The following is a 1,153,433-nucleotide window of genomic DNA, read 5'->3' on the forward strand; positions in this document are numbered from 1 at the left end:
ATGTGGGCCCCAAAGGGAGGGGTGGATTAAGCCTGGCTTCTTCCTAAGCCCAGGTATCCTGCTTTCTAGGTGAGGATAATGGGGTAATGGGTAAACTTTCATCTTTGAATGTTTTGAGTTAGTTGCTCTAACGCATCCTAGATACTCAGGTGGAGACACATTTCATCCACTAACCTCCCCCATTTCTGGGGGATACTACATACTCCAACCAAGACCCCGGGGGCACAGGCACGCAGGCAGAAGGGCAAGCACAGAGGGAGCCAGGGGCCTATCTAGTTTACTGCCTTTCTTTAAAAACTAGGAAACTAACTGCCCAGAGAGGGTTTAGCAAGTAAAAAAAATGACTTGCTAAAGTCACCTAGCAGGTCAGTAGCAGAGGGATTAGTCCCTCATGATGCTAGACACACAGGAACATGCTCAACAGACTGACACTCAAGTGACATCTAAACCCACTTGATCACACAGGGTCACAGGTTCTGCATCTTCCTGTCTCTGTGTCACCCTTTGCTCCTCCAAAAACAGTGGGACTGAGTGCTGAGGGGTAGAGGCAGAGGGACCACTGGGAAGAGTCAGGGAGAGAAGCCAAAAGCAAAGCAAGACCAGGGAGTTGGAGAGAGGGAGGGGGGGGGGAAGGGAGAGAGAGAGAGAGAGAGAGAGAGAGAGAGAGAGAGAGAGAGAGAGAGAGACTGCACCCTAAACCTGCAGTGAGACCTCCAGGGACTCACATGCTTCCTTGAGGAAGCAGGAAGACCCAGTGGGAAGGAAAATGGGCAAAAAAGAGCAGCAGACATAGGAGGGGAAGAAGGGTGGACACAGAGATACACTAGGGTGTCTGTACCTTCCTGAGAGAGAAGCACCCTGTTTCTTTCCCAGCCGGTGTTCCCCTCTTTCTACATAACCATAGCCAAAATGACTGTGTGCTAGGCTTATTACAAACACTATTTCCTTTAACAGTTATAATGACTCTTTGATTTATTTTGTGGTGCTGGGAAAGGGTCATGTTCTTGCTAGACAAGTGCTCTACCACTGAGCTATATCCTCAACTCTATAATGTCCCTTTGTAGTGAGTCCCAGATCACCCCTGTTTATAGGAGAATCTAAGACATAGATAGGATGCCCGAGGATCCACAGCTCAGCAGTGGTAGATGCCTGCACAGCAGACTCAGCCCCAAAGCTGAACTTCTGGAATTCAGGGATATGTACTTTGTGCCTGAACATGACAAGTGCCTTCCCTGGTGTACCTCTTCTTCTTTTGCCCCTTCTCTGCCAAGGTGACAGGAAACTTTGCAGGCTGCAGCTGTCTAGGCGAGAGATTGAAATAGACTCAAAATCTCTCATACGGAGAATTAAAGCTCCAAATTGTTTTAATTTTTAAACTTCTTTACACTGAGAATATAAATTACCGTGCGCCCCACCGACTTACTCTTAGGTCACACTGTCTAGCTAATCTACATATGTCTATTTCCTGCTGTTTGTTCTATTTTGCTGCCTCTGCTTATAAAAGCTTTCCTGGCTCTTAAATTTTCTGAAGATGGTTATTTGAAACATAAAAGTTTCCTCTATCTTCCTTCAAAGCTGGCTTTGAATAAAACTATTTTCTTGCCAGTTTGACTCCAAGTATTTGTGGAGCATGATGAGTGGTAAAACCTACCTGGTCCCACCCCCACCCAGTGCAGTAACAAGATAGCTCAGGTATCCAGTCTCCCACTCCACCCTGGGGTCTCCTGAAGGTCAGGTGCATGGTCCCCAGGCCTGACCATCTCTCCTTGCAGCATCAACTCCCAAATCCTGCTTTCCTGAGGGACCCCGATGTTCTGACCCTCAGTAGTTGCACTTTTAGGAGTGAGAAGAGAACCTTAGGATAGTATAATTGGGACTGCCTGTTTTGAGGAGGGCTGAGCTGAGGACCAACTCTGGCCGGGCGGGGGGTAGGTTGCTAGTACATGAAGAGCTCATCCATTTAGAGAACTTAGGCTCAACTGCTGGCTCAGAGTGGGGATTCTTGTGCTGTAGGTGGAGCCCAGCAGTTTTCCAGGGCTTCTTGTGGCGCTATAAAACCCCCTCTTCCTCAGCAACTTTGTGAAACTCTGTCTAAAAATAAAAAATAAAAGGACTAGGGGGGCTGGGGTTGCACATGTGAAGCACTGGGTTTGATTCTCATTACCACATAAAAATAAATAAGCGTATTGTATCCATCTACAACTTAAAAATATTAAAAAATAATAAAAGGACTAGGGATGAAACTCAGTGGTAAAGAACCCCTGGGTTCAATCCCTAGTACAAAAAAAAAAAAAAAAAAAAAGCAAGCAAACAAAAAGCCCCCTAAATTCAAACAAAAAAGACTACAAAAAAAAAAACCCAACATAGACCCATCTTTCTGTTTTTCCATTCATCAATTTTCTGTTTTTCCATTCATCAACTTTTTGTTATGTTGGTGAATGTTGTACTTGCCTAAGTTGCCTGCCCCCCACCATCCCCTGTCATGAAAACATTGACCTATGCATTTTTCCAGAAACTTTGCAATTTTTTTAAAAGATAATTTTTTGATTGTCAAAGGACCTTTATTTTATTTATTGATATGTGATGCTGAGAATTGAACTCAGTGCCTCACACATGCCAGGCAAGTGCTCTGCCACTAAGCCTCAGTCCGAAACTTTATCATTTTAATTTCAAATTTAAGCCTACCATCCATTTCAATTAGTTGCTGTGTATGGAGTGAAGTAGAGAACAAGCAAGATTCATGAATTTTCCCTTCTGGTTATCCAGGCACCCAGAACCATTTATTGCAGACTCTCCCCTCTCCTCTCCTCGGTTGTGAGAGTACTTCAATTAAGTCAAGTGACCAGATCTGTATGCATCTATTTCTGGGCTCTGTGCTGGCCTCTATCTGGCCATTCTTACCGTGCTACGGTGCTTAGTGACTGCTTGTGGCAAATCCTGAGATCTGAGAATGTAGGCCCTCCACTTCTGTTTTTCTTTAAAATCATCTTGGCTATTTTCAGTCCTTTGATTTTTATAGAATCAGTTCAATTTCTTTTCTTTTTTCCCTTTTTGGTACTAGGGATGGAACCCAGGGGCACTTAACCAGTTCTTTTTATTTTTTATTTTGAGACGGCATCTTGCTAAATTCTTGGGCCTCCGGAGTTTCTGGGATTACAGGCATGCGCTATCATGCCCGGCTAAAATAAGTTCAATTACTACCCAAAGCTCACTAGGATCTTGAGAGAGAATGCACTAGAAATGATTTCTGCTTTGCTCTAGTTTGGATCTCTTCTAATCATTTCTTTCCCTCTGCCCACCTAGGATCTGTCTCCTCCCTACAGACCGTGGAATTGCCCCAATCATGCCAGGGACTTCTGCGTCAAGTGTGGTCATCTCAGAAGCTTACACTTCCACAGTGGCTGGAGAGGCCACCCCGTCTGCAGCTCTCAGCGTCTGGACCAGTGAGGCACTCTCACATCTGCTTGTTGCTTAATAACAGGGATAAGTCTGAGAAATGGATCCTCAGGCAATCTTATCATTGTGTAAGCTTTATAGAGTGTACTTATGCAAGCCTAGATAGTATGGGTCAATCACTTGAGGTGGCCTCTTGGTGCAATCAAGAAATGTGTTAGGATTGGGGATGTAGCTCAGTGGTTCAAAAAAAAAAAGCAGTAAACTGGAAATGTACATGTCTGTTGCCAGCAAAACAAAGCAGACCATTTTACAATAAAGTAGAAGTACATGCTAAAAATGATGATAAAAATATAGTAAATGCATAAACCAGTAGTACAGTTGTTGCTAATCATTATCAAGTCTTATGCACTAACCATAATTGTATGTGCTGTATTTTTTTTTTTTTTTGAGACAGGGTCTTGCTGTGTTTCTCAGGCTGGCTTTGAACTCCTAGACTCAAGTGGTCCTTGCCTCAGCCTCTCTAACAGCTGGAATTATAGGTGTGTGCCACAGTGCCTGACTCCTGCTATGCTTTTATAAGTGGTGGTATGACAGTAGTTTATACCATCATCACTACACACACACGTCAAATACATTGTGCTACCTTACAATGCTTACAACACTAGGTGGTAGGAATTTTTCATCTCCATCATAATCTTATGAGATCACCTTCATATAGTGGTTTGTCATTAACCAAAATGTCATAATGTGCTGGTATTAGGTGATTGTTTCTTCAGGTAAAATGTTAGTCAGGTCCATTCTCTCCCACACTCTCCCCATTTTTTTTTAAAATTGGTTCATTATAGTTGTACATAATCATCAGGCCCATTCTCTCTTATTCCCCTGCAGCCACCCTCTGGATTCTGGAGAGGATTATGGTATGAGAAATAGAAAGTCCGAGATCCATTTTCAGAATACAGTATCTTAATTGGATCCAGTTGTAGCCATTTCAATTACAGCCTTTCCCTTTGCCCAATCCAATTTTAAAATCAACCAATTGCTAATTGAAACCCTGAATGCCTCCAATCAGAGTGAAGGGCAGCACTGTATTAGGTTAGGGATATAAACTGGTGGACTTCCCATCCAGATGCACTTGCTAGCCAGGTTCTGTAGTCCCTCCTTCTATCAGAAGTAAACACCTTGCCCGCCCACCTTCCAGCACATGTTTGATTTCTTGCAGCACCTTGGTATTTCTAACAATGAGAACAGCCATTAGCACCTCCCTTCCACTGTATTTTGAGTTTGTCTCCTCAGACAAATAATGCCTGTTATCTTATAGGGATCACAGTTTTCCTCCAACATGGGTCAGATTAAGAGCAGATGTCCGGTACCTGAAAGGTTTTGATCTTTCTTTTTTGTTGGTACTGGGGATTGAATTCGGGGGTGCTTAACCATTGAGCCACATCCCTGGCCCTTTTAATATTTTATTTTGGGATAGGATCTCACTAAGTTGCTCAGGCCCTTGCTCAGTTGCTGAGGCTGGTTTTGAACTTGCAATCCTCCTGTCTCAGCCTCCCAAGCTGCTAGGATTTCAGGCATGCACCACTGCATCCGGCTGGTCTTTCTTCTTCATGGCCCAATCTGTCTGCCCAGGGCAGGAGGCACCCCTCCAGAGATCTTGCTCTCCTTCTGCCCCCTGTCTTCCTCTTTTCCTTCTGTTCATTCCTGATGAGCTTGAGGAGTCTATCACCCATGTAATCTGAGGACAGGAAATAAATGGAGGGAAGATGGGACAACAGGCTGTGGTATCCCTGAGGGACCAGAATCGAGAGAGGAAAAAGGAAGGCTGGGGCTCAGAGAAGGAGACTGCCCACCTGGGGACCCTCAGTGCAGAGAAGGCACAAGCTTGAGAGAGACAGAAGCAGAGCCTGAGATAAGGAGGAGGGTTCAGAAAGAGGAGAGAGGCAGATATCAGCAAGAAGTCTGGGGATTGTCTAGCCAGGCAAGGTGGCACATGCCTGTAATCCCAGCAGCTCAAGAGGCTGAGACAGGGAGGATTGCAAGTTCAAAGTAAGCCTGAGCAGTGAGACCCTAAGCAACTCATGGAGACCCTATCTCCAAATAAAATAGAATCAGTGGTTAAGCGTCCCTGGGTTTAATCTGTAGTACCCCCCCAAAAAAGTCTGGGGACCAGTAGACATGTTTCCAGATGTTGAGGAAGAGGTGACGGGGGCTTGTACTTAAGTCCTTTAACCCCCACTGCATTGCAGTTCTCATGCCAAAATGATAGGAGAGAATGGCAGAGGGAATGATGTCTTTTCGGACATCAGAGTCATGGAAAGAAAGGGGTAAAGTTAGGGGGGCAGTAGAGATGTGGGAACTAGAGGACCCTCTTGCCTTGATCACTGTCCCTATCTTTGTTCCTCAGGCATGAAGGCTCAGGAGAAGGGCTCTGTCATCGACTGAGGACATCATGCTGATAACTCTTTCTGGTGACAGCAGTTGCCAATCTAATGTATGGAATCAAGGATGAGTGTGGCCCGACTTTGCCCCCAAGTCCAGTGGGACTGGAACCTGGTGGTTAGGACTCTGAGAAGAACAGGGGTTCAGGGAGGAGGATGATAGCTTAGAAGTGCGGAGGGGACAAGGAACCTGACCCGAGGGGCTGGGAGGAAGCACTGGCCTGGCAGGGGTAGGGATTCGGGGCCACTGAAAGAGGCTGGGCAGTGCCAATGGCTGATCAGTCCCTGGAGGCACTAAACAATTCTAGGTAATGCAGACCCAAGATTTTTAAGTCATCCTATTCATCTCTCATCTCACAGGCTTTCCAGTTCCACAGGGAGCTGAATTTGGGGAGTGGTGATGGCTCTGTGACCTTCTATAGATATGACCATGAGCCATCTCTAGTTCATCAAATGAAGGGATGCGCCAGGATAGCTGAAAACCCCTACCCCATTGGCTGATTTGCAATCTTAATCCTCTCCCAGGAGCCCCTGTCCCATCTACCCTCTCTGGGGCCATTTATTGCAGGTGGGTTCCTAGGTCACTGGGTCCCAGGTCTCTTCCACCAACAGTGCCAAGGAGGTCCGGGGAGATCTGCTGTCACTCACCACTGGGAGCTGGGATTCCAGTTCTGATTCCCCCTGCTCCCTGCTGCCATCCCCGTAGACTGGGGAAAGGCACCCACAGTGGCAGTTTTCTCATCTGTAGACAGGAAGGGCCAGGGCTGGAAGGGCCAGAAAGCTTCCATCCCTCATGGAGTCTGGGTCAGGGCAGCTGGAGCCTTCACCCTTCACCCTTTCTTCCCATCCCCACCCCTCTCACCAGGTATCAGACAAGGTCCTTATCTGAGGACAATTTGATCCAGTCATTGGGGACACAGGAGCAGGTGGGGGGAGGTTCCCTTTCACCCTTCCTTTCTTAGGGAGCTCCCTCAGGTTGGATCCTGATCCCCTTCCACCCCCTGTTTCTCTCCCCTCAGGACCCATGAGGAACCTTGCCTTGTGGTGCTCCCTTGGGCCACAATCCTTACTAAATAAAATGGCACTCCCTCTACGGGTCTCCCAGAATGGGCTTTGGGGTCCCTAGGAACAGGCCAAGTTTGGTCTCTGCCACTCACTATATATGTGATCTTGGGCAAGTCACTCCTTGATCCAAGATTTGTTTGTCCTGGGAAAATGAGGATGACATTGCCAACCTCATGGCTGTAATTCACAGGTGAGGTGTTTAGCACATGTTTCTATCAACAGAACTGCCGCGCCATTGGCAGTCTGTTTAGTGACTGGTCCCTCAGCCTCCAGCTTAGACACTGACTTTAAGAGATCATCCAGGGTCTCCATCTGCTTCTAGGTTCCTCCTCTCCAGGTGCCTAGGTCCTCTGGGTGGAGTCGCCGCTAAGAAAGAAGGGAGGGAGTGTTTACTTATAAATGCTGATTAAAATTTATTCTGAAGGAGGAATCCTCAACCTCTGCATTATTGATGTGTTGAGATGGATCTTTATTTGTTGAGGGGCTGTTGTGAGCATTATAGGATGTTTAGCAGCCTCTCTGACCTCTACCCACTAGATGCCAGTAGGGCCCCTCTCCAAATTGTGACATGAATATCTCCAGAAACTGCCAGATGTCCTTTGGAAGGCAAATTGTTCCTTATAGAGAACCACTGTATTAGAGGTTGGGGGACCCTGGAGAAATGGTGGGGTGAGAGGCCTAGCAGACAGAGGGTCGCCAATCACCCCCAAGTCCAGATGGAGTTGCCAGGGGAGTCCTGCCTCTGCCTCAGTCTCTCAGCCTGTGAGATGCATTTCCTGAGAGGCAGGCTACCCAGTTCTGAGCAGTCATTCTTTGGCCTGACTCCACAGAGCCTCATTAATCTCCCATTAATTGATTGTGAGCAGCTGACCTTTCCTCTGCCCACCCATTCCAGTCCTGCCTGGGGCTGAGGGACCAGTCATGCCAGGGAATGTGAGGAGTCCACGTGATTAGCCCTCAGTCCTCTCAGGAGCCCTGCTGCCTGAGGTCTGGCCTCCTGCCCTCCAGGTCCTAGCCCTTTTCACTCCCTCTGCCTGCTCCACTTCCCTCAGAAAAGCAGCCAGCCGGGCTCCCACTCCACCCAGGAGTCGCAGGTATTGACTGACGGCCTCCTGTGTGCCAGGCGCTGTCCCAGGTGCTGGGGATACGGCACTGATGGAGGCATGGATGCTGCCCACAGGGTACTTATCTCCCCTCAGCAGAGACCCACAACAAGCAATAGAGAGAGGTGGTGGCTCCTGTCCATCCCCGGGCACTATCACTGGGGAGACAAGTGACTATCTGTGAGCTAATGCTTATTTTAGGCAGAGAATAAAGAGGGAAGAGGAACTCCTGGGAACTCCTGGGAACTCCTAGAAATGAGAGTTCTTCATTTCTGTGTGTGTGTGTGTTTAATCAGAAATTGAACCCAGGAGACCTTAATCACTGAGCCACACCCCACTCTTTTATATTTCATTGGGAGACAGGGTCTCACTAAGTTGCTTAGGGCCTCACTAAGTTACTGAGGCTAGTTTTGAACTTGCAATCCTCCTGCCTTAGCCTCCAGACCTGCTGAGATTACAGGCATGCACCACGGTGCCTGGCTAGGTCTGCATTTCTGATCAGGATAGATGGAGGCTTTGAAGCAAAGAGGAGGCTGTTGGGCTGGGGTGGTAGAGAGGGGAAGGGGTGGAGCAAAGGCAGAAGCCCCCATAGGCTGAACATTTCTGTCAAAGAGTTCAGCTTCTGTCACTCTGGGTGGCCTGAGCTGTATGCATCCTTGGAGAGCTGTGTGATGTGGGTCCCTGGACTCCATGTCTATCTTGTCCTTGTCACTGTCTCCACTGACCCCACAGCTTGTTGTATTGCCTTGGACATCTCGAATCACCATGTGGACCATGTGAGTGCTCTCTCCCTTTTGCTCTTTCACCTGGTCCTTGGAGACAGCTCCACCCAGAACAGAGTGACCATGTGTGAGCAAGGGGTGTGGAGCTTACTGACGTGAGAGATGTAGGAGGGTGAGTGTAAAGCTGGGGACAGATTGGAACATGAACCTCCTCCCAGAGCCCCAACCATCCTGTCCCCAGCTAGAACTCAGCTCTTCTAGAACTCAGCCATCTGCTCCCTGCCTCTTCAGGTGGGGTTCACCTTCACGCATAGCCCCTCCCCTCTGTTGGGGTTGGGTCAGGAGTCTGCCCCTCTTGGGTCCTTTTGCCTGCCCTGGGATCCCACCCATTCCACAGTACCCTGGTACCTGGCTCTATGACGCAACTGCTGCGGTCTCCTGTTATCAGGCCACCCCTGTGGGGTGCGGTAGCTCCATTTGTTTAAGGCTTAGTCCTGAGGGGCCCCAGCCCCCATGACGTCAGACTTGGCTTCATATAACAGGTTTGGAGCCATGGTCCCCAAACTGCTGCCCAGCTCTAACATGGCCCAGCCAGCCGGTGGCCTCCATTTCACTTTTGGCTTCCAGTGCTGCCTCCTCTTTCTTCTAACTCCTTGGGAGGCAGGTAAGATACCTGCAGGGTTAAAAGGAGTCACAGTTACACAGTGGGATGGAACTCAGAGAGGGATTGTCTCTTGATTCATAAGGTTGGATGAATAAGCATATAAATGAATGAGGGATGTGTGTGGGGGGGACGGGTTGCTGTGTACAGTTGTCTGGGGCATTCACTGCTCAAGTTTGCCAGTTAAGGGGTGTAGGAAATGAAATCCAGCCTGCTCTTTAAGACCTGGCCTGCAGAGCTGCACCCACCCAAAGGGGGCAGGAGTGTGGACCCACTTTTCTTTGTACTGGGAATTGAACCCAGGGGTACTTTACCACTGAGCTACATTCCCAGACCTTTTTAATTTTGGGACAGGGTCTCACCAAGTTGCAGAAGCTAGCCTGAAACTTGTGATCCTCTTGCTTAGGTCTCCTGAGTAGCTGGAATTATAGGCATGCGTCACAGTACCCAGAGGGACCTGATGTTCATTGAGTACCTGTTTCACACAAGCAACTCACAGGTGCTTATGATACTTCATCTCACTTCACCTTCTCAACATGAGGAGATGATTTACTAACATTCTATCTTCTAATTGAGGAGAATGAGATCTAAAGGGCTTGCCCAAGGTCACAGGACTAGAGAGGGGCAAGCAGGAACTCTACCACTCCACACTGCCAGCTGCATGGGGTGGGAGGTGGGGTGAATTTCTCTCCTGAGAATGCTGTTATGTGCAGACTTAGGTTCTTGTCCTGACTCTGGGTCACTTAGCTCATCTGGACCTCTACTTGATCTGTAAAATGGGAAGGACACTGCTGGTCAATACCCTGAGCTGGTGCGTATTCAGCATTTGCTCCGCACCAGGTATTGTTCTAGGCACTTCATCTGTATTTACTTATTTAATTCTCACTGCAACTCAACAAGGTTCTGTCCCCATCTTACAGCTGGGAAGCATCCCAAGGCTTTGATGAGAAAATGAGCATGGAAAAATATTTAATGAGCAAAACAGATCCTATGGAATAAGATGAAATTGCTAAATTGTTTCACTTGCCTTAATTAAGAAACAGTTCTGGATCTGGACCAGGGAGCAGAGATGCCAAACCCAGGTGTGATTTGGAGGGCCTTGGGTGATCAGGAGGAGGGACTTTATGAGGTAGACATGTGACAATATGTTAATTCAGAGAGAGCATCTACATCTGGGATAGAGTCAGCAAAGGTGGAGGCAGTGATGACCCCAAACCAGGGCTGAGGATGTGGAGTCTGAGATGCTTCGGGCAGGTTCTGGGGCACAGCAGGCAGTGTCTTCCTCTAATACTGTTTGACTGGGGATGATATTAGAGAATGCTCCTTCCCTGAGCTCAGTGTCCTGTTAGGGCCAGAGAGGGCAGAGGTTGCCTCTGACAGGTTCCACAGTGCACTCTATCCATGCCTTGACTTCATGCCTGGCCCCTTTACTTGAAGGGTCTAGGAAGCACCAGAGCTGCCCTCAGCCTCCGTGTCCCCATCCTGCTTACCTGTCTTCCCATTCTGAGAAAGTTGCTCTCTATACCTTTTGTCTTGCTGCAGCTCAGAGAAGAGGAACCTGTATAGGGCACAGGAGATTGAGTCATGAATCAATGACACACAGCCCTGGCAAGGAAATTTGCTCTAGGGCAGGAGGCAGGGCGCAGGTCAGAGGAGCAGCAACTGAGCCTCTGGGTTCTGTGGGTGCAGCCTGGGAGGTGCCTGCTACAGCTTGTCTGGGAGGGATGGAGAGTGAAGATGGAAGGAAGCGGGAGATGGGGTCTTAGAATGTAGAGCAATGGGTGATATGGGGAGGGTTTGAGACTGGTATCAGGGTGGCATAGGGATCAAGTAGGTCTCAAGGCCATGGCTGTGTCTGGCAGCCATACTGGATGTGGCGTGAGGGGGAGACTCCTGGGATGAGTGAAGCCCTTGCCACAAAGTTCTGGGGTCCCCCCTAGCATTTATCTTCAGGACTAGTCAATACCCACTCAGCTATAGTGATAAACAAAACAAATCAAAATCCCTGCTACAGTGGGAATTAAAGTGCATTTATTGTGTACTGGAGAGGGACAAGTGCCAGGTTGCTAAAATGCAGCAGGAGAAGTGGCTCAGGAATGCAGGCCACTGCCATTGTGGAGAGGGTGGTCCAGGTTGGCCTTCGAGGTGTTTGGAACAGGTGGGTCAGAGGAGAAACTTGGGCTGCTGCAGGCAGGTGTGCAGGGCCACAGGCTCAGACTTACAGACAACAACTCAAATTCAATACATAATTAAAGAGACTGCTATGCTCCATGCTTCCTTTGGCTCTCATGTTAAGCTGTTGCAGTCAGCATCATTGTTATTTATAGTTGAGGACATGAGACTTCAGAGCATGTAAGTGACTTGATCAAGGATGCAAAACTGATAAGGACACAGCCTGGACTCCAACCCTGTCCTCCAATTCTTTAAGGCCAGTGAAATTTGTCACTCTGCATTGCTACCTGCTCTTTCTTGTATGCATTCAACAGATATTCATTCCTTATAATGTTAAAAAGCATCTGGGGTATAGTAGAAAATCAGTCTTTACCAATTTCCTCACCTGTAAAATTGTAAGATTATAACTCTTACTTTATGGGTTTGTGGGAAAGATTAAATAAACAAATATGTGGATTCTATACTTCAGGGGTTCTAAAAATGTTAGAGACAGCTTGTACTGATGTCTAAGTTGTGCACTGTGGTTGTAACCAGTAAGAGACTATGCTGGGGAGCCCAGAATGTGTGTTCAAATTCTGGCTGCACTTTTTATTTCCTGGGTGTTCTTAAAGAGATTATTTAACCACTCTGAACCTTGTTTCTTCATGTATAAATTTGGGAGAATACTAAATAGTTCTCAACATGAAAGGATTCTTGTGAAAAGTAAGTAACTTAGTGTTTGTTTGTTCTTGCTAGTAGGCCATGTATGTCTCATAGTAAATGCTCAAGAAACCTTGGCTATTGCTATTGCTGGGAGGGCTGTGTATAAGTCACTTGTCCTCCATGAAACTCTTGGTTCTCAGATGTAAAACAGGAGAGGTTGTCAGCATGTAAGAAACCCTGTAAGGGTTGGAAGGTATATCATCATATAAGAGAATGCCGAAAGAGAAGATCTGTGGTGTAACCAGTCAAGCACCAGGCCTAGTGAGTTAGCTTTCTGTTACTGTAAAAAAAAAATTGAGATAATAAACTTATGAAGAAGAAAGGTTTATTTTGGCTCACAGTTTTGAAGGGTTGAGTAAAGACCAACTAGATTCATCGCTCTGGGACTGTGGCGGCCTATTGTGGTGGGAGCATGTGGTAGAGAAAAACCATTACCTCATGACCAGGAATGACAAAGAAGAGGCTGTGGTCCCACGATCCCCTTCAAGGGTACACCATCAATGAATGGAAGACTTTCCACCAGGCCCCACCCCTAAAGGTTTTACCACGTCCTATTGGGGCACCAAGCTGGGGACCATGTCTTCGAAACACAAACCCTTGGGGGACTCCAGATCCAAGCTATGGCACCTAGAGAAGGTACCCAATACATGATAACTATTATTAAATTTTTTGCCAAGGGAATGAGAATGCAATTGGCGAAGGGGAGTGACAGCCTGATAATTCAGCCCTTCTCCTTTCCCCTAACCTTAATTCCCTTTAGGGGCCTGGGTTTCTCTCTGATCTCTTGCCCCTTTCTTGTCCCACCTGTTATTCTTTCAAAGACTGAGTTCCCCAACCCCTGATTCTCCTCATCGCAGAGAGCTGGGTGGAAATGGTCTCCTATGGCTGGGAACAGCTCCAGGTTCTGGTCACCGCCTTGAGCTAACAGACACTGGAAATCTCAGTTATGTAATAGCATGATCTCCCTTGTTCTTTGGTGATCTCTGGTTCTCGCTTTTCTGGCCAGATATCAGGGACGTGTCCTCTGTCCCCATCTGGTTGTTTTCCCATAGAATTAAAGTCCATATCTGCCGATTGATAGGGATGTTTTCCTTCACACCCTGTCCTTAAACATAGTTAGTTCCTCTCAGAATACAGGTACCTCATTCACTCCCGTCAGGACCCCCAAGGAGCTACTTTCCCCTTCCTTGGAAAGAGGATTTCATTTCATAAGTCTGTAAAGGAGCACCTGCGAGGCCAAGTGACAGTCAATCCCTGCTCTCAAAGCCTTGTAAGTTGATAGGCATGGTTGGAAGTAGATGTTAACAGGTTCAAAAACAAATGTAGATTTGGGCCTGAGTTGTGACCCTTGGGCGGTGGTCCTCTCCACCTGCTAGTTGGCAGAGGTATCCTCTCCTGCGTGCTTCAGGCCCCACGGGTCGCCACCTCTGAGATTGTCACGGGGCTCTTGGAAGCCCAAGACTGTCCTGGGGGCACATCTAGCGCTGTCCTCCAACTTCTCTAGCAGCAGATGGATTTCCATGGTAACAGCTAGAAGGGAAAAATGGTCGTGCTTTCGGTGCCTGCTAAAGTCATTGTGATCTTGTTAGATATCGAAGAACATTTTATTTCCTTACATTAAAGAAAATGTTAAAGAGTATATGCAGACACATTGGGAAGAGGAGGAGTGCCAATCTTTTGAGAAAACAGGTTGAAGAAAATGCCCATGTGGATGGGGCTGTTCCAATATCTGCAGCTTCTGGGAATGGGGTAGATAACTTGTGCTGACAGATGTCTTTGGACCCAAAGACCACAGCCCTCAAACAACTGCAGGGCCATCTGTGGAGGGCAGCATTCATAGCTGGGTGCATGAAAGCAGAGTTTTTTGAAGTTGTAGTTCCAGCAGTCAGGAAGTGGAGGGAAGCTGGAATGAAGGTGTTCATCTATTCTTCTGAAATTGTAGAGGCTCCAAAACTATCATGTGGGCATTCTACAGGGGGAAATATTATTGAGCTTTTGGATGGTCACTTTGACACCAAGATTGGACAGAGTGGAGAGTCAAAGTTATAGAAAGATTGCAAACAGCATTGGAGGTCCAACCAACCACATCTTGTTTCTAAGACATGTGACTTTTAGAAGCCAGTGTTGCTGGAGAAGCAGGTGTGCATGTAGCTGGAGCGGTGACAGCTGGCAATGCAGGATTGACAGATGATGATAAAACTTCCTACAGCCTCTCACATCCCTTAGTGAACTATACCTGCCTCCCTCAGCACAGAGGACCATTTCTACAGAAGACCAACTGTTCCTCAGAGTTGTCCCCCCAGTGTCTGGTTTTATTCTAATGGTAAAGTAATTTACTTACATAGACATATATATGTGTGCCAGTATATGCATGTGTATGCTCATTAACTTTCATGAGCACATAGTGAGAAAAAAGTCTTCAGTTCAGTGAAAATGAAACTTATGTAAAGATGCTCTAGATGTAGAAATAGTTCGAAACTATAACACCAACCTTTATTGAGGGCAAAGTGTAGGTGATAGAAGAAAATACAAATCAAATGTGTTATGAGTATCAAATCCTATACTAAAATGAGAAATTAGTTTTGAAAATTATTCCGAGGCCTACTATTTTAAATACTGGAAATACTTCAGAGACATTCTTAATAATTTATCGCCCTTGTTTAATGGTGAGTGGGAAAATTTACAAGCTGTATTTCCTATTTGCCTCCCCTGGGACAAAAGATAAAGGTATTTGTTTCTATTGCCAAACAGCAAAATTAGGAAAGAAAATTCACTAAAGGTATTTGTTTCTATTGCCAAACAGCAAAATTAGGAAAGAAAATTCACTTGAATCTTGATCAGTCAAGTATTTGTTACTTAAGAAGAAAATTACTAATCATGTGGCATCCATAGCCAGCACTTGCCTTATCAATGAAAAAGGTATGATGATATAACAGCTAAAAAAGAATATGGTTCTTAATGTTCAACAAAATGATTCTAATTCTACTGGTTGTTACCAGTTGCCTTTCTAACTTTATCTTACACAGTTTAAGAATATATATTAATTGCTACTTACTATTTTTTAAAATAAAGTTTTGCTGAAATTAGTTATTAGCACCAAGAAGAGCCCTAATATATAATATTTCCCCATTGAATGTGAGAAATGTAAATTTTATAACAGCATTATTTGCCCAGGTTCAATTCTAATAGAATTACATGTCACTTTTCTGTTGTAATTAATAAAAGCATTCTCTTCTTTCAGTTTTATAGAGGTTCTTCAACTATATCACATACTACCATAATCAAGACAAATTCAGATTGAAGAAAATTTTTTAAAATAAGAATTTTATTTTATTTTTGTCTTAATTATGTGTGTGATGTATGTGTTTTAATGAAGTGCCAATGGAAAAAATTGTTAACTGGCATTTGAATTATGTATACATATATGGTTGCTATTTCATCTGGGCTGTAAGCATTCAATATATTAGTGGGATTTCTTATGCTTTTGAGAGTCTTATGTTTGAAGTATTTCAGATAATGCTTGAAGGAGGCAATTATTTTTTAATGAATCCTGGAGGGATAATTTTAGGAAGCTTCAAATAAGGAAAAGGAAAAGTTATAGAAAGATTGATCTTCTAGTAGCTAATTTAAAGAATCTAAAGACTACAAAATATAGAAGAGTAGAAAAATAGAAATGAATATAAGAAATCTTAAAAATGGGAGTAATTTGTAAATAATGGCAAAATCACAAATGATCATAAAAGGATCATAAAATTTATTTTTTGACTGGTAAAAATGGATTCTTTATTTAAAAAAATGGTACATGTGAGAAACATGCTCACCGCTCCAAACTCAAAGAATGGATCAAGAGCCAAGAGACACAGCAAACAATGATGTTTCACTTTGATGATGATCTTGCAAGATTGGGTGTCTTGCAAGACCAGGTGTCTCAGAGAGAGCAGGCACACACAGTTTGGATACATCCAGCATCTTACCTGTAGAGTTCAAGGTCCCTTGCCCAATTCCTCATTGTCTGAGTATTATGGGGTGTATACAATCTTCCCCAACATCACCTAAGTTTTATTTGCAGTGTCCTATTGGGTTATATAAAGATGCATAATTTTAGTTGTTCCCATATCCCTTTGTTGTCTCATGGCAGGAAAGCCTTCTTGGGTGAATGCATTCTAACCCTTAGGCAGCTCTTAACTTCTTTACCTAAGTTACTATATTTTTTTTTATTAGTTGCGCATGACAATACAATGATCTTGACATATCATACATTTGAATCAGATAGGGTATAATTTCTCATTTTTCCAAGTGTACAGGTTGCAGAATCACATTGGTTATACAGACACATATATTCACACAGCAATACTAGTGTCTATTTTATTCTGCTGCCCTTCCTATCCCCCCCTTCCCCTCCCCTAAGGATGAATTTTTTAAAATACAGCAAATGTAATAACAACTTGAAGGTAACAGGAAAGAGTAATGGACTATTTTGAGAAGCTAAATGAAGCTAGATCTTATCCACTTAGAGGAACCAGAAAAGATGCCAAAAGGATGTGTGATTGAGGGCCTAGAAACAAACGTGGGAAAGGAGTAAGGTGGCATTTTTGCTGGAGGCACAGCCTGAGTAAGAGTCTGAAGCTAGAGGTAAGAATGGGGATTAGATAGCACAGTGTTCTTTTTTTTTTTTTTTTTTTTTTTGTGGTACTGGGAGTTGAACCCAGGAGTATTTAACTACTGAGCCACATCTCCAGCACCCCTCACCCCATTTTTTGGGGGGTATTTTATTTAGAGACAGGGTCTCACTGAATTGCTTAGGACCTTGCTATGTTGCTGAAGCCAGCTTTGAACTCATGATCCTACTGCCTCAGCCTCCTGAGCCACTGGGATTACAAGCATGTGCCACTGTAACTGGCTGATAGCATGGTATTCTGAGGAGACTAGATGGGAGACACATCTCGAGGAACCAAAATCCTTAGAAATGAAGGGAGACAGGGAAGAACTCATGGGAAATTTCTTATTTGCCTCTTTTCCTCCACAGGTGCTTCATTTCAAGAACTTCAGAAAACTGGTGAATCGCCAACATCTGACCATTTATTCCCCCTCAATCCAGGCCTTATTTATAATACTCCCTCTAACCATAATCCTTCGCATACAGGACAAAGGCCTCCAGACTTCCCTAAATCTATAGAAACCCATAAGCCAAGACACAAGTGCAACACCACACACCCTTCCAAAGCAATTCACAAGCCTACAAACAACTCCAAAACTCTAGACAATGAAAGCTCTGGAGTTCATCACAAAGGTCCCTCCACTTCTGAACAAAACACCACTAATCAGGGAAAAGACTCAATTATTCGAAATGGACGGGATGTCAATCCTGACTCCGCCAACCCACCAAAAGGATTGTCTGATGGAAGATACCCAACCTCAGCACCCAAGAGAACAACAACTTGTAGGACCACAAAAAGCACTCCAAGAAACACAGCTACAACTGTAAGACCTGTGGAGACAACCGTCAGTACTTTAGATAAGAAAAGTACCACTCCACGTGAAGCCACAATTCCTTCCCATAGCTCAGTCACTTCAGGGATGAACAAAAAAACTATGGTCTCATCAGAAAAAGCCACAAAAGCCATGATGCCAGCATACAACACTACAAGAAATGAAGGAAAGACCACAACAGCTCATGAGAAGGCCACAAGGGCCCAAGTCACACCTACAGAACATGGAGGACAGACCACATCAGCCCATGAGAAGGCCACAGTGACCCATGTCACACCTACAGAACATGGAGGACAGACCACATCCGCCCATGAGAAGGTCACAGGGGCCCACGTCACACCTACAGAACATGGAGGACAGACCATATCCGCCCATGAGAAGGTCACAGGGGCCCACGTCACACCTACAGAACATGGAGGACAGACCACATCCGCCCATGAGAAGGTCACAGGGGCCCACGTCACACCTACAGAACATGGAGGACAGACCGCATACGCCCATGAGAGGTCTACAAGGGCCCATGTCACACCTACAGAACATGGAGGACAGACTGCATCCACCCATGAGAAGGCCACAGGGGCCCATATAATACCTACAGAACATGGAGGAGAGACCACATCCGCCCATGAGAAGGTCACAGGGATCTATGTCACACCTACAGAACATGGAGGACAGACTGCATCCTCCCATGAGAAGGTCACAGGGGCCCATGTCACACCTACAGAACATGGAGGACAGACCACATCCACCCATGAGAAGGCCACAGGGGCCCAAGTAATACCTACAGAACATGGAGGACAGACCACATCAGCCCATGAGAAGGCCACAGGGGCCCATGTCACACCTACAGAACATGGAGGACAGACCACATCCTCCCATGAGAAGGTCACAGGGGCCCATGTCACACCTACAGAACATGGAGGACAGACCACATCCTCCCATGAGAAGGCCACAGGGGCCCAAGTAATACCTACAGAACATGGAGGACAGACTGCATCTGCCCATGAGAAGGCCACAGGGGCCCAAGTAATACCTACAGAACATGGAGGACAGACCACATCAGCCCATGAGAAGGTCACAGGGATCTATGTCACACCTACAGAACATGGAGGACAGACCGCATCCTCCCATGAGAAGGTCACAGGGGCCCATGTCACACCTACAGAATATGGAGGAGAGACCACATCAGCCCATGAGAAGGCTACAGGGGCCCAAGTAATACCTACAGAACATGGAGGACAGACTGCATCTGCCCATGAGAAGGCCACAGGGGCCCACGTCACACCTACAGAACATGGAGGACAGACCACATCAGCCCATGAGAAGGCCACAAGGGCCCATGTCACACCTACAGAACATGGAGGACAGACCACATCAGCCCATGAGAAGGCCACAGTGACCCATGTCACACCTACAGAACATGGAGGACAGACCACATCCGCCCATGAGAAGGTCACAGGGGCCCACGTCACACCTACAGAACATGGAGGACAGACCATATCCGCCCATGAGAGGTCTACAAGGGCCCATGTCACACCTACAGAACATGGAGGACAGACTGCATCCACCCATGAGAAGGCCACAGGGGCCCATATAATACCTACAGAACATGGAGGAGAGACCACATCCGCCCATGAGAAGGTCACAGGGATCTATGTCACACCTACAGAACATGGAGGACAGACCGCATCCTCCCATGAGAAGGTCACAGGGGCCCATGTCACACCTATAGAACATGGAGGACAGACCACATCCACCCATGAGAAGGCCACAGGGGCCCAAGTAATACCTACAGAACATGGAGGACAGACCACATCAGCCCATGAGAAGGCCACAGTGACCCATGTCACACCTACAGAACATGGAGGACAGACCACATCCTCCCATGAGAAGGCCACAGGGGCCCATGTCACACCTACAGAACATGGAGGACAGACTGCATCTGCCCATGAGAAGGCCACAGGGGCCCAAGTAATACCTACAGAACATGGAGGACAGACCACATCAGCCCATGAGACGGTCACAGGGATCTATGTCACACCTACAGAACATGGAGGACAGACCGCATCCTCCCATGAGAAGGTCACAGGGGCCCATGTCACACCTACAGAACATGGAGGACAGACCACATCCTCCCATGAGAAGGCCACAGGGGCCCAAGTAATACCTACAGAACATGGAGGACAGACTGCATCTGCCCATGAGAAGGTCACAGGGATCTATGTCACACCTACAGAACATGGAGGACAGACCGCATCCTCCCATGAGAAGGTCACAGGGGCCCATGTCACACCTACAGAATATGGAGGAGAGACCACATCAGCCCATGAGAAGGCTACAGGGGCCCAAGTAATACCTACAGAACATGGAGGACAGACTGCATCTGCCCATGAGAAGGTCACAGGGATCTATGTCACACCTACAGAACATGGAGGACAGACCGCATCCTCCCATGAGAAGGTCACAGGGGCCCATGTCACACCTACAGAATATGGAGGAGAGACCACATCAGCCCATGAGAAGGCTACAGGGGCCCAAGTAATACCTACAGAACATGGAGGACAGACTGCATCTGCCCATGAGAAGGTCACAGGGATCTATGTCACACCTACAGAACATGGAGGACAGACCGCATCCTCCCATGAGAAGGTCACAGGGGCCCATGTCACACCTACAGAATATGGAGGAGAGACCACATCAGCCCATGAGAAGGCTACAGGGGCCCAAGTAATACCTACAGAACATGGAGGACAGACTGCATCTGCCCATGAGAAGGCCACAGGGGCCCAAGTAATACCTACAGAACATGGAGGACAGACCACATCTGCCCATGAGAAGGTCACAGGGCCCCATGTCCCACCTACAGAACATGGAGAACAGACCACATCAGCCCATGAGAAGGCCACAGGGGCCCAAGTAATACCTACAGAACATGGAGGACAGACTGCATCAGTCCATGAGAAGGCCACAGGGGCCCACGTCACACCTACAGAACATGGAGGAGAGACCACATCAGCCCATGAGAAGGCCACAGGGGCCCAAGTAATACCTACAGAACATGGAGGACAGACCACATCAGCCCATGAGAAGGTCACAGGGGCCCACGTCACACCTACAGAACATGGAGGACAGACCACATCAGCCCATGAGAAGGCCACAGGGGCCCATGTCACACCTACAGAACATGGAGGACAGACCACATCAGCCCATGAGAAGGCCACAGGGGCCCATGTCACACCTACAGAACGTGGAGGACAGACCACATGCGCCCATGAGAAGGTCACAGGGGCCCATGTCACACTTACAGAACATGGAGGACAGACCACATCCTCCCATGAGAAGGCCACAGGGGCCCAAGTAATACCTACAGAACATGGAGGACAGACCACATCAGCCCATGAGAAGGCCACAGTGGCCCATGTCACACCTATGGCTTTGATATCCCCTACATCTGGGGTGCGCCTGAGTTCCATCCTGTCAGAAGCCCCAGGCAATAAGAGCCATTCAACCCAGAATAATGGTGGCTCACAGGCAGGTCTCCATGCTGGAGAGACAGGAGAGAATGGTTCATTCCCTCCATGGGCCATAGTTATTGTGGTCCTGGTGGCTGTGATTCTTCTGCTGCTGTTCCTTGGCCTCATCTTCTTGGTAAGGGGCAGTGGTGCCCTTGGAAAGTGAATGCATATGATAGGGAATTGAGGAGAACTTAGGAGCTAGAGTTAAAGGGAATAATGAAACTAGGAAAAGAGAAGTGGTGGGGATGAGAAGGCAATAAATGCACAAAATGTGAAGAGTTTGAATTAGGAAATAGGCTATGGCTGAGACAAAAAGGTCACAAAAAATTGGGGGGTTGGAGATAGAGTCTTGGGTATTAAGAATAGGGCACCAAAGGACAAGGAGAATAGGACAAAGGGGACATATGGAGATGGGACCTGGGACTTAGTATATTGGATCTGGGGCTGGAATAAGGACTGAGGCTTGGATGGAATCGTGGGGAAGAAGGAAACCAAAGGTCCAGGTTGAGGGAGAATAGAATGGAGAACCTGTGATGTGGGTGTTGAGGAAAGCAGAAGGAATGGCAGATCATTCTCATTCCTCCTTTCTTGTTCCAATCTCAGATCTTCTCTGTGATTCGAACACGCCGTGCACTGAACCAGAACATGGAGAACGATGACCCAGAAGAAAATGAGGGCCCGAATTCCTACCCAGTCTACCTGATGGAGCAGCAGAACCTTGGCATTAGCCAAATACCTTCCCTACCATGATTTTTTTTTAGAAGGCATCCATTCCTATCTCTTTCCTGGATGAGGAATTAGACTCACAATTCCTATTTCCTGGACTCCAAGAAGGGAAGAGATACAGTTGACAGCAATAACACTCCATCCACAGTGTTCTTAATTGAAACTGGTTTGGGAATGAGATGATAAGCAAGAAAGATGCATTTTGTGGAAAGAGCAAAAAGAATGAATAATACAAGTGGACAGATGACACTTTCCTTCTCTCAGTCTTTTTATAATAAAGTGCAACATATTTATAAAGTAAAGACTTATTGGACTATCAGTTGGGAGAACTGGCTGGTATTTGTGTCTCTGGCAGTGACCTTACAGATGATCCTGGGTAGAGGGGATAGAGGCAGAACAGGAGTTTTTTGAAGCTGGAGAGAGAGGGGAGGAGGAGAGGCCAAATATCTATTGTTTCTAAAATGGTTGTTTCTGGGTTTGGATAAGAGAGCCTCAGTTCACACTGGGTTTATTTGTATGGTGACAAAATGAGGAGAAAAAAATGTGATGTTTAACAAGCAAGCATTTTAAAGCTCTCATTATATATCCTGCTGAGGATATATAATATATAAGGAAGTATAAGACATAGTTCCCACTTGAGACACAAATACAGAAAAATTTAAATAATTCTGGGCTGGGGTTGTGGCTCAGTGGTAGAGCATTTGCCTCATATGTGTGAGGCACTGGGTTCAATTCTCAGCACCACATATAAATAAATGAATAAAATAAAGATCCACCAACAACTAAAAAATATTTTTTAAAAATTTAAATAATTCCACAAGAGTTGTCATGACAATTACTATAACACAACTATAAAAACTAAATTACTATAAAAGAACACCCAAATGAATTAAACCCAATATTTATAAGCATTTACCATACCCATGCTTATGTTAGGACCTGCTCCAAAACTATTCTGTGCCCATGTGTCAGTCCCAGTGGAGCCTTGGCCATCATCTGTGTAGCCTTGCTCTTACTCTCACTGGAGGAGGATGGCATCCTTGCTGACAAGAGAGGTACACCTGTTTGCTGGTGGCTTTCTAATCTTAACTCCTTTCAGAATCAAACAATAGGGCCATTTGCTATTTTTAATATCCCCATTTGTGAAAAACTGGAATTCTGTCATGGACAATAATTCTAAACCTGACATTGATGCCAATGAATTATCTGGCCTTGTTGCTAGCCAGAACCCAGCTCTGGGCTGGGAGTTCCCTCAGCCCAGAGGGTCTCTCAATCTTTCACTGGCTCTGCTAAGGGCAAAACTGGACCTTCTGGGACTCAGAAAAGAGGCATGCCAGTCCCTGGTGAAGGCCTGAGGCAGAAAGGGACACCTGGATTCTGGGACAGGGCTGAGGAGCCTGCTAGAAAAGGAGGGAGATATGTGGTTTTAGTTGTTTGGGCAGATAGCTACTCAGCATGTGGTGGCTGTCAGGACAGGAGTGTCACCAACCTGGGAGGGATGCAGAGACTCCCTGACCCTAGCCTCTAATCGTTGAACTCCTCTGGTCTGCACCCTAATTTAAAAAATCAAATTAAATTAAATCCCTTCTGGCCCAAGAGTCTTAAACATTCAACCTGATCCTACCCCATCTCCGGCCCAGGTGCCAGTGAAGCCTTGGGGATCAGAGGGAGGGTGGGGAGCAGAAGTTTTGCACCCACCACTATGAACCATGTTTTCCTTTCCAAGGCTCTTGCCTCTCTCTTTCCAGCTAATTATCACTGTGAAATAAATCCAGAGGAAAATCCTTTAATAAGCTCTGGGCTGGGTCCCAATTAGGGATAATTACTTCATGAGTAGTTCAAGAGGGAATCCATTGGCTGTTCATAAGCCTATGCTCCCTGCTACGCGGGGAGGTCACCACCCAGTTGTGAGTGCCCAAGACCGGGAGCATTGGGAGGTCAGGATCTGGGAAGGAGACACCTGAAGCCCGGTCCTTGGGAAGAGGGGACCAGAGCAGCAGGGGCTCTGAGTTCTCTCCTTCCCTCTAGGCTGCGTCTGGCCAGCGCACCTCAGATTTCTCTCCCTAGCAGAGCAGATTGGAGACTCCTAACCTCCGTTGTGGGCACTGGCATATTAGCTGGGATCCGGTTCTGAGTTGCAGCAGATCCTGCAACCCCATGCGCTCCCGCGGCTCCCACAGCTCCCGCAAGTCTCCTCCTCCTTCAGGCCCGTGCTCTGCTGGGTCAAAATTTCTGGCTCAGCCAGACGGATAGGTCTGGGCTTCGCTCCCAATGCCACACCAAATTCATAAGAAAACTACTAAGCATATGTGCTGTGCTTTCGTGGACACTGCATCTGTCAATCCTTCCCTGTTCATAGGCTCTTTTTATGAATGAGAAAGCCAAAGCCCAGACAGGCGCCTTGTTCAGATCCATTCGGTACCACATGGTCTCTGTGGGCCAAAGTTGTTCATCACCATGCCCTCCTTTTGCTCTGCTCCTTGGAATAGGCTTCATATAAGACTGTAGCATGACCTGGGTGGATGGGTGGTGATAGGGACTACCCAAGAAACAGTGAAATTGGGGTTCCTGTCAGTGTCTGCCCCCTGCTTCCAGAGTCCAGGTTTCCCCTTTCAAGTCCATAAGCATCCAGAGTCCTGTTCTGACCCAGCAGTACCCCAGGCCAGGTTCTTTCCTGTTAGCTTTCATTGCCCTCTGAGACCAAATAAGAGGCTTCATAATGGCAGGCTCTCCATCCTAACCTCCCAGTGCCTAGCTCTCCCTACAGCTGCCCCTGGAGAGTGAATGCTGACACATTAGGACCAAGACCCAGTGCTTTAGGATCCAGGAAACTTCATTTCTCTCCCCCTGCTTGGTACAGAGGCCTCTGCCCCAGAAATGAGACACTGTCAGACAAAACAGGTTTCTGCTGACGTCTGGCCCTGAGGGTGTCTCCTGTCCAATAAAAGATTTGATCCCCCTGTTCTCCCCAGCCCGTCTCCTCCCCACATATTATCAGGAAGCATGGCCTGAGAAATGCCCCTCCCTAGAGAGGGAGGAGGACCCAGAAGTTGTGGCCTTCCCTGCTCAGTAGCAACTATAAATGCTACTGCTATAGTCAAGTGAGAAAAGAAAGTAAGCCAGACACATGTGGGAGCAACCTTGGGACCCAGGAGTCCAGCTGTCCCAGTGCCCTGCTACCACAGAACCTACCCCTCTCAGAGCCCTGGTCCTGGCAAGATTTCAATTCTTCCTGCAACTTCATGTCCCATTGAGAGGCCAGGCATCAACTTACTCTCTTCAGCTCATCTTGGCTCTAGAACCCAGGCATTCCAGACAACAACTTCTCATGTGGATTATTTCAAGATGAAGCGAAGGAAATTATCTCCTACCTCCTCCTTCTGGGTACTGCTTCTCTTTGGAATCCTGGGACTTGGTAAGTGAATGATCTACCAATCATTCAGAGAGGACAGGGAAGTCACAAAAGGTCTGAAGAATCCTGTCTCAGGTACTCTGCTTGTATATTCTCATTTTTTTTCCTAAAAGCAAAGATGAACTCTCCCTACCCCTACTTCTATGAAAGTCACTACTGCTATAGTCCCTACTGACCATAAGTCTGACCTCAACTTTCACCTTGAAGCTAGTCTATCTTTATCTTCTTCCTTCAACCCTCAGCTATAAGCATGGACACAAAATAGCAGGTGTACTTTCTTTCCCTTAGAATCCAGGGCTGTAGTGGCTGCTTTATCAATGTTTTGTATCAAACTTGAAAATCCTACTTTCAATATCATCCTTATTTCTGTATCAGAGCTAGGTTCCAAGTCTAAGGTCAAGTCAATGAAAATATGCCTTCCAGAAATGCTGCCTAGATTTAAATATCAGTCAGTTTTCATAATCTTTGATAGAAACACATATGGAGGGACCACCCAGACCCGAGGGCTACAGGGACTATGAGTGAAATTAGCCTGCAGAGATATAAAAACTAAGTTATAATCTGACTTCTTTCTTCCAGAATTATAAGTTTACCTTCCTCCTCCTCCTCCTCCTCCTCTTCATCATCATCATCATCATCATTATTTTGGTACGAGGGACTGAACTCAGGGGCGCTTAACTTCTGAGCCATATCCACAGCCTTTATTTATATTTTATTTAGAGATAGGGTCTCACTGAGTTGCTTAGGGCCTCGCTGAGTTACAGAGGCTGGCTTTAAACTCTCGATTCTTTTGCCTTAGCCTCCCAAATCCTGGCACAAGTTTCCCTTTTTAATTACTTAAATCCAATATCAAACAATTTACGGCTGGGTATGGTGGCCAATGCCTGTTATCTGAGCAAATGGGGAGACTGAGGCAGGAGGACTGAAAGATGAAGGCCAGCCTCAGCAACTTGGAGAGCTCCATTTTAAAATAAAAAAATAAAAAGGGCTGAGGATATAGCTCATGGAGAGAGCACCCCTGGGTTCAATCCTCAGTACTGCAAAAAAGCAAACAAAAAACCCCAAACAATTTAGAAGGCTCCTTCACTCCACTATAGCATGGACTGCCATAAAAAGGGAGTGGGGAGGGAGATATGGAATGGATAGAAACAGGTCTGGGCTGAATGAATGGGAGGATGATTCTTTATGCTTTTTCTTTCCCCTTTGGTGTCTGTTTCTTGGGTCCTCCCTCTGCTGTATCCTAGGGACTCCAGGAGACGTACCTGTTCTCCTCTTCCTTGCCTTTCTGGGAGCCTGTTGGTTATTGCTGCAGTAGATGTCTTACTTCTACTCTCATTTCTAGCCTGTCGTTGCTCTGAAGTCCAGGTTTCTATTTCCAGTTGTTTTTCAATAACACCTTTACTAGGATGTCATGCCATCTCCTGTTATGTCATGTCATGTGCTAGGTCGGAAGATACTTTAGTGAACAAGTGACAGGCAGCTCACAGTCTACTGGGAAAGGCATCCACAAAGAAGACACATAATGAAAAAAGAGCCTCAGCTGTGCAAAAGTGCCAGCCGGCCTTCTCTTATCTTACTACCAGGTCTAGAAAGCCTCTCTTGTCACCTTTCATTCTCCCTTGCTTACATTGGAGGAGTGTCCCACAACTGAGTGCTGGCTTCCATCTTGCTCCTCCTGTCTTCTCAATGGGGTTCTCCCAACCTCCCACAATTTCTACTTCTCTGTCTCCAGGGTCTTTCCCCTCAACAGCCAAAGAAATGTGAACAGGAAGAATCTGGAGGGAATTATCTAGAAAGTGGGTGCCTGGGCCCTACCTGTAGGGTCCCTGAGTCAGGTCAGTAAGTTTGGGTGGAGGTTGGGGTCTGGATTTTGACAAGCTCCCCAGGATCCCCTGATCCCACGGTTCAGAGGCCCCACTTTGGAACACAACTGCTCTTACAGCTTCCATCTCCCCGTCTTTCCCAGCTCTGCCCTCTTTCAACTCCCTTCATCACCAAGCCTCTTGGAAGAATCCCCTATAAACCCTGTCTCCATTTCCTCATTGCTGCTCACTGCCTGTGTACATATTCTCCCCCAAGTTTTTCCAGAGCGATCCATAGAAGTAGTTTAAAAAGTCCAATAGCCTCATAAAAATTGGCGAGCTCTGATGCATCCACTCCTTGTAACATCTGATTTCTGCTTTCCAGAGGGAACAACTTCCAACTTTTAGCTTTTTCTCTTGGTGTTTGCATCTACAGATTTAAATGTAATGCTCATATTATATTATGATTCATAGGATTAAAAAAAGACTTTAAATACATCTTTTTTTTGGGGGGGTGGTATATTGTAAAGCTCAAAGTAGTCTCCTGTTTCACTCATGTCTCTTTTATTTAATAATTTAAATGTATCTTCTTTTTTTATTGATTATTTAAAGCATTACATAGCTCATGATATATCATCTTTCATACATTTGACTCAAATTGTGTTTTGAACTCCCATTTTCACCTCAAATACAGATTGCAGAATCACATCTGTTACATATTCACATTTTTACATAATGCCATATTAGTGACTGTTGTATTCTTCTACCTTTCCTATCCCCTACTTTCCCCCCGCCCTCCCCTCCCCTCCCATCTTCCCTCACAGTGTCTCCTCTGAAATTCATATGATAAGGTCTTACACTATTGTGATTGGATCTGGAGACAGGATCTTTAGAAGGCAATTAAAGTTAAATAAAGGCATAAGTAGTGCCCTAATCTGTGGCATTATGGAGACAGAGATAGAGATAGAGAGAGAGAGAGAGAAAAGGAGGAGGAGGAGGAGGATGAGAGGAGGAGGAGGAGGAGGAGGAGGAGGAGGAGGAGGAGGAGGAGGAGGAGGAGAAGGAGGAGGAGGAGGAGGAGGGAGAGGGAGAGAGGGAGATAAAGATTCCTGCTATGTGAGGACACATCAAGAAGGTAGCCATCTGCAAACCAGGAAGAGTCCTGAGCAGGAACCAAATGTGCTAACACCTTGATCTTGGATTTCTAGTCTCCAGAACAGTGAGGAAATAAGTTTCTGTTGTATAAGCCACCCAGTTTGTGGAATTTGCCATGGTAGTGCAAGCTAACTAAGGCAGTATTCAATATCATGGGGGATAAATTTCTTTTCCAAAACAAAAATCTTTAAAATTTTCTTTTTTCTTTCTTTCTTTCTTTCTTTCTTTCTTTCTTTCTTTCTTTCTTTCTTTCTTTCTTTCTTTTTTTTTACTAATAAGCTTTAATTTTTTTTACCCTTCTTGGTGCTTGGGATTGAACTTAGGGTCTTGAGCATGTTAAGCAAGTGGTCTACCACTGAGTTACATCCATAGCCCTCAGTAAACTTCACTTTTAGCAGTAATTGCAAAATCAAATGTAAAGGACATTCTCTACACTAAATTACATAAAACCAAAAGAAAAAAAAAATCCACACTTATTGTTCCAGTTTTGTAGAACATAATTTGTCTAGACTTTGTCTTGCAAATTTAAAAATCAACCATTAAAACATGACAGTACATTTGCTGTTAACTCCTGCTTATGTCTTATGGAGAAACTCTTATGGAAATAAAAATATAAAACTTTCAAAGATGAAGATGGGTGATTAGGGTAAGTGGTAACTAAATATTAGAGTCTTTATTGGTATCCAAAGCTATGACCGCAATGAAGTGTGGAATTCTCTTAAACAGGTTCCAAGTCCATGAAATGGCATGCCAGATTTTTCCTTTTCTTTTTTGCATCATAATATACCTGCACAGTCCTCCTGAATAGTCACCTTCCTTAACAGCAGCCATGGTATTGATGCCACCATGCTTGATCTGGGGGTAGCTATTGATTTCCCCTTTTTCTTCCTTCTTTTTTTTTTCTTCTTTTTTTTTTGGTAATTATGGCCATATTTTACTTCATTTATAATTTATATGGTTTTCTATTTTTTGCACATATAAAATTAAAAAAAAAGAAATAGAAAAAGGAAGGACAGACACTAAATTATCAGGAACAGAGCTGACTTTTTCTTTTTCTTTTCTTTTCTTTTTTTTTTTTTTTTTTTGTGGTGCTGGGGATTGAGCCCAGGGCCATGAGCATTTGAGGCAAGCACTCTACCAACTGAGCTATATCCCCAGCCCAAGCGCTGACTTCTTTATGAACTTGTTTACTATTTGCATTACTTGATGATTATTAAGTAAGATTGCCAGTTAAATGTGATACATGGATATAATAAAAATTAGACAATTTGAAGGACAAAAAATGGTGTCCAGATCTTAATTTTTGGTTATCTGGTTACTTGAAAAATTGTAATCTTTTTTCATATATTTATCAATCATGTGTGTTCCTTTCTTTTAAAAATTTGTTCTAATTAGTTATACATGACAGTAGAATGCATTTTGATACATCATACATAAATGGAGTATAACTTCCCATTCTTCTGGTTGTACATGACGTAAAGTCACACCAGTTGTGTGATCCTCTATGTACATAGGGTAATATCTTTATCTTCCAATTCTTCTTCTTTCTCTTCCTCTTATTCTCTCCACTGCCTCCTCCTCTTCCTTTTCCTCTTCTAAATTGTTTTTATTGTGGTATGTGTTAGTTAGCCCTCTGTCATTTTCACAAAATACCTGAGATACTAAACTTGTAAAGGGAAAGGGTTTATTTTGTCTTATAGTTTTGAAGATTTTATCCATGATTAATTGGTCTCATTGCTTGGGTCTGTGGTAAAGTAGTGCTTTGTGGTAGGAGCATGTGGTAGAGCAAAACCACTCACTTCATGTATAAGAACAAAAAGACAAAGAGGAAGAGATGGGGTCCTATGATCCTCTTCAAGAATATACCTCCAGTGCATAAGTACTTACTGAGGCCCCGCCTCCTAAAGGTTTCACCAGCTCCCAAAGCACCATCCTGGTTACCAAGGCTTTAAGGCATGGACCTTTGGGGAACTTATCCAAACGATAACATGATAAAATATATTTAAATGTATTTTACCATTTTAACCATTTTTAAGCATTCAATTTAGTGTCCTTAAGTGCATTCATATAGCTGTGCAACCATTCTTGGTGATTTCTTGGTTTCCTCTGCTGGAACCACCAAACTCAGGCATGTATGCTTGACCAGTGGATGGTGCAGATTTCTGGTGCAGCAGTTTGGCCTTGCTGGTGATAAGGTTCTAGAGGTTATTCCAAGGAAGCATGGCTGTCACTTCCAGGTACTTCTGCCATATTAGTATCTTCCTCAGACAGCTCTCTCCAGCCATGTAGTCACTCCTGTGTAGGGGAACTAAGACCTGAACAACTGTGTAGGACGAGTTGGATAATTCTCAATTTTCTCCTAAGTATTTTTTTCTTTCTGAATAGAGTGCTGCCTCCTCTGTCCTATCTGTTCTAGTTGTGTTGTGACTTTTCCTAAGCATTTAACGGCTTGGTAAAATGTTCCTTGTTTTCAAACCAATTGCTATTTATCAATATCATTGTCCATAGTTTTCCATTGTTCAGATTTACATTTTCTATGAACTTTCCAGCTCTTTCCAATACCTCTGTGACTGCTGTGTTAGGTATATTGTTTTCTTAATACATCAGGCTGGCTTTCTCAATCTGTGTTCCTTCTTCATCATCCTGAGAGTTTTCTCAGAAGCCTTGCTTTTCCATATTCAGAAGGGCACAGTTACAATAAAAGCTTCCATTTTTTTTTTAAAGAAAGAGTGAGAGAGAGGGAGAGAGAGAGTGAGAATTTTTTTTAATATTTATTTTTTAGTATTTGGCGGACACAACATCTTTGTTTTTATGTGGTGCTGAGGATCGAACCCGGGCCGCACGCATGCCAGGCGAGCACGCTACTGCTTGAGCCACATCCCCAGCCCCAAAGCTTCCATTTTTTTAAAAGCAGATTTTATGTATTTCTCTGGTTTGGTAAGATGCTCCGGTCATTCATTTCTTCTTTAAGCCAACATGCCCAGAGGGCAAGGCCAGAGCACATGGTGGAACAAAACTGATCACTTGGTGGCAGCAAAAGAGAGAAAGGGGAAGGGATTGGGGTGCCTCTTCCTTTTGGTTTCTGAAAGAGTCCTGTTCAGGTATTCATAGATTTTTTTGTTTATTTGTTTAAGATGTTTGTTTACTGATTCATAACCATTTCTCCATCATTTGAACATCAGCTTCTTATTTAAAAAAAAATCCCTGTGTCCCATGCTGGCACATTTCATGACTCAGAGAAGGTTCTTAAGGAATATTTTAAAATAAATGAGAAGCACCAGATGCAGAGAGTGCATATCAGAAAGAAATTTAATCTAGGATTATTCTAATTCTTAAATTTATCCTTAGCATTCGATATCCTCAGACTAATTCTTTAATCTATTCCCACTGCTGCTTTTAGTATTTCATACTAAAAGTGTAACTAAATATAAGAAAGAAAGAAATCATTCTGACAACTTCCCCTCACAGCATTTCCTTGTCTGTCCCTTGTGAACTGCCTTCAGCTCTGAGCTTGACCTTCTGAAGAAGCCCAACAAAATCTAGCCTCATGTGAACTTCCCACCCTCTGCCCTCAGTTCATGCATTGGGACCTGCAGAGTTTCCACAGAAAGGCACAATGTGCTAAAAGTCCCAGAGAGTGAGCAGGGGAGGGTTTGCAATGGAGTATCCCTGCCCAAGGTACCCTCACATTTTGATGTGACCTTCTGTTTACTTCCACTCAGTCAAGGGAAATCTTTGGAGGAATTGGCCCAGATGATATCAATGAGGTTTTCAAACAACACATTTTCCCCTCATCTGAGCTCCAAATATTCTCACTGTCAAAACACGAACAAAGATGATGTGGAGTCTTTGTTTGTTCTGGGTTAGATTTGAAGATCATGGGCAGGTAAAATGCCAAATGAAGAGCTAAGCACACTGATTAGCAAATATGCAGAAGAAAAAAGAAAATGCAAAGCAGATGGATGAGACAATTTGTTTATTCCTTACAGAAACTCAGTTAAACTAGTAACCAGACCCATAAAAGCCATATTTGAAAAAACCAATAGGGGCTGGGGTTGTAGCCCAGTTTGATTCCCAGCACTGAAAATAAATAAATGAGGAGGAAAAATAAGTCTACAAAGCTGGAACCTCTGAAATATGTTTCCATATAAAAGGTTAACTGCAATCTAGACTCCAGGAGTCCTATTGATGTAAAGGAAACAAGACAGATACGTACAATGGTCCTAATTAAATATCATGATAGAGAAGCCAGTGCCATACTTGAGTCAAAATTGATGTATTTCAGGGATGAGTGTATCTTCTGAGTCCACCTCAGCCTCTGAGCCCTCCACATCCTTGACCATAGCTTCTACAAGTGCTACTGGGACATACACACGCAACACCATGGCTCCGATCCAAACCTCTCACTCCATCGTGCCTGCCACCACAGGCGCTGACACCTCGAGTGCCCCTTCCAAGACTTCAAAGACCAACATGGCCACAACCCAGGCCTCCGAGATCAAAACAACCACTGCCATGACTTCTGAGATGAGCACAGACTTTGTAATTACCGCAGAGTCTGTGTCCACAGGGGGCTCCAACACAGGCTCTGAGAGCACCCCAACCTCAAAGGCCATCACGGCCTCTACCAGGGGCTCTGAGACTGCCAGAGCCTCAGAAACCACCACAGCCAAGGCCAAAGACTCTGAGCTGCCAACGTCCTCCACCACAGCGCCTGTGACCACTGTGACATCCGCCACAATCTCTGAGAGAAACATGGTCTCCGAGACTACCACAGCTTCCAGCAAAGCCCCAAAGATCATCACGTCCTCTAACACAATGTTGGTGACAACTGTAGCCCCCAGCACAGCCTCTGATACCACCGCAGTCTCTCACACCACCACAGCCTCTCACACCACCACAGCCTCTCACACCACCACAGCCTCTCACACCACCACAGCCTCTCACACCACCACAGCCTCTCACATCACTACAGCCTCTGATACCACCGTAGCCTCTCACATCACTACAGCCTCTGATACCACCGCAGCCTCTCACATCACTGCAGCCTCTGATAACACCACAGCCTCTCACACCACCACAGCCTCTCACACCACTGCAGCCTCTGATACCACCACAGCCTCTCACACCACCACAGCGCCTCACACCACGAGAGCCTTTCACTCCCCCACAGCCTCGCACACCACCACAGCCTCTCACACCACCACAGTCTCTCTTACCCCTGCAGCCTCTCACACCACCACAGTCTCTCTTACCCCTGCAGCCTCTCACACCACCACAGTCTCTCTTACCCCTGCAGCCTCTGATACCACTATAGCCTCTCACACCACCACAGCCTCTCACACCACCACAGCCTCTCACACCACGAGAGCCTTTCACTCCCCCACAGCCTCTGATACTACGACAGTCTCTCACACCCCCACAGCCTCTGATACCACCGCAGCCTCTCAAACCCCCACAGCCTCTCACACCACTGCAGCCTCTCACAGCCCCACAGCCTCTCACACCACCACAGCCTCTCACATCGCTGCAGCCTCTGATAACACCACAGCCTCTCACACTCCCGCAGCCTCTGATACCACCGCAGCCTCTCAAACCCCCGCAGCCTTTCACACCACTACAGCCTCTCACACCACCACAGCCTCTGATACCACCGCAGCCTCTCACACCACCACAGCCTCTGATACCACCGCAGCCTCTCAAACCCCCGCAGCCTTTCACACCACTACAGCCTCTGATACCACCGCAGCCTCTCACACCCACACAGCCTCTCACACCACTACAGCCTCTCATACCACCACAGCCTCTGATACCACCGCAGCCTCTCATACCCCCGCAGCCTCTGATACCACCACAGCCTCTCACATCACTACAGCCTCTGATACCACCGCAGCCTCTCACATCACTGCAGCCTCTGATAACACCACAGCCTCTCACACCACCACAGCCTCTCACACCACTGCAGCCTCTGATACCACCGCAGCCTCTCACACCACTGCAGCCTCTGATAACACCACAGCCTCTCACACCACCACAGCCTCTCACACCACCGCAGCCTCTCACACCACTGCAGCCTCTGATACCACCGCAGCCTCTCAAACCCCCGCAGCCTCTCACACCACTACAGCCTCTCACAGCCCCACAGCCTCTCACACCACCGCAGCCTCTGAGACCATGGCAGCTTCTGTTACAGACTCTGGGACCGCTGCAGAGTCTGTGATCACAGTGGGCTCCACCATAGCCTCTGGAAGCACCTTGGTTTCCACCACAGCATCTGTGCCCACAATAGCCTCCAGTATAATCTCTAAGGTCACCACACCCTCCATAACAATGTCTGTCCCCATCCTGACCTCCACCACATTTTCTGAAACCTCCCCAGGCTCTGAATCCTCTACAGCTTCCACTAAAACATCTGCAGACACCTCACTCTCTACCACAGCATCAGTACTTACAGCCTCCACGATGGTGACATCGACACCTATCACAGTTTCCACCACACTCTCTGATACCTTCACAACTTCTGTCATAGCCTCTGAGGTTGTCTCGGCTTCCACCACAAGGTCTCTGACAACCGCTGCCTCTATCTCAGGCTCCAAGACTACAGTGGCCTCTGAGAACACCATGACTGCCACTGAAGCCTCTGAGGTCCCTGCAGTTTCCTCTCAAAACTCTGTGACAACCACAAGACCCACCTCAGGTTCTAAGAATACAGCAGCCTCTGAGACCACCAAGCCTTCCACTACCATTGCTAACACCACCAAAATCTCCATCCAGACCTCTGGGACCATCCTGACATCTACACCAGCCTCAGAGACCGCTACAGTCTCCACTAATGCCTCTGGGACACCTGAAGAATCTATGCCTTCCACAGTCACCACAACACCTGCTGAGACCACCACAGCATCTGTGCCTGTCACTATCTTCACCAAGACCTCTGAAAACACTGTAGGCTCTAAGACCACAAAAAACTCAGGGACCATTGCAGAGCCTGTGACCACGGTAGCCTCCACTAAAGATTCTGAGATCACCACATCTTTAATGGTAACTTCCACACCCACCAAGGCCTCCACCTCAGCCTCTGAAACTACCACAGCTTTCTCAACAGCTTATGAAACCATTACATCCTCTTCGAAAATGCCCGTGTCCGCCATATCTTCTGATGTTACTACAGCTTCCAGTAGGGCCTCTGAGACCACCAGTTCCTTTGAGGATTCTATGGCGTCCACCACAGCATCTGACAGCACTGCAAAGTCTTTGTCCACCACAGGCTCTGAGACCACCGTAGCCTACACTTCAAGATCTCAGACGAGCTTGGTCTATAACACAGCATTTGTGGTCACATCAGCGTCTGGTAGTAGCACGCCTTCCACTACAGACCCTGTGACTCCTGTGTTGTCCATAGCAGCATCTGCAACCACCATGGTCTCTCCCCAAGGCCTGGAGAACATTATATCCTCTATAGCTCCTTCCTCAGTCTCTCAACCCACCCCAGACTTGTCTGCTTCTACTCTGTCCACTACAATCAGCACGCCTGGTTCTGAAACCCCGACTGTCTCAAACACAACCTTTGAGAACTCCACAGGCTCCTTTCCAGCCTCTGGGTCCACCACATTCTCCTCTACAGCAGGGGACACCCACCCTTCCACCTCACTTTCTGGACCCACCACAGTCTCTGAAGTCACCAAAGCCTTTGCTGTGTCCTCATCACCCAACTTAGGCTCTACCACTACTTCGGAGGCCACTACCGTCTTCACCAGGGTCTCTGGACCTTTTACCACCTTGGTGCCCATCAGGAGCACGGGTATTTCTACTCCTTCTGCCATTAGGACAACTGAATCAGGTACTAACACCATGCCTTCTGTGAACACCAACATTTCAATTCCAGTGGCAACCACCACCTTCTTACCTGTCTCTGCCTCAGCTTGTAGCCAAGCCAGCACGACAGGTCAATGTCATTTCCCCTTCTTGGATCCCCCTTTCTTCCATGCTGTCCTCACTTGCTTTGTTTAGCGTCCACCCCTTTCAGTCCAACAGAAACACTCTTTTTTTTAAAATTTATTTTTTATTGGTTGTTCACAACATTACAAAGCTCTTGACATATCATATTTCATACATTAGATTGAAGTGGGTTATGAACCCCCAATTTTACCCCAAATGCACATTGCAGAATCACGTCGGTTACACATCCACAATTTTACATAATGCCCTATTAGTAATTGTTGTATTCTCCAATCAGAAACACTCTTGGCAAATATCCCCACCCCAATTCCACCCCAGCACAAGTTATATTCTTACATTTCTGCCTCTATAAATCTCATCTCAACTCTGTGGACAACCATCACAATTTTGTCATTTCTATCCAAAGTATAACCTATTCTATCCAGCCTAACACCTGTGACACCACACCTCATGTTCCACATATTGTTCCCTTGTCCAGAGTTTGGCAAACCACACTTCATGGACCAAGTCTCACCAGCTAATGTTTCAGTAAATCAAGTTTTGTTGGAACATGCTCATGTTCATCTGCATATTGTCTCCAACGGTTTTCCAGTATAATATGTGTACATCCTCGTCTCTAAAATGTTGACTTCTATTCTGGGGACCACAGCTACAGAGAACTACTTCCTACCATTTCTCCTTCCCCACAACCCTCTCTCAAATCACCCCATCACCAGAGCCATGTTAGATTAGACTCCCCTGCACTAAGGACCCCCACCTCCCCCTTTAAGTGTCTCCATTATAAATGCATCATCTTGCTTGACCTGTCTCCCAGGCACCAGGACCAGACCAACCATCCCCATCTCTGTCACCATGGCTCCTGGAAGGAACCCCACAACTTTTGCCACCAGCAATGGAACATACCCAAAATCCTCTGGCGTGGGTGCATCCACTCTTGGAGCATCATCTTCCTCCTCTGTCCCAGTGTTCACGGGCACACACACAGTTAGTGTGAGCATGTGGTCAAACCAAGTGGCAATTTGCAGCCCTGGGCCATCATCCTTATTTCTCTGGCTGCAGTTGTGATGGGAATTGTCCTGCTAGTAGGACTCTGCTTTTGCTTGGTGAGTGACTGCTTGAAAATGGGTGAACCTTCCTGAGAACCCAGATTATGAGCAGGAATATGACTGGTGAAAGTAGGGGGAAGTAGGGTCATTAATATATATATATATATATATATATATATATATATATATATATATATATATATAGAGAGAGAGAGAGAGAGAGAGAGAGAGAGAGAGAGAGGTGGAGAGTTGCTTGCATCCTAGCCTAATCACTTTAAGAGTAAGGAGCAAACCTATGGTTCCCAAGGACAGGTTTTATGAGTTTTGCAACAAGGGAGACCATACACCAAAGAAGGGAATGTGCCTTTATAGTTTCAGGGGAAGTGTGGATTTTGGTGAAGTTTAAAATATGAGTTTTGATAGGCTTAAAAGAGAGCAGGGTTGTGTGTTCAGGGGTCAATAGCAGCTCTAGATTGTGAAGTAGACCCAGTTTCCTTGGAAATAACAAGATTACATTAAAATGGGGCATTGTATTCAGAAACTCTTTTTCTACCCTGAGTTAGAAATCAAGGCTGCTTCTCTGTGTCAAACTAACACAGATTTTTTTTTAGACAAGAATGAGATATTTCCCTCTTATTGATACAATTCAGAACAGCAAATTGGTGATAGTCTATAATTTTAGAGAAGTGAACTTTTCACTAAGTCACAGAAAGTCAGTTACATGAAGAAGGTCAATCATGCTTTACAGTTGCAGCACATCCTTGGGAAAATATCCTTTGCATTGACCTTCATAGTTAGTCTTTCTTTTCTTTCTTTTTCTTTCTTTCTTTCTTTCTTTTTTTTTTTTTTTTTGTTGGACGGAGTACTAGGGATTGAACCAGGGGTACTTTCCCACTGAACTACATCCCCAGTCCTTTTTATTATTTTTTAAATTTTTTAAAATTGTAGATGGACACAATATCTTTATTTTATTTATTTATTATTTGTCTGTGGTGCTAAGGATTGAACCCAGGGCCTCACACATGCCAGGCAAGTGTTCTACTACTGAGCCACAGCCCTAGTTCAGTCATTTTTATTTTGAGTCAGGTTCTCACTCAGTTTCTGGTGAAAAACTTGTGATCCTGTTCTCACAAAGGGGTTTTGTATGTTATCCTCCCTTAGTATTTAGTAAAGTGTTTTGAAATTTCCAGGCTGTCTGAGCTATGGTAAGTGGTGCCTACTTGGAGAAAATCATACAAAGGGGTGGGGAATACTTCACTTGCACCCTGGAAGTAGCACATGTAGAGAATATACAAGTACCACAATTAGGAGGTATGTTTTCATGGAGAAATAAATGAGAAGAAGAGAGTTGTAAATCTCTCTCCTTTCTCTCTCTCTCTCTCTCTCTCTCTCTCAAACACACACACACACACACACACACACACACACACTGATTTCAAGAGAGAAAATACTATTAAAAAGTGAAGTTCTAGAGGGCTGGGGTTGTGGCTCATGTAGAGTGCTTGCCTAGCACATGTGAGGCACTGGGTTCAATCCTCAGCACCACATAAAATAAATAAATAAATAGCTAGATAAAGTTATTGTGTTCATCTACAACTAAAAATTTTTTAAAAAGTGAAGTTTTAGATGTTTTACAAAACAAGAAATTTTAAATCATATAGGAAAGGATGTAACTCTATTTTTTTCTTTTTTCTCTTTTAGAAGGATTATTATTTCCCTCTGATGAATAGATGCATTTATTACCCCCATGATCACTGCTTTGGGTTTGGTCTGAACCTGGACTCAGGCCTGGGTACTGGAATGTCCCACAGCTTGGGAAATGTGCCAGTTCACGGAGGGGGACTTGAGACTGGACCTGCAGGAGTACATGGTTTGGACATGGAGTGGGCCATGAATTGAGCTGCGGAGAATGTTATGGGATGAACCACAGCAGGATTCACGGGCATGGAAAAGCCCTTAGCAATAGCTATGAACTGTATCAAAGAAGAGGTGACCAAGGAAAAGAATATGGACATAAACTGGATGATGGAAGGAGCCATGGGAAAGTAAACCCTGGGGAGAAAGGGCATCATGGAGAGGAAGGTAGTGACCATACAATGGATCAGGATGGGATTCCCCAAGGTCTCCAGGGAATTGACCCCAGAGATAATCATGATCAAGGTCAAGAGAAATACCAGAGAAAAAATTACGGAGGGTTTGGCCAACATAGTAGCGAGGAAAACATAGAGTTGGGGAGAAACTGGAGGAGACCTATGGCCTCACCAGGTTTGGACGTGAGCACAAGTAAAAATATTCCCTGAGATTGACGATGGTTTAGAACCTCTTGGGGGGGTGGTCACATGATCAGCCTCAGAATGATTTTCCTTTCATCTCTCATATACAAGTCATAACCTATGGGCTATTCTTTTTGTTTGTTTTTGTTTTGTTGCAGTGCTGGGCATCACCCCTCCACCCCCAATAAATATACTATCACTTAATGATCAAAATGATCCTTTGAGAACTCCTGCCTTCGTGGTAATATAATGGACAAGGTTTTCAAACATTTCTTGCATGAAAGCAATGACTATTGTGCGGAAAGAAACCTTGTAACCATGTCAATTATTTGGATAGATACTAGATAATATTTAGATCAACAACTGATAAAAGGCAGAGATTCAAAAGGGCTTATGGATTCCAGCAACTCGGAGGATTGAAGAAGGAGTATTGTGAGTTCAATGCCAGCCTTAAGGCCCTAAGCAACATAGTCTTAAAGACCATGTCTTAAAATAAAAGATCAAAAGGGTTTGGGATGTAGCTCAGTGATAAAGCACCCCTTGGTTCAATCCCCAGTGCCAAACAAACAAGCAAACAAACAAACAGAAAAAACTTAAGGAGAGCTCTTTGCATTGAGGAATCAGCCAAACTGGTGATTTTGAGCTTATCTTCTCAGTTTCTTAGTGCTTAGAGTGCAGGAGACAAAGTCCAGGGCCTGCAGACAGGTGGAATCTATTAGGAGCTCCTAACCAATCTGAGATCTGAAAGGAAAAACCTTTAGCATATGGTTACACTACAAAGCCACATTGCCCACCTGAACATTAGGGACTGTAAGGAAAATATCTGTTCCTAAACTTGACAATCAGTAGAGGCAGTGGGTAAAAATCTTCCCTAAGAATTTGTAATTGCACAATATTCTTTGTTTGGGTTTATAGCTTATAATTATACAAAAAGTTGCTATGGTTTGAATGTTTTTGTCCCTTCCCAAACTTATGTTGAAACTGAATTCCCAATGCAAGTGTTGAGAGGGGGCCCTGATGGAAGGTGTTTTGGTGGTGAGGGCTTAGGTATCACAAATGGATGAATGTTGCTATAAAAAGAGCTTGTGGGAATGGGTTAGCTCTTCTGGTATATGAAGAACAGTATTCCTTCCCTCTGGAAGATGCAGTGTTCAAGTTGGTGCCATCATGGAAACAGAGACTGAGTGCTCACCAGACACCAACCCTGCTGGTGCCTTGATCTTGGACTTCCCAGCCTCCAGAACTGTGAGAGATGCATTTCTTTCCCATACAAATTACTCAGTTTGTGGTATTCTGTTATAGCAGCACAAAACAGACTAAGACATAAATGGATCCAAAACCATCTTAGATCTTCTCAGTGCCTCCTGTGTCTTCATCTTTGGGATGATTATTCCTCCCTACTTCTTTGTCTCTTCCAAATGCTATGTGACAATTAAGGAGAAATTCACTGGGACAGCTTTATAATTAAAATCCCCAAATATACTTGTCATCTATGTACTTTATGTTTTTGTGTTTATCTTTTTATTTTTTCTTTTGTCCTTTATTATTACTTACTTTTTCTGTAACAAATACCATGCTAATGCCCTTAAATCATTTTTTCCCCTCAAAACAATCCAATGAGATCTTAAATTTCTGGCTATATGATACAGTAGGTGTCCTAATTGAAAATGTCCACATAAACTAAAAATGATGAACTAAAATACCTTCTTAAAGGAATTAGTGAGTCGACAGCAAAACAAAGAATGTTAAAATTTAAATCTAAGTTAAAGGAGGAAGTCAAGGAAGAAAGGTGAGTACTGAAGTCAGTTTTGCCAAATCCAGGAAACTGAAGCTTTGGTAATCAGAGCTTCAATAGGACCAGTCCAGGTGGAGGATCTAGTAGTAGATCTTATTTAAATTTGGAAGCTTCACTAAGAATATTAACTAAAAATAAACTCACCCCTCCTCTATGGAAACATAAGCAAAATCACTTGTCTCTCAGCTTGATGCAGGGTAGGATGGGAGAAATATCTCTGGAGTAACCATGACAATATTTCCATAGTTTGTAGATTGAATCATGCAATACAGGTAATACAAAAGATTTCCTTCCTACAATCCAACTTAAAGAATCCTTTAAACATGATAATACTTCTATATGTTGGGAAAACCTTACAAATTCTCTTTGGAGAATCATGGCTTCATCACAGCCTTTAAAAAACTTTTGCAGATAATATCCCAAGAAGATTTATACTCATAAATCTCAAATCACAAATTAAAAACAGATACTAGGAGTGAAAACCAACAAGGAAACAAAAAAAGCAACAAAAACAAAGCAAAGTCAGATCCACAAGGACTTTGGGTCAATTGAATACAGAATATAAAGTAAGTAGTTTTAAATGCCTATCATAGCTTTATTGTTGCTCACGCACATCCACTCTCCATCTTTAGCAATAGAATGCTTAAGTTTCTTTTTTTTAATTTTTTTATTGGTTGTTCACAACATTACAAAGCTCTTGACATATCATATTTCATACATTAGATTGAAGTGGGTTATGAACCCCCAATTTTACCCCAAATGCAGATTGCAGAATCACATGGGTTACACATCCACAATTTTACATAATGCCCTATTAGTAATTGTTGTATTCTGCTACCTTTCCTATCCCCTACTATCCCCCCTCCCCTCCCCTCCCATCTTCTCTCTCTACCCCATCTACTGTAATTCATTTCTCTCCTTGTTTATTTTCCCATTCCCCTCACAACCTCTTATATGTAATTTTGTATAGCAATGAGGGTCTCCCTTCATTTCCATGCAATTTCCCTTTTCTCTCCCTTTCCCTCCCATCTCATGTCTCTGTTTAATGTTAATCTTTTCTTCCTACTCTTCCTCCCTGCTCTATTCATAGTTGCTCTCATTATATCAAAGAAGACATTTGGTATTTGTTTTTTAGGGATTGGCTAGCTTCACTAAGCATAATCTGCTCTAGTGCCATCCATTTCCCTGCAAATTCTATGATTTTGTCATTTTTTATTGCTGCATAGTACTCCATTGTGTATAGATGCCACATTTTTTTTGTCCATTCATCTATTGAAGGGCATCTGGGTTGGTTCCACAGTCTAGCTATTGTGAATTGTGCTGCTATGAACATCGATGTGGCAGTATCCCTGTAGCATGCTCTTTTAAGGTCTTCAGGGAATAGAATGCTTAAGTTTCAATTGAAAACATGACTGTCCCAACAAAGATTTTATTTCCCAGGCTCCCTTGCAGCTTCATACAGCTATGTAACTTTGTTTGTCTGTAAACTAACAATAATCTCTCATGACGTTAAAAAACATGGTAGAATGAAAATACTTGATGGCAATAGGATATTTTGGGGAGATGAATATAAGAATTGAAGTGTTCTAAGATCTTGTATTGTTTTTAAGAACAATAAAGATATCAATTACATTTAGACTCTTATCTGCATGCATATTACAATTTTTAGGGTAGTTTTTAAAAGGTAGAATTTGGACTTAAATCCAGGAGCTCTTCCTCCAAATAATTCTAGAGGGAGTGGGAGGGAGATGTCTCTTTCATGTAGTGCTGTTGACTTTTTTGTGGGGGGGGTACCAGGGATTGAACTCAGGGGCATTCAACATGAGCCACATCCCTGCCCTATTTTATTTAGAGACAGGGTCTCACTGAGTTGCTTAGTACCTCACTAAGTTGCTGAGGTTGGCTTTGAACTCGTGATTCTCCTGTCTTACCTCTTGAGCTGCTGGGATTACAGGCATGCACCACCATTCCCAGCTCTGCTCTGGCTCTTCTTTTTAAAAAATTTTTAGTGGTTGATAGACCTTTATTTAATTTATTTGTTTATATGTGGTGCTGAGAATTGAACCCAGTGCCTCACATGCCAGGCAAGTGCGCTACCGGTGAACCACAGCCCCATCCCTCTGTTATGATTTTTTTTTGTTGTTGTTTAAATATTTATTTTTTTGTTGTACACAATACCTTTATTTTGTTTATTTTTTTTTATGTGGTGCTGAGAATCGAACCCAGGGTCTTGCACATGCTAGGTGAGCGCTCTACTGCTGAGCCACAACCCCAGCCCACTGCAATGGTTCTTACGTGGTTTGTTCCAAAGTTTCACATGCTGAGGCTTGGACCCAATGTGGTAATGCTGAGAGGTTGTAGAACCTTTAAGAAGTGGGGCCTAGTGGGAGGTGATTAGGTCTTTAAGAGAGATTAATGCTTTGCTCTCGGGAATGCATTCTCTCTCTGGGTAAAGCATGTTGTTATAGGAGAACCTGGCATCTCTCCTGAATCTCTTCATATTTTAACATGTGATCTTTCCCTCTCATGTACGCTTCTACCATGATGTCATCTACCGCGTTGGGAGGTAGCCAGAAGGCCCTCACCAGAACTGAGCAAATAGGATTGTCCAATCTTGCACTTTGAAGTCTCCAAAATTGTGAGCTAAATCAACCTCTTTTCAGTTAAAGTATCCAGCCTCAGGTATTATAGCAACACAAAATGGACAAAAACCCCCAAGGATGACTTCATTAACCCTGGATCTCTCTTCCCCTGTTGATTCGGTGTGCATTGTTGAGTGCCTATTTTGAATCCAGCAACATTTCATCTGTCTCCAACTGTAACTCAGGAGCCCAGATTTTTAGTTGCTACTCTCTTTTGAGTTTCATATGCTTTACAGATGTGGATTCCTGCCCCTCATCTGGGTTCATCTGGCTTTTTCCATGCTAAAGTCAGCCCACAGGACTTTTTGACTAGGAAACAAAGTCCTGAGCTAAAACAAACTTCTAACTCCATCCCTGGCACAGAGGGTGGATCCTTTTCACTCTAACAACCTTGAACTTCTTACTTCTTTCTGCTTTCTGCTGCCACCCAGCTTAGTGACCTGCCTAGTGTGATCATGTCATTCTCTTACCTTTTTTTTTTTTTTTTTTTTTGTGGTCTATTCCTTCCCAGGCTCAGCATTGCTTTTCACATGCTCACAATTGGCAGACTGTCAGGACAACTGCCCAGCCCTTACCCTGCCCAAATAAAGCCAAATAAAGCTATAAAGGCCCCTACAGCACTTCCACAATAGAGAAGCAGGCAACAACATCACATAGAAGAAGCTTAAGGAACCCAGGCATCCATCCATCCATCCCCAAGCTGAAGGTTCTTTCCAAGAATACATACCTAGGAGATCCAAGCTCTTGGAAACTCCAGGCTTTATCTCTTTACCTTGAACTCTTCTTTCCCCAGAATCTTCTGTTCTTTGCCCACTAAGCCCTGGTTACTTCTGGGTTCCAGGATTCTTGCTTTCCAGCCAGAGGAGCAGATGAAGATGCAGAAAAGAAACATTCTCCTCTGTTGGTTGCTACTGCATCTCCTACTTTTGGAAGATGGTGAGTGATTTTATTTAAAAGTGGATTGGATGAGAACCTTTGAGGAGTTGTGAGAGTAATTACTACTGAAACTAGCTCTAGTTATTCATAGAAGAATCATCATTGTTTTACTCTCACACATCAGCAGAGTAGAGTATCATACCGGAGACAGTAGTGAAAACTTTGGGCTTTGTTCTCACCTTGCCTACACCTAAATCCTGGCTCCCTATATTAATTGTGTACTTTGGGTGAGTTGTTTCTCTGTGCCTCTGTTTATGCATCTGTGAAATTAATAACCTGTGTGATATGGTTGGAGATTTAAGTAACAACAGAAAGAGTTGGGTATTTTTAAACATTGTTGTTCAGTATTCTTCAAACTCAATTTCTCTCCTGTCGCTAACCTTGATTTCACATCAGCCAAAATTAGATTCAGACCAAGGAGAATAGGATGTAAGAACCACATTTCTGCAGCTCTGCTACTCTATCAAACACTTCATGGGCTACCTCCTATTGCACAGATGGGAAACATAACTTAGAATATTCATCATAGTGAACCAAATTTAGGCTCCCAATAATTTTGATTCATTTATTTTGCTTTCCAAAACTTTTAGATTAAATCCTCTCCCTGTTTCATGTGTCACCTATACTCTTGGTCATTCCATTTTCTTAGTTTACTTATGATTTGGACCTTAACACTAATTTGTACTACAATGAATTTTTTTAGGACCTACCCAAGTAGAGCTAAAAACTCTAATCCTTTGTTTGTTTAAATAAGATTTTTTTTAAAAAAAATTGACAGGCAAGGTGAGGTGCTGGGAACTCATGATCAAGTTAGTAGTAAAATAAGCCACAAATGAGATGGGAAAATAAATTTTGGAAGCTATGTATCCTTATCTTCAGGGTAGTGAGGAGCAAAAGGTAGGCACAGCCTAAACTCTAGGTGATCCTGCAAGAAGTTGGAGACCTTCCCTATACCTGTAGGCTCTGGTTGACAGCCCTTCTTTTTGGGAGATCTTATGCATTTATGTTGCACATAACTTATTCTCTGGCCTTTGCATAGTGATCAGGAGTCTCTGGAACATTGATGTATATAGAATCATCTGGCTCTTCTGAAGATGCAGAAACCTGGGCCCCATGTCAAACTGATTCATTTAGTCTGGAGGCTGGGAGTCTTTATTTTTGGCAAGCTCTCCCAGGTGATCTGATGTGGGTGTTTTCTGAGAAATATTCAGAGAAATATTTTCTAAGAAGGAAGTAATACTACTTTTAGAGTGAATCAAACTGGGTGTGGTGGTGCACTCCTGTAACTAGAGACTCGGAAGTTGAAGGCAAGAGGATCACAAATTAGGGGCCAACCTGTGCAATTTAGTGAGAGCTCATCTCAAAATAAAATTTTAAAAGGGGTTAAGTGTATAGTTATGTGGTAGAGGGCTTTTCTAGCATGCATGAGGCCCTTGGCTCAATCCCCTGTACTGGAAAAAAAAGAATGAATAAATCTATATATATTAGTGTCACCTAATCCTGGGTTACCTATTTTTCTTTTTGCAGAGCTGGAGACCAAATCTATGGCCTCACAACTGCTGGGCAAAAGCTTTGTCACTGAGCTTTACATGCCCTAGCTGTATACTTCCTTTATGATACTTCTTATCTGTAGTGAATCTTCTATAGCAGAATATGGAATAAGTTTATCTATGAGTAAGCCTATGTTATGTAACTCTTACCTTGGGGATGAGAAGGAGAGAGAATGACTTAACTAAGTACAAATTCAATAGCCTGGATTCAACTTCCTGTTTCATGAATCCTAGCTATATAAACTTGGACAACCACCACCATTTCTAATCCTGAGTTTCTTTACCTTAGCTGATGATAATAGTAATATCTACATTGAAGGGCTGTGGTGAGCATTAAATACAATTATCCATGTAATGAACTTAACTAACCATTGAGCAGGAAGTGTATATGCTTTACATATATTTGTTATTACTTATCTTTAGTAATAACCACAAGTGTTACAGGCACATCTGCCCACACAGGTTCCAGTGAAACCTCAACTGCCTCTGACATATCTACCCGCATGGCAACCAGCTCAACATTCAACCAAACCACCCCTGTAACATCCAATGCTAGATCCGGTACAACTTCTGGAGGAACCAGTATAATCTCCTATAGTGTATCCAGAGTGAGCTCCCGTGAAAACAGCACAGTTGCCAACACTGGATCCAGTGTGATCTCCAATGGGGCCAACACAACTTCCAACACTACTTACACTGCAAACTCTGGTAGGGCCAATACAATCTCTAGCCCTAGAACCACATTGAACTCTGACAGGACCAGCACAACCTTCAACTCTGCAATCAATTTTACCTCCAGTGGGGCCAGCACAACCTCTAACAGCATATCCATTACAACCTCTGTTGAGACCAATGCAACCCCCAACACTGCTTCCACATCATCTTCTAGTGAGGGCAGCAGAACTTCCAACACTGTTTCTAGTGCAACCTCTGATGAGGTCAGCACAGCTATCAACACTGGATTTAGAGTGACCTCCAGTGGGTCCAGCACAACCTCTAACACTGCATCCATTACAACCTCTGTTAAGACCAATGCAATCCCCAACACCACATCCACATTGACTTCCAGTGAGGGCAGTATAACCCCCAATGCTGTGTCCAGTGCAACATCTCATAAGGTCAGCACAGCTATCAACACTGGATTCAGTGTGACCTCCAGTAGGATGAGCACAACCTCCAACCCTGGATCAAATGCAACCTCCAAAGTCTCTACCACACCTGCTTCAACTGGAATACACACAACTTTCTACAGAATTAGTACAAGTATTACTACTCCAGTGAATGAGGTGAAGCCCAGTGGGTCCCTGGAGCCTTGGGAAATCTTCCTCATCACCCTCGTCTCAATTGTAGTGGCTGTGGGGCTCTTTGCTGGGATCTTCTTTTGTATGGTGAGTGCCTAATACCTGGGGGGAGGAGCAGCAGGAATATAAAGAAATAGAATAAACAGCAGAAACTTCTAGTCAGGGGCCAGTAAGGAGGAAATGGAGATCAAGAGAGTTACAAATAAAAATAACAAGTTGGAACCAGAAGAGCCAATTAATGTGCATAGAAAACCATTGACCTATGAGAAAAGGGTGCTGGAAAAGGACTACATACTGGAGGGAGGAGTGTTAGCTGAGAGAGATGGGTGAAAGAGGGAGATGATTCTAAAGGAGTCCATGGTAAAGACTTGGGTATGATTCTGAAACAACTGTCTCTTCTTTTTCTAGAGAAACTACCTGTCCCTGAGAAACATCTTAGACACAGCTGTCTACTACCCCCATGGTACCTACCGTGGCCCAAGCCCTCCAGAGAATCATGCAGTCTCCCACAGGCCTAGCTGGAGCCCTAACTGGTTCCGGAGGAGACCAGTATCCCCAGTGGCCATGGAGATGAGTGGAAGATAGAATTTCCCAAGTGGCCCCTGAGCTGGAGTGCCACATCCTTCAGGGAGGAAGCAGACCTGAGGACCCGAGACCTGAGTTTCCTCTTATTCCTCCCTACAAGTCCCTTCCCAGCTTCATTTGATTCCCTGACATCCTTAAGAAAGACGCTAACTGCCCTCTTTTATCTTTACCAGAAATGGGGAAAAGGATAATATATTGCTAATTTAACTAAGAAATAAATACATCCAATGTCTGACAGAATCTGAATGTGCGCAAATGGGCGTGTTGCATTTCTCAATTACCTGAGAGAACTTCCATGCTAGAATCCATTTAGCATTCAAAATCTCCACAGTACAATCCAGAGACCTCATTCATACCAAAGTATCCTCATTTTCTAATCCTTCCCATGCCAAGCAGGACCCCCATGTCTATGAGTCTCACCCAATTTGGCAGGAGAATTGAATTGGGAATGATGAGAAGGGAGGGCAGGTGCCAGAGTTGGTACTTAAGAGTTTGGGTTGTGGTTCACAGAGAACCCAGTGATATGGAGGAGGGGCAATTATATGCATGGAGGTGGAGGCAAGGATTGTGCACCCCAAATTATAGTTCCTAAGCCCAGGTGCACCCCAAGTTATAGTTCCAGGTGCTCCAGACCTGGATCTCTTGTCAGAGTGAAGGTCCTCATTGATACCTCTCCCAGACTGCTACCTTGAGAAGCAGAGAGAATGAGCTTCTTGTTTTCCCAAGAGAAACACTTTGTAGCCTATTAAGGTCTAACTTTTCAAGAGGCGCTTGGCAGAGACACCTGAGGGGAAACTTAAATTCTCAAGAATTCCCTTTCAGAAGGTTGGTGAATATCACTTTTATGGGTCTAGGAGAGAAACTGCCTGATGATCCAGGTCTTGCAGGACAGAGGGGAGCAACTTTGGAGGCAAAGTTTGCTCTGAATTCCCAAGGTGGTGAGAGGCTTCCACTTGGGGTGGAGAATCATAGCAGTGTGTTGGTGGGCTCACCCCAACTTGCAGCAGTAGAAACTGCTGTCTTCCACTACTCACTGGATTCTCAAGGGTTAGCAAACCGAACAATTGAATGTTAAGGATGAGGTCATGCTGAGCCATGCTCAGGAGATCATCCTTTTAAAATTTTTTTTTTATTGTTGGTTGTTCAAAACATTACATAGTTCTTGATATATCATATTTCACACTTTGATTCAAGTGGGTTATGAACTCCCATTTTTACCCCGTATACAGATTGCAGAATCACATCAGTTACACTTCCATTGATTTACATACTGCCATACTAGTGTCTGTTGTATTCTGCTGCCTTTCCTATCCTCTACTATCCCCCCTCCCCTCCCCCTCCCCTCTTCTCTCTCTACCCCCTCTACTGTAATTCATTTCTCCCCCTTGTATTATTTTTCCCTTCCCCCTCACTTCCTCTTGTATGTAATTTTGTATAACCCTGAGGGTCTCCTTCCATTTCCATGCAATTTCCTTTCTCTCTCCCTTTCCCTCCCACCTCTCATCCATGTTTAATGTTAATCTTCTTCTCATGCTCTTCCTCCCTGCTCTGTTTTTAGTTGCTCTCCTTATATCAAAGAAGACATTTGGCATTTGTTTTTTAGGGATTGGCTGGCTTCATTTAGCATAATCTGCTCTAATGCCATCCATTTCCCTGCAAATTCCATGATTTTTGTCATTTTTTAATGCAGAGTAATACTCCATTGTGTATAAATGCCACATTTTTTTAATCCATTCATCTATTGAAGGGCATCTGGGTTGGTTCCACAGTCTTGCTATTGTGAATTGTGCTGCTATGAACATCGATGTAGCAGTGTCCCTGTAGCATGCTCTTTTTAGGTCTTTAGGGAATAGACCGAGAAGGGGAATAGCTGGGTCAAATGATGGTTCCATTCCCAGCTTTCCAAGAAATCTTGATACTGCTTTCCAAATTGGCTGCACCAATTTGCAGTCCCACCAACAATGAACAAGTGTACCCTTTTCCCCACATCCTCGCCAGCACTTGTTGTTGTTTGACTTCATAATGGCTGCCAATTTTACTGGAGTGAGATGGTGTCTTAGGGTGGTTTTGATTTGCGTTTCTCTGACTGCTAGTGATGGTGAGCATTTTTTCATGTACTTGTTGATTGATTGTATGTCCTCCTCTGAGAAGTGTCTGTTCAGGTCCTTGGCCCATTTGTTGATTGGGTTATTTGTTATCTTATTGTCTATTTTTTTGAGTTCTTTGTATACTCTGGATATTAGGGCTCTATCTGAAGTGTGAGGAGTAAAGATTTGTTCCCAGGATGTAGGCTCCCTATTTACCTCTCTTATTGTTTCTTTTGCTGAGAAAAAACTTTTTAGTTTGAGTAAGTCCCATTTGTTGATTCTAGTTATTAACTCTTGTGCTGTGGGTGTCCTATTGAGGAATTTGGAGCCCGACCCCACAGTATGTAGATCATAGCCAACTTTTTCTTCTATCAGACGCCGTGTCTCTGATTTGATATCAAGTTCCTTGAGGAGATCATCCTTATCATCACCTCACTTTGAGGAATCCAGAGACCAGAATGGAAGCCAAAGAAAGCAACTTGCAGGGAATTTTGGAGAGCATTATATGAAAAATATAAAAATAATATTATGCAAGGGAATCTCTTTATATCATTTAAAAATGTAAATCATAAATTTTTAAGTTTACAATTTAATAGATAAGTTGAAAGAGGCTGGTCACTGTTGAGAATATTAATACATAATCTGGAAGAGCAGGTGGGGAAAAGAGTCCAATTAGAACAAGTACAAGGAGAAAATTATCCAGAAAATATAAGATAGATGGAACATAATTCCAGGAGTACTAACATGCAAGTAATAAGGTTCAAAATTGAGAAAAAAAGAAGAGATGAAATAAAAGAGGAAGAAAGATTTAAGTCTGTAGATAAAAGGACTTACCAAATACAACTGGAGATATACTAAAAACCATTGGTTTATATACATTAAACATGGGAACTATGTGGTATGTAAATTATATCTCAATAAAACAGTTAAAATATCATTAGGCACATCATGTAAACAAAAATTCTGATTTGCAAAGATAAATAAAAAATGACTGGAAGGAAGGGCACTTCCTTCCAGAGAGGAAGGTGAAAAGAGAGGGATCCATGGCAAGTAATTTAGCACATGATTATGCTGTGAATATCTCATTAATTTCAATAATTAGAGCATGTATGTAGAGTTTGGAAGCATCATTATTCAGATTTCAGCATGGAATACAACCACTCCTTTAACCTAACAGTGCCTCAGCCCTTCAGCACATTTGACCCAAGAAAAAGTCCAGGAAGTGGACAGGGTGGAAGTACCTACCATCTAGACCTTCGCATGGTTGTTTCACTCAATGATCTGCACATGACATCTATGATCCATATTCTTTTTTTTTTTGTTTTTTTAAATATTTATTTTAGTTTTCGGCAGACACAACATTTTTGTTGGTATGTGGTGCTGAGGCTCGAACCTGGGCCGCACGCATGCCAGGCGAGTGTGCTACCGCTTGAGCCACATCCCCAGCCCTATGATCCATATTCTTGGAGAGGCATGAAGACTTTCTAAATTGTGTTAGGAAGGCATGGGTTGTTTTATGAAGATTATGTTTCCAGATTTTCAACTTACATGCGTACTTTTTGCATACAATATAATTGAGAGGAACTCTGAGGTCAGCCCATCAAGTTAGACCCCCTTTTCTGAGTCCCCTTTTTTTTATTCAAACTTTTTTTTTTTCAGTACTGGGGACTTAACCTAAGCCCTTGAGCATGAATGACAAGGACTTACTCATATGCTTTGAAAAAGTTTGATAGTAGTCAAAGCCTCTATTTTTGAGCCCTAGTTCCAGCCCACCAACTTTTTGTTTCTAATTCCTATCTTATTATTATATTTTTTCTCCAATGGCACAAAAATTCCAGGGTATCAAATAAAGAGATGCTTAAAAAATCTCTTTTAATTTAGGCCTTGTTCATCCAGAGTAGAACAATTCTCCCTCCTCCTTCTTCTCCTTTTTCTTTTTTCTTCTCTCTCTCTCCTGCCTCATATAAATTCCTGGTAGGGGCTGAGTGTTAGAAACTGATAATTTTGGTCTGTGTTAGATGCTATTTATTTGTATACATTGTAGAAGGAGTTAGCAGGAATAATAAAAATTTGTTTAATGGTCTCTTATCATATATTTACTGTCAAAGGTGGTATCCTCCTCGGGGGATATCCCCTGAGAGAAGAGCTGAGGCAGAATCAGTAGGTGTGATAAAGGTGGGAGGATTTTACTGAACCTAGAAACCATATGCAAGTCAATTTACCTTATCTGTCCATCTGCTCATTTTAGATTCTTCAAGATTTGTGAAATCTTGCTGGCACATAGCCACATGCTCTAAACACACTGCCCTGAATTGTGCATCACTCTCTGAAAACAGGAGCTTTGCATGTACTGGTTTCTTGATCTAAGTCACCAGATCACTTTGTATATTTTGCATGATTTCAAGGAGATAGATGTTGTAAATTCCATATTTACCTCCAAATAATTAATCTCACACTTTAAGATGAAAGGAGCATGGAGAGGCCATTTGGCATGACAGCTAAGAGCACAGATATTGGAGCTTGGATTCATGGTTTCCAATCCAAGCTCAATGTGACTGTGCACACATTCCTAAACTTCTGTTCTCTGTTTCCCTATTTGTAAAAACAAGGATGATAACAATGTCCACTCATGGGGTTGTTGGGAAGCCCATAGAGCAAGTAAGTACTCTACTAATTTTGTCATTTCAAAAATTGAGTAAGTTATTGTAAGTTATTGGTTTGCATTTTCTTGACAATATGGGGAAACATTTTCATTGACTTTTCATCAAATTTTATAAGGGCCGGGCATTATGGAGCATGCCTGTAATCTCAGCGGCTCAGAGGCTGAGGCAGGAAGGTCACAAATTCAAATCCCCACTCAGCAACTTAGTGAGGTCCTAAACAACTCAGCAAGACCCTGTCTCTAAATAAAATACAAAACAAGGACTGGGGATGTGGCTCAGTGGTTAAATAACCCGGGGTTCAATCCCCAGTACCAAGGGGAAAAAAAAAGTTTATAAGGCAGCTATAAATTTAACACTTAAAGTCTTATAAGACATAGAAATTTTTAAAAAAAGTTTATAAACACTTTTTGTGCAGAGTAGCATGATAGGGTGAACAATAAAAACACTTCAAGCAAAAAATAGACTACATGACATACTGGAAAAGGCAATACTATGGAGACAGTAAAAAGATCAGTGGTTGCTAGGGGTTAAGAGTAGAGAGCACAGAAAATTCTCAGGGCAGTGGAAATATTCTGTTGATGTTACGATGGTCCATATATGTCATATACAGTGGTAAAAATGCATAAAACTCCCAAAGTATACACTAAGGTAAATAAGGGAGTTTGGGCGATAATGTGTCAATGTGGCTTCATTGATTGTAACAAATGCTTCACCATGGAGCACATGTTAATAGTGAGGGAGATGGTGCTTGTGTGGGGACAGGGGTTATATGAGAACTCTCTGTATTTTCCATTCAAGTTTTCTTTAATTCTAAAACTGTTCTAGAAGATAAAGTTTATTTGTTTCAAACATATATACTGACATATATGCATACACTCACACATCAGCAGGATATTTATGTAACATATATTCCTCATCTATATATAATAGTCAAATGATGTGAAAAAAATGAAATGGAATCATAATTTCACAAAGCACAAAGAACCTGGAATAGGGGCTGGGGATGTGGCTCAAGTGGTAGCGTGCTTGCCTGTCATGTGTGTGGCCTGGGTTCGATCCTCAGCACCACATAAAATAAAATAAAGATGTTGTGTCCATCGAAAACTGAAAAATAAATATTAAAAAAAAGACCTGGAATGTCAAGGGCTTGTGCCACAGCACTAAGCCCTGATGAATCCAAATTTAAAAAGTTTAGAGTAAAAAGGGTTATTTTAAGTTTATCTTTGGGGAATATATACCCCTTCCCAATTCCTTCTTTTTGCTTTAATAAGTACATTTTAATAGTTTGATGAGCTCTTTCAACTATGTCTTGTCCCTGTGGATTGTATGGGATTCCTGTTATATGAGTAATGCCAAATGATGAGCAAAATTGTTTAAAAGAGGTAGAAGTATAATCAGGGGCATTATCTGTTTTTAACTGTTTTGGAACGCCCATAGTGGCAAAATTTTGTAAGCAATGAGCTATAACATCTTTAGTTTTTTCTCCGGCATGAAGGGAGCCCATCAGGCTTGCTCATATGCTTTGAAAAAGTTTGATGGTAGATATGGAGATGAAGTAGTGTTTGAAATGGATTGAAGACGTTTTAGTTTATTTATTTATTTTGGTACTAGGAATCAAACCCAGTTGTGCTTTAACCCTGAGCTACATCCCCGATTAAATTTTTTTCTTTTTTTAAAATTTTGAGACAAGGTCTTGCTAAATTGTAGAGGTTCTCACTAAGTTGCCTAGGCTGGACTCCAATTTGAGATCCTCCTAACTAAGCCTCCTAAATTATAGGGGATTATGGGTGTGTACAATTGTTCCTGGCTACTGGAAATATTTTAAAGAATAGCAAATCTGTTTCATTATTTAAACATCTATATTATACTAATGTCTATATTATATTAAGTTTATGATAAAATTCAGGTTAAGCAACATGGGGAAATACAAATTTTTCAAAATTCTTTAAAATTCTTTTTTGAGAATACATGCACAGAAAAATTTAAGACTGCTATTAAAGTGTTTACAAACTTTTAAAAATTCCTATGTCTTATAAGACTTTAAGGGTTAATTATGGTTAATTAAATTATGGTTCCAGATATTTGCTGTAGTCTATGCAGCCTCACAAGAGATCTCCAAGTCCAAGGATGGCTGCCACCAAGCAGGGGTGGTGCCTTGTAGCAAGATGGTCCACAAAGAACAGCCAGGCTGTATTTCACAGAAAATCTTCTTTCTTTTGGTTTTCTTCTTCTTTTTTTTAATGCTTCAGATTGAACCCAGGGTCTTGCACTTATTAAGTGTGTACTACTGAGCTGCACCCCAGTCCTTTTTATTTGTTTTATGATAAACCATATATTATATGGGAAGACACTTTTGAGACTACTTATAATGAAGAGAGTTATGCTTGAGTTAGGACTAAATTAAAATTAGAAACACAAAACAGACTTTTTGTTGAGCCAAGGTGAATATTGGCATTGCAGGGAGAATCTGGAACTCAGGCATTTCCTAAATAAAACTTGTGCACGGACCATTTTCAATCTATGCCGTGTGTTTATATATTACTGACTTGGAGTGCTTGGTTCCTGAATTTCTTACACTATGATAAACTATTCTCTTACTCTCCAAAACAAACATAAGTTCAGAGTCCTTGACTCTGTGTGCTCCTTCCTTAGCTGTCCCTGGAACTAACTCTCCAAACAAGCACTCAAAAAATGGCCTCTGACCTGTCAGCTTCGTTAGGTCAACCTGCTCCCAAGTCATCAGCTCTCCTGGTCTGCCTTTTCTGATGACTCTTCCATTGGTATTTCAAACCCATATAACTGGGCTCCTCAGTTTCTGTGGTTTTATGTTCTAGGTACTTTGTAACAGTGATAGTTCAAGGATTTCTATCCAGAGCAAGGGTGGAAACAGGCAATCTGGTTGGAAGAATAATGTGAGTCAGCTTTCTGTTACTGTCATAAAATATCTAAGACAATCAATTTATAAAGAGGAAATGTTTATTTTGGGTCACAGTTTTAGAAGTTTCAGTCCCTTATTAGTTGGCCCCATTGTTCTTGGGCTTATGGTGAGACTGCACATCATGGTGGGAAGAATGTGGTAGAACAAAGATGCTACCTCACAGTAGCCCAACCTCTTAAAATTTCCTCCACCCATAATAGTGCCATGCTGAGGACTAAACCTTTTTTTAAAAATTTTTTTTAATTGTTCTAATTAGTTATATATATGACTGTAAAATACATTTTGACATATTGTACACAAATGGAGCACAACTTCTCATTCCTCTGGCTGTACATGGTACAGAGTCACTCCAATAGTGCAATCATACATTTATATAAAGATAAAAATGTCTATCTCATTCTATTATCCTTTCCATTTCCATAGCCCCATCCCTCTACTCACTCCCCTCTATATAAATCAAATTTCCTTCATTCTCCCCTATCCCCCCACCCCACTATGGATCAGCATCTACTTATCAGAGAAAACATTCAGCTTTTGGTTTTTTGGGATTGAGTTCCACCCATTTACTTATAAATGCCTTAATTTCATTATTCTGAGTAATATTCCATTAAGTATATATCACACACATATTCTTTATCCATTTTTCTGTTGAAGGACATCTAGGTTGATCCCATAGTTTATCTATTGTGAATTGAGCTGTTATAAACACTGATGTAGTTGAATCACTGTAGTATGCTGATTTTAAGTCCTTTGGGTATAAACCAAGGAGTGGGATAGCTTGGGTCAAATGGTGGTTCCATTCTAAGTTTTCTGAGGTATCTCCATACTGCTTTCCATAGTGGTTACACCAATTTGCAGTCCCAACAGTAATGTATGAGTGTACCTTTCCCCCCATATCCTTTCCAACAGTTATTATTGTTTGTATTCTTGATAATTGTCAATCTGACTGGAGTGAGATGAAATCTTACAGTAGTTTTGATTTGCATTTCTCTAATTGCTAGAGATGATGAACATTTTTTCATATGTTTGTTGATCGATTGTATTTCTTCTTCTGTTAAGTGTGTGTTCAGTTCCTTAGCCCATTTATTGATTGGGTTATTTGTTTTTTTGGTGTTAAGTTTTCTGAGTTCTTTATATATCCTGGAGGTGTGTGTGGTAAGTATTTTTTTTTCCCATTCTGTAGGCTCTCTCATCATGTTATTGATTATTTCCTTTGCTGAGAAGAAACTTCCTAGTTATTGATTCTTGATTTTTACTTCTTGTGCTTTAAGAGTCTTGTTAAGGACTTATTAAATCAGGTCTCAAGCTGACATGAGGAAGATTTGAGCCTACTTTTTCTTCTATTAGGTGCAGGGTCTCTATTCTAGTATCTAAATCTTTGATCCATTTTGAGTTGATTTTGTTCAGGGTGAGAGAGAGAGAGGTTTAATTTCATTTTGTTACATATGGATTTCTAGTTTTCCCAGCACCATTTGTTGAAGAGGCTATCTTTTCTCCAATGTATGTTTCTGGCACCTTTGTCTAGTGTGAGATAACTATATTTATGTGGGTTTGTCTCTGTGTCTTCTACTTTGTACCATTGGTCTACATGTCTATTTTAATACCAATACCATGCCATTTTTGTTATTATTGCTCTGTCATATAGCTTAAGGTCTGGTATTGTGATGCATCCTGCTTCACTCCTCTTTTTTTTATTGGTTATTCAAAACATTACAAAGATTGCAGAATCACATCGGTTACACATCCACATTTTTACATAATGCCATAATAGTAACTGTTGTATTCTGCTACCTTTCCTATCCTCTACTATCCCCCCTCCCCTCCCCTCCCATCTTCTCTTTCTACCCCATCTACTGTAATTCATTTCTCTCCTTATTTTTTCCCATTCCCCTCACAACCTCTTATATGTAATTTTGTATAAAAATGAGGGTCTCCTTCCATTTCCATGCAATTTCCCTTTTCTCTCCCTTTCCCTCCCACCTCATGACTCTGTTTAATGTTAATCTTTACCTCCTGCTCTTCCTCCCTGCTCTGTTCTTAGTTTCTCTCATTATATCAAAGAAGATATTTGGCATTTGTTTTTTTAGGGATTGGCTAGCTTCACTTAGCATAATCTGCTCTAATGCCATCCATTTCCCTGCAAATTCCATGATTTTGTCATTTCTTAGTGCTGCGTAGTACTCCATGGTGTATAAATGCCACATTTTTTTTATCCATTCATCTATTGAGGGGCATCGGGGTTGGTTCCACAGTCTAGCTATTGTGAATTGATGCTTCACTCTTCTTAAATGAAGGGTTGCTTTAGCTATTCTGGGTGGGGACTAAACAGTTTTAACACATGAACTTTGGGGGACATTTATCCAGACCATAGCAAGGGGACAGGTAGATGTTACACTTGAAACCCTATTTACACATGACACACTCTTTTTATAATGACCAAGAACATAGGCTCTGACAAATAAAAAAAATAGAAGGGAGATCAATAGAATAGAAGAAGGGGATCAGGAGGAGGAAGGGGAGGGAAAGGGGAGGTTCTTGGGAATGAAATTAATCAAATTATACTGTTTTATTATGTGCATGTATGAATATATCATAACAAATCTCACTGTTATGTATAATTATAATGCATTAGTGAAAAGGGGGGGGTGACCCAGGCTCTGAAAATTGAGTTTAATTCCTGATTCTACCCCTTATTAGCATTGTGAAATTTAGCCAAGTTCCTTGACTTCTCTGTGACTTCGTTTCCATATTTGTAAAATGCAGACAACAATAGCACTGCATCCTAGGGTTGTTGGATGCTGACACAGGGTCCTGGTTACCAGATGGGATGAGAGGAAACTCAGGAGAGACCGGCTTGTGGAAAGTGAGTCCTTTTCCCATACCACCATGGGAGGCATAAATTCCCCTCAGAGGATGTATGGGAAAGTTAGAGGAGAGACTCCTTGAAAGAGGGAAGACAGTTCTGAGAGGGCCACTGAACTTCATAGCCTGAATATTTACCTAAAAGTGATTCTTAAGTTTTTCCTTTTTTTGTTGTTTTTAAAATCGAAGCTTAAAATAAATACAAATGTACGTAAATATGAGATGTAAAATGTGCAAAATGGACATATAATGTGTTCCAGTCATTGAACACATTATAACACACACACTCTTGCATGCACTTTCCAGATCCAGATGTCCCCTTTATACCACCCCCACAGGTAGCCACTAACTTGACTTCAATCATCATCAGTTGACTGCGCTTGACTTTCATATAAATAAAACCATCTAATATGCACTTTTAAGAGATCCTTTTGAAAGGGATGAAATTGGAGCACCACTATTTGGCAAGCTAAATATCCCCATCCCTTACCACAACCCTCCCTGTCATCAGTGGGAAGGAGAGCCCAAAATCTAAGTCAGCCCAGTTACAAAAAATAGAGTTACTTTTTCCCCCTTGTAGCTCTGAGTTTTATGGTGTAAATTGTTCCCACTGATAGTTGTGAAGCCTAAAAATAGGGATCCAGGTAAATTAGGACCTCTGGTCCATACTGAAGAGCATTATCAAAGGTATATCCAAGGAAACTAGTAGTTCTATGCCCCCTTCCCCTCCCCTCTCCACTTGACATTAGAAGTGACTTAGTGTCCCTTCCCCAACCTTGGAGAGTCCAGGATGAGTGGAACATGTCACTACCCAGCCACTTCCTCCAAATAGACACCTTCTGACCTTTAATATCTATTTGCTTTCTTTTCTTCTCTTCCTCCTTTTTACTTCTATAAAAGTCTCCTGCTCTGGAAATGAGGCATACCAAGGGACAGATCATCTCTGGTTAGGAGGGCGGGTCCTTCTCATCATGACAGGATTGATCCTCTCATTCTGCTTCTCTCTCTGCTTGTCGTCCTGTTTCATGTCTGCACCCTGTGATCATGCCAACACCCCTCTCTTCCGCCTTGACCTTGACCGCTACAGGGCAACCTCTCTTTAAATGACCCTGAAGCATACTCAGAGTTGCCCCTCCCTGAGGAGGGAGGGCTTCAGCTCTGGCCATTCCTGCCTAATAGCAGTTATAAATGCCGTAGATATGCCCATGAGAAAAAAAGAAGAAAAATAAGAAGTCAAGGTGCACAGCAATTTGTGGAGCTCCCTCCAAACCCCAAGACCTTGGCAAAGCTTAACCTGCCTCCACTGGCCGTCAGTTCTTTTCATGCAGCTGGATTTTCTGGCAAGAACCTGGAAGTGTGCCTCTTGACTCTCTGCTTCTGTGGCTCATCTTTCCTCTGGAGCCCAGGCACTCTTGATGACAACTTTTCATGTGTATCATTTCAAGATGAGAAGAGGAATAATCTCTCCTGCTCCTTGGATCAGGTGGCTTCTTCTCTCTGGACTTCTGGAACTCAGTAAGTGACTTTCCAGTGAATGTACAAGATGGGTATGGAGGCCATAGAAAGTCTGAAGGAGACCAGGCTCTTCTTCCAGAAACAAAGACAAGTCAGTCCTTTGCATACGGACCTCACTTCCATTGCCCATGGCTCTGATGCCTAGAAGCAAATCCATATTCATCTCCCCCAGCTGTGGGTATGGGGTTGTCTCATTTTCCTTTGTATCTTAGATGTTTTCTGCTTTTTTTAGTTTTTAGGTGGACATAATATCTTTATTTTATTTTTGTGTGGTGCTGAGGATCAAACCCAGTGCCTCATGCATGCTAGGCAAGTGCTCTACCACTGAGCCACAATCCCAGCCTCAATGTTTTAACTGGATACTTCTAGTTCTTAGTGCATTCTTAGCTTTAAATTAGAACTGGGTTCTGAGTCTAAAATCAAGAAAAAATATTCCTTTCTCTAATACTACTTGATCTCAAATTCACATTTCATCCCCTCAAATTTCCCATTAGAAATAAATTAGAGGGCTGGGGATGTGGCTCTGTAAGGGTCCGGCGAAGCGTCGGAGAAAGAGACCACCAAGAGACCACTCATGCAATTGGCAGAAGGGGATTTATTGATCCAGCCTGCTGGGGCTCCATGCCCACTCAAGAAAGGAGAGCAGCCCAGAGCTCCGGGCAAGGGTTGAGCAGTGCTTAAGTACACTTTTTGGGGAGGGCGGGGGCTTTGCATACATCAGAACAAATCAGCATGAGGTGCGGGAAAATTGAACAGCAACTCTTAGACAAGATTAGTACATTCATTGGCGGGAACAGGTTGGGCGGGAGTGATTGGTCACTCCTAAGTGGGGTACACACTTAAACTGATTGGTTTTGGGCCCTGGATGCCTACATGCTGGGCTACACAGGGTCCTAAGTTATTAAACAACCAGAGGATCAGGAGGAATATTTACTGGGCAGTTCGGGTATTGTCCTAATAGCTACAGGAATTTCAGGTTCTGTGTGCAGTTCAGAAACTCTACAATACCTAGTCCTTTACTTTTTAACCCAGGCTTTGCAGTTTAGAAGCAGCTTTACAATGCCTGGTCTTTTACACTTTAACTTCAATTTCTTTTACTCTTACAGCTCAAGCGGTAGCGCGCTCACCTGGCATGCGTGCGGCCTGGGTTCGATCCTCAGCACCACATACAAACAAAGGTGTTGTGTCCACCGAAAACTAAAAAAATAAATATTAAAAATTCTCTCTCTCTCTCTCTCTCTCTCTCTCTCTCTCTCTCTCTCTCTCTCCTCTCTCTTAAAAAAAAAAAGAAATAAATTGGAGTTTGACTTGGGGAGACCAGGACTCTGGCACTCAAGATTCCTTGGAGGTTGTAAAAGGAAAAATTCAGAGGGAGAATGAATCAGGGCTCTGACTAGCTCCTATTTTTGGAGTGGGTTCCTGGACTCCTGCCTTGGATTTCTTCCCAGGCCAATCGGCCTATCCATTCCCTTTGGCTTGAATGTCATAAAGGCAGAGGGAGATGCAGAGCAGAAGATAAAAGTCTAGACTAAATTTTGTAAAAGGTTTGGACAATTTTCTGCTTTCTTCCCCCACATATATGTTTCTGCCTCCCTTTCTGGATTCACTGTCTCACTCCGCTCCAGCACTCTCTCCTTCCATGTTTTCTTTTGTCCCTTATCCCATGGCCTTCATCTTGAGTGTTTCAACCGTTCTCTACCTATGAACGACTTCCTCACCCACATCTCATGTATCCCAATCCCTAACTCCAGTCTGATCTATTTGATTTTAGACAATAATCTCTTTGCCTCAGATAGATCTGTCATTCATAAAATCATTCAAACAAACATTTATAGAGCTCCTACTCTGGGCCAGGCAATGTTACATGGTGAGCCAGGGCCAAGAACAGTGCACCCAAAAGCCACAGTCCCTGTCATCATGACACTCACAGTCTACTATGAAGAAAAAGCAATAAATAAATAGAAGGAAGACCAGAGAAGCAGAGAAAAGGGATTGGGAAATGAAAGGGGAAGTACTAGGGATTGAAACAGAGAAAATTATATTCTATGCATTTATGAATATGCCACAATGAACCCCACTATTATGCATGATTATAATGCTCTAATAAACAATGAAAAAAGATATAAAATTTTATTTATTATTTAAGGGAACAGATTTGCAAAATGCTGACAGGCACCTCCTTATGTCTCCTCCACCAGATTTGTAAAGCATCCCACCCTCTTTCCTGTATCCTTGGTACAATGGACTAGCAAGGATTACACCCCCACCATCTGAGTGCTGGGTCCCCATCACTCTCTTGCTGTCTCAGGGGTCTTGCATGATGTGTTTGCCCTTCTTACATTTTCTCTCTCTACCTCTCTTAGATCCTTTCCATCACCATCCAAACAAGCTGTAGTCCACTGTGCACAAGTAATGCCCAGGGAGATTATTAAAAACTCAGGTTTCCGGGCCCTGCATCCCAGCAAGCTGAATTCAGTTAGCTTGGGGGGATGAGATGGACTGAGACCTTTTTGTTGTTGTTGTTGTTCTTTTTACATGACAGTAGAGTGTATTTTGACATATTATACATACATGGAAGAGACCTTTGTCTCTGGCAGTGTGACCACAATGGTCCCTGCCATAAATACTGTTGGAAAGATGTCCATCCCAATGCCTCCCCTACCCAGGTTCTCTGGAGTCACTGCCTCTCCCTCCTCTCTCCTTCATCACTCACCTTTTTGAAAGCATTCCCCACATCACTATTCCCACTTCTTACCTCCCAATTATTAATTTTTATTAGGTAATGCATGTAAAAATTTAAAGAAAGAAACAGTCCTCCAAGGCTTCCAACAGATCTTCAGCCCCAGCCTTCTTTCTCCCATTGCTTCTCACTCCCAAGTCTGGCTCTCCAGAGTCTCTTTTGACATTTACCCTCCTAATTCTTAATTACATTCTATACTACTATTACTTTTATTGAATGGGATTTTTTTCCTGCTTCAGGCATGATTTATTGGCTCTTTTCTAATGAATAGGATCTAACTTAGGCCTTCTTCCCCTGCACATATAAATCTCATATTCCAGTTCACAGTTCTCCCAAAATAATTGTATCACATTTTTGGTGTTAAGTTAATATTTAGTGTTTACACTATAACTCTACAAGTAACATTTATAGCTGGGTTATATAATGTACTATGATGCATCTCCTTTTTTGTATATTTTTGTTCTTCTATGTATTAATAATAGCTTCACTTTTTAATTTCTTTAACTTTCTACATGTATATAATTAATTCATCTCAAAACCTCCACTGAAAGTATTAGTTGCTTTTCAGTGCACACAAGGCATCTATCAGTCTTACTTTTCCCTTGAGATTTTCCATGTGGAAGTTCCTGTCAGATTTAAGTAGTTATTCTCTAGGTCTGTGGTATATCTCTTGTCCTATAATTAATCTTCACCAACATTCTGGGAATTACTGTTTCTGCTTGAAGATCCATATCTTCTCGTTTCCTTTACATTTTCATTCTGGAGGAGCACTTTCTCTAAGAGCTTCTTGAGAGAGGGTTCATGGAAAAATATTTTGAAATAATTATTCACTGTAGGCTAAGCTGCTGTAACAAAGAGATCTCAAAAGTGACTTTGAAAAATAAGCAAGTTTAAAAAATGAAATACACAAGTTTGTCTCTCTCTTTGTAATAGTATCAAGGTGAGTATTATAGGAGGGTGGGAGATCTGCTCCAGGCAGTCATTCAGGACCCAGGGTGAAGATGACTCTGTGGTCTTCAGCACAGGTTTCCTAATGCCATAATTATTCCAACCCAAAGAAAGGATAGAAGAACAATGTTCTGTATTTTATGATTTGGTCAGCCAAGGTAGCCACAAGAGGAGGGGCTCGGGAAAAAACAAAATCTGTTATGCTTGAAGGTTCTAGAGGCAGGAAACAGAGTACCACCATGAAAGGCCACAGAGGAAATACATCAGGGTCAGGAGGGAGAAGACAGGAATGAAAAGAAGTTTTAGATCATCCTTTTATTAGAGTTCCCAAGGAAAAAGGCAAGGCAGAGCAGGTGAACAGTTTAGCACTGGCCAGGTTGAATAATTCCTTTGGACTCTTTTAGACTATAGAGGTGATCCCTAATTGCTTGGAACCTGGTCATGGGTGATTAAAGCAGAGAACTATTGTTTCCTGAGGTGTATGAAATAGATAGACCCTGGGTTGGTTATACTGCATATCAAAAGCATGTTTTGGTTGGACACCACTGCCAAGAATTGGCTAGCCTCAGGAGGTTTGATCTTTCTCCCTAGCCAAATAAGTTTATTAAGATATCAAAACATTTTAATATCCAGAAAAGTTTTAAAATACATACAACATAAGTAGAAATAAAAAAATAAGGATTTACACTTAAGCAAATGAAGTGGAAGCTATATCTGTTCTTCCCCTTTCATGGTCCTCTAACAAGGGCTTAGATTGGTGCCTATACCTAGCTACAAGAGTGATTGAGAAATGTAACATAATTGTGTGCCTAGGAAGTAAAAGAAAATGGATCTAGCAATCTGCAGACCTGCTAGGAGTATGTAAATGTCTTTATTCAATCCCTACATTTGATTTATAGTATAGATTTGTATACAAATTTCCCTCAGAATTTTGAAGGCATTGACCTATTGTTTCTAGATTCTGGATTGTGAAGACTGATATAATCTTTATCACTAATCCCTTGTAAGAGACCCATTTTCTTTCTGGAATATTTAATATTTTAAAAAGCTAGTATTCTGAAATCTCATGATATAGTATTATAATATGAATTCATCTTTCATTTGTTAGGAATTTATAGAATAGTTTAATAGTCCATTTTTTGTTGCTATAACAAAACACTCATAGTTGGATATTGTATAAAGTTTATTTGGCTCACAGCTTTGAAAGCACAGGATTGAGTGGCCTCATTTTTTTTTTTTTTTTTTTTGCCTCTGATGAGAGCCTCATGGTGGATTGCATCACAGCAGAAGCTCAAGCAAGGGTAATCACTTGGTGAGACAGAAAGCCAAAGAAAGTAGGGAGGAGATTTCTCTTTCATAACAACTCAACTCTTTTTATCTATTTATCTATCTATCTATCTATCTATCTATCTATCTATCTATCTATCACAGTACTAGGAATTGAACCTAGGGATAGTCTACCACTGAATTACATGCCCAGTCCTTATTTAAGAAAATTTGAGACAGGGTCTCACTAACTTGCTAAGGCTGGCCTTGAACTTGCAATCCTCCTGCCTCGGCCTCCTGAGTTGCTGGGATTATAGGAGGGTACCACTGCAGCTAGCTTGTAACAGTTGACTCTTGGAGGAATTGGAATTCCACAAGAACTACCTTAATGTCTTCCAAGGGCAGCATCCTCAATGACCTGACCGCTTCCCACCAGGCCCCACCTCTTCACCGTTTCACACCACCTCTCAATATCACCATACTGGTTATGTCAGTCAGTTCTGGGAAATATGCTTGCATATTTTTATTTGACATTTGCCTTCCATATATTTTCTCAGTTCTGCCTTCTTAAAAAGCTTATCATTTGAATGTTTGGCCTCCTGGATTGATGCTCTAATTTTCTTATATTTCTTCTTCTGCTTTCCAACTCTGTCATTTTATTTTTGTTTTGGAAAGATTTCCTCAGTTTATGAGTTTTAATTCTTCTAATGAATTTTACATTTTCATTTTTTAACTTCAGAGAGATCTTTTTTTGTCTTCTATATGTTTCTTTTAAAAATGATATGCTTTTTAATTTTTTAAATGTGTGCCACATTCCTTGGTCTTTTGAGAAACTTTGGAGTTGGTTTTGCTTTCTGCATTTTTTTCAGTTATCTCTGAGTTTTCTTCATAAATGTGTTTGTGTTGGTCCTCATATTTCAGGTTAGAGGTTTTCCTCAAATATCTGGTAATCCCAGAATATCCTTCATCTTTGCGAGTGAGGTACTGAAATGGTGGCTAAAAGCTCTGTGTGTGTGGTGGTGGTGGGGCTTTTGCACAGGTGGACTTAGCTCTAGGATAACTTGGCAGAGACCTGGCCATTTTGATTGAGAAGTCCTTCACAATATCCATATCTGTAGGTCCTTTTTAGTTAGATAATTTTTTTTTCCATTAGAGGACTTCTCTAGATTCTTGCCTAGAGGGTATAAACACAGCTGTCAAAATGTGCTGGAAGCCGAGTAGGGAAATACACCACAAGGGCTTCACAGTTCAGGATATAAGCATTCACTTAATCACATAGTTTCTCTACACTTTTTTAATCTTGCTCTCAGCAAGATTGAGATCTCTGGTCTAGACTATCATTGTTTTTAACATCTCCAGAGATAAACCCCTCACTCATGTGAGGAAGATAGGTGTACTCATTTAACTACTTGAGTAGAAGAGGGATCTGGGACTGAGAGACAGTATCTTAGCTGCATCATTATTTCAAACATGACTCCTGTTAGTCACATACCACACCCATTATTACAAGAGGTTGTGATTGCTGAACCTTTCCAAGATTTTACAGGATGATTAACTTAACAGTAATTGACTCTCCACCCCAATGCAAGCCTGTATGTTGAAACTTTCTCTGTTCTGTTTGAGAGTTATTACTCATCTACTCACTGTCTTAAACAATTATATCTCCTCTGCTACTATTGCTTTTCCAGTTCTTTGTCCTTGTGGAGTTGTGACTTTTGCTATTTCTCTACTGGTGATTTTCTGTGACATTTTTAAGCCTCCACGTAGAATTATTATTCTTTTGTCCATTCCAATTGAGGCCTACCTCATTATGCAATTTTTTTTTGTAATAAAGTAGACTCCTCCATATTGTCCTCCAGTCCAATGAACATTCTATATACCTGCTTGATCTCTTTGCAAAAATGAACTCAGCTAACCATCATTTTTAAATAAATTATTTGCAAAATTATTAGTGCTTTTCATTTTTATTATTCACAAAGCTGTCCATGTTTGTTCCAGTTTTTTATTAAAGTATTATGGTTATACTTAGTATATCTAAGTATTTTGCTGAGTTTATCTCAACAAAATCATACATGCATGGAATTTGATTTCAGTTCATGATCACTCTTTTCCTTCCTGTCCTCTCTCTCCTTCCCTGTTCTCCGTTCTCTACTCTGCTAGACTTCCTTTCACTCATTTACTTACTTATTTTTGATTGGTTCTTTTACTTAAACATAAAGGTGAAATTCCCTGGATATATTATGTGTACACATAACACGATTTTTAAAAAAAATTAATTTTGCATTGCTTCGCCTTTCCCATTCCTCCATTCTGTCTAATATCCTCCTTCTTTTCTATATTGTTATGATATACTATGCTTCTCTCCTCTTTTCCTTTATTTTACTCCATCTTCCATATGTGAGAGAAAATATTTGACCTTTAAATTTCTGAGATTGGCTTATTTCACTTAGAATGATGTTCTCCATTTCTATCCATTTACCATTAAATATTATAATTTCATTCTTCTTTATGGCTGAGTAAAACTCCATTGTGCATAAATATCACAATTTCTTATTTATTTATTCTGATTAGTTATACATGATGACAGAATGCAATTCATTTCATATTACATATACAGAGTATAATTTTTTAAGACATTGGTTGTACACAAAGTATTTTCACACCATTCATGTCTTATATATGTACTTAGGGTAATGATGTCTAACTCACTCCACCAGCATTCCTATCCCCTTTCCCTGTCCTTTCCCCTCCCTCCCCTTTGGCCTATTTAAAGTTCCTCCATTTCTCCCATGCTCCCCACCCTGCAAATCTCCATTATGTGTCTGCATCCTCATATCATAGAAAATATTCGGCCTTTGCTTTTTGGGGATTGGCTTGCTTCACTTAGCATTATATTCTCCAACTTCATCCATTTACCTGCAAATGCCATGATTTTATTCTCTTTTAATGATGAGTAATGTTCCATTGTGTATATATACCAAAGTTTCCCTATCCATTCATTTACTGAAAGGCATCTAGGTTGGTTCCATAGTTTAGCTATTGTGAATTCTGCTGCTACAAACATTGATAATGGCTGTGTCCCTGTAGTATGTTGTTTTTAAGTCCTTTGGGCATAAACTGAGGAGTGGGATAACTGGGTCAAATGGTGGTTCCATTCCCAGTTTTCCAAGGAATTTCCATACTGCTTTCCATATTGGCTGCACCAATTAGCAGTCCCACCAACAGTGTATGAGTGTATCTTTTTCCCCACATCTTGCCAACACTTATTATTGCTTGTAATCTTAATAGCTGCCATTGACTGGAGTGAGATGAAATATTAGAGTAGTTTTGATATGCATTTCTCTTATTGCTAGAGGTATTGAATGTTTTTTCATATGTTTGTTGATTGATTGTATATCCTCTTCTGAGAAGTGTCTTTTCAGCTCCTTGGCCCATTTATTGATTGGATTATTTGTTGTTTTGGTGTTAAGGTTTTTGAGTGCTTTATAACCAATCAAATACAAATTAATAGATGAGCAAGAAAAATCTAGTAGAGTACAAGAGGGAGAAGTGGGGAGGAGGGAAGGGTAAAGGAAGATCATGAACTGAAATTGATTCCTATGCATATCTGAGTTTGTCAGGATGAATCCAACTACTGTGTATAACCATAAATATCTAATTTTTAAAAACCATAACAAGACACAATGTTATTAAATTGCTAAAAATGAGTAATAAACAGGAAATCCTAAAAGGAAACAGAGAAGAAAAAACACACTACGTAGAGTGGAACAAAGACAAGAATTATAGCAGATTTCTCTTGAAAAACCATGCAAACCAGGAGATGATGAAAAAAATTATTAAGACACTGAAGTGGGGGAAAAACCCCTGTCAATCTAGAATTATACTGAGTAAAAATATCTTTCTAGATGGGTATGGTGGTGCAAGTCTGTAATCCTAGTGACTCAAGAGGCTGAAGCAGGAGGATCACAAGTTCAAAGCCAGCCTCAGCAACTTAGTGATGCTGTAAGCAACTTAGAGAGACCATATCTCAAAATAAAAAATGTGTGGCCATGTAGCTGGGTGCAGTGGCGCACTCCTGTAATCCCAGCAGCTCAGGAGGTTGAGGCAAGAGGATCATGAGTTCAAAACCAGCTCAGCAATGGTGAGGTACTAAGCAACTTATTGAGACCCTGTCTCTAAATAAAATATAAAATAGGGCTGGAGATGTGGTTCTCTGTTTGAGTACCCCTGAGTTCAATCTCTGGTTCAAAAAAAAAAAAAAAAAAAAAGGCTGGACATGTTACTCACTGGTTAAGCATCCCTGGGTTCAATTCCTGGCATAAAACAAAAATACTTTCTAAAATGAAGGCTTTTCTCAGACCAACAAAAGCTAAAAGACTTTATAACTTGGAGACCTCTATTGCAAAAAATATAAAAGAAAGTTTTTCATCAGAAAGAACTTTGGATATATGCAAAGGAATGAAATGTGTGAGAAATGGAAGCCTCATGGGTAGAAATAAAAGATGTTTTTCTCACTTTAATTCTCTTTAAAAAGTAATATGATGTAATAACAATGAATTGTGGGAATTACAAAATTGAAGATATAGGACATATGATAATGGTGGCACAAGAGGCAGAAGAGGAAATAGACATTTATGCCCTATGTAAAGATGTATAATATTAGTAGGAGGTAAGCTGTGATAAAGATGTATATTGTAAATCTTAGAACAATAGCACAAAAAATTAAGAAGGATATCTAATAAACCAATAGTTGAAGAAATGAGATCATCCAGAAGAAAAGAGGAAAAGGAGGAAATTTATTAAAGGATAGATGTGATAAATAGAAAACAAGTATCAAGATGATAGAATTAAACTCAACATCTGATAATGACACTAAATATAAATGGTCCAAAATGCCAATGAAAAGAGATTGGCACTTTGTTTTTTTTTTTTTTAAGCAAGCCTTACTTAAATGCTGTTTAATCACAAAAAGAATTTGTTGATTTCTTCAAAATAAAACAATGTAAGAAGAATTAATCAGATTATGTTACTCCAAAATTTCCTCATTGCATTTGAAATGAAATTTAGCTTCTTTATCATGAGCTACATATCCCTTATTAACCTTGTTTCTTGATAATATTCTCCTCTAACCTAATACATTCCAGTCATCTGGGTTTCCTATCTATTCTTGGATCACTTAGGGAATTTGCACTTGTTGTGCCATTGTTCTGTAACATCCTTTCTCTGGCCTGCCTCCTTACCCTTCAGATCACTGATAATATGTCAGCTCCTCCAAAGAGAACTTTCCTGATTCTATCATCTAAAGAAGGACCCCCTACTCTCCTTAATAGCAATCCAATGAATATTTCTATTCTTTACACATTTTTCTTTCTTCTTCATTAGAATGTAAACCCTATCTTATGATATTATAAGCCCATATCTCTTATTGACAGGGGTATATTCAGAGTTTGGCAAAATTCCAGGTGATATTAAGCATTCAATATTTCTGCATAAAAGAATAAACAGTACTGGTATGTAGTAAAGCAACACTATTCTAAACCTGAAAATCCATCTCCACGACTTACTCTGGTCTATTAGATCATTTTTGGAAAACTGAAACACAGAAAAGCCTTCAAATCATCAGATGCAAGGATCTATCCTACACATATTTTATTTTGTATAACTAAAGAATAGTTTTTCTTATGTGTAACTTTCTCTCAAGGTGCCCCCCCCAAAAAAAAAGAAAAGAAAAAAGAAAAAGGCAATAAATTCCATTACTTAAAAAGTTCTAGAAAATTTGGCCATGTATAAAACATGAGCCTAAGGGTAGGACTTATCCATGTAAGACCGTCTACCAAGCATCTCTCAAAAGTGACTTACTCCCAAACATGAGTCATAGCTAACTAAAGTTATTGGCACATCTTATCTTAATTCCAACTAATCAAAAACAACCACTTATGGTAATCTTGTGTAGAAGCCATTATCGTTATAACATCTCCAGTAATCAAGATTTCTTTTTCTTAAGAACAACTATCTATAACAAAGAAAAAAAACCCAATGTGCAATATTTAATTATCTTTTTCAGTTACCTACTGAACATTAATAGTTTTTACATTAAGATATCACTTACATATAATAATATTCACACTTTTTGCTATGTAGTCCTTGAATCTTGACAAATTATCCAGTCGTAGCCACCATTACACTCAAAATGCAGAACACTTCCATCATCCCCCAAAGCTCCTTCATGATCTTATGCACTCAGTCTTTCCCCTACTGAGTTCCTGGAAACCAAGGACGTATTCTGTGTCCCAAACACACAGAAGGCTTTGGCATTTCTAGAATGTCATGTAAATGGGATCCTATAATACATAGACTCCTGAGTCTGGCCTCTCTCATACAGAAAAAAAAGTGTTTAAGAGTCATCCAAGTTCTCAATGCATCAGTAGTTCTAGAAGAGTTTATCATGGTCTGTATATACCATAGTGTGCTTACCCACTCACCAGTGCAAGAACAGTGTTTCCTGTTATTGTATAACACCTCTAAGAACACTAACATTCCAATTTAAAAAATTTTTTAGATGGACACAATATATTTATTTTTATTTATTAATGTGGTACTGAGGATCAAACCCAGGGCTTCACGCATGCTAGGCAAGTGCTTTACCACTGAGCTACAACCCCAGTCCAACATACCAATTTTTGTGTTGAGCTACATTTTAAAATTTGATGAGAATGGGATTATGCCAAAATAAAGATTTTTAGGAAAGCGAAAATAGGGAATCAAAGACACTGTGATTACCTGAGCAAACTATTAAAAAAAAATAACTCTAACAGAGGAAAAGAAATCACAGATGAAGGGGAGAAAGCATACTTCAATATAAAAGAGGGACATACATATTTTAATAATAAGCTATCAGACTGCAAGGACATATAGATGATGTATAGTATAAAAAAGGAATAATGTTGATTTCTAAATCTGCAGCAATCCTAAAACCTGTGGAGACCATCACACTATCTGTACCCTACAAAGTTTCTACCATAACCTCCGAAACTATCACAGGATCTGAATCCATTGCTAGAATTTCCACTACAACATCTGAGGTCACCTCACTGCCTACAGCAGACCTGCCTTCTACAGCCTCCACAGCTTCTCTGTCTGCCACAAACTTAATCAACACTTCAGAAACCAACACAGGCTCTGAGATCACAATAGCACCTATCACAGCCTCACAGACCATCACAGAGTCTGGATCTCCAAGGGGCTCCACCACAGCCTCTGAGACCACTTTACTCTCCAATGCAACAACTATTACCCCCACAGCATTCACCCCAGCTTTGGGGGTCACCACTGCCACAATGACAACTTCTGTTCCCTTCAGGGCTTCCACCTCAACCTCTGAAACTGGCAAAGTCTCCATCAAAGACTCAGACACCACTGCAAACTCTGAGGCCATAAAAACTTCTACCACTGCCTCTGATTTGCTCACACCCCTTACCACAATGTCTGTGCAGACCACAATCTCCAGCACAGCCTCTGAGACCACCTCAGCTTCTGAGTCTACTGTGGCCCCCGATCTAGTTTCTGAAACCACAATAGCATCTGTCCCCACCACAGCCTCTACCTCAGGCTCTAAGAACATAGTCTCTGAGATCCTTGTGGTTTCTACCACACACTCTGAGACTGCTGCGGCATCTGTGACATTCTCTAAGACAATGACAGCCTCCACTAAAGGCTCTGGGACATCCAGAGAGCCTGTGTCCTCCATAGCCACTGAAACACCTTTTGAGAACACGGAAATATCGGTGCCCATCACAGTCATCACCACTGTAGGCCCTGAGACCTCTAGAGCCTCCAACAGAGTCTCACAGACACCTACAGAGTCTGTGACCCCAAGGAGATCCACCATAGCATCTGTACTAACTGAAGCATCCACTAGAATTTCTGAAGTCACCACACCCTCCACAACAATATCTGTGCCCACGCCGACCTCCACCACAGCCTCTAAGACCACCCCAGGCTCTGAATCCACCAAAGTCTCCACTAAAACTTCTGATATTACCTTGTTCTCTACCACAGCATCTGTGCCCACTAAAGCCTCCACTACAGTGTCCGAGGTCACAACGTCCTCCGTGATAATGTCTGTGCCCACCCTGACCTCCACCACAGCCTCTGAGACTACAACATCCTCTACTAAAACATCTGAGACCGTCTTTGCCACAACCTCTGGGACCACTACAGGCTCTGAGACCACCACACTTCCCACGGCATCTGTGGCAAACTCTTCCTCCATGATAACATCTTTACCTACCACAGTCTTCACCACAGTCTCTGAGACCACAGCTTCCAGCAGAGATTCTGAGGTGATCACAGCTTCCACCATAATGTCTGTGTCACCAACATCCTGCAGCATAGCCTCTGAGACAATTATTAATTCTGAAACAACCACAGAATCTCCCACAATTTCTGAGACCATTGGGGACTCCACTATGACATTGGTGTCCACCATAACTTCCACCACAGACTCTGAGACCATGTCATTCTCTACTGAAGCCTCTGAGATAACTTCAGGGTCAGTACCCTCCACAAATATCACAAAACTTGATAAGCCCACTACAACATCTGTACCCACTACAACCTCTGCAATAGTCTCTGAGATCGCCACACCTTCCATCACAATGTCTAAAACCATCTCATCCTCCAAAACAGATTCTGAGTTCTCCAGGACAGCATCTCTGACCACGAAAATCTCTACTCCAATCTCTGAGTCTGTCTTAGCCTCCACCATAGTCTCTGAGACTGCCATGTCCTCTACTGCCACATCTATGCCCACCACAGCTTTCATCACAGGCTCTAAGGACACAACAGCCTCTGAGACCACAAATGCTTCCACAATTACCCCCACTGAGACCATTATAATGTCCACCCTAACATCTGAGATACACCAGGCCTTTATCACAACCCCAGAGACCACCACAGTCTCCATGAAAGTCTCTGGGACAAGTGGAAAGTCTGTGTCTTTCACAGACACTACAACACCTCCGGAGAGTACAGTCACATCTGTGTCCTCCACAGCCTCTGAAACCACCCCAGGCTCTGAGACAACCACAGGCTCTAAATCGACCTCTGCTTCCACTACAACACCTGAGATCACCTCACTGTCTACCACAGCGTACAAGTCTGCCACAACTTCCACAGCACTTGTTCCCACCACAGACTTCATGACTTCTGAAGCTGCCACAGGTCCTGAGATCATCACAATTTCCACCATGGATTCACAGACCACTGTAGACTTTGTGTCCCCGAGTGCCACCATCATCTCTAAGACCACCTCACTCTCTACCACAAAGGATGTGGTGACTTCAGAGGCCACGATGATAATTTCTGTCCCCGACAGTGCCTCTACCCCAGTCTCTGAAACTGCCAAAGCCTCTACCAAAGACTCAGAGACCACTATAAACTCTGAGACCACAAAAGCTTCTGCCATTGCCTCTGAAATGCACACATCTTCCACCACAACATCTGTGCCAAACACAATTTCCAGCACAGCCTCAGAGATGACCTCAGCTTCTGAGCCTACTGTTGTCTCCACCATAGTCTCTGAGACGACCATGTCTTCCACAGTAATGTCTGTTTCCTCTATAGCCTCTACCTCAAGTTCTAAGAACACAGCCTTTGAGACCCTTCAACGTTCCACCACCAACTCTCAATTCACCATGCCATCTGTGACATCCTCTGAGCTCCTAACAGTCTCCACAAAAGCCTCTGGGACAACTCTTGAGACTGTGTCCTTCACAAAACCCACACATCCTAATGAATCCACCACAGACTCTGAGGCTTCTACAGACATGGAAATGACCACAAACGCTAACACGGCATCTGAAACCTCTGTGCCCTCCACCATAACATCTGTGTCCACAGTAACTTCCTCCACAATCTCTGAGAACACTAGCGCTTCCACAGTACTTTCTGAACCCAACACAGTCTTCACGGTGACTGCTAAGACCCACACAGGCTCTGACACTAACACACCTTCCTCCACAGCTCCTGAGGTCCCCACATTCTCCACTAAAATGCCTGTTCTGACCACAGCTTCCACCATAGACTCAAGGAACCCAGCACCTTCTGAACGCCCCATGACCTCCACTATTGACTCTGAGACTCCAACAGCTGTCACCACAGTCTCTGAGGCAGCTGCAGTTTCCACTCAAACATCACTAACAACTGCAGAGGATGTGCCCTCCACAGCCACCAAAAACCCTGATGAGAGCACAATGGCATCTGTGTCCAACACAACGCCCATCACAGTTCCTGAGAGTACCACAGCTTCCACAACATCTGGGCCTACGATAGTCATTACTGGGGCTTCTGAGACCACCTCCATTTCCACCTCAATCTCTAAAACCAGTAGAGTCTCCACAAAAGCCTCCGAGACAACTGCTGGGGAGAAAACTGATGGGTCTGAGGCCCCCACAGCTACTTTAATGCCTACTGAGACCACCCCAACATATGGACCCACCTCAACCTCCATCACAACTTCTGAGAGAACTATGTCTTCCACATTCACAATTGAGCCAAGCAAAGCCTTCTCTACACAGCAGTTGAAAAATACAGCACAGTCAGAGATCTCCACAACTTCTACCACAGCTTCCGCCAAAGCATCCAAAACACCTACAGAGTCTGTGATTGCCACGGGCTCCACCACGGCATCTGAAAGCACCTTGGTCTTCACTACAGCATCTGTGCCAACCACAGGAGCATTGAGAACATCTTTGCCTACCAAAGTTTTCATCACAGGCTCAGAGAACAACACAGGTTCCACTGTAGACTCAGAGACCAAAACAGCTTCAAGCACAGACTCTTACATTGCCATGTCCTCCACCCCAATGTCTGTGCCAACCACAGCCTCCAACACAGTCCCTGAGAACACCATTCACTCTGAAACAGCCACAGGGTTCCCCACAATTTCAGAGACTATCAGGTCCTCCACTGCAGCATATGAGCCCACCCTGACCTCCAGCTCAGTCTCTGACATTACCACAGCCTCCACTAAAGTCTATGGAACAACATCAGGACTACCACACTCCATAGATACAGATACACCTGATAAGACCACCACAGCCTCCACGATGATCCCTGAAACTACTACACCATCCATTGCAACGTCTGTGTCCACCACACGCTTGGCTACAACCTCTGGGACCAACACCGCCTCCACCTCACACCATAGTGTGTCCACAAAAGTCTCTTTGACAAGTGCGGACTCTGAGCACTCCATGGTCACCATGATGCTGGCTGAGAATAACACAACATTTGTTCCTACCTCATTCCCCATCTCAGCATCTGAGGTGACTGCATCCTCCACAACAACATCTGTGCCCACTACTGTCCTTTCTACAGTCTCCAAAAGCACTGGAGTCTCAGAGACCACTACAGCTTCCACTATTGGAACCCCTGCAGAGTCTGTGACCACAAAGCGCTCCACCACAGGATCTGAAATCTCTCCCACTGTGACGGTGTTTAGCACATTGTCCACCACTGTCTTTGAGAGCAACTCAGACTCTAAAAGCACCATGTTCTCTACAAGGGACTCTGTGTCCACTACTTCCTCCACCACAGGAATATCAGTGTCCATGCCAAAATCTACCTTGAGCCCAGAAATCACCAGAGCCTCTACTGCAGTCTCTGAGACCACTTCTATCTCCTCCAAAGGTATGTAACCACTGTCAACCACCACCTTCTCGCCTGTTTCTCTTTTCTTGGCACTAGCCTGTAGTCAAGCCAGAATAACAGATATATATTATTTCCTCTCCTTGAATCTCCCTTACGTCCATGCTGGCTTTACCTGCTTCATTTAGTTTCAACTCCTTTCATTCTAATCAGAAATATTTATTTGCATATATCCCCATCTGCTACTCCACCCTAGGACAAGTAATATTCTTTAACTTCTGCCTCTAGAAAACCCACCTCAACTCTGTGGATAACCCTCACAGTTTTGACAGAGACTCTCATTTCTATTCCAAGTGTAACCTATTCTGTCCAGCCTAATCTGTGACACCACACATCATGTTCCACACATTGTTCCCTTGTCCAGAGTTTGGCAAACCATACTTCATGGGTCAAGTCTCACCAGCTATTATGTTTTGGTAAATCAAGTTTTATTGCAACATGCTTGTGTTCATTTGCCTATTGTTTCCAACTGTTTTCCAGTTCTTTAGTGTAGTTTCAACAGTCATATCCCCCAAACAAACTGGAATATTTACTAGCTGGCCCTTTGCAGAGAAACTTTGCCAAATCTTACTCTATGATAAAACCAAAGTTAATATTTCATCCTCTGGCTCTTGATCTGAATAAGACCACATCTGCCCTTGCCACCAACACTGGTGTTGGGTTTCAGTCTGTCCCCCTGTTCTGAGCACACTCACTTCGATTCCAGTGATTTGTGTATCATTTTAACCATTTTTGATCTAGTTATATCGGTTGCTAGCTAAGCCACTTCCACCACTGCCTCTGCCAAATTGGAGTCTGTCCTCTTGTCTGAGTTCACCTTCTCCTGTCCCTGTGGTCTACCTCCTCCTCATGAGTCAGGTTCTTCCACATCTGTTCCAAGCACACTTACCTCTACTTTGTTGACCAGAGTTGTGTTAGATGATGTCACTTCTGCTCCCAGCTGTGGTCACAACATGGCTATGAACAAATCTGACCACTTCATCTCCTCCTCCCACATCCTCTTTATACCCAGTAACCACCTACCACTTTTTTCCCAGTCTACCTACTGTCTTTGGGTGACTACTTTTTAAGTCGACTAGACTTTCTTCTGCAACAATCACAGTCCATCCATCATCAGCACATCCTCCATCATCAGCACCATCTATGAATGTAACCTATTCTGTCCAGCCTAACCTGTGAATATATTCATATATTCTATGAATATACTGTATATCCTCTTCTCTAAAATGCTGACCTCTATTCTGGGGACCATAGCCACAGAGAACTACTTCCTATCATCTCTCCTTCCCCATAACCCTTTCTTCAAACCACCACCACCACCAGAGCCATGTTAGATTAGACCCCCTTGGCTCGAAGGACACCCACCTCCCCTTTAAATGTCTCCATTATAAATGCATCATCTTGATTAACCCATTTCCTAGGCACCAGGACCAGACCAACCACCCACATTTTTGTCACCACAGCTCCTGTAAGGAACCCCACGACCTTTGCTACCAGCAATGCATTTCCTGGAATATCCCTGAATACCTCTGGCCTGGCTGCATCCACTCTTGGAGTATCATCTACCTCCTCAGTCCCAGGTGTCATGACCACCGCAGTGTCTATCCATGATTCAACTGTCATTCCTGGAGCCAGCGCCACCTCCCGTACAACAAGCTCAGTGTCCATGGGCACAAATAAAATTAGCGTGAGCCACATTCCAACAAATGTGGTCAAACCAAGTGGATATTTACAGCCCTGGGCCATCATCCTCATTGCTCTGATTACTGTTGTGATTGGTATTATCCTGCTAGTAGGACTCTGCTTTTGTCTGGTGAGTATCTAGGATGGGCTAATTGGGGAGTCTGATGAGGAAGTAGATCATAAATAAGAATGGAATTCATGTAAATAATCCTTGGAGTATCCAGAAGAATAAGATGGTGTGTAGAAAGAAAAACCATGTAGCATGATATAAAGACGAGAGAGTCAGTGAGAGTGAGAGTTAAAGTTGTAAAAAGAATAAAAAGATGAATTGGGGTCAAAATGAAAGGAAACTGTTTGAATGAAACAACATCTGGGAGTCAGAATATTTTAGCCCTAGAAGAAGAATCTCCAGGAATTGAGGAATCTTTAGGTTGTTGCTTTATTTACTGACTTCTATTATAAATCTTAGCACTTATTATCCATGGGACACTGCTCTTTGGATGCTCTTGCAAGAGTAGAGACAAATACTCTTCTCTTGATTCTCCTTAGGTCAGCTGTAGATTAGAAAAGTCAAAACATTTCACTAAGTACTGAGGAAGAAAAAAGGGAAATAAACATTAAAAAATCAGCATATGCAGTGACATATTAATGTATATAGCAGCATAATTCACAACATCTAAGCTATGGAACAAACCTAGGTGTCCTTCAACAAATGAATGGATAAAGAAATTGTGATGTATATACACAATGGAATATTAGCCATAAGGAAGAATGACTTTATGACATTTGTCAGTAAATGGATGGATCTGGAGACTATCACACTAAGTGAAATAAGCCAATTTTAAAACACCAAAGGTCAAATATTTTCACTGTTACATGGAAGCTAAACCACAGTAAAGCAGAGGATAGAACTTTTCTGTAGATAACACAATGGGGAACAAAGAGAAGAGAAGATGGGTAGGAATAAGAAATACAGTAGAATAAATCTAACATATTTTTTCTATGTGCACATATGAAAATACCTAAGTGAATCCCCACCATTGTGTCCACCCACAAGAATGGGGTTCTAATTAGGATAAGATATATTTCATGCTTGTATAATTGTATCAAAGTGGATTCTACTGTCATGTATAACTAAGAGGAACTAATTAAAAAATAAAAATAGTAACCACTATTTTTTTTGGATGATATAGTCATCTAAAAAAAAAAAAAGTACAGGTTCCAACTGCATGACATCTAACAAGTTTTTGTTTTGTTTTGCTACTTAGGATTAAACTCTGGGATTAAACTACTGAGCCACATCCCCATCCCTATTTTGTATTTTATTTAGAGATAGGGTCTCACTATCTCACTGAGTTGCTTAGTGCCTCACCTTTGCTGAGGCTGGCTTTGAACTTGTAATCCTTCTGTCTCGGCCTCCCAAGATGCTGGGATTACAAGCATGCACCACTGTGTCTGGCTTTTTAATAAATTTCTGGTACTCATGAGTACTCTGCTATTTCTTGTTCGATTTGTGGTAGTTACTCTCTTATCTCCCACTGTATCTCTGCTTTCAGAACTTGATCTTTCTTTGAACACATATTTTTCTCAAACTTGTCTTACATTTATGATTTTTTTCTCTTTTCTTATAGTTTGTTAGTAAGCTCACATGTGAAGAATAAAGCAGAGAATAAATAACTGGCAAGCTGAGGCCAAGTCATATAGGTCCACAAGAGACCCCTATGGACCACCGCATCTCTTTCCAACTCTGAGTTTAATGACTTCACATTGGTAGCTTCATATATTCTCTGATGGAAGTATTTATATCATGGAAATTAACAAACACTACAAAACAGAATTTTCCCAGTTGTTAAATGATGACCAAGACACCACTGGTCCAAATGACAAATTAAGAACATATTATACAGCCAGATGTGGTGGTGTACACCTGTAATCCCTGCAGCTCAGGAGGCCAAAACAGTAGGACCACAAGTTCAAATCAGCCTCAGCAATGGTGAGGAGCTAAGCAACTCAGTGAGATCCTGCCCCTAAATAAAATACAAAATAGGAGTGGGGATGTGGCTTAATGGTTGAGTGCTTGTGAGTTTAATCCCTGATACTCCCCCAAAACAAAAAACATATTATGCCAACAAAAGGTTGGCATATGGTAGTCAATTTATGGGAATTCCCAGCCACCCTCCCTATTTAAGTTCCAAAATTAATTCACACTATCTAGAAATGACTTCCTATATGACTTTATAATTTTACATTCCATGTCAAATGGTAATGAGAACTGACATTAATTAGTTGTTTGTGTGAGGCTTGGGGCCATTTTTGAAATGCATTGTCATTTAATCAGCTCTACAATTCGGATCTGGAGCTCCATTAGCTGCCTCAGCACAGGTGCTGAGTGACAGATCTGGGAACCTAGTCCAGGCTGATTTGGTTCTGGATTTCATGCCTGTGATCTCAAGATGGTATAGGGACAGTTTTCTGAAGGCCTGTCTCAGCTTCTTAGCTGACAAAGTGAAAGACTGTCTTTCAGGTGGGGCTCTGTGCCTTTCACACAGGGATGTGGTTTACCTTTGTCTTGAAAGTCCAACAACACGTAACCTGACCATGCTGCTGAGCCAGGGCCTGAGTGTTCACATAAAGAGGGTATATTAATATAGTGTGAGGGAGTTTGATTTCTAGAGAGAATAAGAGTGAAATAACAAAAAGAGGCAAAGAGCACAGTAAGGATAATGGTAAGAAAAGACATAGTTTTGAAAAATAAAAATCTCACATTGGTGAAACAGGCTTGTACATTATAAGAGATGGTACTTAATTTTTATATATATTTTTTCCTTTCAGAGGGACTTTTACTTCCCTCTGAGAAACAGAGGTACTTATTACCCCCATGACCACAACCTTGGCCTTAGTCTGGACCTGGACTTAGGCCTGGGCTCTGGAATAGTCCACAGCCTGGAAAATGAACTGAACCCTGGAAGAAGACTTGGGATTGGACCTGCAGGAGCACATGGCGTTGGACACAGGATGGGTGATGGAGATGGCATGGAATGAACCACAGTGGGAGTCATGGCTATGGAGGAGGCCACAGCAATAGACCTGAACACAGAGGAAGCCACGGTAGAAACCAAGGAGTGGATCATAGAGGGAGTCACCCAGGAGGCCATGACAGTACAAGATGGCTGTGGCCATAGATTGGATAATGGAAAATATTGGGGGGGGGCGGGCGGAGAAAGCTTGGGGTAGGAGGGAGTCATGGAGAAAAAACTCTAGATTGAATTCTAACTTTGCTGTATTCCCTTGAGTACGATACTTAACCTCTTTGTGCCTCTAGTGTCCTGGTATGTGAAATGGAGATAGTGACACTTTCCCCACAGGGTTGTTGTTGAGATACAATGGACTAGCATGTGTGAAATGCACACATAGGGCCTGGCACAAAGTAAGTGCTTAATTAATATTAACTATCATCCTTATAAATTTTAGCCACCACACCATCTCCAAGAGACAAAAGCACACCATGAATGTATCATTGAGACCATGTGCATGTTCATTCCTATTTGTTCTTTCAGTTTTTCCGTTCCCCCCGTCCCCCCGCTTCAGGGCTTATTATTTACCAATTGCTATTCCAGGAGCTTTTGAATATAATATAATTTATCTCCAAATAATTTAGTGAGGAAAATATCTTTATGACCTTGAGGTAGACTAATATATTTAAGCATAAAACAAAAAGCATTAATTATAAAATAAAAGTTTGATGATTGAACTTTATTAGAGTCCGATATCAGAATATACTGTTATGGGCTGATTTGAAAGTTAAATTGGGTTGATGCCATCTTGCTCAGATATCTCACCCTATGCAGAATTGGGCCCCCTTTCTGCATGAGCCTACTACATTGAGGCTGACATCTTTACTTCATCCACTTGCATCTGGACCACAATGTCTTTAAACTATGGAGCTGTTGCTTACTTCCTGAGTAGGTATGGGATGTGCCAATGCTGAGAACTTGGTAACACTATATGAAATGTGTCTTATGATTGTACTTGCCTCTCCCACCCCCCTTATTTTTTTTTCTGTTTTTAAGTGGCCCCCTCACCCATGTTCAATATCTTGGTTGCAGAACTGTCTGCTTTGTGCTCCCTTGGCCCTGGCTAGAATAAATCCTTTGTCTTTGTTTCAAAAAGACCCAGAATATTATTTGGGATTTTGGATTAGTGCCTTAAAAATATCCCTTTTTTTCTTCTTATACCTTTTATTTCTTCTATTTTACAATAAAGCATGTATTTGTGTATCTATACAATGTGAACCCACATTTCCAAGGGAGGGATAAAAGAATATGGATTGTTAAAATAGAAACTTTGCACTGAAGATTCTAATCCAAGATTAAAATACTAATACAGATTGACTGACAGCCTGAAAGATGGTCTGATGCCTACTTAACTGTAGGCTACTCTGCTTTAAATGTAGGAAAACCCCTAACCTCACTCACAGAGGAAATGGACAATAGCAGCTACTGTTCACAGCTGAGCCTTGTGCTTAACTGTGTATCTGCTGTTTCCAACAATAATCCTGCCCAGTACATGTTATCGCTATTTTCTAGATGAAGACAGTTTACATAATTGAATCCAAGTCTGCCCACAAGTCCTTCTCTGGTAACAGCGACCTGAAAGTCAAGTTCTACAGAAAGGTGAGCAAGATGCCATCTTGGTATAAAAAACAAATTGCAGTAAACTGACCCAGAAACAAAGAGAAAGGTATCTAAGAATTTTACTGGTAAAGGGCAAGTGTTTAAAGATGAGCCAAGTTCCATTGCTGCCTTTAGCAAGTAAATGCTGGACAGTTATAAAAATCTAGAGAGAAACCTATTCTACACAGATATAGGTATATTTATCAAACACAAATCTAACTAGGTTTAAATTCTGAAAGTAGACCCTTCAGATAAGTAAGCCTCCTGATACTTTTTCAATTTAAAAAACTTCAACAGCTGGGTGCAGTGGCACATACCTGTAATCCCAGCAACTTGGGAGACTGAGGCAGGAGGATCTCAAGTTCAAAGCCATCCTCAGCAACTTAGTGAGGCCCTATGCAATTTAGCAAGATCCTGTCTAAAAAAATAAAAAGGGATGGGGATGTGGCTCAATGGTTAAGCACCCCTGGGTTCAATCCCCAGTACCAGAAAAACAAACAAAACACCAAAACAACAACAACAAAAAATTCTTACAGAGATGAAGTCATGCATCTACTCAGCTCTGGGTGAAGCCTGAGTTCAAAATGGAAAGTGGACATTTGCTCACCCCTCTACCTGCTCCCCTTCTCTAACATAGCTTCTGAGTCTCTCGGCCTTTCCTTGGTGATGAATAGCAAGTAGCCCATTTCCCCAGATGCTCTTTAATAACAATAACACTGGTGTTTGAACTTGTAACTTTAAACACCTATAATTAGGATTTGGGAGCTTCTGGAACCATGACCTTGACCAAGCCTTCCGTAACAGTCTTTTTACTTTCTATTACACAACATGACACAGCAATAAAAGCAACAAACCACTTCAGCTTTTTCACTTTTGCAGAAACTAAAACCACTTCTCCAATATATAAAGGAGGAGGAAAGTTAATTTCCTGGGAGAGAAATACACAGCTTGGTCCTGGCATTTTAGTACCCAAGAGAGCTGAGATAGGTTCATTGATCAAAACACCATGTACAATTGTCCTTCCAAACTTGGTGTGTTTAGCAAAATCTTTATTTAAATGCAAAGGACTGACATCTCCCATTAATTCTGAGAAGGCAGCCGCGTCCCTCTGTGTGAAGGCCCTGCTGAGTTCAGCCTGGTCCCAACCCTCATGTGCACATGCTGCACGAGCTGTCTGCTCCACACTGGTTGACTCAGACAGAATTGACTTTGAAGTCCACCGCACCGAAGGCAAAAGCTGGATATTACTGGGAACATCTTCAGCATCCTCATCCATGGGAGCTTCTAGCCTGCTTCTGTTTTCAAACTATGCAGCCACCAAAAAGTACTTTTGAGAACAGAGGGAAGTTTTTGAAATTGAAGTCTATTCAATGCAATACTAGTTCCCTACTATTACCAGATAATTCGAGGAGAAATGGAGAAACCTGAATCACTCTGAAAGCACAGGTTTTGCCTTTGTAAGATCCTAACAGGGTCAAAAACTCCACAATTTGACTAGACCACTGCTACATATTTTCAGGATGGCTCACAAGGTCTTCTCTTCACAGGTCAGGACATCCAGAGGTAAGGCAGCACCAACCTCCCCAAACAGGTCCTTTCAGGCAGAAATAAGCAGCTTGAACTGTGCACATTCAGACCAACTCCATGATCTTGAAATTCCAGGCAGACTTTTATGTAGTGGTACTTAGAGGGATTTTTGTAAACTATTCTTTCATACGTGGTAGCCAGTGTTGGCATCTTTTTCAGTGCTGATCACATCCACTGTCCATTGGACTAGCTTGCCGCCTCCTCTGACTCCGGTTGGCTGCAAGGATTCGCCAAGGTTTGGTGATCCCATGCAGGAGCCAGGACCTAGGTCTGGGAAACTCCTGGTGTGTTTACATTTGGTTGCTCCCTGACCCCAGATGAGAGGTGGGTCCTTAATAATATCTTTGAGAAAACAAAACAAAAATAAAAGTCAAAGGCAGGAGAAGATACTGCAATACATCCATATGACAAAGAAATTATATTCTGAATATAGGAGGACTATAGATAATAAGAAAAGACAATGCAATTTAAAAATGGGCACAAGATTTGACAGAAGGATATCAAAATGGTCAGTGAACATCTGAAAAGGGACTCAATATCATTGCTTATCAGAGAAATGGAAATTCAAACCCTAAGGAAATATCACTACACACCCAGGACAATGACTAGAATTTAAATGACTGACAATAGCAAGTACTGACAAGGATGTTGAACAACTACAACTCTTATACATTGTTATTGGGAGAGTAAATTGATACGCTCAATGTTTGGCAACACTAAAATTAAACACACATATACTCTATGACTCTGCAATTCCATTCTGAGTGCATATATACCCTATATAGCAGAAATAGTAGAAATCCACCAAAAGACATGTATGATAGCAGCTTTATTTATAAGAGCATCATGTTGGAAATTTCCAAAAGTCTTAAACTTAGAATAAGTAAGTAAATTATGACACAGCCCTAAAATGGCATACTACCTAATAGTGAAAAAATAATGAACTATTGAATCATGCAAAAAACATTAACAAATTTCACAGGTATAGTGTTGAGTAAAAGAAGTCAAAGCAGCAGAGCACATATTGTACAATTCCATTCACATTCACGTGTGAAGTTAATCTACTGTGATAAAGGACAGAAGAGTAGCTGTCTTTGGGAGAAAGCACAGGTTAGGATAAGAGTGTTCTGTATTTTATCTGGGCAATGATTACATGGATATACACATGTGTAAAACTTCACTGAAATGTGCACATGAGATTTGTGGATTATGTTGTGTGGAAGTTCTACTTGTTTTAAAAATGAAAAGGGAAATCTCTGTGACCTTTTTTCCCCCGTCATTATAATTTCCTTGGTCAGAAGATGTGGTCAGGGATACGTGATGATAAATGAAGCATTAAATACTTCCAACGACAGCGGTGCCAGTGGAAGCTTTGTGGGCAGGGAAGGCAAATACCTATTTTAATGAGGACAAATCACTACTCCCTTCAAATTGCAAGAGATTCAATGTCGTCAACCTGACACCTCTCTGGAATGGTGCCATACAGCAGGGTCAACACGGATTTCTGCTGTTAGCTGGCTAGGCAGTTGGCAGTGGAAGTTTGTTTTTGGACTACTTTATTGAGTCCTATATAACCTCCATCCCTTCCATGGAGCCGGCTTTATTTATTTTTTCTAGATGAACACATTTTACTTATTATTATATATTTTGCTTCTACTGTGTGCCAGGGAAGGCAAAGAAAAAGTAAAAGCTGAAAATAAACACTAGGAATTCTGTAAGGGTCAAACCTTTGTAGGTCAAATTCTACAAAGGTCACAACCTAGAAGATCATTTGCCTGGCACAGTGTATTTTTTTTCTTTTTCATTGTTTTATTTATTTTTATGTAAATTTTTTATTTATATATGACGGCAGAATGCATTACAATTCTTATTACATATATAGAGCACAGTTTTCATATCTCTGGTTGTATACACAGTATACTCACACCAATTTGTGTCTTCCTACCTATACTTTGGATAGTAATGGTCATTACATTTCACCATCATTAATTACCCCATGCCCCCTCCCTTCCCCTCCAACCCCTCTTCCCTATCTAGAGTTCATCTATTCCTCCCATGATCTTGCTCCCTATCCCACTGTGAATCAGCCCCAGGGGCCTGCTTTATCTATGAGCCCACTGAGAAAGCACTGGAGTAGCTTGAGAAAAAGGTTGGTTGACATCCACAGAATGGGTCACATTGTCAAACCAACCATTAAAACCACTTCTGCTTCTCCCCATCTGTGCCCTTCCCACATTCCACTATCTCAGACTTTCTTATCATCAATTCACTAATCATAGTCTTTCCAATCCTAGATTATACCGCCAAACTGTTAGCCACTACTCACTGATCAGGGTAAACTGTAATTCTGATTTTTTTTTTTTTTTTTTGCCCAAGCAAAGTAAGTAAGCAGATGCACTGTTCAATGCTGTGCTCACTGGGAGGATTTCCCTCGCTGCTGTCCTTCAAGGCCACCCTGAGAGAGCACAGCATGCTAGTGTATCCTGCAGAACCATCTACAAACCAGATGAAACCCAATATTTCCTTTCCTAGTCATCTGGACAAAGGAAACTCTCCATGTGACTGTGCTTATGGAGGGAGAGGTTGGAAATGTAGCTGAGATAGATGTCATCAGAATTTGGGTGGCCTAGATGGGCAGGTGGTGCACACCTGTTATCTCAGTGGCTCAGGAAGCTGAGGCAGGAGGATGGAGTGTTAAGCCAGCCTCAGCAACTTAGCAAGGTCCTAGGCAACTCAGGGAGACCCTATCTCTAAGTGAAATATAAAAGGCCTGTGGTTATGGCCTAGTGGTTAAGTGGCCCTGAGTCGAATCCCCAGTAACAAGAAAGAGAGGGAGGGAAGGAGAGAGGGAGAGAGAGAGAGAAATTCTGAGAGAGAGAGAGAGAGAGAGAGAGAGAGAGAGAGAGAGAGAGAGAGAAGGTTTGGTTGGCCTCCTCAGGTCTATTATTTATGTCTTGAGGACATACTTGAACACAAATTTATATATTCCACTTCCATTCAATGAGGTAGATACTGTTAAATATACCCAATTTTATACTTTGGTGTTACAGAAAACATCAAGTTCATAAAGGGCAATTTATGTTTCCTGAACTATTAATTGCTGAGAATGGAGTATCAAGTCAGATGCTTATCAAAGGATAAGTCTCAATTGAACTTTCTGGAAGACAAAATAAAGAATATGGAAGAAGAATGCCTTAGCTCTAAAGCTCTAGGGGTTTGTTGTTTCTATATGGCTACATAGATTCCATGCAGACTCCTGATTTGTCACATTTTAAACTACTTTGTATCTTTTCAAAAGTAAATTGCAAATGGGCTTACTTTTCTTGGGCTCCCACTTAAAGTATGGAATACTCAAAGTTGGGGCCTGGAGATGAACTTGGGCTAAGACTCCATTTGTTTTCTAAATTTCATAAGCCCCACTCTGACCTGTAGATCATGGTGGTGGTTTAGGTCCTCTGATGTTAACATGAATCCTGCCAGTGTCTGATAATGCCTGAAAGGATTGGGCATTTCTCTTTCCCATTGCATTGTCACCTTCATAAATGGCCAAGATCCCTTTTGAAAAGTAGGAGGAAGATTCATGGCACATACAACGTTGTAACATTGGATCTTTCTGCCTTCCCTGTATTTCTAGGCTTATGAATAAGTGCAGGCCTGGGAGTTAGGTGAGACACTGAGACTTTCCACTGGGGTAACTCATATTAGCTCTCTGTTTATACAGTCAGATGGTTTCACTTATCCAAAATAAGTGAGGTTTTAGTATTGTAATTAGGCATGTCATTTTTAGTAACACCAATCAGGGTCAAAGATCTCTGATTACAGTTCTGGTCATACTGCCTATGACTCACCAGGCCCACCAACATCAGGAAGCCTATTTCAAAGGTCAGATCTCCTACTACTGTATCTGGTAAAGAGCTGCTGCAGAACTTTATAAACATATTAACGTTCTCTTTTCTAATGCCTTGATGAAGAAAATATCAATTGAGTCTTCTGGAAGAAAAAAATCAAGGAGAAAGTTGTGCATGTTAAATCAATCTCAACATAAATCTCTCCCTGAATCTTAGAATTTTTCCTTCTAATTATACCAATGAAATACTGAGATCATAACTTCATTTAATGTAGGCCACCTGTGAGTCCATATTTCCATCATCCAAGAAAACTGTTAGGGTGACTCCCAACTACTTGACCTAATGTATTGAATCTATAATGTGTAATAAATTCACCCAAGCAATCACTTTTATTTTGTTGTATAACAACTTAGTACAAATGGCAACTGAGAACAACACCCATTTACTAGCTCACCATTCTGTGAGTCAGAAGTCTGGTCAATGCATGACTGGGTCTTTTCTTAAGGTCTCACAATGCTGTGATAAGTTGTTGGCTGCCTGCATCCTCATTTGGAGCTTTTTTAAGGTCATGTGGTTGTAGCAAACTTCAGTTTTTGAGGTTGCAGAATTGAGGTCCCTGCTTCTTTGCTAAATATAAGCAATCACTTTAATACAGGCACAGTGTTAGGGATAACTTGAGTCACTTGTGTCACCTTTTGGTATGGAATGCAGTGTTCCATTTTATATTAGTGTGAAGTCACACTTGCCCTCAAACCTGAATTGGTCAGATGGCCAATCCCAGATTTCTATTTTTGAAGGTCACTTTTCTGAAATTTCATACAAATACTGTTAATAGTCTGCTTCCCTTATGAAAACAGAAACTACTTGAGATGCTTCAAAGATAAACAGATTTAGTCTAAGAAATAGGTACTTATAAAACTCCTTTAAAATCTGAAAGGTTGAAAATCAGGGTGACAGCAAATAGCTTTCAGGCTTATTGCCACAGAGAACAGAAAGCTGGTGTCACTGAGGCAGGGACATATAGGCAAATGCTGCCATCTCCACAGGTCTTCCACAGTCCCCTCCCCCCACCCTGGTGTGTAAGGGTCAAGAAAATGCAGAGACCACTGAAAACTCCTCACCTGAGTATCCCAGGCATGCATCCAGCCATTGCTACTGCAGAACAGAGTCTCATGAGCGTTCTTCTCAGGATAATGTAAAATGTGCCTGTAACCTGTTGACAAGAAAGTCTAGAAATTGTGGTTCTGGGTCTAGAGGTCGCTGCCACACAGGGCAGAGCACTGAAGAATGTCCAAAAGTACCAAGTGCCAATAACAGCTGAAGCCACACACCCCACTGTATGGGAAGGGCTGCAAAGGAACTGGAGGTGACAGAGTAAAACTAGAAAGAGAAAACAGGTTTCTTGCTGAGACATCTAACAGGGACCTGAATAATGATGTGCTAAAATTAAATGACAGGGTAGAGGGAATGTGAAATTCCTGCAATTCCTAAAAGAACTTCTTTCTCCCTTACGTTGAAAAAAGAAAAATTCCAAAGTTAATCACAAACTTATATTGTGTCTCTGTATTTTTTCTACTTATATCCAAGTGTTTGGATCCTAAAATTTCCAATACTGGGGTACATTAATCTCTCATTTGTAAACAATACAAAAGTCTAAGGCCTCAGCCCCTGCATCCTTGTCTCCTCATGGTTATCAGAACTGACTCTCAGAATAGGCATCCAGTTGAGATCTCATCCATGTCACCTGTGCTTGGGAACCTGCTCCTCACTTGTTGGTTCTAATGGTATGTCCCTTCTGGTAAATATGAAGCCTTGCTTTGTTTCAGATTTAATCTTGCTGAGCCTTTGTAGATTCTGCAGAAACTCTAGAATGTCTGAGAAGAAGAGCTTAGATGTGTCTTAGTCAGCTTTTTCAATGCAGTGACTGAAGGATCTCACTAGAGCAAGTTTAGGGGAGGAAAAGTTTATTTGAAGGCTCACAGTTTGAGAGGTCTTAGTCCATAGAAAGCCAGCTCCATTCCTTGGGGCTTGAGGTGAGGCAGAACTTCATGGCTGAAGAGTGGGGCAGGTGGAGGCAGCTCACATGAGATCAGAATGCAGAGAGAGGTCTCCACTTGCCAGATACAAATATATACCCCAAAGCCACGCCCCCAATGAACTTTGTCCAGCCTCACCCCACCTGCCTCCAGTTACCACTCAGTTAATCTCATGAGGAATTAATTCACTAATAGGTTAAGGCTGCAACCAATCATTTCTCCTCCAAAACTTGCATTGTCTTATGTGTGAGCATTTGGGGGATACCTCACATCCAAACCATAACAGTATGTGCAACTTGGTTAAAGGGGCTTGCTGGAACCATTCTGGAAGCAATGTTTTCAACTGATATCTTTTTACAGTGGTATAAATATAGGGTGGCCTAGGAGCCAGATTGCCAGGGTTGAGTCCTGAATCTGCCACTTATCATCTTCAGGAATCTCTGTGCTCCTGTTTCCTCACTTAGAAAATGAGAATAATTTTGCTAAATCATGAAGTAGGTCTGAACATTAAATGACATTATCTGTAAAGCACTTTGAATAACATTTGTACCCAGAACACTCAATGAAAACTATTAGCTATCATTAGATTCTTTATTCATGGATGCCTTATGAAGGAGGTAAGAAAATAGGAAGGTTTTGTAGAAGCTGATTTTGTATCTTACTATTTTAAATTAGACTTCATGTTATTCAGTGGATGGAGATTGTGGGGGAGGATAAGGCAAACACCTTATAGCCTAAAGAACTATTGTTAGAAGCACCAGATAGGTTTAGAAAGAACCTGAGCAGAGAATTAACTCAGGCTGATCTCAAGCTCCTTAGAGAAACACTCCATCCAGCACGGTGCTCCAGCTAAGAAAAATGACACTGCCCAAGCTGTAGATTAGAAATGGGAAAGTTAGTGGCTGGGAGGGACAGAAGACAGACTTGAAGGACTCCAACCTCCCATTGTGGGTGAAGAAAGCTCCCAAGAAGTCCCAACAAGTCAAGGAGGTGCTGAGAGAACCAGTGGGCCTGCTCTGAGTGAATAAAGAGGCAGCAGAGTTTAGGATCCAGTGCTGGAGGCCACAGTGGGTATCCTGATCATCAGCACCTCCCAAAGACCAGCTGAATCCTTTAGCTGAACCAACACAGGGTGCCCACGAGGGACAGTCAGGACAGGATGTTAAGGCATGAGAGACTGTCCCATCAGGGCATGAAAGTCAGTCCAGGAGAAACCATCAAGGGCCAAAGGCAGCCTGTGGGACCAGGGTTCCTTCTCTACCATCCACACAGAAAAATGAACTGCATCGTCAGTAGGAGGCCATTTTTGGAATGAGAGAGAGAAGGGAGAGAGCCCTTGTAACTTCAAACAGGTAGAATATTTACCTAAAGAGGGGTGTTTTAACACAGGAATAAAATAACTTTAATTGTCAAGCTGAGGTCCTTCTCCCACGTCTTTCTTGCCATACCCTTCTATGCCTAAGAATGGGGCTCCAAAGTAAAGTGACATAAAATATATCAAATAATGCTACATGTTTTCTCACACATGTAGATTGAAATATGTGAAATGCATGCAAGGTTTGAACCTTGGATTAGGACTTTTGCTTACTGCTCAAAAAATCTTTCCCAAGAGTATGTCTAGGGAGACTGTAGTAACCCTCAGCTATAGGATGGAAAAATTCACCCAGTACCCTCCTTGTAGTGGTGTGTTGATAAATTTTAACCAAATTCTTTTTGGGGAAGAGACCCAATATGTAGCATTTTCTGATTTCTGTGACAAACTATTCTTAGCATGGCCCTTTTGAAGCTACTAACTTGATGTGATTGAAAAGAGATTTTTGAAGCAATGCACACTAGCAAACTAATATATAGTAACATATACCAAAGAGAAGAAAAGTAGTAAGTTTCGATTGTTTATTACTTAGTTTTTAATATAATTTAATTACAAGTTTATGTCATTTGATTTTATTTTTTAGAGCCTTTTAAGGTTCACAATAACATTGTGTGAACAATGTTGGCAGTGTATCAAAAAGAAATCAAGAGGAAATTAGAGTATGTTGTGAGACAAAATGAAAACAAAACCACAGCCTACTAAAACTTGTAGGGTGCAGTATTAAGAGGAAAGTTTATAGCACTCTGCTTTTAGATTTCACCCATAGTTCTTATCTTTTCCCAATGTATTTGTTGTTGTTGTTGTTCTTATTTTTTTTGTACCAAGGATTGAATCCAGGGGCACTGAACCCCTGACCCACATAACCAGCCCTTTTCAAATTTTGTTTTAAAATTTACTTTGAGACAGGGTCTCACTAAATTGAACTCATGATCCTCTTGCCTCAGCGAGTCACTGGGTTTACATGCGTGTGCCACTGTGTTGGGCTTGTTCTGATTTTTTTAACTTTATATTTTCCTTTATAGAGAGGTACCTTAAACAATATGTGGAAGATAGCAGGGTGTAAATGATGAAAGTCACATTCCAACCATAAAACTTTCTTTACTTTTAATCTCTAAATTTCCTCCATTTGGAGGACATCACACAGATCACAGGCACTAGTTTCCCCCTAACCATGCTGTCATCTCTTAAGACCACGAGGTGATAGCAATGTGATGATAGTTAATATTGATTAAGCATTTATTTTGTGCCAGGCCCGGCGTGTACATTTTATACATGCTGTTTCATTGTATCTCCTCAACAATACCCTGTGGGAAAAAGGATACTATCTCCATTTCACATGCAGGGAACCTGGGTGCACAAAGAAGTTAAATACCTTACTCAAGGGAACACAGCAAAGTTAGAGTTCTGTCTCTTACCTGAAAGACTAAACAATAGATATTAAATGCATGGGTCATCTAGAGTTATTACTTCTGGCCCCACAAACATCTGGGATATTTACTTTAGTCTTGCTTTGCATATTACCTGAAATGTATTGGCATAGGGTAGTAAAGGGGGATACAAAGGCATATTAAGTTCATTTTTCAATTTTGCTTCTTTTGTTGTTTCGTTTCTCAGAGTGAGAAATAAAGAATAACACAGTAAGAACATGAAGACAGACACAGAGAAACATAGAGAAAGAAAGGAGATTGTTTTGAACGACCAACAATAAAAAAAAGAAAAAAAAAGAAAGGAGATTACAAAAAAAATATTTTGAAAAACAAATTTAAAAGTGAAAATCTATGACTTTAATCAACCAGGAAGTTGTGAAATAGGAGAAAAGAACTAATCTCTCAAAACATCAGCATTTTTGTTATTTAGGGGGATATTCTTTTGCACCTGAGAAACATTGGGTCTTAATATACCCAGGACCCAGTCCTGGGTCCATTGTCCTGTAGCATCAATAGTGATCAGAACCATGAAGGGGCCCTTTGCCTTGGCTGTGAAGGAAGCTATAATACATGTGCATCATCCTTGAAGAAAAGGAGGAGGGTAAGACATCATGTCTCAGCACCATTTCAAGTTTCCAGGAAGCTGGTCAAGTCAAAGGAAGGAGCAGACCTGTGCCAGGATGTATATACAGTGGTATCCTGAAGCACACCGACTTTTTCTCCTATGGGCCAGAAACTAGGGCAAGTCCGTGTGTTCTGCAGAAAGCTGCCTTCTTGTATGCATGCCAGGAGAGCTGCTCCTTGGGATTCTGGTCATAGGAGGAACAAAGCAAGCTAATGCTGTGTTGTCACTACTTCTGTAGCCTAACTTATACGATCCCTCTCTGTACAGTGACTGTGTGGAGCTGAGGGCACCACAGAAAGGATTTGTGTCCTTGGTCAAGCTGGCCACCACCGGACAAAGTGCTGTGAAGGAGAGGAGGTGTTCTTTTATGATAGTCAAGGGGCAAAGGAGGTTTTACTTGGTGAAGTACCAACAGGGACAGAGGTGTTCCTGTCTGTCCTTTGCCACTGGACTCTCTGGTGAAATGTCCTACCTAGTCCTTTGGGACTAGGCTTTTCCCATAAGGTTTTACCAATACACCTTCTGTCTCATCCCCATCTTTGGGTGTCTTCCTTTGTTTCACAGCAACCTATTCCACTGCCTTAGTCAAATGGGCATGGACAATACAGTGGGCCATGGATTAAGCCACTGAGATGAATGAGAAAATGGAATGAGTCTTCAATGTGTCCATTGAGAAGGCCATGATGAAAGAATGAATGGACATGGGTACCATTGAGGAAGCCATGGGAGAGGCCATTTCAGTGATGACTATAAGCAGGCCTCAGAGATCACTGAAGAAGCCAAGCCATAGCCATGAGATAATGAAAGTCATTCTGTACAGGGAATCATGGGAGAGGAGAATATCATGGAGAAGACAAAGAGCAATGAGGGGAGTGAGTCAAGAAGGGACACCAAAATATTCCCAGGAAATGACCACAGGTCATGGCTAAGGTTAAGGACAGAACCAAGGAAAGCCTCTCAAGAATTTGACCATTAAAACTGGGTCAAGCAGAGAGTTTTGAAAGACCAAATCCTCACTGGGCCTGGAAATGACCTCAAATACATAATTCCCAGGGCTGTCTCCCTAGATCAGGATCAAGGAGGTGGCGAGCCCTTCATGGGGGCTGGGGTGGACCAGTGACTGCACTCAGGGCAGTGTCATTCCCTTCTCCCTGACCCCGAGTCATTCAGGTGCCTTTCGGGGTTTAACTCTTTGGAAAGCCTTCTTCCTTCCTCCACGTCTCCTGATGTGTGTGACTACCTTGGTACATTTTGTGCTCTTACAACAGAATACCACAGATGAGGTAATTGATGAGAACAGAAATTTATTTTTTACATTCTGGAGGCACTAGCACCAGGTTTCTGGTGATGGCCTTCTTACTGCTTCCTCCAAAGAAAAGAACAAACGTTATGTCCTTACCTTCCAGGAGAAAACCCCACTCCTACAAGCCCTTTTTGTAATAGCACGCATCAATTCATGATGGCAGAGCCCTCAGGACCTAAGTACCTCCCTTTAGGCCCTGTCTCCCAACACTGTTCCATTGGGGATTAAGTTTCCAGTACATGAATTCTGGAGGATACTCTCAGATGTGGCAGTGACTGAGGAGAAACTTACTAAACACTAATAAAAGTATATTAAGATATATATGGTATCCAGCTGGGCGTGGTGGAGCATCCCTGTAATCCCAGCGGCTCAGGAGGCTGAGGCAGAAGGATCACAAGTTCAAAACCAGCCTCAGCAATTAACAAGACCCTGTCCCAAACTGAAATATAAAAAAGGACTGGGGATATGGCTCAATGGTTAAGTGTCCCTAGGTTTAATCCCCAGCACAAGAAAAAAAAAAAAGATATATATGGTATTCGGATAAAATCCTTTTATTTTTTAAAACTCTCGAGGCTGTATTGTTATTGTTCATCATTTCAAATGATTTCTATCTGCCAACCATTGTGCTGGACGGTTTGTTTTGTATCTTTTTTGGGGGTTTGTTTGTTTTGATACTGAGGATTGAACCCAGGGGCACTTAACCAATGAGCCACATCTCCAGCCCCTTTTTGTATTTTATTTAGAGAAAGGGTCTCACTGAGTTACTTAGGTCCTCTACTAAATTATTGAGGCTGGCTTTGAACTTACAATTCTCCTGCCTCAGCTCTTGAGCTGCTGGGATGACCCGGTGTGTCACCATGCCTGCCTTGGAAGCTTTTATATAAACCATTACTCAGGCTCCACAACAATCCTATTAAGTTCAGACTATAATCCCCACTAAGTAAATATCTAAGACATGAGCAAGCAGAAACAGGTTCTTTAATTCCTGGTGATTCTAGAGAGAAAAAATGCATGTAATTTTACTTAGAAATGTTATTTGGATTTATACTCTTAGAGTAGGGGCTGAGATCCCTGCATCAACTGATAATTGGCCACAACCCTCACCCATTCCCCACATAGAACTTCCCATCAGAGACCCTTAGCTGATTGACTCCCAAGCTCTTTCCCAGGGTATTGCAGAATCTGGACTCCTGCTCCCTCTCCACCCATACCTTATATTCTACCTTGGCCCATTTTCTTCCCACTTCTAGAACTTGTTTGTTCATGTTTTTTTCATATCTTAAAATGCCAGCTCCAAAAGAACACAAATTTCTGTGTCTCATTCACTGGACCAGTGCATAGTAAGCACTCAAAATGTTTGTGTGATGAATAACTTCAGGCCTCATATGCCCTGAGTATTCATTCATCAAACATCTGAATGATCTGAAATGGTTCCTTTGCCAAAAGACCTAGCTATTCTGGAGAAGATGGAAACAGCTTGTTTTAATCTTACATAATATAGAATTCAAACTCCCATGAGTCTTTTTTTTTCAGCACTGAGGACTGAATCTAAGGGTACTCTATCACTGAGCTACATACCTAGCCCTTTTTATTTTTTTATAATATGGTCTTGCTTAGTTGCTTCAGGCCTCACTAAGTTACTGAGACTGGCCTCAAACTTACAACCCTTCTGCCTCAGTCTCCCAATTCACTGGGATTACAGGCATGTACCACCTTGCCCAGCATCATCTTTGTTCAGCCATGCTATTTCTGTTGCCCTCATCCAGAGTCAACCAAGAAGTACTCAGTTCAGGTGAGAGATTATCAGTGCCCCAAGGGCTACCTCAAGATCAAGATCCCTCCTTGATGGTTTAGCTCATCTGGCATCCCTAACACTGATGAGAGGAACAAACTGAAGCTTCTCCCATGGAAAAGGTCCTATAAATTCTTTCAAAAATGAAAGAAAGTCTGGGAATGTAGCTCAGTGGCAGAGCCCATGGCTAGCTAGCATGTGTGAGACCCTGGGTTCAATCCTCAGTATCTCAATAGAAAATCGATTAATTAATTAATTAAAAATAAAAATGAAAGAAGAGCACCTTTACCAAGGAGGGGTGACAGAAAGGACATTCTTCTGGAGTCATCATTATGCTTGTTAGGTCCTGTCCTGGGTGTCTTGGGGAAGGTTTAATGTCTGCTCTGTTGTGCAAAAGCTCCTGTCATGGTTAACTTCATGCTGCTAGTGTGGACCATGAAATGAGGAGTTGGGAAGAGATGGCAACACAGCTTAATATACATCCCCACCAGACAGCTGCAATTGATGTGCATGCCTTCGTGGGTGTACAGAATGTGGTAAAACTAAAAAGAGGTGATAAGTTGGAGGCATTTTTACATTGCTTTTTAAAATATCATTTAGTTTTTTAAAGTAATCTCATTTTAATTTTTAGTGATGGCTGTTTTATGAAAATTCCTGAAAATGTAAAAGTAGGCTCTTTCAAATGGGTATGTACCAATACCACTTCACTACTGGTCCTGTCCCATCAATAGCCACAGTTACCAGTTCCCATGCCTAATAGAACCCAGAGTCTATTTCCTGACCCCTGGGTCTCTAGTCCCCCCTCATGTAAGAAGCACTTTTGGTGCCTACTGCATCTTCAGCACTATCCAGAGGCACTGTTCCTAGTTCCCTCTCACATGGAACCTCACTCTAGGTGTCCTGCTTCCTAAGTCCCATTCATTGAGACCTCCTTCTCACAACCCTGCTTCCCCAGCTATCCCAAACACTTGGAATTCTTGTGTAGGGAACAAGAATTTTAACCTCCCTCTCTGTCTCAGAGGGTGGGTCCCCATCATTTCACAGCCTTGATCCCCTTGAACTGTCCAACTTCCTGCTCCTCCCAAGGACTCATCTACTGGGATAAGCCTTTCTCCAACTTGATGTACTTCCTGTCCCCTGTCCCTTCCTCTCTGAACTCAGGTGTCCTATCACTGCTCACAGCTACAAGAATAACAGGCTCCATGGCCAGCCCTTGCCCAGCCCAGATGATGCTATAAAGGAAGAGAGAGGCGACACTCTGTGGAGGGAGCCTAAGGAAGCAAACATCCAGCCTTCCCCCGACCTGGTGGTTCTCTTGAAGTTGAAGACCCATTCTGTGGAGATCCGAAGGGCACCCCCAGCCCTTAGATCTCCACCTTGAGACTCTGCTCTCAAGACCCTCATTTGTCTTCTTTCCCTTCTAGGCCTTGATCACTTCTGGACTCAGCACCCTCCCTTCCAGCCCTACATAGTTATACTGCCTCAAGATGAAGAGAAAAGCATTTTTCCTTCCCTGCTGGTTGTTTCACCTTCTTCTACTTTTAGTCAATGGTGAGTGATTTTGTTACCAACTTTTGGGATGCAATCTATCCTTTTAGCTCTCCTTTAAGAAGAAGTCAGAATTGTTATTTTTGCTTTGCTTTGTCCCATTCAACACAGCATCTGTCCTCTGTTTTGTTCCCAGCAGCAACTCTTATGCCCAGAAATCTGACCAATTCTCTCTATAATAAAACAATCCCAAATATAAATGCATTAGAGTTGGGAGGGATCTTACAGTTAGTGCCTGACAACCCATAGTAGACAGGAACCCTGTTCCAGCGTCCTTGGCCTCCAGTTACACATTTTATAAGCCATGTTGTTCCATACCCACATGGCTTTAATTCCTTCTAGAATTTGTACAATTAGGGTTTTAACTTATTTTTTTTATGCTTCTGAACTACAGAACCAATAAATTTCTTCTGCATTCACCAGCTTTTCATCTCAACTTCTCACTTTGTTTCTCTCTTGACCCTCACCTTTACCCTAAACCTAATTGGAAGCAATTAACACAAGGTTTTGGGGAACCTAAATTTGCATTCCTTATGTTATCCCAGACAACAGCAAAAAAGGAACACATACAGAGGGTGAGGGGCTGAATACCAATATTCTAGAAGATAGGGTCATTGGTGATGTGAGGGGATATGGATATCTGGGAAGCCAAGCTCTCTGTTGTTACTGGGATGGAAAAATCAGAAGAGGGTACAAAATAGTGTACATGAGATAGAGAGGGAGTCCAGGTCTCACCTTGACTCCAACTAACCAATCAAGGAAGCTGAACCCCTTCCATGAATCCCAGATCTTATTACTTCAAGTTATACCTGGTTGGTTTTTGCTAGACCATATGCTAAGTCCATATGGGATTCATTAAACTGGTGGCTCCCAAACTTTATTGTGTATGAGAATTACTGGATAGTTTTTTCTTTAAAGTGCATTACTATTTCCCCCACAAATTGATTTTCCTCCCTAGAAGAAAACAATGCCATTTGGAGAGTAGCTTAATTGGCACATGTGGCCCCTTCAACTTTCTCTCTTATGTTCTGTATCTGGACGGTATCATGGATAGGTGGAGAAGGAATAACACAATTTCCCTGTGACCCAGGTCACTGCCTCCCCACACCTGGGATATGGAATAACATATGGATTAAGGGATGGCTCAGGGGTCAGATTCCTTGGTATAAATCCATGTATCACTACCTACTAAAGGCTTCCTGGAACCAGTTGTTTCCTTTCTCTAAATCTCAATTTCCCCATCTGTAAAATGTGGGTAATAATAATTCCTATCTTGTGGAGGTATTGTGAAGATTTGAGGCACTAATTCATAAGGGGGGTGGCATTTAACCAACACTTAATCAATGGCAGCTATTACTACTATTGTTATGAGGAATAATACTAGTAGTTGTAGGACCAAACTAAATTTCCAATGGAACTAACCAGCATTCCTTCTTAATCAGCTGTAGCCACCAATGGTGACATAACAACAACCACAAAAAGCACCACAGCCATCTCCTCTGCACCAACCACAACCACCTCCTCTGTGTCACCTACAACCACCTCCTCTGGACCAACCACAGCCACCTCCTCTGGATCAACTATACCTGGGATGAATACATCATCCTCCTCCTCATCATCATCCAGCTCCAGTGGGACTAACACAATGACAACAACCTCCAATGTCACCAGTGTGAGCACTGCCTCTCCAGGGACCACGGGAAGCCTGAACAGACACTTGAGTCCCTGGGCAGTTGCCCTAATTGCACTGGCTTCTGTTGTATTGGCTGTGATTCTCTTCGTTGGGCTCACCATCTCTCTTGTGAGTGTCTGAAGTGAGGGAACCCCTTTTCCTGAGGAGGAAGTGCAGGACAAAGAGGAGGGAAGTGGGGCAGAGAGAGCAGAGTCACTGTAGGGCTGATGGGGAATGAGAAATCAGGAGAGAGTTGTATATAAACCTCAGCTTAGAACTAGAAGATGGGGGATAAGAAATTCCAGGAGATACTGAGAGAACACTGAAGGGGGGAAGAAGGGGCCAAAAGAGGGACATGGAGGGGGCTAGGCAGGGTGTGGGGGATGGTGGGATTGGAGAGACAGGAAGAGAAGTCTCATGACTTTGAAGCACTTCCTTTTGTTTTCCAGAAAAACTCACCATGCATAAGAAATCTCTTCAGCACAGACCTCTACTACCCCCATGGCCCCCACCTTGGTTCACGCCCTTAAGGCTATCACGGGGCCCAAAACATGCCAAGTGTGACTGGAGCTGGTTGCAGAAACCAGTCTCCCTGAAACATGGAGCTTACTGGGAGACACAGTGTCCCTGAATGTCCCTAATGACAGAAGCATCACCATCCTGAGTGGGAGGGAGGCAGCTGACCAGGAAGACGAAGGCCTAAGCTCTCCTCCTGGCTGTTTCAGCCCCCAACAGCCTCCTTTCTCTGGTTTCCCCAGACTGCAAAAGGGAGGCTAGAGCTGTGAACAGATTATTAAATAAATTCATCTAGTATTTGTGGGAGCCAGACTCTGTGGGTGTTTATACATCATGACGGACAGGTTCCCACACCTGAGAGACCCCCTTTCCCTGTGTACTCCCAGTTCTCAGATCCCTTGAGTGAAGTCCAAAGACCTCACTAGGTCCTGTTTTCTTCCCCACTCCTTCCCATTCCCCAGGAAGGACAGGGACAAGCAGGTGCTGGGCTTCATGAATGTGGAATTTGTGTCTCACAGTGGGAAACAGTATCTGTGTGCTCTCAGAATGTGCAGAGGGGGAAAGTGACCCTGCACTCTGCAAGGGAGAGAAGGGATTGTCATGGGGCTGCCCAGGTAGGGCCGCATTTCCTCTCATCACTCTGCAGAGGTTTTCATAGGAGGCCAGGTGTGTGTGCCACCTTCCCCTCCCAGAGCAGATGTCCTGGGTCAGGAGAACCACTCCCAATTTCTGCAAGGGCAGGCCTGACTGGCCCTGCCAGGCTCCAGGTTCTCAGAAGCCCCTGCCAACCAGGCCTCAGGCAGGGGCACAGTGCTTCTCCCTCCATGTGCCAGCACTATGCTTTTGCTGAAGGCTCAGCCGGGTTGGCTTCTTGGGCAATTGGCTGGTCATACACATGCCTCTGCGCCCTTCTGGCTGCAAATCAACCATTTGCTTCTTTTATCAATTTAATCCTGCCAGTGTCTTCCATCTGGGAGGTTCTCAGGCTGGGTCTTTACCAGAATAAAACTGATTCTTCAGGTACATTTTAACCACAGTGTTAACATGACAGTTATCAACAGCTTCATAGTAAGAGTATCACTGGGGTGAAATTCCATTGGTAGGAAATTCAGGAATAGGCAAAACTAACCTATGGCTATGAGACCAGATCTGGTCTCCTAAGAGGATGAGAATTTCTAGGAAGGAGGAACTTCCTGGATGATAGAAGTGTTTTATGGCTGGCTAGATAGTTCACAGGAAAGAAATCAGTCAAAATTCATTTAAGTGAATGCTTAAGATCTGTGCATTTCACTATTTATTTTATGTCAATAAAAATTAAAATCATGTAATAGGTTGTTACTGTTTTTGTTTTTTTATAGTACTAGGGATTCAACCCAGGGATGCTCTGCCACTGAGCTATACCCCCAGCCCTTTTAAATTTTTATTTTGAGATAGGATCTCACTGAGTGCCCAGGCTGGCCTTAAACTTGAGATCCTCCTGCCTTAGCCTCCCAAGTAGCTGGGATTACAGGCATGCTCCTCCAACCCTGGCTATACTATATATATATATATGCATTACAATTCATATTACACATATAGAGCACATTTTTTCACATCTCAGGTGGTATATAAAGTATATTCATATCAATTTGTGTCTTCATATATGTACTTTGGATAATGATATTCATCACATTCCACCATCATTTCTAACACTCTGCCCCCTCCTTTACCCTTCCAACCTGGTGCCCTATCTAGAGTTCATCTATTCTTCCCATGCTCCCTCTCCCTACCCCACTATGAATCACTTTCCTTATATCAGAGAAAATATTCAGCATTTGGTTTTTTGGTATCGGCTAATTTCACTTAGCACTATCTTCTCCAGTGCCACCCACTTACCTGCAAATGCCATGATTTTATTCTCTTTTAGTGCTGAGTAATATTCCATTGTGTATATATGCCATATTTTTTAATCCATTCATCTACTAAAGGGCATCTAGGTTGGTTCTACAGTTTAGCTATTGTGAATTGTGCTGCTATAAACACTGATGTGGCCGTGTCCCTGTAGTATGCTGTTTTTAAGTCCTTTGGGTATAGACTGAGGAGAGGGAGAGCTGGGTCAAATGGTGGTTCCATTCCTAATTTTCCAAGGAATCTCCATACAGCTTAAGCTCTTATTTTTTAAAAATATTTTTAGTTGTAGCCAGGCACAATGGTGCATGCATGCAATCCCAGCAATGTGAAAAGAAAGAAGAAGAAAGGAGGATAGGAGGGGACAGAGAATTTGGGGTAAGAGAAATAGAGGAAATAAAAACATTTTTGATGGTCCACTCATGTCAGAAATTATATTTTTTGTGTGTGTGTTAATCACTGCCCACTCTGAAATCCTACAGAAGATTTTTTTTTCAAACCAGAATTGGATGAGTTTTATGTGCATGACTACTCTGCACTGGAGAGGTGGCTTGTAGAAGTTCTCAAAAAGTAACTCTCAGGCTGGGGTTAACAGGGAAGGGCTGCTCCTCGTTAGCCATCTTGACCTAAGGAGCAAGTGTGTGCTGGAATTTTAACAAGTGGTTAGTTGTGAGATTATTAACTCATGCAGGTCATTAGAGCCTGGTTAATTCCTGTGGATCATTTATGCCATTGTATGTTGACCTCTGCCCCAAAGGCCACAGCTGTGGATCCACTTGTGAGTAAAGTGGACAGTGATGCATTATACAAATTCACATTTAATCCTACCAAAATGATACCTTAAAATTAGAGCATTTTGAAGGAGGGTTAATAAGAGGAAAATGGGAGTGAAAGCTGCCACAGTACTTGATTCACACATGAGTCACACTTAATACTTGTCATAGGGGCTGGAGGTGTGGCTCGATGATGCATACCTGCTTAGGATGTGCAAGGTCCAGGGTGCAAGTCCTAGCACCCAAATAAAACCAAACAACAAAATAAAACAAAAACCTTTTCAGCAGAGGGGGATCCTTATGTGGATTTCTGATCACGTGGAGCATGAAGAGACATTACCCAGCCTTGAAGGATGAAGACTTCCCACCACTGGCACAGAGCAGACCTGAGCATCTGCAACTTATTTATCTCTTGTAGAGACTAAAAACAAGAGATAGCTCAAAAAGCCCAGGGAATAGGAAGTAACAGGAACACCTGTGTTCTCGAACTTCTAAATTTTTAAGTTTTAGACTTTTAATCCAGATAGTTTTTTGAAAGATGAGAACTATCACTAGTTCCATCCCTTCTCCTAATTCCATCAATCAAAATAATTTTTCCCCAAATGGCTTCAATGTTTGTGGATATCATAAATCAATGTTTGTGGTTAAGTGTCATGGTCTGAAGAAGATACTGAGGCAGGCAGGAGTTAAAGAGCTGAAGGCATGGGGTGGACAAATCTCCATAAATCACAAACCATTAGGCAAAGAGAGGAATGATCTTAAAGCTAAACTACTTTCTTTCTTCCCAGAATGAGTGTTTGTTATGTCCGTTAAAACCATCTACCAAGGTTATGCATGGTCCCCATGCCACTGACTGAGGTTCACAATCAGGAGGACCCATACCAGGCTGGGTGTGGTGGCATACACCTGTAATTCTAGCTGCTTGGGAGGCTGAGGCAGGAAGATTGTGAGTTCAAAGACAGCCTCAGCAAAAAGTAAGGCCCTAAGCAACTCAGTGAGACCCTGTCTCTAAATAAAATACAAATGAGGGATGGGGATGTGACTCAGTGGTCAAGTGCCCCTGAATTAAATCCCAGTACCCCCCTCCAAAAAAAGAGGATCCATACCTGTAATCCCAGTGACTATGAAGGCTGAGGCAGGAGGATCGCAATTTCAAAGCCAGCCTCAGCAACTTAGTGAGATCCTCAGCAACTTAGAGAGACCTTGTATCAAAATAAAAAATAAGAAGTTCTATAGATATGGCTCAATGGTTAAGCACCCCCTGTTCAAACCCGAGTAGCAAAAGAAAAACAAAAACAGACCTTTCTTAGATTCTGCAGGATCAAGAAGCATACTATATGTCCTCAGGTTCCAGGGTTGGTGGTCTCAGCCCTGTGACCACCAGATGAGGAAGAAATCTGGCCTTGGGAATAAGCATGTCAGGGACACTTGGAAGGACACTTGACCTTTCTGAGAATCTCCCAGTTCTGTCTGGCCATCAATTGTTACTTCCTTGGGAAATTCTCCTATATCCATCTACCAAGTTCGGTCATGAAAACCATCTAGGGTGGAAACATACAATTCAGATATAAGAAACATTCACTGTCTGATAATATACATAAAGTAACTGTTCCTATCTGAGTCACATGTCTGTATTAATTCATTTAACAGAATAGATAAGTGCCTAGCACAAGCCAGACACTCTATGCTTTTCAGTCTGTCTCTCTCAGTCTCTCCTTAAGCTAAAGATGCACCTCTTTGGTCTCTAAGTCCAAGCCCTCCCAACACTCAGACCAAAGAATCACATCTACAGGATATGGCCAGCAGGTCACTCCACGAGTATGCATTGAGCATGTACAGTGGACAGACTGCCATAGCAAGTAGCTGAGTCTCATCTCAGTCACAATGTGAAATGAGAAACACAAAATCCAGGACTGATCTCTGACTGTGAGAATGCGTCTGCCTCTGTGAGGCACCAAGAAGCTATTTCCTTCAATGGGGAGTCCTATAAATGATGCTTAAGATGGTAACAGCTTAGAAAAGGTCAGGGATCTTGAATATAACCACACCATGGGAAGTATAGGACAAAAAGCAAATAAGCAAAGATATTTTTATGTAAATTTACTAATGCCTTCCAAGTAATAATTAAGGTAAATTATTGACTTTCCTTCTGAACTCACTTTAATACTTTCCCACTCATTTGAATCTATAATCAATAGGAAAATATGAAGCCATTTGAAGCAGTTGAATCACACTCAAAACTCAGGTTCAATCATTCTAATACTCATCTTCAGAATAATAAAATAAATGAGGGACTTTGAATAACTATAATCATTAATATGAATTACTAGCATAATTGTAAATATCTTGATACTTTTATCTTGATACTTTTACATTCAAAACATAAATCTTTATTTCTGCTCTTTCACCACTACTTTTAGACAGTTCCTTTCCCACTCCAACCCCTGTAAAATACCCAAAGCAAAGGAATTAGGAAAGTCTTAGTGAGATGTAATAGAATACAGTTCAATAAATGTTTAAGTGCTTAAGTGGGCTTGAGGCCTTTGCATGTTTCTCAGTTTTCATGTTGCTAATTTTCTGTTCACAAATTTGATTCTCAAATTTGAAGTTAAAATGAAACAAGTTAGCTTAAATTTTCTATATTTTGGGAAATATAAATTCCATTTAAATTTGGTTGTAACATTACCACTATTAGCCACACTGTGAGGAATGTGATAGATGCCACACACTTAAAAGTGGTGGCAGTGAGCAGCTGGGTTCAATGCCATGCAGAGGACATATTACAATGCAGTGCAATTCCTCATCTCCATGTGGTGTTATAAGGTTTAAATGCAGAATTATCCTTTGAGTAAGCAAAGATATTTGATGTAGCCAGGTGTGGTGGTGTGCATCTATAGTCCAGCTACACAGAAATCTGAGGCACAAAGATCACTTGAGCCACAAGTTGATAAGAGTGGATCATTGTTTGCTTATGAAGTGGCACCCCTCTCTCCACAGAAAAGACTACCTGGGCTTTTCCAGAAATCTTCACCCAGACTGATTTTAGGACTGTCAGCTAAAAAGTCTCTGCAAAAGAGTTCAATGTAGATAAACTTCCTATTTTTGTTTCGCCTTGTTTACTTGGCCACTTGCCGAGAAGATACCAACACTCCAGGTGCTGGACACCCCCTTACTAGTTTTTCACAAACATATCCAGTATAGTACTTTGAAGAAATGTGCAAACAAGGCCTCTGGCCTTGAGCTGGGGCTTCACAGAGATTTCTATATTTTTAAGATAAGTTACAATTGGGCTCCATGTTAACAGCTGGCAGGGGGAGGAAAGAAAGGGGAGAAGAAGCTCTCCCCTTCTCATGTGTTGTCCTTGAAGGGTTAACTTGCCCAGAAGAGTGAAAGAAAACACTGCTTTTACGTGAATTTCTGCAGACTGTGAAATTCTGAGCCCCACCCCTTACAAGCTGGTTATAAAATTCTGAAACTACCTGAACTCGGGGTTCAGGGGATTACTTGATTACAGCAAAAGCTGTGCCCTCTGAACCTGGCTGCAGCCAAATAAAACTGTTTTCTGCTATCTTCAGTGCCTTGCCTCCTTTGTCCCTACAACTCTTACTCTGTTAATGTTAACAGGATTACCTGTGGGAGGCTGTTGCGTTATGTGACCAGCATTTTCCTTCCCTGCTGGTTGAGGCTCTGTCAGTCACTTCCCATGATCTGGCCACATCAAAGTGGCCCTAGATGGCTGCCCCAATCCTGGAAGTCATAACATGTCGCAAAATGTGTCTTCATGCATAGGCATGCCTTCCTGCAGCCCCATGGATTGAGCTACACTCACCTGTTCCTTTGTGATATTACCCCTTTGCCCTGTTTAGGATAGAATGTTCCATGGAAACGCCCTTTGTGTTGATAGACCCAACCTGATTTTCTCTTAAAATTGGGAGCCATCTCGCCACAAAACCATGAAAAGATAATTTTGGCTTTACTATAAATTACTGCAAATTCTGAACCTGCTTGGAATGTTTGCCAGTGCCTTGAACTCACCCAGGCCTGGCTCTCTGACCAGATAACAGCCCTCTCTAAGGCTCTAATGACCTTCATAAATTCTGATGTCAGGGCCAGCAAAAACGTAAACTACCATTAGTATTATGCTCATCAGAGTTTTGTTACTGTAACCCCCCTTTGTGTAACTTTCTGGGCTATAAAGCTGGGCTGTAGGAAAGCTACAGCTGCTGTCTTGTTCCCTCAGTTTTGGGTGGGAGAGGCAGCCTGGCCGGTTGAAATAATAAGCTTGCTTTAATTTGATTTTAATTGGAGTCAGTGGTCTTTTCTTGCATCCTGGTCAAACAGTGTGTCCCCTTCTCTTATTGTGCCCTTGGGTGTGGCCTACCTAGATGTCAGTCAACCTGCTGACAGCAGACATCATGAAGCTAGACTCGGCCCCTTAAAAACTGACCCTTTGCCTCATTTGAATGGCTTCTTCTCAATAAAAGGGGTCAGCACGCACTTGTTCTCTCTCTCTCTCTCTCTCTCTCTCTCTCTCTCTCTCTCTCTCTTTCTATGGACTCTTAAGTTCTCAGGAACCATTGCATGACCCCCAAAGAAAAAGGTATCTCTGTCTCTTGTGTGGTTCTTTTGCATGGCTCAGTTTCTCTGGAGTGACACTGAGTGTTTTTGTCGCCGGGAATGCAACAATTACCACACTGTTAAGCAATGCGACTGTGGAATTATGGTATGGAGCTCTTTGCCCCCAAGGACAATATGATACTTTCTACTCTGCTGTTGGCAGTCTGGATCAGGACAGTATGTAGGCAATGGACCTCCTTGTTTTACAGATAGCACAGGGTTTCAAGGAGAATCTAGGAAAAATCACAAACTATACCTTTAGGAAGGATGGGACCTTGTTTCCCTGGGTCAAATAAGGAAAAGTAAATAGTCTCAATGTCACTAAAAATGAACTACTGTACTCCTTCAGCCTTCCAAAGGTAGTTTTCTTTTAATTCTCACCCAAAACTGCTGTCCTGGAAGCACAGCAGCCTTATATTACCTTCTAAAGATGGTGCAGCTGGAATTACCAAACTAAACTTCATGGTGTGAAAACTAGGATTTATTTCAAATAATTTATTGGAAGAAAAAAAACAGTGAAGTTTACTTCTTCAAAAGCAACAATTTAAACACAAGTGCAAATAAATTACATTATCAAAAAATTAATAATTTTGTTTCATCACATGGACCCCAACCACATAAGTCACCTATGTTCCAGGAAGCAAAGTTACATCTTTGTTTGTTAGATTACACCAACACTCCAACTCTGCCGGATTCCACATAGCTCTAAAGCTGTGTTCCTTTGAAAGTTTAAAGTCCTTTTAAAAGTTTCCTTAAAGCTGAACATTTTACCATGCTACAGAATGAAAAAGCTACTTTTGTGTTGGTAATAGTTGTATAGATGTTGACAATAGAAGGCACTTCTACCATGGAGAACCAATCCAATGCTACACAGCAACCAAGGAAGAAAGTGAGGTAGTACAATGACTAAAAACTAATCCCATACAGGATGTAGGTTGGAATTTTAGTTCTACTGAGATTTTTGCTGTTCATGATTTTAGGCCTGCCAAAGCAACACTTTTCAACTTGAAATGTGACCCTGGGTTGGAGTTTGGCCCTTACAATGAAGCTTACTGCAGCCCTCATGGACATGTATTAATACTAGTTGTATTTGGAAACCTGAGGGAACAAATGGAAATGTGGAATATTAAAAACTACACATTTATTTCTAAACTAGTGGTTTCTGATTCTATATGTTTTGTTTGGTGCCCAGATGGGGAGTGTATTTTAACAGCTGTATTTGCTCCCACTTACATGTTAATGATTGGTACAAGATATGGCATTACACCGGCTCTATCTTGTACAATATACCATCAAATGCAATATCATGGCAGGCTTCTTGGAAGCCAGTATGGAATGGAATATTTCCAGCAAAAAACAGGAGAATAAATCTAACATAATTTTCCTATGTACACATAGGAAAATACCATTGTGTGCACCCACAAGAATGGCGTTCTAATTAGAATACTGTATATTCCATGCTTATATAATTGTATCAAAATGGATTCTATTGTATAACTAAGAGGAACCAATTAAAAAAATGAAAATAGGAACCACAAAGATGTAGTCATCGAAAAAAAAAAGATACAGGATCCAACTGCATGACATCTACTAAGTTTCTATTTGTTTTGGTACTGGGTATTGAACTCAAGGGCACTCTACCACTGAGCCACATCCCCAGCCCTATTTTGTATTTTATTTAGAGACAGGGTCTCACTGTCTCACTGAGTTGCTTAGTGCCTCACCTTTGCTGAGGCTGGCTTTGAACTCATAATCCTTCTGTCTCAGCCTCCCAAACTGCTGGGATTACAAGCATGCACCACTGCGCCTGGCTTATTAATAAATTTCTGGTATCCATGAGTACTCTGCTATTTCTTGTTGGATTTGTGGTAGTTACTCTCTGATCTCCCACTGTATTTCTGCTTTCAGAACTTGATCTTTCTTTGAACACATTTTTCTCAAACTGCTCTTACATTTATAATTTTTTTCTCTTATACTTTGTAAGTAAGCTCACATGTAAAGAATAAAGCAGAAAATAAATAACTGGCAAGCTGAAGCCAAGTCATATTGGTCCATTAGAGACCCCTATGGTCCACCGCATCTCTTTCCAACTTGAGTTTAATGACTTCACATTGGTAGCTTGACATATTCTCTGGTAGAAGTATTTATATCATTGAAATTAACAAACATTACAAAACAGAATTTTCCCCTTTGAATAGCCAGTTGTTAAATGATGACCAAGACACCACTGGTCAAAATGACAAATTAAAAACATATTATACAGCCTGGTGTGGTGGTGTATGCCTAAAATCCCAGCAGCTCAGGAGACCAAAGCAGGAGGACCATGAATTCAAGTCAGCCTCAGCAATGGTGAGGCGCTAAGCAACTCAGTGAGATCCTGCCCCTAAATAAAATACAAAATAGGAGTGGGGATGTGGCTTAATGGTTGAGTGCCCATGAGTTCAATTCCTGGTACCCCAAAAAAACAAAAAACATATTATACCAACAAAGGGTTGGCATATGGTAGTCAATTTATGGGAATTCCCAGCCACCCTCCCTATTTAAGTACCAAAATAAATCCCCACCATCTAGAAGTGACTATAATTTTACATAACTTTATAATTTTATATGCAAGGTCAAATGGTAGTTAGAACTAACATCAATTAGTCATTTGTGTGAGCCTTGGGGCCGTGTTTGAAATGAATTTTTGTATAATCAGTTCTCCAATTCTGATCTAGAGCTCCATAAGCTGCGAAATGCACAGGCGCTGAGTGACAGATCTGGGACCCTAGTCCAGGTTGATTTGGTTCTGGATTTCAGGCCTGTGATCTCAAGATGGTATAGGGACAGTTTTCTGAAGGCCTGTCTCAGCTTCTTAGCTGACAAAGTGAAAGACTGTCTTTCAGGTGGGGCTCTGTGCCTTTCACACAGGGATGTGGTTTACCTTTGTCTTGAAAGTCCAACAACACATAACCTGACCATGCTGCTGCTGAGCCAGGGCCTGAGTGTTCACATAAAGAGGGTATATTAATATAGTGTGAGGGAGATTGATTTCTCAGAGAGAATAAGAGTGAAATAACAAAAAGAGACAGAGAGCACAATAAGGATGATGGTAAGAAAAGACACAGTATTGAAAAATAAAAATCTCACATCAACAAAACAGTCTTGTATATTATAAGAGATAGTACTTAAGTTTTTAATATATTTCTTTCTTTCAGAGGGACTTTTACTTCCCCCTGAGAAGCAGAGGTACTTATTACCCCCATGATCACAACTTTGGCCTTAGTATGGACCTGGATTTAGGCATGGGCTCTGGAATATTCCACAGCCTGGAAAATGAACTGAACCCTGGAAGACGACTTGGGATTGGACCTGCAGGAGCACATGGCGTTGGACACAGGATGGGTGATGGAGATGGTCATGGAATGAACCACAGTGGGAGTCATGGCTATGGAGGAGGCCACAGCAATAGCCATGAACACAGAGGAAGCCACGGTAGAAACCAAGGAGTGGGTCATAGAGGGAGTCACCCAGGAGGCCATGACAGTACAAGATGGCTGTGTTTATAGATTAGATAATGGAAAATATTGGGGGTGGGTGGGGGAAGAAAGCTTGGGGTAGGAGGGAGTCATGGAGAAAAAATTCTGGATTGAATTCTAACTTTGCTGTGTTTCCTTGAGTACGTTACTTAACCTCTTTGTGCCCCTAGGTCCTAGTATGTGAAATGGAGATAGTGACACTTTCCCCACAGGGTTGTTGTTGAGGAGATACAATGGACTAGCATGTGTGAAATGCACACATAGGGCCTGGCACAAAGTAAGTGCTTAATTAATATTAACTATCATCCTTATAAATTTTAGCTACCACCCCATCTCCAAGAAACAAAAGCACACCATGAATATATTAAACTATGGAGTTGGTCCTAGTTTATTTCCAGAGTAGGTACAGGAGGTGCCAACTATAAGAACTTGGTAACACTTTATGAAATGTGTCTTATGATTTTGCTTGCCTCTCCCACCCCCATTACTTGTGTTTTTCTATTTTTAAGTGGTCCCATCACTGTATTCAATGTCTTGGTTGCAGAACTGTCTGCTTTGTGCTCCCTTGGTCCTGGCCAGAATAAATCCTTTGTATTTACTTCAAAAAGACCCAGAGTTTTATTTGGGATTTTGGAATACTGCCTTAACAATACCTTTAAGAAAACAAAAAGAAAAGTCAAAAAGAGGAAAAGATACTGCAATAAGTTCATATAACAAAGAACTGGTATGCCAAATATAGGATGACTACAGATAATAATAAAATACAATGCAATTTTAAAATGGGCACAGGATTTGACAGAAGGATATCAAAATGGTCAGTGAACATCTGAAAAGGGACTCAATATAATTGCTTATCAGAGAAATGGAAATTCAAACCCTAAGAATATATCTCTACACACACAGGACAATGACTGGAATTTCAATGACTGACAATAGCAAGTACTGAAAAGGATGGTGAACAACTGCAACTCTCATGCATTGTTATTGGGAGTGCAAGTTGATTTTCTCAATGTTTGGCAACACTAAAATTCAACACACACATACTCTATGACTCTGCAATTCCATTCTGAGTATATACATCCAAGAGAAATGAATACTTATATCCACCAAAAGATACGCACGACAGAGGCTTTATTTATAAGAACATCATACTGGAAATTGCCTAACATCTTAATATTACAATGAGTAAGTGAGTTATGACACAGCCCTACAACAGCATCCTACCTAATAGTGAAAAAATAATAAACTATTGAATCATGCAACAATATTAACAAGTATCACAGATATAACGTTGACTAAAAGAAGTCAAAGCAGCAGAGCACATATTGTACAATTCCATTCACATGCAATTTAAGAACATGTAAGTTAATCTACTGTGATAAAGGACAGAATAGTGGCTGTCTTTGGGGAAAACACTGGGAGAAAGCACAAGGGAAGATAAGAGTGTTCTATACTTTATCTGGGCAATGATTACATGGATATATACATGTGTAAAACTTCACTGAAATGTACACATGATATTTGTGGAATTTATTGTGTGGATGTTCTACCTCTTATGAAAATGAAAAGGGAATTCTCTGTGACTTCCCCTCCCCCCTCCCCCCCCAGTCATTATAATTTCCTTGGTCAGAAGATGAGGTCAGGGATATATGATAATAAATGAAGCATTAAATACTTCCAATGTCAGTGGTGCCAGTGGAAGGTTTGTGGGCAGGGAAGGCAAATATCTATTCTATTTTTAATTTTTTTAGATGTTGATGGATTTTTATTTTATTCATATATTTATATGTGGTTCTAAGAATCAAACTCAGTGCCTCACAAGTACTAAGCAAGTGCTCTACCACTGAGCCACAACCCCAGTCCCGGGAAATATCTATTTTTTTTTTTTTTTTAGAGAGAAAGAGAGAGAAAGAGGGAGAGGGGGAGAGAGGGAGGGAGGGAGGAAGGGAGAGAGAGAGAGAGAGAGAGAGAGAGAGAGAGAGAGAGAGAATTTTTTAATATTTATTTTTCAGTTTTTGGTGGACACAACATCTTTATTTTATTTTTATGTGGTGCTGAAGATTGAGCCCAGCGCCCTGCGCATGCCAGGCGAGAGTGTTACGGCTTGAGCCGCATCCCCAGCCCGGCAAATATCTATTTTAATGAGGATAAATCACTACTACCTTCAGATTGAAACAGATTCAATGTTGTCAAGCTGACACCAGGTCTCTCTGGAGAATGGTGACATACAGCAGGGTCAACTCTGATTTCTGCTGTTAGCAGCCTAAACACTTGGCAGTGGCATAATTGTTTCTGGACCACCTTATTGAGTCATATGTGACCTCCATCCATGCCATGGAGCCTGTATATCTATGAGCCCACTGAGAAAGCACTGGAGTAGCTTGAGAAAGAGGTTGGTTGACATCCACAGAATGGGTCAACTTGTCAAACCAACCATTAAACCCCCTCTGCTTCTCCCCATCTGTGCCCTTCCCACATTCCTTTCAAGACTTTCTTATCATCAATTCATTAATTATAATCTTTCCAATCCTAGATTATACAGACAAACTGCTAGCCACTGCCCACTGATCAGGGTAAACTGTAATTCTGATCTTTTTTTTTTCCCCAAGTAAAATCAGTAAGCAGATGCACTGTTCAATGCTGTGCTCACTGGGAGGATTTTCCTCCCAGTGAGCACAGCTGTCCTTCAAGGCCACCCTGAGAGGGCATGCTAGTGTATCCTGCAGAACCATCCACAAACCAGAAGAAACCCAATCTTTCCTTTCCTAGTCATCTTGACATAGAAAATTCTCCATGTGACTGTGCTTATGGAGGGATAGGTTGCAAATGTAGCTGAGATAGATGTCATCAGAGTTTGGGGGGCCTAGATGGGCAGGTGGTGCACACCTGTTATCTCAGTGGCTCAGGAAGCTGAGGCAGAAGGATGGAGTGTTCAAAGTCAGCCTCAACAACTTAGCAAGGTCCTAGGCAACTCAGGGAGACCCTGTCTCTAAGTGAAATATAAAAAGGCCTGTGGTTATGGCCTAGTGGTTAAGTGGCCCTGAGTCGAATCCCCAGTAACAAGAAAGAGAGGGAGGGAAGGAGGAAGGGAAAGAGAGAGAGAAATTCTGAGAGAGAGAGAGAGAGAGAGAGAGAGAGAGAGAGAGAGAGAGAGAAGGTTTGGTTGGCCTCCTCAGGTCTATTATTTATGTCTTGAGGACATACTTGAACACAAATTTATATATGCTACTTTCATTCGATGAGGTAGGTACTGTTAAATATGCCCAATTTTATACTTTGGTGTTACAGAAAACATCAAGTCCATAAAGGGTAATTTATGTTTCCTGAACTCTTAAATGCAGAGAATGGAATATCAAGTCAGATGTTTATCAAAGGATAAGTGTCAATTGAACCTTCTGGAAGACAAAGGATATGCAAGAAGTTTGCTTTGGTCTAAAGTTCTAAGGTTTGTGTTTCTATTAGGGCTACATAGATTCCATACAGCCTCCTGATTTGTTACATTTTAAACTACATTGTATCTTTTCAAAAGTAAATTGCAAATGGGCTTACTTTTCTTGGGTTCCCACAGAAAAGCATGGAATACTCCAAGTTGGGGTCTTCTGATGTTAACATCTTCTGATGTTAGGTCTTCTGATGTTAACATCAATCCTGCCAGTGTCTGATAATGCCTGAAAGGATTGGGCATTTCTCTTTCCCATTGCATTGTCACCTTCATAAATGGCCAAGATCCCTTTTGAAAGGTAGGAGGAAGATTCATGGCACATATAACGTTGTAACATTGGATCTTTCTGCCTTCCCTCTATTTCTAGGCTTATGAATAAGTACAGGCCTGGGAGTTAGGTGAGACACTGAGACTTTCCACTGAGGTAAGTCATATTAGCTGTCTGTTTAATCAGCCAGATATTTTCACTTATCCAAAATAAGTGAGATTTTAGTAGGCTGATTATGTATGTCATTTTTAGTAACACCAATTAGGGTCAAAGATCCCTGATTACAGTTCTGACCATACTGCCTATGACTCACTATGCCCACTAACATCAGGAAGCCTGCTTCAAAGATCAAATCTCCCACCACTGTATCTGGCAAAGAGCTGCTGCAGAACTTTATAAACATGTTAACACTCTCTTTTCTAATGCCTTGATGAAGAAAGTATCAGTTGAATCTTCTGGAAGACAAAATGAAGGAGTAAAAACCTATCCCAACATAAATTTCTCCCTAAATCTTGGAACTTTTCCTTCTAATTATACCAATGCAATACTGAGATCATAACTTCATTTAATGTAGGCCACCTGGGAGTCCATATTTCCATCAACCAAGAAAATTGTTAGGGTGACTCCTAGCTACTTGACCTAATATATTGAATCTATAATGTGTGATAAATTCACTCAAGTAATCACTTTTATTTTGTTGCATAACAGCTTAGTACAAATGGCAGCTTAGAACAACACCCATTTACTAGCTTACCTGTGGGTGGCCCATCCTCACACATGATTTGAGTTACCTCCCTGGCTGGGTGAGAGGCGCTTAGGCACAGCTGTGTCAGAGCTTTCCCCACCCTTCTCCAGGTCTGAGGGCTTTTCCATGCAGAGGCGTGTCTGGCCACTGCCCCAAAGAGCCAATTGTCGCCCCTGACCTTAAGATGCTGTCCCCTTAAACTTCATTGGATGGGATTTTTCCCGGAATTTTTTGTTCCTCAATAAAAGTCCACTCCCTGGCATGTTCTCCTCTCTCTCTCTCTCTCTCTCTCTCTCTCTCTCTCTCTCTCCCTCCCTCCCTCCCTCCCTCTCCCTCCCTCTCCCTCTCTCTCCCTCTCTCCCTCTCTCCCTCTCGCCTCTTCAGTAAACCTCACTACTGCATTAGGTAGCTGGAGGCTGGAGCTAGGAGAAGCCGTCCTGGTTTAAAAGGTAATTAGAGTGTTGTCTCTTTAATTTAATACTCCGTAGAGTTTTGCTCACAGTTCGAACCTTCTTTCATGAACCCAGTGCAGGTCGCAGGCTAGACTCACCATTCTGTGAGTCAGAAGTCTGGACAATGCATGACTGGGCCTTTTGCTCAAGGTCTCACAATGCTGTGATAAGTTGTTGACTGACTGCATCCTCATATGGAGCTTTTTTCTAAGGTCATATAATTTAGCAAACTTCAGTTTTTGAGGTTGTAGAATTGAGGTCCCTGCTTCTTTGCTAAATATAAGCAATCACTTTATGACAGGCATATCCATAGGTGATAACTTGAGTCACTTGTGCCACCTTTTGGTATGGAAAGCAGTATCCCATTTTATACTAGTGTAAAGTCACACTTGCCCTCAAACCTGAATTGGTCATATGGCCATTCCCAGATTTCTATTTTTGAAGGTCACTTTTCTGAAATCTCATTACACAAATACTGTAAAAATCTGACTTCTCTTATGAAAACAAAACTACTTGGGATGTTTCAAATATAAACAGATTTAGTCTAAGAAATAAGTGCTTATAAAAATACTTTAAAATATGAAGAATTGAAAATCAGGGTGACAGCAAATAGCTTTCAGGTTTATTGCCACAGAGAACAGAAAGCTGCTGTCACTGAGGCAGGGACATATAGGCAAATGCTGCCATCTCCAAGGTCTTCCACATCCCTCTCCTCCCACCCTGGTGTCTAAGGGTCAAGGAAATGCAGAGACCACTGAAAACTCCTCACCTGAATATCCCAGGCATGTATCCAGCCATTGCTATTGCAGAATGGAGTCTCATGAGTGTTCCTCTGGTGAGATTGTAAAATGTGCCTGGAACCTGATGACAAGAAAGTCGAGAAACTGTGGTTCCTGGTACGGAGGTCCCTGCCACACAGGAGAGAGTATTGAAGAATGTCAAAAGGTACCAGTGCCAATAACTGCTACAGCCACACACCCCACTGTATGTGAAGGGCTGCAAAGGAACTGGTGGTGACAGAGTAAAACTAGAAAGAGAAAATAGATTTCTTGCTGAGACATCTAACAGTGACCTAAATAATGATGTGCTAAAATTAAATGACAGGGTAGAGGGAATGTGAAATTCCTGCAATTCCTAAAAGAACTTTTCCCTCTATACATTGAAAAAAGAAAAATTCTAAAATTAATTACACATTTACATTGTATCTCTATAATTTTTCTACTTATATGCAAGTGTTTGGATCCTTTATAATTTCTAATACTGGGGTACATTAATCTCTCATTCTGTAAACAATACAAAAGTCTAAGCTCTCAGCCCCTGCATCCTTGTCCCTTTGTGGTTGTCAGAATAGGCATCCAGTTGAGATCTCTTCCATGGCAGCTGTGCTCAGGGGACCTGATCCTAACTTATTGGTTCTAATGGTATGTCCCTTTCGGTAAATAAGAAGGCTTGTTTTGTTTCAGATTTAATCTTGCTGAGCCTTTGTAGCTTCTGCAGAAACTCTAGAATTTCTGAGAAGAAGAGCTTAGATGTGTTTTAGTCAGCTTTATCAATGCAGTGACTAAAGGATCTGACCAGAACAAGTTTAGGGGACGAAAAGTTTATTTGAAGGCTCACAGTTTCAGAGGTCTTAGTCCATAGAAGGCCAGCTCCACTCCTTGGGGCTGGAGGTGAGGAAGAACTTCATGGCTGAAGAGGTGACAGGTGGAGGCAGCTCACATGTGATCAGCAAGCAGAGAGAGAGAGAAGTCTCCACTTGCCAGATACAAATATATAACCAAAGCCACGCCCCCAAGGAACTACTTTGTCTAGCCACACCCCACCTGCCTCCAGTTACCACTCAATTAATCCCATGAGGGATTAAATCACTAATTAGGTTAAGGCTGTAACTGGATCATTTTTCCTCCAAACCTTGCTATGGGAGACCAACCTTGCACGTGACTGAGTCATACTCCCCGGATAGGTACTGAGGCGCAGAAATGTGGGAGGGCTTTCCCCACACTTCTTGGGTTCAAGGGATGGTGTGCATGGGTGTCTCTTACTACAGCCTCATGGGTGGAGATATGCTCACCTCTTCCTTTGTTATATTACCCTTGCCCTGTTTGGGATAGAATGTTCCATGGAAACACCTTTTGTGTGTCCCCTTCTCTTACTGCGCCTACCTAGATGTCAGTCAATCTGCTGACAGCAGACATTATGAAGCTAGACTCAGCCCCCTGAAACCTGACCCCTTGCCTCATTTGAATGGCTTCAAATAAAAGGGGTTAGCACGTGTGGGCCCTCTCTCTCTCTCTCTTTCTGCAGACCCTTGTGGTCAGAGGAGACATCACAGCAACCCAAAGAAAAAGGTATTTATTTCTGTCTCTTGTGTGGTTATTTCACGCAGCCCAATGAGCCAAGTTTCCCTGGAGTGACCTCTGAGCGTTTTATTAATGAACAAAACCCCTGTGGGGAAAGCCGTGCCAACTTCTATGACTGGGTACCTCAGCATCCAGCCAGGGAGTGTGACTCAGTCACATGCAAGGTTTGTCTCCCATACCTTGCATTCTCTTACATGTGAGATTTTGGGGGACACCTCAAAACCAAACCATAATAGTATGTACAACTTGGTTAAAGGGGCTTGCTGGAACCATTCTGGAAGCAATGTTTTCAACTGATAACTTTTTTTTTTTTTTTTTTAGTTTTTAGTTGTAGGTTGAAACAATACCTTCATTATTTTTTTTAGAGAGAGAGAGAGAATTTTTTTAATATTTATTTTTTAGTTTTTGGTGGACACAACATCTTCATCTTATTTGTATGTGGTGCTGAGGATCGAACTCAGCACCCTGCATATGCCAGGCGAGCGCACTACTGCTTCAGCCACATCACCAGCCCCATTATTATTATTTTTTAATGTGGTACTGAGGATCAAACCCAGTGCCTCACACATGCTAGGCAAGTGCTCTACCTCTGAGCCAAAACCCCAGCCCTCAACTGATATTTTTTATAGTGATTAAGAATGTGGCCTAGGAGCCAGACTGCCTGGGTGAGTCCTGAATCTGCCACTTATCATCTTTAGGAATCTCTGTGCTTCCATTACCTCACTTACAAAATTAGGATGATTTTGACGCCTAAATCACAGAGTAGCTCTGAACGTTAAACGACATTATCTGTAAAGCACTTTGAATAATGTCTGCACACAGACAATGAAAACTATTAGAAATCATTAGATTGTTTATTCATGGATGCCTTATAAAGGAGGTAAGAAAATAGGGAGGTTTTGTAGAAACTGATTTTTATAGCAATCATACTATTTTAAATTAGGATTCAAGTTATTCAGTGTAGATTCCAGGGATCAAATGGAGATTGTGGGTGGGGATAAGGCAAACACCTTATAGCCTAAAGAACTATTGTTAGAAGCACCAGAAAAGTTGAGAAAGAACCTGGCAGAGAATTAACTCAGGGTGATATCAAGCTCCTTGGAGAAACACTCCATCCAGCATGGTGCTCCAGCTAAGAAAAAAGGCACTGCCCAAGTGTAGAGTAGAAATAGGAAAGATAGCTGCTGGGAGGGACAGAAGACAGACTTGAAGGACTCCAACCTCCCATTGTGGGTGAAGAAAGCTCCCAAGAAGTCCCAACAAGTCAAGGAGGTGCTGAGAGAACCAGTGGGCCTGCTCTGAGTGAGGATAAAGAGGCCACAGTGGGTATCCTGATCATCAGCACCTCCCAAAGACCAGCTGAATCCTTTAGCTGAACCAACACAGGGTGCCCATGAGGGACAGTCAGGACAGGATGTTAAGGCATGAGAGACTGTCTCATCAGGGCATGAAAGTCAGTCCAGGAGAAACCATCAAGGGCCAAAGGCAGCCTGTGGGACCAGGGTTCCTTCTCTACCATCCACACAGAAAAATGAACTGCATCGTCAGTAGGAGGCCATCTTTGGAATGAGAGAGAGAAGGGAGAGAGCCCTTGTAACTTCAAACAGGTAGAGTATTTACCTAAAGAGGGGTGTTTTAACACAGGAATAAAATAACTTTAATTGTCAAGCTGAGGTCCTTCTCGCATGTCTTTCTTGCCATACCCTTCTATGCCTAAGAATGGGGCTCCAAAGTAAAGTGACATAAAATATATCAAATAATGTTACATGTTTTCTCACACATGTAGATTGAAATATGTGAAATGCTTGCAGGGTTTGAACACAGAGAAACACAGAGAAAGAACGAAGATAACAAAAAAGCTTTTGAAAAAAACAAATTTAAACGTGAAAAATCCATGACTTTAATCAAACAGGAAGTTGTAAAATGGGAGAAAAGAACTAATCTCTAAAAACTTCAGCATTTTTGTTATTTAGGGGGATAGTGTTTTGCCCCTAAGAAACAGTGGGCCTTAGTATACCCAGGACCCAGTCCTGGGTCCATTGTCCTGTACCATCAATGGTGAACAGGACCATGAAGGGGCCCTTTGCCTTGGCTGTGAAAGAAGCTATAATACAGGTGCATCATCCTGGAAGAAAAGGAGGAGGGTAAGACACCATGTCTCAGAATACCCCTTCAAGTTTCCAGGAAGCTGGTCAAGTCCAAGGAACAGAGAGCAGGCCTGTACCGGGGTGTATAGACAGTGGCATCCTGAAGGACACCGACTTTTTCTCCTGTGGGCCAGAAACTAGGGCAAGTCCGTGTGTTCAGCAGAAAGCTGCCTTCTTGTATGCATGCCAGGAGAGCTGCTCCTTGGGATTCTGGTCATAGGAGGAACAAAGCAAGCTAATGCTGTGTTGTCACTGCTTCTGTAGCCTAACTTATACGATCCCTCTCTGTACAGTGACTGTGTGGAGCTGAGGGCACCACAGAAAGGATTTGTGTCCTTGGCCAAGCTGGCCACCACCGGACAAAGTGCTGTGAAGGAGAGGAGGTGTTCTTTTATGGTGTAGTCATGAGGCAAAGGAGGTTTTACTTGGTGAAGTACCAAGAGGGACAGAGGTGTCCCTGTCTGGCCTTTGCCACTGGACTCTCTGGTGAAATGTCCTGTCTAGTCCTTTGCCACTAGGCTTTTCCCATTAGGTTTTACCAATACACCTTCTGTCTCATCCCCATCTTTGGGTGTCTTCCTTGGTTTCACAGCACCTATTCCACTGCCTTAGTCAAATGGGCATGGACAATACAGTGGGCCATGGATTAAGCCACTGTGATGAATGGAAAAATGGAATGAGTCATTAATGTGTCCATTGAGAAGGTCATGATGAAAGAATGAATGGACATGGGTACCATTGAAGAAGCCATGGTAGAGGCCATTTCAATGATGACCATAAGGAAGGCCACAGAGATCAGAGAAGAAGCCACACATAGCCATGAGATAATGGAAGACATTCTGTACAGGGAATCATGGGGGAGGAGAATATCATGGAGAAGACAAAGAGCAATGAGGAGAGTGAGTCAAGATGGGACACCAAAATATTCCCAGGAAATGACCACAGGTCATGGCTAAGGTTAAGGACAGAACCAAGGAAAGCCTCTCAAGAGTTTGACCATTAAAACTGGGTCAAGCAGAGAGTTTTGAAAGACCAAATCCTCACTGGGCCTGGAAATGACCTCAAATACATAATTCCCAGGGCTGTCTCCATAGATCAGGATCAAGGAGGTGGCGAGCCCTTCATGGGGGCTGGGGTGGACCAGTGACTGCACTCAGGGCAGTGTCATTCCCTTCTCCCTGACCCCGAGTCATTCAGGTGCCTTTCGGGGTTTAACTCTTTGGAAAGCCTTCTTCCTTCCTCCATGTCTCCTGATGTGTGTGACTACCTTGGTACATTTTGTGCTCTTACAACAGAATACCACAGATGAGGTAATTGATGAGAACAGAAATTTATTTTTTACATTCTGGAGGCACTAGCACCAGGTTTCTGGTGATGGCCTTCTTACTGCTTCCTCCAAAGAAAGGAACAAACGTTATGTCCTTACCTTCCAGAAGAAAACCCCACTCCTACAAGCACTTTTTATTATACCATGCATCCATTCATGGTGGCAGAGCCCTCAGGACCTAAGTACCTCCCTTTAGGCCCTGTCTCCCAACACTGTTCCATTGGGGATTAAGTTTCCAGTACATGAATTCTGGAGGATACTCTCAGACATCGCAGTGACTAAGGAGAAACTTACTAAACACTAAGAAATAAAAGTTTATTAAGATATATATGGTATCTAGCTGGGCATGGCGTCACATCCCTGTAATCCCAGCAGCTCAGGAGGCTGAGGCAGAATGATCACAAGTTCAAAACAAGCCTGAGCAACTTAAAAAGACCTTGTCACAAACTCAAATATAAAAAAAGGGGTAGGGATGTGACTCAGTGGTTAAGTGCACCTAGGTTTAATCCCAAGCACAAGAAAAAAATATATATATAATATAAATATACATAAATATATTATATATAAATATATAAATATAAATATATTTCTATATAAATATATATTTATCCAGATAAAGTCCTTTTTTTAAAAAAAACTCTTGAGTCTGTATTGTTATTGTTCATCATTCCAAATGATTTCTGTCTGCCAACCATTTTGCTGAAAGGTTTCTTTTGTGTCTTTTTGTGTGTTTGTTTTGATACTGAGGATTGAACCTAGGGGCACTTAACCACTGAGCCACATTCACAGCCCTTTTTTGTATTTTATTTAGACACAGGGTCTCACTGAGTTACTTAGAACCTCAGTAAGTTGCTGAGGCTGGACTTCAACTCATGATCCTCCTGCCTCAGCCTCCTGAGCTGCTGGGATGACCAGATGTGTGTCACCATGCCTGGCTTGGAAGCTTTTATATACACCATCACTCAGTATCCTCAATAATCCTACAAACTGCAGACTATAATCCCCACTAAGTAAATAGCTAACATATGAGCAAGCAGGAACAAGTTCTTTAACTCCTGGTGATTCTAGAGAGAAAAATACATGTTGTTTTACTTAGAAATGTTATTTGGATTTATACTCTTAGAGCAGGGGCTGAGGTCCCTGCATCAACTGATAATTGGCCACAACCCTCACCCATTCCCCACATAGAACTTCCCATCAGAGACCCTTAGCTGATTGACTCCCAAGCTCTTTCCCAGGGTATTGCAGAATCTGGACTCCTGCTACCTCTGCACCCAATACCTTATTTTCTACCTTGGCCCATTTTCTTCCCACTTCTAGAACTTGTTTGTTCATGTTTTTTTCATATCTTAAAATGCCAGCTCCAAAAGAACACAAATTTCTGTGTCTTGTTCACTAGAGTACAATGTCCAGTGCATAGTAAGCACTCAAAATGTTTGTGTGATGAATAACTTCAGGCCTCATATGCCCTGAGTATTCATTCATCAAACATCTGAATGATCTGAAATGGTTCCTTTGCCAAGAGACCTAGCTATTCTGGAGAAGATGGAAACAGCTTGTTTTGATCTTACATATTATAGAATTAAAACTCCCATAAGTCTTTTTTTTTTTTCAGTACTGAGGATTGAACCTAAGGGTGCTCTATCACTGAGCTACAACATACCTAGTCATTTCCACTTTTTGAGACATAGTCTTGCTAAGTTGCTTCAGGCCTCACTAAGTTACTGAGACTGGCCTCAATCTTACAACCCTTCTGCCTCAGTCTTCCGATTCACTGGGATTACAGGCATGTACCACCTTGCCCAGCACCATCTTTGTTCAGCCATGCTATTTCTGTTGGCCTCATTTAGAGTCAACCAAGAGATATGGGAAGTACTCAGTTCAGGTGGCAGATTGTCAGTCCCCAAGGGCTGCCTCAAGATCAAGATCCCTCCTTGATGGTTCAGCGTGTCTGGCATCTCTAACACTGATGAGAAGAACCAACTGAAGCTTCTCCCATGGAAAAGTTCCTATGAATTCTTTTAAAAAATGAAACAAAGTCTGTGGATGTAGCTCAGTGGCAGAGCCCATGGCTAGCTAGCATGTGTGAGACCCTGGGTTCAATCCTCAGTATCTCAAAAGAAAAATTAATTAATTAATTAAATTAAAAATAAAAATGAAAGAAGAGCACCTTTACCAAGGAGGGGTGACAGAAAGGACATTCTTCTGGAGTCATCATTATGCTTGTTAAGTCCTGTCCTGGGTGTCTTGGGGAAGGTTTAATGTCTGCTCTGTTGTGAAAAAGCTCCTGTCATGGCTAACTTCATGCTGCTAGTGTGGATCATGAAATGAGGAGTTGGGAAGAGATGGCAACACAGCTTAATATACCATTCCCACAAGACAGCTGCAATTGATGTGCAAGCCTTCGTGGGTGTACAGAATGTGGTAAAACTAAAAAGAGGTGATAAGTCGGGGGCATTTTTACATTGCTTTTTAAAATATCATTTAGTTTTATAAGTAATCTCATTTTAATTTTTAGTGATGGATGTGTTATGAAAAATCCTGAAAATGTAAAAGTAGGTTCTTGCAAATGGGTATGTACCAATACCATTTCACTATTGGCCCCGTCACCTCAAGAGCCACAAACCCTGGTTACCATGCCTCAGAGACCCCAGAGTCTATTTCCTGACCCCTGAGTCTCTAGTCCCCCCTCATGTAAGAAGCACTTTTGGTGCCTACTGCATACTCAGCACTATCCAGAGGCACTGTTCCTAGTTCCCACTCACATGGAACCTCACTCTAAGTGTCCTGCTTCCTAAGTCCCATTCATTGAGACCTCCTTCTCACAACCCTGCTTTCCCAGCTATCCCAAACACTTGGAATTCTTGTTCAGGAAACAAGGTGTTTTTACCTCCCTCTCTGCCTCAGAGGGTGGGTCCCCATCATTTGACAGCCTTGATCCCCTTGAACTGTCCAATTTCCTGCTCCTCCCAAGGACTCATCTACTGGGACTGAGCCTTTCTCCATCTTCATGTACTTCCTGTCCTGTGTCCCTTCTTCTCTGAACTCAGGTGTCCTATCACTGCTCACAGCTACAGGAATAACAGGCTCCATGGCCAGCCCTTGCCCAGCCAGATGATGCTATAAAGGAAGAGAGAGGTGACACTCTGTGGATGGAGCCTAAGGAAGCAAACATCCAGCCTTCCCATCCTGTGGCCCCAGGTCCCCCGACCTGGTGCTTCTCTTCAGGTTGAGGACCCATTCTGTGGAGATCCGAAGGGAACCCCAGCCCTTAGATATCCACCCTGAGACTCTGCTCTCAAGACCCTCATTTGTCTTCTTTCCCTTCTAGGCCTTGATCACATCTGGACTCAGCACCCTCCCTTCCAGCCCTAGGTAGTTATACTGCCTCAAGATGAAGAGAAAAGCATTTTTCCTTCCCTGCTGGTTGTTTCACCTTCTTCTACTTTTAGTCAATGGTGAGTGATTTTGTTGAAAAGAAGGTAATGTTGCGGTATAAGTAGTGTTTGGGGGAAACGTTACCAACTTTTGGGATGCACATCTATTCTATCAGCTCTCCTTTGAGAAGAAGTCAGAATTGTTATTTTTGCTTTGCTTTCTCACATTCAACACAGCATCTGTCTTCTGTTCTGTTCCCAGTAACAATTCTGCCCAGAAATCTAACCAATTCTCTTTATAATAAATCAATCCCAAATATAAATGCATTAAAGTTGGAAGGGATCTTAAAGTTAGTGCCTGACCACCCATAGTAGACAGGAACCCTGTTCCAGCATCTCTGGCCTCAGTTACACATTGTATAAGCCATGTTGTTCCTTCTTAATTCCTTCTAGAATCTGTACAATTAGGACTTTAACTTATTTGTTTTATGCTTCTGAAGAACAGAACAAAAAATTTTCTTCTCAATGGGGCAGCTTTTCATCTCAAATTCTCACTTTGTTTTTCTCTTGACCCTTACCTTTCCCCTAAACCTAATCAGAAACAATAAACACAAGGTTTTGGAATCCTAAATTAGCATTCCTTATGTTATCCCAGACAATACCAAAGAAGGAACACATGCAGAGGGTGTGAGACTGAACACCAATATTTTAGAAGACAGGGTCATAGGTGATGTGAGGGGTTATAGATATCTGGGAAGACAAGCTCTCGGTTATTACTCAGATGGAGAAATCAGAAGAGGGTATAAAATATTGTACATCAGGTAGAGAGGGAGTCCAGGTCTCATCTTAACCCTGACTGACCAATCAAGCATTCTGAACCCCTTCCTTGAATTCCAGATCTTATTACTTAAAGTTATACCTGGTTGGATTTTGCTAGACCATATGCTAAGATAATCTGGGATCCATTAAACTGGTGGCTCCCAAACTTTATTGTGTATGAGAATTATTGAATAATAAAAAAATGTGCATTACTATTTCCCACAAAAATTGATTTTCCTCCCTAGAAGAAAACAATGCCATTTGGAGAGTAGCTTAATTGGCACACGTGGCCCCTTCAACTTTTTCTCTTATGTTCTGTATCTGGACGGTATCATGGATAGGTGGAGAAGGAATAACACAGTCTCCTGACCCTAGGCCACTGCCTCCCCACACCTGGGATATGAAATCACATATAGATTAAGGGATGGCTCAGGGGTCAGATTGCCTTGATATAAATCCATGTATCACTACCTACTAAAGTCTTCCTGAAACCAGTTGCTTCCTTTCTATAAGCCTCAATTTCCCCATCTGTAAAGTATGGATAAAAATAATTCCTATCTCCTGGAGGTATTGTGAAGATTTGAGGCACTAATTCATATGGGGGTGGCATTAAATAAAAGGCAACTATTACTACTATTGTTATGAGGAGTAATACTAGTAGTTGTAGGACCAAAGTAAATTTCCAATGGAACTAACCAGCATTCTTTCTTAATCAGCTGTAGCCACCAATGGTAACACGACAATAACCACAGAAAGCATGACAGCCACCTCCTCTGCACCAACCACAACCACCTCCTCTGTGTCACCTACAACCACCTCCTCTGGACCAACCACAACCATCTCCTCTGGGTTACCCACAGCTACCTCCTCTGGAACAACCACAACCATCTCCTCTGGGTCACCCACAGCCACCTCCTCTGGACCAACCACAACCATCTCCTCTGGGTCACCCACAGCCACCTCCTCTGGAACAACCACAACCATCTCCTCTGGGTCACCCACAGCCACCTCCTCTGGAACAACCACAACCATCTCCTCTGGGTCACCCACAGACACCTCCTCTGGATCAAACACAACTATCTCCTCTGGATCAACTATACCTGGGATGAATACATCATCCTCATCATCATCCAGCTCCAGTGGGACTAACACAGTGATGACAACCTCCAATGTCACCACTGTGAGCACTGCCTCTCCAGAGACCGCCGGAAGCATGGTCAGACACTTGAGTCCCTGGGAAGTTGCCCTAATCGCACTGGCTTCCGTTGCAATGGCTGTGATTCTCTCCATTGGAGTCGCCATCTCTCTTGTGAGTGTCTGAAGTGTGGGAACCCCTTTTTCTGAGGAGGAAGTGCAAGACAGTGAGGGAAGGAAGTGGGCAGAGAAAGCAGGGTCATTGTAGGGCTGATGGGGAATGAGAAATCAAGAGGCAGTTGTATATAAACTGCAGCTTAGAACTAGAAGATGGGGGATAAGAAATTCCAGGAGATACTGAGAGAACACTGAAGGGGGGAAGAAGGGGCCAAAAGAGGGACATGGAGGGGGCTGGGCAGGGTGTGGGGGATGGTGGGATTGGAGAGGCAGAGAAGTCTCATGACTTTGAAGCACTTCCTTTTGTTTTCCAGAAAAGCTCACCATGCATAAGAAATCTCTTCAGCACAGACCTCTACTACCCCCATGGCCCCCACCTTGGTTCACGCCCTCAAAGCTATCACGGGGCCCAAATCATGCCAAGTGCAACTGGAGCTGGTTGCAGAGACCAGTGTCCCCCTGAAACCATGGAGCTTACTGAGAGACCCAGTGTCCCTGAATGTCCTTAATGACAGAAGCATCACCATCCAGAGGGGGAGGGAGGCAGCTGACCAGGAAGACCAAGGCCCAAGCTCTTCTCCTGGCTCTCTTTCAGGCCCCAACAGCCTCCTTTCTCTGCTTTTCCCAGACTGCAAAAGGGAGGCTAGAGCTGTGAACAGATTATTAAATAAATTCATCTGATATTTGTGGGAGCCAGACTCTGTGGGTGTTTATACATCACGACGGACAGGTTCCCTCACATGAGAGACCCCCTTTCCCTGTGTACTCCCAGTTATCAGATCCCTTGAGTGAACTCCAGAGACCTCACGTAGGTCGTCTTTTCTTCCCCACTCCTTCCCATTTCCCAGAGGCCTCTGGGCTGATAGAGGAGCAAAACCAGGAAGGACAGGGGAAGGCAGGTGCTGGGCTTTATGAATGTGGAATTTGTGTCTCACAGTGGGATAGTCTCTGTGTGCTCTTAAAATGTGCAGAGGGGGAAAGTAACCCTGTGCTCTGCAAGGCAGAGAAGGGATTGTCATGGGGCTACTACAGCAGGACCATATTTCTTCTCAGCACTCTGCAGAGGCTTTCAGGGGACTGTGTGGATCCTTTCCTCCCTGAGCAGATGTCCTGGGTCAGGAGAACTACTCCCAATTTCAGCAAGGGCAGGCCCCACTGGCCCTGCCAGGCTCCAGGTTCTCAGAAGCCCCTGCCAACCAGGCCTCAGGCAGGGGCACAGCACTTATCCCTCCATGTGCCAGCACTATGCTTTTGCTGAAGGCTCAGCCTTGTTGTCTTCTTGGGCAATTGGCTGGTCATACACATGCCTCTGCGCCCTTCTGGCTGCAAATCAACCATTTGCTTGTTTTATCAATTTAATCCTGCCAGTGTCTTCTATCTGGGAGGTTCTCAGGCTGGGTCCTTGCCAGAATAAAGCTGTTTCTTCAGGTACATTTGACCACAGTGTTAACAAGACAGTTTTTAAGAGCTACATAGTGAGAGTATCACTGGGGTGAAATTCCATTGGTAAGAAATTCAAGAGGGCTGGGGATGTGGCTCAAGCGGTAGCGCGCTCGCCTGACATGCCTGCGGCCCAGGTTCTATCCTCAGCACCACATACAAACAAAGATGTTGTGTCCGCCGAGAACTAAAAATAAATAAATAAACATTTAAAAAAAAAAAAGAAAAGAAATTCAAGAATAGGCAAAACTAACCCATGCCTATAAGATCAGACCTGGTCTCCTAAAAGGATAAGAATTTCAAGGAAGAGGGGACTTCCTATATGCTAGAAGTGTTTTATGGTTGGCTAGATAGTTACACAGGAAAGAAATCAGTCAAAATTCTAAATGAATTCACTTAAATAGTGAATGCTTAAGATCTGTACATTTCACTATATATTTTATATCAATAAAAATTAAAATCATGAAACAGGTTGTTATTGTTTTTGTTTTTTTATAGTACCAGGGATTGAACCCAGGGGTGCTCTGCCACTGAGCTATACCACCAGCACTTTTACATTTTTATTTTGAGACAGGGTCTCACTGAGTTGCCCAGGCTGGCCTCAAACTTGAGATCCTCCTGCCTTAGCCTCCCAATTAGCTAGAAATACAGGCATGCTCCTCCAACCCTTGCTATACAATAGGCTTTTATTTATTTTATATATATATATATATATGTGTGTGTGTGTGTGTGTGTGTGTGTGTGTGTTATAGTTTTTTATATGACAGTGGAATGTATCACAATTCATATTACACATATACAGCACATTTTTTCACATCTCTGGTTGCATATAAATATATTCACACCAATTTGTACCTTCAAACATGTACTTTGGATAATGATATTCATCACATTCCACCATCATTTCTAACACCCTGCCTCCTCCTTTACCCTCTCACCCCTGTGCACTGTCTAGAGTTTATCTGTTCCTCCCATGCTCCCTCTCCCTACCCTACTTTGAATCACACTCCTTATATCAGAGAAAACATTTGGCATTTGTTTTTGGGGGATTGGCTTATTTCACTTAGCACTATCTTCTCCAAAGCCATCCATTCACCTGCAAATGCCATGATTTTGTTCTCTTTTATTGCTGAGTAATATTCCATTGTATATACATGCTACATTTTTTTATCCATTCATCTACTGAAGGGCATCTAGGTTGGTTCCACAGTTTAGCTATTGTGAATTGTGCTGCTATAAACATTGATGTGGCTGTATCCCCGTAGTATGCTGTTTTTAAGTCCTTTGGGTATAGACCGAGGAGAGGGATAGCTGGGTTAAATGGTGGTTCCCTTCCCAGTTTTCCAAGGAATCTCCTTACTTATTTGAGTTGTAGCCGGGCACAATGGTGAATGCCTGTAATCCCAGCAGTGTGAAAAGAAAGAAGGAGGAGGATAGGAGGGGACAGAGAATTGGGGGAAATAAAAAGAGAGGAAATAAAAACATTTTTGATGGTCCACTCATGTCAGAAATCATATTTTTTTGTGTGTTAATCACTGCCTACTCTTAAATCCTGCAAAAGATTGTTTTTCAAACCAGAACTGTATAAGTTTTATGTGCATGAATGTTCTGCACCAGATAGGTGGTTTGTAGCAGTTCTAAAAAAGTGAACTCTTGGGCTGGGGTTAACAGGAAAGGGCTGCTCTTCTTTAGCCATCTTGACCTAAGGACCAAGTGCATGCTGGAATTTTAACAAGTGGTTACTTGTGAGATTAGTTAATTCATGCAGGTCATTAAAGCCTGGTTAATTCCTGTGGATCATTTATGCCATTGTATGCTGACCTCTGCCCAAAGGTCACAGCTGTGATCCACTTGTGAATAAAGTGGACAGTGATGCATTATGCTGTTGGGTGTTCACATTTAATCCTAACCAAAATGACACCTTGAAACTAGACATTTTGAATGAGGGCTAATAAGAGGAAAATGGGAATGAAAGCTGATACAGTACTTGATTCATACATGAGTCACACTTAATACTTGTCAAAGGGGCTGGAGGTGTGGCTCAGTGATACAGCACCTTGCTTAGGATGTGCAAGGTCCAGGGTGCAAGTCCTAGCACCCAAATAAAACCAAACAAAAACCTTTTTAGCAGAGGAGGAGCCTTCAGTGGATTTCTGATCATGTGGAGCATGAAGAGAAATCACCCAGCCTTGAAGGATGAAGGATGAAGGTTAAAGGATGTCTTCCTCCCCAAAACCAGAATTCCCACCATTGGCACAGAGAAGACTTGAGCATCTGCAACTTCTTTATCTCTTGTAGAGACTAAAAACAGGAGATAGCTCAAAAAGTCCGGGAATAGGAAGTAAGAGGAACACCTGTGTTCTGAAACATTCGAAAATTTTAAGTTTTAGACTTTTTATCCAGAGAGTTTTTTGAAAGATGAGAATTATCACTAGTTCCAACCCTTCCACTAATCCCATCAATCAAAATAATCTTTCCCTAAATGACTTCAATGTTTGTGGATATCATAAATCTCCAGTGGTAAGTGTCACAGTCTCATAAAGATACTGAGGCAGGCAGGAGTCGTAGAGCTGAAGACATGGGCTGGACAAATCTCCATAAATCACAAACCATTAGGCAAAGAGAGGAACAATTTTAAAACTAAACTACTTTCTTTCTTCCCAGAATGAATTTTTGCTACATCGATTAAAACCATCTACCAAGGTTATGCATGGTTCCCATGCCACAGACTAAGGATCACAATCAGGAGGACCCATACCTGGCTGGGTGTGGTGGCATACACCTGTAATTCCAGCTGCTTGGATGGTGAGTTCAAAGACAGCCTCAGCAAAAAGCAAGGCACTCAGCAACTCACTGAGACCCTGTCTCTAAATATAATACAAAAGAGGGATGGGGATGTGACTCAGTGGTCAAGTGCCCCTGAATTCAATCCCAGTACCCCCCCCTCCCAAAGAAAGAGGAACCACATCTGTAATCCCAGTGCCTATGGAGGCTGAGGCAGGAGGATAACATGTTCAAAGCCAACCTCTGCAACTTAGTAAGGTCCTCAGCAACTTAGAGAGACCCTGTATCAAAATAAAAAATAAGAAGTTCTATAGATATGGCTTAATGATTAAGTACCCCCTATTCAAATCCCAGAAGCAAAACAAAAACAAAAACAGACTTCTCTTAGCTTCTGCAGTACAAAGAAGCATGGTATATGTCCGCAGGTTCCAGGATTGGTAGTCTCAGCCCTGTGACCACCAGATGAGGAAGAAATCTGGCCTTGGGAATAAGCATGTCAGGGACACTTGGAAGGACACTTGACCTTTCTGAGAATCTCCCAGTTCTGTCTGGCCATCAATTGTTACTTCCTTGGGAAATTCTCCTATATCTATCTACCAAGTTTGGTCATGAAAACCATGTAGGTAGAAACATACAACTCAGATATAAGAGACATTTAGTCTGATAATATACATAAAGTAACTGTCCCTGTCTGAGTCACATTTCTATATTAATTCATTTAACAGAAGTGTTAAGTGCCTAGTAGAAGCCAGACACTCTATGCTTTTTAGTCTGTCTCTCTCAGTCTCTCCTTAAGCTGAAGATGCACCTCTTTGGTCTCAAAGCCCAAGCCCTCCCAACACTCAGACCAAAGAATCACATATACAGGATATAGCTAGCAGGTCACTGAACAAGTATGCATTGAGCATGTACAGTGGACAGACTGCTATAGCAAGTAGCTGAGTCTCATCTCAGTCACAATGTGAAATGAGGAACACAAAATCTACGACTGGCCTCTGTGAGAACACCTTTGCCACTGTGAGGCACCAAGAAAAAATTTCCTTCACTGAGGAGTCCTATAAATGATACTTAAGATGGTAAGAGCTCAGACAAGGTCAGGACCTTGAATATAACAGCTCCATGGGAAGTATAGGACAAAAAGCAAATAAGCAAAGATATTTTTAGTATAAGTTTACTAATGTCTTCCAAGTAATAATTAAGGTAAATTCTCGACTTTCCTTCTGAACTCACTTTAATACTTTCCCACTCATTTGTATCTATAACATTAGAAAAAATGAAGCCATATGAAGCAGTTAAATCACACTCAAACTCAGATCCAATCATCTTAATAGTCATCTTTAGGGTAAGGAAATAAATGAGGGACTTTGAATAACTATAATCATTAATGTGAAGTACTAGCATAATTGTAAATATCTTGATACTTTTATCTTGATACTTTTACATTCAAAACATAAATCTTTATTTCTGCTCTTTTACCACTACTTTTAGACATTTCCTTCCTCATTCCAATCCCTGTAAAATACCCAAAGCAAAGGAATTAGAAAAGTCTTAGTGAGATGTAATAGAATACAGTTCAATAAAAGTTAAAGTCCTTGAGTGGGCTTGAGTCCTTTACATGCTTCTCAGTTTTCATGTTGCTTATTCCAACAATTTTCTGTTCACAAATTTGTTTCTCAGTTTTGAAGTTAAAAATGAAACCAATTAGCTTAAATTTTCTATATTTTGGGAAATACGAATTCCATTTATTTTATTTTAAGATTACCACTATCAGCCACACTGTGAAGAATGTGATAGATGTCACAAGCTTAAGAGTGGTGGCAGTAAGCAGCTGGGTTCAATGCCATGCAAAGGGCATATTATAATGCAGTGTAATTCCTCATCTTCATGTGGTGTTATAAAGTTTAGATGCAGAATTATCCCTTGAATAAACAAAGACGTTTGATGTGGCCAGGTGTGGTGGTGTACATCTATTGTCCAGCTACTCAGAAAGCTGAGGCACAAAGATCACTTGAGTCCACAAGTTGATGAGAGTGGATCATTGTTTGCTTACTCTGCCACTGTTAACAGTATTACCTGTGAGAGGCCATCGCACTATGTGACCAGCATTTTTCTTCCCTGATTGAATGAGGCTCTGTCAGTCACTTCCTGTGATCTGGCCATATCAAAGTGGCCCTAGACGGCTGCCCCGATCCCAGAAGACGTAAAATGTCGCAAAATGTGTCTTCATACCTACACGTGCCTTCCTGCAGCCCCAAGGATTGAGCTATGCTCACCTGTTCCTTTGTGATATTACCCCTTTGCCCTGTTTGGGACAGAATGTTCCATGGAAACACCCTTTGTGTGTTCCCTACTCTTACTGTGCCCTCGGGTGTGGCCTTCCTAGATGTCAGTCAACCTGCTGACAGCAGACATCATGAAGCTAGACTCAATCCCTTGAAACCTGACCCCTTGCCTCATTTGAATGGCTTCTCCTCAATAAAAGGGTCAGCACATGCTTGTTCTCTCTCTTTCTGTGGACCCTTAAGGTCAGAGAAGCTGTCACAGGACTCCCAAAGAAAAAGGTATCTGAAATGAATTACAGTAGAGGGGGTAGAGAGAGAAGATGGGAGGGGAGGGGAGGGGGGATAGTAGAGGATAGGAAAGGTAGCAGAATACAACAGTCACTAGTATGGCAATATGTAAAAACGTGGATGTGTAACCAATATGATTCTGCAATCTGTATACGGGGTAAAAATGGGAGTTCATAAACCACTTGAATCAAATGTATGAAATATGATATGTCAAGAGTTATGTAATGTGGGCTGGGGATGTGGCTCAAGCGGTAGCGCGCTCACCTGGCATGCGTGCGGCCCGGGTTCGATCCTCAGCACCACATACCAACAAAGATGTTGTGTCGCCGAGAACTAAAATAAATAAATAAATAAATTCTCTCTCTCTCTCTCTCTCTCTCTCCCCCCTTTAAAAAAAAAATTCTCTCTCTCTCACTCTCTCTCCTCTCTCACTCTCTCTTTAAAAAAAAAAGAGTTATGTAATGTTTTGAACAACCAATAAAAAAAAAAGAAAAAAAAAGGTATCTGTCGCCATGGGGCAGAATTGTGACGTATGCAGTTGAGGGGAGAAATAAAGAATGTTCACGTGCTTCTGCCCCTTTCAATGCTTTATTCACTCTACTTACTCAATACAATTTCACACTATAGGTTCTTTTTTTTTTTTTAGTTGTAGTTGGACACAATACGTTTATTCCATTCATTTATTTTATTTTTTATGTGGTGCTGAGGATCGAACCTAGAGCCCCATGCATGATAGGCGAGTGCTCTACCACTGAGCCACAATCCCAGCCCTCTATAGGTCCTTAATTAAGAAAATGACAATCTTTAATGCTAGGCACTGCAATAGACATAATCAATTCACAGCAAACAATTCTAGGTTAATTAATTCTAAGCACTGCAAAACACACTTAATCATGATAGGCAAATGACAGACATTCCCTCTGCATGCTAAGTTCAAAAGTCTTAAGCCTCAGGCTTTATGTCCAGCAGATGCACACTCACTTAGACTGAGGTGACCAGATCCGGAACCAAGGCAGGCTTTTCCTGTCATGGAGTGGATGATTGTTGAGGAGAGGGTTGTAGGGAGAAGTTGAGGCTCTCACCAAGGTTAAGATGAGGTGGTAGAGTTTGAGAGCGGTGAGGATCACCCAGAAGCTAAGGAAATGATGACAAGTGATGGGATGTCCTCATGAGGCTCTCCAGCTGGAGTGCATCCTTGTTTCAGCTGGCTGAATCCCTGTTCATCAACTCTATCATTTATACTAAATTTTGGGGGTTTTGACACCCCTTTCAATCCTTATCTGCTACCACTGGATTTCTCAGTGACATCATTTACCCTGGGGTCAGAAACATCTGGTCTGGTGGTCTCCACCCTGATCTTCTTGCGGTTCCCTCTTATCGGGCAAGGACAGCCTGCCAGGGGCTTCACTTTGTTTATCAGGGTGAGGGGAAGTGACTTGTTTGAGGCCATACTGGAGGGATCTGTGGGTGTGCCTAGTGAGACTGCAGGTTTCAAACTGGAGTTTTTTAAATGGAGTTTCTTAGGCTCAGGCCCAAGGCCATCCTAACAGTATCTCTGTCTCTTGTGTGTTTATTTTGCATGGCCAAGTTCCTCTGGAGTGACCCTGAGTGTTTTTGTCACTGGAAACGACAATTACCACACTGTTAACCAAAGCGACTGTGGAATTATGGTATGGAGCTCTTTTCCCCACAAGGACAATATGGCACCTGCTACTCTGCTATTGGCAGTCTGGATCAGGACAGTATGTAGGCAATGGACCTCCTTGTTTTACAGATAGCACAGGGTTTCAAGGGGAATCTAGGAAAAATCACAAACTCTATACCTTTAGGAAGGATGGGACCTTGTTTCCCTGGGTCAAATAAGGAAAAGTAAATAGTCTCAATGTCACTAAAAATGAACTACTGTACTCCTTCAGCCTTCCAAAGGTAGTTTGCTTTTAATTCTCACCCAAAACTGCTGTCCTGGAAGCACAGCAGCCTTATATTACCTTCTAAAGATGGTGCAGCTGGAATTACCAAACTAAACTTCATGGTGTGAAAACTGGGTTACAATTGAAATAATTTATTTGAGGAAAAAACAGTGAAGTTTACGTCTTCAAAATCAACAATTTAAATACAAATGCAAATAAATTACATTATCAAAAAATTAATAATTTTGTTTCATCCCTTGGACCCCAACCACATGAGATACCTATGTTCCAGGAAGTAAAGTTACACCTTTGTTTTTTAGATTACACCAACACTCCAACTTTGCTGGATTCCACTCATCTCTAAAGCTGTGTTCCTTTGAAAGTTTAAAGTTTTTTTAAAAGTTTCCTTAAAGCTGATCATTTTACCATGCTACAGAATAGAAAAGCTACTTTTGTGTTGGTAATAGCTAGTATAGATGTTGACAAGAGAAGGCGCTTCCTACCATGGAGAACCAATCCAATGCTATACAGCAACCAAGGAAGAAAGTGAGGTAGTACAATGACTAAAAACTAACCCCTACAGGTTGTAGGTTGGAATTCTAGTTCTACTGAGATTTTTGCTGTTCTTGGTTTTAGGCCTGCCAAAGCAACACTTTTCAACTTGAAATGTGACCCTGGGTTTGAGTTTGGAATCCATCCTTACAATGAAGCCTACTGCAGCCCTCATGGACATGTATTAGTACTAGTTGTATTTGGAAACCTGAGGGAACAAATGGAAACGTGGAATATTAAAAACTATAAATATATTTCTTAACTAGTGGTTTCTGATTCTATATGTTCTGTTTGGTGCCCAGATGGGGAGAATATTGTAACAGCTGCATTTGGTCCCAGGTACATGTTAATGATTAGTACAAGATATGGCATTACACTGGCTCTATCTTGCACAAGTGTGATGTAACTTCAAATGCAAAATCATGACAGGCTTCTTGGCAGCCAGTAGTGAATGGAATATTTCTGGCAAAAACAGTAGAATAAATCTAACATAATTTTCCTATGTACATATAGGAAAATACCATTGTGTCCACCCAGAAGAATGGGGTTCTAATTAGAATAAGATATATTCCATGCTTATAAAATTGTATCAAAAAGGATTCTGCTGTCATGTATAAATAAGAGAAACAAATTAAAAAATGAAAATAGGAACCACAAAGATATAGTCATCCAAAAAAAAAAGTGCAGGATCCAACTGCTTGACATCTATCAAGTTTCTGTTTGTTTTGGTACTGGGGATTGAACTCAGGGGCACTCGACCACTGAGCCACATCTCCAGCCCTAATTTGTATTTTATTTAGAGATAGTGTCTCACTGAGTTGCTTAGTGCCTCACCTTTGCTGAGGCTGGCTTTGAATTTGCAATTCCTCCCAAGCTGCTGGAATTAGAGGCATGTACCACTGTGCCCCACTCTTTTAACAAGTTTCTGGTACCCATAAGTACTCTGATATTCCAGTTTGATTTGTGGTAGTTACTCTCTGATCTCCTACTACATCTTTGCTTTTAGAACTTGATCTTTCTTTGAATACATATTTTTCTCAAACTGGTCTTAATTTATAATTTTTTTTTCTGTTTTCTCAGTTTGTTAGTAACCTCATGTATAAAAATTTAGCAGAGTATAAATAACTGTCAAGCTGAAGCCAAGTTATATAGGTTTACAAGAGATTCCTATGGTCTACTGCATCTCTTTCCATCTTTGAATTTAATGACTGCATATTGGTAGCTTGAAATATTCTCTGGTAGAAGTATTATATCATGGAAATTAACAAATACTACAAAACAGAATTTTCCCCCTTTGAATAGCCAGTTGTTAAATGATGACCAAGACACCACTGGTCAAAATGATAAATTAAAAACATATTATACAGCCGGGTGTGATGGTGCATTCCTATAATCTGGCAGCTCAGGAGGCCAAAGCAGGAGGACCATGAGTTCAAGCCAGCCTCAGCAATGGTGAGGTGCTAAGCAACTTAGTGAGATCCTGCCTCTAAATAAAATACAAAAATAGGAGTGGGGATGTGGCTTCATGGCTGAGTGCCCCTGAGTTAAATCCCTGGTACCCTAAAAAACAAAAAAACATAGTATACCAACAAAGGGTTGGCTTTTGGTAGTCAATTTATGGGAATTCCCAGCTGCCCTCCCTATTTAAGTTCCAAAATAAATCCCCACCATCAAGAAATGACTTCCTACACAATTTTATAATTGTACATGCCAGGTCAAATGGTAATAAAACTAACATTAATTAGTTGTTTGTGTGAGGCTTGAGCCATGTTTGAAATGCATTGTCATTTAAACCACTCTACAATTCAGATCTGGAGCTTCATTAGCTCCCTCAACACAGGTGCTGAGTGACAGATTTGGGACCCTAGTCCAGATTGATTTGGTTCTGAATTTCATGCCTGAGATCTCAAGATGGTATAGGGACAGTTTTCTGAAGGTCTGACAAAGTGGAAGACTGTCTTTCAGGTGGGTCTCTGTGCCTTTCACACAGGGATGTGGTTTACCTTTGTCTTGAAAGTCCAACAATGAGTAACCTGACCATAAAGCCGAGCCAGGGCCTGAGTGTTCACATAAAGAGGGTATATTAATATAGTGTGAGGGAGATTGATTTTTCAGAGAGAATAAGAGTGAAATAACAAAAAGAGACAGAGAGGGGGATCCAAGATGGTGCAATAGAGGAGGTACCGTTTCTGGCTGCTCTGTGGAATTAAACCAAGAAATTAGTCAGGCAACGTCTCCACAAGGCCTCACCTAGATGGAATACAACATCTCAGAGCATGCGACAGGACCCCTACACGGCGGATTTTCACAGAAACCATCAGAGCTGCAACCACCTATGCAGAAATCAGAGCCTCTGTGTTTGTAATGCCAGATTTGTGGGACCCCAATAGACCTCCAGGAGCCAAATCCGATGCAATCACACAAGAGTCTTTATCGCAAGGCCAAGCCTGGACTCACAACCATTTCTGATGCAGCCGTCCCAGGGAGTGAGTCCCAGTCTTTTGTTCAGAGAGATTTTATAGGTTTTGGGGGGATACTCTATGCATCACAACATCACTCAGCAAATCATTCCATACAGTGGGAAAATCAAACAACAACTCCTAACATTGATTAGCACATTCACTGGCAGGAACAAGTTGGGTAGGGGTGATTGGCTAGTACAATAGGGGATTCCTTTGAACTGATTGGTTTTAGGCAGGAGGGGTGTATGTGCTAAACTACATGGTTTCCCAACATGTTATCAACCACCATAAACTACTGGGGGGTCATCTGGCATCCCAGGTATTTTCCCTGTCTCATGCTGATTGGTGGTTGCTAGGGTGTTGCTATGGGTCCTCACCTAGCCTAACTGAGTCAGGGACACCTGGCGCCACCGAAGATCTCTCCTGTTATTTGCAGACAAACAACTCAGCAGCGTGGATATGTGCCTAGAAAGGCTCTGTAGGTTTTTCCAAGAACAAGGGTCACACCCCCTTCCTTAGGACAGGCCTTGAAGTAGAAGCTGCTGTTATTTATTTATTTTCAAAAATGGAGTCACATCAGTTTCTCATGTTCCAGTGAGACTCCAGACTCTGGACCCAAAGCCCACAGTTCTAGTACACAGGGTGCTCAAGCAGTATAACAGACACACCTAATCAGCTGCGCTCTGCTCCCACACAGGCCACAGAGCTGCAATCTAGCCACAGCACAAAGCCATCCCAGCTCCCCACATCTCACCAGACACCCCGGCACTGGAAACAGACCAACTCCATCTTGGAAAACCCCTCTCACCATTTTTTTAGTGGGCGTTGTTGTTAAAGATGGTGCCCAGAGCATTTCTCTTCCAGGAGCTCAGGTCCATGATGCACTGAATGGCGCATGAACCATCACCTCCAATCCCTGTGAATGGCTCGAACTTTGAATGGTGCACCTCCAATCCCTTCACGAAATCTCGGCCAATGAAGAAGTAACAGCCCACTCGCCCTGCTCCTCCTCATCCTGTTCGCACCCTCTCTCTCTCTCTCTCTCTCCCTCTCTTCTCTCTCTCTCTCTCCTCTCTCTCTCCCTCCCCTCCCTCCCTCCCTCCCTCCCTCCCTCTCTCTCTCTCTCTCTCTCTCTCTCTCTCTCTCTCTCTCTCTCTCTCTCTCCTCCCTTCTCTTCTGTGACTGGCCACTAGAGTCCTGCTAATAAAATTTCAGACAGGTAAACGGTTGTTTTGGCTTGTTGAGTTTACAGAGCTTTTCCACCATTCCTACATTGGTGCCGAAACCTGGGAGGGGATTCCTGTCACTCAAGGCAGAACCCCGTTCCCAAACTCCGAGCCCAACCGTTCCTGTCATAGTCCACTCCTCTGATCGCCTGCCTGACATCCACCACCAGCCTGCAGATTGGTGAGTTCCCCCATCCCATGAGCACCTGAACTCTAACTCACCAGAACAGGGGAATTGGCCGTTGAGTGTCCAGCAATCCCTCTGGGTGTTTTGGGGGGTACACACCCCACCCAGTCCCATCAGAGTTGCAGTGGACCCCGGCTGCTCTGCTAGGACACCCCTGGGAATTGAACACCTGGGACATAGGATTAATTCTCCCTTTCTAACTCCTCCATCTCCCCTCACTCTTGGCTCCCGTGGACGGGTTAGCGCAGTTGCTATGGCCCGTCTCACCCGAGTTCTGACTCTGTTCCTCCCATCTCCTTCTGACTCTTTAATAATAATTAAAAATAATAATAATAATTAAAAATAATTTTAAAAAAACCAATTTCCCCTACAAATTGATTTTCCTCCCTAGAAGAAAACAATGCCTTTTGGAGAGTAGCTTAATTGGCACATGTGGCCCCTTCAACTTTTTCACTTATGTTCTTTGGACGGTATCATGGATAGGTGGAGAAGGAATAACACAGTCTCCCTGTGATCCCAGGTCACTGACTCCCCACACCTGGGATATGGAATAACATATGGATTAAAGGATGGCTCAGGAGTTAGATTACCTTGGTATAAATCCATGTATCACTACCTACTAAAGACTTCCTGGAACCAGTTGCTTTCTTTCTCTAACCCTCAATTTCCCCATCTGTAAAATGTAGGTAATAACAATTCCTATCTCATGGAGGTATTGTGAAGATTTGAGGCACTAATTCATATGTGGGAGGCATTTAGCACAAAGCCTGGAACAAAACCAGCACTTTAAAAATGGCAGCTATTACTACTATTGTTATGAGCAATAATACTAGAAGTAAGTGGCAGAACTGAACTAAATTTTCTTTTTTATTATTATTATTGGTTGTTCAAAACATTACCAGGCTCATGATATATCATCTTTCATACATTTGACTCAATTGGGTTATGAACTCCTATTTTTACCCCAAATACAAATTGCAGAATCACATCGGTTACACACTCACCTTTTTACATAATGGCATATTAGTGACTGTTGTATTCTGCTACTCCTATCCCCTACTATCCCCCCACCTCTCCCATCCCATCTTCCCTCTCTACCTCATCTGCTGTTGTTCAATTCTCTCCCTTGTTCCCCCCTCCCTTTCCCCTCACAACCTCTGAACTAAATTTTCAATGGAACTAACCAGCATTCTTTCTTAATCAGCTATAGCAACCACACCTTACACAGACAGCACAACAAACATGCTCCCGAGATCTAACACAACCATCTCCTCTGGGTCATCCACAACCACCTCCTCTGGGTTACCCACAGTCACTTTCTCTGGACCAACCACAACCACCTCCTCTGGGTCACCCACCACCACCTCCTCTGTGTCATCCATAGACACCTCCTCTGCACCAATCACAACTATTTCCCTTGGTTCATCCACAGCCACCTCCTCTGGACCAACTATAATCATCTCCTCTGGGTCATCCACAGCTATCTCCTATGGACCAACTACAACCACCTCCTCTGGGTCACCCATAGCCACCTCCTCTGGATCAACCACAACCCTCTCCTCTGGTTTATCCACAGGCATCTCCTCTGGACCAAGCACAACTACCTCCTCTAGATCATCCACAGCCACCTCCTTTGGACAAACCACAACCTCCTCTTCTGGGTCACCCATAGCCACCTCCTCTGGACCAACCACAACCATCTCCTCTGGGTCACCCATAATCTCCTCCTCTGGGTCATCCACAGCCACCTCCTATGGACCAATCACAACTACCTCCCTTGGTTCATCCACAGCCACCTCCTCAGGACCAACCACAACCATCTCCTCTGTGTCATCCACAGCCACCTCCTCTGGGTCATCCACAGCTACCTCCTCTGGAACAAGCACAACCATTTCCACTGAGTCACCCACAACTACCTCCTCTGGACCAACCACAACCACCTCCTCTGGGTCATCCATAACCACCTCCTCTGGATCACCCACAGCTACCTCATTTGGACTAACAACAACCATCTCCTCCAGGTCACCCACAGCCACCTCCTCTGGACCAACCACAACCATCTCCTCTGGGTTATCTACCGCTACCTCCCCTGGACCATCCACAACCATCTCCTCTGAGTCAACAACAGCCACCTTCTCTGGACCAACCACAACCACCTCTTCTAGTTCACCCACAGCCACCTCCTCTGAACCAACCACAACCATCTCCTCTGGGTCACCCACAGCTACCTCCTCTGGAACAACCACAACCATCTCCTCTGGGTCACCCACAGACACCTCCTCTGGGTCACCCACAGCCACCTCCTCTGGATCAAACACAACTATCTCCTCTGGATCAACTATACCTGGGATGAATACATCATCCTCATCATCATCCAGCTCCAGTGGGACTAACACAGTGGTGACAACCTCCAATGTCACCACTGTGAGCAGTGCCTCTCCAGGGACCGCCGGAAGCATGGTCAGACACTTGAGTCCCTGGGAAGTTGCCCTAATCGCACTGGCTTCCGTTGCAGTGGCTGTGATTCTCTCCATTGGAGTCGCCATCTCTCTTGTGAGTGTCTGAAGTGTGGGAACCCCTTTTTCTGAGGAGGAAGTGCAAGAGAGTGAGGGAAGGAAGTGGGCAGAGAAAGCAGGGTCATTGTAGGGCTGATGGGGAATGAGAAATCAAGAGGCAGTTGTATATAAACTGCAGCTTAGAACTAGAAGATGGGGGATAAGAAATTCCAGGAGATACTGAGAGAACACTGAAGGGGGGAAGAAGGGGCCAAAAGAGGGACATGGAGGGGGCTGGGCAGGGTGTGGGGGATGGTGGGATTGGAGAGGCAGAGAAGTCTCATGACTTTGAAGCACTTCCTTTTGTTTTCCAGAAAAGCTCACCATGCATAAGAAATCTCTTCAGCACAGACCTCTACCACCCCCATGGCCCCAACCTTGGTTCACGCCCTCAAGGTTGTCATGGGGCCCAAAATATGCCAACTGCGACTGGAGCTGGTTGCAGAGACCAGTGTCCCCCTGAAACCATGGAGTTTACTGGGAGACACAGTGTCCCCGAATGTCCCTAAAGACATTGAACAACAGCATCACCATCCTGAGGGGGAAGGAGGTAGCTGACCAGGAAGACCAAGGCCCAAGCTCTCCTCCTGGCTGCTTCAGCTCCCAACAGCCTCCTTTCTCTGCTTTTTCCCAGACTGCAAAAGGGAGGCTATAGTTTTGAACAGATTATTAAATAAATTCATCTAATATTTGTGGGAGCCAGACTCTGTGGGTGTTTATACATCATGACGGACAGGTTCCCACACCTGAGAGACCCCCTTTCCCTGTGTACTCCCAGTTCTCAGATCCCTTGAGTGAAGTCCAAAGACCTCACTAGGTCCTGTTTTCTTCCCCACTCCTTCCCATTCCCCAGGAAGGACAGGGACAAGCAGGTGCTGGGCTTCATGAATTTGGAATTTGTGTCTCAAAATGGGAAACAGTATCTGTGTGCTCTTAGAATGTGCAGAGGGGGAAAGTGACCCTGCACTCTGCAAGGCAGAGAAGGGATTGTCATGGGGCTGCCCAGGTAGGGCCACATTTCCTCTCATCACTCTGCAGAGGTTTTCATAGGAGGCCAGGTGTGTGTGCCACCTTCCCCTCCCAGAGCAGATGTCCTGGGCCAGGAAACCGTTCCCAGTTTTTGTAAGGGCAGGCCCGACTGGCCCTGCCAGGCTCCAGGCTCTCAGAAGCCCCTGCCAACCAGGCCTCAGGCAGGGGCACAGTGCTTCTCCCTCCATGTGCCAGCACTATGCTTTTGCTGAAGGCTCAGCCAGGTTGGCTTCTTGGGCAATTGGCTGGTCATACACATGCCTCTGCGCCCTTCTTGCTGCAAATCAACCATTTGCTTGTTTTATCAATTTAATCTTCCATCTGGGAGGTTCTCAGTCTTAGATGGAAGTTTAAGTCTTCCATCTGGGAGGTTCTCAGGGTGGGTTTTTACCAGAATAAAGCTGTTTCTCCAGGTACATTTTACCACAGAGTTAACAGGACAGTTTTTAACAGATGCATAGTGAGAGTATCACTGGGGTGAAATTCCATTGGTAGGAAATTTAAGAATAGGCAAAACTAACCTATGCCTCTGAGATCAGATCTGGTCTCCTAAGAGGATGAGACTTTCTAGGAAGGGTGGTCTTCCTGGATGGTGGAAGTGTTTTGTAGTTGGCTAGATAGTTCACAGGAAAGAAATCGGTCAAAATTCATTTAAGTGATGCTTAAGGTCTTTGCATTTCACTATTTATTTTATGTTAAAATTAAAATCATGTAACAGGTTGTTATTGTTTTTTGTTTTTTTATAGTACCAGGGATTGAACCCAGGGGTGCTCTGCCACTGAGCCTAACCCCTATTTTGAGATAGGGTCTCACTGAGTTGCTCAGGCTGGCCTCAAACTTGAGATACTCCTGCCTTAGCCTCCCAAGTAGCTGGGATTACAGACATGCTCCTCCAACCCTGGCTATACAATAGACTTTTTTAAATTTTTATTTTATTATATATATTATTATTTTATTATATATATATATTATTTATATATATATATTATGTGTGTGTGTGTATATATATATATACACACACACATAATATTAATTATATTTATATGACAGCAGAACGCATTACAATTCATATCACACATATAGAGCACATTTTTTTACATCTCTGGTTGTATATAAAGTATATTCACACCAATTCATGTCTTCATACATGTACTTTGGATAATGATGTTCATCACATTCCATCAATATTTCTAACCCCCTGCCCCATCCCTTCCCCTCCACCCCTCTGCCCTATCTAGAGTTTATCTATTCTTCCCATGCTCCCCCTCCCTACCCCACTATAAATCACATTTCTTATATCAGAGAAAACATTTGGCATTTGTCTTTTGGGGGATTGGCTAAATTCACCTAGCATTATATTCTCCAATGCCATCCATTTATCTGCAAATGCCATGATTTTATTCTCTTTTATTTCTAAGTCATATTCCATTGTGTATATATGCCACATTTTTTTTATCCATTCATTTACTGAAAGGCATCTAGGTTGGTTCTACAGTTTAGCTATTGTGAATTGTGCTGCTATAAACATTAATGTGGTCTTGTCCCTGTAGTATGCTGTTTTTAAGTCCTTTGGGTATAGACCAAGGAAAGGGATAGCTGGATCAAATGATGGTTCCCAGTTTTCCAAGGAATCCCCATACTGCTTTTTATTTTTTAAAAATATTTTTAGTTGTAGCCAGGTGCAATAGTGCATGCCTGTAATCCCAGCAGCTCCAGAGTATAAGGCAAGAGGATTGCAAGTTCAAAGCCAGCCTCAGCAACTTAGTGAGGTCAATGAGACCCTGTCTCTAATAAAATACAAAAAAGGGCTGTGGATGTGGCTCAATGGTTGAGTATCTCTGACTTCAATCTCTGGTACCTCCCGCCCGCCCCCGCAAAATATTTTTAGATGTAGATGGACACAATACCTTTAATTTATTTAGTTATTTTTAATGTGGTCCTGAGAATTGAATCCAGCGCCTCACACATGCTAGGCAAGCACTCTATCACTGAGCTACCGCCCCAGCCCACAAAAGGTTTTTCAAAAAAATATCCTTGAAGGCAGTAACTAGTCTATCAGTTATCTCCTCTTCATCTTTAACAGACCCCAATCCTTTACCTAAAATAATGATCCTCTTCCTCGCTCATTTCTTCATTTGTTCATGCACCATATTTATAGAGCATATGAGAAGATCCCCAGGAGTTGGGGAGACAAGGATGAACCTGCTGGTCATGGCTGGGTGAAAGAGACCTATTTGTAGATAGATAAGCTGTGGGTCAATGATGAAGTCCAATCAACTAAATTGTCCCAGGAAGAAATGTATAACTTGGCCCAGGGAGTCAGGGCTGGCTCACATAGATATTAACATGTGGATTATGAAGACTTAGTAGCATTTACAAGGAGGCAAAGCCAACAGTTTGTGTAAGCCTGGGCCTGGCATGGTCAGTGAATGGTCAGAAAACTTGTGGGACTACATAGCACCACAGAGAGGCTAGGGTTAACTACAAGGCTTGTGACACCACACCAAGGAGGCTACAGTCCATCCTATCATACCAGGAAGCCAACACAGCCTTGTAAGTTGTAATGGGACAAGATCCAAACAAGAACACTCCAATTACCAGAGTTGAAAAGGGTAAAGTGGAGCTTGCTGTAGCATGCCTGTAACTCCAACTACATGAGAGGCTAATGCAGGAGGTTCCCAAGTTCTTAGTCTCAGCAATTAGCAAGATTCTGTCAAAAAATAAAAATTAAAAAAGATTGGGGACAGGGGTTGTGGCTCTGCTGTAGAGCAATTGCCTAGCACATTGCAAGGCCCTAGGTTCGATTCTGAGCAACACATAAAAGTAAGTAAGTAAGTAAATAAATAAATAAATAAAAGTATTCTGTCCAACTACAACTAAAAAGTAAAAAATAAAATAAAATAAAATAAAAAATAAATAAAGTCTGGGGATGTAGCTCAATGGTAGAGTGCCCCTAGGCTCAATCCTCAGAACCAGTTCTAAAGGTGAGGTTGGGTGTTTAGGGTCCCCTCATAGACATTCCTCCTTTTGTGTTAAGAATCAAGGTGCTTATACCCTGGGACATCTAACTCCCCTCCTTGCCAGGCACTGGTCCCCCAAGCAGCCTGGCTGCCCCCTTGGTCACCCTGACCTTACCAACCCTCTCTGACCAAGAGGAACCAAGGCCCTCTCTGACCACTGACACATCCAGCCTGTGGAGAACAGTTTTGATCTAGAGGTGTTAGCAAGTAATATCACTCACAGTGACAAACTTGATCCCATTGCTGCTCAATTCTAGACTCAGGCAAAGGTCCTACCTGCCCTGAGGCATCTCTCTCCTCCTAGCCCTGCCTCTCTCCTGGATTGGACCCTTCCTCCCTTGGGAGATGCAGAGTCATAGAGTAGGTTGCTCCTCCCTGCAGAAAGGAAAACCCAGGAGCCCTGGATGCCATCAGCAGCCACACCTAGAAATCCCACAGCCATTGTGGGCTGAGGAGGGAAAGACGGAAAATCCAGTTGAGAGAAGGAGGCAGGACAAGGTGCCCTGGCTTCCAGCCTGTGCAGATTTCCTGAGATGAAGAGAAGAAAATGCTCCATCCCGCTGCTGCTGCTGCTGCTGCAAGGTGAGGGACTAATTTGGGGAAGAATGACACAAATGTTCCCCAGGGCTGGAGAGATGGAGTCAGGATGCCTCAGGATCCCTAGTAAAAGAACCTCTGGGGTCTCAGGCAGGGCGGGTCCTGAGCACAGGTAGCAAGGAGGCAAGGGAAGCTCAGAAGGTGCCAGACTCTGCTCTTGTTGTGGGCTGATCACTCAGAAAACACTCTCAGTCTGAATATTGTCCAAATTAGAGAGGTTTTGTTTTTTTGTTTTGTTTTGTTTTGTTTTTGTTTTTAAGCCAGCTGGTGACTGCTCCCTTACAGGACACAAATTGTCTCTGCCAGGAACACACTGGATCCAAGTTATGTGCAATTTATAAGGGGAAAAACCACATCCTCGAAAATGTAGGTACAGACAAGCAGCAGGATACAAAGGCTGAGAAAGCAGTCAGCAGAGCAAAAACAGACAACCACATCCTGGGACATTTGTAGGCATATGAAGTACAGAAAAACAATTTTTATATCTTAGAAACAGCTTAACATTATTTATTTTATGACACTTCTCATAATCTTATTATCCTACTTATTATTATTTTATAACCTGTAATTTATAATCTATATTGATTAAGCTCAGACCATACCACTATCTGCTCCAAATCTCCATCCCAGAGAAACAGGAGACAGAGTCTCACTCTCTGCCTCACGTCGGTTTTTTTGATTATTTACACTTCAGGGTAGTATACTTCAACTATCCTTGAAAAACGAAAGCTCTGAGTCCCATTAGAAGACTCTTGAGAATCCACAGCAAGTCAGTTGGAAGGGTTTGGGACAAAGGGACCCAAAACTTCAAAATTTATGCCAGCATAAGCTGCACTCATTCCTGAGATTAAATTCTCCCAGGCCTGAAGCCTGCTGGTGGGGGGGGGGGGGTGTTGTGATGCAGGGGATGCATCTTTTCTTATACCCGTCTTATACTCAACTCAGTGGTGCCCTCAGCCCCAACCAGCCCATACCCATAACTTCCTCTGACTCCTCTCCTGACCCTGCCCCAAAACACCTGGAATCTCACCCATTTCCATCTTGCCACTTTAGTGCCAGATCTGACCCACGAACCATCTTATTCTAAATTATATGCCAAACCATGGCCTTAATTTAATCTCTAATATGAATCACAGTTCCTACCTTGCTTGTTAACCAGAACACCAGGGGCAACTGGACCGGAGGAGACACACACATGCAGTCAGAATTTCTTAATTGCTAAAACACTGACTGGGCGATAGTGAGGTTAGAGTCAGGGTTACTCTAGAAAGAGACCAGACGCAGCAAGGACAGAATCAAAGACTGGGTTTTTGATGCTCCAAGGATATGACTTAGCTCTGGATAATCCACATCATAGTGCAAGAAGATTCCTTGTGAAATACGTTTTATGAGAATTAAATCCAAAGTATCAGATGTTTCTTAACTCACATAAATGCAATCACATTAACTGAGCATATATGTCATTTGGGTGGGTAGAAAGTTATGACAAAGAGTAAGAACAGATAAGACAGGCCATTGAGGGTACAAATTAGATGAGATTATTTTTTAGTAGGAACAAGCCGGAGGATTTTCACCAGGGACCCTGAGATCAGTCATAAAGACTCAACGATAAGAGAAAATTATACCACAGATGATCCAAGGACAACTGAAGGCTATGTCACTGCAGATCTGTGTCCACAGTCACCAAGGAACTCTGTGTTGTACCTGGCTTCATGGTGGATCCAGGAAAGGGAGGACATCCTGGGAAGGAGGGTATGTGAAGAGAAGGTGGGCACAGGGATGGAGGTAAAAGGTGAAAGAAATGGTCAGGTATGAGGAGGCCAGCAGAGAGAGAGTTTCCCAGAGTCAGAGAGAGAGAGAGAGAGAGAGAGAGAGATGGAGAGAAAGGAAAGAAACAACTAGCAGAAAAGATGAGGAAGGAAGAGAGGAAGTTGTGAGAGGTTGGCAGAAGGAGAGAAGGTGGATGAAGGAGAAGAGAGTGCAGTCAGTGATGAAGCAAACAGAAAGAGAAACATAGTACAGTGAGAGCTAGAGCAAGGACACACCACTACATGAAGGTAGATGTAAAAAGCTGTAAGTTATCAGAAGACAGAGGCTGGGTATGGTGGCACACGCCTGCAATGCCATCGAGTCACAAGGCTGCAGTAGGAGGGATTGCAAGGTCAAGACCACTCTGATCAACTTAGTGAGACCCTGTCTCCAAATATGTGGGGTATAGGGCAAACTGGGTGTGTCACTCAAGAGTAAAGCACCCCTGGCTTTATTCCTTAGTGTGAAAAGAAAGAACAAGAAAGAAGGAGAATATGAGGGGACAGAGAATTGGAGGTAAGAGAAATAGAGGAAATAAAAACATTTTGATGGTCCACTCATGTCAGAAATTATATTTTTTGTGTTATCACTGCCTACTCTGAAATCCTGCAAAAGATTGTTTTTCAAATCAGAACTGGATAAGTTTTATGTGCATGAATGCTCTGCACCAGAGAGGTGGCTTGTAGAAGTTCTCAAAAAGTAAAATCTCGGGCTGGGGTTAACAGGGAAGGGCTACTCCTCGTTAGCCATCTTGACCTAAGGAGCAAGTGTGTGCTGGAATTTTAACAAGTGGTTAGTTGTGAGATTAGTTAATTCATGCAGGTCATTAAAGCCTAGTTAATTCCTGTGGATCATTTATGCCATTGTATGCTGACCTCTGCCCCAAAGGCCACAGCTGTGGATCCACTTGTGAGTAAAGAGGACAGTGATGCATTATACACTTGCGTGTTCACGTTTAATCCTACCAAAATGACACCTTGAAACTAGAGCCTTCTGAAAAGAGGGCTAACAAGAGGAAAATGGGAGTGAAAGCTGCCACAGTACTTGATTCACACATGAGTCACACTTAATACTTGTCAAAGGGGCTGGAGGTATGGCTCAGTGATACAGCATCTGCTTAGGATGTGCAAGGTCCAGGGTGCAAGCCCTAGCACTCAAATAAAATCAAACAACAAAAATAAAAACAAAAATCTTTTCAGCAGAGGGAAAGCCTTCAGTGGATTTCTGATCATGTGGAGCATGAAGAGACATCACCCAGCCTTGAAGGATGGAGACTTCCCACCACTGGCACAGAGCAGACCTGAGCATCTGCATCTTCTTTATCTCTTGTAGAGATTAAAAACAAGAGATAGCTCAAAAAGCCCAAGGAATAGGAAGTAAGAGGAACACCTATGTTCTCAAACTTTCGAAAATTTTAAGTTTTAGACTTTTTATCTAGGGAGTTTTTTGAAAGATGAGAATTATCACTAGTTCCATCCCTTCCCCTAATCCCATCAATCAAAATAATTTTCCCCCCAAATAACTTCAATGTTTGTGTATATCACACATCTCCAGTGGTAAGTGTTACAGTCTGATGAAGAAACTGAGGCAGGTAGAAGTCATAGAGTTGAACGCATGGGCTGGACAAATCTCCATAAACCACAAACCATTAGGCAAAGAGAGGAATGATCTTAACGCTAACTACTTTCTTTCTTCCTAGAATAAGTGTTTGCTACATCCATTAAAACTATCTAACAAGGTTATGCATGGTCCCATGCCACAGACTGAGGTACACTGGATGGTACGTGGCTGGATGTGGTGGCATACACCTGTAATTCCAGTAGCTTGGGAGGCTAAGGCAGGAGGATCGTGAGTTCAAAAACAGCCTCAGGAAAAAGTGAGGCAATAAACAATTCAGTGAGACCCTGTCTCTAAATAAAATACAAAATAGGGCTGGGAATGTGGCTCAGTGGTCAAGTGCCCCTGAGTTCAATTCCAATAACCCCCCTCAAAAAAAAAAAAGAGGAACCACACCTGTAATTCCAGAGACTTTGGAGGCTGAGGAAGGAGGATTGCAAGATAGTAAGATCCTCAGCAATTTAGAGAGACCCGTATCAAAATTAAAAATAAGAAGTTCTGGGGCTGGGGATGTGGCTCAAGTGGTAACGCACTTGCCTGGAGTGCGTGCGGCCCGGGTTCGATCCTCAGCACCACATACAAAGATGTTGAGTCCGCCGAAAACTAAAAAATGAATATTAAAAAATTCTCTCTCTCTCTCTCTCTTAAAAAAAAAATAAGAAGTTCTGTGGATATGCCTCAATGGTTAAGCACACCCTGTTCAAATCCAAGTAGCAAAACAAAACAAATACAGACCTCTCTTAGCTCCTGAAGAAGGACCAAGAAGCATGGTATGTCCTCAGGTTCCAGGGTGGTGGTCTCAGCCCTGTGACCACCAGATGAGGAAGAAATCTGGCCTTGGGAATAAGCATGTCAGGGACACTTGGAAGGACACTTGACCTTTCTGAGAATCTCCCAGTTCTGTCTGGCCATCAATTGTTACTTCCTTGGGAAATTCTCCTATATCTATCTACCAAGTTTGGTCATGAAAACCATGTAGGGTGGAAACATACAATTCAGATATAAGAGACATTCACTGTCTGATAATATACATAAAGTAACTGTTCCTATCTGAGTCACATGTCTGTATTAATTCATTTAACAGAATACATAAGTGCCTAGTACAAGCCAGACACTCTACGCTTTTCAGTCTGTCTCTCTCAGTCTCTCCTTAAGCTAAAGATGCACCTCTTTGGTCTCTAAGTCCAAGCCCTCCCAACACTCAGACCAAAGAATCACATCTACAGGATATGGCCAGCAGGTCACTCCACGAGTATGCACTGAGCATGTACAGTGGACAGACTGCCATAGCAAGTAGCTGAGTCTCATCTCAGTCATAATGTGAAATGAGGAACACAAAATCCAGGACTGACCTCTGACTGCGAGAAAATCTCTGCCTCTGTGAGGCACCAAGAAGTGACTTCCTTCACTGGGGAGTCCTATAAATGATGCTTAAGATGGTAAGAGCTTAGACAAGGTCAGGACCTTGAATATAACAGCTCCATGGGAAGTATAGGACAAAAAGCAAATAAGCAAAGATTTTTGATGTAGCCAGGTGTGGTGGTGTGCATCTATAGTCCAGCTACTCAGAAAGCTGAGGCACAAAGATCACTTGAGCCCACAAGTTGATGAGAGTTGATCATTGTTTGCTTACTCTGCCACTCCTAACAGAATTACCACACTGCTAAGCAATGCGACTGTGGAATTATGGTATGGAGCTCTTTTTCCCCCAAGGACAATATGGCACCTGCTACTCTGCTGTTGGCAGTGGAGATCAGGACAGTATGTAGGCAATGGACCACCCTATTTTACAGATAGCACAGTGTTTCAAGGGGAATCTAGGAAAAATTGTAAACTCTATACATTTAGTAAGGATGGGATCTTGTTTCCCTGGGTCAAAAAAGGAAAAGTCAATAGTCTCAATGTCACTAAAAATGAACTACTATACTCCTTCAACCTTCCAAAGGCAGTTTGCTTTTAATTCTCACCCAAAACCACTGTCCTGGAAGTATAGCAGCCTTATACTATTTTCTAAAGATGGTGCAGCTGGAATTACCAAACTAAACTTATTGGTGTGAAAACTGGGATACATTTGAAATAATTTATTTGAGGAAAAAAACAGTGAAGTTTACGTCTTTAAAAGCAACAATTTAAACACAGGTGCAAATAAATTATATTTGCAAAAATTAATAATTTTGTTTCATCCCTTGTATGCCAACCACATAAGTCACCTATGTTCCAGGAAGTAAAGCTACACCTTTGTTTGTTGAATTACACCAAAACTCCAACTCTGCCGGATTCCACACAGCTCTAAAGCTGTGTTCCTTTGAAAGTTTAAAGTTCTTTTAAAAGTTTCCTCAAAGCTTATCATTTTACCATGCTATGGAATAAAAAAGCTACTTTTGTGTTGGTAATAGCTAGTACAGATGTTGACAAGAGAAGGCACTTCCTACCATGGAGAACCAATCCAATGCTACACAGCAACCAAGGAAGAAAGTGAGGTAGTACAATGACTAAAAACTAACCCCATACAGGATGTAGGTTGGAATTCTGGTTCTACTGAGATTTTTGCTATTCTGGTTTTAGGCCTGCCAAAACAACACTTTTCAACTTGAAATGTGACCCTGGGTTTGAGTTTGGAATCCATCCTTACAATGAAGCCTACTGCAGCACTCGTATTAGTACTAGTTGGATTTGGAAACCTGAGGGAACAAATGGAAACGTGGAATATTAAAAACTATAATTTTTTTCTAAACTAGTGGTTTCTGATTCTATATGTTTTGTTTGGTGCCCAGATGGGGAGTGTATTTTAACAGCTGCATTTGCTCCCAGGTACAAGTTAATGATTGGTACAAGATAAAGCACTGCTCCAGCTCTAAATGTGATGTACCATCAAATGCAAAATCATGGCAGGTCTCTTGGTGGCCAGTTTTGGATGGAATATTTTCAGCAAAACCAATAATTTACCAAGAGGTTCCAAGTGAAGTACCCAGTGAGGACCTTTAGGAACCAAAAGTTGCAACAGCTTATAGACCCCCAGCTTTAGGAAATAAACCAATTACTGATTCCAAATTGCATGAAGAGAACCAGTTCAAAATATGAAACCAGAAGCAGAAAATAAAAGCCATTACCCCAAACAGCCATTAAAAATCAAAGGAAGCATGATCTAGGAAAGCTGCCAAGCGAAAAGCAAGAAGTGACAAGAGGTCAGATTTGACAGTTACTCTTGCCCTCAGAGCATAACATGAAACACCACTCCTCTGTCAACTTCTGGTGACCCTAAAGTAGACACACAAAAAGAAAGAATTTAAAGAAGAAAGTGAAAGCAGTCAAAGAACTGAAGGAAAAAGCAGTAGCTGGAAACTAGAAAAAAAAGTCTAATTGGAGAAATTTCAAAAAGAAGGTAAGGCACAGGGGAATGAGATGATCCAATTATGTGGATGTATGAATATGGCATAATGAATCTCACTATAGTGTATAATTATAATGCACCAACAAAAAAGAAAAAGAATCATAACATACCAATAAAAGAAACAAATAAAAGAAAATTTAAAAAGAGACAACCCTTCTCCAGGAGCTGGAAGATTTGGAATTAGGGATTTAAAGATTTACAGAGGGGTTGGGGATGTGGCTCAAGCGGTAGCGAGCTCACCTGGCATGCGTGCGGCCTGGGTTCAATCCTCAGCACCACATACAAACAAAGATGTTGTGTCCCCCGAGAACTAAAAAATAAAAAAATTCTCTCTCTCTCTCTCTCTCTCTCTCTCTCTCTCTCTCTCTCTCTCTTTCTCTCTCATTCTCTCTCATTCTCTCTTTAAAAAAAAATAATAAAGATTTACAGAAAGCAAATTGATTACCAGAATTTAGTACAAACACATCTGCTAAACACATTGGTGCTCATGTACCACATTTAATGTTGGTCTATAATTTTAACCATTTACCTGAGTCTGTATATGTGTGAAGTCATGCAATAATGTCTATTAAATTAACTTTTACAACCTGCATCCTATATCATGTCAGCATAAAGAAAAGAGATACATGAATTTTTCAGCTAAGTTTGACAGGCTGAGAGGCAGTGTTTTATAGTAGAGGATTCTATTTGATTTGTAAATGAATAAAGTCATTTTAAATTTTAAAAAAATCTGGCATTGAATCAGAAACACAGAATAAATCAAAATATTAGAATCCGGTTTGATTTCCAAAATATATACATTACTTATTATCATCCAGACATCAATACTGCAAGTTGGGTAAGAGTCAAACTGTCTCACAGGTAGGATTCAAAGCATACAAGTACACTCATAATTTTTATATAATATTACAAGTGATATGATTGACATGCAGATACATTGAAGTATCAAGAAACTGAAAAACTCAGTTTCACCACCAGCCAGCTGGGCATCCTGGGAGCAAGTCCCTTAACTTCCCAGAGTCTCTTTTCCAATCTTTAAAATGAAATAACCGAATTCATTAAATAAATATTAAAGTGACATTTCTCAAAATTGTTAATAAGTCCTTTTAAAGGGAAAGATACATTTTGAGAACTCCAGTGTTGGCTTAAATTATTTTCTTATATTACCAGACTATATTAAAACCAAGAAATGAAATATAAACTGCTGTGCTTATAGTGCTACTATTCTGATAAAGTCAGAAATAACAACAGCAATTTAATGTGATAAATGACAGTCCTTGTTCCCAACATTAATGTGTATGGATTACTACAGCATATTCACCCGAGTCTCCTCAGCGGCATGATGTCTTCCTTCTTTCTTGGATTTGCTCTTTATGAATTCTCTCAGGACCTTCAGCTGAGAGACTATCTGGTCTTCACCTAATACAGTGTACCATATAACTTTTTAAAAATACATGTATATAGTACATTAACATTACTATTATCTGAAGTCACCACCACTGGGTAATAGCACACCAGAACTTCTTTCTCCTAATATTTAGTACCTGTTAATCAACCTTTTTCCATCTCTTCTTCCTGCCATCACCATTTAAATTTTAAGACAGTCCTTGTTCTACTTTTGTTAGCCTGTGACAGTTGTAAAGACTAATCATCCCTCTTTGCTTTATGTGGATTAGATGTTAGTCATCGGGAAGAACCAGGAAAGGCTTACATTATGGAAATTTCAGATTATCATCTAAAGGAAAACATGTGACAGAAATGCTAGTTGCTATTAAACATCCCCTTTCCTTTTCCTTTCATGCTTGAAAAGCTGAGTTTTATGTGGGACAGCCATGTATGCACCTAAAAATTTCCCAGTCTCCCTTGCACCCAGTGTGCTGAGGAGGTGCTATTCTGGACAGTCATCTCTGGACATAAAAGTGCCCAGGAGAGTACTCACTAGGAGAGAGTGGAGCAAAGGAAAGACATCAGCTGGATCCCCAATGGTGTTACTGAGCCCTCAACTGCTCCTTCTGGATTGTGTTTTGTGTTTTTTTTTTTTTGTGTGTGTGTGTGTGTGTTTAATTTGGTTTTGGGTTTTTTTTCCTCAGGGAGTTTTGCTATGAAGCTTAGGCTGGCCTCTAGCTCCTGGGCTCAAGTGATTCTCCTACCTCCTAGGAGATACCTCCTAGCTGGTCCAGGACTGCAAGCCCACACCACTACACATGAGATGAGTATTGAGTCACAATCATGTTCAACCCCCTGCACTGGGGGTTGAATACCGCTCTGTGGTGTTTTTTTGTTGTTGTTGTTTTGTTTTTTTAGTTATAGGTGGGCACAGTGTTTAATTTATTTAATTTTTATGTGGTGCTGAGGATTGAACCCAGTGCTTCCCACATGCTAAGCAAGCACTCCACCACTGAGCCACAACCCCAGCCCCACTCTGCGATATTTTTATTGTAGTGAAAATAAAAATACCACGGAGAACATGTAGGCTTCAGAGAATACATCCATAGTCCCTTTTGGAAAAAGACTATTACTATAGTCCCCTCTAGTGCTAAGAGTTTAAGAATGTGTGACTTAACACACGGTGGGAATAGAAAAAGAACAACATAAGTTTCTCCCTTGCCCCCATAGGTGGAAAGGCAGAGTTGGGGGTCTCAAGATACAACAAGAATGTCTGTTTATCACAGGGGAAAAAAGAGTTTCTTTATTAATATACAGTCAGAAAAAGTCAGGTGTGTCTCTATAAAATCCTCCCCCTGCAGTTTGGACTGGGGCTCAAGACTGCTTTGGCAAGAAGAAAGAATTCCAGAGCCTGCTTTGGCTCTCAAGGAGGCAGAACTTCTGCTGTCTCAGCACATACTTGGTTTGTGCAGTAGACAAAGAAATTGCCAGAGCTGTGAATTCTTACTGAGGAAGTCTGTGTAGTTGATTCTCTGAGGGTTGAGGGCAGCTTTGAGTGCTTGTAGATAAACCATGAGATCTTTGTAATCAGCATAGCATGTAAATCTTTTAGTCCTGAAATTCTAGCTTGCAAAGAATATCAAAAATTGTTATTCTCTTTAATAGAGTTGAATTTGGTCCCGTCAGTTTTGAGGAAAAATCAATCGGAATCCTTTTTGTTGCTCTGAAGAGTCATACATGGGACAGAGGTACACAGGACACCTTTAACGTCAATAGCAACTAGCCTGTCCTAATTACCCCTCCAAGACCCCATGTCCCTTTGCGTCAGCTCCACCACAGGCATGGTGTGTTTGGTGAGTCAGTGTCCCTTAACTTACCACGTCACCTTCTTCTCTAAAACATGGCTACCTCTGCAGAGTGCTGCTGGGAAGGAGGGTATAGCTTCTGCAATTCAGGTCCCAGAGAGATACTGGGCCTCGCTGGACAGTATTGAAAGTAGAAAAAGACAGGAGGATACTGCAGAAACATCCAGAAAGAAAAGAAAAAGAAAGAGAGCTCAAAAATAAGGAGCAAAACTCCCTAACCCCTTTTGGGACCTTGTACTATAAGATTTGGTAACTGGCTCCCAAACCATAGCACACTCATACCCATGGACACTTGCGATTTACTACATGTTTCTGTGCATACCATCTCTTTAGTGATTGTGTCCATCATATGAGTTCAGTAGCATTTGGCTAATCCGCCTTTTCTCTTTACAAAGTCCAGTGTTTAAAGGACTACTTTAAACTATTATACTATTATAAGGTATAATTAAAGAGCAGTACCAAATCCAGGTGGACCCAATTGGCAAATACCATCACCACACTGTCCAGACTGAGTAGACCAGGCAAGTACGCCCTGAATAGAATTGTGCCTGAACTGGATTTGTGCCTGTTTGGGTGTGTCACCTCGCACAAAAATGTCTGAAAATGCACACTCTGGTCCAGTCCCCTATCTTTACCAACAAGACAATGTTTTGTGATGCTTTCCAGCAATAGTGATTCAACACCCTCCCTTACTTTTTACCATTGAGTAGGTACTTTTCCTGCAATTTTTCTAAAAGCCGATTCCTCCCTCCAGTCTCTAGCACCATATTTATTTCCTTTATAGACCTGATCACAAACTTTGTAAAGGTTTATTCATATGTCAATTTATCTGCTGTCTATCCTTCAACTGGAACATCAGTTTCTTGAGAACAGAGATTTTGAGAGCAATATATGAAACCAGGTGGGTATTCAATAATCACGTGCTTTCAATATCCTAACAGGCAACTTTCCTCCACAGTAATCTAATTTAAAATGGAGCTGTGACTTACCATCCAGGGCATGTCATGGTGTAGTTGGCAGCACTTTTTCTTCCTTAGTGAGACATAAGTAGTGGTTCACTTTATACCCAATGTCATCCTAGATTTGATGAAATACATGTTCTGAAATAAATGAATGCATGCTTTCTTTTGATGCTAACTCTTATGTTTTGATCTTGCTTGGAATCATAATGAAATTAAGATTCCTTTAGAGCTGGGGATGTAGTTCCGTGGTAGGGCCCTTGGGTTTGATTTCCAGTACCATGCACAAACACAAATGCCGGGTTTCTGTTCTCATGACTAAAAGGCTCAGGGGTCACTCCAGTTGAACTGGGCTAACTGGGCTGTGCAAAATAACCACACAAGAGACACAAATACCTTTTTCTTTGGGGTCACTGTGACGGCTCCTCTGACCTTAAGGGTCCGCAGAAAGAGAGAGCGAGAGCATGCACTGACCCCTTTTATTGAGGAGAAGCTATTCAAATGAGGCAAGGGGTCAGGTTTCAGGGGGCTGAGTCTATCTTCATGATGTCCACTGTCAGTAGGTTGATGACACCTGGGTAGGCCACACCCAAGGGCACAGTAAGAGAAGGGGACACACACAAGGCACTTCCATGGAAGATTCTATCTTAAACAGGGCAAGGAGTTATATTATAAAGGAACAGGTGAGCATAGCTTCACCCATGGGGCTGTAGCAAGACACACCCATGCACGAGACACTGACCCTCGAACCCAAGAAGGGTGGGGAAAGCTCTGCCACATTTCTGTGACTGAGCGCCTCAGCACCCAGCCGGGGAGTGTGACTCAGTCATGTGTAAGATTGATCTCCCACACACAAACAGCTTTAAGTGAGTGTTTAACCTGTGCTGGGAATTCATTTAGGAACATAGTCTTTTCCCTGGAGGACAAGAAAACGAACAATTACAATGCAATGTGCTAAGTGCTATAATAGAGGAATGTGTTGGGATGGAGTCCAGAGAGATAGCTTTCTGGCCTATGCAGATGCAGAAAAGCTCCCCAAGGAATGGGGTAATTAACCCAAGGCTTATGGCAAATGTATGGGGTACTTTGAGCTACTTTTACATTCCTGGTCTCTTCACATTAACTCTGTGAGATAGGAAAATCTTAGAAATGCAAAGACTGAGGGGTTGGGGTTGTATATTTAAAAAAGAAATGCAAAGACTGAGGCTCAGAGAAGTTGAATTGTCCCCAAGTCACATGGCGAAGTGGGCTGGGATGAGAGAGAGAGTTTAAATCGTGGCTTCAGTCTCCAGGGTCATTCACTTTTTGCCTCATTTGAGTTGAATCCCAAGTGATGAATAATTGCTCAGCACCCTCTTCACAAAATTGTTCACAGGTGTGAAAAGCTTTTTTCATCTATATCTTCTAAGGCTTGTAAAGACAGGCATTGTGATTTTTCCTTTCAACTGTGTTGGATTTTGAGCCAAGCAAGAAAAACCAGACACAGTCCTTGTTCTTGGGGAGCTCCTGGTCTAGAAATAAGTTTCAGACACAGAAAAAAAAAAATCCTGGCATCTAAGATGGACAGTGGGAAGTAGCTGGACAATTTTGACACTCCGTGGCATTTATTTGCTTTTGCTAGTGAGTTCTGCTTTGAAAGTATTTCCAACATCTTAGGCCCAACTCTCAAAGAATTTGAAGACTAGACACAATCAGAAATTCTATTCTTAGCTAAGGACCACAATCAGGGTTCTGAGGCAGGGTGATGTTGAGGTTAAGTAATTTTTTCCACCTTGGGGAGTTATTCAGCCTCTCTATTCTCTACTTGAAGAGAGGTGGCACGTGATGATTCATTAAATTACCTGTCAGTTCTTTCCTGAGGACACAAACATGGCTCTGATGACACAGTGGAGACATATGAACGGCTGCCTGACAGAAGCTAATGCAAGCTTGTGAAATGCCTCAATATTCCACACCTTCTTTGGAAATCATTAAGGAATCCATCGAGCTTTCAGCAGTGATATTTACAACCAGCAATGTAACCAAATGGGAAAACAAGTAACTGAGCTACAAATGCACTGTGGAGCAGAGACGTTTTCTCTTACTATTTGGTGCAGGACAGGCTGAACTATGTTGTCTGCAGGGCAGGCTGAAGGAATGTTAGCTGCAGGATGACCCACACACTCAAACCTCCCACTGTCTGGTCCTTTATCACCTGTTTGCCTCAAGTCTGAATCCTCAACCCCACTCAAGGCTGAACACTCGACCCTCACTGGTCTGGTGCAACAGAAACCCACATCTGACCCCTGCCCCATCTGCCTGAAGGCAGAAGATGACACCGTTAGCAACTGTTGTATGATCCGATCACTGTACGCCAACAAGGCAGCTTGAAGACCCAGAGACCCCATTAGATTTAGGCTATAAAAACTCCCTCCTGCCAGGCCCCTCTTTCTTGTTCTTGTTCTCTCTTTCTTCTCTTTCACTCTCCCTCTCACTCTCTTCTCTCCTCTCTCTCTCTCTCTCTCTCTCTCTCTCTCTCTCTCTGCTCTCCCCCTTCTATTCCCTTCCCCCCTCTCTTTCTCTCTCTTTTTCTCCTCTTTTGCACTGCTGCAATAAAGATCCCTTGGTTGCTCCGACTGTTGTGGACAGTTTCTTTTCACTTACTCTGAGACTATAACAGACCCATTCTTTTTGGTTGTGATTAGTATTCACCTCTTGTATTCAGCTGCTCAAAGCTGATATCCTACTTGTGAGTGGAGTTGAAGTCTAATGCAGGATGGATGAATCACAGACGCTGCAAACATTTTAAAAAGCAGAACTCACTAGCAAAGTCAAAAACCATGAATGTCACGACTGATGAACACTGATTAGAAAAGTCTGGATACAGTAAAATTGTTAAATTGGCATGAAGATTTGATGAGAATGTATGTTCAGGATTCAGAAATAGATAATGGAGAAAAAAAATGCAATGATAGTCAAAGCAACTATGGAAACCGTATCCATGGCAACAAATGGCCTGGTCAGAAGGGAGGCTCAGGGACTATCTGTATCCTCCTGATGAAATGTGCTCATGCGCCCCCTGGTGGCCATGACTGGGTATCGGCCGCGGGACGAGTGACTCTTTGAGTGACTCTTGGAAATTGATCTTGGGAGTGTCTCAGGGAAAGTTGGCTTGCCCAGCAGTTCATTGTCACACCCCAGCTCGCTCCTTGCTTTGAGCTTGCTGGCTTGAGGCCCAACATAGATCCACAAACACCTGCCATTTCTCACTGGCTCTAAAGACTATTCTCTGGAAAACATACCATCATTTTATGCACCACTAAGAAACAAAAATACAGTCAATTAAATTAGGACATTCAATTGATTTTAAGATCTATCCCTTTTTGAGAGATGTTAAATGTAAAAATAATTATGTTTTAAAATCTACAACATATGACAAGTGATTTTTGGTGAGTTGCTTATTTCTGGAACTCTGTTTCCTTACCCATAAAGTAAATGGCTACACCGTCCATCCATTCATTTTGTGCACATTTGTTTAGTGCTAATTCCTAAATAAGCGCTGACTTCAGCTCTGAGGGTATTCTAAGGAGTTGGTCTAAATTTATGGGGCTTTTATTCTAGTGAATTCTAGTGACTACGGAATTCCTGATGATCTTTGCCATACTAAAATCCTGAGTCAATAATTCTATGACCCTTAGTGAGTTGTAGAAGAAAAACAGGCACCAGATAAAATATCAGAAAACCCGGGTTCTTATCTAATTCTGCTCTTTAATAGAGTGTTTAATCTCTTTCAGTCTTAGTTTGTTTAGTTTATCTGTTTAAGTAGATATTATTCATTTATTGCCTGTCTTGACTGGTTAAATCAAGAAATGGCATATTTTTCTCCTAGCTCAGTCCTTCTAAGAATATGCAACGATGGTCAAGAGAGCAAAGTAGGGGGTGACACAGTGTCCATGGCAACCCATGGTCTTTCTTTCCTGCCCTCAAATCAACAAAGTTCCAGAATTTTTCTTGTTACCGTCAGATGTTAAGAGCTCTCCCCCCCCCCCCCCTCTTTCTCATACCAGAGATTGAACCCAAGGACATTTTACACTGCCCTAGATCCCCAGCTCCTTTTATTTTTATTTTCAGACAGGTTCTCTCTAAATTGCTGAGGGTCTCACTAACATTAAGACTGGCCTGGAACTTGTATTCTTCCTGCCTCAGTCTTCCCAGTCTCTGGAATTACAGGCGTGCACCAAGGCAGTATCATTTTATGTATATAAACATCTAATTCAGAATAATACCATTTTTTCTATTTTCCAGTATAGGGCTTCTTGTTCCCTAATGGACAGCAGTGCTGTAAGGAGGGAGGATAGGGTCTAACAATGTCCTGCAAACCTAATTGTAGAAGACAGGCTGCATATCTGCCCTGGGGTGGGAGGTAGAGGAGAGGAAGCTGAGCTTTTGTCCCTGAGCTTTTCAGGACAAAGGCTGTGTGTGTTTCTGGTTAACTAGCTGTGAGCTGGGCTAGAAAACAAGTCTTGTGGGACTCAGTTAATCCTGTCTGCTATGGCCACCTACAGGTGTGAATAGGTCTAGGCAACTAGAGGCTGAAGTAACAGGCATTCCTAAGGGAGGAAGGAGGGAGGAAGGAGGAAGAAAGGAGATCCTCCTTTGCACCAGGGGACTGCAGTTGTGTGGTCTTCGACAATGGTCTTGGGGAGTGAGGGTCTCAGAAGAATTCATGGTAGCACACAAGCCAGAAGAACCAGCTTTAAGACCTGCCAGTTCCAGAGAATGCAAAGCCCTTTGCATCCCCTGCCATCACAAAACAAAAACAAACAAACAAATTAAAAGCCTCCTTGCTGGGCACAGTGAAGGACTTCTGTAATCCCAGCTACTCGGGAGTGTGAGGCGAAAGGACCACAAGTTCATGACCAAACAAACAAAAAAAAAAGCAGAGAGGTTGGTACTCTTGCCCCCAAACCCAAATTGGGCTGGAGTGTGGCTTTGTAGTAGAACATATTCACAGCATGCACAAGGTCCTGGGTTCAATCCGCAGCACTGCAAAAGAAAGGGGTGGGGGGAAGCACACAAGTTCGCAGCCTAGGCAACTTGGCAAGATCCTATCTCAAGATAAAATAAAAAGGGCTGGGGATGCAGGTCAGTGGTTGAGTGCTTGCCTAGCATATACCAGGCCCTATCCCCAGTAATATAAAAATAAAAACCCTCTTGCAACTAGGCCAGGCAAGAAAAATTCTCCTGCCACTCCCCACCCCTAGCCCTGGCACTCTCCAGTTCTTCCCTTTCTGCTCCCTTGGAGGGCTAGAAACCACCATCGGCTAGATGGGAAAAGGGGAATAGAAGCACAAGGTAAAGAGGAGGAACTGTGCCATTTGTCACACATTTTTTAATATTCTGTCACTTTTTACTTAATGTAAGTTGGTATAGCTGCTTTATTTATGTTAGGTTCCCAGGAATAGATGAAATTCCCATAAACTCAACCTATCTGACTTTCATTTCCCACATAGGTTTGGAAATAGTTCCTAAGTCCTGCTCTCAAGATGCAATTAAATTTTTGCTTTAAAGTGATCTCAACCACTTAATATACAAATATTTAAACAAACATATAAAATGACATTAACTGTAACACTATACTGTGGTAAAGAACTTATGACAAATATACAAGAAACTGATTTTTGGAATTGAAGTAGTGTAAGGATCCGGCGAATCGTTGGAGAAAGAGACCACAAGAGACCAGCTTCATGCAGGGCAGGAGGGAGTTTATTGAAGAGGATCCTAATTCAGCGCGCTGAGGCTCAAGGCTCACTCAGGAAGGGAGAGTGGCCCAGAGCCCAGAGCAGAGCTTAAGTACACTTTTTGGGGAGGGCGGGGGGGGGGGGGGTTGCATACATCAGAACAAATCATCATGAGGCGTGGGAAAATTGAACAACAACTCTGAGACATGATTAGCACATTCATTGGCGGGAACAGAGCGGGCCTGGGTGATTGGTCACTCCTAAGCGGGTACACATTCAAACTGATTGGTTCGGGGCCCTGTGACAAACTGCACAGGGCCCTAGGCTAAATGGCCAGTAGGGCATTGTTTTAACTATCTCAGGAATTTCAGGTTCTGGGTGTAGCAGAGGAACTTAACAATACCTAGTCTTTTACATTTTAATTCAAGCTTTGCAATTTAGAAGCTTTACAATGCCCAGTCTTTTACATTTTAATTCAGGCTTTTGCAGCTTAGAATCAGCTTAGAAGTTTTACCTTTACAGTAGAATAGAAGAAATAAAAATTCTTTTAAAAGTAGACAAGAAACACAAAGGAAGGATAAAGAAATAAAATTTTATTTCATTGTTTAAATTGCTTTATTAATTTTAGTACTGGGGCTTGAACCCAAAGACACTTTAACACTGAGCCAGGTTTTTTTTTTTTTCCCTAAACTGCTGAGACTGGCCTTGGACTTACAATCCTCCTGCCACAGCCTCCCAACTCACTAAGATTATAGGCATGTCCACAGCATACTGAGGAAATAAAATTTAAATTAAAAGATTCCGCATACCTTGCCGAGCCCATTAGGTCCTTGTAGATTATATTTTCTGTTGCTGATTGAGATTTGTTATCTTTTCTTAGGAACTCAGTTGGGCAGGCAACAGGTCTGCACTGCCCCATGAAAACAAAGACTCTCAGGCTGTGGGGCATGTGAACAGGAGATCGCCCACTCTCTGCACAGGGATGCTCTGCAGGAGCTCTATAGAAACATGTAAGCCAGGCATAACACCATTTTGGGATCTATGCAACTCATGAACCAGCAATTAACTGAGTCACTAGCTGTATCACAAAACGTTTCTACAAGAAGACAGACCCATTCCTAAACTCATGTTCAAATAAATAGGCTCATTTGCATTCCTTGCTATTGATGATCTTAAAGGCCTGTTTTTATAGTACCACCAAAAACTATATTTGTTTTTTATATTGCTGCCAAAAACAAGAACTAAACAACAAACATTGGGGTGGATCTGTTAGCCATCTTAAGATCTATAGCATGCCTATAATCCTAGAGGCTTCGAGGCTGAGATAGGAGGATCAGAGTTCAAAACAAGCCTCAGCAAAGGTGAGGTGCTAAGCAACTCAGTGATACCCTATCTCTAAATAAAATATAAAATAGGGCTGGGGATATGGCTCAGTGATTGAATGCCCCAAAGTTCAATCCCTGGTACCCCACCCCCACCCCCACAAAAAAAAAGAGAACTATAAAAAACTAGTTTTTTTTTTCTCAATATGTTTCTCCTGTTTTTTAAAAAAATAGTATCCATTATTCTTATTTGATTTCAATGCAATGACAACTAGTCACCAGACCTCAGAAGTCTTCTGAGGATTGCAACCAATTTCTCAGGAAACCCTGAAAAATGTATATATTCAATTTTCTATCAACTGAGTTGAAATATACCAAATTAATTGTAGAGTCTGCCTAAAACAATTGCTTTAATTTCCATAATAATTAATGTAGTTTACCCTATTTAGTTATCCAAATCATGCATCTCTTAAAATCCTTTCTGGTTAAAGTTGCTACATTTGATCTTAGCCAAAAGGCTGAGAAGCAATCTGGTTAAAGAAAGAAAATGAAAGAGAAGACAAAAAGAAAAAGGAAAGGAGACAGACCTCAATGGATCAGCAATGCTTTATAGAGCAGCAGAGGGGCACATTTTCAAGAGGGTTACATGGCGAAAGGCTACAACAAGGGTCTGAATTTTATAGTGTTTAGAGGGCCAGGTCTTGGGAGGAGTTGGTCAGTTACTTTTGGTGGGCTTCCTTTCCATGGGCAGGGGGATTTTGGCAGATAATGGAGTTTGAGACAGGTCAGGTTCCTGAGCTCGCCTTTTTCCTGAGGGTTTTGTAAGTCTCCATTTCCTTCCGTTAAAGTTAACAAAAGTGTATCACCAGTCTACTCTGTTCTGCAGTATTGTCATACATCTAGTTCATATAAAAGCATGTTTGAATTGTTCAGAGTGTAAGGGCCCAGCGAAGCGTCAGAGAAGGAGAGACCACACGAGACTAACTCCATGCAATGGCAAGGTGGATTTATTAGGGATCCGTTCCAGCGCGCTGGGGCTCCGTGCTCACTCAAGAAGGGAGAGCAGCCCAGAGCCCAGAGCAGAGGTCAAGCAGAGCTTAAGTACACTTTTTGGAGAGGGCGGTGGGCTTTGCATACATCAGAACAAATCATCATGAGGCACGGGAAAATTGAACAACAACTTTGAGACGTGATTGTCACATTCATTGGCGGGAACAGGTCGGGCGGGGGTGATTGGTCACTCCAAAGCGGGATACACATTCAAACTGATTGGTTCGGGCCCTGTGACAAACTGCACAGGGCCCTAGGCTGAATGGCCAGTAGGGCGTTGTCTTAACTATCTCAGGAATCTGGGTGTAACAGAGGAATTTAATAATACCTAATCTTTTACATTTTAATTCAAGCTTTCCAGCTTAGAAACTTTACCCTTTCAAGAGAATAGTTATTGGGATATATATACATTTTTTTGGTTGGTTTGTTTTTGTGTGTGTGGTACTGGGGATGGAACCCATGAATGATATACTACTGAGACATATCCTCAGCCCTTTTTATTTTTATTTTGAAACAGAGTCTCACTAAGTTGCTTAGAGCCTCACTAATTTGCTGAGGCTGGCTTTGAATTTGCAATCTTCCCGCCTTGACCTTCCCCGAGTAGAAGGGATTACAAGCATGTACCATTGCACTCAGCCAGAGAGTAGTTTTAAAAGGAAATTAGATACTTTTAAAAAGTAATATCTCAATTTTTATGAAGCTGTGGTGAAACAAGCACTCACATACAGTACAGTGGGTGCCATCTTTTTGGAAATATCCTGATAATAAGTAACAAGAGCTTTTATGTACAGGAATGTTCATGGTAGTGTCTCTTATAAACATGAAATGGTTCACAAGTCCAACAAAAGGTTATATCCTATGGTGCTATATTGATAGAAACTTTAAATTATTTTATGAAGAATTTTTAAGGATAAACTATTATTTATGACATGAAATTAAATAAAGGTATATGCCCAATTTTTAAAAATCAAGACTTACCAATATTTATTTATTTTTCTCCCCCCACTTTTTTATTAATGTACTATAATTATACACAACAGTGGGATGTGTTATGCTGTATCTGTACATGCACAGAACATAATTTCATCAATCTCATTTCCCAGTACCTTCCCTTTCCTTCCCCTCCTCCCTCCCCCATCTATACTATAGACAGTATAATTTGGTAGATTTCATTCCCCCACCCTTGTACTACCACATGCCCTTCCCTCCTCCCTTCCTCTTTCCTATACTCTATTGGTCTTCCTGTTATCTTCCTGATACCCCCCCTACCCCTGCGCACCCCAACCCTAGCTTCTGCATATGAGAGAAAATACTCAACCCTTGACATTTTTGAGTCTGGCTTATTTTACTTAACATGATGTTCTTCAATTCCTTCCATTTTCCCACAGATTTTTTCTTCCTTTATGACTGAGTAAAACTCCATGGTGTGTGGTGTGTGTGTGTGTGTGTGTGTGTGTGTGAGAGAGAGTGAGAGAGATCATCTTTATCCATAGTAATGTTTATTTTATATTATTGGGGCTAGTAATGATTTTTAATTTTTAATATTACATGTGTTATCCTTTAAATTTCCAAATCCAAGGTGTGTGTGTGTGTGTGTGTGTGTGTGTGTGTGTAATCTTTTTTTAACAGAAGGAGAAACATATTGAGCAAAAAAGTATTTTATAGTTATTAAGATTGCTATCAGGTCCACCCCAGTATTTGTTCTGCACTTGTATTTGGCAGCAATATAAAAACAGACAACTTTTTCTGGTAATCTAAAGAAATACAGGTTTTTTTTTTGAACATCAATAACAAGGAATGCAAATTAGCCTCTTTATTTGAACTTGGATTTGCTTCAGATGATTAGTCAGAGGCCAACAAAAATAAAATACAACTGTAAAGTCCCTCTTGTTCCCAAAAGGTCTATCATAGGACGACAGGCAGGTAAGAGTGCGTGGCCACTGGAAAGGAACTTGTTGGCAATGCACTGAGGCAGACTCTGAAGCAGAGGCCTGGGTGCCGCCTGGGGAGAGGGCAAGCCAGAGAAAACGGAGGGGAAGAACAAGGAAGCCTTCATAGCATCCGCTGCACATGATGCCATCAGCCCAGGCTGGGTCTCCAGAATGCACCGTGTGCACGGTGCACAGGAAGAACTCCAGTGGGTCTTCTAGCCTTGGTGTGGCTGGTGAACGCAGCCCTCTCTGCCCCCACCAGAAGTCCCACACAAACACATAAAGGGCTTGAAAAAGTGAAGAACCTACAAAGGACAAAAATAAATGAATACAGAATGAATAAATGAATGAATGGATGGATGAATAAAAGGAGACTCTACAACCTAAATAAGTAGATAGATAAGTGAATGGAGCAAAATCTGGACAGCAAATGGACAACTGGTTAGCAGATAAAAGCAACTTGAAGTGAAGATTCCTGTGGGAGAATTCTAACAGCAGGTTGATTTTACACAGCTGGACCCCAGTAAGGAATGGAGACACTATATTGTGCCCAATAAAGCCAGTGACTCAAAGCCAGCGTCTTGGGTGAGAGAATAAAGAGCTTTGTCAATAATAAGTGGGCTTGGATGATGGTGGGTCCGACACCTTTAGCAACCATCTTAGGGGACTCTTGCTCCCCGTGGCCTGAACTGGATGCTGTCCCAGCCACTCCATCTTGGTGTCTTTAGCCTTGAAGGTCAAGTCGACCCTGCAATCCTGCAACCCTGCATGGAACCTTTACACGTGGTTCCAGTCACCCATTGAACATCTGCAGGCCCATGGATGAGCCCCTGGATGGCAGATAATTTCACTGGGCCAAAACCTGTCCACAGTAGGCAAGCAGCAAACACTCCTTCAGAGCCAGGAGCGGTGGTGCCCGCCTGTAACCGAAGCAGCTCGGGAGGCTGAGACAGGAAGATCACGAATTCAAAGGTAGCCTCAGCAACTTAGTTGGTCCCTAAGCAACTTAGCGAGATTCTGTCTTACAATAAAAAAAATTAATACGGCCGGGGGTGTGGCTCAATGGTTGAGCTCCTGGGTTCAAACCCTGATATAAACAAACAAACAAAACCCTCCTCTGGGGTGAAGGGGAGGCACGGGAGGGGGTCGGGAAGCCAGAGCTCAGGCACTGCATGCAAGGCCTAGGACACACAGTGTCGGTGTCAGGTCCAGCTCGCTAACAGGACGCAAGCGGAGCCCGCTGCTGTCCCCATCCGTGACCAGAAACAACAACAGCAGTGGCAGCAAGAATCGCAAACGGCCGCCCTTGGTACCAGCTAGAGAAATTCTTTTCTCCACCAACGTCCCTCTAGTGCCCTCTACTGACAAAACTTTATACTGAGCTCACTAGAAGGGGTAACGCTTCCCATCCAATGACACAGAGCAATTAACAGGGTGAATTTATGGTGGAGAGGCAACAAATTAATAACCAACAGTCATCATGTGATGAAAGACAATGACAAGAAAGATTGGAATGGCAAACACAGGAATTAAGAAACTGATGAAATGGAGACAATGCATATAATAAACCCACTGCAATTAATGTTTCATAAAAATAAGAGAAAGGATTTTCTGCCTGGAAAAACTACAAGAGGACTTAAAAATGAATACTTAAGAAAATTTTTTTAAAAAGTGTAATGAAAAATATAATTTCAAGGGCAAAAAGCTCCATGGAAGGGTTAGAAATTAAAGTTGAAGAAGCAAGAGATAAATGTTGGTGGATAGAAAATATATAAAAATAAGGTTGTTAATCTGGATGAATAATAGTATTTCTAGGAAGAAATTATTGAGGAAAATTATGCAAGAAAATCTCCCAAATGTGCAAGACATAAAATTCCACATTGAGATGAACCTCAAGTATCTAGAAAAATGTCTGGTAAAAGGAATGAAGCCCAAGGCAGATTATTATGAATTTTAAAAATACTAGGTCAGCTGGGTATCATATTGCACACCTGCAATCACAGGGACTCTGGAGGTAAGGGCAGAAGGATTGCAAGTTTGAGGCCAGGCTTGGCAATTTAGCAAGACCCTGTTTCAAAATTAAAAATAAAAAGGGCTGGAGATGTAGCTCAATGGTAGAATGCACCTGGGTTCAATCCCCAGTACCACAAAATAAATAAATGATAAAAAATAAAAATACTGCCACACACAAAGAGAAAAATCCAAAAATTGAGCCCCCCCCCCAAAAAAAATGAGGGGGAAGTCACATAAAAAGGATAAGGACTCAAAAGTTTGTATTTTGGGTGTGTTGGGTTTTTTTTTGGTACTAGGGATTGAACCTAGGGGTGCCTTACCCCTGAGCTACATCCCAATACTTTTTACTTTTTATTTTGAAACAGGGTCTTACCAAGTACTTAGGGCCTCACTAAGTTGCTAAGGCTATCCTCAAACTTCCAATTTGAAGGCTCAGTCCCCAGCTTGTGGCAGTGGAACCTTCAAAGCTGGGGCTTAATGGAAGGAAGTTGGGTCATTGGAGGCATGCCCCTGAAGGAGATATTGAGATCCTGGCTCCTCTTCTTCCTCTCTTTGTCTACTGGCCATCACAAAATGAACAGACCTCTTCCACCCAACATGTATTCCTGCCATGATTTACTACTGTATTGCCACAGGCCAAAAAAAAAAAAAAAAAAAAAAAAAAACAGGGCCAAGTAACCACAGACTAAAACTTCTGAAACTGTGAGCCAAAATAAATCTTTCCTCCTTTTAAGTTGATTATCTCCTGTATTTTGTCAACCTAACAGAAAACTGATTAATGCAGATGGTGTAGAGCTTTTTGACATCATCACTGGAAGCTAGAAGATAGTGAAGGAATGCTTTCAAAAGTTAGAAGCGCTAGAAATGAAATTCAATGGTAGAGTGCTTGCTGAGCATGTGTGAGGCCCTGGGTTCAATTCCCAGTACCACCGAAAAGAAAAAAAAAAAAAAGGTCAAAATTTGATTTTGATGTAAAATCTGCAACTTGGAATTCTATCCTTAGTTAAAAACATTTTATGTAATGGTTTTACTAAGGATAAGTGTAATGATAATATAGACATTTCAGAAAAGTCTCAGACATTTCTCTTTCTTTCTCCTTTCTTGAGGAGGTTAGTAGAGCGTGTGTTCCATCAAAATGAAGAGTTAGGTCAAGAGAAATAGATATGGGATCCTCCCAAGTGGGAGGCGAATGGAAGCCCCACTATGACACTGAAGGGAACCCCAAGGAGGCAGCTCTGCAGAGCAAGGGATCAACAGGTTCAGACTGAAACAGGAGTTTGGAGCCCAAACCTCAGGGACTAAGAGAATTCCTCATCTGGCTTCAGAAAGATGTCTCCAAGAAAAAAGATGAAATTAATTAATTATCATGCATTTTAATGGAGAGAAAAACTATGCCTCTGAGGATAATTTGGTGGCAAATTACTGATAAATTCATAGACAAGTAATCAAAGGAAAACCTAGCAGATGTGTGTTGTTCTGGACATTATTCTATAAGGCTTACCATCAGCCCTTCTAAAAATTTCAGGAGCCCCTAATAACCTTTATAAAATTCCTACCTGTTTAATAAACCTAGAATAATCTCTATTTCAGGTACTTAACACTAACTTAGAGATACAAATTGTTAAGAAATAGGAAAATAAAGAGCAAACGATGGTTGGGGCTCCAGCTCAGTAGTAGAGTGCTAACTTTATGCATGCATGCATGAGGCCTTAGCTTTTTGCTGAAAGTCTTGTAGAATTTGTGGACTCTTAATATTACATACATGTATATATTTGGTTAAAAATTTAAAATAGTCAAAACTTCATTTAAGAGGTAATATACATTTAAGCACTAAGACACATATTGAATTTTAAAAACAAAAACAGCTGTTTATAGTGGTACACGCCTATGATCCCAGCAATTCAGAGGCTCGGGCAGGAGGATTGCAAGTTTGAGGCCAGCCTCAGTCAGCAACTTAGGGAGACTCTGTCTCAAATTAAAAAGGGTCAAGAATGTAGCTCAGCGGCTGAGCACCCCTGCATTCAATTCCAGCACCAGGAAAACAAAACAAAAAACTCCATATCCATGCTGACTGGCTCTTTAACAGTGGCATCAGGATTTTCCTACATCCTGGAAGATTTATAAACACATGATAGGGACACCACTTAGAAATTTAAAAACCTGTGTTTTCTACCAATGCATTGCAGATTTTCTTTACTTACCTCTTTATTCTTGTGTCCCGGGACTGAGCACAGTGCAGCACACAAAGCACCTCACATTTCAGACAATCACAGCAGATTGGGGCCCTACATTCTCCATCATCCCATCTCTCCTCCTGCCTGATTTTTCCTACTCTTACAGAAACTCAAGGCTTCATGGGCCTTCTGTCAATGAAGCTGCTATGATCACAAATGAGCCTGTTCCCTTGAGCCAGCAAGATCCAGTATATGGTCAGTACACCAGCCTCAGTGCTGGCCAGAGCCCAACAGGAAGGCATCTGCTCTTGAGAGTAAAGACTCTAATGACTTGATTCTAATTCCCAGAAGTCTGTGCATATGTCCTCCTCAATTTCATTTTTTAGACTCTGCTAGATATTGGTCGAGTATTCAGAGATAACGAGGATTCTAAATCCCAAAGCCTTCATCAGCCAGCTACAGTGGCCCTGCTGGGGTCCTGAGGGAGACATGTGTGGCAGACACTCCAGGCGAAGTCATTCCTAATGACTGGTGCCCTGGGAGTTACTTGAAGCCTTGTAATGGTCCAGATAGTGGCAGTTCAAAACTGGCAGGACAGCTCCATAGTAAAAATTCTGTAATCCAGGCTGCTTCCAGCTTTTCACTCTGGTTATCCATAGGACACAACACTTATTCTCATGATCTAGGGGGCAGGAGGTGTGACTCCTTGGAAGAGCACTTACCTAGCTAGTATCAGGAAGCCCTGGGTTCAGTCCCCAGCCCCAGCACAGGATGCTACAGCGCCATCTGGGGGTAAGACATATGCCAGCCTGGACTGCCAAACAGGTGCTCTGATTTGTCCTGAGATTTCTCTTCGCAGAAATGCAGTAGACTTCATTCTAAAACCTGCCTTGGGCACACTCCCAGGCCTTGCTAACATCTCCTGGTCTCACTCTAAAGAAGGAAGTGAGTCCTACTGCACCCTGAGATCCTCCCTGTAATATCCTCCTATGAAAGGTAACGGGTGGAATTAGAGTGGAAATAGACAACACAAGCCAAGCACAGTGGTGAACACTTGTAATCCCAGCTACATGGGAGGCTGAGGCAAGAGGATCTCAAGTTCAGGGCCAGAATCACCAATTTAGTGAGATCTCATCTCAAAATAAAAAATAAAAAGGACTAATGTTGTAACTCAGTAGTAGAGTGCACCTAAGTTCAGTCCTCAGTATAACAAAAAAAAGAAAGAAAGAAAAAATAGACAAGACAAAGACAGACATAAGTGTATTCAAAAGTCAAGTTATGTTCTAGTTTTGTCTTCCATAAGGAATGTGTGAGTGAGTGTGTGTGTGTGTGTGTGCACGTGTGTGCATGCAGTACATTTGACATGCCCAGAAACGTCAGGAGACAGGACTTAAGGATATTTTCTTGAAATAATCCAAAAACCTCCCTCCTCTTCCTACCAAAATACATTCTGTTTCCACAACTTTCCTAACGTATTATTAGGCTATTATTGAGCCTGGATTTTCCATCTATAACTCTTTAAGAGGGATGAGATAGAACATAAAGTGAGAAAATAACATTGTTCTAAAATTGGCAAATGTTAATTGTTGAAGTTGCATGGTAGGTATAAGTTCATCAGACTACTTTCTTTATTTTCATATGTTTGAAATTTTCCATAATAAAATTTATAGTGTACCAGAAGGTCACAGGTGCTAATAATAAAGATAAAATCTCTGTTGCCCTTAGTGGGAGAGAATATGGAGTGGAAAAGGCGTAAAACTTTAGACTTCCTAAATGATTCAGTTCTGGTGCTTTGATTCAGGGAGTTAAAGGTGGAGGGAATGAGGGCTGGCTCTTTAAAGGATGCTACAGCGCCATCTGGGGGTAAGAACACCCAAAAATCCGTTAGTAGGAAGATGCTATATAAAGCTACTGTGACCAGCTGATATCATTATGCCAGGTCTTTCAGTGATCTAATAAGTCAATAAAATAGAAAATGATTCAAAAAATAAAATTTGGAAGTTAAATTAATTAAAAGTACACTAAACAAAAATGTTTATGGTTAGTACAACAAGCTATCATTCTGCCATTAAATGAAATAATGTTCTAATATGTTATGACACAGATGAACCTTGTTAAAGTTATGCTAAATGAAATAAGCCAGACACCAAAAGAAAGCTTTTGCAGGATTTCACTTAAAATAAAGAAAATTGTATGATGAATCTCTATGTAAATATTTATTTTATTTTTTTTAATATTTATTTATTTATTTTTTTATTTTATCGGCGGACTGAGGATTGAACCCGGGCCGCACGCACACCAGGCGAGCGCGCTACCGCTTGAGCCACATCCCCAGCCCCTCTATGTAAATATTTAAAGTAGGGAATCCAGAGGCAGAAAGTAGATTAATGGTATGAGGGACTGGGGGGTAGGGGAAGTGGAGTGTCATCATTTAATAGGTACAGAGTTTCTGTTTGGAGTAGTGGACAATTTTGGAAATAGTGATGATGGTTCCACAACTTGTAAAATGTTATTAATGCCACATAATTATACATGCAAGATGGTTAAAATGGCAAATTTTGTCAGGTGTAGTGATGCATGCCTGTAAAAACCAGTACTTGGGAGGCTAAGGCAGGAGAATTGCAAGTTCAAGGCCAGCCTGGACAATTTAGTGAGATCTTATCCCAAAATAAAATGTAGAAAGGGTTGAGGATGTAGCTCCATGGGAGAGCACTTATCTAGGATGTGTGATGCCATCAAACCCCAGTACTGGGAGGACAAAAAAAGAAGAGGAAAAGAAAGGTAAATTTTATATTATACTATATATATATATATATTACCACAACATGTCTTTTTTCTTTTTAATTTTTATTACCACAACATATTTTAATGAACTTGGCTACTAAACAGTTAAAAAGAAAGTTAAAATAAGGGAAAAGCATATCAAATACAATATAAAACTTACTGCCCTTAAAAGTACAAGAACAAAATGGACGCAGTGAAATATTGAAACTAGTAGGTGGAAATAATAAAGTAATCTAAGAAATCCAAAATAATACAAATGAATAAGGACTAGGAGGAGGGGAGAAAGTATTTTATATTTGAAGTTAAAATTGGCCCCAATTTAAAAACTGTGGACCCCTATGGAGAAATAAACATGAGATCCTTCAGCAGGGGTTCCCTGAAAAGTCACCTCAACAGCCACTTCTTACCCTGCCTAAGAGCATCTCACCTACAGGGTCACAGCCCTCTAAGAAGGTGTCAGAGAAAAAATAAAGTTCTCGGGGCTGGACTTCTTGGCGATTGCTTAGAATCCCAGCAACTTGGGAGGTCAAAGCAGGAAGATGCAAATTGGAGACCAGCCTAGGCAGTTGAGAGAGACCATATCTCAAAATAAGAGATGGAAATGTAGATCTGTGATAGAAGCCCCCTGGGTTCAATCTCTAGTACCAATAAATAAATACATAATAAAGGCCCCAGGACCCAGGGCCTCAACTACAACACCTCAAGTAGACAGGAAGGAAAGGAGAATAATAATGATGAGAGGAGGAAGAAGCCGAGGAAAGAGAAGTAGCAAAGGAGTGGTAAAGAGAATGAGGAAAAGCAGGAGAAATGCTGACAAGACAAGAAGGAGCCACTCATACAGTGAATCCCGGTTGTGCAGCTCCTTGGATGGTTCCCAGGCTCTCAGAAGCCTTATCTAGAGATGAAAAAGAAAAAAGCTCAGAACCAGCAGCGGTTGCTGTAGCTGCGTCTTGTGTTTGGGAGGAGAAAGCTCATTTGGAGAGGAAGTTTGGAGGCAGTGAGACCTCAGGAGGTCTGAATGTGGGAGAAAAGGAAGCCAATAGATGCTGTTTTGTGCTTATCCTACTGATAATCTTGACAGTGCTCTGTGTTGTTGCTGTGGTGGGCCTGTTCCAGCCCTCCAGATCTCCAGTCTCCTACAGGGCTCTGCTGGAGCCTCCCCATCCCCTACTGAGTGAGCAAAGGAGCCCAGATGCCTGTGCCTGCAGGAGGGGCCAGCCAGCTGGGTGCATCTCTTCAGGCAGGTGTTATTATCTTAACAGAGAAATCAGATGAGGTCCTGACTCTGCACAGGTGGAAGATAAGTTATTTGTTTCTCTTCTGCCTGAAGGAGAAAGCTGAATGGCCCTTTCACTGGGAGGGAGGTCCTGAGGAAGCCTTTAAGGGGAGGTGGACCTCATCTCAAACTGTTGTTGACATCTCCTGCAGAAAGGAATTTAAGGACAGATCATAGTGATACACAGGTCAACTTTATTAAAAGAAAGGAAGAAGCACACACTAACAGAATAGAATGTGAGTGGGCATTAGAGAGAAACTCGATGGCTTGATCTTGGCATAGATGTGTAAAATCTATATTTTTTGTTTTGTAGTACTGGAGACTGAACCCAGGGGCATTCTACCACTGAGCTACATCCCCAACCCATTTTATTTTTTGAGACAGGTTCTTGCTAAGTTGCACAGATTGACCTCAAACTTGGGATCCTCAGCCTCTTGAGTCACAGGCCTGATGCCACTGCATCCTAGCTAAAATCTATAGTTTTATAGACATGATCTAAGTTGGTATTTTTGATCCTCCTTTCTGTTAGTCACTTGACATGATAATCATTACCTATTAGAGTTTTTGTTTGTTTTGTGGTTGTTGAAAATCTGTTAACTTCTCTATCTGGATTTCATCCCCTGCTTTTTAAACAGAACTATATTTGTTTAACATTGAGAGTTATTGTGGTTTTTTTTTTTTTTTTGAAGTCTGCATAGAGTAATCAGATCCTAAAAATAGAGATTACAGATAAATCCTGTTGACCAAAGCATTTTCTGGCTTGTTTTTCTTTAAGTCAGGTCAGGAAAGAGTTATTTATGAGCCCGCTAGATAAGATCTGATGATTGATTTAATAGAGCTGTTTGTGAGTATAGGAGGTGGAACTGACATTTAAATCCGGAGTTAAAATCATGGCCTCTCTTGATTTGTCCCATATGTCTCCTTTCTACCTATCCTCTGTCTTCTCTCCTACCTCACCTTCCAGGGGTTTTCCGTTTGCAGTCTCTCTTTTGTTTGTTCAGGTGGAAGATGTCACTGCTGGAAGAGATCTGGCACTCAAATCTCAGAACACCGGAAGAAATTGGGGTTTTCATTAGAAAGACAGTAGGGGGTGGATTTAGGCATCATTGTGAGCCAGAGTCATAGAAAGCCATGACCACAGGAGACCTGAAGCTGAACTGGACATGGAAAGGAGGGACCAGTGAAGAAGGTGGCCCCTGGCTGCTGTTTAGAACTCTGGGGCTCGCATCCCTCCAGCCGCAGCGCCAATGTCTGTGGTGATGCCCACGCGCCGCGCTACGGTCTCCCGCGTGCCAAGGTCGCCCAGTCTGCCCCTAGTGGAGGACCTCGGGGCGGCGGGAGCGTGGCAAGGATAATTAATGACTTTGGCCTTGACCATGCCGGGAATGGCAATAATTGTAGTAGCTGTGCTAAATGATTTGCTTGAGTCATCTTACTTAATCCCCACAAAGAGGGAGGTGTTATTATTTTATTTTACAAATGAAGAAACTGAGTCTCTGGGTTTCTTTGACCTGCTGCGGGTCAACAGCTTTAAGTGGATCCACCCAATAAACTGCCCATATTCTGAGTCCTGCTGAGTTGTTGTTTAGTTCCTTTCCTTTTCTCTCCCCTGGAAAGCATTTGCTTCATATAAAAGGGGACAAGGGAATTAGCTGTAGGGTATATTACTCAGACAGCTCCCTTTGAGGGGCAGGGGGTGCTGGAGCTGGAATCCAGGGCCTCAGGTATGCTAGGCAAGCACTGGAATACTGAGCTACACCCCCAGCCCAAGACAGCTCCCTTCTGAACAATCCAGAAAAGAAACAGACTCAAGATTATTGCTGGATCCCCAGTTTTAGAACCAGTTGGTTCCTAAGGTAGAATACTCTGGTTGGCTCACCAGGTTGTCTACCTCCTGGTGACCAGATACCTGGAAGGAAAGGCTGACTGCTGATCCAGATGTTGTCTGGTGACCAAGAAGTTAAAGTCAGAAGAAGTAGACATTTTGGGAACATTTCATTTAAGGCTAGTAAAACTCACTTGCAATAGAACATTGTATTTATTTTTACCAGCCTTGTTTTAAACAATATAAAAATAGCCAAAACACAATGTTGGGGGGGGGTGACACCTAAGGCAAATGAAAAGTTATAAGAATCAGATAAAATCAGTGAAAATATGAACATCATGCTGGGAGCAGATCACAAATTTGTCTCCAGCAGTCAATTCAAAGTGGGAAATGCAACCATCACATGGCTCCCAACATACACAAGGCAAAAAGAGACCAGTCACAGGGGAAGCACAGCTATTCCTTCTTCTGAGATTAGAAGGCAGTTTTCATCTAATACCTTTGGATTAGAAGTGGTGTAGTAACACGACAACATCTCAACCATATTCTAACATAAATACAAGTTTCATCGAATTCATTTGTTGCTTCTATGTCTCTGTGACGGTTGTTGGCACTGGGGTCAGGCAAAGAGAACAATGTGATCTGACACTGTGTGCCCTGCTGTTGGTCAGGCTTCATCCAGGCAGGGATTCTAGCATAATCATGAAATAGGGGACACATATAGTGTTCCCTCAAAGTAACGCAAGAAGTCCCTCCCTGTACCTATCTTTTGATATGTAGAGCATTACTGTGAGTTCAGCACTTGACTTTGTAGCCAATGTGGGCTGCTGATTAAAAGTAGGTTACAATAGAATACTATACTCAAATGTGCCTATCTCTCCTTCAGGAGCAATGACTAAGCGGCTCACAGTTCTTGTCCTGTGGGCTCCCCTTTCTTAGATTCCATAAAAACCAGCCTCTTCTGCACCAACATTCTTTCTTCAGAACAGGCCCAGTGCCCTAGATTAGATTTTTATTTTCTTATAATCTGTTCATGCATGCTTCCTGGGATTATCCTTTGATTGGATTTATTTGCTTCCCAATTTCCTTGGCACCCTTAGCAATTCCTTCCCCAGATGGCACCTCTCATTCACAGTGTACAGATTCCCTGCAATTTTCATTTATGGTGATTAGCTTCCATCTAATCTCCCAGGAAACACTTGCTAGCTGTGTGACTAGGCAACTTATTCAACATTTCTGAGCCCTGTTTTCCATCATTTATAAAGTTGAGCATTCCTGCCTGGGAAGGTTGCTTGGCATTAAATAGTAACAGCAGCAAAAGTTTATTGAGTCCTTATGATGACAGACAATAAACTAAGCGTTTAACATGCAAATATTTGATGGAGTCATCTCCATAACTCTATCACATGGGAACTCTGACTAGGCCCATTTTACAGATAAGAAAACTAAGGCTTAGAGTGCTTAGTGCCTGGCCCATTAGGCACAGTAGTAGTTATAATAATAATAATAATAATAATAATAATAATAATAATAACAACAACTATTATTATTATTAATACTATTTTGGTACCAGGGATTGAACCCAGGCATACTTAGCCACCGAGCCACATCCCCAGTCCTAACTATAATTATTTAATGTCATGAGAAAGGCACCAGGAGCATGCAGTGGTTGTTAGGGCTGGGGAAACACTTGAACAATGAATTATCTGCAGATGGATGGACTTGTTTGGTTGTTTTGTTTCCATTGAAACCTAGCACTGGATATGGTCCTTGAAAAAGTACAAAGTGAAAAAGATGAAAAGTTTTACCACCAAAGAGTAACCACTGAATAGCATCTTGACCTTCCTGCCTCTCCCTCCTGTACTAGGGACCCAGAAGAGCTTTACCACTGAGCTACATCCCTAACCCTTTCTAAAACCTTTTTACTTTTAAGACAGAGTCTTGCTAAGTTGCCCAGACTGACCTGGAATTTGTGATCCTCCTAAATACCTAGGATTACAGGCTTGCCCTGTAGCACCTGGCAAGAATATACTTTTAAAAAGAGATCAACTTAGAGTATATACTATTTTATTTTTCTGGGTAACATTTTCCCCACTGATTCATACTGGAAGGATTACTTTGTATATGATTGTTTCAGCCTTTCTGGTAGTTTAAAACATGAACCTTTAGTTCTCATCTAATTAGTGATTAATTTTTTAAACAAAGCTATTTAGTTACATTTTTATTGAACATCAAAAATGGGTTCGTATCTTTAGTCTTTCCCCTGAACCAAACACACTTTCACTTTTTTCCTTCTTCTATTTTGTTTTAGAGCATACCCTCCTAGGTTTCCCCAGGTTTGGGAAAATCCAGAACTGGAATCTGGTGAGGGAATGGACCATTTATAGTAGAGAAAGAGAAGGTGGGTGATAATAGGCGCAAGGTACAGAGTGGCCCAGGGTTCAAGGCCCGAATTCAAGTGCAGGCAGGGATCCTGGAACATTGATGCATTCATCCATTGGTTCTGCAAACATTCCCTGAGTCCCAGCAGTAATGTCTGCCTAGACTGAGGATGAGAAGTAAAAGGAGCCAGCTGCTTAGAATGACAAGCTCCAGACTCTGCCAACAGTCAATACCTGAGCAGGGGAGTGGTGTGACAGCTGACCTAAAGGATGGGTTTGAGGTCACAGAGCCTGTGGGTATGAGGTCAATTAGGAGATTGCACTAACCACGCAGGCAGGAGGGCCAGGAGGATCCCCACGTGAGAACAAAGGGCATAAACAGGAAACAAATTTAACAATCAAACAAAAGCACCTCCTTAACAATTAAACAAAAGCATCTCCCTCTTGCATGTATCTCTGCCAGGCCCTGCAGAAACATCTGAGGAGTCATTTCCTCTCCTGGTGAATTGCCTGACTGGAGACAGTCCTGAGGAGCTGAAGGCCTCCACTCACTATCAGTGCACTAAACCACCCATTACCCATCTACTGAAGCTCTGAGATCACCCGAATCTATTTCTTAGCTCATCCACACTTACTCTGCTCCCTCCAATCCCTTCACCACCAGGAGAATCTTCTCCCCTCCCTTCTCTTCCCTCTTTTCTTTCTTTCTGTTTTTCTTTTCTAAAATATTAGGGATTGAACCCAGGGATGCTTTGCCACTGAGCTACATCCCCAGCCCTTTTTATTTTTTAATTTTGAACCATAGTCTGGCTAAATTGTCCTGCTGGCCTCGAACTTGCAATCCTTCTGCCTCAGACCTTGAGAGCCACTGGGATTACAGGTGCGCACCACCACATCTGGCTCAGAAAACCATTTTACAAGGCAAACATGATCCTATTACTTTCCTGCTTGAAACTTGGAATTCTCGTGGTTCTTCAGATAAGGCTCAATGCCCAAATCCCTGAGAGGGCCTATGGGCCCTGCAAAATCTGGCCAGTCCCTCCCCTTGGGCTGCTATTAAGCTCTCTTCAGTTATTTAAATGTTCCAGATTCTGTCCCTCGAGGTCTCACATGTTTCTTACCACTGTCCCCCACCACCTCATATACCCAAAGCTTTCTCCCTCAATATTCTTTATATGAACATGGGGCCTCAGTAGTCTAAAGCATCTCATTCCCTCTGGTCACAGTGCCTGTAGTCTGAGGCAGGAGGATTGCAAATTCCAGGCCAGTTTGGGCAATTTAGCAAGACCCTGTCTCCAAAAAAAAAAAGAACTGGTGGTAGAGCTCTGTGGTAGAACACCCCTGGATTCAATCCCCAGTACCACAAAAACAAAGAAAGAAAATTCTTAAAGCCATTTGCTCTTAGTTGCAGATGACTAGAAACAACTTAGGTGATCCCTAGAGATATGTCAGTCAAAGAGGATGTTCACTGAAGAATGTGTATCAGTTTGCTAAGGATGCTGTAACAAAGTACCATCATCTAAGTGGTTTAAGCAACAGAAATGTATTGTCTCATAGTTCTGGAGTCTGCAATTTGAATTCAAGGGATCAGTAGGGTTGGTTCCTTCTGAGGACCATGAGAGAATATGTGCCAGACTTCTGTCTTGGCGTCTGGTGGCTTCAGGCCTTCTGACTCGTAGATGGTGTCACCCTGTGTCTTTACATCAGCTTCCCTGTCTGTGTATATCTGGTGTCTGGATTACATCAGTCATATTGGGTTAGGACTCACCCTAATGACTATATTTTAATTTAAGTACTTTTTTGAATATCCTATTTCCAAATAAAAGTTACATTCTGAGGTATTGGGGATAAAGATGTCAATATATCATTTTTGGGGGGATGCAGCAGGACACATCTTAAATGACTATAACTTACATGGGCCCTAGCTAGGTAAGAATAACAGATGGGAAATCACTAAGCACTTCATGGTGACACCTATGCTCTAATAAAAGTAGGATGTGATAATATCTTTTAAATTAGCCAACAATGTCAATTGTCTAATTTAGGTCTAGGTTTCATGCCCAGGGTCTCACACATGCTACTTGCATGCTCTACCACTGAGCTATGTCCCCAGCCCCAAAGAGAAAGTGTTTTTACCACCAACTCTCATGTGGACCCCCAGCACCCAGCCTTTGTTTTCAGATACTATTCTCCACCTAAAGAAATGAGAGCCCCTTAGAATGCAGGGCCTAGACAGTAGCTGAGACAGTGTATCAGGGAAGGGAAGAACTAGGATCTGACATTTCCAGAGAGCAGTGACATCTTCAAGAATGCCAAGGATAGTGCCACATGCCTTTAGTCCCAGATGCACATACGGAAAGTTCAAGGCCAACCTTGGCAATTTAGCAAGACTGTCTCAAAATAAAGAGATTCTGGGTGTGTAGCTCAATGGTAGAGCATCCCTGAGTTCCATCCTAACACTGAAAAAGGAAGGAAGGATTAAGAAAGAAAGAAAGAAAGAAAGAAAGAAAGAAAGAAAGAAAGAAAGAAAGAAAGAAAGAAAGAAAGGGTGAGTTAAGGAAAGTGTTAAAAAGGAGCCAACTTAAAGGAGCTCCCATTGTTTAGGAGATGACTGAGCATAAGAAGGTGCTGAGGGAGAGAAATTACAATTATGGTTGGTTGAAGTAAATTGAGACTATGGAAGGCCCTGAGATCATTATGATACTCAAAAAATTCAAGTTTATATAAAGGGCACAAAAGATGGCTGTAACAGGAAACAATAGTTTTTTTTTTTTTTTATTGATTTGAACAAAAAGGGAACTGTTCATTTTGATTGTTCTATTAATTATGTGTCCATTCAGAAGGCAGAGGTAGGTGCTTATTTTCATCTATGTAAGCTGAAAGGAAACTCACAGGGAATGGTGAGAAAGCCAAGCAGCCCCACTATATGCATAAACTTTAGCATCAATAAGCCCATCTGGCGCTGGGTGTAGTGGCGAAAGCCTGTAATCCCAGCAGCTGGAGAGGCTGAGGCAGCCTCAGCAATTTAGTGAGACCCTGAGCAGTTTAATGAGGCCCTGCCTCAAAATAAAATATAAAAAATAGTGGGGATGTGGCTCAATGGTTTAGTGCCCCTGGGTTCAATCCCTGGTGCAGAAATAAAAATAAAAAATCTGGCAAGAGGCAATGTGGGAAGCAAGAATGCAAGAGAGGGGCTGGAAATGTGGCTCAGGCGGTAGCGCGCTCATCTGGCATGCGCGCTGCCCGGGTTCGATCCTCAGCACCACATACAAACAAAGATGTTGTGTCTGCCAATAACTAAAAAATAAATATTAAAATTCTGTCTCTTTAAAAAAAAATGAATCATTTTAAAAATAAATAAAGAAAGAATGCAAGAGAAGGCAGTATCAGTAGTAAGTACCAAAAAATCCCTAAAGAGGAGAGCTAACCACATCAACTCAATTCCTCATTCCCCTCAAAATTAAATATCTAGACTGCTTTTATGGTTTGGATATGATGTGTCTCCCCAAAACTCCTGTCTTAATATTCAGAGGAGAAATTATTAGATCATGACAGCTGTAACCTAATTATTCTATCCTAGTTTGAATGGACTGAGTAGTAACTATAGCAGGTAGAGCTTGGTGGGAGGAGGTGGGTCCCTCTCGGTGCACCCTTGGGGATTAAATCTTGTCCCCAGGCTCCTCCTTCTTTCCTATTCCTGGTTGCCATGAGCAGGGAGCAGCATTCCTCCATCAAGTGTTTCTGCATGATCTGGCCTCACCTCGGGCTCAGAGCAATGGAGCCATCCAAACTTTTCCTCCCCTAAATTGTTCCTGTCAGGTATTTTGGTCAAAGTGATGTAAACGTGACTAATACAACTAACTTAATAATCATAAAAGGAATTATATGCTGAATGTTCACACCTGTAATACCAGCAATTTGGGAGACTGAGGTAGAAGGATTGAAAGTTCAAAGCCAGCCTTAGCAACTTAGCAAGGGCTTATACAGCTTAGTGAGACCCTCTCTCAAAATAAAAATAAAAAGGGTGAAAAATGGCTCAGTGGTTAAGTGATTTTGGGTTCAATCTCTGGTACTACAATAATAATAATAATTACAAAAAGGAATGCACAAAACTTAATAATGCTATAGATCACACCAACATATCATAATGCAAGGAAAATGGATTATGTAATGTAAACCAACACATATTTTGTTTTATTTATTTTTTTATTAGTTGTTCAAGACAATACAATGATCTTGACATATCATACATTTGATTCAAATAGGGTATGAATTCTCATTTTTCCACGTGTACAGATTGCAGGATCACATTGGTTATACCTCCATGCCAACACATATTTTAAAGCTATTTTATATTAGCAGGAGAAAATAGATTACAAATTAGGCACAGTGGTGCATGCCTATAATCCCAGCAGCTCAGGAGGCTGAGGCAGGAGGATTATACATTCAAGGCCAGCCTCAGCAATTTAGTGAGGCCCTGAGCAACATAGTGAGACCCTGTCTCAAAAAAAAAGGGGGGGGCTGGGGATGTGGCTCAAGTGGTAGCGCGCTCGCCTGGCATGCGTGCGGCCCGGGTTCGATCCTCAGCACCACATACCAACAAAGATGTTGTGTCCGCCGAGAACTAAAAAATAAATATTAAAAAAAAAAATTCTCTCTCTCTCTCTCTCTCCTCTCACTCTATCTTTTAAAAAAAAAAGGGGGGGAGGTGAATGGGGATGGGGATCAGTGGTTAAACACCCCTGGGTTCAATCCCTAGTACCAAAAAAAAAAAAAAAAAAAAAAAGCAAATAGGTTGCAAAATTCTAATATTATGAAAGATGAGCACCTTTAAAGAGTTTCATTCCCCGAGGGGATACAATTTTGCAAACACTATGCTATTATAAAAAGATAATAACAAGTGTTAACAAGAGAGTAGAAAAATTGCAACCCACGTACACAGCTGCTGAGTGGTAATTCACTCCTGGGTTCAATCCCCAGGATTGAAAAAGGGTTGGGGGGGTGGGCATGAGGGTAGTGAACATGGAGTTGCCATATGACTCAGCAATTCCACCCCTATGTAAATATCTCAGAAAAACAACAATACACGTCTACCCAAGAACTTGTACACAGATATTCATAACAACATTATTCACAATAGCCCACAAATAGAAACAGCCTAAAATAGCCATCAATTGATGATTGGAAAATAAGATGTGATCTATCTATATAATGGAATAAAAAGGAAAAATGTTTTAATTAATTAATTATTGTGGTGCTGGGGGTTTAACCTAGGGCCTCATGCTAGGCAAGCACTCTATTACTAAGTTACACCCAGCCCCCTTAAAAAGGCATTTGACAATAAAAAAAGAGATGAAGTATTGCTATATGCTGCAACATAGGTGAACCTGGAAAACTGTGCTAAGTGAAAGAAGCAATCATGAAAGACCACACATGCATTAGTCCATTTACATGAAAAGTCCCAAATAGACAAGTTCATAGAGACAGAAAGCAGATTAGTAGTTACCTAGGGTTTGGGGTAGGTGGAGCTGAAGAGGAAGGGGGAGGAAGAAGAGGGGGAAATGAGGAGTGAGTGCTGTTACATGAGGCTTCCTTTGGATTGATGAAAATGTTCTAAAATTGATTATGATGATGGTTGCACAAGTCTGTGAATATGTTAAAAAAAAAAACACTGATTTATGCTCTTTAAATGGGACCTGATGGTCCTATTATCCTCCCAACATCCTGGACTGCATGTCTAGGGCAACACCCTGTTACACAATAGATACTCCTGAGGACTTGTAGGAATGTGGGTTAGCAAAGCTGTCTCAGGGGTCTTTGCACAAGTCCCTTGAGAGCAAAGGGAGAATGTTGACCTACAAAGGAGAGGGAAGCACACTGAGAACACCCTCTAGGTCGACTAGTAAGAGGAACAGAGGTAAGTGCCCGGTCTAGGGAGAGAGACAAAGGCAGGTGGCCTTTGAGTGACATGTGAGATGAGTGAAGGCTGAGCACAGTGGCACATGCCTGTAATCCCAGTGGCCTGGGAGGCTGAGGCAGGAGGCTCATGAATTCAAAGCCAGCCTCAGCAACTTAGTGAGGCCTTAAGCAACTTAGTGAAACCCTGTCTCTAAATAAAAATAAAAAGGGCTAGAGATGTGACTCAGTGATTAAGTGGCCCCGAGTTCAATCCCTAGTACCAGAATAAAAAAGGGGGATGAAATGTGAGCCAGCATGGTGGTGCATGTCTATAATCCCAGCAACTCAGGAGGCTGAGGCAGGAAGATCATAAGTCCAAGGCCAACCTCAGCAACTTCGCAAGACCTTGTCTCAAAAAAAAACAAAAAAAATTAAAGGATCAGGGATGTAGCTCCTCTGGGTTCAATCCTCAGTAACCAAAACAGGAAATGGATTTGTTGAAGGAAGGACTCCAAGTGGCAATTAAGCTGTGGGAGCTATAGAATCTTACTTTCACCTGCTCTGTGCAGTTTTCCCACCCATTCCTGCAGTATTCAAATAGTACCTTAGCTTACCTCAACCCCTTACTGACTGTGTGACCTTGGGTAAGTTACCTAAGCCTCAGTTATCCTACCTGTAAAATGGAAATGAGAGTAAGTACATCCTAAAGTTTAGAAAAAAAAAGAATTATTTTTTTATTTTTTTGCACTGGGAATTAAATCCAGGGCACTTTGCCACTGAATTACATCCCCAACCCTTTCTATTTTATTTTATTTATTTTTTATTTTAAGACAGGGTCTTGCTAAGTTGTTTAGGGCCTTGCTAAATTGCTAAGGCTGATCTTGAATTTGTAATCCTTCTACTGTCTTCCAAATTGCTGAGATTGTAGGCTAATGTTGTTAATATTGAAATAATCTTGCAACACATCTAGTTCATGGTAAATGTAGGATGATGGGAGCTATTATTATTACCACCCAGAGTGTCACATCTGACAGGCAAGCCATGCCACAAGGGGTTGCGCCAGACTGTGACAGATGATAGGAGGGTGAGTGCTTCCTTTGGGCTCTTTCTTTTGGGCATCAGAATGACACAATATTATGCCCAGATCAGTGGGGTGAAATGCAGATTTATGACCCTATGGATCATAAATCCATACTTACCCTGTCACCTACAAGGAAGGTAATAAGGAGGGGAGCTGGGCGTGGCCCTGAATTTGCAGTGTGCTGTCTGGAAGCTCCTAGTGTTAACCCAGGTGAGGTGGAGCTGCCATGGTCCTGAGTTCCTGGATCCCATAATTGACAAAAAAACAACTATAACCCTGCGGCTGAGCTCACTGAGAAGTATGACCAGGAGCTCACGAAGACTCAACTCACCAAAGCTGTCCCAGTGAGGAAACAAGCTCCGAATTTGCAGGCTCAGTGATCAGTACTGGTTGCAGACCCAGTAACTAGTAATGTGATGATGAAAACAGAAAATGAAGTACATGACACAGACTCTAGAAGCTATAAGAAGGAACCTTCTAGAGAAGTACCATGCTGCTGTGCAGAGGAACAGGCAACCATCAAATTCAACCCCTCCATAATCTTCCTCTGAAAAGCTCTGAGCCTTGATGGGGTTGGTACCCATCCTCAAAGGCCACATTTCCACCAGGTCCCTGTGTCCCTAGATGACTTATATGATAACTGGGACTGAGAAAATAATCACCTGAAGATGCGGAGGCCAGAGGAAATTGTCACACAAACTCCTAGAGGCTTTCAGCAACCTGGGACCTGGAATCAAGAGGAAATGTGGCATGCACAAGATGGCGGAGGCCAACTGCTCCCTGGCCCACTACCATGGGTGGCAGGAGAGTAGAAGTTCCAGGAGGAGCTCAGGGGCCTCTGCCATAGGAAGCCACATGAACCACTGTCACATTGAAAAATCCCTTAGGGTTAAGGGCATAGTTCCTTTTTAAGGGCAGGCAGACCTCACAAAAGTGATGAGCAGCATGTTTATTGCCCATGAATCTTTCTTTCTGTGGGGCTAGAACTGGCTGTTCCTGCCACATCTCCTTATAAAGAGATGACATAGCAACAGGAATTTATTCCAAGAAACTTAGTACCCAGTCTTTTCTTCCCTCAGATTGGTGTGGGCCTTTAGGTAATATGAAAATAAACAGTTTTAGTATCAGAAAAAAAAATTATTAGAAAAATCTCACCATAACTGGGCACAGTGTTGCACTCTTATAATCCCCAGCTACTGAGGAGGCTGAGGCAGAAGGATCCCAAATTCAAGGCCAGACTCAGAAACTTAATGAGGCCCTCAGCAATTTAAGAAGACTCTGTCTCAAAATAAAAAATTAAAAGGATTGAGGGGGGGTAACTCAGTGGTAAAGGATCTCTGGGTTCAATCCCCAGTACTCAAGAAAAAAAAAAAGAAACGAAAAAAGGAAGGAAAATTCTCACCCTGAACTGTTGTAGCATGTGATACAGAACTACATTCATTACATCTGTCTGGAGGGAAAAAAAAAGACATCTGAATGGCCCAAGGTGGTTTGTTTAAGGAATAAAATATTTAAATGAGAAGGAAGCTTCTTGATCTTGGACTCCTTCTCCTGAGTGTGATTCCCCATGGGGATCATCACACTGACCCCTCCCAAACTCAATCACAGAATTAATTGCAGCCATGTCACTATCCCACTGTGGCCTAAGAACTACCCTACGTGGTACTGCCAGGGCAGCCTCACTGGGACAGTGTGCAGCATTATCCTCAATCCCCCTTGCTTGCTCAGAGATTTTCAGTCTCTAATGCACTTTTGCACCATCTTTTTTTTTTTTTAGTTGTAGGCAGACACAATACCTTTTATTTTATTTATGTAGTGCTGAGGATCGAACCCAGGACGTCACACATGTGAGACAAGTGCTCTACCACTGAGCTTCAGCCCCAGCCCAACTCTGTCACCATCTTAATTAAACTTCATAACAACCCTGTGAAGTAGGCTGTACATCTCTCTTCATCCCATTTCACAGATGAGAAAACTAAGGTCTACAGAGGTAAAAGATTCTCCTAAACTGGCATGGCAAGAAAGGTTGTAAGGCAGGAGGGGAAATGTGATCTTCCAGCTTCTGGACAAGGGCTCTTTCTCCTATAGATTCCTTCCTCTTGGATAGGAGAAATGATTCTTGCTGTTTTAGCCACCATTTCCACCAATAACCACAATAAAAATGTAATAATCAGCTGAACATGACGGCACATGCCTGTAATAGTGGCTTGGGAAGCTGAGGCAAGTTGGAAGCCAGCCTGGGCAATTTAGTCTCTGTCTCAAAAGACTGGGAATGTAGCCCAGTGGTAAAGTGCCCCTAGGTTCAATGCCCAATACCAAAATAAAAAAATTAAAATTAAGATCAGTACACCAGCAGCAGTCTCCATTGCAACATTGGCATCTTTATTACATGGCAAATTACCAACCCCCTCCCTTTAAGCAACAACTAACCTTAAGCCAAAGACCACTCTGATGGAACTGGCCAGAGCTGCCCAAGACCCTCCTCTGTTGCAGACCCAGCTTTCCTAAGCCATCAGTGCTGAACTTCACCCCCTCAGCTCAGTGTTGCCTGCATACAAGCCCTGCCCTCCTTTCTGGGCCTCAGTATCTCCCCTGCACGTAGGGCCCTACAGGACCTGGAGGAGTTCTTAGGAGGACTAGCTGGAAGGGTGTGTGTAAAAACACTTTGTCCAGAATCTAGCACAGATAATAAAAGTTAGTTGGTATTTCTGTTAATTGCATATTGTACTTGAACATTCCCTGGACAGATAATAAGAAAAATTAACTTGAAGTCACTGCCTGTGTCACTTGTAAAATTTTGTGTTGCTTGTAAAATTTCTCTCTTAGTTTCTCCATCACTAAAAATAATCCTATAATACCTTCATCATGAATAGAAGGTTAAACGGTGAAATGTGCAGAGTATGGTATGAGCTGAGAAAGGCTTAATGAGATACAAGAGGAAATATCAGTGAGGCTGTGGGAAGGCCACAGCAGGAGTGCAGATCGGGCTCTGTGTGCAGTCATGTGGCTCAGGAAAGTAGAAGAAGAAAGAAAATGACAGAGGCTTAGTGCATTAGCTTTCTGTTACTATAACAAATACTTGAAATAACTTATAAAGAGAAAAGGTTTCTTTTGGCTGTCAATTTAGCTTCCAGTCCATGATCAGCTGATCCTGGTTTTTTGTTTTGTTTTGTTTTGTTTTGTTTTGTTTTTGTGTGTGTGTGGCCTGTGGCAAGGCATCACATCATGGTGGGAGCACTTGGCAGAACAAAACCACCCACTTCATGGTAAGCCAGGAGCAAAGAAAATGAGGAAGGGACCAGGATCCCACAATCCCCTTCAAGGGCACACCTCCAATGACCTAAATACTTCCCACAAGGCACCAACCCCTAAAGTTTCCACCACTTCCAAATAGTGCCACCCTGGGGACCAAGTTTTTAACGTATGAGCTTTTAAAGGACATTCCAGGCCCAAACTAGAGCACTTGTAGAGAGATGGGGAGGAGGTTCACCCTCTCCTTCAGTGTTGCTGAGCACCTGCCCTGGTCCAGACACTGTTCCTGGTGCCAGGCATGCAGCAGTGAAAAATAGACAAAGTCCCTGTCCACTGGTGCTTACACTAATGAGTCTGGGGAACAGAGTAGGGGATTTCTGATACAGAATTTAAAAGTGCAAATAGGAGTGATTATAGTAAGGGGGCAACCAGAAAGAGGGACAGGAAAAAAAAAAATGTGCCTGAGAGAATGATCTTGGGCCTGATAACAGCTCTTCATCCTTGCCCTAGGATGAGGAGAAAAGAGATAGTCCAAGTAGGGGAAGTAATTGGGCAAGGAGGTGGAGGCGATGGAGAAGGGGTTGATGAAGGAAAAGGTGGGCTGAGGGGGGAGGGTCCCTAAAAGGAATTCCCAGTGCACCTTCTGACTCAGGCAGGTGGCTCTCTAGGGCTCTGACATAGGTCCTCCTGTTGCCTGCTTTCTCTCCCACATGCTGTCTAGTCTCCTGGACCTGGGGTGCTCCCGGGCTATATGGAGCACACATACCTGCACACTGAGAGCGGGGTAGACAGCGTGGGGAAAAGAGAATCTAGAGACCCAGTCAGCACCGTGCCCCTCCTGCTAAATTCTTTCTGCACTTTTGTAGATTAACTCTCCACTGTCCTCACACCAACTCCTGTTCAAGGATGCTGAGCTCCTGGGAAAACCAGAGGGAGGCTAGAGAAATATCAGTGTGACCACAGAAACTATGTCATCCCGTGGGAACAAAAGTATCAGATGTTCCTGTAGGCAGGATTGTTGGCTCCAAGTTTCTCTCCCTTTGCGCTCCCTTTTCTCTTTTTCTTTATCAAGGGCTACTATGCACTCAACAAATGTTCAAAGTCTGTGGTGTGGTTCTCTGGGGCACAATGCACTAAGTGATGCATGTAAGGGAGGAGATCCATGTATCTCCACTTCCAAGAAGTGTGACTTTCTGGGGAATAAAAGATAAGCATAGACAGGTGACCTCTGGTTCTCTGTGTCCCTGTGAATAGAAGGGTATTATCCTACCTGGCCCTGGTGCTTGCTTCCTGGTCCTTCTCCCTCCCTCCTAGAGCAGGTATCCTCTCATTTAGTCCTGCTACCTCTCCTCCCCTTTTCAGACTTCAGCTGCGGTGTTCCAAGAGAAGCCAGGAGAATGAAGAACTCCTGGAGGACACTGAGTATTGACACCTGGGTGCAAATAAATATTCCCCTAGCTGGTGCCTGGATACTGATTAATAGCTCCCCATGGCTCCCAGGACACCAATTAATATTCCCCCAACTGCTACCTGGGAATTGATTATGGATACCCCAGATTATAGGAGGGTGTGCTATGGTCCTTGTTCCCCATCCAGTCCCAGGACCTCCCCCTCTCCAGGAAATACCAGGATTCAGGGTCCCCCAGGGGAGGCCAGGCAGAAGCCTATGGATGAGAGGCCAGAGAGACCATTCTGAAACCAGCCCTCCCACCCAGACAAGGTGAGACCATGAGGCTCCACCCACATACACCTGGGCTTTGATATTTCACAAAGATGGGGATGACAAGAGAGTGTCAGTTCACAGGGAAACTTAGAGAAACATGGGGATGGCTAGAAAACTGGGATGGACCAAATGCACTTCAGTTTATACCCAGAAACAAAGACACTGACAAGTAGCAAATTCAAGAGTTGCTTATATTTTATTGGAGATTAGCGTGGAGCAGTAAGGGAGGAGGTAAAAATGGGGATAATATTGGAAAGTGCTGATGGAACCTGATTCAACTTGTATCATGAGGGGCTGGAACTCCACTCCCTCCTCTGACTCGGGGTTCCTCTCACCATCTCTACTCCCACTGCTCAACAGGGTTCTGAGGATTAGGGAAACCAGCTGGGGTGTTCCAAGAGAGGCCAGGAGGATGAAGAACTCCTGGAGGAAACCGATTATTGATACCTGGGCGCAAATGAATATTCCCCCAGCTGGTACCTGGATACCGATTAATATTCCCCCAGCTGGTACCTGGATACCGATTAATATTCCCCCAGATGCTTCCAGGATACCGATTAATATTCCCCCAGATGCTACCTGGGAATTGATTATGGATACCCCAGGTTCCAGGAGGGCGTGCTATGGGCCTTGTTCCCCATCCAGTCCCAGGACCTCCACCTCCCCAGGACACACCAGGATTCAGGGTCCCCCAGGGGAGGCCAGGCAGAAGCCTATGGATGAGAGACCAGAAAGGGTGCTGGGAAAGAGCTTGTCTCTGGGCTCTCAGCAGATTAGAACGTGGCAGCTGTCTTGACTCTGAGTCCTGCTGGAGAAGTGAAATCTCAGATGAGGGCTCTTCCGGGTGAGCAGAGGATGCCACAGACAAAGGACGGCCACCCAGTGGGACAGCACCAGCACTGGAAAGGTAAGGCAGTCCTTCAGGTGGCATCTCTTCCAGCTGGTCCTCGTTTGCAGCATCCATCACCTGCCAAGGATCCTCAGAGGGCCAGAACCCCAGAGGAGGCCCCCAGGATGGAGGCCACCTCCGCACCCCAGATCCCCCTGCAGGTTGGGAGCCATCTGGTGGAGAAACATTGGGCTTGAGAGGAACTCCCTCTAAGTCATTAGACCCAGAGTTTGGTTTCAGCTGAGGATGTGCATAGTTGGTGGGACCAGTGAAGGAAGGTTGTCCCAGCAGAGGCAAGTTTGTCCCCAAGTGGGGAGAAACTTTCTCCTCCATGGCACCGATGCTCCGGGCAAAGAAGCCTGAGGGAAGGGAAGACGAAGCAGGCAATGGACTCATTTTGGTACCAAACGTCCTCCTTTTCCTGATTCTCTTCACTAAAAGTCCCTTCACTTCCCCAACAACAATTCTTATCTCTTCAGGGACCCAAATCTGTACCCTCTGTGTATATCCTGCTGCCTTTACCCTCCCTGTCATTCCAGCTCTGGAGGGGCCCATGTCCCCTCCTGCCCAAGGACCAGGCATGGACTTCATACCTGGGAGATGCAGACAGACCAGGAGCAGGCCCAGAGGAGCCCGACTCCCTGCCACACGGGCCAGCATCCTGCTCATCTCCAGCATCTCCTTCAGTCCAAGACAGCACCTTTATCCTGTTAGTGGGGTGGGGGACAGAAGAAACAGGCTGGGCCAGTGGTTTTAGAGACAATAGATCTCACGGTCCACCCTCATTCTTGATTCAGTCTGTGGCAACAGGTGTCACTTGAATGTCCCAGAGAAAGCTGGGTGTTTCTATGCCTGGCTCCTTTCCTAAAACTCCCTGCCTCTTCTTGATCCAGGTGTTCTGGCCCACAGCTCATTCTTGGTTGCCAGATCTGCCTTTCCCTAGTCCCTACATCAGGCCCACTAGGACCTTCACCCTTGGGGGTCCCAACATCCTCATTGCCTCCATCAGTAATAGAAACACTTGGTTCTTCTCTCTCTTTGTGATCCAGATCATTCTCACCCAGCACTCTCCTTCATGCATGCCCATATCTCCATCTTGAACCCCACCTACAGGGGATTCTGGGGCATGGAGTGGCCCCCCATCTGAGGAACTGCTTCTACACATATCTCCTTCCCTGTATCTAGGGAAATAAAACTAGTTCCCATCCATGAGATGACAGTGTATTAATTTCCTGTTGCTGCTGTAACAAAGTACCACAAACTTAATGTTACAGTATTGGAAGTCAAATGTATTATGTTACAGTTTTGGAAGTCAAAAGTCCAAAATGAGTCTCAACCAAAGTGTGGTAGTATGCATCTGTAATCCTAGCAAATGGGAAGTCTGAGACAGGAAATTAGAGGCCAGCCTGGGCAAATTAGTGAGGCCCTATGCAACTTAGTTTCAAAATGAAAGGGCTGGAGATATAGCTCAATGATAAAGCCCCTCTGGTTTCAATCCCCATTAAAAAAAAAAGTCTCCAGGTTAAAAATCAAGGTGTCATCAGGATTTTAGGGAACAATCTAATCTGTTAGCTCTCCTTTTCCAGTTTCTAGGACTACCTGCATTCCTTGGCTGGTGATTCCAAACATGGTCTATCTTTCCCAAACACCAGGTTCTTCTCACACTGTATCAAGTGTCTTCCTTTTGCCTCCCATATGCACTTTTTAAAACCTGTGATTATATTGGATCCACCCAAATAATCCAGGATAATCCCCTTAAATCAAGATAGAATGACTAACAACCTTAACTCCATACACAACCTTATTTTTCTTTGCCATGTAATATGACATATTCACGGGTTCCAATGATGAGAACATGGACATCTTTGGTGGTGTTGGGGGTGTTGGGCATATGGTCAGATATGTTCATAAAATGTATGAAATACTGAGAGCGAGCAGCTGTTTCCAAGGAACAATAGAGCTGGACATTTATTTTTTTAAATTTTTTTAAGGGATAATGAAACTAGAAAGCTTTATTTATTCTACTTATTAAGTTTCCTTTTTACATTGGTTGTTCAAAACATTACAAAGCTCTTGACATATCATATTTCATACATTAGAAAAATGCTATTGTCAAATGGCCATGACTTGCAGCAGAGCGGTGGGAGAATAGGGTCTGTTAACTCTTTGTCTATTTTTAAATATTGGTATGTTTTACATGGTTTGAATGTGTCCCCCACAGATTCGTATACTGAAGCATGGTCCCTAGTGTGGCAGTATTGAGAAGTGGTAAACTTTTTAGAGGCGAGTACTAATGGAAAGCAATTAGGTCATTGGGATGATCAATGTTGGACTCTTGGAGTGGATTAGTTCCCACTAATTCACTAATGGGTGTTTTAAAAAAAAGAGTGAGCCAGACCATGGAATTTTCTGGCATCCTGTCTTGCCATGTGATCTCTCCCTCTCAAATGCAATTCTGACATGTTGGGACACAGTGAAGGGGTGGGGGGGGGATCCTCACCAGAGCCTAGCAGTTACTAGTTCCATGCTCTTGAATCTAGTTAAATGAACCTCTATTCACTGTACATTACTTAGAATCAAGTATTTTGTTATGGCACAGAAAGTTGGCTGTGAAATACAAATATTTTAAAAATGTTTAAATAAAAAGTTAAGGGCTGGTCTATAGCTCAGTGGCAGAAATACACTGAGCCCTGGATTCAATCATCAAGAACACACACACACACACACACACAAATGCCTTTGTTCTCTTCATTTCTTCTAGGAATCCAACCCCACCCCCCCACACACACACACACATTAGATAGGTTCACTGGTTGCCTGAGGAAAAATGTGAGCTGTTACACAATTTTATTGATCTGGTCTCATCCTCTGACCCTGTGGGCTAGGTACTGGAAGAGTGACAGAACTCTATAGTACAGGGAGCACAGTACCCCTTTTGGGAAACATCCAGCAATTTTGCATAACTTTTAACCTGGTCCACTTCAGAAACTAGAGTCGCCATATCACAGGGCCTATCTCCCCTACTTTTCCCATCTAGAGAACTTCTGAGGGCCTTTAATCCTGCCATTGACTGAAGTTTGGGGACCAGGTGCTGAACCAAGGGTGACTCTACAGTAATGACAGAAATAGGACTATTTTGGAGCCTTACTTTGTCTCCAATCAACCCTGAAGTTTGGTTCAGCTGCCCTAAGTCATTTCTAGTCAATGTAACATATTGCTGCTGGTTCTGAACTTGGAACTTCAGCAGTTCTAAATTCAGTACAAGCCTACTCCACTTTGAAAGGAGGGGAAAGGTTAGATCCTAGGATAGGGGTGGATTTCTTTGCAGCAAAGCAGGGGCTCTGAGAAGTGGCCAATGAGGCCTTTCTACGGGGACATATAGTGCCCCCTGCCCTCCTTGGAATGTAAGAGCATCCTCAACCTCAGCTTCTCCTCTGCCATCTCAGGAAGTAGATTACATGACCCTGTCCATACTCTCTACTTTCTCTCTCTTTTCCATGAAGGCTACCTTCCCTTCTGCACTTGAGCACTCTAACCTCTTAACCCACCACAGCTCTGACTCTGGATCCACAGCAGAGGCAGCAAATGTATGGAAGCAGAGAGGACACTGTTGGCTCTGGTCTGCATGGGCTGGGATCTCGTTAAGTGAGTCAACGTGCTTGGCTGCACTTCCTGCCAGCCTCCCATCTTGTCTCACTCTCTCCGCCCCCAGCTCCCAGAACAACCAGGCTCTTATTCATTCACAAGGAATCTGGTCTGAGTTGTTGTATCTAAGCCTTCCCAGAGTTCCAGGTGTTCCAGAAACCCAGGAAGTCATCAACGCTGGGGACTCCCAGAGAGGATGGCGTCTAGAAGGTGAGGCACACTAATGGTAGAGGAGACAGAACTTGGGTGGAGAGGGGAAGGAAATAATGAGGATTTTATATAAGGGAGAAAAGGACTCCAGTGTGAATGGGGAGTAGAGAGACTGGATCTCCTGGAGCCAAGAGAGAGGGGGAAGGTGGATGGAAGGGTCTGGGAAACCAGGCAACTTCTGCTTTCAGTTCAACAAATATTTATTGTTTTCCTTCTTTGTGGGAGTAGCTGTAAGGCATGAGAGAAATACTGGGCCAACTTATGAATGGAAACAGGGACATGGAGACCTCTAGAGGCACAGGAGGTTCACCACCCATGTCCTAGGAGGAGACCCAGGACTCTAAGAAGGCAAAAATTCTGCATCGAGTTCACACAGTTTATTGAGCCATGTCCAGGATCCAGAGAAAGCAGGGAGATGGCTCCATTCTCAGCAGGTGCCCTGGTGTCTCACACAGGGCAGCATCTCAGCATTGAGAGAAGCGACAGCCAGGGAGAGGGCTGGCTTTTTGATGCAAGAGTGTGTTGGAAACAGCATCCCGTGGTATAGAGGTTTGGTTGAGCAGATGGTGAAGATAGGTCAGTGAAACATGGTCATTATCTTCGGGTAACAATTTGGACTTTGCTTTATCTGGCAAAGGAAGGAATGACTTGTCCAGGCATCAGAGATCAGGGGTTTCCTAGTCAAGAACTTGAGTAGGTGGGTTTTGTTAATGGACTATCTCAAAGAAATACCCAAGGAAATTTTAAGGGGTGGTGTTCTGGTAGAAATGGCACTGCAGTAGAATGGGATCTAAGATATAGGAGAGAATGGGGAAAGGGATTTGGAATCTATCATTTGGGCCAGTGAGTGATAGGAGATGAAGAAAGAAGAGGTAATAAGGGAGAGTTTGCAACACTGGAATACTGGAGGAGGCAGAGCAGCTCTTTTAGGAGAGGATATGAGCTAACCCCATGTCTGAGCCCCTGGATGTCTCCCAACTGGGAGATGGCATGTGTATATGTGTGTGCCCATGCATGTGTACAAAAAGCTGACTTATGGACTGTCAAGTGACTCTCCCTGGGGTAGGAAAACTTCAGGGTCAGCTAGCTGGGGCCCTAGAGGCTTCACTTGGGTTAGGATGTCCCGGATAGAGCGGCAAGGGATCCTTCCAGGGCTGCTGAGGCCACAGGGCTTGGCACCAGCAGAGGGATCAGGCTGAGGAGAACCATCAGGACCCCCACTCAATGTTGAGGAGGAAACAGAAATGCAAGGTTGACCAGAAGAGCTGGACTTGATGCTGCAGGGCTGAAGGATGATTTTGCCACTGGATAGGGAGCTGGAGCTGGAGCTGGAGCTGGAGCTGGAGCTGGAGCTGGAGCTGCCTCCTAAGGAGCCAGTGCCTGGTGGGGAGCAGGGACCCTGGGAAACACCACTGCAGGGGTGGTAGGATGAACCGGAATTGATGGATATGCTAGAACTGATGTGCACTCTAGAGCCAGAAGGGGAGCAGGGTCCCTTAGGTCCTGTGAAGCCGACTCCACAGGGCTGGACCCCACCCGAGCCCACAGGCTGGAATGCAATGGCTGAGGAGGCTCCTGACTGGTATATGTTGGAACTAGATGAGCTGTGGCTGGGGATGATGGGATTGCTGGAAAAGTATTTTCCCTCTGAGATGGGGGGCCCAGCTGCAAAGGACGGGGACCCTGGAGACCCCTTTACAGGGTTATCTTTGGTGAAGTAGCCCACAGGGTAGATTTTACCCTTGCTATAGGTCATGCCTGGGACCAGATAGCTGTCAGAGGAGCCACCTACCACCTCATAGCCACCATAGGATTGCTGTACAGATGTGATGGGGGGGCAGGGCTTGCCTGGGAGGCCACCATTGCTACAGGGGCTACCTTGAATCACTCCAGGGCCACCAGAGCCATGCTGCTCCACCACCACTACTACGGGCCTCTGCCCCCCTGACACAGAGTGGGAACTGGAGATGTAGGGGCCAGAATGTGAGACAATGGGTCCCCCACTGCAGGGAGAGTCAGGGACATCTGAGCTACAGGGACGCAGGTTGGAGCTGCTGCTTTGACTACTGCTGCTGGACATCTGAGAGGTTTGGGAAAAGGAAGAGCTTCCTCCAGACATGTGAGACTTATCATTGACCGGTAGAGCAGAGCCATCCCCTGTTCCTTTGGGATATCCTGATCCTGGTTTAAATAATGCAGATCCTGCAGAACCACCCTGGTAGAAACTGGATCCACTGGAGCCACCACTGGAGATACTATAACCACTGGAGCCACCGCTGGAGCCACCACTGGAGATACTATAACCGCTGGAGCCACCACTGGAGCCACCACTGGAGCCACCACTGGAACCACCACTGGAGATACTAGAACTGCTGGATCCACCACTGGAGCCACCACTGGAGCCACCAGAACTGGAAATGGAGTTGCTGGAGCCACTTTGGCTACTGAAGCTGCTGGAACCACCCTTTCCAGTGAGACATGGGTTGTTCGGAGAAGTGATTCGTGTGGGGTCCTTACAGGGATCTGAGAGGGTCCCGATGCTCTTAGCCAAAGTTCCTGGGGAGGAAAGTAGCCGTCAGTAAGGGCCAGAGAGGAGCCTGGCTTTCTCTCTTACCTTTCAGACCAATCCCAAGTCCTCCTGCATGCTGATTTCTCCAGAGTGGAGCCTATGAGATTTTTTTTTTTTTTTGAGGGCGGGGATAATGGGGATTGAACTCAGGGGCACTCGACCACTGAGCCACATCCCCAGCCCTATTTTGTATTTTATTTAGAGACAGGGTCTCACTGAATTGCTTAGTGCCTTGCTAAATTGCTGAGGCTGGCTTTGAACTCGCAATCCTCCTGCCTCAGCCTCCCACGATGCTGGGATGACAGGTGAGCCCTATGAGATTTTGACAGCAGAAGAAAAGGGAGGGAGAAGTGGTTGTTGTCTCTAAAGGATATCAGGATGGCAGAATAAGGGAAGTTTCATTGTTCTGGGAGTGTGGTGTTGGGTGGGGAAGAGGTTCAACATTTACTAGAGAAGTAGCCAGCCTCCAAAGGGGGAGGCATTGGAGGAGTAAGCGGCAGAGAGTGAAGAATGTGAACAGACAGGTCCAGGAACAACTAGGTCGAAAAGAAGACAGTGGCAAGGCTGAAACCTTGAGAGGTAGGGAAATCTGGAAGAGAAAAAACCTGGGCCAGACCCTGGGACCAAACAGAAAGAAAAGATAGAAGGCAAAACAATAGAAGGCCAAAAAGGGAAGAGAAATACAAAAAATAGTAATAATAATAATAATAATAATAATGGGAAAAGAGATACCCAGTGGCAGAGGGACCAACACAAAGAAGAGGGTAACACTTGGTCACCAGCTCCCTCCTAGAGAACAGGCTGACCATGCCAGTGAAGCTGGGTGGGGGCCCGGATGTGGGGGCACTCACCTGTTGCTTCAGAACCTGCTGGTACCCGTGTGACAGGACACCGCGCCCTAAGCCACCCCTGCTCTCACTGGCCCAGCCTAGGGACATCAGCATGAAATCCTCCTTGGAGGCACGTGACCATTATCAGCTTTCCCTGCTCCCCACTCAGCCTTCGCACATGTGCACCTGCCGTCCCCACCCAGCCCTGTATCTGACTCCTGCTGCCTTTATTTCCCTCAACTGTGGAATCACTTCTTCTTTAACCAATCCTCTGCTCCTAACCCCCAGGCTCAGCTTACCCCAGTTTGTCTTCACCGCTCTCTATTACCTAAATGTCTTCTGCCCACCTTTGTCCTTTTGGGTCCTAGATGGCATGGACAGAGCCCACACTAGCAGATCACTAAACTTCTCTGAGCAATCTGTCCTGCCTTCCTTACAGCATTACTATGAGACTGAGTGAGATCACCTACTTTCAAAAACAGAAAGCGTTAGACATTCTGATTCATTATTTATTGCTACTCATCCTTGAGCTCTCCACCAGCAACCAGACCTCTAGTCTGCAGCATCCCTGGTCTCTCCTCAAAAAGAAATCCTCTGATGAACCTCTATGCACCAGCTCTGCCACTGCCCCTCACTCCACGTGAAATCATGTAGCACTCCCCACCTCCTCCATTGCTCCCCCAGACACTGTGCACCCTGCTCTCCACCTGCCCACCCGACCAAGGGGGGAAGGTCACAGAAAAGCTTCAAGGGCCATAAACACCTAGTGGTCAACAGTACAGGCCCCAAAACTACCCAGCCTGGGGTTTGAATCCTGGCTGAACTGCTTCTAATCATGATCCTGAGCCAGTTTCCTAACCTCTGGGAGCCTTGGGGTCACCTGTAAAAAGGGAACCATAAATCTTTTTTTTTTTTTATTATTGATTGTTCAAAACATTACAGAGCTCATGATATATCATCTTTCATACATTAGACTCAATTGGGTTTTGAACTCCCATTTTTACCCCAAATACAGATTGCCATAAATCTTCTCTTATTGTTTTTGTTATAATCAAAAGTGCTACTACATTTGAAGTGCTAGAACAGTGTCTGACACATTAAAAATAATTCCAAAACAGAACTTGGGGGCACATATCTGTGATCCCAGCAGCTTGGGGATCCCAAGTTCAAAGCCAGCTCAGCAGTGTAGTGAGGCCCTGAGCAATTTAGCAAGACCCTGTCTCAAAATAAAAAATAAAAAGGGCTGGGGATGTGGCTCAGTCGTTAAGCACCCCTGGGTTTAATCTGCAGTACAGAAAAACAGAAACGAAAACCTCCAAAAATGGTAGCAATTCTTTTTACTACAAAATATCCAATCTTCACCTACTAGTGTTCCATAATGACAACCACAACATTGATACAGCCCTCTAGAGCTTCCAAAACACTTGTCACACACATTAGCTAATTTGAGACACAAGGGAAAATTAGTACTAGGTGTTATTTTAAACCCTACCTTAGAGTGTCAGAAACCAAGGCAAGTTTAAGAAACTTGCCTGAGGTAACAAAGTAATGAGGAGCAGCCCCTAGACTCAAAGGTCAGATTCCAAAGCCCCTGCCTTTCTTCCTCGATAGATTCTCTCCTAGACCCTCCTCAGGCACTGGATTCCCCCAGCCTTCCCTGCCCCTGGGTCTGTGTTCCTCCTCTCCCACCCTACCCTCCCCCCCCCAGGGCCCCCAGCCTCCTACCTGGCAGGAGGAGACCAGCCAGCAACAATGCCATCATCCCTTGCCCTCCCACACGCCCCATCTTGGGTGCCCGAGAGGAGCCCATCTCGGACAGCGTGGCCTTCTGACTGACAGCAACTCGTGGACACCCAGGGCCTTTATGTTAGGGTTGGACATTCTCTGGGCAGGAGTCACTATGGGGAGGGGAGGAGGGGCGGAAGGGGTGGGTGCCTGGGGGCAGTTGGTGTGGCCCGAGGAGCTGAAGTAATCAGCCAGGGCATCTGCCTACTCAGCAACAGCGATGGCTACAGTGTGGGGGACCCATGGCCACTGGGCCCCAGATCCTGCAGCCCGACCGGCCTGCCCTGGCTCCTCATTGCTTAACCTGGAACCAGGTGCTCTGCCCTATGGCCACCCACTCTGGTGCCACCACTCTCACCCTGGGACCCAGTCTCCGGTTCCTTCACTCGCTGCCTCCCAGGGTTGGCCTGTCCGACTGCCATCCTCCCATCCTCCCTCCCCTCGAAGATGTGGGCATTTCAGCTTTCCCTTTGGTGCCTGGGAAGTACCCCACCCCTGCTCCAGCCCCCACCTCACCCTGCTGCATGGTTCTGGCCCCACTGGGTTCCCATCCACAGCCCTAGGTCTGCCCATTTCCTTGGGCTCCTGTTACTCGGCTTCTACTTCCCTTCTTCAGATATGAAGATCTGCCCCCACACCTCTGTCTCTTGCTGCTGCTGCTGCTCAAGTGCCTGCTTGCCACTTACCCATTATGTGTCCTATCAGTGAGTGAACCTTTTCCCTCTCACATCCAGATTCTGAAAGCCAGCTCATTGGCATCTCCCTTCTGGGGGGGTTCCAAGGACAGTATAAGGGGCACTGGGTGACAGGACTCAGCCTGGGAAGAGGCCTTGGCTGGGGACCCCTGTCATAGCTGGGCCTCAGTTACTCACAAGCCACTCACAGCCTCTCCCCCAAGGTGGTGACCTAGACTTCTCAGGGTGAGCAAGAGGCTAATAAGGCTAATTGGAAAGGTGGTGGCCTGGCAGCCCATTAGCTGGCTCTCTGGCCTGAATGAGTGAACAGGAAGCAGTAGCTAGCCATGTCTTAGTGGGATAAAGGAGGCCCAGATAGTCTCCTGAGTTCCTGAAAGACAGAAGGCAAAGAGCCCTGGGATCTGCTGGGAGGTGGTGGTTTCTCCTCCACTGCATCTCCCTCCCTCCTGCTTTGGTCCTGGCCCCACCCTGACCAATTTCTCACCGGTGTTGCCGAGAGTAGAGAGTAGGGGAGTATCAGTATCAAAGGGAGGGGCCCAGGAGGCTGTCCTCCTACCCAGTCTCCTCAAACAGCCACCGTGAAGTCCTCCTCCCCTCACCTGAACCCATTTCTAGAACTTCTTGTCTCCTCACAAAGGTAGCTCTGTCCTTGGAGCCCTTTGGTTGGTCTATCCTGTTCTCTCTGCCTCCTGACCTGCCTTGGATTTGTGGCCAGCATGGCGATGGAGATGTCCTGTATCTGTGCTGTCTGATGCTATAGCCACTAGGCACGTGGGACTACTGAACTCTTGGAATTCACTGAGGAATTTCACTTAACTCTAATTAATGCCTGCCTTGGAAGGTTTTTGTAAAGATCATATAGGGAATTATCAGAAAGAATGATACAAGGGCACAGTCCCCCTGGCATGGGTACTCAGGAAATGGAGCCCCACTGCTGCTCCTGCCTGCATCCTCCCTTTGGGGGAAAACAAATAGTAGAAGGGTTTACCCACAGCCCAGGCTCTCTCCAGCCCATCCCCCCCTGGGAGATTCTCCTCTACTCCCTTCCCACCTTGGGTAGAAAACCTGAGGCCGGGCTGCTTAAAATGATGTTACTCTCTCTGGACATCAGCGCCCCTCCCTAGACTCTCAGGCCCCATCTAGGATCTAGGGAAGGGGAAAGGGTGTGGAGCAGGGACAGGAGTGGCAGGGAGAAGAGGGGAAAGGAGCCTTATGGAGGAGAGCAGCTGGGCTGTCCCCAAGTGGGTGGGGAGAAGGCAGGAGAATGCAGGGACTCTGGGTCGTTCTTTTCCAGCACAAGCTTCCCCTGAGCAGCCAGAGTCTTGTTTTCTTCTTTACATTCCTCCTGGCTGCTGTCAGCCTTTGGCCAGGACAGTCGCTGGAGGAGGCTGTCTCTCTCGGCCTCCAGGCAAGTCTCCAACCACCCACTCGGGCATTCCTTGGCGGGCTGCTCCCCTCCTGTTCTATTTCCACTCTTCCTCTCATCCTACCACCCTGGGCTGCCCAGGTCCCCAACTGTCCTGCCTACATCTGGGCTCTGGAGCTCCAGTCAGCCCTCCCTGAAGTCCCATCAGCTCCCTTGTGCAGTGGTCCCTGTCCCCCATCCATAGTTTCACTTTTCAGTTGCTTTTGGTGGGTAAATATAAAATTCCAGAAATAAACAAGTCATAAGTTTTAAATAACTTTTATCATAAAATATAGTTATAATCATTCTATTTTATAGCTGTTAATCTTCCTGTGCCTAATGTATAAATTAATCTTTATCATAGATATGTATAGACAGGAAAAATCATAGTATAGTACACATAGGGTCAGGTACTAGACACTGTTTCAGTCGTCACTGGGGGTCTTGGACTGTGTCCCTTGCAATTAGGTGGCGTAGCTCTATTTTACTCTGCTGTGTTCTTTGTCTCACCATTAGCCTTTCTCTCAGCTCAGGCAGTGAAACCCTGAAGTTAACGGGCTAAGGAAGGGAAGGGACATTGGTTGAGTGCCCACATAGGGCAGGGTCATCCTGTGGGGAGCTGGTCAGTCTGGGGATGTCCGCAGTAGTACAGGTAGTTCAGCTGGATTCCACAGTGAGACTGTACTAACTCCAGCAGAAGGACCCAGAGCAGAGGGAGGACTGGGTGAGAAAGTGTTGGTGGAATGAGCATCCCCCTCCCCCAGAAGGAAAATCAAGTTCAAAGTGGTGCCTTCTGCAGACAAGAGATGGGGGTCCCTGCCTTGCATCTGTGAGGAAGTGTGGGAGACCAACCTTACACGTGACTAGGTCACACTCCCCGGCTGGGTGCTGAGGCGCTCAGTCACAGAAATGTGGTCAGTGCCTCGTGAATGGGTGTGTCTTGCTACAGCCCCATGGGTGAAGCTATGCTCACCTGTTCCATTGTAATATAACCCCTTGCCCTGTTTAGGATAGAATCTTCCATGGAAGTGCCTTTTGTGTGTCCCCTTCTCTTACTGTGCCCTTGGGTGTGGCCTACTCAGGTGTCAGTCAACCTGCTGACAGTGGACATCATGAAGATAGACTCTGGGCTGGGGATGTGGCTCAAGCGGTAGCCCACTCGCCTGGCATGCGTGCGGCCCAGGTTCGATCCTCAGCACCACATACAAACAAGGATGTTGTGCCCGCCAAAAACTAAAAAAAAAAAAAAAAAAAAAAAAAAAAAGACTCAGCCCCCTGAAACCTGACCCCTGGTCTCATTTAAATAACTTCTGTTGGGAAAAGGTATAACAGCAGCTGCACCCCAGGAAAAACCCCAACATGGCTTCCTGCTTTCCCCTTTTTCCACTGGTGCGAAAAGTTCCCGCGGGCGTGAACTCTCCTGCCGGTGCCAATATTTCAAATCTCGGTGGCGGGGAACCTTAGTCCCAATAAGAACTAATTCCGTGTGCTCCAGAACTGATATCTGGAAGAACTTGCCAATAAACGGGTGGCCCGCCATTTATCTAAGCCCTGCTATCTCTCCTTAGATCTATATAAGCACACAGCCTTTTGCAATAAAGTGGAACTTTCTCCGGTGGATTGTCTCACGTGGCTGCTTCTTTCAACTTCTCCTCGATAAAAGGGGTCACGCGTGCTCTCGCTCTCTCTCTTTCTGCGGACCTTTAAGGTCAGAGGAGCCGTCACAGCGACCCCAAAGAAAAAGATATTTGTGTCTCTTGTGTGGTTATTTCATGCAGCCCAGTTAGCCCAGTTGAACTGGAGTGACCCCTGAGCCTTTTAGTCGTGAGAACAGAAACCTGGCAAGGAAGAAGGTGGCTGTCCACTCCAGTCTCCTCTCTACCAGGAACTGGCTCACCATACCTGTGCTTTGGAAGTTCAATGAAGAGGAAGATGGATTATTCCTTGCCCTGAAGGAGCTACAGACCAGTCGGCGACATGCAGCACAGAGAGAAGCCTTGAGTGGAAAAGACAGGTCCTTGGCTTTGAGTAGTGACAGAATTTCCCTGCGCCTTGAGGAGTGATGAGAAGAGCAGGAAGCTCAGACCCAGGGCCTGGTGGTGGATCTGTGGGGTGTACTGAGAATGAGTGGATGACGGGGCACAAGCACAGGAACAGTAGGATGGATGGACAGCCAGCCTGTTAGCACCAGGATTCCTAGAGACCTCTAACACCAGGCAAAATAAATTTGGATTTTATAGAAAATAGAGTAAATATAGAGAACACAGGGAACCAAAGGCTTTTGAATAGACTTGTATGGTCAAAGAGGAAGCCAGGGGAGGAGAGCCCCATTGATTGACTGCCCAACTTGGTACTGGATCTTTATTGTCACGTTGAATCTTCACTATGGTCCCTTGGGGTAAACGCTTCTCTCCCTTTTTCCCAAAGGAGGAAACTGAGTTTAAACAATATGTCTGAGCCAGCTGCTAAAAAGCAAAAAAGAAGTCTGGAAAAGACTCCAACCCAAGCCTGCGGGGCCTCCAAGCCCACCTAGGTCCCTCCACTCTGCACCCCAGCGCTGTGCCCCATGCTATGGCAATGCTTCACAGACAGGCTTCAGAGCTTCCTCACACCCTGTAAGCATATGTGCAAAATTCCTCATGCATGTCTCTAGAGAGACGGTTCCTGCTTCTCTCCAAGTCTCAGAAGTTAAGGACCTTTAAGCCAGGGAGTAAGGGGCACACGAGGTCCCTCCCACGCAGCTTCCCACCCTTCCATTTCACCAGTGGGTCTAAATGTCAGGGCAGAAGTTCTAGAACAAGGATTCCATGGAGGGAAACATTGTAGACTTGGGACAGGCTGGGGAAAAGGAAATGGAGTAGACAAAGATGAGGGAAAGCTTGAAAACAGATATAATTTGTGACAGGAGAGGTGGACAGAGGACACCCAGAGTCCCTCGGAAGCCCAGGACCCAGGCTCCTCCCTGCCTCTGCTCCTCTCAGCTCAGGCAGAAGGCCTTTCCCCCTCCTCCCCTCTCTTTCTCCATCACCTGTGTCACCTGTGTGGACTCATCTCCAGTCACAACACCCATCTCTCCCTCGAGTGGGAGCTGACACTCTTGGCCCACTCCCACTGGGAATGTCCTCTGAGTTGTTTTTCCTGTAGTGAGGACGGGTGGCCCTGAGTCATCTACGTGCTTCACTTGGCTACTCTCGTGACCAAAAGGGCAGAGAAGGAGAGGACTCATCTGCATGTGGAGTTCCTGCTGGTCTGTGCAGGATGGGGCAGACCCCACCTGTGCTGCCCCATGTGACCAGGGGAACAGCTCCCCTCAGTCCTGTCTCTTAATTCTCTGCCTCCCTCTGGGGAGCACCCCTCTGCCCTCTGTAGGAGTGGACCATGGTAGACGGGCAAGGGTGAACCAGTTCGTGCTCTCCCTGGCCCTGACTCCTACATCCTCTTTTCAAATAGATTCTAGGGCATGCAATTTAGACTTCAAAATGTGGCAGAAACCATTTCTCTTCACCTGGAGGGTTTCAGGACAGTGAGCACAGCACCCTTGTGTTCCTTGAGCTCTCTGATCTCAGCTGTGATAGGTACTTGGTGATTTTTTGGAATGAAAGAATAAACAAATGTGTCCAGGCTAACTTTCCTCTTTCCACCTTACTCAGGAAAAAGTTTCCCTCCTTTCTGGCTTCTTTGTCCTCTCCCCTAAACACATTCACCATGTGCAAAGACCCCAAAGGTACTGGGGTGGGGGTGGGATACACTATGGCAGTATGGAGGCCCTACCTCCAGGAGAGCCCTGTGTGGAAAGCAAGGAGACTGATTTGTGCACCTGGCTCTAAAACAGAGCCATTCACCAACTCCCTGTGTTCTCTCTGTCTGTCCCGCCCTCATTCCTCATGAGTGACTAACTCCCCTGAACCACTCTTCTCTCTACTGGATTTTTTTTTTTTTTAAGACACAACAAACTTCCATTAACAAATAGCAGCGTTCACATGGCTGTGATGAGGAAGTGCAAGGATTTCCCCTTGGACAAGGCATTCATCTTGTGCTGGGGGTGGGGTAGGACAGTGCTGGGTATTTTAACAATTCCCTAGGGGGTTCTGCTAGGGGTCCCCACCCAGGTAACATGTTGCCCCTGGCTAAGAATCACTGCTCAGGGGAGCAGCCTAACCTCTCAATCCTTCTCCTTCAGAATATCCAGTGGTATGGCTCTTCTCTGCTCAATCCTTCCTTCCTTTTTCCCTGCCTGTCTCCCTCTCTGTCCCTCTTACCTCCAGAACTGCTCTCCTGAGTTTGGCCTAGTCAGCCTCCCTTTTCCCTACCCCATCCCCTGTTCTCATCCTCTTGGCAGGACCCAGGGCCCATGGGAGTGAGGACTGGGATCAGAGTCAGGTGCATCTTCAGGCTTAACTCCTGAAAGAGGAGGAATTGACAAATGAGGATCCTGCCCATCAGGCTATCTGCACCCCCATCTTTTTTTTAAATACTTTTTGAAACGATTTTTAGTAGAGGGGGTGGAGAGAGAGAAGGGGAGGGGAGGGGAGGGGAGGGGAGGGGGGATAGTGGAGAATGGGATAGACAGCAGAATACATCAGTCACTAGAAAGGCAATTTATAAATCAATGGAAATGTAACTGATGTGACACAGCAATCTGTATACGGGGTAAAAAATGGGAGTTCATAACCCACTTGAATCAATCTGTGAAATATGGTATATTAAGAACTATGTAATGTTTTGAACAACCAACAATAAAATAGTATAAAAAAAAAAAAAGAAAATGTGGTATTTATACACAATGGAATATTACTCAGCAATAAAAGAGAATAAAATCATGACATTTGCAGGTAAATGGATGGAGTTGGAGAATATAATGCTAAGTGAAGTTAGCCAATCCCAAAAAAACAAATGCCGAATGTTTTCTCTAATATAAGGAGGCTGATTCACAGTGGGGTTGGGAGGGGACGCATGTGAAGATTAGATGAACTCTAGCTACAGCAAAGGGGAGGGAGGGGAAGGGAGGGGGCAAGAGTTGTAAAAAGATGGTGGAATGAGATGGACATTGTTTCCCTAAGTACATGTATGATGACACGAATGGTGTGAATACACTTTATTTACAACCAGAGATATTAAAAATGTGTTCTATATGTGAAAAAAAAAATACTTTTTAGTTGTAAATAGATCTTTTATTTTATTTTATTTATTTATATGTGGTGCTGAGGATCGAATCCAGGGCCTCACACATGCCAGGCAAGTGATCTACCACTGAGCCAAAACCCTAGCCCCTGCGTGCTCCATCTTATCCCTTCACCCCTCCTTCCCCAAAGCAGCAGGGAGTCAGCTAAGGGTCAGTCATGCTCCCGGAGCTCAAGACTTCATGGCCCTGTTTAAGTGACATCTAATTTGGCCACCACCCCTCTCATCCTGTGAGGAGATGCAGATAGAGGCTGTGATTAGCTCTCAGACTAACAAAATATTTTTCCCTTCTCTGTTCTGTGGAGCCAGCATCAGGGAAACCAGTGCTCCTTGTCTGCTCATCGTGTGCATCTATTAAATAGTCCTTCTTTCCACATACTAATGCTTTTTATTGTTATTGGTCACCCAGAATTACAGATCCAGTTCCCTTCCCCATGGAGGAGAAACTTGCAGGAGAGGAAGAGAGAGGCCCTGGGCACAGCCTGACTGTGGTCTCATGGTCTAGGGAAAGGTTGGGGGACTTATACCAGGAGAGGGACTTTTAGGCCAGGGACAGGACTTCTGTGCTGTCTTCTAACCTGTCTGAGCACCTCTGGCCAAGGGTTCCTCATGAACAGCTTCTCCAATTGGCTTCTCCAATTCCCCAGTTCCCCTAGTACCTGATATACCACTCAGCACACAGAAGTGACCAGTAAGCATGGACTCCTATTGGAGAGGCTGATCCCAGGACTACACCATCTGCACCAGAGAACAGCTCTGATTCCTGGACAGTGCAAGACACTTAGTTCATTACCAACATTTTCGTGTGCAGGATTTATCTAGAGTCTCTCAAGATGCGAGTTATTATCTGTCCTTTGGACAAATAAGTTCAAGGAATTAAGCATGATGCCTACTACCAGTAGCTGGGGTTTTGCATCCTGATGCCGCATTCTACAAGCTGTTTTTTTGTTTGTTTGGTTGGTTGGTTTGTTTTTTGTTTGTTTGTTTGTTTTTTTTTTTTTTTTTTGCCTCTTCTCCCCAGATATTCCCATAAGCCTGGTTTGCTTGCTTATTTCACTCAGTTCTTGTTGTCTGTCATCTCCTTAGGTACATCCTCCGTGATTTTTCATTTTTTTTTTTTTAAAGAGAGAGAGAGGAGAGAAAGGAAAGAGAGAATTTTTAATATTTATTTTTTAGTTCTCGGCGGACACAACATCTTTGTTGGTATGTGGTGCTGAAGATCGAACCCGGGCCACACGCATGCCAGGCGAGCGCGCTACCGCTTGAGCCACATCCCCAGCCCGATTTTTCATTTTTTTAAAACGTTTTTTTATACTGACAATTGAATTCAGGAGTGTTTTACCACTAAGCTATACCACTGGTCCTTTTATTTTGTTTTATTTTATTTTGAGAAAGGTCTCCCTAATTTGTTGAGAGCCTCCCTAAAGTGCTGAGGTTGGCCTTGAACTTGCCATCCCCCAGTCTCAATCTCTCAGCTCACTGGGATTACAGGTATGCACCACTGCTCCCTGTCCTCCATGAATTTTCCACTTTAAAGTATGACCCAGCCCCACACACAAACCATCATTCTCCTTCCTCTGCCTTACTGTGTTTTATAGTATTTATCACTACACAACCTCGTATTACAGATACCCTGTATGCCTATTGAGCCTTCACTTCCCCCACTGGGAGGTAAGTCCTGTGAGCATAGTAACCCCATTCCTTTGCCTCATAGCAGTTTCCACACCCCTAGAGCACCTGCTTTTGAAGGAACTCAATAAATAATATATGAAGGCTGAGGATATAGCTCAGTTGGTAGAGTGCTTGCCTTGCATGCACAAGGCCCTGAGTTTGATCCCCAATACCACAAATAAATAATATATGAGAGAAAGTATCAGTAGTGATTTTTGGACCACTGGCCAAGCAATCTGAGGGCTGCATTTTACTGGGGGCTCCTGAGCCTGCCTCACCTCACTTTAGGTGTCTGGCTGATCTTGAGGGGTCACTTGGTGACTAAGAAGATTCTTGTGTGTGCTGACAATGGCCAGGAGCGCATGATATTAATAAGACCAACAACAGGCAAGGAGTGAGAGCCAAGAGAAACACCTGAGAGGAGCCTCTAGGCTGCCCTCTGATGGCAGACTGAGAAACACCCACGCAAAGAAACCAAGGCTCTCAGCAGTGCGTGCAAGTTTAGAGATAATTAAAGGAATTCCCTAGAATTACATCCCAAGACCACACTGATAATATATGACAGAGTGAGGAAAAGAGCCTGCATCACAGTCTGATGCTCTCACCGCATAGAGATTAGGCTACAAAAAGGAAAACTGGGGCAATTGTTGACTACCTTTGAGGATTTCAGGCTGAATTTGTTTTAATTCAACAAGTTTTTAGAACTAATGCCAGGCACCTAGAAGGCACTTAATTAAAAATTAGAAGCCATGGGGCAGGGAATGTAGCTCAGTGGTAGAGTAGTTGCTTAGTATGCACAAGGCCCTGGGTTCCATCCCCAATGCAACACACACACACACACACACACACACACACACACACACACACACACGAGAGAGAGAGAGAGAGAGAGAGAGAGAGAGAGAGAGAGAGAGAGAGAGAGAGAGAGAGAGAGAGAGAGAGGGAGGGAGGGAGGGAGGGAGGGGGGGGGGGGGAGGGGGGGAGGGGAATCAGGAGCCAGCTATGGTAATGCCCACCTGCCATCTGAGTCTTAGCTACTTGGGAAGCTAAGGAGAGAGGATCACTTGATCCTGTGAGTTCAGGAGCATTCTGGGTAACATAGCAAGACCCCATCTCAAAATAATAAAATAAAATAAGGGGAGGTGATACTAGGAATGTGACTCAGTGCATAAGGCCCTGGGTTCCATCCCTAGCATCATGGAGAAAAAAAAGAGAGAGAAAGAAAATAATGTACATCAAGAGAGCTTAAATTTATACCAAAACAAATCTTTTTTGGTCAAATGAATTCCAAACATAAAACTGGCAGAGGACTTGGGACTTCTCTCCTGGGCTCTTGCCTCAGATGTGCCCTCTTTTATCCCATCTTATTGCCATGATAGACATGCTTGTTTCCTCCCTAGACCCAGAGCTCCTTGAGGGCAGGGAGGACTGAAACTGCTTCCTGGGATTGTCACCGTGACCCAGCATCCCACACAGCAGAAGCTCAATAAATGCTGGATGTATGGACAAATGAGGAAACAAATGGATGGTTTGGAGTTTCCCTGTCTGGAGATCTTCAAAGCAGGGCAGACAACCATCTCCTCTGGTCTAGTCCAAAGACATGATTCTTCTGCCCAAAGGCTGAGGGCTGTGCCCGATGCTTTCTCAGGGTAACTTGGCTTCTGTAATTAGACTATAGCAGGACACTAGTTCTAGATTCTTCTCTTTCATTGGCAAGCATTTATTGACTATCTGCCGTGTTCAAAGTACTATGCTATTGTTCTGTAGATCTGTGATCCTATTCTATTATTTAATTCCATGACTCCTTGTTGACATAAGATGTGACGCTGTCCCCACTGCATTCACTCCCAGGTGAGGTCAGCCAAGGCAGACAAAGAGCAATTGGCATTGTCTAACCTGATGGATAAGGTGACACAATGGGTTTCCCTGTGTTAATACTCCATACCATCCAGTCTCAGTCTCCCCAGCTAATAAACATGGCATGTTTGAGTGCCAATACCCACTGCTATTAATAGGTATTAAAATCCCCAATGACCTCATGCTTCCTCCTTCTCTCTCCCTTTCAACCCACCTGTTGTATGGAACTGAGAATTGATTTGAAGCCAGGCAGTCTGACTTTGGCACATGTAATATGTCTTGCACAGGTGAGTTGCCTCTGTTAGTACTTAGTGAAGTTTCTTATTTTTTTCTATTATCTTTATTTTAATTAATTAATTTATTTATTTATTTATTTATTTATTTTGATGGTAGGAGATGATGATTTAACAGAAGGGCACTTTAGCCAGGCACTGTGGTGCATGTCTGTAATCCCATCGGTTCGGGAGCCTGAGGCAGGAGGGTAGCAAGTTCAAAGCCAGCCTCAGCAAATTAGCAAGGCCCTAAGCAACTCAGGGAGACTGTCTCTAAATAAAATACAAAAAGTGTTGGGATTGTGGCTCAGTAATTGGGTGTCCCTGGGTTCAATCCCTGGTACCAAAAGGAGAACACTTTACTACAGAGCTACATTCCTAATCCTGTTTTGTTGTTGTTGTTGTTTGTTTGTTTTGTTTTATTTTATTTATTTGTGTGTTTTTTGGTTTTTTTGAGACAGGGTCTCAATTACTGAGACTGACCTCAAACATGCCATCATCCTGCCTCAGCCTCCTGAGTTCCTGGAGTTACAGGGTTGTATCATTGTGCCTGTCTAGCATAGTTTCCTAATCTGTGAAATAAGGCTAAGAATTTGTTTTATTGAACATCTTCTGGACCAGAAACTAGGAGAAAAGTAAGGGATACAAAAACAGCTCCCAGTCTCTGCTCTCTTTCTCTCTTTACAAGGAGAGAAAGACATGGAAACCAACACAATGTTGAAGAATTAAATAAAGTAGCAGGATGTTGCTAGGGATGGTGGCCCACACCTATAATCCTAGTGATTTGGAAGGCTGGGGAAGGAGGCCATCCTGGGAAATTAAGTGAGACCCTGTCTCAAAATTTTAAAAAAGACTGGGTACAGTAGTGTATGCCTGTAATCCCAGTAACTCAGGAGTCTGAGGTAGAAGGATCACAAGTTCAAGGCCAGCCTCAGCAATTTAGTGAGACCCTTCTCAAAATAAAATAAAAATAAATAAATAAAATAAAAGGAGCTAGGAATGTATCTCAGTGGCAAAATGTCCCTGGGTTCAATCCCCAGTTATGAAGGAAAAAAAAAAAAGTAGTAGCAGAATGTTAAGAACTGCAGATGTAGCTGGGTACAGTGGCATATGCCTGTAATCCCAGAAGCTTGGGAGGCTGAGGCAGGAGGTTCATAAGTTCAAAGCCAGGCTCAGCAAAAGTGAAGTGCTAAGCAACTCAGTGAGACCCTGTCTGTAAATAAAATACAACATAGATCTGGGGATGTGGCTCAGTAATCAAGTGCCCCTTATTTTAATCCCTCGTAACCTTCCACCCCCCCCCAACAAAAAGGTACATTAAAAAGTGATGAGAGCCCGGCTAGATATGATGGCACATGCAGCTCAGGAGGCTGAGGCAGGATGATCCCAAGTTCAAAGACAGTCTTAGCAACTGAGCAAGACCCTGTTTCAAAATGGAAAATAAAGTGGTCTGGGGATGTGGTTCAGTGGTTGAGTGCTATTGGGTTCAATTCCTGGTACAAAAAAAAAAAAAAAAAAAAAAAAAAGAAAAAAAGAAAAGAAAAAGAAACAAAGAAAGTAAAGAAAGTGATGGAGCTAGGGCAAGCCTGTTGCCTGTAATCCCAGCAAATCAGGAGGCCGAGGCAAGAGGATGGCAAGAGGAGGCCAGCCTGGCCAATTTAACAAAGACCCTATCTCAAAACAAAAATTAAAAAGGGCTGGGGATGTAGCCCGACAGTAAGAGCTCTTCTGGGTTCAATCCACAGTACGGTGTGTATGGGGACTGGAGGGGTGGGTGAGGTTTGAAAGTGGGACCTGGAAGGGAAGGAGGCCAAGCAAATGAGTAAAACCATTGGAAGTCTCAGGGAGGGCAACTTTGGTACAGGGGACTGAAGTACTGATGCCTTTATATTGTCAGTTATTCATATTGTCCCCTGGAGTGGGAGTGGGAGTGGGTGTGGTTGTGTGGGAGGATGTGGAGGGAAACTTCCAGCAGGAGGCACCAGGCAAAGTTCCCTGCAACCCAGCCAGAGGCATGGGTAGGGCTACTGGGAATGATACAGCACACTGGGAATCAGTCACTGGCCACTAAAATGGTGGAGTCTATAGAGAAGAAATGTACCAACACAACTGTCTCTGCTCCCAAGAGGCTCATGGCCTGAGAGGGGAAGACATGGTGAATAAAATCATTGCGTGTGTGTGTGTGTGTGTGTGTGTGTGTGTGTGTGTGGAACCTGGTGCAATAAAGCCTCCCCAGAGGGGGAACAACTGGTTAACTGGTTGGGGAAAGGGCTAGGGGAGGAAGTCCTGATCTTCCAAACAGAGGGAAGGCACTTGCACAGGCAGAGGCCTGCAATTGCCTGGCCACCCAGGCTCCTGGGTCCTTCTGCCACTTGCTTAGCCTGCTAGCCCAGAGCTGCCCTGTGAGCACCAGCTGGCAGCTTCTTCCTGCCACAGCCTGCCTTTCCTCCAGGTCCTGCAGGGGAAGTACTTACATATAGGAGCCTCCTCTGACTATTCCTACCACGGTGGTGACTCTAAACTCAGTGTTTACTGCCAAAGCCACTACTTTGGTTCTTATTCACATACTTAGTTATAACTCAGCAGTAGAGTGTTCACCTAGCACACGGGAGGCGATGGGTTAGCTCCTCAGCATCACACACACACACAAATAAACAAATAAATTTAATTTATTTTATTTAATAATTTAAATTTATTTAATTTAATAAAGGTGTTGTTATGGGCTGGGGATGTGGCTCAAGCGGTAGCGCGCCCGCCTGGCATGCGTGCGGCCCGGGTTCGATCCTCAGCACCACATACCAACAAAGATGTTGTGTCCGCCGAGAACTAAAAAATAAATATTAAAAATTCTCTCTCTCTCTCTCTCTCTCTCTCTCTCTCTCTCTCTCTCTCTCTCTCCTCTCTCACTCTCTCTTTAAAAAAAAAAAAGGTGTTGTGTCCAACTACAACTAAAAAAAATTAAAATAAATAAATGAATCCTGTCTCTCTTGGCTTCATTTTAAATTTCCTTGAGAAGAAAGTACAAATTTTTATTGTTTATATTCTTATAATCTCCCATGGCTCCAGGAATTGGAGGACATATTAAGGGTATAAGATAATAAGTGAATGGGTAAATTTGATCTATTTGGGGGACTACTGAATCCTACTAGGGTCCGGGGCAGGTGGCACACTCCTGTACTCCTAGAGACTGGGAAGGCTGAGGCAAGAGAATCTCAAGTTAGAGGCCAGCCTGTTAGCGAGATTTGTCTCAAAGTAAAAAACAGAAAGGACTAGGGATGTAGTTGGGTGGTAGAAAATCTCTGGGTCCAGTCCAGAGTAATCATCCTCCACCCGATGTCAAAAAAAAAAAAAAAAAAAAATCCTCCCAGGCTTACCCTTATAATTCTTTTATGTTATAAAATTATTACTAAACCCTAAGCTTATTTTTTATTTTTTTATTTGGGTCATCTGTAGGTTTCAATGGGAGTTACCACATAAGCAAACGGGATACTAAGGGGTAAGTTTAAGGTCATGTACCTCAATTTCTTTTAGCCCCTCCTCAACCCTCAACCTGGTCAGCCATTTGATTAACACTAGAGTTAAGAATTTGGGATCTCTGAACCCCTGCCTTTTAAAGTAACTGTTTCATAAAAGAATTTTGAAAAACGATGTACTCCTTACACATTTTTAAGACAACATCTAACAGTTTAAATATGAAGCTAAATTTGAAAGGATATACTTTCCAGGGATTTGAAACTACTTACCTATGAAAAATCACTTCATTCTTTTAAATGTAGCAGGTGGAATACAATACCATAGACTTTCATATCTATTTAAGAAATACATGAACAAGCCCTTGTAGTGGCACTCCCTTTCTCTACAAAAAATCTTAACTGGGCTTCTCCACAAATCTTTACCATGGTTGATTTTAGGATTGTCAGCAAAAGAGTCTCTACAAAAATGTTCAATGTAGTTAAACTTCCTATTTTCCTGTTGTTGTATTTTACTTGGCCATTGGCCAGGAAGAAATCAGCACTTCAGGTGCTGAATGCCCCTTTACTTGTTTTTCACAAACTTGTATCCAGTATAGTAGTTTGTAGAAGTGTGTTTGCAAATGAAAGATGTGATTAAAAAAAAAAGACAAATCCTATAACAAGGCCTCTGGCCTTGAGCTGGAGCTTCACAGAGATGTCTACATTTCTATGATAAGACAAATTACCAATTGGGCTCCGTGGTAACAGCTAACAGGGGAAGGAAAGAAAGGGGAGAAGAAACTCTCCCCTTCTTAGGTGTTGTCCTTGAAGGGTTAACTTGCCAAGAACAGTGAAAGAAAGAGCTGCTTTTATGTGAACTTCCACAGACTGTGAACTTCTGAACTCCTCCCTTTACATGCTGGGTATAAAATTCTGAAACTACCTGAATTCGGGGTTCAGGGAATTGATTAATTATAGTAAAAGCTGTGCCCTCTGAACCTGGCTGCAGCCAAATAAAACTGTTTCCTGCTGTCTTTGGTGCCTTGCCTCGTCTGTCCCTACAATACTCTTTAACCAAATAGAAATTTGCCTTGTTCCTTTTTCTCTTTAGTTCCTTTTCCAGTCTCCTTTTCCTATAGAATCTCCCCTAATAAAATTTATTTTTTATTGTAGATATCTTTTATATTTTGTTGTATACCTTTTTTTACTAAGTCTTTTATTATATATCTCTGACAAAATGTGCATATAAATTGAAATTTATTTCTTACAATCAATCATAAGACTCTGTTAAATGGTTCTTCTTCACTGGGTTATTGTAAGACAATTGGTCAAAATAACAAACATGGCAATATTTAGACATTAAAAAGTAAACTTTTATTGAAAATGCTTCTCTTAATGAGATGAAAAGGGCTGATTTACATTTCCCATTGGCTTCTTTTTTCTTTTTTGGTGATGCTGGGGATTGAACCCAGGACCTTATACATGTGAGGCAAGCACTCTACCAACTGAGCTATATCCCCAGCCCCCCATAGATCTTAATTTGGCAGCTCCAGGAAGAGTACCCTGTTAGGCTCAAGGTGAGCAAGCGACTTACTTATATACATCTGGAAACTGATTGCCTTAAAACTGCCCATATGCACTGGATGTGGTGGTGCACACCTGTAATCCCAGTGGCTCGGGAGGTTGAGGCAGGAGGATGGCAAGTTCAAAGCCAGCCTCAACAAAAGCGAGGTGCTAAGCAACTCAGTGAGACCCCGTCTCTAAATAAGATACAAAATAGGGCTGGGGATGAGGCTCAGTGGTTGAGTGCCCCTGAGTTCAATCCCTGTACCCAAAACAACAACAAAAAACTGCCCACACACCCCTGGGAAAGTTTGCATGTACTGCCAGAGGCATGCAAACTATGAGTCATTAAAGAAAGACCTAATTTCCTTTCTCACTCTTCAATACAGGGGTCCCATAAATAAAGGAACTTGGGTCTGAACACCATTGATTCTGCTAGATGCATTTTCAAGGCAGAGTCCTACACCTTTTTGCATGACATGTAGGAAAGATAGAAACTCAGATTACTTCCAGACCTCTGCAAATTGAGGGCTGTGAGAAGGGTATCTGAATATTCAAAAACATAATCAATGGTAAAGAAGTGGCCTAGATTCAGAAATAAGAAAACATGGTTTTTATTTTTCTATTTCAGGGAAGCGCCATCCTTGTCTACTGATGGGTCCCAGTCATATACCACCAGGTGGCAGCAGAGAGCACAGTCTGCTCACCTGGCCCCAGAAATCCCAGGTCCCAGGGATGAAGAAGAGAAGGTGGAAGGTAGGGGCAACGAGAGAACTGGGTGAGGTAGGAGTGTGTGCTTATGCTGTCAAAGAAAAAGAGGGAAAATATGGGGACTAAATAGGGATACCAAGAGGTGACAAAACATTGATGATTCCTTCTGAAATCAGAATAAGTTGAGAGAATGAGGAGTTAGGCAAAATTGGGGAAATTTTAAGGGGAAACAAAAGGGTAGAGATGAGCTTGGGAGTACTCTGCCTAGAGGCCCAAGTCACCTGGGGATCCCTGTTATCTGTACTCTTCCCGGGGAGGGTCAAGGTCTGGCTCATCCCGAGGGCCATGGTCTACCTCAGGGGCAGGTGGCCATGGGTTTTCTGGGGGCTGGGGTCCTGCTGGCCAGGGGTCATCAGGCCGGGTAGGTTGAGGAGGATCAGTGCTGGGTGGCTCAGGGGGCCAGACACTAGTTTCAGGCAGGTCTCTCCAGGGACGGGTAGGGCTTGGAGGTGTAGGGTCCTCAAAGAGAGGGGGTGCCCCTGGCCAGGGGTCACCAGGTATCGGAGGGCCCTGAGGCAATGCTGGGGAGCTCTCCTCCTCTCTGCCCTCTGTGGGTGGGGTAGAAGGTTGGTCCTTGCTGCCTGAGATTCCTGTAGAAGAGGAAGGAGAAAGGTAAGGGGTGAAGAGTAGTAGTTACCCCCCCACCCCACCTACAGAACAGGAGACAGAACCTCTTTGGGATGGACAGTCTGAGCTGTCCAGCTAAACCTCAAAGTAATTTTCAAAGCACTCTCCATACATTTATCACAGTCTTAAAATAACATGAAAATTGATTTTGAGCCATTCGTTTGCCCAATGTTACGGGCCTGACACCTCCCCCAAATAATCTTTATTCTATGCCACACCTGGCTAGCATGGGCCCCACTGTACCCCAAAGTGATCTACACTTTGGCCACATGTGGCATCCACATCCCACCTCCACAATGATCCCACCATTCCTAACACATTCCTTCCTCAGCCAACATATCTGAACTCTGAAACAGCCACATGGTCCCACCCAAAAGAGCAAAACATTGATTCTGAACCAAAATGCTCTGAACTATACCCTTCATATAAATTTTCAGAATCCCTTCCACGTTTGTGTGCCTGATTCACCCCTTTCCTTTTTAGTGATCATCTTCACTAAGGGTTGGTCATCTTGGCCATCCCCCTTACCCCTGATATTCCTGGCCTGCTCCCAGCTCACCTCCAGTAAACAGGCAAAGGACCAGGATCCCCAGTAGCTTCCAGTTGATCATCATGGCTGTCTACTGGCCCCCAAAAGTGGGGTGCTCTGAGTCTGGGTGTCTGGGAATCCCAAGAGGCTTTATAGGGAAAGATGGAGAGGAGGAGGCCAGTCTATAGGGAGGGGCCGGCCCAGTGACACAAGGAATCCCATCAGAATCAAACTGGTCAAACCCGTTGGGAAGGCCCTGGCTAACATGAAGCCTGACTATGGCGTCTCTCATTTTAGTCCCCTAGCCCAAGACCTAATCACTGGCTCTCACTATCATTGACCCAGATGATCACCCCACCCTTGTTTTCACACCAGCTCCATCCACACTCTGCAGAAATCTATACCCACCTGTCATCTTCATAATCACAGGGACCTCCACCCTTTCATTCCTGGTAGCTATCAGAAGCCAAAGAATGGGAGCAAGCCCTGCTTGGGGAAGCACCATAATTATAAGGCTGTGAAGCAGGACGCTTGAGCTGACATGGGAGGAGCCTTTGAAACCTGGGATGCAGCTGATGCAGTGTCCACTAACATGCCTGCCTCAGCCCCCTTACCCTTCATTTTAAGGGCTTCCTTCCTCAGGACCAGGCATGCTGCTTTCTGGCATGTGCCTGCTTAAATGGGACCTCCCAGTGACAGCCAAAGAATTCCATGTGGGAGGCATCTGGGGTGACAATGAAGAGGAAAGACACATGAGGATATCCTGCTTCCCTTTCCCCACCCAGAACTGGTGGCATTAGTCTCCAGCCAGAGGTTCAGGAAGAAGCTGCCCCTCCTGTAATCCTGGCCTCTTCCTCCTTCCTCAGGAACTCTTTGCTCCAGCTTTTTCTGTCCCCATTTTCAGGTTTCAGTTCAAAAATGCATCTTCTTACAACATGCTAATTGAGCTGGGCATGGGGGCACATGCCTGTACTTCCAACTACTCTAAAGGCTGAGGTAGGAGAATTGCAAGTTTGAGGGTAACTTCAACAACTTAGAGAAACCCTGTCTCAAAAATATAAAAAGGGCTGGGGGAGCTGAGGGGAGCTCAGTGGCAGAGCACTTGCCTAGCATGTAGGAGGCACTAGGTTCGATCCTTAGCACCACATTAAAATAAACAAAGGCATTCTGTCCAACTACAATTTTTTTTTTTTAAATAACTAAAATAAAAAGGACTGGGGATGTGGCTCAGTATTAGAGTTCTCTCTGGGGATTCAATCCCCAGTACTACAAAAAAAAAAAAAAAAGTAAATTGAAACTGAAGCCCCTAGAGCTTTCTATTGACTTTGAATAAATTTTAAATTACTAGCCAATATTGGCCTCTTCCCCAACATCCTCTGTCTGGGTCCCCTTAATCTCTCCTGGCCTCAGCACAAAGTTCCTTGCCTTTCCTGGCCCCTCACCTAAAGCTGCCCCTCCCAGAGTTCCCTTCTATCACATATCTGTATCTTACTTTCTCTTCCTAGCTCTCCTTTGAAGTACTCATTTATTCTGAGGTCCTTGTCTATTTGTCTCTCCCATTAGAACATAGGCACCTGGGTGCAAAGGCCTTGCCTGGATCTAAGATTCTTGTTGAATGAATGAATGTTTATCTTTCTCTCTCCTGGCATTTATCACTTTCCAGAGGAAAAGAGTTTTAAAACAAAAAGTGAGAATAAAAGAAAACAGGAGCTTCTCAAAAGCTTCTAAAACAGGATAGAAAAGATGTTTGGAAAGAGGTACCACTTTTCACAGCCTCAGGAAGAATTCCCCAAGATAACACTTCCAGACAGTGGTTCAAGTGGAGTCATCTTTATTTAGTGCAGGAGAATTTAGACTTAGAGGAAGTTGGTGTCTGTGAGGCTGGAAGGGGAAGTAGACTGGGCTGGCCCCCACCCATTCTCCAGGATCTTTCTGGGGATTCAGCCCTTGGGCAGGCTTCACCTCCAGCTCTCAGCTATAGCTGCTCAGGTGTAGACTGGAGCAGAATTCTGGTTGTCTCCTTGACAAATAACTTCCTCCTTGGAAATGGCCTCACTCAGGCCCTGTAGACTATCAAGCAGGACAGAGAGGGACTCTAGGAAAAAAAGACACCCAAGTACAGACGCTGGTACTGGATATGATGGTATGAGGGACAAGTTTCTTGGGTCAAAGGTGGGTGTGGATGGAAGAGGCCAAGGCATACACACACAAAAGGGTCTGGAGTAGATGCCAGGAGTGCCCCCATCTGTCGTTTTATGATTAGTCCATTACCTTTTGTGGGCCCCCTGGAGGACAGAGCTGCTGCCGGTGGTACTGAGGATCCGGGAGGCCTGGGGCTGGACTCCACAGATTTCTCCTTATCCAGTATGGAGGGAAGAACTGCCAACAGTCGCTGCTGCTTGTAATGGGAGAGGAGACCCGCCTGCTGCAAGGTGGCCTGGGAAGGAGAGGGTTAAACGCCACCTAGCCCGGGGAAAGCCTTCCCTCCTTTTTACCTATCAACCAGTAAACCATGGGCCCTGGTCTCTTCAGTCTCCTACCAGCATGATGTTCTTGTCCCTCTCCAGGTCTTGCACTCTCCGGGTCAGCCGCTGCCCCTCCTCCTTCCGGGCCTCATCCTGCAGACGCCTGAGCTCCTGGTTCCGCTCCTTTTCTCTAGTGGCTTTACGTTGGATCTGGCGCAGAGACACCTCTGTGGAGAAGCCAGGGTGGAGAGGGAGGGTGTGGGTCATCCTAGAGGTGGCCAGGCACCATGAAAACAAAACTGAAATGCCAGGGCAAGTGCCCATATGGGAAGTTACTCTACTCTGTGGATCCCAGTGTCTCTTCCATTCAGCTGGAGAGGTGGGATGATGCTCCAGGTTCCTGTGTATCTGTGAACCCAAGTACCTCTCCCATCCCCCAATCCACCCAGGAGTTCCTTAGGGGAGAACTGAACATGGGCTAGATATTAGATTTTGTGCAATTAGTACTCATATTCTTTTTTTTTTTTTTTTTTTAATATTTTAATATTTATTTATTTTTTTTTTAGTTTTCGGCCGACACAACATCTTTGTCTGTATGTGGTGCTGAGGATCGAACCCGGGCCGCACGCATGCCAGGCGAGCGCGCTACCGCTTGAGCCACATCCCCAGCCCAGTACTCATATTCTTATAGTATGATCATAGTATTGCAGTTACACAGAATTTCCTATTTGTGGGTGATTTGGCTGAACAATCATGTTTGCAATCTACTTTAAATAATTAAAAAATGTATATATAAATATGTGCATGTATACACAAGAGCAAATGTGGCAAATGTTAACTGCCATCTCTAGTTAGAGAAGATACATTCAATAAAGGACTTTTTTTTTGGGGAGGTGGGTACTAAGGATTGAACTTACACTCTACCACTGAACTACATCTCTGGTTTTGGGCGTGAATGTGTGGTGTTTGGTACAGGAGGCTGAACCCAAAGGCCCTCTACCACTGAGCCACCACCCTAGCCCTTATTTTATTTTGAGAAAAGATTTTAGTAAACTGCTGAGGCTGGCCTGGAATTTGCAATCCTCCTGCCTTAGCCTCTCAAGTCACTGGAATTACAGATGTGTACCCCCATGCCAGGTACCCAAGTACTTTTTTGAGACAGGGTCTCCTGAGTTGCTGGGATTAGAGGATACACCACTACACTCATTGTGCTGTTTCTTGACACTAAACTTCATAGTATGTCCACAGGTAATGTGCCATTCCTATCCCTTCATTTGTGGCATGCCTCAACAACAAGTTTTAGTGGGGAATAATAACTTTCTGTCTCAACAATTCCTTCTTCCTAGAAGGCCTACATCTACCCTGGCACATCTCACCAGCCTTGGCCTGCTCCTTCCGAGCCTCGTTCAGTCTCCTCTCTGTGTCTGAGAGCTGTTCCCGAAGTCGAGTCTCCACCTCAGCCACCTTCTCTTGCAAAGCTGGGATGAAGGTGCAATGAGTGTCAGAAGGAACCACCCCAGACCACAAAGGGGTGCACACTTCCCCTCCCCCACACCTTGCCCATAGATCTTCTGCTGCTGAGTCAGCTCCTTTCGGAGACTGGCAGCCTCTTCAGTGCTCTCCTGCTGGCCCTGGCGAGCTGCTTCCAACTGTAGTCCTAGGCTGGCCAGAGACTCCTGGGTTTGCTGTAATTCCTGCTCCAGCTGCTGGGCCACCTTGCTCAGCTGCTGCCGCTCTGCTTCCCCTTAGAAGAATATGCTCACTCAGACCTCTTCTTGTGCATGTGCTCTAGATGTCAAGTCTTCCCTCTTCTTCATCAACGTCCCCCATCTATTTATCCATCCATCTACATGTACCTTGCTCCCGGGCCCGGCCCACTTCCTGCTGTATGACATGGGCACTCAGCTGCAGTTCTGAATCCAGGCGATTCCGTTCTTCCCGCAGCTGCTCCAACTCAAGGTTTAAATCTATGTCAGGTGGGGGTGGAGGTGGGGGAGGGGGTGGAGGTGGAGGGCAGCTAAGACAGAAGAGAAACAGAGTCAGCTGTTGGCTAAGGAATTTAGAGCCCCTATCCCTCCTCAGCCCTCATTGTTTGGGATTCCAGCAGCCAACACCCTAAAGCTTCACCCCCGCATAACACCCCCTCCAACTTAAAGTGCCCAGACTTTACCTCTCCAGGCGCAGCTGAGCCAGAATCAGTTTCCGAGCCATCAGGCCTGGGAAGAGGCAAAAAGAGATGAGTACACAGAGGAAAAAAGGACAGACGGGAGTAAGGGAGAAAGAAATGCTGGGGCTGGCAAGAAGGAACCAGGAGGATGGATGTGGGATCAGAAAGAGCTGGACCAGGAAGATGATGGACAAAGCAAGCAGGACACACTCACAGTTTCTCTACCCACCCTGAATGGTGTGGACCTTGCGGACAGCATAGCTAAGTCGGTTGCTGAGGCTGGGAAGCCGGGCTATAGCCTGTTCCACCTTAGTCAGAGTGTTCTGGAAGCAGATCTGAGAGCTGGAGAAGGTACAGGTCACTAACCCTCCACCCTCACCTCAACACCCAAAGACCTGCAGGGTCTTGTACAGACAACACTGTTATACAAGTGAGAAAAGCAGAGAAGGGGAATATGAGAGAGGAAAAGAGAAGCTGAAGCCACTGGGAAGGGTAAGACCTTAGTGCCCAGCCACTGTGCCCCATAATGGAACCACCACGTAAATCATATCTAAATTCCTTAGCCAACAGAAGCAGAGAAACTGAATGCTTAAGGCCTTTAGCAACTGTCAGATAAAATAATCCAACTGCTAATAAAACACAAATATTCACCAAGTTATTCCTGGTAGCAAATGCTACCAATAAGCTACTTCTACAGCACTTTTTTTTTTTTTGGGGGGGGGTACTGGAGACGGGACCCAGGAATGCTTTACCACTGAGCTACCTCCCAGACCTTTTTCTTTTTTAATTTTCAGACAAAGTCTTGCTAAATTGCTTAGGGCCTCATAAATTGCTGAGGCTAGAGTTGAACCTGTGATTCTTCTGCCTCAGCCTCCTGAGTTGCTGGGATTTCAGGAGGGTGCCACTGCATTCAACTCCTCAGTACTTTTAAATTTTTATTTATTTATTTATTTATTATTATTTTAAGTTATAGATGGACACAATATTTTTATTTATTTTAATGTGATGCCAGGGATTGAACCCAGTGCCTCATGCAGGCTAAGGCAAATGTTCTACCGCTGAGCCTGGCCCAACTTTTTTAAAATTTTATTTTGAGACAGAGCTAAGTTACCTAGACTGCCCTCAAACTTGTGATCTTCCTGCCTCAACCTCCCAATTGTTGGGATTATAGGCATGTGCTGCTGTGCCCAGCCTGATCAGTGTTTTTAATTATAGCCCTGTAAAAAAACAAAAATAAAAATGACAACATTTACGAGGTCCTATCTCATCTTGAACTATAGCCCATAATTCAGGAAAGTGTTCAGTAACCATTCTGTAGGGGAAAGCACAGCTGGTACCATGAGGCTGGATAATCTCCAGTTGAACTAGATTTTATTACCCACAGCCATTGCTCCAGAAATTTGGTTGTTTGGTACTGTATGCATCACACTCACAGTATATGAACTTGAGTGCATTTTTCTAAGGACAAGGCCCATAGTTTCCATCAGTTTTCTAATGGGCCAGTTCTCTTGGCCATAGTCCCAAGAAGACATCAAATGACCATATAGATTTTCAAGTAACTACAAAGTTTATTTCTCAGAACCTATTTTTTGATTACTATTATGCAACAGAGACCAGTTATCCTCAGGCACAAGCCCAAGAATGGAGATTCCCTGATACCAATGAAAGGCAAGTCCATATGCTTTATCAGGGGGCTAAACCAGAGCCACGACCAACATGCCTCAGGAAAACTGAGAAGTGAAAAGAGCCCCCAAAGAGGGACCAACACTGGAACCTTCTTAGGAGAGTATGAGTTCCCCCTAGCAGAAAAACAAATGATGACTTGACAAAGCTGGCAGCAGAGCAAAGACCACTCTCATCTGAAAACTATTTGAGAAGGTGGTTCCAAGACCTACAGTGATTCTTATTAAAACCATTTTCTGGTAGTTTCCGGTCATCTAAAGAGTTGCTAACAAATCTGGCAACAACCCACCTGGACTGCTTTAAGCCTGGAGACTCTTCAGTAATAAATCATTAACAAAAATCATTTTTGTGATCTTATGAGACCAAAGTAAAAATCTGTCCTTGACATATCTCTCTTCTCCTATAAGTAGAAGATTGATGCAATGGACTGCATCTGGACAGTGGCTCCTCAGAACTAGTCTATTTCTGTGCAAGTTTAAAACTCTGCATCTTTTTTTAGTGGGAGATGGGGATTGAACCCAGGGTCTCACACATGGTAGGCAAGCATTCTACCACTGAGCCACACTTTGTATAGACTACCTACTTCAGTTATTGCACAGATGAGGACTAAGGAGAGGCTGTTACCATTGCAAAGCAATTCCTTAGAGGTCTCATTAAAGATTATGTAACAATTATCAGGGATTAAAAAACCAAGAATTTGGTAAGAAACATAAGCCTGCAATTTATTTAGGACTCTGATATACATTTTAGATGGACATCCAGTAAGCAAGTAGGAGATAGATTTAAACAAAATATTTTCTAACCAGCTAATAAGCACAATGGCACATGCCTGTAATCCCAGGGACTTGGGAGGATTATAAAAAACGAGGCCAGCCTGGGCAACTTAGTGAAACCTTATCTCAAAATTAAAAAAAAAAAAAAAAAGTGCTGGGGATATAGCTCAGTGATAGAATGCCTCTGAGTTCAATTTCTAATACTGCAAGTTAACATACTAATAAAAATTATTTCAACCAAACAGGGCTTGCCAGGCATATGTGAGGCCCTGGGTTTGATCCCCAGTACTGCAAAAGAAAAAAAAAGGAAGAAGTAGATCATATATTTCCATACCCATCCCTGAACAATTATAAAGGTGGAGATCCTCCCAGCTGCTCGAGCAGGTACTACACTAAACTATAGAAGACAACAGTGCCTCACCTCCCACCCAACATAAAGTGGAAGTTCACAACAGAGCCTGTAGTACCTGCCAAATGCTGAGATGTGGCAACACCCCAAGAGAAATCAACACAGAAGATTTCAGAGGGCTAAAGGCTTTCAGCCCTGTATCTTCCAGCTGCCAGATTTTTAGATTCTCTCACCTGATGCTTTTCAATTTCAAAGGTGCCCCCAAAGCTGGGGAAGTAGCTGGAGAAGCAGAAATGCTCCTCCACCTGCCCTCCATCCCAGATACCTGCCCACAGCACCAGCCACAAGCTTCAGCTGCTCCTCAGCCGAGGCTGCCTGCTGCTGACACCGCCGCCTGGCCTCCTGAGCACGGCTCAGCTCCAGCTGCAGGGCCTAGAGAGGATGAAGTAAAGGAAAGGGTCCCTTCCTGGGGCCCAGCCCACAGACTGAAGCCCCCCCTTTGTCTCTGCCTGTCTCACACACTAACCTTGGCACCTGTCCGCTCCACCTCCACCTCTGCAGTTTTGTCCTGCAGGGCGCGCTGCAGGATGGCCTGCTCCTGGCTCTGGGCTGTCACTTTTTCCTGGAGCTCAGCCATCTGGGGGAGAAGAGGGCAGGGAAGTCTAGAGCCAAATCTGTGGGGGCCACTGGGGACAAAGGGATAGGGGACAGAAGTCTTTGAAGGAATGCCATATAGAGAAACAAGTGGCTAGGGTTTTCCTGAGAATAAAGTCTGAGTCCAGTTGACCTTCCAGAAGCATGTTTCATGTACTCTCGTACTCTGAAGAATACCCACTGATCCATATACAAACACCCACCATCTCTGACCAAGAGACCAACTCAAAGATGCTGTCATCTTGTCAGAGAAGCCATCCCTGACCAAACTACCTAAAGCAGACCCACTATGGTCTCTTTATTACATCATCTTTAAAATGTTTCTTTTCAGCACATATGCTTGCTTGACATTACCTGGCTGTTTACTTGTTGAATCTCAATTCTAGAACATAAACTCTTTGAGATCAGAGTTGTCTTATCTGCTTTGTTCAGGTTGCATGTGGTAACCACTCAATAAATATCTGTTGAATAATTGCCATCCCTGTGCAAGGAGCTGGGAGGAATGCAGGGAGAAACAGCCACTGACCTGTCCCTTCAGCTGCTTCACACAGTCTCTATGCTCCAGCTCCTGGGCTTTAAGCTGCACCATAAGTGAAAACACCTTCTCCCGCCAACGGTTTAGTAGAGACTGGCACTTCTTAGTGAACTCAGGTTCCAGTAAATCTGAAGGTTGAACCTGAAGATGGAGAACAAGTGTGGGCTCCTGGGGCAACAGAGTAAGGAGGTACCATCTTTGGCTTTTCTCTGTTCTGCCTAAGCAACAGAGGCCATGGGCTGCCCCAGGAGGGCCCTACCTTCCTGAGCAGCTCCTCCTCCTGCAGGGTGAGCATGTGCATGAGGCTCTGCACACGCACCTGCATCAGCTCCACGGTTGCATGCAGGCCATCTCGGTCCTCCTCCAAGTTCTGTGAGGGAGGAAGAGTAGAGTGTCTTAGGGCTCCATGCCTGCTCCAGGGCACCAGCCAGTTTGGGCCCTGCAACATCACTGCCTGCCCTTTTAGGTACTATACTCTCCTCCAAGGGTGACCACATCCCCTACCCTGATTCCTGGTGTCTCCCTCCAGACCCACACCCTGTATTCTCCCACCTGCACAGTGTCCAGAAGCTCCTGTCGCTCTGTTTCCCATGCCTGGCTAGGGGTCTCGAGAGGGCCTTGTTCCCCTACATATTTCCTCAGATTCTCAACCAAGGTCACTTGAGCTGTCAAATCTTCTTGTGTCTTGCTAGGATTAGCAAGGGTGGAAACAAGGCAGTCATTAAGGGAGCACTGTGAAGAATCCCACATCATCAACCTCTGGGCCCCCTCAACTGTCCCTGTCAATTTACCTGAGCTCCTTCCGCAGCAGCTCAGCCTCCTTCTGGGCCACAGTCAGCTCCTTAACTTCCATTGCCCTCCTGGTTTCCAGACTATTCAGAGACTTCTCCAAGCCCTCAGCCTTGTTGGTCAAACTAAAAAGAGCCTCCTGGTGAGCCTGTGTCAAGGAGGATAGCTGTGGAGAAAAGAGTGGGCTCAGCTCAACCTTATATCAGGGTATTCCAAACTATTCCTGTGTTGGCCTTGTCTCTCCACTCCCACTGTCTGTGACCTCAAAGAAAGACAGATCACTTAAGTTATCAGTTTCATCCATGAGGACAGAAACTCATAGGCAATTTGGTTATCAAGTCCCCAGCTCCTATCTCAGGGATGGCAAAGAGAAGTATTGGGTTTCCCGACAGAATTACCTCCCCTTTTCCATTCCTCTATAGGGGCCACACCCACCTTCCTCACAGTCTCCCACCACATTGGAATCAAGGTACCTACTTCCTTCTGGTGAGAGGCCACCTGAGTCCTGAGAAACAATCTTAATAAGATCAAAACACCTAGATTCTCTGTCTTTCTAAGCTGCCTGCTTCACTCCTTTGCCAAAGATCTCATGGCTTAACTGCTCCTGGGAATCTCTTCTGATAATGACTCTTTGCTAGGAAGTTCCTGCCCAGCTACCATGTTATGAGTCTGAACCCACCTGCTCTTGGTGCAGCCTCTGAACTTCCTCCAGTTCCCGCTGGCTCTCCTCTTCTAGTTTCTTACGTACAATCTCAGCCCCAGTCAAGGCAGCACGCAGGCCCTCAGCCTCAGCTCGGCCAGCCTTCTCTGCCCGTGCCAAAGCCTCCAGTTCCATGGCCTGGGCCTCCAGCCTCATCTTTTGTTGCAGTGAGGTCTCCCGCAGGACCTGGACTTCATCCTCTAGCTGCCGTAACTCTTGTAGCTGCTGAAAGATCAGCTCACCCTGCTGGCTCAGGGCATGAGACCCCTGCTGCTCTAGGGACCTTCAAAGACAGGATGGCACAGACAAAAAGGTGTCTCTTGTACTAAGAGGGAGGCCAAGGGCATAAATGGAGACAAGAAGAGGACCCCCCTGTCCTTACATGGGGAGGTGGGAGATGAAGTTGGGGCATGGGAATCTCTATATTCACATCATCATTGTCATTCATTGAGGCGCTACTAAGCATAATAGGTCCACTATCTGGATTCACAGGACTTAATGGCTAGTGAGATCATGGAACATGATTTTTCTGGAGACCTACATACAGGCAGATGTATCAAACATCAAATGCACACATCATGAGGCCACAAGTTCTGAGTGAAGAGGTTAGAAAGACATGTAAGACTTCCGAATTTTGATTTAAGACTAGGAAAAATGAGGGAAGCATAGGCGTAGGGGTAAATTTTCCTGGGCTTACAGTATCAATATGGCAAGTCCAGATGCTAGGTATAGGCTTTTACAGAGTGTTTGGCCTACTGTATGAGGAATCTGAGAGGACAGAATAATAAATGAGACACTCCCAACCTTTGGAGAACAGTTTACTGGTGTCATTTAAATTTAAACCAGCTCATAACATGGCTGAGACAACTCCCTCGCTAAGAACCATACTTTACTTTTTTTTTTAGGCTAGATCCTTAGGCTAGGGAAAATAAGTGAGTTGCCAAAAATCCCCTACCTGGCAGCCATACTAGAAATAGAATCTGTCTCCTGATACCAGGCTAGTACTCCACCTTCATCATGCATCTTTTTCCTTGATGTAATCCTCACTCTGGATTGATAGTACATTTGGGAAACGAGATATAAAACTGAAAGAGTAAGAATTCTTTCTGGGCACATTAGCACATACCTATATCCCCAGCAACTCAGGAGGGTGAGGCAGGAGGATCACAAGTTTGGGGCCAGCCTGGGCAACTAAGAGAGACTCTGTCTCAAAATAAAAACTAAAAAAGAACACACAGTGGCGCGTGCTTATAATCCCAGAAACAAGGATTGCAAGTTGGAGTCCAGCCTTGGCAACTTAGCAAGACCCTCACAACCTAGTGAGACTATCTCAATAAAAAATAAAATGGACTGGGCATATAGTTCAGTGGTAAAGCGCACCACATTCAATTCCTAATACCACAAAAAGAAAAAAGAATTTTCACAGCACATTCACAGAGAGTGCATGCCAGATCAAATGGAGTGTTCTCCAAAAAGGCTTTCTTCAACTACTTCATCAGAATGAACCCATGCACCACAGCACTGAGTCTACATATCTAGTCTGCACTTCATCTTGTTTTATCTGGTAGTTTCCAAATATTTGTAATCAACCTATCTCCTCCCTTAGAAATTTATATTCTTTATAAGTTGAAGATTTAAGGCAGGCTCTCATTTATTTTTTATCTCTATTCTTGGAGTCTAACACTCCTTATTATATATGCATTGTAGATACCAATAATTGCCTATGTAAAAATGTATGTTATTGAACCAAGGGCCAAACAGGGCAAGGAATCTACTTCAGAGAGGAAGGGTCACGAGCAAGCATCAATGAGAAAACAGAAACAATGGATCCCTACCTGCCTCTCCGCCCTGGCCCTTGCCCATTTCCAGAAACACCCTGTTCCCACGTGGTCACTGGAGACCTCTGGATGTCTAGTCGCCTCTCTGAGACATCCTGATGGACTGGTGGTTGCACCTGGGGAATGTCTGAGACCCACGTGGGAGCCATTCTTGAAAGAGTTGGAAGGGGCTTGGCTTGGAAGTGGGAGGGGGGAATCAGCCCAGTGAAACCTGATGAATCACAAGAGCAAAGATGGTCATTAGTTTCCCAGGAAAAGGCAACCAATGGACCCCTTGCCTGGCCCCACTGACCTGAAGGTGGCAACATCTCCTCGTTGGCTGATGGCTCTACATTCTTTCTCTGGCCATCTTTCTTCCCCTGGACAACAGGAGAAACAAGGACACTCCAATTTAATATTCAAGCCACCTTCAAAAGCCAAGCCCCTACAGTAACAAAGTCATAGTCCTTAAATTACAGCCAGTTTTAGCAACTCTCAGTTCCTTTTTCCTGGGTCCCAAAAAAGATAGTGGATACCCCAGGTCCATTTGCTTGTCCCAACCTGCCTCTCTATAGAACTGGGCAATAACCAAGATGTGGAAAGAATTTACTGAAATAGGCCAAGTTGAGGTTCTCAGGGCTTTATTCCTACTTTTAAGATTCTGGGCAAGGCCTTTACCTTCTTCCTCTGGGCTGGAGGTGAGAAAGGAGGTACACAATGTAGGGGCCCTGAGCTCAATTTCCAGAGTTCTTTCAATGATTCAGCAAGGCCTTGGGGAAGACCATCAAGGCACCACAAAGCCATGACTTCTGATTCCTTCACTATTAAAGTGCTGACCCAAGGTCTGGCCCCACAAGAATGTGGCACATACAGGGTTAGTCGCCTCTCCAGGACCCCTGGGAATGCAGGCAGCCTAGAGCAGGTGGCAGAAAAGCCAGCTTCCTGATATCTCATCCAAACCTCTCTTACTCTCAGTTTCTCTCTACTATCCCCTCAGTTTCAAGGAGGCCCACAGCCCACAGAGTGAACTCTTCTAAGACTTTCCCTGACCCTCCCACCCGATTTCATCCACTGTTTATCTAACCTGGGATGCCTACCCACGACCCCTCTTACATCCTATCTGCTTTTTTCCTGAAGGGATTATTGTGGTCCCTCACTTTCACCCTCATCTCCCAGATTATTATGCTTTGTTCTCTTCACTCTCTCCCAAATACCCTGGTCTCTTCATCCTGCGAGCCTCTAAAGCTGTTTTTACCACCTCATCTTTTCCTTTACCCCGGCCCCTGTGACCTTCTTCCCCTGTGAACCCCGTGAACCCATCCCGGAACCCCTTTAGCCCTTCCCACCCGCAACCGACTCTTCTCGAACGCCCCTTACCGAGCTCGAGAGCCCCCTCAGCCCTTTGGCCACACCCCCTACACCTCGCTTGGGGCCTGGCCTCCTCCCTTCAGTGTGCATGCGCAAGGCGGGTGTTTTAGCGGGTCTCCCCAGTCCAGTTTCGCTCTGGAAGGAGGCGGGGGGAAGGTGCACGCATGCGCAGTGGCATCTAAGGCTACGCCCAATCAACTCATCGGGGCAACTCCGCGCCCTGTCGGCTCCTCCTCACTCCGGGAACCCGGGAAAACTCCTAAACTAATCAAAAAAGGCGGAAGGCGGGAGATCGGGGACCCACCCCGAAGGCCGCCCAATAGAGAGGATGAGGGCAAATAAGAGGGCCAATCAGGAAGGGCACGGGGGGCGGGCACGCTCGGCGCGAAGTCAACCCGGGAATTCCGAAGGAGGGGTCGTCTCTGCCCGCGCGCAGAGGCTGCGCCCCTCCCTGCCTCAGCTTCCTAGCTGTCAAACTGCTGCGAGAGCGGGAGCGGGAGCACTGGCCTTTTTGAGAAGAAGGATATTGCCTGGAGCACAGACCATTCCGAGACTGCACTACGCGGGTAGATCTGAAACTGGGCTGGTGCCGGGACGTAAAAGGCCGTTTTGCCTTGCGGAATTTCAAGGAACTTCTTCCCGTTTGATCCCATCCAGAGAAGCCGGGAAGTAAGGAGTTCGATCCATTTTGTTGAACCATTTAGGGGCCTGTTTGCACTGTCCTTTAGAGTGACAGTGAATTCACTTGGGTTGGAGCTGAGCGAGGAATTGGCCAGAAGAGCGGGGTGCGGTCGAATGGGAGGGGTGCTCTTATCTGGAGAAGCAAGTCTGACAGCAAGCTTCTCTTCTCCCGATTATACTGATACGTTCGTATCGCATTTTCATGTTTGTATAACAGGATCGCTTCCCCCGTCCCCCTCACACACACACCGTACACCTCAGTTTGCATTTCCCCAGAAGCTGCCTAACATACGATTCGTTGCCTTGCACAGATTGGAGGCTCCTCGGATGTTTGATGGCCTAAGGATCCAGCTTAACTGAGGTGTCATAGGACGTGTTCCTGTTTTTGCGTTGGGCCAGCACCCTCCCGGAATTCTTTAGTTGCAAATTTGCTTGATAATCAACTTTATATTGCATTCAGTCTACTTGAGCTCTGAATTTTCACTACTCGAGCTTTGTACTCAAGGTTGAAATTACACACAACCCAACTCACTTTTCAAACTGAAAAGTTAACTAAAGCTAGAGGTGCATGTCTGAGGAGTGGAAAAGGTGATGGATTCCTGAGAAATAAGGTGGTGTGGAGGGGGCACCGCCCATGCTACCCTGCTTCCAACTACTACGCATAGGGGGTGGCAGGGGTGGTGATCTCTACACCTTCCATCCCCCCACTGGGGCTGGCTGCACCTATCGCTTGGGCTGCAGGGCCGACCTATGTGATGTGGCCCTGCGGCCCCAGCAGGAACCTGGCCTCATCTCTGGAATCCACGCAGAGCTGCATGCTGAGCGCCGGGGTGATGACTGGAGGGTCAGTGTGGAAGACCACAGCAGCCAAGGTAAGCCTTGAGAGGGGTAGCTTTTCCCCAAGGCAGTTCCAGGTTGGAATAAGGGAACCTGTCATCTGCCTCCCCAAATCCCTATCAAGTTGGACAGTCAGTCTAGTTCTTGAATTTCCATCAGAAGCATGCACTGTCAACTCTGTAGAACTTAAATGCTCTGTTTAGGGCTTGCTGGATCAAGGGCACAATCATCAGGGTAGTGTCACAGGGGGCAAGTTTTGGGGCCAAGCTCAGGCTTGACTGTTTTCATCTTTGCTGAGGTATCTTGTTCCTGTTAGATGACTCATAATGATGATCTGCACATGTGTCTTTCCTTTCTACTAAAGGCAGCCACGGAAGGCTAGGGCTCAGTTGTGTTCTGCCACTGGCTCCTGGTAAAACCCTGATCAGGCCTGTCACTCCACTTCCCACATAAAGTTTGGTAATGTTTTGGTAAAGTCAGTGCTGGGGGTGCTGTAAACATTAGACTATAGTAGCCAACATTCATTTAGTCACTAGCTAGATATTTCTAAAGCACATTCAATATGGATGACACTAACACCCTCAATTAACAGCTGAGGAAAATTAGGCACAAAGGTTAATAAACAGCTGATAAATGGCAGAGCCAGAATCTGAACCAGTCTGAGGCTATACTAAGTAAGCATGAGAGTTGGACCTAAGCGCTTTGGGAGGAGCTTCCAGCTAAGGAGATTACAGGTGGTGTTATTTGCCAAGAGGGAAAATTTGATTCTCTTTCCTGTGTCCCCTGAAAAAAATCAAACAGGTCCTTTTTTCTCTACCCTGATTGGTCATTTCTGTTCTTGTCATTGTTTCATGCCCCACCATCAACAGGAACTTTGGTCAATAATGTCCGACTCCCAAGGGGCCACAGATTGGAGTTGAGTGATGGTGACCTCCTGACCTTTGGCCCTGAAAGGCCTCCTGGAACCAGCCCCTCGGAGTTCTACTTCATGTTCCAACAAGTCCGGGTCAAACCTCAGGACTTTGCTGCCATTACAATCCCACGGTCCAGGGGAGAAGCCAGGGCTGGTTTCCTGCCCATGCTGCCCTCCCAGGGGGCCCCACAGCGGCCCCTCAGCACCCTCTCCCCTGCTCCTAAGGCTACACTGATCCTCAACTCCATCGGAAGCCTCAGCAAGATCCAGCCCCAGCCTCTCACCTTCTCCCGGAGTGGGGGTGGGCCACAGAGACTGCCTGTTCCCACTCCAGCTGGGGAAGTGGGTACCACGCCTGCCCCACCCCCAAGAAATCGGAGAAAATCAGCTCACAGAGTGTTGGCAGAATTGGACGATGAGAGTGAGGCTCCTGAGAGCCCCCAACCAGTCCTCACAGAGCCCAGGAAGAAACTCCGTGTAGAGAAAACCCCACTGACACCCAGTGGGTAAGTGGCACACTCAGTGTCGGCCTACTCTCAGTATTTCACTGCCTTTGATTCCTTTTTAAGAGTCTCAGGCTGTGGAACCCCACTGCTTAGGAGGTGAACAGATAGAATTGATCTTAGAATGGCAGGAGTTGGGTTAACTCTGACATACATTTTATATATATATACACACACACACACACACACACACACACACACAGGAGGAAGCAAGTTGGTATTGCGGCATTGGTTAAAATAGGAGTGTAGGAAAAAATAAATAAAACTTGGCAAAGGATGGTAGTGCACACCTGTAATCCCAGTTACTTGGGAGGCTGAGACATGAGGATCAAATTTCAGAACAGCCTGGGCAATTTGATAAGAGCCACTCTCAAAGAAGAATCCTGGTCAGCTTAGTGTTAGTGTTTTCCTAGTGTGTAGGAGGTCCTGGGCACTACCCCCAGCACAGTAAATAAAGTTATGAACCCCTTGTCTACTGACATCCTGTTGTTTCGGGTTAAATTTAGGGCCTCAGGCATGCTAGCTAGGCACGCACTCTACTACTAATCTATACCCCAATCCTAAATCTTTTTTATTCATTTATTTTTGGTGCTAGGGACTGAACCAAGGGGTACTCTTACCATCAAGCCACATCCCCAGCCCTCTATTTTGATACAGGGTTTCATTAAGTTGCCCAGGCTGACCTGGATCCTCCTGCCTCCGCCTCCTGAGTAACTGGGACTACAGGTGTGCACCACCATAGCAGAAAGTCCCTTTTTACATTGAGGACTTGCACCTTTCTTCTAGTGCTTAAAGACAGGGAATTAAATTTCCAAGGCTCACATTATCTAGTGAGTCTTTCTAGATCCACCCTATGTTATCCGGGGCCAAGGTCTAGGTTTTTCCTACAGGTTTTCAATGACCCTGGTATTTGTTGCTTCCTTTAGAAATCGACGTGGCCGTCCTCGGAAGCACCCAGTGAGCACCCCCATGACTCACCCTGTAATTGGGGATGGGGAACCTTGTGCAGCCCCTTGTTGCAGCCTGCCCCAAGAAGAGACAGTGGCCTGGGTTCAGTGTGATGGTTGTGACATCTGGTACCATGTGGCTTGTGTTGGCTGCAGCATCCAGGCTGCCAGGGAGGCAGATTTCCGATGCCCAGGGTGTTGTGTTGGGATCCAAACCTAACATCCACCACCAAGGCACTAGAGGACAGAACTGGCACCTCCTATCCAGGATTGAACACAGTAGTGTGCAAATGGATCCTAAGAAATGCTTCCCTTCTTTCCTTCCCTCCACAGGAGGGAATGACCACAAGGAGAGGTCCATTGCTATGGACACTGATTCAGGGCCTGAAGCAGGCCCTCATGGCCAAGGTGGTTTCCTGCCAAAGAAAGTGCTGCCTCTACCAGAAGTTGCCAGTGAGCTGGAAATTCCCACTGTTACAAGCTGTAAGGCCTTGTTGTCATGGACACCAAAATATATCATCCAGCACATATCATCTGCAGAAGCTATGCCTGGGAAGAAACAAGAGGGAGTTGCTAATGTCCTTGAATGGCATCTACCTAATACACTCTAGGAAAACCAAGGGCACAGTCCTGCCCACCCCCAACTTCCTTATACTGCTTAGTCCTCTCTCTGACCGTATCTCTGATCTGGCTTTTCAGAGCTTTGCTTTTATTTCCAAATAAAAACCAAGCAGCTTCATTCACTCTTTGTCGTTTGCTCTTCTTATGGCTCTGATATTGTTTTCCAACTTTGGGAAGAATAGACTTGGTAAGGTCTTGGAGAACTAATCCAGTTTCTTAAGGGAAGGAGGGAAGAGAAATACAAACCTGTTCATTGGAAAGGCTTGAATATGTGGGATAAGCTAGAGATAGGAAACAGGGGAAAAAGAGGAATGGAAATTACAGGGAAAATATCTACTTCCATTAAAATAAGATAGTTGAGATTTAATTCACAAGGATGAATTTTATAGGCTTCACCAGAAAAAAAGAAAAGCTGGTGAGCCAGCTATAGCAGAAGCTGATCTGGTCCAGTGTGGATTAACCTCTTAACCCATGTACATATCATACATGTGATGTGTAAAATGGGCCTTGCACCAAGCCAAGATACTGCTGGAGTCTATGGCCACCCTGAACACGACCGATCTGGTCTGATATTGCTGAGTGTTGCATCCTTTCTATAATTTGTATGAGAAAAGCTGTATTTTGACCTATTCTCTTGCAACCTGTATGTCCATCCTTTTTCTTCTGAGACTCACCAAACCCACATTTTGCCCACATTAAGGAAACCATTCCAAAGTCCCCTAATTAACTACTGGCAGAACCAGGAATAAGAAGGTATATAGCAAGTTACTTAGGAATAGTATGTAAGTGGAACCCAAATGGACTCTGGTAACAAGAAAATACAGTGGGCTGGGGTTGTGGCTCAGTGGTAGTGTGCTTGCCTAGCATGTGTGAGGCACTGGGTTCGATTCTCAGCACCACATACAAGCAAATAAATAAATAAAGGTCCATCAATAACTAATAAAAATATTTTAGAAAAAGAAAATACAAGGGGGCTGGGCACAATAGCTCATGCCTATAATCCCAGCAGCTCAGGAGAATGAGACAGGAGGATTGGCTAGTTCAAAGCTAGCCTCAGCAAAAAAGCAAGTTGCTAAGCAACTCAGGGGGAGTTTTTAATTGGGGTGACATGCAGTGGAAGTTGTACTGGGAGACTTGATTTCTTAGTATACAGCCACTGAGGATTTCCAGAGTAGCACAGGTAAAATCAGCTCCTAATAGGGAACATGGTAACTACATCTGTGGGCATTCAATTTAAATTCTCGAGGACCCCAAGGACTAGCTTAAGCTTTTAAGATCCTCTACAAAAAAATAGGGGTTCCAATTTCAACTCTCTTAGGCAGTGAGAAGTTAGTTTATTCTAGAGATTGAATCCAGGGGTATTTCACCATTAAGCCAGTCCATTTTTATTTTGAGACAGGGTCTTGCTAAATTGCTGAGACTAGCCTCAAACTTGTGATCCCCCTGCCTCCGCCTCCCAAGTTGTTGGAAAGACCTTGAACAGTTGAAATGGTATGTCAGTTTCAGGGTCACAGGTATGACAGCAGTTAGTATCTAACACAAGATTTCTCTAGTGCCCTTCAATAATTAAAAGAGGATAAACCAAAGACAAATTTATCTATCTACGGTGTCCCAGGCTTCTTTATTATTTAAGAACAAAGTATGAGTGATGTGGGGATTAAAATCAAGAGCATGATTGAACTTCACCTTCCCTCCAACCAGTTCCCCAACTCCTCACCCCACCCTTTGTGCTTCCAATTCCTTCCTTAGTGAATGAAGAACTTAATCCCAAAAGCCCTGGTCCAGACTCCAGGTTCTCTCCCTAGCTCCTCTTTCCTCTGCCCCCGTACCTGGGAAAGGCAGGTACCTCAGTTTGAATGCATGGGAGAGCCCAGAGTGGTGACAGAGACAGAGGGAAAGGCTTCCCCCTCAGGAAAAGGAAGCGGGGAATAGAGTGTGGTGAAGTGAGGGCTTCCATAACCTGAGGTACCAAAATGGGGCCCTGGGGCCAGAGGAAAGGATACAGGTCCCCCTGAGAAAGGAGAAGCTGCAGCTTCAAAATCCTCTCGTTGGGAATAATCAATGCTTGATCGTTTGCCCTTCTGGCGCCGGTTACAGAACCACACTCGGACCACCTGGGAGTGGATGACACAGGAGAGTGACATTAGACCATAAGCTCCTGGAGTTGGGTCTGGCTTTGCTTGATCATTTCACCCAAAGCCCAAGTGGCAGGAGGAGGAGCTAGAGCTAGAGAAAAGGGAGTGGCAACTGGGGAGGCAGAGAGATGGCGTGGACAGGGATAGGTGCACTCACGTCCTTCTCAAGCCCCAGCTGTTCAGCAATGTGGCTGATCTGCTGCAGGGTGGGTTTTGGGCACTGCAGGAACATGTTCTCCAGGTTGCCTCTCACTCGGTTCTCGATACTTGTTCGCTTTCTCTTCCGGGCTTGCAGTAGGGCCTCCGCTTTGCATATCTAGGCAGGTAGGGAAGGGGTGACAAGGTCAGGCTTTGAACCTTCTGAACAACAGCACCACATTGAGGGGTCAGTGACATGAAAGCACATTGCTAAGGAGACAGTGACTGGATTGGTCTCCAGAGCTAGAGGGTATGAAAAAATGAGGAAATTGGAAGGGAGGGTTTAGATCACCTAACAGAATGAAAGGATTATACTCCATCCCATTGAGAAGTGCTGCCCTGGGCTGGGGAAGGAATTGTAGCTCAATGGTAGAATTCGAGGGCCAGGCTCTGGATTCAATCCCTAGCAGACAAAGAAAGGAAGAGAGAGAAACTGCTGCCCCCACGTGGTAGAGCAAGAGCTGCAGGCCAGGGAGGGAAGCAATGGGAGACTGGGCTTACTCAACAAGTCCCAGTGCATCCTTCCCACTCTCACCTCCTGAAGGTTCTCATTGTTGTCTGCTTCCTCCACCCACTTCTGCAGCAGGGGCCGCAGCTTGCACATGTTCTTGAAACTGAGCTGCAGAGCCTCAAAGCGGCAGATGGTCGTTTGGCTAAACACCTTCCCTGGGAGAGGCCAATTGAAAAAGAAGCACATTAGGCAGGGTCCCTGGTAACCAACCTCAAGACCCAGGTAGTCCTCACAAGCTCCCAAACCAGAGTCCAGCTTCTTCCCAGAGGCAGCTCAAGACCAAGTGTCTTCTCCCTCCCTCCCCCATACCCCCAGAGAGGAGTGAGGATAGGAACTGCCCTGACACACTGCCCACACTTTCTTGGTGGAGAAGACCTAAAATTCAGGGGAGATGCGGTCCCTGTGGATCAGAACATGCTGAGGGGGACCCACCAAAGAGAACCCCCAGGGTAAGCCCCACATCGGCCTGAGTGTATCCCAGATTGATCCTCTTCTGCTTCAGCAGCTTGGCAAATTCCTCAAGTTCTTTCTGCAAAGCTTGGATATCTTGGGACTGCATAAAAAATGGCAGAGGACTTATAAGAACATAGACACACTCTAAACAAACAAACAAACAAAAACCAAAAACCACACAGGGTTTTTGAATCTGACTGAGAGCCCCAAGGAATGGTCTGTGAAGTATCTCAGCCTCCCAAGACACCCACATAACCTCTAGAAATAGCTCATTTATAAATGTCTAGTTCACCCATTTACTGCTTTTCCCCCAGAAACTGGCACATCTAATAGATATTACACACCATGCAAGGGACGAAAAGACGGGCCTAGGCTCCATGAGAACACCTGACAGATTATGTAATGACTCCTGCCTGCTAACTCTGGCCTTAGGATGGACTCTGACTCACAAATCACTCCCCCCCCCACCCCCATTTGAGAATAGAGAAATAGAGGATGATATCTGTCTGAATCTAAGTTCAATACAGCCCCTCTGTTTTGTTTCCAGGGCCCCAAACTAGGACATGACATGCAGACACAAACATACTACAGTAATTAGCCAGGTACAGTGGCACATGCCTGTAATGCCAGCAACTCAGTATGCTGGGGGCAGGAGGATCCCAAGTTCAAGGCTAAGCCTGAGCAACTTGGCAAGCTCCTGTCTCAAAATAAAAAAGGGCTAGGGATATAGCTTAGTAGAGTGCCCTTGGTTCAATATCCAGTACTATAAAAATAAAAAGTCTTGGGGAATCATTATGTACAACTATAATGCACCAATAAAAAGTGTGTAAAGATTTTTTAAAAAACACACACAAAAAGACCTGAGGATGTAGCTCAGCTGTAAACCAACCCCATCCCCACACCGTATTTAAACACCAGTTCCCCAGCACTGCAAATAAACAACAACAAAAAAACATGAATAGTATTTCTATATACTTGATTATCAATATTAAAGTCTCATTTATGCTTAATTTTTAACTTTATATTTTTTGTAATATATAAGCACTCTCACTGGTAAATCAACAGATTTATTGAGTACCTTCTATAAACCAGTAGTTACACAAAGTAGACAAAAAGTCTTGACTTTATAAAGTTTACATTCTAATGTGGCAAAATAAATTACTATCCTACATAGAAGTGCCAAGGAAATAAATCAAGTAGGGGTAGGGTACAGGAATGGAGTACTGCAGGATAGGAAATTATCTTTTTTTTTTTTTTTTTGGTGATGCTGGAGATTGAATCCAGAACATTCTGAATACTGGGCAAGTGTTCTACCACTGAGCCTTATTTTAAATTGTCATCCCCCAGCCCTGGAGGATGACAATTTAAAATAAGAATTCAAAGAAAGTGATATTTGATGAGTTCAGAGGAAGAAGAGCTGGACAGATCTTGCAGATGCAATAGCAACTTCGATTTACCAAGTGAAATGATCTAACTCTTCTTGGGTATTTTAAAACACTGACTCAAACTGATGGGTTGTCCAGAGACTATGAGGAAGCAAAGGTTTAACTAGGAAGGCTTTTGCTGTGGTCCCAGACATTAGTGGCTGGAACCAGAGAAGTAGGACATGTTAGATGCAGGATGAACTTCGAAGGTAAAGATAACATTGTTTCCTAAGTTGTAGGATGGGAAAGGAGCAAAAACAGCCGGTTCTGGCCATAAGCAACTGATGAGGTGGGGCGGTGGGGGCCAACAAAGACGACAAAAAAAATGCAGTTGTCACTTGATGTCTAAATGGCACGTGAGCCTTGAGGGTGGGTGAGAGGAAGGAAGGGTAGATAGAACAGAAGTTGAGGTTTAAGGACTGAGCCCTGGGGCACTACAGTGTAGGAGCAGAGCAGAAGCAGCTAGTAAAAACCTACGTAGCCTTTGCAGTCTGGGAATGCTTAAGGAAAGTATTTCAATGGTGACTGTATCAGATTCAAACAGACAAATTTTCAATCCCAGTTTCTGCTCAGCCAGTGTCTTCTTAGCTTTTCCAAATCCTATTTTTGCCTCATGTAACAGTTGGGACACGTGAAATAAGCTAATAATGCCTCCCTAGGAATTTCTGTGATAGCTAATGAGATAATGATGTATAAACTGAGCACACAGCCAGGTATTTAGGAAGTGGACCCCAATTGCCAGCCATTATTATTCAACAATCACCTCCTGTAAAGAGACTGGGGCTACTCTCTCACACCTGAATCCACTTACACCTACTCTGAGGGTGAAGGCTTTGTACTTGATCTCTCTAATAGCTTACACTTGTTGCTTTGGAGGACTGGAAGATGCTTAGTCCCCAGGGGGGCTGGAGGCCTTCTTCTCCCTCAGCAAACCCTGCACTTTACAAAAAGGCCTGTAGGGAACTTCTCCCACGATTTTCTTCTTTATAATTTACGGAAGTGAGGCTGAAATTGATCAAATTAGTACTTCCAGCTCCCTACAAGGGGACACCAAGGTGTGTGTTTAATATCATGGTGACTCACAGGCAGGAGGGAGAGGTCAAAGACCTACAGGCCCTAAATTTGACTGGAGGTAAACCATACACAAGTCTACACAAGGCCCAAACAGGACCTCCTATCAGAAACTAGGCACACCCTACCCTTTCAAGAACAATAACTCTGGGATAAGCACTGTTTTTACCTTCAGGCCACACTCAACCTTAAGGCCAAGATCCTAGATTTGATAAGGATCAAGTTTTCCAAAAGGGCTAAGGGCGGGAGAGTCCAAACCTACCCCAGGCCCAAGCCGGTGCTAGCCTGGTATTGAGCGAGTGAACTGACCCTGGGCAGATAAGGGCCAGAGTTGAAGAAAGGACCAGTCTTGTTCAGCTGCAGATTCTTCCTGGTAATTTCAACTTCTAGTTTTCATCTTGCCTCTCAGGAGTGCCAGCAATCACCACATCCCCCCCCTCCATGCCTAGGGTAGACAATCCTGCCTGCACCCCTCAGGTTCCAGGCCTGGGCAGCTGCAGGTGACCACTTCCCCCTCATCTCTGCCCTTGCCAGCCCAGCCAGTTCCCCATGGCATCTCACTCACCTCCTCAGGGTTTTGATCCACCTTCTCCTTCTCCACTTTCACAACAGCAGGGTGAGCAATGCAGGGCTCAGGGGAGGCCCCCTCAGAGTTGCTCTCCATCCCAGCTCCCACCTCAACCTCAGGCTGAGAGGTCTCCAGGCCACCGTGGGGAATCAGGCCCTTTCCAACCTGAGGTCCACAGTATGCCATCCCTCCATAAAACTCATGGGGCGGAGGATATGAGGGAATCCCCCACACCTCCGAACCTGGCCCAACTCCTGGCCCGATTCCTGGACCACCGGGAGGGCCTGGGAAGCTTAGCCAGGTCCGATGGTCAATCCAGCCCGGCTCTGGCCCTCCTGGCCCATCACCCCCACCGCCCGGAGGGGGCGAGAAGGCAAAGTCCGAAGCCAGATGTCCGGCCATGGGTTAAAAGGGCACCCCAAACCGGGGCCCTGAAAAAATAAGGGCTCACCAAGGAACAGCTCAACACCTCTCTCCCTCCCCAATCCCACCCACTAGCCTTGACCTCTGGCCCCGCCCCCTGGATGGGTGGAGGAGAGAGTGGTGGGGGTGGGAGAAACTGAGGCGAAGAATGTTTGCCTTTTGGTAGAGGTGCTGTCAGTGGTAGGAAAAATCGGGGGATATCCAACTGGGCACCCCTCTAAGACCCCCTGGGGCCTTCCCCTTCAACTCCCAAGTAGCTGCCCGGCCCTCTCAGGCCCTGTACATCTCAGAGATGTCTGGGATCCCCTCTTCTGTATTCTTCATGAGCCAGGTGCTTGACCTCCTCTCCAAAGACCCTCCACATTGCCCTCTCATTGGGGTTCACCCAGCCACACTCTCAGCTCTTTAAGCACTTATTGAACACGAATGTGCCAAGCACTTTTAGGGGCCACCCTTGATTCATTAACAACCACAAACACAAACACACTGGCCAGCTGCCCTCTAGCTCCCCTACCCCCATCCAGAAACCTAGTCCTGCCTCTGCAGATACTGGCCAAATCCAGTTATCCTGCAGCCTCAGATGCCTGCCACCAATCTACCTAGCCTGCCACATATTCCACAAAGCCTCTATTCCACACCCTGGTCCTGTGGCTCCAGAGTCTCCTCACCTAACAGGTTCACTGATTATTTTCGCCCCAAACACACACTTCCCCTTATAGGGACCAGGCTCTGGATTGACTGAGCCTGTTTTCCAACCCAGGTCCAGACAGAGGGAACTGACAACTAAAAGACCTGAACATCAGGCCCCCATTCCTCCAGGCCAGAGACTCAGACATTTAATACAGCAGCAGGCCCAATTCCCCCTCCCCCACTTCCCCATCCAGGCCTCCAATCCTAGTTCCTGGGTGGAGAAAACCAAAGGGGTGGGGGGTATGTGGAGAAAAAAAATATCTGACTTCAGGTTCAAAGAGGCCTGGGAGGCACTGGGGGAAGGGGCAGGACAATGGCCTTGGCTGTACAATCCCAGTCCCCAGAGGGGGCAGCTCTAACCCTAAACAAGTGCTCAACCATTGAATGGACCAGGATGGCTCCCCTGGGGACAACTTCCTGCTCCCCAACCCCCGCCCAGCTCCAATCCCTCACACACAATCCCCCTCTGAGCGCCCCAGCAAACCGCCCCCCACTATCCCCTCAAAGACTGAGCCTCAGACAGGCAACAGGAGCCTCCTGCCAGGACCCAGGATTCAGTACCCTCTTCCTCTGGAGACTAGGTATCCAGCCTCGGCACCCACCCATCCCCCAGCCCCCCAGGTCACGGGATGTGCTTTGTTTAGGGGGACTGGCAGGCAGCGGAAAGACACTGAGAAGATAGTGATTTGGAGGAGGGGTGCAGGAAACCTTTCCTAAGCTGTCCTCAGTCTATTTTTCTGGGCCTATCTGAGCATCTTGAGGGCTCATGCTGCTGGCCTAGTGCTCCATTCGGTTTGCAAGAGAATAGCCATTGGAGTGCCTGTCTGCACGGGATAATATTTGTCTGTCTACTCCTAAAACTTGCCCTAAATGAAGAAAGGCCCCAGAATAAATCAGTGGGATCCAGAAAGGCTCTGGACCAGAGTTCCCCAAAGCTTGAAAGGCCAGAATTTTGAGTGTGGGACCTCTACCGACTCCAGGCCTAGCCCAATTTGGTTTTATTTGCTAGGGTCAGTGGCTCTGTCTGCCTTCTGGGAGACTGTCCCTTGGGAGCCCCTTGACTGTGGCCAGCTATCTTTATCTTGGAGGTATCTATGAGTCTTTTTTTTTTTTAAAGAGAGAGTGAGAATTTTAATATTTATTTTTTAGTTATCGGCGGACACAACATCTTTGTATGTGGTGCTGAGAATCGAACCCAGGCCGCACGCATGCCAGGCGAGCGCGCTACCGCTTGAGCCATATCCCCAGCCCGGTATCCATGAGTCTTTTGAATTTGTCTTGTATTTTTCCCTCTGAGTCTGTTACATTGCCCCTGCTTATGTGCCCATTCTCCCTTCCATGTATACTTTTTGGGTGTCTAACCATTGGCATGCATATCAGTGCTTCCCATAGGGCAGTTTGAAGATCTACAGGGCTGTGGAACTGGAGCCATGTTCACATCTCAGCCATTAACTTCCCCAAAGGCAGTTGATTGAGGGGCCTGGCGGGGGTGAAAAGATGAGTTTTGAAACTGGAGGAGCCCCTCCCCTGCCATCTCCTCAGCCCCCAGGACCGAGCCATCAGGGCACCTTTGTCATGCATTTTTCTGCTGTCTGCCTAGAAGACGGCCTCCTGGAGGAGGGGGAGGGGCAGGCTGAAATCCCTATACCAGAGCTTGCCCTTCTCTTAACTCCTAGAAACCCCCACTTGCTGCCTCGGCTTTCCAGGTGCCCTGTGCCCCAACTTCCTCATTTAATACCACCCTTGTTTTTTGGATTATAATTTGTGGTTGTTCTAGGCAGTGTTTCTGGCTAGGGCAAGAGGCCCCGGCTGCCTTGTGACTGGATATGTGAAGCAGGTCAGCCCATGCTTGCTGAAGTCTGACCTGGAATTTGGGAACTGGGCTGACAAAACTCTTCACATAAATCATTTAGCACACTGTCAAGGACCTTTGGCTGGAGACCCAGAGACAGTAGGTGAGTTCCACCACACCTCATGTGGCACACTGGCATGGCTGTAAAATTATGAGGGTATGATGGGTGGCTTTGCTACCAAGAAACCAGCCACCCCTCCCTGCGATTAAGGGCTGTGGTTTGACTGGAAAACCAGTTGAAATGACTCAGAGGGGGCTAATCGAACCAGAGCTAGGAAACTGCTAATTTTGACTTCTGGGTTCTGTCAATCTGAAGGCAAAAAAGGGGAAGACATAGGAGTTGAGAAGTTTCAGGCATGGCCTACCTTGGAGATGATCTCCCTTAATCTCAATTTACATAGCTTCCGCTGTTCACTGCAGACCGAGGCACGACTTCTCAGCAACAGGCTCCCCCTGGGACCTGAAAACTAAGCTCTTTTCCCAAATCCAGATACTGTGACCTAAATGGAGGAGTCAGCCCTCTGGTTTTAGTCTGCAGGGAGTGAGGAGGTGGGGAAGCTGAGAGGAACAGTTAGGGGTACACTAACAGGCCATAGACCAGGGTTCTAGGCTTCCCAGTCTGGCTCTGGCTTCCCAATTAATGACACCTCCTTTTCTGTGCCTCAGTTTCCTCGCTGAATTTAGAGGACTTGGAATAAAATGAACTCTAAACTTCCTTCTACTCAGAAAATGCTGCTCCAGGGGCTGGGGATGTGGCTCAAGCGGTAGCGCGCTTGCCTGACATGTGTGCGGCCCGGGTTCGATCCTCAGTACCACATACCAACAAAGATGTTGTGTCCGCCGAGAACTAAAAAAAAAATAAATATTAAAAATTTTCTCTCTCTCTCTCTCTCTCTCTCTCTCTCTCTCTCTCTCCTCTATCTTAAAAAAATAATTAAAAAGTTAAAAAAAAAAAAGAAAAAGCTGCTCCACTCCTATACACCCTCCTATCTTCCCTTTTCACTTAGATGACTCATAATATAGATTTCTCTCTGTGTACCTGTAAAAAGAAATGGTCTTGGAGAGGTGAGAGAGGGGGAACCAGCTGGTACAGGCCTTCCCCACCCCTCACCTACCACTTCCAGATTGAAAAATCTGGCAGGTTTTCCCCTCAAGGTTGATTAAACTTCATAAGGAGTTTGTGAATCCAATTTGGATTTGGTTCTCAGTGCTCAGGTGTCAATAAGAAACACGTTCCATCCGGGCTTGGTGATGCAGGAGAGGCTGAGGCAGGAAGATCACAGATTGGAAGCCAGCCTCAGCAAATTAGCAAGGCTGTAAGCAACCTAGTGAGGCTGTAAGCAACCTAGTGAGATCCTCTCTCAAAATAAAAAAAATAAAAAGGGCTGTGGCTGTGGCTCAGTGGTTAAGTGCTCCTGAATTCAATCCCTTGTACTAAAAAAAGAAAGAAACAAACAAAGAAAGAAAAATACATTCCAGGAGGTAAAACTCCTCATGGATAAATGAAGGGTAAGAGTGAAGGAAGAATAGAGGGAAGGAGAAGAGGACATGGATGGAAAGAAAAAATAGAGACAGGGATGTCCAATAATCCCTAAAGTGGCTTCCATCTTTAGTACTGAGCATCCCTGCTGACCTGCCCTTTCTCAGAGGAAGGTAGCTGCGGCTCCAAGTGACCTCTACAGAAGCCAGAAACACACAGACATCCAGGCGAGGGGTTGCTTAGCTTGGGGAACCTGTTTGAGGCAAGAAAGCACATGGTAGGCGGGCACTGTGGAGCACACCTGTAATCCCAGCATCTCCGGAGGCTCAGACAAGAGGATTGCAAGTTCAAAGCCAGCCTTAGCAAGGGCAAGGTGCTAAGCAACTCAGTGAGACTGTCTCTAAATAAAATACAAAATAGGGCTGTGGTAGCTGAAGTTGCAGCTCAGTAATAAAGTGCTTGTCTAGCATGTGCGAGGCACTGGGTTCAATTCTCAACACTGCATATAAATACATAAAAGAAAGGCCCATCAATAACTAAAAAAAAAAAAAAAAAGGGTTAGGGATGTGGCTCAGTGGTCAAGTGCCTCTGAGTTCAATCCCTGGTATCCCTCCCCCCACCCCCCCCCAAAAAAAAAAAAGAAGAACAAGAACGTAGTGATCAACAGACCAGCAGGACTCCCCAACCTTTTCCTAGCCACACTGGTCATTCTCCACTAGACAGGAGAGTCTCTGCTCATGTCCAGGGGTATCTTAGGACCTGAAGGTGCTACTCAGTGGTAGAGCACTTATGTAGCATGCACAAGGCCCTGAGTTTTATGCCTAGCATCACACACACACACACACACACACAAAAGGGGGGGTATTGTTGGGGGATCACAGTGAACAGCTATCTCTGAGCAGAGTCATTCCCCATGGATACTGAAGGCTTAAGAACCCAGGGACTCTGGAGTCAAGGCAGCCCATGACTTAATTAAGTTGGATGGACTATTGGATGAAAGCCAGTGGCCCACAGGTTAGGATGGGAACACTTCCATGGACTTTATAGGAAGCCACATGCATGTCCCAGGTGCAGATGGGGCTAAAAGGCTAGTGGGAGAGAAGGAGTGATGGCAAAGGAGACCTTAAGACCTTCTAGACAGGGCTGGGGATGTAGCTCACAGGGTAGCGCGCTCGCCTGGCATGCGTGCGGCCAGGGTTCGATCCTCAGCACCACATACCAACAAAGATGTTGTGTCCCCCGAGAACTAACTAAATAAATAAATATTTAAAAAAATTCTCTCTCTAAAAAAAAAAAAAAAAGACCTTCTAGACAAAGAGAAACTGGCCCCATTTCTACTGCATTCCAAGGTCACTGTAGGTAGATACCGTGCCCTGAGTCAGACCTTGAATATCCAGAGGAGAAAAAGCTGACCAGGTGTGTGAGAGAAGCAGAGCACATGGCCAGGTGGCTCATTGAGGGAACTGTGCTCACATTAAGACACAGCCAATCAAATGGACTTTCTGAGATTCCCTAGACCTCCTCATAATGCCATCAGCTTCTCCACCTTCCCTTCTACTGGTCAATCAGTCCCCACCTGTCACATGTATTATAGATCACGGCCCCAGCCCAGCTGCCAAGTGTTTCCACAGAGAATGGATACAGCTTTGGCTTGCTCCCTCCACCCTTCCACTGTAGTTCAACCTTTTTTTGATTTGTTTTGCTCTAGCTGAAAGCCTAAAATGTGCTGAGAAGGAGGTCCTGGCCATCATAGTTGTATTGCCAGTGTACCCTCAGGTTCTGGTTTCCCAGCCACTCACAGACTACTATGGGCTGGAAGTTTAGATGACTCTAAAATGCCAAAGTCCCAGAACTCCAAAGTTTAAAAAACAGCACAACTGTGGCCCTCTCCATCTCCACTCCCACCACTTTCCAAAATGCCTGGAATTCTCTTCTCCTGATAAACCCACACTCATTCTTTAAGATATAGCTTCTCTGTCATGCAAATCCCCAACAAAATCATACTGCACCCTACTCTGTAGCCCCTGCAACAAGTGTTGCACTCCTATGTTCCCAGCAGGCATCACTCATGCCATGTTACTGCTCTTGCCCATACTGTCTCCTCATTAGCTATACACCCCACCACATAAGACCTGTTGAAGGCAGGGACTATGCCCTGTGCCTGACACAGGATCACATTTAACCCTCAGCTCTAGGCCAGGCATGGTAGAATGTGACTATAATCCTAGTAGCTCGGGAGGCGGAGGCAGGAGGATTACAAGGTCAAAGCCAGCATCTGCAACTAAGTGAGGCAATTATCTTAAAATAATAAGAACAAAAAGGGCTGGGGATATGGCTTAGTTGTTTAGTGCCTCTGGGTTCAATATCTGGGTTAAAAAAAAATCACAGCTCTAAGTACTACATACTGACTATAAACCCATGGTGAATGTAACTGAACCTCACTTTTCTCATCTGGGAATTGAAAAAGATAATAATTCTTACCTCCCAAGTAAAGATTAAGCCAGGCATAGTGGTATGTACCTTTAAACCCAGCTACTCAGGAGACTGAGGCAGGAGGATCAAAACTTCAAGGCCAGTCTAGGCAACTTAGTGGAGACTCTGTCTCCAAACAACCTGGTAATATTGTTATTTCCATGCCTGTAATCCCAGCTACTCTACTCAAGAGACTGATGTAAGTTCCAGACCAGCCTGATCAATTTAGGGAGACATTATTTCAAAATAAAAAGGAATGGTGATGTAGCATAGTGGTAGAACACCCCTGAGTTCAAGTACCATACCAACCAATAAACAAAGAACCAAACAAATAAAGATTAAATGGAATAACATATATGCAAGTGTAAATGTAAAACTTACCAATAAGAATTTGAGATGGGGGCTGGGGAATGTAGCTAAGTGGTAGAGCACTTGCCTACCATGCAGGAGGCCCTGGTTCAATCCCGAATATGGCAAAAAAAAAGGAATACAAGATGAACCTAGTTCAGTCAAAGAGCACTTGCCTAGTATTGCAGAGGCCTTGGGTTCCATCTCCAGTACTGCTAAATAAATAAATTTAAGAATTACCAGGGGTTGGGAGTGTGCTCAGTGGAATATCAGTTTCCTATATGTGTGAGGCCCAGGGTTTGATCCCCAGTCTGCAAAAACAAACAAAAAGGAACTAATAGCTGCTATCGGAAGGTATATGGGGGCGGGGGGGGGGGGGACAAAAAGCACACACACAAAAAAACAATGTATATTGGAATATCCTTTGCTTAAAACCTTAACCAGATTTCTAGTGGGGGTGGAGGAGGGAAGGTGAATATGTCAGAAAAAGTCCAGTTGTTTCCCAGTTTCTAAATGTGAAAAATTTGAATAATTTTTTTTTTCTTTCATCAGAAGGGAAGGCTTGGGAGTTTTGAAGACAATTGATAATAGCTTAGAAACTTATTCCTTGAGTGGGGAAAGGAGGAGTCTTATACTTATGTCCCATTATTTCCAGCATCAATATCCAGAGCTTTGGCACCATTGGTTAGATAACAGGGTGAAATGCCTCAGAGAGATGGAGAAAATAATATTAGAGTCTTAGTGACAAGTTCTCGCACAGAACCTGACACAGCTTTTTTTTTTTTTTCTTTTTTCTTTTTTCGTGGTACATGCTAGGAAAGTGCTCTACATCTGAGCCATATCCCCAACCCACAGAGCAAGTAAATCTTATTTGAACAATAATGAATGCATCTCCACATCTTTAACCCTCTATTGCGTTCCCCCTCCTTCTGCCTTCCTTGCCTTCTCCTAAGCTCCCATCCCCATCACCTTGGCTTTGATTGTTCAGCACCATGATGCTCCTTAGGATGATGACAAGGTGCTAGCCTCTGCAAACCTGCCACTCTCAAGCTCTTGGGTCCCTGACCTGGAACCGGGACATCCAGGGTTCTCCCACTGGTTCTCTTTGCCGCACCATAAGAAAGGGTGGGGGTTGGGTTGTGGCTCAGTGGCAGTGTGCTTGCCTCGCCTGTGTGAGGCACTGGGTTTGATCCTCAGCACCACATAAAAATAACTAAACAAAATAAAGATATTGTGTTCATCTATAACTACAAATAAAATAAAAACAGGGGCTGGGGATGTTGCTCAAGCGGTAGCGCGCTTGCCTGGCATGCGTGAGGCCCGGGTTCGATCCTCAGCACCACATACCAACAAAGATGTTGTGTCCGCCGAGAACTAAGAAATAAATATTAAAAAAAAATTCTCTCTCTCTCTCCTCTCTCACTCTCTCTTTAAAAACAAACAAATAAACAAACAAACAAACAAAAACAAAAAACAAAACTGACTGCACTCCTGGTCTCCTTGACTGGTACCAGTGTGTGAACAGTGACTATATGGGATTTAAGGAGTCCTTCCTCAGCCCTTCTTTCTGCTTACTCTGCAAGTATTGCCTGGACCAGGCATGGGACTTGGGAGGCTGAGCAGGATTACAAGCTCAAAGCTAGCCTCAGCAATTTAGTGAGGCCCTGTCTCAAAATAAAAAATAAAAGAACTGGGGATATTGCTCAGTGCTGAAGTGCCCCTGGGTTTAATCCCTGGTACCAAAAAAAAAAAAAAAAAAAAAAGTATCACCTGGAGAAGCCTATGTACCTCTGGACTCCTTCAATACTCTCTTCTTTCCCTTGTAGCCTCCCTCCACACAGGTGTTCAAGTGGTCTTTCTCAAAGACAAGTCCAATCACTTTACTGCCCAGCCAGGGATTCTTCAATGAGACCCTCCCCTATGCCTCCCCAAACTATAAATCCCTTTGCCTGTCTTATGTGGGAAATGTCACTGGCCTAGGGTTTGTTATCAGAAAGAACTAGATTGACATCCCTCACTCTGTAACATATCACTAGTGGGAATTTAGGGCAATTACAAACATTTAAGCTTCTTTTTCTCATCTGTAATCCAGGAAAATTAAAACTCCTTGGGTGGATACTGCTGATTCAATAGGTTGGTAGTAAATAACTAGAAAACAACAATATACACGAGTGCTCTACCAATCAATTTGTGCTCCCTTCAACCCTCAGTTTTATAGATCTCTCTGTGGTTCCCAGAATTTACTGGCTGTTCCAGTTGCCTGGATAGACCTCTCAACTCTGGTTTGCTCATCTTTCAACACTGAATGTCAGCCATCTGTCTTAGTTTTTCCTGCATCTCCCAAGGTGGAATTCATCCCTTCCTTTGGGATGCAATAGCCAGCTATAACTTTATGTATATGTGTGGTCGTAGGGACGGAATTCAGGGTCTTGCACATCCTAGGCCAGTGCTCTACCACTGAGCTATCTCCCCAGCCCCTTTGCATTTTTATTTTGAGACAGGGTCTAAATTTCCAGGCTGACCTCAAACTTGGGATCCTCCTGCCTCAGCTTCTGAAGCAGTTAGGATTCATAGGCATGCACCACTGCACCCATTTTATAGATATGATTAATATTTCTCTTTTACCAGAATGGATGTCTTTTAAGATCAGACCTTAACCATCTTTGCATCCCTGGTGCCAAGGAGAAAGTAGTTGATCACTAAGTAGATGTCAAAACAATCAATTGAATATAAAATTCACTTTTTCTCTGTTCATCTCCTGCCATACTGAACTAATTGAAGGTAGAGTTGAATTTAAGTTTCAAGTATGGATGGGGAAGAGGATTCAGGGCAATCTACTTATAAGAGGCAACCAGTCTCAGAGAAACCCTACCTTATCATCTCTCAGACTCAACCTCCATTTCCCCTGTCTTCCCTGTCTGGGCTCCAGGTAATGCTCACAAAACACCCCATAAATATTAGAGTTTGGGGAAAGGTACTGTTCCAGGGAAGGAAAGGATTCTACACAATTGAGAACTCCCCAGCCCTACCCCTACATCCTAGGTTGAGGGTGTCACCTGGCCTCAGTCTCCCTAGAAGCAAGGCCTCTCTTGTGAAGATGGAGGTTGGGCGTTGGCAGGGCTGGGGCATTCAGCAGATTTGGAAGGTTTAAGCCCCCCCCCCCTCCCATACTTGACATCTTGCACTCACTGGCCTGACTTCCTGAAAAAGCCACCCCTAGCAAGCACTAGGGCAAATGCAAGGGAGGGCAGGCACCTGTGTGCACACCTGGCCAGGGCCTAGCCCCCTGCCTTGCTGCCCACCGCCACTAAATGTGCAGTTTTCCACCCGTGCAACTGGACTCTGCCCCAGAACAGCGCTTCTGGGAAGGCTCCCACCAGGCAGGCCACAGCTGCTTGAGATGAGGGACTTTCCCTTTTCCTCCAATGACATCTGGTTAAATTTGGTCAGAGACAATATTCTCTCTTCTGCAGACAGATAAATGATTTGGTTCTGGTATACTCCGCAGCTTCGGGTTTAGTTTTTTCCTCTATCACTGTGGAATGATGAGTGTTTGTTTTATGTGCAGACTCCTCCGCACCGATGAAACAATTAAATATTATGTTTTTTTCCCCTTCTGTGCTGAGAGTGGAGACATTCCCAACAATTAATAATTAAATCATCCCCACATCCCCAACTGTTTTTTTTTTTTTTAAAGAGAGAGAAAGAGAGAGAGAATTTTTTAATATTTATTTTTTAGTTCTCGGCGGACACAACATCTTTGTATGTGGTGCTGAGGATCGAACCCTGGCAGCACGCATGCCAAGGCAAGCGCACTATGCTTGAGCCACATCCCCAGCCCCAACTGTTTTTTGTATTTTATTTAGAGGCAGAGTCTGAGTTGCCTAGCGCCTTGCTAAATTGCTGAGGCTGGCTTTGAAGCTGAGATTCTCCTGCCTCAGCCTCCAGAGCTGCTGGGATGACAGGTGTGTGCCACTGAGCCTAGTCTTACTTTTGTTTTCTTAAACCTGCTTTTGCTTGACACAGAGGCCCTGGAGGCTGAGGCATGAGGATCACAAGTTCAAGGCCAGCTTGGACAACCTGGGAAGACCCTGTCTCAAAAATATAAAATAGAAAAAAGAGTTGGTGGTGTAGTTCAGTGGTAAAGCTCTCTACCCCCGCCCCGTTTGATCCCTAGTACCACAAAAATAAAATTAAAAATCTGCTTTCATGCCTGATTTCTATTTTCTTTGATTTATTTATTTATTTTAATTAGGTATATATAACAGCAAAATGCATTTTGAGTCAATGTACACAATTGCACCACGACTTTTTATTTCTCTGGCTGTACATGATATAGTGTCACACCCTATGTACAGTCTTACATGTATCTAGTGTAATGATGTCCATCTCATTCCACCGTCTTTCCTGCCCCGTGCACCCTCCCCTGATTTCCTATTTTTTTTTAGAGAGAAATAATTTTTTAATATTTATTTTTCAGTTTTCGGTGGACACAACATCTTTATTTTATTTTTATGTGGTGCTGAGGATTGAACCCAGCGCCTCGAGCATGCCAGGCGAGCATGTTACTGCTTGAACCACATTCCCAGCCCTGATTTCCTATTTTCTAAGTAGCCCCAATTTCCATTCCACTCACATAATTGTTTAAAGATGCATCAGCTGCCTGTTTATTTGATTTTTAAAGTTTAACTGAATTTGTTTTTTTGTTCGTTTGTGAGACAGGATCTTGCTATGTTGCTCAGGCTGGCCAGAAGCTCTTGGGCTCAAGGGGTACTGCCTCGGCCTCTCAAGTAGCTGGGGCTACAGGTGAGTATCCCTTCTCTCTTCTCTCTCCCTGTTTTATTTCTCAATTCTGTGGACCAGTCCCAAAGCCTTGCACATAGGCAGGTAGTCTACCGTGAGCTATCCCCAGCCCTCTACTTTTTTTTTTTTTTTTTTTTTGTAGGAGGGAATTGAACCCAGGGGCCTTAACCACTGAACCATACCCCAATTCCTTTTTTTTTTTTAAGAGAGAGTGAGAGAGGGGAGAGAGAGAGAGAGAGAGATAGAGAGAGAGAGATAGAGAATTTTTAATATTTAATTTTTAGTTCTCAGCGGACACAACATCTTTGTTGGTATGTGGTGCTGAGGATCGAACCCGGGCCGCACGCATGCCAGGCGAGCGCGCTACCGCTTGAGCCACATCCCCAGCCCCGAGACCTTGTTTAAATAAAATATTAAAAAGGAATTGGGGGGCTGGGGATGTGGCTCAAGCGGTAGCGCGCTCGACTGGCATGCGTGCGGCTCAGGTTCGATCCTTAGCACCACGTACCAACAAAGGTGTTGTGTCTGCCGAAAACTAATAAATAAATAAATAAATAAATAAATAAATAAATAAATAAACAAACAAACAAGGTCTCCTTGAGTTGCTTAGGGCCTTGCTAAATTGCTGAGGCGGGCTTCAGATTAGCAATCCTCCTGTGTCAGCCTCCTGAGCCACTGTGATTACAGGCATGTGCCACTATTCCTGGCTCTACTTTTTAATAACTATATAATATTCCACAGAGCAGGTGTATCATAATTTATTCAGTCTTTGTACTCTTGATGTACATTTTATTTTGCAATTAAAACAATAGGGTTGGGGTGTAACTCATTGGTAGAGTACTTACCTAGTATGCACAAACCCCCTGGGTTTGATCTCCAGTACCAGAAAAGTACAAATAAAACTATAATAATCAGTCTTACATGATTTTAGCCTCAGCTGTTTTTATTTCTGGAGCCACATCCTATTTCGGATTGCCATGGGGTGTGAAGTATTCTCATTTACATTATCAGATTACCTTTACAAACAATGGAAGCAGTTTGCGGTCTCCACAGTTTCCTTTCTCACCTCCTCACCAGCAGAATACCCCTTTCTCTGTATTCTTACCAATCCTAGGTGTTAAGACTAATTGAATGACCTCATAAGGTTTGTAGTCCATTGGGATTTATAATTCTGAGGCTGAAGTGCCAAGTTTATTTGGACCTCTGGGAGGTAATTCATCACTTCACTTGTCAACAGTCAGGCTCTGAGGCTGCCTGCAGTTCTGCCATCCACAGCCAGGAAACCAGGCAAGGACTGTGAGAGGCTGCGAGAAGCTTTGGCCTGGGGGAAGTCTGGGTACACAATGGTAACTCATTGAACTTGTCCTGGGCCAGTCTACTCCTGGGGACTATTCTTATTCACCCTAGGTGTTTTTTCCTAGCCCTCAGGAAGACTGAAAAGAATTTTGTTAAAAGGACATTGCTTACTTGTGTTTAGACTTGAATTCAAATAAAGGGAATTCTGGGACTGACATACCCTTATGTACCAGCTCTATCTGGTCCCCTTCCCTGAATTACCCCTGCTTTCCCTGCAGTGACCAGAATGAACCTTTTTTTTTTTTTTGGTAGTGGTGGGGTGCCAGGGATTGAACTCAGGGGCACTCAGCCACTGAGCCACACCCCCAGCCCTATTTTGTATTTTATTTAGAGACAAGATCTCACTGAGTTGCTTAGCAACTTGCTTTTTTTTTTTGCTGAAGCTAGCTTTAAACTAGCTGATCCTCCTGTCTCAGCCTCCCTAGCCTCAGGGATTGTAGGTGTGCTCCTTCAAGATGGGCTTAGAGTGTTTTCTAGAAAGTTCCTTTTGCACACTGCCATTCAGCCCCCCTGCAGCAGCCACTGATTTGATGACTATTGCTATAAAGTAGTAGTTCATATAAATGCACTTTCAGAGTACATATGACTTCCTTTGTGTCTGGCTAGTGTATGTGTTTGTGTGTGTTTGGGGTCGGGGAGGTACTGGGGATTGAACCCAGAGCTTTTTTTGCATGCTGGCCAAGGGGTCTACCACTGAGCTACATTCCCAGCCTTTATTACCAATGTTTTTTACATTATTATTATTATTTTGTGTGTGTGTGTGTGGGGCTGGGGATTAAACCCAGGTCCTTGCATGGGAGGCAGGCACTCTACCAACTGAGCTGTCTCCAGCCTTAAAAGAACTCTTTGTTAAAAAAAAAAAATCCCCTTTTGGAGCTGGAGATGTGGCTCAGTGATAGAGCCCTTTCATACATGAGGTCCTGTGTTTGATCTCCATAACCCAAGAAGAAAAGGAAAAAAAAAAAAAAGCTTTACAAGGTCAAATCTACTTATTTTCTTTCACACATTATCCAAAATGTTGTCTAGGGCTGGGGTCGTCTCATGGCTCAGTGGCAGAACACTTGCCTAGCATGTATGAGGCACTGGGTTTGATTTTCAGCACCACATAAAATAAATAAAATAAAGGGCCATCGACAACTAAAAAAAAAATTAGAAAACAAAACAAAATGGCGATCTAAATTGTGAGGGCTAATCCCTAGGAATTTCATAGGATTGTCTTTTTGTGAGAAACTAGGCCAAAGTGATTTCTCTGAAGCACCAAGAACTCTTGGGACAAAATTCATTTTTTGGTTTGTAACACCTATTCAGATGGTTTCTCTGAGGATTGTGGAAAGAATGAAATAAACAGGAATTCAGGAATTCTCTAAGTACTGGAGCTAAAGAAGAATGCTCAGAATCCAGTCCTACCTCTCCTACCCCACCCCCACCCTTGAAGTTTGTCACCTTAGGCCTCTTTGCCCCCTGAAGCCCACACTTGTATATCCTCTCTCATGGTTCTGTATCTACTTTGTTTTGGTTCTGGCTCCAGCTCACATTCCTCCCAGAAATCTAATGGAGGTCACCCACATGCTCAGAATTGTCAACTCTTCATTTTTTTTAAACCTCTCAGCAGCTTTCCCCACAATCTATATAATTTGCTGTATTTCTAGAATTTGTTAAACAAATTTTATTAGGAAGTAGTTCTCTCAGGAAGAAAAGAATAGAGAATTATAAGAAAGCTTATGAAGCCACCACCCGCATTTATCAATTCATAGCATTTTTTATTATTAATGACCATATGCATTATATATAGCAAATAATAGAAACATATGCAGACAGCCCTCATTTTGCACAGTTCTAATATATGAGAATTTCAAGTAATACTGTACTGAGCCAGGAATGTATTGCCTGTGGAGCTCCGTGCAGTGGCACACACCTGGAAGACTTGGGATGCTGACAGAGGATTGCAAGTTGCAGGCTAGCCTCAGCAGCTTAGCAAGACCCTGTCTCAAGATTTTAAAAAATAGAAAGGGATGGGGGTATGGCTTGGTAGTAAAGTGCTCCTAGGTTAAAACCCCAGTACCCATCCCGCACCCCCCCCAAAAAAAAAAAAAAACTACAAAAAAATGTATGTGGAAGATGTGTCCTTTTTCTAAAATCTGATTATGTATTCATTTTAGTTGTTGATGGGCCTTTATTTTTTATTTATATGTGGTACTAAGAATCGAACCCAGTGCCTCACACATTGGAGTCAAGTGCTCTACCACTGAGCCACAAACCCAGCCCCAAGATGTTTTTTTATTGGGTTGAACCTATTGCCTCACACATGCATGCTAAGCAAGTGCTCTACTACTAAGTTATATCCCCAGCCCTGAGGGTATGTATTGAACCTCATATGCCTTTATATATATTTTTACAGGTGTGTGTGTGTGTGTGTGTGTGTGTGTGTGTATGTCATTTATTTGTTGGCTTTCTTTTGGTTCTGGGAATTAAACCTAGGGCCTCAAATGTGCTAAAAATGTCCTCTACCACTGAGCTACCCCACCACCAGTTCCCCTAAATTTCTTTCTTTTTTTTTTTTTTTTTTTTTTTTTTTTTTTAGAGAGAGAGAGAGAGAGAGAGAGAGAGAGATAATTTTTTTTTTAATATTTATTTTTTAGTTCTCGGCGGACACAACATCTCTGTTTGTATGTGGTGCTGAGGATCGAACCCGGGCCACACGCATGCCAGGCGAGCGCGCCACCGCTTGAGCCACATCCCCAGCCCATCCCCTAAATTTCTTTTTAAAAAATTTCCTTAGTAATAGGGATTGAACCCAGGGGTGCTCTAAGACTAAACACATCTTCAGCCTATTTTGAGACAAAGTTTCCCTGAATTGCCCAGGCTGTCTTGAATTTGACATTCTCCTGCTTCAGCCTCTAGAGTCGTTGGGATTACAGGTGTGCACCTTCATGCTTGGCTTCACTTCCAGGATTTTAAATATCTACATACAAATGAATCAAAAAAGTGTATCTCTACATAATTTTATACTTTAAAAAATTGTACCCATATAGGCCCTTTCTTTTTATCTTTTTTTTTTTTTTAACCAGAGATTGAATCCAAGAGCACTCAACAACCACTGAGCCACGTCCCCAGCCCTTTTTGTATTTTATTTAGAAATAGGGTCTCACTGAGTTGATTAGGTCCTTGCTAGGTTGCTGAGGTTGACTTTGAACTCAGGATCCTCCACCCTCAGCCTCCTGAGCCACTGGGATTATAGGCATTTGCCACCACTCCCAGCTGGTACTTTCATATATTATAGGTGAGAGAGCCATCCCACTTCAGGAATGTGTTAAAAAGTATACTTGCACACCTTCAAAATGACTCTATGTAAAATTATATGTTGTAGTATTATTTATAAAAGAAAAAAAAGTTGGGGCTGGGGGTATATCTTTGTGGTAGAGTGTTTGTCTAGCATGTGTGAGGCTTTGGATTCATCCCCAGCATTGAAAAAGCAGGATGTGGGAGAAATAGAGAAAGAAAAAGAAGTAATTCAAAGGGGTTAAAAAACATTGTGTAGGGGCTGGAGATATAGCTCAGTTTGTAGAGTGCTTGCCTCTCATGCACAAGTCCCTGGGTTCAGTCCCCAACATCAACAAACAAAAAAATGGGCACAGGCAGTTTTTTTTTTTTTTAAAGAGAGAGAGAGAAGTTTTTAATGTTTATTTTTTAGTTTTTGGCGGACACAACAACTTGTTTGTATATGGTGCTAAGGATCAAACCCGGGCGCGCGCGCGCTACCGCTTGAGCCACATCCCCAGCCCCATAGGCAGTTTTTAATATTCCCTCCTGGGATGGTTTCCATGTTACCCTGTAAGGGGAAAAAAAGCAAGGTACAAGAAAGCATATGCAGTTTGCTATAGTTTGTGTGAAAAGGCAAAAACATTTATATTTGTTTACATATACATAAAGTGCCTTTGGAAGACTCAAGAATAAATTGGTATCAGTGGCTGCTTGTCAGGGATAGAACAAGGGTGAGAGAGACTTTCTTTTTGAATCTGTTGAATTTTGAATAAAGAGAAAGTAAAACAAAAGATAATTCCAAGGAAGACAAAACCAAAAAAAATCCCAAATTAAAATCTTTAAAACTGGGGGTGTAGTCAGTTGTTGAATACTGGGATCAATTCCCAGCATCAAAAACAAAACAAAACTTGGATAGAAAGAATTCTTTTAACTTCATTATGATAAAATAAATTTGTTTAAGAATAAGCATTCCTTAAACAAGGATGTTTAGTAACATTTTTACTCAACTTTTCTTTTTAATTTAATTTGCTTTCTTTACATATCTTTTACTCACTATAAGATAGAATAATTTTTAAAAATTTATTAAATGAATGCAGTTTGTTCAGAGAAGGAAATTTTGAGCAAACTCACAGAGCTTGTGACTTCAATAAGCTCAGGGCGCCCTCTAGTGCCTGTGAAATGCAGAAAAGAGCCCTAGCTGTGCTCCTTTAGGATACCTGGTTGTTACCTCCCAGGTTGTTACCTCCCTGGTTCTGGGGATTGAACTCAGAGGTGCTTCACCACGAGCTACATCCTCAGCACTTTTTATTTTGAGACAGGATCTCACTAAGTTGCTTAGGGCCTTGATAGGTTTCTGAGATTGGCCTTGAACTTGCTATCGTCCTGCCTCAGCCTCCTGAGTAGCTGGGCTTACAGGTGTGCACTACCACATGCAGCTAGAACAAGTGATTGAAGCCAGCTGCATGAGCCCATGATGTTATTCCTATAAGTTTGCTCATACTCATCAGACTGGCACTCCATCTTTGTGTCAAAAGGACTCTCAAACTGGGTGTGGTGGCACATACTTATATCTCCAATGATTCAGGAGGCTGAAGCAGAAGAATGAGAAGATCAAGGACAACCTGAGCAACTTAGTAAGACCTTGTCTCAAAGTAAAAAATAAAAAGTGCTGGGGATGTAGCTCAGTGGTAGAGCATACCACAAAACAAACAAACAAATAAACAGAAACTCTCAAAGCTCCTCTGGTAATACCGTAGCACCCCCAAACAGTAGAGAGGCAGTATAGCAAGACCTGAAAAGTCAATGTCACAAAAGGTGGGAGGACCTGAGGATAAAGCATCCAGACTATGGAGCTGCAGGAGCTCAAGTGGCTGTGTGAAAAGCTCTGTTTCTGGATCACCTTCCGAGGGTGTTCCCTTTTGGGTATTCTGCCATTCCTGGACCCTCAGGAAGTCTACACTTTATCCTTGCAGCATTATTTAGGATACACCAGGTGCAATATACCTTGTCCTATTTCTTTGCCTCATAGCCTTCTTTTAGCTCTTTTTGTGGTTCTGGAAACTGATAGTTTGGTCTCCCTACACTGGTCAACCACTCTACTACAAGGTACAGCTTCAGCCCTTTCATTTTTAAAAATTTGAGATAGGGTCCCACTAAGTTGCCCAGTTTGGCCTCAACTGGAGGTCTTCCTGCTTCAGATTCCCTAGTGGTCAGGATTACAGGTATGCACCACCACACAGGCTTCCAGTCCTCTTCTGACATCCAAAACCAAGTCTGATGGGTTTGGGCCAGTGGCTCTCAATGTGTGGTCCCAGGAGTTATTAGAAATGCATCGCCCAGGGCTGGGGATGAGCTCAGTGGCTAAGGTTTATCTAACTTTTGTGCTAGCTGGGTTCCATCTGCTAGCATCACAGGTACACACACAACCATCAGAACTTAGAAATGTAATTTTCAGGTCCTATTCACACCTGCCGAAACAGAAACTGCAGTGTGTGTGTGTGTGTGTGTGTGTGTGTGTTGGGGGTACTGGGGATTGAGCCCCAGGGATATCCTGTTTTTCTTTTAGGTTTAAAAGGCCATTTATTAATCTTAAATATTTGCAACTCATGTATGAAAATACTTACCAGCTTAGGGGCTGGGGTTGTGGCTCAGTGGTACAGCTCTTGCCTTTCATATGTGAGGCACTGGGTTTGATCCTCAGCACCACATAAAAAATAAATAAATAAATAACTAAAACAGGGGCTGGGGATGTGGCTCAAGCAGTAGCGCGCTCGCCTGGCATGCGTGCAGCCCGGGTTCGATCCTCAGCACCACATACAAGCAAAGATGTTGTGTCCGCCAAAAACTAAAAAAAAATAAATATTAAAATTCATTCTCTCTCTCTCTCTCTCTCTCTCTCTCTCTCTCTCTCTCTCTCTCACTCTATCTTAAAAAAAGAGTATAGAAAACCTATTCATTGGGCTGGGGTTGTGGCTCAAGCGGTAGCGCACTCGCCTGGCATGCGTGCGGCCCGGGTTCGATCCTCAGCACCACATACCAACAAAGATGTTGTGTCCGCCGAGAACTAAAAATAAAATATTAAAAATTCTCTCTTTCTCTCTTTCTCTCTCTTTCCTCTCTCACTCTCTCTTTAAAAAAATATTTAAAAAAAGAAAACCTATTCATTGAAAGAATAGCAGAAAATTTCCCTAATTTAAAAAAAAAATAACTAAAACAAAGATATTTTTTAAAAAAAGGAAGAAAGAAAGAAAATACTTATCAGTTTATTACCAATGGACTATTTTATTTGAAGGAGACTTCCCCTGTCATATATATATATATATATATATATATATATATATATATCCACAAACATATCTCTTCCTCTGTGGACCACTTCTTGGCTCTGCACTGAAGTCCCCAGAGAAATCTTCTGCAGGTTCTGGAGAAGGTCACAGCCCTGAGGCAAATGAAACAGCTCCCAGCCAGTGCATGTTTTAAAGTGGGTAATAGTGATGCTGAACTGTCTGATGCCTTGTGCTCTAGGATCTCTGCAATGGCCACCTGATTGATTTTCCATGTCATGATTGTCAGCCTAATGTTGGCATTGTTGATGAGCTTGAATTGGGTTTGGAGGAAAAATCAGGAACAACCATCTGGTCCATTGTCATGTTCAATTTCTGGAGAAGGTGACCAGGAGTTCAGCAACTGGGGAGCACAGAGCACTGATAAAGCAGGTGCTATCATGAGGGAACTGGAGGGGGGACCTGGGGACCCTTCAGTGGTACAGCTGGGCTGAGACTCAAAACCCAATGCGTTCTACCACTGAGCTACATCCCCAGTTCTTTTTAGTTTTTTTTTTTTTTTTAATATTTATTTATTTAGTTTTCGGCAGACACAACATCTTTTTTGGTATGTGGTGCTGAGGATCGAACCCGGGCCGCACGCATGCCAGTCGAGCGCGCTACCGCTTGAGCCATATCCCCAGCCCTTTAGTTTTTATTTTGACACAAGGTCTAGCTGAGCTGCCTAGCTGGCCTCAGACTTGCTATCCTCCTGCCTCAGCCTCTGGAGTAGTTGAAATTACTGGCATGCACCACTTCAGCTAAATATATTTTTAAAATTATTTTTAAATTTTTGGTATCAGGGATTGAACCTAGGGGTGCTTAACCATTAAGCCACACCCCAGCCCCTTTTTATGATTTATTTTGAGACAGGGTTTCCCTAAGTTACTGAGGCTGACTTTGAACTCACAACTCTCCTGCCTCCACCTCCTAGGATTACATGCATATGCCTGGCATATATATATATATATATATATATATATATATATATATATATATATATATTAAACCTTAGGAAACTAGGCCTGGTGGCAGATACCTGTAATTTCAGCAATTTTGGAGTATGCAGGAGGATCACAAGTTCAAGGCCAGCCTGGGCAACTTAGTAAAATTGTCTCAAAATTAAAATTCAGTGGTAGAGCCTGCCTAGGTTCCATCCCCAGTAAGAAGAATAAAAGAGAAACAACAAAAACAAAACTGTCTGGAGTTGTCATCATGGGAAATATAGAACTTTGCTTCACTTCCTTACATTTGTTTTAAGCTTAATAGAGTCCCAGTTCTTGGGCAGTGGCCCACATCAGGGGCCCCAAACCTGCAGGGCCTCCTCTGAAGCTTTTTCTCTCTGGCAGTCACCTCAATGCCCTGGAAGCAACCTGGTTTTTTTTTTTTTTAGTTGTTATTGAGCCTTTTTCTTATTCATTTATTTATATTGGTGCTGAGAATTGAACATGAATGCAAGGCAAGTGCTCTACCACAGAGCCACAACCCAGCCCTTGTATGTAATTATTAAAGCAGTAAAAGTCTTTTTTTTTTGGGGGGGGAGGGGTGTGGGGGATAAGCAGAATGAGAGTGTGCTGCAGCTGGCTCACCTGGGAAGCCCTGGAAGGAGGGTAGATATCACAGAGGAAAGGGTTTGGGACCAGGTGTCAGGGGAGTTGGGTTTTCTCTCCCACTCTGCAGCAAAGGTCATTCTTCTGACCTCCATTAATGAAAATAAACTCTCCAAGAATGGGCCTGGACTCCAGTGCCTCCTGTGCAAAATAAATTATCTTGATTAAAATAATTAATAATAGCCAGGCATGGTGGCCCACCCCTGTAGTCCTAACTACTTGGGAGGCAGAGACATGGTAAATTCAAGGGCAGTCTGGACAACTTGGTGAGACAGTGCCTCAAAATTAAGTTGCTTAGCACCTTGCTTTCTGCAGAGGCTGGCTTTGAACTTATGATCCTCCTGCTTCAGCCTCTCAAGCTGCCAGGAGTACAGTTGTGCACTACTGCACTCAGCTTGTTTGTGTAATCTTGACTTGTTCTGTGAGCTTCAGAATTTTCTGCTACAGATCAGCAATGGCAACCTTCTTGTGCTGGTCTGGTTTCATTCACAGAGTCTGTGTGGAGGCCGCCATCTGTGGTAGAGGCCACCAGACTAAAAGTCTGGCGAGGTTGCTTACTTCGAATCTCTTGATTCTTTAGGCAGTTGCCTCCTGTCCTGGTAGACATGCAGCAGCCTCACAAGCTATTTCCATCACAGTGGAGTTGGTAGGAGCATCAGTTATGGATGAAGACCTGGGTGGGCTTGAATGTATAGCTGCTGCCATCTCCTGCCCAGATTTCCTGTTAATTTGATAATTTAAGGAGATTAGTTTTTGAGGCTTCTGGCTTGCCCCCCATTACTCTGCAAACTCCTTGCCCTCTTCATCTTTGGTGGCACTTAGATCTGCTGCACAACAGATTCAGAGCTGTAGGATGGGCAGGAACACCATCAATCTCAGCACATGTGGTCTGACTTTCCAGATCCGTTTCAGGTTCTCCATCTGCCCAGATTTTCTCAGCTTCATGTGCGGACACTGATGACCTTGTGCAGTGGTGCTGAAAGAGATGCTTCAAGCCTTGGCCAATTGCATTCATGTTCTCCAAAGCATATGGGCCATTTTAGATAACTTGCTCTGATTCTGTCTACTTTCAGAACTTTGTATCTCAGAATTTGCCTCCAGGATCAGGGTCCTCCAGGATCAAGGTCCAGATATTGCCTAAAGGCTCCATCAGTAGACTTAAGATACTTATTTGTGAAAAAAAAAAAAAAAAGGAAAAAAGGATTAGGTAGGTTTTTAAACAACAACTATGCATGAAGCTGTGAGATTGCCTACCCTCATCACTCTTGTTTAGCACTTTGTTTTTTTCTCTTGTGGTGTCATGGGGATTGAACTCAGGACCTTGTGCATACGAGGTAATTAATCATTCTACTCACTGAGCTACACCTCCATTGTTCCTCAAGTATGTCTAAGGATGTACAGGAATCCTGTCAAGAAAAGACACGGGGCTGGGGATGTGGCTTAAGCTGTAGTGCGCTCGTCTGGCATGCGCGGGGCGCTGGGTTTCATCCTTAGCACCACATAAAAATAAAACAAAGTTGTTGTGTCCACCGAAAAATTAAAAAAAAATATTAAAAAATTCTCTCTCTCTTTAAGAAAAAAAAAAAAAAGCTTTAAAAAGTACGTGAGAGGGCAAGCCCAACGCGTCAGACAGTCCTCTCTGCGCAGCTGCTACTTAAGCAACAGAGTGACAGAGTGAGGTCAGTGTTCCTCCGCTCAACCACAGGCTCTGCTCATGCGGTTTTTCCGAGAACTTTTGAGTTTTTCGCCACCAGTCCGGTTTGCTGAAGGGGTGGCAGACTCGCGCAGTATGGGGCTCAGCGGTGTCCGGCTGCTCCCGGCCTTGGTTGTCCTCTGTGCTCCCGTGAGTGCCGCAGTTGGTGAGTAGGCTCCTTGCGGACCTTCAGAGCTGTGAGACTCCAGGGCTGCGGGCTGGTTCCTGCGAGAGCTGAGCGTCTCCGGGACTGACGCGCTCAGGTGCACGATCCCTGGGTGGCAGAGGGGTGTGGTGCTGGACTGGACGCAGCCACTTTGCCACCGAATCTCAACTCCGCTTTTCTTTTCTTTTTTTTTTTTTTTAATTTTTAGTTACAGATGAACACCATACCTTATTTATTTTCATGTGGTGCTGTTTTTTTTTTTTTTTGAGAGAGAGAATTTTAATATTTATTTTTTAGTTCTTGGCGGACACAACATCTTTGTTGGTATGTGGTGCTGAGGATCGAACCTGGGCCACACGCATGCCAGGCGAGCGCGCTACCGCTTGAGCCACATCCCGAGCCCAGCCACATCCCTAGCCCTCAACTCCGCTTTTCAAGGATTTCCCCAGTCTCCTTGTCCGGCGACCTAGATCGGTGCTGCATCTTGCCGCTTCTTTGCCCTGTGGTTGGTTTTCGCACTTTTATTTTTTTATTTTTTACTTCTGACGCTGCGAGCTCCCGGGGCTGTCCCCCAGGTTGCTCCTTTGAGCAATATTCATGGGGATCGCTTCCCACCCGTGTTGGGGAGAAGTTTACAGTCATCAGTACCTCAGTACCTGGAGTTGGGGGGTCTTCCTTTCCTCCTGCCAGGAGCTGGTAGGGACATGGCCACAGCCGCTGTGGGGACTGTGGCTTCACCCAGTGCTCGGGAGTTTAGAGGCTGAAGACTTTCTGGGCCAAGAGATTCTTCCTGTGATTTCTCTCAGTTCCACCTCATTGTCCCCTGGACTCCTGCTGCCTGGGGGGAGTGGGGTCTTCTCCCCTCTTGCACCCCCTTTACCCTAATACGAGCTTGTTCGCTACCAGAAATTCCTTGGTTCCAGCTCTCCCTCCTTAGCCTATGGTAAGGAAGCAATGAAGAGAGAGAGAAGTCCCCACAGCATTTATGCATATAGATGGTGCTAGGAATTGGACCTAGGTCCTTGTATACCCTAGGCAAGCACATGGTCAGCCTTTAAACGGGAATTGTAAAGGACATTTTTCTCTTGCTTCTGTGAGCTTCCCAGTTAAAAACCTTTCTCCCACCAGGGCACTGTGCCTCAGGCCCCTAATCCCAGCTACTTAGGAGGCAGAGGAAGGAGGTTGGCAAGTTCGAGGTCAGCCTAGGCAACTAAGTATTGCCCTGTCTTAAAAATAAAATAATAAAAATAGCTAGGGTTATAGCTCAGTAGAACACATTTTTAAATGGAGTCACCTTGTTGTGCTATAGAAAGAACATCAGAACTTACTTTTCCTATCCTTTGATCAATGTCTCTCCTTTTCTATTTACTCTCACACTCCAAATCCAGCCTCTGTTAACCACTATGTACTTTCTTCTTCTGAGTTTCAACTTTTTAATATTTTACATTTAGGTTAAAGCATTTTTCTTTCCTTGCCTGGTTTATTTTACTTAATTCCTCTAGGTTTGTCCATGTTATCCCAAGGGAAAATTACCCGTTTTTATAGGCTGAATAGTATTCTATTGTATGTCACAGTTTTGCTTTTTTTTGTTTGTTTGTTTGTTTGCTTTTGAGACTAGGTTCTACTATTCTACTATTTTGCCTGGACTGGTCTTGAAATTCTGGGCTCTTGTGATCTTCCCATCTCAACCTCCTACATAGCTGGGGTTACAGGTGCCTGCCACCATGCTTGGTTAATGCCAAAGTTTTAAAATCTATTCACCTGTTGATGGACACTTAGATTGTTTCCATGTCTTGATTATTGTGAATAATGCTGCAATGAATGCTGATCTTAATTCCTTTGGGTATACATGCAGTAGTAGAAGTAGTGGGATTGCTGGATCATAGAGTAATTCTGTTTTTAGATTTGTGTGTGTATGTGTGTGTAGAGTGTGGGTACTGAGGATTGAAGCCAGGAGTACTCTACTACTGAATGACATTACTACCCTCCTCTCCTTTTTTTTTAAAATTTATTTTTATTTTTTATTTTGAGACAAGGTCTCCCTAAATTGCCCAGACAGGCCTTGAAATTGCAATTCTCCTGCCTTAGCCTCTCAAATCTATGAGATTACAGGTGTGTGCCACTCTGCCTAGCTGTTTTTAGCTTTTTGAGGAACCTCCTGTACTATTTTCCAAAATGACTTACTAAATTACACCACCAATAGTGATCTCTTTTCTCCCCATTCTTGCTGACACTTATCGTTTTTCATGTTTTGACAATAACCAATCTAATAGGTGTGCAGTGTTATCTTGTTTTAGTTTGTATTTGCATTTATTCATATATCTGTTGGTCACTTGTATGTTATTTATTTTTTTTTTTGGTACTGAGGTTTGAACCCAGAGGTGCTTAGTTACTGAGCAACATCCCTAACCCTTCTAATTTTATTTTTATTTTGAGATAAGGCCTCACTAAGGGCCCACTTAGGGCCTGGAGAAGTTGATGAGACTGGCTTTGAACTTGTGATTCTCCTGCTTCAGGTTCCTGAGCCACTGTGATTATGAGCATGCACCACCATGCCTGGCTGATTTGTAACCGTTTTGAAATCTGGTATTGTGACACCTCCAGTTTTGTTGTTTTACTTTTTTGGTATTGGGGATTGAACCCAGGAGCACTCAACCACTGAGCCACATTCTCAGTCCTTTTTGAGACAGGGTCTCGCTAAGTTGCTTAGGGCCTTGCTAAATTGCTGAGGCTGGCTTTGAACTCAGGATCCTCCTGCCACAGCTTCCTCAGCCACTGGGATTACAGGCATGTGCCACCGCACCCAGCTAGCTTTGTTCTTTTTGGTGAAGATTACTTTGGTTATTTGGGGTCTTTTGTGGTTTCATATGAATTTTAGGACTTTTATAAATTTTTCTGTGTGGAATAACATTGAAATTGTGATAATTCTTTCCTTCCCTCCCCCCCCCCCCATTCTTTTCCTTTTGTGGTGCTGGCTGGAACCCAGGGCCTCACACATGCTAGGAAAGTGCTCTACCATTGAGCAGCACTCCCAGCCAGATGGCCCTAAGTTTCTGATGGAGCTTGAGCTCCAGTCAGTCTTCTCTTCGTCCCCATTGCAGGGGCCCTAATGCTGACAGCCACTGGCACAGTGCAGGGCATCTCGACCTCCCTGCCATTGTCAGCATGGCATCCTCCTTCCCCCTCCAGTGCTGGCACCTGCTCTTGGCCCTCTATCTCAGTGGCCTAAACCTCACCCTTGAGAGCCCTCCACACTGCACCCTGCAGGTGCTGGACGGTATCTGTCCCTTTGCATCTCTCCACTGTGGGACCTTTCTCTGTTCCCAACCCCTGCCTACCTGTTATGGACCCTCACCAACTTGTATCTGTCACAAGCCCCCTCTTGTGGGACCCTTACAATCACAACAGCCACCCTCATCTGCCTTCATCCAGGACACCGCCTTGTTGTCACCACCACCCAACTTCTCTGAGAGTCACCTGTACCCCATGCCTATCCTTGCTCTGTCCACTTATCTCTCTTGTCCTCCCATCTCCCCTCCCCACCCAGCCCAGAAAAAGTTTCCTGATCCATTGCTCCTTGACCTTTTTCCTCCTCTTTTCGTTGCTTGACCTCAAGGGCTCTTGTTCTCGACACCACACATCCCAATCCTTGTTTTCGCCACTTAGTTAGTCCTGGTATTCTTCTAGTAACGCCTCTCTCAGCAGCAGCTTCCTCCTGGGATTTTGTTGTTGTTGTTGTTTGTTTGTTTGTGTTGGGAATTGAACCTGGGGTCTTGTGCTTGATAAGCACACACTCTACCACCAAGCTACACCCCCAGATCTTTGTATATTCTGGACATTAGTTTCTCATTAGATATGTGATTTGCCAATAGTTGTTCCCATTTTAGGGGTTATCATTTCCATGGGGGATGCTTTTTGTGTGTGTATGGTGTTGGAGGTTGAACCCAGGGACACTACAACTGAGTTAAATCCTCAATGCTTTTTTAAATTTTATTTTGACACAGGGTCTCACTAAGTTGCTGAGGCTTATGTCCAACCTGCAATCCTCCTGCGTCAGCCTCCCAAGTAGCTGGGATTACAGCCATGCCCAATATAACATTTTTTTGTGGGTCTTGTTTTATTTGGGGGTACCGGGGATTGATCTCAGGACTGGTCAATCACTGAGCCACATCCCCAGCCCTATTTTGTATTTTATTTATTTATTATTATTTTTTATTTATTTATTTTTTATTTTTTTCCTTACAGGACTGACCCTCTTCCCCAATACTCCGCTCCTCCAGTTTTCTTCCTTCATCCTCCACAGTGGTCCATTCCTTTTTTTTTTTTTTTAAATATTTATTTTGTTTTTAGTTTTCGGCGGTCACAATATCTTTGTCTGTATGTGGTGCCAAGGATCGAACCCGGGCCGCACGCATGCCAGGCGAGCGCGCTACCGCTTGAGCCACATCCCCAGCCCCTTGTATTTTATTTAGACACAGGGTCACACTGAGTTGCTTAGGCCTCACTTTTGCTAAGGCTGGCTTTGAAGTTGCTATCCTCCTGTCTCAGTCTGGAGAGCCACTGGGATTACAGGTGTGTGCCACTGCACCTGGGCATGAGTCTTCTTTGTGTACAGACATATTTAATTTTGCTGAGCCCAATTTATCAAAATTTTTTTCTTTGTAGTCTGTGCATTTTTCTATCTATGAAAGCATGGTCAAACTCTAAGTCATGGAGATTATTCCCAATGTTTTCTTCTAAGAATTTTTAGTTTTAGTTTTTAAGTTTAGGTTTTAGAGTCACATTGCACTAAATTTTTTCTTTCTTTATGTGTGTGTGTGTGTGTGTGTGTGTGTGTGTGTGTGTGTGTGTGTGCTGATGGTGGTGGTGGTGGTACTGGGGATAGAAACCAGGTCTCTTTACCATTGAGCTATATCCCCAGCCCTTTTTTATTTTATATTTTGAGACAAGGTCTAGCTAAATTAATTGCTGAGACTGGCCTCAAACGTGTGATCCTCTTACCTCAGCCTCCCAAATAACTCGAATTACAGATGTGTGCCACCATGCTTGGCTTTTGGCCTTTCTTTTTTCCTTTTTCAGTGCTGGAGATGGAACCCAGGACTTTGTCTTTGTGCATGCTAGGCAAGCACTCTACCGCTGAGTTACATCCCAGCCCTGATAATATTTTTGTATGGTTTTAGTAGAAGGTCCAACTTCCTTTGTTTGCCTGTGACAATTTAGTTTTCATAGCCCCCTTTTGTTGAAAAAAATATCAAGGTTCTTTGGGAACACTGCTGCCTGCCTTCCTCAGGGGACGATAACAGGACCATTTACCTCCCTACCTGCGGCCTCATTATGCCACTTTTGCTTTTAGACTCAGTCTACCTTTCACTTCTCTCTAGGTAACAATCCTACTCTAGACTCCTTTCTGGTTACTAACTCCAGCCCCTCTGGCCCCTCCAGCTCTACCTTGTCCATGAGGGGCCTGCACAGAGGCAGAATCTCCTCTCATCTCCCCTGCAACTGCCTGAGCTCCGCAGCCCCTCTGGCCATGAGTCCTTCCATGCTGGGTTCTTCCTGGGCCCTGGCTTGCCTCTGGCAAGCTCTGCTCTGCACCTCTGGCTCTCCTACTCCTGCCTTTCCAACCCTGCAGGCCAGCCTCTGCCCTGGATTCCCTCAGGTACTCTTAGGGAGCCTGTGTCCCCTGCCTTGAGCCCTGGCCTACATGCCTGCCCATCTCCATTTCCCCTCCCTTCACCCCTCACTTTTCTCTCCTTTCTCTCTAGTGTCCTAGTTTTGTTGTATTAGAAATTCTTGGGGCTGGGAATATGGCTCAAGCGGTAGCGCGCTCGCCTGGCATGCTTGCAGCCTGGGTTCGATCCTCAGCACCACATACAAAGATGTTGTGTCCACAGGAAAAAAAAAAAAAGAAATTATTCTTCTTGGTTTTTGTCCATGTGCATTTTCATTCTTTCTTTTTCTTTTCTTTTTTGGTACTGGGGATTAAACCCAGGAGTGCTTTACCACTGAGCCACATCCTCAGCCCTTTTTATTTTTTATGTTGAGACCAAGACTCACTATATTGCTTAGGGCCTCACTAAATTGCTGAGGCTGACTTTGAATTTGTGATCCTCCTGCCTCAGCCTCCTGAGCTGCTGGGATTACAGGTGGGCACCACCAGGTCCAGCTGTCTATGTGCATTTTTGAATCTGCAGGGTGGTCAGGAGAGCAGAAGCTTTGGGTTGAACATGGATGGTGCAGTCATTTCCAGGAAGAAGTGTCATTCATTGTTGTTTCTTCCCCAGGAGCCCACAGTCTTCATTACAACCTCACAGTGAGATGTCAAAGTGGATCTGTGCTCTCAAGATTCTTTGCTCAGGGTCGCTTGGATGATCAGCCCTTCCTGAGCTATGACAGTAAGAGAGGCAGCGTAGTGCCCTGTGCACTATGGGCAGAAACAGTCCTGGGACCAGAGACTTGGGACACAGAGACCCAGGACTTGGCAGAGAGTGGGAAGAATCTTAGAGTGACCCTAGCATATATCAATTTCCTGAAAGAGGAGAAAGGAGGTGAGTGTGGGCAGGGGCAAGGGTGATATGAGGATTTCTCCATGAAGGATGAGAACAGAGAGCAGAGATCTGTCCCTTTTTGTAGCATAGAGCATGGGATTGGGTTCTTTGTTTTGCAAATTTGAAGAATGAAATCCTCAGACACAAGATTGAGAGCAAAGTAACAGAATTTATTAGTGTCATAGAAAGAAAGTGGAGCTCCCAAAGAGGAGGAATCCCAAGAGTGGGATACCCAAGAATGATTATTATCTAGGGGTTTATATGCCTTTGCGGGGTTAAGAGAGCTAGCCCCCTACCCAGTCCTGGATAAGGAACGCAGTGTCCACAAGCTTTTCATGAACTCTTTGGTCCAATCAGATTGCTGTGCCTTTCTTGGTGGGGGGCTAGGTACCAGGAAATAGATGTCTCACTATCAGCTAGTTCTTTCTTTCTTTTATTTTACTTTTCCTCTCTCTGCTTGCACAGGAGTTGGCCTGACCTTGGTGAGGCCTGGCTGGTGTCTTATAATTTCTCAGCCCTCCTATACAGGGACTTGAGCCTGAAGGAGCCCAACTTTCCTGTCTGTCCATTTTAATCTATTCGAACTGCATTTGGTTGGGGAGGCAAGCAGTGTTCTCCATGAAGCTCAGCACAGGAACACATCGAGGGGAGCCAGGAAGGGGTCCCCTGAGGGCTGAAGTTTCATACTTGGGCAGGGAAGGCAGAGTAACCAGGGGATAGAGAAGTGACTGCTGGGCCGGGACAGGGTCTCATTCCCTCCAGGAGAGTTGGGGCTGTGAAATCCGAGAGGACAACCACACCAGGGGCTTCTGGAATTTCTACTACGATGGGGAGCCCTTCCTCTCCTATCACCCAGAGACGCGCAGCTGGACGGTGCAGCCATCCTCAGCTCAGATCTTGGCTATGAAAGTCAAGAATTCCTGGGATGCAGACAGCATTCAAAGCAAGGCTCAATGGGCCCATGTGCAGGGAACAGTTTGTGGAAGACTCTGGAGATATCTGAACTCCTGGATAGCCTTCAATGAAACTACAGGTACCCCCCATTCCCGAAGCTCCAGGGGACCCTTTGTACTATGGGACACGTGTGTTCCCTATGAGTGTGTTGTAGTCTGATTGCCCTGTCCTGATAAGCTTCTGGATAAAGACAGGAGGGTTTGGCAGCAAATGAACTATCTGGGCCATGAGCAGGAAGCAACCTGAACCTTAGGAAGCAGGGGTTTAGGCAGGAATAGAATCCTCAATACCTGTCTGCCTACCAGCCTGTTTATCATGTAGAGCTCCCTCGTGGACCCATGATCCAGGAGAACCCCCAGCACTCCTTCTTCAGCATCAACATTTGGGAGAGAGAATGTGAGGCCACAAGCCAAGGCCTATCTTCCTGCCAGTCAAAGGATTGAGGCCCCAGACTGAGAATAGACTTGCAGAAGGTCAGGGGTCAATGAGGACTTTGGCCATAGACAGAAGAAGAGTTGAGAGAACTAGCCCTGTTCCCTCTCCCTTTATTAGAGGGGAGAGAGGTTTGAAAACATCCCTGACTTGTTCTGCTTTTTCTGCCTTTTCTTCTCCAGTGTCCCCAACAGTGAATGTAACCTGTGATGAGGTCTTGGAAGACACCATCTTCGTGACATGTTGGGCTTGGGGCTTCTATCCCCAGAATATCTCTCTGACCTGGCTTCAGGATGGGGAACCCCTGAGCCAGGACACACAGAAGTCTGGGAGTATCCTGTCCTGTGGGAATGGGACCTGCCAGACCTGGGTGTCCACCAGGATTCCCCAAGGACAGGAAAAGAGGTTCAGCTGTCACGTGGGACACAGCGGGAATCACATTAATGGCACTGTGTCTTGTGGTGAGCCTGGGAGTCCCAGAAGAGTTGAGTCAGTGACCAGGGTGGTAAGAGGGAGGAAGCCTTGAGCTCCAGTACCCAGAATGTAACAAGCCTTCTTTCAGGGACTGCACTGCTGCTTCGGAGCCGATGGCCCACCATTCTGGCTGCTGTTGTTGGTGCTGTGTTCTTCTTGTTTTGGCTCCTTTGGTGCAAGGAGAGGGGGACAACACCAGCTGCAGAGGGTCCAGGTGAGAAAAGTGGTCACTGGCTGGAGATTGCAGGGCCTGTCTTGGCTGTAGCGTCCCTCATGCCTCCCACTGCACAGAGAGCATTGGAGGTGACCAGACTTCTGGAATGGAGGGGAATGGAGGTTTGTGTATTTGTGAAGTGATGGGAGCTATGTCTCCAGCTATTCCCCTTAGCCCTGCCAAAAGCCAGGGTAGGGAATTCCCTTGAAGGTCTAGTTGCAGATCTTCTGGCTGCAGGGGCTGTGGCTTCTGCTCCTCTCTTAGGCTCCACAGGCTTGACCAGGGGTCTGTGTTGGGAATGGTGGGCTGATTAGTGTGGGCTAGATTATCATGGCCTCAGAGGGACACACATTAAAAACATCTACAATCTGGGGGATCATAGCCTTGGGGGAACTCACAGTAAAAGCATCTGTTTTAGTCAGTTTTTCCACAGCTGTGACCCAAAGACCTGACAAGAATAATTTTAGAGGAGGAAAAGTTTATCTGGAGCTCATGGTTTCAGAGGTTTCAGCCCATAGATGGCTGACTCTGTTGCTCTGGGCCTGAGATGAGGCAGAACATAATGGAAGAAGGGTGTGGAGAAGAAAAGCAGCTTAGGACACAGCCAACAGGAAGCAGAGAGAGCTTTCCCTTCACCAGGGACAAAAATATTCACCCCTAGGGACCTTCCTCCTCCACCCACACTCCACCTGCCCACAGATACCACCCAGTTAATTCCTATCAGTGGATTAATACACTGATTATTTTAAGGCTCTTATGAGCCAGTCATTTCACCTCTGAATGTTCTAGTATTGTTTAACACATGATCTTTTTGGGGATCCCTCATATTTAAATCATAACAACATCTATGATCTGGGGCTGGGAGGCTTAGAAACTGGAGTGGAACCCCATGGGAGGTGATGCCTCTGGACCCTTCCTGACTATGTCCCCTCCCCAAGACACTCCAGCCATCATGAAGAAACCAGGAAAAAGACCCATGAGGCCTGGAGTGCCAGAGCCCAGCCTGCACAGCCTTGGGGAGGCCTGTGTAGAGCAGGTGTTGCGGTCTTCAGTGCAGCTGGTCATCTTCTGTCCTCTGTCCAGCTCCTCTAGTCCCTCCTCAGGAGCTTTCCCCTGATTGTGTCCTCTGGGTCACCTAGGATGTGCTCCCTTCTATTCCCATCACATGGCTCCTCCTCTTGGAGTGGCTTTGCAGGTGATAGGGAGAGTAGAAAACCAGCTGTCCTTGACCATCTAGGGAGAGACACTAGCCCTTTGTGAGGCAGCTGCAGTTACTGTTTTTTTCCTGCTTCTGAGATTTTCCTGTCCAGTCCTTGGAGTCACAGTCCCTAGAGTTCAGTGTTTTGGGTCACTTGTTCTGTGCTCTGTGGGTTTCCCTTGTCCACACTGAGCTATTTTCATTTTTAGTATTTTTTTTAAATTGTAGATGGACCCAATATCTTTATTTATTTTTATGTGGTGCTGAGGATCAAACCCAGTGCGTGATGCATGCGAGGCAAGTGCTCTACCACTGAGCTACAACGTCAGCCCCATCCTGAGCAATTTTGTTTTCTCAAGATGCTCACTGCTCTGTGAATTTGGTGTGAGGGATGGTCAGAATGATTCCTTCATAATTAAGTTGCTTGAGAGGACAGGAAAAGAAAACAGGAAGTTCAGGTTTTAGCAGGGAGCCAAGGTGATGGGTGAACAGTGACAGGGTGGAGGGTGGACAGAAGCTCAAATCTTGTTTCTGCCCCTTCTGTATGGCTCTGGCATGGGGGCAGTAGGTGGTTTCTTGTCCTTAACCTGATTTCACTGTCTCTTGGCTTCTCAAGCCTGAGGAGACTGCCCCAGAGCATGGACCCAATGAGGTGACTCCCCCAGTAGGGAAATAAGCTTTCTGCTTGCTCTTTCTCTCTACCTTGGCTTCTCCAGTAGGGCAAATAGAGGGAGTATTTGTGTGTGTGTGTGTGTGTGTGTGTGTGTGTTTGTGGTGCTGGTGATTGAACCCAGGGCCTTGTGCATGCAAGGCAAGCACTCTACCAACTGAGCTATAACCCCAGCCCAGGGGGAGTATTAATGTTGATTTCCTGTAGGCAAAAATGTTTGCCTGGAATGTCACGAGGGCATTGCCAAGGAAAAGAGTTCAGAAGGTCAGTTTCTCATTTCTGCATATTTCTGCTTTAAATGTTGGGTCTCTATAAGGATGTTTCCAGTTTCAGCTGCGTGGATATGAATAATAGTTCTCTAGTGCTCATGTTATAGAAATCACATGAGTGCCCCATGTAGGATACCTGGATTGTGGCTGTGGCAGTCCCAGAGTGCAGAGTGGGCAGACAGCCTCAGGCTAAGGGTCTCAGGAAAGCCCCTAGTCTGCACTGGAAAGAAGACCCCTGTGGGCTGTGAGGACTGTGGCCTGGGTAAGTTCCTGCTAAGACTGGGGCAGGAAGACCAGGGTCACCTCAAAAGCACTGGCTCTTGGGGAGGAGCTGAATTCCCAGAGATAGGTATAATAGGGGGCAGAAGGTGGGAAAAGTGCAGATTGAGATCCTGAGCAGGTGCAGAGGGTCAAAGATTCTTAGTCTCCTATGCACTGGCTGCTCCAGGGTCAGTTGAGCAACAGATCATGTGCCACATGTTTTTCCATGGTAGGTATGTCTGCTGGTGCCCCTGGCTTCCTGGTGGGCTCTCATTTAGAGCTACTAGCTTAGGGCTGGGAGGGAGGGATGCTGAGCTGTAGTGGGGCAGGCCCTGTTGGGTGAGCACCTGCCTCTGCATGGGGAGGGGGTCTGTGAACTAAAATGAGTTGAAGTGCTGTGTGTGAGTGAGCCCCATGTCCAGACCTGGCAGGATTAGGTGCTGCCCTATCCGTGAGGCCCCTACTCTATCATGATTGATTGGGCTTGAAAGGAGGGGGCACTGAGCTTCCCTCCCAGATTTTGTCCTCAAATACTGCAGCTCTTTCACCCTTTCCATGGTGGAAACAGAGACAGGTGGTGCTGCTGATGGAGACCCAGAGGAGCCTATGAGGGCAGCAAAATGGGATGAGAGGGAGAAAAAACTCAGGGAATTTACTTTTCTCAGGGAAAGGCCCAATCAGAGTTTTGAGGAACTGAGGAGAGAGAGGTCCTGAGGGAATAAAGAACAATATTGTGCAACCAATTGAACACTGTCTGGTTCCTTCTTCCCCATAGGTCGAGAGTCTGCACGTTCCTGGATCAGCAGCAGAGGGCACCAACTGACCACAGTGGACCAGGCGCAGGCCTATAATCCCAGAGACTGGGCAGACTGAGGCAGGAGGATTGCAATTTAGTGAGGTCCTAAGCAACTTGATGAGACTACATCTCAAAACAAAAATTAAAGGACTGGGGATGTAGCTCTGTAGTAAAGTGCTCTTGGTTCACACCCTAATTAAAAGAAAAAGTTACCACACTGGAACCTTCAAGCTGGAATTTCTGCTTCTGCTGTCAGTTCCTGGCTCTCCTGATGCATCAGGGGGCTTAGACTCTGCTGCCCTTGGCCAGGTCTGGACTCGGCTTCCTACCCTCCTCTGACTAGCACTTTCTCTCTTGGAGCCTTAGGTTCCTCTTCTCTACCATTTGGAAGGACATATTCATCAACTGTTGGGGTTGAAGGATTTAATACAGGTGAGCTGCTTGCAGCTCTGCCATACTACATATTGTATATATAAATTATTGTGAAATTGAATTTTATTTGTAAGTGTCCTTGTTTGCCTCCTCCCAAGAAGACTAAAATACTGGCTTTCCTTGACTGTGTAGGACCCCTCAATCCCCATCTGACTATGCATTACTTCATGTCTTCATAATTTTATACCATGAAATTTTATATATATATATATATATATATATATATATATATCTTATATGTATTTGTGTGTGTGTGTGTCTCATCTTTTTTATTTCATGTCTCTGGGAAGAGACAGTAAAAGAGTTAGGGAAAAGGACATGTTTGTCTCCTTGTCTGACAGAGCATAAAAAAAAAAAAATCCACCCAATTCTCAAAGTTTTCTGTGACCAAAAGATTCACAACAAGAGAGGGCTGGAACTGAGGGGCAGGGCCGCCTGGGGCCAATATTCAGAGCTGACTATGTGGTTTCTTCTGCCTTGAAGAGCTGGAGCCCTCATGTGATGACTCAGAGTTGTAGGGTGTTTGGTCCTCAAAAATTCATGGTTGGTGGTCAAAGACCTGGCTACATGGCACAGAAAAATTACAGTGGAAACGAGCTTATTAAAGCAATGCCCCCAGGGACCTAGTTCCATTGAAAGCATTATTGTGCCCTGATGTGTGCAATAGAACAGGACAATGATCACAAGAACTCCCTTCCAGGTTTGTATGGTGTTGTGGTTTAGATATGAGGTGTCCTCCAAAGAGGTGAAATAGTGCAAGAAAGTTTAGAGATTTAACAATTTGGTTATGAGAACCTCAACCTTAACCTAATCAGTATGTTAATTTACAGATAGGGATTAAATGAGTGGCAACTGTAGGCAAGTAGAGTGTGGGTAGAGGACATAGGTCACTGGGAGCATGCCTTTGGGGTTTATATTTTGTCTCTCCTGAGTGAAACATTCTCTGTTTCCTGTTGCCAAGTCCTGAAGTCCTTTCCTCTGCCAGGATATTCTACCTCACCCTAGAGCCAGAGCTGCAGCATTAGCCGAACAAGGATTTAGTCTCTGAAACTCTGAGCCAAAAATAAACTTTTCCTCTTCTAAGTTGTTCTCATCAGGTCTGTTGGTCACAGCAGCGAAAAATCTGACTAAAACATAAGGTAAGCTGGGTGTGGTGCTGCTCACCTGTGATCCCAGTGGCTTGGGACGCTGAGGTAGGAGGGTCACAAGTTCATGAGGGCCTCAGCAACTTCATGAGGCCCTAAGCAACTCAATGAGACCCTGTCTCTAAACAAAGTATAAAAAAGTTCTGGGATGTGGCTTGGTGGTTAAGTACCCCTGGGTTCAATCCCTGATACAAAAAAAAGTGATTGGAATCAATGAGTGGATACCCTGGTGTTCTTACTTGAGACAGCCAACTGAGTCCCTGATATAAGTAAACATTAGTAGGTACTGAAATGAAGAGATGGACTGCATCTAGGAATTTTTGCACGCAACCTCTTGGCACAAAATAATAACTCTTCTATTGGCTAAGAAAATAGAGACAGATGATAGATGTCTATGTAACAGATTTTCTGGGATAAAAACTTAATCATACCTGAAAAATTCAAAAGGATGTTGGCAGCCCTAGTGTAGGGGGCTTTGCTTATCCAGCAGGAGATGCAAATGCTCAGAGTGCTTCAGAAGAACCAGAGCAAAAGACGCTGCATCAAGTTGGACACGCAGTCGTGTTTCTTCAACCAAGAGACACATTATCCAGTTCATATTGACCAAGGATGAGCAGAAAGCTATGCCCACCACAGGAATAGTTGGATAGGGGATTTCCACAGACAATAACACATTCCTTGTGTAAAAGGGGGTGGGGGTGATACATAGGCATGGAGGGTATCTCACATGCCATATGAATGGGATGAAAGGAGTGTCCCCACTAGAGAATGTGCTCTCTGTTCCTGGTGGCTCTGAAGAAGAGGAGTGGGGGAGGATGCTGGTGTTACTATGCAATTGTTCCAGAGACGGGAGACACTGGTGTGATGACCACTTCACATCAGCTTTCTTTTTTCCTATCTGATCCTACACAAGAGAGTGTAGATATTAATATATTTCTCAGTGTTGGAGATTGAACTCAGTTTGTGTATGCTAGGCAAGCACTCTGTCTCTGAGCTACTACACACCAGTCCCTGTAAACCTATTTTAAAACATTTGTGTGAGAATTTCTAAGAGCTTGAGGGAGTGTGCTGTGCCTTTACCCTGTCTGGCTAATTTTTTTTTTTTAATAGAGAATGAGAGAGAGGGGGACAGAGAGAGAGAGAGAGAGAGAATTTTAACATTTATTTATTTTTTCTTAGTTCTTGGCGGGACACAACATCTTCATTTGTATGTGGTGCTGAGGATCGAACCCGGGCTGCACACACGCTAGGCGAGCTCGCTACCGCTTGAGCCACATCCCCAGCCCCTGTCTGGCTAATTTGAATGAACAGTGATTGCAACTCTATCACCTGGTAGTGAAAAGGACCCATGTGTTCTGCACCTGTGAAAGCTCAACCTCTGTGAATGAAAACAGTCTGATGAAGACACTTGCAATGCTAGAAGAGCAGCCTATCATCTAGAGCAGCACAATGGCCTTTCACCTTTCTGCAGGTGAAAGCAGTCATATAAATGAAGACAAGGGAGAATAGCAGTTTTCAGTAAAGAAATGAATAAATGGTTACATAATGAGGTTAGAAATGTAAGATTAAAAAAAATCATTGGCCACGTAAAAGCTAATAAAAAGATGTTTTGAGTAATCAATTCACCATCACATAATGCCAGTTCAGTTATCTATGGGATCAACTGGTATAAAAGCTCCATCAAACATATTCTCAAGGGAATGAGTGGAAAGATGTCATTTATCAGTCTCTTGTTCTTGAGCCAAAACCATGTGCCTACAAATTGCTGAAGTTTTATATCAGATGATTGCTCAATCATGGAACTTTGTCATTCTTTCTCCATCTCTCAGTCCCCAGCACCTGAGCCCTATTATTATATCACCGAATTCCTTGGTGGGAAGCAGAAACTGCCTCTACTCCCTGGAAGAGGAAAATTCCCAGTCTTTCATGCAGTTGATACTGGATGAGGTTTCAGTTTCCCCAGACACTCTGACTAGGATGTGGTGGTGACACAGACAAACTGGTGCTTGTGCAAAGGCTGCACCAGTGGCAATAACAATGCACAGTTGTCAGGAGAGATAGTGGCAGGCCCGGTGTCCAGCAGCAGAAGCAGTGGTTGCTAAGTTTGTGCTGACCCATGCACTCGTGTAACCTTAAGTGTAATCCTGTGGCCCTCCCCATATGAAATTGTCCTTCTACTAGATGGATGGCGTTGGAGAAGATTATGATAAGTGAAATAAGCCAATCCAAAAAAAAACAAGTGGTGAATGTTTTCTCTGATATAAAGAGGCTGACTCATAATGGAGTAGGGAGGGGGAACATGGGAGGAATAGATGAATTCTAGATAGAGAAGAACAGATGGAGGGAAAGGGAGGAGGCAGGGGATTAGCAAGGATGGTGGAATGTGAGGGACATCATTATCCAAAGCATATATATGAAGAAACAAATTGGTGTCAACCTACTTTATATACAAACAGAGATATGAAAATTTGTGGTATATATGTGTAACAAGAATTGCAATATGAAAAAAGTACATGTATAAAGATATAAATTGGTGTGAACATACTTTATACAAAGTTATGAAAACTGTGCTCTATATGTATAATACATTCCATTGTTGTGTATTTACAAAAATAAAATCAATTACAAAAAGATATGATCCTACCATTAGAAGATCCAAAAAGCTCTACCATATGACTTCTCGAGTAGTTAACAAATTAAGTAGCAGGATACAAATTCAATATACAAATATTGATAGCTTTCTTATACATCAATAATGAATTCACTGAAAAAGAAATCAGGAGCCTCAGGAAAAAAAATATTAAATACCTTAGAATAAATCTAACCAAGGAGATGAAGGACCTCTACATTGAAAAATTATAAAGCAATGAAGACAAAAATTGATAAGACAGTAAGAAGATGGAAAGCCTTCCCATGTTCATAGATACACAGAATCAATATTGTTGAAATGGCTATATTACCAAAAGCAACCTACTGAGTCAACACAGTCCCCATCAAAATTCAATGACATTATTCACAGAACTAGAAAAAACAGTCCCAAAGCTCATCTAAGAAAAAAATGCTGGAAGTATCATAATACCTGATACTACAGAGCTATAGTAACAAAAACTCCATGGTATTGGCATTAAAACAGAAACATAGCCAGAGAGACAAACCCACAGATATAGTCATATGATCCTTGGCAAAACATCATTTCAACAAGATAAGCATCAGTATATGTAAAGACTTCAAAAAACTTAACCACAAAGCAAATAACTTCATCAATAAATGGGTAAATGAACTAAGTAGATACTTCTCAAAAGAAGAAAACCAAATGGCCAACAAATATATGGGGAAAAAAGGTCCAACATCATTTGCTACAGGGATTTTGCTAAGTGCAAAATGCAAATTGAAATGATACTGAGGTTTCATCTTACTCAAGTAAGAATAGTAGTCATCAAGAATACAAGTAATAAATACTGGCGTGGATGTGAGGGGGAAGGACCCTTATACTGTGTGGCTGGGACTGTAAATCACTATGGAAATCAGCATGGAAATTCCTCAAAAGGCTAGGAATGAACCACCATATACCTGGCTATGCCACTCCTCACTGTTTATCAAAAGATAAATAAAATAAAGGCAGCAGACTATAGTGACACATGCATATCACTGTTTATTACAGCCCAATTCACAATAGCTAAATTATGGAAACAACCTAGGGGCCCATTATCAGTTGAATGGATGAACAAAGTGTGGTCTATACAGAGTGAAGTTTTACTTAGTCACCAAGAAGAATAAAATAATGCCACTTGCAAGGAAATGAATGGAACTTAAGAATGTTAAGTAAAAATGCCACACTCAGAAAGTCAAGGGTCGAATATTTTCTCCCATATGTGGAAATTAGGGAGAAAAAATGGGATGGGGAACATCATTAAATTAGAAAAAAGGCAAGTTGAGGAAAGGGACGAATGTGAGGGAAAGAGGAGGTATTGGAGAATGAAATTGACCAAATGATATTGTGCACATGTATGAATATGCAATAAAGAATCCCACTAATTGTATAATTATATGCTCCAATAAATTTTTTTCTTTTTTTTATTGGTTGTTCACAACATTACAAAGCTCTTGACATATCATACTTCATACATTAGATTGAAGTGGGTTATGAACCCCCAATTTTACCTCAAATGCAGATTGCAGAATCACGTCGGTTGCACATCCACAATTTTACATAATGCCCTATTAGTAATTGTTGTATTCTGCTACCTTTCCTATCCCCTACTATCCCCCCTCCCCTCCTCTCCCTTCTTCTCTCTCTACCCCATCTACTGTAATTCATTTCTCTCCTTGTTAATTTTCCCCTTCCCCTCACAACCTCTTATATGTAATTTTGTATAGCCATGAGGGTCTCCCTTCATTTCCATGGAATTTTCCTCTTCTCTCCCTTTCCCTCCCATCTCATGTCACTGATTAATGTTACTCTTTTCTTCCTACTCTTCCTCCCTGCTCTGTTCATATTTGCTCTCATTAAATCAAAGAAGACATTTGGTATTTGTTTTTTAGGGATTGGCTAGCTTCACTAAGCATAATCTGCTCTAGTGCCGTCCATTTCCCTCCAAATTCTATGATTTTGTCATTTTTTAATGCAGAGTAATACTCCATTGTGTATAAAATGTCATTGGTATTTTGATGGGGATTGCATCAAATCTGTATATTGGTTTTATGTTCATTTAGCAATATTCATTCTACCTATCTTTGAACATGGGACATCTCTCCATATTATTGTGTCTTCTTCAATTTCTTTCTTCACTGTTCTATAGTTAACATAGTAGAGGTCTTTTACCTCCTTGGTTTGATTTATTCCTAGGTACTTTCTTTATTGAGGCTATTATGAATGGGATTGTTTTTCTAATTTCTTTCTCAGGAGATTCATTATTGGTTTATAGGAAAGTACTGATTTTTATATGTTGATTTTGTCATCTGCTACTTTGCTGAAGTTGTTTATTGGTTCTAGTAATCTCCTGGGGAGATTTTTGGATCTTCTAAGTATAGAATTGTTTCATTTGCAATCATTGAAAATTTGACTTCTTCTTTTCCTATTTTTATCCCTTTGATTTTCTGTCTTGCCTGTTTGAACTGTGTAGAATTTCTAGTAATATATTGAATAGGAGTGAGGAGGGTAGACATCCTTTTCTTTTTCCAGATCTTCAAGGAAATGCCTTCAGTTTTTTGCCATTCACTGATGTTGGCTTTGTGTTTGTTGATCACATCCTTTATGATGAGGTAAGTTCTTTCTATGCCTAGTGTCCTTGGCGCCTCTATCATAAATGGGTGCCACATTTCTTTGAAGGCTTTCTCTGCATCTTTTGAGATGAGTATGTGATTTTTCTCCTTAATTCTATTTATGTGGTGTATTGCATGTCTTGATTTGTGAATGTTAAACCATCTTTGCATCACTTGGATAAATCCTTCTTAGTTATAATGTACAATCATCTTAATATGTTGTTGAATACAATTTGCTAATATTTTACTTTTTGTTATTGATTTTTTGTCTTTTTAAAAAATTAATTATACATGTCAGTAGAATGCACTTATGTACTTTGATGTATCATGCATAGATAGGATATAATTTCTTATTTTTCTGAATATACATATTGTAGAATCACATACATACATACATACATACAGTAATAATGTCTGTTACATTCTACTATCTTTCTTATCCCCACATACCCTGCCTTCCCCTCCTTTCACTTCCCTCTACCTAATCTAATGTAAGGCTATTGTTTTTTTTTTGTTGTTGTTGTTTCGCATTACAAGTCTTAATACATATATATACCACAATTTTTGCATCTCTGTATATAAAGTATGTTGACTCCCAATTCAAGTCTTCATACATGTACTTTGTATAATGATGTCCATCACATTCCACCATCCATGCTAATCCCCTGCCCCCTCCCTTTTGCTAATATTTTATTAAGAATTTTTCATCTAAGTTCATCAGAGATATTGATCTGTAGTGATACTGGCTTTGGTCGATGATGACACTGGCTTCATACTATGGATTTGAAGTGTTTATTCCCATTCCATTTTTGGAATTATTTGAGGAGAGTTGGCATGAGTAAACCTTTAAAATTCTGGTAGAATTCAGCTTAGAATCGTTGTGTTCCTGTTTTTTTTTTTTTTTTTCTGTTGGATAATGTTTTAGTTGGCCTTTTTGTTACTGTGGCAAAAAGTTCTAACAAGAACAATTTTGAGGAGGAAAAGTTTATTTGTTACTCATGATTTTAGAGATTTCAGTCCATAGATGGCCCACTCCATTGTTATGGGACCTAGATGTGGCAGAACATCATGGTGGAAGGGCATGGAGGAGCCTGTCCAAGACCTGCGTGGGGTTGGGGGTGGGGTGGAAATGAGGTTCCTCTAGGTGGAATGGCCTAGATGTAGAATAAAGGCTAAGAAAAATAGAGCAAGGGAAAACACCACAGAACACTATATATATCTATATATCTATATAGATATATAGATATATAGATATATATAGATATAGATATATAGATATATAATTTTTTTTAAGCGGGAGGAGGGGGGTCAGGATGGGCTAGCTGATTCCATACTAAAAAAAAAAAAAAAAAAAGTAAAATGGAGCCCATGCTTTCTTTATTTATATATCAGGGAATATCAAAGGTTTTCCATGGAATGTTTCTTGCTGAAAAAGGTACAAGGTCTATTCAGTTCCCAACAGGTAATGCCCATCTCCAGAGCTACTGTGAGGGATCTCTCTAGTAGAGCAGAGATAAGATTCTGTGCCTTGGGCAATCTGTTGAGTGGGAGGAGCCACAGATAGTTCCCAAAGTTAAACCTAAATTTCCTTGGCTTCCATTCCTAGTGAAGACCCTCAAGTAATTCACAGGTGGCTTCCTGCAGAAGAGGAAAACAGGGTAGGACATAGCGACCAGGAAGTGGAATGAGGGTGAGAGTGAGAGTGAGAGCCAGAGAATGAGAGCAAGAGAGCTAGAGTGAGAGTGAGAGCAAGAGAGCTAGGTAGTGAGAGTGCGCCAGAGAGGGAGGGAGGGAGTGAGGGAGTGAGGGGGGGAGAGAGAGAGAGAGAGAGAGAGAGAGAGAGAGAGAGAGAGAGAGAGAGAAAGATTCATTTATACAATGTAGGTACCTAAGGTTCATCCCCCGTGCCCTAAATCAGGAAGTCACTGCCTACAGTTACCTCTGGATTAATCCACTACTTAGCTCATACCCCTCTAATCACTTCACCTCTGAAAATCATTGCATTGTCTCACATATGAGCTTTTGGGGATACCTCATATCTAAACCATAACAAGTGGGGTTTTTAAAAAATATTTTTTTAGTTATAGATGGACACAATAAATTTATTTACTAAAAAAATAAATTTACTTACTAATTTATTCTTATATATTTATTTATTTATTTTTATGTGGTGCTGAGGATGGAACCCAGTGCCTCACACTTGAGACAAGTGTTCTACCACTGAGCTACAACCCCAGCCCCAAGGTGTTTTGTTTTGTTTGTTTTTAATTACTGCTTCTATCTCCTTGCTAGTTATTGATCCATGTAAGTTTTCTGTCTTCTTGATTTGATTTTGGCAGGTTATATGTGTCTAGAAATGTATCCATTTCTTCTAGGTTTTCCAATGTATTGGAATATAAGTTTTCAAAACTGCTCCCTAATAATCCTCTGGATTTCTGTGATATTTGTAGTCATTTCTCCTTTTTCATTTCAAGTTTGATTAATTTAGGTCTTCTATCTTTTCTTTTGTTTTTTTTTTGGCTAAGGGCTTATCAATCTTGTTTTTCTTTTCAAAGAACAACTTTTCATGTCATTGATCCTTTTTATTGTTTTTGTATTCTCTATTTCATCAATTTCACCTCTGTTCTTAATTATTTATTCCCTTCTACTGGTTATGGAATTGATTTGTTTTTGTTTTTCAAGGGTCTTGAGATGCATCCTTTGATTGTTTATCTGGTATCTTTCTGATTTTCTAATATAGGCACTTATAGTTATAAACTTGTCTCGTAGAATGAGTTCACAGTGTTGCGAAAGTTCTGGTATATTGTATCACTATTCTTGTTTGACTCTAAGAATTTTAAAATTTCTTTCTTCTATTACTCATCATCATTCAAAAGTGTAATGTTCAATCTCCACATGTTTTTATAGGTTCTGAAGGTCTTTTTTTGGTGTTGATTGCTAATTTCATTCCATTATGATAAAATAAGATGCAAGAAATTATATCAAGTTTTTTTTTTATTTGGTATGGGTTGCTTTGTGGCCTCATATATGGTCTGTTTGTGGGAAAGGTCAATAAGCATCTATACCACCAGCTGAATACTCATGAATTCTTTTTGTCTCTACTTATCTTGGAAAGAATTTATTTCCACTTAAATTCTGAAGGAGAGCTTTACCATTTTGACTGACAGGTATTTTCTTTCAGGATTTGGAGCACATCATTCAAAGCCTCCTGGGCTTTAGAGTTTGTGCTGGGAAATCAGGTATAATTCTGATAGACCTGCCCTTAAATGTTACATTGAATGTGGCATTTTTCCCAGAGGCTTTTACCATTTTATCCTTGCTCTGTATGTTAGGCATTTTATTTATAATGTGTTCTGTAGAGTTTCCTTTCTGATGGTCCTTTTTGAGTTTTCATCACCTCCTGTATTGGATGTCCTTCTCATTCTCATGTTTTAAAATTTTTTCTGTTATTTCCTGAAGAGGTTATCCACACCATTAGCCTGCCTCTCACAACCCTCTTCAATTCCAAAGATTCTTAAATTTTGTCTCTCAATGTTGTCCCAGATTGTGTGTTCTGTGTCTCTCTCTGTCTCTGTCTCTGTCTCTCTCTATCTCTTGCTCACTCTCTCTCTCTATGATATATATATATATATATATATATATATATATATATATATATATATATATATATATCTCCACCGACAACTAAATCGACCACTATGGAACCCAGGGCCTCAAACTTGCTAGGCAAACTCTCTACCGCTGAGCTACAACTCAGGCCCCTGGACCTTTATTTATTTATATGTGGTGCTGAGAATCGAACCCAGTGCCTCATCCATGCTAGGCCAGCACTGATCCACTGAGCTACAACTCCAGCCCTGTCCAAGAGTTCTTGTATATTCTGGTCACCTTTCTATTGTGTAATATTGTCTCAATGTTTGAGGCCTGCCACCTTGTCTTCGAGCTCTGAGATCCTGTCTTCAGAGGGGTCTACTGTCTTAGACTTTTAACAGAAGATTTTATTGACTTAATTTGTCTCATTTCCAAGATTTCTGTTTGGTTCTTTTTAAATATCTCTATCTCCTGATTGAACTTCTCTTTCATACCCTTCACTGACTTCTTTAATTCATTCAGTGGTTTTCCTTTGTTGTCTTGAAATTCATTCATCATTTTTATAATCATTCATTTGAATTCTTTGTCTGATATTTCATCCACCTGAATATCTTTAGTGCTATTTTCTGGTGAATTATGAACTTTAGCAGGTGTTGTGTTAGCTTGGTTTTCTTGTTTATTTAATTCCTTAATTGGGTTTTATGCATGTGTTGGGATGGATTTCTCTTTCACTTTTATGTGTGGGCCTTTTTGGGCCACAACCTCTCTTGCCACAGTGTCCTAGAGTGCTCTAGCTTGAGAACCCCAGCAATGTGGCACCTACAGCCTTTGTGTTCATTCTCTCTCTTTTTGCTATGGGAGTGGATGCCCCATAACATCCCCCTAGTTATTCCCTCATGGCAATTGGTGTTTAATTGGATTTTTTCCTCTTCTATTCTTTGTTCTAAATATTGCTAAAGTTAGTGTGATTCATTTGTGTGTGTACCAAGGTGTGCTATCTCTTTGCTGTGTTTATTTCAGCAGCAGAGCGTCTACCCTGTGAACTGTAGTGTCCCTGTAGATTCCAATTCCCTCACAGAAAAAGGGAAAACAAGTATCTCATCAACTTAAACAAACATTAAAATCAATACCTGGTGCCTCCGATGACATATACAACTCTAATTACCAAAAAAAAAAAAAAAAAAAAAAAAAAAAAAAACCGAGAACACTGCAATTGACAACAGCAGAAATATAAATAGGTCTGGCATTAAATCAACAACAAGAGTCTACCATGCTATCCACAGTACTAATTAAAGCAACAAGGTGAATGGTGTGAGCAGGAGTTGTATAAATAAGGTATTATAAGAGATGGTGAAAATGCTGTTCAGTATGAGAGAAGAACATATAACAGGATAGTAAAGAAAAGTTTAGAATGCTCAAAATGTGAACAGAGAGAATATAGAAGAGATGTAGCAAGTGATGGTTATAAAGAAGGATGAGAAAAATAAATTAGAAAATAGTAAAAGGACAGAGAAAGAGAACAAGAGAATTTGGCTGTTAGAGAAGAGGGGAGAAAAAGAGAAACAAGAGACATAAACAAATGAAAATAAATCAAAACTAAAATAAAAAACCCCTAACCCTCAAAAGTCAAGGGAAAATAAATAGTGTTAAAAATGCTAAAACTAAAAATAAAGGAAACAAGTATGTATGGGGAAATATATTCACAAAATAATCAGAACAGCAAGATCACCCCCAAAAAGATAGATCTTAATGAAAACTGAAAGAATTTTCTCCACTGAGGTGGTCAAAACAGTTGATGAGTATGGAAGGTCACTGCCTTTGTGACCAATGACCAAGTGTCATTCTTTTCATTTCTTCTGATGCTATATGAAGAGACAGAGACTAAGCTCTGGGTGTTGTTAACCCCTTCCTCTTTTTCAATTGCTCTCAAAGTTGCCAACAGGAGTGGTCTAAAACTGAAGCTGGTTGAAATAGCTCTCAGCTTCTTACCAGTGTAGGGGGTTTTGGAATGGGAAGGACTGTTGCTTGGAATTTTCTCTCACAGACCAGATTGATACACTCCCAGAGTTTAGCCTGCTACAGAGTTCCATTTGGGGAGATCTGGTGTCTGTGGCTTGGGTCTGTTCAGGAACTTGGTTGGATGGTATCTGCTCTGGAGAGATTAGATCAACACACTCTATGGCCAGGAAGATGTGGATTTCTCCTGGGAGTCTGGATCTCTGGAGCCTCCCAAGACCTCTACTTGTGGGGCAGGAGAGCCAACCCTACACACACTCAGCTGCCCACAAACATGGCCTTTCCAGGGTTAGTCCCTGAGTGTGCTCATGCCCACCTGTTCAGGTTCCCAACCCTCTTCAGCTGGTCACATGATCCACCAGACTCAATGGGACAGTGAGTTGCACATCTCTCTGTATTTATGACTTGAATTCCACTGGGTACAGTATTCTCTATGCCTATTTCACTCATTGTTCTAGGTACAACCCAGGCCACACTGTGGGTACCCATCTGGACAGTATAGAGATATTTGTTAAGATCTCCTGGGCTCTGGCAGCAGCAAGCTGTAGCATGGCCTCCTCAAAGTGCTTCCCACGTCAACAGTCTGCTTGCCAGTTGAGAAACAGAGATCTCTTTTCAAACACTTGTTCACTGGGCAACTTCTGGGTCAACTAAATACATACTGCTTTTCTGATCTCCAGTGTTTCTGTGCCAAATGTTTTTCTCTGTGTTTTTCCTCCCTGCTGTGGTGAACCAGTGCCACCGACACAAGCAGTTTGGTTCTAATGTATTTGTACATTGTGTTGCACAAAATTTTCTGAGTCTCTAAGAGCCTGACTGATATTGAATTTGAGTGAATTTCCTCTTTCACCCACTTCACTGAGACGCAGTACTCTTACTTCTTGAATCCTGATCCACAGAGCAGCTGGAAATGCAGATATCCTCTAATGCACCATCTTGAATCTCTCCTCCTTGGTAACTTTTAAATACGGTTACTTGTTTTGTGAATGGAAAGTTAGAATTCTTGTATATATTGGATAGTAACCTTTGTCTGAAGTATGATTTGTAAATACTTTCTCCCATTGCGTGCGTTGTTTTTTTCACTCTCATTGTTTTTTTTTTTTTTTTTTTTTTTTTTTTTTTTGTGTGTGTGTGTGTGTGTGGTTGTCATTTATTTCTTTGCTTTGTTTTGTTTTCATTCTGGGGATTAAACCTAGGCCCTCAAATATGCTAAAAATGTCCTCTACCACTGAGCTACACCACTACCAGTCCCCCTACATTTCTTTTTTCCCCCCAGTAGTAGGGATTGAGCCCAGGGGTATGCTAAGAATAAACACATCTTCAGCATATTTTGAGACAGGGTCTCTCTGAATTGCCTAGGCTGTTCTTAAACTTGACATCCTCTTGCCACACCCTGTAGAGTAGTTAGGATTACAGGTGTGAATTTTCATGCTTGGCTTCACTTTCAGGATTTTAAATATCTACATACAGATGACTCCCAAAGGGTATCTCTACATAATTTTATACTTTAAAAACTTAAACCAATACAGGCACTTTCTTTCTTTTTTTTTTTTTTAATTTTTTATTGATTATTTAAAGCATTACATAGCTCCAGGCACTTTCTTTTTATCTTTTTTTGTATTGGGGATTGAATCCAGGGGCGCTCGACCACTGAGCCACATCCCCAGCCCTTTTATGTATTTTATTTAGAAACAGGGTCTCACTGAGTTGACTAGATCCTTGCTAAGTTGCTGAGGCTGACTTTGAACTCATGATCCTCCTTGCTCAGCCTCCTGAGCCACTGGAATTATAGGCACTTGCCACCACTCCCAGCTGGTACTTTCATATATTATAGTTGAGACAGCCATCCCACTTCTAGGAATGTGTTAAACATATACTTGCACACCTTCAAAATGATTGTATGTAAAATTATATGTTGTAGCATTATTTATAAAAGAAAAAAGAAGTTGGGGTTGGGAGTCTATCTTTGTGGTAGAGTGTTTGTCTAGCAAGTGTGAGGCTTTGGGTTCATCCCCAGCATTGAAAAAGCAGGATGGGGGAGAAATAGAGAAAGAAAAAGAAGTAATTCAAATGGGGTTTAAAAACATTGTGTAGGGGCTGGAGATATAGCTCAGTTGGTAGAGTGCTTGCCTCTCACGTACAAGTCCCTGGGTTCAATCCCCAGTATATATATAAAAAATAAAATAAAATAAAAATAAACAAACAAACAAAAAACAGGCAGTTCTTAATATTCCCTCCTGGGATGGTTTCCATGTTACCCTATTATTTATATTTGTTTACATATACATAAAGTGCCTTTGGAAGAGACAAGAATAAATTGGTATCAGTGGCTGCTTGTCAGGGATGGGACAAGGGTGAGCGAGAATTTCTTTTTGAATCTGTTGAATTTTGAACAAAGTGAAAACAAAATAAAAGATAATTCCAAGGAAGACAAAACCAAAAAAACCCAAATTAAAATATTTAAAACTGGGGTGTAGTCAGTTGTTGAGCACTGGGATCAATTCCCAGCACCAAAAACAAAACAAAACTTGGATATAAAGAATTCTTTTAACTTCATTATGATAAAAGAAATTTGTTTAAGAATGAGCATTCCTTAAACAAGGATGTTTACTCATATTTTTACTCAGCTTTTCTTTTTTTTATTGGTTGTTCACAACATTACAAAGCTCTTGACATATCATATTTCGTACATTAGATTGAAGTGGGTTATGAACCCCCAATTTTACCCCAAATGCAGATTGCAGAATCACGTCGGTTACACATCCACAATTTCTCAGCTTTTCTTTTTAATTGAATTTGCTTTCTTTACAAATCTTTTACTCACTATAAGATAGAATAATTTTTAAAAATTTATTAAATGAATGCAGTTTGTTTACAGAAGGAAATTTTGAGCAAACCTTCAAAGTGTGGTCTGGAAGGCACTCTGGGTGCTTTCCCACAGAGCTTGTGACTTCAATAAGCTCAGGGCGCCCTCTAGTGCCTGTGAAATGCAGAAAAGAGCCCTAGGTGTGCACCTTTAGGATACCTGGTTGTTACCTGCCTGGTTCTGGGGATTGACTCAGAGGTGCTTTACCACTGAGCCACATCCTCAGCCCTTTTTATTTTGAGACAGGATCTCACTAAGTTGCTTAGGGCCTTGCTAAGTTTCTGAGACTGGCCTTGAACTTGCTATCCTCCTGCCTCAGCCTCCTGAGTAGCTGGGCTTACAGGTGTGCACTACCACATGCAGCTAGAACAAGTGATTGAAGCCAGCTGCCATGAGCCCATGATATTATTCCTATAAGTTTCTCATACTTATCAGACTGGCACTCCATCTTTGTGTCAAAAGGACTCTCAAACTGGTTGTGGTGGCACATACTTATATCTCCAATGATTCAGGAGGCTGAAGCAGAAGAATGACAAGATCAAGGACAACCTGAGCAACTTAGTAAGACCTTGTCTCAAAGTAAAGAATAAAAAGTGCTGGAGATGTAGCTCATTTGTAGAGCACACCACAAAACAAACAAAGAAATAAACAGAAACTCTCAAAGCTCCTCTGGTAATACCACAGCTCCCCCAAACAGTAGAGAGGCAGTATAGCAAGACCTGAAAGTCAATGTCACAAAAGTTGGAGGACCTGAGGATAAAGCATTCAGGCTATGGAGCTGCAGGAGCTCAAGTGGCTGTGTGAAAAGCTCTGTTTCTGGGTCACCTTCCGAGGGTGTTCCCTTTTGGGTATTCTGCCATTCCTGGACCCCCAGGAAGTCAACACTTTATCCTTGCAGCATTATTTAGGATGCGCCAGGTCCAATATAGCTTGTCCTATTTATTTGCCTCATAGCCTTCTTCTAGCTCTTGTTGTGGCTCTGGAAACTGATAGTTTGGTCTCCCTACACTGGTCTACCACTCTACTATGAGGTACAGCTTCATCCCTTTTATTTTTTTTTTTAAGTTTTGAGATAGGGTCTCGCTAAGTTGCCCAGGTTGGCCTCAACTGGAGGTCTTCCTGCTTCAGATTCCCTAGTGGTCAGGATTACAGGTATGCACCAACACAGGCTTCCAGTCCTCTTCTGACATCCAAAACCAAGTCTGATGGGTTTAGGGCAGTGGCTCTCAATGTGTCGTCCCAGGAGTTATTAGAAATGCATCTACCAAGGCTGGGGATGTAGCTCAGTGGCTAAGTGTTTACCTAGCTTGCATGGAGTGCTGGGTTCCATCTGCTAGCAGCAAACGTAATACACAACCATTAGAACTTCTTTTTTTTTTTTTTTTTTTTTTAGAGAGAGTGAGAGAGGGGAGAGAGAGAGAGAGAGAGAGAGAGAGAGAGAGAGAGAGAGAGAGAGAGAATTTTTAATATATATTTTTTTTTAGTTCTCGGCGGACACAACATCTTTGTTGGTATGTGGTGCTGAGGATCGAACCCGGGCTGCACGCATGCCAGGCGAGCATGCTACCGCTTGAGCCACATCCCCAGCCCCCCATTAGAACTTCTTAAAAATATAATTTTCAGGTCCTATTCACACCTGCTGAAACAGAAGCTGCAGTGTGTGTGTGTGTGTGTGTGTGTTGGGGAGTACTGGGGATTGATCCTCAGGGATATCCTCTTTTTTCATTTAGGCTTTAAATGCCATTTATTAATCTTAAATATTTGCAACTCATGTATAAAAATACTTACCAGTTTAGGGGCTGGGATTGTGGCTCAGTGGAAGAGCTCTTGCCTCTCATGTGTGAGGTACTGGGTTTGTTCCTCAGTACCACATAATAAATAAATAAATAAATAGAAGATTTTTTTTTATTGTTGGTTGTTCAAAACATTACATAGTTCTTGATATATCATATTTCACACTTTTTCAAGTGGGTTATGAACTCCCATTTTTACCCCTTATACAGATTGCAGAATCACTTCAGTTACACTTCCATTGATTTACATATTGACATACTCATGTCTGTTGTATTCTGCTGCCTTTCCTATCCTATATGCCGGGCATATGCATGTAATATACCACAAATATATATATTTTAAAGCTTAGGAAACTAGGCCTGGTGGCAGACACCTGTAATTTCACCAATTTTGGAATACGCAGGAGGATCACAAGTTCAAGGCCAGTAAAATTGTCTCAAAATTAAAAGGGCTAGGGATGTAACTCAGTGGTAGAGCCCCCCTAGGTTCCATCCCCAGTAAGAAGAAGAAAAGAGAAAAAACAAAAACAAAACCGTCTGGAGTTGTCATCATGGGAAATATAGAACTTTGCTTCACTTCCTTTCATTTGTTTTAAGCTTAATAGAGTCCCAATTCTTGGACAGTGACCCACATCAGGAGCCCCAAACCTCCAGGGCCTCCTCTGAAGCTTTTTCTCTCTGGCAGTCACCTCAATGCCCTGGAACCAACCTGTTTTTTTTTTTTTTTTAGTTGTTATTGGGCCTTTATCTTATTCATTTATTTATATTGGTGCTGAGAATTGAACATGAATGCAAGGCAAGTGCTCTACCACAGAGCCACAACCCAGCCCTTGTATGTAATTATCAAAGCAGTAAAAGTCTTTTTTTTGGGGGGGGAGGGGTGTGGGGGATAAGCAGAATGAGAGTGTGCTGCAGCTGGCTCACTTGGGAAGCCCTGGAAGGAGGGTAGATATCACAGAGGAAAGGGTTTGGGACCAGGTGTCAGGGGAGTTGGGTTTTCTCTCCCACTCTGCAGCAAAGGTCATTCTTCTGACCTCCATTAATGAAAATAAACTCTCCAAGAATGGGCCTGGACTCCAGTGCCTCCTGTGCAAAATAAATTATCTTGATCAAAATAATTAATAATAGCCAGGCATGGTGGCCCACCCTGTAGTCCTAACTACTTGGGAGGCAGAGACATGGTAAATTCAAGGGCAGTCTGGACAACTTGGTGAGACAGTGACTCAAAAAAAAAAAAATTAAAAGTCTAGGGACGGGCTGGGGTTGTGGCTCAATGGTACAGTGCTCACCTAGCATGCATGAGGCACTGGCTTCAATCTTCAGCACCACATAAAAATGAAATAAAGATACTGTGTATCTACCTACAACTAAAAAATAAATATTTACAAAAAAATGTCTGGGGACAAAGCTCAGTAGTGAAGTGCCTCTGGGTTCAATTCTTAGTATAATAAATAAATAAATAAATAAATAAATAAATGGTAAGCATGGTGTGGTGGTACATGCCTGTAATTCCAACTTGGGAAGCTAAGGCATGAGGATGGCAAGTTGGAGGCCAACCTGGGATATTTAGTGAGATTCTCAAAAAATAAAAGGGTTTATTGTGACACTGTGGTAGAGTACCCCTGGGTTCAATCCCTAATCCCCAGTCCCCAGTACTGCAAAAATCAAAACAAACAAACAAAAACTAGGAATATAGCCAGGTGGTAGAACACCACCCCGAGGCTCAATTTCAAGACATACATGTATACCTATAGGCGTGTGTGCGCGCGCGCACACACACACACACACACACACAAAGACACAGACTGTGAGCCAAAGATATTGTCAAAACTTTGTGATTTTTTTTAATATTTATTTTTTAGTTGTAGGTGGACAGAATATGTTTATTTTATTTATTTATATGTGGAGCTGAGAATCGAATCCAGGTCCTCACATGTTCTAGGTGAGTGCTCTATCACTTAGCCACAACCCCAGTCCAGAACTTTGTGATTTATAACATTTCCACCCAGAGAAAAAAATATAGGCTAGAAGTCTTACAGAATGGTTATAATTATGAGTATAGCTCTTCCTTCCTTCCTTCCTTTGTTTCCTGGGAATTGAACCTACTGTACATACTGTACCTACTACCACTAAGTGTACTACCACTAGGATACATCCTGAGCCCTTTTTATTTTTTATTTTTTTGTTTTTTGTGGTGCTGGGGATTGAATCCAGGGCCTTGTGCATGCAAAGCAAGCACTCTACCAACTGAGCAATTATCCCCAGTCCTTGTTTGGTTTTTGGTACTGAGGATTGAACCCGGGGGTCCTTAGCCACTGAGCTACATCCCCAGTCCTTTTTACTTTTTATTTTAAGATAAGGTCTTGTAAGTTGCTTAGGTCCTTGCTAAGTTGCTGAGACTGGCTTTGAACTTGTGATCCTTCTGTCTCAGCCTTCAGAGTTGCTGGGATTACAGGTGTGTGCCACTGCACTGAGCCCCCCCCCCCTTTTTTTTGAGAAAGGGTATTGCTAATTTGCCCAGGCTGGCCTCAATTTAGTAGTGATCCTCCTACCTCTCTTTTGAGGAGCTAGGATTCCAGGCATCCACCTCTGCACCCAGCTAGTTTAACTTTAAAAAGGCATTTGTAGGGGAGACAAAGATGAAATGAACACAGGTTTTGATCTTGGAGTGGCTTGTGCTTCACTGGGGGATGGTAGTCTAGCCTGGGCTTCCTGAATCTCTTTCATCTCATGTGGTAGTGCATCAAATCCTGAGCAGTGCACCAAATCCTGCATATTAAGGAGGTTAGTTTTGGAGCTGGATGCTCCTACAACTACAGCACCAGTTGACTCATACTGAGCCTGAAGTGGCATTAGAATAATCTTCCTCACTACCATATTTTGGGCTCTACTGAAAATTCAAAATAATTCAAAATTCAAATTCTTCTTCATTATCCACTTGTTCTTACTCTAAATCATTCCCAAAGACAACCCCTTCCATCATTCCCTTAAAAAGGTCCTTCAGGTTAGGGGAATTGACTGCACTGCCAATTTTGTTCTGAAACAGGAATGTGGATCTCTGGGTTTTGAGATCACAGCTTCTACTGATGAATGATTAACCTGGGAGGAGCTGGAAAGGCATGCGCGGGGTGCTGGGTTCCATCCTCAGCACTACATAAAAATAAAACAAAGATGTAGTGTCGACCGAAAAATTAAAAAATAAATATTAAAAAAATTTCTCTCTCTCTCTCTCAAAAAAAAAAAAAAAAAAAAAAAAGCTTTAAAAAGAAAATGCGAACATGGGAGGGAAAGTCTCACACTTCCTGAACACTCCTCCAGACATACTCCTTCCTGCGACTCCTCCCTGCGCAGCTGCTACTTAAGCAACAGAGTGACAGAGTGAGGTCCGTGTTCCTCCGCTCAACCACAGGCTCTGCTCATGCGGTTTTTCCGAGCAATTTGAGTTTTTCGCCACCAGTCCGGTTTGCTGAAGGGTGGCAGACTCGCGCAGTATGGGGCTCAGCGGTGTCCGGCTGCTCCTGGCCTTCATGGTCCTGTGTGCTCCCCTGAGTGCCACAGTTGGTAAGTAGGCTCCTTGCGGACCTTCAGAGCTGTGAGACTCCAGGGCTGCGGGCTGGTTCCAGCGAGAGCTGAGCGTCTCCGGGGCTGACGCGCTCAGGTGCACGATCCCTGGGTGGAGGAGGGGTGTGGTGCGGGACTGGACGCAGCCACTTTGCCACAGAATCTCAACTCCGCTTTTCAAGGTTTCCCCCAGCCACCTTGTCCCGCGACCTACATGGGTGCTGCACCTTGCCACTTCTTTGCCCAGTGGTTGATTTTCGGACTTTTTTTTTTTTTTTTTTTTTTTTAAACTTCTGCCGCTGCCAAGCTCCCGGGGCTGTCTCCCGGGTTGCTCCCTTGAGCAATATTCAAGGGGATCGCTTCCCACCCGTGTTCGGGAACAGTTTACAGGCTTCCGAAGTCCTGTGTTCTCCCCAAGTCACTGGGGTCCTCAGTACCTGGAGTTGGAGATCTTCCTTTCTTCCTGCCAGGAGTTGGTAGGGACATGCCCACAGCCGCTGTGGGGACTGTGGCTTCACCCAATGCTCAGGGGATTACAGGCTGAAGACTTTCTGGACCAAGAGATTCTTCCTGTGATTTCTCTCAGTTCCACCTTCATTGTCCCCTGGGCTCCTGCTGCCTGGGGGAAAGGGGGTCTTCTCCCCTCTTGCACCCCCTTTACCCTAATATGAGCTTGTTCTCTAACCAGACATTCCTCGGTTCCAGCTCTCCCTCCTTAGCCTATGGTAAGGAAGCAATGAGGAGAGGGAGAAGTCCCCATAGCATTTGTGCATATGGATGGTGCTAGGAATTGGACCTAGGTCCTTGTACACCCTAGGCAGCACATGGTCAGCCTTTAAACCAGAATTGTAAAGGACATTTTCCTCTTGCTTCTGTGAGCTTCCCAGTTTTAAACCTTTCTCCCAGCAGTAAACTGTGCCTCAGGCCTCTAATCCCAGCTACTTGGGAGGCAGAGGAAGGAGGATGGCAAGTTGGTGGTCAGCCTAGGCAACTAAGTAATACCCTGTCTTAAAAATAAAATAATAAAAATAGCTAGGGATGTAGCTCAGTAGAACACACTTCTTTTTTCTTTATTTTTATTTTTAGTCATACATGACAGCAGAATGTATATAATACATACATGGAATGTACATACATCAATCATAATGTCTATTCTATTCTGTTGCCCTTCCTATAAATGGAGTCACCTTGCTGTGTAATAGAAACAACTTCAGAACTTACTCCTCCTATCTAACAAACTTTGTGCCCATTGATCAATGTCTCTCCTTTTCTATTTACTCTCACACTCCAAATCCAGCCTCTGTTAACCACTATTGTACTTTCTTCTTCTGAGTTTCAACTTTTTTATCTTTTACATTTAGGTTAAAGCATTTTTCTTTCCTTGCCTGTTTTATTTTACTTAATTCCTCTAGGTTCGTCCATGTTGTCCTATGGGACAATTACCTGTTTTTATAGGCTGAATAGTATTCCATTGTATGTGTATGTCACAGTTTTTTTTTTTTTGTTTTTTTGGTTTGCTTTTGAGTCTAGATTCTACCATATTGCCTGGACTGGTCTTGAAATTCTGGGCTCTTGTGATCTTCCCATCTCAGCCTCCTACATAGCTGGGGTTACAGGTGCCTGCCACCATTCTTGGTTAATGCCAAAGTTTTAAAATCTATTCATCTGTTTATGGACACTTAGACTGTGTCCATGTTTTGAATATTGTGAATAATGCTGCAATGAATGCTGATCTTAATTCCTTTGGGTATACATGCAGTAGTAGGAGTAGTGGGATTGCTGGATCATAGAGTAATTATGTTTTTAGATTTGTGTGTGTAGAGTACGGGTACTGAGGATTGAAACCAGGAGTACTCTACTACTGAATGAAATTCCTACCCTCCCCTCCTTTTTAAATTTATTATTTATTATTTATTTTTTTATTTTATGACAAGGTCTCCCTAAGTTGCCCAGGTTGGCCTTCAAATTGCAATTCTCCTGCCTTAGCCTCTCAAATCTATGAGATTACAGGTGTGTGCCACTCTGCCTAGCTGTTTTTAGCTTTTTGAGGAACCTCCTGTACTGTTTTCCAAAATGACTTACTAAATTACACCACCAATAGTGATCTCTTTTCTCCCCATTCTTGCTGACACTTATTATTTTTCATGTTTTGACAATAACCAATCTAATAGGTGTGCAGTGGTATCTTGTTTTAATTTGCATTTGCATTTATTCATATATCTGTTGGTCACTTGTATGTCTTTTTTTTTTTTTTTTTTTTTTTTTTTTTTTGGTACTGAGGATTGAACCCAGAGGTGCTTAGCCACTGAGCAATATCCCTAACCCTTCTAATTTTATTTTTATTTTGAGATAGGGCCTCACTAAGTTGTTTAGGGCCTGGAGAGGTTGATGAGACTGGCTTTGAACTTGTGATTCTCCTGCCTTAGGCTCCTGAGCCACTGTGATTATGGGCATGCACCACCATGCCTGGATGATTTGTAATCTATTTTGAAATCTGGTATTGTGACACCTCCAGTTTTGTTCTTTTTCTTTTTTGGTATTGGGGATTGAACCCAGGGGCACTCAACCACTGAGCCACATTCTCAGTCCTTTTTGAGACAGGGTCTCGCTAAGTTGCTTAGGGCCTTGCTAAATTGCTGAGGCTGGCTTTGAACTCAGGATCCTCCTGCCACAGCTTCCTCAGCCACTGGGATTACAGGCATGTGCCACCGCACCCAGCTAGCTTTGTTCTTTTTGGTGAAGATTACTTTGGTTATTTGGGGTCTTTTGTGGTTTCATATGAATTTTAGGACTTTTATAAATTTTTCTGGGTGGAATAACATTGAAATTGTGATAATTCTTTTCTTCCCTCCCCCCCCCCTTCTTTTCCTTTTGTGGTGCTGGATGGAACCCAGGGCCTCACACATGCTAGGAAAGTGCTCTACCATTGAGCTGCACTTCCAGCCAGATGGCCCTAAGTTTCTGATGGAGCTTGAGCTCCAGTCAGTCTTCTCTTCGTCCCCATTGCAGGGGCCCTAATGCTGACACCCACTGGCACAGTGCAGGGCATCGCGACCTCCCTGCTGTTGTCAGCATGGCACCCTCCTTCCCCCTCCAGTGCTGGCATCTGCTCTTGGCCCTCGCTCTCAATGGCCTAAACCTCACCCTTGAGAGCCCTCCACACTGCAGCCCTGCAGGTGCTGGACGGTATCTGTCCCTTTGCATCTCTCCACTGTGGGAACTTTCTCTGTTCCCAACCCCTGCCTACCTGTTATGGACCCTCACCAACTTGTATCTATCACAAGCCCCCTCTTGTGGGACCCTTACAATCACAACATCCACCCTCATCTGCCTTCATCCAGGGCACCCTCTTGTTGTCACCACCACCCAACTTCTCTGAGAGTCACCTGTACCCCATGCCTATCCTTGCTCTGTCCACTTATCTCTCTTGTCCTCCCATCTCTCCTCCCCACCCAGCCCAGAAAAAGTTTCCTGATCCATTGCTCCTTGACCTTTTTTCTCCTCTTTTCGTTGCTTGACCTCAAGGGCTCTTGTTCTCCACACCACGACACCACGTATCCCAATCCTTGTTTCCGCCACTTAGTTAGTCCTGGTATTCTTCTAGTAACGCCTCTCTCAGCAGCAGCTTCCTCCTGCGGTTTTGTTGTTGTTGTTGTTTGTTTGTTTGTGTTGGGAATTGAACCTGGGGTCTTGTGCTTGATAAGCACACACTCTACCACCAAGCTACACCCCCAGATCTTTGTATATTCTGGACATTAGTTTCTCATTAGACACATGATTTGCCAACAGTTTTTCCCATTTTAGGGGTTACCATTTCCATGGGGGGTACTTTTTGTGTGTGTATGGTGCTGGAGGTTGAACCCAGGGACACTACAACTGAGTTATATCCTTAATGCTTTTTTAAATTTTATTTTGAGACAGGGTCTCACTAAGTTGCTGAGGCTTATGTCCAACCTGCAATCCTCCTGCCTCAGCCTCCCAAGTAGCTGGGATTACAGCCATGCCCAATAGAACAATAGGTCTTGTTTTTTTTGGAGGATACCAGGGATTGGACTCAGGACTGGTCAATCACTGAGCCACATCCCCAGCCCTATTTTGTATTTTATTTAGAGAAAGGATCTCACTGAGTTGCTTAGGCCTCACTTTTGTTAAGGCTGGCTTTGAAGTTGCTATCCTCCTGTCTCAGTCTGAAGAGCCACTGGGATTACAGGTGTGTGCCACTGCACCTGGGCATGAGTCTTCTTTGTGTACAGACATATTTAATTTTGGTGAGTCCAATTTATCAAATTTTTTTTGTTTGTAGTCTGTGCATTTTTCTGTCTATGAAAACATGGTCAAACTCTAAGTCATGGAGATTATTCCCAATGTTTTCTTCTAAGAATTTTTAGTTTTAGTTTTTAAGTTTAGGTTTTAGAGTCACATTGCATTAAATTTTTTCTTTCTTTATTTGTGTGTGTGTGTGTGTGTGTGTGTGTGTGTGTGTGTGTGTGTGCTGATGGTGGTTGTGGTGGTACTGGGGATAGAAACCAGGTCTCTTTACCATTGAGCTATATCCCCAGCCCTTTTTTTATTTTATATTTTGAGACAAGGTCTAACTAAATTAATTGCTGAGGCTGCCCTCAAACTTGTGATCCTCTTACCTCAGCCTCCCAAATAACTCGAATTACAGATGTGTGCCACCATGCTTGGCTTTTGGCCTTTCTTTTTTCCTTTTTCAGTGCTGGAGATGGAACCCAGGACTTTGTCTTTGTGCATGCTAGGCAAGCACTCTACCGCTGAGTTACATCCCAGCCCTGATAATATTTTTGTATGGTTTTAGTAGAAGGTCCAACTTCCTTTGTTTGCCTGTGACAATTTAGTTTTCATAGCCCCCTTTTGTTGAAAAAAATATCAGGGTTCTTTGGGAACACTGCTGCCTGCCTTCCTCAGGGGACGATAACAGGACCATTTACCTCCCTACCTGCTTCCCCATTATGCCACTCTTGCTTTTAGACTCAGTCTACCTTTCACTTCTCTCTAGGTAACAATCCTACTCTAGACTCCTTTCTGGTTACTAACTCCAGCCCCTCTGGCCCCTCCAGCTCTACCTTGTCCATGAGGGGCCTGCACAGAGGCAGAATCTCCTCTCATCTCCCGTGCAACTTCCTGTGCTCCGCAGCCCCTCTGGCCATGAGTCCTTCCATGCTGGGTTCCTCCTGGGCCCTGGCTTGCCTCTGGCAAGCTCTGCTGTGCACCTCTGGCTCTCCTACTCCTGCCTTTCCAACCCTGCAGGCCAGCCTCTGCCCTGGATTCCCACATGTACTCTTAGGGAGCCTGTGTCCCTGCCTTGAGCCCTGGCCTACATGCCTGCCCATCTCCATTTCCCCTCCCTTCACCCCTCACTTTTCTCTCCTTCCTCTCTAGTGTCCTATTTTTGTTGTATTAGAAATTCTTGGGGCTGGGGATGTGGCTCAAGCGGTAGCGTGCTCGCCTGGCATGCGTGCGGCCCGAGTTCGATCCTCAGCACCACATACAAAGATGTTGTGTCCACAGGAAAAAAAAAAAAAAGAAATTATTCTTCTTGGTTTTTGTCCATGTGCATTTTCTTTCTTTCTTTCTTTCTTTCTTTCTTTCTTTCTTTCTTTCTTTCTTTCTTTCTTTCTTTCTTTCTTTCTTTCTTCCTTTCCTTTCCTTTCCTTTCCTTTCCTTTCCTTTCCTTTCCTTTCTTTTCTTTTCCTTTCCTTTCCTTTCCTTTCCTTTTCGGTACTGGGGATTAAACCCAGGAGTGCTTTACCACTGAGCCACATCCCCAGCCCATTTTATTTTTTTATGTTGAGACCAAGACTCACTAAATTGCTGAGACTGACTTTGAATTTGTGATCCTCCTGCCTCAGCCTCCTGAGCTGCTGGGATTACAGGTGGGCACCACCAGGTCCAGCTGTCTATGTGCATTTTCTGAATCCGCAGGGTGGTCAGGAGAGCAGAAGATTTGGGTTGAACATGGATGGTGCAGTCATTTCCAGGAAGAAGTGTCATTCATTGTTGTTTCTTCCCCAGGAGCCCACAGTCTTCATTACAACCTCACAGTGAGATGTCAAAGTGGATCTGTGCTCTCAAGGTTCTTTGCTCAGGGTCGCTTGGATGATCAGCCCTTCCTGTGCTATGACAGTGAGAGAGGCAGCGTAGTGCCCTGTGCACTATGGGCAGAAACAGTCCTGGGACCAGAGACTTGGGACACAGAGACCCAGGACTTGGCAGAGAGTGGCAAGAATCTTAGAGTGACCCTAGCCGATATCAACTTCCTGAAAGAGGAGAAAGGAGGTGAGTGTGGGCAGGGGCAAGGGTGATATGAGGATTTCTCCATGAAGGATGAGAACAGAGAGCAGGGATCTGTCCCTTTTTGTAGCATAGAGCATGGGATTGGGTTCTTTGTTTTGCAAATTTGAAGAATGAAATCCTCAGACACAAGAGTGAGAGCAAAGTAACAGAATTTATTAGTGTCATAGAAAGAAAGTGGAGCTCCCAAAGAGGAGGAATCCCAAGAGTGGGATACCCAAGAATGATTATTATCTAGGGGTTTATATGCCTCTGCGGGGTTAAGAGAGCTAGCCCCCTACCCAGTCCTGGATAAGGAACTCAGTGTCCACAAGCTTTTCAGGAAAGGAACTCTTTGGCCCAATCAGATTACTGTGCCTTTCTTGGTGGGGGTCTGGGTACCAGGAAATATATGTCTCACTATCAGCTAGTTCTTTCTTTCTTTTATTTTATTTTTCCTCTGTGCTTACACAGGAGTTGGCCTGACCTTGGTGAGGCCTGGCTTGTGTCTTATAATTTCTCAGCCCTCCTGCACAGAGAATTGCTCCTGAAGAACCCAACTTTCTTGTCTGTTCGTTTTAATCTATTTGAACTGCATTTGGTTGGGGAGGCATGCAGTGTTCTCCATGAAGCTCAGCACAGGAAGACATCAAGGGGAGCCAGGAAGGGGTCCCCTGAGGGCTGAAGTTTCATACTTGGGCAGGGAAGGCAGAGTAACCAGGGGATAGAGAAGTGACTGCTGGGCCGGGACAGGGTCTCATTCCCTCCAGGAGAGTTGGGGCTGTGAAATCCGAGAGGACAACCACACCAGGGGCTTCTGGAATTTCTACTACGATGGGGAGCCCTTCCTCTCCTATCACCCAGAGACGCGCAGCTGGACGGTGCAGCCATCCTCAGCTCAGATCTTGGCTATGAAAGTCAAGAATTCCTGGGATGCAGACGGCATTCAAAGCAAGGCTCGATGGGCCCATGTGCAGGGAACAGTTTGTGGAAGACTCTGGAGATATCTGAACTCCTGGATAGCCTTCAATGAAACTACAGGTACCCCCCATTCCCGAAGCTCCAGGGGACTCTTTGTACTATGGGACACGTGTGTTCCCTATGAGTGTGTTGTAGTCTGATTGCCCTGTCCTGATAAGCTTCTGGATAAAGACAGGAGGGTTTGGCAGCAAATGAACTATCTGGGCCATGAGCAGGAAGCAACCTGAACCTTAGGAAGCAGGGGTTTAGGCAGGAGTGGAATCCTCAATACCTGTCTGCCTACCAGCCTGTTTATCATGTAGAGCTCCCTCGTGGACCCATGACCCAGGAGAACCCCCAGCACCCCTTCTTCAGCATCAACATTTGGGAGAGAGAATGTGAGGCCACAAGCCAAGGCCTATCTTCCTGCCAGTCAAAGGATTGAGGCCCCAGACTGAGAATAGACTTGCAGAAGGTCAGGGGTCAATGAGGACTTTGGCCATAGACAGAAGAAGAGTTGAGAGAACTAGCCCTGTTCCCTCTCCCTTTATTAGAGGGGAGAGAGGTTTGAAAACATCCCTGACTTGTTCTGCTTTTTCTGCTTTTTCTTCTCCAGTGTCCCCAACAGTGAATGTAACCTGTGATGAGGTCTTGGAAGACACCATCTTTGTGACATGTTGGGCTTGGGGCTTCTATCCCCAGAATATCTCTCTGACCTGGCTTCAGGATGGGGAACCCCTGAGCCAGGACACACAGAAGTCTGGGAGTATCCTGTCCTATGGGAATGGGACCTACCAGACCTGGGTGTCCACCAGGATTCTCCAAGGACAGGAGCAGAGGTGCAGCTGTCACGTGGGACACAGCGGGAATCACATTAATGGCACTGTGTCTTGTGGTGAGCCTGGGAGTCCCAGAAGAGGTTCCCAACAAGGTGAGTCAGTGACCAGGGTGGTAAGAGGGGGGAAGCCTTGAGCTCCAGTGCCCAGAGTGTAACAAGCCTTCTTTCAGGGACTGCACTGCTGCTTCGGAGCCGATGGCCCACCATTCTGGCTGCTGTTGTTGGTGCTGTGTTCTTCTTTTGGCTCCTTTGGTGCAAGGAGAGGGGGACAACATCAGCTGCAGAGGGTCCAGGTGAGAAAAGTGGTCACTGGCTGGAGATTGCAGGGCCTGTCTTGGCTGTAGCGTCCCTCATGCCTCCCACTGCACAGAGCACAGTGGAGGTGACCAGACTTCTGGAATGGAGGGGAATGGAGGTCTGTGTATTTGTGAAGTGATGGGAGCCATGTCTCCAGCTACTCCCCTTAGCCCTGCCAAAAGCCAGGGTAGGGAATTCCCTTGAAGGTCTAGCTGCAGATCCTCTGGTTGCAGGGGCTGTGGCTTCTGCTCCTCTCTCAGGCTCCACAGGCTTGACCAGGTTATCTGTTTTGGGAATGGTGGGCTGATTAGTGTGGGCTAGATTATCATGGCCTCAGAGGGACACACATTAAGAACATCTACAATCTGGGGGATCATAGCCTTGGGGAAACTCACAGTAAAAGCATCTGTTTTAGTCAGTTTTCCCATAGCTGTTACCGAAAGACCTGACAAGAATAATTTTAGAGGAGGAAAAGTTTATCTGGAGCTCATGGTTTCAGAGGTTTCAGCCCATAGATGGCTGACTCTGTTGCTCTGGGCCTGAGATGAGGCAGAACATAATGGAAGAAGGGTGTGGAGAAGAAAAGCAGCTTAGGACACAGCCAACAGGAAGCAGAGAGAGCTTTCCCTTCACCAGGGACAAAAATATTCACCCCTAGGGACCTTCCTCCTCCACCCACACTCCACCTGCCCACAGTTACCACCCAGTTAATTCCTATCAGTGGATTAATACACTGATTATTTTAAGGCTCTTATGAGCGAGTCATTTCACCTCTGAATGTTCTAGTATTGTTTAACACATGATCTTTTTGGGGATCCCTCATATTTAAATCATAACAACATCTATGATCTGGGGCTGGGAGGCTTAGAAACTGGAGTGGAACCCCATGGGAGGTGATGCCTCTGGACCCTTCCTGACTATGTCCTCTCCCCAAGACACTCCAGCCATCATGAAGAAACCAGGAAAAAGACCCATGAGGCCTGGAGTGCCAGAGCCCAGCCTGCACAGCCTTGGGGAGGCCTGTGTAGAGCAGGTGTGGCGGTCTTCAGTGCAGCTGGTCATCTTCTGTCCTCTGTCCAGCTCCTCTAGTCCCTCCTCAGGAGCTTTCCCCTGATTGTGTCCTCTGGGTCACCTAGGATGTGCTCCCTTCTATTCCCATCACCTGGCTCCTCCTCTTGGAGTGGCTTTGCAGGTGATAGGGAGAGTAGAAAACCAGCTGTCCTTGACCATCTAGGGAGAGACACTAGCCCTTTGTGAGGCAGCTGCAGTTACTGTTTTTTTCCTGCTTCTGAGATTTTCCTGTCCAGTCCTTGGAGTCACAGTCCCTAGAGTTCAGTGTTTTGGGTCACTTGTTCTGTGCTCTGTGGGTTTCCCTTGTCCACACTGAGCTATTTTCATTTTTAGTATTTTTTTTAAATTGTAGATGGACCCAATATCTTTATTTATTTTTATGTGGTGCTGAGGATCAAACCCAGTGCGTGATGCATGCGAGGCAAGTGCTCTACCACTGAGCTACAACGTCAGCCCCATCCTGAGCAATTTTGTTTTCTCAAGATGCTCACTGCTCTGTGAATTTGGTGTGAGGGATGGTCAGAATGATTCCTCCATAATTAAGTTGCTTGAGAGGACAGGAAAAGAAAACAGGAAGTTCAGGTTTTAGCAGGGAGCCAAGGTGATGGGTGAACAGTGACAGGGTGGAGGGTGGACAGAAGCTCAAATCTTGTTTCTGCCCCTTCTGTATGGCTGGCATGGGGGCAGTAGGTGGTTTCTTATCTTTAACCTGATTTCACTGTCTCTTGGCTTCTCAAGCCTGAGGAGACTGCCCCAGAGCATGGACCCAATGAGGTGACTCCCCCAGTAGGGAAATAAGCTTTCTGCTTGCTCTTTCTCTCTACCTCGGCTTCTCCAGTAGGGCAAATAGAGGGAGTATTTGTGTGTGTGTGTGTGTGTGTGTTTGTGTGTGTGTTTGTGGTGCTGGTGATTGAACCCAGGGCCTTGTGCATGCAAGGCAAGCACTCTACCAACTGAGCTATAACCCCAGCCCAGGGGGAGTATTAATGTTGATTTCCTGTAGGCAAAAATGATTGCCTGGAATGTCACTAGGGCATTGCCAAGGAAAAGCGTTCAGAAGGTCGGTTTCTCATTTCTGCATATTTCTGCTTTAAATGTTGGGTCTCTATAAGGATGTTTCCAGTTTCAGCTGCGTGGATATGAATAATAGTTCTCTAGTGCTCATGTTATAGAAATCACATGAGTGCCCCATGTAGGATACCTGGATTGTGGCTGTGGCAGTCCCAGAGTGCAGAGTGGGCAGACAGCCTCAGGCTAAGGGTCTCAGGAAAGCCCCTAGTCTGCATTGGAAAGAAGACCCCTGTGGGCTGTGAGGACTGTGGCCTGGGTAAGTTCCTGCTAAGACTGGGGCAGGAAGACCAGGGCCACCTCAAAAGCACTGGCTCTTGGGGAGGAGCTGAATTCCCAGAGATAGGTATAATAGGGGGCAGAAGGTGGGAAAAGTGCAGATTGAGATCCTGGGCAGGTGCAGAGGGTCAAAGATTCTTAGTCTCCTATGCACTGGCTGCTCCAGGGTCAGTTGAGCAACAGATCATGTGCCACATATGTTTTTCCATGGTAGGTATGTCTGCTGGTGCCCCTGGCTTCCTGGTGGGCTCTCATTTAGAGCTATTAGCTCAGGGCTGGGAGGGAGGGATGCTGAGCTGTAGTGAGCACCTGTTGGGTGAGCACCTGCCTGTGCATGGGGAGGGGGTCTGTGAACTAAAATGAGTTGAAGTGCTGTGTGTGAGTGAGCCCCATGTCTAGACCTGGCAGGATTAGGTGCTGCCCTATCCGTGAGGCCCCTACTCTATCATGATTGATTGGGCTTGAAAGGAGGGGGCACTGAGCTTCCCTCCCAGATTTTGTCCTCAAATACTGCAGCTCTTTCACCCTTTCCATGGTGGAAACAGAGACAGGTGGTGCTGCTGATGGAGACCCAGAGAAGTCTAAGAGGGAAGGGAAATGGGATGAGAGGGAGAAAAAACTCAGGGAATTTACTTTTCTCAGAGAAAGGCCCAATCAGAGTTTTGAGGAACTGAGGAGAGAGAGGTCCTGAGGGAATAAAGAACAATATATATATATATATATATATTTTTTTTTTTTTTATATAGGCTGAACCATATATCACCATTTTTTTTTCTTTTAGAGAGAGGGAGAGAGAATTTTAATATTTTATTTTTTAGTTATCGGCGGACACAACATCTTTGTTTTTTTTTTGTATGTGGTGCTGGGGATCGAACCTGGGCCGCACGCATGCCAGGCGAGCGCGCTACCGCTGAGCCACATCCCCAGCCCCATAAAGAACAATATATATTTTAAATCTTATTGTCAGATTTTTTTTTTTAAAGAGAGAGAGAGAGAATTTTTAATATTTATTTTTTAGTTTTCGGCGGACATAACATCTTTGTTTGTATGTGGTGCTGCGTTCCCGGGCTGCACGCATGCCAGGCCAGTGCACTACCACTTGAGCCACCTCCCCAGCCCAATAAAGAACAATATTGTGCAACCAATTGAACACTGTCTGGTTCCTTCTTCCCCATAGGTCGAGAGTCTGCACGTTCCTGGATCAGCAGCAGAGGGCACCAACTGACCACAGTGGACCAGGTGCAGGCCTGTAATCCCAGAGACTGGGCAGACTGAGGCAGTAGGATTGCAATCTAGTGAGGTCCTAAGCAACTTGGTGAGACTACATCTCAAAACAAAAATTAAAGGACTGGGGATGTAGCGCAGTAGTAAAGTGCTCTTGGTTCACACCCTAATTAAAAAAAAAAAAAGTTACCACACTGGAACCTTGAAGCTGGGATTTCTGCTTCTGCTGTCAGTTCCTGGCTCTCCTGATGCATCAGGGAGCTTAGACTCTGCTGCCCTTGGCGGGGCCTGGACTCGGCTTCCTACCCTCCTCTGACTAGCACTTTCTCTCTTGGTGCCTAAGGTTCCTCTTCTCTACCATTTGGAAAGACATATTCATCAACTGTTGGGGTTGTGGGATTTAATACAGGTGAGCTGCTTGCAGCTCTGCCATACTACATATTTTATATATAAATTATTGTGAATGAATTTTATTTGTAAGTGTCCTTGTTTGCCTCCTCCCAAGAAGACTAAAATACTGGCTTTCCTTGACTGTGTAGGACCCCTCAATCCACGTCTGACTATGCATTACTTCATGTCTTCATAATTTTATACCATAAATTTTTTAGTATATATATATAAAATCATGTGTATTTGTGTGTGTGTGTGTGTGTATGTGTGTCTCATCTTTTTTATTTCATGTCTCTGGGAAGAGACAGTAAAAAAGTTAGGGAAAAGTACATGTTTGTCTCCATGTCTGACAGAGCATAAAAAAAAAATCCACCCCCATTCTCAAAGTTTGCTGTGACCAAAAGATTCACAACAAGAGAGGGCTGGACCTGAGGGCAGGGCCACCTGGGGCCAATATTCAGAGCTGACTCTGTGGTTTCTTCTGCCTTGAAGAGCTGGAGCCCTCATGTGATGACTCAGAATTGAAGGGTGTTTGGTTCTTAAAAATTCATCATTGGTGTCCAAAGACCTGGCTACATGGCACAGAAAAATTACAGTGGAAATGAGCTTATTAAAGCAATGCCCCTAGGGACCTAGTTCCATTGAAAGCACTATTGTGCCCTGATGTATGCAATAGAGCAGGACAGTGATCACAAGAACCCCCTCCCAGGTTTGTATGGTGTTGTGGTTTAGATATGAGGTGTCCTCCAAAGAGGTGAGATAGTGCAAGAAAGTTTAGAGGTTCAACAATTTGGTTATGAGAACCTCAACCTTAACCTATTTGATTTTTCGGTTAGTTAGTTTTTTGAGTTCTTTATATACCCTAGAGATTAGTGCTCTATCTGATGTGTGTGGGGTAAAGATTTGCTCCCAGAATGTAGGCTTTCTGTTCATCCTACAAATTGTTTCTTTTGCTGAGAAGAAACTTTTTAGTTTGATTCCATCCCATTTATTAATTCTTGGTTTTAATTCTTGTGCTATAGGAGTCTTATTAAGGAAGTTGGGGCCTAATCCCTCATGATGAAGATTAGAGCCTGCTTTTTCTTCTATTAGATGCAGAGTCTCTGGTTTAATTTCTAGGACCTTGATACATTTTGAGTTAAGTTTTGTGCATGGTGAGAGATATGGGTTTAATTTCATTTTGTTGCAAATGGATTTCCAGTTTTCCCAGCACCATTTGTTGAAGATGCTATCTTTTCTCTAGTGCATGTTTTTGGCAACTTTGTCTAATATAAGATAATCATAATTTTGTGGGTTAGTCTCTGTGACCTCTATTATGTACCATTGGTCTACCAGTCTGTTTTGGTGCCAATGCCATGCTGTTTTTGTTACTATTGTTGTGTAGTATAGTTTAAGGTCTAGTATAGTGATGCCACTTGCTTTGCTCTTCCTGCTAAGGATTACTTCAGCTATTTTGGGTCTCTTATTTTTTCAGATGAATTTCATGATTGCTTTTTCTATTTCTATGAGGAATGCCATTGGGATTTTGATCAGAATTGTATTAAATCTGTATAGTGCTTTTGGTAGTATGGTCATTTTGATAATATTAATTCTGCCTATCTAAGAGCAAGGTTGATCTTTCCATATTCTAAGGTCTTCTTCTATTTCTCTCTTTAGGGTTTTGTAGTTTTCATTGTATTGATCTTTCACCTCTTTCAATAAGTTGATTCCCAAGTATCTTATTTTTTAGAGGTTATTATGAATGGGGTAGTTTTTCTCATTTCCTTCTCAGAGGCTTTGTCACTGAAATACAGAAATGCCTTTGATTTATGGGTGTTTATTTTATATCCTGCTCCATTGCTGAATTCATTTACTAATTCTAGAAGTTTTCTGGTAGAGTTTTTTGAGTCTTCTAGGTATAGAGTCATATCGTCAGCAAATAGTGCTAATTTAAGTTCTTATTTTCATATGCATATCCCTTTGATTTCTTTCATCTGTCTAATTGCTCTGGCCAGTGTTTCAAGAACTATGTTGAATAGAAATGGTGAAAGAAGGCATCTCTGTCTTCTTCCACTTTTTAGAGGGAATGCCTTCAATTTTTCTCTGTTTAGAATGATGTTGGCTTGAGGCTTAGCGTAGATAGCCTTTACGAAGTTGAGATATGCTCCTGTTATCCTTAGTTTTTCTAGTGTTTTGGACATAAAGGGGTGCTGTATTTTGCCAAATGCTTTTTCTTCATCTATTGAGATGATCATATGATTCTTATCTTTAAGTCTATTGATGTGATGAGTTACATTTATTGATATCTGAATGTTGAACCAACCTTGCATCCCTGGGATGAATCCCAATGATCATGGTGCACAATCTTTTTGATATGTTTTTGTATTCAATTTGCCAGAATTTTATTCAGAATTTTTGCATCTATGTTTATTAGATTGGTCTGAAGTTTTCTTTCTTTGATGTGTCTTTGCCTGGTTTTGGGATTAGGGTGATATTGGCCTCATAGAATGCGGTTGGAATTACTGTCTCTTTTTCTATCTCCTGAAATAAATTGAAGAGTATTGGTGTTAATTCTTCTTTAAAGGTCTTGTAAATTTGACTGTGTATCCATCCAGTCCTGGGCTTTTCTTGGTTGGTAATATTTTGATGGCTACTTCTATTTCCTCACTTGATATTGTTCCGTTTAAATTGTGTATATCTTCCTGACTCAATCTAGGCAAATTGTACGACTTAAGAAATATGTCAATGGCTTCAATGTCTTCTATTTTATTGGAGTATAAGATTTCAAAATAATTTCTAATTATCCTCTGTATTTCTGTAGTGTCTGTTGTGATATTACATTTTTCATTACATATGCTGGTAATTTGAGTTCTTTCTCTCTCTTCGTTAGCATGGCTAAGGGTCTGTCAATTTTATTTATTTCTCAAAGAACCAACTTTTTGTTTTGTCAATTTTTTTTTCAATTGTTTCGATTTCATCTCTAATTTTAATTATTTCTTGTCTTTTTACTGTTTTGCTGCTGATTTTTTTTTTTTTGTCTAGGGCTTTGAGATGAAGTGTGAGGTCATTTATCTGTTGACTTTTTCTTCTTTTAAAGAATGATCTCCATGCAATGAATTTTCCTCTTACTACTGGTTTCATAGTGTTCCAGAGGTTTCACTATGTTGTGTCTATGTTCTCATTTACCTCTAAGAATTTTTTAATCTCCTCCTTGATGTCTTCTGTGACCCATTGTTGATTCAGTAGCATATTGTTTAGTCTCTAGGTGATGGCAAAATTTTTATTTTTTAAATTTTTTCATTGATTTTTAATTTCTTTCCATTATGATCTGATAAAATGCATGGTAATATCTCTACTCCTTTGTATTTGATAATTGTTGCTTTGTGGCATAGTATATGGTCTATTTTAGAGAAGGATCCATGTGCTGCTGAGAAGAAAGTTTATCTGCTTGATGCAGGTTGAAATATATATATCTTTTGAAACCACAGAATGTCCTCTGTGCAGGGACCACTCTGACCTTGTAAGAACAATAATGGAGAAAATCTCCTCTGTTGCTGACACAGTGTGGGGACTCACACAGGAGAACAAGACCAGAATTCACTTACAAGAACAAGAACAGGCATAATCCTCCCTAGGAACTAGGAGACAGGAAACACAAAGGATGAGGGAGGCCTGACCTGGCCACAGGAAGCCCTTGATACCCAGGGTCTGGCTTACAGGAGAAGGCTCTGGTGATGTCTGAGTCTCAGTGACCAGAGGTCTGGTGGGACAAGGTTCTCTGAGAGGGCCAAGGACAAGGGAGTACAGAAGATGACCAAGCTAAGGACAAACCACATCAAAGTCCTGCATGGCCTGAGCACTAACTGGGCACAGCTCTGTCCACACTGGGCTCCTCACAGCCTTCTCCTATTTGCAGATACAGCTGATTACGAACAGCAAAAACAGATTCTAGAAGTTTCTTGGTGTTTCCATTTATTTCCTCTCTCTAATTTGGAATTTTCTCTTTATTAACCAATCAACCCATTGGGTCAAGATTTTGAAAAACCATTTATATTCTGATTCTTATATTCAGGTTGGAAGTAAGAAGTTGTGACTCAGGGCACAGTGATGTTGAGAGAGGGATGGAGTCAACCCAGCCTCACCTCTGCTGAAACAGGAAAGGTGAGTGGGCAAGGGACAGTGTGGGGACAGGGGTTCTGTGCACTGGTTTCAGCTCTGCACATTATGCCAATAGGATTGTGGATGGCCTAATAATCCATTACAGAATGGGACTCCCAGGTTCTTCTAGTCACAAAGGCTTGAACAAATCTTGTGTTGCTCAGTCCCACACAAGGCAGCTGTCTCTGCTATAGAACAAAAGTGTCATGAACAAAATCAGGGCAGTTGCTCAAAGGGACAACATTCTGAAGAACCCAGCATTCACCCAGAAATCCAAAATAATTCCCACAACCTTCTCCATTTCCTGGACCCCACCCTTTCTACCATATTGGGCCCTCCAGAGTCTCACCTTTATTTTTTTTTATTTTATTTTTTTTAAAGAGAGAGTGAGAGAGGGGAGAGAGAGAAGAGAGAGAGAGAGAGAGAGAGAGAGAGAGAGAGAGAGAGAGAGAGAATTTTTAATATTTATTTTTTAGTTCTCGGCGGACACAACATCTTTTGTTGGTATGTGGTGCTGAGGATCGAACCTGGGCCGCACGCATGCCAGGCGAGCGCGCTACCGCTTGAGCCACATCCCCAGCCCGAGTCTCACCTTTATAGGGCTAGAGAAGCATCAGAGTGCTGGGCACTGTCATTACCTGGGCAGAAAAATGACATGATAGGGTAAAAATCTAGAAGATATGTGAATAATGGGGAAATTATGGGTTAGGTGAGCTCTTCCATGTGCTCCCATCTTCACTACCACATGGGTCTCAGGGACAACACCCTCTGATCAGTTACTTACACCCTTAAGCATAGCTTCCTTCTTTTCTCCCTATGAGAAGAAAACAACCTGTGTGTACCAGGGAGGAGGCAGAGCTAGGAGGGCTTGAGGAATCCCCTAGGCCTGGATCCCAGGAAAGGTTCCTGAACTGTGACTGCAAACCCTAGGAAGGACCAAGAGGTATGAGGACAGGAGATGTGTAGATGGTGCAATCAGTGCTGCCAGGAACCCAGGAAGAGTGGGAGTGAAGTGGGTGGGGGGCTGAGTGTTGGGGACATCTTGGGAAGAAGGGTCCACATTGATGGCACTCAGAGGGAAAAAGAGGTATCAGGGGCTCATTGAGACAGAAAAGGGGTAAAGGGACTAGAAGGATGAGACAGAGGGGAGAGGAAGGAGCCAAAGGCAGAGGTAAGCACAGGGAGAGGATGATTTGAGGCAGCACCTGGGCTGGTTGCCATTGAGGTACGCCTTGCCCAGCCACATCCTGCCTCCCTTATGGGTAGTTCTCTTCCTGTTCCCTTTCCCTCCCAACCACTCACTCACCTGCCTATGGCTTTATCAGGGCCAGAATCCCTGAGAATAGCAGAAGCAGGTTCAGTACAATATGAACCCTTGGTATTTGGGGAGACTCTGTGTTCTAGCTCATCCATAGAGACTTTATAATACAGAAGTGCAGTGATACTTATTGTCCTCTTTAGGAAACTGACATTCAGTGGGAACAAGAACAGCAACTGTGTCTTGAGTGTCCAGCAGAAGGACAGCTGTAGAATAATAGAAAGTTATGAGAGTTGGCAAAACCAGAAACTTCCATAAACTCACAGGAATAACACATAGATCATCAGTATGGAGCCGAGGTGGTGGGAGAAGCTGGACTAAGCTGGAATAAGTATATCATAATAATATATAATACTGTAGATCATAGATCATAATAATGTATATCATAATAATAATAGCACATAAATGGAAGTGATTTGTTTGTAAAGTCCTTCAAGACAGAGTTGCCAAGATGGGTTTGAACTCACTAGCATTGTATTAGGGAAAAGCACTGTTCCAAGAAAAAGAGAAAGGAGCCAGAAATTCCTGGGAAATCTTCAGACAGAGGTATAATCAGACCCTGAGGGATGGGTAGAGGGAGATGAGCTTCTAGGATGGGTCCTAGACCACAGGCAACCTAAAGAAACCGCAACCAGGACATAGAATTGTCCTGTCTATGATGGCCATCAGAGGAGTCCTGTGCCTTCCAGGAACAGCCTGCCTCTGTGTCCCTGCAGTTACCAGTTGTGTTCATCACTTTTCTGTAACAGTACCAAAGTACCTGTGGCAATACACTTTAAAAGTAAAAAGGGTTATTTTGGTTCCATTTTGGGACTTTGACTATTGGCCTTGTTGTTTTGGGCCTGTGGCAGCACAGTTCATCATGGCAGGTGTGCATGACTGAGGAAGCCTTTAACCTCAGGGGGGCAGAGAGAGTAGGGCATGGTTCTTGAATTCCTTCTAGTGACATGTCTCTAGGAGCCAGAAGACCACCTTCTAGGCCCCACCTCTTCAGGTTTCCACCACCTTCCCATTGTGCCAAGCTGGAGAGTTCGCCTTGAACACATGGCCTCCTGTGGGACATCCCAGGTCCAAGCTCTACCACCAGTCGTTGGCCTCAGCAGCCCTGGTAAGCAGGGCCTCTGCACCAGTGCTGCCCTGGGTCTCAACATGGAGCAGGGCTCTTGGCAGACTTCCTGGGGGTGTGACCCAGACCTTCCTGAGATATCTGGGATTTTGGAAATCAAACCCTGGAAGGCAAGGTAGTACAGGGGTTAGTCCCAGTTAAAATGGGACAAGGAGCACCAGGGGGCACCCATGTGGATCACTGGGATTCATATACATCCCTCCTGTCCTCACTGAGTGACAGCAGCCCTCCCTCCTGGGGAGATCAGGGTCCATCACTACTGGCAGGAGAGGGAGTTGAGGGTGCCCTCTACTCCTTGCTGCTCTCTGCGGTCATACTATTCAAACCTCCCCTGTGGCCATAGCAAGGTATATTTCAATGGCACCATGTGACCCTTGTTGGGAATGTTCCCCTTCAGGAAATCAGGACCTCATATCCTGCAGGGGCCAGAGCAGAATAGATGAAAAATACAAGATGCCCAGTGGGTGAATCTAAGTGATGGTAAATTGAGCCACTCCTTGTTTTGACCCTATGGTTGGACCCTTATGTTCTTTCCATTGAGAACATGGTCCCATAGAGGGTGTTTCATTTTATTATTCAATAAACATGTGGCATCTTGAAAGAAGGCAGTTTGTCCCTTCAGAGGGTTTCCTCAAAGCTGGTGCTCAGGTGATCCTCAGGTGCTCAGGCCCATCTGGCATTGTGTGTGACTGGCAGCCCCTGCATGATGCAGATTGTGACATGATCTTTGGGTCCCAGCATCATGGCCTGGGATGTATCTGCTTTACTGTGAGTAGTGTCTTGGTCAGATACTGGACTGAGAGTGGTTTGGATTCTGTAGATCTGTCAAGTAGATGTCCCTTGATAGTGGTGCATGCTGGCTGAGGTCTGAGTCCAGGAGGAATAAACTGACACATGAAATCGGTGTTTATCCCTAGAAGGATGCACCTTGTGGCCTTCCAGGATGCAACTGGCTCAGTGTAATCAATTTGTCACTTAGGTCTACTTGGTCACCTAAAGAAATTGAGGCATTTGGGGGTCAGTATTTGTTTTAGTCAGATTTTTTCACTGCAGCAACAAAAAGACCTGCCAAGAATTTGAGAGAAGGGAAGTTTGTTTTGAGGTTCATGGTTTTAAAGGTTTCAGTCCACAGACAGCTGGCTCCATTGCTCTGTCCTAGATTTTTTTTCTTTGTACCAGGGATCAAACCCTGGGGTGCTTAACAACTGAGCCACATACCGAGCCCATTTTGTATTTTAGAGACAGGACCTCCCTGAGTTACTTTGAGTCTTGTTATTTGCTGAGGCTGGCTTTGAACTCATGATCCTCCTGCCTCATCCTTCCAAACTGCTGAGTACAGGTGTGAACCACTGTGCCTGGCTGCTGTATGCCCTAGTTGAGGCAGGACATCATGATGGATGGGTGTGATGGAGGGAAACAGTTCAAGACATGAAACCAGGAAGCAGAGAGAAACAGTTCCCCTCACCACAGATAAAATATACACTCCAGAGGCACATCCCCAATGACTCACCTCCTCCGTCCACATCCTACCTCCTATAATTACCATGCAGTTAATCACTATTAGTGGATTAATACTCTGGTTAGGTTAAGGCTCTCATAACCCAATCATTTCACCTCTAAACTTTGGCTCATATAATTTTGAGAATCATCTCATATCTGAATCACAATAGTATGAATCCCTAATGCTGAGAGTTTTGATGTTGAGAGGTGGCAGCAGCTGGATCATGCTTGTTATGTGGAATTGGTGCTTCTGGGTCCAAATGTAGGATCCATCTCTGCCACTATGGTTGCACCACTCATGTGCCTATCATTCCAGTCCTGGGTGGTACTAATTCAACCTGGGATGAATACTAATGTGATAGTCAGCTTTCTGATACTGTAACAAAGTACCTGAGATAATCAACTTTCTTGAAAAGAGGAAAAGTTAAATTTGGTTCACTGTTTCAAAACTTTCAGTCTCTAGTCAGAAGTCTCTGTTGCTTTTGGGCCTGTTGTGAGGCAGAAAATGATGGTGGGGAGCACCTAGCTGAGGAAGCTGCTCACCTCATGGCAGCCAGGAAGCAAAGAGAGAGACAGGATAGTACCCAGATCCCAATATCCACTTCAAGGACACACACCCAAGTCTTAGTTTCCTTCTAGTAGGTCCCACCTCCTCAAGGTTCCACCAACTTCATGTAGTGCCAAGGGCTGGGGAACAGGTCATTAACACATGGGCCTTTGGGACATTCCAAATTGTAACAGTTGGATCATGGCAGTTTGTCTACTTGGTTATCCAGAGCCACTTCAGGGTAGATGTTCTCTGCTGGGTGTCACCATGAGATTCAGACTCAAGCCCAGATGTACCTTTTCCATGTTCTGATGGACTGCCCCAGACCTGTACAGTGTGACCTAGTGAGCTGCACAGAACACAGTCCATGTTGGCCATTGTCACCCTTTGGTTCTTTTTAAAATTAATTAATCTGCTATAATTTTTATACATAACAGCAGAATGCTGGTTCGTTGTACACAAATGGAGCACAACTTTTCATTTCTCTGGTTGTACATAAAGTAGAGTCACACCATTCGTGTCTTCATACATGTACCTAGGGTAATGATGTCCCTGTCATTCCACCATCTTTCCTACTCCCATTCCCCTTCCCTTCCCTTCCCTCCCCTTTTTCCTATCCAAAGACTCTATGGTTCTTTAGTGTCCAATGGTCAAGCATTCTGTCTCACCAGGGCTCAGTAACACACCATAGATTGCCTTGAGAGGGGCACATTTCTGTGTGTGGAAAGCATGCCCCACCCCCCGCCGACTCCAGGGCCCTTGATAGTGCTTCTACTCCTGTGCTTGGTCAGCTCCATCCTGCGTCTCTCCAACCACTGACACCCCAGCACCATGAGGTCTGAGAGCTGGTGACTAACCCACCATGTCCTACAACTGCTGCAGTGTCCATTCCTGTCCAGATTCCTTATGAAGCTGGCCTCCTATATCACCCAGAGTGTGGCCCAGACATTGCACTTTGGTGTGGAATGTGATGTTGTCAGAACCTAAAGAGACCATGCGGCATCCTGCTTCCTTCCCTGCAGTGAGAGGTGTCAGGTGCAGCAGCTGGTCCTGTACTGTGGAGGGGACATCTCTGCTTTCTTTAACAACTGGACCCCTAAATGACACTGAAGGGGCCACTCCTGAATGTCTGACAGGTTTATCTTCCACCTTCTGGGGTATGTGGGCTCCAGGGCACTTTCCCCCTCTTGCTCATCCATCCCAGGCAGCATGATGTTGGATGAAATGAACTGACTTCATATTCTATGGGATGTGCATCCAGTCCAGACTCTTAACATCATCCTAGAGGGCAGGGATGGTAAGGCTGTGGGTATGTGGGTGTTAGTGTCAACTCAATCCCAGTGCATTGACACTCCCCAGCATCCTGCCTATTTCTCTCTCCCCATGTAGTCTCCTGAGTTAATAGTGTTCCTTGGTAGAAGGACTGAGGGAATCAAGGCCACATGTCCTTGTCTTGGTGTTCTAGGCTCTTGCTTCCTTTGTATGTGGACACCTCTTCAGTCATTGGGTTCTGAATCTGAATTTGGAATTGAGATGGAATCATGACTATATTGGTTCAAGCACTTTCAAGCCTCCTGCTTTTTGGTTTCATTTTTACTGCAGATGTTGAAGAGTCCCCTTGAAGGTCACCTGTCTGTTTGAACCCAGGTCCACCACCCTCCATGAACCTCCATAGTCCCTTGCAGATCCAGATCATCCTTGGTTGCTGCTGTCAGGTTGCTGTGGTGCGCATGCCCTCTGAATTGTTCTGGTTAACTGTCACCACCAGGTCTCCAGTCCTTTACCGCCAGACCCTCCCTTGGATATTAATGTGTCCATCCCTGGGACCACCTTTTCTACCTTCATCTCAGCCTGCAGAGGAAAGCACCCCACCTTTTTACTGAAGCAGGCCCTTGTCACCAGCACATTCCTTCAGGCTTTGGTGACAGATGTCCTCTGGGAAAACACTCTAGTGTGCCTCATGGTATCACAGAATCTCACCATTCCACACACCCTCTTCCTCAGCCTCTGTATTCCATCCTCCATAGTCCCAGTGTGCATGTCCACACTATAGGATGTCAGTTGAACAATGAATGTTGTTCCCAAGTAAGAGATAAATTTGAGTATCTAAGCCAGGTCCACCTGCTGAGGGGTGGACATCAGGTTTCCTAGTCTTTACAGAGCTCAGAGAGCCACAGAAATTACCACAACCCAAGTGGCTTTAGGTAGCTCCATTTATGACCTCACAGTTATGTAGGTTCCAAGTTCCCCAGGAGTCTCAAAGGGTCAAGGTGTCAGCAGGTCTGCGTCTCTGACTGAAGGCTCTGATGTGGAATGTGCTTCCAGGCTCCTTTAGGGTTTTGTAAGAATTCAGTTCCCTGCAGATGTTGTCTGTGGTCCCTGTCTCATTGCTGACTGTCATGCGGGAAACAATTTTAACTTCTCTAACTTCCTCACAGGTGTCCCCTACAGCACATCTCATCCTTCTTACACTGGAACCTCTGATGTCCCTTCTGCTGCATCCCCTCCACCTGCCTCTCCTGTAGCATCTCTCTGACTCCAGCCAGAGATGGGTCTCTACTTGGAAGTTTATTGTTATTTGATTGGGCCACACAGAGAGTCCAGGACAATCTCCCCATTTTCAGATTAATTACATCAGTAATGTCCCTTCTTCCATTGGAGAAAAACTATTCAGTGTCCTAAGGATAAGGGCCTGGGCATCTTTGGGAACTATTCTGCAGTCCCCACAGCTTCTGGTATTGAAATCAATGATGAGGAAGGAAACAGCACTTCTGAGAGGGAAGAGCAGAGTCCAGAAATGGGGAAATTGCCTGGGGTCCCTGGGAGTGCTTACAATTAGGGGGTTCCCATCTTATGACAGGCTAGGGGATAGTGGGAAAGGGGGAGCAGAAAGGTTTGAGAACCTCAGTGTAGAGCAAGGAGACCACCCCAGCTGCTGGCCCAGGGGTACATGATCCTTAGGGAAACCCCCATGGTAGGGGACTTCAGAGGGCCCATGTCCTCCAGGAGACCATATTTCTGTTAGAGCTGGGGAGAAAGGACATCCTGAGAGCACTTTGGAGCTTTTTCATAAGCTGAGAATTCCAGGGGGTACCAGGGAAAGACTCCAGGAGTTGGGGAGAGGGTGTGAGAGGAGAGAGAACAGGGGTGTGCATAGCCTTATGAGGATGACAGTGCAGATGTTGAAGTGGACCTGGCATGGCTAACCAAACAGGGAAGGGACACAGGAGGTTAGTCCTGGAGGATTCAGGGCAGACAGGTGGGCAGGGAGAGGGGCAGGTGCGGGAGCAGGTGGGACTGGGCCTTGGCTCTCTAGATGGAGACGAGGTCTGGGTTGTTGGGTCATAGTGCCATTGTGGAACATTTTTAGCCCCCTACCCTTGGTGTGGAGTGTCTGAGGGTGGAGGGTGTGGGAGGCTGTGCATGATTCACTCCTCACCCCACAGCTCAGGTCTGCTGGCACCTGCTAGAGGTGCCTATTCTGGGCATCAAGGATGACTCTGGCACAGATCCCTCTTCTGCCTGCTGACAGGGACAAAGGCCCAGGGGAGACAGAGGCTGTGATCTTGCCCTGATAGTCCCAGTGTGCATGTCCACACTATAGGATGTCAGTTGAACAATGAATGTTGTTCCCAAGTAAGAGATAAATTTGTTTAAAAATCTTAGTGAACAGGGTATTCCCAAGAATGTAGTCTCAAAAAACTGAGAAATAAGAAGTAGAGAAGATGTTTCACTTTTCTCTTGTGCTGGGTGTGGTTCTGAAGGGACAGGGACTGCTCCTGATCATGCTTACAAATGCAAAACATGTGGGGAACAATTGTGAAATTTTTATACTTTGTCATTGAATAATATTAGGAAATTATAGTAATTTTCTTTGGTGTCATGACCGTATTACTATTGAAAGAAAAATGTCATTTCAAAAGAGATGAGCCCTGACTTATTTAGGAATGAGTGTCACAATATTGGCATTGATTATCTAGTGTTTCAACAAGAACTGTACAATCATAATTTTTTATATTCATAAAGCAAGTGTGACAAAATTTTGAACTAATTAGGTCTACAGTCAACATTGTACTATTTATTTAAAGTCTGGAATCTTTGATCATTTTCATGTAATTTGGAGATAATTTTATACTTCCTAATCATGTGGTAAATGTTCACAATGTAATACTAAAAAAAGAAAAATTAAATTTCAAGAGTACATGTGTGTGAGCCAGGATGGTGGTGCACACCTATAAACCCAGCTACTCTGCAGGCTGAGGCAGGAGGATGGCAAGTTCAAAGCCAGCCTGGGCAGCTTAGTGAAACACTGTCTCAAAATTAAAATTTAAAAGAAGGAGTATAGCTCAGTGGTACAGCACCCATGGGTTTAAGTACAAACAAAACAAAAAGAAAAGAAAAACAAAACGGAAAAAAAAAGTCTGTTTTGAGAATGCCTCAATTGAGAGTGTGTTAGTGTTTATCAGCGTCATATTACTACAGTTCAATATCTGAGGCAACTAATTTACACATGAAAATATTTACTCAGGTCACAATTTGGAATGGTCCAAATCCTGCACCTGTACCAGCTCAGTTCTGGGGAGAACAGTGTATGGTGGCCTGCCATGGTGTGAGCATGTGACAGAGCTAATCTATTACATCAGCAGCTGGGCAGCAGAGAGAGCCTGGGGTCATGCCCCCAAATCCCTCTGTGATCTAAGAACTTCCCACTGGTCCCAGCTCTTAAAGGCTCTCAGCATCTGCAATAACAAGACTTTATGTAAGGACCTGTGGATGACACACAGACACATATCAAAATCATGGCAGACCACATGTGTGTGCCAGTTTGTCAGTCTGTGGATATTTGTTCATCCATTCAATCTGCATTTTTTTTTTTTTTTTTTGCAAATGACAGAGATGTTCAGGTATCAAGTTTTTAAAGATCCTTCATGACTTTTCAGAGGGCATACAGGGGAAATTTTACTCAGTCTCCAGGGCCTCAGGGACCCTATCACAGATGAATCTCTCCTGAAAAAAAAATGCAAGAAAAGTTATGCAAATGCTTTTTCCTTGCTGCATTAAGGAGCATCACAAAGCATTCAGACCAGAGGAAATAATTTCTGTTTTTAAGCTTTCTGGGCTGTTGCCATCAGGGGCTGGTGGAAGGGGTGGCAGATAGAAGACAGAACTTTCAGGCAGGGCACAAGGGCTCCTGAGCTCTCTCCTGTCCTTCAGTCTCTGCCACTTCCAGGACCTGGATGCCCGTGCAGTCCAGTGTTAAAGAACTTCATCCACAGCTCACTCCCAGCTCCAGGGTGACCTCCCTGACTAACTCACAGCCCAGTCCTCGCCTTGGCTGACCAGGAAGGAGGGAAGGAGGGTTGGGGGGGTCGGGGGTTGGGGGTATATGGAATATGAAGACCCAAGAGCAGCGCATTGGCACCCCCGTGTAGCCACAGGGCCGAGCAAAGGAGACCCAGCACCCAGACTAGACAGTTAGGGAAGATTTGGACTTTTTTTCATTAAAAATTTATTTCACTTCACAGTGGGTATTTTATCTTATAGGAGAGGATCATAGTCATGGAAAATGTTTTAAGGCAAAGCAGAAAGATGTAAAACCACCGTTCATCTACATTCATAAGATCCTTGTTAACCTTTTGACTGGCAAATGCTCATGGACTTGGGTATGAAAGAGTTGTGCTGTGTAGCAAGGCTGAGTTCTCCCCCCAGTTATTTTTGAAAGTGTGTGTATGCAGGTCTACATAGCTGCACTCATACATGATGAATTGTCTTGAATCTCACATTTGAAAAGTTATGATTAATAAGCAACTTTATATTATATTCAAAACTCATTTAGACATTGTTTTTACCAACCAAATATTTATTATGAGAAAAAATAAATAACCACTCTTCATTGGTACCTCTCTTTCTCTTTCTTTTTCCTGCTGGAATTGAACCCAGGGCCTGGTGCATGCTTGTTTATGCTCAACCAGACCCCTTTTGTATATTTTTCTATCCTTGTAAATAATGTCTGATTAATATCATTACACCTAAAGAACCCTCTATATTTTGTATTTTATTTTTTTTAATCATAGGCATCTTGAATAGGAATGATGAAGTGAGAGGGCATGGAATTTTCTGAAAGCTCCTCAGACATGTGATCAAATTGTTTCTCAAGTCATATACACTGACACATGCTCATCGAACCATCTATCTAGATATTCATTCAACCCAGATTTATGGAGTCTCTATTCTGTATTAGGATTAGTCTAGATGCTGGAGATACACGTGGCAACAATTAGACAAGGTACCTGCCTCAGGAACTTATATTTCAGTGGACACCTGTGCAGTCCAGAGTGTTTGACAATAACAACAACAACAAAAATATTCAATGCCATCAATTATTCATCAATAATTGAAGTTAAGAAAAATGTGCCTAGGCCACAAGATTGCTGGTGGCAAAAATGGCATGGACCCAATTTCACAAGGTTGATATTAGAAACCATTTCTGAGAACTGGCCAGCTGCACAGATAGCAGGCCCTGGATGGTGTCTGCAGGGAGCCCTCTGGATCCCTGGGAGGAGGCTCAGTGTGCCTCACAGCAGGGCAGGTGCCTGATGCAGGACTAAGCCAGGGTTAGAGGAAACCCATGGTCTCTCCTAAGAGTGGTAGGATGAGGCCAGAGTGGTCAGGGGCAAGGAGGTTGTAGGGGATGGGAAGGGCCTGGAATGTCATTAGCCTAAGAAGGGAAGGCACTGGAGTGTTCTGTGGGTGGTGGTGGTGGGTGTGTTGTGATCCCCATCTGTGAAGATCCCTTGTCTTCTGTGTGGGTGGGGATAGCAGGGTCTGAGTTTCTGCCAGAGGCCAGCAGGTAGCCCTTCCAGCTTCCTGCTGCAGAGGGGATGGTTTGGGGAAGGTGTAGGGGTGTGAAAGGTGGTTAAATTTCCTGTTAATACATTTTTTTAAAATGTGATGTTAGGAGTCATACATTGGAGAACTACTACCTTTCTTTATCTTAATTTAGTATTAAGGTTCTCTACTTTTGGTTTGAATAAAGTGATGATAAAATTCAAAGATGAAGCCAACATCTACTAAATGATAGAGTAATGTTAAAACCTCTGGATCTATACAGGGGCAGGGGTGCATGATTGTAATCCCAGCTGCTCAGGAGGCTGAGTCAGGAGGATCTCTAGTTCAAAGACAGGCTGCCCTCAAGAGTGGGAACCTCAGGTGTCCTTTTCTAGTGGCACCCCCTTCTCCACAGAAAATCTTAACAGGGCTTCTCCAGAAATCTTCACCATGGCTGATTTTAGGACTGACAACAAAAGAGTCTCTACAGAAGAGTTCAATGTAGTTAAAGTTCCTATTTTCCTGTTGCTCTATTTTACTTGGCCACTGGCCTGGAAGACATCAGCCCTCCAGGTGCTGGACACGCCCTTACTAGTTTTTCACAAATATTTATCTAGTATAATGGTTTGTAAAATGTGTTTGCAAATGCAAAGTGTAATAATAATAATAAAAAGATAGATCCTTTAACAAGGCCTCTGGCCTTGAGCTGGGCTTCACAGGGATGTCTACATTTCTCAGATAAGTTACCAACTGGGCTCCATAGGCAGCTGGCAGGGGGAGGAAAGAATGAGGGGAAGAAGCTCTCCCCTTCTCAGGTGTTGTCCTTGAAGGGTTAACTTGCCCAGAACAGTGAAAGAAAAAGCTGCTTTTATGTGAACTTCCAAAGACTGTGCACTTCTGAGCCCCTCCCCTTATATGCTAGGTATAAAATTCTGAAACTACCTGAACTCGGGGTTCAGGGGATTAATTGATTATAGCAAAAGCTGTGCCCTCTGAACTTGGCTACAGCCAAATAAAACTGTTTCCTGCTATCTTCGGTGCCTTGCCTCGACTGTCCCCTACAACACTTCAGGGCTTCTCTCAGGGGTGTCTGTTTCTCTTTTCTCCTGGACTTTGGTGAGTTTTGAGCCCCAGGAAGAGAATGTCTTTGAAGAAGTGGAGAGATCCTCAGGAGCTGAGTGTGCAGAGGGAAAAGGAGGAGGCAGTAGGGGAGTGGGGCTGATCAAGGCCAGGGGAGCCCAGGCAGGAGGGGCCTGCTGGCTGCAGGACTGGAGCCCAGAGCCTCAAGGCTGGAGTCTTGGTACCTGTCACCTGAGGGAGGAAGAGGGCCACTGGCCCTTCTACCTGGTAGAAACAAAGAGGGGTAGCATTTGGCTTTTAGTTTTGGTTTTTATAAATGCACCAGAGTGTAGGATAAGAAGCCTACTTTTCAAATGACTTCTTTATTGTCTACACCCAGTGTGAACTAATCAGCAATCTCTAGGAAAGGGCGTGATGTTCTTTGGGGATACCAAGAGGCATCTTGAGGCAACTCCTACCTGCACCCACCACCCCTCCCAGGACCCTCCAAGGTCAACCGCGGGTAAAAGAAGGAGGGGTCTGCAGGCTGTAGCCCTAGCCCCTCATCCTTCCTCTGAGGGTCATTGCCTAAGCTTCCTCCCCTCCGCTGCAACCGCAATCTCTTCATAGCGAAGTGCAGGAGGCTCTAGGGCTGGAATCCTCTTTTCACTTCAGGCCTGAGCAAGCAATTTCGAGACCTCTGTCCTTCTGCAACTGCCACTGGGTGGAGCCCAAGAGCGTCCCCAGCGAGGCTTGGTTCCCTTACAGAATCATCATCATGTTGCAGAGAGAGGTTCTTGAAACTCCTTATATCAATAATTCAATCTCATTCTTTAGACTTCTCCTTTGAGAGTTCGCAAAGGCAAATTGAGGCCCTAAGATGGAGGTATGCCTCGACCTTGTCCATGCAAGTGGACAATATGACAATGCAGGCCTTCAAACGTGTTTACAGTAGAAATACGAAAGTGTCCTCCACTAGATTTTTCTTTTTTCCCCTCTGTTCGGGGAGATGCGGACCACCTGCTGCTCCCCTTCCCATCCTATTTTGCATTTGAGGCCGTATTTGTTACATGTCTGTCCACTTAAAAAAGTATTGAGTTCAATTCCCAGTACCAAAAAAAAGAAAAAAAGTATCCCTTTAGGGGCTGGGGTGCAGCTCACGGGTAGAGAACTTGTCTGGCAGCCTGAGGCACAGGGTTTCATCCCCAGCACCACAGAAATGATATTTTAAAAACTAAAAGTATTATTTTTAATAGCAGTTGAGGGAAGGTCCAATACTCTGAAAATATGAAGGCTCATCCTAAGACAGAGCTTCTGGTGTTCAGTCTTCCCTGGAGATCACACTGGGTGTCTGAATTAGGATCCTCACTGAAGGGTCGGAACACTGAGAGAATTTTTCTTGGCATTAGTCTTCGTTTTTCTTCAGATCTGGCGGGTTTCAATCCCTATCGCCCTGAGACAGGAATTTCATTCATGGCAAGAAACTGAGCCCTAGGAAATGTTTTCTGATCCTACAATAGGAAAGCGGGGCTGAGGGGTTGGGGGTGGCTTTTCCACAAGCTGGTTGAAGTTTTGGACTCCACATCCTGCTCAGAACCGCAGGTGTCCATCAGCTGCAGGGTCTGCATTCGCACAGCCACAGAAGTAGCTGCCCAGCAGCCAGAGATCCAAAACCCAGCTGCAGCTTGTCCGCCTCCAGGCACCCATAAACACCTTTAATCTGCTTTTAAGTCAACCAACAGATTTTATTTTCTTTGGGCCAAAGTGGGGGTGACATGTGATTTTCAGCAATCCCAGGAAACTGGTGCCACAAACTCCAAACCACACCCAATTGTGGGCAAGAGAGTGTGCCCTGGGTTTTGTAAGTCAGAGCTGGTGGTTTCAGTTTGTATTCAGGAACTCAGCAGTGGTGCCCAAGGTCATCATGGAGAAAGCCGCAGGTATCTTGTGAGTCCAGGGGTCCAGAGGAGAGACTGGAGAGAGAAGGGGTGTTTAATGACCCAGAGAAGAAGGGGTCTTGGAGGAAGGGGAGGTGCAGAAGCGCTTTGCACAGAAGACTACCCTTTGCACAGAAGACTACCCTTGGTGAGGAAAGGGCAGCCAGGCCTCTAGGTCCTGTCAGAGCCCCAAATCCTGAGCCCAAGACCTGCAGGGCCTTCTCTCCTTGCAGTCATATGTAAATGCTCTGGAGCACACCTAGCAGCATGTGCTATTAAGTAGTACATTTTGGGGAGGAATGAGCAGAATAAGACAGATTGTTGGAACTGTCCCAAGCTAAGAAGTCCTGGAAGGAGGGTAGACAAATGGAAGAAAGGGCTTGGACCAGCTGTCAGGAGAGATGCATTCCCTCTCCCACTCTGCATCACCACCATCTTTGTGACCTTCAGTAATGAAAACGGCCTCTCAGAAAGGAGACTGGACCCCAATCCCTCAATTCCTTCTGTGCTAAAAGAAATTATCATAGTTAATAAAAAGGAAAGTATGTCTAACAGCTTGCCAAAACATCTTAATGAATGAACTTTCCACCCAAAGAGAAAGTATACATGATAGCTTTAGGGAATAGTTAGGAAGGATAGGTAGAGTTCATTTTTATGAAGGCATTTTTAGGGCCAACAAAGAAAACATGAACAATTTCTGATCTTGGAGTGGTCTGCAGCTCATGGGAGATGTCATCGATGGTAAGAAGGGTTCAAGGCAAAGCATGGGGCTAGACTCAGCCGATTTGCCACAAAACCTCAACAACGCTTTTCAGGGCACACGGCTTTTCAGGGCGCACCCCTTATCACCTCCTGCATGTGGATCTGTACTGTTGCTTGCTTTCCTCCCTCCTCTCTGAGATTTGCTCTTCCTTTAAGGAACATCATGATTCTTAGGATGCCCTGGAGTCCTGGATCTGCCTTCAGCTTTGCTCCTTTGAGAGATATTCAAGGACCCTTGGAGTCTGCCTTTCATGGGACCACTTCCCACCAGCGAGGGGGAGAGTTTCTAGCCCCAGAAGCCCTGTCCTCTTAGGGGAGTCAGCAGCGTGTTCTCACTGGAGTCCTTAGAACCTGGAGTTGGGGGGTCTTCCTTTCTTCCTGATAGGAGCTTGTAGGGACATGCCAGGCTCCCACTGCCCTTCCTGTCGCTGAGGGCACTGTGGTTGCTCCAAACAGTCAGACTGAGGGAGGTTAGAAGCTGAGGACTTCTGGGCCAAGAGATTGTTCCTGTGAGTTCTCTCATTTCCAGCCTCTAGGTCCCCTGGTCTCCTGCTGCCTGGGGGCAGGGTCTTCTTCCCTCTTGGAAACCCTCTTACCCTCTGGAAGTCCAGGGTTCTCACCAGATCTCTCTGTGCCTCCTCAGCTGCCTGTCTCACACACCCCACCCTGTCTGTCCTGTTGCCCTCCAGCTCCCTGCTTTCCCTGCTCCCGGCAATTCTCCCATCTATTTCTAGGGTGTCTGCCCCTCATCTCTCTTCCTTCCTCACTGGAGATCCTTCCTCCTTTTCTGTGAGTCATTGCCTACAAGGAGCTGTATCCAATGCTGCTGTGAACGACATCCCAGGCCCAAACTTTGCTGTATATATGTATGTATGTATGTATGTATATATATATTTGGACTATGTTTATTTATTTATTTATTTATTTATTTATTTATTTATTTATTTATTTATTTAAAAGAGAGAGTGAGAGAGGAGAGAGAGAGAATTTTTAATACTTATTTTTTAGTTCTTGGCGGACACAACATCTTTGTTGGTTTGCGGTGCTGAGAATCGAACCCGGGTCGCACGCATGCCAGGCGAGGGCGCTACCGCTTGAGCCACATCCCCAGCCTGACTATGTTTATTTTTAAGTTTTATTTTCGGGCTGGGGATGTCGCTCAAGCGGTAGCGCGCTCGCCTGGCATGCGTGCGACCCGGGTTCAATCCTCAGCACCACATACAAAAAAAGATGTTGTATCCACCGAGAACTAAAAAATAAATATTAAAAAATCCGCGCCCCCCCCCCCCTCGGCTCAGATTTAATGCCATAATATTAAAAAAAGTTTTATTTTCTTTTGGTTAACACATAGTTGTATATATTTATGCGCTGCAATGTGATATTTTGATACTCATACACATTTTATAATGATCAAATCAGTAATTGGCATATCTATCACATCAAAAATTTATCATTTCTTTTGATCAGATAATGTAAAATCCTCTCTTAGCTCATTTTCAACATACACTACATTATTGTTTACTGTAGTCATCTTGATGTGCTATAGGATGGCACAGAAATTATTCCTCCTATTTAATTGGCTCTTTGTATCTCCCTTGATCATTGTCTCCCCTCTTCTCTGTAGTCTGGACCTGTGCTAAGCAGCACCCCTCCTGCCTGCTCCAGTCTCCACATATAAGTGAGATCATTTGTGTGTCTGTTTTATTCTCTCTTAATGTCCCCTAGTTTTATCTATATTGCTACAAATGGATCCTTTGTAAAAATTATAAATATACTGGGGATTGATCTCAGGGTCTTTTGTCTGCCAGGCAATCCCTATATCCCTGAGTTTCATTCTCAGCCCTAATAACATTTTTGTTGTTGGTGGTGGTGTTAAAACTGATCAATATTCTTCATGTGTATTTGCCACAGTGTATTGTTCTTTTGTTTTTGTTTTGTTTTGGAGGTGGGTCTGCTATGTTGATCAGGCTGTCCTTAAACTACTTGGCTCAAGGAATTCTCCTGCCTCAGCCTCCCAAGTAGCTGGGATTACAGACATGCATCATAGTGCCTGGCTCTTTGTCCATTTTTTGTTGTCCATATTTTTTTATTGGTGCATGGTAGTTGTACATAATGCTGGGATTTGTTGTTACAAATTTTAAATGTACACAATGTAATAATGTAATTATCTAATATCATTCTTCAGTATTTCCCCCTCCATCTCCTACTCCTTCCCCTGATTCCTTTCCTCTACTCTACTGATTTCCCTTCGATTTTCATGAGTCCCGTCACCCCTTTTGTTTTTGTTTTTCTCTGCAGCTTCCAGATAAGAGAGAAAACATATAACCTTGACTTTCTGGGTTGGGCTTATTTTGCTTAACATAATGTTGTCAAGTTCCATCCATTTCCCTGAAAATGGAAAATTTCATTCTTATTTATGGCTAAGTAGAAACTCCATGTTTATATATACACCATATTTTCTTTATACATTCATCCATTGATGGAAAACTAGGTTGGTACCCTACTGTGGCTATTGTGAATCGTGCTGCTCTAAACATGAGTTTGCATGTATCATTATAGTATGATGACTTTGATTCTGTAGAATATATACTGGCATGATGGTTCCATTCCTAGTCTACTGAGGAACTTCCATACTGATTTCCATAGTGGTTGTACTAATTTACAACCTTACCAACAGTTAAACTTTCTCCACATCTTCTCCAGTATTTAGTATTGTTTGTATTCATGATGGCTGCCAAACTGAAGTGGGATGAAATCTCAGTGTAGTTATGATTTACATTTCTCTAATTGCTAATGATGCTTTCATGTACTTGTTAGCTATTTGTATTTCTTTCGAGAAGTGTCTTACATAGTTATTTTGCCCTTTTATTAATTGGAATAATTTTTAATTTTATTTTTTAATTAGTTCTAATTAATTATGCATGACAGTAGAATGTATTTTGACACATTGTATACAAATGGAGTACAACTTCTCATTCCTCTGACTGTACATGGAACAGAGTAACACTAGTAGTGTATTCTTACATGTATATGGGGTAATAATGTCTCTCTCATTATACCATCCTTCTCACCCCCATACCCCCTGCCCTCCCTTCACTCTCCTCCACTCAATCCAAAATTCCATCATTCTTCCCCAACCCCCCCCCCCCCCAAATTATGGATCAACATTTGCTCATCAGAGAAAACATTTGGCTTTGGGTTTTGGAGATTTGGCTTATTTTGCTTAGCATGATATTCTCCAGTTCAATTCATTTACCTGCAAATGCCGTAATTTCATTTTTCTTTAAGACTAAGCAATATTCCATTGTATATATATGTACCACATTTTCTTTACCTATTCCATCTGTTGAAGGGCATCTAGGTTGGTTCCATAGTTAGGTATTGTGAATGGAGCTGCTATAAACATTGATAAGGCTTTGTCGCAGGAGTATGCTGATTTTAAGTCCTTTTGGGTCAAATTGAGGAGTGGGATATCTGGGTCAAATGGTGGTTCCATTCCAAGTTTACTGAGGAATCTCCATACTGCTTTCCAGAGTGGTTGCATCAATTTGCAGTCTCACCAGTAATGTATGAGAGTACCTTTTCCTCGAAATCCTCACCAACACTTACTGTTGTTTGTATTCTTAATAATTGCCATCTGACAAGAGTGAGATGACATCTTAGAATAATTTTGATTTGCATTTCTCTAATTGCTAGACATGATGATCGTTTTTTCATATGTTTGTTGATTGATTGTATTTCTTTTTCTGTGAAGTGTCTGTTCAGTTCCTTGGCCCATTTATTGATTTTTTTTTTGGTGTTAAGTTTTTTATAGTTTTTTTATATGTCCTGGAGATTAGTGCTCTATCTGAGGTGCATGTGGTAAAGATATTTTTCCGATTCTGTAGGTTCTCTCTTCACATTATTGATTGTTTCCTTTACTGAGAAGAAGATTTTTAGTTTGATCTATCCCATTTATTGAGTCTTGATTTTATTTCTTGTGCTTTAGACGTCTTGTTAAGGAAGTCAGGTCCTAAACCAACATGATGAAGATTTGGGCCTATGTTTTCTTCTAGAAACTCAATTTAAAAATTAATAAATGTGTCCATTTCAAAAGCTTTTTGGGGAAGATTCATCAAGGCTCATCTTAGCATGATGGATTGTAATTATTTTTTTTTAATATTTTGGTTTTAAAAATCAGTTTTTGAATCTGGGGTTTAACATCGAATTTCCAATCTGTAATATTCTCTGTCTGACACCTCTTGCTAATCCAAGTTTATACCAGAGCATACAGTTCCAACATTTTAGAGAAAGTGAAAGGCACTAAGTTTTCCCAGTCCCTAGAGATACCACTATCAAAAATTTGGGGGCAGGGAGGAAGCTTCCAGGTTTTTCCACTATTAAAGATATACATTATAAAAATATATGTATATACCTTGGCATTAAAATCTGGCATTTTCCTAACTTTTTTTTTAAAGGATTTAATATCTTAATTTGGGGAGTTAATGCATTTTGTTGTTGTTGTTCTTGTTCCAGGAGAGATTATACACATACATAGTGATTGTTATAGCCAAGCAAATTAACATATTCATTATCTCATATACTTCATTGTGTGTGTGTGTGTAAGAACACCTAAAATTTACTCTGTTGGAAAATTACCAGTATATAATATTATTAACTATAGTTGTCAGATTGTACTTTAGATCTCTAGCCTTATTCATCCTATATAACTGCAACTTTGTACTCTTTGATTGACAACTTCCAGTCTCCATCCTTCCTACTGGTAATCATCATTCAACTTTCCAGTTTGTAAGTATCCATTTGGAAAAAATTCCACATGTGAGATCTTGTGGTATTTTTCTTTCTGTGTCTGCCTTATTTTTTTTTTTTAAAGAGAGAGTGAGAGAGGAGAGAGAGGGGAGAGAGAGAGAATTTTTAATATTTATTTTTTAGTTCTCGGCAGACACAACATCTTTGTTGGTATGTGGTGCTGAGGATCGAACCCGGGCCGCACGCATGCCAGGCAGCGCGCTACCGCTTGAGCCACATCCCCAGCCCTGTGTCTGCCTTATTTCACTTGGTATAATGTCCTCTAGGTTCATCGAAGTTGTTGCTAATAGCAATATTTCCTTCATAAAGACTGAATAATATTTCAGTGTGTGTCTTTGTGTGTGTTTGTTCATGTGTGTGTGCATGTACTAGTGTTTGGGTGTATTCCTTTTTTATTTATTTTTTACATGAGTATTATTATTATTTCTTGCATTACAACTTTTAATACACCTTTATACCACAATTTATCATATCTCTGTATATAAGATATGATGACACCAAATTCATATCTTCATACATGTATTTTGTATAATGATGAGGGTCATAATCCTAATTTTTTAAAAATGCCAAATACTATGTTGGGCACCTCTTTTCACAGCAACGCATTAACATTGGTTTTGCTCCTTTTGATGGCTATGTAGAGTTTTATTTCACAGCTTTTCTTTGGGGGATGATTAGTATGTTCTACATCTTCCTTATGTTGGTGCTGACAGTGTGTGTGAGGCTACTCTAGGGACAGATGAGGCAAGGCACCCAAGAGAGAAGGAAACAGTTTTATTTGGCTGCAGCCTGGTGCAGAGGGCACAGCTTTCACTGTAATCAATCAACCCCCAACCCAGAGTTCAGGTGGTTTCAGAACTTTATACCCAGCATGTAAGGGGAGGGGTTCAGAAGTTCACAGTCTGCAGAAGTTCACATAAAAGCAGCTCTTTCTTTCATTGTTCTGGCAAGTTAACTTTTAAGGACAACACCTGAGAAGGGGAGAGCTTCTTCTCCCCTTTCTTTCCTCCTCCTGCCAGCTATTACCATGGAGCCCAATTGGTAACTTCTCTTATCATAGAAATGTAGATATCTCTGTGAAGCTCCAGCTCAAGGCCAGAGGCCTTGTTAAAGGATTTTTTTTTAAAATCACATTTTGCATTTGCAAACCTACTTCTACAAACTACTTTATTGGATAAATGTTTGTGAAACACTAGTAAATGTACATTTAGCACCTGGAGGGCTGATTTTTTTCCAGACCAGTGGCCAAGTAATAGAGCAACAGGAAAATAGGAAGTTTTACCTTCATTGAACTCTTTTGTAGAGACTCTTTTGCTGACAGTCCTAAAATCAATTATGATGGAAAAGCTTAGTTAAGATTTTCTGTGGAGGAGGGGGTGCCACTACAAGCCCAAACTTAAGGAGCTGTGCATTTCAAATAGATGCATTTTATGTATATAAATCAAGGCTCAATGAAGCTGGTTTAAGAAAGACAATCCCTCTTTGAACTTTGTATATATTGGCTATGTACAAATAATATAACCAATACAGCAAACCCTTGCTCTTATGAAACAGATCCTGTCACACATGAAGATAAAGGGTCAGGCTGTCTGCAGCTTACACTCACAAGGTGCTGTCATCACAAAAATAGCCCTATATTTAGATATGGGGGTGGGGGAGAAAAACCAGTTCTGGCAAAATGTCAACAAAAGATGGACAACATAGGCAGAGTGTAAAAGTGAAAGTTACAAATAATAAAATACATGTTTGCCTTGTCTGTGAAAATTAGCCTTTTCTTCATGTAGGAACAGAAGGAGAAAACCAATGTAGTAGCATCCATATCTCCTACTTGACCATAAGTTCACAGGTGTTTGCACAGCTCATTGCAGTACTGCAGAGAGCTCAAGGTTCTTGTTGTACTCATTCCTGCTGTGATATCTGGTACTAATTAGACCTGCTCTCAGGTCTGGCTATTTCAAGAAAGAAACAGATATATTATTATAGTTCAGTATTTTCAATCATTTATTTGATTCACTCATTGTATTTTGATGGCATCAGATACTTAATTTGAAGTAAAGAGTTCTGTAAATACTTGGTCTGAACAATAGGGACAGTCTGCATGTTTGAAACATAACCTTTGTGGGTATTTCATTTTTGTCAGATGTTTGTTTCCATAGCCTGGCACATGCTAAGCAGGTACTCTACCACTGAGATACACTCTGGGCTACCAAATGCACTTTAAAGATGATATTTAAAAATACTTTGGACTTTTAATCATGGAAAAAATTAGACTATTGTTGTACTTCCTTCCTTCCATTTGTTTTATATTGGATCCAGTTTAGTTTTAAATATGATCAATGGAGGAAACCTGTAGACCTCTCTGCAGTGGGGGTTGTGGGGTCTGTATCCTGCTCTGGGATCTTAAGGGGACAGCACAGGGCAATCCTAGGGGAAGGCAGGAGAGGGCAGAGCCTGCAGACCTCTTAGTTCTGAGTCTCTTGCTCTTGCCTGCACTGTCCTTGCTTCTTCTTCCTTTATTCATGTTCTTTCCTATTTTTTCCCTTTTCTTTCTTTCTTCCTTTCTTCAAAGCATCATCTACATTTCCCCACCACCCACTTTTTCCTACTCTCCATTACATCCTCTGTGTTTTGAAGCATGGTGACAAAGGCACTTGACTGTGTTCACTTGGTACAGACAATATAAAGGGGGACCCCAAAAGGGCTCCTCACCAGCTTGTGTAAGTGGTAAGGCACTGGGTGGCTTCGCTGCAATGTAGTGTAATTGTTGCTTTTTATTCCAGACCTGGCAGGTTTCAATTAGGACTATCCTGAGGCTGGAGGACCATCCTGAGGCGGGCACTTCCATTCCTGGTGGGACACAAAGCAGAGGAAGTATTTCTGATCCTTGAACCCAAGGCTGGCTCCTGGGTGGAAGTGGAGGATATGATGGAAAAAGCGTTTCCACACCCCATCACCTCAAAATCCAGGCTGTGCTGGTTGAAGTGGATTGGATTCTAGATCCTGCTTCACATGGCTGAAAGTCAGCTGTTGTGGGGTCTGCCTTCTGACAGCCCACAGGTGTAACTGCCCAGGAGTCTGAGAACCACAAATCCCCACCAGGCACCCATAAGCATCTGCTTTACATCAATCAACAGTCTTTATTTTAGTCAAGATAGAGTGGGTACTTTTTGTAAACTCCACTGCAAAGACTTGAAATTCCTTGTGCATCCTGCCCTGGTTTTAGACCACAGCACTGGACGATTTCTGTTTCTTTTCTGGACTCAGCAGTAAATCCCAATGTCAGGAGAAAATCACCACCATTCTTGTGAGTTCAGGGATGCAAAGAGGAGAGGGGAGAGAAATGCAGTAGTTCATTGGGCAGAGAGCAAGGGACTGGAGGGGGCAGAGTGGGGTAGAAGTGCCTTGCCCAGCTCAGAATCTGGGAGGCATGGTGGGTGAGGGCCAGCCAGGTCTAGATCCTATGTCCAACATCTGGAGCCCAAGACCTACAGAGCCTCCTCTGGAGCTTCTTCTCTCCTTGAATCATATGTAAACGCTCCAGGAACAACCCTAGCATGTAATTATGAAGGTAGTAAGTGCTTTTTGGTGTGGAGGTCAAATAAGACGGTTTGCTGGAGCTGGCCCACCTGGTGAGTCCTGGAAGGTGCATAGACAACCCGAAGGTTGAAAGGGCTTGGGACCAGCTGTCAGGAGAGCTGTGTTCAATCTCCCACTCAGCATCATCACCACGCTTGTAACATTCACTAATGAAAATGAACTCTGAGAATGGGACTGGACTTCAATCCCTTCTGTAGTTAAAAAAAATTATCATAGTCAAAATACTTAATACACATGAAAACAAATCTAAGAACTTGTCAAAACTTTGTTGATGCATGACATTTTCATTCACAGACAACGCATAAGCTCGGGCCTTACAGATTAGTCGTTAAGGATTGCTACCATTCACTTTTTTTTAAAAGCATTTTTAGGGGAGACAAGGTGAAATGAACACAGTTCCTGATCCTGGAGTGGATGGAACTAGTGAGCTAAGGACCGCCCATTAGGATGTCAGGCCAGTGACACTTGGGGAGACGTGAAAAACTCCCTAAGTGTAGTTCCTCCCTCTCAACTGAAGAACTGTTAAGTTCAAGAAGTCTGTTTTTCTTGGGTGATTGGTTGAGAGAGGGAGGGAGGAAATTAAGTTCCAGCACCATTTTAACCCACTTGCAGTTCAGTCCTTTTGCAGCTAAGAGGATGTTCAATTGGGTCTCTATTTGGCTGTGTAGCGCGTCCTGCTGCTCCTGGCCGCAGCTTCCCTTTGTGCACTGCTGGGTGCTGCAGGGGGTGCATGGGCCTGTTGCCATGTCTGGTGGTGTGGAAACTGCCCTGCTATGGTGGGGAGGCAGCCCAGTTTCAGTGAGAGTCTGCAGGAACCCTCAGGGTTAAGGTGCATGGCCTGGTTTCGTGGGGAGGGGTGCTGGACCTGAATCTAACCATTGCCACCACATGCAGTTTCACTGTCAGAGTACCTGGCCACTCTGAGGTGCTGTGTCCCAGGTTTGTGTTTCCTTGCCTCAGCCTTGCACCTTGCTTTTCCTTTTTGCCACCCTTTTGTCTCTTCTGGGTTCCGGAGGTATCTCCTGGGTTGCTCGTTTGAAAGATATTCAATGACCCTCCATGGTCCACCAGTCATGGATCCACTTCCCATGAGTATTGGCGACAACTAGGGCTCCTGAAGCTCCGTCCTTTCCTAGGAGTCATGGGCATATTTTCACGCCCACTGGAGTCCTCATTCCCTGGAGTTAGAGGTTTTTCTTCCTGCTCTGAGCTGGTAGAGACACCCCAGTTCCCATGGCCCTTCCTGTCTCTGTGGGGACCATGGCTGCACCAAACACTCAGTCTGAGGGAGGTGAGCAGCTGAAGACATCTGGGCCAAGAGCTTCTTCCTGTGACTTTTCTCATTCCCACCCATATTGTCCCCTAGGCTCCTGCTCCCTGTGGGTCCTCTCCCCTCTTGTACTCCTCTCATCCTAATATGATCTCTAATTTTCTAATATGCCTGTGTTTTCCACAGATCTCTCCATGCCTCTTCCCCTGCCATCTCAGAGTACCTCAGAGTACTCCCCTCAGCCCTGTTGGTCTTCCCACCCCCTCCCCTGCTGCGTGTACTTCTCTGATCCATTTTTAGGATGTCTGCACACTTGATCCCCTGCCTCCCCCACTGCTGGTCTTTCCTCCTCTTCTTAGGGGCCATTGCCTACAAGCAGCTTTATCCCCTGCTGCCACTGTCTCCCACCTCAAATTTAGAGAGCCCCAACTTTTTAAAAATGATATTTAGTTTGATTTTTTCCTCCAAAAATTTGTTCTGTTGACAAATTGTTGTATCTATTTATGGGATGAAATTTGATGGATGCAATTCAGGGTGATTAGCATATCCATCACCTCAAATATGTATCATTTCCTTTTGGTCAGAACATTTAAAATCTTTTCTTCTAGTTATTTTGTAATACACACTACAGCATTAAGTGGAATCATCTTGCTATGCTATAGAACACCAGACTCTTCCTCTTATCTAAATGAAACTTTGGATCCTTTACCAATGTCTCAACACTTTGTGATGGTGTCCATTGTTTAATTGGAGATGTGACCACTTACATTCAGTGTTCCTATAAAGAGAAGAGATATGTGCATGAATTCTAGCCATGTTGATTGATTTCTCATGTTTAATGTGATTCTGTTTCTTATTTGCTTAGCTACACATGTAATGTATTCTCCAGTTGTAGAGTCTTGCTTGTTTTCCCCTCTTCCTTGGGTTGAACCAAAGGCTTGGCACATGCTAGGCAAGTCTTTGACACTGAGCCACACATGCAGCTGCTGGGGTTTCTCTTAATTTCTCATGTGGAGTTTTTCCTTAAGTATGTTCTGAAATATTGGCTTCCTAGTTGTGAATTTTGTTTCTTTTTTTTGGGGGGGAGGCTATTACTGGGGGGATTGAACTCAGGGACATTCAACCACAGAGCCACATCCCCAGCCGTATTTTGTATTTTATTTAGAGACAGGGTTTCACTGAGTAGTTTAGTGACTTGCCATTTCTGACCCTGGCTTTGAACTTGCAGTCCTCTGTCTCAGCCTCCCAAGCCACAGGGATTACATGTGTGAGCCACTGCATCTGGCTTGGGAATTCCATTTATATCAGCTCATCTGGCAAGGGTTTTTTTTTAATGTCTCTTTGATTTTAAAAGATAATTTTGCTAGGTATAGTAGTCTTGGTTGACAATTATTTTCTTCCAAGTTAGATCCAAATACCCCTAGGGCTGGGCAGATGCTGATCTCTGCTGGGTATCTGGGTCACAGGGGCTTCCAGAGAATTCAACTCCTAAGGCAGATAATCAACCAACTTTGGTTGTGAGGGCACAGCATACTTATACCAATGAATAAAACCTTTCAAAGTTCAGTCCCTAAATGCATTTCCACCCACTTTTTCAGTTTTCTGACCCTCCTAGCTTATCATGTGAGCCACCAGACTCAAAGGGAAAGCCAGCTGTACTCACCACCTTGTCTCTGACCTGAATCCTCCTAATTATAATCATCTTGCTTCCTTCCTTTCTTCCATTCTTTCTTTGGAATGAACCCAGGCATGCTCTTCCAATGAACTAAAACCACAATTCATTCTATTTTTTTTTTTTTTATTTTAAGACAGGGCCTCACTAGGTTCTTCAGAAGGGCCTCAAAGTTGTGATCAGCCTGCCTCAGCCTCCCAAGTCCAGAGTTCTTGTGTCAAATTTTTCAGTTGAGTTCCTCTCGGTCTTTTTATTCCTCCTCCTCTCTGTGGTGAGCTGACCCCACAGCTGTCTCTACCTTGGCTCCAAAATCCCTTTTCTTGAGCTCTATACAAAATAGCAGAATTTCTGAGGCTCTTCCTGTCCAATATTGATCTTTAGTGTATTCCCTCAGGCACCACCTCAGTGAGACGCAGCAGTCCTGCTGCTTCAATTCTGAGCTGTGGAGCCTGTGGAAATGCAGCCTTCCTCTACTCTGCCATCTCTGTTTCCTCCTTCTATATAAGATTATGTGTAAGTCATAAAAACGTGGATTGCACTGTTTGCTCCAAGAAGTGAGGAGTGGGTCTGGGCACAGTTTCAGAGTGCAGCAGAGAGTTGTTCTTTCTGTTGAGCTGTGACTCACTACCTGCATCTTCCACCTGGCTGTACCCATGGGAGAGAGAACAACATGATCTTTCAACATCATGTCTCATCATTGACAATACACATCCCTTTTCTCCTCAAGTGATAAAATATAGTTAAATATGGATTTAAGACCCCTCCCACTCTGGACACTGATCACTGACCTCAGGGGTCCCTATCTGGCTGAGCACCAGGATGGCTGGTGGGCTTGTTACAAAACACTTGCTCCTAGCCACAGACCACATCTCCCAGATTAGTCAGCACAAGACAGAGGAGTCACTTACTGTAAGCTTGAGGAGATCTGATGCACAGTCTGGGAATCCTGGTCATTCTCTGAGCTTCTGAAAGTATGAACTACACTCTGGTAGCATCAGCACCACCTTGACATTGAAATGGCGTCTACTACTAACTCCACACTCTCCATGTTGGGGTGATGTCTGGGGGACTCATGTGCACAGGAAATCTGGGACTCTCTGATCCATGTGTGTCCTGGGTGTGGCCACAGAACTGTGCACTCTGCTGTGGACGTGTGGTCTGATCAGATGACAAACACGGGGAGCTCACTGAGCTCCAGGGCTCAGTGCCTGTCCCTTTCTTTACTTGGCCACCACTCCCTTGGTGTGCTCACCTGTGCTCAAGGCTTTAATCCATTTCTCCATTCTGGACACACTCATCTGTCCCATGGCTAGTGTGATAACCTCACCTGCTTTTCCAGGATATATCTCAGTTCAGTGTCTTCACTGAGTGCCTGCCATGTCCCTTTCCAGAGTCCTCTGCTGTCCACTGAGGGCTACTCCATCCTTCTCCTTATGCAGTCTGATATAAGTGGTGCACCATTGACTTCCTTCTTATACCCCAGCTTCAGTCCATTAGGAAGTTCTGGGAAGACCATCCTAAGAATCTGGCTCCCCACTTTGCCATTCTCTTCTGAGCACAGAAGCCATAGTGTCTTTTACAACACAAGTCTTTTTATAGGGGAAGTTCTGCTGTGATCCTTCTGTGGTCAAACTGCCGTCTAACTCTCTGGCTCACTCAGAGTAAAGGTTCAAAGACTTCCAGAAACTTCCAGCCCTGCAGGGTCTGATCATATCATTGGCCTCTACTCAGTGACTCTGCTCAGGGCATACCACAGTTCTCATTTACCATGAACACAAGGACATGCTCCTGCCCCAGTGCCTTTGCACTGCTGTATATCCTTCCTGGAAAGAATTTGATACTGACAACATCAAGATTATTATTCATATTCTTCAAATCTTACCTCAAAGGTCATCTTTTCATCAAGGCACTGAGTACTTTGGCAAATACTTGTCTTCCCTGTTGCCCCCCCACCACATACCCTCTGAATAAACTTTTAAGTCTTATGCCTCCTACATGAACATTGTGCTTATTTAATATGTTTATAGTGCATCCTCTTCTAGCCACTAGAACATATATTCCACTAGGCTGGATTTTTTTTTTTACTTTTCCTCTGAATTTCCCAGATATAAAAAAAAGTATAACACATATTTTGAGACAGGGTCTCACTTGCTCAGGCTGGCTTCCAACTTTCAATCCTCTTGAGCCACTGGGATTACAGGTGTGTACCATCAGTTGTCCTTCCTTTATTTTTACTGCTGAAATTTTACATTTTATGGTTATACACAGTGTGCCACCTGCCTGATGATGTACATGTGTTTGATTCTACTCTGCCATAAACATCAGTGCACACACAGGCAAGATCACCCCAGGCATATGATCATGAGAAGGAACTTTCTTTCTTTCTTTTTTTTTAGAGTAATGTATTTTATTTATTTTTAATTAGTTATTTTATTTTTCCATGTTTTTATTAGTGCATTAACTAGGTAATGAGAATTCTAATTATCTTGATTTAGTGATTTTGAAAAAAATATATGTATGGTATTTCAAAAGTTAGAAAATAAACAAGTCTATCAATAATACAAAATGCTATCTATGGCACACATGGAACTCTGATTGGCCATGGTGTATATTAGGGGCTGGTGTAGAGAATGGACACGGGCAGTAAATTCCTAAAGGACTCCACTCAATTTTCCATGACTCTGCAAACCCTGCAGGCCTAGGCACTGTTTTCAGCCCTCAGTTTGACAACTGTAGTTGAAATCCTTCCAGCAACATGCTTGCCAGGCCTCCCCTTCCTGTACAGATAGTGGACTCTCTAGAAAAAGGGCCAACTAACCCTTCTGGCCCATAGGTGCAGCATGTAGGGTCATAGTCACTAAAAGGACCAGTGAAAATATCTTAAGTTTTTTTTTTATCGTGTTCAAATATATTGCCTTTTTTTGTTCTAATTAATTACATATGAGAGTATAGTGGATTTTGGCACTTCATATATCATGGAGTATAACTTCTCATTCTTCTGACTGTATATGACATAAAATTACAGTAGTTGTGTTTTCATATTTACACATGAGGTAAGAATGTGTGATTTATTCTCCTAACCCACCTACTTCTATACCCCCTCCTCCTTTCATTCCCCTGTATTTAATTTAAAGAGTCTCTATGCTTCCCTAGACACCTTCCCTTACTGTGAATTTGAATCTACATATCAGAGAAAACGTTTGGCCTTTGGTTCTTTGGGATTGGCTTATTTCACTTAGCACAGTATTTTATAGCTGTATCCATTTACCAGCAAATTTCATCATTTCATTCTTTATGGCCCAGTAATATTCCATCACATATATATACACCACATTTTCTTTATCCATTCATCTATTCAAAGGCACCTGGTTTGGTTCCATAGTTTAGATATTTCGAATTGAACGGCTGTAAACTTTGATGTTGCTGTGTTACTTTGGATATAAACTGAGAAGTGACATAACTGGGTCAAAAGGTGGTTCCATTCCATTTTTTTCTGAAGAATATTTATACTGCTTTCCATATCGTTGCACCAATTTCCAGCCCCACATGCCCTGTATGAGTGTACCTATTTTCCCACATCCTCAACAAAATTTATTGTTGCTGATATTCTTGATAGTTGCCAGTCTGACTGAAGTGAGATAAAATCTTAGAGGAATTTTGATTTGCATTTTTCTAATCTCTAGAGATGTTGAACATTTTTTCATATATTTGTTGATTATATTTATTCTTCTCTGACATGTCTGTTCATTTCCTTTGCCCATATATTGACTGTATTATTTGGATTTTAGGTGTAAAGATTTTTGAGTTCTTTATATATCCTGAAGATTATGCATATGATAACTATTTTCTCACATTCTGTAGACTCTCTCTTCATCTTAATGATTGTTTCCTTTGCTATTAAGAAACCTTTTAGTTTAATTCCATCCCATTTATTTATTATTGATTTTACTTCTCATGCTTTAGGAATCTTGTTAAGGAAGTCAGCTCCTAAGCCAAAGTGGTGAAGAATTGAGCCTACTTTTTCTTCTATTAGGCACAGGTTCTCTTTTCTAGTGTGTAACTTCTTGGTTCACTTTGAGTTGAGTTTCTCACAGGGTGAGAAACATGTTTAATTTCATTTTGCTACATATAGATTTCCATTTTCTCAGCACCATTTGTTGAAGACGCTATCTTTTCTCCAACATATGTTTTTGGCAACTTAGTCTAGTATGAGATAACTGAATTTATGAGGGTTTGTCTTTGTGCCATCTAGTTTGTACCATTAATCTATATGTCTGTATTGGTGCCAATACCATGTTGCTTTTGTTACTATCACTTGTAGTATAATTTAAGGTTTATTGATTTCCTATAAACATCGTTTTTTTTTTTTTTTTTAAACCAGGGATTAAATTCAGGGGCACTCAACCACTGAGCCACATCTTCTGCCATATTTTGTATTTTTATTTAGAGACAGGATCTCACTGAGTTGTTTAGTGTCTTATCATGTCTGAGGCTGGGTTTAAACTCACCATCCTCCTGCCTCAGCTTCTATAGCCACTGGGATTATAGATGTTTGCCATTGTGCCCAGCTAAATATCACTTCTTTAGGGATCCCTTTTCTGCTGTGCTCAGTGATGGCTCTCACAGGCCCCCCAGACTGCTCTGCAGCATTCATCACATGAACCTGTCTTCTCATACCTGTCCTCTCCAAAAGGACAAGTATTCTGACCTTGTATACCTAATAAGGGGCCTGACATGGAGATGGAGTTCCCATCATTATATAACTGATATATTCATACATAGTCAGCTTTAAGTGAGTGAGTAAATTCACACTAAAATACCACTCCAGAGATTCCATTAATCATGGATGCTGGGGTGCTTGCTTCACCAGAGCCAATCCTTTATAAGAAACAGAACTTGGTCAGAAAATGCCACTCCAGGCAGGCCTGACAGAGTCAGGAAGCCAGGTTCCCAGGTCAACACAACAGAACACAGGGGGTATGGAGCAAATGTATGGCAGTGCAGATGGCAGGAGGAAACCCCAGGGGAAGGAATGAAAGTGGTATTAGAAGGTTCCTTGGCTCAGGGCCACCTGAGTTGTTTGTCCTCTGGCCCTGGCAGCTCCCTACCCTGTCTTTCCCACTAAGACCATCTGAGCAAGACATGAGGGGGCCAGTGCCCTGAGAAGACCAACACAGGCCTAAAGGTGGGATGGCTTATTTTTGTGTGATCTTTGTGAAATAAAATACATATGCAAAGTACATGAAATGTATCTGTGGAGATTGATGAATTATAACAGGAGTGGGCTGACACCCACCTCCCCAGTCAGGACCTACAGCATCCCCAGCACCATAGAATCACACACATATTATTCCTGACTTACTTGCTACATCCATAAGGTGGCCTTGGCCCTGGATTTTGTCATTACCATGTCCTCACACCCCAAAGAGTAATTGTATGTCTCCTGGTTTGAAGGTCTTAAGGATGGGAACATAGAGCACATTTTGTTCTTTCCAATCGGTATTTTGTGAGTCATTTTCTGGTTTTATGTAGCCTGTTTACTCACTGTTCCTGCATTAAATTTTGTGCCTGAGAGTCTCATAAGCTATGCATCCTGATTCTGTTGATGGACAGTTGTGCTATGTCTGGCTTGTGTGCACTCTGTGTCTTAATGTGAGGCTATTCTTCTGGATGACTTGTAACATTGGGGTGAGTTTGGAGAGGAAGAGAAGGGAGGAGACACAGGAAGCATCTATTTTCATGGGGACAGGGCAGGTGTGAGAGGCCTGGCTACAGAAATGAGAGTGGGCCTATGGGCACCATGAAGAAAAGGCACTGCAAATCTTCTTTGATGTTTACTCCAGTCTGAGACTGGACTGGGATCATTCTCCTAAAAAGATTTGGTTGTTATGGGCACCCCACGATCCTCTAGACTGGGCTATCTGACCCCTGCAACCCTCTGGGGTATAAACTAGTCCTATATGCATAGAGAAGCCAGGCAAGACAATCAATTGCAAAACACTGCCCATGAGGGACAGAGGAAACACCACCAACTGGCCAACAACTGTGTCTCTTTTCCCAAGATGGGCATATCTCAAGAGGTTTCTGTTTGGGAGATTCAGGGATTTACTGTCACACATCCAGGTGCTGACCTGCTTAGAGATAAGGTAGCCAGAACCCTGGAGTGAAAATGCTTACACAGCTGGCCCCTCCCCACACCTCAGCTGTGCTGGGAACCAGGCTGCTCAGTGGAACCCAACTCTTGGAGACTTCTGAGAGCTCAGAGCAGAGCTCCCCACCTTTTCAAGAAAACCTATCTAGACATCACCTCAAATCTCCTATTTCCTACTGGGGACTGTTGTGGCCAAAGATGGCCAGGAGTCTCTCCTGTCATAGGAGACTGGGGGGACTAAAGCTCCAAACCCCAGTTCTTCTGTTCTGAAGAAATAAGACTTTGAGTCAGTCACTGAAAACCAGAAAAGAGAATTTTATTAGTAGTAAAACTAAATTAAGACTCAAACAAAGAGCACTCCCAAGAGGGTAGGTCATCTCCCAGCAAAGAACAATAGGAAACAGTGCCATCTCTGAATTTTTTGGTGTTTTGTGGTTGCCTTGAGAACTGGGTCTACCTTCAGCACTCTTTGCCAATATGGTGTTCACCTCCTTCGTGTTGGGTGGTGGAGTTTTGACCTTAGTTGGTCCTCTCCAGAACTGTCATGGTGGCCTTCTTGTTCAGAGGACTTCATCTACAAGTCAGTTTTCTGTTAATATGAATATTCAGGTTAATGACAAGGCAGAATTCACCTTACAGCCCCTGCACTACTGAGAAAATTTTTTTTCTGAAATATATTGGGACACCTATGGCCATAATTTCTAGCTTTACAATGACCCCAATTGACCCTGTCAAGAGTTAGAATAGCCCCTGTTAATCTTTCTTTCTGGATATATATCTTGATTGGCCCTCTTTTCCCTGTTTATTCTTTAAGGTTTCCACACCTGTTGTTTTTCTGTAAGTTATCTGTTTACCCATTTGCCTTAAAAGTAACGTAAAGAAAACCATAAAAGTAACTATAAAGGAAACCCATGACCTTGCCATTTTATTGGTTTGTATTTCACTGGTCACTACTAACTGCTACCTAATACCCCCTGCCAAGGTTCAAGACCCTAAATCATATCTGGGACAAGAGTGACTAATACCTACTTTCTGCTGATAAGGGTAGGTATCTCCCATACTTGCTGTCAGTGAAATGCTCTTGATTATGAGTTAAGCTCTATCCAGGGGGCCTCAATATCTGAAATAGAGGAAATCATTTAGAGGCAAATGCCCTATGAGAAACACAACAAGATACAACTATCACCATAAAATTGCTATACCAAGAGACAGAGAAATATTAGATACATGGAGCTGTTCCAAAAACCAGAAATTTCCTCCACCAGAAAGTGCTAGAAAACCCCTAACTAAAAACTTCTCTCCATGGCAAGGGTGGTGAGGACAGAGCATCTTTTGGGGAATGCAAATCTGGTTTTTATGGTAGGGGTTACCAGAGACTGAAGTCAGGGGAAACTCACCACTAAGCAACATCCCCAACCATTTTTATATTTTATTCAAAGACAGGGACTTCCTGAATTGCTTGGGGCCTTGCTACTTTGCTGAGGCTGGCTTTGTACTTACAATCTTCCTGCCTGAGCCTCCCCAGCCACTGGGGTTCAGGCATGTGCTTCACTTTCCAGTGGCTTCTCCTGCCACATACAGGGCAAGAAGTCTTTGGAAGCCTGCCCTTAATTGGGCAGATTTTCTTCTAGTGCCCTCACTTTCTGTAATGATGACAGACACCTACAGAGGCTCAAGGGTTCTGTGGGGAAGAAAAGAGGGTGGCCATGAAGAGCTGCAGTCAATAATTGTATTGGTCTCTTGGCCCTCTTTTCTCCTTTCTTAGGTCCCTTCATGTTTCCTCCTGGTTTGATCATAAAAGACCTGCATGGCTAAGTTTAAGGGAAGTCCCAGAACCTGCTACCAATTTTGTAATTTCTAAAATCTGGGGCAAATTGAAGAATAAATTTATCTTTTAAAATAAGTTGCGTTTCAAGAGATGCAGGATCTAAGAATGTATATTTTACTAAGCCTTCCTTCAATATTTCTACAAAATTCCTGGGATTTCACCCCAACCCCTGATCAATTGATGGCAATGTCATAGAATAGGCTTCATCCTATTATTTTTAAGTGCTGCCTTGAGACAAATGATCAGGCGATCTCTGTATCACCTTCAAAGTGATTCATCATACGTCCAATGAGGATGCTCAGTTTGAACAGCAGAAGGGCCCACAAGGTATAAAGTGTTAGGAAAATATAAATCATCCTCCAAACCTTAGCAAACTGAGGTCTCTGTTAGAGTTTGACTCAAAATTATTCTTATATCTCTCTAGATTACCTCAAGGCCTGAGTTTGAATCCCTCTATATATTTATCAGGGTCATCAGCAAATCTTCCCAAATCCTGTTGGGCCTGTTTTAGATCTTGCATAGAAAAAGGTACCTGCGTTCTTACCAGTCAATATTCTCCATTTTCCTCTTGTAATGTGTATAAACTGGTAGTAGGCTAAATAGGGACAGACTCATGATGAGGGAAACCAGTGTTGTGGGAATGGGAGCAGGTAATGGTGGGTACAGAGGAGAGTGGGAGAATTTGATATTGACAGATGAGTGTTAGGTACATTGTTGAGAGGAAGGAAGGTGTGGTTTGGAGGTTCCTAGGCCAGTAATGTTTTGACTCATTTGACTAGAAAGGCCTCATCAGAGTAGGATGGGCATGATATTGAAAAGTGGGGGAGAGGAGCAAGAGTTTTTGTGTCACTCTATTGGAAACATAGATAGTCCAAAAATAACAACAGGATTACTGACATAGAAAAGAGCAAGAATCATTGTATTCCTTGGCTTTCCTTTGGAATAATAAATGTGAGGGGACATGGGGTCCATGCAAAGGCACTATAGAGTAAGGACCATAACTACCATTTTGGTGAAGAAAAGATACCAACTGACAATATATTTCTTAGCTATGAAGGATCTTCAACTAGTGCCCCATGAGAAGATTTGTAAGTAGATAAAGGTGGTTAACTCATTGCCCTACAGATTCTGGAAGTAACCTATAAAAATGGTGGTGTGATGCCCATTACTGAAGAGAGACAGGGGGACACCATAAGGCAACAGCCATAACAGTGGAGCCTCATTGCCTCTCTGATGGTTTTGCACAAAAGAATGCCACAAAAAGCAAGAGAAAGTGTACATCTACATGTCAGTAGGAGAAAAAATGTCACTGTTATTAAGAGGAAAAAAAGATGAACAGTGACAACATAAATGACATTAGACAAAGCATGAGTGTGACATATGGAAGAGGTCTCAGCAGAGGAAAGTGTAGACAGAGAAACTCAAAGCAAACTGTAAGATATCAGAGGCTAAGTTAGACATCATCTCAACCAAAGCTGGGAGAGGAATAAGGTGAAGTTTAAATTACTTCCTGTAGATGGCTGTCAATCTGAGTTAAGGCACTTGACTGGAGAGTGGGTAGTTGAAACTCCAAACCTCAGGTTTTGTGTTCCAAAGAAAGAAAATTTGAAGTCAGAAACCAAAGATAATGCAAGATAACTTTTTCTTAAAGTAAAAATAAAGTAAGGCTCAAACAAAGAGCATTCTCCAAACAGTGGTCCACTCCCAGCAGAGAACAATGAAGGAAAGAGTGCTGTCTCCAAATTCATGGGTATTTTATGGTTGCCCTGGGAACTGGGTCCACATTCACCACTTTTTGACAATCAGGTGTTCAATTCCTTCATGTCAAGGAGAAGAGTTTTTACTTAGTTGTTCTTCTCCAGAACTGTCATATTGGCCATCATATTAAGTGGGGGGGGGCTTCATTTACAAGTAAATACTATGTTACTGTGAGTATTGGGGTCAATGACCAGAAAGAACTTAACTTTTTTCTCCTGTAATGCTAAGAAAATGTCTCTTCTGAAATTTATTGAGACACTTATGACCATAAATTCTAGCTTCACAATGACCCCAATTGACCCTGACAAGAGTTAGTAATAGCCCCATTAATCTTTCTTGGTGTATTTCTTAATTGATTCTCTTTGTTCTGATTATTTGTGTACCTGTTGTTTTTCTGCATTATCTGTCTACCCACTTGCCTTAAAAGTAATTTAAAGAAAGCCTTAAGAGCAACATAAAGAAAACCCATGACATTGGCTGTTATTTGTTTGCATTTCAGTGCTCACTACTAACTGCGAGCTAACATCTCTCACCCACTGAGAGAACTGACAATGGCCTTCTTTGGTTTGGCAGGTAGAGGTCAGAGGAGGGTCCCTTTTCCTTGGAGCTGGCAGGCCGCATGGCAGATGAACAAAATGCCCCTGCCTTCCACAAAGACCATGAAGGAAAGCAGGTAGAGGGTGGGGGTCAGTCACAGAGATACCTTTGTCAGGATGTCCCTCCTCACACTGTACAGCAACCAGGCTTCCTAAAACTTGGTGAAGTTCTTCACTGATCTTGCACAGGCCCGTGGGCAGATTGTACACAAGTCCTCACAGAGAAGAAATTAAAGCAGAGCACAGCTGTCCATGTGGCCCAAACATAAGCACTAAGGGGGTTGGAATTCAGGTCCCACCACCCTTGTTCAGGGCTCATATCTATTGGGTGGCAAAGAGCCAGGCACACATGGGCACTGGCCTGGGCAGGCACCAAGATGTGGTTTCACCAGACTGAGGTTCTGATGGAGTTGGTGTCTGGTGCAAAACTTTAATTCAACATTTAGAACATATGAGCTAATCAATAAAATTTTCCCTTTTTGACAATATTATAGTACAAAATTCGGATGTCCTTTTCACATTTAAAAATGTAATAATAAAATATAATATTATTACAGCATAATATTTAAAACAACACAAAATGCAAGCATGGCTTTAGATTTCTCACAAAACATATTTTCTTCCAGATTAAATTTTTTTCACATATATCATTTATATATCTTTATGGGGTATATTATGGCAACTCAATAGACGTATACAAGTTTTATCATGAAACTTTGATATTACATCCAGGAAGTGCCTATAATGAAACCTGAAATTAGTTTCATTGTGATGAATTACTTTTCCTAGAATTCATACTGTGACAGAGTCTGAGAGACTGTCTCTTCAGGCCCTTCAAGAATTAGGACATTCTAGCATTTCAAGCAGGTGTTGATGCAGGAAAGATGAGTCTGGAAACCTGAGGAATTTGGAGGAAGCAGATTTATTTAAGCTGCAGCAATCCAGAGGGGCTAACACCAAACAAGCTCTGGACCCCAGGTCTGGAAATTCTCTAAGATTTCAGTGGGTGGTTACACAGCACAATGTTTAATATAACTTAACTTTGTTACACATTCATAGGTTGGACAGAGGTTTCTCAATTTTTACACAGAAAACAGAAATTTTTGCACATCAAAAAACTTGATTGGAGACTATTTTTTTTTTTAGGATGTAGATGAGCACAATACCTTTATTTTTATGTGGTGCTGAGAATTGAACAAGGGGCCTCACATGTGCGAGGCAAGTGCTCTATCACTGAGCCACAACCCCAGCCCTGCAGGCCTAACTCTTACAAGAAAAAGAAACCTGGCCTTTACAACAAAAAGGAGCTCAAAGCACAATGAGTGCTCTGGAAATTTTGTTGAATTCTTAAAATAATCTCTTCTTGATTAGGAGAGAGACTTGTGTGTTACAATTAAGGTGGGAGTCTTTTGGAAACTACAGCATTACCAATCCCTTTGATGCTCATTATTTAATCCTCTAAGTCAAAGGGCATTATTATCTTCTTGGATTAAAGCTTTATATAATGTAATATCATAGTTGTTGTTTCTCTTTTTTTTTTAAAAAGGAAACCTGCTTCTATTGTAGAACCACTAGTTTTAATGAAAAGAGGAAACAAACATGGAAGCAATACACAAGTTCATAGCACAATCCATGCTATGTCAATTAAGCTTCTGAATCCACCAAGAAAAGGAAACCATCCTCCAAATAGTGAGCTTGGATCTCAACTGCAATGCCCTTTCAGGATTGAACTGGTACATGTGTTTGTTTTCTGATATTATTAACTATGTGTTTGATTGTTATCAGTCCTAGAGTCAAGACAAAACAAAGGACTCTGTATATGACAGAAGTAAGGGGTGGCAATGACAGTATAAGAGCTGTCTTAAAGAGTGAAACAGTCCATTTTCCTTTTGGTTAGTATATCTTTCACCTTGTACATCCAACCCAGAGTGGCTGAAGCAGGGCTGATGCTTCCTCAAGCTTTGGGCACATTCAGGCTAGTCAGCTTCCAGAGTGACTTGAGCAGGGTTGGTGTCCTTCGGATCTTTGAGTTTCTCTGGTGTTTCCTTCTTCCTGATGCTCAGCTTAAGGGGTACAAATTAAGGAGGGAAAGCTGCAAAAGAATGTATGTAAGAATAAGAGATTTTATTTTCAGGAGATTCCAAAGCAGGCTAAAAGGAACAAAGTATTACATAATGTATATCTCTGCATATGTACATACATGCATTGACATATTTGGTGACACTCTAAAAATTAGAGAAAGGGATTGTAGATAGTGCTCTATGTGGGGGTGTGACAAGAGGTGGGGGATATCCCAGGAGGCTTGAACTATGTAGATTTAACTCAATGTAACTTTAAACAAATTTGAAAACAGCCTATAATTTCACAAGCCTGACCCAACATTGGCTTATGATCTTCCATATATTATTATTTCATCTAAAAAATGAAGTAAATTCAACCGCCTGCTCACAGGTCAGTTGCCTTCCAAAGGTGCACCTCTAAGTGGGTTGACTTTAATCTCAGAATATATTTCTGCATGGAAATCATGTCAAATGCCTTCCTGGCTCCCAAAGTTTAGGTACTGCTCAACAGCTTAATTTTACCCCTGGCTTATCCTCCTCACCAACTTTACTTTACCAGATGCAAACCCAAGATTGTACCTAGTTCTGCACCCTGGTCAAGGTCACCCAGTTAAGAGGGATTTAAATCCAGCTCTACCCAATCTGAAGTCCTTACTTCTCCGCACACTACCACTTAGCCAGACAAACTTGCTGACTTATATTTTTCCTTTCTTGATAATCTCTTGGAAGAAGCCAGTGTTAGGCTAAATTTGGTAGATCTAGGAGGGTATTTTCCCAATAGGCTATTTTTCCTACAAGTCCAGGTATGGCCAGTCTGGCTGTCCCCAGCTTGCTGCAATGTACTGGGGCCTCACACCACTGCCCAGAGACCCTGTGCCCAGATGACCCTATGTCCAGGACACAGAGTCTCCTCAGGGAAGAGTGGAGGAGTAGGGGAAGGAGACACCATGGAAAGTTCAGGAGAAAGGACCAGAAGGTTCTTCCAGGGCTAGACTCCCAGAGCAGCCAGAGATCCCTCTCTATCTTGCCCTACAGGATCAGGTCTAGACCTGGCCAGCAGCTCCCAGGCTCTAACCCCACCCTCTCACCAGTGAGCTGGACCCACCTAGCCCCACCCACTGCCTGCTGTGAGGACTGCAGCCTTTATTTAAAGTGCTCACTTGTTTATTTGGATGAGTTCCCTGAGTTAGAGCCACAACTCCTCAGGGGTCCTGAGGACTGGTGTCTGGTCCTGGTGTGACAAAAGGCAGGCAGCATGCAGTGGAACTTGGTGAGGTGACTGTAATGGAGAATGATCAGTTTCCCGGGTCTTATACATCCTTGGGAGCATCCTTGGGGTCAATTCACTGCAATGGCACCATCATGAAATGGTGGCATATGGTGGCAAGAGCAGCATCCAGCTGTTTTGGGCACAGGGCATCAGGCGTTAAAAGTCAGGAGTTGAGTATTGGCGTGGGGTGGGGGCAACTGTGGCAGTGTCAGCATGCAGCTGTGATTTGGGAGTTCCTTTCTTCCTACTCATGGTGGCGGTGACAGTGGAAGAATCCAGAAACAGTGGTTGTAACAACAGATGCATCCAGCCATGAGTGTTTTCATCTGCCCTAGTGACAAGGGTCTGGCTGCAGTTGCAATGAAGTTGGCCCCAGTACTGAGTGTCACTGTCTAGCATCCATGTTAAAGTCTGGTGGCAGCAGGGTGGAGCTCCAGAGTCTGGCAGGGGCGGGAGCAACATACAGCTGCATCAGGGGTCCAGCCTCAGTATAGAGGTCGGGCACCAGGTGTGGGGTAAAGTACAATGACATTGGGGCCTTGGTGGGCATTGTTGGAGTCCATCTGGAGTTTGGAAGTTTGAGTGCTGCACAATGGTGGTGGCACCATAAGAGTTCAGAAGCAGGGGCAGCAACAACAGGCAGTGACCAGCAGTGAGCATCTTGATCCTGCAGAAGTAACTGGGGTCCAGCTGCAGGACAGTGAAGGTGGCATCCAGTGGCCATGTGGGGAGTCTGGTTGGCTGCAGCGAAGAGCTCCTGGCTGGCATGGCAGCAAGGGCATGGGATAGTGGGTGTCAGAGTGATAAGGTAAAGAGTAGATGGGATGTCCTCTGTGGTGGAGGCTCCAGGCTCTGGTCTTGCGCCTGGTCGACTGGCCTGCTCAGGAAGAAGAATGCGGGAGGCGGTGGTACCCAGGCAGCTGCCCAGGACCTTATGCTTCCCACAGCTGCCATGTCTCGCTCTGGCCATGAGCCCACTGTGTGTCTGCTCACCCCATCACCTGATATAGCCTCTCTACTGAGGAACTAGGCTGTCTGCTAGGTTGGGGTGGTCTTGGGAGAGAACCTCATCATCCCCAGCCACATCCTGCGTGGACTGTGGGTGCAGAAAGCAGAGGTCCTAGGACATCTTCACCCCCAAAGTGCATTTCTTTGGCTGGGGGTGGCAGAAGACCAAGGCAGAGAACTCGTTGCCCTTAGACTCCCACTGCCACCTGTGCCCTCCACCCTTGTCCCGCCCCAGGGATGCACTTGGAGGGTGAGGATTTTCTAGGCCCCCCCACCTCCCACCTCTGCACTCTGCTACCACAGCCCAGGGGAGATGTAGCTGGGGAGGGTGGGTGCCATCTCCCAAGGCTGCCCCAGCTGGCAGCAGGCCTACTCATCCCTCAGAGGCTGCAACTCAGGGAGGGGCAGGGTGAACTCAAGGATTAGGTGAGCAGCCTGGTGGACTCAAGACCAATGCCAGGCATTGCTGGAATGGGCAGCATAAGGTCCTCACCAGGTGTCTGGGTACCACCAGCTTCTGTGCCCTGCTTTATGGGCAGGCAGGCCCTACCAGGAGCAATACCAGTTGCCTGGAGGAGCCACTGCAGAGGCCATCACAGCCTCCAGTCACCCTGTGACTCTGAGGCCTGCTGTCCCAAGCTGTCACCATCACCGCTAACAGAGCTCCACACTGAAGCCACTGGAGTCCCCACAGGGCCACCAGTGAAGCCGCAGCCACCATCAATGCACTGGGACCAGAATCCTGCCACTGCCAGAGGATGAGAATGCAACTCTCTGGATGCCTGGCGTGACGTTGCCACCTACAGACTCCTCAGTTGCCTTTGCCACCACTGCCATAACTGAACTTCAGACACCAATACCTCCACAGATTCCAAACGCCAAGGCTTTACTGCCCAGGCTCCTGCCCATGGCTGTCCTCCAAGCCTGAGGCCAATTCTCCATCCTGTTACTGATACATCTAGGCTCCTCAAACTCCCTTAAGACACCTAGGCTTGCTATTTGACATTCTCCCCACAGATGGATGCCCCTGCTACAGGATTCTGACACTGCTCCTGCTCACTGGGAACGTCCAATGGAAACCCTGCTGTGGAACACTGAGTTTGGCTTCTATACGCTTCAGTCCTAGAAACCAGACTTCTTTCACAGCCTCTAGATGCCTTTGTAGGTGCCACCTCTACCTCCAGGCTTGGGAAGGATCCAGCACATGGCCTTTCATGCCTGCTGCCTGTTCATATCTGTCAGGGGAATTAACCATAGATTGGGTTAAAGCTCTCAGACTGACTCATTTCACTGGTAATTCTTGTATTGGCTCACCCATGAGCTTCTGGGGACACCTACTACCTAAAGCACAACACATCTTCATTGAATAGCTTAGCAAGACCTTCTAGATAACTTGCAAGAGCTTCTACATCAGCACTTGTTTTTTTGCCTTGCACTTTTATTTCATGGAGAGGGGCTTCTTGGCAAAAACATAATGGACCAAACTCTGGCAGTTGCAATGAAGTTGGCCCCAGTACTGAGTGTCACTGCCTAGTATCCATGTTAAAGTCTGGTGGCAGCAGTGTGGAGCTCCAGAGTCTGGCAGGCGCAGGAGCAACATGCAGCTGCATCAGGGGTCCAGCCTCAGTATAGGGGTCGGGCACCAGGTGTGGGGTAAAGTACAATGACACTGGGGCCTTGGTGGGCAGTGTTGGAGTCCATCTGGAGTTTGGAAGTTTGAGTGCTGCACAATGGTGGTGGCACCATAAGAGTTCAGAAGCAGGGGCAGCAACAACAGGCAGTGTCCAGCAGTGAGCATCTTGATCCTGCAGAAGTAACTGGGGTCCAGCTGCAGGACAGTGAAGGTGGCATCCAGTGGCCATGTGGGGAGTCTGGTTGGCTGCAGTGAAGAGCTCCAGGCTGGCATGGCAGCAAGGGCATGGGATAGTGGGTGTCAGAGTGATAAGGTAAAGAGTAGATGGGATGTCCTCTGTGGTGGAGGCTCCAGGCCCTGGTCTTGCGCCTGGTCGACTGGCCTGCTCAGGAAGAAGAATGCGGGAGGCAGTGGTACCCAGGCAGCTGCCCAGGACCTTATGCTTCCCACAGCTGCCATGTCTCGCTCTGGCCATGAGCCCACTGTGTGTCTGCTCACCCCATCACCTGATATAGCCTCTCTACTGAGGAACTAGGCTGTCTGCTAGGTAGGGGTGGTCTTGGGAGAGAACCTCACCATCCCCAGCCACATCTTGCATGGACTGTGGGTGCAGAAAGCAGAGGTCCTAGGACATCTTCACCCCCAAAGTGCATTTCTTTGGCTGGGGGTGGCAGAAGACCAAGGCAGAGAACTCGTTGCCCTTAGACTCCCACTGCCACCTGTGCCCTCCACCCTTGTCCCGCCCCAGGGATGCACTTGGAGGGTGAGGATTTTCTAGGCCCCCCCACCTCCCACCTCTGCACTCTGCTACCACAGCCCAGGGGAGATGTAGCTGGGGAGGGTGGGGGCCTTCTCCCAAGGCTGCCCCAGCTGGCAGCAGGCCTACTCATCCCTCAGAGGCTGCAACTCAGGGAGGGGCAGGGTGAACTCAAGGATTAGGTGAGCAGCCTGGTGGACTCAAGGCCAATGCCAGGCATTGCTGGAATGGGCATCATAAGGTCCTCACCAGGTGTCTGGGTACCACCAGCTCCTGCGCCCTGCTTCGTGGGCAGGCAGGCCCTACCAGGAGCAATACCAGTTGCCTGGAGGAGCCACTGCAGAGGCCATCACAGCCCCCAGTCACCCTCTGACTCTGAGGCCTGCTGTCCCAAGATTGACCTTCTAGATGACTTGCAAGAGCTTCTACATCGGCACTTGTTTCTTTGCCTTGCACTTTTATTTTATGGAGAGGGGCCTCTTGCCAAAAACATAATGGACCAAACTTTGGCACCTTCAAACTTCTTCTGCAGCTTTCTCACTTCTCTTGTTAGTTTAACAATCTAAAGTGATGGCCTTATCTGGATTTGGCTTCATCTTCATAGACGTGGAGTGTTCTTCTTTTCTTCAGAATATAAAAAGTTTTTCCAGATCAGGAATAAGGCATTTTTTTGCCTTCTAGTCATTTACATATGCCTTGGAGCAGCACTTTAATTTCCTTCTTGAACATTTCCTTTGCATTCTCAGTGTGACAAAGTAGTGTAAGATGCACAGCTTTTTATTTGAAGTGCAAAACGTAAGAGTCTTCCTTTTATTTAAACAGTACAGACCATTACTGAGTCATTAACGGTTCTAACTTCAATATTGTGTCTTGAAGAATAAGAGGATGGTGAGCCATGATCTGTGGAGCAATAAGAATGTACATATTAAGGTTTTTATCTTATATGAGTGGGATTTGTAGTGCCACATGACAGTTAAAATAGATCATAATATGAGTTATAATGGCCTAAAATCTTCAACACTCATTAGTCAGTCCCTTCTGCTCCATAACTGGGGCATCTATCTCACCTCCTCCTGAATGGCCTGTTTGTATCCTCTCTCACAGCACCTATGAGCTCTACATGGGCTCCATCAGCAGCTACGCAGTACTGGTGGTGGCACAGCCTGGTGAATGGATTAAGCACTTTTAGGTCAACATAAAAGAATGCCACTAAAAATACTTACAATGCCATAAGAATTAGCATCACAAAAAATAAAATAGAAAAGGCGAAAGATTTATACAATCTGAAGAGAAATAAAATAGATGGTGGGGCCAATTTGGAAAGCAGTATGGAGATTCCTTGGAAAGCTGGGAATGGAACCACCATTTGACCCAGCTATTCCCCTTCTCAGTCTATTCCATAAAGATCTAAAAAGAGCATACTACAGGGACACTGCTACATCGATGTTCATAGCAGCACAATTCACAATAGCAAGACTGTGGAACCAACCCAGATGCCCTTCAATAAACGAATGGATAAAAAAAATGTGGCATTTATACACAATGGAGTATTACTCTGCATTAAAAAATGACAAAATCATAGAATTTGCAGGGAAATGGATGGCATTAGAGCAGATTATGCTAAGTGAAGCTAGCCAATCCCTAAAAACAAATGCCAAATGTCTTCTTTGATATAAGGAGAGTAACTAAGAACAGAGTAGGGACGAAGAGCATGAGAAGAAGATTAACATTGAACAGGGATGAGAGGTTGGAGGGAAAGGAAGAGAGAAGGGAAATTGCATGGAAATGGAAGGAGACCCTCAGGGTTATACAAAATTACATACAAGAGGAAGTGAGGGGAAAGGGAAAAAATACAAGGGGGAGAAATGAATTACAGTAGAGGGGGTAGAGAGAGAAGAGGGGAGGGGAGGGGAGGGGAAGGGGGATAGTAGAGGATAGGAAAGGCAGCAGAATACAACAGACACTAGTATGGCAATATGTAAATCAATGGATGTGTAACCAATGTGATTCTGCAATCTGTATATGGGGTAAAAATGGGAGTTCATAACCCACTTGAATCAAAGTGTGAAGTATGATATATCAAGAACTATGTAATGTTTTGAACAACCAACAATAAAAATTTAAAAAATAAAATAAAATAGATAATCTCAGAGGGGAGGGGAAGGATAGCTGTGCTGGGGGTTCTGGCACTGGGTAATGCTCAGGAGCTCACATGTGGGAGATGCCTTTGAAAAGTTTAGAACTAGGGAAGTGAGGATACATTCTAGGAGATGTGGAGGGTTATGGCCTAATAGTTTCTTGACCTCCTGCCTCTATTGTTTTGGACCCTGAATTTATATTGCTGCCAGGAAAGGTGGTTCTCTTTCAGAGGATGGGATGGCAGCTTGGAGCACCATATGTACCATACATATATACCAAGTGGAAGAAAATGTTCAATATCCACTGACCTGCTTATTGGCAGCTAAGCTTCCTCCTCTTCTTGAAGGTTCAGTGGCCACTGGTGGCTCCATATCCTCCTGTGTGGTCAATGCTGGTGGAGGACCAACCTCTGATTTTGAGGGCTATTTCTTCTCCTTCACAGGGAATGTGATGATATGCTCCCCCAAATGTAAGCAAGTAAATTGAGCCATGGCTGCTGGAGGCAATTATATCACTTGATATGGTGCTAGAGCTGCAGGAGAAAACACCCAACATGACTGACTTTCCTTGGGCCTTTCCCAATTCACACTAGAACCCTGCCTCTGAGAATAGTCCTGGCCCTCCTCCACAATTGGCCATCTTCCCAGACTAGGTTCCACCAGCTGAAGGATGTCAGAGTTGTGTGTCTTGGGAACATATGGCAGATCCCAGGGGCACCAGCTGAGATTCCTCTGCACACAACTTCAGTCATCCGCCCCAGACCCCATCATCAGAGAGCTCAGACTTACAGGATCTGTGTTCTTCAGCTGGGGAAGCACATGGAAGTTCCCCTCTGACTCAGGCATAATGATCAACAGGAACGTCCTGAGAAGCTTCAGATTGTCCAAGTCTTGGGACCTCAAAAATCTTCTGGATAGAGGTACAGCTGCATTTTGATGATGGAGCAGAGGGTGCTGTGGAATGTGGAGTGAAACAGGGAGTCATGATGGACAGGGTCTCTCTTTTAACTGGAACCTCCCAAGGTCCCTGCATCATGGGTTCCCAAAGAGTAGCCAGGAAGGTCCATGCACCAGATCAAAAGGGCAACCTGTGAGGCACATGTGTGGGTAAGGGGCTCCCCACACTTGCTCTCTGGTCTCTGTACAGAAAAGTAGTGGCAACCTGGGTTTGGATTGGCTGTGTTGGAAAGGGATCCACACAGGGCTTGGCTCTGAGGCCCCAACCACTACTCTGTTCCTTTGGTGCCCAGAATCAAATGCAGAACAATATGTTCTTTCTACAGGGTAAACCCCAGAGTTGAGTCCTCTGCGGGAAATCACACAGGGTGGAAATTGGGATTTGCCCAGCCATCATTTATAACAGTTCCCCATGAAACAGGAGCCCTCCTGACTGGCCCAAAGAACACCCCCTTCTTTCCTTGGAGCTACGCCTCACAAACATCTGGCTGCAGGTTTCTATACCTAGAGATGGTGAGGAGGCTGACACCTCTAACATCCTGTGCCCCTCATCTGCCAAGATGGCTGGTGGGCTTGACTAACTTCCTGACAATACTGGAACTCCAGGAGGACTAGAAGGTTTGTCTGCATTGATTCCTAAATAATAGGCCAAATGATGGCCCATGGTGGTGCTACACATACATTTGTGTGATGACTGAGCCAAACCACCTACTGCCTAGCTATTTAGGGCCAGGACCCTATTTGTTTCTCCCCAGGTGTCCCTATTCTGGCTACATGCAGGTTGGAATGCTCCCAGATGCAATCCACAGACTCCTTCCTAAATGTGGAAATTGTTTTTCCTGAAGCCTCAGAGTAGTGAGGCCTGAGGCAGAGAACTTTCTCACAGGGAGGGGATATGCCCACAGGGTAAGGCCAGAGCTATAGGCTGCCTATAGTTACACAGAACCAGACCTGAGGCAGACACTCTTGGGGCTCATCCTACTCAGTTTTCTAAATATCCAGGCAGGATGCTCCTCTGAAAACACTACTTTCCCCAGAGCTGACTGAGTTCCCAGAATTCCCAGGACCAAGCAGGAGATGGCCATGTGCCAGGGCTTGGAAGCAATACACATCTTTTACACAGCAGCTCCAGCACCTTCTGAGGAATGTCCAAATTTTGGGAGGAATACAGTACCTTTCAAGAATTGAAGACAGTAGCTGCTGCATAGTAAGTGTGCATACATTTGTTTTAGTAGCACCACCTACCACTGTGTTTCTGGCCCATGCTCATGGATATGGTTTCTTCAACTCTTCATGGTAACTCAATGTGATGGGTATATCCCCCTCTAGAGATGAGGAAAATGAGTCATGGTCAGATGAAATGACTTGCCACAGAATACTCAGCTACAAGTGCCAGGGTGGGAATTCAAATCCAGGCTGTCCCACACCAAGTCTGGAAGAGAGTACCATTATTAACTCATTCAACAAACCCCTATGGGTGCCTCCTGGAAGTGAGTGCTTCCTGTGTAAGCCCAAAGATTCATAGCACCCATGCAATGTAGGTGTCGCTTTTACCATTCCCAAGTTTCCAATGATGCTGCTGACCTAGGAAGGCAAGGCCCATCAGGCCTGTGAGGAGACTGCACTTTGCATCAGTGAAGCTCCACATGGATTCAGGTTGCTCTGTCCTGATGGCCAACGCACCTGCTTCCTCAGATCACAGCCAGGAAACATCATGGTCATGGCCAAAGGTGGGTTCATGTCATTCTACAACTGTCCATTCCCACAGAATGTGCATCAGCAAGAGGAAAGATTAAGGTTAGCTCCAGACTCTAGGTGACAATGATGTGGGTTTCTGAACTGGAACAAATGTGCCTCTCTGGTGGGTAGTGATGGTGACAGAGGCAGAGGCTGGGCAGGGATGGGAGCATTTGGGAAATCTCTGTTCTTCCCCTCAATTTTGAGCTTAAAAATTCTCTAAAAAGTTATCAAGTAAAAAACAAGAGGAGGAAGAAGTGTGCTTTGTCACTCTGCACTGGGAGAGGCTGAGGGCAGGCAACCAGAGCTTGGGGCAAACAGACCCAGCACCTCCTTCCCAACCTGCCTCTCTCCAAGCTCAGCACAGCATGGTCTCAAGGGGCTTTGGGGTCTTTATAGAGAAGCTGTCTGATGGTGACAGCTCAGAAGCCCTGCCTGACACCTCCTCAGAAGGCCTTGAGGGGAGACTCAGATTTAGGGTGGCCCACCTCTCCCTCTCTGTCCCTGGGCTGTCCCTACTTATCTCCATTCCACCCCTGCTCCCTCAGAGGCTGCCAGCTGCTTGCTGCCTGAGCACCTTTGAGCTGCCCTTCCCACCTCTTGGCCCAGCAGCTCCTGTCCATCAATAAGCTCTCAGTGCTCATGACACTTCCTCTGAGAAGCCCATTCTGACTGCCACCTAGGAACACCCTGACCCTCTGTCTCCTCTGTTTCCTCAACCATTTCTGAATTCATCCTATTTCTTCATCAGTTTACTTGTCCTCGCTCGGTCTCTCCTTCTAGACTGTGGGCTCCAAGAGGGTAGGGGCCTTCCTTGTGCTCACTGTTGTCTCCACAGCTCCCCCAGGATTGGAAAGGAGGGCTTGGAAGCTGTGGAAAAGTCATAGGGTGAGGATATAATGAGAAGTGGGTCAGCCGCAACCTGAGGGAGGGCCCTCACCATACCCTGCCATCCTGGCCCGCTGATCTTGGCCTGCCAGCCTTCAGATCTGTGAGAAATCAGTTTCTGATGTTTCAAAGCCACACAGTTGATGGTCGTAGTTACAACTGCCTCCACTGATTCAGACCTGGGCAATCTGAGCCAGGCTCGGGTACTGCACTCTGGACACTTGGAGGTACCCAGGAAAGCTGAGGATGCTCTTTCCATGCAGCCAGTTGGTGTCTGTTTGTATAATATCAGGGATTGCACACATGATCCAGTGGACACCTGGCAAATAGTCAGCCTGCAGGCAGCACTTAAGACCAAAGACAGGCGCAGGGGCAAAATCAGCCACCTCTACTGCAAGGGGCTGTGTTCTAAATGCGGCTGCTCTCACCCCTTCAGTGGGGACATCTGTGGCTTGCCTGCTTGGCTTTCATCTCCCTGTCTCGTCATTTACCCTTGAATACTTTTGGTGACTCTTTCTTTGTCTCACACAATGATTCAGCCCCTCCAGGCTTGACCACTGAGATCAACCCATCCCTCCATGATGGGCAGAAAGAAGCAGTGACCCAGGCTGGCCCATGACTTTCACTCTCATCATTAGGACACTGTCTTTTCCTCCAATGCCAAACTAGAAGATTGTGTCTCTAAAGCTGCTTGGCAACATGCCACCACCCCCAGAGACAGGGTGGGCAAAGAAGGCAGTGTCGGGAGATGGAGCGAGGCAGTGTCCTGATGATGACACTGCAACCTCTGGATAAAGCTGTGCCTGAATGTGTTGTGTTCAGCCCACAATTCCCAAACATGTGAACCAAAGCAATCCACTTGTCAGCCTTTCTTTCTCCTGTAAACTTATGCTTGTTTACTTATTGATCTAGCTAACAGTGTTAGGGTTTATCCAATTTGAAAGGTGGACCGCTTTGCTGCTTCATAGCTGTCTGGCCTTGGCTCAAGTCCTTAAACCCTCAGAGCTTCAACTTCCTTGCTAATGAAGAGGACTTGCTACTTTCACCTACACAAGAGGAAGTCAGCCTTGTAGATTATATGAGACAAGGCAAAGCACTTAGGATTGATGTTTGATGAACTGAAGATTCTATAATTCTAGTCTACTAATTAAGCATAATTGACTGAAGAATAACTACAGGGAATGCTTTCAAAGACCCAAGTATCACTGAGTGTCTGACTCCTAGGGCCTCAGCTATCTGATTTTTCAATGTGGCCTCGGTATGGCAGCAACTGTCGCATTCCTAAGAACACCCTCAATCTGAGCTCCTAAAACACCAGGCACAGAAAAAGCATAAAAATATGGATCTTCCATCTTCTCATATCACCAAAAGAAAAACACAGTGACCCATCTGAATTTAGAACTCTGAAACCCCTCACCCAAGGGCTCAGGACAACTCCATGGCAGGATCAGGAGGCTCCCCACAAAGAGCCTGTCCCTTTGGACATCAAGAAATACCCCTTGCATTCAACATATAGTACAGCTCTGGGGCCTGCAGCACCCCTACCAAGGGCTTATCCAGGTGATCAAGCTCATGTGCTGAAAGCATCTGCAAAGTCATCTCTGAGCACAGGGCAGAAACTGACCCCCTGCAGCTGAGTCCATCTTGCTCCCACTGGAGTGAGTGAAGCAGTCCTTCCTGCATACAGATGGCACCACTAGAATAGGTCAGCAACCCTGCTGCACAAGGGAAAAGAGACTGTCATTTCAGAGGTTCAGGTGCTACTAAATAGGCAGGACCACAATTTGAACCCAGGACTATCTGATTCCAAACTCTGGCCCTTTGCCAACTCCAACTCACACTCCCAGCATAGGTCACAACCACCTGTGGGCTGTTGGTTGCAGCTGCAGAGCAATGTAAAGCACAGTTTGCAGCCAGATCCCTGGGTGAACCACTCACTATCTCTGTGACCTTAGGCAAGATACCTGCCATGTCCTTGTCCCAGTTTTCTAATGCACCAGTGAAGGTGTGTTGTTCACTCCACAGAGCATGGGGGTGGTTAAATGAGATTGTGTATTGAACACCTAGGTATCTTATGGTAATTTTTGGTTTTGTTTGTTTGTTTTTATGCCTTTATTTACTCAGGATGTCTTTAACTGAATCCTGGGCTTCCTGGAGGGGAGCAAGCCTTATCAGCTTCTGTTTTATTATATCTTAAGTACAGCCTTGGCAAATTCCAGGGAGGGCCCAGTCACAGAGCGTGGTGCCAGCTGGTGGCTAGAACCTAGGGCTCACCAGAGGTGGTGGTCAGTTCTAGAACCTCCTGTGCTTAGAAAGCAGGAACAGGGGATGTGAGCAGGGACTTTTTAGGAATCACATGGTTATTAGGGACAGAGGCCTGGGAACAAGGACTCAGGCCATGTCCTGTTGCATCAGGTGCCTGAAGCCTTAAATTTTGCAGGCCCATGGAGGTGACAAAAGTGCCCTTTCCTACTTGTTAACCCATGACAAAATGCTCCCAAAAGCTACTACAGCACCTCATGAGGCTTCTGCAGGGAGACCCAACAGCATGGCACAGGAGACACAACCAAAGAAGAAAGCCAGGCCCTTCTTGCCACTCTCACTACTGATAACTAGGGAGATCAAGGCTATCAGACACCCGACACTATACAAAGCTCCCAGGAGCTGTGCTGCCAGAGTCCTGAAACAGCCTCAAAACACATCATGTGGGTGGGACTGCATTATTCATGAGAAGTTCTGCCCCCATGAGCCTACACACAGGCTCAACTGAGTCAATCCTACAGGACTCAAGGGACCCAGAAATGTCCTTCTTGGAAGTTCTGTGCCCATTCAATGAACAAGGATTCTGCCAGCCCTACTCTGAATGCTGAAAAGTGGAGGCTGAGTCTGGGGTTCCCAGCCCAGAGACAAAATTCTGCAAAGAATAGGCCGAAGTTTCCTCTTTGGCCTGAAACCCTAGTGACCGTGCTTCCTTCCTAGTGGTCCCTGATACGTCCATGTTCCTCCTCTGGTCCAAACTCCCCCAGGGCTCCCATCTTACACAAAGTAAGGGCCAAAGACCTCAGCAGCCACGAGACTCTGCAAGGTGGACCCTGTTCTTTCTCTGTCCGCATCATCACTCTCCTTCACTCTGCTCTGGTTTCATTGGCCACCTTGCTACTCTGTCTTCCCAGCTCAAGATCTTGCAGGTGTTGATAATTCTGCCAGGAACACCCTTCCTGAAGAAGTGTATGTCCTCCCTTCCTTCAATTTTCTGCTCAAATATTATCCCCTCAGCAAGGCCAAGCTGACCACCACCTCTGGTGAGCCCTTTCCCTGTCTTTCTGTCCTTTATTTCTGCCATGGAACTTATTATTTATCTACCTGTCCTCAGACTGGATTGTACTCTCAATGAAAGCATGTGAGTAAGTGCTCAATTTGCATCTGCACGGGGAGGGGAGCGTCAGTGGTGCTCAGTTCGTCCACCACATGATGCCACCCCTAACATACACACACACACACACACACACACACACACACACACAGACCAGGCTGGCCCAAAATGTCTACACCATGCAAGATCTCGAGCTGACAGCTCACAAGATGCAAACATGGCTGCAAAGGGGTGCCAGGCTGAGCAATGGTGGGGGGTGACAAGATTAGGGCAAATCTCACACATACATACACACATACACAAACACACACACAAATCATAGCCTTATTTATTCATATATACTCATGCATTGCACAAAACAGACTCACAAAAACAGTTCACATCGATTAACATTCAATGTCTGGAAATGCACTTGGACATCTGCAGACAGATGCACATACATTCTCATACTCACACACTGCAGCCCAAAATCCACACATATGCACACCACACACACACACACACACACACACACACACACAGCCATGTGTGTACCCATGCACACTTAGTCCAGACCTGCAGATGCCATCCTCAGCTCTGCCACTATAAATGTTCCCTACATCTACAGGGACCTCAGAGGTGACTAGCTAAAAATCCAGAGGCTGGACTAATCTCCACCATGGCCCAAGGGACAGTAAATGGGCAGCAGGGCAGCAGAAGTCTGTTTGTCATTCTCCTGTGTAAGGTGGTTAAGATGATCGGACGCTGCCTGCCAATGGAGCAGTCCACAGACCTGAGACCCCCAAGAAGTGGCCTCTGTCTCCTGGTGCTGGTGGCTATGGGTACTGCGAATGTGTGGGTGCAGGAGGGAGTCTTTTTGTCCCCAAACTGAACCTCTCCTTTGCTGAACTCTGGGCCATCTTTGGCAGGCTCACTAAACATGGACCTCCCCAAACAGGCCTACCTGTACCCAGGAGCTTGTCTCTCCTTTAGGCCCCCTCACTGAGACCCACACAACTGTTCCTGCACAACAGGGGGTCCCAACCAGACACCTCAAGGTATGCCCCCAACCTGGAGGATCTTCACACTGCATCCACCCCTGCACACAGCTTAAAGACACCACAGGTACCCCATACCTCCAGCCCCAGAACCCTAAACACATGGGTCACCCCTCCAGCCCTCCAGAGGTAGATGCTCATCCTGGGTGAGCCTACCTACAATGTGGCAGCTCCTGTCACAAGGGAGCACCCCTCCAGGAACCATTGCCCCCCACCCAAGTTGGCTGCGCCTTCCCAGATGTGCGGCCTGCACCTACCTTCTTCCTCAAGGTCAGCAGCAGCTTCAATACTCTGCAGCAGCTTCTGCCTTATGCCAGGTCTTCATCTCTAGGGGACAAGTCGGTGGGCATGGGTGACCACATGGTAGGAGCATCCAGGGCTGTCCACTTCCCAGCCCACCTGGACCTTCCTTACCTGAGGGAGCAGCAGCCATGGCTCTCACAGCGTCCTCTGAACAGAAAGGGATGGGGGACCCTTGGGAATATGTGCCTGGTAAGGGCAGTGTGTTTGGTGTGCTACACCTCAGGTGGGCATAGGTAGAGCCAGGGACTGCCAAGTTCTGAACTCAGAGCCAGGTGCCTCCCACTACAGTTGGACCATTCACTAGGAGGGCACCATCACCTAAGTTCAGCTTGGAAAGTGTTGGGAAATTTTCCTGGAGACCAAAGCCTTCCTCAGGATCTGAGGATCTCCTCACCTGATCCACGCTGCCCTCACATGGACTCATCCCAGCATCACAGAGCAATGGTGCAGTAGCTTAACCACAAGAGGCCTCTGCTTCCTGCGGTGTCACTTCAGCGCCCTCTACTGAGGAAGCCGACAGCGTGCACTGTGTAAATGGGAAATGGTGTAAAAGCCAGGCTATGGTGCAGGAGCAAACACTGAAGGAAGGAAGGAAATAAAATCGGAGCCAACATTAATAAACTTGACAACAAACATAACAACACTAAGGACCAATGAAACAGTTGTTTCTTTAAAAAGGTAAACAAGATTGAAAAGCCCCCATGCTAAAATAACCAAGAGAAAAGCAGAGAAAAGCCAAGCTTATAAAATTAGAGATTAAAAAGGTGAAATCACCATAGATATCACAGAAATCCAGCGGATCATTAGAGACTATTTTGAAAACTTGTACTCCAATACATTGGAAAACCTAGAAGAAATGAATACATTTCTAGATAAATAGGATCTCCCAAAACTGAATCCAGAGCAAAGGAAAACCCAAACAGACCAGTGACTTGTAATGAGATGGAAGGCTTTTCATTACTGTCTCTAACAAAGAAAAACTGAGGGCTGGATGGACTCCCAGCTGAGGTCTACCAAAAATCTTTGAAGAAGAAGTGATGCCAAAACTCCTCAAATTACTCCATGAAATACAAAGGGATGGAACACATTCCACATTTATCAAGCCAACATTGCACACATACCCAAACCAGATAAGGACACATCAAGGAAAAAAACCTACACATCCCCATCCCCAAAGAACTTAGATGCACAAATATTGGATGTACGTTTTCTCTGATATGCAAAAAATAAAGAACAAAAAGGAAAAGGAATGTGGGAAAGATGAGTAGAGAAAAGGGACCAAGCGGTAGGGGTAGGGGAACTGAGGCATATTGCATCCGTAAAAATATGGTGAAAATGATAAAGATTTCCAGGAAGTCTTGATACTAACCCCAACAACTGAGACAACCAGTCATTAAGGGAATGGAACAGCTCTCAAAAACTGAGAGGTATCTCATTTCACATAAAACCACTGTTTGCTTGTTTTTGGGGGTGGGGAGAGAGGGGACTTGTCAATTAGCCTACCCTTTAATATAGAAAAAATGCCACAAGATATTTGTTTGATGACATCGGAGGAAGCCCTAAAAGAAACTCCAACACAAGTCTTCACAGGTGTCAGCTTTCTGAGGCAGGCAACGTGGCTCTCAGTAAATTCAGTGTCCTGGTAGAAATGTGAAGTGATCCAAATCAAGCTAAAGGAGAGCTGGAATCCTAGAGGTGATGACCCAACCAAGAGCTGCTCCTGGATACTACATTCCCCCACCCCCACTTTGGGTAGTAGTTATGACCGTTTAATTTTTTCTCATGAAATTTATAAAATAGGTGCAGAATAACCATCTTAGTGTATTCTACTGTGATTAAGTTTTTTGTTCACACAGAAAACACTCTACTACCATCCCAATTCCAGAAAGTGGGAAGATGTACTCAGGGGGCACTCTTCCTCTGTCAAAGCAGAATGACACCAATGCCTCAAGAATATGTTACACCCTTGAAGTGATATTTCCCTAGGTTCAAAAAAAAGTGAGTTTTCTTTTCTTGTTCTTCCTGGCCCAGGTGTTCTGATGCCAGGCCTGCACTCTCTTTTAAGATGTTTGTGATGGTGATTGGCCCAAGACTCACAAACTGCACAAATGATCAAAAAGAGGAGGCCACCTCAGAAAGGGCAAAGTGTGGGCAGTGGGGCCCCTAGTGGATGTGAAAGATGATTCAGACCCTTCAAGACCAAGGAAGTGGGTGACAGGTGGCAGCTCATACAGCAAGTGTGAGTCTTCCCTTTACACTTACAGTGGGGGCAAGAGATCAGGGGCCAGCATCCCTTCAACTCAAGAAATATTTTGAATAGGCCAGAAAAGGGGATGCTTTATTTTGCAAGAATGCATCTATAGGCCAAGGCACACGGTCTCCTTTGGGGTGATGGTTGCATTCCACATCTTTAGGGAGCCCAATCTACTCAGTGGAGAGTCCCACAAAAGTCATGTAGGGCACCAATACATGAGGTGGATCTCTCACCCATTCAGCTTCTCCTGCCAGTAGCCATCTGGCTCCATTACCTACTCCATTGTCTTTGTCTGGAGTGGTGTCGAATCCTTCTCTTTCTAGAAGAGACATATTTTCTCTTCTCAGCCTTGATTTTTAACATCTCAGGACTCTCCTGGTTAGAAGGGGGAAGGAGGCTTTTTCGGTTGAGCATGGCAGCACTCCCCCCTGATCTGAGCCAGTTAGGAGACTGCTGCCAGGTACTTTGAATGGCTGCCTGAATTTTCCAAGTTAGTGTCCAGCAGAGGGAGCTCTCTGAAGTCCCAGCCATCTACCTGATGATGGAGATCAGAAACTGAAAGCCCAATCTGTAACCAGGTGGAAAGGAATCTGACCTGGATTGAGGGAGGGATAGAGAAGGTCAAGAGGAACAGTAATTGAACACATGAAAGCTTGGTATGTTCCATCTGGGGCTTGTCTCCTGAACAGACATGTGAGATTTGTAGAGAGGTTGTCAGCTAACCAGGGACTGTGGATTCCCAGGATGAGCAGGACAATCATCTTCTGGTGGTGTCCTTCCTCTTCAGATGTGGTGAATGAGGCTTAGAAATGTGTGAGTGCGTGGTTAGGAGAAATTCATGAGGGCCTGTCCACTTATCCATGAGTTGCACTTCTGATCTCTGGCTTTTCTATGTCTATAGTAGGATTGAGTCTCCTGCTTAGAATGTATGAGAAGGGTCCTGAGGAGAGGGTGTTGTCCTAGAAAAAGGAAATTCCTGCATGGAGGTCAGAATTAGTTTTGGCAGCTGTAAAGAATATTGAGTGCTGTCTTCATATTTTCAAAATGGAGAATGCATTCTTCTTAGTGAGGTCTGAATGATCTCATAAGGGTTCAACTGCAGCCCCATTCTGGGGACAGACAGGATGTGGAGCTGGGCAGTAGGTAATATCATTTCCCCTATCAATCTAGTTTCCTGACATAATCAGTCTTCAGTGATTTTGTGACACACACCATGGAATTGACTGCATTCTTTGCCTTGTTCATCCATTGAAGGAATTTCCCAGACACAAATAGTGAAAGTGTGAGGGCAAAGTGTCAGATTATACAAAAACAATATAAAGAAAGCAGAACTCCTGCATGGGTGGGGTCCCAAGGGAGGGTTGCCAATGAGTGGCAATTGTCTCAGGTTTTATAAGGATCTAAGGGTTAAGAAAATAAGCCTCCAGCCCACTCTTGTTAAGGCATTCAGGGACAATGTGCACTTCATGTGCCATTTCTTCCCCTCATTTTAAAAAGGGATCACTTTGTTGAAGTTTATCCCTTTTTAACAGATGTCTCACCCTTTGTTTGAAGCTCAGCCTTGCATCTGTGGTCTTTGTATTCTGTTCCACTGTCGTCTTTCTGTTAGGAGAAACTTGACCTTGGTGAGTGCAAGTCTCCTATCTGCCTACCCAGCTCTTTCCCTACCTACATTTTAGGGTGTGAGTCATGTTTTGTGTGTTCCATGTTGATTGAGACTTCAGGCATCACACAGTCTCCAAAGAACTCCTCAAGATTTGCTCAACTGGTGAATTACTTTGGAGACAAAGGTGAGAACATAATTACATTGAACGAGTCACCTATACTCTCCCTGGGGAAGCTGTCTCTCAATAGTCACCCTCAAGGTACTTCTGAGCCCCTTTCCATTCAATTTTCTACCAGTCTTGGACATTTAGGTGAAGTTCATTGCCACTATTCAAAACAATATGGCCCTCAAATTGGGCCCACTATTTTTGGCAGCTCTTTCATTTTCAGTCTCTTTTGGACACAGAATTGGCATCTGAGTCACATCTTTTTTCTGTCATAAGCATTCCAATTCCTCAGAAGAGCTGTCTGGATAATTGCATACACATATCTGTTCCAAAATGAGATTTTAAGGGACAAAACCAATGTCCTTCAGTGCTCAAGAAAACCTCTTCTAGTGGTAGGCACTTCCCTACCAACTGCAGGAGGAAGTAGAGAGGCATGACCCACAGACCCTTCTGTCTACATCACACCACAGGAACACCAGAGGCTCCCCACTCTCTTGACAAACAGAGAACTCCACTCCTTCACACTGTGGAACTCAATGCCCAGGGTCAGTCCTCACTAGTCACAGCTAGAGATGCAACAAGGAATAGAGGCAATGGAGTGCATCTGGAGTGAAACTCAACACCACACACCAAACCATCCTTAGCCGACTGCACCAGGAGAAGGCAGATGATAAGAATGGATCCAAAACAAATGTGAGACACAACTGGGCATGGCAGTGCCTGCCTTTAATCCCAGAAGATGGGAGGCTGAGGTAGGAGGATTGAAATTTCAAATCCAGCCTCTGTAACATAGTGATGCCCTGTTCAAATTAGTGATAGCTTCTCTCAAAATGAAAATGAAAAAAAGTGGCTAACTCAGTGCTTAAGCTCCTCTGTGTTCCATCCTAGATTAAAAATATATAAATAAATAAATCAATAGCAGAGACACATCCATCTCATCGGCAGGGAAAATTTAGCACAAATACAAGAAATTTCACAATACCAGGAAACCTGACACCTCCTACATTCTATAACTTTCTTGGCACTGATGCCAAATATTTGAACTTGCCAGACAAACTATGCAAAACATTAATATTTTAAAAATATCAATGGAATCTGAGAGAATTCAGCTGAAAGATTGAAGGGGTTTAAGGCAGAACATGAACCCAGAGAGAGAATGTTTGAAAAAGAACCAGACTTAAACAATGAGTCACAATGGCCACCAGAAGGAACTTTGATTTGAAACCCTCACTGAATTGGACAATTTTTGTTGGTGGACAGGAAAATGGGCAAAAACATTCAGGCTTTTTGAGATATAATCCTGTCCTTCCCTCTACTCTCTGCTCTGTCCTCCTCTCTGTTCTATCTGTTCTCCTGATCCAGTCTTCCTTGCTAGGAAAATCCCAAACTCCTTCCCATTGTTCTTCAACCTCTCTTTCCACATCCTCAGAACCACCCGAGCTGCTCTCAGCCCTACCTTACCTGTCTTCCCCCTCCCAATACACACCAATCTGCTCCTGCCACCCCTCTTACCCCTCCACCCCTCCCCCTGCCACCACAGCTCCTCCTCCCTCGCTCCATACAAGTCCCTCTTCTCCTGCAGCCAAGGCTCCTCTGCCCACCTCTTCTACTGACACAACCTTTCCCCTCCCCCTCCATCCCTCTCACCCCCCTCCTTCCTCCTCTCATGAAGCCATGATTACCTCCACCCACTCACCACTCTTTTCTCCTGTCAGTGCCCACACCCACTCCCACCAGACCCTCTTACCAGATAACCCAAAGTTCCTTTGTCCCTTCAGGGAAGTGGCTCATGCTGAAGGGATTGTCCAAGTACATGTCCCATTCTCACTTCAAGATCTTTCCCAGATTGAAGAGCACCTTGGGTCCTTCTCTGCTGACATTTCTACTTATATTTCAAAATGCCAATACCTCTCCCAGACTTATGATCTTATCTGGCATGACATCTCTGTTGTTCTGTTCTCCATCCTTACCCCCATGAGTGAGCCCACATCTAGCAGACTCAGTCAACCTATGATATCAGAAAAAAAGCTCAAACAAGCTGAGGAGGGCCCTCAGAACCCTATCCAATATCTGGTGAAAATGGCCTTTAAAGTCTATAATGTCCAGGAGGAGTCAGCTCAACTAGCTAGGTAGGCTCAATTACAGAAAAAGGTAACACTTCAAACCCAGGTCTTACCAGAGCCCTGAGGCCTACAGCTCAAGCAAGAGCTCCATGGAGGTTCCTTCATTCCTCTACACCAGGTACTTGCTTCAAATGTGGATGCAAAGGTCACTGAAATCACCAATTCCCAAAGCCACACCCTCCTTCCAGGCCATGCCCTATCTGTAAGCACACAGAACATTCGAAGAGTGACTGCCCCATGGTTGGCCCTTCCTTGTTGCCTCTACATCAGAGTATGACCAGCTAGGTGGTATCTTCTCTTAAACTATTGGGGTTCACAGAAGACTGAAGAAGCCCAGACTTGAGGACCTCCATTACACTCACGGAGCCCAGGATAACAGTTCAGGTAGTGGTTAAGTCCACAACCATCCTTGTGGACACAGGGACTACCTCTTTGGTCTTGCCTGCCCACTCTGGGCCTGTGTTTTCTTCCAAGGACTCAGTTATGGAGATTGAAGGCAAACCCTCCTCCCCAAACTGAACTGCTCAGCTGACCTGTGCCCTGAAGGGACACCCATTCACAAACTCTTTTCTAGTCATTCCATCCTGTCCGATTCCTCTCCTAGGCAGAGATGTTCTCAAATTACTAAGAGCCACGGTCCAAAATACATCCAGAGAATACTACCACCCATGTCCTTCTGCCTCTAATCTTTACCTCTCTAATAACCAGACAGTTTCTACTGTGCCATTGTCCCCTGATCTAGTCGATCTCCAGGACTGGGACATCTTCAAGCTGGTCATAGCCTCCCACCACAAGCCAGTACATATTTAGCTGAAACTGCAAACTAAACTTCCTTTATGTCCCCATTTTCCCATCTCCAAAGCCTATAGGGAGCAATTTAAACCCATTATAGACTGCTTACTTGCCCAGGGACCCTGCTTTCCTACTGACTCCCCCTGCAACACTCCCAAATTGCCAGGATGCAAACCCTCAGGAGCCTATCACTCAGTCCAGAATCTTCGCCTAATGAATGAGACAGTTATTCCCATCCACCTGGTGGTTCCCAACCCTGACACTCTTCTTTCTCATGTCCCCCCTTTGAGCACTCACTGGATCTTAAAGATGCCTTCTTTATAGTGTCCCTCCATCCTGACTCTTATTAGCTCTTTGCCTTCACATGGGAAGGTATCGTCAGCTGACATGGACAGTCCTACCCCAAGGCTTCAGGGACAGTCCCTATCTCTTTGGGCAAGGCTTGGCATGGGATCTAACTGCTTGTGACTTAGGGGGCAGCACACTCTTACAATATGTGAATGACCTTCTATGCGGTTCATCATTCAAGGCTTGTGAACTCACACTGTTCAGCTCCTCAATTTCCTGGGGTCCCTGGACTAGTGGGCCTCTCCAGCCAAAGCCCAGCTTACTACCTCTTCAGTTAATTATTTCGGTACACTTCTCACTTCAACCTCTAAAAGCCTCACATCAGACAGAATTCAAGCTCTCCATGACCTACAACCACTCAAAACAGTGGAATACATCCTCTCCTTCCTGGGTCTGGCAGACTTTTTCAGGCATTGAGTTCCCCACTTTGCACTTCTTACCAACCCCTTATACAAGGCCACTGAGGAGACCCCTCATTGGACCCTCACCTCCCCTAAGCTAGTAGCCAATTCCTTTTACAAGCTCAGGAATGCTCTTACATATTCTTACACTCTCTCTCTCTTCCTAAACCTAAACACCCTTTCCACCTCGTTATGGATGAAAGACAGGGTATCACCACTGGCCTCCTCGCTCAGCCAACTGCACCCTCCTATAAGCCGATGGGATACCTCTTCAAGCAGCTTCACTCTATGGTTCATGATGACTACCGAGAAATGTTATAAAATTTTATGTTCTCCTGAGAAGTCAACTTAAATATATCTCTAGAAGACAACAAAGAGAGCCTAACTTATTTAAAGTTTAAAAATGTTTTGCCTCTTTCCCTTAAGAGGGAACTAAAGGCTCTCTTACCTTGTCTGTTTCATGTTTCATATATAATGATAAATTACGTTCACTAATTAATATTAATTTAAAAATTATGTATAAATTTTTATAAATATTCAAGTAAAAAATTAAGATTAGTTTCAAAATCAAAACATCTTGCCTAAGATTGAACAAGTGGCCACCATACCTAAGTTAAAATTCTTTCATATCATTCCAAGTTAAGACAATTATTCAAGTGTATTTAAAATTAAATTCAGAAGATAGGCTTTTGTTATAAAGATTACTATATTCCTAAAGTAAACAAAAACACTATATATAAATAAGTAAATGTTTCAAATTATAAAAGTTATATTCCTTAATTTATAACTAGCATGAAATTAAATCTTTTACTCTTATTAGTTTTATATTGTATTATCCTTACAAGTTTTAAAACTATTATCTCGTAAAGCCTTATGCATGTATAAATTTTAATGTAACAACTGAAGGTAATTTATAATAATAAGGTGACTACTTATAAGACAAACAAGTTGTAATTCTGTATTTTAGTATCTATACTGGCCCCAGTTTATACTTTTATTGCTTAGCCCATTAGTAGAGACAAAGGAGAATCATAAGACTCATAAAAACAAACAAAACAACAAAAATCTAGGCCTCCTTTTGCTGTGGTGCCCTCTTTAGTTCGACAGCATGGACTTTAACAATCCTCCCTTGCATCACAGGTCACTCTTGCTAATTTTCCTGGCCAAATAAAAATATGTATTGTCACTTCTTGCTGTTTAAATACTTGTGCAGTGCTGGGCCATTCTCTAAAGCTAATGGTGGTCCAGTTTATATCAACTTTTTTCTACAATTTTAAAAATAAAAAGGGGGAAACAAAATCCCATATAACCCCACTAAATCTCACAATTATTTTGAAAAGTTTCAAAATTGTGATATTAAAAGTCTCACTCCTGCTGAGTGACACGTGGAGCTTCACTGGGGTGGATGCCCTGGCCAAATTGAGTGCCCTCACAAGTCTTCAAGGGTTACAGCATGCCAGACTCACCATCCTATGGTGGAGGTGATACGATGCCCAGTGGCCCCATGGAGTGGAGGCAGGGCCAGCTGAGGCCCAGCTGAGGGCAGTGGAGGACTGTTGGGATCTAGGCAGTGTCAGTCCTTAAAGAAGTTAGCATCATCCTATCTGGGTAGGGGGGCTGAAGGTGTTAAAGCCCAAGTGTGCTCTTAGCGCTTTGTCGCGCTTCTTGTTTCTCCACGTGGGCTGATGACCATGGCTCCAAAAGCAGAGATCAGATCTGGGAGCCATTCTGGGCTCCCAGGGCTCATTGATGGATTATGGGTGGACGTCAAAGTAGAGGCTGATTTTGAGGATGTGGTGCTGGTTCCCCCAGGAGAGCTTAAGCCTTTCTGTGTGGGCAGGTTTTGGGGGATGGCAGTAACTGTGGCCACACCAGAGGTTGCTTTCCCTGGTGTGTGCCTTGCTTTCTGTCCCTTGGTCCCCATGGTGGTGCTCTGGCTAGGGGCACTGGAGGTGTTGTGTTCTAACTGTGCCCCATGTTGCTGCCTGTTGCTTGGGGTACCTCCTCTTTTGGAGGAGATACACAAGGCCTCAAAAGCTATAATGAGGTCTGGGAGCATGTCATGGCTTCCAGATCCTCTCGATGTCATTGGGACCAAAGGGTAACTAGAGGTACCCTTACTGGCTGTGCTGCTTGTTCCGCAAGGTGAGCTTAGGTGTTTCTGGTTGGGAAGGCTTTGAGGGATGGCAGTCAGGATAGGAACACGAGTGTTTCCTTGCCCCTTTGTTCCCTTTTCTGTGTGTTTCCCCAGTGCCACGGTGGTACTCTGGCTAGGGGCACTGGAGGTGTTCTGTGCCCCATGTTGCTGCCTGTTGCTTGGGGTACTTCCTCTTTGGGAGGAGATACACAAGGCCCCCAAAGCTGTAATGAGTTCAGGGAGCAAGTCTTGGCTCCCTGATCCTCTTGATGTCATTGGGACCAAAGAGAAACTAGAGATACCCTTTGTGGTGCTTGTCTCCTGAGGTGAGTTTTGGTGTTTCTGGGTGAGCAGGCTTTGAGGGATGGCACTCAGGGTAGAAATTCTACTGTTTTCTTGCCCCTTTTTAACCTCTTTTGTGTTTTTCCTGGGTGCCATGGTGGTACTCTGGCTAGGGGCACTGGAGGTTTTCCGTTCCAAACTTGCCTCATGTTGCTGCCTGTTGCTTGGGGATTCTCCTCTTTGGGAGGAGCTACACCAGGCCCCAAAGGCTGACATCATTTCAGGGAGCAAGTCTGGGCTCTCGGATCTCCTTGATGTCACAGGGGCTATAGGGAGACTAGAGATACCCTTTTCAGTGGTAGTACTTGTCCCCTGAGGTGAGCTTAGGTGTTTCTGGGTGGGCAGGCTTTGAGGGATGGCACTCGGGGTAGGAACTCCACTCTTTCCTTGCTCTTTTTGACCCTCTTTGGTGTGCTTTCTGGGGGCCATGGTGGTGCTCTGGCTAGGGGCACTGGAGAGGTTCTGTTCCAAACTTGCCCCATGTTGCTGCCTGGTGCTTGGGGTTTCTCCTCTTTGGGAGGAGCTACACCAGGCCCCAAAGGCTGACATGAGGTCAGGAAGCAAGTCTGGGCTCTCTGATCTCCTTGATGTCCCAGGGACTGAAGGCAAACTATAGATATCCTTTTCAGTGGGAGTGCTTGTCCCCTGAGGTAAGCTTTGATGTTTCTGGGTGGGCAGGCTTTGAGGAATGGCACTCGGGGTAGGAACTCCACTCTTTCCTTGCCCTTTTTTACCCTTTTCTGAGTGTTTTCTGGGTGCCATGGTGGTGCTCTGGCTAGGGGCACTGGAGGTGTTCTTTTCCAACATTGCTCCTTGTTGCTGCCTGTTGCTTGGGGTTTCTCCTCTTTGGGAGGAGCTACACCAGGCCCCAAAGGCTGACATGAGCTCAGGAAGCAAGTCTGGGCTCTCTGATCTCCTTGATGTCCCAGGGACTGAAGGGCAACTAGAAATACCCTTTGTAGTACTTGTCCTTTGAGGTGAGCTTTGGTGTTTCTGGGTGGGCAGGCTTTGAGGAATGGCACTCGGGGTAGGAACTCCACTCTTTCCCTGCCCTTTTTTACCCTCTTTTGTGGGTTTTCTGGGTGCCATGGTGGTGCTCTGGCTAGGGGCAGTGTAGGTGTCATTTCCCAAACTTGCCCCACGGTGCTCTCTAGTTTTGGGGGTTTCTCTACTTTCTGAGCTTGATATTTTCTTGCATGATGTCTGACCCAAGGACAAGTCTCTCCTCCCAGCTGCCTTTGAGGTCACTGAATGTGTCTGGGTGCTGCCATGAGGACCCACAGTGGAGTTTCTCTGTTTGTCAGACCCAAGGGTTGAGTAGTTTAGGCTACCCAAAGTTGTTGGGCCCACAGTCAAGGGTGGCATCGGAGCTGCCCCTGGACCTGGAGTTCCTACGTGTCCATGCTGATGACAGCTGACAAAGCTAGGGGCTCCAGGCTTCATCCCACCAGGAACCCCAGAACTTGGTGGGACGGTGGCTCCAGGGGTGAGAGGCTGCTTACCCTGTGGAATGTGTCCTCGCACCCTTGGAGCTGGAGAGCTGGAGCTTGCTACAGGTGAGGGCCTGTGAGGACAGTAGGGCTTTGGGCCCTGGTGAGAGTGCCGGAAGCTCCTACCCAAGGTGGAGGGAGGCCCCAGATGTGGGGGCTGTGAAGGCAGAGTGGTGTTCACGGGTGTGACCCCAAAGGGGGCCACTGGCTGTGCGGCCAAGCCTGCCAATGTGCTGAGAGAGGGCCTGGGCGGAAGGGCCAAAGCAGCAATTGGCAGGCTGGGGGAGAGCGGACCTGTAGGATTGGTGATTGGAGGATGGCTCTGGGAAGAGACAGCAGAGCTGACCCACACTGGGGTGTGGGCCACCATGGTTTTGCTGCTGGGGGGATGGGGAAAGGTCTGGCTGAGGCCCACTGATGGCAGAGGCCTGGCCCCTCCCAGTGGAGAGGGGACCCCCCCATGGGCTTGTGGGGCCATGGCACAGCTGTTCCCAATGGCCTGGGTCTCACCCATCAGATGATGGTTGATGCGCTGCAGAGCTTTCCTCTTCTCCCTGTCTAGGTCCTCAGCAGTCACTGGACAGGCCAGTAACAGAGGTGGTGGCAGCTTCAGAGGTTCCCCTCGGCGGCATTGCAGGAGAGGAAACTTGCGTTTCCGTGGCCTACTGGTGTCTCCCGTGGGTGAGGACTTCTTCTTGGGCAATGGGTGTCTTGCCCTGCCTTCTGCCACCTTCTCACCCTGGGCCTTCTTTGGGGGAATCCCTGGGGATGAAGAACATCCCAGGGGCGGCTCCCCGTTGGATGGGTCTGGAGCCCTCCTCTTCAGGGCTCCGAGACCTCGCGTGGAGCTGTAGGAGCTGCTGATGGGGTTTCTTTTGGGGCAGGAGCTCATGCAGATGGCCCGGGAGCTCTCAGCTCTGTCTTGGGAGCTCTGGGTGCAGAGGTTTCTCCACAGAGGCCCAGGCCTGGGCACAAAGGCAGGCACAGAGCTATGGGCCCCCAGGGGCCTAAAAGCAGATGCTCTTCCACTGACCTGAGGGCACCCCCTCTGATGTTCTCTCTCTACAGGGTGCTCTGCTTGCTCAGCCACCACTGGACCACTGTCTCCAGGGGCTGTGATCACAGTCCTCCCTGGGCAGGGTTCTTGGGGTGCTGGAAGCTGGCAAGGAGCCACTTCCTGCCCCTGCACCCTACAAGGCGGCTGTCTGAGTCTGCGGCCTGGGATGCAGGAATTCATGAAAGCTGCAGTTGACAGCAGCATCCTCCTCAGGAGACCTGGCATGCGGAGGGAGGAGGCAATATCCAAGTCTCCGAGCAAAGATCCAAGGGTCCGCAGGACCCTGGAAAAGCACCGAGCAGGCACTTTTCGCAACCGCTGAGGAGCAGTTGCAGGATGGCGGCAAGATGACCTGCCAGTGGTGCCACCAGCCCAGGAAGCCCTTAGTGGCCAACCATTATAGGGAAGTGGGCGGGGCCCATGACCGGGCTTCTTGTGGGACCCTTCTGGCAGGTCTCTGCCCCTCAGCGCCGGGGGCAGGGGTGAGGGACAACACTTGCTGTGGGAAGTCTCCATGGCAAAGGCGCTAGTGGGTAAGTCTAGCGTCCGTCGTCCGTCGCAGTAGCAGAAGGCCTTCTTCGGCTGCTCAGCAGCTTCAGGCAAAACGGCTGTCAGACCTGTTAGACCTGTTGCCAGCGAGCAGCTGAGGAAGGTATGAGTGGAGAACAGGCGAGCACGTGAGGAAAACCGTCAATACTGGGCAAGAGGCAGGCTTGCGCCAGCAACGGACACGCGCGTGCAAATTCCGCGTGCATGCAAATTCCGCGTGCATGCAAATTCCGCGTGCATGCAAATTCCGCACATGCAAATTACGCGCGCGTGCAAATTCCGCGTGCACGTGCAAAGTCTGCATGCACGTGCAAAGTCTGCGTGCACGTGCAAAGTCTGCGTGCACGTGCAAAGTCTGAATGCACGTGCAAAGTCTGCGTGCACGTGCAAAGTCTGCGTGCACGTGCAAAGTCGGCATGCACGTGCAAAGTCGGCATGCACGTGCAAAGTCGGCATGCACGTGCAAAAGTCTTGCAGCAGATGCGGAAGAAATAGGCAAGGGAACTGCGTGCCTGGTGCGAGCGTGGGTCCTGAGGGACTGTTGAGTGCTGACACTGGGATGTGATTCAGATCCCGCTGGTCCGCCTCCTGACCCAGTGAGGTTTCTGGATCATCTCGGAAGGGTTGTAGATGCTGGGTTTGAGGGGTGGCAGCTATGACAAGGCCAGGGATCTCTCCCCTCAGATTGGTGCAACGACCCCCAGAGGCAGCCAGGATGGCAGCACAGATAGGCTGAACTCCAATGGACGTGGGGGCAGTCAGAGGGCTGAGAAGGCTCTTGCAGCGGGTTGAGGGTAGCTCTTGGGGCATGGAGCTCGTGCGCACTAGGGTGATGAGCGGGTGTTTGATTGGCAGTACCGGCACCTCCGGTACAGAGACAGGTCGGTGCCTCTTCAGGAGTGCTCTTCTCTGAAAAGGCGGGCAGTGGCATGGCCCCAATATAAGCGCCCCCCATACTTCCAAGCTTGGAGCAGGGGATAGCCTCCCTGGGCCTCTGAAGGGGAAAGCAATGTCATTAGATAGGCGGTGCACCAGCAGGTGAGCAAGTGGTGGTGGCATCTCCAGGATCTCGCTTGCTGGGGCTGGGCAAGGACACCTTGTCCTCCCTTGAAGGTGTGAGCTAGTATTTGTATCTAGCCTTGCTCTGGTGAGGGTGGGCGGGACTTAGTTTGACAGCCAGGAGCTCTTGCAATGGCAAGAATCCCTCAGCTCATGCCCCGCCCCTGAGCTGTCAGAGTTCTGTCTGCTGTCCTGCCTGGGCCTGGCCAGTCAGAAGGGGAACTGCTGGGGGGGGGGGGCAAGTTTCTTGGCTGAGCAGCATTTTCAGGTGGTGGCAGCTTTGGGATCATGGCCTGTGTGTCTTCCTGCACTTCCTCTGGGAACAGTGGAGGGAACAACTGCTGAGAATGCATTTAAGGCATCCCCCAGAGTCTGGCTGAGGGGTTCAGCAGGGCAGGCTGGGAGGGAATGCTACCCTCTGTGCACAGTCCTTTCTCTTTTGTGGAAACCAGAAAAACCCAGCTGTGTGCTCACAAAATCGAGTTTTATTCATATTTGGGTTGCTTTCTTTGAATTTTGGTTATCAAGATTCTCCAATTTTTAAATTTATTTTTTTAGTTGTCAACAGGCCTTTATTCATTTCTGTGCAGTGCTGAGAATTGAACCCAGTGCCTCCCACGTGCTAGGCAAGCACTCTGCAACTGAGCCACAACCCCAGCTCTCCAATTTTTTGACTGTCTTCATTGCTTAGCTGTTCTGGGGACAATACTAGGCCTCATACTGTTCCTACAGTGTAAGATATGTTATCTTTCACCAGTCCAATCCAACACAGACACCCTACAGACCCAGAGATCCACTCAGCATTCACACTTTGGAGGTTACAGTTGTCATGGGTCTTGGCTTTTCCTGGATGGAAGGGCACCCTGCCAGAGTTAGCTGTGAGGTTTGAAGCTCAAGCTTCCCATAACCCACTAAGCAGCCCTGCATGCTCCTCCATGCTCAGCAATTAAGAACTGTCCCTCCTCCTCACTGGTGGAGTTCTGGGCTTGCTTCTGAACTGGGCAAAATATCAGTGATTGGGGATCTGGAGGAGTGAGGTTGGAGGGAGCCTCACCTGGGACTGTTGTCCAAAGTGGGTGCTCCTTGGGCCCCTTCCATTGCCCACGGCCTTTTCTGGGTCCACTGGACCTGCAGTAATCAGTGAAGGCCGCTGGGTGAGGTTGTGGCAGTGCTCATCTCTCCTGGTGGGATAATTCCTGGCATTGCATCCTTCTGAACCCAGTTCGAGGTGCTGCCCAGTAGGCTGCATTGGGAATCAGGGCCTTGGAAGTCATGGAATCACCTGATGGGCCAGTGCAGCACAGACTTGCAGTGGGTGACAAAGTTGGAGTTGGGTTGCCAAGAACATGGTCCTGGGGCTCAGTGTGTAGGTCCTTCCTCATGCCACACAGCTGAATTGGCACTTATCTTGAACTTTCCTCTGGAGTGGCCAGAACCAGAAGCTCCTTCACTTCCCGAGTGTCATGAAATCATAGTGCTTTTGAGAAAATGGCTTTAAGATGGGTTTATGTCCCCCACCATAGGCCTCCCCACATGCTTACAGGCTGGGAAATTCTCAGTTTCCTCTTTCAGTCACCATTTCCTGCTGCATAGGGAGGAAAAATGGACACCCTCCTAGATCATGCCTGCCTCTGGAGTCAGGGTACTGACTGCATTGATGGACAGGGTGACCAAATGTGGGCCACACCTGAGTGGTCCTGGGGTCTGAGGTTGGCCAAACTCTTTATTTTCTACTAAGAAAGTTAAACACAGTCTTTATTTCTTGTTTTACTTCTTATTAAATCAGCAATTCATGCTTGGGGTAGATCAGATAGAAAGTACAGATTGCTAAGATTCCTTGGAATGTGGCCTTGGGTTTGAGTCTATGGATAGTGTTGTGTACAAGTGTTGTTCAGTCATTTAAAAGGAATACACATTGTGGTGGTTGCAAACATACACCTGTAGGATGAACTTGCAAATATCCTAAGCCACATGAAGGCCTCACTGTGGTTTGTCAAGATCATCCTGATTCACAAGGACACGTCATTCCCTCACCTTAGAGGGAACAGAACCCAAGTCCTGGAAACTGCCTTTAAGACTCCAAATTTGTTTGGGAGAGGGTAAAAAAACACCAATGTTGGAGAGGACTATGATGAGTTTTAGTTAAAAATTGATTTCTAAATGTGGAATCAGAATAAAGTAATACATGTATAATATAAGCATATATCATTGTTTCTAAATTATCATGTTAAATTTCATAAATATCTATTACATCTCCTAAAAAGTTGATATCATCAGGAAAAAACTCCATTTTTATCCTCTTCCTGGGAAATATTTTCTATTCCCACACTGAAATTTTTTCTTAAACTTGGTTTCAGCTTTTGACACCTGTGTTTGTATATTCATTTTTTTAAATGAGCGTTACTTGCATATATCATCTAAACACCTGTTTTCAATTCAATGTAATCATACACACACGCACACATACACACACGCACATTGATCAGGAGGTATTATCATCCTTTTTCTTTATGAGGCAGCAGAAGCAGAGAGAAGATACAGAATATGCCCAAGACTCCACAGTGCATTCCCTACTGAATGTTTGTGTCTCCTCCAAATTTATGTTGAAGCCCTAATGCCAATGTGATGGCATGAGAAGTGGAGCCATTGGGAGGTAATCAGATTTCGATAGGCCAGGGGGGCATGTCTCCCAAGATGAGATTAGTGTTCTTAGAATTTGACCAGGGCTTACTTGCTCTCCACCAAGTGAGAATACAGTGAGAAGCAGCTAGCTATGAGCAAAAAGAGGGCTCTTTCCAAGAATTCAATCTATCAGTACCTTGACCATGAACTTCCCACCCTCCCAAATGGGGAGAAATAAATGTTCCTGAAGCTTAGAGTATTTTGTTGTAGCAGCTAGAATTGACTAGGACAGTCAGTTAAAGGACTTTGTGAATATTCACTGAAATAATGTATGCAAAGTGGTCTATGAATATAAGCTATTGCATTATCACCTTCATCATCATTACCATTTTTCCTAACCAAATGGCATAGGAACTATTTTTCACACCTAATTAAATTCCAAAAGAAGCCACTGATATTTCTCCAGCAGAAAGAGGTTATGACTGCTCCAGATGAGTTACTACCTAGATTTTCAAGTTGTTTGTGGCCATTTTATAGATCTACATAAACCTTTGGCTGCTCTGTAAATGAGTTTTCTGGCCCATCATGAGATTTATACCCCTGTGCCATCAATACCATCCCCTTTTAGGGTGTCCAATTATGACCAGTCATTTACATCTTGATCCATTCTGAAATCCATGTGGATTTTCTCTTCCTCAGAGGTCTATAAAAACATGAATGACAGGTGATGTCACTGAACAACAAAGATGGGAGAGGACAGCTTGAAGAGCCTGGAGAGGAGCCAGGCAATCAGAGAAAAAATAACACTAAGAGTGGAGGAGGCCAACCTCTGTCCAGAGGGCTCTGGGAAGAGCCAGCCTTATTTCCTTCTGGGACCTGCTCAGGATGGATTGTGGGTAAGTATTGGGTAAGATAAGGTCAGCCATGAACTGAGTAGAAGTAGGATGCATTGGGGGTGCTGATGGAACTAGATTTGTATTTCTGCTTTACAAAATATCTCTGAATAATTAGGTGGAATTCCCTGAGATTCCGTTTTCTCATCCAGCAAATGGGCCTAGTAAATGAACCTTCTCAACAATGATAAGGTGAAGATGTCATGAGGTTATATTTGCAAAGCAGTTACAAACTATGGAACAAAACTAGGTGCTGTTCAAGAGATGAATTAATAAAGATAATGTAATACATATACATAATGGAATATTACTCATCCTTGCAGAATGAAATTATGGCATTTATCAGTAAATGGATGAAGCTAGACAATATTATGCTAAGCGAAATAAGCCAATCCCAAAGAACAAAATGCCTAATGTTTTTCTCTGCTATGTTGAGGCTAATGCACAATAAGGAAGTGGAGCTAGGAAAAAATAGAGATACTTTGGATTAGACAAAGGGGAGTGAAAGGTGAAAGGGGTATGAAGGGAGGAAGAAGAGCAGAATGAATTGCAAATTATTACTCTATGTGCATATATTGTAAAGGTGACATTGCAATAAATTACTGAGTTGATTTTTTTTAATCTGTTGCAAAAAAATGTATTTGATTACTTGAGTAAAATTACAGTATCTCTGTTGTTAGTAAGTATTAAATGTTAAAGAAAATTGGACCCCCCCTTTCCTTTCAACTTTCCAAGAAAGTGCATGTAACAGTCCAATTTCTTTTCTTCCATACCTAATACAAAATAAACAAACACTATACCTGCTCTCTTGATCAAGAAGAAGCATTTGCTCTTGTAAGGAACATATGTACATTTTAATGAAAGTGATATTTCTTATTGTATATACAAGAGCATCTACATTTTCTCCACTGAAGGTTGTTCAAGATGCTATACTTAGCAGCATTGTGAAATTCCAGCACACATTTTTCTATTGTGAATATACCTACAAGGCAAAATGTTACGTCTCAGTTTCAACTACCAAAACAACACTTGATTTTTTTTCTCTATAAAGAATTCTGCATGCTTATTACTGTACAGAAACTTATTAACATTGAAGAGACCTCAAGTAAAAAGCACAATACAAAGAGCAGTTCAAAACGGAAATGGTTAAATCTACAAAAACAAAACAAAAACAAAACAAAAGCAGGTTGAATTTTAGAATAGAAATGGAACAAAACAAAACAAAAAAAACCCCCAAACCTTTCGAAGATCCACACTGTTCAGTGTGTACTCTCAGTCCTTTCCTTAAATCTGTTTTGAAAGATTAGACAATGTGTTTGCTGATAAAATTTTCCAGCAGGATCAAAGTGTACATTTATATACAGACTTTATTAGAGACCTAATGCATCACTGAGGCATTGCATCAACACCAGGTTCATATTAAACTGGATATAGAAAATAAGTTAATGCCAGATTAAGACCGCCTAGCAGGGCAACTTGCAATTGCCATAAATGTTACAGCAAGTTTATAGCACTCTAGTCAATTAGTATTTAGTCCAAAATACAGAAGACCAAAGTTAATGCTTGCATTCTGTTCGCAAAGCAAGGTTATATCACTAATAAATAAGCTTTCTTAGAACTCTAGAAGTTGAACAAGGTACAAAAGAATGTCTTCATAATGTTGTAGTTCATAGACCCGGGGGACCAAAAGGAAGGGGGATGGGACGAGGGGGGTAGGAGGCCACCATAGGTCGCATTCTGAAAGGGAATGCTATGTCTGTGGAACTGCTGCTGCTTCAACTTGTGACGATCTCTTTGCTGTCTTCCACAAAGCGGGTGAAGCGGAAGTTGGTTCCGTTCTCGCTGCTTGCCATCTTCTCCAGGCCGGCCAGAGGAGCACTAGGCTCCGAGTTCTGGAGCTTCTCCAGATTTCCCGTCAGCCCGCTAATAGGTGAGCTGCTCCCACTGCCGAGGCTTCCAGGAATTGGAGGGATGCCACCGTTCTGAATGACAGAGATCTCCTTGGCCTTCATCGCCAGCCCGTTGGAGAGCGCGGCTGCATACTGATTCCAGAAACTGGAAGGATCTCCGCTTCCTGACCTCGCCGCCAAATCCTTCTGGAACATTTCTGGGAACTTGACAGGATTGCCTCCTAGAAATGTCATGGGGCCATCCACAGAGAGCCGCCGCCCCCCCCCCCCCCCCCCCCCGCGCAGGGGTGCTGTTCCACATGTGCGTGCCCATGTGTACCTTAAGATTGCCTTTTGTAGTGAATGCTCTTCCACAAATAGTGCAAGCGAAGGGCTTCTCTCCAGTGTGAGTTCTCTCGTGAATCTGCAGGGCGCTGGACGAGGAGAAGGTTTTGCCACACGTGTTGCAATAGTGCTGTTTGGGAGTTCTCCGGGGCAGAGTGGGGAGCAGGACCGGGGACGAGGCAGAGGATGACAGAGGCCCAGAAGGGACGACGTGACTGGTGGGGGTGTCCTTACTGTCCTGAGGAGAAACATGCACAAAGCCGTTGACCTCTGTTTTGATGAGAGATGACAAAGAGTTGGCGGGGATCACCGCCGAGTTCTGATTGGGGCCAAGGTTGGAACTGGGCTCAAAGAGCTGCGATGGGAGATCTCGCATCTGATGTGTCAACATGTGCTGCTTCAGATTACCCTTTGTGGAAAAGCCACGATTGCAAACTGTGCAAATAAATAGTCTCTCTTTGGTATGACTTCTATAGTGAATGTCCAAGGCACTCTGACAAGCAAAGGTTTTGCCACAAATGTCGCAAGCAGTATTTTAAAATTTACCCCTGTCTCGGAAAGGGAAGAGGATTCCCAGAGAATCTTCTTTGATGATTTTCTCTGCATGACTGATATAAAGAGGCTGATTCATAGCAGGGTTGGAAGGGGTAGCATGGGAGGATTAGAAGAACTCTAGATAGGCAAAGAGATGGGAGGGAAAGGAAAGGGACATGGGGGTAAAAAAGATGGTGGAATGAGATGGACATCACTACTCTTAAATGCATGTATAAAGACACAAGTGGTGTAATTATACTTTATATACAAGCAGAGATATGAAAAACTGTGATCTATATGTGTAATATGAATTGTAATGCATTCTGCATAACAAATTAAGATAAGAAATAAAATTTAAAAAGAAATTATTGCTCTAGCTGGGAACACACACAATACAATGTCAACTTAAACAACTACAACAAACTAATTTTTAACATGACCAGATATAATCCTATGTATTTGGGGATTAACTGTATCTGTAGAAACTAATTTTCCAAGGTTTAATGGATGGTTATTCATAAATGGAACTTGAAATCTGATACTGTAAAATTACAATTCCATCATAATTTTAAAAGGATTGCTACAGATAGACAAGAGTTCGGTTATGGTACATTATGTTTCATCCATCATCTTCAGCACAGTCTGTATGAATATAACTCAGTAAAACTAACGTGGAGGGAACTCTCAGATGCCAATACTCTTGGTAAGATGTTTTAGTCTATTGTATTATGCAGCTTCTGACCATGCTTCACTCTGAATTTTTCTCACCTACATCACTACTCCATCATTTTCTTCTATCCACTAACACAGAAACTTACACCTCAGCTAAACAGACATTTTTATACTGTAAAACTGTTGTACGATGTGGCATGTGACCTACAGTATAACTCTGACTTTAAATTGATACATACTCATTTTATAAACTTTAAAAAATCAGAACTTAGAAGAATATAAGATAATAAGTCCAAGAAATCCATATTTTCATTACTTCCCAGTTTTAACTATCAAATATTTACCCTTAAACCTTCTTTGTAATAAACATTTATTAGGTGCTAGGTATGTACAAGGTATATTGTAAAATTGCAAGTGGCAACCTGATTTCTAGAACCATAGCAAAATACAAGATAAAATTTGATTGTGCAAAACTGTATTGCACAAGTAACATACAAAAGAAAAAATGGATATTGCTATGTTAAGTGATAATAAAGATGTAAAACACTATGAGAAAATAAAAGGATTCCACTATTTTTAGCTAAAAATATTACAAAGTTCATTTTCTGACTTTAATGGAGTGGAATATTGTACAACTAGAATTTGAAACTGGAAGAGAATTTATGAAATTTGGGCAAGCAAGGACCCAGATCTGGTGGGACATCCATAACTTGTTCCATCTTAATAGAGGCTGCATAAAGCAATGAGGTAATAGTGAGGGAAGACAACAGGAGACTATGGAGGGTCTTGGATCAGTGAAACATTAAGGTATGCCCAAAGAAAGATGTAATATGTTAAATTAAAATAAGAATAGTTTGATTATTATTATTATACATATTTTCACATATAATATAATGGATGTAATTACTAATAATTATTATTAATCTTCTTGATTAAGGCATGAATAGTAGATGGAAGACCATTGTGACTATCCAGACAAGAATTACTAAATTCTCATTTGAAAAAGTGATAGAATTAACACAGAGAATGAATGCATGACAAAAAGAGACAGAGGAGTTTTAGACAATCTAATAAGGAAGAAGTGAGATTTTCAACTAAATTTAAATTTTTCCATCCTTTCTGGGTTGCAATTTATCTATTAACAGATAAAGAACAGAAAGGATGAATCTATAATTTTTGACAATGAGTTTTGTGATAATTTAGATTTATATGAAAATTTTAAGATATCAACATAGTACAGAGATCCTGTATAATCCCACACCCAATATCCCTTGTGTTAACATCTTACATTAGTAGGTACAATGGTCACAACTAAATAAACCAATGCTTTGCTATTAAATAAAATCTCTTTGATTCAGATTTCCCAGTGTATGCCTAATTTGCTTTTTGGTTCATAATTTCATTCATGATATCATACTGTATCAAACCACCATTTCTCCTTAAGCTCCTTCATATCACCAGTATCTCAGATTTTCCTTGTGTTTAATGACCTTGACAATTTTGAGGATCATAGGTCAGATCTTATAAAATGACTCTCAACTGGAGTTTATTTGATTTGTTTTTTCTCATGAATCCACTTGGGAAAAAATTTGAGGCAGGAAGACCATACAGGTGGAGAGTCATTGATTATATACAGGGGATATGCAATCAACATGAATTACCATATTAACCTTGACTATATGGCCAGGTACTATTTGTCACTGTCTTAAAAATCTCTCTCTCTCTCTCTCTCTCTCTCTCTCTCTCTCTCTCTCTCTCTCTCTCTCTCTCTCTCCCCTCTCCTTTTTTCCATGGTGCACCTATTGGAAGAAAGTCACTGTGCAGTCTACACTTACATGGTGTGGAGTTATGATCTGCCTTGTCAAGATGATAAATTCGAGTCAGGTTTGGTGGTACACACCTGTAATCCCAGAAGCTTGGGAGACTGAGGCGGGAGGATTGAAAGTTCAAAGCCAGCCTCAGCAACTTAGTGAGGTCCTAAGCAACTTAGCAAAACCCTATCTCAAAATAAAAAAATAAAAAATAAAAAGGACTGGGGATGTTGCTCAGTGGTAAAGCATCCCTGTGTTCAATCCCTGGTATAAAAAAATGAGAGTCTTTGGAGTTTTAGAGTTGGTATTTCAAAATGAAATTTTGCTAAGTAGATCAGTGGTCAGTCTAAATTAAGTATAACTTTTCCATCCATATAAATCATGAAATTATCCACAGAGGACTACAAGCAGAGGTGGACATTAAGGCTATTTAGGATCCTGGTTAAATGAACACTCTCATAACTGTGTGACACATCATTTGATTCTCTAGAATGAAATCAGAGATAAATAGCCTATGAAAGAGCAAATTGTGTGTGTGTGTATGTATGTATACATAACACACACACACACACACACACATATATATATACACACACACATATATATATCTGTGTATATATATATCCCTACAAATGTCATATCCCTACAAATTATACATATATACACATATAATATAATGTAATTACTAATTATGATTCAAAAGAAAATCACATAAAGGCAATTTACAATAAAATGATATATAATTTAATATGTGAGGGCTAAAGCACAGACAACCTAGAAGATAGCAAACTAGGTTATAATTTCATCATTAATCAAGTTAAGTACCACCAGCTGCTGAACCAAGAACCCTTAATTCACAACAGCTTCTCAGGACTGGTTTCTCTCATAGTCTGTTCAAGCTCTATACAGTACCTCATTACCTATATTTTAGTACCTATATTTAGTACTAGTACCAGGCCTATACCCTGCAGAGAGTCCCCTATTCCAGGGCTCAGCTTTCTTCACAGCAGCCAGTCTTTCCAAGAGCCAACATGCTGGGAAGGCACCTGCTTTGAACTTCTGGCTGCAGAGGGTGCATAGGATGAGAAATGCTCCCATGGCCAGACCTGACTTAAGGGAGGCTGGAAAAACAGTTCAGCTGCTTAACAAGGAATAAGAAAAGAGGTGGGATTTGATCAACATGGAGCCTGTTATGGTGTGAATCTGGAATGTTCCCCAAAAGCTCTTGTGTTGAAAGCATAGTCTCCAAGGCAGCAAGATTCAGAGATGGAGGTTTTAGGCAGCAATTGGATCTTACAGGTGAGAGTATGCATACACTTGACAGATGAATCCATTGATGGCTGGAAAAAATATTGGGAGCTGAGACCTAGCTAGAAGAAGTAGGTCACTTGAGTTGTGCTTTGGAAAGGTTCACCTTCTTTACCTTCTCCCCAGCCCTGTCCCACCCCCCTCTTCTCCCCCTTCCTAACTGCCATAAGCTGAGCAGCTTTCCTCCACCACACCTCACCACCAGTGATGTTTTGTCTCATGTCATATAATGTCCAACATAATGGAACCAGCAGACCATGCGTCTTTTGAAACCACAAGTATGAAATCTTTCCTACTGTTAGTTGTTCTTGTCAGATATTATAGTCACAGCCATGAAAAGCTGATAACACAACCTATGTCTGCCACTCACGTAAAACCTGGTGAGTAGAGTGGCTACCAATATAGATCAATATAGATGTACTTAATGGGCAACTCAACATCTACAAGGCATTTCTGTTAGTGTGTTTTTTTTTTCTGAAGTGGAGATGAATAGTTGTTAAAACTTGCAATAAAATGATGGTGGAATGTGAAGGACATTATTATCCAAAGTACAGGTATAAAGACATGGATGGTGTGACTTTAGTTTGTGCATAACCAGAGATATGAAAAATTATGCTCTATATATGTAATAAAAATCGTAATGCATTCTGCTGTCATATATAAATAAAAAAATAATTTTAAAAAAGAAGTACAAGCTTCCATTGACTTTTGTGGTATTTGTTTTAATGGAAGATTCAGTTAATTAAAACTATACAAGATATTTCATACTTACATGGAAAATAATCTGATCCTACACATGGGTAATTATAATCATACTTTCACCTACATTATTGTCCTTGTCTCTGCTTACAAAATGCCAGTGGGATTACTTCATCTCAGTTACTGAGATAAAGTAAATTACACTCTTCAGTTTTCAAAGCCTGGTGCAGGTGTTAGTATCTTGACTGTGAACTAAAGAATTGGTAAGAAGAAAGAGGGGGCAGACAGAGGTCAAGAGAAAAACAGGGTAGACAAAATGAAACAATGTTTTAATTTGGCAAAAGTCAAAAAGACAGATTTGAGAAAGGAAACAATGAGAAAGTCCAGTAGACATTAAAAGATAGAAAATGAGATATAGTTTTTTTTCCAGAATTTAAACTTGAACCTAGGTCATTAATGCCAAATAACATGTTTAATATCTATGTGCTATTTTTAAGTCAATAAAAATATTCAAGTGATGCATTTCACAGGAAAGAAAAACACTGATTCCACATGCAACTGTACAGTCTAATATTAGTGAGGTCCTTCTAAATGCTATTCATATTATGGAAACATTATCGTAGATGGCATATATGCCTAGGTTTGACCAGAGACATACTTGGCAATACCATAATGCTGCAACTTTGAGTTAGCATAGACCTGATTGCCCTAACCACTGCCCTCTGTTATCATTTTGTTTGGATTTGCACCCCTTTATTGGGTCTCACTTCTGGTTTAGGCTTCCTAGAAGAGTCAAAGTCATGAAAAACAATAACTTTTATCCACCCACTACACTCTTCCCTGATCTTTTACTGAAGCAAGTCACTTTCAAAGGCAGAAAGAATAGAAAATATGATTTTGAAAATATAATTCATGTCAAGGACAGAGGATTTGTTGTGTCACTATTTGTACAATAATTAAGAATCTAGGGGACAGAGGTGTAGCTCAGCGGTAGACAAGTGCTTTGCATCTGTGAAGCTCTCAGTTCTATCCTCAGCCCTAAAAATTTAAAAAAATAATTTAAAAAAAGAAATGAAGGAAGGGACAAAAAAGGAGGTAAAAATAATTTGATATTCAAGTCTTAAAGTGTGCTTGTTTAATTTATCTATTAAAATTGCCTCAGATTGATATAATACAAGAGCCCCTTATCCAGTTCTTTACCTTTAGAGTTCTGTGAAGTTGCCTTCTGCCCTTCCCTTCTCCCGTCATCTATTGCACACATCTATCTTTCCTCAGAACCTAATATGACAACTGGGAATTAGTGTGCAGCATTCCAGGCAGGAAGCAGCTTGTCTGTGCTGTGTTGAGAAGGGATGGCAAGCACTATGAAGGACTCAGGGGCCATTGATGGGGCCTCAACAGGAGAAGACAGGACAAGAGGGTGAGGCAGGTGTGCTGAGCAGAGTCCATGGGAATTCCACACAGGACAAGTACCCATGGACAGATTTCAGGAAAAATGTTGATACTAAAATGGAGGCACTCCAAAAGTGTCTCTCACTTTGAGGATTCTCATTCAGTGGAACTTTGACCCTCTTCTCTATTCTTTTTTATATTTGATTAACTGGTTTACAAGAAAGTCAATGGTATAGCTTTCTCCTAAAATGCTTGGAGTAAAGAAGCAGATGGTCAAGAGGGATCCTAACCAATTAGCAGAGTTATTTGGTATAAAGACGAGAAGTCTAGTGCCTGAGTCAGAATTCAATATTGGCATTAGAGTATTCAGTAAATAAATAAAAGTTCAGTTTGCAGAAGGTGTTTCATTAAGCAGAGCAAAACCTCATTATTTCAGACCCTACTCATTCAGAATAAATGACCTTCATTCAGGGATGATAGATATTATACTCATTTGTCCCACTTTTTATAAAATCTTCACTATATGTTTTTCCATGAGCATACATAGAAACCCAAGTAGCTATTTACTTACAAATAACTTTCTGAATGCAACAGATGATGATTATCCAGAGAGTAGAGAAAAAGTGAGAGAAGAAAAGAACTATTTTATAAAAGGAGGCTTTTAAATTTAATTTTAGAATTTAAACTACAGTAAATTTGAATATGTTTGTGTGTGCAATTCTAAGAATTGTAAAACATGTGCAGACTACTCATGCAACTATCACCAAAGCAGTTCCATCACCATGACTACCAGCTTCTTTTTCTTCCCTATGCAATCCCTTTTTAGGACACTCCGACTTTAAGGTTGTCCATCACTGTTCTGTCCATGCAAGGATATAAACCACTGAATACTAGCTTCTGTCACTTAGAATAATACCTTTGAGATCCATTTAGATTTCTTAGCATATTAACAGATTTCTCCTTTCATTGCTGTGTAGCGTTTCATTCTATATATTTATCATGCTGTGTTCTCCCTTCGCATATTGAGGACATTACATTCCAGATTGAAGCAATGACGAAGGGAGTTGCAAAGATATTCACATGCAGAGTTTGATGGGACTATAAATTTTAATTTTTCTAGGATCAATACCCAGAATTCTATGACCACTATGTATTCAACTGTATTAGGAACTGCCAAATGGTTTCCCAGAGTGGCTCTACTAGTCCATATTCCCACTAAAAATGTGTGAGGACTTCCACAGCCATTTTCAACACTTTATATACTTGTGATTCTAGTGGATGTGATTATTGGTATCTAACTGTCATCTTGAGTTGCATTGCTAGTGAGATTAAACATGTCTTCAAGTGGTTGTTTATCTGTCATACATCTTCTCTGGTGAAGGATCTAGTCAAGGTTTTTACTCATTCTAAATTTGAATTGTTTATTTACTGATGAGTTTTGAGAGTTTTTATTTCTCTATTTTATTTTTCTTCTTAATTCCGGGTATAGGACATTGGTCAAATATATAGTTTGCAACTGGCTGCTTCTTATCTATAGATGATATTTTCATTATTTCCACAAGAATTTCACAGAATAAACAGCTTTTATTAAATAAAGCCTGATTTATGGTTGTTTATAAGGGGCTGTGCTTTTGGTGTTATGCCTCATAATCTTTATTTGAGGCAGGATGGTATTCCTCAGTTTTCTTCTTAAAGTCTGATTGTTCTCATTTTATTTTTAAATTCACAATCCATTTTAAAATTGTCTTGTCTACATCTATAAAACTTCATTTTATGATTTTATTTATAATTGTGTTTAATCTGCAGTTTAGTTTGGAGTTGACACCGTTATTATGGTAAGTGTTCTAATCGATAAGAATACATTCAATTTATCCAAGGTATTCTTATATCTTTTATTAGTATTTGTGGTTTTCACCATATGGATCACATCTATATTTTAATAAAATTTACTTAAATATTCCATTTTTTTGAAACTTTTGGAAATCTTAGTCATAATAATTTAATATATTTTCCAATGTTCATCTCTAATATGAAAAAATGATTTAAGTTTTATGCATTGATCTTGAACTCTGCAATTATCATAAGCTTATTTATTAGTTTTAGGATATAGACTTGCATATTTCTTTGGATTGTTCATGTACATCATTCTCATTGTCTTGAAGAACAGTCATTTTATGTCGCGTCTACCCGCCAGCAGGAATGACGACAACAACAGGATTCTTCTTTAACACGCTTTATTGGGAGCATCCATTAGGTATAGATGAGAGGAAAGACCCCGAGCCCGAGAAAACCACCCCTTATATACTTCAACTGCAGCCCTGCTCGTACACCATTGGACAAAGAGCGCATAGCAACACAGCAGCAGCCAATAGAATGATAGACCCAGCACTTGCACACAAGGCAAGAGACACCCAGTTCCAGCTTGTGCTCAAAACAACAAGCACTTCTTGAAAACAGTTTGTTCCAGGAGCTGGACAATTGATACATTCCATTCTAGGGAGTGGCTGAAAACAAAGAACTGGGTCTCAGCCCAAGAATTAGGCTCACGCCCACACAAGGCAGCACAGCAAAATAGCTCACCACAATTTTATTTATTCATTTCTAATCTGTAGGCCTCTATTTTTCTTACTGTATATTGTCTAGAACTTTTTTTAACTTTTTAAAATTGATTTAAATAAATAAATGACAGCAGAATGCATTACAATTCTTATTACACATATATACCACAATTTTTATATCTGTATATAAAGTATTTTGACACTAGTTTGTCTCTTCATACATGTACTTTGATAATGATGTCTATCACATTCCACCATCCTTCCTAATCTCCTGCCCCCTCCTTTTCCCTCCCACCCCTCTGCCCTATCTACAATTCATCTATTCCTCCCATGCTCCCCCTCCCTACCCCACTATGAGTCAGCCTCCTTATATCAGAGAAAACATTTGGCATTTTTTGGGGGGGGATTGACTAACTTCACTTGCAGTATCTTCTCCAATGCCATCCATTTACCTGCAAATGCCATGATTTTATTCTGTTTTATTGCTGAGTAAAATTCCATTGTGTATATATACCACATTTTTGTAATCCATTCACCTACTGAAGGGCATCTAGGTTGGCTCCACAGTTTAGCTATTGTGGATTGTGCTGCTATAAACATTGGTGTGGCTGTGTTCCTGTAGTATGCTGTTTTTAAGTTCTTTGGGTATAGTCCCAGGAGAGGGATAGCTGGATCAAATGGTGGTTCCATACCCAGATTTCTAAGGAATCTCAATACTGGTTTCCTTATTGGCTGCACCAATTTGCAGTCCCACCAGCAATGTTGCATAGAAGTGCTAAGCATATACTTCCTCATCTTGTTGCTGTTTTAAAGGGGAAAACATTGAGTATTTTGGCATTGAGAATGACAAAGGCTGGTAATCCTGGGCACCATCTGTGAATGATGAGCAACAGAGAAAAGTAGCTCATGGCATGGGTGGGAAGTTCCTTTTCTATTCTCTGGACCCAATTGTGTAGAATTGGTATTCTTTCTTCTTTCCTCTATTCAAAAATCAATCAATGTGGATCCATAGGTATATATATATATATATATATATATATATATATATATATATATATATATATGAAGGTTTTTAACTATAAATTTAATATGAAGGTTTTTGACTACAAATTCAACTTCTTTAATAGTAATGGTACAATTTGGTTATCTGTTTCATCTTGGATACATTATAGTCGTTAGTGATTTTTTTTTTTTAATTTGCTTTTTGTTTTTGCTCTGGGTATCAAACCCAGAGTCTTGCACTTGCTGGGCAAGCATTCTGCCACTGAGCCACACCCCCAACTATTTTGTGAAGTTGTTTCATTTCATCTATCTTCTTAAACTTATATGTTGAACCTTTCTATTATGTTGAACCTTTATATGAATTAACCAGCGTTATGTGATTTCTGTCTTTTAAAATGGATTAAATTTGCTTTTTGCCCAGGATGATCTAACTTGGTTAATTTTCTATGTGTACTTGTAAAGAATTTGTATTTTACTGTTTGTGGTTGTATTGTCAGAAAAATGTGAATTAAATCCTGTTGTTTGATAAGGGTGCACATTTCTTTGTTGTACTTGCTGATTTTCTGTCTATTCATTCTATCAATAGTGAGAAAGGAAACATCCAAATAGATGGTTGATTTGTTTGATTTGTTTCTCTTTTTAGTTGTAGGTTTTTTGTTTCAGGTTTTTGATTATGACTTTGTTAACATGAAATGTCCTTCTTTGTCCTTGATAACTTTCATTCCTCTGAAGTCTAGTTTGTCTAATACTAATAGAGGTGATTCCAGCTTACTTTTGATTTGGGGCTTCTTTATCTAATTGAATTTTCATGTTAAATATATTACATATATTATAAAAGAGCTTTTTACAGGTTTAGGTTTGCAGATAAACTTAGGGTAGAAATGTAAGAGACTTCCTTATGTGTTCCACTTACACACATGCACAACTTCTCTTGCTAGCCACATCCCATGCCACATCAGTACATCCTGACTATGGATGAACAGACACTGACCTATGACTATCACTCAAAGCCCAAGTTTTCCATTAGGGTTCTTTCTTGGTGGTGTACATTACATGAACTTCAAGAAATGTATGCTGACATAATATATCTGCCATTGTAGTATAATAAAAAATAGTGTCAATGACCTAAAAATCCTTTGAGCTTCTGCCTATTCATTATTATAATTACTGACAAGCACTGATTTTTACTTCTCCACTGTTTCTCCTTTTCCAGAATGTTAAGAAGTTATAATAATATAGTATGAAGAACTTTATAATCATATAGTATGAAGCACTTTAAGATTTTTTTTTCATGTAGTAATATGTATTTAAGATTCCAGAGGCCCCGCTCCTCCGCCGGCGGCCTGCGGCTTTCGCGGTCCGGGTACCTGCTCGGGCGCCGGCGCTCGGCGGCGCCGCTGTCCGCGCTCCTCCGCTGAGGAGCCATCGGGCCAGGCTGCCGCGGAGTCCGGACCGACGAGGAGTCGCCAGCCCGGGGCGAGCGCCTGCGCCGGGAGCGGAGCGGCGCAGAGAGGCGGGAGCGACGCGCTCGGCGGTCCTCCGGCTGCGGCCAGGCGCGAGCAATCGGCGGCCGAGCGGCGGGGCGGGGCGGGGCCGGCTGGTCCGCGGCGCCGCGCACCTGGGGCCGCGGGAGTCCGCCAGCCGGACGCTAAGTCGGGGCTGCGGGACCGCGGCGCGGTTCTCCAGATGCAGTGACTGCCCGCCCCCCAGGGTGGCCGCAGTGACCTGCCCTCCCCAGGGTCGCCAGGATGGCCTGCCCTGCCCAGGTGGCTGCAGTGACCTGCCCTCCCCTGGTCAGTACCCTCAGGGTGGCCAAGGAAGGCATCCAGACACAAGGTCCTATTGTAGGAGCGCACACACGTTCTGAGATGTCAGATCCCACACCCTTTAAGATGAGATTAGTGCATCTGGACCTCAAAGGAGCTCCGCCCAGGGTCTCCTACTTCTTAGAGATCTTTCCTCTGTTCCACGCGCTTGGGGCAAATGGCCTCCTCATTGAGTATGAAGACATGTTTCCGTAGGAGGGCCGCCTGAGGCTGCTGAGGGCCACGCATGCATACAGTCCCTCTGAAGTCACAGAGATCTTGCGTCTGGCCAGGCTCAGCGAGCTGGAGGTGGTCCCCTTGGTGCAGATGTTCGGACACATGGAGTTTGTGCTGAAGCACGCGGCCTTTGCCCACCTCCGGGAAGTGGCGCCTTTCCCCAACACCCTGAACCCCCACGAGGCGGAGTCCCTGGCGCTCGTGGGAGCCATGGTCGACCAGGTCCTGGAGCTGCACAGAGGTGCCCGATGGCTCCATGTTGGGTGTGATGAGGTCTACTACTTTGGTTAAGGGGAGGCCTCAAGACGGTGGCTGCAGCAGGAGCAGAACAGCCAGGCAAAACTCTGTCCCACATGCGGGCGGTGGCCAGCCACGTGCTGGCCCGACACCCCGGCATCACTCCCCTGGTGTGGGATGACACGCTACGTGACATACCCCAGGACCAGCTCACAGCATCCGGGGTGCCGCAGCTGGTGGAGCCTGTACTCTGGGACTACGGGGCTGACCTGGACATCCACAGTAAGGTCCTCCTCATGGAAAAGTACCGGGAGTGCGGCTTCCCACGGCTGTGGGCTGCCAGTGCCTTCAAGGGGGCCACAGGGGCCAGCCAGGCCCTGCCCCACATCGAGCACCACCTCAGGAACCATGTGCAGTGGCTGCAGGTGGCGGGCAATGGGCCAGCGGACATGCTGCAGGGCATCATCCTGACTGGATGGCAGAGGTACGACCACTTCTCCGTGCTGTGTGAGCTGCTGCCTGTGGGGATCCCCTCCCTGGCTGCCTGTCTGCAATTGCTGCTCCATGGAGGATTCACTGAGCACGTGAGACTGAGGGTGGAGAACCTCCTCGGGCTTCCCAGCCTGGAAGCGGCAGCAATCCCGAGTGAGGGGACCGGCTTCTTCCCTGGCAGTGACATTCATGCCCTCGTCACTCAAGTCAGCTTCTACCTGCGCAGTTCTGTGGACGCACTGCTAGAGAGGAACAGGTACGTCACTGGCTGGTTCAGCCCCTACCATCGCAGGCGGAAGCTCATCCACCCAGTCATGGTCCAGCACATCCAGCCTGAGGTGCTCAGGTAACCACTGTGTAGCTAGCCAAGTGCCTGGCCCCAGAGCAGCTGTACCCTATATGTGGCAGGGCCCACAGTAACCAGCGTTGAGCTGAGACAAGCTTTCCAGAAGCTGTAGCCCTGGATCTTGGATGACTCACGTGTGCCGTCCTTCCCTAACATCCGGGCAAGGTGGTGCACACCTGTAATCCCAGTGGCTTGGGAAGCTGAGGCAGGATGGTCTTCAGTTCAGAGCCAGCCTCAGCAATTTAGCAAAGCCCTGAACAACTCAGTGAGACCCTGTCTCTAAATAAAATATAAAAAGGGTAGGGATGTGGCGCAGTGGTTAAGCATTAAGCATCCCTGGTACAAAATAAAGCTAGGTTATCCCTAGCCTAAAAGCCTGGGCAGGACCATAGGTCATCTTTGGAAGTCAGGCTACCTTACTCCATCCTGGCCCTGGAGAGGGCCCTTGTGTCCAGAGTCCCCTCTGCCCTCCTGTCCTTCCCTGGCTCAAGGATGTGAGCAGAGCCTAACAGACCCTCCTACACTGCACAAGATGCTACCAGCTACACCACCTGCTCCCATGCCATGGGAAAAACCATCAGCCAGCTGAACAGCAGGCTCCAGTTTCAGACGTTAAAATGTGGCCAATCTCTACTTGTCTCTATGAATAAACAGACTCGGGGCAGTGCACCCCTGGAGCTGTTGCAGGGGTCCTTGGCAGGCAAGCTCAGGTCAGTCTTCCTCAGCCTCCTGGGCAGGTGGAGTGCCCTGGTGCAGCAGCTGGAGACAGCCCTGCAGCTCGCCTTCTACCCAGACGCTGTGGAGGAGTGGTTGGAGGAGAACGTGCGCCCAAGCATGCAGCAACTGCAGGACCTACTACAGGACCTCAGTGAGGCGGCCACCACCGGCCCCTGCCCACCAGCCCTGGCTGGGACGCTGGTTGGGACTGCCGAGGGGCAGGGTCCACAGGAGGGCTGAGGGCCCCTGCCACAGGCTAAGGCACTATGCTGTCACTGTGGCCTCCTGTTTCCATACCCTGCTGAGCCCTGGGCAGCTGTGCAGACCAAGCACCCTCATAGCACAGCTGTCTTTGGGAAAATCATGGACACCAAGGAAAAGCAGGGGGCTGTTCACCACATGCACGTGGAACTTCACCATTCTGAAATAAAAGGGCAGCAGGAGCCAGAGTCCCTTGACACATCTGAATCCAACTTTTTATCACCACTCTGGTTTACAGCTGGCCTTGTTCCTCCAACACTAAAGACGAGCCCCAGTTCTGGGTGCTTCTCATTTACAAGCTTCACAAGCTGCCAGAAACATATTGCCGCACTTTGCATTTTTCATTTTAGGGAAAATTTAAAACATCTCAGACTCAACCGCTGAAAACACGGACTAAAGGACCACGACCCCAGCTGGGGGCTGGTGGGCAGGAGCACCTGCCCTGCTTCCACTGGAGGTACCGGCGTGACTGCCCTGTCTGGCCTAGGAGCCTCCGGCCCCAGCACCTGAGTGGTGCTGTGGCTTCCCCAACCTGATCACACCTAGGGGCACAGCCCCGTGGGGCTGACCAGAGCCCTGGAGGCCAAGCTGGGCGCTTGGAAGGACCTATATGCACTCACAAGGTGGACAAAGCAGGGGCAGGTCAGTGGCAGCTGGCACTTGGCTTCTGTGGGGAACAGCTGATGCCCTCCTGCAGGTCTTCCAGGATTTGAGTGACTGGGATTTGGTCCCTGTGGAACAGCTGTCAGTTTCCAAGTGCTGCAGGATGCTGTAAGAGGTGACCTCTGTTCTAGGCACATGGCTTCTGCCTGGGAGGTGAGGGCCCAGAGGGAGGGCTGCTGTAATGGCTGACGACACTCTTGAGTCCTGCGAGGCTAAGGCAAGCACCCCGCTGGAGCCCATGCCTGTCCTGCCTCAGCTCTGGCCGCCAGGGCTGTCAGCCTCACTGTCGCTGCTCTGAGACCGTTCTGAAGGGCTCTCCAGGCGGTGCAGCTCCAGGAAGTTGGTGACGAGCCTGGCTACAGCTTCCACGTCACTGAGAGGCAGGTACCAAGAGGAAAGGCAGGTCACCATGGCATATGCATCCTCAAGACCCTGCGCTGGCCTCATCCCCTGCTATCCAAATACAGCAGCTCCCAAACTGGACCCCTCACCCTCCCCTGCCACATTCTGTGCTTTCCCGCAGATGCCAGGCAGGGCTCCCTTCAAACATGCACAGCCCCCCACAATTGTGCTTCCTCTGAAAACCTGTGTCCCACCCCCTGTGCCCCAAGACACTGGGTGGTAAATGAGAGATCACAGTCGTGCCCAAAGCGGGCCCCACCCCGCATACCTGCGACAGCCCATGACTGCACTCTGGGTGAGGGGATGGGAGAAGCCTGTGGCAAACCGGAGCACCACCATGTAGCCCTTCCCAAAATACCGGACCTTCTCCTCCTCCACATTCACATCCTGGATGTCATTTAGCAGGACCACCACTGGAGAGGTGCAAAGATCAGTGGTCATGTACCCCTCCCTACCCAACTGCACCTGCCTGTGCTGTGGGCAAGGTCGCTTTGGAGCCATTAGCTCTGCTGAGAACAGTCACAGTGGCACTGGTGGCAGAAGTACCCTAGGCCTGATTCCAAAGCATCAGCTGGGTAAGAAAGACAAGCTCAAGCCAGGCATGGTGGTACTCGCCTGTAATACCAGCAACTCAAGAGTATGAGGCAAGAGGGTCTCAAGTTTGAGATCAGCCTCAGCAACTTAGTGAGACCCTGTCTCAAAATAAAAAATAAAAAGGAAAAAAAAAATAAGATTCCATGCCTATTCCTGGCTTGATAGGTCATTTATTTTAGCACTAAATAATAGCCTTAAATAATATTCCATGGATATAGCAGTTTATCTACTTAACTACTGAAGGATATCTTGGTTGCTTTCAAATTTTGACAATATGAATAGAACTGCTATAAACATTGATATGCAAGAATTTGTATGAACATAAAGTTTTCAATGCTTATGAGTAAATAGCAAGGAATGCTGGATCATAGAGTGAGTGTTCAGTTGGATATGAAAATTCCCAGCTGTCATCCAAAGTTGCTGTATCATTTTGCATGACTGCCAGCAATGAATGGGAGTTCCTATTCCTCCACATCTGTGTAAGCATTTGGAGATGTCAGTGTTTTGAATTTTCACCATAATAGCAATGTATCAATATCTTATTGTTGTTTAAATTTGCAGTCTCCTGATAACATATGATGATGATAATTTTTCCTGTACTTGTCTAATCTCTGGATATTTTCTTTGGAGCAGAATATGTTAGGCCTTTTGCTCATTTTTCTGTTGGTTATGGTTTTATTGTGGAAATTTTAGGAGTTCAGCATATATCTAAAATAACTGTCAATTATCAGATATGATCTTTGCAAATAGTTTCTAGTGGTGTGCAATCAATCTTTTTATGACATTGTTTTTCACAAAGCAGAATTTATTTTTAATAAAGTCCATCATATCAATTGCTTTTCTCATGATCATGACTTTTGTATTATATCTGAAAATTTATTATTATATCCAAGGTCTTCTGTAGTTTACAACAACTTTATATCTGCGTTTTACATATAGTTCTTTGATACATTTTTAGTTGTTACTAGCTTTTTCTTATTTCCTTTCTTTTCTTTTTTTTCTTTCTTTCTTTCTTTTTTTTTTTTTGCATGTTTATCTTCAGTTGTTATGGCATGTTAGTTGTAGAGGTAAAAACACTGTACTTACTTTTGTTTCTTTGAAACAGCAGTTGACTAGATTTATGTGGTTCTCTTTCTGAACTCTCTGTACCCTTGGTTGATTTCTGTTTTTCATTAGTAACACACTGTATTTATAACTGTAGCCTTATTGTAAATCTTGAGTTGGGAACTATCAGTCCTTCAATTTTGTTATGCTAATTAATTCAATATTAATGTTTTCTATTCTTTGCCTTGTAGCTTCATAAGCATTTTATAATCAGTTTGTCAAAATCCACAATATAATTTGCTGGAATTCTGATTGAGAATGCATGGAATCTATTGATCAACTTAGGAAGAACTGACATCCTGGCAATACTGAATTTTCATATCTATGGATATACAGTATATCTCCACTTGTTTAATTTTGCCTTGACTTCTTTTATCAAATTTTGTAATGTTATCATAGAGATATAGCACGTTTCTGCTAGACTTACATGTATATAATTGATTTTTGAGAAGGTGCTAATGGAAATGAAAGCATATGTTTAATTCTATATTGCATTTTCTTGGTACTGGCATATAGAAAATGATCAAATTTGTATATTAATCATATATTTTACAATCCTGCCCTGATTACTATTATATTCCATTTAAATATGTTTACTTTTTCACTATGAATAACCATATATATGAAATGATTTTCCTAAAGAGAATTTACATTTTTATATTATTTGGTGTTAATTTAAAACTTATTTTTATACTTTCTGACTTTCAATTGGTGTGCTAAGATCATTTTAATTTAATGTAACTTTTGATGTGATTAGGTTCAATTCTTCTCTTTAAAATGTGTATTTTAGTATTCTCTCTCACATTCTTTTTTTCTTCTATTTTGGTTCGGGTTATTTGAACAACTCTTAGCACTATATTTTAATTTAAAATATTTTATATGTTTTTTAAAAATATTATTTATTGAACAAAAACAGCATGATAGTGGCATAAAAACAGACACATAAACTAATGGGACAAAATAGAGGTCCTGGAAATAAACCCACACATGTAAGGTAAACTGAGTTTTGAGAAAGTTTACATCGGCAAAAGGACAGACTTTTTAAATAAATGGTGGTGGGAAAACTGGATATTCAAATGCAAAAGACTAGAACTTGTCCCCTATTTCTCTCTCCTAGTCAGAAGTTAACCAAAGTCAGTCAATAAATGTCAGACCTGATACTCAGAAAGTACTACACGAAAATATTATAATAGAAACACTTTAAGACATAGTTAAAGATAACGATTTTCTGGATTAGACCCCCAAACCACGATGGGATATCAATCTAAAAAGCTCTACAAAGCAAATAATCAACAGAGAAGTCCACATATAGAATTGGAGGAAATATTTGCCAGCACTTCATGTGACATAGGATTAATATACAGAATATAAAGAAAAAATTCAAAAACTTAACAAAAACAAGTCATTCAATTTAAAAAAAAAATAGACAAATTATCAGAATAAGACTCTAATCAAAATAAGAAATATAAAATTTCAATCATTACATGAAAAACATTCAATATCATTAGTCAACAGATAGATGCCAATCAAAATTACAAAGAAATGCCCCCTCACCACAGTCGGAATGGTTATGTTATATTTTTAAATTTATGTTTTTAAATAACAAATTTATTTTCTGACAGTGGTAGATGATAAAATTCCAAGATAGTTATTGATAGTTATTTCTTCTGAGACTTCTCTCCTTAGCTTGAAGATGTTCACATTTTTTTTCTTGGTGTTCATTTAACATTTCTTCTATGTGCATATATCCCTAATGTCTTCTTGCATTTGCATTTTCAAATTTCCTCTTCTTTTTTTTTTTTTTTGTATTTCACTTTTCCTTTAAAAATTGTTCTTTATGAGAGGAATGGGATAATAAACATGGAGGGAAATGAATTACAGTAGATGGGGTAGAGAGAGAAGATGGGAGGGGAGGGGAGGGGGGACAGTAGAGGATAGGAAAGGTAGCAGAATACAACAGTCACTAATATGGCAGTATGTAAAAATGTGATGTGTAACCGATGTGATTCTGCAATCTGTATTTGGGGTAAAAATGGGAGTTCATAACCCACTTGATTCTAATGTATGAAATATGATATGTCAAGAGATTTGTAATGTTGTGAACAACCAATAAAAAAAATTAAAAAAAAACAAATAAAACTTAGTAAAAAAAATTGTTCTTTTTAGACATACATGAAAATAGATGTGTTTTGATATATTACATGTATGTAAATTATAACTTGTTCTAATTAGGATCCATTCTTTTGTTGGACACAATCTGGAGTTTGGGTCATGTATTCATAAATGAACATAGGATAGTAATGTCTGATTCATTATACTGTCTTTCTACTCTAATCCCCTTCCCTTCTCTTCATTCCCTTTTGTCTAATCCAATGAAATTTTATTCTTCCTCCCTTCCCCCACCATATTGTATGTTAGCATCCACATAACAGAGATACAATTTGGCCTTTTGTTTTGGGGATTGCCTTATTTAATTTAGCATGATAGTCTCCAGTTCCATCCATTTACCAGCAAATGCCATAATTTCATTCTTCTTTATGGCTGGGATATATATAATAACATTTTCTTTATTCTTTAATCTGTTGAAGGGAATCTAGTTTCATTCCATAGCTTAGCTATTGTGAATTGAGTTGCTATAATCATTGATGTAGTTTCATCACTGTAGAATGCTGATTTTATGTCCTATGGGTATATACTGAGAAGTGGGTTAACTGGGTCAAATGGTGGTTTCATTCCAAGTTTCTGAGAAATCTCCATAATGTTTTCAAAGTAAAATTACACCAATATTCACTCCCACCAGCAATGTATGAGTGCATCTTTTCCTCCAAGTCCTTGCCAACAATTATTGTTACTTGTATTCTTGATGATTGCCATTCTGAATGGAGTGAAAAGAAATCTCAGTTTAGTTTTAATTTGCATTTATCAATTGCTACAACTGTTGAACATTTGTTCATATATTTGTTGAAAATTCATAGATAACTATATTTATGTGGTTTGGTCTCTGTTTCTTTTATTCTATTCCATTGGTGGTTACACCTGTTTTGGTGTCAATACCACGCAATTTTTTTAACTATAACTCTTTAGTATAAATTAAGTCTGGTATTGTGATCCCTCCTGCTTCCTGTTCTTGCTAAGGATTGCTTTGGCTATTTTTTTTTTTGTTTGTTTAAGAAAAGTTTTACTAATGTGTTAATATTTCAGCAAAGTTATTGCAATGGGTTTAAAAGGCAGACACACTATAAGAGGCTATAAAGTAACAAAGTTTTATACAATTAAAATATTACACAGACCTATGGGATTTATTGAATAACTACCACATCCAGAAAAGAAATTACATCTGAAAGGTTAAATCCAGTATTAGCACCTACAATATCTCTGAAAGTAAAACTTTTAACTGCTTCGTTCTCTCCTAATATATTTCTTAACTTTCTCCCAAATACAGTGCTCTCAAACCCAGAAAAGAATGAGGGGCATAAGAAACCCAAACACTAGGAACATACAGACAAAAGAAGAGCTAGAAGTACTGATTCAGACTTAAGAGTTTAACTTGGAAGTCACTTAACTTATTTGAAACCAATTATAAGATTTCTGTGCACTGAATACTGTACGAGGCTGTATGAGGAATCTATAAATCATAAAGTTGCCAGTAGGGTTAAAAATTAGCAATATACAGTATTATGCCTATCAAATTTTTTTCTCATAAGTTATATTTATAACAAAACTATAATTAAAATATTTACTATACTTGCTTATTACACATTCAGGGACACAGCAGGGACATATGTGTTTGATGGTTTAGCATCCACTTTATTGTGCTTACTTATTTGTGTAATGAACAAGCAACACATACCACATCTTTCCAACATTCAAGGTAATGCAATAATAACATAAACGGCTCCAAATAAAATAACTGGAAATTGCATTCAATACTGCTTTAATTAGATATAACTGCTATAGTAAAACAAATAACATTATACAGTATTTTTTCAATGAGTTTTGGTTTGAAAACTGAACAGCAGAAATCAATCTCAAGATTTGAATCATGGCAAAACTGGTATTCTTGAAATCTGGGAAATGCATCAGCATAACCACAGACACAGTCTATCCCTCACCTGGAAAAAAGCCATTTATTAATTTGGGGGAATAAGACTGAACATTCACTAATATAAACTCGTTTAAATCTAAAGCCACCTGGAAAATTGGCCCAAGGAATGAATAGATTTCATGATACTGGTGGCAAGTAAGAAATAAATAAAACTTTGCATTGGGCTGACCAATTGCATATTTTATAATCACTTTGAATAAAAAAATGTGAAATGCTTCATTGTGTTTTCTCAGAAACGAATCAAAAGATTACAGAATCCTACACAATTTAAAGACACAAAGTGGATGCTGAGCGACTAGAGGTCACTCCAGGTGTGGAATTTTAGAAAGTTAGTCCTTGGAGTAAATGGCACCGTGGCTCTGGCAGCAGATACAAAGGAATGATGCTCTGGAGAGGAGGTAGGGACACTCTGTGATCAGCCAGTGGGTAGATGAGGGTCCCAGCTGGATGTGGGATCTTTAATTTTATGGTTTTATCTTCCACTGCTCATGCCTCTGTCTTCATAAATGGTAATTTCAATAACTCGAAGTCCTCTCTCAATAGGGTCTGTCAGGAGGAGACCTTGGGGAGCATATATCTTCTCATTCTGTTCTTGAATATACTTGGAGACTTTCTTCAGAACCTTCTCATAATGAGTTTCCATACATAAGAAGATGGTATATGCTGTTAAACAAGCCAAACAGCCTTCAAGATACGATTGGCCCCCAAGCTTCTCTGCTTCTGCATAAAGGTTATTTAGAGCTCAAACTGTCTCTTCAAACTGCTGCCTATCAATCCGGTTCTCCAGCTCCGCGGGGAACTTGGTCTGGAACTGGCAGCGTGTACCACTGCTGTAGTCTCGTTGAATGAATACCTTCCCGGACACCGGTGCCTGCTGCGGCCTCATGGCGAGGACAGGACCAGCCGCGCCGCCTCTCCTGCCCTCCAGCTGCTGTCTGCTTTGGCTATTCTGTGCCTCATTCTCCCAAATTAATTTTATGACTGCTTTTTCTATTTCTATGAAGAACACCATTGGAATTTCAATAGGAATTTCATTAAATTGGTATAGTGCTTTGATAATTGACCATTTTGACAATATTAATTCTGCATATCTAAATATATGGAAGATATTTGCATTTTCTAAAGTCTTCTTCAATTTTTTTCTTTAGTGTTCTGTAGGTTTCATTATAAAGGTCTTTTATGTCTTTTTTTTTTTTTGATTCCCATTTTTTTTTTTGTTGTTGTTGTTGTTGTTTAGGCTATTGTGAATGGGATAGTTTTTCTAATTTCTCTTTCAGCTCCTTCATCATTGCTGTGAAGGAACACAATTGGTTTATGGGTGTTAATGGAATATCCTGCTATTTTGATGAATTAGTTTTGAGTTCTAGAAATTTTCTGGTGGAATCTTTTGGGTCTTCTAAGTATAGGGTCACATTGTCAGCAAACAGAGATACATTAAACTCTTATTTTCCTATTTGTATCCCTTTAATTTATTTCTTTTTTCTAATTACTTGGGCTAGGGTTTCAAGGACTATGTTGAATAGGAGTGATGAAAGAAGGCTTCCCTCCATTTTCCCAGTTTTTGGAGACAATGCTTTCAATTTTTATCCATTTACAATGATGTTGGCCTTGGGTTAGTATATATGGCATTTATAATATTGAGGTATGTTCCTATGAACCCTGATTTTTCTAGTGTTTTGAATATGAATAGATGCTATATTTTGTCAAATACTTTTTCTGCATCTATTGATATAATCAAGTGGTTCTTGTCTTTAAGTCTACTTATGTGATGAATTAATTTCCAAATGATGCTGATGGTGCACTATCTTTTTAGTGTTTTTTGTGATTTGCAAGTATATTGTTAATAATTTCTGCATCTATGTTTATCAAGGATATTGGTGTGATATTTTCTTTCCTTGATGTGTCTTTTTCTAGTTTCAGTAGCAGGGTGATTCTAACTTGGTAGAATGAATTTGGAAGGTTCCCTCATTTTATATTTCATGGAATAATTTGGGTAGTATTGGTGTACATTCCTCTTTGTAGGTCTGGTAGAACTCAGCTGACAATTCGTGTGGTCCTAGGATTTTTTGTTGGTAGACTTTTGATGGCATCTTCAATTTCATTGCTTGAAATTGATCTGTTTAAATTTTCTATGTCCTCTGATTCTATTTGGGTAGGAAATATGTCTCTAGAAATTTGTCAAGGTCTTCATAATTTTCTATTGTATTTAATATAGATTTTCAAAATAGTTTCTGATTTATCATCTGTATTTCAGCAGTGTCCATGGTGATATTTTCTTTTTCATACAAATTTTAGTAATTTGAGGTTTTTCTCTTTTTCTTCATTAGAATGGCTAAAGGTTTATCAAGTTTATTTATTTTTTCAAAGAAACAACTTTTTGCTTTGTTAATTTTTTGATTTTTTTTCATTTTCATTAACTTCAACTGATTTTAATTATATCCTGTGTCCTACTGCTTCTGGAGTTGATTTATTCCTCTTTTTCTAGGTTTTGAGAGGTAAAATCAAGCCATTTCTTTGGTGGCTTTCTATTCTTTTAATGAATGAACACAATGTAACAAACTTTCCTCTTAGAATGCCTTCATAGCTTCTTTCTATTTATTTAGGTTTTATAATTAGTGCTTTATAGATATTTATAAAGCTGGAATTCACTGTGGTATATTCCCATATACGTATACGGCACAATTTGGTCAATTTCAGACTATCAGGGAGGGAAGATTGTCTTTGGTCGCTCCTTTCAGAGATGACTCACTCTCTCCTTCTCCATCTTGAGAGTGCTTTTGTTCCTATAAACTTTGCCATTCTTTAACCATGAAAAAGATATTTGTGTAATTCAGCACCAGTTTTAGGGAAAAAAAATCGATATGAAATATATGAAGGAGAGGAAGCAGAGGTCCTATCTAATTGCCTACTTTGCAGTTATTCCTAAAATAGGAACAGCATATTCATAATTATGACTGAGGACACTGAACTACTTTCTAATAATTTCATAATTCACATAAATCATGCTCAGTAAAAATATACTTGTTATATTTATTTTATTATATTCTTACTCTTGGAAAACTATAAATCATTTATGGTATCTGTAACATTTTAATTTCCCTATTATTGAGTGATTAGAACTTCTCCATCCCTTTATCATGTTAGATAATAAAAGTTGACTAAAATAAAGTTTCAAGAAATATTAGGATGAAAAATATAGCCAAATGAAAGCTGATTAATGCTAATTAATAGCATATGGAATTATGGTTACCAGATCTGACAAGGAATAAAGCCAGAACTAATAATAAAGCATATATATGCTAAAAATTAGAAATCTCAAAAGAATTAAATCTACTATATTTCAAATAGAAGAACCTACCAAACAATGAGAGCATAAAAATGGCTTGAAGCACAGGGCCTCTTTGGGGAGACAGCTTGCTGTACACAGGTGTAGGGATAGGAGTTAGAGCTTTTCCATGTGTTGGGGAAGGGAAAGTCATGCAGAAAATGGAATCTTGGCTGTTTCTAGTCTTTATTCTAGTCAAGTTGAGGACTGTCTGGCAAAAGCTCTAGTCTCTAACCCTTAATGTTTATATCCTATTGACTTTGTAGTGTAAAGGATGGATAAGAGTGTAGCAGAGTGTAGACATGGCAAAATTTAGTTTTCTTGTGTCTACTAATTTGTATTATTATGGTTTATATTTAATACCATGAGAAAGATGAAGGGGTGTGTGTGTGTGTGTGTGTGTGTGTGTGTGTGTGTGTGTGTGTATGTATCTATGAAGAGAAAGAGAATATTAAGATAGCTGTTTGAATATGACCTATTTAGAAGGTAGATCCAGAAATGAAGCATCATGAGAATAAAATCTCATTGACAGATCCGTCTCTTCCCTTCCACTCAAAGCACAATCCGAGATTAGGACCTGCATCACCTTGGAACAGGCCTTATCTGTGATGATTTATAAAATATGTCCAAAATTCCTTGACATTCCTCCCTTCAAAAAAATGGAACTTAGTTCTCTTCGCTTTGAGTTGGATGGATTTAGTAACTTGCTTCTAAAGAACAAAGTGTGGCAGGAGCCATGGAGTATGACTTCTATGACTAGGTCATTACAGACATTGCATCAGGGGTGGGGGGCTATAGCTCAGTGGTAGAGCGCTTGCCTACCATGAGTGACACCTTGGTTTGATCCCCCTCCTACCAAGAGTGTAAGTTTCTTCCTTGCTTTCTCTCAGGTGCCTTGCTCTGGAGAAAGCCGGTGAAGTAAGGCAACCTATGGACAGGTCTATACAGAGAAACTCTAAAGCCTCTTGTCAAAGCCAGAGAAGAATGGAAGCCTCTGCCAACAGCCATGTGAGTATGCCATCCTGGAAACAGACTACATCTCCAATGACTGCCCCCATCCTGGACTTTGTCTTAACTGTAACCTCACAAGAGATCCTGAGCCAGGACCACTCAGCTAAGCTGTTCCCAACTTCCTGACTCACAGAAACTGTGAGACAACACATGTTTGTTGTTTGAAGCTACTCCATTTTAGGATAATTTGTTATGGAGCATACCACCCCAGTCCTACTCAATCAGAATTTGCATTTTAACAAATGCAAATCCCAAATGATTTCAGGTGTACCGAAAGTAGGAGCTGCGTCCTTCCCTTGGTCTCCGCTCCTTGCCCTCTCCTCACTAGCTTCTTCAGGAGAGTCACATATACCTTCCGGCAGCAACAAGATCTACAGGGATGAAACCTCAATTCCAGAGGACAATGAAGAAGTCCCTCCCAGAGAAGTAAGAGAGCGTGGAGGAATGGAAGAGGGGAAGAGCAATATCCATATTTGATATCAGTTGCTCAGCCTCATTAGCTGTGTCATCTAACACATTGTACGTCTGAATAAACCAAGCCATTTTAGCTCATCTACTGAATGTTTAAGGCATGTAAAACATTTCTCTTTTTAAACTACAACTCCATCTGCATTCTGCCGAGCCTTATGGAAAACAGCCTAATTTTGACTTTAATTCCAAATATGTAAATTGATGCTTCAGCTTGAGTAAGTAAAGAATCTTCACTTTCATAACTGGAAGAGATTTGTTCAAGGATTTAGGCAGATTTACATGTTAACAACCAGTTTTCAATAAAAGGCTGAGAAATGCCTGTGGGATGTGAATTACATGGCCCATACTGAGTCTAAGAAAATGGTTCAGGACTAGCTGGGAACAAGTTACTTCTTCCTAAAGGGATCCTAAGGGGAATTTGCCCCACAGGGCAGACAATGGCACTTGTAATCAGAAGTTAAGTATAGAGCAAAGCATCATGTCCATGATAAGCAGATGCTTCCTACTGGGCTAGGTTCAGGGTCTTTCTTTTTCTTTCTTTCTGCTTTTTTGCTTATATAAAAACCAGGGCACAAATATGAAATTTCCATAAGAGCCATGCATGTAAACTTCCCTTAGATTTCAATTTATTAAATGTCACTTCCTTGGTAAGTCATACCTAGACTATTCTACCTAAATTGGCACCTCACCTGGTATTGTTTACTTTCCAGCTCAACCTGTTTCTGTCTAACTCCTATCAGCTAACAGTTTCTGACTTATTTTTTTTCTTTATTGTTTGTGATCTGACTCCTTCCATTAGATTTTAAGTTCCTTGAAGGTGGTCATTAGCATTAACCTGGCTGCTCCTGACACAAGGTAGATTTGTGCTTTCTTCTCTTCCCCTTCACTGACATGGCTGACAACATTCAGAATCTACCCAGTAGATGCTTCACGATTTTGTGAGCTGGGATGAGGACCTCCAATGACCCATGAAGAAAATGTAGCACAAGGAAAAAACCCTTGTTTTAACCCATACATAGGTAGAGGGTTTTTATTCTAGCAGAGCCTGGCTCATCATGACTGATGCATCTATTGTATCTGCAGCACCTAGAACGGTGTCTGGTTTAGAATGGATTCTCAATAAATATCTGTAGAAGAAATCAAAGAATGCAAATGTTCTATACAAATTTCCAGACTGCTACTTTAGTAGATAGATGATTTGGATAATCACTAGACTAAAGTACTGAGATGCTCAGAAGTCATTAAAGCCTTCAGTTACTGGAAATTTTGAGTTGATAAACAGCGCTCTTAGTGGTTCTGCTGACTAACAGGTGCTGTTTAAGTCAGTATGTTTTTCACAGTCACACCTGACATAATAACACACTTAGATAATAATCCTGTAAAACTCTCCACATGTTGTTTCTGAGGCCACAGTGTTGAGAAGGACCCATCTGAGAAATCCACCTCACATTCTGGGTTCCTGAAAGAATCCCATTCTATCTGCAGAGCTTCAAGGCTTCACATTTCTTTCAGAACTGAGTCTTTTGGGGGCAGAAGATGGTAAGATGCCTAGTGAGGATTCAGGGTAAGGAGAGAGGAATTATAGTATGATGGTTAAGGTGTACATTGGGGAGCTGATGTGAGTGGTTTGAATCCTTGTTCATCCACTTACTAAATGCATGGTTGTGGGTAAGTTACTTGACCTCTCTGTGTCTCAGTATCTACATCTGTAAAATAGGATTAATAATGGTACTAGGGACAGCAAAGGAAAACCATGGAGATGAAACAAATTAACACCACTAAAAGACTCAGACACAGTGCCTTGCATGTAATAGGTGCTCAGTAAAAGTTAATGTTCTGTAGTTATATAGACGTTAAGAAAAATTAATTAATTAATTTTTAATAAAAGTTAATATCTATGGAACTGTTCCTCTCACACAAGGATTCCTACAGAATTTTGAGGAGCAGAAGTAGAGTTCAATCTGTATTCAATAACAAGTATGTCAACATGAACCTAATTGTTATATATAAATAAGAAAAAACGATAAAAAGGAAAAAATTATAAAAATAGAAAATTAAAGAAAACAATTAGAAAAATAATAATAGTGCTCTATGCCAAAAAGTTTTAGTCCTCACACGGCCTGTAAAAGTCTATGCAATTACTTCCTTTTCGCCCCTCCATGTGGAGACTTATAATGAAACTGAGCTCTCTAAAACAAATGACCTTTGACCCTACCTGCACTCAGAGCAGTCATGGATTTTTCAGGCCCAAGGATCTGTATAAAATATTTGAACGATAACTCTGTGTTGTCACCCTTTCCATTAAGAAGAAAACAAGGCAAGACATGATTTGGGGTAATGTATCAGTTCTTAAAATCCACACCAAATTTTGAGTAGAAAAGGGGCTAATTTGCCTATATAGAAACTGTCATTTCTATGGAAATATACCCACTTACCTTCATTTCTAGCCCTTGGTTTGATGCAGGTAATACCTGAAGTTTTGCTTCCAATTTGTATATAAAACTGAACAAGCCTGGAGAAGGAGAAGGAAAAAAAAAAAAAAAACACCCCTCAGTGTTACAAATAGGTGAATTCTTAGAAGAGCTTTAACCCTTTATATTTTGACATAGAAAGAAAAAACTCTAATTCTTAAGTATTACTTTTAAGCCTAAGGGACATATGACAGGCAAAAATAAGTACATATCTTAATAAGTTAACTCTAATTATTTAGATGAAGTTAATTAATATGGCCATTTATCTTATTTTGTATAATGATCTAAAAAAGAAATAAAACAATTTAATCCCCTTTCATTGTGATGGTCTGATTTACTCTAATGGGAAATTTCTTAAATCTAGACAATACAATTTCTGTACATTCAAATGAGAGAGAGGAAAAAAAAAAAGATCTAATACTAAGAAGTTGAACACTATATTTGTTTAGGGCCAGATAATGATCTATTATTGATTTAGACTCAGTTGGCTAAATTTTTCACAACTGAGTCTCACTCAGTGTTATGTAAATTCTGACTCTGTCCATGGCAATCAGAGGAGACTGTTTGACACAAGTACAGCTTTGAGAAAGAATATGGAAGGACATGTAAAGAGATTGAAGTCAGCAAACCACATAAAAGGGAACCCCAGGTTTAAGTGTCCTTTCTACCTGTTCTCCATAATTTAATGGATGGAAAAGAGCAGAATTTCATTTTAGGTGTGCTACTATTACTTCTTTCGACCTTAAAAACCAAACAGTTCTCTATACTACCAGTAGGTGTCAGTGTAGGTATTTTAAATTTCTGGGTTAGTTTTCAATAAGTGATGATGAATAAATTCAGATAAAATGAGGATAATTTTCAGACATGGAATTTCAAGTTGAAAAAAATCTTTGTTTCAACATCACATACAAGGATAATATAAAGTACTTTTTCTATGAGTTCAAATAACTTTAGAAACCAAGTTGAATATACACTAGGTGTACAAACTTCGGTGATTCCTGTATGCTGATTGATAAATTATGGTATGACTTTTGTAGTACACATCTATTTAATTATTGAGCTAAGGCTATGCTTCAATTTTACATAGTATAATCTGTATATAGAACCATTAATCTGTACATAGAAATTGTTATATAATATCAATTCTCCATAGTAAAACAGAATGTTTTAGGTTGTCCACATGGTGTGGTCGATACTATGTTCATGGAGAAGTATACCAACTAATAACTTATCTGATATTTCTGGTGTGCAGAGGGTCAGTTCTTGCCTCCCTTTTCCCAGGGCCATTAAAGTAAAGAAACTTGCCATCATTAAGTGTTCCGCAGCCAGTTCCAACCTGGCCACCAGTTATCTTGTACCACAGAGGGCTGAGCTTCCCCTCAAACCTATCAAACATCTCGCTGTAATTAGGGATAGTTGACACACAGGTTCCTTGTGCAGCTTCAGAGGGAAAAAAAAAACACAGGAGCTTTGTTGGAATCACTAAGCATTAAAAGGTATATTCAATACATGGACAAAGAAAGAATCTCCACAGGTATTAGGAGAAAGAAGCTACATAGAAATTTGTACCTTACAATGATCTGCCTGAAAGACAACCATCACTACTATCATCAAAAATTCTACTCTGAATCAGAGATATGATAAATTATGATATAATGGTGTATTAAGAATTGTAATGCAAAAATAAATAAATTTAAAAAAATCTATTCTGGGGCTGGGGTTGTAGCTCAGTGGTAGGGCACTTCCCTACCACGCATGAGGCATTGGGTCTGATCCTCAGCACCACATAAAGCTAAATAAATAAAATAAAGGCATTGTGTCCATTTTCAACTAAAAAATAAAAATAAATGCTATTCTGCTTCTGTATTTTTACATTTTTTTAAATAATGATAGACTTTGGGAATGATGCATCTCCACAGTTCTTGCTAACCAGAGGATCTGTGTAAACTGAGAAATAGATTTTGTCCATAGTTAATTTTATTCATTTGTTGTCCTTCTATTAGAGGATCAACAAGGGGAGTTAGTTCTGGATTAAATAAAAAAAAAATACCACCCTCTGAAACTATAAATGACAGCACTCTCCACAGAAGGCCTGCAGCAGCGAGTCTGCCTTTGGTTATGTGCCAGAGGCGGCCAGAGCACAACAAGCTGGGAAGGAGGCTTTGAAGTTGCTCCCAGGAAAAAATTCAGAAATGATTTTGAAGCTTATAATGTTTTCTTCAGTTTTACTCTTTAATCTCAGTTCCCTTTTCATTTGCTTATAGTAACATTCAAAGGTGACTGTGGGTTAGAAAATACTTCTTTTGCAATGCTTTCTTTGGGCAGTCTTCCATTTATTATTTTATAAGTTGTATTTTTGCTTTAAATGCATACAATTATACTTCTTTTTTAAAATTTACTTTTTAGGTGTAGTTGGACACAATACCTTTATTTTTATGTGGTGCTGAGGATCAAACCTAGGGCCTTGTACGTGCTAGGTGAGCGCTCTACCATTGAGCCCCAGCCCCAGCCCCAGCCCCTACAATTATATTTCTTTTTAAACAAAAGCAACGTAAAGGGCTCAGGGAGACCCTGCAGCCAAGTGGTTAAGAGCCTATGTTTAGGTTTTGGAGAATGAATGCCAGAGTTTGAAGCTCAACTCTAGCAACTCCTAGCTGTGTGACCTGAAGAAATTTATAAAGTCTCTCTGTACCTCAGTTTCCTCAAATGTAAGTAGATTTTATAGTACTATGGCACAGGGGTTATGTTAGAATTAAATGAGGTGAAATAAAAAGCACTAACTTCAGTGCTTAGGATGAGGAAGGGTCTCAAGCAATGTACATTATGGTTGCTATTAATAATAAATCTCTAGGGAGTTAAATTTGTGACATCATATTTTCTTCCTTAAGCAGCTTGAAACTACAAAATATATTTTTTATTTAAATTTTTTTTAGTTATTTGTGGACACAATACCTTTATTTCATTTTATTTTATTTTTATATGGTACTAAGGATTGAACTCAGTGACTCACACTTGCAGGGCAAGTGCTCTACCATTGAGCTACAACCCCAGCCCTACAAAATATCTTTACCTCATGTTCCTAAATGGCAAAATCTTACAATTCTTAGACTTAAAGAAGAATAAACTCAGCGTGTACTTCTTTGAAAGAATCACATGAAATTATTGACTAGAGACGAACATTTTATAAGCAAACCATTAAACTTGTGTATTTGGCCTTACCAGTGTACCCCAGGTCACAGACACACACGCCTGAGGTGCAGTCCCCATGGCCACTGCAGTAACTGGGACAAGGCTCAGATATGTACACTCCATCTAAGCCAAACAGAGGCACGTTCTTCTGTGAGCTGCTCTCCTGGATCCACCGAAATCGGGTTTTGCTGTTGGGAGAAAAAAAAAAACCCACATCTGTTTCCTCACACACAGCCTTGGGATATAGACAGTTCAGGAAAACTCAAGAGAGATTTAATATTTATTTCGATGTCATGCATGTTCTACCCCATGTGTAGCCTTCATAAATTGTCTCTCCGAGATCTTTCTCACAATTTCTTGATTTTTTCCCTCAGCATAAATGTTTCAATACCAAGAGGATATCAGGTACAGAAGCCTTATTATTATTTTTTTACATAATTTTTTAAACTTTATTTTATTTATTTATTCATTTTTATGTGGTGCTGAGGATCGATCAAACCCAGGGCCTTGTACGTGCGAGGCAAGCACTCTACTGCTGAGCCATAAACCCCAGCCCCTACATAAAATTTTTGATGGCCAGAAACATAGGTTTTTACCTTCATAATTTTCCATCCTAGGTTCTTTAAGTAATCAATGAAAACCAGAGTGAATCCTTTCTTTTCTTTTACTTAATATTTCACCCTTCCATCACCCTACTTTTATGGATATTATGGATTTGGTATTTTTCAGAAAAGGTTATTTGGGAGTTTTTGAAACTTCAAATACAATGTTCTTCTTTTGTTGGGACATAGAAGGGGACTCTGGCCATTGACCATTGAAATGATTCAGGTAGAGAAGAGTTAAGTTTATAATGACAGCTCTCCAACCATCTCTGACTTCCTTCTTTTTACTCCTCATGTTTATTTCATGAACTCTTTATCAACCAGCTGGGCTGCCAATCAACACTGGTACTAGTGTTCCAAGACTTCAAAATCCTACAAACCAGGAGGCTAGGAAGCTGCTCAGTTTTTTTCCCTCCAGTACAGTAGTTCTGGCCAGAACCAGGGAAGCAACCCTGTTTACAGATCCTAAGGCTCCTACCAATTCAAGAAACAGAGAACACTCTGAGGTATTTTGAGAAGGTAAAAGATCTCAGGAGTACAGTATTACAGAATCCATATTAACAAAACAAAACTGAACAAGCTCTGTCTTTAGTGGACTAATCATTTGATTTTAAGTAGGTTAGTCCAGGACATGATGAATCATAATTGGGAGTTCTTGATGGAAGACTTTTTCAGAGTGAAGAAAGACAGATGGTTTCTCTTTTACTTCTTCTAATCTTTGCTACTTGGCCTTTAGTTGGATGGTGCAAATCAAATCAACAAAACTTCCACTAGCCACAAGGTAAGCAAGTTTTGCTTCATTTCCATCTCTTTAAGTTGCCCCTGGTTCCTGATGCCTGCTGCTACTTTGTTTTGTTCTCAGTGGTGAGACACTGGGATTGAACACAAGTAATTCAGCAACCTCAGACTTGCTAGCATAAGAATGGGCAAAGAACTCATTAAAGGGTTGGGGTTGTAGCTTGGTGGTAGAGTGCTCACCTAGCATGTGTGAGGCACTGCGTTTGATTCTCAGCACCACATATAAAATAAAATAAAGACTCATCAAGAACTAAAAAAAAAAAAAATTTAAAAATACTCATTAAAAACCAGTCAGAGACAGACCATCTGAAGAAGCAAGGAAGTAAGTAGGCCAAAGCTAAGCTAATAAGAATGTCTAGATTCCATATTCTAAATTAGAGGAGATACAGTCTTGAAATTATTAATATTTAAATTTTTTTTTACTTGTAGATGGACATAACTTTATTTATTTATTTGTTTATATGTGGTGCTGAGGATGGAACACAGTGCCTTACATGTGCTAGGCAAGTGCTCTACCACCGAGCCACACCCCAGCCTGAAATTATTAATATTATTAATGTTATTTGGGTGCATGTACCTTTCTGGATTTTTCAAGGAGACACAGTAGAATATAGAACCATGATCTCCTGCTAAACACCATTAACTTATTTTGGAGAGCCACACAAAGAAACAAAGGAGTCTTCCCTGTAGTTAATTGCCTATCTCTGATCATTATGTTCATTCAACATTCTTCATTAAATCAACATTTATCGAGTGCCTGCCACATGCCAGGCCTTGTGCTGGGGCTGAGCATACCAAGGGAAGCAACATCCAGACTTGCTTCCTGCCTGTGAGTGGCCCACAATCGAGGGAGAAGACACACTTATCAAGCACTTGAACCAAGATATGAACATCTATAACACGGATAACCACTGCTAAGAAGAACACAGTTAGGAGAGCATGCAGGAGAGATCTTTGACTTGATAGCCCAGAAGTGGGTTGGAAGTGATCTGGAGGAAGAGTTTAACTTATGTAATTATGTAAATATGCAAGTAAACCATAGTGTGGTTTGAATTATTGAAATCACCCAACAAAACTTTCCCTTTGTTTTTCCTGTTTCAGATAAGCAAGAAGGGTCTATATTTTTGTCCCATTCTCTAGTTTTCATCTTTGTCTGGAGGATGCCTGCATGAACAGGAGAACTGGTTTCACCCTTCCACCACCACACAGCTCAGAGATGTCGCCTCTACATCTCCAAACTAGGAAGGTTCCTGCGTACCTGATGTTCTGTGCAGAGATGCACATGGGGTGGGTAGTGAAGACATTTTTTTTAAATTTTTTTTTAATTTTAACTTTTTAGTTGTCGATAGACCTTTATTTTTTAAATTTATATGTGGTGCTGAGGATTGAACCTAATGCCTCACACATGTGAGGCAAGTGCGCTACCGCTGAGCCCCAGCCCCAGCCCTGACACTTTCTTTAGAATACTAAGCAATGGTGTCAAGACGCATCCATGGACTATGTGTGGACCAAACTGGCATCACAGCCAATGAATAGGAAAATCTGGTATCAGAGAACTTCCAGTGGCAATCCTACTGGTTAAGACCACACAATTCCATGTGAATTTCTTTTTTTTTAATGTTTAAAATAATTCCATGTGAATTTCTATTCAGTTCTGCCATGTTCTACACAGCACTAGAGACGTGGTGACCTCTTGTAGCCACTCAGCCTCTCAGAGATGGGTATAACCTGCCAAGATGCCAATCACCCTGTTGACTGCAAGACATCATGAAGCAAGACTCCACCCCGGAAACCTTATCCTTGCCTTTGATATACCCCCTTAAATAAAACTACCAGAGCCATTTTAGTTGTTCAGCTCCAGCGCCTGTATGGGCTGGATCTAACGGGCACTCCAAGCTTCTTACAACTATAATTCTGACTTTGTCTTTTTTCTTCACTAATTATTTTAGACTTTATTTTCCCAGGTGGTTTATCCCCTCCTAATCAGGAAAAATTACCCTGGCAAGGTGCTGGCCACATTGTGATATGCAGACACCTGTTTCAGAGCAGACTTGCAAGCATACAGTCTGGATAGGGAGACCTCTGAGATCTGGGAGAGACCTATCAACACCAGTGTCCCTCCTCTGTAAGCAAGAACTAAGTGAATTAATAGAAGCACAAAGGGCTCCTTTGAGAAAATTGGCTTAGAATTATTTCTGAAAGAGCAATGTTATAAGCATGTTGCTTCATGGCAAAATAGCTCCAATTTTAACGCTTAGAATTCTCAGCTTCTGAACACTGCGTTTGGAGATATCTGAGTTTAACATATTGCAGAAGGATCAACAACAGCTCATTTACTTGGGGTAAAGTAGAAACATATTTAGTATTCTTTAGCAGAGGGCTCTTCATCACAAGTGCCATCAGCCAGCAAACTGGATAGTATCCAAATTAAGCAGGAAGAAGCTGGATTCTTTTTTTTTAAATTTTTATTGTTGGTTGTTCAAAACATTACATAGTTCTTGACAAATCATATTTCACACTTTGATTCAAGTGGGTTATGAACTCCCATTTTTACCCCGTATACAGATGGCAGCATCACATCGGTTACACATCCACTGTTTTACATATTGCTATACTAGTGTCTGTTGTATTCTGCTGCCTTTCCTATCCTCTACTATCCTCCATCCCCTCCCCTCCCATCGTCTCTCTCTACCCCATCTACTGTAATTCATTTCTCCCCCTTGTTTTTTCCCCCCTTTCCCCTCACTTCCTCTTGTATGTAATTTTGGGTTTGTAATTTAAGGGTCTTCTTCCATTTCCATGCAATTTCCCTTCTCTTTCCTTTTCCCTCCCACCTCTCACCCCTGTTTAATGTTAATCATCTTCTCATGCTCAAGAAGCTGGATTCTAATGGAGAAGATTTATTCTTCTAAAAACTGAAGTCCAACAAAATACTGATATATTGGGAGCCTCAAATTATTGGCTCATTTTGTGATGCTAAAGATGATCTTTTCTTTCTTCTCACATGTAGCTTTACCAATTGGGTTATTCCACCCAACATCAAACCAACTGTAGTTACAGCTTCAGCTCCATATTTCTGGGCTTAGAGAAATCAAGCCAGATTGGTGTTCCTTGACTCCTGTTTGTAATTATCTGCTGTTACAGTGATGTCTCCCAGCACCCTGATATTATTGTTGTAGCAAAGATGTACCACTTGATGTTCCTTAGTTACACCTCTCTTGGGAAGAGCTGTGGTTAGGCCATGGTTTCAGAAATCGTGGGGAGAGGAAGGCAAAGGCGGCACAGCTTGTGATGGGCAAGAAGCAGGATGAGATCCCTATTTAGCAGAAAACACAGGTTTTTATGGAAAAGGAAAGCTGGTTCAGAGGATGAAGCCCAGAAGGTAGAAGCAACAGCTGAGAAGAACAATGAATTAGAGATTTGTCTTAATGAAAGAAACTTTCCTATCGCAGGCCTGGCTCTGAGAGGAGGGAGTCCTACTCACAAACCACTTGTTGGCTTTGTGAATTCCTATGGCCCAGTGACTGCTGTGTGCCTCAGATCTCCACCTCCGCCTTTTAGTGTGTTTTTCTTTGTTTGCTTGTTTTTATTTTTCTGAACAGTTATCCTGTCATTATTTCACCCTTTTATATTGGGGATGGGTAAGGTGGATAACTTGACTTTACAGGTTGGTATAGATCAAAATATTTGGGAGTGACTACGTGACACTGTGATGGGCTAAGACCTTGGGGGGTCTTGGAGGATAGTGAATGTGTTTTGCATGTGGGAGAGATTTGAGTGACCAGAGGTAGGACAGATGATGTTAGATTGTAACCATAGTGATCTCTCCCAGTTAATCACACCTCCTTTTGTACATGTTTCTCTGTAATGTGACTTTTATGTACTTCCTATCAAAAAAGGGGAGTCTATTTCCCAACCTTCTGCATATTGACTGGTTTTGTAAATTTCTTTGACTGGCAAGATGTGGCAAATTAGATGATTCCTTGGGACTCAGGAACCACCTAACTGAAAAATACTGGGAAGAAGACCACAAAGGAAGGAAGTTTCCGCTGTTCCTAGACACTGACTCATCAACTGAATGCAGCTACATGGAGGAGGCCAGGAGAGAGACAAGTATACCTGCCCAGGCAACCCCACAAACCAACAGAGATAATAAATCATTGCTTTTTTAAGTCACTAAGCTTTGTAGAGGTGTGTTGCCTGACAATAAATAACAGCACAATATTATCCTAGGCTCAGCTAAGGAATATAGACAAAGAGTAAGGCTGAATTCTGAAAATAATAGTGTATCTCTGCATCCTTGACTCTCTTTTCCTTTCACTGTTTAGGAGATGACAAAATCTGGAATGGCTGCCTCGGTTCCAAAGATGGAAGTCATATGCTCAGGATGTCAGAGTCAACCTGTCAACTCTGAACTGCTCATCTTTGGACCATGATATAAGAAAGAATGAAGTACTTTGTTTAAATCTTGCTAAGCATCTGTGTTTGTGAGTTTCTGTGTTACAGTGGCTGGCTAGATCTGTATTTTAACTAAAGCAGACTGCCAAATTCATAATTTCATTAAAAGAGGTAGACTCATCAACCCTGCTACCTGAACATCAAATACCTAAAGCATTTCAGTCTCACTTTGATAAACTACAAAGAACACTGACATATGAAGACAAAAATTACTTATAAGTTGACTTGGATCCACTGATTAAAATAGCTTAATAGCTATGTCTTGAAATAGATGGTGTTTAAAGATTATGTTTCAAGGTTTATCAGACTAACACAGAAACCTTTACATCTTTGACCAAATCAGTGTCTTTCTTTTTCAGGAAGTGTTCCTACATGAACACTGAAGGTGTCATTTTTTAAGGTATGCATGCCTAAGTAATGACGGAGGCAGAGACTATAGCCAGCTTCTCTAGCTGAATGATGCATAACAAATTTTCTGATCAATTAGGTGAAAGATTTCACAGACAGAATAGTCTCTAAAAATTTTATGAATAAGCCACTTTTATAAATTGCTAAGCATCTGCTATTATATCAGTCAGGGTGAAATGGTTACTGTGATAACCAACAACTCCCAGTCTTGTAGTTTAAACCAACAAAAGTTGATTTCTTGCATGTCCAGTGTAAGTTGGCAAGGAAGTCTGGTTATTGTAGATACTCAGGGACCCAGAGTGATGCAGGCTTTGTTTCAGTGATGCTTCTATGAAGCAGGGACATAGAAAAATTCACATGAGCTCTTAAAGTCAGGTTTCATGTCCATTCACATTTCATTAGGCCATGAAAAACTTCAAAGCTGTGGGGGAAAGTATAACCCTACCTTGTTCCAGGAAGGAAGAAAGTTGGAAATATTTCTTAATTACCCTACTGAGTATCCCAACCACATGCTACATCATCAGGAAGCAGTGCAAACAGACTTTTTATATCATTTCAGCTCTGAACCCAGCTGCCTTGACTAAGTTACAGTTAAGGTTACATTCCAGAATTCAATTAAGTGTCCACTTGGGCTGGGGCTGTAGTTCAGGGCAGAGCGCTTGCCTTGCACATGTGAGGCACTGGGTTCGATCCTCAACACCACATACAAATAAACAAATAAAATAAAGACATGCTGTCCATCTACAACTACAAAAAATAAAATAGAAAAAGAAGTGTTCACTTGAAGAATGTTTTTCTTTCTTTCTTTTTTTAAGTGATAGAGTTGAAGATAACCATCTTTGTGTAACCTATGCCATCTGGTGCAAAGATGCTATGAATTAATTCTAGAATACTGAACCTGGAAAAAAGCACATTTAAAAAATTGGAATATTTCTGTTTTTCTTCTTTTTACTTAACAATGAGAACTAAATTGTGCTATATTTTTCCCCCTTTGTCCTAGCTTCCAGGAAGCTAAGAGTTCAAATTGTTGCCCTATTAATAAAACGGGTTCACTTCCAATTCCCTCATCAATTGTTTTACTCTTTCTCTCTATTGTCTTATTATTTGTTTTAATGGTCATTTAAAGGGGTCGTTTATTTTGCAAGATACCTCAACTTGTCCTTGAAAGGAGGCACTAAATCACTAAAAATCTACAAATGGCAAAAGCCTGATGTAATGATGCCTGACAGCTCTCTTTAGACTTCAACGGCTTTTGTTCACTGCTGTCTACTCAATGCCCTGAACAGTACTTGGCACAGGTAGGTGTGCAATAAATCTTTGTTGAATGAATTAATGGGAAAGTGAGCAAATCCGTCTCAATTACAAGTATGTGTGAGCATATGTGTAGCGCAATTTTGTTCTAGAGTTCTTTACCTTATAAGTCATTACTTGAAGAGAAACAGACACATTATATAAAATTTTCCAAGTTATTGAAATTCTTGAAATGTAGCTATTGAGATAGATAAATGTTCCCATGAAATGGTAGCTGTGGTACATAATAAGAAAGATTACCTTACCTGGCTGCAAGAGTCCTTGGAATAACAATGGTGATTCTTGTCCACTCTTCAAAGTCCCCTGTATGATACATGGTGGGCTCACCCAGTTCCCTGGAGCTCCCTTCGCATCCTTTGCCTGTAGAAGCTGGGAACAGCCTTCTTTCACCAGAAACCAGGACATTCCAGCATCATGAGAGTACTGAAGAAGAACTGGGGCAGTATTGCTGAACTGATTGGCACATCCTATGTTTAGCTGTTAAAAAGGACAGAATTACACAAGGTTTTGGTTCCAAGACATCATCCAACAAATTAGGCACTACAGCAGCCAGAGCCCTTTCTACTCAGTCTGCATGAAATCATAATGTCAAGACTGTGCAGCTCAATCCCAACCAAAGCCCTACCATAAATTCTGGGATTTGTTGGTGGATACAAGCAGCAAGTACTTTTTAGCAGAAAGCTGAACAAGCTACCTACTTTATGGGTTTCTTGGGACTATAAAAAAGAAGAAAAAAGTATAATGTCTGTGTTTCTGGAGTCTCGGACAAAAGACAAAAACCAAGAAATTGCGTCCTTCTCCCTCTTGGTATAAAAAGGGAAAGCAGAAGATGGAGAAGCAGGTGTTTTCCTCAGAGCAGGAAGAGAAGGCTGGGTTCTCTGCTTTCCACATAACCAAAGTCTTTATTCTGTTTTTGTTTTTTTTTTTGGCCAAGACTTACTAAGAAATCAGAATCAGCTTAGATGAAAGTGCCAAATTTTTTGCTACAGCAAAAATTAAGCAACATAATTAAGAAAAAGAACTATTATCATTCTGTTCTTGAGTAGAGACTGTCATAGGATTCATAATGAAAAAAATTGTAAAAAAAAAAAAGGCAACCTAAATCCTATTGCTTAGCATATTGTTTTTATTTTTCTGTTTTCCTTTCTTCTTTTTATATGAGAGTATATATTTTGGACATGTCGTTGAGGTTATCACATTTCTAGAACTTTCCTCCTATTTTCTCTTTAACATTACTTTATTATCTTATGCAACATAGCAATGAATATGTCTTTTCCTTTTCAGTTGATTTTTTTTAACAAGTTTCAAATATTTTATTTTCTTATTCATACAGTATGAAGTTTTCTAAAGATCCCACAACATGACGTGTATCATGCAGAAGAAAAACTAAACATTCAACATAAACCACCCCCTCCCTTGCCCACCCTTCACACAAACTAAAAAAGAGGAAGAAAAAAAAAAAAGGGAAAGAAAACCCCTCATTCCCGAGTAAGGAAATAATGTTTGCACTATTTTTCTATAACGCCAGCCAAGATATGCACAAGCAAGAGAAATAGAAAGCATTTGCTAAAATATTGGTAACAAATAATTATGTACAAAAAATTCACAAAAGACTAGTTCCCCCTTGAAGCAGAGCACATGGCAGTTGACACTGGAACAGATCAAACCACTGGCTGGGATTGTGAGCCACGTACTGATCCAGAGGAAGAAAGTTACATGTAGTGGAGATTTTCAGTTTGAACATTAACATTTCCAAAGTTTGGCAATGTTATCTTTTAAAATTATGCAAATTATGTAAACAAGAGGTACATTTTAAATCGATCTACATGCAAAACTCCATGTCATGCAAGGACACCAAGCACCGGGATTTTTCTCTCACAGACAGAGCCCATGATGTGCAGCACTCAGTTGAAGGAACAGCGATGGCAGGCAGCTGTATTCAATTTAAGATTCATCCACCTTGATTTGACCTGCCTTTTACCACTCATGATTACAAAACCAGTTTTTATAGAAAAACTATATAGGGAAAGACTATTGTCATATAAAGCTACCCAAAATGTTTTTCTTCCAGCCAATAGTACCTTTGCAGAAAAGGGAAGGGATAACATCAAGTGGTGGAACATGATACACTACTTTTATATCACACAAATTTATTAAGTTACCATCCATTACCAATTGTATGGGCAAACAACAAAAAAAAATCATGTGCTCCCTATGCCTTATAAAAAAGCTTATGCAGTATCAATTTAGATAAAATTTTGCTCTTCTGTGGCATATAGATTAGCAAGATTTCTCCCATTTAAATCACAAATGTGTGGGTGTTTAGATACATACATGCACATTAATGTCACCAGTTTCTTAGATTAGCTGCAAGTCTTTTGAAACACAGAAGGGAAACTCATGATTCAAACAGGACTTTAAAGACAAATTATTCATCCATATATAATGAAACAAACATATACCGTAAGCAGTTACATGATTACTTCAGGTTTTCATTAAGTAATGCTAAAGAGAAATCATGAATGCCTCAGATAGCTTCTGGTCTTTATAAAACCACAAATGAAAAATTATGTTTACCCAGGGACATTTAATAGATGTAATGGCTCCTACTCACAAAGTAACAGAAGGAAGCAGCCATAGCGATGTGCAGTCACTATATGAACACAAGAACTAGCTCTTGGCAGCAGCACTGAACTATACTTTCTTCTCAGCCAGAGATGGATTAAACTGCTCAACAATAAGACTTAGTCCCTGGAAATATATTCATAGGTATAAATAAAGTTATAGGCTCCTTTGTTACAAAACTGTAATTAAGGTAAATAATAGGACATTAACAAATGCTTTGTCAATCTCTCAAAGGAGAAAGCACAGGAAAAGAAAAATAGCTGGCCTAACACCGGGCTCAAATTGTACAATCTTCTATCTACATATAAAACTGTGTGAAATAAAAGTAAGGATGTTTTATGTTCTGCTTGGCACTTTTGTACTCTATCGTTTTGTTTCTGAATCAAGTATATTAAATTAAAGCCAACCTACTACATATATAGAAAGCTACATATATCTATATATAAATATTTACATATGTATATATAGATACTTTCTTGTTATAAAAGATGAAGAAAAATAAATTAAAAAGCCAACCCCTTCCCTTTCTCCACCACATGGATATGCTCTTTTCATGTTGCTGTCCTTCAGACTTTAAAGTGCTACACTGAGTTATTGAGAGAAGAGAGTTCAATAACACCTAGTTGGCTTCATGAGGCTCATGTTGGAAATGTGGCTTCACAGAGAAAAATACTTCCATTTAAATACACAGAGAGCATTGCTGGACGTCTTGAGCAGATCTTCAGAGATGGAGAAGAAAGCAAAAGTGTTGGATGGTACTCTTCAGAGAGTCACACATCTACCACCATCTTTTTGTGGATATCTAGGCCACCTACGACAGCACAGAATTCTTCAAAGGATATTCTCCCATCTCCATCCTTATCTGCGTTTATTATGGTTTTGTCTACAATTTGCTGTAACTGTGTGTCTTTCAGATTGTTCCCAACCATCATTTTCAACACCTGGAAGAGTTCCCCATTGGAAATATAGCCATCTTTATCCATGTCATAGATACGGAAAGCAAACCGCAATTTCTGCTCCTTATCTCCTTTGACACTGAACTGAGAGACTCCCTCAATGAATTCTTTAAAGTCTACTTCTCCATTCCCATCTGTGTCAAATATATCTATTACTCGTTGTACTAAAGGATTCTGTTGTAACTCAGGCAGAGACATGAACTCTTCCACACTCAAAGAACCAGAATTGTCCAAATCCAGCTTCTTAAATCTTTTTCCTAGCCTTTTAATTTCATCAGCACCAAAGTGTGAGCACATTTCCAAAGGATAACTTGCCTCATTTCCCATTTTGCTCGGCGGGTCGGCGGCTCACTCGCGGTGAAGAGTCTGCTCCAACGAGCTCCGCAGGAAGCGACGGCGGCAGCGGCCCAGCTGCGGCCCTTGGGACGCCCGGGGAGGGGGTGCAGGCTGGGGGAGGGGAGGCGGCGCCGCGGGGCCAGCGCCGGCCGGGTGACTGGGCACGCGAGAGAGCGGGCAGGGCGGGGGAAAGAAATTAAGGTCGAGATTCAGAGAGCGAGCGCGGGAGGAGAGGCGGCGGGAGGGAAGCGAGGCGGAAAGGCGGAGAGGAGGGGGAAAAGGGGCCGAGAGGGCCGGCGGCTCGGGGACTGCAGCCTTACGCTCGCGCCGGAGCCGTGACGGACTCACTGCAGTGGCTCGCGCTGACCCGCAACCTCAAGGCACGAAAAAGGGGGAGGGCAGGAGAGGGAGGGGAGAGCGGAGCGCAGCAGCGCGCGGGGCGGAGGGCGGGGGCGCGCGGGGCCGGCGGCGAGGGTGGAGCTGCCGCGAGCGCCGCACATCCGGGAACCCGCGCTCCAGACTCAGCGGCTGCAGCCGCGGCACTCTGGCGAGCTCTGGTTGGGGAGTGCGGAGCGCGCGGACCACGTTCCTCAGTTGATTTTTTATCACCAAATAAATCCCTAGGAATGGTATTACTGAGTCAAATTTAGAAACACGTTTTACATTTTCTAATTATGGATGTTCATTTAGTATCAGTTTGGTTCAAATATAGATCAGTTTTACCACAGCACTGGGTATTATATCAGCTTAAGATAGTTTCTTTCTAAACTAATACATACATAAATGAATTTTAATACTGTTTTAGTTTTCAGTTTTGATAGTCATAACTTTCAGACATTCCCCCTATTTATTTAATTATTGGTGTCTTAGGTGAATGGTCTGTTTAGATCTTATTCACATTTTTGACTGGAGCTTTGATGGGATTTTATTTCAGGAGACTTTAAAAATAAGAATAGTCTAATTACAAGAAAAATTGCAGTAAGGAACCAAAAGAACATGGTTATGACCAAAGACTAAAGGAAGACATAAAGGTAGAAAGGGCCAGAGACACATAATAATGGAGGCTGGAGTTCATGAGATAAATCAGTTATCCTTGTGACTGTAGGGTAGCTTTATCTAGTCTTTAAAAGTCCATATTTTCCTCATTTCCAAACTCAGAGCTAGAAAAAAAAAATCTCTCAGAAGGATTTATACCTTTGACTGCTAGGAATTTAAATGTGACTCATTTATTCAAGTTTATGTAGTAAAATGTCAAGAACATAATTAACGATTTGCACTCTCAAATGCATGATAAAGATCTTTTAAGAACTGGGGTTGTGGCTTAGGGGTAGAGCGCTTGCCTAGCATGCATGAGGCACTAGGTTCTATTAAAAATAAGAACAAATAAAATAAAGGTATTGTGTCCATCTACAACTAAAAAGAAAAAAATGTTTTAAAAAAGATCTTCCAGCAGAAATTTGTTTTATTGTATTACTCACTAGTAAGAATAGCCTTTGGCTGGCACCTGGTGATGGCAGCCTCACTGGGCACACGACATTAGCTTTTTCTCTTGAAGTTTTATGACTGCTATTATTTCTAAGGTAGGCTAGTTGTTGGATCTTTTAGTTCATTGACAAGTTTGTGATTAGAAATCAGATAATGAAGTGATACAGACATACTCTGAGTTGTATTAAATATATAATTCAACTTAAGACTTTGCATTCAGGATCCATTTGTATATACATCTAGCAAATATTTACTGGAGAACCTGTTAAATATCATTTATACATGCTTATGTCTCTCCTACTTTAAAAAGCAAAGCAAAAGAAAATGAAAATTCTTAATGATTTTTGGGTCTGCCTGTAACTACACAGTTAAACATATTGAGATAAAGGCCACATTTGCTGCATAAATTCCTCAACATTTTTTAATCCATTATAAACTGATTTTTGCTGTTACCATTGCAATGAATTACCAAGGAAACCCCGACTAATATCTCTAATGAACATAGATGCAAAAATTCTCAATAAAATTCTGGAAATTTAAATACAAAAACGTATCAAAAAGACCACATACCATAATCAAGTGGGTTTCATCCAGGAATGCAAGGTTGGTTCAGCATATGAAAATCAATAAATGTAATTCATCACATCAATAGACTTAAATATACGAATCATATGATCATCTTAATAGACACAGAAAAAGCTTTTGAAAAAACACAGCACCACTTTAGGCTCAAAATTCTAGAAAAACTAAGGATAATAGGAACATATCTCAACATCATAGAGGCTACCTGTGCTAAGGCCCAGGCCAACATCATTCTAAATGGAGAAAAATTGAAGGTATTCCCTGTAAAAACTGAAACAAGACAGGGATGCCCTCTTTCACCGATCTGTATAATACAGTTCTTGAAACACTAGCCAGAGAAATTAGATGAAAGAAATTAAAGGGATACATATAGAAAAAGAACTCAAATTGGCACTATTTGCTGATGATATGATTATATACCTGGAAGAACATAAAACTTCCACAAGAAAACTTCTAGAACTAGTAAATTAATTCAGCAAAGTAGCAGTATATAAAATCAACACCCATAAATCAAAGGCATTTCTGTATATCAGTGACAAATCCTCAGAAAGGGAAATGAGGAAAACTACCCCATTCTCAATAGCCTCAAAAAATAAAATACTTAACAAAAGTGGTGAAAGATCTATATAATGAAAATTACAGAACCCTAAAGAAAGAAATCAAAAAAGACATTAGAAGATGGAAAGATGTTCTATTCTTCAATAGGCAGAATTTATATTATCAAAATGACCATACTGCCAAAAGCACTACACAGATTTAATGCAATTCCGATCAAAATTCCAATGACATTCCTCATATAAATAGAAAAAACAATCATGAAATTCATTTGGGAAAAATAAGAGACCCAGAATAGCTAAAGCAATCCTTATCAGGAAGAGTGAAGCAGGTGGCATCACTATATCATGCCTTAAACTATACTACAGAACAATAGTTACCAAAACAGCACAGTATTGGCTCCAAAACAGACTGGTAAATGAATGGTACAAAATAGAGGACACAGACACTAACCCCAAAAGCTACAAGTATATTAGACAAAGGTGCCAAGAACATGCATTGGAGAAAAGATGGCCTGTTCAACAAATGGTGCTGGGAAAACTGGAAATCCATATGCAACAAAATGAGATTAAACCCCTATCTCTCATCATGAACAAAACTCAAATCGAAATGGATCAAGGACTTAGGAATACAATCAAAGACCCTGTGTCTAATAGAAGAAAAAGTAGGCCTTAGTCTCCATCATGTGGGATAGGCTCCAACTTCCTTAATAAGACTCCTGTGGTGCAAGAATTCAAATCAAGAATCAATAAATGGGATAGATTCAAACTAAAAATTTTCTTCTCAGCAAAAGAAACAATCTGTGAGGTGAATACGGAGCCTGCATGTGGGAGCAAATCTTTACCCCTCACACATCAGATAGAGCACTAAACACTAGGGTACATAAAGAACTCAAAACCTAGACACCAAAAAACACAATAACCCAATCAATAAATGGGCCAAGGACCTTGAGAGACACTTCTTAGAAGATGATGTACAACCACAAACACATGAAAAAATGTTCATCATCACTAGCAATTAGAGAAATGCAAATCAAAAGCACTCTAAGTTTCATCTCACTACAGTCAGAATGGCAGGTATTATGAAGACAAACAATAAGTGTTGGCAAGAATGTAGGGAAAAAAGTACACTCATACATTGCTGTTGGGACTGCAAATTGGTGCGGCCAATATGGAAAGCAGTATGGAGATTTCTTGGAAAATTGGGAATGGAAGCATCATTTGACCCAGCTATCCCACTCCTTGGTCTATATCCAAAGGACTTAAAAATAGCATACTACGGGGACACAGCCACATCAATGTTTATAGCAGCACAATTCACAATAGCTAAATTGTGGAACTGAACTAGATTCCCTTCAATAGTGAATGGATTAAAAATATGACATATATACAAAATGGAATATTACTCAGCAATAAAAGAGAATAAAATCATGGCATTTGCAGGTAAATAGATAACATTGGAGAAGATAATGCTAAGTGATGTTAGTCAATCCCCCCAAAAATAAATGCCAAATGTTTTCTTTGATATAAGGAATCTGATTCATAGTGGAATAGACAAACTCTATATAGGGCAGAGGGGTGGGAGGGGAAGGGAGAGGGCATGGGGTAATTAATGATGGTTGAATGTGATGATCATTATTTTCCAAAGTACATGTATGATGACACAAATTGGTATAAATATACTATGTATACATCAGAGATATGAAAAAATGTGTTCTATATATGTAATAAGAATTGTAATGCATTCCACTATTATATATAAATACAAATAGAACATTATATCATCTATAGGAAAAAGAATGAAATTAGAGAGCATAGTGTTAAACAAAATGAACTAGACCATAAAAGATTGCATGCATGTACTGTATGTTTTCTTTAATATGTGGAAGCTAGTAAAAAAGAGAGATAAAATAAAAGGACCTCATGAAAGCCAAAGGATACTAGTAAGGTAGAAGAAAGGGATCAGAGGAGGGAGCAGGAAAGGGTAAGAGGTAGTATTGGGGAATGAATCTTATCAAATTATGTTATGTATGTGCACACCCCAATATGCAACAATGAAAGTCACTATTAGTTATAGCTAATATGGACCAATAAACAATAAGAAAGTTGAAAAGATTAAAAAAATAAAAACAAACAACAAAACTATAAAAACAAAAACAAACCACAAGTATTCCCGTATACTTCCCTCTGTTCCCCTATGGTGATGGTCAAATGATGGCAACAACTGTCAGAAACATACAGGAGCTGTAATAGTTCCAATTCAGTCTTATTTGTTTAAATCTTTTTAAAAAATTTCGCCTTACACTTTATTTCATTCCCAGGAAGATCTAGAGTTGCACATAAAAATAAATTGGATTTACAAAAGATAGAAGTCTGCTTTGTAAAAGGCTAGTTTCTAAGTGCTTATTCTACTGTGGAGAGGCCTAATCTCAGGGGTATTAGTACACCAGTTCATCTCACATTTCTTTTATTAAATATGTATTGATTTTTGTCTCTTCTAATCACTACTTCTGCACTAATAGTTACTGTACAGGAGGTCACTGTTTATTTAGGTAGTTCCAATATGAACCCATGTAATGAAAACAAGGTATTAAATGATTGAAGAATGGTAAGGATAAATTGTATCTGTTTAGAATGCTGAGATAAGGTAGGATAAAGTGACCAGTACACTGGGATGGCAGTTAAAAAACATAGAGAGTATGAAGTAAAGTCAACAAATTTAGGCAAAAGTGTATACTTGGTGTTTTGGTCTATATCTTATGTTAAACTGAACTATTGCTGAAACCACTACTACTTTCTAACAGAAACCAACTATTACCGTTTTGTGCTCAATTCTACTAGCTGGCTCTTAAATTTTCTTATTCCTTAAGTAAGGTTTAAAAAGAATTGTCATAGGCAGAAAATTCGAAAAGATACTAGCTTACAATGCTTCAGAATGTTACATAATGATATCAAAGTGCTAAGGATGAAAAAATAAGATGGAAAAGCATTACATCCAAAACTGCACCATGGTTCGACTCCAAGTTCATTTCCTCTGAACCTCATATCCTCTGAACTTCTCAAATGTAAGGTGCATTTCATATGACATTGTAGTATTTGAGTAATCATCTTCCTGGTTTTTCCTTTATCTTAGCCCAGGACTTATAATATTAAACAGCACTCTAATCACAGAATGGTGTGATCAAACTTTCCTGGGATATCAATGCTTATCATAGGTTGCTTATTTTACCTTGAAAATACATCTGGGTGAAGAAAAAAGGGAAAGATGCAAGGTGAAGGGAACTGGCAGACACGAGGGCATTAATGTGCAAATGTATTCAGACTGCAATTGAAACACAGGACAGGATTTTGAGGCTGGACACTATTTAAGATGATCTATACCTTTGTCCTCCCCTTCATTAGCATAGATAAGAGACTGTCTTAGGTCATTTTCCTAGGGAATCCTTCCTGATCTCTTAGAACCCCCTCAACATACCATATATATATATTTCCTTTATAGCATTTATCAGATTTGTGATTAGTTATCTGTGCACATCTATGTGAAAAATTTTTTGAATGATGGACTTTGAGCTTTGCTAGAATAAGGGTCCCAAGTCTATCCTGCTCACTGTGGCCCTCCCTGCTTGGCACAAGGTATGTACCTGATACAATATTCATTTATTCACTGATTTCCTGATTGCTTTGTCTTAAACCTTTAGCATGTGAGACCAAAGAGCTTCTTTTGAGGAGAAAGTAGCATGTCACAAGCAGAGAGATGCTGATACATTCATTTTTACTTCACGGTACACCTCCTATTATTTGCCTTTGTTTTGGGTTTTAATAGTGATCCTTCTATTGGCCACTTGACCCAAAGAGTCTCTTTACAGAATGACAGCTCTATCACTCATCTTAGAGGGCAAAAAGAAAAAGAAGAAAAGATAAAAGATAAATAAACTTAAAACTTGAATGATATCAAGTACTTTTAAAATAAATGGTCAAACTCATTTATAGGGAATCAGAATACTTTCAAGAGAAATAGTGGAGGAGTAGAAAAATAGGAAGACTGAGGGAGGAAGTTTACAGAAAGACCAAGTGGATACTTGTGCTTCTACTTGTTTCAGTTACATGGGAATATTAGATGAACTCTAGATAGAGCAAAGGGGAGAGGGGATGGGAGGGGGCATGGGGGTAGGAAAGATGGTGGAATGAGATGGACATCATTACCCTAAGTATATGTATGAAGACATAAATTGAGTAATCATCTTCCTGGTTTTTCCTTTATCATTTTTTCTTTATCATTGCCAATTATCAATTTGTGTACAACCAGAGATACGAAAAACTGTTCTGTATATGTATAATATGAATTATAATGCATTCTGCTGTCATACACAACAAATGAGAATAAAAATAATTTTTAAAAATAGGGCTCATTTTATCTTCATAGGTTTGTAGTAAATTATACACCCCTGTAAAGCAGGAAGGGGAGGTGGAAGACATGGCTTTGAAAGGTGGAATATGAAGACCTATCAAGGCAAATTGCCAAGGCTTCACTGTGACAGAGCCAGTTTAAACACTTCTTGCCATCTGCCAGAGTTATTTGCCTTTATGTTTTGGGTTTTAATGGTATGTGTGGGCTTGCCTCTGGCTTTGGTGGTTACTTGAATTGATAGTACCATTTTCTATATTTGGCTTCATATTTTTATGAAAATATGTATGAAATCTTTTAAGGGTAGGGGCTACAGCTATTAAGAAAATAATATACAGGGATCCCAGCAAAATGTATGTAAAAGTTAATTAAAACAAAACACACAATAACAGCAGCAAAAACAAAAACAAGCCACATTCTATTCATTGAGAACATGAGAACTGCAGAGTCAGGGGGCATCAGTGATTTAGAAGATTACTTGGTTTCTTTACATGTAAAATCAGGGACTGGACTCAATGACCTCATAAGTTGAGCTAGTTTGACTGAACTGTTTTACATGGATTTCCTGATATTATATGCAAAAGATTCCTCCAAACATTCAGAGAGTAGTAATATACATCTGAAAGCCAAATACAGGCTTACACACATAGCAAAAGACAGGTGTGATGGCCCATACCTGGAATCCTAGTGGCTCCGGAGGCTGAAGCAGGAGGATACCAAGTTCAAAGCCAGCCTCAGCAACTCAGTGAGGTACTAAGTTATTGAGTGAGACCCTGTCTCTAAATTAAACACAAAAAGGGCTGGGGATGTGGCTCAGTAGTTGAGTGCCCTTGGATTCACCCCTCATCCCCAGAAAAGAAATAACAAAAGATTTTTGGTTACTGTCAATGTTATTGTTGCTGCTTTATGACTTAGAAAAGATCAACAAGACCTCCTGTGAAAGCATGTGCCAGAACTTCCTACCATATGGGGTACTGGTAACATAATGAGCTTGTCATCTCCTCCAACAACTTGTGGTGAGGCCTTGACAGACAACCTTACTCCTCCACATCTCCCTTTCCAAATCTGGTCTAGCACTGCTGTGCCATTAACATCATAGACCTAGTACAAAAACTAATGGAGACATGGAATAAGCACAGTACAAATGTGTAGCCTCTCAAATATGCCAGAAGACTGTTCTCAAAAGTGATGGAATGCCATCTAGGTACAAATAAAACACAGTGCAATACAAAAGATGTCATGAGAGGTCTGAAAAGGCTTTCCATGCTGGAGGTCAGGTTTGCTGTGTTTTCTACCTCACCCAGAGCAACCACATTACTTTCTATCAGGTTGATTCTCTCAATGAGATTACTGAATGTCTCATTCATAACCTCCAGTGTAAGATGACTCTGTCTGTGGTATGCCACAAGGGCACTGTTTACCTCTTCTGAAGAATTATGAAGGTACAGGATATCCTGGAGTGGAAATAAAGCAAGTTGCAGAATCCAACTACAGATGAAGATTAGGCAAAGTAGAAGAGGAGCACCACCAAATAACCATGGTTATGGAAAGTTACTGAAGTAAACTCCTTTTCCTGGTAGTGACCACCAATTGTCTGTCTCTGCTTTGTCCTTCCCACTCTAAATTGTTCCTAGTTTACTCCTTCTGGAATTGTTTGATCTCAGCTCAACAGGAGGAGAAAGGAATGAGAACTACTTACATAGTTTATTCTCTGGTCCTAGAAAGCAGAGCTTTGAGAATTAATTTCTCAATGTTCACCTCACCTGCTGGCAGGAAAACCTGCTGGGGAATTAACTGAAAGTTCCATTAACCTAATTTGTCAGTACAAAACTACTCTAGAACCAATTACTGAATTGGCTGGTAATAAATAAATAAATAAATAATAGGTAGTGCATTATTTAGTACAAAATTCAATTATTTTTATTGACATCCTATAGAACTGGCTGCTACTTAAAACAGAATGATGACTCTAGGTTCTAAAGGGCATTAAAATTAGGACAAAAATTCTTCTTAGTGAGCTGGGATTGTAGCTCAGCGGTAGAACACTCACCTAGCACATGAGAGGTCCTGGATTTGATCTTCACCACCACATAAAAATAAATAAATAAAATAAAGATACTGTGTCCAGCTACAACTAAAAAATAAATATTTTTTTAAAAAACTTAGAGAAGATTTTCTTCATTCTCTTTAATGTGATTCCCAACTCAATATCCTTTTTTCTTCCCTCTTGCCTTTCATCTTCTGACTTTAGAAAATACCGATTTTCAAGGATATGCTTCCTAACAGTCTCAGAATTTACTGAGGCTTAAAAAAGCCACCACTCTGTATTAATTTGCTATCCATCCATCTAGAGTGATACTTTTATAGTTTTAGGATAATCTGATTATTCTATCTCTTTCAAGATGTGAAAAGGAATTTACTCTACTGATTGATATGCAGGGGGAAAAGCAGAGTGCCCAAGAAGAGACAAGGCATGTTCTGGATCCCAAGATTTCAACATGCATCCCCCTCTGCTTACCTCTCCAGCACGTGAACATTGTTTTGATGTGCCTGCAGAGGCACCATGGAGCTATGCCCAAATTCCAGGCTTCCAACACAGCCCTCTGTGGTCCTTAGATAAAAAGTACTTGTTTCAAATTCTCATTCTGGGTTTTATTATCAATTTCTGATGTAGCTGAAGGTGATGGAATAATTTGGTTGCTTCCGCTAGTCATCTTTGAAAAGTGCCAAATCTATTAACACAAACAGAGGGTAGTGTAGACAATAATTACTAGGTCTACTTAACTTTCTGGGAAAGTCTTGGAACATTCTAGCCTTCCCCTGAGTGCACCCACAAATTAATCTACAGGCATCTCCTAAGAACATATAGTGTGACTAGTCTCATGCTAGGTTCTGAAGCCATCATGGACTTTTGAGGATCTCCAGCAAAAAGCATGGGTTGGAGCAGTAATACACAGATTTCCTCAAGAAAATAAGATCCTCCTAGTCTGCTTTTCAATCTCTTAATGGAATAAATTTTCCTCCCTCATCAACATGCTCCCAGAGAAACTACATAATCACAAGAACATTCCTGTGACCAACTCAGTCTAAAGCTGGGAGGGAGTGCTCATTTCCACTGGATTAAAGGGGTTTGGATATTATCAGCCAGCCACATACCCTCAGACCTCAGGTGTTGAATATAACCACTGATCAGAACATTTTCAGTTGATCAGAACATTTTCCTGTTCCCTCCCCACTGCACTAGTCTCTCTCTGCAGAGACTGAAGTATATATGCTTAAATATGTTTTTCCTATTAGTAGGAAAAACTGACCAGCTTAATCCTTCACAGCTTGTAACTATGACTTAGTATAAATTAGGTCATTAGGAGGATTATTGCTGGCAGCTATGGAACTTTATAAAGAGGCAGACTTATTTACAACAGAATGTAATTGGTGAAAGTAAATTGTTTTTCTTGAAATCTGACAACCCAGGCATTTATCAACCCTGGTTTTATGAGGAAAATAAAGCAACATTAAAGAGAAAGGGAAGTAAAACCAATAGTTCTAGAAAGGAGGAATTTTTCAATTAGGAAAAAGTATTTCAGAAAACGATTAGTTACTTAGAAACATTTTCAAGATAAAAGAACTGCTAAGTGGATGTAGGGTCTATATTATCATAGGTCAGAGAGTTCCTCAGTGGCAGATCCAACTAGAAGTCAACTGTCTAACATCTTGGGTTAGTTCCACTAAATAACAATGATTTTTGTATCTAAAGAAAATGAAAAATCCTTCCTCCTGAGCTCTCTGATACAGCTCTGGTCCCTTTGGTACAAACTGCCCAATTTAAACTCAGAACTCTGAACTTTGTAGAGAGCATATGGGGCAGATCTAGAAATTAGTGGACAGGCTAGAAAACTTGTCTGTACTTTGAATAGTCCTGCTTCCATACATAACTCATCTCCTTAACAACACAGCAAGGGCTATACCATCCTTTTTGGCCCTTCATAAACCTTTCATGAAGCTGTTACCCACTAAGTGATCAATTTAGGTCTCTGAATGACTGCAGGCATATGCAGCACCATTAGGAGACCCAGACACATTTGAAAACAATTCCTGGACACTGAATAAAAGGGTTTAATTCCACCTCAGCTATTTGTTGTGGCATAACAGTCATCCCCAAACTTTGTAGCTTAAAATAATAATGAAGAACAACTTATTACATCTTGCAATTCTGTGCCTATGCTTACTGAGGTGGGGCACAAGATTCGGTTCTATGCATTGTAAACTGGAGACCACACATATGGCCACATTCCATCAATACCAGGCTGAAGCTGAAACATCCAAGATGGGTTTTCATCCTTTAGATGAACTCTTCCTTTGGCCTCTCAGTGCTTGGGAGTTTAACAGCCCTGCCAAAATTCCTGATACTCAGAATAATGAGAAGTAATAACAGAGATGGTTTGTTATGTAGCAATAAACCGAGACAATTCTCCACATATCCTTTTCCTTCTTTTTTCTATTTTCTAACCTACCCATTCTATCCTCAGGAACTGTGTTTTGTCATTATCTCCTGCAGCACCATGTTTGCAAGACTCAGCTTTCAATTCTCTTTTCCTTAACTGCTTACTTTACAAACTGTAGAACAGTAAGTACATGTTGTATTTTAGGTATTTTTAAAAGGTACGTAGAGGACCCGTTCAAATCGGGAAAGTTGGCATCATGACTCATACAGGAAAGTGTGAAAGCCTGCTACCTTTCTGTAGTATCTGCTGATCTCCTTACCATATCACTTTTCAGCAATTCCGTGGTTTCCTTGTGTTCATCCAGAGTTTTCTGTATTGCCTCTACAGACAGATGAACACTGTATAAAGTATTGTTGATGGAAGCCAGGTACAACACTGTGGACTGTTACTGGGTCAGAAGCATATGACGACCTTTGAACAAAAATAGCTATAAACAATTTTTAGCTCTGAGAAACCCAGCGTTGAAGAAATGAAGGAAAAACTCCATTTTTGTATAATCCTCCATTTTTGTATAATTCCTATTGGGAATGCTCTGCCCAGGTTCTCTGTACATTTGTTTGTGTCACAGGTGGTTGCAAAAAGATGCATGGGGCTTTAAAAAAATAACTTTCAAAGCCAATAACTAGCAAAGGATAATGAGATTCTGCTCCAGGAAGGTGACAGATCCTGGCCTGCAATCACTATATCTCTTGGAGAGGGAGATGGAGCCTGATGGTGGATAAAGTTCAAAGGACAGCAGGGTGGTCATGAGGCAGGGCTGGAATTCAAACAGCCTGGGCTGAACTCCCTCCACACTGATGCTTAGCACATCATCTCCTCTCTTGGTTCCTCTGTTTCCTGTTCTGCACAAAGAGGATAATCAAAACACCCTTCTTGGAAGGTACTAGATGGTCTGAAAAGGAAGCAGCATTTGCAAAGTGCTGAGCATAAGCTCTCTGTCATATGTGGGGTCATGAAGAACAGCTTTCTGTGCATGCAGAGAAGTAGAAGCCAAGAATGAAAGGTCACTGTTTACTGATGTCAAGTAAGATGGTGTGTAGGTTTGAGAATTCTTTTTTAAATTTTCAAAAATATTTAAAATTTTTATTTGATTCCTAATAATTGGGCATATTGATGGGGACGGTGTGACCTGTCAATACATGTATGCATTGTGTAATGATCAGATCCAAGCCATCAGCATGTCCATCACCTCCAACATTTGTCATTTCTATGTATTAGGCATGTTCAAATTCATCTCCATGAACTATTTTGAAGTATAGAGTTAACTGCTGTCAATCATATTTACCTTATTGTCCTACAGAACATTAGGAGTTAATCCTCCTATCCATCTGCACTCCAGTACATATTAGCCATCTTTTCTCTGTCCCTGTGTCCCCTACCCCTTCCCATGCTGCAGTGTGGTTCAGGAATTCTTGAATATAAGAGTTCAGGACAGAGTCAAGCGAAGAGGTGGTACCCCTGTGGCTTACTCATCTGTCTCCCCAGCTCAACTGTGAGATCCCCAGCACACAGTAGATGGCCCCAGGAACTCTGCCAGATCCATGAGTAACCAGCAACAGTGACAGCTTCAGGACAACATTTGTGTCAGCATTTAACCTCCATCAAATCCCAGTCACTGCCACCATTCCAGGTTGCAAAAGAGACCCACATGCAGGGTGCCTTCAATTCTGTACAAAATGGACAGCAAATTTATTCCTCCCTGTCCCTCTTTCTTTTTCAGGCCTTTAGCAGGAAGATACATTTCTACTGTTTTGGCCAAACAGAAATTGTGGTCCCATTTGTTTGGTGCAGACATTGAACAGCTGTTTGCTGTGGTATCAACATTGTTACAAGAAATCATGGGGTAACTGCTTTTCTTCATACCAACCAATAGCATAGAAGCACTCCTGTCCCCATTTTATAGATGATAAAGCTGTATGAGGCCCTGTTGTGAGGTAAGGGGACTTCTCTCTTCTCCAGTGATAGATGTTTTCAGATCTACATCTTTCCTGCCATCCTGCTTGGTCAAGGTCCTCTAGAACCTCTGTATGGGAGATATGAGTTCTGTCCCAATTCTACAGAGATGGGAGTTGAGGCTTGGAGATATAGAAAACATGGCAGGGGTAGGTTTTGGAAGTGGAGTTTTTGACTCCAGAGAGCCTTGGATACTGACTGTGGGCACTGCCTTCAGGAAGATTGGCATGCCCATCTTTAAGCCAGAACAGTAAGGAACTAGTCAAGACTATCCAATACTCTAGTAGCAGCACTCTCAATAAAGCAGATGAATATATTTTATTTGTCTGGTTGCTTATGTCTATGTCTATGTCTATATCTACCTCATTCCAACAAGCATATGAGACAACTTCTAAGAATATGCATAATAACAATACAATTCTAAGTAAAACAGTCTGGACCAGAAAAGTACAAATGAAAATAGCCACTAGAGACAGTGAACCAATATGAGATATGTGTCACATAACAGTTTTATCTCTAAAAGTCCTGGTGGCCAGAGAGAAAAAGGAAATGTGAGGTCTATACTTTTTGCTTATCCCCATGACAAAAAACAGAAACAAGGTAAAACAGATTTTCAAGAAGTGACTTATGAGGCTCAGTGCTAATGGAATTTTTCATGCACAGTTTGCAAAAGTTGATTATGTTTAAAAAGGCTGGGAGCCTCTTATGCAAGAAAATGTGACTGGGCAACATGAACATGTAAAGCAGTTTAATTCTAAGAAGCACTTCTACATTATGGAATAGTTTGGGGAGCTCTGGTGTAATTGAGAGAAGTCCAATAGGAAGATAGAATGATGCTAACTGCTTGAAACCCTGACACTCCCCAGATCCCAACAGACTTCCACTCCCCTCAGCTGAAGCTTCTTGGGCCAAATGCATAGTGGCATTTGGGGAGAATGTAGCAGTTAGAAAGGGGGATGGATTCCCTGGGGCCTGGGCTTCTCCTCTTTGATCTGGGTCTCAGGATTTCCCTGAGATCTGCCTGACAACTGCCAACATTGGGCATGAGAAAACTTGGCTGTCCCTGAGTGATTTGGGCAGGACCTTTAAACATCTTCCTTCTATCTTGCCTTCTTATTCCTTTTATCATTCTCTTTCCATTCTTTCCCCTCCTTCCTTCCCTCCTTCCTTTTTTTCTACCAGGGGTTAAACCCAGGTACACTGAGCCACTGAGCCACATCCCCAGCCAGAGAAAGGGTGTTGCTAAGTTGCCTTGGACCTTACTAGGTCACTGAGGCTGGCCTCCAATTTGAAATCCTCCTGCCTCAACCTATTGAACCACTGGGCCTACAGGTGTGCACCATCATGCCCCTCTCCTTTTTTTTCTTGGTCTTCTCTTACATCTTTTCTATTTCCTCTCTCCCCAAACTTACATTTTCCCTCTCTTTCCTCCTTTTCATTTTCTCTCCTTCTTTCTTATCTCTCAAGCTCTCCACCACCAGCAGCTATTTTGCTCATCTCATTTTTCCCTCTTTAGTCTCTGTTCTATTCTCTCTTCCCTCTTTCCATGTGTTCCTCTATTTGCTTTTGCTACCTCCTAAGCTCTCTGTTCTCTCTCTCTCTCTCTCTCACACACACACACACACACACACACGTTTCCTTGAGGACCCAGAAGAAGATCAGTTTGTGACTTTGCTCAGTATTGAAGGCACAGTGTCCTTAGCAACCTGACAGCAACCAAACCAAACCAAGACAAACCAACAGGGAAGACAGAAAAGGAAAGTCACTCACCAGGTGAGACTCCAGGTCTCTGATGCTGCAAGCCTGGACTTGTCACAGGTGTGAGGTAACTTGAGGCCCTAATATTGGTTAGCTGCAGGGGACTCACTCCTCTCCTAGAACCTGCCAGTGTTACCCACATTTCTGAAAATGTTAGGAGACTGGAAAAAGTTGCTGCCTCTATGGGCCTCCTGACATCCTCTGTTAGGCTAAACTTGTCCTGTTGGATTTTCTGGAGGCCAAGACTCTGCAAAATCTGAAGGTCACATATTTTGATGATTTCCAAAACAGTGGACCTGATGGAAAGCTGATGCATATGATGTCCTGGTGCTCTTTTTTCTTTCTTTCTTCTGTTTGTGTTGAAATCTATATCATACACAGAAAACGGTACAAATTGCTGGAAAGAATTTTACATATCCTCATCGTACTCAACCCAGGCTGCCAAAATGAGAGACCACAGATGGAATGGCTTACACAAGTGAGATTTGTTGGTCACATGATTCTGGAGACTGGAAGTCCAAGGTCAAAAGTCCAGGGCTTGCTTTCTGGTGCAGACTCTGGCTGGAAGATGGCTGCATTCTTGATGTATACTCAAATGGACATGCCTTTGCCTCCTGTGTCATGTGGCAAGAGAGAGAGTGTGAGCCCAAGAGAGTGGACATATGAGTCCTCTGCTGTCACCTCTTATAAGGACACTTATCCTATAGATCAGGCTCTAGGAACTCAATTAACCTTCATCACCTCCTAGAGGCCCTATTTCCCAACACAGTCAAATCAGAAGTTAAAGCATGAACACATGCATTTTTATAGTGTGGGAGGGGACAAAACTAGGCCATACTGTCACTCATTCTGTCACCTACACAGATCACAGAATCTTTCAGCAGGCTTCCTATGCCCCATCAATGCTGCTTCTCCCCCAAAGTTACCTCTTGTTTCATAATACATGAGTTTTGTCAGTTTTTGACCTTAGTAGAAACAAAATGATCAGCTTGGGCTATTTTCCATTTCTGGTTTCTTTTCCTCATCATGAAGACCCTGAGCTTCCTCCATGTCCACACATTTGTCCTTCAACTCTTTCTTCTCTAGTTCCTGTTCCCTCATCCTATTTTTTAATGAGTAGTACTCTATTGTGTGATATGACAATTTATCTTTTCACCTCCTGATGGGTAATTAGATGGTTCTACTTTTACGCTATTCTGAGTAGTGGTGTTATGGATATTCTTGGAAAGGTATTTTGGTTAAAATGCACAGACATTTCTACATCTGTATGTGTAATAAAATCAGGAAATTAAATGATCAGCTCACAGTCTATGAGCTCAGCTTTTTAAGCCACTGCCAAACAGTTTTACGAAATGGTTGAAGCAGTCTGCACTCCCAGCAGTGTTTTGGAGTGTTCCACTGGTTCCATATCCTTCCAGCACTTGGCATCAGTTCTTTTATTTTATCCATTCTGCGGATGTGTGGTGCTACGTCTTTGTGATTTTAACTTGCATTTCTCTGAGGACTAAAAATTTTGGGTTATTTTCATAAGCTTATTGACTACCAGAATCTCACTTTGGTGAAGCAAAAAATGTCTCTTTCAAATGTGTTCCTCAAACTCCCACCTGCCAGATTTGCCAGGGAGTCCACTTTCTCCCTCTGGAGACTTCTTTCTCTGTAGCAAATTGTCCAAAGGGTCTATCTTGCTTTCAAAGCCAGGAAGAGAATAGGCTCATCTACAAATGATCCAGTTGTACTTCTCAGTGTCCACCAGGGGTTGCTGTTGGAAAAGTGGCTGGTGCAGTTTGGTCCACACATTTCTCTGCTAGGAGGAGGATGTTCCAGGTTCTTCCCAGGCAACAGCACTGTTCCTGGTATGAGGTCTCAGATAGCCTTGTATAGGTTCCAGCTGCCCATGAAGGTGTCACTGGACAGCTGTCCACCAGGGTGTCATTAAGCACCCGAGTTTGGTGGTTGTGTTTTGAACTTGCAGTCAAGTTCAGGCATTGCTACTGGAGAGTCTATCCTTTTTCCCAAGCACCCAGATATTACCAGCTCTCCAGTAAGCTCCATGCCAACCCACAAAGCAAATTTATTTATTGTTATTTATTTTTATTTATTGGGTGCTGGGGACTGAAGTCAGGGACACTCGACCACTGAGCCCTAGTTCCAGCCTTATTTTGTATTTTATTTAGAGATGGGGGTCTCACCGAGTTGCTTAGTGCATCACTTTGCTGAGGCTACCTTTGAACTAATGATCCTCCTTCCTCAGCTCCATAGGTATGTGCCACTGCACCCAGATGACAAATCTCAATGAGAGATTTAGGTGGGAATATAAGGGCAATCTCGTGTCCACAGGTCTATGCACCTGTCCTTAAAAAATGAATGTCCACTCACCTTAATTACAGGGTCTGATTATGTGGCACTTCTATGATCCAAAATTTACCCCTGGAGGTGGATGTTAGTTCACTTAGAGAAATGACTGGTGGGTCCTTTCAGCCTCATTTTGTATTTTATTTAGAGAAGATCTCACTGAGTTGCTTAGCACCTTGCTGTTTATGAGGATAGCTTTCAAATTTCATTCCTCCTACCTCAGCCTTCCAAGTTGCTGGGATTATAGGCATGTGCCACAATGCCTAGCACTGATTTATTCTTGTACACATATATAACATAAGTTGTGTATACACAGATGTTTAACAGTGCTATCTATGTATGTATCAATGTAAAATACACTGATAGTAAGACAACCTTTTTATATGAAAGAAATGCATAGTAAATACATGTATATTACTGTAAGTGAACTGAAGGTGTTCTCCTTTTTTAATCTTTATTTTTTTACTTTTTAGTTACTGATATTAAATATCTATGTGGCATACTTATTCTCAATTATTGAAATTTTCTAAACTCAAGGAACCATACAATTAAAAAGTATTTCAAATTAGGGTTTAAGATACTCTTCAATATTTTAAAAATAGTGTCTTTAGGGAAAGGAATCGGAAAGGTGGTGGAATGGGATTCATTCCAGTGTTCACTCCCTGGAAGAAACAATTCAAATAACTATCCATATATAACTACTATGACAAGAGATAAGAAAACAAGCAATAGATTATACCATCTGAATATAGTACAGATACAAGAAAAAAATGAGTCAACAATTCCCACAGTATGTGAAGGATATTTTTATATTACCTGTGTCACCCCAGTTTTGAGAGAAAGAACTATTTGGACTTTTCCACAGGACCCTAAACCAGACATACAGCAGCATAACCCCGGATGAGGTAAGCCTCAATGGCCCAGGTTGAAACACTGTACTGAGCCTCTAGACCCAATTTCCCACCAGTCTCCAGGCCTGCATAGCAGACTTAATATCTAGTCTGATAATCTTGAGGCCAGACAGTGATCCCAGCTTCTATATTATCCTCACTGCCAGGACAGATTCAATAGTCTTAAGCTCTGACTGTTCCAGAATTCAAGGCAAACTCAGTAACTAAAAGCAACATATTATCCCCCCAAACTGTATTTGCCCACACAGTCAAAATTTTCATCAGTACTATTTTTACTTTGTTAGATTTTCAGATTAGCACCTGTTAACCCTATGTCCATCTTAGTTCTTTTAGATACAGGATCCAAGTGTATCCAGCATCACATCAAACCAATAGACCCAGTGACCTGGATGGTTGCCATGGCACCTGGGTCCACTTATGCTTCAGTATACCCAGGGTATAGACTCACCAAAGTTCTCAATGTCAGGCTGAAATACATAGACTGAGGCTAAAAAAACACGCATACAGACCGAGGCTCCTGGAACACATAATTCTGGTGCAAGTCTTTTCCCAGTAGTATAAGGCTCTAGGCAAACTCAGAATTAGTCAATTTCTATGGATCCAGGCTTCAGAGTGAAAACTTAAATTCTAGACCATCTTCTGTAGACTTAGACTTCAAGTCCATCCTCATGGACCTAGGCTCCAGACCCATCTATGGAGATACAGTCAACAAGTCCAACCCATGGACCTACATTCAAAACCTGCCATCTGATAACAAAAATGAACAGAGCAGCCTGTTTAAGAAATCTAACAACAAAATCTCTTCCCCAAACTCCCACTACACCACACAGCCTGACAGAACCTATGCACATGCTTATAGGTATTTTCAGGCAACATTAGTCTGTAAATTCTGAAATGAGCTTCTCCTTCAAAAATATAGACATTATATTAACAATATAAAAAAAACATTAAAAATTGAAGCACTATACCACTCAAAACACAAAAACTTGACAGCGGGTGACTCAAAAGAAATTGAGATATGCAACCTAACAAAGAATTAAAGCCAATCATTTTAAAGAAATTCAGTGTACTTCAAGAAATTACCGGAAAACAATAACAATTCAATGAAATCAAGAAAATGATAAATGACTAAAATAGTATTTTAACAGAGTTCAATAAAAAATAACTGATATCCTATTCCTGGGTCTATACCCAAAGGGCTTAAAAACAGCATAGTACAGGGACACAGCCATGTCAATGTTTATAGCAGCACAATTCACAATATCTAAACTGTGGAACCAATCTAGATGCCCTTGAATAGATAAATGGATAGGGAAACTTTGGTATATATACACAATGGAATATTAGCATGTAAAGAGAAGAAAATCATGGCGTTTGCAAGTAAATGAATGGAATTAGAGAAGATAATGTTAAGTGAAATTAGCCAATCCCAAAATAACAAATGTTGAATATTTTCTCTGATATAAGGTGGCTGATTCATTGTGGGTTAGGGAGGGGAATCATGAGAGGAATAGACTAACTCTTGATAGAGCAGATGAGTAGGAGGGGAAGGGGAAGTAGCATGGGGTTAGAAATAATGTGGAACATGATGGACATTATTATCCAAAATACATATATGAAGACACAAATTGGTACGAATATGCTTTGTATACAACAAGAAAAATAAAAAAAAATTATGCTCTGTATGTGTAATAAGAATTGTGTTGCATTCTGCTGTGATGTATAAATAAAAATAATTTTAAAAAGAAAGTTCAATGAGAAAATTATTAAACAAAAAGAAAGGAGGAAGATCTTAGAAGATGAAAAGTTCTACCTTGCTCTTGGATAGGAAAAATTAATATTGTCAAAAAGACCATACTACAAAAAGCACTATGCAGGTTCAATGCCATCCCAATAAAAATCCCAATGATGTTCCTCACAAAAATAAGCAGTCATGAAATTCACCTAGAAAAATAAGAGACCCAGAATAGCCAAAGCAATCCTTAGCAACAAGAGTGAAGCTGATGTCATTACTATTCCAGACGTTAAGCTACAGTACAGAGCAACAGTAATACAGCATGGTATTGCCCCCCAAATAGACCTGTAGACCAATAGCACAGAACAGAGGACACAGAGACTAACCCAAATAATAACAGTAATCTTATATTAGACAAAGGCACCAAAAAACGTACATGGGAGAAAAGATAGTCTCTTCAACAAATGGTGCTGGGAAAATTGGAAATCCATATGGAACAAAATGAAATTAAACCCCTTTCTCTCACCATGCACAAAACTTAACTCAAAATGGATCAAGAACCTAAGAATTAAACCAGAGACCTTGGGCCTAATGGAAGAAAAAGTAGGCCCAAATCTCCATCATGTGGGATTCGGCCCCAATTTTCTTAATAAGAATCCTTTAGCACAAGAATTAACAAAAAAGAATGAATAAATGAGATGGATTCAATCCAAAAGGGTTCTTCCCAGGAAAAGAAGCAATCAGAGAGGTGAATAGAGAGCCTACAGAATGAGGCTCTCTATCAGATAGAGCACTAATCTCTAGGGTATATAAAGCACTCAAAAACCTTAACTCCAAAAAACAAATAACCCAACCAATGAATGGGTCAACAAACTGAACACTTCTCAGAAGAGTATATACAATCAATTAATAAATATATAAAAATGTTGAGCATCTCTAACAATTAGAGAAATGCAAATCAATACTATTGTAAGATACCATCTCACCTCAGTCAGAATGGCAGCTATCAAGAATACAAACAAGAATAAATTCGGTGAAGATGTGGGGAAAAGGCTCACTCTTACATTGCTGGTGGCACTGAAAATTGGTGCAGCCAAACTGGAAAGCAGTGTGGAGATTCATTGGAAAACCACCATTTGACCCAGCTATCCCATTCCTGGGTCTATACACAAAGGACTTAAAAACAGCATACTACAGGGACACAGCAATATCAATGTTTATAGCAGCACAATTCACAATGGCTAAACTGTGGAACTAACCTAGATGCCCTTCAGTAGATAAATAGATTAAAAAATGTGGCATATATTCACAATGGAATATTACTCAGCATTAAAAGAGAATAAAATCATGGATTTGCAGGTAATAAATAATTTTTTAAAATATACTGGAAACTTTGGAGTGGAAGTTACTATATGAAGGCCAATTATACTAATTAATTTACTGTTTGTTTCTGCAAAACAACACTGCATATATTAAAAATATTTTTAAGAAAATTAATGAGTGGAGTCAATAAGTGTAGTGTTTATAGATTTACTTAGTCTCACATTATTGTTTTTTTGTCATATGTACTCCTGTGGGAAAACAGTCTGGAGGAGGCAAGATTAAAGTGTTAGGATGCCACAGAGTGTTTACCCCTAGCATCTAATTTGTCCGCTATTAATCAAGCAACTCCGGGCTATGTATCCTGGTACAACTCACAGCCAGGTGAGTTGTCTGCAAGGTACATAGCATGCATATGTAAATTTAACTTGATTAAATAAATGACCTTTGGTATTTCAGGGTTAAATTTATTTCTATAGCAGTTTCCTTTCCCTGGAATTCTTTCTCAGCCTTCTTCTCCTAGAGAAATCCCTAAACAGTAAGACTTGCATCAGCATCCCCTGCTTGGATGCCTTTGAATACCAGTATTCTATTCTGCTGTCTCACTGGCCTGCTTGAGTATTCCTATCCTTTGTGTCCCTGCCTGTTCCCTGAACCCTTAACATCTTTAGGTGGACAGCCAGCTTATCTCTGCCATGGTCATGATCTAGTTAGTACCCTGGTGTTCAGGATCTGCTAAATGAAATTGCTTAAGATTATAATCTTAATAATATTTCAAATACTCAGAGAAAATATATCCAGAAAAACAGTTTTATTATTATCCCACCAGTAATACAAAAAACTTAAAATGTGAATATTTAGTCATTGGTTTATTTATTCTATGAGAACATTTAAATACTTGCTGTACTTTAAAAATTATACTTTAGAAGATAAATGCTTTCATTTTCTCACAATTATGAAGGGAATTTGGAAATTAATAAAATATTATTTAAGTTCTATTGTTCACAATACCTTCTGTTTGAACTTGAATGTTGTCTCCTATTCCTTCTTTGAAGTCCAATCAAGGACACCCTTGGCCTTGATAAGCTTTGAAGATAACTCATACTTTAGAGGTCTCAGTGGTGGTATTGCTGCATTTATATTAATATGTCTGATGGATTTTTCAATCATCTAAGTGGTAATGTGGCTCATAACCAAAAGCTGTCATGGATCGTTTTCCTCCACGAGATCTAACTTTATGTTGCAGGGTTACATTAGTCTATTTGCTTTTCAGGGCAGCTGGTTATTGGGTTGCTGTAAGTACACCAGGTACCCAGAGAATATTTATGGCCTTATATTGTAAACTTAGATCATTGGACAACAATTCCTCTTACATGTCAGTCTTTTCTGGTAGCTTCAATTTCCCACTCCAGAAAGTATATTCTTTAAGAGTCATTTAATGAGGACCTGCTAGTGATAAACACTATCATGTGTGTTGGAGAACGTGCCACTGTATTAAAATGTAACCTGCCTGGAAAGAAAATGCTGAGTTATTATTTATTACCTTTTGTTCCTTAATAATACTTAAAGCAGAACCTGTAAATTATAAGGACATGTCTATTTTACTGCTACTGTCTTTGTGGGTTGATGCACTTATTCCTTTGTGGTCAGTTCTTATTTTTTTCTCAGTTTTGAAAATCTGTTTTTCTACTGTTTTTATTTTTGATAACTCTGTTTCTAGTATATCTTAAGAACACTTTTATGTTATAATATAGATACAGTACATATGCAATACTGTCTCTTGCATTTTTGTAATCCCTTAGAATATCACAAACATGTTCTGTATCCATATTTTTATTAATATTATTTTTATTTTCTTTTGTATCTTTTTATGTTATTGGCTCTCACTGAAAAGCCATCCTCTCTAACTCTGACCCCCCCCAAGTCTTTCCTGTTCTCCGAAGGTGAGCCTATATACTTTTTCTTCCACACAGTCTCCCTTGGTCATTTTAATCTGATGAAAAGAAATAAGGCAGCAGGAGATAACAGACACATTCTAGGCTCAGAATGACAATGTTAAAGAGGGCATAGAATTCAGGAAAGGCATCATAACCAAAGTGACCTCTGAGTGAGCAGGTCTTCAAGAATGGGTCATTGGACCCTAGAATTGTTCTGCTCTGTCAACATTCTTGCTTAAATATAAGGAAGGCCCGAGGGTGATGGCTCATTGGTAGAATACTTATCTAGCATGTGTTAGGCCTTGGGTTGCAGCCTGCAACTCCCAGAGGCCTTCCAAGTTAGAGCTGTGCAATATGCAGGTCAGACTATACTACCTACAATTCCTGGGGACACACTGATGAATGTGCTGCCAGCAATTCCAGGAGGCTTCCACACTGAGGTCTTCAGTACCAAGTTCTCATGGCCCTTGCAGTAGTGGCATGCAAGCAAAACACTTGACTACCTTATCTGAATCCTCAGGGGGACTCCTGGGGGTCCCTGCTCCTCAGAGTGGCCTGAGGGAGATGTCAGGCCTGGGGACCTTTGTGGGTCAAGTCTCTAGGGATGCTTGGGGCTCTCATCTACTTAAAGTAGCCTGCAGGAGACACCAGCGTGGGGACCCTCATAGGTCATGTCTCTAAGGATGCCTGGGGCTCCCTTCTCCTTAGAGTGGCCTGAGGGAGATGCCTGGTGTCGGGACCCTTTTGGGTCACACCTCTAGGGACTCCTGGGGTTCCCTTCTCCTCAGAGCAGTGTGAGGGAAACTCTTGGTGTTGGGACCCTCGAGGGTCATGTCTCTAGGGATGCCCAGGGTTCTGTTTTCCTCAGAGCAACCTGTTGGTCATATTCTAGGGACACTGGGTGGCTCCCTTCTCCTTACACCAGCCTGAGGGAGATCCCAGGCGTGGGGACCCTTGTGGTTCATGTTTCTAAGTAGGCTCTGGGTTTACTTCTCCTCAGAGTGGCCTGGAGGAGATGCCATTGTGGGAATCCTGGTTCACATCTCTAGGTATGCCCCTTCTCCTCAGAGTACCTGAGGGAGACATATGGTGTGGGGACCTGCGTGGGTCATGTCTCTAGGAATGCCTGGGGTTCCCTTATCCTCAGAGTAGCCTGGGGCAGATGCCAGCATGGGGACCCTTCTGGGTCCTCTGAGCATGGAGCAGCTCCTGCACTGGGTGTGGCCAGAGGGGAGTGGCCAACAAGGGACTGGGCCTTGCTGCCATCTTGAATGCCACCTCCTTGAGAATGAGGGGCTAGCTTTCCCCTAAGGACCAACCCAGGAGAGCCCCAGTCCTGGGAGTGTTGGGACATTGCACAGGGAGGGGCAGAGCTCCCTTCTCAGAGCAGATTGAGAGAGACACCCAGGTTGGGGACCCTCAAGGGTCATGCCTCCAGGGACTCCCAGAGCTCCCTTCTCAGAGCAGCCTCAGCAGACTCTTGGCTTAGGGACTTTTGTGAGTCATGTGTCTAGGGATGCCTGGGTTTTCCTTCTCCTCAGCAGCCTGAGAGAGACACCTGATGTGGGGACCCTGTGGGTCAGGTCTCTAGGGATGCTTGGGGGCTCCTCCTCGTTAAAGAAGCCTCAGATGTGGGGACCCTCATGGGTTGTCTCTAGGGATGCCCAGGGTTCCTTTCTACTCAGAGGAGCCTCAGGCAGACACTTGGTGTGGGGACCCTCATGAGTCATATCTCTAGGTATCCCAGGGCTCCCTTCTCAGAGCAGGCTGAGGGAGATGTTAGACATGGGAACCCTTGTCAATTGTGTCTCTAGTGGGGCCTGGGGTTCCCTTCTCAAAGCAGCTTCAGGCAGACACCTGCCTTAGGAATTCATGCGTTATGTCTCTAAGGATGTCTGGGTTCTCTTCTCAGAGCACCCTGAGGGAGATGCTAGGCATAGGGACCCTTGTTGTTCAAGTCTCTAGAGATGCCTGTGGTTGCCTTCTGAGAGCAGCCCGAGGAAGGAGCCTGGCATGGGGATCTCGTGGGTCATATCTCTAGGGATGCTTGGGTTTCCCTTCACAGAGCAGCCTGAAAGAGATGCCAGGGTTGGGGACCCTTGTGGGTCATGTCTCCAGTGAAGTCTGGTGTTCCCTTCTCAGAGCAACCTGAGGTAGATGCTTCACTTAGGGACCCTCCTTGATTGTTTCTCTAATGAAACCTGGGTTTCCCTTCTCAGAGCAGCCTGGGGGAGATGACTGGCTTGAGGACCCACCTGGCCCACATCTCTAGGGACACTTATAGCTCCTCTCTCCTCAGAGCAACCTGAGGGAGAAGCCCAGCTTGGGGACCCTCATGGGTCACACTGCTAGGGATACCTGGGGTTCCTTTCTCAGAGGAGCCTCAGACAGATGCCTTTCTTAGGGAACCTTGTGGGTCATGTCTCTAGGGATGCCTGGCTTGGGGACCCTCATGGGTCATGTCTCTAGAGAAGCCTGGGGTCTCCTTCTCAGAGCAGCCTGAGGAGAAGCCTGGCTTGGGGACCCTCATGGGTCATGTCTCTAGGGACACATGTGGTTCCCTTTTCCTCAGAGCAGCCTCAGAGAGATGGCTCAGAAGCTTCTGGAAGGACTGGCAGCAGGTGAGGGGATGGTGGGGAGCATGAGCAGCAAACCCTAACCTGGGCCTGAGAGCTGAGATCAGCCTTGGCTGTCAGCCCCACTCTCTCCTTCACAATTTCATCCTGACTCCCTGTGCAATAGTGACCCTTCCGTAGGCTATGGGCCTCATTATCTTAACATAGTAACCCAGGGTGGTTTCTAGGGAACCTAACAGGGAGGAAGGAGGAATATATAGGGAGGGAGGAATGTAGATCCTAAGCCCACTATGTTATTTTTAAATTTGCTTTTTATTTTTATTTTTGGGTCCTGGGCATTGAACTCAGGGGCATGTGAACACTGAGCCATATCTCCAGCCCTATTTTGAAGAGACAGGGTCTCACTGAGTTGCTTCATGCCTTGCTTTTGTTAGGCTGGTTTTGAACTTGAGATCCTTCTGCCTCAGCCTTCTGAGTGGCTTAAGTTTAAATATATTACTTCTAACAAAGCCAGAATTTATTAAAAATACATTCCATGTTTTTTTTTTGTGTGTGTGGAACCAAACTTCTGAATCATATTTTTCATTTTCTTTAATCTTTGCTTATTTTTTAAAATTTTTTTTTTAGTTGTAGAAGGGCACACTACATTTATTTTATTTATTTGTTTTTATGTGGTGCTGAGGATCAAACCCAGTGCCTCACACAGGCTAGGCAAGCACTCTACCACTAAGCTACCACAGCCATACATTTTTCTTTTGGTGGAGAGTTTAATCAGCAAGAAGCCACCACTCCAGTATGCTCCCCCTAAGGCCTCCCCCTCTAGACCCTGCCTCTCCTCCAGACCCCACCCATATTCTATGGCTCTGCACATCCTCCAGAACCACCCTTCCCCCTCCTTCATACCCTGCCTCTCCTCTAGGCCCTACTAGAGTTCCAGGGCCCGCCCTCCCTCAGGTCCCAGCATCTGCCAGGCCCTGCCCCCTTGTGACCCATTCTGCCCCTCCTTCAGACCCTGCCTCTCCTCCAGAACTTTTCTTTCCTGTCCTGCCTTCCTCCAGACCTCACCCTCCTACTCTATATTTTTTTTCTTTTTTTTTTTATTGGTTGTTCAAAACATTACAAAGCTCTTGACATATCATATTTTATACATTAGATTCAAGTTGGTTATGAACTACCCATTTTACCCCATATACAGATTGCAGAATCACATCGGTTACACATCCACATTTTTACACATTTTTTTTTTGTTGAACATGGACAAAATGCCTTTATTTTGTTTATTTATTTTTATGTGGCGCTGAAGTTTGAACCCAGTGCCTCACACATGCTAGGCAAGCACTCTACCACTGAGCCATAACCCTAGTCCAACCCTTCTCCTCTTTAAGACTATGCCTCTTCTCCAGACCCCACCCATCTTCCAGGCCTGCTCCTCCTCCTGACTCCCCCCCCCCCCCCCCCCCCCCCCCCCCCCCCGTCTCCAGACTCTGTCCCTGCTAGTCTAGAATAAGCATCTCCCTGGATGCTGTGCTAATTAGCAATATTTTGTAATTGTGCACAAATAATATCTGTTGTATACACACTGACATCCTGTATTGGATGAATTATCTTGACTATAGCAAAATTTGATATTCCATAAAATAAATTTAGAAAAGTCACCTTTCTTTTTCTCTCTTTTTTTTTTTTTCTCTATAGACCATGAACATTTGTAATAAAATCAGAAGTTGTTAAAGGGCAAATGACAGTCAGCCTTGAGCCCTGATGATCCCAGGATCCCATCCAGTGGGAGAACTCTAAGTTCCAGTCCAAGCTTTTCTATGCTAATTGACTCATTTAGTTTTCTTATTTTAATGAGTTATTTTGCAATGTAATTCCCCATGGCCTCCAGGTCTCCAGTTCTCTGCAGTAGGTTTTTCCTATTTAGTTTTTAATTAATATTCTTTCAGTTTTCTACAGAATTTTAAATTTTTTTTTAGTTGTCAGTGGATCTTTTTATTTTGTTTATTTATATGTGGTGCTGAGGATTGAACCCAGGGCCTAACACATGCCAGGCAAACACTCTGCCTTTGCACCACAACTCTAGCCCTCTATAGAATTTTTAATTCTGTGAACTTCTAATTTTCAGAAGGAATATTTTAAAAATTACTTTTAGCTTACTTTGTTTTTGATTGAGAGAACTGGCTTCTTTGAGAGGATTGTCTTGTTTGGAAATGCTCATAATTAAATTAATTTAATTAATTTCCACTCAGTGGCAGAGCACTTGCCTGGAATGTGAGAGGCCATGGAGTCCATCCCAGCACCACACACACCAGAAGATGTCTTTGACAGGACTCAAGCATGAGAGGTATGGTTTAAAAACATCATGTATTGGGGCTAGGGTTGTGGCTCAGCAGTAGAGTACTAGCCTACCACATGCGAGGCGAGGTAGAAATCTTTCTACCACTGAGCTGCATCCCTGGCCCCATAGATACTTTAGTTGTCATTAGCTTCATGATGAGCTAGGACAATAAAATTACTTAGAAGTTCAACTAGATTTAGACTCACGCAAGAGATTGGATGAGGTAGAGTCTTTTCCCACAACACAGGAGCATCTTATATCACTCCTGGACTGAGCTGACACCTCTGCTTCTCTTGGCTCACCACTTCCTGCAGAGGTCTTGGAGGAGATGGATGTTCATAAACTATTTTTCCCAGTGACAAATATTTGATTATATTGCTGCTAAAAGGTATGCATAGAAATAAAATAGAGAGAAGGATTCTTTAGGATAAGTGATTCAGTCACAGTGAGTCAATTTGCCATTAGAACATTTTTTTAAATATAAAGTCACTCTTTTGGGAAAGTTAAAGGATGAGTTGAAATAAAATCTCTAAAATGTCATTCTTCCCCTATAGTGATCAAGTTTTAAGAAGACAAATCTAGAACCTAGTGACAGCATAAAAATATAATAAGTTTACATATGTTATTACTTCCACATGAAATATGTAAAAGAGGCACATACTTTGAATTTTATATTAGTTTGAACTATTCGATTTTTGTGTTATAAATGTTCATAATAAAATACAGAACTAGCTAAGAGTGTCAATTACCAGTAATTTAACTGTATGAATAATTAAATAAGTAGGTGTTTGAGAAAATAACCATGTCCTAAGGTTTTACTTTAGAGTAGTTTAATCTTTTTTGTGGGGGGTACTGGGGATTGAATCCAGGGGCACTTAATCACTTATCCACATCCCCAGCCCTTTTTTGTATTTTATTTAGAAGCAGGGTCTCACAGAGTTACTTAGGGCCTCACTAAGTTGCTGAGGCTGGCTTTGAACTAAAAATCCTCCTGCCCCAGCCCCCCAAGACACTGGGATTACAGGCATGTGCCACCACACCTGACTTAGTTTTATCTTTATACAGAAATTGAAAAGAAAGTGCAGAGATTTCCCAGGTAGCCTCAACCCAGGTTCTTCCCTTGTTATGACTTAGGTGAGCTGTCTCTAAAGTGTTAACATCTTAGACCATTTGTCATGAAGCAAAAATACTGGTATATTAAAATTAAGTGAAGTCACATATCCTTTGGATTCTCCATTCTGTGTCTTCCTGTTTTAGGATGCCATCTGGGATCCAACATGACATCCAGTCATCATGTCTCCATAGACTTCTCTTGGGGTGACAGTTTCTATGAACTTCCTTGTTCTGATGACTTTGACAGTATTGAGGAGGACTTGTCATATATTTTTTTAGATTGTTCTCCATTGAATTTTTCTTGTTTTTTTTTTTCATATTAAAACTGGGGCTGTGGTTCTGGGGGAGGCAGGTCACAGAGGTGGAGAGCTGCTCTGTCATCTCTTATCCTTATTGTCATATTAGTATTTACTGTGCTAAACTGGCTAAGGCAGTGCCTTTAAGGTTTCCTTGTTTTTCTCATATTTAGCCTGGGGCTATTGGTCTGGGGGAGGCTGGTCACTGAGATAAAAAAGCTGCTCTATCATCTCATGCCCTCAAGGTGAAATGTTAGTATTGATTGTGCTCACCTGCTTGAGGAAGGGCCTTTCAGGTTTCTTACTATGAAGTTACTCTTTTCTACATGTCCACATTGTTCTTCTGGAGGAATTCACAATGCAGATCCAACATTTAGGGATTAGAGAGTTAGCTCTACCTCCTTGATGGCTGTGTCTCTCTCAATTACATGGAATTCTTCTGCACAAGTGGTTTCTATTGGACCTCATTTGTTTGTATATTCAGTCATTTATTTATAACAGTCATCTGGATAGTTTCCTTAAGCTGTTTTTTTTTCTCCTTTTTTGTTTACATAGTACTTTGCTGCTCAATTCATCCCTACTTTAACCATTGGGAATTCTTTCCATTGGAGATCTTTCCATTATCTCCCATTGTCCTTTAACATAATTTCTGGGTTTGTCCCAAAGTTTTTTCTTTCTGATATTTAAATTACTCTGACTTATATATTTACTGTGTTACTCTTAGCATCAGCCTTATTAAAGCACAAGACTGATAAGAGTCATGGCTCCTTTGATTAGAGAGTGATATTAAATCTTTCATCTGGCAGGGGCAGGGGTTGTGGCTCAGTGATAGTATACTCATCTGGCATGTGTGAGGCACTGGGTTTGATCCTCAGCAACAAATAAAAGTAAACAAAATAAAGGTCTTTAAAAAGTCTATAAAAAAAATCTTTCATCTGGAAGCTGAAGGTACCTATTGCATCTTGATCCACACAACTGACAATGCAAAGAAGTGTATGTGTATTCTAATCTTTTCATATCCCCTAGTTATAACTATGTTTATGTGGAACCATCTGTGAATGTATAAAGCAAAATGTGAGTTTATACTGATCTGCGGTCAGTGGATTCTGACCCATTATGACATAGATCACTCTGCCTTCACCCCTTGTTTATCATAACTTCTCACCCCATCAGTGGGAAATCTAGCTCCCAGTTTCTGCCATATAATTAATTCATTGTTCTATTATGAGCAATAAATTCATTATTGCTCCAGATTATGGCCTGTGACATAGTAAGAAATACACATTCAGCCTCTGCCCCCAGTTCCTGGTGCAGTACTCCTAAAATCTTCATATTTGCTGAGTGACAGAGGTGTTGGGAGCATCTTTTGTTCTAATATTGATTCTTTTACCTTGGTTATTTGCACAGAGCTAGTAAATACTGCATAATCTCCTGGGGGCCTAGGAGGGTCTTGTGCTTTAATAAGGACTTTGGTAAGATTTAAGGCAGCTTCATGAGAAAAACCTCAGGGAGGGTGGTGCATCCCAACTTCATGTAGATGGAGACTCCTGTGCTGGGAGGCTCCTGGGCCTCATCCTGCACAACTCTTCCTCTGTAATTTTATCTTTTCTAGAATGTCAAAAAAGGTAAACCATACAGCATGTAGCTTCATCAGCCTGGTTTATTTCACTTATCAGTGTACCAGGTAAGAGTTGTCTATGTCTCTGTGTAGGGTGGTAGTTCATTCCCTTATATTCTGTGTTGGTTATGCATTCAGCTATGGGAGGACATTCTTATTTATGATCTGATCAGCATCATAGAGCAGCTATGCATAATTACATGCTAGTTTTGTTTTGACATACTTTTTCAAAGAACTTTTCTAAATGAAGATGACTTATAGAGACACTGTTGGGTCATAGATTGGACTTTTTTGCTTTGGGAAGAACTGGCACATCATCTTCCAAAGTGGTCATGCCACATGTTCTTCTAGTAATGCCTGAGACTGCCGATATCTCACATCCTGCAGCTGTTAGCGCACTGCTGTTTCTTAGAGTTCAGCAGTTCTAATAGCTGTGCCATGCTATCTCACTATTGTTTTAATTATGATTCCCTGATGACATGGGATGGTGAACATCATTTTGTGTAACTATTTGCCATCTTTTACAGAGTAGGAAAAAATTGTGTGTGTGTGTGTGTGTGTGTGTGAGAGTGTGTGTGTGTGTGTGTGTTAGTGCTGGGGTTAGAACCCCAGGCCTCACATAAAGTAGGCAAGTGCTCCACCACTGAGCTATATCCCATCCTTTAAAAAATTTCCTAGGCTGGCCTCAAGTTTGCAATCTTCCTTCCTCAGACTTTTGAGCAATTGGGATTGTTGGCATGAAAGAGTTCACTTGGTAAAAATTTAATTTTATAAAGTCCATGTTATTATTTTTTCAGTCAGGTGGTATTTAGGATTGTGAGTTAAAACTCATCACCAAGGACTGGGGAAGTAGCTCAGTATAGAAATTTTGTACAGCATGTGTGAGGCCTTGCATTCAATCCCTTGTACCAGAAACAAATATACAGCACCATCACTAAATCTAAGATTACATAGATTTTCTTATTTCTTTCCATATTTCTTTTAGTTTTATCACATTTTAGTTATGGACTAATATGAGTTAAGTTTTGTAGGAGTTTCTGTTTGTGTCTACATTCATTTCACTCAATATGGTTCAAATAACTTGTTCAATCACCATTTCTTAAAAAACAAGGATAATGGGTTTCATTTTAGTTTGAATTTCCAAAGTCATTGCCTTGAATAATCTGGATACAGTACTGAATTTCATCCATTTCTCAGGAATGCCAGGGGGGTGGCCATACACCAGAGTGGAAGTTTCTTTGCCAGACTGCACACAGAAAGCCTTTATTCACAAGCCCCACAGTTTCAGATAGCCACCAAGCTGTATTCAGTGACACTCTGAGCCCTGCATTCTGAGATTCAGCATACTCCAAGCACACAAATTCAGGACTCCATGTTAACCAATAACCACTGGCTGGTTAAAAAAAAAATAGCAAAACCAGGAAAATAACTCCTGTGCCCTAGCACCTCTAACAGGGTACATAGCTGTGAGTCCCAGAATTGCCAGTTAACTTATTTTTCATTCGTTGGGATAATCGGGATAATCAGGATAATCCCAAGCAGCCATCAGAGATCACAATGGCAGTAGACTCCATAAAGGGACTTATAAAGCACCAGCCCAGCCACCAGCCACCACATAATTTGCCCAGATATGAGCCCACCAACCCACAACCTGTGCACTTCAGAGGTGGGCAGCATCCCTACACTACCCCCACAGGCCATCCTGCATCACATCAACCAGCCTATAATATGTCTACCCTAGAACACTACATCTCACACACTGAAATTTAATAGTAGAGCCCACACTAGATTTAATAGCACTGGATACACAGAACTTTTCTTCAGGAGACCACACAAAACTGCATCCCCTAACAGAGGGTAATCTGACCTCTCAGTAACAAATGATTTGGAACTTTCTATTCTGACTCACAAAAAAAAAAAAAAAAAAAAAAAAAAAAAAAACAAAAAAAACTAGGTCCCTGGATATAAAGATCAGAGGGGGGCCTTCTAGAATTGAATTAGATGTGAGCTAGTGTGATCAGTACCTTCACATTCAGAGAAACTTAAGGTAAAGTCAATGCATGATGGGCATCTTCTTATACTTCCAAATCCCAAATAATTCCAGGTCAGAAAGACTCAACAAGAAATCTCCCTTCCTCAGCATGGATTATCACAAAGAGTTCTAAAGTCAATTGTGGTCAGACAAATATCACTTTCATTTTGAATTGATTGATATCTCCGTATTGTTTGATATTGCAGCTCTGAGCCCAACTGGTTGTATTTCTTCTAATGTTTTAAAGGATTAACTAGAATCATTCTTTCTACTGTTGCTTTCTTAAGTCAGATTTATACTTGCTTATTGTAACCTTTCTTTTCCCTCTTGCAGTAACTTATCCTACCCATAAATAGCCCCCATTTTTCCCTCTTTTGATCTTACTTTGTTTTTTCTATCTTTTATTTTTTTATTTGCTCATTTTTTCCTCTTATTCCTATTTCAACCTCTGTATGGCATAATAAAAATTACTATCTTCAATTGGAAGAACAAGCACAGAATTTAAACCAAAACATATGCAAACCTATTATAAAATCCAGTCCTTTAAAATCCCTCAATCCTTCTGTGTCAGAAGCGAAAAAGAACCTGCTTACTCTAAGACTGGAGAATCATACATGAAAGTTTCATGATCCCATTAAAATATCCATAAAATAGAGAGTAAGAGATAGAAGAAGAGGTATGGCATTGGTGAGATGAAGGAAAAGAAAAAGGGAGAGAGAGAGACCTGGGGTTGATGGCACTGGCTAGGCAAGGCAAAGAGATCATGTTATAAAATGAAAATCTGTCCAAACTAATCTTTTCACTCTATCAAAAACTGAATCTAAGATGCCAGAGCCTGGACACACAAAAAGAGGCTACTAACAGGATAAATTGTATTATTATCCACTGTTCCTCCTCCACAAGGAGCTGGTCTAAGGGACTGGGAGAGAACAAAGTTCTGGTCCTCACCACAGACATATCCACCAGGCATCCCCAGGGGATGGTATCTTTCCCGGTGTGTTCCAAGAATTAAAAAAAAAAAAAAAAAACAACCAAACTCTGGACTACACCTTTAATAGAGCCCCTAGGAGTCCCTAGACGTGGCATGCCTCCCCTTTGAGTGTCCCTCTGACCAGATGTGTCTCACATTCTCTGTGCTGCCTACACTAACTGCTCATGCAGTCCCTAGATGTGACATCTCTCAGATGGGTCCCCAGGAGAAGGAAGGGCACAGAACACAGCCCCCAAAAGCAGTTGATCAGAGAAAGTTGTTCTGAGTGCCCCCTGCTGGCCACTGTGGTCAGTGCAGGATGCTGGGTGTTCACTACTCAGAGCTGCACCCCCTTGTGCTAGGCACAGTGAAGCTCTGAAATTCATAGTTTTGACTATTCCAGGACATGATTTTGGAAATCAAAAAGAAATAGAGCCTACCATCCTATGTCTTCATCAGAATGGATGGAGATAGCAAGCAGCGGAGTGCATGGCCCATAGACAAAATTTCATTGATTTCCTATATTTCAGCAATCACGTAGAGGAAACAGTGAAATTTATAAACTGGAATAAGAAAAATTTTAAAGCATTAATATTTAAAATAGAGATCCCAAATTTCAAGTACTTTCATGTAAGTCTTAAAGTACAACCATACTTTCAGAAAATCTTGCAATGTTTTGAAAGAAATAAAAGGAAATATGGAAATATAAATAAATGCAGAGATATTCTTTGTTCAGGTTTCGATATAATTAAGATGAAATTATCTCAAACCTGATCTGAAGATTCAGTGCATTCCAGAAATTCCCAACAAGCTGTTTTTAAACCTAGACTAGACAGCATTGACTGCAAAAGGACACACTTCAAGAAGCCACACATCTGGATGCCAGAACCTATCAAAATACTCCCTAGACTTGCATTTAAAATGTGAAACTGTAAAATGCTAGAAGATGTGCATGACCACGTTTCATGATGAGGTTTTTAAATACAGCCCCACCAAAAAAAATCCATGAAAGCTGGGGATGTGGTTCAGTAGTTAGGCACCCCTGGGTTCAATCCCTGCTACCAAACAAACAATAACAACAACAAATCCATAAAAGAAAAACCTGATAATGTAGACTGTATTAAATTACTCTGTAAAAAAATCATATTAAGGAAATGAAAAGACAAGCCAAAGACTGGGGAAACTTTGGAAAGTATATGTCTAAAACAAACTTGTGTACAAAATATAGTAAGACTCAACAATAAGACAACATAATGGGTAAAGATCTGAAAAGACAACTGACAAGAAAGATATGAGATGGCAAAGAAGCAAAGAAATGATTCTTAGCATCACCTGTCATGAGGAAAGCACAAACTAAGACCCCAAGGTGCACTGCACACCTACTAAGCTGCAAAGGTTTTTACTAAGTGTACTATCAACCATGAGGATGAGCAGCCACAGGTACTCTTGTGCATTGCTGGTAGAGCACACAACAGCTCACCACTATCAAAAAAACTGGCTGTTTTCCCTAAAGTTAGACATGGTGTCACCACATGATCCTAAAAATATAGACAACTGACTCAAAAATGTATATCTAGGTCACAGCATGCAATTACATACAGTAGTTCTATTCACATTGTCCCAATACCTTAAGCAATCAAGATGCACTTCAATGGGTAAACAAAAAGCATAACTGCTATTAATCCATGCCATGCAAGGCCTGGTGTCTCTGAGCTCCCCCAGGACTCTAGTCTGGACTCTGGACTGTCCTTACCTTTGCACACCTCACAGAGAGAAAAGTGAATTCTGAGTAGAAACACCTGTATATGCAGCTGATAAACTCAGGCTCAGTATGCAGTTGCTGCCTATGGAAAGAGATTAAAAAGTTCTGGATGTGGATGGAAACTCAAAAAAATGCAAGCACAACAACCCAGGCCTGCATCTTTGTCCATAGGAGCTTCCTGGGGAACAACAGACAAAAATGGAGGCAACTCCAGGATCCCCACAGAACCACATCTAGGGGAGAACCTGGAGGTGACTGCCATTAGGGCCCCTGTGAGCCACCTCTGATTAGCTTAGAGGACATTATGCTACAGCTTCATACCCCCATCCCAACTTTTAATTTCATCTCTTTCCACAGGTTGCAAATGCATCCTGAGCTTGGATTCTGTTGATTGATTAGCTTGTTTAGTGTTGCAGAGAGAGCTGTGCCACTACCTAGTCCTGAGGCACAACCTCTGAAATTCACTGTTCTAGTTATTCAACATACATTTGCATATTTTAGCTAAAATAGAGCACATCATCTCATGTTTTGATCGAAAAGGATGGTGCTATGGTTTGAATATTTTCCACCCATATTTTATGTCCCCAAAGCCCTGGAGCCCAGAAAGTCCAGGACTGAACAAACCACCCCTCACATTCTCTTTCAGCTCCCCTCTTGCCATCCACACTTTGGAACAGACAAAATATCTCTTTTAATCTCAGCAGGAAGAGTCCATCAGGAATGTACAGAAGATAATACTCCACTTGGTCATGGTGTCTCACCTGTGCCCACTGGGCCCAGCTGGCCCTTCAAGGGAGTGAGCACAGAACAAGCTGGGAGCCACACCCATAAGAGTGGTGCAAGTCAAAGTCAGATGGGTGGAAGGGAAGGGGGCTGACTGTCAGTATACTGAGAGTAGACACCTTTTCCCATAGGGGCTGAGCACAGGGACTAAGGAGAGACCTCCTGCCTCCATCCACATGACCTCTGGACACTGCACAGATACCCCTTTCCCAGGAGGTCCTTTCCTACCTAGTCAAGGGTCAGCTGCAGGCACTTTAGTCATGATGAAGTCAGATGATGAAGTTCCAGGGTTCTGGAAATTTCAGGACTGAGCCCACTGCCTGTCCAGCATAGGAAGCAAAAGGACCTGTAGGTCATCACTCGGTCCCTGTCTCTAATTGACCAGCTCCTCACAGGCTTCACCCTACTAAAACTCTAGACCCTCCCATCTTCAGGAAAGGCCACAGGCTGAGGCTGGGATGAGCCCAGGGTTCTGAATGTTTCCTGAGAGGGCTGAGAGCTGCCACACCCTATAGCAGCCTAAAACACAGTAGTCACTCCCTCTGCCCTGACTCTGGGAGAGACTTCCTGGTGGGGTCACAGGAGCCCAGTGCAGCTGTGGAAAGCAGGCAGATAGCTTTACCCCAACTCCACACACCCTGCTGAGCTCAGGGAACCTGGGAGGCCAGGACTAGAGCCCTCCTCTTCCTCCAGGCTTGAGGATTACCTGGGGCATGCCAGGACATAGGTGAGAAGTGTGATGGCCTCCCAGAGGCTGGACTCTGAGGCTCCTTGTAGGGTGTTGACACAGTCCTGGGTCAGCTATGGTCTGGCTCTGGTCTCAAAAAACAGGTTCAGCACTCACTCCAGGACAAGTAGCGATCCTGTCTCCAAATAGTCACATTCTGAGCTACTGAGTTAGGACTTCAACATTTGCACTGTGAGCCTGGAGGTGGCCCATCACACAGATTGGGCTCATTCCTCTCCAAACACTGGGCCACTGTGAGAAGTTACATGATCCAAGCCATGTGAAAACTGCTTAATCTATATCAACATTTTAATCAATACCAATCCAATAAGGCAAATTTAATCTATACCAAACCAGTAAGGCCACTTTAATCAATACAAATCTGGTAAGGCAACTTTAATCTATAATTGAATCTATAATCCTGTGAGGACTTTTTAATCAGCATTAGTCCTGTGAGCATAATTCCATTGACACAAGTACTTTCATCAAGACAAAGTAGGGAGGACATTTCCCCTGTACATGGTTGAACTGTTCTGCTCTAACTTCTCAGGATAATACCAACATATGTGCAATTACTATGTGACAATTAGGAATAAAATTACTTTTATAAGTTAAACAAACAAACAAAAACCCTCACTTAGGATGTTAAGAAAAAGACAAACTTTGGATGGGGTAGTGGCTCAGTGGTAGAGTGCTTGCCTAGCATGCATGAGGCACTGGGTTCGATCATCAACATCACATTAAAAAAAAAAGCTAAATAAACATAATAAATGTATTGTGTACATCTGCAACTAAAGATCTGGGGAGGAAAAACAGACTTAAGGGGAAACAATCCTCCCCAAGATAGGAAAGAGAATCTCAGATAGCAGCAGTGGACTTGACTGCTGCCACCCTCTGAAAACTGAGTCAGAGTCACCTGCCTTCTACACTGTCAGCAGCTACACAGATGGTCCCTAAGCAAAGGAGACAGGCTAGCTCATAGCTGGCAAGGTTGCTGTGCTTAGCCAGGCCTGCCTATGAAACCTCCTCTCCAAGCATGTTTTTTTCCTGGTCCAAAGGGCAGGCTGGGTGGGACTCCTTTCACAGGGAGTACTCAGGGACCCCATATTCTTATGCAATGGTTGTGCTTTGCAAAGAGTGGGTCTCACTGATTTGCTGTAGTCCACAATGTGGAATAATTCTCCTCCTCCTCTTCCTCCCCCTCCTCCTATTTCACTCCTCCTTTTTTTTTATCTTGTTTCACGTTTTCTTCCTTCTCCTCCTCCTTCTCTTCCTTTCCTCTATCCTATGCCTTTTTACCTTTTCTTTCCTCCTCTTCCTTGTCTTCTTCCCCTGCCTCCTCCTTTCCCTCCACCTCATTCATTTTTGTGAAATAAGTAAGAGGAAGAATCCATTGTGGGACACCAGACATTACCCTGGGATTGCTTCTGCCAATTCACCTCTTTTTTGACCTCTGGTTGCTTCCCTCAGGAGCTGTGCCAGGCACACTAATGAAACTGACATTGAGAAGAGCATTTGCTGTCAGTGCTCAGTGCTGCAGGATAATCAGAGGAATGACATTCTTCCTGGGGGCAAGGCCTTCCAGCAGCTTCCACAGGTCTTACTCCCAAGCTCTGAGGCTGGTGGGTGTACCGATGCCCATACTTTCAGGAAACCAAGGTGCCCATCACTGCTCGAGAGGCCACTGGCCTCACACCACTTACCGGCAATGTCCTTAGCATAGAAGGGCCTATTGTTAGTGGTTGAGGATCTGACATGTCCTTGAGACCACATATCCTGGGCACCCAGCACACCATTCCCCTGCATCTATTCTACCTCCACCTCAGACAGACTGGTCTTGTTTCCACAGAGCAGCCTCTACAGTGAGGATGGCTTTGGGTTGGCAACACACAGCACAATATACTGTCCTGTCCTCCTGTCTTCCATGTTTCTCTCAGCTCCTAAGTAATCTGTCTCCATTCCACATCCCTGCCCCATGTGGGCCTGGGTGGCCCTCAGGGACTTCTCTTAGGAAAGCAGGTATCCATGATGTCCAAATCTCTTCAACTCCCCAGAGTCCTATGAAATAGCCATCAGCCACATGTAATTATTTGCATTCTAAATAATTAAAACCAAAAGTCTATTTCTAAGTCTCCTCAGTCATAATTCACAAGCACAATGGCCACATGGAACAGACACTATCCAGGAAACCAAAGCATGCTGGGCTAACTCTGCCCAAGTGACCCTGAAAGGACAAACACTCTAAAAATTGTCATTTCCTCTGACAAAACATTTTTTTGAGAGAGAGAGAGAGAGAGAGAGAGAGAGAGAGAGAGAGAGAGAGAGAGATAATTTCAACATTTATTTTTCAGTTTTTGGCAGACACATCTTTGTTTGTATGTGGTGCTAAGGATCGAACCTGGGCCACATGCATGCCAAGTGAGTGCACTACCACTTGAGCCACATCCCCAGCCCTCCTCTGACAAAACATTTGACCCTTACCCCGAGATAAGTTTTGTGGCTCTCCATCACTGCCACTCAGCTCCTGAGGGTGCACAGATTTTGCACATTCATAAATAAGTGGTTGACAAAACAAAATATCACAGTGACTCAGCTCACATCATGGTGATCAGAAAGCAAAGAGACAGACTCCACTTTCCAGATATAAATATAAACACTAAATCCATGCCCTAATTACCACCTCCTCTAGACATACCCTACCAGTTCAGTTATCACTCAGTTAACCACTAGCAGAGGATAAAATCATTAAGACTCTTACCACTCAATCACTTCTGAACCTTCTTGCATTGTTCCACCTGTGAGCTGGGGGACACCTCACATCCAAACCATAACAAAAGATGAATGACAAGCACCTGGAGATGAGGTGATAAATTATTCTTGGGAATTAAACTATTTCACTTATACGTGATGCTTGAGGCAGCAAACCTCCAAGGAATTTACCTAAATAAAAGAATCCCATGAATACAAATGATCATAGAGTCAACCTGAGTTGAGTCAGGCACTACAGAGAAGTTTAATCTCATTTAATCTTCATATCAACCTCAAGGTGAAGGGAGTATCAATAAATTCATTTTCCACATGGGAGAAGAGGGCCAAGAGGAAATTATGAAAACGTGATCCCACAGAGGTCACCATTAGCAAAGCACATACTAAGACTAATAAAGAGAGTCATTTTGACATCTTCTGTCTCCCTTCTTCATTTAGGAAAAGCAAATCTGGAGGTAGCAGATGAGGGCCTCTGAGGCATGGGATAGTTGCTCTCTGCTCTGAATGATGGGACAATTGTCAGGCTCAGCATAACCTGAACAAGATATCCATCACATCCCATCTCACTTTCTTTTATAAACCCATGAACCAAAAAGCATGTGCAGTCTGAGTGGAGGAGACAGAATCAACCAGGAGACTACTGCCAAAGTTCAGATGAGAGATGGCAGAGGTGGTGCTTATTTGAAGAGTTTTGTTATGAGGAGAGATGAGATGTGATTCTGTGGGTTTGGACTTCAAGGACTGCTGGCTTATGTTGGACTCAAGAATAAAGTTTGAAACTTGCTAGATTTGGATGCCTATTTGAAAGCCAGAGAAGTACTGAGTAAGAAGGTGGGTATGGAACACTGAGGTAGAGGTGAGATATTCCAATGTAAACTTGAGAAGGATTAGCACATCTCTGGTATTTAAAGGCCCACAGTGGAAGAGATAATTTGGAAAGAGTGTTGATTTTAAAAAGCGTATAGAAGAAAAAATAGGAGAGTATTGAGGAGAAGCTAATTGAAGAACAAAATTGTTTTTACAAGAGTGAATGAATTATAGGAGGGTACTGTATTGCTCAGTGCAGGTAGTAGAATTGCCCAAAGATTTTGATGGTCATTCATATGATTTGCAATGACCTTCGGCAAATTATGTTAATTGCCAGAAATAATCAGGATTGTTTTTCAGCTTTTCTAATGCTTTTCTTGACTTTCAAATATTTTGACTTGGCCATAGTAGCTTTTCCTTTTTCGAATTTATGGCCCCATTTAATTTTCAGAACATTTTCTAAATCTCAAAATATGCTAACCATTGGAGGGTGTTAACATTGAACAATGAGGAAATAAAGGTAGGATTATATATCCTTCCTCTCATAAATCTTTTTCTATAGTGAGACAATTGTATCTCTAGACTATTTATGTAGTATATAACCCGAGTTAAAATAAAAGTTGGCTAAGAATATTCTAGGGTTACAACAATTAAATTCAGTTTCCTAATATGTCCCACTGCAACTCTATTTTTATTGTACGTATTATTTTTTTCCTGCCTCATTTGAGAAATGGGCTTGGACTGCTCGTGTTTCTTTTGAGTCCATTTTCTTTGACATTACCTGGTCCTTAGACTGATTTCTTCCCACAAAAAATCATATATTGAAGCCCTAATCCCCAAATTAACTTTATTTGATGATAAATTCTATAAGGAAGTAATTAAGGTTAAATGAGGTTATGTAAATGGGGGCTTCGATATGGTAGGATTGATGTCCTCATTAAGAGATACCATCAAGCCCTCCCTGTAGTTGTTGAAGAGAGCCTTTCCAAAAACCCAAAAGAAAATTGATCTTGGACTTTTCAGACTTTAGAACTATGAAGAAATAAAGTTTCTATTCGTTGAGCCACCTAGTCTATGATATTTTATATTATGGTAACTGAAAAAGGCTAAAATACCTGGGAATAAGATGAAGTAGTTCCGGTCTCACCTGAAACTCACTCCAACATGTGTTAGGTATTTTAGCTTGAGTCTTACTTTGTAAATGTGGTAATGCAATCATTCAAATATATATATTAGCTTATATTTGTTGTGCATGTGTTATGTGACAGACACATTTCTAGATATTAGAAATACAGAGGTGAAATAAAATCCACATGCAGCCTATATTGCAGTGCACATAGAAAACAAATAAGGAAATGCAAACAATAATTTCATTAAGGTCACATGTGGAGGTACCTACAGAAATAAAATTTCAACACTCGATTTTGATTTTGTTCTTTTAATTGCTCCCAATAATTCTTCCATGCCTGAGGAACATTTTCCACAAATCGTTGCTCAAATGCTCAGATGTTACCTCCAATAAACATAATGGCCAAAGTCTCCATCCCCAGCATCATACTTCCTCAAATTTTTTCACTTGCCTATGTTATCAGTCAAGATGCAAATATATTATATAGATATAGATATATAGATATAGTGTGTGTGTATGTAGTGTTTTTAGAAATTTCGTTCAGAAAATAAAAGCATATATTTTTGTCTCCCTTAAGAAGTTGGCATGCTTCCCTATTTTATATAATTATAAACATATATTTAGTCAGCTCTTTGGTAGTCAGAAAGCAAAACAGACGGAAGTTTTAGAATCACTTCTGGAAAATCCACTCAACCCATGGAGGGTTCACGTTGTCATTATTTTTATTTGGAATTCATTTTGCTGATTGTGCTTTAACTCCTCTCATTCAGGTTATACATTTACATGTGATAAGTAGAGCTTCATTTAGAATCTTGGAACCAGTAGTGTCACCCCTTCCTGAAACAATAGTATTTAAAAAAATGCTTTTTCAAAATAAAGGAACATAATAGCCATCGTGTATATACAGTTGACCTGTTTACATGTGAAATTTTCACATTGTCTATTGATGTTGTACATAAGGTAGAAAAGAAACAAGCAACACCATTGTGCTCAAGCTAATGGATGAAGACAGCATCTCTCATGCTTGCAGACAGACAAAGGACAGGAAAATGTTAAGTGCTTCCAAGCAAAGAGAAGGAGATGATCTCCCAGGATAATCAACTAGGCGTCCTAAATTTGCGGAAGAAAAGGCGACTAATTATCACATGTCTCACAGGAATAGTTCTCTCAAACAAGCCATATTGTGTAGATATGTAGGTACTAGGAAGCAGGGGAGGGGAAGAAACTATAGGAGAGATTGAAAATCTTGCAATAAGAGAAGGGATATGCTTTCCTGTTCAGAACTCTGCTTCAGAGCTGAAGTGAAGACATCCATGCCCAAGCTCCACAGAATCCAGCAAAACATCACAGCAATTGTAAGGCTTCCAAAACTTCAGCAAGCCATTGCAATCTTGAGTTTATTAAAATTTACTCAGGGTGGATATAGTGCCCTGGCAATCCCTAAGAGGGTTCTGGTGTGATCACATGATTGTCTTCGTTCTATGTTGAGTGACTGAGTTAACCCCAGACAGGCCTGCCTAGTTAGGTTGAACAGCTTCTTTCCTTGAAAGGGACCCTGGAAGAAGAATGAGCCCTCTATCTCCTGGAATTGGCCATTTCCCTTTCTATAGCCTTCTCATTTACTGTTCCCAGATATCTCTGCTCTCAACTAGAACAGATATCCAATGAGTGAAGAGCAGTCCAAAAGAGTCCACCAGTTAATAACAGCATTTAGACAAGAAGGATAGTATGTATCCCCTTGAATTAAAGATAAAGATGGGAAGAAAACCAGGTTGGTGATTGGCAGATAATAGCTGCATGACAAATGGCTATGGATTACTAATCCAATAACCTCTTTCTTTTGCAAACCAAATGTGCTTGCAGCTTGAAAACTGATTTCTGCACTCAAGCATCCATCTGAACTGGAACCAAGAAGGTTCAAGAATGGTGACAGTTGAGTAAAGGACATACCCCCCCACTTCACATCCATTTCTTCTTTGGGCTTATAATTAACTCTTGGTTCATATACTTCACTACACACATGGACATGGGCCCAAGAGTATCCAATCTCCAAAACTAAAGCACCCCATAATATAAAAAATATTTATCACATCCAATTTTTATGGAGAAAAATCGAGATTTTATTCTTTTAGTCATTGAAGGGAGGAGTAATTCTTTAACTCTTGAAACTTCTATATAATTCTCCCAGGATTTGGGGATATAGCTGTGCCAGTTACTTGCAGAAGATGTCCATATTTCACAAAAGATGCCTTAAGGGGAATAGAGATTAGCCTAAATATTAAGAGCCTTTTTTGTGGTTTTAGGCGTGACATTTTGTACTTTGCTTTTTCATCCAGTCTAGGTATCGTAACCCATTATAAACATTGGGGAGAATGACCAATATAATTAAATTTGTGAAAGAGTTTCCACTATAAGCTTTGATTTGAGGACACTTGAGAATTTTTAAATAATTCCCCTTTGGTTAAAATTTTTCATTTTCAATTTTTGCCCAAAGGTAATTTCTTTGTTTTTGTTTGCTTTGGAAAAAAACGGATGCAATTTAACAGTTTGAGGGTTTGAATATATTTATTTATGGTTAATTTTGATGAATACTTTTATAAAGTATATTCTAAATGATGTAAATTTCCTGAATTTAAAATTACAAACTTGGAAAGTGAAATGATCATTAGAAAATTTTAAACTATAGTAAATAATTGTAATGAACATTTGACTTAAGAAGTTAATTATCATACACACACACATAATTTTATATTAAATATAAAGAATTTATGTCAAATGAATTTCAGCTCACATTCTGTCTTGTACGTACAAAATCTGAAGAATGTACCCTCCTGAATTTAATTAAAATTCCATAAGAGAAAATTCAACCTTATTCTGTCAATTTCCCTATCTCATTATATTAGAGTAAGGAAAAAATCTGTTCCTCTTAAATATTAGTTTTTGATTTTTATTTAAAAAACAAAACCAAAAACCTGTTCTCCCTGCATGCTTCCACCAATGTAAATTTCAGTATTGGAGATAAGGGTTTTTTGTTTGTTTGTTTGTTTTGTTTTTTAATGAATCTTAAAGATGTAAGTTCCTATATACAAAGATCCTGTATTTTGTCATCCCTATCTTACAATAAGGAAAAGCAGATTGCAACTAACAAATAAACTCCAATAATTTTTCTTATACACATCAGAAAAACAAATTTCCAGTGCAAACTGCCTCCCCCAAATCTGAAAAAGCCGGGGATTCAGAGAGTCCCAACAGAGACTTTGTTGCCCAAGAAAGATCTGAAGCCATAAACTGGTGGAAAGATTTCAGTAGCAACTTTGAGAAACTGCTGGAGGCTTAGTGTGAATTATCAGGAGACGATTAAGATTAACTCCTGGGAGCTGCAGCCGGAAGGTTTGGGGTTGTACCTCTATGTTTTCTATGAGGTTCTCATGGTAAATATCCAAGAAGATCCCTTCATGGCTCTGACAGGAAAATATTTTGAAAAATCCTTGTGAAATTACCCTAGAGTGTTCTCTGCAACAGTCTACTCTTCAGGGACTGGAAGGGCAGGGGGATGGTTAGAACAGAACAGAAAAGAAAATGGAAAAACTGTCCTTGCCACAAAATCTCAGGTAGAAGAGGAGCACACTCTCCATTCAGCCCCTTTGGCATTCCTATTTCACTTTAGAGAAGAAAAAATAGTGTGAAGGTCAGATTTCATGGATATGGACACACTCATGACTGGCACTTAGTTTTCAGATTAAGGATTCATTATCATCACAGCAACAGAGCTCTAGTATAGTGGGCTACAACTTAAGTGATTGAAAGATCCAGACTCCCTGAACAAGAATATTCAAAAGAGGTCAAAATCAAGACAGGATACAAAGGTAAGAACCAAGGAGTAACTTAAACTCCTTGCATGTACAGCGAACAAACCTTCAAGAAATTCCAAGCCTGAGACAAGACTAGCAACAATTTTCACACTATCTTAAATCTATTAATAAGTGTTCATCATTCAATGAAAAAATGTATAATAAGGATTAAGACAAGAAATAAATAACAGTGTGAAGAGAAGAAGCAAGTAGCAGAACCAGATTCAGATATATCAAAGGCTCTAGTATAAAAGGCAGAGAACAGAAATGCAAAAACAGACAGAGCATGGAGATGTGAACTCAGAAATTGTCATGGTTTGGATGTGAGGTGTCCTGGAAAAGCTCATGTGTGAGACAATGCAAGAAGGAAATGATTGGGATATGAGAGCCTTAACCCAATCCATGGATTAATTCCATTGATGGGATTAACTGGGTGGTAACTGAAGGCAGGTAGGGAATGGATGGAGGAGGTAGGTCCCTGGGGACATGTCTGTGGGATATTATTTTGTATCTGGCTACCGACATTCCTCTCTGCTTTCATCATGTGAGCTACTTCACTCTGCCACACTCTTCTGCTATGATGTCCTGCCTCACCTCAAGACCTGAGGAATGGAGCAAGCTGTCCCTGGACTGAGTGCTCTGAGACAGTGAGCCCCCAAATCCACTAATTGTTCTTGTAAGATCTTTTGGTCATAGCTGCAAAACTGCTGACTAAATCAGATCTCAAAAATTCTCCCTCTCTCTTTCTTATATATAAGCAGAGATGAACTCCAGCAGCCAGATACAATATCAAAAACTTTTTACCTACATATATCCACCTCAAACTACAGAAAACAAAAGACAAGGAGAAAATCTTGAAAGAAGTCTAATGGAAAAAATACTGCACCTATGGAGAACAAAGTTAAGAATTATAGGGACTGGAGTATAGTTAAGAATTATAGCTCACTGGGGTATAGAATACGTGCCTAGCATATCTGAGGCCCTGGGTTTGACCCTCAACTAAAAAAAAAAAAAAAAAAAGATGAATTATTTCAACTTATTTCTTTTTTCCTCTAAAATTATATGCAAGCAAATGAAGAGTACAGTGAAACATCTAAAGTGTTGCAAGAAAGAAATCCAAATTAGAATTTCATATCTACAGTTAAACAAAACCTTCCCACTCTGTACAGTGACTTTCTTCAAAATATTAAGTAATGGATTAGGATTTAAAAAACAATACTGTTACATCAAAGAAGCTATATGTACCACTCATATGATGTATGAAAATGACACTTTATATCTGAGATTTTCCTGGTAAACACCCACAAACCTGACTTAATCATGGGAATATAGCGAGAAAATACCAGTTAATTGGCATTTTGAAATAATATTTGTATTATGAACTCTTAATACATAAAAATGTATAGATCTGTACTGTTCAATATAGTTACTTCTGGCCACATATGATAATTGAATGCTTGAAGTGTGACTAGTATGAGTTAAGATGGACTATACATGCAAAATAAACCACAGGTACCAAAGAATTAATATAAAAGAAGGGATACAATTAGTCATTAAACACCGATTATGTACTGAAATATTAATTTTTATATTTGAGTCAAATTACATTATTAAAATTAAATTTGTTGATTTTTATTATTTACTTTAAAATGTTTAATCAGCACATAAATCTATATATATTCAGGTATGCAAAACGATTGTATGTATGTATACACACACATGTGCACATATCATGTATGTATCATGTATTGATCACCATGGTCAAATTAATTAACATAGCCATTACCACTCATAGTTACTATGATTTCCAGCATTTTATATGTAGTAATTGGAACATTTCAAATTACATATTGTCCATGTTCCATCATGGACCATATCTATTTGATAGCTTTATACCTAACTTATAAATCTTAATTTTCTTTACCATGTTCATCGGATCTTTATAGAAATCTCATAAAACATCAATCAGTATAAATGTAAAAAATATCAATACCTTAAGCATACCATATTCAAACTGTGGATAACCAAATATAAAGAAAAATAAATTGAAAGAAGTTCTATTAAAAAAAAAAAACCTCAGCTCTTTAGGAGCAAGCATGAAATTTATCAGACATTGCTAAGAAACCTTACAAATAAAAAAACGCAGCAACATATTTAAAGCATTGAAATATAAAAACCACCCACTTAAAATTCTGTATTCAGTAAAATTATCCTTCAAATGTGAAGCAGAGATTGAGACTTTCTCAACAAAAATTGAGGTACTCTTTGACAGTATACCTTGCCCTGCAAGAAGTATTAAAAGGAATGCCTCAGAGGAAAAGAAAATATCACAGCTCAGAAAACAGATCTACATATAGACATGATGAGTATTAGACAAAGAATTAAGTGAAAGAAAAATGCAAAAACAAATTTTTTCTTATTTTTAATTAGTCTGACTCCATTGTGCTAATACTAATTAGCTGTATTTAATTCACATATATACAATTATACATTTTGCTCTCCAGCTCATATGAAACACCAGCCAAATCAAACCACATTCTGGACCATAAAATACACCTTAACAAACATACAAGTAGAAATTACAATGCCTAATTTCAGATCACAATGAATAAACTAGAAACTGACAATAGGAAGATAGTGAAAAGCCCTGAATACTGGAAGGGTAAAAAAAAAAGACTTCTAAAGTGATATGAGACAAATAAGAAATCTCAAGAGAAATTTAAAAGCATTTCAAAATAATCAAAAATCAAATTACAAGTTATAAAAATTTGTGGGGAACATTAAAAACAGCAGGAAATTGGTAATGTTGAATGCATATATTAAAGAAGAGAGATCTGAAATCAATAACCTAAGCTTCTCACTTAGGAAACCAGAAAAAGGAAAGCAGACTAAATCTTAAATAAAAGGAAAAAAAGAAATAATTAAAATTAGAGCAGAACTCAATGAGATTGAGAACAGGATACCAATAGAGAAAATTAATGAAAAAAAAAGATGGTCTTTTGAAAAGATAAAATTGGTAAGAATCTAATCAAGGTAGCTAAAAGGGGGGGAGAGAGGGTGGGAGAGGAATCATAAATTACTAATAATATATTAAAAATAAATATATTAAAAATAATATATTAATGTATTATAATAATATATTAAAATAAATAAAATAAAGGTATTTTGTGCAGAGCAGCACACCCCAGCAACTCACCCTCAACGTCTTTTTCTTTCAAAGGTCTTCTCCCACAAACACGAAGAATGGAATCCTCAGGCCAGATGAAGCAAGTATTTGTTGAAGATCAGTGTAGAAGACTCGCAGTTCAACACACTGCATCCTCTGCGGCGGCCGCCGCCGGCCGCCGGCTTCTCCTCTGCGGCGGCCGCCGCCGGCCGCCGGCTTCTCCTCTGCGGCGGCCGCCGCCGGCCGCCGGCTTCTCCTCTGCGGCGGCCGCCGCCGGCCGCCGGCTTCTCCTCTGCGGCGGCCGCCGCCGGCCGCCGGCTTCTCCTCTGCGGCGGCCGCCGCCGGCCGCCGGCTTCTCCTCTGCGGCGGCCGCCGCCGGCCGCCGGCTTCTCCTCTGCGGCGGCCGCCGCCGGCCGCCGGCTTCTCCTCTGCGGCGGCCGCCGCCGGCCGCCGGCTTCTCCTCTGCGGCGGCCGCCGCCGGCCGCCGGCTTCTCCTCTGCGGCGGCCGCCGCCGGCCGCCGGCTTCTCCTCTGCGGCGGCCGCCGCCGGCCGCCGGCTTCTCCTCTGCGGCGGCCGCCGGCTTCTCCTCTGCGGCGGCCGCCGGCTTCTCCTCTGCGGCGGCCGCCGGCTTCTCCTCTGCGGCGGCCGCCGGCTTCTCCTCTGCGGCGGCCGCCGGCTTCTCCTCTGCGGCGGCCGCCGGCTTCTCCTCTGCGGCGGCCGCCGGCTTCTCCTCTGCGGCGGCCGCCGGCTTCTCCTCTGCGGCGGCCGCCGGCTTCTCCTCTGCGGCGGCCGCCGGCTTCTCCTCTGCGGCGGCCGCCGGCTTCAGTTATCTTCTGCGAAATGTGTCTGGCAAGAGGTCTTATATAGCCCTTGGGTTACTGTGATTGGCTCAAAGTTATGCTAATTAGGGTTTGAAAAATGTACCAATGCTATTGGTCCAGACTTTGGCCAATCAGGTTTGGAAATGATCTAATGCTATTGGTCAATTCTATATTCCCACCATTCATTCATGTCTGCCCGACTTCCATTTTCTCAATGGAGGTTGAGTAGCGGGAAGTTGAGGTTGTGGACCCAGCTGCAGTGATGCATGGCATGGGCTTCTGCAGCAGGCCTCCCTGCTGTGCCAAGGCCTGGCTGCTGCAGATGACAGGTCTGACAGGTCAGGGAGCCTTGACTCTCTAGGCATAGGCTCCAGGCAGCAGCAGGGCCACTGGAACTCTGACCCACCCAGGCCAACACCCCACCTCTCTTGCTTCTTGGCAGGGATTAGTAGACAGGCTGTGTGACTTTGTAGCCAGGGCCATCAGTGCTTAAATACACAAATAAGATAGACCTTAATTGCAGGGGGAAGTCCTGATAAAACTGGACTTAAAATATTTGGATTAAATTTTAATTATATGATTTTAATTATATGATTAGGTGTATAAGCACATGTAAATCAAGACTTGACATGTCTTGCACAAAATGAGCAACAACAACTTTGGATTGGGCACACGGGAGTGAGGGGAGGGAGGGAACATGAGAATAGGAAAGATGATGGAATGAGATATACATCATTACCCTAGGTGCATGTATGATTGCACGAATGGTGTGATTCTACATCGTGTACAGAGAAATGAAAAGTTGCGCTCCATTTGTGTATAATAAATCAAAATGCATTCAGTTGTCATGTGTAACTAATTATTACAACAAATGAAAGAAAGTTAATCCTATTACTAATTTAGTTGTTTGTGTGTGTATGTGTATGTGCGCATGTGTGTGCACAGGTGAATTCATGCTTGCTTCTGCCGATGGCACCCTAGGATGTTCTTACTGATTGTATCCCCAGCCCGCATCACTCCAGTTTTTGAGACAGAATTGCACAAAATTTCCCAGCCTGGCCTCAAAATTGTGATCTTCCTGCCCCAGCCGCCCAAGTAGCTGGGATGATGGTTCTGCCTCAGATACAGGAGCCCAGTCGAGATGCAAGTATATCAGCAGGGCTCAGAACATATATTTATTTTGAAGAAATAAAAAGTAAAAACAAAATAAATTAAAATAAACAAAGTCAGAACTTCTTGAATCTTACAAATAGCAACATGACCCAAGTTAAATTAATAAGTGCTCCACAGAAAATAATCAAAAGAAAATCAAAGGAGATTATTAACTCCAAGGAATGCTATACCAGGAACGAAATGGTGTACTGGAAGTGAAAACTATGGAACTTTATATATTAGAATAATTGTCATGGAAACAGAAACAGAATGACTGAGCCGAACATAATTTTTGTATAAAAACATTGGAAGATGGGGAAAGGGCAGGAGTGAGAGAGAACAATTCCTACTGACTTCTGTGTCAGCCATGGAGCACTGCAACAGAGCCTGCAAAGGAAAAGGCCAGAAGCCTTAACAGAGGCCTTGCATTTAGAGTTACAGAGGCAAAAGTTGAGGGCCGGGAGTGCAGCTCAGTGGTAGAGTGCTTGCCCAGCTTGTGTGAGCCCAGAGTTCCATCTCCAGCACCAACAGAAACCACAAAAGATGAAAAGTATAACTGAAAAGAATCAGCTATAACACTGAAAGTGGTAGCACCTAAGAAGGTAGAAAATCAAGAGGAGACAATGAGGGTCCTGACTTTTCATGAAATAACTTTTGTAAATATTTGACACTTTCTGTTAGAAAACAATTAACTTTAATTAAAAATAAAAAGTTTTTGTAAAATTAAAACTCAGCACAATAAATAATGCTTCAGGATAACCAACAACAACACTTAAACACTAAAATGTATAATATGCTTAAGTGAAAACATAAAAGATGATGTCAATAAATACATGTCTGGATAATACTGCATGAGTGTCTGGCTGCGGTACACACACCTGCAATCCCAGCTGCTCACGAGGCTGAGGCAGGATTGAAAGTGTGAGGCCAATCTGGGCAATTTATAGAGATCTTGATTGTCAAAAAGTGAAAAGGGCTGAGGATGTAGCTCAGTGGTAGAGTGGGTTCAATCCTCAGTACCACCAAATTAAAAAAAAAATTGCATGAGTGAATTCCCTACCCAGCTTTCCTATTATTTCCCCTAGGGAACACCAGCAGGAGGGATCAGGACCCAAGCAAGGTCCCTCATCAGGCTTTTGCTTCCAGGTGGACCCTGTACCCACTTTTGCTGCAGACAGAGTGTGCACACCCATGGTAAATCTCTGGGCCAGAAGCCTCTGGAGACTCTAAGACCAGCAGTCAGGAAGGATCAAGATGGAGGGTGTAGGTCTGCCTCCCCACCACTCTGCCTGCTTTAGACTGGTCCCATGGTGCAGATGCTGGTCGCTTACTCTCATAATCTCAGTCCATAAGCACCTCCCAGTCACTTTTTTCCATAAGCAGACTAACCCCTATTACTCAGCACCAGGATACCCCCAAAGCTCCAACCCTGTCCCATCATCTGATGTGACCTTCCAATATTTTTTATCACATGAGAGCTCCAACTCTTCAGGGCAGATGTGCCCCACAGCATCACCCTGGATGATTGGCCTCAGCTGCACAGTGCTGTTATGGTTCCTTTTCACCATCTTCTGATGATCCAGGACTTGTGAACTCCTGAGCTATGGGGGAAGGGAAAAGACAGTGTTCAATTGGCTGCAGTATATGATGTTTTATCCCTCAGAACCCTGTCTTCTCAGTCCCTCCAAATCAGATTCAGAGTTTCTGTGAGAAGAAAATGCCCCCACTAGTTTTCCTCACCAGCCTCCTCTCCTAAATCTACCAGCAGCATCACCTGCCTCAGTTTCCACCATGCATCCCTCAAGGGAATGAAAGACCAAAGAAGTAAGGGACAAGATCCCAAAGTGAAGCCCAGTGCCTGCTCCCCTGCCCAACCATTCCTCACAGAATAGGGACCTGCCAGAGAAGGCAGTTCCTTCTGCCAATCCTGGGAACAGGGTTCACACACAGGCCTTTACCCCCTTAATATCCAGGCCTCCTCTGTTGCAGGGGCAGGTGCTCACCCAGCAGGGTCTGCTCCAGCAGCAGCTCAGCATCCTTTCCTCTCAGCCCTGAGCCAGCAGCTCCTAACTGGAAAGCCCACCAAGAAGCCCAGGGGCACCAGCAGGCCCAGCCAGAAAAACATGCTGCCCCCTGGTCTGCTGCTCACCTGACCTGAAGTAGCCCACACAGAGCAGATGCAGAATCCCTGACCCCCAACACTTGCTCAGGTCCCTAATCTGTACTTTACCCTCCTAAGGACTACTTGGCCCATCTGCCCCAGGAAATCAGCTACTCCCCAAAGGCTCCTGCTTCCTGAGACTTCCTCACCTGCTTTCCCTCAGCTGCATAGGGACTCACACAGGCCATAAGCCTGGAGGTGTAGCTCAGTGGTAGAGCACCCCTGGGAAAATCCCCAGTACTACTAAAAGAAGAAGAGGGAAAAAGAGATGAGCTGAAATTAGGTGTCAACATGTAGAACAGAAATTTGGAGATATGAGGCACCTGACTTTCACTCTTCCCAGCAAAAGCTCCAGGGAAATTGTAGGCAACTATTTTTCCCTACAGAGAACCAGAACTAGCATTCATGTACCAGAGGCTGCAGGTGAGAGCTGCAGAGAGCACTGAACCATCAGCCCTGGCAGGAGAGTCACCTGGACAGTCACCTGCTGTGAGGCAGTCTTCCTAGGCCCAAGAGGCCAACCAACACTGAAAGTGGGTTCAAGGATGAAAAACTATCCAGCACCCCCACTGCTGGCCACACAGAAGGGGCAGAAACAAAAGAAATCCTCTACATGAGTAATTGTTCATTCTTCAACTTGTTTCCCTGCTGAAGTAACAACTTCCTATTTTCTCTTTTCCTGACCCCTCAAGCAACCTGACTGGTGATAGCATATGATTTTGACCACCCCTTACTCCAAATGCACAGGGGAGTGGCCATCTTAAAAAGGAGGATGGCCCAGGAATGGCAGGGTGATAGGAGGTCACAGGGCACAGACCCAACATCCAACACACAGAGCCCTTGGGGACTGTGCCCCCTGAAGGTGGACAGGAAAACCTCAAGTGTCACAGTCAGCTTTCACTGCTCTGACAAAATACCTGAGGTAAAACACTTAGGAGGAAAGATTTACATTGGCTCGAGTTTCACTACTTTCAGCCCAGAGTCACTTGGCCCCATTGCTGTGGGCTAGTGATAGAGCAGAAAATAATGGTGGACAGCACATGACAAGGTGACACTCGTCACCTCATGGTGGTCAGGAGGCAGAGAAAGAGACAAGATCCTGGATCAAGAAGCTCCCTTCAAGGAATGCCTCTTCCAACTAGGCCCACCTGCTAAAGCTTGCACACCAGGACCAACACCTGGGGCCAAGCCTGCAACTCATGAGCCTTTGGGAGATATTCCACATGGAAACTATAACACCAGGTAGGACAAAAACAGGGACCACAGCTGCCCACATGGCTGGTCTCTCTCCCCACATCTTGGGAAGCATCTGCTTTGTCTTTTTTCTATAACATCTGTGAAGCCACTCCTGATGGACGACCACTGTGGTGGGGCTAGTGACCTAGTGGACACACACAGGAGAGACCCCTGAGGAGAAAGGAGAGATTCAGAGGAGATAGAAGAGAACTACATATGCTGAATACCCCTGGGCAGGCTCTACATGGGCTTCCCAGGGGCAGGCACTGTTTGCACAGGCTGAATGGGTCTTTTTATTGCTTTGCTCATGACAGGTGGAGAGACCATAAAAAGTGAGGCAGACAGGAAGGAACCAGAGGCATTAGCCTTCGTGGGATTCCTCTAGAGTTTCTAAAGAACACAGATCACAGATCCTTTTATGGGTCTGTGTCTGCCTGAGTCTGTGATAATCTAACCCACACCAATCAGCCCACCATTCCCCTGGTTAAGCCCCCAATGCCTGAGACAGAGAAGGGGACAAGGACAGAGCAGGAGCCACAGCCGCATTGCTGCTCACTCCTAACCCTGTGACAAGAATACAGTGCGGCTGGACCTTTTAGGATGTTCACGGCCCTGGCTTTCGGCAGGACTAAGGGGAGTAGCTGGAGACCCGGCTGCCAGCCCCGCACAAATAAAGACACATCTATCCCAGTTCCGGAAGGATGGTCACCTCCACTGCCCTCTGTGCAGTGGGAGTCACGAGGGACCCTATAACCCAAAAACCTGCCATCTCCATCCATTCCCACATTTCTCACCTGAACCCTTCACAGCAGAAGTTGTCTTGCTCTTCTTGCACCAAAGGACATGAAGAAGAACAGCATCAACAGCAGCAACCACAGCCAGAAAGGCACTCCGTCAGCTGTGAAGTGGCAGGGCTGACCCTGAAAGCACACTTGTCACCATCTGGGTTCCAGAGCCTCTAGACTTCCTCCCTCTCACCACCCTGGTCACTGACCTACCCACTGGGAACCCCTGCTGGGACACCCAGCCTCACCACAGGACACAGTGCCAGTGCTCTTTTTCCTGCTGGGTCCCACAGGGCAGCTGAATCTCTCCTCCTGTCCTTGAGGAATCCTGGTGGACACCCAGGTCTGGTAGGTCCCATTCCCATAGGGAAAGAAACTCCCAGACTGCTGTGATTCCTGGCTCAGAGGGTCCCCATCCCAGTGTCAGGTCAGAGAGATAATCTTGGGATAGAAGCCAAAAGTCCAACCTGTCACATTGATGTTATTCTCCAAGGCCTCACCACAGTCACAGTCACTGTTGGGGACACTGGAGAAGAAAAGCAGAACCAGTCAAGCATGGGATCAAACCTCACTCCCCTCTAAAAGAGGCAGAGGGAACAGGGATGGTTCTCTCTACTCTTCTCTTTTGGCCAAAGTCCTCATTGGCACTAGGCCTGCTGCAAATCTGTTCTCAGCAGAGGGCCTCAGTTCTCTGACTGGCAGGAGCACTATACTTTGGTTTGTGGCCTCACATTCTCACTTCCACATGTTGAGGGTGAGGAGGGGGTGTTATAGGGATTCCTTGTTTTGAGGCCATAAGGGAGCTCTGCATGATAATAGGGTTGGCAGGCAGGTGGGCAGTCTCCTGAGGCTCAGGGTGCTTCCTGGTTATGGCCCAGACAGTTCATATGTAGCCACAACCTCCTTTCTTTATCCAGTGGTTTAACAGGACAGGGAAATCTGAATACATCACAACAGAAAACACAAGCATCCCATACTACAGAGGAGGTCCTCTAGATCAAGGCACAGAGGAATGTGGGCTATTATCTCATTGAACGATATCCAGGAGTTCACATATATATAGAATCTTCCACAAACTTTTCCCAGCCTGAGGGCCCAGTAAGCCTTGCTCGGACTATCATCTGATTTCCATGGCTTCTTGACTTCCATAGCCAACGTCTGAGTGGAGGAAGAGTACATCATCCAGCTTTGAGTGTCTGGGTAATTAGAGAGAAAGGGCTCCTCATCATAGTAGAAATCCCAGAAGCCCCTGGTGTGGTTGTTCTTTTGCATCTCACAGCCCCTAGTCTCCTGGAGGGAATGAAACCCTGCCCCCATCCACCAGTCACTTCTACATCTACTGACCTCTCTGCCTCCCTGCCCACCTGGTAGAAACTCCAGCCCACAGAGGACCTAAACATGCCTCTCTCTCTTCAATGCTCCTTATGTTGAGCTCCACAGACCCCATTGCTTGCCCTTCTCAGACAAATGCAGTCAGAAGAGAGGTCCCTGCTCTCTGCAACCAGCCTTCCTGCAGAAAGCCTCACATCACTCTTGCCTCCACCCACACTCACCTTTTTTTCTGCTTCTACAGGGCATTGATATCAGCCAGGGTCATTCTGAGGTTCTTCCCACTTCCTGCCAAGTCTTAGGTCTCTGTGTTCCAGATCTTGGCTCCTGGGACTTTCCCTGCCCACAGTGCCCGAGGCTCTGCCCTGCATCTCTCACTGTAATAGTGCAGGAAGGGCTGATTGTAGGAGACCAACCTTACACATGGCTGAGTCACACTCCCCAGCTGGATGCTGAGGTGCTCAGTCACAGAAATGTGGCAGAGCTTTCCCCACCCTTCTTGGGTTCAAGGGTTGGTGTCTCATGCATGGGTGTGTCTTGCTACAGCCCCATGGGTGAAGCTATGCTTACCTGTTCCTTATAATAAAACCCCTTGCCCTGTTTAGGATAGAAACTTCCATGGAAGTGCCATGTGTGTGTTCTCTAACTGTGCCCTTGGGTGTGGCCTACCCAGGTGTCAGTCTACCTGTTGACAGTGGACATCATGAAGATAGACTCAGCCCCCTGAAACCTTACCCCTTGCCTCATTTGAATAGCTTCTCCTCAATAAAAGGGGTTAGCGCATGCTCTCTTGCTCTCTCTCTCTCTCTCTTCCTGCGGACCCTTCAGGTCAGAGGAGCCATCACAGCTACCCCAAAGAAAGAGGTATTTGTATCTCTTGTGTGGTTATTTCATGCAGCCTAGTCAGCCCAGTTTTCCTGGAGTGACCCCTGCGCCTTTTAGTCGCGAGAACAGAAACCCAGCAGCTGATGATCCAAAAGAACCTTGATGCACTAAGTAGTCAAGAGACCTCATTTTTAGGTTATAATGAAGATTGTGTGCTCCTCTGCAGGAAGATACCACAGATGTCATTTCTTCCTGGAATCAAGAGCTCAGGAATGTTCTCCACTTATTTTGCCCTCCTAGGCCACACTGAGAGAATGAACAGGGACAAAGGCCCTTAAATATGGATTTCCAATACAAGGAAAACAGGATAGGAGGAAAGAAGGTATGAGACCTGAAGAACGGAGGATGGAAACAGGCTGACATGTAGTTTGGAACCAAGACAGAGCACAGGCTAACTAAAAGTACTGGTGGAGAGTGGAAGGGGGAGCTGGGCCTGTAGCAGAAGGCATGCACAAAGGTGAGAGGCTGCAGACTGGGCTTGTCAGAGGGCCAGAGGTCAGGAGGAGCTCAGGGTAGGAGGACCCATGGCCAGAAGGTTTGGAAACACAGGCAGGCCAGGGGACAGAGAGGAAGGCACAGCCCCTTTGTAAGCTCCTTAAAGACAAGCTGGGGCAAGGAGGGTATCTTAGAAGGCAGGAGGGGCTGCAGGTCACAATCCAAAAGGAGTTTAGAGTGGGGTGGTTTTGAAGTATAGGGCTGGGTGCAAAGTAGAAGAGAGGCCATTTGTGGCCCTAGATGGGAAGGTAAATGGTCCCGTCAGCATCCCCTGGAGACAGCCAGGCAGCAGCATTCCCAGAGAGCTGGTGTATCTTTTCTACACATGAAGCTGTGAAAACTGGAGATTCCCCCAAAAATAAATGAGGGTGGAGCTTCTTCTTACACATACACAAAAATGAATTCAGTGTTGGAGATAATGCTCAGTGGCAGAAGTCTTGTCGAGCGAATGCATGTGCTTGATCCCAGCACCATGAAAACAAAGAAACAAAGAAGAATCCCTATTGCCATCTATCCTAGCTGGTGATCTAATGCTGGGTCCGCAAAATCTGACTATTCCAATAACTTAAGCAAATGACAACGAAAGCATGCAAATACACAGAAGTACCTTCTCAATTATCCGGGGACAGCTCTACAAATTTATGGGTCCCTGGAAAGAGAGAGACACTGGAATTCTTTATTCTTATTTAGGGGACACACAAGGGGTTGTTCCATGGAACATTCTATCCCTAAAAGGCCAAAGGGTAGGATTTCAAAGGAACAGGTGAGTGTAACTCAACCCCAGCAGGTGACACCTACACCTGTAGCCACACCTTGTTATCTGAGCCAGGGAATGCCCAAGTTACTACAGAAGGCAATAACTGTTCAGTGCCCAGGGGCATCAGGACTTAAAAGTGTGACCATCCAGGGCAGCTCCTGACAAATTCCTATAAATCAAAAGGGACAAAGCATTCAACCTATTCAAAGCTGAGCAAAAGATCCCTACAGACAGTTCCTGAAAGAGATATACAAATGGCCAATAAAAACAGGAAAAGAGAGTTAACATTAGTAGTCATTAGGGAAATACAAACCAAAAGCACAAAAAGATACTACTTTGCACTATCAGGATGGCTACTGTTTTAAAAAAGCATGCAGAAATAACAATTTTACAAATATGCAGAGAAAATGTTTTTGGGAAAACCAAATATCCACATACAGAAGAATGAAAATGAACACTCATCTCACTTTTCATCCAAGAATCAAATCAAAATGGATTAAAGATATGAATGGAAGAATTGAAGTTGAGTGTGTTAGGGAGAAATATAGTCCCAGCTACTCTTGAGGCTGAGGCAGGAGGATCACTGGAGCCCATAAGAGTAAGATCAGTCTGGGCTTACTAGAAAAACCCTTTACAAAAAAAAGTAAGACCTAAAACTATTAAATTACTAGAAGAAAACATAAGGGAAATGCTTTCTTATTTTGGTTCACACAGAGTTTTCTTGGATATGATTCCCAAAACAAAGGCAAAATAGAGCATTGCGATAGCATCAACCTACAGTACTTCTGCCTGGAAAAAAAAAAGGCAGAGTGAAGAGACAACCCATAGATTTGGGGAAACAATTACAAATCATATGTTAGATAAGGGGTTAATACACAAAATATACAAATAACCTTATATTTAACATGGACAAATAAGTTGAAGAGACATTTCTCAACATAAGACATAAAAATGGCCAACAGATATGGGAATTAAAGCAAATCAAAATTAAAACACAGGTGATATCATGTCATACCTATTACACTAGTTATTGTGAAAATATAGAGTAAAGAATGCTGGCAAGGATGTGGATAAAAGGGAATATAGCTGATGTTGTACTTTAGTAGAATGATTCTGGAAAGCAGTATGGAGGTTCCTCCCAAAACTAAAAATACAATTCCTATGTGATCGAGCAATCCCACTACCTCATTCACACCAAAGGAATGGGAGTCAGGAGGCTGAAAGGAGACCTGTACTGCATGTCCATGGCAGCATCAGTACCAACAGAACCTCTTGGCACAGCTGTCTTCTGCTGCTCACCTCCCTCAGTCTCACAGTCTCCCCACCATAACAGGAAGGGCCATGGGGGAGCTGGGATGTCCCTACCAGCTCAGGGCAGGAAGAAAGACCCCTAACTCCTGGTAATGAGGACTCCAGTGAGCTCAGCAGAAAACACACCTATGACTCCGAGGAAAAGATAGGGCTTCAGGAGCTCTAACTGTCCCCAACACTGGTGGGATGTGGTTCCAAAAAAGCACCTTTGATTACAGATTCACCAGGTGGGTTAGATGCACAGGTGAGCCCAGCTGGATGAAAGCTGGAGGAAAGGATTTTCAACAGCTGGCCCCACCTACTCTTAGAAGCACACCCCAAATCACTGCCAACTAGGTTGACTCCCTTTCTAAGGAGCAGTGTGGGTCTCCTCAAGTTTTAGTAGTCAGACTCCCTAAGTGGCCATCCGTAGCTCACCTGTTTCTTCCAGGACACGCCTGAAGAAGAGCCAATACATTGTGATTTTCCCAGCACACAGTTTACAACCAAGCACAGCCTTCCTGGCAATGTCACCACTAAACATTTAAAGACCTCTTTTCAGCCACCTCTGCCTCTTAGAAGCAGCTTGCACATTCAAATCACCCAGGCTCCAAACTCTCTTAGAACAGCCATTCCAATCTCCTCCTCCCTCTGGCTCTGAGAGCAAGTCAGTTCTCTTTTCTTCTGGCTACATCTAAGTACCTGAGATTTCCCAGAGCAGCTCAAAAGCCCCCTGAGGATCCCTCTCTTAACAGCTCTCCCTCCAGTTGAACTCTCCTACATCAAGCTCAGCCCCTTTGCCATCTTGCCTTAGGACACCTGTATCTCTGTCCCTCAAATCAGGCAGGTTACAAGGCCACTATAACTCCCCACCACAGCAGCCTCCCCACTTCCCTAATTTTCTTAACAGCTTCATCCTTGGTCCCTTCCACTTGGCCTTTGCCCTTGCCTCTTAATACTCAGAGACTTTTTTAGTCCCATGGTTGTTACTTTGGTCCAGATGTCATCTCTCTTCATCATAGAATACTGCAAAGGCCTATTCCTAAACACTGTGCCTGGGATATTCCCAGTTGCCAACATAGTGTCCCAAGAACATCCATAGCTGCCCCATGTGCTGACTTAAACACAGGATGCCTCTACTCTTCCCATCAAAGTCCACAGCCTTCTGTCTAGCATCACCCCCTTCCCCCCATTTCTCTGGTGACATCTCTGCTGGGCTGAGGTCAAAGCAAACTCCCCTGGTTTCCTCTCCCTGTCTCAATAGGATGTTACTACTAAGAAGTCTCCCTCCTGGGAATTGCTCCTGCCCCTGCCTTACAACCATCCCAACTCTTAGTATCCTCAAAATCATCCCATGAAGATAGTAGTGAAGGTAGTACAACCTCATGATTATGCTATAAACTACTGAATTGCACACTTTAAAAGTGTGACTTATGATATATGACTTCTACCTTGATAATAGTAGTAATAATCATGCTTACCTGAAATGTCCTTCTACTGTAAAACTCCTTTGTCCCAACCATATATCCCTTGGTCTTTGGAATGTGCAGGGAATCAACCTCAAACTTGGCTGCTTAGTAGAATCACTTGGAGAATAGTTACTATCCATGACCAGGCCACAGCCTAAACCACTTGAGTAGTAAAGCTAGGTTTGAACTAGGCCTTAACATCCATTAAAATCCCCTAGGTGATCACAATTTTCAGGCAAGATTAAGAAGCCCAGGTCCAGCCCATGTTTTTGATCTCCATGATGGTAGTAACTGTCCTACCATGGATGATATTGTCCTGTGGACCACAAACAACTCTAGGGTCAGGAATTGTATTCATTTCAACTTGTCTCCCCTAAAAATGCCATTTCAAAAGTGAACAATAGGTATCCTCACATACTAATCTCTAAGGCCTATTTTACACTTTTTCTGTGAGTGAAAATAGCACGAATCACAAAGTTTTGGCAAGTTTTTGTGTCTTTGTGTTAATTCCTGTTGTGAGACAAATCATGTGAGAGAGCCCTCACTCTCTGGGGCTTCCCCAATTTCTTTTTGCTGGCTTGACACAAGTGATTCCATACACCCTTATTTTACTTGAACTTGTTTGTTTTTGGTGAGGTCGTCCATTTTTTGCTATAACAATAGTTTATTAATTTTTATATCTATAAAACTCTATTCTCCAGTATTATATTTCTCTACCAGTGGAATCTGCTGAAAGTCCTGTTTTTCTCAGGCTCCCAGCTACCGCTATGAACTTGACAAATACTTTGAAACAGAGTATGGCCAAATATAGCGCTCACATGCCTAGGATTTCCCTCTGTCTGAACTCTGGTCTCATAGGATCTTCAGTGCCATCTTGTGTCTCCAGCACCTTCACATGGATTTTCTTACCTACTGACCAATTCACTATTGTTCCTGGGGGTAGGGAGGGATTGAAACAGGCTGGTCTGCCATCTTTGGAAGTGGAATCCTGTCTAATAGACTAAGAATGTCTAAATCTTTACACTCTAGTTACCTTGAATGATTTCTGAGCTGAGAGGAGGAAACATGCATGAATTAACAAAGAGATTCAATTCAGAAAGAAAGGAAGGATCTCCCAGAAGACCAAAATTGACCATAAATGTAGGTCCTTCTTCTCACAGATGAACAAGACACAAGACTGGAAAACTTGTTTTAATTTCTAGCTTAGAACAGCTACAAGTTAATACATTTGCTCTGTCTTGGTGTCAATGACCTAAAAATGAAACACACACACTGGCCATAGATAAATTTGTGATATTGTTGAATATTTGTTTGTTTTACTTTTACAAGTTGTGTGGGTATATATGTATATTTGTGGAGTTTCCTCTCAGTTTTCAAGAGGGGTGCTATGTACCCTTAAGGAAGTCTTGATTTTAATTGCTACTCATTTTAGATGGAGGGAGATATTATTTCACTCTGGTGTGCATTTGTGCATATTGACATTGGCAGTGGTTTGAGTCAACAATGTACAACTATTCAGGCTTAAGGCACATGTGTACTGCAGTGCAAATCATAGCTGTGCTTGTTCCTATTAAAGAAAGTGAACCTTATACATACATATACATAGTAATTTATGTAATGAGTATATATGTTTGACTATATTGAAGTTTATTCTTTGTAATGTATAGTGCCAAGAGTTTTGATAAATGCATGGAATCTTGTCTACACTATTCTATTGTTAGTCATCTTTCTAACCTGTAAAAAACATGTGACAAACAATTTCATAGGGGAAAGATTTGTTTTTACTCATAGTTTTAGAAGTTTCAGACCATGGATGCTTGACTCCATCCATGTGGGCTTGCAGTGAGGCAGAACATCATGGTGGGGAGCATGTTATAGGGAAAACTGCTCACTTTACAGAAAGGGACAGGGGAGACAGAGGAAGAGAGAGAGAAGAGAGAACATGCAACAGGTGCTGGGGACAATATCAACCCTTCAATGGTACATCCCCCCCATGCACTTAACTACATTCTTCAACTAGGTCCTATATCCTAGAATTTCCACCACCTCCCCCGAAGTGCTGTCAGTTGGTGATCAAGCCTTTAATATATGAGCTTTTGGAGGATATTTAATATCCAAACCATAACACCCTAGAACTGTGTAGAACAAGTCCTTCATACTGAAATTTTCTCTTGAAACCTGTTTATCACTCTTGTCCAACTGTTGATAACAACCTCAATCTGGTTTTCTTTTCCCAGAATGACATATGAAAATAGTCAGATAACATACAATTCTCAAACCTATCCTCACTTTAAGTCACCTGGGATAGCTTCAAATAGCCCAAGGCCAGGATCACACATTAAACCCTTCAATCTGATTCACCAAAAGAGCAATTCAGGTACCAATCATGTTTGTGAAACTCGCCAGGGGATTTCAATGAGCAGCTGAGAGAAGAAGCAGTGGCTCAGAGCAGAGGGTTTCAGTATTAGATGTGAATCAAAACCAGCCAGGAATTGAAGCAAACTCTAGAGCCAGGAAATATCCTAGTCTGCTGTGTATAGAATTTTGAGAAAACCACCATGGGAATGTGAAAGGCAATTCTCTTCAGTTAATTAATTGTCTTCTCTACTGAATAAGGTTGATAAAATGTTCCATTTGAAGATGTATCGCAGATATATAACTCAGATAAATCCTAGAGGAAGGTGTCCACAGCAGCTCAGAGATGGGAATATGAGAGGCAAAGATTATGTAACTCCTGTCCAATTCTCTTCTCACCATATCTCCTCAGAGTGCTGGGAGGATGCTTTCCTCACCAAGGTGTTGATGTGCCACTTAATACAGGTAGGTATAAGAATGCTTTTAGGTGTTCTGGTTAGTAACCAACCTTGAGTCCCACATCTTCTGAACTTTTACCTAGTTCCATCTAAAGCCAATTTATGTGTCAGATGCCATCCTTTGAGTGGAAGTCCGCTGCCTTCAAGAAATATCCCCGTAATGCATTTCAGAGAATATTCTTCTTACACAGATTTTGCTGAAGGACATTTAGTCATTACAATTGTTCACTAAAGAATAAATAATGTCCAGGTGTTCTGGAGTCTCAAACTTAACACCTTTAATTTTATCCCATTTTCTTTAGGGTAAATGCTTTATTATCACTTGAATGAAAAAACATTTCCCTTTGCTAAGGTAGTGAAGGTAGTCTGCCACATTAATATTTTGGAAGAGATGAATACAATTCCATTTTTTACACATGGGTAACCAATTGCCCTGAAATCATTCCTTCAAAATTTGTTTTTCTTATCAATCTCTTAATGTTAACAGTGTTATATATCAACAATATATGTTACATATAATGCCAGTTTGTATGTATGGATGTTTCCTCTATCTCTATTATACACACAGTCACACATGCATAATGTCTACATGTGTGTTGTTTGGTTTGTGTCTTTCTACTCTAAGTTCTATTTGTCTATCTCTGTATCAACACCATATCTCTGCTTATGATGACTACAATGTAAGTCTTGGTATCTACTAAGAGAATACAGTCCCGTATGCTTCTTGATTAAACTGCCTTGGCTAATATTCATATAAGGCTTAGAATCAGCTAACCTAGTGTTTCAAAATGCCTAGTGACTAGTTCCTTGAGATTTATTAGAATTCTTGGAACATTTTCAAAAATTAATGCCATTGTGATATTGAACCACAAGCCAGATTCTTGGCAATTCTCTCCAGTTAATTAATTGTCTTCTCTACTGAATAAGGTTGATAAAATGTTCCATTTGCTATATGGTGGAAAATTTGTAGGTTTCATTCTAAAAGTGTATAAAAGTGTATTTTTACTATGTCAACAATTTTTTGTTAAATTCACATTCTGTTTGCTTCTAAAATATAAAACACTGAAATAAACATATTTATCTAGCAACCACAGGAAACTATTATTTTTTAAAAATTTTTTATTAGTTGTTGATGGATCTTTATTTTATTTATTTATATGTGGTGCTGAGAATCAAACCCAGTGCCTTACACATGCCAGGCAGGTGCGCTACCACTGAGCCATAGTCCCAGCCTGAAACTTATTAATTTCAAAGATTTGTAATGATTTGGGACTTTATGAATTCAATATATTATAATTTGAAATTTATGAGAATTCTGTCTCTCTCTTCAAACTCTTCTATATTTATTTATTTTCTCTTTTGACTACATTGACGAGGTCTTCAATTATAATGCTCAATAAGAGTGGCCAAAAATAGCACCTTAATGCACATTTTGGTATTCAGATTTTCGGATCATGTATGTTAAAGTAGAGCTGTAACCCACAGGAGAACTGGCTGATTCTAAAGGCACAGCCTTTGGGGCCCATATTAACACAAGGGATCTCTGGTGTCCCATATATGCCCTTTGCAGCTCTACCCTCAAGCCCTGAGAGGCTCCCAGGCACTGTCTCAGCCAGCAGACACACCTAGGACAAAAGCACAGTGTACTTAACTTCTTATTCTGGATTTATGCCTCTTGTTCCAGGCCTAGTAAGCCTTCAGTGCTTTCTCCACCTGTCTGCCCTTTAGCATATTTTTAAAGTATGTGCTTTTCCCCTCAGTTTTCCAGTTGTATTCCATGGGAGGAAAGGTCCAAATTAATTGGCCATTGTGGGAAACCAATGAACAGAGTACAATTTTATATGTTAGCATCAAAAATCAAGGAAAAAAACCCATAAGCACCAATATGGTCATTTAATCAAGTGTAGAGCTCCGGCCCGCGGCACACCAGGCAACCCGTCGCCCCAGCGAGCGCGGGCCGGGGCCAGAGACGGGGCCGACGTCTGGGGGCGTCGCCCCCAAGAGTCTTTCTGCGGCCCCTGAGCTTTGAGGGCGAAACGAGACTGATCCGGGCCAAACCATGAACCGGAGTTTTCACAAGTCTCAGACCCTGAGCTTCTACGACTGCAGCGCGGTGGAAGTCAAGACCAAGTTTGGGGCTGAATTCCGAAGATTCTCCTTGAACCGCCACAAGCCTGGCAAGTTTGAAGATTTCTACCAGCTGGTGGTGCACACCCACCACATCTCCAACACCGAGGTGACCATCGGCTATGCAGATGTGCATGTCGATCTGCTTCCCATCAACAACGATGACAACTTCTGCAAGGCAGTCTCCAGCGCCAACCCCCTGCTCAGGGTCTTCATCCAGAAGCGAGAAGAGGCAGACCACTACAGCTTTGGGGCTGGCACCCTATCCAGGAAGAAGAAGGTGCTGGTGACCCTGAGGGAGGAGGGTCTCCGCCGTCGGGCCCACCTCGACATCAGCCTGCCCCATGACTTTCGCCCTGTGTCCTCCATCATCGACGTGGACATCCTCCCCGAGACGCACCGCCGCGTGAGGCTGTACAGACATGGCTGCAAAAAGCCTCTGGGCTTCTACATCCGCGACGGCACCAGCGTCTGGGTCACCCCCCCATGGGCTGGAGAAGGTTCCAGGCATCTTCATTTCCCGCATGGTCCCGGGGGGCCTTGCAGAGAGCACTGGACTGCTGGCCGTGAATGACGAAGTCCTGGAGGTAAACGGGATTGAGGTGGCGGGGAAGACGCTGGACCAGGTCACAGACATGATGATCGCCAACAGCCACAACTTCATCGTCACTGTCAAGCCCGCCAACCAGAGGAACAATGTCGTCCGCAGCAGCCGCACGTCCGGCAGCTCTGGCCAGTCCACGGACAGCACTGCCAGCCACCACAGCCTGTCAGTGGCCCACGTGCTGCAGAACTTCCACCCCGATGAGATGGAGAGCGACGAGGAAGCTGACATTGTCATTGAGGGCACCTTAGAGCCTCAGAGTGTCTCCAAGATGCAGGGCACACCTTCAGGCAGCCTGTCTCGGGCCAATGGCAGCAGCCTCGCCCACAGGCTGCAGCGGGACCTGGCGCTGCACAGCTCGGGGCGGGAGAGCCTTCTCTGCTCCCTGAAGGGGGACCCCCGCCACAGCCTGGTCCTGCCGCAAGGCGGGGTGGAGGAGCATGGGCCAGCGGTCACACTATAGGCCCAGAGGCTGGGTGAGGCAAGTGCTGCCGGTCCCATGCAGGGACTGTGGGAGCCGGTGGCCCTGGGAGGCACTGTGATTTCAGACGTGAAATTCCTGGCAGGAATATGCTAAAAATGTATGCCAACTTAAAATGAGGACAGCTTGTGTCCCTTCCTCCTTGGTCACAGGCGTAGCCCTCTTCTCTGTGTCAGCTCGGCACTATTTTATAGAATTTTGCCCCACAACTTAACAGACACAGGCACACCCCAGGCCAGGCCCCCATGCAGGTTCCAGCCCTCTGAAAGATCTGAATACAGAAATAGTTTTTAAATTTCAAAAGTACTTCATTTTTTTAAAAGTAAGCTTTTGAAGTTCATGTTTTTTAACTCAGCTCACGTGAAGATGCCCTTTATGCTGCGCGGTTTCTGCTGACCTGCACAAGACTTCCCCAAGAGGACAGAGGGGCCAGGCCTGTGCCAGGTCCAGCAGCAGCATTCACACCAATCCAGACCCCCACGGGCATGTGGGTCCCTACAGCAATAGGCACCACCGTCTCAGGAAGCAGAGTGAAGGTGAGGCAGGCACTTCCAGAGGTGACTGCCAGCTGCGTGCTCCCAGCTTGTCCTTCAGGGAGGTTTTCGAGTGTTTCCTGCAGAGGTGGTGGACAAGGGGCCTCAGGCACCGGGACAGAGTTATCTCTGCCCCCACAGCAGCCAGCTCTTCCTGTCAGTTGATGAGCACATACTGACCTCCATTCCTAACGTCATGGTCAGAGGTAGGGGTTTTCTTGCTTTTGAGTCATATGAACATAATGGTTTTAACAAATATTAAATCCATTGTCCCTTTCCTTTAAACTTTTAGAAGTTTATTCACGTTTGAGTCAATTAAATTTTATATGAAGTATGTCTTCAGCTTAAATCCAATGTCAGGGAGAAAACATTACATTTATGCTTTGAGAACAAACTTTGGCCAAATGAGTCTCCTGCAAACAAAGAGTATTTTCCAGGTTTTCTAAGCATGAATTCCACTGCTGCTTTCTACATGATCCAGCACCATCTGCTGTCTATCAGCAGAACTGTCTTGATCTGTTAAGGTCAGAGGGATTTGGTGCAGCCCAGCTGCATTAATTAAGTGAAAAGAAACTTATTTTCCCTTTGAAACTATTTCTTGGGCAGAGTAGCCTTTTCGGAGTAGCTTCCTCCATGTGTCTGAGTTTCTCATTTTGTACAAGGGGCCACAGCACATCTCCAGAGTATAGGACAGAGTGAGACACCACTGGGTGGGGATCCAGCCCCCAGGACGCATGGAGCTGCCACAGGGGAGGTGCTGGCCAGTGAGACAAGCTGTGGAGCCACAGGAATGCCCAGGAGGATCACCAAGATGAGGTTTTCACAGGGTCTCTGCTGGTATCAGTGTCGTGGAATAACTGGGCCCACTACCAAGAAGGGAAGCTGTATTTCTAACCATGCATTAAATTGTTACGCAAATGTGAATCCATGTTTTAAAGAGAACAAGGCTTACTCAGTGTGGAAGCTTTGTGCCTGTTGCTGGTAACTGCAGGGATCACAGGCTGCTTGGAGGAGCTGTGAGAGTATATTTTTCTACCCGGGTCTATACTTCTGCAATTTGTTTCTTAAAAGAAAAGCAACAAAACCAAGTCACTATATATTAAAGATTTTTTGTTTGTTTGTTTTATATATCAGAGAATAAATATTTTGCCTTTGAGTTAAAAAAAATCAAGTGTAACTTGGATGTAATGAAAACAAAACATTCAATAGCATCTCTATATGCCATAATTAAAATACATATAAATAAATGATGACTTTCAAATTGTACATTAGCATGTGACTATGATCCTGATTGACAAACATGGGAGTAAAGGGAACATATTTGAACATTAAATTGAAAAACACATGCACAGTAAGCGTCTGGAAGTTGGAATAGTGAGTGGCAGTGTGAGGCGGGCTTGTGCCAAGGGTCCAGGGGCAGCAGCAGTGGCCTATGTTACCAAAGGGCATGAAGACTGTGTGGGCAGTGGGTGTCTCTGACATTCTGGAGAGGTCCTTGCATATTGAAGCTACAACACCCAAATGACAATCTTGCTAAAAACAGGAGGAAATAATCTTATCACAGCAGGGTTTACCAGCCACATCACTGTACAACGTAAACCACACAAGAGAGATCTGGATTTGTACATGCCATTTACATTAGGCTATAAAAGAGGAGGCTGTAGTTGAATTTTTGTGCCTTTGAGTGGGAAAGGCCTGTTGCTTATTTTTGCAAATAACAGGTGGGGTGTTGGTGCCGTCGCTAAGCAATCTCTGAGAAAAGGAAGTTGTGCCTGTTCAGGATGCCCCATGGGAATTCCTCCTGGATGCTCATCTCTCCCAGGCTATAGAGCAGATGTCTGGCAGAGGACTGGCACCAACACCTCAGCTATTCTGAAGACACTGCCAAATTCCTCAGAATTTGAAGCCAGCACATTCATTCAACATCATCTGCAAAATGCCACAGACTCTAGATATAAAAAATGGTGCTCTGTATGTGTAATAAGAATTATACTGCATTCTGCTGTCATGTATTTAAAAAATAAAATCAATTAAAAATATTTTTAAAAATGCCACAGACTCTGGCTCTCAACATGGTCTATGTTAAACATATGTTTAATTCTCTGGCAAACATGGAGTCAAACATGTTATTTTTGCTGACCCTGTCACACGGTCCCTTCCCAGAACATGAACACAGACCAGATACGTTTTATATTTAAAAGTGTTTAAACATTCATAATGTAAAATGATACAGACAAGAGGTAAGATAAACAGTCAGAGAGGGTTTGAAGTTCCCTCAACAATGAAGAAGAGCCTGTATTTTAGGTTTCTTGGGAGGAGGCAGAATAAGAATACTTACAAATAATCTCATTTATTAAAACACCATCACCATACTTATATATTTTAGTCCACGGCCAGTGCAGATGGTGAATGGTTCAATCACACAGGAAAATTCTCAGGGAGTTTGAAATAAAGACACAGACACACAATTTTACCTTTAAACCAGGTCTGGGATGGCTCCTGGAGCTCTCAGCCTCAAGCTCCCCAGGGGGGAAGTGAGGGTTTACAGGGGGGAAGTAAGGTTTTACTGGAGAGGCAAGAGTGGGGGTGGGAGGCGGGCGTAGAACACAAGCTAGGGAGTGGGATTTTATTGGGGAACTAAAAACTCTGGGGAAAATCCCGTCCAATGAAAGTCAAGGAGGGCAGTGTTTTTGCAAGGTCAGATGAGGTGATTGGGTCCTTGAGGTAGTGGTGAGACATGCCTCTATATGGACTCCATCCTGGAACCCAATAAAGGTAGGGAAATCCTGCTACATTTCTGCTACTTGGACACCTCAGCACCCAGCCGGGGAGTGTTTCAAGTCATGGGCGAGGTTGGTCTCCCACAATATATAATGTGCTAAAATACAGTAAAATAATAAGGATACTAGTACAAAACAGGTGCATTTGTTAGCAAACATATGTTTCCACATTGTAGAGATGAGGAAACCAAGGCACCAAGATAAAAAGTGCTTGTCACAGTAGGGCTGCCCAGTGTAAGCTCCCCCAGTAGCCCCAGGAGCTCTCAGCAAAGGTTGACACCCCACTGTGTGGATCCAGTGTAGTCACTTGGTGTCCTCTGCTACTGATCTGGGTCATATAGGCTCAGGGGCTCTGGGGAAAAGGAGGAACCAGTCAGTGTTCAATTGGTGGCAGAATAATGGTGTTTACTCCCTTGGGATTTTTCTCTCCTCAGTTCCTCAAAAATCAGATTTGGCCATTCTCTGAGGGAAGTAAATGCCCTGACTTTTTTTCCCCTCTCATCCCATTTTCCTGCCCTTATCAGGCTCCTCTGTGTCCATTAGCAGTGTCACCTGTCTCGGTTTCCACCACAGAAGGGAGTAAAAGGGCTGCAGGATTCAGGATCAAGATCTGGAAGTGATTACCTCCTCCAGAGATAAATCATTCCCTACAGAGTGGGGGCCTCCAAGAGAAGGCATCTCCTGCTCTTGCCACGATGGGCACAGGACTCACACAGAGCCCTTATTCCCATTTAGTTCCCAGGCTTCCCCCGAGAGGCAGGTGCTCACCCGGCAGGGCCTGCCCCACTTGCAGCTCAGCATCCCTCCCTCCCAGCCCTGAGCCAGCAGCTCCCAACTGGACAGTCCACCAGGAAGCCAGGAGCACCAGCAGGCCTAGCCTGGAAAAGCATGCCTGCCACATGATCTGCTGCTCCCCTGACCTGTAAAAGCCCGTGTAGAGGATACTCAGAATCACTGACCCTCTGCACCTGCCCAGGCTCTCAATCTGCATTTTTGCTTCCCCTACCTGCGTGGTTTACCTACTGCTGAGAACCCAGCTCTTCCCCAAGGGCTTCTTTTTCCTGAGGTTGCCCTGGACTCCCTACCTCCATACCTAGCAGGGACTTCTGTAGGCGACAATCCTCATAGTTCTCAGAGGTCTTCTTTCCAAAGAAAACTAGGGTTTTCCTGAGATTCTGCAGTGTGAACTGTAGGCCCATATATCATCTGTTCCATTGCATTGTCATGGTCACAATCCAGGTCTCCCACAGGGGACACTCCAATAGAGGGATCTCCAAGGGTGACAATTAGTGCACATTAGTACATGAGTGCTGGAGAACTGCTTATTCACATGATACAGTTGAAACTGGGAACATCCTTACTGAGATTCAACATTCAAAGTAGAAATTTTCAAAAATAAGCAACAGGCCTTTCCCACTCTTTTCCTGGGCACTGCCCTAGTCACATTCCAGGCAACCATTTCTGACCACAAGAAAGTAGAACTACCATTGCCCTTGTTCCCCCTCTTGGAAGGCCATAGATGGGAGCAGCAGAGACCACAGAGCTCCCTACCCTACTTGTAGAGTCACCTGAATGGGCCCCTGCTATGGGACTGTGTGCCCTAGCCTGTGGGGACCAACACTCCTAGGGAATACACTGGAAAATTCCAGACATAAGAGAAAAACAATGACCACAGATGCCCTGTAATGGGTTGGTCTCTCTCCCCAGATGACCAAGGACATAAGCCATTCTCCTGTGCATGTCATCTGCAAGGCCACTCCAGGAGGAAGAAATGTATAGTGGGGACAGGATGGTGACTGGCATGCCCAAGTGACCCAGAGGATCCTAGCAGGGCCTGCTCTACATAGGCCTCCCAGGGGCTGCATTGACAGAGCTCTGGCCCTATGGATATTTTTCCTGGTTTGCTCCTGACAGCTGGAGAGACTGGGGGAGAGTGAGGGGAGGGACCAGTGGCATCACAATTCATGAAATTCCTCTCCAGTTTCTAAGTACCCTAGGGTCACAACTCATTTATTATCTGTCCCCCTGAGGACAAGATAATCTAGCCAACACCAGTCAGCCCTCCATTCCCAACATAGCCCCCTGGACAAGCCAGGAAAGCCTGAGAGACAGACGAGGACAGCAGAAGCCACGGCCCCACTGCTGCTCACTCCTCACCCTGCAGCCACAGAGGCTGCAGCTGGACCTTCAGAAATGTTGACAGCCCTGGCTTTTGGCAAGACTAAGGGGTGTGGCTGGAGACAGAACTCCATCCTCTGTTCCAGAAAGCTGGTCACCTCCACTGTGTAGCGGGAGGCACAAGAGACTCTACATTCCAAATAGGCCCTGAAATCCCCAGCCACTGAACGCTTCTCTCACCTGAACCTTCTGCAGTAGATTTTGTCTTCCTTTTCTTGCAGGAGCAGACACAAACAATAATCATAATTACAGCAACAGCAGCAGCAGCCACACCCAGGAAGGCAGCCCATTGGCTCAGAAGCAGCAGTGCAGTCCCTGAAAGCAGGATTGTTACACTCTGGGTAGTTAGCCTCAAGGCTTCTCCCCTCTCACCACCCTGGTCACTGAGTCACCTGGTTGGGAAACCCTGCTGGGACCCCCAGGCTCACCACAGGACACAAGGCCAGTGCTGTTCCCACTGTGTCCCACATGGCAGCTGAACCCCTGTTCCTGTCCTTGGGGAATCCTGGTAGACACCCAGGTCTGGTAGGTCCCATTCTCATAGGAAAAGATACCACCAGACTGCTGGGTGCCCTGGCTCAGGGGTTCCCCATCCTGAAGCCAGGTCACAGAGATATTCTGGGGATAGAAGCCAAAATCCCAACATGTTACATTGATGGTATCCTCCAGCGCCTCAGCACAGGTCACATCCACTGCTGGAAACACTGGAGGGAAACAAAGGCAAAAATAGTCAGGCCTGTGACCAAGCCTCACTCTCCTTCTCCACTCTTCTGACTCTGGCCTAAGACCTCATTGAAGTGAGGTCCACAAGTCTGTTTTCAACCTGGAGCCCGAGTCCTCTGACTAGCAGGAGGATGGTCACTGGGCTTGTGGCCTCACATTCTCACTTCAACATGTTATGTTAAATAGGGGGTCTTATAGGAATTCTGGTTTGTGAGGTGGTGAGGGGTATTTGGGGGTTCTAGAGTTGTGGGGCCAGGTGGGAGCTCTCTATGATAGCAGGCAGGCAGGGAGGTGAGGGCTCACTGGTGTCTGGGCACATACACCCTCCTGTCTCTATCTAGCATTGTGACAGGACAGGCAAATCACAACACGATAAACTCACACAAGGTCCTCTGGACAGAGGCTCCAGGGGAGTAGGAGGAGTCCTTCCGGAAGACTAGATATCTCCTGAGTCTTCCACAAAGCTCTCTCTGCACTTGGGCCCAGTAATCCTTGCTTTGCATGCCATCTGCATCCCAGGAATTCTTGACTTCCATAGCCAAGTTCTGAGCTGAGGATGGCTCCACTGTCCAGCTGCGTGTCTCTGGATGATAGGAGAGGAAGGGCTCCCCATCATAGTAGAAATTCCAGAAGGCCCTGGTGTGGTTGTCCTTGTGAATCTTGCAGCCCCAAGTCTCCTGGAGGAAATGAGACCCTGCCCCCACCCACCAGTCACTTCTCCATCCCCTGGGCCCTCCGCCTCCCTGCCCACCAAGTGAAAAATACTAGCCCACAGGGGACCCCAACCCGGCTCTCCTCCAAGTCCCCTGTGCAGGTCTGTATAAAGCCCATTTCTTGCCCTCCCCATTCAATTGCAATGAGAAGACACAGGTCCTGGAGAAAGCCTCACATCACACTTGCCCCTGCCCACACTCACCTCCTTTCTGCTCTTGCCAGACATTGATATCTGCCAGGGTTGCTTTTAGATTCTTGCTGTGCTCTGCCAACTCCTGGATCTCTGTGTCCCAGCTCTCAGTTCCCAAAGGTTTTTCTGCCCATGGTCCCTGGGGCTTTGCACTTTCTTTTTTGTCACTATCAAAGTGAAGGAAGAGCTGACGGTCCCAATAATCATTGGCAGAGGACCTTGATTGCACTGATCCACCTTGGGACCTCACTGTGAGGTTATAGTGAAGACTGTGGGTCCCTGTGGAAGAGGAAGCAACAGATGACCCTTCTACCTGTGAACAAGTGCTCATCAATGCTCACCACAAAGGCTCTGCTGTCCTGAGCACCTGAGGAGACAAAGGGACAGAAGAAAGGTTTCTAATACAGTGAAGACAGGGAACTAGAGAAGAAGGAGAGGGGAAGTGAGGAATGGAGAAAGGGGAGCGGGGCAGGCAAGTTGGCCAAGGCCCAAGACATAGGCATGGGTTCTTAAGGGTACAGGTGGGTGTTCAAGGGGAGACGTTGACCTGTAGAGGCAAGGGAGGTGGGAGGATCAGAGGTGCATGGCAGGGCTTGTTAGAGGGCAGGGAGGGCATAGGAAGGGAAGAGGGTGGGTGGAACTATGGTCACTGAAGTGGAGCCCAGGCAGGGCAGGTCCCCAGAGGGTGTGTGTGTGCTGTCCATGTACAGACTTCTCATGGATAAGGTAGGGAAGACAGGAGGTCAAAATGGGTGTGAGGGTTGTGGCCCCAAAGTGTTGAGTGGGCTTTTACCCTAAAGGGAAGTGAAGCAGTGGGCTTGGTCCAAAGTAAATGATCAGCATCTGGAAGCCTATGCTAATTGTCAGATAGAAAGCAAACAGGTATTGTATTATTTTCTAGCCTTTATTTTTACCCTTCACCCAGGGTCATCTTTTGTGAATGTTTTGCCACAGTTGTTCTCTCTCCCCCACCCTCATATCCACATAAACTTATGACTGTTAGTAGGATTGCTGTGCTTTTGGATAATAAATTGTAGATACCATAATTCTTTTTATCCTTTTAACTTGAGATTGAACCCAAGATATTTAACAACTGAGCCACATTTCTAAGCCCTTTTTAATATTTTTATTTAGAGACAGAGCCTCCTTAAGTTGCTTGGGGTCTCACTGAGTTGCTGAGACTGGCTTCAAACCTGTGGTCCTCCTGCCTCAGCCTCCTGAGCTGCTAAGATTGTTCAGGTGTTCACAAGCCCATCATAACTCTTTACCTCCAGATTTGTCTGGGTCTATCTCTTAAGAACATGGGTTTATTTTATTTTCTTTATGCAGAACCAAAATATAAATGTCAAAGGAGCCACAACCTTTTAAAATCAATTTCACTAATCTATAGTTTACATACAATAAAATGCATATATTTGAAAGGTACAGCTGCTTGAGTTTGGGTATTTATACATGTTTGTGTCACCAATACTGTGTGTGTGTGTGTGTGTGTGTGTGTGTGTGTGTGTGTGTAGATAATGAAAATGGAGAATATTCCTATCATCTACCAAAGAAAATCTATGCAATGAAATTCTATGTAGCTATTAAAATGAGCAAAATGTATCTTAATATATTGCTATAAAAAGAGGTTCCCAACATATTTTAGGCATCTTTAAAAAGGAAAATACTGAATTATAATGCTAACACTTACATAGTATATATTTTTTAAGAGAGAAAACCTGGATGATTTTCCCCCAATGGTTTGACAGTGGCATCTCCAAGGACTGGGAAAACTTGGTGCCTTTTGCTTTCTCTGAAATTCTAGAATTATATCTTTTAGTATAAATTGGGATTTGTAAGAGGTGTCAGGAACAGAATATTTTTGGTTTAAAATATGAGAAACTCAGCCCTAAACTCAATAAAATATTGATTTTAAAGAACAAAATATTAATCACAATCCAATACGAGAAGCTCTGTCTTAGGATGAGACTTCATGTTTCCATAGTATTGGACTTACCCTCAATTGCTTTTGAAAATGATAATTTTATTTTTAAAATTTTATTTCTGTGGTGCTGGGGATGAAACCCTGTGCCTCATGCTGCTAGGCAAGTGCTCTACCCCTGAGCTACACACCAACCCTGAGGATTCGGTCTCTTCCCAGTCAAGCCTCCCATCAGCCCCTGTTTATAACACCCCTGAAAGCTGAAAAGCAGAAATGTTTTCCTCTGCTCCCATCTACTGTTGCTTTCCAGTGCTCCTTCTTAATGGAGCAGACATGAAAGCATTTGCATAATTTTTTTCAGGAAATATACATGAAACATTGATGACATATTCATCTCTGGCAGGATCCCTGGGGCCCTGGTGGAGTGGGGACTGAGTAAGCTTTACCCTGTATTCCTGTTGGAAAGACTTGATGGATCTTTCAAAATACGTTACTTAAACATCTCTATCATTTGCAAGAACTTCTCTCAAAACATTTGCAGATGGAATGGATGAATAAAAGTCCACAGACATTGTTACACTTGCACATGCATGCATGTGCTCTGACATGGTTTGATATGGTCCCTACAATAGGATTCCTCTTCAGTGTAGTGGTATTGCAGATGCTGTGGACCTTTAACTGCTTGGGCCCTGTGGGAAGTCCTTAGGTCATAGGGATTTCAGGGCATGGTCTGCAGTTTCTCCCTGCTGCCTAGATGGTGATGTAATAGGTTAGTTCTGCCACATGCTAACACCATGGCAGGCCACCATCCAATATCCTGTATCAGAACTGAGCTGATACATGTGCAGGCTTTGGACTCTCCCAAATTGTGACCTGAATAAATTTTTTCATGCATAATATTACCTCAGGTATTGAACTGTAGTAATATGATGCTGTCAAACACTGATACACCCTCAACTGAGGCATTCTCAAAACAAGCACACTCTTTTATTACTTTCTTTCTTTTTTTTATACCAACACTTAAACCAAGTGGTGCTGTACCATTGAGATACGCCGTCTTTTAAATTTTAATTTTGAGACAGTGTCTCACTGAGTTGCACAGGCTGGCCTTGAACTTGCCATCCTCCAGCCTCAGCCTGTAGAATAGCTGGGTTGATAGTCATACGCCATCAATCTGGCACACACATATGTACACTTGAAACTTAACTTTTGTTCAGCATTATATTGTGAGCATTTCCAATGTTTTAGGAAGTATTAGAGTAAGTTATCTTCAAATTACATGAAAAAGATCAAATATTCCAAACTTTTAAAGAATAGTGCAATTGTGAATATATACCTAATTAGTTCATTGAAATAATTTTGCCACAATTTTCAATATAGTTGTATAATTATAGTTGTATAATTCTTGCTGAAACACTAGAAAATCAATCATTGTGACAAAAATCATTCTTATGTTAAGTCAGTGCTCATCTCTTATGAAAGATATTCTTCTTTGAATAACAATATTGTCATGACACTACGGAAAATTACTATATTCTCCTAATATTATCCAATGTCAAATTGTATAAAATTTGCCTAATTACTACTCATGTACCTTGCATCAAGAGCCCACTGCACTATCTGAGGACCCTATCTTAACCTGCATCCCCTATCTCTTGAGAACAACACCTAGGACAAGAGAAAAGTAGAAACATCTACTTTATTTCCCAGTTTGTCAAAAATACATTTTTGGAAACAACTTGTTTACTAAGGTTTTTAAAACAAAATGACCTCTTACTTGGGAACAGCATCTCAATGTCCACATAATATTCTGTATTTTGGATTTTATACTGGGAATATCAGGGCAAGGTCGCAGCTTGCTCTCCCCTTGGCCTCTGCTCCCCTAAGAAGAACAGAATAGGGCTCCATGTCAGGGTCCCAGGTGGTGTTCAGAAATGGCACCTCCAAAAACAGGGGTCACCATACCTGAGCCTAGGGGTGAGCACCCAATTCTCCTCAGTTCAGGAATGAATCATGCACAGCCTAGCCAACCTCCACCCTCAGACACTCCACCTAATGTTCAGAGGACAAGAAAGGTTCCACAATAGCACCAAGACCCAACAACACCAAAGACATCTCCATTCACAGAGAAAAGGCCCAGACCCACCTGCTCCCACACCTGCCCCTCTCCCAGCCCACCTCACTACCTGTCCTAATCCTTGGAAGAGTGAAGAGGTTGTATCATATGGCAAAGGGGACATTACTGATGTAACTGAGGTGACAATGTGAAAATGGGGAGATTGTCTTGGACACCCTGGGTCACCCAATCAAATCACAGGAAAACTTCCAAGCTGTGACCCTTCTCTGGCTGGACTCAGAGAGATGCTACAAGACAGGCAGGTGGAGGAGATGCAGGAGAGGGGACTTCAGAGGTTCCAGTGGAAGAAGGATAAGATGTGCTGTAGGGAACACATATGAGGACTTGAGAGGGCTCCAGGAGCTAAAAGTGGCTCCTTCATGACAGTCAACAAGGAGATAGGGACTGAATTTTCAAACAACTGATCCTGGAAGCAGATTCCTCCCCCATAGCCTCCAGTAAGGAACAAAGACCAGCTGACACCTTGACTTTAGCCCTGTGAGCCCCACAGGGGACTTAGAACCTCCATAACTGTGAGGTCATAAATGGAGCTACCTAAAACCACTTGGGTTGGTAATTTCTGTGACATTTGTGAAGACTGGAAAAACTGATGTCCACCCCTCAGCAGGTGGACATGACTTATATGCTCAGGAAGACAATGGAAGATGGAATACAGAGGCTGAGGGAAGAGAACCTGAGGAATGGAGAGATTCTGTGGGCCACAAGACACAACAGAGAGTTATATTCCAGATGTCTCAGAGGATACTTTCACCAAAGTCCACAGGAACATGCTGGTGACAAGGGCCTGCTTCACTAAAAAGGTGGGTGTTTCCCTATGCAGTCTGGGATGAGGGTGAGAAAGGGGCTCAATTCATATTCATGGGGAGGGTCTAGCCCTGAAAGGTCAGGAGACCAAGTGGTGGCAGTTAACCAGCACTGACAAGAGACATGGCCACCACAGTAACTCCAGAGCAGCAGTCAGGGGTGCTCTGATCTGCAAGGAGCTGTGGAAGTTCATGGAGTGTGGTGTCCTGGGGTCAAACACACAGGTGACCAGCAAGTGCCCTTCTCAATATCAGCAATAAACATAAAACTGGAGAGCAGGAGGCTGAAAAAACAAGTAGACAAAGTGACAGGATCCAACTGTTACAATTTGGGTCTTGAATGTCCCAAAGGCACATAAGTTAAAGACTTCTTCCCCAGCCCCTGACACTACTTAGAGATGGTGGAACCTCCAGGATATGGATCTTACCTGAAGGAAATGAAGACCCTGGGTGTGTGTCATTAAAGGGGATGTTGGGATCTGGCCCCTTCCTGTCTCTCCTTTTGCTTTCTAACTGCCACGAGGGGAGTAGCTTCCTCTGCTAGGGGCTCCCCACATTCATGTTCTGTCTCACAATAGGCCCCAAAGCAACAGAGCCTTCTGACCAGGGACTGAAAGTTTTGAAATAGTGAGCCCAAATAAACCTTTCCTCTTTTTAGGTTGGTTGTCTCAGGTATTTAACAAGAGTAACAGAAAGCTGAATAACATATTTGTGTCATTACTGGCCACCCAGGACTCAAATGACAGACATATGACTAGAGCAACCACAAAGGCAGAGATGCACCCATTTGAGCCCAGCAGCAATTCTTCTTCTTCTTATTGCTAATTCAGATTCTGCCACCTATTAACACACAAGATCTCAGAATTAGGGACCAGTTTTGATCCTGGAGATACCATTATTTCTTTAGGCCATCAAGTAGACACTAAGTAACAAATTGATTATACTGAGCCAGTTGCAACCTGGAAGGGCATGAGGTTCATTGTCCTAGAAATAGAGGTGGATTTCATGTGTCAGTTTTACCTTCCATGACTGAGACCCTCAGCCAGCATGCACCCTATGAAGGGCTGTAATCATGCCACATCCAAAGGATCCAAATTGCTCTTACTTTGTTATCTGACCATGACAGCACTCACAATGAAACAGATGTGGCATGAGCCATGACCATGGGACCCACAGGTCATGTCACAGTCTACAGTATGGAGGGGCTGCCAGCCACAGACAATGCTGGATGGGTCTTGTAAGGCACACCTGAGCCTAAGCTTTGAGGAAGACCTCTGAAGGGCAAGCTGCCTTTTTTGAGGACACGGTGTATTTTTGAAAACAGAGACTTCCTTATGGTGCTGTGCTCTCAAAGGAAAGTACATGTGGATCCAGAAACTAAGTGGCTCCATTCAACATCACTTAGATTCACCCACTGGGGATCTTGAACTTCCCATCTCTGCCACTCTGGTCTCTGCAGGATAGGATACCCTGATTTCCTGAAGGGGAGCATTCCTACCAAGGGATGCGAGTGGGCCATTGAACTACACACTGCTGTTGCCACAAGGGAGGTTTGAACAGTGTTATGGTTTGCATGTGAGATGTCCTCTAAAAGCTCATGTGTGAGACAAAGCAAGAAGGCTTAAAGGTAAAGTGATTGGGTTATGAGAACCTTATTCCAAAATGTGGATTAATCCTTGATAGGAATTAACTGGGCAATGATTTAATCCAGGTAATGTGTGGCTGGAGGAGGTGGATCATTGAGGGTTCGCCTTTGAGGTATATATCTTGTATTTTGTGAGTGGAGTCTCTCTCCCTCCCTGCTTCCTGATTACCATTCCCTAAGCCACTTTCCTCCACCACACCCTCCTGCCATGATGTTCTCCCTGACTCAAGCCCTGAGAAATGGAGTCAGCCTTCTATGGACTGAGACCTCAGAAACCATGGACTCCAAAATAAATGTTTTCTCCTCCAATTGTTCTTGTCAGGTCTTTTAGTCACACGAATGAAAAAGCTGACTGAAGTGCTTCTGGGACCAGCAGGAAGGCAGAGGACACCCTCAACTCCTTTCTTGCCAGTGGGGACAGAGCCTGATCTTCACAAAGAGGGAGGGCTGCTGTCACACAGTGAGGGTAGGAGGGGTATATGTGAATGCCAGTGATCCACATGGGTGCCTCCCGGTTCTCCTTGTCCCATTTCAACTGGAAGCTAATCCCTGTATCTACCTTGCCTCTCAGGGTTTGATTTCCAAGGTCCCACACACCTCAGGAAGGTTTGGGTCACACCCCCAGGAAGTCCAGCAAGAGCCCTGCTCCTGTGTTGAGACCCAGAGTGTCATGGGTGCAGAGGCCCTGCTTACTAGGGCTGTTGAGGCCAATGACTGATGGTAGAGCTTGGACCTGGAATGTCCCACAGGAGCCCATGTGTTCAGGGCTTACTCTCCAGCTTAGCACAATGGGAAGGTGGTGGAAACCTGAAGAGGTGGGCCTAGAAGGAGGTCTTCTGCCTCCTAGAGACATGTCACTAGTGGGGATTGAGGAAACATACCTCTTCCTCTCTTTGCCACCATGAGGTGATGGGTTTCCTGAGTCATGCACACTTGTCATGATGAACTCTCGGCTGTGACCCATGCAGATGAGACAAACTGGATTTAAACAGGCTGGCTGCAAATTTAAGCTAAGAAGAAGGTGGCAAAAAAATCACAGGACATGGAAGTAATTTGGGGATCAAGGGCAGGGCAGCTCTTTGACCTTAAGATCACGCTTCCACTCTAGGAAGAGGGAGAGCTGGGACTTACAATCTGTTTGTATATAGCGGAATTAACAAAGGGGTTTTGGTAGAATGTTCTTCATCAAGTAAGTCGGGGGTAGGCTGGTCAAGCCCAGGGGGTAAGACCCAGGTCCAGAGCCAGGGGAAAGCAGGCTTCTTTGCTGAGCGAAGGTGGAGGCCACCTGCATCACACAGCCCAAACAGAGAGCAATGCCAGACCAACACCCCCTTGGCTCAAGGCTGAGAAAGGATGCTTAATAGCTCATGGGTGGCCACCCACACTCAATTGTGGTGGCACAGGTCCAAAACACCAGAGCCAACATCAAACTTCCCAAACCATAAACCAAAATAAAACTTTCTGCTTTTAAAGTTGATTATTACAGGTACTTGTTACAAAAAAAAAAAAAAAAAAAAAAAGGTCAAATCAATGTCACTGCTGCAGGCCTGTTCCTGGGAGACATGGGACTCCTCTGCTAGCCATCATAGACAGGACACTTTCCTGTCCTGGTTGTACTTTCCTTAGGTTGCCTGTGGCCTAGGACCCATCCTACAAGGTCTTCTCCCTCTGTCCATCTCCCAGGGTCCAATTATACCTCAATCTGAAGGCTTTCCCAGGAATTTCTGGCTCCTTTCTCACATTCTCAGACAGGTGTTTCCCCAATTAAAATGCTGGTGAGCTCAAACCCACCTTGCAGTTCTATCTTGGAGAACATGACTAACAAATTATTTCCATATGTATGTAATAGTTATTATAACGATCTACATATTACTTATTCCAGCCTATGAAATCCTTTGTTTATGCACATTTTTTAACCTCCTGGGCCCACCCACATTGATGATCTATGTGTTATTTCAGTGATTTCATGGATGCTTCTTGCTTTGCCAACTCTTCATATTTGCTGTTCTACAGGTGTCTTCTCCATCTCCTTACTTTCTTGCATAGTGATAATGCCTATTACTCTTGCTCTTTCCAGTGCTGCTTCTCCTCTTCTCTTATTTTTGTATTTTCTATTTTCTTCTCTTTTCCCTCTCTCCATTTCTCTCTGCCTCCTTTCTTCCATGTTTTCCTTTTTATTTTGGAATATTTGAGTCCAATGCATTACCTCTAGGTTTTGTTTCAGAAATTCAGCATCATGAACTCTCACACTTTCCTGCTAAGAGTTACAATTGGTACAAACACATTATTTGAAGAAAATAACATAATAGGATGAAAAGTACCTTCTAATTATCATAAACCTAGGGTGATCTTGCTTGTGTGTGCACTGATGCTTATGGCAGGGTAGAATCGAACACATGTACATCACCAGGCAAGTGACAAACTGTGTATATCCATAAAATGTAAAACTTTAGCAGTAAAAATGAAGGAAGGACCACTGGTGGCACACACCTGTAATCCCAGTGGCTCAATAGTCTGAAGCAGGAGGATTGAAAGTTGGAGGACAGCCTGGGCAAGCTAGTGAGACCCTGTCTCAAAATATGTGATTTCTTTTATATATCTAGGAAACTCAGAGGAAAAGCCAAAAACTTGTCAGCCTACTGGATCATGTGATCTAGTGGCTAGAGTATAGGGGTACACTGTAAACAGATTAAATAAGCACAGTATTCATGTAGGAGGCATCAGAGTCACAACGAGTATATCCAGAAGGTGTGGGGCATGGGGCAGAGAAGACCAGTACTTACCAAGGTCTTGCTGTCAGACTTGATGAAAAGATGACCTTTGAGGTAAGATTTGAAGGATGAAAAATCATCTTGATGGTGTCAGATCAAATTTTAGCAAATGGAAATAGCAGTGCAAATGCACTGTGTCAGGAGCTTGTCCTTGTGTTCATGGGAAAGTGAGAACTGTGGTGTGCCCTGAACAGAGTCCCTGATAGAGGCCAATGATATGATCAGATCCTGCAGGTCTGCAAGTTCATAGAAGACTTTGAACCTTTTCTCTGTGTGAGCCAGAGAGTTAGAAGACAATTTGAGTATAGGAGGATCACAGTAGAACTTCCCATATGAGAACAACTGTGTTGTAAAAGGCACTATGGCTTCTGTGCTGAAAAGAGAATGGAAAAGTGAGGAGCAAGACAGTCTGTGGAAACTTCAGGGAAATAGTGTTTCATTCCTGGCTGGAGATGGCAGTCCCTTCCACTTATGAGTCAGTAGTGGAAATAGTGGGGGTGCCTGGATCCTGGATCCTTTCTGAGGATGGTCTTCCCAGCACTTCCTGATGGACTGAAGCTGGGGTATAAGGAAGTGTCAGTGCTGCACCCCATATATCAGACTGCATAAGGAGAAGGATGGAGTTGCCCTCAGTGGACAGCAGAGGACTCTGGAAAGCGCATATGAGAGAAGGGACATGGCAGGCACCAGTGAAGACACTGAACTATGTCATGGAAATGCAGATGAGGTCGTCACATTGGCAGTGGGACAGATGAGTGTCCAGAAGGGAGAAATGGAATAAAGCCTTGAGCACAGGTGAGGGCACCAAGGGAGTGGTTGCCACAGAAAAGAAAGGGACAGGCACTGAGCGCTGGAGCTCAGTGTTTGCCATCTGATCAGACCACACATGTCCACAGAAGAGTGTATGGTTCTGCTACCACATGGATTGGAGAGTCCCATGTTTCCTGTTGATCTGGACAGCAACCTGAGGTGCAGACTGTGGAGTTAACCAATAGATTCTGGGTCCATGTCAAGATGGTACTAATGCTGCCAGTGTATAGTTCATACTTTCAAGAGCTCAAATAATGACCGGGATTCCAGACTGTGCATCAGCTTCTCTTCAAGACTTTTTCATAAGTGAATCCTCTGTCTTGTTCCTACTAATGGGGGGTATTTCAAGTGTGGACAGGACCAAGTGTTTTGTAACAAGCCCACCAGCCATCCTGGTGCTCAGCCAGATAGGGACCACTGAGGTAGGTGATCATTGTCCAGAGTGGGAGGGGTCTTAAATTCACATTTAAATGTGTTTTTCTCTTGAAGAAAAAAAGGGACATATATCGTCATGATGTTGAAAGGACATATTGTTCTCTCTCCCACAGGTACAGCCAGGTGGAAAATGCAGAAGGGAATCACAGCTCAATAGAATGAGTTTCTCTCTGCTTCTCTGAAACTGTGTCCCAGACCCATTTCTCACTTCTTGAAGCAAACATTGACATCCAAGTTTTTATGACTTACACTAAGTTTTATGTAGAATGACGAAATAGAGTGGCAGAGTAAAGGAAGGCTGCACTTACTCCACAGGTCAAAATTGAAGCAGCAGGAGTACCGCTTCTCACTGAGGTGGTGCCTGAGGGAATTCACTAAAGATCAATATTGAACACTAAGAGACCCAGAAATGCAGGTATTTTTAGTAGAGCACAAGAGAGAGTTCATTGATGCCAAAGTAGTGACAGCTGTGAGCTCAGCCCACCACAGAGGAGAGGGGAATACAAAGAGAAAAATCGGCACAAGCACTTTGTGATCTGGGAGGCTGAGGCAAGAAGATCACAACTTTGAGGCCATTCTGAAGAACTTAGTAAGACAATGTCTCAAAAGAAAAAAATAAAATGGCCTTTGGTTGCAGTTTATTGGAAGAAGACACCTGGGTTCATTTCAAAAGAAGGAAGGAAGGAAGGAAGGAAGGAAGGAAGGAAGGAAGGAAGGAAGGAAGGAAGGAGGGAGGGAGGGAGGGAAGGAGGGAAGGAAGGAGGGAAGGAAAGGAAAGGAAAGGAAAAAAAGGAAAGGAAAGAAGGAAGAAGACGACTCTAGCTAAGGTGATTCAGGTCAGAGACAAGGTTGTGAGTGCAACTTGCTTTCTCTGAGTCTGGTGGCTCAGTTGACAAGCTAAGGGGGAAGGAAAATGAATAAGTGGTGGAACTACATTCAGGAACTGAGCTTTGAAAGGTTATATTCAAGGGTGTAAGTGTGCTGTGCCTTCTCAACCAAGGGTGGTGGGTTATCTGCCTTAGAAATTGAATTCTCTTGAGGCTCCTGAGGTCCAGAGACCCAGCAGAGATCAGCATCTTCCAGGCCCTAGGGGTGTTGGATCTAATCTAAAGGAAAATAACTGTCAACCAGGACTGCTATTCCCAGCAAAATTATCTTTTAAAATCAAAGAGACATAAAAACCTTCCCAGATGAGTTGATAGAAAAAGAATTCACAACTAGTAAGCCAGTGTTACAGAAAATACTTAAGGAAAAACTATGCATAAGAAATTAAGAGAACCCCAGTGGCTGCTGGTGTAAAGGACTTGCCTAGCATGCATCAGGCCTTGGGTTCAACCCAGGGGAGAGTGGGGAAACAAACAAGACTCCATGACTGGACAATATTTATTACAAGTGTTACTAAGCAAATAAGAAATCAAGTCAAATTAAACATTAGAAATCAATCAAAATGGCAAGAATTCATGCACATCTCTCTTCTCTTTATAGGAATACTGAATCATCACATCTCCAATTAAATGATGGACACTGTCTCAAAGTTTTAAAAAATAAAAAATCAAGACTCCATTGTATGGTATTTGCAAAAGACTCATCACACAGGCAAAAGTACTTACAGGCTGAAGGAAAAGAATGGAAAATTATATTACAGGCAGACAGTACCCTAAGAAAAACAGGACTAGCTACTATGATATCTGACAAAGTAGACATCAAATCAATTACTCAGACAGTAAATTTTCAGAAGGTAAAATCTATACTGGAAAAGAGAACAATTCAAAAACAAGAGAAGTTAGAGTAAATATGTCTATCCTAAATGTCAGTGCATCTAATTACATAAAACAGATTCTACTTGACTTAAAGACTCAGCTAGAACCTAGTACAATAACACTAGGTGATTTCAACACAACTTTTCACCATAGATAAGTCTTAGCAAATAAAGGAAATGACATATTTTTTCATCTTATCAGGTCATAATGTAATGAATAAAAATCCACAGCAAGAAAAAGTATAGAGATTGAGCAATGCACTTTGGAACAATTAACAAGGGATAGCGAATGTCAGCAGAGAAGATTTTAAAATAATTAAATCAACTGAGAAAAGAAATAAAACATTTCACAATCTCTGTGACAATAAGAAGGCAGATATTGGAGAAAATTTATAGCTATGAGTATCTACATTAAAAAGATCACAAAGAAGAAACTTCTACATTGAAAATTGTAGAACACTGAGGGAAAAAAAATTGAAAAGACAGTAGAAGATGAAAAGCCTTCTAATATTCATGGATACGCATAATTAATATAGTTAAAATGGCCATATTGCCAAAAGCAACCTACTGATTCAATGCAGTCCGTGTTAAAATTCAATGCCATTAATCACAGGGAAAAAAAAAGGCCCAAAACTATTCTAATAGAAAAAAAATGCAGGAAGCTTCACAATATCTGTCTTCAAATTATACTCTAGCAGTATAGTAACAAAAACTGCATGCTACTAAAATAAGAACAGATGCATAGATCAATGTAACAGAATAGAAGGCAGAGAGAAAAATCCAGACAGATGCAATCATGTGGTCCTTGACAACAGCACCAAAAACAAACATGAGAGAAAGGACAACCTTTTAAACAAATGGTGCTGGGAAAACTGGATAACCAAGGTAAAGGATACATTTTTAGTAGATAGACATGTAATAAATATGATCAAAAATGCAAAATAGAGTGCAGTAGAGGGTAGGGGGAAAGAAAAATTGAGTGGAGGCCACAAGGGACCCTGTCATATGTTTCTCAAAACACGTTTGAAACCTGCCATATTTTTGCCATATTGTCCACAGGTCATGGGAAATGACCGAGCATATCTCCTTCTTTGGGTCTCAGTTTTTCCCCTGTGAATTGTCAGAGGAGCAAGTGTAAAGAATGAGATTGCATTTTTGATATAAGGAGTTTCAAGACTATTTGGGCAATGCCAGGATCCTAGAGAGAACCCAGCCAATGTGGGCGATGCCTTCAGGCTTCACAGCTGTCTTGGAATTGCTTCCCAGGTCTGAAATGGAGAGTGGATTCCACATAAGGAACCTCCTGTGCTTAGCTCTAGGGGGATTGTGGTTGCAGTGGAGGGAGGAAGCTCAGGCAATAACTGGCAGAGGAAGGATTGGGGGGTGAGGGCTAAAGCCTGCGGACCCCTCCATCTTTTGCCTGTGGTTGACCTTCTAGGGGAGTAAATAGTCCTGGGAGGGGTGGTGGGTGCAGACAGGGCTTACCTGGAGATGTCTCTTGGTGTCCCCCACCATACCTTTCTCCCTTATCCTAGGGATTACAGAATAGTGCACACTGGGAGCAGACTATGTGAAGCTGACAAATGCTGATACACCCTCAACTGAGGCATTCTCAAAACACAGACTTTTTTTTTTTTTTTTTTGGTACTAACACTTAAATTTAGTGGTGCTGTACCACAGAGCTACATTGTCTTTTAAATTTCAATTTTGAGACAGTGTGTGACTAAGTTGCCCAGGTTGGCCTTGAACTTGCCATCCTCCTGCCTCAGCCTGTAGAGTAGCTAGGTTTACAGCTGTATACCACCATTCAGGCTCACACACACGTACACTTGAAACTTCATTTTTGTCCAGCATTATATTGTGAACATTTCCCATGTTGTTAGGAAGTATTAAATAATCTTCAGATTACATGAGAAAGATCAAAGATTCCAAACTCAGAAAGAATTTTACAATGGTGACTATAGACCTAATTAGTTCAGTATTTTGTCACATTTGTTTTAGGATGTAAGAAATTATAGTTGTATAATTCTTGCTGAAACACTAGAAAAATCGATCATTGTAACATTCATTCCTAAGTAAATCTGTACTCATCTCTTGGGAAATGACATTTTTCTTTCAATAATACTATGGTTGTGACACTAAAGGAAATCACTATGAACTCCTAATATTATCCAATGTCAAGGAGTATAAAATTTGCCTAATTACCTACCACATGCCTTGCATTTGGAAACATGATCGTGGCCCTTGACACTCTCTGAGAATCCCATTCAAAGTTACAACCCTGGTTCCCTGAGACCAAGGCAAAAGAAAAGTAGAAACATTCTTTCTTATCCTTATTTTTCAGTTTTTGGAAATACAGTTTTGGAAATACCCTATTCACTAAGGTTTATAAAGAAAAATGGTCTCTTACTTGGGAACAGTAACTCACTGCCCACTTAAAGGATATGTACACATGACTATCAGGGCAAGGTCACAGCCTCTGTCTCCACTGGTCTCTGTCCCCTTTAGCAGGACATAACAGGACTCTGTGTCAGAGTCTCATATGGTATACAGAAATGGCACCTCTAACAACAGAGGTCAGCAGACCTGAGCCTGGGAGTGAGCACCCAACTCTCCTCAGTTCAGGAATGAATTATGCACAGCCTAGCCAACCTCCACCCTCAGACACTCCACCTGATGATCAGGGGGCAAGAAAGGTTCCACAGTGGCACCAAGAGCCAACAACCCACACCTCATCTTCATCCACAGAGAAAAGGCTCAGACACACCTGCTCTCATGCCTGCCCCTCTCCCAGCCCACCTCACTGTCTGTCTTGAATCCACCAGGACAAACCTCCTGTGTCCTTCTCCTGTTTGGTTAGCCATGCTAGGTCCCCTTCAGTGTCCTGCACGGTCATCCTCACAAAGCTCTGCACATTCCTGTTCTGTCTCCTCTCACACGCTCTCACCAAATCCTGGAATCTTCCCATGGTACCCCCTGAAATTCTCAGCTCATGAAAAACAAACTACCAAAGTCCTCTCAAGATGTCCTTGCCTCCCAGCTCTAACAGAAACTTGGTCTCCTGGACGGCACTGTCCTCTGAAGTCCTCTCCCATGGGGGATTCCATGGGTATCATGTACATCTGGTCCAACAGGTGGGTAGGGGTCCTTGCTCCACACTGAGGTTCTCAGACCATTCTGCTCCCCTTCCCATTATCCCCTAGCCTGTCATGAGATGGTAGGCACTCCCCTCATGGGAGGCACACCCAGGGACCCCAAGCAATTTCCTCATCTCTATGCTCTTGGCTCCTTCATGTTCATCACCCTCTCAGAAGTGCTATTTCCTTGCTCATCACTGATTTCAGCACAAGAAGGTGTAGGGACTGAAGAATAGTCCCTAAAGTTGCCCAGGCCCTAATCCTTGGAAGAATGAAGAGGTTGTATCATATGGCAGAAGGGACATTACTGATGTAACTAAGGTGAACATCTGAAATTGGGGAGATTGCCCTGGGTAGACCAATCACAGTACATCATTCAAGCTGAGACCCTCCTCTGGCTGGAGTCAGAGATGTGCTACAAGAGAGGCAGGTGGAGGAGATTCAGCAGAGAGGACATCAGAGGTTCTAATGAAGAAGGATGAGACGTGCTATTGAGGGCACATATGAGGACCTGGGAGAGGGCTCCAGGAGCTAAAAGTGGCTCCTTCATGACAGTCAGCAAGGAGATAGGGACTGAATTCTCAAAACAACCATACTGATCCTGGAAGCAAAATCCTCATCAGAGTCTCCATTAAGGAACAAAGGTCAGCTGACACCTTGACCTTAGCCCTGTGAGCTCCAATGGGGGACTTGGAACCTACGTAACTGTGAAGTCATAAATGGAGCTACATAAAGCCACTTGGGTTGTGGTAGTTTCTGTGGTTCTGGGACCTCTGTGAAGACAGGAAAAACTGATGTCCAGCCAGTGGACACAACTTAGATGCTCAAGAAGACAATGGAGGATGGAATACAGAGGCTGAAGGAAGAGGCCACAAGACACAACAGAGCATTGAATTCCAGTGTCCCAAAGGACACTTTCACCAAAACCCACAGGAATATGCTGGTGACAAGGGCCTGCTTCACTAAAAAGGTGGGTGTTTTTCGTTTCAGGCTGGGATGAGGGTGGGGAAGGGGGCTCATTCACATTCATGGGGAGGGTCTGGCCCTAAAAAAACTTGAGACCAAGTGGTGGCCATTAACCAGCACTGACCAGAGGGTGTGCCCACCACAGCAACCCCAGAGCAGCAGTCAGGGGTGCTCTGATTTGTAAGGGGGTTGGGAAGGTTCAGGGAGAGTGGCGTTCTTAGGGTCAAACAGACGGTGACCAACAAATGCCCTTCTCAGTATCAGAAATTAACACAAAAGTGGAGAGCAGGAGGCTGAAGGTACTTGAACCAAAAAGAAGTCTTGATTCCATTCTCAATTTCCATATCTGAGCTGATGTTCAGATTCAGAACCCAGTGACTGAAGACGAGCCCACATCCAGGGAAGAAAGAGCCTAGGACACCATGACAAGGACATGTGGCCATGATTCCCTCACTCTTTCTGCCAAGGAACCACAATTAACTCAGGAGAGTTAATGGGGAGAGGGAAACAGGAGTAGGCTGGGGAGTGTCATGCTCTGGGATTGAGTTGGCACCAACACCTCATACCCACAGCCTCACCATCCCTCCCTCTGTGATGCAGTGTTAAGAGTCTGGACAGGATGCACATCCCATAGAATATGAAGTCAGTTCATTTCATCCCACATCATGCTGCCTGAGATGGATGAGCAAGAGGGGAAAGTGCCCTGGAGCTCTTGATGAGGCACACACACCACAGAAAGTGGAAGATAAAATGTTCAGAGATTCAGGAGTGGCCCCTTCATTGTGATTTAGGGGTCCAGCTATTGAAGACAAGCAGAGATGTCCCCTCCACGGTATAGGACCAGCTGCTGCACTTGGCACCTCTCACTGCAGGGAAGGAAGCAGGCAGCCTGGGCCTCTTTGGGTTCTGACAACATCACCTTCTACCCTGAGGTACAGTGTTTGTGGCTCATATTTGGTGACATAATAGGCCAGCGTCATGTGGGACCTGGACAGGAATGGACACTGCAACAGTTCAGGGCATGGTTCATCACCCCTCAGACTCTGCAGATATCGGAGCGTCAGTGTGTGAGAGGTGCAGGATGGAGCTGAACCAAGCACAGGGGGAGAAATACTATCAAAGGTCCTGGGGTCTGAGGGAGGCCATGCCTTCCACACAGAGAAATGTGCCCCTCTCCGTAATCAGCTTTGATGTGTTGCTAGGCTTGGTGAAGCAGAATGTTTGACCATGGGACACTAAAGAACATTGGAGTGATGATAGCCAACATGGACTGGGTTCTGTGGAGCTCACTAGGTCACAACCTGGACAGGTCTGGGGCAGTCCATCATCACATGGAAACAGTACATCTGGGCTTGAGCCTGAATCGCATGCAAAAAACATCCACCCTGAAGTGGCTCTGAACAGCCAAGTAGACAAATGGACAGGATTCAACTGTTACAAAGGCACATGAGTTACAGACTTGTTCCCCAGCCTATGGCACTATCTGGAAACAGTGGAACCTTGAGGGGGTGGGTCTACTGAAGTAAACTAAGACATTGAGTGTGTGTCCTTTAAGGGGATGTTGGGATCTGGTCCCTTCCTGTCTCTCTTTTTGCTTTCTGGCTGCCATGATGGGAGTAACTTTCTCTGCTAGGTGCATGTTCTGCCTCACAACAGGCCCCAAAGCAACATTTTGAAATAATGAGTCCAAATAAACCCTTCCTCATTTTACAATGCTTTCCCTGGGTATTTTGCGAGAGTAACAGAAAGCTGACTAACATATTTGTGTTCATTACTGGCCACCCAGGACTTGAATGATAGGCATATAAATGGAGCAAAGGCAGAGATGCACCCTACATTTGAGCCTGGAAGAACTGATTCCTCTTACTATGGGTGATCCGGATGTTGCCACCTCTCAATATCCAACCTCTCAGAATTAGGAGCCAATGCTGATCCTGGAGATACCATTATTTCTTTATGGGATCAAGTAAACACTAAGTAACAAATTGATTTCACTGAGCCAGTTGCATCCTAGAAGGGCATGAGGTTCATCCTCCTAGAAATAGATTTCATGTGAGAGTTTTTCCTTCCATGAATCAGACCCTGAGCCAGCATGCACCACTATGAAGGGTTGTCATCATGTCATATCCAAAGGATCCAAATTGCTCTTATTTGATATCTGATCATGACAGCACTCACAGAGAACCAGTTGTTGTATGAGCCATGACCATGGGACCAATAGGTCCTGTCACAGTCTGCACCATGCAGGGGCTTCCAGCCACACACAATGCTGGATGAGCCTTCTAAGGCACACCTCAGCACAAGCTTTGGGGAAGCCCTCTAAATGACAAGGTGACTTCTTTTAGAACACAGTGTATTGATGGAATCAGAGACCTCTCTATGGTTCTGTGCTTTCAAAAGTGGCTCCATTCACCATCACTTAGATTCACCCACTGGGGATCTTGCACTTTCCATCTCTCCCACTTTGGTCTCTGCAAGACAGGAGGTCCTGATATCCTGAGGAGAACATTCCTACCAAGGGACACAAGGGTGCCACTGAAAAGAGTCCCAGACACCTCAGGAATGTTTGGGTCACACCCTCAGGAAGTCTGCCAAGAGCCCTGCTCCTTTGCTCTTGCCACAGGGGAGGTTTCAACAGTGTTATGGTTTGCATGTGAGATATCCCACAAAAGCTCATCTTTGAGACAATGCAAGAAGGCTCAGAGGTGAAATGATTGGGTCAAGAAAGACTTATCCCAATCCGTGAATGTGAATTAATTCTTGATAGAGATTAACTGGTGGTAATTTAAGGCAGGTAGGATGTGGCTGGAGTAGGTGGGTCATTGAGGTGAGCCTTTGGTATATATATTTTATATTTTATTATTGAAGAGTCTCTCTCTCTCTCTCTCTCTCTCTCTCTCTCTTATTGTTTCACCTCCTTTTCCTTCTTCCATCTTTCTTCTTCTTCTCCTTCTCCTTCTTTTTCTTGATTGCAATGCCCTAAGCTACTTTCTCCCCCACCACACCCTTTCACCCTGATATTCTTCCTCACCTCAAGTCCTGAGGAATGGTGTCAGCCTTCTATGAACTGAGACCTCTGAAACCATGAATTCCAAAATGAACTTTCCTCCTGTACTTGTTCTTGTCAGGTCTTTTAGTCACAGCAATGAAAAAGCTGACTAAAATAACCTGTATGACCTCCGGGACCAGCAAGGGGTAGAGGACACCCTCAACTCCTTTCTTGCCAGTGGTGATGGAATAAACCAAGGAGGAGAGAAGGACACTGTCACACAGTGAGCCAGAGGGGTAATCCACATGGGTTCCCCCTCATTCTCTTTGTCTTATTCCAACTGGGAACTAATCCTTGTATAAACTTTGCCTGTCAAGGTTTGATTTCCAAGGTCCCAGACACCTCAGGAAGGTTTGGGTCACACCCCCAGGAAGTCAGCCAAGAGCCCTGCTCCATGTTGAGACCCAGGGCAGCACTGGTGCAGAGGCCCTGCTTACCAGGGCTGCTGAGGCCAACGACTGGTGGTAGAGCTTGGACCTGGGATGTCCCACAGGAGCCCATGTGTTCAAGGCGTACTCTCCAGCTTGGCACAATGGGAAGAGACATATCCATGGAGGGGATCAAGGACCTGTGCCCTACTCTCTCTTCCCCCATGAGGTGAATGGGCTTCCTGAGTCATGCACACCTGCCATGATGAACTGTGCTGCCACAGGCCCAAGACAGCAGGCCAATATTCAAACTCCCCAAACTGTGAATGGAAAAAGACCTTTCTGCTTTTAAAGTTGATTATCACAGGTATTTGTTTCAGGGGGAAAAAAAGGTCAGATCCAAGGCCCTGAGGCAGGCCTGTTCCTGGGAGGCACGGGACTCCTCTGATGGCCATCACAGACAGGGCACTCCTGTATCCTGGTTGCACAATCCTTAGGTTGCTCCTGGGACCAATCCAACAAGCTCTTCTTCCTCTGTTCATCTCCCATACCTCAATCTGAAGGCTTTCCCAGGAATTTCTGGCTCCTTGCTCACATTCTCAGACAGGTGTTTCCCCTAATAAAATGCTAGTGAGCTCAACCCACCTTGCAACTTTATGTCTTGGAGGACCTAACAAATCATTTCCATTTGTGTGTTATTTTTATTATTATGATCTACTTATTACTCTCTCCAGCTTATTAAATCCTTCCCTTTATCCAAATTCTCCCTCTTCCAGGACTCCATGTTGATTACCTAGTGTTATTTCTGTGATTTCATGGATATTTCTTGTTTTGCCAACTCTCTTCATATCTGTTGTTCTATATGTCTCCATCTCCTTACTCCTTGCACTGCGAGAATGCCTGTTATCCTTGCCCTTTCCAATGATGCTTCTTCTCCTGTTCTCTTCCTTATTTTTGCATTTTCTCTTTCCTTCTCCTCCTTCTCCTCTCTCCATTTCTCCACACCTCCCTTCTTCCTTGTTTTCCTTTTTATGGAAGATTCCAGGTACATGACAATACCCTGTGGTTTACTAGAAGGAAGCAGGATCTTGACTTATGTGCTGATAGTTTGAGGCCAGAGCAGGTGGAATAAAGGAAGCAGAGGAAGTTGCTGATGAGCATATAATGCCTGGGCAGTTCTGCATTCAAGACTGTGCTCCAGACTCCTACACCCCGTCTTCTAGGTTATCTTTCAGAACTTCAGCAACATGAACTCTCATATGTTCCTGCTAAGAGTTAAAATTAGTACAAGCACTTTGAACAGTAGCTTTATCCACTGTAGTTGAAGAAAAAAAATATGATAGGATGGAAAGTTGTTTCTCCAAGTAGCATCTTAAATTCCAGTAAAGTGACTGTTTCCTGAACAGCGGTTACTTTCTCTGATGTATTTCATGAACCTGAAGTGACTTGCCCACCATCTTCTGATCCCTCCACAGAGAAATGACCCAGCCTCAATTTCTCCTATAAGGCTATGCATCTTTTTTTTTAAATTAGTGCATATTAATTATACAGAATAGTAAGTTTCATTGTGGCATATTTATACAGTTCTCACCTGTATTATGGTATTCATCAAGTTTATATTACATTTATATTACAGCTTGCAAACACATTTCTTACCTCCCTTACAAGACTGAAAGATTCTTGAAGGTAGTCATCCATAGATTTATTGTATATACTAATACCCCAATAGTATCTTAGAGGATGTCTTATAAATAGTAACTGCATATATACACAATAAAATTGTTTAACTGAGGATTTAAAAAATACTGGATTAAGACAATTAACAGAAGCCAAAATATGCTACCAGTCTAGGTGTCCATCAATCGATGAATAGATAAAGAAAAAGTGGTATATGTACACAATGGAGTTTTATTCAGCCATAAAGAAAAATGAAATTATGTCATTTGTAGGGAAATGGATGGAACTTGAGAATATTAAGCAAAAAAAGCCAAAACTTGGAAGGCCATGAATTGTGTATTTTTCTCTCATATGTGGAAGCTAGAGAGGAAAAAGGGAAAGAAAGATGTGGGATAGAGTCTGATGAAAATCCAGGGGAGTTCAGCAGAGGAAAGGAAACAGGGGGAGGAAGGAGAATGGGAAAGAGATACTGGGGAAGGACGTTGACCAAATTACATCATTATAATGTGTGTGTGTCTAAATATGTAACAATGAATCCCACCATTAGGTATGATTTTAATGCACCAATAAAAACATGGAAAAATAAAATAACCAATTTAAAATAAATAAAATACATTACTCTAAAAATAAAGAAAGAAAGTTCCTTCTCATGATCATATGCCTGGGGTGATCTTGCCTGTGTGTGCACTGATGTTTATGGCAGAGTAGAATCAAACACATGTACATCATCAGGCAGGTGGCACACTGTGTATATCCCTAAAATGTAAAACTTCAGCAGTAAAAATGAAGGAAGGACAGCTGGTGGCACACACCTGTAATCCCAGTGGCTCAAGAGGATTGAAAGTTGGAAGCCAGCCTGAGCAAGTGAGACCCTGTCTCAAAATATGTGTTATACTATTTTTTATATCTGGGAAATTCAGAGGAAAAGTAAAAAAAAAAAATCCAGCCTAGTGGAATATATGTTCTAGTGGCTAGAAGAGGATGCATTGTAAACATATTAAATAAGCACAGTGTTCATGTAGGAGGCATAAAAGTTACAAGTTTATTCAGAGGGTATGTGGTGGTGGGGGGGCAACAGGGAAGACAAGTATTTGCCAAAGTACTCAGTGTCTTGATGAAAAGATGACCTTTGAGGTAAGATTTGAAGAATATGAATAATAATCTTGATGTTGTCAGTATCAAATTCTTTCCAGGAAGGATAAACAGCAGTGCAAAGGTACTGGGGCAGGAGCATGTCCTTGTGTTCATGGTAAACTGAGAACTGTGGTATGCCCTGAGCAGAGTCACTGAGTAGAGGCCAACGATATGATCAGATCCTGCAGGGCTGGAAGTTTCTGCAAGTCTTTGAACCTTTACTCTGAGTGAGCCAGAGAGTTAGACGGCAGTTTGACCACAGAAGGATCACAGCAGAACTTCCCCTATAAAAAGATTTATGTTGTAAAAGACACTATGGCTTCTGTGCTCAGAAAAGAATGGCAAAGTAAGGAGCAAGATTCTTAGGATGGCCTTCCCAGCACTTCCTGATGGACTGAAGCTGGGGTATAAGGAAGAAGAGTCAGTGGTGCACCCCTTATATCAGACTGTACAAGGAAAAGGATGGAGTAGCCCTCAGTGGACAGCAGAGGACTCTGGAAAGGGACATGGCAGGCACTCAGCATAGACACTGAACTGAGATATATCCTGGAAACGCAGGTGAGGTTGTGACATTGGCCGTGGACAGATGAGTGTGTCCAGAATGGAGAAATGGATTAAAGCCTTGGCACAGGTGAGCACACCAAGGGAGTGATGGCCAAGTAAAGAAAGGGACAGGCACTGAGCCCTGGAGCTCTGTGATCTCCCCGTGTTTGCCATCTGATCAGACCATGACCACAGCAGAGTGCACAGTTCTGCGGCCACACCCAGGACACACATGGATCAGGGAGTCCCAGATTTCCTGTGCACATGGGTCCCCTGGACATCACCCCAACATGGAGAGTGTGGAGTTAGTAGTAGACACCATTTCAATGTCAAGGTGGTGCTGATGCTGCCAGAGTGTAGTTCATACTTTCAGAAGCTCAGAGAATGACCAGGATTCCCAGACTGTGCATCAGATCTCCTCAAGATTACAGTAAGTGACTCCTCTGTCTTGTGCCGACTAATCTGGGAGATTTGGTCTGAGGCTAGGAGCAAGTGTTTTGTAACAAGCCCACCAGCCATCCTGGTGCTCAGCCAGATAGGGACCCCTGAGGTCAGTGATCAGTGTCCAGAGTGGGAGGGGTCTTAAATCCACATTTAAATGTATCTTTTCTCTTGAGGAGAAAAGGGAAGTGTATTGTCAATGATGAGACATGATGTTGAAAGGTCATGTTGTTCTCTATCCCATGGGTACAGCCAGGAGGAAGATGCAGGTAGTTAGTCACAGCTCAACAGAAAGAATATCTCTCTGCTTCTCTCTGAAACTGTGGCCCAGACCCATTCCTCACTTCTTGGAGCAAACAATGCAATCCACGTTTTTATGACTTACACATAGTCTTATATAGAACGAGGAAACAGAGATGGCAGAGTAGAGGAAGGCTGCATTTCCACAGGCTCCACAGCTCAGAATTGAAGCAGCAGGACTGCTGCGTCTCACTGAGGTGGTGCCTGAGGGAATACACTAAAGTTCAATATTGGACAGTAAGAGCCTCAGAAATTCTGCTATTTTGTATAGAGCTCAAGAAAAGGGATTTTGGAGCCAAGGTAGAGACAGCAGTGGGGTTAGCTCACCACAGAGGGGAGGGGGAATAAAAAGACCGAGAGGAACTCAACTGAAAAATTTGGCACAAGAACTCTGGACTTGGGAGGCTGAAGCAGGCTGATCACAACTTTGAGGCCCTCCTGAAGAACCTAGTGAGGCCCTGTCTTAAAATAAAAAATAGAATGAATTGTGGTTTTCGTTCATTGGAAGAGCATGCCTGGGTTCATTCCAAAGAAAGAATAGAAGAAAGGAAGGAAGATGATTATAATTAGGAGGATTCAGGTCAGAGACAAGGTGGTGAGTACAGCTTGTTTTCCATTTGAGTCTGGTGGCTCACATGATAAATGAGGGTCAGAAAACTGAAAAAGTGTGTGGAAATGCATTTAGGGACTGAACTTTGAAAGGTTATATTCATTGGTATAAGTATGCTGTGCCCTCACAACCAAAGTTGGTTGATTATCTGCCTTAGGAGTCGAATTCTCTGGAAGCACCTGTGATCCAGATATCCAGCAGAGATCAGCATCTGCCCAGCCCTAGGGGTATTTGGATCTAATTTGGAAGAAAATAATTGTCAACCAAAACTACTACACCTAGCAAAATTATCTTTTAAAATCAAAGAGACATTAAAAAACCTTGCCAGATGAGCTGATATAAATAGAATTCCCAAGCCAGATGCAGTGGCTCACAGGTGTAATCCCTGTGGCTTGGGAGGCTGAGACAGAGGATTGCAAGTTCAAAGCCAGGGTCAGAAATGGCAAGGCACTAAGCTACTCAGTGAAACCCTGTCTCTATATAAAATACAAAATAGGGCCAGGGATGTGGCTCTGTGGTTGAGTGCCCCTGAGTTCAATCCCCCAGTAATACCCCCCCCAAAAAAATAGAAACAAAATTCACAACTAGGAAGCCAATATTTCAGAACATACTTAAGGAAAAACTCCACATGAGAAATTAAGAGAAACCCCATTAGCTGCATGTGTGGCTTGGTGTCAAAGACTTGCCTAGCATGTGTCAGGCCTTTGGTTCAACCCAGGGGAGAGGGGCAAACAAGCAAGACTCCATGACTGGAGAATACATTACAAGTGTTGCTAAGCAAATAAGAAACAGAATCACATTAAACATGAGAAATCAATCAACATGGCAAGAATTCATGCCCATATCTCTTCTCTTTATAGGAACACTGAATGTAAGTGGTCACATCTCCAATTAAACAATGGACACCATCACAAAGTGTTTTTTTTTTAATAAGACCCACTTGTGTGGTGTTTACCAAAAACTCATCACAAAGACAAATGCTCTAACAGGGTCTTTGCTTTTTTAACTTTTGATGACCATGACTCCGTGAATAAGATTGTCGTTCAGAAATACCACACTGTGAATGGCCACAACTGTGAACTGAGGAAAGCCCTGTCAACGTAAGAGCTGGCCAAAGAAGTTGACATGGTTGTAGAAATTTGGTGGTGATTGTGGGGGTGGTTTTGGTGTAAACGACAATTTTGGTTTGGACAAAACTTCAGTGGCTTTGGTGGCAGCCATGGTGGTGTTGGAATGGTGGCAGTGGGGATGGCTACAATAGATTTGGTAGTGACAGAAGCAATTTTGGAAGTGGTAAAGGCTACAATGACTCTGGCAATGACAACAATCAGTCATCAAAATTTTTTAATTTTTTAATTTTTTTAAAGAGAGTGAGAGAAGGGAGAGAGAGAGAGAGAGAATTTTCAATATTTATTTTTCAGTTCTCGGCGGACACAACATCTTTGTTGGTATGTGGTGCTGAGGATCGAACCTGGGCCGCACGCATGCCAGGCGAGCGTGCTACCGCTTGAGCCACATCCCCAGCCCAGTCATCAAATTTTGAACCCATGAAGGGTGGAAACTATGGAGGCAGAAGCTCTGGACCTGATGGTGGTGGAGGACAATACTCTGCCAAACCACGAAACCAAGGTGGCTCTGGTCGCTCCAGCAGCAGCAGTAACTATGACAATGGCAGAAAGTTTTAATGTTGCCAGGAAACAAAGCTTAGCAGGAGAGGAAGTGACAGGGAAGCCACAGGTTACAACAGATTTGTGAACTCAGCCAAGCACACTGGGGCAGGGCCTCGCTGCTACAAAGAAGACATGGTTTAGACAATACTCACGTGTATGCGCAAAAAAATTCAAATACTGTATTTGTGACTATCGGTATAACAGATTATTTTAGTTTCTGTTCTGTGGAAAGAGTAAAGTACAAAGGGTTTTAATGTAGACTTCTTCTTTTTTTTTTTGCACCCATGATGATGTTAATTGCTAAATGTAATAGTCTGATTATGACACTGAATAAACATGTCTTTTTTTATATGTGCTCTGTAAAGTTAGTCTACTCTGAAGCCATCTTGGTAAAACTTCCACAAGAGTGTGAAGTTAGAAGTCATTCGGGATAATACCAGGTCCAGACAGCTTGGTGTAGTTGTTGTGACCTTTTGAAGTTCACCATTGAAAGGGTCACACAAGCACAGTCATGGAATTATTTGGTTATAAAAATTATTGTTGACACATCCTATGCAATATCTAAATTGAATAATGATACTGTACACTTAACAGATGGGAATGAAACTTGTCTTTCATCCATTTTCATGTGTAATCAACAAACAATTTAATTTTCCTGAATGGAAAAAAGAAAGCCCTCAAATCTTTCTACCTACCCACTATGTTTAACATTATATTCAATTTCCATTTATGCATCCACAGTACAGTGTTCTGGGTAAATTAATGAGTTACATGAGGTATACTTCATTTTATTATTGTTGACAGTTTTTATACTGGGAATTAAACTACAAGTACTTTTTTTTTTTGAAACAGGATCTTGATAAGTTGCTGAAACTGACCTTGAACTTGGGTTCCTCCTGCCTCAGCCTCCTGAGATGCTGGGATCAGAGGCATGCAATGCCACACTGATGTCTGTCATCTTTTATGTCAAAATTTATACATTCTTAAATATTGGTATGTTATATTCTAATAAATAATGTACTGTGTTTACACAGGCTTGACTTCCTTTTAATTATCTTTTCCCCATGTGACATAAAATTACTGTGCTAGATTTTAAAATTCCAGATGACATAATGATTTTTAGAGTGGCCTAGACAATTATAAGCAGTTTTCATAAAGAATTTGATGATAGAAAACTATTTAGTTAAAAAGAAAGAAAGAAAGAAAACTACTTACTTTACAAATTTCCTAGTTACAGCAAGATTTGGGATTGGAAAAGTCAGTCAGTTCACACATAAATGAAAATTAGTTACTACATCTACAGAGAACAGTGATAGATACCTTTCTTGTGATTCAAATATTTTATTAGCTTATGAATTTAAGAAAATCTCATCCCTGAAGAAAGCTTCAATCACCTGTGTTGACATTCTTCCCAAAGGTTTCAAGGACAAAGCTGTCATTGATAGCCATTGGGGGACTAAAAAAAACCCAGGGACAATGTACCCTTCACTCATTTTGTTTCTCTAATGCTGCCCTGTTCACATGTGACTGTCTAAAATTTTTATTTTTTATTTTTTTATTTTTTTATTGGTTGTTCAAAACATTACAAAGCTCATGACATATCATCTTTCATATATTTGATTCAAGTGAGTTATGAACTCCCATTTTTACCCCAAATAAAAATTGCAGAATCACATCAGTTACACAATCACATTTTTACATAATGCCATATTAGTGACTGTTGTATTCTGCTGCCTTTCCTATCCCCTACTATCCCCCCTCCCCTCCCCTCCCATCTTCCCTCTCTACCTCATCTGCTGTTGTTCAGTTCTCTCCCTTGTTTTTTTTTTTTTGACTGTCTAAAATTAATTCAACTAAAATTAAAGAAAATGTAAGATCCAGTTCTCACTTGGAATAGCCACATTTCAAACCTCAGTCACAGGTGGCTCCTGACTGTGCTGATGAGCAGCACAGACAGAACATCAGCATGGCAGGAGGGACCACAGGACACTGGTGTTCTAGTGAATTCTGATTCTATAGATGGGCTCCTGAGTACAATTAAGAGATGATGATATTTCCTCGTTTCAATTACTCTTCATGATCTCTTCTCTGGTTAGTCTGGGTCCATCTGCTTTTTGACCAAAAGATTAATTTTTTCCAGTTATAAATAAATATTTAATATTACTTCTTAAACTGATTTTACCCCATAAATGAAAAGAGAATGAATTATATTTATATATTATCAAAGTTTTTAGAAGAAAGTACCATGTTAAAAAATTAGACATACATAAACACACCAGTTTCTGTACCAATTTCCATAGCAATAACAATCCATTGCTCCCCTGAGATTTACCCACCATCTTGTTCCAGAATCATCCTCTTTAGCCTGGTCCATGAAGTTTTAATCCTATTGGTGCATCTCTAAACAACATAGATTACTTAAAACACTATACACATTTTTAATTTTTAATACAAATGTGATCATGTTATCTTTGACCTTATTTTGGCTCAATGTGTGTTTGTTAAGTTTTTATAGGTATGTATTTATCTTTGCTGCATTATAGCTTTCCATTAAATAAGCAATTCACATGTTAAATTGCCCCTTCTATTCTTGGTGGTCATGTGGTTTATTTTCAGGCTTGGGAAATGATAAACAAAGCTGCTCTAAGCCTCATGGTACATGTTCATTGCTGCACATGAGCATGTGGCTCTCAGAATTATGTGTCCAGGAGTAGAACTACTGGGTGTGTAACATCCACCATAATAGGCGATGCCACACTGCTGTCCAGGTGTCTGTACCCCTGTGCGCTATGGCGCAGTGTAAGGAAGCTCTTGATGGTCCAACTTCTCATCCACGTGGAAGCATCATTGATTGTAATTTAGAAATTCCTTTGAATTTTTCACGAGATTTATTTCTTACAACTTGACTGAGTTATGATTCACATACCATTCACACATTTAAAGTCTACACTTCGGTACATTCACAGAGTTGTGCACCAGTCACCACATTCAATTTTAGAATATTCCCATCACCCCAAGAAGAAACCCCATGCCCATCACAGTCACCCCTTCCCCTGTCCAGGACTTCACCCAGGCACTAGGCACCCGCTCTTCTGTTCTCCATCACTATATGTTTCATTATCTGAACATTTCATGTAAATGGGGTCCTACAGCATGTGGTGTTTTGTGACTGGCTTCTTTCACTTAGCCTGTTTTCAAAGTTCATCCAGGTTGTCATTGTGGTTTGAAGGGCATTTCCCTATTGGCTAATGGGAAACTGATGAACTAATGAGGTGAATTTATGTTTCCATTGGCTTGTTGGAAAATAGATTTATTTTCATTTTAGAATTTTCCATTCATCCTTCTCCTGAACACACTATACTCTGTGAGCTGGGGGCTATTCTTCTCAGTTTCATAAGGTGATTGTAATTCCAAATGTCCCCTCACCTTCTGCCTCCCATTGGGTTTGGTAAATTGGGATCCCAAGTCCATCTCTCTTTGAAGCAGACTGCCTTAGAATCATTGGCTGACCACTTTTTACATATTCTATTTACCAGTCCTTGTCACATTGGATGCTTGGCAAATATTTTCTCCCACTCTACCTTGTTTTTTCACTTTATTTATTTATTTATTTGGTGCTGAGGATTGAACTCAGGGGGCTCAACCACAGAGCCACATCCCCAGCCCTATTTTGTATTTTATATATAGAGAGGTCTCACTGAGTTGCTTGGCACCTTGCTGTTGCTGAGCCTGACTTTTCCCTTCCAATCCTCCTGCCTCAGCCTCCTGAGCCAGGGATTATAGGCATGCTCCACCATACCTGGCTCACTGGTGACTTTTTAAAGTTGAAGATACTGTTTTCCAACGTTCCACAAAAAAAAGTTATTTCTATTTTTGGTTGGAATTACACTTAATAAATAGGTTTGAAGACTGCTAATAATTTTTTCCACATGGAGACTCATACATAATTCATGGATGTGGGTATTCCCCTATTAAAATATTTCAATAAAACATTACTGTTTACACTATCTATATTCTGGTGGCTTCATTCTAAATATCTTGAAAACTTACTCTAGTGATCACGGCCTCTCGCAATTACATTTTTGAAGTATTAATTGTGTCCTGTAGAGATACAAGTGATTTTTGTCTCTAGTTCTTGTCCAATAACAACTATAAAATTTTGTCAGTTCTTATATAGTTTATATTTTCTCTTGCTTGATTACACTTGCTAGGAAATCCAGTATACTTTTGAATGTAGTGGAGCTAGCAGGTGTGCAGGGTATGTCCTCTCTGCCCTGCAGATCCAGTCTCCATGTAGGTCCCTGCTTGTGTCCTGGGAATGGCCCTGTATGGACTGCCTGATCTGCAAAGTCAGCCTTGCTGTCTGTCCTTCAGTTAGCCTGGGCTCCACAGGAGCCCTGTGATGGGAGAGAGGGTGAAGGAGCATTTATTTGTGCTCTTTTTTCCCCTGGATTCCCCTTACAATATTAGAACAAATAGAAATGAGTCATGATTGGTTTCAATTCTTTTCTGTGTCCTCTCAGTAAGCATCTCAGATTAAATGTGTTGTTATGAGTGCCAAGCTTTTTTTTTTCATCAAACAGTTTAGCTAAATTCATCTGTGCACTAGACCAATATTTCTCAAACTTGTCTTCAAGTTAAGTCATCTTTAGAAATTTTAAATAGGTGTAGGCAAGGATTAAACATCAAGCTCTTAAACCTGATTTACCAGAAGTGTAATTTAGGTACCAATCCTGGATGTGAACCTCCCTAGGGGATTCTAATGAGTAGCCAAGGGAAGAAGCAGAGGCTCAGAGCAAGAGCCTCAGTAATGGGTGTGAATCAAAGCCAGCTGGAAATTGCAGTAAACTCAGAGCCTGTATATTATTCTAGTCAGCTGAGCAGTGAACTTAGTGAAAACTACCAGCCCATATCAATGAAGATGTATCACAGATATATATGTCAGATAAATTGTACAGAAAGGTGTCTTCAACAGTGCAGAGAGTTGGTAATGTTGGATGCAAAGTTTACGTACAACCTGTTCAACTCTTTTCTCACCAAATCTCCTCAGAGTGCTGGAAAATCCTCCCCAAGTAGATGTGCCATTTGACACATGTAGGTATAAGAATGTCTGTTCTGCATAGTAACTAACCTTGAGTCCCATGTCTTCTGAATTCTTACCCAGTTCTAACCAAAATCAATTTATATGTCAGATGCTATCCACTGAGTGGAAGGCTGGTGCCTTTAAGAAAGATTCCTATAATTCATTCTGAGGTATATTCTCCTTACAGGGATCTTTCAGAGGGACATTTAGCTGTTACCACTGTCCACTGAGGAATGGAAAATCTCCAAAAGATTTGTGGAAGCTGACATTTAATGTATCCCTTAGGGCAAATGCTTTACTGTAACTTGAATAAAATAATTTTCCAATACTTAGGTCGTAAAGATAGTCTATAATATTAAGTAATATTTTGAAAGAGATGCATATAATTCCATTTTTTTCATATGGGCCAATTATATTTAAACCATTTGTTCAAAATTTGTCCTTTACACAGCAGACTCTAATGATTCCAGTGTTATACATTTACACTGTATATTACATATAGTGTCAGTTTGTATGTATACATGTGTTATATGTCTCCACCTGCCTCTGTCATACACACAGTCACAAATGCCTAATGTCTACATGTGTGTTGTTTGGTTTGTGGCTTCCTACTCTGTTCTAAAATCTACTTGTCTAACCCTGAATCAACACCCTACTCTCTATCTACAATAACTCTAATTCAGATTTCCTGAATTACCCCTGTGAAAGTAGATGTGTAATCCACAGGAGAACTGGCTGACAGATGCTTAAGGGACAGCTTTTTGTGCCCATCCCAACACAAGGGATCCCTGGTGCCCCCTATGTGCCCTTTGCAGCCTTTAACTCTAACTTTACCCTCCAGTCCTGAGAGGCTCCCAGGCACTGGCCCAGCCAGCAGACACCTTAGGACAAAAGTGCAATGTGCTCTATTTCTAATTCTCGATTTCTGGATCCAGGCTTAATAAACCTTTAGGGCTTTCCTAGGCTGTCCACACCTTCAACCATTTCCTTCAAGTATGTGCTTTTCCCCTCAGTTTTTCAGTTGTGGTCCATGGGAAGTGTCCTTAGAGTAATTGGCAGTTGCTGGAAACTGACGTACAATTTTATGTGTTAGTGTCATATATCAAGGAGGAAAACCATAGGTACCAAATAATGGCCACTTAAGCAAGTGTAACTTGGAATAAAAACAAAAGGTTCCATGTCATCAGCATAGGCCCTAATTAAAATATGTAAACAAATAATGAGTTGAATATTGCATATTTAACATAGAAGATGATCCTGATAGATAAATATGGGAGTAAAGAAACATTTGAACACAAAATTGAAAAACATGCACAGTAAGTGTGGGAAGTTGGGGCAGTGAGTGGCAGTGTGAGGTGGGCTTGTGCCAAGGGTGCAGGTGCAGCAGGGGTGGCCTGTGTTACACAAGGGCATGAAGACTGGGTGGCAGTGGGGTGTCTGTGACCTTCTGGAGAGGCCCTTGCATGTTGTAGCTAGAATACCAGGATGACAATTTTGCTAAAAACAGAATTAATCTGATCACAGCAGAGCTCACCAGCCCATCACTGCCCAGTGTTAACCACACAGGGAGCTCTGGATTGTGCATCTCATGTTGTTTACATGAGACTCAAAAAGAAGAAAAGGTCTTCCTTGGAGGCTGTAGTTGAATTTTTGTGTCTTTGCCATCTTCAAATTCTTGCCATGCAATCTCTGAAAAAAGGAAGCTGTCTGTTCAGGATGCCCCATAGGACTTCCTCCTGGCTCTCCTCATCTCTGCCAGGATACAGAGCAGTTGTGCTTAAAGGCCTTGCTTAGCTGATATAAAGAACACTGCAAATTCCTCAGAATTTGAAGCCAGTACGTTCATTCAATATCATCTGCAAAATGTCACAGACTCTGGGTCTCATCATCACATATGTTAGATGAATATAGTAAATTAAATAGTTGTGGAAGACCAACCTTACACGTGACTGAGTCACACTCCTAAGCTGGGTGCTGAGGTGCTCAGTCACAGAAATATGGCAGAGCTTTCCCCACCCTTCTTGGGTTCGAGGGTCAGTGTCTCCTGCATGGGTGTGTCTTGCTACAGCCTCATGGGTGAAGCTATGCTCACCTGTTCCTTTGTAATATAACCCCTTGCCCTGTTTAGGATAGACTCTTCCATGGAAGTGCCTTGTGTGTGTCCCCTTCTCTAACTGTGTCCTTGTGTGTGGCCTACTCAGGTGTCAGTCAACCTGCTGACAGTGGACATCATGAAGATAGACTCAGCTCCCTGAAACCTTACCCCTTGCCTCATTTGAATAGCTTCTCCTCAATAAAAGGGGTCAGCCCATGCTCTGGCTCTCTCTCTCTTTCCACAGACCCTTAATGTCAGAGGAGCCATCACAGAGACTCAAAGAAAAAGGTATTTGTGTCTCTTGTGTGGTTATTTTGTGCAGCCCAGTTAGCCCAGTTTAACTGGAATTACCCCTGAGCAATTGGCACCCAACAATTTTACATATTATATTAGATAATTATGAGATTTGAGAGAACACTTTATTAAAACTGAGGTTCCCCAAATTAAAGTTGTATGTTACTTTTGAGCAATAAAGTTTACAAACTTTAAAAATTCATTGGTATTATATAAGTTCTCTGACTGGACCTATTTTCCATAAAAAATACAGTAAGATTTATGTACTACTCCCTACACTAAAAATAACCTTGATCATATTTTTTACAGGCAATTAACAGATACCTATTTAAAGGATAATATTCTAAAATATAGAGATATTTTGAGACCTTCTCTCAAAAAGAGATTGAGGGTTCTTTCTAAATTGTTAGGATGGATCGACTAGTCTATATTGAAAAATTACTTGTGCTATAATATATAACTTAAACTAATGATACTATGACTTATGCCAAGCTTTTACTCAACTTTATTAAATAAAGAAAAGGGGGAATACAGGACTCCAGAAACACACTAGATTTTACAAATATTTTTAAATTTTTTCTTAAATTTGAAATACTGAGAGTCTTAATGTTACTGAACACAATTCAGTAAATTAAATTAGATATCAAAGGAGAGTTTAAACCAGTCATGATAATGACTGAGATTATTTACCTTCCTTTAATTTTCAGCTACAGAGTTTATAGCCATGCAGCTTCACCAGCTTGTCAGGAAAGTAAATATTATGAAAAGACTTGTATGGACCCAATGTGTCTTGCAGTGTGGACTGGAAAGTCCACCCATAAAACTAGATTAATTGTCCCTGACTGTAATGGTCAGTTATACCTATATATCAATTTTATGATAAACAGGCTATCAGGAAGTATCTTTTGAGAAAAAGACAGTGTTGAAATAACAGACTCTTCCAAATCCATATGGATTATGGCTATGGACTAGATGTAAGTAACACCAACTAAAGGCCAGTTCTCTATGAGGGATCATGCCCTGAGTCTTGGCACTGCTCTCCTCTTCATCTATCTGTGTCTCTCAGCTTTGTCTCAATATTACTGTTTGTCTGTCTATGGCTTTTTTCCTTCCTTCCTGAACGCAGCCTCACCAGCTCAGTGCTGTGAGCTGGGCCCTCCATGGAGAAGAAACCTGAGTTTACCGATCTCAAGATAAATGCTGGTGTGGAGGCCATGGGGACATTTTCTATCAAGGAACAGAGAGCCCTCTCAGGGACAATGCCATGCACACTCCACATCACCCTGTTTCGCCCTGGAGGATGGCTGGTTAGTCAATGATGGGTAAGATTCCTCAAGGGAGGGACAACCTAAGACAGACCCAGTCACAGAGGGGCCATCAGGAGAAAACTTGGGGGCCAACAGAGGTGAGGCACAGAATCTCACCCCCCCGCACACACTGGTGCAAAGGCCTAACTCTCCTCCCCTTCTGAGAGAGGTCTCCTGCCCCATGACTGCTTTGCTCCCCACACCCAGCTCAGATCAGAACCCAAGTGACAGACAAGAGACCTAGTCAACAGTGACTGCCTGCTCACCACAGCAGGAAACACCTGCAGCTACAGGAATGGGCCATGTCTGGATGCTTTTCTCTTTCTTGGTTCTTCCCTGTTTTTTCCATGCTTTTCCCTTTTCCCTGTAATCTCATCAGGGTTCTCCTTTGGCAACAAGTTTAATGAAAGGGGAGGAAATGTTGGAATAACTTTCAGTTGCAACTAGCAGCTATGAACAGCTTGGAGTGCTTGAGGGATCCACATTCCTTGAGGCCTGACAGAAATACCTGTAGGGTATGAACAGCTTGGAGTGCTTGAGGGATCCACATTCCTTGAGGCCTGACAGAAATACCTGTAGGGTGGGGTGCTCTGCTTTAATGAGCCGTCAATGAAACCACATGCTTAGCACTTCTGGTTAGCGTTGCCAAACTACCGGGCCAAACTACCCTGACGCAGTAAGCCCCTTCCCTTAGGGACAAAGACCCTTCCAGATTGCTTTCCACCATGACGTCAGCATTTAGAGTTTCTTCACAGTATGGTTACATTAGACAGAAGATGATTGGCTTATGGATATTGTCTTGCTTATGTATGATTGATGAGCACGCCTCACTCAAACCTTATAACAGTTGTGTGCATTCCAAAAAGAAACTGAACTACTGGACATCAACTTGAGGTTTGTCACCAGCCAGTTATCACCAGCTCCCATGACTGAGGTAGCCAAAGTAACTGAGCAACAAATTGACCACACCAGTGACAGAAACCTATGCTAGACAACAGATAAAAAAAAAAAAAACCTAAACTAACCAATTATGCTGGAATTTAGTGACTAAGACTACATTTTCCTATATGGACAATTGTTGGAAAGATTATCAAAATAGATTTTTCCAAGACTATTTATATTACTGACAGACCTAATTAACTCCTTAAATGTGAAAGTTAAGAGAAAAAATGATAAATACCCTGTAGCCTGTAAGAATACTACTTAAGGTATCATTAGTTATTGCCAGCTAATATTTCAGAGCTATAACATGCTGAAGTTAATATTCAGGCTTTGAAACAGGTGTATGTCAATTAACCAGACCTGGGCAAGCTGCTGGTCTCATAATCCCTGAAGTGACTACTTTAAATATTATTCCTTGCTTATTCAATTGCAGCCTTTATGGCTTTATCTTAAAACTTACAATGTATGAATTTTCTTAATGTTTGACTTAAATTACTTCCAAATTCCTTCATGGTCAGATAAGTGCTGATGGAAGGATGAGAACTAAGTAATGATGCTCTAGAAGACAATGTAATAAATAATGTGAGTGAGCCCTTTGCTCTATGGTTTATGGAGAGGCCTAAATGCCATGGCAATGAAAATGTCTGTTACTATGGCCAAATACAATGCCTACCAATAAAACTGGAAAAAGATTAAAACTCTTCTGATGAGTGTTTGGCAAAGGTGATTGTGTTATGAAGATGATATGTTTTCTACTAATTCTTTTTGTGTTTCATTAGAAGATTGGGATGACCTTGAACCAAGAGTGAAGTGACTGAAAGAAAATTTCCCAGTTACTTACATATATATATATATATATATATATATATATATATATTAAAAAAGGGGGAATATGTGGGAGACCAACATTACATGTGACTGAGTCACACTCCCAGGCTGGGTGCTGAGGCACTCAATCACAGAAATATGGCAGAGCTTTCCTCACCCTTCTTGGGTTTGAGGATCGGTGTCTCATGCATGGGTGTGTCTTGCTACAGCCTCATGGGTGAAGCCATGCTCACCTGTTCCTTTGTAATATAATCCCTTGCCCTGTTTAGGATAGAATTTTCCATGGAAGTGCCTTGTGTGTGTCCCCTTCTCTTATTGTGCCCTTGGGTGTGGCCTACCCAGGTGTCAGTCAACCTGCTGACAGTGGACATCATGAAGATAGACTCAGCCCCCTGAAACCTGACCCCTTGCCTCATTTGAATAGCTTCTCCTCAATAAAAGGGGTCAGCACGTGCTCTCGCACTCTCTCTACCTGTGGACCCTTAAGGTCAGAGGACCAGTCACAGCGACCCCAAAGAAAAAGGTATTTGCATCTCTTGTGTGGTTATTTTGTGCGGCCCAGTCAGCCCAATTTAACTGGAGTGACCCCTGAGCCTTTTAGTCGCTAACCGAAACCCGGCAAATAGTGGAACTTTTTGTTGCTTGAGGCAAAGCTGGGATTCAAAAAAAGGCCTCACATGTGCTAGGAAAGTTCTCTTCTACTGAGGTTGTGGTATTTTTAATTCAGGTATTTCAAGGAAATGGAGAGGATCTCAAGAGTTTTGACATCATTATACCAAATACAGAGACATGGTGACAAGCTTTGGTTGAAGCACTTAGTACTTAGACAGACAGTGAAATCCTTACTAGATTTGAACATATACAGATAAATTCACAGAAATCAGAGGGCTTTTTATTTCTATCATGAGAATGGTGACTCCTTTGCAATATATTATGGTAAGAATAAATCTATTAAACATTAATAAAATGACAATCCTTGTTTTCATGCTGGTCACATGGTTATGGTTCATTTGCTCTGCTCCCTGCTCTGTGCTCTCTTTGCCTTGAGCAAACATCTCAGCTGGTCACACTTCTTCACCTGGTGGGTGAAGAACCTTGCCCCAGTCCTGTAACCCAGTACAACCTGGCACTGTAATTATTTAGTCAAAAGGCCCTTCCACCCTCCTTCCAAATCAACTGCATCAGGATGGTAGAGAGCGTGGTTAAGATGTGTGACTTCCAGGAACATTGGACCGTTGTCTCAATTTTGGGACTGTGAATTGAGTTCCTTGATACATAGTAATGCTGTGTAGAACACCAAGTGGGCATTCTGTAAGCCCACAGATGGTCATTTTGCCAAACATATTGCATACAGGAAGGGCAAATCCAAATATGAACCAACTGTCTATGTTCTTATAAGAAGAAAACACTGATCCTTCTAACACGGTAGATGTCCAGCATAATCCAATTGCTACCAGAGAACTGGTGATATTGGTGTCATTTTGGGATTTCAGGTTTGTCACTGATGCTAGCAGATTGGACACTGCCACATGGTCCTTAGTGAGTGGAAGTCCTTGTTACTAAGCTCATGCATAACCTTCACCCATGGCACAATGGCCACATTTTGCACAAACCCACTGGCAATGGCAAGAATGACTGGGGAAAGAGGCGGCTGGTATCTGCAAAATAATTCATCCTATCCTCTTGATGATTATAATCTTCCATGTGAATTCAGCCATTGCCCCAGATTCCCTTGTCCAGGAATTACTAGAATGTCCCTTCCAAGCCTTTACCTATCCAACTAATCTGTTGGCTACATCTCGTGGACTGATATTGTATTAGATATATGCTCATCACTCCCTCCAAGCAAAGAAAACAACAAGTTTCACTGCTTCAAGTTCTGCCCACTGGAGATATTCCTTCAGCAGTGTTATTCCAGGATGTCCCAAGAAGGGACTGTAGGATGGCAGCCATCCACTTTTGCATGGTACCTGCACATCATGCAGAACCATATGTAAACCACAGATTTCACTTATGCTTTCAACTGGTCATCATGAAATGAGTCTCAAATTAAAGGCTGGGACAGGAGGTAGTACAACAGGAATGAAGACTATGGACCTGAGGCCACTTCTATATGTAACTGACTTTAACCTTGAGGGCCTGCTCAGTCTGAGCACATGCACACCACTAGCATTTGATGATGGAGTGCTAGTGTGCATGCATAACTTTATGACTTGGTGGTTGAGAGAGCACAAAATTCATGCTGGGAAGCTCTGATGGAGAGTACTTATCTGTGGGGGATGGAGGACTTTGCTCCAAAGTCATCAGGAGCCTATGCTGCAATTCACCTATGGGAGCTTCCAGAGGCTCCAAATAGCAGCTGTACATGCTACTTCCACAGTAGCCTACACTGTCAGAGTCTTCCCTTATTCCGGGCCCCACTCAGAAACAGGAGCTTTTCAGGTCACTCCATAAATGGCCCAGAGTAGCACTGCCAAATGAGGAATATGCTGCCTCCAAAATCTAAAGAGGCCCACTGGGCATTGTGCCTACTTATTGGTCATAGGAGGGGCCAGATGCAACACTTGTCTTTCACTTCAGGAGGGACTCTGGACATGTCTCACAGCATTGGGCTCTCCCAATGTCACTGAGGTAGAAGGCCCCAGGTTTTTATCAGTTGTATTTTCACCCTCTAACATAAAAAATCTCTGCTGAAACTTTCAGCGTGGTTGTACTTCACATTCACTGGGTCCAATCTGTAGAAGTAACATCATCACTGTAATGGACAAATGTGGTGTCTCTAAGGAGAGAAAGGCAATCAAGACCATTAGGATTTATATTTTGAAACTGGCCAAGGCAGGCTGGGGTTGTGGCTCAGTGGTAGCAAGCTCACCTAGCACATGCAAGGCCCTAGGTTCTATTCTCAATACCACATAAAAATAAATAGAAAATAAAATAAAGGTATTTAAAAAAAAAAAGAAAGAAACTGGCTGAGTATTTGGTATACCCTGGAGCAAGACATGGTGTGTGTCCTTTTCACCAAGGCGGTGCTGAAAAGAAAGAAGGAAATCCTCCCCTATCATAGCCTAAGCCAAGGCACAGACCACCAAGAAGGCTGTGTGTAAAGGCGTGTGTGCACACGATCCAGAAGATGTGTAATTCCATGCCACCATCACTAGAATGAGGACTCAGGTTCATTCCTCAGTCTAAAAAAAAATAGGGGAAGAATACGATTAACCTATCACACCTACTTTATGGGGGGGGGCAAAGAACACTGCCTGACACTCAGGAGGCAGCCCCCAAATCCTGAGAAGATTGCCCCAGAGAACTTAGTTGGACCATGATGCCATCATCAAACTCCTTCTGACCACTGAGTCTGCCATGAGGAAAACCAAATAGAACGATAACACACTTGTGCTCATTGTGGATGTCAAGGCCAAAAAGCGTCATACATGTGGGCACACACTAGTAATCCCAGCCACTCAGAAGGCTGAGGAAGCAAGATCACAAATTTGAGGCCAGCCAGGGCTACTTAGACCCTGAATCAAAATAAAATAGAAAGGGCTGGGACAAAACTCAGTACTAGAGCACTTCCCAAGCATATAGATGATCCTTGAGTTCAGTTCCAACTCCTCCAAAAATAAATGTATATTTTTAAGTCCCTCCAGGTGGCATTAATCTCTGCTATCCATCCAAAAACAAGAACCACCAACCAACCAACAGCAACAACAACAAATGGGGTGGGGGCAGAAGGACCAGATTATACAGCTCTGAAGAAGCTCTATGACAGTGACCTAGACAAGGTCAATATCCTGACCAGGCCTGAGGGGGGAAAAGTCATATGTTCACCCGGTTCATGAATATGATGCTTTAGATACTACGAATAAAATTAGGATCATCTAAACTGTAGCAACCTGACAATTCTAAATATATGTATATTTATATGTAAAGAAAATTAAAACACTGATCACTTATTTCTGGTCTTCAGAGCTGGTGGACCTCTTGAACACTAATGGAGGAAAAGACGTTGAGCAGCACATCAGGTACCAGGGTGCGTGTTACTTTGCTCGAACAATAAAACTTCGTCTAATACAGCAGTTACAATTGGAGTCACCACCTGGATAATTTTTTAGCAATCACCATGGTCCTCCACTTTCTGCACAGGCCAAATAGGTGGGCTGAATGGGGTAATTTTTAAGTCATTAATCTCTGCCATTCATCCAGGGGTGCAGTATTATTTGCCTAGGAGGAGGTAGTTCTAGTGGCTTCTGCTTGGTCTCCCCATCACAAAGCACCCACAGAAACCACCCTGGAGACCATGCCTGTTGTTGAGGTGGCTTTTTCTAATTGGCAGCTGTGGGAGTACCACAGGGTAGGTTTAGGAACTCTGTGTCAAACATGGAGACAAACATGTAATTTTCACAGACCCTTTCATGCTGTCCCTTCCCAGAAGATAAAGGAAAGCACAGACCAGACATATGTCATATTTAATAGCATTTAAAAATGTGGAGTGTAAACCTATCCAGATAGGAGGTAAGACAGAGTGTCACAGAGGGCTTGAAGGGCCCTCAACAGCCAAGAAAGCCAGTATTTGAGGTTTCTTGGGAGGAGACAGAACAAGGACAACTACAAATAAATCTCACTTGTTAAAATATCATAATTTATATAAATGATATGTTAAAACATAATAAAATATTGAGGCTACCTAGTACAGTAGAGCTGTACTGGGCTGGACTAAGCCCCTCACATATGCTCCCCAGCGCCAACAGTTGGTAAACATGTGAGTCCACATTGCAGCGATGAGGTAACCAAGGCACCAAGAGGGAAAGTGCTGGTCAGTGCAGGGCTGCACCCTCTGTACTTCCTAAGAAGCCCCAGGAGCTCTCAGCAGAGGCTGACACCCCAGCTGTGTGGATCCAGTGTGGTAACTTGGTGCCCTCTGCTGCTGATCCAGGACTTTTAAGCTCACGAGTTCTGGGGAAGGAGGGAAACGAGTCAGTGTTCAATTGGTCGTAGAATATTGCTCTACTCCATTGGGATCTCTGTCTCCTCAGTTCAAATCAGATTTGGCCCTTCTCTGAGGGGAGTAATGCCCTGACTTTTTCTCCCTCCATCCCATTTTCCTGCCCTCACCAGGCTCCTCTGCGTCTCCATCAGCAGCGTCACCTGTCTCTGTTTCCACCACAGAAGGGAGTGAAAGGGCTGCAGGATTCCAGGTCAAGACAAGGAAATGAAGCACAGTGCCCCCTCCTCCAGGGACAGTAGTGGCCTCCCAGAGAGAGCAGCTCCTGCTCCCACCACACTGGGCACCAGGCTCACACACAACCTTTCTCCCCCTTAGTTCCCAGGCCTCCTCCCCTGCAGAGGCAGGTGCTGACCCAGCAGGGCCTGCCCCATCTGAAGCTCAGCATCCCTCTCTCCCTGAGCCAGCAGCTCCTAACTGGAAAATCCACCAGGAAGCCCAGGGGCACCAGCACACAGACCCAGCCTGGACAAACACATGTGCCACATGATCTGCTGCTCCCCTGCCTACAACAGCCCATGCAGAGGACACTCAGGATCACTGACCCTCTGCACCTGCCCAGGCGCTCAATCTGTACTTTTGCTTCCTCCTACTGATGTGGTCTTCCTTTTTCCTGAGGCTTCCCTGGACTCAATACCTCCACTCCATCAAGGACTCACATAGGCCACAACCCTAACAGGTCACATGGGTCTTCTTCCCAAAGCAGATTAGCAGGTTTCCTGAGATCCAGCAGTGTGGATTGTTGGCCTGCCCTCTGCACCCTGGGATTGCCATGGCCATACCCCAGGTCTCCCACCCGGGGCTCTCCTATAGAGTGATCTCAAGTGTCACATTTACTGCACATTACCACATGGGCACTGGAGAACTGCTATTCACATCATAGAGCTGAAACTGGGAACATCCCGAGAGTCAACATTTAAAGTAGAAATTTGCACAAATAAACAACAGGCCTTTCCCACTCTGTTCTTGGGCACAGCCCTAGTGATATTCCAAGCAAACATTTCTGACCAGAGGAAAGTAGAACTAACATTCCCCTTGCTCCCCCTGCTGGAGAGGCCACAGGTGAGAGCAGCAGAGAGTGCACAGTTGCCTGGCCTACTAGTGGAGTCACCTGGAGGGACCCTGCTGTGGGGCAGTCTGCCCTAGCCTATGGGGACCAACACCCCTAGGGGCTACCTGGGAAAATTCCTGACATCAGAGAAAATGAATAACCACAGCTGCCCCCAAATGGACTGGTCTCTTTCTCCAGATGGTCACGGTCATCAGCTATTCTCCTGTCCATGTCAACTGCAAGGCCACTAGGAGGAAGAGCTGTGTGGTGGGGACTGGGAGGCCTGAGTGACCCAGAGGACATATTGAGGAGGCAGCTCCTGACAGGGGGGCGGAGGTGCTGCACACAGAACAAAGGAGGCGCCTGTGCTGCAGAGCCACGGGCCTGCTGTATACGGACCTCCCAGGGCCTGCACTGGTGGGACTCTGGCAATGTCAGTCTTTTTCTTGTTTGCTCGTGACACCTGGAGAGGCTGGCAGAGAGCAAGGCAGACAGGAAGGAACCAGAGGCATCAATGCTCATGGGATTCTTCTTCTATTTCTAAGCACCCAAAGATCATGACTCATTTATTCTGTGTCCCCAGGAGGCCATGATAATCTAGCCCACACCAATCAGCCCACCATTCCCAACACAGCCCCATGGACAAGCCAGCAGGGCCTGAGAGACAAGGACAGAGCAGGAGCCATGGCACCACAGCTGCTCACTCCTCACCCTGCAGCCAGAAGAGGCTACCGCTGGACAGTGAAGGAGTTGACGGCCCTGGCTTTGGGCAGCACTAAGGGGGGTAGCTGGAGGCTTGGCTTCCATCCCCTCACAGATACACAGACCTCCATCCTCTCTTCCAAAGGCTGCTCAACTCCACGGCTCTCTGAACAGCAGGAGGCATGAGGGGCCCTACATCCCAGACAGGCCCTGCCATCTTCAGTCACTGAATGATTTTCTCACCTGAACCCTCTTCAGCTAATGTCCTCCTCTTCCTGCAGGAAGGAATACAAGAAAATAATCCCAGCAGTAACAGTGCATACCACCACAAAGGTGGCCAGTGGCTCTCAAGCAGCAGTGCAGTCCCTGAAAGCAGGCTTGTTACACTCTGGGTACCACAGTCTCAAGGCTTCTCCCCTCTCACCACCCAGGGTCACTGACTCACCTGGTAGGAAACTCCGGCAGGAATGCCCAGGCTCACCACAGGACACAAGGCCAGTGCTGTTGTTCCCTCTTGAAAAACCAGCCTCTATCTCAGAGCAAAGCCTGTCCAAGGAAGGGACATCACCTTTGTCCTTGGAAAAACCCACAGAGCACTCCTAGGCACATTCCCACCCTGCTAAGTTGTTTATCTACAAATAACAGGAGAGATCTGCTGCGCCAGGTGTCCCTGACTCAGTCAGGCTAAGTGGGGATCCATAGCAGCCCCCTAGCAGCCACCAAACAGCATGAGACAGGGAAATACCTGGGATGCCAGATGACCCTCCCAGTAGTTTATGGTGATTGATAACAAGTTGGGAAACCATGTAGTTCAGCATGAACACCCCTCTTGGCTTAAACCAATCAGTTCAAATGAATACCCCTTTTGTACTGACCAATCACCCCTACCCAACTTGTTCCCGCCAGTGAATGTGCTAATCATGTTTTAGAGTTGTTATTTGATTTCCCGCGGTGTGTAATGATTTGCTATGATGTATGTGAAGTCCCTGCCCTCTCCAAAGAATGTATAAAACTGCTGAAAACCCTGTGCTCGGGGCCTCTCAGCGTCACCAGTTGCTGTGTGTGTGCATGGAGGACTGAGCTAGCTCGCAATAAACACGTCTTTGCTGCTTACATAGATCTTGGGTCTCTGGTGGTCTTTGGGGGTTCCAAATTCGAGCATAACACTCTGTATCCCACATAGCAGCAGGACCTCTGCTCTTGTCCTTGGGGAATCCTAATGGACACCCAGGTCTGGTAGGTCCCATTCACATAGGGAAAAACACCCCAAGACTGCTGGGTGCCCTGGCTCCGTGGTTCCCCATCCTGAAGCCAGGTCACAGAGATATTCTGGGGATAGAAGCCAAAAGCCCAACATGTCATGTGGATGGTGTCCTCCAGGGCCTCACCACAGGTCACATTTACTGCTGGGGACACTAGAGAAGAAAGGGCAAAGTTAGTCAGGCATGTGACCAAAAGTCGCTCCCCTCTAAGGGATGGAACAGGGCTGGTCTTCTCCACTCTTCTGACTATTGTCAAAGTCCTCATTGAGCCCAGATCCTGAAAGTCTGTTCTCAGCCTGGGGCCTGAGTCCTCTAACTAGCAGGAGCATGGGCCTCTGGCTTGTGGCCTCACATTCTCACTTCCACATATTGAAATTGAGGAGAGACTGTTTCAAGGACTCCTGGTTTTTGGGGTCCAGAAGGGCATTTTGGGGAGGTCCAGGGTTGTGGAGCCAGGTTGGAGCTCTCTATATTAGCAAGCTGGCAGGCACTTAGGCAGGGGGGCTCACTAGTGTCTGGGCACATACAACCTCTTGTTTCTGTCTAGTGGTGTTACAGGACAGGAAAACCACAACAGACACACACAAAAGCTCACACAAGTTCCCCTGGACAGAGGCTCCAGAAGAGAGGGAGGAGCCCTTCCAGGAGACTTGATATCCCCTGAGTCTTCCACAAAGCTCTCCCTGCACGTGGGCCTGGTAAACCTTGCTTTGAATGCCATCTGCATCCCAGGAATTCTTGACTTCCATTGCCAAGGTCTGAGCTGATGATGGTTCTACTTTCCAGCTGCGTGTCTCTGGGTGGTAGGAGAGGAAGGGCTCCCCATCATAGTGGAAATCCTAGAAGCCCCTGGTGTGGTTGTCCTCTTCAATCTTGCAACCCCAAGTCTCCTGGAGGAAATGAGACCCTGCCCCCACCCACCAGTCACTTCTCCATCCCCTGGCCCTTATGCCTCCCTGCCCACCAAGTAGAAACTCCAGCCCACAGAAGACCCCCAAAGTAATTCTCCTCAATATCCCATGTGCTGAGCTGCATGGAGCCCATTTCTTGCCCTCCCCAGTCAACTGCAGTGAAAAGAGACAGGACCCTGCTCTTTGCCACCAGTCTCCCAGGAGAAAGCTCATGTCACCCTTGCTCCCACCCACACTCACCTCCTTTCTTCTCCTGCTGGGCATTGATTTCTGCCAGGTTTGCTTTTAGATTCTTGCCGTGCTCTATCAACTCCCAGATCTCTGTGTCCCAGCTCTCAGTTCCCAAAGGTTTTTCTTCCCATAGCTCCTGGGGCTTTGTACTTTCTTTATCGTGACTATCATAATGAAGGGAGAGCTGATGGTCCCAATGACAATCAGCAAAAAACCTTGATTGCACTGATCCACCTCGGGACCTCACTGTGAGGTTATAGTGAAGACTGTGGGTCCCTGTGCAAGAGGAAACAGCTGATGACCCTTCTACCTGTGAACAAGTGCTCACCAATGCTCACCACAAAGGCTCTGCTGTCCTGAGCACCTGAGGAGGCAGCAAACACACAGACAAAGGGACAGAAGATAGATTTCCAACGCAATGAAGACAGGAAAGTAGAGAGGAAGGAGAGGGGAGGTGAGGAACAGAGAAAGGGGAAATGGAGCGGGGCAGGCATGTAGGCCAGGGCCCAAGACAAGGCCACAGACTTGTTTAGGGAATAAGGAATATTTGAAATGAGAGGCTGGAGCCAGGTCCTGTGGCACACACTTATAACTCCAGCAGCTTGGGAGGCTGAGGCTGGAGGATCGCAAGTTAAAAACCAGCCTCAGCAAAAGTGAGGCACTAAGCAACACAGTGAGATCTTGTCTCTAAATAAAACATAAAAAGGGCCAGGGATGTGGCTCAGTGGTCGAGTGCCCCTGAGTTCAATACCTGGTACAAAAAAAAAAAAAAAAAAAAAGAGAGAGAGTGGTAGGGACTGCCCAGGAAGGGTGAAGGATGGGAGGACCCATGACCACAGGTATTCAGCCCAGGCAGGGCAGGGGCCCAGAGGGGTGTGCTGCCTCTGTACAGACTTCTCACAGATAAGGTGGGGCAGGCAGGAACGGCAGTAGGAGGGAGGGTTGTACCTCCAAAAGTGTTGAGTGCTGTTGTACCCTAAAGGAATGTAAAGCTGTGGGCTGGGTCCTAATCAGCATCTTGAAGCTCCAGATTGAGAGATCCTGCTAGCATCTCCTGGGACTCCACAGGTCGCAGTTTCCAAAGACCTGATACATCTTTTCAATAGATGGCACTAGAAAAAATGGATTTCCAAATGCAAATAACAAAGTTGGACAATTTACTTACTCACATACAGATATTTACTCAGAACTGGGGATGTAGCTCAATGATAGAGTGCTTGCCTACAATGTGCAAGTGCCTAGGTTCAATACTTAAGAGTGTGTGTGTGTACACACACACACACACACACACACTTAAAATGAAAAGTAAACTATAAAACCAAATAGTCTTAGAAGAAAACACATTGGCAGCTGGACGTGGTGATGCATGCCTATAATCCTAGCCACTCAGGAAACTGAGGCAGATGAATGCTAGTTCCAGGCCAAACTGGCAACTTAGTGAGACCTTGTCTCAAAATAAGATATTGAAAAGTCCTGGGGGTAGCTCAGAGGTAGATCGCTTACTGGCATGTGAGAGATCCTGGGTTCAACTCTCACTTTCATATATATATATATATATATATATATATATATATATATATATATATATACACACACACACACACATACATTTCATATAAATATAGATAGATAGATAGATACACATACATATACACACACACAAACACACACATAATGGAAAATGTGTTTGCAATAATCTTCACAACAAAGGATTTGACCACATTTTCAATGATAAGACACAAAAATCACAGACACTATAGAAAAATAATTAATAAATTGGACTCATCCAAATTAAAAACATACAAACTTCAATATATCAAAGGATATGCACAGAAATGATGACCTGCAGGATGGGAAAAGATATTTGCAAGTCACATATCTAATAAGAGATGAACATTCAGAACATTTGAAGAACTCCCGGGCTTAGATTAGCTCAGTTGTGGGGCACTTGACTAGCCATGTGCAATGTCTGAGATTGATCCCAGCTCCACATACAAGCAAACAAAAAAGAATCTCAATAACTCAACCATATAAAATATTTCAACCTATTCAGAACTGGCAAAGGCAAGTTCCCCAAGGAGTTATACAAATAGCCAATGAGCACTTGAAGAGATGCTCAACATTAGCAATCATTAGGGAAATGAAAATAAAAGCACAATAAGATTCCACTTTGGATCCATGAGGATGGCTACTGCTTAGAAAAAAAGAATGCAGAACAAACAAGTCCCTAAGTACATAGAAAACTGCAGCACGGGTGCACTGCTTCCTATATATACAATGGAGCAGCTGTTATGAAAATTGGATGGTGGTTCCTCCAAATGCTCAAAGGATACTTTCTAAATGATCCAGTAATTCTATTTCTGGATATAAACACAAAAGTAGTGAAGGCAGGTAAGTGCAGAGATATTTGTAGGTGCAAATGTATAGCAGCATTGTTTCCCAAAGCCAAAAGATAGAAGTAACCCCAGTATCTATCAACTGAGGAGCATCTAATCAAAATATGGCTTTTATGCAGAATTGATATTATTCAGCATTAAAAACAAAGGACATTCTGACAATTGCTACACCACGGATGATCATGAGGACATTATGCTAAGTGAAGAAGACTGTCATGAAAGGACAAATTCTGAATGACTGCACTTGTATGAGGCACTTAGGGAGCCAATTCGTAGAGACAGAATGTAGAATGCTACAGAAAGAAGACAGGGCCTGGGGTGGGGAGGATGGATGCTTACTGTTTAATGGGTACAGAGTTTCAGTTTCCACAGATAAGGTGGGGCAGGCAGGAACGGCAGTGGGAGGGAGGGTTGTACCTCCAAAAATGTGAACACACTAAATGCCACTGAATTGTACACTTAAAATGGTTCAAATTTTAAACTGTACATTATGTCTATTTTACCACAGTTAAACACCAAACAGAAATCAGGGCAGTGTACTACAGATTAATGTAGAATCAGAAAGAAGAAGGAGGTGTAGGCCTGAAAAGAGAGAATCAAGGCAGGTGGACAAGTTGCACAACCTGGGGGAAGCCTTCAGAATGGGAGGGGATGGTGGGAGCTGGTCACACCCCCAAAAAAGCACCAGGTTAGAAAACCATTATGGGTGGTTGAGGGGTTGCTCAGTGGGGAGGGGGGCATGGTTGAGTCTTGGGTCCAATGACCAGAACAAAGAAACGAATAACCAAACAAAAACACTCCAGGAGGAAGCTGGTGCTGGGAGAGGACAGAGTAAGGGAACAGCAGGAGCAACTGAGTAGCAAAACACAGATTTTGGATACATAGTGAAGGGAGCCAAAGTCCTCTGAGGTAAAGAAACCAGAAGAAGGGGGAAGGTCAAGAGGTAGGTGGACCAAGAGCCTTCTTCTGGTATGATGGGGAAGAGATTAGTGATCTGGGCAAGGAATGAACTGGAGTATGCGGGATGAACATGGCATACAGGTGACCCTAGGAGAACTTGGGTTAGGGTGAGGACAGGGGTGTTGTTTTGGATGAAGGCAAATGAGAGTGGCTGTAGTGATTGCAAAGTTCCCACCAGAGGGGGCTTTGATAGATAGAAGTTGGTGAGAGCTCAGGGTAGCTCGGCAGGCAGTGTGTGCAGGAAAAGGTCCCACAATCTAGAGATGCAGAGGGACCAGGGAAAGAGAGTAGGGTGGAGTATGGAGGCCTTCAAAGGGTGAGGGTTTAGATGAAAGCAGTCTAAGGTCCATCAAGAAGGAGATGTCTACACTATAGGGAGAAAGAGGATGCAGGGCTGAGAAGAACAGGGAGGTCAAGGTAAGCTCTGCACTGTGCTTAAGGCCAATGTCAGCACCAAGATTCCTCCAGGGGACTCGGAGCAGTGGGGATGAAGAGAAGACTCAAGGACAGATGGCTCCACCAGAAACTTAGGGTCATCAGGCTGGGAGTGTAGCTCAGTGGCAGAGCACTTGCCTGGCATGCTTGAGGTCATGGGTTTAATCTCAGCACCACAAAAAAGAAAAAGGAAAAGGAAAGAGCAAAAACAGTTAGGTTTCTCAAAATTCTAATTTCATTCTTCATAGAAATGGGAAATTTTTTTCTAAAATTCACAGGGAACCATAAAAGACCCAGTTATGGTTTAGATAGGAGGTGACTCCCAAAAGCTCATGTGGAAGATAATGCAAGAAAGTTTAGAGGTGAGATGATTTTGTTATGAGAGTCTTAACATAATCAGCATATTAATTTCCAGAAGGTGTTAACAGGGTGGTAACTGAGGCAGTTAGAGTGCCACTGGTGGAGGTGGGTCATTGGGAACATTTGTCCTTGTTGGGTGGAACTCACACTCTCTGCTCCCTGGTACCACGTCCTGAGCTGCTTTCCTTTACCTCAGTCAGCTGCATGATATCCTGCCTACCTTGGGCCCTGTGGAATGGAGCCAGTGATCTATGGAGGAGACCTCTGAAACCATGAGCTCAAAATAAACCTTTCCTCTTATAAAATTGTTCTGGTCTGGTCTTTTGCTCACAGCAGCAAAAAAAAAATTGCTGACTAAAAGAGACCCCCCCAAAAAACAAAGCAATATTGACCAAAAAGGACAATGCCAGATTTCAGCATAGATTACAAAACTACAGTAAATAAAACAGCATGGTATCAGCAACAAAACAAATGCTATGACCAATAGAAAAGAACTCAGAAATAAACCCACACATGTATAGTGCATGGATTTTTGACAAAGGTGCCAAGTATACAATATGGGAGATGGGTATCTCAAAAAAAACTGCTGAGAAACTAAGATATTCACAAACATAAGAATAGATCCTTATGTCAGCCCTTATATAAGAATAAAACTCAAAATGCATTGAAGATTTAAATGTAAGACCTGAATCAGGGGGTGATAGAGCTGGCCCATAGTTCCAGTTACCCAAGAGGTTGATGCAAGAAGACCACATGAGTTCAAGACCAGCCTGCGCAGAAGAGCAACAAACCTTCCCAAAAAAATCCTACTTGAAACTATGAAATTTACAGAAGAAAACACAGGAGCAAAGTCCCTGAAATGGGTCAGGACAGAACTTTCTCAGCTATGATTCTCAAAGCACAGGCCACCAGAGCAAAAATAGAACAATTGGATAGCTTTCAACTAAAATTATTTTTCAGAGCACGGAAAACGAGGGTGAAGAGACAACTCACACATTGGGAGAGTATTTACAAATCATACTTCAGACAAGGGGTGACTATCCAAAATATACAAGGAATTCAAACTTCCCAATAACAAACTAAATAACCCAACATACAAATGGCCAAAGAAGAGACATTCAACATGGTGTATCAGAGGCTGTTCTGCATTTCCAGTTGCTCTGTGGTTTGGGATTCAAGCAGTTAGGAGTACTACTTCTCAGGTGAAGTGGGTGAAAGAGGAAATTCACTGAAATTCAATGGACAGTCGGAGGCTCTTAGAGGCTCAGAAATTCAGGTGCATTAAACATAGTAGGAGACATACATTGAAACTAAGCTGGTTGTGTCAGTGGCACTAGTTTACCACAGAGGAGAGGGATGACAAAAACACAGAGAAAAGCACATTTGGCACAGAACAATATGGAGATCAGAAAAACTTTTGTATTCAGCTGATCCAGAGGTTTGCAAGGTGGATGGGTATTTGAAAAGAGCTCTGTGTTTCTCAACTGGCAAGCAGACAGCTAAGGTGGGAACCATTTTGAGGAGGTCAAGCTTCCTCTTGCTGCTGTCAGAGCCCAGGAGATCCTAACAACTATCACCATAAGGTCCCAACAAGCACCTATGGCGTGGACTAGATTGCACCTAGAACAATTAGTGAAACAGGCATAGAGAGTACTTTGCTCAGGGGGACTAAAGTCAGAGAAAGGGCAACTCAATGTCCCATTGAGTCTGATGGCTCACATGACCTCCCTGAAAAGGGTTGGGAATCTGAACAGGAGGGCATGAGCACACTCAGGGACTAAACCTGGGAAGGCCATATTTGTGGGCAGCTGAGTGTGTGACACCTGTGCAGGGTTGGCTCTCCTGCCCTACAAGTAGAGTTCTTGGGAGGCTCCAGAGATCCAGACTCCCAGCAGAGATCTGCATCTGCCTGGCCATAGAAGTGTGTTGTTCTAATCTCTCCAGAGCAGATACCACCCAACCAAGTTCCCAAGGCCTGAACAGACACAAGCCAGAACCACCAGTTGAAACTCTGTAGCAGCCTCACCCTGGGAGTGCATCAGTCTGGTCTGTTGGAGAAAACTCCAGTCAACAGTCCTTCCCATTCCATCGCCCCTTACAGTGGGAAGAATCTGAGAGCTATTTCAACCAGCTTCAATTTTAGACCACTCCTGCTGGCAATTTTGTGAGCAATATAAAAAGAGGAGGGGTTAACAACTCCCAGAGCTTGGTCTCTGTCTTCATATAGCTGAAGAAGAAATGGAAAGAGGGACAGTTGGACAAAGGCAGTGACCATCATACTCATCAGCAGTTTTGACTACCTCAGTAGAGAAATTCTTTTCTTTTCTCTTTCTTTCTTTCTTTCTTTCTTTCTTTCTTTCTTTCTTTCTTTCTTTCTTTCTTTCTTTGTGATTGGCAGAGGTGGGGGGTACTGAGGATTGAACACAGGGGCAGTCAACCACTGAGCCACATCCCCAGCCCTATTTTGTATTTTATGTAGAGACGAGGTCTCCCTTACTTGCTTAGGGCCCCACTTGCTGAGGTTGGCTTTAAACTCAGGAACGTACTGCCCCAGCCTCCCAAGCCAATGGAGTTCCAGTTGTACACCATACTGCCTGTCTAATTTTTCATTAAGAACGATTTTATTTTGGTGGTCTTGCTGTGCTGATTATTTCATGTATGCATATACCCATTCATATTTGTTTCCTTTTTGTCTCATTTTAGAATTTTTTAAACAATAGTTATTTTCTCTCGTCTTTTGGGTGTTAGGGTTGCTTTTTATTTAGGTATTGTTTTGTTTTTGTTTGTTTATGCCTCTTGTTTCTCTTTTTCTCCTCTCTTCTCTCACCAACAGCCAAATTTTCCTGTTCTCTCTCTCCCTTTACTTTTTTCCCATTTATTTTACTCTTCCTTCTTTATAGCCATCACTTGCTACATCTCTTTTGTATTCCCTCTGTTCACATTTTGAACATTCCAAACTTTCCATTACTATCCTATTAGATTTTCTTCTCTCTTATTGAACAGCATTTTCACTATTTTGTAGAATATCTAATTTATACAACTCCTGCTCACAACATTCATGCTGTTGCAATGATTAGTTCTGTGGCTGGTATAGTTGATACTTGTTGTTCATTTTAATGTCAGAACTAGTACATGGATATGTGTATTATTGTTGTTGGAAATTGCTGACCCAACTATTCCTGTTTTGTGGTAATTAGTGTTGTACATGTGCACCACGTATTGACTTTAATGATGTCTATTGTTTGTTTCAGTTGTTTAGAATTTTGGTTTCTTTTTTCTGTGAAGTTCTGGGAATCTACAGAGATATTACCATTCACAGGATAGACACTCTACTACTGAAATAAACCCATCCAAAAGATAGCATATCTTAGTGCTGGGCATGCCTCTAATCCTAGGGGCTCGGGAGGCTGAGGAAAGAGGATGGTAAGTTCAAAGACAGCCTCAGCAAAAGTGAGGCACAAAGCAACTCAGTGAGACCCTGTCTCTCAAAAAAATACAAAAAAGGGCTGGGAATGTGTCTCAGTGGCTGAGGGCCCCTGGGTTCAATCCCCTTGTACAAACAAACAAACAAACAAACAAAAAAACAAAAGATAGTGTATCTTGCTACACATACAAATTAATCACACTAACTTCAGCAATATTTAGCACAAAGAATAGAAGAGAAGAGAATCCAACTAAACATCAGATACTATGTGGGAATGAATCAGGGGGCCCTTGGGTCCCATTCCTGCACATCCATTCCTACAGCAAAAGAGAGAGAATGAACACAAAAGCTGTGGGTACCATCCTTCTGAGGGTTCTCAAATTAGAGTGCTCTGTGGCAAGAGAAGGCTGTGCCCTAAAAAAGCCCACACATAAGAGCAAAAAAGAAATCCATCCCAAAAGATGCACAAAACCAAACACAGGACAAGAACTATAAAAAACACAAGCTAACACAACACCTAAGTTCATAATTCTCCAGAAAATGACTCTAAAGATATTTGAGTGTATGAGATATCAGAATAACAATTAAGAAGAATGATTATTAAAATAGTCATAGAATTTCCAGAAAACACACACTCACACACAAAAAAAACCACACACACACACACACACACACACACACACGCAAAAAAAAAACAGAAGGAATTAAGGAAGTCAGTGAAGGGTAGAAGGAGAAGTTCAATAAGGACTTAGAGATATTGAAAAAGAACCAAACAGAAATCTTAGAAATGAAAAAAAAATAAGTCAAATACAATCTTCAGTTGAAAGTCTTTCTAGTAGAGTAGACCATGCTGAAGACAGAATCTCAGAGCTTAAGGGAAAAGGGGCAAGCCTTGTACTTTCAGACAGTATTACAGAGAATAAGTAATGTGACCAGAATATATAAACTCTGGGACAACATCAAATTTAAGAATCCTTGGAATTGAAGAGGGTTATGAGAGGCAGGCTAATGGTGTGGATAATCTCCTCAGGGAAATAACAGAAAAATTTCCAAACCTTGAAAATGAGAAAGACATCCAATACAGGAGGCATGGAGAACCCCAAACAAACAACACCAAGAAGGAACCTCTACAGAACACATTACAATTAAAATGCTTAACATACAGAGCAAGGATAAAATGGTAAAAACCTCTGGGAAAAATCACATTTAAAGTCAAGTCAATCAGAATTACTCTGATTTCTTAGCTCAAACACTAAAATCCAGGAAGACTTTGAATGATGTGCTCCAAGCTCTGAAAGAAAATAACTGTCCGCCAAGATGGCTATATACAGCAAAGCTCTCCTTCTGAATCTAAATGGGAATAAAAATGTTCCAAGGTAAGAAGAAACAAAAAGAATTCATGAGTACTCAGATGGTACTATAGAAGATGCTTAAACCAATAATTCATGCAGAAGAAATAAAAACCAACTCCAGAGTTCACAAATGGATAAGTCTCATTTGAAGAGTTGCCAAGCAAATGAGAAACAGGACAAAGTAAACATTATAAATAAATCAAAATGGCAGGAGTTAACAGACATCTCTCTGTATAACATCAAATGTAAATGGTCTCTCCTCACCAATTAAAAAACATAGGCTCGAAGAATGGATTAAAACACAAGACTCAACTACATGTTGTTGTAAGAGAATTACCATACAGACAAAGACAGCCACGGGCTGAAAGTGAAAGGATGGAAAAGGATATACCATGTCAATGGAGCCCCCACAAAAAAAGCATGTTTATATTCTCACACACAAAACCCATACCTCAAGCCAAAATTAATCAGAAGAGATAAAGGTCACTTCATAGTGGTAAAGAGATCAATTCAAAAAGAAAAAAATAACTATAATAAATATTTAGAACCCATAAGATGGTGCCCCTAATTATACAAAATAGTCACTACACACATGACTTAAGCCCCAGTACAGTAACTGGTTGATTTCAACACACCTCTGTCACCAGTAGATATGTCATCTAAACCTAACTTTGTAAAGACTCATTGAACCATATATATATATATATATATATATATATATATATAAAATCAAATGGACTTAACAGACTTCTAGAGAATATTCCACCCAACAATAGTAGAATACACTTTCTTCTCAGCTGCTTATGCATCTTTCCCACAAACAGACCATATATTAGGCCACAAAACAATCCACACCAAATAAAAAAATTAATATAATTCCTTATATCTATTTGATTATATTGGAATAAAATTAGAAATAAACACCAAAAAAAAAACCTTTGGAATCTATAAAAACATGTGGAGATTAACTGATATACTTTTGAATGATTAATGAGTACTAGGAAAAAGTTAAAAATTCTTAGAGATAAAGAACAATAGTGATACAACATACCAGAACCTCAGCAACACTATAAGCTCAGTTCTAAGAGACAAATTTATAACGATAGTGACTATATTAGAAAATCAGAAAGATCCCACATAAACAATTAAGGGATGCATCTCAAGACCCTTGAAAAACAAGAACAAGCCAATTCCAAAACCAGTAGAAGGGAACAAATAATTAAGATCAGAGGTGAAATTGTTGAAATAGAGAATACAACAACAATAAAAAGGATCAATAACAAGAAGAGTTGGCTCTTTGAAAAGATATACAAGATTGATAATCCCCTAGCCAAACAATCAAAACAAAAAAAGAAAAGATTCAAATTAGTAAAACTATAAATGAAAAAGGAGAAATCATTACACATAACACAGAAATCCAGAGGCTTATTAGGAACAGTTTTGAAAACTTATACTTCAATACACTGAACAACCTAGGAAAAAATTGATAGGCTTTGACTGGGGGCGGTGGGCAGCGGCAGGGAGAGGGGTGGATAGTGCTGGAAATTGAATCCAGGGCCTTGTGCATAGGAAACAGGCACTCTACAGCTGAACTATGTCCCCAGCCCAAATTTGGTACATTTCTAGACACATATGACTTGCCAAAATAACATCAAGAAGACATAGAATACGTACATAGACCAATAACTAGCAATGACATAGAAACATTGGTAAAAAGTCATCCCTTTATGGTTTAGATAAGAAAGTGTTCCCAAAACCTTATGTGTAAGAAAATTCAAGGATTTTCAGAGGTGAAGTGATTAGATAAGAGAAGCATGACTAAGAAGTGGATTAATTCAGAAGAAACTACAGCCATACATGGTGTGGATGGAAGGTAGAGGTTACTGGAGATATATCCTTTGGTCTTATATTTTATCCCTGGTTCATGAAAAAAATCTCTCTGTCTCTCTCCCCTGCCCCTTGCTGATTGCTATGTGCTGAGCTATTTTTCTCCTCCATTTCACCATGATGTTCTGCCTGACCTAGGGCCCAGAACAATGGAGTGGACCAATGATGGACTGAGATCTGTAAAATCATGAGTAACAAATAAACATTTCATCTTCTAAAATTGTTCTTGTCACAACTTTTGGTCACACTAACAAAAATGCTAACTAAAACTCCACCCAACAGAGAAAACCCCAGGAACACAATGCTTCTCAGCTGAATTCTACCAGAATGTTAAAGGAGAATGCATGCCAAGATCCTCAAATTATTCCAAAAATAGAGTGGGAATGAACACTTCAAATTCATTCTATGAGCCAGTATCACCATCAGACCAAAATCAGTCTCACTATAGATCAATATCTCTGATGAACTTAGATGTAAAAATTCTTTTAAAAATATTAGCAAATTATATTCACCAACATAATAAGATGATTGTACATCACAACAAAGATGGATTTATTGAAATGATGCAAAGATGGATTAATATTCACAAATCAATACATGCAATATACCCCACAAGTAGAACTAAGGACAAAAATCACAGATTCATCTCAATAGATGCAAAGAAAGCCTTCAACAAAACTTGACACCCATTCATGATAAAGAAAATGAGGAAAGTAGGCAAAAAAGGAATTGACTTCAATATCATAAAGGCTCCATACAACAAATCCAAAGCCAACATCATAGTGAACGGGGGAAAACTGAAAGCATTTCCATGAAAATCTAGAACAAGTAAAGGATGTCTACACTCATCACTCTGATTCAATATACTATTAGAAATTCTAGAAAGAGCAAATAGGCAAGAGAAGAAAATCAAAGGTATTAAAATAGGAAAAGAAGAAGTCAAATTATCAATGATAATTTGTTTCAAATGAAACAATCCTATACTTAGAAAATCCAAAAAGCTCCACCAGAAGACTGCTAGAACCAATAAAAAATCCAGCAAAGTAGCAGGTTACAAAATCAACATACAAAAACCAAAAGCTTTTCTATACACCAATAATGGAACTCCTGAGGAAAAAAATCAGAAAAAACAATCCCACTCATTATAGCCTCAAAAAGTAAAATACCTAGGAATAAATCAAACCAAGAAAGTAAAATTTGACCTCTACAACGTAAACTATAGAACGATGAAGAAAGAAATTGAAGAAGACACAAGAACATGGAGAGAGATCCCATGTTCACAAGTAGGCAGAATTAATATTGCTAAAATGGTCATAAAATCAAAAGCAAGAAACAGATTAAATCCAATCCCCATCAAAATACCAATGACAGTTTTTCACAGAACTAGAGGCAGTTGAAAGAATAAAAGACCCAGAATATCCAAAGCAATTCTAAGCCTATAAAGCAATGCTGGGCATCACAACACCTGACTTCAAATAATGCTACAGAGCAATAGTAATGAAAACTGAATAGAAGACACAGAGACAAACCCACAGATATAGCCATCTGATCCTTGACAAAGGTACTAAAAGATACATTGGAGAAAAACAGCCTTTTAAACAAGTGATGTTATGCAGGGACCTGACTCACTGACCTGCACAGGAGCTCAGGGCTCAGGTAGGTCAGAGTCCATCCTGTCACCAACAGACACCCACCAGAGTCAGGCTCTGCCCAGTCCCACCTCACTGACCTGCGTGGGAGCCAGGGCCCAGGGTAAGCTTGGGTCTGCCCCCACCCCATGACCACCTGATAGCTCAGGTCTAACCCACTTCCATCCTGAGACACTGCAGCCATCCCCATAGCCTTCCCATGCAGTAGCCTCTACCTTGAGACAACAGACAGGGAGTAGAAGCAGCTGCATCTTGGAGCAGTCATCCCAAAGCCAGTATAAGGCCCACCTCTTCAGCCCCATCTCTGAAAGACATTGCATCCATCTTGGGGCACCTCCACTGCTATCTTGAGTTACCACCTGCTATTGCCACCACCTATAGTTGCTGAGATATGTAAAATCATGAGTAACAAATAAACATTTCATCTTCTAAAATTGTTCTTGTCACAACTTTTGGTCACACTAACAAAAATGCTGACTAAAACTCCACCCAACAGAGGAAAACAATGCTTCTCAGCTGAATTCTACCAGAATGTTAAAGGAGAATGCATGCCAAGATCCTCAAATTATTCCAAAAATAGAGTGGGAATTCTGGAATACTGGCAGAGTCTGGAAGCCCAACACCAAGGTAAGATACAGATAATTTACACAGATAAAGTTATAGGGTAGTGTGCGAGACCAAACTAGCACATAACCATGTATGTCTCCTCCTCTGACTGGTGCAGCATCATGGGTCACTCTGTATTCTGGTTGTCTAGGTAACCCAGAACTTTAGAGTGGAGCGACTGTGTTTCCATGCATGGGTGCATGGGCATGCCTTCCCACATCCCTAGGGATCCAATTATTTCACCTTGTAACCCTGCCCCCCTTGACCTTCATTGGATGGAAATTTCTAGAATTTAGAGCCCCCCTAATAAAACATGCTCACTTTCTCTTGCCAGCCTCTCATGTGATTCCTTACTCTCCAAGTTGCGGAGCTTGAGGCTGAGGGCAGAGGAGCCGTCCCCGAGTTTGAATTAAAGGTGAATTGTGTGTCTGTGTTTTATTCTGATGCCTTGGGAATTATTCTCAAGTGACCTTTAGTTAGCTGTCTGTGTGGGTCGTAGACAGCAGGGTAGACACTGTAGTATCTCAGATCCACACTGCAAGTAAGGAAATCACATAGATAACATGAAAAAATAAGGGAGGAAAGTGCCCCAAACAAACCAGGAAACTACAAAAACAGAACCCATGGACAGTACAGTTGATGATATGTCAGAGAAGGAGTTCAGAATGTTCATGATTAAAATAACTGTGAATTAAAGAATGACCTAAATGAGCAAATGTAGGCAAAAATTGATCAATCCAACAAAGATATAAGAGACCAAATACAGGCAATCAATGATGACACCAATAAACAGATAAAGGTGCAAATACAGGCATCCATTGATCACACCAACAAACAAATACGGGAGCAAATAGGTAACAAAAGATTACTTCAAGAAAGAGATAGATATTCTTAAAAAAAAATCAGAAATCCTTGAAATAAAGAAAAAAATAAACCAAATAAAAAACTCAACAGAAAGCATCACCAACAGACTAGATTACTTGCAAGACAGAACATCAGAGTAGAAAGACAAAGTATACAATCTGGAAAATAAAGTTGACCACACAGTGAAGATGGTAAGGAACCATTAGCAGAACATCCAAGAATTATGGATTGCATCAAAACACCAAATATAAGAGTTATTGGGATAGAGGAAGGCACAGCGTTTCAAACAAAAGGAATGCACAATCTCTTCAATGAAATAATATCAGAAAATTTTGCAAACATGAAGAATGAACTAGAAAATCAAATACAAGAGGCTTACAGGACACCAAATGTACAAAATTACAACAGATCTACACCAAGGCACATTATAATGAAAATGCTAGCATACAGAATAAGGATAGAATCCTAAAGGCCTCAAGAGAGAGGCAACAGATCACATATAGGAGGAGATCGATTCATATCTCAGCAGATTTTTCAACCCAGGCTCTCAAAGCCAGGAGATCCTGGAAAAACATATACCAAGCTCTGAAAGAAAATGTATGCAAACCAAGAATCTTATATGATATATTTCTCTCTTATGTGGAAGCTACAGAAGAAAACCAAAAGAAAGGGATGGAAGGTCTTATGAAAATAAAAGAGAGATAAGTAGAGTAGAGGAGCTATCAGGGGGAGGGAGGAAGAGATGGAAAGGGGAAACACTGGGGAATGATAGTAGACAATTACATGAATATGTAACAACACATTCCACCCTTATGTACACCTATCATGTACCAATGAAAATATAGAAAACAAAAAATGGACAAAGCGCCAGACACTATGGTACATGCCTGTAATCCTGCTACTTAAGAGGCTGAGGCAGGAGCATTCCCTGAATCAAAGAGTTTTAGGCCAGCTTGAGAAACATAGCAGAACCAACTCCAAAACAAAAAAACAATATGCTGTGGCAAACACACAAAGTATTCTCATCGGTCTTAGCAACAACAAAAAGAAATTAGGGCTGAGGATGGAGCTCAGGGACATAGAGACTGCCTAGCAGACACAGACCCTAAGATTAATCCTCAGTGTATGTAGTTTAAAAAGGGGGGACCCTAAAAAACAGAAATTGTTTCATTTGTTACAATATAGATAAAACTGGAGGGCATTAGTGAGAATAAAACAGACACATAAATGATCTCACTTTTGTGTAGAAACTGGGGCAGGCAGGAGGAGTGCTGGTTAGGACAGATTGAGAGTAGGTAAAAGAGGGGAGACACTGGTCAAAAGGTACAAAGTTTCAAGAGGGAATGACTCCTGTGTCATTCTTTGGCACAGCAAGATAACTACATTAAATAATAATATAGTGTATGTTGCAAAAATAGCTAAATGAGGATTTTAAATGATCTGATCACAAGGAAATGGTAAATATTTGAGCTGATCAGTATGCTAATATGCTAATGATTTAATCATTATAAAATGTACATGTATCAAAACATCACACTGTATCCCACAATTATATACAACTATGTGTTATCAAAAAGAAATAAAACACTTAACAAACATCTTTTTTAAAAAAAAACTGGAAAAAATACTGGGAAGGGGCAGTAGTGCTGTCTACAGCAGCACTGGGTCCAGCTCCTTGTAGGCAATGACTCAGAAAAGGAGGAAGGAACTGCAGTGAGGAGGGAGGTGAGATAGGGGCAGACCTCCCAAAAATAGATCAGAGAACTTCAAGCAGGAGGGGAGAGCAGGGAGGGGGAGGGCAACAGGAAAGACAGGGTGGGGTGTGTGAGACAGCAGCTGAGGAGGTTGGAGAGAGCTGGTGAGAACACTGGAATTCATATTAGAGTAGGGGGCTGGAGGAGAGGAGATCCTCCCTTGCCCAGGCAGCAGGAGGCCAGGGGACCTTGAGGGTGGAGATGAGAGAAGTCACAGGAAGAATCTCTTGGCCCAGAAGTCCTCAGCTTCTAACCTCCCTCAGTCTGCATGGAGTGGCCACAGTGCCCTCAGCATTAGAAAGGCAGTGGGGGGCTGGGATGCCCCTATCAGCGCCTGGCAGGAAGAAAGGAAGACCCCTAACTCCAGATACTGAGCACTCCAGTGAGAACACACTGCTGACTCCAGGAAGAGGACAGGTGGGGCGGTGGGCTGGAAACTGCCTCCATCACTGATTATTGGTGGTCCCATGAAAGGCAAACCTCCAGGGGTACTTGAATATCTCTCTAAGTGCAAACCAGAAGGCAGACTTGGGCTCCAGGCGTCCTAAAAACCAGAATGTTCAAAAAGAGCAAGGCTCAGAGGGGAGGGAGGGAAGCAAAGTACAGCACAAATCCAGATGCTGGAGGTGGTGGAGGTATACACCCTGAAAAGAGGCCTTGAAGTTTTGTGGCCAACCCACTGGGTCCAGCCCCGCAACCTGCTGTACACCTACAGACCCAGCCAGGAGGGGAAGAGGCTCCCAGGAAGCTGCCCACTCACCTGGATTCACCAGACCTTTCTGGCTCTGAAGACTCACAATGAGCACACTCACCAGAGGAGGCACCCAGAGATGCACAAATTGTGGAGCCAGCCAGCAGGAGCAAGACATGGTTCAGACCCATAGCGTGTTTGCCTCCCTCCTAGATCTTACTGAATGAAGCCTCATTACATTTTGCTCAATAAACACACACCCAAAGACTTCGGTCAGATGTCTGACTCAGATTCAAGCCAATGTGGAGAGTGAGAGCTGATGGGAGGCGGGAGGGAAGCAGGTAGGGCTGCAAAGTCTGGAAGGAGCTCTTGGGTACAGGCATGACTGCCAAGTCTACTCATCTAGCACAGAGAAACAGCCTGTCCTCTCTGGGAAGGTGTGTAGCCGAAGGCCAGGCCACATGGGAGGTGACAATAAGCCTCAGCCTTGCCAATATAGAGCCAGGTTCTCCAGCCCAAGAAGGATCCAAAGATAATTCACAGATATGTACAGGGAAGTCTCGAAGCATTGGGAATAGTGATGAGAAAAAGATTTCAAACTAAGCTCATTGTTATTGGTGTTTTTGTTTTTGTTGTTGTTGTTGCTGTTACTTTGTACTTCTCATTGTTATGTTTACTGGATCTCTTGTTCTTATTAAATAAGCATCATTTTGTGAGATTAAAATTCTAAAATATTTTTTAAAATCTGTTCAAGATTCTGTTCACTCCAAATACACTACAGGATTATTTGGTCAGCTTTTAGTATAATGTTTCTTTTTTTTTAAAGGGGGGGAGAGAGAGAGAGAGAGAGAGAGAGAGAGGGAGAGAGAGAGAGAGAGAGAGAGAGAATTTTTAATATTTATTTTTTAGTTTTCGGCGGACACAACATCTTTGTTTGTATGTGGTGCTGAGGATCAAACCTGGGCCACATGCATGCCAGGCGAGCGCGCTACCGCTTGAGCCACAGCTCCAGCCCCAGTATAATGTTTCAATAGAAATAAACTTAAATACTCTGTCCTTCATAGTAATAAAATCCTAATCTTTAAGCTTGAATCTAAAACATAAATATTTTTATTGCAGGAAACTCTTGATTTTACAAAATTTCAAATTTCTCTAGTAAAAATTTGAATTACAAATATTTTTAAAGAAATAACTCTTTAAATGTTTCATATTTCAGTGTATACATAGAGATAGTACTGTTAGATAATTTGTATTACTCATTATCTGAACAATAGTTGTGAGATTATTTGTGATATTGTGAGCACAATAAAATTCACAGCTTGAAAAAAAAAGAAAAGACCAATAAGGAACAGAGAGGAAGGAGATACACTTAAATGGAGATACACTTAAATTCCCGAAAGCACAGGACAAAATCTAAACTATTCCAAAGACACTGGGAAATATTCACTGGGCTGTACCAGCCTCAATGTCCAGAAAAGTGTCTGTGATTTAGGATTCCCCAGGTAGATTAGACATGCAAGTAAGGACAGATAGGTGAATGCTGTAGGGTCAGATTCTGAGCAAGTACCATGGCTCAACCTCAGAAGCACTCCCACATCATGATGAACCTAGTCGAATCTCAGCCCACAGAGAAGCATGGGTCTTCCCAAGCTCCTGCAGCACCCTACCTCATATAAATGGCTCTACCTTGTTCCTTTTATGACACACTTCCAGAAGAGTCAAGTCTTGTTACTATCCCAGCACTGCCCTCTATCAAGTACAGTCTTGCTGGCAATGTCACCAATAACAAGATTACAAGAACTCTGCAGATTTCAGCCACCTCTGTTCTCAGAAGCACCTTCTGCCTTAAAATCGCTCAGGCCCTTAGATGTTTCAGTCATTCTAATCTGCTCCTTTTCCTGCTACTGACTCCAAGATCCAACCAGGTCTGCTTTTCCTCTGGCCACATCCTGTAACTGCCACAGCTCTCCCAGGGCAACTCATGAGCCCCATCAGGCTGCTCCCCATGGACCATTCCAACACCAACTAGACTTCCTTGGGGCATCTGCAACTCTGGGCCCATTTGACCCTCAAATCAGACAGGTCTATAAGCCCACTCTACAACTTTTCCACCACTACAGACCTCTCCCCACTCATTTCCCTACTTCTCCTAACTGCATCATCATCCTTGATCTCTTCTAATTGACCCTTTTCTTTGCCTCTCTGGCTTCTCCAATCAGCTCCTGTAACCCTTTTACAGCTTCACAGTCACTATCTTGGTCCAGACTTTCATCTACCTTCATCCTAGAATACTGCAAAGACATCTTCTTAAATACTGTGCCTGTCCCCAGACAACCCAGAGCTGCTGCATCTGCTGATTTTAACACAGGATGCCTCTACTCTCCCATCAAAGCCCACAGATGCCACAACTGGCTCTCTAGCATCCCCTCTTCCCCCATTTCCCTGGTGATATCTCTCCTAGGCTGAGGTTAGAGCAGGCTCCTGTAGTCTCCTCAACCTCCTCACCCTATCTCAAAAGGATGCTCTTGCTAAGCAATCTCCCTGGGGACTGCTCTTGCCTCTGCCTTCCAACCATCAGACCTGTCTACATCCTCAAAATAATCCCATGAAGATAGTGGTGATGGCGGCACAACCTTGTAATTACACTAAAAAAACACTGAAATATGCACTTTAAATCTGTAAATGAATTATATCTCAGCAATAATAGTAATAACCATGCTTACCAGAAAGCTCCTTCTACTGGAAGTTGTCATATCCAACACAAATCTCTTATTCTTTGGAACATGGAGTCAGTTGTTCCCACCTCGGCTGCTTAGGAGAACCACTTGGAGAGTCTTTAATATCCTTGTTCCCAGGCCACATCCAAAACATATTCAATAGGTAAAGCTAGGTGGCAACTAAGCTTCAGTGTCTTTTAAAGTTCCCTAGGTGCTGCAATATGTAGATTAGTTTCAGAACGGGGGTTCTGGCCCATGTTGGTACTAAATATGCCTTGCCTTGAATAGTTCTTACCATCCATGACATCCCCCAGTGGATTGTAAACCATCTCTGCATCAGAATTGTTCATTTCATCTTTGTTGCCCCAGAAAATGCCTTTATAAAAATGAACTCTACCTATCCTTACCACCTATTCCCTAAGGCTTCATCTATACTTTTTTTTACTGATGAGGTTGTGGGAAAAAAGATTTATTCCATATCAGTGGGACAGTAAATTAGTAAAACCACTATGGAAATCAGTATGCACGCTCCTCAAAAGTTCAGGGTTGGAACCAACATATGATGCAGCTATGCCACTCCTCATGGTTTATAAAAAAGAATTAAAGGCAGCATACTATAGTGACACATGCATATCACTGTTTATTACAGCCCAATTCACAATAGGCCAACTTAAATACATGTCAACAGATGAATGGATAAAGAAAATGTGGTGTATATACACAATGGGATTTTATTCAGCCACAAAGAAGAACAAAATTATGCCATTTGCAGGGAAATAAATGAAACTTGAGAACTTTAAGTGAAAAGGCCAAACTCAGGAACTCAAGGGTTGAACACTTTTTTTTTTCATATGTGGATTCTGGGGTGGGGGGCAGAAAAGCAATGAAAACAGAAGGGAGACAAGTAAAAGAAAGGGACCAGTGGGAGGGTGGAGGTGAGAGAATTACTAGGGAATGAAACTGACCATTTTATGCTGTGCTCATGTATGAATATGTAATAAGGAATTCCACCCATTGTTTAATAAAAAATAAATTTTTAAATGAATTTTGAAATAAACAGATAATAAAGATTGCACTGAGGAAAATGTAAATCAAAACTGTACACACACACACACACGCGTATAAATGCATAATACTAAAGCCTAATTTCATTTTGAAAAGGGTCACAGGGATTAGTGCTCTCCAGACATGTTGCCCCTATTTCATTGTGGAATAGTGGTCCAATTTCCCCTCAGTAGTCAAAATCCATCACCTCAGCCAGCACAGTAACTTTGTTGATTAGCTTTGGTTTGGCTTCACTTTCTGTTCAATATGTCTTATGGCTACAGAATTCCTGCCTCTGGATGTTAGAACTCAAGCCAGCAAAACACAAAGTTACTGACACAGGAAGAAAAAATTTTGCCAGTGAGTCCCTAGAGGTAAGAGAGCATAGGGCCACTTCTAGTTCCAATTTGATTCCTGGACTGGCAGAAACAGCACCATACATTGAACAAGATTCAAAGTATATTCAGCCTCTTGGAGAACCTTGCCCTTGCCTTGCAAGGTAGTGCCACCTTGTTAGCACTGTAACTATGTCATCAAAAAGCCCTTTCACCACTCTACCAAGACACCTGCTTCAGGATGGTGGAGAGCATGGCAAGTCCTGTGATTTTCATGAGCACCACCCCATTGCCTCACTTCTTTGGATGTGAAATAACTTCCTTGATCAGAAGCAATGCTGTGTGAAACATCACAATGAGGCCAAAGGTATTCTGTAAACCACAGATAAAATTTTGGCAAAAGCATTGCCTTTAGGGAAAGTAAACCCACAGAGAATAATTGTCTATACTAACAAGAAGAAAACACTGCTCCTTCAGGGATGGAATTGTCCAATATCATTTCCTCGAGATAGCTGCTGATCACCAAGGGAAATGGTGCCATCTTGGGGAATCAGAGTTGTCTCTGACGCTTGCGAATTGACAACAGCCAATTTGGCCTTGACAAGCAAAAGTCTTTGTTGCTGTGCTCATGCAAAACCTCCAGCCATGGTACCATGACAACATATAACAGCAGCCCATTGGGCAATAGGAGGAGTGGCTGGGAGAGAAGCTGTCTGGATTCTACAAAATGATTCACCCCATCCACTTCACTATTAAAATCTCCCTATGTTGAATTCGCCCTTTTATCAAAGTTCCTTGTCCCTCCCTAAATTACTATAATGTTTTTTGCAAGACTTCGACATCCTGCCAATTCATTGGTCACATGAATTGACATATAATTGCACATTTCGCCTTTTTTCACTAAAAGAAAAGTTTAAAGCCAGGTCTACTGCTTCAAGTTCTGCCTACTTTTTCTTCTAATAGGCACAGAGTCTCCTGTTAAATTCCTAGGTTCTTGATCCACATTGAGTTGAGTTTTGTGCATGGTGTGAGACACGGGTTTAATTTCATTTTGTTGCATATGGGTTTCCAGTTGTCCCAGCACCATTTGTTGAGGAGGCTATCTTTTCTCCAATGTATGTTTTTGGTGCCTACATAAGTATATAGATGGCATAGCTACATAAGTACTGTAGTTATGTGGGTTAGTCTCTGTGTCCTCTATTCTGTACCATTTTTCTACAAGTCTATTTTAGTGCCAATACCATGCTTTTGTTACTATTTCTCTGTAGTATACTTTAAGGTCTGGTACAGTGATGCCACCTACTTCACTCTTCTTGCTAAGGATTGCTTTAGCTATTCTGGGTCTCTATTTTTCCAGATGAATTTCATGACTTCTTTTTGTATTTCTTCTCAGCAAAAGAAACAATCAATGAGGTGAATAGAGAGCCTACATTTTGGGAGCAAATTTTTACCATATGCACATCAGACAGAGCACAATCTCTAGGATATATAAAGAGCTCAAAAATATTAACACACACACACACAAAAAAAAAAAAAAACCCAAATAACCCAATCAATAAATGGGCCAAGGAACTGAACAGACACTTCTCAGAAGACAATATATAATCAATCAACAAGTATATGAAAAAAATGTTCAACATCTACAGCAGTTAGAGAAATGCAAATCAAAACTACTCAAAGATTTCATCTCACTCTAGTCAGAATGGCAGCTATTAAAAATACAAACAACAATAAGTGTTGGCGAGAATGTGGAGGAAAAAGCACACTCATACATTGCTGGTGGGACTGCAAATTGGTGTAGCCAATGTGGAAATGCAGTATGGAGATTCCTTAGAAAACTTGGAATGGGACTACCATTTAACCCAGCTATCCTTCTCCTTGGTCTGTACCCAAAGGACTTAAAAAGAGAATACTATAGGAACACAGCCACAACAATGTTTATAGCAGCACAATTCACAAGAGCTAAACTATGGAACCCACATACTATTCAGCATTAAAAGAGAATAAAATCAGTCTGAGGTTGTGGCTCAGTGGTAGAGCACTCATTAGCACATGCAAGCCCCGGATTTGATCCTCAGCACCACATAAAAATAAATAAAATAAAGATATTGTGTCCAACTATAACTAAAATATATAAATATTTTAAAAAAGAGTAATATCATGGCATTTTCAGGTAAATGGAATGAGTTGGATAATATAATGCTAAGTAAAGTTAACCAATCCCTATAAACCAAATGCTGTATGTTTTCTCTGATATAATGGTGCTGATTCATAATGGGTTTGGTGGGGGCACATGGGAGGATTAGATGAATTCTAGATAGTATAAAGGAGAGAGAGGGTAAGGGAGGGGCATGGGGGTAGGAAAGACAGTGTGCTTTTTTTTAAGTACATGTCTTAGGGTACATACATGTATGTGTCTTCATACATGCACCCTAAGTACATGTATGAAGACACAAATGGTGTAACTCTACTTTTTGTGTACAACCAGAGATATGAAAAATTGTGCTCTATATGTGTACTATGAATTGTAATTCATTCATGTCTTTGGCTGTGAAATAGCGGGGCCACCCCTGAAAATACACATGATACAGTCTGGGTTCCAGAGCCTCTCTACTTCTTCCCTCTCACCACCCTGGTCACTGACCTACCCACTTAGGAACTCCTGCTGGGATGCCCAGCTCACCACAGGGCACAGGTCCAGTGCTCTCTATCTCATGGTGTTGCACATAGCAGGTAAACCTCTGCTTCTGTCCTTGGGGAATCCTGGAAGACTCTCAGGTCTGGTATGTCTCATTCCCATAGGGAAAGGCAACCTCAGACTCAGTCCTGACTCAGTAGTTCCCCATCCTAAAGTCAGGTCAGAGGTATATTCCAGGGAGCTCACCCACTGTCCTGGTGTTACCATCTCCCGAGAGGAGCAGGAAAGGTGTCCCCCGGGTCAGGCCCTCCTCGGGCTGCAGGTCGTGTGCGGGGTGAGAGCCTGCCTGGCGCGAGTGGCAGGGCCTGGCACCCCCAGGACACTCCTCGCTCAGCAGCCGCCGGACGCCGGCCCCAGGAGGCATGGTGGGCCCGTTGCCGCTCCCCACAGAGTCTGACCTGAGCCCGCCGTCCCCACGTGAGTCCTCACCAACTGTGAGGGTAAGAAGCGCTGTGGCCCTCTGCCCGCCTTCCCCGGTGCCCTCCTGCACCGCAGCCAGGGTCACAGCCGGGGTGTCCACTGATGCCGTCCCTCTTCTCCTTGGGGTCCCCTGTTGGGTGCACTGTGTGGGCATTGGTGGCCAGGGTCACAAGGGTGAGCGGGGTGCAGGACAGTGCGTGGCCATGAGACCCTGCCACCCATCCCTGCTGCTTCGGGGAAACAGCTGCCCGCCTGGCCACCCGGTGGCCTCTGCCGCAGCACTGAGCCGAAGCCGGACAGGCCATCATGCCAGAGTGCTGAGCCCGCACGCACGCCACAGAGAGAGCCAGGCTCTGGGGACTCAGTGGTCTGCCTGGCCTCTCAGAAGAGGCGGCCTGCTGCCCCGGGGGGGTCATTTCCTGTAGGTCTGCCCGGGACAGTGGCCACTGTGACCTTTTTTCCAAGAGGTCAAAGGACAGAGGACACTGGTTGCCATGCCCGGCTCAGGAGTCAGCTGGGTGGCCAGGAAACAGCAGGGCACTCTGAGCAGATGCTGGCTCGGGGAGTGTGGGAGGTGACCTGGACACTTACCATGCCCCAGTGTGTCCAAGGAACCCTCGGGCCCGGGGTGTCACATGCCTTGCTCAGATACGCCGGGGAAGCCGTGGATCTGGGAGAGTGGACAGGCCCTCGCAGGACGCTCCAGGGCTGTAGTGAGGTGCCGTGCCTCCCAGTGCGTTCAGGAAGTGACGGGCTGACCCTGAGGCTGTCCCCTGGGGAGGGCATGAGGGTCTGAAGTCCTGCCCAGGCCTGTGGGTGGTGCTCTGAGAGGAGCAGGGGGCGTCGGGTCGCAGGGAAGGCTGCTGCCGGTGAACGTGAGGCCCGTCCAGCCCTGAACCGCCAAGGAGCGGGGGCGGGGGGAGCAGGGGGCAACCTGCCCGCCCCGCTGTCCAGGGAGGGAGGTCGCGCTGACCACTGCGGCTGTGGTGCTGGTGGGGTTTCAGGTGATTTATTATTTTTTTTTTAAAGAGAGAGTGAGAGAGGAGAGAGAGAGAGAGAGAGAGAGATAATTTTTAATATTTATTTTTTAGTTCTCGGCGGACACAACATCTTTGTTGGTATGTGGTGCTGAGGATCGAACCCGGGCCGCACGCATGCCAGGCAAGCGCACTACCGCTTGAGCCACATCCCCAGCCCCGATTTATTATTTTTAATATTAGATTTTTTTTAAGCCCACAGGGACCTTGAGCTCCGCTCACCGGCCCAATAAAAAGCCATTGTGTGCTGGGGTGGGGGTGGGGCGCCAAGAACAAAAGTGGGTTTTAGACAAGTTTTCCTGAGGAGCCGCGGTGGGCGCTGGGCGGTGGGTGGTGGGAACAGGAGCCACGCAGGACGTGGGGGAGGGAGGAGCTGGGAGCACCGTGGAGTTTCCCGTGTCCTAAGGCCCAGAGAGGCCAAGTGTCTTGCCCGGGTCACACAGCTGAGGGATTGCAGAGAGCCATTGCTGTGTCTTCTGCCTTGTGTTGCCACCAGTGTGCGGAGTACTTGCCACGGATGTGTCCCATAGAAGTCGGGAGTCCAGGGTGTGGGATGGAGGTGTCACCGTGTGCCCTCTTGGTAGCCAGAGGAACCGGCGGGAAGGAGGGCGCAGCTCAGGTCAGACCTGCTTGCCCCGTCGCTGTGACCATGGGTCCTGGGAACAGGTCCCCCTGGGCCAGACTCGGCGCCGCCCCACAGCCCCCCGCGGGCTGGACAGCTGGTCCTCCAACATAGAGCTCGTTCCAAGCAGATGTGACACTCGCGCCGGGTGGGAAGGCACCAGGCGCTCGGTGGCCTCCGGGGGCAGGTTTTGCTGCTGTGTGGGTCTGGAGACTCGTGTCCTCCAGAACTCTGAGGCGTGGGCTGGCGGGAAAGGACCACGGACGCAGCCGCGTGGTGTCTCCGGGGGCAGCCGAGGACCGGCCCGCTGAGTGGGTGACCCCGGCGTTGGTGGCCGGGAGAGCAGGCGCCAGGCTCTGGGTTTCTGCTCCTGGGGTGAGAGTGACTTGGCTGCCCTGGTTTGTGATGTTGGCCCCAGGGAGGGGACCGGAGGGCGCACGGAGGGCAGCTCTGGGCCTCCGGCTCCGGCTGTCGAGCTGCGGCTGTGAGCACGTGCAATTTTTTTAAGTTTTAGGGAGAAAAAGAGCCACCTCCCCGTGTGGGGGGCGCCAGCCTCCCTGTGACCAGGGCGTGGGGAGTTTCCTGGGGACGGCCGAGGCCCCTCTCCAGCAAGGCCCCTGGATGGCAGAGCGGGCCCTGACCTGCTCTTCTCTGGCAGCCGGTGGCAGCCCAGGGACCTCAGTGGCTCTCCTGCGCCAGGCTCCCTGCGGGCAAGCCTCCGCACTTTTGGCGGGGCCGGGCCTGAGGAGCTGGCGCTCGGTCTTTTGGAGGCTAACGGATCTTTTACGGAGGTCAGCAAGGTCCACTTTTAACTGAATTTGCAGGTCACCCTGGCTTGGGTTTCTCCTGAAGATGCTGGGGACAGCCCTGTGTGGACGGTAGGGGCAGGCTATGTGGGGTGGGCACAGGATGGGCAGTCCTGTGGAGACCCTGGTACAGGCCCTGGGTCTATCCGGTGACCTTGGCCAGCTCGGTAACTTGCGTCTTCTCTGGTGGCAGATGAGGGTTGGATGCCATTCATTCAGGAATCATTTATTGAGCACCTACTGCATGCTAGGCACAGGAGAGAGCAAGGCAGAGGGGGGAGGATGGGCAGGTGGTTCTGGGATGGGGGCCAGAGGTCAGCACTGGGGGGACTGTGGGAACCCAGGGGGGACAGTGGGAACCCCGGGGGGACTGTGGGAACCCCGGGAGGCTTGTGGCTCTCATGCCTTCCCAGCTTCCAGACCCCAGATCTGCGTCCCTGCCTTGGGCACAGGACCCGCAGTAAGCCAGCTGCCCACGTCACCATCTCGCGACAGGTGGGTACTGCAGGCCTCGGGCTGCTCCTGGGGCCAAGGCCACCTCCCGTGCACCAGCCCACCTGACAGCTCCCTCCTGGGACAGGGAGGCCCTGTGTCCCTGCTTGTCACCTACTGTGTGGCTCACCTGGCTCCTCTCTGGACAGTGGAAGATGCATGGCCCCCGAGGGGCGGTGCCCATCTCCCCCACAGCTGAGAGCCTGATCCCAGGGTGGGAGGACCCCGGTGGCCTAGGGCTGACCCTCGCCTCACAGTGTGGCCGAGCTGGCGCCATCGGGGCAGCAACAGCCTGGTGTGTCGGGCAGTTCCCGCCTCCTGACCTTCAGCTCTGGCCCTCGGGGACCTCACTGCCCAGGTGGGCCTGCGCTGGCCTCTGCTGTCACCTGTGGGGTCCTCTGGAGCAGAAGACCCCTCCGCCATCATCCCCCAGAGGCCCAAGGGAAGGAGCCCATGTGCTCCTGCCACAGCACAGGACAGGAAGGGCTCCCTGCTGGCGGGTGAGGGGACCGGCGGGTGGCAGTGCCCGCCCTGGCCTCCCTCCTTCCAGGCACCTGCAGGGTCCTGCAGGGCAGTGCAGCATGTGGGCGCGGAGCCCGGTGACACAGCGGAGCTGCACCCAGGGCAGCTGGCCTTGCCTGGGGGAGGCCGGGTGGGGATGCGGACAGGCAGAATGGGACGCTCTGTGGGGACGTCAGGTGGCCGGAGTTCTGCCAGGCGGTGGCTGGGCCACGGCACCCTGCTGGCTTCAGACCCATGTGACCTGCGACACACCAGGTGGCCCAGGGTACCTGTTCCCTGCGCTGAGTCAGCAGAGCCACTGGGGTGGGGGTGGGGGGCAGGCACTGCCCGCTTTGGCCAACTCTGGCAGGAAGGGGAGCTCCCGTGTCCACTGGGCTCGCGTGGGAGCACCAACCTGGCCGCGTGGCCAGTGTCCCCCAGAGAAGCCAGGGCAGCGTCCTGCCGGTCTGTGTCCAGGGGTGGCCAGCTGAGTGGCCCATCTGCCCTCCGTCCCCCTCTGTGGACCTCGCCCCCGCGGGCCGTCCCCTCGCCTCGGTTGGGGCGTCCCCAGGAGCGCGGAGCTGGCGCCCCGCCCTCCCCAGGGCCTGAGTTTGGAAGCTGAGGCTCCAGAACTAGCTGCGATGTCCTCTTCTGGGCGCCCTGTGTGCCCTCACAGTGGGGAGGCCCAGGTGATGTCCCGAGGCTGGTGGTGGGGACAGCAGGGGCTGGCCTACTGCGGGGTCCCAGCAGCAATGAGGAAGCCGCACCGGTGGCCACTGCAGGCCGGGCGTGGAGAGGGTCTTTTTGCCCTAAATAAAAACCGCTAGGGCTGTCACCTGCCCGTCTCTCCTGCCACCCCAGCCGTCTGAGGACCAGCTGTCACCTCCCACTTCCACCCTGGGGGCCAGCTCTGGCCAGGCCTCTCTTCCCAGGACACTGGGCTCCCCAGCTCCCGGGTGCTTTCCTCCTGCTGGGCTCAGGAGGCCCGTCCAGCACCACTGTGGTCAGGGCTGGAGCTTTCTCTCATCACCTCACGGTGACCACCTGGGGACTGCTCAGAGAGGTCGTTGACTCTTGTCACATCACACAGATGTGGGGCAGCACCTGGACGCTCCCCCCCTGAGCCCTGAGCCCACGTCTGCCTGTGTCCAGGTGTGGGGCCCGTGGGGCGGCGGCGAGGCCTCGCCAGAAGGTCAGGCCCAGAGTTGTGCTCTTTGTCCCCACGTGTGACTTTACTGCAAGAAACCCTGGGGCCCTGTGTCACCCAGACCTCGGCTTTTTGTGGTGGTCAAACACACACAGAAGGTTGCCCGTTAGCCACGCGCCAGCGCAGCCAGGCAGCCGGCGGCTCGAGCACCTTCCCCGGAGCCCCCACCGGTGGCCCTTCCCCTCACCACAACCCGGCTGTGCTGGGTGACCCCCTCTTCTGCTGGCGCAGCGGGCAGCAGGCAGGGCCTGAGTCACAGTGGCTGTGCCCTCATTGTGCAGGGTGACCGCTTCTCCAAGATCCTGGGGGCCCGTGCCTGTGGCAGCAGGCGCTGCTGACCGCTGTGATCACTGCACCCCGCTGGCCAGGGTCCTGCCTGGTGCACCTGCAGGTGATGCAGAGGGGAACCAGTGGCCTTGGCTTCATGGGGTGCAGCGGCTGTCAGGAGCTCGCACCGTCTGGGGGCTGCTGCTTGGTTTTGGAGCCTTTGGGTTTTAGGATCGTGGGTGAAGGTGAAGCCTTCAGAGGACCCCAGGTGGCCGTGGTCACCTCCTCTGGACGAGGGGGTTTGGTGAATGGCCTCCTGGTGGGGGGTCGGGCTCCTCCCTGCGCTCGGGAAGGGGGTGTGGCGCTGGCCCATTGGCATGGCCTGGAGCACGGGCTGGGAGGCCAGGGCCTTGTCCCGCGGGGGGAGGGGGGGGAGAGCAGTGGAGGCCGGCTGTCCTGGTCCCAGGGCCTTGTCCTGGAAGGGACCTGAGGGCTGGGGTCTCAGGGGTCTTCCCCAGACCTCACTCCTGAGCCCAGGGACAGCCACCCCCCACGTCCCCAAGGGGGCGGGCCCTGCTCCTCCCTGGATGGAGGGCTCAGAGCTGTGGGCCTGGGGCAGTTGGGGCTGGGGACCCGCTGCACAGAGCCCTGGCAGGGCAGGAGAGCTGATGGAGTGGACAATGGCCTGCGGTCTCACCAGGGTGGGACCCTTCCCCACATGGGGGGCTTCGCTGTCACAGTGAGGGGCCCCCAGCTTCACAGGTGCCCTGTGACCTCAGGACAGACCCACAGGTGGAATGGTCCCCCCAGAGTACCAGAGCGCCCCCCAGAAGAGGCCCTGTTGTGCTGCAGCCTGACCCCCAGGAGACGATTTCTGCCTGCTGACCACAGCACGGCCTCCTAGAGGAGCCCGGCGGCTGCCACCCAAGTCACACCGCCTGCCACCCCCATGTCAGGCTGGAGGCCTCCTGCTGTGCCCCAGCAGGCGGGAAGGCCCAGCCAGCCCTGGCCTCTGCCCCCCACTTCCTCTCCGCCTCCTCCCTCCCCCTGGTCCAGGAAGTCTTCGCGGCTCTGGCCGGTTGGGGCAGCGGGGCAGCGTGGGCACTGGTGGTGACCGGAGGCGAGGTAGGGAGCTGTCGGGGAAGCCGAGTGAGGACACAGGGCCCACCCTCTCCTGCTGCCCACCCTGGGCAGCCGGCTGGCCCCCAGGGGCTGGTCCCACGGCTCTGCATGGAGGGACACGGGGAAGGAGGAGTGGACGGCCTGAGCCGCCCTGTTCTGCAGACAGGCGGGGAGGCCCAGGTGGGACTGTCCCTGTCCTTTGTCCACCACCTCACGTGCAGCGCTGGCCGGGTGGGGCTCAGTGGTGAGCGCTGTCCACATGCCTGAGGCCCTGGGCTCCATCCCCAGCTGCGGGGCAGGAGAAGGGAAAGAGAGCACTGTTCGCCCCCAAGCAGAGGCCTGCGCCCTGTCCCCCCGCACTCCGAGGCCGTGGATCCCTGCCCTGCCAGCCCCCGAGCAGCGGACCACACAGGGGGGACAGCTTCGTCCTCAGCAGGGGTCACGCTCATTGGGGCTCCAACGGGCCTTCCTCCCCCTCCCGTGCGCGGCTGGAGGTGGTGATGACCCATGCTCGTGGGTCCTTGCGATGGGCTCCGCTTGGGCTGCTGTGGTGAACAGCGGTCAAGGGTCCTTTGCCAGTCATGGGTCCAGCTTTTCGGGGTGCTGCCAGGCTGCTGTCAGAGGGCTCGCTGGTAACTGCTGTCCATCTGACCCCAGAGGCCATGTGCTGACCCCATGGGGCTGGCCTCCCGGGGGACTCCAGTGCCCACAGGCTGACCTGTTAGAGGAGGCTGCTTACATGGCCCCAGGTCTCCTATGATGCCCGGCCGTCCCCGTCCCCACAGCCAGCCGGCCAGGACGCTGTGCTCCGGGGTCCTCATGGGGCCCTCAACCAGGAACAGGGGCCAGGGGTGGGGACAGACCCCAGGCCAGAGTGCTGGAGTCCAGGCTGTGGGATCCTCTGGCCAGAGCAGTTTTGGGGAGAAGTCCCTAAGCCCCCAGAACGTTCCAGAAAGGTGGCCTGCTTGAATCAGGAAAACTCTCCTGCACTGGGCACGGCCACGTGTCTTGGCTCACCGGGTCCCCCCACGTCCCCTGAAGAGGCAGATGCTGTCCCTGCCACCTGTGTTGTGGATGAGGATACCGAAGCCCAGACAAGGTAGACGCTGGCCCACGCTGCATAGCAGAGGGGACTTGAGGGCAGGTGGCCAGATGAGTGGTCTCCCCTAGTGTCCTCCTGGCGGTGGCCTCAAGCCCTGGGGAGTTCCAGGGAACAGAATTCAGCCTTAAGGCCTCCAGGGCTGGGAGAGGTTTGAGCTGAGCCCCAGGTGACCTTTCCAGGTGACATTCACTGCGGTGCTTGCTCAGCATGTCCGTCCGTGTCAAGCCAGGCAGGTGGTGGCAATGCAGAGGGCTGGGCAGGACCAGCACAGTCCCTCGGCTGGGAGCCTCCAGACTGGGGAGGGACAGGCAGATGCCAGGGAGGGGCCAGGTTGCCACCCAGGGTGAGGAGGCTGGGGAGGGAGGCTGGGGAGGGCCTTTCACCTTGTGGGGAGCTTGGGGCCTTCCTCCAGGAGGTGACCGCTGACCCCAGGCCTGATGGTGGGGGCTGTGAACCCACACGGGAGGGGAAGGGGCATCTCAGGTGGGGACATAGCACTCCGGATGGAGAGGCCCTGAGCCCAGTGTGAGGGCCCGGTGGGGAGTGGGCTGTGGCATGGTGAAGGGCTGGGCTGTGGAGGCCTCTGGGGGGTCCCTGGCCGCCCCCACCTTGCAGGAAACCGCGTGGTGCTGCAGCCCGGAGCCAGCCCGGAGCCAGGGTTCTGTGACTGGCTGGGGCCAGGGCCAGGCTGGCTGGGGCAGTCGGGAGGCTTTTCAGGGTCACTGATAGGGTCCCAGCGGGGCTCGGAGTCCTCCTGGCCTTTCCCAGAGCCAACAGAAGCCGCAGCCGGGCGGGGCTCAGGAGTGGCCGGCGGAGGGTGGGAAGGCCTGAGCCCTCCCTGGACTCTCCCTTTCCTCCCCACCCTGCCTCCCCGGCCTCCCTCCCAGCCTCCCAGCTTCATTCACGGTCTCCACGCCTCCTGAGAAGGCCCCGGGTGGCTGCCAAGCCGGGGCTGGCCCAGGGCCAGCTTGCTTCCCGCGCCCTTTCTTCATGGCAGGCAGAGTGCTAATTCCCAGCCCAGAGAGGTGGCCGCGTCTGCGCCAAGAGAGACTGTTTACAGCTCCGGGCGGTTCTTGGCTGCCGCAGGCCGCCTCACGGGGACTTGTTTGCTCTCCACGCTGCCGCGGCTGGCCGGCTCCGGGCAGGGCCGCGGAGGGTTCTGGGGATGGGGACGGACTGGCGCTCGGCTATCCTGTGGTGTCCACCTCTGCCCTGGGCAAGGGCCCTCCGCCTGGCCCCAGCCACGCAGTCACACAGCTGTGCCCGCCACACGAGGGCCATGCCCAGGCCAGGTACCGCTGGAGGTGGCCCTCGGCTGGGGCCATCGTCCCTGCCCCCAGGATAGCTTCCCTTTCAGCCCATCCACTGCCCCCTGCAGCCAGCCAGGGAGAGGGGCCCTGGTGACCCCTGGTGAGCCTCCACTCCAGCCTCCACCTTCTCAGTGGGGAGGAGAGCACGCCCCTGTCCTGCTGGCCTCACCCCCAACGTGGAGTGGCTCACGTCCTCCAGGGTCACCGCGTGCCAACATGGTCCCCATAGGGTGGTGTCTGTGGGGGCAGGTCCTGGGAAGGCAGGGCCTGGACCCCTCACATGTGGGTTCAGCGGTGGAGGACGGGACAGTGGGCAGTGGGCAAGGGGCTGGGCTCACCAATCTGGTCCTTTAGTTCCTGGGGTGGCCCTCAGGGTCACCTGTCCAGGCCAGGACGACCCCACGGAGAGGCCGCTGGGGCATGGACGTTCAGGGGCCAGGTGCCTGGGGCCGGCGGCCAGCTGTGTCGGCAGTGCAGAAGCTCTGGGGCCTGGTCCTTGCCCTTGTCCTCCACTGGCCTGGTGGCTCTTCCCGCCTTGGGGTCCCTTGTCTGACCTGTGCCGTGGCACTAGGCTCCAGCCCTGGTCCTTCCTGGGCCCTGGTGGGTGAGTCCCCAGGCGTCCCGTGCTGTCCGCACAGGTGCCTTCGTCCGGGGCTCGCTGGGCTGGCGGGCTGGCCCTGGCTGCGCCCCTGGCGGCGGGTCTGGGAGCCCAGCGCGTGGCCCTGAGGCTGCCTGGGCTGCTTCTCTGAATCCCTTTGTGTCCTCGTCCCCACGCCCTGGCCCTTCGGTGATCCCAGGGAGGCCGGGTGCCTCTAGCCTGAGGGGCAAAGCCGTGAAGGGCCGGCTGTGGACGCGGGCGTGGAGAGCGCAGGGCGTCCAGGCGGTGGCGGGCCTGCCCGCGTTTTCATGCCTCTTTGGTTTTCTTATGACCCTTTGAGAAGCAGCGTGGAGGCCGCCCTCAGCTCAGCCAGTGCGGGGGCTGGCGCCGGGGATGGGGCGGGCCTGGGCTCACCTGTGCTGACCCTGCTGTGGGCTTGGCTCCGGCTGCACCCGCTGGTGGGCACACGGCTCCCTGGGACGTCACCTGATCCTGCGTCCCAGACGAGGAGGCCGAGGGCTTAGAGGACCTGCCCAGGGCCTCCCAGCCGGTCAGGCCACCAGCATCCCCGTCAGGGACTGCAGTGCCCGCTGGCCAGCCTCTGCTGGCCCCGGCTCCCCTGGAGTGGGAGAAACTGCGGCTCGCCCTGGCTGTGTCTCTCCTGCCCCCCACTGGCGGGCATCGCGATGCCCGCCATCCTGCCTCCTGCTGGCTGCCCGTGCCCCACATCAGGGCAGGACCCTCGGGAGCCTCCGGAGTCCCAGGACAGCTCCAGCGGCACTGCACTGCTGCCCGGGGGCCAGCGCACGGGCACCAGGCGTACTGGTGGGCCACGCTCTGCAACCCGTGTCTCGGGCAGCGGGCTCGGCCACTGTGTGGGATCTCGAGGCTGGAGGTCAGCCTGACACTGCCCGCTGGACCTGCCCTGGTGCCCATAGCCACCACTGAGCAAGCAGCAGCCCCGACAGTGACCTGAGGCTGTGGGCCAGCAGAGGTTGGTGCTCAACTGCCGGGCCCTTGGGTGGCAGTGAGGCAGGGTTCAGATGGCTGGGGATGCGGCAGCGGGCACCGGGGCTGTGTCCGTGAAAGACCAAAGCCCCGCAGGCCTCGTGCTGGCCCAGCTGCCGTGCCCTGCCCGTCAGACCCTCTGTGTGGGCGTCGGGCTCTAACATGCTCGGTGCTCCGGCCTGGTGACTCCCCCTCTGGAGGCACACCCTGGGGGTGACGTGGGAGAAGGGAAGGGGACAGGGCGGCAGGTCATTTCTGTGCTGCTGTTTACGGGAGGGGGCAAGGGTTCTGAGTGTCCCGCAGTGAGGTGCCCCCGGGACAAGGCCACTTGGCCCCCCGCAGAGTGTCACGTGGTATGAGTGCCAGCGAGGTGCCAGCGAGCACAGAGCCAGCTGTGCCAGCCGATGGCAGCGTGAAGGAGTGAGGTGAGGCCGGAAGGGGCCTGGAGAGCCGCAGGGTGTGTGGAAGGACATCCTTCAGTGTCGCCAAGTTCTCGTAGCCTCAGATGGAGGGGTGCGTCCTTGGCACTCAAGTCTGTCTTCTCTGGCCGCCGGGGAGCCTCCTGGTCTTGCTCTGAAGCGAGCCCTGAACAGCTGTGTGACCTCGGGCAGGTTCCCTCACCTCTCTGGATCTGCCTCCTGTTCTGTGGGGAGGCCCTTGACTGCGGGATGGATGGGCTCTGAAGTGGGTTTTGCTGATCCAGCGGCTAGACTCCTGAGACCTAGGAGTGTCCACTGAGCACCTCCTGGGTGCAGACCTGGGTGCCTGGCCGTGGCACGTCCCAGTCCCATGTGCAGTGAGGCAGGGACTGTGACCCCAGATCTTTGGGAGTCCGTCTGTCTGTCTTTCACGTCGTGGGCTGAACCGGGGTGCTCTCCCTGAGCTGCGTCCACAGCTGCTGTTGTTATTTTGAGTCAGGGTCTCGTCGATTGCTGGGATCGTCCTTGAACTTCAGTCCTCCTGCCTCACCCTCCCAGGGGATCACAGGTCGCGCCACCGTGCCCGGGGACATCGGTTTCCTTTCTTATGGTTTCTGTTTGTGTGCTGCGGGCACGCGTGGTGGTGGGATGTTTTCACGCGTGTGTCCGTGCATGCAGTGTGACTATCTGTGTTGGCCACTGTGGGCGCTCTTGCTGAGGGACGTGCCCACGGGGCTCCCCTGGGGGACGATGTGGCCCCCACCCGGGAAGGCAGGCAGGGGAGGGGCTGGGCTCCTGTCGCTTGGGGAAGCCTCTCCCGGTCAGCACTGCGGTGCCCATGGGCCCCTTGTGCATATGCCTGGACCGCTGGGGAGGTCCCCCTTGTGACACCTGGCAGTGTCACTGCAGTGTGAGGGGACATGGGAGCTGTGCTCTGCCCTGGCTCTGGCACTTTGTGCTGTGTTAGCCAGGACCAGATTCCCGCTGTCCGCTGCCCGTTGTCCTTGGAGAGGTGGCCCCTTCGAGGCTGCCCAGGGCGGAGCAGGCGAGGCCACAGGCCAGCCTTTTGGTGCTGAGGGTCAGGCACTTGCAGCTGGCAGGTGGGACCAGGCTGAGCGAGAGCCTGAGAGCAGGTCAGGGTCAGGGACGCCGGGCCTCTGACACCAGGACCTGCAAGGCTGGCGTCCCTGTCCCGTCCAGGGCCACGTAGCACCAGAGCCGTAACCTGGGAGCAGACCCAGCACCGTCCCCGATGTCAGAGCTGCCACTGTGTAGAGGGGTTTGGGGAAGGACTTCCTTCCCAAGGTCACAGAGACCTTGGAACTCATGCATCTTGGGGCCAAGGGAGCTGGGGCTTCCGTCTGGAGGGGACCTTGTTACAGGCTGGGTGTCCTGGCCCCAGAACCTCAGGGTGACAGAAGTCCCAGTGGGACCCCGTTCAGTCTGACTGGGGTCCTTGTAGGAAGAGATCGCAGATGGACACCTGGGCAGGTGGCGGAAGCCGCTGCCAGGCGGCCTGCAGAGGGGCCCGCCCGCCGGCCCGCCCGCCTGCCCGCCCTGGGCTCGGCCTCTGCCTGGCCTCCTGTGCCACCTGGCCTCTCCACCTGGTGTGTGGTGCTTGGTTACAGCAGCCCAAGGACCCAGCACAGTGCCCCCGACACGGAGGGGCACCCTCGCTCCCGGGCAGACCCCGCGAGCTGTCTGCGGTGAGCTTTCTTGGTTTTCCTGTGGACCTAGAGGTCGAGCCAGGGTCCACCCCCGAGCCGCACCCCACTGAGCCCTTTTTATTTTTTATTTTGAGAGAGGACCTCCAACTTCCAGCCTCCTGCCTCAGCCTCCTGAGCAGTGGGGTTGACAGACAGAGCCACGGCGCCTGGCAGTGCCCGAGTGTCCCAGGTCGCTGGGCAGGTGGACAGTCCCCGCTCTCTGAGCAGCTCGGGCATGGCCCTGTGCCCTGTCATCTTGCTTGTTCATTCCACAGGGGCCTTCCTGGGCCAGGCTCATGGGTCCCAGCCAGGGCTGCCCACCTGCCCAGCACCCCAGGGTGTCCATCGGCCCTGGGACGCCGGGTCCCTTGAGTGGATGCGTGTCCACAGAGGTGCCTTCCGGGCTGCTGCTCTGAGCTGCCTTCTCAGGGGCAGGCCCAGCCTGTAGGGGAGGGGGAGGTCCGTGGGCAGCTGGGCGCACGCCTGGGGCAGCTGTGTGGACTCCTTGGCTCGTGGGGGCCGCCTGGTGCCTCCCTGTGTGTCCCCAAACCCCTGTTCACACAGGACGTCAGGCCCAGCCTGTGCCCTGTGACCCCCTCGTGACTCAGTGACAGCTCCAAAGACCCTGTTTCCAAACCCAGGCTTTGGTCACATTGATGGTGTCCTCCAATCCCTCGCCATAGGTCACAATCACTGTTGGGGACACTGAAGAAGAAAAAGCAGAACCAGTCAGCCATGTGATCAAGCCCTTCTCCCCTCTAAGGGAGGTAGAGGGAACAGGGATGGTTCTCTTTACTCCTCTCTGACAAAAATCCTCATTGACACCAGATCTGCTATAAATCTGTTCTCAGCCTCAGTCTTCTGACTGGCAGGAGGATGGGGCTCAGGATTGTGGCCTCACATTCTCACTTCCACATGTTGAGGAGAGGGTGTTACAGGGACTTGGTGAAGCCACAAGGGAGTTCCGTATGATAAGCAGGTTGGCAGGCAGGTGGGCAGAAGAGGCCTCAACTCCTGCTTAACCCCACTTGCCTGAGGCTCGGGGTACTTCCTGCTTGTGGCCCAGACAGTTCATAGATTGCCAAACCCTCCTGTCTTTATGCAATGGTTTAACAGGATGGGGAAATCAGAATACATTACCCTCAAAGAGAACACACGTGTCCCATAGTACTAAGAAGGTCCCTGGATCAAGGCTCCAGGAAAATTTAAGGATGACCTAACCATTGTCTCACTGAAGCCTGCCCAGAAATTCAGATATCTCCAGAGTCATCCATGAACCGTTCCCTGCACATGAGCCCAGTAAGCCTTGTTTTGACTATCATGTGATTTCCAGTACTTCTTGACTTTGTAGCCAAACTCTGAGGCAAGAAAGGGTGCACCGTCCAGCTGCAAGTTTCCAGTGAAAATTCTAGAAGCCCCTGGTGCAATTGTTCTCTTGCATCTCACAACCCGTGTCTCCCGGAGGGAATGAGACCCTGCCCCCACCCAGCAGTCACTTCTCTATCCCCTGGCCCCTCTGCCACCCTACCTTCCAAGTAGAAATTCCAGCCCACAGAGGACCCCAACATGGCTCTCTCTCTTCAATGTCCCTTGTGCTGAGCTTCATGGACCCCATGCTTGCCCTTCCCAGACAAATGCAGTAATCCTGGTTACTCTCTGCCCCCAGGCTTCCTGCAGAAAGCTTCATATCACCCACACTCACCTCCTTTTTGCTCCTGCAGGGTGTTGATATCAGCCAGGGCCATTCTGAGGTTCTTCCTACTCCCTTCCCAGTCTTCGGTCTCTGTGTCCCAGGTCTCAGCTCCCAGGACTCTCTCTGCCCACAGTGCCAGAGGCTCTGCCCTGCCCCTCCCACTATCATAGTGCAGGAAGGACTGATCATCCAAATGACCCTCATTGAAGAACATTGGGTGCACTAAGTGGTCTAGACACCTTATTTTTAAGTTATAATGGAAACTGTGTTCCCCTGCACATACACAAAAATAAATTCAGTCCTGGAGATAATGCTCAGTGGTAGAGCACTTGCCTTGCATGTGCAAGAGCTGGGCTCAATCCCAGAACCATAAAAAGAAAGGAACAAACAAGGATCCCTACAACTAAAAAATGACAAAATGTTCAACCCATCTAAAGCTAGGCAAAGGATCTCTACAGACAATTCCCAGAAGAGATGTATAAATGGCCAATAAGAACAGGAAAAGATAATCAACATTAGTAGTCATTAGGGAAACACAAATCAAAAGCACAATGAGATTCTGCTTTGCACCATCAGGATGGCTACTGTTTTAAAAAAGCATGCAAAGGCTGGGATTGTAGTTCAGTGGTGGAGTGTTTTTCTATCACATGTGAGGCACTGGGTTCGATCCTCAACACTACATAAAAATAATAAATAAAATACAAGGATTTTTTTAAAGCTTGCAATAATAAGTTTGCAATCATGCAGAGAATCTTCCTCTGAGAAAACTAGACATCAACATATAGATGAATGAAAATGAACCCTCATCTCACCTCTCAAATAAGAATTAACTCAAAGTGGATTAAAGATATAAATGGAAGAACTGAAGCTGAGTGTGGCTGGGACACCTGCAATCCTGGTTACTCCTGAGCTTGAGGCAGAAGCATCACAAGAGTCCATAAGACAAAGACCAGCCTGGGTATAATGGAAAAACCCTTACCAAAATTTTCAGATCTGGAACTATGAAACTACTAGAAAACAACACAGGGCAAATGCTCCCTTACTTCGGCTCAGGCATAGTTTTCATGAATATGATCCCACAAACAAAGGCAATTAAACCAACAGTAGACCATTGGGATAACATGAACTTACAATACATCTGCCTGGCAAAGAAAACAATTAATAGACTTAGGAGACAACCTGCACATTGGGAGAAAACATTTGCAAATCAGATGTCAGATAGTGGGTTAGTAATATACAAATATAACCTCCTCATTAACATAGGCAACGATCTTGAATAGACATTTCTCAAAATAAGACATAAATTGTCAACAGATTTGTGAATTAATACAAATGGAATTAAAAACACAGGAGATATTGTGCCATAACTAGTTGACTGGTCATGGTCAAAACATAAAAAAATAAGAATGCTGGTAAGGATGTGGAGAAATGGAAACACTGCTAGTACTACAATTTAGTACACTGTTTTGGAAAATAGTAAAACTAAAAATAGAATTTCTATATGATCCAGGAATACCACTACCTCATACAAAAAAACAGAAATCAGGATGCTGAAAAGAGACCTGCATTGCATGTCCAGAAGATATAGAAACAACCTAAGTGGCCGCCAATAGATGAATGGATTTAAAACCTGTCTTAAGCCACCTGATGCACACCTAAAATCCCAGGTACTTGGAAAGCTGACACAAGTGAATATCTTGAGCCAAGGAGTCAGAGGCCAACCTGGGGAGAATAGCAGACCTATCTTTCAAGAAGAAACCAAACTATAACCATTATGGGATACGCACACAAAAGAATATCAGACTTTATAGGAAATTAAGGATGGAAATGTAGTTCAGGAATAGAGGGCTTGCCTAGCAGCCACAAGGCTCCAGATTCTACCACTAGAATGTTCTTCCACTAAATAAATAAAATATTAAAAACAGGAAATTGTGTCATTTGTGACAATATGGACGAAACTAGAAGATCCTAGAGAAATGAAACAGACATAGAGAGACAAATAAGTGGACAGAGAAAGGGGAGACATTGGTAAAGGATCCAAAGTTTCATTTAGATAAGAGGAAGAGTCTGGTGTTCTATAGCATAGCAAGATGATTCCACTTAATGTTGTAGTGTGTATTACAAAATAACTAGAAGAAAAGATTTTAAATGTTCTGACCAAAAGGAAATGATATATATTTGAGGTGATGGATATGCTAATCACCCTGAATTGCATCCATCAAATTTCATCCCATAAATAGATACAACAATTTGTCAACAGAACAAATTTTTGGAGGAAAAAAATCAAACTAAATATCATTTTTAAAAAGCTGGGGCTCTCTAAATTTGAGGTGGGAGACAGTGGCAGCAGGGGATAAAGCTGCTTGTAGGCAATGGCCCCTAAGAAGAGGAGGAAAGACCAGCAGTGGGGGAGGCAGGGGATCAAGTGTGCAGACATCCTAAAAATGGATCAGAGAAGTACAAGCAGCAGGGGAGGGGGTGGGAAGACCAACAGGGCTGAGGGGAGTACTCTGAGGTACTCTGAGATGGCAGGGGAAGAGGCATGGAGAGATCTGTGGAAAACACAGACATATTAGAAAATTAGAGATCATATTAGGATGAGAGGAGTACAAGAGGGGAGAGGACCCACAGGGAGCAGGAGCCTAGGGGACAATATGGGTGGGAATGAGAAAAGTCACAGGAAGAAGCTCTTGGCCCAGATGTCTTCAGCTGCTCACCTCCCTCAGACTGAGTGTTTGGTGCAGCCATGGTCCCCACAGAGACAGGAAGGGCCATGGGAGCTGGGGTGTTTCTACCAGCTCAGAGCAGGAAGAAAAACCTCTAACTCCAGAGAATGAGGACTCCAGTGGGCGTGAAAATTGCCCATGACTCCTAGGAAAGGATGGAGCTTCAGGAGCCCTAGTTTTCACCAATACTCATGGGAAGTGGATCCATGACTGGTGGACCATGGAGGGTCATTGAATATCTTTCAAACAAGCAACCCAGGAGATACCTCCGGAACCCAGAAGGGACAGAAGGGTGGCGAAAAGGAAAAGCAAGGTGCAAGGCTGAGGCAAGGAAACACAAACCTGGTACACAGCACCTCAGGGTGGCCAGGTACTCTGACAGTGAAACTGCATGTGGTGGCAATGGTTAGATTCAGGTCCAGCACCCTCCCCACGAAACCAGGCCATGCACCTTAACCCTGAGGGTTCCTGCAGACCCTCACTAAAACTGGGCTGCCTCCACACCATAGCAGGGCGGTTTCCACACCACCAGACATGGCAACAGGCCCATGCACCCCCTGCAGCACCCAGCAGTGCACAAAGGGCAGCTGCGGCCAGGAGCAGCAGGACGCGCTACACAGCCAAATAGAGACCCAATTGAACATCCTCTTAGCTGCAAAAGGACTGAACTGCAAGTGGGTTAAAATGGTGCTGGAACTTAATTTCCTCCCTCCCTCTCTCAACCAATCACCCAAGAAAAACAGACTTCTTGAACTTAACAGTTCTTCAGCTGAGAGGGAGGAACTACACTTAGGGAGTTTTTCACGTCTCCCCAAGTGTCACTGGCCCGACATCCTAATGGGCGGTCCTTAGCTCACTAGTTCCATCCACTCCAGGATCAGGAACTGTGTTCATTTCACCTTGTCTCCCCTAAAAATGCTTTTAAAAAAAAGTGAATGGTAGCAATCCTTAACGACTAATCTGTAAGGCCCGAGCTTATGCGTTTTCTGTGAATGAAAATGTCATGCATCAACAAAGTTTTGACAAGTTCTTAGATTTGTTTTCATGTGTATTAAGTATTTTGACTATGATAATTTTTTTTTTAACTACAGAAGGGATTGAAGTCCAGTCCCATTCTCAGAGTTCATTTTCATTAGTGAATGTTACAAGCGTGGTGATGATGCTGAGTGGGAGAGGGAACACAGCTCTCCTGACAGCTGGTCCCAAGCCCTTTCAACCTACGTGTTGTCTATGCACCTTCCAGGACTCACCAGGTGGGCCAGCTCCAGCAAACCGTCTTATTTGACCTCCACACCAAAAAGCACTTACTACCTTCATAATTACATGCTAGGGTTGTTCCTGGAGCGTTAACATATGATTCAAGGAGAGAAGAAGCTCCAGAGGAGGCTCTGTAGGTCTTGGGCTCCAGATGTTGGACATAGGATCTAGACCTGGCTGGCCCTCACCCACCATGCCTCCCAGATTCTGAGCTGGGCAAGGCACTTCTACCCCACTCTGCCCCCTCCAGTCCCTTGCTCTCTGCCCAATGAACTACTGCATTTCTCTCCCCTCTCCTCTTTGCATCCCTGAACTCACAAGAATGGTGGTGATTTTCTCCTCACTGACATTGGGATTTACTGCTGAGTCCAGAAAAGAAACAGAAATCGTCCAGTGCTGTGGTCTAAAACCAGGGCAGGATGCACAAGGGATTTCAAGTCTTTGCAGTGGAGTTTACAAAAAGTACCCACTCTATCTTGACTAAAATAAAGACTGTTGATTGATGTAAAGCAGATGCTTATGGGTGCCTGGTGGGGATTTGTGGTTCTCAGACTCCTGGGCAGTTACACCTGTGGGCTGTCAGAAGGCAGACCCCACAACAGCTGACTTTCAGCCATGTGAAGCAGGATCTAGAATCCAATCCACTTCAACCAGCACAGCCTGGATTTTGAGGTGATGGGGTGTGGAAACGCTTTTTCCATCATATCCTCCACTTCCACCCAGGAGCCAGCCTTGGGTTCAAGGATCAGAAATACTTCCTCTGCTTTGTGTCCCACCAGGAATGGAAGTGCCCGCCTCAGGATGGTCCTCCAGCCTCAGGATGGTCCTAATTGAAACCTGCCAGGTCTGGAATAAAAAGCAACAACTACACTACATTGCAGCGAAGCCACCCAGTGCCTTACCACTTACACAAGCTGGTGAGGAGCCCTTTTGGGGTCCCCCTTTATACTGTCTGTACCAAGTGAACACAGTCAAGTGCCTTTGTCACCATGCTTCAAAACACAGAGGATGTAATGGAGAGTAGGAAAAAGTGGGTGGTGGGGAAATGTAGATGATGCTTTGAAGAAAGGAAGAAAGAAAGAAAAGGGAAAAATAGGAAAGAACGTGAATAAAGGAAGAAGAAGCAAGGACAGTGCAGGCAAGAGCAAGAGACTCAGAACTAAGAGGTCTGCAGGCTCTGCCTTCTCCTGCCTTCCCCTAGAATTGCCCTGTGCTGTCCCCTTAAGATCCCAGAGCAGGATACAGACCCCACAACCCCCACTGCAGAGAGGTCTACAGGTTTCCTCCATTGATCATATTTAAAACTAAACTGGATCCAATATAAAACAAATGGAAGGAAGTACAACAATATTCTAATTTTTTCCATGATTAAAAGTCCAAAGTATTTTTAAATATCATCTTTAAAGTGCATTTGGTAGCCCAGAGTGTATCTCAGTGGTAGAGTACCTGCTTAGCATGTGCCAGGCTATGGAAACAAACATCTGACAAAAACGAAATACCCACAAAGGTTATGTTTCAAACATGCAGACTATCCCTATTGTTCAGACCAAGTATTTACAGAACTCTTTACTTCAAATTAAGTATCTGATGCCATCAAAATACAATGAGTGAATCAAATAAATGATTGAAAATATTGAACTATAATAATATATCTGTTTCTTTCTTGAAATAGCCAGACCTGAGGGCAGGTCTAATTAGTACCAGATATCACAGCTGGAATGAGTACAGCAAGAACCTTGAGCTCTCTGCAGTACTGCAATGAGCTGTGCAAACACCTGTGAACTTATGGTCAAGTAGGAGATATGGATGCTACTACATTGGTTTTCTCCTTCTGTTCCTACATGAAGAAAAGGCTAATTTTCACAGACAAGGCAAACATGTGTTTTATTATTTGTAACTTTCACTTTTACACTCTGCCTATGTTGTCCATCTTTTGTTGACATTTTGCCAGAACTGGTTTTTCTCCCCCACCCCCATATCTAAATATAGGGCTATTTTTGTGATGACAGCACCTTGTGAATGTAAGCTGCAGACAGCCTGACCCTTTATCTTCATGTGTGACAGGATCTGTTTCATAAGAGCAAGGGTTTGCTGTATTGGTTATATTATTTGTACATAGCCAATATATACAAAGTTCAAAGAGGGATTGTCTTTCTTAAACCAGCTTCATTGAGCCTTGATTTATATACATAAAATGCATCTATTTGAAATGCACAACTCCTTAAGTTTGGGCTTGTAGTGGCACCCCCTCCTCCACAGAAAATCTTAACTAAGCTTTTCCATCATAATTGATTTTAGGACTGTCAGCAAAAGAGTCTCTACAAAAGAGTTCAATGAAGGTTAAAACTTCCTATTTTCCTGTTGCTCTATTACTTGGCCACTGGTCTGGAAAAAAAATCAGCCCTCCAGGTGCTGAATGTACATTTACTAGTGTTTCACAAACATTTATCCAATAAAGTAGTTTGTAGAAGTAGGTTTGCAAATGCAAAATGTGATTTAAAAAAAATCCTTTAACAAGGCCTCTGGCCTTGAGCTGGAGCTTCACAGAGATATCTACATTTCTATGATAAGAGAAGTTACCAATTGGGCTCCATGGTAATAGCTGGCAGGAGGAGGAAAGAAAGGGGAGAAGAAGCTCTCCCCTTCTCAGGTGTTGTCCTTAAAAGTTAACTTGCCAGAACAATGAAAGAAAGAGCTGCTTTTATGTGAACTTCTGCAGACTGTGAACTTCTGAACCCCTCCCCTTACATGCTGGGTATAAAGTTCTGAAACCACCTGAACTCTGGGTTGGGGGTTGATTGATTACAGTGAAAGCTGTGCCCTCTGCACCAGGCTGCAGCCAAATAAAACTGTTTCCTTCTCTCTTGGGTGCCTTGCCTCATCTGTCCCTAGAGTAGCCTCACACACACTGTCAGCACCAACATAAGGAAGATGTAGAACATACTAATCATCCCCCAAAGAAAAGCTGTGAAATAAAACTCTACATAGCCATCAAAAGGAGCAAAACCAATGTTAATGCGTTGCTGTGAAAAGAGGTGCCCAACATAGTATTTGGCATTTTTAAAAAATTAGGATTATGACCCTCATCATTATACAAAATACATGTATGAAGATATGAATTTGGTGTCATCATATCTTATATACAGAGATATGATAAATTGTGGTATAAAGGTGTATTAAAAGTTGTAATGCAAGAAATAATAATAATACTCATGTAAAAAATAAATAAAAAAGGAATACACCCAAACACTAGTACATGCACACACACATGAACAAACACACACAAAGACACACACTGAAATATTATTCAGTCTTTATGAAGGAAATATTGCTATTAGCAACAACTTCGATGAACCTAGAGGACATTATACCAAGTGAAATAAGGCAGACACAGGGCTGGGGATGTGGCTCAAGCGGTAGCGCGCTGCCTGGCATGCGTGCGGCCCGGGTTCGATCCTCAGCACCACATACCAACAAAGATGTTGTGTCTGCCGAGAACTAAAAAATAAATATTAAAAATTCTCTCTCTCTCCCCTCTCTCTCCTCTCTCACTCTCTCTTTAAAAAAAAAAATAAGGCAGACACAGAAAGAAAAATACCACAAGATCTCACATGTGGAATTTTTTCCAAATGGATACTTACAAACTGGAAAGTTGAATGATGATTACCAGTAGGAAGGATGGAGACTGGAAGTTGTCAATCAAAGAGTACAAAGTTGCAGTTATATAGGATGAATAAGGCTAGAGATCTAAAGTACAATCTGACAACTATAGTTAATAATATTATATACTGGTAATTTTCCAACAGAGTAAATTTTAGGTGTTCTTACACACACGCACAATGAAGTATATGAGATAATGAATATGTTAATTTGCTTGGCTATAACAATCACTATGTATGTGTATAATCTCTCCTGGAACAAGAACAACAACAACAAAATGCATTAACTCCCCAAATTAAGATATTAAATCCTTTTAAAAAAAGTTAGGAAAATGCCAGATTTTAATGCCAAGGTATATACATATATTTTTATAATGTATATCTTTAATAGTGGAAAAACCTGGAAGCTTCCTCCCTGCCCCCAAATTTTTGATAGTGGTATCTCTAGGGACTGGGAAAACTTAGTGCCTTTCACTTTCTCTAAAATGTTGGAACTGTATGCTCTGGTATAAACTTGGATTAGCAAGAGGTGTCAGACAGAGAATATTACAGATTGGAAATTCGATGTTAAACCCCAGATTCAAAAACTGATTTTTAAAACCAAAATATTAAAAAAAATATTAATTACAATCCATCATGCTAAGATGAGCCCTGAGGAATCTTCCCCAAAAAGCTTTTGAAATGGACACATTTATTAATTTTTAAATTGAGTTTCTAGAAGAAAACATAGGCCCAAATCTTCATCATGTTGGTTTAGGACCTGACTTCCTTAACAAGACGTCTAAAGCACAAGAAATAAAATCAAGACTCAATAAATGGGATAGATCAAACTAAAAATCTTCTTCTCAGTAAAGGAAACAATCAATAATGTGAAGAGAGAACCTACAGAATCGGAAAAATATCTTTACCACATGCACCTCAGATAGAGCACTAATCTCCAGGACATATAAAAAAAGTATAAAAAACTTAACACCAAAAAAAATTAATAAATGGGCCAAGGAACTGAACAGACACTTCACAGAAAAAGAAATACAATCAATCAACAAACATATGAAAAAACGATCATCATGTCTAGCAATTAGAGAAATGCAAATCAAAATTATTCTAAGATGTCATCTCACTCTTGTCAGATGGCAATTATTAAGAATACAAACAACAGTAAGTGTTGGTGAGGATTTCGGGGAAAAAGTACTCTCATACATTACTGGTGAGACTGCAAATTGATGCAACCGCTCTGGAAAGCAGTATGGAGATTCCTCAGTAAACTTGGAATGGAACCACCATTTGACCCAGATATCCCACTCCTCAATTTGACCCAAAAGGACTTAAAATCAGCATACTCCTGCGACAAAGCCTTATTAATGTTTATAGCAGCTCCATTCACAATACCTAACTATGGAACCAACCTAGATGCCCTTCAACAAATGGAATAGGTAAAGAAAATGTGGTACATATATATACAATGGAATATTGCTTAGTCTTAAAGAAAAATGAAATTACGGCATTTGCAGGTAAATGAATTGAACTGGAGAATATCATGCTAAGCAAAATAAGCCAAATCTCCAAAACCCAAAGCCAAATGTTTTCTCTGATGAGCAAATGTTGATCCATAATTTGGGGGGGGGGTTGGGGAAGAATGATGGAATTTTGGATTGAGTGGAGGAGAGTGAAGGGAGGGCAGGGGGTATGGGGGTGAGAAGGATGGTATAATGAGAGAGACATTATTACCCCATATACATGTAAGAGTACACTACTAGTGTTACTCTGTTCCATGTACAGTCAGAGGAATGAGAAGTTGTACTCCATTTGTATACAATGTGTCAAAATACATTCTACTGTCATGCATAATTAATTAGAACTAATTAAAAAATAAAATTAAAAATTATTCCAATTAATAAAAGGGCAAAATAACTATGTAAGACACTTCTCGGAAGAAATACAAATAGCTAACAAGTACATGAAAGCATCATTAGCAATTAGAGAAATGTAAATCATAACTACACTGAGATTTCATCCCACTTCAGTTTGATTGGCAGCCATCATGAATACAAACAATACTAAATACTGGAGAAGATGTGGAGAAAGTTTAACTGTTGGTAAGGTTGTAAATTAGTACAACCACTATGGAAATCAGTATGGAAGTTCCTCAGTAGACTAGGAATGGAACCATCATGCCAGTATATATTCTACAGAATCAAAGTCATCATACTATAATGATACATGCAAACTCATGTTTAGAGCAGCACGATTCACAATAGCCACAGTAGGGTACCAACCTAGTTTTCCATCAATGGATGAATGTATAAAGAAAATATGGTGTATATATAAACATGGAGTTTCTACTTAGCCATAAATAAGAATGAAATTTTCCATTTTCAGGGAAATGGATGGAACTTGACAACATTATGTTAAGCAAAATAAGCCCAACCCAGAAAGTCAAGGTTATATGTTTTCTCTCTTATCTGGAAGCTGCAGAGAAAAACAAAAACAAAAGGGGTGACGGGACTCATGAAAATCGCAGGGAAATCAGTAGAGTAGAGGAAAGGAATCAGGGGAAGGAGTAGGAGATGGAGGGGGAAATACTGAAGAATGATATTAGATAATTACATTATTACATTGTGTACATTTAAAATTTGTAACAACAAATCCCAGCATTATGTACAACTACCATGCACCAATAAAAAAATATGGACAACAAAAAATGGACAAAGAGCCAGGCACTATGATGCATGTCTGTAATCCCAGCTACTTGGGAGGCTGAGGCAGGAGAATTCCTTGAGCCAAGTAGTTTAAGGACAGCCTGATCAACATAGCAGACCCACCTCCAAAACAAAACAAAAACAAAAGAACAATACACTGTGGCAAATACACATGAAGAATATTGATCAGTTTTAACACCACCACCAACAACAAAAATGTTATTAGGGCTGAGAATGAAACTCAGGGATATAGGGATTGCCTGGCAGACAAAAGACCCTGAGATCAATCCCCAGTATATTTATAATTTTTACAAAGGATCCATTTGTAGCAATATAGATAAAACTAGGGGACATTAAGAGAGAATAAAACAGACACACAAATGATCTCACTTATATGTGGAGACTGGAGCAGGCAGGAGGGGTGCTGCTTAGCACAGGTCCAGACTACAGAGAAGAGGGGAGACAATGATCAAGGGAGATACAAAGAGCCAATTAAATAGGAGGAATAATTTCTGTGCCATCCTATAGTACATCAAGATGACTACAGTAAACAATAATGTAGTGTATGTTGAAAATGAGCTAAGAGAGGATTTTACATTATCTGATCAAAAGAAATGATAAATTTTTGATGTGATAGATATGCCAATTACTGATTTGATCATTATAAAATGTGTATGAGTATCAAAATATCACATTGCAGCGCATAAATATATACAACTATGTGTTAACCAAAAGAAAATAAAACTTTTTTTTAAATATTATGGCATTAAATCTGAGCCGAGAGGGGGGGGCAGATTTTTTAATATTTATTTTTTAGTTCTCGGCGGATACAACATCTTTGTTGGTATGCGGTGCTGAGGATTGAACCCGGGTCGCACGCATGCCAGGCGAGCGCGCTACCGCTTGAGCCACATCCCCAGCCCGACTATGTTTATTTTTAAGTTTTATTTTCGGGCTGGGGATGTAGCTCAAGCGGTAGCGCGTTCGTCCGGCATGCGTGCGACCCGGGTTCGATTCTCAGCTCGGCATACCAACAAAGATGTTGTGTCCGCGGAGAACTAAAAAATAAATATTAAAAATTCTCTCTCTCTCTCTCTCCTCTCTCACTCTCTCTTTTAAATAAATAAATAAACATAGTCCAAATATATATATATATATATATATATATATATATATATATATATATATGTATATATACACACACACACACACACACATACATATATACATATATACAGCAAAGTTTGGGCCTGGGATGTCATTCACAGCAGCATTGGATACAGCTCCTTGTAGGCAATGACTCACAGAAAAGGAGGAAGGATCTCCAATGAGGAAGGAAGAGAGATGAGGGGCAGACACCCTAGAAACAGATGGGAGAATTGCCGGGAGCAGGGAAAGCAGGGAGCTGGAGGGCAACAGGACAGACAGGGTGGGGTGTGTGAGGCAGGCAGCTGAGGAGGCATGAGAGATCTGGTGAGAACCCTGGACTTCCTGAGGGTAAGAGGGTTTCCAAGAGGGAAGAAGACCCCGCCCCCAGGCAGCAGGAGACCAGGGGACCTAGAGGCTGGAAATGAGAGAACTCACAGGAACAATCTCTTGGCCCAGAAGTCCTCAGCTTCTAACCTCCCTCAGTCTGACTGTTTGGAGCAACCACAGTGCCCTCAGCGACAGGAAGGGCAGTGGGAGCCTGGCATGTCCCTACAAGCTCCTATCAGGAAGAAAGGAAGACCCCCCAACTCCAGGTTCTAAGGACTCCAGTGAGAACACGCTGCTGACTCCGCTAAGAGGACAGGGCTTCGGGGGCTAGAAACTCTCCCCCCCCCCCCGGCTGGTAGGAAGTGGTCCCATGAAAGGCAGACTCCAAGGGTCCTTGAATATCTCTCAAAGGAGCAAAGCTGAAGGCAGATCCAGGACTCCAGGGCATCCTAAGAATCATGATGTTCCTTAAAGGAAGAGCAAATCTCAGAGAAGAGGGAGGAAAGCAAGCAACAGTGCAGATCCACATGCAGGAGGTGATAAGGGGTGCGCCCTGAAAAGCGGTGTGCCCTGAAAAGCGGTGTTGAGGTTTTGTGGCAAATCGGCTGAGTCTAGCCCCATGCTTTGCCTTGAACCCTTCTTACCATCGATGACATCTCCCATGAGCTGCAGACCACTCCAAGATCAGAAATTGTTCATGTTTTCTTTGTTGGCCCTAAAAATGCCTTCATAAAAATGAACTCTACCTATCCTCCCTAACTATTCCCTAAAGCTATCACGTATACTTTCTCTTTGGGTGGAAAGTTCATTCATTAAGATGTTTTGGCAAGCTGTTAGACATACTTTCCTTTTTATTAACTATGATAATTTCTTTTAGCACAGAAGGAATTGAGGGATTGGGGTCCAGTCTCCTTTCTGAGAGGCCGTTTTCATTACTGAAGGTCACAAAGATGGTGGTGATGCAGAGTGGGAGAGGGAACGCATCTCTCCTGACAGCTGGTCCAAGCCCTTTCTTCCATTTGTCTACCCTCCTTCCAGGACTTCTTAGCTTGGGACAGTTCCAACAATCTGTCTTATTCTGCTCATTCCTCCCCAAAATGTACTACTTAATAGCACATGCTGCTAGGTGTGCTCCAGAGTATTTACATATGACTGCAAGGAGAGAAGGCCCTGCAGGTCTGGGGCTCAGGATTTGGGGCTCTGACAGGACCTAGAGGCCTGGCTGCCCTTTCCTCACCAAGGGTAGTCTTCTGTGCAAAGGGTAGTCTTCTGTGCAAAGCGCTTCTGCACCTCCCCTTCCTCCAAGACCCCTTCTTCTCTGGGTCATTAAACACCCCTTCTCTCTCCAGTCTCTCCTCTGGACCCCTGGACTCACAAGATACCTGCGGCTTTCTCCATGATGACCTTGGGCACCACTGCTGAGTTCCTGAATACAAACTGAAACCACCAGCTCTGACTTACAAAACCCAGGGCGCACTCTCTTGCCCACAATTGGGTGTGGTTTGGAGTTTGTGGCACCAGTTTCCTGGGATTGCTGAAAATCACATGTCACCCCCACTTTGGCCCAAAGAAAATAAAATCTGTTGGTTGACTTAAAAGCAGATTAAAGGTGCTTATGGGTGCCTGGAGGCGGACAAGCTGCAGCTGGGTTTTGGATCTCTGGCTGCTGGGCAGCTACTTCTGTGGCTGTGAGAATGCAGACCCTGCAGCTGATGGACACCTGCGGTTCTTAGCAGGATGTGGAGTCCAAAACTTCAACCAGCTTGTGGAAAAGTCACCCCCCAACCCCTCAGCCCCGCTTTCCTATTCTAGGATCAGAAAACATTTCCTAGGGCTCAGTTTCTTGCCATGAATGAAATTCCTGTCTCAGGGCGATAGGGATTGAAACCCGCCAGATCTGAAGAAAAACGAAGACTAATGCCAAGAAAAATCCTCTCAGTGTTCCGACCCTTCAGTGAGGATCCTAATTCAGACACCCAGTGTGATCTCCAGGGAAGACTGAACACCAGAAGCTCTGTCTTAGGATGAGCCTTCATATTTTCAGAGTATTGGACCTTCCCTCAACTGCTATTAAAAATAATACTTTTAGTTTTTAAAATATCATTTCTGTGGTGCTGGGGATGAAACCCTGTGCCTCAGGCTGCCAGACAAGTTCTCTACCCGTGAGCTGCACCCCAGCCCCTAAAGGGATACTTTTTTTTTTTTTTTTTTTGGTATTGGGAATTGAACTCAATACTTTTTTAAGTGGACAGACATGTAACAAATACGGCCTCAAATGCAAAATAGAATGGGAAGGGGAGCAGCAGGTGGTCCGCATCTCCCTGAACAGAGGGGAAAAAAGAAAAATCTAGTGGAGGACACTTTCGCATTTCTACTGTAAACTCGTTTGAAGGCCTGCATTGTCATATTGTCCACTTGCATGGACAAGGTCGAGGCATACCTCCATCTTCGGGCCTCAATTTGCCTTTGCGAACTGTCAAAGGAGAAGTCTAAAGAATGAGACTGAATTATTGATAGAAGGAGTTTCAAGAACCTCTCTCTGCAACGTGATGATGATTCTGTAAGGGAACCAAGCCTCGCTGGGGACGCTCTTGGGCTCCACCCAGTGGCAGTTGCAGTGAAGGACAGCGGTCTCCGAATTGCTTGCTCAGGCCTGAAGTGAAAAGAGGATTCCAGCCCTAGAGCCTCCTGCACTTCGCTATGAAGAGACTGCGGTTGCAGCGGAGGGGAGGAAGCTTAGGCAATGACCCTCAGAGGAAGGATGAGGGGCTAGGGCTACAGCCTGCAGACCCCTCCTTCTTTGACCCGCGGTTGACCTTGGAGGGTCCTGGGAGGGGTGGTGGGTGCAGGTAGGAGTTGCCTCAAGATGCCTCTTGGTATCCCCAAAGAACATCACGCCCTTTCCTAGAGATTACTGATTAGTTCACACTGGGTGTAGACAATAAAGAAGTCATTTGAAAAGTAGGCTTCTTATCCTACACTCTGGTGCATTTATAAAAACCAAAACTAAAAGCCAAATGCTACCCCTCTTTGTTTCTACCAGGTAGAAGGGCCAGTGGCCCTCTTCCTCCCTCAGGTGACAGGTACCAAGACTCCAGCCTTGAGGCTCTGGGCTCCAGTCCTGCAGCCAGCAGGCCCCTCCTGCCTGGGCTCCCCTGGCCTTGATCAGCCCCACTCCCCTACTGCCTCCTCCTTTTCCCTCTGCACACTCAGCTCCTGAGGATCTCTCCACTTCTTCAAAGGCATTCTCTTCCTGGGGCTCAAAACTCACCAAAGTCCAGGAGAAAAGAGAAACAGACACCCTTGAGAGAAGCCCTGAAGTGTTGTAGGGGACAGTCGAGGCAAGGCACCGAAGATAGCAGGAAACAGTTTTATTTGGCTGTAGCCAAGTTCACAGGGCACAGCTTTTGCTATAATCAATTAATACCCTGAACCCCGAGTTCAGGTAGTTTCAGAATTTTATACCTAGCATATAAGGGGAGGGGCTCAGAAGTGCACAGTCTGTGGAAGTTCACATAAAAGCAGCTTTTTCTTTCACTGTTCTGGGCAAGTTAACCCTTCAAGGACAACACCTGAGAAGGGGAGAGCTTCTTCCCCTCATTCTTTCCTCCCCCTGCCAGCTGCCTATGGAGCCCAGTTGGTAACTTATCTGAGAAATGTAGACATCCCTCTGAAGCCCAGCTCAAGGCCAGAGGCCTTGTTAAAGGATCTATCTTTTTATTATTATTATTACACTTTGCATTTGCAAACACATTTTACAAACCATTATACTGGATAAATATTTGTGAAAAACTAGTAAGGGCGTGTCCAGCACCTGGAGGGCTGATGTCTTCCAGGCCAGTGGCCAAGTAAAATAGAGCAACAGGAAAATAGGAACTTTAACTACATTGAACTCTTCTGTAGAGACTCTTTTGTTGTCAGTCCTAAAATCAGCCATGGAGAAGATTTCTGGAGAAGCCCTGTTAAGATTTTCTGTGGAGAAGGGGGTGCCACTAGAAAAGGACACCTGAGGTTCCCACTCTTGAGGGCAGCCTGTCTTTGAACTAGAGATCCTCCTGACTCAGCCTCCTGAGCAGCTGGGATTACAATCATGCACCCCTGCCCCTGTATAGATCCAGAGGTTTTAACATTACTCTATCATTTAGTAGATGTTGGCTTCATCTTTGAATTTTATCATCACTTTATTCAAACCAAGAGTAGAGAACCTTAATACTAAATTAAGATAAAGAAAGGTAGTAGTTCTCCAATGTATGACTCCTAACATCACATTTAAAAAAATGTATTAACAGGAAATTTAACCACCTTTCACACCCCTACACCTTCCCCAAACCATCCCCTCTGCAGCAGGAAGCTGGAAGGGCTACCTGCTGGCCTCTGGCAGAAACTCAGACCCTGCTATCCCCACCCACACAGAAGACAAGGGATCTTCACAGATGGGGATCACAACACACCCACCACCACCACCCACAGAACACTCCAGTGCCTTCCCTTCTTAGGCTAATGACATTCCAGGCCCTTCCCATCCCCTACAACCTCCTTGCCCCTGACCACTCTGGCCTCATCCTACCACTCTTAGGAGAGACCATGGGTTTCTTCTAACCCTGGCTTAGTCCTGCATCAGGCACCTGCCCTGCTGTGAGGCACACTGAGCCTCCTCCCAGGGATCCAGAGGGCTCCCTGCAGACACCATCCAGGGCCTGCTATCTGTGCAGCTGGCCAGTTCTCAGAAATGGTTTCTAATATCAACCTTGTGAAGTTGGGTCCATGCCATTTTTGCCACCAGCAATCTTGTGGCCTAGGCACATTTTTCTTAACTTCAATTATTGATGAATAGTTGATGGCATTGAATATTTTTGTTGTTGTTGTTATTGTCAAACACTCTGGACTGCACAGGTGTCCACTGAAATATAAGTTCCTGAGGCAGGGACCTTGTCTAATTGTTGCCACCTGTATCCCCAGCATCTAGACTAATCCTAATACAGAATAGAGACTCCATAAATCTGGGTTGAATGAATATCTAGATAGATGGTTCGATAAGCATGTGTCAGTGTATATGACTTGAGAAACAATTTGATCACGTGTCTGAGGAGCTTTCAGAAAATTCCATGCCCTCTCACTTCATCATTCCTATTCAAGACGCCTATGATTAAAAAAAATAAAATACAAAATATAGAGGGATCTTTAGGTGTAATGATATTAATCAGACATTATTTACAAGGATAGAAAAATATACGAAAGGGGTCTGGTTGAGCATAAACAAGCATGCACCAGGCCCTGGGTTCAATTCCAGCAGGAAAAAGAAAGAGAAAGAGAGGTACCAATGAAGAGTGGTTATTTATTTTTTCTCATAATAAATATTTGGTTGGTAAAAACAATGTCTAAATGAGTTTTGAATATCATATAAAGTTGCTTATTAATCATAACTTTTCAAATGTGAGATTCAAGACAATTCATCATGTATGAGTGCAGCTATGTAGACCTGCATACACACACTTTCAAAAATAACTGGGGGGAGAACTCAGCCTTGCTACACAGCACAACTCTTTCATACCCAAGTCCATGAGCATTTGCCAGTCAAAAGGTTAACAAGGATCTTATGAATGTAGATGAACGGTGGTTTTACATCTTTCTGCTTTGCCTTAAAACATTTTCCATGACTATGACCCTCTCCTATAAGATAAAATACCCACTGTGAAGTGAAATAAATTTTTAATGAAAAAAAGTCCAAATCTTCCCTAACTGTCTAGTCTGGGTGCTGGGTCTCCTTTGCTCGGCCCTGTGGCTACACGGGGATGCCAATGCGCTGCTCTTGGGTCTTCATATTCCATATACCCCCAACCCCCGACCCTCCCAACCCTCCTTCCCTCCTTCCTGGTCAGCCAAGGCGAGGACTGGGCTGTGAGTTAGTCAGGGAGGCCACCCTGGGGCTGGGAGTGAGCTGTGGATGAAGTTCTTTAACACTGGACTGCACGGGCATCCAGGTCCTGGAAGTGGCAGAGACTGAAGGACAGGAGAGAGCTCAGGAGCCCTTGTGCCCTGCCTGAAAGTTCTGTCTTCTATCTGCCACCCCTTCCACCAGCCCCTGATGGCAACAGCCCAGAAAGCTTAAAAACAGAAATTATTTCCTCTGGTCTGAATGCTTTGTGATGCTCCTTAATGCAGCAAGGAAAAAGCATTTGCATAACTTTTCTTGCATTTTTTTTTCAGGAGAGATTCATCTGTGATAGGGTCCCTGAGGCCCTGGAGACTGAGTAAAATTTCCCCTGTATGCCCTCTGAAAAGTCATGAAGGATCTTTAAAAACTTGATACCTGAACATCTCTGTCATTTGCAAAAAAAAAAAAAAAAAATGCTGATTGAATGGATGAACAAATATCCACAGACTGACAAACTGGCACACACATGTGGTCTGCCATGATTTTGATATGTGTCTGTGTGTCATCCACAGGTCCTAACATAAAGTCTTGTTATTGCAGATGCTGAGAGCCTTTAAGAGCTGGGACCAGTGGGAAGTTCTTAGATCACAGAGGGATTTGGGGGCATGACCCCAGGCTCTCTCTGCTGCCCAGCTGCTGATGTAATAGATTAGCTCTGTCACATGCTCACACCATGGCAGGCCACCATACACTGTTCTCCCCAGAACTGAGCTGGTACAGGTGCAGGATTTGGACCATTCCAAATTGTGACCTGAGTAAATATTTTCATGTGTAAATTAGTTGCCTCAGATATTGAACTGTAGTAATATGAAGCTGATAAACACTAACACACTCTCAATTGAGGCATTCTCAAAACAGACTTTTTTTTCCGTTTTGTTTTTCTTTTCTTTTTGTTTTGTACTTAAACCCATGGGTGCTGTACCACTGAGCTATACTCCTTCTTTTAAATTTTAATTTTGAGATAGTGTTTCACTAAGCTGCCCAGGCTGGCTTTGAACTTGCCATCCTCCTGCCTCACCCTGCAGAATAGCTGGGTTTATAGGTGTGCACCACCATCCTGGCTCACACACATGTACTCTTGAAATTTAATTTTTCTTTTTTTAGTATTACATTGTGAACATTTACCACATGATTAGGAAGTATAAAATTATCTCCAAATTACATGAAAATGATCAAAGATTCCAGACTTTAAATAAATAGTACAATGTTGACTGTAGACCTAGATCAAAATTTTGTCACACTTGCTTTATGAATATAAAAAATTATGATTGTACAGTTCTTGTTGAAACACTAGATAATCAATGCCAACATTGTGACACTCATTCCTAAATAAGTCAGGGCTCATCTCTTTTGAAATGACATTTTTCTTTCAATAGTAATACGGTCATGACACCAAAGAAAATTACTATAATTTCCTAATATTATTCAATGACAAAGTATAAAAATTTCACAATTGTTCCCCACATGTTTTGCATTTGTAAGCATGATCAGGAGCAGTCCCTGTCCCTTCAGAACCACACCCAGCACAAGAGAAAAGTGAAACATCTTCTCTACTTCTTATTTCTCAGTTTTTTGAGACTACATTCCTGGGAATATCCTGTTCACTAAGATTTTTAAACAAATTTATCTCTTACTTGGGAACAACATTCATTGTTCAACTGACATCCTATAGTGTGGACATGCACACTGGAACTATCAGGGCAAGATCACAGCCTCTGTCTCCCCTGGGCCTCTGTCCCTGTCAGCAGGCAGAAGAGGGATCTGTGCCAGAGTCATCCTTGATGCCCAGAATAGGCACCTCTAGCAGGTGCCAGCAGACCTGAGCTGTGGGGTGAGGAGTGAATCATGCACAGCCTCCCACACCCTCCACCCTCAGACACTCCACACCAAGGGTAGGGGGCTAAAAATGTTCCACAATGGCACTATGACCCAACAACCCAGACCTCGTCTCCATCTAGAGAGCCAAGGCCCAGTCCCACCTGCTCCCGCACCTGCCCCTCTCCCTGCCCACCTGTCTGCCCTGAATCCTCCAGGACTAACCTCCTGTGTCCCTTCCCTGTTTGGTTAGCCATGCCAGGTCCACTTCAACATCTGCACTGTCATCCTCATAAGGCTATGCACACCCCTGTTCTCTCTCCTCTCACACCCTCTCCCCAACTCCTGGAGTCTTTCCCTGGTACCCCCTGGAATTCTCAGCTTATGAAAAAGCTCCAAAGTGCTCTCAGGATGTCCTTTCTCCCCAGCTCTAACAGAAATATGGTCTCCTGGAGGACATGGGCCCTCTGAAGTCCCCTACCATGGGGGTTTCCCTAAGGATCATGTACCCCTGGGCCAGCAGCTGGGGTGGTCTCCTTGCTCTACACTGAGGTTCTCAAACCTTTCTGCTCCCCCTTTCCCACTATCCCCTAGCCTGTCATAAGATGGGAACCCCCTAACTGTAAGCACTCCCAGGGACCCCAGGCAATTTCCCCATTTCTGGACTCTGCTCTTCCCTCTCAGAAGTGCTGTTTCCTTCCTCACCATTGATTTCAATACCAGAAGCTGTGGGGACTGCAGAATAGTTCCCAAAGATGCCCAGGCCCTTATCCTTAGGACACTGAATAGTTTTTCTCCAATGGAAGAAGGGACATTACTGATGTAATTAATCTGAAAATGGGGAGATTGTCCTGGACTCTCTGTGTGGCCCAATCAAATAACAATAAACTTCCAAGTAGAGACCCATCTCTGGCTGGAGTCAGAGAGATGCTACAGGAGAGGCAGGTGGAGGGGATGCAGCAGAAGGGACATCAGAGGTTCCAGTGTAAGAAGGATGAGATGTGCTGTAGGGGACACCTGTGAGGAAGTTAGAGAAGTTAAAATTGTCTCCCGCATGACAGTCAGCAATGAGATAGGGACCACAGACAACATCTGCGGGGAACTGAATTCTTACAAAACCCTAAAGGAGCCTGGAAGCACATTCCACATCAGAGCCTTCAGTCAGGGACGCAGACCTGCTGACACCTTGACCCTTTGAGACTCCTGGGGAACTTGGAACCTACATAACTGTGAGGTCATAAATGGAGCTACCTAAAGCCACTTGGGTTGTGGTAATTTCTGTGGCTCTCTGAGCTCTGTAAAGACTAGGAAACCTGATGTCCACCCCTCAGCAGGTGGACCTGGCTTAGATACTCAAATTTATCTCTTACTTGGGAACAACATTCATTGTTCAACTGACATCCTATAGTGTGGACATGCACACTGGGACTATGGAGGATGGAATACAGAGGCTGAGGAAGAGGGTGTGTGGAATGGTGAGATTCTGTGATGCCATAAGGCACACTAGAGTGTTTTCCCAGAGGACATCTGTCACCAAAGCCTGAAGGAATGTGCTGGTGACAAGGGCCTGCTTCAGTAAAAAGGTTGGGTGCTTTCCTCTGCAGGCTGAGATGAAGGTAGAAAAGGTGGTCCCAGGGATGGACACATTAATATCCAAGGGAGGGTCTGGCGGTAAAGGACTGGAGACCTGGTGGTGACAGTTAACCAGAACAATTCAGAGGGCATGCGCACCACAGCAACCTGACAGCAGCAACCAAGGATGATCTGGATCTGCAAGGGACTATGGAGGTTCATGGAGGGTGGTGGACCTGGGTTCAAACAGACAGGTGACCTTCAAGGGGACTCTTCAACATCTGCAATAAAAATGAAACCAGAAAGCAGGAGGCTTGAAAGTGCTTGAACCAATATAGTCATGATTCCATCTCAATTCCAAATTCAGATTCAGAACCCAATGACTGAAGAGGTGTCCACATACAAAGGAAGCAAGAGCCTAGAACACCAAGACAAGGACATGTGGCCTTGATTCCCTCAGTCCTTCTACCAAGGAACACTATTAACTCAGGAGACTACATGGGGAGAGAGAAATAGGCAGGATGCTGGGGAGTGTCAATGCACTGGGATTGAGTTGACACTAACACCCACATACCCACAGCCTTACCATCCCTGCCCTGTAGGATGATGTTAAGAGTCTGGACTGGATGCACATCCCATAGAATATGAAGTCAGTTCATTTCATCCAACATCATGCTGCCTGGGATGGATGAGCAAGAGGGGGAAAGTGCCCTGGAGCCCACATACCCCAGAAGGTGGAAGATAAACCTGTCAGACATTCAGGAGTGGCCCCTTCAGTGTCATTTTGGGGTCCAGTTGTTAAAGAAAGCAGAGATGTCCCCTCCACAGTACAGGACCAGCTGCTGCACCTGACACCTCTCACTGCAGGGAAGGAAGCAGGATGCCGCATGGTCTCTTTAGGTTCTGACAACATCACATTCCACACCAAAGTGCAATGTCTGGGCCACACTCTGGGTGATATAGGAGGCCAGCTTCATAAGGAATCTGGACAGGAATGGACACTGCAGCAGTTGTAGGACATGGTGGGTTAGTCACCAGCTCTCAGACCTCATGGTGCTGGGGTGTCAGTGGTTGAAGAGACGCAGGATGGAGCTGACCAAGCACAGGAGTAGAAGCACTATCAAGGGCCCTGGAGTCGGCGGGGGGTGGGGCATGCTTTCCACACACAGAAATGTGCCCCTCTCAAGGCAATCTATGGTGTGTTACTGAGCCCTGGTGAGACAGAATGCTTGACCATAGGACACTAAAGAACCATAGAGTCTTTGGATAGGAAAAAGGGGAGGGAAGGGAAAGGAAGGGGAATGGGAGTAGGAAAGATGGTGGAATGACAGGGACATCATTACCCTAGGTACATGTATGAAGACACGAATGGTGTGACTCTACTTTATGTACAACCAGAGAAATGAAAAGTTGTGCTCCATTTGTGTACAATGAACCAGCATTCTGCTGTTATGTATAAAAATTATAGCAGATTAATTAATTTTAAAAAGAACCAAAGAGTGACAATGGCCAACATGGACTGTGTTCTGTGCAGCTCACTAGGTCACACTGTACAGGTCTGGGGCAGTCCATCAGAACATGGAAAAGGTACATCTGGGCTTGAGTCTGAATCTCATGGTGACACCCAGCAGAGAACATCTACCCTGAAGTGGCTCTGGATAACCAAGTAGACAAACTGCCATGATCCAACTGTTACAATTTGGAATGTCCCAAAGGCCCATGTGTTAATGACCTGTTCCCCAGCCCTTGGCACTACATGAAGATGGTGGAACCTTGAGGAGGTGGGACCTACTAGAAAGAAACTAAGACTGGGGTGTGTGTCCTTGAAGTGGATATTGGGATCTTGGCACTATCCTGTCTCTCTCTTTGCTTCCTGGCTGCCATGAGGTGAGCAGCTTCCTCAGCTAGGTGCTCCCCACCATCACTTTCTGCCTCACAACAGGCCCAAAAGCAACAGAGACTTCTGACTAGAGACTGAAAGTTTTGAAACAGTGAACCAAATTTAACTTTTCTTCTTTTCAAGAAAGTTGATTATCTCAGGTACTTTGTTACAGTATCAGAAAGCTGACTATCACATTAGTATTCATCCCAGGTTGAATTAGTACCACCCAGGACTGGAATGATAGGCACATGAGTGGTGCAACCATAGTGGCAGAGATGGATCCTACATTTGGACCCAGAAGCACCAATTCCACATAACAAGCATGATCCAGCTGCTGCCACCTCTCAACATCAAAACTCTCAGCATTAGGGATTCATACTATTGTGATTCAGATATGAGATGATTCTCAAAATTATATGAGCCAAAGTTTAGAGGTGAAATGATTGGGTTATGAGAGCCTTAACCTAACCAGAGTATTAATCCACTAATAGTGATTAACTGCATGGTAATTATAGGAGGTAGGATGTGGATGGAGGAGGTGAGTCATTGGGGATGTGCCTCTGGAGTGTATATTTTATCTGTGGTGAGGGGAACTGTTTCTCTCTGCTTCCTGGTTCCATGACTTGAACTGTTTCCCTCCATCACACCCATCCATCATGATGTCCTGCCTCAACTAGGGCATACAGTAGCCAGGCACAGTGGTTCACACCTGTACTCAGCAGTTTGGAAGGATGAGGCAGGAGGATCATGAGTTCAAAGCCAGCCTCAGCAAATAACAAGACTCAAAGTAACTCAGTGAGGTCCTGTCTCTAAAATACAAAACGGGCTCGGTATGTGGCTCAGTTGTTAAGCACCCCAGAGTTTGATCCCTGGTACAAAGAAAAAAAATCTAGGACAGAGCAATGGAGCCAGCTGTCTGTGGACTGAAACCTTTAAAACCATGAACCTCAAAACAAACTTCCCTTCTCTCAAATTCTTGGCAGGTCTTTTTGTTGCTGCAGTGAAAAAATCTGACTAAAACAAATACTGACCCCCAAATGCCTCAATTTCTTTAGGTGACCAAGTAGACCTAAGTGACAAATTGATTACACTGAGCCAGTTGCATCCTGGAAGGCCACAAGGTGCATCCTTCTAGGGATAAACACCGATTTCATGTGTCAGTTTATTCCTCCTGGACTCAGACCTCAGCCAGCATGCACCACTATCAAGGGACATCTACTTGACAGATCTACAGAATCCAAACTGCTCTGAGTCCAGTATCTGACCAAGACACCACTCACAGTAAAGCAGATACATCCCAGGCCATGATGCTGGGACCCAAAGATCATGTCACAATCTGCATCATGCAGGGGCTGCCAGTCACACACAATGCCAGATGGGCCTGAGCACCTGAGGATCACCTGAGCACCAGCTTTGAGGAAACCCTCTGAAGGGACAAACTGCCTTCTTTCAAGATGCCACATGTTTATTGAATAATAAAATGAAACACCCTCTATGGGACCATGTTCTCAATGGAAAGAACATAAGGGTCCAACCATAGGGTCAAAACAAGGAGTGGCTCAATTTACCATCACTTAGATTCACCCACTGGGCATCTTGTATTTTTCATCTATTCTGCTCTGGCCCCTGCAGGATATGAGGTCCTGATTTCCTGAAGGGGAACATTCCCAACAAGGGTCACATGGTGCCATTGAAATATACCTTGCTATGGCCACAGGGGAGGTTTGAATAGTATGACCGCAGAGAGCAGCAAGGAGTAGAGGGCACCCTCAACTCCCTCTCCTGCCAGTAGTTATAGACCCTGATCTCCTAGGAGGGAGGGCTGCTGTCACTCAGTGAGGACAGGAGAGATGTATATGAATCCCAGTGATCCACATGGGTGCCCCCTGGTGCTCCTTGTCCCATTTTAACTGGGACTAACCCCTGTACTACCTTGCCTTCCAGGGTTTGATTTCCAAAATCCCAGATATCTCAGGAAGGTCTGGGTCACACCCCCAGGAAGTCTGCCAAGAGCCCTGCTCCATGTTGAGACCCAGGGCAGCACTGGTGCAGAGGCCCTGCTTACCAGGGCTGCTGAGGCCAATGACTGGTGGTAGAGCTTGGACCTGGGATGTCCCACAGGAGGCCATGTGTTCAAGGCGAACTCTCCAGCTTGGCACAATGGGAAGGTGGTGGAAACCTGAAGAGGTGGGGCCTAGAAGGTGGTCTTCTGGCTCCTAGAGACATGTCACTAGAAGGAATTCAAGAACCATGCCCTACTCTCTCTGCCCCCATGAGGTTAAAGGCTTCCTCAGTCATGCACACCTGCCATGATGAACTGTGCTGCCACAGGCCCAAAACAACAAGGCCAATAGTCAAAGTCCCAAAATGGAACCAAAATAACCCTTTTTACTTTTAAAGTGTATTGCCACAGGTACTTTGTTACTGTTACAGAAAAGTGATGAACACAACTGGTAACTGCAGGGACACAGAGGCAGGCTGTTCCTGGAAGGCACAGGACTCCTCTGATGGCCATCATAGACAGGACAATTCTATGTCCTGGTTGTGGTTTCTTTAGGTTGCCTATGGTCTAGGACCCATCCTAGAAGCTCATCTCCCTCTACCCATCCCTCAGGGTCTGATTATACCTCTGTCTGAAGATTTCCCAGGAATTTCTGGCTCCTTTCTCTTTTTCTTGGAACAGTGCTTTTCCCTAATATAATGCTAGTGAGTTCAAACCCATCTTGGCAACTCTGTCTTGAAGGACTTTACAAACATATCACTTCCATTTATGTGCTATTATTATTATGATATACATTATTATGATCTATGATCTACATTATTATATATTATTATGATGATATACTTATTCCAGCTTAGTCCAGCTTCTCCCACCACCTCGGCTCCATACTGATGATCTATGTGTTATTCCTGTGAGTTTATGGAAGTTTCTGGTTTTGCCAACTCTCATAACTTTCTATTATTCTACAGCTGTCCTTCTGCTGGACACTCAAGACACAGTTGCTGTTCTTGTTCCTATTGAATGTCAGTTTCCTAAAGAAGACAATAAGTATCACTGCACTTCTGTATTATAAAGTCTCTATGGATGAGCTAGAACACAGAGTCTCCCCAAATACCAAGGGTTCATATTGTACTGAACCTGCTTCTGCTATTCTCAGGGATTCTGGCCCTGATCAAGCCATAGGCAGGTGAGTGAGTGGTTGGGAGGGAAAGGGAACAGGAAGAGAACTACCCATAAGGGAGGCGGGATGTGGCTGGGCAAGGTGTACCTCAATGTCAACCAGCCCAGGTGCTGCCTCAAATCATCCTCTCCCTATGCTTACCTCTGCCTTTGGCTCCTTCCTCTCCCCTCTGTCTCATCCTTCTAGTCCCTTTACCCCTTTTCTGTCTCAATGAGCCCCTGATACCTCTTTTTCCCTCTGAGTGCCATCAATGTGGACCCTTCTTCCCAAGATGTCCCCAACACTCAGCCCCCCACCCACTTCACTCCCACTCTTCCTGGGTTCCTGGCAGCACTGATTGCACCATCTACACATCTCCTGTCCTCATACCTCTTGGTCCTTCCTAGGGTTTGCAGTCACAGTTCAGGAACCTTTCCTGGGATCCAGGCCTAGGGGATTCCTCAAGCCCTCCTAGCTCTGCCTCCTCCCTGGTACACACAGGTTGTTTTCTTCTCATAGGGAGAAAAGAAGGAAGCTATGCTTAAGGGTGTAAGTAACTGATCAGAGGGTGTTGTCCCTGAGACCCATGTGGTAGTGAAGATGGGAGCACATGGAAGAGCTCACCTAACCCATAATTTCCCCATTATTCACATATCTTCTAGATTTTTACCCTATCATGTCATTTTTCTGCCCAGGTAATGACAGTGCCCAGCACTCTGATGCTTCTCTAGCCCTATAAAGGTGAGACTCGGGCTGGGGATGTGGCTCAAGCGGTAGCGCGCTCGCCTGGCATGCGTGCGGCCCAGGTTCGATCCTCAGCACCACATACCAACAAAAGATGTTGTGTCCGCCGAGAACTAAAAAATAAATATTAAAAATTCTCTCTCTCTCTCTCTCTCTCTCTCTTTCTCTCTCTCCCCTCTCTCACTCTCTCTTTAAAAAAAATAAAATAAAAAAAAATAAAGGTGAGACTCTGGAGGGCCCAATATGGTAGAAAGGGTGGGGTCCAGGAAATGGAGAAGGTTGTGGGAATTATCTTGGATTTCTGGGTGAATGCTGGGTTCTTCAGAATGTTGTCCCTTTGAGCAACTGCCCTGATTTTGTTCATGACACTTTTGTTCTATAGCAGAGACAGCTGCCTTGTGTGGGACTGAGCAACACAAGATTTGTTCAAGCCTTTGTGACTAGAAGAACCTGGGAGTCCCATTCTGTAATGGATTATTAGGCCATCCACAATCCTATTGGCATAATGTGCAGAGCTGAAACCAGTGCACAGAACCCCTGTCCCCACACTGTCCCTTGCCCACTCACCTTTCCTGTTTCAGCAGAGGTGAGGCTGGGTTGACTCCATCCCTCTCTCAACATCACTGTGCCCTGAGTCACAACTTCTTACTTCCAACCTGAATATAAGAATCAGAATATAAATGGTTTTTCAAAATCTTGACCCAATGGGTTGATTGGTTAATAAAGAGAAAAAAAATTCCAAATTAGAGAGAGGAAATAAATGGAAACACCAAGAAACTTCTAGAATCTGTTTTTGCTGTTCGTAATCAGCTGTATCTGCAGATAGGAGAAGGCTGTGAGGAGCCCAGTGTGGACAGAGCTGTGCCCAGTTAGTGCTCAGGCCATGCAGGACTTTGATGTGGTTTGTCCTTAGCTTGGTCATCTTCTGTACTCCCTTGTCCTTGGCCCTCTCAGAGAACCTTGCCCCACCAGACCTCTGGTCACTGAGACTCAGACATCACCAGAGCCTTCTCCTGTAAGCCAGACCCTGGGTATCAAGGGCTTCCTGTGGCCAGGTCAGGCCTCCCTCATCCTTTGTGTTTCCTGTCTCCTAGTTCCTAGGGAGGATTATGCCTGTTCTTGTTCTTGTAAGTGAATTCTGGTCTTGTTCTCCTGTGTGAGTCCCCACACTGTGTCAGCAGCAGAGGAGCTTTTCTCCATTATTGTTCTTACAAGGTCAGAGTGGTCCCTGCACAGAGGACATTCTGTGGTTTCAAAAGATATATATATTTCAACCTGCATCAAGCAGATAAACTTTCTTCTCAGCAGCACATGGATCCTTCTCTAAAATAGACCATATACTATGCCACAAAGCAACAATTATCAAATACAAAGGAGTAGAGATATTACCATGCATTTTATCAGATCATAATGGAAAGAAATTAAAAATCAATGAAAAAATTTAAAAAATAAAAATTTTGTCATCACCTAGAGACTAAACAATATGCTACTGAATCAACAATGGGTCACAGAAGACATCAAGGAGGAGATTAAAAAATTCTTAGAGGTAAATGAGAACATAGACACAACATAGTGAAACCTCTGGAACACTATGAAACCAGTAGTAAGAGGAAAATTCATTGCATGGAGATCATTCTTTTTTTTTTTTTAAAGAGAGAGTGAGAGAGGAGAGAGAGAGAGAGAGAATTTTTAATATTTATTTTTTAGTTCTCGGCGGACACAACATCTTTGTTTGTATGTGGTGCTGAGGATCGAACCCGGGCTGCACGCATGCCAGGCGAGCGCGCTACCACTTGAGCCACATCCCCAGCCCCTGGAGATCATTCTTTAAAAGAAGAAAAAGTCAACAAATAAATGACCTCACACTTCATGTCAAAGCCCTAGACAAAAAAAAAAAAAAAACAAATCAGCAGCAAAACAGTAAAAGACAAGAAATAATTAAAATTAGAGATGAAATCGAAACAATTGAAAAAAAAATTGACAAAACAAAAAGTTGGTTCTTTGAGAAATAAATAAAATTGACAGACCCTTAGCCATGCTAACGAAGAGAAAGAGAGAAAGAACTCAAATTACCAGCATATGTAATGAAAAATGTAATATCACAACAGACACTACAGAAATACAGAGGATAATTAGAAATTATTTTGAAATCTTATACTCCAATAAAATAGAAGACATTGAAGCCATTGACATATTTCTTAAGTCGTACAATTTGCCTAGATTGAGTCAGGAAGATATACACAATTTAAACGGAACAATATCAAGTGAGGAAATAGAAGTAGCCATCAAAATATTACCAACCAAGAAAAGCCCAGGACTGGATGGATACACAGCCAAATTCTACAAGACCTTTAAAGAAGAATTAACACCAATACTCTTCAATTTATTTCAGGAGATAGAAAAAGAGACAGTAATTCCAAACGCATTCTATGAGGCCAATATCACCCTAATCCCAAAACCAGGCAAAGACACATCAAAGAAAGAAAACTTCAGACCAATCCAATAAACATAGATGCAAAAATTCTGAATAAAATTCTGGCAAATTGAATACAAAAACATATCAAAAAGATTGTGCACCATGATCATTGGGATTCATCCCAGGGATGCAAGGTTGGTTCAACATTCAGATATCAATAAATGTAACTCATCACATCAATAGACTTAAAGATAAGAATCATATGATCATCTCAATAGATGAAGAAAAAGCATTTGGCAAAATACAGCACCCCTTTATGTCCAAAACACTAGAAAAACTAAGGATAATAGGAGCATATCTCAACTTCGTAAAGGCTATCTATGCTAAGCCTCAAGCCAACATCATTCTAAACAGAGAAAAATTGAAGGCATTCCCTCTAAAAAGTGGAAGAAGACAGAGATGCCTTCTTTCACCATTTCTATTCAACATAGTTCTTGAAACACTGGCCAGAGCAATTAGACAGATGAAAGAAATCAAAGGGATATGCATATGAAAATAAGAACTTAAATTAGCACTATTTGCTGACGATATGACTCTATACCTAGAAGACTCAAAAAACTCTACCAGAAAACTTCTAGAATTAGTAAATGAATTCAGCAATGGAGCAGGATATAAAATAAACACCCATAAATCAAAGGCATTTCTGTATTTCAGTGACAAAGCCTCTGAGAAGGAAATGAGAAAAACTACCCCATTTATAATAACCTCTAAAAAATAAGATACTTGGGAATCAACTTATTGAGAGGTGAAAGATCAATACAATGAAAACTACAAAACCCTAAAGAGAGAAATGGAAGAAGACCTTAGAATATGGAGAGATCAACCTTGCTCTTAGATAGGCAGAATTAATATTATCAAAATGACCATACTACCAAAAGCACTATACAGATTTAATACAATTCTGATCAAAATCCCAATGACATTCCTCATAGAAATAGAAAAAGCAATCATGAAATTCATCTGAAAAAATAAGAGACCCAAAAAAGCTGAAGTAATCCTTAGCAGGAGGAGCAAAGCAAGTGGCATCACTATACTAGACCTTAAACTATACTACACAACAATAGTAACAAAAACAGCATGGCATTGGCACCAAAACAGACTGGTAGACCAATGGTACATAATACAGGTCACAGAGACTAACCCACAAAATTATGATTATCTTATATTAGACAAAGTTGCCAAAAACATGCACTAGAGAAAAGATAGCATCTTCAACAAATGGTGCTGGGAAAACTGGAAATCCATTTGCAACAAAATGAAATTAAACCCATATCTCTCACCATGCACAAAACTTAACTCAAAATGTATCAAGGTCCTAGGAATTAAACCAGAGACTCTGCATCTAATAGAAGAAAAAGTAGGCTCTAATCTTCATCATGAGGGATTAGGCCCCAACTTCCTTAATAAGACTCCTATAGCACAAGAATTAAAACCAAGAATTAATAAATGGGATGGAATCAAACTAAAAAGTTTCTTCTCAGCAAAAGAAACAATTTGTAAGATGAACAGAAAGCCTACATTCTGGGAGCAAATCCTTACCCCACACACATCAGATAGAGCACTAATCTCTAGAGTATATAAAGAACTCAAAAAACAAACTAACCGAAAAATCAAATAGGTTAAGGTTGAGGTTCTCATAACCAAATTGTTGAACCTCTAAACTTTCTTGCGCTATCTCACCTCTTTGGAGGACACCTCATATCTAAACCACAACACCATACAAACCTGGGAGGGGGTTCTTGTGATCACTGTCCTGCTCTATTGCACACATCAGGGCACAATAGTGCTTTCAATGGAACTAGGTCCCTAGGGGCATTGCTTTAATAAGCTCATTTCCACTGTAATTTTTCTGTGCCATGTAGCCAGGTCTTTGGACACCAACCACGAATTTTTAAGAACCAAACACCCTTCAACTCTGAGTCATCACATGAGGGCTCCAGCTCTTCAAGGCAGAAGAAACCACAGAGTCAGCTCTGAATATTGGCCCCAGGTGGCCCTTCCCTCAGGTCCAGCCCTCTCTTGTTGTGAATCTTTTGGTCACAGAAAACTTTGAGAATTGGGTGGATTTTTTTTTATGCTCTGTCAGACATGGAGACAAACATGTCCTTTTCCCTAACTCTTTTACTGTCTCTTCCCAGAGACATGAAATAAAAAAGATGAGACACACACACACACACACACACACACACACACACACAAATACATATAAGATATATATATAAAATTTTATGGTATAAAATTATGAAGACATGAAGTAATGCATAGTCAGACGGGGATTGAGGGGTCCTACACAGTCAAGGAAAGCCAGTATTTTAGTCTTCTTGGGAGGAGGCAAACAAGGACACTTACAAATAAAATTCATTCACAATAATTTATATATAAAATATGTAGTATGGCAGAGCTGCAAGCAGCTCACCTGTATTAAATCCCACAACCCCAACAGTTGATGAATATGTCTTTCCAAATGGTAGAGAAGAGGAACCTTAGGCACCAAGAGAGAAAGTGCTAGTCAGAGGAGGGTAGGAAGTCGAGTCCAGGCCCGGCCAAGGGCAGCAGAGTCTAAGCTCCCTGATGCATCAGGAGAGCCAGGAACTGACAGCAGAAGCAGAAATCCCAGCTTCAAGGTTCCAGTGTGGTAACTTTTTTTTTTTAATTAGGGTGTGAACCAAGAGCACTTTACTACGGAGCTACATCCCCAGTTCTTTAATTTTTGTTTTGAGATGTAGTCTCACCAAGTTGCTTAGGACCTCACTAGATTGCAATCCTACTGCCTCAGTCTGCCCAGTCTCTGGGATTATAGGCCTGCACCTGGTCCACTGTGGTCAGTTGGTGCCCTCTGCTGCTGATCCAGGAACATGCAGACTCTCGACCTATGGGGAAGAAGGAACCAGACAGTGTTCAATTGGTTGCACAATATTGTTCTTTATTGGGCTGGGGAGGTGGCTCAAGTGGTAGTGCACTGGCCTGGCATGCGTGCGGCCCAGGATCGATCCACAGCACCACATACAAACAAAGATGTTATGTCCGCCGAAAACTAAAAAATAAATATTAAAAATTCTCTCTCTCTCTCTTTAAAAAAAAAATCTGACAATAATAAGATTTAATATATATATATATATATATTTATATATATATATATATATATATATATATATATATATATATATATATATATATATATATATTGTTCTTTATTCCCTCAGGACCTCTCTCTCCTCAGTTCCTCAAAACTCTGATTGGGCCTTTCTCTGAGAAAAGTAAATTCCCTGAGTTTTTTCTCCCTTTCATCCCATTTTCCTTCCCTCTTAGACTCCTCTGGGTCTCCATCAGCAGCACCACCTGTCTCTGTTTCCACCATGGAAAGGGTGAAAGAGCTGCAGTATTTGAGGACAAAATCTGGGAGGGGAAGCTCAGTGCCCCCTCTTTCAAGCCCAATCAATCATGATAGAGTAGGGGCCTCACAGATAGAGCAGCACCTAATCCTGCCAGGTCTGGGCATGGGGCTCACTCACACACAGCACTTCTACCCCTTAGTTCACAGACCTCCTCCCCTGCAGAGACAGGTGCTCACCCAGCAGAGCCTGCCCCACTGCAGGTCAGCATCACTCCCTCCCAGTCCTGAGCTCTGAGAGCCCACCAGGAAGCCCAGGGGTACCAGCAAACACACCTACCATGGAAAAACATATGTGGCACATGATCTGCTGCTCAACTGACCCTGGAGCAGCCAGTGCATAGGACACTAAGAATCTTTGACCCTCTGCACCTGCCCAGGATCTCAATCTGCACTTTTCCCACCTTCTGCCCCCTATTATACCTATCTCTGGGAATTCAGCTCCTCCCCAAGAGCCACTGCTTTCTGAGGTGGCTCTGGTCTTCCTGCCCCAGTCTTAGCAGGAACTTACTCAGGCCACAGTCCTCACAGCCCACAGGGGTCTTCTTTCCAATGCAGACTAGGGGCTTTCCTGAGACCCTTAGCCTGAGGCTGTCTGCCCACTCTGCACTCTGGGACTGCCACAGCCACAATCCAGGTATCCTACATGGGGCACTCATGTGATTTCTATAACATGAGCACTAGAGAACTATTATTCATATCCATGCAGCTGAAACTGGAAACATCCTTATAGAGACCCAACATTTAAAGCAGAAATATGCAGAAATGAGAAACCGACCTTCTGAACTCTTTTCCCTGGCAATGCCCTACTGACATTCCAGGCAATCATTTTTGCCTACAGGAAATCAACATTAATACTCCCCCTGGGCTGGGGTTATAGCTCAGTTGGTAGAGTGCTTGCCTTGCATGCACAAGGCCCTGGGTTCAATCACCAGCACCACAAACACACACACACACACACACACACACACACACACAAATACTCCCTCTGTTTGCCCTACTGGAGAAGCCGAGGTAGAGAGAAAGAGCAAGCAGAAAGCTTATTTCCCTATTGGGGGAGTCACCTTCATTGGGTCCATGCTCTGGGGCAGTCTCCTCAGGCTTGAGAAGCCAAGAGACAGTGAAATCAGGTTAAGGACAAGAAACCACCTACTGCCCCCATGCCAGCCATACAGAAGGGGCACAAACAAGATTTGAGCTTCTGTCCACCCTCCACCCTGTCACTGTTCACCCATCACCTTGGCTCCCTGCTAAAACCTGAACTTCCTGTTTTCTTTTCCTGTCCTCTCAAGCAACTTAATTATGGAGGAATCATTCTGACCATCCCTCACACCAAATTCACAGAGCAGTGAGCATCTTCAGAAAAGAAAATTGCTCAGGATGGGGCTGACGTTGTAGCTCAGTGGTAGAGCACTTGCCTCACATGCGTCAGGCACTGGGTTTGATCCTCAGCACCACATAAAAATAAATAAAGATATTGGGTCCATCTACAATTTAAAAAAAAATACTAAAAAAGAAAATAGCTCAGTGTGGACAAGGGAAACCCACAGAGCACAGAACAAGTGACCCAAAACACTGAACTCTAGGGACTGTGACTCCAAGGACTGGACAGGAAAATCTCAGAAGCAGGAAAAAAACAGTAACTGCAGCTGCCTCACAAAGGGCTAGTGTCTCTCCCTAGATGGTCGAGGACAGCTGGTTTTCTACTCTCCCTATCACCTGCAAAGCCACTCCAAGAGGAGGAGCCAGGTGATGGGAATAGAAGGGAGCACATCCTAGGTGACCCAGAGGACACAATCAGGGGAAAGCTCCTGAGGAGGGACTAGAGGAGCTGGACAGAGGACAGAAGATGACCAGCTGCACTGAAGACCGCCACACCTGCTCTACACAGGCCTCCCCAAGGCTGTGCAGGCTGGGCTCTGGCACTCCAGGCCTCATGGGTCTTTTTCCTGGTTTCTTCATGATGGCTGGAGTGTCTTGGGGAGAGGACATAGTCAGGAAGGGTCCAGAGGCATCACCTCTCGTGGGGTTCCACTCCAGTTTCTAAGCCTCCCAGCCCCAGATCATAGATGTTGTTAAGATTTAAATATGAGGGATCCCCAAAAAGATCATGTGTTAAACAATACTAGAACATTCAGAGGTGAAATGTCTGGCTTATAAGAGCCTTAAAATAATCAGTGTATTAATCCACTGATAGGAATTAATTGGGTGGTAACTGTGGGCAGGTGGAGTGTGGGTGGAGGAGGAAGGTCCCTAGGGGTGAATATTTTTGTCCCTGGTGAAGGGAAAGCTCTCTCTGCTTCCTGTTGGCTGTGTCCTAAGCTGCTTTTCTTCTCCACACCCTTCTTCCATTATGTTCTGCCTCATCTCAGGCCCAGAGCAACAGAGTCAGCCATCTATGGGCTGAAACCTCTGAAACCATGAGCTCCAGATAAACTTTTCCTCCTCTAAAATTATTCTTGTCAGGTCTTTCGGTAACAGCTATGGGAAAACTGACTAAAACAGATGCTTTTACTGTGAGTTTCCCCAAGGCTATGATCCCCCAGATTGTAGATGTTCTTAATGTGTGTCCCTCTGAGGCCATGATAATCTAGCCCACACTAATCAGCCCACCATTCCCAACACAGACCCCTGGTCAAGCCTGTGGAGCCTAAGAGAGGAGCAGAAGCCACAGCCCCTGCAGCCAGAAGATCTGCAACTAGACCTTCAAGGGAATTCCCTACCCTGGCTTTTGGCAGGGCTAAGGGGAATAGCTGGAGACATGGCTCCCATCACTTCACAAATACACAAACCTCCATTCCCCTCCATTCCAGAAGTCTGGTCACCTCCACTGCGCTCTGTGCAGTGGGAGGCATGAGGGACGCTACAGCCAAGACAGGCCCTGCAATCTCCAGCCAGTGACCACTTTTCTCACCTGGACCCTCTGCAGCTGGTGTTGTCCCTCTCTCCTTGCACCAAAGGAGCCAAAAGAAGAACACAGCACCAACAACAGCAGCCAGAATGGTGGGCCATCGGCTCCGAAGCAGCAGTGCAGTCCCTGAAAGAAGGCTTGTTACACTCTGGGCACTGGAGCTCAAGGCTTCCCCCCTCTTACCACCCTGGTCACTGACTCACCTTGTTGGGAACCTCTTCTGGGACTCCCAGGCTCACCACAAGACACAGTGCCATTAATGTGATTCCCGCTGTGTCCCACATGACAGCTGAACCTCTGCTCCTGTCCTTGGGGAATCCTGGTGGACACCCAGGTCTGGTAGGTCCCATTCCCACAGGACAGGATACTCCCAGACTTCTGTGTGTCCTGGCTCAGGGGTTCCCCATCCTGAAGCCAGGTCAGAGAGATATTCTGGGGATAGAAGCCCAAAGCCCAACATGTCACAAAGATGGTGTCTTCCAAGACCTCATCACAGGTTACATTCACTGTTGGGGACACTGGAGAAGAAAAAGCAGAAAAAGCAGAACAAGTCAGGGATGTTTTCAAACCTCTCTCCCCTCTAATAAAGGAAGAGGGAACTGGGCTAGTTCTCTCCACTCTTCTTCTGTCTATGTCCAAAGTCCTCATTGACCCCTGACCTTCTGCAAGTCTATTCTCAGTCTGGGGCCTCAATCCTTTGACTGGCAGGAAGATAGGCCTTGGCTTGAGGCCTCACATTCTCTCTCCCAAATGTTGATGCTGAAGAAGGGGTGCTGGGGGTTCTCCTGGGTCATGGGTCCAAGAGGGAGCTCTACATGATAAACAGGCTGGTAGGCAGACAGGTAGGTGAGGATTCTATTCCTGCCTAAACCCCTGCTTCCTAAGGTTCAGGTTGCTTCCTGCTCATGGCCCAGATAGTTCATTTGCTGCCAAACCCTCCTGTCTTTATCCAGAAGCTTATCAGGACAGGGCAATCAGACTACAACACACTCACAGGGAACACACGTGTCCCAGAGTACAAAGAGTCCCCTGGAGCTTCGGGAATGGGGGGTACCTGTAGTTTCATTGAAGGCTATCCAGGAGTTCAGATATCTCCAGAGTCTTCCACAAACTGTTCCCTGCACATGGGCCCATTGAGCCTTGCTTTGAATGCCGTCTGCATCCCAGGAATTCTTGACTTTCATAGCCAAGATCTGAGCTGAGGATGGCTGTACCGTCCAGCTGCGCGTCTCTGGGTGATAGGAGAGGAAGGGCTCCCCATCGTAGTAGAAATTCCAGAAGCCCCTGGTGCGGTTGTCCTCTCGGATTTCACAGCCCCAACTCTCCTGGAGGGAATGAGACCCTGTCCCGGCCCAGTAGTCACTTCTCCATTCCCTGGTTACTCTGCCTTCCCTGCCCAAGTATGAAACTTCAGCCCTCAGGGGACCCCTTCCTGGCTCCCCTTGATGTGTTCCTGTGCTGAGCTTCATGGAGAACACTGCTTGCCTCCCCAACCAAATGCAGTTCAAATAGATTAAAATGAACAGACAAGAAAGTTGGGTTCTTCAGGAGCAATTCTCTGTGCAGGAGGGCTGAGAAATTATAAGACACAAGCCAGGCCTCACCAAGGTCAGGCCAACTCCTGTGTAAGCACAGAGGAAAAATAAAAGAAAGAAAGAACTAGCTGATAGTGAGACATATATTTCCTGGTACCCAGACCCCCACCAAGAAAGGCACAGTAATCTGATTGGGCCAAAGAGTTCCTTTCCTGAAAAGCTTGTGGACACTGAGTTCCTTATCCAGGACTGGGTAGGGGGCTAGCTCTCTTAACCCCACAGAGGCATATAAACCCCTAGATAATAATCATTCTTGGGTATGCCACTCTTGGGATTCCTCCTCTTTGGGAGCTCCACTTTCTTTCTATGACACTAATAAATTCTGTTACTTTGCTCTCACTCTTGTGTCTGAGGATTTCATTCTTCAAATTTGCAAAACAAAGAACCCAATCCCATGCTCTATGCTACAAAAAGGGACAGATCCCTGCTCTCTGTTCTCATCCTTCATGGAGAAATCCTCATATCACCCTTGCCCCTGCCTACACTCACCTCCTTTCTCCTCTTTCAGGAAGTTGATATCGGCTAGGGTCACTCTAAGATTCTTGCCACTCTCTGCCAAGTCCTGGGTCTCTGTGTCCCAAGTCTCTGGTCCCAGGACTGTTTCTGCCCATAGTGCACAGGGCACTACGCTGCCTCTCTCACTGTCATAGCACAGGAAGGGCTGATCATCCAAGCGACCCTGAGCAAAGAACCTTGAGAGCACAGATCCACTTTGACATCTCACTGTGAGGTTGTAATGAAGACTGTGGGCTCCTGGGGAAGAAACAACAATGAATGACACTTCTTCCTGGAAATGACTGCACCATCCATGTTCAACCCAAAGCTTCTGCTCTCCTGACCACCCTGCGGATTCAGAAAATGCACATAGACAGCTGGACCTGGTGGTGCCCACCTGTAATCCCAGTGGCTCAGGAGGCTGAGGCAGGAGGATCACAAATTCAAAGTCAGTCTCAGCAATTTAGTGAGTCTTGGTCTCAACATAAAAAATAAAAAGGGCCGGGGATGTGGCTCAGTGGTAAAGCACTCCTGGGTTTAATCCCCAGTACCAAAAAGAAAAGAAAAGAAAAGAAAAGAAAAGAAAAGAAAAGAAAGAAAGAAAGAAAGAAAGAAAGAAAGAAAGAAAGAAAGAAAATGCACATGAACAAAAACCAAGAAGAAGAATTTCTTTTTTTTTTTTTCCTGCTGACACAACATCTTTGTTGGTACGTGGTTCTGAGGACCGAACTCGGGCCGCACGCATGCCAGGCGAGCACGCTACCGCTTGAGCCACATCCTCAGCCCCAAGAATTTCTAATACAACAAAAACAGGACACTAGAGAGGAAGGAGAGAAAAGTGGGGGGTGAAGGGAGGGGAAATGGAGATGGGCAGGCATGTAGGCCAGAGCTCAAGGCAGGGACACAGGCTCCCTAAGAGTACATGTGGGAATCCAGGGCAGAGGCTGGCCTGCAGGGTTGGAAAGGCAGGAGTAGGAGAGCCAGAGGTGCAGAGCAGAGCTTGCCAGAGGCCAGCGAAGGCCCAGGAGGAACCCAGCATGGAAGGACTCATGGCCAGAGGGGCTGCGGAGCTCAGGCAGTTGCAGGGGAGATGAGAGGAGATTCTGCCTCTGTGCAGGCCCCTCATGGACAAGGTAGAGCTGGAGGGGCCAGAGGGGCTGGAGTTAGTAACCAGAAAGGAGTTTAGAGTAGGATTGTTACCCTACAGAGAAGTGAAAGGTAGACTGAGTCTAAAAGCAAGAGTGGCATAATGAGGCCGCAGGTAGGGAGGTAAATGGTTCTGTTATCATCCCCTGAGGAAGGCAGGCAGCAGTGTTCCCAAAGAACCTTGATATTTTTTTCAACAAAAGGGGGCTGGGAAAACTAAATTGTCACAGGCAAACAAAGGAAGTTGGATCTTCTACTAAAACCATACAAAAATATTATCAGGGCTGGGATGTAACTCAGCGGTAGAGTGCTTGCCTAGCATGCACAAAGACAAAGTCCTGGGTTCCATCTCCAGAACTGAAAAAGGAAAAAAGAAAGGTCAAAAGCCAAGCATGGTGGCACACATCTGTAATTCGAGTTATTTGGGAGGCTGAGGTAAGAGGATCACAAGTTTGAGGGCAGCCTCAGCAATTAATTTAGTTAGACCTTGTCTCAAAATATAAAATAAAAAAAGGGCTGGGGATATAGCTCAATGGTAAAGAGACCTGGTTTCTATCCCCAGTACCACCACAACCACCATCAGCGCACACACACACACACACACACACACACACACACATACAAATAAAGAAAGAAAAAATTTAATGCAATGTGACTCTAAAACCTAAACTTAAAAACTAAAACTAAAAATTCTTAGAAGAAAACATTGGGAATAATCTCCATGACTTAGAGTTTGACCATGTTTTCATAGATAGAAAAATGCACTGACTACAAACAAAAAAAAATTGATAAATTGGACTCACCAAAATTAAATATGTCTATACACAAAGAAGACTCATGCCCAGGTGCAGTGGCACACACCTGTAATCCCAGTGGCTCTTGAGACTGAGACAGGAGGATAGCAACTTCAAAGCCAGCCTTAGCAAAAGTGAGGCCTAAGCAACTCAGTGAGATCCTTTCTCTAAATAAAATACAAAATAGGGCTGGGGATGTGGCTCAGTGATTGACCAGTCCTGAGTCCAATCCCTGGTATCCCCCAAAAAAAACAAGACCCACAAAAAATGTTCTGTTGGGCATGGCTGTAATCCCAGCTACTTGGGAGGCTGAGGCAGGAGGATTGCAGGTTGGACATAAGCCTCAGCAACTTAGTGAGACCCTGTCTCAAAATAAAATTTAAAAAAGCATTAAGGATATAACTCAGTTGTAGTGTCCCTGGGTTCAACCTCCAGCACCATACACACACAAAAAGCACCCCCCATGGAAATGGTAACCCCTAAAATGGGAAAAACTGTTGGCAAATCATGTGTCTAATGAGAAACTAATGTCCAGAATATACAAAGATCTGGGGGTGTAGCTTGGTGGTAGAGTGTGTGCTTATCAAGCACAAGACCCCAGGTTCAATTCCCAACACAAACAAACAAACAACAACAACAACAAAACCTCAGGAGGAAGCTGCTGCTGAGAGAGGCGTTACTAGAAGAATACCAGGACTAACTAAGTGGCAAAAACAAGGATTGGGATGCGTGGTGTCGAGAACAAGAGCCCTTGAGGTCAAGCAACGAAAAGAGGAGAAAAAAGGTCAAGGAGCAATGGATCAGGAAACTTTTTCTGGGCTGGGTGGGGAGGGGAGATGGGAGGACAAGAGAGATAACTGGACAGAGCAAGGATAGGCATGGGGTACAGGTGACTCTGAGAGAAGTTGGGTGGTGGTGACAACAAGAGGGTGCCCTGGATGAAGGCAGATGAGGGTGGCTGTTGTGATTGTAAGGGTCCCAAAAGAGGGGGCTTGTGACAGATACAAGTTGGTGAGGGTCCATAACAGGTAGGCAGGGGTTGGGAACAGAGAAAGGTCCCACAGTGGAGAGATGCAAAGGGACAGATACCGTCCAGCACCTGCAGGGTGCAGTGTGGAGGGCTCTCAAGGGTGAGGTTTAGGCCACTGAGATAGAGGGCCAAGTGCAGATGCCAGCACTGGAGAGGGAAGGAGGGTGCCATGCTGACAACAGCAGGGAGGTCGCGGTGCCCTGCACTGTGCCAGTGGCTGTCATCATTAGGGCCCCTGCAGTGCTGATGAAGAGAAGACTGACTGGAGCTCAAGCTCCATCAGAAACTTAGGGCCATCTGGCTGGAAGTTCAGCTCAATGGTAGAGCACTTTCCTAGCATGTGTGAGGCCCTGGGTTCCATCCAGCACCACAAAAGGAAAAGAAGGGGGGGGGGGAGGGAAGAAAAGAATTATCACAATTTCAATGTTATTCCACACAGAAAAAATTATAAAAGTCCTAAAATTCATATGAAACCACAAAAGACCCCAAATAACCAAAGTAATCTTCACCAAAAAGAACAAAGCTGTCTGGGTGCGGTGGCACATGCCTGTAATCCCAGTGGCTGAGGAAGCTGTGGCAGGAGGATCCTGAGTTCAAAGCCAGCCTCAGCAATTTAGCAAGGCCCTAAGCAACTTAGCGAGACCCTGTCTCAAAAAGGACTGAGAATGTGGCTCAGTGGTTGAGTGCCCCTGGGTTCAATCCCCAATAAAAGAAAAAGAACAAAATTGGAGGTGTCACAATACCAGATTTCAGAATAGATTACAAATCATCCAGGCATGGTGGTGCATGCCCATAATCACAGTGGCTCAGGAGCTTAAGGCAGGAGAATCACAAGTTCAAAGCCAGTCTCATCAACTTCTCCAGGCCCTAAACAACTTAGTGAGGCCCTATCTCAAAATAAAAATAAAATTAGAAGGGTTAGGGATATTGCTCAGTGGCTAAGCACCTCTGGGTTCAATCCTCAGTACCAAAAAAAAAAAAAAAAAAAAAAAAAAAAAAAAAAAAAGACATACAAGTGACCAACAGATATATGAATAAATGCAAATGCAAATTAAAACAAGATACCACTGCACACCTATTAGATTGGTTATTGTCAAAACATGAAAAATAATAAGTGTCAGCAAGAATGGGGAGAAAAGAGATCACTATTGGTGGTGTAATTTACTAAGTCATTTTGGAAAACAGTACAGGAGGTTCCTCAAAAAGCTAAAAACAGCTAGGCAGAGTGGCACACACCTGTAATCTCATAGATTTGAGAGGCTAAGGCAGGAGAATTGCAATTTCAAGGCCAACCTGGGCAACTTAGGGAGACCTTGTCATAAAATAAAAAAATAAATAATAAATAATAAATTTTAAAAGGAGGGGAGGGTAGGAATTTCATTCAGTAGTAGAGTACTCCTGGTTTCAATCCTCAGTACCCGTACTCTACACACACAAATCTAAAAACATAATTACTCTATGATCCAGCAATCCCACTACTCCTACTACTGCATGTATACCCAAAGGAATTAAGATCAGCATTCATTGCAGCATTATTCACAATATTCAAAACATGGACACAGTCTAAGTGTCCATCAACAGATGAATAGATTTTAAAACTTTGGCATTAACCAAGAATGGTGGCAGGCACCTGTAACCCCAGCTATGTAGGAGGCTGAGATGGGAAGATCACAAGAGCCCAGAATTTCAAGACCAGTCCAGGCAAAATGGTAGAATCTAGACTCAAAAGCAAACCAAAACAAACAAACAAACAAAAAAAAAAAAAAACTGTGACATACACATACAACGGAATACTATTCAGCCTATAAAAACAGGTAATTGTACCATAGGACAACATGGACGAACCTAGAGGAATTAAGTAAAATAAAACAGGCAAGGAAAGAAAAATGCTTTAACCTAAATGTAAAAGATAAAAAAAGTTGAAACTCAGAAGAAGAAAGTACAATAGTGGTTAACAGAGGCTGGATTTGGAGTGTGAGAGTAAATAGAAAAGGAGAGACATTGATCAATGGGCACAAAGTTTGTTAGATAGGAGGAGTAAGTTCTGAAGTTGTTTCTATTACACAGCAAGGTGACTCCATTTATAGGAAGGGCAACAGAATAGAATAGACATTATGATTGATGTATGTACATTCCATGTATGTATTATATACATTCTGCTGTCATGTATGACTAAAAATAAAAATAAAGAAAAAAGAAGTGTGTTCTACGGAGCTACATCCCTAGCTATTTTTATTATTGTATTTTTAAGACAGGGTATTACTTAGTTGCCTAGGCTGACCTCCAACTTGCCATCCTCCTTTCTCTGCCTCCCAAGTAGCTGGGATTAGAGGCCTGAGGCACAGTGCCCTGCTGGGAGAAAGGTTTAAAACTGGGAAGCTCACAGAAGCAAGAGGAAAATGTCCTTTACAATTCTGGTTTAAAGGCTGACCATGTGCTGCCTAGGGTGTACAAGGACCTAGGTCCAATTCCTAGCACCATCCATATGCACAAATGCTATGGGGACTTCTCCCTCTCCTCATTGCTTCCTTATCATAGGCTAAGGAGGGAGAGCTGGAACCGAGGAATGTCTGGTTAGAGAACAAGCTCATATTAGGGTAAAGGGGGTGCAAGAGGGGAGAAGACCCCCTTTCCCCCAGGCAGCAGGAGCCCAGGGGACAATGAAGGTGGAACTGAGAGAAATCACAGGAAGAATCTCTTGGTCCAGAAAGTCTTCAGCCTGTAATCCCCTGAGCATTGGGTGAAGCCACAGTCCCCACAGCGGCTGTGGGCATGTCCCTACCAACTCCTGGCAGGAAGAAAGGAAGATCTCCAACTCCAGGTACTGAGGACCCCAGTGACTTGGGGAGAACACAGGACTTCGGAAGCCTGTAAACTGTTCCCGAACACGGGTGGGAAGCGATCCCCTTGAATATTGCTCAAGGGAGCAACCCGGGAGACAGCCCCGGGAGCTCGGCAGCGGCAGAAGTTTAAAAAAAAAAAAAAAAAAAGTCCGAAAATCAACCACTGGGCAAAGAAGTGGCAAGGTGCAGCACCCATGTAGGTCGCGGGACAAGGTGGCTGGGGGAAACCTTGAAAAGCGGAGTTGAGATTCTGTGGCAAAGTGGCTGCGTCCAGTCCCGCACCACACCCCTCCTCCACCCAGGGATCGTGCACCTGAGCGCGTCAGCCCCGGAGACGCTCAGCTCTCGCTGGAACCAGCCCGCAGCCCTGGAGTCTCACAGCTCTGAAGGTCCGCAAGGAGCCTACTCACCAACTGCTGCACTCACGGGAGCACACAGGACAATCAAGGCCGGGAGCAGCCGGACACCGCTGAGCCCCATACTGCGCGAGTCTGCCACCCCTTCAGCAAACCGGACTGGTGGCGAAAAACTCAAAAGTGCTCGGAAAAACCGCATGAGCAGAGCCTGTGGTTGAGCGGAGGAACACTGACCTCACTCTGTCACTCTGTTGCTTAAGTAGCAGCTGCGCAGAGAGGAGTCGCAGGAAGGAGTATGTCTGGAGGAGTGTTCCAGAAGTGTGAGACTTTCCCTCCCATGTTCGCATTTTCTTTTTAAAGCTTTTTTTTTTTTTTTTTTTTTTTTTTTGAGAGAGAGAGAGAGAGAGAGAAATTTTTTTTAATATTTATTTTTTGATTTTTCGGTGGACACTACATCTTTGTTTTATTTTTATGTAGTGCTGAGGATGGAACCCAGCACCCCGCGCATGCCTTTCCAGCTCCTCCCAGGTTAATCATTCATCAGTAGAAGCTGTGATCTCAAAACCCAGAGATCCACATTCCTGTTTCAGAACAAAATTGGCAGTGCAGTCAATTCCCCTAACCTGAAGGACCTTTTTAAGGGAATGATGGAAGGGGTTGTCTTTGGGAATGATTTAGAGTAAAAACAAGTGGATAATGAAGAAGAATTTGAATTTTGAATTATTTTGAATTTTCAGTAGAGCCCAAAATATGGTAGTGAGGAAGATTATTCTAATGCCACTTCAGGCTCAATATGAGTCAACTGGTGCTGTAGCTGTAGGAGCATCCAGCTCCAAAACTAACCTCCTTGATATGCAGGATTTGATGCACTGCTCAGGATTTGATGCACTACCACATGAGATGAAAGAGATTCAGGAAGCCCAGGCTAGACTACCATCCCCCAGTGAAGCACAAGCCACTCCAAGATCAAAACCTGTGTTCATTTCATCTTTGTCTCCCCTACAAATGCCTTTTTAAAAGTTAAACTAGCTGGGTGCAGAGGTGGATGCCTGTAATCCTAGCTCCTCAAAAGAGAGGTAGGAGGATCACTACTAAATTGAGGCCAGCCTGGGAAAATTAGCAATACCCTTTCTCAAAAAAAAAAAAAAAGGTGTGTGTGTGTGTGGGGGGGGGCTCAGTGCAGTGGCACACACCTGTAATCCCAGCAACTCTGAAGGCTGAGACAGAAGGATCACAAGTTCAAAGCCAGTCTCAGCAACTTAGCAAGGACCTAAGCAACTTACAAGACCTTATCTTAAAATAAAAAGTAAGAAGGACTGGGGATGTAGCTCAGTGGCTAAGGACCCCTGGGTTCAATCCTCAGTACCAAAAACCAAACAAGGACTGGGGATAATTGCTCAGTTGGTAGAGTGCTTGCTTTGCATGCACAAGGCCCTGGATTCAATCCCCAGCACCACAAAAAACAAAAAAATAAAAAATAAAAAGGGCTCATGATGTATCCTAGTGGTAGTACACTTAGTGGTAGTAGGTACAGTATGTACAGTAGGTTCAATTCCCAGGAAACAAAGGAAGGAAGGAAGGAAGAGCTATACTCATAATTATAACCATTCTGTAAGACTTCTAGCCTATATTTTTTTCTCTGTGTGGAAATGTTATAAATCACAAAGTTCTGGACTGGGGTTGTGGCTCAGTGATAGAGCACTCACCTAGAACCTGGATTCGATTCTCAGCACCACATATAAATAAATAAAATAAACATATTCTGTCCACCTACAACTAAAAAATAAATATTAAAAAAAATCACAAAGTTTTGACAATATCTTTGGCTCACAGTCTGTGTCTTTGTGTGTGTGTGTGTGTGTGTGTGTGTGCGCGCGTGCACACGCCTCTAGGTATACATGTATGTCTTGAAATTGAGCCTGGGGGTGGTGTTCTACCACCTGGTTATATTCCTAGTTTTTGTTTGTTTGTTTTGATTTTTGCAGTACTGGGGACTGGGGATTAGGGATTGAACCCAGGGGTACTCTACCACAGTGTCACAATAAACCCTTTTATTTTTTGAGAATCTCACTAAATATCCCAGGTTGGCCTCCAACTTGCCATCCTCATGCCTTAGCTTCCCAAGTTGGAATTACAGGCATGTACCACCACACCATGCTTACCATTTATTTATTTATTTATTTATTTATTTATTTATTTATTATACTAAGAATTGAACCCAGGGGCACTTCACTACTGAGCTTTGTCCCCAGACATTTTTTTGTAAATATTTATTTTTTAGTTGTAGGTAGATACACAATATCTTTATTTCATTTTTATGTGGTGCTGAAGATTGAAGCCAGTGCCTCATGCATGCTAGGTGAGCACTGTACCATTGAGCCACAACCCCAGCCTGTCCCCAGACTTTTAATTTTTTTTTTTTTTTTTTTGAGGCACTGTCTCACCAAGTTGTCCAGACTGCCCTTGAATTTACCATGTCTCTGCCTCCCAAGTGGTTAGGACTACAGGGTGGGCCACCATGCCTGGCTATTATTAATTATTTTGATCAAGATAATTTGTTTTGCACAGGAGGCACTGGAGTCCAGGCCCATTCTTGGAGAGTCTATTTTCATTAATGGAGGTCAGAAGAATGACCTTTGCTGCAGAGTGGGAGAGAAAACCCAACTCCCCTGACACCTGGTCCCAAACCCTTTCCTCTGTGATATCTACCCTCCTTCCAGGGCTTCCCAAGTGAGCCAGCTGCAGCACACTCTCATTCAGCTCATCCCTCACACCCCTCCCCCCCCAAAAAAAAAGACTTTTACTGCTTTGATAATTACATACAAGGGTTGGGGTTGTGGCTCTGAGGTAGAGCACTTGCCTTGCATTCATGTTCAATTCTCAGCACCAATATAAATAAATGAATAAGATAAAGGCCCAATAACAACTAAAAAAAAAGAAAAACAGGTTGGTTCCAGGGCATTGAGGTGACTGCCAGAGAGAAAAAGCTTCAGAGGAGGCCCTGGAGGTTTGGGGCTCCTGATGTGGGTCACTGTCCAAGAATTGGGACTCTATTAAGCTGAAAACAAATGAAAGGAAGTGAAGCAAAGTTCTATATTTCCCATGATGACAACTCCAGACGGTTTTGTTTTTGTTCTTTCTCTTTTCTTCTTCTTACTGGGGATGGAACCTAGGGGGGCTCTACCACTGAGTTACATCCCTAGCCCTTTTAATTTTGAGACAATTTTACTAAGTTGCCCAGGCTGGCCTTGAACTTGTGATCCTCCTGCGTATTCCAAAATTGGTGAAATTACAGGTGTCTGCCACCAGGCCTAGTTTCCTAAGCTTTAAATATATATATATATTTGTGGTATATTACATGCATATGCCCGGCATATAGGATAGGAAAGGCAGCAGAATACAACAGACATGAGTATGTCAATATGTAAATCAATGGAAGTGTAACTGAAGTGATTCTGCAATCTGTATTCGGGGTAAAAATGGGAGTTCATAACCCACTTGAATCAAAGTGTGAAATATGATATATCAAGAACTATGTAATGTTTTGAACAACCAACAATAAAAAAATCTTTTATTTATTTATTTATTTATTTATTTATTTATTTATTTATTTATTATGTGGTACTGAGGAACAAACCCAGTACCTCACACATGAGAGGCAAGAGCTCTTCCACTGAGCCACAATCCCAGCCCCTAAACTGGTAAGTATTTTTATACATGAGTTGCGAATATTTAAGATTAATAAATGGCATTTAAAGCCTAAATGAAAAAAGAGGATATCCCTGAGGATCAATCCCCAGTACTCCCCAACACACACACACACATACACAGACACACACACACACACACAAACACACACACACACACACACACTGCAGCTTCTGTTTCAGCAGGTGTGAATAGGACCTGAAAATTATATTTTTAAGAAGTTCTAATGGGGGGCTGGGGATGTGGCTCAAGCGGTAGCGCACTCTCCTGGCATGCGTGCAGCCCGGGTTCGATCCTCAGCACCACATACCAACAAAGATGTTGTGTCCGCCGAGAACTAAAAAAATAAATAAATATTAAAAATTCTCTCTCTCTCTCTCTCTCTCTCTCTCTCTCTCTCTCTCTCTCTCTCCTCTCTCACTCTCTCTAAAAAAAAAAAAAAAACAAGAAGTTCTAATGGTTGTGTATTACGTGTGCTGCTACCAGATGGAACCCAGCACTCCATGCAAGCTAGGTAAACACTTAGCCACTGAGCTACATCCCCAGCCTTGGTAGATGCATTTCTAATAACTCCTGGGACGACACATTGAGAGCCACTGCCCTAAACCCATCAGACTTGGTTTTGGATGTCAGAAGAGGACTGGAAGCCTGTGTTGGTGCATACCTGTAATCCTGACCACTAGGGAATCTGAAGCAGGAAGACCTCCAGTTGAGGCCAACCTGGGCAACTTAGTGAGACCCTATCTCAAAACTTAAAAAAAAAATAAAAGGGCTGAAGCTGTACCTCATAGTAGAGTGGTAGACCAGTGTAGGGAGACCAAACTATCAGTTTTCAGAGCCACAACAAGAGCTAGAAGAAGGCTATGAGGCAAATAAATAGGACAAGCTATATTGGACCTGGCGCATCCTAAATAATGCTGCAAGGATAAAGTGTTGACTTCCTGGGGGTCCAGGAATGGCAGAATACCCAAAAGGGAACACCCTCGGAAGGTGACCCAGAAACAGAGCTTTTCACACAACCACTTGAGCTCCTGCAGCTCCATAGACTGAATGCTTTATCCTCAGCTCCTCCCACTTTTGTGACATTGACTTTCAGGTCTTGCTATACTGCCTCTCTACTGTTTGGGGGAGCTACGGTATTACCAGAGGAGCTTTGAGAGTTTCTGTTTATTTCTTTGTTTGTTTTGTGGTGTGCTCTACCAATGAGCTACATCTCCAGCACTTTTTATTTTTTACTTTGAGACAAGGTCTTACTAAGTTGCTCAGGTTGTCCTTGATCTTCTCATTCTTCTGCTTCAGCCTCCTGAATCATTGGAGATATAAGTATGTGCCACCACAACCAGTTTGAGAGTCCTTTTGACACAAAGATGGAGTGCCAGTCTGATGAGTATGAGAAACTTATAGGAATAATATCATGGGCTCATGGCAGCTGGCTTCAATCACTTGTTCTAGCTGCATGTGGTAGTGCACACCTGTAAGCCCAGCTACTCAGGAGGCTGAGGCAGGACGATAGCAAGTTCAAGGCCAGTCTCAGAAACTTAGCAAGGCCCTAAGCAACTTAGTGAGATCCTGTCTCAAAATAAAAAGGGCTGAGGATGTGGCTCAGTGGTAAAGCACCTCTGAGTCAATCCCCAGAACCAGGCAGGTAACAACCAGGTATCCTAAAGGTGCACACCTAGGGCTCTTTTCTGCATTTCACAGGCACTAGAGGGCGCCCTGAGCTTATTGAAGTCACAAGCTCTGTGGGAAAGCATCTAGAGTGCCTTGCAGACCACTTTGAAGGTTTGCTCAAAATTTCCTTCTGTAAACAAACTGCATTCATTTAATAAATTTTTAAAAATTATTCTATCTTATAGTGAGTAAAAGATTTGTAAAGAAAGCAAATTCAATTAAAAAGAAAAGCTGAGAAATTGTGGATGTGTAACCGACGTGATTCTGCAATCTGCATTTGGGGTAAAATTGGGGGTTCATAACCCACTTCAATCTAATGTATGAAATATGATATGTCAAGAGCTTTGTAATGTTGTGAACAACCAATAAAAAAAAAGCTGAGTAAAAATATGAGTAAACATCCTTGTTTAAGGAATGCTCATTCTTAAACAAATTTCTTTTATCATAATGAAGTTAAAAGAATTCTTTATATCCAAGTTTTGTTTTGTTTTTGGTGCTGGGAATTGATCCCAGTGCTCAACAACTGACTACACCCCAGTTTTAAATATTTTAATTTGGGTTTTTTTGGTTTTGTCTTCCTTGGAATTATCTTTTATTTTGTTTTCACTTTGTTCAAAATTCAACAGATTCAAAAAGAAAGTCTCTCTCACCCTTGTCCCATCCCTGACAAGCAGCCACTGATACCAATTTATTCTTGTCTCTTCCAAAGGCATTTTATGTATATGTAAACAAATATAAATAATAGGGTAACATGGAAACCATCCCAGGAGGGAATATTAAGAACTGCCTGTTTTTTGTTTGTTTGTTTGTTTGTTTGTTTGTTTTTATTTTTTATATATATACTGGGGATTGAACCCAGGGACTTGTACATGAGAGGCAAGCACTCTACCAACTGAGCTATATCTCCAGCCCCTACACAATGTTTTTAAACCCATTTGAATTACTTCTTTTTCTTTCTCTATTTCTCCCCCATCCTGCTTTTTCAATGCTGGGGATGAACCCAAAACCTCATACTTGCTAGACAACACTCTACCACAAAGATATACTCCCAAACCCAACTTCTTTTTTCTTTTATAAATAATGCTACAACATATAATTTTACATACAATCATTTTGAAGGTGTGCAAGTATATGTTTAACACATTCCTAGAAGTGGGATGGCTGTCTCAACTATAATATATGAAAGTACCAGCTGGGAGTGGTGGCAAGTGCCTATAATTCCAGTGGCTCAGGAGGCTGAGCAAAGAGGATCATGAGTTCAAAGTCAGTCTCAGCAACTTAGCAAGGATCTAGTCAACCCAGTGAGACCCTGTTTCTAAATAAAATACATAAAAGGGCTGGGGATGTGGCTCAGTGGTCGAGCGCCCCTGGATTCAATCCCCAATACAAAAAAAAGATAAAAAGAAAGTGCCTGTATTGGTTTAAGTTTTTAAAGTATAAAATTATGTAGAGATACCCTTGGGAGTCATCTGTATGTAGATATTTAAAATCCTGAAAGTGAAGCCAAGCATGAAAATGCACACCTGTAATCCTAACTACTCTACAGGGTGTGGCAAGAGGATGTCAAGTTTAAGAACAGCCTAGGCAATTCAGAGAGACCCTGTCTCAAAATATGCTGAAGATGTGTTTATTCTTAGCATACCCCTGGGCTCAATCCCTACTACTGGGGGGAAAAAAGAAACGTAGGGGGACTGGTAGTGGTGTAGCTCAGTGGTAGAGGACATTTTTAGCATATTTGAGGGCCTAGGTTTAATCCCCAGAATGAAAACAAAACAAAGCAAAGAAATAAATGACAACCACACACACACACACACACACACACACACAAAAAAGAAAGAGAGTGAAAAAAACAACTCATGCAATGGGAGAAAGTATTTACAAATCATACTTCAGACAAAGGTTACTATCCAATATGTACAAGAATTCTAACTTTCCATTCACAAAACAAGTAACCATATTTAAAAGTTACCAAGGAGGAGAGATTCAAGATGGTGCATTAGAGGATATCTGCATTTCCAGCTGCTCTGTGGATCAGGATTCAAGAAGTAAGAGTACTGCGTCTCAGTGAAGTGGGTGAAAGAGGAAATTCACTCAAATTCAATATCAGTCAGGCTCTTAGAGACTCAGAAAATTTTGTGCAACACAATGTACAAATACATTAGAACCAAACTGCTTGTGTTGGTGGCACTGGTTCACCACAGCAGGAAGAAAAAACACAGAGAAAAACATTTGGCACAGAAACACTGGAGATCAGAAAAGCAGTATGTATTTAGTTGACACAGAAGTTGCCCAGTGAACAGGTGTTTGAAGAGAGATCTCTGTTTCTCAACTGGCAAGCAGACTGTTGAAGTGGGAAGCACTTTGAGGAGGCCATGCTACAGCTTGCTGCTGCCAGAGCCCAGGAGATCTTAACAAATATCTCTATACTGTCCAGATGGGTACCCACAGTGTGGCCTGGGTTGTACCTAGAACAATGAGTGAAATAGGCATAGAGAATACTGTACCCAGTGGAATTCAAGTCATAAATACAGAGAGATGTGCAACTCACTGTCCCATTGAGTCTGGTGGATCATGTGACCAGCTGAAGAGGGTTGGGAACCTGAACAGGTGGGCATGAGCACACTCAGGGACTAACCCTGGAAAGGCCATGTTTGTGGGCAGCTGAGTGTGTGTAGGGTTGGCTCTCCTGCCCTACTAGTAGAGGTCTTGGGAGGCTCCAGAGATCCAGACTCCCAGGAGAAATCCACATCTTCCTGGCCATAGAGTGTGTTGATCTAATCTCTCCAGAGCAGATGCCATCCAACCAAGTTCCTGAACAGACCCAAGCCATGGACACCAGATCTCCCCAAATGGAACTCTGTAGCAGGCTAAACTCTGGGAGTGTATCAATCTGGTCTGTGAGAGAAAATTCCAAGCAACAGTCCTTCCCATTCCATCACCCCTTTCACTGGTAAGAAGCTGAGAGCTATTTCAACCAGCTTCAGTTGCAGACCACTCCTGCTGGCAACTTTGAGAGCAATTGAAAAAGAGGAAGGGGTTAACTACACCCAGAGCTTGGTCTCTGTCTCTTCATATAGCCTCAGAAGAAATGAAAAGAATGACACTTGGTCATTGGTCACAAAGGCAGTGACCTTCCATACTCATCAACTGTTTTGACCACCTCAGTGGAGAAAATTCTTTCAGTTTTCATTAAGATCTATCTTTTGGGGGGTGATCTTGCTGTTCTGATAATTTTGTGAATATATTTCCACATATATATTTGTTTCCTTTATTCTCAGTTTTACCATTTTTAACACTACTTATTTTCCCTTGACTTTTGAGGGTTAGGGTTTTTTTTTATTTTAGTTTTGATTTATTTCATTTGTTTATGTCTCTTGTTTCTCTTTTTCTCCCCCTCTTCTCTAACAGCCAAATTCCCTTGTTCTCTTTCTCTGTCCTTTTACTATTTTCTAATTTATTTTTCTCATCCTTCTTTATAACCATCACTTGCTACATCTCTTCTATATTCCCTCTGTTCACATTTTGAGCATTCTAAACTTTTCTTTACTATCCTGTTATATGTTCTTCTCTCATACTGAACAGCATTTTCACCATCTCTTATAATACCTTATTTATACAACTCCTGCTCACACCATTCACCTTGTTGCTTTAATTAGTACTGTGGATGGCATGGTAGACTCTTGTTGTTGATTTAATGCCAGACCTATTTATATTTCTGCTGTTGTCAATTGCAGTGTTCTCAGGTTTTTTTGGTAATTACAGTTGTAGATGTCATAGGAGGCACCAGGTATTGATTTTAATGTTTAAGTTGATGAGATACTTGTTTTCCCTTTTTCTGTGAGAGAATTGAAATCTACAGGGACACTACAGTTCACAGGGTAGATGCTCTGCTGCTGAAATAAACACAGCAAAGAGATACCACATCTTGGTACACACACAAATGAATCACACTAACTTTAGCAATATTTAGAACAAAGAATAGAAGAGGAAAAAATCCAATTAAACACCAATTGCCATGTGGGAATAACTAGGGGGATGTTATGGGGCATCCACTCCCATAGCAAAAAGAGAGAGAATGAACACAAAGGCTGTAGGTGCCACATTGCTGGGGTTCTCAAGCTAGAGCACTCTAGGACACTGTGGCAAGACAGGTTGTGGCCTAAAAAGGCCCACACATAAAAGTGAAAGAGAAATCCATCCCAACACATGCATAAAACCCAATTAAGGAATTAAATAAACAAGAAAACCAAGCTAACACAACACCTTCTAAAGTTCATAATTCACCAGAAAATAGCACTAAAGATATTCAGGTGGATGAAATATCAGACAAAGAATTCAAATGAATGATTATAAAAATGATGAATGAATTTCAAGACAACAAAGGAAAACCACTGAATGAATTAAGGAAGTCAGTGAAGGGTATGAAAGAGAAGTTCAATCAGGAGATAGAGATATTAAAAAAGAACCAAACAGAAATCTTGGAAATGAGACAAATTAAGTCAATAAAATCTTCTGTTAAAAGTCTAAGACAGTAGACCCCGCTGAAGACAGGATCTCAGAGCTCGAAGACAAGGTGGCAGGCCTCAAACATTGAGACAATATTACACAATAGAAAGGTGACCAGAATATACAAGAACTCTTGGACAGGGCTGGAGTTGTAGCTCAGTGGATCAGTGCTGGCCTAGCATGGATGAGGCACTGGGTTCGATTCTCAGCACCACATATAAATAAATAAAGGTCCAGGGGCCTGAGTTGTAGCTCAGCTGTAGAGAGTTTGCCTAGCAAACTGTGCTCCAAATCCTGAAAGAAAATACCTGTCAGCCAAAATGGTAAAGCTCTCCTTCAGAATTTAAGTGGAAATAAAATCCAAGTTTTGTTTTGCTTTTGGTGCTGGGAATTGATCCCAGTGCTCAACAACTGACTACACCCCAGTTTTAAATATTTTAATTTGGGTTTTTTTTGGTTTTGTCTTCCTTGGAATTATCTTTTATTTTGTTTTCACTTTGTTCAAAATTCAACAGATTCAAAAAGAAAGTCTCTCTCACCCTTGTCTCATCCCTGACAAGCAGCCACTGATACCAATTTATTCTTGTCTCTTCCAAAGGCACTTTATGTATATGTAAACAAATATAAATAATAGGGTAACATGGAAACCATCCCAGGAGGGAATATTAAGAACTGCCTGTTTTTTGTTTGTTTGTTTGTTTATTTTTATTTTATTTTATTTTTTATATATATACTGGGGATTGAACCCAGGGACTTGTACATGAGAGGCAAGCACTCTACCAACTGAGCTATATCTCCAGCCCCTACACAATGTTTTTAAACCCATTTGAATTACTTCTTTTTCTTTCTCTATTTCTCCCCCATCTTGCTTTTTCAATGCTGGGATGAACCCAAAGCCTCACACTTGCTAGACAAACACTCTACCACAAAGATATACTCCCAGCCCCAACTTCTTTTTTCTTTTATAAATAATGCTACAACATATAACTTTACATACAGTCATTTTGAAGGTGTGCAAGTATATGTTTAACACATTCCTAGAAGTGGGATGGCTGTCTCAACTATAATATATGAAAGTACCAGCTGGGAGTGGTGGCAAGTGCCTATAATTCCAGTGGCTCAGGAGGCTGAGCAAAGAGGATCATGAGTTCAAAGTCAGTCTCAGCAACTTAGCAAGGATCTAGTCAACTCAGTGAGACCCTGTTTCTAAATAAAATACATAAAAGGGCTGGGGATGTGGCTCAGTGGTTGAGCGCCCCTGGATTCAATCCCCAATACAAAAAAAAAAAAAAGATAAAAAGAAAGTGCCTGTATTGGTTTAAGTTTTTAAAGTATAAAATTATGTAGAGATACCCTTGGGAGTCATCTGTATGTCGATATTTAAAATCCTGAAAGTGAAGCCAAGCATGCAAATGCACACCTGTAACCCCAACTACTCTACAGGGTGTGGCAAGAAGATGTCAAGTTCTAGAACAGACTAGGCAATTCAGAGTGACAATATAGATAAACCTAGAGGAGACAATGCTCTCACAAATGATCTGACTTATATGTGGAGATTGAGGCAGGCAGGAGGGGTGCTGGTTAGCACAGGTTGAGAGTAGAGAGAAGAGGGAAGACACTGGTCAAGGGTTACAAAGTTTCAGTTAGATAGGAGGAATTACATCTGTGCCATTCTATAGCACATCAAGATGACCACAGTGAATAATAATGTAGTGTATGTTGCAAAATAGCTAAAAGAGGATTTTAAATGATCTGGTCACAGGAAATGATAAATGTTTGACCTGAGAGATATGTTAATTACTCTGATTTCACCATTATAAAATGAATACTTGTATCAAAACATCACACTGTGTCCTATAAACCTATACAACTATGTGGTAAGGAAAATAAAATAAAACTAGAGGCCAGTTGGCAGGGCCAATCTGTTTGGCCTCAGGGGTAGGTTGCAGCCATGGACTCTCCATGGGAGGAGCTGGCACTGGCCTTCTCCTGCACGTCCATGTTCCCCTTTTTTGACATCACCCACATCTGGTGTCTGTGATGGCACTGAAGCATCAGCTGGTAGGAGTGGAAGGGGCATGGAAGAATCCTGTTTCAAGCTGGTCTACTGCTATGCTCCCTGATTTGGTGGAGAAATTTTAACATGTGTACTGCTTGAAGAGCCTCCACTGAGGTTTCTTGCAAACCACATTAATATTTTACTGGCATCTTCAATCTGGTATATTATATATTTTTTTGCCCATGGGACCTAATTTCCTAGGGCTATTCATTCTTAACCTGCTCAACTTCTGGCAGTGGGGATGAAGGAAATGACCAGAACTTGAAAAATAGAAGGTGGAGTCACACATGCTAATAGCTATTACAAAAATGGCTGGCCAGTCATGATAGCTATTGGATGGGCCCAAGGTGCAGGGAGCATCATTATCATGAATTTTGAAGAGCTGGGTAAAGGAGATTAGAAACTAGAGATGATGAATGGCTGAAGATGTCCTATCCTTCCAAGGTAACCTTGCTGGGGTTCCTTCATATTTCAGCCCACCCAGCATCTGACCACATCAAAGCATAATCTTATGTTCCTTTATACCGTCTTTCTTGTGGCCAAAAAGATAACCATCATGGTTACACAGACTTCTTCTATGACTCAGTCCTTTTGAGGATATATTGAATTGGCTACTCTTTGGCAGCAACAGTTTTCATTGTATGAAAAGAAATGTAGAACAAAATCATCTTCTAACGGCACTAGCTGATTGGTCTCAAAACCTATGACTGATGTTCATATAAATTTAAAAGGAAACATACTAAGAACACTGAGTAAATTTCCTTGAACTCTAGAAGGCAAAAAAAAATTGTTTTCTACCTATCAGATTGTGATAAATATTTCTATGCAGATGATGTGAAATAATGATTATATTTAAGAAATGGAGGTGACAAAAAGAAAGAAATCCTATATTAGGGTGACTACCACTTTCTTGGTTATAATTATTGAGTGTGATAAGTATATCATGTAAATTTTTTCTGATATAAAGTAATCTTGTGATTATTTGAATATTTTACATTGATAAAAGAAATTATCAAAATTTTAAAGATTGGGTATTTTCATACATTTAAAAATCTGAATCTATTTGAGCTTTCGTTCAGCAGAATTAAACTTTTGTTTTACATTGCCATAATAATTCTTAGGTATGGAAAATTAATTGATTAAAAAATTAAAATTCCTATTTAATTTTGAGCACTGAAGACTGTAAACTTTTCATAAAATACTTTATATTATAAGTGAAAATAAATTGCTAGTTTATATTTGCTATGTAAACATTGTAGATTTGCCCACATTAAATGGAAAATACCTGAAATTTAACTTAATTGTATCTCTAGTAGCATTTTTCAGTAAAAACACAATATTGTTAGTTTGAGTTTCAATTTGAAGTCTGTTTCATGTCCTTCTTTCAAAAAGTGTTTTTCTTATTCCCCTCAAAAGAAAATCAGAGTTGTGATTTTTGATAAATTACTAATTCCATGTTCAATACTTTTACAAAACATGCTTGTTTTTTTGTTCCTCTCTTCCTCTCTACTAAAAACACATTTATTTCAATTGGAGAGAAATTTTTCATGTTTCACATGTTTTCTCTAACTTTGATTGTCCTGAATACATTGCTAGCAGTTTTCTTGATGATTAAAAAAATTATTATCTCCATTTTTTTTCTTCCATGTCTCCTTTCTAGTGGCTACTTTCTTAGTTTTTTGTTTGAATATCCCATTTTAGATTACAAATGGTTATGTTTAGTTTTAATCTGCATGTACATGTATTATTAATTTTAAATAAAAACTGATTAGCTTCATGTGAAAATGCTCAGCTCTGATGAGAACTATCTGTGTACAATTGATAGTAATCAGCTAAGAAACAGATCAACAGAAATTTCATTGATTGAAGAATTGTGACATTAAATCTGGTTTCTTACTGGCAAAATAAAAAACAAATAAGAAAAGGTACTAAATGATGCTAGAGTTTCTTTAACTGATAGTTTAAAAGTACACTTCCAACATTCAAACTCTGTGACATGACTTCTTATGCCAAGACTATTAACCTACCTACTCCCTGTATCAGGTAGAAATTTTAGATGGCTTACAAGTACTCAAATCATATTCAAGTTGAAAGTTCTTTGTCTTTAGTTTTTAACGACTGTAAATATCAGCAGGTACTATATTTGCTTAGGAGAAATGAATTTTTCTTTTTTGGGGTGGCACAGGAGAAGCAATTTGATACTCTTGGAATGCTAAGAAGTTTACTTTTGATATTGTAACAGCATTAAACTGAGTTCAGTATTATATTTGATATCCTTATAGTTGAAAACTTCAAAATTAACTTGTTATTAATTATTGGTCAGTTTTGAAGTTTAAGTTTAACTGTAGTTAAAATGGTAGGGATTTTTTTACCTTCATATTAAAAGATAAATTCATTAAAATAAGTTATTCAACACCAGAAGGGGAGAGAGAGAGAGAGAGAGAGAGAGAGAGAGAGAGAGAGAGAGAGAGAGAGAGAGAGACCACAAAGAACACTTGGGGGGGAAAAAAACAATTTAACAGCAAAATTTGGACCAGGTAAGGGCAGGATGGGGTGAGTTTTGTTTTGTTTTGTTTTGTTTTGTTTTTTTTTTTTAATAGCAGCATTGAATACAGCTACTCTAGGCAAGAACTCACAGGGAAGGAGGAAGGACCTTGAATATCTTGCAAAGGAGCAAAGCAGGAGACAGACCCTGGGAGTCCCAAGAACAACAAAAGGAAGAGCAACGCTCAGTAGGGAGGAGGGAGAGAAGCAAGGTACAGCACACATCCAGATGTGGAGGTGACAGGAGATGACAGAGGAGTGTGCCAAAATAAAAAGAGACACAAGGCAGGGCTCCTCACCAGGGTGCTGTGCCCTCTGAGGCCCTGTCTTTGCTCTTCCTGGGAAGGTTCAGTGAAAGTCACTTCAGTCTTCCCTGGAGATCACACTGTGGGGTCCGGATTAGGATCCTCACTGAAGGGTCAGAACATTAAGAGGATTTTCCTTGAAGTTAATCTTTGTTTTCCTTCCTATCTAGGGTTTTTAATCAGTCAGGCCCTGAGGAGGGAATTCTGCTCCTGGCAGGAAACTGAGCCCTAGGAAGTGATCTGATCCTAGAACCCAAAGGTGGCCCTGGGAGGGGGTAGAAGGGCTCCTCAGCTTTTCAGATCCACCCACCACAATCCAGGCGGATGCTAGTTGAAGTGTGTGGGACTCCACATCCTGCTCAGGACTGCGGATATCCCAGCCATGGGGTCTGATTCTCCCAGCCCGCAGACTCCCCCAATTGCCAAGCAGCCCCAGACTCGGAAACCCAGATGCAGCTCTCCCACCCCCAGACACCCACAAGCACCTTCAATCTGCTTTTATATCAACCCCTCCCCTCCCTTCTCTCTACCACATCTACCGTAATTCATCTCTCTCTCTCTCTCTCTCTCTCTCTCTCTCTCTCTCTCTCTCTCTCTCTCTCTTTCTCCCCTTTGCCTCACATCCTCTTATATGTATTTTTTATAACAATGAGGGTCTCCTTCCATCTTCCCTGCAATTCCCCCTCTCTCTCCCATTCCCTCCCACCTCTCCTCCCTATTTAATGGTAATCTTCTTCTCATGCTCTTCCTCCCTGCTCTGTTTTGAGTTGCCCCCCTTATATCAAAGAAGACATTAGGCATTTGTTTTTTAGGGATTGACTGACTTCACTTAGCATATTCTGCCCTAATGCCATCCATTGCCCTGCAAATGCCATGATTTTATTATTTTTTAGTGCTGAGTAATATTCCATTGTATATATATATGCCACATATTTTTTATCCATTCATTTATTGAAGGGCATTTAGGTTGATTCCACAGTGTAACTATTGTGAATTGTGCTGCTATGAACATTGATGATGCTGTATCCCTGTAGTGTGCTCTTTTTAGGTCTTTTTGGAATAGTCCGAGAAGGGGAATAGCTGGGTTAAATGGTGGTTGCATTCCCAGCTTTCCAAGGAATCTCCATACTGCTTTCCAAATTGGCCGCACCAATTTGCAGTCCCACCAGCAATGTACAAGTGTACCCTTTTCCCCACATCCTCACCAGCACTTGTTGTTGTTTGACTTCATAATGGCTGCCTTTCTTATTGGGGTGACATGGTACCTTAAAGTGGTTTTAATTTGCATTTCTCTGATTGCTAGAGATGGTGAGCATTTTTTTATGTATTTGTTGATTGTTTGTATATCTTTCTCTGAAAAGTGTCTGTTCAGATCCTTGGCCCATTTGTTGATTGGGTTATTTGTTTTCTTATTGTTTAATTTTTTGAGTTCTTTGTATACTCTGGAGATTAGGGCTCTATCTGAAGTGTGAGGGGTAAAAATTTGTTCCCAGGATGTAGGCTCCCTATTTACCTCTCTTATTGTTTCTCTTGCTGAGAAAAAATTTTTAGTTTGAGTAAGTCCCATTTGTTGATTCTTTTTTTTTTATTGTTAGTCGTTCAAAACATTACATAGTTCTTAATATATCATATTTCACAGTTTGATTCAAGTGGGTTATGAACTCCCACTTTTACCCCATATACAGATTGCTGTATCACATCAGTTACGCTTCCATTGATTTACATATTGCCATTCTAGTGTCTGATGTATTCTGCTGTCTATCCTATTCTCTACTATCCCCCCTCCCCTCCCCTCCCCTCTCCTCCCCTTTTCTCTCTCTACCCCCTCTACTGTAAATCATTTCTTCCACTTGTATTATTCTTCTCTTACCCTCCTTTCCTCTTATATGTAATTTTGTATAACCCTGAGGATCACCTTCCATTTCCATGCGATTTCCCTTCTCACTCCCTTTCCCTCCCACCTCTCGTCCGTGTTTAATGTTAATCTTCTTCTCAAGCTCTTCGTCCCTACCCTGTCCTTGGTTACTCCCCTTATATCAAAGAAGTCATTTGGCATTTGTTTTTTAAGGATTGGCTAGCTTCGCTTAGCATAATCTGCTCTAATGCCATCCATTTCCCTCCAAATTCTATGATTTTGTCATTTTTTAATGCAGACTAATACTCCATTGTGTATAAATGCCACATTTTTTTATCCATTGATCTATTGAAGGGCATCTAGGTTGGTTCCACAATCTTGCTATCGTGAATTGTGCTGCTATGAACATCAATGTAGCAGTGTCCCTGTAGCATGCTCTTATTAGGTCTTTAGGGAATAGACCGAGAAGGGGAATAGCTGGGTCAAATGGTGGTTCCATTCCCAGCTTTCCAAGAAATCTCCATACTGCTTTCCAAATTGGCTGCACCAATTTGCAGTCCCACCAACAATGAACAAGTGTACCCCTTTCCCCGCATCCTCGCCAGCACTTGTTGTTGTTGGACTTCCTAATGGCTGCCAATCTTACTGGAGTGAGATGGTATCTTAGGGTGGTTTTGATTTGCATTTCTCTGACTGCTAGCGATGTTGAGCATTTTTTCATGTACTTGTTGATTGATTGTATGTCCTCCTCTGAGAAGTGTCTGTTCAGGTCCTTGGCCCATTTGTTGATTGGGTTATTTGTTATCTTATTGTCTAATTTTTTGAGTTCTTTGTATACTCTGGATATTAGGGCTCTATCTGAAGTGTGTGGAGTAAAGATTTGTTCCCAGGATGTAGGCTCCCTGTTTATCTCTCTTATTGTTTCTTTTGCTGAGAAAACACTTTTTAGTTTGAGTAAGTCCAATTTGTTGATTCTAGTTGTTAACTCTTGTGCTATGGGTGTCCTATTGAGGAATTTGGAGCCCAACCCCACAGTATGTAGATCATAGCCAACTTTTTCTTCTATCAGACGCCGTGTCTCTGATTTAATATCAAGCTCCTAGATCCATTTTGAGTTGACTTTTGTGCATGGCGAGAGAAAGGGGATTCAGTTTCATTTTGATGCAAATGGATTTCCAGTTTTCCCAGCACCATTTGTTGAAGATGCTATCCTTCCTCCATTGCATGCTTTTAGCCCCTTTATCAAATATAAGATAGTTGTAGTTTTGTGGATTGGTTACTGTGTCCTCTATTCTGCACCATTGGTCCACCCGCCTGTTTGGTACCAGTACCATGTTGTTTTTGTTACTATTGCTCTGTAGTATAGTTTGAAGTCTGGTATCGCTATACCGCCTGATTCACACTTCCTGCTTAGCATTGTTTTTGCTATTCTGGATCTTTTATTATTCCATATGAATTTCATGATAGTTTTATCTATTTCTACAAGAAATGCTGTTGGGATTTTGATTGGCATTGCATTGAACTTATAGAGAACTTTTGGTAATATCGCCATTTTGATGATGTTAGTTCTGCCTATCCATGAACAGGGTATATTTTTCCATCTTCTGAGGTCTTCTTCTATATCTCTCTTTAGGGTTCTGTAGTTTTCATTGTATAAGTCTTTCACCTCTTTTGTTAGGTTGATTCCCAACTATTTTATTTTTGGGGGGGATATTGTGAATGTAGTAGTTGTCCTCATTTCCGTTTCAGAGGATTTGTTGCTGATATACAGGAATGCATTTGATTTATGCGTGTTGATTTTATATCCTGCCACTTTGCTGAATTTATTTATTAGCTCTAATAGTTTCTTTGTAGACCCTTTTGGGTCTGCTAGGTATAGAATCATGTCATCTGCAAATAGTGATAATTTAACTTCTTCTTTTCCAATTTTTATGCCTTTAATTTCTTTCATCTGTCTAATTGCTCTGGCCAGTGTTTCGAGGACTATGTTGAACAGAAGTGGTGAGAGAGGGCATCCCTGTCTTGTACCAGATCTTAGAGGGAATGCCTTCAATGTTTCTCCATTCAGAATGATGCTGGCCTGTGGCTTATCATAGATTGCTTTTACAATGTTGAGGTATGATCCTGTTATCCCTAATTTTTCTAGAGTTTTGAACATAAAGGGATGCTGTACTTTGTCGAATGCTTTTTCTGCATCTATCGAGATGATCATATGGTTCTTATTTTTAAGTCTATTGATGTGGTGAATAACATTTATTGATTTCCGTATATTGAACCAGCCTTGCATCCCAGGGATGAATCCTACTTGATCATGGTGTATAATTTTTTTGATATGTTTTTGAATCCAATTCGCCAGAATTTTATTGAGGATTTTTGCATCTAGGTTCATTAGAGATATTGGTCTGTAGTTTTCTTTCTTTGAAGTGTCTTTGTCTGGTTTAGGCATCAGGGTGATGTTGGCCTCGTAGAATGTATTTGGAAATTCTCCCTCTTTTTCTATTTCCTGAAATAGCTTGAAAATTATTGGTGTTAGTTCCTCTTTAAAGGTTTTGTAAAACTCTGCTGTATACCCATCCGGTCCTGGGCTTTTCTTAGTTGGTAGTCTTTTGATGGTTTCTTCTATTTCCTCTATTGTTATTGGTCTGTTTAGGTTGTCTATATCCTCCTGACTCAATCTGGGCAGATCATATGACTTAAGAAATTAATCTATGCCTTCACTATCTTCTATTTTATTGGAGTATAAGGATTCAAAATAATTTCTGATTATCTTCTGTATTTCTGATGTGTCTGTTGTGATATTGCCTTTTTCATCCCGTATGCTAGTAATTTGAGTTCTCTCTCTTCTGCTCTTCGTTAGCATGGCTATGGGTCTGTCGATTTTATTTATTTTTTCAAAGAACCAACTTTTAGTTTTGTCAATTTTTTCAATTGTTTCTTTTGTTTCAATTTCATTAATTTCAGCTCTGATTTTAATTATTTCTTGCCTTCTACTTCTTTTGCTGTTGTTTTGCTCTTCTTTTTCTAGGATTTTGAGATGAAGTATGAGATCATTTATTTGTTGGTTTTTTCTTTTTTTAAGGAATGAACTCCAAGCAATGAATTTTCCTCTTAGAACTGCTTTCAATGTGTCCCATAGATTCCAATATGTTGTGTCTGTGTTTTTATTTAACTCTAAGAAGTTTTTAATTTCCTCCTTGATGTCTTCTAAAACCCATTGATCATTCAGTAACCTATTGTTCATTCTCCAAGTGATGCATGATTTTTCCTTCCTTCTTTTATCGTTGATTTTCAGTTTCATTCCATTATGATAGGATAAGATGCATGGTATTATTTCTACTCCTTTATATTGTCTAAGAGATGCCCTGTGACATAATATATGATCTATTTTTGAGAAGGATCCATGTGCTGCTGAGAAAAAAGTGTAACTACTTGATGTTGGGTGAAATATTCTATACATGTCAATTAAGTCTAGGTTGTTAATTGTGTTATTGAGTTCTATAGTTTCCTTATTTAACTTTTGTTTGGAAGATCTGTCCAGTGGTGAGAGAGGTGTGTTGAAGTCTCCCATGATTATTGTATGGTGGTCTATTAGACTCTTGAACTTGAGAAGAGTTTGCTTGATGAACATAGCTGCACCATTGTTTGGGGCATATATATTTATGATTGTTATGTCTTGTTGGTGTATGGTTCCCTTGAGCAGTATGTAGTGTCCCTCTTTATCCCTTTTGATTAACTTTGGCTTGAAATCTATTTTATTAGATATGAATATGGACACTCCTGCTTGTTTCTGCAGTCCATATGAGTGGTATGATTTTTCCCAACCTTTCACCTTCAGGCTATGTATGTCTTTGCCTATCAAATGCATCTCCTGTAGGCAGCATATTGTTGGGTCTTATTTTGTGATCCATTCAACTAGCCTGTGTCTCTTAATTGGTGTGTTTAAGCCATTAAAATTTAGGGTTATTATTGAGATATGGTTTGTTCTTCCAGCCGTATTTGTTTATTAATGTTACTAAACCTGATTTGTTTTCCTCTTTGATTGCTTTCCCCCCTTTACTGTCCTACCTCACACTGTTGGTTTTCAATGTTATTTTCCATTTCCTCTTCCTGTAATGTTTTGCCAAGGATTTTTTGAAGAGATGGTTTTCTAGCTGCGAATTCTTTTAACTTGTGTTTATCATGGAAGGTTTTAATTTCATCTTCCATCCTGAAGCTTAATTTCGCCGGATACACGATTCTTGGTTGGAACCCATTTTCTTTCAGTGTTTGAAATATGTTATTCCAGGATCTTCTAGCTTTCAGAGTCTGTGTTGAGAGATCAGCTGTTATCCTGATTGGTTTACCCCTAAATGTAATCTGCTTCCTTTCTCTTTTTTTTTTTTTTAAAGAGAGAGTGAGAGAGGAGAGAGAGAGAGAGAGAGAGAGAGAGTTTTTAATATTTATTTATTTTTTTAGTTCTCGGCGGACACAACATCTTTGTTGGTATGTGGTGCTGAGGATCGAACCCGGGCCCGCACGCATGCCAGGCGAGCGTGCTACAGGTCGAGCCACAACCCCAGACCCTGCTTCCTTTCTCTTGTAGCTTTTAAAATTCTCTCCTTATTCTGTATGTTGGACATCTTCATTATAATGTGTCTAGGTGTGGATCTCTTATGATTTTGCACTTTCGGCGTCCTGTAGGCTTCTAGGATTTGGGATTCTGTTTCATTCTTCAAGTCTGGGAAGTTTTCTCATATTATTTCATTGAATAGATTGTTTATTCCTTTGGTTTGGAGCTCTGTGCCTTCCTGTATCCCAATGACTCTTAAGTTTGGTCTTTTAATGTTATCCCATATTTCTTGGATGTTCTGCTCATGGTTTCTTAGCAGACTTGCTGAGCTGTCTATGTTCTTTTCAAGTTGAAATACTTTGTCTTCATTGTCTGATGTTCTATCTTCTAAGTGATCTACTCTGCTGGTAGTATTCTCAATTGAGTTTTTAAGTTGGTTTATTGCTTCCTGCATTTCTAGGATTTCTATTTGTTTGTTTTTTATTACCTCTATCTTCCTGTGAAATTGATCTTTTACTTCCTGGATTTGTTTATGTAGTTCCTTGTCAAAGTGATCTTTCATTGTCTGATTTTGCTGTCTCATGTCTTCCTTGAGACTCCAGATCATCTGAAGCATGTATATCCTGAACTCTTTATCTGACATTCCGTCTGTTGCAGCTATTACCTCTTCTAAAGTTGAGTTGACCTGCATTGCTTGTGGTCCTTTCTTTCCTTGTCTTTTCATACTGCTCGCGTTTCTTTCTGCTTGGTGAAACTGTTGTGTTTTTGAAATTTTCCCCCTATTTATTTATATTGCTCTTGTATAGTTGGGAAATCTCCCTTGCAGGGCAGGTAGTGGCTGTGCTCCTCCTCTAATTAGGGTGATCTGTCTACCACGCCGGTCGGTTGCAGGTCTGCCCACCCTGCTGGCGCGGGTGGCAACTCTGCTCTGCCCCAACTCCAATTGTGGTGACGTAACTACCACGCCCTCGGGTCATTGGTCCTGATCCGGATGTGGGCAGCGGCTCTGCTCGGCCCCTACTCCAATTGGTGTGACGTGTCTACCACGCTGGCAGGCCTCTAGGCCTGTTCCGCCGGTGGGTCGCAGGTCTGCCTACCTTGCGAGCTCTGGCAGCAGTTCTGCTCAGCTCCCACTCCCAGTGGGGGTACCTGACTGCCTCTCCAATGGGTAGCTGGGCCTTTTCTGGACACGGGCGGCGGCTCTGCTCCACCCCCACTTCAACCAGTGTGACGTGACTGCCTTGGTGCTATTGTCCACCACGCTGGCAGGCTACCGGGCCTGTCCTGCCAGTGGGTTGCAGGTCTGCCTACCTTGCAGGCTCAGACGGCGGCTCTGCACAGCCCCTACTCCAAATGGGTGACTTGGCTACCGCGCCTTCGGGTCGCTGGTCCTGTTCCAGGCGTGGGCGGCTACTCTCTTCAGCCCCAGCTGCAGTTGGGGTGTTGTGATACCATGCTGGCGGTTCACTTGGCCTGCTCTGGGCGCAGGCGGCAGCTCCACTCTGCCCCCCTGGCCCCCACAGCACCCAGCAGGACCCGGACCGAGAAGCAGACACCGCAGGTTCCCCAGCCCTGGGCCAAAGCAGCTTCGGGAGCCAGAACCCGGCCTCTCCGATCCCGGCCACGCTCCGCTAGGAGCTGGCTCCAAGGAGCGACCCCCGCCGGTTCCCCAGCCCTGGGTCAAAGCAGCCCGGGGAACCAGAATCCGGCTGCTCAGAGCCCGGCACACGCCTTCCCAGGAGCGAGCCCCAAGGAGTATTCTCCACAGGTTCTCCAGCCCCGAACCTGAGCGATCTGTCTGCGAGACGCAGGCAAATACCAGCCTGAAATCAGCTGTTCTGTAGCTGAATGAGCTGAGATCAGTAGAAAACAGGGATGATTACATCAGCTCTCCAAGATGGCGGCTGCTGTCCTCCTCCATGGTCCGACCGGTGTCGAGAATCGAACTGGACCGCTTCTCTCCTCTGTCTCAAAGCCGGAACTCAGCACTAAGCACGGCCATTGCACCACTGGCAGGAGCCCCCAGTATCCGCATCGCTGCACTCCCACTCCGGCACCTCGCCGCTTCCCAGCGCGCGCCGCAGACTCCAGCTGCGGGGCGGTCCGCAGATTAGGCAATGCGACCCTCCGTGCAGAGAAATCGCCCACGACCGAGCCCATGCAGCCGAACCTTGCACGATGGAAATCCGTCCACTAGATTCTGGAGCACCTCAATTTCACTGGAAATTCCCAACAAGATAGCCTTCAGCTGTTTCTCCTCGTCTTTCTCCCGCACAGTGACGCGGCACACTGGGGTGATGCACTCCCTTCGCCGCCATCTTCAGGAATCCTGAATCTGTTGATTCTTGATTTTAACTCTTGTGCTATAGGTGTCCTATTGAGGAATTTGGAGCTCGACCCCACGAGGTGGAGATTAGAGCCAACTTTTTCTTCTATTACGTGTAGAGTCTCTGGTTTGATTCCTAGCTCCTTAATCCATTTTGAGTTAACTTTTGTGCATGGTGAGAGGCAGGGATTCAATTTCATTTTGTTGCATATGGATTTCTAGTTCTCCCAGCACCATTTATTGAAGATGCTATCCTTTCTTTATTGCATGCTTTTATCACCTTTCTCTAATATAAGGTAGTTGTAATTTTGTGGATTGGTTTCTGTGTCCTCTATTCTGTACCATTGGTGTATCCACCTGTTTTGGTACCAGTACCATGCTGTTTTTGTTACTATTGCTCTGTAGTATAGTTTAAAATCTGGTTTCGTTATATTGCCTGATTCACACTTCCTGCTTAGAATTGCTTTTGCTATTCTGGGTCTTTTATTTTTCCAGATGAATCTCATGATTGCTTTTTCTATTTCTGTGAGAAATACCGTTGGGATTTTGATTAGCATTGCATTAAACCTATAGAGCGCTTTTAGTAATATCGCCATTTTAATGATGTTAGTTCTGCCTATCCATGAACAAGGTATATCTTTCCATCTTCTAAGGTCTTCTTCTATTTCTTTCATTAGGGTTCTGTAGTTTTCATTGTATAGGTCCTTCACCTCTTTTGTTAGGTTGATTCCTAAGTATTTTATTTTTTTGAGGATATTGTGAATGGAGTGTTTTTCCTCATTTCCGTTTCAGAAATTTTGTCGCTGATATACAGAAATGCCTTTGATTTATGCGTGTTGATTTTTTATCCTGCCACGTTGCTGAATTTATTTATTAGTTCTAGTAGTTTTTTTGTAGACCCTTTTGGTTCTTCTAGGTATAGAATCATGTCGTCTGCAAATAGTGATAATTTAAGTTCTTCTTTTCCTATTTTTATGCCTTTAATTTCTTTCATCTAATTGCTCTGGCCAGTGTTTCGAGAACTATGTTGAACAGAAGTGGTAAGAGAGGGCATCCCTGTCTTGTTCCAGATTTTAGAGGGAATGCCTTCAATTTTTCTCCATTCAGAATAATGCTAGCCTGAGGCTTAGCATAGATAGCTTTTACAATGTCAAGGTAAGTTCCTGTTATCCCTAGTTTTTCTAATGTTTTGAACATAAAGGGATGCTGTACTTTGCCAAATGCTTTTTCTGCGTCTATCGAGTTGATCATATGGTTCTTATCTTTAAGTCTATTGATGTGGTGAATAACATTTATTGATTTCCGTATATTGAACCAGCCTTGCATCCCAGGGATGAATCCTACTTGATCATGGTGCACAATTTTTTGATGTGTTTTTGTATTCGATTCGCCAGAATTTTATTGAGGATTTTTGCATCTAGGTTCATTAGAGATATTGGTCTGTAGTTTTCTTTCTTTGAGGTGTCTTTGTCTGGTTTTGGAATCAGGGTGATGTTGGCCTCATAGAATGAATTTGGAAGAGCTCCCTCTTTTTCTATTTCTGAAATAACATGAAAAGTATTGGTATTAATCCTCTTTAAGGTTCCATTCCATCTGTCTAAGGTATTCCTTGAGTTCCTTATATGACCATTTTTCTGATGGCTCTAGGTCCTCCTGAATATTTAGGCTGTCCTGCATTGTTTGTACTCCTTTTCTTCCTTGCTTTTTTATGCTGCTCATGTTACTTCTTGTTCTGTTTGACTGCTGAGTTACTGTTTACTCCTATAAATTTATTTGATGCTAGGGAGGAAAGGTATTAAAAGGTAAGGGAAGAAGTCACTAAAGAGAATGAGAGTAAGCAGGTAGAATTCAAGGAAGGGGGAATAAGAAAATTGAAAAGAAATGAAAAGAGAAAAGAAAAAATAGAAAAGAAAAAAAGAAAAAAATTAAAAAATAATAATAAAAAAATTAAAATTAAAAAATAGAAAAAAAAATTTTAAAAAAATCATAAAACAACAAAAAATGAAAATGAAAAAAAAGAACCCAAATTTTAAAAAAAATTAATGAATGCAGTCTTAGAGTTTGATTAACTTCTCTTCCAGTAGGTGGAGCTGTGCCCACCGGGCCAAGCTTCTCCTCTCAATACACGGGAACCAATCACTGTACAGCAGCTCTTCCTCCCAGACTGGGTGGGTCTCCAATCCTGAGTGCCTAGGGCCTTCTCTTCTGTCTAGTCGCTTCTCCACTTTTCCTCAAGCCAGGCCCCGCTCACCAGTGATGCTCACCACAATACTGGCTACACGCCAGGTCTGATGCGCCCGGGAGCCCTGTTTGCATGAACGACTGGGCACACTCTCCCTGTTTGCCATTCCCTCAGACCCTAAGTTTGTAGATCTTGGGGCTGAGAATCCTCAGCAAATTTTGCTTACCCTCTGGTAGCCACGCTCCCAGTGGTAGCTGGTGCAAGAGACCTCAGTTGTCAGCACTGGTGGTAGCAGTAGCCGGGAGTTCCGCACCGCGGGTCCCGCGCTACTCCTGATTCCCTCTGTCTGGCTATCGCACTCACGGGAGAGCTGGGAGGAGCCCTTAAGGTTTCCCCGCTGTGTGGAGAGGAAAGGCTAGGGGATTGCACACCTGTAGCCGCTGGTTTCAATGAAGTTATCTCCTCAGCCGCATTCTGGTGATGTCAGTCCTCTGCCATGGTGGAATCCCATGCAAATGGTGACAGTTTGTTTCCCTTTGCCGGGTTACCAATGTAACGGATGGGTCCTGACTGTCTCTCCCTAGCCCCGTTTCAATCCTGTGGCCACTGCCTATGAAAGCTCAGTTGGCGTTAACCTCTGTAGGATCAGAAGGGCCGACCAGTTGTTTCAGTGGGATCATTTAGTCGTGAGTCACAGCAGTTTGTCTGGGAGAAGCAGGCGAAAGGGAGCTTGAATTCAGCTAATCCGGGCTCGGTGTGTGTTCTGAGAGGCCCAGACTGTTCGCCCCAGATCCACATCAGCTCAGCATTGCCTAGTGATCCTGATCAGAGAGCATTTAGACGGTTTACGACTCCCTATGCCCGCGCAGCTGAAGAGGTCAGAGACTTGATCTCTCCGCGCCCACCACCATGTTAAACCTGAAGCTTAATTTTGCTGGATACAATATCCTTGGTTGGCATCCATTAGTTTTCAGCATTTGAAATACGTTGTTCCAGGATCTTCTCGCTTTCAGCGTCTGTGATGAAAAATCAGCCATTAACCTAAATGGTTTACCCCTGAATGTAATCTGCCTCCTTTCTTTTGTAGCTTTTAATATTCTCTCCTTGTTCTGTATGTTGTATACCTTCATAATAATGTGTCTTGGAGTCTATTATGGTTTTGAATGTTTGGCGTCCTGTAGGCTTCCAGGATTTGGAAATCCGTTTCATTTTTCAAGACTGGAAAGTTTTCTAAAATTATTTCATTCAACAAATTGTTCATTCCTTTGGTTTAGACCTCTATAGTTTTATTTTCTATCCCAATGACTCTTTTTTTTCTCATATCTTTTTTTAAATTTTTTTTCTATTGTTGGTCGTTCAAAACATTATGTAGTTCTTAATATATCATATTTCACAGTTTGATTCAAGTGAGTTATGAACTCCCATTTTTTCCCTGTATACCGATCGCTGTATCACATCAGTTACACTTCCATTGATTTACATATTGCCATTCTAGTGACTGATGTATTCTGCTGTCTATCCTATTCTCTATGATCCCCCTTCCCCTCCCCTCCCCTCCCCTCCCCTTTTCTCTCTCTACCCCTTCTACTGTAAATCATTTCTTCCACTTGTATCATTTTTCTCTTACCCCTCCTTTCCTCTTATATGTAATTTTGTATAACCCTGAGGATCACCTTCCAATTCCATGCAATTTCCCTTTTCTATCCCTTTCCCTCCCACCTATCATCCCTGTTTAATGTTAATCTTCTTCTCAAGCTCTTCGTCCCTACCCTGTCCTTGGTTGCTCCCCTTATATCAAAGAAGTCATTTGGCATTTGTTTTTTTAAGGATTGGTTAGCTTCGCTTAGCATAATCTGCTCTAATGCCATCCATTTCCCTCCAAATTCTAGGATTTTGTCATTTCTTAATACAGAGTAATACTCCATTGTGTATAAATGCCACATTTTTTTATCCATTGATCTATTGAAGGGCATCTAGGTTGGTTCCACAATCTTGCTATCGTGAATTGTGCTGCTATGAACATCGATGTAGCAGTGTCCCTGTAGCATGCTCTTATTAGGTCTTTAGGGAATAGACCGAGAAGGGGAATAGCTGGGTCAAATGGTGGTTCCATTCCCAGCTTTCCAAGAAATCTCCATACTGCTTTCCAAATTGGCTGCACCAATTTGCAGTCCCACCAACAATGAACAAGTGTACCCCTTTCCCCGCATCCTCGCCAGCACTTGTTGTTGTTGGACTTCCTAATGGCTGCCAATCTTACTGGAGTGAGATGGAATCTTCGGGTGGTTTTGATTTGCGTTTCTCTGACTGCTAGCGATGTTGAGCATTTTTTCATGTACTTGTTGATTGATTGTATGTCCTCCTCTGAGAAGTGTCTGTTCAGGTCCTTGGCCCATTTGTTGATTGGGTTATTTGTTATCTTATTGTCTAATTTTTTTAATTCTTTGTATACTCTGGATATTAGGGCTCTATCTGAAGTGTGTGGAGTAAAGATTTGTTCCCAGGATGTAGGCTCCCTGTTTATCTCTCTTATTGTTTCTTTTGCTGAGAAAACACTTTTTAGTTTGAGTAAGTCCAATTTGTTGATTCTAGTTGTTAACTCTTGCGCTACGGGTGTCCTATTGAGGAATTTGGAGCCCAACCCCACAGTATGAGGATCATAGCCAACTTTTTCTTCTATCAGACGCCGTGTCTCTGATTTAATATCAAGCTCCTAGATCCATTTTGAGTTGACTTTTGTGCATGTCGAGAGAAAGGGATTCAGTTTCATTTTGATGCAAATGGATTTCCAGTTTTCCCAGCACCATTTGTTGAAGATGCTATCCTTCTCCATTGCATGCTTTTAGCCCCTTTATCAAATATAAGAAAGTTATAGTTTTGTGGATTGGTTACTGTGTCCTCTATTCTGCACCATTGGTCCACTCGCCTGTTTTGGTACCAGTACCATGCTGTTTTTGTTACTATTGCTCTGTAGTATAGTTTGAAGTCTGGTATCGCTATACCGCCTGATTCACACTTCCTGCTTAGCATTGTTTTTGCTATTCTGGGTCTTTTATTATTCCATATGAATTTCATGATAGTTTTATCTATTTCTACAAGAAATGCTGTTGGGATTTTGATTGGCATTGCATTGAACTTATAGAGAACTTTTGGTAATATCGCCATTTTGATGATGTTAGTTCTGCCTATCCATGAACAGGGTATATTTTTCCATCTTCTGAGGTCTTCTTCTATATCTCTCTTTAGGGTTCTGTAGTTTTCATTGTATAAGTCTTTCACCTCTTTTGTTAGGTTGATTCCCAACTATTTTATTTTTGGGGGGGATATTGTGAATGTAGTAGTTGTCCTCATTTCCGTTTCAGAGGATTTGTCGCTGATATACAGGAATGCATTTGATTTATGCGTGTTGATTTTATATCCTGCCACTTTGCTGAATTTATTTATTAGCTCTAATAGTTTCTTTGTAGACCCTTTTGTGTCTGCTAGGTATAGAATCATGTCATCTGCAAATAGTGATAATTTAAGTTCTTCTTTTCCAATTTTTATGCCTTTAATTTCTTTCATCTGTCTAATTGCTCTGGCCAGTGTTTCGAGGACTATGTTGAACAGAAGTGGTGAGAGAGGGCATCCCTGTCTTGTACCAGATCTTAGAGGGAATGCCTTCAATGTTTCTCCATTCAGAATGATGCTGGCCTGTGGCTTATCATAGATTGCTTTTACAATGTTGAGGTATGATCCTGTTATCCCTAATTTTTCTAGAGTTTTGAACATAAAGGGATGCTGTACTTTGTCGAATGCTTTTTCTGCATCTATCGAGATGATCATATGGTTCTTATTTTTAAGTCTATTGATGTGGTGAATAACATTTATTGATTTCCGTATATTGAACCAGCCTTGCATCCCAGGGATGAATCCTACTTGATCATGGTGTATAATTTTTTTGATATGTTTTTGAATCCAATTCGCCAGAATTTTATTGAGGATTTTTGCATCTAGGTTCATTAGAGATATTGGTCTGTAGTTTTCTTTCTTTGAAGTGTCTTTGTCTGGTTTAGGCATCAGGGTGATGTTGGCCTCGTAGAATGTATTTGGAAATTCTCCCTCTTTTTCTATTTCCTGAAATAGCTTGAAAATTATTGGTGTTAGTTCCTCTTTAAAGGTTTTGTAAAACTCTGCTGTATACCCATCCGGTCCTGGGCTTTTCTTAGTTGGTAGTCTTTTGATGGTTTCTTCTATTTCGTCTATTGTTATTGGTCTGTTTAGGTTGTCTATATCCTCCTGACTCAATCTGGGCAGATCATATGACTTAAGAAATTAATCTATGCCTTCACTATCTTCTATTTTATTGGAGTATAAGGATTCAAAATAATTTCTGATTATCTTCTGTATTTCTGATGTGTCTGTTGTGATATTGCCTTTTTCATCCCGTATGCTAGTAATTTGAGTTCTCTCTCTTCTGCTCTTCGTTAGCATGGCTATGGGTCTGTCGATTTTATTTATTTTTTCAAAGAACCAACTTTTAGTTTTGTCAATTTTTTCAATTGTTTCTTTTGTTTCAATTTCATTAATTTCAGCTCTGATTTTAATTATTTCTTGCCTTCTACTTCTTTTGCTGTTGTTTTGCTCTTCTTTTTCTAGGATTTTGAGATGAAGTATGAGATAATTTATTTGTTGGTTTTTTCTTTTTTTAAGGAATGAGCTCCAAGCCATGAATTTTCCTCTTAGAACTGCTTTCAATGTGTCCCATAGATTCCAATATGTTGTGTCTGTGTTTTCATTTAACTCTAAGAAGTTTTTAATTTCCTCCTTAATGTCTTCTATAACCCATTGATCATTCAGTAACCTATTGTTCATTCTCCAAGTGATGCATGATTTTTCCTTCCTTCTTTTATCGTTGATTTTCAGTTTCAATCCATTATGATCAGATAAGATGCATGGTATTATCTCTACTCCTTTATATTGTCTAAGAGTTGCCCTGTGACATAATGTATGATCTATTTTTGAGAAGGATCCATGTGCTGCTGAGAAAAAAGTGTAACTACTTGATGTTGGGTGAAATATTCTATACATGTCAATTAAGTCTAGGTTGTTAATTGTGTTATTGAGTTCTATAGTTTCCTTATTTAACTTTTGTTTGGAAGATCTGTCCAGTGGTGAGAGAGGTGTGTTGAAGTCTCCCATGATTATTGTATGGTGGTCTATTAGACTCTTGAACTTGAGAAGAGTTTGCTTGATGAACATAGCTGCACCATTGTTTGGGGCATATATATTTATGATTGTTATGTCTTGTTGGTGTATGGTTCCCTTGAGCAGTGTGCAGTGTCCCTCATTATCCCTTTTGATTAACTTTGGCTTGAAATCTATTTTATTTGATATGAGTGTGGACACTCCTGCTTGTTTCCGCAGTCCATATGAGTGGAATGATTTTTCCCAACCTTTCACCTTCAGTCTATGTATATCTTTTCCTATCAAATGTGTCTCCTGTAGGCAGCATATTGTTGGGTCTTGTTTTGTGATCCATTCAACTAGCCTGTGTCTCTTAATTGGTGTGTTTAAGCCATTAACATTTAGGGTTATTATTGAGATATGGTTTGTTTCTCCTGTCATATTTGTTTATTAATGTTACTAAACCTGATTTGTTTTCCTCTTTGATTGCTTTCCCCCCTTTACTGTCCTACCTCTCACTGTTGGTTTTCAATGTTATTTTCGATTTCCTCTTCCTGTAATGTTTTGCCAAGGATTTTTTGAAGAGATGGTTTTCTAGCTGCGAATTCTTTTAACTTTTGTTTATCATGGAAGGTTTTAATTTCATCTTCCATCCTGAAGCTTAGTTTCACCGGATACACGATTCTTGGTTGGAACCCATTTTCTTTCAGTGTTTGAAATATGTTATTCCAGGATCTTCTAGCTTTCAGAGTCTGTGTTTAGAGCTCAGCTGTTATCCTGATTGGTTTACCCCTAAATGTAATCTGCTTCCTTTCTCTTGTAGCTTTTAAAATTCTCTCCTTATTCTGTATGTTGGGCATCTTCATTATAATGTGTCTAGGTGTGGATCTCTTATGATTTTGCACTTTCGGCGTCCTGTAGGCTTCTAGGATTTGGGATTCTGTTTCATTCTTCAAGTCTGGGAAGTTTTCTCATATTATTTCATTGAATAGATTGTTTATTCCTTTGGTTTGGAGCTCTGTGCCTTCCTGTATCCTAATGACTCTTAAGTTTGGTCTTTTAATGTTATCCCATATTTCTTGGATGTTCTGTTCATGGTTTCTTAGCAGACTTGCTGAGCTGTCTATGTTCTTTTCAAGTTGAAATACTTTGTCTTCATTGTCTGATGTTCTATCTTCTAAGTGATCTACTCTGCTGGTAGTATTGTCAATTGAGGTTTTAAGTTGGTTTATTGCTTCCTGCATTTCTAGGATTTCTATTTGTTTGTTTTTTATTACCTCTATCTCCCTGTGAAATTGATCTTTTACTTCCTGGATTTGTTTGTGTAGTTCCTTGTCAAAGTGATCTTTCATTGTCTGATTTTGCTGTCTCATGTCTTCCTTGAGACTCCAGATCATCTGAAGCATGTATATCCTGAACTCTTTATCTGACATTCCATCTGTTGCAGCTATTACCTCTTCTAAAGTTGAGTTGACCTGCATTACTTGTGGTCCTTTCTTTCCTTGTCTTTTCATACTGCTCGCGTTTCTTTCTGCTTGGTGAAACTGTTGTGTTTTTGAATTTTTACCCCTATTTATTTATATTGCTCTTGTATAGTTGGGAGATCTCTCTTGCAGGCAGGTAGTGGCTGTGCTCCTCCTCTAATTAGGGTGATCTATCTACCACGCTGGTTAGTCGCAGGTCTGCCCACACTGCGGGCGTGGGTGGCGGCTCTACTCTGGCCGCACTCCAATTGTGGTGACGTAACTACCCCGCCCTCGGGTCGTTGGTCCTGATCCAGATGTGGGCGGCAGCTCTGCTCTGCCCCTACTCCAATTGGTGTGACGTGTCTACCACGCTGGTTGGCCTCTAAGCCTGTTCCGCCGGTGGGTCGCAGATCTGCCTACCTTGCGGGCTCGGGTGGCAGTTCTGCTCAGCCCCCACTCCCAGTGGGGGTACCTAACTGCCTCTCCAACGGGTCGCTGGGCCTTTTCTGGATACAGGCAGTGGCTCTGCTCCACCCCCACTCCAACCAGTGTGACGTGACTGCCTCGATGCTACTTGTCCACCACACTGGCAGGCTGCTGAGCCTTTCCTGCCAGTGGGTTGCAGGTCTGCCTACCTTGCAGGCTCAGACGGCGGCTCTTCACAGCCCCCACTCCAAATGGGATGACTTGGTTACCGCGCCGTCGGGTCGCTGGTCCTGTTCCAGGTGTGGGTGGCTACTCTCCTCGGCCCCAGCTGTAGTTGGGGTGTCGTGATACCACTCCGGCGGGTCACTTGGCCTGCTCTGGGCGCAGGTGGCAGCTCCACTCTGCCCCCCAGGCCCCCTCAGCACCCAGCAGGACCCGGACCGAGAAGCAGTCCCCGCAGGTTCCCCAGCCCTGGGCCAAAGCAGCTTCGGGAGCCAGAACCCGGCCTCTCCGATCCCAGCCACGCTCTGCTAAGAGCAGGCTCCACAGAGCAACCGCCGCGGGTTCCCCAGCCCCAGGCCAAAGCAGCCCCGGGAGCCCGAGCCTGGCCGCTCCAAACTCTCCCAGCTCGGTGAACGCTCCTCTAGGAGCAGGGTCAAAGACGCAGTCCCCGCTGGCTCCCCAGCCCCGGGCCAAAACTGTTCCGGGAGTCAGAGCCCAGCCGCCCCTCAGCGCACGTTCCACTTGGTGCTGGCCTCAGCACGCAGTCCCCGCAGGTTCCCCAGCCCTGGGCTAAGGCAGCTTCAGGAGCCAGAACCCGGCCTCTCCGATCCCAGCCACGCTCTGCTAGGAGCAGGCTCCACAGAGCGACCCCCACGGGTTCCCCAGCCCCAGGCCAAAGCAGCCCCGGGAGCCCGAGCCCGGCCGTTCCAAACTCTCCCAGCTCGGTGCACGCTCCGCTAGGAGCAGGGTCAAAGACACAGTCCCCACGGTCTCCCCAGCCCCGGGCCAAAACTGTTCCGGGAGTCAGAGCCCAGCCGCCCCTCAGCGCACGTTCCACTTGGAGCTGGCTTCAGCACGCAGTCCCCACAGGTTCCCCAACCCTGGGCCAAAGCAGCCCAGGGAGCCAGAATCTGGCCGCTCAAAGTCCGGCGCACGCCTTGCCAGGAGCGAGCCCCGAAGAGTATTCTCCTCAGGTTCTCCGGTCCTGAGCCTGAGCTATCTGTCTGTGAGACGCAGGCAAGTATCAGCCTGAAATCACCTGTTCCGTAGTTCAATGAGCTGAGATCAGTAGAAAACAGGGATGATTACATCAGCTCTCCAAGATGGCGGCTGTTGTCCTCCTCCGTAGTCCGACCGGTGTCGAGAATCGAACTGGACCGCTTCTCTCCTCTGTCTCAAAGCCGGAACTCAGCACTAAGCACGGCCAGTGCACCGCTGGCAGGAGCCCCCAGAATCCGCATCGCTGAACTCTCGCTCCGGTACCTCGCCGCTACCCAGTGCGCGCCCCAGACTCCATCCGCGGGGCGGTCCGCCGACCAAGCTCTGCTACCCTCCGTGCGGAGAAATCGCCCGCGACCCAGCTCTGCTACCCTCCGTGCGGAGAAATCGCCCGCGACCCAGCCCCCGCAGCCGAATCCTGCGCGTTGGAAATCTGTCCTCTAGATTCTGGAGCACCTCAATTTCACTGGAAATTCCCAACAAGGTAGCCTTCAGCCGTTTCACCTCGTCTTTCTCCCGCACGGTGACGCGGCGCACTGGGGTGATGCACTTCCATCGCCACCATCTTCGAGCCTCTCTTTGAAAATATTCTTAACTGTGATTGTTCCATGTCAATTATCCATGCAGGCTAACTCTCATGACTTCAAATTTGTCTTTGACCTCTCAAATAAACTGCTATGTAGTATTAGTGATACCTGTTGACTTATCAAGAGCCAAGAAAAATAATTTAAAATGACTCATCTTATTTTTCTAGAATTGAGTATGGATGCTAATTCCATTGTCCCCAACTCTGTGAGTGACTATTCTTGCCAAAAAGCTAATAGTCCTGAATAAGTTCATTTTGTTTGGACACATTGCTTCAGTTGCAGCAATTAAATACATGTAATTATCTCACCCCTGCCAAACAGTTCTTTTCACTTGGCTAATAAATGAGCCACTTGGAAAATTAATTTTGTTTTGGAGCCTCCTTTTTCATTTTTAATTTTTGTCGAGAATTTTTACTATGCTAAAGATACTTTATTTTAAATCTGCTCATTTTTTGGGCCATTGTTTTCCCATGACTTGGGAATACTGTAATGAATTCTTAATCTGATACATTGTATCCTTTTATTTTAACCCAGTTACAGTGTCATTACATAATGAAACAATTTTAACATCTAGTTGATAATAAAATAAATCACATTCTTTAAGTGTGCAACATTTGCTGGGCATAGTGGTGCATGTGTGTAATCCCAGCAACCTGGGAAGCTGAGGCAGAAGAATTGCAGGTTCAAGGCCAGACTCTGCAATTTAGTAAGGCCCTAAGCAATTTAGCAAGACCCTGTCTCAAAAAAAGGGGAAGGCCAGTGGGGTGGGGAGCTGGGAATGCAGCTCACTGGTAAAACACCCCTGGGTTCAATCCCCAGTACCAAAACAAACAAACAAAAAAAACAACAGTGCAAAATTCAAAGTGCACTTTCTTTGTCACAATGGCTATGCATAAGTAATAAAAAGAATTTTAAAAAGTTACTGTGTGGGGAAACTTGTGGCAATTGGAGCATTATTGTGTTATAATTAAAATTAGTCATACACAGTGATAACTGAGCAGTAGTGCCAAGCAATGAAAGCGTATAGGCCCACCACAACTACTTAGCATGTCATTTTAGCATGACAGCAATCCTAAAGACTATGTAAAGAGTCTGGACTTGTAATTTTATTTTATTTTATTTTATTTTTAAAAGAGAGAGGGGGAGAGAGAGAGAGAGAGAGAGAGAGAGAGAGAGAGAATTTTAATATTTATTTATTTTTAGTTATTGGCGGGCACACCATCTTTGTTTGTATGTGGTGCTGAGGATCGAACCCGGGCCGCACGCATGCCAGGCGAGTGCGCTACCGCTTGAGCCACATTCCTAGCCCGGACTTGTAATTTTAAACTGAATTCACTAAGAAACATTATTTATCTAATGTAAACAAATGAAAATTTGTATGTTTAATATAAAACTTTAGTTATGATCACTGAAATGGAATTTCACATAATTTTTGCGAAATATTCTTTTGAGAGAGACACAGTAGTGGGCTTCACCAAGTATATGTTGACCATCTTAGTTGCTAGACTGGTCCTGAAGGAGCATGACCCACAGACTTAGTCCCACCATAACAAACTCAGGTTTGATTCTATGCATAAGAGACAGAATTGGAAGTAATTTATAGGAAAAAGAATTTGGCAACTTGTGTAATGAATCATTGAAAAGGCATTAGCAACATGCCCCGACCAAACAAGATCCCACCCATAGTTGGAAATATAGAGCAAAAGATCCATTCCACCAAGAAATGGAGTTGGCAAGGTCTGTTGCAATGGTGAGGACCCTAGATGCATGGACAGACTAGTCCTTATAGCATCTGAGCAGAATCCCAATACCATGAGCCTGGCCAGTGGTTCTCATCCACAGCTATGGGTGGCAAGACATTAATTACAATAAAATGTTACACTTGTGAATAAATTCTTTCTCCAGTGTTATTTGGGGCAAATGCAAGTTTATCCTGATTACCATTCCCACACAATTGTATTTCATTGTTTCAAAAGGGATAGAAAAGTACAATCTAACTGATAGCATGAAGAGAGTGTGCAGTTCATATAAATGTCACCAAGTGAGGGTAAGTGGAAAAAATACTGCACTGGGAAGCAAGATTGCTATCAAGAAATGACCCAGTACAGTAATTCCGTAGGAGCCCAGAGTTGACCACTCCAGACACCGTGGGGATGGCAATGCAAGTAACTAGATCCTAGATGCCTCTGGATTACAGGCTACCGGTGGGCTGATGGTGATGGTCAGGTTTGCTCCAGACCCTGATGGCTTTCAAAGTACAGGTTGAAGTTTATCACATCTACCTCAAATTCTCAGAATATTCTTTTGATGGAGTTTTGGGAGGAGTTGGCTAAAGCTTCATTCTCTCCTGGAACTCCTCCATCTGACCCACGGAGGCGATCTGTCCCTGGATTGGGGAAGGTGTCAGGAATGCTGACCCCCAAACTATAAAGTGAAATGAGAAGACGGAGGGCAGTAGTGCTGCTGGCAGAAAAGACAGGAGAAGTCCTGGCAATTCTGCTTCCCAATCCTACCTGCCTTTTGCTCTGCTCTATATCCTAGGGAGAAGAGAGCCCTCTCATTAAGCAATAATCTATGCTGAAGTTCTATCTGCGCAGCTCCAGAAGGCTGAGAAAAAAAATTCAGAAAACAAATTATGGTATTATATAATCAGCTCAATTTAATCTCTCAGGAAATGAAGTTAGCAACGGCTCAGTTGAGTGGGGCTTGTTCTAAGAGCTTCATTTCCCCCTCTCCCAAGGACAAGATAATACCACCTAATGTCATTGTACCCAGAGAGTTCTTTTCCCCAACTGTCGCCTGCTGCAGTTAGAGAGCAAGCGTGGAGAGGAAGTGCTCAGAGGTGCTGAAACCCAAAGCAGAAGGGCATCCCAAGACTCCTGCATCGTGGCTTGAGCTCCATTCCTGGGGCTGGTGTGCCTGAACTGGTCCTTGATCTGTGCTCCTGGTTAACTGGAGCCACAGCCTATAAGATTTGCCTCCAAACACTTATCAGGCAAGTAAGAAATCTGTTTATCATCCTCTGCACCTGGGAAAAAGATTCTTGTGTGAAGATTCTCACTTTAGATGAGTTCTTGAAATAAACAGGCAAAAATAAAACCCCCAACAGGATTCCAAAAGAAAGCTTATTTCTACAGTCTACGATTGCTCCCAGGACATTGCTTTGATCCCAATAGCCATTTCTGAAATTTCTGGTTCTTGCTTTCAAGTTTGGAGGGTCTATCTTTACCTGCCCATGGGCACCCCAGGGGAAATTGAGTGTGTGTGTTGAGTGGCAGAGTACTAGTGCCAACTTATGCTGACAGAAGGGAGATAGTTCTCTTTGAGCGTATACTTTATAGTCAATAGAGGCATACATAAGAATAAAGCCAGACATAAATCATGTGACTTAATGGAAAAATTCTTACTAAGTTGCTTAGTCACATGCAAATTAGATGATCATTTTCTGTGAGGTCACATGTAGGTGAGTCTTTCAGACTGCTTCTGTGTCCTAAATGTAGCTTAGGGCTCAGTTCTGGAAGTAAGCAAGTTGCAGTCTACAGAGCAACAAGTGTTTTAGCATCAAACTGGTCAATTAATATTTACAAAGGGTCGGGTTAGAGAAGCTTAGTTCCTGAGAGAGACCATCATCCTATCAGTTTTGAAAAATGTAGAGAGAATTTTAATTTGAGATGAATCATTTAACACAGAAGCAGCCTATTAAGCTGTCTGTTTTGAAATTCTACTCTATAAAATTTTCAAAAGGCTTTGAAATGCATGTTCAGCTTAGTAATGGCAGGTAAAAAGCATTATTAAAAGATTTTAAATGCCTAAAGAATAATGGGTTTCTCCTCCCACTACTGAAAACATTTCAGAGTCTAGAACTTTTATCCCTTTCTCTGTGTCCCCTGCATGGAACACCATCATGGGACTCAGGGACATCCCAGGACAATCCAAAGGAAACACTCCTTTCCTATCTCCATTGGAAGATGGTGAAAGAACTGAATAGTCAAAAGGTTTATGGGTTACATTCCAGTCCTGGTCCTATCTTAACTAAGCTGCATTCCTTTGTGCAAGTTGTTCAATCTTTTTGAGACTTGGTTTTTCAACTGCAGTAAAAAAAAGAAAAAAAAAGTCTTTGACAGACAAGTGCAAGACACTGCCACTACATGATTGTCCAATTCAATGCTGAGTCATGTCCACTCCAGTAGGCCACCCTATTACTAATTTGGAGCCTTCAACATTGATGCAGGAGAATCAAACATAAGGAGGTCTGATGCTTTCAAGGTTAGAAAACTTGTAAATGTTTTAAAGGTTGTAAAATTTGTAGCTTCAAGGCAACATCCACCTCTCCATCTAGCTCATCCGAGTCTGCTGAGGGCCATTACCAAGTAGGAAATTTCCTTGCCAGCGTACCCCATGTTAATTTCGCTGTTGACATTGCATGTAAGGTGACCCTGCCCAAGGACGAGGGTGGATCCAGGATTAGGGTGTATCCTGCAGTTTGAGGAAGTATCCCGGTCCTTGGGTTTAGGGCGTTCCCGGTTTAAGACAAGTTTAAGGCGTTCCCAGTGGAAGACAATAGGGGTTTTAGGGAAGTTGGAGGTTGAAGATTATTGCTGCCGGGATTAGGGCGTTCCTGCTGCCTAAGCTCCTGTTGAACTCTTGTGAGATTCAGAGAGCATTTTGGGAAGGAAGCCTCGTGGAGTAGGTGATTTGGGTGAGAAGAGAACTGGGATTGCCCCAGAACGTGTGTGGAGGCCGGTGTGAGTTCGGGAATAAAGATTGCTGTTTGAATCTACAAAGCTGTGTGGTGGCTCGTGATTCTGTGCCCAGCCAAGACTGCGGCACGAGTCCTACGACAATCACAGAAGCATACCCGCAGGTGAGGTTAGGTAATTTACTCATGAGTACACAGCTAATAAGAACCCTAAGGGGGCCTGTCTCTACCTCTGAGGATTGCAGACTTTCTACCTCACTCACTGACTATAAAAAATACAAATTGGTCAGACTAGGCGTGGTCTGGTCCCTCTTATCAGCATGATCCAGGTGCTGTTTTTTATATTCTAAAGGTTTTATTTATTTATTTATTTATGATACCAGGTATTGAACTCAGGGGCACATGACCACTGAGCCATATCCCCAGCCCTATTTTGTATTTTATTTAGAGACAGGGCCTCACTGGGATGCTTAGTGCCTCACTTTTGCTGAGGCTGGCTTTGAACTCACGGTTCTCCTGCCTCAGCCTCCCAAGCCGCTGGGATTACAGGTGAGTGCCATGTGCCCAACCTAAAGCTTTTATTTTCACCCAAGCAGAACTTGAAGGGAAACACAGCCCTTTTTCATGTTCCCCCAGAGGAAAACCTGCTATAAAGCCTTGCTGAATGATGTGTATGTCACTAGAGATTTCATTTCAACTCATGGGGGACATAAAGGCTGGAGGATTGACTTTGCCCCTCCACACTTTACACCATCATCTCTACAAATGGGTCCTCTTCTACATCTTCTCTCTGCCTCAGACTCTGCCAGGCTGCAGGTGACCAGAGGAGAGAAGGAGGAAGGGAGAGAAGGAGAGAGAGGTTGGAATGGGCAGAGAGGGAGGGAGGAGAGCCCAGATGTCATGTGTGAACTGTGAAGTAGATATTCCACTCCCAAACCCATGACGCTAATCTAGAACTTCACTCCAGCAGAGGGACAATTTTCAGAATTAACATAAAGAAGGGTCTTGTAAAGAAATCCAATTAAAAGATCAATTTTGTCAGAATGAAATTGAAAACAAATAATTGTATGTTGTCTGTGAGAGATACTCCTTAAACATAAGGATGAAGAAAACTTGAAAGTAAAAGGATAGAAAAAAAGGTAAACTAAATACTGAACAGGGAGAGCTTGAAATTAGATATAAAGAAGATCTTCCCATATTAAGGAAAGTGGAACAAGCTATTATGGATATTTTCTTGGGTGTATTTAAAAAATGAAAGAAGATTCTCATTGGCTTTCCAGAAAAAGGGAGATAGAAGAGGCAACTTCAGGACCCTCTGTTAGTCTCATGTTTTATTATTTTTATATATATTTATTTTTTAGTTTTAGGTAGATACAATATCTTTATTTTGTTTTTATGTGGTGCTGAGGATCCAACTCAGTGCCTTATGCATGCTAGGCGAGCACTCTACCACTGAGCCACCACCCCAGCCCCAGCCTCATGTTTTTATGATGTGCCTGGAAAGAACATGACCAATCATTAAATTAAAGTTACTAACTCATAAAAGTGGTCTTGTTTAGGGGTCCCAGTCAGCAGAAGTAAGGGGAAGGTAGGCAAGAGGTTGTCCTGAAGCTCTATGACAAAGTTTTGCTTCTCTTGTGCCCTTCTCTCGAATGACACTGACAAACTAGCAACATGATTATATGAAGCATGTTGAGGGGGAAAAAAAAAAGACAAAGACAGTGATCAAAGGGACTTTGCACTCTGCCAAGTGAAGGGAAAAGGTGCAAAGCCCTTGAGAGCATTCCTGCTGTTGATAATTTACAACCTAGCCTTGGAGACAAGAGACTCGCACCTGATGAGTCACACAGCAGCAGGAAAAAGCATGGGATCAGGTGCAAAGGGTGGAGGCAGAGCTACACTGCATAGGGAGGAACTCTGAGTCTTCCAGCTATTCAAAGTCTACATTGAGACCAATTTTTCTTTCCACAGCAGATCCACTAACCACTGCCACCTACTTGCCCCTAGCAAAGTAGCTTTAGCTGTGCAATTTAGCTATGCACTTTCACTTATGTAACCCCAGGCAAAGAGGAAAACAGTTTCTTTGCAGACAAGAATAATTAGTTCATTAAGCCAAGAGGCATCCAGACCCCCTTTTAAGGGCGGGGAGTTCCCACTGCTTGTAATTTGGCCTTTTCTTCAACCAGGCCAGTTTAACACCAGGTCTGACTCTTTATAGCATTGTCCAGCTGTTTAAACTGATATTTACTGTTTATATATGATGTTTGTGTATAGGAAAAGAAAATGGGGACTTTAAACGTGTACTAATCTCTGATGAAATTAAAGGTTTGCTAGTCTTCTTTATGCTTTTGTGGGTTTAAAAAGTTTTTAATAAATAACAAGCATTGCTTATTAAGTAATGTTTAAGTAATAAGCATTGTTTTTGGAGGGTAAGAAAAATAGCTGATGCTGTTTAAAACAAAACAAAAAACACACGTAAAGTGAAACATGGATGGAGAGGAAGGAAGATGGTAATGAAACTATGGGTGCCTTAATCCTGGGGGTGCCTCTCCCTCAGGGCCCAGAGATTCTGGGGCTCCCTCCCTGCCAGCCACTTCGGCCTCCAGGCTTGCACCGCGCCTGGGTCCCGGCAGGGGGCGCCACGAGGCCGCAACCCCGGCGTGTCCACGCCTTTCCCAGAGTTGGTGCCGGCGTGGGTAATTCTGTGTCTTCTCCAGAAAAGTGGAAGAGAAAAGCCCTCCCATGGCCGCGGGAGAGCCAGCGCCGAGGTGAAGGCACCTTGTTTCCGGAGAAACCACTCCGGAAAGCAACTGGTATCCTAAGTAAAAGTGCATCGGCTTCGCATCTCGCTGCGAAACCTGGCGCGCCCAGTGCGCATGCGCCACTTCCTAGGCAGGCCAGCCTCTTGCAGCGACTCCAGCAGCCCTGAGCAGCACGTAGCTAGGGCTGGACTGCCTCCCGCTGCTTTCTGCAGATGGGCTACCTCCCTAGCTCTGCACCCTCGCCAGGAGGAGGCCCTCCTTAGTGCTCAGGGTTCCCCTGATAAACCCCATTATTCCCAAGAATGATTGCCTTGGTTTTGCTATTTAAAAAAAATTTTTTTTTGAGCACACACACAGTAATATGCAGTTGTGAAAAATCCGAATAATGTGTTTATATTTAAAAATCAGCCTCCTGCACCATCTTATTAATTTCCCTCTTCATAATGAACTAGTATACATGTAAGAACATTGTGAGGGTATCTTCAAGGCTGTCCACTCATCCAAGCGTCCATCCATCCCTGGAAGAAAGTTAATCAAAATGTTAACAGTGGTAATTTCTAGGTGGCAGAATTATGAATAATTCTTGCTTTCTGAATTGTTAGATAATGAAAATATGTGCTGGGATCGTCTCGCTTGAGACAAGTGGTCATCCTCAGCCCTATTTTAAAATCCTGTTTACTCTTAGAGCTGTCCTTCTACATGAAGGGATCAACTGCAGGCCGGGGCTCCAGAATGTTCCTGCCTTTCATGGAGTAGTTCACTATCATTTCCCTGCTTCTTTAAGCAGTACTTTGGGTCCCCTGGCAACGGAACTGGAGGTCTGTAGCCCCAAGGTTAATGATTATAAGGGGCTGGGCCTGTACCTTTCCCTGCTGCAGGAGCATTTTATCAGGAATGGTCGCTGACCTCTGGGAAATGACAAAGAATCATGATGATGGTGCTAGCAAGACATGTGGATTGAAGACCTCTCCAAAGGGGCAATTTTTTCTGATTCTTGAAAAGCAATTTTGAAATGTTGTCTTTGATTTTGGAGGTCAGAGGTAGTGGCTCAGTGGGTCCTATACTCTCCATCAGAAGAATCAGATAAAATCCCAATTGCCACAGGAACAAGACTCTTCATTAGGCACAAGGGAGACACAGCAATGGCCAGAAGAGTGTCAGGATGGTTCCCCAGGATGAAGAAGGCTAGTTTTAGTCATGTGAAAGGGTGACTGAGGTGGGCTAGAGTTTAGGAATATTAATTGGTTTGGGGTACATTTTCTTTTCCTGGAAAAGCACTTTAACCTTGAGGGAGGGGTAGGTTGCTACAGTTAGCAGAGACTGATTTTTAAATGCAAATAACATGTTATTTGGGTTTTTCATAATTACATGCCACATCCTGTATAAACATCCCTGCCTTGTGATAAGGATGAGTTTCTGTGCCTGTTAAGAGAACATATATGTGGAGAGTGGAAGAAAGAGTGGAAGAAAACACAAATTTTGGCAAGTAAGAAGTTACTGGTCCAGGAAATTTGCTGTTTCTGTGACTCCTTAACTGTTTTATCCTTTATGTTGTTTGTCCTTGGAGACTTATGGTGAGGGTATCCTGGCTTTAATAATATACTGATTTTTTGAGGCCAAACTGCTGGAGAGTGAGTCAGTGAGTAGGTAGAGAAAGGCACATAACATGCTGGAAATAGCTAACAAGCCACAAGAGAAGGGGGACAGCAGGGAAAGCACATACCATGCTTGTGGAGTTAAGGCCCAGGAGTGCCTTTGCCCTTTGTCCCTATGGTGGTCTCTGTCTCAAGAGAACTCAAATTTTGATTTAAAGTGTGTTCTAATCAACCCAGAATCTTTATTGTTTTTGATGTTGTTTTGGGAAACCTAGTCCTGGTGTATGTGACACTAGTGACCAAAGGCAGAAGGTGCCATGAGACTAAAGAAAGAGGCAGATAGACCCACGATTGCACAAAGTACAATTTATTAGGGGCTTACAGACAGAAGCTATCTTTGGGCAGCAGTAACACAAAAGAATCCCAGCACCTAGAGACAGGAAAGAGTGGTTTAGATATAAAGCTTGACAAAGGTAGGCCTTTGCCCATCAGGAGGTACCTGAGCTTTCTCAAAAACTTAATAGTTAACACATCCAACTCAGGTAAGAAAAAATACAAGTGTCAATAGTCAGCACAATAGCTTGGTAGACTACCTGAATGACTTGTTTGTCCTGTTAGGGTTTAGGATGCATGCCAGGGTTACCTGGATGGCAAAATAGTGCTTGGGACCAACATGGATAGAGTCATGTCAAACTGGATCCCAACAGGGAATTATGTGGAGTTTATGTCTCTCCCTTTACATTCTAGTAGAGAAGGGTTTGATGCTCTACTCTCAGGGCCTGAAACCCTAAATCCAGGTCTTCATGGGATGCTTGTGCAAAACTTTAAGGCTGACATGCAAAATCTACTGTGCCCTGATGCCCTGTGGCAGTGTCATGGTTTGACTTTTGTACATGTAAGTGATTTATTTAAAATACACATATCCCAGCAGCTCAGGAGGCTGAGGCTGGAGGATCATGAGTTCAAAGCGAGCCTCAGCAGAACTGAGGTGCTAAGCAACTCAGTGAGTCTCTAAATAAAACAAAATAGGGCTAGGGATGTGGCTCAGTGGTTGAGTGCCCCTGAGTTTAATAAAAAAATAAATAAATAAAAAATAAATAAAATACACATATTTTTAGAATCACAATTTTAAAAGTATATTAAAGTGTTTAACATTTTGGTGATGAATGGAGGAAACAAACACGAACACTTTTAAAGGTTTAACCCTATTTAAGCCTTTCATTCCCATATCTTATTGCTCACCTACTTGGCCAGTTTGTGTGATCAGCAACAGGGAGCAAGACCATGAAGAACCAGCTGGACCCAGCCTGACAGAAAGTCCAGTTTGTTTCCCAGCCTATAGGAAAGCATTCCAATGGGGATTCTGAGGTTTTGATATTTCACCAACAAGTAAAATTCAGAATAACTCTTGGAAGTAGCAATGATGTGTCAACTTTTAATTTTGCAAAAAGAACCTGTCATACTGGCACTACCATTTTTTACAAAAGAAAAGGCAGTTGACAGAGGAAAAAAAGGACATGATCTCAGAATAAAGAACTGTTTTTAAAATAAATTTTGCTTCGTGAAATGTTTTACTGTAGTGTCTTAATGTTTTTTTTTTTCAGAAGTGAAAATATTGTTGCCAAATTGCATTTTGCCCATTTACTTAGCTACTAGAGCTCAGTGGGTATAATTGAATCTTTGTTTGATGAAGGCTGATTTTAGGGCCATTTTGATGGATATCAGTGAACATAGTCAAGTATACTGAGGTGAAGAATATTAGATGCTGGGATGAATTCATACTAATTATAGGATCCCATGCAAATCCTGTACACAAACTTTCCATTTTAGACAAGTATACCAATTATTTTAATTTTAGATCACTTTTATTGCTTCTGATGAATTAAATTTACAGCGCTTTCAGGAGGATTCTAGGACCCTTTATTTGGATTCCAGTCATTGAAGTTATTCTGCTTGCAGTGATCACCACAAGGATTGACATTTTGTTGTATTCTTTGACCCAAAGTAATTTTCAAATTCTAATCATTAAATTTCAAGAAAGCAAAGTGTTGAGGGTGGGTTATACTATCCAACTGCTCAAAGTGAGAAGGTGGAGGGAGATAAAAAGAAGAAGAGGGAGAAGAGAGGGAAAAAGAAGTGAAGGTAGAGAAAGAGAAGGGAAAATAAGAATCAATTGACAAAAAAAGGGGTGCTATGTACCAACAAGTTTTCTAAAAGCTTTTCTAAAATTGAAGCAGATGCCAACAACCAAATTCCTATTTCTTGAAAGCAATCATAAGGGCATTAAATCACCAGAAATTGAAAGCAGTTTGTAAGAGAGCTTCCCTATCTGTCGCTGCCTACAATGCACATCTAAAGCTGCTGACATCCTCCTCCCCTCCCCAACTCCCAGGCCTGGTGGAATAATTGCAAGACAGTTCCCTGGATGATAAGGGAGGCTGGGACTTTTTCCAGGAACAGGCTGTGCTGTGTTACAGAGTAGAAATGGAAACCTCAACTTTAAATGTGACTTTTTTCCCCAACACTTGAAATTACTTGGTGTAAAAGTATCTCCCCCAGGGAAAGAAAAGGTCTTTAGCTGTTTTACCTTATCTTGAAATGGAAAGATCTGACACAAATCCTAGATATCTGGAAAGGAATACATTTGCAACCTCAAATTTCTTTGTGGGAGACCAACCTTGCACATGACTGAGTCACACTCCCGGCTGGGTGCTAGACTTTGTCCACCCTTCTTGGGTTCAAGGCACAGTGTCTTGTGCATGGGCATGAATTCCTACAGCCCTATGGGTGGAGCTATGCTCACCTGTTCCTTTGTAATATAACCTCTTGCCCTGTTTAGGATAGAATGTTCCATGGAAGTGCCTTGTGTGTGTCCCCTTCTCTTACTGTGCCCTTGGGTGTGGCCTACCCAGGTGTCAGTCAACCTGCTGACAGTGGACATCATGAAGATAGACTCAGCCCCCTGAAACCTGACCCCTTGCCTCATTTGAATAGCTTCTCCTCAATAAAAGGGGTCAGTGCATGTGTGCGTGTGTTTTCTCTCTCTCTCTCTCTCTCTCTCTCTCTCTCTCTCTCTCTCTCTCTCTCTCTCTCTTCCTGCTGACCCTTAAGGTCAGAGAGCCGTCATATGACCCCAAAGAAAAAGGTATTTTGTGTCTCTTGTGCGGTTATTTTGCTCAGCCCAGTCAGCCCAGTTTACCTGGAGTGACCCCTGAGCCTTTTAGTCACCAACAAAAACCCAGCATTTCTTGACCTATAACTCCCAGAGAAGGTTCTGTCAGAATGGACTCTACAGGGGACTCATACAACTGGTGCTTTTCCAAGCTTCATCCTTTGTTTCCTCATTCTTTTCTGGTTAAGCCAAACCAAACTCATGACTGTAACTGTCACACAACTCCTAAATTGGTACCTCCAGCCCTGACTTTTCCTCGGGGCTCCAGACATATATTTTTATCTGCTTGCCTAACATCTTCCACCTAACAGGAGGTTTAAACTCAACATATCCTAAACCAAACTAATCACATTCTCCCCACCACTAGTAGTAGACTTCTTCATCTCCTACATTCCTTTCTGTTTGGGTTAGTTGCATTATCATTTGCCAAATTACTTAAGCCAAAAGTCTGGTGTCATGTTAATTCCCTTTTTATCCTTCATTACCTAATAGTCACCAGGGCTCACCTCTCTACTCTAACATACCTCACCTTTCCATTTTTTTTTTCATTCTACTGTCACTTCCCTATTTCAGGACTTCAGCACCTCCCACTTGGACCAGGGCAACAGCTTTCTACTTGTCTCTGGGTCACAGAATCATCCACCAGAACCTATCCATCCAGGAGGCTGTCAAGGAGATGGCTATAATACAGCTCAGCTCATACTTCTCTGCCTCCCAAACTGTTTTTGATGATTCCTCATTGCCAGGAGAAAAAATTCCAAACTCCTTGATGTGTCCTTCCCCAGCAGGCTCCCATCATCCCAATTTCCTCCTCTGACACTCTCCACAGTGCATTTTGTAGAAGAAGTTACAGATTGCTGCCCCCTTCTGAATACAATAATGACAATTGGCGATTGCTTTCCCTAGTGTCTGTCTGTCTGTCTCTCTCTAATACCTGAATTTTATTTATTCTATGTGGTGCTGAGGATCAAACCCAGTGCTTCACACATACCACTGAAGCACAACCCCAGCCTTTTCCCTAGTCTCTTGTGCAGTTAGATGTGGACTGGTGACAAAGTTCTGGACAATGTTATGCTCAACAAAGTAAAATGTGTTTCCGAGAACTTTTTCTAGAGGAATCTGGCACATGTCCTTGGTTGGTTCTTATTCTTTTCTCCCTTCTTCATCCTGCAGCTACCATCTGAGCCCATGGAAATGAAGATGACACCAAAGGGAATGAGGAGTGGCAAGGTGACAGCACTGTGGAGCAGAACTGCCACAGCTGCACTTCCTACCTCTGGAATTTGGGATGAGAAATAGCCTTCTAACTGTTATTTTGGGTGTCTGCCCCTTGCTGAAGAGGTAACACTGACACAGAATTTGGCACTAGGTATGGGATGGTACCAGTAGCTCCATACTAGTCATTTTCTGTGTAGTCCATGGGGACTCAAGAAACCAGCCAATCAATCCTCCAGCCTTGGAATTTATCATTTGGGCCATGAAATTTTATTACCATAGCCATTTGGCCTCTGATATTTTTAATTCTGTGGATACCTTTTTTCCCCACAAATGTGACCACAAATGATACTTTAATTAACGGCTCTGCTACTGTGTGCTGCAGGTTGATGGACCTTGAGAGTGCATCTCGTTGGTTGAATCGTAGCTTCAAGATCCTCTGGACGTGTGGCTTTGTTTCTGATTCTGTTGAACAGTGAGCAACAGGGAGCACACGCTGAGCACGTCAACCCAAAGTGTCTGCACACACTCCTCAATCCAGCCGCACAGGACAACTCACCCTGCTGCAGGGTTAAAGTTTGTGCCTCTTTTTACATTTCTACATTTCCTTCTGCCCTGAATCTTGTCTCCCTCTCTTGCTTCTCTGCTTTCTGAGTTTATGCTCATCTTTCAAGATCTAAATCAAATATCCCCACTGGTAGAACAGGTCCATCCTGCCTGTTGCTAGATCTAAGTTGACTTTAAATATTCTTCAGTTATTGTCCATTGATGAATCATTTGCTGGTTTACACATCTCTGCTTCCTTGCTAAAATGAGTGCCTTGAGGGCAGGATTGTAAGTGACTGTGATTTTTATCTGCTGTGTCCTCTCCGGCCTTCCTTTGTATTCTCAGTCTAGCAAAGAGCATTCTCTGGGGAAATGTTTGTTGAACTAGTGAATATTGATAACCAAAGCTACCTCCTTCCTCAGACTGGAGGGTTAAGAGCATAGACTCTAGAGTAAAACTGCCTGTGAGTGAACGTGGGCTCTACCATGTACAGCTGGTGGGGGGACAACTCGAGCATATTATGCAACCTCTCTGTACCATAGTTCCCATCTCTGCTAAGTGAGGAGAATAACACCCAGAGAGGTAACTGAGGGAGTAAATAGCACTATCCCCATGAAGCATTAGCATAGTGCTTATCACAGTCAGTGTCAAGGCTATAGCTGGGGTGGCTGTCAATCTCTTGGCATGCAATCACTTTCCTTTTTCTCTCCTCTCTTTGTCCTTTGTTTTTCAATAACATTTCAACTTAACATTTCCTGAGTCACAGCACTGTGCCAAGGCAAACACTGCCACTACATTCAGGAGCTTGCTGCATTTTAAGGAGGCAGACACATAAACCATGAGCTACAGTGAAGCTTGGTACATAAATGGTAGACATTTTCACTGGTTTCCATGGAAGCATAATGGAGAGAGGCGGTTACCATGGGTAGGAGAAAACAGATGGGCCAGAAAATGGTTTACAAATCCTTGAACTGACTCTCAAAAGAGGAATGGGAGGGAGGAAGGACTTCTGGGCAGAGAATAGCATGTGCAGAGGCTTAGAGATGTTCAACACACAGTGTGGCTTGGGGAATTGCCAGTGGTTCAGTACAACTAGGCAGCAAGTGGTTCTCAATCTTGAAAATGCAACAGGTTGTTGCATGGAAGCCTTGTTAAAATGCAGATTGCTGATTCATTAAATCTCGGGTAGGTCCTGGGATTTTCCATTTTTAATAAGCTCCCACATTGCTTTTCTGGGACCATACTCTTAATCTATGAGGAGGCCAGAGGGCAGCAGTTGGGACTGGCAAACAGAAAATGGTGGGAAATCAACTGGACTTCATAAAAGCTAGCTTACAAGTTTAGATTTTATAAAAATAATGTTTTAAAAAACTATTGGAGTGTTTAGAGAAGTGCATATGATAGGGTCTGTGTGGAATGAATAGATTTTTAAGGCAACAAGATTTTGGGAGGGAAGACACATGAGCATTTGAATCCAGGTGCATTTTGGGTGGTCTGTCACTAGTTAACCTGTGCCAGGTTCCTAGCATCTAACCAAGTCCCCTACCCCTTCAGCTGTTTTGTTTTTCTCATCACAGAATTATATCTCTCCTGTGCCCTCTTGTCTTCATTTCCTCTGACTTATTGTCTTCCAACATCTTCTGCCTTTCTCTCTCCCCCATTACCCTTCCTGTTGAGCATTCCTGTTTAAGTCAAGACCTCAAACACATAAACTTCCCTGAGTCATGCTTCCCTGCCCCGTTTGGCTGCTATTATTGATAATTTTTAATCAAAAATTTCTCAGCAATTGGTCACCATCTCCTGTACCTCCTCATAACTGGTCCTTAAAACTCAACCTTTTGTACCTGCTTCTATGATGAAATAGCAACCTCTTTTTCGTTTTTGTTTTAATCGCATCACTCACACTACCACCAAAATGTCTTGAGGACCCATATGAGTAACTCCAGGAAAAACAGTTGATCAATGTTATTGAAAAATGCTACAACAGAATTGAATTCTTAAGGCTCCAAGACATTGTTAACCTTTCTATTCCAAAACAGCTTACAGGAAACTCAAATGCCATGGGAATGTAGTACTTTTCCTAACTTAACCGACATAATCCAGTTTATATAAATTTATGAAATTAGAATAAAATTGACACATATGTGAAATATATTTCCTATAGTTGTATGTTTTACACTTTCTTGGTCTGCCTCTCTGCTCCTTAGAAACAGGACTTAGTCATCTTTCTACAATTGTTGTTAACCAAATATCTGTGAATTGTCCATCGTTTGTTTACATTTCTAAGTTTTTTAAAGATTTGAGAAATAAACAGGTTAGGCATTGGGAGCATAAATAATGTTGCTCTTACAGGTTGGTAATTCTAAACAAACATGGAAAATCTATTGAGTCTTATTTCAAGCTTCCAAGTATGTAAGGGTTGGTTTATATTCCAAACTGGCAGGTGTTCGAGGGTTGGTAATAGCCAAAGCCCCCATGATTCTATTTTGAATATTGCCCTTTATTCTGGACCATTTATAAAGCTGCTGTAAATCCTTGTTGATATTGCTATCTTGTCACAGGTACCTTCCAACAGGGAATGGTAACAAATTCCAAAATAAATCGGTGACTCAGGCAGGGTGCTTTTTATGATGTCTATGAATCAGGAAAGCCAAGAAATTAGAAACCAAACAGAGAGGTCCATTTCTTTTATTTTCCTTTTTTTTTTTTTTTTTTTTGGTGGCACTGGGGATTGAACCCAGGGCCTTGTGCATGTGAAGTAAGCACTCTACCAACTGAGCTATGTTCCCAGCCCATAAGAGAGGCCCATTTCTTATCAATAATTTTAATCCTTTCGAATGTGTTTCCTTCACTTTCTTCCTGCTATGACTTTGAAGAACCCACCGCTTTCTCTGGAAGCAGTGATTGTTTTTTAATCAGTGAGAACACCAGAAATTCTATAATTATCAGAATCTTCTAGGGTTAAGGGCTTCTCTCTTTATAAAGCAAACAAATTCCTCTGAGCACAGTTTGAAGTCCACTTACTTTATTTGGTTATGGGGCACAGAGCAAAAAGCCTGATCTTGACACTCCTGGTTCCCTTCTTGTGAATCCCACAGAGTTCTCACTGGGGAAGACTTGCCCCCAAATGTATGGGGACAGTTAAGCTTATGCAGCATTCCTGAAGGGAGCCCAAAGAAGCCCAGAGAGATGGAGCTGGACAAGAGACAGAGAAAGGAGCAGAGGTGCTCTCTGTCCCCATCAAATCCAGCAATCACTCCAAATCAGAAGAGAAAATTAGACACATTATTCCACTTAAGTGTTTATCTTACCAGCTTAGTTGCTCTCTCAAATGCAAATAGGACATCATTTAAAAACCGCAGGTTTATGTGTCTGTGGCACAAATTGGTCAGCACGTTCGGTGTTAACAGAAAGGTTGTTTTTGGAGCCCACCAGGAGACAGGTTTGTTACTTTAAACTGGGCACAGTGACATACACCTGTAATTTCAGCTACTCTGAAGGCTGAGGCAGGAGTTGGAGCCCAAACTGGGCAACATAGTGAGACGAGACCCTGTCTCAAAAACCAAACCAAAGTAGTCAAAAACAACAAAAAACCTTCCAGAATATTTTCTCCTTCATACACTTGTTCCTGCCAATTCAATTTGAAATCAACATTCTCAGTTGTCTTTTTCTCATCTGGGAGGAATCCACCCATACATCTACCTATAGATGATAAAACTATACCCCATCCCTCATGTCCACACTAGATCTGCTTCTTCTAGACCAGGTCAAGAGGCTGGCACAAAATGATAAATGACCATTAGGGCCACAGGGGGATTCTCCAAAAAGGTAATTAGGTTGTTGCCCAGGGTCTGATGGGCTTCCTGAAGGCCTCAAATGCCCTGGAAAGTTTTCAGGTTGATATGACATCATAGAAATATCCAGTTCTTTGTTCATGGTTCAGCACTTTATAGGCAGAGTTTAACATAGGCAGATACTTGATAAGTATGAATGAATGGACAGATTGCTAGAGTGAACTAAAAAATAATTGTTACATACTAGAGAAATTTCCTTACATTTTCTTTTAAATATTTGATTTGAAAAATGTTAACCATTTCCCAGAATCCTGTTTCTAGACTCAGTCTACACAAATTAATAAAATAAAAGTTTCTAGTCAAAAGATCCCCTCACACTATCAGCATAGCTGATTGTTATGATAGCAGCCATCTTCCTGACCCTATTAAATTCAGAGGTTGGAAACATGTATGTAACCCTCTAAAATAGGTTGAACACCATCATCAACAAATTCTGAGGTATCTTTCCCATGCTGCACATGACCATCAAGAAAATAAAATAACTCTATAAACAACAGGTGTGACCCAGGAATGCCTGCCGAGATTCACCTCAGCTACCAGGTGGGATGGTCAGATGACAGAGGGGTTGTTCTCTCTGCTTGTCTGCAACTGGCATTTTTGGAGTTTGTCTACTAGATATGTCATCCAGGAAGCCCAAAAAACAATTGGATGACTTTAAGCAAGTCCAAAAACTTCAGCCCTTCCTAAGAAAGGTTATGAAGACTAATGGGTAGTAAATGCCAACCGAGCCTGCATAGGTAGTGGCCACAGATTTGAAGTGGGGCTTGGGAGAGACAGACAGGACCCACCCGTTGCATTGGTCACCCGGTAAAGGGAACGAACTGTCACCTTTTGCATGGGATACCACCATGGCAGAGAACTGACGTCACCAAAACGCTGCGGAGGAGATACATTCATTGAAACCAGCGGCAATAGGTGTGTAATCCCCTAGCCTTCCCTCTCCACACAGCGGGGGAAACCTTAAGGGCCCCTCCCCCCTCCCAGCTCTCCTGTGAGCGAGATAGCCAGACCAAGGGAATCAGGAGTGGCACAGGACTCGCTGCACAGAACTCCCGGCTACCGCTCCCACCAGTGCTAACAACTGAGGTCCCTTGCACCAGCTACCGGGGGCATGGCTAATGGAGGGCAAGCAAATTCGCTGGGGGTTCTCAGCCCCAAGCTCTACAAACTTAGGGTCCGAGGGTATGGCAAACAGGGAGAGTGTGCCCAGGCGTTCATGAAAACAGAGCTCCCAGGAGCAGCAGACCTGGCGTGTAGACAGTATTGTGGTGAGTGTCATGGTGAGCAGGGCCTGGCTTGAGGAAAAGAGGGGAAGTGTCTAGACACAAGAGAAGGCCGTAGGCACCCAGGATTGGAGACCCACCCAGTCTGGGAGGAAGAGCTGCTGCACAGTGATTGGTTCCCGCGTATTGACAGGAGAAACTTGGCCCAGTGAGCACAGCTCCACCTACTGGAAGAGAAGTTAATCAAACTCTAAGACTGCATTTATTAATTTTTTTTCTTTTCTTTTTTTTTTTAATTTGGGTTTTTTTTTCATTTTCATTTTTTTTGTTGTTGTTTTGTAAATATTTTTTTAAATTTCTTTAAATTATTTTTTAATTTTTTCTTATTTTATTCTATTTTTTATTTCTATTTTTTTAACTTTAATTTTCATTTTTTATTATTATTTGTCTTTTCATTTCTTTTCAATTCTCTTATTCCCCCTTCCTTTAATTCTATCTGCTTACTCTCATTCTCTTTAGTGACTTCTTCCCTTCCCTTCTAATACCTTTTCTCCCAAGCATCAAATAAATTTATAGGAGTAAACAGTAACTCAGCAGTCAAACAAAACAAGAAGTAACATGAGCAGCATGAAAAAGCAAGGAAGAAAAGGAGTACAAACAATGCAGGACAGCCTAAATATTCAGGAGGACCTAGAGCCATCAGAAAAATGGTCATATAAGGAACTCAAGGAATACCTTAGAAAGATGGAATGGAACCTTAAAGAGGATACGAGACAGCAAATTCAAACAGTGAAAGAATACATTGAAAATGAATTACATAAACAGATAAAAGAAGAAGTTAAGCATCTTTATCAGGAGATAGAGATTATAAAAAAATCAAACAATAATTCTAGAAATGAAAGAAACTATAAACCAAATTAAAAACTCAAATGAGAGTATCACTAACAGAGTGGAGCAAGTAGAAGCCATAATGTCAGATAATGAAGACAAAATATATCATCTTGAAAAGAGTCTAGCCAACTCAGAAAGGCTGGTTAAAAATCACGAGAAAAATATCCAAGAGATATGGGATAACATACAAAAAAACAAATTTAAGAGTCACCGGGATAGAGGAAGGCACAGAGATTCAAACTAAGGGAATGAGTAACCTGCTGAATGAAAAAATTACAGAAAACTTTCCAGAAATAAAAAAGGAAACAGATATACAAATTGTAGATGCATACAGGACACCGAGCACACAAAATCACAGTAGACCAACGCCAAGACACATTGTTATGAAGATATCCAATATACAAAACAAAGAGAAAATATTAAAAGCTACAACAGAAAGGAGGCAGATTACATTCAGGGGTAAACCAATAAGGTTAACAACGGATTTTTCATCACAGACGCTGAAAGCAAGAAGATCCTGGAACAACATATTTCAAACACTGAAAGACAATGGATGCCAACCAAGAATTCTGTATCCAGCAAAATTAAGCTTCAGGTATGACAACGAAATAAAAATCTTTCATGATAAACAAAAGCTAAAAGAATTTGCAGCCAGAAAACCAGTATTGCAAAGCGTCTTGAGCAAAACACTACACGAGGAAGAAATGAAAAACAATAACCAAAACCATCAGTGGGAAGTGCCTCGGTAAAGACAGAGGATGAAAGGAAAGCTAATCATGGAGAAACAAACTAAATTAGAATAAAAAAGATAAATAATCAAACATGGCTGGAAGTACAAACCATATATCAATAGTAACTCTAAACGTTAATGGCTTAAACTCTCCAATAAAGCAACATAGGCTGGTAACATGGATTAAAAAAACAAATCCAACAATATGCTGCCTCCAGGAGACACATCTTATTGGCAAAGACATACACAGGCTGAAGGTGAAAGGTTGGGAAAAAATATACCACGCACACGGTCCTCGTAAGCAAGCAGAGGTGGCCATCCTCATATCGAATAAAATCGACTTCAAGACTAAGTTAATCAAAAGGGATAAGGAAGGACATTATATACTGTTAAAAGGAACCATTCACCAACAAGACATAACAATTATCAATATTTATGCACCAAATAATGGTGCTGTGACGTTCATAAAACAAATTCTCCTCAAGTTCAAGAATCAAATAGACCACAACACAATAATTATGGGAGACTTCAACACACCTCTCTCACCATTGGACAGATCCTCCAAACAAAAGTTGAATAAAGAAACTATAGAACTCAATATCACAATCAATAACCTAGACGTAACTGACATATATAGAATATATCAACCATCATCAAGTGGATATACTTTTTTCTCAGCAGCACATGGATCCTTCTCAAAAATAGACCATATATTATGCCATAGGGCAACCCTCAGTAAAAATAAAGGGGTGGAGATAATACCATGCATTTTATCTGATCATAATGGAATGAAACTGGAAATGAATAATAAAAGAAAAAAGGAAAAATCCTACATCACATGGAAAATGAACAATATGTTACTGAATGATCAATGGGTTACAGAAGACATAAAGGAGGAAATCAAAAAATTCTTAGAGATAAATGAAAATACAGACACAACATATCAGAATCTATGGGACACAATGAAAGCAGTTTTAAGAGGGAAATTCATCACCTGGAGGTAATTCCTCAAAAAAAGGAAAAACCAACAAATAAATGAGCTCACACTTCATCTCAAAGCCCTAGAAAAGGAAGAGCAAAACAACAGCAAATGTAGCAGAAGGCAAGAAATAATTAAAATCAGAGCGGAAATCAATGAAATTGAAACAAAAGAAACTATTGAAAAAAATTAACAAAACTAAAAGTTGGTTCTTCGAAAAAATAAATAAGATCGACAGACCCTTAGCCATGCTAACAAAGAGAAGAAGAGAGAGAACTCAAATTACTAACATACGGGATGAAAAATGCAATATCACAACAGATGCTACAGAAATACAGAAGACAATTAGAAATTATTTTGAAAAACTATATTCCAATAAAAGAGAAGATAGTGAAGACATTGATAAATTTCTTAAGTCATATGATTTGCCCAGACTGAGTCAGGAGGATACACACAATTTGAACAGACCAATATCAATGGATGAAAGTGAAGAAGCCATCAAAAGACTACCAACCAAGAAAAGCCCAGGACCGGATGGGTATACAGCGGAGTTTTACAAAACCTTTAAAGAAGAATTAATACCAATACTTTTCAAGTTATTTCAGGAAATAGAAAAAGAGGGAGCTCTTCCAAATTCATTCTATGAGGCCAACATCACCCTGATTCCAAAACCAGACAAAGACACCTCAAAGAAAGAAAACTACAGACCAATATCTCTGATGAACCTAGATGCAAAAATCCTCAATAAAATTCTGGCGAATCGGATACAAAGGCACTTCAAAACAATTGTGCACCATGATCAAGTAGGATTCATCCCTGGGATGCAAGGATGGTTCAATATATGGAAATCAATAAATGTTATTCACCACATCAATAGACTCAAAGATAAGAACCATATGATCATCTCGATAGACGCAGAAAAAGCATTCGACAAAGTACAGCATCCCTTTATGTTCAAAACATTAGAAAAACTAGGGATAACAGGAACTTACCTCGACATTGTAAAAGCTATCTATGCTAAGCCTCAGGCTAGCATCATTCTGAATGGAGAAAAATTGAAGGCATTCCCTCTAAAATCTGGAACAAGACAGGGATGCCTTCTATCACCACTTCTATTCAATATAGTTCTCGAAACACTGGCCAGAGCAATTAGACAGACGAAAGAAATTAAAGGCATAAAAATAGGAAAAGAAGAACTTAAATTATCACTATTTGCGGATGACATGATTCTATACCTAGAAGACCCAAAAGAGTCTACAAAAAAACTACTAGAACTAATAAATGAATTCATCAAAGTGGCAGGATATAAAATCAACACGCATAAATCAAAGGCATTTCTGTATATCAGCGACAAATCTTCTGAAACGGAAATGAGGAAAAACACTCCATTCACAATATCCTCAAAAAAAAAAAAAATACTTGGGAATCAACTTAACAAAAGACATGAAAGATTTATACAGTGAAAACTTCAGAACCCTAAAGAGAGAAGTAGAAGAAGATCTTAGAAGATGGAAAAATATACCCTGTTCATGGATAGGCAGAACTAACATCATCAAAATGGCAATATTACTAAAAGTTCTCTATAGGTTTAATGCAATGCCAATCAAAATCCCAATGGCATTTCTTGTAGAAATAGATAAAGCAATTATGAAATTCATATGGAAAAATAAAAGACCCAGAATAGCAAAAGCAATTCTAAGCAGGAAGTGTGAATCAGGCGGTATAGCGATACCAGATTTCAAACTATATTACAGAGCAATGGTAACAAAAACTGCATGGTACTGGTACCAAAACAGGTGGGTGGACCAATGGTACAGAATAGAGGACACAGAGACTAATCCACAAAGTTACAACTATCTTATATTTGATAAAGGGGCTAAAAGCATGCAATGGAGGAAGGATAGCATCTTCAACAAATGGTGTTGGGAAAACTGGAAATCCATATGCAACAAAATGAAACTGAATCCCCTCCTCTCTCCATGCACAATAGTTAACTCAAAATGGATCAAGGAGCTTGATATCAAATCAGAGACTCTGTGTCTGATAGAAGAAAAAGTTGGCTCCGATCTACATATTGTGGGGTCGGGCTCAAAATTCCTTAATAGGACACCCATAGCTCAAGAGTTAATAACAAGAATCAACAAATGGGACCTACTTAAACTAAAAAGTTTTTTCTCAGCAAGAGAAACAATAAGAGAGGTAAATAGGGAGCCTACATCCTGGGAACAAATTTTTACTCCTCACACTTCAGATAGTGCCCTAATATCCAGAGTATACAAAGAACTCAAAAATTAGACAATAAGATAACAAATAACCCAATCAACAAATGGGCCAAGGACCTGAACAGACACTTCTCAGAGGAGGACATACAATCAAGCAACAAGTACATGAGAAAATGCTCACCATCGCTAGCAGTCAGAGAAATGCAAATCAAAACCACCCTAAGATACCATCTCACTCCAGTAAGATTGGCAGCCATTATGAAGTCAAACAGCAACAAGTGCTGGCGAGGATGTGGGGAAAGGGGTACTCTTGTACATTGCTGGTGGGACTGCAAATTGGTGCGGCCAATTTGGAAAGCAGTTTGGAGATTCCTGGGAAAGCTGGGAATGGAACCACCATTTGACCCAGCTATTGCCCTTCTCGGACTATTCCCTGAAGACCTTAAAAGAGCGTACTACAGGGATACTGCCACATCGATGTTCATAGCAGCACAATTCACAATAGCTAGACTGTGGAACCAACCCAGATGCCCTTCAATAGATGAATGGATAAAAAATGTGGCATTTATACACCATGGAGTATTACGCAGCACTAAAAAATGACAAAATCATGGAATTTGCAGGGAAATAGATGGCACTAGAGCAGATTATGCTTAGTGAAGCTAGCCAATCCCTAAAAAACAAATACCAAATGTCTTCTTTGATATAATGAGAGCAACTAAGAACAGAGCAGGGAGGAAGAGCAGGAAGAAAAGATTAACATTAAACAGAGACATGAGATGGGAGGGAAAGGGAGAGAAAAGGGAAATTGCATGGAAATGAAGGGAGCCCTTCATTGCTATACAAAATTACATATAAGAGGTTGTGAGGGGAATGGGAAAATAAACAAGGAGAGAAATGAATTACAGTAGATGGGGTAGAGAGAGAAGTTGGGAGGGGAGGGGAGGGGGGATAGTAGGGGATAGGAAAGGTATCAGAATACAACAGTTACTAATAGGGCATCATGTAAAATTGTGGATGTGTAACTGATGTGATTCTGCAATCTGCATTTGGGGTAAAAATTTGGAGTTCATAACCCACTTGAATCTAATGTATGAAATATCATATGTCAAGAGCTTTGTAATGTTGTGATCAACCAATAAAAAAAAAGACTAATGGTACCATGTCCACCAATGACCATCTAATACATTTGGGTGAGTCCCAGGGCTACAGCTCCCCAGCACCTTCCCTGGATTAGCATCCAGTAGGTGTAATCAGCAATATGACAATTAAAGATAATTATTTATACTGTTGCTATTAATGTTGCAATAAATGATGACAAATAATATTAATTTTATTTTTTATTTTTATTTTATTATTTTTAATTTGTTCTACATGATAGTTGAATGCATTTTGAAACACAGCTTCTCATTTCTCTGGCTGTACATGGTGTAGAATCATTCCAGTAGTTTAAATTATACATGTACATAGGGTGTTATTCTTCATTTTAAATGTCAATTTTTAAATCCAGATAAAGAAAGTTTGGATTATTTGGCTATTATTAATTCAATATATAATTTAAATGACCCTATTTTCCATCTTTTTGATTCCATGGGTAATCATCATACGATAAGTTACTTATTTTGCAAAGATGATCAACCAGACTTTATCAATTAAATGTGGACCAAATGCAGCTAATCATTCTGTTTATGGTTCTACTGCTTTGTTTTGCCCAGTTCCTATGACTGCAAATTGAGTCTGCCTGCCTTTGCAGTTCCTCAATGATCATTTTAATTGTTTTTCCTTGCATCCTAGTTTAGTTTTTTGGTAGATGATCTTTAATGAGACTTCAGTTTTAAGTATAGAATGGATGTTATTTTAAAAATCTGACTTTATCTGTGATATCCAGAGTTCTGTTTCTGTATTTAAAAATTGCCACAATGTAGAATAATATTTCATCAAAGGTACTATAATGATCAGTTTATTTCCTTTCACTCAAAGATTCTGCCAGAGACCTACCAATTAACATTCAAGTCATTCCACAAATTCAAGTGTTATTCCTCAAGTGAATTCTAATTCTGCAAGGAACACATCTTCTACTGATGAAGAGTGAAATCTTTAGCTATGATCACCCAGTCAATAAAGGTAGGTTTTCAGGAATGTACCATTAGAGCCATTGCTGTCTGTTTCACATTCATGCTCCAAAAAGCTGATACTATTTTTTCTTGCACCGAGACTATGAGGAAAAAAAATTAAAAAACAGAAATGAATCAGGATTGGATACCTCATTATTTTATTTCAAATTTTCAAGTACAAAAAGCTAGAAATTTTGTGCTGTGGTGCACGCCTGTAATCCCAGTGGCTTGGGAGGCTGAGGCAGAAGGATGGTGAGTTCAAGCCAGCCTCAGCAATGGCAAGGCACTAAGCAATTCAGTGAGGCCCTGTCTCTAAATAAAATACAAAACAGGGCTGGGGATATGGCTCAGTGATTGAGTCCCCCTGGTACAAAAAAAAAAAAAAAAAAAAAACAAACCAAAACAAAACAAAAACAAACAAACAAAAACTTTAAAATCAGTTTTGAAACAAAAATTAAAAAAAAATATTTTCATTGTTGGGTACAAGCAAATCATCAACTTTTCCAAAGTTTGATTTTCTATCAGGTAAAACTTAATTATTTTTCAAGAGGGGCATCTTCATTCAAAAGAAGAGATTACACTCTGAAAGCTTTAAAAAGAAATACATGTAATGTAATAAAAAAAAATTTGCAGAAAGTTAGAGGCATTTCAGTAAATTCTGTGAAAAGATTTTGTTCCCTATTATCTTCTTGAAAATCATTTTGATTGTTTTGAGATTCAAACAATGAAAGGTACAAGAGGCCAGGAGAGCAGCATAAGTATGAGCAGCAGCCCCGTAGCCATAGCTGCAGTGGCACTTTGCTCTGTGGCACTAGCGGTGCAGGAACTGATGTGGCCACCACCCATAGCAGCCAGCAGCCGTGGACATGTGTTGTTTTAATCATGACTTTTCTGTATAAAGTTACATTTACTATTTTTTCTTTGTAATAATAGAGACATCATAGGGATATTGTAATCCAAATTTTCTACTTAAACTTTTTCTTCTTCATTAGAGAGTCCAAAGTGCTGAAGAGCATGAAAGAAATGGTCTCGGGTAACAGCCCCTCATTGTGGCCTTGATGAAAACATATGAAATGTACCTCTTCCTTTTCGATCACCATCACCACTGTGAATATGACCCAGGATAGTTTCTGCTGATTAAGATACATAATCATTGTTTTAGTTATACTTTTTTCATTGTCATGACCAAAAGACCTGGCAAGGACAGACAGAGGAGGAAAAGTTTATTTTAGGGCTCATCTTTTCAGAGATCTAAGTCTATAGATGCCAGCTCCATTTCTTGGGGCCTGAAGTAAGGCAAAACATCAAGGCAGAAGAGTATGGTGGAGGAAAAGTGGCTCAGGACAGGGTACCATGAAGCAGAAAGAGAGCTCTGTTCAACAAGAACAAAATATAAACCCCAAAGGCACACTCCCCGGGACTCACCTGCTCCAATACATCCTACCCATCTTCAGTTACCACTCAGTTAATCCATATCAGGGGAGTCACTCACTGATTAGGTTAAGACTCTCATAATCCGATCATTTCACCTCTAACCCACCTTGCATTGTCTCATACACAAACTTTTGAGGAGCACCTCATATCTCAACCTTAATAATCTTTTTTCCTTTGATTCAAATTTCTTTTTAGATGACTTGAAAAATGCATAGCATGAATGGAAATGCTGATGCTAAAAAACAAAACAAAAACAAAAACAGAATTCCAAATGCTCACTAGCCTTCCTTGCTAAGCATGCTGTGAACAAAGTTTCAACCTTGAATATTAGCTGGTAGTTCCTACAATTCAGGGATGAAGGGAAATGTATCTCATTCAAGCTTGAGTTGCCAATATCCCAAATGCTTACTTTTGTACTAAAAGAGCAAATTAACTTTCCACAGTATCATTAGTTTACTGGATATTACAGGGTCCTTTGCCACTTTATCACTGTGGATTATTTAACATGTTTCATGTGCTGAAAGGATGTCTCCAGCATAATTCAGTGAAGAATATGGGTATCTAGCTTACAGGAAACAAGCACCCATAGACACTCAGAGCACATCCCTGCAATGGACATGGGCACATCAGCTGCCTTAAGTTTTGCTATTTATCTTTAAAAACCCCACTGGAGACCTAGGTACAATGTCAAGGAGAGAAACCTTGCTGATGTTAGAGGATTAGTCCTTAGTGTGGTGGTGGGAGGTGGTGGATTTTTAAATGGTGGAGCCTAGTAGGAGACCCTTAGGTCATCTGGGGTATATCCCTCGGAAGGCATCTTGGGACCCCAGCCTCTCTGGCTTTCTGTCTGGCCATAAGCCTGACTTGATGTTATGCAGCCAAGAGGAGCAGAGTTGAGCTGATGCTATTGCTATGGCCCTCTGTTATGGTTTAGAGATGGGGTGTCCCCAAAACCTCATGTATGAGACAACGCAAGAAAGTTCTGAGGTGAAATGATGAGGTTATGAGAACCTTAACCTAGTCTGCATTAATCCACTGACATGGATTAACTGGGCAGTAACTGGGGTATGTAGGGTATGGCAGGAAGAAGTTGGTCATTGGGGGCATATCTTTTGGGTTGAGCATATTTTGTCCCTAGTGATCAGAGTTCCCTTTATCTGCTTCCTGATATTCATGTTCTAAGGTGTTTCCCTCCACCATGCCCTCTGCTGTATGACCAAAAGACCTGACAAGAACAACTTTAGAGGAATAGAAGTTTACTTGGGTCTCACAGTTTCAGAGGTCTCTCCATGATGTTCTGCCTCACCTTGGGCCCAGAGCTGTGGAGTCTGCTGACCATGGACTGAACCTCTGAAACCATGAGCCAAAATAAACGTTTCCTCCTTAAGTTGTTTTTGTCAAGTCTTTGGTCACAGTGATGAAAAAGCTAATAAAACACCATTGAACCTCCTAAATTGAGAGGTAAATAAACATCTTTTCTTCATAAAAATCTTAGCTCAGATATTTTGTTGTAGTAACACAAAACAGACTAATTCAGTTACTCCAAGCTATCAGCCTCAGAAGTACTCATTTAGGCAAATAATCCATGGATCCATAATCTTGAGTAGCATTTTCTATCTTTCCTCCTTTTACAAATGAAATTAAGTGAATTCCCTAGGGTCATATAACTGGTAAAGATATAAACCTCAATGTAGAATTTAGGTGTTTTGATTCCGTCTAAAATAAAAAATACTGAAAGACTAGCATTATACCAATAAAATCATAGGAATGGGTAGGATCAATATACTAAGAACTGAAGGTGTTAGTAGGAAACATTAGCTTTTTGTAAAATTAAGTCTGATTAGTTGATCTGATCCCTGATTTATAAGGATTCATGTTTCTGGCAGTGGAAACAGGCTGATGGTTCCTTTAGGCCACCATTATATTATCTTGTGCACAGAACTGAAATGCAATTTTTCTTGATAAAATTGCCACTACCATTTCTGTCCTCACCATGGTCAGTATCACCATCAACTTTACAATCTCCATAGTCTATATGGCCATTAAGAAAAATTTCTTATATTTTAAACCAGAATTCAGGAGATGCTCTGCATCTTGAGTCCTATGGAAGAAATTGGCATTTCAAGGTAGATGGCTCAGGAATATTGTTATGGGTTGAACTGTGTCATTCTCCCAAGTCGATATGTTGAATTCCTAATATCTGAGACTGTGACCTTATTTGGAGAGAGAATCTTTACCAAGTTTAAATGAAGTCATGAGAGTGGTCTCTATTGCAATAGGACATATAAAAAAAAGGAAAAATATGGAGAAAGACTCATTTATATAAACACGAAGAAACCATGTGACAATGAAGATCATTTACAAGCTAAAGAAAGGATCTGGAACAGGTCCTTCTCTCACAGCCCTCAGAAGGAACCAACACTTCCAACCCCTTGGTTTTGGACCTTCTGCCTCCAGAACTCTGAGATGACACATTTCAGTTGTTTAGGCTACTGAGCTTGTGGCACCTGGTTACAGCAGCCTTACCAAACTAACACAGGCACCAAATGCAATATGAACGCCTTGCTAGTGTGTGAAGCCATACAGCTACACCTCGGCTATGAAAAGAAGGCCTTGCCTGCCTCTCAGTTCAGCCAATCTTGGCAGGGAGACTTGACCACCAGGACAGTCTCACTCTCTGTTGATTTTTATTGTTTGGTAGCTGGTAAATGGAACCCTTTTTTGTGGTTGTTCATGCCAACAAAAGCCATTTAAAGTTATTATATTTATAGATTGTCAACTTGTTTTTAAACCTCTCTAAGCAGAGTCCTTGAAGACACATTTTTTTTTTGTCCTCACATGCAGGATAGACTGGCCCAAATAATATATGACTTTAAGGGATGAAAATAAAGTCTTTTTTTAGTTAAACGAGTCTATTGTAATTGTATGGATAAAATGTTAATAAGATCTGGTTGAACAACATTTCCTGTCAAATAGACATAGCTAGGGGTCTTAATTGATCATGAATCTATTATAAGCCAATGGAGGTATCTCTGCCCAGAAAGCTAAGAAATCAGTAAAGCCCAGAATGCATCAAGCTCATTAGCTCACAGGATTAACAACTCTGCTTAAGGCTGCACTGACCGGATCAGGCCTGACCACTTCCTTAGAGCTCAACCAAAAGGAGTGTGGGTAGAATGGTGAAAACTAGGTTATATCAGGAATGGTCGATGGAAATGTACTTATTTGGTCTAGTCTTATGGTTTAGGTACGAAGTGTCTTCTAAAAGCTCACAGCGAGATAAAGCAAGAAAGTTTAGAACTGAAATGATGGGATTATGAGAACCTTGACCTAATCAGTGCATTGATTCACTGATTGGGATTAACTAGTTGGTAACTGTAGACAGGGAGCAGGTGGCTGGAGGAGGTAGGTCACTGGGGACATGCCTTGGGTTTATATTTTGTCTGTGGTGAGGAGAGCAGTCTCTCTCTGCTTCCTGGTACCGTGTCCTGGTACCGTGTCCTGAGCCACTTTTATCCACCAGACTCTTCTGCCATGATGTTCTGCCTCACTTCTTAGAGCAATGGAGTCAACTGTCTATGGATCGAGACCTCTGAAACTGTGGGATCCAAGTAAACTTTTCTTCCTCTAAAGTTGTTCTTGTCAGGCTTTTGGTCAAAGCAGCAAAAGAGGCTAGCTAAAACACCTAGAAAGGTAAAGATTTGGGAAGCATGGAGAAAGGAAATATTGTTTTTCATCTTCAAATATGTGATGAATGCTTTGGATAAAAGAGACTATGGTTGTCCTGGGAGTCCCAAAGGGAAAGAACCCTTAATGTTAAACATTTTTCAACTCAAAGTTAAGGAGTTATTTATGGTTATTAGCTTCCTTAAACAGTCTGGGTTACTTAGTGCGATGGTAGGCTTGTTATTCTGGAAGATTGACGCAAAAGCTGAAAACCACTTTTTATGGGAGGGAAAGATAGACATAAGGTAGGACTTCAGGATCTGCTGTTCAAAGGTGTGGTAAGGACAGCTCATGCTACTGGACTCTATGGCAATCAAATGGCCATCCTGACAATGACTCTGTTTTCTCCATTCCAGTAAAATAGACTATAGGCTTGTTAAACAACTTCAATCACCATCTACCAAAATAGAATTGCTATGGTTATTGAAAATGGCCCTGGGATGCTATTCACCTCCATCTGAGTAGACCAATTATGTGCTCAAAGGTGACAAGAGTTGGGACTAACACAGGCACTCCACCAGCTGTGCTATAAAAATGCAGATTGTACAGCATATTTGTTAAGATCATGAACTTTGGAGCTACACTATCCAAGTTCAAATATGTGCTCCACACCTCACTATCCAGTGAAACTATCTTTAACTTCTGGTGCTTCTTTATAAATTAGAAATGTTTAATAATAGAACCTGACTCATGGGTGGTTGTGATAATTAAATGAATAAAAGGATATTATATACTTGGAACACAGTGCACTGCTACACATTTTATAATACTTTTAACCTCTCTGTCTCCAGCTGACACCTGCTTTAGAATGTTTACTCCAACCAGTCTCTAAAATGATCTCAGTACATGGAGAGTCTATCTAGCTCCAAACCCAGTTATAATCAACTCTTGAAGCAGAAATCATAGATCTTTATAGGGAACCCCACCTAAATATTCAAGTTCCAATCAAAAGTATCTACTGAGATAAACCCCGTGAGGAGTTGCATAGCAGTGATTCTCAAAGTGTGGCCCCTAGATAAGCTGTATCTGCATCACCTGGGGACCTTTTTAGAAATACAAAATTTTGACCCTACCCTGGACTTCCTAAATCAGAGACACTAAAAGTGGGTCCAGTCATCTGTGGTTTAGCAAGTCCTCTAGGTGACCCTGCATGATCAATTTGAGAGTGTTCTTGATGCAATAGATTTGGGATACAGTCCAAAGTGTAGGTTGCCTGGGTGATGTGATATTTCGGGTTGGGGATAAGACTTTGAGAACCACTGCTCTCTAGGTTCTGAGCCTCTACTGAGGAACTAAACTGACACCCGGACACAAGTAGAGATCAGTTAAGTCACTTATATTATGTGGTGGTGACTGAGTGCAGCAGGAGAAAAAAGAAAGCAGAGGTGACTGAACTAGGAGGCTGAATGGAGAGGGAGCCTCATCAGGAGCAGCACAAGTCAGGAGACCACCTGGCTGGAGAGCAGGGAAAACATGGAGGAAAGATCCACTAGTCCAGATCAGGCCAGATTATAGGGAAAGGGTGATCAGACAGAAGAATCTGGACTTGATTCAGGATTCCTGCTGGTTCTGGAGCAGGAATATGACAGGTGGACTCAGGGTCCTAGAAAGGGCAGAGTAGGTACCTATAAAAGGTTTAAGGGACTAGAATGGAGACTTGCTGAGGAGTCGGCCTATGAGCCTCAGCTTCATTATCTGTGAAATGGGGATAAACACCATCCCTGCCCTACATGGCCACTACTGTGGGAAGCCATTCTCGCATGTGATTTGAGTTACCTCCCTGGCTGGGTGTGAGGCACTTAGACACACTGTGTCAGAGCCTTCTCCACCCTGTCTCAGGTGCGAGGGCTTGTCCGTGTGGGGGTGTGCCTGACCACTGACCTGAAGACCAATCACTGCCCCTGACCTTGGAATGCTGCCCCCCTCAACCTTCAATGGATGGAATTTTCCTTTTAATTTTTTGTTCCCCAATAAAAGCTCACTCCCTGATGTGTTTCCCCTCTCTCTGGCTGGCCTCTCTTGTTAACCTCGCTACCGCATTAGGTGGCTGGAGGCGGGAGCTAGGAGGAGCCGTCTCTGAGCTGGGCATAAAAGGTAACTGAGAGTCATGTCTCTTTAATTTAAACTCACTAGTTAATTTCTATGCTTCGAATCTCTATTATGAAGCTAGCGTGCTGGTTGCGTGGCTGACACTACTATGATCTAAGAGCATGAGCATCGGAGCAAGTAAAGGAGAGGGAAATGTTAACAGAATGAAACAGATAATTCTCTCAAAGTATTGAGCTTAGGAGAAAAAAAAATGGTGACACCAAGGACCACCCAGAGAACTTCAGGATGGGGAAAGCAAATCTGGTTTCCTATCAGAAACAGTATTTCAAATGAAGCTTTTTTATTCTATGAAGAGTAGAAGTGTATTATTTTATTCTTGTTTCTATATAGCTAAAGTATTATCTTCTCCTCAGAGAACTGGAGTGAGATCTTTGTTTTGATAATACTTTGGCTCTAGAAAGGGAATTTACATCATCTAAAATTTTATTAGTGTTTAGGGGGGTTAAAATAAATTTAAACTCATATGCTGTAATTAGTGTTTTAATTGTTATTATTTTATGAGGTTTGTGGTTTTCCATTTTTTTATAGCCATGAAGAGAATGTTTAAACAAGAGAATCCCCAAAGACACAAGATAACTTCCAAAATGTTTTTTTTTTCCTTCTAGGATGCACTAGTGTTTCTGAGCAGAGTAATCTAGACCACATGTCTCAGGATTTGGCAGAAATTGTAGATGCTCACATACCATGTTCCTACAGTGAAACAAATGTTCTACTTGAAGTTGTAATTCACATGCCAAGACCATTGAACTAAATTTAGTTTATCCTTATTTAAATTTGTTTGTCTTTAAATTTGTTTTTTACTTGAACATCACAGAACATTCTTGGCTAAATAGTTTATAATATGAAAATAATATCATCACATCTGTTTTACAGTTTCTAACATCCTGTTTTGAGACTTCAAAAAGTATGTCCTTAAGTGTGTCAAACCCAATCACATTTGAATTTTAAAAAGAAAATCTGAGTTCTTTGAAATTTACAAACAGTAAGCTTATTAAAAACTTACTATGTGCCAAGTGCTATCCTGAACTTGCTGGGATACTAAGCAAGTATTTATAAATCACCTCCAGGGTCTTTAGAGGCTCCTAGGATGTACAGATAACTGAGAGGGAAAAAGGCCACCTCTTTCTCCTCACCCCTTGGCCTCTAACCTAGCAGCGAGGGTTCCTAAATCTCACTTTTTAGGCTCAGCTCTGCCCTACTCAGTCCTTTTCTAGGCAGGGAGCCTCAGAAGGTCTTGATGTCCTGAGTACTTAGGCACAGAATTCAATAGTCTTGCTACTGGGGCTGGGGAGGTGGCTCAAGCGGTAGCGCGCTCGCCTGGCATGCGTGCAGCCCGGGTTCGATCCTCAGCACCACATACCAACAAAGATGTTGTGTCCGCCGAGAACTAAAAATAAATAAATAAATATTAAAAATTTAAAAAAAAAAATAGTCTTGCTACTACATGAACACATCAGCACTGTGACTTTTTTCACTCTAACCTGATTGCTAGCATTTCTAGTACTGTTTTCTACTCTCTAAGCCATCATTCCTGAAATTAATTTTTCTGACTTTTTCTCAGGATTTGGGCTTCCTGACCCTTAAACCAACTCTCTCAGGAGCCAAATCTTACACCTATTGTTTGAAGCCGCAGCCCTTTCCATCCTTAAAATTTTCCTTGGTAAGATTCCACTAACTTTCTGTCTTACTCCTATTAACACAGTCATCTGAGATGTTGATAAGGGCGTATTTAAAGGAATTGATTTTTGTCTTATAGGGCTCATCCTTATACCACAGTTGCTGGGTTTCTGTTCTCGCGACTAAAAGGCTCAGGGGTCACTCCAGTTAAACTGGGCTAACTGGGCTGCACGAAGTAACCACACAAGAGACACAAATACCTTTTTATTTGGGGTCACTGTGACAGTTCCTCTGGCCCTAAGGGTTCCCAGAAAGAGAGAGAGCGAGAGCATGCACTGACCCCTTTTATTGAGGAGAAGCTATTCAAATGAGGCAAGAGGTCAGGTTTCAGGGGGCTGAGTCTATGTTCATGATGTCCACTATCAGCAGGTTGACTGACACCTGGGTAGGCCACACCCAAGGGCACAGTAAGAGAAGGGGACACACACAAGGCACTTCCATGGAAGATTCTATCCTAAACAGGGCTTAGATTACCCTAAAGGGGTTAGATTACGAAGGAACAGGTGAGCGTAGCTTCACCCATGGGGCTGTAGCAAGACACACCCATGCACAAGACACTGACCCTGGAACCCAAGAAGGGTGCCACATTTCTGTGACTGAGAGCTTCAGCACCCAGCCGGGGAGTGTAACTCAGTCACGTGTAAGTTGGCCTCCCACACACAGTGAGGTCTCTGCCTCCTGGACTCATGTCTTCATGTATGTTGGTGAGTTTTTCCATTACTGTAACGAAATACTTGAGACAGTCAACTTATATAAAAAAAGAAACTTATTGTTTGGACCCAAAATGTCCCCCAAGGATTTATGTGTTGAAGGTTTGGTCCCCAATGCAGCACTGTTCAGAGGTGGGGCTTTTGAGAAGTGATTGGATTGTAAGGGCTCTGACTTCATCAGTGAATTAATCCATGGATGTATTAATAATTTGATGACATTAGTGTGGGTGGTGAAACTTTAGGAGGTGGAGCCCAGTTGGAGGAAATAGGTTACTGGGGACGTGCCCTAGAATGGCATTTCTTGTCCCTGGCATCATTATCTGGCTCATTATCTTCTTCCTACCTGATATGAAGTAAGCAGCTTTGATCTGCCACACTTTTCTGTCATGATGTTCTGCCTTAACTCAAACCCAAAGCCATAGAGCCAGCCAATTATGGACTGAAACCTCTGAAACTGTGAGCCAAAATAAATTTTTCCTACTTTTAAGTTGTTCCAGCCAGGTATTTTGCTAATAGTGATAAAAAGTTGACCAACACAATTAATTTTGGCTCATGCTTTTGAAGATTTCAGTCTATGGTGGGTAGGCCCCATTCCTTCTGGGCCTGTGATGAGGCAGCACATCATGGTGGGAAACATGTGATGATGCAGATGGCTCTAGATGGCTCTCCTCATGTGTGGGAAACATGTGATGATGCAGATGGCTCTCCTCCTGTGGGAAGTAAAAGAGAAAGAGGAAGAGGCTGGGGCCCACTGTCCTCTCAAGGACACACTCCCAATGACAAAAAGACCTTCCAATAGGCCCTACCACCTCCCAATAATGCCGAGTTGGAGACCAAACCTTTAACACATGGGTCTTTGGAGGACATTCCAGATTCTTACCATAACATCACAATTCAATTCCATTCAGCAGGATGTGTGATCCTCTTAATGCCAGGTACTGTAATGTACTAAGGATCGAACAGCGCACCACAGATCACCTCTGACTTCAAGGAGCATCAATTCCATAGACAGGCAACATATAGTCAGTCTTACTGCTTCTTTTCCCTCCAGTCCCCTATCTTACATCAGTGAGTCTTTCCAGATCTACTCAGCCTGTATGTTCACATTTGAGCCACCTTGAACTTCTATGGGATTACTGGGAAATAAGCAAAATCTTTAACCATGGATAATGGCACCAACCAATTAGAACTGCATCCAGTCAACAGATGCTGGTTATAAAGAACCCAGACAACAGCTTAATACTTGCCAGGTGACCATCAGCCTTGCTTCTGGACATCAATAGTTGATTTACTTTGCAAGCCCCTTTCTAATCCATCTTCCATACTCCAGTCAGAATAATCTTTTAAAATATAAATCAAATCAGGCTACTTCTCTGCTTAAAACATTTCAAAGGTTTTCTTCTCATCCACCGTAGACTAAAACCCCAAACCATGGCAACAAGACTTTGTGTGACAGACCCCTGGTCTCCTCTTCAATTCTCTATCCCTTTTTCATTGTGCTTCAGGTACATAATGAGCCTCTTTCTGCCCCTGGGGCAAGCTATGCTTGTTCTCAGTCTCAACACCTCTGTGTCACTGCATGATTAGCTTCTTCTAATTTTTTGCTACCCATCCTTTCTAGAGCAACCACAACCCCCTCAAATCCTATCACAGTATTAATTACTACCTAAAAACATTGCATTTCTGAACTAATATGATTATAAACTGCACAGGGACATCTTGGCTTTCTGGTTGACTCCAAGCACTTAGAACAATATTTGTTACTTACAGCAGATTAAACAGTCCTCAAATTTTTTTGTTTAACTCATATAAATAGACAATTACAATATGGTATAATAAGCACATGATAAAGAGGTGATGAGAAAACAGAGAAGTCCACCTAACTCAGTTTGGGAGAGCTCTACACACTTCAGAGAAAGGTATTTGAGTTCGGTGATGAACATTTATTGTCATGATCACCAATTTTTAAGTGGAATTGATGCACCCAGAAGTGATATTAAGCACTTTTTATTCATTTTTCTTATGCAGTCATCACAACACTTGTATAAGAAATTACCATTTTAGATTGCAGATGAGAAAACTGAGATTTAAGAGAATGAATGTTGTCAGGACCTCCAAAGCCCAAGCACCACAGCAAAGCAGAGGTGGGGAAGGGTACTTCTAGAGAGAGGAAATAGCATGGGCAGAAGTATGAGGCCTGAAAGAGCAAAGTGCATTTGAGGAACTGTAAACAATTTCAGAATAGTATGTCCCTGATTGTACCACTATGATTAGAATTGCTCAGTTCTTTGAGACTTCCTAGATTCTTAATATTTTTGTTCCCAAATGTGGACCACAGCTACCCAACCTGGATTACAAAAGAATTTTTAGTCTTATATATTTATGTAATCAACATAACATGTTTGAATTGCTTTTTTTTAAATTGTCAATGGACCTTTATTTTATTTATTTGTATGTGGTGCTGAGAATCAAATTCAGTGCCTCACACGTGCTAGGCAAGTTCTCTACCACTGAGCTACAACCCCAGCTCCTGAACGGCTTTTTAATAGCACCCCCACCCTTGGATTCCTATTTATACTGGAGTATTTGGGAAACTTCTAGCATGAAAGGATCCAGAGGAAAGCTCTGATCATGGAAGAGGGCCTTTCCACCCCTTCAACCTTACTCATCTTTACAGATAATTCTATAACAAAACACCTAAGGCTGTGTAACTTATGAAGTAGAGAGGTTTATTTGGTTCACAATTCGGGTGGCTGGAGGGTCCAAACACCATGGTGCTGTCATTCTGAAAAGGATCCCTCTGGATGCATCACAATGTGGTAGAGAAATGGAAAGGGAATCCACTTCATGCAGAAAGGGCCAATCATATGGGGTGGCCTTGTTTTATAACAACCTGCTCTCCCAAGAATCAATTTGCTCCATGAGACAAGCATTAATCCTTTCCATGGGTGGTGCCTCATGACCCAATTACCTTGAATAGTCCTCACTGCTTAAGATCCACCACCTTAACATTACGGTGCTGGGGACCAAGCTTCTCACATATGAACCTCTGGTGGACAAACCATATTCCAGCTATGACAATTATTTCTGCCCAAGAAAGTGTAAAGGAATGCTAGCTAGGAATTCCTCCTGCTTCTCCAGCTGAGGAAATAAACTGAGCTACATCTCTCTTTTTCATACTTAAAATTTATAAAATGTTCAAGACATGAAAAACATCATAAATGTAAATTATGAAGGATAGCAATAGAGAAATCTCTATAAATTGAATGCTTAATTCATATAAATAAAGTACCAATAGCTTTAATTGCCCTCATGTGCATCTGCCTTCCATACAACTCCATCACCCTAACTCCCAACCCTCACCAAAAAATCACTGCCATGATTTTGTGTCTGTCATTCCCTTTATGGTTTCCCCCATATGTAAGGGTCTCTGATGTATGGTTTGGAACTTTAATTTTATATAAATGGTATTGTATTGTTGGTATTCTTCTACAGCATGATTTTTCTAATCATATTTCTAAATTCATTTATATTGATGCCTACGGCTTTAATTTACTCCTTTTCATTGCTGTATATCATTCCATTGTATGAATATATCACAGCATATCTATGCCCTGTTGATGGGCATTTGGGTTTTTTCAAGTTTTTTTTTTTTTTTTTTTTGCTACAACAAACAGAAGTGCTGTAAGGCAAAAGGGTATGAATCCCATTCTTGAGGCTTAGCAGTACAAATATGAGATAGGATTCATTAGGGGGAATTTTTTTCCAATTAGAGATTTAGTATACCATGCATATTTCTCTAAGCTTTCATTGTACCACAATTTAGGTTGAGCACAGATGTCTGTACTTGCCATGATCAAAGTTCAAGTAGAAAGGTAATTTCCAACTCCACCGGCTGCATACTTAGGAAAATTACCCCATGATGTAACAATGGAAGCTTTGTGAGCCCATCCCAAAGGAGCTTTGTTAAAAAGGGGAAGCTTCCAGAACTCATCAGCTGGAATCAGCTGACCTAATTCACATCTGTTGAGCCAGTTTTCTTCCTAGTTAACAAAAGGAGAGGAAAAGCCTTTTGGGCCCATCCAGTTGTCTTCTCAGGACTATGAAGATACTTGTACCGAAGTTGCTGGGTCTACAGTACGTGACTCTTCAAGTTTACGAGATAATGCCAACTTCTTTTCACGAATTATGTGAAGATCTTGATTTTATTATATTATCTGGAGCTCTTGTTTTAAATTCATATTCCTGGACCCCAAACAGAACTAGTGAATGAGAATCTCTAGGCATAGGACCCACACTCAGATTTAAGAAGCTTTGCAGAGTTTTCTTGTCATTTAGTTGAAATATGGAAAAATATCTTTTGTGTTTTCTTGTCATTTAGCTGAAATATGGAAAAATATCTTTTGTATAATAAGCAGAAAAAAAACATTACACCTACATAATAATAATTAAGTGTAATTAATAACTTGATTTTCAGTTATTAATATATAGTCCTTATAAATTATAGTCATTATAGTCATATATACACACATATAGTCATTATAGTCATATATACATACATATCATTATTAAGTATATTTTTCAAGATTAAGGAAAATTTGTTGGGTTGGCTATAACTTTAAAATATTTAGAGTTTATTTATGTGAATTTCCACTTGTGCCCTTGTCTGAAGTCTGCAAATGCTAGGGGAGGCTGTGGCAGTGCTTGAGAGCCTGTAGCTGTTGACAAACATGTTTTCACTATAAGGGAAAAGCCTGACGAATGAAAGCCAATTCAGAGAAAAACAGAGCCAAGATGTGAAAGATGATACCAAGAGCTGTGGAGAGCCATTCTGACACGTGATTGGGTGACTCCCGTTAAGGGCCTGAGGCGCTCTGGCTGTGTTGGAGCTTTCCCGACCCTTTCCTGATGAGAGAGCCCATCCGTGTGGGGGTGTGCGTGACCACTGACCCCGGAGACCCAATCACTGACCCTGACCTTGGAGTACAGCCCCCCCTCAACCTTCATTGGATGGAATTCTCCCCTGAATCTCTTGTTCCCCAAATAAAAAGCTACTCCCAGGCGTGTTCGCGCTCTCTCTCTCTCTCTCCTGCTATCCCAGAGTAATCCTCGCTGCCCTGCTGGGCGGCTGGAGGCGGGAACCAGGGAGGCGAGCCGTCTTGGACCTAGCAATATAAATAAGGTAACTGGTTTGTGTGTTTTATTTCGATCTCTTCTAACTAACTTTATGCCTAGAACCTCATTAATGAAACCACTGCGCAGGCCGCGTGGTAGAAAGAGCTAGTGATATCATTAGAGTCTCTGGATCCTAAAGAGCTATTCATAAACTTTTAGTTCCTTGAATGAACAAATTCCCTCCTTTTTGCTCCACTCAGTCTGAGTTTTTGTATTTGTATCAATTGTTATTACTTTCTGGAATCCCTGTTTGGTGGTCCAGAACCTGTGAGCCTTTTGCACGGAGAGTTAGCAGTGGGAGGGGACAAGGTGTCAATCAGGAGGAGAATGGCAAGGAGAAGCAACTGGTAAGTTCTGGACAAGGGAGGCATGAGTAAATTGTTGGTAAAGGAAATATTATGCCACTTGAGGAGTGGAATAATCACTTCTTGGTCTTATTCCTAAGATTAAGTGCCCTAGTGCTCTGTAGATAAACTTAAGAATTATTCATAAAATTGGCTAGAACGTGCATCTGCACTTTGAGGGGGCGGGAGAGGGAGAAGGGAGGGAGGGAAAGAGGGAAAGAGAGAGAGAGAGAGAGATATCATAAATTTTCAAAAAACTCCCCAAATGGTTGTGAAACACTGCCATATTAAATAGGGAACTGTTTTCGAAAAGGTAGTGAAATAACAGAAATGTACTTTAGGAAAATTATAAAAACATTAATTAGAATAGTGCCTCTCAAATGATATGCCACAACCCACCTGCATCACAATCATCTGAGACTCTTGTTTTAAATTCACATTCTTGGGTCCCAAACAAGACTAGTGAATGAGAATCTCTACATATTGGACCCACATTGAGTTTTAAGAAGTTTTGCAGAGGTTTCTTATCAAAACTGCAGTTTAAAAACCTTAGAATTGTTGGATGGGTCAGAGGATGGAAAGTCTAAAGTCTAGGAAACAAAAAGACGACTACAAGAGGCTATTTGAAATAATCTGAGCTAATTACTGGTACACACATAATATGAATGTGATTTTTATATAACTATTGATAACTAGGTTGTTTACAGGGTCAAGGCTATTTCACATGAAGTATTCAGGTCCCCCCAGGGACACCTGCACTATTACATACAATAAAAGATGCTAAGAAAACACAATTTGGGGCTATGTCTGACTTTAGCTATAAACTACAGGGATACTGGGAATGGAACCCATAGGCATTGAGCCACATATCCAGATCTTTTTAAAAATATGGACTTTTGGGGCTGGGGTTGTGGCTCCTTGGTAGAGCGCTCGCCTAGCACGTTCAAGGCCCTGGGTTCGATCCTTAACACCACATAAAAATAAATAAATAAAATAAAGGTATTGTGTCCAATTACAACTGAATTTTTTTTTTTAAATATTGGCTTTTGAGACAGGGTCCTTGCTAAGTTGCTGAGGTCCTTGCTAAGTTGCTGAGGCTGACCTGGAAACTTGCAGTTCTCCTGCCTCAGCCTCCCGAATCACTGGGATTTCATGCGTGAGCCACTAGGTATGGCCAGATAATTCTGTTTGTACCTTTGGAGGAGGTTTCATTCTAGGAAAAAGCTTGGGGCAAATGAGAATATTTTGTTCTACTTACATCTAGAGGAGAAAAAGGACAAAAGGTAAATTAGTTAAAGATATTTAACATACAGTTAATTAAATCTTGCTCTCATGATATGAGATTCAAAAGAGCAAAAGAGTAAATAATGTCTCCTTCATCCCATTTTTCCCCAGACACCTATTTTTTTCCCCTCTCTAGAGGCAAACACTGTTCTAACTTTCTCATGCATCCTTTTGGAAAGTCTATATACATATGAGCATATATAGATGTTTATGCATACACAGATTTATAGGAATTCCTCATTTGGGTAGCTTGCTGGGAGTTATTGGAGGCCCAAGACTGCTGGATTTGGGATAGTTTCTAGTGTCTTCTGAGTCTCTGATGAGCTTCCATGGTAGACAACAGTTCACAACTTTTGTCACTTTGATGCTAGAGTAGTTACGCATTTGTGTTACTCCATGGGTCTCTTGCAAACTTCATTTTATGTGACTTTCTTCTTTGCTGATTTTTCTTTGTATCCTTCTGGTATATTAAATCTTAGCCATAAATACAACTAAGTCCTGTGAGTTCATCTAGTGCATCACTAAATCTGAGGATGATATTGGGGACACCCAACATAGGTAGATCATGTGTTTCCGTCTGTATTACAGACTATATTCTCATGCCATGGGAACGACATGCTGGTTAAATGTCCTTGTGGGTTAAAAGACGATCAGATTCAGAGAAATCATTTGTATTAAGAGCACTTTATTGGTTTTATCTATCAGTCTTAGCCCTTTACTAACATTATTCTGTACCTCATCAATAAAAAGATGTTTTTGTGCCTGGGTGTGTGGTGGTGCACATCTTTAATCCCAGATACTCAGGAGGCTGAGGCAGAATTGCAAGTTTGAGGTTAGCCTCAGCAACTTAAAGAGACCCTCTCAAAACAAAATTTTTTAAAAGGGGCCAGGGTATAGCTCAGTGGTAGAGTGTCTCTGGGTTCAATCTCCTGTATCAGAAAAGAAAGGAAAAAAATATTTTGTGTACTTTCATCATGACTGTTTACCCTGAAGAGAAGGTGGCAACTGATATGTAACCTTCTAAGGCATTATAATTTCTTCTCCACAATCTTATCTGGGCTAGAGCCATGTGATGCTCAAATTGTCATGTGATTCATCATCTTTTGGGGAGGATTTCAACTTTCCTACTTTATTTTTTTAATTAATTAACTTCTTTTAATTAGGTAAATATGACAGCAGAATGCATTTTGATTCATTGCACACAATTGCCACACAACTTTCATTTCTCTATTTCTCAAGCAGCCTTAAGAATTACTAATTTCTTCCTGTTTGTTCTACTCTTCCAATTTTCTTTTTTTCTCTGTCATTTCTCAATGTTACCAATTGTTGATTTTTTTTCCACTTCTGCTATTTTCTTTCTTATTTCCTAAGCATTCTTATTTCCCCCATTGCATCCTGTTGTGGCTTCATCTTCTCCTGGCTTTCTTTGGATATTATGAATTTCTAAAGTGTTCTCGCTGCAATTTCTGGGGTTTTTATTTCAAAATTTTTTAAAATTCTAATTTGTTACATATGACAGCAGAATGCATTACAATTCATATTACACATACAGAACATGATTTCTCATGTCTCTGTTTGTATGCAAAGTATATTCACACCATTCATGTCTTTATACATGTAAAGGTAATGATGTCCATCTCATTCCACCATCTTTTTTTATCCCCATGCCCCCTCCCTTCCCCTCCCACCCTTTTGCCTATCTAGAATTTGTCTAATCCTCCCATACTCCCCCTCCAACCTCATTATGAATCAGCCTCCTTATATCAGAGAAAACATTCGGCATCTGTTTTTTTTGGGAGGGGATTGGCTAACTTCACTTAGCATTATTTTCTTCAATGCCATCCATTTACCTGCAAATGCCATGATTTTATTCTCTTTTATTGCTGAGTAATATTCCATTGTGTATATACACCACATTTTCTTTCATCCATTCATCTACTGAAGGGCATCTAGGTTGGTTCACAGTTTTTAACTCTATTGGTAAAGTGCTTGCCTTGCATGCACAAGGTCCTGGATACAATCCCCAGTACCACCAAAAAAAAAAAAAAAAAAAAAAAAAAAAATCTCTGCAATTTCTATTTCCTCCATATTCCTTTTTCTGATTCTTAGGATTTTTCTATTAGATTTTCTTGGTTGTGGACTATGATAAAGTAAAACATGAGTAAAAAGAGGAATCTTTGAATGGCCCTTGCTTTTGACTTTGAATTTCACTATAGGGTGATCTGGTGTATGATGCCAACCTCATTGTTGGTATATTTGGTCAACCTCTTGGATTAGTCAGATTTTGGTCAGCATGGGGAGAGATACAGATGAGGGGTCTTTCTTTTCAGTGGCACAAAGTTTTGCTTATTTACTCCCATTTTAGGTATAGCACTGAAACACTCACCAAGGAAGCTCCCCTCTCCAGAGAATTAAACCTCCCAACTTCAATACAGGTGGGAGCAGGATAGATGACCAGGGACCTGAAACTGGAGAAAGGATCTGGCGATTTAATTCTTACTGAGAAAAACTTAAACCCTCTAGCTTCATTTGCTCTGAATTGACTTATAAATCACTAATTTTGGAGGTCACATAGCTCGGCAATACAATAGTTGTTTCCTGCTAGTCTTATTGTAGATAACACCTCTGACAAGTGAGTTATGATGGTAAGAGTTGCCTAGGTTACTTTTCAGGTACCTGAAGGCTTCTTTTGCTGAAAACAATAACTCTTCACTTGTGCCTATGGTTGTACCGTGCGTGACTAGAATCAGATGAAAAGGCTTGGCATCTGTTGTGGTTTGGATGTGAAGTATTCCCCAAAAGATCATGTGTCAGGCAATACAAAATGGTCTGGAGGGAAACTGATTGGGCTGCAGCCTTAATCCAATCAGGAATCAATCCCTGATGGGATTAACTGAATGGTGACTGGAAGCAGGTGGAGTGTGGCTGGAGGACATGGAGCATTAGGGGCGTGGCTATGGGGTATATATGTTGTATCTGAAGAGTGGAGCTTCTTGGCTTTTTGATCATCATGTGAGTCATGCTCTTCTGCCATGATGTTCTGCCTCACTTTCAGGGCAGAGAAATGAAGTCAGCCTTTGATGAACTAAGACTGCTGAAACCAAGAACCCGCAAATAAACTTTTCCTCCTCTAAAATTGTTCTGGTAGGGTCATTTAGTTCCTGCATGGAAATAGATGATAAAAGAGCATCTCTCTTTTCATACGGTGTCTGTCTCCTTTATTGCCTTAACTTTTGAGTCAGATTCTACTCAGCTCTGCACATATACTTGTTTAACATTTGAGAAATGTTTTGTCCAAAACTATGAAATAGGGTTAACTTGACCTAGACTTGCCTTGTTTCCCCTGTTCCCAAGGGTAAAGACACCTACCAGCCACCATGACCGGAAACACCAGGCCATGAAAGGAGTGAAAATGGCCCTGGGTACCTGAAAGATCTCCACTTATTCCCAGAAAACATATTCCTCTCCTTTGCTAGCCTATCCTTCTCATTATTCCTATCCTGTAAACTCCTCAAGCCCCTGGAACTGAGAAGTCCATCTGCAAACCGCTGTCCCTTTTCTCCATTTGTAGCCACCGAATCTGGGTTCACTAACATAAATGCTTTTCAAGCAGCCTTCATATATTTCTTTGCTTTCTCATACTAATGCTTTCCAGCTTCCGGCATTTTGTTGCTGTCATCTTGTGTCCTGGTGGGTCTGGGTTTTTCCTGAGTCTGAACAGGGAGGAAGTTGTATTTCAGCCTCTACCCTAACTCAGCACTTACCCCAACCACAGCAATCTTTCTGGCCACTGCATCTATATTGCTGCGTCATCAGCTTCAAAGACACCCTACTTCTCAATTTTGGGGTCTTTCTCTGTCCTTAGACTCCACAAGGAGCACCAAACAACCGCGACACAGATCCGCGTGCCACTCGCTGGAACGAGCCTCGGAGCGGGTATTTATCCGGCTCAGCCACCAGCGCGCTAGGCGTGCCTACTGGACGCCGACAGGCTGCGGGGACGTTCCCGGCCCCGCGCCAGCGCACATTCATAGGGCCGCGGCCAGGCACCGTCCCAACGCCGGTAGTCGAGCGCCGACCCCGCTCCGCGCCTAGCGGGCCGCGCTCCCCAGCTGGTATGTCGTGGCCCCAGCTCCGGCGCCCGCGCCTCCTCGCTCGCGCGCCCCGCGGCGACCCGAGGCTCGCTCTGCTGCTCTTGCTGGCGCTGGCGCCGCTGCTCGCGGCGGGGACCCACTGCCAGTGCTCGGAGCCCGAGCTCTGCAGCCCGATCCAACACCGCCCGGACTTTGAGGTCAGCGTCACTTTTCTGCGCTTCCGGGTCTGGCCCTCAAAGCCCGGAGAGAAGTTAAAGTGGGACGGAGCCCTACCTAGAGGTGGTGGTGGTGCTGACACTTACTTTGACCACTCGCCGAAGGCTGTCCTGTTTACGGATTGCTTACAATTTATGGATGAGGAAACTTGGGCGCAGACAGGTTGAGGAACTGCTTCCAAGTCTCACAGGCTAAGCGGCTGCCTGGGTGGGCAAGTGTTCAGATCCTCAGCTGGCCCACTCCTTTCATCATCCTGCTCTGCTTCCTGGGGCAGCACCGGGGTGTATACACAAGGAGAGTAGGGTGATAAGATGATCCATTTCTTGGTTTCCAAGAGAAAGAGGATTTAGTATGGAGAATTTTAGCACTCCAACAGTACATTGGAAGGCAGGATGTTCTCCTCCTTACCTTTATTTTTTATACTTATTAGCCCTTTATAAAAGCACCCCCACACCACCAAGAAATTTATTTTATAGCACACCAGCCTGTTTATTTTTTTGGTACTGGGGATTGAACCCAGGGGCGTTTAACCATTGTGTCACATCCCCCGGCCTTTTAAATATTTTATTTAGAGACAGGGCCTAGCTGAGTTGCTTCAGGCCTCCCTAAATTGTTACCGCTGGCTTTGAGCTCATGATCCTCCTACCTCAGCCTCTTCAGCTGCTGGGATTACAGTCCTGTGACACCCCGCCCGGCCAAATCTAACAGTTTATAAGGCTTCTGGCAAACACCCTTTCCGAAGCAATATGAAAACCATTCGGAGTTTGATGACTGGCAGGAATTGGAGGCAAGGAGATCAGAAAATTTAGTCCAAAGAATCCTTGTTTGTAGAAATAGAAACAATTCCTGTCTCTTAAATTAGTTTATTAATTTTGAGGCAGGGGCATTTAAATGCCAATTTTAAAAAGTACATATACATACTTTAGGAAAAGAAATAGAATTGGTGAAAGTATTTTGGAGAGCCTACCTAGTGTGGAAACTTAACATCTTCCTGAAACAAAAATTTTAGACCAATTAAATAGCAAAGAACAATTCATGATTCTTGGTAGCACTCAAACCATAAAAAGCTCAGAGAGGTCCAAAGTGTAAGGCTGGCTATTATCTGCTTAACATGGAAACAAAGTAATTACTTGAGTGGCTCTGGGTAGGTATTTGTCTATATGGGTATGATCTGGTGGAAAGTCCCTGCTTAGAGGTTAGTTGGTTACTGATTGGTTAAGTTTATTTCCTTTTACTGTTTACACTGGTTTGCACTTTGCTTAAGTGGGAATTTGAGGCACTGGAGCTGTTTCAGCTGAATGACGAGCCAATTAAGCGGTTTTTGTTTAACAGTCCAATTTTTTTTGTAGATTACAATACTTGGGCCATGTAGTGTTTGTGGGTATTTTAAGAAATCAGTTTTATAAAGAAGCAAAATTATGTATTATTTGTATGTTCATAGTAAATGGATCCTTTATTGGCTTTTTTTTAATTCAAGTAGGAAGTCTAGATTATGTGGCTTCCTCCCACAATTGATTATATATAATAAATTATATGTAACTGGGGGGAGTTGAGGGCTGGGAATTGAATGCAAGGCCTGTGCATACTAAGCATTCATTCCTAGCCTAAATCCCACTCCTGTGGCTTTCCCATTGGTTCATCCAATTATTAATTTTTTAAGAATTTCTATTATATCACAGGCTCTCAATAGTTTCTTTAAATATTTATTTTTTTAGTTATAGGAGGACACAATATTTTTTTTATGTGGTGCTGAGTATTGAACCCAGTGCCTCACGCATGCTAGGTGAGCACTTTACTTCTGAGCCACAACCCCAGCCCCTCAAGAGTTTTTTCCCCCAATAGATTGAACTTATGTTAACTTATTTTTTCTCAATAGTTTTTTTTAAAAAACAAATTCAGCCTTAACTATCAGAATTGGGATGTTTTGATAGAAATGAGTCCAAAGACAATGAGCCATTCAGTTGCACATTTTGTAATTTTTATTATTTCATTGTGCTGTTGCTTAGCAGAAAAGTGAGTTGTACAAAGATACTTCTGAAAAGTTAAAAAAAAAAAGGGGGGGGGGTTGAGAAAATTAAGAGATTTCTAACTTTTATAGTTGATGTTCCCCTGGGCCTCTCCCACATCCATTCTCACAATAGCTTCCATCGTCAATCTCTTTTTAGAGCAAATCTTATGCCCCTCCTCTGCTTCAAACTAATGGATTCCCATCTGTCCTAGGTTATAATCCAAAATTCTGTGGTCTAAAATCTACATGATCTTGCCAAATATCCCAGTTGTGATTCCACATAAAGTGAAGGTTTCTGTGTTCTACATGATTATCTCACTTTCAGAGTCTCAAAATCCTTCTGAAGTGTAGGGACTTTGGATTTCTTGTTCCCTCATCTGAGAATGCTTTTTTTTTTTTTTTTTTTTTTTTTTTTTGTCCATTAGAACCTTCCTCCCTTGTCATTCCACAGATTTTAGTCCTCCCCATCTGGGAATTTCCCCTTTAATATAGTGTTATGACTTCGTGTATTTGTTTAAGGGCAGGAGTATTGTTGTAACTGATTAACTCCCAATGGACCTGGTATGTCTTGTTAACCACTATATCCCTAGTGCCTTGCAAAATACCACCCTCCCATTGTATTGAAATTCAGTAAATATTTGCTGAATCAGTACCTTGGGATAAAACAAACATGATTAGTAAAACTTCAGAGCTTCTACAATTAGATGGGAGGGAAATACTGGAGAAACACAGCATCAGCTCTTAGGATTGAACTGTAATAGTATTCTAAGAAGTCACCCTCATCAAAAAAATATAGTAACAAATGCAGTAACTATGGCTTCATCAGTAGCAGCCAGAAACCTGAGTATTATCAAACTCCTTTCCCTTGCCTTGCTCATTCCATTAGTCACAAAGCCCTGTTAATTAGCCGCCTCTAATTCTCCCAGATCTGTTCAATTACCTCACTCATCTCCAGTGCTCCATCCACATCATCTCTTGCATAGATTCATGCAAGAGCTTCTCTATTATGCCTCCAGCTTTGGCCCCTCTTTAATCCATTTCCCACTTCAGCTCAAGGGATTTTTCTAAAGTGAGTACTTTCTCATTTTAAAAACTTACTATTCTCTTCCTTTTACTCACAATAAGTACCAACTTTTCCACATGACTTACAAGTCTCTTCATGACTGAACCCCTACCTACCACACTCTGGTTCTTTTCTATGTTCTCTTTCTAAACTCTAGGCATGGCCACACTAAATAGTTACCCAACCATTATGCTCTTTCTGCCTCCAGACCTTGTCACATGCACTATTTCTTCCTGGCCTGTCCTCCACTTTCCAGACCTGGCTAATTACTCTGCCACCAATTACACTGGGACCCTTATATATTTTTCACTCTTGGACCCTCAGTGCCTGATATAATGCTTGGTATACTGTGATATTTAATATTATTTTGGGTGGTTATCATGATATTCTTGATTTAAATGATGGTGCTTATCCCTGGTTTTTCTGGCAGGTATTTGTATTTGATGTTGGAGGGAAAACTTGGAAATCTTATGACTGGTCACAGATTACAACTGTGGCAGTTTTTGGAAAATATGACTCAGAACTTATGTGTTATGCTCATTCAAAAGGAGCCAGAGTAGTTCTGAAAGGTATGTGTTTTGTGTTTTTTTTTAACCAGATATAAGTGTTTAGCCAGTTAGTAAATTTACCTATCATTTGTTATAGTTCTTACTAGGAAAAAAATATATATATACATACATATATACATATATATGTATACCCGACTGAAAAAAGGGGATATATATATATATATATATATATATATATATATATATATATATATAATTTTTTTTTCAGTTGGGTACATACCTGTAATCCCAGCTACTTGGGAGACTGAGGCAGGAGGATCACAAGTTCAGGCCAGCCTCAGCAATTTAGTAAGACCCTACCTTAAAAAATAAAAAGGGGTAGAGATGTAACTCTATGATAGGGTACCCCTGGGTTTAATTCATAGTATTTTTAAAAATTCCTTTTTTCTGTTTATCTATTTTTTTCAAACTTTAAAATTAATCTTACATACTACTAACTCCATTTCACAAATACAGATGTTTTTAAAGAATTAAATAAACTACTTCATGGTTTTGAGTAAAGCATGACTGCCAAATTAGCATGTTGACTTTTAGTTAGTAATACGCCAAAATTTCTGCTTCTAGTTTGGGAATTTTATTTGTAATAGTTATTTTGGATATTAGCGAGAAATAGCTTTATGTCATTTTAGTACATGATTTCTCCATTTGGAAAACTTAGATTAGGGCTTAGTATTCCAAAATAATGAGATGTTTTAAAGAAACTTTGATTTCTTTGAAAATGGGTTTGTGAAATAAATAGCACTGAACTGTGAAACACACACACATGCACACACACACACACACACACACACACACACACACACATATATATATACACACACACAAAAGATGTCTATTTCTTTCACAGGAGATGTATCCATAAAGGATATCATTGACCCTACTTTCAGAACATCCTGGATAGCTCAAAAACTGGATTTGGCCAAAACACAATATATGGATGGAATTAATATAGATATAGAGCAAGAAGTTACTTGTTTATCACCCGAATATGATGCATTAACAGCATTAGTCAAAGAAACCACAAACTCTTTCCATCGTGAAATTGAGGGATCACAGGTAAACTTTCATTTATTTTTTGGAAACTCCATATTTTCCTCTAAAAATGAAAGTATGACTAATATAATGTTTATAGTGATGGAATGGGAAAGAATTTTGAATTTTGTCACCTATTTTCTAAAAAAAAAATTTTTTTTTTGGTACTAGGGATTGAACTTAGGGGCACTCGACCACTGAGCCACATCCCCAGCCCTATTTTGTATTTAGAGACAGGGTCTCACTGAGTTGCTTGGAACTTCACTTTTGCTGAGGCTAGCTTTGAACTTGCAATCCTCCTGTCTCCCAAGCCACTGGGATTACAGGCATATACCACCACACCCAGCATGGAAGTATTAATTTTATTATTTAAGGAATTTTACAGTACTAAGTGGTCTCTATTCAAACCAAAATACAACATTGGGATTACTCTACCTGCTTGCCTTGCAGTGGGGGTATGGATATTGGATAGGCAATGGGCAATAAGAATCAGGGAGGTTCTACCTGGCTTTAACCAGTGCAGGATAGAAACAGCTGGTGCCTAAGGGTTGAGGTAGTTCTGGGAAAATGTCTCCCTTGCTCCATAGTCTGATTTACTTGTGAAGTAGTCAAGGTACAATAAAGCTCAAAGGACTTATTCCATAGAACTCATAGGAGCTATGACAATAGGCAGTATACATCCCCATTTCCATAATGAGCATGATTAGAGCAGATCATAGCACAGGTATTTTGCCAGGCAATGTGTAGTAACAAGATAATGTGGCTCCAGATCACCGATTCTCAATCCTGGCCACATATCAACATAACCAGGGGTCTTAAAAAAGAATAAACACTTGGATGTGCACACACATATATACTGGAGACTCACTCCCAAAACTTACTATTCAGAAGGTTTTGGGTAAGTCCAAAATCCATAATTTTAAAAAAAGTTTCATAGGTGATTATAATTAAGAACTACTAGGTTAGACAATGGAAGATTGTTTCCAGGATACCCTGTGAATACTAAAATCTGCAGATGCTCAAGTCCCATACATAAAATGGTATATTTGCATAAAACCCATGTACAAACTTCTGCATACTTTAAATCATCTCTACATTATTTATAATACCTAATACAATGTAAATGCTACATACATAGATTTTATTACTCTATTACTTAGGGAATGAGGACAAGAAAAAGTCTATACATGTATGTACAGACTTGTATATAATTTAAAAAATATTTTTAATCTGTGCTTGGCAGAATCCACAGATGCAGAACTAATTCATGTATGTTTATTCCATAACAGAATATTGTAAATTCTATGTTCCTAAACTGGTCTCAAAATCAACTGTAAGTGCTTGTTTAAAATTTCCTGAGATTAGGTGGGCAGGGTGATACATGCCTGTAATTCCAGCAACTTGGGAGACTGAGGGTAGGACGATCACAAGTATTAGGCCAGCCTCAGCAGTTAACTGAGGCCCTAAACAACTTAGTGAGACTCTGTCTCAAAAAATAATAAATAGTAAATAGTAGTAAATTTCCTGAGATTGATTCAATAGTTCTTGTCTTGGGGAATTGCGTTTTTACCAAGTGCCCTAGGTGATTCTGGTGTAGTTTATCATTAAGAATTTGAGAATCACTGGAAAATAATAAATGATATGGGTACTGACAGCTCTATGATTTTATAAAAGTAGGGCATATTTGGAATTTAGCTTTTCAGATGAGTACAATCAACAATATGCCTGGCATATAGGGCACTATACCTTTTGTTCCTCATAAGTTTTGGTCTCAGAAAAGTTTCCTTATTTCTCTAAATAGTTGTTACTAATAGGTTAGAATTGGTAACCACCTATTTGCCATTTCTGATTAAGCTGTAGTGAAAAGGCAAGATCAAAGAGGTTGAGCAAAGACTTTACATAGGAAAATCTATTTCCATGTTTGAGGGGTAAGTAAAACAATTTGGACTGCTATGTCAAGTTTATACTAGGTGAATTAGTTGGAGGTACAGTTGAAAAGGTAGTCCATATTATAAAGATCCAGAATATTAGACTGAAGAATGTGCATTTTATTCTGTATGGAAAAGGTTATATGGGTAGAAGTGTGTTTGGGGAGATTATTCTATAATAGTATATAAAACTAGAGGAGAAGGAAGACTAGATAAGTACTGTTACAATTATCTAGGAACTTGAAGTTTACATTTTGGATTGGGATGAGAGATCACTAACATTCTGCAAATATTCAATAAATTTTTGTTGAGTTAATTAAGAACAAGGAAGGGCAGAACAACTGTGAGAGGCCACTCAAATAATATGATATTAGATTTGGGGTATGAAGGAAGGAAAAGAGTCAGAAGATGGCTCAAAAGTTCTTAAACCAAGTTGGGTGTGGTTGCGCATGCCTGTAATCCCAGTGGCTCAGGAGGCTGAGGCAGGAGGATCACGAGTTCAAAGTCAGCCTCAGCAAAAGTGAGGTGCTAAGCAACTCAGTTGAGACCCTGTCTCTAAATAAAATACAAAACAGGGCTGGGCATGTGGCTCAGTGCCTCTGAGTTCAATCTCCAGTATCTTCCACTGCCAAAAAAAGGTTCTTAAACTGATGATAAGAAAAGAAAAGAAAAGAAAAAAAGATAAAAATAGAATCTGGAGTGGGAAATAAGTTTGGAGGAAAGATTGATGATTTAAGTTCACAATATCGTTGTCATGGAATGAAGAGCTAGAAATGCCTTTGAAGAGTTTTTATGCCCTCATTTTTATAGGTGAGAAAACAAACTCAGATATCTTAAGTGACTTAGCAGTGGCAAAGACCAAATTATAACAGGACCAAGACTGTATAGAACCCAAGTCTTTTGATTTCTTGTCTAATATGCTAATACTACTTCCGCAAAAATAGAAGGTTAATTGTAACAGGAAATTCAGGTGAATATACTTAGTATTCAGAAGATTTTTATCTGCTTAGAGGTAGTCATTTATTTTATCTGTTTTACTATCAGTTTTTGTTTTGAAATAGGAGGTAGTAAAAAAGTAGGGTCCAGTATGTACAAATTTCACTTCATAAGCTATTTTGTGGTAGAACTATTGGGGAAAGCTTATACTTGTAAAGCACAGCCTTCTTTAATATGAATTAAAGCTTTGAGAAGACTTAGAGCTTTGAGAAAGTCTTGAAATGAGTTATGCCAAAGCATAAAAAATACCTAAAGTATTTCAATTTTTTAAGTTAATCAATAAGTGTTTACTGAATGCCTAATTAAGAAAAAAACAACTTTTAGTGATAATATTGAACATTTATACACATTAACATAAAATTAATACTTGGTTAAAGTAATAAACAGATTTTTTTTTGTTTGCTTATTTTTTTTTATTTTATTGTTGGTTGTTCAAAACATTACATAGTTCTTAATATACCATATTTCACAGATTGATTCAAGTGGGTTATGAACTCCCATTTTTACCCCTATACAGATTGCTGTGTCACATCAGTTACATTTCCATTGATTTACAAATTGCCTTTCTAGTGACTGATGTATTCTGCTGTCTATCCCATTCTCCACTATCCCCCCTCCCCTCCTCTCCCCTCCCCTCCCCTTCTCTCTCTCCACCCCCTCTACTATAAATCGATAAACAGATATTTTAAAGAGACATCCTTATTGAATGCTGGCTCACTATTCAAAATGAAAGATAATATATCACTCATTTTATTTTGAATATTTCCATAAAATAAGACCATTTAAATTCTTTGTTCAACATTTTGAGTTGATTAATTTATACTTGTGTGACAAACCATTCACTAATTTCTAAATGTAATAATAATGGGTCTAACCTACCATATAAGGTAATTGTGACTCATGGGCTCAAATGCAGTTAGGCTATGCTAACAACTTTTGTATCTAAATTTTTTTAGTGTGCTTTTACTCTCTAATTGTTCAGTAGTCCTACCACACCCTATTGCCATTAAACCTGCTTCTTTCAATCACTTGTATTAGCCCAGCTTCTGAAGACATTTGGATTTAAATCTCCTTATCTATACAGTGCACCAGTTCCGATCATTGTATATCCAAATACATGTCTAGACCAATCCAGTGTAGTAAAAAGGACATATTTTGTAGAACTCTTCTATTTCTATGAGTGTCAAATCCTATATTCATATATGATAAAAGCAGTTCTTTTTTCTTGGGTAGCATGAGACAGGAGAATAATTAAAAAAAAACATCTGGTGTAATGTGCATGTTTGATCATGGTACATAAAATGACATATGTGTTTTTCCACAGGTAACCTTTGATGTAGCTTGGTCTCCAAAAAACATAGACAGAAGGTGTTATAATTACACTGGAATTGCAGATGCTTGTGACTTTCTGTTCGTGGTCAGAATGTATTGCAGCAGCCAATGCTCCCTATAATCAGACAGTAACCGGTAAGAATCCATGACATGGTCATTTATTAGTAACATTAATTCCAGAACTTTGTGCTTTATATACCTATATTTCAGAAATTCTTAGTTATTTATGTACCCTTTCTATTTGTAAAGCTTGCTTGAAACATATAAAGATCATTTAATCCAGAGAGATTTAGTCTTTACAAAAAGTTTTAAAGTTTCAAAGTTTTCACTTAAGTCTTCTAAGAATTGTCCTAACCTTGTGAGATAGATATATTACCATTAACCCTCCATTATAGATGAGATGAAAGGAGTTAGTTCTAATGGTCTCACAACTATTAAGAATTCTACAGTTGTGATTTAAAAGTCCAATAAGCTTGTCATGAAACCACATGAAGAAGATTATCTAGAATATGACAGGATACTTTTGTTAAAATAATTGTTAAGTAATTTAACATCAAAGACAGTTATAATATGGGTACATACCATTTATAATTAATAGGATTGATTTATCTTATTATTATAATACATAAAAATTATATTCCTGAAAGAATTATGAGTACTTCTGAACTGTTGTTCACATGATATTGTCTTTGAATTATCCTTTACAAAGTTGGATTGGTTTGTATTCCATCAATCAGTAGAATAAAAGAAAGCTATCTTTTGTACTCAACTGAAATTGCTAGGATAGTTGGTATTGAGATTTAGTTGTTAATTTATAAGTAATTTTTTTTCTTTTCATACAGAGGTCAAAATCTTAGAAGCCAGCCTGATTTTAATGTAATCTAATTTGAATAGAATAGTCTGATCATAAGCATATACTATTTAAATTTGAAAAATAACCCCTTTTTCTGTTAAAATTACAAAGTAATCTGGGATTCTCAAACAATGTTTCACTATACTGCTCTTTTTCAAGTGTTTGGGAAATGAAACATATCCTACCCTTCTTTGGGATTTAAGGACAGAGTAAATATTAAAGGCTCTGAAAAGCAATAAATTTATGTAGCTCAACATTCTAGACAGTCTGGAAGTATCTCTATAGCATCAGGCAAGAAAATGATTGATGTACTAGAATTTGTTCATTATTTTTCTTTTTGCTTCCTACAAGTACAGATTATTTACTATAGAATAAGAAACATTTCTTTACCCAGGCTATTGCTAGGATACTTAAAGGATATTGTAAACATGGAATGCTTGCGCTTTTTATAAGAAATTCTGAGCGCATTACTGCCAGAAAGCTTAAGATTTATAGAAATTTTATGAAACTTTAGAATCTATAACATCAAACTTAACATATCTTAGCAGTGAACAGATAACATCAGCATATTTTCCTGTAGTGAATCATTCTTTCTGCAGTTAGATTTTGTGAAGTTTGCCTTCTTTGATTCAAAAAGAAATGGGTATAAAGCAAGATATGGATTTATAATTCTTAAGGGATTAATTTTATAATATTAGAGAAACACTATTAGTATTTTGCATAAATGTTTTTATGAACTTAGATTGTGGGTGGTTGCATGGCTTCTATGAACATATTAATAGATATTTTTTCTCTCTCTCCTTGACTAGGGTATAGAGACTATATCAAGATGGGCATTAACCCTAAGAAACTTGTGATGGGTATTCCTTGGTATGGTTATGATTATACCTGCCTGAATCTTTCTGAGGTAAGAACAAGTCATTTGTTATTCATTTTTTCCAATTATATATTTAGAGCCTCTTTTGTTTCATTAAGAATATATTGAAAATATATTGAAAACTTAAACATTTATTTTAAATTATTTAATCACATGGAAGCTTCTGAATGTCATACATTTTCATCTCATAACGAAATTTCTTTAACTTTTATTCTGTATGGTCAGTTTTCTTTTTGTTGCATATGTTTTATTTATAATAAATAGCTTTGTTTGATAATCTATAACATGAATATTTTTTCATTTCTAGGATCATGTTTGTACCATTGCAAAAGTCCCTTTCCGGGGCGCTCCTTGTAGTGATGCTGCAGGATATCAGGTGCCCTATAAAACGATCATGAAGTAAATAAATAGTTCTATTTCTGGAAGCCAATGGAATAAAGAACAGATGGCTCCTTATTATAACTACAAAGTAAGACTTTTTACAAGTTTTGAACATTTATTCTGTTAATTTTCATATACCTATATACATATTTCTAAATTCTTTAAGTTTGTAGATGGACACAATACCTTTAGTTTATTTATTTATATGTGGTGCTGAGGATCAAACCCAGTGCCTCATATGTGCTAGGCAAGCTCTCTACCACTGAGTTGTAACCCCAGCCCCTCTGTATAACTATATATTTTTATAATTAGACATTTGGTGTAAGAATTTCCATCAGTTTTAGAGTACAACATAAAAACTACTGTTTACATGTAAACTTGACTTTGAATCTGTGTAATCAGGAACTTTAGTTTTCTGGCAGAGCAGTACTCTGCTTTGCCACTCAATTTAGATGATGCTATAAAAACATGCATCTTACAAATATGACTTCTTAACAGTTGACAATAATGTTACAAAATTTGCTTTTGAAAGGGCTTTGGGCCAAAATAGGTTACTAAACTGTGGAAGCCTACATTTTCAAAGTAACCTAAAGATTCTGATGAGACTCTTTGTTTGGATCCTTTGAACTCATCTCTTTTAGATCTCCACACATTATATAATAGGTTACTGTGATCTATAGTCATCTTTCTATGCTGCAGAGCACCAGAATTTATTCCTTAACTCTGTGTTTTGGTACCCATTTTCCAACTAGAACACATTTTTGAAGTTATAGAATTCAGAAAACGTTTTGATGACCCTTGAAGGCCATTTAATTGTATTTAAGAAAACAATCCAGTTATAATTGTTTTGTTCCTCTTTTTTATTATAAAATTCTGTAATCAAAGTCAAGTTTCTGTTGTGTGAAAAGAATTCATTCTGCTTTCTTCTGCTGTTTCAGCCCTAGCAGCTTCGTTTGGACTCAATATTCTGGAAGGACTTTATGCTTTAACCAGGCCTAAATCAATCAATTTGCCCTTCCTTCCTTCACTATTTTGAGACATTTGAAATTTCTCATTAACTATCAAAAAAGCTCAAAGTACTAAGTAGGATGGCTGCAAATTCAAAATTATATCTTTGGGTTTATCCCTGAATCTTCAAAGATTTTTCATATTTAGGTGCAGGTTTTGCAAGCTGTCCTTTGATGGTGAATAACAACTGTTACTACAGCATGTATGGCTTTGTTTAGAACCTAAAAATATTAAAGGATAGATACAAGATTTAGGATGCAATATGCTTGTATGTAATGAATCTACTATACTTATTAATTTACCAAGTTATCAATAACCTTCAAATTAGTCATCTTAGGAGAACATTCTAACTCCAGAAGTACTACCATAGATAAAAATTGGTTGGCATTTATTCACAATTGCAGTTTCCCAGAGGAATATAAATATTAGTAAGTTACTCTTAGTCCCAGGTCTATTTTTACCTCATATCTTTTTTCTCCTTTCTTTACTCTTTTGCCTAGGTCTGCTCCTTTCCTTTTTCCTCTATCTTTTTTTTTTTTTTTTTTGAGGTGGGTACCAGGGATTGAACTCAGGGGCGCTTGACCACTGAGCCCTATCCCCAGTCCTATTTTGAATTTTTATTTAGAGACAGGCTCTCACTGAATTGCTTAGCTACCTCGCTTTTTGCTAAGGCTGGCTTTGAACTCGCAACCCTCCTGCCTCAGCCTCCTGAGCCAGTGGGATTATAGGTGTGTGCCACTGCCCCTGGCATCCTCTATCTCTTATCCAGTAGCTTATGTGCTTCCTGAGAGAGAACTACACAGAGTAGAACTCGAGAGTATAAGATCAGGCTGGGCACAGTGGCGCATGCCTATAATCCTAGCAGTTTGGAAGTCTGAGGCAGGAAGATTGTGAGTTCAAAGCCAGCCTCAGCAACTTAGTGAGGCCCTAAGAAACTAGTGAAACCCTCTTTCTTAAATAAAATATAAAAAGGGCTGGGGATGTGGCTCAGTGGTTGATTGAACCCCTAGGTTCAACCCCCAGTACCAAAGAGAGAGAGGGAGAGAGTGTGAGTATAAGATCAGAATCTAATTAATGATTCTTATTTGGGCCTGTGTTAAATTACCTATTAAGTCATGCCTAACAGTCTCTTAGAATCCATTCTGTACAACCAGGAGAAGTGGGTACTTTCCTCCTCCATCGTCATTACCTTTTGATTTGGCTGATTCATCTTTTAAAAAACCCATCTGGTAAGCTCCTAGCTAGGCACACTTCCAGGAACTGTAGGGAATACAAAAATGTATGTAAGCTTGTTTTACAGGACCAGAGCAGTAGTTCCCCCTAACTTCAGCTGCATATCATAATACCTAATGAACATACACAAAACAAACAAATATACATCTCAGCACCATTGCTGGAGGATTTTGATTCAATAGATTTCTCATGGTATGGGGCCCAGAAATCTGGGGTTTTGTAGAGGTGGGGATTGAATGCAGGGCTTTGCACATGCTAGGCAAGTGCTCTATCACTGGCCAATACCCACAGCCCCAGGATCTATATTTTTAAAACCTTTACAATGATTCAGATATACATCTTGGTTGACAATCATTGCATCAGATCAAGGAGAGAATCTTAGAACATGAGAAGGACCTTAAATAGTCTACATTAGGAGACTCATTTGTATAATCTTTGTTGTTAAAAGTGCCATAAACAATAATCTCTAGGATGGGGCTGGGGATGTGGCTCAAGCGGTAGCGCGCTCGCCTGGCATGCGTGCGGCCCGGGTTCGATCCTCAGCACCACATACAAAGATGTTGTGTCCGCCAAAATAAAAAAAAATAATTATTAAAAAAAATTCTCTCTCTCTCTCTCCTCACTCTCTCTTTAAAAAAAAAAAAAAAACAATAATCTCTAGGAAATAGCAGATATAGAACCATGGAATAATAAAGCAGGAAAGTATTGTGCTGTGAAGTTTTCATGTTTCCTTTTTGAATAATTTGCTTTTTGAATAATTTAAGAAAACTTTTTCCCTTTTACTGTACTAAATACCTTAAGTTTCCATTTTAATTTATTTGTGTAGGATCCTGCTGGATATTTTCATCAAGTGTGGTATGATAACCCTCAGAGCATTTCTCTGAAGGCAGCATATATACAAAACTATGGTTTACTGGGCATCGGCATGTGGAATGCAAACTGTCTTGACTACTCAAAAGATGCTGTAGCCAAACAGCAAACTGAAGAAATGTGGAAAGTCTTAAAGCCAAAGCTGTGACAGAGAAAAACATCTTGTTAAACTCTGAAGATTTAAAAATTATCTGTATAAATAGATCTGTTTCCTGAAGAGATTAAAAAATACATGCATTTTTGTTATGTTGCTATATATTTAGTTACTAATATACTGAAAAAAAAAACAGATAAAGAATAAAGAAATGGTTTGATGGAATTTGAAAGAAAGAAAGAAAAATCTTAAATACCCAGAAACCTAAAGGCATGAAACAAATCAAACTTACATGTTAAATCTTCCTCTTTAGTGTGTTTCAACATTATAATTAGGAAAAATTGCTTTCAAAATTTTATTATGCTAATTTTACCCCAATATTAAAAATATGAGTCAATGCTAGTTTTAAAAATATGTATAACTTGAAGTAGGAATTGTTTGCTTAGAATAGAGTTTTAAAAACATAGCCTTTGAGAAGCAGTTTGTTTTGTACTTTTTTTCCAATAAATTTTAAACATGGAATTCAGTGTCTTCTGTTTAGGTTCATCAAAATAATGAACATAATTTTTCTGTTTTCTGATTCGATATAGTACATACTCATATTCTCTGAGGTATCTGAAATAATGTCAACTTCCTGACAGTGAATAAAGAAAAAAAAAGAAATACTAAGAATTAAATGTACTCACAAAATACAAAACAGAAGATAACAGTAATATTGTGAATTAGTAAATTAGAGCTACTTAATATTTTCCAAACCAATTATTTTTATGAGGCTTATGTGCAGAATGTTTTTACAGTAGGAATAATGGTATTGAACTTGACTCTAGTCACTATTATTTGCACTTCCAATTATTCAGATACCTTAATTTATGAACATGTAGAATTTATTTCTTGGCTAGTTTTCAAGGTTAAAAATTTCTTTTTCTGCATCTGCATTTTACTTTTAATTATCTAAAGATGTTGAGTTCTCAACTAGTTCCTTTTTCTAAAAGATTAATTTTATGCAGAGGACTTTCCTAAACATAAAGAAATCCGTTTTCTTTCATAAGGTAATTAAGAACTACATTGTGCTGCACTGGTTCCTGTGAATAGAGATTAGAATTTTGCATCCTGGAACTCTAGATTTATATTAATCCTGTCTTTCCAGCACATCATCCCTTCCAAATTGAAATAAATGATGACTCAACCATCTTTTACAATATTACTTTTCCTTCCTATAAGTTGTTTATTACAGAATAAAATTAACCTATTATGTATTAAATTACTTCATGTTTCTAAAAGAATCTCCACATTTCTAAATTATTTTAAATTTATATTTTAAAATGAGTTAATAAAAATTCTTAGATATTAATTTCTATCACTTTTCTGATACAATTGCTTTTAGTCAAGATTTAATGAGCAAATTTAATCTTTCTATGTAAATACATAGTATTTATTAAAATGCATTTTCTTTGAAATTAGATTTTAGTTATATTAGCTCTTAAATTTTATCATTAACAACAAAAAGTAATTTTAAATTTATAAAATATAGTACTGCAAAATAATAGGTAATAGACTTGAAATCTTCAAAAGTAAACATCAACTGTTTAGCTTTATGCTACATCTAGTATTTCCTGAAACACTTTGTAATACCCACATGAAAAGTAAAGAGAGATAAATCTTAGGATTTTTTAAAAATTTATTTTTAAACTGATACATTAATATTTATATAATGTACTACAAGGAGAACAAGGTTTAATCTGTTCAAATAAATATTGAAAGTTTTCAACAAATAAGTTAAATTAACATACCTGATTGAGATTGTAAAGATGTATTGGTTTTCTTCTGTGCCATTTCAGCTTTCAGTGTTCGTAAGTCTGAAGCTGCTTGTTTTCTCATCTATAAAAATAATTACCTCTCAAAACTCAACTTCATTGTACCCTTCTAGGAGTAGATCAGAATTGTCAATTTTGTAACTGTTTTGACTGCCTTTTCTCATTTGCCTTCCATGCCTTTATTCCCTCTGGATTACTACAGCAAATTCATAGGTCATAAATCCTGTTTAATAACTATGCTTATATAACTAGATATGCTATGAGATAATTTCATTTATTAGTATATACAGATAATACAACTGAACTGGCCTAAATAAGGTGAGAAGGAATTTTATTTTTTTCTTAAGCTTCAAAAATCTGTTGCTATTAATGGGTAAAGAAAATAGTAGAAAAACAAAAACTCAGAAATACAAAAAACCCTTAATTCCTAGTCCTTAGGAACTAAACAGATATTTAAGAAATTTAATAAAAGTTTTTACTCTGTGCTAAGCACTCTTCTAAATGTACTAATCCTTTGATTTTTTTCAAATTTTTCTTGAGGCACATACTATTATTTATTATAAAATGAAATAAATTCAAACTTGAGACTCAAGGAAACTAAGTATCTTGCTCAAGGTATAAAGTTAAAAAGTGGCACAGCCACCTGGGACCAGAGGCCTTGCTATTCCAGGTACTGTTGGTGGACAAACACCATTAGCATTATCTGCAAGCTTGTTAGGGATGAAGAATCTCAGGCTTCTCCCAGTCCTAGAGAGCCAGATGCTTCCTTTTAAAACGACCTTTCCAGGTGATAGCACATTAAACTTCAAGAAACACTACTTATGCTATACTATCTTGAATAAATATGGTTGCAACAGACTTAGGCTAGATTTCTGTCCCTTAGTTCTGAATGTTATAGGTAGGGATGTTTTGGGTAGTTCATTCAGAAATCAGTAAATATTATAGTATCTGTTAACGTGCCAATCAGGCACTATGGTTAAATAGGAAATATTTTATAGTCTGTAAGCTGAAAACTTTGTTCTCTAGGAATTAAGGGGTTTTTGTATTTTGGAGTTTTTGTTTATTTTTCTTCTTCATTTGTCTTTATTAATTTTATATTATTTACATGCAAAGCATATGTGATGTTTATAGGGTTAACATGTTCAAAGAAGGTAGGATCTAAGCATGCTTTCCAGAAGAAAAGAACATTGGGGAGTCATAACTGAAGGCTCTGGGGGCATTTTAATTATCCTTTCTACTCACCCAACTATCTTTCAGTGTACAAATTTCCATCTTGGCTTTCTCTCTCATATACTGAGTAAACACACGGTTTTCCTTCACTGTTTTTGAGTCTAGGTTGTATATGAATGTTTACTTCATAGTTTGTTAAAAATTGTCCTTTGATCTTTTTTTTCTTCTCTTTTTTAACTTTTAAGCTTCTTAGTGCTGAACCAGGACTTAAACTCAAGAGTGCCTCTAAGCAAAAAGAATCTAGAAGTACACTATCCAGTGTAGTAGATAGGTGTCATTTGTAGCTATTTAAATCAACTAAAGTTTAATAAAATTTAAAATTCAGTTCCTCTGTCACACAAGCATTTCAAGGCTCAATATCCTAAGTGGCTAGTGGCTATCATATTGGATGGTGAGATACAGAACATCTCTATCACCACAGAAAGTTCTGTTGGACAGTCATAAATCTAGAAGGGGTCATTATTCTGTGTTATAAAGCTTTCTGATAAAGAGTGAATGGAAGGCATTCCTATAATTATCATTCTTATTTTCCTGTTCTGTGGATTATAACTTGTTTGAATGTGTATGAAATTCTCTGTTTTGTGTTCAACAAAAGAGCTTTTAAAGACATCTATATTCTGAAATTATTCCTGTGATGTGATAATCACAGTTTTTATCACAATCCTTTATTAAATATCTACTATATACAATGTCCTATGGAAGAAACAAAATGAATGAAGGCACAGTCCTGAAAGAACTTATCGTCTAGTTTTACTAAGATTCATAGTAAAAACAAATAAAAAATATATATGAAAATAACTGGAGAGAATGAGATAATTCCCCAAGTAGAGGGGAAGAAATTGAATGGGATTTCAGAGGAGAGGTCAGAAGTTTGTCAAGACTTATTTATGAATGACTCTAATATAGGAAAACTATCTTTAATATATTTTTTTGAGACTAAACTGACTATAGTAAAATTTTATTATATTTTCCTTTGGCCTTGCTATAACCTACATCTTTTAAAAAAACATAGATTTTCATTCATGCTATTTATTGTTAAATAATAAAACTTTAAAAAAGTAAATTCTGACTATTCTTTTACTATCAACACAAAGTTAAAACACCAAAATATTTTAGTGTTATTTCAAGATGAATGTTATAATATGATTAAGAGATATATAAATTACCTTAACTTCTATGATGAGTTTCATTTTATCAGTATCCAATTTTCTTTTAAGTTGGTCAATTGCATGCTGTACTTCAGTGATCTGGATTATAAGGTTATTCTGTGTGAGAGATAGAAAGACACATTTATTTAGCATAGCATCTGTATATTTTAATACAAGGCATTTTATACTGTGAACTGATAAGTAACAAAAGAAAAAAATCATCATAATAAAGTATTTCCATAAAATAAACTTATTGTTTTAGAATATATTACTTGTTACTTTCTATTTATTTCTTGCACTTTAGGAACTACGTTCTCTTCTATCATTGTTGTATCATTTGCTATTTAAAAAACAGATATTTACAAAAATTACCATTAAATTAGCACCATAGAAACTGATAACTATTACTAAGTAATGAATAAGCTAGATTGAAGATACTAGCATGAATTTAGAAATTGACAATAATGCCTTTGTTAGCTGAATCAGATTGGAATTATTTAAAAATATTTAATAAATGGGACACATATTTTATATAAAAACATTTTAATACAAAAAAATCTAGTTAAAATAAGACTTTTTGGTCACTTTGTCCAAAAAGTTTGTGAGGTATAGTGATCTTCACTAATGAAATTATTTAAGAATTTAAACATGTTGAACTTGATAAAATTGTAAGATAAAGTATCAGCTGTGCTTAAAAAAAAAGTCTACTAATATGGCCAAATAATTATTTAAGCCTATTTTGGATGTTATATTAAATTTGTCAAAAATAGTAAACTTTTAATATTTTATCATCCCTGAAGTTAAATTCTTACTCTTAATCATAATTAACATATTTTAAAATCATTTGGGTAAATATGATCAATCTAACAAAAATAAATTGTTAAATGACCTGGAATTTTTTGTCTGTTAGTTAATTATATGGTAGAATTACTCAATAATAAATTTCATATCTGATCTAAGTAAGATTCAAGACTATTTCAAGAAAAATGAATTGGTCAAAATTTCATTAAAGTATTTTTAAAGTCCAAGAAAAAGCAGTATAGTAAATACTGTTTTTTTCTTTACCCTACTTTATCAGGTAATTATCTCTTTGCCATGGAATCAAGAAACATGGCCCTATTAGTCTAAGGCAATGCATAGTACTCCTTGACAATTATTATTGAACCACAGTTAGACTTGTTTGTTTCAAGGTTTATATATTCTGTGGTTCAGAATTCTCTCCTGTTCTGAAGATAGATAGCTCTACTTGTCATTGGCAACACTATTGCTACTATTAGAAAAAGCAGTCTAATGATGAAGCCAACACTAAAAGTAATAGGGAGGAAATATCAGAAGCATGTAGACTCTTTAAAAACATTTTTAATATGCTGACTATATCTCCATAGCAGCTCTCCTCCTATTACATGAGGTCATGAATTTTTTTTAAATTTTTTAATATTTATTTATTTATTTTTTAGTTTTCGGCAGACACAATATCTTTGTTTGTATGTGGTGCTTAGGATCGAACCCGGTGCACACGTGCCAGGCGAGCGCGCTACCACTTGAGCCACATCCCCAGCCCATGAATTTTGTTACAGAGAAAATTTAAGTTAAAGTTTTGTTACCTGTAGCCCAAAGCATCCTAAATACAATAATATGAGCAATCATAAATGTAATTGTGGAAGTGGGACACATTTAGTACCTTAGAGTCTGTGATATTTGCCAGATTCTTTGGTCTCATCTTGATCTCCCTGGCTTCAAGTTGCATGAGCAGTTTTTTATAATAGAGTTCCAAATCATCTCGAAGTTTTGTTAAAACCTCTTCCAGTGATGCTGTGACTTTTTTTGTTTCCAAGTATTTTTTCTTCCAAGCATCAAAAGCTACAAAAAACAAACAAAAAACACACAAAGACTGAGTATGATTAAAGGGTAAAACTTTTCAATGTAGAAAGAACCCTAGCCTTAATGTCAACTTAAATTATTTTCCTCCTCTTCTTCTCCATCTCTGATATGCTTAGTATGTTAGAGCTAAGGGAGAAATGTTTGTTGGATAATAGAAGAAAGTACCTATAAGTACAATAAAATAATGACAGATCTAGAAACTACAAACAAGTTCTCCTTTAAACATTGTTTCTTAAAAATGCTATATTCATTTCTATACCAAAATACATAAATTTATTTTAATTATTTGTTTCCATAATCTTATTTGAAATGTTATTTATATAATTAAAACAATAAAATAAAGGACATATTTAAAAATTTTTTTAAAAATTTTTCAGCCCCCACAATGACTTACGTTTTGTGTAAATAGCTGATTTGGATTTTTTATTTATTAAAATTATTCCAAATATTTGTCTAAAATTCTATAGGACAGAGAGAAAATCAGAAACTAAACACTACCAGCTTAGAAAATCACCTTGATACGAATGTGAGACGAACTACAAACTTAAGAAGATCACAACCAGTATACTAGTGTACCAGAATATTCATATGCTTGTTTCTTTTATATGAGCGTCAAAATGAAAATTCCAAATTAAAAAGTTCTACATTATAAGGCAATTTGATGACAGTTATATAGGTGTTTGAAACTTTGCCTCTAGATTTTAGCTATTTTTCTCCATGCCCTGTTATCCAATTTGTCAGCAAGTTCTACTGGCACTACTGCCAAAATATTTCCAACATCTGGGATATTCCACATTCTTCAATGCTACATCTCTACTCAAAACTCTATCTTTTGTCAAGAAAGCTGCATTGTCTTCCTAATGGGTATTTCTTTTCTGTCTCTTTCATTCTTGCCCCTCTAAAGGCTTTATTATATAGCAGTCATTTTATTTATTTTTTGCAGTGCTAAGTCTTGAACCCATGGTCTTGCTTTCTACCATTGAGCTAGATCTTTAGCCCCTAAAATATATATTTTTAAATCATGTAAATCCCTAGCTTAAAATTCACCAATGGTTTCCCACCTTACTTGGAATAAATTCCAAACTCTGAATTGGCCTGTCTTCTCATTGCTGAACTTTCTGATTTTTCTTTCCCTCTACATTCTTCCTTATTTATCATGCTACACCCACACTGGCCTTATTTCAGAACCTTGATATCATGAGGTTATTCTTATCCCTGGACCTTGATATTCAGTGTTCATTCAATTCATCTTGTTTTCCTCCTATTTCTTTATATGCCTGCCTATTTATTACTCAAATACTAATGATATCTCCTCAGAGATGCCCTCCCTGAAAATGTAACTAAAACATCTTTCCCATGCCACATCACTCTTTACTATGCTCTTTTTAATTGACTTTTCAAGTCTGACCAGTAACTGATATTATCTTAATTATTTGCTTATTGTCTTTTTCCTACCATTTGGAATCAAGTTCCTTAAGAGCAGGGCCATGTCTGTTTTGTTCACTGTTATATCTTCAATGTTTAAGCCAATGTCAGGCACACAGTAGGTTCACTGAATATTTGATGGTTCATACACCTTTTTATCTTGAAACATTACTCTTGAAGAAGAAACTAACTGATCTTCCCATTTTATAGAAAGAATGAGAGGCACAAAGAGGAGAAATAATTTGCCTAAGTGAAAGATTGATCTTATATTAGAATTCAGGTCCTGTGATTTCTAGTCCGTTGTTCAAACCTGTCTGATAAAATCACTCTTAACAACAGTACAAGACTGAGTCACTGCCACCACTTCCAGGATAACAACTTAACATTATGAGGCAGTTAGGAAATATCTCCTGACATTGTCAATAATCTTTAGCTAGTTCTGGTATTGAAACAACGATTTTGCTGTAAATTGAGAATCTTAAAACCAGTTGTTTCATATATGACTTTTATTCTAATAATTCTCAAAAACAACTAAGAATGCAGGCCTCTCAAATGATTTCACATCTCTCAAACCATTATTCTAAACATTCTTCACTTGGGCACATTTTTTCCATTTCTACTGGTCCCAAGGACACTGTTTCTAATTCTTCTGCAAGAAATCTACTTATATTCCCCAACTGCTCTCATTCATTTACTCTAGCAAGGCAGAGTGGCTCACATACCCCCAAATTAAGCACCTAGATAAGTTCAAAGGACTCAATATGGCTCAAAGAGTAAGCGACATCTAAGTTGATATTGAATAATTAATAAGAAATACCCAGAAGAACTGGGAAGAAGACAGTAGGAGGAAAAGGTAGGGAAAAAAAAAGAAGTGAATGGCAGAGGAAAAAGTATGCCTGAAGGCCTGGAGCTAAGAAACACTTCAGATCCTAACATCCCTAGAAGTTCTCAGAAGCCTCTATTGATTTCTTCCATCTGATTTAGGTGTTCTTTCTTTGTATTTCTATCTACAGAACTTTGTAATTCATTTATCAGGAATGTATAATCAATGTTTAACTTATCATTCCCCACTGGATCATGAGACCCAAAATGGTAGGGACAAGATAGTATGTGCCTATTAGTGTCTCCACAGTCCCTAGAACAGTGGCTAGACTCAGTGGGCACTTAATAAATACTTATTTAATAAATGAATGGAAGAATGAATAAATAAATGAACTTCAGTTATAAAAAATTTACAAAGCTCTATAAATCATTTTGTATGAGTTAAATAATTTTGTTTTCTATATTGAAAGCATCTCAGATGTACCACTTTAAACTATATCAGCAAAACAGTAAATTTTTTTTTCTTTTTAAAAAATTTATTAGTTCATTTTAATATTATTATATATTACAGTTGATTTTGACATAATTATACAAGCATGTAATAGAAGTTGCTCTAATTCAGTCCCCAGGACTTCCCTTCCCTAAAACAGTAAATATTAACTCTATTATTTATCCTGAAAGTATTAATTCTTTAAGGCTTGTTTTCTTAATAGTGACAAAATCTAAATAATAAACTTTACCATGATATCATTTCCCTTTGCTTTAATCAAACAGCTTTTCAACTTTTTTTATTAGTTCATCTCTAATTCTTTCCAGATATCTTCTTTCTTCCATTACTTGTTTCATTTGCTCAATAATCTTCTCTCCTAAAGAAATGTAATCCATAGTCATCAATGCCAAAAAGCTAAGATGGTTCATGTCATAAAATATGGAATCTAAAACTCTTTTGTTTATCTTGCTGCCATTTACCATTCTGGAGAGTGTAAAAAATCTTTTTGATTTCTAAGAGTGGATTTATAAAACAGTGGCTCTCTTTTGCATTTATATGCATGTATTTGTAGAAATTAGGTAAAGCTCAAATAGTTATATTTTTTGGTCTAATTCTTTTGGTAAATTTATCTTGGACCCAAAGTTATTTTATGTGGAAAAATATATTTTAGAGTTAATTAGTGACTAAAATACAAAATTTATATTTTTTCACATTTATTGTAGTAAAATTTACTTAATAAAATTTACTATTTGAACCATTTTAGGTGTTCATATCAGTGACATTAAGTACATGTATCCCCACTGTTGTGCAACCATCACCATTGTCCATCTCCAGAACTCTTAACCTTCACAAACTGAAACTCTGTACCCATGAAACAACTCTTTACTAACATATTTAGGGAATAGTCCAAGAAGGGCAATAGCAGGGTCAAATGGTGGTTCCATTCCCATATTTCCCAGGAATCTCCAAACTGCTTTCCAAATTGGCCGCACCAATTTGCAGTCCCACCAGCAATGTACAAGTGTACCCTTTTCTCCACAACCTCTCCAGCACTTGTTGTTGTTTGACTTCATAGTGGCTGCCAATCTTACTGGAGTGAAATGGTATCTTAGGGTGGTTTTGATTTGCATTTCTCTGACTGCTAGAGATGGTGAGCATTTTTTCATGTACTTATTGATTGATTGTATATCCTCCTCTGAGAGGTGTCTGTTCAGGTCCTTTGCCCATTTGTTGACTGAGTTATTTGTTATCTTATTGTCTAATTTTTTGAGTTCTTTGTATACTCTGGATATTAGGGCTCTATCTGAAGTGTGAGGAGTAAAGATTTGTTCCCAGGATGTAGGCTCCCTGTTTACCTCTCTTATTGTTTCTCTTGCTGAGAAAAAACTTTTAAGTTTAATTAAGTCCCATTTGTTGATTCTTGTTGTTAACTCTTGTACTATGGGTGTCCTATTAAGGAATTTGGAGCCCGACCCCACAGTATGTAGATCGTAGCCAACTTTTTCTTCTATCAGATGCAGAGTCTCTGGTTTGATATCAAGTTCCCTGATCCATTTTGAGTTAACTTTTGTGCATGGCGAGAGAAAGGGATTCAGTTTCATTTTGTTGCATATGGATTTCCAGTTTTCCCAACACCATTTGTTGAAGATGCTATCCTTCCTCCATTGCATGCTTTTAGCCCCTTTATCAAATATAAGATAGTTGTAACTTTGTGGATTAGTCTCTGTGTCCTCTATTCTGCACCATTGGTCCACCCGCCTGTTTTGGTACCAGTACCATGCTGTTTTTGTCACTATTGCTCTGTAATATAGTTTGAAATCTGGTATCGGATACTGCCACATCGATGTTCATAGCAGCACAATTCACAATTGCTAGACTGTGGAACCAACCCAGATGCCCCTCAGTAGATGAATGGATAAAAAAAAATGTGGCATCTATACACAATGGAGTACTATGCAGCAATAAAAAATGACAAAATCATAGAATTTGCAGGGAAATGGACAGCACTAGAGCAGATTATGCTTAGTGAAGCTAGCCAATCCCTAAAAAACAAGTGCCAAATGTCTTCTTTGATATAATGAGAGCAAATATGAACAGAGCAGGGAGGAAGAGTAGGAAGAAAAGAGTAACATTAATCAGTGACATGAGATGGGAGGGAAAGGGAGAGATGAGGAAAATTGCATGGAAATGAAGGGAGACGCTCATTGCTATACAAAATTACATATAAGAGGCTGGGTGGGGAATGGGAAAATAAATAAGGAGGGAGATGGATTACAGTAGATGGGGTAGAGAGAGTAAAAGGGAGGGGAGGGGAGGGGGGATAGTGGGGGATAGGAAAGGGAGCAGAGTACAACAATTACCAATAGGGCATTATGTAAAATTGTGGATGTGTAACCGATGTGACTCTGCAATCTGCATTTGGGGTAAAATTGGGAGTTCATAACCCACTTCAGTCTAATGTATGAAGTATGATATGTCAAGTGCTTTGTAACGTTGTGAACAACCAATAAAAAAAAACATATTTAACTTTACTTCACAGAATCATCTATACTTGTGATGTCACAGTACTTACTCTCGATCTTTAATAGAGGTATATCAGATATTCCTGAAGAAAAAACAGGTTGACAAGGAAATGAAGGAAAATCAGTAAGGTCTGGTAGGGTGATTCCATCCTTTTCACCTGTCTGTAAGCAAACATGAAAGTCAATAAAATCTTGTAGGGTATACATTCTTTTTCCATTTGTCTATAAGTACTATGTAATGCATACTAGCAATACATTTTTATTATTAGTTGTTCAAAACATTACAAAGCTCTTGACATATCATATTTCATACATTTGATTCAAGTGGGTTATGAACTCCCATTTTTACCCCGTAAACAGATTGCAGAATCACATGGGTTATACATCCACGTTTTTACATACTGCCATACTAGTGTCTGTTGTATTCTGCTGCCTTTCAATACCTTTTTTTTTTTAATTTATTGTTGGTCGTTCAAAACATTACAAAGTTCTTAATATATCATATTTCACAATTTGATTCAAGTGGGTTATGAACTCCCATTTTTACCCCGTATACCGATTGCTGTATCACATCAGTTACACTTCCATTGATTTACATATTGCCATTCTAGTGACTGATGTATTCTGCTGTCTATCCTATTCTCTACTATCCCCCTTTCCCTCCCCTCCCCTATCCTCCTCTCCCCTCCCCTCCCCTCCCCTCTCCTCCCCTTTTCTCTCTCTACCCCCTCTACTGTAAATCATTTCTTCACTTCTATTATTTTTCTCTTACCCCTCCTTTCCTCTTATATGTAATTGTGTATGACCCTGAGGCTCACCTTCAAATTCCATGCGATTTCCCTTCTCTCTCCCTTTCCCTCCCACCTATCATCCCTGTTTAATGTTAATCTTCTTCTCAAGCTCTTCGTCTCTACCCTGTCCTTGGTTACTCCCCTTATATCAAAGAAGACATTTGACATTTGTTTTTTAAGGATTGGCTAGCTTCGCTTAGCATGATCTGCTCTAATGCCATCCATTTCCCTCCAAATTCTATGATTTTGTCATTTCTTAATGCAGAGTAATACTCCATTGTGTATAAATGCCACATTTTTTTTATCCATTCATCTATTGAAGGGCATCTAGGTTGGTTCCACAATCTTGCTATCGTGAATTGTGCTGCTATGAACATCGATGTAGCAGTGTCCCTGTAGCATGCTCTTATTAGGTCTTTAGGGAATAGACCGAGAAGGGGAATAGCTGGGTCAAATGGTAGTTCCATTCCCAGCTTTCCAAGAAATCTCCATACTGCTTTCCAAATTGGCTGCACCAATTTGCAGTCCCACCAACAATGAACAAGTGTACCCTTTTCCCCGCATCCTCGCCAGCACTTGTTGTTGTTGGACTTCCTAATGGCTGCCAATCTTACTGGAGTGAGATGGTATATTAGGGTGGTTTTGATTTGCATTTCTCTGACTGCTAGTGATGGTGAGCATTTTTTCATGTACTTGTTAATTGATTGTATGTCTTCCTCTGAGAAGTGTCTGTTCGGGTCCTTGGCCCATTTGTTGATTGGGTTGTTTGTTATCTTATTATCTAATTTTTTGAGTTCCTTGTATACTCTGGATATTAGGGCTCTATCTGAATTGTGTGGAGTAAAGATTTGTTCCCAGGATGTAGGCTCCCTGTTTATCTCTCTTATTGTTTCTTTTGCTGAGAAAAAACTTTTTAGTTTGAGTAAGTCCCATTTGTTGATTCTAGTTGTTAACTCTTGCGCTATGGGTGTCCTATTGAGGAATTTGGAGCCCGACCCCACAGTATGTAGATCAGAGCCAACTTTTTCTTCTATCAGACGCCATGTCTCTGATTTAATATCAAGCTCCTTAATCCATTTTGAGTTGACTTTTGTGCATGGCGAGAGAAAGGGATTCAGTTTCATTTTGATGCAAATGGATTTCCAGTTTTCCCAGCACCATTTGTTGAAGATGCTATCCTTCCTCCATTGCATGCTTTTAGCTCCTTTATCAAATATAAGATAGTTGTAGTTTTGTGGATTGGTTACTGTGTCCTCTATTCTGCACCATTGGTCCACCCGCCTGTTTTGGTACCAGTACCATGCTGTTTTTGTTACTATTGCTCTGTAGTATAGTTTGAAGTCTGGTATCGCTATACCGCCTGATTCACACTTCCTGCTTAGCATTGTTTTTGCTATTCTGGGTCTTTTATTATTCCATATGAATTTCATGATTGTTTTATCTATTTCTACAAGAAATGCTGTTGGGATTTTGATTGGCATTGCATTGAACTTATAGAGAACTTTTGGTAATATCGCCATTTTGATGATGTTAGTTCTGCCTATCCATGAACAAGGAATATTTTTCCATCTTCTGAGGTCTTCTTCTATATCTCTCTTTAGGGTTCTGTAGTTTTCATTGTATAGGTCTTTCACCTCTTTTGTTAGGTTGATTCCCAAGTATTTTATTTTTGGGGGGGATATTGTGAATGGAGTAGTTGTCCTCATTTCCGTTTCAGAGGATTTGTCGCTGATATACAAGAATGCATTTGATTTATGCGTGTTGATTTTATATCCTGCCACTTTGCTGAATTCATTTATTAGCTCTAATAGTTTCTTTGTAGACCCTTTTGGGTCTGTTAGGTATAGAATCATATCATCTGCAAATAGTGATAATTTAAGTTCTTCTTTTCCTATTTTTATGCCTTTAATTTCTTTCGTCTGTCTAATTGCTCTGGCCAGTGTTTCGAGGACTATGTTGAACAGAAGTGGTGAGAGAGGGCATCCCTGTCTTGTACCAGATCTTAGAGGGAATGCCTTCAATTTTTCTCCATTCAGAATGATGCTGGCCTGTGGCTTATCATAGATTGCTTTTACAATGTTGAGGTATGATCCTGTTATCCCTAATTTTTCTAGAGTTTTGAACATAAAGGGATGCTGTACTTTGTCGAATGCTTTTTCTGCATCTATCGAGATGATCATATGGTTCTTATTTTTAAGTCTATTGATGTGGTGAATAACATTTATTGATTTCCGTATATTGAACCAGCCTTGCATCCCAGGGATGAATCCTACTTGATCATGGTGTATAATTTTTTTGATATGTTTTTGAATCCGATTTGCCAGAATTTTATTGAGGATTTTTGCATCTAGGTTCATTAGAGATATTGGTCTGTAGTTTTCTTTCTTTGAAGTGTCTCTGTCTGGTTTAGGCATCAGGGTGATGTTGGCCTCATAGAATGTATTTGGAAGTTCTCCCTCTTTTTCTATTTCCTGGAATAGCTTGAAAAGTATTGGTGTTAGTTCCTCTTTAAAGGTTTTGTAAAACTCTGCTGTATACCCATCCGGTCCTGGGCTTTTCTTAGTTGGTAGTCTTTTGATGGTTTCTTCTATTTCCTCTATTGTTATTGGTCTGTTTAGGTTGTCTATATCTTCCTGACTCAATCTGGGCAGATCATATGACTTAAGAAATTTATCGATGCCTTCACTATCTTCTATTTTATTGGAGTATAAGGATTCAAAATAATTTCTGATTCTCTTCTCTATTTCTGAAGTGTCTGTTGTGATATTGCCTTTTTCATCCCTTATGCTAGTAATTTGGGTTCTCTCTCTTCTTCTCTTCATTAGCATGGCTAAGGGTCTGTCGATTTTATTTATTTTTTCAAAGAACCAACTTTTGGTTTTGTCAATTTTTTCAATTGTTTCTTTTGTTTCGATTTCATTAATTTCAGCTCTGATTTTAATTATTTCTTGCCTTCTACTTCTTTTGCTGTTGTTTTGCTCTTCTTTTTCTAGGATTTTGAGATGAAGTATGAGATCATTTATTTGTTGGTTTTTTCTTTTTTTAAGGAATGAGCTCCAAGCAATGAATTTTCCTCTTAGAACTGCTTTCAATGTGTCCCATAGATTCCGATATGTTGTGTCTGTGTTTTCATTTAACTCTAAGAAGTTTTTAATTTCCTCCTTAATGTCTTCTATAACCCATTGATCATTCAGTAACCTATTGTTCATTCTCCAAGTGATGTATGATTTTTCCTTCCTTCTTTTATCGTTGATTTTCAGTTTCAATCCATTATGATCAGATAAGATGCATGGTATTATCTCTACTCCTTTATATTGTCTAAGAGTTGCCCTGTGACATAATATATGATCTATTTTTGAGAAGGATCCATGTGCTGCTGAGAAAAAAGTGTAACTACTTGATGTTGGGTGGTATATTCTATATATGTGAATTAAGTCTAGATTGTTAATTGTGTTATTGAGTTCTACAGTTTCCTTATTTAACTTTTGTTTGGAAGATCTGTCCAGTGGTGAGAGAGGTGTGTTGAAGTCTCCCATGATTATTGTATGGTGGTCTATTAGACTCTTGAACTTGAGAAGAGTTTGCTTGGTGAACGTAGCTGCACCATTGTTTGGGGCATATATATTTATGATTGTTATGTCTTGTTGGTGTATGGTTCCCTTGAGCAGTATGCAGTGTCCTTCTTTATCCCTTTTGATTAACTTTGGCTTGAAATCTATTTTGTTTGATATGAGTATGGACACTCCTGCTTGTTTCCGCAGTCCATATGAGTGGAATGATTTTTCCCAGCCTTTCACCTTCAGTCTATGTATATCTTTTCCTATCAAATGCATCTCCTGTAGGCAACATATTGTTGGGTCTTGTTTTGTGATCCATTCAACTAGCCTGTGTCTCTTAATTGGTGAGTTTAAGCCATTAACATTTAGGGTTATTATTGAGATATGGTTTGTTCCTCCAGCCATATTTGTTTATTAATGTTACTAAACCTGATTTGTTTTCCTCTTTGATTACTTTCCCCCCTTTACTGTCCTACCTCCCACTGATGGTTTTCAATGTTGTTTTAGATTTCCTCTTCCTGTAATGTTTTGCCAAGGATTTTTTGAAGAGATGGTTTTCTAGCTGCGAATTCTTTTAACTTTTGTTTATCATGGAAGGTTTTAATTTCATCTTCCATCCTGAAGCTTAATTTCGCCGGATACCCAATTCTTGGTTGGAACCCATTTTCTTTCAGTGTTTGAAATATGTTGTTCCAGGATCTTCTAGCTTTCAGAGTCTGTGTTGAGAGATCAGCTGTTATCCTGATTGGTTTACCCCTAAATGTAATCTGCTTTCTTTCTCTTGTAGCTTTTAAAATTCTCTCCTTATTCTGTATGTTGGGCATCTTCATTATAATGTGTCTAGGTGTGTATCTCTTATGATTTTGCACTTTCGGCGTCCTGTAGGCTTCTAGGATTTGGGATTCTGTTTCATTCTTCAAGTCTGGGAAGTTTTCTCGTCTTATTTCATTGAATAGATTGTTTATTCCTTTGGTTTGGAGCTCTGTGCCTTCTTAATCCCAATGACTCTTAAGTTTGGTCTTTTAATGTTATCCCATATTTCTTGGATGTTCTGTTCATGGTTTCTTAGCAGACTTGCTGAGCTGTCTACGTTCTTTTCAAGTTGAAATACTTTGTCTTCATTGTCTGATGTTCTATCTTCTAAGTGATCTACTCTGCTGGTAGTATTGTCAATTGAGGTTTTAAGTTGGTTTATTGCTTCCTGCATTTCTAGGATTTCTATTTGTTTGTTTTTTATTACCTCTATCTCCCTGTGAAATTGGTCTTTTACTTCCTGGATTTGTTTATGTAGTTCCTTGTCAAAGTGATCTTTCATTGTCTGGTTTTGCTGTCTCATGTCTTCCTTGAGACTCCACATCATCTGAAGCATGTATATCCTGAACTCTTTATCAGACATTCCATCTGTTGCAGCTATTACCTCTTCTAGAGTTGAGTTGACCTGCATTGCTTGTGGTCCTTTCTTTCCTTGTCGTTTCATATTGCTCGTGTTTTTTTCTGCTTGGTGAAACTGTTGTGTTTTTTAAATTTTCCCCCTATTTATTTATATTGCTGTTGTATAGTTGGGAGATCTCTCTTGCAGGGCCGGTAGTGGCTGTGCTCCTCCTCTAATTAGGGTGATCTATCTACCACGCTGGTTGGTCGCAGGTCTGCCCACCCTACGGGCGCGGGTGGCGGCTCTACTCTGCCCCCACTCCAATTGTGGTGACGTAACTACCACGCCCTCGGGTCGTTGGACCTGATCCGGATGTGGGCGGCAGCTCTGCTCCACCCCTACTCCAATTGGTGTGACGTGTCTACCACGCTGGTCGGCCTCTAAGCCTGTTCCGCCGGTGGGTCGCAGATCTGCCTACCTTGCGGGCTCGGGCGGCAGTTCTGCTCAACCCCCACTCCCAGTGGGGGTACCTAACTGCCTCTCCAACGGGTCGCTGGGCCTTTTCCGGACACGGGTGGTGGCTCTGCTCAACTCCACTCCAACCAGTGTGACGTGACTGCCTCGATGCTACTTGTCCACCACACTGGCAGGCTGCCGGGCCTGTCCTACCAGTGGGTCGCAGGTCTGCTTACCTTGCAGGCTCAGACGGTGGCTCTTCACAGCCCCCACTCCAAATGGGGTGACTTGGCTACCGCGCAGTCGGGTCGCTGGTCCTGTTCCAGGCATGGACGGCTACTCTCCTCTGCCCCAGCTGCAGTTGGGGTGTCGTGATACCACTCCGGCGGGTTACTTGGCCTGCTCTGGGCGCAGGTGGCAGTTCCACTCTGCCCCCCAGACCCCCACAGCACCCAGCAGGACCCGGACCGAGAAGCAGACCCTGTAGGTTCCCCAGCCCTGGGCCAAAGCAGCTTCGGGAGCCAGAACCCGGCCTCTCCAATCCCAGCCACGCTCTGCTAGGAGCAGGCTCCACAGAGCAACCGCCGCGGATTCCCCAGCCCCAGGCCAAAGCAGCCCCGGGAGCCCGAGCCTGGCCGCTCCAAACTCTCCCAGCTCGGTGTACGCTCCGCTAGGAGCAGGGTCAAAGACGCAGTCCCCGCTGGCTCCCCAGCCCCGGGCCAAAACTGTTTCGGGTGTCAGAGCCCAGCCGCACGTTCCACTTGGTGCTGGTCTCAGCACGCAGTCCCCGCAGGTTCCCCAGCCCTGGGCTAAGGCAGCTTCGGGAGCCAGAACCCGGCCTCTCCGATCCCAGCCACGCTCTGCTAGGAGCAGGCTCCACAGAGCGACCCCCATGGGTTCCCCAGCCCCAGACCAAAGCAGCCCCGGGAGCCCGAGCCCGGCCGCTCCAAACTCTCCCAGCTCGGTGCACGCTCCGCTAGGAGCAGGGTCAAAGACGCAGTCTCCACGGGCTCCCCAGCCCCGGGCCAAAGCAGCCCAGGGAGCCAGAATCCGGCCGCTCAAAGTCCGGCGCACGCCTTGCCAGGAGTGAGCCCCGAAGAGTATTCTCCTCAGGTTCTCCGGTCCCAAGCCTGAGCTATCTGTCTGCGAGACACAGGCAAGTACCAGCCTGAAATCACCTGTTCCGTAGTTGAATGAGCTGAGATCAGTAGAAAACAGGGATGATTACATCAGCTCTCCAAGATGGCGGCTGCTGTCCTCCTCCGTGGTCCGACCGGTGTCGAGAATCGAACTGGACCGCTTCTCTCCTCTGTCTCAAAGCCGGAACTCAGCACTAAGCACGGCCTGTGCACCGCTGGCAGAAGCCCCCAGAATCCGCATCACTGTACTCCCGCTCTGGTACTTCGCCACTACCCAACGCGCGCCGCAGACTCCATCCGTAGGGCGGTCCGCCGACCAAGCTCTGCTACCCTCCGTGTGGAGAAATCGCCCGCGACCGAGCCCCGGCAGCTGAATCCCGCGCGCTGGAAATCCGTCCTCTAGATTCTGGAGCACCTCAGTTTCACTGGAAATTCCCAACAAGGTAGCCTTCAGCCGTTTCACCTGGTCTTTCTCCCGCACAGTGACGCGGCACACTGGGGTGATGCACTCCCATCACCGCCGTCTTCCTCCCCCAAGCCCCAATGACTCTTAAGTTTGGTTTTTTTATATTATATCCCATATCTCTTGGAAGTTTTGCTCATGGTTTCTTACCAGCTTTCTGAGTTGACTAGACTCTTTTCAAGTTGATATAATTTGTCTTCATTATCTGATGTTCTGACTTCTACTTGATCTATTCTACTTGTAATACTCTCATTTGAGTTTTTGATTTGATTTATGGTTTCCTGCATTTCTAAGATTACTGTTTAATTTTTTTTAATACTCTCTATCTCCTGGTAGAGTTGATTTTTTGCTTATTGAATCTGTTTATGTAATTCATTTTCAAAGTTTTCTTTCATTGTTTGGATTTGCTGTCTAATGACTTCTTTAAGATTCCATTCTATCTGAGTCAGGTATGCCTTGAGTTCTTTATCTGACCATTTTTCTGATGCCTCTAGGTTCTCCTGTAAATTTAAGCTATCCTGCATTGTTTGTAATCCTTTTTTCCCTCATTTCTTCATGATGCTCACATTACTTTCCAGCTCTGTTTGACTGCTGTTTTTCTGTTTTCTCCTATAAATTTGTTTTGGTTTTGTATATCTCTGGGATCTCACATTTGTGATGGGAGACTATGTCTAGAGATGTTGGGCTTTATTGTAATTTAAAGCAAATTCATTTGTTTCATAAAAGGCATATAGATTCTGAAGGCGTATAGCAATCTGCGGTTTGGTCTTAGGACTTTATATTTAGGTCGGGTGCTGTGATGGTATGGAAGTTAGTATGTGTTAGCTACCTTGGAAGATTGCTCTACTGAAGGGGGATATGAACAGGGAAATGGACCAGGGTATTTGGTGGTAGCAAGGGACTTCGGAGCACTATAAACAGCCTCAAAACATTCACCTATTTGCATTTAGAAAATCACATGTAATGAAAATCGTAATGCTTGGGATGAAAGGTAGGGGAAGAGGATGGAAGAAATCCTTAAAGAGAAAGAGGGAGAGAAAAATAGGTAGAATAAAAGAAAATGGAAAGAAAAATAAAAATTGAAAAGAGAAAAGATAAAAGATTTTAAAAAAAGGATAAATGCAGTTTTGGAGTTCTATTATCTTCTCTTCCAGTAGGTGGAGCTGTGCCCGCCGAGCTGAGCTTCTGCCCTCAATATGCAGGAAACAATTCCTGTGCGGCAGCTCCTCTTCCCCTACTGGGCGGCTCTCCAATCCTGGTTGCCCAGGGCCGTTTCATGTCTCCAGCCACTCTCACCCTTCTCCTGCCAGCTAGGCCCCACTCACCAGTAGTGTTCTCCACAGATCTAGTTACACTTGCAGCCCCCTGAGTGCCCTATTCTCCAGAACGACTGAGCACTTTCTCTGTTTGCCATTCACCCAGACCCCAAGGTTGTGGAGCTCGGGGGCTGGGGGCCGTCAGCTTATTTTGCCTGGTCCCCTTTGTTAGCCATGCCCTGGGAGCTGGCAGAAAAAGCCTCGGCTGTCGCCGCTGGTGGTAGGGGGAGTTGGAGGTCAGGTGTCACCTCTGCTTCCTTAGGCCCCTACAATCATGTCCACGGAGATCTGGGGATAGATTTTTGAGAATTCCCAGCTGTATGTATCTGGTTGTGTGGGAGTCACACACCTGTTGAAGCCGATTTCGCTGGGAAGGGATCCTGTCCACCGAACTCTGGTGACATCAGCTCTCTGCTATGGTGGACTCCAGACACCTTGCTGGGGTGTCTGATTGGAGGGGTGTGTCTGGTCTGTCTCTGCTAGGTCCCGGCCTCAGTTCTCAGTGCACTCTCTCATGGAGGCTTGGTTAGCAATCTCTTCAAAGGGTCCAACTCTTCGTTTCTCTTAGCTGCTCACGGTGTCTGGCAGTGCCGAGTTGCCTCCATCTTAGGCTCCTTTTAAAAGGTTAGGAAAATATAGGATTATAATACCACCACATATATAGTGTATATTTTTTAAGAGGGAAAATTTGGATGATTTTCCCCCAGTAGTTTGACGGTGGAAAACAGGGACTGGGAAAACTTGGTGCCTTTCACCTTCTCTGAAATGCTGGAATTGTATGTTCTAATATAAAATGGGATTTGGAAGAGGTTCCAGGGAGAGAATATTATTTTTTAAATTATGAGACATTAAGCCCCTAACTCAAGAAAATACTGATTCTAAAGGACAAATTATTAATTGCAACCCAACACCAGAAGCTCTGTCTTAGGATGAGAGTTCATGTTTTCATAGCATGGACCGTCCCTCAATTGCTTTTGAGAATGATGCTTTTATTTTTTTAAATTTATTTCTGCAGTGCTGGGGAATAAATCCTGTGTCTCATGCTGTCAGGCAAGTGTTCTATCCCTGTGCTACACCCCAGCCCTGAAGGGGATACTTTTTTAGTGGACAGACATGTGAACAAATATGGCCCAAACCACAAAATAGAGTGTGAAGGAGGCTGCAGATGGTCTGCCTCCTGACAACAGGGGGTGGGGGAAAAGAAAAACCCAGTGGAGGTACAAAGGACCCTGTCACATTTTACTCAAAACACGTTTGAGACTTGTATTGCCATATTGTCCACATGTCATGGACAAAGTCCCAGCATATCTCCTTCTTCAGGCCATAATTTCCCCTTGCAAACTGTTAAATGAGCAAATATAAAGAATGGGACTGAATCTGTCATATAAGTAGTTTTAAGAACATTTGGGCAATGCAAATCCAGCTGAGTGACGCTCTCAGGCTCCACAAGTGGCAGTCACCTGGAAGGAGAGCAGTCTCAGAACTGCTTCCCAAGTCTGAGAGGAAAGAGAATTCCAGCCCTAGGGCCTCCTGAGCTGAGCTCTAGGGGGACTGTGGTCACAGAGGAGAGAAGGAAGCTCTCTGTGAGCAGAGGAAGGATGAGGGGGAGAGAGCTAAAGTCTGTGGACCCCTCCTTCTTTTACCTGTGGTTGACTTTGGAGGGGACCAAATGGTCCTGGGAGGGGTGGTGGTTGCAGATATGGGTTGTCTTAAGATATCTCTTGGTGTCCCCCACCATACCTTGATCTCTTTTCCTAGGGATTACTGATTAGTTCACACTGGGAGCAGACTGTAAAAGATGTCATTTGAAAAAATGACACTTGAAAAGTAGGCTCCTTATCTTCCACTCTGGTGCATTTATATAAACCCAAACTAAAAGCCAAATGCTAGTCCTCTGCGGGGGGGTGACGAATAACTTATGTATGTTGATACAGCAGGAGTAGGAGCCGTTTATTGTAGGACAACAGAGGTATTTATACATTTTGCACAGCTTATCTTAATTAGCATAAACTAGATACATCAATCAACCAATAAGGAATCTCCACACTTAATGGCTCACTTTTGCTACTTCTCAAACCACTCCCTCTGGCATTTTGCCAGGCACCAACCAGACTTGTTTAGAACTCTAACATTCCCCTGGCAAAATACCAGGTGTTATTTTGACTTGTTTACAGACCTTAACAGTCCTCTATGTTTCTAGCAGGTAGAAGGGCGAGTGGCCCTCTTCCTCCCTCAGGTGACAGATACCAAGACTCCAGCCTTGAGGCTCTGGGCTCCAGCCCTGCAGCCAGCAGGCCCCTTCTGCCTGGGCTCCCCTGGCTTTGGACTCAGCCCCACTCCCCTGTCTCTACTGCCTCTTCCTTTTCCCTCTCCTGACCAGCTCCTGAGGATCTCTCCACTTTTTCAAAGGCTTTCTCCTACTGGGGCACAAAGACCTCCAAAGTTCAGGGCAAAGAGAAAAAAAGACCCTTGAGAGAAACCCTGAAGGTCCCACCTTTCAGGACAGCCTCCTCTCTATCCCTTCCTCTGTGTGTGTTTGTAAGTTGTGGGTCATAGTCCTTCATCTGGCCACTAGGAAAGCTACCACCTTGGCTCTGCTGCAGGAGTTGATGTTGCACGTGTGCCTTTCTCTGTGGAGTGGGACAACAATATTCATCATATTAGCAGAGTCAGAAAGATCCCCTTAAAGAAGCATTAAGGTTCCCTCCTCACACCACCCAGGGCTGCTATGTGCACAGATACCAAGTTCTCAGATATGGTTTCTAATTCCAACCCATCTGAAATAGGGTCCCTGTCATTTTTGCCACTGGCAGTCTTGTGGACCAGGCACATATTTCTCAACAGCAATTATCTCTGTGTTGAATAATTTTTTTGTTGATTGTCAGTCTGTATTTCTGAAGCATGTGTTCCTTAAGTAAGGAGCCAGTTTAGTTGTCACCACCTGTATCCCCAGAACCTGGAATAATCCTAGTATAGAATAGGGACCCAATGAATCTGGACTGAATGGATATCTAGATAGATGGTTGGAAATCATAGAATTTTCAGGGAAATGGATGGCACTAGAGCAGATTATGCTTAGTGAAGCTAGCCAATCCCTAAAAAACAAATACCAAATGTCTTCTTTGATATAATGAGAGCAACTATGAACAGAGCAGGGAGGAAGAGTAGGAAGAAAAGATTAACATTAAACAGAGACATGAGATGGGAGGGAAAGGGAGAGAAAAGGGAAATTGCATGGAAATGAAGGGAGACCCTCATTGCTAAACAAAATTACATATAAGAGGTTGTGAGGGGAATGGGAAAATAAACAAAGAGAGAAATGAATTACAGTAGATGGGGTAGAGAGAGAAGTTGGGAGGGGAGGGGAGGGGGGATAGTAGGGGATAGGAAAGGTAGCAGAATACAACAATTACTATTAGGGCATTATGTAAAATTGTGGATGTGTAACCGACGTGATTCTGCAATCTGCATTTGGGGTAAAATTGGGGGTTCATAACCCACTTCAATCTAATGTATGAAATATAATATGTCAAGAGCTTTGTAATGTTGTGAACAACCAATAAAAAATAAATAAATAAATAAATAAATAAATAAAAATAAAATTTTATTTTTGAAAAAAAAATAGATAGATGGTTGGATGAACGTGTGTTGGTGTATAACTGTGAGAGACGATTTAATCCCATGTCTATTTAAGAAATTTATTATTTTAAAATAAAAAGCAAAATATAGAGGGATATTTAGATATAAGATTATTAATCAGACATTATTTGCAATGAAAAAATAAGATACAAATGCTAGGGATGTAATTCAGTTGGTAGAGCCTGAACTAGCACGCACCAGGCCCTGGCTTCAATCCCAGCAGGAAACAGACAGAGATACCAACAGGAGTATATTTTTTCTTGTACTGCATATTTGATTGACAAAAATCAGTGTTTAAATGAGCTTGAAATATCATATAAAATTGCTTTATCATAATAAAGTTTTCAAATGTAAGATTCATAATATTTCATCTTGTTTGAGTGCAGCTATGTAGTCCTGCATATAAACACAGAAAACATCACTTTGTGACAACACACATCGAGTATCTCCATGAAGAATCTCCCTGAGTAGTGTCTGGAGATCATCATGGAGCCTTGTGGTGACTGCTCATGTGGCTGGTGGTCAGCCTGGAGGTGGAGCAGATACTGGTGGCCCCCAAACTCTCATTATAAAGGTATTACTATCTGGTGGCCATGGACTCCAGGTAAACAGAGATGCTCTTCCCAGGTAGGACATTGCAGGGGCCTAGGGGTCACCTCCCAGAAGCTGAGGGCAGAAGCAGACCTCTATCTGGTTAAGGCATATTTTCTGCTGTGTACCTGTGGCAACTTCCCACTTGGCTTTACACATTTACATCCACTGAGGTTGTTTTGTGTCTACGTAATGAAGTATCTTTGATCTTACCTTTCCTATTTTTCTTTCAATTTTCTTTAAAAAGAATGTACAGTTTCCACAGCACTACTTATTTACAAACTCCTTTCTGCATTGTTTTATGATGCCCCTTTATTTGTAAATCAGATGCTTCTATTTGTGGGGCCTGTTCCATTGGCCCCTTTGTTTTTGCACCAATACAGACCGGTCTTAATTATTGTCACTTTTAATGTTCTACCTTGGTTTCTTCAAGAATTTCCTCGCTATTATTGCCCTTTTGTATTTTCATATCAAATTTGGACCCTGTTTGTCAATTTATCCAATGAAACTTGTTGGGAATATGATAGAATTGTGTTGGATTTGTGGATTAGTTTTGGGGATTTGCTACTAAAACAACAACAAAACCAAAACACATGTACAGAAAACAACTTGGGAGGGTGGGGAACTCAGCACTGCTATATAGGGCAGCTCCAGGGGCTCCTTCACTCAAGTCTATGAGCATCTGCCAGTCACAAGGTTAAGCAGGATCCTCCCAGTAGAGATGAAAAGGTGGTTTACATCTTTATGATTTTGCTTTAAAACATTTTCTGTGACTGATTATTACCATAATAGTATAAAAAACCACTGTGACATTTTAAAATCTATGAAAATAAATTTTTTTAAAAAAAGTTCAACTCAAATCTATGAAAATATTTTTTTTTAAAAAAAGTTCAACTCTCCTTCCCCAACTCAGCTTGAAGCAGGAGGTCTAGTCTGGGAACTGCATTTCCTGTGCTCGGCACTAGGCCACACGGGGGCGCCGCTGCGCTGCTCTCGGATCCTCACTGAGTAGCTAAGGAGAGGTGTGAGCATCAACTGGTATAAGGTTTCTGAGTGCAATGGACTGCACAGATGTCCAGGTCCTGGATGTGGCAGAGACTGAAGGAGAGGAGAGATCAGGAGCCCTTGTACCCTGCCTGAGGATTCTCTCTCTTCCTGGTCAAGCCTCCCATCAGCCCCTGTTGACAACACCCCAGAAAGCTGAAAAGCAGAAATGTTTTCCTCTGCTCCCGTCTACTGTTGCTTTCCAGTGTTCCTTCTTAGTGGAGCAATGATGAAAGCATTTGCATAACTTTTTTTTCAGGAGAGAAACATGAAACATTGATGACATATTCATCTCTGGCAGGGTCTCTGGGGCCCTGGGAGAATGGAGACTGAATAAATTTTCCCCTGTACTCTTGTTGGAAAAGCTTAAAGGATCTTTCAAAACATATTACCTGCACATCTCTGATATTTGTAAGATCTTATCTCAAAAAATTGCAGACTGGATGAACAAATAAATGCCCACAGACACTGACACACTTGCACATGCATGCACTCTGCTGTGGTTTGATATAGGTCTGTGTACCGCCCATAGGTCTTACATAATGTCTTCTTCAGATGCTGTGGACCTTGAAGAGCTGGGGCCCAGTGGAAGGTCCTTAGACTATAGAAGGATTTGGGCGCATGGTCTCCAGTCTCTCTCCACTGCCTAGATGGTGATGTAATAAGTGAGCTCTGCTACATGCTAACGATGGCAGGCCACCATCGACTCTCCTCATGAGAACTGGGCTGATACAGGCGCAGGCTTTGGACCCTCCCAAACTGTGACCTGAATAAATTTTTTAAAGAATAAGTTATTCAAGTATTGAACTGTACTAATATGACAAACACTGATACGCCCTCAACTGAGGCATTCTCAAAAAAGGCATACTCTTTTATTACTTATTCTTGTTTTTATTTTTATTATTAAATCAAGTGGTGCTGGACCACTGAGGTACACCCTCTTTTAAAATTTAATTTTAAGACAGTGTCTCACAAAGTTTCACAGGCTGGCTTGAACTTGCCATCCTCCTGCATCAGCCTGCTGACTAGCTGGGTTGATAGGCATACACGACCAATCTGGCTCTCACACATGTACACTTGAAACTTCATTTTTGTTCAGCATTATATTGTGAATATTTCCCATGTTGTGAGGAAGTATTACAGTAAATTCTCTACAGACTACATGAAAAAGATCAAAGATTGCAAACTTTGAAAAAATAGTAAAGTGGTGACTATAGACCTAATTAGTTCAGTCTTTTTTCATATTTATTTTAGAATGAACAAATTATAGTTAGATAATTCTTGCTGACTCCCTAGAAAATCAATCATTGTGACACTCATTCCTATGTAAGTCAGTGTTTATCTCTTGTAAAATGACATTCTTCTTTCAATAACAATATTGTCATGACACTAAGGAAAATTACTATATCCTTCTAATATTAGCCAATGTCAAATAGTATAAAATTTGCTTAATTACAACTCTCCTCAGTTAGGAATGAATCATGCCGAGCCTAGCCAACCTCCACCTTCAGACACTACACTTACTGATCAGGAGGCAAGAAAGGTTCCACAATAGCACCAAGACCCAACAACACCAAACACATCTCCATGCACAGAGAAAGGGCCCAGACCCCCCTGCTCCCACACCTGCCCCTCACCCAGCCCAACTGTCTGTCCTGAATCCACCAGGACTAACCTCTTTTGTCCTTTCCCTGTCAGGTTAGTCATGCTAGGTCCCCTTCAATGTCCTGTACTATAATCCTCAGGAGGCTCTGAATATCCCTGTCCTTTCTCTTCTCCTGCCATCTCCCCAACTCCTGGAATCTTTCCAAGTCACCCTGGAATCCTCAGCTTATAAAAAACAAACCTGTAAAGTGCTCTCAGGACGTCCTTGCCTCCCAGATCTAACATAAATGTGGTTTCCTGGAGGACACGGGCCCTCTGAAATCTCTTCTCATTGTGGTTTCCCTTTGGACCATGTACAGCATCTGGGGTGGGGTCCTTCCTCTACACTGAGGTTCTCAGATCTTTCAGCTCCCTCTTCTCAATATTCACGAGTCTTCCCAATATCCACTGCCTACCAACTCCCCTCATGGTGGGCACTCCCATGCACCCCAGGTAATTTCCCCATCTCTTCACTCTTGGCTTCTCCTTGTCCCTCACCCTCTCAGAAGTGCTATCTCCTTGCTCCTCACTGATTTCAACACAAGAAGAAGTCGGGACTGAAGAATGGTCCCTATAGATGCTCACACCCTAATCTTAGAAGAGTGAAGAGGTTGTATCATATGGCAAAGGGGACATTACTGATGTAACTGAGGTGACGATGTGAAAATGGGGAGATTGTCTTGGATACCCTGGGTCACCCAATCAAATCACAGTAAAACTTCCAAGCTGTGACCCTTCTCTGGCTGGAGTCAGAGAGATGCTACAAGAGAGGCAGGTGGAGGAGATGCAGCAGAGGGGACTTCAGAGGTTCCAGTGGAAGAAGGATAAGATGTGCAGGGGGGCACATATGGACCTGAGAGAGGGCTCTAGGAGCTAAAAGTGGTGCCTGAATGACAGTTAGATAGGGACTTAATTTTCAAACAACCTTATTGATCCTGGAAGCAGATTCCTTATCAAAGCCTCCAGTAAGGAACAAAGACTTGCTGTCACCTTGACTTTAGCTCTGTGAGCCCCACCGGGGACTTGGAACCTACATAACAGGAGGTCATAAATGGAGCTACATAAAACCACTTGGGTTGTCATAATTTCTGTGGCTCTGTGACCTCTGTTTAGACTGGATAAACTTATGTCCACCCCTCAGCAGGTGGACATGACATGGATACTCAAGAAGACAATGGAGGATGAGGCTGAGGGAAGAGGGCGTGTGGAATAGAGAGATTCTGTGAGGTCACAAGACCCACCAGAGAGTGAAATTCCAAATGTCCAAGAGGACACTTTCACCAAAGCTCACAGGAATATGCTGGTGACCAGGGCCTGCTTCACTAAAAAGGTGGGTGTTTTCCTATGCAAGCTGGGATGAGGGTGGGGGAGGGGCTCATATTCATGGAGAGGGTTTGGTCCTGCAAGGTCAGGAGATCAAGTGGTGGCAATTAACCAGCACTGACCAGAGACCATGCCCACCACAGCAACCCCAGAGCAGCAATCAGGGGTGCTCTGATCTGCAAGGGGCTGTGGAAGTTAGTGGAGTTTTGTGTCCCTAGGGTCAAACAGACAGGTGTCAGACAGATGACCAGTAAGTGCCCTTCTCAATATCAGCAATAAACATAAAACTGTGGAGCAGGAGGCTGAAAGTGTTTGAACCAATAAGTCTTGATTCCGTTCTCAATTCTGAGCCAATTTTCAGATTCAGAACCCAGTGACTGAAGATGTGTCCACATCAAGGGAAGAAAGAGCCTAGGACACCATGACAAGGACATGATTCCCTCAGTCCTTCTGCCAAGGAATCATCAGTATCTCAGGACACTTCATGAATAGAGAGAAACAGGGAGGATGCTGGGGAGTGTCAGGCACTGGGATTGAGTTGGCACCAACACCCACATACCCACAGCCTCACCATCCCTGCCCTCTAGGATGCAGTGTTAAGAGTCTGGACTGGATGCACATCCCATAGAATATGAAATCAGTTCATTTTATCCCATATCATGCTGCCTGGGATGGATGAGCAAGAGGGGGAAGTTCCTTGGAGCTCTTGATGAGGCACATGCTCCTCAGAAAGTGGAAGATAAAATGTTCAGAGATTCAGGAGTGGCCCCTTCATTGTGATTTAGGGGTTCAGCTGTTAAAGACAAGAAGAGATGTCTCCTCCACGGTACAGGACCAGCTGCTGCACCTGGAACCTCTCACTGCAGGGAAGGAAGCAGGCAGCCTGGGCCTCTTTGGATTCTGACAACATCACCTTCAGCACTGAGGCAGTGTTTATGCCACATATTTGGGGACATAATAGGCCAGCTTCATGTGGAATCTGGACAGGAATGGACACTATTACAGTTCCAGGCCATGATGGAGTCAGCCACCACCCCTCAGACTCCACTGCTATAGGAGTGTCAGTGTGTGAGAGGTGTGGGATGGAGCTGAAACAAGCACAGGGTGAGAAACACTATCAAGGGCCCTGGGGTCTGAAGGAAGACGTGCCTTCCACACCCAGAAATGTGCCCCTCTCAGTAATGAGCTTTTGTGAGTTACTAGGCCTGGTGAAGTTTGACCATGGGACACTAAAGTATACTGGAGTGATGATTGCCAACATGGACTGGGTTCTGTGGAGCTCACTAGGTCACAACCTGGACAGGTCTGGGGCAGTCCATCATCACATGGAAACAATACATCTGAGCTTGAGCCTGAATCACATGCAGAAAACCATCACCCTGAAGTGTCTCTGAACAGCAAAGTAGACCAATGGACAGGAACCAACTGTTACAATTTGGGTCTTGAGTGTCCCAAAGGCACATGAGTTAAAGACTTCTTCCCCAGCCCCTGACACTACTAAGAGATGGTGGGACCTCTAGGACATGGATCTTACTGGAAGGAATGAAGACCCTGGGTGTGTGTCATTGAAGGGGATGTTGGGATATGGCCCCTTCCTGTCTTTCTTTTTGCTTTCTACCTGCTAAGAGGGGAACAGCTTCCTCTGCTAGGGGCTCCCCACATTCATGTTCTGTCTCACAACAGGCCCCAAAGCAACAGAGCCTTCTGACCAGGGACTGAAAGTTTTGAAATAGTGAGCCCAAATAAACCTTTCCTTTTTTTAGGCTGGTTGTCTCAGGTATTTTACAAGAGTAACAGAAAGCTGAATAACATATTTGTGTCATTACTGGCCACCCAGGACTCAAATGACAGGCATTTGACTGGAGTAACCACAAAGTCAGAGATGCACCCTACATTTGAGCCCAGCAGCAATTCTTATTATTAAGGCTGTTTCAGATGCTGCCACATCTTAACATCCAAACTCTGAGAATTAGGGACCAGTACTGATCCTGGAGATACCAGTATTGCTTTAGGCACTAAATAACAAATTGATTCACTGAGCCAGTTGCATCCTGGAAGTGTAGAGGTTCATTGTCCTAGAAATAGATGGGGATTTCATGTGTCAGTTTTATCTTCCATGACTCAGACTCTCAGCCACTCTGAAGGGCTTTCATCATGCCACATTCAAAGGACCCAAACTGCTCTTACTTTGTTATCTGACCATGACAGCAATCACAGTGATACAGGTGTGGCATGAGCCATGACCATGGGACCCACAGGTCATGCACAGTCTGCATTATGCAGGGGCTGCCAGCCACACACAATGCTGGATGGTCTTGTAAGGCACACCTGAGCCTAAGCTTTGAGGAAGCCCTCTGAAGGGCAAGCTACCTTTTTTGAGGACATAGTGTATTTATTGAATCAGAGACCTCCTTATGGTGCTGTGTTCTCAAAGGAAAGAACATGTGGATCCAGAAACTAAGTGGCTCCATTCACCATCATGTAGATTTACCCACTGGGGATCTTGGACTTCCCATCTCTGCCACTCTGGTCTCTGCAGTATAGGAGGTACTTATTTCCTGAAGGGGAGCATTCCTACCAAGTGATACAAGTGGGCCATTGAACTACACACTGCTGTTGCCACAGGGGAGGTTTGAACAGTGTTATGGTTTGCATGTGAGATGTCCCCTGAAAGCTCATGAGTGAGACAATGCAAGAAGGCTTAAAGGTAAAGTGATTGGGTTATGAGAACCTTATTCCAATATGTGGATTAATCCTTGATAGGGATTAACTGGGCAGTGATTTAATCCAGGTAATGTGTGGCTGGAGGAGGTGGCTCATTGAGGGTTCACCTTTGGGGTATATATCTTGTATTTTGTGAGTGGAATCTCTCTCCCTCTCTGCTTCCTGATTACCATTCCCCAAGCCACTTTCCTCCACCACACCCTTCTGCCATGATGTTCTCCCTGACTCAAGAAATGGAGTCAGTCTTCTATGGAGTGAGACCTCAGAAACCATGGACTCCAAAATAAATGTTTTCTCCTCCAATTGTTCTTGTCAGGTCTTTTAGTCACATCAATGAAAAAGCTGACTAAAACACTTCTGGGACCGATAGGAGGTCAGAGGACACCCTCAACTCCTTTCTTGACAGTGGTGATAGAGCCTGATCTTCACAAAGAGGGAGGGCTGATGTCACACAGTGAGGGTAGGAGCGGTATATGTGAATGCCAGTGATCCACATGGGTGCCCTCTGGTTCTCCTTGTCCCATTTTAACTGGAAGCTAATCCCTGTACCTGCCTTGCCTCTCAGGGTTTGATTTCCAAGATCCCAGACACCTCAGGAAGATTTGGGTCACATCCTCAGGATGTCCAGCAAGAGCCCTGCTCCTGTGTTGAAACCCAGAGTGGCACTGGGGCAGAGGACCTCTTACCAGGGCTGTTGAGGCCAATGACTGGTGGTAGAGCTTGGACCTGGAATGTCCCACAGGAGGCCATGTGTTCAAGGCATATTATCCAGCTTGGCACAATGGGAAGGTGGTGGAAACCTGAGGAGGTGGGCCTAGAAGGAGGTCTTCTGGCTCCTAGAGACATGTCACTAGAGGCAATCAAGGAAACATACCCCATCCTCTTTGCCACCATGAGGTGATGGGCTTCCTGAGTCATGCACACTTGTCATGATGAACTCTCATCTGTGACTCACGCAGATGAGACAAACTGGATTTAAACAGGCTGGCTGCAAATTTAAGCTAAGAAGAAGGTGGCAAAAAATCACAGAACATGGAAATAATTGGGGGATCAAGGGCAGGACAGCTCTTTGACCTTAAGATCATACTTCCATACTGGAAAGAGGGAGAGCTGGGACCTACAATCTGTTTGTATGTAGCAGAATTAACAAAGGAGTTTTGGTAGAATGTTCTTCATCAAATAAGGCAGGGGGGAGGCTGGTCAAGCCCAGTAGGTAAGGCCCAGGTCCAGAGCCAGAGGAAAGCAGACTTCTTTGCTGAGCGAAGGTGGAGGCCGCCTGCATCACGTAGCCCAAACAGAGAGCAATGCCAGACCAACACCCCCTTGGCTCAAGGCTGAGAAAGGATGCTTAATAGCTCATGGGTGGCCACCACCCACACTCAACTGTGGTGGCACAGGCCAAAAACACCAGAGCCAACAATCAAACTTCCCAAGCTAAATAAACCTTTTACAAACCAAAATAAACCTTTCAGCTTTTAAATTTGATTATTACAGGTACTTCTTACAAAAAAAAAAAAAACTGGTCAAACCAAGGTCACTGATGCAGGCCTGTTCCTGGGAGGCATGCGACTCCTCTGCTGGCCATCATAGACAGGACACTTTCATGTACTGGTTGTACTTTCCTTAGGTTGTCTGTGGTCTAGGACCCATCCTACAAGCTCTTCTCCCTCTGTCCATCTCCCAGGGTCTGATTATGCCTCAATCTGAAGGCTTTCCCAGGAATTTCTGGCTCCTTTCTCACATTCTCAGACAGGTGTTTCCCCTAGTAAAATGCTGGTGAGCTCAAACCCACCTTGCAGCTCTGTCTTGGAGAACACGACTAACAAATCATTTCCATTTGTGTGTAATTGTTATTATAATGATCTACTTATTACTTATTCCAGCTTATGAAATCCTTTGTTTATGCACATTTTTTCACCTCCTGGGCCTCACCCACATTGATGATCTATGTGTTATTTCAGGGATTTCATGGATGCTTCTTGTTTAGCCAACTCTCTACATATCTGCTGTTCTACAGGTGTCTTCTCCATCTCCTTACTTTCTTGCATAGTGATAATGGCTGTTACTCTTGCTCTTTCCAATGCTGCTTGTCCTCTTCTCTTCCTTATTTTTGTCTTTTCTATTTCTTTCTCTTTTCCCTCTCTCCATTTCTCTTTACCTCCCTTCTTTCATGTTTTCCTTTTTATTTTGGAAGGCTTGAGTCCAATGCAGCACCTCAGTGGTTTACTAGAAGGAAACAGGAACTGGACCTCAGGGACTGGACCTATGTGCTGGCAGTGTGAGGCCAGGGCATGTGGAATAAAGGAAGGAGAGGAAGTTGCTGAGGGACATAAAAGTCCTGGGCAGGTCTGCAGCCAAGACTGTGGCTCCAGATGTATACTCTCCATCTTCTAGGTTTGGTTTCAGAACTTCAACAACATGATCTCTCACACTTTCCTGCTAAGAGTTCCAATTGGTACAAGCACATTATTTGAAGAAAATAACTTGATAGGATGAAAAATACCTTCTAATTATCAAAAACCAGGAGTGATCTTGCCTGTGTGTGCACTGATGCTTATGGCAGAGTAGAATCAAACACATGAACATCACCAGGCAAGTGGCAAACTGTTTATATCCATAAAATGTAAAATTTCAGCAATAAAAATGAAGGAAGGACCGCTGGTGGCACACATCTGTAATCCCAGTGGCTCAAGAGTCTGAAACAGGAAGATTGAAAGTTGGACGCCAGCCTGGGCAAGCTAGTGAGACCCTGTCTCAAAATATGTGATTTTATTTTATATATATATTTTGGAGAATCAGAGGAAAAGCTAAAAACTTGCCAGCCTAGTGGATCATGTGTTCTAGTGGCTAGAGCATAGGAGTACACTGTAAGTAGATTAAATAAGCACAGTGTTCATATAGGAGGCATCAGAGTAACAACGAGTATATTCAGAAGGTGTGGGGCATGGGCAGAGAAGACAGGTATTTTCCAAGGTTCTTACTGTCAGCCTCGATGAAAAGATGACCTTTGAGGTAAGATTTGAAGGATGATGAATTATCTTGCTGGTGTCAGATCAAATTTTAAGCAGATGGAAATAGCAGTGCAAATGCACTGTGTCAGGAGTTTGTCCTTGTGTTCAGGGGAAAGTGAGAACTGTGGTGTGCCCTGAACAGAGTCACCAATAGAGGCCAATGATATGATCAGATCCTGCAGGTCTGGAAGTTCCTGGAAGACTTTGAACCTTTTCTCTGGGTGAGCCAGAGAGAAGACAGTTAAGTACAGGAGGATCACAGTAGAACTTCCCATATGAGAACAACTGTGTTGTAAAAGGCACTATGGCTTCTGTGCTGAGAAGAGAATGGAAAAGTGAGGAGCAAAACAGGCTGTAGGAACTTCAGGGAACAAGTGTTCTGTTTCTGGATGGAGATGGCAGTCCCTTCCACTTATGAGTCAGTAGTGGAAATAGTGGGGGTGCCTGGATCCTGAATCCTTTCTGAGTATGGCCTCCCCAGCACTTCCTGATGGACTGAAGCTGGGGTATTAGGAAGAGTTGGTGGTGCACCCCTTATATCAGACTGCATAAGGAGAAGGATGGAGTTGCCCTCAGTGGACAGCAGAGGACTCTGGAAAGGGCATATGAGAGAAGAAACATGGCAGGCACTCAGCGTAAACACTGAACTGAGATGTATCCTGGAAATGCAGATGAGGTCATCACATTGGCAGTGGGATAGAGTGGAGGGAAATGGATTAAAGCCTTGAGCACAGGTGAGGGCATCAAGGGAGTGGTGGCCACAGAAAGAAGGGGACAGGCACTGAGCGCTGGAGCTCAGTGAGCTCCCCGGGTTTGCCATCTGATCAGACCACACATCCACAGAAGAGTGCAGGGTTCTGCTACCACTTGCAGAAGGCACAAGGATTGGAGAGTTCTAGGTTTCCTGTTGATCTGGACATCAACCTGAGATGCAGAGTGTGGAGTTAACCAGTAGATTCTGGGTCCATGTCAAGGTGGTACTAATGCTGCCAGTGTATAGTTCATACTTTCAAGAGCTCAAAAAATGACCAGGATTCCAGACTGTGCACCAGCTTCTCTTCAAGACTTTTTCAATGAGTTCTCTGTCTTGAGCCTACTAGTGTGGGATATTTGGTGTGTGGACAGGACCAAGTGTATTGTACAAGCCCACCAGCCATCCTGGTGCTCAGCCAGATAGGAACCACTGAGGTCAGTGATCAGTGTCCAGAGTGGGAGGGGTCTTAAATCCACATTTAAATGAGTTTTTCTCTTGAGAAAAAAAGGGACATATATTGTTAATGATGAGACATGATGTTGAAAGGTCATATTGTTCTCTCTCCCACTGGTACAGCCAGGCGGAAAATGCAGAAGGGAATCACAGCTCAAAAGAATGAGTATCTCTCTGCTGCTCTGAAACTATGCCCCAGACCCATTTCTCACTTCTTGGAGCAAACACTGGGATCCAAGTTTTTATGTCTTATATGTAAGTTTTATATAGAATGAGGAAATAGAGTGGCAGAGTAGAGGAAGGCTGCACTTACTCCACAGCTCAGAATTGAAGCAGCAGGAGTACTGCTTCTCACTGAGGTGGTGCCTGAGGGAATTCACTAAAGATCAATATTGAACACTAAGAGACCCAGAAATGCATCTATTTTTAATAGAGCACAAGAAAGAGTTCATTGGAGCCAAGGTAGTGACAGCTGTGAGCTCAGCCCACCACAGAGGGGAGGAGAATACAAAGAGAGAGAGAAACATAAGAGAAAATTTTGGCACAAGCACTTTGTGATCTGGGAGGCTGAGGCAAGAAGATCACAACTTTGAGTCCTTTCTGAAGAACTTAATAAGACAAATAAAAATAAAATGGCCTTTGGTTGTAGTTTATTGGAAGAGGACACCTGGGTTCATTTCAAAGAAAGGAAGGAAGAAAGAATGGAGGGATGGAGAAAAGGAGGGAAGTAAGGAAGGAAGGAAGGAAGGAAAGAAAGGAAGAAAGAAAGAAGACGACTCTAGCTAAGGTGATTCAGGTCGAGACAAGGTTGTGAGTGCAACTTGCTTTCTCTGAGTCTGGTGGCTCAGTTGACAAGCTAAGGGGGAAGTAAAATGAATAAGTGGTGGAACTACATTCAGGGACTGAGCTTTGAAAAGTTATATTCAAGGGTGTAAGTGTGCTGTGCCTTCTCATCCAAGGGTGTTTGGCTATCTGCCTTAGAAATTGAATTCTCTTGAGGCTTCCGAGATCCAGAGACCCAGCAGAGATCAGCATCTTCCTGGCCCTAGGGGTGTTTGGATTTCATCTAAAGGAAAATAAATGTCAACCAAGCCTGCTATCTCAGCAAAATTATCTTTTAAAATCAAAGAGACATAAAAACCTTCAAAGATGAGTTGATAGAAAAAGAATTCACAACTAGTAAGTCAGTGTTACAGAAAATACTTAAAGAACAACTATGCATAAGAAATTAAGAGAACCCCAGGGGCTCCTGGTGTAAAGGACTTCCCTAGCATGCATCAAGCCTTGGGTTCAACCCAGGGGAGAGTGGGGAAACAAACAAGACTCCATAACTAGACAATCTTCATTACAAGTGTTACTAAGCAAATGAGAAATCAAGTCAAATTAAACATTAGAAATCAATCAAAATGGCAAGAATTCATGCATGTCTCTCTTCTCTTTATAGGAACAATGAATCATCACATCTTCAATTAAATGATGGACACTGTTACAAAGTTTTAAAAAATAAAAAGAACAAGACTCCATTGTATGGTGTTTGCAAAAGACTCATCACACAGGCAAAAGTACTTACAGGCTGAAGTGAAAGAATGGAAAATTATATTACAGGTAGACAGTACCCTAAAAAAAACAGGACTAGCTACTATCATATCTGACAAAGTAGACATCTAATCAATTACTCAGAAGGTAAATTACTCAGGAGGTAAAATCTATACTGGAAAAGAGAACAATCCAAAAACAAAGAGAAGTTAGAGTAAATATTTCTATCCTAAATATCAGTGCACTTAATTACATAAAACAGTTTCTACTTGACTTAAAGACTCACCTAGAACCTAGTACAATAACACTAGGTGATTTCAACACAACTTTTCACCATAGACAAGTCTTAGCAAATAATGGAAACGACATAATTCTTTTCATCTTATCAGATCATAATGTAATGAATAAAAATCCACAGCAAGAAAAAGTGTAGAAAAATATAACCACACCAAGATTGAGCAATGCACTTTGGATATATTAACAAGGGATAGCGAATGTCAGCAGAGGAGATTTTAAAATAATTAAATCAACTGAGAAAAGAAATAAATATGTCACAATCTCTGTGACACTAAGAAGGCACCTATTGGAGTAAAGTTTATAGCTATGAGTATCTACATTAAAAAGATTCAAAGAAGAAACTCCTACATTGAAAATTATAGAACACTGAGGGAAAAAAAATTGAAAATACAGTAGAAGATGAAAAGCCCTCCAATATTCATGGATACACATAATTAATATAGTTAAAATGGCCATATTGCCAAATCTACTGATTCAATGCAGTCCGTGTTAAAATTCAATGACATAAATCACAGGAAAAAAAGTCCCAAAACTATTCTAAGAGAAAAAAAAATGCAGGAAGCTTCCCAATATCAGTCTTGAAATTATACTCTAGCAGTATAGTAACAAAAACTGCATGCTACTGAAATAAGAACAGATGAATAGATCAATGCAACAGAATAGAAGGCAGAGAGACAAATCCAGACAGATGCAATCATCTGATCCTTGACAACAGCACCAAAAACAAACATGAGAGAAAGGACAGCCTTTTAAACAAATGGTGCAGGGAAAACTGGATAACCAAGGTAAAGGAATGAAACTAGATTCCTATGTCTCATCCTGTCCAAAAGACAAATTGAAATGGAAATAAGACCCGGAAATCACACCAAAATATTTGCAATAGCTAGAAGAAAACAGAGTGTCAAACTCTTTCATATAAGTATAGAATATGACATCCTCTATTGACTCCAAAAGCTCAGGAAATAATACCAAGAATTAACAAAAAGGTATGGAATCGGGCTGGGGATGTGGCTCAAGCGGTAGCTCGCTCGCCTGGCATGCGTGCGGCCCGGGTTCGATCCTCAGCACCACATACCAACAAAGATGTTGTGTCCACCGAGAACTAAAAAAAAATAAATATTAAAAATTTTCTCTCTCTCTCTCTCCTCTCTCACTCTCTCTTTAAAAAAAATTCTAAAAAAAAAAGGTATGGAATCAAAGTAAGGAGGTTTTGCACAGAGAAGGAAATTATTCAGACCACGAAGAGAGAGCCTACAGAATGAGAGGAAATTCTTTGCCAGATACTCTTCCAACAAGATAAATATTTAGAATATACAAAGAAATTTTAAAACTCTAACACCAAAAAGCAAATAATCTCATCAATAATAGATAAATGAGCCAGGAATGGTGGTGCTCATTTAACTCGTGATCCTCCTGCCTCATTCTCATAAGCCACTAGGCAGGAGGATCACGAGTTCAAAGCCTGCCTCATAAACTTATCAAAGCCCTAAGCAACATAGTGAGATCTTGCCTTTAAATAAAATATTTTCATAAGGGCTGCATATGGGGCTCTGTTGTTAAGTGCCCCCAGGTTTAATTAAGGTAAAAAACAAAACAAAACACAACAAAGCAATAAAACCCAAACGGTAAATAGATACTTATCAAAGAAGAAATTCAAATGGCTAGCAAATATATGAAAACTGTTCAATATCTTTTGCTACAGGGACTTTCCATTTAGGGCAATGAAAATCAAAACTGTACTGAAATTTCATCTTAAATCAATAAGAATGGTAGTCATCAAGAATATAAATAATAATAAATACTGATGAGGTTGTTGGGGGGAAAAAAGGCATTTATACAGTGTCAGTGTGACCATAAATTAGTGCAACCACTATGGAAAGTAGTATGGCAGCTCCTCAAAACTCCAGGAATGGAACCACCATGTGGCCCAGTTATGCCACTCCTATTTATCAAAAAGAATTGAAGACAACATACTGTACTGACACATGCATATCACTGTTTTTACAGCCCAATTCACAATAGACAAATAATGCAACCAATCTAGATGCCTGTCAGAGATGAATGGACAAAGAAAATGTGGTATATATACACAATGGAGTTTTATTTAGCCACAAAGAAGAATGAAATTATGCCATTTGCAGGCAAATGAATGGAACTTGAGAAGGTTATGTTAAGTGAAAATGCCATACTCAGAAAAGTTGAGTATTTTCTTTCATATGGAGGGAAAGGGATAGGAAAGTAATGAAATTAGAATGGAGAGTAGTACAGGAAAGGGACCAGTGGGCAGGTGGAGGTGAGAGAATGGGGAGTTACTAATGAATGAACTTGACCAAATTATGTTGTGCATATGTGTGAAGATTTAATAAGGAATCCTACTCTGTTTAATTATATTTTTAAAATAACATTTAAATAAAAATTTAAAAGAAACATTAAAGAATGCATTCAGGAAAATGAAAATCAATACTGTATATGAAAAAAGGTAAAAAGCTGTATATGTATATTTATACAACTATAAATGCCTAATGCTGAAAGCTATTTTCTTTTTTTTCATTTATTTTATTTTTTTATTATTAGTTGTTCAAAATATTACAAAGCTCTTGACATATCATATTTCATACGTTTGATTCAAGTGGGTTATGAACTCCCAATTTTCCTTTTGAGGAGGGCCATGGGGATTACTGCTCCCCAGACATGTTGCCCTTATTCCATTGGGGAATAGTGGTCCAATTTCCCCTCAGTAGTCAGGATCCATCATCTCAGCCAGCACAGTAGCTCTGTTGATTGGCTATTGGTTTTGCCTACCTTTCACTTCAAAGTGGCCTGAGGTGGCAATATTCCTGTCTCTTGCTATTAGAACTCAAGCCAGCAAAACACCAAGTTATTGGCACAGGAAGAATAAATTTTGCCCTTGAGGCACTAGAGGGAAGAGGGTATGCTGCTACTTCCATTACCATTTGATTCCTGACCTGGGAGAAACCAGGACAATGTAATCATTGGTCAATTATTTCAAGCATAGTCAATCTTCCGGAGAACCTTGTCCTTGCCCTGCAATAGTAGTGTCACTTTGTTAGCATTTCAACTATCTCTTCAAAAGCCCTTCCACCATTCTACCAAGAAACCTGCTTAAGGATGGTGGGGAACATGGTAAGTCCTGTGACATTCATGAGCACCGAACCATTGCTTCACTTCTTTGGTTGTAAAGTAACTTTTGGATGCAAAGCTGTGTGGAACATCACAATGATGCAGAATGTATTCTGTGACTCACAGACAAAACTTTGGCAATAGCATTGCCTATAGAGAAGATACCATAGAAAGTAATTGTCCATTCCAACAAGAAGAGAACTTTTTTCCCTCAGTGATGGTCAATTACAGCAGTCCACTGTAATTGACTTAACTTCTGATAGCTGCTGATCACCAAGGGAAATGGCGAAATATTGGGTAGAGTTGTCACTGCTACTGGAAGATTGACCACAGCCAAGTTGACTTTGACAGGGGAATGAATATTCTTGTTGGTGTGCTCATACCAAACCAGCCATGGCACCATGATTATGTCTATCAACAGCTCATTGGGCAATAGGAGGAGTGCATGGGGAAAGAGGTTGTCTGAAATCAACAAAATGATTGACCCTATGCATTTCACTGTTAACTTCTTCCTCTACTGGATTCCCCCCTTTTCCAAAGTTACTTGTCACTAAATTACTATAATGTTCCAAGTCCTTGACATCCTTCCAATCCATTGGTCACATGAATTGATATATAATTGCACATTTGGACTTTTTCCACTTGAAGAAAAGTTAATAGCCAGGTCTACTGCTTTAACTTCTGCCTACTGAGTGGGGTCCATCCATCAGGGTCATTCAGGGATGTCCCAGGAACAGGATACAGTGTGGCATCTTACATTATGCATGCTGCTTGCACACCATGCAGAACCATTTGTCAATCAGGCCAAGGATTTCTCTTTCTCTGTCACCTGGTCATAAGGACAAGAGACCAAAGGTATAGACTGAAGAGGCATGGATATTTGGGACATTTATTCATGTATTTGACTTCTGCCTTCAGAGCCTGCTTAGGCCTGATCTCATATACACCACTAGCTTTTAACACTGAGTGCTCCTATGTACACACAGCTTTATATCTTGATGAGTCAGAAAAACATAGCTCATGATGGATAGCTTAGATCATATGGAACTTGTTGCCCAAGGTTAACTGTTCAGTCTCAGTGGTGGAGGCTGCTAAGATTCAATGGAAAGCCAACATCAATTTCTCAAATGGAAAAAAGTTACCTGTGGAGACAGGAGGGCTTTGATTCAAAATCTTAAAGGGCCTGTGCATCAATTCAACTAGTGGGACAGGTCTAAATAACATCCCTAATGCCGCAAGCACAGCAGCCTGCATCTGGTACGGTTTTCTATTGTTATGGGCCCAACTCAAAACCAGGAGCTTTTCAAGTCACTCAGTAAAAGGCCCAGAGTAGCATTGCCAAATGAGGAATGTTCTGCCTCTAAATTCCAGAGGCCCACTGTCGCGACCCCCTTGCCCGCAAGGAAGACGCAACACCGGGAATCTTCTTACAGCTGTTTATTCAGGCTCTGCAGAGTTCTTCCTCCCCCGGAAGCCCCTCCCAGCCTTAATAAAGTATCCGAACACCCAATGTGAAGCTGCCACGTGGAGCTTTCTCATAGGGTGTCAAAGAACCAAGTGCCAACTCTCCCAAAGAAGGAGTTGTTTGTCACAGACCACAACGAGGCCGGCGCCATCTTGTAATGGCGACCGGTCTGAAGAAACGGCTCACCACAGTTCCCCCTTTTGTTTTCTAAAAACAACACAGGCGAGAGTAGAGGTCCTATCCCACTGTGCAGAAGTGGCTGCATAGTATGGCTCAGCACATACTTATATATTTCTTGCAGATAGAATGGAAAGTTACCAGTAGGCGGGAGCAAGGGCGGGGGGAGACAGAAAGTTCTTGTTAACTCATACCAAGCCTTCAACCAGGAACCTTATCGGACCCAAGCAGGTCAAGACGTTCCCACATGACCGTTATAGGCTGAATAATATGAAAACAGACACCACAAGTCCTTCAAGGCCTGGTGAGCTGCCTCAAGGCCTTGTGAGCTGGCCTCTTTGACGTGCACAACAAGAAACCAGGGCTGGATCCAAGCCCTGGGGGCCGGGGGGAGTCCGTGCCAGCAGTTCCCCCTCTTTTGTTTGTGGCACGTCAAAGGGAATCAAGTAGCCCCTGTCTTAGGTCGTTCACTGCCCTTACAGTGCTTACCCGTCTCTGGGGAGGCCCCATTCCCCTGTCTTAGGTTGCAGTGCAAGCGTGAAAGTTGCCCGTCTCTGGGTACTACAAGATCAGCTCGTTGTTGCCAAGGCGTTTAGTGGTATCTATTCAGCCAGTCATTATTAGGTCTTTAATTGGTTCCGGTTCAACAGGGCATAGAGTCAGAGGAGAGGAATAATAAAAATAAGGAAGAAAAGGGGGCAAAAGGAGAAAGGCATGAAGCAGGAATCATTGTAGAAAAATCATCTTCGAATTGGTCGGAGACAAACTTCAGTAAGATCATCTTTGGTTTGTAGGCGTTGATAATGAACCTGTATTGGCTTAGAAGTCAGAATGTTAATTTGGTCTTTAATAAATTGTGTCATTCTCTTGACAAGGCAGGGGCCTACAGCAACTATAAGGAGGAGACCGAAAAGCGGTCCCATTACAGTGGACATCAAAGGAGTCAGCCATGGGGTATTTTTAAACCATTGTTCAAACCATCCTTGTTGTGCTTCAAACTCCTTTTGTCTTTTAGCCAATCTTTCCGTGACCTTTTCTATAGTTTTAGGATTACCCCAGTGTGATCTGCATAAGCATAACACTGTTCCTATAAAGCTATACATAGTTCTCCTTCCCTTACGAACAATAAATCTAGTCCCCTCCTATTTTGTAACACAACTTCTGAGAGGGAAGTGAGGGACTTTTCCAAAGCAGTAATAGACTTGGCCATGGCTGTTAAATCCTCATTCATAGCCATTTGTAAATTTAGTAATTGACCTCCCTGGACATAGGCGGCTGTCCCGGTTCCTATTCCAGCTGTTATTCCACCTATGCCCAATAGGAGGGCAATAGTCATAGTTATGGGTTCTCTGGGGAGCCGAGTATGTCCCTCAAGGCGTCCCAGGACGTAGTCTGACCCATGATAAGATATCCTCGGCCATAGTTGTACCAACACACAGAAATCAGTAGTTGTATTTAAGACTGCCATGGAAACACAGGGAGTTAACCCAGTATTGCAAGCAAAATAGGACCCTTTGGGACCCCACAAATAATCAGATTGAGATTGATTTATTGGTCGGGTGATGTTGCAGAAATGTTGGCGTGAAAGCGGCACCTTTCCCAAGCAAACCCCTTGCCCCATGACCTCCGTGATAGTCAACTTATAGCTGGGCAGAGAATAACATTTAGGATCTGCAGTGGTATTAGAGGATAAATTAGACAGTATCGTTACCCCCTCATAATAGGGCGGCCTGGAGGTCAAGCATAGCCAGCAATCTTGGGTCCTGTTAGGATTAGTGGCATTGAGAGCGAAGAAGGCTCCTTGGACCAAATTAAGAAGGCGATCTCCAGTTCCAGGGTATATGGGCTCAGGGGCATAATCAAAGGTTTGATAGCCCATAGTTTTTGTTTGACCGCTGGGGGAAGGTTTTACTGTTGGGGCTATGGGCTGCTTGGGTCCAGATGGGGCCTTTTGGTCTCCGAGCACCTGATTAGGTCCTATTAGACTTCCAGTAGGCTGTTCTGTGGTCAATTTGAGCCAAAAAAGCAGGCCAGGATTGTACTGTCCGGGGGTGTAAATACTCAGCCCCCAGAGATATCCTTAAGTCCAATCTGGTTGTTGTCTTCCATTGGAAGTAAACTGAATAGTAATATTTGTTTGCCAGAAATGGGCATAGTCATTCCTAGGTGAATTCTTAAGTCAATACCCATTACTAGAGGTTTCACATCCCCAGGAGGCACAATAATAGGCCTTAGGTCCCTGGCAGCATCTATATATTTTCCCCTCCTTTATTTTTTGTAGATAAATTTTTAAATGTTGATGGGCTCGTTCCACAATAGCTTGTCCCTGGGGGTTATAAGGAATACCTGTTTTGTGTTCAATCTCCCATTGGGTGCAGAACCGTTGAATTGTTTGGCTTATATATGTGGGTCCATTGTCTGTTTTGAGACAACGTGGACTGCCCATGCAAGAGAAAGCTTTTAAGAGATGTCCAATAACATCTTTGGCCTTTTCTCCAGTGTGTAATGTAACAAAGATATAGCCAAAGTATGTATCAATAGAAACATGTACAAAAGACAGCTTACCAAAACTAGGGAAGTGGGTAACATCAGTTTGTCAGATATCATTTGGTTGTAAGCCTCTAGGATTAACACCCAAACTGGGAAAATGAAGAAATGGAGCACATACTGGGCACAGGGAGACAATTTGTAAAGCTTGATCACGCGAGCATCCTGTGCGGAAGCGTAAAGATTGTGAATTTAGATGGAATTTAGCATGGAGTTGTGAGGCCTCATCATACTTGGTTATAGTGTATACTAGGCCCATATTATGAGTGGCAGCATCTGCTTTAGCATTATCCTCCGCCAGAGGCCCAGGGAGCTCTGAGTGTCCTTGGATATGTCCAATGAATAAGGGATCTCGTCTAGCCCAAACAAGGAGCTGAACCGTTTGTAATTGTTCCATGATAGTGGATTGCCTGCCAATATAAGGGGCTGTTTTAATAACTGAGGCTAACTTAGCAACATAGAGACTATCAGTATACACATTAAGTGGGATGGAATTGTATAGTTTAAGGGCCATAATTAGAGCCTCAACTTCTGATCTTTGGGCAGACAGTTTAGGAACAGGGTGTCAAATTACTTGAGATCCATCAAAAACAACAGCAAACCCCCCTTTTTGCTCCGTCTGTATAAACAGTTTGAGCTCCCGAAATAGGCTCTCTTTTAATAATTTTAGGAAAAATGATAGGACATCTCTTAAGGCCTTCTAGAAGTTTATGTCGGGGAAAGTGATTATCAATTTTACCTTTGAAAGTACAAAGAAAAAGACACCAAAGATCATGTTTTTGTTGTAATTTTAAAATCATATCTTGGGTATAAGGTTGAATGAGAATGTCAAGAGTCTTTTTAAATAGTGCATCACCCAAATATTTGGCTTTCCAGAGCAGATTTATCACCAGTTCATAAAAGGGAGTTATCACCCGAGAGTTAGAAGCAGGTAAATGGACCCAATAGATGGGACTAGTCTGTCAAAACACTCCAGTAGGAGTTAATTTTGATGGCAGGATTATAAATGATAGGGGTATAGAATAATCTATCTGGGTAACCTGCATCTCTTGTAAGGCTGTTTCTATTAACCTGAGTGCCGTCAAGGCTTTTGGAGTAGGTTTTCGCAGGGAGGTGGGTGAGGGGCCTCCTCTCAAAAGGTCATACAGGGGTTTAAGTTAGTAGTTTAATATACTTAATGTTTAATCAACAATGTGAATTTATTTACCAAAATTAATCCCTATCTTAAACAGTAAGAATTGTTAGGCAACAAGGATCTTTCTGTAAAGAAATAAACTCACATTCCAATAGGTGTTTGTCATGTCAAAATATGGACAAAATTTTAGCTCACATTAGTATGGTTAAATTAGGAAAATAAACTGAAATATCTTTAAGTTAATTATAGTCAGTTTAGTATATGAAAATCTCCCCTCGGTTTTTTGTTGTTTGTTTTTTTTTTTTTTTTTTTTTTTTTTTTTTTTCGTTCTAACCTTTTATATCATCTGGTTAGATAACAATATAAAAATCTTTTTTACTTAGGGAAATGAATATAAAGACCTTATTTTACCCAAAGATGATTTCTTTCTTCTTCTTAGGATCCATGTGTGCTTTGTCTTTGTTGGAACATCTTGTTCTTTAAAAAAAATACACTTTGGAACAATTTCTGAAAACCTTAGGATCCATAAACAAATTATTATACTTTGATAAGAAATATCAATGAAAATATAGTTAAAACCCTTAGATATTTTGTAGAAATAATTATAATAATTTATCATCTTATGAGTTTAAACAGTAACTTTGAGAAGGAGAAACTACGTGATTGCATTTTCACTTAAAAGCAAATTTACAGTAAACACATTTATCTCAAATATCTGTAACTGAAAAGGCAGAGTATCTGATAAATGTAAATATAAAACATAAATTATGGGTTTTCTGTTGAAGAAAAACAATTAGGCAAATATATATTAATTAATCAATTAGGCATGTGCTAATTAATTTATAGATTAACAAATATAGGTTATTTAAATATCTAAAAAATATATATTAAGAATAAGAACTTAACTTATAATTGTATTAACTTTATGTAACCACGTGGTCTTAAAATATTTGGATCCATGTTAATTTATTTTTAACTAGGAGTGCACTCTTCTATGTGACGTCACTTGATGTACTGAAATAAGATCCTTGAGTATACATTTTTATTTTTATAGTTAGCAATTAGAATAAGGATTTTTTGGTCATCACAGGAACCTTGCCGGCTTGTTCCTGTGGCAAGCAAATGCATCCTCATAACTTCCAAAATTAAAAGTAAAATATAAAGAAGCATATTTGATATCTCTCATCAATAGAACATTATTTAGTAACACAACTACAGAGAAAAGTCAGGTTATTTAACTTGGAACTAGCTTAAATTTAGGACTGTAACATAGAAAGCTGTGGAATTAAATTTTGTCTGAAAAAGATATCTTTTGTTAGCATTGATAGGCAGGCATGTTTCAAAAATATAGGCTCTGAGTAGCTCCGGTAGAAATCTGAAACACAGCAAAACAGGTCAGTGGCTGGAAGGCGGGACTAGAAGTCCTGTCTGAGTGACTGTGGAAGAACCAATCGGCAGCCCCCAAAAGTGTGGGAGGTGGGACCAGGAAGCCGCTCTTCTGGCTAGGCACCCCATGGTTACCATGGTGATGCAAGCAACATGGAGTCCGCTGCTCATTTTGGAGGCAAAAGTTCCCCAAGGTTTCCTAGCCGATTGCATTTTGTTTGATTTTGTCTGCATTTTTCCCCGCCTGGCCAAGATCTTACTGCGGTAGCAGCTTGTTCTGTCTCTGGACCGCCCCGTACACTCTGGCTTCCGGGGCCCGGGGTGGGCCCCTGTTCCCATTTCCCGGCTGCAGTGGGCGTCCCTGAGCATCAAACTTGGAATTACGCTCGCTGCTGTAGCTATCTGAGCATAGACCCCAGGACCATAATTAATTTGCTGATTTATGATAGCATATTGTCCTGAGCCTGTTAAAATTTCAAGGTTACACTGTGGGAAGCCGGCGTCCTGATTGACTCAGGCTAGCTCACGACACCTCTCTTGATTTTCACTTGTCCACAACAACAACAACAACAACAACAAAAAAAATCCCTCCGGACAATACAGCCCTGCAAAGTTGTTGCCAGTCACTAGGTGTCAGCTGATTGGCAGAGAAAAACTCGAAGAGAGTCAATGTAAAGGGGGCATGGGGTCTGTAATTAGTAATTGCCTCCTTTAGTTGTTTAATGTCCTTAAAGGCTAAAGAAACATACACTCTGGCCGGCTGTCCATCGGCATCCAGGTTTTCAATTACTGGAAAAGTTTGGGATATCTTAGGCTGCCACTGAACACCCCCCCTGCCTTCTGGGGTTGTCCTCGTTCCAATCGGGGTTATAAGGAGGGAGCGCAACAGGGATCGGGGCCGTAGATGCTTTAAATCTTGACTTCTTCATTCGACCCTCCAGTTCCTTTATCTCCCTTTCCAGTTCCTCCTCCTGCCAGCTGTTACCATGGAGCCCAGTTAGTAACTCCCTTATCTTAGAAATGTACTCAGCACTGTGAAGCCCAGCTCAAGGCCAGAGGCCTTGTTACATATTTGTGTGAAAAACTAGTAAGGGAGTGTCTAGCGCCTGGAGTGCTGATCTTTTCAGACAGTAGCCAAATAAAACAGGACACAGCAACAAAAGAAACACAGAAAACAAAAGTGAAAGTACACAGTGCAGCTGCAATAAAATATGAGGCTCTCTCTTTCTTAGTAGAGGAGCTGATTCCGCTTTGGTCGCGGGTCCCACTAACCGGGACTATCAGGTCCCGCCCACCGGGACTATCGGGTCCCACTCACCGGGACTGTGGGGTCCCACTTACCGGGACTGTTCAGTGCACCACCTCTGACGACTTGCAAGTTTTGATTTTCCCGGGTCTCGGCACCACTTGTCGCGACCCCCTTGCCCGCAAGGAAGACGCAACACCGGGAATCTTCTTACAGCTGTTTATTCAGGCTCTGCAGAGTTCTTCCTCCCCCGGAAGCCCCTCCCAGCCTTAATAAAGTATCCGAACACCCAATGTGAAGCTGCCACGTGGAGCTTTCTCATAGGGTGTCAAAGAACCAAGTGCCAACTCTCCCAAAGAAGGAGTTGTTTGTCACAGACCACAACGAGGCCGGCGCCATCTTGTAATGGCGACCGGTCTGAAGAAACGGCTCACCACAGCCCACTAGGCACTGTGCTTCTTGGTGTTTATAGGAGGGGCCAGATGCAATGACTTTGCCCTCACTTTAGAAGAAATATTTTGCCATTACACATAATTTTGCACCTCTATTTTCATGAGGTAGAAGACCCTAAATTTTTTTCAAATACATTTGTCCCTTGTAAGATACAAAAGTCATACTACTTCTCACTTACTGGGTCCAGTCAGCATAATGTCATCAATATAATGGAAAATCCTGACTGCTTCTAAAAGGGAGAGCAATCAGTACCCTTATGGGACAGGTGATGTAGTGTGTGCCTGTAATCCCACTAATTCAGGAAGTTAAGGCACTAAGATCACAGGTTCAGGTAAGCCTGGGCAACAGAGCAAACTTTGATTTCAAGATAGAAAAAAATTCTTATGATCTAAATTATGGCATGGGTCTGAGGAGTTGATATGCTCTGCAATGTACCCTCTTCACCAAAGTGTCTCAGAAAGCAAAAAGAAATCCCCTGTTCTTTCCAAATCCAAAGCCAAGGTTCTGAAGACCAAGAAAGCAGTGCTGAAAGGCATCCAGAGCCACAAAACAAAACAAATACCAAGGTTGGGGGTGTGGCTCAGTGCAGGCTTAGCCTATGGGAGGCCTGGGTTTAATCCTTGTCACCAAGAAAGAAAGATGCATTCACAACCCACACTTCAGTGGACCCCACATTGTTGCTCTAAAGGCAGATCAGATATCCTGAGAAGGGCATTACCAGGGATAGGGATGGAGCTCAGAGGTAGAGCACTTGCTAGTAAGTGCAAGGCCCTTGGACCAATCCCCAGCACTGGTTAAAAAAATTCTTCCAGGGAAACAACTTCATCACAATGCCATGAACTTCCCCTGATCACTGAGTCTGCTGTGAGAAAAAGAGAAGACCACAGCACAACTTGTGTTCCTTGTGGATGTCAAGGCCAACAAGCACCAGATCAGACTCTGGTCTGATGCCACAGATGTGGCCAAGGCCAATATCCTGATCCAGCCAGGTGGAGAGAAGGCCCATGCTCAACTGCTCCTAATCGTGTTGCTTTAGATGTTGCCAACAAAATGGGGATCATCTAAACTCCATCCAGCTGGATCATTCTAAATACAAATTTTTTTCAACATAAAGAAAAGAGAGGGAGAAAGGACAGTGAATGTGTATTCCTGTCCTTGAGAGGTAAAGACAAACTGGTTCTGGTTGCATTATAGATAATAATGGAGACAAAACCATTCACCAGTCAGGGATGGTGGCATACACAGGTCATCCCAGAGACTCAGGAGGTTTGAGGCCACCCTCAACAACTTAGTGACACCCTGTTCAAAATAAAAAATAAAGAGGACTGGGTATGTAGCTCACTGGTAAACAGCCCGTGGCTTGGATATCTAGTACTCCTGCCCCATACAAAAGGTGTTTTCTAGGTTAATGGCTGTATATCAGGTATCAGGGGATGTGTTATTTTGCTCATGCAATAAAAACTCATCTGACACAGAAGTTGCAGTTGGAGGCGTCCCTGGTTAAATTTACAACAATCCACTGGGATTCTCAATCCCTCTCTCTCTAGCACAGGTCAAACGTGAGTTGAATGGGGTTGGGGTAGCAATCACAACTAACTCCTGTATCTTTTAGGTCCTTGATGGTGGGACTAATCTCTGCAGTACATCCAGGTAGAGGCATTTCTAGCAGCTTCTTCTTGGCCTTCCCACCCCAAAGCCCCCACTCCAAAATCAATATGTCAACCCGGAGACCCTGCCTGTTTCTGAAAAGATTTATTGAATTATGCATTTAGGAACTGTGGGAATAACCACAGAATGGGTTTGTTAAACGTTCTGTCTACTTTGAAAGGAAACTGAGCTAAAAATTCCCTTGATTTCCTGACCTCCATAAACTCCTGTTTGGACTGGTGAGCTATAGTGATATTTGGTATTTCTGGGACTTAGTGTCAATTTAGAGTCAGTGTCCAATAGTAATAAAATAGTTGATTATTTCTTTTCTCCCAATGTACATTTTCACTACTAAAAAGTACTAAATACTTTTTAGTTATTTTATAGTACTAAAAAGTACTATAGCACATAAAGTCCTTTGATGAAGGCGAGGACTAAGATGAACTGTAGAAATTTTCAGTAGTGCACTGGGATCCCTCCTTAAGGAAGCTGAACTTTCTATATTCCAGGGTTTCTGGGTCTGTAAACTGGCTCAAGTCTGGCAAATGATGGAGGGATTGTGTCTGTGTTCTTATGATTCAAGGCAAATGTGTGTGTGTTCCTTTGTCCCAGAAATGTTTAGTTTATATATGTGAAGTAAGAAGTGAGTAGGCTTTCTGTCTGTTTCACTCTTAGGAATATCAGGAGGAGCGAGCAGATGCCATCAGTGCACCAGCCACACTACACTGACTGTTGCTGTGGCAGGTGTCCATTTCAGAAACCACACCTACCTCAAGGCCTTTGGCTACTGAGTGTCACCATCTGTCCCCCTTAGAATTCAATTATGCTCATTACACTTAAGTTTTCACATTTAGAGACTGCAGTTTGTATTCTGAACTTTTGGCCTCATGAAAGCAGAGGAGGTCACAAATACTCTAAGATTCCACTTATAAATTGTCTAAAGCAGTCACATTCTGAGAACCTGTAAACAGAATGCTGGTTGCCAGGGGTCAAGGGGGTGGGGCAGTTTTGTTCAAAGGACATGGAATTTCCATTTTTCAAGATAGAGAAGTACTAAAAACCTCTTGCACACCATGTACATATAGTTTAATAGTATGGTATTATATATTTAAATATGATTTTAATGATGAGCGCAATGGTGCCCACCTGTAATTCCAGTCACTTGGGACATTAAGTCAGGAGGATTGCAAATTCAAAGCCCACCTCAACATCTTAAGGAGACTCTGTCTGAAAACAAAAACAAAAACAAATTCAAAATTACTACAGATGTAGCCTAGTGGTAAATTGCCCCTGAGTTGAATCCCCAGGACACAGTACCTCCAACAAAATCATTTGAATGGTTAATTTGAAGTATTTTTCCTACAATAAAATTTTAACCCTATCTTATCTATTTATTGTCGAACCAACCTAGATGCCCTTCAATAGAGGAATGGATAAACTCTAGTTTATGCACACAGGACTATTACTCAGCATTTAAAAAGAATAAAATTAGGCCTTTGGAGGTAAATGGATGAAGTTGGAAAATATCATGCTAAGTGAAATAAGCCAATCCAAAAAAAGCAAAGGCCAAATGTTTTCTCTGGTATGTGGATGCTGATTCATAATGGGGCTAGTAGGCAGGGGAAAAATGGAGGAACTTTGGATTGGGCACAGGGGAGTGAGGGGACAGAGGGAGCATTGGACTAGGAAAGATGATGGAGAATGAGATGTACATAATTACCCTAGGTGCATGTATGACTGCATGAATGGTGTGATTCACATCGTGTACAGAGAAATGAAAAGTTGCGCTCCATTTGTGTATAATAAATCAAAATGCATTCTGTTGTCATGTGTAACTAATTATTACAACAAATGAAAGAAAGTTAATCCTATTACTAATTTAGTTGTTTGTGTGTGTATGTATATGTGTGTATATATAGTGACCTAGTGGACACACATAGGAGAGACCCCTGAGGAGAAAGGAGAGATTCAGAGGAGACAGAAGAGAACTACATATGCTGAACCCCCCGGGCAGGCTCTACATGGGCTCTCCAGGGGCAGGCACTGTTTGCACAGGCTGAATGGGTCTTTTTATTGCTTTTCTCATGACAGGTGGAGAGACTATAAAAAGTGAGGCAGACAGGAAGGAACCAGAGGCATTAGCCTTCGTGGGATTCCTCTAGAGTTTCTAAAGAACACAGATCACATGTCCTTTTACTCTGTGTCTGCCTGATTCTGTGATAATCTAACCCACACCAATCAGCCCACCATTCCCCTGGTTAATCCCCCAATGCCTGAGACAGAGAAGGGGACAAGGACAGAGCAGGAGCCACAGCCGCATTGCTGCTCACTCCTAACCCTGTGACAAGAATACAGTGCAGCTGGACCTTTTAGGATGTTCACTGCCCTGGCTTTTGGCAGGACTAAGGGGAGTAGCTGGAGACCTGGCTGCCAGCCCCGCACAAATAAAGACATATCTATCCCTGTTCTGGAAGGCTGGTCACCTCCACTGCCCTCTGTGCAGTGGAAGTCATGAGGGACCCTACAACCCCAAAACCTGCCATCTCCATCCATTCCCACATTTCTCACCTGAACCCTTCACAGCAGAAGTTGTCTTCCTCTTCTTGCACCAAAGGACACGAAGAAGAAGAACAGCATCAACAGCAACAACCACAGACATAAAGGCACTCCATCAGCTGTGAAGTGGCAGGGCCAACCCTGAAAGCACACATGTTACCATCTGGGTTCCAGAGCCTCTAGACTTCCTTTCTCTCACCACCTTGGTCACTGACCTACCCACCGGAAACCCCTCTGGGTCACCCAGGTTCACCACAGGGCACAGTGCCAGTGCTGTCTTTCCTGCTGGATCCCACGGGGCAGCTGAATCTCTGCTCTTGTCCTTGAGGAATCCTGGTGGACACCCAGGTCTGGTAGGTCCCATTCCCATAGGGAAAGAAACTCCCAGACAGCTGTGTCTCCTGGCTCAGAGGTCTCCCATCCCGGTGTCAGGTCAGAGAGATAATCTTGGGATAGAAGCCAAAAGTCCAGCCTGTCACATTGATGGTATTCTCCAAGGCCTCACCACAGGTCACAGTCACTGTTGGGGACACTGGAGAAGAAAAAGAAGAACCAGTCAAGCATGGGATCAAACCTCACTCCCCTCTAAAAGAGGCAGAGGGAACAGGGATGGTTCTCTCTACTTTTCTCTTTCTGGCCAAAGTCCTCATTGACACCAGGCCTGCTGCAAATCTGTTCTCAGTTGAGGGCATCAGTTCTCTGACTGGCAGGAGGATTGAACTTTGGTTTGTGACCTCCCATTCTCACTTCCACATGTTGATGTTGAGGAGGGGGTGTTACAGGGACTCTTTGTTTGTGAGGCCATAAAGGAGCTCTGCATAAAAATAGGGTTGGCTGGCAGATGGCCAGAAGAGGCCTCAAGTCCTGCCTTACCCCAGTCTCCTGAGGCTCAGGGTTCTTCCTGGTTATGGTCCAGGCAGTACATATGTAGCCACAACCTCCTTTATTTATCCAGTGGTTTAACAGGACAGGGAAATCAGAACACATCACAACAACCGAAAACACAAGCATCCCATACTACAGAGGAAGTCCTCTGGATCAAGGCACAGAGGAATGGGGGCAATTATCTCATTGAAGTATATCCAGGAGTTCAGATATATATATATATATATATATATATATATATATATATATATATATATATAGAATCTTCCACAAACTTTTCCCAGCCTGAGGGCCCAGTAAGCCTTGCTTGCACTATCATCTGATTTCCATGGCTTCTTGATTTCCATAGCCAAAGTCTGAGTAGAGGAAGGATACATCATCCAGCTTTGAGTGTCTGGATAAATGGAGAGAAAGGGCTCCTCATCATAGTAGAAATCCCAGAAGCCCCTGGTGTGGTTGTTCTTTTGCATCTCACAGCCCCAAGTGTCCTGGAGGGAATGAGACCCTGCACCCATCCACCAGTCACTTTTACATCCACTGTCCTCTCTGCCTCCCTGCCCACTAGGTAGAAACTCTAGCCCACATAGGACGCCAACATGGCTCTCTCTCTTTAATTTCCTTTATGTTGAGCTCCACAGACCCTATTGCTTGCCCTTCTCTGACAAATGCAGTGAGAAGAGAGGTCCCTGCACTCTGCAACCAGCCTTCCTGCAGAAAGCCACAGATGACATTTCTTCCTGGAATCAAGAGCTCAGGAACGATCACCACTTATTTTGCCCTCCTAGGCCACACTGAGAGAAAGAAAAGGGACAAAGTCCCCTGAATATGGATTTCCAATACAAGGAAAACAGGATAGGAGGAAAGAAACATGGGACCTGAAGAACGGAGGAAGGGAACATGGAAACAGGCTGACATGTAGTTTAGAACCAAGACAGAGGCACAGGCCTACTAAAAGTACTGGTGGAGAGTGGAAGGGGGAACCGGGCCTGTAGCAGAAGGCCTTCACAAAGGTGAGAGGCTGCAGACTGGGCTTGTTAGAGGGCCAGAGGTCAGGAGGAGCCCAGGGTAGGAGGACCCATGGCCAGAAGGTTTGGAAATACAGGCAGGTCAGGGGACAGAGAGGAAGGTACAGCCCCTTTGCAAGCTCCTTAAAGACAAGCTGGGGCAAGGAGGGTATCTTAGAGGGGCAGGAGGGGCTGCAGACCACAATCCAAAAGGAGTTTAGAGTGGGCAGTTTTGAAGTATAGGGCTGGATGTAAAGTAGAAGAGAGGCCATTTGTGGCCCTAGGTGGGAAGGTAAGTGGTCCTGTCAGCATCCGCTGGGGAAAGCCAGGCAGCAGTGTCCCCAGAGAGCTGCTGTATATTTTCTACACATGGTGCTGTGAAAACTGGAGATTCCCATAAAAATAAATGAGGGTGGAGCTTTTTCTTACACATACACAAAAATGAATTCAGTGCTGGAGATAATGCTCAGTGGCAGAGCTCTTGCCTACCATATACATGTGCTTGATCCCAGCACTACAAAAACAAAGAGACAAAGAAGAATCCCTATTGCCATCTATTCTAGCTGGTGACCTAATGCTGGGTCCACAAAATCTGACTATTCCAGTAACTTAAGCAAATGACAAAGAAACATGCAAATACACAGAAGTACCTTTTCAATAATCTGGGGAAGGCTCTGAGAATTTATGGGTCGCTGGAAAGAGAGAGAGAGATACACTGGAATTCCTTATTCTTATATAGGGGACACACAAGGGATGGTTCCATGGAAAATTCTGTCCCCAAAAGGCCAAAAGTGTAGGATTACAAAGGAACAGGTGAGTGTAACTCAACCCCAGTGGGTGACACCTACACCTGGCGCCATGCCTTGTTTTCTAAGCTGGGGAATGCCCAAGTTACTACAGAAGGCAATAATTGTTCAGTGCCTGGGGCATCAGGACTTCAAGGTGTGTCCATCTAGGGCAGCTCCTGACAAATCCCTACAAATCAAAAGGGACAAAGCATTCAACCTATTCAAAGCTGAGCAAAGGATCCCTACAGACAGTTCCTGGAAGAGATACACAAATGGCCAATAAAAACAGGGAAAGCGAGTTAACATTAGAAGTCATTAGGGAAATATGAACCAAAAGCACAAGATACTACTTTGCCTCATCAGGACGGGAACTGTTTTTTTTTTTTTTTTAAAGCATGCAGAAAAAACAAGTTTGCAAATATGCAGAGAAAATGTCTCTGGGAAAACCAAATATCCACATACAGAAGAATGAAAATGAACACTCATCTCACCTTTCATACAAGAATCAACTCAAAATGGATTAAAGATATGAATGGAAGAACTGAAGTTGAGTGTGTTAGGGAGAATTATAGTCCCAGCTACTCTTGATGCTGAGGCAGGAGGGTCACTGAAGCCCATAAGAGTAAGACCAGTCTGGGCATACTAGAAAAACACTTTACAAAAAAAAATCCCCCCAAAACCTAAAACTATTAAATTACTAGAAGAGAACATAGGGGAAATGCTTTCTTACTTTATTTCAAAATAGACCATTGGGAGGAAGACTCAACATGGCTGCAGGTGGGGAGGCAGCACTTTCATTACCTCCTTAGCCATGCAGACAGAGAGACACATCAGAACGTTTGGATTCTGCCTGCTGAGAAACTCCCAGCAAAATTCCGCTGAAGTGAGACCTAGGGGGGGAGTTTGGGATTATTGGAGATGACAGCTTGCCCTGGTACAGGGGAATCTCAGCCACCCTGCGCCTGGAGGTGCAGGTCGCCGCTGTCTGGTGACCAGCCACAGAGAGAGGCGTTTCAGCACTGCTGGAGACCATGTGCAGTGTAGAGAAACGAAGAGTTGGATCCCTTGAAGTGGTTGCTAACCAAGCCTTCATGAAACAGTGGACCAAGAACTGAAACCAAGACCAGGACAGACCAGAGACAGGCCAGTGCTGCAGCCCAGCTAGCTGGGCAAAATAGCCAGGGGGTGACGAGCAACTTGTGGAGATTGATACAGCATGAGTGGGAGCCATTTATTGTAGGATGGGAGGGGTATATATACATTCCACACAGCTTATCTTAATTAACATAAACTAGATACAGCAGTCAACCAATAAGGAATCTCCACACTTAAAATGCCAGGTGCCATCTTGACTTGTTTACAGACCTTAACAGGCCAGACCCACACCTCCCATCAGAAACTCCAGCAAGGAGTCTGGGGCCCGCCAAAGCAGAGAGCTGACATCACCAGAGTTCGGCAAACGGGATACCTTCACAGCGAAATCGGCTTCAACAGGTGTGTGACTCCCATCCCCACCAGATACATACAACTGGGAAACCTCAAAAATCTCTCCCCAGAGCTCTGTGGGTGTGACTGTAGGGGCTGAGGGAAGCAGAGGGGACTCCTGACCTCCAACTCCTCCTACCACCAGCAGTGACAGCCAAGGCCTTAGCTGCCAGCTCCGGGGGCATGGCCACCAAAGGAGTTCAGGCAAAATAAGCTGATGGTTCTCATATCACCCACTCCACAACCTTGGGGTCTGGGTGAATGGCAAACAGAGAGAGTGCTCAGTTGTTCGGGAGAACAGGGCACTCATGGGGCTGCAAGTTTAACTAGATCTGTGGAGGAGCCTCTGGTGAGCAGTGAGCAGGGCCTGGCTGGCTGGCAGGAGAAAGGGGGGGAGGGGCCGGAGAAGAGAAATTGTCCTAGGCTAACAGGATTGGAGAGATGCCCAGTAGGGGAAGAGGAGCCACCATACAGGGATTACTTCCAGCATATAGAGGGCAGAAGCTTGGCTCAGAGGGCAGAGCTCCACCTACTGGAAGAGAAGAAAATAGAACTCTAAGACTGCATTTATCTTTTTTTTTTCTCTTTTCCCTTTTCAATTTTTATTGTTCTTTCCATTCACCTTTATTCTACCTATTTTTCTCTCCCTCTTTCTCTTTAAGGACTTCTTCCTTCCCCTTCCCCCTAACTTTCATCCCAAGCATTACGACTTTCATTACATGTAATTTTCTAAATGCAAATAGGCGAATGTTCTGAGGCTGTCTATAGGGCTCCTAAGTCCCCAGCTACTACCAAATACCCTGATCAATTAGCCTGTTAATATCCCCCTTCAGTAGAGCAATCTTCCAAACTAGCCAAGACATACTAACATTCATACCATCATAGCATCCAACTTAAACATAAAATCCAAAGACCAAACAACAGATCCTACAGAATCCATAAGAATCCATACAGAATCCATACACAATCCATAAGCCTTTTATGAAATGAATGAATCAGCTTTAAATTACAATAAAGCCCAACATCTCCACACATAGTCTCCCACCACAAAGGAGAGACCACAGAGATATAAAACCAAAAAAAAAATTATAGGAGAAAACAGAAACACAGCAGTTAAACAGAGTTGGAAAGTAACGTGAAGACCATGAAAAAACAAGGGAAAAAAGGATTACAATCAATGCAGGACAATTTAAATTTACAGGAGAACCTAGAGGTATCCGAAAAATGGACAGAGAAAGAACTCAAGGCATGCCTGACTCAGATGGAATGGAATCTTAAAGAAGTCATTAGACAGCAAGTCCCAACAATGAAAGAATACTTTGAAAATGAATTACATAAGCAGACTCAAGAAGCAAAAAATGAACTCTACCAGGAGATAGAAATTTTAAAAAAGAATCAAACAGTAATCCTAGAAATGCAGAAAACCATAAACCAAATCAAAACTCAAATGAGAATATTACAAGTAGACTAGATCAAATAGAAGTCAGAACATCAGATAATGAAGAAAAAGTATATCAACTTGAAAAGAGTATAGTCAACGCAGAAAGGCTGGTAAGAAACCATGAGCAAAACATCCAAGAGATATGGGATATCATAAAAAAACAAACTTAAGAGTCATTGGAATAGAGGAAGGTATAGAGGTTCCAACCAAAGGAATTAGCAATCTGTTCAATGAAATAATTTTAGAAAACTTTCGAGACATGAAAGATGGAATGGATTTCCAAATCCTGGAAGCCTACAGGACCCCAAACATACAAAACCATAATAGACCAAAACCAAGACACATTATTATGAAGATATTCAACATACAGAACAAGGAGATAATATTAAAAGCTACAAGAGAAAGGAGGCAGATTACATTCAGGGGTAAACCAATTAGGTTAACGGCTGATTTTTCATCACAGACATTGAAAGCAAGAAGATCCTGGAACAACGTATTTCAAACGCTGAAAAATAATGGATTCCAACCAAGAATATAGGATCCAGCAAAATTAAGCTTCAGGTTTGACAATGAAATTAAAATATTTCACAATAAACAAAAGTAAAAGAATTCGCAGCCAGAAAACCAGCACTGCAAAGCATTTTGAGCAAAACACTACAGAAAGAGGAAATGAAAAACAGCACCCAAAACCAACAGTGGGAGGTAACCCAGTAAAGAGGGAAAAAATAATCAAAAAGGAAAAACAAGCCAAATTTAAATAAATAAATAAACAAACATGACTGGAAGTACAAACAATATATCAATAGTAATCCTAAATGTTAATGGCTTAAACTTACCAATTAGGCAACATAGGCTAGTAACTTGGATTAAAAAAGCAGATCCAACAATATGCTGCATTCAGGAGACTCATATGATAGGAAAAGACATACACAGGCTGAAGGTAAAAGGTTGGGGAAAATCATACCACTCACATGGTCCTCCGAAGCAAGCAGGAGTGCCCATACTCATATAGAATAAAATCAAATTCAAGCCTAAGTTAATCAAAAGAGATAAAGAAGGACACTATATATTGTTAAAGGGAACCATTCTCCAACAAGACACAACAATTATCAATATTTATGCACCAAACAATGGCGCAGCTATGTTCATAAAACAAACTCTCCTCAAGTTCAAGAATCAAATAGACCACAACACAATAATTATGGGTGACTTCAACATACCTCTCTCACCATTGGACAGATCTGCCAAACAAAAGTTGAATAAAGAAACTATAGAACTCAATAACACAATCAATAACCTAGACTTAACCGACATATATAGAATATATCAACCATCATCAAGTGGATATACATTTTTCTCAGCAGCACATGGATCCTTCTCAAAGATAGACCATATATTATGCCATAGGGCAACCCTTAGTAAATATAAAGGTGTGGAGATAATACCATGCATCTTATCTGATCATAATGGAATGAAACTGGAAATCAATGATAAAAGAAGGAAGGAAAAATCCTGCATCACCTGGAAATTGAACAATATGTTACTGCATGATCAGTGGGTTACAGAAGACATAAAGAAGGAAATCAAAAAATTCTTAGAGATAAATGAAAATACAGACACAACATAACAGAATCTATGGGACAAAATGAAAGCAGTTTTAAGAGATAAATTCATTGCTTAGAGTTCATTCCTCAAAAAAAGAAAAAAACCAACAAATAAATGAGCTCACACTTCATCTCAAAGCCCCAAGAAAAGGAAGAGCAAAACAACAGCAAATGAAGCAGAAGGCAAGAAATAATTAAAATCAGAGCAGAAATCAACAAAATTGAAACAAAAGAAACTATTGAAAAAATTGACAAAACTAAAATTTGGTTCTTCGAAAAAATAAATAAGATTGACAGACCCTTAGCAATGCTAACAAAGAGAAGAAGAGAGAGAACTCAAATTACTAACATATGGGACGAAAAAGGCAGTATCACAACAGACTCTACAGAAATACAGAAGATATTAGAAATTATTTTGAAACCCTATATTCCAATAAAATAGAAGATAGTGAAGACATTGACAAATTTCTTAAGTCATATGATTTGCACAGATTGAGTCCTGAAGATATACACAATTGAACAGACCAATATCAAGTCAGGAAATAGAAGAAGCCATCAAAAGCTTACCAAGCAAGAAAAGCCCAGGAATGCATGGATACACAGCCAAGTTCTACAAGACCTTTAAATAAGAACTAACACCAATAATCTTCAATTTATTTCAGGAAAGAGAAAAAGAGGCAGTAATTCAAAACTCATTCTATATATGAGGCCAATATCACCCTGATCCCAAAACCAGGCAAAGACACATCAAAGAAAGAAAACTTCAGACCAATATCTCTGATAAACATAGATGCAAAAAGTTCTCAATAAAATTCTGGCAAATTGAATACAAAAACATATCAAAAAGATTGTGCACCATGATCATTGGGATTCATCCCAGGGATGCAAGGTTGGTTCAACATATGGAAATCAATAATTATAATTCATCACAACAATAGACTTAAAGATAAGAATCATATGATCATGTCAATAGATGCAGAAAAAACATTTGACAAAATACAGCACCCCTTTATATTCAAAACACTAAAAAAAATTAGGGGTAAAAGGAACATATCTCAACATCATAAAGGCTATCTATGCTAAACCTCAGGCCAACATCATTCTAAATGGAGAAAAATTGAAGGCATTCCCTCTAAAAACTGGAACAAGACAAGTATGCCCTCTTTTACCACATCTATTCAACATAGTTCTTGAAACACTGGCCAGAGCAATTAGATAGATGAAAGAAATCAAAGGGATATGCATAGAAAAAGAAGAACTTAAATTAGCAGTATTTGCTGACGATATGACTCTCTACCTAGAAGACCCAAAAAACTCTACCATAAAACTTCTAGAATTAGTAAATGAATTCAGCAACGGAGCAGGATATATGATCAACACTCATAAATCAAAGGCATTTCTGTATATCAGTGACAAAGCCTCAGAGAAGGAAATGAGGAAAACTACCCCATTCACTATAACCTTAAAAAAAAAGATACTTGGGAATCAGCTGAACAAAAGAGGTGAAAGATCTATACAATGAAAACTACAGAACCCTAAAGAGAGAAATCCAAGTAGACCTTAGAAGATGGAAAGATCTACCTTGCTGTTGGATAGGCAGAATTAATATTATCAAAATGACCATACTACCAAAAGCACTATACAGATTTAATGCAATTCTTATAATAATTCCAATGGCATTCCTCATAGAAATAGTAAAAGCAATCATGAAATTCATCTGGAAAAATCCTTAGCAGGAAGAGCTAAGCAGGTGGCATCGCTATTCCAGACCTTAAACTATACTACAGAGCAATAGTAACAAGAACAGCATGGTATTGGCACGAAAACAGACTGGTAGACCAATGGTACAGAATAGAGAAAAGCAGTATGGAGATTCCTTGGAAATCGGGGAATGGATCCACCATTTGACCCAGTTATCCCTCTCCTCAGACTATATCCAAAGGACTTAAAAACAGCATACCACAGAGACACAGCCACATCAATCTTTATAGTAGCACAATTCACAATAGCTAAATTTGGAGCCAACCTAGATGCCCTTCAGTGGATGAATGAATAAAAAATGTGGCACATTCACACAATGGAATTTTACTCAGCAATAAAAGAGAATAAAATCTTGGCTTTTGCAGGTAAATGGATGGCGTTGGAGAAGATTATGATAAGTGAAGTAAGCCAATCCAAAAAAAACAAGTGGTGAATGTTTTCTCTGATATAAAGAGGCTCACTCATAATGGAGTAGGGAGGGGGAACATGGGAGGAATAGATGAATTCTAGATAGAGAAGAACAGATGGAGGGAAAGGGAGGAGGCAGGGGATTAGCAAGGATGGTGGAATGAGAGGGACATCATTATCCAAAGCATATATATGAAGAAACAAATTGGTGTCAACCTACTTTATATACAAACAGAGATATGAAAATTTGTGGTATATATGTGTAATAAGAATTGCAATATGAAAAAAGTACATGTATAAAGATATAAATTGGTGTGAACATACTTTATACAAAGTTATGAAAACTGTGCTCTATATGTATAATACATTGCATTGTTGTGTATTTACAAAAATAAAATCAATTACAAAAAGATATGATCCTACCATTATAAGATCCAAAAAACTCTACCATATGACTTCTTGAGTAGTTAATAAATTAAGTAGCAGGATACAAATTCAATATACAAAAATTGATAGCTTTCTTATACATCAGTAATGAATTCACTGAAAAAGAAATCAGGAGCCTCAGGAAAAAAAAATATTAAATACCTTAGAATAAATCTAACCAAGGAGATGAAGGACCTCTACATTGAAAAATTATAAAGCAGGATTCCAACATGGCGGCGGGCGCGGAGAGATCAAGTCTCTGACCTCTTCAGCTGTGCGGGCATAGGGAGTCGTAAACAACCTAAATCTGTTTGCTCAGGATCACTAGGCAATGCTGAGCTGATGTGGATCTGGGGCGAACAGTCTGGGCCTCTCAGAACACACACTGAGCCCGGATCGGCTGAATTCAAGCTCCCATTCGCCTGCTTCCCGCAGACAAACAGCTGTGACTCAGCACTAATCCATCCGGCTGAAACAACTGGTCAGCCCTTCTCATTCTACGGAGGTAAATGCCTACCGAGCCTTCATAGGTAGTGGCCACAGGTTTGAAACGGGGCTTGGGAGAGACAGTAAGAACCCACCCGTTGCATTGGTCGCCCGGCAAAGGGAAACGAACTGTCGCCATTTGCAAGAGACACCACCATGGCAGAGAACTGATGTCATCAGACTGCGGCGGAGGAGATAACTTCATTGAAACCCGTGGCTACTGGTGTGTAATTCCCTAGCCTTCCCTCTCCACACATAGGGGAAACCTTAAGGGCCCCTCCCAGCTCTCCTGTAAGGGCCCCTCCCAGCTCTCCCGTGAGCGCGATAGCCAAACCCAGGGAATCAGAGGTGGTGCGGGACCCGCAGCGCGGAACTACAGCTACCACCAGGGCTGACTGCTGAGGTCTCTTGCACCAGCTACTGGGGGCGTGGCTACCGCAGGACAAGTAAAATTCGCTGAGGATTCTCAGCCCCAAGGTCTACAAACTTAGGGTCTGAGGGAATGGCAAACAGGGAGAGTGTGCCCAGTCGTTCATGAAAACAGGGCTCCCGGGAGCAGCAGACCTGGCGTGTAGCCATTATTGTGGTGAGCGGCACCCGTGAGAGGGGCCTGGCTAGAGGAAAAGTGGGAAGTGACTAGACACAAGAGAAGGCCCTAGGCACTCAGGATTGGAGACTCGCCCAGTCTGGGAGGAGCTGCTGCACAGTGACTGGTTCCCACGTATTGACAGGAGAAACTTGGCCTGGTGGGCACAGCGCCACCTACTGGAAGAGAAGTTAATCAAACTCTAAGACTGCATTTATTAGTTTTTTTTTCCTTTTTTTCTTCTCTTTTTTTTTTGATTTGGGTTTTTCTTTCATTTTCATTTTTCTTTCTTGTTGTTTTATTAAATTTTTTTTACAATTTTTTTAATTTTTTTCTTCTAATTTTAATTTTCATTTTTTTATTATTTTTTTAATTTTTTTTCTTTTTTTATTTCCTATTTTTTTCTTCTTTTGTCTTTTCATTTCTCTTATTCCCCCTTCCTTGAATTCTACCTGCTTACTCTCATTCTCTTTAGTGACTTCTTCCCTTCCCTTCTAATACCTTTCCTCCCAAGCATCAAATAAATTTATAGGAGTAAACAGTAACTCAGCAGTCAAACAGAACAAGAAGTAACATGAGCAGCTTCAAAAAGCAAGGAAGAAAAGGAGTACAAACAATGCAGGACAGCCTAAATATTCAGGAGGACCTAGAGTCATCAGAAAAATGGTCATATAAAGAACTCAAGGAACACCTTAGACAGATGGAATGGAACCTTAAAGAGGATACAAGACAGCAAATTCAAGCAGTGAAAGAACACATTGAGAATGAATTACATAAACAGATAAAAGAAGAAGTTAAGCATCTTTATCAGGAGATAGAGATTATAAAAAATAATCAAACAATAATTCTAGAAATGAAGGAAACAATAAACCAAATTAAAAACTCAATTGAGAGTATCACTAACAGAGTGGAGCAAGTAGAAGCCAGAACGTCAGATAATGAAGACAAAATATATCATCTTGAAAAGAGTCTAGCCAACTCAGAAAGGCTGGTAAAAAATCACGAGAAAAACATCCAAGAGTTATGGGATAACATAAAAAAACCAAACTTACAAGTCATCGGGATAGAAGAAGATACAGAGATTCAAACCAAGGGAATGAGTAACCTGCTGAATGAAATAATTACAGAAAACTTTCCAGAAATAAAAAAGGAATCAGATATACAAATTGAAGATGCGTACAGGACACCGAGCACACAAAATCACAGTAGACCAACGCCACGACACACTGTTATGAAGATATCCAATATACAGAACAAAGAGAAAATATTAAAAGCTACAAGAGAAAGGAGACAGATTACATTCAGGAGTAAACCAATAAGGTTAACAACGGATTTTTTATCACAGACACTGAAAGCAAGAAGGTCATGGAACAATGTATTTCAAACACTGAAAGACAATGGATGCCAACCAAGAATTCTGTATCCAGCAAAATTAAGCTTCAGGTATGACAACAAAATAAAAATCTTTCATGATAAACAAAAGTTAAAAGAATTTGCAGCCAGAAAACCAGCATTGCAAAGCATTTTGAGCAAAACACTACACGAGGAAGAAATGAAAAACAATAACCAAAACCATCAGTGGGAAGTGGCTCAGTAAAGACAGAGGGTGAGGGAAAAGATAATCATGGAGAAACAAACTAAATTGTTTAAAAAAACGATAAATAATCAAACATGGATGGAAGTTCAAACCATATATCAATAGTAACTCTGAATGTTAATGACTTAAACTCTCCAATAAAGCGACATAGGCTGGTATCATGGATTAAAAAAACAAATCCAACAATATGCTGCCTCCAGGAGACACATCTGATTGGAAAAGACATACACAGGCTGAAGGTGAAAGGATGGAAAAAAATATACCACGCACACGGTCCTCGTAAGCAAGCAGGGGTGGCCATCCTCATATCGAATAAAATCGACTTCAAGACTAAGTTAATCAAAAGGGATAAAGAAGGTCATTATATACTGTTAAAAGGAACCATTCACCAACAAGACATAACAATTATCAATATTTATGCACCAAATAATGGTGCTGCGACATTCATAAAACAAATTCTCCTCAAGTTCAAGAATCAAATAGACCACAACGCAATAATTATGGGTGACTTCAACACACCTCTCTCACCATTGGACAGATCCTCCAAACAAAAGTTGAATAAAGAAACTATAGAACTCAATATCACAATCAATAACCTAGACTTAACTGACATATATAGAATATATCAACCATCATCAAGTGGATATACATTTTTCTCAGCAGCACATGGATCCTTCTCAAAGATAGACCATATATTATGCCATAGGGCAACCCTTAGTAAATATAAAGGTGTGGATATAATACCATGCATTTTATCTGATCATAATGGAATGAAACTGGAAATCAATGATAAAAGAAGGAAGAAAAAATCCTACATCACATGGAAAATGAACAATATGTTACTGAATGATCAATGGGTTACAGAAGACATAAAGGAGGAAATCAAAAAATTCTTAGAGATAACTGAAAATACAGACACAACATATCAGAATCTATGGGACACAATGAAAGCAGTTTTAAGAGGAAAATTTATTGCCTGGTGGTCATTCCTCAAAAAAAGAAAAAAACAACAAATAAATGAGCTCACACTTCATCTCAAAGCCCTAGAAAAGGAAGAGCAAAACAACAGCAAATGTAGCAGAAGGCAAGAAATAATTAAAATCAGAGCGGAAATCAATGAAATTGAAACAAAAGAAACTATTGAAAAAATTAACAAAACTAAAAGTTGGTTCTTCGAAAAAATAAATAAGATCGACAGACCTTTAGCCATGCTAACGAAGAGAAGAAGAGAGAGAACTCAAATTACTAACATACGGGATGAAAAAGGCAATATCACAACAGATGCTACAGAAATACAGAAGACAATTAGAAATTATTTTGAAAACCTATATTCCAATAAAATAGAAGATAGTGAAGACATTGATAAATTTCTTAAGTCATATGATTTGCCCAGACTGAATCAGGAGGATACACACAATTTGAACAGACCAATATCAATGGTTGAAATTGAAGAAGCCATCAAAAGACTACCAACCAAGAAAAGCCCAGGACCGGATGGGTATACAGCGGTGTTTTACAAAACCTTTAAAGAAGAATTAATACCAATACTTTTCAAGTTATTTCAGGAAATAGAAAAAGAGGGAGCTCTTCCAAATTCATTCTATGAGGCCAACATCACCCTGATTCCGAAACCAGACAAAGACACCTCAAAGAAAGAAAACTACAGACCAATATCTCTAATGAACCTAGATGCAAAAATCCTCAATAAAATTCTGGCGAATCGAATACAAAAACACATCAAAAAAATTGTGCACCATGATCAAGTAGGATTCATCCCTGGGATGCAAGGATGGTTCAATATACGGAAATCAATAAATGTTATTCACCACATCAATAGACTTAAAGATAAGAACCATATGATCATCTCGATAGATGCAGAAAAAGCATTCAACAAAGTACAGCATCCCTTTATGTTCAAAACATTAGAAAAACTAGGGATAACAGGAACTTACCTTGACATTGTAAAAGCTATCTATGCTAAGCCTCAGGCTAGCATCATTCTGAATGGACAAAAGTTAAAGGCATTCCCTCTAAAATCCAGAACAAGACAGGGATGCCCTCTATCACCACTTCTATTCAATATAGTTCTCGAAACACTGTCCAGAGCAATTAGACAGACAAAAGAAATTAAAGGCATAAAAATTGGAAAAGAAGAACTTAAATTATCACTATTTGCAGATGACATGATTCTGTACCTAGAAGACCCAAAAGGGTCTACAAAGAAACTACTAGAACTAATAAATGAATTCAGCAAAGTGGCAGGATATAAAATCAACACGCATAAATCAAAGGCATTTCTGTATATCAGCGACAAAACTTCTGAAACGGAAATGAGGAAAAACACTCCATTCACAATATCCTCAAAAAAAATAAAATACTTGGGAATCAACCTAAAAAAAGAGGTGAAAGATTTATACAATGAAAACTACAGAACCCTAAAGAGAGAAGTAGAAGAAGATCTTAGAAGATGGAAAAATATACCCTGTTCATGGATAGGCAGAACTAACATTATCAAAATGACGATATTACCAAAAGTTCTATATAGGTTTAATGCAATGCCAATCAAAATCCCAAAGGTATTTCTTGTAGAAATAGATAAAGCAATCATGAAATTCATATGGAAAAATAAAAGACCCAGAATAGCAAAAGCAATTCTAAGCAGGAAGTGTGAATCAGGCGGTATAGCGGTACCAGATTTCAAACTATATTACAGAGCAATAGTGACAAAAACAGCATGGTACTGGTACCAAAACAGGCGGGTGGACCAATGGTATAGAATAGAGGACACAGAGACTAATCCACAAAGTTACAACTATCTTATATTTGATAAAGGGGCTAAAAGCATGCAATGGAGGAAGGATAGCATCTTCAACAAATGGTGTTGGGAAAACTGGAAATCCATATGCAACAAAATGAAACTGAATCCCTTTCTCTCGCCATGCACAAAAGTTAACTCAAAATGGATCAAGGAGCTTGATATCAAATCAGAGACTCTGCGCCTGATAGAAGAAAAAGTTGGCTCTGATCTACATATTGTGGGATCGGGCTCCAAATTCCTTAATAGGACACCCATAGCACAAGAGTTAATAATAAGAATCAACAAATGGGACCTACTTAAACTAAAAAGTTTTTTCTCAGCAAGAGAAACAATAAGAGAGGTAAATAGGGAGCCTACATCCTGGGAACAAATTTTTACTCCTTACACTTCAGATAGAGCCCTAATATCCAGAGTATACAAAGAACTCAAAAAATTAGACAATAAGATAACAAATAACCCAATCAACAAATGGGCCAAGGACCTGAACATACACTTCTCAGAGGAGGATATACAATCAATCAACAAGTACATGAAAAAATGCTCACCATCTCTAGCAGTCAGAGAAATGCAAATCAAAAGCACCCTAAGATACCATCTCACTCCAGTAAGATTGGCAGCCACTATGAAGTCAAACAACAACAAGTGCTGGCGAGGATGTGGAGAAAAGGGTACACTTGTACATTGCTGGTGGGACTGCAAATTGGTGCGGCCAATTTGGAAAGCAGTTTGGAGATTCCTGGGAAAGCTGGGAATGGAACCACCATGTGACCCAGCTATTGCCCTTCTCGGACTATTCCCTGAAGACCTTAAAAGAGCATGCTACAGGGATACTGCCACATCGTTGTTCATAGCAGCACAATTCACAATAGCTAGACTGTGGAACCAACCCAGATGCCCTTCAATAGATGAATGGATAAAAAAAATGTGGCATCTATACACAATGGAGTACTATGGAGCAATAAAAAATGACAAAATCATAGAATTTGCAGGGAAATGGATGGCACTAGAGCAGATTATGCTTAGTGAAGCTAGCCAATCCCTAAAAAACAAATACGAAATGTCTTCTTTGATATAATGAGAGCATCTATGAACAGAGCAGGGAGGAAGAGCAGGAAGAAAAGATTAACATTAAACAGAGACATGAGATGGGAGGGAAAGGGAGAGAAAAGGGAAATTGCATGGAAATGAAGGGAGACCCTCATTGCTATACAAAATTACATATAAGAGGTTGTGAGGGGAATGGGAAAATAAACAAGGAGAGAAATGAATTACAGTAGATGGGGTAGAGAGAGAAGATGGGAGGGAAGGGGAGGGGGGATAGTAGGGGATAGGAAAGGTAGCAGAATACAACAATTACTAATAGGGCATTATGTAAAATTGTGGATGTGTAACCGATGTGATTCTGCAATCTGCATTTGGGGTAAAATGGGGGGTTCATAACCCACTTCAATCTAATGTATGAAATATGATATGTCAAGAGCTTTGTAATGTTGTGAACAACCAATAAAAAAATAAATTAAAAAAAAGAAAAGAAAAATTATAAAGCAATGAAGACAAAAATTGAGAAGACAGTAAGAAGATGGAAAGCCTTCCCATGTTCATAGATACACAGAATCAGTATTGTTGAAATGGCTATATTACCAAAAGCAACCTACTGAGTCAACACAGTCCCCATCAAAATTCAATGACATTATTCACAGAACTAGAAAAAACAGTCCCAAAGCTCATCTAAGAAAAAAATGCTGGAAGTATCATAATACCTGATACTACAGAGCTATAGTAACAAAAACTGCATGGTATTGGCATTAAAACAGAAACATAGCCAGAGAGACAAACCCACAGATATAGTCATATGATCCTTGGCAAAACATCATTTCAACAAGATAAGCATCAGTATATGTAAAGACTTCAAAAAACTTAACCACAAAGCAAATAACTTCATCAATAAATGGGTAAATGAACTAAGTAGATACTTCTCAAAAGAAGAAAAACAAATGGCCAACAAATATATGAGGAAAAAAGGTCCAACATCATTTGCTACAGGGATTTTGCTAAGTGCAAAATGCAAATTGAAATGATACTAAGGTTTCATCTTACTCAAGTAAGAATAGTAGTCATCAAGAATACAAGTAATAAATACTGGTGTGGATGTGAGGGGGAAGGACCCTTATACTGTGTGGCTGGGACTGTAAATCACTATGGAAATCAGCATGGAAATTCCTCAAAAGGCTAGGAATGAACCACCATATACCTGGCTATGCCACTCCTCACTGTTTATCAAAAGATAAATAAAATAAAGGCAGCAGACTATAGTGACACATGCATATCACTGTTTATTACAGCCCAATTCACAATAGCTAAATTATGGAAACAACCTAGGGGCCCATTATCAGATGAATGGATGAAGAAAGTGTGGTCTATACAGAGTGAAGTTTTACTTAGTCACCAAGAAGAATAAAATAATGCCACTTGCAAGGAAATGAATGGAACTTAAGAATGTTAAGTAAAAATGCCACACTCAGAAAGTCAAGGGTCGAATATTTTCTCCCATATGTGGAAATTAGGGAGAAAAAATGGGATGGGGAACATCATTAAATTAGAAAAAAGACAGGTTGAGGAAAGGGACGAATGTGAGGGAAAGAGGAGGTATTGGAGAATGAAATTGACCAAATAATATTGTGCACATGTATGAATATGCAATAAAGAATCCCACTAATTGCATAATTATACTGCTCCAATAAATTTTTAAATAAATAAAGTTTGCATTCAAGGAAATGCAAATCAAAATTGTGTGTGTGTGTGTGTGTGTGTGTGTGCGCGCGCGCGCGTGCATGCATAACACTGAAGGACAATTTCATATGGGGAGGGCCACAGGATTACACTTAAGGTTACACGAGTGCATGGGTCAGCACAAACTTAGCAACCACTGCTTCTGCTGCTGGACACCGGGCCTGCCACTATCTCTCCTGACAACTGTGCATTGTTATTGCCACTCGTGCAGCCTTTCCACAAGCACCAGTTTGTCTGTGTCACCACCACATCCTAGTCAGAGTGTCTGGGGAAACTGAAACCTCATCCAGTATCAGCTGCATGAAAGACTGTGGGAATTTTCCTCTTCCAGGGAGTAGAGGCAGTTTCTGCTTCCCACCAAGGAATTCGGTGATATAATAATAGGGCTCAGGTGCTGGGGACTGAGAGATGGAGAAAGAATGACAAAGTTCCATGATTGAGCAATCATCTGATATAAAACTTCAGCAATTTGTAGGCACATGGTTTTGGCTCAAGAACAAGAGACTGATAAATGACATCTTTCCACTCATTCCCTTGAGAATATGTTTGATGGAGCTTTTATACCAGTTGATCCCATAGATAACTGAACTGGCATTATGTGATGGTGAATTGATTACTCAAAACATCTTTTTATGAGCTTTTACGTGGCCAATGATTTTTTTTAATCTTACATTCTAACCTCATTATGTAACCATTTATTCATTTCTTTACTGAAAACTGCGATTCTCCCTTGTCTTCATTTATATGACTGCTTTCACCTGCAGAAAGGTGAAAGGCCATTGTGCTGCTCTAGATGATAGGTTGCTCTTCTAGCATTGCAAGTGTCTTCATCAGACTGTTTTCATTCACAGAGGTTGAGCTTTCACAGGTGCAGAACACATGGGTCCTTTTCACTACCAGGTGATAGAGTTGCAATCACTGTTCATTCAAATTAGCCAGACAGGGGCTGGGGATGTGGCTCAAGCGGTAGCGGTAGCGAGCTTGCCTAGCGTGTGTGCGGCCCGGGTTCGATTCTCAGCACCACATACAAATGAAGATGTTGTGTCCTGCCGAGAACTAAGAAAAAATAAATAAATGTTAAAATTCTCTCTCTCTCTCTCTCTCTCTCTCTCTCTGTCCCCCTCTCTCTCACTCTCTCTTAAAAAAAAAAAAAAACAAATTAGCCAGACAGGGTAAAGGCACAGCACACTCCCTCAAGCTCTTAGAAATTCTCACACAAATGTTTTAAAATAGGTTTACAGGGACTGGTGTGTAGCTCAGAGACAGAGTGCTTGCCTAGCATACACAAACTGAGTTCAATCTCCAACACTGAGAAATATATTAATATTTACACTCTCTTGTGTAGGATCAGATAGGAAAAAAGAAAGCTGATGTGAAGTGGTCATCACACCAGTGTCTCCCGTCTCTGGAACAATTGCATAGTAACACCAGCATCCTCCCCCACTCCTCTTCTTCAGAGCCACCAGGAACAGAGAGCACATTCTCTAGTGGGGACACTCCTTTCATCCCATTCATATGGCATGTGAGATACCCTCCATGCCTATGTATCACCCCCACCCCCTTTTACACAAGGAATGTGTTATTGTCTGTGGAAATCCCCTATCCAACTATTCCTGTGGTGGGCATAGCTTTCTGCTCATCCTTGGTCAATATGAATTGGATAATGTGTCTCTTGGTTGAAGAAACACGACTGCGTGTCCAACTTGGTGCAGCGTCTTTTGCTCTGGTTCTTCTGAAGCACTCTGAGCATTTGCATCTCCTGTTGGGTAAGCAAAGTCCCCTACACTCGGGCTGCCAACATCCTTTTGAATTTTTCAGTTATGATTAAGTTTTTATCCCAGAAAATCTGTTACATAGACATCTATCATCTGTCTCTACTTTCTTAGCCAATAGAACAGTTATTATTTTGTGCCAAGAGGTTGCGTGCAAAAATTCCTAGATGCAGTCCATCTCTTCATTTCAGTACCTACTAATGTTTACTTATATCAGGGACTCAGTTGGCTGTCTCAAGTAAGAACACCAGGGTATCCACTCATTGATTCCAATCACTTTTTTTTGTATCAGGGATTGAACCCAGGGGTACTTAACCACCAAGCCACATCCCAGAACTTTTTTATACTTTGTTTAGAGACAGGGTCTCATTAAGTTGCTTAGGGCCTCATGAAGTGGCTGAGGCCCTCATGAACTTGTGACCCTCCTACCTCAGCGTCCCAAGCCACTGGGATTACAGGTGAGCAGCACCACACCCAGCTTACCTTATATTTTAGTCAGATTTTTCGCTGCTGTGACCAACAGACCTGATGAGAACAACTTAGAAGAGGAAAAGTTTATTTTTGGCTCAGAGTTTCAGAGATTAAGTCCTTGTTCGGCTAATGCTGCAGCTCTGGCTCTAGAGTGAGGTAGAATATCCTGGCAGAGGAAAGGACTTCAGGACTTGGCAACAGGAAACAGAGAATGTTTCACTCAGGAGAGACAAAATATAAACCCCAAAGGCATGCTCCCAGTGACCTATGTCCTCTACCCACACTCTATTTGCCTACAGTTGCCACTCATTTAATCTCTATCTGTAAATTAACATACTGATTAGGTTAAGGTTGAGGTTCTCATAACCAAATTGTTAAACCTCTAAACTTTCTTGCACTATTTCACCTCTTTGGAGGACACCTCATATCTAAACCACAACACCATACAAACCTGGAAGGGCATTCTTGTGATCATTGTCCTGCTCTATTGCACACATCAGGGCACAATAATGCTTTCAATGGAACTAGGTCCCTGGGGGCATTGCTTTAATAAGCTCGTTTCCACTGTAATTTTTCTGTACCACATAGCCAGGTCTTTGACCACCAACCATGAATTTTTAAGGACCAAACACCCTACAACTCTGAGTCATCACATGAGGGCTCCAGCTCTTCAAGGCAGAAGAAACCACAGAGTCAGCTCTGAATATTGGCCCCAGGTGGCCCTGCCCCTCAGTTCCAGCCCTCTCTTGTTGTGAATCTTTTGGTCACAGAAAACTTTGAGAATTGGGTGGATTTTTTTTTTTTTTTATGCTCTGTCAGACATGGAGACAAACATGTCCTTTTCCCTAACTCTTTTACTGTCTCTTCCCAGAGACATGAAATAAAAAAGATGAGACACACACACACACACACACACACAAATACATATAAGATATGTATATATATATATAAAATTTTATGGTATAAAATCATGAAGACATGAAGTAATGCATAGTCAGACGGGGATTGAGGGGTCCTACACAGTCAAGGAAAGCCAGTATTTTAGTCTTCTTGGGAGGAGGCAAACAAGGACACTTACAAATAAAATTCATTCACAATAATTTATATATACAATATGTAGTATGGCAGAGCTGCAAGCAGCTCACCTGTATTAAATCCTTCAACCCCAACAGTTGATGAATATGTCCTTCCAAATGGTAGAGAAGAGGAACCTAAGGCTCCAAGAGAGAAAGTGCTAGTCAGAGGAGGGTAGGAAGCCGAGTCCAGACCTGGCCAAGGGCAGCAGAGGCTAAGCCCCCTGATGCATCAGGAGAGCCAGGAACTGACAGCAGAAGGACAAATTCCAGCTTCAAGGTTCCAGTGTGGTAACTTTTTTTTTTTTTTAATTAGGGTGTGAACCAAGAGCACTTTACTACTGAGCATCCCCAGTCCTTTAATTTTTGTTTTGAGATGTAGTCTCACCAAGTTGCTGAGGACCTCACTAAATTGCAATCCTCCTGCCTCAGTCTGCCCAGTCTCTGGGATTATAGGCCTGCGCCTGGTCCACTGTGGTCAGTTGGTGCCCTCTGCTGCTGATCCAGGAACGTGCAGACTCTCGACCTATGGGGAAGAAGGAACCAGACAGTGTTCAATTGGTTGCACAATATTGTTCTTTATTCCCTCAGGACCTCTCTCTCCTCAGTTCCTCAAAACTCTGATTGGGCCTTTCTCTGAGAAAAGTAAATTCCCTGAGTTTTTTCTCCCTCTCATCCCATTTTGCTGCCCTCATAGGCTCCTCTGGGTCTCCATCAGCAGCACCACCTGTCTCTGTTTCCACCATGGAAAGGGTGAAAGGGCTGCAGTATTTGAGGACAAAATCTGGGAGCAAAGCTCAGTGCCCCCTCCTTTCAAGCCCAATCAATCATGATAGAGTAGGGGACTCACGGATAGGGCAGCACCTAATCCTGCCAGGTCTGGACATGGGGCTCACTCACACACAGCACTTCAACTCATTTTAGTTCACAGACCCCCTCCCCTGCAGGGGCAGGTGCTCACCCAACAGGGCCTGCCCCACTACAGCTCAGCATCCCTCCCTCCCAGCCCTGAGCTAGTAGCTCTAAATGAGAGCCCACCAGGAAGCCCAGGGGTACCAGCAAACACACCTACCATGGAAAAACATATGTGGCACATGATCTGTTGCTCAACTGACCCTGGAGCAGCCAGTGCATAGGAGACTAAGAATCTTTGACCCTCTGCACCTGCCCAGGATCTCAATCTGCACTTTTCCCACCTTCTGCCCCCTATTATACCTATCTCTGGGAATTCAGCTCCTCCCCAAGAGCCACTGCTTTCTGAGGTGACCCTGGTCTTCCTGCCCCAGTCTTAGCAGGAACTTACCCAGGCCACAGTCCTCACAGCCCACAGGGGTCTTCTTTCCAATGCAGACTAGGGGCTTTCCTTAGACCCTTAGCCTGAGGCTGTCTGCCCACTCTGCACTCTGGGACTACCACAGCCACAATCCAGGTATCCTACATGGGGCACTCATGTGATTTCTATAACATGAGCACTAGAGAACTATTATTCATATCCACGCAGCTGAAACTGGAAACATCCTTATAGAGACCCAACATTTAAAGCAGAAATATGCAGAAATGAGAAACCGACCTTCTGAACTCTTTTCCTTGGCAATGCCCTAGTGACATTCCAGGCAATCATTTTTGCCTACAGGAAATCAACATTAATACTCCCCCTGGGCTGGGGTTATAGCTCAGTTGGTAGAGTGCTTGCCTTGCATGCACAAGGCCCTGGGTTCAATCACCAGCACCACAAACACACACACACACACACACACACACACACACAAATACTCCCTCTATTTGCCCTACTGGAGAAGCCGAGGTAGAGAGAAAGAGCTAGCAGAAAGCTTATTTCCCTATTGGGGGAGTCACCTTCATTGGGTCCATGCTCTAGGGCAGTCTCCTCAGGCTTGAGAAGCCAAGAGACAGTGAAATCAGGTTAAGGACAAGAAACCACCTACTGCCCCCATGCCAGCCATACAGAAGGGGCAGAAACAAGATTTGAGCTTCTGTCCACCCTCCACCCTGTCACTGTTCACCCATCACCTTGGCTCCCTGCTAAAACCTGAACTTCCTGTTTTCTTTTCCTGTCCTCTCAAGCAACTTAATTATGGAGGAATCATTCTGACCATCCCTCACACCAAATTCACAGAGCAGTGAGCATCTTGAGAAAAGAAAATTGCTCAGGATGGGGCTGACGTTGTAGCTCAGTGGTAGAGCACTTGCCTCGCATGCGTCAGGCACTGGGTTTGATCCTCAGCACCACATAAAAATAAATAAAGATATTGGGTCTATCTACAATTTTAAAAAATACTAAAAAAGAAAATAACTCAGTGTGGACAAGGGAAACCCACAGAGCACAGAACAAGTGACCCAAAACACTGAACTCTAGGGACTGTGACTCCAAGGACTGGACAGGAAAATCTCAGAAGCAGGAAAAAAACAGTAACTGCAGCTGCCTCACAAAGGGCTAGTGTCTCTCCCTAGATGGTCGAGGACAGCTGGTTTTCTACTCTCCCTATCACCTGCAAAGCCACTCCAAGAGGAGGAGCCATGTGATGGGAATAGAAGGGAGCACATCCTAGGTGACCCAGAGGACACAATCAGGGGAAAGCTCCTGAGGAGGGACTAGAGGAGCTGGACAGAGGACAGAAGATGACCAGCTGCACTGAAGACTGCCACACCTGCTCTACACAGGCCTCCCCAAGGCTGTGCAGGCTGGGCTCTGGCACTCCAGGCCTCATGGGTCTTTTTCCTGGTTTCTTCATGATGGCTGGAGTGTCTTGGGGAGGGGACATAGTCAGGAAGGGTCCAGAGGCATCACCTCTCGTGGGATTCCACTCCAGTTTCTAAGCCTCCCAGCCCCAGATCATAGATGTTGTTATGATTTAAATATGAGGGATCCCCAAAAAGATCATGTGTTAAACAATACTAGAACATTCAGAGGTGAAATGACTGGCTCATAAGAGCCTTAAAATAATCACTGCATTAATCCACTGATAGGAATTAACTGGGTGGTAACTGTGGGCAGGTGGAGTGTGGGTGGAGGAGGAAGGTCCCTAGGGGTGAATATTTTTGTCCCTGGTGAAGGGAAAGCTCTCTCTGCTTCCTGTTGGCTGTGTCCTAAGCTGCTTTTCTTCTCCACACCCTTCTTCCATTATGTTCTGCCTCATCTCAGGCCCAGAGCAACAGAGTCAGCCATCTATGGGCTGAAACCTCTGAAACCATGAGCTCCAGATAAACTTTTCCTCCTCTAAAATTATTCTTGTCAGGTCTTTGAGTCACAGCTGTGGAAAAACTGACTAAAACAGATGCTTTTACTGTGAGTTACCCCAAGGCTATGATCCCCCAGATTGCAGATGTTTTTAATGTGTGTCCCTCTGAGGCCATGATAATCTAGCCCACACTAATCAGCCCACCATTCCCAACACAGACCCCTGGTCAAGCCTGTGGAGCCTAAGAGAGGAGCAGAAGCCACAGCCCCTGCAGCCAGAAGATCTGCAACTAGAACTTCAAGGGAATTCCCTACCCTGGTTTTTGGCAGGGCTAAGGGGAATAGCTGGAGACATGGCTCCCATCACTTCACAAATACACAAACCTCCATTCCCCTCCATTCCAGAAGTCTAGTCACCTCCAATGCTCTCTGTGCAGTGGGAGGCATAAGGGACGCTACAGCCAAGACAGGCCCTGCAATCTCCAGCCAGTGACCACTTTTCTCACCTGGACCCTCTGCAGCTGATGTTGTCCCTCTCTCCTTGCACCAAAGGAGCCAAAACAAGAAGAACACAGCACCAACAACAGCAGCCAGAATGGTGGGCCATCGGCTCCGAAGCAGCAGTGCAGTCCCTGAAAGAAGGCTTGTTACATTCTGGGCACTGGAGCTCAAGGCTTCCCCCCTCTTACCACCCTGGTCACTGACTCACCTTGTTGGGAACCTCTTCTGGGACTCCCAGGCTCACCACAAGACACAGTGCCATTAATGTGATTCCCGCTGTGTCCCACATGATAGCTGCACCTCTGCTCCTGTCCTTGGGGAATCCTGGTGGACACCCAGGTCTGGTAGGTCCCATTCCCACAGGACAGGATACTCCCAGACTTCTGTGTGTCCTGGCTCAGGGGTTCCCCATCCTGAAGCCAGGTCAGAGAGATATTCTGGGGATAGAAGCCCAAAGCCCAACATGTCACGAAGATGGTGTCTTCCAAGACCTCATCACAGGTTACATTCACTGTTGGGGACACTGGAGAAGAAAAGGCAGAAAAAGCAGAACAAGTCAGGGATGTTTTCAAACCTCTCTCCCCTCTAATAAAGGGAGAGGGAACAGGGCTAGTACTCTCCACTCTTCTTCTGTCTATGGCCAAAGTCCTCATTGACTCCTGACCTTCTGCAAGTCTATTCTCAGTCTGGGGCCTCAATCCTTTGACTGGCAGGAAGATAGGCCTTGGCTTGTGGCCTCACATTCTCTCTCCCAAATGTTGATGCTGAAGAAGGGGTGCTGGGGGTTCTCCTGGGTCACGGGTCCATGAGGGAGCTCTACATGATAAACAGGCTGGTAGGCAGACAGGTAGGTAAGGATTCTATTCCTGCCTAAACCCCTGCTTTCTAAGGTTCAGGTTGCTTCCTGCTCATGGCCCAGATAGTTCATTTGCTGCCAAACCCTCCTGTCTTTATCCAGAAGCTTATCAGGACAGGGCAATCAGACTACAACACACTCACAGGGAACACACGTGTCCCATAGTACAAAGGGTCCTCTGGAGCTTCAGGAATGGGGGGTACCTGTAGTTTCATTGAAGGCTATCCAGGAGTTCAGATATCTCCAGAGTCTTCCACAAACTGTTCCCTGCACATGGGCCCATTGAGCCTTGCTTTGAATGCCGTCTGCATCCCAGGAATTCTTGACTTTCATAGCCAAGATCTGAGCTGAGGATGGCTGCACCGTCCAGCTGCGCGTCTCTGGGTGATAGGAGAGGAAGGGCTCCCCATCGTAGTAGAAATTCCAGAAGCCCCTGGTGTGGTTGTCCTCTCGGATTTCACAGCCCCAACTCTCCTGGAGGGAATGAGACCCTGTCCCGGCCCAGTAGTCACTTCTCTATCCCCTGGTTACTCTGCCTTCCCTGCCCAAGTATGAAACTTCAGCCCTCAGGGGACCCCTTCCTGGCTCCCCTCGATGTCTTCCTGTGCTGAGCTTCATGGAGAACACTGCTTGCCTCCCCAACCAAATGCAGTTCGAATAGATTAAAATGGACAGACAGGAAAGTTGGGCTCCTTCAGGCTCAAGTCCCTGTATAGGAGGGCTGAGAAATTATAAGACACCAGCCAGGCCTCACCAAGTCAGGCCAACTCCTGTGCAAGCAGAGAGAGGAAAAGTAAAATAAAAGAAAGAAAGAACTAGCTGATAGTGAGACATATATTTCCTGGTACCTAGCCCCCCACGAAGAAAGGCACAACAATCTGATTGGACCAAAGCGTTCATGAAAAGCTTGTGGACACTGAGTTCCTTATCCAGGACTGGGTAGGGGGCTAGCTCTCTTAACCCCGCAAAGGCATTCCTAGATAATAATCATTCTTGGGTATCCCACTCTTGGGATTCCTCCTCTTTGGGAGCTCCACTTTCTTTCTATGACACTAATAAATTCTGTTACTTTGCTCTCACTCTTGTGTCTGAGGATTTCATTCTTCAAATTTGCAAAACAAAGAACCCAATCCCATGCTCTATGCTACAAAAACGGACAGATCCCTGCTCTCTGTTCTCATCCTTCATGGAGAAATCCTCATATCACCCTTGCCCCTGCCCACACTCACCTCCTTTCTCCTCTTTCAGAAAGTTGATATCTGCTAGGGTCCCTTTAAGATTCTTCCCACTCTCTGCCAAGTCCTGGGTCTCTGTGTCCCAAGTCTCTGGTCCCAGGACTGTTTCTGCCCATAGTGCACAGGACACTATGCTGCCTCTCTCACTGTCATAGCTCAGGAAGGGCTGATCATCCAAGCGACCCTGAGCAAAGAACCTTGAGAGCACAGATCCACTTTGACATCTCACTGTGAGGTTGTAATGAAGACTGTGGGCTCCTGGGGAAGAAACAACAATGAATGACACTTCTTCCTGGAAATGACTGCACCATCCATGTTCAACCCAAAGCTTCTGCTCTCCTGACCACCCTGCAGATTCAAAAATGCACATAGACAGCTGGACCTGGTGGTGCCCACCTGTAATCCCAGCGACTCAGGAGGCTGAGGCAGGAGGATCACAAATTCAAAGTCAGCCTCAGCAATTTAGTGAGGCCCTAAGCAATATAGTGAGTCTTGGTCTCAACATAAAAAATAAAAAGGGCTGGGGATGTGGCTCAGTGGTAAAGCACTCCTGGGTTTAATCCCCAGTACCAAAAAAGAAAAGAAAAAAAAGAAAAAGAAAGAATGAAAATGCACATGGACAAAAACCAAGAAGAAGAATTTCTTTTTTTTTTCCTGCTGACACAACATCTTTGTTTGTATGTAGTGCTGAGGATCGAACCCAGGCTGCACGCATGCCAGGCGAGCGCGCTACCGCTTGAGCCACATTCCCAGCCCCAAGAATTTCTAATACAACAAAACTAGGACACTAGAGAGAAAGGAGATAAAAGTGAGGGGTGAAGGGAGGGGAAATGGAGATGGGCAGGCATGTAGGCCAGGGCTCAAGGCAGGGGACACAGGCTTCCTAAGAGTACCTGAGGGAATCCAGGGCAGAGGCTGGCCTGCAGGGTTGGAAAGGCAGGAGTAGGAGAGCCAGAGGTGCAGAGCAGAGCTTGCCAGAGGCAAGCGAGGGCCCAGGAGGAACCCAGCATGGAAGGACTCATGGCCAGAGGGGCTGCGGAGCTCAGGCAGTTGCAGGGGAGATGAGAGGAGATTCTGCCTCTGTGCAGGCCCCTCATGGACAAGGTAGAGCTGGAGGGGCCAGAGGGGCTGGAGTTAGTAACCAGAAAGGAGTCTAGAGTAGGATTGTTACCTAGAGAGAAGTGAAAGGTAGACTGAGTCTAAAAGCAAGAGTGGCATAATGAGGCCGCAGGTAGGGAGGTAAATGGTCCTGTTATCATCCCCTGAGGAAGGCAGGCAGCAGTGTTCCCAAAGAACCTTGATATTTTTTTCAACAAAAGGGGGCTGGGAAAACTAAATTGTCACAGGCAAACAAAGGAAGTTGGACCTTCTACTAAAACCATACAAAAATATTAACTTGGGGCTGGGATGTAACTCAGCGGTAGAGTGCTTGCCTAGCATGCACAAAGACAAAGTCCTGGGTTCCATCTCCAGCACTGAAAAAGGAAAAAAGAAAGGCCAAAAGCCAAGCATGGTGGCACACATCTGTAATTCGAGTTATTTGGGAGGCTGAGGTAAGAGGATCACACGTTTGAGGCCAGTCTCAGCAATTAATTTAGCTAGACCTTGTCTCAAAATATAAAATAAAAAAGGGCTGGGGATATAGCTCAATGGTAAAGAGACCTGGTTTCTATCCCCAGTACCACCACCACCACCATCAGCGCACACACACACACACACACACACACACACATAAAGAAAGAAAAAATTTAGTGCAATGTGACTCTAAAACCTAAACTTAAAAACTAAAACTAAAAATTCCTAGAAGAAAACATTGGGAATAATCTCCATGACTTAGAGTTTGACCATGCTTTCATAGATAGAAAAATGCACAGACTACAAAGAAAAAATTTTTGATAAATTGGACTCACCAAAATTAAATATGTCTGTACACAAAGAAGACTCATGCCCAGGTGCAGTGGCACACACCTGTAATCCCAGTGGCTCTCGAGACTGAGACAGGAGGATAGCAACTTCAAAGCCAGCCTTAGCAAAAGTGAGGCCTAAGCAACTCAGTGAGACCCTGTGTCTAAATAAAATACAATATAGGGCTGGGGATGTGGCTCAGTGATTGACCAGTCCTGAGATCAATCCCCTGTACCCCCCAAAAAAACAAGACCCACAAAAAAATGTTCTATTGGGCATGGCTGTAATCCCAGCTACTTGGGAGGCTGAGGCAGGAGGATTGCAGGTTGGACATAAGCCTCAGCAACTTAGTGAGACCCTGTCTCAAAATAAAATTTAAAAAAGCATTAAGGATATAACTCAGTTGTAGTGTCCCTGGGTTCAATCTCCAGCACCATACACACACAAAAAGCACCCCCCATGGAAATGGTAACCCTAAAATGGGAACAACTATTGGCAAATCACATATCTAATGAGAAACTAATGTCCAGAATATACAAAGATCTGGGGGTGTAGCTTGGTGGTAGAGTGTGTGCTTATCAAGCACAAGACCCCAGGTTCAATTCCCAACACAAACAAACAAACAACAACAACAACAAAATCCCAGGAGGAAGCTGCTGCTGAGAGAGGCTTTACTAGAAGAATACCAGGACTAACTAAGTGGCGAAAACAAGGATTGGGATGCGTGGTGTCGAGAACAAGAGCCCTTGAGGTCAAGCAACGAAAAGAGGAGAAAAAAGGTCAAGGAGCAATGGATCAGGAAACTTTTTCTGGGCTGGGTGGGGAGGGGAGATGGGAGGACAAGAGAGATAAGTGGACAGAGCAAGGATAGGCATGGGGTACAGGTGACTCTGAGAGAAGTTGGGTGGTGGTGACAACAAGGCGGTGTCCTGGATGAAGGCAGATGAGGGTGCCTGTTGTGATTGTAAGGGTCCCACAAGAGGGGGCTTGTGACAGATACAAGTTGGTGAGGGTCCATAACAGGTAGGCAGGGGTTGGGAACAGAGAAAGCTCCCACAGTGGAGAGATGCAGAGGGACAGACACCGTCCAGCACCTGCAGGGTACAGTGTGGAGGGCTCTCAAAGGTGAGGTTTAGGCCACTGAGATAGAGGGCCAAGAGCAGGTGCCAGCACTGGAGGGGGAAGGAGGATGCCATGCTGACAATGGCAGGGAGGTCGCGGTGCCCTGCACTGTGCCAGTGGCTGTCAGCATTAGGGCCCCTGCAGTGCTGATGAAGAGAAGACTGACTGGAGCTCAAGCTCCATCAGAAACTTAGGGCCATCTGGCTGGAAGTGCAGCTCAATGGTAGAGCACTTTCCTAGCATGTGTGAGGCCCTGGGTTCCATCCAGCACCACAAAAGGAAAAGAAGGGGGGGGAGGGAAGGAAAGAATTATCACAATTTCAATGTTATTCCACACAGAAAAATTTTTAAAAGTCCTAAAATTCATATGAAACCACAAAAGACCCCAAATAACCAAAGTAATCTTCACCAAAAAGAACAAAGCTAGCTGGGTGCGGTGGTACATGCCTGTAATCCCAGTGGCTGAGGAAGCTGTGGCAGGAGGATCCTGAGTTCAAAGCCAGCCTCAGCAATTTAGCAAGGCCCTAAGCAACTTAGCGAGACCCTGTCTCAAAAAGGACTGAGAATGTGGCTCAGTGGTTGAGTGCCCCTGGGTTCAATCCCCAATACCAAAAAAGTAAAACAACAAAACTGGAGGTGTCACAATACCAGATTTCAAAATGGTTACAAATCAGCCAGGCATGGTGGTGCATGCTCATAATCACAGTGGCTCAGGAACCTGAAGCAGGAGAATCACAAGTTCAAAGCCAGTCTCATCAACTTCTCCAGGCCCTAAGTGGGCCCTTAGTGAGGCCTTATCTCAAAATAAAAATAAAATTAGAAGGGTTAGGGATGTTGCTCAGTAACTAAGCACCTCTGGGTTCAATCCTCAGTACCAAAAAAAAAAAAAAAAGACATACAAGTGACCAACAGATATATGAATAAATGCAAATACAAACTAAAACAAGATAACACTGCACACCTATTAGATTGGTTATTGTCAAAACATGAAAAACGATAAGTGTCAGCAAGAATGGGGAGAAAAGAGATCACTATTGGTGGTGTAATTTAGTAAGTCATTTTGGAAAACAGTACAGGAGGTGCCTCAAAAAGCTAAAAACAGCTAGGCAGAGTGGTACACACCTGTAATCTCATAGATTTGAGAGGCTAAGGCAGGAGAATTGCAATTTCAAGGCCAACCTGGGCAATTTAGGGAGACCTTGTCTCAAAATAAAAAATAAATTTAAAAAAAAAAAAGGAGAGGAGGGTAGTAATGTCATTCAGTAGTAGAGTACTCCTGGCTTCAATCCTCAGTACCCACACTCTACACACACACACACACACACAAATCTAAAAACAGAATTATTCTATGATCCAGCAATCCCACTACTTCTACTACTGCATGTATACCCAAAGGAATTAAGATCAGCATTCATTGCAGCATTATTCACAATAATCAAGACATGGAAACAATCTAAGTGTCCATCAACAGGTGAATAGATTTTAAAACTTTGGCATTAACCAAGCATGGTGGCAGGCACTTGTAACCCCAGCTATGTAGGAGGTTGAGATGGGAAGATCACAAGAGCCCAGAATTTCAAGACCAGTCCAGGCAAAATAGTAGAATAGTAGAACCTAGTCTCAAAAGCAAACAAACAAAAAAAAAAAAAAAAAAGCAAAACTGTGACATACAATAGAATACTATTCAGCCTATAAAAACGGGTAATTTTCCCTTGGGATAACATGGACAAACCTAGAGGAATTAAGTAAAATAAACCAAGCAAGGAAAGAAAAAATGCTTTAACCTAAATGTAAAATATTAAAAAGTTGAAACTCAGAAAAAGAAAGTACATAGTGGTTAACAGAGGCTGGATTTGGAGTGTGATAGTAAATAGAAAAGGAGAGACATTGATCAAAGGATAGGAGAAGTAAGTTCTGATGTTCTTTCTATAGCACAGCAAGGTGACTCCATTTAAAAATGTGTTCTACTGAGCTATAACCCTAGCTATTTTTATTATTTTATTTTATTTTTAAGACAGGGCAATACTTAGTTGCCTAGGCTGACCTCGAACTTGCCAACCTCCTTCCTCTGCCTCCTAAGTAGCTGGGTTAGGGGCCTGAGGCACAGTGCCCTGGTGGGAGAAAGGTTTTTAACTGGGAAGCTCACAGCAGCAAGAGGAAAATGTCCTTTACAATTCCCGTTTAAAGGCTGACCATGTGCTTGCCTAGGGTATACAAGGACCTAGGTCCAATTCCTAGCACCATCTATATGCATAAATGCTGTGGGGACTTCTCTCTCTCCTCATTGCTTCCTTACCATAGGCTAAGGAGGGAGAGCTGGAACCAAGGAATTTCTGGTAGCGAACAAGCTCCTATTAGGGTAAAGGGGGTGCAAGAGGGGAGAAGACCCCCCTCCCCCCAGGCAGCAGGAGCCCAGGGGACAATGAAGGTGGAACTGAGAGAAATCACAGGAAGAATCTCTTGGCCCAGAAAATCTTCAGCCTCTAATCTCCCGAGCATTGGGTGAAGCCACAGTCCCCACAGCGGCTGTGGCCATGTCCCTACCAGCTCCTGGCAGGAGGAAAGGAAGACTCCCAACTCCAGGTACTGAGGACTCCAGTGACTTCGGATGCCTGTAAACTTCTCCCCAACACGGGTGGGAAGCGATCCCCATGAATATTGCTCAAAGGAGTAACCTGGGGAACAGCCCCGGGAGCTCGCAGCGTCAGAAGTAAAAAATAAAAAAATAAAAGTGCGAAAACCAACCACAGGGCAAAGAAGCGGCAAGGCGATCTAGGTCGCCGGACAAGGAGACTGGGGAAAACCTTGAAAAGCGGAGTTGAGGGCTAGGGATGTGGCTGGGCTCGGGATGTGGTTCAAACGGTAGCGCGCTCGCCTGGCATGCGTGTGGCCCAGGTTCGATCCTCAGCACCACATACCAACAAAGATGTTGTGTCCTCCAAATACTAAAAAATAAATATTAAAATTCTCTCTCTCTCAAAAAAAAAAAAAAAACAGCACCACATGAAAATAAATAAAATAAAGGTATGGTGTTCATCTGTAACTAAAACTTAAAAAAAAAAAAAGAAAAGAAAAAGAAAAAAAGAAAAGAAAAGCGGAGTTGAGATTCGGCGGCAAAGTGGCTGCGTCCAGTCCAGCACCACACCCCTCTGCCACCCAGGGATCCTGCACCTGAGCGCGTCAGTCCCGGAGACGCTCGGCTCTCGCTGGAACCAGCCCGCAGCCCTGGAGTCTCACAGCTCTGAAGGTCCGCAAGGAGCCTACTCACCAACTGCGGCACTCACGGGAGCACAGAGGACAACCAAGGCCGGGAGCAGCCGGACACCGCTGAGCCCCATACTGAGCGAGTCTGCCACCCCTTCAGCAAACCGGACTGGTGGCGAAAAACTCAAAAGTGCTCGGGAAAAACCGCATAAGCAGAGCCTGTGGTTGAGCGGAGGAACACTGACCTCACTCTGTCACTCTGTTGCTTAAGTAGCAGCTGCGCAGAGAGGAGTGTCTAACGCGTTGGGCTTGCCCTCTCACGTACTTTTTAAAGCATTTTTTTTTCTTAAAGAGAGAGAATTTTTTAATATTTTTTTTTAATTTTCCGGTGGACACAACAACTTTGTTTTATTTTTATGTGGTGCTAAGGATCAAACCCAGCGCCCCGCGCATGCCAGATGAGCGCACTACAGCTTAAGCCACATCCCCAGCCCCTGTCTTTTCTTGACAGGATTCCTGTACATCCTTAGACGTACTTGAGGAACAATGGAGGTGTAGCTCAGTGAGTAGAATGATTACCTCCTATGCACAAGGTCCTGAGTTCAATCCCCATGACACCACAAGAGAAAAAAACAAAGTGAAAAGGAAGAGTGATGAGGGTAGGCAATCTCACAGCTTCATGCATAGTTGTTGTTTAAAAACCTACCTAATCCTTTTTTCCTTTTTTTCACAAATAAGTATCTTAAGTCTACTGATGGAGCCTTTAGGCAATATCTGGACCTTGATCCTGGAGGACCCTGATCCTGGAGGCAAATTCTGAGATACAAAGTTCTGAAAGTAGACAGAATCAGAGCAAGTTATCTAAAATGGCCCATATGCTTTGGAGAACATGAATGCAATTGGCCAAGGCTTGAAGCATCTCTTTCAGCACCACTGCACAAGGTCATCAGTGTCCACACATGAAGCTGAGAAAATCTGGGCAGATGGAGAACCTGAAACGGATCTGGAAAGTCAGACCACATGTGCTGAGATTGATGGTGTTCCTGCCCATCCTACAGCTCTGAATCTGTTGTGCAGCAGATCTAAGTGCCACCAAAGATGAAGAGGGCAAGGAGTTTGCATAGTAATGGGGGGCAAGCCAGAAGCCTCAAAAACTAATCTCCTTAAATTATCAAATTAACAGGAAATCTGGGCAGGAGATGGCAGCAGCTATACATTCAAGCCCACCCAGGTCTTCATCCATAACTGATGCTCCTACCAACTCCACTGTGATGGAAATAGCTTGTGAGGCTGCTGCATGTCTACCAGGACAGGAGGCAACTGCCTAAAGAATCAAGAGATTCGAAGTAAGCAACCTCGCCAGACTTTTAGTCTCGTGGCCTCTACCACAGATGGCAGCCTCCACACAGACTCTGTGAATGAAACCAGACCAGCACAAGAAGGTTGCCATTGCTGATCTGTAGCAGAAAATTCTGAAGCTCACAGAACAAGTCAAGATTACACAAACAAGCTGAGTGCAGTAGTGCACAACTGTACTCCCGGCAGCTTGAGAGGCTGAAGCAGGAGGATCATAAGTTCAAAGCCAGCCTCTGCAGAAAGCAAGGTGCTAAGCAACTTAATTTTGAGGCACTGTCTCACCAAGTTGTCCAGACTGCCCTTGAATTTACCATGTCTCTGCCTCCCAAGTGGTTAGGACTACAGGGGTGGGCCACCATGCCTGGCTATTATTAATTATTTTAATCAAGATAATTTGTTTTGCACAGGAGGCACTGGAGTCCAGGCCCATTCTTGGAGAGTCTATTTTCATTAATGGAGGTCAAAAGAATGACCTTTGCTGCAGAGTGGGAGAGAAAACCCAACTCCCCTGACACCTGGTCCCAAACCCTTTCCTCTGTGATATCTACCCTCCTTCCAGGGCTTCCCAGGTGAGCCAGCTGCAGCACACTCTCATTCTGCTTATCCCCCACACCCCTCCCCCCCCAAAAAAAAAGACTTTTACTGCTTTAATAATTACATACAAGGGCTGGGTTGTGACTCTGTGGTAGAGCACTTGCCTTGCATTCATGTTCAATTCTCAGCACCAATATAAATAAATGAATAAGATAAAGGCCCAATAACAACTAAAAAAAAAAAAAAAAAAAAAAAAAAAACAGGTTGCTTCCAGGGCATTGAGGTGACTGCCAGAGAGAAAAAGCTTCAGAGGAGGCCCTGCAGGTTTGGGGCCCCTGATGTGGGCCACTGCCCAAGAACTGGGACTCTGTTAAGCTTAAAACAAATGTAAGGAAGTGAAGCAAAGTTCTATATTTCCAATGATGACAACTCCAGACAGTTTTGTTTTTGTTGTTTCTCTTTTATTCTTCTTACTGGGGATGGAACCTAGGCAGGCTCTACCACTGAGTTTTAATTTTGAGACAATTTTACTAAGTTGCCCAGGCTGGCCTTGAACTTGTGATCCTCCTGCATACTCCAAAATTGCTGAAATTACAGGTATCTACCACCAGGCCTAGTTTCCTAAGGTTTAAAATATATATATGCCAGGCATATGCATGTAATCCTAGGAGGTGGAGGCAGGAGAGTTGTGAGTTCAAAGTCAGCCTCAGTAACTTAGGGAGACCCTGTCTCAAAATAAATCATAAAAAGGGGCTGGGGGTGTGGCTTAATGGTTAAGCACCCCTGGGTTCAATCCCTGATACCAAAAATTTAAAAATAATTTTAAAAATATATTTAGCTGAAGTGGTGCATACCAGTAATTTCAACTACTCCAGAGGCTGAGGCAGGAGGATAGCAAGTTTGAGGCCAGCTAGGCAGCTCAGCTAGACCTTGTGTCAAAATAAAAAGTAAAGGGCTGGGGATATGGCTCAAGCGGTAGCGCGCTCGACTGGCATGCGTGCGGCCCGGGTTCGATCCTCAGCACCACATACAAACAAAGATGTTGTGTCTGCCGAAAACTAAATAAATAAATATTTAAAAAAAAACAAACTAAAAAGAACTGGGGATGTAGCTCAGTGGTATTGGGTTTTGAGTCTCAGCCCAGCTGTACCACTGAAGGGTCCCCAGGTCCCCCCTCCAGTTCCCTCATGATAGCACCTGCTTTATCAGTGCTCTGTGCTCCCCAGTTGCTGAACTCCTGGTCACCTTCTCCAGAAATTGAACATGACAATGGACCAGATGGTTGTTCCTGATTTTTCCTCCAAACCCAATTCAAGCTCATCAACAGTGCCAACATTAGGCTGACAATCATGACATGGAAAATCAATCAGGTGACCATTGCAGAGATCCTAGAGCACAAGGCATCAGACAGTTCAGCATCACTATTACCCACTTTAAAACATGCACTGGCTGGGAGCTGTTTCATTTGCCTCAGGGCTCTGACCTTCTCCAGAACCTGCAGAAGATTTCTCTGGGGACTTCAGTGCAGAGCCAAGAAGTGGTCCACGGAGGAAGAGATATGTTTGTGGATATATATATATATATATATATATATATATATATATATATATATGACAGGGGAAGTCTCCTTCAAATAAAATAGTCCATTGGTAATAAACTGATAAGTATTTTCTTTCTTCCTTCCTTTTTTTAAAAAATATCTTTGTTTTAGTTTTTTTTTTTTAAATTAGGGAAATTTTCTGCTATTCTTTCAATGAATAGGTTTTCTTTTTTAATATTTTTTTAAAGAGAGAGTGAGAGAGGAAAGAGAGAGAGAGAGAGAGAGAATTTTTAATATTTATTTTTTAGTTCTCGGTGGACACAACATCTTTGTTGGTATGTGGTGCTGAGGATCGAACCCGGGCCGCACACATGCCAGGCGAGCGCGCTACCGCTTGAGCCACAACCCCAGCCCAATGAATAGGTTTTCTATACTCTTTTTTAAAGATAGAGTGAGAGAGAGAGAGAGAGAGAGAGAGAGAGAGAGAGAGAGAGAGAGAATTTTAATGTTTATTTTTTTTTTAGTTTTTGGCGGACACAACATCTTTGCTTGTATGTGGTGCTGAGGATCGAACCCGGGCTGCACGCATGCCAGGCGAGCGCGCTACTGCTTGAGCCACATCCCCAGCCCCTGTTTTAGTTATTTATTTATTTATTTTTTATGTGGTGCTGAGGATCAAACCCAGTGCCTCACATATGAAAGGCAAGAGCTGTACCACTGAGCCACAACCCCAGCCCCTAAGCTGGTAAGTATTTTCATACATGAGTTGCAAATATTTAAGATTAATAAATGGCCTTTTAAACCTAAAAGAAAAACAGGATATCCCTGGGGCTCAACCCCCAGTACCCCCAACACACACACACACACACACACACACATACACACACACACATACACACTGCAGTTTCTGTTTCGGCAGGTGTGAATAGGACCTGAAAATTACATTTCTAAGTTCTGATGGTTGTGTGTGTACCTGTGATGCTAGCAGATGGAACCCAGCTAGCAGGAAAGTTAGGTAAACCTTAGCCACTGAGCTCATCCCCAGCCCTGGGCGATGCATTTCTAATAACTCCTGGGACCACACATTGAGAGCCACTGGCCCAAACCCATCAGACTTGGTTTTGGATGTCAGAAGAGGACTGGAAGCCTGTGTGGTGGTGCATACCTGTAATCCTGACCACTAGGGAATCTGAAGCAGGAAGACCTCCAGTTGAGGCCAAACTGGGCAACTTAGTGGGACCCTATCTCAAATTTTTAAAAATGAAAGGGCTGAAGCTGTACCTTGTAGTAGAGTGGTTGACCAGTGTAGGGAGACCAAACTATCAGTTTCCAGAACCACAAAAAGAGCTAAAAGAAGGCTATGAGGCAAAGAAATAGGACAAGGTATATTGCACCTGGTGTATCCTAAATAATGCTGCAAGGATAAAGTGTAGACTTCCTGAGGGTCCAGGAATGGCAGAATACCCAAAAGGGAACACCCTCGGAAGGTGATCCAGAAACAGAGCTTTTCACACAGCCACTTGAGCTCCTGCAGCTCCATAGTCTGGATGCTTTATCCTCAGGTCCTCCCACCTTTTGTGACATTGACTTTCAGGTCTTGCTATACTGCCTCTCTACTGTTTGGGGGTGCTACGGTATTACCAGAGGAGCTTTGAGAGTTTCTGTTTATTTGTTTGTTTGTTTTGTGGTATGCTCTACCACTGAGCTACATCCCCAGCACTTTTTATTTTTTACTTTGAGACAAGGTCTTACTAAGTTGCTCAGGTTGTCCTTGATCTTCTCATTCTTCTGCTTCAGCTTCCTGAATCATTGGAATTACAAGTATGTGCCACCACACCCAGTTTGAGAGTCCTTTTGACACAAAGATGGAGTGCCAGTCTGATGAGTATGAGAAACTTATAGGAATAATATCATGGGCTCATGGCAGCTGGCTTCAATCACTTGTTCTAGCTGCATGTGGTAGTGCACACCTGTAAGCCCAGCTACTCAGGAGGCTGAGGCAGGACAATAGCAAGTTCAAGGCCAATCTCAGAAACCTATCAAGGCCCTAAGCAACTTAGTGAGATCCTGTCTCAAAATAAAAAGTGCTGAGGATGTAGCTCGTGGTGAAGCACCTCTGAGTTCAATCCCCAGAACCAGGGAGGTAACAACCTGGGAGGTAACAACCAGGTATCCTAAAGGAACACAGCTAGGGCTCTTTTCTGCATTTCACAGGCACTAGAGGGCGCCCTGAGCTTATTGAAGTCACAAGCTCTGTGAGTTTGCTCAAAATTTCCTTCTCTGAACAAACTGCATTCATTTAATAAATTTTTAAAAATTATTCTATCTTATAGTGAGTAAAAGATATGTAAAGAAAGCAAATTCAATTAAAAAGAAAAGTTGAGTAAAAATGTTAGTAAACATCCTTGTTTAAGGAATGCTTATTCTTAAACAAATTTCTTTTATCATAATGAAGTTAAAAGAATTCTTTCTATCCAAGTTTTGTTTTGTTTTTGGTGCTGGGAATTGATCCCAGTATTCAACAACTGACTACACCCCCAGTTTTAAAGATTTTAATTTGGGATTTTTTTTGGTTTTGTCTTCCTTGGAATTATCTTTTGTTTTACTTTCTCTTTATTCAAAATTCAACAGATTCAAAAAGAAAGTCTCTCTCACCCTTGTTCTATCCCTGACAAGCAGCCACTGATACCAATTTATTCTTGAGTCTTCCAAAGGCACTTTATGTATATGTAAACAAATATAAATGTTTTTGCCTTTTCACACAAACTATAGCAAACTGCATATGCTTTCTTGTACCTTGCTTTTTTCCCCTTACAGGGTAACATGGAAACCATCCCAGGAGGGAATATTAAAAACTGCCTATGGGGCTGGGGATGTGGCTCAAGCGGTAGCGCGCTCGCCCGGGTTCGATCCTTAGCACCATATACAAACAAGTTGTTGTGTCCGCCAAAAACTAAAAAATAAACATTAAAAACTTCTCTCTCTCTCTTTAAAAAAAAAAAAAAACTGCCTGTGCCCATTTTTTTGTTTGTTGATGTTGGGGACTGAACCCAGGGACTTGTGCATGAGAGGCAAGCACTCTACAAACTGAGCTATATCTCCAGCCCCTACACAATGTTTTTTAACCCCTTTGAATTACTTCTTTTTCTTTCTCTATTTCTCCCACATCCTGCTTTTTCAATGTTTCAATGCTGGGGATGAATCCAAAGCCTCATACATGCTAGACACACACTCTACCACAAAGATACACCCCCAGCCCCAACTTTTTTTTTCTTTTATAAATAATACTACAACATATAATTTTACATAGAGTCATTTTGAAGGTGTGCAAGTATACTTTTTAACACATTCCTGAAGTGGGATGGCTCTCTCACCTATAATATATGAAAGTACCAGCTGGGAGTGGTGGCAAATGCCTATAATCCCAGTGGCTCAGGAGGCTGAGGGTGGAGGATCCTGAGTTCAAAGTCAACCTCAGCAACCTAGCAAGGACCTAATCAACTCAGTGAGACCCTATTTCTAAATAAAATACAAAAAGGGCTGGGGACGTGGCTCAGTGGTTGTTGAGTGCTCTTGGATTCAATCTCTGGTTAAAAAAAAAAAAGATAAAAAGAAAGGGCCTATATGGGTACAATTTTTTAAATTATAAAATTATGTAGAGATACACTTTTTGGATTCATTTGTATGTAGATATTTAAAATCCTGGAAGTGAAGCCAAGCATGAAGGTGCACACCTGTAATCCCAACGACTCTAGAGGCTGAAGCAGGAGAATGTCAAATTCAAGACAGCCTGGGCAATTCAGGGAAACTTTGTCTCAAAATAGGCTGAAGATGTGTTTAGTCTTAGAGCACCCCTGGGTTCAATCCCTATTACTAAGGAAATTTTTTAAAAAGAAATTTAGGGGAACTGGTGGTGGGGTAGCTCAGTGGTAGAGGACATTTTTAGCATATTTGAGGCCCTAGGTTTAATTCCCAGAACCAAAAGAAAGCCAACAAATAAATGACACACACACACACACACACACACACACACACACACCTGTAAAAATATATATAAAGGCATATGAGGTTCAATACATACCCTCAGGGCTGGGGATATAACTTAGTAGTAGAGCACTTGCTTAGCATGCATGTGTGAGGCAATAGGTTCAACCCAATAAAAAAACATCTTGGGGCTGGGTTTGTGGCTCAGTGGTAGAGCACTTGACTCCAATGTGTGAGGCACTGGGTTCGATTCTTAGTACCACATATAAATAAAAAATAAAGGCCCATCAACAACTAAAATGAATACATAATCAGATTTTAGAAAAAGGACACATCTTCCACATACATTTTTTTTGTAGTTTTTTTTTGGGAGGGAGGCGGGATGGGTACTGGGGTTTTAACCTAGGAGCACTTTACTACCAAGCCATACCCCCACCCCTTTCTATTTTTTAAAATCTTGAGACAGGGTCTTGCTAAGCTGCTGCGGCTAGCCTGCAACTTGCAATCCTCTGTCAGCATCCCAAGTCTTCCAGGTGTGTGCCACTGCACGGAGCTCCACAGGCAATACTTTCCTGGCTCAGTACAGTATTACTTGAAATGCTCATATATTAGAACTGTGCAAAATGAGGGCTGTCTGCATATGTTTCTATTATTTGCTATATATAATGCATATGGTCATTAATAATAAAAAATGCTATGAATTAATAAATGCGGGTGGTGGCTTCGTAAGCTTTCTTATAATTCTCTATTCTTTTCTTCCTGAGAGAACTACTTCCTAATAAAATTTGTTTAACAAATTCTAGAAATACAGCAAATTATATAGATTGTGGGGAAAGCTGCTGAGAGGTTTAAAAAAAATGAAGAGTTGACAATTCTGAGCATGTGGGTGACCTCCATCAGATTTCTGGGAGGACTGTGAGCTGGAGCCAGAACCAAAACAAAGTAGATACAGAACCATGAGAGAGGATATACAAGTGTGGGCTTCAGGGGGCAAAGAGGCCTAAGGTGACAAACTTCAAGGGTGGGGGTGGGGTAGGAGAGGTAGGACTGGATTCTGAGCATTCTTCTTTAGCTCCAGTACTTAGAGAATTCCTGAATTCCTGTTTATTTCATTCTTTCCACAATCCTCAGAGAAACCATCTGAATAGGTGTTACAAACCAAAAAATGAATTTTGTCCCAAGAGTTCTTGGTGCTTCAGAGAAATCACTTTGGCCTAGTTTCTCACAAAAAGACAATCCTATGAAATTCCTAGGAATTAGCCCTCACAATTTAGATCGCCATTTTGTTTTGTTTTCTAAATTTTTTTTAGTTGTCGATGGCCCTTTATTTGATTTATTTTAGGTGGTGCTGAAAATCAAACCCAGTGCCTCATACATGCTAGGCAAGTGTTCTGCCACTGAGCCATGAGACGACCCCAGCCCTAGACAACATTTTGGATAATGTGTGAAAGAAAATAAGTAGATCTGACCTTGTAAAGCTTTTTTTTTTTTTCTTCTTGGGTTATGGAGATCAAACACAGGACCTCATGTATGAAAGGGCTCTATCACTGAGCCACATCTCCAGCTCCAAAAGGGGATTTTTTTTTTTTAACAAAGAGTTATTTTAAGGCTGGAGACAGCTCAGTTGGTAGAGTGCCTGCCTCCCATGCAAGGACCTGGGTTTAATCCCCAGCCCCACAAAAAAAAAAAAATAATAATAATAATAATAATAATAATGTAAAAAACATTGGTAATAAAGGCTGGGAATGTAGCTCAGTGGTAGACCCCTTGGCCAGCATGCAAAAAAAGCTCTGGGTTCAATCCCCAGTACCTCCCCGACCCCAAACACACACAAACACATACACCAGCCAGACACAAAAGAAGTCATATGTACTCTGAAAGTGCATTTATATGAACTACTACTTTATAGCAATAGTCATCAAATCAGTGGCTGCTGCAGGGGGGCTGAATGGCAGTGTGCAAAAGGAACTTTCTAGAAAACATTCTAAGCCCATCTTGAAGGAGCACACCTACAATCCCTGAGGCTAGGGAGGCTGAGACAGGAGGATCAGCTAGTTTAAAGCTAGCTTCAGCAAAAAAAAAGCAAGTTGTTAAGCAACTCAGTGAGATCTTGTCTCTAAATAAAATACGAAATAGGGCTGGGGGTGTGGCTCAGTGGCTGAGTGCCCCTGAGTTCAATCCCTGGCACCCCACCACTACCAAAAAAAAAAAAAGGTTCATTCTGGTCACTGCAGGGAAAGCAGGGGTAATTCAGGGAAGGGGACCAGATAGAGCTGGTACATAAGGGTATGTCAGTCCCAGAATTCCCTTTATTTGAATTCAAGTCTAAACACAAGTAAGCAATGTCCTTTTGACAAAATTCTTTTCAGTCTTCCTGAGGGCTAGGAAAAAACACCTAGGGTGAATAAGAATAGTCCCCAGGAGTAGACTGGCCCAGGACAAGTTCAATGAGTTACCATTGTGTACCCAGACTTCCCCCAGGCCAAAGCTTCTCGAAGCCTCTCACAGTCCTTGCCTGGTTTCCTGGCTGTGGATGCCAGAACTGGCTGTGGATCTGGCTGTGGATGGCAGAACTGCAGGCAGCCTCAGAGCCTGACTGTTGACAAGTGAAGTGATGAATTACCTCCCAGAAGTCCAAATAAACTTGGCACTTCAGCCTCAGAATTATAAATCCCAATGGACTACAAACCTTATGAGGTCATTCAATTAGTCTTAACACCTAGGATTGGTAAGAATACAGAGAAAGGGGTATTCTGCTGGTGAGGAGGTGAGAAAGGAAACTGTGGAGACCGCAAACTGCTTCCATTGTTTGTAAAGGTAATCTGATAATGTAAATGAGAATACTTCCCACCCCATGGCAATCCGAAATAGGATGTGGCTCCAGAAATAAAAACAGCTGAGGCTAAAATCATGTAAGACTGATTATTACAGTTTTATTTGTACTTTTCTGGTACTGGAGATCAAACCCAGGGGGTTTGTGCATACTAGGTAAGTACTCTACCAATGAGTTACACCCCAACCCTATTGTTTTAATTGCAAAATAAAATGTACATCAAGAGTACAAAGACTGAATAAATTATGATACACCTGCTCTGTGGAATATTATATAGTTATTAAAAAGTAGAGCCAGGAATAGTGGCACATGCGTGTAATCACAGTGGCTCAGGAGGCTGACACAGGAGGATTGCTAATCTGAAGCCAGCCTCAGCAATTTAGCAAGGCCCTAAGCAACTCAAGGAGACCTTGTTTGTTTGTTTGTTTATTTATTTATTTATTTTTTAGTTTTCGGCAGACACAACACCTTTGTTTGTACGTGGCGCTGAGGATCGAACCCAAGCCGCACGCATGCCAGGCGAGCGCGCTACCGCTTGAGCCACATCCCCAGCCCCGAGACCTTGTTTAAATAAAATATTAAAAAGGAATTGGGGGGCTGGGGATGTGGCTCAAGCGGTGGCGCGCTCGCCCGGGTTCGATCCTCAGCACCACATACCAACAAAGATGTTGTGTCTGCCGAGAACTAAAAAATAAATATTAAAAATTCTCTCTCTCTCTCTCTCCCCTCTCTCACTCTCTCTTAAAAAAAAAAAAAAGGAATTGGGGTATGGTTCAGTGGTTAAGGCCCCTGGGTTCAATTCCCTCCTACAAAAAAAAAAAAAAAAAGTAGAGGGCTGGGGATAGCTCACGGTAGACTGCCTATGTGCAAGGCTTTGGGACTGATCCACAGAATTGAGAAATAAAACAGGGAGAGAGAAGAGAGAAGGGATACTCACCTGTAGCCCCAGCTACTTGAGAGGCCGAGGCAGTACCCCTTGAGCCCAAGAGCTTCTGGCCAGCCTGAGCAACATAGCAAGATCCTGTCTCACAAATGAACAAAAAAACAAATTCAGTTAAACTTTAAAAATCAAATAAACAGGCAGCTGATGCATCTTTAAACAATTATGTGAGTGGAATGGAAATTGGGGCTACTTAGAAAATAGGAAATCAGGGCTGGGAATGTGGCTCAAGCAGTAACATGCTCACCTCGCATGCTCGAGGCGCTGGGTTCAATCCTCAGCACCACATAAAAATAAAATAAAGATGTTGTGTCCACCGAAAACTGAAAAATAAATATTAAAAAATTATTTCTCTCAAAAAAAAAATAGGAAATCAGGGGAGGGTACACGGGGCAGGAAAGACGGTGGAATGAGATGGACATCATTACACTAGATGCATGTAAGACTGTACATAGGGTGTGACACTATATCATGTACAGCCAGAGAAATAAAAAGTCGTGCTGCAATTGTGTACATTGACTCAAAATGCATTTTGCTGTTATATATACCTAATTAAAATAAATAAATAAATCAAAGAAAATAGAAATCAGGCATGAAAGCAGATTTTTAATTTTATTTTTGTGGTACTAGGGATCAAACCGGGCGGGGGGAGAGAGCTTTACCACTGAACTACACCACCAACCCTTTTTTCTATTTTATATTTTTGAGACAGGGTCTCCCCAGGTTGTCCAAGCTGGCCTTGAACTTGTGATCCTCATGCCTCAGCCTCCAGGGCCACTGTGTCAAGCAAAAGCAGGTTTAAGAAAACAAAAGCAGGACTAGGCTCAGTGGCACACACCTGTCATCCCAGCAGCTCTGGAGGCTGAGGCAGGAGAATCTCAGCTTCAAAGCCAGCCTCAGCAATTTAGCAAGGCGCTAGGCAACTCAGACTCTGCCTCTAAATAAAATACAAAAAACAGTTGGGGCTGGGGATGTGGCTCAAGCGGTAGTGCGCTTGCCTTGGCATGCGTGCTGCCAGGGTTCGATCCTCAGCACCACATACAAACAAAGATGTTGTGTCCGCCGAGAACTAAAAAATAAATATTAAAAAATTCTCTCTCTCTTTCTCTCTCTTTAAAAAAAAAAAAAAAACAGTTGGGGATGTGGGGATGATTTAATTATTAATTGTTGGGAAAGTCTCCACTCTCAGCACAGAAGGGGAAAAAAACATAATATTTAATTGTTTCATCGGTGCAGAGGAGTCTGCACATAAAACAAACACTCATCATTCCACAGTGATAGAGGAAAAAACTAAACCCGAAGCTGCGGAGTATACCAGAACCAAATCATTTATCTGTCTGCAGAAGAGAGAATATTGTCTCTGACCAAATTTAACCAGATGTCATTGGAGGAAAAGGGAAAGTCCCTCATCTCAAGCAGCTGTGGCCTGCCTGGTGGGAGCCTTCCCAGACGCGATGTTCTGGGGCAGAGTCCAGTTGCACGGGTGGAAAACTGCACATTTAGTGGCGGTGGGCAGCAAGGCAGGGGGCTAGGCCCTGGCCAGGTGTGCGCACAGGTGCCTGCCCTCCCTTGCATTTGCCCTAGTGCTTGCTAGGGGTGGCTTTTTCAGGAAGTCAGGCCAGTGAGTGCAAGATGTCAAGTATGGGGGGGGGGGGCTTAAACCTTCCAAATCTGCTGAATGCCCCAGTCCTGCCAACGCCCAACCTCCGTCTTCACAAGAGAGGCCTTGCTTCTAGGGAGACTGAGGCCAGGTGACACCCTCAACCTAGGATGTAGGGGTAGGGCTGGGGAGTTCTCAATTGTGTAGAATCCTTTCCTTTCCTGGAACAGTACCTTTCCCCAAACTCTAATATTTATGGGGTGTTTTGTGAGCATTACCTGGAGCCCAGACAGGGAAGACAGGGGAAATGGAGGTTGAGTCTGAGAGATGATAAGGTAGGGTTTCTCTGAGACTGGTTGCCTCTTATAAGTAGATTGCCCTGAATCCTCTTCCCCATCCATACTTGAAACTTAAATTCAACTCTACCTTCAATTAGTTCAGTATGGCAGGAGATGAACAGAGAAAAAGTGAATTTTATATTCAATTGATTGTTTTGACATCTACTTAGTGATCAACTACTTTCTCCTTGGCACCAGGGATGCAAAGATGGTTAAGGTCTGATCTTAAAAGACATCCATTCTGGTAAAAGAGAAATATTAATCATATCTATAAAATGGGTGCAGTGGTGCATGCCTATGAATCCTAACTGCTTCAGAAGCTGAGGCAGGAGGATCCCAAGTTTGAGGTCAGCCTGGAAATTTAGACCCTGTCTCAAAATAAAAATGTAAAGGGGCTGGGGAGATAACTCAGTGGTAGAGCACTGGCCTAGGATGTGCAAGACCCTGAATTCCATCCCTACGACCACACATATACATAAAGTTATAGCTGGCTATTGCATCCCAAAGGAAGGGATGAATTCCACCTTGGGAGGTGCAGGAAAAACTAAGACAGATGGCTGACATTCAGTGTTGAAAGATAAGCAAACCAGAGTTGAGAGGTCTATCCAGGCAACTGGAACAGCCAGTAAATTCTGGGAACCACAGAGAGATATATAAAACTGAGGGTTGAAGGGAGCACAAATTGATTGGTAGAGCACTCGTGTATATTGTTGTTTTCTAGTTATTTACTACCAACCTATTGAATCAGCAGTATCCACCCAAGGAGTTTTAATTTTCCTGGATTACAGATGAGAAAAAGAAGTTTAAATGTTTGTAATTGCCCTAAATTCCCACTAGTGATATGTTACAGAGTGAGGGATGTCAATCTAGTTCTTTCTGATAACAAACCCTAGGCCAGTGACATTTCCCACATAAGACAGGCAAAGGGATTTATAGTTTGGGGAGACATAGGGGAGGGTCTCATTGAAGAATCCCTGGCTGGGCAGTAAAGTGATTGGACTTGTCTTTGAGAAAGACCACTTGAACACCTGTGTGGAGGGAGGCTACAAGGGAAAGAAGAGAGTATTGAAGGAGTCCAGAGGTACATAGGCTTCTCCAGGTGATACTTTTTTTTTTTTTTTTTTTTTTTGGTACCAGGGATTAAACCCAGGGGCACTTCAGCACTGAGCAATATCCCCAGTTCTTTTATTTTTTATTTTCAGACAGGGTCTCACTAAATTGCTGAGGCTAGCTTTGAGTTTGTAATCCTGCTCAGCCTCCCAAATCCCATGCCTGGTTCAGGCAATACTTGCAGAGTAAGCAGAAAGAAGGGCTGAGGAAGGACTCCTTAAATCCCATATAGTCACTGTTCACACACTGGTACCAGTCAAGGAGACCAGGAGTGCAGTCAGTTTTTTTTTTTTTTTTTAAGAGAGAGTAAGAGAGGAGAGAGAGAGAGAATTTTTTTTTAATATTTATTTCTTCGTTCTCGGCGGACACAACATCTTTGTTGGTATGTGGTGCTGAGGATCGAACCCGGGCTGCAGGCATGCCAGAGGAGCGTGCTACCACCTGAGCCACATTCCCAGCCCCGAGTGCAGTCAGTTTTAAAGCAGGAGGGTGACAAGAAGAAGAGAAATCTTGGGTCATGGTACCTCACACCACCTCACAAAGGCTGAAAAGAGCTAGCAGTGGCTTTGGCCATTAGGAAATAGCTGTGGGCCTCAGCCAGATGAGCACACTGAGGTGGGGGCAAAAGCAAGATTAGGTGAGACATAAATTTACTAAGTGAAGCCAGGTGCAGTGGCACATGTCTATAATCCCAGTGACTTGGAGAGGCTGAGGCAGGAGAATCATGGGTTCAAAGCCAGCCTCAGCAACAGTGAGGTGCTGAGCAACTCATTGAGACCCTGTCTTTCAATAAAAATACAAAAAAAAAAAAGGATGGGGATGTGGCTCAGTGGTTTAATACCCCTGAGTTCAATCCCCAATACAAAAAAAAAAAAAAAATTTACTAAGTGAATAAAAAGTTGCATAACAATAAATTTTCATTCTTGTTTAAAGCAAGTCATTAAATTTATGAAAATAATCTAGAAGAACATTCACCAAGAGGCTGGGGATGTGGCTCAAGCGGTAGCGCGCTCGCCTCGCATGCGTGCGGCCCGGGTTCGATCCTCAGCACCACATACCAACAAAGATGTTGTGTCCGCCGAGAACTAAAAAATAAATATTAAAAATTCTCTCTCTCTCTCTCTCTCTCTCTCTCTCTCTCTCTCTCTCTCTCTCTCTCTCTCTCTCTCTCTCTCTCCTCTCTCACTCTCTCTTAAAAAAAAAAAAATTCACCAAGCTGATCTTGAAGTAGGCCAGTGTGGGATGGCCTACAGTTTATAGTTTTCTTTACAATAATATTCTGAGATAGTTCATGTTACCTTTTTTTTTTTTCCTTTGGTACTAGGGATTAAACTCAGGGGCACTAGGCCACTGAGCCACATCCCCAGCCCTATTTTATATTTTATTTAGTGACAGGGTCTCACGGAGTTGCTTCGCACCTTGCTTTTGCTGAGGCTGGCTTTGAACTAGCTGATCCTCCTGTCTCAGCTTTCTGAGCTACTGGGATTACAGTTGTACCTCTGCGCCTGGCTCATACTACTTTTATCTGAAAAGAATCAATCAAGCTGGATGCAATAGCACACAACTGTAATCCTGATGGCTCAGGAGGCTCAGACAGAACTTGTGGCAATTTAGTGAGGCCCTAAGCAACTTAGTGAGACCCTGTCTTAAAATAAAAAAACAAAAAAGGGCTGGGGATGTAGCTCAGTGATAAAGCACCCCTGGGTTAAATCTCCAGTAACAAAACAAACAAACAAAAGGAAGCACAGGTTCTTGGGCTGATCCCAACCCTCCAGAGTCAGGCTCTCAAGAGGAGGGACTGGTAAACAACCACCCAAGTGACTCTTGGGCTCTGGCAAGCTCAGGGAACAAGGAGCAGAGTGAGCAGAGCTATAGCTCCTACCTCTACCTCCTACCTCCTACCTCTCTCAAGAGCTGACATTCAGGAGAGGACTTCTCTGCTGGGCAGAGGGGAACATCTAAATTTTTTTTTTAAGCATTTCTTTGAGCATCTAAATTTGGTCTATGGACATTTACTCCTCTCTCCCCTATACTGGGATCAAGGGACTCTGGAGGAATTTTGAACAGTAAAAGGGATGCAGAGAGGGGCTGGGGATGTGGCTCAAGCGGTAGCGCGCTCGCCTGGCATGCGTGCGGCCCGGGTTCGATCCTCAGCACCACATACCAACAAAGATGTTGTGTCCGCCAAAAAATAAATATTAAAAAAAAAAAAAGGGATGCAGAGTACAATCATTGGAAGAGAGGCAGGTATATGTGTTGGGGGTAAGCCCACCATTCTCTGAGTAAGTCAGAGGTCATCTCTGAAATAAAGAGGCACTGGTTGAAGGTCAGGATAAGGGTTTAATGAAAGGATTATCTAGTATATGGAGAAGAAAAAAAGGATGGACCTTCTTCCCTCAAGAATAGATGGTCTCCAGGAGCCTGAGACAGGAGGATCACAGGTTTGAGGCCTGACTCAGCAACTTAGGGAGACACTGTCTCAAAAGATAAAACAAACAGGATCCAGGATCGGAGATGTACCTTAGTTGTAAAGTGTCCTAGTTAAATCCTCAGTACAAAAAAAAAAAATAAAAAATAAAAAAAATACAGCCTCAGGAAGGCCGGGGTTGTGGAATAACAACACAAGGAATTCAGAGATGCTTAAACATTCCATTCTTCAAGGGCCCATGGGGATGGTGGGAGGTGAGGGTTCAGATGGCAGGCTTTGAGGGGTCTTTGGCCTGCTAAGTCAGCTATCCTAAGGGTTAGTTTGGTGGGGGTAGAGAAATGTCCAGGCTCAAGAAATAAGTAGTAAAAAATGAGCAGGGCTTGGTGATTGCTTGAAACGGGGGGGATATTGAGGGAGGCAACATTCCAGGATAAACATCCTTGTAAATCACACTTGGTGGCTGGCTGTTTGGTATTATCCAAACAAATGGGATGAATAGAATACAAAAGAAGTTTTGCACATAGACAACTTTGATAAATAGAATGTTTGTATAAAAAGAGAAATAGAAAAACGAAGAAGTTACTAAAATATTCCAGATACCTTATGTGGTATACAGCATTCATAACGTCTCAATTTGACAGGACAGATGGACATTGTATATCCAGAATTCAGTTCTGTGATCCTTCTACCCAACTTGTACCCCATCCTAAATGCATCAGCCCACCCCAGCACTTTCTTTCTTTTTGTGTGTGTGTGTGTGTGTGTGTGTGTGTTACTGGGGATGGAACCCAGGGCCTTGTACATGCAAGGTAAGCACTCCACCAACTGAGCTATATCCCCAGTCCCCCAGCACTTCCTTTTATCTCCTCAATATTTTCCATTTACTTAATAAATTATATTGTTTGTGTTTGCATATCTGGAGATCAAACCCAGGGCCTCATGCATACTAACCATGGCATTCTATCCTCAGCCCCTAAACCATGTTTTTTTTTTTGTTGTTGTTGTTGTTTTTTTTTTTTTTTTAAGAGAGAGAAAGAGAATTTTTTAATATTTATTTTTTAGTTTTCGGCGGACCTTTATTTGTATGTGGTGCTGAGGATCCAACCCGGGCTGCACGCATGCCAGGTGAGCGCGCTACCACTTGAGCCACATCTCCAGCCCATGTTTTGTTTTTTTTTTAAATATTTTTTTTAGTTGTCAGTGGATCTTTATTGTATTTATTTATATGCAGTGCTGAGAATCAAACCCAATGCCTCACACATGAAGACAAGAACTCGACCCCTGAGCCACATACCCAGCCCCATTTTCTATTTTATTTAGAGACAGAGTCTCATTGAGTAGCTTAGTGCCTCACCTTTGCTGATGCTGGCTTTGAACTTACTATCCTCCTGCCTCAGTCTCCTGAGCCGCTGGGATTACAGGCATGTGCCACTGCACCCAGCCCTAAACCATGTTTTTTGAGCTTCTAAATTTGGTCTATGGACATTTACTCCCCTCTCTCCTATACTGGGGACTGACTGAAATTGTAGGCATGTGCTATGGTGACCAGTAATCATTACTATTTAAAATAATAAGCCTGCCTTTTATCCCAAACTGAGGCTGAGGCAGGATTGCAAGCTGGAGTCCAGTCTGAGCAAAATAGTCAGGTCCTGTCTCAAAATTTAAAAAAAGACTGGGAGTGGGGGCTGGGGATGTGGCTCAAGCGGTAGCGCGCTCACCTGGCATGCGTGCGGCCTGGGTTCGATCCTCAGCACCACATACCAACAAAGATGTTGTGTCCGCCAAAAACTAAAAAAAAAAAAAAATATTAAAATTCTCTCTCTCTCTCTCTCTCTCTCTCTCTCTCTCTCTCTCTCTCTCTCCTCTCTCACTCTCTCTTTAAAAAAAAAAAAAGACTGGGAGTGTAACTCAATGACAAAGCACGCCCCTGGGTTCAATCCCCAGTACAAAAAAAAATAAAAGAAAGAAGAAATATTTAAATATTTTAAAAATAAAACAATGAGCCTGTATGACACCCACAGACAACATCTTTCCTTCCCATGCTTCCCATGATTCACTCTCTATTCCTTTTACACTTTCCTTTGGTATCCTAAGAAATAGTCATACAACCTCCTTTACTCACAGAAACCTTATGCCTTCCCAGGCAAGACTCGTGTTACAGATAACATTTTCCCTTCATTTATTTTTCCTCCAGTAACTCCTTCTCTAGGTTACACCTTCATTGCTCTTTCCCAGGCCAGCCCCTTATGAAATATCAGGTGACTTGGGTGACCATCCTTTGTTTTTATTTTATTTGTAGTTATAGATGAACACAATATCTTTATTTTGTTTAGTTATTTTTATGTGGTGCTGAGGATCAAACTCAGTGCCTCACACAGGCGAGGCAAGCACACTGCCACTGAGCCACAACCCAACCCCCACCCTTTCTTATGGTGCGGCAAAGAGAACCAGTGGGAGAACCCTGGATGTCCTGGTTCCAGGTCAGGGACCCAAGAGCTTGAGAGTGGCAGGTTTGCAGAGGCTAGCACCTTGTCATCATCCTAAGGAGCATCATGGTGCCGAACAATCAAAGCCAAGGTGATGGGGATGGGAGCTTAGGAGAAGGCAAGGAAGGCAGAAGGAGGGGGAACGCAATAGAGGGTTAAAGACGTGGAGATGCATTCATTATTGTTCAAATAAGATTTACTTGCTCTGTGGGTTGGGGATATGGCTCAGATGTAGAGCACTTTCCTAGCATGTAACACGAAAAAAGAAAAAAGAAAAAGAAAAAAAAGCTGTGTCAGGTTCTGTGCGAGAACTCGTCACTAAGACTCTAATATTATTTTCTCCATCTCTCTGAGGCATTTCACCACTCACTCAAACCCTGTTATCTAACCAATGGTGCCAAAGCTCTGGATATTGATGCTGGAAATAATGGGACATAAGTATAAGACTCCCCCTTTCCCCACTCAGGGAATAAGTTTCTAAGCTATTATCAATTGTCTTCAAAACTCCCAAGCCTTCCCTTCTGATGAAAGAAAAAAAAAATATTCAAATTTTTCACATTTAGAAACTGGGAAACAACTGAACTTTTTCTGACATATTCACCTTCCCTCCTCCACCCCCACTAGAAATCTGGTTAAGGTTTTAAGCAAAGGATATTCCAATATACATTGTTTTTTTGTGTGTGTGCTTTTTGTCCCCCTCCCCCCACCCCCATATACCTTCCAATAGCAGCTATTAGTTCCTTTTTGTTTGTTTTTGCAGACTGGGGATCAAACCCTGGGCCTCACACATATAGGAAACTGATATTCCACTGAGCACACTCCCAACCCCTGGTAATTCTTAAATTTATTTATTTAGCAGTACTGGAGATGGAACCCAAGGCCTCTGCAATACTAGGCAAGTGCTCTTTGACTGAACTAGGTTCATCTTGTATTCCTTTTTTTTTTTTTTTCCTTTTTTTTGCCATATTCGGGATTGAACCAGGGCCTCCTGCATGGTAGGCAAGTGCTCTGCCACTTAGCTACATTCCCCAGCCCCCATCTCAAATTCTTATTGGTAAGTTTTACATTTACACTTGCATATATGTTATTCCATTTAATCTTTATTTGTTTGGTTCTTTGTTTATTGGTTGGTGTGGTACTTAAACTCAGGGGTGTTCTACCACTATGCTACATCACCATTCCTTTTTATTTTGAAATAATGTCTCCCTAAATTGATCAGGCTGGTCTGGAACTTGCATCAGTCTCTTGAGTAGCTGGGATTACAGGCATGGAAATAACAATCTTACCAGGTTGTTTGTTTGGAGACAGAGTTTCCACTAAGTTGCCTAGACTGGCCTTGAAGTTTTGATCCTCCTGCCTCAGTCTCCTGAGTAGCTGGGTTTAAAGGTACATACCACTATGCCTGGCTTAATCTTTACTTGGGAGGTAAGAATTATTATCTTTTTCAATTCCCAGATGAGAAAAGTGAGGTTCAGTTACATTCGCCATGGGTTTATAGTCAGTATGTAGTACTTAGATCTGTGATTTTTTTTAACCCAGATATTGAACCCAGAGGCACTAAACAACTAAGCCATATCCCCAGCCCTTTTTGTTCTTATTATTTTAAGATAATTGCCTCACTTAGTTGCAGATGCTGGCTTTGACCTTGTAATCCTCCTGCCTCCGCCTCCCGAGCTACTAGGATTATAGTCACATTCTACCATGCCTGGCCTAGAGCTGAGGGTTAAATGTGATCCTGTGTCAGGCACAGGGCATAGTCCCTGCCTTCAACAGGTCTTATGTGGTGGGGTGTATAGCTAATGAGGAGACAGTGTGGGCAAGAGCAGTAACATGGCATGAGTGATGCCTGCTGGGGACATAGGAGTGCAACACTTGTTGCAGGGGCTACAGAGTAGGGTGCAGTATGATTTTGTTGGGGATTTGCATGACAGAGAAGCTATATCTTAAAGAATGAGTGTGGGTTTATCAGGAGAAGAGAATTCCAGGCATTTTGGAAAGTGGTGGGAGTGGAGATGGAGAGGGCCACAGTTGTGCTGTTTTTTAAACTTTGGAGTTCTGGGACTTTGGCATTTTAGAGTCATCTAAACTTCCAGCCCATAGTAGTCTGTGAGTGGCTGGGAAACCAGAACCTGAGGGTACACTGGCAATTCAACTACGATGGCCAGGACCTCCTTCTCAGCACATTTCAGGCTTTCAGCTCGAGCAAAACAAATCAAAAAAGGTTGAACTACAGTGGAAGGGTGGAGGGAGCAAGCCAAAGCTGTATCCATTCTCTGTGGAAACACTTGGCAGCTGGGCTGGGGCCGTGATCTATAATACATGTGACAGGTGGGGACTGATTGACCAGTAGAAGGGAAGGTGGAGAAGCTGATGGCATTATGAGGAGGTCTGGGGAATCTCAGAAACTCCATTTGATTGGCTGTGTCTTAATGTGAGCACAGTTCCCTCAATGAGCCACCTGGCCATGTGCTCTGCTTCTCTCACACACCTGGTTAGCTTTTTCTCCTCTGGATATTCAAGGTCTGACTCAGGGCACGGTTTCTACCTACAGTGACCTTGGAATGCAGTAGAAATGGGGCTAGTTTCTCTTTGTCTAGAAGGTCTTAAGGTCTCCTTTGCCATCACTCCTTCCTCTCCCACTAGCCTTTTAGCCCCATCTGCACCTGGGACATGCATGTGGCTTCCTATAAAGTCCATGGAAGTGTTCCCATCCTAACCTGTGGGCCACTGGCTTTCATCCAATAGTCCATCCAACATAATTAAGTCATGGGCTGCCTTGACTCCAGAGTCCCTGGGTTCTTAAGCCTTCAGTATCCATGGGGAATGACTCTGCTCAGAGATAGCTGTTCACTGTGATCCCCCTTCAATACCCCCCCTTTTGTGTGTGTGTGTGTGTGTGTGTGTGTGTGTGATGCTAGGCATAGAACTCAGGGCCTTGTGCATTCTACATAAGTGCTCTACCACTGAGTAGCACCTTCAGGTCCTAAGATACCCCTGGACATGAGCAGACTCTCCTGTCTAGTGGAGAATGACCAGTGTGGCTAGGAAAAGGTTGGGGAGTCCTGCTGGTCTGTTGATCACTAAGTTCTTGTTCTTCTTTTTTTTTGGGGGGGGTGGGGGGAGGGATACCAGGGATTGAACTCAGAGGCACTTGACCACTGAGCCACATCCCTAGCCCTTTTTTTTTTTTTTTTTTAGTTATTGATGGGCCTTTCTTTTATGTATTTATATGCAGTGTTGAGAATTGAACCCAGTGCCTCGCACATGCTAGACAAGCACTTTATTACTGAGCTACAACTTCAGCTACCACAGCCCTATTTTGTATTTTATTTAGAGACAGTCTCACTGAGTTGCTTAGCACCTTGCCCTTGCTAAGGCTGGCTTTGAACTTGCAATCCTCTTGTCTGAGCCTCCGGAGATGCTGGGATTACAGGTGTGCTCCACAGTGCCCGCCTACCATGTGCTTTCTTGCCTCAAACAGGTTCCCCAAGCTAAGCAACCCCTCGCCTGGATGTCTGTGTGTTTCTGGCTTCTGTAGAGGTCACTTGGAGCCGCAGCTACCTTCCTCTGAGAAAGGGCAGGTCAGCAGGGATGCTCAGTACTAAAGATGGAAGCCACTTTAGGGATTATTGGACATCCCTGTCTCTATTTTTTCTCTCCATCCATGTCCTCTTCTCCTTCCCTCTATTCTTCCTTCACTCTTTTTTTTTTAAAGATAGAGTGAGAGAGAGAGAGAGAGAGAGAGAGAGAGAGAGAGAGAGAGAATTTTTTAATATTTACTTTTTAGTTTTTGGCGGATACAACATCTTTGTTTGTACGTGGCGCTGAGGATCGAACCCGGGCCGCACGCATACCAGGCCAGCGCACTACTGCTTGAGCCACATCCCCAGCCCCTCTTCCTTCACTCTTACCCTTCATTTATCCATGAGGAGTTTTACCTCCCGGAATGTATTTTTCTTTCTTTCTTTTTTTTTAGTACAAGGGATTGGATTCAGGAGCACTTAACCACTGAGCCACAACCACAGCCCTTTTTATTTTTTTTTTATTTTGAGAGAGGATCTCACTAGGTTGCTTACAGCCTTGCTAATTTGCTGAGGCTGGCTTCCAATCTGTGATCTTCCTGCCTCAGCCTCTCCTGCATCACCAAGCCCGGATGGAATGTGTTTCTTATTAACACCTGAGCACTGAGAACCAAATCCAAATTGGATTCACAAACTCCTTATGAAGTTTAATCAACCTTGAGGGGAAAACCTGTGAGATTTTTCAATCTGGAAGTGGTAGGTGAGGGGTGGGGAAGGCCTGTACCAGCTGGTTCCCCCTCTCTCACCTCTCCAAGACCATTTCTTTTTACAGGTACACAGAGAGAAATCTATATTATGAGTCATCTAAGTGAAAAGGGAAGATAGGAGGGTTTATAGGAGTGGAGCAGCATTTTCTTTTTTAAACTTTTTTTTATTATTTTTTTTTTTAAGATAGAGGAGAGAGAGAAAGAGAGAGAATTTTTAATATTTATTTATTTTTTTAGTTCTCGGCGGACACAACATCTTTGTTGGTATGTGGTGCTGAGGATCGAACCCGGGCCGCACGCATGCCAGGCGAGTGCGCTACCGCTTGAGCCACATCCCCAGCCCCTGGAGCAGCATTTTCTGAGTAGAAGGAAGTTTAGAGTTCATTTTATTCCAAGTCCTCTAAATTCAGCGAGGAAACTGAGGCACAGAAAAGGAGGTGTCATTAATTGGGAAGCCAGAGCCAGACTGGGAAGCCTAGAACCCTAGTCTAAGGCCTGTTAGTGTACCCCTAACTGTTCCTCTCAGCTTCCCCACCTCCTCACTCCCTGCAGACTAAAACCAGAGGGCTGACTCCTCCATTTAGGTCACAGTATCTGGATTTGGGAAAAGAGCTTAGTTTTCAGGTCCCAGGGGGAGCCTGTTGCTGAGAAGTCGTGCCTTGGTCTGCAGTGAGCAGCGGAAGCTATGTAAATTGAGATTAAGGGAGATCATCTCCAAGGTAGGCCAGGCCTGAAACTTCTCAACTCCTATGTCTTCCCCTTTTTTGCCTTCAGATTGACAGAACCCAGAAGTCAAAATTAGCAGTTTCCTAGCTCTGGTTCGATTAGCCCCCTCTGAGTCATTTCAACTGGTTTTCCAGTCAAACCACAGCCCTTAACCGCAGGGAGGGGTGGCTGGTTTCTTGGTAGCAAAGCCACCCATCATACCCTCATAATTTTACAGCCATGCCAGTGTGCCACATGAGGTGTGGTGGAACTCACCTACTGTCTCTGGGTCTCCAGCCAAAGGTCCTTGACAGTGTGCTAAATGATTTATGTGAAGAGTTTTGTCAGCCCAGTTCCCAAATTCCAGGTCAGACTCCAGCAAGCATGGGCTGACCTGCTTCACATATCCAGTCACAAGGCAGCCGGGGCCTCTTGCCCTAGCCAGAAACACTGCCTAGAACAACCACAAATTATAATCCAAAAAACAAGGGTGGTATTAAATGAGGAAGTTGGGGCACAGGGCACCTGGAAAGCAGAGGCAGCAAGTGGGGGTTTCTAGGAGTTAAGAGAAGGGCAAGCTCTGGTATAGGGATTTCAGCCTGCCCCTCCCCCTCCTCCAGGAGGCCGTCTTCTAGGCAGACAGCAGAAAAATGCATGACAAAGGTGCCCTGATGGCTCGGTCCTGGGGGCTGAGGAGATGGCAGGGGAGGGGCTCCTCCAGTTTCAAAACTCATCTCTTCACCCCGGCCAGGCCCCTTAATCAACTGCCTTTGGGGAAGTTAATGGCTGAGATGTGAACATGGCTCCAGTTCCACAGCCCTGTAGATCTTCAAACTGCCCTATGGGAAGCACTGATATGCATGCCTATGGTTAGACACCCAAAAAGTATACATGGAAGGGAGAATGGGCACATAAGCAGGGGCAATATAACAGACTCAGAGGGAAAAATACAAGACAAATTCAAAAGACTCATAGATACCGGGCTGGGGATGTGGCTCAAGCGGTAGCGCGCTCGCCTGGCATGCGTGCGGCCTGGGTTCGATCCTCAGCACCACATACAAAGATGTTGTGTCCGCCGATAACTAAAAAATAAATATTAAAATTCTCACTCTCTCTTTAAAAAAAAAAAAAAAGACTCATAGATACCTCCAAGATAAAGATAGCTGGCCACAGTCAAGGGGCTCCCAAGGGACAGTCTCCCAGAAGGCAGACAGAGCCACTGACCCTAGCAAATAAAACCAAATTGGGCTAGGCCTGGAGTTGGTAGAGGTCCCACACTCAAAATTCTGGCCTTTCAAGCTTTGGGAAACTCTGGTCCAGAGCCTTTCTGGATCCCACTGATTTATTCTGGGGCCTTTCTTCATTTAGGGCAAGTTTTAGGAGTAGACAGACAAATATTATCCCGTGCAGACAGGCACTCCAATGGCTATTCTCTTGCAAACCGAATGGAGCACTAGGCCAGCAGCATGAGCCCTCAAGATGCTCAGATAGGCCCAGAAAAATAGACTGAGGACAGTTTAGGGAAGGTTTCCTGCACCCCTCCTCCAAATCACTATCTTGTGTGTCTTTCCGTGACCTGGGGGGCTGGGGGATGGGTGGGTGCCGAGGCTGGATACCTAGTCTCCAGAGGAAGAGGGTACAGAATCCTGGGTCCTGGCAGGAGGCTCCAGTTGCCTGTCTGAGGCTCAGTCTTTGAGGGGATAGTGGGGGGCGGTTTGCTGGGGCGCTCAGAGGGGGATTGTGTGTGAGGGATTGGAGCTGGGCGGGGGTTGGGGAGCAGGAAGTTGTCCCCAGGGGAGCCATCCTGGTCCATTCAATGGTTGAGCACTTGTTTAGGGTTAGAGCTGCCCCCTCTGGGGACTGGGATTGTACAGCCAAGGCCATTGTCCTGCCCCTTCCCCCAGTGCCTCCCAGGCCTCTTTGAACCTGAAGTCAGATATTTTTTTTCTCCACATACCCCCCACCCCTTTGGTTTTCTCCACCCAGGAACTAGGATTGGAGGCCTGGATCGGGAAGTGGGGGAGGGGGAATTGGGCCTGCTGCTGTATTAAATGTCTGAGTCTCTGGCCTGGAGGAATGGGGGCCTGATGTTCAGGTATTTTAGTTGTCAGTTCCCTCCGTCTGGACCTGGGTTGGAAAACAGGCTCAGTCAATCCAGAGCCTGGTCCCTATAAGGGGAAGTGTGTGTTTGGGGCGAAAATAATCAGTGAACCTGTTAGGTGAGGAGACTCTGGAGCCACAGGACCAGGGTATGGAATAGAGGCTTTGTGGAATATGTGGCAGGCTAGGTAGATTGGTGGCAGGCATCTGAGGCTGCAGGATAACTGGATTTGGCCAGTATCTGCAGAGGAAGGACTAGGTTTCTGGATGGGGGTAGGGGAGCTAGAGGGCAGCTGGCCAGTGTGTTTGTGTTTGTGGTTTTTAATGAATCAAGGGTGGCCCCTAAAAGTGCTTGGCACATTCGTGTTCAATAAGTGCTTAAAGAGCTGAGAGTGTGGCTGGGTGAACCCCAATGAGAGGGCAATGTGGAGGGTCTTTGGAGAGGAGGTCAAGCACCTGGCTCATGAAGAATACAGAAGAGGGGATCCCAGACATCTCTGAGATGTACCGCGCCTGCGAGGGCCGGGCAGCTACTTGGGAGTCGAAGGGGAAGGCCCCAGGGGGTCTTAGAGGGGTGCCCAGTTGGATATCCCCTGATTTTTCCTACCACTGACAGCACCTCTACCAAAAGGCAAACATTCTTCGCCTCAGTTTCTCCCACCCCCACCACTCTCTCCTCCACCCATCCAGGGGGCGGGGCCAGAGGTCAAGGCTAGTGGGTGGGATTGGGGAGGGAGAGAGGTGTTGAGCTGTTCCTTGGTGAGCCCTTATTTTTTCAGGGCCCCGGTTTGGGGTGCCCTTTTAACCCATGGCCGGACATCTGGCTTCGGACTTTGCCTTCTCGCCCCCTCCGGGCGGTGGGGGTGATGGGCCAGGAGGGCCAGAGCCGGGCTGGATTGACCATCGGACCTGGCTAAGCTTCCCAGGCCCTCCCGGTGGTCCAGGAATCGGGCCAGGAGTTGGGCCAGGTTCGGAGGTGTGGGGGATTCCCTCATATCCTCCGCCCCATGAGTTCTATGGAGGGATGGCATACTGTGGACCTCAGGTTGGAAAGGGCCTGATTCCCCACGGTGGCCTGGAGACCTCTCAGCCTGAGGTTGAGGTGGGAGCTGGGATGGAGAGCAACTCTGAGGGGGCCTCCCCTGAGCCCTGCATTGCTCACCCTGCTGTTGTGAAAGTGGAGAAGGAGAAGGTGGATCAAAACCCTGAGGAGGTGAGTGAGATGCCATGGGGAACTGGCTGGGCTGGCAAGGGCAGAGATGAGGGGGAAGTGGTCACCTGCAGCTGCCCAGGCCTGGAACCTAAGGGGTACAGGCAGGATTGTCTACCCTAGGCATGGAGGGGGGGGGGTGTGGTGATTGCTGGCACTCCTGAGAGGCAAGATGAAAACTAGAAGTTGAAATTACCGGGAAGAATCTGCAGCTGAACAAGACTGGTCCTTTCTTCAACTCTGGCCCTTATCTGCCCAGGGTCAGTTCACTCGCTCAATACCAGGCTAGCACCGGCTTGGGCCTGGGGTAGGTTTGGACTCTCCCGCCCTTAGCCCTTTTGGAAAACTTGATCCTTATCAAATCTAGGATCTTGGCCTTAAGGTTGAGTGTGGCCTGAAGGTAAAAACAGTGCTTATCCCAGAGTTATTGTTCTTGAAAGGGTAGGGTGTGCCTAGTTTCTGATAGGAGGTCCTGTTTGGGCCTTGTGTAGACTTGTGGAGTATGGTTTACCTCCAGTCAAATTTAGGGCCTGTAGGTCTTTGACCTCTCCCTCCTGCCTGTGAGTCACCATGATATTAAACACACACCTTGGTGTCCCCTTGTAGGGAGCTGGAAGTACTAATTTGATCAATTTCAGCCTCACTTCCGTAAATTATAAAGAAGAAAATCGTGGGAGAAGTTCCCTACAGGCCTTTTTGTAAAGTGCGCAGGGTTTGCTGAGGGAGAAGAAGGCCTCCAGCCCCCCTGGGGACTAAGCATCTTCCAGTCCTCCAAAGCAACAAGTGTAAGCTATTAGATCAAGTACAAAGCCTTCGCCCTCAGAGTAGGTGTAAGTGGATTCAGGTGTGAGAGAGTAGCCCCAGTCTCTGTACAGGAGGTGATTGTTGAATAATAATGGCTGGCAATTGGGGTCCACTTCCTAAATACCTGGCTGTGTGCTCAGTTTATACATCATTATCTCATTAGCTATCACAGAAATTCCTAGGGAGGCATTATTAGCTTATTTCATGTGTCCCAACTGTTACATGAGGCAAAAATAGGATTTGGAAAAGCTAAGAAGACACTGGCTGAGCAGAAACTGGGATCGAAAATTTGTCTGTTTGAATCTGATACAGTCACCATTGAAATACTTTCCTTAAGCATTCCCAGACTGCAAAGGCTATGTAGGTTTTTACTAGCTGCTTCTGCTCTGCTCCTACACTGTAGTGCCCCAGGGCTCAGTCCTTAAACCTCAACTTCTGTTCTATCTACCCTTCCTTCCTCTCACCCACCCTCAAGGCTCACGTGCCATTTAGACATCAAGTGACAACTGCATTTTTTTTGTCGTCTTTGTTGGCCCCCACCGCCCCACCTCATCAGTTGCTTATGGCCAGAACCGGCTGTTTTTGCTCCTTTCCCATCCTACAACTTAGGAAACAATGTTATCTTTACCTTCGAAGTTCATCCTGCATCTAACATGTCCTACTTCTCTGGTTCCAGCCACTAATGTTTGGGACCACAGCAAAAGCCTTCCTAGTTAAACCTTTGCTTCCTCATAGTCTCTGGACAACCCATCAGTTTGAGTCAGTGTTTTAAAATACCCAAGAAGAGTTGGATCATTTCACTTGGTAAATCGAAGTTGCTATTGCATCTGCAAGATCTGTCCAGCTCTTCTTCCTCTGAACTCATCAAATATCACTTTCTTTGAATTCTTATTTTAAATTGTCATCCTCCAGGGCTGGGGGATGACAATTTAAAATAAGGCTTAGTGGTAGAACACTTGCCCAGTATTCAGAATGTTCTGGATTCAATCTCCAGCATCACCAAAAAAAAAAAAAAAAAAAAAAAAAAAGATAATTTCATATCCTGCTGTACTCCATTCCTGTACCCTACCCCTACTTGATTTATTTCCTTGGCACTTCTATGTAGAATAGTAATTTATTTTGCCACATTAGAATGTAAACTTTATAAAGTCAAGACTTTTTGTCTACTTTGTGTAACTACTGGTTTATAGAAGGTACTCAATAAATCTGTTGATTTACCAGTGAGAGTGCTTATATATTACAAAAAAGATAAAGTTAAAAATTAAGCATAAATGAGACTTTAAGATTGATAATCAAGTATATAGAAAATACTATTCATGTTTTTTTTTGTTGTTGTTTATTTGCAGTGCTGGGGAACTGGTGTTTAAATCCAGTGTGGGGAGGGGGTTGGTTTACAGCTGAGCTACATCCTCCTTTGTGTGTTTTTTAAAAAATCTTTACACACTTTTTATTGGTGCATTATAGTTGTACATAATGATTCCCCAAGACTTTTTATTTTTATAGTACTGGATATTGAACCAAGGGCACTCTACTAAGCTATATCCCTAGCCCTTTTTTATTTTTTGAGACAGGAGCTTGCCAAGTTGCTCAGGCTTAGCCTTGAACTTGGGATCCTCCTGCCCCCAGCATACTGAGTTGCTGGCATTACAGGCATGTGCCACTGTACCTGGCTAATTACTGTTTTTTATTTGGTTTATTTTTTTTCTTTATTTCAAGGATTTCTGATTTTTTTTAAGAATATCTATCTCTTTCTTGAAGTAATCTTTTGTTACCTATTTGCTCCCGTATTTGTTTGTTGGTGTGATCAATGGATGCCTGTATTTGCATCTTTATCTGTTTATTGGTGTCATCATTGATTGCCTGTATTTGGTCTCTTATATCTTTGTTGGATTGATCAATTTTTGCCTACATTTGCTCATTTAGGTCATTCTTTAATTCACAGTTATTTTAATCATGAACATTCTGAACTCCTTCTCTGACATATCATCACCTGTACTGTCCATGGGTTCTGTTTTTGTAGTTTCCTGGTTTGTTTGGGGCACTTTCCTCCCTTGTTTTTTCATGTTATCTATGTGATTTCCTTACTTGCAGTGTGGATCTGAGATACTACAGTGTCTACCCTGCTGTCTACGACCCACACAGACAGCTAACTAAAGGTCACTTGAGGAAAATTCCCAAGGCATCAGAATAAAACACAGACACACAATTCACCTTTAATTCAAACTCGGGGACGGCTCCTCTGCCCTCAGCCTCAAGCTCCCCAACTTGGAGAGTAAGGAATCACATGAGAGGCTGGCAAGAGAAAGTGAGCATGTTTTATTAGGGGGGCTCTAAATTCTAGAAATTTCCATCCAATGAAGGTCAAGGGGGGCAGGGTTACAAGGTGAAATAATTGGATCCCTAGGGATGTGGGAAGGCATGCCCATGCACCCATGCATGGAAACACAGTCGCTCCACTCTAAAGTTGGTTACCTAGACAACCAGAATACAGAGTGACCCATGATGCTGCACCAGTCAGAGGAGGAGACATACATGGTTATGTGCTAGTTTGGTCTCGCACACTACCCTATAATCTTATCTGTGTAAATTATCTGTATCTTACCTTGGTGTTGGGCTTCCAGACTCTGCCAGTATTCCAGAATTCTCACTCTATTTTTGGAATAATTTGAGGATCTTGGCATGCATTCTCCTTTAACATTCTGGTAGAATTCAGCTGAGAAGCATTGTTTTCCTCTGTTGGGTGGAGTTTTAGTCAGCATTTTTGTTAGTGTGACCAAAAGTTGTGACAAGAACAATTTTAGAAGATGAAATGTTTATTTGTTACTCATGATTTTACATATCTCAGCAACTATAGGTGGTGGCAATAGCAGGTGGTAACTCAAGATAGCAGTGGAGGTGCCCCAAGATGGATGCAATGTCTTTCAGAGATGGGGCTGAAAAGGTGGGCCTTATACTGGCTTTGGGATGACTGCTCCAAGATGCAGCTGCTTCTACTCCCTGTCTGTTGTCCCAAGGTAGAGGCTACTGCATGGGAAGGCTATGGGGATGGCTGCAGTGTCTCAGGATGGAAGTGGGTTAGACCTGAGCTATCAGGTGGTCATGGGGTGGGGGCAGACCCAAGCTTACCCTGGGCCCTGGCTCCCACGCAGGTCAGTGAGGTGGGACTGGGCAGAGCCTGACTCTGGTGGGTGTCTGTTGGTGACAGGATGGACTCTGACCTACCTGGGCCCTGAGCTCCTGTGCAGGTCAGTGAGTCAGGTCCCTGCATAACATCACTTGTTTAAAAGGCTGTTTTTCTCCAATGTATCTTTTAGTACCTTTGTCAAGGATCAGATGGCTATATCTGTGTGGGTTTGTCTCTGTGTCTTCTATTCAGTTTTCATTACTATTGCTCTGTAGCATTATTTGAAGTCAGGTGTTGTGATGCCCAGCATTGCTTTATAGGCTTAGAATTGCTTTGGATATTCTGGGTCTTTTATTCTTTCAACTGCCTCTAGTTCTGTGAAAAACTGTCATTGGTATTTTGATGGGGATTGGATTTAATCTGTTTCTTGCTTTTGATTTTATGACCATTTTAGCAATATTAATTCTGCCTACTTGTGAACATGGGATCTCTCTCCATGTTCTTGTGTCTTCTTCAATTTCTTTCTTCATCGTTCTATAGTTTACGTTGTAGAGGTCAAATTTTACCTTCTTGGTTTGATTTATTCCTAGGTATTTTACTTTTTGAGGCTATAATGAGTGGGATTGTTTTTTCTGATGTTTTTCCTCAGGAGTTCCATTATTGGTGTATAGAAAAGCTTTTGGTTTTTGTATGTTGATTTTGTAACCTGCTACTTTGCTAGATTTTTTTATTGGTTCTAGCAGTCTTCTGGTGGAGCTTTTTGGATTTTCTAAGTATAGGATTGTTTCATTTGAAACAAATTATCATTGATAATTTGACTTCTTCTTTTCCTATTTTAATACCTTTGATTTTCTTCTCTTGCCTATTTGCTCTTTCTAGAATTTCTAATAGTATATTGAATCAGAGTGATGAGTGTAGACATCCTTTACTTGTTCTAGATTTTCATGGAAATGCTTTCAGTTTTCCCCCATTCACTATGATGTTGGCTTTGGATTTGTTGTATGGAGCCTTTACGATATTGAAGTAAATTCCTTTTTTGCCTACTTTCCTCATTTTCTTTATCATGAATGTGTGTCAAGTTTTGTTGAAGGCTTTCTTTGCATCTATTGAGATGAATCTGTGATTTTTGTCCTTAGTTCTACTTGTGGGGTATATTGCATGTATTGATTTGTGAATATTAATCCATCTTTGCATCATTTCAATAAATCCATCTTTGTTGTGATGTACAATCATCTTATTATGTTTGAATATAATTTGCTAATATTTTTTAAAGAATTTTTACATCTAAGTTCATCAGAGATATTGATCTATAGTGAGACTGCTTTTGGTCTGATGGTGATATTGGCTCATAGAATGAATTTGAAGTGTTCATTCCCACTCTATTTTTGGAATAATTTGAGAACCTTGGCATGCATTCTCCTTTAACATTCTGGTAGAATTCAGCTGAGAAGCATTGTGTTCCTGGGGTTTTCTCTGTTGGGTGGAGTTTTAGTTAGCATTTTTGTTAGTGTGACCAAAAGTTGTGACAAGAACAATTTTAGAAGATGAAATGTTTATTTGTTACTCATGATTTTACAGATCTCAGTCCATCATTGGTCCACTCCATTGTTCTGGGCCCTAGGTCAGGCAGAACATCATGGTGAAATGGAGGAGAAAAATAGCTCAGCACATAGCAATCAGCAAGGGGCAGGGGAGAGAGACAGAGAGATTTTTTTCATGAACCAGGGATAAAATATAAGACCAAAGGATACATCTCCAGTAACCTCTACCTTCCATCCACACCATGTATGGCTGTAGTTTCTTCTGAATTAATCCACTTCTTAGTCATGCTTCTCTTATCTAATCACTTCACCTCTGAAAATCCTTGAATTTTCTTACACATAAGGTTTTGGGAACACTTTCTTATCTAAACCATAAAGGGATGACTTTTTACTAATGCTTCTATGTCATTGCTAGTTATTGGTCTATGTACGTATTCTATGTCTTCTTGATGCTATTTTGGCAAGTCATATGTGTGTAGAAATGTACCCAATTTGGGCTGGGGACATAGTTCAGCTGTAGAGTGCCTGTTTCCTATACACAAGGCCCTGGATTCAATTTCCAGCACTATCCACCCCTCTCCCTGCCGCTGCCCACCGCCCCCAGTCAAAGCCTATCAATTTTTTCCTAGGTTGTTCAGTGTATTGAAGTATAAGTTTTCAAAACTGTTCCTAATAAGCCTCTGGATTTCTGTGTTATGTGTAATGATTTCTCCTTTTTCATTTATAGTTTGACTAATTTGAATCTTTTCTTTTTTTTGTTTTGATTGTTTGGCTAGGGGATTATCAATCTTGTATATCTTTTCAAAGAGCCAACTCTTCTTGTTATTGATCCTTTTTATTGTTGTTGTATTCTCTATTTCAACAATTTCACCTCTGATCTTAATTATTTGTTCCCTTCTACTGGTTTTGGAATTGGCTTGTTCTTGTTTTTCAAGGGTCTTGAGATGCATCCCTTAATTGTTTATGTGGGATCTTTCTGATTTTCTAATATAGGCACTATCATTATAAATTTGTCTCTTAGAACTGAGCTTATAGTGTTGCTGAGGTTGTGGTATGTTGTATCACTATTGTTCTTTATCTCTAAGAATTTTTAACTTTTTCCTAGTACTCATTAATCATTCAAAAGTATATCAGTTAATCTCCACATGTTTTTATAGATTCCAAAGGTGTTTTTTTTGGTGTTTATTTCTAATTTTATTCCAATATAATCAAATAGATATAAGGAATTATTAATTTTTTTATTTGGTGTGGATTGTTTTGTGGCCTAATATATGGTCTGTTTGTGGGAAAGATGCATAAGCAGCTGAGAAGAAAGTGTGTTCTACTATTGTTGGGTGGAATATTCTCTAGAAGTCTGTTAAGTCCATTTGATTTTATATATATATATATATATGGTTCAATGAGTCTTTACAAAGTTAGGTTTAGATGACATATCTACTGGTGACAGAGGTGTGTTGAAATCAACCATTTACTGTACTGGGGCTTGAGTCATGTGTGTAGTGACTATTTTGTATAATTAGGGGCACCATCTTATGGGTTCTAAATATTTATTATAGTTATTTTTTCTTTTTGAATTGATCTCTTTCCCACTATGAAGTGACCTTTATCTGTTCTGATTAATTTTGGCTTGAGGTATGGGTTTTGTGTGTGAGAATATAAACATGCTTTTTTTGTGGGGGCTCCATTGACATGGTATATCCTTTTCCATCCTTTCACTTTCAGCCCGTGGCTGTCTTTGTCTGTATGGTAATTCTCTTACAACAACATGTACTTGAGTCTTGTGTTTTAATCCATTCTTCGAGCCTATGTTTTTTAATTGGTGAGGTGAGACCATTTACATTTGATGTTATACAGAGAGATGTCTGTTAACTCCTGCCATTTTGATTTATTTATAATGTTTACTTTGTCCTGTTTCTCATTTGCTTGGCAACTCTTCAAATGAGACTTACCCATTTGTGAACTCTGGAGTTGGTTTTATTTCTTCTGCATGAATTATTGGTTTAAGCATCTTCTATAGTACCATCTGAGTACTCATGAATTCTTTTTGTTTCTTCTTACCTTGGAACATTTTTATTCCCACTTAGATTCAGAAGGAGAGCTTTGCTGTATATAGCCATCTTGGCGGACAGTTATTTTCTTTCAGAGCTTGGAGCACATCATTCAAAATCTTCCTGGATTTTAGTGTTTGAGCTAAGAAATCAGAGTAATTCTGATTGACTTGACTTTAAATGTGATTTTTCCCAGAGGTTTTTACCATTTTATCCTTGCTCTGTATGTTAAGCATTTTAATTGTAATGTGTTCTGTAGAGGTTCTTTCTTGGTGTTGTTTGTTTGGGGTTCTCCATGCCTCCTGTATTGGATGTCTTTCTCATTTTCAAGGTTTGGAAATTTTTCTGTTATTTCCCTGAGGAGATTATCCACACCATTAGCTTGCCTCTCATAACCCTCTTCAATTCCAAGGATTCTTAAATTTGATGTTGTCCCAGAGTTTATATATTCTGGTCACATTACTTATTCTCTGTAATACTGTCTGAAAGTACAAGGCTTGCCCCTTTTCCCTTAAGCTATGAGATTCTGTCTTCAGCATGGTCTACTCTACTAGAAAGACTTTCAACTGAAGATTGTATTTGACTTATTTTTTTTTTTTTTCATTTCTAAGATTTCTGTTTGGTTCTTTTTCAATATCTCTAAGTCCTTATTGAACTTCTCCTTCTAACCTCACTGACTTCCTTAATTCCTTCTGTTTTTTTTTTTTTTTTTTGCGTGTGTGTGTGTTTTGTGTGAGTGTGTGTTTTCTGGAAATTCTATGACTATTTTAATAATCATTCTTCTTAATTGTTATTCTGATATCTCATCCACTCAAATATCTTTAGAGTCATTTTCTGGAGAATTATGAACTTAGGTGTTGTGTTAGCTTGTGTTTTTTATAGTTCTTGTCCTGTGTTTGGTTTTATGCATCTTTTGGGATGGATTTCTTTTTTGCTCTTATGTGTGGGCTTTTTTAGGGCACAGCCTTCTCTTGCCACAGAGCACTCTAATTTGAGAACCCTCAGCAGGATGGTACCCACAGGTTTTGTGTTCATTCTCTCTTTTTTGCTGTAGGAATGGATGGGCAGGAATGGGACCCAAGGGCCCCCTGAATCATTCCCACATAGTGTCTGATGTTTAGTTGGATTCTCTTCTCTTCTATTCTTTGTGCTAAATATTGCTGAAGTTAGTGTGATTAATTTGTATGTGTAGCAAGATACACTATCTTTTGTTTTTTTTTGTTTTTTTTGTACAAGGGGATTGAACCCAGAGGCTCTCAGCCACTGAGACACATTCCCAGCCCTTTTTTGTATTTTTTTGAGAGACAGGGTCTCACTGAGTTGCTTTGTGCCTCACTTTTGCTGAGGCTGTCTTTGAACTTACCATCCTCTTTCCTCAGCCTCCCAAGCCCCTAGGATTAGAGGCATGCCCAGCACTAAGATATGCTATCTCTTGGATGGGTTTATTTCAGTAGTAGAGTGTCTATCCTGTGAATGGTAATATCTCTGTAGATTCCCAGAACTTCACAGAAAAAAGAAACCAAAATTCTAAACAACTGAAACAAACAATAGACATCATTAAAGTCAATACGTGGTGCACATGTACAACACTAATTACCACAAAACAGGAATAGTTGGGTCAGCAATTTCCAACAACAATAATACACATATCCATGTACTAGTTCTGACATTAAAATGAACAACAAGTATCAACTATGCCAGCCATAGAACTAATCATTGCAACAGCATGAATGTTGTGAGCAGGAGTTGTATAAATTAGATATTCTACAAAATAGTGAAAATGCTGTTCAATAAGAGAGAAGAAAATCTAATAGGATAGTAATGGAAAGTTTGGAATGTTCAAAATGTGAACAGAGGGAATACAAAAGAGATGTAGCAAGCGATGGCTGTAAAGAAGGAAGAGTAAAATAAATGGGAAAAAAGTAAAGGGAGAGAGAGAACAGGAAAATTTGGCTGTTGGTGAGAGAAGAGAGGAGAAAAAGAGAAACAAGAGGCATAAACAAACAAAAACAAAACAATACCTAAATAAAAAGCAACCCTAACACCCAAAAGATGAGAGAAAATAACTATTGTTTAAAAAATTCTAAAATGAGACAAAAAGGAAACAAATATGAATGGGTATATGCATACATGAAATAATCAGCACAGTAAGACCACCAAAATAAAATCATTCTTAATGAAAAATTAGACAGGCAGTGTGGTGTACAACTGGAACTCCATTGGCTTGGGAGGCTGGGGCAGTAAGTTCCTGAGTTTAAAGCCAACCTCAGCAAGTGGGGCCCTAAGCAAGTAAGGGAGACCTTGTCTCTACATAAAATACAAAATAGGGCTGGGGATGTGGCTCAGTGGTTGACTGCCCCTGTGTTCAATCCCCAGTACCCCCCACCTCTGCCAATCACAAAGAAAGAAAGAAAGAAAGAAAGAAAGAAAGAAAGAGAAAGAAAAGAATTTCTCTACTGAGGTAGTCAAAACTGCTGATGAGTATGATGGTCACTGCCTTTGTCCAACTGTCCCTCTTTCCATTTCTTCTTCAGCTATATGAAGACAGAGACCAAGCTCTGGGAGTTGTTAACCCCTCCTCTTTTTATATTGCTCACAAAATTGCCAGCAGGAGTGGTCTAAAATTGAAGCTGGTTGAAATAGCTCTCAGATTCTTCCCACTGTAAGGGGCGATGGAATGGGAAGGACTGTTGACTGGAGTTTTCTCCAACAGACCAGACTGATGCACTCCCAGGGTGAGGCTGCTACAGAGTTTCAACTGGTGGTTCTGGCTTGTGTCTGTTCAGGCCTTGGGAACTTGGTTGGGTGGTATCTGCTCTGGAGAGATTAGAACAACACACTTCTATGGCCAGGCAGATGCAGATCTCTGCTGGGAGTCTGGATCTCTGGAGCCTCCCAAGAACTCTACTTGTAGGGCAGGAGAGCCAACCCTGCACAGGTGTCACACACTCAGCTGCCCACAAATATGGCCTTCCCAGGTTTAGTCCCTGAGTGTGCTCATGCCCTCCTGTTCAGATTCCCAACCCTTTTCAGGGAGGTCATGTGAGCCATCAGACTCAATGGGACATTGAGTTGCCCTTTCTCTGACTTTAGTCCCCCTGAGCAAAGTACTCTCTATGCCTGTTTCACTAATTGTTCTAGGTGCAATCTAGTCCACGCCATAGGTGCTTGTTGGGACCTTATGGTGATAGTTGTTAGGATCTCCTGGGCTCTGACAGCAGCAAGAGGAAGCTTGACCTCCTCAAAATGGTTCCCACCTTAGCTGTCTGCTTGCCAGTTGAGAAACACAGAGCTCTTTTCAAATACCCATCCACCTTGCAAACCTCTGGATCAGCTGAATACAAAAGTTTTTCTGATCTCCATATTGTTCTGTGCCAAATGTGCTTTTCTCTGTGTTTTTGTCATCCCTCTCCTCTGTGGTAAACTAGTGCCACTGACACAACCAGCTTAGTTTCAATGTATGTCTCCTACTATGTTTAATGCACCTGAATTTCTGAGCCTCTAAGAGCCTCCGACTGTCCATTGAATTTCAGTGAATTTCCTCTTTCACCCACTTCACCTGAGAAGTAGTACTCCTAACTGCTTGAATCCCAAACCACAGAGCAACTGGAAATGCAGAACAGCCTCTAATACACCATGTTGAATGTCTCTTCTTTGGCCATTTGTATGTTGGGTTATTTAGTTTGTTATTGGGAAGTTTGAATTCCTTGTATATTTTGGATAGTCACCCCTTGTCTGAAGTATGATTTGTAAATACTCTCCCAATGTGTGAGTTGTCTCTTCACCCTCGTTTTCCGTGCTCTGAAAAATAATTTTAGTTGAAAGCTATCCAATTGTTCTATTTTTGCTCTGGTGGCCTGTGCTTTGAGGATCATAGCTGAGAAAGTTCTGTCCTGACCCATGTCAGGGACTTTGCTCCTGTGTTTTCTTCTGTAAATTTCATAGTTTCAATTAGGATTTTTTTGGGAAGGTTTGTTGCTCTTCTGCGCAGGCTGGTCTTGAACTCATGTGGTCTTCTTGCATCAACCTCTTGGGTAACTGGAACTATGGGCCAGCTCTATCACCCCCTGATTCAGGTCTTACATTTAAATCTTCAATGCATTTTGAGTTTTATTCTTATATAAGGGCTGCCATAAGGGTCTATTCTTATGTTTGTGAATATCTTAGTTTCTCAGCAGTTTTTTTTGAGATACCCATCTCCCATATTGTATACTTGGCACCTTTGTCAAAAATCCATGCACTATACATGTGTGGGTTTATTTCTGAGTTCTTTTCTATTGGTCATAGCATTTGTTTTTATGCTGATACCATGCTGTTTTATTTACTGTAGTTTTGTAATCTATGCTGAAATCTGGCATTGTCCTTTTTGGTCAATATTGCTTTGTTTTTTTGGGGGGTCTCTTTTAGTCAGCAATTTTTTTTTGCTGCTGTGAGCAAAAGACCAGACCAGAACAATTTTATAAGAGGAAAGGTTTATTTTGAGCTCATGGTTTCAGAGGTCTCCTCCATAGATCACTGGCTCCATTCCACAGGGCCCAAGGTAGGCAGGATATCATGCAGCTGACTGAGGTAAAGGAAAGCAGCTCAGGACGTGGTACCAGGGAGCAGAGAGTGTGAGTTCCACCCAACAAGGACAAATGTTCCCAATGACCCACCTCCACCAGTGGCACTCTAACTGCCTCAGTTACCACCCTGTTAACACCTTCTGGAAATTAATACGCTGATTATGTTAAGACTCTCATAACCCAATCATCTCACCTCTAAACTTTCTTGCATTATCTTCCACATGAGCTTTTGGGAGTCACCTCCTATCTAAACCATAACTGGGTCTTTTATGGTTCCCTGTGAATTTTAGAAAAAATTTTCCCATTTCTATGTAGAATGAAATTAGAATTTTGAGAAACCTAACTGTTTTTGCTCTTTCCTTTTCCTTTTTCTTTTTTGTGGTGCTGAGATTAAACCCATGACCTCAAGCATGCCAGGCAAGTGCTCTGCCACTGAGCTGCACTCCCAGCCTGATGACCCTAAGTTTCTGGTGGAGCCTTCTGTCCTTGAGTCTTCTCTTCATCCCCACTGCTCCGAGTCCCCTGGAGGAATCTTGGTGCTGACATTGGCCTTAAGCACAGTGCAGAGCTTACCTTGACCTCCCTGCTCTTCTCAGCCCTGCATCCTCTTTCTCCCTATAGTGTAGGCATCTCCTTCTTGATGGACCTTAGACTGCTTTCATCTAAACCCTCACCCTTTCAAGGCCTCCATACTCCACCCTACTCTCTTTCCCTGGTCCCTCTGCATCTCTAGATTGTGGGACCTTTTCCTGCACACACTGCCTGCCGAGCTACCCTGAGCTCTCACCAACTTCTATCTATAAAAGCCCCCTCTGGTGGGAACTTTGCAATCACTACAGCCACTCTCATTTGCCTTCATCCAAAACAACACCCCTGTCCTCACCCTAACCCAAGTTCTCCTAGGGTCACCTGTATGCCATGTTCATCCCGCATACTCCAGCTCATTCCTTGCCCAGATCACTAATCTCTTCCCCATCATACCAGAAGAAGGCTCTTGGTCCACCTACCTCTTGACCTTCCCCCTTCTTCTGGTTTCTTTACCTCAGAGGACTTTGGCTCCCTTCACTATGTATCCAAAATCTGTGTTTTGCTACTCAGTTGCTCCTGCTGTTCCCTTACTCTGTCCTCTCCCAGCACCAGCTTCCTCCTGGAGTGTTTTTGTTTGGTTATTCGTTTCTTTGTTCTGGTCATTGGACTCAAGACTCAACCATGCCCCCCCCCCCACCCACTGAGCAACCCCTCAACCACCCATAATGGTTTTCTAACCTGGTGCTTTTTTGGGGGTGTGACCAGCTCCCACCATCCCGTCCCATTCTGAAGGCTTCCCCCAGGTTGTGCAACTTGTCCACCTGCCTTGATTCTCTCTTTTCAGGCCTACACCTCCTTCTTCTTTCTGATTCTACATTAATCTGTAGTACACTGCCCTGATTTCTGTTTGGTGTTTAACTGTGGTAAAATAGACATAATGTACAGTTTAAAATTTGAACCATTTTAAGTGTACAATTCAGTGGCATTTAGTGTGTTCACATTTTTGTGGAAACTGAAACTCTGTACCCATTAAACAGTAAGCATCCATCCTCCCCACCCCAGTCCCTGTCTTCTTTCTGTAGCATTCTACATTCTGTCTCTATGAATTGGCTCCCTAAGTGCCTCATACAAGTGCAGTCATTCAGAATTTGTCCTTTCATGACAGTCTTCTTCACTTAGCATAATGTCCTCATGATCATCCTTGGTGTAGCAATTGTCAGAATGTCCTTTGTTTTTAATGCTGAATAATATCGATTCTGCATAAAAGCCATATTTTGATTAGATGCTCCTCAGTTGATAGATACTGGGGTTACTTCTATCTTTTGGCTTTTCGAAACAATGCTGCTATACATTTGCACCTACAAATATCTCTGCACTTATCTGCCTTCACTATTTTTGTGTTTATATCCAGAAATAGAATTACTGGATCATTTAGAAAGTATCCTTTGAGCATTTGGAGGAACCACCATCCAATTTTCATAACAGCTGCTCCATTGTATATATAGGAAGCAGTGCACCCCCATGCTGCAGTTTTCTATGTACTTAGGAACTTGTTTGTTCTGCATTCTTTTTTTCTAAGCAGTAGCCATCCTCATGGGTCCAAAGTGGAATCTTATTGTGCTTTTATTTTCATTTCCCTAATGACTGCTAATGTTGAGCATCTCTTCAAGTGCTCATTGGCTATTTGTATAACTCCTTAGGGAACTTGCCTTTGCCAGTTCTGAATAGGTTGAAATATTTTATATGGTTGAGTTATTGAGATTCTTTTTTGTTTGCTTGTATGTGGAGCTGGGATCAATCTCAGACATTGCACATGGCTAGTCAAGTGCCCCACAACTGAGCTAATCTAAGCCCGGGAGTTCTTCAAATGTTCTGAATGTTCATCTCTTATTAGATATGTGACTTGCAAATATCTTTTCCCATCCTGCAGGTCATCATTTCTGTGCATATCCTTTGATATATTGAAGTTTGTATGTTTTTAATTTGGATGAGTCCAATTTATTAATTATTTTTCTATAGTGTCTGTGATTTTTGTGTCATATCATTGAAAATGTGGTCAAATCCTTTGTTGTGAAGATTATTGCAAAAACATTTTCCATTATGTGTGTGTTTGTGTGTGTGTATATGTATGTGTATCTATCTATCTATATTTATATGAAATGTATGTGTGTATATATATATATATGAAAGTGAGAGTTGAACCCAGGATCTCTCACATGCCAGTAAGCGATCTACCTCTGAGCTACCCCCAGGACTTTTCAATATCTTATTTTGAGACAAGGTCTCACTAAGTTGCCAGTTTGGCCTGGAACTAGCATTCATCTGCCTCAGTTTCCTGAGTGGCTAGGATTATAGGCATGCATCACCACGTCCAGCTGCCAATGTGTTTTCTTCTAAGACTATTTGGTTTTATAGTTTACTTTTCGTTTTGAGTTTGTGTGTGTGTATGTGTGTGTACACACACACACTCTTAAGTATTGAACCCAGGCACTTGCACATTGTAGACAAGCACTCTATCATTGAGCTACATCCCCAGTTCTGAGTAAATATCTGTATGTGAGTAAGTAAATTGTCCAACTTTGTTGTTTGCATTTGGAAATCCATTTTTTTCTAGTGCCATCTATTGAAAAGATGTATCAGGTCTTTGGAAATTGCGACCTGTGGAGTCCCAGGAGATGCTAGCAGGATCTCTCAATCTGGAGCTTCAAGATGCTGATTAGGACCCAGCCCACAGCTTTACATTCCTTTAGGATACAATAGCACTCAACACTTTTGGGGCTACAACCCTCCCTCCCACTGCCTTTCCTGCCTGCCCCACCTTATCTGTGAGAAGTCTGTGCAGAGGCAGCACACCCCTCTGGGCCCCTGCCCTGTCTGGGCTGAATACCAGTGGTCATGGGTCCTCCTTCCCTCCTGGGCCTTCCCTGCCACCCTCTCCATTATTTTTTCTTTTCTTTTCCTTCTTTTCTTTTCTTTTCTTTTCTTTTCTTTTCTTTTCTTTTCTTTTCTTTTCTTTCTTTTTCTACCACGGATTGAACTCAGGGGCATTCCACCACTGAGCCATGTCCTCAGACTTTTTTGTGTGTTTTAATTAGAGACAGGATTTCATTGTGTTGCTTAGTGCCTCACTTTTGCTGAGGCTGGTTTTTAACTTTCGATCCTCCTGCCTCAGCCTCCCAAGCCGCTGGAGTTACAGTTGTGTGCCACAGCACCCGGCTCCAGCCTCTCATTTTCAAACACTCCCTGTTCCCTAAACAAGTCTGTGGCCTTGTCTTGGGCCCTGGCCTAAATGCTGCCCCTCTCCATTTCCTCTTTCTCTGTTCCTCACTTCTCCTCTCCTTCCTCTCTACTTTCCTGTCTTCATTGCATTGGAAATCTTTCTTCTGTCCCTTTGTCTGTGTGTTTGCTGCCTCCTCAGGTGCTCAGGACAGCAGAGCCTTTGTGGTGAGCATTGGTGAGCACTTGTTCACAGGTAGAAGGGTCATCAGCTGTTTCCTCTTGCACAGGGACCCACAGTCTTCACTATAACCTCACAATGAGGTCCCGAGGTGGATCAGTGCAATCAAGGTTTTTTGCTGATTGTTATTGGGACCATCAGCTCTCCCTTCATTATGATAGTCACGATAAAGAAAGTACAAAGCCCCAGGAGCTATGGGAAGAAAAACATTTGGGAACTGAGAGCTGGGACACAGAGATCTGGGAGTTGATAGAGCACGGCAAGAATCTAAAAGCAAACCTGGCAGAAATCAATGCCCTGCAGGAGCAGAAAGGAGGTGAGTGTGGGTGGGAGCAAGGGTGACATGAGCTTTCACCTGGGAGACTGGTGGCAAAGAGCAGGGTCCTGTCTCTTTTCACTGCAGTTGACTGGGGAGGGCAAGAAATGGGCTCCATGCAGCTCAGCACATGGGATATTGAGAATTACTTTGGGGGTCTTCTGTGGGCTGGAGTTTCTTCTTGGTGGGCAGGGAGGCATAAGGGCCAGGGGATGGAGAAGTGACTGGTGGGTGGGGGCAGGGTCTCATTCCCTCCAGGAGACTTGGGGTTGCAAGATTGAAGAGGACAACCACACCAGGGGCTTCTGGGATTTCCACTATGATGGGGAGCCCTTCCTCTCCTACCACCCAGAGACACGCAGCTGGAAAGTGGAACCATCCTCAGCTCAGACCTTGGCAATGGAAGTCAAGAATTCCTGGGATGCAGATGGCATTCAAAGCAAGGTTTACCAGGCCCACGTGCAGGGAGAGCTTTGTGGAAGACTCAGGAGATATCAAGTCTCCTGGAAGGGCTCCTCTCTCTCCTCTGGAGCCTCTGCCCAGGGGAACTTGTGTGAGCTTTTGTGTGTGTCTGTTGTGGTTTTCCTGTCCTGTTACACCACTAGACAGAGACAAGAGGTTGTATGTGCCCAGACACTAGTGAGCCCCCCCTGCCTAAGTGCCTGCCAGCTTGCTAATACAGAGAGCTCCAACCTGGCTCCACAACCCTGGACCTCCCCAAAATGCCCTTCAGGACCAGCCTCTCCTCAACTTCAATATGTGGAAGTGAGAATGTGAGGCCACAAGCCAGAGGCCCATGCTCCTGCTAGTTAGAGGACTCAAGCCCCAGGCTGAGAACAGACTTTCCAGGGTCTTGGCTCAATGAGGACTTTGACAATAGTCAGAAGAGTGGAGAAGACCAGCCCTGTTCCATCCCTTAGAGGGGAGCGACTTTTGGTCACATGCCTGACTAACTTTGCCCTTTCTTCTCTAGTGTCCCCAGCAGTAAATGTGACCTGTGGTGAGGCCCTGGAGGACACCATCCACATGACATGTTGGGCTTTTGGCTTCTATCCCTAGAATATCTCTGTGACCTGGCTTCAGGATGGGGAATCACGGAGCCAGGGCACCCAGCAGTCTTGGGGTGTTTTTCCCTATGTGAATGGGACCTACCAGACCTGGGTGTCCATTAGGATTCCCCAAGGACAAGAGAGAGGTTCTGCTGCTATGTGGGATACAGAGTGTTATGCTCGAATTCGGGACCCCCAAAGACCACCAGAGACCCAAGATCTATGTAAGCAGCAAAGAGGTGTTTATTGCGAGGTAGCTCAGTCCTCCGTGCACACACACAGCAACTGGTGACGCTGAGAGGCCCCGAGCACAGGGTTTTCAGCAGTTTTATACATTCTTTGGAGAGGGCAGGGACTTCATATACATCATAGCAAATCATCACACACCTCGGGAAATCAAATAACAACTCTAAAACATGATTAGCACATTCACTGGCGGGAACAAGTTGGGTAGGGGTGATTGGTCAGTACAAAAGGGGTATTCATTTGAACTGATTGGTTTAAGCCAAGAGGGGTGTTCATGCTGAACTACATGGTTTCCCAACTTGTTATCAATCACCATAAACTACTGGGAGGGTCATCTGGGATCCCAGGTATTTCCCTGTCTCATGCTGTTTGGTGGCTGCTAGGGGGCTGCTATGGATCCCCACTTAGCCTGACTGAGTCAGGGACACCTGGCGCAGCAGATCTCTCCTGTTATTTGTAGATAAACAACTTAGCAGGGTGGGAATGTGCCTAGGAGTGCTCTGTGGGTTTTTCCAAGGACAAAGGTGATGTCCCTTCCTTGGACAGTCTTTGCTCTGAGGCAGAGGCTGGTTTTTCAAGAGGGAACAACAGCACTGGCCTTGTGTCCTGTGGTGAGCCTGGGCATTCCTGCCGGAGTTTCCAACCAGGGAGTCAGTGACCCTGGGTGGTGAGAGGGGAGAAGCCTTGAGACTGTGGTACCCAGAGTGTAACAATCTTGCTTTCAGGGACTGCACTGCTGCTGGAGAGCCAATGGCCACCTTTGTGGTGGTATGCACTGTTACTGCTGGGATTATTTTCTTGTATTCCTTCCTGCAAGAAGAGGAGGACATCAGCTGCAGAGGGTTCAGGTGAGAGAAATCATTCAGTGGCTGAAGATGGCAGGGCCTGTGTGGGATGTAGGGCCCCTCATGCCTCCTGCTGTTCAGAGAGCAATGGAGTTGAGCAGCCTTTGGAAGAGAGGATGGAGGTCTGTGTATCTGTGAGGGGATGGAAGCCATGTCTCCAGCTACCCCCCTTAGTGCTGCCCAAAGCCAGGGCCGTCAACTCCTTCACTGTCCAGCGGTAGCCTCTTTTGGCTGCTGGGTGAGGAGTGAGCAGCTGTCGTGCCATGGCTCCTGCTCTGTCCTTGTCTCTCTCTCAGGCCCTGCTGGCTTGTCCATGGGGCTGTGTTGGGAATGGTGGGCTGATTGGTGTGGGCTAGATTATCATGGCCTCTGGGGGACACAGAATAAATGAGTCATGATCTTTGGGTGCTTAGAAATAGGAGAAGAATCCCATGAGAGGTGATCTCTGGTCCCTTCCTGTCTGCCTTGCTCTCTGCCAGCCTCTCCAGGTGTCAGGAGCAAACAAGAAAAAGACTGACATTGCCAGAGTCCCACCAGTGCAGGCCCTGGGAGGCCCGTATACAGCAGGCCCGTGGCTCTGCAGCACAGGCGCCTCCTTTGTTCTGTGGGCAGCACCTCCGCCCTCCTGTTAGGAGCTGCCTCTTCAATATGTCCTCTGGGTCACTCAGGCCTCCCAGTCCCCACCACATAGCTCTTCCTCCTAGTGGCCTTGCAGTTGACATGGACAGGAGAATAGCTGATGACCGTGACCATCTGGAGAAAGAGACCAGTCCATTTGGGGGCAGCTGTGGTTATTCATTTTCTCTGATGTCAGGAATTTTCCCAGGTAGCCCCTAGGGGTGTTGGTCTCCACAGGCTAGGGCAGACTGCCCCACAGCAGGGTCCCTCCAGGTGACTCCACTAGTAGGCCAGGCAACTGTGCACTCTCTGCTGCTCTCACCTGTGGCCTCTCCAGCAGGGGGAGCAAGGGGAATGTTAGTTCTACTTTCCTCTGGTCAGAAATGTTTGCTTGGAATATCACTAGGGCTGTGCCCAAGAACAGAGTGGGAAAGGCCTGTTGTTTATTTGTGCAAATTTCTACTTTAAATGTTGACTCTCGGGATGTTCCCAGTTTCAGCTCTATGATGTGAATAGCAGTTCTCCAGTGCCCATGTGGTAATGTGCAGTAAATGTGACACTTGAGATCACTCTATAGGAGAGCCCCGGGTGGGAGACCTGAGGTATGGCCATGGCAATCCCAGGGTGCAGAGGGTAGGCCAACAATCCACACTGCTGGATCTCAGGAAACCTGCTAATCTGCTTTGGGAAGAAGACCCATGTGACCTGTTAGGGTTGTGGCCTATGTGAGTCCTTGATGGAGTGGAGGTATTGAGTCCAGGGAAGCCTCAGGAAAAAGGAAGATCACACCAGTAGGAGGAAGCAAAAGTGCATATTGAGCGCCTGGGCAGGTGCAGAGGGTCAGTGACCTGAGTGTCCTCTGCATGGGCTGTTGTAGGCAGGGGAGCAGCAGATCATGTGGCACATGTATTTGTCCAGGCTGGGTCTGTGTGCTGGTGCTCCTGAGCTTTCTGGTGGATTTTCCAGTTAGGAGCTGCTGGCTCAGAGAGAGAGGGATGCTGAGCTGCAGGTGGGGCAGGCCCTGTTGGGTCAGCACCTGCCTCTGCAGGGGAGGAGGCCTGGGAACTAAGGGGGAGAAAGGTTGTGTGTGAGCCTGGTGCCCAGTGTGGTAGGAGCAGGAGCTGCTCTCTCTGGGAGGCCACTACTGTCTCTGGAGGAGGGGGCACTGGGCTTCATTTCCTTGTCTTGACTTGGAATCCTGCAGCCCTTTCACTCCCTTCTGTGGTGGAAACAGAGACAGGTGACGCTGTTGATGGAGATGCAGAGGAGCCTGATGAGGGCAGGAAAATGGGATGGAGGGAGAAAAAGTCAGGGCATTACTCCCCTCAGAGAACGGCCAAATCTGATTTGAACTGAGGAGACAGAGATCCCAATGGAGTAGAGCAATATTCTACGACCAATTGAACACTGACTCGTTTCCCTCCTTCCCCAGAGCTTAAAAGTCCTGGATCAGCAGCAGAGGGCACCAAGTGACCACACTGGATCCACACAGCTGGGGTGGCAGCCTCTGCTGAGAGCTCCTGGGGCTTCTTAGGAAGTACAGAGGGTGCAGCCCTGCACTGACCAGCACTTTCCCTCTTGGTGCCTTGGTTACCTCATCGCTGCAATGTGGACACACATGTTTACTAACTGTTGGTGCTGGGGAACATATGTGAGGGGCTTAGTCCAGCCCAGTACAGCTCTACTGTACTAGGTAGCCTCAATATTTTATTATGTTTTCACATCTAATTTATATAAATTATGATATTTTAACAAGTGAGATTTATTTGTAGTGGTCCTTGTTCTGTCTCCTCCCAAGAAACCTCAAATACTGGCTTTCCTTGACTGTTGAGGGCCCTTCAAGCCCGCTCTGACACTCTGTCTTACCTCCTATCTGGATAGGTTTACACTCCATTTTTAAATGCTATTGAATATGACATATGTCTGGTCTGTGCTTTCCTTTATCTTCTGGGAAAGGACAGCATGAAAGCGTCTGTGAAAATGACATGTTTGTCTCCATGTTTGACACAGAGTTCCTAAACCTGCCCTGTGGTACTCCCACAGTTGCCAATTAGAAAAAGCCACCTCAGCAACAGGCATGGTCTCCAGGGTGGTTTCTGTGGGTGCTTTGTGATGGGGAGACCAAGCAGAAGCCACTAGAACTACCTCCTCTTAGGCAAATAATACTGTACCCCTGGATGAATGGCAGAGATTAATGACTTAAAAATTACCCCATTCAGCCCACCTGTTTGGCCTGTGCAGAAAGTGGAGGACCATGGTGATTGCTAAAAAATTATCCAGGTGGTGACTCCAATTGTAACTGGTGTATTAGACAAAGTTTTATTGTTCGAGCAAAGTAACACGCACCCTGGTACCTGATGTGCTGCTCAACGTCTTTTCCTCCATTAGTTTTCAAGAGGTCTACCAGCTCTGAAGACCAGAAATAAGTGATCAGTGTTTTAATTTTCTTTACATTGGAAAATATACATATATTTAGAATTGTCAGGTTGCTACAGTTTAGATGATCCTAATTTTATTCGTAGTATCTAAAGCATCATATTCATGAACGGGGTGAACATATGACTTTTTCCCCCCTCAGGCCTGGTCAGGATATTGACCTTGTCTAGGTCAATGTCATAGAGCTTCTTCAGAGCTGTATAATCTGGTCCTTCTGCCCCCCACCCCATTTGTTGTTGTTGCTGTTGGTTGGTTGGTGGTTCTTGTTTTTGGATGGATAGCAGAGATTAATGCCACCTGGAGGGACTTAAAAATATACATATATTTTTGGAGGAGTTGGAACTGAACTCAAGGACCATCTATATGCTTGGGAAGTGCTCTAGTGCTGAGCTATGTCCCAGCTTTTTTTATTTTATTTTGAGACAGGGTCTAAGTAGCCCTGGCTGCTCTCAAATTTGTGATCTTGCTTCCTCAGCCTTCCGAGTGGCTGGGATTACTAGTGTGTGCCCACATGTATGACGCTTTTTGGCTTTGACATCCACAATGAGCACAAGTGTGTTATCGTTTTTTTTTCGGTTTTCCTCATTGCAGACTCAGTGGTCAGAGGGAGTTTGATGATGGTATCATGGTCCAACAAAGTACAATCTTCTCAGGATTTGGGGGCTGCCTCCTGAGTGTCAGGCAGTGTTCTTTGGTCCCCCCCATAAGGTAGGTGTGATAGGTTAATCTTATTCTTTCTCTACTTTTTTTTTTTTTTTTTTGTACTGAGGAATGAACCTGAGTCCTCATTCATGGTGATGGTGACATGGAATTACACAACTTCTGGATCGTGTGCACGCGCACCTTTCCACACAGCCTTCTTGGTGGTCCTTGCCTTGGCTTAGGCTATGATAGGGGAGGATTTCCTTCTTTCTTTTCAGCACCGCCTTGGTGAAAAGGACACACACCATGTCTTGCTCCAGGGTATACCAAATCCTCAGCCAGTTTTTTTTTTTTTAACAATACCTTTATTTTATTTTCTATTTATTTTTATGTGGTATTGAGGGTAGAACCCAGGGCCTTGCATGTGCTAGGTGAGCTTGCTACCACTGAGCCACAACCCCAGCCTGCCTCGACCAGTTTCAAAATATAAATCCTAATGGTCTTGATTGCCTTTCTCTCCTTGGAGACACCACATTTGTCCATTACAGTGATGATGTTATTTCTATGGATTGGACCCAGTGAATGTGAAATACAACTACATTGAAAGTTTCAGCAGAGATTTTCATGTTAGAAGGTGATAATACAACTGATAAAAACCTGGGGCCTTCTACCTCAGTGACATTGGGAGAGCCCAATGCTGTGACACATGTCCAGAGTGCCTCCTGAAGTGAAGGAGAGGGTGTTGCATCTGGCCCCTCCTATGACCAATAAGTAGGCACAACATCCAGTGGGCCTCTTTAGATTTTGGAGGCAGCATATTCCTCATTTGGCAGTGCTATTCTGGACCATTTATGGAGTGACCTGAAAAGCTCCTGTTTCTGAGTGGGGCCCAGAACAAGGGAAGACTGTGACAGTGTAGGCTACTGTGGAAGTAGCATGGACAGCTGCTATTTGGAGCTTCTGGAAGCTCCCATAGGTGAATTGCAGCATAGGCTCCTGATGACTTTGGAGCAAAGGCCTCCATCCCCCACAGATGAGTACTCTCCATCAGAGCTGCCCAGCATGAATTGTGTGCTCTCTCAACCACCAAGTCTTAAAGTTATGCGTGCACACTAGCACTCCATCATCAAATACTAGTGGTGTGCATTTGCTCAGACCGAGCAGGCCCTCAAGGTTAAAGTCAGTTACATGTAGAATTGGCCCCAGGACAATAGTCTTCATTCCTGTTATTCTACCTCCTGTCCCAGCCTTTAATTTGAGACTCATTTCCTGATGACCAGTTGAAAGCATAAGTGAAATCTGTCTGGTTTACAGATGTTTCTGCATGATATTCAGGTACCATGCAAAAGTGGACAGCTTCCATCATACAGTCCCTTCTTGGGACAACCTGGAATGACACTGCTGAAGGAATATCTCCAGTGGGCAGAACTTGAAGTAGTGAAACTGGTTGTTTTCTTTGCTTGGAGGGAGTGATGAGCATATATCTAATACATTATCAGTCCATGAGATGTAGCCAACAGATTAGTTGGATAGGTAAAGGCTTGGAAGGGACATTGTAGTAATTCCTGGGCAAGGGAATCTGGGGCAATGGCTGAATTCCCATGTAAGATTATAATCATCAAGAGGATAGGGTGAATTATTTTGCATATACCAGCCTGCCTCTTTCCCCAGTCATTCTTGCCATTGCTCAGTGGGTTTGTGCAAAATCTGGCCATTGTGCCATGGGTGAAGGTTATGCATGAGCTTAGTAACAAGGACTTCCACTCACCAAGGACCATGTGGCAATGTCCAATCTGCTAGCAGCAGTGACAACCCTGAGATCCCAAAATGACACAAATATCACCAGTTCTCTGGTAGCAATTGGATTATGCTGGACATCTACCGTGTTAGAAGGATCAGTGTTTTCTTCTTACGAGAACATAGACAGTTGGTTCATATTTGGATTTTCCCTTCCTATATGCAATATGTTTGGCAAAATGACCATCTGTGGGCTTACAGAATGCCCTCTCCACCACCATGGTGTACTACACCATTGTTATGTATCAAGGAACTCAATTCACAGCCCCCAAATTGAGACAATGGTCCAATGTTCCTGAAGTCACACATCTTAACCATGTTCTCTACCATCCTGATGCAGTTGATTTGGAAGGAGGGTGGAAGGGCCCTTTGACTAAATCATTACAGTGCCAACCAGGTTGTACTGGGTTACAGGACTGGGGCAAGGTTCTTCACCCACCAGGTGAAGAAGTATGACCAGCTGAAATGTTTGCTCAAGGCAAAGAGAGCACAGATCAGGGAGCAGAGCAAATGAACTGTAACCATGTGACCAGCATGAAAACAAGGATTGTCATTTTTTTAATGTTTAATAGATTTATTCTTACCATAATATATTGCAAAGAAGTCACCATTCTCATGATAGAAATAAAAGCCCTCTGATTCCTGTGAATTTATCTGTATATGTTCAAGTCCAGTAATGATTTCACTGTCTAAGTGCTAAGTGCTTCTACCAAAGGTTGTCATCATGTCTCTGTATTTGGTATAATGATGTCATAAACTCTTGGGATCCTTTCCATTTCCTTGAAACACCTGAATTTAAAATGCCACAACCTCAGTAGTAGAGAACTTTCCTAGCACATGTGAGGCCTTTTTTTGATTCCCAGCTTTGCCTCAATAAACAAAAAATTCCACTATTTGCCGAGTTTCGGTTAGCAACTAAAAGCCTCAGGGGTCACTCCAGTTAAATGGGGCTGACTGGGCTGCACACAAGAGATGCAAATACCTTTTTCTTTGGGGTCGCTGTGACTGGTCCTCTGACCTTAAGGGTCCACAGGAAGAGAGAGAGCAAGAGCACATGCTGACCCCTTTTATTGAGGAGAAACTATTCAAATGAGGTAAGGGGTCAGGTTTCAGGGGGCTGAGTCTATCTTCATGATGTCCACTGTCAGCAGGTTGACAGTGACACCTGGGTAGGCCACACCCAAGGGCACAGTAAGAGAAGGGGACACACCCAAGGCATTTCCATGGAAGAGTCTATCCTAAACAGGGCAAGGGGTTATATTACAAAGGAACTGGTGAGCATAGCTTCACCCATGGGGCTGCAGCAAGACACACCCATGCAGGAGGCACTGACCCTCGCACCCAAGAAGGGTGAGGAAAGCTCTGCCACATTCCTGTGACTGAGCGCCTCAGCACCCAGCTGGGGAGAGTGACTCACTCACATGTAAGGTTGGTCTCCCACATATTCCCCCTTTTTTAATATATTTAAAAAATGTAACTGGGAAATTTTATCTTTCAGTCACTTGACTCTTGGTCCAAGGTCTTCACAATCTGCTAGTGAAACACAAAAAGAATTAGTAGAAAACATATCATATTCATAACACAATCAACTTTGCCAAATACTCATCAGAAGAGTTTTAATCTTTTTCCAGTTTTATTGGTAGGCATTGTATTTGGCCATAGCAACAGATATTTTCATTTTCATGGCAGTTAGGCCTCTCCATAAACCATAGAGCAAGGGGCTCACTCACATTATTTATTACATTGTCTTCTAGAGCATCATTACTTAGTTCTCATCCTTCCATCAGCACTTATCTGACCATGAAGGATTTTGGAAGTAATATAAGTCAAACATTAAGAAAATCCATACATTGTAAGTTTTAAGATAAAGCCACAAAGGCTGCAATTGAATAAGCAAGGAATAATATTTAAAGTAGTCACTTCAGGGATTATGAGACCAACTGCTTGCCTCGGTCTGGTTAATTGGCATACACCAGTTTTAAAGCCTGAATATTAACTTCAGCATATTATAGCTCTGAAATATTAGCTGGCAATAACTAATGATACCATAAGTTGTATTCTTACAGGCTACAGGGTATTTATCATTTTTTTTTCTCTTAACTGTCACATTTAAGGAGTTAATTACGTCTGTCAGTAACATAAATAGTCTTGGAAAATATCTATTTTGATAATCTTTCCAACAATTGTCCATATAGGTAAATATAGTCTTAGTCACTAAAGTCCAGCATAATTGGCTGGCTTAGGTTTTTTTATCTGTTGTCTAGCATACGTTTCTATCACTGGTGTGGTCAATTTATTGCTCAGCTACTTTGGCTACCTCAGTCATGGGAGCTGGTGATAAACCCCAAATTGATGTCCAGTAGTTCAGTTTCTTTTTGGAATGCACACAACTGTTATAAGGTTTGAGTGGGGCGTGCTCGTCAATCACACATAAGCAAGACAATATCCATAAGCCAATCATCTTCTGCCTAATGTAACCATACTGTGAGGAAACTCTAAATGCTGCTGTCATGGTGGAAAGCAATCTGGAAGGGTCTTTGTCCCTAAGGGAAGGGGCTTACTGAGTCTGGGTAGTTTTGCCCAGTAGTTTGGCAATGCTAACCACAAGTGCTGAGCATGTGGTTTCATTGAGGGCTCATTAAAGCAGAGCACCCCACCCTACAGGTATTTCTGTCAGGCCTCAAGGAATGTGGATCCCTCAAGCACTCCAAGCTGTTCATAGTTGCAACTGAAAGTTATTCCAACATTTCCTCCCCTTTCATTAAACTTGTTGCCAAAGGAGAACCCTGATGAGAGAACAAGGAAAAGGGAAAAGCATGGAAAAAACAGGGAAGAACCAAGAAAGAGAAAAGCATCCAGACATGGCCTATCCCTGTAGCTGCAGGTGTTTCCTGCTGTGGTGAGCAGGCAGTCACTGTTGACTAGGTCTCTTGTCTGTCACTTGGGTTCTGATCTGAGCTGGGTGTGGGGAGCAAAGCAGTCATGGGGCAGGAGACCTCTCTCAGAAGGGGAGAAGAATTAGGCCTTTGCACCAGTGTGTGGGGGGTGAGATTCAGTGCCTCACCTCTGTTGGCCCCCAAGTTTTCTCCTGATGGCCCCTCTGTGACTGTGCCTGTCTTAGGTCGTCCCTTCCTTGAGGAATCTTACCCATCATTGACTAAGCAGCCATCCTCCAGGGCGAAACAGGGTGATGTGGAGTGTGCATGGCATTGTCCCTGAGAGGGCTCTCTGTTCCTTGATAGAAAATGTCCCCATGGCCTCCACACCAGCATTTATCTTGAGATCAGCACACTCAGGTTTCTTCTCCATGGAGGGCCCAGCTCACAGCACTGGGCTGGTGGGGCTGCATTCAGGAAGGAAGGAAAAAAGCCATAGACAGACAAACAGTAATATTGTGACAAAGCTGAGAGACACAGATAGATGAAGAGGAGAGCAGTGCCAAGACTCAGGGCATGATCCCTCATAGAGAACTGGCCTTTAGTTGGTGTTACTTACATCTAGTCTGTAGCCATCATCCATATGGATGTGGAAGAGTCCGTTATTTCAACACTGTCTTTTTCTCAAAAGATACTTCCAGACAGCCTGTTTACCATAAAATCGATATATAGGTATAACTGACCATTACAGTCAGGGACAATTAATCTAGTTTTATGGGTGGACTTTCCAGTCCACATTGCAAGACACATTAAAGGTGGACCTGGAAAATGGGTCCATACAAGTCTTCTCATAATTTTTACTTTCTTGATAAGCTTGCAAAGCTGCATGGCTATAAACTCTGTAGCTGGAAATTTACCTTCCTGTGCCAGGTTTCTCAGTCATTATCATGACTGGTTTAAACTCTCCTTGATATCTGATTTAATTTACTGAATTGTGTTCAGTAATATTAAGACTCTCAGTATTACAAATTCAAGAAAAAATTTTAAAATATTTGTAAAATCTAGTGTGTTTCTGGGGTCCTGTATTACCCCCTTTTCTTTATTTAATAAAGTTGAGTAAAAGCTTGGCATAAGTCATTGTATCATTAGTTTAAGTTATATATTATAGTACAAGTATTTAAATGATAAGAATAGATTTACCTTTTATTATTATAATTTTTCAATATAGACTAGTTGATCCATCCTAACAATTTAGAAAGAAACCTCAATCTCTTTTTGAGAGAAGGTCTCAAAATATCTCTATATTTTAGAATATTATCCTTTAAATAGGTATCTGTAATTGCCTTTAAAAAATATGATCAAGGTTATTTTTAGTGTAGGGAGTAGTACATAAATATTACTGTATTTTTAATGGAAAATAGGTCCAGTCAGAGAACGTATATAATATCAATAAATTTTTAAAGTTTGTAAACTTTATTGCTCAAAAGTAACATACAACTTTAATTTGGAGAACCTCAGTTTTAATAAAATGTTCTCTCGAATCTCACAATTATCTAATAAAATATGTAAAGATTGTTGGGCACCAATTGCCGAGTTTCGGTTAGTGACTAAAAGGCTCAGGGGTCACTCTAGTTAAACTGGGCTAACTGGGCTGCACAAAATAACCACACAAGAGACACAAATACCTTTTTCTTTGGAGTCACTGTAATGTCTCCTCTGACATTAAAGGTTCTCAGAAAGAGAGAGAGCAAGAGCATGGGCTGACTCCTTTTATTGAGGAGAAGCTATTCAAATGAGGCAAGGGGTCAGGTTTCAGGGGGCTGAGTCTATCTTCATGATGTCCACTGTCAGCAGGTTGACTGACACCTGGGTAGGCCACACCCAAGGGCACAGTAAGAGAAGGGGACACACCCAAGGCACTTCCATGGAAGAGTCTATCCTAAACAGGGCAAGGGGTTATATTACAAAGGAACTGGTGAGCATAGCTTCACCCATGGGGCTGTAGCAAGACACACCCATGCAGGAGACACTGACCCTCACACCCAAGAAGGGTGGGGAAAGCTCTGCCACATTTCTGTGACTGAGCACCTCAGCACCCAGCTGGAGAGTGTGACTCAGTCATGTGTAAGGTTGGTCTCCCACAACTATTTAATTTACTATATTCATCTAGCATATGTGATGATGAGACCCAGAGTCCGTGGCATTTTGTGGATGATGTTGAATGAACGTACTGGCTTCAAATTCTGAGGAATTTGCAGTGTTCTTTATAACAGCTGAGGCAAGGCCTTTAAGCCCAACTGCTCTGTATCCTGGCAGAGATGAGGTGAGCCAGGAGGAAGTCCTGTGGGGCATCCTGAACAGATAGCTTCCTTTTTTTCGGAGATTGCATGGCAAGAATTTGAAGATGGCAAAGACAAAAATTCAACTACAGCTTCCAAGGAAGACCTTTTCTTCTTTTTGAGTCTCATGTAAACAACATGAGATTCACAATCCAGAGCTCTCTGTGTGGTTTACACTGGGCAGTGATGGGCTGGTGAGCTCTGCTGTGATCAGATTAATTCTGTTTTTAGCAAAATTTTCATTCTGGTATTCTAGCTACAACATGCAAGGGCCTCTCCAGAAGGTCACAGACACCCCACTGCCACCCAGTCTTCATGCCCTTGTGTAACACAGGCCACCCCTGCTGCACCTGCACCCTTGGCACAAGCCCACCTCACACTGCCACTCACTGCCCCAACTTCCCACACTTACTGTGCATGTGTTTTTCAATTTTATGTTCAAATGTGTCTTTACTCCCATGTTTATTTATCAGGATCATCATCTATTTTAAACTGCAATATTCAATTCATTATTTGTTGACATATTTTAATTAGGGCCTATGCAGATGATATGGAACCTTTTGTTTTTATTCCAAGTTACACTTGCTTAAGTGGCCATTTATTGGTACCTACAGTTTTCCTCCTTGATATGACACTAACACATAAAATTGCAACTGCCAATTACTCTAAAGGACACTTCCCATGTGTAACCGACGTGATTCTGCAATCTGCATTTGGGGTAAAATTGGGGGTTCATAACCCACTTCAATCTAATGTATGAAATATGATATGTCAATAGCTTTGTAATGTTGTGAACAACAAATAAAAAAAAAAAAGAAAAAAAAAGGACACTTCCCATGGACTACAACTGGAAAACTGAGGGGAAAAGCACATACTTGAAGGAAATGGTTGAAGGTGTGGGCAGTCTAGGAAAGCCCTAAAGGTTTATGAAGCCTGGATCCAGAAATCGAGAATTAGAAATAGAGCACATTGCACTTTTGTCCTAAGGTGTCTGCTGGCTGGGCCAGTGCCTGGGAGCCTCTCAGGGCAGGAGGGTAAAGTTAGAGTTAAAGGCTGCGAAGGGCACATAGGGGGCACCAGGGATCCCTTGTGTTGGGATGGGCCCAAAAAGCTGTCCCTTAAGAATCTGTCAGCCAGTTCTCCTGTGGGTTACAGCTCTACTTTAACAGGGGTAATTCAGGAAATCTGAAGAGCAAATGTATGGTAAGGTCTTATTTCCTACCAGTCTTATTAAGCATTATAATTGAGGACCTCTTCAATGCAGTCAAGGGAGAAAATAAATAAATATAGGAAGATTTGAACTGAGATACAGAAGTCTCATAAATTGCAAATGATAATATATTGAATTTATAAAATCCCAAATCATTACAAATTCTTGGAATTAATAACATCGTTTCCCTTCTTAGGTGTTTTACACTCTAGAAGCAAGCAGAGTGTGAAAACTTACAGAGAAGTCATTGGCATAGTAAAAATACTCTTTTACAAACCTCTAGAATGAAACCTACAAATTTTCCTCAATATAGCAATGGGGTACTTTAAAAACCTTATTCGGCAATAGAGAAAACAATTAACTGAAGAGAATTACCAAGATTCTCACTTGTGATTCAATATTATAATGGCATTAAATTCCTAAAATGTTACAAGAATTCTAATAAATCTCAATTAAATATCCACTAGGCATTTTGTTATGCCTGGTTAAATGATTCTATGCCTTGTTTGGATATATTTATGAATTATAGGCAAGACACCTTTAAACAAAAAGAACAAGTGCACAGATATTGTCTTAGTAGAAATCAAAACTTACATTAAAGTTATTGTAGATAAAGAGTAGGGTGTTGATTCAGGGTTAGACAAGTAGATTTTAAAACAAAGTAGGAAGTCACAAAACCAAACAACACACATGTAGACATTAGGCATTTGTGACTGTGTGTATGATAGAGACAGATGGAGACATATAACACATGTATACATACAAACTGATACTATTTGTAATATACAGTATCAATGTATAACACTGGAATCATTAGAGTCTGTTGTGTAAAGGAAAAATTTTGAACAAATGGTTTAAAGATAATTGGTCCATATGGAAAAATGGAATTATATGCATCTCTTTCAAAATATTACTTAATATTATAGACTACCTTTATGACCTAAGTATAGGAAAATTATTTTATTCAAGTTATAAAAAAGCATTTGCTCTAAGGGAAACATTAAATGTGAGCTTCCTGAACTTTTGGAGATTTTTCATGCCTCAGTGGTCAGTGATAACAGCTAAATGTCCCTCTGAAAGATCCCTGTAAGGACAATATACCTCAGAATGAATTATAGGGATCTTTCTTAAAGCACCAGACTTCCACTCAGTGGATGGCATCTGACATATAAATTTGATTTTGCTTGGAACTGGGTAAGAATTCAGAAGACATGGGACTCGAGGTTAGTTACTATGCAGAACATACATTCTTACACCTACATGTGTCAAATGGCACATCTACTTCTTGGGGAGGAGCCTCCAGCCCTCTGAGGAGATTTGGTGAGGAAAGAGTTGAACAGGTTGTACATAAACTTTGCATCCAACATTACCAACTCTCTGCACTGTTGAAGACACCTTTCTGTACAATTTATCTGACATATATACCTGTGATACATCTTCATTGATATGGGCTGTTGATTTTCACTAAGTTCACTGCACAGCTGACTAGAATAATGTACAGGCTCTGAGTTTACTGCAATTTCCAGCTGGTTTTGATTCACACCCATTACTGAGGCTCTTGCTCTGAGCCTCTGCTTCTTCCCTTGGCTGCTCATTAGAATCCTCTGGGGAGGTTCACAGGCAGGATTGGTACCTGAATTACTCTTCTGGTGAATCAGGTTCAAGAGTTTGATGTTTGATCCTTGCCTACACCTATTTAAAATTTTTACAGATGACTTAACTTGAAGACAAGTTTGAGAAATATTGGTCTAGTGCACAGATGAATTTAGCTAAACTGTTTGATGGGGAAAAAAAGGTTGGGACTCAGAACAACACATTCAATCTGAGATGCTGACTGAGAGGACACAGAAAAGAATTCAGACCAATGATGACTCATTTCTATTTGTTCCAATACTGTAAGAGGAATCCAGGGGAAGAAAGAGCACAAACCAATGCTCCTTCACCCTCTCTCCCATCACAGTGCTCCTGTGGAGCCCAGGATAACTGGGGGACAGACAGCAGGGCTGACTTTGCAGATCAGGCAGTCCATACAGGGCAGTTCCCAGGACACCAAAAGGTACCTGCCTGGAGAATGGATCTGCAGGGCAGGGAGGACATACCCTGCACATCTGCTGTCTCCACTACATTCAAAAGTATACTGGATTTCCTAGCAAGTGTAATCAAACAAGAAAAAATATAAACTATATAAGAACTTACAAAAATTATAGCAGTTATTGGACAAGAAGTAGAGACAAAAATTATTTGTGTTTCTACAGAACACAATTAATACTATGAAAATGTAATTATGAGAGACCATGATCACTAGAGTAAGCTTTCAAGATATTTGGAATGAAGCCACCAGAAGACAGACAGTGTGAACAGTAATGTTTTATTGAAATATTTTAATAGGGGTATATCCCACATCTGTGAATTATGTATGAGTCTCCATATGGAAAAAACTATCAGCAGTCTTTCAAACCTATTTATTAAGTGTATTTCCAACCAAAAATAGAAATAACTTTTTTTGTGGAACTTTGGAAAAGAATATCTTCAACTTTTTTTTTTTTTTTAAAGAGAGAGAAAGAGAGAATTTTTTTTTTAATATTTATTTTTTAGTTTTTGGTGGACACAACATCTTTGTATGTGGTGCTGAGGATCGAACCCGGGCCGCACGCATGCCAGGCAAGTGTGCTACCGCTTGAGCCACATCCCCAGCCTGAATATCTTCAACTTTAAAAAGTCACCAGTGAGCCAGGCATGGTGGAGCATGCCTATAATCCTAGTGGCTCAGGAGGCTGAGGCAGGAAGAATGGGAGGGCAAAGTCAGACTCAGCAACAGTGAGGTGCCAAGCAACTCAGTGAGACCCTCTCTCTATATAAAACACAAATAGGGCTGGGGATGTGGCTCAGTAGTTGAGCGCCCCTGTGTTCAATCCTCGGCACCAAATAAATAAACAAATAAAGTGAAAAAAGAAGTCAGAGGGGGAGAAAATATTTGCCAAGCATCTAATGTGACAAAGACTGGTAAATAGAATATGTAAAAAGTGGTCAGCCAATGAGTCTAAGGCAGTCTGCTTCAGAGAGAGACATACTTGGGATCCCAATTTACCAAATCCAATGGGAGGCAGAAGGCCAGGGGACATTTGGAATTACAACCACCTTATGAAACTGAGAAGAAGAGCCCCCAGCTCACAGAGTATGGTGTAGTCAGGAGAAGTGTGAATGGAAAATTCAAAAAGGAAAAAATATCTATTTTCCAACAAAACTATGGAAATATACTTCACCTCATTAGCTCATCAGTTTCCCATTAGGAAATAGGGAAATGCCCAAAAACCACAATGACAACCTGGATGAACTTTGAAAACAGGCTAAGTGAAAGAAGCCAGCCACAAAACACCACATGCTGTAGGATCCCCTTTACATGAAATGTTCAGAACAATGAAACCTATAGAGACGGAGAGCAGAAGAGCATGTGCCTAGTGCCAGGGAGAAGTCCTGGATGGGGAAAGGGGTGACTGTGATGGGCATGGGGTTTCTTCTTGGGGTGATGGAAATATTTTAAATTGAATGTGGTGACTCGTGCACAACTCTGTGAATGTACTGAAGTGTAGACTTTAAATGTGTGAATGGTATGTGAATCATAACTCAGTCAAGTTGTAAGGAATAAATCTCATGAAAAATTCAAAGGATTTTCTAAATTACAATCACTGATGCTTCCATGTGGATGAGAAGTTGGACCATCAAGAGCTTCCTTACACTGCGCCATAGTGCACAGGGGTACACACCTGGAGAGCAGTGTGGCATCGCCTATTAGGTTGAATATTACCCACATGCAGTTCCAATTCTGGACACATAATTCTGAGAGCCACATGCTCATGTGCAGCAACGAACATGTACCAGGAGGCTTAGAACAACTTTGTTTATCATTTCTCAAGCCTGAAAACAAACCACATGACCACAAAGAATAGAAGGAGCAATTTAACATGTGAATTGCTTATTTAATGGAAAGCTATAATGCAGCAAAGATCAATACATACCTATAAAAACTCAACAAACACACATTAAGCCAAAGTGAGGTCAAAGATAACATGATCACATTTGTATAAAAAATTAAAAATGCGTATAGTGTTTTAAGTAATCTATGTTGTTTAGAGATGCACCAATAGGATTAAAATCATGGATCAGGCTGAAGAGGATGATTCTGTAACAAGATGGTTGGTAAATCTCAGGGGAGTAAAGGATTTTTATTGCTATGGAAATTGGTACAGAAACTGGTGTGTTTATGTATTTCTAATTTTTTAACATGGTACTTTCTTCTAAAACCTTTTGATAATGTATAAATATAATTCATTCTCTTTTCATTTATGGGGTAAAATCAGTTTAAAAAGTAATGTTAAATACTTATTTATAACTGGAAAAATTAATCTTTGGGTCAAAAAGCAGATGGACCCAGACTAACCAGAGAAGAGATTATGAAGAGTAATTGAAACAAGGAAATATCATCATCTCTTAATTGTACTCAGGAGCCCATCTATAGAATCAGAATTCACTAGAACACCAGTGTCCTGTGGTCCCTCCTGCCAGATGATGTTCTGTCTGTGCTGCTCATCAGCACAGTCAGGAGCCACCTGTGACTGAGCTTTTGAAATGTGGCTATTCCAAGTGAGAACTGGATCTTACACTTTCTTTAATTTTAATTGAAGTAATTTTAGGCAGTCACATGTGAACAGGGGAGCATTAGAGAAACAAAATGAGTGAAGGGTCCATTGTCCCTGGGTTTTTTAGTTCCCCAATGGCTATCAATGACAGCTTTGTCCTTGAAACTTTTGGGAAGAATGTCAACACAGGTGATTGAAGCTTTCTTCAGGGATGAGATTTTTCTTAAACTCAGAAGCTAATAAAATATTTGAATCACAAGAAAGGTATCTCTCGCTGTTCTCTGTAGGTGTAGTAATTAATTTTCATTTGTATGTGAACTGATTGACTTTTCCAATCCCAAATCTTGCTGTAACTAGGAAATTTGTAAAGTAAGTAGTTTTCTTTCTTTCTTTTTTTTTAACTAAGTAGTTTTCTATCACCAAATTCTTTATGAAAACTGCTTATAATTGTCTAGGCCACTCTAAAAATCATTATGTCATCTGGAATTTTAAAATCTAGCACAGTAATTTTATGTCACATGGGGAAAAGATAATTAAAAGGAAGGCAAGCCTGTGTAAGCACAGTAAATTATTTATTAGAATATAACATACCAATATTTAATAATGTATCAATTTTGATAAAAAAGATGACAGACATCAGTGTGGCATTGCATGCCTCTGATCCCAGCATCTCAGGAGGCTGAGGCAGGAGGAAGCTAAGTTCAAGGTCAGTCTCAGCAACTTATCAAGACCCTGTTTCAAAAGAAAAAAAAAAGGACTTGTAGTTTAATTCCCAGTATAAAAAATGACAACAATAAAAAAATGAAGGACACCTCATGTAATTCATTCATTTATCCAGAACACTTTACTGTGGATGCATAAATGGAAATTGAATATAATGTTAAACATAGTGGGTAGGTAGAAAGATTTGAGGGTTTTCTTTTTTCCATTCAGGAGAATTAAATTGTTTGTTGATTACACATGAAAATGGATGATATGCAAGCTTCATTCCCATCTGTTAAGTGTACAGTATCATTATTCAATTTAGATATTGCATAGGATGTGTCAACAATCATTTTTATAACCAAATAATTCCATGACTGTGCTTGTGTGACCCTTTCAATGGTGAACTTCAAAAGGTCACAACAACTACACCAAGCTGTCTGAACCTGGTATTATTCCGAATGACTTCTAACTTCACACTCTTGTGGAAGTTTTACCAAGATGGCTTCAGAGTAGACTAACTTTACACAGTACATATAAAAAAAGACATGTTTATTCAGTGTCATAATAAGACTATTACATTTAGCAATTAACATCATGGGTGCCAAAAAAAAAAAGAAGTCTACATTAAAACCCTTTTTGTTTTACTCTTTCCACAGAACAGAAACTAAAATAATCTGTTATACCAATAGTCACAAATACAGTACTTGAATTTTTTTTGCGCATACACGTGAGTATTGTCTAAACCATGTCTTCTTTGTAGCAGCGAGGCCCTGCCCCAGTGTGCTTGGCTGAGTTCACAAATCTGTTGTATCCTGTGGCTTCCCTGTCACTTCCTCTCCTGCTAAGCTTTGTTTCCTGGCAACATTAAAACCTTCTGCCATTGTCATAGCTACTGCTGCTGCTGGAACTACCAGAGCCACCTTGGTTTCATGGTTTGGCAGAGTATTGTCCTCCACCACCATCAGGTCCAGAGCTTCTGCCTCCATAGTTTCCACCCTTCATGGGACCAAAATTTGATGACTGATTGTTGTCATTGCCAGAATCATTGTAGCCTTTACCACTTCCAAAATTGCTTCTGTCACTACCAAATCTATTGTAGCCACCCCCCTTGCCACCATATCCAACACCACCATGGCTGCCACCAAAGCCACTGAAGTTTTGTCCAAACCAAAATTATCATTTACACCAAAACCACCCCCACAATCACCACCAAATTTCTACAACCATGTCAACTTCTTTGGCCAGCTCTTACGTTGCAGGGCTTTCCTCAGTTCACAGTTGTGGCCATTCACAGTATGGTATTTCTGAACGACAATCTTATTCACGGAGTCATGATCATCAAAAGTTAAAAAAGCAAAGACCCTGTGAGAGCATTTGTCTTTGTGATGAGTCTTTGGTAAACACCACATAAGTGGATCTTATTAAAAAAAAAAACACTTTGTGATGGTGTCCATTGTTTAACTGGAGATGTGACCACTTACATTCAGTGTTCCTATAAAGAGAAGAGATATGTGCATGAATTCTTGCCATCTTGATTGATTTCTCATGTTTAATGTGATTCTGTTTCTTATTTGCTAAGCTACACATGTAATGTATTCTCCAGTTGTAGAGTCTTGCTTGTTTTCCCCTCTTCCCTGGGTTGAACCAAAGGCTTGGCACATGCTAGGCAAGTCTTTGACACTGAGCCACACATGCAGCTGCTGGGGTTTCTCTTAATTTCTCATGTGGAGTTTTTCCTTAATATGTTCTGAAATATTGGCTTCCTAGTTGTGAATTTTGTTTCTTTTTTTGGGGATGAGGCTATTACTGGGGGATTGAACTCAGGGGCATTCAACCACAGAGCCACATCCCCAGCCCTATTTTGTATTTTATTTAGAGACAGGGTTTCACTGAGCAGCTTAGTGACTTGCCATTTCTGACCCTGGCTTTGAACTTGCAGTCCTCTCTCTCAGCCTCCCAAGCCACAGGGATTACATGTGTGAGCCACTGCATCTGGCTTGGGAATTCCATTTATATCAGCTCATCTGGCAAGGGTTTTTTTTTAAATGTCTCTTTGATTTTAAAAGATAATTTTGCTAGGTATAGTAGTCTTGGTTGACAATTATTTTCTTCCAAGTTAGGTCCAAATACCCCTAGGGCTGGGCAGATGCTGATCTCTGCTGGGTATCTGGGTCACAGGGGCTTCCAGAGAATTCAACTCCTAAGGCAGATAATCAACCAACTTTGGTTGTGAGGGCACAGCATACTTATACCAATGAATAAAACCTTTCAAAGTTCAGTCCCTAAATGCATTTCCACCCACTTTTTCAGTTTTCTGACCCTCCTAGCTTATCATGAGAGCCACCAGACTCAAAGGGAAAGCCAGCTGTACTCACCACCTTGTCTCTGACCTGAATCCTCCTAATTATAGTCATCTTGCTTCCTTCCTTTCTTCCATTCTTTCTTTGAAATGAACCCAGGCATGCTCTTCCAATGAACTAAAACCACAATTCATTCTATTTTAAGACAGGGCCTCACTAGGTTCTTCAGGAGGGCCTCAAAGTTGTGATCAGCCTGCCTCAGCCTCCCAAGTCCAGAGTTCTTGTGTCAAATTTTTCAGTTGAGTTCCTCTCGGTCTTTTTATTCCTCCTCCCCTCTGTGGTGAGCTGACCCCACAGCTGTCTCTACCTTGGCTCCAATATCCCTTCTCTTGGGCTCTATACAAAATAGCAGAATTTCTGAGGCTCTTCCTGCCCAATATTGATCTTTAGTGTATTCCCTCAGGCACCACCTCAGTGAGACGCAGCAGTCCTGCTGCTTCAATTTTGAGCTGTGGAGCCTGTGGAAATGCAGCCTTCCTCTACTCTGCCATCTCTGTTTCCTCGTTCTATATAAGACTATGTGTAAGTCATAAAAACGTGGATTGCACTGTTTGCTCCAAGAAGTGAGGAGTGGGTCTGGGCACAGTTTCAGAGCGCAGCAGAGAGATGTTCTTTCTGTTGAGCTGTGACTCACTACCTGCATCTTCCTCCTGGCTGTACCCATGGGAGAGAGAACAACATGATCTTTCAACATCATGTCTCATCATTGACAATACACATCCCTTTTCTCCTCAAGAGAAAAACACATTTAAATGTTGATTTAAGACCCCTCCCACTCTGGACACTGATCAGTGACCTCAGGGGTCCCTATCTGGCTGAGCACCAGGATGGCTGGTGGGCTTGTTACAAAACACTTGCTCCTAGCCACAGACCACATCTCCCAGATTAGTCAGCACAAGACAGAGGGGTCACTTACTGTAAGCTTGAGGAGATCTGATGCACAGTCTGGGAATCCTGGTCATTCTCTGAGCTTCTGAAAGTATGAACTACACTCTGGCAGCATCAGCACCACCTTGACATTGAAATGGCATCTACTACTAACTCCACACTCTCCATGTTGGGGTGATGTCTGGGGGACTCATGTGCACAGGAAATCTGGGACTCCCTGATTCATGTGTGTCCTGGGTGTGGCAGCAGAACTGTGCACTCTGCTGTGGACGTGTGGTCTGATCAGATGGCAAACACGGGGAGCTCACAGAGCTCCAGGGCTCAGTGCCTGTTCCTTTATTTACTTGGCCACCACTCCCTTGGTGTGCTCACCTGTGCTCAAGGCTATAATCCATTTCTCCATTCTGGACACACTCATCTGTCCCACGGCCAATGTGATAACCTCACCTGTGTTTCCAGGATATATCTCAGTTCAGTGTCTTCACTGAGTGCCTGCCATGTCCCTTTCCAGAGTCCTCTGCTGTCCACTGAGGGCTACTCCATCCTTCTCCTTATGCAGTCTGATATAACGGGTGCACCATTGACTTCCTTCTTATACCCAGCTTCAGTCCATTAGGAAGTGCTGGAAAGACCATCCTAAGAATCTTGCTCCCCACTTTGCCATTCTCAGCACAGAAGCCATAGTGTCTTTTACAACACAAGTCTTTTTATAGGGGAAGTTCTGCTGTGATGCTTCTGTGGTCAAACTGCCGTCTAACTCTCTGGCTCACTCAGAGTAAAGGTTCAAAGACTTCCAGAAACTTCCAGCCCTGCAGGGTCTGATCATATCATTGGCCTCTACTCAGTGATTCTGCTCAGGGCATACCTCATTTTTCATTTACCATGAACACAAGGACATGCTCCTGCCCCAGTGCCTTTGCACTACTGTTTATCCTTCCTGGAAAGAATTTGATTCTGACACCATCAAGATTATTATTCATATTCTTCAAATCTTACCTCAAAGGTCATCTTTTCATCAAGGCACTGAGTACTTTGGCAAATACTTGTCTTCTCAGGATGTCAGAGTCAACCTGTCAACTCTGAACTGCTCATCTTTGGACCATGATATAAGAAAGAATGAACTACTTTGTTTAAATCTTGCTAAGCATCTGTGTTTGTGAGTTTCTGTGTTACAGTCGCTGGCTAGATCTGTATTTTAACTAAAGCAGACTGCCAAATTCTTAATTTCATTAAAAGAGGTAGACTCATCAACCCTGCTACCTGAACATCAAATACCTAAAGCATTTCAGTCTCACTTTGATAAACTACAAAGAACACTGACATATGAAGACAAAAATTACTTATAAGTTGACTTGGATCCACTGATTGAAATAGCTTAATGGCTATGTCTTGAAATAGATGGTGTTTAAAGATTATGTTTCAAGGTTTATCAGACTAACAGAGAAGCTTTTACATCTTTGACCAAATCAGTGTCTTTCTTTTTCAGGAAGTGTTCCTACATGAACACTGAAGGTGTCATTTTTTAAGGTATGCATGCCTAAGTAATGACGGAGGCAGAGACTACAGCCAGCTTCTGTAGCTGAATGATGCATAACAAATTTTCTGATCAATTAGGTGAAAGATTTCACAGACAGAACAGTCTCTAAAAATTTTATGAATAAGCAAGCCACTTTTATAAATTGCTAAGCATCTGCTATTATATCAGTCAGGGTGAAATGGTTACTGTGGTAACCAAAAACTCCCAATCTTGTAGTTTAAACCAACAAAAGTTGATTTCTTGCATGTCCAGTGTAAGTTGGCAAGGAAGTCTGGTTATTGTAGATACTCAGGGACCCAGAGTGATGCAGGCTTTGTTTCAGTGATGCTTCTATGAAGCAGGGACATAGAAAAATGCACATGAGCTCTTAAAGTCAGGTTTCATGTCCATTCACATTTCATTAGGCCATGAAAAACTTCAAAGCTGTGGGGGAAAGTATAACCCTACCTTGTTCCAGGAAGGAAGAATGTTGGAATTATTTCTTAATTACTGCACTGAGTATCCCAATCACATGCTACATCATCAGGAAGCAGTGCAAACAGACTTTTTATATCATTTCAGCTCTGAACCCAGCTGCCTTGACTAAGTTACAGTTAAGGTTACATTCCAGAATTCAATTAAGTGTCCACTTGGGCTGGGGCTGTAGTTCAGGGCAGAGCGCTTGCCTTGCACATGTGAGGCACTGGGTTCGATCCTCAACACCACATACAAATAAACAAATAAAATAAAGACATGCTGTCCATCTACAACTACAAAAAATAAAATAGAAAAAGAAGTGTTCACTTGAAGAATGTTTCTTTTTTTTTTTAAGTGATAGAGTTAAAGATAACCATCTTTGTGTAACCTATGCCATCTGGTGCAAAGATGCTATGAATTAATTCTAGAATACTGAACCTGGAAAAAAGCGCATTTTAAAAATTGGAATATTTCTGTTTTTCTTCTTTTTACTTAACAATAAGAACTAAATTGTGCTATATTTTTCCCCCTTTGTTCTAGCTTCCAGGAAGCTAAGAGTTCAATTTGTTGCCCTATTAATAAAACGGGTTCACTTACAATTCCCTCATCAATTGTTTTACTCTTTCTCTCTATTGTCTTATTATTTGTTTTAATGGTCATTTAAAGGGGTCGTTTATTTTGCAAGATACCTCAACTTGTCCTCGAAAGGAGGCACTAAATCACTAAAAATCTACAAATGGCAAAAGCCTGATGTAATGATGCCTGACAGCTCTCTTTAGACTTCAACGGCTTTTGTTCACTGCTGTCTACTCAATGCCCTGAACAGTACTTGGCACAGGTAGGTGTGCAATAAATCTTTGTTGAATGAATTAATGGGAAAGTGAGCAAATCCGTCTCAATTACAAGTATGTGTGAGCATATGTGTAGCGCAATTTTGTTCTAGAGTTCTTTACCTTATAAGTCATTACTTGAAGAGAAACGGACACATTATATAAAATTTTCCAAGTTATTGAAATTCTTGAAATGTAGCTATTGAGATAAATAAATGTTCCCATGAAATGGTAGCTGTGGTACATAATAAGAAAGATTACCTTACCTGGCTGCAAGAGTCCTTGGAATAACAATGGTGATTCTTGTCCACTCTTCAAAGTCCCCTGTATGATACATGGTGGGCTCACTCAGTTCCCTGGAGCTCCCTTCGCATCCTTTGCCTGTAGAAGCTGGGAAACAGCCTTCTTTCACCAGAAACCAGGACATTCCAGCATCATGAGAGTACTGAAGAAGAACTGGGGCAGTATTGCTGAACTGATTGGCACATCCTATGTTTAGCTGTTAAAAAGGACAGAATTACACAAGGTTTTGGTTCCAAGACATCATCCAACAAATTAGGCACTACAGCAGCCAGAGCCCTTTCTACTCAGTCTGCATGAAATCACAATGTCAAGACTGTGCATCTCAATCCCAACCAAAGCCCTACCATAAATTCTGGGATTTGTTGGTGGATACAAGCAGCAAGTACTTTTTAGCAGAAAGCTGAACAAGCTACCTACTTTATGGGTTTCTTGGGACTATAAAAAAGAAGAAAAAAGTATAATGTCTGTGTTTCTGGAGTCTCGGACAAAAGATAAAAACCAAGAAATTGTGTCCTTCTCCCTCTTGGTATAAAAAGGGAAAGCAGAAGATGGAGAAGCAGGTGTTTTCCTCAGAGCAGGAAGAGAAGGCTGGGTTCTCTGCTTTCCACATAACCAAAATCTTTATTCTGTGTATTTTATTTTTTTTTTTGGCCAAGACTTACTAAGAAATCAGAATCAGCTTAGATGAAAGTGCCAAATTTTTGCTACAGCAAAAATTAAGCAACATAATTAAGAAAAAGAACTATTATCATTCTGTCCTTGAGTAGAGACTGTCATAGGATTCATAATGAAAAAAATTGTAAAAAAAAAAGGCAACCTAAATCCTATTGCTTAGCATATTGTTTTTATTTTTCTGTTTTCCTTTCTTCTTTTTATATGAGAGTATATATTTTGGACATGTTGTTGAGGTTATCACATTTCTAGAACTTTCCTCCTATTTTCTATTTAACATTACTTTATTATCTTATGCAACATAGCAATGAATATGTCTTTTCCTTTTCAGTTGATTTTTTATCACCAAATAAATCCCTAGGAATGGTATTACTGAGTCAAATTTAGAAACACGTTTTACATTTTCTAATTATGGATGTTCATTTAGTATCAGTTTGGTTCAAATAGATCAGTTTTACCACAGCACTGGGTATTATATCAGCTTAAGATAGTTTCTTTCTAAACAAATAATACATAAATTAATTTTAATACTGTTTTAGTTTTCAGTTTTGATAGCTATAACTTTCAGACATTCCCCCTATTTATTTAATTATTGGTGTCTTAGGTGAATGGTCTGTTTAGATCTTATTCACATTTTTGACTGGAGCTTTGATGGGATTTTATTTCAGGAGACTTTAAAAATAAGAATAGTCTAATTACAAGAAAAATTGCAGTAAGGAACCAAAAGAACATGGTTATGACCAAAGACTAAAGGAAGACATAAAGGTAGAAAGGGCCAGAGACACATAATAATGGAGGCTGGAGTTCATGAGATAAATCAGTTATCCTTGTGACTGTAGGGTAGCTTTATCTAGTCTTTTTTTTTATTGGTTGTTCAAAACATTACAAAGCTCTTGACATATCATGTTTCATACATTAGATTCAAGTTGGTTATGAACTCCCATTTTTACCCCAAATACAGATTGCAGAATCACATCTGTTACACATCCACATTTTTACATAATGCCATGTTAGTAACTGTTGTATTCTGCTACCTTTCCTATCCGATACTATCCCCCCTCTCCTCCCCTCCCATCTTCTCTCTCTACCCCATCTACTGTATTTCATTTCTCTCCTTGTTTATTTTCCCATTCCCCTCACAACCTCTTATGTGTAATTTTATATAACAATGAGGGTCTCCCTTCATTTCCATGCAATTTCCCTTTTCACTCCCTTTCCCTCCCACCTAATGTATCTGTTTAATGTTGATCTTTTCTTCCTGCTCTTCCTCCCTGCTCTGTTCTTAGTTGTTCTCATTATATCAAAGAAGACATTTGGTATTTGTTTTTTAGGGATTGGCTAGCTTCACTAAGCATAATCTGCTCTAGTGCCATCCATTTCCCTGAAAATTCCATGATTTTGTCATTTTTTAGTGCTGCGTAATATTCCATGGTGTATAAATGCCACATGTTTTTTTATCCATTCATCTATTGAAGGGCATCTGGGTTGGTTCCACAGTCTAGCAATTGTGAATTGTGCTGCTATGAACATCGATGTGGCAGTATCCCTGTAGTAAGCTCTTTTAAGTTCTTCAGGGAATAGTCCGAGAAGGGCAATAGCAGGGTCAAATGGTGGTTCCATTCCCAGCTTTCCCAGGAATCTCCATACTGCTTTCCAAATTGGCTGCACCAATTTGCAGTCCCACCAGCAATGTACAAGTGTACCCTTTTCCCCACATCCTCGCCAGCACTTGTTGTTTGACTTCATAATGGCTGCCAATCTTAATGGAGTGAGATGGTATCTTAGGGTGGTTTTGATTTGCATTTCTCTGACTGCTAGAGATGGTGAGCATTTTTTCATGTACTTGTTGATTGATTGTATGTCCTCCTCTGAGAAGTGTCTGTTCAGGTCTTTGGCCCATTTGTTGATTGGGTTATTTGTTTTCTTATTGTTTAATTTTTTGAGTTCTTTGTATACTCTGGATATTAGGGCTCTATCTGAAGTGTGAGAAGTAAAAATTTGTTCCCATGATGTAGGCTCCCTATTTACCTCTCTTATTGTTTCTCTTGCTGAGAAAAAACTTTTCAGTTTAAGTAAGTCCCATTTATTGATTCTTGTTATTAACTCTTGTGCTATGGGTGTCCTATTAACACAGGGATGCCCTCTATCACCACTTCTATTCAAGATAGTTCTTGAAACACTGGCCAGAACAATTAGACAGATGAAAGAAATTAAAGGCATAAAAATAGGAAAAGAAGAACTTAAATTATCACTATTTGCAGATGACATGATTCTATACCTAGAAGACCCAAAAGGTCTACAAAAGGGTCTACAAAAAAACTACTAGAAGTAATAAATGAATTCAGCAATGTGGCAGGATATAAAATCAACATGCATAAATCAAAGGCATTTCTGTATATCAGCGACAAAACTTCTGAAATGGAAATGAGGAAAAACACTCCATTCACAATATCCTCAAAAAAAATAAAATACTTGGGAATCAACCTAACAAAAGAGGTGAAAGATTTATACAATGAAAACTACAGAACCCTAAAGAGAGAAGTAGAAGAAGATCTTAGAAGATGGAAAAATATACCTTGTTCATGGATAGGCAGAACTAACATCATCAAAATGGCGATATTACCAAAAGTTCTCTATAGGTTTAATGCAATGCCAATCAAAATCCCAATGGCATTTCTTGTAGAAATAGATAAAGCAATCATGAAATTCATATGGAAAAATAAAAGACCCAGAATAGGAAAAGCAATTCTAAGCAGGAAGCGTGAATCAGGCGGTATAGCGATACCAGATTTCAAACTATATTACAGAGCAATAGTAACAAAGACAGCATGGTAATGGTACCAAAACAGGCGGGTGGACCAATGGTACAGAATAGAGGACACAGAGACTAATCCACAAAATTATAACTATCTTATATTTGATAAAGGGGCTAAAAGCATGCAATGGAGGAAGGATAGCATCTTCAACAAATGGTGCTGGGAAAACTGGAAATCCATATGCAACAAAATGAAACTGAATCCCTTTCTCTCGCCATGCACAAAAGTTAACTCAAAGTGGATCAAGGAGCTAGATATCAAATCAGAGACTCTGCGTCTGATAGAAGAAAAAGTTGGCTCCGATCTACATATTGTGGGGTCGGGTTCCAAATTCCTTAATAGGACACCCATAGCACAAGAGTTAATAACAAGAATCAACAAATGGGACTTACTTAAACTAAAAAGTTTTTTCTCAGCAAGAGAAACAATAAGAGAGGTAAATAGGGAGCCTACATCCTGGGAACAAATTTTTACTCCTCACACTTCAGATAGAGCCCTAATATCCAGAGTATACAAAGAACTCAAAAAATTAGACAATAAGATAACAAACAACCCAATCAACAAATGGGCCAAGGATCTGAACATACACTTCTCAGAGGAGGATATACAATCAATCAACAAGTATATGAAAAAATGCTCACCATCTCTAGCAGTCAGAGAAATGCAAATCAAAACCACCCTAAGATACCATCTCACTCCAGTAAGATTGGCAGCCACTATGAAGTCAAACAACAACAAGTGCTGGCAAGGATGTGGAGAAAAGGGTACACTTGTACATTGCTGGTGGGACTGCAAAGTGGTGCAGCCAATTTGGAAAGCAGTATGGAGATTCCTGGGAAAGCTGGGAATGGAACCACCATTTGACCCTGCTATTGCCCTTCTCGGACTATTCCCTGAAGAACTTAAAAGAGCTTACTACAGGGATACTGCCACATCGATGTTCATAGCAGCACAATTCACAATTGCTAGACTGTGGAACCAACCCAGATGCCCTTCAATAGATGAATGGATAAAAAAAATGTGGCATTTATACACCATGGAATATTACGCAGCACTTAAAAATGACAAAATCATGGAATTTGCAGGGAAATGGATGGCACTAGAGCAGATTATGCTTAGTGAAGCTAACCAGTCTCTAAAAAACAAATACCAAATGTCTTCTTTGATATAATGAGAACAACTATGAACAGAGCAGGGAGGAAGAACAGGAAGAAAAGATTAACATTAAACAGGGATATGAGATGGGAGGGAAAGGGAGAGAAAAGGGAAATTGCATGGAAATGAAGGGAGACCCTCATTGCTATACAAAATTACATATAAGAGGTTGTGAGGGGAATGGGAAAATAAACAAGGAGGGAAATGTATTACAGTAGATGGGGTAGAGAGAGAAGATGTGAGGGAAGGGGAGGGGGGATAGTAGGGGATAGGAAAGGTAGCAGAATACAACAATTACTAAAAGGGCATTATGTAAAATTGTGGATGTGTAACCGACGTGATTCTGCAATCTGCATTTGGGGTAAAATTGGGAGTTCATAACCCACTTCAATATAATGTATGAAATATGATATGTCAAGAGCTTTGTAATGTTGTGAACAACCAGTAAAAAAAAAATAAGATTATGGGAGCTGGGGTTGTAGCTCAGCGGTAAAGTGCTTGCCTAGCATGTTTGAGGCTGTTGGTTCAATCCCCAGCACCGTATAAAAAAAAAAAACTATATGAAAAAATAAAGTTTTTTTTAAAGTGCCTGACCTTCTAAGGAATAACTGAAATAAAATTTTAAAAAATAAATTATGAATCTTTCACCAACATATACCCAAATATCCCAGTAAATATGTGTGTACACATACACATACACAAATTTTAAATACTTAAAAGATCTGTGTTACATGTCATTATTTCTTCCACTTAATTCAAGAGAGCCTACGGAGTAAGATTACCTAGGTTTGTATCTGTGCTCCAAAACTTATTTATTGATTGGCCTTTTAAAGTTATGACATCTCTCTGTATTATAGTTTTCTTGTCTGTAAAGTGGGATTTTGAGAGTAATAAGTGAGTTAATGCAGTAAGAACAAGAAATAATGTTGGGCACATCAAAAAAGCTCAGTAAATGTTAGCTATCATAATTATATTTTATGAAAATAAATTTTAAATTGGTATTATTGAATTTGTCTACATAATTTTAGAAGTGAAATTTTTCTCTTTACCTCCCAATCCAGCTTTCCCTTGCAAATTTTTGTCAGAATATCTCAGAGTAATTGCTTGCTTTTTTTTTTTTCTTAAATGATTCAGATATGTTTAGATATCTAGTTGGGGAAACCACCTGAAATCAAAAAAGGGAAAAACTGGTTTCATGCAGTCAGAACACAAGGAGGCCTCATAGTTGTCAATAACTCAAATGCCCACAGAGCCATCTCTATCTCCATTCCATTGTCACGCAGTGACAAGAGAAAAAAAAAAAAAACAGAGGAAGGTTTTAGATTGACAATCTCTCTGTCCTGAGAGGAATGGTGGTCAGAGCCATAGTCATGTGCTCACTGGTTTGGTAGAGAAGGGGGATACCAATTTGGCAGTCCCCCAGCAAACATTTGGAAGTGGAGAATACACAAGATCCCAAAAGAAGGACTTTAGGCCATGCACAAAGCACCCTCGATTAACTTACCTAAAAATATACTTCCATCCTTTTCCTTTCCTCTTGCCAATGTCCAGGATGGTCTCCTCCCCTCCGTGCATAACTTATATTCATTTTCCAAACATGAGTCTTCTGCTTCAGCCAGGAAACTCTCCTGGTCATCCAAGATTTCCAGTTTCCCTGCCTTGCTCTGGATCTTGTGCCCCATTACACTTCCTTTTTTTTTTTTTTTTTTTTTTTTGCATCACATAAACCTTTCATCATCCACTCAAAGCCTGCTGTGTCCATGAAGACTTTGGGAGCTAGGGAAAACTGTAGTAATCTCTCTATCTTTAGAACACTCTCCATTTATACATCTACTGATCATCTTTTTTTGTATCCACACAGTACCTAGCAGAATGTAGAACCCCACTAACAGAGTCAAACTCTAGATAAAGTGTTAGGTTCCAAAATTCATGCCTGGCACTAGACATACACATGTCAATAAATACTCTGAATACTAAATAGATTTGAGAACTAGTAAGTGATCATAGGACCAAAGGGGCCTCAACAAGTAACCAGGACTTGGTCTGCAGTCCTCCGTTGTCATCACTGTCTCTGCTGCAAATCTGTGGGCCCTTTGCATGGTTGTTTCTATAATACATGGTACAAAAATTGAAGAAGGGAATGAGTGAATGAAGGAAGGAAGGAATGAAGTTAAGAAAGAAATGCTGAAGGAATGGTTACTATCAAATAAATCGAAGTCTTTGTTTTTAGGGCATTTTGATTAGCTAAAGAAATTTCAATGGGAAGCAAAAGATAAAGATAAATGAAGTATTTTAGAGGTTCTGTTGTAAAAGTTCTAGTTGTGAAAGCATTCCTTATTAAAACTTATTTCATTTTTGGCTAAACCCTTAAAGTAGTGAACCATTTTAATCTAGAATTTGAGGATAAAGTTGAAAGGTAATTTCCACACTCCCGGAATGAGGAGATGCTTAACCTACTACTCAAACACACATGCACATAGAAACACACATGTTCACATGTCTGCACATATGCACAAATCCATTGATCACAGTGTAACAGAAGAACTTCAAAGCATCTTTTACATCCACTTCTAAATTCCAACAAAAACTTTGTCATGAGCCATTTCCTTTTCTTTCTTCTTTTTTTTCCCTCTTCCTTTAAAACAATATTCAGCATTATTTCAGGTCACTGAACAAAAGAAAATGATTTGTGCTATTCTCTAGGAAAAAACACTTTCAGTGCCAAACTAAGCATTAGTGTGATATTTTCCATCATTTACAAAAATCCCACAAAACCATCTTTCGAAACCTCTGTAGACTAACACTATCATCTCCTGGAAAAAACAACTCTGCTCTGTGAATTTCACAATAGAACAATCATTCCAACCAGCTAATTGTGATAATTGGCTTTTTTTTTAACTCTCCTCACCTTAGATGTTTCTCCTTCTGGCTCATTTCCACATGCCAAGTTTTTCCCAAGTTTGCTTAGATTGGAATTAATCTGCTAGGTTCTATAGGTTTTCCTCTAAAAATCATTCTTCCTGCAATGAGCCTGGAGCATGAAAATACTAGGATCACTGAGGGTTTCAAATCAACAATCAGAAAAATTTTAAGTACCTATAACAAGTTCAAAATGCATATTACTTATAAGATTCCTTCAAATACATACTTAAAAATAAAAGTTTCAAGGAGTGAGTTCCAGCCTCAGAATTAACTTCAATTCTCATTTTGTGGGAACCTTCATTTGTCTTGGAGTCTCTTAATTGGCTTTAGTTCTGACAATAGCAGAGTACTCCTTTAATTAGTCCCAAATATTGACCCTGTAACTTCTGATAGCTAAAACCCTTCCATAATGAACTTAGTGGATTAGAGTAGGGTTCAGGTTGTAAGGATGAGGAGTGTTTTCTGTACTATGTATACCATCTCAGTTTTTCTTTCTTTTTTTTTTTTTTTTACTTTGATAAGTTTCAGTTTATTCCATTTAGGACATTTTTATGCTTAATGAAGACATAATAAAAAAGCATTTAAACAGATGTATAAAGAAAATAAAAGTACACTTTCTATCCAATTAATTCTTTTTATTTATTTATTTTTACATTACAATTCTTAATACACAATTATACCATAATTTATCATATCTCTGATTATATATAAGGTATGTTGACACCAAATTCACATCTTCATACATGTATTTTGTATAATGATAAGGGTCTCCTTCCACCATCCATGCTATTCCGCTTCTCCCTTCCTTTCCCTCCCACCCCTTTCCCCTATCTAGAGGTAATCTTCCTCCCTTGCTCTTCCTCCCCAACCCCATTTTTTCTTACTGACTTTTTAGTTGAATTCCTTATGAGTTCTCTGAGATCAACTCAGAGAAGTCCATGGATTAATCAATACCTGCTTAGGAAAAAGGTATCAAAAGCAAACCTTCTTTCAGTTCCCTTTTTATGAAACCATTCACACACAACAACAGTGACATTCTTGTCGTTTGTACACCTCACCACAATGCCATGATGCTCAGGGGACAGACATACCAATGGGAAAAGGTGAGTTAAAGTGGATTTGTGGGAAGTTTTAACCCTTTAAAGACATAACAAGATTGTTTAGTGGTTGTAATAACTAATTTAAATGAACCCTTCCCAACCTCTGTATTGAAAAGTGAAAGACAGACAGGCAGATAGCAGGCAGGCAGACTAGGTGCATGACACTCTGCAGTACTCTCTTTTGCCAAGAAATTTCTGTCTTGCCTGTTTGATTTTGTTTCCCATGGGAGAGGAGGATCCAGGCATATCTCTGGAGAGGATGTTCCCTCAGGAAGGCACACAGTGAGCTAAACAGTTTCTGTGTCATGTGTTATTTCACCCAATGGTCACAACATCCTATGAGTAAGGTATTTTTACCATATTGTACCTTTGAGGAAAATAAGAGCTCAGAAAGGCCACACAGCTCCTGAATAGTATTGGGCTGAGATTCAAACCCAGATTCACGTGGGGCTGGGGATGTACCTCAGTGTTAGCGTGCCTGCCTAGCAAGCACAAGGCCCTGGTTCTCTCCCTGACACTGAAAAAACAAAAACCAAAAGCCATCTGATTTCAAGGTATATTGTCTCCCTTCTCCATTACTCTGCCCAAAGGAGATTTATAAATCAAAAGCTGGGAGTGTTTTAATTAAAGTTAATTTTGCTTCATTTTTTTAAAAAAACTTTCAAATACCCTTCGGTATAATGAGAAATTCTGAAGGGCCTCATAATCTATTCTGGGAATCAGTGATGAAGAGATTAAACAAATATATCCAAGAACAGTTACTATAGCTAGCACAGAACAACAAAATGGCACAGCTTGCTCCTCCCAGTAGTAACTGGGGACAAAACCACCTCTACATAGTGTTAGGATGTTCATGTGAATTTGGAACTGAACAGTCAAATGCCAAAGAGCTCTCAAATGATTGACAGTGGTTTTATTGTTCTTTGGAAAGGCTGGGAAAAGACAATTGGTGAGCTGGGATCTGGATACCTCTTTGGTGGACTTTGTCCAGTTCTACATCCAGATAGGCGGAGAGAGTGGTGCGTGCAACAAACCCGACAGCTGAGAGGAGGGCGTCCTCCTCCAGTACAGCAACAACGGGGGCATCCAGTGGCACCTGCTGGCAGAGATGTACTTCTCAGATTTCAGCAAGCCAAGGTAACCTCCCACCTACTGGGTCTTCCAGTGGTTTCTGGGAATGGTAAAGATTACATTTTTTGTTGAGGCATTTCTAAAATGTTGACAGTTACAAAAATAGCCAAACTCATAAATATTTAACACAAATGATAGCCCAACATATAAAGATTTCATTTCACTTTCACTTCATTTCTGTTCTGGTGGAACAAAACCCCATTTGCATTCATGTTGGAGTTTTTAAATATTTTGAAAAAAAATGGTGGCTAAAAGAAAAGCAAGATGATAGACCATGTTTACCCAGTGTGCTATAAGGATATTCCAAGCTCAATTTTCCATTGGAAGATTTTTGGTTTGGGTTTTGGTTTTATATGTAACACAAAATATGCTCAACTGTTAGATTCAAGAGCAAGATGGGTTTGTTGTTGTTAAAAGTTTTCATGTGGCTACATCCAGGACTAGTCCTAAATAATATATGAATGAGTCTGTAGAGTTCAGATTTTCTAAAAATTTTCATTGGCCTATCCTATAGATGGAGAATATATGTTATTAAATATTTCAGCTGGGCCACAATGGCCCACATCTGTAATCTGAGCAACTTGGGATACTGAAGCAGAAGAATTGCAGGTTCAAGGCCAGCCTCAGCAATTTAGCAAGGCCCTAAGCAACTTAGTGAGACCCTGTCTCAAAATAAAAAATTAAAAGGGCTAGATATGTAGCTCAGTGGTAAAATGCTCCTGGGTTCAGACCACAGTTACTGAGGGAGAAAAAAATTCAGACAACAACTGTTGAAGCATTTAGAAAAATAATTTTGTGCATTAGGCAGTCAATATTTTAAAATTTAGTTCTTTTGTAATTATGTAGTATTTTGAAATTCTGTGTTTATACTTTACATTTTACATAAATATTAAAATTCATGCAAAGATCACTTTTAGAGTGTTTCTTTTTCTAATCTCTATATTTCCACTTTAATGCAAGGCAAAATTCTTCTTACATGATGACCACTGATGATTATTAAGCTTTACTATATTAATATTGTTCCTGTTTTTCATGTTACAACTGAGTCTGGTATTGAAAAACAATTATTGAGAAATATGTAGATCAAAGTCTTACAAATCAAATATATTTTAAACATACCACTTCAAATATACCTTTATTACATGTAAAAGGTTTACAAGTTTGTGTTTTCAAAATATTGGGTCCCTTAAAGGCAATATAATTCTCCATAATATATAACACAAGTAAACATGAAAAATATTTTTATCTAAGGAACATAGGGTAGAGGCTGAAACCAGAAATGAAACACCTGGGCAAAATGAGATTTAATATCTAGTGAGAAAGTCATGAATCCTGGATAGGAGATGAAACCTAGAGAGAGTCCCCAAGATGCAGTCCAGTAGAACTAGTGGGGGTGGAGGAGGGGGGTAACAGTGCCAGACTTGTTTAAACAACAGTTTAGAATAAGATAAATTATTTTTCCAAGTAATTTAGTGGTTAATTGGATATTATTTGTTCAATAAAGTGACTAGACAACTATGTAAATAAACAAACATTAAATGGCTTGTTCAAATCCCAGAAATACTTAGTTTAAACCAAAGTCGATAACCTGGATTCCAGGCATTGTGAGCCACCTCAAATGTTTTATTTATGGGAATATTTATGGGAGGCCAAAGAATCCACCATATTCTCTCAGGTTTCTGTGATGCTGAACTGATTAAGAAAGTCTGAGTTGAAATATATGGTAAAAAAGACCCCATTCATGGTGGCAAATACATAAATAAATATAAGAAGTAACTTTAACAAACAATAATGAGAATTTCTGTGAAGAAAACTACAAAAGTTCAAAATCTCTTTCAGAGATACAGAAGACAACAAATAATATAAAAACTCAAAAAACTTAGAATAAATAAATAAAAACTTAAAATAAAGGCATGCTGTCCATCTAGAACTACAAGAAAACAAACAGTCCAATCAATAAATGGGATAAGGACCTGCACAGACACTTCTCAAAAAAAGATACACATTTGATCAACAAATATATGAAAAAATGTTCAACATCTCTAGTGATTAGAGAAATGTAAATCAAAACTACTCTAAGATTTTATCTCATGCCAGTCAGAATGACAGTTATTAAGAATATAGGCAACAATAAATGTTGTCAAGGATGTAGAAGAAAAGGCACACCCATATATTATTGGTGGGATTGCAAATTGGTGCAACCAATGTGGAAAGCAGTATGGAGATTCCTTATAAAACTTGGAATGGAACCACTAGCTATCACATCTTCATCTGTACCCAAAGGACTTGAAATCAGCATACTATAGTAACACAGCCACATCAGTGTTTTTAGCAGCTCAATTCACAAAAACTAAACTGTGGAAGCAACCTAGATGCCCTTCAATAGATGAATGGATAAAGAAACTGTGGTACATATACACAATGATATATTACTCAGCATTAAAAGAGAATAAAATTATGGCATTTGTAGGTAAATGGATGGAATTGGAGAATATCATGCTAAGCGAAGTAAGCCAATCGCAAAACACCAAAGACTGAATGTTCTGTCTGATAAGTAGATGCTGATCCATAAGGGGGTGAGGGGACATGGGAAAAATAGAGTAACTTTGATTGGGCAAAGGGGAGGGAGGGATGGGGAGGGTGCATGGGGACAGGAAATATGGTGGAATGAGATGGACATCATTACCCTAGGTACATATATGATTGCACATATGATGTGAAAAGTAGGAAAGCTAATTGGGAAAAGTATTTGCAACAAAATGAGATAAAGGATCAATGTCCCTGTAAAAAGCTTATACAAATTGTCAAGAAAAGCACTAAGATCCCACAATAATGGGAAAAATAAATAAAAGGGATGAGTGGATGTTACTAAAGAGGAAGTATATATGTTTAATAAAATGTGAATCATAATAAACTTCCATTGCATGAAAAGATAACATTTTTAACAGTCACGATGCCAATTTTTTTAATGGTAGCACCCAGAGCTGTCTCCACATGGGAACAGCAAAACAGTCTCTCTTGTGTCATCCTGCAAATTATCATGAACCATTATAACCCTTCCAGACAGGAATTTAGAAAATCAAGAGCCTTAAACATGACCAGTTTACTTGACCCAATAATTTCACTTCTAGGACTCTTACCAAAAAATAAATAAATAAATTAAGTAAGGTGTAGAGGAAGCTTTATGTATAGGAAGTCCCACCACAAAATTATTTGTAATAGGGAAAGATAAACACTAGCATGTCCATGTGATGAAAAATCATAGACATTAAATTGTTCTTAAATAATTTTACTGACATAAGTACTTATGATACAATGTTGTTCCAAAATGTAAATGCCTATAAAATAAATTACAGAGTAGGATAATATACATCAAAATGTTAACAGAGCCAGATGTGGTGTCACATGCCTGTAATCCCAGAGGTTCCGGAGGCTGAGGCAGGAGGATCAAAAGTTCGAAGCCAGCCTCAGCAAAAAGTGAGGTGCTGAGCAACTCAGTGAGACCCTCTCTCTAAATAAATACAAAATAGGGCTGGGGATGTGGTTTAGTGATAGAGTGCCCCTGAGTTCAATCCCTGGTACCGAAAAAAAAATGTTCACAAAGACCGACCATACTTAGATTTTTTTCCCTGGTAAGAATTACCCTTATAATTTTAAAATTACCATTATTAATGTAATAATTATGAAGGAACTGTTTTTTTCTTGATATTTCTTTAAAAGTTATGAGCCACCTTCTGGTAGTCAAAAGAAGTGAGTGAATCAAATGCAGCTGAAATATTTTTCTTCTTCTCCAAAAGATACCATTCCAAATGAAGTAAACATGATCAGGATCAAACTTTCTCACAACATTAAGCCTCCTTGTCTGATCTGTCCAAACTTAGAATTTCAAAATATCAAACTAAAATCTCCTGTTGCTAAGTTTGTTATTTCACCAGCTTCTAAGAAAAACACAGCTTTTCCTTTCCTCCCCATAAATGATTGCTCTTCTGCAGATTTGTGTATCTGGAGCTTCCAGCTGCTGCTAAGACCCCTTGCACCAGGTTCCGCTGGTGGCAGCCCGTGTTCTCTGGGGAGGACTATGACCAGTGGGCAGTAGATGACATCATCATTCTGTCAGAGAAGCAGAAGCAGGTTATTCCAGTTGTGAACCCAACTTACCCCAGGTATTTTAGTGTTTGTAACTTCATTTTTTGGTTACCTCTCTTGGCTACTAGCTCACAGATTATTTGGATGTGAAAAGGACTATAAAGTCTAACCAAGTTATCAAGCAGAATGGTTAGAGTGTTTATAAAATGATTATAAACATCAGCAAAGTATTTTTGATTGTTAAATAATCAAGAGAAAATGTGAATGGCAGTCAAAAGAAAGTTAATTTAGAGGATCTCCTGTATTTTCCTAGAAATACAAGTGGTGCATGTCATGAACTGAAAATTCCTTTCTTGTTTTCAGAGCTATCAAATTACTTTTCTGCTTTATTTATGTTGTTTCTATTTGAACTTTTATGAGAAACCAGCATTTGATTACCCTATGAATCAAATGAGTGTGTGGTTGATGTTGGCTAATGAAGGAATGGTTAAAAATGAAACCTTTTGTGCCACCACACCTTCAGCCATGGTATTTGGAAAATCAGATGGAGATCGATTTGCAGTAACTCGAGATTTGACCCTTAAACCTGGATATGTGCTACAGTTCAAGGTATTTATGCACAAAGGTCTTCCCAAAGCAGGTAAAAGAGTAAAATCATCTTGCACATTTATAAGTGAAACAAAGAACACAATTTTTTCCTATTCTGTTAACAAAGGCACTCACTTGAATGAAAAAGGTTCCTCAATCACAGAATGACAGAGCTGAAAAGATCTACTCATAAGGAAAAAAGTTTATCAGTTTTCAAGAAGTCCTAGAAGTTGTGGCTATATCATTCTATTTCTTTAAGTACTATGGAACTTGTCTGCTAGGAGCCACAAGCAAATAATATGATGTATGGCACCTTTGGTTGTAAAGTAACACCAGCTAGCCACTGAGATATGATTATGTTAAGATTTACATTCATATGGAAATTGGACTCCCGCTGTTCACCTTGGCCTGCTACCGGACTCATGTTACGGGACTCATGGAGAGTTCCCATTGGTTGGGGAAGGATAGTAGGAGGGAATTCCGGGGGAGGTCCGGGGGGACCTGCGGTTCTGGCGGACGCCCGCGTGGGAGGACCGGGTTGCCTTGAGGGCGCGTACGGAGTATTGGCGGCTTTTTCAAAAATAAAGTTTTGTTCCTGCTTGAGTGGCTCGTGATTCTGTGCCCAGCCAAGACTGCGTTTGGTAATGCCTGGAACTTAGAGGTGAGTAAAATTGCTCGCCCCTGAGGGAAGGCGACAGAATGGGTGACCATTTCAAAAAACAATGTGTTCTTGTTTTGATTTATTTTGTTTTTATTTCAAGCTCCCTAGCCCTAGAATTTTCTCAGGTGAACTGGGAAAAATGGTTGGCTCAAGGTTTGAAGTTATTCGGCCCTGAGAAAGAGAAAATAGATACAACCATTCTCTGCTCCGTTTTTGTTTCATTCTGCTTCGGCTTTGTTTTATCCTATCTTATTGGGTTACGTTACCTGTATAGTAGATTAGAATCTAGTAAAAAACAAACCGAAAAACTGTTAAGTAAATTGTTAGAGGTCCAAACTATGGTAGAAAAAACGCTAGGTCAAGCAAAAGAGAAGGTCTCTCAAGCTAGTCAGACAGAGGAAAATTTAAAGAAAGAAAGCTTAGAGGAAAAGCAGCCATCAGGTGGAGAATTACAACAGGAGGTTGCTACTAACTCCGTTCTATCACCAGAGGGCGTAATTCAACCAACAGCTCCATCTACCACTGAGCGGCCCTCAACTCCCGTAGTTGATGGACGGAATTCTGAGGCAGGACCCCAAAGATTAGCATGCCCTGTACTTGAGCAGGCAGGAGGGCAACGAATTCACCATGCTTTAGATTTCAAAACAATAAAGCAATTAAAGGAGGCTGTAACAACCTATGGGCCTCAAGCTCCCTTCACGGTGAGCATGGTCGAATCTGTTACCAACTTGGACATGACACCAGCAGATTGGGCTAACATGTGTCGATCTGTGCTAAATGGAGGACAATACTTGTTATGGAAGGTTGCCAATGAGGAATTTTGCATGGAGACAGCTAGGCGAAATGCAGAAGCCGGTTACCCTCAAAGAAATATAGATATGCTATTGGGAAAGGGACCTTATGAGGGTCAAAGACAGCAAATTGAATATGACCCTGGTGTATACGCACAAATTGCTGTAGATGCAGTTAGGGCATGGAAAACTTTACAGGGGCATGGAGATTTACAAGGTCAATTATCTAAGGTAATACAAGGAACTCATGAACCTTACGCTGAATTTGTAGATAGACTTATTCAGACAGCCTCTAGGATATTTGGAAATACAGAACAGGTAATGCCATTTATAAAACAACTGGCTTATGACCAAGCAAATCGTTGCTGCAGAGAGGTCATTAGACCATGGAGACATGAAGATTTAAACACATATATTAAATTATGTAGAGACATTAATGAACAAGGGCAAGTCTTAGCAGCAGTACAACAGGCTTTAGATGCCAGGCCAAAAACATGTTATAATTGTAATCAAACAGGACATTTTAAAAGGAGTTGCCCCATAAGAGGAGGGTTTAACAAAGCTGGGTATCAAAGGAATAGAATACCGGGTATTTGCCCACGATGCCATAGAGGGAAACATTGGGCTAATGAATGCCGTTCTCAAACCACCATAGAGGGTATTCCGTTGTCAAAAAACGGACAAGGACCAAGTGTTTACCCACGATATCGTGGAGAAAGGTATCAAGCTCCATTGCCAAAAAACGGATTAGAGGGCCCAATGCCCCGGGGCCCAAAACCACAAATATATGGGGCAATGGAGGAACCCAGCAGCACCATCAAGGTAGTGCCCAGGAAGCATTATCCATTAAATCCCTCATCAGACAAACTAGAGGGAGCGCAGGGCTGGACATCTGCACCTCTGCCAGAGCAGTACTAACTCCAGAGATGGGAGTTCAAATCATTCCCACAGGGGTAAAAGGACCTCTTCCCAAAGGAACAGTAGGCTTATTATTGGGACGCAGTTCTTCTACACTAAAAGGACTTATGATAAGTCCTGGGGTAATTGATCTCGATTATGAGGGTGAAATAAAAATTATAGCTAGTTCTCCAAGAGGTATATCAGTAATTTCACCAGGAGATAGAATAGCACAGTTATTAATAATACCCAGCCTGCAAGATAAATTTTCCAGTTGTAATGTAGAAAGAGGTTCCAAGGGATTAGGCTCCACAGGTGTAGATTGGGCTATGCTGTCTTTAAATTTAGATTCTCGCCCAATGCTAAAATTAAATATTCAAGGACATGACTTTAATGGGCTGCTGGACACAGGAGCTGACCTCAGCATCATATCTCGTCAAGAATGGCCAAAACATTGGCCATTACAACAAGCCACTCAAACACTTCGAGGCCTAGGAGTGGCAACAAATCCCCATAGAAGTGCTATGGTATTAGATTGGAGGGATCCTGAAGGATGTGAAGGAACTATACAGCCCTATGTATTAGATCATCTTCCCGTAAATTTATGGGGATGAGATGTCCTAGATCAATTAGGATTGACATTAACAAATAACATCAATCCTAACGTGCCCACTACTAGGGCTAAACAAGGCTTTAGGAAAGAAAAAAGATTAAGAGAACAAGAACAAGGTATGACAGCACCTATTCAAATAAATCAAGAAATAAATAGACATGAATTGGGTTTTCAGAAAGGGCCACTGAGAAAATCAAAATTACTTGGAAATCAGAAAGACCAGTGTGGGTTCCTCAGTGGCCCCTAACTAAAGAAAAGATACAAGTAGCCCATGACTTAGTCAGACAACAATTAGCGGAAGGACATATACAACCTTCCGTATCCCCCCATAATACTCCCATTTTTGTCATTAAAAAGAAATCTGGTAAATGGAGATTATTACAAGATTTAAGAGCCATTAATAATGAGATGGTTATTATGGGACCTGCTCAATCAGGGATTCCCCAATTGTCTGCTTTACCAAAAACCTGGCATGTTTTAGCTATAGATATTAAAGATTGTTTCTTTTCAATTCCAATTCATCCCGAGGATAGTCCATATTTTGCATTTACTATCCCTGCACTGAATCATGAAGGTCCTGATCAGAGATATGAATGGAAAGTACTCCCTCAAGGGATGGCTAACAGCCCAACTATGTGTCAAATTTATGTTAATAAAGCAATCCAGCCACTTAGAAATCAAAATCCTGAACTAAAAATATTTCACTATATGGATGATGTGTTATTGGCACATAAAGATAAAAACACGTTACTAGAATGTTATGCCACACTTACAAACTTATTGAAAAATTATAATCTAGAGATAGCAATAGATAAAGTACAATTAAATCTTCCAATTAATTATTTAGGAGTTCTATTATCCTCAACCATGGTCCGTCCACCAAAAATTCAAATACGAGTAGATCAACTCAAATCACTTAATGACTTTCAAAAGTTATTGGGAGACATAAATTGGATAAGGCCTTATCTAGGCATACCAACAGGAGAGTTAGGACCTTTATTTGATATTCTAAAAGGTCCATCAGATCCAAATTCACCCCTGAAGCAAGAAAAACATTAAAAATCATTGAAACATATATGGAAAATATGCATTTGAATAGAATTGATATAAGTTTGCCTTTATTATTTATTGTACTACCAACAAAAAATATTCCTACAGGAGTATTTTGGCAAGAAGGTCCATTATTGTGGATACATTTATCTTATTCTCCTAACACTATTCTTACTAGATATCCTGAGGCTGTAGGACAATTAATACTCAAAGGAATAAAAGCAGCTAAGGGAGTGTTTGGGATTTCTCCCAATAAAATTATTACTCCATATACTATGGATCAAATTGATGAGTTAGCTAATGAGTTAAATACTTGGGCAATAATCATGTGTAAAACTAGTGTTTCATTTGATAATCACTTACCATCTAATCCCTTGTTGTCTTTTTGGTCTAAGCATCCTGTAGTTTTTCCAAAAATGACAAGAAAAACCCCTATCATAAATGCTCCAAATATATTCACTGATGGGTCAAACAATGGTACAGCAGCAGTAGTTACTCCTGATCAAACTTTTACATTTTTAGTACCCAAACAATCAGCTCAAAAGGTAGAGCTTAATGCAGTATTACAAGCTTTTATGATGTTTAAAGATTCTGTATTTAATTTATTTTCTGATAGTCAGTATGTAGTTAATGCTATAGTATCCCTTGAAGATGCTGGTAGGATTTCACCTTCTTCTACTGTTTTCTCTTTGTTTTCCGCTATACAAAGTCTAATCTGGGACCAAAAAGATCCATTCTTTATAGGTCATATCAGGGCACATACAGGATTGCCTGGAGCACTTAGTATAGGCAATGAACTAGCAGATAAATCTACACATGACATACATATTTTCTCCACAATAGAAGAAGCTATAAATTTTCATAAAAGGTTCCATGTCAATGCTAATACTTTACAAAAGCGTTTTAAAATAACTAAAAAACAAGCCAGACATATAATAAAACAATGTCAAAATTGTGTGACATTTTTACCACAAGTTAATCTTGGAGTCAATCCTAGAGGACTGATACCTAACCATATTTGGCAGATGGACGTCACACACTTGCCAGAATTTGGAAAATTAAAATATTTTCATGTTACAGTTGATACTTCTTCCGGATTTTTGATGGGCTCCCTTCATGCCGGAGAAAAAACTAAAGATGTTATAGCTCATTGCTTACAAAATTTTGCCACTGTGGGCGTTCCAAAACAGTTAAAAACGGACAATGGTCCTGGTTATACTTCCACCTCTTTTAAACAATTTTGCTCATCATTTGGCATTACTCACATAACAGGAATTCCATACAATCCACAAGGACAAGGCATAGTTGAAAGAGCTCATCAAACTATTAAAATGTACTTATTAAAACAAAAGGAGGGAATTGGAAAGGGGTATATATCCCCCAAAGATAAACTTAAAATAACCCTTTTTACTCTAAACTTTTTAAATTTAGATTCATCGGGACTTAGTGCTGCGGAAAGACATTTGTACCCCAAAAATGTACATAAGCCTAAGGTACTTTGGAAAGATATTCTAACAGGACAATGGAAAGGCCCGGATCCAGTGATAGTCTGGAATCGGGGCGCTGTCTGTGTTTTCCCACAGGAGGAACAGCAAACGATTTGGATTCCAGAGAGATTAACTAAAACAATTTCTACAGAAAAAGAAGATGATTTGACTCAAATCCATAACAGCTGACATCCAGAGCTCCAGCTTGGCTATTCTTACATCTGCGACAGTGATTAACCAAGGTGTTTTTTTCAATATCTATTTGATTATTGCATTTTTCCACATCATAAAGTTCTATTTTATTTTTGAGCTCATACAAACCTAGGTTAATGTTTTTCTGATCAGTTTTATTTTTTGACTGTGTTTTATTTTTTAACTGTGGAGTTTTTAAACATTGCAATGGAGATTTCACCTAGGTATAGCTACAAGGCCTTTATTTACTATTGTCTTATGTGTTGTATGTTGTGTGCACACTTCTGTTTAGTGTTGTATGTCTGTATGTGTGTATGTCCATATTTCTTATATGAGGAGCGCTCATGAAAAAATGGATCCGAATTTTTTCTTTATTCACGTGATTTATATGGTTTAATTTAAATTAGGTGAACAGCTGTTAATGATTGTTTTTAAAGATGGTTAACAGATCTATTTGTTTACTAATTTAAATTAGGTAAACAGCTGTTAAGGATTGTTTTTTAAGGAGTTTAACAGATCTGTTTGTTTACTTTCACCTTTCCTTTTCATTATATTTAATAATTCTGTTCAGGATAATGTCTCTTTAGCATCATTGCCAGAATTTCCATCTCCATCCCAATTCCGGTGAAGACTAAGATAAAACCAAACTACAGCTTCTATGATAGCTATCACAGTAAACTGTATAAACTGATGCATCAATGAATATAACTCAACAAGTAATGCTCAATCAAGGACTTGATTTACTTTGGGAGGAAATGGACATATTGATAGACTCCTCCGATTTGAACTGCCTACAGAACTTGCCTGGACTATATATCAGTTACATGCATTATGAAATATCGTCTGGTGCAACAAATTGTGGTAATGCTGACATATCTTTGCTGATGGTGTCACCAGTGACGCAATTTTTCCAAGGAGCCATCAATTGGCTTGGTGTCGTGGCATTTCTGTATCCTCCTCCCTTCTACTAGTGATGGTCTAAAATTTGGGGGCCAACAGAGGTGAGGCAAAGAACCTCACCCCCCCACTGGCACCAAGACAAAATTTGGGGGCCAACAGAGGTGAGGCAAGAACCTCACCCCCCCCACTGGTGCATAGGCCTATCCACAAGCATGGCTAAATGCTGGACCAGTAGTCAGTGACGTGTTGATCTGATTACAGTGGATTCAACCTAAGACAGGAAGCTGACGCCTAAAGGTCAGTTCTCCCATGACGGGTAAGAACCATATGTTAAATTGGACAACCTACCAGGCACAGTCCCTAGCCACATTGCTTGTTGCTTAATTAAACAGAAGGGGGCAAATGCTAGGAGCCACAAGCAAATAATACGATGTATGGCACCTTTGTTTGTAAAGTAACACCAGCTAGCCACTGAGATATGATTATGTTAAGATTTACATTCATATGGAAATTGGACTCCCACTGTTCACCTTGGCCTGCTACCGGACTCATGTTACGGGACTCATGGAGAGTTCCCATTGGTTGGGGAAGGATATTAGGAGGGAATTTCGGGGGAGGTCCGGGGGGACCGGCGGTTCTGGGGACGCCCGCGTGGGAGGACCGGGTTGCCTTGCCGGCGCGTATGGAGTCTGATATGAAGTGATTTCTCCCACTTATACCAAAGATCTGACCTTTCCAATATGCTCCCAAACTCCAGGTACCCTGTGCTTCCTAAAGTCTAATGGCAGCTCCAACCACATGGAGCGGCTTTTTCAAAAATAAAGTTTTGTTCCTGCTTGAGTGGCTCGTGATTCTGTGCCCAGCCAAGACTGCGGCAGGACCCCAGAGAACAGGAAGCAATCCTGTGCACCTTCTGCAAAGCCGAGGGTCCTTGCAGACACAATTGTCCCCAGTGCTCTTTCTGGATTCCGATTGGTTTCACACAACACATTTTCATCTGTTTGATTTCTTCTGCACTTCGGTTTTTCACCTTCTCCATGTTAAAGACAGAACTCAGAGGCTGAAAAAGAGACAATAAGAAGCAATTAACATTTAGGGTAGAAAGAATAACAACAAACACTCCTCTACACACCTTGATTCTTGCTCTAAGGCTTGTTGTAAATAGCCTGTCAGCACAATGAAGCAAATCTTCCAGAAGCACAGGAAAGGTGTATGAATAACTGTATGCAGGGGTGGCATGGGTTTTGGTAAGTGGTTAGAATGCGGCCCCGGCATGTATGAATCCCTGGTTTCAATGTTGTGCAAACAGGATCAATTATTACATTAAGTAACTAAGTAACTCCAAAGAAAAACTGTATGAGGTGCACAACCTCCAATGATTTTGCACCTAAGAACTCACTTCTTTATACTCTCTCTAACACTTCCACACCTAATGCTGAGAATTATGGATTCAGAAAGAGCTTGTCTCTGACCAAGATTATGAGGTGCAGAGATGAGAGAGGATTGGTCAATAGCCATTATCTGCTAGTACTGAGGGTCCATTCTAGATGTGTCACTGTGAATTGCAGGGATGCCTTGGAAGGAGGAGCTCACTTGAGTTTTCTGTGCTTAGCCATTTCACCTATTTCACTTTGTGCTGAAGAGTTGGTAAGAAATAGAAAGATACCTTTGGAAGAATGATTCTCATTTCAGACAGCATTTCAAAGGGCAGGTGTCCAGAGTGGACACCTACTAGTGGGTTGGGCTGACCACTCCAAACCCTGCCTATGGGCTCTCTCTGCTCTGCATGTGCCATGGCCCACTTAATGCGGTGAGCCTGCCCTGATTCATACCCACCCCTCTCATGACCAACCCTCTTTGTGTGCCAACCCTTCCCTGGAGGGTTGCTGAACCTGAGGGAGCTCAGGGTGCTTGCTACTCTGAAAATTCTCTTGGCACTCTTATCAGTCAGTCCTCTACCATTGAAGTTTGTTTCCCCAAACATTCTCACATGTACTCCTTCTGTTTACCTTGGTTTCTAGGTGCCCTAGATTTTATCAGAATCAGATAGGCATTATCCTCCTTTTCCAGAGGAAAAGCTGAGGCTGAGGGTCTGATATGAAGTGATTTCTCCCACTTATACCAAAGATCTGACCTTTCCAATATGCTCCCAAACTCCAGGTACCCTGTGCTTCCTAAAGTCTAATGGCAGCTCCAACCACATGGAACTACTTCCCAGAGTAACCAGGAATTGTGGCTGATGAGTTTTTCTACAGGCTTCTTTTGAATCCTGCAATGCATGTTGCCTCTCTCAACCCTGATGCCACTATCATTTTCTTCACTGGGGAAATAAGTAAATCTGATGGACATGGACATCTGTCTCACTTGCTCCCGGCATGAGCAGAACCTCTGTCAAGGCACTCATTGGTTTGCATTGTGTGCAAATCTCACTTAGGCCTGCCTTAGCTGATGGAAACTCCTCCTGAGGCAGAGACAGATCCTCCTACTCTTGTTCACTCACACCTGTACTTTTGAAGATCAGATCAGCCCTGTTCTGTGCTGTTTGGAACATAGTAGAGCATTAATAAGTTTAGGTGGGCTGGCCTGTAACTGGGTCAGAATCATTGCAGTTAATCTCACTGCATCCACCTGCAATGACTGCCTCATCATCTCATAAGGCCCTGCTCCCATGTCCACACTTCAAGGGAAACTTTATGGATGAACTCTATCACTCTTTGCACACCTTAATTGTCTCTTTCATTCTACTTCCTTCAATCCCTTCATGGCACTTTCACTCTCTGAATTGCTTATATCCTCCTTTTCTTTACTTCCCCTGGTTTCCATTCCAGTGGATATATACAATAAATAAATATATGTTGGGTGATAATATTTCCATTCCAGTGGATACAGACAAGAAATAAATATATGTTGGGTGATAATATTGCTATGTTGAAAAACAAAGCAGGCAAAGAAAGGCAGAAATTAAGAGGCACTCAAACACAAAACTAAAGGAAGTGAGCAAAGAATGTTTATGAATATCTGAGAGAGAAAAAAGGAAAGGCGGAAGAGACACATGGGAGTGGCAGGTGAGAATTTTCAGGCACTTGGAGGGCTTGTTCAAGGTTTATTGTTTTCCATGTAAGGATGATGGGTAGTCACTGTGTGTTGGAGCACCTAGCTTGATCTATGCTCATTCTGGCTACTGAAGAAAATAGGAGAAACTAAATAATGTCAAGCCACCAAGCTAGGACCAGTGGTACAAGCTACTTGGGAGGCTGCCCTTGGCTTCATGAGCAAATGTTCCTCTAACTGAGCTGGTCAAATGTGAATCCAGATGCCTCAGGAGATGGTAAAGAAGTCCCTGAGTTACAGCAACTCTTGGGTGGTGAGTAGGGAAATCCTAACCTCATTACTCCAATATCTGATGAGGTTGTATTAGACAGGTCTCCAAGTCTCTTCCAAGTGGAGACCATGGAGTTCTGGAAAATCCATAGAAAGCACTATTTGCCACTGAGTTGGGGTATTGACTATGTGGGAGGATGAGGATGTATTCAGTGCTATAAATGTGGTGAGAGGCACTCCTGAGTGCAGAAGCAGTATTAGTTGAAGTCCACAGTTCTTTGGGGACTTTGGCATACACAGAAGGCAATGGTGTATGAAGGTTGAGGAGGGAGATGAAGCTGGAAAGAGATACAGAATCACATAAAGGAGAGCACCCACAGGGATGCATGATGCCCAAGAAACACTGGTAGAAGAAAGAAAAGAGAGATTGGAGGAGCCACAGAAGGTTTGAACCACATGGTACTTTGGAGCTGTTGACTCCCTGACAACTTGGTCAGAAACTTCTTGAGGGCAGGGCTGTCCAATGTTCACTGTGTTCCCTGCCCGACTCCCCTCTGTGAAATCCATGCAGAGAGCTGGGATTGTGGCTCAGTGGTACAGCACTAGCCTAATATATGTGCGGCATTGTGTTTGATTCTAAGCAGCATGTATCAATAAATCAATAAAATGAAGGTCCTTCAACAATTAAAAATAAAGAGAAGAAGAAGAAGGAACAGACAATTCTGTGTTGTAACCATTCTTTGATAGAAGACAACTATGCTCATGACATATCACAAGATGGAATCCCTTCCTTGCATCAACTGTCACCCACTTCACAACCACCAATCCTGGAATTCTCAGTGCTCAGAACCCGCTGATCTCTTCTTGAGGGCATAATGGGGCTCAGGCCTTCTGAGGACTCCCATTGGTGGAACGAGCAGTGGGTGAGTTCATTCTTTCCAGAGATATAGGACTGGTAAGAAGCCTCCAACTGATGGATTCTCAGGAGGACTTAGCCTTCCTGGATGTAAGTAGCCCTCCTGTCCTTTTGAGAGTAGGGAAATACCCATTGCATGGCTTCCTGCATGAAGTGCTAAGCAGTTAAGAGGTAGACTCCACTAGAAGAGGAGGGAATCTTGCTCTTCCAAAACCAAAAAGCCACATGGGAGTCCTTGTAATGTGGGGAGCTTTGACTTCCTCAAGGACCTTGCCCATTAGTGAGGCTTCTCAGTCAGAAGGATGGCATGGGTCTGGGACTGGGCGCCAGAAGGTCTCACAGAGTATGGGTAGATCATGGCCCCTGTACACCTAGCGTTTCTCATCTGTCAAAGGCCAAAATTGGCCTCTCAGGCTTCCTGCCAAACTAGCTTGGACTCCATCAGAAGAGAATGTGGCATGTCTTGGAGGAGGGTGGGAAGAAATAAATGGATGAATGAACCAAGTAAAGGAGAGAAAGGAGAAAGAGATGAGGTCTCAAGCCCCAGTTGTCAGTCAGCTTGCCTCTTTCTTTTTCAGCCTCAGACTGGGTGCCACTGTACTATGAATTGCTGGGGTTGTACTATGTGATCACTGTGGGCTTCATTTTCTTTCTGTGCAGGAAGAGAAAAGTGGAGGAGAATGCCTGGTAGTTTGTGAAAATACTGAGAGCTGCCACCTTCTCTTACAGCCCACTCCTGTACTGGAGAAACAAAAAATGACAATATGGCATGAAGGCAGCCCTTCCCCAGCTTGTCCCCAAACTGACATTTGAGTGGAGATTCCAGATTCTCTGTGGAAGTTGGACACCTGTGAAGGCAGTCACTATGTCATCAGAGGAAGCAGCGCCAAGGCACAGGCCCCTGTTCCCCTGCAACCTGTGCTGCTGGCCACACAGCAGCTCTTCTCTAACCTGGTGCCAGAGTACCAGACATCTCTACTCCCGATTATTTTTCAGGAGTTACCTTTTGCTCCACCCCTCCACATGCTGAACCTACCTCCCATGCTGGACCACTGTCTCCACTGGAAGTGGAATGGAATGTACACTCCCATTCCATTCCCACTTTAGCCCTTGGGTTGAATGATTCAATGCATAATTTTTTTGCTTTAGAGTTTTAGCCTCTGCTCACTGAAGTTGAAAACTTTAGGTACCAGGGCTATTATAAAAGGGAACTAACCTCAGGCAATTGATATTGCCACTGAGGTCAGAGCCCTGGTAGATGTTATAGTAGCAAATGTTTTGGAAATACAGTCATTCGTGTCTCAATGTCCCTTAACTGGGCAATGCCCTTCCCCTCTAAGATGGGGGAAAAGGTTCTCACCAATAAAATGAGATATGAAGGGTGGCTGGGAAGAGGCACATTAAAAGAATTCTCATCACTGGAGCTCCCATGTGTGCAACCCCCTGGACAATGTCCCCAGAGCCTCTGCTCTTCTGCACCATTGCAAGTGGATATTGAAGGTCTTCCACTTTCTGGGAGATGTATGATTAGCCTGGTCTGGGAGTACTTGCTTCCAGGTAAACTGATGCTCAAATGGAGTTACCAGAAGATTATGGAGCACAAAAGTTTAGGACAAGTCATCCCATTGTCCTTCTGTTGCCCAAACAAAAGATATCACTGAGGCTACATGGCTCTTCCATACCAAATCATACGTGTCCAAGGAGGGGCCAAAGACCTCACACTCTAGTGCCTTCCTTACGAGCACCTTAAAAAATGTATCTGATCATATTATAGAGTTAAGTCCCTACTCAAACTCAAGCACCCTTCTGCTCCTCAAATCCTACCATTCAATTGGAACAATTTTCATAAAAATTCAACCTGATGTTTTAGTCAATTTTAAATAGAAATGATGAGTCTCAACTAGGGCTTGGGGAATATGTTATTCATATTCCCCAATATGAATATAACATTTTTGCCTATTTATGGATGCACAGAGAATAAAGAAGTCTATTTCCAGCTGAACATTCCCCATTATTCCCTTAATAGACCAGATTCCAAATCAGGTACAAGGAGGCCTTTTTCTAAATGGAAGCAGAGTGCATCACATTCACCATGGTGCACTGAGCATCCATCTTTTGGACTAAAAAGAACTTAAGAATGGGTATTAAGGTTTTTATAACAAAAAGAATACCTATATCAACTTGTGAAGTATATGACTGGACTTATAATCTTACTAAATTGGTTACTTAACATAATAAAATACATTAACTGAAATACGTGTATTCATCTAGAGCTGAAATGGATCCCTATGGTTTCTTTGACTATGAAAAATCTATAGCTATCCTGCTTATATGATATCCTGGAAAAGTTAGCTCAGGAATTCAAGAACATTGCCTTCCCAGCTTTGCAAGATCAAGCCTTCTCCAGAGTTCTACAGCTAATGACATATAAAGTAAACTTGCTATAAAAAGACAGAACTTCTTACCTAAAGTACCAAGGGTAATGGGCCTTGTTACCAAGTGCTACCACCTGCATGGAAGCGAAGTGAGAAACCTTGACAAAAAAAAATATGTATTAGTTTTAGACAAACATTCAGATTAGATCATGCGGTAGATTGAAAGTACATAGCTAATTTTTTTGATACATTAACTTAAATCCGTGGGGAAAAATCCTTTTAAACTGTAAACCAAAGGTCTCTAATTATACAAATGAGTGGGTCCTCTGCCTAGGGCCAGCTGTTCTCTGCAGCCTTGAAACAAATGCCTTCCCTCTCATTTGGCATGTGATTTCAAGACTGACAGAAGCAGTTGGTAAACCAAACGCAAATTTTGCTTATTTAGATTTGAAATAAACTTTTCCCCATCCTCAATTTCATTTGACTACTCTGCTTTTTAGTTAGAATATATGATTTCAGTTTTAGAGCACATCTTAAAAACTAAGTGTGAGGGCTGGAGTTGTGGCTTAGTGGTAGAGTGCTTGCCTGGCATGTGTAAAGTCCTGGGTGTTATCCTCAGCACCACATATAAATAAATAAAACAAAGATCCGTTGACAACTTAAAAAAAATAAACACTAAGTATGACACCAAGTTCATTTTAATGTTATTGCCTTTACCAGGGAAGGAATGAAGGCTGCATGAAACTTCTTGAAATTAATTCTCAATACACCCTTTAAAACAAAAATAAAATCTGTGAAAATCTAACTACCTATATGTTTTCATTTTTCTGTATGTAATGTAATTCTCCAATAAAAAGTTGTTGAATAATTTGTTTTAGAAAACAAGTTAGATGTATGAAAACCATTCATTAAAAATATGAAACATGATTTATGTTGATGGAGATAACACCAGAAACCATGAAAAACTGAAAACTCAGACTGGTACTTGCTGAGAACAGGAAAAGGTGAGGATCAGTAGTGCTTAGCAAAGAGTGGGATAGTGGCAACTGTTGGGATTTTTAATGCCCCTATATGTGCTGGTCTTCAAACTTAAAACTTGACCTTAAGAATGAGGTTATCTGGGGTTTATGTCTCACACATAATAGCTTTTTAAAAAAATTCTCCCCACTCCAAGAACTTTGAACAATTACTTGTTTCTGTAACAATTTTCAAAGTGATCCAAGTTCATTTCCAACCTGTATACTTAGTCTCAAAAAACTACATACGTATGTTTTAATGAGGCCCCTCTGCAGATTTGAATGAGTCAATAATTCAAAATGGTCCATAGCCAGCTCTTAAAGGAAAAAGAAAATGCTGGCTCCAAGAGCTAGGCCACCCATCAGCATTCATAGTCATGTCAGTGCCAAATCAGGGTCCCTTTGATTTATGCTCAGGAGTGTAGCTGGGACCAGTCCTCAATAGCAGTTCAGCATTTTAGGCCACTGCAGGAAGCTGTAAGCCTCTCCAGGTTCCAGTTACATTTGCACATCACTGGAACATACAGATGGAAGCAGTTATTTTTCTAACTGACAGATTCAAAGGATAACTTGAGAAAGGGTTTCAAACATAGTTTCCCCCTAAAGTGAATGACTCAAAGAAACATAATCAACAAAATAGGTGATGATATAAAATTAAGCAGAAAATAATTTCTTTCTTTCACTGGTATAACATGTTTAAATTACAAATGCCCATGCCACAATACACAATGTCATATCAAACAGACAACTACAAATGATCCTTCAGCCCTTAATTATTTATCAGGGTGGAGAGTGATAACTAATCTTGAACCGTGTTGTAAAGGAAAATGTACAGATTGCCACAGCAAGGACAAAGTTTACTTTCAGCTGGAGAACCATCAAAGTCTTCAAGGATAGTGTCTGACATGGTCCCTGATGGAAGAGCCAAATTATCAAGTAATTTGCATCAAAATGGATGGAACATGAGAACATTATATTAAGCAAAATAAGCCAAATTCAGAAAGACAGGTACATCTGTTTTACATGTGGAAGCTAGAGAGAAAAAAAGATGAGGTGGATCTCATAAACATGGAAGGGAGACCAGTAAATTAGTGAAAGGTGCCAGGGGAAGGAAAGAGGGACAGTCACTTTCTCTTTGCAGTTGGGCTACTTTGTCACTCAATTAGTTCATATATCACTTAGTGGCCTGTTATCTCTAAATCTGTCAAATGAAAATGACATCCTCCATTCAGAGGACACTGAGTTCTCTATCCAACAAAAATATCCTTCAGGAATAATGGCAAACTGGAAACACCTTCATATTGAGGAGAAAAATCCATCACCAGCAGACATGACTATAAGAAATGCCGAAAGGAGTTTTGTAGAGTGAATGGAAATTAAATTAGAGCCAAAATTGGAAATTTCATGTGTTCTTCCATAGTTAGCTACTAATTTACATGTCTTGTAAATTTACAAGACAGTAAACTAAGAAAGAGGATGATGCAAATATAATTAGAACCAGTACAAAGGACGTATAAGGAATTTTTCAAGATGAAAGAAAGGAAACCCCAGGATAGCAAATGTGTATAAAGCATAGAGGGCAACCTATAGATTAGAGGATAGCAGTTTATTTTGGAAAAGTGCCAAAGGAAAGAATGTCATTACCAAGATCACCACACAGAACTGCCATAAAAACAAACATGCAGACACATGGAACAGAATGAAGAGCCCCAACATAAATCTGTTTATGATCTGCTGACCTTTAACAAAATGCCAAGAGCATACAATAGGGAGAGCACAGTCTCTTCAATAAATGGTGCTAGGAAAACTGGATATTCAAATGCAAATTATGAAATTAAGACAATATACAAAAATTATCTCAAATTCATTTAAGACCTAAATAGAAGACTTGAAAGTGCAAAATTATTATTAGAAGAAAAAGAATAAAGCTCTATGACATTGATCGGGGCAAACATTTCTTTGGAATATGAACCCCCAAAACACATAAAAAACAAAAAAGGCAAAAAACCCCACAAATGATAGTGTATCAAACTAACCAGCTCTCCAGCACAGCAAGAGAAACAATCAATGTAATAAACAGAAAAATATTAAGAAACTCAAAACAATTCATGAGCAAGAAAACAACCCTCTCTTAGAACAGGCTTGGTATCTGATGGTTTGTCTTTTTTAAAACCTTTTAGTTCCATAAGATGTTTTTCACTGAGCCCTCGTTTAACTGGAAGGAAACAAGACTCCCCAAATCTTATCAGCTACTGAGTTTTATAAATCTTAAATACAGATTTGGCAAATTCAAAGTACAGAAACAATGAAGGCCTGGTCACAGAGGGTGGTACAGGGCAATCACATAAGCTGGGGCATTCAGGCTCCTACAGCTCTGCAAACTCTTCTGCTTAGAAAAAAGGAACAGGAGGCTGAGCAGGGACCTGCTGGGAGTCACATGGTTGTTAGAGACAGACATCAGAACAAGGACTCAGGCCTATTCATGTCTCATCACTGTTCTGAAGCCTTAGCAATTACAGGCTAAGGTGGCAACAAATATGCCCTTTCCTATATGCTAGACCCCTACAAAATGCTCCCACTCCATGAGGCTGCTGAAGGGAGACATAGCTGGATGGAACAGGAGACAAAAGCAAGCAAGAAAGCAAGGCCCTTCCTGCCACTCAGACTGAGAACAAGGGCAATCAAGTTTGCCAAAGATGGCCTTCACTATGTGGACCTCTCAGGAGCTGTGCTGCCAGAACCAAGAAAAAGCTTCAACAAGCATCAGGCAGATGGGTCTGTATTATTCATAAGCTGAATTTCTGCCCTCATGAGCCACAAACACAATGCATGGACAAGCTGATCTGAGTCAATCCTACAGGCATCAGGGGGATCAGAAATTACCCACTTCGAAGTTCTACACACATCCAATGTACAAGCATTATCTCCACATGGTGGGGAGTGGAGGGGGGGACCTGGAGTTCCCAACCCAGTATCAAAAGCTCTGTGAAGATCAGGCAGAAGTTTCTTCTCTTGCCTGATAACATGGCATCCTTGCTTACTCCCCACTCATCCCTAATACTTGCTCTTTATCTCCTGCCCAATACTCCCCCAGATCCAAAGACTTCAGCAGCCACAAGCTCTGCATTATGGACCCTGTTCTTTCTTTGACATCTTTACTCTCCTTCACTCTGCTCTGATTTTGTGGGGCTCTGTACTTTTCTCCATTCCCAATTCACAGTCTTTGCATATGGCTTATCCTTTTGCCAGGAACACCCTATCTGCAGATGTCTATATCCTCTCTTCCTTCAGATCTCTGCTCAAATATCATCCCTTCAGACATCCATCAGACAATATCCACCCTTGTACTTGATATCAGCTGAAACATTTTGAATGATAGCTTTAAGCAAACCCTATCATGCCCATACAATCTCTAATTGTTCAGGTAAGTTATATGATGTGGGCAGGTTTCAGTCCTACACAGACTGGGATAAATGTACCTTTCTGCCTCATTTGTTTCTCTGAATGTACCTGACCCCAAGGCATGTTCCCAGTGACCAATACAAAGTCCAAAGCTCTCTCCTGCTGCCCACTATGTGCCAGGACCACAAGAGCCTGTAAAAGTAGTGCTTCAATTCTAACTGCTCCATGAACTAGCTGGGTGACCTCAAATCAGGATGATTAATATCTCTGTGCCTTTGGGTCCTCACATATCAAGTATTCAAGATGATGGTTCTCCTCAATGGGCTGTGGTGGGGAGTTAAAGAGACCTGGCTTGGGGTCTTCTTGGAATGGTGCCAAGCACCATGTAATGCTTCCATGAGAAGGTAGGAATTAGACACTGCGAACGTTAACACAGAGTTCATCCTCACTAATCGCCCAAGCCACTTTATAGGTGAGATACTGAGGCAGCTCAGGAAATTTGTTCCAGACAACACAGCAAATCAAACACAGCCCCCACATTTCCTCTGAACCCTAAACATGCATATTAAAAATTTAAACCCTACACATGCATATTAAAAAATTTAAAAGAAGTGATAATCAGTTACTTCAGAAGAGGATGTGCACACAAGACTATCTAGAAGGGGCATAGTGGGCATGGGGTACATTAGCATCAGATGACAGCAGACTTTCCAATTTTACCATTGCAGGTTAAGCATCCCTAATCCACAAATCCAAAATCTAAAACCTTTTGATGTCAACTTAATGCCACAGGTGGAAAATTCAACACCTGACCTCATGTGACAGTTCACTTAAAATGCATGTTCACTAAGAATACTGCGTAAAGTTACCATCAAGCTATAGAAATAAGGTGCAAATGAAGCACAAATGAATTTCATGTGGAGATCTGGGCCGTATTCCTAAGATATCTCATTTTGTGTATGCAAATATTCCAAAGTCTAAAAAAGAAAATCCAAATACTTCTGATCCCCAGCATTTTGGAAAAGGGACAGTATTGTCATTCTGGGCTGGATAGCCCTGTTGATAATGTGGTTAGGATGGGAAGAGTCCTGGGCAGTGCAGGATGTTTTAAGCCCCATGACTGTTCTCTTGCTGCAGTATGCCAGGGTCATTACCAGCTGTGAAAACCAGAATGTTCCAGATATTGCCAAATTTGCTCTGGAGTAGGGTTATCATATTTTTCAACACACACTAAAAATATATTCAACATTTGGCTGAAATTCAAATTTAATTGGTGACCTGTATATTATGTGACAATACAACCCTGATTCATGAAGAAAGACTATGTTAAGAGTCAAAATATGGAGTTCCCATGGAAAGAGCATATACCTCCAGCTTTTTTGGACTGCCCTACCTCTCCCATTCTGGGCTGGGGGTTCATTTCCCCAAACACACTTCACTGAGCAGCTGTGCAGATGACTCTGCAGCCTCCCAATAGCCACTGTCCACAGAATTAAAATCAGTTTCCCCTGTGGGACCTGTTTCATCTTCCTGCCTCCTCCCTAGGTGTCATTTACCACCGATAACTCCCTTCCTTCTCCTTTCTAATTAAGAGGTCTCCCAGGCCCAGCCAGATGCAGGAAAACAAAGTAGTTACTTACTTTGTTTCCATTATCAACTGGCATCAATTGGCTGCTTTCATTATGGCAGTCATTGTGGCAATGGGAAGCCAGTTCCTGCTCACTCTGGGAAACAAAACAAAATTAATGGTGTCAGGGAGATGATCTGGTAAGGAAGCAACCAAGGTAGAACTGGTTGGACTTAGCCAGAGAAAATCAGGCTGAGGTAACCCTATCTCCAACATTATATTGATGGCACAATGAGAAGAGAGAAAAGCCATAATCCTGCCCTGGAATAGCTCAAGGGAACACGGTTGGTGTTTTCACATGGCTGACCCTGCTAGAGGAGTAATTTTCACTCCCATTTCAAATAAACCCAAACTCTGACACTTGTAAAGGTAAAGACATGTACTTATTCAAGATGGTACAACTAGGGATCCATAAATCTCAGTTCTGCGCTCTTCCTTCCATATTCCTGAGGTCTTACCCATTCTGTCCCCTTTGCTTTTAGGGTAAGAGTATATACCTCACTTCTTCTACAGCCTGTGGCAGTTCTCCTTTTCCTCTCTGCTCTAGCTTCTTCAGTTCCATAAATTCACCACACTCCACAAAGCAATAAAGCTTCTGGCATATACAGTTCATTCTTCTCCAGCTACTTCACACCTCCACCTAAAAGGCCTACTTATCATTCATGTATCTTCTTCAACATCACACCCTCAGCAAAGCCTTCCCTGATCCCTAGTACATGTGAAGTTCTTGTGTTCCTCTTTGTGTCTTTCTTTCTTTCTTTCTTTCTTTCTTTCTTTTTCTTTCTTTATTTCTTTTTCTTGTGCTGATGATAGTATCCAGGTCCTCCTGCATGCTAGGGAAATGCTCTACCACTAACTAGCTACACAGCTATACCCATTTGGTGCTCTTAGGATGTCTCCTGTCATTATTGTCATAAATATTCTTGAGTATCTGCCAGGGTCTATCACTTCCAGAAGAATGTCAGAACCAGGAGGGCAGGTTCTGGTTCACTGAGCCTGTCTGATTCACTGCTGTACCTATAAAACAAATTCTTTTTGGACACAAGACCCTCAGTTAAAAAAAAAAAGAAACACACATTCAAAAAGCTTCCAGGAGAAGCACCAGATGACAGTGACCCCAGCCTGCCCACCACCTGGAGAGAGGAGCAGCAGACAACAGCAACCCCAACCTACCATGCAGTAGAAGCAGAGGAACCCTCGAATCCACACTGCTGGAGAGAAAGATATACAGACAATATGAAGAATCAAGGGAGGAAAGTTCCCAAAACAAACTAAGCTGATACCATAAGAGATTCCATTGATTTCACAGTACAAGAAATGTCAGAAAAGAAGTTCAGAGTGTAGGTAATTAGAATGATCTGTGAGGGAAAGAATGAATTAAGAGAGCAAGTACAGGCAACACTTGACCACTCCAACAAAGAGATAAAAGAAGAAATATAGGTAGCAAAAGATTACTTCAAGAAAAGGAGACTCTGAAAAAAAAAAAAAGAAAACGAAATCCTTAAAATGAAGGAAATAATAAACTAAACAAAAAAATCAATAGAAAGCCCCCAAAACAGAATAGATCACTTGGAAGACAGAAACTCAGGCAATGAAACAAAATATATAATCTTGAAAATAAAGTTGACCAACACAGTGAAGATGGTGAGAACCATGAGCAGAACACTCCAAGAATTATGGGACAATGTGAAAAGACAAAATCTAAGAATTATCAAGATAGAGAAAGGTACAGAGATATACACCAAAGGAATACACAATGACATAATATCAGAAAATTTCTCAAACATAAAGAATGAGTTGGAAAATCAAAAGGTTAACAGGACACCAAATGGACAAAATTATAAGCAATCTATACCAAAGCATATTAAAATGAAAACACCACACATACAAAATAAGGTTTGAATTTTTAAAGCCATAAGAAAAGTTTCAGATTACATATAAGGGAAAACCAATTCAGATCTCAGTAGATTTCCTCAATCCAGACCATCAAAGCTAAGATATCTTGGAACAACATGTACCAAGATCTGAAAAAAAATGTATGCCAACTAAGAATCATATACCCAGGAAAAGTAAGCTTCAGATTTGATGATGAAATAAAAACTTTCCATGATAAACCAAAATTAAAACAATTTACAACACACTACAGAATATTCTTGGCAAAATATTCCATGATGAGGAAATGAAAAACAACAATGTAAATCAGGGAAGGAAGGAACAACACTAAAAAATCCAATCAAAGGAGAAACCAACCTATGTTAAAAACCAAAATAAACCAAAATGATTGGGAATACAAACCATGACTCAATAATAATCCTGAATGTTAATGACCTAAACTCATTAATTAAAAGATAGACTGGCAGATTGGATCCAAAACAAAAAGATCCAACAGTATGCTGCCTTCAAGATATTCATCTCATAGGAAAAGATATCCACAGACTGAAGGTGAAAATATAGGAAAAAATATATCACTCACATGGGCCAAGTAAACAAGCAGAGGTTTCCATCCTAGAATTAGATAAAGTAGACTTCAAACCAAAGTTAGTCAGAAGAGACAAAGAAGACATTGCATCCTGCTTAAGGGACCATACATCCACAGACATAACTATCATAAATATCTATGCCCCAAACAATGTTATTCTTCATAGAACTTGAAAAAGAAATCACGAAATTCATTTGATAGGGGAAAAAATAATAGACCCAGAATCGCCATAGCAATCCTTAGCAAGAAAAGTGAAGCAGGAGACATCACAAATACCAGACCTTAAGCTATAGTATAGAGCAATAGTAGCAAATACACCATGGTATTGGCACCAACATGGACATGTAGACCAATGGTACAGAATACAGACACAAAAACCAACCCACATAAATACAGTTATCTCATTAGACAAAGGCAACAAAAACATATATACCCTCTTCAACAAACAGTGCTGGGAAAACTGGAAATCCATATGTAGAAAGATAAAATTAAACCTCTATCTCTCACCACGCACAAAACTCAACTCAAAGTGGATCAAGGACCTAGAATTAGACCAGAGACCCTACACCTAATATAAGAAAAACTAGACCCAAATCTTCATCATGTTGTATTAGGACCCAACTTCCTTAACATGAGTCCTAAAGCACAAGAAATAAAAGCAAGAATCAGTAAATGGGATGGATTCAAACTAAAATGCTTCTTCTCAGGAAAAGAGATCATCATTGAGGTGAAGAGAGAGCCTACAGTTTGGGAGCGTAGTTTTACCACACATATATCAAATAGAGTACTACTCTCCAGTATATTTAAAGAACTCAAAAAAATTAAAATAAAAAAAACAAACAATAAATGGGCTAAGAAACTGAACAGACACTTCTTAAAAGATATACATGCAATCAATAAATATATGAAAACGTGTTCAACATCTTTAGTAGTTAGAGAAATTTAAATCAAAACTACTCTAAAATTTCATCTCACCCAGTCAGAATGGAAGTTATCAAGAATAGAAGCAATAATAAATGTTAGATAGGATGTGGGTAAAAAGGTTCACTCATACATAGCTGGTGAGACTGAAAATTGGTGCAACCACTTTGTAAAGCAGTATAGTACCTTCTTAACTTGCTTCACTGGTCCTGGTCCTGATGGATTTCCAGGTCAGTACTAGACATATTTTCCAGCCTCATACCCTATGCCAATCCCTTAGGAGCTGCAGAGGCTCAGGCCAACCTTGGAACTTGCCCGGCTTATCTAGGGAAATTGATTAAGACACACCTCCCAGAAAAAAAAGGGGGGGGGTGAGACATTGACAGTCAGGGAAACAGCTCCTCTAAACCAAGACTTGATTTGGTGCTCAGATTTCTGAACAAAAGCTTTCAATTCTAATCCACTGAAAATTGGCCCTCTGACATTGGAATAGATGTCTCTTGCCAAGGAGGTGAGTAAAGGAACAAAAGAATGGAGAAAGGTCTGCTTTGAGGGACATAGATGTTTTTTAACCAAGCCCTTAGGGAACCCATGTTCAAAAGAAAGCTCAAAGATTGCAATTTTGAACCAGTTCCCCTCCACTGAGTTTGTGTCCGTGGATCATTGCTTACTTTCTCAGGGCCATAGGATTCCAATCTATACATTACAAATTATGCCCACCTCACATTCAAAGGTTGTGGTGATGTGTGAGTTTGGATGGAAACATTTGTGGTATCGGGGCAGTGGGTAAGAGCTTGGCTCTGATGTCAGACAAACCTGGGAAGTAAATCCTAAATCTGCCTCTTTTTGGCTAGATGCAAGGCAAGTCATTGCCCCCTGTGAGCCTCAGTTGATCTCTCTGTGAAATGGGGACAAACTACCCAACTCATAAGCCTATTGTACACTCAAGGGTATGGTGCATACTATTCACTGGTAAATGGAAACCCTTATTCCTAAAATGAGGGCCCCCACCAATTCAGCATATAGAAAGCACCACAAATTTGCAACTGTGATTCCAGATCTGGAGTTCAACAGATCTGTCCAAAGTAGCAAGGTTAGGCCCTTGCCCCTCCCAGACACCAAGCAGAGTGACAAGAGGTCTCTCTGAGCATGAGTAGCTCTCAGCCTATAGCCACACAGAAGGCTCATTCGAATCCTAAACCTTTCGCATCCCATGACAGAAGCCAAGAACTCTGGCCATTAGGGGCAATGCACAACCCATAGCCTGTGCTCTAAACTAAGCTGCACTGGCAAGGACCCGACTGAGACAACAGGACAAACTCATCCTGCATATAAGAAACTGAGTCCTAGAGAAGGGAAGAAATTAGGGTACAGTTCTGAGGAAGCTGGTAGAAAATCTGGAAGAGAACCTGAACCAGAGCCCTCCCAGAAGCTTTGTTGACACTCTCCCATGTACCATTTCTCTGCCATTCTCTGCCTTTCTCATTTGGACTAACCTGCAATTTCCTTACAAACACAGGACTAATCAGAAAAAATCTGGGCCATTCTGAGGGATCCCAGATATCTTGCACATTTCCTTATTGGAAAACACTAGGATATACAAATAGTTCTGGATCTGATTCATAACAAAAAAGGGAAAATCCACACATAGAGACACATACACAACCATGCTCCCTGCACAGAGGGCAGCAACAGATCCCAGTATCCAGGCTGCCCTAGGGGGCAGTCAGCCCCCACACAGAAAGTGGCTCCCTCATTGTGCTCAGTGCTTCCACTACATGCTTCAACCCCTAATGCACACACACAAACACACCCATGCACACACAAGGAGCAGGTTGGCCCACAAGGTCTACAGCCATGTATAATCTTGGGCTGATAATTCATAAGATGCAAACATGTCAGTGTGGGCCAGGCTGAGTGATGGGGAGCTGACAACGGAAGGGCTACACACACTCACCACACAAACACACACAAAATTATACCTTATCAATTCACATAGTCATGCTTCATACAAATACTGACTCAAGAAACAGTTTACACAAACAGCTACACATATACACAATACCTAGATATACACTAGACATCGCCAGACAAATGCATATATATTCTCACTCCACCCACATGTCCTCACACACAAAGCCATGTGTGTGCACCCACATACTCACAATCCAGACATGAAAATGTTTTCCTTAGCTCCTACAACTATAAACACCTCCTACATCTACAGGTTCCTGTGGGGTAGTTGGTTATGATTCCAGAGGCCAGACTAAGCTCTGGACTGGCCTAAGGGAGAGTGAAAAAACAGGAGCAGCAGAAGCCTGTCATCCTCCTGTGTGGGGAAGCACAGATGAAGAGCCCCTCCCTGCAAAAAGAGCAATCCACAGACTCTGATCCTGGATCCTCAGTGTAGGGGCCTCCTGGAGATGGCTCTAAGGACTGAGAATGTGGAGGTGCAGGACGCAGTCTTTTATATTCCCAAACTGAAACTCTCTCCTTTTCTGAAGGCTGGGACAATTTTGGCAAATCCTTTAAACATCCTCCCGCAACAGGCCTGCTTGTCCCCAGGAGCTTGTCTCTCCTTTAAGATTCCCTCACTGAGACCCACACACCTGTTCCATCATAAAACGGGGTCCCACCCAGACACCTTAAGGCATGCCTCCCACCTGAATGATCCTCTCTCTGCATCTGACCCTACATAGATCATATATATCTGTAGGTGGTAGACACAATTCCTTTATTTAATTTTTATGTGGTACTGAGGATCGAAATCAACACTGAGACACAACCCCAGCCCCCTGCACAGATCTTAAAGATGCCAGAGGTATACCTTGCTTCTAGCCCCACCAACCCCAAACTCACAGGCCACACCTCCAGCCCTGCTGGGGTAGACACCCACAAAGGGTGATCCTGCTTCTAAGAGGCAGCTCCGTCACCAAGTGGCATCTCTAGAGAAACTTCAGTCTCCCACCCAAGGCACCTGCACACTTTCCGAGTAGGTCCCAGCACCTACCACCTTCTTCAAGATGTTCTCCAATTTCTGCTGGGTCTTCACCTCTGAGAGACAAAGCAAGAATGAGCGTGCGATCACGCGGTGGGAGCGGCAGAGGCTCAGGGCTCAGCAGGTGGCTTTGGCTCCTGTGCTCTAAAGGCGCCTGCGGTAACATTGGCGGCTCCTTCGTCCTGGAGGCGGCTTTGGCTCCAGTGGACCTTTGCTATGGTGGCGGCAACAGCGGCGGCACTGGCTCCTGGCTTGGCGGCGGCGGCGGCGGCGGCGGCGGCGGCGGCGGCGGCAGCAGCAGCAGCAGCAGCAGCAGGAGCATCATGGGTTGCAGCGTGGTGGCTCCACAAGGTGTTTGCTCCAGTAATTCCGGTGCTCTGGCAGAAGCGATGGCGGTGTCATTGGCTTCTTTCTCTGGTAGCAGCAGCGACATTGGCTCCAGCGTTTCGTGTGCTCTGTCAGCAGCCGCGACTTTGTGCTCTGGTGGCGAAGATGGCTCGGTGAGGCGGCGTCAAGGGTTCCTAAGCTCTGGACACCGCTTAGCTCCCAACAGTTTCTGTGCTCTGGCGGCGTTGGCTTCATGCTCTGGGGCTCTGGAGGCGGCGTCGGTTCCTGAGCTCCCGAAGAGGCATTGGCTCCGAAGGTTCCTGTGCTGCAGCGGCGGCTGGGGCGGCGACGGCGGCCTTGGCCCCAACGTTCCTTTGCTCTAGCGGCAGCTGCAGGAGTGCCTTTGGCTCTGTGCTCTGGTGGCAGCTATGGCGGCAACCGTAAGGGCCTTAGCTCCAATGTTCCTGTGCTCTGGAGGCAGCGACTGTGGCTTCCTGCCTGCCCTGGTGGCATTTTGCTCCCTGCTGTGGCGGCTTGGTGGCGGGGGCTCCCTGTGTGGTGGAGCTGGCAGTGGGACTCCACAAGGCGGCAGGATTCCCTGCTGTTGCCGCGGTGGAGGCAACCTTGGCAGCAGCTACCACAACTACTACTGTGATCAAGACACAGCTACAATAGCAGCTGTGCTAATGGTGCCAGGGAAATGGACACTTGCTGTTGGTTAGCTCAAGTGCCCCGCCCTGAAGTTCGGTTTGCCCTCTGGGGGCGTGGCTGCAGAGACAGTTCATAAATTTGGACCAATAATGTTGCTACTATTTGCAAACCCTTATTAGCATAAAGGAGAACAGATAGCATTGACACAAGAGATATGTACACACTAGCTGCGCACACTCAAGCACCAAGTGTGCAGTTTTCGGAGATAGATTTTGGCGTTTGGATTTAGCATACTCAGCACCCTGAACCCTGCAAAACAAAATTGGTGGTGAGCTTCTGTGGTCTGCTTGAATACCTGTGAGTAGAGCCTGCTACACCCAAGGCACCTGCACCCTTGGCTGCACAGGCCTGTCACTAGGAATTCACCCACAAGTATAAGCAGGAAACTCTACATATACTACAGGGACCTTTTAGCAAGATGTACTTATTCATATATATCAATACAAATGGGATTTTATTTTTTCATATAATTTCACACATTATTTATAGGAAAATAATTTAAAAATTAGACACAGGCAATACATGGTGGCAAATACCTGTAATCCCAGTTATTGGGAGGCTGAGCAAGGAGGATTGCCAGTTCAAAGTTACCTTGTCATTTTAAATGACTAATAGATAAATTCCTACTTCCAGGAATGTATCTGTTTGACATAAATTGTCAAATTTGGGAATCAAGAGTTGTCTAGTATTATATCATTTTCATATTAATATCTGTGGGGGTCATTTAAGGTGCCTCTTCTTTTATTCCAGATATTGACAAATATTGTCCCCTACCTTTCAATCAGTATAGTTAGAAATTTATCAATTATGAGGGTTGTTTTACTATCCAGATTTACATTGAATTTTCTTTATTCATCTTCTTTTGTCTGTTTTACTGTTTTGAGCTTCATATTTGTAATATTTTGCCACAGATTTTTTTCAATGTGAATGCTCAGGTTAATTATTTTAAAACTATTTTCATTCTAATAGAAACATTAGTGCTACACATATTTCTCTCAAAACTATATAAAAGCACTCCATAGATTTTTACCTACATCTTCAACCTATTTGTACATTGGATTCATGGATTATTTATAGTTATGCTCTTTTATTGCCAAATTGTAGGGATTTTATGCATTAACTGTCTCTCTTTCTCCTGTGTGTAAGTGCGTGTTGCCCACAAATAGACCCAGTGCCTCAAGTAGGCAATGTGAGTGCTGTACCACTGACCTATTACCCCAGCTCCCTTATTATTGAACAATATGTATGATATCCAGAATGACACATTTTGAGGTTGTTTTACCTGTGGTCTAGATTTTTGAATATTCTGTGTGCATTTGAGAAGTTCCCTTTCTTCTGTTGGTGGGATTTTTTTTTTTTCTGTAAATAGCTGATGGTTTTGTAAAGGTCATTTTCTTCTATGAAATTGCTGAATTTCTGTGTAATTTTTCTATGGGTTGTTGAACAAGTGCTGTTGAAATCTTCATCTTTGTCATTGAATTTAAATAGTTTGCTTATAGGTCTATCAATTATGCTTAAATATTTAAAACTTTTGGGGAGAACATGCAAATTTAGGATTGTTAAGACTTATGGAATCATTCTGTTCATCAGGTAACATGCCTTCTATCTCACATAGTAGTTTTTTTTTCCCCCCTGAGGCTTATTTCACATTACCAGACATATTTTAGTCTTCTTTTGGTTAGTGATTTCATAATACAGATTTTCTTCCCATTGCTCAAAAGATAATAAATGATTTTAACTAAATGCCTACCAATATAGAAATATCCTTATTGTAGTAAATTTTTATTTTATCGTACACTATCATGGAAAACATTTTATAGCTTTTTAATTTTGAATTCTGTAAATAAAGTATTAATATTACTTTCTGACCATGCTTATTAATAGTGTGAATTGTCTATACTATTAAAACAATTCAAATTTTATGGTAGTAAAATTTGCACTGATGATGACCGGTCATATTGACACTAAATTTGCCTTTCTATATTTTGTAAATGTTTGACATAAACTGAAGCAAATGTGTCCAGAATGAAGAAGTTTTTTTTTAATTGAGTGTGAAAATAAAAATTTGATTTTTACTCTTGTCTGTTGAAGCTAACATTCTGCTATTTAAGTTGAAAACAGTAGTAAAAGGGATAATACTATATTGCTAAGCTAACACAGTTTTTTAAAAATCTAAGATTATGCAGGATATTGGAATAGGAACATAAAATAAATGAAAGACAAAATGTAAAAGTGAAGTATCTGACCAGTGGAGTGGAATTTTGTCTGTCTTTTTAATTTTTCTCTAAATCTTTAAAGATTCACCCTAAAAGTCTCTCTCTCTCTCTCTCTCTCTCTCTCTCTCTCTCTCTCTCTCTCTCTGTAAACATACACATAAATGTACACATATATTCTTTCAAGAGAAAGGGTTCTAGAACATACTTTATGGGCAATCCAGAGAAAAGTTTCAACTGAGGAAAAAAGAAACTTTAAAAGCAGTAAAATGTGGAAACTTTATTTTTGAAGGTAGAAAACTAGCAAAATCTCTTTAAGAAAATAAAATACCAGCGCCGAAGGGAGGTTTGGAGCGGTGAGTCTTCTATGGATTCGCTTTTCACTTAGGGACATATGTTGACTCGAGAGAGAGTTACTTAAAAACAGGATCTGCTTTACTTTTGATAGCTAAGATTTTAAAAAAAACTAAGTTGAGACCCAAGTAGCTATAAGCTAAAGAAAGTAGGAATTCAGAAATTGATAGGCCCTTAAAGAAGCCGTAATTCAGCTTATAATCATTACATCCTTTGAAATTGCAGTCTTGTATTTTCAGTTCCTGGAACTCTGAGTCACAAAAGCAGAATTAAGTATGCATCTGTTTTAAGGAAAATCATATGAACGAGTTGGGTGTACAATGATTCCTATACTTAGCACTTGCAAGCTCCTGCATTCATATGTACACTCATACAGACATGCACACGAACAAAACACAGAATGAAGTCATGGAAGATATAAAACATGATTGTAAAACCAGTAGAAAAAGAAGCAAGACCACAGATATAGGGTTTACAATTTTGTTTATTTTATTTAAAAAGTAAGAAGTACATTTTGAGAATGACTACAAGCATAAAATAATAAAATAGCCTAAATTTAAATGCTGTGTGTAGCCAAAAGGCAATTAAAATATTTTTTTAAAATCTCAGTGGTAAGGTTTATCTTAAATTTAAATATACTGAAGCATGAATTAAAGTACATGGGCTGGGGAATAAGGTTGAAAGTTGGAGGAGACAGAAATAAACAAAGAAGTACATATTTAACTGTGGTACTATACCAAGTTAGCAAAGAAAAAAATAGACATTAAAAATTTCATGTTAGGACTACAGTAGTGGCTCAGCGATAGATTGATCACCTATCACATTCGAGGCCTTGGGTTCTCTCTTCAGCACCACATAAAAATAAATAAAATAAAATAAAGGTACTGTCCAACTACAACTAAAAAAATATTTTTAAAAATTGCACTTTAATGTATGAATAAATGAATGAAGTACAAAATATATACAGTGAATTATCATTCATCATGTATTTGTTTAACATTTATTTTTCTCTATTTGGTAAGTAATACCATCATTTATGATGCTATTCTTTTGTCACATTTTTTTAAAATTAGTGCTTGGGATGTAGCTCAGTGGAGGGGTGCCCACTTAACATGGTAAAATAAGGGGAAGAAACTTATAGTTTAAAACAAAATAAAATCAAAAACTAGTAATGTGATTATGGGCAATACAGAAATATCAATGAAGGTCTGCAATAGATTTATAAAGTCTCTGCCTTACATTTGGCATATGGACCATATATCCAGTCATAATACTCTTTATATGTTCTCATTTTATGCCAGTACTTTGACTTTTATAAGCACATATATGGAGCCTAAAGAGAAGGCATTGACCACTCCATTCATTAGATATAAGAAATATCAGTAAGAGAGTACCTCAATATTATCCTTGAGAGGTTTTTTTAACTAAATAATTATTATTTAAATGAAATCAATGAAAACTTTGTTATAGAAATGTTTACTTTCCCCATAAAGAAAACCTCCAATAATTTACCTTATTTAAAACTGAAAGTCTGGGCTGGGGTTGTAGCTCAGTGGTAGAGTGCTCACCTCCCATATGGAAGGCACTGCGTTCTATCCTCAGCACCACATACAAATAAAAATAATGGCATTATGTTCATGTACAACTAACAAAATATTTAAAAAAAACTGAATGTCTTTTGTGAAATTTATGAATGATGGTTTAATCTAGAATTCATCTCCTAATGAAACATATCATTTTCCCCCAACTTCGGGATCAATATTTTAAAATATTTTTTTTAGTTGTAGATGGACACAATATCTTTACTTATTTTTATGTGGTGCTGAGGATCAAACCCAGTGCCTCACACGTGAGAGGCAGGTACTCTACCACTGAGCTATAGCCCCAGTCCACCCCCATAGGATATTGTGTCACCTAAAATCAGTACTTAATGTGTGGCTAGTGCTGATGTCATCTTTCAGGAAAACTCCTACTGAATATTTCCTAACATTTTCCCTACTCCTCCTATGTCTTTTCCAGGCTATTTCATAAGGCAAACAACAACAAAAAAATGCTCAGCATGTTTCCTGAAACTCCATTCTTCTCACAGAGAGAAAAGATATGTTGGACTGACCATTTTTTTTCCTTCCTGCATACTCTTTTATGAGTTGAGTCTTCCTACCTGAAAATAAATCAGAGTGTATGAAATTAACTTGTGTTATTTAATTTCGTCTCCTTCAGGAAATGAAATGAGTTATCAAACCTGAAGCAAATTTATATTATTCCTCTTATTTCCCTCCTATCTTTTAGGAAAACCTTCGTGCAATTCTATTTTGTATGGATGGGCATCACTGAATTTAATCTTTCTTTTAAGATTAGCATCAAACACTGCTTGAAAGTACTTGACTCGTTTTTATTTTGTAACATTTTCAATTAAGTATGATTTGTGGAAGACTCCATAAGTTCTAGACATTTACTGCTACTAATTTAGATACACTTAATTACATTCATATCTTCTAATTTTATTGCAATACCCTACAAAATATTTCAGTGTTTTTAAATTATTTTATCAGTGGAGAATCATTTCACCAAATGAAGAATTATAACTTCCACAAAGAATTGAGAAATGATATCATAGTACTAAAAGAAAGCATAGAAATCAGTGCAATTCCTATATTTTTACAAAAATAAAAGATAAGGCTCAGAAATGAAATGAAATGATCAAAGAAATTTCAATAAGTATAATGTTTCTGCATGATCTTCTATGGATACAATATCCTGAATTGTGCTAATTTCTACCCCCATTGGGTTCTTTCTCTTACTATCCACATTTTCATTGTTTACTACCTCCATTCATCATTCCATCTAACATTGATTAGTACCTATTCTATATCACATACTGTTCTAGTTTTTGACAATAACAAAAGTGGGGGAAATTTAAATTCTCTTTATCATCTGGGGTTTATATTCTCATAAGGATGATGGGCCATTACAAAATGAATACATTAATTGCGTAAAAGAGGCAAATGAATCACAAAGCTAACAAAGCCCAATTTTCCAAAAAAATCTCCTAACAGCAATTTCTAAGATTATAATAAATTTTATTTAGTCATTATGTAGTAGAACATACCTACCTCTTCATCCTATTCCTCCTGTATAATTACAAATCTGTGTCCTTTGACCAACATCTAACTAATTCCCCTTCCTTGTCCATTCAATTTTTTTTTTTAGATTTTACATGTAAATAAGATTGTGAATATTTGTCTTTCTGGGCAAGCTTTGCTTTACATTAGAAATGTCCTCCTGATCCATCCATGTTGTCACAAATAACAAGACTTCTGTAAGAAGGTAAGAAAAGTCAAGTAGAAATCCATTCTGTAAATGTCCCACATTTTTTACTCATTCTTCAATTGGTGGATACTTTGGTTTAATCCAAGTCTTGAGCATTTTGTATCACGCTACAATAAACTTGGAAATACACATATCTCTTCAAAATACGTGAACCATATACAGGTAGGTAGGTAGGTAGATTGATTCATTCCATGGAGTATTGCTAAATCACATATGAGCATATGGCCTCTTTATTTTTAATTTTACAAGAATTCTTCACAGTGTTTTTCATATGGCTGTATTTACATTCCTACCAATAGCATATAAGAGTTCACTGTTCTCCATTTCCTCTCTGAAAATTCTTATCTTTTATCTTTTATAACAGCCATTCTAATGGTGTGAAGAGATATCTTTCTTATAGTTTTAATTTTCATTATGTTTATGATTAGGGATATTGATTTGTGGAAAACACCACAAGTTCTAGATATTCACTCTCTCCTGGCCTGTAAGGTCTCTGCTGAGTTGTCTGCTGCCACTCTTACTGATACTCCCTTAGATATTATTTGCTTCTTTTTTCTTCCTTTCAGAATCCACTGTTTGTGTTTTTCTTTTTATAGTTTTCTTATAATATCTTGGTGTCTTATTTGAATTACATGTTATTGGCAACTGTAGGTGGATATTTAAATAAGCATTCTGCCTTTTTTTCGATGCTGCTTCACAAACTCCTCTAATTTAAATATTTATTTAATAATTTCCAATAGGTTTCATAAGCTTTCTTCTTTCCTATCCATCCCTGTTTCTTTATCTCTCTAATGTATTTTTAAATAACCTGTCTTTGAGTTCACAAATTCTTTTTCCTTTATCAATTCTGCTATTGATTTTTCTATTGTATTTTTAAAATTCCATTGTATTGTTCATCTCCAGGCTTCATTTCAGTTATTTTTATTGAACTCTGTAAATACTATTTTAGTCATTTATAATTTTCTTGATTTCATTGAATTGTTATTGTTTTCCGATAATTTCTTGAAGTACACTGAATTTCTTTAAAATGATTGGCTTTAATTCTTTGTTAGGTTGCATATCTAGATTTCTTTTGAGTCACCCACTGTCAAGTTTTTGTGTTTTGAGTGGTATAGTGCTTCAATTTTTAATGTTTTTATATTGTTAATATAATGTCTATATATTTTTTTTCTTTTTTTTTATTGATTATTTAAAGCATTACATAGCTCATGGAAATGGTAATGTCTATATTTTTGAAGGAGAAGCTCATTTCAGAATTTACAGACTAATGTTGCCTGAAAATACCTATAAGCATGTGCATAGGTTCTGTCAGGCTGTGTGGTGTAGTGGGAGTTTGGGGAAGATATTTTGTTGTCAGATTTCTTAAACAGGCTGCTCTGTTCATTTTTGTTATCAGATGGCAGGTTTTGAATGTAGGTCCATGGGTTGGACTTGTTGACTGTATCTCCATGGATGGGTCTGGAGCCTGGGTCCATGAGGATGGACTTGAAGTCTAAGTCTACAGAAGATAGTCTAGAATTTAAGTTTTCACTCTGAAGCCTGGATCCATAGAAATTGACTAATTCTGAGTTTGCCTAGAGCCTTATACTACTGGGACAAGACTTGCACCAGAATTATGTGTTCCAGGAGCCTCGGTCTGTATGGGTGTTTTTTTAGCCTCAGTCTATGTATTTCAGCCTGACATTGAGAACTTTGGTGAGTCTATAACCTGGGTATACTGAAGCATAACTGGACCCAGGTGCCATGGCAACCATCCAGGTCACTGGGTCTATTGGTTTGATGTGATGATGGATACACTTGGATCCTGTATCTAAAAGGACTAAGATGGACATAGGGTTAACAGGTGCTAATCTGAAAATCTAACAAAGTAAAAATAGTACTGATGAAAATTTTGACTGTGTGGGAAAATACAGTTTGGGGGAATAAGATGTTGCTTTCAGTTACTGAGGTTGCCTTGAATTCTGGAACAGTCAGAGCTTAAGACTATTGAATCTGTCCTGGCAGTGAGGATAATATAGAAGCTGGGATCACTGTCTGGCCTAAAGATTATCAGACTAGTTATTAAGTCTGCTATGCAGGCCTAGAGACTGGTGGGAAATTGGGTCTAGAGGCTCAATACAGTGTTTCAACCTGGGGCCATTGAGGCTTACCTCATCCGGGGTTATGCTGCTGCATGTCTGGTTTAGGGTCCTGTGGAAAAGTCCAAATAGTTCTTTCTCTCAAAACTGGGGTGACACAGGTAATATAAAAATATCCTTCACATACTGTGGGAATTGTCAACTCATTTTTTTCTTGTATCTGTACTATACTCAGATGGTATAATCTATTGCTTGTTTTCTTATCTCTTGTCATAGTAGTTATATATAGATAGTTATTTGAATTGTTTCTTCCAGGGAGTGAGCACTGGAATGAATCCTATTCCACCACCTTTCCAATTCCTTTCCCTAAAGACACTATTTTTAAAATACTGAAGAGTATCTTAAACCCTAATTTGAAATACTTTTTAATTGTATGGTTCCTTGAGTTTAGAAAATTTCAATAATTGAGAATAAGTATGCCACATAGATATTTAATATCAGTAAATAAAAAATTTAAAAAAAGATAAAAAAGGAGAACACCTTCAGTTCACTTACAGTAATATGCATGTATTTACTATGAATTTCTTTCATATAAAAATATTGTTTCACTATCGAAGTGTATTTTACATTGATACATACATAGATAGCACTGTTAAACATCTGTGTATACACAACTTATGTTATATATGTGTACAAGAATTAATCAGTGCTTGGCATTGTGGCACATGCCTATAATCCCAGCAACTTGGAAGGCTGAGGTAGGAGGAATGAAATTTGAAAGCTAGCCTCATAAACAGCAAGGTGCTAAGCAACTCAGTGAGATCTTCTCTAAATAAAATACAAAATGAGGCTGAAAGGACCCACCAGTCATTTCTCTAAGTGAACTAACCTCCACCTCCTGGGGTAAATTTTGGATCATAGAAGTGCCACATAATCAGACCCTGTAATTAAGGTGAGTGGACATTCATTTTTTGAGGACAGGTGCATAGACCTGTGGACACAAGATTGACCTTATATTCCCACCTAAATCTCTCATTGAGATTTGTCATCTGGGTGCAGTGGCACATACCTATGGAGCTGAGGAAGGAGGATCACAAGTTCAAAGGTAGCCTCAGCAAAGAGATGCACTAAGCAACTCGGTGAGAACCCCATCTCTAAATAAAATACAAAATAAGGCTGTAACTAGGGCTCAGTGGTCGAGTGTCCCTGACTTCAATCCCCAGCACCCAATAAATAAATATAAATAACAATAAATAAATTTGCTTTGTGGGTTGGCATGGAGCTTACTGGAGAGCTGGTAATATCTGGGTGCTTGGGAAAAAGGGTAGACTCTCCAGTAGCAATGCCTGAACTTGACTGCAAGTTCAAAACACAACCACCAAACTCGGGTGCTTAATGACACCCTGGTGGACAGCTGTCCAGTGACACCATCATGGGGAGCTGGAACCTATACAAGGCTATCTGAGACCTCATACCAGGAACAGTGCTGTTTCCTGGGAAGAACCCGGAACATCCTCCTCCTAGCAGAGAAATGTGTGGACCAAACTGCACCAGCCACTTTTCCAACAGCAACCCCTGGTGGACACTGAGAAGTACAACTGGATCATTTGTAGATGAGCCTATTCTCTTCCTGGCTTTGAAAGCAAGATAGACCCTTTGGACAATTTGCTACAGAGAAAGAAGTCTCCAGAGGGAGAAAGTGGACTCCCTGGCAAATCTGGCAGGTGGGAGTTTGAGGAACACATTTGAAAGAGACATTTTTTGCTTTACCAAAGTGAGATTCTGGTAGTCAATAAGCTTATGAAAATAACCCAAAATTTTTAGTCCTCAGAGAAATGCAAGTTAAAATCACAAAGACATAGCACCACACATCCTGCAGAATGGATAAAATAAAAGAACTGATGCCAAGTTCTGGAAGGATATAGAACCAGTGGAACACTCTGAAACACTCCTGGGAGTGCAGACTGCTTCAACCACTTCGTAAAACTGTTTGGCAGTGGCTTAAAAAGCTGAGCTCATAGACTGTGAGCTGATCATTTAATTTCCTGATTTTATTACACATACAGATGTAGAAATGTCTGTGCATTTTAACCAAAATACCTGTCCAAGAATATCCATAACACCACCACTCAGAATAGCGTAAAAGTAGAACCATCTAATCACCCATCAGGAGGAGAAAAGATAAATTGTCATATCACACAATAGAGTACTACTCATTAAAAAATAGGATGAGGGAACAGGAACTAGAGAAGAAAGAGTTGAAGGACAAATGTGTGGACATGGAGAAAGCTCAGGGTCTTCATGATGAGGAAAAGAAACCAGAAATGGAAAATAGCCCAAGCTGATCATTTTGTTTCTACTAAGGTAAAAAACTGACAAAACTCATGTATTATGAAAGAAGAGGTAACTTTGGGGGAGAAGCAGCATTGATGGGGCATAGGAAGCCTGCTGAAAGATTCTGTGATCTGTGTAGGTGACAGAATGAGTGACAGTATGGCCTAGTTTTGTCCCCTCCCACACTATAAAAATGCATGTGTTCATGCTTTAACTTCTGATTTGACTGTGTTGGGAAATAGGGCCTCTAGGAGGTGATGAAGGTTAATTGAGCTCCTAGAGCCTGATCTATAGGATAAGTGTCCTTATAAGAAGTGACAGCAGAGGACTCATATGTCCACTCTCTTGGGCTCACACTCTCTCCCTCTTGCCACATGACACAGGAGGGAAAGGCATGTCCATTTGAGTATACATCAAGAATGCAGCCATCTTCCAGCCAGAATCTGCACCAGAAAGCAAGCCCTGGACTTTTGACCTTGGACTTCCAGCCTCCAGAATCATGTGAACAACAAATCTCGCTTGTGTAAGCCATTCCATCTGTGGTCTCTCATTTTGGCAGCCTGGGTTGAGCACGATGAGGATATGTAAAATTCTCTCAAGCAATTTGTACCATTTTCTGTGTATGATATAGATTTCAACACAAACAGAAGAAAGAGAGAAAGAAAAAAGAGCACCAGGACATCATATGCATCACCTTTCCATCAGGTCCACTGTTTTGGAAATCATCAAAATATGTGACCTTCAGATTTTGCAGAGTCTTGGCCTCCAGAAAATCCAACAGGACAAGTTTAGCCTAACAGAGGATGTCAGGAGGCCCATAGAGGCAGCAGCTTTTTCCAGTCTCCTAACATTTTCAGAAATGTGGGTAACACTGGCAGGTTCTGGGAGAGGAGTGAGTCCCCTGCAGCTAACCAATATTAGGGCCTCAAGTTACCTCACACCTGTGACAAGTCCAGGCTTGCAGCATCAGAGACCTGGAGTCTCACCTGGTGAGTGACTTTCCTTTTCTGTCTTCAATACCGAGCAAAGTCACAAACTGATCTTCTTCTGGGTCCTCAAGGAAACTGTGTGTGTGTGTGTGTGTGTGTGTGTGTGTGTGTGTGTGTGAGAGAGAGAGAGAGAGAGAGAGAGAGAGAGAGAGAGAGAGAGACAGAGAGAGAGAGAGAGAGAGAGAGAGAGAGAGAGAGAGAGAGAGAGAACAGAGAGCTGAGGAGGTAGCAAAAGCAGGCAAAGCAAATAGAGGAACACATGGAAAGAGGGAAGAGAGAATAGAACAGAGACTTAAAGAGGGAAAAATGAGATGAGCAAAATAGCTGCTGGTGGTGGAGATCTTGAGAGATAAGAAAGAAGAAGAGAAAATGAAAAGGAGGAAAGAGAGAGGGAAAATGTAAGTTTGGGGAGAGAGGAAATAGAAAAGATGTAAGAGAAGACCAAGAAAAAAAAGGAGAGGGGCATGATGGTGCACACCTCTAGGCCCAGTGGTTCAGTAGGTTGAGGCAGGAGGATTTTAAATTGGAGGCCAGCCTCAGTGACCTAGTAAGGTCCAAGGCAACTTAGCAACACCCTTTCTCTGGCTGGAGATGTGGCTCAGTGGCTCAGTGTACCTGGGTTTAACCCCTGGTAGAAAAAAGGAAGGAGGGAAGGAGGGAAGGAAGGAGGGAAAAGAATAGAAAGAGAATGATAAAAGGAATAAGAAGGCAAGATAGAAGGAAGATGTTTAAAGGTCCTGCCCAAATCACTCAGGGACAGCCAAGTTTTCTCATGCCCAATGCTGGCAGTTGTCAGGCAGATCTCAGGGAAATCCTGAGACCCAGATCAAAGAGGAGAAGCCCAGGCCCCAGGGAATCCATCCCCCTTTCTAACTGCTACATTCTCCCCAAATGCCACTATGCATTTGGCCCAAGAAGCTTCAGCTGAGGGGAGTGGAAGTCTGTTGGGATCTGGGGAGTGTCAGGGTTTCAAGCAGTTAGCATCATTCTATCTTCCTATTGGACTTCTCTCAATTACACCAGAGCTCCCCAAACTATTCCATAATGTAGAAGTGCTTCTTAGAATTAAACTGCTTTACATGTTCATGTTGCCCAGTCACATTTTCTTGCATAAGAGGCTCCCAGCCTTTTTAAACATAATCAACTTTTGCAAACTGTGCATGACAAATTCCATTAGCACTGAGCCTCAGAAGTCACTTCTTGAAAATCTGTTTTATCTTGTTTCTGTTTTTTGTCATGGGGATAAGCAAAAAGTATAGACCTCACATTTCCTTTTTCTCTCTGGCCACCAGGACTTTTAGAGATAAAACTGTTATGTGTGTAAGAACATATACTTCACCTATCTCATATTGGTTCACTGTCTCTAGTGTCTATTTTCATTTGTACTTTTCTGGTCCAGACTGTTTTACTTAAAATTGTATTGTTATTATGCATATTCTTAGAAGTTGTCTCGTATGCTTGTTGGAATGAGGTAGATATAGACATAGACATAGACATAAGCAACCAGACAAATAAAATATATTCATCTGCTTTATTGAGGGTGCTGCTACTAGAGTATTGGATAGTCTTGACTAGTTCCTTACTGTTCTGGATTAAAGATGGGCATGCCAATCTTCCTGAAGGCAGTGCCCACAGTCAGTATCCAAGGCTCTCTGGAGTCAAAAACTCCACTTCCAAATCCCACCCCTGCCATGTTTTCTATATCTCCAAGCCTCAACTCCCATCTCTAGAATTGGGACAGAACTCATATCTCCCATACAGAGGTTCTAGAGGACCTTGACCAAGCAGGATGGCAGGAAAGATGTAGATCTGAAAACATCTATCACTGGAGAAGAGAGAAGTCCCCTTACCTCACAACAGGGCCTCATACAGCTTTATCATCTATAAAATGGGGACAGGAGTGCTTCTGTGCTATTGGTTGGTATGAAGAAAAGCAGTTTCCCCATGATTTCTTGTAACAATGTTGATACCACAGCAAACAGCTGTTAAGTGTCTGCACCAAAAACAAATGGGACCACAATTTCTGTTTGGCCGAAACAGTAGAAATGTATCTTCCTGCTAAAGGCCTAAAAAAGAAAGAGGGACAGGGAGGAATAAATTTGCTGTCCATTTTGTACAGAATTGAAGGCACCCTGCATGTGGGTCTCTTTTGCAACCTGGAATGGTGGCAGTGACTGGCATTTGATGGAGGTTAAATGCTGACACAAATGTTGTCCTGAAGCTGTCACTATTGCTGGTTACTCATGGATCTGGCAGAGTTCCTGGGGTCATCTACTGTGTGCCAGGGATATCACAGTTGAGCTGGGGAGACAGATGAGTAAGCCACAGGGGTACCACCTCTTTGCTTGACTCTGTCCTGAACTCTTATATTCAAGAATTCCCGAACCACACTGCAGCATGGAAGGGGTAGGGGACACAGGGACAGAGAAAAGATGGCTAACATGTACTGGAGTGCAGATGGATAGGAGGATTAACTCCTAATGTTCTGTAGGACAGTAAGGTAAATATGATTGACAGCAGTTAACTCTATACTTCAAAATAGTTCATGGAGAGGAGTTTGAACATGCCTAATGCATAGAAATGACAAATGTTGGAGGTGATGGACATGCTGATGGCTTGGATCTGATCATTACACAATGCATACATGTATTGACAGGTCACACCGTCCCCATCAATATGCCCAATTAGTAGGAATCAAATAAAAATTTTAAATATTTTTGAAAATTTAAAAAAGAATTCTCAAACCTACACACCATCTTACTTGAAGACATCAGTAAACAGTGACCTTTCATTCTTGGCTTCTACTTCTCTGCATGCACAGAAAGCTGTTCTTCATGACCCCACATATGACAAAGAGCTTATTCTCAGCACTTTGCAAATGCTGCTTCCTTTTCAGACCATCTAGTACCTTCCAAGAAGGGTGTTTTGATTACCCTCTTTGTGCAGAACAGGAAACAGAGGAACCAAGAGATGAGATGATGTGCTAAGCATCAGTGTGGAGGGAGTTCAGCCCAGGCTGTTTGAATTCCAGCCCTGCCTCATGACCACCCTGCTGTCCTTTGAACTTTATCCACCATCAGGCTCCATCTCCCTCTCCAAGAGATATAGTGATTGCAGGACAGGATCTGTCACCTTCCTGGAGCAGAATCTCATTATCCTTTGCTAGTTTTTGGCTTTGAAAGTTATTTTTTAAAGACCCATGCATCTTTTTGCAACCATCTGTGACACAAACAAATGTGCAGAGAACCTAGGCAGAGCATTCCCATTAGGAATTATACAAAAATGGAGGATTATACAAAAATGGAGTTTTTCCTTCATTTCTTCAATGCTGGGTTTCTCAGAGCTAAAAATTGTTTATACCTATTTTTGTTCAAAGGTCATCATTTGCTTCTGACCCAGTAACAGTCCACAGTGTTGTACCTGGCTTCCATCAACAATACTTTATACAGTGTTCATCTGTCTGTGGAGGCAATACAGAAAACTCTGGATGAACACAAGGAAACCATGGAATTGTTGAAAAGTGATATGGTAAGGAGATCAGCAGATACTACAGAAAGGTAGCAGGCTTTCACACTTTTCTGTATAAGAGTCATGATGCCAACTTTCCCGATTTGAACAGGTCCTCTACGTACCTTTTAAAAATATCTAATAAACAACTTGTACTTACTGTTCTACAGTTTGTAAAGTAAGCAGTTAAGGAAAAGAGAATTGAAAGCTGAGTCTTGCAAACATGGTGCTGGAGGAGATAATGACAAAACACAGTTCCTGAGGATAGAATGAGTAGGTTAGAAAATAGAAAAAAGAAGGTAAAGGATATGTGGAGAATTGTCTCGGTTTATTGCTACATAACAAACCATCTCCGTTATTACTTCTCATTATTCTGAGTATCAGGAATTTGGGCAGGGCTCTTAAACTCCCAAGCAATGAGAGGCCAAAGGAAGAGTTCATCTAAAGGATGGAAACCCATCTTGGATGTTTCAGCTTCAGCCTGGTATTGATGGAATGTGGCCATATGTGTGGTCTCCAGTTTACAATGCATAGAACCGAATCATGTCCCCCACCTCAGTAAGCATAGGCACAGAATTGCAAGATGTAATAAGTTGTTCTTCATTATTATTTTAAGCTACAAAGTTTGGGGATGACTGTTATGCCACAACAAATAGCTGAGGTGGAATTAAACCCTTTTATTCAGTGCCCAGGAATTGTTTTCAAATGTGTCTGGGTCTCCTGATGCTGCTGCATATGTCTGCAGTCATTCAGAGACCTAAATTGATCACTTAGTGGGTAACAGCTTCATTAAAGGTTTATGAAGGGCCAAAAAGGATGGTATAGCCCTTGCTGTGTTGTTAAGGAGATGAATTATATGTATGGAAGCAGGACTATTCAAAGTACAGACAAGTTTTCTAGCCTGTCCACTAATTTCTAGATCTGCCCCATATGCTCTCTACAAAGTTCAGAGTTCTGAGTTTAAATTGGGCAGTTTGTACCAAAGGGACCAGAGCTGTATCAGAGAGCTCAGGAGAAAGGATTTTTCATTTTCTTCAGATACAAAAATCATTGTTATTTAGTGGAACTAATCCAGGGGGTTAGACAGTTGACTTCTTGTTGGATCTGCCACTGAGGAACTCTCTGACCTATGATAATATAGACCCTACACCCACTTAGCAGTTCTTTTATCTTGAAAATGTTTCTAAGTAACTAATCATTTTCTGAAATACTTTTTCCTAATTGAAAAATTCCTCCTTTCTAGAACTATTGGTTTTACTTCCCTTTCTCTTTAATGTTGCTTTCTTTTCCTCATAAAACCAGGGTTGATAAATGCCTGGGTTGTCAGATTTCAAGAAAAACAATTTACTTTCACCAATTACATTCTGTTGTAAATAAGTCTGCCTCTTTATAAAGTTCCATAGCTGCCAGTAATAATCCTCCTAATGACCTAATTTATACTAACTCATAGTTACAAGCTGTGAAGGATTAAGCTGCTCAGTTTTTCCTACTAATAGGGAAAAATGTATTTATTTTTATTTTTTTTAGACAAAAGAGCTTTGTTTCTTTTTAATTTTTAGTATAACTTGTGTGGGTCTTGATTAATTCTTTCAACACCTGTGGATACTTTTTCTGTGAAAAAATTTCCTTTATGTCTTGAACGAAAGAGAGCATCTCTAGACCATACTCAAGAAAAAGAACTAACTTAGGAAATCTTCCTAGGTTATATTTCCCAAAGCACTGGGCAGAGGTGGAAGATATATTGTGCAGCAGAAATGGTGCATTTACCCATTTAACACTCTTCCACTCAACTTCGGAAAAATGTATTTAGCATATATACTTCAGTCTCTGCAGAGAGAGACTAGTGCAGTGGGGAGGGAACAGGAAAATGTTCTGATCAACTAAAAATGTTCTGATCAGTGGTTATATTCAACACCTGAGGTCTGTGGATATGTGGCTGGCTGATAATATCCAAACCCCTTTAATCCAGTGGAAATGACCACTCCCTCCCAGGTTTAGACTGAGTTGGTCACAGGAATGTTCTTGTGATTATGTAGTTTCTCTGGGAGCATGTTGATGAGGGAGGAAAGTTTATTCCATTAAGAGATTGAAAAGCAGACTAGGAGGATCTTATTTTCTTGAGGAAATCTGGGTATTACTGCTCCAACCCATGCTTTTTGCTGGAGATCCTCAAAAGTCCATGATGGCTTCAGAACCTAGCATGAGACTAGTCACACTATATGTTCTTAGGAGATGCCTGTAGATTAATTTGTGGGTGCACTCAGGGGAAGGCTATAATGTTCCAAGACTTTCCCAGAAAGTTAAGTAGACCTAGTAATTATTGTCTACACTACCCTCTGTTTGTGTTAATAGATTCGGCACTTTTCAAAGATGACCAGTGGAAGCAACCAAATCATTCCATCACCTTCATCTACATCAGAAATTGATAATAAAACCCAGAGTGAGAATTTGAAACAAGTACTTTTTATCTAAGGACCACAGTGGGCTGTGTTGGAAGCCTGGAATTTGGGCATAGCTCCATGGTGCCTCTGCAGGCACATCAAAACAATGTTCATGTGCTGGAGAGGTAAGCAGAGGGGGATGCATGTTGAAATTTTGGGATCCAGAACATGCCTTGTCTCTTCTTGGGCACTCTGCTTTTCCCCCTGTATATCAATCAGTAGAGTAAATTCCTTTTAACATCTTGAAAGAGATAGAATAATCAGATTATCCTAAAACTATAAAAGTATCACTCTAGATGGATGGATAGCAGATTAATACAGAGTGGTGGCTTTTTTAAGCCTCAGTAAATTCTGAGACGTTAGGAAGCATATCCTTGAAAATCGATATTTTCTAAAGTCAGAAGATGAAAGGCAAGGGGGAAGAAAAAAGGATATTGAGTTGGGAATCACATTAGAGAGAATGAAGAAAATCTTCACTAAGTTTTTAAAAAAAATATTTATTTTTTAGTTGTAGCTGGACACAATATCTTTATTTTATTTATTTATTTTTATGTGGTGGTGAAGATCAAATCCAGGGCCTCTCATGTGCTAGGTGAGTGTTCTACCGCTGATCTACAATCCCAGCTCATTAAGAAGAATTTTTGTCCTAATTTTAATGCCCTTTAGAACCTAGAGTCATTATTCTGTTTTAAGTAGCAGCCAGTTCTATAGGATGTCAATAAAAATAATTGAATTTTGTACTAAATAATACACTACCTGTTATTTATTTATTTATTTATTACCAGCCAATTCAGTAATTGGTATTGTTTCTAGAGTAGTTTTGTAATGACAAATTAGGTTAATGGAACTTTCAGTTAATTCCCCAGCAGGTTTTCCTGCCAGCAGGTGAGGTGAACATTGAGAAATTAATTCTCAAAGCTCTGCTTTCTAGGACCAAAGAATAAACTATGTAAGTAGTTCTCATTCCTTTCCCCTCCTGTTGAGCTGAGATTAAACAATTCCAGAAGGAGTAAACTAGGAACAATTTAGAGTGGGAAGGACAAAGCAGAGACAGACAATTGGTGGTCACTACCAGGAAAAGGAGTTTACTTCAGTAACTTTCCATAACCATGGTTATTTGGTGGTGCTCCTCTTCTACTTTGCCTAATCTTCATCTGTAGTTGGATTGTGCAACTTGCTTTATTTCCACTCCAGGATATTCTGTACCTTCATAATTCTTCAGAAGAGGTAAACAGTGCCCTTGTGGCATACCACAGACAGAGTCATCTTACACTGGAGGGTATGAATGAGACATTCAGTAATCTCATTGAGAGAATCAACCTGATAGAAAGTAATGTGGTTGCTCTGGGTGAGGTAGAAAACACAGCAAACCTGACCTCCAGCATGGAAAGCCTTTTCAGATCTCTCATGACATCTTTTGTATTGCACTGTGTTTTATTTGTACCTAGATGGCATTCCATCACTTTTGAGAACAGTCTTCTGGCATATTTGAGAGACTGCACATTTGTACTGTGCTTATTCCATGTCTCCATTAGTTTTTGTACTAGGACTATGATGTTAACGGCACAGCAGTGCTAGACCAGATATGGAAAGGGAGATGTGGAGGAGTAAGGTTGTCTGTCAAGGCCTCACCACAAGTTGTTGGAGGAGATGACAAGCTCATTATGTTACCAGTACCCCATATGGTAGGAAGTTCTGGCACATGCTTTCACAGGAGGTCTTGTTGATTTTTTCTAAGTCATAAAGCAACAACAGTAATATTGACAATAACCAAAAATCTTTTGTTATTTCTTTTCTGAGGATGAGGGGTGAATCCAGGGGCACTCAACTACTGAGCCACATCCCCAGCCCTTTTTGTGTTTAATTTAGAGACAGGGTCTCACTCAATAACTTAGTACCTCACTAAGTTGCTGAGGCTGGCTTTGAACTTGGTATCCTCCTGCTTCAGCCTCCGGAGCCACTAGGATTCCACGTATGGGCCATCACACCTGTCTTTTGCTATGTGTATAAGCCTGTATTTGGCTTTCAGATGTATATTACTTCTCTCTGCATGTTTGGAGGAATCTTTTGCATATAATATCAGGAAATGCATGTAAAACAGTTCAGTCAAACCAGCTCAACTTATGAGGTCATTGAGTCCAGTCCCTGATTTTACATGTAAAGAAACCATGTAACCTTCTAAATCACTGATGCCCCCTGACTCTGCAGTTTTCATGTTCTCAATGAATAGAATGTGGCTTGTTTTTGTTTTTGCTGTTGTAATTGTGTGTTTTGTTTTAATTAAATTTTACATACATTGTGCTGGGATCCCTGTATATTATTTTCTTAATAGCTGTAGGCCCTACCCTTAAAAGATTTCATACATATTTTCATAAAAATATGAAACCAAATACAGGAAATGGTACTATCAATTCAAGTAACCACCAAAGCCAGAGGCAAGCCCACACATACCATTAAAACCCAAAACATAAAGGCAAATAACACTGGCAGATGGCAAGAAGTGTTTAAACTGGCTCTGTCACAGTGGAGCCTTGGCAATTTGCCTTGATATGGCTTTGAAAGGTGGAATATGAAGACCTGTCTTCCACCTCCCCTTCCTGCTTTACAGGGGTGTATAATTTACTACAAACCTATGAAGATAAAAGGAGCCCTATTTTTAAAAATTATTTTTATTCTCATTTGTTGTATATGACAGCAGAATGCATTATAATCCATATTATACACATACAGCACAATTTTTCATATCTCTGGTTGTACACAAATTGATAATTGGCAATGATAAAGGAAAAATGATAAAGGAAAAACCAGGAAGATGATTACTCAATTTATGTCTTCATACATATACTTAGGGTAATGATGTCCATCTCATTCCACCATCTTTCCTACCCCCATGCCCCCTCCCATCCCCTCTCCCCTTTGCTCTATCCAGAGTTCATCTAATATTCCCATGTAACTGAAACAAGTAGAAGCACAAGTATCCACTTGGTCTGTCTGTAAACTTCCTCCCTCAGTCTTCCTATTTTTCTACTCCTCCACTATTTCTCTTGAAAGTATTCTGATTCCCTATAAATGAGTTTGACCATTTATTTTAAAACTACTTGATATCATTCAAGTTTTAAGTTTATTTATCTTTTATCTTTTCTTCTTTTTCTTTTTGCCCTCTAAGATGAGTGATAGAGCTGTCATTCTGTAAAGAGACTCTTTGGGTCAAGTGGCCAATAGAAGGATCACTATTAAAACCCAAAACAAAGGCAAATAATAGGAGGTGTACCGTGAAGTAAAAATGAATGTATCAGCATCTCTCTGCTTGTGACATGCTACTTTCTCCTCAAAAGAAACTCTTTGGTCTCACATGCTAAAGGTTTAAGACAAAGCAATCAGGAAATCAGTGAATAAATGAATATTGTATCAGGTACATACCTTGTGCCAAGCAGGGAGGGCCACAGTGAGCAGGATAGACTTGGGACCCTTATTCTAGCAAAGCTCAAAGTCCATCATTCAAAAAATCTTTCACATAGATGTGCACAGATAACTAATCACAAATCTGATAAATGCTATAAAGGAAATATATATATATATATATATACACATATATATATATGGTATGTTGAGGGGGTTCTAAGAGATCAGGAAGGATTCCCTAGGAAAATGACCTAAGACAGTCTCTTATCTATGCTAATGAAGGGGAGGACAAAGGTATAGATCATCTTAAATAGTGTCCAGCCTCAAAATCCTGTCCTGTGTTTCAATTGCAGTCTGAATACATTTGCACATTAATGCCCTCGTGTCTGCCAGTTCCCTTCACCTTGTATCTTTCCCTTTTTTCTTCACCCAGATGTATTTTCAAGGTAAAATAAGCAACCTATGATAAGCATTGATATCCCAGGAAAGTTTGATCACACCATTCTGTGATTAGAGTGCTGTTTAATATTATAAGTCCTGGGCTAAGATAAAGGAAAAACCAGGAAGATGATTGCTCAAATACTACAATGTCATATGAAATGCACCTTACATTTGAGAAGTTCAGAGGATATGAGGTTCAGAGGAAATGAACTTGGAGTCGAACCATGGTGCAGTTTTGGATGTAATGCTTTTCCATCTTATTTTTTCATCCTTAGCACTTTGATATCATTATGTAACATTCTGAAGCATTGTAAGCTAGTATCTTTTCGAATTTTCTGCCTATGACAATTCTTTTTAAACCTTACTTAAGGAATAAGAAAATTTAAGAGCCAGCTAGTAGAATTGAGCACAAAACGGTAATAGTTGGTTTCTGTTAGAAAGTAGTAGTGGTTTCAGCAATAGTTCAGTTTAACATAAGATATAGATCAAAACACCAAGTATACACTTTTGCCTAAATTTGTTGACTTTACTTCATACTCTCTATGTTTTTTAACTGCCATCCCAGTGTACTGGTCACTTTATCCTACCTTATCTCAGCATTCTAAACAGATACAATTTATCCTTACCATTCTTCAATCATTTAATACCTTGTTTTCATTACATGGGTTCATATTGGAACTACCTAAATAAACAGTGACCTCCTGTACAGTAACTATTAGTGCAGAAGTAGTGATTAGAAGAGACAAAAATCAATACATATTTAATAAAAGAAATGTGAGATGAACTAGTGTACTAATACCCCTGAGATTAGGCCTCTCCACAGTAGAATAAGCACTTAGAAACTAGCCTTTTACAAAGCAGACTTCTATCTTTTTTAAATCCAATTTATTTTTATGTGCAACTCTAGATCTTCCTGGGAATGAAATAAAGTGTAAGGTGAAATTTTTAAAAAAGATTTAAACAAATAAGACTGAATTGGAACTATTACAGCTCCTGTATGTTTCTGACAGTTGTTGCCATCATTTGACCATCACCATAGGGGAACAGAGGGAAGTATAGGGGAATACTTGTGGTTTGTTTTTGTTTTTATTGTTTTGTTGTTTGTTTTTATTTTTTTAATCTTTTCAACTTTCTTATTGTTTATTGGTCCATATTAGCTATACCTAATAGTGACTTTCATTGTTGCATATTGGGGTGTGCACATACATAACATAATTTGATAAGATTCATTCCCCAATACTACCTCTTACCCTTTCCTGCTCCCTCCTCTGATCCTTTTCTTCTACCTTACTAGTCTCCCTTTGGCTTTCATGAGGTCCTTTTATTTTATCTCTCTTTTTTACTAGCTTCCACATATTAAAGAAAACATACAGTATATGCATGCAATCTTTTATGGTCTAGTTCACTTTTTTTAACACTATGCTCTCTAATTTCATTCTTTTTCCTATAAATGATATAATGTTCTATTTTTATTTATATATAATAGCAGAATGCATTACAATTATTATTACATATATAGAACACATTTTTTTCATATCTCTGATGTATACATAGTATATTTATACCAATTTGTGTCATCATACATGTACTTTGGAAAATAATGATCATCACATTCAACCATCATTAATTACCCCATGCCCTCTCCCTTCCCCTCCCACCCCTCTGCCCTATATAGAGTTTGTCTATTCCTCTGATGCTCCCTCTTCCTATTCCACTATGAATCAGACTCCTTATATCAAAGAAAACATTTGGCATTTGTTTTTTGGGGGATTGACTAACTTCACTTAGCATTATCTTCTCCAATGTTATCTATTTACCTGCAAATGCCATGATTTTATTCTCTTTTATTGCTGAGTAATATTCCATTTTGTATATATGTCATATTTTTTAATCCATTCATCTATTGAAGGGCATCTAGTTTAGTTCCACAATTTAGCTATTGTGAATTGTGCTGCTATAAACATTGATGTGACTGTGTCCCCGTAGTATGCTATTTTTAAGTCCTTTGGGTATAGACCAAGGAGAGGGATAGCTGGGTCAAATGATGGTTCCATTCCCAATTTTCCAAGAAATCTCCATACTGCTTTCCATATTGGCTGCACCAATTTGCAGTCCCAACAGCAGTGTATGAGTGTACTTTTTCCCCACATTCTTGCCAACACTTATTGTTGTTTGTCTTCATAATACCTGCCATTCTGACTGTAGTGAGATGAAACTTAGAGTGCTTTTGATTTGCATTTCTCTAATTGCTAGTGATGATGAACATTTTTTCATGTGTTTGTGGTTGTACATCATTTTCTAAGAAGTGTCTCTCAAGGTCCTTGGCCCATTTATTGATTGGGTTATTTTGATTTTTTGGTGTCTATGTTTTGAGTTCTTTATGTACCCTAGTGTTTAGTGCTCTATCTGATGTGTGAGGGGTAAAGATTTGCTCCCAACATGCAGGCTCCGTATTCACCTCACAGATTGTTTCTTTTGCTGAGAAGAAAATTTTTAGTTTGAATCTATCCCATTTATTGATTCTTGATTTGAATTCTTGCACCACAGGAGTCTTATTAAGGAAGTTGGAGCCTATCCCACATGATGGAGACTAAGGCCTACTTTTTCTTCTATTAGACACAGGGTCTTTGATTGTATTCCTAAGTCCTTGATCCATTTCGATTTGAGTTTTGTTCATGATGAGAGATAGGGGTTTAATCTCATTTTGTTGCATATGGATTTCCAGTTTTCCCAGCACCATTTGTTGAAGAGGCCATCTTTTCTCCAATGCATGTTCTTGGCACCTTTGTCTAATATAATTGTAGCTTTTTGGGTTAGTGTCTGTGTCCTCTATTTTGTACCATTCATTTACCAGGCTGTTTTGGAACCAATACTGTGCTGTTTTTGTAACTATTGCTCTGTAGTATAGTTTAAGGTCTGGTATAGTGATGCCACCTGCTTTACTCTTCCTGCTAAGGATTGCTTTAGCTATTCTGGGTCTCTTATTTTTCCCAAATGAATTACATGATTGCTTTTTCTATTTATATGAGGAATGTCATTGGAATTTTGATCAGAATTGCATTAAATCTGTGTAGTGCTTTTGGAAGTATGGTCATTTTGATAATATAAATTCTGCCTATTGAAGAACAAGGTACATCTTTCAATCTTCTAAGGTCTTTTTTGATTTCTTTCTTTAGGGTTCTGTAATTTTCATTATATAGATCTTTCACCACTTTTGTTAAGTATTTTATTTTTTGAGGCTATTGAGAATGGGGTAGTTTTCCTCATTTCCCTTTCTGTGGATTTGTCACTGATATACAGAAATGCCTTTGATTTATGGGTGTTGATTTTATATACTGCTACTTTGCTGAATTAATTTACTAGTTCTAGAAGTTTTCTTGTGGAAGTTTTATGTTCTTCCAGGTATATAATCATATCATCAGCAAATAGTGCCAATTTGAGTTCTTTTTCTATATGTATCCCTTTAATTTCTTTCATCTAATTTCTCTGGCTAGTGTTTCAAGAACTATATTATACAGAGCGGTGAAAGAGGGCATCCCTGTCTTGTTTCAGTTTTTACAGGGAATACCTTCAATTTTTCTCCATTTAGAATGATGTTGGCCTGGGCCTTAGCACAGGTAGCCTTTATGATGTTGAGATATGTTCCTATTATCCTTAGTTTTTCTAGAATTTTGAGCCTAAAGGGGTGCTGTGTTTTTTCAAAAGTTTTTCTGTGTCTATTAAGATGATCATATGATTCTTATATTTAAGTCTATTGATGTGATGAATTACATGTATTGATTTTCATATGCTGAACCAACCTTGCATTCCTGGATGAAACCCACTTGATTATGGTATGTGGTCTTTTTGATACGTTTTTGTATTTGAATTTCCAGAATTTTATTGAGACTTTTTGCATCTATGTTCATTAGAGATATTAGTCTGAGGTTTTCTTTTTTTGATGTGTCTTTTTGGAATCAGAGTGATATTGCCTCATAGAATGAGTTTGGGAGTTCTACCTCTTTTTCTATTTCCTGAAATAAATTGGAGAGTATTGGAGTATTAGTTTTTCTGTAATGGTCTTGTAGAACTTGGCTGTGTATCTGTCCAGTTCCGGGCTTTACTGGTTGGTAGACTTTTGATGGCGTCTGCTATTTTGTCACTTGAAATTGAACTGTTTAAATTGTATATATCACCCTGATTCAATTTGGGCAAATTATATGACTCTAGAAATTTGTCAATGCCTTCAATATTTTTATTGGAGTACAAGTTTTCAAAATAATTTCTAATTATCTTCTGTATTTCTGTAGTATCTGTTTCAATATTTCCTTTTTCATCACATAAGTTAGCATATTGCTTATATTTAATGATTAGATTTAATATATATTTTGATTTTTTGCTGAAATTTTTAATTTAATTATGGGTTAGTAGACATAGAACATTTATAATTAATAACATTAATAGTGACAGGAAGAGAAAGAAACTTTATGGAGTCATTAAAGCAGTGAGATGATTGTCTTAGATTCTTAAATGGAAAAATTTCTTTCAAAAGTAATGCAGTTTAAAGATGTGAGATTAAATATACATTTGTAATTGGGTTGAAATCTGTTCTTTATGTGGACATGCATGTGTATATATATATATGTATATATATGTATATTTATATATGCATATTTTAAAAATTAATTAAAAATATTATACATAGTAAAATATGTATAATAATACATATTATACATGTATAATATATGTATATATTATGTGTATCATACATTATAAATGCATATGTATAATAAACATGTGTGTGTGTGTGTGTGTGTGTGTGTGTATTTGTTGTTGTTGTTATTCATGACCAGATTGTGTGGGAGTCTGGTTAATTACCAGTCCCCATTAGTAGAGCCCTTTTTTAGTGTATATTGGCTCAATCTTTACTTATCTTCAAGACAAATAGTATTGACTCATTCCTGTGGTTGATTCAATAGAACAAGTAAAACTTCATTTATATTTGTTATGGTCTGTATTAATCATTCCATTTCATACTTAGAGTGATGTCAGAACAGATTTTCCAGTTCATCAATTATACCTGATTTTCACTATATTTTAGGTTCATTTACTTCATAGAAAAGAAGACAGAATTAATTTCAGTTTTAACAGGCCTTTGAAAATGCCATAGGATCTTTAAATAATTGAATAAAATTAATTTATTATATCAATGTATGCCCCAAATATTAGGTAAATAGCTATACATCTTGCTTACAAGCTTATTGATTTAATGGTGATTTACTACTAAATCAGGTGAAGTTTGAAGTAACACTATTTAAAAAAATATTCATTTTTAGTTATAGTTGGACACAATACCTTTTATTTTATTTACTTATTTTCATGTGGTGCTGAGGATCAAACCCAGGGCCTCGCACATGCTAGGCAAGCACTCTTCTGCTGAGTCACAACCCCAACCCTTGTAACTCTCTTTTTTTATAGTATGTTACAAGGTACACATTACTGTCCCATGTTCAGAAAGAGATACAAAGAAAATTGAGATATAAGCTTGTATTTCTAATAGTTTAATGATGACAGCACAAGATTTAGTAGAAATTTGAACCCATTTAATTTTGAATTTGCAATGAAAATTATGTGTCACATATTAAACATGAGTTTTTGTCATCTGATGACAAAGTATCAATTCTTGATATTTTCTATTATTGTAAGTAGGTAGCTACATAGAATATTTTGTGAAAATCAAATATATTTTGTGTGTGTATTTTTTGCAATACAAATCACAATATTATTATGAATGTAATGTATTTCATCATATACTAGTCCTGCTAAGACTTCCAAGAAAAGTGATAATTGGTCAAATATTTTTTTGAGAAACATAGTGTATCTATTATCATACTATATCTATTCCACTTTGAGTGGCATGTTATATATAAACTTTTATAAGCTCACTGATTTTATTTAAATTAGCATTCTCGAAATTTTATTGAAATTCTTTCTCTTACCTATTATTAATAGTATTACCTATTATTACTGTAGGAAGTTATTGTATCATGTAAAATCCTAAGGAAATTATACATTATGTAAATGTTAGTTGTATGTTTATTATCTTAGTATAGAAGAAGGAGCAATATAATTACACAAATAGCTATAGCACATAGACTCACAGCACAATAAAAACAGTGCAAATGATATCTTTTCATGTCATAGAAGGAGAGTGCTTATTGGTGTTGTGAAAATCAAGTGATCCTTCATAATATTTTATATAACCCATGCAGAAGGTGAGAGGGGTCTCCATTTCACTCTTTGTACATATACAGTTACATATGTACATATAACATATGTACACATGCATATGCATACACACAAGCACACCACCACCAGCTCCACCAAAACTGCTATGCTAAAAAAAATCAATAAATCAAAATGTAAGTGGTGTATTAAAGAGAATAGACTCCTGAAATGGGTATGTACTAAGATAGGGTTTATATTGTGCGTATGCTGAAATGCTCACATTGATTTGACATGTAGAGGATCATGCACATCAGACAAATGTCATTGAGTCTTATTAATGAATCTTGTGTAATGTCTATATTTTTTTTTTCAAAATGGGTTGTGAGTCATAATCAGAATTATGTTAGGAGAAAATTCAGATCAGTAGTGCCACAGAATCTACTGGACTTTCCTACATTTTGTTCTATAAAATTTTTATTAAGATATGTTTAAAATTAATGCCAATTAAATATATTTATTTTCACCTTAAGATAGGAAAATACAGAAGTATATATAATAAAATATGATGGTGATATCAGACCCTATAGAGTTGTCCATTCAATAGACATTCTTCTTATTCCTTGTTGAGAGGATGCTAATCATGTTCAGAAAAACCACATTTGTTTATGATGCCTTGGGGTTCAGAGAAGGGGAGTTCAATTCCCCAAGCAAGGAAATGAATTTTGATTAATTTAGCTAGCCATGAATGTTTGATTTTTCTTGCTGTTTGTTTTAGGATAAGCATGCAATCAAATTTTATCTAGTGATACATTAGAGGGATGATTCTGTTGAGGCTCTGGAAGAGAATCAAGGAACATAGATGGAGCTCTAGTTTTGGCAGATATCCATCTGTATAAATAGGTATATGGAGCAAACCAGTAAATGGAGCTGCTGCTGCCTTCTTGCAAAGGAAGAGAGGAGAGGGCAACATGCTATGGGGAGAGAGGAGATAGATGAGAAGAGTCCAGGCCACAGTGATGGTGTTGAGATGTTGAGTTAAAAGTTAAATTATATAACTTTACATCTGGACTTCTTGATCTCAGAGATGATGATTTGGTTTTATGGTTTAAACACATTCTATTGGGGTTTCATTTTTTTCCAAAACAAATTGTCTTACCTGATAAAAGATTAGAGAACAAAATATCTGTTGCTTTCTTGGGGTCATGTACAATTTTTTCATCTCTCCATTTTTCTTTATTGCTGTATTTTCAAAAATTTTAGGGCACCTAAATTCAAGATTACACTGAAACTATGGTTCCCAAAGAATAGGAAGTGACAGCAGGCTTCCCAGGGAGAGGAACCTGAGCTTACATTTCCTTTATCACACTTGCTCTTACCTTCTGTGCACATCAGTCCATCATTAAGTTGTTGTTTTCTTGGGGGATTTTCCTGAACTTGTCTTCAAGGAGACTGATAAGCAAGTTTTAAAGTTTCAGTGCCCTATATTCTTCCTATAACTTGTGCAAAATTAGTATCTACATATAGTATTATTAGAAAAATGAAGTGCTTAAAAATGTCTAGCAGGTAATGTATGTTATTAAATATGCAACTACAAAACTATGCAGAAAACCACCCTTTTTTAGCTCATTCAGAAAGCCAAAATATATTCCAAAGGATATATTTTTAAATCAATAAGTATTATACTCATAATATCATGAGAAGTAATTTCCCTCATGGAATAGTCAGTCACTGATATTACATCAAAGCAACATCTTATAACAGTGCTTAATATCCATATAGTACGTTTATTCTAAGCACTTAGTGGACATTTTCAAATTAATCATTACAGACCCTGTGAGGTAAGTCAGAATTATTATCTCAGAGTTAGTGATAATGATACTGATATACGAACCCAGTGAGCTTCTTGCCACATCATAATGATGTTTTCAGCCTGTGAGCAGGAATAGAAGCCTGACTCCCTATCAAGGATGCTGTTAAGTGAGACATGCTGGTTCTTGGACTGGATACCCTTAAATTGTCTCCCTCCAAATAACATGTAAGTATCCCTAAATGTAGCTGTTAAAGGGGGCACGAATAGTTGTTTATGGACTTCAGGTACTACCTATTTTTAAGCATGTATCTACTAACCTTTTCATTTTAAATTGTCATGAATTCTAACAAGTTAGAATTGCTAACAAGTGCAGCTTAATTAAAATTTTAAATAACAGTAGCTACTGACAAAATTAGTAGGACAAAATAAATGTTAATTTTGTAGTTCAATCAGTTGAAGGTTAGAAAAAATTCTTACTATTAAAGTCATCATTATTACAAATAATATGCCACCAGTTCTCAGATTCAATGAATTAATGGTTCTTTTGCTCATTTGGATTTTACAATGTTAACCCAGAATATTCCTTTAATATAGAAAAGTCAGTCCAGATTTGATCTGGGAAAAATAGTGATTAGTGAAAAGTGCTGAACTTGAAAAAAATTTTAAAATGTATGTGTTGATTCACCAATCTAATTGCTGCCTAAGTTTAATACTTAACCAAACCCCCCAGCTCCATTTTATCATGTATTTATGGTGGTTGTTAGTGTGAAAAGTGTCAAAGATTCAAACTTTTCTATCAGAATTCAGCTCTTTGATAGTCAACAAATATCAGTCAATACAATGTGAGAAGTCAGTTGAATTATTAAAGATATTCAGTTACCCCAAACTGACATGCCTAGACAATAAGAACAGCTTATATATTTTTGATCAGATTATTTTTGCTTTGGATCATTTATGTTTTCTATAACCTATGTTAAAGAGAAGTAGCTTTGTTGTGTGTGTGTGTGTGTGTGTGTGTGTGTGCTCGTGCGATACACTTAGGTTTCTGCCTGTATATTCCTGTTATTCTGCTATACACATGTCACACTTTCAGAAATTGCTAGATGTCAGGTTTTTTTTAGAAAAGTAATTTGAAGATTGCAATGAAAACCAAAAGTGTAGAGGATTATTCCAATTAAGCATGTTTCAGTATGCCATAAAATTATCCAGCAAAGAAATAGCACTCATAAAGAGAGAAAGGCATGTTTTAAGTCCTTATCCTCTGGGGTTGAGTCCTCAGCATACCATACTCTGAATTTATGACATTAAACAAGTATATTTACTTTTTTAGAACTCCAGTTTGCTTGTTTATGAAACAGCTAACTCACAAGGGTAAGTATGTGACATTGAATAAAATCACATATAATGCAATAAAACCATTAGCCATGTGCTTAGTAAATGATACACACTCAACAATTATTTTTTTTCTCCTTTACTATTGCATCATGTAACTTAGCCATAGATTCAACCCCAAGAAATAATGCCTATTATGGGAATAATTAGACTTTGGAATGCTAGATGTGAAATATTTTTTTTCCTTTCAAGTCATGAATCTCTCACAATGAGGCTTGACTGTGAGACTTTGTCAAGATCATAAATAAGTCTGTGTGCATTCTTGTATTCAGAAGTCTAACTGGGCTGCATAAAAGTGTGACTAAAGAGGCACTATTCAAATCAGAAACTCGCTGTCATCATTATGGATAAGACTGTTCATTTTTAGACTCCAGGAGGTTTCTTGTCTGTAAGGAAGAAATTTTGTCTCAGTGAGAGGGTTAATATGAAATTTACTATTCAAGAGAGCAGAATAGGAATTAGTTCCATCTATAAAGTGTAAATTATCTGTGTGTGTGTGTGTGTGTGAGTATGTGTGTGTGTATGAATATAAAGAAAAATGGATATAAAGAAAAAAAGGAAAAGTGAAGTGTAAAATGTGTGTGTATATATAAGTACAGTGAGATGTACAACACACACAGATAGCCAAGCACAAACAGGGAAATAGAGACAGAGAGAAAGTGAGAGTCAAAGAAAGATATGATGGAAAGGTAGAGAGAAAAAGAAAAGTTGACAGACAGACATAGGACAGGAGATCAAAACCATGTCATGTTTGAAAAGCTGAATAAGACTTGAGAAATAGAAATTGGATGGACAGGAAGCAGAAGGACAGATGCGAAAAGAGAAGGTAAATGCATTCAAAATAATAGTACTTTTTTCTGATCTGCTAGGAAAAAAAGAATACTTAATTCTTCCTTAGTGAAGTGTGCTTACTGTCATTGGGGAAGTCAACAGGGAAGATATATGCCACACAGCAAGGATTGCTGTCTCATTGTGGTATTTATTTACCTTGATTATTCTTTGAAGGAATGCATTAGACCCTTTAATTTTATATACAACAGATTTCATATATTGAACCATATAAATCAAAATCATACTTAAATCTTGTTTAACACAAATAATATGTGTCCGTGTGTGAATGCTGCAAGGAGACAGAGGATAGGAAGCTGGAAAGTAAAAACAGCACAAACAAAAGCCAGATTTTGCTTATTTTCTTTTAATTTTAGGACAATGAAAAGGAAACAGGAGAAAAATAAACAGTAATATGCCTTTGTTAGATTCTAATAGTTAAACAGTCTGTTTTAAAACTAAATGCCTCTGTGTTCAAGTGGCTTAAGAGAGCAGAGTTCATTATATTTCTGATTACAGAAGTATATACAAGCAATTAAAACACAAGGAGAAGATAGTATATTAGCTAGAGAACTGAGCTGTGACTGTGGAATAGAATTCAAAAAAATTGAAAATATATGAGTGGGTTTGGCAACAAGTAGTGTAATAAACGGAGAAGGGACATGAAGAGAAGGATCACAATTTTTATTTGTGATTTCTTCAAAATTAATAAAAATCTATAAATATATTTATATCTTCATGCATGAAATCATACAGCACATTATTCTGCAATGTTCCTCATAACCAAAGCAAAGATGGTATCAGTACAGAACCCAATGATTTTTATAAAATCAGGAAAAAGACAAATTTTCATCGTTCTTTGATCATTCTCAGCTTCCTTGGAGGTGCCAGAAAATTCTCTCATTCCCTTTTGTGTGCTATTTATGGCAATTGTATGGACTTGGAAAAGAAATGAAGATTTTATAGGAACAATGGAAAACTTATGTGTCCAAATGTTGGTTTTGTGACAAAGAGGTTGAGGAAAATCAAGGTGACTGAGGAAAGAAAGTACGATCTCACTGCTGCCTTTAAACTTTTTTAAAAATTGTTAAATTAAAAAAAAATGTATCAGCGATTGAACGCAGGGGGATGTTAACCATGGGGATGCTCCCCAGCCTGTTTATTTTTATTTGGAGACAGAATTCACCAAGTTGCTTAGGCCCTCACTAAGTTGCTGAGGCTGGCTTTCAAATTTCAATCCTCTTGCCTCAGCCTCCTGAGCCACTGGGATTAGAAGCCTGCACTATCAGCCAGTCATGATGTCACTCTTTAGGTCAGGTATATATGTATGTCAGAGGAAAACTATTTTTGAAGCATAACTTTAATTTCATTAATGAAACCTAATCCAGAGGAGTCACACTAAGACTATTCGCCAAAAGAAATTAGCCAATTGGATTGGATCCTGAAAATCTTTTACTAGCCCATGTGTTAAAAAGTTAGTTCCCAATGTGGGGGTGAAATGTTAGGAAGTGCTCATTGGAGGTGCACCCAGAGGGGAATTTGGGGATGCCAGCCCCTTTATACTTACTAGTTAGCAATTTGTTCCACTATGCACTTTCCACAATTGCCATGTGGTACCCTTGCCACTAGAGGCCCATTGTCATGAGTCTGTTTGTTCTATTTTAGACTGTAATTTCCAGAACTATGAGCTAAATAAATATTTTCTTTTATACATCAATAATCTCAAGTATATTAGTATAGTGATGGAAAGCTGTTTAATACACTTATGTAAAATGAGAAAATGTAGTAGTATGTCATCATTATTGGACTGTAATACTATTTTATAGTTTTTATATGTATCAAAGTAGAAGTAAAATTTTAAATCTTGTTTTATAAATAAAGATTGCTATGCTTTCTTTTCTTGTGGTTGATTTCAAGCCTTCAGAAGAGAAATGGAGCTTATCAAAACATTGAATCTGAGAGCTAAATGTTTGGAGAACTTGTCATGATAAGCAAATTGAAAGCTTTTAAAGTTGTAACTTCCTAGAGTGGGATGAATCCAAGGACACCAATGCCATTACCATTGTGAAAATTTGTCCATGGCATTAACCATAGCATTAAACTTTTCAATCCATTTTGGTTTGGCAGTTTAAGGTCATTCCAGTTCCCTGGAGTACGTTTCTTTTAGCAAGGCTTTCTGTGATTTCTTTGGTTGGCATTTATTTATTCTTCTGCTTAAAATCACCCAAGTGACTAGCAGCATTTGGTATATCAACAGTTTCTAACATCGTCTCCAAGCCACATACTTTTCTGTATGCATTTTCTCCCAATGATTGAAGTGGGCTTGATCTACATCTTTATTTCCTCCTCTGCTTATATGTTTCATGCCAAATAAAGTGTGTGTGTGTGTGTGTGTGTGTTAATATATGTAAAACTAGAATGAATATATAATATATATATATATATATATATATATATATATATATATATATATATATATATGTCGTGGCTCAGCGGTAGCGCACTTGCCTGGCATGTGTGAGGCACTGGGTTAAATCCTCAGCACCACATATAAACTAATAAAATAAAAATCAACACTTTAAAAAAATAATAAAATAAAAAAAATAAAACAGGGATGGAAGGTCAGCAATGACAATTTGGCTGAAACTTAAGGAATAGACATTTACATGATATTACTTAAAAGACAGTTCTTCCATTTCCCTGCAAATGCCATGATAGGCATTTGCAGGGAAATGGATGGCATTAGAGCAGATTATGCTAAGTGAAGTTAGCCAATCCCTAAAAAACAAATGCTGAATGTCTTCTCTGATATAAGGGAGGTGACTCAAAACAGAGTAGGGAGGAAGAACATGAGAAGAAGATTATCACTAAACAGGGAAGAGAGGTGGGAGGGAATGGGAGGGAGAAGGGGAATTGCATGGAAGATGGAAGGAGACCCTCATCGTTATACAAAATACATATATGATAGTGTGAGGGGGAAGGAAAAAAAAGAGAGAGAGAAATGTGTCACAGTAGATTGGGTAAAGAGAGGTGATGGGAGGGGAGGGGAAAGGAGATGGGGATAGGGAGGGCAGCAGAATTACAACAGACACTAGTATTGCTGTATGTGTATACGTGGTTATATAACCAATGTGATCCTGCAATCTGTACACATTGAACAATGAGAATTCATACCCCATTGAATCAAATGTATGATATGTCAAGATCATTGTATTGCTTCGAGCAACTAATAAAAAATAAAAATTAACAAAATCAGTTCTTTATAACTAAAGTAGGGTTTTACTCTATTTTTCTACATGTCAGTATATTTTTAAAGCATGTATACATAATTTTGCATAATTTACAAGATTGTGCTGCATAAGGATTGGCAATATACTATTATAAATTTTATTCTTTGGATTTATTCTTGTTGACCCACTTTTAAAATATTTTTAAGAAAATACTTGAAACATCTTGTTTAATTGTAATTTTGAAGAGAAAATTTTTTCAGTGAAAAATATTCTCGGAAAAGTTATATTCATAATTGACTATCAGGGACTATGATGTGGACAAGAGAAAAATGATTATCCCTGTTAGAGGATAACCTGCCATCCAAGACAAATGCACAACTGCATAACCCTGGTGCAGTCATAAACTCATCATAAAATATTTACAACCTGCTATACACACTAGCTGCTCCTCTAGGTATTGGGTATACCTCAGTGAACAAAAGAGATAAATATTCTTGCTTTTCTGAAAGTTATATTCTAACAGTGTATTTCATTCAGCATATGAAATAAACTGGTAATTGATAACAAAAGGAAGGTTAAAAAAATTAAAGCTGCAGACTGTGAGTGTTTGAAGTCTACATGAGTGTGTTGCGGGAGGAGCTGTCCACCCCTTGAGAAAAGACCTGGTCAGTGAAGATGTCAAGGAAGTAGGAGAATTAGCTCTGTATCTGAGAAGAGTACCAGGAATGTACCTGGGAACAAGATACCCAGGAGGCTAGTGTGGTTACAATGGTGAAAGTGAAGACATGTTAGTCAGCAACTGCTCATGTGGACATTTGGGGTTCTTGGCCAGGACTTTGGATCTTATCCTGAGTAAAATGTGGTGTCTTTACAATGTTGTGAGCAAAGGAATGACATGGTCATTTGGCTGCCTTGAAAACAGAGTCGGGCAGGAAAGAGTAAAAGCCAGTATGAGGTGAGATGGAAGTGTTTGCATGGCAGTTCTGCAGTTAACTGGTGAATGAACTTCCTAGGAAAGCTCCTAGGAAGGAAGCATTCAGGAAGGAGTCTTGTCTTCTACTAAATATGGAAATGCCAGACCTCCTGGCAGGTAAATACTGTGGTTTGTGCTGGGAAAAAGTACTTATTATGGAAAAAAATGGGCAGAATATACTTGTTTCTATAATTGCTTGGTAAGTAAGCCTGAAAAATATAGATCTGTTGGATCTAGTTCCATGTATTATATAATTTAATTATATAACTTTATGGATAAAAATGGTGATATTCTATTATCTACATGTCTCTTACATTAAGGAGACCTTATACTTCCTTAGAAATCTCATCTGCTACTTGAAACACATACAATTTGATGAGGTGAAAAAATGACATAGGAAGTCACCCTGGGCATCTTGGAATTATGCCTGATTCATCTATATATTATACTTATTTGCATCATTGGAATTATTACTAAGCTCAAAAGTGGATCAAATCTCTGATTCTTGGGAATCTCATGTGACAGTCCAATCCTGGGGTTTGTTGCCTCTAACAATAACTCAGGGAAGAGATAGGTGGCTCCTGTCAGGAAAATAGCAACAATGATGGGGAAAATTTTCAAATTATAAATAGTGTGTATAGTATTCTTAGTTGTAAACTGTAAAAAAATAGTGGATTCAAGAAAAACTTCAAATGTTTAGTCTGAATGAATGATGTGGCTGTGTTCTAAAACAGATGATTCTGCAAATAGATTGTGGGGACTGGCGACAGCTTAGTTTTATAACTGCCAAATTTGACACACATATTAGACATCAGTGTCTAATCTACCTAACATATCTACTCAACATAGTAGGCAAAACACATTTTTTGGTGTCAGGCACATGAAATATACATACTGGAAGGAAATCTTGGATGGAAGTATATATCTGGGAAATTGAGATCATATTGAGGACCCTGGGTGAGAGATCTAACCAAAGGTGTATAAACAGAAAAAATAAGTAGGCCAAAAACCAAGCCCTGAGGCATGACATTAAAAGTGTATAAAGAAGAGGAACTGACAAGAGAGACTATCAAGGAACAGCACACTTGGTAGGATGAAATGAATAGGATGTATTGAAAGCTGGGTGCAGGAGATGGCAATATTTCAGAAGCCATGGCAGATGTGGTGATTTTTGACAAGTGCAGGTTAGTGGAAGGTGAATCCTTCCTTCCATGATACATTTTCTTCAAACTGACACATGATTAAGTGACTGTGCATGGACTTGATTTCACACACACACACACACACACACACACACACACACACAAACACCCCTCTGTAGTATCTCAGCTTCAAGGAAACTTAAATATAAATTTAAGCATTCAACTGCGTCTAACCAAAGAGTCAAACCCCTTGGATTTCTTTGTTCTAGCTTTTTTGATCGTTCATAAAACATTCCTGCTTTCTTTTCAGTGTTTTAGTATTTTAAGTTTCCAAAATTGGCTTGTTTTTATTTCATAAGGATTCATTTATCATCTAAAATCGCTCTCCTTAATTTTCACACTGATAACACAGTAAGTGACATAGATAGGGTACATATTAAAGAAAAATAAATGAGAAGAGAGATAATGAATAAAAACATCTTCTATGACAGTTCAATTCTATGCAGTTTTATTCATTTTCCTGGAACTGTGGTGCACAGTCCTCAGAATTTGGGCAAAGTCAGAGAACATGTGTATTTCAAGGGCCATACACGTTAAATGAGAGCTGAGCAGGGATTCTCTGCAAAGCCATTAGCAATTTTCCCAAGCACAGTGGTTAAGAACCTTTTAGAATTAATGCTTTGCTGTTTGTGGCATTTAATATTGCCATCATCTGAATGTCTATTTCTCTTCAAAATTCTTTTGTTGAAATGTATGTTGAATTCTTATATTGAAACCTCTGTCTGCGGTGATGTAAGTCCTTTTAGGAGGTGATTAGGTAATTTGGTGAATCCCTCATAAAAGGGATTAGTGTCATTATTAAAAAACTGAACAATATAATAGGTAAAGAAATTGACAATTAATACCCCCATTTCCTGTTTTTTCCCATAATTTTATATAATTTATTCTAAGAAAATGTAAGTTAAAATTCCCTCAAAAATTATACTAATTATAACTTGAGAGACTAAGGCAATTGCAGAAGAGGTAAAATGAAAAGGAATGCTAATGAAAGTTAAGACAGGGACGGAGCGAAGCAGTACTTGGTCGGCGGACTGCCCCGTGGATGGAGTCTGGGACGCGCCCGAGTTAATTAGCCGCGAGTTACCAGAGAGGGATTACAGCGAAGCGGATTCTGCAGGCTCCAGCCAGTGGCACACTAGCCGCGCTGAGTGCTGAATTCCAGCTTTGAAATACAGGAGAGAATTGGTCCAGTTCGTTTCCCGACACTGGTCGGAACACGCAGGAGAACTGCAGCCGCCATCATGGAGAGCTGACGCAATCATCCCTGTTTTCTACTGATCTCAGCTCATTCAACTACAGAACAGGTGATTCCAGGCTGGTATTTGCCTGCGTCGCGCAGACAGATCGCTCAGGCTCGGGATTGGAAACTCTGAGGAGAATACTCTTCAGGCCTCACCCCTGGCAAGGCGGGCGCCGGGCTTTGAGCGGCCAGATTCTAGTTCCCCGGGTTGCTTTGGCCCAGGGCGGGAGATCCTTCTTGGCCCGGGGCTACGGAACCCGCGGCGACTGTGTCTTTGACCCTGCCCCTGTCTGAGCGTACACTGAGCTGGGAGAGGTTGGAGCTGCCAGGCCCGGGCGGGGGCCGCCTGGGCCTGAGGCTGGGGTACCTCTGTGGACCCTGCTCCGAGCAGAGTGTGGCAGGGATCGGAGAGGCTGGGTTATGGCCCTCGTGGCTGCTTGAGCCCAGGGCCGCGGAGCCTGCGGGGACCTCGAGCTGAGGCCAGCCACAAGTGAAACTTGCGACGAGGGGCAGCGGGACTCTGTCTCCTGGAACAGTTTTGACCCGGAGCTGGAGAGCCCGCGGGAAGTGCATCTTAGACTCTGCTCCAAGGGGAGCGTACACCGAGAAGGGAGAGTTTGGTGCGGCCAGGCTTGGGCACCTAGCAGGGAGAGTCTGGTGCGGCCAGGCTTGGGCTCCCGGGGCGGCTCTGGCCTGGGTTTGGGGAACTCGCGGCGGTTGCCCTGAGGAGCCTGCTCCTAGCAGAAAGTGGCGGGGATCGGAGAGACCGGCTCCTGGCTCCCGAAGCGGCTCTGGCTCAGGGTTGGGGATCCTACAGGGACTGCTTCTTGGTCCAGGTCCTGCTGGGTACTGCGGGGGCCTGGAGGGCAGAGTGGAGCTGCCTCCTGTGCCCAGAGCAGGCTAAGGGTCCCGCCGGTGTGGTATCGCGACACCCCAACTGCAGCTGGGGCCGAGGAGAGTAGCCGCCCACGCCTGGAACAGGACCAGCGACCCGACGGCAGGGTAGCCAAGTCAACCCACTTGGAGTAGAGGCCGTGAAGAGCTGCCATCTGACCCTGCAAGGTAGGCAGTCCTGCGTCCCACTGGCAGGACAGGCTCGGCAGCCGGCCAGTGTAGTGGACGAGTAGCATCGAGGCAGTCACGTCACACTGGTTGGAGTGGGGGTTGAACAGAGCCTCCGCCAGCATCCGGAAGGAGCCCACAGATCCGTTGGAGAGGCAGTTAGGTACCCCCACTGGGAGTGGGGGTTGAGCAGAACTGCAGCCCAGGCCCGCAGGGTGGGCAGATCTGAGACCCACCGGCGGAACAGGCTTGGAGGCCGACCAGCGTGGTAGACACGTCACATCAATTGGAGTAGGGGTGGAGAAGAGCTGCTGCCCACGTCCGGATCAGGACCAACGATCCGAGGATGTGGTAGGAACGTCACCGCAATTGGAGTGGGGGCAGAGTAGAGCAGCCACCCGTGCCCGCAGGGCGGGCAGACCTACGACCAACCAGCATAGTATATAGATCACCCTGATTAGAGGAGGATCACAGCCACTACCCGCCCTACAAGAGAGATATCCCAAATATACAAGAGCAACAAAAATAAACAGGGGGAAAAATTTCAAAAACACAACAGTTTCACGAAGCAGAAAGAAACGCAAGCAACATGAAAAGACAAGGAAAGAAAGGACCACAAGCAATGCAGGTCAACTCAACCCTAGAAGAGGTAATAGCTGCAACAGATGGAATGTCAGATAAAGAGTTCAGGATATACATGCTTCAGATGATCTGGACTCTCAAGGAAGACATGAGACAGCAAAATCAGACAATGAATGATCACATTGACAAGGAACTACAGAAACAAATCCAGGAAGTAAAAGATCAATTTCACAGGGAGCTAGAAGTAATAAAGAACAAACAAATAGAAATCCTAGAAATGCAGGAAGCAATAAACCAACTTAAAACCTCAATTGACAATACTACCAGCAGAATAGATCACTTAGAAGATAGAACATCAGACAATGAAGACAAAGTATTTCAACTTGAGAAGAACATAGACAGTTCAGCAAGACTGCTAAGAAACCATGAGCAGAACATCCAAGAGATATGGGATAACATTAAAAGGCCAAACTTAAGAGTCATTGGGATACAGGAGGGCACAGAGCTCCAAACCAGAGGAATGAACAATCTATTCAATGAAATAATACGAGAAAACTTCCCAGACTTGAAGAATGAAACAGAATCCCATATCCTAGAAGCCTACAGGACGCCAAAAGTGCAAAATCATAAGAGATCCACACCTAGACACATTATAATGAAAATGCCCAACATACAGAATAAGGAGAGAATTTTAAAAGCTACAAGAGAAAGAAAGCAGATTACATTTAGGGGCAAACCAATCAGGATAACAGCTGATCTCTCAACACAGACTCTGAAAGCTAGAAGATCCTGGAATAACATATTTCAAACACTGAAAGAAAATGGGCTCCAACCAAGAATCGTGTATCCAGCGAAATTAAGCTTCAGGATGGAAGATGAAATTAAAACCTTTCACGATAAACAAAAGTTAAAAGAATTCGCAGCTAGAAAACCATCTCTTCAAAAAATCCTTGGCAAAACATTACAGGAAGAGGAAACTGAAAATAACATTGAAAACCATCAGTGGGAGATAGGACAGTAAAGAGGGGAAAGTAACCAAAGAGGAAAACTAATCAGGTTTAGTAACATAAATAAACAAATATGACTGGAGGAACAAACCTAATCTCAATAATAACCCTAAATGTTAATGGCTTAAACTCACCAATTAAGAGACACAGGCTAGTCGAATGGATCACAAAACAAGATCCAACAATATGTTGCCTACAGGAGACGCATTTGATAGGAAAAGATATACATAGACTGAAGGTGAAAGGCTGGGAAAAATCATTCCACTCATATGGACTGCGGAAACAAGCAGGAGTGTCCATACTCATATCAAACAAAATAGATTTCAAGCCAAAATTGATCAAAAAGGATAAAGAGGGACACTGCATACTGCTCAAGGGAACCATACACCAACAAGACATAACAATCATAAATATATATGCCCCAAACAATGGTGCACCTACGTTCATCAAGCAAACTCTTCTCAAGTACAAGAGTCTAATAGACCACCATACAATAATCATGGGAGACTTCAACACACCTCTCTCACCACTGGACAGATCTTCCAAACAAAAGTTAAATAAGGAAACTATAGAACTCAACAACACAATTAACAACCTAGACTTAATTGACATATATAGAATATACCACCCAACATCAAGTAGTTACACATTTTTCTCAGCAGCACATGGATCCTTCACAAAAATAGATCATATATTATGTCACAGGGCAACTCTTAGACAATATAAAGGAGTAGAAATAATACCATGCATCCTATCTGATCATAATGGAATGAAACTGAAAATCAACGATAAAAGAAGGAAGGAAAAATCATGCACCACGTGGAAAATGAACAATAGGTTACTGAATGACCAATGGGTCATAGAAGACATCAAGGAGGAAATTTAAAAATTCTTAGAGATAAATGAAAACACTGACACAACATATCGGAATCTATGGGACACATTGAAAGCAGTTTTAAGAGGAAAATTCATTGCTTGGAGCGCATTCCTTAAAAAAAGAAAAAAACAACAAATAAATGATCTCATACTTCATCTCAAAATCCTAGAAAAAGAAGAGCAAAATAACAGCAAAAGAAGTAGAAGGCAAGAAATAATTAAAATCAGAGCTGAAATTAATGAAATTGAAACAAAAGAAACAATTGAAAAAATTGACAAAACCAAAAGTTGGTTCTTTGAAAAAATAAATAAAATTGACAGACCCTTAGGCATGCTAACGAAGAGAAGAAGAGAGAGAACCCAAATTACTAGCATACGGGATGAAAAAGGCAATATCACAACAGACACTTCAGAAATACAGAAGATAATCAGAAATTACTTTGAATCCTTATACTCCAATAAAATAGAAGATAGTGAAGGCATCGATAAATTTCTTAAGTCATATGATCTGCCCAGATTGAGTCAGGAATATATAGACAACGTAAACAGACCAATAACAATAGAGGAAATAGAAGAAACCATCAAAAGACTACCAACTAAGAAAAGCCCAGGACCGGATGGGTATACAGCAGAATTTTACAAAACCTTTAAAGAGGAACTAACACCAATACTTTTCAAGTTATTTCAGGAAATAGAAAAAGAGGGAGAACTTCCAAATACATTCTACGAGGCCAACATCACCCTGATTCCTAAACCAGACAAAGACACTTCAAAGAAAGAAAACTACAGACCAATATCTCTAATGAACCTAGATGCAAAAATCCTCAATAAAATTCTGGCGAATCGGATTCAAAAACATATCAAAAAAATTATACACCATGATCAAGTAGGATTCATCCCTGGGATGCAAGGCTGGTTCAATATACGGAAATCAATAAATGTTATTCACCACATCAATAGACTTAAAAATAAGAACCATATGATCATCTCGATAGATGCAGAAAAGGCATTCGACAAAGTACAGCATCCCTTTATGTTCAAAACTCTAGAAAAATTAGGGATAACAGGATCATTCCTCAACATTGTTAAAGCAATCTATGATAAGCCACAGGCCAGCATCATCCTGAATGGAGAAAAATTGAAGGCATTCCCTCTAAGATCTGGTACAAGACAGGGATGCCCTCTCTCACCACTTCTGTTCAACATAGTCCTCGAAACACTGGCCAGAGCAATTAGACAGACGAAAGAAATTAAAGGCATAAAAATAGGAAAAGAAGAACTTAAATTATCACTATTTGCAGACGATATGATTCTATACCTAACAGACCCAAAAGGGTCTACAAAGAAACTATTAGAGTTAATAAATTAATTCAGCAAAGTGGCGGGATATAAAATCAACATGCATAAATCAAACGCATTCCTGTATATCAGCGACAAATCCTCTGAAACAGAAATGAGCACAACTACTCAATTCACAATATCCCCCCAAAAAATAAAATACCTGGGAATCAATCTAACAAAAGAGGTGAAAGACCTATACAATGAAAACTACAGAACCCTAAAAAGAAACATAGAAGAAGACCTCAGAAGATGGAAAAATATACCCTGCTCATGGATAGGCAGAACTAACATCATCAAAATGGCGATATTACTAAAAGTTCTCTATAAGTTCAATGCTATCCCAATCAAAATCCCAACAGCATTTCTTGTAGAAATAGATAAAACAATCAGGAAATTCATATGGAATAATAAAAGACCCAGAATAGCAAAAACAATGCTAAGCAGGAAGTGTGAATCAGGCGGTATAGCGATACCAGACTTCAAACTATACTACAGAGCAATAGTAACAAAAACAGCATGGTACTGGTACCAAAACAGGCGAGTGGACCAATGGTACAGAATAGAAGACACAGTAACCAATCCGCAAAACTACAACTATCTTATATTTGATAAAGGGGCTAAAAGCATGCAATGGAGGAAGGATAGCATCTTCAACAAATGGTGTTAGGAAAACTGGAAATCCATTTGCATCAAAATGAAACTGAATCCCTTTCTCTCGCCATGCACAAAAGTTAACTCAAAATGGATCAAGGAGCTCGATATTAAATCAGAGACACGGCGTCTGATAGAAGAAAAAGTCGGCTATGATCTACATACTGTGGGGTCAGGCCCCAAATTCCTCAATAGGACACCCATAGCGCAAGAGTTAACAACCAGAATCAACAAATGGGACTTACTCAAACTAAGAAGTTTTCTCTCAACAAAAGAAACAATAAGAGAGATAAACAGGGAGCCTATATCCTGGGAACAAATCTTTACCCCACACACTTCAGATAGAGCCCTAATATCCAGAGTATACAAAGAACTCAAAAAATTAGATAATAAGATAACAAATAACCCAATCAACAAATGGGCCAAGGACCTGAACAGACACTTCTCAGAGGAGGACATACAATCAATCAAGTACATGAAAAAATGCTCAACATCGCTAGCAGTCAGAGAAATGCAAATCAAAACCACCCTAAGATACCATCTCACTCCAGTAAGATTGGCAGCCATTAAGAAATCCAACAACAACAAGTGCTGGCGAGGATGTGGGGAAATGGGTACACTTGTTCATTGTTGGTGGGACTGCAAAATGGTGCAGCCAATTTTGAAAGCAGTATGGAGATTTCTTAGAAAGTTGGGAATGGAACCACCATTTGACCCAGCTATTCCCCTCCTCGGTCTATTCCCTAAAGACCTAACAAGAGCATGCTACAGGGACACTGCTATATCGATGTTCATAGCAGCACAATTCACGATAGCAAGATTGTGGAACCAACCTAGAAGCCCTTCAATAGATGAATGGATTAAAAAAATGTGGCATTTATACACAATGGAGTATTACTCTGCAATAAGAAATGACAAAATCATAGAATTTGGAGGGAAATGGATGGCATTAGAGCAGATTATGCTAAGTGAAGCTAGCCAATCCTTAAAAAACAAATGTCAAATGTCTTCTTTGATATAAGGGGAGTAACCAAGGACAGGGTAGAGACGAAGAGCTGGAGAAGAAGAATAACATTAAACAGGGATGATAGGCGGGAGGGAAAGTGAGAGTTAAGGGAAATTGCATGGAACTGGAAGGTGAGCCTCAGGGTTATACACAATTACATATAAGAGGAAAGGAGGAGTAGGAGAAAAATTATATAAGTGGAAGAAACGATTTATAGTAGAGGGGATGGAGAGAGAGTAGGGGAGGGGAGGGGAGGGGAGGGGTGAGGGGACAGTGGAGAATGGGATAGACAGCAGAATACATCAGTCACTAGAAAGGCAATTTATAAATCAATGGAAACGTAACTGATGTGACACAGCAATCTGTATACGGGGTAAAAATGGGAGTTCATAACCCACTTGAATCAATCTGTGAAATATGGTATAATAAGAACTATGTAATGTTTTGAACAACCAACAATAAAATAATTAAAAAAAAATCAAATAGACCACAACACAATAATTATGGGTGACTTCAACACACCTCTCTCACCATTGGACAGATCCTCCAAACAAAAGTTGAATAAAGAAACTATAGAACTCAATATCACAATCAATAACTTAGACTTAACTGACATATATAGAATATATCAACCATCATCAAATGGATATACTTTTTTCTCAGCAGCACATGGATCCTTCTCAAAAATAGACCATATATTATGCCATAGGGCAACCCTCAGTAAATATAAAGGGGTGGAGATAATGCCATGCATTTTATCTGATCATAATGGAATGAAACTGGAAATCAATGATAAAAGAAGGAAGGAAAAATCCTACATCACATGGAAAATGAACAATATGTTACTGAATGATCAATGAGTTACAGAAGACATAAAGGAGGAAATCAAAAAATTCTTAGAGATAAATGAAAATACAGACACAACATATCGGATTCTATGGGACCCAATGAAAGCAGTTTTAAGAGGAAAATTCATCGCCTGGTGGTCATTCCTCAAAAAAAGAAAAAAACCAACAAATAAATGAGCTCACACTTCATCTCAAAGCCCTAGAAAAGGAAGAGCAAAACAACAGCAAATGTAGCAGAAGGCAAGAAATAATTAAAATCAGAGTGGAAATCAATGAAATTGAAACAAAAGAAACTATTGAGAAATTAACAAAACTAAAAGTTGGTTCTTCGAAAAAATAAATAAGATTGACAGACCTTTAGCCATGCTAACGAAGAGAAGAAGAGAGAGAACTCAAATTACTAGCATACGGGATGAAAAAGGCAATATCACAACAGACACTTCAGAAATACAGAAGATAATCAGAAATTATTTTGAATCCTTATACTCCAATAAAATAGAAGATAGTGAAGACATCGATAAATTTCTTAAGTCATATGATTTGCCCAGACTGAGTCAGGAGGATACACACAATCTGAACAGACCAATATCAATGGATGAAATTGAAGAAGCGATCAAAAGACTACCAACCAAGAAAAGCCCAGGACCGGATGGGTATAGAGCGGAGTTTTACAAAACCTTTAAAGAATAATTAATACCAATACTTTTCAAGTTATTTCAGGAAATAGAAAAAGAGGGAGCTCTTCCAAATTCATTCTATGAGGCCAACATCACCCTGATTCCAAAACCAGACAAAGACACCTCAAAGAAAGAAAACTATAGACCAATATCTCTAATGAACCTAGATGCAAAAATCCTCAATAAAATTCTGGCGAATCGAATACAAAAACACATCAAAAAAATTGTGCACCATGACCAAGTAGGATTCATCCCTGGGATGCAAGGCTGGTTCAATATACGGAAATCAATAAATGTTATTCACCACATCAATAGACTTAAAGATAAGAACCATATGATCATCTCGATAGACGCAGAGAAAGCATTTGACAAAGTACAGCATCCCTTTATGTTCAAAACATTACAAAAACTAGGGATAACAGGAACTTACCTCAACATTGTAAAAGCAATCTATGCTAAGCCTCAGGCTAGCATCATTCTGAATGGACAAAAGTTAAAGGCATTCCCTCTAAAATCTGGAACAAGACAGGGATGCCCTCTCTCACCACTTCTATTCAATATAGTTCTCGAAACACTGGCCAGAGCAATTAGACAGACGAAAGAAATTAAGGGCATAAAAATAGGAAAAGAAGAACTTAAATTATCACTATTTGCGGATGACATGATTCTATACCTAGAAGACCCAAAAGGGTCTACAAAGAAACTACTAGAACTAATAAGTGAATTCAGCAAAGTGGCAGGATATAAAATCAACATGCCTAAATCAAAGGCATTTCTGTATATCAGCAACAAAACTTCTGAAACAGAAATGAGGAAAAACACTCCATTCACAATATCCTCAAAAAAAAAAATACTTGGGAATCAACCTAACAAAAGAGGTGAAATATTTCTACAATGAAAACTACAGAACCCTAAAGAGAGAAGTAGAAGAAGATCTTAGAAGATATACCCTGTTCATGGATAGGCAGAACTAACATTATCAAAATGGCGATATTACCAAAAGTTCTCTATAGGTTTAATGCAATGCCAATCAAAATCCCAATGGCATTTCTTGTAGAAATAGATAAAGCAATCAGGAAATTCATATGGAAAAATAAAAGACCCAGAATAGCAAAAGCAATTCTAAGCAGGAAGTGTGAATCAGGCGGTATAGCGATACCAGATTTCAAACTATATTACAGAGCAATAGTGACAAAAACAGCATGGTACTGGTACCAAAACAGGCGGGTGGACCAATGGTATAGAATAGAGGACACAGAGACTAATCCACAAAGTTACAACTATCTTATATTTGATAAAGGGGCTAAAAGCATGCAATGGAGGAAGGATAGCATCTTCAACAAATGGTGTTAGGAAAACTGGAAATCCATATGCAACAAAATGAAACTGAATCCCTTTCTCTCTCCATGCACAAAAGTTAACTCAAAATGGATCAAGGAGCTTGATATCAAATCAGAGACTCTGCGTCTGATAGAAGAAAAAGTTGGCTCTGATCTACATATTGTGGGGTCGGGCTCCAAATTCCTTAATAGGACACCCATAGCACAAGAGTTAATAACAAGAATCAACAAATGGGACTTACTTAAACTAAAAAGTTTTTTTCTCAGCAAGAGAAACAATAAGAGAGGTAAATAGGGAGCCTACATCCTGGGAACAAATTTTTACTCCTCACACTTCAGATAGAGCCCTAATATCCAGAGTATACAAAGAACTCAAAAAATTAGACAATAAGATAACAAATAACCCAATTAACAAATGGGCCAAGGACCTGAACAGACACTTCTCAGAGGAGGATATACAATCAATCAACAAGTACACGAAAAAATGCTCACCATCTCTAGCAGTCAGAGAAATGCAAATCAAAACCACCCTAAGATACCATCTCACTCCAGTAAGATTGGCAGCCACTATGAAGTCAAACAACAACAAGTGCTGATGAGGATTTGGAGAAAAGGGTACACTTGTACATTGCTGGTGGGCCTGCAAATTGGTGTGGCCAATTTGGAAAGCAGTTTGGAGATTCCTGGGAAAGCTGGGAATGGAACCACCATTTGACCCTGCTATTGCCCTTCTTGGACTATTCCCTGAAGACCTTGAAAGAGCATGCTACAGGGATACTGCCACATCGATGTTCATAGCAGCACAATTTACAATAGCTAGACTGTGGAATCAACCCAGATGCCCTTCAATAGATGAATGGATAAAAAAATGTGGCATCTATACACAATGGAGTACTATGCAGCAATAATAAACGACAAAATCATAGAATTTGCAGGGAAATGGATGGCACTAGAGCAGATTATGCTTAGTGAAGCTAGCCAATCCCGAAAAAAAAATACCAAATGTCTTCTTTGATATAATGAGAGCAATTATGAACAGAGCAGGGAGGAAGAGCAGGAAGAAAAGATTAACATTAAACAGAGACATGAGATGGGAGGGAAAGGGAGAGAAAAGGGAAATTGCATGGAAATGAAGGGAGACCCTCATTGGTATACAAAATTACATATATGTGGTTGTGAGGGGAATGGGAAAATAAACAAGGAGAGAAATGAATTACAGTAGATGGGGTAGAGAGAGAAGATGGGAGGGGAGTGGAGGGGGGATAGTAGGGGATAGGAAAGGTAGAAGAATACAACAATTACTAACAGGGCATTATGTAAAATTGTGGATGTGTAACCGATGTGATTCTGCAATCTGCATTTGGGGTAAAATTGGGGGTTCATAACCCACTTCAATCTAATGTATAAAATATGATATGTCAAGAGCTTTGTAATGTTGTGAACAACCAATAATAATAAAAAAACTACTCTAAGATACTATCTCACTCTATTAAGAATGACAACCATTATGAAGTCAAACAACAACAAGTGCTGGCGAGGATGCGGGGAGAAAAGGGTACACTCATACACTGTTGGTGGGGCTGCAAATTGGTGCAGCCAATTTGGAAAGAAGTATGGAGATTCCTTGGAAAGCTGGGAATGGCACCACTATTTGACCCAGCTATTTCTCTTCTCAGTCTATACCCAAAGAACTTAAAAACAGCATACTACAGGGACACAGCCACATGAATGTTTATAACAGCACAATTAACAATAATTAGACTGTGGAGCCAACCTATATGCCTTTCAATGGATGAATGGATAAAAAATGTGGCATATACACAATGGAATATTACTCAGCACTAAAAAATAACAAGATCATGGTATTTGCAGGGAAATGATGGCATTAGAGCAGATTATGCTAAGCGAATTTAGCCAATCCCAGAAAAACAAATGTCAAATGTCTTCTCTGATGTAATGGAGATGAATCAAAATGGGGTAGGGAGGAAGAGCATCAGAAGAAGATCACCTCTAGATAGGGAAGAGTGCTTCTCGAGAAAGGGAGAAAGGGAATTGCATGGAAGATGGAAAGAGACCCTCATCTTTATACAAAATACATGTATGAAGATGTGAGAAAAAAAAAGAATTGTGTCACCTTAGGTTGGGCAGAAAGAAGTGATGGAAGGGGAGGGGAAGGAAAGGGGGAAAGGAAGGACAGTAGAATGAAATAGACATTATTATTGCTGTGTGTATATATGTGACTGCATGACCAATGTGATTCTGCAACCCATACAATTAGAATAATGAGAAATTATATCCCATCTCATTAAAATGTGTGATATGTCAAGGTCATTGCACTGTCATGTGTAACTAATTAAAACAAATAAAAAATTATCCCCCTCAAAAAAAATTAAAAGGGGCTGTAAGTTTTTCCTTAATAATCCTGATTAAAGAAATTATACTGCAAAATATGACTCCTTAATAATGGCAAGATTATTAATGATCTCCCTCTTCCCTCTTCCCTCTTCTCTCCCCCACCCCAACCTGGACAACGGTGAGAGTACTGTTAAATACACACTCCCAGGAGATGGTTCCAGCACCATTTTTACCATCAATGAAATCACAGACAACATTCATGCAATAAGGAACCTCCATAGAGAAGAAAATCCTTTCTACAGCCTACAGGCACAGGCCATGGACATAGAGACCAGGAAACCCTTGGAGCCTCAATCAGAGTTCATCATTAAAGTGCAAGATATTAATGAAAATGAGCCAAAGTTTTTGTATGGACCTTATGTGTTTAGAATTCCAGAAATATCTTCTTTGGGTAAATAGGCATATGAAAGCCTTGTTAAATGTTAAGGGACCTCTCCAACATTCACATTTTTCAGGTGCATGTAACATCTGACTTGTAACCCCCAAATAACTCTTCAACTCTAGAGGATACAATTAATTTTTAGGACATTTTGTGATTCCTTTTTTTTTCTTCACTATGAAGATAGCAATTAGAATATATAATAGTCTTCCATGTTTTTTCCTGTCTGCTGTTTTCCTGATATCCAAACAACCCCATATTCTTCAAGTGTAGAAAGCATTTTATATTGAAATTGATTATCCTTAACAATTCTAGACACCAACTGAATGCTGGGTAAAACTGCTTCATAAGACTAAATAAGAGAGAGAAATTATGGCTCAAGTATGCAAATCTTAACTGAAGTATGTATTGAGTCTGACCTAGAAAGAGTCTGAAAAGAGATTTTTTATATCATTTTTAGTATGGATAGAGATTCAAGACTGGTAAGATCATTTATTTTGTGATATAAATATTCCATATTAGTTATACTACCAAACAACAAAGAAAATAATATTGTGATTTCATTATTAGAATGAATCTACAATTTGACTATGGCATCATCATTCTTAATAAACTATATTTAATATAAATTCATATTTCAATATCATCCTGAATTTACAAAGTCCTATAATATATGCTATAAGATTAACTAAGTTGAGAATTCTAAATTAATGGCAATTTTCTAATTAAAATTTTTAGTCTTCAGTCACTAGTGCCAATTCCTTCTTGTATTCTAGTTCCTATAACATCTATCTCTTTTCACAGATATTCACAGTACATGTTTTTTCAAATTTTCTGAGTTTTTAAAATTTGTGTATGCAAAACAAGATAGAGAATAAAAGAAAGAGACTTTAAGCTCTTGTTTATTATTTATGATTAAAGAAATTATCTTTAGGAACTTCTAGTTCCTATTACATTTGGAACATAAAGTTACTGTTTGCACATAGATTAAACTTGACACATGTAGTGAGCCATTGCTAATATTTCCTAAGTCTGAAACATCTCAAAGGGCTGCTGCTCCCCTACAACCATTTAGGACATGCAGTGAAGATTGAACACAGTGCCCCGAGAGCAGAAGCAGGTTAGTGGTTGTAGAACTTGTCACATAGATTTACTATAAATGCACATGGATTTGTGTGTCTGACCTTATCAGCCATTCAAAGGCCATCTCCTCCTTTGCCCAAGAAATCAAATGAAAGTAGTTCACTTAAATTTCAAATTTTAATTTGTGTACTCAAAGCTGCAGATATCATTCATTGTCAGATACATTTTGAGTTGCCCATTTTATGCAGTGTTAAATTTGTTGGAGATTTAGAAGTGCAATTGGAATGCAGCATGACACATTAGAAATTAATCTCAGGAAATGGGGGAGACTATTTGATTAATTCTGTCTTTATTTTATAGAGGGGGAGAAAAATAAAGGTAATATACTTTTTTTAAAAGGTTGTTAAGAAGATAATACTATTCAGTAGATAAGTATTTTATCCCAGCCACTTTGTATAAATTAAAATGTCAACATGAATTTGGAATGCTCAGTGACTATATTACTAAAAGAACATCCTTAAAGTGAACACACACAGCTTGTTACAGTATTAGAAAATTCTATCTCATTAGGTAAACAATCAGGCCTTTTGTTGATTACTATAAAGCTTAGGGATTCAGAACTGCAGCCTTTATTTAGAAAATTTGCAGCTAGTGCCTAAGACAAAAATCAATCTGTTAAATCAGGAGAAACGTAAGTAAGTGAGAAAGCAAAGTGGACCCAGCTTTTGCAGTTTTGGACTTTGACCAATTACTGTGAGTGAATGAGACATTGGAAAGGTCTGTGGAAAAGAAGGATCTGTAAATTGTGTTGTCCTTGCCATTACAGAAATTTCTCATTTGTTATTCAAAAGACTCCAGTAAAACTGTAACTCGCTTTGCAACACATCTCCTCCCCATCCCATGATAGTGGGGATGGATCCATGGCCTTACTCACGGTAGGCAAGCACTCCACCTCTGAGCTGCACCCAGCACTTTTCATTTTATTCTGGACAGGTTCTCAGTAAGTTTCTTGGGCTGTCCTTGAATTTGTGACCCTCCTGCCTCAGCCTTGCTAAGACTATAGCTAAATTATAGGCCTGCACAACCCTACCCACTTTCCCCCTTTTTATTTTTTAAATTTGTTCTGTTTAGATATACAGGACAATAGAGTGAATTTTAACATACTATACATCCATAGAGTTTAACTTATTCTAATTAGTATCCCAGTCTTGTGGATGAACACAATTGTGAGATTCACTGAGGTGTGTTTCTTTTGAATCTGAAACAGTTTTACATGCTGTGAGTTAGCCTGGTGCCGAGGGCCATTGCCAAGTAGGAATGACGCATCGAAATTTCCTTGCCAGCGTACCCCATGTTAAATGGATTTTGCTGTTGACATTGCATGTAAGGTGACCTTGCTCAAGGACCAAGGCGGATCCGGGTTTAGGGCTGATCAGGTTTGAGGAAGTATCCTGGTCCTTGGGTTTAAGGCATTCCCGGTTTAAGACAATAGGGGTTTTAGGGAAGTTGGAGGTTGAAGATTATTGCTGCTGGGATTAGGGTGTTCCTGCTGCTTGTTCCCGTTGAGTCCTCGTGATATTCAAATGGGATATTGGAAAAAAAAGCCTCGTGGAGTAGGTGAATTGGGCGGAGGAGAACTGGGATTGCCCCAGAGCGTGTGTGGAGGCCAGTGTGAGTTTGGGAATAAAGAATTGCTGTTTGAATCTACAAAGCTGTGTGGTGGCTCGTGATTCTGTGCCCAGCCAAGACATTGGTATTTGGTGGTCCGTACGTGGGATGTCTGAAGCTTGGGGGTAAGTGAATTTGCTCGTTCCTGAAGGAGAGCAAAAAAAAAATGGGTGACCATTTCAAAAAACAATGTGTTCTTGTTTTGATTTATTTTGTTTTTATTTCAAGTTGCCTGTTCCTAGAACTTTCTCAGGCAAACTGGGGAAAATGGTTGACTTGAGGTTTGAAGTTGTTCACCTCCGAGGAAGAGAAATTGTTAGAGGAAGGAGGCACCCCAGTAAGATCAAGAACAGTTAGGACACATGTTGATACAATACAAAAATGTAGCCCATGGCTTTTTAAAGACGAGTTATTAAGTCTATCAATGGGACCATCATGGTATCCTGTAGAAGGATTTTTCTTCAACAAGAAAGAGATGCCTAGTTCTGTTTCCTATACTTGTCTAAGATCTTGGTTTTTACAGACATCTGATTAATTTACAAAGCTAACGTGTTAAAATATCAACCACTAAATATGAAATCAAGTACTCTTTACTTATTAATTTCCATAAGGTAATATATTTAAACATTATGTGTGTTTTCATTAATTGGTAAATAGAAAAAAAAAGGTTTTAATATTGCTTTATGTCTGTGTCTTTGCTAAAACAAGGTTACTGTGTTAAGATTCTATCAGGTGTAATTTATATACAAAGAGTATAAGAAGTTTCAGTTGGGTTTCAATTACAGTATTATAGTACCATAAAAAACATGAAATTATTTCATCTTATATACAGAAAACAATTAGAAATTATTTTGAAAACCTATATTCCAATAAAATAGAAGAAAGTGAAGACATCGATAAATTCCTTAAGTCATATGATTTGCCCAGACTGAGCCAGGAGGAAACTCACAACCTAAACAGACCAATATCAATAGATGAAATAGAAGAAGCAATTAAAAAACTTCCAACCAAGAAAAGCCCAGGACCGGATGGGTATACAGCGGAGTTCTACAAAACCTTTAAAGAAGAATTAATACCAGTACTTTTCAAGTTATTTCAGGAAATAGAAAAAGAGGGAGCTCTTCCAAATTCATTCTATGAGGCCAACATCACCCTGATTCCGAAACCAGACAAAGACGCCTCAAAGAAAGAAAACTACAGACCAATATCTCTAATGAACCTAGATGCAAAAATCCTCAATAAAATTCTGGCGAATCGGATACAAAGGCATATCAAAAAAATTATGCACCATGATCAAGTAGGATTCATCCCTGGGATGCAAGGATGGTTCAATATACGGAAATCAATAAATGTTATTCACCACATCAATAGGCTTAAAGAGAAGAACCATATGATCATCTCAATAGACGCAGAAAAAGCATTTGACAAAGTACAGCATCCCTTTATGTTCAAAACGTTAGAAAAAATAGGGATAACAGGAACTTACCTCGACATTGTAAAAGCTATCTATGCCAAGCCTCAGGCTAGCATCATTCTGAATGGAGAAAAATTGAAGGCATTCCCTCTAAAATCTGGAACAAGACAGGGATGCCCCCCTATCACCACTTCTATTCAATATAGTTCTCGAAACACTGGCCAGAGCAATTAGACAAACGAAAGAAATTAAAGGCATAAAAATAGGAAAAGTAGAACTTAAATTATCACTATTTGCAGATGACATGATTCTATACCTAGAAGACCCAAAAGGGTCTACAAAATAACTACTAGAACTAATAAATGAATTCAGCAAAGTGGCAGGATATAAAATCAACACACATAAATCAAAGGCATTTCTGTATATCAGCGACAAAACTTCTGAAATGGAAATGAGGAAAAACACTCCATTCACAATATCCTCAAAAAAAATAAAGTACTTGGGAATCAACCTAACAAAAGAGGTGAAGGACCTATACAATGAAAACTACAGAACCCTAAAGAAAGAAATAGAAGAGGATCTTAGAAGATGGAAAAATATACCCTGTTCATGGATAGGCAGAACTAACATCATCAAAATGGCGATATTACCAAAAGTTCTCTATAGGTTCAATGCAATGCCAATCAAAATCCCAATGGCATTTCTTGTAGAAATAGATAAAGCAATCATGAAATTCATATGGAAAAACAAAAGACCCAGAATAGCAAAAACAATTCTAAGCAGGAAGTGTGAATCAGGTGGTATAGCGATACCAGACTTCAATCTATATTACAGAGCAATAGTAATAAAAACAGCACGGTACTGGTACCAGAACAGGCGGGTGGACCAATGGTACAGAATAGAGGACACAGAGACTAATCCACAAAGCTACAACTATCTTATATTTGATAAAGGAGCTAAAAACAAGCAATGGAGAAAGGATAGCATCTTCAACAAATGGTGCTGGGAAAACTGGAAATCCATATGCAACAAAATGAAACTAAATCCCCTCCTCTCGCCACGAACAAAAGTCAACTCAAAGTGGATAAAGGAGCTAGATATCAAATCAGAGACTCTCCATCTGATAGAAGAAAAAGTTGGCTCCGATCTACAGATTGTGGGGACGGGCTCAAAATTCCTTAATAGGACACCCATAGCACAAGAGTTAATAACAATAGTCAACAAATGGGACTTTCTTAAACTGAAAAGTTTTTTTCTCAGCAAGAGAAACAATAAGAGAGGTAAATAGGGAGCCTACATCCTGGGAACAAATTTTTACTCCTCACACCTCAGATAGAGCCCTAATATCCAGAGTATACAAAGAACTCAAAAAATTAGACAATAAGAAAACAAATAACCCAATCAACAAATGGGCCAAGGACATGAACAAACACTTCACAGAGGAGGACATACAAACAATCAAAAAGTACATGAAAAAATGCTCAACATCTCTAGCAGTCAAGGAAATGCAAATCAAAACCACCCTAAGATACCACCTCACCCCAGTAAGATTGGCAGCCATGATGAAGTCAAACAACAACAAGTGCTGGCGAGGATGTGGGGAAAAGGGTACTCTTGTACACTGCTGGTGGGACTGCAAACGGGGGTGGCCAATTTGGAAAGCAGTATGGAGATTCCTGGGAAAGCTGGGAATGGAACCACCATTTGACCCAGCTATTGCCCTACTCGGACTATTTCCTGAAGACCTTAAAAGAGCACACTACAGGGATACTGCCACATCGATGTTCATAGCAGCACAATTCACAATTGCTAGACTGTGGAATCAACCCAGATGCCCTTCAATAGATGAATGGATAAAAAAAATGTGGCATTTATATACCATGGAGTATTACGCAGCACTAAAAAATGACAAAATCACGGAATTTGCAGGGAAATGGATGGCACTAGAGCAGATTATGCTTAGTGAAGCTAGCCAATCCCTAAAAAACAAATACCAAATGTCTTCTTTGATATAATGAGAGCAACTAAGAGCAGAACAGTGAGGCTGAGCAGGAAGAAAAGATTAGCATTAAACAGATACATGAGGCGGGAGGGAAAGGGAGAAAAAAAGGGGAAATCACATGGAAATGGAGGGAGACCCTCATTGTTATACAAAATTATATATAAGAGTTTACGAGGGGAATGGGATAACAAACATGGAGGGAAATGAATTTCAAAAGATGGGGTAGAGAGAGAAGATGGGAGGGAAGGGGAGGGAGGATATTAGAGGATAGTAAAGGTAGCAGAATACAACAGTCACTAATATGGCAGTATGTAAAAATGTGATGTGTAGCCGATGTGATTCTGCAATCTGTAATTGGGGTAAAAATGGGAGTTCATAACCCAATTGATTCTAATCTATGAAATATGATTTGTCATGAGCTTTGTAATGTTGTGAACATCCAATAAAAAAAAGTACAGTATAGATGATAATTAGAAGGCTTTAAAAGGTTAAATTGAAGGTGGTCAAGATACCTTCATGGCGGAAAAAAGATTGCTTTACTCATCAAACTATTAAAATATACTTAAACCAAAAAGAGGGAGATGAGATAATCTTTGTGTGGTAACGTAAAAAGTTGTAAAATGTCTAAATAAGTTGCAAAAGGCTTTAAAAGGTTAAATTGAAGGTGGTTAAGATGCCTTCATGATGGAGAAAAAAAAAACCCATGAAAATGGGAAGATAATAAGATAAAAGATAGTTAGATAAAGAAGATTAAAAATTTGAAGTGGAAAACTTTAAAAACAGAAGTACAGAAAAGTAAAAAAAGAGAGAAGATGTAGAAAGATAAAAAAGATAGAGGAAGATAAAAAAGATGTAGAAAGACAAGAATTTTTAACCCACAAAATAGGAAACAAAAGAAAACTAGGAGAGAAAAAAGCAACTAAGGGTAAATATAAAAACCTTAGAAGAAAACTAGAAGATAGAAATAAGATAGAAAATGGTTGAAAATGTCAAGTAAAGGTATTTCAGATAGAAAATGCAAAAAGCTAAGATAACTATTAGATACAGACATTCTAGATAGAAAAAGGAAGAAGAGAGAATTTTAAAGTCAAATATTGGATAAAATAGAAGAACAAGGAGATTATTAGTAATTTTTTCAAAAAGCCCATCAATTTTAATTTTTGGTGATGCAGAAATTACAAGTCTCAGATGAGGGTGTTAAAATATATAGGCAAGAGCCAATTTAGAAAACATTAAAATAGAAGGAAAATTGATTTAAAACCACATCAAAAAATTAAAAGGACTAAAGTAATTCTAAAAACTAAGGCAGAATGCTTTTGAATGACTTAAATTTAAAAGGATCTTAGGGGTATATATCCCCCAAAGATAAAATAACCCTTTTTACTCTAAACTTTTTAAATTTGGATTCATCAGGACTTAGTGCTGCGGAAAGACATATGTATCCGAAAAATGTACATAAGCCTAAGGTACTTTGGAAAGATATTCTAACAGGACAATGGAAAGGTCCTGATTCAGTTATTGTCTGGAGTCGGGGTTCCATTTGTGTTTGTTTCCACAGGGAGAACAGCAGCCGATTTGGATTCCAGAGACACTAACTAAAGCAATTTCTACAGACCAAAAAGAAGATAATTTGACTCAAATCCATAACAGCTGATATCCAGAGCTCCAGCTTGGCTATTCTTACATCTGTGACAGTGATTAACCAAGGTTTTTTTTCAATATCTATTTTATTATTGCATTTTTCCCACATCATAAAGTTCTATTTTATTCTTGAGCTCATACAAACCTAGGTTAATGTTTTTCTGATCAGTTTTATTTTTTGACTGTGTTTTATTTTTTGACTGTGGAGTTTTAAACATTGCAATGGAGATTTCACCTAGGTAAAGCTACAAGACCTTTATTGTCTTATGTGTTGTATGTTATGTGTGCACTGTTTTGTGTTGTATGTCTGTATGTGTGTATGTCCATATTTCATATATGAGGAGCGCTCATGAAAAAATGGATCCAAAATTTTTTTTATTCACGTGATTTAAATGGTTTAATTTAATTTAGGTAAACAGCTGTTAAGGATTGTTTTTAAAGGAGGTTAACAGATCTGTTTGTTTACTTTCACCTTTCCTTTTCATTATATTTAATAATTCTGTTCAGGATAATGTCTCTTTAGTATCATTGCCAGAATTCCCATCTCCATCCCAGTGCTGGTGAAGACTAAGATAAAACCAAACTACAGCTTCTATGATAGCTATCACAGTAAACTGCATAAACTGATGTATCAATGAATATAACTCAACAAGTTATGCTCAATCAAGGACTCGATTTACTTTGGGAAGAAATGGACATATTGATAGACTCCTCTGATTTGAACTGCCTGCAGAACTTGCCTGGACTATATATCAGTTGCATGCATTGTGCAGCGAATTGTGGTACTGCTGGCATATCTTTGCTGATGGTGTCACCAGTGATGCAATTTCCTTCCCAGCGCACCCCATGTTAATTGTGGTACTGCTGGCATATCTTTGCTGATGGTGTCACCAGTGACGCAATTTTTCCAAAGGAGCCATCAATTGGCTTGGTGTCATGGCATTTCTGTATCCTCCTCCCTTCTACTAGTGATGGTCTAAAATTTGGGGGCCAACAGAGGTGAGGCAAAGAACCTCACCCCCCCCCCACTGGCACCAAGGCTAAATTTGGGGGCCAACAGAGGTGAGGCAAGAACCTCACCCCCCCACTGGTGCATAGGCCTATCCACAAGTATGGCTGAATGCTGGACCGGTAGTCAGTGATGGGTTGATCTGATTGCAGTGGTATCAACCTAAGACAGGAAGCTGACGCCTAAAGGTCAGTTCTCCCATGACGGGTAAGAACCATATGTTGAATTGGACAACCTATCAGGCACGGTCCTTAAGCCACATTGCTTGTTGCTTAATTAATCAGAAGGGGGGAGATGCTGAGGGCCGTTGCCAAGTAGGAATGACGCATCAAAATTTCCTTGCCAGCGTACCTCATGTTAAATGGATTTCGCTGTTGACATTGCATGTAAGGTGACCTTGCTCAAGGACCAAGGCGGATCTGGGTTTAGGGCTGATCAGGTTTGAGGAAGTATCCTGGTCCTTGGGTTTAAGGCATTCCCGGTTTAAGACAATAGGGGTTTTAGGGAAGTTGGAGGTTGAAGATTATTGCTGCTGGGATTAGGGTGTTCCTGCTGCTTGTTCCCGTTGAGTCCTCGTGATATTCAAATGGGATATTGGAAAAAAAAGCCTCGTGGAGTAGGTGAATTGGGCGGAGGAGAACTGGAATTGCCCCAGAGCGTGTGTGGAGGCCAGTGTGAGTTCGAGAATAAAGAATTGCTGTTTGAATCTACAAAGCTGTGTGGTGGCTCGTGATTCTGTGCCCAACCAAGACATTGGCAGCCTGGGTATTCTTGGAACACATTAACATACTGGGCTTTTTTTTTCAAATGAATACAAGAGGTACAAGAGGTACAAGCACCACCTGTGAATTAAATGTTAAATGTAAAATATGAAACACACATTCTGTTGTTGTTTTTTTTTTTCATAATCCCCCTGTACACATAAAGCCCAAAACACTGGAGAGCCAGCTAGACTTGTGGCATCTGTTGCTTTTCTTTTTCCATGACTAATTTAAAGCTCACCAACAACAGTTGTGTATCCTGAATTTATATTTAGTGTACATTCCCATAGTACTTGAATTCCATTCTCAAGTACGCTCTTCATACCTGGTAGAAATGTTTCACTGCTCTAATAAGTAAAGAAAAGCTTATTTTTCTCTACTTTCCTGATCACCACCTATTCCCATATAATCTAAACAATCTTTTCTCTTTACCAAATTTTCTGGGAATATTTAAATAATTACTGGTCAAGACTAGATGGAACTCTTCATGTTAAATTGACAATTTAGCCCTGGTTGCAACACATCTCACTGTTTGCTTTAGGTGTTTGTGTTTGAGGCATTCCCTGTGAAATAACTTTGTTTCCAAACAAGTGAGAATGTGGCAATTTAATTTTCTATAAAAAGGAAGAAACAACAAATTTAAAAATACATACAGTAAAATAGTTTATTTTGTAATACAAAACAGAGCATGAAGTAGCATTGGAATGAAGTGTCTTATGCAAATGTCAATTTGGCAACAGTGGATTAGAAACCTGAAATCATGGTACTTAAGTAACCTGCAATGAAATTAAGTGAAATGAAAATTACATGGAAGGGAAGTGTACAAAGAGAGAATGGTGGTAATCAGAGTGGGTTAAGGTTTTAGAGGAAAATCAATATTTAAGACATAACAGTATGGAGTGTATATAATTCCATAAGTTGAAGAAAATAATAGTGAATCTATGAATTGTTTAAGAGAAAGGCCACTCTGTTACCAAATTCTGCTACATCCATTATACCATGGGAGTAATATTCAGAGATAAAGTGATTTAACTTTGACTTCAAGAAATTACTTAATGATCCAGATATTCTCGAACTCAAAGCTATTCCTTGAAGACAAATTTGGATTTTATGAATGTGATCTTAATTTGGTCTTAATTCTTTAAGATTGCTAGAGTTACAATGAATTGCAGGCATGTGAACTCTTTGATACCTGATGATTGTGCATCAATAGATTATACAGTATACTTTCCATGGAGCATTAGAAGGCTTCAAGTGTTTAAATCCATATTCACACTCATGTTCTCTTTTTCTGCGTCAACACACTTTGAGAGGGCTTGTTACAATAATAATAACCAGGTCTCTATGACATGTTTTTGTAGCTGTCAATTGTGACTCATGGATCATAATTTATGTGGTAAAATGTACTGCTTCCTAAGCATCACAAATGTACCAGATGATTTATCTTTATTTTATTTCATCTTAACAACATCAACAACAAAACTTGTGTTTTATTTATATATATATTTTTTTCCAACACAAATCCAGTAATTCCTACATCTAAGAAAGTAGGAACAGCTCACGGAGTCTGTGGTATGAAATTAATCATAAATATACTGTTTTCTAGGGTTAATAAAATATCCTGGGTTTGTATGTGGTTTCCTCATGTATGAATTAAGGATATATATTAAGTGATATCAGAGAATCAGTGCAGTATTCTTATTATTCCACCATCAGACAGGACATGATTCTGATTTATCTCATAACTAATGATATGTTTTTAGTACTTGAGGAGGGTTGTGTATCTGCTATCTATTTTTACCTAATGCATTGACCCCAAACTGAGAAGTTGTAGCCAAGCTATTGGCTGAGGTTGGCTTAATATGGGGTAGGTGGGAATTTGCTTCTATGCTAACTCATGTGATCATTATGAGTCTTCAGTCCCTTGCTACATAGTCTTCACAGGGCTACATCACATCTGGGAAACTGATTTCCCCCATGGGCAACTGAGAGAGGGGGAGAGAGAGAGAGAGAGAGAGAGAGAGAGAGAGAGAGAGAGAGAGAGAGAGAGAAATAGAGAAAGAGAAACTTTGATTCAAAGACATAGTTTATAAACTGAACTTGAAAGTGATATCCCATAACTTCTGCCCTATTCTAATTGCTAGAAGTAACTTCAGCCCTCATTTAGGTAATGGGATGACACAAAAGCGTGAACACAAGGAAGCTGAGATAATATTGACCCTTTTACATTCTGTTTAACCCCTGTGGCACCAGCATGCCCATGATTCTGGACATTCCTCCTCTGCAATATATATTCAGCCACTTCTAGGACCCCAAGTTTTTAATCCTTTTCTGGCAGTATTCAAAGTCCAGGAGCTCATCTAAATCAAGTCCAGACAAGCACAAGGTCCTTACAGTCAGGTAATCTCCATTTGAGATTTGTTACCCCAAACACACCTAGCACATGCTGGTGAGGTAAACATGAGGTAATTTCTGCAGAAATTTCTATAAAAAAGTGGGATGAGGCACAGTATAAAAGATTTACAGTTTTGCTATAATTCTGAAATCTGGGTAGTCAAATGTGAAAAATAATTTGACTAACTTTAATGCCTGGGAATAATTGCCCATGATGCTAATGTTCACTGTCTAGGCTCTTGGTTTTCTGCATCCTCCTTGCTTTTTCACAAAATATAGCAAGAACTTTATATACATGTGTGTGTGTGTGTGTGTGTGTATGTGTTTGTGTGTGTGTGTGTATATATATATATGTATATAATATGTATATATGTGAATATATATATATATATATATATATATATATATATATAGAGAGAGAGAGAGAGGAGAGAGAGAGAGAGAGAGAAAGAGAGAGAAGGTGTTTCTAAGTTGCTTAGGACCTCACTAAACTGCTGAGATTGGCCTCAAATTTGCAATCCTCCTGCCTCAGCCTCCCCATTCAATAGGATTATAGGTGGTTGCCACCATGCCCATCTATTATAGTATGTACTTGAAATCATATGTAGGATTTGAATTAAGATTTCAAAACACTTTTTTTAAGAGTCCAAATATATTTTTTTATTTAATCTGGATATGAATCTTTCCTGATTGTGCTTTGCTTTTCTTACCTGCAGGTTAGGAATAAAATACCATATTCTCAAGAGTTATTGGAGGTATCAAGGAAAAATAGATGCATTCCACTTGATACAACCCCTGGAAAAGTGCTGTCAATAAATGGGGACATGTCCTGGTCCTGAAGTGGTGATCATTCTGAGGAGACTAGCCAGAAAAAGCCTAATTGCAGATATTCCTGCTAATTAGCATCTTCTCTTTTCTCAGTCTCTTATTCTGATGCACAAACTTCAATATTTACCATCTTCCTACAAACTAAACAAAGTTTATATAAAAATAGATTTTCTATTCCAATTTACATTTTCTTTGGTATACATGACCCCAAAAGAGACCGTAAAATAAGAAGCCCAATCACAAATTTCCATAAAACAATTTATAAGAAGGGAAAACAGCCTCCTCCATCCAATTCTCCAACAGCATGGCTAAAAAAAATCCACCAAATGCAGAAACAGACTATAAGAATTTTCATAAGAGTTATGGCTGGTTGTACAACAATCCAGAGAAGCCAGCTTTTTAAAAATCTGTCATTGCTCCTCAGTCTCATCAGAAGAGACTGACATTTATTCACCACCTATTAACTCATTTTCTTGAGGAAAAATAAAATCTTCCTAATGATAAACACAATAGAGGAAATGCAGTGCCCAGGAGCAGCTCTATTGGTCGTCACCTCCGGGTTTTCCAGACCTCGTTGTGGTTGCCTTCTATCCCTGCTCACATATATCAGGTCACTTAATGTACACACAGCCAAGGTGCCTGCCCCAGAAGTCTAATACTTCCCAAAGACTAGTGCAGGTTCACCTTTGGCTTTCATGACGCTAACACCTTGTGAACATCCTTTCTTCTTAAAAAATAGGTTGATGAACACCCTGCATTAGCTCTTTCATATGAATGCTGATACCTATCAGTTATGGATAGTGGTCCCATTCCTAGGGTTGTATACTATAAAAAGTCAAGGTCACTGGGGAAGCACTGAGGACTCCTACCCTAGCTTCCTGATGAAAACACATAATTGTGCTTCAGTTATAATCCTGCTACATTTCCAGCCATATTCTAATGACATGATTCTACAAAGAGGAGGAAATAATGAATTGTACTGATGAGCTGAAATACCTAATGAGTTTACTATGGCAGGTGACTGGGTACTTTTCCAGTCTGACCCCCTTGAACAGCTTTAAAAGAAAAACATCCTTAGACAAAGAAATCACTTGCTAACAAATGTTGTAGTTGTATGATTGAAAGCACTCCTGACAAAATCTTTAGTTACCTGTCAAGTCCAGCAGTCCTGTGCCAGCAACTCAGGAGGCTGAGACTGGAGATGGAGAGTTCAAAGCCAGCCTTAACAACAGCAAGGTACTAAGCAACTCAATTGGACCCTGTCTCCAAATAAAATACAAAATAGGGCTGAGCATATGGCTCAGTGGTTGAATGCCCCTCAGTTGAATCCCTGGTACCAAAAAAATTAATTATATAAATAAAACCTGCACTACTGGGAGTTTAGCCCAGTTTTAGCCCAGTCTCAGTAAGCAAGAAAAGGGTTATGGCTGAACTCAGACCATGGAAAACACTCAGCAATCCATGGTTCCATGGGGCAGGAGGAGGGGCAGGAGGAGAGGCCAATATGACTTGGATAAATTAAATGCATGGGTTATTATTATTTAAGAAGACTGTTGGATTAATTCAAACCACAACCCCCAGCTATTTCCAATAACTATCCATTATAACCCATTCTTTCTCCATCTGGCCATTCCTTAAGAAAAATACTAACTAGAAAATTCCTGACCAAAATAAAAGACAAAGCTACCATGTGTGTAATCCCATTGGCTACAGAGGCTGAATCACGAGAATGACCAGTTCAAAGATACCCTCAGCACATTACCAAGGGCCTAGGAAACTTAGCCAGATCCTGTCTCTAAATAAAAATATAAAAAAGGAATGGGGATATGGCTCAGGGCTTATGTGCCCCTGGATTCAATATTCAGTAAAGAAGAAGGAGGAGGAGGGGGGGAGGGGCAGGGGGAGAGGGAGGAGAAGGAGGGGGGAGGGGCAGGGGAGGGGGAGGAGGAGAGGGGGAGGAGGAGGGGGTAGGAGGAGGAGAGGGGGAGGAGGAGGGGGTAGGAGGAGGAGGGGGGAGGAGGAGGGGGAGAGGGAGGAGAAGGAGGGGGGAGGGGGAGGAGAGGGAGAAGGCGGAGGAGGAGAAGAAGAAGAGAAGGAGGAGGAGGAGGAGGAAGAAGAAAAGTGTGCCCCTAGATTCAATATTCAGTACAGGAGGAGGAGGAGGAGAAGGATCCATTAAATTACTAGCCTTCCAGATGGTCACTGAATTTAGCTTCCAGAAAGTCACTTCTATTGACTATCCCAACATTCCTCCCTGCAAAAATATCTCTTACCCTAGAGATTTCTCAATGAAATGTCTAACTGTGCTAGCAATGCTCCTGTGAAGTAACGCTAAATACTTGAAAACTAGGACTTTAAAACTGGAAAAGGCTGGTATCCATCAAATTTTGGATTCAAAGGCCTGGCAATTCCAGGCCCTGGTAGGAAACTACACTTGCCTTTTCTCCCCTGTGGCTCCTTCTGGACCTTGGGTGCCAAAGATCCCACTTAGGACCTGCTATGACATCAGCTGCTTTCCTGGCAACTCCTGATGTCATGGACAGCCTGACCAAAAGCACTATGACCTTACTGCACCCAGACAAGCAGAGGAGCTTCTGGTCCTGGCCACTCCAAGGAAGTTTTAAGACAAGTGCCAGCTCAGCTCTGGTGGCACACAGGAGTACCTCAACACTGAGCCCCAAGAGCCTGTTCTTGGCAACTGGACTCCAACTTTTTCACTCACTGGAAATGGAGCATGGGTCTGTGCTGCATGTGGTCCTTCTGGGCCATGGGTGATCTTGCTCCATCCAGGCCCCTGGTTCCTACTGCAACCTATAGGCCAGCATCACCCCCCAGGGTCTGGAGATCCATGGGCCAGGGTAACTGTACGAGGCCCACTGAGCACTGTGACACCCCACACCACAGCAGACTGGAAACCAGTCCTAGTAGGTCCAATGGACATGGGAGTCCCAGTGGGCATGAGAGTGCATGATAATCAGCCATCTTGGACACTGGCCTTAGTTGAGGTAGCCTCCTGGGCTCCTCCAGGACCAGACTCACTGATATTTTACCCAGTCTGGAAACTGGCCCAACACACCACCAGTGAGCAGGAGTGGCAGCTCTTGACAGCTGAGGGTGGTGGAGTATGCAGGATATCTTGGTGGATTATGGGAAACTTGAGCTAGAAAAATCACACAAACTCTGGCAGGATCCTTTCTGACCAGAGAAAGACATTACCAGTAACAACTAGAACCTCCTAAGTGTGAATGCTAAGGGAATGTCTAGGTCTGTAAGGTTTCTGTGTTGCATTCAATCAGACAAAGTTGAACACATCTTACACCGTGGAAACAATAGGAGACCTACTATTATTCCCAGAACAGCTCAGCAATGAAGAAACACACACGTGCACACACACACAAAATAGGAGAATCTTGATGCCAAAATCCAAAGAAAGCAGCTCAAACATGAATGAAATCAGATTTTGTGAGAAAATGATCTCGTTTTTTTTTTCTTGTTTCCATACCATTCCTCTATACACAGGATACCAGTTCCTCCCACCCTATGTTGCTGAACTCCTCAGCCAGATGCTGGGTGGTACCCACACTGTGTTCTCAGCAACTGTCCCTTCCAGAGTTCCTAGAGGAAGTACAGAAAGACACAGAGGCCCTGATTCCAAAACTACCACCACCTGCAGGAGCCCCTCAGCCAAGAAGGAACCTTGCTCCCCAGCAGTTCCTCTCTGTTGGGCCAGGCCCAATCTGGACAGCAGACAGTTGTCTGACAGATTTGGGTCTGGTACTTGGGCAGAGGGATCCCTGCCCTTGCAAGAGCTCCTATTATGTCAAACCTTACACTGCCCACTCTCACCAGAGCAAGTCTAGACACAAATGCCATTTCACACCTTCACTGCTACAGTAGAGGATGGAGAGTCCTGTACCAGGTGCAGCAAGCGAGATCCCGGTGATGCTATCCCCACTTACTCACTGGCTGCACACCTGCAGGCGAGTCCTGTCCTGGCGCACCACCTATCCTGTCGTTCCTTCCCCCTTCAGAGGGTGGCTCCCCTCTGCCGTGGCATGTGAGTTACTCATATTGGGGCCCAGCACCAGGGTCCACCTTGCGGAAGAAGAGCACCCGGAGGAAGTATGACCCTGTACTGAAGGTGCAGGTACCACCTGTCCAACACATGCTCTAAGCCCCCAGGGCGGCCCTCTACCTGCCAGCCAGAGGCTGCTCAGCCCTCTTGCCTCTTCCCACCTCCCCTGGACTCCAGCTCACCTGTGCAGCCATCCTTGCTGCCTCCCTGGAGGGGTGAAGGCCCTGCACCACCCAGAGGGGAGGGATCCCTGCTATTGTCATAGCTGCTGACCCTCAAACTCAACATCTTCCACCCTTTCCAGAAGATCAGGAAACCTCACTGGGTCAGCTGGTGTTATCAGCAGGATCGGGATCCTCAGGCCCAGTGCCAGCACTCCACAGTCTGCCCAAGACCCAAGCGCACAACCAGACACCAAGTTCCTGGCCCATCCCTCTGGCATCTGGTGCGTCTACACCAACATTGCACGTGCACCATTCCCAGTACAACCCTGCCTCGTGCCCTGGGTCGACGGTTTTCTGTATGCACCTGCAGGTTCTCTGCTCATACCTTCCAAAGATGGGCCCTGGATCCTCGTGCCCTGGATCGATGGTTTTCTCCACACCTGTAGGTTCTCTATTCATATCTTCCAAAGACGGACCCTGGCTATGGGTCTGACATTGCCGTAGCCTGAAGCCGCCTTGGCAGCAGAAAAATGAATCTTTGTGCCCTCTCTGGAATTCCTGAATCCCAACTTCTCTAATCGATTTCATGGGCAAGCTTTGTCCCTCACCCCTGCCCCCAGCCCTGGGAAGCAGGGACTACCATAAGGGGCCCGATGAGGCCCGTTCTTAGTGCTAGCAGACTTCCCTTCACTGTTGATCACCCTGTGTTGCCTAGGCCTCGGGATAACTCACAGGTCTTCTTGCTGGTATCCACAACTGCTATAGGGCAGGTGAGAAACATGCCTCCTAGGTGCATGTCCTGGGTCCTGCAGTCCCTTCGATCCTTTCCGGGAAACCTAGACATTACCTGAATCTTCTGCATGCCTGATCTCCTGAAGAAGATGTTGCTGTCTGTTGCACCTTTCAACGTTTCCTGCAGTTCACCCCACTGCTTCAGCAACCTGACAGTTTCTATAGCACAGGAGCAGGAAGGTGCTCCTTGCCAGCTTGTAGCACCATGGTGTACCCTAGACCCTGCCCAGGGAAGACTGTGCTCAGAGCCCCAGGAAACAGTGGCCAATGGGTGGTTGAAAAAGTGAAGATGGGCTGGGGATGTGGCTCAAGAGGTGGTGCGCTCACCTGGCATGCGTGTGGCCCGGGTTCCATCATCAGCACCACATACCAACAAAGATGTTGTGTCCGCCGAAAACTAAAAAATAAATATTAAAAAATTCTCTCTCTCTCTCTCTCTCTCTCTCTCTCTCTCTCTCTCTCTCTCTGTCTCTCTCACTCTCTCTTTTAAAAAAAAAGAAATAAGAAAAAGTGGAAGATCCTGCAGTTAGAGAACATCAGAGGGGGAGCCCTTATGTCATTGGAGGAGCACAATATGTCTTTAGGCCTCTAGTGGCCCACAACCACCTGCCTTCCTTTATGCCCAGGCCTGGGGCTTTGCAGAGAAACCTCCACACCCAGAGATCGCGAGACAGAGTTGAGATCTCCTGGGCCTCCTGGATGAACTCCTGCCCTAGGAGAAATGCCATCAACAGCTCCTACAGCTCCACTCAAGGTCTCCTAGTCCTAAAGAGAAGGGTTCTAGGCTCATCCAACTGCAAGCTGCCCCTGGGATCCTCTTCAGCTGCAGAGAATCCCCAGAAGAAGACCCAGTGTGAGAAGGTGGCAAAAGACAGGCCAGGACAGGCATTGCTGAGGAAAACGTCCTCATCCATAGGGGACACCAGTAGACTACAGAAGTGAGTTTCTTGTACTGCCATCCCACCAAGGGGACACTCTGAGCTTGCCACCACCTCCAGAACCGACCTTTCCAGTGACTGCTGAGCATCTAGACCAGAAGGAGAAACTCTGTAGCACATCAATTGTCTTCTGATGAGTGAGATCCAGGCCATCAGAAACAGCTGCACCTGGCCCCATAAGCCCATGTACAGGAGCCTGACCCCTGTGCATGGGGAAGGGCAAGGCCTCTGGCATCATTGGGCCTCCACCAGACATTTCTTGACCACCCCAATATCCCCACAATGTAGGCCACCACCTCTATTTGTGTAGGCTCTGTTGTCTCCTCACAGAGACACCCTCGCACTCCAAACCTCAGTGTCCTCCTCTTCCCCAGCCTGCCAATTGCAATTGCTGCTTTGGCCCTTCCTCCCAGGCCCTCTCTTAGCACATTGGCAGGTTTAGTTCCAAAGACAGTGGTTCCATCTGGGGCCTCCCTCATAGACACAATTTTTCCTTCATGCTGTGTTCTAGCAGGTGGTTATCTACTTCATGCTCATAGCTTCAGAGCTACAGGCAAAGCATTTAATGAAAATTCTCCCCAGGGAGCTTCCTGATAGTGTGGGCTCAGCCTTGACCACAGTTACAAATGACAACAGAGATTTGGCAATAGCCTGCTTCCTCTATGTACCTTCAATTTCTTCTCACTCTGCGGTACCCCAAATCTGCCAACATTTATTTTCTCTAATCAAGCAAATGGCCAAAGCCCAAAAGCTCCAAAGAGCTCCAAATCACAAGGAAACTAGAGAGAGCCAGGCTGAGGGCCTGTGCGTATAGTGGTGAGGACCCCAACCAGTGAGCCCAAATAAGACTCCAACTTCCTCCTCATCAGCTTTAAGAGCAAAGCTGCCTAGGAAGTAGGTGGGGATGGGAGGCTGTGTATCTGAGCCTCCTGTTTTCCCCAGGATCACAGAGTTCAGGGCAAGCCCTGTGGTATGCATCTGAACCGGATTCACACCAGGTCCTGCAAGAGAGAAAGGTGGGTCTTGGCTTAGGGCAGCATTTTCTTCCTGGACCCCACAGGAGTAGGTCCTGACCTTGAGGAAGAGGATCTGGTGTATGTTCCAGTGCTCCTGGTTCCAGGAAACCCTTGGCCAGATAAGGATGGGGACTTGAAGGTCGGGTTCATCTTCACTGTGTACCCATGAGAAGCAAATTTTCCAGGGTGAGAGGCCAGGACAGATTTAAAGCTAGATGCAGATTTTCTTATGGTGGTCTTGGTGCCCTGAGGGGGACTTGAAAGTTTCTTCAAGTAGTGGCCTTTGGACACTTGAAGGAGTGGTCACCATGGCTCCAAGTACACAGTTGTTGTTTGGCACATGTAAGGTGGTCACCATGGAGATGGTCTGCTTAATAGGGCTGAAGATGTTGAACTCCCAAGTAAGCCCATTATCACTGTTGTGTACTTTGAGTTCCTGCACTTTGGGAGGAGATGCACATGGCCTCAATGGCAGATATGAGATTTGAAAGCAAGTTATTGCTCCAAGATCCCATTGATGGCATAGGAACAGACTTGAGAGTAGATGTGGCCTTTGTGGGGATAGTGCTGGTTCCCCAAGATGAGAATAGGGGATTCTGCATATGCAGGCATTAAGGATTAGCAATACTTGTAGGAACACCAGTGCTTGCTTTCCCTGGTTTGTTCTTTGTCTTGTGTCCCTTGCTACTCATTGTGGTGCTCTGGCTAGGGGTACTATTGTTGTTCTGTCCCAAGCTTGCACCATGGTGCTGTCTGTTTCTTTGGGTCCCTCCTCTTGGACAGGAGATGCACATGGCTCCAAACGCAGATATGAGATGTGAGAGCAAGTCTGGGCTCCTAGATCCCATTGATGTCACAGGCACAGATGAGCAACTATAGGTAGCTGTTCTGGAGGGGATGCTGATTCCCCAATGTGAGCTTATGGGTTGGGGCAGGCTTTGAGGGATATAGGGTAGGAACACCAGTGTTTATTTGTTCATTTGTGTTCTTTGACTTGTGTCTTTTGGTCCCCACGGTAGAGCTCTGATTAGGGTTTCTACTGGTGTTTCTGTCCCAAGCTTGCCCCATGGTGTTGATTTTGGGAGTCCCTTTTTGTACAGATGCTCATTACTGCCGTGGAAGATGTCATGCCTGGGAACAAGTCTGTTCTCCAAGTTACCTTTGAGGTTACTGACACCAAGTTCAGGGGGATGAACCTTGGTTATCCCATGTTGACTGAGACTGCCTGTTCTTGAGAAAAACTCTGGCCACAAGCCCTGGCCTCTGGCTAGCAACTATGGAGGCTGAAGCAGATGTATTAGATACACCAGATGACCTTGCAGCCTGGCTATCAGCAGAATGTGTCTTGGTGCTGGCATGGGCACTCATCTGTGGGATTTCTATGTGTCAGCCCCAAGGGCTGAGTGTGGGCTTCCCAAGGGGGGCCTGCCATCAATGGTAGAACTGGGGCTGCACTTGCACCTGGAGCTCACAGGTAACCAAACTGCTGACAGCTAGCAAAGGTGTGGGCTCTGAGGTTCTTCCCATAAGGAACTCTAAGGATTGGTGGGATGGTAGCTAAACCATAGGTATGTGCAAAACCAGTAGGCATGGGTCAATGGATGACTACTTAATAATTCAAGTTTTCTTCAACGTTCAATTTTTCCCATTTTTACACAACCAAGACAATTCTCGTGGTACAAAGGCATTTGGTACCAAAATAGGTGCTTCTGCTGGACAACAGCAGAGGTGTCCAAGGAGAAGATAAAATTATGTTAACTGCTTTAAAACTTGAAGTTCCCCAGATCTTATCAGTCCTCCACTTTTCTCAGATGGGCCTCAGTTGACCCTGCCTCTACTCCACAGGGCCACTGGGGATCCTTTCTTCTCTAGCACAGGATGGTGAATCTGGCATGCTCTGCCCCTTGAAGACTTGTCAGGGCACTCAATTTGGCCAGGTTACCCACCCCAGTGGGGCAGGTTCATCCCCCCTAAGACAACAGCTCATAGGAGCAAGCCCAAGATCAGCCACGGCTCTGTCAACCTATACCCCCCTCTCCTTTTCTGGTCTGCTGAACACAAAGAATCTTAACTTTCCTGACCAAGAATGTGGAGAATGATGACAAAGAATGGGAAAGCAGTGTCTGAGCCTGGGGTATCTGATGACCTCATGGTTGTGGCAAGCCTGTTGCCTGGGAATGTTCCAGTGCAAGATTTCAGGGTGCCTAGCTGCTTTGATAATGCCCTGCATGAGGAGGCTCTTCAGAATAATTTTATCTGCCTTGACCTTGATCTCAGGTCCATAGCTCCTGGGAATAGAGAAACTCTCCTGCTAGACAACTACAATGTTTCACTAGCTCTGTTAATTCTGAAGCTGCCTGCTTAACAGTAACTTTAAACAATGGACTTTCTGGAGAGCTACACAAAGCTCCTAACATTGCACATTGCAATTGTAAATTGCAACTGCATAAAAGCTGCATAAGTGTTGCTAGCCCTGTAACTTTATGAGTAAAAAGAATAATGCTTTCATAGTCTTTAACCTGATAATGAGACTTATATAAATAAGGATTGCTGGTGTAACTGTAGATCTGCTTCTCCATCAGACAGCAGTACTCCACTCAGATGCCAGCTATTTAATCTTCAAAATATGCATCTGTGAGTCTTTTTTTCTAATCTCCCTTCACTCCTTGAAGGAACCTGCAAGTTTAGCTGTGCTGGTCATGATACATGATGACCCTGAGAAACAACGGAACACTTTCTAAGCAACTTTTCCTCCTGAAATCCCATTATATCTTGAATACCACTTAGCAGTGTCATCTCCTTTTCAGTAAGCCCAGTGGAGACTATCAGATTCTTCACCACACTGACTCCCCAAACACACACCACTTCAGCAGGAGCTTCCCTCAAGACACAAGTCTAATCAGACTCTACCTGTTACAGGAACAGCAGGAAAGCTCTAGGGGCAAGCTCTCCTGCAGCCTCCAAAAGCCACTTAGGAGACCTGCACTGTGCTCACTGCTGTCTCCATCCACCACAACACCTGGTTCCACCTCACATTGCACATATCTCCTTTAATGAAAGACATAGTTTTATTCATTCTTACATTTCTGTATCCTGACACAATAAATCCCAAATTTTTGGAAGCCAAAAAAAAAAAAAATCTTTGCCTTAAACTGGCACATAAGAAAATCACAAATATGAAGATAAAACATAAGACTACTCCATATGCTAGTAAACAGAAGACTAATGGCACATCCTAATTTGTCCTACAGTGATCCTGACAGAAATTTTAACAGTAAATTACTATGATGTCTTTAAAGATTAACTTTAATCAATAATCTAAACAATAGAGTTATGGTCAGTGACTTTGGAAATAGATTTTTCTGGACCAGAAAATCATTACAAAATCAGAAATGTAGAGTTGGCTTCTTATGACTGACCATCCCTTCAGGATTATGCCCATCACAAGGATAGTGAGGCCCACTTTGGTGCTGAGATAAATCATTCCTAATTTGGGGTAAACTACCTACATCCAAGGATGGTCTAACTCTAGGCCTACTTTTCCACAGTGTTGAATCTACTCATTCCTGGGACCATTCAAGACTCAGCCTTGATCCCCCATATAAAAACTATGTCAATTCCTCTATGAAGCAATCACATCTAATTGCTTCTAGGGGAATTCTAACATCTAATTGCTTCTAGGGGAATCCTATTCATCTAATAGGATTCTCTTGAAATAATAAATATCTTGTGATTTTTGGTATAGGCCGTAATTATTGTCCTGCTAATTCAAGGATGGAGGTTTATCCTGATCAACACTGTACATAACTTGATAACAGACCTTTACATTCTACACAAGAAACTGCTTCACAGAGGTGGTGGGCTGCACTGTCCGGGTTGTGAGCCTCTTTATATCCAGGCTCACAGCAGCTGCCAGAGCACCTGCTGAGAATTTCCTGGTGGCCCACTTTTGTGCTCCCATGCACCCTTTTGGCCCAGTCCTCCAGCCCAATGTTCTCTGCTGGTAATAGGTGACCCACTGCCAAGCCTTGCCCTGCCCCCTGACCCCACACATCCAGGCCCAGTGGCCTCAGCAGGCACCTGTTCTGAGTGCCTCCTTATAGGGGCGGCAAGGGTACCAGAAGCCCAGCCTCACAGCAGCCCTGAAAGGAAGAAAGGCCTAGGGGTTGATCCCATGAAGATGATTGCCAAGCCGCTGACCCAGATGGCCAAGAAGATGCACACCAAGCAAATTGCCCAGTGTAGCTATGTCCACAAGACCTCGTGAAATGCCCTGAAGAGAAGGCATCTGTAGCACCCTAGTGATTGGCTCTCTTAATTTTTTTCTCTTTCTTTTTTGTTGTTGTTTGTGGCTCTGCAATTCTCCAGGTTATTCAGAGCATCAGGAAGGACATATGAAGTCACTCACCTTAAGATGTTCTCATTCTGTGAATTTTAACTAGAACTCATTACTGGTGTTCTATACCCTGTTAAAAACAATTCACTGAGGCATCCTGCCTCAGAATGACTTTCATAGCATCCTTCATGTGTCATTTCAAGGTTTTTTTTCACAAGTCATTCCAGGGTTTCTAGTTCATACCACAGTGCCTTGAAAAAGCACCACATGAATAAAGCAATAAAATTCATTTGTTCCACTAAGGTAGTGGACCCTACTTAATAAAGGTTTTTAATGTGGTTATTGAAACATTACACAGTAAGAGTACTTAGTAAATCTGTGTAGATAGGATCTAGATTTTGTTCACTCTAACATAGTTAGCTTAATTTAAAATTTGGAATCTTAAGGTTTTTATCTAGGTAAGCAGTTTATTACTCTCTCTTGAAATGAAAGCACAGTCCATTTATAGGGTTATGTAATTTTCCTTAATAATGTACTTATAAATGGAATATGGCCTAGTTTGCCATAACCATTAGCACCTGAAAATTTTGAAAAACTTTTGAATGCATAATAGAAGTAGTGATGCTTATATATAAGCCACATCTATTTGAATGATATTATTTCTAATTCACTTCCTTGGATTTTGCACAAATGAGCATAACCTATAGGCCTATTCTTAGGGAAAAGAAAAAAAAGACTTGTTTGGTCATTTTGTCACTTAATCAGCCACTGAGGTTTCATTAAAATATACCATAGTGAAGTGAAGTCAGGGAAGGTTTATGTCACATTGATATCACTAGGATTATTTTAGCATATCAAAGGGATTTGTTATGCTAGCAAAATTTTATAGAAAATTGCTACTAGAAATGTATGTATCATCAGGACTTACCATCTTGTAGTGTGCCCTAAGACATCTTAGCATACTAAGCACTTTTTAATACCAAAAAAGGCACATGAACTAAAAAGTTACACCTAGTTTGAAAATGTTTTTTTGTAGGTTTATAATTAAAATGCCCTTAGGAGAGGTACTAATTTTATCAGTTTAGAGTGGCACTTGAAATTAAATGGATTTACTCATAAGATCATTCTTTAGTCTTCCTTTGTATGTTTTTATAGATTAGAATTGATCACATTTTCTTCTTACTACTATTAAGGGTGAGAGTGATAAAGCAGATTTTGAGTTTTCTGGTACTGTTGAAAATGGCAAGTCTTGGATACACTTAGCCATAACTTGGTGCAAAATTGCTGAGCAGTGCATGTGTATTAATGATTTGGTAAAATCTGCTTATGTTTGCTTGTGAATTGCCTCAGGATATCTCTTTTAAAATAAGCTAATATGTACACAATGCAAACCTCATAGAGGACTTCTGACATACCCTCAGGTAAGGAGGAGAGTAAGGGAGAGGAGTGGTTAAGGGCATCTAGGAACTCAACTGATAAAATAGGAAAGGAATTGGCCAACTTTGGGCCAGCAGGTTCAAGCTGAACTGTTACCCTCCTTTCTCACCCAGTAAATAAATCAATCCCTGCACTTGTTTCCCACTTTGAAACAAATTTTGGTTACCTATTTAATTGTAACTTTAAAAATGAGTTATTGCTTTAAATTCATAGCAGGTGTCTCACTCTTTGCTTGAATTTAATCATTCCACGTCACTCTTGCCCTTGGTTTACTATAGATAATTGGCTTTGAGGTGGGTTTTTTTGGTGTTATTGTTTTTAAATGTACAATGATTTTAATTTGGCTGATAATTTGCTATAGCTAACAATCATTTCACATATGTATAATGCATTTCTTTTGTATTTCATGTGTAATTTGGCAATTGATTGCATTTTATATTCACATTGGATTATGGATGTTTAGGTAAATGCAAGCTGTGTCTATTTGATTTATTATTTAAAAATAATGTTCCCTGAATATTAAAAATAGAATCTATGCTTCTCATAAAATTATAAAGATATACTTGATGTAGATAAACTGACTATAATGGGAATTTTAAAGAAAACTCAGTTCCATTATATCTATTTTTCCAGAATATTTGGTGTCTTCTTTCTTCTGCCACTCCATTCATTTTGTATCATATCATTACATAAACTTATATCTCCACTTTGCTTATTTTAACCACACAGACTTTGCAAGGCTTTCTAAATATAGTCATTGAATCATTCAATATGCCATTCAAAATAAAATTAGAAAATAGGCCTAATCACAATTTCAGTGGTTTGCAGTTCAAATCCCCAGAGATTGTGGACTATAGATATCATGAAATGTCTGAAGTTATTTACTATATTTGGCCTATATTTCACAATTATACATAACTATTTAATGTTTTGCTTATTTAACATAGTGTTCCATTCACCTTAATGTTCCACATGAAAAAAGAGATTTTATTGCCTATAAATCAGTTTTGGGCCCTTAAATGAAAATCTCATCAAAAAATTTGCTATTAACATTTATTATGATAGTCAGATAGGCCATAATCTGTGTTAACTCTATTTTATATTAACAAGTCTTTTCCTTCTTCCAATTTCTAATTCATGCTCCTCTTCCACTAACCTCTCACTGAAAGCCTATGCAATGTATGAGATAAGGCCAGTTAGATTTTTACTATTGTTCTTCATACCAAGTTTTTCTAGGTATTTCCCACTGTCCATTTCCAAACTTACTCCCATATTTTAATATTTTTATGATCACATCCTAATTATGGTACCCCAAACATAAATCATTGCCCAACACTGCCCAATCAGAAACTTAGTGGTTTAAAACAAATTTTTGTATTAGGGATTGAAACCAGGAGTGGTCTATTACAGATCTAGCAACATCCCCAGACCCACCCCCAGCCCCTTTTTTAAATTTTGAAGCAATATGTCTCTAAGGTACTGAGACTTGGCTTCAACTCACCATCTTCCTGCTTTAGCCTCCTGAGGCCCTGGGATTACAGGTGTTCACCACCACTCCTGACAACAACAGGTATTTATTATCTCAAGCATGGAAAGATCTGCAGTCTCCAGCTAATGGATATGTAAGCAAATGTTTGGGGAAGCAGATCCTCTGTCCCCAGCTAAACGTTGGATGAATTCAACCTAACTGACACTGTAAATGCATACATGGAAGAGATGCTAAACTAAAACCACTCACCTAGCCACAATTAGGCTTGTGATCCTGATCCTTAGAACCAGTGTGTGATAATGTTTGTAGTTTTGCAATTTGTTTGTTATAGAGCAACAGGTAACTAATATAGCAGGTAAAGACCAGTTTGTTCTGATTATTGAGGAGGGCAAGTTTTATTAATGGGATCTGAGAATTAAAAAATCTCAGTCTCACCTCTTCATCTCTTCTTCCAGGGATCAAACTTTTCTTTGTCTTTTTCCTTCCACCTATAAAAATAGATATGGTGAGATTTGACATTTAGTTAATCCTGTGATATTTAAAAGGCAAGGCTAGGTCTCATGTGAGCTTGGTCTTTTGTGATATTTGCCAAGTAACATTTGAGGAGGGCTGGGGCTGTAGCTCATTGGCAGAGAATTTACATAGTACAAGTGAGGCACTCAGTTGAATTTTTAGCCCTTATAAAAATAAATAAAATAATGGTATTTTGTCCTTCTGCAACTGCAAATTTTTGTTTAAAAAACTGAAGGTAGAAAATCTATTCATAGGTGAATATTAAAAGATAAGCTCATATATTCTGCTGCGAACATTCAAAATTCTCTTTTTTCCCACTATATACTTCCTAGAGTCATAAACTGAAATAAAAAAACTCTACAAAATCTTTTAGTCACTATGATCATTGTAGAAACTAAGTGAAACAATCTTTCAAAACTAGCTTTGCCACTTTACTTCTTTCCATGCCAACTGGTGATAACTTGATATTGATAATCTATCATGTGCCATGGATACTATAATGCCATTTTTCCCTAGGAAAGCACATCAGCTATTCAAGCATCAAGGTGAGAGACCAATTTTATTGCATATACATTAGGAATTTAATACAGACACAAGGTGAAGAAATTTATAAAATGTATTGCATTTGACAAAACTATAACAGGATTCCATTTACTTCTTTCATCTAAGGGCAGGCACAGACAACTTGAAGAGATGTTGTTAAGGGAGGATGTGAGATAGTCCATAAAACTTTGAGAGAAAGACAGCAAAAATGGGGGGAAGGAAAATGAGAGATAATCACCCAGATTTTATTTTGTCCCTTTCCTATAATCCCTTGACTAGATACTAGAGAACTAAAGTATTTTGATGCATAAAATATCTGCCTCCTAGAGCGCAGCAGAATTGAGATGGGTGGAAAGCAAATGTAAGACCAAATAGAAGAAAACCAGCAAATGTGGCTAACTCTCTTTCACTCTGGTTTTATGAAAACACTTTGTTTCAAATCTAGTAATTATTTTTCCATTTAACTTTTTTTCATTTTTTAATTAAAAAATTTTTTCCTAAATTTATGTTTTTCCTATAAATGTATACCTGCTTTGCATGTGTGTCTAAATGTACTACACATGTTCATTTTTAAATGTTTTTTTTTGTAGTTGTTGATGAACAGAATGCCTCTATATTATTAATTTTTATGTGGTGCTGAGGATTGAACCCAGTACCTCATGCATGCTAGGAAAGTGTTCTGTCGCTGAGCAATAGCCCCAGCCCCACATGTTCATTTTTTTAATTCACTCATTTTTGAAGCATTACATTGAGTTTATCAAGTGTCCTTTAATTTTCCTTTCTTACTCTTTCAGGGGTGAATTTTTAAAAATATTTTTAGTTGTAGATGAACACAATATCTTTATTTATTTTTATGTGGTGCTGAGGATCAAACACAGTGGTTCACGTGTGCAAGGCAAGCGCTTTACCACTGAGCCACAACTCCAGCCCCCAGGGCTAAATTTTAACTATCATCCAACTATAGAGGATGATCTATGTGGGTAATCTAAAGAGGGTAATTTCTGTGTGTTTATAGGCACACACATCTAAACAAACACACAGGAAAACATATAAGATAAATGAAGTGTAAATGTTTGAATCAATTAACCAGTGCATTTTCTTCTCCAGATATCAAACTATTTTTTAATCCAAGTTTTAGATGTATAGCAAAACAAAGTAGATTTATATATTATTTAATCTTTACTGTATAACACAGACAACTTTAATGTATTTTGCACATTAGAAAATATAAGGTTAATAAAATCAAAATTCATATAAACAGATGGTTTGATTCCAATGCAAAATATAGGTAAGAAATATGGTATTATTGATACCATTATTTGAATGACGAAATGTTTTTTTTAATGAGATTTCCATAGGAAATAGCTGGTATACCCTATGTATCTACTCTTTTACTTGATGGAATAATTAATCAAAAAAATATAATCTACAAAGAAGCCATAGTATTTTACTATTTGATGTGTTTTTATATTTTTGCATTTATATATGTTACAAGTAAATATATATTTACTAAATAAAATGTTGAACATAATCACAAGAGCTCAAAAATTAACACAATTATTTAAATAATGAAAGTACTACTTATGTTGTTACATATTTTGGATGCAGACTATATTGTTAATTATAGTTAAAATTACTTGGTGAAATTATAACATAAAGTTATTTTTTAGTTATATCCTTTCTATTATAATTATAAAAGTCTTAATATAAAACAATCCTTTGGAATCAATCTTTAAAAGTCAAACTTCTAAGTCCTCTGCAGTAGTTTAAAAGAAAGTTTGGACTTGGGTAAATTTGTATTAATGAACCAGCAATGTGTGCTATCTATAACTCTTGGACTTTTGAAGTAGGGACAATTCTACTAACATTGATCATTATAAGAACATTATTAAACAGTCACAAACCAGTAGTTGTGTTGAATATAATATAATCCATACAGTTCTCCTTAAATAAACATTTCTTTATAAATTTCTTTTATTTATATAATATTTTTATTTGTTCTCATTAGTTATACAGGAAAGTAGAATGTATTTTGACACATCATACATAAAATGGAGTGTAATTTCTCCTTTTTCTAGTTGTACATGATATAGATTCACACCAGTCATGTAGTCTTATATACACATAGGGTAATAATGCCCAATTCATTCTACTGCCCTTCCTACCCCAATACCCCCTTCCCTGTTCACTTCCCTCCACCTAATCCAAATTACCATTATTCTTCCCTACCGCCCCTTATTGTAAGTTAGAATCTGCATATCAGAGAAAATATTTGCCCTTTGGTTTTGTGGGACTGACTTTCTTCACTTAGCATGATATTCTCCAGTTCTATCCATTTACCAGCAAATGCCATAATTTCTTTCTTCTTTAAGACTGGGTAATATAATCTTTGACATTCTGCAGCATTCCATATATTTCAAAGATACATGCTGCCTAAATAAAAATACGAATTCAGCATATATCTATGCAATGATATTTCACATATATGATATTTCACATATAGGACTGTGTTATGGTTTAAATATGGGGTGTCCCTCAAAAGTTTACTCGTGAGACAATGAAAGAATTTTAAGAGGTGAAATTATTTGATTATGAGAGGTGTATACTAATCAGTGTATTCAACAGTGATATGGATTAACTGGGCAGTAAATGTAGGCAGGGAGGGTATGGCTACAGGAAATACGTCATTGGTGTGACTTTGGGTTTTCTATTTTGTCCTTGGTGAGTTGAGCCCTTTCTCTGCTTCCTGATTGCTATGTCCTTACCTGCTTTCGTCTGCCATGCCTTTCTGCTGGGGTGTTCTACCTCACCTCAGGCCCAGAGCTATGGAGTTGTCTGACTGAATCTCTGAAACCATGAGTGAAAACTTTTTCTCCTCAAGTTTATTTTTAGTTAGCAGCTAACTAAAACAGCAAAAAGCTGGAAAGTATATGAAAATTGAAAAGACTTGCAAAGGTGAATAAAAAGGATATCACATTAAGAATTTTCTTCCTCTCTCACCAAAATAGTGAAAGAAAATAAATGAGATGGACTATTTTGGAACTATTTCGTTTATGTATTTATTTGATACCATTGACCAATTAATTCCCTTTAGGTGCTAAAAACTTCTTGATATTGAGTAATAATCTTTCAGAAATTGACACGCTACCTGTCACACTTAATTTCTAGAATAATTATATTTCTCCAGATTTTACATAAATATTTTACATAAATATTCTAGCTCTTTAATTATATTATGAAGATGTTGAATTTAAGTATTTGAAAATTTAAGGAAACAAAACCACTAATATAAGTTAATTAACAACACATTCAGTCTGTTCTTTTCATTGCTTTTTTCATGAAAATAACACTCTTTAGCCACCCACCTCCCTTAACTTTGAGTTCATTTTTGACAGATTCAAGATGTTACCTTATCAGCTTGCTATAAAAGTCGGGGCACCCTGACAGAGTTTGTGTGATGATGTCAAACTCAACTTCGCATAACCCACCTAGTTGCCCTGAATGCTCCCCTACTCTCAGATGTCAACAGCTGCCATTCCCTCTATTCCATATGGCTGCTAGGGCCCTAGGCCATTTCCCTGGCTGGGCGATATCTCCGAGGAGCCAGGTCCTGGATAATCAGGTTGGAGGCCAATGCTGCAGGGGTTCGTGCTGTTCTGGGTGATCGTGCATCCCTCCAATCCTCCCAGGTCCACTGGACCTGGTCGGGGGCGACTGCCTGCTGCAGGATGCTGGTGTCTAGGTGGCCAGCTTGCCTAGTGCTGCCAAACGTGGACTGCGCCTCCTAGAGGCCTTTGAGGGTGGGCGGGCAGGCAGGCAGGCAGGCAGGTAGGCTTCAGCATGGGGCGTGGACCTGGAAAGAGCAGGATCGCCCACAGGACAGATGGGCCTCAGCCCCAATAGACCCTCGTTCTGCTTCCACTGGGGGGAAAAGTTGGGATGGCATTTCTTGAAAAAAGCATGCCCCTGAAGCTCGGTCCGTTTGTCTCCCTCATACCATCACAGCGGAGCTGGCACTTGTCTTGAGTCTTTGTCTGATTCAAGGCAGCTTCTAGGGTTGTCCGGGGAACGCCGACATCATAGCACTGTCAGTCCACCTGTCTGTGACATCAGGAGGTATCTGGAGAGCGGCCAGGATGTCACAGTGGGCACTAATCAGGACCCATGGTACCCTTTTCTTGCTGAAAAAGACTGGGATAAAATTTTCATGATAGACCCCAGGACTGCAGGTCTCTACAGGAGAGTAAAGCATTTGGCAATATTGATTTCAAATATGAAAGTGATTGGTTATGTCTTCAGATCATTTTCCTACAAAGCTCTCCATTTAGGTCAGGCTGGAAGAGGACCCAGTCACCTGACATACTCACCCTCTTCAAATAATCCAGATCCTCGGTGCTTTTCAACATTGCTTCCTCTGTTGAATCAAGTCAGTAGAATGTGGTTGGAAAAGTATTTGGCTTGAAATGGAAGCATCATTACAGTGAGAGTTTTCAGCAGGAACCTGGGGTAGGACTTCTTCATGTTTCCCAGTGACCTTGCCTCATTAATTGTAGGCATCCCAAGGGATGGGACAACTATCAGTAACTGATAGGTAACTCCATTCACATGAAATAGCTGATGTGTGGGGTTGATCAGACTATACTTAAAGAAGAAAGGGTGTTTACAAGGAGTTCATGGCATGAAATTCAAAGGAGCACCTGTGCTAGTCTTGGGGAGGTAGGAGTCTTCTGGGGCAGGCTCTCTGGCACTTTGCAAATCAAGTGGCCTACTACAGGTGGGCAGGGTGGAAATCAGCCTCAATGTCAGCTGGAAAACAGTGGTGATGACAAAAGGGAGCTGCTCCTTGGCACCACATTTTCTCCTTCTATTGGGCTTAGCAGTAAGAAGATATTACTTTTCTTCATGGAAATGAATGAATAGGTGCTGGAAAAACCTGGCATCTGTGTATCATTTAATAACCAGGCATCCATATATCATTGTATGTCTAGTCACAACTCTAATGAAGCATTTTTATAGTCTTTTGGTGATTTTGATGGATGTTTTCCAGCCATGCTGTGTAGAGTTGCTGTGGGAAGCATTTCTCTTCTTATCAATGGTTCTGTGGGACTTTGTGATTGGGCTTCTTAGGTTAAGGCATCAAACATGAATAACTGTTTGAAAGAATTCACATTTGAAGGAACTAAATAAAAATCATTAGGGAGGTGGCATCTTTGTGGTGAATATAAGCAATTGAAACAGGAAAAAGGATATTGTATTTCAGAAAGAATTTAGGGTATGATTTTTTATGGGGAGGGAAATAACTAGCATAGCTTAGTGTTTCATTAAAATTTTCTGGTTTTTGAATTCATATTTGGCCAATGTGAGGTCTACATTTTTGTATGCTAGCAGAGTTTTATCTTGTTTTCTTATTTGTTGATGAGGAGCCCCAGATATTTGAGAGACATCATTCAGTTCTGCCTTTCCCAATTTGCACTTGTGTAAATTCTGATGCTTGGGGGAAGGTGCTGTGGTGTAAGGAAAGCCTTCCCTCATAGGTCATGTGCCAGAAAAGCAAAATCAGCACACGTGTAGTGTGCTGTCCATTGTATGTCACATGAAAGAGTCCTGAAGCTGCAAGTACATTAAGGTCCTTGGCAAGTTGATTTATTGCCAGTTCTTATCTTTGCTTCACTATTCTTCTCCCTTTTAGTTCTTGTTGATGGTAGTTTGAAGCTGATAAATCTACTGGTATTTTTCAGAAGACCAGTTGCAATTTCAACTTTTTACAATGTCTGTTCAAAGAAGTTAGCCTTTTGTTTCCACCTCCTTTAGGAAGACCTACAAGGTCTTCCCTTTTTTAATGCTCAACTTTAAAACTTTGTACAGTTCCTCTCTTTGAACATGGTGCATGTTTAAAGACGACATTAAGCGCTGGATAAGTATGGTGATCACATCATCATCAGGGTTTGTTTCAAACATCACATTAACTTTTTTGGAGCATGGCTGTGCTAAAGGCAGTAACATTTACCAGAAATCTCTATCTTCCAGATAGTGCTTACAGGACCCTGAGGGACTTAGTAGATTATCCAGCAGCCCCCAGGGCTCTGCAATGTGTGTGAGGACTTCTGTCTATGCATCACAAGCTCTGGGACCTCTTGACCATGGCCTCTGGCTGGTAGAGCTGGGTGGCCAGCTGCCACTTCTCAGGGATACACTTTAGGCCAGAGGATGTGCAGGGCACTGGAGAACCCCAGGGAAAGACATCCAGGAAAAGAGACCAGAGACTGTGCAGAGATTGAGGGTGGTGAGAGGTCATTCCTCAGAGCTGTCAGCATGGAGATTGCCACCCACCTGGCCTTCCTTTGGCCATTTCTAGGGATCTTTCCATAGGCCAACACACCAAGGTGGGTGTAGAGCTGGTCAGGTTGTGACCTGAATGCATGTGGCCACACTTAAATGGCTGCTCTCCATGGAGGCACACAACTCTCAATGTCTCAGGAAGGCCCTCCCCAGCCCAGGCAGTCTAGCACTTTATTACCCCTCCCCAGGGGTGGCTGCAGTGTTTTCTTTGTCTGGGCAGCATGGTGGCCATGCTGAGGAACACATTCCCCTTCAGAAGTCCCCCCAACAAGTCCACAGAGCCACTGGAGACCTGCCAACCTCTTGAGGGAAGTGGACATTGCATGACAGATGAGAAAAGGTTTTGGGGTTCCTGCTGAGCCCAGGGCTTGAGCCCGCACCAAGAGGAGCCTTGCTGGAGTTTTCTTTGGCTCAGGAATGTCAGGTGAACTTTCCAAAGGGGGTGGTTGGTCGATGGAACCTCAGGCTGAAAGCTGAGCCCTGGGAAGACTCCTCTATCATCTCATTACCAGGTCCCCAATTAGAGTCAAGAAGCTACAGTCTGCCTGGTCAGATGGGACCCATTTTTTCTGCTCACTCTCCTCCCTCTAGAAAGGGCAGGGGCCAGTTGGTGGCTCTTGGTGGGTTCCTAGGGTGGGCATAGGCAGCTGGGTGGCTATGGGCAGCCAAATGGTCTGGGTCTTTCAGGAGGGAGGTGTGGACTTCATTCTGTGTCCCAGGCTGAGGTTGGGGAAGTGCCCACCTAACTTTGGTGATGTGTGAGGTTTTCGATTTCTTGCTTAAGTCCACTTAGTTAAGTGTGACTGGGAATTTCAGTCTCACTGAAGAAAAGATCCAAATCAAGTTTTCCAAGTGCAAAAGCCTCTGGTGGCAGGTGAACAACTTAAAGAAAAGAATCTGTCCAGGAGGGAGGCAATAGGGAGAGGTGGGGACTGGGGCAGCCCAGGAGCTCATGCCCCATGGAAAGGGGCAGACACTTCTCAGCTCCAGCTGACCACAGCTCTGGGAGAATGTGATTCTGATGTGCTTCAAATTGTAAAGATTCTGAGAGAGACCAAGAATCTGTACTTTTATGTGAAATCTCTCCATCTTTAAGTGTTGGGAACTTCTTTAATTAAGAAACAACAATGAAGTGTAACATCAACTAAATAAAACACAACTGGGAACTGAATGATTCTTGCGTACTACGTGACTCTGATCTTGAACTTCTTGACTCACAACTGTAAGTTGAGTGGACTGAGGCACACAGTGGCATAAACTATACCAACAGCAATAAAGACCACACTGTGGGCTGAGCCAGGTGTCGGGCTGAGGATTTTATATACTGAGCTCCTTGTATCTGGTGGGCAGATTTCAGCATGCTCACATTACAGTAGGGAAACTGAAGTCTCAGAGAGGGAATGACACTTGACCAATGTCACAGTTAAATGGCAGAACATGGATTCCAGCCCAGGCCTGTCTGAATCCAAGCACTTGGCTGAAGTTAAGAGATTTGCTTTTTGGTGTTTGTTATTGTTTCATTCATTCATCCATATATTTCTAAAACATTGATCAGACTTTTGTATATGCTGGGTGTTGGGCAAGGAGTTTTACATGCAGTAAATGAGAAAATATTCATAAAGTGCATACAACATGGAGGAGGTGCAGCTTTAACTGCATTATTACTATTACCAACACACATCTACCTATCATAGGGAGGCTCCTGCACAGGTCATCGGGAGGGGTAGATGGGGAAAGCAATTGTAAAAATTGTAAGTTTTTACAATTGTAAAAATATGAATATATGTAGTCTTTCTTTTAAAGATACCCACCTTCCTGGGTCTCCATGGGAGGTTCCACAGACTGCCTCCATGACCCTGATCAACACTTCCATCCTCATCTGTGAAATGGGCAGTAGCATGATCCAATCAGAGCCACCAGGCAAATAGATTTAACTTGTCTCCAAAACCTCCAGCGGACTAGATTTGCAAGGACATCTTGACCAACTTTATGCTTCCAGGAACTACAGTGCTACTTGTGAAGATGCCAGTCAAGGAGGAGGGCCAGTAGGCTTGGGGCAAGCCAGCCTTGGAGCAGGGGGTAAGTGGAGTCCAAGACCTGAGCCCTTCTCTGTGGGGCTGTAAGTCCCCAGGACAGACTGACATTTACAGTTTGCAAAGCTGGACAGTGAACCCAGCCCTCCCCCACCTGCTCATGAGCATTCACTAGTGCCCCTAGTGCCCCTTAGTAGTGAGAGGCAGGAACATGAAAGGAAGGCAGGTGACCCCAGGCTTGACTGGTCCTTTCCAATGCACTTGGCTGTCAGAGATGGATAGTGAGAGTCAGCACGTGGTGTTCTGGTGTTCTCATGGAATTCCAGGGTAAGCCAGGGAGTTGGGGAGCCCAGTAGAGAGGTGGGGCAAACCTAGGTATAGACTTATGGGTGGTACCTCTGGTCCTATTTCTCCGTGACAGTTATAACTAGAGGGGTGAGTCCACTTCTGGGTTGGGTGGGATGCCCAATCTGCATCTGGATCCTTGCTCTTCATAGAGCATTTGTGTGCCCAGCAGGGAGCCCCACATTGCCTGGGGAGTACTGTTGGAATCTTGGGCTTGCCTGTTCAAGGCCAGCCTCAGCAACTTTGCAACACCGTGTCAGAAAATAAAAAGGCCTAGGGATATAATTCAGTGGTAGAGAACCCCTGCACTTTATTCCTAGTATCATAAAAAAGTAATAAAAAATGAGTGGATAAATAAAAGGACAAGTGAAATAATCTAACTTATTCTAAGCTTGATTCTCATATTTTAAAATATGTTGAATTAAACCAATCACTAGAATCAAGACAATTATGTTAAAGCATAGTGCTAAGAAATTCATATCTTAAGTAAAATGTTGCTATTAGCTTTCTCTTAAGCAGGAAAACATTGCATGAATTTTCTAAAAATACTAACCCAAGGTTTTGTTACATGAATTTTAGACAAGTCAGGCATCTTCATTATTGAAAGCAGGATTAAGACAGTGCTTGAGTTTGTATACTACATCTTCTCTGAGATAGTGCTTTGTGTCTAACAGATAATCTACATGTAGATTTTACTATGTAAATTATTACACAGTAATTTGTACATTTTTTTCTTTGTTTTAATTAGTTACACATGACAGTACATTGATCTTGACATATCATACATTTGAATCAGATGGGATATACTTTCTCATTTTTCTGAGTGTACAGGTTTCAGAATTATATTGGTCATGCAGTCACGTACATACCCACAAATTTTAATTGTGCAGTCTGATAAACTTTAGGTAATCCAAAGCCATATATTGGTTAACAACAGAAGGCTTGTTAGGTGGTGTTCCTATTGTGTAAACACAATAGAGTGCATTTATTCTAACCAAGAAGGCAACATTATTACCAGGCAATAAAATCTTGGGATAAACCACAGTTTTACATGTGGTCTGTCATCAAAAATCCTTGATGGTGGCACAAGACCATGAATTCATGTGGTGACTGTCACTCAGATCAAGATAGAATCACCCACATCATCATCACTCACATATCTCGGATTTTTGATTAGAAATACATTATAACTACACAATAGTTTGAGGAAATTCAGTATCTCAATATATTTAGTATAGGCATGGTAGAACCTTTTTTCATTCAGACATTTTCAATCTTTCTATATTATTATATTAAAAGTGTGTTCCCTATAATGAAAGATAGTAAAGTCTTGTTTGCTTATACATTCTGAAAATATTTATCTTTTAAATGGGCACTTATATTTGATGTAATTAATAATACAGCTGGATCTTAAGTTTTGCATCATGTTATTGATTTGTATGTGCCTCATTTATTCTTGGTTCATTAATCCCTATACTTAACATTTTATATCAAGCAAAGTTTATAATTCAATTGTATTTTCTCAATTTTTTTTGTTGTACCTTTTGGTATCATTTATTTCATTGATTACACTAAAATGAAATAATTTTTAATAGTGTATATATTAAAATATTGGAAAGATCAGGATCTTATACCTACCTTTCCTACCATTTGGATATTTTAATTATCCGTTTGACCTCAACAGATGGTATAAGCACCACAAGATATTCCTGTTCTTTAGGTCTTTGATGTATTCTCACATAGTTAACTTTACTGGAGTGTTCATTCCTGTTTACACCTTTGTGATTCAATAACAGATTGTCTTCTTTGAATGGAAAACAGCCTTTGAGGCTCTTGTAGTTTATGGTTCCCTGACAATGTATTCTCTCAGTTTTTGATAGTTTGTTTCCATCTGCAGGCAGCTGTAGGGGGTGGGGAGGGCTGGCTAGTGCAACCACTGCACAGCCTGGGATGCTGGCTTGCTCTCTCTTGCCTTACCTCCCAGAAACATGTCCAGTGACTCCCCTCTTCCTGCACACACTAGAAAGCACAGCCACCACCCAACTCCCCTTAGCGTTCATTCTTCACAGATTCCAACTGTCACCTGTATTGGCTTTCTAGGAATGAAGGTGCACCACGCCAGAGTCTGGGTGATGTTTTTGAGTCCAAGCTATCCCAAACCCACCCAGCTGCATTGGATGCTCAACTACCCTGAAATGTCAATGCCACAACTCTATGTGGCTGGTTGGGTGGTAGGACATTTTCCTGACTGGGCAAAACCTCGAGAGAGCCAGGGTGTGAGAGAACATTAAGGAGGGCAATGTGGCTGGGGCCAGTGCTACAGTGTGTGATCCTCAGGTCCTACCACTACCCTCCAGCCCTCCCGGGTTCACTGGACCTGCGTGGTCCTTGCCCGCAGCAGGATGCATGCTTCAAGGAGCCCAGCATGCCTGGTGCTGTCAACTACAGACAGCGCCTCCTAGAGGCTCTGTAGTGTGGTGTTGGCAGGTGGGTGTCAGAGATGTCCCTGGCCCTGGAAGGAGTGAAATTGCCCATAGGCCAAATGGGCCGGAACCCCAACAGACCCATGATACTCTTGCAGTGGTGGAAGAAATTGGGGTTGTGTTTGTTGAAAAGAAAATGCCCCTGGGGTTTGGGGCCTGGGTCTCCCCTCATACCCTCACAGATGATCTGGTATTTGACTTGAATCTTTTTCTGAAGTTGCCAGTCCCAGAAGCTCCTCTTCCTGGCCTGGCATGGTGATGTCATTCTGCTGTCAGTCAGCCTTCCTGTGATATCAGACGTATCTGGAGAGCCACTAGCATGTCACAGCAGGCACTAAGCAGGACCCTTGGTGACCAAGGCCCAGAAGGAACAGCAGGGAAGAGAAAGCAAGAGCAATCTCCTACAGAGCCTGGAATCTCCAAGCCTTTGAATCCAAAATTGATGGATGGCAGCTTTTCCACTTTGAATGACCTAGTTGTCATATGCATTGTTATCACTTCACAGGAACATAGTTAACACAGGCATTTCATTGAAAATAATCAAAACCAGGGTAGCTAGATTTTGAGAGGAAGTGGATGTAGGGATGTTCAATGGAAGTGACTTTCTAGAAACTCATCTCAGTGTCATGATTCCTGACGGGAATTTCAGAATGGACCATCAGGAGGGCCGAAAATTTGGTGAGGCTTTTTATTATTTTTTTATACTACATATGGAACCCAGGGGCACTTATCCACTGAGCCATATCCTTTGCCAATAGTATATTTATATTTACAGATAGGGTCTGGCTAAATAGCATAGGCCTTACTAATTTGCTGAAGCTGGCTTTGAACTCCAGATCCTCCTGCCTCAGCATCCCAGTCCCTCAGATGACAGGTGAGAACCTCCAATACATCTAGGTTTTTCCTTTTGGGCAAATTTCTGCTGGTTAGTGTTATAGTTAGGAAATGTCCTGGAGGAGGGAGAATGGGTCATAAATGATTTGTTAGTTGTTCTAAAGAGCTGGGGGGTCAGGGTTTGAATTATGCCAATAGTTTTCTTAAATGGTAATGACCTAAAAATTTATTTTTTCCAAGATGTCTCTGCCTCTCCTGTGGGTCCATGTAGCCATGGATCACTCGCTCAGGCTTTTCTATGGTCAGAGTTTATGCACAAACCCTTTCTTGCTCACAAAACCTGGAATAACTCTTTCTATAATGACACTCCAGTACTGTGGGTCCACAGGTAACTAAAGCTTCTGAAAGTATTGCTTTCAAATAAGAAAGTCTAAATTCTAGGACATTCAAAGTGGAAAAGCTGCCATCCATCAACTTTGATTAAAAGCTTTGAATTCAATTTTTTTTCCATGGATGGTTGCTCTGCAAAGCTCTCCATAGAAGTCAGACTGAAAGAAGATCCAGTCATCTGCCATACTGACCCTCTTCAGATATTCCAGATCACTAATACTTTTCAACCTTTTATCTTCTGTTAAATAACATCAATATAATGTGGTTAGAAAAGTATCAGGCTTCAAATGAAAGCATGCTTATGAGTATTGTTTTCAGCAGGAAGCTGAGTAGGAGTCCTCAGGGCTTCCTCAGTGACCTTGCCTTTTTGATAGTAAGCAGCATCCCTGGGGGTTGTCAACTATGAATGACTGTTAGGTAAAAGCATTCACATGAAAAAGCTGATGTGAGGTATTAATCAGCCTATTCTTGAAGAAGAAAGAATGCTCACAAGCAGTTAATGGCATGAAATTCAAAGGAGCACTTGCATAAATCTTTAGGCTGTAGTAGCCTTCTGTAGTAGGCTCCCTGGATGGATGAAAATTAAGTGTCCTGGTACAAGATGGCAGGGTGGAAGTCAACCTCCACACCAGCTGAGCAACCTAGAGGTGATGACAAAAGAGAGCTGCTCCTTGGCACTGCATTTTGTCCCTCTGTTCTCTTTCACATTTGGAAAATTTGATGTTTCTTTGAGGAAATGAGGGAAGAGGTAGTGAATAAATATCTTAGTTTCTTCTGATGTGACTCAGGAGCCCTAGCAGGAGTTTAAAAGGCTGGCTAATGTGTATCAGTGTACATTCAGTCACAACTCTTATGAAATGTTTTCATACTCTTTTGTGCATTTGGTGGATGTTTTTTTTTTTCAGTTATACAGGATAGAGTTGTGTGTAGGAGGCTATTATCTCTTCTTATAAATATTTCTGTGGAAATTGATGATTAGTCTTCTTAGGTTAAGGCATCAAACATGAATACATGTTTGGAACAATCCTCATTTAAGCTAACTAAATCACAGGCATTAGGGATGTGAAATTTTATAATGGCTAAAAAACAATTTAAGAAGATGAAGGATGTTGTATTTTACAAATGATTTAGGATATATTTTTGGTGGGTCAAAAAGTAGCATACCATACTTGTGGCTTAATAAAACTTTTCTGGTTTTCAAATTCAGGTTTGGTCCATTTAAGGTCTACATTGATGTATATTTGTAGGGTTTTATGGTGTTTATTTACTTGGAGAGATATCATGCAGTGATGTCTTTCAAAATTGGAATTTGTGTTAATTCAGATACTTGGATGATGGTGATGTTGTGTAATGAAAACCTTCACTCCTAGGCCTCATGACAGAAAAGCAAAATCAGCACGTGCCATCTGCTGTACACTGCAAGCAAAGGGAAATAGCTCAGAAGCTGTAAGTGCATTTAGGTCCCTTGGAAGTTGCATACTGTCAGTTCTTATCTTTGCTTAACTACTCCTCTCCCCATTAGTTCTTATTTATGGTATTTTGAAGCTGGTTAATTTACTGGTGTTTTTCAGGAGACCATTAACATTAATACAATTTCTTTCAGTGTCTATGAAAAGAATTTAGTTTTTCATTTCTAACTCCTTTCTGGTTTTAGAGCTCCACAGAAAAGTCTTTAGCTCTTCCCCTTTTAAATATTCAGCTTTAGAATCTTTGTATATTTCCTCTCCTTGAGTGCTGTGCATGTGTAAAATTGACAAGAAGCATTGGATGAGTGTGTTTATCAAGTGAATTACAGGCACTTATTTCATTCATCACACAAACCTTTTTGAAGCATCTTTGTGCCAGGGGCTGTGACATTCACATAAAATGTTTCCTCCAGACACTTCTGCAAGTAACTTTGGCATTGTTGCACTGTTCCTTGTGTCTGAGAGGCTAGAGTCAGGCCAAGAGGATGAACCATTATATTAATCCAGATTGGCCAAATATGACATATTGAATCCAGGGACAACTATCCACTGAGCCATATGCCATGACATTGATATATTTATATTTACAGACAGGTTTACTTAGGGCCTCCTTAATTTGCTGAGGCTGGGTTTGAACTCCCTTCCAGATCCTCCTGCCTCAGCCTCCCCAATCCCTGAGAAGACAGGCCAGAACCACCACCATATCTGGGCCTTTCATTTTGGCCATATATCTGCTGGTTAGTATGTTTGCTAGGGAATGCCCAGGAGGAAGAAGGGTTTGTCATGAAAAAAATTATTTGTTGTTCTAGAGGGCTGGGGGTTAGGGTTTGAATTAACCCAACACTTTTAAGTCATAATGACCTGAAAATATATCCAGATGTCCCTGCCTCTCCCACTGCCCCAAGCCACCAGAGATCACTGAAGGTTTTGTATGATCAGAGTTCAGCCACAGCAATTTCATTGCTTTCCGAGACTGGGATGAATCTTTCTATAATGACACACCCCATGACTGTGGGTCTTGACAGGTAACTAATATATCTGGCAGTAGTGCTTTAAAATATGAAAGTATAAATTCTTCAGACAGTGATTGGTTTTGTATAGGGATGGTTTTCCTCTGTTTCCACAGAGGTAAGACTGGAAGGGATCTAGTCACCTGGCCTACTGAACCTCTTCAGATATTCCAGATTACCAGTGCTTTTCAACCTTTTCTCCTCTGTTGAATCACATCAACAGAATGTGGTTGGGAAAGTTGAAGGCTTCAGATGGCAGCATCCCTAGGATCAGAGTTTTCAGCAGGAAGCTAGGGTAGGAATCCTCAGTGCTTCCTCAGGGAGCTTGACTTTTTTGAAAGTAGGCATCCCTGGGGGTCAGACAACTATCAGTAACTGATAGGTAACAGCATTCACATGACAGAGCTTATTTGGGGTGTTATTCAGCCTATTCTTGAAGAAATGATGTTAACAAGGAACACATGGTGTGAAATTCAAGGATTACATGCACTAATATTTGGGTAGTCATAAGCTTCTGGTCCAGGCTCCTGGTTGTATGCAAATTAAGTGGCCTGTTAGAAGTTGGCAGGGTGAAATCAACCTCCATATCAGCTGGGAATCCTAGAGGTGACAACAAAATGGCACTTCCTTTTCTCCCTCTGTTCTGCTTAGCATTAGGAAGATGTGATGGTTTTTTGAGGAAATGAGGGAATAGGTGGTGAATAAATATCTTTGTTTCTTCTAATTTGACTCTGGAGCATTAGCAGGTATTTCAAAAGCTGGCTTATGTGTATCATTACACATCCAATCAGAACCCAGTGAAATCTGCAGGATGAACCAAATGGCCAGATATTTGTGCACCTAAAGATCAGTTTAAAGGACTGTTGGAAACTCAGTCAAAGAGAGTTTCTGTCAAAGAGAGTTTCTGGGTTGGGCTCTGGTGCATGGTAGGAGCAGCTGTGGTGGGGCCTGGCTGGTGCTGGGGGTGCACAGAACGGGTATGCTGGCTTGCTAGCTTGCTAGCTTGCTCCTTTCTTCCTCACACATGCTCAGTGACTCACTCCTGTCCTCACTAGGGAGCATTGCCACCACTATGTACCCTTAGATTTCATTCTGCAGGTTTGAGCTCTCTCCTGTGTTGACTTTTTATGAATGGAGATGCGTCCCACCAGAGTTTGTGTGATGTTTTCAAGCTCAAACTTCCCATCACACACTGAGCTGCATTGGATGTGCCACTGCCCTCAGATATCAATAGCCACCACTCTGTGGTTGGTAGGTCCATAGGCCAGTTCCCTGACCAGACAATACCTTGGGTGAGCCATGGCCTGGAGGATCATAGCTGGAGGTCAATGCCACTGGGGCCAGTGCTATGCTGGGTGATCCTCATGTCCCTCCCATACCCCTCTGTCTCTCCCAGGTCCAGTGGACCTGTGGGGTCCCAATTGTCTGCAGCAGGATATGGGTATGGAAGTGTTCAGCATGCCTGATTTGGCCAATTGTGGACTGAGCCTCCTAGAGGCCCTGGAGGGTGTGCAGGCAGGCGGGCTTCAGTGGGATACTGGGTCTGGAAGGAGATGGTTCACCCATAGACTAGATGGGCCATGCCACCAACAGACCCTCAATTCATTTCCGGTGGGAGAAGGAGTTTCAAGCTTTTCTTGAAAATAACATGCCCCTGGGGCTTGGTAACTTGGTTTCTCTTCATATCATCACAGTTGACCTGGTGCTTGTCAGGAATCTTTGTCTGAAGCAGCCAGAACCTGAAGCCTCTCTGGTTGCCTGGGAACAGTGATGTCACAATGCTGTCAGTCTGCCTGTCTGTGATATCAGGAGGTATCTGGAGAGTGGCTAGGATGTCACAGTGGGCACTAATTGGGACCCATGGCACCCAAGACCCAGGAACACTCAATGTGGAGAGGAAGCAAGTGCAATTTCATATCAGAACATGGCATCTCCATGCTTTGAATCCAAAATTGCTCAATGTCAGCCTGTTTCACTTTGAATGTTGTAGTTGTCATGTGCTTTGCCATCATTTTACAGGAGAATTGTTTATGCTGTTTGAGCAGAATCAAAACCAGGGTAGCATGATTTTGATTGGAAGTGAATGATGGGAAGTTCAATGGAAGTGACTTTCTTGAAGCCAATCTCAGAGTCATGATTCCAGAGGTGAATTGCAGTAAACAGGATCATCAGGAAAGCTGAAAATTTGGTAAGTCTTTTTTTTTTTTTTTGGTAGCCCTTATTGAACCCAGTGGCATCTATCCACTGAGCGATATCTTCTTCCCTTTGTATATTTATATTTACAGACAGGGTTGAATAAGTGTTTAGGGTCTCACTAATTTGCTGAGGCTGGCTTTCAATTTGTGAACCTCCTTTTTCTGCTTTCTGAACCACTGGTAACACAGGAAACTGCCACCATTTCTGATATATTTTCTCATTTTAAAACAATAAGGTGTGTTATATAGCTTCCTATTCCTATATTCAGTCTATAAAGAGGAAAACTTTAGTTTGGCTCAGAATGTTAGTGGTTTCACAGTCTATGGTTGGTAGGTCCTATTGGTTGTGGCAGGTAGAACATAAGAGCTGGAGCTCCTGGTAGAAGAAGCTGCTCACCCAGTGGCATTGAAGAAACAAAGAAAAGGGATGCTTGTCTTGAATCTTTGTCCGATTTTCCCAATCACCTTCAAGGGCATGCCCCAATGACCTACCTTCCTCTCCCAGGACCACCTCTTAAAGGTGCCACTGTTGCACCTCCACCCCACCCCATCCAGCCTAGGCAACTGAACCAAAATCACTCATGTGAATTTGGGGTGATGCAAAATACCACACAGACATGGAATAACTTTTTATATGAGCTTCAGGATGGTCTCCCTGGCTCCCGGCCTCAGGTTCCCACTAGGGGGGCAAGAGAAAATTATGAGAGGCTGATGAGAGAGAGGGGGAACACATTCTGGAGTTGGATTTTATTGGGGAATGCTGTGTCTTAAAACATTCTATCTGAAAAAGGGCATTGGGTAGGATTACAAAGGAACAGGTGAGTGCAACTCAACCCTACCAGGCAACACCCACTTCTGGAGCCATGCCTCATTATCCCAGCAGAGTTAAAGCCCAAGTTATTTCAGAGTGCAATAGTTGTTCAGTGTCTCTTGCTCAGGACTTAAGGGCGTATATCTGCAGAGTGGATCTCATCATGCCACCACCTAATATTTCCACAGGTTTGGATAAAGTCTTTTACACACATCAGTCTTTGGGGACACTTGTCTATACCACAGTAGTAGAAATAAGTTCAAGAGATACGTTGCACCAGATGGTGACCACAGTGGACAACCACATGCAGAAGCCTCCACTTATCCTTGAGTGATGCATTCCAGGACTGCAAAGCTGTGATCATGGAAAGCATCAAATCTTTGCATAGACTATGTTTTCTCTTGTACATACACATAAATGATAAGGTTTGATTTATACATTAGGTGCAGTCAGAGATCAACATCAGCAATAATAAAATGAACACATGTAACAAGTCATTGTAACAAGAGTGGTTTATTTCTGGAAATTTTCATTTCATATCTTTGTGATTGGTCATGGGTAACTGAAACCATGGAATACAAAGCCATGGATAAGTGAGAGGGGGAGGCAAGTGTATTGTAATATTATTATTTTTTTCAATTTTTTGGTACCAAGGATTGAATACATGGATGCTTAAACACTGAGCCACATTCCCACTCTTTTTATTTTATATTTTGAGACAGGTTCTCACTAAGTTGCTCAAGGGCTTTCTAAGTTTCTGAGGCTGGCCTCAAACTTTTGAACATCTGCTTCAACCTCCTCAGTCACTGGGATTATAGGCATGCACTAGCCTGCCCTGATTACTGTATTGTATTCTTAAAATTTGTGAAGAAACTAGAATTTAAGTGCTCTCACCAATAAAAATTAAGTGCAAGATGGAATGCATACATTAACAAGTTTGATTTAGTTTCCATGTATAGATTCATTTCTGAATAGCACATTGTACATGATGACCACATATAATTTTGATCTGTCCATTAAAAATAATAATAAGATAAAATGAGAGGGTAAGCATGTGTACCCTAAGAGTGGCTTTGGGCATCCCAGCTATAGGGCTCACTGTAGGGCAGACCCCTTTGAACATATCTACTGTTTGAGCTATGCTCGGTGAGTTTGGACCTTTTTAGCAGCCAACTCCATTTGACTTTCCCCCAGTTAGGTGTAATCAACTGAAACCCTTGTCACTTGGTGTGAGCAATGCCTCCAGGGACCTGGGAAGAAAGAGGGCCAGGGACCCAGTTATGGTATGTGGGGGCGAGGGGTGCATGGGGAACAGGGAAATCAGGGGTGAAAATGGCAGAATAAAAACCAAGACATTTGGAAAATGGTGTATCACTCTCACCTCCTGCCCACAATCCCCAAATGGCAAGAGGTCTACAGTCCTTTTTACTTTAACCTTTATTATATATGTTGACCCAGGAGAGTCTAGGAAGTTAAACTGCTCCATGTCTTTGAGGAGTCTTTGGTGGTAAAATACGGAAAACCCAACTCAAAGTGGTGTTAAAAACAAAACCAACCAACCAACAACAAAGGAACAAAAGGCCAGAGAGGAATTCATTGGCTTCTATGACTGCAAAGTTACTGTTCAAAGTAAGCTTCAAGTACAGTTTGATCCAGAGTCTTCTTTCATGAGAAGAAAGAAGCCTCATTCTGCACCATCAGGTTACAGAACACCTTCCAATAACTCATACTTAAAAAAAAACTTTCCTATTTACCAGCATAATTTCATTTTGTATCATGAGCCTAACTGGGTCCCATGACTTCTGTACCAATGTTTGTATCCAGAGAATGGAAAGCGTTGATGAATTTCTTTAATCAAAGACTGGAAGACATCCCTGCAAAGGTAACAGGGTATTCTGATAAAGTCACCAGGGAATATTACTACTGACTATCACAAGGAAAAGACATTCATAATTATGTGAGAAAAGCATAGGGTAGAAAGTAAAGGCACAGTGAAATAATTAGTGCATAAAATGTGTCTACAATATGGACTCACTGATGTCTGCCTCATTCTGAGTACATGAAGAAAAGACCTAGGACAAAACTACATCAAGGTGTTCCTTTGGGATTTCCCTAACTGGTAAGATACTTCCATTTTCAACTTTGTTGCACAGCTGCATCAACTAACCACTTCACACTGTTAATACAGAACTTTAATTACTGGAAAAAGAAAATCCTTTATGGTTTTGCCAACTTAAAAAAAAAAGGAATTTGCTCTTAAAAAAAACAATTAGGAGGGGCTGGATCTGGAGTTCAGTGGCAGAGCACTTGCCTAGCATGTGTGAGCCATTGGGTTCAATCCTTAGCACCACATAAAGATAAATAAATAAAATAAAGGCATGCTGTCCATCTACAACTACAAAAATAAAAAAATAAGAAAACAATGAGGATGTTGATGATATGACCATGATATCAATTCCACGTAACTGTCTTGAATCTGCCCCTTTTTGGTCCTTTAAATCTCATATGCCTCTCAAAGCAAAGTTGAGTTAAAAGGCTCTGGCAGGGAAGATCTGTTGTTCTTTTGAACAGTCCCATTGTTCATCCAATTCATGTTTATTGAGCACTTACTATGAGATGAGAAGGCCAATAGGCTATAGGGGAGCCCTTTCTTGGAGTGAGTGTTTTATTCAATGTCAAGGTTTATTCAATGTCATCACCACACCCACCCAAGAAAGGGGAAAGAAGAGTGGCTGGCATGTGTGGAGTTCTTACATCCTGTCAGGGTTTGGCATGTATCAAAACTTATTTGAATCCTAATGGATAAGTGCTGTCTATATTTTACAGATGTAAAAAGTGGGAGCTCAGAGAGACCAGATAATTTGCCCAAGGACACACAGCAATGTTGTGCCAGAGTTATAGCCTATGGCTCCAATCATAAGGTCACAGTCTTTCAGTGATGGTGGAAATGACAGTCAATCAGGAAAGATGGCAAATAACAAACAACAAAGAGATAATATAATGTCAAGACCTAGAAAGTTTTGAGAAAAAAAAGAAGGTGAGAAGCAGGAGGTGATAGATGGGTTCGGGAGCAGCACCTTCAATGAGTGAAACATTTAGGTCAAGGCTGGATGAAAGAGCAAATATGTGGGTTAGAATGGACCCCAAGCAGGGTAAGGGGAGAAGGCCAAGGTGCCAGGAGGTAAGATGAAGAGGTCACCAGAGGGGCTGGGGTTGTGTCTCAGTGGTAGAGTGCTCGCCTAGCATGCATGTGGCACTGGGTTCGAGCCTCAGCACCACAACAATGTAAAATAAGGATACGGTGTCCACATAAAACTTAAGAATAAATATTTTAAAAAGAGGTCACCAGAGCACTCAGGGCCATGGAGGACTCAGAAATAACCCAGACTGTTCATCATCCAGGGATTTTGTGCAAGGCCCATGTGATCACAAGACTGGTGGTCTGCTGAGTGGAGAACAGGCCTCTGGGGGCAAATGGAAGTGTCTACTTCAACAGTCCAAGCGAGAGATGGGTTTGGCTTAGATGGGTATAAAAAAGTAGTCCCTTTCCAATAACAAAACAATGTAATTTAACAAAGTAGAACCTGTTTATGTTTTAATAGATTCAGACAAACTGATTTTGTATGTACCTTCTTCCTTTTGAAATTCATAGGACAATGAGCAGAGATGAAGTCTCCTTGACCACCCAGTTACAGATGAGAAGACTGAAGGTCAGAGAAGCCAGGAACTTTGCTTAAGTTCACATAATAAATTGTCCATATTCACACATGTGGGAAGTGGCAGGGCCTGGGTGTGAACTCTGGCAACCAACTCCCAGGCTCATATAACCACCATCATAGTACTCTGATCCCCCAGTTGACAAAAAAGTGTTTCATTAAGTGACAAATCTATGAATGACATTTCTGAGGGCCTATCCTATTTCATGTGGCCCTAAAGGGCACAGCTTTTAGCAGTCAGAATTCTCCATAGCTGAAACTTGCTGTGGCAATGTGGTAGAGAGTTTCTTGTCCCTGGAAGCAACCAAGCAGAAATTAATCACTGCAAACATATAGATTTCAAGCTTTTAATAGAGATTTAACTATATTATCTGTATTACCCCCTCCAACCTTAATGTCCTGGGCATGGGACAGCCATTTATTCATATAGTGATATGATCAATTATTAAGCTTCTAATGTGTACCAGCCTTTGGGTTAAATGACAAGTCACCAAAGAGGAAAAGGTCAATATGGTAGAGCTCACAGTGAAAATGACATTGAATGAATTTGCCAGTATTGCTCTCTTTGAGAAGTGGTTCCTATAGCTTGAGATGTTCATATCTATTAGCTTTATTAAACTTTTGCAAGAAAGTGTTAGCATTCTCATGAAGCACAGAGGGAGGGATTCACATCCCTGCTGGCCCTGCAGCCAGTCATACCCTAGATCCTGCCAGGTGAGTAGCTTGCCATGTCTAGCTGATCTTGCCTTGCCCAAGCAGCAGCTGCCCCATCTGCAGGTGCCTGTGACAAGGTGTCCAGGGTCCCATCCCTGCTTGAGCCCACTGGCTGTGTGCTAGCTCTCTGTTCTCCTGAGTGGCGGCCAGCCTGAGGAGCTTCATGGGGCTGTGCCTCAGCCTGAACAGTGTCCACCAGCACTGGGCAAGCAGTAGCTGCCTGGGTACCATAGAGGTGAAGAGCAAGTTTGGAGCTGAGTTTCATCAATTTTTGCTGGAAAGATCAAAACCTAGAAATTTGTTCACAAGATAGTCAATGCAGACATCCAGGGAGACTTGCTGCCTATAAATAATAACAATTATCACAAATCTATGTCAACAGCCAATCCACTGTTTAGGATTTTTATACAAAAGAAAGAAGCAGCAGACTACAGTGCCTTCAGTACAGACATGCTGATAACGATGAAGAATGTTTTAATTAATGTGTTCAGTCCAGATAACCACAGAAAAAAGCCATGCATTAGTATGCCCCAGGATATCAGGCCTCTGTCTTCCATCATAGAAATGGATATGCTCCCAGAAACACACCATCAGGATTTTCTTTACAAATATGGCATTGAGAAATGCCCAGGTTTCTCCATCTAGGATGGCTCAAGTGTCAGGGTAACACCACACCACCTAGAGAAGGTCCCTGGGATCTTTATATCCAGGATCCTCTCAGTATATCTGGCTCAAAGCACAGGACTGTTAACTGTAAATGATGACATTTTTAGAAGTTAATGGTATCAAATTTTCAGGGAATAGTATTGACCAAGTAACAGATGTGTTGACTGCAAACAGTTGCAACCTCATCATAACAGTGAGACCAGAAAACCAGAGGAATAACGTTGTTAGGAAAAGTTGGACTTCCAGTAGCTCTGGCCAGTCTACCAATAATAGCCTTCTTAGCTATCCACAGCAGACGAAACCAAGCTTTGAGTGAAAAGATGAAGACAGCGATGAAGAGGACATTATTATTGAAGACAATGGAGCACAGCAAGAGATTCCAAAAGCATTTCCTGAGGTGGAGATCCTGGAATTCATAAGACAAATAGAACTCAGTTTTGAATCTTGGCAATATGGTTTTATTCCTTCTCATGAATTAGAGCTTAGCACCCCTAGAAAGTGACATAAACACAGAACTTGAAAAACAAGCTTCAGATCAAAAACTCTTAGAAGAAGATGGAACAATTATAACATTATGAAACCATCCATTGAATGTTTTCTGGATGTTGAGGAGGCTGTGCAAACTATAATTTGGCAGTAATTGAAGCATTTGTACCTCTGAACCACTGATGTGGGATAATCATGGGAAACAATAATGCAAGCTTGCAGGGCATGGTAGCCCACCTCTGGAATCCCAGTGGCTCAGGAGGCTGAGGCAGGAAGATTGCAAATTCAAAGCCAGCTCCAGCAAAAGTGAGGCCCCAACCAACTCAGTGAGACCCTCTCTAAATAAAATACAAAATAGGGCTGGGGATGTGGCTCAGTGGCCAGGTGTCCCTGAGTTTAATCCCTGGTATCCCCCCCAAAACACCAAAGTTAATCTGTTATTAAAATAGGTCAAAAACTGTTAATGTAATTTTTGTGGCTCAGAGGTTAATTTAGGTCTAAAACATAGGGAAGTTGCTTGTGAAATTATGTACTGTTGCTATATTTTCTAGAAGAACTTTTTTTGAGCACATTCCTATACACCTGTGAGGGGATTGAATCATTTCTGTTTGAAGTGGTGAGAGAGAGTTTTTTTTTTTTGGTTACTTGTGGATTTCCAGTTTTCCCAGCACCATTTGTTGAAGAGCTCTCTCCAATGTACATTTTTGGCACCTTTGTTTAATATAAGATTATTGAAGTTATGTGGGTTAGACTCTGTGTCCTCTATTCTGTACCTTTGGTCTACAGGTCTATTTTGGTGCCAATACCATACTGTTTTAGATACTATTGCTCTGTAGTATAGTTTTATGTCTGAAATAGTATTGACATCAGCTTCATTATTCTTGCTAAGGATTACTTTGGCTCTTCTGGATCTCTTATTTTTTGCTGATGAATTTCATGACTGCTTTTTATATTTCTATAAGGAATGTCATTGGGATGTTGATTGAAATTGCATTGAATCTGTAAAGTGCTTTTGGTAGTTTGGTCATTTTAACAGTATTAATTCTGCTTATCCAAGAAGAAGGTAGACCTTTCCATCTTCTAATGTCTTCTTTAATTTCTTTCTGTGGCGTGTTGTAGTTTTCATTGTAGAGGTCTTTCACCTCTTTCTTTAAATTTATTCCCAAGTATTTTTTTGAGTTATGGTAAACGAGGTGGTTTTTCTATTTTAATTTCAGCAGATTTGCCAGTGATGTACAGAAATACCTTTGATTTATGAGTGTTGATTTTATATACAGCTACTTTTCTGAATTCATTTATTAGTTCTAGGAGATTTCTGGTGGGATGTTTTGGGTCTTCTAGGTATAGAATCATATCATCTGCAAATAGTGATCATTTGAGTTTTTCTTTTCCTATCTGAATCCCTTTATTTTCTTTCATCTGTCTGATTTCTCTGGCTAGAGTTTCAAGAACTATTGTTAAATATAAGTGGTGACAGAGGGCATCCCTGTGTTGTTCCAGTTTTTAGAGGAGATGCTTTCAATTTTTCTCCATTTAGAATGATCCTGGCTTGTGGCTCAGCATAGATAACCTTTACAAGGTTGAAGTATGTTCTTGTTATCCCTAGTTTTTCAAGCGTTTTGAACATGAAGGGATGCTCTGTTTTATCAAAAGCTTTCTCGGCATCTGTTGAGATGATCATATGATTTTTATCTTTGAGTCTATTGGTGTGATGAATTACATTTATTGAGTTTTGTATGTTGAACCAAACTTGCATTCCTGGGATGAATTCTACTTGATAGTGATGCACTATTTGATTTGCCAGAATTTTATTGAGAACTTTTGAATCTATATTCATTAGAGATATTTGTCTGAAGTTTTCTTTTTTTGAAATGTCATTGTCTGGTTTTAAAATCAGGGTGATATTGGCCTCATAAAATGAGTTTGGAACTTCCCTCTTTTCCAATTTCATGAAATAGTTTGAGAAGTATTGGTGTTAGTTGTTCTTTAAAAGTCTTGTAGAACTCAGTTGTGTATTCATCTGGTCTGGGGCTTTTCTTGGTTGGTAATCTTCTGATGGCATCCTCTATTTACATGCTTGAAATTAATCTATTTAAATTGTGAATATCATCTTGATTTAGTTTAGGCATATCATATGCCTCCAGAAATTTATCAGTGTTTTCTATATTTTCTATTTTATTGGAGTACAATTTTTCAAAATAATTTCTAATTATCTTCTGTATTTTAATGGTGTCCATTTGATATCTTTCTTTCCATCATGAATTTTAGTAATTGGAGTTTTCTCTCTCCTTCTCTTCATTAGCATGGCTAAGGGTTTATCAAATTTTATTTGTTTTTTTCAAAAAACCAACTTTTTGTTTTGTCTATGTTTCAATTGCTTCTTTTGTTTCAATTTTATTCATTTCAGCTCTAATTTTAATTATTTTCTGTCTCCTACTGCTCTTGGGGTTGATTTATTCTTCTCTTTGGAGAGCTTTGAGATGTAATGTTAGGTCATTTATTTGTTGACTTTTTCTTCTTTGGAGGAATGAACCCCATGCAATTAACTTTCCTCTTAGCACTGCCTTAATAGTGTCTCAGAGATTTTGATATGTTGTATCCATGTTTTCATTTACTTCTAAGAATTTTTTAATCTCCTCTTTGATATGTTTTGCAACACATTGTTCATTCAATAGCATTATTATTCTCCAGGTGTTCTAGTAGTTTTATTTTTTATTTTATCATTGATTCCTTATTTCATTCCACTGTGGTCTCATAGAATGCAGGGTAGCATCTTTATTTTTCTATATTTACTAAGATTTGCTTTGTGATATAATATATGGTCTAATTTAGAGAAGGATCCATGTACTGATGAGGAGAAAGTGTACTAACTTGTTGATGAATAATATACTCTGTATATGTCAGATAAGTATAAGTTATTGATTGTATTATTGAGCTCTATAGTTTCTTTGTTTAGCTTTTGTTTGGTATATCTATCTATTGGTGAAAGAGGTGTGTTAAATCATCCAGAATTATTGCGTTGTGATTTATTTGACTCTTGAACTTGAGAAGAGTTTGATTAATGAACATGTTTGGGGCTTATTTATTTATATCTGTTATGTCTTGTTGATGTATGGTACCGTTAATCAGTATGGAATGCCCATCTCTATCCCTTTTGATTAACTTTGACTTGAAGTCTACTTTATTTGGTCTGAGAATGGAAACCTCTGCTTTCTTACATAGGCCATGTGAATGGTATATTTTATCCCAACCTTTCACCTTCAGTCTGTGGACATCTTTTTCTATGAGATGAGTCTCTTGAAGGCAGCATATTGTTGGGTCTTTTTATAATCCAATCTACCAGCCTATGTCTTTTGATTGGTGAGTTTAAGCCATCAACATTTAGGCTTATTTGAGATATGATTTGTATTACCAGTCATTTTTTAAAAATTTTTGGTATTTAGCCTGACTTGGTTCCTCCTTTGGTTGGCTTCTCTTTTATTTTAGTTCTTCCCTTTGCAGATTTTCATTGCTGTTTTTCATTTCCTCCTTATGGAATATTTTGCCAAGAATGTTCAGTAATGCATGCTTTCTTGCTGTAAATTCATTTAGCTTTTGTTTATCAAGAAGATTTTTATTTCATTGTCAAATTTGAAGCTTAATTTTGCTGGATATAAGATTCTTGGTTGGCATCCATTATCTTTTGAGCTTGGCATATGTTCTAGAATCTCCTGGCTTTGAGTGTCTGGGTTGCAAAATCTTCTGACATCCAAATTGGTCTTCCCTTATAGGTAATCTAATTTTTCTCTCTTGCAGCCTTTAAAATTTTATCCTTATTCAGTATGCTAGGCCTTTTCATTATAATGTATCTTGGTGTAGATCTGTTGTAATTTTGTATATTTGGTGTCCTATTGGCCTCTTGTGTTTGATTTTCCAATTCATCCTTCTTGCTTGGGAAGTTTTCTGGTATTAGTTTATTGAAGAGACTGTGCATTCCTTTGGCTTGAATCTCTGAACATTCTTCTATCCCAATAAATCTTAAATTTGGTCTTTTGATGGTATCCCATAATTCTTGGATGTTCTGTTTGTGGTTTATTACCATCTTCACTGTGAGGTCAACTTTATTTTTAAGATTGTATATTTTGTCTTCATTGTCTGAGGTTCTGTCTTCCAAGTAGTCTAGTCTGTTGGTGATGCTATCTATTGAGTTTTTTAATTGGCTGATTGTTTCTTTCATTTCAAGGATTTTTGTTTGTTTATTTTTTCAGTATCTCTATCTTTTTCTTGAAATAATCTCTTGCAACCTAAATTTGCTCTCTTATCTCTTTGTTAGTATAATTAATGGTCACCTGAATTTGTTCTTATCTCTTTGTTGGAGTGATCAATTTTTGCCTGTATCTGATCACATTCTTTAAATCCCAAATCATTTTAGTTATGTATATTTTGAACTCCTTCTCTGACATTTCACCTATTGTGCTGTCTAAGGATTCTATTGTTATAGTATCTTGGTTTGTTTGGGGCACTTTCCTCCCTTGTTTTTTAATGATGTCTATGTGTCTTCCTCTCTTGCAATGTAGATCTGAGGTATTACAACTTCTGCCCTATTGTCTTATAGTATCCCTATAGGTTACCTATACCTCGCTTTTAGGGGAGAGTTCCATATTACAGCACTCAATGTACCCACCTGTGCAGCTACATATCAGCTTCTATTTTTACATTTACAGTTTTGTCACTATAATCAGAAATTTCTGTTATCTTCTACCATATAGTCAATAGGTTTGTGTAATGGTTTATAGTTTTTAATGGTAGAAAGAGGGACTGGGGTTTTGCTGAGATTTTTATGAGATAGGATGTGAGAATATGGAGTTATTAGATTATAAGACTAGTGAGAGGGTAATCATGAGAAGTTGACTATTAGTAGAAGAAACAAGAGATAGGCAACCCTATGCAAGACTCCCTGTTACATGTTAGAACCCTAGTAGAGAAAACCCTGATGCAGCCAGGCCACAGGGACTTTGGTGATGTCTTACCAGGTCCTTATTTTTGTCTCTTGATAGAAGCAGAGATATTCCAGTTTCATGGTGGTGTTACCCTCAAGCCTGTATGTTTCCTGATGTTGGGCTGTGGAGAAACTTTTGAATAAGGAACCCCATAATGGGGTGGCTCTACCCTGGAACTCTGGGCTTCAGTTGCATGGGGGTGCAGGCCTTAGTTTTCTTCTTGATGACTGCTAGTCTGACTGGTTTGAGGTGCAATCTCAGTATGGTCTTGATTTGCATTTCCCTAATTGTTAATGACGAACAGTTTTTTTATATATATTTGTTAGCCATTTGTGTTTCTTCTTTTGATATGCGTATTTTTATTTTATTTACTAATATTTAAGTGGGTTATTTGTTTTTTAGTTTTTTAAAATATATTCTACTTTTTACTCCTCTTACAGAAGACCAGCTAGCAAAGATTTTCTCTCATTCTATGGGCTCCCTCTTTCCATTCTTAATTGTTTCCTTTGCTCTGTGGAAGCTTTTAAATTTCATCCCATCCAGTTTAGTAACTTTTGGCATTATTTTCTGAGATTTAGGAGTCCTATTGAGAAAATCATTGCCTGTGCTTATAAGCAGAAGTATTATTGACTTATATTTTCTTCTAGGAGTTCCATAGTATTTGTTCTCATTTCTAGGTTTGTGATCCATTTTGAGTTGATTTTTGTGCAGGGTAAAGATAAGAATGTAGTTAACTCTTCTATATATGGAGAACCAGTTTTCTCAGCACCACTTGCTAAAAAGGCTATATTTTTTTCTTCTTGTTTATTTTGAGAAAGGGTATCATTCAATTGCTTAGTCTGATCTCAAACTTTTGACCCTCCTGCTTCAGCTTCCTAAGCAGCTGGCATTACAAATTTGTACCAACACACTCCATGAGAATGTTGTTCTTTTAAGATGAGAGGTTTAAATACCTATGAAAAAAACCTAGTGTTATTGTAAGTTACCTTAAATTAGTTATGCAATTAAAAACACTGGGGGAAGGTCCAAGGAAGGGAACACAGGCCTTTCATATGCTAAGCACCTACTATACCAATGAAATATACCCCAGCCCCTTGAATTCTGATATGTTGCATTGTCTGATAGTGCTATAGTACGCCACACTCCCAGCTTAGTTACATTAGAAAGAAGAATAAAGAAAATGTAGGAAAACATTTTTTCACAAGTATCTAAGCACTGGAGCTACTTAAATCATAATACTAATTTCTTGAATATTACATTTCTCAAATAAAACTCTTCTCTATTTTTGTTTACCCATAAAGAACACAGAAAAGACTCAGTGAAAGCGGATCATGTAGTAAGAAGCAAGAGAAGAGAGAGAGAGATCTTCTTGGCTTCACACTCAATATGGTGCTATGGGGATGGTGCTGTAACTTAGTGGTTAGTGTGTGTGCTTTTCAAGCACAAAGTCCTGGGTTATATTTCCAGTACTGCCAAACAATTAAGTCAGAAATTTTAGGGGCAGGAGGTATAACACATCAGTACCTTGCCTACTTAGAATGTGTGTACAAGGTTTTAGGTTTTAGCCCCAGGCCTACCAAAACCAAAAATCTACATGGTGCCAGTTTTCCTGGGAGAAAAACACCCCACCACCAAGTTTAAAAATGATGATTAATTTTTTCTTTTAACTTTGAGAGTTTAGTTGGTCCTGTGCTTCTCATATTTGAAGAAAATCCAGTAATATTGCAAACACCCTTTTCCCATTGTTATGTAAGCTTTTCTGGTTTTGGGTCTAAGTGAGCTTTATTCATGAATATATTCCAAGATCCTAGGAGAGTGCTCAGCATATAATAAGCTTTCACTAAGGATTTGATGAATAAATTATTGATGAATTCTATTGTGGCCCAGTTTTCTTGATAAATTTAGTAATATGCAATTGTAACAGTCTTAGTTACTAGGTTTTCTGGGCCTTTGCTTTTTTGGCCTAAGTTTATCTACAAGGTGGAATTTTGGTTAGATATCTACCTTCTTTTTCTTTTTTTTTTTTAATTGAAGCCAGGATACTCTATCTACCACTAGATTATAACTAGATCTTTTGTTTATTTTAAGATAGGGTCCTGCTAAATTATTCAGGCTGTCCTTTAATTTGAGATCTTCCTGTTGCAGCTTCCTAAGCTTCAAAGGTTACTGATATTACAGGCATATGCCACCATGCTCTAAATATTATTTTAATTAATGTGTGTGTGTGTGTGTGTGTGTGTGTGTGTGTGTGTGTGTGTGTGTTGGGGTTTAAACCAGATATATTCTACCAATAAGCTCCATCCCCATCACTTTTTATTTTGATACAGGGTCTTTCTCATTTGTTGAGGCAAGTCTAAAATTTTAATCCTACCTCAGCCTCTAGAATATGAAATTGCTGAGGCAAGTCTAAAATTTTAATCCTGCCTCAGCCTCTAGAATATGTAATTACCCATCCTCAGTCTCCATGGTTGCTGGGATTATATGTGTGTGACAGCATATAATGGCCTGTCTTTTACTTTATTATTTTTATATTAAAGTTAAAGCAGGGTCTCTGTTTGTTGCACAGAGTAGCTTCAAACTGGCAGTTGTTCTGCCTCAGTCTACCAAGTAGCTAGGATTACAGGAACATGCCAGGACTCCCACCTTCTACCCTCTTTCTTAAGAGAAGGTGTCATACTTATCAGAGAATGCTTCTAGGGAAAGTCTCTGCATAATTTTCCCTCCCAGACTCAAAGCCCTGCTCTACTCACTGCACCCTCTTCTCCTGTGTTTAGTCCTGTGCCCCAGTTGTTGCTGTCAACTACTCTGTGATTTCTTAGGACACTAAATCCCATCACCTAGGAAGGCATTCTCCACCAGTTACCAAGTGAACCCCCAAGTATAAAACATTCCCCAAATTTCAGAATGCAAGCTGGTATTGTTGATGCTTTCCTATCCTGAACATATAGGTGGTTTATGGGGACCAATGTAGGAATCCGATTCTCCCAATAGGGAATATTCAGATTTGTTTTGTCTTGTTTTGTTTTTGGTGTGCCTGGAGAATCAAACCCAGGCCCCCTTGCATGCACAATAAGCCCTCTAACAATGACTCCCAACCATCCCCTTCAGCTTTTGAAATTCCCAGGACTTCAATAAAGACAGCTGACTACCTCCTGACATCACTGTCCTGTCAGATAGTCTATTTCCCACAGGAGTTGCCCTAGCCCTTTCATTTGTTCTGGCTGAGTTGTTCCCCCTAGCCCTAGTACAAACTGAACCCAGGGTTCAATCTCAATACTTAAGCACTAAGCCATATCGCCAGCCCTTTCTATATTTTGTTAATTTGAGACAGAGTCTAACTAATTTGCTCAGTGCTTTACTAAGTTTTTGAGGCTGGCCTGTTCCAGAAAAACTAGGATAATAATTGTTGCCTCATATATAACCAATGTTGATAGATTAACACCATAATGTTACCACATATTGAAATATAAGAATTCAAACTAATAAAATAGAGTTATGTATATGAAAATTCTATATTTTTTGGAAAAACATTCTGAGAACAATTTATTCCTCATCAACCTGCCAGACACAGTAAATAGCTCCTCTTTTAAGACTGACAGTGTATGTCCCTCTGAGTGTCCAGTGTAAAAATTTTTCCATGGAAGTAATTTTTAAAATTTAATTTAACTCAATTTATTTAAACAGGGCCTCTCTGTGTTGTCCAGGCTGGCCTTGAACTTGTGGTCCTCCTGTCACAGAATCCATTGGGATTACAAATGTAGGCCACCCAACTCAGCTTGGATACATATATATATATTTTTTTCAGTGCTGAGGATTTTATTCAGGGCCTTATGCATAATCTGAGGTGAGGATTCTGTCACTGAGCTAAATTCCTAAATTGCTAATCCCTGGAAATAAATATATGTATATGGGTGTGTGTATACTATGCATGTATATACAAATATGTATTTTTTTCTTTTTTCCTAATACTGGAGATTGAACCGATAGGTACTTTACAACTAAGCAACATTTCCAGCTTTTCCTATTTTTTTTTTTTTATTTTTGAGAAAAGGACTCACTAAGTTTGCCAGGGTGGCTTCTAACTTGCAATCCTCCTGCTTAAGATTCCCAAATCACAGGGATTACAGGCATGTGCTCCCACATCTAGCTGGTTGTATATTTTTAAAGCATGGAAGACAGATTCTGTTTTCTAGAAATCCCAATCCTAGAACTTTTCAGGTCCATTCCAAGTATATTATCCATCCCAATGATTATCCCCACAAAACTCATGGTTGATCTCTCAGCTGGCCTGTGGACCTTCCTCTGACTCAGGTGTCTGCAAGTCAGTGTTCCTTTCAAGAAGATTTGCTTGGGCCAGGCACAGTGGTACATGCCTGCAATTCCAGACACTTGAGAGGCTGAGGCAGGAGGAATGAAATTTTGAGGCCAGCCTCAGCAATTTAGTGAGGTCCTAAGTAAGTTAGCAAGGCCTTATCTCAAAAACAAAAAAATAAAAATTGTTGGGGATGTGGCTCAGTGGAAAGCACCCCTGGGGTCAATCCCTAGTATAAAAAAAACAAATTAAAAAACACCTACTTTTATAGATGACCTATAACACTATAGGCAGCAACTCTGAGATGTCCAATGGCAGCCCCAGTTCAGCTCCTATCAAATGAAAGAAATTCTATTACCTTTTTTGCTGGGTGTCATGGCTAATGACTATAATCTCAGCTACTCAGGAGCCTAAGATAGGAGGATCTCAAGTTTGAGGCCAGCCTGGGCAATTTAGTGTGACCTTATTATAAAATTAATAAATAAAAATGGCTGGGGTTGTATCTCAGTGGTAAAATACCCTTGGTTCAATCACCAGCACCAAGGAGGAAATTAAGAAATTCTGTTACTTTGCCTGATTGATCATTTACCTGGAAGCTTATATAAATTTAGAATAGATGTTAAACTAATATCAGCACAAGTTTTTCATAATCTCTTAGTATATTTCACTTAAAGTATCTACCCAATGCTGGTTCATGGTTCTGGGGGCCTCTGATAAAATTCCAAAACAAAAAGTTAATATAGTTACCATAAAATGATAATAATTTATTATAAACTATAAAGAACTAGAAGAGAGGGGCTGAGGTTTACTGCAGTGCTAGAGCACTTTACTAGCATACCCAAGGCCCTTTTTACTTTTTAAATTTTGAGTAAACATCTCCCTAAGTTGCTTAGGGCTTGCTAAATTGCTGAGGCTGACCTTCAAATTTGCAATTCTCCTGCCCCAGCCTCCTGAGTTGTTGAGATTACAGGTATGTGCCATTGTGCCTGGCAAGATGCCACCTCTTAAAAACAACAACAGTAATTTTTGCTCTGTGACAGACTTTATTAAGAGCATGAGAAGACAAGAAACAGTGAGAATCAAACTCAGTGCCTCACATATGCTAGATAAGTGCTGTAACACTGAGGTACAACCACAGCCCAAGTGTGAATTTATCATCAGAATTAATCCTAATAATTTATGTTTCAGGGCTCAGAACACCAACTCAATCATCAAACTCTACCTATTGTTTTATACCTTTGCCACTCAGGTAATAGAGCCTCCTGAATTTAGGGAAATGGAAATGTTAGATACTCTTTTTAAAATGCAGAAAAAGGAATCTTCCGCATTGCTTGTTTTTTTTTCCTGCCTTACTTATCTGTCTGAGAACTTTGCTGTGCATTCAAGTGTCCTAAATCAATATTTTATTTCAAATACCTTTTTCTGCCAAATAGGGTGACATTGCTGCTCATCAAATCATATTTCTCTGCCAGCTATTTCTTTATCAAAATAGCAGAAGTAACAATTTTATCTTTGTTAAAAGCCTTTTTAAATAAGCCTGAAACCAAAGGACACAATTTGATTCTTAAGTACATTTTTTTTAATAATCTCTCCCAATTTGAAGCAAATTTGAAATAATTAAATTTAAATATGAAGGAATAACAATACATTTAAGAGGAAATTTGTTTGAAATGATATTTGAGCAAAATAACATCAATACACAGTATAATAAAGTTCTCAAATAGTTAATACCCATTTTATGCTAATTCTTCTATGTCTTTTACAACTTGTGTCTTGCTTCTGGCATTGTAGTTGTTTCATAACAGCTATACCACAAATAGTCAGTGAATTTTCTTTAACTGAATTGGTAGGAGTTTGAATAAAATTTGCCTATACTTAAATCAGTATATGAATCACTAAAACCACCATTTCAAAATAACATGGAAAACATTAAGATTTGAGCCCTGTTTTTACTTTTTTCTCCTTTTTCTTCTCCTTTCTTCCTGCTATTCTTCCATCCTACATTTAATTATCTTTCAATCTTGTCTTTCCTTTCAGTCATTTATCTATATTAAAAATGTCTTCCTGTTTATGGTTACTTAAAAGTTGAGATAAATTTGATTCTAATTCTAGTCCTATAATAAATAGCTGCATAAAAGCACTTAAGCACAGGTATGTCCACCATATGACTAAGTGGTATCACATTCACAAATTATATTGGCATAAAATATCATAAGTGTCACAACATTCACAGTAATTTTTTTTATTTGTGTTTGTGCCCATGTGGTATATTTGTGTGCATGTTCAGAAATAATTTCGGTAAAATGTTAGTAGAATTCTTTTAAAAACAGTACTCTTTTGGGGGCTAACATTAATGAAACTATGTGTATTTTACCATGTGAGAAGAAACATGATCCAATGGAATGCTTTGATTAAAATCCTAGGAAAGGTGAAAAGTCTGAAAAGTTAATGAAAAATAGGAAGTGTTTGAGTTAGCTGAACCCTCATTAAGACAATTATAATGGACCCTGCATGAACACTATACAACTTTAGGCCTTTTTGTTTGTGGACAAACCAAATTCCCCTCTTCATCCTGCCTCTGTCTTAAACTAGTTTTCAAGGGCAGGGCTAATTGTCAGAACAGGTCTCCTGAGGAAGTAATGGCAGATGCAGTGAACAAATTGCAGGCCCTTGTGTAGTTTTGAATAACCTTACTACTCCAATATTCTCATCTATAAACTAGGCTGATATGGAAAGAAAATTGTAATTTATTGTGGAGATTACTTCATCCACACGTGGAAAAGAGATGTAGGTTCCCAGTCAAGTCTCACCACTCTTATTACACTAACTCCACATTTCTTTTGGACCAGAAATTATAATATTTCTAGATGGCATGTGAAGATTTGGGCTTCACAGAAGGATGTCTGGATTCATCAGAAAGTACAATTCATTCACTGGAATGAAAGAATAATAAAGGAGGAATCTGTCACATTCTATCAAATAAGAGAGTTTTACTACTGATTTTAGTTGCTCAATAATCTTCCAGCACTGCAAGCATGCCCATGTTCCAGACTCTCCTGTCTTATCAAAATATATCCACATAATTGAAGCAATATAATATATTATCAAACATATAATAAGTGGGAAATTTATTACCAGAATTCATTAAGCTGACTTTGCAGAGAGTACAATGATTTCTGACAAAAGCAGAGGTGAAATAGTGTTTTCTGAATTCACAATGTCTTGGAGAGGTCAGGTGTAAACCAATGACATTCATTTAAACAATTATTACAAATAAAATCAGGAGTACAGATATCTATAGCACAATAATAATAAAATAAAAGTTAATATTCATAGTGAAAATGAAATAGTTATTTTAAAAAACTGCTGGTTTTGGCTGATTGTGATAACATTAATTTACTCTTCTGGTGAAGGCACTCCTCCTCTCACTGTCTTGACAAGGTCACAGTGAAGATAAGTGCTGGCAAAGCCGCTCTCCCACTGTCTTGACAAGGTAACAGTGAGGATGAATGCTGGCAAAGCTGCACTGGTTGGTGGGAAACCGAAATCATGAGGCCCTTTTTTATGTAATTGGGACTTTTCATTTTCATGTGCATGTTCCTGACAGAAGGCATGAGTATGTTAAATGCCAAACCACATTAAATTTCAGATGGCTAGAACATAACAGGTAGTTCATGCTTTGAAGGCTGTTCTACTACCCCTCAGCATATTGAGGACAAAATAGAAGTCTGCTTTTCTATCTCAATACATTGAGGATAAAAGTGATAATGGACAACAATCATTCTCTGAAAAGTCATGAGAATTTTAGGCACCACATCGATTATATCAACTAAAAACCCAGGCCCATAACTCCAGCCTCTTAAAAAGCTTATTGTATAAAGACCACCATTTGTACTTATTTTTGATTAAGGAAAGTTATGTTATATACTTAGGAAAGTTAAGACATATAAATATACATTCTCCTCTTTTCTATAAACCCTCCTTTACTTCACATAGGGATTTAGGATGAGCATAGTTAATATTGCAGTAAGCGAACTGATATTTAGAACTTGCTTTTTACTGAGAGAGATTACAAAGATATAAGAGATAGTGTGCCTTGACTAAGAAACAAACTCAGCATCCCTTTTTGTTCAAAACTCTCGAAAAAATAGGGAAAACAGGAACATACCTCAACATTGTAAAAGCAATCTACGCTAAGCCCCAGGCTAGCATTATTCTGAATGGAGAAAAATTGAAGGCATTCCCTCTAAAATCTGGAACAAGACAGGGATGCCCTCTCTCACCACTTCTGTTCAACATAGTTCTCGAAACACTGGCCAGAGCAATTAGACAGACGAAAGAAATTAAAGGCATAAAAATAGGAAAAGAAGAACTTAAATTATCACTATTTGCAAATGACATGATTCTATACCTAGCAGACCCAAAAGGGTCTACAAAGAAACTATTAGACCTAATAAATGAATTCAGCAAAGTGGCAGGATATAAAATCAACACGCATAAATCAAAGGCATTCCTGTATATCAGCGACAAACCCTCTGAAATGGAAATGAGGACAACCACTCCATTCACAATATCCTCAAAAATAATAAAATACTTGGGAATCAACCCAACAAAAGAGGTAAAAGACTTATACAATGAAAACTACAGAACCCTAAAGAGAGAAATTGAAGAAGATCTTAGAAGATGGAAAAATATACCCTGTTCATGGATAGGCAGAACTAACATCATCAAAATGGCGATATTACCAAAAGTTCTCTATAGGTTTAATGCAATGCAAATCAAAATCCCAATGGCATTTCTTGTAGAAATAGAGAAAGCAATCATGAAATTCCTACGGAAAAATAAAAGAGCCAGAATAGCAAAAACAATGCTAAGCAGGAAGTGTGAATCAGGTGGTATAGTGATACCAGACTTCAAACTATACTACAGAGCAATAGTAACAAAAACAGCATGGTATTGGTACCAAAACAGGTGGGTGGACCAATGTTACAGAATAGAGGACACAGAAACCAACCCGCAAAACTACAACTTTCTTATATTTGATAAAGGGGCTAAAAGCATGCAATGGAGGAAGGATAGCATCTTCAACAAATGGTGCTGGGAAAACTGGAAATCCATATGCAACAAAATGAAACTGAATCCCTTTCTCTCGCCATGCACAAAAGTTAACTCAAAATGGATCAAGGAGCTTGATATCAAACCAGAGACAAGGCATCTGATAGAAGAAAAAGTTGGCTACGACCTACATACTGTGGGGTCGGGCTCCAAATTCCTCAATAGGACACCCATAGCACAAGAATTAATATCTAGAATCAACAAATGGGACTTGCTCAAACTAAAAAGTTTTTTCTCAGCAAAAGAAACAATAAGAGAGGTAAATAGGGAGCCTACATCCTGGGAACAAATTTTTACTCCTCACACTTCAGATAGAGCCCTAATATCCAGAGTATATAAAGAACTCAAAAAATTAGACAATAAGATAACAAATAACCCAATCAACAAATGGGCCAAGGACCTAAACAGACACTTCTCAGAGGAAGACATACAATCAATCAACAAGTACATGAAAAAATGCTCACCATCGCTAGCAGTCAGAGAAATGCAAATCAAAACCACCCTAAGATACCATCTCACTCCAGTAAGATTGGCAGCCATTATGAAGTCAAACAACAACAAGTGCTGGCGAGGATGTGGGGAAAAGGGTACACTTGTACATTGCTGGTGGGACTGCAAATTGGTGCGGCCAATTTGGAAAGCAGTTTGGAGAAACCTGGGAAAGATGGGAATGGAACCACCATTTGACCCTGCTATTCCCCTTCTGGGTCTATTCCCTAAAAACCTAAAAACAGCATGCTACAGGGACACTGCTACATCGATGTTCATAGCAGTACAATTCACAATAGCAAGACTGTGGAAGCAACCTAGATGCCCTTCAATAGACGAATGGATAAAAAAAATGTGGCATTTATACACAATGGAGTATTACTCTGCATTAAAAAATGACAAAATTATAGAATTTGGAGGGAAATGGATGGCATTAGAGCAGATTATGCTAAGTGAAGCTAGCCAATCCCTAAAAAACAAATGCCAAACGTCTTCTTTGATATAAGGAGAATAACTAGTAACAGAGTAGGGAAGAAGAACATGAGAAAATGACTAACATTAAACAGGGATGAGAGGTGGGAGGGACAGGGAGAGAGAAGGGAAATTGCTTGGAAATGGAAGAAGACCCTTAGGGTTATACAAAATTACATACAAGAGGAAGTGAGGGGAAAGGGAACAATAATACAAGGGGGAGAAATGAATTACATTAGAGGGGGTAGAGAGAGAAAAGGGGAGGGGAGGGGAGGGGAGGGGGGATAGTAGAGGATAGGAAAGGCAGCAGAATACAACAGACATGAGTATGTCAATATGTAAATCAGTGGAAGTGTAACTGATGTGACTCTGCAATCTGTATACGGGGTAAAAATGGGAGTTCATAACCCACTTGAATCAAAGTGTGAAATATGATATATCAAGAACTATGTAATGTTTTGAACAACCAATTTTTTTAAAAAAAGAAACAAACTCTTCGAGAAAGCCGTTCAACCAGTTTTATGAGAATAAATGTAGGAATTAATTAAAGTAGCTTTATAAGACATGTTTTTATAATAATGTTAGAAATATTATTTTATTTAGATCTTGGGTTTAGAATTCTTAAGTTTTTAGTTGTATGGGTTTCTGATATGCTTTAAGAATGGTTTATAGACTTTAAGAATTATTTATAAACTTTAGAGTATTTTCAGTATAAGATTTAAGGGGACTTTTTTAGATGGGAATTTTAGATTAGAAATAAATTTCAGGTGTACTTTATTTTTTTGGGGGGGTGTTGATTTTATTTTTTTAATTTTTTTTTATTGGTTGTTCACAACATTACAAAGCTCTTGACAAATCATATTTCATACATTAGAATCAAGTGGGTTATGAACTCCCATTTTTACCCCAAATACAGATTGCAGAATCACATCGGTTACACATCACATTTTTACATACTGCCATATTAGTGACTGTTGTATTCTGCTACCTTTCCTATCCTCTACTATCCCCCCTCCCCTCCCCTCCCATCTTCTCTCTCTACCCCATCTACTGTAATTCATTTCCCTCCATGTTTGTTATCCCATTCCCCTCATAACCTCTTATATGTAATTTTGTATAACAATGAGGGTCTCCCTCCATTTCCATGTGATTTCCCTTTTGTTCTCCCTTTCCCTCCCACCTCATGTCTCTGTTTAATGTTAATCTTTTCTTACTGCTCTTCCTTCCTGTTCTGTTCTTAGTTGCTCTCATTATATCAAAGAAGACATTTGGTATTTGTTTTTTATGGATTGGCTAGCTTCACTAAGCATAATCTGCTCTAGTGCCATCCATTTCCCTGCAAATTCCGTGATTTTGTCATTTTTTAGTGCTGCGTAATACTCCATGGTGTATAAATGCCACATTGTTTTTATCCATTCATCTATTGAAGGGCATCTGGGTTGATTCCACAGTCTAGCAATTGTGAATTGTGCTGCTATGAACATCGATGTGGCAGTATCCCTGTAGTGTGCTCTTTTGAGGTCTTCAGGAAGTAGTCCGAGAAGGGCAATAGCTGGGTCAAATGGTGGTTCCATTCCCAGCTTTCCCAGGAATCTCCATACTGCTTTCCAAATTGGCCACCCCCGTTTGCAGTCCCACCAGCAGTGTACAAGAGTACCCTTTTCCCCACATCCTCGCCAGCACGTGTTGTTGTTTGACTTCATCATGGCTGCCAATCTTACTGGGGTGAGGTGGTATCTTAGGGTGGTTTTGATTTGCATTTCCTTGACTGCTAGAGATGGTGAGCATTTTTTCATGTACTTGTTGATTGATTGTATGTCCTCCTCTGTGAAGTGTTTATTCATGTCCTTGGCCCATTTGTTGATTGGGTTATTTGTTTTCTTATTGTCTAATTTTTTGAGTTCTTTGTATACTCTGGATATTAGGGCTCTATCTGAAGTGTGAGGAGTAAAAATTTGTTCCCAGGATGTAGGCTCCCTATTTACCTCTCTTATTGTTTCTCTTGCTGAGAAAAAACTTTTCAGTTTAAGAAAGTCCCATTTGTTGACTATTGTTATTAACTCTTGTGCTATGGGTGTCCTATTAAGGAATTTTGAGCCCGTCCCCACAATCTGTAGATCGGAGCCAACTTTTTCTTCTATCATATTATAGGAACCCCTACAGTGTGTACATCATTCAGAAAACTGCCAGTGACTCAAAGGCTCAGAAGACATTATGAGAAAACTGTTAAATCACATGCAGACATGTAGTGATTTTGCCCAGGTTATATCTGTACAAACAAGTGGAAATCTAGGCATAAATCTAGGCATAAAAATCAGGATTTTCTGTTCATTAAGATTCCTTTTTTTTCCCCCGGGATCCCTGTTATTCTTTGATCATTTGACTTCTATCAAAGACTACATACTTGAGGCATACTTGGTTGCATTAATAATATCCACATTACTTCCAGAAAAATTATTCTTCTCATTGGTAAACTTTCAAATAAATACATACATAGAAGGAAATATCAATCTGATTTTAACAATCATGATAAGGTAAAATTTGGGCAGATCTTTGCCATAATGTCCTGTTACAAAATTTTTCCCTCCCATCCATGGGAAGGCTCTTCTTTCTGCATCCTCATAACTAAATACCCCTTTCTCTTACTTCTTTACAGAACAATGAAAAAGTCTGACCCAAAGCTAAACCAGTTCTTACAGTTACTACAAAATATAGTGTAACAATAGAAGTGTCTTATGAAAATACAAGACCATATATTTTCAGCTTGATAATGAAAAGAGGGAAGAAAAAAAACAGGTTGGCTGTATTGGAAGAAAGGAGAGGAAATAGACTGGGGATTTGATGAGGAGATTGTAGTTCTGTTTTTATTGATTAAAAAAATACATTGAGTTGGTATCAAGAAAATTGAGTGTGTTTCAGCCTCATACTTTCTTTTCCTTCTTAGTCAAATATTAAAAATATTTCTTGGAGAAACATTCCATCTAAGAAACACATATCCTTGAGAGCTTTTCTCCACTTAATTTTATGTTGTAGTATGTTTTGCCCTATATCACTATATAAAAATTACCCACTTTGCAAGCCAATCAATGCAGTACTGGAATTATTCAATGGAATTATTATTTCCAATATTATTCAGAAAAACTGCCCATGATCAGTGTAATTGAGTCCCTTTCAACATTTAATTCCTGTTATTGATATTCATTCTGAATTGTCATCTTGGTTTTCCTCATTCATTTTATAAATCTATGATGTGATAAAATTGTTAAAGCCTAGATTACTGGACCTACAAGCATGGTCTTTGAGCATTAATGAGTGTAATTATTGGCTTTAATATGGTTCAACTTGTTTTGAGTATGGGAACATAAAAATTGATAGTGAGGACTAACTGGATTAACTTGTTGTAGTTAAATGAACTTCAAATTTCTCCCAATCTCACATAAATATTTGGAGAAAATATGTTGATTTTATCCTTTTTATACATGTGTAATATACATACATCGTACAGAAAATTATGTATACACCTACATATACATATATAATTTGAGAAAAGATTATTCATAAACTTATATAAGCAAATTACTTGTGCTTAAAGTAATATTCCCTTAACACCCACATATAGATCCTGCACAGATAACATTTTTAAAAATGTATTTTTTTAGTCATTAATATATATATGCTAAATCAAAAATTTATTTTTGTTTAAACATTTGTCCTCAACTACATTTTATTATTTTGGAAAACAAGTAATAATGCTCAGAAAAAGACCAGACACTTGTGAGTTGTGAATGTGCTCTGAATGTTTGCTTCCAATGCTCAATAAAAAAAACTTATGTTTGTACCCATTTTGAATCAATCTTCAGAGAATCATAGCTTCATCAGGAAATATGAGCATATAAATATATTTGGAATATTAATTTTTATCCATGTTGTCCTGCACACTGAATATTAGCAGCCTAGTTAAATACTTTATTTCATAATGTGTTTCCAGGATAGTGGAGATATTTGACATGTTATGACCCAATTTCATATAATATTCTAGAGTAAAAGAATTGCCCACATGTCCCAAATATTCACTGTCTTTACATTTTCATGGATAATAACATTCTACTCAAACATACTACTTTCAGATGCTCAGACAACTTAAAACTGCATAGTTTGTAATTTGTTTAATTTTGATTACATTTTAGTAGGCTTATGGAGAAGAAATCCAATGAGAAATTTATTATTTAAGAAAATTATTTCAAATTTTGTTAAAAAATCTAATTTAACAATTAAAACAACATTATTGAAAACAAGCTACATAGTTATTTTATGCAACTTAGTGTACAGAACAGTTAACTAATATGAGACAAGGAGAGCAGTTGTATTTAAGTACAAATCATTTGCTTCCAAGTTTTCCATTGTTTATTGGATCCAATAAAGAATTCATGATAGGATTTTTTAAAACAAAAGGAACTTATTTGACATGGAGAAAAAATACAAAATAAAATGGCTCAATCAAAACATTTGAGGTAATTTTCATGTTATATTTATCAACTTGCATATTAGTAGAATTAATCAGATAAGCCTAAGATTCCCTCTTTTGCATATGCCTTATATAGATAAGATTCTCACTATAAAGTTTTAAATAGTTTTTACAGGAATAAATACTATTGCATGAAGAAAAATATTCATGAATCATTTAAGTCAGAATTAAAGTCAGCAGCAAGAAATAGAAATTCAACTATTATCCTTTAAACAAAGAAGAATTTATTTTTCTTGGATGTAAAGAAGCCCAGACAAAGGCATCCTAGGTTTGGTATAGTGACTCTATGGTAACTTCACAAAATTGATTTCTAAATTTCCAATTCACTGACTCCAGTTTCTGCATGCTATTCATTATTTTATCAAGAAATGGAAAACTTTAAAAACTGAGAGAAATGAAAGAAAACATCAAAAAGTGCATACCAAATTAGTATGTCCATTTTTAAAAAATGTTATCCTATAAGATCTAAAAGGTTCTTCCACATTGCCTCATTAAGTGAAACATAGTGGACTCTGAGGGGAAGACTGTGTATAGATGGGTACAAAAATTCAGAGTAATAAAACATTTAATTTGGATAAACAGACCCATATTCCAAGGAAACATCATCAGCATCACCACCAGCAGCAACAGCAGCAGCCACCACCACCACCAATACCTGCAAATGGGCAACAGGCCAGCAGCCAAAAAGAAGGCTTAACTATTGACCTGAAGAATTTTAGTAAACTAGAAGAGAAGACCTTCACCCAAAGTAGCCATCTCTTTGTGGGTAATCTCCCTCCTGACATTACTGAGGAGGAAATGAGAAAACTATTTTAGTAATAAAGGAAGGCAGGTCAAGTTTTCATTCATGAGGATAAAGGTTTTGGCTTTATGTGTTTGGAAACACCAACTCTCATGGAAATTGCCAAAGTAGAGCTGGACAATATGTCACTCCGTGGAAAACAGCTGCGTGTTTGCTTTGCCTGCCATAGTGCATCCCTTACTGTTGGAAACCTTCCTCAGTACATGTCTAATGAACTGCTGGAAGAAGCTTTTTCTGTGTTTGGCCAGGTGGAGAGGGCCATAATCATTGTGGATGATTGAAGAAGACCCTCAGGAAAAGGCATTGTTGAATTCTCAGGAAGCCAGCTGCTTCAAAAACTCTGGACAAATGTAGTGAAGTGTCTTTCCTGCTAACTACATTTCCTTGTCCTGTGACTGTGGCACCAATGGACCAGTTAGATGATGATGAAGGACTTCCAGAGAAGCTGGTTATAAAGAACCAGCAATTTCACAAGGAGTGAGAGCAGCCACCCAGAGTATGAGTATGCCATGCACTGGAAGGCATTCACTGAGGTTGAGAAACAGCAGCAGAAACAGGTGTACTGAGACATCAAGGAGGCTTGTGAGAAGCTGAAAATGGAGATGGGGCTACTGGTCATGAGCACCAGGTCATGCTAATGAGGCAGGATTTGATGAGGCACCAAGAACTTCAAAGAATGGAAGAGCTGCACAACCAAGAAGTGCAAAAAAGAAAGCAACTGAAGCTCAGGCAGGAAGAGGAGTGTAAGCACCAAGAGGAAGAAATGGGGTGGCAACAAGAAGACATGATGCAGCAACAGTAGGAAGGATTCAAGGGAACCTTTGCTGGTTCAAGAGAGCAAGAGATAAGGATAGGCCAGATAGCTATGGGAGGTTCTATGAGCATAAATAGCAGAGGCACCATGCCCTCTGCTCGTGTGCCAGCTGGTACCCCAGCTCCTCTAGAACCTGTCACTATGATGCTGAATGGAACTTTGGAACTGACCCCTCCAATAACTGAATGCTTTGGCCAAGCTGCCACAATGGAAGGAATTGGATCAATTGGTGGAACCCCTTTTGCATTCAACCATGCTGAATTTTCTCCAAACAAATGTCACTGATACTAATAAAGTTGCAGTGTCTAATTTCCCAAAAACCCTTAAAAGAAAGACCCTTTTTGGACTAGCTAGAATTTTACCCTGGAAAGTGTTAAGGATTCTTCCCAATAATTAGGTCTTCCCTGCCTATACTACTCTAGTAATTATGCTAGAGGCAGAGGGCAAGGGAAGGGTGGTACTTAACAAATCAATTCTGGGTGATATATTGTTTAATTGATTCTGTGTAGTGCATTCCTGAAATCTCAGATGTGATTGTTGAGGGCTGGTGACTCATAGCAAAATGGATTCAGTTAGAGCCCTGTTAATCTTGATAATTCCATTTTTTCCATCATATTTTATTTACTTTCTTGTCCTTACAGAACTTGATCCCAGATATGATGCTACATATACCACAAAAACAAAACATCCCCCACAGAGGTCATAGACAACATACATAAAATTCTGTTATATCCCATATATTACTCCTTCATGTCCTAAGGAAGATGTTTTCTCTTAGAACTTTTCAATTTAGTACATCTTTAAAAAAATTTTATGTTAACTTGCCTTTATCTTTTTATTGGGTAAAGACAACCCAAGAATTGACCCTTCTGTATCTATGAAGTTGCTAATCACAGCTTTTCTTGATAGGTCTCATATAGTCTTGGGAACAGGGTTGCTCTATGCTGATGGTCTGACAGTAGCTCTTAGCCTTGCCTATCTTAGGTAGTTATGTTGTGCATTTTTCATTGGTTTACCATGTTTGATTTGATCCTAATACCTTATATTTGGAGTTTCTGAGAAATGGAGCAGTAATGCAGCATCAATTTACTGAAATACATTTTAAGCCTTTAAAAAAAAGAAAAAAGAAACATCATGTGTCAATTCTTGCTCCATTCTAAAGAGCACTATAATCAGGCCTACTGGTACCCAGGACACATCCCACTGACAATGCGTACTGTAATATGTAAGATTCTTTAAATGAGGAGGGGAAATGGAAATTGGGTGAGCCCCCAAAATATCTCATTTTCAAGTTTGCAATCAGATCTTATAGGACTATGCTATTGTTAAAGGGACTGCCCAAAATAGAAGTTCACCATGCAATAGAATGTAGCATACCTCACTATCTTTTATGATTTCATGAACTGGAGAAATATTTTACTGACAGCTGTATCAATTAATGGTGGAAAACAGTGTGGAATTAAATCTGCAGTTTTAGTCCTCATCTTCTAAATATGTTAGACTGAGCACGTAATTTAGCATTTTCTTGGTGTTTATTTTCTAATTTATAAAATTGGAGAAATCATAGAATAAGAATATCCATTTCCATTGAATAGATGCAAATGATCAGATGACTTCAATTTTTTTCTGAAAATACATGAAATAAATTATATTTCCAATAAGTAAGTAAAATATTGCATAAAGGAATAACTGAGGAGCAATAAAATTTTCTTGATTTCTTCTTTATTCTAATAATTAAGTAAACAAAATCGAATAAAAATTCCTCTGATTTTCAGAACTGGGGTAGGCTTTATTTTAATCTGAGTAGACATTCAAGGTAGTGTAAATACTCTTTTATGGCTGAATAGAATCATAAAATGAATGGCATTTGTTCATTTTTAGGCCATCATTTATAGGTTGAATGTAATAATAAATTATACACAGAGAGATGAAAGTCCTACCAGTTGATGAATATTTTCAGCCAGTAAAAACTCATACGCTCATTTATAACTGAAGCCTGAATCAGCAATCATTATTTCATTTTATTCCAGTAAACCATCTTGGTTATAGGATGATTCTGGGTGGCTATAGCAAGAATCAAGCATTGTAGTCTAGTCCTTGCTTTTCTATCTAGGTTAATCAGATAGAATGCCCAAACAGCATAATATTTCTGACCTCTATGAGACTTGCACATACCCATTGATCTAATTTCTTTTGCAGATATCAAGATATAATTTTTCTCAATATTTTCCATATTTCATATGTTATTTTCATATTAGACATAGACATTGATTCAGATAATCAAATATGGCAAGAAATGAAGAGGAGAAAATTAAACATAAGAAAAAAAACAGATGGCAGAAGATAAAGCATGACTGGACCTCAGTAAAAATAGCAAAAGAGGAGATGATCTCCAACTGAAATTGGGGAGAAGAAAGTAGGCACAATTACAGGGAAACTGTGGCTAACATCTGGTGCTTACTATTTGCATGGTACAAAACCCTTAACTTTTATTATATGTTTTAGTACTCACATTTGTCACAGTTATTCTGATTTTTATACACAAGATGTTTATGGTTTTTTCCAAGGTCACAGTGCAAAACCTAAGCAGTTTTGTTCCAAAGTCTGTGCATTTAAATTATAGTCTACATTAAAGCTACATAGAAATGACAAATAGATTAAAATATTATGCCTTCATTTACTGATGAGATTACTTCTTTGAGAAACACCTTGATAAACTGACCTCTGCATATTTCTGAAAATTCCATAGCTCATGAGCTATGGACTAGATCAGCAGTTCCAAAGAAATACGTCTTTAACTGTGCACAATATCTTTGTTTTGTTTATTTATTTTTATGTGGTGCTGAGGATGGAACCCAGGGTCTCACAGGTGCGAGGCGGACACTCTACCACTGAGCCACAACCCAGCCCAGAAGCCAGCTTTTTACAAATCTGCCATTGCTCCTCAATCTCATCAGAAGAGACTGACATTTATTTACCACTTGTTAACTTATTTTTATGATGAAAAATAAAATATTTCTAATGATAAACACAACAGAGTAAGGAAATGCAGTGCCAAGGAGCAGCTCTATTGGTCATCACCTCTGGACTTTCCAGCTCACATTGAAGTTGTCTTCTATCCTTGCCCATGTGTACCAGGACACTTAATTTCATACAGCCAGGATGCCTGCTCCAGAAGACTATTAATTCCCAAAGACTAGTGCAGGTGTGCCTTTGTATTTCATGAAACTAATACCTTGTGAACATCCTTTCTTCTTAAAAAACAGGTTGATGAACACCCTGAATTAGCTCTTGCACGTGAATGTGATCACTGGGGAAACACTGAGGACTTCAGCTTCCTGCTGAAAAAACTTAATTGTAATTGTGCTTCCATTCTAAGCCTGCTACTTCCCCAGCCACAAAAATTCTATTGCTGTGATTCTACAAGGAGGAGGAAATAATGAAAAGTACTGATGAGCTAAAATACCCGATGAGATTAATATGGCAGGTGACTGGGATCTTTTCCAGTGACCTCTTTGGGCAGTTTTAAAAGAAAAGCATCCTTAGACAAAAGAAATCATTTGCTAACAAACGTTGTAGTTGCATGACTGAAAGCACTCCTGTCAATGCTTTAGTTTATTTATGCACACCTAGGTGCCATTGTAGAAAGTTTTAGCCCAGTCTCAGTAAGCAAGAAAAGGGTTATGACTGAACTCTGACCAAGAAAACACTCAGTGATCCATGGTGGCATGGGGCAGGAAGAGAGGCAGGTACAACTTGAATAAATTAAATGTTTGGGTCATTATTATTTGAGAAGACTGTTGGGTTAATTCAAACCACAGTCCCCAGCCCTTTTCAATAACAAAAAAAAAATCTATTTATAACCCACTCTTTCTCCACCTGGCCATTCCCTAAGAAAAATACTAACCCATAGATTCCTGACTAAAATAAAAGACCAAACTACCATGAGTATAATCCCATCAGCTGGGGAGGTTGTGTCAGGAGAATGTAAGGTTCAACAGCAGCCTCAGCATCTTAGCAAGGCCCAAAACAACTTAGCCAGACCCTGTATCTAAATAAAAACATAAAAAAGGACTCAGGATGTGGCTCAGGACTTATGCACACCTGGTTTCAATATGTGGTACTGACAAAGAGAAAAGAAAGAAAAGTCGAGAGCCATTCCTCCAGATGGTTCTGTGATTTCAGAAAATCCCATCAGAACCATGACACTGAGTTTAGCTTTTAGAAAGTCACTTCCATTGACCATCCCAACATTCCCTCCTGCTCAAATACCTCTTACCCTGGTTTTGATTCTTCTCAATGTAATGCCTAACTGTTCTAGGAATTCTCATGTGACATGATGGCAAACACTTGAAAACTAGGACATTCAATGTGAAAAGGCTGATGTCCAGAAATTTGGCTTGAAAGGCCTGGCAATTCCAGGCCCTGGTAGGAGACTACACTTGCATCTTCTCCCTTGTTGTTCTTTCTGGACCTTGAATGTCAAGTGTCCCACTTAGGGCCTGCTATGACATCAGCTGCTTTCCTGGTAACTCCTGATGTCACAGAAAGCCTGACCAATAGCACTGTGACTTCAATAAACCCAGTCAAGCAGAGGAGCTTCTCATCCTGGCCACTCCAGAGGAAAGTTTGACAAGTGCCAGCTCAGCTGTGCTGACACACAGGAACAACTCAACACTGAGCCCCAGGAGCCTGTTCTTGAGAACTAGACTCCAACTTTTTCACCTACAGAAAACAGAGCATAGGTCTGTGGCCACATGTGGTCCTTCTGGGCCATGGGATGATCCTGCTCCTTCCAGGGCACTGGTACTCATTGCATCCTGTGGGCTAGCATCACCCTCACCCCCAAGGGTCCAGAAATGTATAGTCTGGGGGTAACTGCACCAGGCCCACTGAGTGCTGTGACATCCTACACCACAGCAGGATGATAATCAGCCTGGAAAGTCCAATGGACCTGGGAGTGCCAGTGGGCATAAGAGGGCATGAGAAGCAGCCAAGTTGAACACTGGCCCCAGTCGAGGCACCCTCCTGGGCTTCTCCAGGCCTGGGCTCACTGATACTTTACCCAGTCTGGAAAATGGCCCAACACGCCACCAGTGAGCATAATGGCAGCTCTTGACAGCTGTGGGTAGTGGAGTATGCAAGACATCTTGATGGGTCATGGGAAGCTTGAGCTGGAAAAATCACACAATCTCTGGCAGGATGCCCTTCTGTCCAGAGAAAGACATTACCAGTGACAACTTGAACCTCCCAAAAGTGAACACTAAGGAGATGTCTAGGTCTGTAAGGTTTCTGTGTTGCATTCAATCAGTCAAAATTGAACACTTCTTACACTGTGGAATAAATAGGAGACCTACCATTGTTCAAGAACAGCTAAGCAATGAAGACTCAAAAAATTAGAAACTCTAGATACCAAAATTCAAAAGAGCAGCCCAAACATGAATAAAATCATGTTTGTGAGCATATGAGCTTGTTTTTTTCTAGTTTCCATACCATTCTGTGTACACAGGATACCAGATCCTCCCAGCCTGCATTGCTAAACCCCTCAGCCAGACGGCTGGGTGGTGTCCCCACTGGGTTCTCAGCAGCTGTTCCCTGCCCTGTGCTAGAGTTCCCAGAGGAGGTACAGAAAGACACACAGGCCCTGATCCAAACTGCGACCGCCTGCAGATACCCCTCAGCCAGGAACCTCGCTCCCCAGCAGTTCCCTTCTATAAAGCAAGGCCCAACCAGGGCAGCAGACAGCTCTGGGTCCAGGAAATGAGCAGCAGGATTCCTGCCATTGCAAGAGCTCCTAAATATCAAACCCAACACCTCCTGCCCTCACCAGAGAAAGACCAGACACAAACAGTAGCTCAGACTTTCACTGGGATGGAGAAGGACAGAGTGTCCTGTCCCAGGAACAGCAAGTGAGATCCTGGTGAGGCCATCCCACTTGCTCACTGGCTGCACACCTGCAGAATCAGTCCTGTGCTGATGCACTACCTTCCCTCCAGTCCTTCCTTCCCCTTTCAGAGGCCCCAGGAGTGGCTCCTCTCCGCTGCCTGCACCATCCTTGGGGTGCTCAGGTCCACCTTGCCCAAGATAGAGCACCCAGAGGAAGCACGAGCAGCATGACCCTGTACTGGAGGTGCAGGTACCTTCAGTCCAACACCTACGAGTATCATCCTAGTCCCCACCTGCTCAGCGCCCCCAGGGCGGCCCCCTACCTGCCAGAAAAAGGCTGCTCAGCCCTGTCGCCACCCATCAACTCCCATGGACTCCAGACTACCTGTGCAGCCATCCTGAATGCCTTGGGGGTGGGGGCGGGGACACTGTACCGGCCCAAGGAGAAGGATCCCTGCCATTGCCATAGTTGCTGACCCTCAAGCCCAACGTCTTCCACCCTTCCAGGATGATCAGGAAACCTTACTGGGTCATCAGCGGGATCTGGATCTGCAGCCCCAGTGCCAGCACTCCGCAGTCTGCCCAGGACCCACGCGGTTAACCAGGCGCCTAGCGCTTGTACATGGACCTTGTATGCGCAAGTTCCTCCCTGGCCAGACATTGCCTCGTGCCTGGGTAGACGGTTTTCTGCACGTGCCTGTGAGTTCTCTATTCATACTGGCCAATGCTGGGCCCTGGCTACAGGTCTGACATTGCCATTTAGCCTGAAGCCGCTTTTGCAGCAGAAGAATGAACTTTTGCGCCTTTCTCTGGAATTCTTGAATCTCACATTCTCTAAAATCTTCCATAGGTAGTTTCTAGGGCAAGCTTTGTTCCTCATTCCTGTCCCCAGAATAGGAGGCAGAGACCTGCCAGAAGGGTCCCAAATGAGGCCCGCTGCTCACAGCTCTTGCCAACTTGGACTTCCCTCCACTGTTGATCCTCTGGGTTGCAGGGAGTATAAAATTTGGACCAAAAGTTCTTTAGCAATAGGGTGTCGGTTAGAGAGTGAATGTCAACGTCAGCGCATGTGAAGAGTCAGTCACAAAGATGAACTGGGGAAAATATGTAGGAAAGCAGATATCAATAGCGACATCAGGAAATCGGGCAAAGTATAAAGTGAGTGATAGGATTAGACATTTTCAACAGGGCTGAGGTCGAATATATAATCTTAGGAAGAAACCAATGTGTAGTCACCAATAGGATTGACATTTGAGAGCATTAGGCAACCTGGACAAGGATGCTTTTAGTAATCCATGCTCACTTTCCAGTTAGGCTTTGGTACAATCATAAGTGCGGCCTTGGCATTTTGTGTCCAGAATAGCACTGATGGTAAGATGTATATGTAGATCAGTGACATGAGTATTTCTTCCACCATTTCTGGGAGCAATATGTTGAAGACGTATAAATTAGCATTTGGGGGTACAAAGGTGCACCCTGGGTCTATGAATATAGAGGTAATGCATGAATAGACCCTACTGTGAATGAATATTATAACTGGTTCCAATTTAAATAATAGATTGAATTGATATCTGAAAATATATAGGAAATCTTATATTGATACACAATCATTCATTCCAACCAGTTATACATCTAATGGTGATATTAGGGTTATGGTTTACCATGAAGGGTGTGTGAGTTTTGCTTCAAAAGTGATTATGGAAATGGAAAATAATGTGTTCAGAAAGAAGTCTCATGAAAAGACCAGTCCAGAATCATGGAGGAATACATGTGTTCTGAAGCAGGAAGTGATTGAAAGTGAACCAAATGCCTTGAAATTTCGGAATTTGAGGTTGAAATATATATCCCATGATGTGCTTCAACTGAAGAAATAGTAATGTACCAGTGTTGAATAAAAATGAATATCAAAATACACATCATGTCCCGTAGGAATCTACTAGCATTGATGTGAACCTGGGTCAGTTACTGTAGAAATATTAGGATTTCTATGCACCATTCACTGAAGTTAGTTTTCAGTACTAGGAAACAAATATGCATTTCAGGTGGATGAATATTACTGAGAATAATCTTGGGAAAAGTTGATTATAAATCCACATACATGAACATGAATGAATTTAGGGAGTGTATAATAAGACACATATATTTCATATTTTGAAAAATCTGGAGAGTGTGTCTCTGTGTTTGTGTGTGTGTGTGTGTGAGTGTATACACACACAAAAACAAAAACACACACACACACAGACATTAAAAAGTAGAAATATATATGCCAATCGAAATTCATCATGAAATATATATCATCCACCGATCCAAAAATATTTATTTTACTGAACATGGATTTATATATCATGTTGTTCAAGTAGGAAGCTCACCCGGAGGTTGAATTTTCAGTTCCAACAGCGTTTAGGAGGAGTGATCTCTTATCACAATTTGTATCTGTCAAGTCAGATACCTCACAAGAATGTACGTGGGATACCAGGTAGGATTCTATATGTGCATGTAAAAATACATGTGCTGAATAGGCTACAGAGAAAGGCAGACAGGAATTCACATATTTGTTAACTTTCAAAACACATGGAGAACTATTTCTATTAAATTGGACTAGATTTAGAACACCTACCCTTTATAATGCAAAAGGAAAGTCCAACTATACACCATGCCTCCTCTGCACTGCTTGTATTTCTATTCTGTCTGGGTTATTTTCCTCCATCATATTAGGATTCGTAGTCAGAGTCTAGTAGGGTGTGGGTCAGTGTCAGGGATTCAGTATTTTGAATGGAAAATAGGAAAATGAATCTAATGTGTAGGCAAGAATGTGCTACACAAAAATCTTCCCACTCTCTTCCAGAACAATGGCTTGACATTACCTTCGCCCGAAGTAAGACGCAATTCAAGGAGAAGAGTTAGAAAATCTCTGAATACATATGTGGAATGGAAAATGCTCAGGAGTTCACAAACTTGGAGGTGGTAGAGGAGTTTCCATAAGTAAGGGACAGGGTAAAAACTCCACAAACATGGAGCTCTGCTGGCCTAAAGACTTCGTGAGAAACTCCCTCTGAGGTTGGGCACGTGAAATATATGTTGTTGTCACGAGCTTTAGCTTCCTTTGTAGTGAGACCATCAAACCTGGGTCTGCATCTATGTGACCTGGAGGACATGGTTTCTGATTTTCCAATGAACATGCGGCAGAAGTGCTGAATTCTCTCTTTGCAGGTAAACTGTGGCCACTGGGGTCTAAGTGTCTCCCCGTGTGGACTGTGAAGCCATTTGGTCATCCTCCACTTTTTGTGGTGTTTCTTGCTGCTGCACTCTAGGAGTTTGGTATTTGCCTCTGGAAATACAAGGAGTTCAACTGGGACACAGTGCTGGAGGGAGTTCTGTCACGTGTGGTGGGTGAGGGTCCTAGCAGAATGCACCAACCAGGCTTCTATCCCACAGAGCTTGCCCCCTTGACCATAGCAACCTGATTCTGAACATTGCCCTGAAACCTCTCCATATAACAAGATGCCTTTACATAGAAGGGTCTGCTGGCTGCACCGTGTCAGTCACAAGCCATTTGGATGCCAATGGAAGATCCACATGGCCCCAGCACAGATGTTCTATCACACACCTGCACACCACTGCTCTAGGCCAACTACTCAGCAGGCCCAAACTCACTGGCATCTCTGTTCTACACCATTTTCATGAAACCCAGTCAATCAAGGCACTGTCTGGTACACTCATGATCAGCAACAGGACATCCAAAGGTTTTCCAGTGCCACCTGGTCATGGGAATTCCAAAAATTCCATGGTATTTATCTAGCCATTTTTAAAGGATGAAGTTGGAGGCACTGTGGATTTCCATTCCTTCAGGAACCATTAAATGGTGAGGAAGCTCATTTCAATGAAAGCTCTGGAGAACTCTCACAAACAAGGCTTCCCAAAGAGTGGCCAAAAGGTCACATGAAGCCAGGCCCATTGAGGTCTACAATGTGAGGTCCACGTGTGCTTGACTCTCAACTATGGCTGCCAGGTCTTTAAGAATAAAATCATGTGATATCCGGGCTGAGATTCCCAGTGCTCTGTGGAAAGCCACCCTGGGCCTAGATCTCAGTTTCCAAGGGCGACTCTCATGTGTGGCCTCCTAAAATCCCAACACAATTCATGGTAAAATCCCAACACAATTCATGAGGTCAGTTCCAGAACTCAGTCTCCAAGGGGAATCACACCAGAGTTCAAGCCCAGGTGGACCCAGTCATCTCTTCCATCCGCCAAGCCAATGACCACAATTCAAACCAAAACACTGCCACAAGGCCCTCATCTTCTTCCATATAGACACTCATCATAACCTCTGGCTGGAGGTTTCCATGAGGGGCACAGCCCAAGACAGTGTCCACAATAAGCTCCCTTGCCCCTCATTTGCCTAATGTCAGGGTGGCCTGGACACCCTTCCTGTGAACCAGGAGTGATCAAATAGGCCTGCCGTGAATACTGCTCCGCTTCTCCAATTGGAGGCCTACTGACTGCCGGGTGTAGATTCTTTGTGTGAATTGGAGTCATGAGAAAACCCAAGCACCTATGGGCTAGCCTCTGCAGGGCTGTGAAGAACTCATTTGACCCAAAGGATCCCGATTCTCACTGGATGGAGGTCAGGAACCTTACAGAGGAAGGCGAGAGACTTCATCCACAATGACTGCTTTTTTGCCAATTTGGCTTTGGATGCACACATGGGATCTTTCTTTGGATCCATCCGGTGCTGACAATCTAAGCCACAGCCTCACACAGGGCCAAGAGGCTGATTCAGACACATCCCTTTGCAAAGCAATTAAGCAAAGAGCCACAGGTGATGCCCATTCATTTCCATTTGAAAACTGTTTTCTTCAGGCTTCACAAAGGGGTGCCCTGAGGCAAAGGCCTTCCTGACATTCAGGGCAACAGAACAATAGGTAAGCAAAAGGCCCAACGCAGGGTTTCTCCACTGAGACTTTACTGGTCACACTGATATCTGAGTTTTCTGAGATGCTCACCATTCCTTTCAGCTATCCAGTACATGGCCACGTCACCGAGCTTGGAGGTGGAACATACCTTGGACACAAAACCATGAGCCTATTCTGGAGAGTGGCCAGAATTCAGGAAGAAAACAGGAACTTTGGCAGATAGTAGGTGTTGCCCATTCATAAGGCAAGCCGCAGTCCATTCATAAATTGGGCAGGATGAATGCCGGGAAGCTTTCTACTAGACCGGACCCAGATCCATTGATGCATTCTCTTCTCTAAAGTCTACAACCAGGGACACAGTGGGATACACAAACATGGAAACACTCGCCTCGTCAAAAGACTTACTAGAAACAGTCCACTCCAAACCAAACAAACCGCCTTTCCTACCTATTCTCAGAACATGAGACAAAACCACAAACTCACTCCCACACCCACAAAGGCACCCCCTTCTTCCAAGTTGGTCTGTTACTACCCGGAGTGTCGTCTGACTGGTGGGCCATACTATGTTCCTCCGAAATGGCCTGTCCTGTCTCAGATCTGGCCTCCTTGGCCAACTCTGTGAAGTTGTCAGGAGCCAGCGGTGAGCCACTACCTGCTTTCTCAGGAAAGGCCCCTCTTCAGAGCTTTCCTGGCATTTGGCTATCCTCATCCTCACTTCAGTAAGTACCAAGAAAGACTGACTCTGTCCTTGGTAAATCCAAACAAGTGAGCCCACTGGGACTGGGACTGGGACTGGCTCTGGGTGCCTGGCTTCCTGGATCCCAAGTTCAGAGAGTTCCATCACCAAGGAAGTGAGGTGAGGTCACTTCCCTCAGGAACTGAATGAGGTCACTGCCTTGGCAACCACTGTGTCCTAACAGTTGCTTCCAAGGTTCCCATGAGATGGAGGCTGGCCCTCCTTCCTGTGACACTTTCACAACTTACAATGACATATCAACCATAGGCACCAAGGAACAGCTCTACACACAGGCCTGCTTTGGTCCATTTTCTCTACATTAAGAAGAGAGAGGCTCATTCAGACACATCCCTTCATCCTGACCAGGTTGTTTGCCATGGAAGATGACTTTTGCTCTCTCAGGTCCTGCATAGCTGCCTACATCTTCTTCAGGCATCATTTCTGCATGGACCTTTGAGGTTCTCAGCAGGTGGAAGGTCCCCTACATGCCTGTATTGTAAGACCAACTCTGTCCCTGCTCTTCTGTAAAGTTAGATTGAGGGAAGAGTGTATGTTTAGGGTTAAGAACCTGTTCGATTTGGGTTAGGAATCACTCTGCTGGATGAAGAATGGTATTGGGAACCTGCGATATTTATAATAATATATAGATGAAGTATATGTATGAAAACAGAAATCTAAGTAAGATTTGAAGGCCAGAAGGGCATTGGGCCCTTGATTGGGATACTTGGCTTTGAATGACTTTCTGCACAGATGTCTCAGATAAATCGATATACAATGGCATAGGACCTTGTACCTTGGATGATTGAATGTAGAAGAGAACATCTAGTCAAAAAGGGATAGGAGGTAGGATTAGGAAGATAGTCAGTAGGTTTAGGAAGAAGAGTGAGTACAATATTTGGACCAAAAGTTCTTTAGCAATAGGGTGTCAGTTAGAGAGTGAATGTAAATGTCAGCACATGTGAAGAGTCAGTCACAATGATGAACTGGGGAAACTATGTAGGAAAGCAGATATCAATAGAGACATCAGGAAATCAGGCACAGTATAAAGTGAGTGATAGGATTAGACATTTTCAACAGGGTTGAGGTCGAATATATAATCTTAGGAAAAGAAACCAATGTGTAGTCACCAATAGGATTGACATTTGAGAGCATTAGGCAGGCTGGACAAGGATGCTTTTAGCAATCCATGCTCACTTTCCAATTAGGCTTTGGTACAATCATAAGTGCGGCCTTGGCATTTTGTGTCCAGAATAGCACTGATGGTAAGATGTATATGTAGATCAGGTGATATGAGTATTTCTTCCACCATTTCTGGGAGCAATATGTTGAAGACGTACAAATTAGCATTTGGGGGTACAAGTAGGTGTACCCTGGGTCTATGAATATAGAGATAATGAATGAATAGACCCTACTGTGAATGAATATTATAACTGGTTCCAATTTAAAAAATGGATTGAATTGATATCTGAAAATATATAGGAAATCTTATATTGATACACAATCATTCATTCCAACCAGTTATACATCTAATGGTGATATTAGGGTTATGGTTTACCATGAAGGGTGTGTGAGTTTTGCTTCAAAAGTGATTATGGAAATGGAAAATAAAGTGTTTGGAAAGAAGTCTCATGAAAAGACCAGTCCAGAAACATGGAGGAATACATGTGTTCTGAAGCAGGAAGTGATTGAAAGTGAACCAAATGCCTAGAAATTTGTGAACTTGAGGTTGAATTGTATATCCCATGATGTGCATCAACTGAAGAAATAGTAATGTACCAGTGTTGAATAAAAATGAACGTCAAAATACACATCATGTCCCGTAGGAATCTACGAGCACTGATGTGAAACTGGGTCAGTTATTGTAGAAATCTTAGGATTTCTATGCACCATTCACTGAAGTTAGTTTTCAGTACTAGGAAACAAATATGCATTTCAGGTGGATGAATATTTCTGAGAATAATCTTGGGAAAAGTTGATTATAAATCCACATACATGAACATGAATAAATTTAGGGAGTGTATAATAAGACACATATATTTCATATTTTGCAAAATCTGGAGAGTTTGTGTCTGTGTGTGTGTGTGTGTGTGTGTATGCACACACACACACACAAAAAAAAAACACACACACAGACATTAAAAAGTAGAAATATATATGCCAATCGAAATTCATCATGAAATATATATCATCCACCGATCCAAAAATATTTATTTTACTGAACATGGATTTATGTATCATGTTGTTCAAGTAGGAAGCTCACCCGTAGCTTGAATTTTCAGTTCCAACAGCGTTTAGGAGGAGTGATCTCTTCTCACAATTTGTATCTGTCAAGTCAGCCACCTCACAAGAATGTACGTGGGATTCCAGGTAGGATTCTATATGTGCATGTAAAAATACATGTGCTGAATAGGCTACAGAGAAAGGGAGACAGGAATTCACATATTAACTTTTAAAACACATGGAGAACGATTTCTGTTAAATTGGACTAGATTTAGAACACCTACCCTTTATAATGCAAAAGGCAAGTCCAACTATACACCATGCCTCCTCTGAACTGCTTGTATTTCTATTCTGTCTGGGTTATTTTCCTCCATCATATTAGGATTCGTAGTCAGAGTCTAGTTGGCTGTGGGTCAGTGTCAGGGATTCAGTATTTTGAATGGAAAATAGGAAAATGAATCCTATGTAGCAAGTATGTGCTACACAAAAATCTTCCCACTCTCATCCAGAACAATGGCTTGACATTACCTTCGCCCCAAGTAAGACGCAATTCGAGGAGAAGAGTTAGAAAATCTGTGAATACATATGTGGAATGGAAAATGCTCAGGAGTTCACAACCTTGGAGGTGGTAGAGGAGTTTCCATAAGTAAGGGACAGGGTAAAAACTCCACAAACATGGAGCTCTGCTGGACTAAAGAGTTCGTGAGCAACTGCCTCTGAGGTTGGGCACTTGAAATATATGTTGTTGTCAGGAGCTTTAGTTTCCTTTGTAGTGAGACCATCAAAGCTGGGTCTGCATCTATGTTACCTGGAGGACATGGTTTCTGATTTTCCAATGAACATGCGGCAGAAGTGCTGAATTCTCTCTTTGCAGGTAAACTGTGGCCACTGGGGTCTAAGTGTCTCCCCGTGTGGACTGTGAAGCCTGTTGGTCATCCTCCAATTTTCGTGGTGTTTCTTGCTGCTGCACTCTAGGAGTTTGGTATTTGCTTCACGAAATACAAGGAGTTCAACTGGGACACAGTGCTGGAGGGAGTTCTGTCACGTGTGGTGGGTGAGGGTCCTAGCAGAGTGCCCCAACCAGGCTTCTATCCCACAGAGCTTGCCCCCTTGACCATAGCAACCTGATTCTGAACATTGCCCTGAAACCTCTCCATATAACAAGATGCCTTTACATAGAAGGGTCTGCTGGCTGCACCATGTCAGTCACAAGCCATTTGGAAGCCAATGGCAGATCCACATGGCCCCACCACAGATGTTCTATCACAAACCTGCACACTACTGCTCTAGGCCCACTACTCAGCAGGCCCCAACTCACTGGCATCTCTGTTCTACACCATTTTCATGAAACCCAGTCAATCAAGGCACTGTCGGGTACACTCATGATCAGCAACAGGACATCCAAATGTTCTCCAGTGCCACCAGGTCATGGGAATTCCAAAAATTCCATGGTATTTATCTAGCCATTTTTAAAGGATGAAGTTGGAGGCACTGTGGATTTCCATTCCTTCAGGAACCATTAAATGGTGAGGAAGCTCATTTCAATGAAAGCTCTGGAGAACTCTCACAAACAAGGCTTCCCAAAGAGTGGCCAAAAGGTCACATGAAGCCAGGCCCATTGAGGTCTACAATGTGAGGTCCACGTGTGCTTGACTCTCAACTATGGCTGCCAGGTCTTTAAGAATAAAATCATGTGATATCCGGGCTGAGATTCCCAGTGCTCTGTGGAAAGCCACCCTGGGCCTAGATCTCAGTTTCCAAGGGTGACTCTCATGTGTGGCCTCCTAAAATCCCAACACAATTCATGGTAATACTTCTCTGAGGTCAGTTCCAGAACTCAGTCTCCAAGGGGAATCACACCAGAGTTCAAGCCCAGGTGGACCCAGTCATCTCTTCCATCCGCCAAGCCAATGACCACAATTCAAACCAAAACACTGCCACAAGGCCCTCATCTTCTTCCATATAGACACTCATCATAACCTCTGGCTGGAGGTTTCCATGAGGGGCACAGCCCAAGACAGTGTCCACAATAAGCTCCCTTGCCCCTCATTTGCCTAATGTCAGGGTGGCCTGGACACCCTTCCTGTGAACCAGGAGTGATCAAATAGGCCTGCCGTGAATACTGCTCCGCTTCTCCAATTGGAGGCCTACTGACTGCCGGGTGTAGATTCTTTGTGTGAATTGGAGTCATGAGAAAACCCAAGCACCTATGGGCTAGCCTCTGCAGGGCTGTGAAGAACTCATTTGACCCAAAGGATCCCGATTCTCACTGGATGGAGGTCAGGAACCTTACAGAGGAAGGCGAGAGACTTCATCCACAATGACTGCTTTTTTGCCAATTTGGCTTTGGATGCACACATGGGATCTTTCTTTGGATCCATCTGGTGCTGACAATCTAAGCCACAGCCTCACACAGGGCCAAGAGGCTGATTCAGACACATCCCTTTGCAAAGCAATTAAGCAAAGAGCCACAGGTGATGCCCATTCATTTCCATTTGAAAACTGTTTTCTTCAGGCTTCACAAAGGGGTGCCCTGAGGCAAAGGCCTTCCTGACATTCAGGGCAACAGAACAATAGGTAAGCAAAAGGCCCAACGCAGGGTTTCTCCACTGAGACTTTACTGGTCACACTGATATCTGAGTTTTCTGAGATGCTCACCATTCCTTTCAGCTATCCAGTCCATGGCCATGTCACTGAGCTTGGAGGTGGTACATACCTTGGACACAAAACCATGAGCCTATTCTGGAGAGTGGCCAGAATTCAGGAAGAAAACAGGAACTTAGGAAGATAGTAGGTGTTGCCCATCCATAAGGCAAGCCGCAGTCCATTCATAAATTGGGCAGGATGAATGCCGGGATGCTTTCTACTAGACTGGACACACATCCATTGATGCCTTCTCTTCTCTAAAGTCTACAACCAGGGACACAGTGGGATACACAAACATAGAAACACTCGCCTCGTCAAAAGACTTACTAGAAACAGTCCACTCCAAACCAAACAAACCGCCTTTCCTACCTATTCTCAGAACATGAGACAAAACCACAAACTCACACCCACACCCACAAAGGCACCTCCTTCTTCCAAGTTGGTCTGTGACTACCCAGAGTGTCGTCTGACTGGTGGGCCATACTATGTTCCCCCGAAATGGCCTGTCCTGTCTCAGATCTGGCCTCCTTGGCCAACTCTGTGAAGTTGTCAGGAGCCAGCGGTGAGCCACTACCTGCTTTCTCAGGAAAGGCCCCTCTTCAGAGCTTTCCTGGCATTTGGCCATCCTCACATCAGTAGGTACCAAGAAAGACTGACTCTGTCCTTGGTAAATCCAAACAAGTGAGCCCGCTGGGACTGGGACTGGGACTGGCTCTGGGTGCCTGGCTTCCTGGATCCCAAGTTCAGAGAGTTCCATCACCAAGGAAGTGAGGTGAGGTCACTTCCCTCAGGAACTGAATGAGGTCACTGCCTTGGCAACCACTGTGTCCTAACAGTTGCTTCCAAGGGTCCCATGAGATGGAGGCTCCCCCTCCTTCCTGTGACACTTTCACAACTTACAATGGCATATCAACCATAGGCACCAAGGAACAGCTCTCCACACAGGCCTGCTTTGGTCCATTTTGTCTACATTAGGAAGAGAGAGGCTCATTCAGACACATCCCTTCATCCTGACCAGGTTGTTTGCCATGGAAGATGACTTCTGCTCTCTCAGGTCCTGCGTAGCTGCCTACATCTTCTCCAGGGATCATTTCTGCATGGACCTTTGAGGTTCTCAGCAGGTGGAAGGTCCCCTACATGCCTGTATTGTAAGACCAACTCTGTCCCTGCTCTTCTGTAAAGTTAGATTGAGGGAACAGTGTATGGTTAGGGTTAAGAACCTGTTCGATTTGGGTTAGGAATCACTCTGCTGGATGAAGAATGGTATTGGGAACCTGCGATATTTATAATAATATATAGATGAAGTATATGTATGAAAACAGAAATCTAAGTAAGATTTGAAGGCCAGAAGGGCATTGGGCCCTTGATTGGGATACTTGGCTTTGAATGACTTTCTGCACAGATGTCTCAGATAAATCGATATACAATGGCATAGGACCTTGTACCTTGGATGATTGAATGTAGAAGAGAACATCTAGTCAAAAAGGGATAGGAGGTAGGATTAGGAAGATAGTCAGTAGGTTTAGGAAGAAGAGTGAGTACAATATTTGGACCAAAAGTTCTTTAGCAATAGGGTGTCGGTTAGAGAGTGAATGTAAATGTCAGCACATGTGAAGAGTCAGTCACAATGATGAACTGGGGAAACTATGTAGGAAAGCAGATATCAATAGAGACATCAGGAAATCAGGCACAGTATAAAGTGAGTGATAGGATTAGACATTTTCAACAGGGTTGAGGTCGAATATATAATCTTAGGAAAAGAAACCAATGTGTAGTCACCAATAGGATTGACATTTGAGAGCATTAGGCAGGCTGGACAAGGATGCTTTTAGCAATCCATGCTCACTTTCCAATTAGGCTTTGGTACAATCATAAGTGTGGTCTTGGCATTTTGTGTCCAGAATAGCACTGATGGTAAGATGTATATGTAGATCAGGTGATATGAGTATTTCTTCCACCATTTCTGGGAGCAATATGTTGAAGACGTACAAATTAGCATTTGGGGGTACAAGTAGGTGTACCCTGGGTCTATGAATATAGAGATAATGAATGAATAGACCCTACTGTGAATGAATATTATAACTGGTTCCAATTTAAAAAATGGATTGAATTGATATCTGAAAATATATAGGAAATCTTATATTGATACACAATCATTCATTCCAACCAGTTATACATCTAATGGTGATATTAGGGTTATGGTTTACCATGAAGGGTGTGTGAGTTTTGCTTCAAAAGTGATTATGGAAATGGAAAATAATGTGTTTGGAAAGAAGTCTCATGAAAAGACCAGTCCAGAAACATGGAGGAATACATGTGTTCTGAAGCAGGAAGTGATTGAAAGTGAACCAAATGCCTAGAAATTTGTGAACTTGAGGTTGAATTGTATATCCCATGATGTGCATCAACTGAAGAAATAGTAATGTACCAGTGTTGAATAAAAATGAACGTCAAAATACACATCATGTCCCGTAGGAATCTACGAGCACTGATGTGAAACTGGGTCAGTTATTGTAGAAATCTTAGGATTTCTATGCACCATTCACTGAAGTTAGTTTTCAGTACTAGGAAACAAATATGCATTTCAGGTGGATGAATATTTCTGAGAATAATCTTGGGAAAAGTTGATTATAAATCCACATACATGAACATGAATGCATTTAGGGAGTGTATAATAAGACACATATATTTCATATTTTGAAAAATCTGGAGAGTTTGTGTCTGTGTGTGTGTGTGTGTGTGTGTGTATGCACACACACACACACATACACACAAAACACACACACAGACATTAAAAAGTAGAAATATATATGCCAATCGAAATTCATCATGAAATATATATCATCCACCGATCCAAAAATATTTATTTTACTGAACATGGATTTATGTATCATGTTGTTCAAGTAGGAAGCTCACCCGTAGCTTGAATTTTCAGTTCCAACAGCGTTTAGGGGGAGTGATCTCTTCTCACAATTTGTATCTGTCAAGTCAGCCACCTCACAAGAATGTAAGTGGGATACCAGGTAGGATTCTATATGTGCATGTAAAAATACATGTGCTGAATAGGATACAGAGAAAGGGAGACAGGAATTCACATATTAACTTTTAAAACACATGGAGAACGATTTCTGTTAAATTGGACTAGATTTAGAACACCTACCCTTTATAATGCAAAAGGCAAGTCCAACTATACACCATGCCTCCTCTGAACTGCTTGTATTTCTATTCTGTCTGGGTTATTTTCCTCCATCATATTAGGATTCGTAGTCAGAGTCTAGTTGGCTGTGGGTCAGTGTCAGGGATTCAGTATTTTGAATGGAAAATAGGAAAATGAATCCAATGTGTAGGCAAGTATGTGCTACACAAAAATCTTCCCACTCTCATCCAGAACAATGGCTTGACATTACCTTCGCCCCAAGTAAGACGCAATTCGAGGAGAAGAGTTAGAAAATCTGTGAATACATATGTGGAATGGAAAATGCTCAGGAGTTCACAACCTTGGAGGTGGTAGAGGAGTTTCCATAAGTAAGGGACAGGGTAAAAACTCCACAAACATGGAGCTCTGCTGGACTAAAGAGTTCGTGAGCAACTGCCTCTGAGGTTGGGCACTTGAAATATATGTTGTTGTCAGGAGCTTTAGTTTCCTTTGTAGTGAGACCATCAAAGCTGGGTCTGCATCTATGTTACCTGGAGGACATGGTTTCTGATTTTCCAATGAACATGCGGCAGAAGTGCTGAATTCTCTCTTTGCAGGTAAACTGTGGCCACTGGGGTCTAAGTGTCTCCCCGTGTGGACTGTGAAGCCTGTTGGTCATCCTCCAATTTTCGTGGTGTTTCTTGCTGCTGCACTCTAGGAGTTTGGTATTTGCTTCACGAAATACAAGGAGTTCAACTGGGACACAGTGCTGGAGGGAGTTCTGTCACGTGTGGTGGGTGAGGGTCCTAGCAGAGTGCCCCAACCAGGCTTCTATCCCACAGAGCTTGCCCCCTTGACCATAGCAACCTGATTCTGAACATTGCCCTGAAACCTCTCCATATAACAAGATGCCTTTACATAGAAGGGTCTGCTGGCTGCACCATGTCAGTCACAAGCCATTTGGAAGCCAATGGCAGATCCACATGGCCCCACCACAGATGTTCTATCACAAACCTGCACACTACTGCTCTAGGCCCACTACTCAGCAGGCCCCAACTCACTGGCATCTCTGTTCTACACCATTTTCATGAAACCCAGTCAATCAAGGCACTGTCGGGTACACTCATGATCAGCAACAGGACATACAAATGTTCTCCAGTGCCGCCAGGTCATGGGAATTCCAAAAATTCCATGGTATTTATCTAGCCATTTTTAAAGGATGAAGTTGGAGGCACTGTGGATTTCCATTCCTTCAGGAACCATTAAATGGTGAGGAAGCTCATTTCAATGAAAGCTCTGGAGAACTCTCACAAACAAGGCTTCCCAAAGAGTGGCCAAAAGGTCACATGAAGCCAGGCCCATTGAGGTCTACAATGTGAGGTCCACGTGTGCTTGACTCTCAACTATGGCTGCCAGGTCTTTAAGAATAAAATCATGTGATATCCGGGCTGAGATTCCCAGTGCTCTGTGGAAAGCCACCCTGGGCCTAGATCTCAGTTTCCAAGGGCGACTCTCATGTGTGGCCTCCTAAAATCCCAACACAATTCATGGTAATACTTCTCTGAGGTCAGTTCCAGAACTCAGTCTCCAAGGGGAATCACACCAGAGTTCAAGCCCAGGTGGACCCAGTCATCTCTTCCATCCGCCAAGCCAATGACCACAATTCAAACCAAAACACTGCCACAAGGCCCTCATCTTCTTCCATATAGACACTCATCATAACCTCTGGCTGGAGGTTTCCATGAGGGGCACAGCCCAAGACAGTGTCCACAATAAGCTCCCTTGCCCCTCATTTGCCTAATGTCAGGGTGGCCTGGACACCCTTCCTGTGAACCAGGAGTGATCAAATAGGCCTGCCGTGAATACTGCTCCGCTTCTCCAATTGGAGGCCTACTGACTGCCGGGTGTAGATTCTTTGTGTGAATTGGAGTCATGAGAAAACCCAAGCACCTATGGGCTAGCCTCTGCAGGGCTGTGAAGAACTCATTTGACCCAAAGGATCCCGATTCTCACTGGATGGAGGTCAGGAACCTTACAGAGGAAGGCGAGAGACTTCATCCACAATGACTGCTTTTTTGCCAATTTGGCTTTGGATGCACACATGGGATCTTTCTTTGGATCCATCCGGTGATGACAATCTAAGCCACAGCCTCACACAGGGCCAAGAGGCTGATTCAGACACATCCCTTTGCAAAGCAATTAAGCAAAGAGCCACAGGTGATGCCCATTCATTTCCATTTGAAAACTGTTTTCTTCAGGCTTCACAAAGGGGTGCCCTGAGGCAAAGGCCTTCCTGACATTCAGGGCAACAGAACAATAGGTAAGCAAAAGGCCCAACGCAGGGTTTCTCCACTGAGACTTTACTGGTCACACTGATATCTGAGTTTTCTGAGATGCTCACCATTCCTTTCAGCTATCCAGTCCATGGCCATGTCACCGAGCTTGGAGGTGGTACATACCTTGGACACAAAACCATGAGCCTATTCTGGAGAGTGGCCAGAATTCAGGAAGAAAACAGGAACTTAGGAAGATAGTAGGTGTTGCCCATCCATAAGGCAAGCCGCAGTCCATTCATAAATTGGGCAGGATGAATGCCGGGATGCTTTCTACTAGACTGGACACACATCCATTGATGCCTTCTCTTCTCTAAAGTCTACAACCAGGGACACAGTGGGATACACAAACATAGAAACACTCGCCTCGTCAAAAGACTTACTAGAAACAGTCCACTCCAAACCAAACAAACCGCCTTTCCTACCTATTCTCAGAACATGAGACAAAACCACAAACTCACACCCACACCCACAAAGGCACCTCCTTCTTCCAAGTTGGTCTGTGACTACCCAGAGTGTCGTCTGACTGGTGGGCCATACTATGTTCCCCCGAAATGGCCTGTCCTGTCTCAGATCTGGCCTCCTTGGCCAACTCTGTGAAGTTGTCAGGAGCCAGCGGTGAGCCACTACCTGCTTTCTCAGGAAAGGCCCCTCTTCAGAGCTTTCCTGGCATTTGGCCATCCTCACATCAGTAGGTACCAAGAAAGACTGACTCTGTCCTTGGTAAATCCAAACAAGTGAGCCCGCTGGGACTGGGACTGGGACTGGCTCTGGGTGCCTGGCTTCCTGGATCCCAAGTTCAGAGAGTTCCATCACCAAGGAAGTGAGGTGAGGTCACTTCCCTCAGGAACTGAATGAGGTCACTGCCTTGGCAACCACTGTGTCCTAACAGTTGCTTCCAAGGGTCCCATGAGATGGAGGCTCCCCCTCCTTCCTGTGACACTTTCACAACTTACAATGGCATATCAACCATAGGCACCAAGGAACAGCTCTCCACACAGGCCTGCTTTGGTCCATTTTGTCTACATTAGGAAGAGAGAGGCTCATTCAGACACATCCCTTCATCCTGACCAGGTTGTTTGCCATGGAAGATGACTTCTGCTCTCTCAGGTCCTGCGTAGCTGCCTACATCTTCTCCAGGGATCATTTCTGCATGGACCTTTGAGGTTCTCAGCAGGTGGAAGGTCCCCTACATGCCTGTATTGTAAGACCAACTCTGTCCCTGCTCTTCTGTAAAGTTAGATTGAGGGAACAGTGTATGGTTAGGGTTAAGAACCTGTTCGATTTGGGTTAGGAATCACTCTGCTGGATGAAGAATGGTATTGGGAACCTGCGATATTTATAATAATATATAGATGAAGTATATGTATGAAAACAGAAATCTAAGTAAGATTTGAAGGCCAGAAGGGCATTGGGCCCTTGATTGGGATACTTGGCTTTGAATGACTTTCTGCACAGATGTCTCAGATAAATCGATATACAATGGCATAGGACCTTGTACCTTGGATGATTGAATGTAGAAGAGAACATCTAGTCAAAAAGGGATAGGAGGTAGGATTAGGAAGATAGTCAGTAGGTTTAGGAAGAAGAGTGAGTACAATATTTGGACCAAAAGTTCTTTAGCAATAGGGTGTCGGTTAGAGAGTGAATGTAAATGTCAGCACATGTGAAGAGTCAGTCACAATGATGAACTGGGGAAACTATGTAGGAAAGCAGATATCAATAGAGACATCAGGAAATCAGGCACAGTATAAAGTGAGTGATAGGATTAGACATTTTCAACAGGGTTGAGGTCGAATATATAATCTTAGGAAAAGAAACCAATGTGTAGTCACCAATTGGATTGACATTTGAGAGCATTAGGCAGGCTGGACAAGGATGCTTTTAGCAATCCATGCTCACTTTCCAATTAGGCTTTGGTACAATCATAAGTGTGGCCTTGGCATTTTGTGTCCAGAATAGCACTGATGGTAAGATGTATATGTAGATCAGGTGATATGAGTATTTCTTCCACCATTTCTGGGAGCAATATGTTGAAGACGTACAAATTAGCATTTGGGGGTACAAGTAGGTGTACCCTGGGTCTATGAATATAGAGATAATGAATGAATAGACCCTACTGTGAATGAATATTATAACTGGTTCCAATTTAAAAAATGGATTGAATTGATATCTGAAAATATATAGGAAATCTTATATTGATACACAATCATTCATTCCAACCAGTTATACATCTAATGGTGATATTAGGGTTATGGTTTACCATGAAGGGTGTGTGAGTTTTGCTTCAAAAGTGATTATGGAAATGGAAAATAATGTGTTTGGAAAGAAGTCTCATGAAAAGACCAGTCCAGAAACATGGAGGAATACATGTGTTCTGAAGCAGGAAGTGATTGAAAGTGAACCAAATGCCTAGAAATTTGTGAACTTGAGGTTGAATTGTATATCCCATGATGTGCATCAACTGAAGAAATAGTAATGTACCAGTGTTGAATAAAAATGAACGTCAAAATACACATCATGTCCCGTAGGAATCTACGAGCACTGATGTGAAACTGGGTCAGTTATTGTAGAAATCTTAGGATTTCTATGCACCATTCACTGAAGTTAGTTTTCAGTACTAGGAAACAAATATGCATTTCAGGTGGATGAATATTTCTGAGAATAATCTTGGGGAAAGTTGATTATAAATCCACATACATGAACATGAATAAATTTAGGGAGTGTATAATAAGACACATATATTTCATATTTTGAAAAATCTGGAGAGTTTGTGTCTGTGTGTGTGTGTGTGTGTGTGTGTGTGTATGCACACACACACACACACATACACACAAAACACAAACACAGACATTAAAAAGTAGAAATATATATGCCAATCGAAATTCATCATGAAATATATATCATCCACCGATCCAAAAATATTTATTTTACTGAACATGGATTTATGTATCATGTTGTTCAAGTAGGAAGCTCACCCGTAGCTTGAATTTTCAGTTCCAACAGCGTTTAGGAGGAGTGATCTCTTCTCACAATTTGTATCTGTCAAGTCAGCCACCTCACAAGAATGTACGTGGGATACCAGGTAGGATTCTATATGTGCATGTAAAAATACATGTGCTGAATAGGCTACAGAGAAAGGGAGACAGGAATTCACATATTAACTTTTAAAACACATGGAGAACGATTTCTGTTAAATTGGACTAGATTTAGAACACCTACCCTTTATAATGCAAAAGGCAAGTCCAACTATACACCATGCCTCCTCTGAACTGCTTGTATTTCTATTCTGTCTGGGTTATTTTCCTCCATCATATTAGGATTCGTAGTCAGAGTCTAGTTGGCTGTGGGTCAGTGTCAGGGATTCAGTATTTTGAATGGAAAATAGGAAAATGAATCCAATGTGTAGGCAAGTATGTGCTACACAAAAATCTTCCCACTCTCATCCAGAACAATGGCTTGACATTACCTTCGCCCCAAGTAAGACGCAATTCGAGGAGAAGAGTTAGAAAATCTGTGAATACATATGTGGAATGGAAAATGCTCAGGAGTTCACAACCTTGGAGGTGGTAGAGGAGTTTCCATAAGTAAGGGACAGGGTAAAAACTCCACAAACATGGAGCTCTGCTGGACTAAAGAGTTCGTGAGCAACTGCCTCTGAGGTTGGGCACTTGAAATATATGTTGTTGTCAGGAGCTTTAGTTTCCTTTGTAGTGAGACCATCAAAGCTGGGTCTGCATCTATGTTACCTGGAGGACATGGTTTCTGATTTTCCAATGAACATGCGGCAGAAGTGCTGAATTCTCTCTTTGCAGGTAAACTGTGGCCACTGGGGTCTAAGTGTCTCCCCGTGTGGACTGTGAAGCCTGTTGGTCATCCTCCAATTTTCGTGGTGTTTCTTGCTGCTGCACTCTAGGAGTTTGGTATTTGCTTCACGAAATACAAGGAGTTCAACTGGGACACAGTGCTGGAGGGAGTTCTGTCACGTGTGGTGGGTGAGGGTCCTAGCAGAGTGCCCCAACCAGGCTTCTATCCCACAGAGCTTGCCCCCTTGACCATAGCAACCTGATTCTGAACATTGCCCTGAAACCTCTCCATATAACAAGATGCCTTTACATAGAAGGGTCTGCTGGCTGCACCATGTCAGTCACAAGCCATTTGGAAGCCAATGGCAGATCCACATGGCCCCACCACAGATGTTCTATCACAAACCTGCACACTACTGCTCTAGGCCCACTACTCAGCAGGCCCCAACTCACTGGCATCTCTGTTCTACACCATTTTCATGAAACCCAGTCAATCAAGGCACTGTCGGGTACACTCATGATCAGCAACAGGACATACAAATGTTCTCCAGTGCCGCCAGGTCATGGGAATTCCAAAAATTCCATGGTATTTATCTAGCCATTTTTAAAGGATGAAGTTGGAGGCACTGTGGATTTCCATTCCTTCAGGAACCATTAAATGGTGAGGAAGCTCATTTCAATGAAAGCTCTGGAGAACTCTCACAAACAAGGCTTCCCAAAGAGTGGCCAAAAGGTCACATGAAGCCAGGCCCATTGAGGTCTACAATGTGAGGTCCACGTGTGCTTGACTCTCAACTATGGCTGCCAGGTCTTTAAGAATAAAATCATGTGATATCCGGGCTGAGATTCCCAGTGCTCTGTGGAAAGCCACCCTGGGCCTAGATCTCAGTTTCCAAGGGCGACTCTCATGTGTGGCCTCCTAAAATCCCAACACAATTCATGGTAATACTTCTCTGAGGTCAGTTCCAGAACTCAGTCTCCAAGGGGAATCACACCAGAGTTCAAGCCCAGGTGGACCCAGTCATCTCTTCCATCCGCCAAGCCAATGACCACAATTCAAACCAAAACACTGCCACAAGGCCCTCATCTTCTTCCATATAGACACTCATCATAACCTCTGGCTGGAGGTTTCCATGAGGGGCACAGCCCAAGACAGTGTCCACAATAAGCTCCCTTGCCCCTCATTTGCCTAATGTCAGGGTGGCCTGGACACCCTTCCTGTGAACCAGGAGTGATCAAATAGGCCTGCCGTGAATACTGCTCCGCTTCTCCAATTGGAGGCCTACTGACTGCCGGGTGTAGATTCTTTGTGTGAATTGGAGTCATGAGAAAACCCAAGCACCTATGGGCTAGCCTCTGCAGGGCTGTGAAGAACTCATTTGACCCAAAGGATCCCGATTCTCACTGGATGGAGGTCAGGAACCTTACAGAGGAAGGCGAGAGACTTCATCCACAATGACTGCTTTTTTGCCAATTTGGCTTTGGATGCACACATGGGATCTTTCTTTGGATCCATCCGGTGATGACAATCTAAGCCACAGCCTCACACAGGGCCAAGAGGCTGATTCAGACACATCCCTTTGCAAAGCAATTAAGCAAAGAGCCACAGGTGATGCCCATTCATTTCCATTTGAAAACTGTTTTCTTCAGGCTTCACAAAGGGGTGCCCTGAGGCAAAGGCCTTCCTGACATTCAGGGCAACAGAACAATAGGTAAGCAAAAGGCCCAACGCAGGGTTTCTCCACTGAGACTTTACTGGTCACACTGATATCTGAGTTTTCTGAGATGCTCACCATTCCTTTCAGCTATCCAGTCCATGGCCATGTCACCGAGCTTGGAGGTGGTACATACCTTGGACACAAAACCATGAGCCTATTCTGGAGAGTGGCCAGAATTCAGGAAGAAAACAGGAACTTAGGAAGATAGTAGGTGTTGCCCATCCATAAGGCAAGCCGCAGTCCATTCATAAATTGGGCAGGATGAATGCCGGGATGCTTTCTACTAGACTGGACACACATCCATTGATGCCTTCTCTTCTCTAAAGTCTACAACCAGGGACACAGTGGGATACACAAACATAGAAACACTCGCCTCGTCAAAAGACTTACTAGAAACAGTCCACTCCAAACCAAACAAACCGCCTTTCCTACCTATTCTCAGAACATGAGACAAAACCACAAACTCACACCCACACCCACAAAGGCACCTCCTTCTTCCAAGTTGGTCTGTGACTACCCAGAGTGTCGTCTGACTGGTGGGCCATACTATGTTCCCCCGAAATGGCCTGTCCTGTCTCAGATCTGGCCTCCTTGGCCAACTCTGTGAAGTTGTCAGGAGCCAGCGGTGAGCCACTACCTGCTTTCTCAGGAAAGGCCCCTCTTCAGAGCTTTCCTGGCATTTGGCCATCCTCACATCAGTAGGTACCAAGAAAGACTGACTCTGTCCTTGGTAAATCCAAACAAGTGAGCCCGCTGGGACTGGGACTGGGACTGGCTCTGGGTGCCTGGCTTCCTGGATCCCAAGTTCAGAGAGTTCCATCACCAAGGAAGTGAGGTGAGGTCACTTCCCTCAGGAACTGAATGAGGTCACTGCCTTGGCAACCACTGTGTCCTAACAGTTGCTTCCAAGGGTCCCATGAGATGGAGGCTCCCCCTCCTTCCTGTGACACTTTCACAACTTACAATGGCATATCAACCATAGGCACCAAGGAACAGCTCTCCACACAGGCCTGCTTTGGTCCATTTTGTCTACATTAGGAAGAGAGAGGCTCATTCAGACACATCCCTTCATCCTGACCAGGTTGTTTGCCATGGAAGATGACTTCTGCTCTCTCAGGTCCTGCGTAGCTGCCTACATCTTCTCCAGGGATCATTTCTGCATGGACCTTTGAGGTTCTCAGCAGGTGGAAGGTCCCCTACATGCCTGTATTGTAAGACCAACTCTGTCCCTGCTCTTCTGTAAAGTTAGATTGAGGGAACAGTGTATGGTTAGGGTTAAGAACCTGTTCGATTTGGGTTAGGAATCACTCTGCTGGATGAAGAATGGTATTGGGAACCTGCGATATTTATAATAATATATAGATGAAGTATATGTATGAAAACAGAAATCTAAGTAAGATTTGAAGGCCAGAAGGGCATTGGGCCCTTGATTGGGATACTTGGCTTTGAATGACTTTCTGCACAGATGTCTCAGATAAATCGATATACAATGGCATAGGACCTTGTACCTTGGATGATTGAATGTAGAAGAGAACATCTAGTCAAAAAGGGATAGGAGGTAGGATTAGGAAGATAGTCAGTAGGTTTAGGAAGAAGAGTGAGTACAATATTTGGACCAAAAGTTCTTTAGCAATAGGGTGTCGGTTAGAGAGTGAATGTAAATGTCAGCACATGTGAAGAGTCAGTCACAATGATGAACTGGGGAAACTATGTAGGAAAGCAGATATCAATAGAGACATCAGGAAATCAGGCACAGTATAAAGTGAGTGATAGGATTAGACATTTTCAACAGGGTTGAGGTCGAATATATAATCTTAGGAAAAGAAACCAATGTGTAGTCACCAATTGGATTGACATTTGAGAGCATTAGGCAGGCTGGACAAGGATGCTTTTAGCAATCCATGCTCACTTTCCAATTAGGCTTTGGTACAATCATAAGTGTGGCCTTGGCATTTTGTGTCCAGAATAGCACTGATGGTAAGATGTATATGTAGATCAGGTGATATGAGTATTTCTTCCACCATTTCTGGGAGCAATATGTTGAAGACGTACAAATTAGCATTTGGGGGTACAAGTAGGTGTACCCTGGGTCTATGAATATAGAGATAATGAATGAATAGACCCTACTGTGAATGAATATTATAACTGGTTCCAATTTAAAAAATGGATTGAATTGATATCTGAAAATATATAGGAAATCTTATATTGATACACAATCATTCATTCCAACCAGTTATACATCTAATGGTGATATTAGGGTTATGGTTTACCATGAAGGGTGTGTGAGTTTTGCTTCAAAAGTGATTATGGAAATGGAAAATAATGTGTTTGGAAAGAAGTCTCATGAAAAGACCAGTCCAGAAACATGGAGGAATACATGTGTTCTGAAGCAGGAAGTGATTGAAAGTGAACCAAATGCCTAGAAATTTGTGAACTTGAGGTTGAATTGTATATCCCATGATGTGCATCAACTGAAGAAATAGTAATGTACCAGTGTTGAATAAAAATGAACGTCAAAATACACATCATGTCCCGTAGGAATCTACGAGCACTGATGTGAAACTGGGTCAGTTATTGTAGAAATCTTAGGATTTCTATGCACCATTCACTGAAGTTAGTTTTCAGTACTAGGAAACAAATATGCATTTCAGGTGGATGAATATTTCTGAGAATAATCTTGGGGAAAGTTGATTATAAATCCACATACATGAACATGAATAAATTTAGGGAGTGTATAATAAGACACATATATTTCATATTTTGAAAAATCTGGAGAGTTTGTGTCTGTGTGTGTGTGTGTGTGTGTGTGTGTGTATGCACACACACACACACACATACACACAAAACACACACACAGACATTAAAAAGTAGAAATATATATGCCAATCGAAATTCATCATGAAATATATATCATCCACCGATCCAAAAATATTTATTTTACTGAACATGGATTTATGTATCATGTTGTTCAAGTAGGAAGCTCACCCGTAGCTTGAATTTTCAGTTCCAACAGCGTTTAGGAGGAGTGATCTCTTCTCACAATTTGTATCTGTCAAGTCAGCCACCTCACAAGAATGTACGTGGGATACCAGGTAGGATTCTATATGTGCATGTAAAAATACATGTGCTGAATAGGCTACAGAGAAAGGGAGACAGGAATTCACATATTAACTTTTAAAACACATGGAGAACGATTTCTGTTAAATTGGACTAGATTTAGAACACCTACCCTTTATAATGCAAAAGGCAAGTCCAACTATACACCATGCCTCCTCTGAACTGCTTGTATTTCTATTCTGTCTGGGTTATTTTCCTCCATCATATTAGGATTCGTAGTCAGAGTCTAGTTGGCTGTGGGTCAGTGTCAGGGATTCAGTATTTTGAATGGAAAATAGGAAAATGAATCCAATGTGTAGGCAAGTATGTGCTACACAAAAATCTTCCCACTCTCATCCAGAACAATGGCTTGACATTACCTTCGCCCCAAGTAAGACGCAATTCGAGGAGAAGAGTTAGAAAATCTGTGAATACATATGTGGAATGGAAAATGCTCAGGAGTTCACAACCTTGGAGGTGGTAGAGGAGTTTCCATAAGTAAGGGACAGGGTAAAAACTCCACAAACATGGAGCTCTGCTGGACTAAAGAGTTCGTGAGCAACTGCCTCTGAGGTTGGGCACTTGAAATATATGTTGTTGTCAGGAGCTTTAGTTTCCTTTGTAGTGAGACCATCAAAGCTGGGTCTGCATCTATGTTACCTGGAGGACATGGTTTCTGATTTTCCAATGAACATGCGGCAGAAGTGCTGAATTCTCTCTTTGCAGGTAAACTGTGGCCACTGGGGTCTAAGTGTCTCCCCGTGTGGACTGTGAAGCCTGTTGGTCATCCTCCAATTTTCGTGGTGTTTCTTGCTGCTGCACTCTAGGAGTTTGGTATTTGCTTCACGAAATACAAGGAGTTCAACTGGGACACAGTGCTGGAGGGAGTTCTGTCACGTGTGGTGGGTGAGGGTCCTAGCAGAGTGCCCCAACCAGGCTTCTATCCCACAGAGCTTGCCCCCTTGACCATAGCAACCTGATTCTGAACATTGCCCTGAAACCTCTCCATATAACAAGATGCCTTTACATAGAAGGGTCTGCTGGCTGCACCATGTCAGTCACAAGCCATTTGGAAGCCAATGGCAGATCCACATGGCCCCACCACAGATGTTCTATCACAAACCTGCACACTACTGCTCTAGGCCCACTACTCAGCAGGCCCCAACTCACTGGCATCTCTGTTCTACACCATTTTCATGAAACCCAGTCAATCAAGGCACTGTCTGGTACACTCATGATCAGCAACAGGACATCCAAATGTTCTCCAGTGCCACCAGGTCATGGGAATTCCAAAAATTCCATGGTATTTATCTAGCCATTTTTAAAGGATGAAGTTGGAGGCACTGTGGATTTCCATTCCTTCAGGAACCATTAAATGGTGAGGAAGCTCATTTCAATGAAAGCTCTGGAGAACTCTCACAAACAAGGCTTCCCAAAGAGTGGCCAAAAGGTCACATGAAGCCAGGCCCTTTGAGGTCTACAATGTGAGGTCCACGTGTGCTTGACTCTCAACTATGGCTGCCAGGTCTTTAAGAATAAAATCATGTGATATCCGGGCTGAGATTCCCAGTGCTCTGTGGAAAGCCACCCTGGGCCTAGATCTCAGTTTCCAAGGGCGACTCTCATGTGTGGCCTCCTAAAATCCCAACACAATTCATGGTAATACTTCTCTGAGGTCAGTTCCAGAACTCAGTCTCCAAGGGGAATCACACCAGAGTTCAAGCCCAGGTGGACCCAGTCATCTCTTCCATCCGCCAAGCCAATGACCACAATTCAAACCAAAACACTGCCACAAGGCCCTCATCTTCTTCCATATAGACACTCATCATAACCTCTGGCTGGAGGTTTCCATGAGGGGCACAGCCCAAGACAGTGTCCACAATAAGCTCCCTTGCCCCTCATTTGCCTAATGTCAGGGTGGCCTGGACACCCTTCCTGTGAACCAGGAGTGATCAAATAGGCCTGCCGTGAATACTGCTCCACTTCTCCAATTGGAGGCCTACTGACTGCCGGGTGTAGATTCTTTGTGTGAATTGGAGTCATGAGAAAACCCAAGCACCTATGGGCTAGCCTCTGCAGGGCTGTGAAGAACTCATTTGACCCAAAGGATCCCGATTCTCACTGGATGGAGGTCAGGAACCTTACAGAGGAAGGCGAGAGACTTCATCCACAATGACTGCTTTTTTGCCAATTTGGCTTTGGATGCACACATGGGATCTTTCTTTGGATCCATCCGGTGCTGACAATCTAAGCCACAGCCTCACACAGGGCCAAGAGGCTGATTCAGACACATCCCTTTGCAAAGCAATTAAGTAAAGAGCCACAGGTGATGCCCATTCATTTCCATTTGAAAACTGTTTTCTTCAGGCTTCACAAAGGGGTGCCCTGAGGCAAAGGCCTTCCTGACATTCAGGGCAACAGAACAATAGGTAAGCAAAAGGCCCAACGCAGGGTTTCTCCACTGAGACTTTACTGGTCACACTGATATCTGAGTTTTCTGAGATGCTCACCATTCCTTTCAGCTATCCAGTCCATGGCCATGTCACCGAGCTTGGAGGTGGTACATACCTTGGACACAAAACCATGAGCCTATTCTGGAGAGTGGCCAGAATTCAGGAAGAAAACAGGAACTTAGGAAGATAGTAGGTGTTGCCCATCCATAAGGCAAGCCGCAGTCCATTCATAAATTGGGCAGGATGAATGCCGGGATGCTTTCTACTAGACTGGACACACATCCATTGATGCCTTCTCTTCTCTAAAGTCTACAACCAGGGACACAGTGGGATACACAAACATAGAAACACTCGCCTCGTCAAAAGACTTACTAGAAACAGTCCACTCCAAACCAAACAAACCGCCTTTCCTACCTATTCTCAGAACATGAGACAAAACCACAAACTCACACCCACACCCACAAAGGCACCTCCTTCTTCCAAGTTGGTCTGTGACTACCCAGAGTGTCGTCTGACTGGTGGGCCATACTATGTTCCCCCGAAATGGCCTGTCCTGTCTCAGATCTGGCCTCCTTGGCCAACTCTGTGAAGTTGTCAGGAGCCAGCGGTGAGCCACTACCTGCTTTCTCAGGAAAGGCCCCTCTTCAGAGCTTTCCTGGCATTTGGCCATCCTCACATCAGTAGGTACCAAGAAAGACTGACTCTGTCCTTGGTAAATCCAAACAAGTGAGCCCGCTGGGACTGGGACTGGGACTGGCTCTGGGTGCCTGGCTTCCTGGATCCCAAGTTCAGAGAGTTCCATCACCAAGGAAGTGAGGTGAGGTCACTTCCCTCAGGAACTGAATGAGGTCACTGCCTTGGCAACCACTGTGTCCTAACAGTTGCTTCCAAGGGTCCCATGAGATGGAGGCTCCCCCTCCTTCCTGTGACACTTTCACAACTTACAATGGCATATCAACCATAGGCACCAAGGAACAGCTCTCCACACAGGCCTGCTTTGGTCCATTTTGTCTACATTAGGAAGAGAGAGGCTCATTCAGACACATCCCTTCATCCTGACCAGGTTGTTTGCCATGGAAGATGACTTCTGCTCTCTCAGGTCCTGCGTAGCTGCCTACATCTTCTCCAGGGATCATTTCTGCATGGACCTTTGAGGTTCTCAGCAGGTGGAAGGTCCCCTACATGCCTGTATTGTAAGACCAACTCTGTCCCTGCTCTTCTGTAAAGTTAGATTGAGGGAACAGTGTATGGTTAGGGTTAAGAACCTGTTCGATTTGGGTTAGGAATCACTCTGCTGGATGAAGAATGGTATTGGGAACCTGCGATATTTATAATAATATATAGATGAAGTATATGTATGAAAACAGAAATCTAAGTAAGATTTGAAGGCCAGAAGGGCATTGGGCCCTTGATTGGGATACTTGGCTTTGAATGACTTTCTGCACAGATGTCTCAGATAAATCGATATACAATGGCATAGGACCTTGTACCTTGGATGATTGAATGTAGAAGAGAACATCTAGTCAAAAAGGGATAGGAGGTAGGATTAGGAAGATAGTCAGTAGGTTTAGGAAGAAGAGTGAGTACAATATTTGGACCAAAAGTTCTTTAGCAATAGGGTGTCGGTTAGAGAGTGAATGTAAATGTCAGCACATGTGAAGAGTCAGTCACAATGATGAACTGGGGAAACTATGTAGGAAAGCAGATATCAATAGAGACATCAGGAAATCAGGCACAGTATAAAGTGAGTGATAGGATTAGACATTTTCAACAGGGTTGAGGTCGAATATATAATCTTAGGAAAAGAAACCAATGTGTAGTCACCAATTGGATTGACATTTGAGAGCATTAGGCAGGCTGGACAAGGATGCTTTTAGCAATCCATGCTCACTTTCCAATTAGGCTTTGGTACAATCATAAGTGTGGCCTTGGCATTTTGTGTCCAGAATAGCACTGATGGTAAGATGTATATGTAGATCAGGTGATATGAGTATTTCTTCCACCATTTCTGGGAGCAATATGTTGAAGACGTACAAATTAGCATTTGGGGGTACAAGTAGGTGTACCCTGGGTCTATGAATATAGAGATAATGAATGAATAGACCCTACTGTGAATGAATATTATAACTGGTTCCAATTTAAAAAATGGATTGAATTGATATCTGAAAATATATAGGAAATCTTATATTGATACACAATCATTCATTCCAACCAGTTATACATCTAATGGTGATATTAGGGTTATGGTTTACCATGAAGGGTGTGTGAGTTTTGCTTCAAAAGTGATTATGGAAATGGAAAATAATGTGTTTGGAAAGAAGTCTCATGAAAAGACCAGTCCAGAAACATGGAGGAATACATGTGTTCTGAAGCAGGAAGTGATTGAAAGTGAACCAAATGCCTAGAAATTTGTGAACTTGAGGTTGAATTGTATATCCCATGATGTGCATCAACTGAAGAAATAGTAATGTACCAGTGTTGAATAAAAATGAACGTCAAAATACACATCATGTCCCGTAGGAATCTACGAGCACTGATGTGAAACTGGGTCAGTTATTGTAGAAATCTTAGGATTTCTATGCACCATTCACTGAAGTTAGTTTTCAGTACTAGGAAACAAATATGCATTTCAGGTGGATGAATATTTCTGAGAATAATCTTGGGGAAAGTTGATTATAAATCCACATACATGAACATGAATAAATTTAGGGAGTGTATAATAAGACACATATATTTCATATTTTGAAAAATCTGGAGAGTTTGTGTCTGTGTGTGTGTGTGTGTGTGTGTGTGTGTATGCACACACACACACACACATACACACAAAACACACACACAGACATTAAAAAGTAGAAATATATATGCCAATCGAAATTCATCATGAAATATATATCATCCACCGATCCAAAAATATTTATTTTACTGAACATGGATTTATGTATCATGTTGTTCAAGTAGGAAGCTCACCCGTAGCTTGAATTTTCAGTTCCAACAGCGTTTAGGAGGAGTGATCTCTTCTCACAATTTGTATCTGTCAAGTCAGCCACCTCACAAGAATGTACGTGGGATACCAGGTAGGATTCTATATGTGCATGTAAAAATACATGTGCTGAATAGGCTACAGAGAAAGGGAGACAGGAATTCACATATTAACTTTTAAAACACATGGAGAACGATTTCTGTTAAATTGGACTAGATTTAGAACACCTACCCTTTATAATGCAAAAGGCAAGTCCAACTATACACCATGCCTCCTCTGAACTGCTTGTATTTCTATTCTGTCTGGGTTATTTTCCTCCATCATATTAGGATTCGTAGTCAGAGTCTAGTTGGCTGTGGGTCAGTGTCAGGGATTCAGTATTTTGAATGGAAAATAGGAAAATGAATCCAATGTGTAGGCAAGTATGTGCTACACAAAAATCTTCCCACTCTCATCCAGAACAATGGCTTGACATTACCTTCGCCCCAAGTAAGACGCAATTCGAGGAGAAGAGTTAGAAAATCTGTGAATACATATGTGGAATGGAAAATGCTCAGGAGTTCACAACCTTGGAGGTGGTAGAGGAGTTTCCATAAGTAAGGGACAGGGTAAAAACTCCACAAACATGGAGCTCTGCTGGACTAAAGAGTTCGTGAGCAACTGCCTCTGAGGTTGGGCACTTGAAATATATGTTGTTGTCAGGAGCTTTAGTTTCCTTTGTAGTGAGACCATCAAAGCTGGGTCTGCATCTATGTTACCTGGAGGACATGGTTTCTGATTTTCCAATGAACATGCGGCAGAAGTGCTGAATTCTCTCTTTGCAGGTAAACTGTGGCCACTGGGGTCTAAGTGTCTCCCCGTGTGGACTGTGAAGCCTGTTGGTCATCCTCCAATTTTCGTGGTGTTTCTTGCTGCTGCACTCTAGGAGTTTGGTATTTGCTTCACGAAATACAAGGAGTTCAACTGGGACACAGTGCTGGAGGGAGTTCTGTCACGTGTGGTGGGTGAGGGTCCTAGCAGAGTGCCCCAACCAGGCTTCTATCCCACAGAGCTTGCCCCCTTGACCATAGCAACCTGATTCTGAACATTGCCCTGAAACCTCTCCATATAACAAGATGCCTTTACATAGAAGGGTCTGCTGGCTGCACCATGTCAGTCACAAGCCATTTGGAAGCCAATGGCAGATCCACATGGCCCCACCACAGATGTTCTATCACAAACCTGCACACTACTGCTCTAGGCCCACTACTCAGCAGGCCCCAACTCACTGGCATCTCTGTTCTACACCATTTTCATGAAACCCAGTCAATCAAGGCACTGTCTGGTACACTCATGATCAGCAACAGGACATCCAAATGTTCTCCAGTGCCACCAGGTCATGGGAATTCCAAAAATTCCATGGTATTTATCTAGCCATTTTTAAAGGATGAAGTTGGAGGCACTGTGGATTTCCATTCCTTCAGGAACCATTAAATGGTGAGGAAGCTCATTTCAATGAAAGCTCTGGAGAACTCTCACAAACAAGGCTTCCCAAAGAGTGGCCAAAAGGTCACATGAAGCCAGGCCCTTTGAGGTCTACAATGTGAGGTCCACGTGTGCTTGACTCTCAACTATGGCTGCCAGGTCTTTAAGAATAAAATCATGTGATATCCGGGCTGAGATTCCCAGTGCTCTGTGGAAAGCCACCCTGGGCCTAGATCTCAGTTTCCAAGGGCGACTCTCATGTGTGGCCTCCTAAAATCCCAACACAATTCATGGTAATACTTCTCTGAGGTCAGTTCCAGAACTCAGTCTCCAAGGGGAATCACACCAGAGTTCAAGCCCAGGTGGACCCAGTCATCTCTTCCATCCGCCAAGCCAATGACCACAATTCAAACCAAAACACTGCCACAAGGCCCTCATCTTCTTCCATATAGACACTCATCATAACCTCTGGCTGGAGGTTTCCATGAGGGGCACAGCCCAAGACAGTGTCCACAATAAGCTCCCTTGCCCCTCATTTGCCTAATGTCAGGGTGGCCTGGACACCCTTCCTGTGAACCAGGAGTGATCAAATAGGCCTGCCGTGAATACTGCTCCACTTCTCCAATTGGAGGCCTACTGACTGCCGGGTGTAGATTCTTTGTGTGAATTGGAGTCATGAGAAAACCCAAGCACCTATGGGCTAGCCTCTGCAGGGCTGTGAAGAACTCATTTGACCCAAAGGATCCCGATTCTCACTGGATGGAGGTCAGGAACCTTACAGAGGAAGGCGAGAGACTTCATCCACAATGACTGCTTTTTTGCCAATTTGGCTTTGGATGCACACATGGGATCTTTCTTTGGATCCATCCGGTGCTGACAATCTAAGCCACAGCCTCACACAGGGCCAAGAGGCTGATTCAGACACATCCCTTTGCAAAGCAATTAAGCAAAGAGCCACAGGTGATGCCCATTCATTTCCATTTGAAAACTGTTTTCTTCAGGCTTCACAAAGGGGTGCCCTGAGGCAAAGGCCTTCCTGACATTCAGGGCAACAGAACAATAGGTAAGCAAAAGGCCCAACGCAGGGTTTCTCCACTGAGACTTTACTGGTCACACTGATATCTGAGTTTTCTGAGATGCTCACCATTCCTTTCAGCTATCCAGTCCATGGCCATGTCACCGAGCTTGGAGGTGGTACATACCTTGGACACAAAACCATGAGCCTATTCTGGAGAGTGGCCAGAATTCAGGAAGAAAACAGGAACTTAGGAAGATAGTAGGTGTTGCCCATCCATAAGGCAAGCCGCAGTCCATTCATAAATTGGGCAGGATGAATGCCGGGATGCTTTCTACTAGACTGGACACACATCCATTGATGCCTTCTCTTCTCTAAAGTCTACAACCAGGGACACAGTGGGATACACAAACATAGAAACACTCGCCTCGTCAAAAGACTTACTAGAAACAGTCCACTCCAAACCAAACAAACCGCCTTTCCTACCTATTCTCAGAACATGAGACAAAACCACAAACTCACACCCACACCCACAAAGGCACCTCCTTCTTCCAAGTTGGTCTGTGACTACCCAGAGTGTCGTCTGACTGGTGGGCCATACTATGTTCCCCCGAAATGGCCTGTCCTGTCTCAGATCTGGCCTCCTTGGCCAACTCTGTGAAGTTGTCAGGAGCCAGCGGTGAGCCACTACCTGCTTTCTCAGGAAAGGCCCCTCTTCAGAGCTTTCCTGGCATTTGGCCATCCTCACATCAGTAGGTACCAAGAAAGACTGACTCTGTCCTTGGTAAATCCAAACAAGTGAGCCCGCTGGGACTGGGACTGGGACTGGCTCTGGGTGCCTGGCTTCCTGGATCCCAAGTTCAGAGAGTTCCATCACCAAGGAAGTGAGGTGAGGTCACTTCCCTCAGGAACTGAATGAGGTCACTGCCTTGGCAACCACTGTGTCCTAACAGTTGCTTCCAAGGGTCCCATGAGATGGAGGCTCCCCCTCCTTCCTGTGACACTTTCACAACTTACAATGGCATATCAACCATAGGCACCAAGGAACAGCTCTCCACACAGGCCTGCTTTGGTCCATTTTGTCTACATTAGGAAGAGAGAGGCTCATTCAGACACATCCCTTCATCCTGACCAGGTTGTTTGCCATGGAAGATGACTTCTGCTCTCTCAGGTCCTGCGTAGCTGCCTACATCTTCTCCAGGGATCATTTCTGCATGGACCTTTGAGGTTCTCAGCAGGTGGAAGGTCCCCTACATGCCTGTATTGTAAGACCAACTCTGTCCCTGCTCTTCTGTAAAGTTAGATTGAGGGAACAGTGTATGGTTAGGGTTAAGAACCTGTTCGATTTGGGTTAGGAATCACTCTGCTGGATGAAGAATGGTATTGGGAACCTGCGATATTTATAATAATATATAGATGAAGTATATGTATGAAAACAGAAATCTAAGTAAGATTTGAAGGCCAGAAGGGCATTGGGCCCTTGATTGGGATACTTGGCTTTGAATGACTTTCTGCACAGATGTCTCAGATAAATCGATATACAATGGCATAGGACCTTGTACCTTGGATGATTGAATGTAGAAGAGAACATCTAGTCAAAAAGGGATAGGAGGTAGGATTAGGAAGATAGTCAGTAGGTTTAGGAAGAAGAGTGAGTACAATATTTGGACCAAAAGTTCTTTAGCAATAGGGTGTCGGTTAGAGAGTGAATGTAAATGTCAGCACATGTGAAGAGTCAGTCACAATGATGAACTGGGGAAACTATGTAGGAAAGCAGATATCAATAGAGACATCAGGAAATCAGGCACAGTATAAAGTGAGTGATAGGATTAGACATTTTCAACAGGGTTGAGGTCGAATATATAATCTTAGGAAAAGAAACCAATGTGTAGTCACCAATTGGATTGACATTTGAGAGCATTAGGCAGGCTGGACAAGGATGCTTTTAGCAATCCATGCTCACTTTCCAATTAGGCTTTGGTACAATCATAAGTGTGGCCTTGGCATTTTGTGTCCAGAATAGCACTGATGGTAAGATGTATATGTAGATCAGGTGATATGAGTATTTCTTCCACCATTTCTGGGAGCAATATGTTGAAGACGTACAAATTAGCATTTGGGGGTACAAGTAGGTGTACCCTGGGTCTATGAATATAGAGATAATGAATGAATAGACCCTACTGTGAATGAATATTATAACTGGTTCCAATTTAAAAAATGGATTGAATTGATATCTGAAAATATATAGGAAATCTTATATTGATACACAATCATTCATTCCAACCAGTTATACATCTAATGGTGATATTAGGGTTATGGTTTACCATGAAGGGTGTGTGAGTTTTGCTTCAAAAGTGATTATGGAAATGGAAAATAATGTGTTTGGAAAGAAGTCTCATGAAAAGACCAGTCCAGAAACATGGAGGAATACATGTGTTCTGAAGCAGGAAGTGATTGAAAGTGAACCAAATGCCTAGAAATTTGTGAACTTGAGGTTGAATTGTATATCCCATGATGTGCATCAACTGAAGAAATAGTAATGTACCAGTGTTGAATAAAAATGAACGTCAAAATACACATCATGTCCCGTAGGAATCTACGAGCACTGATGTGAAACTGGGTCAGTTATTGTAGAAATCTTAGGATTTCTATGCACCATTCACTGAAGTTAGTTTTCAGTACTAGGAAACAAATATGCATTTCAGGTGGATGAATATTTCTGAGAATAATCTTGGGGAAAGTTGATTATAAATCCACATACATGAACATGAATAAATTTAGGGAGTGTATAATAAGACACATATATTTCATATTTTGAAAAATCTGGAGAGTTTGTGTCTGTGTGTGTGTGTGTGTGTGTGTGTGTATGCACACACACACACACACATACACACAAAACACACACACAGACATTAAAAAGTAGAAATATATATGCCAATCGAAATTCATCATGAAATATATATCATCCACCGATCCAAAAATATTTATTTTACTGAACATGGATTTATGTATCATGTTGTTCAAGTAGGAAGCTCACCCGTAGCTTGAATTTTCAGTTCCAACAGCGTTTAGGAGGAGTGATCTCTTCTCACAATTTGTATCTGTCAAGTCAGCCACCTCACAAGAATGTACGTGGGATACCAGGTAGGATTCTATATGTGCATGTAAAAATACATGTGCTGAATAGGCTACAGAGAAAGGGAGACAGGAATTCACATATTAACTTTTAAAACACATGGAGAACGATTTCTGTTAAATTGGACTAGATTTAGAACACCTACCCTTTATAATGCAAAAGGCAAGTCCAACTATACACCATGCCTCCTCTGAACTGCTTGTATTTCTATTCTGTCTGGGTTATTTTCCTCCATCATATTAGGATTCGTAGTCAGAGTCTAGTTGGCTGTGGGTCAGTGTCAGGGATTCAGTATTTTGAATGGAAAATAGGAAAATGAATCCAATGTGTAGGCAAGTATGTGCTACACAAAAATCTTCCCACTCTCATCCAGAACAATGGCTTGACATTACCTTCGCCCCAAGTAAGACGCAATTCGAGGAGAAGAGTTAGAAAATCTGTGAATACATATGTGGAATGGAAAATGCTCAGGAGTTCACAACCTTGGAGGTGGTAGAGGAGTTTCCATAAGTAAGGGACAGGGTAAAAACTCCACAAACATGGAGCTCTGCTGGACTAAAGAGTTCGTGAGCAACTGCCTCTGAGGTTGGGCACTTGAAATATATGTTGTTGTCAGGAGCTTTAGTTTCCTTTGTAGTGAGACCATCAAAGCTGGGTCTGCATCTATGTTACCTGGAGGACATGGTTTCTGATTTTCCAATGAACATGCGGCAGAAGTGCTGAATTCTCTCTTTGCAGGTAAACTGTGGCCACTGGGGTCTAAGTGTCTCCCCGTGTGGACTGTGAAGCCTGTTGGTCATCCTCCAATTTTCGTGGTGTTTCTTGCTGCTGCACTCTAGGAGTTTGGTATTTGCTTCACGAAATACAAGGAGTTCAACTGGGACACAGTGCTGGAGGGAGTTCTGTCACGTGTGGTGGGTGAGGGTCCTAGCAGAGTGCCCCAACCAGGCTTCTATCCCACAGAGCTTGCCCCCTTGACCATAGCAACCTGATTCTGAACATTGCCCTGAAACCTCTCCATATAACAAGATGCCTTTACATAGAAGGGTCTGCTGGCTGCACCATGTCAGTCACAAGCCATTTGGAAGCCAATGGCAGATCCACATGGCCCCACCACAGATGTTCTATCACAAACCTGCACACTACTGCTCTAGGCCCACTACTCAGCAGGCCCCAACTCACTGGCATCTCTGTTCTACACCATTTTCATGAAACCCAGTCAATCAAGGCACTGTCTGGTACACTCATGATCAGCAACAGGACATCCAAATGTTCTCCAGTGCCACCAGGTCATGGGAATTCCAAAAATTCCATGGTATTTATCTAGCCATTTTTAAAGGATGAAGTTGGAGGCACTGTGGATTTCCATTCCTTCAGGAACCATTAAATGGTGAGGAAGCTCATTTCAATGAAAGCTCTGGAGAACTCTCACAAACAAGGCTTCCCAAAGAGTGGCCAAAAGGTCACATGAAGCCAGGCCCTTTGAGGTCTACAATGTGAGGTCCACGTGTGCTTGACTCTCAACTATGGCTGCCAGGTCTTTAAGAATAAAATCATGTGATATCCGGGCTGAGATTCCCAGTGCTCTGTGGAAAGCCACCCTGGGCCTAGATCTCAGTTTCCAAGGGCGACTCTCATGTGTGGCCTCCTAAAATCCCAACACAATTCATGGTAATACTTCTCTGAGGTCAGTTCCAGAACTCAGTCTCCAAGGGGAATCACACCAGAGTTCAAGCCCAGGTGGACCCAGTCATCTCTTCCATCCGCCAAGCCAATGACCACAATTCAAACCAAAACACTGCCACAAGGCCCTCATCTTCTTCCATATAGACACTCATCATAACCTCTGGCTGGAGGTTTCCATGAGGGGCACAGCCCAAGACAGTGTCCACAATAAGCTCCCTTGCCCCTCATTTGCCTAATGTCAGGGTGGCCTGGACACCCTTCCTGTGAACCAGGAGTGATCAAATAGGCCTGCCGTGAATACTGCTCCACTTCTCCAATTGGAGGCCTACTGACTGCCGGGTGTAGATTCTTTGTGTGAATTGGAGTCATGAGAAAACCCAAGCACCTATGGGCTAGCCTCTGCAGGGCTGTGAAGAACTCATTTGACCCAAAGGATCCCGATTCTCACTGGATGGAGGTCAGGAACCTTACAGAGGAAGGCGAGAGACTTCATCCACAATGACTGCTTTTTTGCCAATTTGGCTTTGGATGCACACATGGGATCTTTCTTTGGATCCATCCGGTGCTGACAATCTAAGCCACAGCCTCACACAGGGCCAAGAGGCTGATTCAGACACATCCCTTTGCAAAGCAATTAAGCAAAGAGCCACAGGTGATGCCCATTCATTTCCATTTGAAAACTGTTTTCTTCAGGCTTCACAAAGGGGTGCCCTGAGGCAAAGGCCTTCCTGACATTCAGGGCAACAGAACAATAGGTAAGCAAAAGGCCCAACGCAGGGTTTCTCCACTGAGACTTTACTGGTCACACTGATATCTGAGTTTTCTGAGATGCTCACCATTCCTTTCAGCTATCCAGTCCATGGCCATGTCACTGAGCTTGGAGGTGGTACATACCTTGGACACAAAACCATGAGCCTATTCTGGAGAGTGGCCAGAATTCAGGAAGAAAACAGGAACTTAGGAAGATAGTAGGTGTTGCCCATCCATAAGGCAAGCCGCAGTCCATTCATAAATTGGGCAGGATGAATGCCGGGATGCTTTCTACTAGACTGGACACACATCCATTGATGCCTTCTCTTCTCTAAAGTCTACAACCAGGGACACAGTGGGATACACAAACATAGAAACACTCGCCTCGTCAAAAGACTTACTAGAAACAGTCCACTCCAAACCAAACAAACCGCCTTTCCTACCTATTCTCAGAACATGAGACAAAACCACAAACTCACACCCACACCCACAAAGGCACCTCCTTCTTCCAAGTTGGTCTGTGACTACCCAGAGTGTCGTCTGACTGGTGGGCCATACTATGTTCCCCCGAAATGGCCTGTCCTGTCTCAGATCTGGCCTCCTTGGCCAACTCTGTGAAGTTGTCAGGAGCCAGCGGTGAGCCACTACCTGCTTTCTCAGGAAAGGCCCCTCTTCAGAGCTTTCCTGGCATTTGGCCATCCTCACATCAGTAGGTACCAAGAAAGACTGACTCTGTCCTTGGTAAATCCAAACAAGTGAGCCCGCTGGGACTGGGACTGGGACTGGCTCTGGGTGCCTGGCTTCCTGGATCCCAAGTTCAGAGAGTTCCATCACCAAGGAAGTGAGGTGAGGTCACTTCCCTCAGGAACTGAATGAGGTCACTGCCTTGGCAACCACTGTGTCCTAACAGTTGCTTCCAAGGGTCCCATGAGATGGAGGCTCCCCCTCCTTCCTGTGACACTTTCACAACTTACAATGGCATATCAACCATAGGCACCAAGGAACAGCTCTCCACACAGGCCTGCTTTGGTCCATTTTGTCTACATTAGGAAGAGAGAGGCTCATTCAGACACATCCCTTCATCCTGACCAGGTTGTTTGCCATGGAAGATGACTTCTGCTCTCTCAGGTCCTGTGTAGCTGCCTATATCTTCTCCAGGGATCATTTCTGCATGGACCTTTGAGGTTCTCAGCAGGTGGAAGGTCCCCTACATGCCTGTATTGTAAGTCCAACTCTGTCCCTGCTCTTCTGTAAAGTTAGATTGAGGGAACAGTGTATGGTTAGGGTTAAGAACCTGTTCGATTTGGGTTAGGAATCACTCTGCTGGATGAAGAATGGTATTGGGAACCTGCGATATTTATAATAATATATAGATGAAGTATATGTATGAAAACAGAAATCTAAGTAAGATTTGAAGGCCAGAAGGGCATTGGGCCCTTGATTGGGATACTTGGCTTTGAATGACTTTCTGCACAGTTGTCTCAGATAAATCGATATACAATGGCATAGGACCTTGTACCTTGGATGATTGAATGTAGAAGAGAACATCTAGTCAAAAAAAGATAGGAGGTAGGATTAGGAAGATAGTCAGTAGGTTTAGGAAGAAGAGTGAGTACAATATTTGGACCAAAAGTTCTTTAGCAATAGGGTGTCGGTTAGAGAGTGAATGTAAATGTCAGCACATGTGAAGAGTCAGTCACAATGATGAACTGGGGAAACTATGTAGGAAAGCAGATATCAATAGAGACATCAGGAAATCAGGCACAGTATAAAGTGAGTGATAGGATTAGACATTTTCAACAGGGTTGAGGTCGAATATATAATCTTAGGAAAAGAAACCAATGTGTAGTCACCAATTGGATTGACATTTGAGAGCATTAGGCAGGCTGGACAAGGATGCTTTTAGCAATCCATGCTCACTTTCCAATTAGGCTTTGGTACAATCATAAGTGTGGCCTTGGCATTTTGTGTCCAGAATAGCACTGATGGTAAGATGTATATGTAGATCAGGTGATATGAGTATTTCTTCCACCATTTCTGGGAGCAATATGTTGAAGACGTACAAATTAGCATTTGGGGGTACAAGTAGGTGTACCCTGGGTCTGTGAATATAGAGATAATGAATGAATAGACCCTACTGTGAATGAATATTATAACTGGTTCCAATTTAAAAAATGGATTGAATTGATATCTGAAAATATATAGGAAATCTTATATTGATACACAATCATTCATTCCAACCAGTTATACATCTAATGGTGATATTAGGGTTATGGTTTACCATGAAGGGTGTGTGAGTTTTGCTTCAAAAGTGATTATGGAAATGGAAAATAATGTGTTTGGAAAGAAGTCTCATGAAAAGACCAGTCCAGAAACATGGAGGAATACATGTGTTCTGAAGCAGGAAGTGATTGAAAGTGAACCAAATGCCTAGAAATTTGTGAACTTGAGGTTGAATTGTATATCCCATGATGTGCATCAACTGAAGAAATAGTAATGTACCAGTGTTGAATAAAAATGAACCTCAAAATACACATCATGTCCCGTAGGAATCTACGAGCACTGATGTGAAACTGGGTCAGTTATTGTAGAAATCTTAGGATTTCTATGCACCATTCACTGAAGTTAGTTTTCAGTACTAGGAAACAAATATGCATTTCAGGTGGATGAATATTTCTGAGAATAATCTTGGGGAAAGTTGATTATAAATCCACATACATGAACATGAATAAATTTAGGGAGTGTATAATAAGACACATATATTTCATATTTTGAAAAATCTGGAGAGTTTGTGTCTGTGTGTGTGTGTGTGTGTGTGTGTATGCACACACACACACACACACATACACACAAAACACACACACAGACATTAAAAGTAGAAATATATATGCCAATCGAAATTCATCATGAAATATATATCATCCACCGATCCAAAAATATTTATTTTACTGAACATGGATTTATGTATCATGTTGTTCAAGTAGGAAGCTCACCCGTAGCTTGAATTTTCAGTTCCAACAGCGTTTAGGAGGAGTGATCTCTTCTCACAATTTGTATCTGTCAAGTCAGCCACCTCACAAGAATGTACGTGGGATTCCAGGTAGGATTCTATATGTGCATGTAAAAATACATGTGCTGAATAGGCTACAGAGAAAGGGAGACAGGAATTCACATATTAACTTTTAAAACACATGGAGAACGATTTCTGTTAAATTGGACTAGATTTAGAACACCTACCCTTTATAATGCAAAAGGCAAGTCCAACTATACACCATGCCTCCTCTGAACTGCTTGTATTTCTATTCTGTCTGGGTTATTTTCCTCCATCATATTAGGATTCGTAGTCAGAGTCTAGTTGGCTGTGGGTCAGTGTCAGGGATTCAGTATTTTGAATGGAAAATAGGAAAATGAATCCAATGTGTAGGCAAGTATGTGCTACACAAAAATCTTCCCACTCTCATCCAGAACAATGGCTTGACATTACCTTCGCCCCAAGTAAGACGCAATTCGAGGAGAAGAGTTAGAAAATCTGTGAATACATATGTGGAATGGAAAATGCTCAGGAGTTCACAACCTTGGAGGTGGTAGAGGAGTTTCCATAAGTAAGGGACAGGGTAAAAACTCCACAAACATGGAGCTCTGCTGGACTAAAGAGTTCGTGAGCAACTGCCTCTGAGGTTGGGCACTTGAAATATATGTTGTTGTCAGGAGCTTTAGTTTCCTTTGTAGTGAGACCATCAAAGCTGGGTCTGCATCTATGTTACCTGGAGGACATGGTTTCTGATTTTCCAATGAACATGCGGCAGAAGTGCTGAATTCTCTCTTTGCAGGTAAACTGTGGCCACTGGGGTCTAAGTGTCTCCCCGTGTGGACTGTGAAGCCTGTTGGTCATCCTCCAATTTTCGTGGTGTTTCTTGCTGCTGCACTCTAGGAGTTTGGTATTTGCTTCACGAAATACAAGGAGTTCAACTGGGACACAGTGCTGGAGGGAGTTCTGTCACGTGTGGTGGGTGAGGGTCCTAGCAGAGTGCCCCAACCAGGCTTCTATCCCACAGAGCTTGCCCCCTTGACCATAGCAACCTGATTCTGAACATTGCCCTGAAACCTCTCCATATAACAAGATGCCTTTACATAGAAGGGTCTGCTGGCTGCACCATGTCAGTCACAAGCCATTTGGAAGCCAATGGCAGATCCACATGGCCCCACCACAGATGTTCTATCACAAACCTGCACACTACTGCTCTAGGCCCACTACTCAGCAGGCCCCAACTCACTGGCATCTCTGTTCTACACCATTTTCATGAAACCCAGTCAATCAAGGCACTGTCGGGTACACTCATGATCAGCAACAGGACATACAAATGTTCTCCAGTGCCGCCAGGTCATGGGAATTCCAAAAATTCCATGGTATTTATCTAGCCATTTTTAAAGGATGAAGTTGGAGGCACTGTGGATTTCCATTCCTTCAGGAACCATTAAATGGTGAGGAAGCTCATTTCAATGAAAGCTCTGGAGAACTCTCACAAACAAGGCTTCCCAAAGAGTGGCCAAAAGGTCACATGAAGCCAGGCCCATTGAGGTCTACAATGTGAGGTCCACGTGTGCTTGACTCTCAACTATGGCTGCCAGGTCTTTAAGAATAAAATCATGTGATATCCGGGCTGAGATTCCCAGTGCTCTGTGGAAAGCCACCCTGGGCCTAGATCTCAGTTTCCAAGGGCGACTCTCATGTGTGGCCTCCTAAAATCCCAACACAATTCATGGTAATACTTCTCTGAGGTCAGTTCCAGAACTCAGTCTCCAAGGGGAATCACACCAGAGTTCAAGCCCAGGTGGACCCAGTCATCTCTTCCATCCGCCAAGCCAATGACCACAATTCAAACCAAAACACTGCCACAAGGCCCTCATCTTCTTCCATATAGACACTCATCATAACCTCTGGCTGGAGGTTTCCATGAGGGGCACAGCCCAAGACAGTGTCCACAATAAGCTCCCTTGCCCCTCATTTGCCTAATGTCAGGGTGGCCTGGACACCCTTCCTGTGAACCAGGAGTGATCAAATAGGCCTGCCGTGAATACTGCTCCGCTTCTCCAATTGGAGGCCTACTGACTGCCGGGTGTAGATTCTTTGTGTGAATTGGAGTCATGAGAAAACCCAAGCACCTATGGGCTAGCCTCTGCAGGGCTGTGAAGAACTCATTTGACCCAAAGGATCCCGATTCTCACTGGATGGAGGTCAGGAACCTTACAGAGGAAGGCGAGAGACTTCATCCACAATGACTGCTTTTTTGCCAATTTGGCTTTGGATGCACACATGGGATCTTTCTTTGGATCCATCCGGTGCTGACAATCTAAGCCACAGCCTCACACAGGGCCAAGAGGCTGATTCAGACACATCCCTTTGCAAAGCAATTAAGCAAAGAGCCACAGGTGATGCCCATTCATTTCCATTTGAAAACTGTTTTCTTCAGGCTTCACAAAGGGGTGCCCTGAGGCAAAGGCCTTCCTGACATTCAGGGCAACAGAACAATAGGTAAGCAAAAGGCCCAACGCAGGGTTTCTCCACTGAGACTTTACTGGTCACACTGATATCTGAGTTTTCTGAGATGCTCACCATTCCTTTCAGCTATCCAGTCCATGGCCATGTCACCGAGCTTGGAGGTGGTACATACCTTGGACACAAAACCATGAGCCTATTCTGGAGAGTGGCCAGAATTCAGGAAGAAAACAGGAACTTAGGAAGATAGTAGGTGTTGCCCATCCATAAGGCAAGCCGCAGTCCATTCATAAATTGGGCAGGATGAATGCCGGGATGCTTTCTACTAGACTGGACACACATCCATTGATGCCTTCTCTTCTCTAAAGTCTACAACCAGGGACACAGTGGGATACACAAACATAGAAACACTCGCCTCGTCAAAAGACTTACTAGAAACAGTCCACTCCAAACCAAACAAACCGCCTTTCCTACCTATTCTCAGAACATGAGACAAAACCACAAACTCACACCCACACCCACAAAGGCACCTCCTTCTTCCAAGTTGGTCTGTGACTACCCAGAGTGTCGTCTGACTGGTGGGCCATACTATGTTCCCCCGAAATGGCCTGTCCTGTCTCAGATCTGGCCTCCTTGGCCAACTCTGTGAAGTTGTCAGGAGCCAGCGGTGAGCCACTACCTGCTTTCTCAGGAAAGGCCCCTCTTCAGAGCTTTCCTGGCATTTGGCCATCCTCACATCAGTAGGTACCAAGAAAGACTGACTCTGTCCTTGGTAAATCCAAACAAGTGAGCCCGCTGGGACTGGGACTGGGACTGGCTCTGGGTGCCTGGCTTCCTGGATCCCAAGTTCAGAGAGTTCCATCACCAAGGAAGTGAGGTGAGGTCACTTCCCTCAGGAACTGAATGAGGTCACTGCCTTGGCAACCACTGTGTCCTAACAGTTGCTTCCAAGGGTCCCATGAGATGGAGGCTCCCCCTCCTTCCTGTGACACTTTCACAACTTACAATGGCATATCAACCATAGGCACCAAGGAACAGCTCTCCACACAGGCCTGCTTTGGTCCATTTTGTCTACATTAGGAAGAGAGAGGCTCATTCAGACACATCCCTTCATCCTGACCAGGTTGTTTGCCATGGAAGATGACTTCTGCTCTCTCAGGTCCTGCGTAGCTGCCTACATCTTCTCCAGGGATCATTTCTGCATGGACCTTTGAGGTTCTCAGCAGGTGGAAGGTCCCCTACATGCCTGTATTGTAAGACCAACTCTGTCCCTGCTCTTCTGTAAAGTTAGATTGAGGGAACAGTGTATGGTTAGGGTTAAGAACCTGTTCGATTTGGGTTAGGAATCACTCTGCTGGATGAAGAATGGTATTGGGAACCTGCGATATTTATAATAATATATAGATGAAGTATATGTATGAAAACAGAAATCTAAGTAAGATTTGAAGGCCAGAAGGGCATTGGGCCCTTGATTGGGATACTTGGCTTTGAATGACTTTCTGCACAGATGTCTCAGATAAATCGATATACAATGGCATAGGACCTTGTACCTTGGATGATTGAATGTAGAAGAGAACATCTAGTCAAAAAGGGATAGGAGGTAGGATTAGGAAGATAGTCAGTAGGTTTAGGAAGAAGAGTGAGTACAATATTTGGACCAAAAGTTCTTTAGCAATAGGGTGTCGGTTAGAGAGTGAATGTAAATGTCAGCACATGTGAAGAGTCAGTCACAATGATGAACTGGGGAAACTATGTAGGAAAGCAAATATCAATAGAGACATCAGGAAATCAGGCACAGTATAAAGTGAGTGATAGGATTAGACATTTTCAACAGGGTTGAGGTCGAATATATAATCTTAGGAAAAGAAACCAATGTGTAGTCACCAATAGGATTGACATTTGAGAGCATTAGGCAGGCTGGACAAGGATGCTTTTAGCAATCCATGGTCACTTTCCAATTAGGCTTTGGTACAATCATAAGTGTGGCCTTGGCATTTTGTGTCCAGAATAGCACTGATGGTAAGATGTATATGTAGATCAGGTGATATGAGTATTTCTTCCACCATTTCTGGGAGCAATATGTTGAAGACGTACAAATTAGCATTTGGGGGTACAAGTAGGTGTACCCTGGGTCTATGAATATAGAGATAATGAATGAATAGACCCTACTGTGAATGAATATTATAACTGGTTCCAATTTAAAAAATGGATTGAATTGATATCTGAAAATATATAGGAAATCTTATATTGATACACAATCATTCATTCCAACCAGTTATACATCTAATGGTGATATTAGGGTTATGGTTTACCATGAAGGGTGTGTGAGTTTTGCTTCAAAAGTGATTATGGAAATGGAAAATAAAGTGTTTGGAAAGAAGTCTCATGAAAAGACCAGTCCAGAAACATGGAGGAATACATGTGTTCTGAAGCAGGAAGTGATTGAAAGTGAACCAAATGCCTAGAAATTTGTGAACTTGAGGTTGAATTGTATATCCCATGATGTGCATCAACTGAAGAAATAGTAATGTACCAGTGTTGAATAAAAATGAACGTCAAAATACACATCATGTCCCGTAGGAATCTACGAGCACTGATGTGAAACTGGGTCAGTTATTGTAGAAATCTTAGGATTTCTATGCACCATTCACTGAAGTTAGTTTTCAGTACTAGGAAACAAATATGCATTTCAGGTGGATGAATATTTCTGAGAATAATCTTGGGAAAAGTTGATTATAAATCCACATACATGAACATGAATAAATTTAGGGAGTGTATAATAAGACACATATATTTCATATTTTGCAAAATCTGGAGAGTTTGTGTCTGTGTGTGTGTGTGTGTGTGTGTGTATGCACACACACACACACACACAAAAAACACACACACAGACATTAAAAAGTAGAAATATATATGCCAATCGAAATTCATCATGAAATATATATCATCCACCGATCCAAAAATATTTATTTTACTGAACATGGATTTATGTATCATGTTGTTCAAGTAGGAAGCTCACCCGTAGCTTGAATTTTCAGTTCCAACAGCGTTTAGGAGGAGTGATCTCTTCTCACAATTTGTATCTGTCAAGTCAGCCACCTCACAAGAATGTACGTGGGATACCAGGTAGGATTCTATATGTGCATGTAAAAATACATGTGCTGAATAGGCTACAGAGAAAGGGAGACAGGAATTCACATATTAACTTTTAAAACACATGGAGAACGATTTCTGTTAAATTGGACTAGATTTAGAACACCTACCCTTTATAATGCAAAAGGCAAGTCCAACTATACACCATGCCTCCTCTGAACTGCTTGTATTTCTATTCTGTCTCGGTTATTTTCCTCCATCATATTAGGATTCGTAGTCAGAGTCTAGTTGGCTGTGGGTCAGTGTCAGGGATTCAGTATTTTGAATGGAAAATAGGAAAATGAATCCAATGTGTAGGCAAGTATGTGCTACACAAAAATCTTCCCACTCTCATCCAGAACAATGGCTTGACATTACCTTCGCCCCAAGTAAGACGCAATTCGAGGAGAAGAGTTAGAAAATCTGTGAATACATATGTGGAATGGAAAATGCTCAGGAGTTCACAACCTTGGAGGTGGTAGAGGAGTTTCCATAAGTAAGGGACAGGGTAAAAACTCCACAAACATGGAGCTCTGCTGGACTAAAGAGTTCGTGAGCAACTGCCTCTGAGGTTGGGCACTTGAAATATATGTTGTTGTCAGGAGCTTTAGTTTCCTTTGTAGTGAGACCATCAAAGCTGGGTCTGCATCTATGTTACCTGGAGGACATGGTTTCTGATTTTCCAATGAACATGCGGCAGAAGTGCTGAATTCTCTCTTTGCAGGTAAACTGTGGCCACTGGGGTCTAAGTGTCTCCCCGTGTGGACTGTGAAGCCTGTTGGTCATCCTCCAATTTTCGTGGTGTTTCTTGCTGCTGCACTCTAGGAGTTTGGTATTTGCTTCACGAAATACAAGGAGTTCAACTGGGACACAGTGCTGGAGGGAGTTCTGTCACGTGTGGTGGGTGAGGGTCCTAGCAGAGTGCCCCAACCAGGCTTCTATCCCACAGAGCTTGCCCCCTTGACCATAGCAACCTGATTCTGAACATTGCCCTGAAACCTCTCCATATAACAAGATGCCTTTACATAGAAGGGTCTGCTGGCTGCACCATGTCAGTCACAAGCCATTTGGAAGCCAATGGCAGATCCACATGGCCCCACCACAGATGTTCTATCACAAACCTGCACACTACTGCTCTAGGCCCACTACTCAGCAGGCCCCAACTCACTGGCATCTCTGTTCTACACCATTTTCATGAAACCCAGTCAATCAAGGCACTGTCTGGTACACTCATGATCAGCAACAGGACATCCAAATGTTCTCCAGTGCCACCAGGTCATGGGAATTCCAAAAATTCCATGGTATTTATCTAGCCATTTTTAAAGGATGAAGTTGGAGGCACTGTGGATTTCCATTCCTTCAGGAACCATTAAATGGTGAGGAAGCTCATTTCAATGAAAGCTCTGGAGAACTCTCACAAACAAGGCTTCCCAAAGAGTGGCCAAAAGGTCACATGAAGCCAGGCCCATTGAGGTCTACAATGTGAGGTCCACGTGTGCTTGACTCTCAACTATGGCTGCCAGGTCTTTAAGAATAAAATCATGTGATATCCGGGCTGAGATTCCCAGTGCTCTGTGGAAAGCCACCCTGGGCCTAGATCTCAGTTTCCAAGGGCGACTCTCATGTGTGGCCTCCTAAAATCCCAACACAATTCATGGTAATACTTCTCTGAGGTCAGTTCCAGAACTCAGTCTCCAAGGGGAATCACACCAGAGTTCAAGCCCAGGTGGACCCAGTCATCTCTTCCATCCGCCAAGCCAATGACCACAATTCAAACCAAAACACTGCCACAAGGCCCTCATCTTCTTCCATATAGACACTCATCATAACCTCTGGCTGGAGGTTTCCATGAGGGGCACAGCCCAAGACAGTGTCCACAATAAGCTCCCTTGCCCCTCATTTGCCTAATGTCAGGGTGGCCTGGACACCCTTCCTGTGAACCAGGAGTGATCAAATAGGCCTGCCGTGAATACTGCTCCGCTTCTCCAATTGGAGGCCTACTGACTGCCGGGTGTAGATTCTTTGTGTGAATTGGAGTCATGAGAAAACCCAAGCACCTATGGGCTAGCCTCTGCAGGGCTGTGAAGAACTCATTTGACCCAAAGGATCCCGATTCTCACTGGATGGAGGTCAGGAACCTTACAGAGAAAGGCGAGAGACTTCATCCACAATGACTGCTTTTTTGCCAATTTGGCTTTGGATGCACACATGGGATCTTTCTTTGGATCCATCCGGTGCTGACAATCTAAGCCACAGCCTCACACAGGGCCAAGAGGCTGATTCAGACACATCCCTTTGCAAAGCAATTAAGCAAAGAGCCACAGGTGATGCCCATTCATTTCCATTTGAAAACTGTTTTCTTCAGGCTTCACAAAGGGGTGCCCTGAGGCAAAGGCCTTCCTGACATTCAGGGCAACAGAACAATAGGTAAGCAAAAGGCCCAACGCAGGGTTTCTCCACTGAGACTTTACTGGTCACACTGATATCTGAGTTTTCTGAGATGCTCACCATTCCTTTCAGCTATCCAGTCCATGGCCATGTCACTGAGCTTGGAGGTGGTACATACCTTGGACACAAAACCATGAGCCTATTCTGGAGAGTGGCCAGAATTCAGGAAGAAAACAGGAACTTAGGAAGATAGTAGGTGTTGCCCATCCATAAGGCAAGCCGCAGTCCATTCATAAATTGGGCAGGATGAATGCCGGGATGCTTTCTACTAGACTGGACACACATCCATTGATGCCTTCTCTTCTCTAAAGTCTACAACCAGGGACACAGTGGGATACACAAACATAGAAACACTCGCCTCGTCAAAAGACTTACTAGAAACAGTCCACTCCAAACCAAACAAACCGCCTTTCCTACCTATTCTCAGAACATGAGACAAAACCACAAACTCACACCCACACCCACAAAGGCACCTCCTTCTTCCAAGTTGGTCTGTGACTACCCAGAGTGTCGTCTGACTGGTGGGCCATACTATGTTCCCCCGAAATGGCCTGTCCTGTCTCAGATCTGGCCTCCTTGGCCAACTCTGTGAAGTTGTCAGGAGCCAGCGGTGAGCCACTACCTGCTTTCTCAGGAAAGGCCCCTCTTCAGAGCTTTCCTGGCATTTGGCCATCCTCACATCAGTAGGTACCAAGAAAGACTGACTCTGTCCTTGGTAAATCCAAACAAGTGAGCCCGCTGGGACTGGGACTGGGACTGGCTCTGGGTGCCTGGCTTCCTGGATCCCAAGTTCAGAGAGTTCCATCACCAAGGAAGTGAGGTGAGGTCACTTCCCTCAGGAACTGAATGAGGTCACTGCCTTGGCAACCACTGTGTCCTAACAGTTGCTTCCAAGGGTCCCATGAGATGGAGGCTCCCCCTCCTTCCTGTGACACTTTCACAACTTACAATGGCATATCAACCATAGGCACCAAGGAACAGCTCTCCACACAGGCCTGCTTTGGTCCATTTTGTCTACATTAGGAAGAGAGAGGCTCATTCAGACACATCCCTTCATCCTGACCAGGTTGTTTGCCATGGAAGATGACTTCTGCTCTCTCAGGTCCTGCGTAGCTGCCTACATCTTCTCCAGGGATCATTTCTGCATGGACCTTTGAGGTTCTCAGCAGGTGGAAGGTCCCCTACATGCCTGTATTGTAAGACCAACTCTGTCCCTGCTCTTCTGTAAAGTTAGATTGAGGGAACAGTGTATGGTTAGGGTTAAGAACCTGTTCGATTTGGGTTAGGAATCACTCTGCTGGATGAAGAATGGTATTGGGAACCTGCGATATTTATAATAATATATAGATGAAGTATATGTATGAAAACAGAAATCTAAGTAAGATTTGAAGGCCAGAAGGGCATTGGGCCCTTGATTGGGATACTTGGCTTTGAATGACTTTCTGCACAGATGTCTCAGATAAATCGATATACAATGGCATAGGACCTTGTACCTTGGATGATTGAATGTAGAAGAGAACATCTAGTCAAAAAGGGATAGGAGGTAGGATTAGGAAGATAGTCAGTAGGTTTAGGAAGAAGAGTGAGTACAATATTTGGACCAAAAGTTCTTTAGCAATAGGGTGTCGGTTAGAGAGTGAATGTAAATGTCAGCACATGTGAAGAGTCAGTCACAATGATGAACTGGGGAAACTATGTAGGAAAGCAGATATCAATAGAGACATCAGGAAATCAGGCACAGTATAAAGTGAGTGATAGGATTAGACATTTTCAACAGGGTTGAGGTCGAATATATAATCTTAGGAAAAGAAACCAATGTGTAGTCACCAATAGGATTGACATTTGAGAGCATTAGGCAGGCTGGACAAGGATGCTTTTAGCAATCCATGGTCACTTTCCAATTAGGCTTTGGTACAATCATAAGTGTGGCCTTGGCATTTTGTGTCCAGAATAGCACTGATGGTAAGATGTATATGTAGATCAGGTGATATGAGTATTTCTTCCACCATTTCTGGGAGCAATATGTTGAAGACGTACAAATTAGCATTTGGGGGTACAAGTAGGTGTACCCTGGGTCTATGAATATAGAGATAATGAATGAATAGACCCTACTGTGAATGAATATTATAACTGGTTCCAATTTAAAAAATGGATTGAATTGATATCTGAAAATATATAGGAAATCTTATATTGATACACAATCATTCATTCCAACCAGTTATACATCTAATGGTGATATTAGGGTTATGGTTTACCATGAAGGGTGTGTGAGTTTTGCTTCAAAAGTGATTATGGAAATGGAAAATAATGTGTTTGGAAAGAAGTCTCATGAAAAGACCAGTCCAGAAACATGGAGGAATACATGTGTTCTGAAGCAGGAAGTGATTGAAAGTGAACCAAATGCCTAGAAATTTGTGAACTTGAGGTTGAATTGTATATCCCATGATGTGCATCAACTGAAGAAATAGTAATGTACCAGTGTTGAATAAAAATGAACGTCAAAATACACATCATGTCCCGTAGGAATCTACGAGCACTGATGTGAAACTGGGTCAGATATTGTAGAAATCTTAGGATTTCTATGCACCATTCACTGAAGTTAGTTTTCAGTACTAGGAAACAAATATGCATTTCAGGTGGATGAATATTTCTGAGAATAATCTTGGGAAAAGTTGATTATAAATCCACATACATGAACATGAATGCATTTAGGGAGTGTATAATAAGACACATATATTTCATATTTTGAAAAATCTGGAGAGTTTGTGTCTGTGTGTGTGTGTGTGTGTGTGTGTGTATGCACACACACACACACATACACACAAAACACTCACACAGACATTAAAAAGTAGAAATATATATGCCAATCGAAATTCATCATGAAATATATATCATCCACCGATCCAAAAATATTTATTTTACTGAACATGGATTTATGTATCATGTTGTTCAAGTAGGAAGCTCACCCGTAGCTTGAATTTTCAGTTCCAACAGCGTTTAGGGGGAGTGATCTCTTCTCACAATTTGTATCTGTCAAGTCAGCCACCTCACAAGAATGTAAGTGGGATACCAGGTAGGATTCTATATGTGCATGTAAAAATACATGTGCTGAATAGGCTACAGAGAAAGGGAGACAGGAATTCACATATTAACTTTTAAAACACATGGAGAACGATTTCTGTTAAATTGGACTAGATTTAGAACACCTACCCTTTATAATGCAAAAGGCAAGTCCAACTATACACCATGCCTCCTCTGAACTGCTTGTATTTCTATTCTGTCTCGGTTATTTTCCTCCATCATATTAGGATTCGTAGTCAGAGTCTAGTTGGCTGTGGGTCAGTGTCAGGGATTCAGTATTTTGAATGGAAAATAGGAAAATGAATCCAATGTGTAGGCAAGTATGTGCTACACAAAAATCTTCCCACTCTCATCCAGAACAATGGCTTGACATTACCTTCGCCCCAAGTAAGACGCAATTCGAGGAGAAGAGTTAGAAAATCTGTGAATACATATGTGGAATGGAAAATGCTCAGGAGTTCACAACCTTGGAGGTGGTAGAGGAGTTTCCATAAGTAAGGGACAGGGTAAAAACTCCACAAACATGGAGCTCTGCTGGACTAAAGAGTTCGTGAGCAACTGCCTCTGAGGTTGGGCACTTGAAATATATGTTGTTGTCAGGAGCTTTAGTTTCCTTTGTAGTGAGACCATCAAAGCTGGGTCTGCATCTATGTTACCTGGAGGACATGGTTTCTGATTTTCCAATGAACATGCGGCAGAAGTGCTGAATTCTCTCTTTGCAGGTAAACTGTGGCCACTGGGGTCTAAGTGTCTCCCCGTGTGGACTGTGAAGCCTGTTGGTCATCCTCCAATTTTCGTGGTGTTTCTTGCTGCTGCACTCTAGGAGTTTGGTATTTGCTTCACGAAATACAAGGAGTTCAACTGGGACACAGTGCTGGAGGGAGTTCTGTCACGTGTGGTGGGTGAGGGTCCTAGCAGAGTGCCCCAACCAGGCTTCTATCCCACAGAGCTTGCCCCCTTGACCATAGCAACCTGATTCTGAACATTGCCCTGAAACCTCTCCATATAACAAGATGCCTTTACATAGAAGGGTCTGCTGGCTGCACCATGTCAGTCACAAGCCATTTGGAAGCCAATGGCAGATCCACATGGCCCCACCACAGATGTTCTATCACAAACCTGCACACTACTGCTCTAGGCCCACTACTCAGCAGGCCCCAACTCACTGGCATCTCTGTTCTACACCATTTTCATGAAACCCAGTCAATCAAGGCACTGTCGGGTACACTCATGATCAGCAACAGGACATACAAATGTTCTCCAGTGCCGCCAGGTCATGGGAATTCCAAAAATTCCATGGTATTTATCTAGCCATTTTTAAAGGATGAAGTTGGAGGCACTGTGGATTTCCATTCCTTCAGGAACCATTAAATGGTGAGGAAGCTCATTTCAATGAAAGCTCTGGAGAACTCTCACAAACAAGGCTTCCCAAAGAGTGGCCAAAAGGTCACATGAAGCCAGGCCCATTGAGGTCTACAATGTGAGGTCCACGTGTGCTTGACTCTCAACTATGGCTGCCAGGTCTTTAAGAATAAAATCATGTGATATCCGGGCTGAGATTCCCAGTGCTCTGTGGAAATCCACCCTGAACCTAGATCTCAGTTTCCAAGGGCGACTCTCATGTGTGGCCTCCTAAAATCCCAAGACAATTCATGGTAATACTTCTCTGAGGTCAGTTCCAGAACTCAGTCTCCAAGGGGAATCACACCAGAGTTCAAGCCCAGGTGGACCCAGTCATCTCTTCCATCCGCCAAGCCAATGACCACAATTCAAACCAAAACACTGCCACAAGGCCCTCATCTTCTTCCATATAGACACTCATCATAACCTCTGGCTGGAGGTTTCCATGAGGGGCACAGCCCAAGACAGTGTCCACAATAAGCTCCCTTGCCCCTCATTTGCCTAATGTCAGGGTGGCCTGGACACCCTTCCTGTGAACCAGGAGTGATCAAATAGGCCTGCCGTGAATACTGCTCCGCTTCTCCAATTGGAGGCCTACTGACTGCCGGGTGTAGATTCTTTGTGTGAATTGGAGTCATGAGAAAACCCAAGCACCTATGGGCTAGCCTCTGCAGGGCTGTGAAGAACTCATTTGACCCAAAGGATCCCGATTCTCACTGGATGGAGGTCAGGAACCTTACAGAGGAAGGCGAGAGACTTCATCCACAATGACTGCTTTTTTGCCAATTTGGCTTTGGATGCACACATGGGATCTTTCTTTGGATCCATCCGGTGCTGACAATCTAAGCCACAGCCTCACACAGGGCCAAGAGGCTGATTCAGACACATCCCTTTGCAAAGCAATTAAGCAAAGAGCCACAGGTGATGCCCATTCATTTCCATTTGAAAACTGTTTTCTTCAGGCTTCACAAAGGGGTGCCCTGAGGCAAAGGCCTTCCTGACATTCAGGGCAACAGAACAATAGGTAAGCAAAAGGCCCAACGCAGGGTTTCTCCACTGAGACTTTACTGGTCACACTGATATCTGAGTTTTCTGAGATGCTCACCATTCCTTTCAGCTATCCAGTCCATGGCCATGTCACTGAGCTTGGAGGTGTTACATACCTTGGACACAAAACCATGAGCCTATTCTGGAGAGTGGCCAGAATTCAGGAAGAAAACAGGAACTTAGGAAGATAGTAGGTGTTGCCCATCCATAAGGCAAGCCGCAGTCCATTCATAAATTGGGCAGGATGAATGCCGGGATGCTTTCTACTAGACTGGACACACATCCATTGATGCCTTCTCTTCTCTAAAGTCTACAACCAGGGACACAGTGGGATACACAAACATAGAAACACTCGCCTCGTCAAAAGACTTACTAGAAACAGTCCACTCCAAACCAAACAAACCGCCTTTCCTACCTATTCTCAGAACATGAGACAAAACCACAAACTCACACCCACACCCACAAAGGCACCTCCTTCTTCCAAGTTGGTCTGTGACTACCCAGAGTGTCGTCTGACTGGTGGGCCATACTATGTTCCCCCGAAATGGCCTGTCCTGTCTCAGATCTGGCCTCCTTGGCCAACTCTGTGAAGTTGTCAGGAGCCAGCGGTGAGCCACTACCTGCTTTCTCAGGAAAGGCCCCTCTTCAGAGCTTTCCTGGCATTTGGCCATCCTCACATCAGTAGGTACCAAGAAAGACTGACTCTGTCCTTGGTAAATCCAAACAAGTGAGCCCGCTGGGACTGGGACTGGGACTGGCTCTGGGTGCCTGGCTTCCTGGATCCCAAGTTCAGAGAGTTCCATCACCAAGGAAGTGAGGTGAGGTCACTTCCCTCAGGAACTGAATGAGGTCACTGCCTTGGCAACCACTGTGTCCTAACAGTTGCTTCCAAGGGTCCCATGAGATGGAGGCTCCCCCTCCTTCCTGTGACACTTTCACAACTTACAATGGCATATCAACCATAGGCACCAAGGAACAGCTCTCCACACAGGCCTGCTTTGGTCCATTTTGTCTACATTAGGAAGAGAGAGGCTCATTCAGACACATCCCTTCATCCTGACCAGGTTGTTTGCCATGGAAGATGACTTCTGCTCTCTCAGGTCCTGCGTAGCTGCCTACATCTTCTCCAGGGATCATTTCTGCATGGACCTTTGAGGTTCTCAGCAGGTGGAAGGTCCCCTACATGCCTGTATTGTAAGACCAACTCTGTCCCTGCTCTTCTGTAAAGTTAGATTGAGGGAACAGTGTATGGTTAGGGTTAAGAACCTGTTCGATTTGGGTTAGGAATCACTCTGCTGGATGAAGAATGGTATTGGGAACCTGCGATATTTATAATAATATATAGATGAAGTATATGTATGAAAACAGAAATCTAAGTAAGATTTGAAGGCCAGAAGGGCATTGGGCCCTTGATTGGGATACTTGGCTTTGAATGACTTTCTGCACAGATGTCTCAGATAAATCGATATACAATGGCATAGGACCTTGTACCTTGGATGATTGAATGTAGAAGAGAACATCTAGTCAAAAAGGGATAGGAGGTAGGATTAGGAAGATAGTCAGTAGGTTTAGGAAGAAGAGTGAGTACAATATTTGGACCAAAAGTTCTTTAGCAATAGGGTGTCGGTTAGAGAGTGAATGTAAATGTCAGCACATGTGAAGAGTCAGTCACAATGATGAACTGGGGAAACTATGTAGGAAAGCAGATATCAATAGAGACATCAGGAAATCAGGCACAGTATAAAGTGAGTGATAGGATTAGACATTTTCAACAGGGTTGAGGTCGAATATATAATCTTAGGAAAAGAAACCAATGTGTAGTCACCAATTGGATTGACATTTGAGAGCATTAGGCAGGCTGGACAAGGATGCTTTTAGCAATCCATGCTCACTTTCCAATTAGGCTTTGGTACAATCATAAGTGTGGCCTTGGCATTTTGTGTCCAGAATAGCACTGATGGTAAGATGTATATGTAGATCAGGTGATATGAGTATTTCTTCCACCATTTCTGGGAGCAATATGTTGAAGACGTACAAATTAGCATTTGGGGGTACAAGTAGGTGTACCCTGGGTCTATGAATATAGAGATAATGAATGAATAGACCCTACTGTGAATGAATATTATAACTGGTTCCAATTTAAAAAATGGATTGAATTGATATCTGAAAATATATAGGAAATCTTATATTGATACACAATCATTCATTCCAACCAGTTATACATCTAATGGTGATATTAGGGTTATGGTTTACCATGAAGGGTGTGTGAGTTTTGCTTCAAAAGTGATTATGGAAATGGAAAATAATGTGTTTGGAAAGAAGTCTCATGAAAAGACCAGTCCAGAAACATGGAGGAATACATGTGTTCTGAAGCAGGAAGTGATTGAAAGTGAACCAAATGCCTAGAAATTTGTGAACTTGAGGTTGAATTGTATATCCCATGATGTGCATCAACTGAAGAAATAGTAATGTACCAGTGTTGAATAAAAATGAACCTCAAAATACACATCATGTCCCGTAGGAATCTACGAGCACTGATGTGAAACTGGGTCAGTTATTGTAGAAATCTTAGGATTTCTATGCACCATTCACTGAAGTTAGTTTTCAGTACTAGGAAACAAATATGCATTTCAGGTGGATGAATATTTCTGAGAATAATCTTGGGGAAAGTTGATTATAAATCCACATACATGAACATGAATGAATTTAGGGAGTGTATAATAAGACACATATATTTCATATTTTGAAAAATCTGGAGAGTTTGTGTCTGTGTGTGTGTGTGTGTGTGTGTATACACACACACACACATACACACAAAACACATACACAGACATTAAAAAGTAGAAATATATATATCCCAATCGAAATTCATCATGAAATATATATCATCCACCGATCCAAAAATATTTATTTTACTGAACATGGATTTATGTATCATGTTGTTCAAGTAGGAAGCTCACCCGTAGCTTGAATTTTCCGTTCCAACAGCGTTTAGGAGGAGTGATCTCTTCTCACAATTTGTATCTGTCAAGTCAGCCACCTCACAAGAATGTACGTGGGATACCAGGTAGGATTCTATATGTGCATGTAAAAATACATGTGCTGAATAGGCTACAGAGAAAGGGAGACAGGAATTCACATATTAACTTTTAAAACACATGGAGAACGATTTCTGTTAAATTGGACTAGATTTAGAACACCTACCCTTTATAATGCAAAAGGCAAGTCCAACTATACACCATGCCTCCTCTGAACTGCTTGTATTTCTATTCTGTCTCGGTTATTTTCCTCCATCATATTAGGATTCGTAGTCAGAGTCTAGTTGGCTGTGGGTCAGTGTCAGGGATTCAGTATTTTGAATGGAAAATAGGAAAATGAATCCAATGTGTAGGCAAGTATGTGCTACACAAAAATCTTCCCACTCTCATCCAGAACAATGGCTTGACATTACCTTCGCCCCAAGTAAGACGCAATTCGAGGAGAAGAGTTAGAAAATCTGTGAATACATATGTGGAATGGAAAATGCTCAGGAGTTCACAACCTTGGAGGTGGTAGAGGAGTTTCCATAAGTAAGGGACAGGGTAAAAACTCCACAAACATGGAGCTCTGCTGGACTAAAGAGTTCGTGAGCAACTGCCTCTGAGGTTGGGCACTTGAAATATATGTTGTTGTCAGGAGCTTTAGTTTCCTTTGTAGTGAGACCATCAAAGCTGGGTCTGCATCTATGTTACCTGGAGGACATGGTTTCTGATTTTCCAATGAACATGCGGCAGAAGTGCTGAATTCTCTCTTTGCAGGTAAACTGTGGCCACTGGGGTCTAAGTGTCTCCCCGTGTGGACTGTGAAGCCTGTTGGTCATCCTCCAATTTTCGTGGTGTTTCTTGCTGCTGCACTCTAGGAGTTTGGTATTTGCTTCACGAAATACAAGGAGTTCAACTGGGACACAGTGCTGGAGGGAGTTCTGTCACGTGTGGTGGGTGAGGGTCCTAGCAGAGTGCCCCAACCAGGCTTCTATCCCACAGAGCTTGCCCCCTTGACCATAGCAACCTGATTCTGAACATTGCCCTGAAACCTCTCCATATAACAAGATGCCTTTACATAGAAGGGTCTGCTGGCTGCACCATGTCAGTCACAAGCCATTTGGAAGCCAATGGCAGATCCACATGGCCCCACCACAGATGTTCTATCACAAACCTGCACACTACTGCTCTAGGCCCACTACTCAGCAGGCCCCAACTCACTGGCATCTCTGTTCTACACCATTTTCATGAAACCCAGTCAATCAAGGCACTGTCTGGTACACTCATGATCAGCAACAGGACATCCAAATGTTCTCCAGTGCCACCAGGTCATGGGAATTCCAAAAATTCCATGGTATTTATCTAGCCATTTTTAAAGGATGAAGTTGGAGGCACTGTGGATTTCCATTCCTTCAGGAACCATTAAATGGTGAGGAAGCTCATTTCAATGAAAGCTCTGGAGAACTCTCACAAACAAGGCTTCCCAAAGAGTGGCCAAAAGGTCACATGAAGCCAGGCCCATTGAGGTCTACAATGTGAGGTCCACGTGTGCTTGACTCTCAACTATGGCTGCCAGGTCTTTAAGAATAAAATCATGTGATATCCGGGCTGAGATTCCCAGTGCTCTGTGGAAAGCCACCCTGGGCCTAGATCTCAGTTTCCAAGGGCGACTCTCATGTGTGGCCTCCTAAAATCCCAACACAATTCATGGTAATACTTCTCTGAGGTCAGTTCCAGAACTCAGTCTCCAAGGGGAATCACACCAGAGTTCAAGCCCAGGTGGACCCAGTCATCTCTTCCATCCGCCAAGCCAATGACCACAATTCAAACCAAAACACTGCCACAAGGCCCTCATCTTCTTCCATATAGACACTCATCATAACCTCTGGCTGGAGGTTTCCATGAGGGGCACAGCCCAAGACAGTGTCCACAATAAGCTCCCTTGCCCCTCATTTGCCTAATGTCAGGGTGGCCTGGACACCCTTCCTGTGAACCAGGAGTGATCAAATAGGCCTGCCGTGAATACTGCTCCACTTCTCCAATTGGAGGCCTACTGACTGCCGGGTGTAGATTCTTTGTGTGAATTGGAGTCATGAGAAAACCCAAGCACCTATGGGCTAGCCTCTGCAGGGCTGTGAAGAACTCATTTGACCCAAAGGATCCCGATTCTCACTGGATGGAGGTCAGGAACCTTACAGAGGAAGGCGAGAGACTTCATCCACAATGACTGCTTTTTTGCCAATTTGGCTTTGGATGCACACATGGGATCTTTCTTTGGATCCATCCGGTGCTGACAATCTAAGCCACAGCCTCACACAGGGCCAAGAGGCTGATTCAGACACATCCCTTTGCAAAGCAATTAAGCAAAGAGCCACAGGTGATGCCCATTCATTTCCATTTGAAAACTGTTTTCTTCAGGCTTCACAAAGGGGTGCCCTGAGGCAAAGGCCTTCCTGACATTCAGGGCAACAGAACAATAGGTAAGCAAAAGGCCCAACGCAGGGTTTCACCACTGAGACTTTACTGGTCACACTGATATCTGAGTTTTCTGAGATGCTCACCATTCCTTTCAGCTATCCAGTCCATGGCCATGTCACCGAGCTTGGAGGTGGTACATACCTTGGACACAAAACCATGAGCCTATTCTGGAGAGTGGCCAGAATTCAGGAAGAAAACAGGAACTTAGGAAGATAGTAGGTGTTGCCCATCCATAAGGCAAGCCGCAGTCCATTCATAAATTGGGCAGGATGAATGCCGGGATGCTTTCTACTAGACTGGACACACATCCATTGATGCCTTCTCTTCTCTAAAGTCTACAACCAGGGACACAGTGGGATACACAAACATAGAAACACTCGCCTCGTCAAAAGACTTACTAGAAACAGTCCACTCCAAACCAAACAAACCGCCTTTCCTACCTATTCTCAGAACATGAGACAAAACCACAAACTCACACCCACACCCACAAAGGCACCTCCTTCTTCCAAGTTGGTCTGTGACTACCCAGAGTGTCGTCTGACTGGTGGGCCATACTATGTTCCCCCGAAATGGCCTGTCCTGTCTCAGATCTGGCCTCCTTGGCCAACTCTGTGAAGTTGTCAGGAGCCAGCGGTGAGCCACTACCTGCTTTCTCAGGAAAGGCCCCTCTTCAGAGCTTTCCTGGCATTTGGCCATCCTCACATCAGTAGGTACCAAGAAAGACTGACTCTGTCCTTGGTAAATCCAAACAAGTGAGCCCGCTGGGACTGGGACTGGGACTGGCTCTGGGTGCCTGGCTTCCTGGATCCCAAGTTCAGAGAGTTCCATCACCAAGGAAGTGAGGTGAGGTCACTTCCCTCAGGAACTGAATGAGGTCACTGCCTTGGCAACCACTGTGTCCTAACAGTTGCTTCCAAGGGTCCCATGAGATGGAGGCTCCCCCTCCTTCCTGTGACACTTTCACAACTTACAATGGCATATCAACCATAGGCACCAAGGAACAGCTCTCCACACAGGCCTGCTTTGGTCCATTTTGTCTACATTAGGAAGAGAGAGGCTCATTCAGACACATCCCTTCATCCTGACCAGGTTGTTTGCCATGGAAGATGACTTCTGCTCTCTCAGGTCCTGCGTAGCTGCCTACATCTTCTCCAGGGATCATTTCTGCATGGACCTTTGAGGTTCTCAGCAGGTGGAAGGTCCCCTACATGCCTGTATTGTAAGACCAACTCTGTCCCTGCTCTTCTGTAAAGTTAGATTGAGGGAACAGTGTATGGTTAGGGTTAAGAACCTGTTCGATTTGGGTTAGGAATCACTCTGCTGGATGAAGAATGGTATTGGGAACCTGCGATATTTATAATAATATATAGATGAAGTATATGTATGAAAACAGAAATCTAAGTAAGATATGAAGGCCAGAAGGGCATTGGGCCCTTGATTGGGATACTTGGCTTTGAATGACTTTCTGCACAGATGTCTCAGATAAATCGATATACAATGGCATAGGACCTTGTACCTTGGATGATTGAATGTAGAAGAGAACATCTAGTCAAAAAGAGATAGGAGGTAGGATTAGGAAGATAGTCAGTAGGTTTAGGAAGAAGAGTGAGTACAATATTTGGACCAAAAGTTCTTTAGCAATAGGGTGTCGGTTAGAGAGTGAATGTAAATGTCAGCACATGTGAAGAGTCAGTCACAATGATGAACTGGGGAAACTATGTAGGAAAGCAAATATCAATAGAGACATCAGGAAATCAGGCACAGTATAAAGTGAGTGATAGGATTAGACATTTTCAACAGGGTTGAGGTCGAATATATAATCTTAGGAAAAGAAACCAATGTGTAGTCACCAATAGGATTGACATTTGAGAGCATTAGGCAGGCTGGACAAGGATGCTTTTAGCAATCCATGCTCACTTTCCAATTAGGCTTTGGTACAATCATAAGTGTGGCCTTGGCATTTTGTGTCCAGAATAGCACTGATGGTAAGATGTATATGTAGATCAGGTGATATGAGTATTTCTTCCACCATTTCTGGGAGCAATATGTTGAAGACGTACAAATTAGCATTTGGGGGTACAAGTAGGTGTACCCTGGGTCTATGAATATAGAGATAATGAATGAATAGACCCTACTGTGAATGAATATTATAACTGGTTCCAATTTAAAAAATGGATTGAATTGATATCTGAAAATATATAGGAAATCTTATATTGATACACAATCATTCATTCCAACCAGTTATACATCTAATGGTGATATTAGGGTTATGGTTTACCATGAAGGGTGTGTGAGTTTTGCTTCAAAAGTGATTATGGAAATGGAAAATAAAGTGTTTGGAAAGAAGTCTCATGAAAAGACCAGTCCAGAAACATGGAGGAATACATGTGTTCTGAAGCAGGAAGTGATTGAAAGTGAACCAAATGCCTAGAAATTTGTGAACTTGAGGTTGAATTGTATATCCCATGATGTGCATCAACTGAAGAAATAGTAATGTACCAGTGTTGAATAAAAATGAACGTCAAAATACACATCATGTCCCGTAGGAATCTACGAGCACTGATGTGAAACTGGGTCAGTTATTGTAGAAATCTTAGGATTTCTATGCACCATTCACTGAAGTTAGTTTTCAGTACTAGGAAACAAATATGCATTTCAGGTGGATGAATATTTCTGAGAATAATCTTGGGAAAAGTTGATTATAAATCCACATACATGAACATGAATAAATTTAGGGAGTGTATAATAAGACACATATATTTCATATTTTGAAAAATCTGGAGAGTTTGTGTCTGTGTGTGTGTGTGTGTGTGTGTGTATGCACACACACACACACATACACACAAAACACACACACAGACATTAAAAAGTAGAAATATATATGCCAATCGAAATTCATCATGAAATATATATCATCCACCGATCCAAAAATATTTATTTTACTGAACATGGATTTATGTATCATGTTGTTCAAGTAGGAAGCTCACCCGTAGCTTGAATTTTCAGTTCCAACAGCGTTTAGGGGGAGTGATCTCTTCTCACAATTTGTATCTGTCAAGTCAGCCACCTCACAAGAATGTAAGTGGGATACCAGGTAGGATTCTATATGTGCATGTAAAAATACATGTGCTGAATAGGCTACAGAGAAAGGGAGACAGGAATTCACATATTAACTTTTAAAACACATGGAGAACGATTTCTGTTAAATTGGACTAGATTTAGAACACCTACCCTTTATAATGCAAAAGGCAAGTCCAACTATACACCATGCCTCCTCTGAACTGCTTGTATTTCTATTCTGTCTCGGTTATTTTCCTCCATCATATTAGGATTCGTAGTCAGAGTCTAGTTGGCTGTGGGTCAGTGTCAGGGATTCAGTATTTTGAATGGAAAATAGGAAAATGAATCCAATGTGTAGGCAAGTATGTGCTACACAAAAATCTTCCCACTCTCATCCAGAACAATGGCTTGACATTACCTTCGCCCCAAGTAAGACGCAATTCGAGGAGAAGAGTTAGAAAATCTGTGAATACATATGTGGAATGGAAAATGCTCAGGAGTTCACAACCTTGGAGGTGGTAGAGGAGTTTCCATAAGTAAGGGACAGGGTAAAAACTCCACAAACATGGAGCTCTGCTGGACTAAAGAGTTCGTGAGCAACTGCCTCTGAGGTTGGGCACTTGAAATATATGTTGTTGTCAGGAGCTTTAGTTTCCTTTGTAGTGAGACCATCAAAGCTGGGTCTGCATCTATGTTACCTGGAGGACATGGTTTCTGATTTTCCAATGAACATGCGGCAGAAGTGCTGAATTCTCTCTTTGCAGGTAAACTGTGGCCACTGGGGTCTAAGTGTCTCCCCGTGTGGACTGTGAAGCCTGTTGGTCATCCTCCAATTTTCGTGGTGTTTCTTGCTGCTGCACTCTAGGAGTTTGGTATTTGCTTCACGAAATACAAGGAGTTCAACTGGGACACAGTGCTGGAGGGAGTTCTGTCACGTGTGGTGGGTGAGGGTCCTAGCAGAGTGCCCCAACCAGGCTTCTATCCCACAGAGCTTGCCCCCTTGACCATAGCAACCTGATTCTGAACATTGCCCTGAAACCTCTCCATATAACAAGATGCCTTTACATAGAAGGGTCTGCTGGCTGCACCATGTCAGTCACAAGCCATTTGGAAGCCAATGGCAGATCCACATGGCCCCACCACAGATGTTCTATCACAAACCTGCACACTACTGCTCTAGGCCCACTACTCAGCAGGCCCCAACTCACTGGCATCTCTGTTCTACACCATTTTCATGAAACCCAGTCAATCAAGGCACTGTCGGGTACACTCATGATCAGCAACAGGACATACAAATGTTCTCCAGTGCCGCCAGGTCATGGGAATTCCAAAAATTCCATGGTATTTATCTAGCCATTTTTAAAGGATGAAGTTGGAGGCACTGTGGATTTCCATTCCTTCAGGAACCATTAAATGGTGAGGAAGCTCATTTCAATGAAAGCTCTGGAGAACTCTCACAAACAAGGCTTCCCAAAGAGTGGCCAAAAGGTCACATGAAGCCAGGCCCATTGAGGTCTACAATGTGAGGTCCACGTGTGCTTGACTCTCAACTATGGCTGCCAGGTCTTTAAGAATAAAATCATGTGATATCCGGGCTGAGATTCCCAGTGCTCTGTGGAAAGCCACCCTGGGCCTAGATCTCAGTTTCCAAGGGCGACTCTCATGTGTGGCCTCCTAAAATCCCAACACAATTCATGGTAATACTTCTCTGAGGTCAGTTCCAGAACTCAGTCTCCAAGGGGAATCACACCAGAGTTCAAGCCCAGGTGGACCCAGTCATCTCTTCCATCCGCCAAGCCAATGACCACAATTCAAACCAAAACACTGCCACAAGGCCCTCATCTTCTTCCATATAGACACTCATCATAACCTCTGGCTGGAGGTTTCCATGAGGGGCACAGCCCAAGACAGTGTCCACAATAAGCTCCCTTGCCCCTCATTTGCCTAATGTCAGGGTGGCCTGGACACCCTTCCTGTGAACCAGGAGTGATCAAATAGGCCTGCCGTGAATACTGCTCCGCTTCTCCAATTGGAGGCCTACTGACTGCCGGGTGTAGATTCTTTGTGTGAATTGGAGTCATGAGAAAACCCAAGCACCTATGGGCTAGCCTCTGCAGGGCTGTGAAGAACTCATTTGACCCAAAGGATCCCGATTCTCACTGGATGGAGGTCAGGAACCTTACAGAGGAAGGCGAGAGACTTCATCCACAATGACTGCTTTTTTGCCAATTTGGCTTTGGATGCACACATGGGATCTTTCTTTGGATCCATCCGGTGATGACAATCTAAGCCACAGCCTCACACAGGGCCAAGAGGCTGATTCAGACACATCCCTTTGCAAAGCAATTAAGCAAAGAGCCACAGGTGATGCCCATTCATTTCCATTTGAAAACTGTTTTCTTCAGGCTTCACAAAGGGGTGCCCTGAGGCAAAGGCCTTCCTGACATTCAGGGCAACAGAACAATAGGTAAGCAAAAGGCCCAACGCAGGGTTTCTCCACTGAGACTTTACTGGTCACACTGATATCTGAGTTTTCTGAGATGCTCACCATTCCTTTCAGCTATCCAGTCCATGGCCATGTCACCGAGCTTGGAGGTGGTACATACCTTGGACACAAAACCATGAGCCTATTCTGGAGAGTGGCCAGAATTCAGGAAGAAAACAGGAACTTAGGAAGATAGTAGGTGTTGCCCATCCATAAGGCAAGCCGCAGTCCATTCATAAATTGGGCAGGATGAATGCCGGGATGCTTTCTACTAGACTGGACACACATCCATTGATGCCTTCTCTTCTCTAAAGTCTACAACCAGGGACACAGTGGGATACACAAACATAGAAACACTCGCCTCGTCAAAAGACTTACTAGAAACAGTCCACTCCAAACCAAACAAACCGCCTTTCCTACCTATTCTCAGAACATGAGACTAAACCACAAACTCACACCCACACCCACAAAGGCACCTCCTTCTTCCAAGTTGGTCTGTGACTACCCAGAGTGTCGTCTGACTGGTGGGCCATACTATGTTCCCCCGAAATGGCCTGTCCTGTCTCAGATCTGGCCTCCTTGGCCAACTCTGTGAAGTTGTCAGGAGCCAGCGGTGAGCCACTACCTGCTTTCTCAGGAAAGGCCCCTCTTCAGAGCTTTCCTGGCATTTGGCCATCCTCACATCAGTAGGTACCAAGAAAGACTGACTCTGTCCTTGGTAAATCCAAACAAGTGAGCCCGCTGGGACTGGGACTGGGACTGGCTCTGGGTGCCTGGCTTCCTGGATCCCAAGTTCAGAGAGTTCCATCACCAAGGAAGTGAGGTGAGGTCACTTCCCTCAGGAACTGAATGAGGTCACTGCCTTGGCAACCACTGTGTCCTAACAGTTGCTTCCAAGGGTCCCATGAGATGGAGGCTCCCCCTCCTTCCTGTGACACTTTCACAACTTACAATGGCATATCAACCATAGGCACCAAGGAACAGCTCTCCACACAGGCCTGCTTTGGTCCATTTTGTCTACATTAGGAAGAGAGAGGCTCATTCAGACACATCCCTTCATCCTGACCAGGTTGTTTGCCATGGAAGATGACTTCTGCTCTCTCAGGTCCTGCGTAGCTGCCTACATCTTCTCCAGGGATCATTTCTGCATGGACCTTTGAGGTTCTCAGCAGGTGGAAGGTCCCCTACATGCCTGTATTGTAAGACCAACTCTGTCCCTGCTCTTCTGTAAAGTTAGATTGAGGGAACAGTGTATGGTTAGGGTTAAGAACCTGTTCGATTTGGGTTAGGAATCACTCTGCTGGATGAAGAATGGTATTGGGAACCTGCGATATTTATAATAATATATAGATGAAGTATATGTATGAAAACAGAAATCTAAGTAAGATTTGAAGGCCAGAAGGGCATTGGGCCCTTGATTGGGATACTTGGCTTTGAATGACTTTCTGCACAGATGTCTCAGATAAATCGATATACAATGGCATAGGACCTTGTACCTTGGATGATTGAATGTAGAAGAGAACATCTAGTCAAAAAGGGATAGGAGGTAGGATTAGGAAGATAGTCAGTAGGTTTAGGAAGAAGAGTGAGTACAATATTTGGACCAAAAGTTCTTTAGCAATAGGGTGTCGGTTAGAGAGTGAATGTAAATGTCAGCACATGTGAAGAGTCAGTCACAATGATGAACTGGGGAAACTATGTAGGAAAGCAGATATCAATAGAGACATCAGGAAATCAGGCACAGTATAAAGTGAGTGATAGGATTAGACATTTTCAACAGGGTTGAGGTCGAATATATAATCTTAGGAAAAGAAACCAATGTGTAGTCACCAATAGGATTGACATTTGAGAGCATTAGGCAGGCTGGACAAGGATGCTTTTAGAAATCCATGCTCACTTTCCAATTAGGCTTTGGTACAATCATAAGTGTGGTCTTGGCATTTTGTGTCCAGAATAGCACTGATGGTAAGATGTATATGTAGATCAGGTGATATGAGTATTTCTTCCACCATTTCTGGGAGCAATATGTTGAAGACGTACAAATTAGCATTTGGGGGTACAAGTAGGTGTACCCTGGGTCTATGAATATAGAGATAATGAATGAATAGACCCTACTGTGAATGAATATTATAACTGGTTCCAATTTAAAAAATGGATTGAATTGATATCTGAAAATATATAGGAAATCTTATATTGATACACAATCATTCATTCCAACCAGTTATACATCTAATGGTGATATTAGGGTTATGGTTTACCATGAAGGGTGTGTGAGTTTTGCTTCAAAAGTGATTATGGAAATGGAAAATAATGTGTTTGGAAAGAAGTCTCATGAAAAGACCAGTCCAGAAACATGGAGGAATACATGTGTTCTGAAGCAGGAAGTGATTGAAAGTGAACCAAATGCCTAGAAATTTGTGAACTTGAGGTTGAATTGTATATCCCATGATGTGCATCAACTGAAGAAATAGTAATGTACCAGTGTTGAATAAAAATGAACGTCAAAATACACATCATGTCCCGTAGGAATCTACGAGCACTGATGTGAAACTGGGTCAGATATTGTAGAAATCTTAGGATTTCTATGCACCATTCACTGAAGTTAGTTTTCAGTACTAGGAAACAAATATGCATTTCAGGTGGATGAATATTTCTGAGAATAATCTTGGGAAAAGTTGATTATAAATCCACATACATGAACATGAATGCATTTAGGGAGTGTATAATAAGACACATATATTTCATATTTTGAAAAATCTGGAGAGTTTGTGTCTGTGTGTGTGTGTGTGTGTGTGTGTATGCACACACACACACACATACACACAAAACACACACACAGACATTAAAAAGTAGAAATATATATGCCAATCGAAATTCATCATGAAATATATATCATCCACCGATCCAAAAATATTTATTTTACTGAACATGGATTTATGTATCATGTTGTTCAAGTAGGAAGCTCACCCGTAGCTTGAATTTTCAGTTCCAACAGCGTTTAGGGGGAGTGATCTCTTCTCACAATTTGTATCTGTCAAGTCAGCCACCTCACAAGAATGTAAGTGGGATACCAGGTAGGATTCTATATGTGCATGTAAAAATACATGTGCTGAATAGGCTACAGAGAAAGGGAGACAGGAATTCACATATTAACTTTTAAAACACATGGAGAACGATTTCTGTTAAATTGGACTAGATTTAGAACACCTACCCTTTATAATGCAAAAGGCAAGTCCAACTATACACCATGCCTCCTCTGAACTGCTTGTATTTCTATTCTGTCTGGGTTATTTTCCTCCATCATATTAGGATTCGTAGTCAGAGTCTAGTTGGCTGTGGGTCAGTGTCAGGGATTCAGTATTTTGAATGGAAAATAGGAAAATGAATCCAATGTGTAGGCAAGTATGTGCTACACAAAAATCTTCCCACTCTCATCCAGAACAATGGCTTGACATTACCTTCGCCCCAAGTAAGACGCAATTCGAGGAGAAGAGTTAGAAAATCTGTGAATACATATGTGGAATGGAAAATGCTCAGGAGTTCACAACCTTGGAGGTGGTAGAGGAGTTTCCATAAGTAAGGGACAGGGTAAAAACTCCACAAACATGGAGCTCTGCTGGACTAAAGAGTTCGTGAGCAACTGCCTCTGAGGTTGGGCACTTGAAATATATGTTGTTGTCAGGAGCTTTAGTTTCCTTTGTAGTGAGACCATCAAAGCTGGGTCTGCATCTATGTTACCTGGAGGACATGGTTTCTGATTTTCCAATGAACATGCGGCAGAAGTGCTGAATTCTCTCTTTGCAGGTAAACTGTGGCCACTGGGGTCTAAGTGTCTCCCTGTGTGGACTGTGAAGCCTGTTGGTCATCCTCCAATTTTCGTGGTGTTTCTTGCTGCTGCACTCTAGGAGTTTGGTATTTGCTTCACGAAATACAAGGAGTTCAACTGGGACACAGTGCTGGAGGGAGTTCTGTCACGTGTGGTGGGTGAGGGTCCTAGCAGAGTGCCCCAACCAGGCTTCTATCCCACAGAGCTTGCCCCCTTGACCATAGCAACCTGATTCTGAACATTGCCCTGAAACCTCTCCATATAACAAGATGCCTTTACATAGAAGGGTCTGCTGGCTGCACCATGTCAGTCACAAGCCATTTGGAAGCCAATGGCAGATCCACATGGCCCCACCACAGATGTTCTATCACAAACCTGCACACTACTGCTCTAGGCCCACTACTCAGCAGGCCCCAACTCACTGGCATCTCTGTTCTACACCATTTTCATGAAACCCAGTCAATCAAGGCACTGTCGGGTACACTCATGATCAGCAACAGGACATACAAATGTTCTCCAGTGCCGCCAGGTCATGGGAATTCCAAAAATTCCATGGTATTTATCTAGCCATTTTTAAAGGATGAAGTTGGAGGCACTGTGGATTTCCATTCCTTCAGGAACCATTAAATGGTGAGGAAGCTCATTTCAATGAAAGCTCTGGAGAACTCTCACAAACAAGGCTTCCCAAAGAGTGGCCAAAAGGTCACATGAAGCCAGGCCCATTGAGGTCTACAATGTGAGGTCCACGTGTGCTTGACTCTCAACTATGGCTGCCAGGTCTTTAAGAATAAAATCATGTGATATCCGGGCTGAGATTCCCAATGCTCTGTGGAAATCCACCCTGAACCTAGATCTCAGTTTCCAAGGGCGACTCTCATGTGTGGCCTCCTAAAATCCCAACACAATTCATGGTAATACTTCTCTGAGGTCAGTTCCAGAACTCAGTCTCCAAGGGGAATCACACCAGAGTTCAAGCCCAGGTGGACCCAGTCATCTCTTCCATCCGCCAAGCCAATGACCACAATTCAAACCAAAACACTGCCACAAGGCCCTCATCTTCTTCCATATAGACACTCATCATAACCTCTGGCTGGAGGTTTCCATGAGGGGCACAGCCCAAGACAGTGTCCACAATAAGCTCCCTTGCCCCTCATTTGCCTAATGTCAGGGTGGCCTGGACACCCTTCCTGTGAACCAGGAGTGATCAAATAGGCCTGCCGTGAATACTGCTCCGCTTCTCCAATTGGAGGCCTACTGACTGCCGGGTGTAGATTCTTTGTGTGAATTGGAGTCATGAGAAAACCCAAGCACCTATGGGCTAGCCTCTGCAGGGCTGTGAAGAACTCATTTGACCCAAAGGATCCCGATTCTCACTGGATGGAGGTCAGGAACCTTACAGAGGAAGGCGAGAGACTTCATCCACAATGACTGCTTTTTTGCCAATTTGGCTTTGGATGCACACATGGGATCTTTCTTTGGATCCATCCGGTGATGACAATCTAAGCCACAGCCTCACACAGGGCCAAGAGGCTGATTCAGACACATCCCTTTGCAAAGCAATTAAGCAAAGAGCCACAGGTGATGCCCATTCATTTCCATTTGAAAACTGTTTTCTTCAGGCTTCACAAAGGGGTGCCCTGAGGCAAAGGCCTTCCTGACATTCAGGGCAACAGAACAATAGGTAAGCAAAAGGCCCAACGCAGGGTTTCTCCACTGAGACTTTACTGGTCACACTGATATCTGAGTTTTCTGAGATGCTCACCATTCCTTTCAGCTATCCAGTCCATGGCCATGTCACCGAGCTTGGAGGTGGTACATACCTTGGACACAAAACCATGAGCCTATTCTGGAGAGTGGCCAGAATTCAGGAAGAAAACAGGAACTTAGTAAGATAGTAGGTGTTGCCCATCCATAAGGCAAGCCGCAGTCCATTCATAAATTGGGCAGGATGAATGCCGGGATGCTTTCTACTAGACTGGACACACATCCATTGATGCCTTCTCTTCTCTAAAGTCTACAACCAGGGACACAGTGGGATACACAAACATAGAAACACTCGCCTCGTCAAAAGACTTACTAGAAACAGTCCACTCCAAACCAAACAAACCGCCTTTCCTACCTATTCTCAGAACATGAGACTAAACCACAAACTCACACCCACACCCACAAAGGCACCTCCTTCTTCCAAGTTGGTCTGTGACTACCCAGAGTGTCGTCTGACTGGTGGGCCATACTATGTTCCCCCGAAATGGCCTGTCCTGTCTCAGATCTGGCCTCCTTGGCCAACTCTGTGAAGTTGTCAGGAGCCAGCGGTGAGCCACTACCTGCTTTCTCAGGAAAGGCCCCTCTTCAGAGCTTTCCTGGCATTTGGCCATCCTCACATCAGTAGGTACCAAGAAAGACTGACTCTGTCCTTGGTAAATCCAAACAAGTGAGCCCGCTGGGACTGGGACTGGGACTGGCTCTGGGTGCCTGGCTTCCTGGATCCCAAGTTCAGAGAGTTCCATCACCAAGGAAGTGAGGTGAGGTCACTTCCCTCAGGAACTGAATGAGGTCACTGCCTTGGCAACCACTGTGTCCTAACAGTTGCTTCCAAGGGTCCCATGAGATGGAGGCTCCCCCTCCTTCCTGTGACACTTTCACAACTTACAATGGCATATCAACCATAGGCACCAAGGAACAGCTCTCCACACAGGCCTGCTTTGGTCCATTTTGTCTACATTAGGAAGAGAGAGGCTCATTCAGACACATCCCTTCATCCTGACCAGGTTGTTTGCCATGGAAGATGACTTCTGCTCTCTCAGGTCCTGCGTAGCTGCCTACATCTTCTCCAGGGATCATTTCTGCATGGACCTTTGAGGTTCTCAGCAGGTGGAAGGTCCCCTACATGCCTGTATTGTAAGACCAACTCTGTCCCTGCTCTTCTGTAAAGTTAGATTGAGGGAACAGTGTATGGTTAGGGTTAAGAACCTGTTCGATTTGGGTTAGGAATCACTCTGCTGGATGAAGAATGGTATTGGGAACCTGCGATATTTATAATAATATATAGATGAAGTATATGTATGAAAACAGAAATCTAAGTAAGATTTGAAGGCCAGAAGGGCATTGGGCCCTTGATTGGGATACTTGGCTTTGAATGACTTTCTGCACAGATGTCTCAGATAAATCGATATACAATGGCATAGGACCTTGTACCTTGGATGATTGAATGTAGAAGAGAACATCTAGTCAAAAAGGGATAGGAGGTAGGATTAGGAAGATAGTCAGTAGGTTTAGGAAGAAGAGTGAGTACAATATTTGGACCAAAAGTTCTTTAGCAATAGGGTGTCGGTTAGAGAGTGAATGTAAATGTCAGCACATGTGAAGAGTCAGTCACAATGATGAACTGGGGAAACTATGTAGGAAAGCAGATATCAATAGAGACATCAGGAAATCAGGCACAGTATAAAGTGAGTGATAGGATTAGACATTTTCAACAGGGTTGAGGTCGAATATATAATCTTAGGAAAAGAAACCAATGTGTAGTCACCAATTGGATTGACATTTGAGAGCATTAGGCAGGCTGGACAAGGATGCTTTTAGCAATCCATGCTCACTTTCCAATTAGGCTTTGGTACAATCATAAGTGTGGCCTTGGCATTTTGTGTCCAGAATAGCACTGATGGTAAGATGTATATGTAGATCAGGTGATATGAGTATTTCTTCCACCATTTCTGGGAGCAATATGTTGAAGACGTACAAATTAGCATTTGGGGGTACAAGTAGGTGTACCCTGGGTCTATGAATATAGAGATAATGAATGAATAGACCCTACTGTGAATGAATATTATAACTGGTTCCAATTTAAAAAATGGATTGAATTGATATCTGAAAATATATAGGAAATCTTATATTGATACACAATCATTCATTCCAACCAGTTATACATCTAATGGTGATATTAGGGTTATGGTTTACCATGAAGGGTGTGTGAGTTTTGCTTCAAAAGTGATTATGGAAATGGAAAATAATGTGTTTGGAAAGAAGTCTCATGAAAAGACCAGTCCAGAAACATGGAGGAATACATGTGTTCTGAAGCAGGAAGTGATTGAAAGTGAACCAAATGCCTAGAAATTTGTGAACTTGAGGTTGAATTGTATATCCCATGATGTGCATCAACTGAAGAAATAGTAATGTACCAGTGTTGAATAAAAATGAACCTCAAAATACACATCATGTCCCGTAGGAATCTACGAGCACTGATGTGAAACTGGGTCAGTTATTGTAGAAATCTTAGGATTTCTATGCACCATTCACTGAAGTTAGTTTTCAGTACTAGGAAACAAATATGCATTTCAGGTGGATGAATATTTCTGAGAATAATCTTGGGGAAAGTTGATTATAAATCCACATACATGAACATGAATGAATTTAGGGAGTGTATAATAAGACACATATATTTCATATTTTGAAAAATCTGGAGAGTGTGTCTCTGTGTTTGTGTGTGTGTGTGTGTGTGTGTGTATGCACACACACACACACACATACACACAAAACACACACACAGACATTAAAAAGTAGAAATATATATGCCAATCGAAATTCATCATGAAATATATATCATCCACCGATCCAAAAATATTTATTTTACTGAACATGGATTTATGTATCATGTTGTTCAAGTAGGAAGCTCACCCGTAGCTTGAATTTTCAGTTCCAACAGCGTTTAGGAGGAGTGATCTCTTCTCACAATTTGTATCTGTCAAGTCAGCCACCTCACAAGAATGTACGTGGGATACCAGGTAGGATTCTATATGTGCATGTAAAAATACATGTGCTGAATAGGCTACAGAGAAAGGGAGACAGGAATTCACATATTAACTTTTAAAACACATGGAGAACGATTTCTGTTAAATTGGACTAGATTTAGAACACCTACCCTTTATAATGCAAAAGGCAAGTCCAACTATACACCATGCCTCCTCTGAACTGCTTGTATTTCTATTCTGTCTGGGTTATTTTCCTCCATCATATTAGGATTCGTAGTCAGAGTCTAGTTGGCTGTGGGTCAGTGTCAGGGATTCAGTATTTTGAATGGAAAATAGGAAAATGAATCCAATGTGTAGGCAAGTATGTGCTACACAAAAATCTTCCCACTCTCATCCAGAACAATGGCTTGACATTACCTTCGCCCCAAGTAAGACGCAATTCGAGGAGAAGAGTTAGAAAATCTGTGAATACATATGTGGAATGGAAAATGCTCAGGAGTTCACAACCTTGGAGGTGGTAGAGGAGTTTCCATAAGTAAGGGACAGGGTAAAAACTCCACAAACATGGAGCTCTGCTGGACTAAAGAGTTCGTGAGCAACTGCCTCTGAGGTTGGGCACTTGAAATATATGTTGTTGTCAGGAGCTTTAGTTTCCTTTGTAGTGAGACCACCAAAGCTGGGTCTGCATCTATGTTACCTGGAGGACATGGTTTCTGATTTTCCAATGAACATGCGGCAGAAGTGCTGAATTCTCTCTTTGCAGGTAAACTGTGGCCACTGGGGTCTAAGTGTCTCCCCGTGTGGACTGTGAAGCCTGTTGGTCATCCTCCAATTTTCGTGGTGTTTCTTGCTGCTGCACTCTAGGAGTTTGGTATTTGCTTCACGAAATACAAGGAGTTCAACTGGGACACAGTGCTGGAGGGAGTTCTGTCACGTGTGGTGGGTGAGGGTCCTAGCAGAGTGCCCCAACCAGGCTTCTATCCCACAGAGCTTGCCCCCTTGACCATAGCAACCTGATTCTGAACATTGCCCTGAAACCTCTCCATATAACAAGATGCCTTTACATAGAAGGGTCTGCTGGCTGCACCATGTCAGTCACAAGCCATTTGGAAGCCAATGGCAGATCCACATGGCCCCACCACAGATGTTCTATCACAAACCTGCACACTACTGCTCTAGGCCCACTACTCAGCAGGCCCCAACTCACTGGCATCTCTGTTCTACACCATTTTCATGAAACCCAGTCAATCAAGGCACTGTCGGGTACACTCATGATCAGCAACAGGACATCCAAATGTTCTCCAGTGCCACCAGGTCATGGGAATTCCAAAAATTCCATGGTATTTATCTAGCCATTTTTAAAGGATGAAGTTGGAGGCACTGTGGATTTCCATTCCTTCAGGAACCATTAAATGGTGAGGAAGCTCATTTCAATGAAAGCTCTGGAGAACTCTCACAAACAAGGCTTCCCAAAGAGTGGCCAAAAGGTCACATGAAGCCAGGCCCTTTGAGGTCTACAATGTGAGGTCCACGTGTGCTTGACTCTCAACTATGGCTGCCAGGTCTTTAAGAATAAAATCATGTGATATCCGGGCTGAGATTCCCAGTGCTCTGTGGAAAGCCACCCTGGGCCTAGATCTCAGTTTCCAAGGGCGACTCTCATGTGTGGCCTCCTAAAATCCCAACACAATTCATGGTAATACTTCTCTGAGGTCAGTTCCAGAACTCAGTCTCCAAGGGGAATCACACCAGAGTTCAAGCCCAGGTGGACCCAGTCATCTCTTCCATCCGCCAAGCCAATGACCACAATTCAAACCAAAACACTGCCACAAGGCCCTCATCTTCTTCCATATAGACACTCATCATAACCTCTGGCTGGAGGTTTCCATGAGGGGCACAGCCCAAGACAGTGTCCACAATAAGCTCCCTTGCCCCTCATTTGCCTAATGTCAGGGTGGCCTGGACACCCTTCCTGTGAACCAGGAGTGATCAAATAGGCCTGCCGTGAATACTGCTCCACTTCTCCAATTGGAGGCCTACTGACTGCCGGGTGTAGATTCTTTGTGTGAATTGGAGTCATGAGAAAACCCAAGCACCTATGGGCTAGCCTCTGCAGGGCTGTGAAGAACTCATTTGACCCAAAGGATCCCGATTCTCACTGGATGGAGGTCAGGAACCTTACAGAGGAAGGCGAGAGACTTCATCCACAATGACTGCTTTTTTGCCAATTTGGCTTTGGATGCACACATGGGATCTTTCTTTGGATCCATCCGGTGCTGACAATCTAAGCCACAGCCTCACACAGGGCCAAGAGGCTGATTCAGACACATCCCTTTGCAAAGCAATTAAGCAAAGAGCCACAGGTGATGCCCATTCATTTCCATTTGAAAAGTGTTTTCTTCAGGCTTCACAAAGGGGTGCCCTGAGGCAAAGGCCTTCCTGACATTCAGGGCAACAGAACAATAGGTAAGCAAAAGGCCCAACGCAGGGTTTCACCACTGAGACTTTACTGGTCACACTGATATCTGAGTTTTCTGAGATGCTCACCATTCCTTTCAGCTATCCAGTCCATGGCCATGTCACCGAGCTTGGAGGTGGTACATACCTTGGACACAAAACCATGAGCCTATTCTGGAGAGTGGCCAGAATTCAGGAAGAAAACAGGAACTTAGGAAGATAGTAGGTGTTGCCCATCCATAAGGCAAGCCGCAGTCCATTCATAAATTGGGCAGGATGAATGCCGGGATGCTTTCTACTAGACTGGACACACATCCATTGATGCCTTCTCTTCTCTAAAGTCTACAACCAGGGACACAGTGGGATACACAAACATAGAAACACTCGCCTCGTCAAAAGACTTACTAGAAACAGTCCACTCCAAACCAAACAAACTGCCTTTCCTACCTATTCTCAGAACATGAGACAAAACCACAAACTCACACCCACACCCACAAAGGCACCTCCTTCTTCCAAGTTGGTCTGTGACTACCCAGAGTGTCGTCTGACTGGTGGGCCATACTATGTTCCCCCGAAATGGCCTGTCCTGTCTCAGATCTGGCCTCCTTGGCCAACTCTGTGAAGTTGTCAGGAGCCAGCGGTGAGCCACTACCTGCTTTCTCAGGAAAGGCCCCTCTTCAGAGCTTTCCTGGCATTTGGCCATCCTCACATCAGTAGGTACCAAGAAAGACTGACTCTGTCCTTGGTAAATCCAAACAAGTGAGCCCGCTGGGACTGGGACTGGGACTGGCTCTGGGTGCCTGGCTTCCTGGATCCCAAGTTCAGAGAGTTCCATCACCAAGGAAGTGAGGTGAGGTCACTTCCCTCAGGAACTGAATGAGGTCACTGCCTTGGCAACCACTGTGTCCTAACAGTTGCTTCCAAGGGTCCCATGAGATGGAGGCTGCCCCTCCTTCCTGTGACACTTTCACAACTTACAATGGCATATCAACCATAGGCACCAAGGAACAGCTCTCCACACAGGCCTGCTTTGGTCCATTTTGTCTACATTAGGAAGAGAGAGGCTCATTCAGACACATCCCTTCATCCTGACCAGGTTGTTTGCCATGGAAGATGACTTCTGCTCTCTCAGGTCCTGTGTAGCTGCCTATATCTTCTCCAGGGATCATTTCTGCATGGACCTTTGAGGTTCTCAGCAGGTGGAAGGTCCCCTACATGCCTGTATTGTAAGTCCAACTCTGTCCCTGCTCTTCTGTAAAGTTAGATTGAGGGAACAGTGTATGGTTAGGGTTAAGAACCTGTTCGATTTGGGTTAGGAATCACTCTGCTGGATGAAGAATGGTATTGGGAACCTGCGATATTTATAATAATATATAGATGAAGTATATGTATGAAAACAGAAATCTAAGTAAGATTTGAAGGCCAGAAGGGCATTGGGCCCTTGATTGGGATACTTGGCTTTGAATGACTTTCTGCACAGTTGTCTCAGATAAATCGATATACAATGGCATAGGACCTTGTACCTTGGATGATTGAATGTAGAAGAGAACATCTAGTCAAAAAAAGATAGGAGGTAGGATTAGGAAGATAGTCAGTAGGTTTAGGAAGAAGAGTGAGTACAATATTTGGACCAAAAGTTCTTTAGCAATAGGGTGTCGGTTAGAGAGTGAATGTAAATGTCAGCACATGTGAAGAGTCAGTCACAATGATGAACTGGGGAAACTATGTAGGAAAGCAGATATCAATAGAGACATCAGGAAATCAGGCACAGTATAAAGTGAGTGATAGGATTAGACGTTTTCAACAGGGTTGAGGTCGAATATATAATCTTAGGAAAAGAAACCAATGTGTAGTCACCAATAGGATTGACATTTGAGAGCATTAGGCAGGCTGGACAAGGATGCTTTTAGCAATCCATGCTCACTTTCCAATTAGGCTTTGGTACAATCATAAGTGTGGCCTTGGCATTTTGTGTCCAGAATAGCACTGATGGTAAGATGTATATGTAGATCAGTTGATATGAGTATTTCTTCCACCATTTCTGGGAGCAATATGTTGAAGACGTACAAATTAGCATTTGGGGGTACAAGTAGGTGTACCCTGGGTCTATGAATATAGAGATAATGAATGAATAGACCCTACTGTGAATGAATATTATAACTGGTTCCAATTTAAAAAATGGATTGAATTGATATCTGAAAATATATAGGAAATCTTATATTGATACACAATCATTCATTCCAACCAGTTATACATCTAATGGTGATATTAGGGTTATGGTTTACCATGAAGGTGTGTGAGTTTTGCTTCAAAAGTGATTATGGAAATGGAAAATAATGTGTTTGGAAAGAAGTCTCATGAAAAGACCAGTCCAGAAACATGGAGGAATACATGTGTTCTGAAGCAGGAAGTGATTGAAAGTGAACCAAATGCCTAGAAATTTGTGAACTTGAGGTTGAATTGTATATCCCATGATGTGCATCAACTGAAGAAATAGTAATGTACCAGTGTTGAATAAAAATGAACCTCAAAATACACATCATGTCCCATAGGAATCTACGAGCACTGATGTGAAACTGGGTCAGTTATTGTAGAAATCTTAGGATTTCTATGCACCATTCACTGAAGTTAGTTTTCAGTACTAGGAAACAAATATGCATTTCAGGTGGATGAATATTTCTGAGAATAATCTTGGGGAAAGTTGATTATAAATCCACATACATGAACATGAATAAATTTAGGGAGTGTATAATAAGACACATATATTTCATATTTTGAAAAATCTGGAGAGTTTGTGTCTGTGTGTGTGTGTGTGTGTGTGTATACACACACACACATACACACAAAACACATACACAGACATTAAAAAGTAGAAATATATATATCCCAATCGAAATTCATCATGAAATATATATCATCCACCGATCCAAAAATATTTATTTTACTGAACATGGATTTATGTATCATGTTGTTCAAGTAGGAAGCTCACCCGTAGCTTGAATTTTCCGTTCCAACAGCGTTTAGGAGGAGTGATCTCTTCTCACAATTTGTATCTGTCAAGTCAGCCACCTCACAAGAATGTACGTGGGATACCAGGTAGGATTCTATATGTGCATGTAAAAATACATGTGCTGAATAGGCTACAGAGAAAGGGAGACAGGAATTCACATATTAACTTTTAAAACACATGGAGAACGATTTCTGTTAAATTGGACTAGATTTAGAACACCTACCCTTTATAATGCAAAAGGCAAGTCCAACTATACACCATGCCTCCTCTGAACTGCTTGTATTTCTATTCTGTCTGGGTTATTTTCCTCCATCATATTAGGATTCGTAGTCAGAGTCTAGTTGGCTGTGGGTCAGTGTCAGGGATTCAGTATTTTGAATGGAAAATAGGAAAATGAATCCAATGTGTAGGCAAGTATGTGCTACACAAAAATCTTCCCACTCTCATCCAGAACAATGGCTTGACATTACCTTCGCCCCAAGTAAGACGCAATTCGAGGAGAAGAGTTAGAAAATCTGTGAATACATATGTGGAATGGAAAATGCTCAGGAGTTCACAACCTTGGAGGTGGTAGAGGAGTTTCCATAAGTAAGGGACAGGGTAAAAACTCCACAAACATGGAGCTCTGCTGGACTAAAGAGTTCGTGAGCAACTGCCTCTGAGGTTGGGCACTTGAAATATATGTTGTTGTCAGGAGCTTTAGTTTCCTTTGTAGTGAGACCATCAAAGCTGGGTCTGCATCTATGTTACCTGGAGGACATGGTTTCTGATTTTCCAATGAACATGCGGCAGAAGTGCTGAATTCTCTCTTTGCAGGTAAACTGTGGCCACTGGGGTCTAAGTGTCTCCCCGTGTGGACTGTGAAGCCTGTTGGTCATCCTCCAATTTTCGTGGTGTTTCTTGCTGCTGCACTCTAGGAGTTTGGTATTTGCTTCACGAAATACAAGGAGTTCAACTGGGACACAGTGCTGGAGGGAGTTCTGTCACGTGTGGTGGGTGAGGGTCCTAGCAGAGTGCCCCAACCAGGCTTCTATCCCACAGAGCTTGCCCCCTTGACCATAGCAACCTGATTCTGAACATTGCCCTGAAACCTCTCCATATAACAAGATGCCTTTACATAGAAGGGTCTGCTGGCTGCACCATGTCAGTCACAAGCCATTTGGAAGCCAATGGCAGATCCACATGGCCCCACCACAGATGTTCTATCACAAACCTGCACACTACTGCTCTAGGCCCACTACTCAGCAGGCCCCAACTCACTGGCATCTCTGTTCTACACCATTTTCATGAAACCCAGTCAATCAAGGCACTGTCGGGTACACTCATGATCAGCAACAGGACATCCAAATGTTCTCCAGTGCCACCAGGTCATGGGAATTCCAAAAATTCCATGGTATTTATCTAGCCATTTTTAAAGGATGAAGTTGGAGGCACTGTGGATTTCCATTCCTTCAGGAAGCATTAAATGGTGAGGAAGCTCATTTCAATGAAAGCTCTGGAGAACTCTCACAAACAAGGCTTCCCAAAGAGTGGCCAAAAGGTCACATGAAGCCAGGCCCATTGAGGTCTACAATGTGAGGTCCACGTGTGCTTGACTCTCAACTATGGCTGCCAGGTCTTTAAGAATAAAATCATGTGATATCCGGGCTGAGATTCCCAGTGCTCTGTGGAAAGCCACCCTGGGCCTAGATCTCAGTTTCCAAGGGCGACTCTCATGTGTGGCCTCCTAAAATCCCAACACAATTCATGGTAATACTTCTCTGAGGTCAGTTCCAGAACTCAGTCTCCAAGGGGAATCACACCAGAGTTCAAGCCCAGGTGGACCCAGTCATCTCTTCCATCCGCCAAGCCAATGACCACAATTCAAACCAAAACACTGCCACAAGGCCCTCATCTTCTTCCATATAGACACTCATCATAACCTCTGGCTGGAGGTTTCCATGAGGGGCACAGCCCAAGACAGTGTCCACAATAAGCTCCCTTGCCCCTCATTTGCCTAATGTCAGGGTGGCCTGGACACCCTTCCTGTGAACCAGGAGTGATCAAATAGGCCTGCCGTGAATACTGCTCCACTTCTCCAATTGGAGGCCTACTGACTGCCGGGTGTAGATTCTTTGTGTGAATTGGAGTCATGAGAAAACCCAAGCACCTATGGGCTAGCCTCTGCAGGGCTGTGAAGAACTCATTTGACCCAAAGGATCCCGATTCTCACTGGATGGAGGTCAGGAACCTTACAGAGAAAGGCGAGAGACTTCATCCACAATGACTGCTTTTTTGCCAATTTGGCTTTGGATGCACACATGGGACCTTTCTTTGGATCCATCCGGTGATGACAATCTAAGCCACAGCCTCACACAGGGCCAAGAGGCTGATTCAGACACATCCCTTTGCAAAGCAATTAAGCAAAGAGCCACAGGTGATGCCCATTCATTTCCATTTGAAAACTGTTTTCTTCAGGCTTCACAAAGGGGTGCCCTGAGGCAAAGGCCTTCCTGACATTCAGGGCAACAGAACAATAGGTAAGCAAAAGGCCCAACGCAGGGTTTCACCACTGAGACTTTACTGGTCACACTGATATCTGAGTTTTCTGAGATGCTCACCATTCCTTTCAGCTATCCAGTCCATGGCCATGTCACCGAGCTTGGAGGTGGTACATACCTTGGACACAAAACCATGAGCCTATTCTGGAGAGTGGCCAGAATTCAGGAAGAAAACAGGAACTTAGGAAGATAGTAGGTGTTGCCCATCCATAAGGCAAGCCGCAGTCCATTCATAAATTGGGCAGGATGAATGCCGGGATGCTTTCTACTAGACTGGACACACATCCATTGATGCCTTCTCTTCTCTAAAGTCTACAACCAGGGACACAGTGGGATACACAAACATAGAAACACTCGCCTCGTCAAAAGACTTACTAGAAACAGTCCACTCCAAACCAAACAAACCGCCTTTCCTACCTATTCTCAGAACATGAGACAAAACCACAAACTCACACCCACACCCACAAAGGCACCTCCTTCTTCCAAGTTGGTCTGTGACTACCCAGAGTGTCGTCTGACTGGTGGGCCATACTATGTTCCCCCGAAATGGCCTGTCCTGTCTCAGATCTGGCCTCCTTGGCCAACTCTGTGAAGTTGTCAGGAGCCAGCGGTGAGCCACTACCTGCTTTCTCAGGAAAGGCCCCTCTTCAGAGCTTTCCTGGCATTTGGCCATCCTCACATCAGTAGGTGCCAAGAAAGACTGACTCTGTCCTTGGTAAATCCAAACAAGTGAGCCCGCTGGGACTGGGACTGGGACTGGCTCTGGGTGCCTGGCTTCCTGGATCCCAAGTTCAGAGAGTTCCATCACCAAGGAAGTGAGGTGAGGTCACTTCCCTCAGGAACTGAATGAGGTCACTGCCTTGGCAACCACTGTGTCCTAACAGTTGCTTCCAAGGGTCCCATGAGATGGAGGCTCCCCCTCCTTCCTGTGACACTTTCACAACTTACAATGGCATATCAACCATAGGCACCAAGGAACAGCTCTCCACACAGGCCTGCTTTGGTCCATTTTGTCTACATTAGGAAGAGAGAGGCTCATTCAGACACATCCCTTCATCCTGACCAGGTTGTTTGCCATGGAAGATGACTTCTGCTCTCTCAGGTCCTGCGTAGCTGCCTATATCTTCTCCAGGGATCATTTCTGCATGGACCTTTGAGGTTCTCAGCAGGTGGAAGGTCCCCTACATGCCTGTATTGTAAGTCCAACTCTGTCCCTGCTCTTCTGTAAAGTTAGATTGAGGGAACAGTGTATGGTTAGGGTTAAGAACCTGTTCGATTTGGGTTAGGAATCACTCTGCTGGATGAAGAATGGTATTGGGAACCTGCGATATTTATAATAATATATAGATGAAGTATATGTATGAAAACAGAAATCTAAGTAAGATTTGAAGGCCAGAAGGGCATTGGGCCCTTGATTGGGATACTTGGCTTTGAATGACTTTCTGCACAGATGTCTCAGATAAATCGATATACAATGGCATAGGACCTTGTACCTTGGATGATTGAATGTAGAAGAGAACATCTAGTCAAAAAGGGATAGGAGGTAGGATTAGGAAGATAGTCAGTAGGTTTAGGAAGAAGAGTGAGTACAATATTTGGACCAAAAGTTCTTTAGCAATAGGGTGTCGGTTAGAGAGTGAATGTAAATGTCAGCACATGTGAAGAGTCAGTCACAATGATGAACTGGGGAAACTATGTAGGAAAGCAGATATCAATAGAGACATCAGGAAATCAGGCACAGTATAAAGTGAGTGATAGGATTAGACATTTTCAACAGGGTTGAGGTCGAATATATAATCTTAGGAAAAGAAACCAATGTGTAGTCACCAATAGGATTGACATTTGAGAGCATTAGGCAGGCTGGACAAGGATGCTTTTAGCAATCCATGGTCACTTTCCAATTAGGCTTTGGTACAATCATAAGTGTGGCCTTGGCATTTTGTGTCCAGAATAGCACTGATGGTAAGATGTATATGTAGATCAGGTGATATGAGTATTTCTTCCACCATTTCTGGGAGCAATATGTTGAAGACGTACAAATTAGCATTTGGGGGTACAAGTAGGTGTACCCTGGGTCTATGAATATAGAGATAATGAATGAATAGACCCTACTGTGAATCAATATTATAACTGGTTCCAATTTAAAAAATGGATTGAATTGATATCTGAAAATATATAGGAAATCTTATATTGATACACAATCATTCATTCCAACCAGTTATACATCTAATGGTGATATTAGGGTTATGGTTTACCATGAAGGGTGTGTGAGTTTTGCTTCAAAAGTGATTATGGAAATGGAAAATAATGTGTTTGGAAAGAAGTCTCATGAAAAGACCAGTCCAGAAACATGGAGGAATACATGTGTTCTGAAGCAGGAAGTGATTGAAAGTGAACCAAATGCCTAGAAATTTGTGAACTTGAGGTTGAATTGTATATCCCATGATGTGCATCAACTGAAGAAATAGTAATGTACCAGTGTTGAATAAAAATGAACGTCAAAATACACATCATGTCCCGTAGGAATCTACGAGCACTGATGTGAAACTGGGTCAGTTATTGTAGAAATCTTAGGATTTCTATGCACCATTCACTGAAGTTAGTTTTCAGTACTAGGAAACAAATATGCATTTCAGGTGGATGAATATTTCTGAGAATAATCTTGGGAAAAGTTGATTATAAATCCACATACATGAACATGAATAAATTTAGGGAGTGTATAATAAGACACATATATTTCATATTTTGCAAAATCTGGAGAGTTTGTGTCTGTGTGTGTGTGTGTGTGTGTGTGTATGCACACACACACACACACACATACACACAAAACACACACACAGACATTAAAAAGTAGAAATATATATGCCAATCGAAATTCATCATGAAATATATATCATCCACCGATCCAAAAATATTTATTTTACTGAACATGGATTTATGTATCATGTTGTTCAAGTAGGAAGCTCACCCGTAGCTTGAATTTTCAGTTCCAACAGCGTTTAGGAGGAGTGATCTCTTCTCACAATTTGTATCTGTCAAGTCAGCCACCTCACAAAAATGTACGTGGGATACCAGGTAGGATTCTATATGTGCATGTAAAAATACATGTGCTGAATAGGCTACAGAGAAAGGGAGACAGGAATTCACATATTAACTTTTAAAACACATGGAGAACGATTTCTGTTAAATTGGACTAGATTTAGAACACCTACCCTTTATAATGCAAAAGGCAAGTCCAACTATACACCATGCCTCCTCTGAACTGCTTGTATTTCTATTCTGTCTGGGTTATTTTCCTCCATCATATTAGGATTCGTAGTCAGAGTCTAGTTGGCTGTGGGTCAGTGTCAGGGATTCAGTATTTTGAATGGAAAATAGGAAAATGAATCCAATGTGTAGGCAAGTATGTGCTACACAAAAATCTTCCCACTCTCATCCAGAACAATGGCTTGACATAACCTTCGCCCCAAGTAAGACGCAATTCGAGGAGAAGAGTTAGAAAATCTGTGAATACATATGTGGAATGGAAAATGCTCAGGAGTTCACAACCTTGGAGGTGGTAGAGGAGTTTCCATAAGTAAGGGACAGGGTAAAAACTCCACAAACATGGAGCTCTGCTGGACTAAAGAGTTCGTGAGCAACTGCCTCTGAGGTTGGGCACTTGAAATATATGTTGTTGTCAGGAGCTTTAGTTTCCTTTGTAGTGAGACCATCAAAGCTGGGTCTGCATCTATGTTACCTGGAGGACATGGTTTCTGACTTTCCAATGAACATGCGGCAGAAGTGCTGAATTCTCTCTTTGCAGGTAAACTGTGGCCACTGGGGTCTAAGTGTCTCCCCGTGTGGACTGTGAAGCCTGTTGGTCATCCTCCAATTTTCGTGGTGTTTCTTGCTGCTGCACTCTAGGAGTTTGGTATTTGCTTCACGAAATACAAGGAGTTCAACTGGGACACAGTGCTGGAGGGAGTTCTGTCACGTGTGGTGGGTGAGGGTCCTAGCAGAGTGCCCCAACCAGGCTTCTATCCCACAGAGCTTGCCCCCTTGACCATAGCAACCTGATTCTGAACATTGCCCTGAAACCTCTCCATATAACAAGATGCCTTTACATAGAAGGGTCTGCTGGCTGCACCATGTCAGTCACAAGCCATTTGGAAGCCAATGGCAGATCCACATGGCCCCACCACAGATGTTCTATCACAAACCTGCACACTACTGCTCTAGGCCCACTACTCAGCAGGCCCCAACTCACTGGCATCTCTGTTCTACACCATTTTCATGAAACCCAGTCAATCAAGGCACTGTCGGGTACACTCATGATCAGCAACAGGACATACAAATGTTCTCCAGTGCCGCCAGGTCATGGGAATTCCAAAAATTCCATGGTATTTATCTAGCCATTTTTAAAGGATGAAGTTGGAGGCACTGTGGATTTCCATTCCTTCAGGAACCATTAAATGGTGAGGAAGCTCATTTCAATGAAAGCTCAGGAGAACTCTCACAAACAAGTCTTCCCAAAGAGTGGCCAAAAGGTCACATGAAGCCAGGCCCATTGAGGTCTACAATGTGGGGTCCACGTGTGCTTGACTCTCAACTATGGCTGCCAGGTCTTTAAGAATAAAATCATGTGATATCCGGGCTGAGATTCCCAGTGCTCTGTGGAAAGCCACCCTGGGCCTAGATCTCAGTTTCCAAGGGCAACTCTCAGGTGTGGCCTCCTAAAATCCCAACACAATTCATGGTAATACTTCTCTGAGGTCAGTTCCAGAACTCAGTCTCCAAGGGGAATCACACCAGAGTTCAAGCCCAGGTGGACCCAGTCATCTCTTCCATCCGCCAAGCCAATGACCACAATTCAAACCAAAACACTGCCACAAGGCCCTCATCTTCTTCCATATAGACACTCATCATAACCTCTGGCTGGAGGTTTCCATGAGGGGCACAGCCCAAGACAGTTTCCACAATAAGCTCCCTTGCCCCTCATTTGCCTAATGTCAGGGTGGCCTGGACACCCTTCCTGTGAACCAGGAGTGATCAAATAGGCCTGCCGTGAATACTGCTCCGCTTCTCCAATTGGAGGCCTACTGACTGCCGGGTGTAGATTCTTTGTGTGAATTGGAGTCATGAGAAAACCCAAGCACCTATGGGCTAGCCTCTGCAGGGCTGTGAAGAACTCATTTGACCCAAAGGATCCCGATTCTCACTGGATGGAGGTCAGGAACCTTACAGAGGAAGGCGAGAGACTTCATCCACAATGACTGCTTTTTTGCCAATTTGGCTTTGGATGCACACATGGGATCTTTCTTTGGATCCATCCGGTGCTGACAATCTAAGCCACAGCCTCACACAGGGCCAAGAGGCTGATTCAGACACATCCCTTTGCAAAGCAATTAAGCAAAGAGCCACAGGTGATGCCCATTCATTTCCATTTGAAAACTGTTTTCTTCAGGCTTCACAAAGGGGTGCCCTGAGGCAAAGGCCTTCCTGACATTCAGGGCAACAGAACAATAGGTAAGCAAAAGGCCCAACGCAGGGTTTCTCCACTGAGACTTTACTGGTCACACTGATATCTGAGTTTTCTGAGATGCTCACCATTCCTTTCAGCTATCCAGTCCATGGCCATGTCACCGAGCTTGGAGGTGGTACATACCTTGGACACAAAACCATGAGCCTATTCTGGAGAGTGGCCAGAATTCAGGAAGAAAACAGGAACTTAGGAAGATAGTAGGTGTTGCCCATCCATAAGGCAAGCCGCAGTCCATTCATAAATTGGGCAGGACGAATGCCGGGATGCTTTCTACAAGACTGGACACACATCCATTGATGCCTTCTCTTCTCTAAAGTCTACAACCAGGGACACAGTGGGATACACAAACATAGAAACACTCGCCTCGTCAAAAGACTTACTAGAAACAGTCCACTCCAAACCAAACAAACCGCCTTTCCTACCTATTCTCAGAATATGAGACAAAACCACAAACTCACACCCACACCCACAAAGGCACCTCCTTCTTCCAAGTTGGTCTGTGACTACCCAGAGTGTCGTCTGACTGGTGGGCCATACTATGTTCCCCCGAAATGGCCTGTCCTGTCTCACATCTGGCCTCCTTGGCCAACTCTGTGAAGTTGTCAGGAGCCAGCGGTGAGCCACTACCTGCTTTCTCAGGAAAGGCCCCTCTTCAGAGCTTTCCTGGCATTTGGCCATCCTCACATCAGTAGGAACCAAGAAAGACTGACTCTGTCCTTGGTAAATCCAAACAAGTGAGCCCGCTGGGACTGGGACTGGGACTGGCTCTGGGTGCCTGGCTTCCTGGATCCCAAGTTCAGAGAGTTCCATCACCAAGGAAGTGAGGTGAGGTCACTTCCCTCAGGAACTGAATGAGGTCACTGCCTTGGCAACCACTGTGTCCTAACAGTTGCTTCCAAGGGTCCCATGAGATGGAGGCTCCCCCTCCTTCCTGTGACACTTTCACAACTTACAATGGCATATCAACCATAGGCACCAAGGAAAAGCTCTCCACACAGGCCTGATTTGGTCCATTTTGTCTACATTAGGAAGAGAGAGGCTCATTCAGACACATCCCTTCATCCTGACCAGGTTGTTTGCCATGGAAGATGACTTCTGCTCTCTGAGGTCCTGCGTAGCTGCCTACATCTTCTCCAGGGATCATTTCTGCATGGACCTTTGAGTTTCCCAGCAGGTGGAAGGTCCCCTACATGCCTGTATTGTAAGACCAACTCTGTCCCTGCTCTTCTGTAAAGTTAGATTGAGGGAACAGTGTATGGTTAGGGTTAAGAACCTGTTCGATTTGGGTTAGGAATCACTCTGCTGGATGAAGAATGGTATTGGGAACCTGCGATATTTATAATAATATATAGATGAAGTATATGTATGAAAACAGAAATCTAAGTAAGATTTGAAGGCCAGAAGGGCATTGGGCCCTTGATTGGGATACTTGGCTTTGAATGACTTTCTGCACAGATGTCTCAGATAAATCGATATACAATGGCATAGGACCTTGTACCTTGGATGATTGAATGTAGAAGAGAACATCTAGTCAAAAAGGGATAGGAGGTAGGATTAGGAAGATAGTCAGTAGGTTTAGGAAGAAGAGTGAGTACAATATTTGGACCAAAAGTTCTTTAGCAATAGGGTGTCGGTTAGAGAGTGAATGTAAATGTCAGCACATGTGAAGAGTCAGTCACAATGATGAACTGGGGAAACTATGTAGGAAAGCAGATATCAATAGAGACATCAGGAAATCAGGCACAGTATAAAGTGAGTGATAGGATTAGACATTTTCAACAGGGTTGAGGTCGAATATATAATCTTAGGAAAAGAAACCAATGTGTAGTCACCAATAGGATTGACATTTGAGAGCATTAGGCAGGCTGGACAAGGATGCTTTTAGCAATCCATGCTCACTTTCCAATTAGGCTTTGGTACAATCATAAGTGCGGCCTTGGCATTTTGTGTCCAGAATAGCACTGATGGTAAGAAGTATATGTAGATCAGGTGATATGAGTATTTCTTCCACCATTTCTGGGAGCAATATGTTGAAGACGTACAAATTAGCATTTGCGGGTACAAGTAGGTGTACCCTGGGTCTATGAATATAGAGATAATGAATGAATAGACCCTACTGTGAATGAATATTATAACTGGTTCCAATTTAAAAAATGGATTGAATTGATATCTGAAAATATATAGGAAATCTTATATTGATACACAATCATTCATTCCAACCAGTTATACATCTAATGGTGATATTAGGGTTATGGTTTACCATGAAGGGTGTGTGAGTTTTGCTTCAAAAGTGATTATGGAAATGGAAAATAATGTGTTTGGAAAGAAGTCTCATGAAAAGACCAGTCCAGAAACATGGAGGAATACATGTGTTCTGAAGCAGGAAGTGATTGAAAGTGAACCAAATGCCGAGAAATTTGTGAACTTGAGGTTGAATTGTATATCCCATGATGTGCATCAACTGAAGAAATAGTAATGTACCAGTGTTGAATAAAAATGAACCTCAAAATACACATCATGTCCCGTAGGAATCTACGAGCACTGATGTGAAACTGGGTCAGTTATTGTAGAAATCTTAGGATTTCTATGCACCATTCACTGAAGTTAGTTTCCAGTACTAGGAAACAAATATGCATTTCAGGTGGATGAATATTTCTGAGAATAATCTTGGGAAAAGTTGATTATAAATCCACATACATGAACATGAATAAATTTAGGGAGTGTATAATAAGACACATATATTTCATATTTTGAAAAATCTGGAGAGTTTGTGTCTGTGTGTGTGTGTGTGTGTGTGTATGCACACACACACACACACACACACAAAACACACACACAGACATTAAAAAGTAGAAATATATATGCCAATCGAAATTCATCATGAAATATATATCATCCACCGATCCAAAAATATTTATTTTACTGAACATGGATTTATGTATCATGTTGTTCAAGTAGGAAGCTCACCCGTAGCTTGAATTTTCAGTTCCAACAGCGTTTAGGAGGAGTGATCTCTTCTCACAATTTGTATCTGTCAAGTCAGCCACCTCACAAGAATGTACGTGGGATACCAGGTAGGATTCTATATGTGCATGTAAAAATACATGTGCTGAATAGGCTACAGAGAAAGGGAGACAGGAATTCACATATTAACTTTTAAAACACATGGAGAACGATTTCTGTTAAATTGGACTAGATTTAGAACACCTACCCTTTATAATGCAAAAGGCAAGTCCAACTATACACCATGCCTCCTCTGAACTGCTTGTATTTCTATTCTGTCTGGGTTATTTTCCTCCATCATATTAGGATTCGTAGTCAGAGTCTAGTTGGCTGTGGGTCAGTGTCAGGGATTCAGTATTTTGAATGGAAAATAGGAAAATGAATCCAATGTGTAGGCAAGTATGTGCTACACAAAAATCTTCCCACTCTCATCCAGAACAATGGCTTGACATTACCTTCGCCCCAAGTAAGACGCAATTCGAGGAGAAGAGTTAGAAAATCTGTGAATACATATGTGGAATGGAAAATGCTCAGGAGTTCACAACCTTGGAGGTGGTAGAGGAGTTTCCATAAGTAAGGGACAGGGTAAAAACTCCACAAACATGGAGCTCTGCTGGACTAAAGAGTTCGTGAGCAACTGCCTCTGAGGTTGGGCACTTGAAATATATGTTGTTGTCAGGAGCTTTAGTTTCCTTTGTAGTGAGACCATCAAAGCTGGGTCTGCATCTATGTTACCTGGAGGACATGGTTTCTGATTTTCCAATGAACATGCGGCAGAAGTGCTGAATTCTCTCTTTGCAGGTAAACTGTGGCCACTGGGGTCTAAGTGTCTCCCCGTGTGGACTGTGAAGCCTGTTGGTCATCCTCCAATTTTCGTGGTGTTTCTTGCTGCTGCACTCTAGGAGTTTGGTATTTGCTTCACGAAATACAAGGAGTTCAACTGGGACACAGTGCTGGAGGGAGTTCTGTCACGTGTGGTGGGTGAGGGTCCTAGCAGAGTGCCCCAACCAGGCTTCTATCCCACAGAGCTTGCCCCCTTGACCATAGCAACCTGATTCTGAACATTGCCCTGAAACCTCTCCATATAACAAGATGCCTTTACATAGAAGGGTCTGCTGGCTGCACCATGTCAGTCACAAGCCATTTGGAAGCCAATGGCAGATCCACATGGCCCCACCACAGATGTTCTATCACAAACCTGCACACTACTGCTCTAGGCCCACTACTCAGCAGGCCCCAACTCACTGGCATCTCTGTTCTACACCATTTTCATGAAACCCAGTCAATCAAGGCACTGTCGGGTACACTCATGATCAGCAACAGGACATCCAAATGTTCTCCAGTGCCTCCAGGTCATGGGAATTCCAAAAATTCCATGGTATTTATCTAGCCATTTTTAAAGGATGAAGTTGGAGGCACTGTGGATTTCCATTCCTTCAGGAACCATTAAATGGTGAGGAAGCTCATTTCAATGAAAGCTCTGGAGAACTCTCACAAACAAGTCTTCCCAAAGAGTGGCCAAAAGGTCACATGAAGCCAGGCCCATTGAGGTCTACAATGTGAGGTCCACGTGTGCTTGACTCTCAACTATGGCTGCCAGGTCTTTAAGAATAAAATCATGTGATATCCGGGCTGAGATTCCCAGTGCTCTGTGGAAAGCCACCCTGGGCCTAGATCTCAGTTTCCAAGGGCGACTCTCATGTGTGGCCTCCTAAAATCCCAACACAATTCATGGTAATACTTCTCTGAGGTCAGTTCCAGAACTCAGTCTCCAAGGGGAATCACACCAGAGTTCAAGCCCAGGTGGACCCAGTCATCTCTTCCATCCGCCAAGCCAATGACCACAATTCAAACCAAAACACTGCCACAAGGCCCTCATCTTCTTCCATATAGACACTCATCATAACCTCTGGCTGGAGGTTTCCATGAGGGGCACAGCCCAAGACAGTGTCCACAATAAGCTCCCTTGCCCCTCATTTGCCTAATGTCAGGGTGGCCTGGACACCCTTCCTGTGAACCAGGAGTGATCAAATAGGCCTGCCGTGAATACTGCTCCGCTTCTCCAATTGGAGGCCTACTGACTGCCGGGTGTAGATTCTTTGTGTGAATTGGAGTCATGAGAAAACCCAAGCACCTATGGGCTAGCCTCTGCAGGGCTGTGAAGAACTCATTTGACCCAAAGGATCCCGATTCTCACTGGATGGAGGTCAGGAACCTTACAGAGGAAGGCGAGAGACTTCATCCACAATGACTGCTTTTTTGCCAATTTGGCTTTGGATGCACACATGGGATCTTTCTTTGGATCCATCCGGTGCTGACAATCTAAGCCACAGCCTCACACAGGGCCAAGAGGCTGATTCAGACACATCCCTTTGCAAAGCAATTAAGCAAAGAGCCACAGGTGATGCCCATTCATTTCCATTTGAAAACTGTTTTCTTCAGGCTTCACAAAGGGGTGCCCTGAGGCAAAGGCCTTCCTGACATTCAGGGCAACAGAACAATAGGTAAGCAAAAGGCCCAACGCAGGGTTTCTCCACTGAGACTTTACTGGTCACACTGATATCTGAGTTTTCTGAGATGCTCACCATTCCTTTCAGCTA

At 42.4% G+C, this 1,153,433-nt stretch overlaps 13 protein-coding genes, 2 long non-coding RNA genes and 12 pseudogenes across 44 annotated transcripts; 10 read left to right on the forward strand and 17 right to left on the reverse strand.

Moving 5' to 3' along the window:
* Nucleotides 1-13,805: 13,805 nt before the first annotated feature.
* LOC308649356 (enolase-phosphatase E1-like) lies at nucleotides 13,806-14,594 on the forward strand (annotated as a pseudogene). Its single transcript has one exon. The product of its transcript is annotated as an enolase-phosphatase E1-like (transcript).
* A 69,690-nt stretch (nucleotides 14,595-84,284) lies between these two features.
* On the reverse strand, nucleotides 84,285-84,805 carry LOC308649184 (hydroxyacyl-thioester dehydratase type 2, mitochondrial-like; annotated as a pseudogene). Its single transcript has one exon. The product of its transcript is annotated as a hydroxyacyl-thioester dehydratase type 2, mitochondrial-like (transcript).
* A 95-nt stretch (nucleotides 84,806-84,900) lies between these two features.
* Nucleotides 84,901-85,284, reverse strand: LOC308649357 (ribonuclease P protein subunit p14-like; annotated as a pseudogene). Its single transcript has one exon. The product of its transcript is annotated as a ribonuclease P protein subunit p14-like (transcript).
* A 69,132-nt stretch (nucleotides 85,285-154,416) lies between these two features.
* Nucleotides 154,417-155,406, forward strand: LOC308649358 (eukaryotic translation initiation factor 2A-like; annotated as a pseudogene). Its single transcript has one exon. The product of its transcript is annotated as a eukaryotic translation initiation factor 2A-like (transcript).
* Nucleotides 155,407-194,431: 39,025 nt separating this feature from the next.
* LOC308649960 (uncharacterized protein C6orf15) lies at nucleotides 194,432-195,658 on the reverse strand (the record flags this gene model as incomplete). The annotated part of the gene is made up of 2 exons (XM_081295877.1): nucleotides 194,432-195,339; nucleotides 195,574-195,658. 2 exons carry the CDS (start codon nucleotides 195,656-195,658, stop codon nucleotides 194,432-194,434), a joined length of 993 nt encoding a protein of 330 aa, XP_081152003.1.
* A 4,210-nt stretch (nucleotides 195,659-199,868) lies between these two features.
* Nucleotides 199,869-204,045, reverse strand: CDSN (corneodesmosin; the record flags this gene model as incomplete). The annotated part of the gene is made up of 2 exons (XM_081296239.1): nucleotides 203,960-204,045; nucleotides 199,869-201,391 (listed from the first exon to the last, which is right to left on the reverse strand). Exons 1-2 carry the CDS (start codon nucleotides 204,042-204,044, stop codon nucleotides 199,869-199,871), a joined length of 1,608 nt encoding a protein of 535 aa, XP_081152365.1. The 5' UTR covers nucleotide 204,045.
* Nucleotides 204,046-220,752: 16,707 nt separating this feature from the next.
* On the reverse strand, nucleotides 220,753-222,127 carry PSORS1C2 (psoriasis susceptibility 1 candidate 2; the record flags this gene model as incomplete). The annotated part of the gene is made up of 2 exons (XM_081296258.1): nucleotides 220,753-221,476; nucleotides 222,073-222,127. 2 exons carry the CDS (start codon nucleotides 222,125-222,127, stop codon nucleotides 221,121-221,123), a joined length of 411 nt encoding a protein of 136 aa, XP_081152384.1. The 3' UTR covers nucleotides 220,753-221,120.
* Nucleotides 222,128-223,856: 1,729 nt separating this feature from the next.
* On the reverse strand, nucleotides 223,857-235,487 carry CCHCR1 (coiled-coil alpha-helical rod protein 1). Of its 3 annotated transcripts, none has more exons than XM_081296237.1 (18): nucleotides 235,352-235,487; nucleotides 234,288-234,354; nucleotides 233,993-234,206; nucleotides 232,137-232,440; nucleotides 231,460-231,623; nucleotides 231,221-231,356; nucleotides 230,928-231,038; nucleotides 230,660-230,809; nucleotides 230,006-230,116; nucleotides 229,805-229,911; nucleotides 226,904-227,016; nucleotides 226,678-226,723; nucleotides 226,364-226,524; nucleotides 226,063-226,251; nucleotides 225,884-225,985; nucleotides 224,583-224,734; nucleotides 224,314-224,437; nucleotides 223,857-224,137 (listed from the first exon to the last, which is right to left on the reverse strand). In XM_081296237.1, the coding sequence occupies exons 1-18, from the start codon at nucleotides 235,430-235,432 to the stop codon at nucleotides 224,028-224,030; spliced, it is 2,442 nt and encodes an 813-aa protein (XP_081152363.1). In that variant the 5' UTR covers nucleotides 235,433-235,487; the 3' UTR covers nucleotides 223,857-224,027. The 3 variants fall into 3 exon arrangements, with proteins under 3 accessions (XP_081152363.1, XP_081152362.1, XP_081152364.1); XM_081296236.1 differs by having other exon boundaries at nucleotides 224,314-224,479; XM_081296238.1 differs by lacking the exon at nucleotides 223,857-224,137 and having other exon boundaries at nucleotides 224,538-224,734.
* Nucleotides 235,488-235,723: 236 nt separating this feature from the next.
* Nucleotides 235,724-239,944, forward strand: TCF19 (transcription factor 19). Of its 2 annotated transcripts, none has more exons than XM_081296254.1 (4): nucleotides 235,724-236,011; nucleotides 236,335-236,895; nucleotides 237,730-238,279; nucleotides 239,203-239,549. In XM_081296254.1, exons 2-4 carry the CDS (start codon nucleotides 236,658-236,660, stop codon nucleotides 239,441-239,443), a joined length of 1,029 nt encoding a protein of 342 aa, XP_081152380.1. In that variant the 5' UTR covers nucleotides 235,724-236,011; nucleotides 236,335-236,657; the 3' UTR covers nucleotides 239,444-239,549. The 2 variants fall into 2 exon arrangements, with proteins under 2 accessions (XP_081152380.1, XP_081152381.1); XM_081296255.1 differs by lacking the exon at nucleotides 239,203-239,549 and adding an exon at nucleotides 239,557-239,944 and having other exon boundaries at nucleotides 235,729-236,011.
* Nucleotides 239,945-241,691: 1,747 nt separating this feature from the next.
* On the reverse strand, nucleotides 241,692-246,606 carry POU5F1 (POU class 5 homeobox 1; the record flags this gene model as incomplete). Its single annotated transcript, XM_081296256.1, has 5 exons — nucleotides 241,692-241,958; nucleotides 242,137-242,295; nucleotides 242,713-242,843; nucleotides 243,121-243,241; nucleotides 246,202-246,606. 5 exons carry the CDS (start codon nucleotides 246,604-246,606, stop codon nucleotides 241,692-241,694), a joined length of 1,083 nt encoding a protein of 360 aa, XP_081152382.1.
* A 22,896-nt stretch (nucleotides 246,607-269,502) lies between these two features.
* Nucleotides 269,503-278,141, forward strand: LOC308649359 (MHC class I polypeptide-related sequence B-like; the record flags this gene model as incomplete). The annotated part of the gene is made up of 4 exons (XM_081294956.1): nucleotides 269,503-269,681; nucleotides 275,966-276,229; nucleotides 276,975-277,262; nucleotides 277,798-278,141. The coding sequence occupies exons 1-4, from the start codon at nucleotides 269,537-269,539 to the stop codon at nucleotides 278,139-278,141; spliced, it is 1,041 nt and encodes a 346-aa protein (XP_081151082.1). The 5' UTR covers nucleotides 269,503-269,536.
* Nucleotides 278,142-301,995: 23,854 nt separating this feature from the next.
* LOC308650243 (MHC class I polypeptide-related sequence B-like) lies at nucleotides 301,996-903,641 on the forward strand. Of its 3 annotated transcripts, none has more exons than XR_014022301.1 (8): nucleotides 301,996-302,163; nucleotides 308,200-308,463; nucleotides 309,211-309,498; nucleotides 310,034-310,348; nucleotides 310,426-310,548; nucleotides 318,636-318,724; nucleotides 899,292-899,497; nucleotides 903,484-903,641. XR_014022301.1 is itself a non-coding variant. In XM_081296251.1 (6 exons), the coding sequence occupies exons 1-6, from the start codon at nucleotides 302,094-302,096 to the stop codon at nucleotides 314,243-314,245; spliced, it is 1,158 nt and encodes a 385-aa protein (XP_081152377.1). In that variant the 5' UTR covers nucleotides 301,996-302,093; the 3' UTR covers nucleotides 314,246-314,528. The 3 variants fall into 3 exon arrangements, 1 of the variants encoding a protein (XP_081152377.1); XR_014022302.1 differs by lacking the exon at nucleotides 309,211-309,498 and adding an exon at nucleotides 314,148-314,285; XM_081296251.1 differs by lacking the exons at nucleotides 318,636-318,724; nucleotides 899,292-899,497; nucleotides 903,484-903,641 and adding an exon at nucleotides 314,148-314,528.
* LOC308650255 lies at nucleotides 351,670-357,502 on the reverse strand. The gene is made up of 3 exons (XR_014022303.1): nucleotides 357,389-357,502; nucleotides 352,327-352,417; nucleotides 351,670-351,886 (listed from the first exon to the last, which is right to left on the reverse strand). It is a non-coding gene; the product is annotated as an uncharacterized lncRNA (long non-coding RNA).
* Nucleotides 404,421-406,945, forward strand: LOC308650240 (hexosaminidase D-like; annotated as a pseudogene). Its single transcript, XR_014024420.1, has 2 exons — nucleotides 404,421-405,806; nucleotides 406,532-406,945. The product of XR_014024420.1 is annotated as a hexosaminidase D-like (transcript).
* On the reverse strand, nucleotides 407,137-408,551 carry LOC308650253 (cytochrome b-245 chaperone 1-like). The gene is made up of 2 exons (XM_081296259.1): nucleotides 408,118-408,551; nucleotides 407,137-407,820 (listed from the first exon to the last, which is right to left on the reverse strand). Exons 1-2 carry the CDS (start codon nucleotides 408,348-408,350, stop codon nucleotides 407,700-407,702), a joined length of 354 nt encoding a protein of 117 aa, XP_081152385.1. The 5' UTR covers nucleotides 408,351-408,551; the 3' UTR covers nucleotides 407,137-407,699.
* LOC308650251 (golgin subfamily A member 7-like) lies at nucleotides 412,715-414,582 on the reverse strand (annotated as a pseudogene). The gene has a single exon. The product of its transcript is annotated as a golgin subfamily A member 7-like (transcript).
* On the reverse strand, nucleotides 422,041-432,102 carry LOC308650256. The gene is made up of 3 exons (XR_014022304.1): nucleotides 431,942-432,102; nucleotides 424,150-424,307; nucleotides 422,041-422,370 (listed from the first exon to the last, which is right to left on the reverse strand). It is a non-coding gene; the product is annotated as an uncharacterized lncRNA (long non-coding RNA).
* On the reverse strand, nucleotides 434,565-436,097 carry LOC308650250 (calcineurin subunit B type 1-like). Its single transcript, XM_081296257.1, has one exon. It carries the CDS (start codon nucleotides 435,602-435,604, stop codon nucleotides 435,092-435,094), a length of 513 nt encoding a protein of 170 aa, XP_081152383.1. The 5' UTR covers nucleotides 435,605-436,097; the 3' UTR covers nucleotides 434,565-435,091.
* LOC308650245 (partitioning defective 6 homolog gamma-like) lies at nucleotides 502,157-504,439 on the forward strand (annotated as a pseudogene). Its single transcript has one exon. The product of its transcript is annotated as a partitioning defective 6 homolog gamma-like (transcript).
* LOC308649360 (MHC class I polypeptide-related sequence B-like) lies at nucleotides 507,888-510,892 on the reverse strand (the record flags this gene model as incomplete). Its single annotated transcript, XM_081294957.1, has 5 exons — nucleotides 507,888-508,012; nucleotides 509,115-509,249; nucleotides 509,363-509,638; nucleotides 510,040-510,351; nucleotides 510,574-510,892. The coding sequence occupies 5 exons, from the start codon at nucleotides 510,890-510,892 to the stop codon at nucleotides 507,888-507,890; spliced, it is 1,167 nt and encodes a 388-aa protein (XP_081151083.1).
* Nucleotides 511,091-573,014, reverse strand: LOC308649361 (MHC class I polypeptide-related sequence B-like; annotated as a pseudogene). Its single transcript has 5 exons — nucleotides 572,945-573,014; nucleotides 556,455-556,721; nucleotides 555,899-556,210; nucleotides 555,221-555,456; nucleotides 511,091-511,108 (listed from the first exon to the last, which is right to left on the reverse strand). The product of its transcript is annotated as an MHC class I polypeptide-related sequence B-like (transcript).
* On the reverse strand, nucleotides 625,688-638,163 carry LOC308650242 (MHC class I polypeptide-related sequence B-like). Of its 2 annotated transcripts, XM_081296250.1 has the most exons (7): nucleotides 637,945-638,163; nucleotides 631,716-631,979; nucleotides 630,686-630,973; nucleotides 629,835-630,149; nucleotides 629,635-629,757; nucleotides 626,062-626,199; nucleotides 625,746-625,811 (listed from the first exon to the last, which is right to left on the reverse strand). In XM_081296250.1, exons 1-6 carry the CDS (start codon nucleotides 638,087-638,089, stop codon nucleotides 626,102-626,104), a joined length of 1,233 nt encoding a protein of 410 aa, XP_081152376.1. In that variant the 5' UTR covers nucleotides 638,090-638,163; the 3' UTR covers nucleotides 625,746-625,811; nucleotides 626,062-626,101. The 2 variants fall into 2 exon arrangements, with proteins under 2 accessions (XP_081152375.1, XP_081152376.1); XM_081296249.1 differs by having other exon boundaries at nucleotides 625,688-626,199.
* LOC308650249 (trimeric intracellular cation channel type B-like) lies at nucleotides 649,727-650,590 on the forward strand (annotated as a pseudogene). The gene has a single exon. The product of its transcript is annotated as a trimeric intracellular cation channel type B-like (transcript).
* Nucleotides 652,678-820,283, reverse strand: LOC308650241 (MHC class I polypeptide-related sequence B-like). 12 transcript variants are annotated; one of them, XR_014022299.1, is made up of 11 exons: nucleotides 820,151-820,283; nucleotides 813,850-814,113; nucleotides 812,824-813,111; nucleotides 811,973-812,287; nucleotides 811,770-811,895; nucleotides 808,532-808,593; nucleotides 808,140-808,205; nucleotides 805,737-805,807; nucleotides 785,263-785,343; nucleotides 754,253-754,517; nucleotides 652,678-652,789 (listed from the first exon to the last, which is right to left on the reverse strand). XR_014022299.1 is itself a non-coding variant. In XM_081296244.1 (9 exons), the coding sequence occupies exons 1-8, from the start codon at nucleotides 820,218-820,220 to the stop codon at nucleotides 805,766-805,768; spliced, it is 1,233 nt and encodes a 410-aa protein (XP_081152370.1). In that variant the 5' UTR covers nucleotides 820,221-820,283; the 3' UTR covers nucleotides 785,090-785,343; nucleotides 805,737-805,765. The 12 variants fall into 12 exon arrangements, 9 of the variants coding, with proteins under 9 accessions (XP_081152370.1, XP_081152367.1, XP_081152369.1 ...); XR_014022298.1 differs by lacking the exons at nucleotides 808,140-808,205; nucleotides 808,532-808,593; XM_081296244.1 differs by lacking the exons at nucleotides 652,678-652,789; nucleotides 754,253-754,517 and having other exon boundaries at nucleotides 785,090-785,343.
* LOC308650246 (di-N-acetylchitobiase-like) lies at nucleotides 718,751-733,624 on the forward strand (annotated as a pseudogene). Its single transcript, XR_014024421.1, has 7 exons — nucleotides 718,751-719,214; nucleotides 722,735-722,873; nucleotides 723,721-723,929; nucleotides 728,154-728,296; nucleotides 729,824-729,921; nucleotides 730,199-730,360; nucleotides 733,340-733,624. The product of XR_014024421.1 is annotated as a di-N-acetylchitobiase-like (transcript).
* On the reverse strand, nucleotides 735,259-787,036 carry LOC308649362 (spermatogenesis-associated protein 1-like; annotated as a pseudogene). The gene is made up of 6 exons: nucleotides 786,896-787,036; nucleotides 744,860-744,971; nucleotides 742,538-742,663; nucleotides 739,351-739,529; nucleotides 737,688-737,786; nucleotides 735,259-735,355 (listed from the first exon to the last, which is right to left on the reverse strand). The product of its transcript is annotated as a spermatogenesis-associated protein 1-like (transcript).
* A 149,379-nt stretch (nucleotides 903,642-1,053,020) lies between the features above and the next one.
* Nucleotides 1,053,021-1,054,387, forward strand: LOC308650383 (non-POU domain-containing octamer-binding protein-like; annotated as a pseudogene). Its single transcript has one exon. The product of its transcript is annotated as a non-POU domain-containing octamer-binding protein-like (transcript).
* Nucleotides 1,054,388-1,153,433: the final 99,046 nt, after the last annotated feature.

This window comes from Spermophilus citellus (assembly GCF_964194105.1).
Source record: "Spermophilus citellus genome assembly, chromosome: 5".
Classification (NCBI taxonomy): domain Eukaryota; kingdom Metazoa; phylum Chordata; class Mammalia; order Rodentia; family Sciuridae; genus Spermophilus; species Spermophilus citellus.

What these genes read in the sequence shown, in the direction of transcription:
- LOC308650242 (XM_081296249.1), bottom strand. Translation starts at nt 638,089, where the DNA reads ATGCGGTTTTTCCGAGCACTTTTGAGTTTTTCGCCACCAGTCCGGTTT. An exon ending in AGCCTTCAATGAAACTACAG is followed by an intron (nt 630,150 to 630,685) that starts GTACCCCCCATT and finishes TTTCTTCTCCAG; the next exon opens with TGTCCCCAACAGTGAATGTA. An exon ending in ACCAGCTGCAGAGGGTCCAG is followed by an intron (nt 626,200 to 629,634) that starts GTGAGAAAAGTG and finishes TCTTCCCCATAG; the next exon opens with GTCGAGAGTCTGCATGTTCC.
- LOC308650241 (XM_081296240.1), bottom strand. Translation starts at nt 820,220, where the DNA reads ATGGGGCTCAGCGGTGTCCGGCTGCTCCCGGCCTTGGTTGTCCTCTGT. An exon ending in TCCCGTGAGTGCCGCAGTTG is followed by an intron (nt 814,114 to 820,150) that starts GTGAGTAGGCTC and finishes TTTCTTCCCCAG; the next exon opens with GAGCCCACAGTCTTCATTAC. An exon ending in AACTGACCACAGTGGACCAG is followed by an intron (nt 808,206 to 808,531) that starts GCGCAGGCCTAT and finishes TTGGAGCCTTAG; the next exon opens with GTTCCTCTTCTCTACCATTT.
- CCHCR1 (XM_081296236.1), bottom strand. Translation starts at nt 235,432, where the DNA reads ATGCACACTGAAGGGAGGAGGCCAGGCCCCAAGCGAGGTGTAGGGGGT. An exon ending in GCTCAGCTGCGCCTGGAGAG is followed by an intron (nt 226,525 to 226,677) that starts GTAAAGTCTGGG and finishes CTTCTGTCTTAG; the next exon opens with CTGCCCTCCACCTCCACCCC. An exon ending in GCAGAAGATCTATGGGCAAG is followed by an intron (nt 225,986 to 226,062) that starts GTGTGGGGGAGG and finishes CCTTCATCCCAG; the next exon opens with CTTTGCAAGAGAAGGTGGCT.
- LOC308650250 (XM_081296257.1), bottom strand. Translation starts at nt 435,604, where the DNA reads ATGGGAAATGAGGCAAGTTATCCTTTGGAAATGTGCTCACACTTTGGT.
- LOC308650253 (XM_081296259.1), bottom strand. Translation starts at nt 408,350, where the DNA reads ATGGCTCCAAAGCGACCTTGCCCACAGCACAGGCAGGTGCAGTTGGGT. An exon ending in GCAGTCATGGGCTGTCGCAG is followed by an intron (nt 407,821 to 408,117) that starts GTATGCGGGGTG and finishes CCTGCCTCTCAG; the next exon opens with TGACGTGGAAGCTGTAGCCA.
- TCF19 (XM_081296254.1), top strand. Translation starts at nt 236,658, where the DNA reads ATGCTACCCTGCTTCCAACTACTACGCATAGGGGGTGGCAGGGGTGGT. An exon ending in GGAAGACCACAGCAGCCAAG is followed by an intron (nt 236,896 to 237,729) that starts GTAAGCCTTGAG and finishes CACCATCAACAG; the next exon opens with GAACTTTGGTCAATAATGTC. An exon ending in ACCCCACTGACACCCAGTGG is followed by an intron (nt 238,280 to 239,202) that starts GTAAGTGGCACA and finishes TGCTTCCTTTAG; the next exon opens with AAATCGACGTGGCCGTCCTC.
- LOC308650243 (XM_081296251.1), top strand. Translation starts at nt 302,094, where the DNA reads ATGGGGCTCAGCGGTGTCCGGCTGCTCCTGGCCTTCATGGTCCTGTGT. An exon ending in TCCCCTGAGTGCCACAGTTG is followed by an intron (nt 302,164 to 308,199) that starts GTAAGTAGGCTC and finishes TTTCTTCCCCAG; the next exon opens with GAGCCCACAGTCTTCATTAC. An exon ending in ATCAGCTGCAGAGGGTCCAG is followed by an intron (nt 310,549 to 314,147) that starts GTGAGAAAAGTG and finishes TCTTCCCCATAG; the next exon opens with GTCGAGAGTCTGCACGTTCC.